This window comes from Symphalangus syndactylus, chromosome X, assembly GCF_028878055.3.
Source record: "Symphalangus syndactylus isolate Jambi chromosome X, NHGRI_mSymSyn1-v2.1_pri, whole genome shotgun sequence".
Lineage (NCBI taxonomy): Eukaryota > Metazoa > Chordata > Mammalia > Primates > Hylobatidae > Symphalangus > Symphalangus syndactylus.
Window position 1 is genome coordinate 96,717,145 of NC_072447.2, and position 1,153,433 is coordinate 97,870,577.

The following is a 1,153,433-nucleotide window of genomic DNA, read 5'->3' on the forward strand; positions in this document are numbered from 1 at the left end:
TTATATCCACCACATGTGCAGTTTTTCTACTGGAAAAAGCCTTCTTTTCCAATAGAAGGCTATTTCATCTACATTGAAAATCTGTTGTTTAGTGTAGCCAACTTCGTTAATTAACACAATCTTCAGCAGCTTGCTGCAGCTTCTCCCTCAGCACTTGATGCTTCACCTTGCTCTTTTATGTTATGAAGATGGCTTCGTTCCTTAAATCTCATTGAAACAACCTCTGCAAAATTCAAACTTTCTTCCTGCTGCTTTCTCACCTCTCTGTCTTCATTGAATTGAAGAGGGTTAGGGCCTTGTTCTGGATTAGGTTTCAGTTTAAGGGAATGATGTGGCTACTTTGATCTTCTATTCAGATCACTCAAACTTTCTCCATATCAGCAATAACTCTGCTTATTCTTCTTATCATTGGTGTGTTCAGAGTATCACTTTTAATTTCCTTCAAGAACTTTTCCTTTATATTCACAATTTGGCTAACTGGCAAAAGAGCCCTAGCTTTTGACCTATCTTAATTTTTGGCATGCCTTCTTTACTAAGCTTAAACATTTTGGACTTTTGATTTAAAGTGAAAGAGTTGAACACTTAAAGTCAATTTTGGTGTTATTAACTGGCCTAATTTGCATATTGTTGTGTCCCAAGGAATAGGGAGGCCCAAATAGAGGGAGAGAGGGTAACACCTGGCCAGTGAAACAGTCAGAACACGCACAACAATTATCAATTAAGTTCGCCATTATTTACGGGTGCAGTTTGTGGTGCCTCAAAGCAATTATAATAGTAACATCAAAGATTACTGATCACAGATCATCTTAATAGATACAATAATAATCGAATATAATAATACTAATAAAGTTAGAAATATCACAAGAATTACAAAAAAAATGTGACATGGAGACACAAAGTGAGCCCAGTTCATTTAGGAAAAATGTCACTGAAAGACTTTCTTGAGGAAGGGTTGCCACTAACTTTAAATTTGTAAATATATATATCTGAGAAGTGCAATAAGGGGAAACACCATAAAATAAGCTACACCTGTATTAACCTCCTTAATCTTCACAACAAAACTATAATACTGGCACTGTCGTGATGCCCATTTTTCAACTGGGAAAAAGAGTGCAAAAAAGTGGGGCAAGATTCAAACTGGCAATCTGTTTCCTCATCCCACTTTTTATATTATAATTATTTATTTATTTATAAATTTTATTTTAGGTTCAAGATTACAGATGTTATATAGACAATTGCATGTCATGGGGAACTGGTATACAGTTTATTTCATCACCTCAGTAATAAGGATAGTACACTATAGGTAGTTTTTCATTTCTCACCCTCCTCCCACCCTCCACCCTCAAATAGGCCCTGGCATTTATTGTTCTCTTCATTATGTCCATGTTTAATCAATGCTTAGCTCCCACTTTAAAGTGAGAACATGCAGTATTTGGTTTTCTGTTTCTGTGAAAGTTCCTCTATTAGTTCCTCCAGCGCCACCGGTGTTGCTGCAACTGACATAATCTGGTTATTTTTTACAGTTGTGTAGTATTTCATGATATATATGTACAACATTTTCTTTCTCCAGTCTACCACTAATGGATTTTAGGTTGATTCCATTTCTCTGCTATTGTGAATAGTGCTGCAATGAACATATACATGCATATGTATTTATTGTAAAACGGTTTCTATTCCTTTGGGTATATACCCAATAAAGAGATTCCTGTGTGGAATGGTGATTCTGTCTTAAGTTTTTTGAGAAATCACCAAGCTGCTTTCCACAATGGCAGAACTAATTTAACATTCCCACCAAAAGTACTTTTCTCTGCAACCTCAGCAATATCTGTAATTTTTTACTTTTTAATAACAGCCATTCTGACTGTTGTGAGATGATATCTAATTGTGGTTTTGATTTGCATTTCTCTAATGATTAGTGATGTTGAGCATTTTTTCATGTGCTTGTTGGCCATGTATGTGTCTTCTTTTGAGAAGTGTCACTTTATGTACTTTGTCCTCTTTTAATTTTTTTTTATTTCTTGCTTGCTAATTTGCTTGACTTGCTTATAGAATTCTGGATATAAGGTCTTTGTCAGATGCATAATTGGTAAAAATTTTCTCCCACCCTTTATGTGATCTGTTTACTCTGTTGATAGTTACTTTTGCTGTGAAGAAGCTCTTTAATGTATTTAAGTCCCATTTGTCAATTTTTGCTTTTGTTGTGATTGCCTTAGGTGTCTTTGTATGAAATATTTGCCAGAGCCTATGTCCAGAATGGTATTTCTTAGGTTTTCATCTAGAGCTTTTTATAGTTTTAGGTTTATTTTTAAGACTTTAATCCATCTTCAGTTGATTTATGTATATAATGAAAGGAATAGGTTCATGTTCAATCTTCTGCATATGGCTAGCCATTTATCCCAGCACCATTTATTGAGTAGGGATTCCTTTCCCCATTGCTCATTTTGGTCACTTTTGTCAAACATCAGTTAGCTGTAGCTGTGTGGTCTTATTTGTGGGTTCTCTGTGCTGGTCCATTGATCTATGTATTTGTTTTTGTACCAGTACCATGCTGTTTTGGTTACTGTAGCCCTGTAGTATAGCTTGAAACCAGGTAATATGATGCCTCTAGCTTTGTTCTTTTTGCCTAGGATTGCCTTGGCACTTTGAGCTCCTTTTTTTGTTGTTGTTCTATATGAATTTTAAAATGGCTTTATCTAACTATATGAGGGATATCATTAGTAGTTAGAAATAGTATTGAATCTGTAAATTGCTTTTGGCAGTATGGCCATTTTAACAATATTGATTCTTCCTATCCATGGGTATGGAATGTTTTATCACTTGTTTTTGTCAGCTTCGATTTCTTTGAGCAGTGTTTTGTAATTCTTATAGTAAAGATCTTCACCTCTTCATTAGTTATATTTCTAGGTATCTTATTATTTTTGTGGTTACTGTGAATGGGATTGTGTTCTTGATTTGGCTCTCAACTTCAGTGTTGGTGTATAGGAATGTTACTAACTTTTGTAAATTGATTTTGTATGCTGAAACTTTGCTGAAGTTCTTTATCAGATTTGGAGCTTTTGGGCAGAGACTATGGGGTTTTCTTTGTTTAATTTCCATATAATTGTATGGTTTTGAGTGATTTTCTTAGTATTTATTTCTGTTTTTATTGCTCTGTAATCCAAGAGTGTGGTTGGCATGATTTTAGTGTTTTTGACTCTGCTGAGAATTCTATATAGCTGATTCTGTGGTTGATTTTAGAATATGTGCCATATGCAGATGAGAAGAATGTGTATCCTATTGGTTTGGAGGCTGAGGGTTCTGTAAATGCCTGTTAGGTCTATTTGGTCAAGTGTTGAGTTCAGGTATCAAGTATCTTTGTTAGTTTTCTGCCTCAATGATCTGTCTAATAATCTCAGTGGAGTGTTCTCATCTTTATTATTTTGCCATGATCTAAATCTCTTCATAGATCTCTAAGGACTTACTTTATTAACCTGGGTGCTACTGTGTTGAGTGGCATATATTTTTAGGAAGGTTCAGTCTTCTTGTTGAATTGAACCCTTTACCCTTATGTAACGCCCTTCTTTGTCTTTTAAAATCATTGTTGGTTTAAAGTCTGTTTTGTCTGAAATTAGAATAACAACCTCCAATTTTGGGGGGATTTTCTTGGTAGATTTTTCTACATCCCTTTACTTTGTGCCTATGGATGTCATTGGATGTGAGATGTGTCTCTTGAAGACAGCATACAATTGGGTCTTGCTTCTTTATGCAACTTACCATTCTGTGCCTTCTAATTTGGTCATTTACCCTGTTTACATTCAAGTTTAATATTGATATGTGCAGTTTTCATTCTGTCATCATCTTGTTAGCTGGTTATTATGCAGACTTGATCCTGTGATTGATTTAAAGTTTCAATGGCCTATGAACATAAGTGAATTTTTGTGGTGGTCAATAACAATCTTTCCTTTCCATATTTAGCACTCCTTTGATGACCTCTTGTAAGTCTGATATGGTGGTAGGTAACAAATTCACATACATTTGCTTATCTGAAATGGATCTTATTTTTCCTTTGCTTATGAAGCTTAGTTTGATTGAATATGAAATTTTTGTTTGGAATTTGTTTTCTTTAATAGTGCTGAATAGAGACCTCCAATCTCCTGTGGCTTGTAGGATTTTGTTGAATAGTCCACTGTTAGCCTGATGGGGTTTCATTTGTAGGTGACTTGCCACTTTTCTCTAGGTGTCTTTAACATCTTTTCTTTCATGTTAACCTTAGAAAATCTGATGACTATGTGTCTTAGGTGTGGTCATCTTGCATAGTGTCTTGCAAGTTTCCTCTGCATTTCCTAAATTTGAATGTTGACCTCTTTAGCAAGTTTGGGCTGATTTTCGAGGATGATATTCTCAAATCATTTTCAAGTTGCTTGCTTTCCCTCACTCTCTTTCAAGGACACCAATGAATCAGATTTGGTCTCCTTATATAATCCCATATTTCTCAGAGTGTTTGTTTATCTTTCATTATTTTTTAAAATCTTTGTGTGATTGAGTTATTGCAGAGAAACACTCTTTTCACTCTGAGATTCTTTACTAAGTTTGATCAATTCTGCTGTTAATATTTGTGATTGTATCATGAAATTCTTGTAGTGAGTTTTTCAGCTCTGTCCGGTTTGTTTCTTTTTCAAAATGGCTATTTTATCTTTCATCACCTGTATCATTTTCATGTATTCTGAAGGTTCCATGCATTGGGATTTGAATTTCTCCTGAATCTCAATGATTTTTGTTCCTACCCATATTCTGAACACTATTTCTGTAATTTCAGTCATTTTGGCCTTGTTAAGAACCATGGCTAAAGAAATAGAGTAGTCATTTGGAGGTTAGTAGACACTCTGACTTTTTGAGTTTCCAGAGTTCTTGTGCTGGTTGTTTCTCTTCTGTGTGGGCTGATGTTCCTTCAGTCTTTGAAGTTGGTATCTTTTGGATGAGTTTCCTTTCCTTTTATCTTCTTTGATGCCCTTGAGGGTTTGATTTTGGTATAAGGTGGATTCAGTTGACTGGCTTCATTTCTGGAAGATTTTAGAGGGGCAGGGCTCAGCTCAGCAATCCTGGGCTGTGTGCACTAACTCTGGGGGGCTGGGGCCATTGTCTTTGTTCTCTGGCCCTTCAAGGTTATGAACCTGCTTCACTACAGGGACTGATGTGTTCTCAGTCTGCTAGCCACAACATTCCAATGGGTGATGCCAGCCAAAGCACATTGTCAGGTAAGTGGCAGCAGGATTCATGATTGCTTGTGAGTACAGCAGCTGTGGTGGTATGACTAGATGCACACATGTTGGCTGGGGTGGAGTACTGGTAAGAGCAGGACTGCTGCATTTCTGCATGGATTCATGCCAGTGCTGTCAGTAGCATAGAGGGGCAGGGTACTGGCAGGCATGGGGTTGCTGGTGTGTATGCTCACTCTCACACTGGTGGCAACAGTTGGGGCAGGGTGCTGGCTGATGTAAGCCTACCTCCGTGCACACATTTGCAGCGACAGCAATGGTAACATACGGGAGTGGGGATGCTGGCCCACATCCATGTGTGTGTTTGTATCAGCAGCAGTGTCAGCACAAGAGGGAGCAGGGTTTCTGGCATCCATACATGCATTCACACCCTTCAATGCCAATGTGGCCCAGTGTCTACACATCAGTGGTCGAGCACAAGGGATTTGCTCTTGCCACCAGCAGTGGTGTGACAGGGTGCATGCACACACACATGCTGGTGGGGAAAGGGAGGTGCAGTCTACCCATTCACCCATGCCAGCAAAGCAATAAATGGTTGGCCATGGGCAAGTGTGTGCCTGCAAAGTGGCACAGGGGAGGCTGCAGTTGAGAGAGGATGCTGGTGGACTGGTGAATGTCAGCAGAGGCTACTCTGTTGGAGCTCTCTGAAGGTCAGTCATGATCTGCCATTAAAGGAGCTATGATGAAGGCCGTGAGTTCACACCCAGTTTGAGCATCTGAGGCTGCATGGCAACTGGGCATGGACAGGCTGGGGCCCTGGAGAGGCAAGCAGACATGACTGTGTTCAGATTGAATTTGCCTCATCTCATGGGCAAGACTTCCCTGCTCTGTCCGGGTCCAAAAGCCAGCCCAAGGCTAATGTCTCCTACCGGAACTGGGTGAGACTTGGGGGATGCATCTCCCTGGCCATGATCAACTGCATACGTTCCCACACCAAATGCTCTGGGCTCCACATAGGCTGAAATCCTGCCCCTAACATCCCTTTAAGCAGCTCTCTTACAGCTCAAGTGTCCATCGGGGTTGTAGGGTCTCCTACTACCAAGATGCCAGAGGTCCATGGTGAGAGTGGGCCACTTTTTTCCTGTTGTATTCACCCTTTCCCCAGAAGTTTCTGGGGGCCAGGAACATTTCTCAGTGCTCAGTAGCCCTGTGCAGGATTCCCAGCTTCCTCTTCCTTCAACCCAGCATCCGTGTCCTCTCTCCATCCATTCTCAATGCCTTCCCTCCGAAGGTCTACTCATAGTGTGCCAGTATTCCTGATGTCCCAATTTCTCCGTGGCAGATGTTCCTTCTGGCTGTATCTAGTCAGCCATCTGGGATATTCGTTTAAAAAAAAAAAAGACTACATTCATCCTTCAATATTCACTGGGGATTGGTTCCTGGGCCTCCTGTGTATTCCAAAATCTAGAGATGCTTAAGTACCCTATAGAAAATGGCATAGTATTTGCATATAACCTATGCACATCCTTATGAACACTTTAAATCATCTCTTGGTTACTTATAATACCTAATACAATGTAAATGCTATGTAAACTGTTGTTATACTGTATTTTTATTTGTAATTTTATTGTTGTATATTTTTTTCTTTTTTAAATATTTTTGGTCTTTAGTTGGTTGAATCTATGAGTGTGGAACCCAAGGTTATGGAGGACTGGCTGTAGATACCTGAAGAAGTAAAGATAGTATTTGCCAGAAAATTCAATTGAAACATTTGTTCAATGTTTACAATAAATATCTACAGGTATCATCCTGGAGACTTTTTAAATAAAAATTGAACAAAAATTCTCCAAGTATAGCTCAAAAGAAGGCTTACTATGTTCATGGTTTAGTAATTAATCAGGATATTCATATCCTAAATTCCCATATCAGGTTAATCTTCACACTTTTTATTTTCTTAATAATCAAAAGTATAAAGATGATATTTTTTTCCCAAAAGAAGGCCTTTAAAGGAAATGACCTGGTTTATATATTACTCAGGACATTTGAGGTATTTCTTTTCTTCTTTTGAGAAATCAGGAGCAGATTTCAATGTTGGCAGAAATACATAAGCCCAATGGCTTTATGCCTCATTTACTTCCAATATCAAATATGTCCTAGTATGAAAAGCAAAGAAGTTATAAGATTATACTATATTAAAAGGAACAAATTATTTATTTTTCCCAAGGCAGACTCAGCCAAAATGTAATAGACTAAGAACAACAATCAAGTATCTTAATATAGATTCAACCAAAGGCCAAGAAAGGTTAAAAAGGGGTGGGGGGTGTAATATGTATAATACTCTATATCTAAGGAGTCCTAAAACCTTTAATAGAAATTGAGTTTTAGAAACAATTTATCAGATAAATGTTCAACCAGAAGTTACTACTGATTTAGTATTAACTATACTACAAAATATTCATCATTTTATGTGCCAAGTATTCTACTAATGGCTTTGCATTTATTAACTCATTTAATCCTTATACAAACCCAATGTAGTAATTACTGTTATCCTCGGTTTACAGATGAGAATGATACTAAAAGCAGTCTGCTTATTGCCATAATGCATGATAGATGAAAGAATGCCTATTTAGGAATTCTGAAATATAATACTTACGAATTGTTACCATTCCCCAGGTCATTCATGTTCCCAAATGAGAAAATTTAAATAAAAAATATTCAAATCCTCATACCCAATGAACCCACTCTTTATCCTTACTTGGACCTCAAATTGCTCAAAAACATCCACTTCATTCTTTACATTAGCACATATGAATTCTACACTCAAATTAAATACTGCAGTTACCAATTTGAGTGTTGACTAGTACTTAAGATGCTTTTCTTTTTTTAACGATGGTCTCCTGTTGTGCTTATAACATTTGTCCCAATTTTCATTTTTATTCCCACTGCTACCACTCTGGGCAAGGTCTTTAATTGAATGGCCTCAAAAATGATCTTCCTGCATCTAGTCTCTTGCGTGTTACAATTTCTTCATTCAACAAATACTCACTGATACTAATTGACCCCTTACTATTACACATGGCACGTGGTAAGGTGTCAATTTATGTTTGTTGAATGAAGTGTTAAACCAAAGAGACATTGATTCTTGATCTTATAGCCCTTATACCCTACCATGTCTCTAAACAAAAACGTAAAATGTCTCCTATTGTTTTTGAGACAATTTTGAACTCTGCAAATTTGCATTTAAGATACTTAAAAATATGGCCCCAAAGTATTTTTACATATATCTATTTCAATACTATCCAACACAAACTCTCTAATATAACCAGGAAATATCCTCATTATCCTTCAATATGAAATATCCATTCCCAAATCTGCACCATTTATTAGAATGTTTCCTCCATGTGAATTTTCTTCACTGTCTTCTTCGTGATTACAAAGACCTATTCATCACCCTTTCAGTAAGAAATTATATCTCTGCCCTGTCAAAAAAAGTTTCCAATTTTCTCCAGCTAATATCTTTCTTCTCTGAACGGCTCTGAACTTAGAATTTACATTAGTGTTTACAAATTTTGGCAACAAAGAGTATTAAGGAACACTAAAAGCACATCATAGCATATTTAAGATCAAATTATGACTGCGACCCTTCCATTTAAGGGAAGACCCCCAAACGATTGCATAGCATATAAATAAATGCAAGGTACCAGTAAGATTCAATTTCTTAAGTTTTAAGATGTGTTCATTAAGAGGGCTGGCAAGATGGCCAAATAGGAACAGCTCCGGTCTGCAACTCTCAGTGAGATCAATGCAGAAGGCAAGTGATTTCTGCATTTCCAACTGAGGTACCTGGCTCATCTCATTGGGACTGGTTAGACAGTGGGTGCAGCCCATGGAGAGAGAGCTGAAGCAGGATGTGGTGTCGCCTAACCCATGAAGTGCAAGGGGTCAGAGAACTCCCTCCCATGGCCAAGGGAAGCCATGAGGGACTGTGCCATGAGGAATGGTGCATTCCAGCCCAGATACTACAATGAGATACAATCTCCCATCAGTTAGAATGGTGATCATGAAAAAGTAAGGAAACAACAGATGCTGGAGAGGATGCAGAGAAATAGGAATGCTTTTACACTGTTGGGGGGAGTGTACATTAGTTCAACCATTGTGGAAGACAATTCCTCAAGGATGTAGAACCAGAAATACCATTTGACCGAGCAATCCCATTACTGTCTATATACCCAAAGGATTATAAATCATTCTACTATAAAGACACATGCACACATGTTTACTGTGGCACTATTCACAATAGCAAAGACTTGGAACCAACCCAAATGTCCATCAACCATAGACTAGAAAAGGAAAATGTGGCACATATACACCATGGAATACTATGCAGCCATAAAAAAGGATGAGTTCATGTTTTTTGCAGAGACATGTCTGAAGCTGGAAACCATCATCCTCAGCAAACTAACACAGGAACAGAAAACCACACACTGCATGTTCTCACTCATAAGGGGGAGTTGAGCAATAAGAACACATGGAGACAGGGAGGGAAACATCACACACAAGGGCCTGTCAGGGGGTGGGGGGCAAGGAGAGGGAAAGCATTAGGACAAATACCTAATGCATGTGGGGCTTAAAACCTAGATGACGGGATGATAGGTGCAGCAAACCACCGTGGCACATGTATACCTATGTAACAAACTTGCACGTTCTGCACATGTATCCCAGAGCTTAAAGTACAATTTTAAAAAATAGACAAATACCACTATATTAAACTAAAAAGCTTCTGTACAGTAAATGAAACAATCAAAGAATAAAGAGATAACCTTTGAATGGAACAAAATATTTGCAAACTACTCATACAATAAGGGAATAAAATCCAGAATATACCAGGAAATCAAACAACTCAACAATAAAAAAAAATAATCCTTTTCAAGTGGGCAAAAGAAATAACTAGGCAATTCTCAAAAGAAGACATACAAATGGCCAGTAGGTATGTGAAAAATGCTCATTTTCCCTAATCATCAGGGAAATGCAAACCAAAACCACAATGAGATACCGTGTTACCTTAGTTAGAATGGCTTCTATTAAAATGACAAAAAGTAATAGATATTGGCGAGGGTGTGGAGAAAAGGGAACTCTATACACTGCTGATAGTAATCTAAATTAGTGCAACCACTATGAAAAGAGTATGGACATTTCTCAAAAAACTAAAAATAGAACTACTACATGATCCACCAATCCCACTACTGGGTATTTATCCCAAGGAAAGTATATCAATATATCAAATGAATACCTGCATACACATGTTTATTGCAACACTATTCTCAATTGCAAAGATATGGAATAAACTTAAGTTTCCATCAATGGATTCATTGAGAAAAGTAAATGTAATATATATATATCATAGAATAATTTTAGCCATAAAAAGAGTGAAATTGTGTGATTTTCAGAAATGGATGGAACTGGAGGTCATTATGTTAAATGAAATAACACAGACACAGAAAGACAAATATTGCATCATTTCACACGTGTGGAATCTAAGGAACTTGATCTCATGGAGATAGAGAATAGAATGATGGATACCAGAACCAGGAAAAAGTATCAGGGTGTGAGGGGAAAAGGAAGAGTGGTTAGTGAATGGGTACAAATTTACAGTTAGGTAGAAGAAATACGTTTTAATGTTTGATAGCAGACTAGGGTGGCTACACTTAGAAACGATATATTTTATACTTCAAAATAGCAAGAAAAGAGGACTGGAAATGTTACCAACACATGGAAATGATGAATACTCAAGGTGATGGATACTCTAAATACCTTGACTTCATCATTACCCATTCTACGCCTGTAAAAAATACTGACATGTGCCCCATGAATATGTAAAATATTATACATCAATAAAATAATAATAACTACAAAATGTAATATGAGTTACCTTTTTGTAGATATGTAAAATGTTATTCTAAAATTCATATGAAATATCAAGGGACCCCTGTAGCCAAAACAACTTGGAAAAAAACAAGTTTAGTGGCTTCATGCACTTCCTGATTTCAAAACTTACTACGAACCCATGGTAATCTTAACAGTATGGTAATGGTATAAAGACAGATATATAGGCCAGTAGAATAGAATAAAGAGCCCAGAAATAAACCCTCACATAAATGTCAGGAAACACACAACCTCAATTTTGTTACACATTTTTCATTCATTATACACATATTAATATTTATACATTACCTCACATTATCACAATGATTTTCTACAAGGATATCATGACCATTTAATGGGGAAAGGACAATTTCTTTGACAAATGGTTTTGGGAAAACTGGATATCCACAGCACACACGCAAAAAGAAATTGGGCCCTTACCTTACACCATGCACAAAAATTAACTCCAAATTGATCAGAGACCTAAACATAAAAGTTAAAACTATAAAACTCTTAGAAAAAAAAAAGAAAACCTTAATGACCTTGAGTCTGGCAATGATTTCTTGTATAAAATACCAAAGGACAGGGAACAATGGAAAAACTAGTTAAGTTGGACTTCATCAAAATTAAAAACTTTTTATATATTAAAGAATGCTGGCAAAAATATGAAAAAGCAATCTGTGGAATGGAAAAAAATACTTGCATATTTAATATATGATAAGAGATTGAAATCTACAATACATAAAGAATTTCTGTAACTGGACAACAACAAAAAACAACCCAATTAAGAATTGGGCAAAGACTCAAACATATCTCCAACATATATATATTCAAATGATTAATAAGCACGTGAAAAGATTCTTACTATCCCTAGTCACTAGGGAAAAGCAAATCAAAACCAAATGAGATATCACTTCACTCTGTTAAGATGCCTACTGAAGAGCAAGGTGCCTGGTTAAAAACCTATGTGTAATTTTTCAGGCCAGACCATAGACAACAACCTGACAGGCATCACAGGGGAAAACTGCCCTCTACACCAGACTTAAGGCAGAGCCATTTTATTACAGTCTCTAGAGAGAGTTGCAATCAAGTTCTCAGCCTCTCTTGTCCAGTCATGCTCATCACATATGCACACTCCTAGCCCTGGTGCCTTCATTCTTCAATCTTTGCCTGAGGCCTTTTGCAAAGGTTCTCTTCAGGCCCTTCTGCCAAGCCTCCTAATGGGAGTAAGGAAGAGAAAAATTTGAAAGCACTTTTCCACTCTGACTCAGTACCCAGTTCTTTTCCACTTCTATCTTTCCCTTTAAGCCCAGAGACATAAAACTGCTAGAGCCTTTCATTTGGGAGCGTTCTCAACAGTAAGATACATCCCACTTTTGTACTGATTCGTGTGACCCTTTACGAGTGCGCCAGGGGAAAAGGAACACGGTGTGTTGGCACTGTTTCTGGTTTTAGCTTCTTGCTTATACCATTGCAGTAAGCGATTAAAGGATTCACTCTTTCATTTTTGGCTTGCTGATTTAACCAGCTATTCCCACATCTAACAGCTCAGCATGTGCTCTCTATCTCCCTGTCTCTCACCCTATCTCTCCTTTCTCCCTCTAGTTCGGCTGGATTCCTGACACCCGTTATTTAAAAAAAGAAAAAAGAAACAGAAAATAACGCGTGTTAGTGAGGCTGTGGTGAAATTGGAACCCTCATGCATTGCTGGTGGTAGTGTAACATGGTACAGGTGCTATGGAAAATGGTATGGCATTTCCATATAGAATTATTACCACATGATCCAGCAATCCCAATTCTGGGTATATACCCAATATAAGTGAAAGCAGGGACTCAAATAGATATCTGTACACCATTTTCATAGCAGCATTATTCACCATAGTCAAAAGATGGAAATAATCCAGTCTCAATCAACAGATTAATGGACAAATAAATGTGGTAGGTACATACAATGGACTATTATCTAACCACAAAAACAAATAAAATTCTGACACATCCGATGATATGGACAAACCATAGAGACATTATGCTAAGTGGAGACATTAAGCCAGTCACCAAAGTAAAAATATTGTATGGTTCCTGTAACATGAGCTTTCCAGAGCAGACAAATTCACAGAGATAGAAAGTAGAATAATGGCTACTAGGGGCTGGTGGTCAGGAGAATGGAGAATTATTGTTTAATAGGCACGGAGGTTTGGCTTCTGGTGATAAAAAAATCCTGGAGATAAATAGTGGTGATGATTGCACAAGAAGGTGAATATACTTAATGCCATTGACCCATACACTTAAAAATAATTAAAATAGTAATTTTTATGCTATGTAGCTCTTACCACAATAGAAAATAATAAAAAAAGAATAAAAAACTTGGGAATACTTGGAGCTGAAAGATTAATAATGAAGAAAATAAAATAATAATGAAATAAATAAAATAATGAAGAAAATAAGGATATATATGAAGACGAAAGACTGATAACAAAGAAAATATCAAAGAAAATAAAAAACATTGCTGAAAGAAATTAAAAGCACTATAAATACTTGGAATGCTAGCCATTGTTAATAGATTCAAAAACTTACAATTGTTAAGATATCAATACTCCCCAAAGCAATGCTGGGTTTCAATGCAATTCTTATAAAAATCTAAATGATAGTTTCTTCAGAAATAGACAAACTCTTCCTAACGCTCATATGGAGTCACAGGGAAACCCAAATAGCCAAAACAATCTTGAAACGTAAACATGGAAGTGACAGATTTATAAACTAAAAACAACAAAATATTGGTGAAAGAAAGAAGACCCAAGTAAATGAAAAGATATTCCATGTCTTTGTATATTTTGCCACAAAAAATTAATATTCAATATAATGAAATACTGAAATTCACAGAATAAATTATGTTCATTATGATATGCTAATATATGCTATGATTAAACACCAAAATATCATTTGTTTAAAGTCAGTAAAGTCTGTTTCTCCCTCATTACTACATGTTCTACAAGTCCATTGTTTAGATTGGAGAGAGGTGCTCTGCTTCACATAGTCCTCACTTAGGGACACAGTTTGACACAGATTCTACTATCTGGGCTGTTGCCACTTGCTTTGGGTGGTGGGAAATGGTATAAGGGAGAACAAGACACGTTTTTAAGAGCTTTACCTGAAAGTGACATTACTTTCACTCATATTTTATTGCCTGCTCAAGGTAATTCTCACAGCTACACCTATTTTCAAAGGGGAAGGGAGGTACAATTTTCATTTGTATCCAGCAAAAGAGAAGAATGAGAAATACTGGTGAGCAGCACTAACATCTTTCACCATAGTTATTTATCAGTATTATTATAATCACATGTCTTAATCCATTCATGCTGTTAAACTAGGATACCTGAGACTAGGTAATTTATAAAGAGCAGAAATTTATTTTTCATTGCTCTGAAGCTTAGAAAGTTGAAGATCACGGCACCAAGTTTGGTCTTCTGGTGATAGCTGCTTTCTGTTCTCTGCTCCCAAGATGGTCCCTTATTGTTGTATCCTCTGGATCGGGGGGAATGCTGTGTCCTCACATGGCTGAAGGCAAAGGGGCAAGCAGACCTAATGCTGTGTGAAGCCTCTTTTATAAGGGCCTTAATCTCTTTGATCAGGTAAGTGCCCCCATGACCTAATCACTTTTTAAAGTCCCCATCTCTTAAAACTCTCATATTGACAGAACTTGAATTTTGACAGGGACACCTTCAAGCCATAGCACTACATTTGCTCCGTGTAAGCATTTCATACACATAATCTCTCTTGAACCTCAGAATAAGTAATATTATTTTCACTGTACATATGAAGATACTGCAGCTAATAAAGGTTAAACTGTTCAAAATTATCGTAGGAATAATAATAATGGAGTTTGTCAATAATACTGTCAGTACCCATAGGGGAGATATTAAGAAACTAGGAGACATGTCAGTATTTTTCACATCATACCACATGGGTAGCCATTCATTCATAAGGATGGGCCATATGGTCCAAATCATGAATGAATAAAATGGGCTGGTAGGATGAGGTAGACTAATGCTAGAAACGTGGAAAATGTTCCTAAAGTGCAACTGGAGAAAAAAGGATGCTCTCTATACTAATTATATACAATTTTCCACTTTAATTTTAAGAAAATACCACTACTGACTGAAAATTGGCTTGAAAAGGCTGACAGAACCAGGAATGCAGTTAGAAGGAGGACTGCTAAGGATGATATTTCTCAGGTTAACATTGTCAGAATTCTCAAAACATGTATGAGGGACGTAGAAACAAGAATTGACATTTTTATTGGAATATTCAAATATGGGTTTTAAAAATTATGTTAATTATGTTTCAGTTTTCTCCACTCACAATCCTAATAGTAATCCTAATAATAATCCTTTATTTCCACATCTAACATTCAACCTTACATCTATTTGTATGTGTATCATTTTTATTTTATTAAAAATTTCTAGCCCTAAAATTGAACCTCATTTCCTAAAGTATTTCCTAAATGGAAAAAATGATCTGTTTTTTCTAATTCTAAAAAAGTAAAACACATAAGAAATGAATGCAAGTATCATAGGAGATATTGCTGTATCAACAAAACAGTAGTGGACACATTGTCATAAAGTCAGAGGCATTTGTTACTCAAAATGATATTACGCATGTAAACACCTATGTTCTTCTGACAAACTGCTAACAAAAAAGAAAAATAACCTTTCATCAAATTCACAGTTATGGGTGGATTAGCAGAAAACCATGTGTCTGAGTGACAGGCATTCATCCAAGAGCAATGCTGTGACTGTTTTTATTTTGTTTATGTAACATTTGTCCTCAAAATTCTTAATATTTTATATTACACTTTAGGAAAAATTAAAACATACCTTCTTTGCTAAAGAAATGAATCATTCTAAATGGATATATACAAATCAGAATATTGCAGCTTTAAATTTTATCACTTTTTGTTTCTTAATATGTTTCTATGTTTCTATACCTTCTCCATATCAATAGAAAGTCCTAGTTTACATTCAATCCTTTATTCGTAGGTAAATTTGCTACACAAAGGCAAGAGTATGAAACGAAAGTGTTGTCAGAGAGTATGATAAGATGTAGGAAGTGTCAACACAAAGAGTCAAACTCTAAAATATTTTAAGATATTTATTCTGAGCCAAATTATGACTGAACAATGGCCTGTAACACAGGCCTCAGGAGATTGTAAGAACATGTGCCCAAGGTGGTTGGGCCACAACTTTGTTTTATACATTTTATAGAGACATAAGGCATCAGTTAATGCATATATGATGTCCACTGGTTCAGTCCAGAAAGGCAGAACAACTGGGAAGCAGGGGCTTCCACGTCATAGGAGGATTCAAAGATTTTCTGACTGTGAATTGGTTGAAAGAGTTATTACCAATAGAAAGGAATGTCTGGGTTGTGATAAGTGGTTGTGGAGACCAAGGTTTTATCATGCAGATGAAGCCTCCAGGTAGCAGGCCTCAGAGAGAAGAGATTGTAAACGTTTCTTATCAGACATAAAGAATCTGTTCTACCAGTAATTCCAAAAGGAAGAAGGGTGTAATTAAGCATGTCCTGCTCCCCCTTCCCATCATGGCCTGACACTGGTTTTTCAGGCTAACTTTGGAATGCCCTTAGCCGAGAGTAGGAGTTTATTTAGATGATTAAGGGGCTTAGAATTTTATTTTTGTTTTACAGGAGATAGTATGGAATGGTAAAGAGGACATGATTAGGTATACAAAGATTTAATTCAGTCAGGCTGTAAGAAAAGCTGTAAGAAGTATCTACCAATCTTTTCTACACTTCCCTCCAAAGAGAACTCCCTTCTCATTTGTATGAGAGATGACACCCACTCCCCTCACTCTTCACAACTCCCTATTCTTAACAAATCAACTCGCATGCAGATCTTATCAAATATTTCATGGAGAGGTATTTCATGCTTAAAATAAAATATTTCCCCTAAGCATTTTCCTCATTTATTTATTTTGTATTTGTTGACCCATATGTATTGAGAGCATTTTTCTTTCAGGCACTGTGTTAGCTATCATGAAAACAAGTAAATTTGTCTTATGCTACAACTAAAGTATAGACAGGGACCAGTGGGAGAATGGGGCAAAGCCTAATTACCTAGAGGAGTCAAGAAGGTATTCCCAGATAAAATGAAATTTAAGTTGGGTCTCCTGAACCAAGGAAATCCATTAGGATCTAAAGCATTCTAAAATTTGCTTAACGTATTCACAAAACAGAAAGTTGACGATGGAGACATTTTTGTGTGTGGCAGAAGGTATTCGAGGACAAGGGAAGAGTAATAGCACCCCTCGAATAATAGCACAAATGTGGCCTTATATTCTGCATACTTGAAAGATGCCCCTTTCTTACATTATTTTAGGACACATCTTCAGGATGTTTTCTGGCTCTGTTCCTTACCTCTCAGATAATTTAAATGGCACAGAGTCAAATGAAACAAGAGAAAAATGCCAATTTATATGGATGTGTTAAACCATGAGAAGATATAACATAGCTATTTGAGTTGACAGAAAAGCATCAGATAAGCTTCAAGAAAAGTTTAAAGATAGATAAAAGTAAGGCAACTCAGTTCAGAAAAATATAACCTAAACTATTATATCTATGCTGTCATTTAAGGCCTAGGAACAGGACTCAGGTCATTGTTGACTGTGAATTACTCCGGAAAATGATGAAAACAAAGGACTTTACTTACTCTGGAATTCTCATACAATACGGTGGGGTTCAGTTACACCTAAACCACACTAAATTTGGCAACTTCTATTGGAGAACTAAAAACAGAAAAGGAAAAAGCTAAAAGAAAGGCATATCAAGGAATTCAAAGGATGCTAGATTATTTTTCTATATAAATTCAAACTTAATAAAAGACTAAGAACAAAACAGGATTAAAGCGTACTCTTTGACCTTTGAAAGAGATATGATGGTTATGATGAAAATGAAGATGACATCTCCAATTTAGTGAGTGTCAGACACTTGGTTGTTCAGTTTACATATAACATATATTACCTTCCTTTGGCCTTTCCACAAGAAGCAGATATAGTTTACAAATAGTAGAAATGCATTTATAACCAGTGACAACTACATAAATATGAACCTCCTCTGTTGTATGGTAAATACAAAATATAATAAAAGGTATTCTGTTTCTAACTAAATACTATATTTTTAATGCCTTTATAAGATCTGGTTTCAGGAACTGCATGTAAATTTATTAGTATTTTAAATTAAAAATAAATTCACTAATATAAGTGTAATGAAATCAAATGATTTTAAATGTCTCAGATAAAATACATCTTTAATTTTTACTTCAGTATAGCTAATAAACAAATCCAGAGATGGCTCTTGTCAGTTAGCTTTTTTTCCTATTTGATTTTCCTTCCCTTGTACTTCCTGCACAGCTTTAACATGCTTTTTCACAATGATACGAAGTGCTGAAATTATCTCTTCTTTTTCAGTGCACAAAAATATCACTCTACTGTACAACTTACCACTAAACCCTTATTCCCTGAAAGTTTATACTCAGGATAATCAGCTACTGTCTGAAGTCTCAAATTATAGTGAAATGAAACATTTTTGTATTATACACATGCACTTATAATATATTCATTAACATGAATGTACATTATGATATAGGACATGGGAAATAAGGTATTTACTTGAGGAATTGGCCAATATTTTACATTTGTTCAACAAACACGTTGAGAATTTACAGTGTGCAAAGTATTGTGGAAGTCTTTCTTCTTTCCTCTTCCCCCAGTAAAAATGTCCAGCTGTCTCAGGCAGGAAAAGAGATTGAGAACTATAATGAAAGCATACTCTCTGGTCCTTGTCATTACAGTACTTATCCATGAAGTTGCATGCTAGAAACAGGGAGTCAGTCTTTGTGAAAATTTTGGTCACCATCGCAGCTTTACGCTAGCCTGAAATAAAGAGTGTATAGGGTCTGGCCTCTTATCCAAAGCCAAGAAAATAGCTATTTCAAGTTTTTATTTTTAATAAGTGAAAGCATTTATTTCTGTATCAAACTACATATATGCTTTATTAATAGAGAGTTTAATAGAACTCTATCATGGATCTGGATAGCACATATTAGAAGGATTGAATTTTAGTACAGTCATAATAAGTAATTAATTTATAATGAGAGGGAAAAAAAGAACTGCAACCCCAATGCCACAAATAAAATAAAAATTATTTTAAAAAAACTATGAATGCATAGTATAAAATCATGTAGTATATTTATTTAACTGAATACATATCAAAAATTGTTGCCTGTAAAGATTTTATGCATACATAATTTCATATAATTATATATATTTATATCATTGTATTATAAATACACAAAAATATTCATATAATTACATATAATTTTTAGAACTAGCTTCCTCTAAACAATAATTGAATTCAGAATAATATAATTCATGTTTAAGGAATATAACATGAATTATTAAATTTATAAGACAGCAGTTCAAAAGTTCAAATACCTTTATATATATATATATATATATATATATATATATATATATATGCCTTAGGAGATAAAATTATTTTATTCTTCAATGAAATAATTCAGCCGATAAGTTTAAATCATTGTTAATTAAGACAATATTATATACTTAAAAGTTATATTAATTTTAAGTGTTCAGTTCTAGTTTTCTTGTTCATACACTGAGCCCTCTTGCACACCACCTCAGAAGATGAATATGAGAGAGTGATTGAAAATTTCTTTGAAATTTCTCCCCATCAAAGACTGATTCAGAAAGCCACATGAGAGAATCAAAGAAAAGCCAGAGAACACATTTTTTCCTGATCTCTTATATTCAGAAATACAAGACAACATAAATTGAATTCCAGTTATAGGTAAAAATGGGGCCATTTCTTGAGAGATGTCTGTGATGGCTCAGACTAGCTCCAATTATATTGCCTTTCTCATTCAAAAAAATTGATCTCCTATTGGCTACAGAGAATAATTTGTCTTTTTTATCTGTGATCAAATGAAGATTCATACCTGGTTTCACCAGGAAGTTTAGGATATTGGTGAAAAAAACATTCTTACAAGAACTAATTGTACATGATGCTGGAATTAGAATTAATATCTGCTGAGCATGTTACAATTCACAAAGCATATCTATGTGTATTATCCGATTTGGTCTCCTAGCAAACCTATGAGGAAATATTATTCCCATTTTACAAATAAGGCTCAGAATCTTTGCATCTTATAGCTGAAACTTTTTTTTTCTACAGCAATTTGACTTACCATATGAGAGACGCCAAATAACAGTTGCAATGCCATATATTGCACATGAAATGTATATTTCCAGAGAATCTATGAAACATCCAAGTGCCGCTGTTATTTTTGATAGCATCTTTCATTTAAAACCCTAATTGCTGACTTCTAATATGAACTGAATTACCTTTTAAGGCAATCACTGTAAATAGAAAGCTCTTCATTTACAATATTTTCCCAAATTCTTCGTTAAAATCAAAGTAACTTGCAATGAGTTTTATCCCGAGGCTCCAATATTTTAACAATGAAAAGTCTTTTATTAGTCTGGCATACAAAAACATTGTGGAAGTCAGTGTGGCAATTCCTCAGGGATCTAGAACTAGAAATACCATTTGACCCAGCCATCCCATTACTGGGTATATACCCAAAGGACTAGAAATCATGCTGCTATAAAGACACATGCACACGTATGTTTATTGCGGCACTATTCACAATAGCAAAGAGTTGGAACCAACCCAAATGTCCAACAACGATAGACTGGATTAAGAAAATGTGGCACATATACACCATGGAATACTATGCAGCCATAAAAAATGATGAGTTCATGTCCTTTGTAGGGACATGGATGAAACTGGAAACCATCATTCTCAGTAAACTATCGCAAGGACAAAAAACCAAACACCGCATGTTCTCACTCATAGGTGGGAATTGAATAATGAGAACGCATGGACACAGGAAGGGGAACATCACACTCCGGGGACTGTTGTGGGGTGGGGGCAGGGGGGAGGGACAGCATTAGGAGATATACCTAATGCTAAATGATGAGTTAATGGGTGCAGCAAAACAACATGGCACATGGATACATATGTAACAAACCTGCACATTATGCACATGTACCCTAAAACCTAAAGTACAATAATAAAAATAAATACATTAATTAAAAAAAAAATTGAATACATCTGCTTTGGAGGAATGCGAAGTTCTTCCTGTAAGATGAAGGTACTAACTCAAGAAGGGAACTTTGGGAACTCCAAAGCTTGTTCACTTCCTACTTTATGTTCATTTCATAAAATTGTGGCATCTTTCCTACTGCTACTATCTAGGTTAGTAGTCAAGGCCTATGTTTTACAATAAATCTTTTTAAGCTATTTTTCATATCCTTTCCTTTGCCTCAGCTACAGAATTCTGAAAAAGCAAAAGTAGAATAATCTCTCTTAGGAGGCTTCTCATTGTACAATTGCAGTTTATCCAATACTGACATTTGGGTTATAAGAATTCTCCTCAGTCTACCAATTCTAAATATACCCTAGTTTAACATACTCATTATGTCCCTTGCCAAAAAGCAGTTAGAGAGAGATTGAGAGAGATGGACTATGATATTTAAGTATATCACATGCCTTTAAGCCTTTGTATACAATCAAAAACAATTTTAAATTAGAAAAAGCTTATTATGTCATCATCCTCTCATTTTAACTACCAAGAAATAACTGTGTAATGACCACTGTGAACATGGTCCCATTATATATGTGATGGGGTTTTCAAACGCCTGTTTATAGACAGTAGTGGCTTTCAAATAATTTTTTTTCTTTCTTTTTTTGAGACAGAGTTTTGCCCTGTCACTCAGGCTGGAGTGCAGTGGTGCGATGTCGGCTCACTTCAACCTCTGCCTCCCAGGTTCAAGCGATTCTCCTGCCTCAGCCCCCGAGTAGCTTGGATTACAGGTGCCTGCCACTACGCCTGGTTAATTTCTGTATTTTTAGGAGATACGGGGTTTCACCATGTTGGCCAGGCTGGTCTCGAACTCTTGACCTCAGGTGATCCACCCGCCTCGGCCTCCACCTGGCAACTTTCACAGAATTTCTAATGACAGTACAAATACATTCACACTGTGTCACTAAAGGGAATGAGAATAAAGACTACCATTAATATTTCCTACAAAGATTACAAATGGTCAGTCATTGTCAGTCACTTACTTTACTCTCATTTTCTTATGATCAAATTAATTTTCTTTCTTTTAAGAAAGGAGTCAAAATTGTAAAGATCTTTGTTTGCTTGTATAAACAGTGCTTGAATTCAATTATAATTACTATATTATTAGCATATGATTGGAATAATGGTCCTACATTTAAATAACAACTTTTGAAAATGACAGCTAAGGAGATCTGGGAAAGATGGCAGATAGGAGAGAGGGCTAACATGCAGCTCCCACATGAACAAACAAAACAGCATGTGGAGACACACAATGATTTTTCACTCAAAGGACCACTGCAGGAACGTATCAGGAAAACCAAAAGAATTCAAGGGTCTTTTAAAAGAAGTGGCCCACCACTGCAAATTCCACAAAACAGGCAAAAAAAAAATGTGAGTTCCCAAAGTGTGAGAGGAAGGAAACCTAATTCTGAACACACATCCCCACTGGGGAATCTGAAAATCTAGGTCATGAGAAAAGGATTTAACCTTACCTAAAGATGAAATGGATATAAAGTTGAGTGAAATATAAAAGTAGAAGTAGCAGCAGGAAGTGCCTTGCCCGCATTCCCAGTCTCCAGCTTGAGCCCAGATAAGCCAGTCCTAACTCTTATCTCACAGGAGCCCTTGGGGAAAGCAGACACTAGAATTAGGGAAGGGTCATGGTGCAAACGAAGCTCCCAACTAAACCTGGCAGTAGTTTTGACGACACAAGTTTTCCTGAGGAGAGTCCAGGGGATGAGCGGGAGCTGCAGCAGATATGAGTGAGTGCAGTAGCACAGGAGCTGCCAAATGGGCAGGTGGGAAAGAGCGAGATCCAAAAGCCATGCTTGCTGTCTCAGTGGGGTAGATCACGGCCTAGGGCACGGTCTGAGTGGGGCACTGCAGAAGTGAGACTGACCTCAATAACTGTATGGGAGCTGGGTGAGGTCTCTCAGTGCTGACTGTCCCCCACTCTGCTGGCAAACTATATCCCACAGCAGAAGCAGCCAAGATCCCCTCTGGAACACATCCATATTGCCATATTGGCATGCGAACCACCCCTTATCCTTCACAGTGGCTATGGCAAGCCCTACCCATGGAGAGCCCAGATTCACCTAACCCTGCCCCCACCTGAAGGTATGTCTCTACATGCCTTGGTAGCCGAATACAAAACATAGAAACTCTTGGGAGCTTTATGGCCCTGTCCATCACCTGAGAAACCAAAATCCTTACCCTGACCATCTTAGAGTTTGTTTAGAGCTCCCTAGTACTACCACAGCTGGTACTCTCTTGAAAGCATCACCTCTTGGGTGGAGGCCAACCAACTCATGCCATTACAGCAACTCAGGACAAAATAATCTTGATCCCAGGAAGGAGAAGACAACACCTAATTACACTGCTTGCAACATCCAGGCTAACCAGAGGCCCTGAGTGTGTACAAAGGACAACTTCACTGCTAGCAGAACCAGCATTCTAGAAAGCCAGCAAACTAAACATATCTACAAACAAGAACTCTTACAGAGTCTACTTCACTCCCCTGCCACCTCTACCAGAGCAGGTGCTAGTATCCACTACTGGGAGACCTGAAGACAGGTCACATTACAGGACACTTTGCAGACATCTCCCAGCACCAGCCTGGAGGCCTGGTGGCTGGCTGCACTGGGTGGCTAGACCCAGAAGAGCAATAACAATCACTGCTGTTCAGCTCTTGGGAAGCCACATCCCTAGGGGAAGGAGGAGAGCACCACATCAAGGAATCACCCCATGAGACAAGATAATCTGAACAGCAAGACTTAAGTTTCAGGCCTCTCCACTGAAATAGTCTACCCAAATTAGAAGGATCCAGAAAAGCAATCCAGGCAATATGACAAAACAGTGTTCTATAACACCCCCAAAAGATCACAACAGCTTGCCAGCAATGTATCCAAACCAAGAAGAAATTTTTGAATTGCCAGATAAACAATTCAGAAGGTAGACTATTAAGCTATTCAAGGAGATACCAAAGAAAGGTGAAAACCAACTTAAAGAAATTAAAAAACAATGGAGGATATAGATGAAAACTTCTCAAGAGAAATATATATCACAAGGAAGATACAATAACAATTTCTGGAAATGAAAGACGCACTTAGAGAAATACAAAATGCAGTTAAAAGTTCCAACAATAGACTAAAACAAGCAGAAGAAAGAATTTCAGAGCTCAAAGACAAGGCTTTCAAATTAACCCAATGAGACAAAGACAAAGAAAAAAGAATTTAAAAAAGTAAACAAAGCCTCCAAGAAATTTGGGATTATGTTAAATGACCAAATCTAAAAATCATTGGTGCTCCTGAGGAAGAAGAGAAATCTAAAAGTCTGGAAAACTTATTTGAGGGAATAATTGAAGAAAGCTTCCCAGACCTTGTTAGAGATCTAGACATTCAAATGCAAGAAGCTCAAAGAACACCTTGGAAATTCATCACAGAAAGATCCATGTATTCATCAGGTTATCAAAAGTCAAAACAAAGGAAAGAATCTTAAGAGCTGTGAGACAAAAGCATCAGATAACCTATTAAGGAAAACCTATCAGATTAATAGCAGACTTCTCAGCAGAAACCTTACAAGCCAGAAGGGATTGGGGTCCCATTTGTAACTTCCTTAAAGAAAAAAATTGTCAACCAACAATTTTGTATCCACCAAAACTAAGCTTCATAAATGAAGAAGAAATAAAGTCTTTTTCAGACAAACAAATGATGAGAGAATTCACCACTACTAAACTAGCACTACAAGAATTGCTTAAAGGGGTTCTAAATCTTGAAAGAAAACCTCAAAATACACCAAAATCGAGCCTCCTTACAGCATAAATTTCACAGGGCCTATAAAACAATGATACAATTAAAACAAAATAAAACAAGATATTAAAGCAATAAATAACATGAGGAAAACAACAGTACCTCACATCTCAACACTAACATTGAATGTAAATGGACTAAGTGCTCCACTTAAAATATACATAATGGCAGGATGGATAAAAATCCACCAACCAAGTATCTGCTGTCTTCAAGAGACTCACCTACCACCTACGGACTTGTATAAACTTAAGGTAATGGGGTGGAAAAAATATTTCTCGTGAATGGAAACTAAAAGCAACCAGGAGTAGCTGTTCTTACATCAGGCAAAACAGACTTTAAAGCAAAAACAATAAAAAATGAAAAAGAAGAACATCATATAATGATAAAAAGAAATAGACCAACAAGAAAATATCACAATCTTCAATAAAAATGCACCTAACATTGGAGCACCCAAATTGATAAAACAGTTACTACTAGACCTAAGAAATGAGATAAATGTCAACACAATAATGGTATTGGACTTTGATACTCTACTGACAGCACTAGACAGGTCATCAAGACAGAAAGTCAAAAAAGAAACAATGGACTTAAAGTATACCCTAGAACAGATGGACTTAACAGACATTTACAGAACATTCTACCCAACTGCAGAATATAAATTCTTTTCTTCAGCACATGGAACATTCTCTAAGATGGAACATATATTTGGCCACAAAACAAGTCTCAATAAATTTAAGAAAATCAAAATTATATCAAGTATCCTCTCAAACCACAGTGAAACAAAACTGGAAATTAACTCTAAAAGAAACCCTCAAAACTATACAAATACATGGAAATTAAATAATCTGCTCTTGAATGATCCTTGGGTCAATAATGAAATCAATATTGAAATTAAAAAATTATTTGACCTGAACAATAACAGTAACAGAACTTATCAAAACCTCTGGGGTACAGCAAAAGTGGTGCTAAGAGGAAAGTTCATAGCATTAAATGCCTACATCAAGAAGTCTGAAAGAGTGCAAATAGACAATCTAAGGTTGCACCTCAAGGAACTAGAGAAACAAGAACAAACCAAGTCCAAACCTGGCAGAAGAAAGAAATAACAAAGATCAAAGCAGAACTAAATGAAATGGAAACAAAAACAATACAAAAGATAAAGGAAACAAAATCTGGTTATCTGAAAAGATAAACAAAATGGATAGACCACTACTGAGATTAACCAAGAAAAGAAGAGAGAAGATTCAAACAAGCTCAATCGAAATGAATCAAGAGATATTACAACAGATGCCACAGAAATACAAAACATAATTCAAGGCTACTATGAACACATTTATGTGTACAAACTAGAAATCTAGAGAAGATGGATAAATTCCTGAAAATATACAACCCTGCCAGAATGAATCAGGAAGAAATAGAAACTCTGAACAGACCAATAACAAGTAACATGATTGAAATAGTAATTTTAAAATTGCCGACAAAAAAAGTCCAGGACCAGATGGATTCACAGCTGAATTCTATTAGACATTCAAAGAAGAATTGATACCAATCTTACTATAACTATTCCAAAAGATAAAGAGGGAATCCTCCCTAAATCATTTTGTGAAGTTAGTATCACCCTAATTCTAAAACCAGGGAAAGACATAACAACAACAACAACAACTACTACTGCTACTACTACTACTACTACTGATCAATATCCCTGATGAACATAGATGCAAAAATCCTCAAAAAAATACTAGTGAACTGAATTTAGCAGCACACCAAAAAGATAATATACTTTGATCAAGAGGGTTTTCTACCAGGGATGCAGGGATGGTTTACCTTACACAAGGCAATAAATATAGTACATCACATACAGAATTAAAAACAAAAATCCTATGATCATCCCAGTAGTTGCATAAAAAGCTTTTGACAAAATCCGTCATTTATGATTAAAACTCTCAGCAAAATTGGCATAAAAAGGACATATCTCAGTAAAAGCCATCTATGAAAAACTCACAGCCAACATTATACCGAAAGGGAAAAAGATAAAAACATGCCCCCTGAGAAATGGAATAAGACAAGGATGCCCACTTTTACCACTTCTATTCAACATAGGACTGGAAGTCCTAGCCAGAGCAATCAGACAAGAAGGTGAATACATGGCATCCAGATCAGTAACAAGGTAGTCAAACTGTCACTGTTTGACAGAAGATATGATTGTATACCTAGAAAAGCTTAAAGACTCATCCAAAAAGCTCCTAGATCTGATCAATGAATTCAGTAAAGTTTCAGGATACAAAATCAATGTACACAAATCAGTAGCACTGGTATACACCAAAAACGACCAAGCTAAGAATCAAATAAAGAACTCAATTCCTTTTACAAAAGCTGTAAAAAAAAAAAAAAAAAGTACCTAATCAAGGAGGTGAAAGAACTCTATAAGGAAAACTACAAAACCCTGCTGAAAGAAATCACTGACAACACAAACAGATCGAAACACATCCCATGCTCATGAATGGGTAGAATCAATATTGTGAAAATCACCATACTGCCAAAAGCAATCTACAGATTCAATGTAATTCCCATCAAAGAACCATCGCCATTCTTCACAGAACTAGAAAAAAATTCTAAAATTTATACATCTCCCATCTTCTACAAAAATCAACCAAAGATGGATCAAAGACTTAAATCTAAGATCTGAAATTATGAACATTCTAGAAGATTACATTGATAAATCTCTTCTAGACTATGGCTGAGGCAAAAATTTCATGACCAAAAACCCAAAAGCTAATGCAGTAAAAACAAAAATAAGTAGATGGGACCTGATGAAACTAAAAAGCTTTTACACAGCAAAAGAAATAATCAGCAGCAGAGTAAACAGACTCCCACAGAAGGGGATAAATATTCACAAACTATGCATCCAACAAAGGACTAATATCCAATATCCAGAAAATACAAGGAACTTAAACAAATCAGCAAGAAAAAAACAAACAACAAGTAACCCCATCAAAAAGTGGGCAAAGAACATAAATAGACAATTCTAAAAAGAAGATTAAAAAATCCCCAATAAATGTATTTAAAAAGGTTCAACATCATTAATTATCAGGGAAATGCAAATTAAAACCACAACGAAATACCACTTTTCTACTTTGAGAATGGCTATAATCTAAAAATCAAAAAATAATAGATGCTGACATGGGTGTGGTGAAGAGGAAACACTTTTACACTGCTGGTGGGAATGTGAACTAATACAACCACTATGGGAAACAGAGAGTCCTTAAAGAACTAAAAATAGAACTACCATTTGATTCAGCAGTCCCACTACTTGGTATCTACCCAGAGGAAAAGAGCTCATTATATGAAAAAGACATTTTCACACACGTTTATAGCAACACAATTCGCAATTGCAAAAATGTGGAAGCAGACCAAACGCCCATCAATAAATGATTGTATAAAGCAAATGTGGTATATATACACCATGGAATACTACTCAGCCATAAAAAGGAATGAAATAATGGCATTTGCAACAACTTGGATGGAGTTGGAGACTATTACTATAAGTGAATTAACTCAGGAATGAAAGCCGAATATTTTATGTTCTCACAAGTGGGAGCTAAGCTATGAGGATGCAAAGGCATAAGAATGGTATAATGGACTTTAGAAACTCAGGGGGAATGGGGGTGGGGCAAGGATAAAAGACTACACATTGGGTACACTGTACACTGCTTGGGTGATGGATGCTCCAAAATCTCAGAAATTACCACTAAAGAACTTATCCATGTGAAAAAAACCATCTGCTCCCCCTGAAACTATTAAAATTACTAAAAAAGAAAAGCGGGAAAAAAAGAAAATGACAGCTGGTTTCTCTAACCATTAGAGTTATAAGTATAATGATCAGATCAGAGATGGAGTGCCAAAAAAAGTTTGCATTAATTTTTCAGTGGTCAGCCCTCGGTGGAGTAAATATTCATGTAAAAATGGGGATATCTTTCTAGTGAACAGCCTAACGAAAGATGTAAATTCCCAATTTTTAAGCATTCTGACCTTAATGTGACAAAAGATGTTTGTTAAAATAATAGGCTAATTACCCAGTATTTTGGAGCAGGCAGATCATTGCCACATAGAATAACACAGTGAAACAATAGAATTAGCAGCCAAAAGATTTTGAAATGACTAATTGTTAAACAGAGTTCTAGACTACTCTACCACTACTCAAAGTCTCTGGGGAGTCTGAGTTATATAGGAACCTAGCAAGTGTTCCTCAAATTTGAGATGAAATGGTTGCTGGAACAAAGCACCCTCTACGTCCTCATGCTAGCTAGAACTACTTTTTTAGTACTGGTACAACACTAACTGCAATACAAGCGTCTCTGCTATAAGCCATATATGAATTACTAGGAAAACATCACATCCTGCAAAATTACTCACTAGAAAGAAAAGATGCTATAAGAAAAATAGGTTTGAGCTGACTACTCAAACCCTATTCAACTGTGGAAAGCAAAAAAAAAAAACAAAAAAAATTATAAAAGTATAGCACTGATTATAAATTGATATGTTAAACTGCTCGTAAACAAAGAACTACAACACTATATATAGGATTTTATCTTGAAAGAAAAATGTGAATATAGCTTGACGGAATAGTACTGGAAACAAGAATAAAATGAACAGAAACTTGGACGAGACATACAATAAGCACTTCCAAGACAGAACATAGGCCTGTGTCCAGCTTAGAGGAAGATAGTAAGAAGAATGTTCATTGTGTAAAGTACAGTATTTTTCTATGATTTGCCACATTAGGCTGTGTTAATATACTGCAGTTAAGCTCCTGATACATGGTGCCACAAAAGGCTAATGATCTAGGAAAAATTGTGCGTGAACCAACACAATTTTGGCTATATGACATGCTTTAGCCAAGAAAATATGTTGGTGATAGACTTTTTAGCCCACTCTTTCCCATTACAATGATTGTGGAAAAATGTCTCAACACAGAGTTGCTAAAAGGAATCTGGAAGTTCAAGCCAACACATGGAGGATGACGTCTTTGTGGAGTTGCCTGAACCCAGAAAAGAATAGGTGTGAGCACAGAATAAATTTTGTTTGTCTTAAGCTACTGTGATTGATGTGTTTTTGTTTGCTTGTTTTGTTTTACCACAGCATAACCCAGACCTTTTCTTTTCTTTTCTTTTCTTTTCTTTTCTTTTCTTTTCTTTTCTTTTCTTTTCTTTTCTTTTCTTTTCTTTTCTTTTTTCTTGAGACGGAGTCTCGCTCTGTCACCCAGATTGGAGTGCAGTGGCGCGATCTCGGCTCACTGCAAGCTCCGCCTCCCGGGTTGATGCCATTCTCCTGCCTCAGCCTCTCCGAGTAGCTGGGACTACAGGCGCCCGCCACCACGCCCGGCTAATTTTTTATATTTTTAGTAGAGACGGGGTTTCACCATGGTCTCGATCTAACCCAGACTTTTCTAACACACGCAAGGAGTTTACAGAAAAGCTTCAAAATCTTTCCTAAGAGGGGCAATGATTAATATTTTCAGAATAGCCTTTTTCCTCTCAAAGTAAGAGTACTCCACTGCTTTGAAGATTTTCTATCTGTTTGTGACTTTACTGCTCCTAGATATGTTGGTCAACCACAGAACTCAGAATCCATAATAGTGTAGATTTTGTGGTATCACACAAAAAGAGATAATCTGTTCTTCTCTGGAATATCATCTCTGCTAAAGCTTTGAGGAAATGGTCAAAAGATCAAATATAGCAACCAGAATGATACTCAACTCTTACATCATCCATCATTCCCCTTTAATAGGGGTAGTTATGCCTTTCACAAGGAGCTACTCTTAAATTGTTCCAAGGGGCTAGAAAGAAAACTCAACTAGTCCCTATTTCTCCTCAATTCTAGGAAAAGTTCCCATATCAGCAGCTTTTTAAGCTATGCTCAATCTGAGGACCTGCGTGTAATCGGGGAAGGAGGAGGTCACATCTCAAAGTTGTTATATTAACTAATAGGGATTTCATACCATTGACAAATTCAAAGATACGATTTACTTTGAATGTTCTCATAAATTCCTGCTTTCTCTTCACTATATAGTCGCAGTTTGTTTAATATTACTCAAAGGGTGAAGGAGCTAACAGCAATTAATGCCACATAATCATAAGGGAATGCAATTTGATTAGACAAATTTAGCAACATATTGCTTCATTTTACAAAAAGGCCTAGTTTCCAAGTGCAATGTCTAACATCTGCTATGCCAACCCCCAAATAATTCTACATGAAAATGGCCTTCTGAAATACTTTCCTCAATATCTAACCACCTCTACAATCAATTCAAAAAGTATAATTTTTGCTGTCAATTTCATATAACAGCATTTACTAAAAGGCTAGTAGGTGCCAGGCACTATACTAGACCTTGCAGATATAAAGTTAAATAAGACATTGCTTCTGGCTCTCAAAAGTAGAAAATCTAACTGTCTTTTCTCAGTCCCTTAGCACCATTTCCCTTCAAAATAATCTCTTCAGTTTCTGTATTACCTGTGTTTGTTCTCTTCCTCTTCTATCAGTGTATGTTTTAATATCGAGTTTTATAAATTTTTCATGGTCAACAGGAGGCTTGAACTGATGCGCCCAAGATTGAAAGACACCTCCATTTTCTTCACTGAAGATTTGGTGACTTTGTGCTCCTTATTCCCTCCAGAAAGATTCAGTGAGTGTTAAGAGGTGAAAGTATTCTGCGCTTTTAAATCAAATCCTTCTGAGAAAGAGTAGACTTATTATTATCCCAACTATAAAAATAAGCCAAGAAATGTGTGGCCATGGTCACAAAGGAAGCCAGTAGCAGATATCAGAATTAATCTCTGTTATCTCTGCTCTGTAATTAACTAAGATTAACATAAACTTACTATTCTGCCATATGCATATGCAATTGTATTTTTTGAAATGTATAACAGAAAGAAATTAATTTTTGCTTAATGTTAACAGAAAATTTGCCCCTTTAAAAATCTTCCATTTCCATAAGTTTATCACATCAAATGGTTATCCATTAAAATATTATAGAGTTTATCAATGATGTAAGTGTGATGAATTAGTGTCTATAAAAAGGGTAAATCAACAATTTACAAATATATACATTTTAAAACAAATAACATGAGGAAATGTTAACACTTCACACTCATTTGTGTACATTTAGAAAGAAATAAGTATTTGCATTTCAGAATTGGTGCAGCAGCATATATTTTGGAATCATTCTCTTTTTTTCTCCTACCAGATGGGTCGTACTGCTCATATTTGAATCTGGGACAGTTTAGAAACCTATCTCTTTTTTTCCATCTGACTGAGATCTTTCCATCAGGGAAGACAAATCTGTATCAAGAACAGTAAGGAATCTTACTTTCTCTCTTTCAAAACACCTTGGGGTAGGTGAACAGAGGAACAGTTAGGTAGAAGCAAAAAAGTTCAGGAGACAATATTTTTACTATGAATTCTTAAATAAAAGGATGGAAGTTTGCTCTTCACGTTATGATATGTGGAATATTGGAAGTCATTTCCCCACATCTTTTGATATGTTTTGTGTATGCCACTACACTAGTAAAAAAATATTTAAATGTAAGGCATCTTGCTATAGACGTTTTTGCCCTCTTAAATGCGTTTTGCCCTCTTAAAGATAAAAATAATAAAGATAGATATTAATGGGAAAAATAGAGTATACTTTAAAATTGGGGATAGAAATTAAAATATCAGGTTAGATATATGCTGTATTCATTGATATCCAAGTAATATTTAAGATGACATAGAGTTTTGTACTGTTATTTCCAGCAGTGGCAGTGAGTTGAAGTAGAAAGTGCCCTTGTATAAAGACGGAAGGACATAACCCTTCATTGTGGCTGAGTGATATCCTAATCATTTAGGTCTTGAAGGAACATCTTTTTCTAAATGAAAAAAAAAATAATGTTCACCATTTCTCCAATGAATGTATTACCGTTGCTCAGAAGAAATTGACTTATTTCTGAAAAGTACTTTAAGTCTCTACTGAAACTCAACCTTCATGATGCTTTCAAATTACACCTTAAATAATTGAAACTACAAGAGAAAACTAAGAAAGGGTCATTTCCTTTTAGTCTTTTTCTTGATTTAGTTAGCATTACCGTCTTTGTGAGAGGCAAAACTGATTCATTGGTTTAATTTATTTCTATTATCTTAGTGAAACAGAGAGAGAGAGAAAGAGAGACTAGATAAAAACAAGATGAATGCACAATAGACTGCAAAATAACAAGGACACAATTGTCCCTGTATGTCTGCTGTTCTAATACTATTTGGCAATCTGCTTCATTTTAAATCCTAATCATGTGAATGAGATATGTTCTAAATTGTATGCATTTGCTGCTAAATGACTGGAAATGTCCTCGTTAAGTGTCAGGTAGGAGAAAACACTTTTTCAGCTGCAGGAAGAAACAATGCTGTGCAGTCAGTGGAAAGAAACATTCGAACAATTACACCCTACTGCTCCACGTCATATTAAAACAATATGTAAACTAATGCGATATTAACATGATGATTCATAAACAGCAAAAGACCTTGATGAACAGCTAAACTTCCAAGTTAAAAAAAATTGTATCATTGATTTGTTCTGTGAGAGTTTATTTTTTAATGTATTTTTTAACTTTTTTATTTTTGTGGGTACATGGAAGATATATATATATTTATGTGTTACATGAGATGTTTTGATACAGGTGTACAATGTGAAATTATATCATGAAGAACAGGGTATCCATCCCCTCAAGCATTTATACTTTGAGTTACAAACAATCCAATTACAGTCTTTTAGTTATTTTAAAATATGCAATTATTTTATTATTGACTATAGTCACTCTGTTGTACTATCAAATAGTAAGTCTTATTTATTATTTCTAACTTTTTTTTATATCCACTAACCATCACCACCTCACCCCTACCCTCCCACCTCCCTTCCCAGCCTCTGGTAACCATTGTTCTACTCTCTGTCTCCTTTCTTTTTATATACATATATACTTTAAATTATCGGATACATGCGCAGAACATGCAGGTTTGTTACATAGGTATACGTGTGCCATGGTGGTTTGCTGCACCCATCAACCTGCCACCTACATTAGGTCTTTCTCCTAATGCTATCCCTCCCCTAGACCCCATCCCTCCCTGTGTCCATGTGTTCTCATTGTTCAACTCCCACTTACGAGTGAGAACACGTGGTGTTTGGTTTTCTGTTCCTCTGTTAGTTTGCTGAGAATGATGGCTTCCAGCTTCATCCACATTCCTGCAAAGGATATGAACTCATGCTTTTTTATGGCTGCATAGTATTCCATGGTGTATATGTGCCACATTTTCTGTATCTGGTCTATCATTGATGGGCATTTGGGTTGGTTCGAAGACTTTGCTACTGTTAATAGTGCTGCAATAGACATAAATGTGCATGTGTCTTTATAATACAATGATTTATAATCCTTTGGTTATATACCCAGTAATGAGATTTCTGGGTCAAATGGTATTTCTGGTTATAAATCCTTGAGGAATCATCACACTGTCTTCCACAATGGTTGAACTAATTTACACCCCCACCAACAGTGTAAAAGCATTCCTATTTCTCCACAGCCTTGCCAGCATCTGTTGTTTCCAGACTTTTTAATGATCACCATTCTAAATGGCATGAGATGGTATCTCATTGTGGTTTTTATTTGCATTTCTCTAATGACCAGTAATAATGAGCTTTCTTTAGTATGTTTGTTGGCCACATAAATGTCTTCTTTTAAGAAGTGTCTGTTCATAGCCTTTGCCCACTTTTTGATGGGGCTATTTTTTTCTTGTAAATTTGTTTTTCACATCGATGTTCATCAGGGATATTGGCCTGAAATTTTCTTTTTTTGTTGTGTCTCTGCCAGGTTTTGGAATCAGGATGATTCTGACCTCATAAAATGAGTTAGGGAGGAGTCCCTATTTTTCTATTGTTTACAATAGTTTCAGAAGAAACGGTACCAGCTCCTCTGTGTACTTCTGGTAGAATTCAGCTGTGAATCTGTCTGGTCCTGGGCTTTTTTTGGTTGGTAGGCTATTAATTACTGCCTCAATTTCAGAACTTGTTATTGGTTTATTCAGGGATTCGACTTCTTGCTGGTTTAGTCTTAGGAGGGTGTATATGTCCAGGAATTTATCCATTTCTTCTATATTTTCTAGTTTATTTGAATAGAGGTGTTTATAGTATTCTCTGATGGTAGTTTGTATTTCTGTGGGATCAGTTAGATACCATCTTATGCCAATCAGAAGGACAATTATTAAAAAGTCGAGAAAAATTCTTAGAGACCTTTTTTGACTTATTAATAATTGCCATTCTGACTGGCATAAAATGGTATCTCATTGTGGTTTTTATTTGCATTTATCTAATAATCAGTGATGTTGAGCTTTTTTCATATGTTTGTTGGCCACATGAATATCTTCTTTTGAGGAGTGTCTTTTCATATCCTTTGTCCACTTTTCAATGGGGTTGTTTGTTTTTTTCTTATTAATTTGTTTAAATTTCTTGTAGATGCTGGATATTAGACCTTTGTTAGACAGATAGATTGCAAAAAATTTCTCCCATTCTGTAGGTTCTCTGTTCACTCTGATGATAGTTTCTTTTGCTTTGCAGAAGCTCTTTGGTTTAATTAGATCCTATTTGTCAGTTTTTGCTTTTGTTACAATTGCTTTTGGTGTTTTTGTCATGAAATTTTTGCCCATGCCTATGTTCTGAATGGTAATGTCTAGATGTTCTTCCAGGGTTTTTATAGTTTCGGGTTTCACATTTAAGTCTTCAATCCATCTTGAATTAATTTTTGTATAAGCTATAAAAGAGGGGACTAGATTCAATTTTCTGCATATGGCTGGCCAGTTTTCCCAGCACCATTTATTAAATAAAGAATACCTTTCCCATTGCTTGTTTTTGTCAGGTTTGTTAAAGATCAGAGGTTGTAGGTGTGTGGTTTTATTCCTGAGATCTCTATTCTGTTCCATTGGTCCATGTGTCTGTTTTTGTAACAGTACCATGCTGTTTTTATTACTGTAATGTTGTAGTATAGTTGGAAGTTAGGTAGCATGAGGGCTCTGGCTTTGATATTTTTGCTAAGGATTTTTTTGACTATTCAAGCTCTTTTTTGGCTCCATATTAATATTAAAATAGTTTTTTCTAATTCTGTGAAGAATGTCAATGGTAATTTAATGGGAATAGCACTGACTCTACAAATTACTTTGGGCAGTATGGACATTTTCATGATATTGATTCTTCCTATCCATGAGCATGGAATGATTTTTCATTTGTTTGTGTCTTCTCTGACTCTCTTGAGAAGTGGTTTGTAGTTCTTCTTGAAGAGATTTTTCACTTCCCTTGTTAGCTGTATTCCTAGCTGTTTTATTCTTTTTCCAGCAATTGCAAATGGGAATTCATTCATGATTTCGTTCTCTGCTCACCTGTTGTCAGAGTATTGGAATATTTGTTATTGTTGCACGTTTATTTTGTATCCTGAGACTTTGCTGAAGTTGCTTATTAGCTTTTGGACTGAGATGATGGGGTTTTCTAGATATAGTATCATGTCATCTGCAAACAAAGATAATTTGAATTTTTCTCTTCCTATTTGAATACCATTTTTTTTCTCTTGCCTGATTGTCCTGGCCCGATCTTCTAATGCTATGTTGAATAGGAGTTGTGAGAGAGGGCATCTTTGTCTTGTGTCAGTTTTCAAGGGAAATACTTCCAGCTTTTGCCCATTCAGTATGATATTGAATGTGGGTTTGTCATAGATGGCTCTTATTATTTTGAGTTTGTTCCTTCAATACCTAGTTTATGGAGAGGTTTTAACATGAAGGGATGTTGAATATTATTGAAGCCTTTTCATCTATTGAGATAATCATGTGGTTATTAATATTATGGAAGGCTCTGCATCTATTGAGATAATCATGTGGTTTTTGTATTTAGTTTTGTTTATGTGATGAATTACATTTATTTATTTGCCTACGTTGAACCAACCTTACATTGCAGGGATGAAGCCACCTTGATCATGGTGGATAAGCTTTTTGATGTGCTGCTGGATTGGGTTTGCCAGTATTTTATTGAGGATTTTTGCATTAATGTTCATTAGGGATATTGGCCTGAAGTTTTCTTTTTTTGTTGTATCTCTGCCAGGTTTTGGTATCAGAATGGTCCTGGCCTCATAGAAGGAGTTAAGGAGGAGTCCCTTATTTTCAATTGTTTGAAATAGTTTCAGTACAAATGGCATCAGTTTCTTTTGTACCTCCCATAGAATTCAGCTGTAAGTCCATCTGGCCCTGGGATTTTTTTTTCTTGGTAGGCTATTTATTGCTGCTTCAATTTCAGAACTCATTATTGGTCTGTTCTGGGATTCAGTTTATTCCTGGTTCAGTCTTCAAAGTGTGTATGCATCCAGGAATGTATCAATTTCTTCTATATTTTCTAGCTTATGTGCATAGAGTTGTTTATAATATTCTCTGATGGTTGTTTGTATTTCTGTGGGGTCAAAGGTAATATCCCTGTTATCATTTCTAATAATGTCTATTTGATTCTTCTTTTTTTTTTTAATTAGTCTAGCTAGTGGTCTATTTTATTAAATTTAAAAAAAACAGCTCCTGGATTCAGTGATTTTTTTGAAGGGTTTCTCATGTCTCTATCTCTTTCAGTGCCATTCTGATTTTAGTTGTTTCTTGTCTTCTGCTAGCTTAGTGTTTGTTTACCCTTGATTCTCTAGTTCTTTTAGTTGTGATGTCAGGTTGCCAATTTGAGATTTTTCTAGCTTTTTGATATGGGCATTTAGTGCTTTACATTTTCCTTTTAATACAGCATTAGCTGCATTCCAGAGATTCTGGTACATTGTCTCTTTGTTCTTATTGGTTTCAAAGAACTTGTTGATTTCTGTCTTCATTTCGTTATTTACCCAAGAGTCACACAGGAGCAGATTGTTCTATTTGTATGTAGTTGTGTGGTTTTGAGTGAGTTTTTTAATCTTAAGTTCTAATTTGATTGCCCTGTGATTTGAGAGACTGTTGTTATTTCTGTTAGTCTGCATTTGCTGAGGAGTGCTTTATTTCTGATTATATGATCAATTTTAGAGTAAGTGCCATGTGGCAATGAGAATAATATATATTCTTTTGTTTTGGGGTGGAGACTTCTGTAGATAGCTATCAGATCCACTTGATCCAGAGCTGAGTTCAGGTCCTGAATATCTTTGTTAATTTTCTGTCTCAGTGATCTGTCTAATATTGTCACTGGGTTGTTAAGGTTTCCCACTATTGTGTGGGAGTCTACATCTTTTTGTAGGTCTCTAAGAACTTACTTTATAAATCTTCTGTATTAGGTTTATATATATTTATGATAGTTAGCTTTTCTTGATGAATTGAACCCTTTTCCATTATGTAATGCCCTTCTTTGTCATTTTGGTCTTTGTCAGTTTAAAGTCTGTTTTGTCAGAAATGAGGGTTGCAACCCCTGCTTTTTTCTGTTCTCCGTGTGCTTGGTAAATTTTTATTTTACTTTTATTTTGAGCCTATGTGTGTCTTTGCATGTGAGATGAGTCTCTTGAATACAGCATAACAATGGGCCTTGACTCTATCCAGCTTTAATTAGGGCATTTAGCTCATTTACATTTAAGGATGATATTCTTACTTGTGAATTTGATCCTGTCATGATGCTGCTAGCTGGCTATTTTTCAGAGTTGTTTAAGTAGTTGCTTCATAGTGTCACTGCTCTGTGTACTTCAGTATGTTTTTGTAGTGGCTGGTAATGGGTTTTCCTTTCCATATTTAATACTTCCCTCTGGAGCACTTGCAAGGCAGCCATGGTGGTGATGAATTCCCTCAGCACTTGCTTGTCTGAAAAGGATCTTATTCCTCCTTTGCTTATGAAGCGTAATTTGGTCAAATGTGAAATGCTGGGTTGGAAATTCTTTTAAGATTGTTGAATACTGGCCCCCAATCTCTTCTGGCTTGTAGGGTTTCCACTAAGAGGTCCACTGTTAGTCTAATACATTTCCCTTTGTAGGTGACATGGCCTTTCTCTCTGGCTGCCCTTAACATCTTTTTCTTTCATTTCTAACTTCGAGGATCTGACGATTATGTGTCTTGGGGTTGATCTTCTCATGGTTTATCTTACTGGAGTTCTCTGGTTTTCCTGAATTTGAATGTTGGCCTATCTTGCTAGGTTGAGGAAGTTCTCCTTGATGATATTCTGAAGTATCTTTTCTAAATTGGTTCCACTTTCCCCTCTCTTTCAGGTACCCAAATCAGTTGTAGGTTCAACCTTTTTAAATAATCCCATATTTCTTGGAGGTTTTGTTAATTTCTTTTCATTCCTATTTTCTCTATTCTTGTCTGCACGTGTTATTTCAGGAAGATAGTCTTCAAGCTCTGAGATGTCTTTTCCCTGCTTTGTCTATTCTGCTATTGATACATGTGATTGCATTGTGAAGTTCTCATGTTGTGTTTTTCATCCCCATCAGGTAAGTTATGCTTTTATCTAAACTGGCTCGTCTGGTTATCAGCTCCTGTATTGTTTTATCATGATTCTTAGCTTCTTTGCATTGGGTTAGAACATGCTCCTTTAGCTCAGCAAAGTTCATTATTACCTACCTTCTGAAGCCTACTTCTGTCAACTCAGCCATCTCAGCCTCAGCCCAGTTCTGTGCCCTTGCTGGAGAGGTGTTGCAGTCATTTGGAGGAGAAGAGACACTCTGGCTTTTTGAATTTGCAGCATTTTTGCATTGATTCTTTCTTGTCTTTGTGGCCTTGTCTACCTTTTATCTTTGAGGTTGCTGACTTTGAATGGGGTTTTTGTGGGGTCCTTTTCATTGATGTTGTTGTTGTTGCTTTCTGTATGTTTATTTTTCTTTTAACAGTCAGACCCCTCTTCCATAGGGCTTCTGCAGTTTGCTGGGGGTCCACTCCAGACCCTAGTCACCCCAGTCCCTCCCCCATCTATATGTATCACCAGTGAAGGCTGAAAAACAGCAAACATGTTATCCTGCTTCTTCCTCCTAGGAGCTGCGTCCAAGGGGGGGCACTGACCTGATGCTGGCCCAAATGCTAGTGTAAGAGGTGTCTGGAGACCCGTGTTGGGAAGTGTCGCCCAGTCGGGAGAAACAGGATCAAGGACCTGCTTAAAGAAGCAGTCTGGCTTCCTCTTTGACAAAGCAGGTGTGCCAGGCTTGGGGGAACCTCCCTTGTCCAAACCACCCAGATTCTCCAGAGCCAGAAGGCAGGAAAGGTTAAGTCAGCTGAATCACAGAGTTGGTAGCTGCCTATCTTCCCAGGGGGTCCATTCCAGAGAGAGCAGAGTTCTGTTTGTAAAACTCTGGCTGGAGTGCTGAAAAACCCATAGGGTGGCCCCACCTGGTGAGGAGAGATGGATTAGGGTCTCACTTAAATAAGAAGTCTGGTTACAATCTGCCACAGCAGCTGTGCTGCACTGTGGGGAATTACTCCTGGTCCAGACCTCCCAGACTTCCCAAAGCTGGCACACCAGAACGGCTGACTCAAGCCACAAAGATGGCAGTTGGGAACTCAGTCATCACAGGCAGTCTCCAGTCTGCTACCGCTGGCCAGCTGATATTCCAAGAGAGTGGGTCTTAACTTATGGGGTGCCGTGTGAACGGGGCCTGAAAAACAATGCTGCTTGGCTTCCTGGCTTCAGCCCCCTTCCTAGGGAAATGCACAGAGAGATCTGCCTCACCAGAAATTCTCCCAGGGCTACAGTATGCAAAAACTCCTGAGTCTCCGTGCCTGCCCAAGCGGCTACAGAGTCCACACAGCTCTGTGCTTCAGACCCAAGGAACTGGTGGCATTGGCTCATGAGGGGGATCTTCTGATCTGTGGGTGGCAAAGATCCGTGTGAAAACCGTGGTTTCTTAAGTGGGGTTGCACAATCATTTGCCACCTCCCTTGGCTGGGGTTGAGGGCTCCTCTGGCTCTGTGCCACACCCAGGTGGGCTGTTGACCTATCCTGCTTTTTCTCATTCTCTGTGGGTCACACAGACCACCTAGTCAGTCCAAATGTGAGAACCTGGATACCTCGGTTGAATGTGCAGAATTCACTCATTGTTTTCATTCTTCTTTGCGAGAGCCACGGACCTCAGCTGCTTCTAATTGGCCATCATGGACTGCCCACGTATTGTGTAGTCTTTTATCCTGCCTTCCCCCAGAGTCCCTAAAGCCCATTATTTTTATATAGCCATTATATATATATATATGTATATAAAACACTTTTTTTACCCACTCATTGATTGATGGACTTTTGGGCTGGTGCTATGTTTTTGAAATTGTGAATTGTGCTGCTATAAACATGCTTACGTAAGTATCTTTTTAATATAATGACTTCTTTTCCTCTGGGTAGATACCCAGTAGGGAGACCTCTGGATCAAATGGTAGTTCTTTCAGTTCTTTTTTCTTTTTCTTTTTTCTTTTTTTTTTTTTTTTTTTGAGATGGAGTCTCGCTCTGTCGCCCAGGCTGGAGTGCATCTGCGCTATCTGTAACCACTTATGATCCTTTGAATTTCTGCAGTATTAGTTTTAATGTTTCCTTTTTTATTTCTGATTTAATTAATCTGGATTGTCCCTCTTTTTCTCCTAGTCTGGCTACAGATTTGTCAATTTCGTTTGACTTTAAAAAAAAAAAACGTTGTTTAATTGATCTTTTGTATTGTTTTCTTTATTTCAATTTCATTTATTTCTGCTCTGATCTTTAATTTTTTTTTTTTTACTAATTTGGGGTTTGGTTTGTTCTTTATTTTTTAGTCATTTAAGACTAGTTGTTAGATTGTTTAATTGCAGTATTTTCTCTGTTTTGATGTACGCACTTACAGATATAAAATTCCACCTTAGTCCTGCTGATATGGTTTGGCTGTGTCCCTACCCAAATCTCAACTTGAATTGTGTCTCCCAGAATTCCCACGTGTTGTGGGAGAGACCCAGGGGGGAGGTAATTGAATCATTGGGGCTGGTATTTCCCGTGCTATTCTCATGATAGCTAATAAGTCTCATGAGATCTGACGGGATTATCAGAGGTTTCAACTTTTACTTCTTCCTCATTTTTCTCTTGCCACCACCATGTAAGAAGTGCCTTTCACCTCCCAACCATGATTCTGAGGCCTCCCAAGCCATGTGGAAGTTTAAGTCCAATTAAACCTCTTTTTGTTCCCAGTTTCAGGTATGTCTTTATCAGCAGCATGAAAACAAACTAATACAGTGAATTGATACCAGTAGAGTGGGACGTTGCTGAAAAGATACCAAAAAATGTGGAAGCGACTTTGGAACTGGGTAGCAGGCATAGGTTGAAACAGTTTGGAGGGCTCAGAAGACAGGAAAATGTGGGAAAGTTTGGAACCTCCTAGTGACTTGTTGAATGGTTTTGACAAAAATGCTGATAGTGAAATTAACAATAAAGTCCAGGCTGAGGAACTTGTTGGGAACTGGAGCAAAGGCGACTCTTGTGTTTTAGCAAAGAGACTAGTGGCATTTTGCCCCTGCCCTAGAGATTTGTGGAACTTTGGACTTGAGAGAGATAATTTAGGGTATCTGGTGGAAGAAATTTCTAAGCAGCAGAGCATTCGAAAAGTGACTGTTAAAAGCATTCCATTTTAAAAAGGAAACAGAGCATACAATTCAGAAAATTTGCAGCCTGATGATGCAGTAGAAAAGAAAAACCCATTTTTTGAGGAGAAATTTAAGCCAGCTGCAGAAATATTCATAAGTAGCAATGAGAGTAATGTTAATCCCCAAGACCATGGGGAAAATGTCTCCAGGAAATGTCAGAGACCTTCACAGCAGCCCCTTACCTCACAGGTCCCGAGTCCCAGGAGAAAAAAAGTAGTTTCATGGGCTGGGCCCAGAGTCTCCATGCTGTGTGCAGCCTAGCGACTTGATGCCATGTGTTCCAGCTGCTCCAGCCGTGGCTGAAAGGGGCCAATGTACAGCTTGGGCCATGGCTTCAGAGGGTAGCTTCCGTGTGGTGTTGAGTCTGCTGGTGCACAGAAGTCAAGAATTGAGGTTTGGGGACCTCCGCCTAGATTTCAGAAGATTTATGGAAACACTGGGATGCTCAGGCAAAAGTTTGCTGCAGGGGTGGGGCCCTCATGGAGAACCTCTGCTAGGGCAGTTTGGAAGGGAAACGTGGAGTTGGAGTCTCAACACAGAGTTTCTACTGGGGTACTGCCTAGTGGAGCTGTGAGAAGAGGGCCACCACCATCCAGACACCAGAATGATAGATCCACTGACAGTTTGCACCATGTGCCTGGAAAAGCCACAGACATTAAATGCCATCCCATGAAAGCAGCAGGTAGGAAGGCTGTACCCTGCAAAGCCACAGAGGTGTAGCTGCCCAAGACCACAGGAATCCACGTCTTGCCTCAGTGTGACCTGGATGTGAAACCTGGAGTCAAAAGAAATCATTTTGGATCCTTAAAATTTGACTGCCCTACTGGATTTTGGACTTGCATGGGCCCTCCAACCCTTTTGTTTTGGTCAATTTCTCCCATTTGGAATGGCTGCATTTGCCCAATACCTGTATCCCCATTGTATCTAGGAAGTAACTGGCTTGCTTTGGATTTTACAGGCTCATAGGCAGAAGTAACTGCCTCGCTTCAGATGAAACTTTGGATTGTGGACTTTTGGGTTAATGCTGAAATGAGTTAAGACTTTGGGGGACTGTTGGGAAGGCATGATTGGTTTTGAAATGTGAGGACATGAGATTTGGAGGGGCCAGGGGCAGAATGATATGGTTTGGCTTTGTCCCCATCCAAATATCAACTTGAATTGTATCTCCCAGAATTTCCAAGTGTTGTAGGAGGGACCCAGGGGGAGGTAATTGAATTATGGGGGCTGGTCTTTCCCATGCTATTCTTGTGATAATAAGTCTCATGAGATCTGACGGGTTTATCAGGGGTTTCTGCTTTTGCTTCTTCCTCATTTTTCTCTTGCCACTGCCATGTAAGAAGTGCCTTTCACCTCCTGTCATGATTCTGAGGCCTCCCAAGCCATGTGATACTTTAATTCCAGTTAAACCTCTTTTTGTTACCAGTTTCAGGTATGTCTTTATCAACAGCATGAAAATGAACTAACACAACTGCTTTTGCTGTATCCCATAGATTTGGTATGTTGTGTTTCTATTATCATTTGTTTCCAGAAATTTTTCAGTTTCTTTTGTAATTTCTTCATTGACCCACTGGTCATTAAGGAGCATATTATTTTATTTCTATGTTTGCATTATATAATTTCCAAAATTACTCTTGTCATTCATTTCTAGTTTTCTTCCATTGTTATCAGAGAATATGCCTGATATTATTTCAATTTTTTTAATGTTTTAAGACTTGTTTTATTACCTAGCATATGTTCTGTTCTTGAGAATGATACTTGTGCTGAGTAAAAGATGTGTATTTTGCAGCTCTTGGATGAAATGTTCTGTAAATATCTATTAGATCCATTTGTTCTATAGTGCAAATTAAGTCTGATGTTTCTTTGCTGATTTTCTGTCAGGATGATGTGTCCAATGATGAAAGTGGAGCATTGAAATCTCCAGCTCTGATTGTCTTAGGACCTATCTCTGTCTTTAGCTCTAATAATTATATTTCTGGGTCCTCTGGTGTTGGATGCATATATATTTAATATTTTGTCTGATATAATAATAGTTATTTCTTCTTTTTTGGTTTTCATTGAAAGGTCAAGTTGGGCAGATCACTTGAGACAGTCTTTTGGAATATCATTTTCCATCCCTTTATTCTCAGTCTAAGTATGTCTTTATAGGTGAAGTGTGTTTTTGTAGTCAACAAATCAATGGGTCTTCTTTTTTCATCCATTCAGCATGTCTATGTCTTTTGATTTGAGAGTTTAGTCCATTTACATTGAATGTTATTATTGATAAGTAAGGACTTACTCCTGCCATATTATTATTTGTTTTCTGGTTGTTTTGTGGTCTTCTCTTTCTTCTTTCTTGTCTTCTCTGTCTTCATCTAGTGACTTTCTCTGGTGATATAATTTAGTTTCTTGCTTTTTATTGTTTGTGTGTTTATTGTGTGTTTTCTGGTTTGTATTATCATGAGGCTTGAAAATATTATCTTATAAGCCATTTTTATATCCTGCTAACAATGTAACATTATTTGCATAAACATACAAACAAGCAAAAAGAAAACTAATAAAATTATATGCCTTAACTTTGTCTCCCCTTCCACTTTTTAACTATCTGTTGTTCTATTTATATCTTATTGTACTGATTATGTCTTGAAATGTCATCTTGGTTATTACTTTTTATTGGTTCATTATTTAGTCTTTCTACTTAGCATAAGAGTAGTTTACATTCCTCAGTTACAGTGTTACAATATTCTGTTTTTCTGTGTACTTACTACCAGTGAGTTTTACACCTTCAGATGATGACTCATTACACATTAATGTCCTTTTCTTTCTTTCTTTTTTATTTTATTTTATTTTATTTTATTTTATTTTATTTTATTTATTTTTTTGACACAGAGTCTCATTCTGTTGCCCAGGCTGGAGTGCAGTGGCACAATCTTGGCTCACTGCAACCTCCCCCTCCTGGGTTCAAGTGATTCTCCTGCCTCAGCCTCTGGGTAGGTAGGATTACAGGCATGCACCACCATGCTTGGCTAATTTTTTGTATTTTTAGTAGAGATGGGGTTTCACCATGTGGACCAGCTGTGTCTCAAAATCCTGGCTTCAAGTGATCTGTCCATCTTGGCTTCCCAATGTCCTGGGATTACAGGTATAAGCCTTTGTGTCTGGCCAGTCTTTTTCTTTCTGATCGTAATATTCCCTTCAGCATTTCTTGTAGTTCAGGTCTAGTGTTGATGAAATCCCTCAGCTTTTGTTTATCTGGTAAAATCTTTATCTCTCCTTCATATGAGTTTGAAGGATATTATTGCCAGACATACTGTTCTAGGTACATTTTCTTTTTCATTCAGCACTTTAACTATGTCATGCCACTCTCTCCCGACCTGTAAGGTTTCCACTGAAAAGTCTGCTGCCAGATGTATTGGGGCTCCATTGTGTTTGTTTCTTGTCTCTTGCTCCTTATAGGACTGTTTCCTAATTTTTGACCTTTGGGAGTGTGTTATTAAATGCCTTGAGGTTGTCTTCTTTGGTTTAAATCTGCTTTGTGTTCTGTAACGTTCTTGTGCTTGGATACTGATATCTTTCTCTAGGTGTAGGAAGTTTTCTGTTATTATCCCTTAGAATAAACTTTCTACCCCTGTCTCTTTACCTCCGCTTTAAGGCTAGTAACTCTTAGATTTGCCCCTTGAGGTTATTGTCTAGATCCCGTAGGCATTCTTCATTTTTTAAATTCTTTTTTCGTTTGTGTGTTCTGAGCCTATCTTCAAGCTCACTACTTCTTTTTTCTGTTTTATCAATTCTGCCATTAAAATATATTGATACATTCTTCAGTATGCCAATTGCATTTTTCAGCTACAGAATTTATATTTGACCCTTTTTTTTTTTTTTTTTTTTTTGAGATGGAGTCTCGCTCTGTCGCCCAGGCTGGAGTGTAGTGGCACATTCTCAGCTCACTGCAAGCTCCACCTCCTGGGTTCACGCCATTCTCCTGCCTCAGCCTCCCAAGTAGCTGGGACTACAGGCACCTGCTACCACGCCCAGCTAATTTTTTGTATTTTTAGTAGAGGCGGGATTTCACCGTGTTAGCCAGGATGGTCTCAATCTCCTGACCTCGTGATCCACCCGCCTCAGCCTCCCAAACTGCTGAGACTACAGGCATGAATATTAGAGCCTTTTTAATTATTTTGATATCTTGATTAAATTTATCTGATAGAATTCTGAATCCCTTCTCTGTATTATCTTGAATTTCTTTGAGTTTCCTCAACACTGCTCTTTTGAATTCTCTGCCTGAAGCATCACAAATCTCTGTTTCTCTAGGATTGATTCCTGTTGCCTTACTTAGTTCATTTAATGAGGTAATGCTTTCCCAGATGGTGTTTATGCTAGTAGATGTTCTTTGGTATCTGGGCATTGAAGAGTTCTGTATTTATGATAGTTTTCGCTATCTGAGCTTGTTTGTAGCCATCTTCCTTGGGAAGGCTTTCCAAATGTTTGAGTGATTGGGTGTTGTGATCTAACCTGTGTCCCCTTTAGGGGGCACCTAAAGTTCAGTAACATTGTGATTCTTGCAGACTCAGAGGTACTGCCTTGATGGTCTTGGACAAGATCTAGGAGAATTTTCTGGATTACCAGGCAGAGACTCTTATTCTCTTCCCTTACTTTCTCCCAAACAAACTGAGTCTCTCTGTCTGTTCTGAGCCACCTAAAGCTGAAGGTGGAGTGACACAAGAACCCCTGTTGCCACCATTGCTATGACTGTGCTGGGTCAGACCTGAAGCCAGAACAGTGCTGGGTCTCACTGAAGCCTTGCTGTAACCACTCTCTAGTTACTGCCTATGTTCACTCAAGGCCCCAGGGCTTTACAATCAGCCGATGGCAAAGCCAGCCAGGCCTGTGTTTTTCCCTTCAGGGTGTCAAGATTCCCCAGGTCCCACATGGGTCCAGATGTGCTGTCTAGGGGTCAGGGACTATAGTCAAAAGCCTTAGAAGTCTACCTGGTGTTCTATTGTATTGCATCTTAGCTGGCACTCAAAACACAGTTCTTCCCACTCTTCCCTCTCCTTTCCAAAGGCAGAACAGTCTCACCCTGTAACCACTGCCACCTCAGGCCGGGAAGTGTACTGTCAGACTTCCAACCAATGTTCCCTTAAGTCCCAAAGGCTCTTAAGTCATCTTGTGATAAATGCTGTCTGACCTGGGACTCTCCCTTCATTGAAGTGGGCTCCTTTCTGACCCAGGTTAAGGCCATAAATGCTATCTAAAGTCATGTCCTGGAATTGGGAAACCCCAAAGCCCTCTTGGTGCTCTGCTCCTCTGTGGCCGTGCTGTTACCTGAGGTGCCAGACCAAGTCTCCTTTACTTTTCCCTCTGCTTTTCTCAAGAAGAAGGAGTTTTGCCCCATAGGTACCACAGCTGATATTGTTCTGTGTCTCACCTGAAGCCAGCAAGCCTCAGAGGTTCACCCAAGACCCTTGATGTAGTTCCTTGGTATCACTGCTGATTACTCAGTGCCCAAGGGCTCTTCAGTTAGCACGTGATGAATGCTGTTAGGAATGGGTCTTTTCCTTCAAGGAAGCAGGTTCTTTTCTGGCCCAGGGTGTGCCAAGAAATGTTATCTGGGAACTACGGCCTGAACAGGGCCCTCACGACTCTGTCTTGTGCCCTATCCTGCTGTATCTGAGCTGGTATCCAAGACGCAAGACAAAGTCCTCCCTGCTCTTCCCTCTCCTCTCCTCAAGCAGAAGGAAGGGATCTCTTTTGGAGCCAAAAGTTGTGCAGCCTGGGGTTAGAAAAGAGGTGATACCAGCACGCCCTTGACCCTGCCACAGCTGGTGTATCAGTAGGTCATGTGCCTACCCAGTCCACTGTCTCTGGGCCCAGTTCAGCCCTAAAACTCGCCTAAGAGACACAGTCCTTATGGCCTAGACTGCCTTTCAAGTTTACTTGGAGATAGAGAGTGCTGCAGCCCATGATGGTAAGGTTTGTGGAAACTCAAGTTTGGGTCCTCAAGCTGGGATGGGTGATTCTCCTCTGGCTAGGGCTACTTTAAATTCATTCTCCAAGGGCAGGCATCAGCTGAGTTTGGTCTGGTTTTCCTTTCTGCTCTAACAGGACGGCACTGAGTTCAAGCCTCACAATTGCTATATTCTCCCTCCCTTAGTGCCCAGAAAAGCTCTCCACACCATGCAGCTGCTGCTACCAGGGGTGGGAGGTTAGGGTTAGGTGTTATTGGTGACTCAGTACTTTTTTTTTTTAATCTCTTCAGTGCCTCTTTCAGAAATATGAAGTTAAAACCAGTGCTATGAGTGCTTACTTGGTTTTCGGTTGTCATGAAGGTGCTTTTTCTGTGTAGATGCTTGCTAACTGGATGTTTGTTGGGGGTGGGAGATGATCAATGGAGCCTTCCATTCCACCATCTTTCTCCGTCTTCTCTATTCTGTGAGAGTTTAAATGTCACATCTGTTTTTGACATTCAAATATCTGTAATTTTATTTTGCTTTGTAAACACGTGGTCACAAACCAGACATATGAAGATTAAAGCTATAATTACTTGAAACCTTTTAGATTGGACTTCTAACTTCTGTTATAAATCTATCACCTAAAGCCTCTTTGTTACCCAATGTATGCTTTGAAGACCAGCAGCATCAAAATCGCCTGTGAATATCATAGAAATGAAAAGTCTCAATCTCCTCCCATATGAACAGTATCATAATCTGTATTTTAACAAAGAACCAAGTGATTTATGTGCCCACAAAAGTTTCATGTAACAGAAAGAACAACAAACTGGGATTTAAGCCTTACTCTGCTCCCTTGGCTTTCCTGTCTGTTTCTCCACCTATAAAGAGCAATAATTCTGACACGACTACCTCAGAGTGAATATACAAATGGTATTAGCATTTACGTGAAAATATTATGAAATTGAAGACATTAAGATACCTTAAAACAATATGGTCGTTGATCTTCTTAGGAAAAGATTCAAGGGTGGAAATGTAAAAAGGGAAAACAGATGAGAAGGTGAATAATGCAATGAATGTTTACCAAAAAAGTTATCCTGGATTATCCCAGTGGGCCCTAAATCCAATGGCAAGTGTTCTTATGAGAACAAGGCAGAGGGATATTAGACCTAAGAGGAAAAGGCAATTTGACCAAGGATGCAATGATTGCTGTGATGCAGCCATGAATAAAGGAAAGCCTATCACCTTCAGAAGCTGGAGAAAGCAACAAATGAATTCTCCTTGAGAGCCTTCTGAGGAAGCACAACCCTGATGACACCTTAGTTTTGGACTTCTGGCATCCAAAACGGAGAGAAAAATAAGTATCTTTTGTTTTAAGCCACGAAGTTTGTGACAATTTGTTACAGCAGTCCATAAATGTGGGGAAAAAGGAAGAAAGGCATCTATGTCAAAGAAGAAAGCATGAACTCACATTCTGTGCACTTTGCAAACAAATGGTAGCTCTTTGTCCAATAGAAAACAATAATGCTGAAGATAATCATAGGAACAACTAATAATAATAATGAGCTTAACACACTTTAAAGTATTTTTAAACCTTTTAAATGATTTGAAGATGCAGAATCTAAATCATTTTCTCTTTGTATATGTCAGTTAATTGACACTGAATCTAGTTACCTCTACCCAATCCAAAAATTCTGTAGTTAGTTAACTGGGGGGAGGGGAAAGCCAAACAATGCTTAGTGACATATTAAAAAAAAAAAAAAAGCCAAACAAACACAAGTAAACTAACCAACATGTCTCAGTGTATTAGTTTCCTAGGGCTGCCATTCTCAAGTTATTTTATGCGCTTGCATTTTACTGTGCTTTCTCTGTATTTCCTTTGCTAATGAATTCTCTCTTCCTTTCATCCCACTTGCCCCCTCCTAACTCTTATTCATGCTTTATTTTTCAGCCTAAATAAAGTCTCTTCTAGGGAGCCTTCCTTGAGCCATTGATCTCTCATCTACCACCCTAAGCAATCCCACCTCCCAGTCACTCGCCCACTAATGTACATAAGCACACAGAGTAGGATGATTTTATGCTGTGGACACACTGCATTCATCACAGCATATTGATAACTCGGTAGAATATGAACACACTGCATTCCTGACAGCATATTATTAATAAATCTGTAGAGTGCATGTTTACTTGCCTTCTTCCCTCAATGGACTTTATCCCCATCATGAGTAGAACATAGCAGGGGTGAAAAAGGTATTTTAGGATGAATGAATACATGAATAACCTTTAAAAATAGCAACTACCACTTATAAAGTGTTTTCTGTCTGCCAGACACTGTTCTAAGTGCTTTATGTGTATTAATGCATATCCTTATAAATGACCTATGTTACATACTATCGATGCTCCCATTTTATAGATCAATAAACTGAGGCAAAAAAAAAACTTAGAGCAAAGTAACATAGGAAGTAAACAGTAGAACCAAGTATTTGCATCCATGTATTACCACTCCAGACTCCAGGTTCTTAACCATTATTTTAAAAACATAATAGCTAACACAGAATTTATCACACACCAGACATTCTTTTAACTCATCTACATATGTTAATACATTTAATCTCAAAACATTCATTCAACAAGTGAATGATACGGGCATAATTAGCACCAATAGTACCTGCATGGCTAAAACTTGGGGGTATGAAAAGAGACCTCTTTCAGCCAGAGAACTATTTGTTGTTTAACTAATAAAAGGCAATGCTATCAATTCACATTTGTGAATCAATTGTATTCAAAGCACTTGCACACATAAGGTAACCTCTTTTTTCTCTGGGGCCCAATAATTTAAAATAATAACATTAGCAGCATTACTTTCCAGTTTTATTTTACATTTTAAATCTTATGTTGTGTAAAATTGTGCCCAATTTCAGCCCACTACAGGATTCCAAGGTAACAACTTGCAAAGCAGCCCTTTAATCACTAGAATCAGTGTTTCAGTGGATTTTTATATGGCAGGTGTAGCATGAGTAATGACCCTGTATAACTCAGTAAGATATGATGATGAAAACTTAAGAGCTTCATGTTGAAAGAGTCCCAATTGAAGTCAAAAGAGCTAGCTTCAACCTCGGACACTAACTGGAAGACAACTTTCCCTGGACCTCAGTTTTTGCATCAGTGAAATTGCATGGTGAATGAGGGTATATGTGAGCTCTTTATAACTCTAGATGCCTAATTCTGTAAAGCCACAAACTACTCATGAAATGTAATCTAATTATTTTATAATATCTCTTCCAGCCAGCTTGACAAAACTAATAAATTGTGGCTCTCTTTTCCTGGCTGGTGAGACATATAAGATAAAAACACGAGTGTTATTTACCCAGGATCACAGATTTGACTAGTAATGAGGACTCTGTCTCTAAAAATCATAGCATTGAATAGAAACTCCTTTGAGAATATCAATAGTATGCCATGTGTGAGCAGGAAATTACCATCATGATACCAGTAGATAGCATGTTAACAGAGTATTAATTATGAAGCAGTGCTAACTGAATAATACATGGCAGTTATTAAGAGGAGATTTTCAAGGGTTGATATGCTATGACTCGACTGCCAGTCAGTAATGAGATAATACACTACAGAGCCCAGGTACAAAGAATTGCTGGTGCCAGTGATAAGGATGCGTGATAGCTATCTGGAACCAAAAATCATGTTCTATATACGGTACGAGCTAAGATTTATAAATCTTCCGACAGAAAGAGCTATCCAAGCAGTTATAAACCACGCATCTGGTAAGCTGTTTTTATGGATCTTGAGTGCAGAGCTAATGAGGCCAGGATAAAACCTCAGTAGGAAGTCATTTTATAAGATTGGCTCTTTCCTTTTCAGGCATTGTGTAGAATAATAGTAAATATCAAATTGCAACAGAATTACTAAATAAGTAAAGAAGAGCTTAGCTACCTCCTGAGTGAAGGAGACAATAGAAAAAAAATAAAGGGTCAAAAGAATCTGTTTTTAGAGCTTCTTACAAGAAAATATGGTTTAAATGAATGTTATTAAGTATGAAGAAGTCAGTCATGTCATAAATTCAAGAAGCATCAAATTTACCAAGCATTTATTTTTAGCTCTAGTAAGAGTAAAGAGAATGCACTAAAATATTACCATGGCAAAACATGAAGCTAAAAGTGATATCACAGTCACATGATTTATTTTTAACAAAAAAAATTGCATTAACATTGGCTTATAGTATTTCCTTGAAATATAAGACATCTCTCTCTTTTTAGTTAAAGGTCATTTAACCAGCAAGACAATGGCCTTGTAAAAAAAATTCCTGATAATGCTATTAAGAAACTTACCTTCTAGCGTGGATGGAGGACAGGAACCAGAAATAGGAGTTCCAAGTTAACAGACATAAATAAACAAAAATATAAAGATTCTGGAAAATATTTTAATTGTTATGTTTTCTTTGCTAGGCTATTTTTTTCTTGGTCTCTGTAGTCACTAAAGGCATTCACAGAGAGCATTCTTCTTGATAAAGGAAAATAAATTCAAATAAAAGACTGCACTAGATGTAGAACCCAAGTATTTTGGAAATGAAAGGGGCCTTAAAGATCTCCCAGTAACTCCTGGAAAAGTTTCCAAAGGAATAATTGTGTTTCTCAGAGCAGCCTACTCTCTAACATATTCCAGCTGTCCAGTTAGGTAAGCCACTGCAATCAGGGGGAACACAGATGAACAAGATAAACAACAACAAAAAAATCACTTGGAAAAAAAAGGGTTACTGTCAAGTAATTCAAACTTTGTAATATGAAAGTGTCAATGTGATAAAACTGCTGACAAAATAGCCTGCAGCCATTTTTCCAAAACGGGAAGATGGCACTAATATTTTTACATAAGCAGACCAATCATGCTTGTTTACTACAGGATTTCTACAGCCATCATTTAGAAAGGCATAGAAGCAGTACTTCTGAGCTACTGAACAGTAATACAACGCACAAATGTTACAGTGGATAAGCCAGCCTACAAACGGGAAGAGATGTATTTCATGAAATCTCTCTCCTGTCAATGTATAACATCCACAGAAACAAAGATGGAGCAAGGTAGCCCACATACTAACCATGACTGAAAATGCACTCTTGCCCCTTGGAATAAGCTTTTAATTCCTACCTTTGCCCTTCACTCTTTTCTGTGATGCTCTGTTCATTGTCCTGTTTCCACCTTCTTTTAGCATTCTTTTTTGCCCCAAACTTTAGAGAGGAAATAATAACAGAAAAAATAAAACTATGTAAAAGATAAAATGTCTTCAATTTCTTACTGTAATAATGTACCCAAACACTCTCTTCCTTCTCCCCACCAACATGCATATGCAAACACACACACAGGGAGAGAGAGAGAGAGAGAGACAGGTTGAGAGAGAGAGAGAGAGAGAGACAGAGAGACAGAGAGATCCACTGAGAATTATTTCCAGGACTGAATGTCCTAGAAGGCTGATGTATCTCTATGTTTTGTTTTGTCTAGCTATATGTACTACTTACTACAGAGCTGTAACTACCATATGTATTTAAAAAGCAAATGGTAAATTAATTTTACACATACAGCATACTTCCTGTGATCCAGAGCCACCCATTAAAGTTCAGATATGGAGAATAGAAACAACATTTAGCAAGAACCCTCCCTTATAAACACATATGTGACACCCACTGATGTTGACATGAGCTGTGTATACACACATCTAAAAAAAAAGATTTGGTTTACAGTAACCAATGCTACAGTTAATGAAAAGAGCATTTTTGTAGGATTGCAAAATTACACATATCACACCTGTACATGGATTACCTGCCTCCAAAATAAACATCTTCATAAGAAGCGGGGTACATACATCTGAGTGGCTCTAGCATCTTAACTAAATTAAGACCAAAATGGCACCTTTACACAAGGTCACAGTATTCTAAAAATCCAAATGAAAACCTTTCTTTAGGAAGTGGAAATCAGCTGCAATTAAGAGATGACACACTCAAAAATGGCATATGAGAACTGGCAGGTAAAAGGTTTTCCATGAAACAATTTGAGTGTACACTGAGTCTGTACAGTCAATCCCCTGTTATCCATATCAGTCAAAGGGGGTGATCACACAGAAAATTCATAATTGTGGATACTGAAAAACACAATATTTGGTTTTATATGTCTCAAGCTAGATTCAAATGGGAGAAAAATCTGGAATACATTTGTGAATCCACTGTGAAGAATCTGATTCTCTCTTTCTTGTAGTAATCAAATTGGAAAAGCCACTCAGCCTCTAAATTCTGCTTTCACTCTTTCCAAACCATATGAGAAATTATTACCCAGACTGATACAAAGTAGCCCTGGAAAGCCAAATATACAAACTTGCTTTTTTTTTTTTTTTTTCTGGCAACTCTCTTATAGCAAAAACCTAAATGCTTTATCCAAAAAGCACTTTATTTCAGGTTTCTCTCTGTCTGGCTAGAATGGGGAAAAGAAAGTTCTTTATATAAGCTATTATAGTACATAATTATACAGGTAACAAAAGAAAAAAAGATCAATAAGATTTTGAAAGGAATACGTTCTTACCCTAAACCGAATGGAAACAAAAACAACATAGACGGTATTAATTCAAACTCAGGCAGACCAACAAAAGTCATGTTTAAAAGAAACCATAGATTTATATAACCTAAACCCTTCACTTTATGGATGAAGAAATTAACAACCAGTGAATTGAAATCTTTACTTCAGTTGTGGTCTATGGACCAAGCCTAAGCTTCACCTGGGAGGTTATTAGAACTGCACAATTTCAGGCCTCACTTCAGACCCACAAAATCAGAATTCGCATTTTAACAAAATCTCCACCCCAGATGATTTCTATGTACATTGAGTTTTAAGAAGTACTTGTTAAATTACTTCTCCAAGGTATCATTAATCATTTACCATGTATATGTTACTCAATGGCAGTAGTCAAATGTGTCAAGAAACCTTTCTTTGAGTAAGAGTAATTCAAGCATACTTCCCTCTGTCACAGTGAACAAACTATTCCCATAAGCTAAATTAAGTATTTTTGAATTCTGCATCACTTCTTCGGCCTTTTACCCAAGTTATCAAATTACTATTTTAGTGCAAATAGGCATTGCCAGAGAATAATTTTGGCATTTAAAGAATCTAGTTTATTCCACAATAAATTCTACAATTCCATATTTCCTTGTGATCCCTGGCTAGGAACCAGGTTATTCTGTATAGAATAACCTGGAACCAGGTCCTCGCTTATTCCATTTATTTGTCCACTCTAAAGCCAGGAATAAAGAAGCACAGTATATATTTATTCAATCAATTGTTGGAAGGCAAGCAAAGAACCAAGTTCTTTGTGGTCAGTAGCATTTGTGTTAATATTCCTTCAAGAACAAATACTAGACCATTTTCAAGTACATTTTTAGTGCACTCTCTTTTATTGGTGATCAGAAACTGCTTCTTGCTCTCCACTTCAAACTCCTCAGCCATATAGTTAGGCTTGTCTCTACAGCCAACTGAGCCTATCCTATACTCTAAACAGGTGGCTCTCAACCTGAGGTGATTTGGCACCACAGGGGACATTTTGCAGTCTAGAGATATTTTGGGATATTACAACAGTAAAGTGGTGAGTGCTACTGGCATCTATAGAGTAGAGGCCAGGGATGCTGCTAAATATATTACCCAGGCAGCCTTCCACAACAAGGAATTAATTATCCAATCCAAAATGCCAATAGTGCTAATGTTGAGGAAACCTTGCCTAGACCCATTCCCAAACTTGTGTAGTCCTTTATCCTCCTCAGGTTCAGCTATTGCCTTCTATCTGCTGGTTGAGCCATGTCCCAGTTATTAAGATTAATCTCATCTTTAGATAAAAGAGATCCAATCCTGGCTTGATGTCCTGATCACTGGGTTTCTGCTTCATTCTCAAAATCTAGGCTCTACATTTTGTCTCCACAGTTTTGAGTAACTCAAAGGCTACAAGCTCATGTTACTTTTGCTCAGTGCCTTCCTAGGTCTTGTGAGACTTGACTTACTATTTCCTTCTTTTAGATTTCCCAATTTTGTTCTCCAACTTTCTGTAGGGTTACCTGCTTATCCCTGGATTTGACACTGTCATTAAACTGAAAACCGCATTTCAGTAAGCATTCATCATAAAAATCCTGTCAGCTCTACTCTTGGAAATGGTTCTTTGACATAAATACTGTGGTAACACAGAGTGTTATAAATTTTATGAGAATAAATACAATATCTTTATGAATATATCAGCTTCTTTTTAAAATGATGTAGAAGAAAGTAAATGCAGCACTTAGAAAATGTAGATTGGCTTTCATTCACTATCCGACATTTTCCAGATCAGCATTTCAGTTTTAAAAAATATGTAATGACAAATAATTACTTTGGTATTTCAATTCAGTTGTAACTAAAGGGTAATTTTAGAAAGAAGAAATGGTAAGCATAAGCCAAAAAATGAACTAAAGGGTAATAAATAAACCAAACCCCTAAAATTCATTATCAAAAAGAGCTACGACATTTTCACATTCTCAGAAAAAGATGATTATATGGAGATTATCTTTGAATTCAAGCACTTACAGTTTTATTTGAAAGTCACAAATAGCTTGTTTAAAGCAATTGACCATTTTAGGTGTTGTGACTGCTCTGCAGTGGTATATACAAACATTAAAAAAAGACTTCAGAATTTTTTACTTTCTATTTATAGAGACAAAGAGGAATCATTATTAGTTTTTCTGCCATGTCATATTAATAATCGGTGTTTATAGGCCAAACTAAACATAATCCAAAATCACATTTCTATAAAGAGTCCTTATTATAGAGATAAAGTATCTTCTCTTAAATGTTGTTATAGTTTCCATTTCTAAGCAGTAGTTTAGATGAAATGAAATGGAGACCCATGAAGTAGATAAATGAGACTGATTAAGAGAACAAGACAGTCATTTAATCCCAGGAATAAGAAGTAATGTCTAAGCAGGAATTCATGAATGATAAAAGTTTCAGGGAAAGCACTTTACATGCCTGAGTATATGACTGTGTTATTTTAAACACTGTCAGAGTCTATTCAGCTGGAGTGTAATATTTTGTGTATCAGCACTCCTATTTTGGGATGTACTATAATTTAGATATAGTGAGTAGTAATCCCTACATGACAGGACTACTGTTTCCTTTGCCATAATAGCAGTTTGTTTATAATAAAATTTATTTTCACCTAGTCATAGCATATATGATGCTTTTATTTTCATTCATTTCATTAGAGATTATAGCCTTAGGTGACAGAGTTATTTTATTTTTCTTCAGAGTACATTAAGTCATAAAAGTCTGCAGACTACTCCTAGACTTGTGCTCTACTTTACTATAAAACAACAAACAAACTGGAACTGTTTTAATGTGTTCATAGTGTTAACATGTTGCTAGCCATAGGAGTTCATATCTTAGTCACATTTTCTCAGGAAATTTGAAACCTCTAAAGCTGAAAATATATATATATATATATATACACACACATACACAATAAAGTACACTTTAAAAAGCAAACAAAAATTTTCTTTATAAGATTTAGTGTAACACTACATTTTTTATTTGATTTGGTTTGATTTGTTTTTGCATCAAAGATGATGCTAAGAGTTAACTGGAACTTTTAGTTAACTTTCTAACTAATAGAGTTAACTGGAATTCTTCTCTAGTTTTTTTCTTACTTGTTGAACACTGTGTTGCTTTGATTGTGAAAATCAGAAAGCCTAGCCTCTGGATGAACAAAAAGAAGCAAAAATACAAAGTATAAGTTATTTTATAGTTTTTTAGTCCATAGTAGAAAAATAAAGTTGCTTTTTTTAATTAAAATATACAACATTTCAGCAGTATCCACTCAGCCATGTTTCTGAGTTTTGGGTTGTTGTTGTTGTTTTGTTTTGTTTTAAGAAGCATCTGTGTGATAAGTAACAATTTTACTGTCACTTATTCCAGACATTAGTTAGTTACAAGGCTTGGCTTTTTCACTGACAAGGTTAGGTGTCAAACCCTATTCCCCGTAGCCCCTCCAAGCTCACAACATGGCCCCACTGAAAGCCCTAATGAATTATTGCCTCTTTCCAATAAGCAGGATGCTAGCTCTAAGAAGTACTTAATGACATTCACAATTTAAAACCTTACCTAAAAATCTGTTTATGGAAGAATTAGCTTAATTAACGAGTTTGCAATGAAGTCACTCTTAATGACGTTCTGTGAAAGAGATTAAAGGTGAAAAGGAAACAAGCAGAACAAACAACCCTTTGAGCTTTTCAGGTCAGTAGTTACACTAACAGTTGTCACAACTTCCCCTGAAAGGGATGGTACTTGAAGTGAGAATCAAAAAGGAAAATGTGTGATTGATCACCTCTAAGACTTTCCTCTGCTTTTCTGAAGAGCTTAGCCGTAAAGCCACAAAGGGAGCAGCTTACTAGGTCAAAAGCCTCTTGATATTTTTTAAGGCACCTGTATTAGTTTTCTGTTGCTACCATAACAATTTGCTACATACTTGGAGGCTTAAAACAACACCCATTTTTCATCTCACAGGGTCTATAGTTCAGAAATTCAGCTAGACTAGACTGGGTTCTCTGCTCAGGGTGTCATAAGGTTGAAATCAAGGTGTTGGAAACTCTGTGTTCCTTTATTGCAAGTTTTGGGGAAGAGCCTTCTTCCAAGCTCATTCAGGTTGTTGGCAGAATCCAGTTTCTTATAGTTGTAGGACTGAGGCTCCTGCTCCCTTGCTGGCTGTCAGCTGAGACCTCCTTTCAGCTCCTAATGAATATCCACATTTCTTCTCACATGGCCTCCTCCATCTTCAGAGCCAGCAAAGGTGTGTTGAATCACCCTTGTTCTTTGGATTTCTCTCTTTCTCTTCTGTGACCAGCAGGAGAAAACTCTCTGCTTTTAAAGGGGTCATGTGATAAGGCCTATCTCACTTAGATCATATGTGTATTTTATAGTCCATTGATTTGGACATTGATTACATTAGGAAAATCCCTTCATGACTGTATCTAGATCAGTGTTTGATTAAATAAACCAGGCACAGAAATCTTGGGCAGTTTTGGGGAGGAGAGGACATATTTAAAATTCTGCATGCCATAGCACCTCTTCCTTTAAGAGAAAAAAATCTTCAGGATGGACAACTTGGATTTAAGCCCCTGCCTGTCCCACTTGTTAGTCCTTTGTGCTGTGAACAATTGTATAACCCTACGTAGCAGCCCTGAGCTATAGCTTCTAGGGGTCATGAAGCATTGCCTTTACCCTTTGACTTCTTTCTCTCCTTAGAACCTTTCCTGTCCTGCTCAATCCTATTTATTAAACAGATCTTATCCTCATAACTGACCTCCTCACCTTCATCCAAACTCTAGTATTTATTTTCTGGTATTTGACATATTTAATGTGCGTTTGATAATAACTTGTACATAACAGTTGCTCTGGAATACATCTTCTATGGCTAACTTATTTCTACCATTGGAGTCATGTTTTTCCCCCATGAATTGTGCCATTCAAATGGACCTTCTTCAATAATTTCTTATTTTATTTTCAACTAAATGAAAACCGTAAGTTCATGAGAGTAGCTTATATTTTTTTCTTCATTTTTTTACTGCCAAAAATATGGTTGCTAAATCCCAATATAGACAAAGGTCAATTAAAGACTATGTAATTGTGCTACTAATGTTATTACTGAAGATATGTTAAATCACATTTAATTTTGCATGTGTGTTTTGGAAAGAAGCTTTACAGTTGAGAAAACATCCATAAGGGTAGAAATAGAATACACACAGAAAAGTATGAAAAAATGCTTCTAATAGATCTGGTAGAGATTTAGAAAAACAATTGTTTAAATTAGCACAATCCTTAGGGCTGAATTGGCTGAGATCTAGAAAGAACATTACTCACCTTTCAAGGGTGTTAAACTTCTAATGGACTGAGACCTCATCCAGAAAACATGGGAATTTATGCTTTCTCCTGGACGGAAAAGCATGTATCAACTTCTTCAGTTGCAAAGTCTCACAGTAATTGACCAGGAAAACTACAATTTCTATACAAATGCTAGATGACCATAATCCCTCCTCACACAAGTAACATTCCTTTCTCATGTATGGATATTGCAATTCATAAAAGGGCTTATCACACCCATCTCAGAGGATACATAAGTATATTGCAGCAAGGTCTTTGGCATTCTAAGATAGAGGACCTAGGTTATTAAAAGCACAGATACAGAACACTGGCAGGAATGTGTGTTTTCACAAAAGAGTGTGTATTTTCACTGAATAGCATATATTGCAAATTGATACAATGCAGTTTGGTAGAAAAGACACTAATTTGAATTTAGGATATGTGGATTTTAATTCAAGCCCTGTCTCCAAATATAAGCTCCTTTATTTAGCTTGAATCTCAGTTCCATCAGTTAAATGGGAATGCAGGTCTAGATGTTTTTTTAAGGTCTCAGTGAGTTGAGACTCTATGGTGACAGCTAACCGTGGGTTCAGTATATATGCCACATCTCTGTAAATGGTCACTTCCTAGGCAAGCTATTATTACAAAAAGCTATGCTCCAGGATAAACTTCTGGGAGTCAAGAAAGCTTAGTTGTCATTCTGATTCTACCATGAATGTGGTATAACCGTGATGGCTTTGTCTCTTTCAATCTCATTTTCTCATCTCTAAAATTGGACTAAGACTTTCTATAGCGACTTAATAGTGTTATTTTTTTTGAGGATCAAATCAAATAACAGACATGAACCTGCTTTGAAACCTTTAAAATCATATATAAATGTAAAGGATAATAAATATATCCTAGCAAGTTTCTTTGATAAACAATTTATTCTGCCACTCAGTTAATGGATGTTTTCATGAATACGTTTTTAAATGAACTGGGCCTCAATTTTCTTATCTGTGAAATGAGGAAGATGACCTAGATCAGTGATTTTCTTAAGGGCATTTTATATTTTTTAGCAGCAGAACTCTGATTTCACACAAAATATCAAGTGGAATCTTACATATATATATCAGCCAAAAAACAAAGCAATTCTGAGTATGACCCAGAGCCTTGCCTTCCAAGCTTCCTTCTCATTGCACTCCATACCATAACTTCTCATGCATTTCTACAAAACCCTGCAACTCTGAGGGGTTCTGAGTGAAAACAGATGGATCAGATAATCCTTAATCTGTCTTAATCAGTTTGAAATATCTGTTTAAAATTATGACAACTGAAGAGAGCTAGTCACTGGTTTTTATATAGAATATTTTGGTTCCAAGAAATGAATAGGAAGTAATTCAACTTCTTTAGTAACTTTTTCTTCATCATTTACCCTTTGATTTCTGTACCTTAACAGATCATGATGTCTTCTCAATTATGAAATGAAGATTGTTGTCATAAAATACATTTACTATTTCTAATTCATTAGATAACAAAGCAGATAAATCAATTTTTCATTTAAACCATCATTCTAAAACAACTATTTCTAGTGCTCCATCACAAGAAGTAGTTATTACCAGCTACAAAAATGACTGTGAAATTTATATAGCAAAACTGACAAATTCCACAACACTTGCCAAGAAAACTCAATACCCTATTGATATTAGTAAATGCATAGAAAGTCCCAGACCCATTAGGCTGTCCCATTTCAGAACATGACATTTTATTTCTTCCCAAGTGATGAAAACTAAATTTGCAACCTGAAAATTATATAGCTTTCTGGTGCTTTTCTAAAAAACATATTGAAAATAGTTGGTTATAAGTGAGCTAAAAATGGGTAGTGCCACTATTCAAACAAAGTATGTAATTATTGAATAAGTACTTCCTTTACATCCAATACACATACCTCAGGAGTTCAGAATGCCACTTAAAAGAAGACGTGCATTTGTCTTAAACTTACAACAAAGTTTACCACAGAAGCCAACATTTATAGCTACTAGGGATATTCTGCTATCCAATTAGAAACATAATTTTATAACTAATTGAAGGAGTGCATATATATATATGTATATATATAGTTAATTTTAGAAAAATGTATGTCTCATGGGTTTTTTAAAAATGACAAAGTTAGTGCTATAAATTCCTTCATGATTTTTCAAAAATGACTTTGGTTTAGAGAATGAAATTATAAATGTTATTGATCTATTAAGCATATTATTTCCTGCAGAGAGTTTAATAAAAAATACTAAAAATAAGTGTTTTACTTTGTAAACCAAAAATAAAATTCTACGCCCCACAACTGACTGGTGGCTCTCTCCCTCAGCCAAGGACATTCCAAAGTTAACCTGAAAAACTAGTTCGGGCCATAATGGGAAGTGGCAGTCAGACCTACCTCAAAATCCCCTTCTCCCGTTAGTATTTAGGCATAGCTGACCAGCATTAACATTAAAACAGAGACCTTAAGACTGATAGAATAGCCTCTTTAAGTTTATAAGAAACATTCCCTTCTATTCATTCGATTTGCATAATGTGAACCTTGGTGTCCACAACTCCTTAACAAAGACATTCCCTTCTATTGATTCTAGGTCTTTATACAATAACTTAACTCTTTCAACCAATTGCCAGTTAGAAAATTCTTGAGACCACCTATGACCTGGATGCCCCTGCTTCAAGTTGTCCCACCTTTCCAGACCAAACCAATGGACACCTTACATGTATTGATTGATGTCTTATGTCTCCCTAAAATATATAAAACCAAGCTGTAGCCAGACTGCCTTGAGCACATGTTCTCAGAATCTCCTAGGGGTGTGTCAAGGCCATTGGTCACTCATATTTGGCTTAGAATAAATCTTTTCAAATATTTTACAGGGCTGGACTTCCTTTGTTGACAACTGTTAATATATCCTATGCTGAAACTATTTTGAACCTTAACCAAAATAAACACCAATTTAAATATGTGGCTTTAGTGTTCATGGTTGACTGTTATCAGGAAAATTGATAAGCCCTACTATTATCACCTGACATGTCAATAATCTCTAAAGTGAGATTGGTCTATGAGATCACTGAGGTAATGTGCTGAACTACATACATTGGAATATAGATTAGTTCTTTCTCATGCCTGTAAAAAAGTTAATCTCTTAAAGAAACAAATGCAAAAGAAATCTAACAAAGAAATTATGACACAGCAAAATGTGTTTCACATATACTGTGATTAACATTTGAAGGAGATCAGAATATGCTACCCCAAAATATGCCACTTTGGCTAAAGATTATTTTAAGCTGAAGGCAATTAGAACATCAGGCACAGGATGAGCTCTCTGCCCTTGCCCTATCTGAGGTCATACATTACACTTTGGTAAAGGAAATTTCCACTTGTAACGAAATTTCCGTATGTAAAGTTGTCTTCCTCAATACCAGAAAGAGGGGAATGGTTCTTGTCATTGGAGATGGCACCAAGATGAGTGTGCATAATCAACTCCTATCCACCATTATTTCCCCCATGTATTTTCTAGTCACCTTCCCACAATTTACTCCAGAGAATCTCAAACTACTTTCCTTTGTCTAGTCACTTCTGAATAATTTATCACTCTTTGTTAAAATGGCGTATAATCCCCTTGGTCTAAAGGCCCCTTAGAGTTTTTTACTTCTGTGAAGCTCCAGTGCATGTAGAAATATTAAAACCAAAAAAGTCTATGTGCCTTTTCTTTTGATAATCTGTCTTTTCTCAGTTTAATTCACAGGTCTCTAGATCCAAAATCTGAGAAGGTGGAGGAAGATATTTTTTTCCCTCCCTTACACATCTACAGTCACTTTACAAACCAACCAATGTATCTGTCTTCTCAACGGTGCAACTTGGCAACTAAATAATATAAGACAACATAACATAGAGGTTTGAAAGACAAAGTGAAAGAAAACTACATATAATGTTATAAAGGGTATTTTAATTAGACAGAATGTAAATTAGCAGAAATTGGACTTGGACCAAATAACTGAGGTTGCTTTTCCTGTATTCATGGACATTTTGATACACAATAAAGACACTCTAGTCCAAGTGCCTAGAATTTTAAAAATAGCTACATAAATTTATTAATTTGATTTTAACCATTTAAAATACTATATCATTTCAGACATTAAAATATAAAAATGTAAAATTTAGAGACATGAAGTAACTGTAAACAAGATTGGACCTCAATTTTTCTCTTGTGATACTTCTACAATATGCAAGTAATTTTCATCTATTCTTTTATGTTTTCTCAGTAGGAATATATATGCCTTGTAAGTCACCATCTCTTGAAATGGGTTTAACAGTACAATAATAGGTGTTACTGTTAAAAAGCAAAGAAAAAAGACAGACTTGGGAAATTCTGGGTTAGAAAATGTTACATATATTGCTTTGCTGTAATACATCTCAGAGCCTTTAAGGCTAATATTAATTACCAATCCAGGGAACGTGCATTAGAAAACACCATTTTAAGTAAATGGATCACTTAGCTAATAAGTATTTGGCAAGGGTTATATGGCTGTCCGAATGAATCTTTAGATAGCTTAATAAGCAAATTGATGGATGTGCTTCAGTCCTCTTGCAGTAGGTATTAGGATCACCAAAATGACCCAAATAAATTAATTGCCCAATTTAGATTTGGTGATCCCCCAATACTAGATTTGGTGGTTTTACATTGGCTTGGTCTCCAATTCAGCACCATATGTTTCAGAAGAGATGTATTAGATTTCTTAAATTATCCTTTGTGTGTGAACAGGAATACTTAGTGTGTTAGTAATATCCAGCATTTCTAATCCTTATCTTCCTTTTTTTTGAGTCCCTCGTCACCTTTTAGGTTTATCATTACTATCAATACTTTGCCAGTAGACTACTGACTGCTAATTTATGACATTCTCTGCATTTATGAACAAGTATCGTGAGGAAAGGAAAGAAATACAATTCTTGCTCCCTAATGTCATTGTGATTTCAGGAAGTGTTAGAACATTTTTGGCAACCTTGCTTAATGGTCTTTAACAAGCTGAGTTAAAGAACTTTATTCTTTCAAACTTAGGATTTGTCATTATTTTGAGATTCATTAGTTTAATTAGTTAGAGCATTGTGCTAATGAGCCCAAGCACATGGATTTGAGTCATATAGGCCAGTTAATTTTGTACAGAAAAAATATTTTGTCTCCCCCCATACTAGGCCCTTTGCCATTAACCAAGCCTCTAATGAATATCTACGTTTTGATCATAAAGAAAACTCATCACCACTGCTTAAAAAATAAAATAAAAAGGAACAGGCAGGATCATATACATATGCAGGCAGTGCACTTATTCATCATTATTCACTAATGGATCTTTGGCCATACCTCTATTACCAGAAAGGGGTCCAGATCCAGGCCCCAAAAGAGGGTTCTTGGACTTCACACAAGAAAGAATTCAGGGTGAGTCCACAGAATAAAGTGAAAGCAAGTCTATTAAGAAAGGAAAGAAAGTAAGAATCACTACTCCAGAGCCAGAGCAGTGGCATGGACTGTGTATACTTATAGTTACTTCTTGATTATATGCTAAACAAGGGGTGGATTATTCATGAGTTTTCCAGGCAATGGACGAGGATTTCCCCGGAACTGAGGGCTCCTCCCCTTTTTAGACTACATAGGGTAGCTTCTGGATGTTGCCATGGCATTTGTAAACAGTCATGGCACTAGTGGGAGTGTCTTTTTGCATGCTAACACATTACAATTAGCATATAATGAGCAGTGAGGATGACCAGAAATCACTTTCATTGCCATCTTGGTTTTGTTGGAACCTGGCTGGCTTCTTTACTGCATCCTGTTTTATCTGCAGGGTCTTTATGACCCATAATTTGTGCTGAACTCCTATCTCATCCTGTGACTAAGGATACCTAACCTCCTGAGAATTCAGCCCAGTAGGTTTCAGCCTTATTTTCCGCAGCCCCTATGCAAGATGGCTTTGGCCTGGTTCAAATGCCTCTGACACCTCTAAACACACCCTGCTTTACTAAGGAAACTGACCCAAGAAGAAAATTCAAGATTTGATGACATTTTAATTAACAAGTGCTTCATTTTAACTAATCAATTTCAAGTTGCTTATTCTCTTATACAACTATGAACATGTTTTAAATGGAAAAATACTATGTGCAGTATTGTAGCAAACATAAAAACAATTAAGAGATTCAGGGGATGTGAATCTAGACTTGCTGAAGTTTAATTACACTGTATTTTCATAAAGGAATCCCGTTCACTTTAATTTTGTTTCTAAATTATGATGTCCTTTTCTTTTCAAAGCACATTGTAAATAAGAGCACAGAACATCAGTTGGAATAGAGAAAACGGCAATTGTTTCCTATCCCTTGTCATTTAAAAATAACAAAAATGACAACTTGTCTGAAGAAAAGTTTTTAAATTTGACTAATGTTCCTTTGTGTGAAATATAATATACTTAGCAGTTCAAAGTGGAAAAAAACTAATCCAAGAGAGGATCGTCATCATAGAACTCAAAAGAATGATTGATTTGACAGTTTTCTATATTATATTCAATATAAAATTCCATTTTATTTGATTCGTCAGGAATCCCATATATCCTTTAAACATGACAGATGATTATCTGACAATAAAAATGTCTATGACCAAAAGTCCAAAATTCGAACAAATTCACTAATCTCTAAGTTGATAAAGGCCAGTCCTAGTTTACAGAGCTACATATGGTTATTGCATGCTTTCTGTAAATGAAAGAACTATAATCTCTTCCACAAGCGTATAGAGGTTTCTATTTTCCCTTTAGTCGCTGATGTAGCCAAGAATCGTACTACAGAAAGCTACAGAAACTATTAAATTTTTTTCAGAATTAAAATCTGAAGTTATTTTGTAGGTCCAAATTAATCTACTCATAAAGGCACAAACTTATAACTTCAGTTCCAGTTTTTTAAATTTTGTATTTCCTCTGGAAGAATAAAAGACAGGTCTTTTGATATGGATAAATAGGGATGAATCCTAGTTTTTGGAACCTGAAACTTACATGTTAACTCTCTTTAAAAAAAAATACAAAATTACCATACAAAATTTTGTATAACCAGAATATTTATTTATAAAGAGACGTTACAACAAATGCTAAATTTATAGAAGCTGACAAATATCACAAACATTATAGTATCCAAGAAAATTATATACTTTTAATAATAAGCTGCTTGACACATCTCTACAATATTTTTCTTTTCCCATTTTAAGAACACCAGTGGATGCCTGAAAGTGTAAAGACTACCAAACCCTATATGTATTATGTTTTTTTCCTATACATAAATATCTATGATACTTTTTCCCAACATTTTTGGGTGCCTATCATTGGGTTGCCTCTTCACATGAAAATGATTTTGTAATATCAGGCCTCAAAAGAGGCCAGTGCAAGTGAAGGGCCCTCAATCTTAAACTTCATTAGCTCCATGGTAAATCTGCCTCTATTTGTATCCGTTATTCAATCAATGTGTGGCTGTTCATAAGATATAAAATAAGAACAACATGCTGTTGCAAAATATGCATCACTATATATCTATATCAATATCTGTATCTATATCTATAAACATAGATGTGTATAAAAAAGATTACGTGAATTATAAATTTTGGACTGTATTTCAGGGTGCAATATATCCTCAGAGAGATACAAATTGTGTGGTGGGAGTGAGAGGTAATATTTATTTTATGCAAATAAATTGAGGTTACCAATCCCTTTTATCTGCCTACTTCAATTAAGTAGTGAAAGAGATAGTGATTTATACAATTCTGGGGTTGTACTTATCATTATATAACTCACTACCTAGAACTAAAAACCAAACATGAAGTAGAAAGTCTATTTAACAAATTAATATGGCTAAAAAGTGCCTGGGATGTAGAGTTCTTCAATAAATACTTGTTTATGAATGAATAGATGAACTAACAAATGAGTGAATGGATAATACAGCTATATCCACCTCCCTTTTCTTTTGCCTCATTTTACCTCAATGACTGCTTTCGCTGCCTAATGAAGTCTAATTTTTTGAGTGCTAAATTACATTGAAATATTTTTATCGGGTACTTCTTGGCAGTTTTTATGTTATCTCATTTATGTTTCTAATAACAATTCTCAAGGCATTTTCATTTCTCAATACGTAGTTATTGAAATTGAAAGAATTTGAGTAACTTATCAAATGTTCTACAGCTAGAATGTCATAGAATCACAAGTTGAATCGAGGCTTTCTAGATTCTTAGGTAATATACATCATAGCCATTTATTTTTCCTACATGTCATGCCGTAAAAACATAGCCAAAACAAACGGAGCTTATTAAATTAAAATTGTGTTACATACATCACAAGTTCTAGGCAAAAAATGTAATATATTATGTCAAAAATAATTACAATGGGAAGTCTTTGTGTCTGTTACAATGTACAGATTTATTCTTTTTATTTCCTTTCATTTTCATATCCATAAATTGCTCTTCATAGTCTCAGTTTTGAAACTGGGTCTGGTCTGGTTTGAGCAGTAGCGCGTCAAGGGATCAGATGAATGTTAATAGAAAGAAATAGCTATATGCAGAGTGATCAACCTCATCAAGATAGGCTGACAGGTTTGAAGAGTCAAGCACTTTTACAACTGCCAAGCAGTATTTTTCATACTACCTCAAAAAGATTCCCTGGTTGAATAAACTTTTAATATGCCCCCGCTGGAGAGTCACAACACATATTTACGTATTAAAGAAACACAGGAAATCCTCCGTATAAACCTGCACCACGCCTACCTCCCCCAACTGCAATTTGTTCCTTTGCTGCCCCCTAGAGGGCCTTGGCCAGAGTGCACACGCCATCACTGCCTTCTCTCCTAGTTTCTCTTTCTATTGCAGCCTAAACTGCCTAAACTCGGGTCTCCGGAGCTCAAAGTAAACAGGGTTTGAACACCAATTTGTGGTCTTTACATCATTTGCTAACTGCTAACACCCTTCTCTTCCTTAGAGAGTTTGCAGAAAGGAAATCATCTTGAAGGGATTAGGTGACTTCAATTCCTTTCTTCCCTATCATCTTCACTTCCACACCAGTCTCCAGATGAGCATTTTACCCCGCTGGAGTAATGCAGAAAAGTTGAAAGAGATGTAGCATGGTATAAATTTGAAAAGTTACAGTAGTGAAGTTGAAGGAAAAATAAAAGAAAAATAATTTAAAAAGAAAAAAGTATCTCTACTGCCTCTCCTCCTCAGGACCCTGAGTTTGCCTATTCCTTATGTCCCATCCTCCTCCTCCTCCTCCTCCTCTTCTCTGAGACCTAATCCACTTGGGGATAACAGACTATTTTCCAGTTATCCATGATTTATCTAAATCTAGTTTTTGGATCTAAATCTGGTTTTGGAAGTGTGGGTGTTAAGTAATTCAGTCACACTATTCAAGAATAACAAATGTCATTGGAAGACATCATTACTTATTTTGATAAACTGCAAAAGTCTTACCAACATAGCCTACCCACTTCAGCATCTTCCATAGAATAAATGATCCAAGGATATAATACATAAAATGAGAAGCTAGAGTCATAAGTAATCTTATTTGTATGACAGTGCTAAGCAGTTTGTCCTTTTGGGATCATGACCCTCAGCGAAGCAGGTAATATTTCCTTGGCACTGAGCTGAGGGCACCATGGAAAGGGACTGGTGGAAACCAAACAGGGTGCCAATGCTCCAACTATCAGAGCCTGAGCGCTAGTAATAGCAATGGATACTACAGTGCCCCCAGATAACTGAGTTAGACGACTAATTGTATGAACTAGAACACTAGGTTTGGACTTGGAGTAAAACTCAGATTTGATCCATCCACTACAAGAACACTGAACGCTGGGTCTGAAAAAACATCGAATTCAAAAATCCATCAGTTGACAAAGTGAAGGTTTCTGAAGGATTCTTTATTATGACAGGATTAGGTTCAGCCTGAAGGAGAGACTAGTGCGTCAAGCTCCAGCAACAGGACTAGAGAAGGTGGAGGCTAATAATAACAACATTCACTGAGTTGGGAGTCTAGGTCCAGTATTTTATTTTCATTGCCAATTTTTCATTCAATTTTTTTCTTTAAAAGGAAAACCATTCTGTGCTCCAAACCCTTTCCCTTCACATTCTAGCCTGACAAAAAAGATAACCAGGATAGAATCAATAGTGTGCCAAACTGCCTTTGTGGTTTCACTTCATTTAGAAGTTACCAAGAAAGGACAATTACATTTAAAATTCAAGACATCTTTTTATTATATGAAAGTACAATGATTCACCATTTTCTACCCTATGTGAAAGAAAATATAAAAGGAATAGTTGAGACCAGCTGCATTTTTGCAATCGAGAATCCTGGATTTGGATATTTTATTTAAAGGCAGAAACTGACATCCAGCTAAGTTTTAGTAATGAAAAAATAAAAATTGTCAGTTAAGTTTTAGTAATGATGAAATAAAAATTGTTCAATCTCAAAGGAAAAACAAAAATCCTATGCTGATTCTCTAAACATATGTGTAATCATTTAAAATGGTATGTCTTCAGTAATCCAGCCAATTAAAAATGGCTCAAAATAGCCACTCATTAAATCCTTTGTTGACTATACCATAGGCATTGATTTTAAAAGGAAAAAAAGAGCAGTTTTCCTATATGTTTCAATGAAATACACAGTATATTTGTTATCACATATCAGAAAATATAACTGATTTTACAAAGCATACGAAAGTTAAATCTACTTAGTTCACAGTCATATAATAGAAATAAAGAGGCTTAAAAAGTAAAGGCGGCTCCGAGTAGTGTGGGATTAGTCCAGGATTCTTGAAAAATGTGTATTTGTATCAATCTCAATATATTGCTTTGGAAACATTATGTGGTTGGTTACATATGTGTGTGCATTTCCTAAATTTAAAGCAGTAGCTGATACCTATGTCCTGAAGAGATGGCCACATAGAAATCTTGATGGAATAGGAAAATTCATTCTCATTGTTAATGAAAAAAAAAAGGATTCTGCTTTTCTCAACGAACAAAACTGTTGGAATCATTCACCTCACCATGCAACACTTGGATAACTTAAGGCAAAGCCTGTCCTAAAGAAACAAGAAAGATAGAGACTCTTAATAGCATTCTAATCATTCTACTCTTTAAAAAACAATAATTTTCCCCATTCACGTGCTGCCATCAGAACACAGGCCAGTAGCACACAGATGAAAATCCTCATCTGGTACAGTTTGCAGCTATTCATTTGCAGAAAAATAAGAGTACAGTAGGATAAATTAATTCTTCAGGGGAAAATAGCAACCTTGAGAACAACCCCATATTTACAATCATTTATAATTTATAATCATTTATAATCAGAGCTCAGTGCTTCAACAAAGTTTAGCTATAAACATAAGGCTGTAATTGCAGGTTCTTGTGAAAGAAATTCAGCTATAGCTTTTATCCATTGCAATTGTGGAGCTGTTCAAGCCTACTGGAAAAAAAAAAATCTTCTATATGACCTGACTACCAAACAGTTGTCACACCCCTATTAATTACAGAGGTTGTTGAAGTAGTTAAGAATTCTTATCAAAATCTTTCCTCTATAGAAAGCCCTTCTTTTCCTCCCCTCCTTGGACTTTCAGTAAAGCTTTTCTCAGAGCAGGGAACGAGTTCAAACTTTTCCCAGTGATTGGCCCAAGCACTATAGCACACTTCTAATATATATATTTTTTATTTTGGTAGTGTTGTAAGGCCAGTCCCAGGTCTAAAAAACAAAAAAACAAAAACCAAAAAAACCTTGCAAGTCATATACAGGAGGGAATGGAGAAATGTTTTTACTTTCATTTCACAGATATGCCCTTTTCAAATATTCTTATACATTATAGTGGTGGAGAGGGGGGAGTGTGTCGAAAGATTTCATTCATCTATGTTTTCAGTAATAGTACCCTCTAGTGTCTCCAGCTGAGCTATGCATTTGGTGAGCTGCTAGGTAAAGCAGTTAAACTACCGACAGCATAGAGCTCGGCAACTAGCAGACGTTCTCCCATTTCTCAATCTTTAGCTTCTGAAGAAATTCATTTGTCTTTTGTGTATCTGTACCAGTTTCAGCCTTATTATCATTTGTGACGTGAGTGCCTGAACACTAGAAATATCTACCAGTTAAATGTAAAACTGCCTGTACAAATTATGATAGTAAAAATGCTTGGAATTGAGAAAGTACTTTTAACTTCTCATATCATTTGCATATGCACTATAATATTTGTAGGTCACAGTACTGTTCCCCTACCCCTATGACGGCACATGAATCTTTGTTGTTGCTTTTAAAGAGAGAAGTAGAATGATTTCACTTGGGATAAAGATAAATGAATTCTTAACTAAGGCTTTTGCTTTAAGCAGTCTCTATCCCTTTGAGGTTTATGTTATCTTTTAATTTCCCTTAACATCTTTATTTTTTTATGTCTTGGAGAGTGACAACTTCTTAGCTTTATCTTAGACATTGTGCTGAGCATTTTAGGTGAATTACCTTATTTAAATATCACTATAATATTTTGAGGTGGACAAGGTTATTATCCCCAATTTTAGATGAAGGAACTGTAGCTTTTTAGGACAGCTCTGTCCAAAAAAATACGTAATGCAAGCCACACATGTAATTTGAAATTTTCTAAAAATATTAAAAATATGCAGTTGAAATTAATTTAATAATATATTTGTTGAACCAATGAGTCAATATATTATTTCATCATGTAACTGATATGCAATGATAATGGTATATTGTTATATTATATTATATTATATTATATTATATTATATTATATATTGAACCAGGGTCTTGCTCTGTTGCCTAGGCTAGAGTATATTGCCACAATCATAGCTCACTGCAGCCTTCGAGTCCTGGGCCTAAGTGATGCTCCCATCTCAGCCTCCTGAGTAGCAGGGACTACAGGTGTGCACTGCCACACCTGGTGAATTTTTTATTTTTAGTATAGATGAGGTCTCACTATGTTGCCCAAGCTGGTCTGTAACTCCTGAGATCAAGCAATCCTCCTGCCTTGGTCCTCCAAAGTGTTGGGATTACAGGCCTGAACCATGGCACCTGACCAATATATTTTACATACGTGTGTGTGTGTGTGTGTGTTTATGTGATATACCTTCAAAATTGGGTGTGCACTTTACACTCGAAACATATGTCAACTAGGGCAAGCCACATTTCATGTGCTCAGTAGCCACATGTGGGTAGTGGTTATCTTATTGGACAATACAGGTCTAGAGATTAATTTCTTCACAGCCAGACAGCTAGAACACAGCAGAGCCAGGACTCCAAATTTGGTCAAAAATCAAAGGTTTTTTCTTAACTACTGAGCATCACTCCCTCCTACTGATTGCAATTATTGCTGATGGTTTAATATTAAACATTAAAAATATCATGGAGAATGGGTTTTATCCAGTCTTTCTGTTTCATTCCCATACACCAATCTACTTTCCCAATAGCAATGATGATCTATTGATTATAACATGTCTGTGCAATGAATAGTGCAATTTGTGATGTAAAACACAAAAAAAAGAATGGAATTTAGTGCAAAATAACTGTCACATGATAAATACAAATTACTCTGTTGTCATCTATCTGCATGACATGTACACTCCTTCTCTGAACAGACACTATATGGAAAGACAGATCACAATGAGATGACAGATTGCTTGATAAGGGATGTTTCATGCAAGGTGAATTGAAATAACAATATTTGATTGGCTTCATCAATCTCATATCAAGCGTGATTTTGTCAGAGAAATGAAAACGTACATGAATAGGTGTTGCCAATGCTCATCTCTCTGAGTCTTCTTTCACCAGGATTCTATGGCTGATCAATCCTTTTTCACATGGGCATGTTATTTCTTGGTTTTAATCAATTCTTACAGGCCTGAGAAACATCCTTACTCACTGATGTTTTTGAAAACTCTTCTTTGATCCATTATATAATCAGAATGGCTTTATAGTTTATCCCTCAGAGAATAGGCATATTTCCATGTTTATGGGGTATATATTACCATAATTTCCCTTTTATGATCATAGGAGAACCCTGGTCTAGGTTCCTAATGGGAACACTGAAGAAACAAAATGCAATAAATATCACAGTTCCTTCCTGACACCTCATCCAAAAACCAGATTCCCACAGTGCCCTTTTTGCTTTTGAGGACTTTTGTTAGTCATAAAATTTTTGATGTAATGCACATTCTGAAAATGTGTCACTACACAATCTGAAGACCATATGCTAAGGGGCAACACAATGGACTGGACATAACATGGGTTGGAATTTCCTGTGTATTTTATAGCTATAATACCTTGGTCATTTTTACCGAGTCTCTGTTTTCTCATTTGTTAAGGGAAACATGAAGTTAATAATACCTACCTCATAGAATGGTTTGGAGGATTAGTAGGACAATTTATATAATGCAGATGGTACATTAAAAACATTCAGTAATGGGGAGTCCTTCTGTCTGTAGTCAGAAAAGCGTCTTCATCAGTCCTTTTAAAGTTAGAATGCCTAGAGCTTTTTGCCAGGTGCCTTTTGGTTATTCCGTTGCTCATTGGTGCCACCATCAGACAGAACACTGGAGAAAAGAAAAGGGGGGAAATTTTTCATTATTTTCAGATGTGGATTTCTGTCAGTCTTTTCAACAGACTCAATTTCTTAGGTAATTTTCTGGATTACTTAGTTCAACTAGTAGAGTCTCCTTGGTCTGTAAGTAATGTTTCTAATCTATTCAGATCATTTCCTATTGGACTATAAACCTAAAACTAAATGCTCTGCTCCATATTATATATAGAAGAATTCAAATTAACTATAAAGTAACCATGTAGCTGAATTTATGAGTTATAGACCCCGAATAGAAATCTAGAGTCTGTTACTCTTTAGCATCATGGTCTTGTGCAAATCACCTGTCCTCTGTTAATTTCAGTTTCAGGAATTGTAAAATGGAATAATAATATTAACCTCATAAGTCTGTCATGATGATAACTTTAAATACTTTAAACGGTGACAAAATAGTTCTCTTCTCCTGCCTAGGGATTAAATGGAAATCTTCAGAAATCAATTAATTGGCATCTAATGTGGATGTTATGAATAATTCTTAGTATTTGAAAGCACTCCCATAGCATGCCTGTGCCACACTGTCCCTGGATCAATCAGTGATTTTATTTGCATTGAGTTCCTGCCATCTCCCATGACACAGTCTCATCCAGTAGTGCAGTCCCCAAGAGTCAGAGCTGTAACCATTTAGCAGCTTCTGATTTCCCCTCTCAGATATTTCCTAGCTCCCAAGAAGAGTACAATGCATGTGCTGGATACTGTGAATAATGGAGGGACAGTTACAGAAGGAGCAAAATGTAATAGTGAAGTGTCTCCTCATACCTGTGCAAGTAAACATTTCTCTGTTTTCTTTCATGCAGACCTGCATTGAGCTGTGGTGCTGATGTTTCTCTTAGTAGTATGGCTTTCGGTATAAAAATATGCAAAAAAGTGACGTGAGGAATATTTGAACTAAGGTTTTAACCTTCAAAATATCAGGAATGGGAAAGGAGGCAGCTAAGAAGATGGAGAAGGATATACTGGGCAAACAAGTCATAAGGATTTTCCTTTCAGTTAAAAAACTTTCCCTGAAGAAGCTATTAGAGAAAAGCAACTTATTATAATTCTGAAAATTTTTCCTTCTTGATGTTTTATCTCTATGCAGATGTCATCTCCTCTTCCATTCAGTAGACAAAAAATAAAAAATGGATACTGTGTTATTGGTGCTCTAAAACATTCTCTACTTTTTCTCCTTTTATTTCAGGAAAAAGAGCCACCTCCTTTCAAAAAATTGCACAGCACCAGAAAGATAAATTTTTCTACAGGATAAGCATGGAAAGTGGATTTTCCCCATAAAATCGTACACCTTTCTGGAGAGAGGAATTTAGAAAATTCACCTGGTTCATTCTCTGGCGTCTGGGCAAATTTAAGGAGTTGTTCCTCGAAACAAGAATAAGAGTTGACCAGCTGGGGTGGTTTTGATGTTGTTACTACTGGTTTTTTAATCACATGCCAGGAACGGGGGAATTGGCCCCTACTTCCTTATACCCATGACCCTTCGAAGGCATAAACCAGCCACATATCTCCTGGTAGCTTTAGTGGTCCTTGGGGACCTGGCACCCAGATGCCCACCCAGCCATCGCCTACCAGGCAGCCAGAGCTCGCTGGCAAGCACCAGGCATGAGGCTCCGGGTTGGTTTCCTCCCTCTCTTGCCCCCTTTCCTACCTTGGAAAAGCGCCGTCCATGCCCGCGACGCTGCCTGGTCTCTGGCAGCAATGCCACCTGACTCACTCCTGCTTGCTCTCTGGGGTAGCCAAATGCTAGGTCGTTAGAACTTCTCCTTCCCTCCTTCACACACACACACACACACACACCCCTTCGCTGCTGTCAGAGGATTAATCTGGTAAGGCGATTGAAGTACCAGACCCCGCTCACAGTTGAACATGATACATGCAAACAGCCTCTCAGCTCCAACTGTGACTTTGCCAGGCTCCTGCCCCTACTTCCCCTAGTCTGCCTTAAGTATCCTTTGTATGAGAAAATGGTGCTGTAGGATGCTTGTTCTCTAGCTGGAGTCAGGGCAGCCAGCGGGATCACAAGAAAAACACACAAGAAAAATCAAACTTCTCTGAGAAAATGTGAATGAGTGAAACTTAAAGGGAAGCCTAAGAGAATAGTGAGCAGAGGACCGAAGAGAACATTGCATGCCCTGGGTTTTGCTCAGGAAAGCTAGCAGCCCGAAACCGGCGCGTTTTCTTCAGCAGCGGGTCCCGCACGCGAGAGTGCTGCCAGCACGCTTTCTGCCTCCTTCTCCAGGAGGCGAGCAGTAACTTCCTAAGCTTACCTCCATCTCTCCCCCGCCCTTCTTGCTGGTTCTCCGTCAGCGGGGAGGGGCCGCCCCCGGATCGATGGGGGATGTGAGGCGCAGGGAGTGGGGACCAGAGGGGGGTACTCAGCAGCTGGTGCTGCGCCATCCCTTCCCAGCAGGAGGCCCGGACACTGGTTCACTTCTCTCCCCGCGCCTTCCCCTGGTTCACCCCCCTTCCTTCCCCTTTCTCCCCCTCTGTTAAGTCCCTCCCCCTCGCCATTCAAAAGGGCTGGCTCGGCACTGGCTCCTTGCAGTCGGCGAACTGTCGGGGCGGGAGGAGCCGTGAGCAGTAGCTGCACTCAGCTGCCCGCGCGGCAAAGCGGAAGGCAAGCCAAACAGAGTGCGCAGAGTGGCAGTGCCAGCGGCGACACAGGCAGCACAGGCAGCCCGGGCTGCCTGAATAGCCTCAGAAACAACCTCAGCGACTCCGGCTGCTCTGCGGACTGCGAGCTGTGGCGGTAGAGCCCGCTACAGCAGTCGCAGTCTCCGTGGAGCGGGCGGAAGCCTTTTTTCTCTCTTTCGTTTACCTCTTCATTCTACTCTAAAGGCATCGTTATTAGGTAAGTAACTGGACTGGGTACCTGTACAGGGTGCTGTCAGGGAGGCGTGAGCTCCACACTTAGTGCGCGGACACTGCCCGCTGCCTGTCCCTGAGGTCTGAACTAGGACAACGGGGTGGTTTTAAAGACGCTTCTGCTATTCTCCCTTCCCCCTTCTCTTCCCGGGAGGTAAGAGAAAGAGCAAACCCCGGAGGTGAGCGCAGGGAGAATATCTTTTTGCACTACCACAGCTGCGCTTGGTTACTTTGGGAAAACTCTCACTTCTGTCAGAAATGTGTCGGCGCATGAATTTCCCCGACATTGGCTGTGCAAAAAGGTCTCTCCCTTTAATGGGTACAGCCAGCTTCAGCGAGGCTGAGGGAAACTCTAAGATTGGGGCGGGTGTTGACAAAAGAGCACGTCCCGGACTCCCAGACTCGCCCGACTGAGAGATTGGAGCTGAGGGGCGATGCCTCTAGCCAAGAAACTACCCCTGGCCTCGCTGCGCTCCTCTGGGGGCTCGGGTTTGGATCCCTGCCAGGCTGGCTCCAACCCTTGAGGGTACGACCCTTGGCGCAGAGCGGAGAGCCAGGAGCGCACAGGGTTCCCGGTGCTGTTTCTCCTGGCGCTCGCCTCCCCGCCCTTCCTTCCCGCCCTATTTATGGGGCTGTACTCAGCCAGCACCTGCTGGATGTGGAGATGGTAGGTGTGAGAAATACTGCCTATTTTTTTTTAAATCAACTTATAATCTAGCCGAAGAACGGCATCATTTTCTCATTTAAAAAAAAAAAAAGACTTTTCTAAGATTATTGCCAGACATAAAAGGGTTCCTCTTTCTCTAAAGAAATGACTTGTAATCCCTTAGCCAAATAAATAAATCAATAAACCGCCCACCTATCCCATAAATAAGTGGTGTTTTCTAAGAGAGAACCGAGAAACAGTTCACGTCCTCACAAAGGAATTCTTTTTCTTAAAGCGCGTAGCGATAAAACGGCTTTTTTTTTTTTCGAGAAAAGTAATGTACCTTTTAAAAGAGGTTCATCGGAAAATGTGACTTTTTAAAAGCGAGTAGCCGCAAACGGGTACATTTTTTAGACTTTAGAAGAGCTGAGCGGCGGTCCGCCCGGGTTGCAGTTGGGACTTGCATCTGAGCGCTTAGTCGCAAAGGGACTGAGGGGTAGGAGGAGAGGTCACTTTCTCAGAGTGTATAGCCAGAGCCGCTTCCTGGCCTCTCCCAAGGAAAGACTTTTAGAGCTTAACCGAAGATGGGCCGTTTTGCTTCACAATGATTTATTCCGCATTCCTCTGCTTCAGCCGCCTGCGGCTTAGGGTGTGGGGCGCTAGGCTGCTCCTGTTAAGGGCTTATGGGTGAGCCCTAGCCTCTCCGATGCAAAATGTGGGCTGGGGGCTGGGAATTGCTATTTGCGCCACTGCGGCACACACCCACAAAGCAAAAACCGTGGGGAAGAGGGGCTAGGACAAAAGAAAAAGAATTAAAGCTCAACAACAAACAAAATAAAAAATTTTAAAGTGTCCTTTTCTTGTGTGGAAACATCACAAAATGGGATTTAAACCCAGCCTAGGATCTGTTTGTACGAAGAAAAGTGTGTGGAAAAAACTGGTTGAAAATCCGGGTGGTGGGGGGGGCAGCAAAGATGGGGAGGAGGCGATGGTGTCATAGCAGTCGCCTGTGCGCTCTTAGCGCTGCAACCAGGAAACAACCTGAGGAGCATGCAGAGAATTCCGAACGCTGAGCACAACACCTGAGAACATAGTGGTGCTTTGTGACTTAAAGCGACAGTCTTCTTAGGCCCCCTAAAAAGTAAAACAGGTGTGACTCAAAATAGAAAAGGAAACGGTACTTGCGGGCACCCGCGCAACTTGGTAAAGACTGACGGAATTCCACTTTTAATCTTGTTTGAAGCAAACTCTCGCAATCCCGGCAGGAAATTCCAGCGCCAGGGCTGGCCTTTCCTCTGTAGGTCTGTGTGTGTGTGTGCGCGCGTGTGTGTGTGTGTGTCGCGGCGGGGGTGGGGGTGGGGAAGCAATTGGAAGCAAGTCGAAGTAATAGTGTATGTACACGTTTCCCCCTTTCTCGCCTTTGTCTGGTTCATTATAGAGAGAGCGCGGACCGTGTACGGGCGGTCTTGACGAAAGAACCGAGAGATGGATGCGCTAAGGTCTAAAGATACCTTTCTCCCTCGACTAAATTAAGAATTGCCGCGTGCAGTTCCCAAAAGCTGAATCCCGCTGCAGCTGCCAGGGCGCCACACTCGCCAAGCGGCGAGGGAGCGCCTTTGCCTACCAGGCCGAAGAACCCTGTTCTTCAGTCGCCTTGGCAGGGGCAGCCCCTCCTTCTGGCAATGATGTCAGCTGCAGAGAGGCTTGGCCCGGCCGATGGGAAGCCGAGCGGCGAGCCCGACCCGCAAGCGCGAGCAGCCCTGCCCCGCGCGCTCCCTGCGCGCAGCCGCCCTCGAGTCCCTTCGGCCCTTCCTGGGTCCCGGCTCGCAGCCCCGCCTTCCAGTCTCTCGCTCCTCAGAGGCGCGCTAAGGCGCCTGAGGCGTGGGTGGCCACTGCTGGCGGCCCGCCGCCGGTTTTAAACCTGGGGTTCAAACCCAGATTTGGGGTCTTCCCTCCTCCATTTCCTCCTTTCCTCCGCGCCCCAGCTCTCTCCCTTTTTCAGCTTGCACCTTCACTATTCACAGTGAGTTTACTTATTTAGCAACATTTTAGAGGGCAAGTGTTCCAGATGCAATAATAGTAGTAACTGGTGTTAAATTTCTGTTTTCTCTCCCCTCGGGTGACAAAAAGAAGGATATGAAGAACGGCCTCTTTAAAAAAACCCCGTGGCTGCTGCTTCGCCTGTCACAGAGCAAGCTCTCTAGAAGGCGGGGAGGGTCATCGTTCCCACAAAATTGTGAGGTGGGGGAGGGTTTGTAACCTTAGGCGAAAGCGCAGGCTGGGGAATCCCCTTCACAGAAAGAAGAAACTGCAAATTGGAAGTTGCGGAAAGGCTCTATCCACTACTGCCATAGGGGAGAGACCACCATGCTCTTTATTTAGAGACCTGCGCTCCAAATTGGGATGATGCAGGAATAGGTTTCTTTAAGACGGAAGCCCGCTCCGGCTTCCCTTTTGAGCTTGCTCTTCTAGTCCTAAGGAGCAAGCCCCTGCTTTGCCAAATTTGAGGCTAATCTGTTTTCCTGATTGCGGACAATTCCTTCTTTAGGTTTGGTAGAAGGGCCGCAGAATGCAGTTGGAGAAGGTTGCACAGGGCAAGAGGGAGGGGCAGAGGCAGGGCGTGTAGAGGCAACTGGCGCCTGGAGCAGAATTACCTTCCAAAGGAAAAAACCTTCAAGGGATGTCGCAACAAACTGCTTACCTACTGTGTTTTGGTTTGGACGCAGGTGAGAGATGTGGGCAAAGGGAGCAGGAGCAAAGAATTACTCTGTTTTGTAAAAGTAGGATTTTTCCCCCTTCCTTTTCTTCTTCCCTTTGATGAAAATCTTCCCTTTCATGACGTATAGCTGGCAGTAAACTTAAAGTTGCTGTGCGTCTGAAATACAGGAATGGGAAAGAAACTCCGACCAAGCATAAAACACACTCATTTTCTAGAGCTCAGTCATTTGCTAAGGGTTGAAATAAACTGTGCACCCCCACTCCCTGCCCCTTTCCCCGGCTCCTTGGCCTTTTTGTCACCGGAATGGATTCTGAAGGACGCCCAGGTAATGCTGGGTTTCAGCAGCTGAAAGCCCTGGCAGAAGGGATTACAGGTTTCGCATTCTTCCTTCTCTTGGTATTCAAAACTTTGTATTTTTTGCGAGATAGAAATTCTTGATAGAGAGCTTCCAGACTGCTGGTGGCAGGGAAGAAATCTGGTTAAGAGATTCAGAAAGCAGAAAATTCTTTTTCTCTGCGCAAGCAGTCCACAACAGCCTTTAGCTAGGATTTATAAGATTCTTGGTGGAGCAAGGGGAGGCACATCGACAAGGAGAGTTTATATAAGCCACTGGCTTTGAGCTACATTGAAAAAATATGTATGGCAGCCACGTTTTTTTAGTGGGTAAGAAAATTATTCAGGGAATGAAATTTTGAAGGCTAATTCTCTCCAAGAATCTTGCTTCACATATTTTAAAGGAGGTGTCATCCCTGTATTTATTCACTGAAAAATCCACAAACTTTAATTAGTCTCCTACTGTGCCAGACAATGTGCTAGGCTCTAGGAATACAAAAGGGAGTATGACAAACATGGCATGGGCCTCTTTGAGCCATGACACTCTTATAGATCTAGGATACAATGTGATAAATGGCGTAATTGAGCATAATGGAGGGAGGAATTAATTTTTGTTAAGAGGTTGAGAAGAGGTTCATAAAGGAGAGAGACGTCTGTGGCTTTAAAAATAGTCATTCCTAGTCAGTGGCTAGCCAAGAAATATATCTGGAAGGTCATGACCTACACAGAATAAGTAAAGAAGGGCATGAGGGCTTGATGTCTTGTTACAAAGTTTAGAGGTATATGTGTGTTTCGTAGACCTAGAATATCTTTGAAGATTTTTTTCTAGCAAATTTGTTAAAGTAACAACAACAAAATAGCCTGAGAAAATTGGACAATAGATAGCACACAGTAGAAATATTATTGTTGTTTGCATTTAAATGAAGAATTGAATACATTGATGTATTACAATAGAGAGTGGAGGCAAATATGTTAAGAAGATAATGTAGCATCCAGAAAAGAGGACTAATGAATGAATAGGGCCTAAAGCTAATCAGTATAACTAAGAAAGAAAAGAAGGCTACTTTGGGGAATAAAATTTCTCTTTAGGCATCATCATCTATCCACTTAGATCTTTTACTCATCTCACTTTCCCCATCCAGCCTTCGAAAAATTCCCCATCTTCCATCTATTGAGTAAACTCTTTGTCCTGGGGAGACCCCCACTCCTTCAGCCACTTGCAAGCACATTCATCTTCACCTCACCCCATTTTCTACACACATCCCTGCATCATCTCTGAACCTTACATCATGTAACATTTTACCCACTTCAGCCTTCTTTCTACAACCAGTTAGAGCCTCTTGTCTTTTTCCTCCCTTTAGGCACTAACAAATAGCTCTATCTCTCTTCTTTTTCCTCCTCTAAGTCAGCTATCCCCTGCCCCTTTCCCATGCATTAATTATCCTGCTAATTTGTCCACTCATTTCCCCCTTTTACATCCTCCTCCCCATTAGCCACCTTGGATTCTCCTATCTTTCACTGACCTCAAAGAAGCTAAGGGGAAAGAAAAGCCACTCTACTTTAAACTTGCTTAGATTGGCCAAATTTTCGTCATCAAGGTTTCTTCCTTTCTGTGTCTTTTGCTGTTTTATTTCACACAAGACTTTTAGTGGAATTCCTTCAATTTGTTATATATTTTTATTATGCCTGCAAATGTCTGTTTTCCTTTGGTTGTGGCTAGGGATTCAAATATTTTACTTTGGGGAGTATTTCCAACCTTTCTGAATTTCTCACTGACACACTCCTGACACTGTTTCTCTGCATCCCATCCTTTCTGCTGTATTCTCTTCCCATGGGTAATTCCTTTTATATTTTCAGTGAAATTCTTTCTTATTTTTATTCCCTCCTCCCCCCACCTTTTTTTCTTTTTGTTTTGTGGGATTGGTATAGTGGCTCAAGTTTAAATATTTTGAGAAGGCACCCCCCTCAGCAGACCCCCTCAGCCCACACACAGGATTTTAAGGCCTGTGTCAACGTGTGTTCATGTCAACATACAGTTACCAATCTTCAGAGGCAAAGGAACCCGTTTGTTTTATTTTAACTGCACTCTTAGAAAATTCTTTTTCTGTGTGTATGGTAAAGATGCAATTCTCATATCGTTCTTCTCTCTACATTCAGTGGAATTGATTCAACATCGCTGGGAATTGGGAAGGGAAGAAAGAGTATGCTGTAAAAATACATTTTTCCTCAAAGACGTACATACATATTACCTTTGGGAAAAATAAAATATTTTGGAACATTTAATTGGATTGACTTTATATTACAACATTCCAAATTACATGTCATTGTCTGAGCAGGGTTCTATTATTTGAAGACTTTATCGATCATTCAGTATCCAGAATGAAGAAAACTAGGTAAGATGTCTTGATGTTCCAAACTGGTTGCTATGTTCAAATTAATCATATTTGAAATGGTGTTATTTTTCAATAGAAGTTCTTCACAAACGCATCATCTCTAAAATGTGGTTATCTTTTGTTAGGAGAAAACATCAAATGACCTATGTGTCATGGTCCCTTAAGATTTATTCTCTGTGCAAGGTTAATTGTAAAATAAAGGTTTATCAGATAGAGAAAACTATTTTAGGGTGAAACTGTCTTTTGATACTCAGTTACATCTGGGGAAAGACTGCATTCTCATTATCAAACAGTACCAAAACATGGGAAAAAGAGTATTTTTCAATTACTGTTTTGAATTTGAGGAGTAGCTTGCCAGAAATTATAAATGTACATGTTATCTTTTTGCAATCTAAAAATTCTCAACTTTTCAAGGATTTAAACTGCCCTTTTAATTGTCTCTAATGTGTTATGCACTGGATCAATATAATACATTTTAAGACAAAGAACATCAGTGGCTACAATTTTTATTTCCAGCCCAAATCTGAAAGAATGATTTTTGTACACCTAATCTGCTCATCTTGAACGTGTAGATATGGGTAAATAGGAGGAAAGGAAAATGAAAGGAGAGAATAAATTCTGGAAGAATATATTTATCTGTTCAATAAAAACTGTTTTAATAATCTAATATAACTTTTAGCATGACAATGATAAAATTAATTTGCTGATGGATTTTAATTAAACTAAAGGAAAATTCATTTCTTTTAAAAATCCTTAAGTGATTAGAGTGCAAATTGAGATTTTTAACTAATTATATAATTCAGTTTCTATCATCACATAAAATGAAATTAAAAGATTGTTTTCTGTGACCTTTATTTTGATTCATTCTTTAACTCCTTCAATATGTATAGTATTTTATATTTTTATATCATTTAAAAAGTTATTTTATTTTAGGCTCATAAAAATTTTTGAGTAGAAAAAGAAGGCATGGTTATACCCATTTTGTCAATGGGGAGACTGAAGTTCCCGCTGATGAAATCAGCTCCCTAAGAATTTCCAGAATTAAGTGGGGAAGCTTCAAGAGGATTAATGGTCTTTAGTCTACAAGCCAGGTCTTTTCCCAACATCCCTTCTTGCCTCTCTTTTATCTTTGAGTATATGTTGTCAAAGTTCTGAATATAAAAAGCAAAAATATATAATGTGTCTTGGATTAAAAAATAAAAATTTCAAAGACAAGTATATTCAAATATATTACAATAAGTTTTTCAGTTAATTTTCTACTGTCATTATATTCTCCTATTTCTATTTCTCCTAGTCTTTGTGCACTAGGCTTTATAAAAATTATATGATATTAAATAAAATGGTAGAACTATTGAAATGTTAACAGTACATGCTTATATGCTTCTTCCATTTTGTTTACAAAAATAATTTAAATTATGACCCATCACAATGACAGTCCATAAAGTTTGAGTTTACTTAATGGAGCAAATGTTTAGTCCTATATCCTACTATCCTACTGTCATTTTTTTTAGAACACCTGTATTTTTACATAAGATTTATTTTAGGGGATGTTTGCCAATGATTTTTAGGTAGTGTTTTTTTTCCTGACATGACATTTTGGAAGCAACATATCTTTGGTAATCAGTTGAGTGTGGGTTTGTATCATATCAACCAAAAGGATATTAAGCCCCCAAAATTCAAATCATCGTTTTCTTCAGATTACAAACTCGTTTTAGGTATAGTGAGAGCAGGGGTTTATTTAAATTGTGTGAACACAAGGTCTTTTATGATTTATGTTTTATTAGCGTCTAGAGAGTGACCTTGGGCAAAAACCTTCACCTCCCTGGACTTCAATTTCCCCAAAAGTAAAATGAAGGAATTGTAAGTTATTTCAAGGCCCTTTGCAAAGGGAAAAAAAAATCCTGTGATATTTTACAAAAAGCAATAGATATCTAGGACATTCTTTCCTTGTCCCTTGACTCTCCACGTATTATCAGTTTGACTGTATTGATTCATTAACCATCAATAACTAAAAACCTATGGCTCGTCCAGCATTGCAATACTTTAAATGTTAAGGGTGGCCCTTAAAGAAATTTTGGAGAGTTCTGTCTTTGAAAAGCTTATATTCTAATAGGGCTAAAACAATGAACAACAGCAACAACAAAGTAATATATAGTCACATTAAATTGAATTCAACAAGTATTCGTTGTCACTCTACATTACAGTACACCAGGTATAGTGCAGGTTTTGTAGACTCTAAAAGTGGAAGGGACCAGAAAGATAATTTAGTCCAAACCCCTCCTTTTACAGATAAGAAAAGGAAGGCTCGGGGATGGGATATGAGTGCAACAGGAGTTCATGTAAGGTATTGGGTGATAGCATGAATTAATTTATTCCACAAACATACTTGTTCCCTGCTTTCCAATGTGTTTAGAATTTTAAAACACCAACATGTAGGGCTTTTTAATTACCTTTGCTCAAATTTAATAATAGTATCTTATCAGAAAGTTAAATGTATCCAAAACTTGTTTTGTTTGTTTTATGTTGCAGTAAACAATTTCCCACTCTGACTCAGATCTAGAAAATACTGTTTCCCACATTTTGTTTTGAATAGAGATTATTAAAAGCACCTGTATTGTGCATATTATGTTATAAAACATAAGAAAGATGCTTTGATATGCAAAACAGGTGAATGGATTCAAGTATCAATGCATTAAGTATTTTATTTTTTTTTAAATGACTGGAAAAGCCCATTTACTTAAAATGGCTAGAAATATACATTCCTGGAAGGATGGTTTTATTTTTATAAATGCATATTTACCCTAAATAGTTAAGTACACATTTCCTTTAAGTTTTAAATATAATCTGGGGAAGATTTTGAGTGCATTCTCTAAAATTTGATGTTTGCTACATAATCTCATTCTCTATGTCAGGGCGTATGTGCGTTTGTTAGGGAGTATGGGTCAGGCAAAGGTAGGCAGGAAAATTATGCCAACGCAAAGCTTTCCTTTCTTTCCTGAGTAATCTTAGATTGCTTTATTTTACTTTGTGACAGAGGAAGAGGGGAGGAGAAAGGAAATCAAATAGAGAAGAAAGAGAACTACCAGAGCGTTGGATTATAGGGCCTGATTTTCAGTTTAGTGTGAAATATGCAAGCTTTTTGAAACTGCCTTGGATAGCTTCTCTCTTTTACTTCTCATATTATATATTTAGAATACCTTAAGTGATGGCTGGTCACAGTGGCTCACGCCTGTAATCCCGGCACTTTGGGAGGCTGAGGCGGGCAGATCACGAGGTCAAGAGATCTAGGCCATCCTGGCCAACATGGTGAAACCCCGTCTCTACTAAAAAAAATTACAAAAATTAGCTGGGCGTCTTGCTGCGCGCCTGTACTCCCAGCTACTCGGAAGGCTGAGGCAGGAGAATCCCTTGAACCCTCGAGGGGGAGATTGCAGTGAGCCGAGATCGCGCCACTACACTCCAGCCTGGCGACAGAGCAGGACTCCGTCTCCAAAAAAAAAACAAAAGAAAGAAAGAAAAAAGAATACCTTAATTGTTATTTGATGGTTGTTTGCTAGGTTGTGAGAATCAAAATCTTCCAAAACATGAATACATTAAATTTTTTTAAAGAGAGGCTTAAGAATAGGTAATACACACACCAAACACACACAAACAGGACAAAACCTTTACATGAGAGTTCATCAGGCAGAATTTCCTTTGCCTTTCTTTTTAGATCTGGAAAGAATTTGTTCAGTTTGACAGTGACCCTTTACCCTTCAGTCTGCCTCCACAGTTCTTAAAGCTTTCCTTGTCTGCAACCTTTCTTAGTCCATGAATTCAGTTTTAGCATCCATAAAATAAAGCAGTTACAATATATGCTGGCCATTTTATAATGGCCATGAGCGCAAAGCAGGATTACTTAAGAAAGAGCATTTGAATTCACTGAAAGTCACAGATATTCTGAATGCCTCAGAACTGCATACAGGAGGAAACAGATATGGGAATATAAGGCTAATGTTCAAAAATTGGATAGCTGGCATATATAACAGAATCAAAACACTTTAGAAAGAAATAGAACCAATATACAATTACTAATCAATCAGCATCACTGCTAATGACTTGTTATTTTAAACTCCAGTTTCTAGGAAATTACATTCTATTCCTTCTCAAACTATAATGTGCAGACAGATCATCTGGAAATGTTAAAATGCAGATTCTGATTCAGTAGATTCTATCTGAGGCTGAAATTCTGCATTTCTAACAAGCTCCCTGTACACATGGAAGCTGCTGCCCCTCAAACTACAGTTATCCGAAAGGCACTAATCCATAGTCTGGTAAACAAGCATGATAAAGATGAAGTAAGCCAAGGGTAACAGGATTTCTTAAAAGAAAAAAAAAAACAATTTAGGTATGTGCAATGGATGAAAGTTTTAAATTCAAATAGATTTACAATAATTTGCATTTAGAGGTTAAATTTGATTTTAACCTTTGGTATGACTATATTGGTTGAAGCTGTAGTTCAGAATAACAACCAGTTGCTTGTCCATTTTACAGTCAAATCTATTTCATGGACACTTTGTACATACGATTATACCATTTCAAAAATGAAAACCATTCGTCATACAGTGTCAATGGTGTACCAATATCTTAAAATCTTTTTAAAGAAATCCAAAAGCTCTGAGAAGTCTTAGTATAGTATAGATCCCTAAAGATATTGGTTTGTAAAATATCAAAATTGAACATATCAGCTAATTATTCAGATTTTAGAGTAAAATAGCCAATTAGATTTTCATTTACCTAATTTGAAGAACTTCTTTTTATTTTCTTATTAGTATACACATTTTGCAGAACAACAGTAACAACGAAAGACACTTAGTAGAGATTATTTTGTATTCGCTATCTCAAAATAAAAGTCCTCAAAGTGGGAACAAATGGTAAATTAGACACCATGCTAACCACTTTCCTCACAACTAGACTTTTATATTAGAATACAGCAGAATAGTCACTTAATCTAAGTGAAACTTTCATTCATTATTAGTTTAGGAAAACTTTCATAGTTCTCATTTCTTTATTTGCAGCTCAGAAACAGTATCAAGTTAAAACAAATGACATTGAAAGCAACCATTGAAATAAGTGTAAATGTTTAAATTGTGCTTGTTAGGAGCCACGGTGTAGTTCTAGCAGGGTTAGGAAAACAACTGAACGTTTTCACTTCAGCATTGGAATTCATGTCTTAATTGTACCTTTGAGATTCAGAAGCCATCACCTTCCCAGTGAAACTGTACTAGTCTTTTCTAAGCTCTGATACTTACAGGAACAGCAAAGTCTGTTTAGTGGTAATAATTTGAGGATCTCAGTGAGATAAAGGGCCAATTGGATTAAAATGTTTTTGTAAGTGCTAAATGAACTTGAGTGTCTGCCAAAATTGCCTTGGATTTCATTACTCTTAACATTACTTAATAATGTTAAGCTAGTGCCCATGTGGGTATGAACCCCACTCTTGCTATCAGTTTTCTGTATTGGTCTATTCTTGCACTGCTATAAAAAAATACCTGAGACTGGGTAATTTATAAAGAAAAAAGGTTTAACTGACTCACAGTTCTACAGGCTATATAGGAAGCATGGCTAGGGAGGCCTCAGGAAACTTACAATCACGGCAGAAGGCGGAGAGGAAGGAGTCACGTCTTATATGGCCAAAGCAGGAGGAAGAGGGAGCAGGGGCAGGTGCCACACACTTTTAAACAACCAGAACTCGTCAGAACTCACTCACTATCACAAGAACAGCAAGGGGAAAATCCACCCCCATGATCCAATCACCTTCCTCCAGGCCCCTCCTTCAACACTGGGGATTAAAACTGGACATGAGATTTGGGTAGGGACCCCGAATCCAAACCATACCATTTAAGCATAGACTGTTTCCATGTACCTAATGGGGCACGTATAGCAGCCAAAATACCCTATATCTTTTTAGGGTTTTTTTTTTTTTTGAGAGGGAAAATCCGAAATATACAAAAAGGAAAAGAAATATAAGAGTCAAGACAAACAGCAAAACATCTTCATACTCTATTATCAAAGAATAGAGAAGAAAACTTAACTCTATGGTAAATAGAAATATCAGTTCTATGAACACGATCTGTTCATGTTTTCTGTTTTTTTTTTTTAGACAGAGTCTCACTCTGTCGCCCAGGCTAAGTACTGGTAATGCTTGATCACAGAACTTTGGTAGGTTTCAAGTTTCTAATTTTATTTGAATTACATTCAAGCATTTCTGTAACAGATTTCTGTAATAGTAGTTAACCATGTGGGGTGAATAGTTTTATCCACTGAGCTCATCCTTTGTTTTCCATTGGAAGAACTAGATTATTAGAAACTATTACAAAAATATATTTTGCTGTTAGAGAAGCAAACCCTGTTTAGTTTCTTTACTGAATACCATGAGTTAATTAGTAGACTTAAAAATATAAATGATGACACATATTGTGCTGAAGTGCCATTGAATATAAGAAAAACGCTACCCTAATTGTAAAGTTTCCTTAAAACTACAGTTCTACTTATATAAAGGTGATATTTATTTGTGAATGTTTTCTTGAAGGAAGCCTTTACATATAACCATTTAACACTTCAAACAACCCTGTGGATTAGCTGGGGCAGACATTTTTATCCTCCCTTTCTTTTGTCCATTTCTGATTTTCAAATGAAGAATTGAGCTAGTCCAGATTAGCTAAATGGCTTGCCTAAAGTCATCATCAATTTAGTTAGGAGTAACTTAAGATTCCATGAGCTTTTCACCATTGCCATGTAGACTGAGTTACTGGTGGTAGATAATTTAACCTAGGAATTATGTAGTGATTTGAGATTTTTAATAAAGGAAGGAAAAGAAAGGAAATGTTTCTCAGATATAGAATCTAGGTTAGGGGTAACATTTCTTTGCAGAAAAAATACAAATTATGATGAGATATTCAGGTTCTACTGAATTAGCAATACACTGAGGTAAATCATGACTCACAATGTTTTGATGAAAATATACTTAATTGTTTGCTGTTGGGGTATTCTTTCTGTTCTCATTATTAGTGGCTCCAAATGAAGAAAGTAGGAATTATTCTAGTGAAATGCATGTCCCCAGGCATTCTATAGTAACCTGGAATTTCTAATTTATTTGATTTTCCTGTTTTTACTTAGGAAGGTGATATGGTTTGGCTCTGTGTCCCCACCCAAATCTCAGCTGGTAGCTCCTATAATTCCCACGTGTTGTGGAAGGGACCTGGTTGGGGATGATTGAATCATAGGGGTGGGTTTTTCTGTGCTGTTGTCATGATAGTGAATGGGTCTCATGATATCTGATGGTTTTAAAAATGGGAGTTTCTCTGCACAACCTCTTTCTTTGCCTGCTGCCATCTATATAAGACGTGACTGGCTCCTCCTTGCCATCTGCCATGATTGTGGGGCTTCCCCAGCTACGTGGAACTGTGAGTTCTCCATTAAACCTCTTTACTTTGTTAATTGCCCAGTCTTGGGTATATCTTTATCAGCAATGTGAAAACAGACTAATACAGAAGGTCATTTTTGATATTTTTTTGTCTTTGTGCATAACTTGTGCTTTTTTGGAAGTAACTTAAAACACAAATACTTTTTAACTATGAGCTATGAACAGTTACACCTACTGACTTAACGTGTGTTGTTTTCCGGAAGGTTCCATTCCCTTCAAAGTGACTTGCCCAAGGTCACAAAAACAACTTAGTGGCAGTCTGAAATAGAATTTAGGTCTGCCTGGTCAGTGTGCTTTTCACTATATTGTCCTGTCACATCTTTCACCACAGTAAAAGGGCTTATGTACATTTTGTTAAATCACATGTATAATGATCATATAGCCCGAAATAGTCCAAAGTGTTAAAACTAGTTTTGGTTATAGATTTGAATAGTAAATACCAAACTAATGTGTGTTAAATAGTAAAATGGTGACTCTTTTTCAACCAATGAAAGACATAAAAATACTAACTCATTAACTAATTTTCTGAATGAAACTTAAATTTTATACAGCAATGTTACATACGTTATAACATTTACCTTCTTGAATGTTAGCGACGTCTCCTATATGAGGTTTTATGCTACAATTTAAACTTTAAATTTTACTGAAATATCACTATAATACTTTACTGCAACTTAGATCTCTCTTGAATCCAAGAAGTTTGTTTTTCAGAAATACTGTAAGAACAGTTTTATAGTCATCTTAATTTTAGTAGCAGATCCCTATGACTTAAGATCCCAAAATACATTAAGGGAAAGTTTTAATATTCCATAAACAATACCAATCATCCAATTTATGGAACTTATGTTTTGCTTATTTGCAGAAAAATAAGTATTTTCCCCATTTTAAATATTTTAAAGGTGTTTGCTCTATTGCTAAAAATGTCTAACACATTAGACTTTTAATAGATTAATGGAATGGAGTTGTAAACTATTCTTCAGCAAACATACGTTTAAAGGTCATGCTGTTCTCAAAATATAAATTAACAAGTTTGGTTAAGTGCAAGGAAGTAGTATAAAAGCCAGCAACCTCAGTTATATTTTAGTCTTGTTATATTTGTTTGAATGAAAATTTATCTTACATAGCTATCTTTTTTTCCAAAATGTAAAAGATTTTCCTTGTGAACAGACAGCATTTGATCTAACATAGTTAGTGGTCTATTAATTTTTTATGTTCTTTTCTACCAGAGCCATGTATTCCTACTGCATAGTATAAATTTTTAGAGTAAATTCTTTTAAGAAATAATTTGAATGTCTTTAATTTTCAGAGAAAATTTTGGGTGTAGTTTTTTTAATTGCATAACTATTTTTAAACTACTATATAGATAAATTTTGAAATTTTAGTAATGTGGTGAAAAAATTCAATGAGGAAGAATCTCCTTGATTCAGAAGCTACTGAAGACCAACAAGTAAAGTTGGAAACTGTTAAAGGACTAAAAGGGCAGAAAAATTGTCAATATCATTTTCTTATCTCTTCTAGATATAGCTGACTTGATAAACTGATTATTAAAGGTAACAAGTTCACAATAACTGAAAAACCCAAGTTCATTTTGAACCAAAGATTATGGTTAAAATACCAATGCCAAATTTACCAAAATAATTACATTTTGCATACTGGATAATCATTATATATATAGTTGGTACAAATTAATCCTTAGTTATCTATATCTTAGATGTCTACGTCTGTGCCTCTGTGAAGTAGGAGGTAGTCTAATTATTTCCATGGTATGAATATAGAAATTGAGACTTGCCTAAATGTACAAAGACAGTAAATGGCCACATCAGAGATCACACTCACATCTTTTTCACTTAACAGTCCAGAAGTGGAAATATAAATGTAAATATAAATATAAATTATTTAACCAGAATGAGAAATATAAATGTATTTTTGTTTATATTTTGAAATCTCATTTAACTATATTAATGATTACTATGCACACAAACTTTTCAATTTCTCTTTAGATAAATGTTTTATATTATATCCATTTCTCAGCTTTATTAACTGTGTTAAGAGTGTAGAACACCATGCCTCGAGGAAACATAAAAGTACATCAGTTAAACTGAATATTAAGGTTTTTCTTCTTCTGGACAGCTTAATTGTAGGAGAAATATTCTATCTATAAAATCGCCTGTCATTAACAATTCAGTTACAGCCTGGTGAATGTGAACACACACACTTTAAGTGTCTAATTTAAAACTAGATTTTCTCCTTTGATAATTCTACTTTTGTTGTAGATTATATAACGAGTTTAAGCAAATTAAAATTATAGATGGCTTGTGATCTTTCTCATCAAAGATGACTGCATTTTTATTTCACTTGTATTAGAAATTTGACAGATTTGATCTAGAGGCATGTACAGTTTTGATTTTTAATGGATTTGCTTGGACAATCTCAAGTTAAAATAAGAGCTTTCAATTCCAGTCTCTGTTCAGAAATCCTGATTCATGATACTGAGATAAATACTGGAGGGATAAAATGTCTCTCAGCATTAAATAACTAAATAACATTTGTTTGAACCATAAAGGGAGAACTGAGTTTATTTACAATCCATCTGCATAATACATCTAGTTGAATTAATCAATTATTTTACTGATTTTCTTCCAAATTAACTGCTGGTTTTATTTTTATGTGGACATTAGCCTTATTGTCCAAAAAACTCACTCTATATTTCTACTTAAGACAACTAAAATGCAGCAATTCCTTATTCTTTAATCATATCCTAGGGTATTCAGTTAGAATGGAATATTATGAGTCAAAGATATTGATCAGAAGTCAGTCGAAATTTAAAATATCTTCTCTTGGATTTATTTTCTTCATAACTATTATCATGCAATAATGATGCAAATGCAGTACAAACAAAAACATAGATGAACACAGATGCATTTGCTTGATAAGAACATACAAGGAAACAGCATGGTAGAAATTTGCCCAACTAGACTTTCATTCTAGTAGCTAAGCTTTATGTTTTTTTTTTTTTCTTATCTTGATATTTTAAAAACTTGAAAAAAAGAGAATCAGTATCACTTCTCAGCCTTTTGGCTAAGATAGAGTGTAGTATCTGTTCTTATCAGTTTAATATCTGATATATCCTCTGCCGGAGGACAATATATTAAATGGATTTTTGGAGCAGGGAGATGGAGCATGCTCTGTCCATTCCACACATCGACCTGGTATTGCAGTACCTCCAAGAACGGTGTTCCCCTCGGGGGTTAAAACACAGTGTTACAGGCCGGGCGCAGTGGCTCACGCCTGTAATCCCAGCACCCTGGGAGGCCGAGGCAGGTGGATCACCTGAGGTCAGGAGTTGGAGACCAACCAGGCCAACATGGTGAAACCCCATCTCTACTAAAAATACAAAAATTAACCAGGCATGATGGCGGGTGCCTGTAATCCCAGCTACTCAGGAGGCTGAGGCAGGAGGATCACTTGAACCAGGGAGGCAGAGGTTGCAGTGAGCTGAGATTGTGCCACTGCACTCCAGCCTGGGCAACAGAGTAAGACTCCATCTCAAAAAAAAAAAAAAAAATCAGTAGAATCACTTTTCTAAAATATAAGTACACAGACACTTTTACAAATATATGTTGCACAATGGCCTTCAAATTAGATCTAGACAAATAGAAATTTGTTTTTAATAATGCTTAGAAATTATGTTTCTCTTGCTAATATTCAGTGTCACTTTGTTAATTGAAAATTCTACTTTTCACAGAAAACAACCTATTTTTGTAGGACTTAGGTTGTCTTCCTGCTGTTAGGATATATTACCACTAGATAGCAGTGAGGTTGTAAGAACTCATTTCTTGTTGGAATGTATTTTACTCAGACATGGATTATTTCTTCCTTTAATATATATAATATAATTTCTGAAATTATATAATAAATCATAAAATGTTTATATTCAAAACATACTTTTAAAAATAAAGATTTAGGTCACATTTATTCTGTTTTCCTTATCATATATCATCAATTAATACTTAATGAAACCCTACCCTTCACCAGATATTTTGAATAGCTTATTTTTTACATACTCCATATTTTCTATTTTCCAGAATTATCTCTTGAAAAAACTCATACATGCATAATTGAAATTAAAATTTTAGGATATTCCACAAAGTTGAATAGAGGTTTTAACTAAATCCATGACCTCCTAAATACAAATCTTTTTTTCACTGACATTAAAAAAAGTGTATCTATAGCTAAAATTTCTATTATCCTTCAATTAATAATAAATCACAAACATACATAATTCTGTTAAGTAAAAGACCACATGTCTATTGAGGAATTGTACTAGGCTCACAAGAGTGAGTGTGAGATGATTACTAAGAGACTGTTTGCTATGAATAGTAAAACACATTTTTTTGGTATAATGTGATACATGATATAAATGAGCTTGATAAGGTTGTTTAAAGATTCACAAAAGGAAGTAGATTTGTGGCCTTTCACTTGATTTACTATGAATTTCTGCAAAACTACTGAGTTTCCTGGTTGTGAAATAAAAATAATGACTCTTTAACAACTTGTCTGACTGTGCAAATGAGTGATAAAACTTGAATAAAAATGTATTATTCAGAATAGAACTGAAAGGTGTGTGGCTCTAGATGTTAAACATTTATATTCATAAATTACCATAAACACTGAACACTGATATGTGTTCATAAGTAAATAAATAAGTTTTTAAAATTAGGTGTTACATATAACTTATAAAACCAGATGAGATGCCATATAACAAAGTTGTATATTTTCTACACATTTTGCAAGTGCACTTACAGAGATATATGTCTATTATTCATATATTAGACATTAGTATTTATGGAGAGGCATACGTGGATACATATGCCCATATATTCTTGCTTAGACAAATGGCAATATAATCATTATACATATGTTCCTAAATAAAAATTTTACATTTATCATGTATACTAATCAAGGAATAACAAACTAGATCATTTAAGGTTTCATTTACAGAATCAATTCCAAATATCTTTTATTGCTTTGACACTAGTAGCATTTTGACTCCTTTAGTAGACCCTACAACATTCCAGGTTAGAGGAGTTAAAAGGTCCAAGAAAGTTGCCAGGTTCACATAGTAGGGAGATTGAACTGATACCTCATTAAGGTTTTTGCGGCTGGGTGCAGTGGCTTCCTCCTGTAATTGATCCCAGCAGTTTGGAAGGCCGAGGTGAGTGGATCGTTTGAGCCCAGGAGTTCAAAATCAGCCTGGCCAACATGGCATAACGCCGTCTCTATTAAAAATACAAAAATCATCCGGGCGCGGTGGCACACGCCTGTAATCCCACGTACTCGGGAGGCTGAGGCACAAGAATCGCTTGAACCAGGGAGGTGGAGGTTGCAGTGAGCCGAGACCGCGCCACTGCATACCAGCCTGGGCGCCAGAGAGAGATTCTGTCTCAAAAAGAAAATATTTTTACATAACACTTTTCACACTCTTCCATTTTCACCCCACTTTCTCTTTTCCTTCTCTCTTTTTTCCTTCTTCCATTGAATTTTCACTACTCTTTCTTCATAAAGTAAGTTGTTGAAAGATTAAATATTTTACTGCAGTTCACTCTGGTTTCTACTTCTATTCTTCTACAAATAGGCATCTATGTCAAAAAATAATCAGTTTGAAAATATCCTTTATTATTCTGTTTTTAAGCGTCTCTTTGTCTAAAAGTAAAAACAAAATGTACAATTAGGAATATGTGCTTTGGCTCTTTAAGGCAACTGCTTGCCCCATACTCTGACTTTAGCCCTCAGTTGTCTTGGAGATGCACAGTAAAAGGATATATGCCTAGGAGAATAAGGCTTTGATATACTGTATATCTAAATGTTGTCTGACAAAATTAACACAGAAAACTATGGATATTTTTTATTAGTGTTTGGAACAAACATGATACATAATAGATTATTTCGCTGTAATTAAAATGATTTTCTATGTGTAACTTAATGTTCATGTACCTAGTTTTGGTTGTTTCCATTTAGCATGTGAGGTAGCAATTGCTTTCTTTTGAAAATTTAGACCCTTTCTACTGCTATCATTGACTTTGGAAAAAAGGCAAAACTAAAGGCAAACTAACCCTATAATAAATATATTCAGTTGATCATTCATGTTAAGATACTTGATGGCTTACATTTAATATTAGGGATATTTATTTTACATTCAAAAGTTGTTCATTTTTACTTAAAACATAGAAATGCTGTTTTTTTAAAAAAAAGGTTTATTGCTGGGCGCCCTGGGCCTGTAATCCCAGCATTTTGGGAAGTGGAGTGGGGCAGAGAGCTTGAGCCCAGGATTTCCAGACCAGCCTGGGCAACATGATGAAACCTCATCTCTACCAAAAATTAAAAAAAATTAGCCGGGTGTGGTGGCATGCGGCTGTAGACCAAGGTACTCTGGAGGCTGAGGTGGGAGGATTACTTGAGCCTGAGAGGTGGAGGCTGCAATGAACCATGATCATGCCACTGCACTCCAGCCTGGGCAACAGAACAAGACCCTGTCTCAAAAAAAAAAAAAAAAAAAAGAGTTTATTATCCCATCTAGGCTTCAAGTAAAATGATTTAAATAAGAAGGGCAGTTACTTATTCAACTCAAAAGAATTTAAAAGAAAACATAAAGGATTTTAAACAGCAGTATTCATTTTCCGCCTTTGTTAGTCAACAAAAAAAGAGGGTCTTGAGTCATAATACAGACAAAAGGTATCATCGGCTTCATATTGTGCCTGAATAATGGAGATGTCTTCAACAGAAACTGTTAGAAAAACATTTGCATGGAAGTAGTAGATTGCCTTTGATTATATTCAAGGGGAAGGAAATAGCCAAGCATAATTTTCCAGAATAAAGTAAACTTTTCTTTCATTAGTGAAAGTAACATTTTTGGAGTGATATAAACACTTTAAAACACTTTATACACAAAGTGAATTCATATAGATGAATTACATATTTTAAAACTAGAAATATTTTCACATTAAAGCTGAAATTATACATGATATGAATGCAGTATTAATTACTAATTGTTTTTTTTCAGAAAGATTCTTCATTGTGTAGATGAATTCATCATAGACTCCAAATATCAAGCTCTCAGAATGTATTAAAAATGGCATTTGTTATCAGTCCTCCAGGTGTTACATATGACTCCCAGTCACACTTGGATGGCAATATATGTGAAAGATGCTTAGGAGAGGCAAGAGTCTGAAAGGCCAACATACATTAAATAACTTTATTTAAATGAAACAATAAAATCCTGATTGATTTGAAAGCACACTGATGCCTTATCAATGCACTTTCTTGAAGAATTGGTCTCGAGAGAAAATGCTTCACTGAAATAATTCAGGAAACTGCCCTTACGGCAAGTGGGGCAGATTCTCTTCCTGTCCTTCATAGCATTCTATATTTTTAAGGAGCAATGCTGACAATCATACACATGCATCTGCATGCACACATTAGAAAAGATGGAGTAACATGTCTATCTAAGTTGTTGTTGGCAATCTGTGTTCCCCCTCAGTGGAAATCTTTCAAATTAAATATGGGCAATTTTCTTTATGTAGGTACTAGAAAAGGATTCTCTCTCAGCTCATATTTGTGTGTCTTCTGTCATTTTTTCTTCACAGTTACAGTTACCTATGCTAGTACAGTATGCTGCACATAATTTAGATCAATTAATTCTGTTGACTAAAATACACCTTTTTGGATCCCGTTTCCTGCTTCTCACCACCACACCTTGTCTTGTCTGCTGTGCTTTTAACAGCTCTCAAATAAGAAATTTATCTTTATATATTTAAACATCCTACTCCTCACCCCATATTAAAGTTACATTATTAAGAAGGCCCACACATTCTCATAATTTCCATATATTTATTAATGCCCACGTGCATGAAGTAAGTTTTCCTGCACACTTAGTTTTGTGCTTTCCCCAGATATTTGGAATAAATCTTTTCTAATTGATGTAGTGATTTGTATGGAGAATTGCATATTAGTGGAAAGTCTGACTAGATATCTATATAGAATATATGAAGTCGGACTACATGAAATTTCTATTTTTCAGGTCAAAATTGGTTAAATATCAGCAATTTTATCTATTTCAACCAGTAAACAAAGGTCACAGTTCAGATGTACTGAAACAGAGAAAATCATAATTATCAGTGGCGCTGTCTTCTGAATTTCTCCTCACATCTGCAGATTTGTCCAGACAATTACTTAGTCTTAAGTAAAAATTAGTGTTGGAGAAGTCTTTATGAATAATGCATACTTCTGGAGGAAGTGAGATTTGATCACTTCTCAGCCTTTTGGCTAAGATCAAATGAAAGTCAGTTTATAAAGTTGAGACTTCTGATTTAATGTTAATATGAGTTCCTGAAAAATGAAACACAGTTCTATTAATGCCTCAGTACAAATTACCCAATTATGCAACATCAATTTCAATGCAATGTAGCATCAAGTAAATCTATTTTCCCATTCAATTACTTATTAGAAAAATAGGCATTTTTCTAATGAGATAAGCATTTGGATCAAATGTTAGCATTTTTTGTTTCTGCAGATTTATTGTGTTTGCAATTTAGTATGGATTATAGAAACATACGTAATGAAGCCTCCATATAATTGTTTATCCCATTATCAGAAATTTTGCAAAATTTGATTCCTGAGAAAAAGGTAAATTAACAAAACCATTTGCCATCAGTTATCTTTTTCATTTTTTTTTCTAAACTCGCATTTCAAACAGAAGAGCTCTTTATTGGGTGATGTCCTTAATAATTACAATCTAGATTCTGATTCCAAAACTTTACTAAGTTTTATTTATGTTAGTGTAAGTGAAAAATAAACATATTTTGTATCGTTTAAACTCTGTGTAGTAGCTAAGAGCTTAAGCTTTCGACTCATATAAATCTTCTTTCAAATTTTAGCTGTATACCTTAATAGGTCTGTGACCTTGGGCAAGTTATTGAAACTTAGAGTCTCAATTTCCTCATATGTAAACGGAAGTGACAATAACAGTGCATATATCATAAGATTGCTGTATTAAATGCACTTAGCACAGTTCTTGGCATGTAATAAGAATTCAATAAATGGTAGCTACTATTATTCTAATAACTGATTACATTCTTTGGAAATTATATTAAGATGACCCCAGCTGCTTAGTGAATCACTATATTTGTCAACATAGTAATTTGAAGAAACAGGGATCTGTATTTCCTTTATATATTTTTTAATAGGATTAGGACTTGCGGGAGTTTGCTGGTGTGTATGTGATCTTGGCAGCAGGAATCCAAATAGCCTGAGTAGAAAACTGAATTTTCCCACATTTTTTCAATCACATATGGATAGAGATAATCCCCACTGTTGGCTAAATTGTGGAAGTTTTGCGCTTCTTGTATTGGTGGCCTTGCTGGCAACAGTAGTCTACAAATAAAGAATATTGTTTCTTAATAGCTTAGGCAATGTTAACATGATACATTCTCTCTTTTTACCAAATAAGTCTTTTCAAACTCTTAGCAAAATTAATCATTTTAAAAAATCATCGAGTTAATTAAAAGAATATTATATCCTTAAAATATGTCATTTTAATGGAAATTTTTTTTGGTCAGTGAGAATATGATTTATTTACAATAATGCCACAAAATATGAAGTGGCAGTTTCAAGTGGTTCTGGTCATTTTTAATTAACCAGAGAGGAAGTAAGAAAAAAATAAAGACTGTTTAAAATATAACTAATTAAATTAAAATTTTAACTTTTGTTTATATAGTCTTTAGTAGTGTATTTATTGGCTTTTCTGAGGCAACTGGTATTTCTGAGAAAATTCTATTTTTAAATAAATGCTACTTTAAATAAATGTTACTTCATCATTTTCAAATGACTATTCAATCAACATGTATAAAAGTTGTGGATTTCTTTGCTTTTATGACAAAAGTGGTATTATATTTTTAAACTGATCACTTTATTAAGTAAGAGAGGGTATAGTTCAAAGTGTAATTATTTATTGTTAAATTGTATATTTACAAACATTTTAGTTTTGAACCATTAGATATTTACGTAATTTAAGTATGAAAGTTTAAAAATGGTTCATATAATAGGCATATGATAAAATGTCATGATAAAAGACAGCCAAATAAATATTATTTCATCCTACTTAGAAAGAATAATTTTCCAGAGGAATTTTACTCAGTTTTAGAGAAAAATCCAAGAATAATGTTCGTCTTTCAGTTTTCAACATGATATAATCAGAGAATTTGGAAAACTAGTAAATATAACCTATAGTAAAATGGTCAGGAAAAATACTCATTTCCATTTATGATAACTGAAGTGACAAAAAGACTCCTAGAAGTTACATTTTCCCTTTGTGGTATATTAAAGAACAACGAATATACCAGACTTTATTCCAAGAAGGACTTTTTTTGTGAATATAAAGGATAATTATCAGATTTAAGTTTCTTTCTACAACCACTTCTAATTCTATTCACATGATCTATTTAAAAATTGCTTATTTCAACATATTTAAAAGTAGTAGCCATTTTGAAATATTTTAGACCCCCAAGATATAGAAATATACAAAAAACATACAAGTTTCAGACCCAGAATTCGGTTTCTCTCTAAAGGGAATTTCATCATCCAATCTTCTGGCATTCTTTAAACTAGACATTAGACCCTTTTCATCTAGATATTGCATGTCTCATATATATTATACATACATACATGTATCTGTATGCGTGTATTTTTAAAATTGGCATTTGTAGTAACATATCAAAAATAATTTCTAATATTCCAAGGTTCTAATGTTAGAATAGAACATATTCACAATGGTGTTTATCAGTTTCATGTATTTAGAGTAGTTTCACACTAAAATAAGTGATTAGGCTGGGCACGGTGGCTCATACCTGTAATCCTCGCACTTTGGGAGGCCAAAGCAGGGGGCTTGCTCGAGCCCAGGAGTTCCAGGCCAGCCTGGGGAACATAGTGAGACCCTGTCTCTACAAAAAACATTTTTTTAAAAAAATTAGCTCCTCACAGTGACACGTGCACCTATAATTCCAGCTACAGGGGAAACTGAGGTGGGAGTATAACTTGAGCCAAGGAGTTAGAGGCTTCAGTGAGCCATGGTGGCACCACTGCACTCTATCCTGGGTGGCAGAGTGAGATCCTGTCGCAAATTAAAATAAGTGATTAGGACAAAAAAGATATAAGGCAAAATAAATAGAATGCTTACCCACCTCAAATAAAAAAGAAAATAATATTTGTTAATATGAAGGTGATACTGGATAAGTGAAGTGCCTAGGACTTTTTTCTTAAATAATCTAGTATATTTTATGTGAATAAGAGACTATAAAGTAAGGAGATCAGCAGGACTGTAAAAGTGGGTGTGAGAGAAGAAAGTTTGCTAGTCAAACTTGATTTAAATTGACTGCCTTTGTAATAGCATGTGGCTGAATGTTTTGATCTATTTATAATGAATATTTTCAGGATTTGCTAATTTTTGAAAATTGGCAAGAAATACTCATTTTTTTCCTGTCTTGAGGTATGCCAAAAATAAAACTTGCTAGAATAAAAAAAAAGTGAAAGTGAAGGAATATCTTGTGTGTGCTAAAACACCTCCACTTAAAGAGTTTGATATCCACTAGAAAATGTTGTTCCTTTAAAAAGGGGACAAAGGGCATTTGATGCTTCTCACCTTTCACAGTTGTGACAATTCTCTTAGACATCTTAAATTCTCTGAGTGGAGATTTCTCATATTCTTCACAGTACACCTGTTTAAAAATTGTAGTCCACAGAAATCTGAAACTACAAAAGAAACTTTTCTCAAGATGATAAGTCACAAGGAGTGTAAATTACAGTTACTTCATTTGTGGGAGTTTTCCTATCACTTTTCAATTAATAAGACATCCTGGTTATGGGAATTTCAGTCTCACTGAAAAACTCAATTTTTCTTTGCAAATTAAATTTGCGTATGCAAGTTACAATTTGAGTTTAAGCTTAGGTCTACACTGATGGAGGGATAACAGGCAAACTGGAATTTGGTACTTGACCATACTTAGTCAGTGCAGGAAAAACAACAAAAAAAACTTCAGAAACTTTCTTACCATTGACAGGGGCTAGTGTCAATATTCCTTGTGGTTTTCCCTTATTGACTGTATCTACGCTATCACATAGCAAAATGTACACAACAGCAGAAAGTAGACATTTTACTCATAGTTTCTGCAAAATCTGAATAAAGATAAAGTTTTTCTACTATAAATAATGCCAAAGATGTGGTCTTATAGATGTATGCATTCTAAGGATCAGGGAAAGGCAGTGAAATAAAACTCTAAATTGAACAAAATTCAAGTAGTTTATCTTTTAACAGAAATATCTCCATAAACCATATCAATATAGAGGTGAACAGGGGTTGGACACAGTGGCTGAAAGCCCATAATTCCAGTGTTTTGGGAGGCCAAAATGGGAGGATGGCTTGAGAATAGGAGTTGGAGACCAGCTTCGGCAACATAGAAAGACCTCATCTCTACAAAAAAAAAAAAAAAAAAAATTAGCTGGGTCTGTTCATGTGTGCCTGTAGTCCTAGCTATTTGGGAGGCTGAGGTGGGAGGATTGGTCAAGCCCGGGAGTTGGAGGCTGTAGTGAGCTATGATTGTGCCACTGCACTTCAGCCGGGGTGACACAGCAAAAACCCTGTCTCTAAAAAAATTAAAAATATATAAACGTCAACAGGAAGAATCAATAACTAAGACAGCAACTGGAATTGACAAATTAATATCAATAAGCTTGAATCAACTAATGAGGATGGTTTTGTGTATGTGTGTGTGTCTGTGTGTGTGTGTGTGTGTGTGTGGGAGAGAGAGAGAGAGAGAGAGAAATATTGGTGAAGTAGTATTTTAATTCACTCACCAACATTCTATTGGGTGGCCGAATTCATAGAGGTATTTTATTAGAATCAGAAATTTCAGAATTTTAGAATCTATGTGTTAGCAAACTGTGTATTCATAGGTTCACAAGAGGTTCACAACCTCTTGTTCCTCATAAATCATTCTAGGAGAAAAAAAGATACCAACATAGCTGTAGCCCCTAAGTCATGAAGTGCATTTGACTGGTTCACAAAATATTAAATATAAAGGGTTACAACTTTTCAATTAAAAAATTTTTTATGATAAACATTAATGGAAAAAAACACTTATTTTAATAAAATTTGTGGAATTCATCATTGCTTTCAAAGAAATAACACCCTTATCTGTTATCTCTGTCAATCCAGGGATGAAGGTTCAGCTAGAAAAATAACTTTAACCCGTTATTGGACTGGTCGTTATTAAAGGCAGAGATACAACCCTAATCTGATCTCCCACTCTTCTGATTATGTATTTGTATTAAATACCTGATTATTTATTTAAAATTTTATTTACTCAAACTATGGAAACATTATTCAATTCTTCCTTTGTTTGCAAAGAAAGATTTTCTGGTCAAAATAGTAAACATTAATCCACAGAGGCAAAGCAAAAATATCAAAGATCTCTAGATAATATTAACTTTTATTCAAATTTCACAGTTTTTAATAAATGTATATTCAAAAGGAATGTGTGGCTGGGTGCGGTGGCTCATGCTTGTAATCCCAGCACTTTGGGAGGCCAAGGCGGGCAAATCATGAGGTCAGGAGTTCGAGACCAGCCTGGCCAACACAGTGAAACCCTGTCTCGACTAAAAATACAAAAATTAGCTGGGCATGGTGACGGGCACCTGAAATCCCAGCTACTCGGGAGGCTGAGGCAGGAGAATCACTTGAACCCGGGAGACGGAGGTTGCAGTGAGCCAAGATCGTGCCACTGCACTCCAGCCTGGGCGACAGAGCTAGACTCTATCTCAAAAAAAAAAAAAAGAGGAATGTGTGATGGATCTGGGCATTGATAAATCTATCACTAAGGTTCTATATTTATGGCATTTGATTAGCTATCCACATCACTTTATGAGGATATCTACTTTCTCAAGGTATTTTGGTCTTTGCTTTTAGATTAATAAAAAATGTAATAGTGGCTGAAGTATTTAAGGCACTCCCCTGGGACATGAAAAAAATAATAAAATTTAGGTTATCTGGCACTGTCCAAATAATTGTATACAGAAAGTAAAAGAAAATTCATGTATATTTGTGTTTATCTGCACTTACTGTAGCTGTCCTAATCTTTAGTCTTTAAATATAGAAGCCAATATGGAAGATTAAATAGATGATTAATGCTCATCCTTTATTAGAAGTCTCTTTAAAGCATATCTTATTTCCACGTTGATCATATTTATCTTTAGTAAAATTATAATTAATGTATAAGGTTTGTTTAATGGCTACAATTTCAGCTCATTTGTAAAATTTATCACAAATAACTTTTATAATTAAGTAACTTATAAAATCTCAGATTAAAGTAAATTATGTTACTTAGTCTCGACATTTTCTTATAAAACATATTCTTCTTCTGCCTTTGCCTTATCTGTTCTTGGCACTAACTTCTTCAGTCATTCACACTTCAAAAGCTTTGGACTATTTCCTCTTCCTTATACCCACATTCCAGATTAAACTTTAGACTTTTTTATCTTGCAATCTCTTTCTCTTCCAATCTTTCTTCCTACATCTTCCAGCTATTTATCAAAAACATTTAAAGACCTACTTCTTTCATGAACCTCTTCTTAATTCCATTACCTCAAAGTATTCACATTCTTTGGTACTATCATAGCACTTTGCTCTGTCCTTTGTCACTTAGCCTATTTAGTATAATATTATAATATTTATCTTCTACAAATCTTGTATTATCTCCCCTACATAAACTTAACATGTGCTTTATACACAGAGGGTGCTTAAAAAGTACAGATCAACTGGATGGATGAATGGATGGAAGAGGATGGAATATCTTAACAAAACACATTTTCCTTAAGTAAATTCACGCATGCTCCAAATTAAATACAGAATGTGAAGTATCTCTGAACTGTGCTGTTGAATATGGTAGCTACTAGCTACATGTGAGTATTTAAATTTTAATTGATTAAATTAAATTAAGAATTTAATTCCTCATTTGCACTAGCCACATTTCAAGTGGTTAATAGGCACAATTGGCTACCATATTGGACCATGCAGATAGTTTAATAAAATATTTTTATCATTAAGGAAAGTTCTATTGGATAGTACTGCTCTAGAAATTTTTGCTGGAGGAATGGATGAGAGAAACATGTCTATGGAATTCGAGGGAGATCATAATAACAAATAATAAGGCATAGGATTACCACTTCCCATAATAAAAAGTATGATTCATAGCCACTTATGATACAAGCAATTACCCTTCAAAGTTGAAGATTTATATTAGTATCATTATTTTCACTTTTCATTTAATCCATACTTTTTGCAACATCGATAATAGAAAACTCAAAATAATTTATGTAGGTAGGAAGATGTCATATTTTCCATATAAATATGCATTAAATGCTTTTAACAAGTCTGGATTAATTAGGATAAGAATACAACAGACTAGGCTGGCTTTTCAAAAATTTTAATAGCTTATTCCCTGTTAAAGCTAAGAAATACCTTCCAGTATACCCTACCTTCCAAAGTATCAGGGATTTTTTGTTTTTTAATCCAAGAGAGATTCATGAGATGATAAAACACAATCTTTATGTTCTTTGCTTCCCTTTTTCCAAAATCTAAAATTATTCAGAAATATTTAACCTTTTCTTGATTTGTAGCCATTGCAGCTAATTGGAGGATCCTGCCATATAATGACGGACCTCTGTCATGTGTTGTCTACTTGTTTAATTTAGATTTGTGGTTTCTTGAAATCCAACTGAAAGTGTTTGACCCCTCATAGGAAAATCCTGTTGTGAGTAAGAAGGATTCCACAGATCACATACCCGAGAGGTTTTGCCTCAGCTGCTCTCAACTTTGTAATCTTGTGAAGAAGCTGACAAGCTTGGGTGAGACAATGTTTTGCTATCCTCCTTAAAGAATTAGAAATTCCCCCCAAGAGAGTATGAATTGATAACGAGAGGCATTATAGCTAAGATCAGGTTCATAACTGAAAAAATTGAAATTGATATGTAGGTAATCAAGCATTTTTAGTGATGTATATTATGTGATTGCCATTCAAGGCAGGCATAACCATTTTCCTCAGAGTCAGGAAATAAATACCACTAGCCAATGGGGCTAGGATCACACCTATTCCATATAAATAGAACTTTGAATCTATCCTGTCTACTGTTTGATAAGCCTATGCAGATTCCCAATTTTATGTGTTAGGTTTATAAAACTGTTATAATGATCCAAGGAATAATATCAGTTGGTGGGGATTGTGTTTTTATTTAAGCTTTCATTAGCAGACAAATAAGGATAGCAGAGACTTCACTCCAGTTTTAATTCAAAAAATATTGTGTGCCTGCGTTTCAGAATCCTGGATGATTTGCTGCTAACAGCACTCTGAGGTCCTGCCATGGAACCTCCTATCTAGCGCAGCATTTGGGTTATTGAAGCCCTATCTTTTCAGTGCATCTATTTCATTTAAGTTTAAACTGATTACAATGTACTGGAGGCAAAGACCTTTTTCTTCCCCTCCCTCTTTTTATCCCCCACTTGACAGCTGATTGCAGAACACTATGAGGACTGAACGACAGTGGGTTTTAATTCAGATACTTCAAGGTGAGTTTCATATATATTAAATACCATATACGTTTCCTTTCCTCTGGGTCTTTTCAGGAGTAGTAATTTTATCTGAACTCCAATTTTTCATGTTTGAAGCTTTCATTTTCTTAAAAGATTTGTTTTGAGTTTAAAATGTTAACAGTGAGATTGGATGAGAGGAAGGGGAAGTCTATATTCCAATATACTGATATCGTGTAGGGAGAGATGTAAAACAACAACAACAAAAATCCCACAAATTATAGTAAGCATAATTTACCTTGATTGGCCTGGATGGCCACACATGTCGGCAGTGGATTGACAATTTCTAAAGAATTGACAGTTTACTGACGGTAAACAATGAAGTTGTAAAGGCCCCTCTGGATCGTGCAAAGATGTCTTTAGGACCATGAGTTATCAGTGTACTGAAAAATTCCAGAAGTGCCTATTTTCAGAATATTTGTTCTGAATACTACGAGCACCCTAGGTAGAGAGCCTGTTCTACCTCAGTTTTGCATTTCCAATGCGTGGTGTACAGAACATACTTTACAAATAGACACCAAACTAACAAGAGAGTATTCTAATGAATAAATATATAGACTTTATTGCACTTGTAGGAGTATGATTTGATTTAATAAACTAATAGGCTATCCCCCCCAAATCTCCATTTAGATGAATAAAAAATGTTTAGGATTCTATTTAATTAAACCAAATTTAGAAGTAATGTTCAGTTTTTTGCTTGGGAGGTTTTGATTTATTCAAAAATCATTTAAGTTTGTCCACTTAGTGATTAGTGTGTACTCCAGTGCACCCCCACAACTTTGTCACAATACTCCAGTAATGTAATACACTTAAAAATAATATATTTAAATTACTTGTCATACTTATTCTCAGTTTCTCTTGTCCATGTGGCAGAAGATACTGAAATATGTTCCCCTTGACATTGCTCAAAGAAGAAATCTCTTAAAAGTTCTAATCACCGTTAAATTTCTCAGGCATTTTAAGGTTTAGAGAAGAAAAGATTTAAACAACTTTTTACATGATTCTTTTTCTTGTTCCCTTCTATTCCCTCCATTACTCCTCTGTCACTTCCATCATTCTCTCCAAGTACATAAATCCACTCTTTATGGTGCCTGGGACCTCCCAGATCCAGTAAATCTTCCCACCCCCTCCCTTTACCTTTCATTCCTTCAAGTTTTCCGTTCATTGAAGTCATTCTCAGTTCCGTTAGTTTCCCCAGATTTCACCCTGTTCTCTTTGTGTGTCTATAATTCTTCCAAGTCTCTACCCAGTTTTTAAGTTCTCCACCTTTGTTGTCACCATAGTTTTCCCCAGTTAAGTTTTCATAACAACTTGTTGCTCAGACTCTATGAGTACTTCTTATTTTGTTACTTCGTCTCAGTGCTCAAAATCATTCCTTACCTCTCAATCATCCCTTTTCTCTCTTTAATACCTTCATTCTTTCCAAGTTTTCTCTGCCGTCTTTTCCATATCCTCTGCTCCTACCAGTTACCCCTTGTGCCTCACAGTTCTTCCCAAATTATCCAAGTACCTTGCAGGTAGTTGGAATATAACTCATCACATTATTTCCATATTTAGAAACAGCTTAAATTTACAAACTGCCATGAATAAAACAGTCTGTAGCTTAATCATTGACAGTTTAATATAATCTTATTCTTTATTGCGGCTTTATATACATACACCACATTTTATAGACCTGATATTTGTACCAGGTTTGGTTTTAAGAGAAGTTGAGATAGTAGAGGGGAGTTACAAAAAATTAACATTCAGATAGTAAAGCCAAATAAAGCCAAGGTGAAAATTTCTTATTCAACAAGACATTCAGCCCATTCAGTTCAAAACAATATTCTGTGTACTTTTTAAGGAGTGGAAGAAAAATAGACGAGTAATGGAATATTGCTAATTGAATATTGATGAGATTTGTTTCCATTTTAAAGTTAAAAAAAAAACAAAACTAATTGCTCTAAGACTTTTTCTTGCTGACTGCCGTCACCTCAGTTGTCATATTGTAACCACAAATCCCTTAAGCACTTACATTTAACCTTATCCTTACTCTTATGCTTATTCAAATTTTCCCCATGTGATGCTAATCTGAAAATTTCTTAGAGGAAATGAGTTTTGAATTGCTCTGAAGCAAATGATGACCTTTGATGACCAGAGAAGATGTGGAAAATATTATGGCTAGAGAGTAGATGTTGGCTCGGCTGAAGAGGAGAGGTCATGGATTATAAATTAAAGAGAAAGATATTTCTTAGAAGCAGCTAACTGAGGACCTTGAATGCTAGGCCTCAGAGTTTAGATTCTATAGATTTTGAAAGGTAATAAACATAGTTTTTTTGCTTTCAGTTTTTGTTGTTGTTGTTATCGGTTTGGTTTGGTTGTTATATATAATGTTTATCAGAATAATGAATACTTATTTTTCAACACCATAAAAATGTGGAAGTAGACCACAAAAAAGTACTGGTTGGATAGATAATATATTTGGAAATGCTTTGTTTTAAAAAAACCTTTTCTTCTGAATAAAAATAGAGAGGAGAAGCAGTCCTTACGTGAAATCTCTCTTTAACAGTTCCTCTTGAAAATTAGCAGCTGTACTTAGTGAAAAATTATGAAGGTGCAATGTTGTTGTCAGCTGTAACAGGTTTTAATTATCTTTTTTATTTTAAAGTGATCAAATTTAAAGATGTCAAATTTTTATTATTTTCAGGACAAAATCATGATGCCATAGTTCACATATTTTAGTTGCAAATATTGTTTCAAAATGCACTTGATTTTGTGAGGTGTTTGCTTTAATATTTTCAACACAGTGCTGGATTACAGGGTTTCAAGATATATTGCACGTATCCAATTAAAATAACTCCCCACTTTCCCTAATTTATACTTGTTCTTTAAAAATTTAAATATTAATTAAAATCATCTAATAAGTTAACATGTTCCCTGTTTTATCAAAAACATTCATTGTTCAGTTTAAGCACTTGAAAACCAATCATAATAATATCTAAAGATAAATGTCATTGGGATATGTCTTTCTCAAAAATGTTATGAAGGGTTATAAAATTTTGAAAGAAAATTTTATTACCAAAATATTACCAAACATACCTTGAAAGTCGAATATAATCATTCCTCTTTTAAAATAAGCTTTTTAATCTAAATTACACGAAAAAATTTTGTTGCCAAGCTGGGACGATTATAAAATCACTAACTACCTAAAACAGAGCACACAGTCTTTAAACCTTATAAACATAATTTTAAATCTGAAAATTATATGAAATATGCATTTGATAAAAAGACATTTTGACTTCGCATGTGGGATTGTGATGTAAGATCTTTTAAAGCTGTAGCATTGCTCATAATTGAGATCCATTATGCAAATGATTATGTATTTATGATTAAACCTTCTTTCAATCACAGATGGCTAGAACAAGAAAAGATCTTAGAGATAAATCCCAAGGCTACTCACCCTCAGTGAGTAAAATGAAGCACAGAATGAATAAATGACTTGTCCAAAGTCACAGCTACCTAAAGGCATAGTTAATACTAGAATTCAAGTCCAGTTAGTTTCTCCCACAGGATTAGACTTGTCTTTGTGAGTGCAGGATATACAAATACCTTTATTTTTTTTAGTTTATAATAACAATATCAACAATTACAAATACACGTAACATTAATGTTCCAGGAACTGTTCTAAGTACTTTACATATATTAACTCATTTAGTGTACACAATAACACTATAAGGTAGACACAATTGTTAACCCTGTTTTACACAAAGGTACAGAGAATTTAAATAACTTGCATAAAGTCACACAGCTAGTGAGTGGTGGATCTTGGATTTATTATAAAACAATACAGTCTAGCTCCATACCTCATGCTAGGACTTCTTCAAAAAATTTAAATTTCTTATTGCCAGGATAGTTTATATTTGGATATAACAACATTTTATGACTTTACTTTTTCAGTAGGGTATAAAAACATTTTTTAGTATTGGGAATTAATGACTGTCTCAATTTCCATATCATATACATTTTTCAATAGCTTTAAATGAATAGTCTTGCTACAATGGATGTGAAGCCCTGAATGAATGGTTTGTCTGAAATCATCAATATTGTTCATTAAGACAGTTGCAAAAAAAGATCTCTATGGAGTCTTTCAGTTCATTCTCTATATGAAAAAATTTTTCATTTATTTTTAAAACTAGAAAATCAAACCGAAAGTATATTTAAATAATGTCTCTATGAAATGTCTTCTGTGAGAATGGTAAAATGAGCTATCAACTAATTATTTTTTCATATACTTGGTAATGACTATGTGAACAAAATTGATTTTGCATTTTCTCATTAATGTGGCACACAACACAGAAATAAAAGTCCTATTTTTTTCTAGCTTGTTTTAGTCTGTGGGCTTAATTGCTAGTTTGAAAGTAATATTAGGTAATATCTTACTCTGTAAGAAAGCATATTTTGACATGTTGACGTGTTAATATATTGACACATGGGAAAGGAATAAGTAAATGTAAATGAAAAGTAATTAAGCAACATTATATAGTGGATATGGGAAAGGTAAAAAATTATCCCAGCACTTTGGGAGGCTGAGGTGGGTGGATCACCTGAGGTCAGGAGTTTGAGATCAGCCTGGCCAACATGGTGAAGCCCCGTCTCTACCAAAAATACAAAAATTAACTGGGCGTGATGGTGGGCGCCTGTAATCCCAGCTACTTGGGAGGCTGAGGCAGGAGAATCACTTGAACCCGGGAGGCGGAGGTTGCAGTGAGCCAAGATTGCACCACTGCACTCCAGCCTGGGCAATAGAGTGAGACTCAGTCCTCCCCCCCCAAAAAAAATCCCCAATATGCAAAATGCCTATATAAGTTTGTTTTATGTATAATTATGTAATAAATTCTGAAAATTATCATAAAATTAAAAATATTAGAATATAAGATCTTCCATACATTGCCCCAATTTGTTCATTCCTGTTCAAATAGAATGGAAAGACAAACTAAAATGGAGAAGGGCTGACTCGTAAGAAATAGCAATGAATTCCTTTTCTTTTCATTTTTTTAGGGAAGAAACGGATTGGGAACAAGACTATATGTTGTATAGGGAACATTGAAGGATTCTATTTCCATTTCAGTGCTTAATGGTTTTTACTAGTGATTTAACGTTTTTCTCTACGTTTTTAAAACTCTCAGAGTCTTTGGCTTCATTAAATATTATTTCTTTATAAAACATATATTATATGATAATACAAAAAATGTTAAATCGGTGGTATTCATTAAGACTGTATCCAGCACTGTGGAGAACTTGGAGGTCAAGGGAAAGTCTGCACAAAAGTAGAAATGTGAGGAAATTTGTGAACTGTGTTAGCCAATGTATATTAGTGCTCTGAGCATATATTTAAGGAAGGATGAGGCAATGTGGGCTGAGGGACATTGGAGATGGATTAAGAGTGAAAGGGTAATTGGCTATGTTAGAAAACAGTGGCTTGCGTTGCATGATTCTGTATCACAGGTACTTATTTATAGTGTGCATGCATATGTGATATTGCATAAAGCAAGACAGTGATGAAGTTACATAGTTGTCTATTAGGATATTTGCCCTATACCCTTCAGTTTTCTGTTTGAGGTTTTTGAAGGATTAATGATTTCTATCATGCATCATATTCTTCATACTATCTGTATAAGGATTATGATGGTGATAAATGAGAAGAACATGGTGAGTATTCCAAACTCCTGTGGACCCTACCCAATATACTAAAGATTACCAAGTAGAGAGTTATTTTGGTATATTACCACTTCATCAGTTTTATGTCTCAGATACAGTGCATTTATTTATATAGCATATCACATAGGTTGTATTGGGATCATATAATGTTTTATGAAATAATTCTATCTTAAGATACTATTTACTTATAACTATAAAACTGTGCATTTTTGTTCTCTCAGAGGATCTGGAACAGTGTGATTTCTAACTTAAAATGAGGGGAGATTTGATTGTTTCTTCTTGAGTTAACAAGTTACCAATCTCTTAAAAATATTCACTGCCTAATAGTTTCAAAATTTAGAATCATAAAATACTACTCATTCCTAAATGATTCAAGAATACATTTTACTGTACTATTTAATTTTATACTTTTTTTGTCCCCTGCCTATGAATTGGATATTGTAGCCATCATTTCACTGTCCTGGGTGCAGGCATAGCTGAAGGTTACTGACCTTCTGATCTAGATTAATACTGTCCAACAGAACTTTCTGTAGTAATAGAAATATTCCATAATCTGTGCTGTCCAGTGCTTAAGTCCTTAGCCACATTGGACAATTGAGCACTTAAAATGTGCTTAGTACAACTAAGGGATTGAATTTTTAATCTGACTTAAATTTAATTTTAACAGCTACACACAGCAAGAGGTACTATATTGGACTGCACGGCTCTAGATGCTTATAGTCTAAATATAACTATTGTATGGAAAAGAGAGTTCTTTTCTCAAGGCATAATCAATCACCTTCGTTTCTAATTTTGTTCTTGTGCTATCTATAAATCAAGTCCTGATGCAAAGTAATTTCATCATGAAGAGCACTGGTCTTTATTTTCCAGGGTTGTCAGGTTATATAAAGAATTAATGTACCCTGTGATCGCAATTTCCTAGAGTGAGTGCCGGTTTTAGCAAGTGTAAAATAGTTGTGTTTGTTGTAGCTTCTTCTATGATATCTATTAAGAAGTTGGATATCTCTGAAAAGAAAATATAAAATATTTCAGCATTTCTAATATTTTCTGGAATAGGAAAATATTTTACATTTATCAGCTATATAGAAATTATAATTTAAAATGAAATACTGGCCATTTTCACATATTTTGTACTCTGTGACAAACTGAAATCATTACAGAGTAAGTTGTAATTCTAAAAACCAAAAAGTCTCACAAGTAATTGGAGCCTCTAGTACCTAATCAAAAGAATGGTGTCTTTATTTTCTTTTTTTGTAATCTCTTTTTCTAAACCAATGTGAAATCAAATTACGTTTTTTATAAGCAGTGCAATAGCTAAATAAAAATAACAATAACCGCAAATGCATTAAGAATATTTTTTTATCTGAATGTATTACTCACTTAAAACAGCATTGGTGGACTGGGCACGATGGCTCACGCCTGTAATCCCAGCACTTTGGGAGGCCGAGGCCGGTGGATCATGAGGTCAGGAGATCAAAACCATCCTGGCTAACATAGTGAAACCCCATCTCTACTAAAAAAATACAAAAAATTAGCCGGGCATGGTGGCACATGCCTGTAGTCCCAGCTACTCGGGAGGCTGAGGCAGGAGAATCTCTTGAACCTGGGAGGTTGCAGTGAGCCAAAATCGCACCACTGCACTCCAGCCTGGGTGACAGAGCAAGACTCCATCTCAAAAAAAAAAAAAAAAAAAAAAAAAAATGCATTGGTATGGAACGCAGTGAAATTTCTATTTTGGGACTGCCTTAATGTGAGATTAACCCTGATCACACCACTTGCATTTCAACTATCGTTTAGTATGATGGCATTTCAATTGGCAATTTTCCTTACAATGATCTGTCTACACATGCACGCACATAAATGCACACTAGGGCATATGTTCACAGTGAAACACAAGGACTATTATTTTAAACATACAAATAAAGTATCTCATGAATATTTCTCAATTACAATTTGGCTAGTGTTTGTTAGTCCAGCAAGAAATACTGTATCCAACTCTGTAGAGGCAGAACTTGTATATTCTTGATTTCCCATTTGACGGTTACTTAGAATTGTTTTGAGGTTAATGCACTTCTTGATTTAAAAATAAAAGGGGAGTTGCATTTCATTCTTCTTCCAGTATACTAGTATGTTACCCCTTTGAAGGCTCGTTCTTGTGGTGAGAAGGCATGGAATATGCTGAATGAAGGCTAATGATAAAAGAAATCATTTTTCTTTTCTTAAGGAGTTGGAGTGGGGTTTGTGGTTGTCCTAAGTGGGAAACAGAAAAAAAAATTTAAAGAAGAGGAATCTAAAAATATTGTGAAAACATGTAGGATTAGTTAAATTAATTTAAATATTTTACTTACTAATAGTTTGAAAAACTGATTTCCTAAGAACCACTTAGTATAATTTGTAGTGAAAATAACTACAGGTGAAGATCATGCATAAAATATACTCTTACCAGAAAACTTTAGGTTTTTGAATAAAATGGAACTCATAAAATAATGAACACTCCAAGTTATTATAAATCACTCCTATTATTTCTTGAAGTCTTTGCCAGTTCTTGTAGTGATATATTCTTGGAGGAAAAGGTTTAAAACAAAAGAATTGGTGACCCGAATCTCCAGCAAACATTTCTTAAGCACTTATTGTGTATTTGGTACAGTGCCCATGAACTGCTAAGTTAAATATAATGTCTTAAAATTGTTGGTGTATATTTGGAATGATTCATTTGCTTTGAGTTGAGATTCGTAATATAAAATATTATGGATCTATACAGTTGTTTCCATTTAAAACTGATATTTATGGAGAATAAGTTTTATATCTAAATTGTTATTTTTGAAGAGCTAAATCTTTGTGTATTATGTAGGGAGTTATCTTGAGAAATATCCAATTTTTACTGCTTATCTTTTTGCACTTTCAAATATACTAATACTTTTGGAGCAGGACCCAACAGGCCTTCTCTAAAATTAAGTTTTCTCACATGTAGCAAGGTTATTTTGAATGCCCAAATTGAAGTTTAAATGGTTAATATTACATTTATATTTGGAGTTAAAATGTATTAAGACACAGTTGAAATAGTAACTCATTATAAGTATGAAGAATATTGCTAAATAGAGAAAACATTTTCTTATGTATTTACCTAGATGAAAGAGAAAGGAAAAATTATACAAACACTAACATTTATACCTTATCTTTGTATGAACATCTTGTAAATACATTTGAATTTTCTCTTGTAGATGCTATTCCTTCATGAAAACCAGGCTGAACCCAGTACATGCTTTTATTGTGAAACTAAGGAACACACAAAAAGTAGGGTTTATTTTAACTTATAAATGTAAATTCCATTTTACTTATTTTTTAATGGGAAAAATATTTACTTTATTTCTTTAACTTTTATTTTAGGTTCAGGTATGCATGTGCAGGTTTGTTATATAGGTAAACTCATGCCACAGGAGTTTGTTATACAAATTATCTCATCACCCAGGTACTAAGACTAGTACTCAATTTTTTTTTCTGCTCTTCTCCCTCCTCCCACACTCCATGCTCAATTAGTCCCCAGAGTCTGTTGTTCCCTTTTTTGTGTCTATCAGTTCTCATCATTTACATCCCACTTAAAAGTGAGAACATTCAATATTTGTTTTTCTGTTCCTTCATTAGTTTGCTAAGGATAATGGCCTCCAGTTCCATCCATGGTCTTGCAAAGGACATGATCTCCTTAGTTTTTATTGCTGCATAGTATTCCATGATGTATATGTACCACATTTTCTTTATTCAGTCTGTTATTGATGGACATTTAGGTTGATTCTATGTATTTACTATTGTGAATAGTGCTGCAGTGAACATTTGTGTGCATGTGTCTTTATGGTAAAATGATTTATATCCCTCTGGGTAGTTACCCAGTAATGGGATTACTGGTCAAATAGTAGTTCTGGTTTTACCTCTTTGAGGAATCGCTATGCTGCTTCCCACTATAGTTGAACTAATTTACACTCCCACCAACATTGTAAAAGTATTCTCTTTTCTCTGCAACCTCGCCAGCATCTGTTATTTTTGACTTGTTAATAGTAGCCATTCTGACTACTGTGAGATGATATCTCACTGAGGTTTTGATTTGCATTTCTCTAGTGATCAGTGATATTGAGCTTTTTTTCATATGCTTGCTGGCCACATGTAAGTCTTCTTTTGAAAAGTGTCTCCTCATGTCCTTTGCCTACTTGTTCACGGGGTTGTTTTTTTCCTGTAAACTTAAGTTCCTTATAAATACTGGATATTAGACCTTTGTCAGATGCATAGTTAGCAAATATTTTCTCCCATTCTGTAGACTGTCTGTTTACTCTGTTGATAGTTTCTTTTGCTCTGCAGAAGCTCTTAAATTTAATTAGATCCCATTGTCAATTTTGCTTTTGTTGTGATTGTTTTTGGCATGTTCATCATGAAATCTTTGCCACTTCCTTTGTCCAGGATGGAATTCCCTAGGTTGTCTTCCTAGGTTTTATAGTTTTGGGTTTTATGGATATTTAATTCATCTTGAGTTGATTTTTGTACATGGTGTAAGAAAGGGGTCCATTTTCAGTTGTCTGCACATGGCTACCCAGATGTCCCAGCCCGATTTGTTGTGTAAGGAGTCCTTTCCCTATTGCTTGTTTTCTTCAGCTTTGTGGATGATCACGTGGTTATAGGTGTGTGGCCTTATATCTGGGCTCTCTATTCTGTTCTATTCATCTATGTGTCTGTTTCTGCACCAGTACCATTACTGTAGCCCTGTAGTATAGTTTGAAGTCAGGTAATGTGATGCCTCATGTTTTGTTCTTTTTGCTTAGGATTGCCTTGGCTATTTGGGGTCTTTTTCTGTTCCATATGAATTTTAACATAGTTTTTTTCTACTTCTGTGAAGAATGTCATTGGTAGTTTCATAGGAATAACAATCTGTAAATTGTTTTGGGTAGTATCCCATTTTAATGATATTTATTCTTTCTATCCATGAAGTAGTGTTTGATTATACTTATTAATGTAAATTCCATTTTAAAAGGCAGAATTCTTTTTTTTTTTTTTTTTTTTGAGATGGAGTCTCGCTCTGTCACCCAGGCTGGAGTGCAGTGGAATGATTTCAGCTCACTACAAGCTCCACCTCCCAGGTTCACACCATTCTCCTGCTTCAGCCTCCCGCATAGCTGGGACTACAGGCGCCCACCACCAGGCCCGGCTAATTTTTTGTATTTTTTAGTAGAGACGGGGTTTCACCGTGTTAGCCAGGATGGTCTCGATCTCCTGACCTCGTGATCTGCCCGCCTCGGCCAAAAGGCAGAATTCTTTATCATTTTTTCTACTCTAAGTGTATCACAACTGAAGATTCGAAATATGGTTTGTGTGTTTCACATTTATGGTTCAGTTGTTTTTCAATTCATTTATTAATTAATGTTGTCATTTTTAATTGGTTATCCATCTTTTTGGTTTTGAGGTGACACAAAACAAAAATCACAGAAATAATATTAAAATATGTGTAAAAAAGTGAGAACCAAAATGAGAAGGAATATTGTTGAATCTTTAGGCTGAGGCATCTGTTATTAGGCAGTTGATAAACCAAGTCGTAAGATTAGTTTTAAAAGGTTGCTATGTCATTTTTGCTTAGCGTTCTAGGATGTGTAGTTACTGATTATGGATTGTGCAACTCCAAAGTCATCTTAATAGGAAGAGCTTCATTGTCTCATGGGGTGAATGAATGCAACTATTAAAGTCATTTCTCTGTTCCTTGGAACAATAAATTGATGGATATAATTCATTTTCTGATTATTAATATCTTACCTTGATTTGTTTTACAGACCATCAACTTGGATCTTGTTTTTAGCCATCATTTCCAAGATTCTTGTGCTATATCTCATTTGCTTTCAACTGTCGATTTTACTGCATTGTAATTTGATAATTTAGAACCCAACACAAAAAATAAATTAAGTCGTGCTAGAATATGCACTGTACGTATATAGGGGAGTGATCTGATAAAGTGCTTTGTGCAGATATTGCAATTAGTACTGAAGTTTGGGGAGGTGAGCAATCAATAGTAAAATATTAATTGGTCTTTCTATATAGATATTTAGACACTAATATGATAGATATATTACTACCTGTTTTCTTGTACTGTTTTATTAATTCATGGAATAGTGACTAATAGAAGTATTATTTAGCCTTATATATAAAACTCATAGATATAATACTACCTGTTTTCCTGTACTGTTTTATTAATTCATGGAATAGTGACTAATAGAAGTATTACTTATCCTTATATATAAAACTCAAAATAGGCTTTTCAACAAATACCCAGTGAAGACACAAATATGTATATGTTACACACACACACACACACACACACAATTATATATATATATGAAGAAACCACATTTGTTAACAAATGACTAAAATTGTCATGCCTGACCCCTCCATTATTGAACATCACCTCTCCATGCCCCTTGATCTCTTTAATTTTATGATGCTATACCACCTCCATAATTTCACCCATGAATAATAGATTCCAAGCCCATCACTTTCTGTTTCTTTCTCTTTTCTTCTGCAAACACTTTTCCTTTACACATGAGGGACCTTTGGTTACCTTCTTAAAATGTGATCATCTAGAGAATTTACAGAATGTGAAATTAATGCCTATTTGATAAAAAATAATATATAAAGCAATGCCTACAGATATTTATATATATCACATAGTTGTTATACAGATTAAATGAAATAACTGATTTAAAATCACGTAAAGCAATCCAAATACTACACAGAGTGGAAATTATCCTTTGAACTTTGACAAATTTAGGACTTATTTATTATGATAATCTGGTACTTGTTGACAAAGTACAGTAAAATAATTATTAGATACTGAAACAAGCAATATTACATTCACCCTGAGGCAATAGAAGAATGTGTGATGATAGACAAACGTTATATTTTTGCCATGAAGAATGTGTCTCTTGCTTGCTTATTATGTAAAGCCATGTTTCAAATGTTCCCTAAATCATATATCAAAATTCCAGAAAACTTAATATAGAAGAGCAACCTTTAGAATTTGTCTTATAAGTGCTATTTGAGCTTGATTATTATCAGATTTTGAAACCCTGTTAGAGAACACCACACTAACTGTTGTTGGAATGCTAGAATGAATCAGCAAACAATAAACAATTTGGAGAGGGAAGCAGCATTGATGGAATCCACTTCTCAGAGAGGTTTAGACCCAAATGTGAAAAATTAGACATGTACAATAAGTACAATAAGCAAGCTGTTTGTGGAATAAAATTTAACAAACCAGTCTTATATAATTACTGTGCTTTATTAAATTTTTTATTTTGACATCTCAAGTTTCAGAATACACAGGAAATAATTATATAAAATTGGACAGCCAATGCCCTTGCCCGCCTCTGCTTGCTGTGGTCAGTTCCTCTGAAAATACTAAGTTTATCAGTTGCTCCAATTTGTCTTTCTCCCAATGTGGTTACTTTTCTTGCAATGTTCTAGATTCCTGTCAACCTCAAGAACTACCTTATTGTTTACCCAGGCTGTAAAAGAAGCTTTGCTTGTATTTGAGACCAAGAACACAACAGTAGTGACCACCTAATATATTATGGCTGTTAAATGGTGTATTTTTGACTTCATGAAACACTGAAATAATTGGAATGATGAGATCTAAGTGGAGTTAGGATAATGGGCAGCAGATAGATATTTCTTATCTTCATGTAATACTTAAATTTGTACTATTGTAGAAATTGTACAAAAATTGTAGCATATAAGCCATTCACTCATGTGTTTGTTGTTGTAGTGTATAATCCAGTAATTCACATAGAATTCATTTAAATATATTACAAATGAAACCAGCACTATAATGAAGAAAAAATTTAAAAAATATTAGGGAAATTATGCCTTGAAATTCTTCTGACAAAGCATTTGAACATTAATTGTGTGGTTTGAAATTTCTAGAATTGCATATAGTAGATGCCTAGCTCCCTTACCTACTCAGAGATGATAAAATGAACTTCCATTTTTGCTTTATATATCTTTAAATTTTCAGAGATGCTTATTTTATTTCTGCTTTTGCTTTCTCTAATTGTCATTATTGTGTCCCTCTAAATACAACTATTGCTTACCCAACCATGATGTCTTGCTGATAAAGGGCATCACTTAAATAGCATGGGCACTACTGGAACTTGTCAAAAATTTTAGTTCTTTATATCTTCTTTTGTGTTGTTTCCTTTATCAATTTCCAAACTAACATTAATCTATAGTAGGAGTGGGTTGTAGGAGAAGGGCAAAGAAATTTAAGGTTATCTTGTCACATGTTTCATGAGACAGAAAAATTAGAATGTAATTTACATACATTAAGATACGTATGTAGGCATATTTTCCCTGGATATCTGAGTTAAATGTGCCATGCTTCCATAAGACTAAGCAGTGATTATTTATATCCATATTTAGTAGCTAAATTTCTGTACTGTTCATTCAAAGAATTAAACTCAGCATTTTCAAAGAAAACTTAATAAATTTTAAAGATAATAAATTTTCAAGTGGCAAATGTGAGGGTTGAAATCAAAATCTGGAGATTGAGGTTACTTAAACATGCATGTTCACATCCTGGTAGAAGCAGAGATGAGTTCATTATACAGTAATTGAACATTGAATTAAAGACATACTAGAATATATTATCAAATATAAACTCTGTTTTGTTCACTGATGTACCTTCGGTGTCTAGAACTGTGCTTGACATATAAAAATTGCTTAATAGGTATTTGTTGAATAAGTGGCTAAACCTCCATGAATTCATTTCATCTCAAACTCTTTATTAACTAGAGGGTGAACATTCCTTCTAGGTTGGCAACACATATATTCACTTAAGCTTTAGAAATGGTATTTTTTTCTCAAAATTTCTTACCCGTTTTTAAAACCACTGAATGAATTTCCAGTTATGAAACACATTTTAAAATGTTTTATATGATGATGGTATTGTGGAAGACAGTGTGGCAGTTCCTCAAGGATCTAGAACTAGAAATACCATTTGACCCAGCCATCCCATTACTGGGTATATACCCAAAGGATTATAAATCATGCTGCTATAAAGACACACGCACACGTATGTTTATTGTGGCACTATTCACAATAGCAAAGACTTGGAACCAACCCAAATGTCCATCAATGATAGACTGGATTAAGAAAATGTGGCACATGGAATACTATGCAGCCATAAAAAAGGATGAGTTCATGTCCTTTTTAAGGACAAGGATGAAGCTGGAAACCATCATTCTGAGCAAACTATTGCAAGGACAGAAAACTAAACACTGCATGTCCTCACTCATAGGTGGGAATTGAACAATGAGAACACTTGGACACAGGGTGGGGAACATCACACACTGGGGCCTGTTGTGGGGTGGGGGGAGGGGGGAGGGATAGCATTAGGAGATATACCTAATGTTAAATGATGAGTTAATGGGTGCAGCACATCAACATGGCACATGTATACATATGTAGCAAACCTGCATGTACCCTAGAACTTAAAGTATAATTAAAAAAATAAAAAATAAAGATAGAGTAGAACAGATTTAGAATGGATTGGGAGAGGGTGACTTCTTGGAACTAGATTGCTCTATTAATTCTTTCTGTTGTGTAGAGATATTGCAACATGCATGCAATGCTTTTATTTCTTTATTTTGCTTTTCTTTTTGGGGGGTTATCCCAGGAATTCAAGGTTGTTTTATCTTATTTTTTTAATTTAACTTTTATTCTGAGTTCAGGGGTACATGTGCATGTTTATATAAGTAAACTTGTGCAATGGGGGTTTGTTGTACAGATTATTTCATCACCCAGGTATTAAGCCTAGTACCCATTAGTTATTTTTCCTGATCCTCTCCCTCCTCCCATCTTCCAGCCTCCAATAGGCCCCAGTGTGTGTTGTTTCCCTGTATATGTCCATGAGTTCTCATCATTTAGCTCCCACTTCTAAGTGAGAATATCCTGCAATGTTTTTAAAAACAGTCTGTAGTATTCTTCTGCCAGTTGTAATAATGTGTAATACCTAAGGGTAAGATAAGAATAGAGCGATAATTTTAATTCCAATTGTCACTGCCCCATTTTTATTTCTGCTTATGTTTGCATGACATTTATAAAATCACATAAACATCCAAAACTTCTTAGATATGCTAGATTCACAGCATATAGAACACATATATCTGTGCATATTAGCTGGTAGTATCAATGGGGTATTTTTAATCTCAACTTCATAACAGAGTATAAAACCAAAAATTCACAAGACTGAATTTTGAGCAAGTTTTTATATTATGTAATCCCAATGCACATCATTGTACAAATGATGCTAAAAATACTATACCACAGGCACCAGTGTTTTTGTGTTGTTTACTAGGATAAAGAATGTCTTCAGCTCTAGCATTATTCACTATCATAAATAACATATTTTATATATGATACCAACTGCTTAACATAGGAAAGTCGCTGGATTCATAATATATGTTTTTAAAATTTTGTGATAAAAATTAATGAGATGTTTTAAGTCTACTCCTGACCTAAACTATCTCGATTGTTGCAACAGATGCATTTATTTGATTATTGATTGTAAATAGGAAGATTTCTTTTTTTCCAATTTTGTGTCTTCCAACATTGGCATATGCATATTTTAAAAAATGTGGATGTGTAGCTATGCAATGGGACAGTTATTTCATATAACACATTGCTTGGCATAATCAGAGCACAATATCCATAACAAGTTATTTATATCCTGTAGTCCTGTTTTTAGAACAATTACTAAAACTTGTTGATGTTATCGATTACCAATAAATATTGATAAATTCCTTAATTGGATACCTATATACATTAATACATTTCTGGAATGGAATTTTAAATAACCATCTGACCACTGAGTTTTCAAAACTGCCAAATACCTTAATAGTTGCATTAACCTTCATTTAATTATAAAAGTATAACATCTGATAGGCTTTAGCTCAGTGTGATACAAATTTAATTTTGTTTATATAATATGTCATCTGCAAATACTATCCAGAAGAAGCACATCAGAATGTTTAATTATACTAGAGATTAAAAGATATTTAACATATAAACTTGAGGATAAATAAAATAGAGAATAAGAATTGAGAATTACGAAAGTGAAGATAAAATTTGCAGATTTTAAGAAAATCAAAATTCCTCATTGAACTTTGTCAGAAAAGTTCAAGAACTGAAATAATTTTAAAGCTTTCAGTGAGTGAAAAATAATAGGGAGAAGTAGCAAGAGAGATTGATTTTTGACTCACTTTCAACTCGGTACAGTTTTTAAATGCCTTTCTTATTTTCAAGCCCTTCTCAAGCTGTTCCTTGAAGTTGTATAATTCCTGTTAGTCTATAGATGTGAAAACCCATTTTTATATGAACTACTTTCTGCGTTCTATAAACATAAATTCTCAGGGTTGGGACTTCTAGTTTGGGCGTCATCTACCAAATCCATATATCTAAAGCAAATATAGTAGATCTAATCTGGTGGTCCAGTACCTCCAAAGATATGGAATACACCCCTGAAATATCCTGAAACCTTTTTTTTTTTTCAGAATCCTTTAATAAGCAGTTATGTCAATCTGAAAGTTGCTTACTTGTACTTTATATTAATAGCTATTCTTGTTTTTCTTATCCAAAGAAAAATCCTCTAATCCCCTTTTCACATGATAGTTGTTACCATGTTTAGGCATTAGTCACATCAACCCCTCTCCTCTCCCAAACTTCTCTTCTTCACATCAAACTTTATTAGTCCCTCCTTTATAATGATTCCTTGCCTCCTTTTATCCAGATCAATTTTTTTTCACTTTGATGCCCAGAGCTGAAGAAATGGACTATTGTATAAATTATTCATTGCCGAGAGAATAATTGCATTTTAAACCTATATTATAACAAAGAATAATGATTATACTTTGTGATTTGTAACAAATACCCTTTATTCTCCCTTAACTATTGAATTAAATATTTTAATTATTTGTATTCTCTTTGACTATCTTGGTATATTAAAGTATTATCTTTTATAATTTATCAATGGTGGACACTTTTATAGGTACTCTGTGTCATTTTTGATACTGTAGGTATCTTATTTCATTTATCTTTATTCTTTATTCTTAATGTACAGATTCATACTATTTGATTCAGAACAAATTTATCACTAATTAACAGAGTGTCAATTATGCTAACATCTCATTTAGTGATTTTAATTTAAAACAGTTTTTGTTAACATGCATGTTTAGGGTTGGCTTCTTAATAATTTCTTCTTCCTCTTCTCTCTCTCCTCTTCTCTTGGTCAGTGTTGTGCGGGTTAATACAACAAACTGTAACAAGTGTACCTGGTATGGACTTGTTGTCCGGGACGTACATTTTCGCGGTCCTGCTAGCATGCGTGGTGTTCCACTCTGGCGCCCAGGAGAAAAACTACACCATCCGAGAAGAAATGCCAGAAAACGTCCTGATAGGCGACTTGTTGAAAGACCTTAACTTGTCGCTGATTCCAAACAAGTCCTTGACATCTGCTATGCAGTTCAAGCTAGTGTACAAGACTGGAGATGTGCCACTGATTCGAATTGAAGAGGATACTGGTGAGATCTTCACTACTGGCGCTCGCATTGATCGTGAGAAATTATGTGCTGGTATCCCAAGGGATGAGCAGTGCTTTTATGAAGTGGAGGTTGCCATTTTGCCGGATGAAATATTTAGACTGGTTAAGATACGTTTTCTGATAGAAGATATAAATGATAATGCACCATTGTTCCCAGCAACGGTTATCAACATATCAATTCCAGAGAACTCGGCTATAAACTCTAAATATACTCTCCCAGCGGCTGTTGATCCTGACGTAGGAATAAACGGAGTTCAAAACTACGAACTAATTAAGGTGCGTTTTAAAATCACTTTGTTAAAGATATCATCTCATTTTTTAAAGAGTAAAATAAAATGATATTAATGTATTTCAAATTTCGAGTAAGCCACCACCCCAATTTTTCAAAATTTATGTAATTTAAAGCATAGTGGAGAAAATTCATCAAAGCAGTTTTTGCAATTACATGAGGATTATGAATTTTCATGGTATGTATATTCATTTTCAAACAGTTGTGTTTTCATTAATCTATAAAGGGATCAGACAAGGAGGTCAGCCCTGCTACTTACAAATCAGTAGTTTGCCCAGCTTCATTCTTTTAATCTGTCCAGTCATGCTTCTGCCAAAAACTTGACATAAGCAAATCATTAAGAATGAATCCATAAATCTGATTATCAAGTTTTCCTAGTGATTACTTTAGATACACAAATTTTATCTTGCCATTTGATATGGTGCCAAATAAATCTATTTGAGAGGTGACTAGAATAATTTAATTTATTACTAGCATTTCTGAACATATATAGATAAGTATTTTTCATGAGGATTTCAAGATAAGGCAAGGTCTTTAGCATATCCTGAATCATCAAATTGAGATTAAATTTTATTCAATGTTCTGTTAATGTTAAATATTTTCATTTTTTTTACAATTATTTGAAAACAGTGTTCATTTGTTGTAACGGGTAAGTAAGCCTTTTAACAAAAAAGATTCAATCAGTTAATTTGAATAACGTATTCTGGCTTGATTTGGGTCTTAGGATGGAGAAGGTAGAGAGAAGAATAGATAGAATATTTGATATTCTTCAAAATATGTGCAGAGGGGCCACATTTATCAAGTTAATGATCAATTCTTTTTAATTTTTTATATGATATAAAGAGTGATAGATAACTCAGATTTGGGTATGTGAAATAGTACAATGCACTTGAATGATCTTGGAAAATATATGTTAATGAAATAACAAATGTGCATGTTTCAGATAGATATGTTCAGGGGATTTTCACACTTTTCTAAATATTCTGCCAAACTATGATCTATATATAACTAGTGTTAAAAATATGCCCCAAAACATATAAATAAGACATTCTGATATATATCATCTGAAGGTTTTGACCTGGAGGATATATAATATGGGAAAATTGCTCAACTGATGCTGATCTATTGTAAAGATATATTTGTTTATAAATTCATTCAGAAATGGAAGGCTACAGACCTCTTGAGCAAATTTCAGTGAAATGCAGATATGTTTGAGTATATGAAGTGAAAACAGAAAGAGAAGGATTTGGAAAGAAGGGAACCCTTGAATACTGTTGGTGGGAATGTAAATTAGTACAACCACTAAGGAGAACAGTTTGGAGGTTCTTCAAAAAAACTAAAATTTAGATGATTTTTAAATGAGCACTTTGGGGTGAAGTTCCTGCAATGACATCTCCTTATCTGATGAAATGGAAAAATATTCAGGAGTCAGATAGATATGGATCACAGTTTTGTGCTTACCTCTTACCAGACATGGTACTTTCAGCTTAATCTTTTTGAGCTTTAATTTCTTCAGTCGTAATATGAGGATGATAATTATCACAGGGGCAGAATTGGGAAGAATAAGCACTTAGTATAGAGTAGACATACCTGCATAAAAGATTTTTGAAGATGCTTTAAAACATTTAAGTACTTATAGAAATGTGAGGCTTATCACTTGACATAATAAATTGAATAACAGAGTGGATAGTCTCTCTCTAAAGCAACACTTCACAACAGAATTTTCTGCAAGGACGGTAATCTGCGTGAGAACAATGCAGTAGCCACTAGTCACACATAGCTATAGAGTCCTTGAAAGTACTTAGTAGCTAGTGCTACTAAGGAACTAAATGTTTAATTAATTCCATTTTAATTTTAATAGCCACATGTGGTTAGTGGCTATCATATTGAACAGCACAGCCTAAACAAATAAAAAATGTTTATTTGGACAATAAAAATTAATAGATAAAATCAAAATGAGACCTTACCAAGTTTAAATCAGATATTGGCAATAGGGTCTCTTCAACTGACCATCTTGACAAATGTGTTGTTTTAAAATGTAGTGCTTTATTCAAAGAATAATTTTGTCATGTCTCCCTTAGGGCAGCTTAATGAACTTCCAAGAAATTTCTGATTTGTCTTGAAAGCTGCTTAACTAATTCAAATAAAACAAATAAGCCTGCTGGCATAATTTTAGCTTCGTTAAAATATGCTTTCATTTGACATTCTTTGAAAGATTGTCAGCAAATGACAAAAGGTCTCACTACAGGTTCTTAGATTAGTCTTAGAAATGCTCTAAAATTTCTTTCTGTTTTAGAATGTGTGATAAGCCTAAAGTAACTATATGATGTGCCTAAAGTACTGGGGCATTTGTATGGCCCCGTGGACAAATACTGTTTTGACTGCTTGTTAAAAATAATGAGAATGGAACACAAAGCATAGCCCCCGGCATGCAGAGGGCCATGACATGGGTGACTTTAACTGAATGCACTTTGACTTGCAAAAAGGCCCTGTCATGAAAGTGACATATATGCTATGGGAAAGGAGACTTAAAGAAAAAGAGAGAAAAGAAGCATGTGTTGATTCATCCATAAACTTTAGTAAATTTTACAATGTGAAATAAGTAGGCCAACCATAATAATTTCTTTTAAAAATCCCTTTGTCCTGCAGAATAGGATGAGAATTTAATTAATATTAATTTGCTCTACTTTTGTTGAATAGACAAGAATAGCAAAATCACCGTTTATCCTAACTAGGCTAATATAAAATGTGTATGAATAGTTCAAATAGCAAAGGGAGAGAAGGGAGAAATATAGAGAAAAATTCTAGGAAAAAAGCTCAATTTAAATATTTAAATAGGTCAATTTATACATGAAGGCGTCATACTATTTACTATTTGATATTAATTAACTGAAATTAAAGGCATTGGTGGAAAATATTTATTAAATGTTTAAAATGTATGTAGTATAAAATTTCATAAGACTTAAAACTTAGAATATTGATTTCTAAAACTAATATATATATATATCAATTTAGGTTACCTTTTTATGAGTTTCAGTATACCTTGGCACAAACAGGGCAAGTATTATTTCACATTTTAAATATTTGGAAAATGAGTTTCAGAGCGATAATGTATTATGCTTATCATCATATGACTGGTAAATGAGAGAGGTAGGAACCAGAGTGCAGTTCCTGACTCCTAATCAACAGACAGATTGTAGATGGATAGATAACCTTCAGAGCAGGATCACTGCAAGTTCATGATACAAAAGGAAAAGAGTGAAAGAAAGAAAAAAGACTGGGTGTAGTGGCTCACACCTGTAATCCCAGCACTTTGGGAGGCTGAGGCAGGTGGATTACTTGAGGTTAGGAGTTCGAGACCAGCCTGGCCAACACAGTGAAACCCTGTCTCTACTAAAAAAAATAAAAATAAATAAAAAATTAGCCAAGCATGGTCGCGGGAGGCTGAGGCAGGAGAATCACTTGAATTCGGGAGGCAGAGGTTGCAGTGAGCCGAGATTGCACCATTGCAATCCAGCCCGGGTGACAGTGAGAGACTCTGTCTCAAAAAAAAATAAATAAATAAAATTTAAAAAAATTAAAAAGAGAAGAAGTGGGGGAGTGAAGTGATTACCAAGTAATTCTGCTTGTTTAAAAAATAAGTAAAAATAAAACTTACTTATGTGACTTTGATGCGATTAATTTTCAACTTTTTAATGGATCATGTTCCTCTCTAAAGAAAAAAAATCATCTATAAGAGTTCTTGATGTTATTAATAGTTGCCACTTAAAAAAGAATCCAGATTTGAAACCTTCTCTTTTCTCTCTTTCAAGTAAAATCATACTGCAATGCTAATTCCCTATATACATATAGCTATTTACATACTCACACACATCGTACTACACATTGTGGTATTTGAAAGAACTGTTGTTCAGGAGTAGGAAATCACAGATCTCTTTAACTTTCACTTTTTAATTCAGATGGCCTGTTATTTATAAAGCTTTTTAAAATATTGTAAGTATTTTTTGACAGGGAAGCCAACATTTTCACAAATAGAAACATCCCTCAAGCACCGAGTCTGACTCAGAATATGTATATAAACCACAGGGACTTCCTTCTTTTCTCATGGTAGGAACTCAGGGGAAATTAGTTTATATAATGATGTTACAGTTATTTTTATTTTCTGCTTCAAATTTCCATCTTCCCTGGCGTATATCAACAGTCACATTTCTGTACTAGCCCAGTGACAGTGTGCTGATTGATTTCCTTAAGGCAGGCATGACAGTGTTTCAAAGGTTGACAATTTTTGTTGACAGAACGTGAAGATCAACTTTTTCTCAGATTAGTGATCCTACTCAAAGCCTTCCCTTGTTTCTACCCATCCCATAAGGCATCCTCATCTTTTCCATGAATCTCAAAAGATCATTTAATCTGGGGTAGTCTTTTAACATAGCCAAGATGTTTGGGCCCTTGTTTCTATTTTAAGTAAACATCTTCCCCATTGATCAAGAGCTGAACTGCATTTATGAAACTAAGGTTAGAATTAGATTTGTTTTGCGATCTGGGGTTAGAAAATCTAAATTGTGAAAAATCTCACCTACCACAAGATTTAGAAATCTTGATTTAAATTGCCGAGAATGAGACATCAAATAATACATTGTGAAGACAAAGAGCAAGCAAACTTTGTTGTTCTGAAGAAATTAATATTTGTTAACATTATGTAACTATAACTCAAAGTGATGTGTAACATTAGAAGTGAGTAAAGATTCATTGATATCAGTGCAGAGAGAATATACTATAACAATGAGTATAACAATTTTAGAAAACTTACTTGGTTTATTTGCCTCCAAGAGGCTCAGAAGAGTTTGAATATAATGATTTCCTCATTTTTTCAAATATAAAATGAAGTTTCACTTAAAATTTCTCCATTTCAGCTTTAAGATTACTTGATTTTATATTCTCTGAATTCTATAATTTGCATATTAATATTTTTGATCTAGTGTTAAAAAGCAAAAGAGATGACAATCAAATGCTAATGACTATGAGGTTTCTGAAAGCTGGGGTTATTATCAAAGTACACTTCCAGTGGGGAAAAAATGACAACGTAAAACTCATTGTCTTCATAAATGAATCTTTATTAATGCTGTCAGATCTTAACAAATGAGAGTGTGACACTAATAGAATTAAGTTACTTTTGACTTCATTACTATTATCAGAGTCTTGGTTAGTGTTCATCATCCACTAATGCCTTTTGTTAAATACATCTGTTATTAATAATCCCACACTATGGATGGACACTTATGGAACATAAGTTGGACATCGTAAATAGTTCAATTCTGGAATTTATAAATTGAGACTCTGAAGAACAAATGTGTTCCCAAATCTGAATGATCTACTCACATCATGCCTCTTAACTTAATATTACCAACTAACTATAAGAAGCACCCCTAAATTTTATGTTATTAGGTACAGATTTATTGATCTGTTATTTCATTCTCCACTGTATCTAAATAAAAATAAATTTGAACTTAATATTATTCTTGCCAAAGGAAATGACTTAAATCCTAAAATAAAAACATGTTTTTATAAGACAAAATTAATTGGTATAGAATTATTTAATGAAAACATGAGGTTGTATTACACAGATCTAATTGTCTTTAACAATTTTGATCAATGCTAATAATCTAAGATTACAAATATCCCAATGAGGGTAGTTTTCTTGGCATAAATTATTCTTTTTGTCTACACTGATTTATATTGATTATATAACAACACTGCCGTGGAGACACTCTCTTAGTGAACTGAAGTATGATCTCTCAATCTTAGATAAAATAAATTGATGGATTGGTAAGATTTCTGTATCAGAGGTGGTGACACCTTGTATGAGAAGTGATGATAAAAGCAATAAGATCATTCTGCAGAAAACTTTCTGAGTTTGTTTGAGTTTTATCTATAAAATAATGTATCTATCTTCATGATTTTACCAGGGTATGAGTTTCGACCAGTTTTTGATGGAATTGGTCTTTAGCAAAAACTGTAAAGTGCCGAGGAAAACTAATTCTCATTTAAAAATCAAATACTGAAGAAATTAATATTCTCCCTTTGTATTTATCAGTCTACAGTCATCTTCACAAAACTAATCATGAATGAATAATTAAATAATCTAGTAGCCTAATAGACCAAATAAATTGCTTTGACCACAAATTAAATTTTAGTAGATTGTTGTTCAAGTGTCTTTTAATTTCCCAGTGCAGGTAGATGTCACTGGAGGAAGGAAAATATTGAGTCTAATTTAATTAAATAACACAGAACTTAATTTTCTTAATTATTTTTGAAATGTCCTTTATTCATTGGTCTTTTGCTTGCACAAATTATATCTTCACCAATCTATTCTACAAATAGGTAATAAAGTGTTTTATCCATAAAATGTTAAATATCTATTACTAGAGCACTAAGGGCATCAAAGTAGAATACATGTGGACACACACGTTTTAGCAATTAAAACTATAAGAATATCGCTAGTTATCTATTTTGTATTTCCTTTGAAATAGAAGAAGTACTTCTAGGTGAACAATCATAAGAAACCTATTGCTTATTCTTTATACATTGGAAGAATATTTAGTGGTAGCATGTTTTAATTGCTGCATGCACATATCTCTATACTTGCTGGTAAACTGAGGAAAGTAGTATAACGTCATATATAGGAAACATATTTTAAAAGACACATTTTGTAAAGTAAGTGTGAATTTTGTTTCATTAAACAAAACAAAGGATTTTAAAAGTTGAAAATCATAAAATGAAGTTTTGGATTATCTAACCTAATTTACATTTGTCTTTGCGATCTCACTTAATCCGGAATTTTATTTTATGTAGAGTATTATCATGAATATTTCTCATCCTTTTACTTATTTTATATATAGAAGTTCATTATTTTAAGCTTCTTCAATACAATGAAGTGAAATTCTAAAGAATGAAAAGCTGTTCTATTAAATTTTGTCTAGATGTAACAATAACTGACTGCTAACTAATATCTTAGTCTAATTCCAGTAATCTAAATTTAACACATATTTAATGAATGCTCAATATACAGTCTTGAGGGATAAAAAATGTGTTTGGAAAACAGTCAAGTGTCCCCAAGGAGGTTAATAACAGGCATTATCAGGATTATATTTTTGCTCTAATGATAGTAAAGAGGAAAGCATATTTATTTTATATACACATACATACGTGTGTGTGTGTGTGTGTGTGTGTGTGTGTGTATCTTTTTTCTTTCTTTTTCTTTCTTTTTTTTTTTTGAGACAGCCTTGCTCTGTTGCCCAGGCTAGAGTAGAGTGCAGTGGCACGATGGCACGATCTCGGCTTACTGCAACCTCTACCTCCTGGGTTCAATTGATGCTCCTGCCTCAGCCTCCTGAGTAGCTGGGACTACAGACGTCTGCCACAAAGGTTGGCTAATTTTGTTGTCGTTATTGTATTTTTAGGAGAGACAGGGTTTCACCATTTTGGCCAGGGTCTCAAACTCCTGACCTCCAGTGATCCTCCCACCTCGGCCTCCCGAAATATCGTGGTTACAGGCATGAGCCATCACACTTGGCCATGTTTATTATGTTATAAGAACATTTTATCGTAAATTGATCATGCTGCCATTAAGAAAATGGAATTATTTAAAGTTTTATTGTTTCAGAAAAGTTAAAATTTTATATCTATTTTTAGTAGATTTTTACCAAGCACTCTCATTAACTTATGATATCTTATTTTGTTACTAGGTTTGCAATTATGGCAGTAATACTTTTTGCCAATATTTACCTGCACAATCATTTTGAGACTGGAAATAAAACCTTTTGATGACAATGGTAATTCTTGTGCTAGTTGTGGTAATTACCTAAGTCTTTCTATTATCTTAATTCTCAAACTTGTTATCTGTACCTACAATTCCTCTCCTATATAATAGAGAAAATTAAAATTATCCTTATGTAGCATGCAGGGATATTATAAAAGCTAATGATATGGGTAAAATCTTTAAAGTTTGCTGAGTATCCTGAAGAAAACTGTTCTGTAAACAATAGTTATGGGTTTTACTCTGTAGGTTGAGGTTATAGTCTTTCACAATTTTTCTAAGAGTTGATGCTTTTTACTCCTTAAAAAGCCTACTTTACGACTTAAACTTAGTTTTCCATACATATTTTATGTATGTATACAGAGAAAAATATGACAACATTAATCTATTTCTTAATCAGTGCCACTGGCTCTACATTTTTTTCTGGGCCTAGTTCAGTTTTTGTTTTGTTTTGTTTTGTTTTGTTTTAAGTCTTCCATTTACCCTCTTTGGCTTATCTCTTGAATCGAATGTCCCCTCTTCATTTGTCTTTGTCTCTTCCTGGCCCTCCATATGACAGTGATACTGCTAATATGAGTACTTTCTCATATACTGCCTCTACCGTCTGGAATTGCTTTATTTACATCTCATTCATATGCCCTTATTTTTTTAAAAAAGACTTCATCTCTTGTCTTTTCTTTTTTCAAGCTGAGAACTTATTTTTCTATCCCTTTTCTAAGACAATCACGACTGTTTTTTTTTTCCAGTAGATTTTGTAGAACAGGTATGTAATAACACACTTGAACTTTTTTATTTTTAATTATTCTAAATTAAATAGGTTTTAAAATATCCTTTTTCAAGCAGCAGATTTGCTATAACAAGCCTTTCCTGGATGCTAGTATGTTTTTCTGGCTTATAAGAGAGCCAAGATATCCTCTGAGGACAAGAGTTGTTTAGAAGAATTCATTTAAAATAGTTTGACCAGGGAAATATAGCAGAATAAACAGTCTGCATCCTAAGGACAGTGGAACAAGAGGAGCATTGCTGTCAGTAATGAAAATAATGAAGTAAATGGTTAACAGAAGAACAAAGTTGTGTTCTAGATAATAATATACTGCCTCTACGGTCTGGATGCATGAATTCTAGAGAAACAATTTAATGGACTATAAATAAATTAAGAAGTTTAAGACTTTATAGATTACTTTTAGTTGAACAGAGTGCTTTATTTAAGTCACTGAATGATTACATGGATGAATTTTAGGTTGCATATAGATATCAAAAAGCCAAAGAATATGGTCGTGCTTAGTTACAAACTAATGAATATTCAATTAACTCCCATTAAACTACCTTCAATAAATAAGTAAATATAAAATGAAGGCTACTTACATTGTTTGAATACACAATATAGTAAGATTCTGATGCTGATTATTTGATTTTCTATTTAGTGGTTTCATACTGCTTTGGCTTGGAGGATGTAGGTATTTAACAGATCCTGTGTGTTTCAGGAGGCATTTAAATATTTTAATTTTGCTGTGAGGAAAGTTATTCCTAAGGGATCAGTCACAGATAGCTATATTACCACCATCAAATGCATCATTTTCCTAGATTCCAACCCCTATGTAGAAATCTCCAAGTTGAAGAAGTAACAATGATCATGCTATCAATGTTTAATCCTTTGGAAACCATAGTAATGGTATAGGAATGCACCTTTTTAACTAGAAGTACTCACGGGCCTGGAAAAATGAAAATGACCTCATTGGGGAACGAATATACGGCCTTAAATTGGAAAATCGTTGGCTGGCTTCTGTATAGGCTATTTATAGCCTATTTATTCATCTGTAGCTTTTAAGATTCTAAACATTTCTCTATAATCTATTTTCCCTATAGTTTGAGGTTAATTATACTCTGTTTATCTATATGTTTAAGATCAAATACCTAACTGCTAAAATGAAAGCATTTTCATATAGCTAGAGCTCTCACACAGAAAACTAGTTTACGTGTAAGGTAACCAGTTTAATAAAACTGATAATCTCTTTAGCTATTAGAAATTGGATTTTAATTATTTATCTAATAGACAAGACTTCTTAAGCTATATTTTTCTACTCAAATATAATTATACTAATGGAAATGTAAGTAATTTAAAATTTTTCTCCGTTTTGTGGATGTTTTGTAAATTGTAATCTCATTGTAACTATGTCTGGTGTTCTACAATCTAGACTATAAAGGTGAGGGGCAAAAAAAAAGATTTCTTTCTGAAATAATGTTTTACATTACTATTTTACACCACAAAATAGTGACTGGCCTTATTTAGGTATTGATTAATGTAAGAAATGGCATTTTACCCAATAATCTTCCTGTTATTACCAGGCAACTATGGAATTTAGTGACGCAATTATTTTTGTTTCTTTTTTTCATCTTAAGGAATAAGTTCTTAATTAGATTAGATACAGCTATAAGTAAACATAAACTATGTTCTTATGTAACCTCAAGAGCTATTTTAGGCCGGGCGCGGTGGCTCACGCCTGTAATCCCAGCACTTTCGGAGGCCTAGGCGGGCGGATCACGAGATCAGGAGATTGAGACCATCCTGGCTAACATGGTGAAACCACGTCTCTACTAAAAATACAAAAAAATTAGCCGGGCGTGGTCGCGGGCGGCAGGAGAACGGCGTGAACCCGGGAGGCAGAGCTTGCAGTGAGCCCAGATCGCGCCACTGCACTCCAGCCTGGGCGACAGAGCGAGACTCCGTCTCAAAAAAAAAAAAAAAAAAAAAAAAAAAAAAAGTTATTTTAAAGTGTCTCCATGCCTTGTTACACAGTTCATTGACAATTGTTTAATCTGTTGCTGCTAAGTTTCCTTAAATTTGTGATTATTTCAATGAGTTAGTGACAGTTTATTCACCCATATTTGTGGTGCATTGCCACAAGGAATTATTGACACTTCTTTTTAATGACAACAGCTTTTTTGTTTTGTGTTTACAGTGTGATGTTGAGATCTTTGTTGTTTCCTCACAAATAACTGACTGCATAACTCTATGCTTTCCTACATGGTTAGCAATTGCTATTTCATGAATAATTGGATTTGCTTTCCTAGTTGCAATTATCAGTCGGTGCTTCTTAAAAAGATAACTTTATTTTGATGACTGCTTAGGCAATATTTATTATTAAGTATTGCTTTCTCAAATGATTTTTCACAGAGGCAGTGGACAAATGGTTTGACCTGTACAGTTTACAGTGTACAAAGATTCATTTTGTAGCTTAAAGAATGAATTATCTTTGTGTCCTTTGTGTGTGTGTGTATATTATAGAGACAGGGTCTCACAATGTTGCCCAGGCTGGAGTGTAGTGGCTTTGCACAGGCACAATCATGGCATGCTACAGCCTTGAACTCCTGGGTTCAAACAATTCCCCTGCCTCAGCCTCCTGAGAAGCTGAGACTACAGGCTGGCACAACCAGGCCCAACGTTTTTTGTACATTTTTTATCTATATTTTATCCTCATATGAATTTTTGTTATCTATTTGCCTTGTATAATATTAGGATGAGTATATCATTTATCCTCCAAATTAAGACAATTTTGGCATTAAATTAAACAGGGACAACCAGAATATGTAGTCACAATATTTAAAACCCCAAATTTCTACAGTAGTTCCTTCTTTTCCATTTTACATCCTTCTTCTCAAGGTCTGGTCTGCCTTGAGCCAGAGAGCTGCCATCTTCTGCAAAACATCAATGGGTCAACTATTACTTGCACCAGCTTGAACTTCACTCTGTTTTAATTTAGCAGAGCGATTCTCGAGCTGACTTGGTTCTATTGGCAAAAGACTAGCTTCTGAAGAATTGTCTAACAGCAGAAATGCTGTCATCAAGCTTACATAGAGTGAATTTTTTTCTGAGCTGGCATTGTTCATCTAATGCAGTGTTTTCTAAAGCTAAATTTTACACACACACAAAAAAAACAGACATGGAAAACGGGCATAATTGCATTTAGAATTCTGTTTTGGACATAAGATTTCTATTTCCTTTGACATTATTCAAATAGATGAAGACTATGTCGTTTGCTTCTATACACTGATCCACAAAATGTAGGAGGCATTAAATGTCTTGCCAAGTTACTAAACAAGTACAGTTTTCAGAAGCTCAATGTGTGACTGAGTTTCTCCTTTTCTACACATATTTCCCTAAATAGCCATTTGTCTACAGGCCACTTGAGTATAGCCTGAAGACAGGATGAGATACAGAACCACTTGAGCAGCTTTCCAAAATGAAGTTTTAGATTGTAGAGCCAAAGCTTTGAGTGGTTTTTGTAAGAGAGGAATCTTTTTTTATTTTTTTTTTTTGAGACGGAGTCTCGCTGTTGCCGAGGCTGAAGTGCAGTGGCGCGATCTCGGCTCACTGCAGACTCCGCCCTCCCGGGGGTTCACTCTATTCTTCTGCCTCAGCCTCCCGAGTAGCTGGGACTACAGGCATATTCTTTATGAGTTTATCTCCATGGACACATTCTTCATAAATACTTAGAACAGCTTATACTGTCTTCTATTATACTGGCTTGAAGATAATTGATACCATTGATACAGGATCAAGTGTTGTCTTTCTTTGTTCATCTACATTACAAAACATGGTGTCACCAATAATCTAATTGTTTTTGTTATACTTTCCTATTTTACTGGTTTGAAGATAATCGATACCATTGATTTGGGATCAAATTTGTATTTTGCTGTTTGTCTCCATTCATCAACAATACAAAATGTGCTGTCACCCATAATAGTTTAATTATTTTTGCATCGTATGTTTTGGATTTCTACATTCATTTGCCTAAATTTTTCACTCAGGGTTTTGGATATTATATATTTCATATGCAGCATGTATCATCTGATGGTGACTTAAATGCCTGTATCCTATTATAACAGAACTAATCACTTTTCTAAAGATAAGTTTGGTCCACAAAAAAATTTCTGCGTGCATTGACTCATTGAACCTGATACGATGAAGACTTCTACTTTACAATTCAACTATGCATATCAGGATTACTGATTTCTTTATATGACATTACTTACGAAAAGAAGTAATTTTATGAATTACTAAACACTTTCCAAATATGTTTATTTTGAAACTTGCCTTTAATTAATGAGATAGCTTGAATATTTTAGCATAGTCCCTAATAAAAATAACTGAATTAAATTTAAGTATCTAGTCAATAGAGTTAATAGCAATTGCTATAAACCTAAATAATTATGGTGATAATAAAAATCAAGACGTGGTATAGAGTCTTGGTATAGAGTTCTTTTGATAATAAAAATACGAGACATGGTATAGAGTTCAGTTAGCTTAATAATCTAATGTTTTACTAGTCTATGTTCAATTTTAGAGTAATGATGTTGAAAATGCAAATTACTTATTATTAGGTTCCTTAACTGTACTATTTATTTTTTTTTTAGTTTTTTAAAACTTTTATTTTAGGTTTAAGAGTACATGTGCAGGTTTGTTACAAAGGTAAACTCCTGTCTTGGGGGTTTATTGTACAGATTAATTCATCACCCGGGTACTAAGACAAGTAAGTACCCAATAGTTATTTTTTTCTGCTTCTCTCTCTCCTCTCACCCTCCACCCTAAAGTAGGCCCAATATCTGTTGTTCCCTTCTTTGTGTCCAAGAGTTATCTTTATGTTAATTATTTTTCTTTCACTATTTGGCAGTTTGCCAAATCAGAAACTTGATTTTGATAAGAGAAAAATGTCTATTTCAGAAGTTAAAAATCAGTATTTACCAAATGTTTACCAGTCTACTATCATTGATAGGGTTCACTATATTTCAATATATATATCCCAGTGTTGTCAAATTTTTGAGATATTGTGATTTTATTAGTGTTTGATAATAAAAACACAACTTCAAAGTCTATTACCTGAGCATTGCTTTAATATCCAGGATTCTTTGTACATGCTATTATGTTCCTGAAAGTACATTTAGCATAATATGTATAGCTAATTTATTTGAAAACATAGCCAATTCTTCATTATTCAGAAGTTAATAATCAAATTTCATGAATCATATCCCTCCCCACTGCATCCCACTACATTTCATTTTCCTTCAAAATACTTTAAAAATACTTCCTAGAAATTATCTGCTTTAGCAAATGCATTTCAAGATTCTCAGATAATATTTTTAATGGTCCAGAATTATTCATAGGATTAGACAAGCTCAAATCTCCATTAGATGTTCTTTTCTGTTATTAGTAAACTCCCCTCTTTAGTTTAGATCAGTGTTGTAGCACCCTTATTCTTGGTTTCTATTACATTTAGAGTGTCTTACAAGGAACAGCATCTTTTACTCTTCTAAGAGATTAAGTCAAACCAAATAGGTGTGTCTATTTAGAATAATAGGGATTTTTAAGATAATTTAAAATTGGATCTTGTAGGTGTCACGAACCTCAGTGTAATAGGCATCATTGATAAGAGATTCCTCTTTTAACTGTTTATTTTGGCATAGCTCCATTCCTTTTGAAGATTTTCTTGGTAGCCTTGCATACATGTCTTTAAACCATTTTTCTTACAATTAGATGCTGTGATAACATATACAGGCTGTGGATACCTACAATTTTAACTTCTGCTTTGATTCCCAGAGAGAAAGTATAAATATTTTACTGGCTCTGATATATTAGAACTTTACATTAATTTTTAGACAAGATAAAAAGTATTTTTAAAATATTTTCTACCATATTGCTCAATTATCATCCTTTTATCATAGTAACTTCTCAATGTTAAAAAACGTTTTGGTGGGCATTGTAGTTTGGAACTCAATTTTGAGAACATTGTCTTAAAAATCTTATCAGATATGACTTTCCAAATACAGCATTTGTATTACAATTAGATGTATACTTTGTTCTTTTTTCACTTTTAAATTAAAACATGTGGCTGCTCACGGATTGAAAACAGGTTTACCTATATATGTTCTTACCAATTGGTAAGCATTATTCAAAGTAGATCATAAAAAGGAGACAAAAGCCTTGATATTCCCAATTAAAAAGATTTAAACTAAAAACTCCTTCTGCTAACTGTATACTGTTGAAGCATTTATTGTATAACCCTTAACTATCAAGAACTGCCATATCTTTTGATATTTGTGACAGCTATTTTAGGAGAATAAGGGAGATGCAATGTTATAATAGGTAAGGGATGAAGATCAGCTTCCTGGTAGATTACAAAGTAGTGATAATTCTGCTTTCATCCTATTGTGTTTTTTTTCTGCACTATAGATTGAATTATCTATTATTGCTCAATGTGATGCTGATTAATTAAGATGTAGGGAGCTGTGGAAAATTATCTGTATTTTGTCATAAACTTATGTTTACTGACTGTACATCAGAAAATTACTAAATAATGCATGAAATTATAAAAATTACATTAAAATATTAAAATTACCTGTAAAACCTAGATATTTAAATGACTGTAGTTTTTCATATGATATTGTCAGATCAAATACACTTACCACTTTCATTTAAGAAATAATGACCAGCTACTCGGAGAGGCTGAGGCAGGAGAATGGCGTGAACCCGGGAGGCGGAGCTTGCATTGAGCCGAGATCGCGCCACTGCACTCCAGCCTGGGTGACAGAGCGAGACTCCGTCTCAAAAAAAAAAAAGAAAAAAAAAAAAAAAAAGAAATAATGACCAGTATTAGATGTAACTAAAATAAACATAAAATAAAAAGAGTTGGACATTTATTCATATCAAATAAATAGACTAATGTCTTCTAGGGATAGGTACTCTTTTCCATATTTTCAGTTGTTCTTCCATTTTTAATTTTTATGAGTACACAGTAGGTGTATGTATTTGTGGAGTACATGAGATATTTTGATGCAGTCATACAATGTGTAATAATCACATCAGGGTAAATGGGGTATCCTCAGTTCTTTGTCACCTGTGGTTTTAGCTCTGATTAAGAACTTGTCTTGGAACCTAAGTCAAAGTTTGATTTTAAAATTTTCATTGAAATTGACAGGTGGGCTGAGGAAATCAAGATTTCTCCAGTTCTGTAGTCAGGTGGTCTGATCATTAGACTAATTGGATTTACATAACCCCAAGTATTATATTTTACATATGCATCGATTTTTATCACCTCTATTTTCAAGCTGGTGTATAAATCTTGCAGTTTTCAGGCCCTACTTCTATTGGTAACAAATAGAAACTGGTTTGCTGCTATTCTGTCCTGGCATACAAATAATCTAAGTCGAAAGCTTCGCTTTTCATGTTTTTTCTAGGATAGTGAGAGGAAAAAAAAATTCTCCTACTCAAAGCATTTATTCCATTTATTTTTCATAAAATTAGTAATTCTTTTTTTTTTTTCTTTTTTGAGACGGAGTTTCACTCTTGTTGCCCAGGCTGGAGTGCAATGACACGATCTTGGCTCACTACAACCTCCGCCTCCCGGGTTCAAGCAATTCTCCTGCCTTAGCCTCCTGGGTAGCTGGGCTTACAGGCGCCCACCACCACACTCAGCATTTTCTGTATTTTTAATAGAGACAGGGTTTCACCATGATGGCCAGGCTGGTCTAGAACTTCTGACCTCAGGTGATCCTCCTGTCTCGGCCTCCCAAAGTGCTGGGATTACAGGCATGAGCCACCATGCCCAGCCCAAAATTAGTTATTATTTGTTAATGACTTAAGGGTTTTTAATTAGCCACAAGACACGAAAGTCTAAACAAAAGTATGTTTTGTTATAGTCGGTTTAATGCCCTAAAAAAATGATGTTTGCACAAATGATTCTAATGCACAAATGTTATTAGTTTCTATACATTTATATTTTCTCAGAGTCTTTTCTGATTATTTGCTGGACCCTACATTTATAATTCCATTTATGCTGATTTCAGAGTAAAATTTCTATTGGGGTACAATTTAGTCTTTTTCTTCTAGGATTGCAATTTTCATTGTGTTGGTCTAGGGCTTCTCAACCTTGGCATTATTGACATTTGAAGCTAGATAATTCTTCCTTTTGGGGTGGTGTGAGAGCTGTCTTGTGCACTGCAGGAAGTTTGGCAGCATCTCTGGCCTCTACCAGATAGATCTTAGTGGCACTCTCTTGCCTAATTGTGACAAGCAAAAATGTCTCCAGAGTTTGACAAATGTTTTCTCGGGTTGGGGTGGGGGCCCCAGGAATTTCAACAACAGAAAACCATTGCTTTAGCTCACCCTTACACATATTCATAAGAGAGGATTTTGTATTTTATAGAAAGATTTTATTAACTCCAAAAAGGAGTGAGACTTGAAAACCTTCAAAAACCTTCAAATGATAAGCATTTTCAGATAAAATATTTCAGAAATGTTGAAACAATAAATGCTATTCGAATAACTCATACTTTAGTGGTCATAGGTGAAATAGTATTAGCACATATATCAAGTCCTTTGATAAAAAGATATTTTATGAAGTAATAGTGCCTTTTAACAAATTCATAATATGTTATAATTTATCGTAAATGTAGAATTTACTTTCTTATCTGTGTGACTGAAGGGGAACACAGTGCTAAATGATAAAACAGAGTAGCCTGAGGTGGTTTTCTTCTGATTTCAGGTCAGATTTACATTTCACTAATTGCACAAAAGTTTTTCAATATTAATTTTGTTTTATATATACAGAAAACATATTTATTATTAGCACTAGCAAAATCTTATGTAATGAACCCACTTCATAAATAGAATATTTATGTTAATCAAATATGAATGTTTTGCCAACCTAATTTCAAATCTTAACATAAAAGATTGGAATAAGAAAATTGATACATATGAGTATATTGATATATGTATTATAAATGATTCAACCTCAGCTAGTAAAGGAAGTTTTATTATTTTCAATAGTAAAATCATTATTTTTCTAATTTGATTTCATAGTTATGTAAGAATTATTAGCAATGTTAAAATAATAAACTTTGAGAAAAACTATTTCCTGATTGTTAATGGATAAGAAAAGATAAAAATTGACATCTAGAATTAGGCAAAGGAAAAACTAATTGAAGATTCAATATATGAATGAGACACAAAAGTTGATAGTGGTGTGTGATAGAACTAATTACAAGCGTTTTTTAAGCTAATATTTTTAGTTATAGATTTATTTATGAAAAATTGTTCTTAGCTCTTGAATTTTATAGTATTTTAAAATTTTTAATGTATTTACTTTTTTCTTTTTTCTTTTTAATTTTTGTTAGTACATAGTAGGTGTATATATTCATTGGGTACATGAAATACTTTGATACAGACATGCAATTGCCATGATCACATCGTGGTAAATGGGACGTCCATTCCCTCAAGCATTTATCCTTTGTGTTACAAACAATCCAATTATACTTTTAGTTATTTTAAAATATATGATTAAATTATTATTGACTGTAGCCACCCTGTTGTGTTAGCAAACACTAGGTCTTATTCATTCTTTCTTTTTTGGTACCCATTAATCATCCCCACCTCCCCTGCCTACCAACAACCCTTCCAAGCCTCTGGTAACCACCTTCTACTCTCTGTCTTCATGAGTTCAATTGCTGAAATTTTTAGCTCCCATAAATATGTGAGAACATGTGAAGTTTCTCTTTCTGTGCCTGGTTTACTTCAATTAACATAATGATCCATCCATTCATGTTGCAAATGACAGGATCTCATTCTCTTTTCTGAATAGTACTCCATTTTGTATATGTACCAGATTTTCTTTACCCATTCATCTGTTGATGAACACTTCAGTTGCTTCCAAATCTTGGCTACTGTGAATAGTGCTGCAAAAAAGCCTGAGAGTGCAGATATCACTTTGATATACTTATCTCTTTTCTTTTGTGCATATACCCAGCAATGGGATTGCTGGATTTTATGGTAGCTCAATGCTTAGATTTTTGAGGAACCTCCAAACTGTTCTCCAAGTAATTGTACTAATTTACATTCCCACAAACACTGTACAAGGATTCCCTTTTCTCCACATCGTTGCCAACATTTGTTACCACCCGTCTTTTAGATAAAAGCCATTTCAATGAGGGTGAGATGATATCTTCTTGTAGTTTTGATTTGCATTTCTCTGATGATTAATTATGTCAAACATCTTTTCATATGCCTGTTTGCCATTTGTATATCTTATTTCAAGAAATGCCTATTCAAATCTTTTGCCCATTTTTTATTACAATATTAGATTTCTTTTTCTCTAGAGTGATTTGAGCTCTCTATATATTCTGATTATTAATCCTTTATCAGATGGGTAGTTTGCAATATTTTCTCCCATTCTGTGGATTATCTCTTCACTTTGTTGTTGATTGTGTCCTTTGCTGTGCAGAAGCTTTATAACTTGATGTAGTCCCATTTGCCCATTTTTGCTTTGGTTGCCTGTGCTTGTGAGGTATTGCTCAAGAAATCTTTGCCCAGACCAACATCCTGGAGATTGTTTCCAATGTTTTCTTGTATAGTATAATAGCTTGAGATGTTAAATTTAAGTATTTATTCCAATTTGATTTGATTTTTCTATATGGTGAGAGATAGGGGTTTAATTTCATTCATCTGCATGTGGATATCAGGTTTTCCCAGCACCATTTATTGAAGAGATTGTATTTTCCCCAGTGTATGTTTTTGGCAACCTTGTCAAACATTATTTCACTGTAGTAGTGAGGATTTGTTTCTGGGTTATCTGTTCTGTTCCATTGGTATATGTGTCTGTTCTTAAGCCAGTCCCATGCTATTTGGTTACTATAGCTCTGTAGTATAATTTGAAGTCAGGTAATGTGATTCCTTCAATTTTGTTCTTTCTGCTCAGGATAACTTTGTCTATACTGGGTTTTTTTTGTGTGGTTCTATACAAATTTGAGGATTTTTTTTTCTATTTCTGTGAAGAATATCATTGGAATTTTTATTGGGATTGCACTGAACCTGTAGATTGCTTTAGGTAGTATGGACATTTTAACAATTTTGATTCTTCTAATCTATGAACATGGAATCTTTTTCCCCTTTTTGGTGCCTTCTTCAATTGCTTTCATCAGTGTTTTATAGTTTTTGTGATTGAGATTTTTTACTTCTTTGGATAAGTTAATTCCTAGGTATTTAATTTTTTGTGTGGCTATTATAAATGGAAATAATTTTTAAATTCTTTGTCACATTGGTCACTGTTGGCATATAGAAGTGGTATTGATTTTTGTATGTTGATTTTGGATCCTGCATCTTTACTGAAATTGTTTATCAGTTCTAATAGTTTTCTTGTGGAGTCTTTAGTTTTTTCCAAATATAAGATTATATTATCTGCAAACAATGATAATTTGAATTCTTCCTTTCCAATTTGGATAACCTTTATATCTTTCTCTTATCTGATGGCTCTAGCTTGGACTACCAGTACTATGTTGAATAACAGTGGTGACAGGGGGCATCCTTGTCATGTTCCAGATCTTAGAGGGAAGAATTTCCATTTTTCCACATTTAGTATGATACTAGCTGTGGATCTTTCATATGTGACTTTAATTATGTTTAGATATGTTCCTTCTATCCCCAGTTTTTTGAGGGTTTTTGTCATGAAGGGATGTTGAATTTTATCAAATGCTTTTTCAGCATCAATTGAAATGATCATATGGTTTTTATCCTTCATTCTATTGATGATGTCTCACATTGATTTGCATATGTTGAACCATCATTGTTTACCAGGGATACATCCCACTTGGTTATGATGAATGATCTTTCTAATGTATTGTTGAATTTGGTTTGCTAGTATTTTGTTGAGGATTTTTGCATTAATAATCATCAGAGATATTTGCTTATAGTTTTCTCTTTTTATTATTATTTTTAAGTTCTAGGGTACATGTGCAGGATGTGCAGTTCATTACATAGGTAAATGTGTGCTGTGGTGATTTGCTGCACCTATCAACCCATCATGTAGGTATTAAACACAGCATGCATTAGCTAGTTAGCTGATGCTCTCCTTCCCTAACTGGCCTCAGTGTGTGGTGTTCCCCTCCCTGTGTCCATGCGTTCTCGTTGTTCAGATCCCACTTATAGGTTAGAACATGTGGTGTTTGATTTTCTGTTCCTGTGTTAGTTTGTGGAGGATAATGGCTTCCATCTCCACCCATGTGACTGCAAAGGACATGATCTCATTCCTTTTTATGACTGCATAGTATTCCATTATGTATATGTACCACATTTTCTTTATCCAGTCTATCATTGATTGGCATTTGGGTTGATTCCACATCTTTGCTATTGTGAATAGTGCTGCAATGAGCATACACGTGCATGTATCTGTATTGTGGAATAATGTATATTCCCTTGGGTATATACCCAGTAATGGGATTGCTGGGTCAAATGGTATTTCTGGTCCTAGGTTATATTAGTCTGTTCTCATGCTGCTAATAAAGACGTACCCGAGACTGGGTAATTTATAAAGAAAAATAGGGTTAATTGACTCACACAGTTCCACGTGGCTAGGGAGGCCTCACAATCATGGCACAAGGCAAAGGAGGAGAAAGGCAGGTCTTACATGGAGGCTGGCAAGAGAGAGCATGTGCAGGGGAGCTCCCTTTTATAAAACCATTAGATCTCATGAGACTTATTCACTATCACAAGAACAGCACAGGAAAGACATGCCTCCATGATTCAATTACCTCACATCAGGTTCCTCACATGACACGTGGGAATTATGGGAGCTGCAATTTGAAATTTGGGTGGGGACACAGCAAAACCATATTTTTCTGCCCCTGGCCCCTCCCAAAACTCATGTCCTCATATTTTAAAGCCAATCATAGCTTCCCAACTGTCCCCCAAAATCTTAACTTATTTCAACATTAACTCGAAAGTCCAAGTCCAAAGTCTCATGTGAGATAAGGCAAGCCCCTTCCACCTATGAGCCTATAAAATCAATAGCAAATTACTTTCTAGATACAATGGGGATACAGGCATTGGGTAAATACACCCATTCCAAATGGGAGAAATTGGCCAAAATAAAGGGGCTACAGGCCCCATAAAACTCTGAAATCCAATAGGGCAGTCACATCTTAAAGTTCAAAAACGATCTCCTTTGACACCATGTCTCATATCCAGGTCATGCTGATGCAAGAGGAAGGTTCCCATGGTCTTGGGCAGCTCCACCTCTGTGGCTTTGCAGGGTACAGCCCCTCTCCTGGCTGATTTCACAGGCTGGCATTGAGTGTCTGTGGCTTTTCCAGGCACATGGTGTAATTTGTCAATGGATCTACCATTCTGGGGTCTAGAGGACAGTGGCCCTCTTCTCACAGCTCCACTAGATAGTGCACCAGTGGGGATTCTTTGTGGAGGCTCCCACCCCACATTTCCCTTCTGCTGTGCCCTTGCAGAGGTTCTCCATGAGTGCTCTGTCCCTGTAGCACACTTCTGCCTAGACATCCAGTTGTTTCCCTACATCCTCTGAAATCTTGGTGGAGGTTCCCAAACCTCAGTTCTTGACTTCTGTTCACCCTCATGCCCAACACCACGTATAAGCCACCAAGGCTTGGGGCTTTCACCCTCTAAAGCGACAGCCTGAGCTCTACATCAGACACTTTTAGCCATGGCTGGGATGTAGGTCATCAAGTCCCCAAACTGCACAAAGCAGCAAGGCCCTGGTCCCAGCTCATGAAACAATTATTTTTTCTCCTAGGCCTCCCAGCTTGTGATGGGAGAGGCTGCCATGAAGTCTGCTGACATGTCCTGCAATCATTTTCCCATTGTCTTCTCGAGTGATATTTGGCTCCTTGTTGCTTATGCAAACTTTTGCAGTCAGCTTGAATTTCTCCTCAGAAAATGGGTTTCTCTTTTCGATCACATTGTCAGGCTGCAATTTTTCCAAACTTTTACGCTCTGCCTTCCTTTTAAACATGAATTCCATAAGTTCCAAACCATATTGTAGTGAATACATAACACTGAATGCTTTTGACAATACCCAAGTCATTTCTTGAACGCTTTGCTGCTTAGAAATTTCTTCTGCCAGATACCCTAAATCATCTCTCTCAAATTCAAAGTTCCACAAATCTCTAGGGCAGGGACAAAATGCCACCAGTCTCTTCACTAAAACATAGCAAGAGTCACCTTTGCTCCAGTTCCCAACAAGTTCCTCATCTCCATCTGAGACCACCTCAGCCTGGACTTTATTGTCCATTTCACTATCAACATTTTGGTCAAAGCCGTTCAACAAGTCTCTAGGAAGTTCCAAACTTTCCCACATCTTCTTGTTTACTTAGGATCCCTCTAAACTGTTCCAGTCTCTGCCTGTTACTCAGTTGCAAAGTAATTTCCAAATTTTGGGGTATTTTTACAGCAGCACCCCACTCTACCAGTACCAGTTTACTGTATCAGTCCATTCTCACATGGCTAGTACAGACATACCTGAGACTGGCTAATTTATAAAGAAAAAGAGGTTTAATGAACCCACAGTTTACAACAACCGTGTAAAAGCATTTCTATTTCTCCACAGCCTGGCCAGAATCTGTATTTTGTGGACATTTTAATAATCATAATTCTGACTGTCCTGAGATAGTATCTCATTATGATTTTGGTTTACATTTCTCTAGTGATCAGTGATGTTGAGCTTTTTTTCCATATGTTTGTTGGTCGCATGTATATCTTCTTTTGAGAATTGTCTGTTCATGTCCTTTGCCCACTTTTTAATGTTTTTTTTTCTTGTAAATTTGTTTAAGTTCCTTACAGATTCTTTATATGAGACCTTTATCATAGGGATAGATTGCAAAAATTTTCTCCCATTCTGTAGGTTGTTTGCTCACTCTGATGATTGTTTCTTTTGCTGTGCAGAAGATCTTTAGTTTAATTAGATCCCATTTGTCAATTTTTCCTTTTGTTGCAGTTGCATTGGACATTTTCATCATGATATCTTTGCCCTTGCCTATGTCCTGAATGGTATTGCCTAGATTTTCTTCTAGGGTTTTTATAGTTTTGGGCTTTACATTTAATTCATTCATCTATATAGAGTTAATTTTGGTATAAGGTATAAGGAAGGGGTCCAATTTCAATTTTCTGCATATGGTTAGCCAGTTCTCCCAGCTAGCCAGTTACATTTATTAAAAAAGGAACGCTTTCCCCATTGCTTGTTTTTTTTTTTTTTCAGATTTGTCAAAGATCAGATGGTTGTAGGCGTGCAGTCTTATTTCTGAATTCTCTATTCTGTTGCATTTGTCTATGTGTCTGTTTTTGTAGCAGTACCATGCTATTTTGGTTACTGTAGCCTTGTAGTATAGTTTGATGTCAGGTAGTGTGATGCCTCCAGCTTTGTTGTTTTTGCTTAGAATTGTCTTGGGTATATAGTCTCTTTTTTGATGCTATATGAATTTTAAAATAGTTTTTTTCTAATTATGTGAAGAATGCCAATGGTAGTTTAATGGGAGTAGCATCTATAAATTACTTTGGGCAGTGTGGGCATTTTGACAATATTGACCCTTCCTATCCATGAGCATGGTATGGTATATTTTTCCATTTGTTTGTGTCCTCTTTGATTTCCTTGAGCAGTCATTTGTAGTTCTTCTTGAAGAGGTCCTTCATTTCCCTTGTTAGCTGAATTCCTAGGTATTTGATTCTCTTTGTAGCAATTTTGAATTGGAGTTCATTCATGATTTGGCTTATCTGTTTTTGGTGTTTAGGGATGCTTGTGATTTTTCCACACTGATTTTGTATCCTGAGACTTTGCTAAAGTTGCTTATCAGCTTAAGAAGCTTTTGGGCTGAGACAATGGGGTTTTCTAGATTTAGGATCATCTCATCTGCAAAGACAATTTGACTTCCTCTATTCCTCTTTGAGTATGCTTTATTTCTTTCTCTTGCCTGATTGTCCTGGCCAGAACTTCCAATACTATGTTGAATAGGAGTGGTGAGAGAGGGCACCCTTGTCTTTTGCCGGTTTCCAAGGGAGATGCTTCCAGCTTTTGCCCATTCAATATGATATTGGCTATGGGTTTGTCATAAATGGCTCTTATTATTTTGAGATATGTTTCTTCGATAGCTAGTTCATTGACAGTTTTTAACGTGAAGCATTGTTGAATTTTATTGAAGGTCTTTTCTGTGTCTATTTAAATAAGCATGAGGTTTCTGTCTTTAGTTCTGCTTATGTGATGACTTATGTTTATCTATTTGTGTATGTTGAACCAGCCTTGCATCTTGAGGATAAAGCTGACTTGTTCGTGGTGGATAAGGTTTTTGATTTGCTGCTGGACTCAGTTTGCCAGTATTTTATTCAGGATTTTTGTACTGATGTTCATTAAGGATATTGGCCTGAAGTTTCATTATTTATTTATTTTTTTTGGTTGCATCTCTGTGAGATTTTGTTATAAGAATGATGCTGGCCTCATAAAATGAATTAGGGAGGAGTCCCTCCTTTTCAGTTGTTTGGAACAGTTTCAGAAGAAATGGTATCAGCTCCTCTTTGTACCTCTGGTAGAATTCAGCTGTAAATCCATCTGGTCCTGGGCTTTGTTTTCTTGGTAAGCTATTTATTACTCCTTCAATTTCATAACTCATTATTGGTCTCTTCAGGGATTCAATTTCTTCCTGGTTCAGTTTTGGGAGGGTGTATGTTTCCAAGAATATCAATTTCTTCTAGATTTTCTAGTTTATTTGCATAGAGGTGTTTATAGTATTCTCTGATGATTGTTTGTGTTTCTGTGGGTAGGTGGTGATATCCCCTTTATCATTTCAGATTGTGTCTGTCCTAGAGAGATCAGAGTTCTGTCCATAAACCCCTGACTGGAGTTGCTGATATTCCTGTAGGGAGGCCTTGCCCAGCGAACAGGGATAGATCCAGGTCCCACCCAAAGAAGCAATCTGTCTACAGTCTGTCGCAGCCACTGTGCTGCACTGTGGAGAATTCCTCCCAGTCAAAACCTTCCAGTCTGTCAGGCCCTGGCAGCAGAAAATGGCTGTTTGGAGACACAGGGATGGCTGCTGCACCTCCCCCCAGGAGCTTGGTCATCTTAGTCTCCAGCCTGCTACTGCTGGGTGCAACCCGAATGGCTGCTGAGATTCTGCACAGTTCTGTGCTTGGGACCCAAAGCCCTGGTGGCATAAGCTCACAAAGGGATCTCCTAATCCCTGAGTTGCGCAGATCGGTTGAAAAAGCATGATTTCCCGAGCAGGGTAGCACAATAACCCCCTCCCTTGGCTGAGGGTAGGAACTCGCCTTGCCCTGTGCAACTAGCAGATGGGCCATCACTCCACCCTGCTTTTCTCTCTCCATGGGTTGCATCAACCACCTAGTCAGTCCCAATGTGAGAACCTGGATACCTTAGTTGATGGTGCAGGATGCACTAGCTTTTTTTGTTCTTCTTGGTGAGAGCTGCCAACCACACTGCATCTAATCAGCTTTCTTGGCACCACCGCCACTCATCTTGGCCCCGCCAACACCCAGTTTTCTTTTTTTCATGTGTGTTAGTCTGGTTTTGGTATCTGGGTAATGTTGGTCTCATAGAATGAGTTTGGAAATAGTCTCTCCTTCTCTATTTTTTGCAATAGTTTCAGTAGGATTGGTATTAGTTCTTGTTTGAATGTTTGGTAGTATTCAGCAGTAAAGCTATCGGGTCCCAGGCTTTTCTTTACTGAGAGGCTTTTTTATTACAGCTTTGATCTCATTACTAGTTATTGGCCTGTTCAGGATTTGAATTTCTTCCTGGTGAAATCTTGATTGGTTCTATGTGTCTAGGAATTTGTCTATTTTCTTCTAGGTTTTCCAATTTATTGGCATATAGTTGCTGATAGTAGCCGCTAATGAGCCTTTGCATTTCTGCAGTGGCAGTTGTAAAGTCTCATTTTTTCATTTCTGATTTTATTTATTTATATCTTCTCTCCTTTTTCTTAGTTCATCTGGTGAACAGTTTGTCAATTTTGTTTAACTATTTTAAAAAGCTGTTTTTTGTTTCTTCAACAATCTTTTTTCATTTTCTTCATTTCAATTTCATTTTATTCTACTCTAATCTTTATTATTTATTTCCTTCTACTAATTTTGTGTTTGGCTTGTTCTTGCTTTTCTACTTATTTAAGATGAATTGTTAGATTCTTTATTTGAAGGCTTTCCTCTTTTTTGATGTAGGCACTAATAGCTATAAAATTCCCTCTTGGTACTGCTTTTGCTCTACCCCGTTGGTTTGGTATGCTGTGTTTTCTTTATTATTTGTTTCAAGAAACTTTTCAATTTACCTCTTAATTTCTTTATTGACCCACTGATCATTAAGCAGCATATTATTTAATTTCCATGTATTTGTATAGTTTCCAAAATTCCTCTCTTTATTGATTTCTAGTTTTATTCTATTGTGCTTAGAGGTAAGGCTTGATATTATTTCAATTTTTTGAATGTTTTAAGACTTGATTTGTGACTTAACATATGGTCTATTCTTGAGAATGATCCATGTGCTGAGGAAAAGAATGTGTATTCTGCAGCCATTGGATGTAATGTTCTGTAAATATCTATTAGATGCATGTGGTGTATAGTGCAGATTAAGTCTGATGTTTCTCTATTGATTTTCTGTTGGGAAGATCTGTCCAGTGCTAAAAGTGGGGCATTGAAGTCTCTAGCTATTATTGTACTTGGGACAATCTCTCTTTAGCTCTAATAATATTTTCTTTATATATCCAGGAGCTCCAGTGTTGGGTGCATATATATATTTAAAATTGTTATATCCTCTGACTGAACTGAAACCTTTATCATTATATACTGACTTTCTTTCTCTCTTCTTAATTGCTTTTGTCTTGAAATTTACTCTGTTTGATATAAGTATAGCTACTCCTGCTCTTTTTTGTTTTCCATTGGCATGGAATATCTTTTTCTATTTTTTCATTTTCAGTCTATGTGTGTCTTCATAAGTGAAATGTGTTTCTCGTAAGCAACAGATCACTGATTCTCATTTTTTCATCCATTTAGCCATTCTTTGTCTTTTAATTGAAGATTTTAGTTCATTTACATTGAATAATATTGATAAGTAAGGATTTACTCCTGCCATTTTATTATTTGTTTCCTGGTTGTTTTGTGGTCTTCTCTTCCTTCTTTCTGTCCTTCCTGTCTTCCTCTAGTGAAGGAGATTTTCTCTGGTGATATGTTTTAGTCTCTTGCTTGTCATTTTTTGTGTTTTCATTTTATGTTTTTTGGTTTGAGGTTATTTTGAGGCTTGCAAATACCATCTTATAATGCAGTATTTTAAGCTGATAATAGCTTAACATTGTTTGCATAAACTGACCAACAATCAAAAACAAAACTAATAAAAATTCTACACCTTAACTTGATCCCCAAGCTTTTTAACTTTTTGTTGCCATACTGACTCTGTCTTGAAAAGTGGTTGTAGTTATTACTTTTGATTGGTTCATTGTTTATTCTTTCTACTTAGGATAAGAGTAGTTTACACATTACAGTTACAGTGTTATAATATTCTATGTTTTTCTGTGTACTTGCTGTTACCAGTGACTTTTGTACCTCCAGGTGATTACTTATTGCTCGTTAATGTCTTTTTCTTTGTGTTTGAAGTACTCCCTTTAGCATTTCTTGTAGGGCAGATCTCGTGTTGATGAAATCTCTCAGCTTTTGTCTGGGGAAATATTTATTTCTCCTTCATGTTTGAAGGATATTTTCACCAGATATACTATTTTAAGGTAAAAGTTTATTTTCCTTCAGCACTTTAAATATGTCATGCCACTCTCTTCTGATCTGTAAGATTTACACTGAGAAGCCTGCTTCCAGATGTATTGGAGCTCCATTGTGTGTGTGTGTGTGTGTGTGTGTGTGTGTGTGTGTATTTTCCCACTCTTGCTGTCTTTAGGATCCTTTCTATATCATTGATCTTTAGGAGTTTAATTATTAATTACCTGAAGTAGTCTTTGCATTAAATCTTCTTAGTGTAAAACTTCCTTTTACTTTGATATTGATATATTTTTCTAGGTTTGGAAAGTTCTCTGTTATTATTCTTTTGAAAAACTTTCTACCCCTATCTCTTTCTCTACCTCCTCTTTAAGGCCAGTCACTCTTAGATTTGCCCTTTTGAGGCTACTAATATTTCTTAGGTCCTGTGCACATGCTTCATTGTTTTTTATTCTTTGTTCTTTTGTCTCCTCTGTGTATTTTCAAATACCCTGTCTTCAAGCTCACTAACTTTTTATTTTGCTAGATTCATTCTGCCATTAAAAGACTCTGACACATTCTTCGGTATATCTATTGCATTATTTAACTTCAGAATTTCTGCTTCATTCTTTTTAGTTATTTCAATCTCTTTGTTAAATTTCTCTGATAGAATTTTGAATTCCTTCTCCACATTATCTTGAATTTCTTTGAGTTTCTTCAACACAGCTATTTTGAGCTCTGTTTGAAAGGTTACATATCTCTGTTTATCTAGGGTTTGTCCTGGGTGACTTATTTAGTTCATTTGGTGCGATCACGTTTTCCTGGATGGTGTTAGTGCTAATAGATGTTATTCAGTGTTTAGGCATTGAAGAGTTAGGTATTTATTGTACTCTTCACTGTCTGGAATTATTTATACCCATCCTTTTTGGGAATGCTTTCCAGGTATTTGAAAGGGCTTTGGTATTGTGATCTAAGCTGTATGCGCTTTAGGGTACACTCCAAGCCTACTAACACTGTGGTTCTTGCAAACTCACAGAGGCACCACCTCAATGGTTTGGACAAGATCCAAGGGAATTCTCTGTATTACCAGGCAGAGACTGTTGTTCTGTTCCGTTATTTTTCTCAAGCAGAGTCCCTCTCTGTTCTGAGCCACCTAAGGTTGGGGATTTGGTAACACAAGCACCACGGTGGCTTTCACCACTATGACTGCACCTGGTCAGACCTAAAGCCAGCTCAGCACTGGGTCTCACCCTTCTTCAAGGACCTGTGGCTCTACAGTCAGCCAGTGGCAAAGCCAGCCAGGTCTATGTCTTTCATTTCAGGGTAACAAGGTCTCTCTGGGACCAGGGGGGTACAGAGTTGCCATCTGGAAGTGAGGGACTACAGTCAAAAACCTTAGAAGTCTACCTGGTGTTCTATTGTACTGCAACTGAGCTGGCATTCAAACCACAACATGCAATCCTTCCCTTGCTTCCCTCTACTTTCCAAAGGCAGAGAAACCTCATCCTGTAGCCACTGCCACCCCAGGCCACAAGGAGTCCTGCCAAACTACTGCCGATATTCCCTTAAGACCCAAAGGCTCTTAAGTCAGCTTGTGGTGACTGCTGCCTGGCATGGGACTCACCCTTCAGGGTAATGGGCTCCCCTCTGTTCCAGCACAGGTCCAGAAATGCTACCCAGGGATCGTGTCCTGGAATTGAGGACCCCAAAAGCCCACTTGGTGCTCTGCTCCCCTGTTGCCATGCTGGTACCTGAAGCCAGCTGTCTAGAAATGTCATCTGGGAGCTAGGGCCTGGAATGGGGGCCTCATGACTCTATCCAGTGCCTTATTCTGCTGTGGCTGAGCTGGTATCCAGGACGTAAAAGAGAGACCTCCTCACTCTTCCCTCTCCTTTCCCTAAGTGGAAGAAAGGTGTCTCTTTTGGAGCCATGAACTGTGCAGCCTTGGGTTAGGGGACAGGGGATGCTTCCCCAGCTGATGTCTCAGTATGCTGCATGCCACCCTAGTCCACTGTCCTATGCCCAGTTCTGCCTTAGGCCTTGCCTAAGAGTTGTAGTCCTTATGGCCTAGGCTGCCTTTTAAGTTTACTTAGAAACCTAGAGCACTTTGGCCCTTGGTGGCAAGGTTTGTGAGAATTCAAATTTGGACCACTTGGATCAGTGGTTCCCCACCGGATAGGGCTGGCTTAAATGCTCCCTCTGTGGGTGATTGTCAGCTGCGTTTGGTCTGGTATTTCTTTCTGCTCTAACAGAACAGCACTGAGTTCAATGGCTCACAATTGCTGTATTCTTCCTCCCCCAGTGCCCAGAGAAGCTCTCTGTACCATGAGGCCACTGCAGCAGTGGGGGGAGGAGAAGTGGCTTCGGTGATTCAACTTTTTTTTTTTTCTTTTAATCTCCTCAGTGCCTTTTTTGGGGTATGAGGTTCAAACTACGTACTATGAGTGCTCACCTGATTTTTTCATTCCTATGAAGGTGTTTTTTCTTTGTAGATAGATGTTAAATTTGTGCCCTTGTGGGGAGGATGATCAATAGAACCTTCTATTCTGCCATCTTGCTCTGTCTTTCATTACAGTATTTTTTTCTTTTAGTATTGTGGCATATGAAAAAATATTTCCGACCAACTACCCATAATCATTTTTATCTAAACTGCTATCAGTCATTAAAAATGTCTGTGTTTCATTGAGCAAAATTGGGACCAGTGTCTTTAAGCTTGTCACTTGCTGGGTCTGTAAAGAATTGGTTAATTGGATATGAATGGAAATTTTAGTTATTCGAATGACTTATATAGTTGCTGAATGTTGTGCCATAAAATACTGGTTCTGACTTTCAATACATCATTTTAATTAATTTTGGTATAATTTCATACATGTTATTAATCTCTGGATGGAGGTCAGAGATTATATTGTATTGATGCCCTGATTAAAGCATGTTATATTCACTGCACTTGAAGAAAAAAAACACTAGTAGTACAAAAATATCATTGTTTCTCTTAATTCAACTTGATCCCAAACATAACTTAAATCACTCCTAGCTTCGTTGCTATGGGGCATAGTATCTTCACTAGAAGTATCAAATACTTCTAGTAAATTTGAGTAGGTAAAGACTCCCTAAATATATAAACAGTAGTTATGCTTACAGAAAATTGGTGGCATTTTTCCTATCAATGAGTTGTTTTAAGATGAGTCAGAGGTAATGAAGAGTCAGAAATCATCTCAGAAGACATGGTACTTTCTTCTAAAACAGAATCAGAAACTATTAGGACAAATGGCAATGAATTCTGCCTCCCCCTAAATTAAAGCAGGAAAGTATGAGTCAGAGGTAAGGCCCTTTTAACATCTCCAGATATATCCCATGGTGTCAGGGCCAACTGGATAGACCTTATAAATGGACTTACCTGAAGCTTTCTTTAGCCCCTCTGTGCATGGCCTCGTATTTTCTGCTCTAAACTTTTCTCTTTTTACTTCAATTATCACTTATCCCGGATACATATCACAACTATCCCATACTCCCCATTCCTTGACTAGTCTTACCTCCAACAAAGAAGTATATGCATTTTAGTTAAAATCCAGATTTATAAAAAAAGACACATCTATGATTCCCAGTCCTTCGCCTCCACTGGGAAAAAATTTTTTTGATCTGTTTGAAATGTTCAAGGGAAAAAAGACCCAAGTTTGCTGCCTCTCCCATGCCATCCTTCAGCTTCCCAGCCCTGCCTGTGGAGGTTTGATTCTACTTGGGCTACATCCTACTTCTCAAAAACCAGGTCACTGAGAAATCTGGGACTTTCATTCATATATGTGCCCATTGTTTTAGTGACCAAAAATAGCAACAACAACAACAAAAAATCTACCACAAGATTCTGTCATTCACCCACTGTAGCATTAATGACTTCCAATTATTCACCAAGGACTTGATTAGAATGAGCCATCTCTTGACTAGTTACTGCCAATTTGAAACTATTTGCATTAAAGAGCAAAAGATATGAACTATTCTTACAATGCTTACCCATTTCCAAAAGAATGTGATCCACAGACAAATTTGTCATTTACCAAACTTCTCTCACCAAAATTTGCCACCATCTTTATTATGACGTCCATTTAATCAATAGTCAGAGGCCATGGGACACAGAAGAAATGGCCTTCTCATGTGATATAGAAACTGAAATCTTCTTTTGGAGAAAAGCAGATTTCTGAACTTTGATGATAGTAGATCCAAAAGAAACTGGTTGAGATCTTTTAGCAATTTAGAAGGTAGAACCAATCAGAGTTAGAAGCACTCAAGAAGCCCTGAGACTTAAAAGATAAAACACCTTCATATGATCTTAAATTTTTAGCACTATTTTCCCTTCTTGAAGTTGTATTATTACTGACTTCCTTTACCTGAGGTTTTCTCTGACATACAATGAACCAGAAGCAACTTTAGTTTTATTTTCCTGATATTATTAAGCAGTTAGGTTTACAGCAGTGTCTATTAGTGAAAGATCATATTTTCATTTTTGATTGCTGATTTTTTAAAAGTTTAACCTAATCACGAATTTTCATTAAAGTTTACCATTAGATCGTTACCCTGCTTCTTTAAAATGATAGTTCAGATAAAGTACACCTGCAACATAAAAAGCTTTTGGACTTTTCTTAGAATGTTCTTAAAGGACCTTTTTATAAGAAATTTTTAAGAAAATCTTCTAAGAAATGTAAAATACTTTATACCAGCTATTGAAGAATAGTAATGGTGAATTTTATTTTGAGAATCTGACTCAATTTATACATAGAAATAATAGCACTCAACATGTATTCATATTCTTAAATTGGCAAGTTAAAATTGTATTTAATTATGTACTCTTAAAATTTTAGATGGTATTTCTTTGGTTTCTTTTTTCAATAAACATTACTTTTAGTGGTGGTACTTTTGAAGGGAGCAGAGAAGAAATCTTTTTAGCAGTAGCTCAATATTCTGGGATCAGAAAGCACTGTAGTTTTTGTTTTGTTTTTGCTCTTTTGGGGCAGTAATTACCTGATGAGTTTCTCATACTGAGAGCTCTCCAGAGTACAGAGTTCTTGCCAGCATCAAGAGGACTTCCTTTTGAGAAGTAAACATATTTCAGTGAAAAAAATCATTGAACTAAAAACTAAGAGACTTGGCTTTCAAATCGAGTTCTGCAATAAACCAGCTGTGTGATCACGGGCAAGTCACCTAACCTTACTGTGTCTTAGTGTCCTTTTCATAAGAGGAGAAGTAAGGCTAGATGATATCTGAAGTCTGTTCTAGTACTAGTATTCAGTGGTTGAATATACTATATTTTTGTTATGAATGCAGCTCATCTAACTTAAGCACAAGAGAGCAGCTGCTAAAAAGGGCTGATTAGCAACAATTAGGAGTGGCATTTCATTTGTATTGCATATCTTCCCAATTAAAAGCATTTAGTGATTAAAATTACATGCTTGAAATACAGTCTTTAAAAGGAAATATTTTCAAATAAATGAAATCTCTGGGTCAAGGCCAATTTGTATTTTAAACATTTGCATAATATTAAAGAGTTTTGCTGTAGTATAAGTCATGCTTAGCCATTGCAGGTTTTAGAAACTGAAGCGAGACAGAGATAGAGTCAAAGAGCGAGATAGAGAATGCAAGTGCACGTGTGAGCACAAGCAAATGAAACAAGTAAAAAAGAGAATTCTGAATTATTATGCATGCTAGTAAAAAATGATTGGTTCCTCCTAGGATGTTTACAGAATTAATCAGATTATGTCTTGTGTTTCATTTCTATACTTCACATTAAGTCATATGTTTAAGATTTTCCTTTATTTCTGAAAGCCAAAAGCTGACTTTTCAAAATCAAGGGAAGAATAGACTAAAAAAAATGGAGACCTGAAAAATAGATTTGCTTCACTGTTCTCATGGATATAACAACCCTGATGTCTTCAATTAGATCTCCTTTGTTCCAGCTTAAAACATTGTGAATTTAAATTAACACTTTAAGACATTTCAATCTGAGTGCATATTCCAAATAACATGATAAAATCATTTGATTTTTCTCTCAGGTGGAGAAACCAGAGTAGTGATAGTGAACACAAGGCCAGAAAAAATGAAATGGTATTTATTATATATTTTTTATAAAAACAAAGTTGGGGGAAGTACACATTAAAACAGAAGTTAGTACAAAAATTCTATCATTTTCAAGAACCTTCCTGAGTGCCTACTCTTTTGTCAAAAGGGAAAAACAAAGATTGTTCTTAATTTTGAAATCTGACAAAATAGAGAAAAAAAAAATCAATGACAGAAATTCCTATTCTTTGGACTAACATTAAAAAAAAAGAACCACATGCTATGAATAGTACTGTTCTACAAAATAGGTTTTGCTAAGTCCTAGTGGGAAAAAAAATACATGTATAATATCTTAAACCTTGTATGTGGCTTTATCAAAATTAACAATACTATTATTAATATTTTAATGTAAACTTATTTCTTCCAAAGAGAGATAGTGTTTTCTTACCCAAAGAGAGCTGGTGTTTTACTCATCACTCTCCTTTCCTTAGTATGACTTTAAAGTAGCCAGGGACTTGGTGACATTAGGGTTATCGGCAGATATGTGACTAACGGCTTGGGACATTTTATTGTAATCCATTTTTTATTGTATTTCCCTTGACAAGGCTACAAATGAATTCTGAAATAAATGTTCTAGAAGTAGTGCATAGACTCTAAAAGGCACCACAGTATTGAATATATAAGCAACAGTTGTTTTTCCCCCTAATAGTTTTAGACAGCCTATAGCAAACCAAGAATTTTTAGTGGAATGAAAGTGAATTTATGATAATACTTATTATATCTGTATTGAGAATATTCAATGTGTATTAAAGTATTTCCTTAATGTTTTCTAAAACAGCCATTTTATTGTAGTGTTATCCATTCGAATCTATGTTCTTGCATTCCTGTGGCCCAAAGATGTATCAGTAATACTAAAAGTGAAAAAAAAAATTAAATATCAGGTTAGTTATTGATAAATCAAGCAGTGGTGAAAGTCAGAAATAAATTTTGGGTCTTTCCACCAGCATTCCTCGATCTAAAGAGTAAATGGCTTTTAATCAGTTTTAGAACTAGATCTCTTTGGAACTATTTTTAGTACTTACTGGCACTGTATGCATTTTCTGGGCAACTGTACCAGATTTATAGCTCTAAAAGTGCTGTGTTATTTATTGCCTTCCAATAGGCAATGAAGTGGTGTCTTGCACATGCATGTGTCAAAAATGTTAAAGTTTTCTCCAGTTGTCTCGTTAATTCTTTCCCAGGACAATAGACAAAATATATAGTTCTCTATTTGGCAATGAATATCCTTTATCAATTTTTTAAAAGAAAAAAAACCCCTTGCAAGTTTCACATCCAACATCAACTTTCTCTTTTTTGATTTTACAAATCTCCACAAAGAATTTAAGACTCAGAAGGGTCTTGCTTATTTCAGCAGTTTTTGTCTTGGGTTTGCAATCCTAAAGCTTATTTTTGAATTTAGGAAGAAATATCACTCACAAATGAAGGTTATTAGGATGAGGTTATTAGAAAGTCCATAAATTTTTCATGACCTCAACCTGAATTGGCACTTTTGTATACTAGAGATCAATGCCATTTCAGATATCAGAATCCAAAAATCAACATATCATGTGTAAATGATTCTTGCATGCAGTTCTTATATATTATTTTCTTCCCTGATTTTTGTTTTCTTTGTTGATCGCACGTATCTGTGTTTGACAGATGTAGGGTTTTGTATTTTTTCAATAATGCACTGGCTACATACCACACTTAGTATTTGTCATAATTTATTCTGAAAATCAAGTTTTACAACTAGGTTGTAAAATTTTACTAGCAATTGACACTTTGGCTTTTATTACATTTTTGAACAGAAAAGAAGTAGTTGTTTCAGGAAATAATTTTGAAATTGTTTTCTGGACAGTTTTATTAAAATAAAAGACAAAAAAAAAACTCAAGTCAACAATTATAGAGTATTCCTGTGCCTATACAGACTGAGAATTAAGAACAACGAAATTCTGCTCTTCTTTTATCTTTTAAAATAAGAGCCACTACTTTAATTCATGCGTTTATTTATCTAACAAATGTTTTCTCAATGTGTTCACATATGCCAGGTGCTATACCTTTAGAGATTATACATTTAAACAAAGCTTCATGCCATATTACCCTACACTCACACTAGTATATGAAGGCGTACCTAGACATATACACATAGAGAGTTTGCCCCTATACACAAAAATAAATAATTTTAAGTGGATTTGGAATTCAGGGTAGTGCAGGTCAATTCTTCCAAACTTTTAACTTTTTTGTATATAAGGATGTGTCTATGCTAAAGATAGGGAGATGATGAATTAAGGAGCCATACGTTTTATCTTCTTTTTCATTTTTCTCACTGTCCTCCTGTCATGGTCAAACATATGGCAAAAGGCTTCAGTTTTTTAATTGCTCATGTGGATGTGAGCTCAGTTGAACTAACTACATTTGGGGTAGGACTGATGTTGGATTCATGTGTTAGTCATTCTTTATTCCTGAAGGAGATTGAACAGAAAACAGCCTTGGAGTCATCATTCAGTAATAATAGTAAGCTCATGTTGGCACTATACTTTGACATCAACTTAGATATCTCACCAAAATTTTGTTGAAAATTATTTATGTCTTAACCTGTGGGCAACTCCTGTTCAAATTCCGTGGATAATATTAAGTGTAAATATGTTTGCTCAGCAAGTCTTTGTAGAACTCTAAAAATCTGGAAAAATGGGGGTTATGCGTGCAATCACCTGGCTAATCATAGATTTTTTTAAAGAAAAATATGATGTCTTAGGATAGTACAGTTCAATAGAATTTGTGCAATAATGAAAATGTTCTACATCTGCAGTGTCCAACATAGTAGCTACTGGCCACATGGAGCTGTTGAGAACTTAAAATATGGCTAGTGCAAGTAGGAACTGATTTTTTAAATTAATCTAATTCATTTAATTTAAATCTAAATTTAAATGCTCCCTTGGGGCTAATTACCATCATATTGAACAGAGTAGTTGTGGAAGACAGAAGAGAGCAATGGTGACATTATCCATTAACTAATATGTACATTTCATTATCACCTTGAGAATTAGAAAAATATATTTTTAAGATTATTTCCATTTCACATAAAGTAATTAAAAGACAGTGAGTATGCTGATCCTGGATTTTTCATCTGACACAAGCTTGCCTTAATTTGCTTTGGAAAGCAAAGGCCAACTCAAAATTCAGACAAACACATAAAACTAAAAACTAAATATATAAACAAGAAATGTGCAAACATAAATACATAAATTTTAAAATTAAAACTTACATATTTGTTTTCCCAGATGTATTGTATTCATAAATTGGATAATTTGGAACATTTTACTTGTTCTTTTTGTACTATATTATCTTTGTTTCTGTTTATGCAACCTCTAATAATAACTTACAATTTCTCCATATAGCTCTTATTAAAAATGTAGTTATTCTCTTAATGTAAATCCGTTAGTGTCAATACCATCATTAAATCCATAGTTATTGATTTTTCTTTCACCTTAACTAGAACTTACCTTTTATCACATTAGTAAAATATGTTTAGTCACCACCATAACCTTGGCATCTAGGAGAATGCTCTCACCATATTAGCCACTCAGTATCAGAATGTCAAGGATTAAAAGAATAGTATTAAGTGCCATGGATTTTATGAAGTACAATTTAGAAACTATTTTTTTCTACCCATAAATAGACATTTTGGACTTGAACCTTCCTAAAAACCTTTTGGAATATCATTACAAAAATTAAATTATCATTAATCACTAGGTTTGTTTAGATCAAATTATAATAGTATGTTATGGTATTTACTTACATTCAATGTTGTCATGAAATTCTATTTTTTCTTAAAATATGCAGTATATCAAATAATAGATTTTGCTTGCTAATTTTCAACTATAAATACATATAACATGAAAATGTTTTTCTTACTATATAATCAAGGAAAAGCCAGGTTGATTATTGCTCTATCTGAGTAAAATAGGAATAGAATGCTCACGTTTATTGTATGAATTAAAAACAAAATAACCAATATACTTTGGTTGGCTCACGTGAAATTTTTTTTAAATCACGTTGGAACAAACTAATGATTTTAATTAGTATTTCTGAAATGCCATCTTAAATTTTGTAATAAACATCTAATTCCTCCATAAAGATATATTATGACACTGCATTTGAATAAAAGTATAAGTGAATCTCAGCACCCCGCCAAAATCTGAAATTTTCTAGAAATATCTTCAAGTAATTCATAAGAGGAAAAAATGAGATGCATTTGGATATTGTGTAAGACTATATATAGGCAATTATAAGACAGGTAAATTTTTTAAAGATAGTGATTGAAATGTATTTATAAACTGATCATATATTCTAGCAGTCTCTGAAAACCTGGTATTATTTATTAGGTTCTAATTTTTAGGATCTCGTTTTAGACAGTGGTATGACAAAACTATAACCTCAGATCTTATCCTGTTCTTTTATGACACAGCACATAAATGAGAGATCAATAACCAATCCATGCCACGTGTCCAGAACATGTACATTAAAAATGTAGTAGAGAATTAAAAATTATTTAGATGTACATATGCGTATGTGTGTGTGTATATATATATCTATTCATAAATCACCCATGAATAGGAATCTTAAAGTCCTCCTCTGATCTTTTCTTCATACCCTCCAGTACCTTTTTATCTCATTCATCTCTGTCATAATGCTGCAAGTAACACTGGACAGGAATCCTCCTCTCTCATTTCTCCTCAGTGAGCTGGCAAGATCACTACGTTTGTGTGTAGGGATCATCTTATTGTAGTTCAGGGAGGGGATTTTTTTTTTTTTTTTTTTTTTTTTTGAGACGAGTCTCACTCTGTTGCCCAGGCTGGAGTGCAGTGGCGCCATCTTGGCTCACTGCAAGCTCTGCCTCCCGGGTTCACGCCATTCTCCTGCCTCAGCCTCCTGAGCAGCTGGGACCACAGGCGCCCGCCACCACGCCCGGCTAATTTATTTTGTATTTTTTTAGTAGAGACGGGGTTTCCCCGTGTTAGCCATGATGGTCTCGATCTCCTGACCTCGTGATCCGCCCGCCTCGGCCTCCCAAAGTGCTGGAATTACAGGCGTGAGCCACCGCTCTCGGCCGAGGGGATTGTTTTTTAAATATTCCCATACTGTGACTTCGTGGGCATGAATTGAAAATAGGTCCTATCCCAAGCTATCTTTTTCAATTTGAGGTTTTGACCTGTGAATTTTAGTTCACTGTGCTTGCATGTTAAAAAAAAAAAAAAAAAAAAGTAAGAAAATAACAATTTTGCGTTGTTAATCTCTGAGATAATTTCATTTTAACTGTGTGTTCCTATGGGAAATATTGAAATTCTGTGTATTTTATACAAGTTTATATTTTAACCAGAGTTTGTGTATTTTTTTCCATCTGCTAAAGGTTTTAGCTGTATTTATTAGATATGATACTTATGATGTTGTCTTGGAGGAATATTTTTATTTCGGTGCTTACTTTGGTACTGAAAAAGCATCTTAGACAACTGAAATCTACGGTAAAAAGTATTTTAATTCATTTGGAATAATCTTGGATAATTCGCTTACAGCTTCATTTATCTTGCAAAAATTTAGTGACAATCTTTTTAAAATTCTATATACTTTTTTCTTTTGAAAACTTAAATAGTTCGAAAACCAAACATTGTATGTTCTCACTGATATATGGGAGCTAAGTTATGAGGACGCAAAGGCGTAAGAATGATACGATGGACATTGGGGACTTGGGGGAAAGAGAGGGAAGGTGGCGAGGGATAAAAAACTACAAATATGGTGCAGTGTATATTGCTCCAGTGATGGGTGCACCAAAATCTCACAAATCACCACTAAAGAATTTACTCATGTAACCAAATACCACCTGAACACCAATAACTTATGGAAAAATGAAATAAAAAATTAATTAATTTTTAAAAACTGAAATAGCTCACATAATTTTAAAAAGCTTAAATAGCTCACATAAGTGAGTTACATATATTACCATAAAATGCTACAATCTGAAGCCTCCCGTCCCCCGAACATCTTCTAGCACAGTTCTCTAATTTTACAAATATCAAGAAAAGTAAAGTAACTTGCTTGTAGTCACAATATTTGTTACAGGCAGAGTTGAGACTTAGAACTCAAGTCTTCTGGCACCTATTTCTGAACTGATCCCGTTATTTTATGTGGCTTCAAGAAACTGAAAATTGTTCTCATTAGATAAGCAACATAAGTTAAATTATATTTTATTATTCATATTAATATTAATATATTAATTTATATTAACATAAGTTAATTCTGTTTCGTTGCATGTTTTCCAGGGTCAAAACATTTTTGGCCTCGATGTCATTGAAACACCAGAAGGAGACAAAATGCCACAACTGATTGTTCAAAAGGAGTTAGATAGGGAAGAGAAGGATACCTACGTGATGAAAGTAAAGGTTGAAGATGGTGGCTTTCCTCAGAGATCCAGTACTGCTATTTTGCAAGTAAGTGTTACTGATACAAATGACAACCACCCAGTCTTTAAGGAGACAGAGATTGAAGTCAGTATACCAGAAAATGCTCCTGTAGGCACTTCAGTGACACAGCTCCATGCCACAGATGCTGACATAGGTGAAAATGCCAAGATCCACTTCTCTTTCAGCAATCTAGTCTCCAACATTGCCAGGAGATTATTTCACCTTAATGCCACCACTGGACTTATCACAATCAAAGAACCACTGGATAGGGAAGAAACACCAAACCACAAGTTACTGGTTTTGGCAAGTGATGGTGGATTGATGCCAGCAAGAGCAATGGTGCTGGTAAATGTTACAGATGTCAATGATAATGTCCCATCCATTGACATAAGATACATCGTCAATCCAATCAATGACACAGTTGTTCTTTCAGAAAATATTCCACTCAACACCAAAATTGCTCTCATAACTGTGACGGATAAGGATGCGGACAATAATGGCAGGGTGACATGCTTCACAGATCATGAAATTCCTTTCAGATTAAGGCCAGTATTCAGTAATCAGTTCCTTCTGGAGACTGCAGCATATCTTGACTATGAGTCCACAAAAGAATATGCCATTAAATTACTGGCTGCAGATGCTGGCAAACCTCCTTTGAATCAGTCAGCAATGCTCTTCATCAAAGTGAAAGATGAAAATGACAATGCTCCAGTTTTCACCCAGTCTTTCGTAACTGTTTCTATTCCTGAGAATAACTCTCCTGGCATCCAGTTGACGAAAGTAAGTGCAACGGATGCAGATAGTGGTCCTAATGCTGAGATCAATTACCTGCTAGGCCCTGATGCTCCACCTGAATTCAGCCTGGATCGTCGTACAGGCATGCTGACTGTAGTGAAGAAACTAGATAGAGAAAAAGAGGATAAATATTTATTCACAATTCTGGCAAAAGATAACGGGGTGCCACCCTTAACCAGCAATGTCACAGTCTTTGTAAGCATTATTGATCAGAATGACAATAGCCCAGTTTTCACTCACAATGAATACAACTTCTATGTCCCAGAAAACCTTCCAAGACATGGTACAGTAGGACTAATCACTGTAACTGATCCTGATTATGGAGACAATTCTGCAGTTACGCTCTCCATTTTAGATGAGAATGATGACTTCACCATTGATTCACAAACTGGTGTCATCCGACCAAATATTTCATTTGATAGAGAAAAACAAGAATCTTACACTTTCTATGTAAAGGCTGAGGATGGTGGTAGAGTATCACGTTCTTCAAGTGCCAAAGTAACCATAAATGTGGTTGATGTCAATGACAACAAACCAGTTTTCATTGTCCCTCCTTCCAACTACTCTTACGAATTGGTTCTACCATCCACTAATCCAGGCACAGTGGTCTTTCAGGTAATTGCTGTTGACAATGACACTGGCATGAATGCAGAGGTTCGTTACAGCATTGTAGGAGGAAACACAAGAGATCTGTTTGCAATAGACCAAGAAACAGGCAACATAACAGTGACTGAGAAATGTGATGTTACAGACCTTGGTTTACACAGAGTGTTGGTCAAAGCTCATGACTTAGGACAACCTGATTCTCTCTTCAGTGTTGTAATTGTCAATCTGTTCGTGAATGAGTCACTGACCAATGCTACACTGATTAATGAACTGGTGCGCAAAAGCACCGAAGCACCAGTGACCCCAAATACTGAGATAGCTGAAGCATCCTCACCAACTAGTGACTATGTCAAGATCCTGGTTGCAGTTGTTGCTGGCACCATAACTGTCGTTGTAGTTATTTTCATCACTGCTGTAGTAAGATGTCGCCAGGCACCACACCTTAAGGCTGCTCAGAAAAACAAGCAGAATTCTGAATGGGCTACCCCAAACCCAGAAAACAGGCAGATGATAATGATGAAGAAAAAGAAAAAGAAGAAGAAGCATTCCCATAAGAACCTGCTGCTTAACTGTGTCACTATTGAAGAAACTAAGGCAGATGATGTTGACAGTGATGGAAACAGAGTCACACTAGACCTTCCTATTGATCTAGAAGAGCAAACCATGGGAAAGTACAATTGGGTAACTACACCTACTACTTTCAAGCCCGACAGCCCTGATTTGGCCCGACACTACAAATCTGCCTCTCCACAGCCTGCCTTCCAGATTCAGCCTGAAACTCCTCTGAATTCGAAGCACCACATCATCCAAGAACTGCCTCTCGATAACACCTTCGTGGCCTGTGATTCTATCTCCAAGTGTTCCTCAAGCAGTTCAGATCCCTACAGCGTTTCTGAGTGTGGCTATCCAGTGACGACCTTCGAGGTACCTGTGTCTGTACACACCAGACCGGTAGGTATCCAAGTTTCTAACACAACTTTCTAACTATTTTATTATTATTATTTTCAGTTGATGTAGAACTTTACAAAATCTATTGATTTCAAGGAGGGATCAAAACAATCATATTCTACAGATGTACCCAATAGATATATGGATTCATTTAAGTTTGGTAGAAGATGAGAACAAAATAACTACTGATTTAGGAAAATTGGATGCAGAATAATAATTATAATAGGGGCAGTTTTGTCTGTAGATGGCAGTATGACAATTCTTGCTAGAGAATATATTGAAAAAAACTTCAACACAAAGGGTTGTAGCACTGTCCTCAGTACCATTGTGTGCATGAGGATCAGAATAGTCTGGGCTAGATACATCACAGTAAAGCTTTTCAGAATCTGATAAATAGCTCTAAATACTAATGATGTTGAGAATCCTAGCTTCACTTGGGAAAATCTGTGGCTGTTCACAGAAATTCAGCACCAAGATATCCCCCCCATACTCTACCAGGCCTTAAGGTCCTCACAAAGGAAAGTGTCATTTTCAGATTAGGAACTCAAAATTATTTTGGTGCATCAAATCTACAGTCACACAATATAACAAGAATGGTATTAGGAAAATGAAAGCCTACTCATTCTCATCTTTAAGCCATAGAATGAAATATATATGAGGTCTCTACTTTAGATAGCTATTTAAATATTTGCATATTTATGCAAGGTATTTTGAGCCCTTCAGAAGGCATTCTTAAAAGATAATCACTTTTGGAAAATAAAATGTTTGCTTTCTCTAATGCGCGCAAAGAAAAATGTGGGCATGTTAAGACCCAAGAAATCTATGCACAATAACTTAAAACCCAATACATTTATGAAAGGAAGAGTTTATCCAGTGCCTTTTATCAGTGTTCCATGAAGAAATGAATACAAATTTATCCAGAAACTCTTAAATGTGAAATGATTTAAATATAATTATTCCCTTTAAAAACACAAGCAATGGAATTTACCCACATTTTTTTCTCAAAGTCATGCTACATGTTGAGTTTATTATTTTGTCTGTGTTAAGTCAAAACAGTATTAATCTTAGTTTCAGGGAATAAAGTCTTTTGAACACCTATTCAGGCTTAACAAAATAGTAGCAATGTGAAAATCAAAACTGATTTTCTTTCACCAAAAGTTTGAGATATTAAAGAAGTCTACTACATTCAAGATAACTGCAAATAATTTACCATAACTTTGGAAATGGGTTTAAGAATGGAGGTAATTCAAGCATAAGCACAGTTATTTAATACGATAACATTAAACTTTCTCTCTGAATCACACAGTGAACGTAAGGTACTAATTCAGATGTGGGTGCATTTTTGTTACAATAGGTACACAATTAAATGCTGTTTCAAAAGGTAAACCAGAACCCTAGTGTCTGTATAGAGAGCTTCTGTTAGACTTTAAAAGAATTTACGCTGCAGTTGTTATTTCTACAGTTCAGATGAATCCCATATTTTACATAGTTAGTGGATCTGGGATGGGCAACAAACGTAATAGATGTCGAACATCTCCACAGGGTGTGTTTTTGTTTATATTTAACCATTAAAAAGGGCACTCTCATTTTCAAATTCTTATTGCTATTCTGCTTATTGGATAAGTTTCTCAACATAAAAGTATCTTTTATGACTAACACTACATGATTTGGGTATAATAACATTTTTTCCTGGGTTTAATTTGTGACTTTCTTTAAGAAGTGTACAAAGAGTGGGTTTTTGAATTACATATGTAGATCATCATTTTTAATAGATTGAATGAAGTTAATTAATAGAGCAAGTTCTGGTTTCAGTGCTTTTTGAAGGCACAGAGATATTTTATGAGCTAGACTAATTTTACTTGAGTTTATGAACATACAGTAAGGAGGGCATGGATGAAGAACAAAAAATTGAAGTATTTTTCAAATATCCTCACCTTTTTGTTTTTTTAAAAATATTTTGTAATCATAAAAAGTCAATAAAAATTTCCATGATGCATTTTATAGTATACAACTAAGAGACATTTTCCGAGTCATAAGAATTAGGCAAAATACAAAAAAGTAAATGCTAATGAGAATCAGTTATTGGTTGTTATTAGGTTTTTATTAACTGAAAGGACTATCTTAGAATCATTGAATTAGCAGATGACTTATTTATTTCACAGCTTAAAAGTAAATATATATTTTGTCATTGGTTCACAGTTGTTTCATATTTGTTACTAAATATCTTCAAGACATGAATTGGTGAACTTACGCAGACTAATATGATACTAAAAATAATTTGAATCTTTACATTTTGTGCTACATTTGCAATGTTCTTTACCTTTTCTATATGCTCTTCAATTTGTGTTTAATGTTAGGGTGTTCACTGATGTTGCAGAATGCCAGCAAAATAAGTGGGCACTGAAAAAGAAATTATGTATTTAAAAATTCAAATGCAGTAGGTGTCTTCTTTTTAAAGAAATATCATACAAAATGGGAGAAGTGACAGCCAATACAATACAAATTCATTGTTCCTTAAGGAAATACTTAGAGTGGAATAAAATATTACTGTTAGCAGAAGGCAGAATTATTCCAATTTATTTTAAACCTTGAGAAATGCATTTTCAAAATGAGGGTTTGGGGAATATTTACATTTAGTTCATTACTCATCTGAATAGAAACAGGAAAGTGGAAAATAAAATGTTCTAGTAGACTGTAAGGGACAAGGGAATTCATCTGAAATTTTATGTTTTAAAAAGGGAATCAAATACTTTCTAGTTCTCATAATTTCTCATTCTCCTTGATCATTCTATAGGTTGTTTTTCTGACTTGGATGTCCTGAAAATATATGGAACATTTATTAGATAGGAGTACATATATTGCATAAAGCCATCTATACCTGGGGAATATAATGGTCTTCTTTGGCATAAGTTTCTACATGTATTATGGAAGGCATTTTTGTATACATTATAGTAGAAATTTTAAAAACATGAAATTTGAGAGGATGAGGCTACACATTATCTTCTATTAACGCCTTTCAAAGCAAGCAGATAGCAATTGGTTGTTATGACACTAGAGAAACCATAAGTATAAATAATTATTTTAAAATCACTTTTGATCAATGTCATATAAAAGAGATAAACTGCCAAAACCAAGTCTTGCTTAATACAATTCACCCATTAAATATTGTGAAGACTATACATTTAAAAAAAATAGAGAGGAGAATAAAAATGAAAGTAGAATTTTTTGAAGGTCTTCCAGTCACTGTCTAAGACGAGTATTTGGGGTACATCATTTTCCAAAAAACAAACAAACAAAAAACCTTACAAATTTCTGTGATTTGAGTTGGAATAGTCTTTCAGTTTCAGAAATGAGGTGAATGAATGGTGAAAACTTTAGACAGTTCTAATTCATGCATGAAACCATCCTGTAGATATGATACATGGATTTGAAATGATAATTGCAGTCTGAGCTTGGGATAGGATTGGTATTCGCTATTGTAAAATTCAGTAACTTTGACTCTGCATTTATATTTTGGTAATGCGAATTTTAACCATGAAGCATGCTTGGCAAATGAAACTCCCAGAACACAACCATCTGATTTTGATAACGTGTTATTTTTCTTGTCCTAGACTGATTCCAGGACATCAACTATTGAAATCTGCAGTGAGATATAACTTTCTAGGAACAACAAAATTCCATTCCCCTTCCAAAAAATTTCGATGATTGTGATTTCAAAATTAGGCTAAGATCATTAATTTTGTAATCTAGATTTCCCATTATAAAAGCAAGCAAAACGAAAAATCATCTTAAAAATGATGTCTTAGTGAACCTTGTGCTTTCTTTAGCTGTAATCTGGCAATGGAAATTTAAAATTTATGGAAGAGACAGTGCAGTGCAATAACAGAGTACTCTCATGCTGTTTCTCTGTTTGCTCTGAATCAACAGCTGTGATGTAATATAAGGCTGTCTTGGGGTATACACTTATGGTTAATATATCAGTCATGAAACATGCAATTACTTGCCCTGTCTGATTGTTGAATAATTAAAACATTATCTCCGGGAATTTGGAAGTGAGCTGAACTAGCCAAGCTACTCTCTGAAAGGTATCCAGGGCAAGAGACTTTTTTAAGACCCCAAACAAACAAAAAACAAAACGGAAACACTCTGGTTCAGTGTTTTGAAAATATTTACTAACGTAATATTGCTGAGAAAATAATTTTTATTACCCACCACTCTGCTTAAAAGTTGAATGGGCTGGGCGTGGTGGCTCACACCTGTAATCCCAGCACTTTGGGAGGCCGAGCCGGGCGGATCACGAGGTCAGGAGATCGAGACCATCCTGGCTAACACAGTGAAACCCCATCTCCACTAAAAATACAAAAAATTAGCCAGGCATGGTGGCGGGCGTCTGTAGTCCCAGCTACTCGGGAGGCTGAGGCAGGAGAATGGAGTGAACCCGGGAGGCGAAGCTTGCAGTGAGCCGAGATCATGCCACTGCACTCTAGCCTGGGTGACAGAGCAAGACTCTGTCTCAAAAAAAAAAAAAAGTTCAATGATAGAAAATAATTTTGCTAGGTTTTTATGTTGATTGTAATCATGCTGTTCTACTCCTTTTAATTATTAAAAAGTTATTTTTGGCTGGGTGTAGTGGCTCACACCTGTAATCCCAGCACTTTGGGAGGCCGAGGCGGGTGGATCACCTGAGGTCAGGAGTTCAAGACCAGTCTGGCCAGCATGGCGAAACCCCGTCTCTGCTAAAAAATACAAAAATTAGCCGGGCGTGGTGATGGGCGCCTGTAATCCCAGCTACTCGGGAGGCTGAGGCAGGAGAATCGCTTGAACCCAGGAGGCGGAAGTTGCAGTGAGCCGAGATCGTGCTGTTGCACTCCAGCGTGGGCGACAAAGCGAGACTCCTTCTCAAAAAAAAAAAAAAAAAAAGAAGAAAAAAAGTTATTTTTGTTGTAATAATGTTTTCTTTTTCTATAAATATTTTCAAAGAAAGAGGTCCTTTCTATTTTTATCTGTCAAAAGGAGAATGTAAAGTTCTTTATACTCCCTGATATTTTGAAAAAAAGTGTATTGATACTTCTTATATTACGAAACATAATTCCAGTCATATGAGGGTGGAAACAACGACTGAGATAGGAGATTTCAAAAAGATTTTATCTCAGCTTTGAAACTACCTAAGAAAAATGTGAGGTTGCTAGAGTAACTTATTTAAATAAGTCCGTTTTATTTCTCTAGCATTAAATTACTAAATATACATCATTGCTTTGAGTAATTTTTCGTTTAAAATGAATTCACTTTTCACAGTAACTCAACTAACTCACTTCCTACACAAATGAGTAAATGCCTCCTATTTTGTGTACATTATATTTTATTGAGCAAAGAATGACATGTTCCAATTTTATGCTATATTCTTAAACTATGACTTACTAACAGTACTAACAGAATTTTTTAAAATCATGATTTATTGGGATAAAAAGGGAGTACAAAGGACCCTTATAATGATTACATAGCATATGCTTCCTGAATTTTCATTCAAATGTTAATTATGTATCATTTTACCTTTAAAAGTGTGAATAGGATTTGGTCTGTTTTGTATGTACATTAATGTTAGTGTATTATTTGAAGTGTTCTTTGATGTAAATGTATTTAGAAAAGGTTTATGCTCTGTTCAATATTTCAAATTAGTGTAATTCTTGGATATTTAATATATAGGAAATATTTTAAACAAGTTTCTGTTAAAATTTAGTGTTCCCATTAACTCCGTACAGAATCCCTTGTATTTCCACTATGTCAGGTTCCGTGAATGTACATGCTATCTGGTTGTTTAAACAATACTTTGTTGATTTTATTGACTGTGAGTGTAACTACTTTTACTGCTTATGATAGATATCATGTGAGTTACAATATTATATTACATACTTATAAACAACTGTTGTAGAAAAATTGCTTGAAATTAAAATACACACTTGTACAAGTTATTCACATAGAACAAGTTTGCAGTTCCTCCCCTTTTATTCTTGATAAATATTTCAGTTTAGTTCAAATCATTCCAAGGAATGTAAAAATTGAGTCAACTTATGATATTCCTAAAATCAGTGCACTGCAGGTAGCAAGATATACCTAGAGTGGAGGTTTCCAAAATCTACAGTCTCAATTTAATTTTGAATAAAATGAAAAAGCCCAGAAAAGTGAATCAGAAGTTGAAGTGCCCCATAATAAGCTGCCATGGCTTCATGATCATTTGTGTATGTAATTATTATATAAATGCATTTGCATTTTTATTGCTTGTGTCATGACTAGCCTGGCCTTTCCTTTCCTTTTCTGCACACTCTGAACTAAGGGAGAATACCTTGTTTTTCTTCCATTTCAGTGAACCTTTCCTTCATAACTGTAATGAGTAAAGGTCCTAATCACTCCTTTGTATATATGAAGATGAAAATTCCTTGAAATAATTGTCCAGAATTTCTTTAAAAGCATTCCTCAATGGTTTTATGAGTGCTGTATTTGAAGAAGATTAAAATAGAAACTTTATTTTTAAAGCTGTGTCTCCATCTCTTAGAATGCAGCTTCTCTGAGAAAGGAACTTCTAAACTGACTTCTGCTTTGGGCTAAAATATTTACCCATATAAGCCAATGATAGTACTGAGATTTAACAGTATTTAAATTTGGGCCATAGATGAAAATGAATTCTACTTTTGACTAGTAACTATTCTTGATCTATCCTTTGCTTTTGTTTGAGAGAATATTATCTCCATTTGAGAACAACATGGAAGGCATTGAAACTAGTTTTCCACAAAGGACAGAGGACAAAAATATTTATTTCCTTACTTGATTCCTTCTTATCAGTTGACCTGCTTGCACCTTTAATTTAGTTATTATTATTACGTTTGCCTTACAAGGTCTCAGATATCTCCAACCCTTTGTGTTGTCATTAATCGACTACTGGAATATTCTCAATGAAATGTCCTTGATGGTCTCTCTGGTTCTTATTCTAGTCATGAATAGAAAAAGACGAAAAGATAGCAAATCTTAAAACTAGTCATCATAGATAAATAAAAGGAACTTTTAGTGAACTTTGTCCATTAAATTATAAGTAGCTTAACTGATGAGCTGCAGTGTACTTTACACTTTCTCCCCTGCAAGCACTCAAAGAAATATTATTTGATCAAAATCTATAGTGCATAAATTAAACAAAAAATACTGAAATATATTCTCATTTTATTTTAATTATGCAAGTTTATTTTTAATGATATGATATTTAAGCTATTATATTTCTGACTTTTTTATTTTCAATGATTTAAATGTAAAAATTATAAAACAATTTTAATCCTGTTCATTAATTAATCTTTTATGTATAAGTCTGTTTTCTCTGTTGACCACCCTGTCCACATTATGAATGAAAATATGTATATACTTGGCCGGGCGCGGTGGCTCATGCCTGTAATCCCAGCACTTTGGGAGGCCAAGGCGGGTGGATCACAATGTCAGGCCATTAAGACCATCCTGGCTAACACGGTGAAACCCCGTCTCTACTAAAAATACAAAAAATTAGCCAGGCGTGGTGGCGGGTGCCTGTAGTCCCAGCTACTCGGGAGGCTGAGGCAGGAGAATGGTGTGAACCCGGGAGGCGGAGCTTTCAGTGAGCAGAGATCGCGCCACTGCACTCCAGCCTGGGTGACAGAGCTAGACTCCGTCTCAAAAAAAAAAAAAAAAAAAATCTATATACTGTAGAATAATTTTTAGAAGTTGAGTTTATATTCAATCAATATTTACTAACCTTGTCATTTCTCCATGAAATACTAACTGCATCATTTTGCTGTTTTGTCACCTGCACTCCTCACTGTTGAATTCCATGTTGTAATTGTGTATCTAGCTAGGTGTGATGTGCAGCCTGAGTGTAACAGTAACAGAAGCGCTACAGGACAAGCAGACCTTGAGTAATCTTATATAAATCTAAGCCACATTCCATAAATGCTTCTTGTAGGTGCTTTTGTGTAATAGACGTATTTTCTTGGCTTTTATGAAGCTTAGTTTATGTTTATTTTAAATATGAATTAGCTTCCTAGAATATTCAAAGGTTCTGTGATAATACAAAGCTGTATTTCTTGCATATAATTAGTATTTTTAGAAAGAACTACAGTGCATTTTTTCATACATCGTGGGTGTTCATACATGACATCTTTGGTTTAATGTATTTAGAATTAGGAGCAGACTTTTAAAATTCTAGAGTAGCCATAGGTTTCTATTTTAATTGTACATGTGATACACATTTGTCGTAGAAAAATCTAGAAAATTGTATAAAGGTTTTAGATGAAGAATTTTAAAATTATTTGTTTTTATTTCAAGCTATAGCAGTGAGTTCCTTATAACAGTAATTCTGTTTGAAGGCTATATAACTTTTTGAAGTGGTGCATTTTAAAATTATAGAATTATGCTTATTGTTTTATAAATTATACATCCAGGACTTTTTACATGTATTGAAGACTGATTTATTTATTAAACATATTATTTATTTTTATAGATGTATGATTGGACAAATTTATGTAATAACATAGCTTGATTAGTTGATAGTGTAATACAGAGGCATGTTACATATCTCCACCATGAGACTAAACTCCCCTGAGTAAAAATATCAAGTCTTGATGAAAAAGCTTTTATACTTTAAAAAAATACCATCTAAATGTTTTCCAAAAGTTCCCTTAGAACAACCTAGTTACATAATTATTTCCCAGAATTTTCAGAACCAACTCTTTTAATTTTCCTATATTCTAGATATTCTCAACCGAAATTGTTTTAAATGTTCCTTTTGAAATAGTTAATTATATTTAATTATCCATACACACACAAGTATATCCAATTAATAATAAAACTTTTTTGTCAAGTGAAAAAAATCACAAAACACATTTCATTAGATTTCAGGTAGTCAAATTGACATGATAATGAAAATGAACTATTCCAATATATTTTCTAGAAATAGTTGTACTTTATCCCTTATCCTAGAACCTTATATGTACCAATTATATATTGATTTACTTCATAAAATGTTACTATCTTTTGAATACAGTTGGCTTTTAAAAAAGTTTTCAGTGGCCGGGCACAGTAACTCATGCCTGTAATCCCAGCTCTTTGGGAGGCCGAGGCAGGTGGATCACTTGAGCTCAGGAGTTTCAGACCAGCCTGGGCAACATGGTGAAACCCTGTCTCTATCAAAAATGCAAAAACTTAGCCGGGTTTGGTGGTGCATTTCTGTGGTCTCAGCTACTTGTGAGGCTGAAATGGGAGAATCTCTTGAGTGGCGGGGGTTGTGGGGGAGGTTGCAGTGAGCCTAGATCACGCCACTGCACTCCAGCCTGGGTGACAGAGTGAGATTCCATCTCAAAAAAAAATTTTTAAATAAATAAATAAAAACATTTTCATTCTTCTTATCTTAAAACTTGGAAGAAGCATTAGATACAATAATACTTTCATTAGTCAGTTAGAGAAAAGTTTAAGTAATACCGCTTTGACTATTCAGTAGTAGTGAAAAGTAAAAACAAATATGGAACTCTAAAGAAAAATGTTATTTACAGAAATCTATAAAATAAACCTTAAAATGTATTTACTTATTATATATCAGTTCTAACCTTAATTACAAAATCAATGCAGAGCACCATTTCAATGGTATAACTAAAGAGAATTGATCATAAACAACTGTTATGTTATCCAAAAATATTTTCAGTAATTCAAACATGCAACTTGAATAGTTGTTGAATGACACAAACTTGAAGTAACTAAAATTATTTTCTAAAACGTACTGGCTCTTTTGACACGTAAATACATAAATAGTCTCATATTCAAGGATGGAACAAATACACAAAAATGGAATTTCATGGACTCTCAAAACTAGTTTGTGACCTCTAAAATGAGAGAGCATATTTTATTATTTTTATTTATTTTATCTCTTGTTATTCAAAACTATGAATTGAGTGTATTTTTTGCAGAAAATTTTACACGTCATTTATGATGCTCAGATTAAATAATTACTTTTTTGTTTTGTTTTGTTTTTTAAGACATAGTCTTGCTCTGTCTCCCAGGCTGGAGTGCAGTGGCCTGATCTCAGCTCACTGCAACCTCCGCCTCCTGGGTTCAAGAGATTCTCCTGTCTCAGCCTCCTGAGTAGCCTCCTGAGGGACTATAGTCATGTGCCACCACACCTGGGTAATTTTTGTATTTTTAGTAGAGACGGGGTTTCGCCATGTTGGCCAGGCTGTTCTCAAACTCCTGACCTCAGGTGATCCACCTGCCTCAGCCTCCCAAAGTGCTGGGATTACAGGCGTGAGCCAGCGCACCTGGCCAAATAATTAGTTTTTTTACACAAATTTAATTATCCAAGAGAAACTGCTGAGTTATCTTCCAGATTGATATATGGCTGTGTTTACATGATACCAAAACATCTGGAGGCAAAATAGAATTTTTTACTACATATAGGGATATTTTGCTGACCTGACAGAATTATTTGTCTACATAAAGACACAGAATTTAGTACTACAGAATGATATTGTAAATAGTTTCATTTTCGATAGAAAAGAGTTTTACATGCTATATAAAGTTGTCATTATCTGAATCTAGAATAATTGATAACAGTTAACAACAGAATTCCACACAGTGCTGCAATTCAATTTTACATTTATACATTTTAGTTGTGTATAAAGACATACACTTATTTATTTCAAAATGCACACAAATTAAAGAAATGAGAGGGAATAATCTTTTTAGGTGTCTGAACTGAAAGATAAATGTCTAGAAGTTAATATACGTAATTGTGTGTCTAGAGGAAATGTCGTATTAATTTGATGTTTAAGCAGTTCTCATGTGTTGGTATTAAAATGGGTTAGTGTATGTGTAAGCACAGATATGTTTGCAGATATGTGTGCATATTTATGTTTGTCAAATTTCTAGCAGAAAAAAGTAATATAAACTTCAAACTAAAGAAAGCTTGTTAAAAGATTTTGCATCTACATTTACAATGTTATTGTCCCCTTTTACACCATTATGCCTCGTTTCTAAACTGTAATCATCCAGTGTCCCTGATATCATCCCATATATAATCTTTCATTTAGAAAATCCTCGTCATATCCAGTACATTCTGTATATGTCCTCATTTTTTTCTTTTAAAAAAATTATTTGTCTGTTTCCCAAATGATCACAGATCCAGTAATGTTAAAGTACATATAAAAAATTAAATTGATTTTTGTTATCCAAGTACTAGTACAGATGCTGCTTCTCTTGCACACACACACACAAATAAAGACAAATTTGCATTCCATAATAGCCAACTTCTGCCCAGTTGTTATAACTAAAATATATCGAAGTAAAAGTCCATTAAAACAATCCTCTTTATTTTGCAGTTACATTACTTAATTTTAATAACTATGAAAATAAAAAGAAATAAGTAGTTCTCTGTTAGTCTTCTGTACAATGTCAGATTTGCTGTTTCATGTGTCTTCAACTTTATGGGTTTAATTTATATCTTCATCAAATGGCTATGGTATGGATTTACCATAATTATATACATGCATACATGCCTACCTATGTATATATAAACAAACATTTTTGTAAACAGCTCAGTGAGGACTTTGGACTGGCATAAATCATAGGAATATGATTGTGAGGATACATCCAATTTTCAGATTGGGCAATTTATACAGTTTATTATCATATCTGATTTTGAGTAGAGTTAGTACTAAGAACAGCATTGAAGAAAAGCAGTATCACATTAAAATTTTGAAGATTTAAAATACAAGAGGATTCATAACAGTCACTTTTAAAATATTGTTTTTGCTTTCTACTTTAGAGCTGTAATTTTAAAAAGAATGAACAGGTTTTTGTATGAATATGTTAGAATGACTATAGAGCATCTTTCAACTGGAATACATGTAGATACTAACACCTGGTTGTATTTGATGTAATTTCAGTGCATACAGTGCGTGTAATCTGTATTAAGTGAAATACTTATGAATAAAGTTGTTTCTGCATTGCAATAACATATCTTCTGATATTTTTTGAAGCGCTTGTTGTCAGCAGGGGCTACTAGTTTCATTAACATCATCAAAGATCCTAAAATATTTTTAGCACAATGACATCCTACATTCTTCATGGTATAGCTCATTATCTGTGCTGGATTAACCAGAATTTTTATATTGTCATTTCTGTTCACCACCATTGTGGTGTAATTGATCTTTTTCGATTAACCCAAATCAATGAAGTCGTCATATTTACTAAAGTTTTAGTTTTGTGCATTTTATTGTACTAACATTTTTTGAATATTGGTAACGTGGTATCCTTTATGAACCACTGTATTTGATAAAGCATTATCGATAGTGGAGTTTACCATGAGTTCAAACAAGATAAAATAAATATTTCTCAAACTCCTACTGTGAGTAAGGCAATGTGGAGAAGGTCAATGGTTATGGTGAGGGATGGGGTATAGGGGGCTAGAAATGTAGGATGACCAAGGTTCTCCACTAGTTGCTATTACTGTAAAAAGCCCCCTGCCCAAAGAGTTGAACTGCAAGTATGTTTAATAAAAAAAACAAAAAACAAACAACTTTCCTTTTTCCAGTGCAGAAAATTTGTGAGTATATAATATCAGGGTTTTAAAAAAAAAAAAAGAAAAGAAAAAAAGCACATAAAAGTGACAAAATATAAAACTTCAGTGTTTACTATAATAATTGGTGTGTGTGTGTGTGTGTTTGTGTGTTACAGAGAGAGAGAATATCACTAGCAAACCACCTCCCAAGTATGTATCGGGTATGGGCATGCATGTACTTAACCCATTTCAGGAAGCATCCTAAAGTCAGCAACACTTTCCTCTCCTCAGTCACATCCAAGCCAACAGCTAAATTATGTTGATAATACCTCCAAAATAACCCCTGACATTTGTCCCGTTGCCATTTCCTTTTTCCAGTCTTAATCACCAGTTACCTGTTCCACTACTAACAGGTTGCCTTACTTTCTACTTTCGTTTGTTCAATCAATTTTCTACCCCGTACCCATAATACTCCTAAAACACAGGTCTGATCCAGTGAAGCCTGACAGAAAAGCTTCTCTTTCCTCATTGAACATAGAATAAAGCCTCAATATTTTTCAAGGGACTTTGCAATCTTAACCAGTTCTACTTGTTCATTCTATCTCCTACCGTGCCATGCACCTCACATTTTTGTCATTTCTTCTGCTACCCCCTCTTCCCTGATCATGGCATGCAATTTGATGCCTCCATAAATCTGCACAATTTACCGGAATTATTTTGAGGACTTTTTTTTTGTTAAGACACGGCTGCAAGGACGAAAACAAAAACAAACTGCAGTTGACGATATTGAAATGCAACTGTGGAGATAGGACAAGAACACTTTTTTTTTTTTTTTTTTTTTGAGACGGAGTCTCGTTCTGTTGCCCAGACTGTAGTGCAGCGGCACGATCTCGGCTTACTGCAACATCCGCCTCCCGGGTTCAAGCAATTTCCGGCTAATTTTTGTATTTTTAGTAGAGACTGGGATTACATCATGTTGGCCAACCTGGTCTCTAACTCCTGACCTCAAGTGATCCGCCCACCTCATTCTCCCAAAATGCTAGGATTACAGGCGTGAGCCACCGTGCCCGGCCAAGAACACAATTTTAATACCAGAGAGTATATGACAAAAATGAAGAAATGCTGCCTGATTTTATTAAAAATGAAACAAGTCGGCATGGTATCATTTCCTTCCATATCTTTTCAAATCTTAGCATCAACCTTACCTAATTCTTATAAAATTAAAATGCTTCAAATAAATGACTCGGTCATATAACCTGTAAACATTAGTTTCTGGAAACTATTCCCAGAAAATTGTTACATTGCTTTTCTTCATTAATTCTAGAAAGATTTTTAAATATCTATTTTGGATATTTTGATTGTTGTTACGCCTTTTGTCCATGAGTTATACTCAAAAAGTATCAAAGGAAAAATGTAACCCATTTATTGATCTGGATATAGTCCATATACAAAGGGGTGAGAGAACCGCATACTGCTTTTAGGCCTTTTTTTTTTTTTTTTTTTTGAGATGGAGTCTCGCTCTGTCGCCCAGGCTGGAGTGCAGTGGCGCGATCTCGGCTCACTGCAAGCGCTTTTAGGCATTTTAGCACCAGAAGCATCTCAGTGTGTGATTTCTTCAAAGAAAAATATTCCCAGTATGCTATATGGCGAGAAAAAAAAACATTCTTGTCTTCAATAGAGGAACATTTTCTATGGTGAATAATCACAAATCTATATTGATGACTGTGGTTTGGATGTGTTTGTATAGACATAAATCCTGTCGCCGAAGTACTGAGATTAAATGTTCACCCCAAATAGAAATCATTGTGTCTCTCCGCCCCTCTGCTGAAAATCAAAGTTATCAATTTTGGGAAAACATGAACAGATGGAGAAACCATGGGATATCAAATGTACATATATGTATGTCCAAATTATAACATGGCAGAGCTACTCTGAAAATGCAGAAACTACATATCCCTACTCAAAACTGACTATATATATATAAAATTTTAAGGAATGAACTTCTTGGCACATATATTGAAAGCAAATATGCTACCTGCTTCCTAGAAATAGAAAGGATAAAAATAAACCACCGAGTTCTTAAGTTAGCCCTTTTTACTTTTGTTCTTACTACGACATAAAAAGTCTTTCTAAATTATATGTAAGAAACATTCTGGGAAATTGGGGTTTTGTTTTGTTTAGTTTCTCTTTCATATCTTTCCTAGACAATCTTATATCAGGAGATTCTTAACACCAGCTTTAGGATAAGACATTTCCATGGTACATGTTTTATAAAAAGTCATGACTTATTTCACGTCTTTTTGTAAAGGAAATGAACACCATCATGAGTAGGAAAGTAATGTTTCTTTTGCTCAGTTACAACTATAGAGAATATTCAATCATCTCAGATAAAATAAAAGCAGCTATTAACATTCTTAAAGTCGGTGACTATTTTCTTCGGTGCACATACCTTGGTAATAGAGGGTCATTATAAAGGGGTAATATAGTGAAAGACTAGATATGAAGACAAGACTAAGGATGCAATAACATGAAAAACATAGCAAGAACAGTACATTACCATATTTCTAGTGAACAAATGTTTCTTTTATATTTGTGTGGTGTTTTATATTTTATTGAAGTGCTTCCATCAGGGCATTGGGAAGATTTTTATTCGTAAACGCAGCCCTCTTATTCCCTTTTAATCTGATAGAGGCCAAAAGTATGTTTTACTCTGATTTATTTCTTAGAAACAATTATATCTAAAATGAGTCTAACTCAAAAGGTACAATAACAATATTCCAAATATGCCTTAACTCTATTTCTACCTCAAATATCACTGTGCTTATGTATGAAATTTCAAATTTCATGGTCCATTTTTTTTGGTTTCATGGAGAAAAATACCATGTCCCTTCTCATATGAAATCAAAATCCCAAGAGACAACTCAGAAAATAGACTTGCAACATACCCTTTTTTAGGTTAGTCTGGCATGTAGAATGTGTTAGAACCCCAGATTGGCTACCACATATAGACATGGGAAGCGTTGGATATACTAACAGATAGAGACTTGTCCTATTAACACATTAAAGGAACATGCTGTAGTTCAGACCTTCTCATCCTCTCATCTCATCTTCACATAGGGGCATGCACCTTGACTCTTATATAATTTCTGTTAATCCAATAAGAGAAAAAGTCTCAGTCTACATACTTTCTGGATAAGGTGACTCTTTTTACTCAGGAAAACAGTTTTCTGATCATGTTCCCTTATAATGCATTTTTATGCCTTTCTTAGCAGTATTAGTCTGTGGTATAGTCAAATCACCTGAACTCTCATTCCCTGAGCAGTGTTCACTCTACTCATCACAATGTCGATATACACTGTGTGGAGAGTAAAGTTTATTTAACCACATAAGCTGCTATTCTGAAAATATATTTTTCACATTGAGAGAAGTGTAGTTTGTGTAGCTAAAGCTATACAAGCTGGTTGAGTGTTGGGAAAAAGAGATTGAGACAGGGAGAGGGTGCTAGTGCTGAAAAGATCAAAAGCCTAACAGGAAAAGAGAAAGAGGTGGTAGGATACAAAAGATCAAAACTATGGATTCTCTCGGACATTTCCTCAGTTTCATCAAGCTACATATTTATTAGTGTGCCTCTCCCTGGTAATGCCTAGGATTAGTCCTTGTACAAGTTATCATTTCTGAAGGTTTCACATATTCATGCCTCCAAGTTTTAACACCTTCTCTCATCTCTGACAGAAATATCAAATAGTTGCATATATTCTACATGAGGCTTCCCCTTGCCCAAAGAAACCTAACAGTCCAGAAAGATATTTATATAAGTTTGATTTCTGTACAGATGTATCTAATACTGATAATATATATAATACATATTACATTATATATGTATATATTTATGTGTATTATATTCATTATATTACACATTCCATATATTTACATATTACATGTCTAATATGTAATAAACATAACATTACATACATTATATATACATATACATATGTTATGTATTATATATTATACACATTATATACATATACACGTATGTATATGTATATATGTATATGTATATTATGTACACGTATGTAATACACATACATAGTATATATAAATATAAAACTAAAATAGACTTAATAGAACTTAAATTTAGGTCCCAATTTGAAAAAGAAAAAGATGAAGATTGTATTCTTCTAATAGGAACAAATTTTTGTTTTGGTCTTGGAGAAATATTTTACTTACTTAATTAACTAATTAATATATTTTTTGAGACAGAGTCTCTGTCACCCAGGCTGGTGTGCAGTGGTGCAATCTCGGCTCACTGCAGCGTAAACCTGCGCTCAGGTGATTCTCCCACTTCAGCCTCCCGAGTAGCTGGAACTACAGACACGTGCCACCACACTTGGCTATTTTTTTTTTTTTTTGTATTTTTAGTAGAGATGGGGTTTCAGCATGTTGGCCAGGCTGATCTCAAACTCCTGGACTCAAGCAATCCACCCACCTGGGCCTCCCAGAGTGCTGGGAGTGAGCCACCGCACCCAGCCTTATTTTATTTTATATTGAGAATGCTCTCTAGTCTTCTGGTTATGTTATACTGCCTGACCTAATTTTCAAGACTGTAGTTTTACCTATAATCTTTATGAGATTTATTGTTTTACCTGTCTTCAGCTTCTATTTTAGAGACAGAATGGATCCTTAAAGATCATGTAGTATCCTAGTCTGCCTCTATTATTTGACAAATGATGGAACCAAGGCCCAGAGAAAGAACTGACCCTTAATGAGCAGCTATTTTATGTCAGGTAATGTGCTAGGTACCATACATGTGTTAGTTCTTTCTCTCAGAGAGGTTATAACATTAGTAAGCGGCAGAGAGACGGTCTGTAGTTAAGTCTGATTGACTCTTAAGTTCTCCTTCCACTATACTACATCAGAATTCTGGCAGATCTATGGCTCCCCAGTCTCCTGGTTCGAAGTCCATAGGCCCTTCCCTTTTAGCACTACCCTATTAAATTTCTCCTCTGCTCTATAAAACACAAAGTTCAATTATATTTTCCCAACACTCTTTGCACCTTCCTAGATGCATTCTCTTCTATTTAAGCTCAGGCAGATAATCTTATATATGATTATTTTTATTAGATTTTCATAAAGTTGGCAAGCACTACATTCATTCTGGAAGCTACTATTATTAGCAGATATTTGCCATGGAGCATAATTTCCTATGAACACATCAGTTGGGAAATGCAAATAGCATAGACAAGGAAGTCTCTCTTCTTTCACCTACTCCCATTTCTTATATATGAACCCAGGACAAACTTTGAAGATAGTAGCTATTCAAAAAGTTTTAATTGAACTTTCTGCAGATGTTGTGTTGCAAGCCCTAGCTCTGTTTTGCATTCTGCCTTTGCAATCTTTAAAATATAATATGATTCTAATGTCCTGCAGTTTGGTAAGCCACATGATGAGTTTGATAGAGGAGGGAATATGTATGCATCACCAAATCTAAGTGTAAAGTAATTTTGACATCAATTTATAATGAAAAGGAGCATTTTGATGCATTAAATATAGCTATGAATTTCTACCTAGCCTGATTAGACTTTTTGGTAATCACCAGAAATATATATCAAATATAGATCACCAGATATCTATAGAAGGTAAGGAAAGTTATCAATTCAAACAATATGAATTTTCAATTTAGTCAGAATTACTAACTTTTGCTTATATAACATAAATTGGAAATATATTTTGTTTCTGGATTGTGCTTCCTAATTTAACTATTTAATTCATATGTAACAATTGCAATATTAATTTTTAATATTGTCAAAGATATACAGTGCCATACTATAAATATATTTTGTTCCAAAGAGGCAAAGTTCATTATTTATTTAGGAAGCTGCATTAACTCCTTATGACCACTTAGGGAACATACATCAAATGCCTGTGCTACATTAAGTTCTAGAAATTAGGATTTATAAAAAGGAGAAAACGAGGGAAGGATTAATTCAAGGAAAGTTCTGTGAGTGCTTGCTAGGTGCCAGGCATAGCGCTAGGCACACTGAAAAGCAAAGTGTGGTGGGACATGACTGGGCTTTAAAGACAGACCTTTTTTTCCAAATCTGGATTTGCAGGTTTTAGCTGTATGGTCTTTATCCTCTTTGAACCTCAGGATCTTCATCTTTCCAGTGATATCAAGATGTCTAATCAATAGGATCATGAGGACTAAATGAGATAATATATAAAAATGTACACAGCACAGCATAAAGGAGTCAATAAGTATGAGTCTTCTTCTACATAGATGAAGTCACCTAATCTTCTTATAATATTATGAGCTAGATATCATTGGTATCATACCCATTTTAAAGATTGAGCTCTCAGAGAGCTCAATAATTTGCCCCAGCCCAATTTAGCCAATTTATTGTTCATTCTCCTGTACCAAAGCTATCTCAGATCAACAGTCTAGGTGATTCTACTTTATTAACTTCTTAATTAGAGCTCACTTGCATGGTAGGAATGTTGCTTCCTAAACCCTGCCATGTGTGTTCTTTATGGGAGCCTGAGTAGAAATATTGAGTATAGCCCTGGGCAGTAATGTAACTTTAAAACCTCTCCAGTTGTAGGTGAATGTACTTTTAAATATAGCTGACATAAGGTTTTGTCTTCTAATGATAATGAAAATTTTTGACAATATTGGATAAAGTGGTAGAATCATAAAATGTCAGATGAAGATAAGAGTCAGAATGTGTGCATGACTTGTCCAAGGTTATTTAGTTAGATTTTAATAGAATCAGGTGATGAGTTAATCTCCTGACTTTCAGTTCAGGATTTTTACCACTGCATACACATTGTATTTACTATGTGACAACACTGTGACAACTGTATGAAATGGCATTGAATACTATTAAAATTAAGAAAAAGTGAAGCTAACAAAAATAATACCATTCTAGGAGCCAGACCATTGTTGAGGTTTAGCTTTCCTATCTAATATGTCTACTGTGACCTTGGAAAATCAATCATCTTCTCTGTCTGAGACTCAATTTCTTCATGTGTTAAATGGAGATGATGGGTTGTTCAGAACCTCAATGAGATGACTTTTCAAAAAGCATTTGAAAAATGAGAACTTTACATAATTGTTACCAATACCATGTTTATTAGGGTTCTCTAGAGGGACAGAACTAATAGTATAGATGTATATATTACGGGGAGTTTAATAAGGAGTATTGACTCACACTAGCACAAGATGAAGTCCCACAATAGGCCAACTGCAAGCTGAGGAGCCAGGAAGCGACTTCGAGTCCCCAAACCTCAACAATAGGGAAGTCGACAGTGCAACTTTCAGTCTGTGGTCGAAGGTCCAAGAGTCCAAACGCTGAAGAACTTGAAATCCGATGTTTGAGGGCAGGAAGCATCCAGCATGGGAGATATGTAGGCGGGAAGACTCAGCCAGTGTAGTCTTTCCAGGTTCTTCTGCGTGCTTTTATTCTAGCCGTGCTGGCAGCTGATTAGATTGTGTCCACCGATTGAGGGTGGGTATGCCTTTCCCAGTCCACTGACTCAAATGTTAATCTCCTTTGCCAACACCCTCACAGACACATGCAGGAACAATACTTTGCAGACTTCAATCCAATCAAGTTGACACTCAATGTTAACCATTGTTAAGTCCACCCCTTTTCAACTTGAACCCATATACATCTCCTGAAATTATATATATATATATATATATAATCTTCAAATAATTACACCTAACATATCCTTTGTATAACTGGAAACACACCAATCCCCAACCTAAGTGTTACTACATAAAGTAACAATAGTTAAATGCTGTTATGAAATCAATGACTCTTATGTCACATGATAAAGAAAAAAGAAAGGAAATAAAATGAAGACATTTTCTTAGTACAAGTGTATACATGCACAAACATGTTCTTAACAAAATAAGGAAGAAACACTCATGACAATTATAGTCCTTGTTTCTGCAACTGGCCACATGGCCATAGCTGGTATTGATAACTACCTTCTTCTACTGCCCATTCTGTATTGCTTTGCCTTCAGCAAGCACCTCAGCAGGTCGTGGTTTTTACCTGGTAGAGTGTCCCAAACCTTTATTCCCGAAGAGTCTGGACCATTTATAGTCTTGCCTGGATTGGGCTGTTGTAGTTTCCATTTGACCTTAACCACAGGGCATGGTAATACCAAGAGATGCCCTAAGGGGTCTCCTTTATTCCATGCATACTATTCCCTACCTCCATTGTGGAGTAGTAGACTGGTTTCATCTCGATAGTCGGGGTCAATTACCCCAGCAAACACTGTAACTCCCTTCTTAGCCTGTTGACTTAGAGCTAGGAGGAGCCCAAAGTGGCCAGGTGGCAATCTTAACTTCCAGTTTAATGGAATTGTTGTTGTGTCTCGTGGTGGCAGCATTCCTCCCTCTGGAATTAAGACCTCTATGCCAGCAGAACGTAATGTCATGGGAACAGGAAGCAAAAATTCTTCTAGTAGGTTACTAGGGGTGATGGTGAGTGGTGCCACTTCCACTTTCACCACTTGATTCCTGGACCCGTGAATCCTGGCTATGAGAAGAAGCAGTACCATATATTGGACAGTGATTCAGAGCATACACAGCCTTCTGGAGAACTTTGCCCCATCCCTGTAAGGCCATTCACCATTCTGTCAATCCAGCTGCTTCAGGATGATGGGGAACACTATGAAACTAAACAAGCCTTTCAACCTGCTATACAATCAGGTTTGCTCCCTCATAAAACGCTGAAATGATGGGCCTTTGATTACAGACATCTTAAGATTTTATGCAAGTATCCAAAATGTCCAACTTATGATTGTATGGGGGTGACTGTAAGACTCCTGTGTTTCTGAAATGCAACTTCTAATTCATGAACTACATTTATACCAAGTATTTCTTAGAATAGCTCATAAGCACATGAAATCAAATTCCATAAAACCATGGGTTTTGTATGGCACTTAATTAAGGAAACTAAGACAGCTTTCAGTGGCAAGTAAGGCGATTTCAGAAATCTAGTTTTGATTCTCCTCAAAATTAGAAAGAGGAGAAAACTGTTCTTGTGTGTCTACTCTGTGTCAGGCACACTGGGGCCTCAGGAAGTGAATGAGCTTCAGAATCAGGGGACACGGTTTATAACACTGACTTTTTAGCTATTGGGCCTTGCATAAAACTGTTTAAGATTTCTGAGCCTTAGGATCTTTAACTATAAAAATGGAAAAAAATAATGTCAAACTCCCGGGTTTGTTGCGTGAATTAAATTAGATAACCTATGAAATGTGACTGGGATATAACAGACACTTGATAAGCATTATGCCCCTTCTTCACCAGTTACCTCAACTAACCTGCCCAACTACCTGGTAGGCAAGTAATGTTAGCACATCACAAACAAAACTAGGAGACTGAGTTTCAGAGTTTCAGCAATTTGCTCAAGCTCAGGTAATTGGTAAGTGGCCTGTTTGGAATTTTACCAAGATTGGCCTAACTCTCACTTCCCAGTCCTTTCCTGTCAGCCTTTCTGTCTCTGGAATAAGACCTCAAATGCCACTGTTCAGTGGTAGTTTATCAACTCATAAGATTTATGTCATTATGCATAGCATTAAATATATAATTATCTTTTTCACATTCTTTCTCTATAGGCATAGGGAGATACTATGTAAGTATCATTCTCTTTTCTGAATTACCAACAAATTACTTTAAGGTGGATATTTATAATAAAATGATAAGAATATGACTTATTATGTGATTTTAATATTAGACATTTTACTCTATTATCACTCTATGATCTTTGAAATTATAAACACTTCATTCCATGAATGTGGATAGATATCTTACAAAGATAACTCTAATTAAAATAGGTATCCCAAGATAAAACAAAGACAAAATTTAATTTAATTTTTATTTGACTGGTTTCAGAATACATACTACTTAGGCTCGCCAGGCATATATTCATGAAAATAAATACCTAAAATACAAGATAGTATGGGAATAATTCCTATTTTTGAGTTTGAAGAAGCCATTATGGGCTAGAGTAAATTGGGAAAGATTCGTGGAAGGGATTGAACATGGTTTGGTCCCTAATGCAGGATTTGCAAAAATGGAGAGAAAGGAAAAGTCCCAGTTGGTAGGAATTAAATAAGCTAAAACATATGTCATATTTTTGGAGCAATGTTTTCAGCTACTGTTGAGACACATTTAAGAAGATGTTAGGGCCATGTTATTGACAATTTTGTGGAGGCAATAAATAACAAATGAAAGAAATTTTTATATTTATTTTTGAAATAGTGTTTCTCATGTGTCCTGCTCAAATGGGAATGTTACATCAACCATCTACACTTCCTCAATTCCCAATTGCTCTTCAAAACATCTTACTCTAGTCTCTATCTCCTCCATTCACTACTCATACGTCTCATGTAGTTAGCAGTGGCCTCCTATTTGCCAAACTCAATGGACATTTTTTATTTCCATCTTTCTGCTCTATTTGACATTTTTCCTCATTCATTCACTCCTTCTGAAGTTTTATTTTCTTGGCTTGCATGATGATATTCCCTTCTGATTTTTTTCGGCCTTCTGATAATCCCATTTCTTTTTCTGTGTGGTAATTTCATCTGTCCACTGCATAAGTGTTAATTTTCTTAGAGTTATATCCTCAGCCTGTTCTCATCATTTTATACTCTCTCTGTTGTTTTATATATGACCTATATCCTGATGAGTTCTGATCTCCATATATAGTCCTGGCCTCTCACCTGAGATTTTGACTGATACATCAAGTTCCCCTATAAACATCTCCCCTTCACTGGTCCATGGAACTTCAAGCTCTACTCGCTCTAAATTGGATTGATTCCCTTCAACTTCCTTTTCCCAAATCTGGTTTCTTACCTACTTCAACTGATAGAGTCACCATTCATTCAAGTCACTCAAGTTAAAAATCTCAGTAACATCCTATGCTTTCTTCTCTCCCCCTTCCCTTCATTCCAATTGTTCAACAACTTTTTTTTCTGATTTTACATTTAAAATATTTTTAGAATAATGAAAATGATAGCAGATAATATTGTTGAAAATGTACTACTTGCAAGGTATGGTGCCAAGAATTTAAAAAGTATTCACTCATTTAATTTTCATACTACAGGTACTATTTTTCCCATTTCACTTATGGGGAAAATGGAGCTTAGGAAGGTTCATTGTCTTGCCGTATGTCACACAAATATTATTTGGTAAAGCTGTTATTTAAATACAAATGTTTACATTCCAAATTCTGTATTCTTAAACATAAGAGTAGCATTTATTGTTTCTATCTCTACTCCTGTATCGTATTTTAAGTTCTTTTTGTGTTTTATGTGGACAATTGCGATAGCTGCTTAGCTGGCATTCATCATATCTCTAATCTTGTTTCACTCAAATCAGCTTCCACACAGCCAATGAAGATTCTATTTCACTTGCAAATCTCATCATCCCACTCCTCTGCTTAAAATCCTTCATTGGATCCTCATAAGTTTCAGTATAAATACCCGTTTTTAAGCATACTAAACAAAACTCTCCATGGTGTAGTCTTGTGCTTAATTTTCACCTTGAGGTCTCATTCATCCCTGGGTCATAGTTTACGCTTCAGAGATATCATATCGCTTGCAGTTTTCTACTATACAGCATGCTGGTTTTAGTTTCTGCAAATTCATTCATATTTTTTTATAGTGGAGATTTGCTCTTTGCCATTCTATTTACATAGCATAATTAAATTCCACAGAATCCTTGTGACTCAGCTCAGGTTCCTCTACGTGTGTGTGTGTGTGTGCATGCATAAAATATTTGAGTAGGAAAAAAATATGATAACAAATATTTTGAGATGATTAATTAAAATTTATAATGAAAAATGGAAGGCAGTTAAAGTAGTAAAATCAGCTAGGAGAACCAGAACATTGAATTAAGACCAAAATAAGGGATAAGGGCCAGGACTAGGGTAGTAGAGGTGGGAATTGAAAATAGGGACTGACGAATGAGATGGTGGAGGGGATCAAGTAGAGTATATTTTCTAGAACAACTCCAAAATTGAAGGCAGTTGACTAGAAATTAGCAATTGGGGTTTGAACTACGATAATCAGTAGTGTAAGTTCTGTAAAGAAGTAGGAGTTTAGGAGATGGAGAACAAATGTGTAGATGTTTTACATGTAAAGATGGTAAAACTCTAATTCCTTTTAACTGTGGGACAAAAGGGTGAGAAGATGGGTGTGGGGATTAAATACTTTGAAATGTAGAAAATAGTATATGATAAAGCTATTATATTATGTTGGTGCAAAAGTAATCGTGGTTTTTGCCATTAAAAGTAATGGCAAAATTACTTTTAAAAATTACTTTTGCACCAACCTAATATCATAAGTAAATGGATATTTAGCAGAGTTTAACATACGATGGGGAATAGTCTGAAGTTAAAGGCAGCAGTACGACTACATATTTACATTTCATCATCACTATATAGTTTGGTGGAAGTATCCAACTATGATTGACTCATTAATAAGCAAAGAGTTTCTTCAGCTATAATTCAATTTGGATATTATATTTCTCAAAAATAACTTGTACTTGTTATTTAATTGTTGGTAATTGATCCTTTTCTGACTATAAAATAGCATAAATTAATTGTAGAACGTTTGAAAAATACAGATGAATAGATATAATAGAGAAGAAAAATAGAAATTACCTATAATCCTACCAACTCAATGATAATAAATGTTACTTCAGTGCATATTCTTTCAATCTTTTTTCTGTGTGCTCATTTTTTTATTTTATTAAATACTCTTCTCAAATAAGATGTTTGATAGCTATATAATATTGCATCACATAGATATTCTATAATACATTTAGATATCCAATGTTAATGAATGTTTTTATTTTTATGCTATTATAAACAAACTATAATGAACCTTCTTGAACATAAATCTCTTTGTGCACCGATCCAACAGCCAACAGTGTAATTCACAAAGAAACACTGGAGGCAATTCCATTAAAATCTATAATAAACTAAGAACACTATTTGTTTAAAATTGTTTTAGACATTTCATTTAAAACAATAGTACAGGGGAAAAGAATAAATATTAAAAAGAAAAATATAGTGCTATTTATTGTTTATAATGATCTTCCACCAAGAAACTCCAAGAAAAACTTCTGGTAGTATAAAGAGGAACAGCTTTTATTTTTTACTTTTTTGTTTATTATTATTATTTTGAGATGGAGTCTCACTCTGTCACCCAGGCTGGACTGCAGTGGTGCAGTCTCGGCTCACTGCAGGCTCAACCTCCCAGGCTCAAGCTATTTTACTGCCTCAGCTTCCCAAGTAGCTGGGACTACAGGTGTGCACCACCATGCCCAGCTAATTATTTTAGTTTTTGTAGGGACAAGGTCTCACCATATTTCCTCGGCTGGAAGAATAGCTTTTAAAAGTCAGCTTTCATGATGTGTAGTAAAGTTAGTAATTCTACTTCCAGAAATTTATTGTACAGATAAATAAGAAAAATATTTAAAAGCTACTGAGTTTTAAAAGATATTTTTATACTATCTCATCAGTTATCAATACTCTAATGGATAATCTATCATTATTAAATACCTTTGTTTTTTATATAATAATTGCTTTTTGTAGAAAAGTAATTTTATAGAGAAATTCAGTTTACAAAGTTTAGACTTATAAATTTTTAATTATATTTTATGCCTAATTGGAAAGTAATGCTTAATTAATAAAGTGTTTTTCAAGACACATGATATTTTCATCTTTCTTTTTGAGATTTTTTTTCCTCTGTGTCAACTCTACACGTTTTTTTACTGAGGTATGAAATAACACATCAACTAATTTTCTCAAGATTTGAGACTTTTGTTTCTAAAAAACAAACTAAATTGTGCCTTTTTCTAAGTGTTTAACTGTGCCGTGGCACCATTCAGAAGAATAAAAGTCTGCCCAATTTATTGTGACTTTTGCTGCATAATTTCTATGTAGATTAAACAGGTTTATAATTCACTTGTTCTTAGACTTTATACATATAATTAGTTATTTGTCATTTATATACTTCAAAATCACTGCTTCAAAGAAATAATGTAGAAGCATCATGGAGGTTATGGCTTTCTATGTACATATAAGATCTTTATACTTGAGGATCATATTTAAAGACTAAAAAATTATAATGTAGTTGACTCATATATTCAAAATTGTGATAGAGAAGACATTTTCAGCTTACAATTTGCTCTAGAAGATAATATCAACTTACTACAGATATGTAGAGGTAACTTTTAACCTTATGTTAATCAAATTCAACATATTGAAATATTTGTTTCCTATGTTGCATATGGGCAGTGAAACAAATAAGCAATTATACACTGAGGATTCTTTAGCATTTTCCCATTTTGTTTTAATTTAGAGTACAGAAGACTTCACCTTCTGTCACTATTAAAGTAACAGAAACAAGCTGAATCAAGAGTGGCCCAATATATTAACCACTTTGATAAAAGTGACCTTTTATTTGATTAACATCTAGACCAGAGATTCACAACACTGGCTGTGCATTAAAATTGCATCTGGAGGTCAGAATCTATCCTAAGAAATTATAATAGAGGTCTGAGTTGACTAGCTATCTTTGTTTTTTATCAGCCTGACAGGTGATTTATATGAGCAAACAAGGATGATAATCACTGAACATAAACATACATGCATCCATTAATTGAGTGCTTATCCACATATTTGAAATATTGCCCATTAATAACCTTATACTCACTAGACTGAGTATTTGAAAGGCAAACACAATGCCTTTATTAGCTTTGTAACCCTAGTAACCAGCTTGGTTTTCAGCACATAGGTGCTCAGGAAAATTAATTACTTAATTAATTATGGTCATATGAACTCATTAAATTAATGAAAAATCATGGCATTTGTTAGATTTGTAGGTAGTGACAAACAAAATGTTTGTGAAATTCCTTTTTAAATATCAAACACAAAACCACTTTGGAACAAATTTTTATTACTCTTTTACTCTTTTTTTCAAAGGATATATCACTTGAGGAAAACAAAACATAATTTTTGCTAGAAAGATATTTTCACCAATTTTCTTTATCCAGTCTATCACTTTTCTTTATCCAGTCTATCATTGATGGGCATTTAGGTTGATTCCATATTTTGCTATTGGCAGATACCCTAGGCAATACCATTCAGGACATAGGCATGGGCAAAGATTTCATGATGAAAATGAGAAAAGCAATTGCTACAAAAGCAAAAATCAACAAATGGGATCTAGTTGAACAAAAGAGCTTCTGCACAGCAAAACAATCAAGTAAACAGAAAACCTACAGAATGGAAGGAAATTTTGCAAACTATGCACCCAATAAATGTCTAATATCCAGCCTCTATAAGAAACTATAAGCCTCTGTAAGGAACTAATTACCAAGAGCAAAACAAACAACGCCATAAAAAAGTGGGTAAATGAAATGAACAGACACTTCTCAAAAGAAGACTTACATGTGGCCAACAATCATTTGAAAAAAATCTCAACATCACTGATCACTAAAAATTGCAAATCAAAACCACAATGAGATAGCAACTCACACCAGTCAGAATGGCTATTATTACAAAGTCAAGGCCAGGTGTGGTGGCTCACGCCTGTAATCCCAGCACTCTGGGAGGCCGAGGCAGGTGGATCAACTGAGGTCAGGAGTTTGAGACCAGACTGGCCAGCATGGTGAAACCCTGTCTCGATTAAAAATACACAAATTAGCTGGGCATGGTGGACTGTGCCAGTAATCCCAGGTACTTGGGAGGCTGAGGCAGGAGCATTGCTTGAACCCGAGAGGCAGAGGTTGCAGTGAACCAAGATCTTGCCATTGCACTCCAGCCTGGGTGACAGAGTGAGACTCTGTCTCAAAAATAAATAAATAAATAAATAAATAAAAAGTAAAAAAATAACAGATGCTGATGACGTTGTGGAGAAAAAGGAATTCTTATATACTATTCATGGGAGTATAAATTAGTTCAGTCACTGTGGAAGACAGTGTGGAAATTCCTCAAAGACCCAAAGACAGAAATACCATTCAACCCAGCAATCCCATTACTGGGCATATACCCAAAGGAATATAAATTATTCTATTATAAAGACACAGTTATGTAATTCTAAAACAAATTGTACAAAACACTCAAGATAAAATAGAAAATAGCACATTATTAAAGCTATTTTATTTTAATAAGAGTTATTTTTAGACAGTCCTCTTCAGAACAAGCTATTTGAAATGTTTTGCTCCAAAATGTGTATCCATTAAAATGGAGTCAAAATTTGATTGCTCTCAGCCAACATACTTTATTGGAAAAAGTGTGTTTAAAATGGTAAAGAAAAGATAAAAGATAAAAAGGTAAAGGATTGTGAAGAATTCAATGCTGCTATCTGCATGTACTTTGTAAAAATATCAACCTCTCCTTCCTGATCCTCTGTCTCTGTCACATTTCGTGGCTCATATGTTAATATGTACCACCTTCTAAACACTTCAGTCATGAGAGACCCAGCTTAATGCACCCAATTGAAAATCCATTAAAAATATATATGGCATCTTCTGTGTTGAAAGGATTCTCTTAAAGATCTTACAGTGGTTTGCTGATTTAAAAATATCTCCCTGTTATAACAAAAGAAGGTGTAAGCATTTATTATGGCTTGCTGACTTCAAAGGAGAGCAATTCCGGCTACAAATTTTTTATTTAAATTTAGCTTCTTTTAGATGCCTCCCTAGATTCAAAATCTTATCGGCATTGCCTAATAAGTAGTTGAAACTTTCAGTTCAACAGAGACCTCGGAAATCGATATATCACATCAGTGTTTTATTTTGTCTATAAACGTGGCATATTAAATTATTGAGTTGTCTGATTTTTTTCTCAGATGTATTGAGGTATAATGCGCAAATCAAAACTACATTCAAGTTGCACAACCTGATATTTTGATATACCTATACATTGTGAAATGATTACCACTATCAAGCTGATTAACAAATCCATAACCTCATAGTTACCTTTTTTGTGTGAGATTGAGATAGACTCTCTTAACAAATTTCAAGTACTCAATACAGTGTGATTAACTATAGTCATCATGCTGTACGTTAGGTCTCCAGAACTTTAGATTCCCTGTTTTGTAACACCTGCTTTAGGCTTGCTGAGGGTCATTGTCCAGTAGTAGTCAGCATTTTAAGCCAATTTCATTAAGATACGATATTTATGATATATATTTTTTGTAGCATCAGCCAGTGAAACAAAGTGTCTCAACTAATCTGAAAGGATTGCTAATAAGCATCTTAGCCTTTCTATCTCTGATTTCCCTACAGGTATCACCATGATAAAATTTTTCTTTACCTGAAGCAATTAAAAATAAAAACACTGTGTTTCCCTGGTTGGGCCTTTTTCGTTCCCAGTGAAGGCCACCTATGGTGGATAGAGAAGAAATATACATTCCACACAAAATATCCTACTATTTGAACCTGGTAATTCGCATATGCAGTGAAATGTTACCGCAAGAAAGCTTCAGTTTTCATGGGTAAAAATATTTATCCACATATTTAAGCAAGTTTATAATTCTTCATACAAATATTCACAAAAACAAAAAAGACCATTTTCTCCAGCTTCAGATACATACCATTTGACTTCAGAAAATAAGTTACATCCTTTTGTTTGTTGATTGGTTTGTTTTTAGGCCATCCAACCCCCTCAAGATAAGTTACATTCTAATGTGGGCATGTTTGAAATCTTACAGGATGATCTGCAAGTATAGAAAAACATTCAAGAAGAAAAATTTGGAAAGATTTTCATATCAGATCACATTTTCCAATATGATTGTCTACTTGGTAAAGTTCAGCAGTGTCAAATTCCCATTGTTTTCTGTGAAAGTATCTCATCATTATTTAAAATTTCATATTTTACCTTATTCACTAAACTATAAATATAATTGGTTCCATTAATAATATATGGCAGATTAGCTAGCTTTTTTATATTATTCATCATTATGAGATAAAATTCATAAGACCCTATCAAAATAGTTCAATATATACCTCATATGACTGTTAGTAATTTCCAACTTGAGAAAACCTAAAAGCGGAACCAAAACTAGCACAATTTGGAAGAATTTGAAACTGTATTTTCTTTCATAAATTTTAAATCATCAGCCGGGCGCGGTGGCTCACGCTTGTAATCCCAGCACTTTGGGAGGCCGAGGCGGGCGGATCACGAGGTCAGGAGATCGAGACCACGGTGAAACCCCGTCTCTACTAAAAATACAAAAAATTAGCCGGGCGCGGTGGCGGGCGCCTGTAGTCCCAGCTACTCGGAGAGGCTGAGGCAGGAGAATGCCGTGAACCCGGGAGGCGGAGCTTGCAGTGAGCCGAGATTGCGCCACTGCACTCTAGCCTGGGCGACAGAGCGAGACTCCGTCTCAAAAAAAAAAAAAAAAAAAAAAAAAAAAAAAAAAAAAAAAAAAAAAAAAAATTTTAAATCATCTGAATTTCAAACATAAAATTTTATGTTTACAACTTCTGGAGATATTTATTTGGAATTAAAATTACAAAATGCCAAGGGATTGGATATTTATCCAGTCTGATAAATGTTAGGTCCTTTATTGCTGCTACATATGTCTAGCCACTTAAATAATTGTATTCAATTAAATCCACTTTTCATGTCCAGGGATAGTTCTATTCCCCTGTTATTTCTATCAAGAAATAAATATCCTATCATTTTATTTTTATTTTTTATTCTTATGGGTATATAGTAAGTGTGTATAATTATGGGCTACATGAGATAGTTTGTTACAGGCATGCATTGTGTAACAATCACATCAGGGTAAATGGGGTATGCTCACCTCAAGCATACATCCTTCGTGTGTGTTACAAACAATCCAATTATACTTCTTTGGTTATTTTAACCTGTATGACTAAATTATTATTGACTATAATCCCTTTGTTATGCTATCAAGTACTAGGTCTTATTCATTCTTTCTAACTATATTTTTGTATCCATTAATCATCCCCACTTACCCTCCTCTCCCCAACTTACCACCCTTCCAGCCTCTGGTAACCATTCTTCTGTTCTCTATCTCCATGAGTTCAATTGTTTTCATTTTTAGCTCCCACAAATAAGTGAGAACATGTGAAGTTTGTCTTTCTTTGTTCTTTTTCCTTACTATATCTTTGTCTATTCTGAGTCTCTTGTGGTTCCATATGTATTTTACTTTTTTTTTCTACTTCTATAAAGAATGTCATTGGTATTTTGATAGAGATTGCACTGAATCTGTAGATTTCTGTGGGTGATGTGGACATTTTAATAATATTGATTCTTCAATCCATGAACATGGAGTATTTTTCCATTTTTTTGGTATTGTCCTTAATCTCTTTCATCAGTGTTTTATAGTTTTTATTATAGAGATCTTTAACTTCTTTAAATTAGTTCATTGATATTTAATTTTATGTGTGACTATTGTAAATGGGATTACTTTTTTATTTCTTTTTCTCATTGTTCACCATTGGCATATAGAAATGCTACTGATTTTTGTATGTTGATTTTGTATCCTCAGCTTTGCTGAATTTATCAGTTCAATTGGTTTTTTTGCTGGACTCCTTAGTTTTTTCCAAAGATAATATCATACCATCTGCAAACAGGGATAATTTGACTTCTTCCTTTCCACCATAGATGCCTTTTATATCTTTCTCTTGTCTAGTTTGTCTAAGTAGAACTTCCAGTACTATGTTGAATAATAGTGATGGAATTGGCCATTCTTGCCCCATTTCTGATCTTAGAGGAAAGGCTTTTAGATTTTTCCCCATTTAGTGTGATGGGTCTGTCATATACAATTTTTATTATGTTCAGGTATATTTTTTCTATTCCTAGTTTATTGAAAGTTTTTATCATGAAGTGATGTTGCATTTTATCAAATGTTTATTCGGCATCAACCAAAATGATTATATGGTTTCTGTTCTTCATTCTGTTGATGTGATATATCACCTTAAAGATTTATGTATGCTGAACCATTCTTGTATTCCAGGGATAAATCCCACTTGGTCATGATGATCGATCTTTTTAATGTGTTTTTGAGAAAATCGAGGTGGGGGGGGAAATGGCAGATAGGAGACAGGGATAATGTATAACTCCCACATGGACAGACAGAAGAGTGTGTGGGGACTCACACTGTGATCTTTTGCTTCAAGAACCCCCACAGGAACATATCAGGAAAACTGAAAGAATTCACAGATCCTTTGAAGGAAGCAACACACTGCTGCAAATTCCACAAAACAGGAGAAAAACTGTGTGTTCCCAAAGTGTGAGAGGGGGAAAGGAAAACCTACCTTCGATCACACATCCTGACTGGGGAATCTGAAAATCCAGATCACAAGAGGATTTCACTTACCTAGAAATGAAATGGATTTAGGAAGTCACATGATGTATAAAAGTAGAAGTAGCAGTGGGAAGTGCCCTGCATGCACTCCCAGTCTCCACATCTAACCTAGAAAGGCCATCACTGACTATATCTCACAGGGGCCCTCAGGAAAGGCAGCCAGAGGAATTGGGGAGGGATTATGGGGTGAAGGAGGCTCCCAAATGAAATTGGTAGTGGTTTTGACTGGGCACACATTTTCTTGAGTCCAGTCTGGGGTATGGGAGGGAGCTGCTGCATATACAAGCAAGTGCGGGAGTACAGGAGCTGCTGCTGATGGAGAGGGTAGACAGGGAAAGGCAAGGTCCTAAAGCCATGCTTGCTTTCCCAGTGGAGTAGCTCATGGCTTGTGGCAAGGTCAGAGCAGGGGCATTGCATGAATGAGAGACTGGCCTCGCCAACTGCATGGGAGCTGGGTACGGCTTCTTGCTACTGGCTATCTCCCACTTCCCTGGTGAACTATACTGCACAGCAGAGGCGGCCAGGATTGCCTATGGAACATAACCCCATTGGCCTGAGAACCACCTCACCCCATGCTCCACAGTGGTCATGGCAAGCCCTCCCCAAGGAGAGTCTGCACCCAGACCCACCAAACCCTGCCCCCACATGACAGTATTTCCGTAACTACCCTGATAGCTGAACACAAAACACAGAAACTCATGGCAGCTTTATGGCCCCACCCAACACCTGAGAAACCAAAATACTTACCAGGACCATCTTAGAGTAAGCTTAGAGCCCTTAACTACTATCTCAGCTAGTGCTATCTTGAAAGTGCCACCTCTTAGCTGGAGGCCAACCAATCAGGCCATTGCAGCAACTCAGGACAGAATAAACCTGATCCCAAGAAGGAGAAGGCAACACCTAATTTCACTGCCTGCAACATCCTGGCTAACCAGAGGTCCTGAGTGTGTCCATGTGACAACTTCATCACTAGCATAACCAGCATTCAAGAAAGCCAGCATACTACACATATTAACAACAAAGAGCTCTCGCAGAGTCTACTTCGCTTCTCTGCCACCTCTACCAGGGCAGGTGCTGGTATCCACGACTGGGTGACCTGAAGACAGATCACATCACAGGACACTTTGCAGACATCCTGCAGCATCAGCCCAGAGCCTGGTAGCCCCACTCAGTGGCTAGACCCAGGAGAGCAATAACAATCACTGCAGACCAGCTTTCAGGAAGTCTCATCTCTAGGGGAAGGGGGAGAGCACAACACCAAGGAATCACCCTCCAGGACAAGAAAATCTGAACAGCAGGTCTTAAGTTTCATACCTCTCCACTGAAATAGTCTACCCAAATGAGAAGAAACCAGAAAAGTAACCCTGTTATAGAACACAGTTCTATAGCACCCCCAAAAGATCACACCAGATCCCCACGAAAGGATCCAAACCAAGAAGAAATCTCTGAATTGCCAGATAAACAATTCAGAAGGTAGATTATTAAGCTACTCAAGGAGATACCACAGAAAGGTGAAAAACAACTTAAAGAAATTAAAAAACAATATAGGGTATAGATGAACAATTCTCAAGAGAAATAGATATCACAAAGAAAATACAATTACAACCTCTGGAAATGAAAGACACACTTAGAGAAATGCAAAATGTAGTGGAAAGTTTCAACAGTAGCATAGAACATGTAGAAGAAATAACTTTAGAGCTCAATGAAAAGGCTTTCAAATAAACCCAATCACACAAAGACAAAGAAAATATTTTTTAAATGAACAAAGACTCCAAGAAATTTTTGATTATATTAAATGACCAAACATAAGAATAACTGGTGTTCCTGAGAAAGAAGAGAAATCTAAAAGTTTGGAAAACTTATTTGAGCGAATAATTGAGGATAACTTCCCTGGTCTTGCTAGAGGTCTAGACATCCAAATACAAGAAGCTCAAAGAACACCTGGGAAATTCATTGCAAAAAGATCACCACCTAAGCATGTAGTCATCAGGTTATCTAAAATCAAGACAAAGGAAAGAATCTTAAGAGCTGTGAGACAAAAGCATCAGATAACCTATAAAGGAAAACCTATCAAATTAACAGCAGACCTCTCAGCAGAAACCTTACAAGCCAGAGGGGATTGAGGTCCCATCTTTAGCCCCCTGAAACAAAATAATTGCTAGACAAAAAGTTTGTATCCAGCAAAACTAAGCTTCACAAATGAAGGAGATATAAAGTTGTTTTCAGACAAGTGCTGACTACTATGCCAGCACTACAAGAAATGCTAAAAGGAGTTCTACATCTTGAAACAAAACCTTAAAATACACCAAAATAGAAATATCTTAAAGCATAAATCTCACAGGGCCCATAAAACATTAATGCAACAGCAAAAATGCAAGGTATTAAAGCAACAACTAACATGATGAGTAAAACAATACCTCACATCTGAATACTAACACTGAAAGTAAATGGCCTAAATGCTCCACTTAAAAGATACAGAATGGCAGAATGGATAAAAATCCACCAACCAAGTAGCTGCTGTCTTCAAGAGACTCACTAACACATAAGGACTCACATAAACTTAAGGTAATAGAGTGGAAAAAAACATTCCATGCAAATGGAAACCAAAAGCAACTAGGAGTAGCAGCTATTCCTATATCAGACAAAGCAGAATTTAAAGCAACAATAGTAAGAAAAAACAAAAAGTGGTATTATATAATGATAAAAGAAATAGACCAACAGGAAAATACCACAATCATATATACGCACCTAACACTGGAATTTTCAAATTTATAAAACAATTACTACTAGACCTAAGAAATTAGATAATGAGATAGATGGCTACACAATAATAGTACAGGACTTCAATACTCCACTGCCAGCACTAGACAGGTCATCAAGGCAAAAAATCAAAAAATAAACAATGAAATTAAACCATAGTCTAGAACAAATGGACTTGATGGATATTTGCAGGACATTTCCCCAACCACTGCAGACTATACATTTTTTTTCAGCACATGGAATACCCTCCAAGATAGACCATGTGATAGGTCACAAAACAAGTCTTAATAAATTTAAGAAAAAAATTATATCTAGTATCCTCTCAGACCACAGTGGAATAAAATTGGAAATCAACTCCTATAGGAATCCTCAAAACTATACAAATACATGAAAACTGAATAATCTGCTCTTGAATTATCTTTGGGTCAACAATGAAATTTAAAAATTCTTTGAGCTGAATGATAGTAGTAACACAACTTAACAAAACCTCTGGGATACAAAAAAAGCAGTGTGCAGAGGAAAGTTCATAGCATTAAATGCCTACATCAAAAAGTCTGAAAGAGCACAAATAGACAATCTAAGGTTGCACCTCAAGGAACTAGAGAAACAAGAACAAACCAAATCCAAAACCAGCAGAAGGAAAGAAATAACAAAAACCAGAGCTGAACTAAATGAAATTGAAACAAAAATACAATAGATAAATGAAACAAAGAGCTGGTTCTTTGAAAAGATAAACAAATGGATAGACTGTTAGTGAAATTAACCAAGAAAAGAATAGAGAAGATCCAAATAAGCTCAATTAGAAATGAACGAGGAGATATTACAGCCAATACACAGAAATACAAAACATCATTCAAGGTTACTATGAACGCATTTTTGTACAAAAACTAGGAAATCTAGAGGAGATAGATACATTCCCGAAAATATGCAACCCTCCCATGTTAAATCGGGAAGAAACAGAAACTCTGGACAGACCAATAACAAGTAGCAAGATTGAAACTATAATAAAAAATTGCCAACAAAAAGAAGTCCAGGACCAGATTCACAGCTGAATCCTATTGGACATTCAAAAAAGAATTGGTACAAATTTTTACTGAAACTATACTCAAAGACAGAGAAAGAGGGATTCCTCCCTAAATCATTCTATGAAGTGTCACCCTAATACCAAAACCAAGAAAGGACGTAACAAAAAAAGAAAACTACAGACCAATATCCCTGATGAGCATAGATGCAAAAATCCTCAACAAAATAATAGCTAACTGATTCCAACAGCATATCAAAAAGATAATCCACCATGATCACGTGGGTTTTATACCAATGATGCAGGGATGGTTTAACATACACAAGTTAATAAATGTGATACATCACAAAACAGAATTAAAAACAAAAATCACATTATTTTCTCAATAGATGCAGAAAAATATTTGACAAAATCCAGCATCCGCTTATGATTAAAATCCTCAGCAAAATTGGCATACAAAGGACATATCTCAAGGTAATAAAAGCTATCTGTGACAAACACATAGCCAGCATTATGCTAAATGGGGAAGGGTGGAAAGAATTTCCCCTGAGAACTGGAACAAGACGAGGATGTCCAGTTTTACCACTTCTCTTCAAAATAGGACTGGGAGTCCTACCAGAGCAATCAGACAAGAGAAAGAAATCAAGGTGCATCTATATTGATTAAGAGGAAATCAAACTGTCGCTGTTCACTGATGATATTATTGTATACCTAGAAAACCCTAAAGATTTATCCAAAACACTCCTAGATTTGATAAATGAATTCAATAAAGTTTCAGGATACAAAATCATTGTACACAAATCAGTAGCATTGCTATACTCCAACAACAACCAAGCTAAGAAGCAAATCAAGAACTCAATCTCTTTTACAGCAGCTGCAAAAAACAAAAACAAAAACAAAAACACCCTTAGGAATATAACTAACCAAGGAGGTCAAAGATCTCCACAAGGAAAACTACAAAACACTGCTGAAAGAAATCATCAACAACACAAATAGAAACACATCCCATGCTCATGGATGGGTAGAATCAATATTGTGAAAATCACCACGCTACCAAAAGCAGTCTACAGATTCAATGCAATTCCCTTCAAAGTACCATCATCATTCTTCACAGAACTAGAAAAAAACTATCCTAAAATTCATATGAGATTATAAAAACACCCTGCATACCCAAAGCAAGACTAAGCAAAAATAACCAAACTTGGAGGCATCACATTACCAGACTTCAAGCTACACTACAAGGCTATAGTTACCAAAACAGCATCGTACTGGTATGAAAATAGGCATGTAGACCAACAGAACAGAACATGTATCAGGTGGGATGTGATTATTGAGGAGAGACACATCATTTTATATTTGTGGACCTTCTGGGTCTCAGTTTCTTTATCTAAAAAAATGAATGTGTATTAGTTTTGGAAGTTGTGCAATAAATTACCACAAACTTAGAAGCCTAAAACTACTAATTTATTATCTCACAGTTCTGTAGGTCAGAAGTTTAGGCAGGCTTGGCTAGGTTCATTGCCTAGAGTCTCCATTATTATTTTTTATGATTTTAAATCTCCTAGGCTAAGATTCCTTTTTGGGAAGAAAAGTAGTTTATTTTTGCTGGAATTTCTCTCTGTGATGTTTTCATCTTGAGGAGCTCAAGTATAAAAGTGTTGCGCATTTACTGAGTAATATTACAAGCAGAATGCCACATATTATTAATTGAAATTCTGTTTCAAATGTTTATATTAAGAAGAATTTTTCCAATGCAGTGTATATGTGCTAAACCTCTAGGAAGAATATGTTTATTTTGCACCTAAACATTCGATGATATGAGGAGAAGCACATCTTGATAATGATACATAACAATAAGAGGTGTAGACTAAGATGTTGATTGAGAGACAGTGTACTTGCCCTAAAATCTGTTTCAGGAACATTGCTATGAGGATATTTACTGCAAAAAAAAGTGTTTTTTTTTTCACATTTTTTACTAATAGTGGAATTTTCACTTTTAATAAAGGGAAATTACAAATTATTTCAGGGAATTTTTGTTTTATTAAGCCTCCTGGTAAATCAGACTGATTTTTATGGGCTTGTGTGTGCTGTTTTTAAAACATTTTTATGAGCACATGATAAATGCCTACTAAAACAACCACTGGTGTTCTAGCTCTCTCTCTCTCTCTTTTCAAATATCATGAAGAATTCTCCACAGAATAGCATTTAGGATGATGTAGACTTACGAGGTAAATGCATGTACCATCAGTACTTTTCCTTGGGGCAGTCTAGCTAGGATGTCACCCACAGGAGGGGATACAAACCTTGCAGGATATGGGAAAAAAAAAGAAGACTATAAAATTAAGGAATACAAAGGAACACATTACTGTTTAATTCAGTAGAGAGCTGTAATTCTGCACTGCTCAGGTGCAGATGAAAACTACTCAGGTCAGAATCATGTTGTTTCTATAAGAGACAGCTCTATAAATAATGAGCTGCTTGTTTCTATAAGAGATAGCTCTATAAATAATGAGCTCTTCTCGGGTTAGCCAATCACTACCAATTGCCTGTTTAAAATGTCAGAATTGTCAAGGTCAATTGGTGTTAAGCCAATGGCAGCACTGACCTAGTGTCACACACAGTCTATAAATTAAATTTTAAGTCTCACAAAAGGATTATCTTTGTTTCTAGAGACAATATTTGAATCAACAATGTTTTGGGTACTTCCATGAAAGTGATGCGGGTTGATTGAACTTTAAAAGATGTAGACAATTGTCCATTAAAGCAATTACATTAATGCATCAGGCTGATTTGAAATCAGTATTGAAGTAGAGTCAGAATATTTCCGTATTTTTTCTTTGTCATAACATCCTCACTAAAGCTTTTGGAAATTGCTGTTTTCAATGCACTTTTCACTCCACAACCAGGACAGAAAGAGTGAAGTAGTGGGAAAAAGAGAACCTTATCAGAAAGAGAAAGAAATAATCATTAGAAAGTTGTTCAAAATGTATTATTTAATGAAATTGTCTTTCTTCTGTTACTTGTCTGTTTTCATATGCCCTTGTCACATTCTTAGGTATTTCAATAATAAAAAAAAAATTATCTTGATAAAAAAAGAAAGAAAAAGAAAAAGAATGAAGTTTAGGTTTAATAAAAATCACTTTTTTGATAAAAATTACATTTATGAGTTAAAAGAACAAAGTATGTTTCCTCTAAAAGAAGTTGATTACCCACTCCTTGTAACTTTTCATAAATTAACTTTCAGATATTTTTCAAATAAATAACTGATGGGAACTCAGCTTGTTGAAAACTTGCTTGGTTACACATTCAACGAACCTGATGGACCGTTTTGATTATTTTTGCCCTTTACAGAGGAAGTGTGAAGTAACACTAATTAAAAGCTTTTCTACTGAATAATCCATGTGCATCGCCTTCCAAAATTTCACTTAAGGGGCCTACATTGACAAAAACACATTTTATTCCCTTTGCTTAATTTCATTAGTGGGACTTTACTTTGACTTTGTGGGAACATTTAGATTTTTCTCTAGAGCATGTTAGAGCACAGAACGATTAGCAAAGCATTTGAAGTAACCACAGCTCAGGGATAATGGGAATGAGCCCTATAGCACTGTGCAAGCACTGGGACCATTTATAGATGTTCTGTGCAATGGTGGATAAAATAGGGGCACACTATACTGTTCCAGAAGCATTTTCTCTAGAGCCGTCTATAAGTCCTTTCTATGCTAAATAATTCAAACATGCATTTTGCATTCAGTAAACAATTGAAAACACAAGGAAATGAAGCTTTAAAAAGGAGTTGTGCTCAGTCAGTATATTGCTTTCAACTTTGAAAGAAAGGCAAATATATGAAATGATCCTGAATCGCCTACTCAATTTCTAGGAGTAAGAGTAAAGCAGAGAAATCGTATTCTACTCCACCTATCCCCGGCTCACCAAAATCAAGAATTGTGACTTTATTGTTGTTATAATTTGCTTCATAATGTTTTCTTGACAATTGAAACATTTTATACTGCATTAATTATTTACACTTTGTATGAACATTAAAATAATGAGAAAAATATATTTGTTTAGAAAAAAATCCCTCTATTTTTTCTCTCACTAAATATAATTCTACTGTTATGTTAGTATGTTCATAATTTGAGAAATTCTAAGTCTTAAGAAATCTTGGAGTCGTATGAATTCTCTTTTACCTACTCATTAGCAGACTCATAATTTTAGAAACCTTAATTGAGATCCATATGCCAGTTATACTAATTAGTGTATAATTTCATAATCTGAGTACTTACAGAAAGCACACACTTGAAAAACTCTGTATCTACAAATGCTTTTGACTATATGGATTTCCAGAGTCAAAATATTATTCAAAAAAGGTAATAATAACATTTACCACAAAGCTTCCAGTGATGGTTGATCTGTGGGTGAATTTCCCATTTACAACTTTGCTCCCAGAGCACTCAGAAATATTTTACCCCTTTTCATTTTTTAAACTAGACTTTATTTTTTATAGAAGTTTTAGGTTCACAGCAAAAATGAGAGGAAGTTATAGAGATTTCCCGTATCTTCTCTACCCTACACATGTGTAACCTCCCCCGTTGTCAATATCCGCCACCAGAGTGACACATTTGTTATAATTGATGAACTTACACTGACACATCAATATCACCCAAAGTCCATAGTTTACATTGGAGTTCACTCTTGTACATTCTATGGGTTTGGAAAACATTTAAAATAACAAGTATCCGCAATTATAGTATCTATAGAGTAGTTTCTCTGCCATAAAAATCCTCCATTCTCTGCTTGTTCATCCCTCCTTCCCCTATTCCACAACCCCTGGCAACCACTGATATTTTTACTGTCTCCATAGTTTTACCTTTTCCAGACTGTCATATAGTTAGAATCATACAGTATGTAGCCATTTCCAATTAACTTATTGTACTTAGTAATACAGATTTAAGGCTCCTCCATGTCTTTTCGTGGCTTGATAGATCTTTTTTTTTAGCAATGAATAATCATTTCTGAATCTACCACAGTTTATTTATTCATTAATCTACTGAAGGACATCTTGGTTACATTCAAATTTTGGCATTTATGAATAAAGCTGCTATAAATATCTGCTTGCTGGTTTTGTGTAAACATAAGTTTTAAGCTCCTTTGAGTAAATACTAAGAAATGTGATTGCTGAGCCTTATGGTTAGTAGTTTATTTAGTTTTGTGAAAAACTGCCAAACTGTCTTCCAAAGTGACTATAGATTCTCTTTCATTGCAAAGACGGCAATACATAATATCTCAGCCATTTTACGACTCAGTGTTTTCTATCATATAGGAATGACCTTTAGTTAGTATTTGGCATTACATATGCATGTATAAAATGTATAGTTTTTAAAAGAGTGTTTGTTCCTTAATATAGTTAGTAGTTATGAAATGAGTCAAGATCTGTTATTGCTAATGTTGGCAATGTATTTTTATTAAATTAGACATTTTGGATGGATAGTTTTAAAATTATAACTCGGTAATAATAGCTAACCTGTGTATAGCACTTAACTTTGTGCCAGACACCATCCTATTGGCATATATCATCTCACTTAGGTAGTATTTTAAATTCTGTTTCTTCAGATTAGGAAACTGAAGTCTAGAGTAATTAAATGACCTGTTGAAGATGACACAGTTAGTAAGTGGTAAAGCTGGGGTTTAAACACAATCTGTCTAGCTCGAGTCTATACTCTACACTTTAAGACTATACTAGTTGTGTTTAAGAGGCTTTAATCAGGGATCCCCAACTCCTGGGCCGTGGACTGGTACTGGTCCAAGGCCTGTTAGGAACTGGGGCCACACAGCAGGAGGTCAGTGGCAGGCAAAGAAGTGAAGCTTCATCTGTGTTTACAACCACTCCCCATGGCTTGCATTACTGCCTGAGCTCCAGCTGCTGTCAGATCACTGATGGTATTAGATTCTCACAGGAGCATAAACCCTATTGTGAACTGTGCATGCAAGGGATCTAGGTTTTGCGTTCCTTGTAATCTAATGCTTAATTATCTGAAGTGGAATAGTTACATCCCGAAACCTACCTCTGTCCATGGAAAAATAGTCTTTCCACAAAACCAGTCCCTGGTGCCACAAAAGCTGAGGACCCCTGCTTTCAATAACAGAATCTTAGGTCTCTATTATAAATGCCTTTCAGAGGTTAAATCACTTTTGCAGCATATAGCCAACCCTTGGCAAAAGCAATTGATGTAAGATATCTCTTACTAACTTTTAAGGCAAATTCAGATGATCTGTCATTTCATATGGACTCTACAAAAGAAAAGCTTCTGGAGATTCTAAATCAAAAGATACAAGTTCTTGAATTAATAAAAATCAAAAACAAATTCATATTTTGTGGACATCAACGTAAAAAATACACACATACTGTGCTACAAATAATAATTAGTGCACTTCTGGTTATACGAAGGATAGCTGTATGTTAGGCATAATTATGACCTCATTATTGTTTATATTTGAAGATTATGTATGATTTCAAGAGATGTGTGTGTGTTCAAGTTGACAAGGAGTGGACATGTGATGGTTAATATTGAGTGCCAACTTGATTGAAGGATGCAAAGTATTGTTTCTAGGTGTGTCTGTGAGGGTGTTGGCAAAGGAGATTAACATTTGGGTCAGTAGACTGGAAAGGGCAGACCCACCGTCGATCTGGGTGGGCACCATCTAATCAGCTGCCAGTGCAGCTAGAATAAAGCAGGCAGAGGAAGGTAGAGGGACTTAACTTGCTGAGTCTTCCAGCCTTCATCTTTCTCCTGTGCTGGATGCTTCCTGCTCTTGAATATCAGACTCCAAGTTCTTTAGCTTTGGGACTCTTGGACTTACACCAGTGATTTGCCAGAGGCTCCTGGGCCTTGGGCCACAGACTGAAGGCTGCATTGTCGGCTTCCCTACTTTTGAGGTTTTGGAACTCGGACTGGCTTCCTTGCTCCTCAGCTTGCAGATGGCCCATCATGAGACTCCACCTTGTGATCGTGTGATTCATGTCTCCTAATAAACTTCCCTTCATATATACATATACCTATTAGTTCTGTCCCTTTAGAGAACCCTAACTAATACAGACTCCCATTATCCTAAGTGGATTAATGCAAGAATAGAAAACCAAATACCACATGTTCTCACTTATAAGTGGGAGCTAAACATTAAGTACACATAGACATAAAGATGGGAACAATAGACACTGGAGACTACTAGAGTGCGGGGGGGAGGGCTGAAAAACTACCAGTTGAGTAATATGCTCACTAGCTGGGTGAGGGATGATTCATACCCCAAACCTTAGGATCACACAACATTCTCGTGTAACAAACCTGCACATGTACCCCCTGAATCTAAAATAAAATTTGAAATTATCAAAAAAACTCATAATGACAACAATAAAAAGAATAATGGCCGGCCAAAGATGCCCATGCCTTAATCCCTGGGACCTGTAAATATGATGCCTTAGATAGGAAAGGACATGGAAAGTCGCTAATCAGATGATATTGCAGTAAGTATATTATCCTGAATTACCCAAGTGAGTTCAATTTAATCACAAGGCTCCTTAAGTTTGGAAGAGGGAGGCATAACAGGAGATCACAGTGATGGGATGTTAGAAGAACTGACCTGCTCTTATTGGCTTTGAAGATGGAAGAAAAGGGCTGTAATCCAAGGAATGTGAGTAGTCTCTAGAAACTGGAAAGGGATTCTTCCTTAGAAAGAAATATAGGCCTGCCAACACCTCCATTTTAGCCCAGCAAGACCCATTTTGGAACTCCAACCTCCAGCACTATAATATAGATTTGTATTTTGTTAAGCCACTAGTTGGTGGTAATTTGTCACAATGGTGATAGGAAAGTAATACACGCACACACACACAAACACAATTTGGCTTTAATTGGAAACATTGTCTTTGCTAAATCAAGCCATATGCATAATTTATCTCTTGGCTAATTTTTGACTTTTAACCTATTTGAGCTCTCTCATCCTTGCATCTATCTAGAATCTATTGCTGGCTTTGTTTTTTGTGGGACTTTACTTGGAATTCCAGTTCTCCCGATTATAGGGAATAAGAAATTGAGTACCTTTTGTTTAGCTGGTTTAAACACATTTCTTCCTCCTGGTCTCATCAGTAATTGTGTATGTGTAGTAAGTAAGGCACAAAACTAGTATAGAAACATCTGAATGGCTGCTGGAAATATTTTTTTAAACATGCCACTTAGGGGCTTAAATACTAAGAAACATATTAGTATCTAATTTTCAAGGAAATGGACCACTGAAGCTCAACTTGAAAGCAACATATGGCAGTCTCATCTTCATCATGGTTTGACATGTGTTAAAAAATTTTTGAAAAGAAACTACCAATATTAAGAATCAACTAGGCAAACATTATAAACATAAATACAGATGCTCCTCAACTTACAGTGGGGTTACATTCTGATAAACCCACAGTAAATTAAAAATATTGTACGTAAAAAATGTACTTAATACATCTAACCTAACAACACATCATAGATTAACCTAGTCTGCCTTAAACCTGCCCAGAACACTTACATTAGCCCATAGTTCAGCAAAATCATCCAATACAAAGCCTATTTTATTAAAAAAGTTTAATATATCATGTAATCTATTGACTATTTTGCTGAAAGTGAAAAACAGAAAGGTTGTATGGGTTCTCAAAGTACGGTTTCTACTGAATGTGTATCAGTTTGTACCATTGTAAAGTAAAAAAAAAATCCTAAGTTGAACCATGGTAAGTCAGGGACTGCCTATATTGAAAAGTTGACTTGGGAATAAACTACATTTTCATTGAAATATGAATGTATGATCTAGCAGTCTTTCTCTCCAATTGTTTTTGAACCAAAACAGATTTCCCTATCTCACTAAACTCATTATTTGAGGTCCCTTGTTGCCAGGCACTAGCTGTATAGAACATTGATTTTCAGAGAAAATGCTATGATAATGGAAGAATGTTAAAAAGAAGATAGGTGGTTTCCAAATTCCTCAGTGAATAATTTACCATTAAATTTGAATTTTACCATCATGGAGGATTTACTGATAGTTAATAATACTATTCCTTTTAAGAAGAAAGACTCTCAAGATTGAGAAACAAAATACAGCTAGAGCTTGTGTGCAATGATTTCAGGCAGTACATGGCTTTAGAAGGCTTGAATTCTAAGTTAGTATGGCAGAGTTATCACATCATTGACTGATTTTTCCTTTCAATTCAAAGCATGTTGATAGGTCTTCTTTCTTGGTATAGAAAGGAGAGGAATCTCTTGATGACATATTATCTTAGTACTCGGTGCATTTTCTTAGTTGAGACACTTAAAAGACTGAGCAAATACTGTATAATCAGGGTTGTACAGAAAAACAGAATCAACAGGATGTGTGTATATATACACACACACAAACATGTACACACACACATCTATATCTATCTATCTATAGATAGAGAAAGAGATTTATTATAAGAAATTAAAGCGTAAGATTATGGAGGCTTGGTGAGTCCAAATTCTGCTGTGTGGGTCAGCAGAGTGGAGAACCAAGAGAAACAATGAGACTAATAAAATCTGTAGGCCATCTGCTGGAGAATTCCTTCTTGCACAAGGAGGCCGATATGTTGGTTCTATTCAGGCCTTCAATTGATTGGATGAGGCCCACCCACATCATGGAGGGCAATCTGCTTTACCCAGAGTTCACTGATTTAAACGTTAATCATATGCAAAAACACCCTTCAAGTTGGTGCATAAAATTAACCATCACATGATATTGTAGAAAACATTTCATACCATTGTAGAGTTATCACTTCTTTTGATGAGGGTGCTATTTTATCCTGGCTTCTATGACTTTATTTTTAACTATTGTAGATTTTAAAAGCCTATTGTTATATCAGACAGCCAACTGATTGAAACTAAGTAAATACATTTTTCCCAAATATCTGTATATTCCATGTGTAATTCTTATTGTAATAGAATTTTTTGCAAATATTACATTTTTTGATTTGTATATTTTTCAAAATTTTTAGTTCACACATAATTGTACATATTTATGAGGTACATAGTAATGTTGCAATACATATAATGTATAGCGATCAGATCAGGGTCATTAGCATATTTATCATCTCAAACAGTTATCATTTCTTTGTGTTGGGAACATTTAATATCCTTCTAACTATTTGAAACTATATATTATCTTTAACTATAGTCATCCTACAATGCTATAGAATATTAGAACTTATTCTTTCTTTCTAGCTGTAATTTTGTAACCTTTAACCAACCTCTTCTATCTCCCCTTCTCCTCCACACTTCTTATCCTCCAGTAGACACTATTCTACCCTCTACTTCTATGAGATCAACTTTTTTAGCTTCTGCATCAAGAATGAAAGCAAGAACTGTTTTGACACATGGGAAATATAGTTTATTTAAAGCACACACTATCTAAATAATCTAGATAGATAACGTGCTAAATAATACACTCACATGCACACACACTCGCTTTATGTTTCCTGAATATGGATGTTCCTCAATAGAAGACAATATTTTTGTGAAATGCTCAGTAAAATAGTGAAAATATAGTCAATATGATCCCAAGTTTTCATCATCAGCAGTTAGAAAACATGACAAATTCACCATCTAAGTGTCAAATACTTTTCTAAGTGCTTTACATGGGTTAACTCATTTAATTCTCATAATAACTATATGATATAGATTCCATTATCTTCCCCTTTTCATAAATGAGAAGACTGAGGAACAGAGCGTTTAGATGGTGTGTTCAAGGTCTCAGAACTAGTAAATGGTAAGGAATCCAGCCTTTTTGCCTTTAGAGACCATGCTCTTGGCAATTAAACTATAAAGCCTTTTAAAGGAGATTTTTAAAAATTCTTATAATGTGACTCTGTTGTAAACAATGTAAGTGATAGAGATTTTAGACTCACAAAGCTAGAAGAGCTTTCCATGTCTAAATCTTTCACTTTATCAATGAGGAATCTTAGGAAACCAGAGCGGTAAAATGACTTTCTCTGCTTATGCAATGCATCTTTGATATCTGTTATAACTTTTCTGAGAAGTTCCCCCATTGCAGAAGGCTGGTGGCAGATAGGGAAGCAGGGGAAAAAAAATTATGCTGAAAGAGGCAATGTAACACCTGCAGAATTTGTTTCCAGCTTCTGATCTATTACTTAATTTAGATATTGGCTTACACGTCAACATGATTAAGCTTCATAATTCACAAGGGTGTGGAGGAGGAACAATTGTACTCAGGACCCCATCCATTGTTTACTAGGGGAGTTTTAACATTCGGCCTAGTGTTTAAAGGTAGACTTAGTCTAATTTATAGTCCAAATAAATGGCCAGATAAAAGTACCTGTTTTTCTCTGCACCTATTTCTTGCACCTATTTCTTAGCTTAAAAAAGAGTTGAGACAGACACTTAGCCTGGACATTAAGCTTCATGGTTTATTTTAGTGACTCCCCTTATCTGTACTTACTACCAATAGCATGCTGTGAATATATTCTTGACTGCTGCACTCAGTAACACTTCTCTCACTATGTATATAAAAAAGACCAAACTATTTATTTTGGGGTTTTGTAAAATGAACAACCTAATCAAATGTGGCTTTTGTGGATTTTATTCTTTGTAGGCACCCATAGTAAATATATAACTTTATATCATGCTGAGGATTATCATTTAGTCATATATATTATATAATGAGTGGTGCTTTGTATAGAGAAGATGCTAAAAATGCCCTGATTAAATTTATTAGGCATGATGAGATAGAAAAATACTTACTGTAAAACAAGAAACAAACTTGGAGCCTAAAAAACATTCAAATATTACTTTGAAAGAAAGGAAATAAGCATTTTATTATATTTACTAAACTTTAAGAGAAGTTTTTTAACAGAAGTTTTTCCAGACAGTACACTTTCAGATACCCTCAAATTACATTTCAACAATTAGTGGTTTGTTGTGTGAGCAAATTTCTTTATAGAGGGAAATTAATGGCTGGTATATCCTAGCTAAGGATGTAAATGTCATGGGTAAGTGTTCACAATGGATAATACATGCCCTGAAAATGATACAGATGGATTTTGATTTATTTTCAACTGTTGTGATCTGATATAATATCCTTCTAATTCACATTATAAAGCATATTTTCAATGTATGATATTCACTGCTCTGGAATATCATAGAATTAATCAAACGCTGTGCATAGATAAAGGAAACAAATGAATTACATAAGCTTGTGAACAAAGATCAAGTAGGAGCAAATGAATCAAATCCTTAGGTGTAGTGTGTATATATAAACATTTGTTTTCGTGTAGGTAATCCCCTATATATAGATGTCTTAGGAACTTTGTAGAAGTGCTTCTATAATATTTTAGAGACCTTAACAACTGTAACCTGTATCTGATAAAATGGTGCCTAGCTTAGATGATAATAAAAACAGTTTGTTTTTTATGAATTATAAAATGAAGTAATAAGTTTAAAGTCTGATAAATATCAATCCTATTTATCTGTTTTTTCTGAAAAGTGAAATAATCTGCTATTCATATGTCTAGCAAAATTATTTCAACCATTTTGATCATTACTGTGAATTATTTAGTTTATATTTAGTTATAATTAACATATTATATTTACAGTCTACCTGACAGTCACATATACAGAGAGTCTAATGAGTAAGTAAAAGAGCAAACAAGGTTTGCTGAGTTCTTACTATGTGCCAGGTACTAGTCTGAGCCCTTGAACATAACACAAGAGACCTATGAAATACTTACATTTCTTTGTATCTATTATTCAGGTAAGGAAATTGAAGCCCAGAAATGCAAAGTAAATTGCCCAGATCACCAACCTAGGAAGTAATGGAGCTAGGATTCAGGCCCAGACAGTCTAGCTCCAGGAACTTTGTTTTAACTATCATTATTGATTATCACGGCCATGTTGATTAGCAAAGCAGTAGCATTCTTACCAATACACTTATGAAAGATTGAGACATGCTATTAAAAGCAGTAATCTCAGGGAAATAATAAAATTAACTTCGTAGCAGATAAAATGCAAAGAAAGTGAAATAAGAATTAGCACGTATAATGACTCCATTGTTCAATGAGATTGCAGCAGTCTTTAAGAAAAAATATGCAGTAAAGATTTAGTCAACTCTAGACAGTTTGACTCTCAGAAATTTGGTGAGTTTTTAGAACTACTTGACTTCTATCAATGTTATGCAAATATATGACGTGTTGGTGATTCTGTATTCTTCAGATACTAGGCAGGCTCATAAAAAGCCTCTATTAAGGAGAGTAGTGGAGTGATTTACTTAAAAAGAGGAGGCCTAAAATGACAGAAAGCTAATTGAAATCCATAAAGTAGTAAGAAACTACTTAACTATTATATAATTAGTGTTACCATATATACACGATCTCTCAGAATAAATTCAGGAACAGAAAGATAATAAACAGAAATAAGCCCCAATAACAGAAATTTTGTAAGGCTCAAAGACTCATTAAAAGGTGTTAGATCTAGCCCAAATGTCCATAGATAGTTCTAAAACGTAGACTATTCCCTGGACTAAAATGATAGAAAAAATTGGTAGTAATAGGTAGAAATCTATTTTAAATATAAAAGACTACCAAAACTTGGAAGCATACCTGATAGTGGTGGTAAAATGCTGTGCATGTGTGTCTGTGTGCATGTGAGAAATATTAGTAAAAGAATAAAAGAAAAGGAAATCATCTCTCCTGAGACACTACGGAGAGATATATGGTATATAATTCTGTAAAGTAACAGATAAACCATGGCAGGAAGGGAAGATTTTTGGCAGAAAAGAGTAAGAGCAAAAAAAAAAAAAAAAAGAGGTCCTCTCCAAATACATACATATACACATATATAAACATATATATACATACATATACACATATGTATACATACTATATATTATTTTTGTTTCTTTCTCAGAAAAAAAAAACTTTGGGGTACAACTTGTGACCATGAAAAGTGAGAAGTAGGGGATTAGCCCTTAGCTAGCAAATACAACAGAGCTGGTAGCCCTGTCACAAGCAGTAGCACATTTAAGACTTAGTTTTCCATATAATTCCCAATACAATGACAACTGTTGTGTTTACTTGGAAGTAGATTCGACGGCTTAATTTGGCCCTTGATGCTGGAACCAGACAACATGGTAAATAAGCTTTGAAAGTAGCCTAGTGTCAGAGTTGGTCATTAGAGTGGTTCATTCAATATGGTTATGGTGTTCAGACTTGAAATCTAAGCATAAAATATATATGTAGATGGGAAAATTCTGTAGCCACTCCTATGGTTAGTTTTAATAGATTAGATTTCTAAATATGTAAGATTTAAAAGCACGTGTAATCTTAGAGGGAATATTTCAAAACATTGTTCAAGAAAGGGAGCTGAGGTGAATTTTATTTTGGGAAATTCATTACAGGTAGTTTTTTTTTCATTTTTCTTTTCTTTTTCAATAAGCTTTAGTGGTGTGTGTGTGTGTGTGTGTGTTGTGTGCGTGTGTGTATATGATCGTTAATTTTGAAATAACTGTCAACATTAGTTGGCTTGAAAGAAAACCTTTTTGAAAGTCTTTAGCTTGTTCCAATTTACTTTTATATAATAAGGGGCAGTAAAACTATTTGCATGTTGGGCTGGCAGAAAAATAAATTATGAAAGGCAAATTAATTATGTTGAAAATAGTCTGCTAATGTACTATGAGTAATTAGTATTAACCTATGAGTGAAGTTTACATTGACAGATTTTATTTCATTAGAAGGCAGCATTTTCTAATAAAATGAAATGAGCCATCTTATGAAGCAGGGAGATTTCCAGCACTAAAATTGAAAAAGCAAAGGATAGGTGGACACTGACAGACTGCTCTACTGAAGGGCTTCAGGTGAAGGTTACACTATGTGAATTCTAAGTCCACTTCCACCTCTGTGTTTTATAATTTTAGGACTTATTTAAAACTTCTAGATAAAAAGAAACAGTATGTTAGATGTGCATTATCTGGTCTTTTGTCAGGACTTGAGTTCAGAAAAAATGATTAATTTTTTTTGGCTGATGAATGCAATTTAATCCTATAGAGAAGTCATATTTTAAGCAGTCAAACATTCTCTACCCAATAGAAAAATACACCATTATACCTATATATATTTTTTCATCAACTTCTATTTTATGTTCCAGGGTACATGTGCAGGATGTGCAATTTTGTTACATAGGTAAATATGTGCCATGGTGGTTTGCTGCACAGATCAACTCGTTACCTAGGTATGAGGCCCAGTATCCATTAGCTATTCTTCCTGATGCTCTCCCTCCCCCCACCCGCCCCCAAGAGGCCTCAGTGTGTGTTGTTCCCTGCTCCACGTATCCATGTGTTCTCATTGTTCAGCTCCCACTGTAAGTGAGAACATGCAGTGTTTGATTTTCTGTTCCTGTATTAGTTTGCAGAGGATAACGGCTTCCAGTTCCATCCATATCCTTGCAAAGGACATGATGTCTTTTTTTAATGGCTGCATAGTATTCCATGAATACACTATTATATCTTTTATTGGTCTGTTCTTGACCAAAGCTGAGCCATAGCTGTGGAACATTGTGTATGATTATGTGTATATGTTATTTCAAAAAAGGAAAAGACAAAAATGTCATGCCCCTTTTTGAGTTTTGGAAAGAGAAATGGTGAGAAAGAAAGGGGGAGAGAGGGAAAAGAGGTAGGAGGTGAGACAGGGGGAGAAGTTTGAAAGAAAAAGGGAGTGCAAATAGGAAGAGAGTACAGTAAAGATAAAGTGGAGAAACATAGGAAGAGGGAAAGGGGAGCAAAAGAGGGAAAATTCAAAAGAGAGACCGAGAGAGAGAAAATGTGTTAAAGATGAAGAGAGGCAAACACAATCAGTAGTAACAAGAGAGAAAAGGGGAGAAATGGAGGAAGAGAGCAGAGAGAACAAGAGAAGAGAGGGAAGAGAGGTATGGAGAAGTGGGCATGGTGTATGTGTCTGCATTGTGTGAGTGTGTGTGTGTGTGTGTGTGTGCGCGCACACCTGAGAAAGAGATAGAGGGAGAGAGCAAATTTCTAGACTTAACAGTGTACTGAAACATACTCATCCAGTACCTACTTAATAATCTAAAAACATTTTCATTAACATCTTACAATCATCCTATGTTAAATTCATGAATACATTACAAGTAGCATTTCCAATAAGAAGTGGAGATTACTGGCACTCTTGCTCCCACCCTTTTTACCCACAAATCTTAAAGGCATTTAAGTCTCTGGACTTACCCACCTTTAGTTAATTTTGATTCCTTTACCTTTGAATGAAAAAATTATCTTTTATGACCAAATACTGAAATGACGCATTTACTGAAGATGTCATGAAAAAAAAAATGTAGCATGAAAAACATTTAACTTCTTGACTTCCTAAGTACCACTATTTGGATTATAAAAATATTTTAAGATAATCAAGGTGGGTCTATTTTGAAAATCTCTAACTAGTAAAAGCAGACCTATGTCTTGCAAAGCTTTTGCTACTTCCTAATGCCTCATTTGTGCCAGTTGAAAAACTGCAGTAATTCACAGTCCAAGCTGTATTCAGAAGATTCAGACACAGCCAGAGAAAATTGTCTCCTCCTTTGCTACTATCAGCCTCAGGATAGAGAATGGGTTACTCATGGACCAGATCATCTTAAAGAAGAAGCAGTGAAATACCTTAGTAAAATATTAGAAACTGTTTTGATGTATAATATTACTTTACATTAGTGAATTTTTGTTGTCAGATAGGCAACTCAAATACCTACAATTCATTTTTTCAACCTTCAAACACAATTTAGCACAGTTCTCTATGCAAATATTTGAAGATATTTCCACCCATGATGAATTTTAAAGAAAATTTATTTTACTAAGGAAAGGGAGCTCAGCTTTTATAGGAAAGATAACATTAATGTTTGCTATAATCCTGACATATTTTGACGCATTTTTATCAAAATATTCGCTAGTTTCTTTGTTGACAAAAATCCATGCATATTTATGAACTGCTTAGGTAGTAAGCAGTTATTTCTAAATTTGTCAGTGAATAACTATTGCTAAATGGGAAAGTTGGTGTGAATAAATGAATATTTTAGGTGTCAGACATGCCTAAGCAAATTTCATTTTGTTTGCAATTAGTGTTTAATTCTTATCCTCAAAAATTTTCTAGTAAAAAAGTAATAACAATCATAATGTGAACAATTAATAAAAATCACATAAAATAGGGTTTCTAAGTGGAGACATTCTTTTTTTATATTTTATTATTATTATACTTTAAGTTTTAGGGTACATGTGCACAATGTGCAGGTTTGTTACATATGTATACATGTGCCATGTTGGTGTGCTGCACCCATTAACTCCTCATTTATCATTAGGTGTATCTCCTAATGCTATCCCTCCCCCCACCCCCCACCCCACAACAGTCCCCGGAGTGTGATGTTCCCCTTCCTGTGTCCATGTGTTCTCATTGTTCAATTCCCACCTATGAGTGAGAACATGCGGTGTTTGGTTTTATGTCCTTGTGATAGTTTACTGAGAATGATGTTTTCCAGTTTCATCCATGTCCCTACAAAGGACATGAACTCATCATTTTTTATGGCTGCATAGTATTCCATGGTGTATATGTGCCACATTTTCTTAATCCAGTCTATCGTTGTTGGACATTTCGGTTGGTTCCAAGTCTTTGCTATTGTGAATAGTGCCGCAATAAACATACGTGTGCATGTGTCTTTATAGCAGCATGATTTATAGTCCTTTGGGTATATACCCAGTAATGGGATGGCTGGGTCAAATGGTATTTCTAGTTCTAGATCCCTGAGGAATCGCCACACTGACTTCCACAATGGTTGAACTAGTTTACAGTCCCACCAACAGTGTAAAAGTGTTCCTATTTCTCCACATCCTCTCCAGCACCTGTTGTTTCCTGACTTTTTAATGATCGCCATCCTAACTGGTGTGAGATGGTATCTCATTGTGGTTTTGATTTGCATTTCTCTGATGGCCAGTGATGATGAGCACTTTTTCATGTGTTTTCTGGCTGCATAAATGTCTTCATTCTTAATGGCCCTTTCGTTGAATGTGTTGAGTGTCTCTAAAGAGAAAGAGTGATAACAAAGTTGTGGTTAAGGATATGTCTCCATCCAAACAAAATGTTATAAGTCTGTTAATTAGGACAATAATAAAACTAACATCACAGATGCATTCTTTTCTTAAAACATAGCTAAATATTTCACCTCAGCTATTGAAATCTTTATTTCCTTTAAAAATGGGCTTTGTCTTTGTCTTTCATTTTAGCTGTTCCCTTTGTTAATTGTCCCTAACCATGGGAATGTTATTGTAGAAGAATTTCATGGCCCAAGCTATAAGAATCATTGATTAGTGGCATTCAAATTTTACCAGCACCAGGAGAAAGCTTAGTTCCTTTAGGCTTGGGTTGGAATAGCACCCATAATTAAAGATGTCTGTCACCCCTTGTTATGCTTCTAGTCTTACCGTTTTTTTCCCCCTAAAGATAATTTGCTCTTTGGAAAGAATAGCTTTTTCTTGAGACTTATAGGTCACTCTTTGTTTCTTGCTAAAATTGGAAATTCTTGGCACAACACTCCACTGTTAGCTAGATTTTTTTTTCTGACTGTAGTGAGGTTTAAAGACATTAGTTCTGGGATACTTTCTGTGTGTCTCTCTTTAGGATACTCTAAAACAGACTAGGGACACCTTATCCAATTCTTCAAAACTATATGGAAATAGTTTAAATTAGATTTTAAGTCAATATATGATTTTAAAATTCTACTTTGGAGTACCTTAATTCAATTAATTATTTACCCAAAATGTTACTAACTTTACTGGAACCATAAAATTGTTGTTGTTCATATACATTATATGGCAGCAATTCCAACTGAAGCCGTCTTCACAGTTTTTCCTCACTGAAGACCTTTTGTTATTCTTCATTGAATTAAAGAAAGCTTGAGTTTTGTCTTTTCCTGCCTGACAGGCCTAGATAAATTATAGAAATTAGACTGGAATCCCACTGTAGATATGTTACTGAGTTTAAACTGAAATAACTCTGTATCTAAAATAAATCACCCAAAGCTGAACAGAAAAGTTATTGGGCAATTAGAAGAACATTTAATTGTATAAGATGAAACTCAGCAAGCTGTAAGGCAATGTAATTAAATAGACCTAGCTTAATGAAGATAAGGAATTTGAAAGGGAAATAAGTATTTTTCAATGTATGCTAATTCAGGTAGAAAATACCTCAGCAAGATGTGTTATCCCAATTATATGTCAAGCTTAGGAAATTCAAGTTTTAAAAAAAGCATTGTTTAAAAAGGAAATATGCAAGTGAGGAGCAATATTGGAACATATTTTCAGTTTTCTGTGGCTATAGAGATAACAAATGTCTTACTAAAGAAGACCCAGTACAACATGAAGACCCAGTTTTCATGGACAGCTAAATTATTTTCTTATAATGTGTAATTTTGTACAATTTCTTACACTTATATTTCCCAGCTTCTTATTGTCATTTATCTTAAAGATAAATTATTTTTCCTAAGGAACATTCATTCCTGAATTTGTGTGTTATTTCATATTATCAGTGAGCTTCAATAGATTTAACGATACACTTTTAAATCTCCATAGTGACTCAGTGCTGAGAATATCACTAAACCTTGTCACACTTTTTGTTACTGTCCATTTTTTTTAGTGAAACAGAAGTTTTGTAAACCAAAAAGTACCTGAGACAAGTCTCAATCAATTTAGAAAGTTTATTTTGCCAAGGTTAAGGCCGCCCCAATGACATAGCCTCAGGAGGTCCTGATGCCATGTGCCAAGGTGGTTGGGTACAGCTTGATTTTATACGTTTTAGGGAGACATAATACATCAATCAACGCATGTAAGATTTACATTGGTTCAATCTGGAAGGGTGGGAAAACTCAAAGCAGGGGCTTCCAGGCCATAGGTAGATTCAAACATATACTGATTGGCAATTGGTTGAAAGAGTTATTATCTATAGAAAGGAAAGTCTAGGTTATTATAAGCGCTTGTGAGGACCTAGGATTTCTCATGCAGATGAAGCCTCCAAGTAGCAGACTTTAGAGAGAATAGACTGTTAATGTTTCTACCAGACTTAATGTATTGATGTTAATATTGGAAGGGTATAATGAAGCATGCCCAACACCCACTTGCCATAATAGACTGAACCAGTCTTTCACGTTAAATTTTAGGGGGCTCTGGCTGAGGAGGGAGCCCAATCAGATGGTTGCAGGGGGCCTTTAAATTTTATTTTTGGTTTATAATTTCTTTGTCCTATCCAGGTACCTTATGATCTTCAAGTTATGTACAATCCAGAGGGGGTGGGATGTTTCAGCAAAATGGGATCTATTGGGGCAATATTTATCCTTAGTACTCCTCAATTAATAGTGCCTAAAGAATTAGAAAGCAGTGAACATAGAGTTAAATTGTAATTGGCAGTTCTGTGAGATGAAAATTTGATTTGCCTAAGTAATTTTAACCTTCTTAACATTTAGCTAATGTATACACCAAAAGATACACATTTGACCACTTGTAATTATCTCAAACCCTTACAACTTACAATCGTATTTTCATTCTTGAATTGCTCCTCTCTGAAATATATAGTTGGCTCTTTTTTGAAATCGAAACATTTATATAATATAATATATATTATATAATATAGTATAATATAGTTGGGAATGGTTCCTTGCCTAAAGTAATTTTTATCATTTGCTATTAACTTGAAGGTAATATTTGAAGGTGTTTGTTTATTTGTTTTTTTTCTTTTGAGAGTCCTAAAAGAGATTTTTTAAGTTTAGCTATAGGCAAAATGTTTATATGATTTTAGCATGAAGCCATACATGAATAAAGTTTATTTCTTATCTGCATCGATGTTATTAAGGAAATGATCATAATTGAATGGGCTTAACACTTTACCTTTTTGTTTTTTTAAGAATATTCAATGAGAATGTTTATTACCTTCTCATTTTATTAGATTTACTATTAATTTAATAATTTTAAATATATGTTATTGTAATTATTTATATAATGATTTAAGTAGTTTAATTCAAAGTTACAACTGGCAAAGGAATCCCTTTTATGAGACTATAATCACGTTTAAGATTCTGGATTGATATGCTAGATACTTGATTAGGTAATTGTCACTTAATAGGAATCTATTTTCCTAAAACTATATACAGATTTTGTGAGTGAGGAGAGTTTAGACTCTGACTTTTTTCATTCAACTGCCATATATGTAATGAGAAGGAGGACAATAGTCTGAGCACTTTTTCTACGTCTATAGCTCCATATACATGACTATTTTTTTCTTTTAAATAATAGTACACATCAGTACTATGCTGTTACAGTTTCGGGAATCTAGTCGAATTTACACAATTTTTTCTTACCTAATATATGGAACTATTTGCTTTGCTTTTGCTTGTGTTTTCTAAAATAAGCCTATCTAAAGAGTAAAATCAGTATAATTTCCCATTGCATCAAACACAGGGACAAATATTAAATGCTCAAAGTTTATTCTTTATGAAAAAAGTAAAATATAAAGTTCAAATAAATGCAACAAAATGTAGACGGTCTGCATATTGGCTGCTTGTGAAATGATTGCTACCAGTTTTACTAATTCATTTCTTCCAAATTCATGTGAATCTAAAAATCTAATATAAGAAAATATATTTGGAAACTGTGTTTCTTTCAACAATCTATTCTGATATGCAGAGCTTTTACTGTATGGATAGGAAGAGTGATTCGATTTATTAACTAGGTCTCATTAGTTCAAAACATCATTACACTGTTTCTCTCTGTCTTTAGCGACTGTATAAGATCTTCCTTTATTCATTGCATAATTTCAACATCTGGTACAGTTTCAGTAGTTTTTTTCTCTTTTTTCTCAAATTTTAAAAATTAAGCTTAATTTCTTCATGCAGATATGACTTTTATAGCTCATACAATTGCATTAAATTCACTATGTATGCCTATTTGTCTAATTAGGTCAATAAAGTCGCCATTAATTTTAGATTGTCCATCTGATATTATGCAATTCTTCTCACATTGAGAAAATTATCACTAGAATATTTCATAACAAAACAATACTGGTTCTTTTAAAAATGTGTGAGCTTCTATTTTGCATATACTTTCATACCATCTTTCCAAAAGAAAGGTAATAGCCATGAATAAATGTTGTCTTGAATCTAAAGTTGCTACAACTTCCCTTTAATATCTGAAGATTGGAAGAATCAAAGTAGCCTGACGCTTCTAAGTGAGAACATAAGTGTTTTCACAAGATACACCCTCAGAAGCATATTTGTGGTTTTAAAAATTACTTGAACATTTTTACATCTGTCCAAGATGGAATAAGAGGGACTAGATTTATCCTACTTCTGAAACAACTAAAAGAGAGAGAGAATATATGAAATGACATCTGTCAAATTATGGACCTCAGGCAAAAAAGGACAGTGATCCCTGACAGACAGGAAACAAGTGAAGTAAACCTAAAATTTCCACGCTCACAATCTTGAGGGAGTTGCCAGAACACAATGCAGAGAAAGATAATCCAGGTGGAGCCTGAATAACTTCCTGAGTTAAGGAGACAGAGATGATTAGAATTTCTGGAGCAAAGTACTGAAGAGAAAAGAGCTAGATGGAGAGAATACCCTGGAGATCAGCACAGGGTCTCCCTTGGGTATTCATCAGCTTGCTGATCGGTGTATTTGTGAGGGAACCATCTGAAGTCAGTGTGAAAAAGCCATCCAGTAGTATTATAGAATAGTGCCTGGTTCTTATACATGGCTAGAAATAGTGCCTGTTTCTACTAGTCAGACTGGAAAAAAAATTATGTTTCTAAGGCATTGAACAGAGTACTCCAAAAGATCTTTCTCAGTAGTGGGAGATGATTAGCCCCTAGATGAAGCATAATTCTGCATCTACTAACAAATAACAAAAAGAAGGCCTGAAAGAATCAAACTTTTGAAGTAACTTAAATTCATCCCAGATAAAATCTTGATCACATTTATAAAAATAGAAAAATATCTGGAAGCCAACACAGTGAAATTCACAATGAATGACATAGAAGCAAAGATCAGTGAACATACTAATAAGCAGGGAATCATAAGCTATAATGAGTAGAATAATCAACAGAAACTGAGAGCTGACACAAATATTAGGATTAGCATATAATAGCATCTTAAAATGTTATTGTAATTGTGTTTTCTATGTTCAAAATGTTGAGTAGAGATACATAAGATATTAAAAAGACTCAAATCAAGCTTCCAGAAATGCCAGCCAAAATGTATGAGAAGTAAAAATGCACAGGATGGAATTCATGTTAGAGTAGACATGGAAGAAGAAAAGATTAGTGAATATGAAGACATAGCAATACAAACTATTCAAAATGAAATACAGAATAATGACTTTTTTAAATGACAACAAAAGTAACTGAGCTCTGGGACAATTTCAAGTAGCTTTATTTATGTGGAACTAGAGTCTAAGAAGGAGAGGAGGTGTGAGACAGGCAGAAAAAAATATTTGAGTTAATAGTGGCAAAAATTTTCCAAATTTAATGACACCTCTGAACTCACCAAGTCAAGAAGGTTAATGAATCCAAGCACAAGAAACATGAAGAAAACTGCACCCATTACAGCTCATAATAATCAAATTGCTCAAACTCAATGATAAAGAAAAAAAAATGTAAAGCAGCCAGAGAAACATAGACACACTATGTAGAGAGAAACAAAGATGACAGCAGAATTCTTGTCTGAAACAATGCAAGTAAAAAGACAGTGGAGGGCTGTCTTTAAAGTGCTGAAAGAAAAAAAAAAGTCTACCTAGAATTTTATATCCAATGAAAATATCTTCCAAAACTGAGGGCAAAATAAAGATATTTCCAACCTACAAAAGTTGAAAGAATTTATCACCAGCCCACAGAAATGCTGAAGTCCATCAGGCAGGGAAAAATAAAACACCAGATGGAAATGTGGACATACAAAAACAAAGAATAACACTGCAAATGATCATTACAGGGTAAATACACAAGATAGTTTTTGTATCATTAAACTCTCTGATATAGTTTGGATGTGTGCCCTGCCCAAATCTAATACTGAAATATAATTCCCAGTGTTGGAGGTGGGCCTGGTGGGAGGTGATTCGATCATGGGAGTGGATTTCTTATGAGTGGTTTACTACCATCCCCCTTGTTATTGTCCTTGTGGTAATGAGTGAGTTCTCATTAGATCTGATCATTTAAAAGTATGCAGCACTTCCCCCATCCCTCTCTTGCTCCTGCTTCAACTTCCGCCATGATTGTAAGCCTCCAGAGGCCTCCACCAGAGCAGATGCTGGTGTTATACTTCCTGTACAGCCTGCAGAACAATGAGCCAATTAAAGATCTTTTCTTTTAAATTATCCAGTCTCAGGTATTTATAGTAACGCAAGAACAGCCTAACACACTGTATTATAAAATAACTTGGCTATTTATAAAACATTAATGACAATATATTGGAGTTTATAACATATATAAGTAAAATGTATTTCAATAATAGCATAAAAGTTTGGAAGAGGAGATATAGAAGTGTGTGTGTGTGCATGGGTGCACACTTGCATGTATACACACACAGGCACACAAACATATATATGTATTGTTTTTGAAAACAGGATCTCACTCTGTTGCCTGGTCTGGAGTGCCATGGCTCAGTCATGGCTCACTGCAGCCTCATCCTCTTGAGATCAAATGATCTCCTGGCTCAGACTCCCAGGTAACTACGACTAAGGGTTACCACACATGGCTAATAGAAATTTTTTTTTGTAGAGATAAGGTCTCATTATGTTGCCCAGGTTGGTCTCAAACTCCTGAGCTCAAGTGGTACTCTTGCCTCAGCCTCCTAAAGTGTTGGAATTATAGTTGTGAGCCACTGCACCTGGTCAGAAGTATATTATTGCAAGGTTTTTATAATATACATGATGTAGGATAGTATAGTCTGAAGGCAGTCTTTGATAAGTTAAAGACATATACTATTAGTAGTAAAGCAACCACTAAAATGAAAAAGTTGTAGCTAAAAAGACAACAGAAATAAAATTTGATTATAAAAAATATTCAATCCACCGTAGTCACTAATAACTTAATTCTGCATTTTAAAATAACTTAAGGAGTATAATTGGATTCTTTGTAATTCAAAGGATAAATGCTCAAGGGGATGGATACCCCACCTTCAGAAAAGAAGGCAGAGAAAGAAGAAAACAGGAAAGACATAGGACAAATAAAAAAAAAATAGCAAAATGATCGACTTAATCTTAAACAACCAGTAACACCTTTAAATATAAACAGTCTAAACATCTCAATTAAAATGCAGATTATCAGGTTTGATAAAAATAGACAAGACTTTAATGTAAGCTCTCTACAAAAATGCACTTTAATTATAAAAACACATCTTAAATTATACATTATGCAAACAATAGTCAAAAGAAGTTGAAATGGCTATTTAATATCAGAAAAATAGATTTCAGAGCAAATAATACTAATAGAGATCAAGCAAGATAGTTCATAATGTTAAAGGCATGCATTCATCAAGAGGATATACTCATTATTCATGTTCGTGCAACTAATAAAAGAAACTTAAAATACATGAAGTAAAAACTTGTAGAACTGCAGGGAAAAGTAGAAGGATTAACAGTTTTGGTTGAGAATTTCAATATTCTTTCATTAACTGATTCAACAAGTTTTGTGATCAGAGAGGACATAATAGACTGGATTGCCACTATCAACTAACTTGACCTAATTGACATTTATTGAACATTCTACTCAATGATAGCCAAATACGTTCTTTTCAAGTGCACATAGAGAATCTACTAAGATACGCTCCATTCTGGACTATAAAATGTTTCAATAAATTTAAAGGAATTCAAGTTACAGAAAGTATGTTCAGTAACCTCAATGGAATTCAACTGTATATCAATAAGGGAAATATACCTGGAAACATCTCCAAATAATTAAAAACTAAATAACACACTTTTAAATAAATTATTGGTACCAAAATAAAACATTTTGAACTGAATGGAAATGGAAAAATCAATTTGTCAGAATTTCCCTGATACTACTAAACCAGGAAATAGGGGAAAATTTATAGTGCTTTTATTAGAAGCAATGACCTCAGTCTTAATTTATTAGAAAAGAAAAACAAAAAACAAAAAACAAAAGAATCAAGGACCTCAGGCTTAATAGTAAGCAACTGGAAGAAGAAGAAGAAGTTAAACACAAAGCAATCACACACAAAAACAATAGCGCCCAAAGCCAAAACCAGTGAAATTATAAACAGGAAAAGCAAGAGAAAATCAGTCAACCCAAAGGTTCATTGTCTTTGAAAAAAATCAGTAAAATTATAACTGATAAATCTCTAGCCAGACATAAAAAGAGAAGATGCAACTTTGTAATAACAATGAGAGAAGTGACATCACTACAGATTAGAAAGACATTAAAAGAAAAAAGATGAAATATTTTGAACAACCTTATGCATATAAATCTGAAAACTTTGATGAAACATACAAATTACTCAAAAAATGCAAACAACCAAAGTTCACTGAAGGAGAAATAGATAAGCTGATTAGTCCTATATGTATTAAGGAAATGGAATTCCTTGTTTAAAACCTTCCCACAAAGGAGACGGCAAGCCCACACGGCTTCACTTATCAATTCTACTAAGTGTTTAAAGGAAATATAACACTAATTCCATAAAAAATTTTTCTGACAGTTAAAGTGGAGAGAATACTTCCCAATTCCTTCTATCAGGCCAGCATTGCCCTGATAAAGAAACTAAACAAAACTAAAAATCCAAAAGAAAAAAGAAAACTAAAGATCAACATCCTTAATGAATATAGATATAAAATTCTAAACAAAATTATATCAAGTCAAATCCAACATGATATACATCATTTGCAAGTGATGTTTATTCTAGAATGCAAGGATGGTTTAGCTCTTTAAAATCTATCAATATTATTCAGTGCTTAAAAGAAATGAAATATCAAGCCATGAAAAGACATGGAGGAACCTTAAATGTGTGTTACTAAGTGAAAGAAGTCAATCTGAAAATGCTACTTACTGTATGATTTCAACTAGATGACATTCTGGAAAAAGCAAAGTAAAAAGATTAATTGTTGCCAGGGGTTGTGAGGGGTCTGGAGTTGGAGTGGGGAGGATAAATAGTTGGAACATGGAGGATTTTCAGGGCAGTGGAACTACTCTGTATGATACTATAATGGTGGAAACATTTCATTATACATTTGTCTAAACCCATAAAATGTACACCAAGTGTGAACCCAAGTGCAAACTATGAACTTTAGCTAATACTGATGTGTCAGTGTAGGTTCATCAATTGTAACAAATGTACCACTTTGGTGGGGGCTATTAACACGTGAGAAACGATGCCTGTGTGGAGTAGAGAGTATATGAAAAATCTCTGTACCTTCCTCTCAATTTTGCTGTGATCCTAAAATTGCTCTAAAAAATAAAGTCTATTAAAACGAATCAATTAATATATTTTACCATATTAAGAAAACTGAAAAAGGAAAAGCACGCGATCATCATAGCAAATATAAGAAAAATATTTGACAAAATGTATCATCCAGTCCTTATAAAAATTCTTAGTAACATATAAATGGAAAAGAACTTCCACAACTTAACATAGAACATCCATGTAAAACCTACAGCTAACATCATAATAATGGTGAAAAACAGAATGCTTTCCCCCGAATATCAAAAGCAAGATATGCAATTATTAGGAAACTATTGTATTAGAGGTTAACAACACAATCTTTAATCTATCAGTTAGTAGTTCACATCTGACAGTTGAAAACAGAATAACAGCCCTGCCATAGTTAAGAGAAAACACGTAAATATTGCTAATCATGATACTCCACATTTCTTTCAGACTAGAAAGTAAAAAAAAAAAAAAAAAAGCCACAGGCTTACTTATAGGTTTTGATACAGCCATTTAAACATCCAATAAACTCGGTGAGAGCCATCTGTGATTTCACCTTAGCTGGCTTAGCTGCTTTTCTCCTTTCAGAAGTGCATATCCCAAAGCTGTATCTCCTTCTGGATTGTGTGTGTGTGTGCGTGCGTGTGTGTGTGTGTGTGTGTGTGTGCTTGCTCTTGTTCAGTGCTTAATAACAGACCTACAAAAGCTTTTAGTATACAACTAGATTTCCTTGATCACATTATCACACACACAACACAGGAAATTGATGGTAACTTGTGAAGTGAGTAGAAGTGACTGAATTTAATTTGTAAGAGTACCCACAAAAACAATTAGTTTAGCTTGAAATTCTTATAAGGAGAGTTTTGGGTACTGTTAGGTTTCATTTTATTTGCCTATACTCTAGAAAAAAAAAACTACATCAAAACTATTGTGATGAAAGCTAGTGATCTTCAGCACATCAAAACTTGTTTAAAATGCTTGCATCTGATCTCACACAACAGGGATATTCGCACAAAATATCTGTATAGAAATCATGTTTTAAAAATTAAGAAACAAAATACATGAAGAAAGTAACTTTCGGGTGAATTATATAGTGCATCATTATGTAACATCAAATAAGCCTTTGATATTTCCTCATTTTTCTTAGATTTTTATACACTGGCTCTATCTGTAGAAAGTAGGCTGGAAGGGAAATATAGGACACAAATTGAAATAGTTTATTTTAGTTGATCCCTTAAAATCTCTTAGTAATAGTCAAAGAATTATGTATGGGTTTACTTTTTAAACGGATTTACACATTTAATGAAACCATGTAAGATGAAACTAGGATATTTATCATTTAGCATAATATTCTCATTAGTTGACAGAAAAAAAAATCCTTTTGTAGAACTTATTTTAAAGGCATTTCATACTATTAAAAAGGAACAGCTTTCAAAATACAAATCAAGTATATAAATCCATTAAGTGCAGTCACATCAATACTTAGGTCAAAACCATTACATGACACATAGTACTATAAGATCATACTTAAAATCCCTCTTCTCTGTAAGTCTTCATATTAACTGCTTAGAATTGCAGCTGTCTCACTTATTTTTCTCTAAGTCTTCATAGACATCATATATATATATATATACACATATATATATATATATATTCTTAAATGTCAGAAGGATAGTGTTGTTTTCATATACAGTGGAAATGACCAGATACTTAAAAATACCTTGTTCCTATGGAAATTAATCTCTGGAGGTTTAGATTAAAGAAAAATACTATTCAGGTATAAGATGAAAAGCTATATAAAATGACTGATTTTATTTCAATTTTATAATAATTTAGGGCTACATCTTTCAACCTTATCTCTAAAATATGCAAGTAGATAGCAGGACAGTACTAGAGTGCCATGTCAATTCTCTTTGCTAATGTACTGGCAGTCAAAACTGAAAGACTACAATTTTATGAAAGCAAGAATAAATTGCATGTAATCCTGGCCTTTACAGTGACAGTCAAACTTAACCCTAAATGAAATTCCTAAATTTGTAGGGCCTCTTTTATCCCAAAATGCAAAGGCCAGTTTTGTCACACATGATGAATTAGATGCACCGTGTTCTTGTATTAACCTCCAAAGAAGGCGACTCTTGGTATTCTACACATCTTTTTAAGTCAGAAGACAAGTATATGATAATAAATCTCTGAAATTGTTATGGGCAAAATTTTCTTGTGTTCTAAAAATGCAGCCTATTTGCCAGCATCTTATAATAAATATTATAAGTTAAAAAAATGGTAAATTTATAGTTTTGTTAAGAAGAAAGAATTACAGTAGGCTCTTACAAAAACTAAAATTTGTCTTCTAAGTTCAGATAATCATAGGATGAAACCGAACCTTTATCCACTTTGAAATTGCTGCATGTTTCCAAACCCATCTTGGACTTTCTATACCCTACTTCTCAGCTCTGTTTCTAGTTGTGTTGCCAGATTTCAGTTTAGCCATTTAGTACCAACTACTTTTGGCATGAGCCAATGTTTCAGGAATTAGCTAGACACTTGTTAGTGTTTAGGTGCTATAACTACATTATACTTTCAATTGGGACACACAATACAAAGAATGGATAAGGAAGATTTTATAGATACACATGCTGAATCCTCTCCGTGGTGAAACGGAATACTCAGAGCCATTTTATTTAGTATACTAGGGTGTGTTTGGGGTATTTTTTGTTGGTTGTACTCCTCACAGTACCCCTTTAGATATAGACATTATTGTGATTCCCATTTTACAGATAAGGAAGAACAAGCGAGTTAAATTATCGACCCAGAATCACACATCTTGGAAGTGCACATTTATTTTGCCTTAACTAAATATTAAATTTTGCTTTTTCACACTCCTATTATCAGGGATATTATAATTTATATTTTAAACATTATACTATTAAAGTTGATGCTGAAAAAGCTTTCTCAGTACCATGATCTTATTCATAACATAGTTGTTGAACTGCAAACTGTTGGAATCCCATGCAAAGTTAATTAAAATATATATCATACTTGACTGCAAGTATTGTAAATGACCATAAAAAATACAAGAAAGCTGTGCTTCTGTCATATGTTCTTGATGCCTGGAGTTTGAATTTGGATTCAAACCTGTTTCCCTCATATATAAATATATAACTATTTAAAATAATGTACTAGGAAAGATTTGTGATATATTTATCTTTACGTGAAGGACAGGTTGAGGCAATATATATTTTTAAAATTTAGCAGTAATTTGCATCTCATTAATTCTGATTTTCCTTCTCTTACCTTTCTCTCTGACTGATTCTCACTGTTTTCTTCTTTTGTTTATAATCACTGTGACTATTCAAAATTCATCCATACTTATAGAGACAGTTTAATAAGGTATGCTTGCAGGTGTTCAAATGAAAGCAGGTCAAGTTTAAAAATCCTGAAGACGTGTCTCAATACAATTTTTATTTTATGTATTATAATCATGTGTTTTCTTGCCTGGTTACATGCTTCAATTCATGGGGTTGAGAGCATGAAATTTAACTCCAGAGCACCTAATGCACAGGAATCCCTAGAAAATGATAAACCCCAGGTATATGTAGTACAAAGCTGATCCTAGGTAATTAATGGTCAATCAGGAAGTGCAGTTACTGCAAAGAGCATGCTACCTAAGAAGTCCTCTATATTCATATTCATGCTGAGACTAGCTACAAAAATTTTTATAAAAATCTTGACACATGTGTGCATTTGAGTGTGCAAGCTAGGGGAAGGTTTGTGTTGGGGGGTGCAGCAGTCTAAAAAATATTGATATTAGACTCCAAGAAATGGTTGTTATCAACATCACTCAAGTGCAAATCTTGATGCAAAGGGCATACAAAAAGCTGTAGGTAAGAAGCAGTTCAAGAATATAGAGTGCAGAAGTCATCTATTTCTCTATAGTCACATTTAGGGAACATTTATACACTTCCAAGATGTGTTTTGCATACATACACTGCACAAAATTGTTGTCGTTTTTAAGATGCACCTAGTAATTGGAGGGAGTTTTATATTTAAAACTCATATTCTATGTGGTTATTTTAGCCACAACTGATACAATTTTGTAGCTAAAAGTTGATATTATTTTGCAGTTTGAGATTTAGAAGAAAAGAAATCTTAGAGAGGAGAAAATGCCCATACAGATTTTTCTCAAGAAGACTACAGGATGAGGCTCTCAGTTAGGAATTCTTTTCTCTACCAGTCTCCTGGGGACATAAAGAGTGATTTTCCTCCAGGCCTTGGTATGGCAAATGCACAAAAATTAGTCAATCTAGTCATTTCCAGTTCACTCATTGGTGTGTGGGATATGGTTGCCTTAAACCATATTCTCTCTAAGTACATACACACTTCCAGTAACTTGGGCAACATACTGGTATCCTCCCAGTTACCCAAATTTCTGGAAATTAGAAGCCAATCCTGTTTTTATTTCAAAAATCAGATCCAATTCCTTGGATGGAAATGCCTTCTAGGCATTCTGTTATGAGGCATTCCATGCTACCAATGTCTCCTTCCTAATCTAGGCTCCTGAGACCTCTGAAATGTTTTACATTTTGTTATATGCTACATGGTATCCTATGTTTTAAGATTTCCTAGAAGCAAATTTAAGGTACTTGCTTTGTTTATACTTCATTCTCATGTAAGCAGTCTTACTATTCTTGGATCCTTAACTTTCAATACTATGCTTTAATTAAGAGTTTTTAGTTATTATAATAAAATTATTTTTAAATGAAGTCATTAATTTTTACCAAGGAAACCTTAAGTCAACATTTTCCCTTTAAAAAAAAGAAATGCTATTTAAAATTGGCACAATAAAGTCAGCAATCAAAGCAAAAGAAAAATCTGTGTTTAAATAATAGTTGACAATTCTGCCCACCACATTATTTCCAATTCCATGTTATGTTACAGCCAAAAAGGAAGCAACTAAACTCATGCAGCTTATCTTGGCATGCTAGGGGTAATGGACTGTGGGATAAGTGATGGCATATACAGAAGAAATGTAAAATTCCACAGTTGCTCTGACAATGTACCTTAGATTTGGAATTCAATACAGTAGTTGTTATGGTTATACAGGCTGTGCTCTGTCCTACACTAAGATGTTGCACTCAGATGATACATTCATATTAGTTGAATATGTTATGACTGTTAAAGAAAAGCATTATCTACAACACTTGTTAAATAAGTTGAGGAAGATCCTAAGGAGGGACCATTGCAATAGGTATAGGGACCACTGCAATGGGAACTTGCAGTGCAGTGGAAAAGAGAGATTGGGCTTGACTCTGATTCCAACAAGGACAAGTGGAGATTGATATCCAAGGAGCAGCATGGGGTCAGTGGATAGAATATTACTAAGAGGAAACATCAGGCATAAGGAGGATTCCTGCTATGCCAATTCAACAGACTTCTTGCTGAAGACAGGCCAGGATGATAAGATATAGAAGGTGAGGATGAGAACAGACACCAAGGATGGGGGACTTTCTTTAAACTAACTTAGCAGGATTCTTACTCAAACTGGATTCTACAAGGATAGAGGGAAACCCAAGATCAGGTCTCATCGAGCAGAGGCCTCAGAGGAGCCTGAATAAGAGAGAGTATTTGTTACAATATACAAATACATACACAAAGCCAGTACTTTGCAGTTCAGCACTTCCCATGTCATTGGGTCCACAGAAAAAAGAGACTGTTACGGAATGGGTCTGTCATATTGAAGACTAAAGTGCATGGAGGGAGCAGTAAGAAGCTATTATGATACTTGGGGGTTGGTTATCTCAAGGAAGGTTCTGACAAAGATGAATTGAAACAATAACAGCTTAACAAGTACAGTACAAGACAAAAACAGCCAAATTATAGTTAAACAGACAAAAAATTACCAAGCATTTTTTGAGGAGGCAGATATAGAGGGAAAAAAAAAAAACTTAGAAAAGAAAATACTGTCACTTCTGAATAGATGAGATAATCTTGAGAGATAATATTAATAACATAGGCTAAAGCATTTGGAATTTGATTGCATCTTATCATTGTAAAATAAAGACTAGTGACTAGGAAAAAACATTAAAACAAATTCGTACAAGTAGTTTGATGGAGTGGAAAAATATTTTATTAGAAGTCAAGTGTTGAGGATTCAGGCTCAATGCTACTTTCGTCACCTGGGTAACTGTGATAAATCACTCAGCTTCTAGCACTGTTTTCTCTGCTATAAAATGAAGTTAGATTAAATGATCTTTAAAATTCATTCCAGACATATTTAATGGTTTTGTGTGTGATAATTTTAATGATTTTATATTTGAGAATTTATATTTGAGAATAGCTTTATATTTTTTAATCAGATACAAACTATAATTATTTAATTAATTGGTACTATAAAATTTCAGTAAAAAAGAAATAAGCAAAGGCTGGGGTGATGGGGGAGGTTTAGGAAAGATGTAGCATTTAAACTATATAGATCACAGTTGCTTAAAAATCTGGCTGGGATTTTCATAAGCAGACAGAAAAAGGGGGACAAAAAGAATTCTAATAGGAGGAATAACTGGAGTGATCAGGAGAAGTGCGATGGCTAGTAGATGGGCCAATAATAAGAGTGGCCTGACAGAAATAGAGTAGACAATGACACATCATATGGGGATTATGTGATTTAATGATTTATACTAGCATGTTAAGTTCTTGTAGAATGTATTTCAAGACAAAACTATATTTCAGCATTTCAAAATGTATTTCAAATCATGCAATATTTGTATTTATTTTCATTCTTTAATTTTATTTATTTCAATAGCTTTCAGGGTATAAGTATTTTTTGGTTACATGGTTGAATTGTATAATGGTGAAGTCTGGGATTTTAGTGCACCCATCACCTGAGTAGCGTACACTCTACTCAATAGGTAGTTTTTAATCCCTCATCTCCCTCTCAACCTCTCTTCTTCTGAGTCTCCTATGTCTTTCCATTATACCAGTCTGTATACTTTTACATATCCATAGCTTAGCACCCACTTATAAATGAGAACATGCAGTATTTGGTTTTTCATTCTTGAGTTACTTCACCTAGAATAACAGCCACCAGTTCTACCCAAGTTGCTGCAAAACACATTATTTTATTATTTTTATGGCTGATTAGTATTCTATGGTGTATACCACATATATACAAATGTGGTGTATATACATATATATATGTGATATATACATATATATGTGATATATACATATATACATGTCATATATATATATGTGATATATATATATACACACACACATATGTATCACATTTTCTTTATCCACTCATTGATTGATGGGCACTTAGGTTGATTCCTTATCTTCGCAACTGTGAATTGCAAAGGCACAAAATATTTTTAAATACACAGCTATAAATTAGAATATTTTGTTCTTTCCATTAGAGTGTAAGCTCCATGTGATCATTGTCTGCTTTGTTCCTTCTGTATTCCTAACATGTAGAAAAGTGGCTGAAATATAAACACATTTTGCCTATGTTAGAGTGTGCTTTAAATAAGCCAGCATTGGTTTTTACATCTTGAAAAATGGGATATTTTACATTAAAACAACCTCGCAAAATCACTCCCATGTATAGAGAGACATAAGGAAGATACAATTGCTGTGAGCAACCTTATTTTTTCAAAATGAGAACTAGACATTTTTGTAGCTTTTCAACTACAGGCATTTATGACTGTATCCTAAGTATTAGTAAATAACAGACCTTTGTTTTTCAGGTAGAAATAGTAACTAGCCATCCGTAACGTATTATTTTTCTCTCTGGACACTGTGTTAAATATGAGTGTACTTATATTGGAAAACAACCTCTACCACTAGAGTAAAAGCCATTTGAAAGTCAATGCACTACAACTGCTGTTTGCTATGGAACACTGTGCAAGAGAGTACTATTTGAAATATTTGAAACACTTTATTACAGCAGGACAGGAGGTCAACTGATAGTAACAGAATTTATGTGGACTTCATTTTCTGCAAACTTGGAGAGTAGCCTTTCTATTTTTCCGTGTGATTTTTGAAGTCATAATTCTAAATATGTCAACATTCATAATAGATCTAGAAATTATTTACATAATCATCATTACTAAAAAGGAAGGGGCAGGCATTCTTTGGACACAAATTAGCATCATAGAGGATTATGAAATTTGGCCATTCTGTGTATTAAATTTCCATTTTAAAGTAATGTTACTAGTGTTGAATCTTTTCTTCTCTGATGCATCAAATATTCCAGTCATCTAAAACTCATTTTTAGCTGAACAAATTTCCGTGAAATTAATGTGACTTCTGACAACTTTATTTTTTTTCTAGTTATTGCAGTCCAACAATCACATAATAAACAGCACATCAATTGCATGAATTTTTCTCCTATTGAATTAACAAAGCCATGGAGCAAATTATATTTCCTGATGATTCTTAGGTAAGGATTTGGAAATTTCTTACATTTTCATTATTAACGATAAAGAATCACCCGTTAGCACTGGTGGGTAGGAAAGCTTCCAGTTGCTCTGTCAGGATCCCTGGCCTGCTGAAGTTGTAGAGTTTTCTAGCTGCAGTAGCAAAGCCTACGCCTGCTCATTGGTATGGCTGCTGCTATGGCAGTATTATGGGTGTGGTAATTGGTTCTTCCCTACTTTTCACAAGTGCTAATGGTCACCAGAGCTGGATGCCAGAAAGAAAACTCCCCTAAGTATCCCGACAACATCCTCTACCTCTCCGCCATTTCTGTCTATAGGAAATTGGGCTTCGTGGTAATTCACATTGTAGCAAACTTCCGTGAATATCTGTTCCATATCAAAAAATATATGCACTAAAAATACACTTTAAAAGATCTATTGCTTTTTATTTTAATTGGATATTTATTGCAGATTAAAGTTGATTTGGCAGTTGATTTTATTAATGAGTAGTCCCTTCAATGTAAAAGTAATAACACTTGACTTCTACTTTGGGATGTAATGTTTGAGGTAAGTTGAACAAAAGAAATTTTATGATTTTTCTTAACTATTTAAATTAGACAACAAGCAGTGTTTTTTTGTTTGTCCCTTTTCTTGAGTCAGTTGTAAAATTTTCCATTTTAGCTGAAAAGAAGTTACCATTTGTGAACTTTGAAAAACTATAAAACTGCCAAAGAATGAATAAATCTAGAATATAATAGCTGTTTTAATGCATTGTTCCTGTAACTATACTGGAAGGGGAAAAATCATATTTGCTTTGGGACATATTAATCAGCTAGGAATATCAGTTAGTACAACCCACTATAGAGAACAGTTTGGAGGTTCCTCAAAAAACTAAAAATTGAGCTACCATATGATCCAGCAATCCCACTCCTGGGCATATACTGAAAAGAAAAGGAATCAGTACATCGAAGAGATATCTGTACTCCTGTGTTTGTTGCAGCATTGTTTACAATAGCTAAAATTCAGTAGCAACCTAAGTGTCCATAACAGATGAATGGCTAAAGAAAATGTGATACATATAAACAATGGAGTACTATTCAGCCATCAGAAAGAATGAGATCCAGTCATTTGCAACAGCGTGGATGGAACTGTGGAACTGGAGATCCTTATGTTAAGTGAAATAACCCAGGCACAGAAAGACAAACATGGCATGTTCTCATTTATTTGTGGGATCTAAAAGTCAAATCAATTGAACTCATGGACTTGGAGAGTAGAAAGATGGTTACTAGAGACTGGGAAGGTAGTAGGGAGTGTGAGGGAGGTGGGGGTGGTTAATGGGTATGAAAAAATGGAAAGAATGAATAAAACCTGATATCTGATAACACAATAGGGTGACTATAGTCAATAATAATTATATATTTTAAAGTAAAGAGTGTAATTGAATTGTTTGTAACTCAAAGGATAAATGCTTGGAAGGATGGATACCCCATTCACCATGATGTGATCATTTTACATTGCATGCCTGTATCAAAACATCTTATATACACAATAAATATATACACCTACTATGTACCCAAAAACATTTTTTTTAAATGTAAAAATTAAAAAGAGAAACTAATCAAAATCTAAGCAGAGGGACCTTGAAGAGGTATCAGAGTGATAATTTTACTAAGGAAAAATGAACAAGCAGATTTTGTCACTAAATAATCACCAGGGTACCAAGTTAAAATTCTGCATTTTATATTTAGAAGCAAGTTGGCACAGGGCTGAAACACCAGAAATTCAGTATCCACCAGTAATTTCTTGTTATTGCTAATTCTCATTAGAGGTCTAACCACAAATTGGTATCTACCTTCGACATTTAGATCTTGTTCCTCCATGCATCTTAGTATCTTACCTATGAGTTTTATTTTTCTGTAAGTACTATATCCATGTATGCAGATATTTATTATACATTGTTTTAATATTCTCTATTTATACTGGGAATCAGGTAAAATCAGTTTGTTATTTTGCTGTTATTTAGAAGTGAGGTCTAGAAGTCAGCTAGTTTCTTAAAAAGTTTTAGTATGTTGCTTTGGTAATATGAGCCAAGCTGACACCTACAAGAGCATAAAATAAATATCTATTATATGCATAAATGACAGCATAATAGTAAAGTTGACCGTATTACGAACATTAGTTTAGTTCTCAATCTTAGCATGTATTTTTTTTTTCTTCAACTTTATTTTAAGTTCAGGGGTATATTGCAGGAAGTGCAGGTTTATTACATAAGAAAACGTGTCCCATGGTGATTTGCTGCACAGATAATCAGATCACCTAGGTATTAAGGCCAGCATCGATTAGGTATTTTTCTGGTGCCCTCCCTCCCCTTCCCCCTACCACGACAGGCCCCAGTATGTGTTGTTTTCCCCCACGTGTCCATAATTGTGGTCCCATAATTCAGCTCCCACTTATACATGAGAACGTGTGGTGTTTGATTTTCTGTTCCTGTGTTAATTTGCTGGTAATGATGGCTTCTAGCTTCATCCATATCCCCACAAAGGACATGATCTCATTCCTTTTTATGGCTGCATAGTATTCCATGGTGTATATATACCACATTTCCTTTATCCAGTCTATCATTGATGGGCATTTGGGTTGATTCCATGTCTTTGGTATTGTGAATAGTGCTGCAATGAACAGATGCATGCATGTATCTTTATAAGAGAATAATTTATATCCCTTTGGGTATATATCCAGTAATGGGATTGTTGGATTAAATGGTATTTCTGCCTCTAGGTCTTTGAGGAATCACCACACTGTCTTCCACAATAATTGAACTAATTTACACTCACACCAACAGTGTAAAAGCATTCCTTTTTCTCCACAATTTTACCAGCATCTGTTGTTTTTGGAATTTTTAATAATAGCCATTCTGGATGACATGAGATGGTATCTCATTGTGGCTTTGACTTGCCTTTCTCTAATGATCAGTGATGTTGAGCTTCGTTTCATATGTTTTTTGCCTATATGTATGTCTTCTTTGGAGAAGTGTCTGTTAATGTCCTTTGCTTACTTTTGAATGGAGTTGTTTGTTTCTTTCTTGTAAATTTGTTTAAGTTCCTTGTAGACTCTGGAATTGAAGCCTTTGTCAGATGGATAGATTGCAAAAATGTTCTCCCATTCTGTAGGTTGTCTGTTTATTCTGTTGATAGTTTCTTTTGCTGTGCAGAAGCTCTTTAGTTTAAGTAGATCCCATTTGTCAATTTTTTCTATTGTAGCAATTGCTTTTGGCATTTTCATCATGAAATCTTTGCTTGCACCTATGTCCTAAATCATACTGCCTAGATTTTCTTGTAGGGTTTGTATAGTTTTGGGTTTTATATTTAAGTCTTTAATCCATATTGAGTTAACTTTTGTATGAGGTGTAAGGAAAAAGTTTTAGTTTTAATTTTCTGCATATGGCTAGCCAGCACTCCCAGCACCAGTTATTAAATAGGGAGTCTTTCACCATTGCTGGCTTTTGTCAATTTTGTCAAAGATCAGACAGGTGTAGTTGTGCAGTCTTATTTCTGAGTTCTCTATTCTGTTCCATTGGTCTATGTGTCTGATCTTGTACCAGTACCATGCTTTTTTGGTTACTGTAGTCTTGTAGTATAGTTTGAAGTTGAGTAGCATGATGCCTCCAGGTTTTTGATGTGAGCATTTAATGCTATAAATTTCCCTTTGGCGGTGTCCCAGAGATTCTGGTACATTGTCTCTTCATTCTCAGTAGTTTCAAAGAACTTCTTGATTTCTACCTTAATTTCATTATTTACCCACAAGTCATTCAGGAGCAGGTTGTTCAATTTCCATGTAGTTGGGTGGTTTTGAGTGAATTTCATAATCTTGAGTTCTAATTTGATTTTGCTGAGAGACTGTTTATTATGATTTCAGTTCTTTTCATTTGCTGAGGAGTGTTTTACTTCCTATTATGTGATCAATTTTAGAGTAAGTGCCATGTGGCAATGAAAAGAATGTATATTCTGTTGAATTTGGGTGGAGAGTTATGTAGATTTCTATTAGGTCCACTTGATCCAGAGCTGAGCTCAGGTCCTGAATATCTTTGTTAATTTTCTGTCTTGATGACCTGTCTAATATTGTCAGTACAGTGTTAATGTCACTCACTATTATTCTGTGGGAGGCTAAGTCTCTTTTTACATCTCTAAGCGCTTGCTTTATGAATCTGGGTATTACTATATGAGGTTCATATATATTTAGGATAGTTAGCTTTTGAATTGAAACTTTTACCATTATGTAATGCCCTTCTTTGTCTTTTTTAAATCTTTGTTGGTTTAAAGTCTATTTTGTTAGAGACTAGGATTGCAACCCCTGCTTTTTTCTATTTTCCATTTGCTTGGTAAATTTTCCTCCATACCTTTATTTGAGCCTATGTGTGTCTTTGCAAATGAGCTGGGCCTCTTGAAGGCAGCATACCAATGGGTTTGGCTCTTTATCCATCTTGCCATTCTGTGTCTTTTAATTGGGGCATTTAGCCCATTTACATTTAAGGTTAATATTGTTATGTGTGAATTTGATCCTGCCATCATGATGCTAGCTGGTTATTTTGTAGTCTTGTTTATGTAGTTGCTTCATAGTGTCACTAGTCTGTGTACTTCAGTGTGTTTTTGTAGTGGCTGGCAATGATTTTTCCTTTCCATATTTAGTGCTTCCTTCAGGACCTCTTGCAAGATAGGCCTGGTGGTGATGAATTCCCTTAGCATTCGCTTGTCTGAAAAGGATCTTATTTCTCCTTCACTTATGAAATGTAGTTTGGTCAGATATAAAATTCTGTGTTGGAAATCCTTTTCTTCAAGAATGTTGAATATTAGCCCCCAATCTCTTCTGGCTTATAGGATTTCCACTGAGAAGTCTGCTGTTAGTCTGATGGGTTTCCCTTTGTCAGTAACCTGGCCTTTCTCTCTAGCTGCCCTTAACATTTTTTCTTCCATTTTGATCTTGGAGAATCTGATCATTATGTATCTTGGGGTTGATCTTCTCATGGAGTATCTTACTGGGGTTCTCTGGATTTCCTGAATTTAAATGTTGGCCTGTCTTACTAGGTTGGAGAAATTCTCCTGCATGATAACCTGAAATATGTTTTCCAAGTTGGTTCCATTCTCCCCATCTCTTTCTAGTACCCCAGTCAGTCATAGATTTGCTCTCTTTACATAATCCATATTTCTCAGAGGTTTTGTTTGTTCCTTTTCATTCTTTTTTCTCTATTTTTGTCTGCCTGTCTTATTTCAGCAAGACAGCCTTCAAGCTCTGAGATTCTATCCTCTGCTTAGTCTATTCTGCTGTTGATACTTGTGATTGCATTGTGAAGTTCTTGTGTTGTGTTTTTCAGCTCTCTCAGGTCAGTTATGTTTCTCTCTAAACTAGCTATTCTGGCTACCAGTTCCTGTATTGTTTTATCATGATTCTTATCTTCTTTGCAGTGGGTTACAACATGTTCCTTTAGCTCAATGTAGTTTATTACCCACTTCTTAAGCCTAATTCTATCAATTCAGCCATCTCAGCCTCAGCCCAGTTCTGTGTCCTTGCTGGAGAGGTGTTGTGGTCATTTGGAGGAGAAGAAGCACTCTGGCTTTTTGGGTTTTCAGTGTTTTTGCATTGATTCTTTCTCATATCTGTGGGCTTACCTACCTTCAATCTTTTAGGTTGCTGACCTTTGAATAAGGTTTTTGTGGGGTCTATTTTTGTTGATGTTGTTGTTTTCTGTTTGTTTGTTTGTTTTCCTTTTAACAGTCAGGCTACTTTACTGTATGGCTGCTGCAGTTTGCTGGGGGTCTGCTTTAGACCCTAGCTGCTACTGTCTGGCTGCTGCAATTTGCTGGGGGTCTGCTTTAGACCCTAATTGGCTTGGTTTCTCCCATACCTGGAAGTATCACCAGTGAAGGCCATGAAACAGCAAAGATAACAGCCAGATCTTTTCCTCTGGAAGCTCCATCCCAGGGGGATACTGATCTGTTGCCAGCCTACATTGCACCTGTAGGAGGAGACTGGATACCCATGTTGGCAGGTCTTACACAGACAGGAGGAATAAGATAAGGGATCTGCCCCTAGAAGCTGTCTGGCTGCTTTTTGGTAGAGCAGGGATGCTGCATTGAGGGGGTCTCTTCCTCATCTGGACCACCTGAATTCTCCAAAGCTGGTAGGCTGAAGCAGCTGAGTTGGCCAAACCACAAAGGTGGAGGCCACCCCTTCCACTGCAAGCTCCATCACAGGGAGGGATCAGAGCTCTATTCATAGTACCCTGGCTGGAGTGGCTGGAGCCCCCTCAGGGAGGTCCTGCCCAGTGAGAAAGAACGGATCAAGGTCCCACTTAAAGAAGCAGTCTGGCCACCAACTGGCAAGGCAGCTGTGCTGCATTGTGGGGGGGCCCTTCCTTATCTGGACCGTCTGTATTCTGCATAGGGGGCAGGCTGGAATAGCTGAGTCTACCAAACCACAGAGATGGTGGCCACCCCTCCCCCCAGGAATCAGACCCATCTCAGGCAGACTCCAACCTGCTGCCATTGGCTAGCTGGGATTCCAAGCCAGTGGGTCTTAACTTGTGAGGTAACAGGAAGTGGGGCCCTGAACAATGCTGCTTGGCTCACTGGATTCAGCCCCCTTCCTAGGGATATGTGCAGATTGATTTCCCACCTTACTGGGGATCCTGAGGCCAGAGCACGTAAAGTTCCTGGGTGTCTGTGTGTGTCTGAGTGGCTGCTCCGCTGAGACTCCTCACAGCTCTGTGTGTCAGACCCAAGGCCCTGGTGGCGTGGGCTCATGAGGGGATATCCAGATCCATGGGTTGCAAAGATCCATGGGAGAAGTGTGGTTTTTCAGGTGGGGTTGCGCAATCACTCACCACTTCCCTTGGATGAGGGTGGGGATTCCTCTGGCTCCATGCCACTCCCCCATGGGCCATCACATTTCCCCAATTTTCTTCATTTTTTTGTGTGTCGAGTTGTTTTCCTAGTCAGTCTCTGTGTGAGAACCTGGATATTTCAATTGAAGGTGCTGAATTCCCTCACCCCTTCTTATTCCTCTCCGTGAATACCGTGGACCACAGCTGCTTCTAATTAGCCATCTTGGATTGTGTTTTTTGCGACATTTTTAAAATACACCTTTGTAAACTGTTACTTGTTCTTCTCTCACTGTTTAAATTTATGGAAACAACTAAAGCATGTTTCACGAGGAAAACTTCAACAAGTCTGACATATATTTTTATATTATTAATGAAGAATATTCAACAAAAAATGCTAATAAGACAGACCTCAGTATAAAGTGGCACTGTTCCCACTATACAGATGATAACACATTTTTCCTAGCTATTGGTAGTGTCAATGGCAGTAATAACAGATTCATAATGCCTGATTCCTTTCTCTCTGAAATAATTTAGAAAAGTTAAACTTAATTTTATGTAAAAATGTAAAATTTTCACAATATTTATTTTTGGGGTCTTTTTTTAAACTTTATTGAGCATAATTGACAAAATTGTTTATAACAACCTGATGATTTGATATGTGTACATTGTGTGACTGTTACATCAAGTTAATTAACACATTCATCACTGAAAATAGTTATCCTTTTTTTTTTTTAATTACCAAATCCAATTTAATGATGTGTACAAATAATTACACTTGACATCTACTCTCTTAGTAAATGTCCAGTCTGCAAAATACTATAGTCACTATGCGGTATTTTAGAGCCTCAGAACTTATTCATCTGAATATTCAACTGAACATTTATATCCTTTAACCAACGTCTCCCCATTTTCCACACTCCAGCTCCTGGCATCCACCATCCTATTCTGTTTCTCTAAGTACAACATTGTATTTTCTTTTTAGATTCCATATGTAAATGGAATCATGCAGTATTTTTCTTTCTTTGACTGACTTAAATAAGCCGTGGCCTCCAAGTTCATTCAAGTGGTTGCAAATGGTAGGTTTTCCTTTTTTTAATTGCTGAATAATATTCCATTGCATACTACATTTTCTTCATTCATTCATTCATTCATCAACTGACATTTATGTTGTTTCCATATCTTGGCTATTGTGAATGCTGCAATAAACATAAGCATGCAGCTATCTCTCTAGGATACTCATTTCATTTCCTTTGGATATATACTCTGAAGAGGGGTTGTTGGATCATATAGTAGTTCTATTGTTTAATTTTTTTGAGGAAACTCCATATTGTTTTTTCATAACAGCTGTGCCAATTTATATCCCCAACAACAGTGTGCAAGTGTTCTCTTTCCTCTACAACCTCACCAATACTTGTTATCTTTTCAAATTTGATAATGACCATCTAAATAGGTGTGAAGTAATACCTGCTTGTGATTTTAATTTGCATTTCCCTGATGATTAGTGATGCTGACCACCTTTCCTCGGCCATTTGTATATATTCTTTGGGAAAATGTCTATTCAATTCTTTTTTTTTTTTTTTTTGAGACAGAGTCTCGCTCTGTCACCCAGGCTGGGGTGCAGTGGCGCAATCTCGGCTCACTGCAAGCTCCGCCTCCCGGGTTCACGCCATTCTCCTGCCTCAGCCTCTCCGAGTAGCTGGGACTACAGGTGCCCACCACCATGCCCGGCTAATTTTTTGTATTTTTAGTAGAGACGGGGTTTCACCGTGGTCTCGATCTCCTGACCTCGTGATCTGCCCACCTCAGCCTCCCAAAGTGCTAGGATTACAAGCGTGAGCCACCGCGCCTGGCCTTATTCAATTCTTTTACCCATTTTTAAATTGTATTATTTGGTATTTGTTTACTCTTGACTTGTGTTTCTTACATATTTTAGATATTAATGCCCTATGAAATAAACATTTTCTTTCATTCTTTAGGTTGCCTCTTCATTTTATCGTTTGTTTCCTTTGCTGTGTGTAAGCTTTTTAGTTTAATGCAATTCCACTTGTTTATTTTTGCTTTTGTTGCTGTATTTTTGGTGTCATAAAAAAAATCATTACCAAGACCAATGTCAAGGAACTTTTCCCCAATGTTTTCTTCTAGGAGTTTTTGGTGTCAATTTGTGTTTTTTCGTTTTGTTTGTTTGTTGTTGTTGTTGTTGTTTGAGATGGAGTCTTGGTCTGTTGCCTAGGCTGGAGTGCAGTGGTGCAATCTCAGCTCACTACAACCTCCACCTTCCAGGTTCAAGTGATTCTCCCACCTCAGCCTCCCGAATAGCTGGGATTACAGGCACCCCCCATCATGCCTGGCTAATTTTTGTATTTTTGTAGAGACAGGCTTTCACCATGTTGGCTAAGCTGGTCTTGAACTCCTGACCTCGGGCGGTCCACCCACCTCGGCCTCCCAAAGTGCTGAGATTACAGGCATGAGCCACCACGCCTGGCCAGGTTTCAGGTCTTATACTGAAGTGTTTATTTCAAGTTAATTTTTGTAAGTGGTATAGGGGTGCACTTTTATTTTGAGGGTCTTGCTATCCAGTTTCCCCAACACAGTTTGTTGAAGAGGCAATCCTTTTGCCATTGTGTGTTCTTGGTGCTCTTGTCAAAGATTAGTTGACTCTATACATGTGGATTTATTTCTGGGCTCCGTATTCTGTTCTATCAGTTTGTATGTCTGTTTTCATACCAGCACCACATTGTTTTGTTTACTATAGTTTTGTAATATACTTTGAAATCATAAAATGTGATGCCCCAAGCTTTGTCATTACAGGCCAATATCCTTGATGAACACAAATGCGAAAATCTTCAACAAAATACTAGCAACTCAAATTTCACAGCACATTATAATGATCATACACCATAATCAAATGGAAATTATCCCTGAGTTGCAAGAACAGTTCAACATACACAAATCAATAAATGAGATACACTATATTAACAGAACGAAGGATAAAAATTATAGAATCATCTCAACAGATGCAGAAAAACAATTTGACAAGCTTCACCAAATTAGGTAAAGAAAAAATATACCTCAACATAATGAATGTCAAATATGACAAGCTAACAGATAACATCACACTCCAGTGAAAGCTGAAATATTTTCTGTTAAGATCAGGAGCAAGGATGTCCACTATTGCCACTGCTAGTCAACATAGTACTGGAAATCCTAGCCAGGGCAATGAGGCAAGAGAAAGAAACAAAAGGCTTCCAAATTGAAAAGAAGAAGTAAAATTGTTTCTGTTGGAAGATGACATAATCTTATATATACAACACTCTAAAAACTCTGCCAAAAAAATTACTAGAATGAATAAATGAATTCAGCAAAGTTGCAGGGTACAAAATCAACAGGGAAAGATCAGATGCATTTCTATACACCAACAATTAACTCTCAAAAGGAGAAATTTAAAAAGCAATAGCATTTACAGTTGGGTATTAGACTCTTCTCATGCTGGTAATATAGACATACCTGAGATTAGGTAATTTATAAAGGAAAAGGTTTAATTGACTCACAGTTCAGCATGTCAAGGACTCAGGAAACTTACAATCATGGCAGAAGGGGAAGCAAACACATCCTTCTTCACATGGCAGCAGCAAGGAGAAGTGCCTACGAAAAGGGGGAAAAGCCCTTATAAAACCATCAGATCTCGTGAGAACTCACTCACTATCATGAGAACAGCATGAAGGTAACCGCCCCCATTATTAAATTACCTCCCACCAGGTCTCTCCCATGACACATGGGGATTATGGGAGCTAGAGTTCAAGATGAGATTTAGGTGGGGACGCAGTCAAACCATGTCATTCCACCCTGGCCCCTTCCAAATCTCATGTCCTTACGTTTCAAAACAAAATCACACCCTTCCAACAGTCCTCCAATGTCTTAACTTATTCCTGTATTAAATCAAAAGTCCAAGTCCAAAAGTCTTATCTGAGACAAGGCAAGCCCCTTCTGCCTATGAGCCTGTAAAATCAAAAGCAAATTAGTTACTACCTACATACAATGGGTCAACAGGTATAGGGTAAATACACCCATTCCAAATGGGAGAAATTGGCTAAGACAAAGGGGCTACAGGCCCCATGCAAGTCCAAAATCCAGTGGGGCAGTCAAATCTTAAAGTTCTAAAATGATCTCCTTTGACTCCAGGTCTCACATACAAGGTGTGCTGATGCAAGAGGTGAGCTCTCATTGCCTTGGTCAGCTCCATCCCTGTGGCTTTGCAGGGTACAGCCCACCATCCTGGCTGCAATCACAGGCTGGCAATGAGTGTCTGTGGGTTTTCCGGGTGCGTGGTGCAAGCTGTCAGTGGATCTACCATTCTGGGATCTGGAAGACTGTGGCCCTGTTCTCACAGCTCCACTAGGCAGTACCCCAGTGGAGACTCTTTTTGGGGGCTCTGACCCCACATTTCACTTCTGCACTGCATTAGCAGAGGTTCTCCATGAGAACTCCACCCTTGCAACACACCTGTGCCTGGATATCCAGGCATTTACATATATCTTTTAAAATCTAGACAGAAGTTCCCAAACCTCAATTCTTGACTTCTGTGCAGCTGCAGGCCTAACATTATGTGTAAGCTGCCAACCCTTGGGGCTTGCATCCTCTGAAGCAACAGCCTGAGCTATATATTGGCCATTTTTAATCATGGCTGGGACACAGGGCACCAAGTCCCAAGACTACACAAAGCAGCAAGGCCTTGGGTCCAGCCCAAAAAAAACCATTTTTCCCCCTAAGCCTCTAGGCCTGTGATGGGAGGGGCTGCCATGAAGACCTCTGACATGTCCTGGAGACATTTTCTCCCTTGTCATGGCAATTAACATTTGGTTCCTTGTTATTTATGCAAATTCCTGCTGCCAGCTTGAATTTCTTATCAGAAAATGGGTTTTTCTTTTCTATAGCATCATCAGGCTGCAAATTTTCTGAACTTTCATGTTCCACTTCCCTTTTAAACATAAGTTCCAATTCAAAACCATATCTTTGTGAATACATAAAACTGAATGCTTTTAACAGCACCCAAATCACCTCTTGAATGAGTTGCTACTTACAGATTTCTTTCTTTTCCTGGACACCCTAAATCATCTCTCTGAAGTTCAGAGTTTCACAGATCTCTAAGGTAGGGGCAAAATGCCACCAGTCTCTTTGCTAGAGCATAGCAAAAGTCACTTTTATTTTACTTCCCAACAAATTCCCCACTTCCATCTGAGATCACCTCAGCCTGGACTTCATTGTCCATACCACTATCAGCATTTTGGTCAAAGCCATTCACCAAGTCTCTAGGAAGTTTCAAACTTTCCCACCTCTTTCTGTCTTCTTATGAGCCCTCCAAGCTTTTCCAACCTCTGCCTGTTACCCATTTCCAAAATCACTTCCACATTTTCAGTTATCTTTACAGTAGCACCCCACTCCTGGTACCAATTTACTGTATTAGTCTGTTCTCACACTGCGAATAAGGACATATCAGAGACTGGGTCATTTGTAAAGTAAAAATATTTAATAGACTCACAGTTCAGCATGGCTGGAGAAGCCTCAGGAAACTTACAATCACGGCAGAAGTAGAAGTGAACATGTCCTTCTTCACATGGCAACAGCAAGGTGAAGTGCCAAGCAAAACAAGGAAAAGCCCCTTATAAAACTGTCAGATATTGTGAGAACTCACTCACTACCACAAGAACAACATGAGGGTAACCAACCTCAAGATTAAGTTACCTCCCACTGGGTCCCTCCCACATCATGTAGGGATTATGGGAACTACAATTCAAGATGAGATTTGTCTGGGGACACAGCCAAACCATATCAAGCAACATCAAAATTAATAAATTTAGGGGTAAATTTAACCAAGGGAGATGAAAGATCTCTACATTGAAAACTATAATACATCAATTAAAGAAATTAAAGGAGATATTAATAAATAGATATCCTGTGTTCTTAAATTGAAGGAATTAATATTGTTAAAATGTCCATACCATCCAAAGCAATCTATGGATTCAGTGCAATTCCTATCAAAATGCCAACGTTATGTTTCACAGAAATATAAAAAAGAATTCTAAAATTCATATGGAACCACCAAGGACCCAGACTAGCCAATGCAAACTTGAGAAATATTGTTTTGTTAGCAGGTCTATTATGTAGTTATCAGAGTCTTGCCTAAGACTCGTTATTTATATTGCAAGGTTTTATCCAGCTCTTCAGCTAGAAAGAATGCATGTCAAGTGTTAACATGATGGTGCTATGTTATATTAATGAGCAATATCATTTTTATTTGAAAACTTAGTTATTATGGCTACATGAAGATCAAGATCACTTAGGAAGAAAACCATGATGTAACATTATACTATTGAGCATCATAGTCTTTGAATTAAAATAATACTTTTACATTATCTTTTCTATTTGAAAATGCTCCTGCTAAAGTGTGGGGTTTTCTTTCCAGATTTTCCTCCATCAGCAGGACTTACATGTGCTTGTTTAGAGAGCTGACAGGTTGTACTAGAGCAGACTACAACTGTGCCTCTCCGGCCTAGCAACATGTGGTGTCAGATGACCTTTAATAACTAGGGTACGGGCTTCAACCCTTAGAATCTTTAGGAACAGCAGACAGCTCTTGAAAACAGGAGACATACATAAGGGCAGAGCTGAAGGAAACTGCTTGCATTTATATTCACTCTATCTGCAATATAAACAATAAAATAACAATAGAAATATTTCAGATTTGTAAATAGTCTTTTTTCTCCCAAAATACCACCACATTTGTAATTTTTTCTTTAGTTTGTTATCCTGTCTCACAGTTAAAGCGACTGAGTCACAAGCGAATAAAGAGTGTTGGCCAACGTCTCACGGCTAGTTTGTGTACAGCACAAATCTCAGGTTCCTGACTTTAGGCTAGAGCTCTTTGGACAGCAAAAGTGATTTATTTATTTTTCTTTCAAATATCCCCTCTTCTAGTCTTAGCTTAATTTTTCTGAGGCTAATAAGACTTTATAATAATGTATTTCAGGTATGCTTAACCATTTATCATTACATGTTACAAAATGACCTCATGACATGAAAAGTGTGCATGTATCTTTTAAGAAGTTTTTTCAACTCCAGAAGAACTTATCAATTTGGAAATGTCTAATTCACCATGCCACATTGAAATATTGCAATAAAACATTGTGATTTATAACACCATATTGTTATAAATCTAAAAATGGGTGACTTAGTTTAATCGTATTTTGTAGGTTCAAATGCAACATATATGTATAACATGAAATTATTAAATGTTAATGTTGGTAGAAGTCAATTCAGCCTAGAACTAAAAAAAGGCACGTCTTAATTTCTCTTAGAAAGTCTGAAATCCTACTTTTAGCAGTGAACTTTCACATCCTAACTGAAATATAAACAGAAAAGATGTGTGTTTTCTTTCCCAGCTCTTTTCCATTTGCATGATTATAGATTCTGACAGACACAAAATGTTTATGTATTCAGTGACACCTCTTTTAATTAAAACACTATACAGTGTGAGGGTATAATACCAGACCTCTCATTATTACCCAAAGGAATGTAGTTGGTATAAAAAATAGTTGGTTGAAAAGTGATTACCTCAGAAAGGGTAGCTTAATTATATGAGCATTTGCTTGACTCTGGAGAATACTTTGCAAGCCCAAGGGCAACATTTACAAGTATAACCACAGGTCACAGCAACTTTCCTTGTACCAATGTACACTATAAAATTAGTATCCAAACAAGTCTTTGCTCACTTCATGTGGATTACTTGGAAAATAGTGTCTTGTTAGATTTTTAAAAAAGTGATTGTTTAAAAAAGTAGCATCACATTAGTAAAATTCAAGATATTGTTTAGAATTTACTAAGTGTCAAGGTAGTGAAGATGATCAAAGAAAGATCATAATGGGCTAGACACGGTGACTCACACCAGTAATCCGAACACTTTGGGAGTCTGAAGGTGGGAGGGTCGCTTGAGCCCAGGAGTTTAGAACAGCCTGGGCAACATAGCAAGACTCCTTCTCTACAAAAAATAAAAAATTACCAGGGCATGGTGGCATGCTCCTGTGTCCCAAGTACTCGGGAGCCTGAAGTGGAAGAATCACTTGAGCTCAGGTGGTTGAGGCTGCAGCAAGCAGTGACTGTGCCACTGCACTGCAGCCTGGGCGACTGAGTTGCCCTTGTCTCAAAAAAAAAAAAAGAAAAGAAAAAAGGGATCATCGTGTTTGGTAGCATGGCGTGGTGGAGAGTGCAGCCTAGAATCCTGATTCTGCCAATTCTTTTTATGTGACTTGGATAATTTATTGAATCTCACTAAGGCTCAGCTTCCTCATTTGTAAAATAAGTATAATAACGTGTCCAGAATTGGTTCCTTCTGGTGGGTTCTTGGTCTCGCTGACTTCAAGAAGGAAGCCGCGGACCCTCACAGTGAGTGTTACAGCTCATAAAGGTGGCGCATCTTGAATTGTTCATTCCTCCTGGTGTGTTCATGGTCTTGTTGCTTCAGGAGTGAAGCTGCAGACCTTCGCGGTGAGTGTTACAGCTCTTAAAGGTGGTGCGGACCCAAAAAGTGAGCAGCAGCAAGATTTATTATGAAGAGCGAAAGAACAACGCTTCCACAGCCTCCAAGGGGACGCGAGCGGGTTGCTACTGCTGGTGAGGGTGGCCTGTTTTTATTCCCTTATTTGGCCCCACCCACATCCTGCTGATTGGTCCATTTCTGATTGATCCATTTTACAGAGTGCTGATTGGTCCGATTTGACAGAGTGCTGATTGGTGCATTTACAAATCTTTAGCTAGACACAGAGCTCTGATTGGTGCATTTACAATCCTTTAGCTAGACAGAAAGCTTCTCCAAGTCCCCACCCAACCCAGAAGCCCAGCCACTTCACCTCTCAATAATACCTCTCTTATATGGCTTTAATGAAAATTAGCAATAAGATAAAGTTTGTAGTGCAGCACCTCACAGTGCAGCTGCTCATAGGCACTGAATAAAGTTAGTTCTGATGATTATTCTGCCTTTTGAAAACATCAGATGCAATAAAAAATGATGCAACAGGAAAATATTCAGGCTCTGCATCTAAAAATTAAGATATAGTGATACCTACCTTACTGAGATATGGGGATATGGTGAAGGACCTAACACAATGTTGGACCTCATAAGCTTTCAATGATTGTCCGTTACTTTCAGATTTTCAATGAACTATAAAGACAAAATGCAAATGAAGTTGAAAGGCATTGTCAACCACAGCGTCATGCAGATGCTACTTAATATAACTTTAAAATACATTGAAATTTTAATAAATTTGTTCCCTTAGGAAAATAGCTAAGGAAAAATGCATAATTACCTGCTCTTATTTTCATTATTTAAGACAGCATTACAGGAACAGTAAGAGATGTATAGCTCAAGTAAGCAAAGAAAGCTTTATTTTCTTTTTGATTTTGCACTTGGGGAATTTTTCTTGATCTTCTTCTTCAAAAGGAGCAGAGAATTCATTTATGTGTACCTGGGGTCCTGATTATTACAAAAAAAAAGAGAAGAAACTGAACAACTTTGCATACTTTAGTAAAACAAAATAATTCAATTAAGCTTATTCAGGGCATCTTGGTGTTTTAGCAAAGCTGAAAAGGACACTTGACTCTTGTTAAGGGGAGCTCTGTAGACATTTATGTCTGGGGGAATATGTTACTCAGTTTGCAGCATGATAATAAGCTCTAAACCAGGGAACTATATCAGTTGCATAGACAATGAATCCAGTCTAGAAGATAAATTGTTCACTGAGGGTAAGGTGGCTGAATTTCTGATATAAGTGGCCATATAATCATGAGAGCTTTACCTCTAATAAAACATAGCTTTTGGTTCTTAAAAAACAGTCACCTTATCTTTAATGAGCAATTTGACTTTTAGGCTTAATGCATTAGTCTCAAGTGACAAATTTTTGCCTGCACTAACAACTAGCTGGCAGAATTTTGACAGTGAACAGAAGCTGTCAGACAAACCCACAATATTTCCTGCAGTAGCTGATCTGTTCAATTTTAAGCATTGAAAGCTTAGGCAAAACATGGAGAGAACTTGTTTTATGGTTTCTGGGATAATTTTTTTTATATTGCTTGATAAGCTCTAAATAAACAAGTATCTACATGTAAGACATACTTTACAAATAAAACTACCTGAAATGGTGGTTGCCAGCATTTGAGAGTTGGGAGATTGGGGACATGTTAGTCAAAAGACACAAAATTTTAATTAGATACAAAAAATAAGTTCAAGAAAACTATTGTGCATCATCATGGTGACTATAGTTAATAACAATATACTTGAAAATTGCTGGTGACAGATTTTAAGTGTTCTCACCACACAAAAAATCATAAGTATGTGAGCTAATGTATGTTAAATAGCTTGATTTAGCCATTTCATAATGCATACATACAGAAAAACCATATTGTACACCATAAGTATATACAGCTTTTTTTTTTTTTTTTTTGGAGACAGAGTCTCACTCTGTCGCCCAGGCTGGAGTGCAGTGGCATGATCTCGGCTCATTGCAACCTCTGCCTCCTGGGTTCAAGCAATTCTCCTGCCTCAGATTCCCAAGTAGCTGGGAATATAGGCGCCCGCCACCATGCCCAGCTAATTTTTGTATTTTTAGTAGAGATGATGTTTCACCATGTTGGCCAGGCTGGTCTTGAATTCCTGACCTCAGGTGATCCACCCGCCTTGGCCTCCCAAAGTGCTGGGATTACAGGTGTGAGTCACCACACCCAGCCTACAACTTTTACTTGTCAGTTAAAAAATAAATTTAACAAAAGAAAAAATAAAATTAATAGGCATTTTGAAAAGCCTTTATATTGAGTTTATTTCACATTTGTATCAGTTCTTTATTCTGTTTTACAGTAGGAGAAAACTTTTTATAAATCTGGAAAAAAATACTTTTTTATATAATAGCAAAGCTTTAAGAATGTTAAAATGTAAATGGTAACTGATTAATTGTATATCAGTCTCAGCCATTTATCCATGATTTATTTATTTTTATTAATTGTAGATAAAGCTCACTGTTACCTATACATGATTTACTTAGATATTTATATATTAATTATCTTGAGAAATATATAAAAGTTCTCATTAAAGAAAAATCATCAATTTTGTGTTAAGTGACAATGAGTGCAAAGTATAGAGACTATTAGAAATTGATAACCTTTGTGGTGCACCATAAATGGGATTAGGAGTGTCAGTGGTGTGGTTGTGACTGTTTTGCAAGTGGTCAGGGTTTGCTCATTGAGAAGGTAGAATACGGAGCCCACGTTAAATGTGGTAAGGGATTTTGTCAAGCAAATATCCAGGGGAATAATTTTCCTGGCAGAGGGAATAATTAAGAGTTATATAAAAACATTACAGGTATGTTCAAGGAATCGTAAGGTGTTCATTGTGGCTAAAGCAACTTGAACTAGGGGGCAGTGATAGGAGAGGAAATGACAGGGAAGATGGTGGTGGCAAGGGAGATATTTGGAAAGGCCTTATGGGAAGCTACAATGGCCTGATTCCGAGTAAAACATGGAGAAATGGCAGGCCTTTGCCTAGAGGCGTGAAATAATTTTACTTGGCTTTTTCTTTTCTTTTCTTTTCTTTTTTTTTGAGACAGACTTTCACTCTTGTTGCCCAGGCTGGAGTACAATGGCGCGATCTCGACTCACTGCAACCTCCACCTCCCGGGTTCAACTGATTCTCCTGCCTCAGCCTCCCAAATAGCTGGGACTACAGGCTCGTGCCACCATGCTCGGCTAATTTTGTATTTTTAGTAGAGATGGGGTTTCTCCATGTTGGTCAGGCTGGTCTCTCACTCCTGAACTCAGGTGATCTTCCTGCCTCGGCCTCCCAAAGTGCTGGAATTACAGGCATGAGCCACCACGCCTGGCCTTTTACTTGGGTTTTAATAGGATTGCTCTGGCTGCTATTGAGAATAGTACACATGGGGTAATGATGCAAGCAGAGACCTATTGTAGTACTCTTCAGGAGAAAATGGTGGCTTGCACAAGGATGGAAGCAATGAAGGTGGTGAAAAGTGGTCAGTTTCTATATTTATTAGGAAACACCTAGGATGATATCTTAATAGACCAAAATGTGAAATGTAAGAAAAATAGAGATGTCAAGATGACACAAAGATTTTTGGCTTTGACAACTGAAAGAATAGTTACTATCAACTGTGATTGGTAAGAATGCACATGGATCAGGAGTTCAGTTTTAGACATCTTAATCTTAAGATGTCAATTAGACATCTATGGGGAGATGCTGAATGGGCAGTTGGATATAGGAAGTTGGAGTTTGGGAGAGTGGTCCTGGCTGGAGATATAAACTTGGTAGTTGACAGCATATGGTTGTTATTTAAAGACATGAGACTGGTTATCACCAAAGAAATGAGTGTGTAGATACAAAAGGGAAGAAACCTTAGAGAACTGCCCAGCAAAGTGAAAGAGGGACACATAAATCTTGAAACACATTATGGTAAGTGTTACAATGAAGAGATGTGCAAAGTGTGATTGGTAGCCCAGAAAAACAATCAACCTCCCCAGAGACTCAGGAAACTCTTCACATAGGAATTATTATATAAGCTGGGGCTTAGTAGAAGAATAAGCATTTCCAGGTAAGGGAGAAAGTCAAAGTGAGTCAAAGTCTTACAGCTTAAGACTGGGGGTCACAATCTTACGGCCCACTGCCCACATGTAGACAGAGATGGGCTTTGAGAGGCAGTGTTTAGGAAAAAAATAGATTGTGAAGGCTATTGGGAGATATGTACTCTCTTATTAGCCATACACCCATCATGTCATATTATTTTATATTTGAGGGTCTTTACATATTTATTATTTTCTTTTTGTTGTGGTTGTTTTTGAGACTGGGTCCCACTCTGTCACCCAGGCTGTAGTGCAGTGGTGCGATCAGGGCTCACTGTAGCCTCAACCTCCCAGGCGCAAGTAATCCTCCCACCTCACCCTTCTGAGTAGCTGGGACTACATGCATGTGCCACCACACCCGGCCCATATTTATTATTTTTGCTTGGCTTCTGAAACAGCGTGGCTGCTTTGAATTTGTGACCCCTGGTTATTAAGTATGTTTTTGCTTTGGCACAGGAAAAAAATAAAACAGATGTAATTTTGATAGCACAGTTATTTTCATTATTATATAGATGTATAAGAGACTTGGATTTCTAGCTCAGGATAATTGAATTTTTCATCCAAATTCATGTTCCTCTTCAAAGCCAGACATACTTTCTCTCTTCTATAAGGGTATTGAATGATAGACTTTTTGTTAGAACTCTTAGTTTGCTATTTGGCCTTTCCTAATCTCCTTTCACAAAAGAGAGATCTGAACACAGAGGTTAAATGTCTTGCACAGCAAATGGCTATCTGTGATATGACCAAGACTCTTAACTTGTCACTCAGCCCTGAAGATTATATTGGTCTTCTGATGTGAAGTTTACTGTTCTTTCTTTTATGCTATCTAGCCACTTGTTCAGTTAGCTTATTCATTAATCACCCGATATATATGAGGCATTCTATATTTATGCCAGTAATACATGTAAATTGCAGCCATTTTTAAAACCAGGAAATGCACTTAAATTGTGTGTTTAAATTTATCAGAATCACATATGGTGCTTTTTACCACATATAGTAGTTTTTAAGATTATATTTATCCATATTAACTCTGTAATTATTTATGATCAGGTTAGCTTAAGTGGAGAAAAGCTATATTAATGCTCCACTTTGGTTGTGAGATAACTGCTGATATTCAATCCATTATTCTTATCCATTAGAATTCCTCTTTTGTCCAGAAATTATTCAACCCTTAAAATCAAGTATCTGCACTTCCTCATTTATGTTTCCCTCACTCCAAGTCTAAGTAGACACCATGTCTGCATCCTTTCCTGCCACACTATGGTTGTAGAAAAATATCTATTTAGGAATAAATTGCAAGAGTAAGAGGGTTAATTGTATAAAATTATCATAGAGTTGTAATTGAAAATCTCTTTTAACAAATAAAAAGAAAATCACTTCTAATTATATAGTCTGTTGGCCTCTTGTCATTGCTGTAGCATGGTTGTTTATTTTGTGTTTTTGCCCAGGTGCTTAATTCAGCCACTGTCAGCCTTACAAAAATAGATTACTGTACAAATAAACCAGCTTCTGACTAAGACCAGCTAATTTTCTTTATTGCTAGGCCCAAATTATTTTCAATATGCTAAAGACAGAAACACCCCAAACCATATTGACTTATAATTGTATCTACGCAGGATTTTGTTTCAATGGCAGTGTATAAGGGGCAAAGACTTCTCTCTTGCTTTCTCCTTAGCTATGAGTGGACTGAGTCAATGAGCACATGTTAAGCATTTGTAGTGAATATCCTGATTTCCTAGTGCTTCGGAAGTAGCAGGAACAGTCAGTCTCACTCACCACTCAAACGGACCTGGAATTCATCTTCTCTTTTTTCTCATTTCTCCATGCCATAATTTATAATGTCATCGCCCTTTCTCCTACATACGATCTAAAAAAGTGGCATCTAAACCTAATTCCATCCTAAATCATACTTGGCCAGCATAGTTTGTTTGTTTCTTTTATTAAAAATTTGAATGTAATGCCTGGGGGCAGGGTGAGTGTGCTGGGTTCTGCTTTAAATTTGCATGATTTCTGAGGCCTTCGAAAGCATTTGGATTTTTAAACCTTCCTTAGACAGTTGTAATCCAGTCTCCTAATTGTTTTCTCCTTCAAGTTGTAAATCCTCCCTGTCCAAATAACCCTCCACCGTTTACCCAGATTCAGCAATCTAAGAAAACAGTTCTGATCATATAACCCTCCTTTGTAAATCCTATTCACTTCTCTATTGCATGAGGGGTAAGATCCAAACTCTAACATGGCAGATGAGAAGTTTCATCACATGGTTCCAGTCTGCTTTTCCCAGTCCCTTCATTTCCACTTTTTGTTAACATCCTGCCTCCACAACATACACCAAGAGCTGCAGCAGAGCAAGTTGTACCTGGTCCCATTAGCCTGAGTGGTCTTTCGGGTCCCTTTCTTATGACTGTGCTTTTCTCTGCCTATACTCACTTTGACTTTCTCCCTTACCTGGAAATGCTTATTCTTCTACTACGCCCCAGCTTATATAATAATTCCTATATGAAGAGTTTCCTGAGTCTCTGGGTAGGTTGATTGTTTTTCTGGGCTACCAATCACACTTTGCACATCTCTTCATTGTAACACTTACCGTAATGTGTTTCAAGATTTATGTGTCCCTGCTTCACTTTGCTGTACAGGAAGCTCTGTGATAAGCATGGTTAGATCAAATTCATTTTTGTATTAACAACACCCAGTAGTGTCTGGCACATAATAGGTGCACAACGGATGTTTCTTGAATAGGTGAAAGAGGAATCTCCCTATTTCTCCCTACTTATATTCTGTGGGCAGCTGCTATCCCCTTGCTGTCTGTCTGATCCTCAATCTCTTCCTCTTGTCCATTCAAACTTCCTCATGGTATTTTGCTTATTCATCTTACATCTTTACCCTCCGGTTTTTGAGATGGTGATAAAGACAGGGGCCAGGGCTCAGGGCTCTGTGATTGATACTTCTAGACATCGCAGTTTGGTTTGGTGCCACCATCAGTGACAGCGGCTGCTATCATTTTTCTCAGTTTCCAGGATTCTTCCAATATTTCAGGGCATAGCCTAATTCTAGAGTTATCTCTGATGATTTGAGGTATATGGTATGTGTAATTCAGTAGTTCATATCTGCATTTATTATTGTATACAGCCTTCCACAAGGGCATTCTTGTCTGTTTAAAATGTAATAATAAACCAAATATGTTGAATTTTCTGCATATCCGAATGCATTGTAAAACTATTTTAATGGCATTCGAGATAAAATTCAGACTGAACATATCGTATACTAATGACATCATGTTAATATGCTTGTAACAAACATGAACAGGGTATCAGTTGTGAATAGATAACCATAATAAAATTCAGTAGGTTTGTTCCTGAGAGTGAGGTGTCACAAATTCTGCTATTTGGCAAGATATGGACTATGAAACTGGCAAAATTAGCCTTCTGGGGTTTAAATTAACCTATAATAATTTCATTGCTTAAGAATATTAAGGCAACTTAATACTTTTGTTAAAGTGTAAATGCAAGACAAGAAAGAGTAATGGCAGCCTGTTTTACTTTTTATATTGTCTTCTTTAATGTATTTCCACTTTTCCTGCCTGCCAATGCCATTCATATTATATTCTTTTTACTGTGAAAATGGAGCATATAATTTTATAGATAAGGAAACAAAAGCTCAGGGAATAAAAATGGCTTGCTCAAAGACATACAACTAGTTAGTAACAGGGCTGGGACTAAAATTCAGATCCCTTCACTCCCACACTAAGGACCTTAACATTATCATACGCTGTTCCCCTTCATTTGACTTTTTTTTCTAATCTTCAGAGTGTGTGCTGTTTTATTTACTGCAAAGAAGAGATGCTCTGTTTCTCCATAAAGTGATTACAAATCTGTGGAGCTACAGTCATCATAGTTGTTCCTACAAATAATTTAAAAGCAAAATATTGAAGTATGCCTTATCTTCACTGCCAATGAAATTATGACCAAATCGTAATTAGTGAATAACAAAACAGTCATATAGCAACCAATCCAATTGTTTAATGCTGTATCTAAAGGCAAACATTTTAAAAAGCCGTGAGTTAATACAATTTTCAAAAATTTGACTCATCAAGCTGTCTCAATAGTCAACAGTTTGAGGATTGCATCCAAAAATGGGCAGGCACTGATGAGATTACCAAATGGTATCTTATCTTTAAATGCCCTGGTTTAAAATTAGCAAGAATACGTTTGGTGTCTAATTTCTGAGAAGTAAAAACAGCTTTGGCTGTTTACCCTAAGTTTAGGACAAAACTCAACTGAATGAAAGCAAGAAGTGGAGTAGAAATTTTAGCATTTTAAAAGCTGACAGCTCTAACCTGAACCAGAGTATTTATGTTATTAAAATAGTCTTGGAATCCTAGGTGAGGCAATTCCATCTTTCTGAACTGCCCTCTACACACTTCTCCACCAGCAATACACAGCACTTCTTTCAAAGCAAAGGCTCTCAAGCTGACCCAAAGCAGGAATGTTTCCTTGACCAATCTATATCACATTTTAATGATTTCTTGACAGTATTCACAGCTCTTTCTAGCTCTGTATCTTTTGATGGATATCTTAGGGAAGTAGTTTCAGCAAGTGACAATTTTAAAAAGCTGGAGGGTTTTTTCGTTTTGTTTTGGTTTGGTTTGGTTTTGAGACAGGGTCTCGCCCAAGCTGGAGTGCAGTGGCACGAGCTCAAGCAATCCTCCTGCCTCAGCCTTCCGAGTAGCTGGGACTACAGGCTCACACTGGCTAAATTTTGTTGTTGTTTATAGTAGGGACAAGGTCTCACTACATTGGCCTTGCTGGTCTCCAACTCCTGAGCTCAACAGATCATCCTGCTGCACCCTCCCAAAGTTCTGGGATTACAGGCATGAACCACCATGCCCAGCCCCAAACTGGAGATTTGTATAGAGCATTTTATGTTGCTTTGATGAAAGATATGTAACATATATCAAATTATGAAACTGTATTACTACTTTTTTATGTTTAAAAAGAAAGAAATGAATAGCAGTTGAATTTAGTTAATTTGTCAATTCAGTAAATATCATCGAGTGTCTACTAGTTTTGAAGTCCTGTGTGAGGTTGTGTGTGTATATATATATATATATATATATATACTGAATTTATATATATGTGTATATATATATATATACTGAATTTATATATATGTGTATATATATATACACTGAATATATATATATATACACTGAATATATGTGTATATATATACACTGAATATATATATGTATATATATATATACACTGAATATATATGTATATATATATACACTGAATATATATATGTATATATATATACACTGAATATATATATGTGTATATATACACTGAATATATATATGTGTATATATATACTGAATATATATGTATATATATACTGAATATATATGTATATATATATACACTGAATATATATATATATATAGTGAGCAAGATTTGTTCTCATTCCTCAAGAAACTCACAGTACAGTGACAGTCTTACATTTTGTAAATATTTAATAGCTAACTCGACAGTGCTATGACTGACAGGTTATTTGTGATTTTACCTCCCTCCCCATTCAATCATTGAATGAAGAATTGAATAAGGAAAAAATGAAGGAGAACAAAGTTCTATCAAACTGGTTCCTATCTTGGCTATGTTTTTAATTATTCAAGAAAAATTTGGCTTGTCCTTGCCGAAATTGTATATTCAACAAAGATTTACAGTTGTGGTTTCCTAAGTGCTCTGGAAGTCTACAATGATGCAGTATCTGATAAAAAAAAACATTGTGGCTACCTGATAAGTCCCCCACTGCCTGCTGTTGCAAAAAATGATTCATTAGAAAAAAAATGATTTGGAATCAGAAATTATAGGTTATTTTCTGGATCTACCACTTAACCTTTTATACCACTGTGTTAGTCCATTTTCATTGTGCTGATAAAGACATACCTGAGACTGGGCAATTTATAACCGAAAGAGGTTTATTGGACTTACAGTTCCACATGACTGGTGAGGCCTCACAATCATAATGGAAGGCAAGGAGGAGCAAGTCACACCTTACGTGGATGGCAGCAGGCAAAAAGAGAGCTTGTGCAGGGTAACTCCTGTTGTTGTTGTTGTTGTTTTCTTTTTTTTAGGTTTCAATATTTTATTCAAGTTTAAGTGATGTTAATTACAGCATTTGAAGGGGAGAATCTAATTCCACAGAAAATGGAAGACTCTAAAATATACCCATTAGACTGCTAAAAAACAAATTGAGGGGTGAGAATATAACAGAAGTCCAATTTAGATTCTGAGTGTTGTCACCATGTGATTACAATCACACAGACACTTCCAAGCTTATAGCTGGAGTTCCTGGAAGCTATTTCATACTCTGGTGCAAGGGCTAAAAAACGCAACACAGGAAGGAATAAGTCCTGAATTATTGGCTTCATCACATCCACCCTCTCCACCCCAAAATGGCACAAAAGAAAGAGTGACCACACCCTGCAGACCTTTTGGTGTCAAAGAGGTAACGATGAACTGGGCTGGGAAAAGGTCATGAAGCTCTGTCTAAAAGAGTCCCATTCAGGTGAGTTTGTACACACCATCAAGCAGCAAGCCTCTCATCAGTTAGGGTTAGGAAACCAAGGTTCGATTCTCAGGAAATCACAATTTCATTTATTCACTCAATATGAATTTACAAAGTGCCTACATGTTATCAGCTTCCATTTGCAGCCATTTCTAGATAAAAAAGAAACCTGGCATCTCAAAGTGGCTGCCAAGTTCCCCCAAGTCTACCACTGAAAAGGTCTTTTTTGGAAATGAGTTTCTTCTGTACCTCTGAAAGGGTAACATCTTAAAGCTGAATCATCTTTAACCTGGAGGTCTAACATATTTAGCAATACTTGCATCCCAGACATACAACATTAAAAGATACATTAAATTCTGAAGGTAGCTATGCTGCAAAATAGTTTAAAATTAAACAATTGTACAGTATTCATTTATGCTTGAAATTCCAGTCCTAGACCAAGCTTGTGGCCACCAGCATTGACGTTCTTGCCATCCAGAAGAGCTGACAGTGTCTGTTTGACACCTGGCTTTAGGGTCAGAGTGTATCCTAAACTTATCAGGCTGGAGTTGTTCACTTTAGCCAAGAAGCAGGCTTCAGGGTCAATCAAATACTTGGCTGCTATTCCGAAACGCATGTTACTGTTTCCTGCTGTCCAGGTGAGATTGACAACAGTCTCCAACTTCTTGTTCACTTTCTGGTAAATGAGGCCACCAAACTCTGTCCTGTCATTCACATTAGTGTGAAGTTGTAATTCATCAGTCTTGTAGCCAACTGCAAAGTTGCTCTGGGTCACTCCGGACTTTGCAGTCTCAAAATTCATCTGGTAGCCGGCCAGCCAGCCCTTGTAACCCAGCACCAGAGCACCCCTGATGGAAGGCCCAGCAATGTCAAAATCTATGTCACAGTCTAGGATAATGTGCTCCTGCTTGTACCCTGTCTTGATTTTAGCATCTTTTTTCCCCCAGTCTTAGGTGAGAAGGATGAATCGAAGGTCAGCTTCAGTCCACGTGCAAGCTGATCTTCCACAGTAATCTCGGTGCCTAGTGTATTGTCGGTGTTCTATTTCTCTGTAAACGTCAGGCCGTACTCAGTCCATCCGTACTTGGTTTCCAGACTGCCCATCACTTTGGTGGTCTCAGTGTTGGCTGAGCCTGAGCTTGTAAATTCCAACCCATTCTCAGATTTTGTTTTCAAATCAAGCATTATTAGGCCAAATCCATAGCCCTTGGTGAAGACATCCCTGGCAGATTTGCCAAGATTGGCATACATGGGTGGCACAGCCATCTTATGCTTAGAGGCGGTGGCAGTGGGCTAGGAGGTGGCTGTGGCCGGGGCTGTGGCGCGGAGGCAGAGAACCAAGTGGAGCCAGCTGCGGGGCCCAACTCCCGTTTTTAAAACCGTCAGATCTCGTGAGACCCATTCACTGTCAGGAGAACAGCACGGAAAAGACCCACCCCCCTATTCAGTCATCTCCCATCAGTTCCCTCCCACAACATGTGGGAATTATGGGAGCTACAAGATGAGATTTGGGTGGGGACACAGAGCCAAACCATAGCAACCACCAATAAAGCCAATTTAATAAAATGAAGAATATATAGGTATGTGAAAAATACTGTATGCTATAATCTGTAGACAAAACATATCATAGAAAATTGCTCATATTTATAGAGATATTTATATGTCAACTGTGTTCTTATTGCATTATTAGTATCTAAAGTTACATTCGAAGTCTTTAGTTTAATCTGGAAAATCATCTCAATTTATTAATGCATATTTCTTATGAAAATTGCTTTTCAGTTTTTTTACTACAAAATATACATCTGGTTATCTATAAGTCAATGATGTTCTTTAACCTTAGGATTATTATAGTATTATTTTTAAATCAGGGGAGACTTTAAAATAAAGTGAAATCCATGTGGCATGACTGTCCTAATTTTTACTCTACCTTATTAAAACCGTTTTAATAGATTTTTACTCATTAGAATCATATCACTCCGGAGGTTTTCCCATTTTTAATAAATATTCTGCTAGCTTTTAATTTCAACACGTATTTATTCATTTTTATTAGTTTAATCTCTTTAAGAATATGTGTGAACTTTTGTCATAATGTTCTTTGTTTAGTTTTTTAAACATTATTTGGTACTGTTTCTTTAATCAATTTAAAGATAGTTCTTTTTATCTACTTAATGATTCTTAAAAGTTCCTGCAGTAACACCAGAGCTATTTGTTGTGGCTGTTGACTCTTTTCTATGGCAAATTTTGAACTCTGAGCTAATCTTCAGAGATAATTTATCTGCAGGAATCCTCTTCTGCTTGGATTGAACATTCCTCCTAGACAAGTTTTGAGTTTATCACTGCTAAGGCAACCCGTGGGTATTACCTTCTGGGGACCACTTTTTACTTTAATATTTTACTTTAGGTATCCGTGGATCATGTGAGTAGTATAAATTCAGACCATAACATGTTAAAATGAAAATCTGCATTTATAAGCTCTCAGGAGAGCCTTTCTCCCACCCCCCATCCAGAGACCAGACTAACATAGGCATAGTTCCTTGGAATCTCACTGTTCTGATGGCATTTTTTAAAATCCAACATATGTATGCTTCTTCAAAGTCTTGGCTTTGTTCAGGGGATCTCATTTCCAAATTCCCACTTCAAGTGAACCTAAGACCTTAGCCTTGTGCCTTGAGTTCTTTCCTTGCAATTGAATCACAGGCCCCTTGGTTTGAGGAACTGTAAGTCCTCCCACAACCTGCACACCCGCCACCACAACATCATCGCTAGGGCAGCCTTGATGTCAGGACTTTTTCGTGTTGTTCCTCTAAGGATTGCTTTCCTTTTCTTATGATCTAAGTAATACACATAAAGGAGTGTTGCTATATTTTCTTCAGCAATTCTATGGGTTTTGTAGCAGGAGAGTTTTCTGGTTATCTTTCCATATTAACTGAAATGGAAATCTACTAGGTTTTACATGCTTAAAGTTTAATTTGTCAGGCCGGGTGTGGTGGCTCATGCTTGTAATCCCAGCACTTTGGGAGGCCGAGGTGGGTGGATCACAAGGTCAGGGTTTCGAGACCAGCCTGACGAACATGGTGAAACCCCATCTCTACTAAAAATACAAAAATTAGCTGGGTGTGGTGGCACATGCCTATAATCCCAGCTACTCAGGAGGCTGAGGCAGGAGAATTGGTTGAACCTGGGAGGCGGAGGTTGCAGTGAGCCGCGATCGTGCCACTGCAATCCAGCCTGGGTGACAGAGTGAGACTCTGTCTCAAAATAAGTAAATAAATAAAAATTTAAAAAAAGTTTAATTTATGACATTCAGGGAAAACCATACTCAAACCTATTTTTCCCCTGGAGGCTTTGCATTCTTCAAAGAACATTGCCATATTCCAACTGAAATGGAGATTTTGCTGAGATTTTTGTTTGTTTTTGCTTATATCTGGACTTAACTTTTAAATACAACCTTCTTGTCTTCTTTCCTGTCTTCAAACTCATGGAGTTACCATTTCAGAGGGAAAGGGTATGCTTTATAAAACTAGCAGAAATCCACATCTAGCTTGAAATCTACTTCATAGGAAACTTAAATTAATGCAGAATAAAACTATGCCAAATGCTAAGTTAAATGCTAGTATAGAAAATTGTCTTTTTAAAATGCATCTTTTTTTAAAGAGCTTGAAATGTCTGGTAGAGACGCATAATTCTTTCACGGAAGGGTTTCATGAAGCACAGATGTTTTTCAGCCTCCCACAGGGATATATACCACCACAGTGAGGACAACAGATGCCTCTTCCCTCACTTTCATATCTGGCTTCATTCCTTATGAATCTATTTCTTTTGGTGATTAGCTCAGAGAAGCTTATTTCAGCACAGTTAACCTCAACCCCTTCTTGAAAGTAGATTTTATGGAATGAGGTAAGGAAGAAATAGAACAACTCATTTAAAAATTCTGGCAGTTTCAACTGCCAATTTTTGGCAGATACCATTTTCAATTATACCCGCTAAAATAGTAAATATCTAAGAATTCAAAGTAGTTTAGAGAAATAAAGTTAATAAAGATTTAAATTAATTGAATTATAAATGTGCTAACTTTCTATTAAATTATGTATGTATCAACCATTTTAAAATGCATTCTTTATGTATGTCATTGATACTATGTTAGTGTCAAGATGTAGCAACTGAGCCATATTTATGTGTATGTAAGTTTTCTATTGCTGCTGTAACAGGGTATCACAAATTAGTGGCTAAGAACAACACAAATCTATCATTTTATATTTCTGAAGGTTAAAGTCCCAACAGAACTCAGTGGACTAAAATCATGGTGGCAATACGTTTGTATTTCCTCTGGAGCCTTTAAGGGAGAAGCCATTTCCTTGCCTTGTCCACCTTCCTTGGCTCATGTCTCTTCCTCCATCCTCAAAGTGACTCTGCATTTCTCTCACCCTTCTTCACCTCATGTCTCCCTTTGACTAGATCTGGGAAATCTTGTCCTTTTTTAAGCACTCATGTGATTAGATTGGGCCCACCTGCCTGACCCAGGTCCTTGAGTCTCTCCATCTCAAGGAACTTAACCTTAATCACATCTGCCAAGGTCACTTTTGCTATGTGAGATAACATAGTCATAGGTTCTGGAATTGGAGCTCAGACATCTTTGGGGGCCATTATTCTGTCTTACCATGTTGTATGTAATTAAAACCTTGCTCTCAGCTGTCTAAAAGTTTGCCTGAGAAAATGAATTGGCAATGTATTCAATCCAATTCACTCCCTAATATCATCATGATAAAAAATTAACTGAAATATTTTAGATAGGGCCAGGCCAAAAATGAAAATTGTCTCCTACAAAAGGAATGATTTAACATTGTCTTTTTTGAAATGGAGTCTCCCTCTGTCACCCAGGCTGGAGTGCAATGGAGTGATCTCAAGTGACTGCAATCTCTGCCTCCTGGGTTCAAGGGATTCTCCTGCCTCAGCCTTCCAAGCAGCTGGTATTACAGGTGCCTGTCACCATGTCCAGCTAATTTTTGTATTTTTGGTAGAAATGGGGTTTCACTTTGTCCAGGCTGGTCTGGAACTCCTGACGTCAAGTGATGCACCTGCCTTATTCTCCCAAAGTGCTGGGATTACAGGCATGAGCCACCACACTCGACCTAGACATATTTCTTCTTAATCAAATAACATTAAATTGGGTTATATTATTAAACTTAATGAGTGTCTACTGCTTACCTTATGTCTAGATGACAATGGACAGGTGCTTATTTTAAATCTACTCATTATTTATATAAAAGCTTTATAATTTCTCAGGTTGGTATTTTTTAAAGTTTATATTTAATTTATATTACAAATGATTCATACTACCCACTATGAAGATTTTACATTGTATGATGGAAAAATGTTTCATACATAATTTGCCTATAATAAATATTAAGAATTTTATGGAAACATTCATTTTCATTTTAAGAAATACAATGAGAGTCATTAGAAAAAAAGAGAAAGAAAATGTTTGAAACAAGTATTATCATAAAGTGACTTTTTTTGCATTTCACAAATGCAAAAAATTTGTGTTAAGGTTCATTTTGAAAGACCCAGTGGTCTTTCAAAAAAAATGGTCTATTAAAAAACTATTGAAAATTATTTAAAAACTATAAAAAACTCGCACAAAAATAATTTTATCTGGAGAGAAACCATTCTTATTCATCTTTGTATCTCCCATGATATAATGGCACTTTTGTTGTTGTTTTTTTCATTTATGAGCTGTGAGGATATCAAAGTCAATTCTTTTTAGAAGTTAAAATTTTAAAATTTAAAACCAGAGAAAAATCTTAGAATAGAATATACCTGTATTATAGTATAGAACTGTGGTCTTTTGATGAGCAATACTATAATACATAGCACTATTATTATAATATTAGATTAATTTTCTGTGTGAAGTCGGCTGCTTTCTCTTCCCTTTTCTCTCTTTTCTCCTATTCTCTTTCTCTCCTTTTTCTTTCTCCTCTTTCCATTCCTCTCTTTGAATCTCCTACATTCTCTTCCTCTTTTTCCCATATCTAGTCCTCCCTTCTCCTCCTCATACTGAAGTAATTCAAAATCTGCTACTAGGAATTGTTCAGTTAATGTATCTTAAGACATGTGTCATGGTGATATATATTGTTAACTTAATGTGTCTTCTTCTTTGTTTGCTGAGGGATATGTTGTCTTAATCTTTTTTTCCCCCAAACATTGCAATTTACTTCTCTCTCTCATACAAATAACCATAAACCAATTATAGCAATCAATTTACATGCAGTAATTACATTACCTATGATAATTATAGTATGTGTCACCTGGACCTGTATTTGTTTTAATGGGAAGAATCAATAATTCTCAAGTGGGCAGAAGTGTGTAGCTGATTACGTGTTCAAGTGATCAGAGATTAGGCAGCATTTGATTAAATGAACTGCCTGGATATTTTGCAATTACTTTTGATCAATCTGCTATGGCCACTGCTTCTGGCTGTCATATAATGCAGTTGTTGAACACTAGTCTTACATACTCCGGTAGAGGACACAGACCAGTGCTACTATGGTATAGTGTAGATTCAGAACTCAATACAATCTCTTAGGGTTCTTCCAAAGAGAATGATTATACTACTCAATGTGAATAAGCTCAGCTGTCCAAGGCTACCCATTCTTGGGCTTCCAAGAATTCACTTCTTGATTCAAATATATATCCATTTCACAGGGGACCAGTTGGCTGAAGGAACCCTAAATTGGGTTTGGTTTTCTGCATCTATTACCTCATATACCCAGACTCTCCATCACCTTCACTATCCAGGAATCTGCTACTAGGGGTTAGGCAGGTTTTCAAACCACAGCAGGCCTGATGAGACCCTGTTTCATGGGACAATGTTTATCACACATCCTTCAGAGGGAGGCTACCTGCTGTGATACTAGAAGGCCTCAAGAAAGTCCATCCTTCCTGATTCAATGTTGCTTACCCTTCTTAAATAAAAAAAGCTACTGTCATTGGATTCCCAACATTTCTTGTGAAAAAAAAAAAAAAGAAAAGAAAAGAAAAGAAAAAAGAAAAGAAGGCCGGGCGCAGTGGCTCACGCCTGTAATCCCAGCACTTTAGGAGGCCGAGGGGGGCAGATCACGAGGTCAGGAGACTGAGACCATCCTGGCTAACATGGTGAAACCCCGTCTCTACCAAAAATACAAAAAAATTAGCCAGGCATGGTGGTGGACACCTGTAGTCCCAGCTACTCGGGAGGCTGAGGCAGAAGAGTGGCGTGAACCCAGGAGGCAGAGCTTGCAGTGAGCCGAGATCGCGCCACTGCACTCCAACCTGGGCAACAGAGTGAGACTCCATCTCAAAAACAAGAGTGAGACTCCATCTCAAAAACAAACAAAAAAAAGAATAAGAAGAGAAAAGCCAAAGGAAACAATGCAGAATGTAAATTTAAGCCCATGTGGGAGGTGGTGGCATAACCCTTAACTACAGTTATGAAAAAAAAAAGGTTGTATATCTAATCAATTTATGAAATTTTGATTTCAAATGCATATTAGCATAGTCAATGTTCTGAGAAGTCCTTACAAAAAAAATAGATTTAACTGTATTCATTCAGCTTCTTGGATCTGTAGGTTTGTGTTGTTTACCAGATTTGTAAATTTTTCATCTATTATTTCTTCAGATACCTTTTCAGCCCTACCCTCTTTCTTCTCTCCAGAACTCTGAAGAAATGAACATTAGATCTTTTGTTATAATCCTACACAAACTTCAGGTTCTGTTAATTTTTTTATACGCTATTTTCTTTATGTTGTTCAAATGGATTAAATATGATTTTTTTCAATTTCTTTGATTCTTTCCTCTTCAAAAGATTCTCTGATCTTTTCCTCTCCAGAATGGTCCTCTCCATTCTGGTGTTAAACTCATCCACTGAGTTTTTATTTTTGTTATTGTATTTTTTATTTGAGTTTCCATTTGATTCTTTTTTAATTGATCCATTATGATTATACAGTTTTATACGGTACAATTTTATGTTTTGATACATCTATATGTTGTATAATGACCAAATTAGGGTATTTAACATATTTGTCACCTCATACATTTATCATTTGACTCATTTATATCTTGTTTTTTCTGGGGCTTTCCATATCTTTGCAGAAACTTTCTATTTTTTTTTTTCATTTGTTTCAATGTGTTTGTGGTTGCTTGTTGGGACATTTTTATGATGGCTGTTTTAAAATTCTTCCCAAATAATTCTAACAATTCTGTCATTCTGGTGTTGGTGTCTGTTGCTTGCTTTATCACTTTTATATGGAGATTTCCCTGCTTCATGGTATGATGAGTGATTTTCAATTGAAATCTGGACATTTTGAGAATTTTATTATGAAACTCCAAATTTTATTTAAATTTTCTGCTTTAGCAGGCCTTATGTGACACCACTCCAGTGAGAAAGGGGGCACTGCCTCGTTATTTCCAGGGATAGCGGAAATCTCGATTTCCCACTCAACTTCTGTTAACACGCAGGAGGTGCAGGGGCTCCTACTTACTGCTAGGTGGGGCTAGGGTATACCTTTTCCCTACTAGGCCTCTGCTGTTATCTCTAGTAGGGAATGGTAGAGTGGCCTCATTACTACTCACTATGTGGCCTCCCGGAACTCTGGGGGGCTAGCCTCACTACTGTTGTGCCGAAGTGAGGGACCTGACTTTTCACTAAGTCTTCTCTGATACCATCTACTCTGGTGAGGAGGAAGAAGTGCACCTCCTTACTACTGGGTTGGGCCTGGCAATAAATTTTGGGTTCTCCATTCAGCTTTGCACTTGAAAGGGGGAGTTGCTTGTTATTGCTAGCTTAAGGTGGGGAGCTCTGGCTTTCCGCTAGGTCTCCACTGATACTTCCTTGGCTGGGAAGAGTAAGAGTGACTAATTACTACTTTCTGCACAATCTTCTCTGATATCAACCTGAAGCGGGGGCTGGGGGCTAAGGATCCTTGTTATAGCTTGGCAATGGTAGAAGTCTATACCCTCCTCTTGGCTGGTGTGTGTTGGGTGGGGCTACATTTTTTTCCTGTGGTGTTTGGCTGGAGTCAAAAAGTTATCATCTAACATTATCTGCCTTGGTAAGCTGTCTCTTTCCAGGACCTTTGGCTACTGAGAACAGGCTTTTGTTAAGACTTTTTTTTTTTTTTTTTTGGGCTGTGTCTCTTGGTGCTTCCAGGTTACTGGCTTTTCCAGTACCCACTGTGGGATACCTAAGGCAAAAAGAAAACCCAGGATGCTCACCATCATGTCTTTCCTTGAGTTCTGAGGTCTCTGGCCAATGTCTGGTTTCTCTTCACGCTGTGTTTGCAGAAATCACTTTCTCTTAGACGTTCCAAGGATTTTTTCTCTTTTTTGTTAATTCTATTTAATTCTTTTTTTTTTAGTATGTATCTTGGTGTTGGTAATTCTGAATCGATGTTCTCAGGAACTTGGCGTGTTCTTTCAATATGTGGTTTCAATTTATTTTAGTTTGTATTTGTTCAGTTATCTTGTTATTGATTTCTTCCTCAGTGACTCTTGTGATTTATATGTTGAATCACGTTTACCTGCTTTCAACATTTGACGCTTTTTATTAAATCATTATCATATTTTTTAATTTCTTTTTTTTTTGCATTTCAAGAAATTTCCTCTGTTTGACCTGTGCCTGTTTTGTTTCTTTATTTTTCTATTCCTTTGAATTTAGAAGGAACATTTTTGAAATTAATTTTTTCTTTTATTTCCAATTGTTTTCTGAGTTGTCACTTGTTTTTTTTTAACATATCTAACTCTGCTTTATATTGCTCTTTCGTGTATTGTGTAATTTTCTTAATATCTGTTATCTTATTTTTAAATAGTAAGTATTCATTTTAATAAATTTTTATGAGCTGGAGGGATGCTATTCTCATTTTTTTTTAAATCTTATAGTAACTTATGTGAGATTGTCTTCAATAATATTCCATTTCTCATGCTTATGTACGATTAGGTTTCTTAAACTTCCAGATGAAGGCAAGATACAGGGAAGCTCATCAGTGCTGCTTTCACAACTAGCTCTACTTTCACAGAGCTCCCTTTCCTGCTGTGTTAAAAAAAAAAAATGTTGACTTGCCTTCTGAGATGTCATGGTACCCTTCCTCTCCCCTACTTTGTGTGGGACTTATCTTTTCTTTATTGCTATCATTCCTATGCTGCTTAATTCTTATTCCAAACCCAGTAGTTTTGTCTTGGTGTAGTGCCTTGCTCTAGAAGGAAGCCCTGGCTAGTCATTTTCAGATGTATATCAATCTACACTACTATAGTTGCTTCAGTCATAAATGCTGACCCCTTGAGCTCACTGACTTTTGGAGGGGGCCAAACGCTTTTCAATTTCAGTTACTTTCTCAACTTTGCCTACTGTGCTTTCCTGTGAACACTTCTTTGCTATTTTGGCATTCTTGTGTTTTCAGGTTCAGCCACCCTATTGTGCCTCTCTGCTCATTTCCACACTGACCTTGATAACATGCTGGTCTTGTGGCTATGGGTGGTTTTTTTTCTCCACCACTTGTGTTTTGACAATCATGAGAACACCTTGTCATCTAGTGCAGTTCTAAATATTGTCTCTGGTTTTTTGGTTTTGCTGTCAGGTTGCTCTGTTTCTCTAAGGAGATTCTGGGAGTTTCACAAACTGCCATCACCATCATCTTCCCAGAATCATCTTTTATTACACGTGCTTTGCTCACAGCTTGAGAAAGATTATCTTGTTTTGGACTCTCAACAGCCTTATGGGGCAATTATTTTTATTATTTCTATATTTTAGATGAGACAACTGAAGGTAAGTTTAACACAGCTAATATGTGGTGGAGCAAGGACTTAGGTCTGGTAGAGATTAAATCTTATGCTTTTAACTATCAGATATTGCTTCACTACTGGTGTAAATGGGGTGTAGTTTGGGGCAGAGTTTGGGAGCAATAACCTATGTTTTTGAATTAAATAATTTTTCCTTAAGTCCAACATTTAATGAGCACTTACAATATGCTAGCTATTGGTTGTAGCCTTGGAAATACAAGAGTGAAAAAAAGTGATGAGATTCTTGTTATCAGGAAGCAATAAAAATCATTAAATCAGGAGATGGCATTGGCCACACAGGTTGTACCAATATTCATTTCATGCATAACTAAACATTTTGAAAACCAGTTTAGATCTGTGTGCAAAGAAGAACATAACACACCAAGGTGAAATTTGTTAAAGTTTAGAGTCCTTTCAGATTAACAAGCTTGCAAAATCTGTGTTCTCATTAATTAGTTTCCCAATGAGATGTGTTAACAGTAGATTGGTTTATATTTTATTAAAAGTAACTTTGAACATATATTACCTAGTGCTTTCAGCAGATGAACAGAAATTGGAACAGTATATCCTTTATTAACTTTCTCCTCACCTGTAAGGCTGTGTTTTATTTAAAAAAATAGAAAAAAAGCTGCTATGACTATCACTGTTTTGAATCGTCCTTTTATAGATGAGAAACTACAAGTTCAAGGAATATTGCACATATTTTTTAAAATATTAAGCTATGAATTATGCTAAAATTAATATTAGACTCTTGGCTTTTTTCTCCCCTTCTTTTAGAGAAAGAGTTGGAGGTTAGGGATGCCACTACATTAAAGTTGTGTTTCTGGGAAGTAATAAATTTAGAACTGATGATATCAGAAAAACCTAATTTTCTCAGGACCTGAAAATCTGCAGGAAGACTGACAAAACTGCTTTAAAAGGCTGCTTTCGGGAAATAAAAAGAAAGGGACCTGTTAGGGTCTTCTTCCCTTCTCCTTGGCTGCAGGAGTAATGCTTCTTTCTGGTAATTGACCTGACTTCATTTACACTTACATTTATTATTAACGTCAAGAATAACATTTTCTGCTGCTGTGCTTGTTCCATGTAAACTGATCCTCTACAGCATTTTGCCAGTCATTATACAGTGCTTGGTTTTTTTAAGTTTTTCTTGGTGACGGCAGCAGAGGAATAATACAGTATTTTATGTCAATAACAACCTCTTGTTTTTCTTTCTTCCAGCTTTATGAGGTATGATTTAACAAATAAAAATTGTATAAATTTAAAGTATACATTGTTATGTTTTGATACACATATACATTGTGAAATGATTAGCACAGTAAAACTAATTAACATATAAATTGCATCACATAGTTACCTTTTTGTGTTTCTGGTGAGAACACTTGAGATCTGCCCTCTTAGCAAATACATTACGTCTCTAGAATTTTTTCCTCTTCTAACTGAAAGTTTGTACCCTTTCACCAACTTCTTCCCATTTTCCTCACCCTCCCAGCCCTTGGTAATGACCATTCTGCAATCTGTATCTGAGTTTGAATTTTTAAATTTCACATTAAGAGAAACAATGTATTATTTCTGTTTATGTCTCTAGATTATTTCACTTAGTATAATGTCCTCCATGTTCATCAATGTTGTCACAAATATCAGGATCTCCTTGTTTTTAAGGGCTGAATAATATTCCATTGTATATACACATTACATTTTCTTTATTCATTTATATATTGATGGACACTTAGGTTGTTTCCATATCTTGGCTATTGTGAATAATGCTGCAAAGAACATGAGAATGTAGATATCCCGTTAGCATGGTGATTTAATTTCCTTAGGAATTTCCCCAGAAGTGGGATGGCTGAATCATATTGTAGGTCTATTTCCAAGGTGTTGAGGAACATCCACACTGTTTGTTCATAATGGCTGTACCAATTTACATCCCCACCCACAGTGTACAAGGGTTCCCTATTCCCCACGTCTTTGCTAACAATTGATGTTTTACTGTTTTTTATAATAGTCAATCTAACAGGTAATGGAGTAATATTTCATCATGGTTTTAATTTGCATTTCCCTGATGATTAGTGATGTTGCACACATTTTCATGTACTTGTTAGCCATCATTTTTTTGTCTTTGGAAAAATGACTATTCAAGTCTTTTGCATATTGTTCATTGGATTATTCAGTGTTTTATAATCTTTTAAAAGTATTTAGTTGTATGAGTTAGTTATATATTCTAGATATTAACCCCTTATCAAATATGTGATTTGTAAATATTTCCTCCCATTCTGTGGGTTGCCTTTTCATTTAGTAGTTTCCTTTGCTATGCAGAAATGTTTTAGTTTAATGTAGTTCCAATTGTTTAACTTTGCATTTGTTGCCTATCCTTTTGGTGTCACGTTAAAAAAAAAAAAACACATTGCTGAGACAAATGTCAAGAAGCTTTCCTATGTTTTCTTCTAGGAATTTTACAGTTTTAGGAGTTATATTTAAGTCTTAATCAGTTTTGAGTTGATGTTTGTGTGTGATGTAAGATAAGAGTCTATGTTTCTTCTTTTTGAATATGGATATCCAGTTTTCCCAGTGCCACTTATTGAGGAGACTATGCTTTCCCTATTGTGCATTCTTGGTACCTTTCTTGAAGATTACTTAACTGTCTATGTGTGGGTTTATTAATGGACTCTATTCTGTTCCCTTGGCCTATGTGTCTGTCTTTATACCAGTACCATACTGTTTTAATTACTATAGCTTTGTACTGTAGTTTGGAATCAAGTAGTGTAATGCCTCCAGCTTTGTTCTTCTTCCTCAAGAGTCTTTTAGCTATTCTGAGTTTTTTGTGGTTCCATATGAATTTTAGGATTGTTTGTGTTCTATTTCCATGAAAAATGTTATTGGGATATTGATAGGAATTGTATTAAATCTGTACATTGCTTTGGATATTATAGACATGCTAACAATATAAATTCTTCCAATCCAAGCACATGGGATATCTGTTTATTTGTATTATCTTCTTCTTCTTTTTTTTTTTGAGGCTTAGTCTCACTCTGTCGCCCAGGCTGGAGTGCAGTGGCGAGATCTCAGCTCACTGCAAGCTCCGTCTCCCAGGTTCACACCATTCTCCTGCCTCAGCCTCCTGAGTAGCTGGGACTACAGGCACCTGCCACCAAGCCCAGCTAATTTTTTGTATTTTTTAGTAGAGACGGGATTTCACCATGTTAGCCAGGATGGTCTCGATCTCCTGACCTTGTGATCTACCCGCCGCAGCCTCCCAAAGTGCTGGGATTACAGGCATGAGCCACCACGCCCGGCCTTTTTTTTTTTTTTTTTTTTTGAGATGGAGTTTCGGTCTCCTCATCCAGGCTGGAGTGCAATGGTGCAATCTCGGCTCACTGCAACCTCCGCCTCCCAGGTTCAAGCGATGATTCTCCTGCCTCAGCCTTCTGAGTAGCTGGAATTACAGGTGCCCACCACCACACCCAGCTAATTTTTGTATTTTTAGTAGAGACACGGTTTCTCCAAGTTGGCCAGGCCTCAAACTCCTGACCTCAGGTGATCCACCTGCCTCAGCCTCCCAAAGTGCTAGGATTGCAGGCGTGAGCCACCACACCCGGCCCTTCTTCATTTTTAAAAATCAATACTTTACAGTTTTCAGTGTACAGATATTGTACCTCTGTGATTAACTTATTCCTAAGTACAGTTGACCCTTAAACAACACAAGTTTGAATCACACAGGTTTACATATACATGGATTTTCTTTCACCTCTATCAGACCTGAGACAGGAAACCAAATCCCCACCTCTTCCTTCTTCTCTTCAACCTAATTTATATGAAGATGGTAACGATAAAGAGCTTTATGATAACCCACTTCCACTTAAGGAATAGTAAATATATTTTCTCTTTTTATGATTTGCTTAATAACATTTTCTTTAATCTAGCTTACTTTATTGTAAGAATACAGCATATAATACACATAACATACAAACTATGTGTTAATCAACTGTTTATGTTATCATCAAGGCTTACAGTCAACAGTAGGCTATTAGTAGTAAAGATTTTAGAGTGTCAAAGGTCATATGTGGATTTTCAACAACATGGAAGTAGTGCCTCTAACCCCCATGTTGCTCAAGGGTCCAACTGTATTTTTTTAAATTTATTGTTAATTGTATTGTCTACTTAATTACTTTTTTAATAGTTAGTTGTTAGTATATAAATTCACAACTGGTATTTTTATGTTGATTTTGTGTCTTGCAGCTTTATCGAATTCCTTTATTATTTCTAACAGGTTTTGGTGGATCATTAGGGTTTTTACACAAGGTCATGTCACCTGCAAACACAGAAAATTTTACTTCTTTCTGATTTGGATGTCTTTTTTTTCTTGTTTAATTGTTCTGGCAGGGACTTCTAGTACTATGTTGAATAGAAGTGGCAAAGGAGACATCTTTGCCTTATTCCTTATCTTAGAGGAAAAGTTTCAAATTTTCACTGTTGAATAGGATGTTAGCTGTGAGTTTATCTTATAAGATTCTTATTATGTTATGTTGAGCTATGTTCCATCCATATCTAATTTATTGAAAGTTTTTAATGATAAAAGTATGTTGAATTTTATCAATTTTTTTCCTGCAACTATTAAGATGATTATATGATGCTTGTCTTTCATCCTGTTAATGAGGTGTATCACATTTATTGATTTGTATATGTTTAATCATCGTTGCATTCCAGAAATAAATCCCACTTGATCATGGTGTATGATCTTTTTAATGTGCTGCTGATTTCAGTTTGTTAGTATTTTGTTGAAGATATTTGTATCAATGTTTATCAGACATATTGACTAAATTTTTTTTTATAATATCCTTGTCTGGATTTGGTAACAGGGTATTGCTGGTCTCAAAGTGGTTTTGGAGGTGTTCTCTCCTCTCTTCAGTTTTTAAAAGAGTTCGTGAGGGATTGCTTATAATTTTTCTTTAAATATTTGGTAGAATTCGCCAGTAAAGCCATCTGTTCCTGGTATTTTCTTTGTCAGATTTTTGATTACTGATTCAACCTTCTCATGTGTAATTAATCTGTTAAAATTTCCTATTTCTTTTCTCGTTTCTTTTTTTTTTTTTTTTTTCTTGAGACAGAGTCTCATTCTGTCACCCAGGCTGTGGTGCAGTGGGGCAATCTTAGCTCACTGCAACCTCTACCTCCCAGGTTCAACTGATTCTCCTGCCTCAGCCTCCTGAGTAGCTGGGATTACAGGCTCCCGCCACCATGCCCTGCTAATCTGTGTATTTTTAGTAGAGACGGGGTTTCACCATGTTGGCCAGGCTGGGCTCGAACTCCTGACCTCAAGTGATCTGCCCACCTTGGCCTCCCAAAGTGCTGTGAATATAGGCATGAGCCACCGCACACAGCAAGATTTTCTATTTCTTCATAATTCTGTCTTGGTAAGTTGTATGTTTCCAGAAATTAATCTATTTCTTCTAGTTACTCAATTTGTTGGTGAATAATTCTTCACAGTAGCCTCTTAAGATTCTTTGTATCTTTGTGGTATCAGTTGTAATGCCTGTTATTTTAGTTCTGATTTTATTTATTTGAGTCTTCTCTTTTTTTCTTAGTCTAGCTAAAAGATTAATAAAATTTGATAAAATTCAGCATACTTTTATCAATTTTGTTTATCTTTGCAAAAAAAAAAATCTTCTTAGGTTGTTGATCTATTTGAGTCTATCATCTTTATTGTTTTTTTTATCCTATGGTGGTATTTGTTAATTCTACAAAAGTCTGAAATAATTTTGCTATATGTTAACTCTAGTCTTAGTCCATCCAGACTAACCATTTCTCTATGATATATTCTACCATGTTGAATATTATATTTATACATTTATTTGTTTGTATTTAATTATCCTTTTATGTAATTTTTTCCTCTCCATCCAAATTATAAGCTCCTGTGTTATATTTTCCTATATTATCACTATGCCGAATACAGTACTAAGCATTCAGTACATATTCAGTAAATAATCTATTTCCTGATTGATAGCATGTTTGCATGTTTCTTTTCCTTTTTTTTTTTTTTTTTTTTGAAACAGTCTCTCACTCATCTCCTAGGCTGTAGTGCAATGATGCAAACATGGCTCACTGCTTCCTCAACCTCCCCGGCTCAAAGGATCCTCCCACCTCAGCCTCTCAAGTAGCTGGGACTACAGGCATGCACCACCATGTCCAGCTATTTTCAAATATTTTTTGTAAAGATGGAGCCTCACTGTGTTGCCCTGGCTGGTCTCAAACTTCTGGGCTCAAGTGATCCTCCTGCCTCAACCTTCCAAAGTGCTGGGATTACAGACGTGAGCCACCATCCCAGCCTTAATAGTATGTTTCTGTAAAAGAGCAATACAGTAACATTTCAGTTAACTGGTATGTTGGCAACAAATTTATTTTGATTAATGGGTTTTCCATTTAACAGTTTTTATCGTTTTATTCAGTGCAGTTCTTTAAAGTGGGTTATCCCCTGCCTAGACTAGTGGGATTAACCACCAAAACCTTCAAATATGTGCATTGATATTTGTTTACACTCTTAATTCTCTTATTTTTTGGAAGACAACTATGTTTCTCATGAAACTTCAACCAGAGCAATATGTTTGGAAAGAGGCCACATGAAAATGTTCAAAATTGTTACTAAAAATGTTACATAAACAGCATAAACTTAGAAGAAAAAATAAAATATTTACTCTAAAATTTGTATGGTTTAAAATAATAGAGTCAGTAGAGCTTTATAAAAAAATGACAGCTTCCTACTTTTTAATTGAAGAATAAAGATATAACACTGGCTACACTAGATGGAGAGACTTAGAGGTAGTCATGGAATCAGATGGTGAGAAGAATGACCCATTTGTAATAACTAATCTCACTGCTGGTGTTTATTCCAACAATCTAGCATGGCATATTTTTCTTTTTCATTGTTTCTTCTTTATCCCTACCAAACTGTATGTCCTTGGATTAAGGCTACATGAATAGCTTCATGGCTGGCAGCAGTTCAGAGTAAGCAGGTGTAAAGGGACAGCCTTAAAATAGGAGTCTAATTTTTAAAATGGAAATATAACATTGGCTTTAGTTGTCTTAGCTGACAAAGTAAGTCTAGGTTAATGACTGAAGAAATGGTGTTTCACTATGTATGGGGGGTTTAAAAACATGAGTCAACTGGCAGGCAAACAGATTCTACTCTCACCAGGTAAGAAAGTAATGTTTATATATGAACAGGGCTGGATCATACAAAGGCTACCCTGAAGTTATACTCCTTAATTAAAGTAATTAATGAATGTTATTATGACTTCAGTGTAAATTGAATATTTTGCCTGAAGATATCAAACAGACCACATTTCAGTCCAAATCTTTAGTTCTTCTGGATTTATATTAATTCCTTTGTTCCATTTTCACATGCGGATTTGCCAAGGTGCCAGTGGACTGGGTTCTGGTTAACTGAAGTATTACAGCATACAATGAAATAAAATAGTATTTAATATAACATTTAGTTTCTATTATATTTAAAGTTATACCTAAGTACGTTCTTATTTCTTTTTTAAAAATTATTTGTTTTTGTGGGTACATAATGAGTGAATATATCTATGGGGTACATGACATTTTTTGATACAGGCATGCGATGTGAAATAAGGATGCCATGGAGAACGGAGTATCCATCCCCTCAAGCACTTATCCTTCAAGTTACAAACAATCCAATTAAAAATTTTAAGTTATTTTAAAATGTACAATTAAGTTATGATTGACTGTGGTCACCCCATTGTGCTACCAATTAGTAGTCTTGTTTATTCTTTCCAACTATATCTTTACCCATTAAACATTCCGCCCTCACCCAAGCCCCCCATTACCCTTCCTAGTCTCAGGTAATCATTCTTCTACTCTCTATGCCCATGAGTTCAATTGCTTTGATTTTTAGATCGCACAAATAAGCGAGACCATGCCATGTTTGTCTTTCTGTGTTTGGTTTATTTCACTTAACATAATGATCACAAGTTCCATCCATGTTGTTGCAAATGACTGGATTTCTTTCTTTTTGATGTCTGAATAGTATTCCATTGTGTATATCTATGACATTTTTCAAATCCATTCGTCTATTGATGGACACTTAGGTTGCATTCAAATCCTGGCTATTGTGAACAGTGCTGCAATAAACATACGAGTGCAGAAATCTTGTCGATATACTGATTTCCTTTCTTTTGGGTATATACCCAGCAGTAGGATTGCAAGATTATATGATAGCTCCATTTTTAGTATTTTGAGGAATCTCTAAACTATTCTCCATGGTGATTATACTAATTTCCAATCCCAACAACTGTATATAAGGATTCTTTTTTCTCCACATCCTCCCCAGCATTTGTTATTGCTTGTATTTTGGATATAAGACATTTTAACTGGGGTGAGATGATACCTCATTATAGTTTTGATTTGCATTTCTCTGATGATCAATGATGTTGAGTACCTTCTTATATGCCAGTTTGCCATTTGTATGTCTTGTTTTGAGAAATGTCTATTCAAATCTTTTGTTCATTTTTTGATTGAATTATTAGATTTTCTTCCTACAGAGTTGTTCGAGCTCTTTTTTTTTTTGAGACAGAGTTTTGCTCTTGCCCAGGCTGGAGTGCAATGGCGTGCTCTCGGCTCACCGCAGCCTCCGCCTCCTGGGTTCAAGCGATTCTCCTGCCTCAGCCTCCCGACTAGCTGGGATTACAGGCATGCACCAGCACGCCTAGCTAATTTTGTATTTTTAGTAGAGATGGGGTTTCTCCATGTTGGTCAGGCTGGTCTCAAACTCCAGACCTCAGGTGATCTGCCCACCTCAGCCTCCGAAATTGCTGGGATTACAGGTGTGAGCCACCACGCCTGGCCCTGTTTGAGCTCTTTATATGTTGTGATTATTAATCTCTTGTCAGATGGGTAGTTCGCAAATATTTTCTCCCATTCTGTAAGTTATTGCTTCACTTTTTTTATTGTATCTTTTTTTGTGCAGAAACTTTTTAACTTGATGTTATCCCACTTGTCCATTTTTTACTTTGGTCTCCTGCACTTATTGTCTATTGCTCAAGAATTCTTTGCCCAGACCAATATCCTGGAGATTTTTTCAGTGTTTTCTTGTAATAGCCTTCGACTTTGGGTCTTAGAGTTAAGTCTTTAATCCATTTTTATTTGGTTTTGGTATATGGCAAGAGATAGAGGTTTAGTTTCATTCTTCTGAATATAGGGATCCAGTTTTCCCATCACCATTTATTGAAGAAACTGGTCTTTCCCCCATGGTGTGTTCTTGGCACCTTTGTCAAAAATGAATTCACTGTAGGGGTGTGGATTTCTTTCTGCGTTCTCTATTCTGTTCCATTGATCTATGTGTCTGTTTCCATACAAGTTCCAGCTGTTTTGGTTACTATAGCTTTGTAGTATTATTTGAGGACATGTTATGTGATTCCTTGAGTTTTGTTCTTTCGCTTAGAGTAGCTTTGGCTATTCTGGGCCTTTGTGGTTTCATATTAATTTTAGGATTTTTTTTTTCTAAATCTGTGAAGAATGTCATTGGTATTTTGATAGGATTGCATTAAATGTGTAGACAGCTTAGGGTAGTATGGACATTTTAGCAACATTCATTCTTCCAATCCATGAAAATGGAATTTTTTTCCATTTATTGGTGCACTCTTTAATTTATTTCATCGATGTTTCATAGTTTTATTATAGAGGCCTCTCACTTCTTTGGTTAATTACTAGGTAATTAATTTTATGTGTGGCTATTGTAAATAGGACTAATTTTATTTTCTTTTTACATTGGTCACTGCTGGTATATAGAATTGCTACTAATTTTTGTACGTTTATTTTGTATCCTGCAACTTTACTGAATATTTTCATCACTTCTAATAGTTTTCTTGTGGAGTTGTTAGGTTTTTTCAAATATAAGATTATATCATATTCATACAAGAATAATTTGACTTCTTCCTTCCTAATTTGGATTCCTTTATATTTTTCTTATGGCTCATTTCTCCAAATGGAACTTCCAGTGCCATGTTGAATAACAGTAGTAGCAGTGGGCATTCCTGTTATGTTCCAGATGTTAGAGGAAAGGCTTTCAGTTTTTCACCATTCACTATGATACTATGTATTAGTCTTTCATATATGGCTTTGATTACGTTGAGGAATGTTCCTTCTATTCCCAGGTTTTTTAGGGTTTTTATCATGAAAGGATGTTGAATTCTATGAAATGGTTTCTCAGGATCAATTGAAATGATCATACAGTTTTTATCCTTCATTCTGTTGATATATCACACTGATTTGTTTATATTGAACCACCTTTGCATCCCAGAGATAAATCTCACTTGGTCACGATGAATGATCTTTCGAATGTATTGTTGATTTTAGTTTGCTAGTATTTTGTTGAGGATTTTTGCATCAATATTCATCAGAGATATTGGCCTGTAGTTTTATCTTTTTATTGTGTCAGTCTGGTTTTGGTATCAGGGTAATACTGGACTCGTAGAATGAATTTGGCATTACTCCCTCCCCCTCTATTTATTGGAATAGTTTGAATAGGATTGGCATTAATCGCTTAAATGTTTGGTTGCATTCAGCAGTTTAGCCATGGGGTCCCAGGCTTTTTTCTTTTCTTTTTTTTTTTGATGGGAGACTTTTTATTATGGCTTCAATCTCATTACTTGCTATTGGTCTGTTCAGATTTTGGATTTCTTCTTGGTTCAATCTTGCTAGGTTATATGTATACATGAATTTGTCCATTTCTTCTACATTTTCCAAATTATTAGCTTAGAGTTGCTCATAGTAGTCACTAACGATCCTTTGAATTTCTGCAGTATCAATTATAATGCCTCCCTTTTCATTTCTGATTTTATTTATTTGGATCTTCTCTCTTTTTTTCTTAATCTGAATAAAGGTTCTCAATTTTGTTTAACTTTTAAAAAAACAGCATTTTGTTTAACCAATCTTTGTATTGTATTTTTATCTTAATTTCATGTATTTGTGCTCTGATATTTATTATCTCTTTTCTTCTACTAACTTTGGTTTGATTTGCTCTTACTTTTCTGGTTCTTTAAGATGCATTATTACCTTATTCATCTGAAGATTTTCCTCTTTTGGGATGTAGGCATTTATAGCCATAAACTTTCCCGGTGATACTGCTTTTGCTGTATTCCATAGGTTTTGGTATGTTGTGTTTCCATTATGATTTGTTTCAAGAAATTTTTGAATTCATTCTTAATTTCCTCATTGACCTACTGGTCATTCAGCAGCATATTGTTTAATTTCCATTTATTTATGTAGGTTTCAAAGTTCTTGTTATTTATTTTTAGTTGTATTCACTGTGGTCAGAGAAAATGCCAGATATTATTTTAATTTTTTTGAATGTCTTAAGATGTATTTTGTGACCTAACATATTATCTATCCTTGAGAATGATCCATGTGCTAAGGAAAAGAATGTATATTATATAGTTGTTAGATAAAATGTTCTGTAAATATCTATTAGGTGCATTTGGTCTATAATAGTCCAAACTAAATATGATGTTTCTTTGTTGATTTTCTGTCTGGAAGATCTGTCCAATGCTGAAGGTGTGGTGGTGAAGTCTCCAGTTATTATTGTATTGGGAACTATCCCTCTATTTAGCTCTAATAATATTTGCTTTATATATCCAGGTGCTCCAGTGTACATATATGTTTAAAATTCTTATATTCTCTTGTGAAATTGACCCCATTATCATTATATAGTGAACTTCTTTGTCTCTTCTCATAGTTTTTGTCTTGAAATCTAATTTGTCTGATACAAATATAATGACCCTTGCTCATTTTGGGTTTCCATTGTCCTGAAATATTTTTCCATCCTTTAATTTTCAGTCTATGTGTGCCTTTTTTTTTTTTTTTTTTTTTTTGAGATGGAGTCTCGCTCTGTCACCCAGGCTGGAATACAGTGGCCAGAGCTTGGCTCACTGCAAGCTCCGCCTCCCAGGTTCATGTCATTCTCCTGCCTCAGCCTCCCAAGTAGCTGGGACTACAGGTGCCTGCCACCGTGCCCGGCTAATTTTTTGTATTTTTAGTAGAGATAGGGTTTCACCATGTTAGCCAGGATGGTCTCGATCTCCTGACCTCGTGATCCACCCGTCTCGGCCTCCCAAAGTGCTGGGATTACAGGCGTGAGCCACCGCACCCGGCCTATGTGTGCCTTTTTAGGTGAAGTGTTTCTTGTAGGCAACAGATCAGTGGGTCTTGCTTCTTTATCCATGCAGCTGGTTTATGTCTTTTGATTGGAGAGTTCAGTCTATTTACATTTAATGTTACTATTGATAAGTAAGGACCTACTCTTGCCATTTTCTTATTTATTTTCTGGTTGTTTATGGGCTTCTCTTTCTTTTTTCTTTCCTTCCTGTCTTCCTCTAGTGAAGGTTATTTTCTTGGGTGATATGATTAAGTTTCTTTCTTTTTATTTTTTATGTATCCATTGTATGCTTTTTGGTTTGGAGGTTACTGTGAGGCTTGCAAATACTAACTTATGTCCCCTTATTTTTTTTTTTTTTTTTTGAGATGGAGTCTCACTCTGTCGCCCAGGCTGGAGTGCAGTGGCGCAATCTCGGCTCACTGCAAGCTCCGCCTCCCGGGTTCACGCCATTCTCCTGCCTCAGCCTCTCCGAGTAGCTGGGACTACAGGCGCCCGCCACCACGCCCGGCTAATTTTTTTGTATTTTTAGTAGAGACGGGGTTTCACCGTGGTCTCGATCTCCTGACCTCGTGATCCGCCCGCCTCGGCCTCCCAAAGTGCTGGGATTACAAGCGTGAGCCACCGCGCCCGGCCATGTCCCCTTATTTTAAAGGATAACAACTTAATACTCTTTGTATAACAAACAAAAAGAAAGAAAACAAATAAAAACTCTATGCCTCAACTTAGCTCCCCCACTTTTAACCTTTTTGTTGTTTCTATTTATATCTTATTGTACTGACTGTGTCTTGAAAAGTTGTAGTTATTATTTTTGATGGGTTCATCTTTTTGCTTTTCTGCTTAAGATAAAAGTAGTTTCCATGCCACAGTTACAGTTTTATAATATTCTGTATTTATCTGTGTGCTTACTATTATCATTGAGTTTTATGTTTTCAGGTGATTATTTATTGCTTATTAATGTCCTTTTCTTTCTGATTGAAGTACTCCCTATAGCATTTCCTGTAGACCTGGTCTGATTTTGCTGAAATGCCACTGCTTTTTTTTGTCTGGGAAAGTCTTTATTTCTCTTGCATGTTTGATGGATATTTTAGCTGGATATACTATTCTAGGGTAAAAGTTTTTTCCTTCAGCACTTTAAATATGTCATGCCACTCTCCCCTTGCCTGTAAGGTTTCCACTGAAAAGTCAACTGCCAGATATATTGGAGCTCCATTGTATGTCATGTGTTGCTTTTCTCTTGCTGCTTTTAGAATCCTTTCTTAACTGTTAACCTTTGAGAGTATGATTATTAAATGGCTTGAGGTAACCTTCTCTGGGTTGAATCTGCTTTATGTTCGATTTCTTTCTTGTACTTGGACATTGATGTCTTTCTCTAGGTTTGAGAAGTTTTCTGTTATTATCCCTTTGGATTATCTTTCTACTCCTATCTCTTTCTCTACTTCCTTGAAGGCTAATAACTCTTAAATTTGTCCTTTGGAGGCTATTTTTTTGATCCTATAGGTGTGCTTCATTGTTTTTTTATTCCTTTTTCTTTTGACTCTTCTGTGTATTTTCAAATAGCCTGTCTTCAAGCTTAGTAATTCTTTCTTCTGCTTGATCAATTCTGCTAATTAAAGAATGATGATGCATTATTCAGTAAGCCAATTGCATTGTTCAGCTTCAGAATTTCTGCATTGTTATTCATAATTATTTTAATCTCTTTGTTCAGTTTATCAGATAGAATTCTAAATTCCTTCTCTGTGTTATCTTGACCTTTTTTTGATTTTCCTCAACACAGCTATTTTGAATGATCTGTCGGCAAGGTCACATACCCCTGTTCCTCCAGGACTGGTCCCTAGTTCTTATTCAGTTCATTTGGTGAGGTCATGTTTTTCTGGATGGTGGTGATGCTAGTAGATATTCTTCAGTGTCTGGGCATTGAAGAGCTAGAGATTTATTGTAGTCTTCACTGTCTTATTTGTAGCCACCCTTCTTTGGAAGGCTTTCCAGATGTTTGAAAGGATGTGAGCGTTGTGATCTAAGCTGTATCTGCTTTTGGGGGCACTCCAATCCTATTAATGCTGTGGTTCTTGCAGACTCGTAGTGGTGCTGCCTTTATGGTATTAGACAAAATCTGAGAGATTTCTCTGGATTATCAGGCAGACTCTTGTTCTCTTCTCTTACATTCCCCTAAACAAACAGAGCCCCTCTCTATCTTTTCTAACCCATGTAAAGCTGGAGCTGGGGTGACAATAAGCACCCCTGTGGTCACCACCACTGTGACCCTGCTGGGTCACACCTGAAGCCAGCACAGTGCTGGGTCTCATTCAAGACCCACTGTAACTACTCCCTGGCCACTTCCCATGTTTGCTCAAGGCCCTGGTGCTCTACAATCAGCATGTGGCAAAGCCAGCCAAGCCTATGTTCTTCCATTCATGGCAGTGAGGTCCCTCAGACCCTATGTGCATCCAGAAGAACTGTTTGGTAGTCAGGGACTAGCATCAAAAACCTTAGAAATCTACCTAATGTTTTACTGTATTGCACCTGAGCTGACACTCAAACCACAAGACACAGTTCTTCCCACTCTTCCCCCCTCTTTCCAAAGGCAGAGGAGCCTCTCACCATAGCCACCACCACCTCAGGCCATGAGGTATACTGCCAGACTACCACCGATACTCCCTTATGACCCAAGGTCTCTTAAGTCAACTTATTGTGAATGCTGCCTGCCCTGGGACTCACCCTTCAGGGCAATGGCCTCTCCTCTGATTCAGGTCAGGTCCAGAAATGCCACCCAAGGGTCAAGTCCTGTAATCACAGACCCCAAGAGCTCACTTGGTGGTCTACTGACCTCCACCCCCGTGGCATGATGTTGCTGAAATCCCACAGCTTTTTGTTGTGCTGGTACCTCAGATGCAAGACAAAGTCCCATTTGCTTTTCTCTCTGCTTTTCTCAAGCAGGAGTTTTGCCCCAGAGCCACCATAGCTGTTAATGTGCTGAGCCTCACCTGGAGCCAGCCCATCTCAGAGACTGACCAAGACCCTCAATGTAGTATCTGGGTATTGCTGCTGGTTATGCAGGGCCTAAGGGCTCTTCAGTTAGCAGACGATAAAAGCTGGCAGGAATGGGTCCTTTCCTTCAAGGCAGCAGGTTCCCTTCTGGCCCAGGGTGTGTCTAGAAATGTCATCTGTAATCTAAAGCCTGGAATGGGGGCCTCATGACTCTGACCAGTGCCCTATCCTGCTGTGGTTCAGGTGGTATCCTAGATGAAAGACAAAGTCCTTCCCACCCTTCCTTCTCCTCTCTTCAAGTGGAAGGAAGGGGTGTCTTTCAGTGCTGAAAGCTGTGCAGCCTGGGGTTAGGGTAGGGATGATTCCAACACTCCCTTGACTTCTCCAGCTGGTGCCTCAGTATGCCAGGTTTCTTCAGTTTGCTGTCTCCGGGCCTAGTTCAGCACTAGGACTCACATAAGGGTTGCAGTTCTTATGGTCTAGACAGCCTTTCAAGTTTACTTTGAGACAGAGTGTGGTAGCCTTTGGTGGTGAGGTTTGCAGACACTCAGGTATGGACCTCTGGTTTCAAGGGATCCTTCTCTGGCTAGGGCTGATTTAAATGCTCCTCCTGTGGGTGGGGGTCAGCTGAATTTGCTCTGGTTTTGCTTTCTGCTTTAACAGGACAGCACTTATTTCAGCACCTCATGATTGCTGTGTTTTCTCTCCCTCAGTGTCCAGAGAAGCTCTCTGCACCATGCCGAGGTGGGGGAGGGGTGGCATCAGTAATTCTACAGGGTTTATTTCTTCAGCGCAACTTTAGGACACATGAAGTTAAAACTAGGTACTGAGTGCTCATCTGATTTTTGTTTCTTATGAAAGTGTTTTTTTTTTTTCTGTATAGATAATTGTTAACTTGGTGTCTTTGCTGGGGGGGCAACTATAGGTAGAGCTTTCTATTCTGCCATCTTGCTCTGTCTCCCTTGTATATTTCCTGCTCTTTCCTAATTCATATGTTAATTTTTCTTATTTTACCTTTCTTAATGAACTAAGTTTTCATTATTACTTATGAGTGACACAAACTATTGTACTGATCAAAAGTAAAGATACACTTACTGGTGAAGGGATACCAATATGTTTTCTTTAGATATCAGGTGAACTTGAGCAAAACTCTTGTTACTCCACTTTATAGGTAACCTTTGATGCTTAGGCACTGATAAAGAAATCAGAACAAACAAACTCAAAATAAAATGAGCAAACTAATCCCACAAATACTTTATTTTATAGAAATTGCACTTTTAGCCAAATGTGAATACATTTGCAATAACTGTGTTTTTAAGAAAATCAGCAAAATTTTATGTGCTCCTTTTTAGTAACTATATTTGAAAAATCTATGTTTATTCCCATTATTAAGATTGGACATTGTTATGATTGCATTTCCTTTCAAAAGATGTATTCTAGCTCCATTTCCCTAGCTTCCAGGTAAGAATAAAAGAAATATTAAAATAGAGCTATGGTTTGCTATAATTTTACAGGGTATTTTGTGGTCAAGTTCTAAAATTATCAAGAGCATATTTTTATGTTTTTGAACTTTAAGTTTTTAACAAGATAGTCTATCCTAAAGCTTAAATATTTTAATCAGCAACAAAATGGCATAGAATAAGAACAGTGTTAAGGGAACCTTGAAAATAATAAAAAGTATGTGGCTTCTTACATATGACATACTGAGGCAATGCCATTATCATGCTGTATTACAAATAAAATGTAAATTAAAATGCAATGAAAATAAATCACAATCATTTTATTGTTTTAAGCATACCAATATCTTGAAATTTTTCAGGAAAGAATTGCTTTCAGAAAGATTTGCCTTCTCAAGATTGAAGCACATTTTATATTGAATTAACTGATATGCTATGAAACCCCGGCCCCTTGATAAAAAACAGTGACTGTTGATTTTTTTTTTTTTTTTTGAGATGGAGTCATCTCACTCTGTCTCCCAGGCTGCAGTACAGTGGTACGATCTTGGCTCACTGCAACCTCCGCCTCCTGGGTTCAAGTGATTCTCCTCCCTCAGCCTCCCAAGTAGCTGGGATTATAGGCATGCACCACCACGCTTGGCTAATGTTTTTGTATTTTTAGTACAGACGGGGTTTCACCATGCTGGTCAGGCTGGGCTGGAACTCATGACTTCAAATGATCTGCCTGCCTCGGCCTCCCAAAGGGCTGGGATTACAGGTGTGTGCCACCTCACTCGGCCTGTTGCTTTTTCACTAACTTATGACTTCTCTAGTATTTATCTAAAAAACAGAGACAATATCTATACAAATCAACTTTATATAATTATTTTAACAAATACTTTGATTATATATAACCAAACTGTTCTGTGCACGTGGAAAAATGAATATGATAGGAATATGATTCTCAGGTGATTAAAAAATAATATTCTCTTTCATCAAAATAAGCAAATACCTACTTGTAAGGCACAATGCAAAGAAAAAAATATTTTTGCAAATGATCAACTGTCATTTAAAATAGATAGCATCTAAGTTGCCTTACACTCCAAATGTAAATAGACCTTCATATTTTGAACAGTGAAGCCAATTACAGAAATTTGTCATCATTCATGTCATCTGGGATGATCATTAAAATATCTTTAGTGATTACATCTCTCATTTTTCTTCTTACTTATCATGTGCTTACAGACATAGCCAATAATATGGCTTTTCTACCTAGAATTATTATAAATTCATCACAATGACTGGTATGTAGGTACTGTTTTACCCCCTCAGAGAGTTCTTTGATTACCTCATTAATTCATAATCCACACGATTTTCCATGTGTACAGAACAGTTTGATCTTATGTATTCAAAATATTTGATTAAATAATTCTGTAAGATGGATATGCATAGATACTGTCTCTGTTTTTTAGATGAATGCTAGATAAATCATAAGCTAGTGAAAAAGCAATAATCACTATCTTTTTGCTGACTTTCAGGTTCAGGGGATACATGTTCAGGTCTCTTATATGGGTAAATTTTTTGTCACTTGGGTTTGGTGTACAAATGATCCCGTCACCCAAGTAGTGAGCATAGTACCTGAGAGTATTTCAGTGCTCACCCTCCTCCTACCCTCCCCACTGTGGTAGTACCCAGAATCTATTGTTCTCATCTTTGTGTCTACATGTACTCAGTGTTTAGCTCCTACTTATAAGTGAGAATATGAGATATTTGGATTCCTGTTCCTGTGCTAATTCACTTAGGATAATGGCCTACAGCCACATCCATGTTACTGCAAGCAGAATGATTTTATTCTTTTTATGGCTATGTAGTATTCCATGGTGTATATACACCACATTTTCTTTATTCAGTCCACAGCCAGTGGGCATCTAGGTTGATTCCATGTTTTTACTATTGTGAACAGTGCTGCAATGAACATACACATGAATGCGTCTTTATGGCAGAACAATTTATATTCCTTTGGGTGTATAACCAGTAATAGGATTGCTGGATTGAATGGTATTTCTGTTTTAAGCTCTTTGAGTAATCTCCATTGCTTTCCCCAGTGGCTAAACTAATTGACATTTCCACCAACAGCCTATAAGCATTCCCTGTTTTCTGCAACCTCACCAACATGGTATTTTTTGACTTTCTAATAGTAGCCATTCCAAAAGGTCACTATTTTTATCCAAGTGCCCTGGTTTCACAGCATATCACTTAATTCAATGTAAGATGTGTTTCAATTTTGAGGAGGCAAATATTCCTGAAAGTAAATGGGTTCTAAATTGGTTGCTTGACCAACTTTCTTATTTCAAGTGGTGAATATAATACAAGAAGTAGAGAAAAGAAAGCTTATGGCCTTGAAGGATTTTACAGATTTGAAGGAAGAGCAAACATCAAAAACATATCTTCTTAGTGGATGTCATTTCCCATTTTCCCACCCCGATGGCTTGCTCTATAAGTCAAATTAGGTAGATATACAGATTGATAGAAGATAGAATTGTTGATAAAAACAGCAAGAACATTGATACTTAGGTTTTAGAATCAGCATTACAAGTGATCCTGAAAATCATTTAGTGGAAACCAGAGTCTTATAAAGGAAGCCACTAAAATCTGGAGAATAGTGACTTGCCAAAAGTCCGAAATCTTGTTTCAGGGTTAGAGCCAGTCTTAGAATCTAGGCCTAATTTCCCCATATAGTAGTTTTTATACATTTTTAATTTAGTCTAATTAATCTTCTAATATCTAAGAGGCAATTCTTGTTTTAGGTGATAGCTTTTTCAAAAGTCAATCTTGACATATGGGGGCATTACAGCAACCTAATAGGCAAATCTAGCATATATCCTTTGTACTTTAAAAACATTAGACACAACTTGATTCTTCAGGTTATATGAAAATAATGAAGTGGTGGTGAATACATAGAACAGATGTGTGTTCATAAAGACCATGTGGTTTTTTTTGTTTAATGTAGTAATGTTTTGATGTGCTGCTGAGGGGCTTATCTTAGGGAGATAGTAAAATGGCAGCTGGTTTTACCCTAGAAGACCTCTTACTAGATAAATTCCAGCTGTGAATACATGATGTTTCCTTAAATGGGCAAAGAGAAGTTATCGCATATGTAAAATTATTCTCAACATCTGTGCTGCTTTAGGAACCATATTCTCTTTGTAATTGGCTTCTGTAAGAGGATTTTTTTCCCTTAAAAATGTAGAAAACTGAATTTGTACAAAATGTTTATAAATAATTTGAAAGAGGACTTTAAAAGTACTTTTTGCAAGTTTGTTCTTCTCACAAGTATAAATGTATACAAGTATAAATATATTTGAACAGATCTAGGTACAATCAGTGTTAAACAAGTAGTTAAAGTAGTATGTGCCTCACATTATAAAATCTCCACCTAAAGTGACCTGTGGGTTTACAAAGGCAGACCTGGTACACGTCCATAGTTCTATTAGACAAAAGTCTTTTGGATTTTGTAAAAATACTATGGAAGCATGCTCCAGAGATATTGTAGGTTTGATTTCAGACCACTGCAATAAAACGAATATTCAAAAAAGTGAGTCATGGAAATTTTTTAGTATAAACATAAAAAAGTTATGTTTATGCTATACTGTAGCTTATTAAGTGTGCAATAGCATTAATGTCTAATAAAATAATGTGTGTCAGCCAATATAATACTGAATGGGCAAAAAACTGGAAGCATTCCCTTTGAAAACTGGCACAAGAAAAGATGCCCTCTCTCACCACTCCTATTCAACATAGTGTTGCAAGTTCTGGCCAGGGCAATCAGGCAGGAGAAGGAAATAAAGAGTATTCAATTAGGAAAAGAGGAAGTCAAATTGTCCCTGTTTGCAGATGACATGATTGTATATCTAGAAAACCCCATCGTCTCAGCCCAAAATCTCCTTAAGCTGATAGGCAACTTCAGCAAAGTCTCAGGATACAAAATCAATGTGCAAAAATCACAAGCATTCCTATACACCGACAATAGACAAGCAGAGAGCCAAATCATGAATGAACTCCCATTCACAATTGCTATTAAAAGAATAAAATACCTAGGAATAGAGCTAACAAGGGATGTGAAGGACCTCTTCAAGGAGAACTGCAAACCACTGCTCAAGAAATAGCAGAGGACACAAACAAAAGGAAAGCATCCCAGACTCATAGATAGGAAGAATCAATATTGTGAAAATGGCCATACTGCCCAAAGTAATCTATAGATTTAATTCTGTTCCCATTAAACTACCATTGACATTCTTTACAAAATTAGCAAAAACTACTTTAAATTTCATATAGAACTAAAAAAGAGCCCTTATAGTCAAGACAATCCTAAGCAAAAAAACAAACAAACAAACAAACAAAGCTGGAGGCATCATGCTACCTGACTTCAAACTATACTACAAGGCTACAATAAGCAAAACTTCATGGTACTGACATACAATGGAATAGAATAGAGACCTCAGAAATACCACCACACATCTACAACCACCTGATCTTTGATGAACCTGACAAAAAAAAGGAATGAGAAAAAGATTCCCTATTTAATAAATGGTGCTGGGAAAACTGGCTAGTCTTATGCAGAAACGTCTTGATTAAAGACTTAAATGTAAAACTCAAAACCATAAAAAACCCAAAAAGAAATCTTAGGCAATACCATTCAGGACATAGGCATGGGCAAGGACTTCATGATGAAAACACCAAAAGCAATTGCAACAAAAGGCAAAATTGACAAATGGGATCTAATTAAACTAAAGAGCTTCTGCACAGCAAAAAAAAACTACCATCAGAGTGAACATGCAACCCATTGAATGGGAGAAAATTTCTGCAATCTACCCACCTGACAAAGGTCTAATATCCAGAATCTGCAAGAAACTCACACAAATTTACAAGAAAAAACAAACAAACAATCCCATCAAAAAGTGGGCAAAGGATATGAACAGACACTTCTCAAAAGAAGACATTTATGCAGCCAACAACCTTATGAAAAAAAGATCAACATCACTGATCGTTAGAGAAATACAAATTAAAACCACAATGAAATACCATCTCACACCAGTCAGAATGGCGATTATTAAACAGTCAACAAACAATAGATGCTGGAGGCTGTGGAGAAATAGGAATGCTTTGACACTGTTGGTGGGAATGTAAATTAGTTCAACCGTTGTGTAAGACAGTGTGGCGATTCTTCAAGGATCTAGATCGAGAAATACCATTTGATCCAGCAATCCCAATACTGGGTATATACCCAAAGGAATATAAATCGTTCTACTATAAAGGCACAAGCACACATATGTTTACTGCAGCACTGTTTACCATAGCAAAGACATAGAACCAACCCAAATGCCCATTGATGATAGACTGGATAAAGAAAATGTGGTACATATACACCATGGAATACTATGCAGCCATAAAAAAGAAGGAGATCATGCGGGAATATAGATGAAGCTGGGGGCCATTACTTTAGCAAACTAATACAGGAACAGCAAACCAAATATAGCATGTTCTCACCTATAAGTGAGAACTAAACAGTGAGAACTTCTGGACGCATAGAGGGGAACAAGAGACACTGGGGCCTACTGGAGGGTGGAGCGTGGGAGGAGGGAGAGGATCAGGAAAAATAACTAATAGGTACTAAACATAATTCCTGGGTGATGAAATAATCTGTACGACAAACCCCCATGACACAAGTTTACCTATATAACAAACCTCCACATGTACTTCTGAACTTAAAAGTTAAGAAAAAATCAAAAGAAGGACAATGTTTTGTGATATGTGAGAATCATGTGAAATTTCAGTGTCCATAAATGAAGTTTTATTAGAACAAAGCCACAGCCATTCATTTATGTAATGCCTATTGCTGCTTTCACACTACAGTGGCAGGATGACTACTTGCAATAGAAACCATATGGTTCAACAATCATAAATTATTTACTATCTGCCTTTTTACAGAAAAAAAAAATGCCGACTCCTGCTGTAGATCACTCACACTGGAGGAATGTGCAGCTAAAAGAGGAGATACATTTCCCATAAGATTCAAGGAACACTCATTATCCATTCTTAAGAGAAAATGATAGGGGTTTAACAAGTGATGTGAATGAAACAAAATAATATCTATGGATTGCCTTTTGGAATTTGGAGGAAGAATAATTTTCCAATTTTAGGCATTAAATCCCTGTGAGCATGTGTTTCTGAGTACAATGGTTCTTACGTCAAACATTGCATAAGGGTAGAGCACAGGTAGAAAGGAGAAAAGAAAACTTTTACTCTATTACCTGTTTTCTTCTCCATGTGTCGTGTGAGAATAGAAGCTATATCTCCTTCAAGATGAACACAGTTATTACCTGGGGGTTCTATTTCCTGTTCCCTCGTTAGAAGGTAAATGCTGGGAGGAAAATTGCTAATCTGATGCCATAAAGGAACGTTTCTAGACTAAAAGAAAAGAATTGTATCCACTTGTAATTTAGCCTATCTTTCTTCATCTTTTGTCCTGTCTTCTTTGCGAATGTGAACGTGATGACTGTTTATTCCACACAATCATAAGGGATACATATTGCCATTTTAGTGGCTATGTTTTGCATTTTGTTAAGGTACATGTTTTAAATTTCTTCCTTGTGCTAAAATATCCAGTATTTGTGTGTATGTGTGTATATACACACACACAGCACACACACACATAGTGTATGCCACATATAATGTGCCTTATTTGCATAGTATATTTCTGTATGAATGTGTCTCAATGATAGCGTCATTTTTATAATAATATGATAATATATTGGTATGATCTAATAATTTAGCTTTCTTATTTCATTGGAATACAATTACCAAGGGACTTATTGGCCTGTAAAAGAAAACTCCTAGTTGGGATCTAAATGCCTTTACAGTAGCCAAATTTACATCTACTAGCTATCTAGATGTCAAATAATATAGAACATAGGGGGCCAAAGCAATTTTTACTAATTGTTTCTTAACCGAAGGATAGGAGATATGCAGAACAGTTAAATAGCCCTAGGGACCATGTTTATTATGGCCAAGAAAGAGAAACGGTAGTCATAAATTAAGTTTATTACATCTTATACATAGCATAGCAAGAGAAGCATGAAAGTAATACCGTATCACTCTCCTTTTCACTAATACGTGAATATTGGATTTATCAATTATGCTTAGTAGTTAGTCCATGCATAAAAAAGCATTATAAAATACATATAATATTGCAATATAGCTGCAAAAATATAATTAAGTATCTGAAATTCACTTATATAAACAAAACTATAATAATCCAGTGGGAACTGACTTAATATTCAATGTTTCAGCCAGGACACAAGATCTAAGTTATTGTTACAAATGTGTACATGACCATTGTCATGGCATTGAATTGCAAGACATAATAACATGATAAGTTAAATTTTCTTGACCTTATGACATTACTTTTTGTGTGTGTGTGTGTGTGTAGTTAGTTGTTAGACTTTTATGTTCCTGTCAAGTGGACAATCAGTGGAGGCTTCTGGTCAGCCACTTTTCTCTGGGGTGGGACAGAGATTTTACCAAAGACTAATTAATGCATTTTGAAAATTGGATAAATATTTCCTCATTCAATAGTTTCAGAATTTCATTATTAAGACAAAACTATTGCTACATGTTTTGAATGTTTTAGAAATTGCTGATTATGTTATTGATTATATCTAAAATCTCAATATATCTGCACATGAAAAAAAGAGAAATAATGCTACTTTTTTATTTACCTGAGACATAATATTTTACATATTTATGGGATACTTGTGAGTATTTGTCACATGTATAGAATGAGTAATGATCAAGTCAGGGTATTTGAAGCATCCATCACCTTGACTATTTATCATTTGTATGGGTTGGTAACATTTCATGTCCTCTTTTCCAGCTACTTTGAATTATGCAATATATTTTTGCCAACTATAGTCACTTTAGAAAGCTACTTATTCTTAATTTTTCCACTCCTTCTTCAACAAAGTATAGAATTATGGTGACTTTTAAAAAATTACATTTTGAAAAGTATGCATATTCATATACTTGACTACAAATTATAAAACCGAATTAAAATTATTTTCTTATACAATCACCAAATCTATACTGCTCTGTATTGTATTGTTCTATGGTAAGAGAGTTTTTGTGTTTCAGTCTAGATACTTTGCTCACAATAATCCAGTGCAAATCAGTACAACACAAACTGATTATTCAAACATGTAGTGTTTTGAAATCACAGCCCAAGATATATGCTTCTTCCTAAATTTTCACATTAAAAACGTCAACATAAGGTGACATGTATTGGTAGTTAGATCAGAAAAGAAATAAATAATTCTGGGTTCTATTCCTTGAACTTCTATTGATTTTAATACACCATGTATATATTTAGCAGGTGCAAAAAAATGAATGAGTACCACACAAATATTACAGTTTAAAAAATAGCCTCTAGGCTGGGCACAGTGGCTCATGCCTGTAATCCCAGCACTTTGGGAGGTTGAGGCAGGCAGATCACGAGCTCAGGAGTTCAAGACCAGCCTGACCAACACGGCGAAACCCCGTCTCTACTAAAAATACAAAAATTAGCCGGGTTTGGTGGCATGTGCCTGTAATCCCAACTACTCAGGAGGCTGAGGCAGGAGAATCGCTTGAACCCAGGAGGCAGAGGTTGCAGTGAGCTGAGGTCGCACCACTGCACTCCAGCCTGGGCAACAGAGCGAGACTCTGTCCCAAAAAAAAAAAAAAAAAATAGCCTCTATATTCATTTTGATCTTATAATGAGACATGGGATTATTGATAAATCAATTTTAATAAATAGTATAAAATCCTAAAACAACTAAAGTATCTAAATGTAATTTAACTTTTAATTACAGTATTATGTGATAAGAATACGAGTGTGAATATTTCCCATGCAATCCACTAAAATTTTATATTTTATTAAATTAAGAAACACCATAAATAGCTTATAGTATCTTAAAACATTATATCATTAAATTAAAATATATCATGAAAGATAATGTCACATTCTTCAGTGAACACTCAGAAATCCTTCTCTTGAATGGATTATCAACTAAACATATTTACTTTTATTAAATACATGCATAAATGTTAATAGAAAATTAATCTGTGTTAAATGAATGTCTTTCTGAAGATTTCTGTACATAATATTATATGGCTCAGATTAAGATACACACTTTACAAAATCTAGCATTTCCGAGTATAAAATCTTCTGACAAAATTTTTTTTCTTATGAGCACCTACCACGTGATTTTGGAGTAACATACATTAATTTTCTCTAAATGAACTACATTTAGCTATTTATTGGCTACTTCCAAATACACACAAATAATTATCTGAATAAAGATTATAGCTCAGGAAGCTATAAAGTTGTTGCTCTTTTTTCTTTTCTTTTTTTTTTTGAGATGGAGTCTTACTCTGTTGCCCAGGCTGGAGTGCAATGGTGTGATCTCAGCTCATGCAACCTACACCTCCCGGGTTCAAGCGATTCTCTGCCTCGGCCTCCCGAGTAGCTGGGATTGCAGGCACCCGCCCCCACGCCCAGCTAATTTTTTTTGTATTTTTTAGTAAAGATGGGGTTTCGCCATCTTGGCCAGGCTGGTCTTGAACTCCTGACCTCGTTATCCACCCGCCTCAGCCTCCCAAAGTACTGAGATTAAAGACGTGAGCCACCGCGCCTGGCCGTTGCTCATTGTTTAAGAACACATTTCTGTGATTTTCAGTTTATTATACCATTGTAGGTAACCTAAAAATAGCTGTGCATTTTCGATATATTAGATATTTTTATGTTGTTATTGAAGAAAGAAAACCTAGCTTTCTACTTGAAAGAGATGATACTTGTTCATTAATATTTATGTGTTTTAAAAGTGAGGGAGAATATTTTGTCAAAAATTAAATATTGCCTCTTTTGGCATATTGGCACATAAGCATGCCAGCACTTAATAATACAAATAATTTCTTTAACATATTTTACTTCTCTTGACTTCATTTCAGTTGAAATTACATTGCAATTTCTGCAATTAGTGATGTTAGCCTTACTGTTTTCCCTGTCAGTTCAACGAAGTAGTGATTGGACAAAATGTGGAGGATTGGGCTATAAAACATTTAATCTATGCATAACTGAGAGCCTAAAAGATCTCTAGCAGATTTTCTGGGTTGTTATCCCATAAGGCTCGTAATTTCTAAAATACACCAAAGTTTATGTTTAGGAATACACCTTTTTTACAAAATAAATACACTGATATTCTCTTAGTCTTTCATCAAAGTACTAAATGATCTTTGCCTTTCTAACTTCCATGGGCCACTGGTCCTTGGTGATGGAGCCATAACCTGGAGCTAAAAAACAAAATGAATATATCCAGAAATATAATGTCTTGGCTGCTGTAACTTACAAGGAAATGTTCACTGTACGAAAAAAAAGCTTCACAGAAATACTAAGTCGTCAATTTGTCAGTCAAAATTATGTATAACCACCAGCGTAGTGCACAATCATATACAAATCCTAATATAAAATTTTAATTTGCCTTTAAGTAGCTTGAACTTCATTGACAAACATGCTATCATAGGCATAACTTTCTTGAAGTTTAAAATAGCAGCATTAATGTATTAATTATAATCTTGCATTTATAGATGATTGATAGAGTTAATAAGAGATATTCCAACTCATTTATAATCTTGCAAGGCTGAAATACTAAGTAAACTATTAGTTCAACTTGTCACTTTAATATAAGTAAGTTGTTGAAATTCCTAAGGATATAGTCTAGCTGCTTGGCAATGGATTGCAGTGAAATTCATTTAAAGTTCATTGAACATGGAAAGGATGTAATTTATTTAAATCCTTCACTTATTAAACCAGGATTTGAATTTTTAAAATATTTTATTTTTTTCCATCTAATGAAATGGACTTGAAAAGAATTAGCAAAATCTCTGTAGAGTTGTGACAAAGTAATTCTGATGACTATGTCGTCTACTAAAGTTTTTACTGATAGGCGCTGAAGGCTGAATTGAGATGAATATATTCACTGTTGTTTAGAGGATTTGTTTTTATTTTTATTTGTTTTACAGAAAGATATTCAGTTTTAAATACCTTATAGAATAGTCTTATATCTCCCTTTCCATATAAATAATAAGATCATATTCTTGCATATTTAATGAGCATACAGATTAACAAAAAGTTTACAAAGGAACTCCTGTATTTCTTAATAAATAATTAATCATATAAGTAACAGAAGGTAGAATTTTTCCACAGCTTTATTAAATTGATTAGTAAGTACAGACTTTTGAAGCATAAAGTTTTAAATACGTAAAAATTTAGCTTCTGATTTTGTGTCTTTGTTTCTACCTCCATCATACTTTTTGATTTCATGGGGTTTTTTGTTGTTGTTCTTTGCATTTAAGTTATTCATTTGCTCTCAGCCGTGCTTTCATCTATTCTTTTGAGATTTCAAATCTTAAAACCTTAAGTTTGATTTTTGCAGGCGTATTGTCAAGATAAAATTCATGAATTCTCTCTAAGAGAAATGTCTTTAGACTTAGTAAAGGGTTACTACTATACTGTTTTCTGATTGATGCAAGTACTGTGGAGCTTAAAAGTCAAAATGGTAGATATGAAAATGAGTTTTTTGGGGAATACTTTATTTGCAGCAAATAATGTGTAAGATATATGGGCACATCTGTATGATTATGTGTCCTCAGCCCTGTCATACCCATCATTTCTTTCACTGAATTACAGAAGGGATTCCTAAGGAGAAAAACCACACAATTCCTAAGTTTGTAATTGGCAATTATAAGGAAAGACAAGCTTTAAATTAAATCTTGATAAAAACTGATCATGCTCTTTCTAAAATGACAACATAGACTTTTTCTCTCCTCCTCTGTGCTAATAAATGAATTGGGCACAACTGCAGATTTCAAGACGTTTATGATGTTTTACAAGCTCTGGGGGATAGAAAGATCAATTACACCTGGTACCTGCCCTTAGGGAGCTTGTAGTCAAATTAGTGCAGATAAGAAATATAGGCATATAATTATAAATTCAGGAAAAAACTGATTCCAGAATGAAGATAAAATCCGGACCACAGGACACCAGAGGAAGGAGAGATCTATTTAGACAGAAGGATTACAGTGCAGGTGGTTCTTAAGCAGGTTGTTGAAAGATCAAATTTAGATATGTGGGTCATCAGGAAAAAAAGGTGTTTCAGAAATAAGAACAGGACTATTAAAGGCACTAACACAGGAAATCTCTGGTGTACACTGATACAAATCGAATAGTTCAGTTTCATTGGGTTAATGTATGAAACAGAGTTGTTACAAGGAAATTTGAAATGTTTGATTTGGATCTTGGATGCCAGGTCAAAGAGTTCAGTTGACATTTACAATTTTGGAAATGGAGAGTCAGAACAACTTTTTCAGGCCAGGCGTGGTGGCTCACGCCTGTAATCCCAGCACTTTCAGAGGCCAAGGCGAGTGGATCATCTGAGGTCAGGATATCGAGACCAGCCTAGCCAACATGGCGAAACCCCAACTCTACTAAAAATACAAAAATCAGCCAGGCATAGTGGTGCATGCTTGTAATTCCAGCTACTGGGGGGCTGAGGCAGGAGGATCGCTTGAACCTGGGAGGCCGAGGTTGCAGTGAGCCAAGATCGTGCCACTGCACTCCAGCCTGAGCAACAGAGCGAGACTCCATTACAAAAAAAAAAAAAAGGAACAACACTTTCAGAAGTTTATTTTGGCAGGGATTCCAGTAAAAAATCTGTCTCTAATATGTTTCGCTGTATTTCTAACCACTGCTACTAAAAATACACCAACGATGGTGTGCTGGAGCCAAAAAGTACCCACTTGTGAGAGCCAATTGTGCATCTCTTTCCAACTCTTCTAGTGATATCATGTTGTTAGCTTGAGACAGGAAATAGTGGGAGTATTTATGCCACACAAATTGGCAAATCCTACAAGAGGATGTTTTTCACCTCTTTTGAGAATTGGTCATTAAATTTTGACCAATATACCACTGGATGGACACAACACTCTCTATGTTAGTGTCTACTGGTGATTTTTAAGCATGTAGGTTTTATTTCTCATCAGACATTTCAAATTGGTAATAGACTCTCTATGAAAAATAGGAGTATTATCACTGTTGCTTTAATATAAAAGGGAAACGATAATCTACCAAACACAAAATTATAGTTTGATCCTCCAAGGATTTAAAGCCCTTCCAAAATATAATCTTTGGAAAGTACCATCTATTTCTTGGAGCAAATTAACTAAAAACATGTGTTGTTTGTTTTACATTGATATTGGTACTGTTGCAAATTCTTTTTGTTTTTTGCTCCATATAGTATGTGTTGGCTGATCCAAAAATAAAAAAAGCAAGACAGGGTGCCAAGGAAAATAGTACTATTTTTTTTTTATCTGAGAGGATCAAATGAGCAACATAAATGCCTAAAAAATTACTAGAAAGACAATGCAAATACTTTATTAAACTGAGTAAAATAGCACCATATTTATAGATGATCCACATTATAGTCAATTTTAGCAAAAGATATCCTTCATTACTATTAGAAATACAAAAACTTTTACAAAAATCTTGACTCAAGGCTCTTCTCGAATATAGTTGTCTCCAACATACTTTCCCATGGGATTAAGTGGTGTTACCTTTATATTTAAAACATTACACAGATTTCCCTTTGAGCTCACAAAATTCAATTAAGAAAAAACATTAACAAAGGGGAAACCAAATATCCACCTATGCATACACATGCTTACATGAAAAAATAAAATCTAAAATAGAAAAGGGGCAAAGAGCAACGGTTTATTTTCTCTTCTTTAGGATGTATCTTGAGAGGAGTAAGATATTTTTGTAATAATACCGTACATTTTAATGGTGTTTAAACACACACTATCTCCTTTGCATAATATATTAATGTGAAGTATAAAGATTTAGAAAATATACACAATTGATTATAGTATTAATACCCTATCATTTATATTCGGCAACAATTTACTTTATATTTCACATTTCTCCATTTATATTCTTTGAAATGTAAATATTTTTGGTCCCTGTTTTCTATGGGTGTAACCGGTAAAAACTAGGATTCTACTGCAGTGATTCTTTTTATGCCTTGATAGACCTTGTTTTATAGGCAGGAACTGAGTCAGGAGCAGTGAAATTGATAGAGCCTCCAGCTCTTTTTGCCAATCAAAACATTTAAGATGATTCTGTTATTTATGTACTTTAGCTTTGAGCCTTTGCTTAGCTATATTTAAACTTTAGGATGTGATGCTATTGAAAGCTGACATATGGCACAGTGAAACCTAAACAGAAAATATTTATGGCTTAAATTTCCAGGTTAGGTATAGAAAGGTGAGCAGCATTTTCTATTTTTTGTTGTTGTTTCTAAGAAGTCAGAGTAAATAGTTTCCCCATCTTCTCATCTTTCAGTCAGAAATTTGAAATCCATTGTGGAAGGATTATAGAGGCATATTTTTGGAAGTCTAATTTAGGAACATTCACACAATGTATTTTCTAGCAGTGAGAAGGTTTTAGCACCCCAGAAAAAAAGCAAGCCTTATCCAGCTCAATGAATTGTCGAAATCAAAGTAGCTATATGCACAGGAGCCACTTTGGATTACCCATTCCTTTTATGGATGAGCTTTAAGTGCACAATGGAAAGCTGCCTGGGAGGGAAAAGAATATTTGCATTCTGATGTCTGGGAGGTAAAATAATACTTGCTGATGACTTTTTTCGGGTCAGGCTAAAGTAATGACATTTGTATCAGCATTAGAAGTAGAAGTACTTAGTAATATACCATGTTTGTGGGTGCCTTAAAATGCAGGAATTTCATGGTTCAGAAGAAATGACAGTAGTCTAACTTACTGAGGTTTGGAGAAGACATGATCTTCCAAGAACACATCATTTCAAAATACAAATAATTCTTGATTGCCTATTGATATAAAGCTTTTCTTTTGGAAAAAAAAAAAAAAAAACAGACTTTCTCTCTCTTCCTCAACATTTATCTTCTCACTTTGGTTATGTTCAAAGTGTCCCTTCTCTCAAATACTCATTATTTAAAACTTTGAGACGAAAGAACTTCCATTTTGTAAGATATGGCTCAAAGTAAATGAAACAAAAAAGCTCTTATTTAAAGAATAAGTTATCTAGTTTCAATGAGTAAATGCAAGGCACCTAACATTGATAAGCCAGATAACGAATTACCAAACAATTCAAAACTTAGTTATATTGATTACTGAAAAATAATATACTTTGTTCTTTTTACATAGCTACTTATCAAAAGAAGCTAAATGTGGCAAAAAGTCTGAATTTTAATATATGATTTAGAGGAAAGTAACACTCTTTGGTTGAAAGTGCTACGTGTTAAATGTCTATTAGAAAAATAAATTCATTCTGTGGCATTGGTAGTTCATGATTTCTCATCAAATACAGTTGTTGACGAAAAGAGTTAAACTCTGTATTTGAAGAGATTTATTCTGAGCCAAATATGAGTGGCCATGTCCCCGTGACACAGCCCTCAGGATGTCCTGAGAACACGTGCCCAAGGTGGACTGGGTACAGCTTCGTTTTATATATTTTAGGAAGACATGAGACATCAATCAAATACATTTAAGAAATACGTTGGTTTGGTTCAGAAGGGTGGGACAACTCTAAGTGAAGGCTTCCAGGCTACTGGTAAATTTAAACATTTTCTGGTTGACAATTGGTTGAGTTTATCTGAAGACCTGGGATCAATAGAAAGGAAATGTTTAGGTTAGGATAAAGGATTGTGGAGACCATGTTTTACAGTGCAGAGGAAGCTCTCAGATAGCAGACTTCAGAGAGAGCAGGTTGTAAAATGTTTCTTATTGGACCTAAAAGGGTGCCTATCTCTTAGTTGATTATCTCCTGGATCTGGAAAGGAAGGAAGGAAAGCAAAGGGGAAAGAGGATTCTCCATAGAATATGGATTTTTCCCACAAGAGACATTGCAGGGTAATTTCAAGGTATGCAAGGAAATATATTTTGGGGTAAAACATTTTGTTTTTTTCTCTTGTTATGCCAGAGTCAGATTGGAAAGTAAGTCAGTCATGATATACAAGGTTAACTAAAACCCATCTGATAAGAATTTATGGTTTGTAAGGCATGACTCCCCTGACCCCTTAGAAGGGAATTTGGGCAAGATAAAAAAAAATCAGAGCTTAGTCCTCACAGTTTTAGAGGATCTCCTGTGGAATTTAAGGAGAGTCACATCATTTCTTGAAAAATTAATTGGAATTTTAATTTTAGTAAGATTGAATTGAGCCTTTAAAAGATTAAAATTGTATTTATGGATAGAAAAGAATAGTATCTGTAGATAAACAGGTATTTTAATTAAAAATAAATATTCTGTAAATATTTTATACTTACTAAGGTAATTTTCCCTTTTCTTGTTTAGTTATTATATTTTTATACTTTATTATTACAAAATTAAGTTTTTCTTAGCACCAATGATTGTCAGTGTGGTTGTTTTTTTTTTTTTCTTGACATGGAGTCTCACTTTGCTGCCCAGGCTGGAGTGCAGTGGCACAATCTCTGCTCACTGCAGCCTCTGTCTCTCAGGTTCAAGTGATTCTTCTGCCTCAGCCTCCCGAGTAGCTGGGATTACAGGCGCCCACCAAAACGCTGGGCTAATTTTTTGTATTTTTAGTAGAGACGGGGTTTTGCCATGTTGGGCAGGCTGGTCTCAAACTCCTGACCTCAGGTGATCCACCCGCCTCGGCCTCCCAAGGTGCTGGGATTACAGGCATGAGCCACCTCACTCAGCCGTCAGTGTGTTTTAATTTCCAAATTTAACAAAATATTTGGCTTAAAAATAGAGGTATTATTGACATATACATACCAATATTTTGGTGACCCTGAAACCCACATTGATTCATTTTCTGCTTTCTGTTAGTGGTACAAGCTTGTATTATATGAAAATAAAATTACCTTTACTTCTTAGAAAAGCTGGAATTCGTACTTCAAGAAAAATATTTTCAGAAGATAAGTTAGGTATTGATGTAAATTGAAGGTTTTTTGTTGTATTTCATATCATCTTATTGATATGAATATAAAGGAGAGTAGAATGATTTTCCATCATGAAATTCATAATTTACTGCAAGCATGTTTTGATGCTGCTCATTTATTTAGTATTCACTAAAGAGTGCAGTATATGCAGAGTACACTTTCTAAGAGTATGGATTCTGGAGCTAGACCATCTGGGTTCAAAGTCTTACACTTTGACACTCTCTAACTGTGTGACCTTGGACAAGTCAACTAATCATTCTGTGCCTGTTTCTGTATCTTCTAAAATGGAGATATGCGTCATAGAACTTTTCATATAAGATAGTTAACCTAAATACCAGCAAAGTAGGTTGTAAACTCTTTAAGTGTAACATATGCTTTGTGGCATACACACTTTTATATTCCTAGTACCTAGGATAGTTTCTAGCAGACAGAATTAACAAATAATAAATATTTTTAATAAAACTAAATGTTCCAATGCATGTTGAAAATTGATTATAATTCCCTTGCAAGTTTTGGTTCTGATTGCACTGGAACCCCATGTAGCTCCAAGTTAGGCAAAGTCAGCTGGTTTACATGTCAACGTAATAAAGATTTGTTGAAAGAATTGTATAGCGTGATGCCCCCTTTGTGTCTGCTTACACTGACTCTTTCTTCATACAATAAATGTTCAAAAGTTTATTCATATAAATTTCTATAGTATGAAAATTAGCATTCCACAAATTCTACAAACCAAATCATGAGTCACAGGATTGACAGATTGAAGGATAGAAGGATAGATGAACAAGTGCGTCAAATTAAATATAGTTCGAAAGCACTATTACCCATTCAATTCCAAGCACTAAACCATTGAGAAACTTTTTGCGGTTCTCTTCCTTTCCTTAGTCGGCATATGATAAATCTTTTTGTCCTAATGTCTCCTTCATGTTTAATTTCCCAGTGTTTGTTTACAAGTGTTACTGTTTCTCTTCACTATTGTAAATTGGATGATTAAATTTATTTTTAAACTTTTAATGTTAAAAGACATTGGTATTTCAAAAGAGAAAATGTATCTCCTAGGTTTGTGATATGAGCAGCGATATAGCAATGATTTCAAATACAGCATGCTTTAAATTCCAAGCTGGTGGAAATGTACCTGTATATTAATTAGGTGTTTATTATTTATGGCCAGAAACAAAATATCATGAATTGTTGAGATACATGTACATGGAGAGATTATATTCTTATTTCTACAGTACTAGTAACAATATAGTGAAAAATATACAAAACTACATTCCTTTATCTTTGTACATGGGAAGATTTGAGAGTGTATAGAGTTTCATTACTAAGATTGTATGATATTGATCTCAAAATATCTTCAAAGAATCAGATGGGTGTGAAGTATATTAAAATTTGGTAAAATGTTAGTGAGAGCCTGGGTAAATAACTCTAGGCATTCAGGTTAATAATAAAAATAACACTTTTGATAGTTTTAATGGTTGTACAACTCTCTGAACATACTGCAAACTAATGAATTTTATGTTTTAAAAGGTGGACAGTATGACACTTAAATTATATTTCAATAAAGCTGGTAAAATGCTCATACAAATAATTTTTGAAATGTAAATACCATTCTGAACACTTTCAACTCAGTTATCATACAGTATATTTTCTTTAGTCTCCATCCAGTTCCAGCAAATGCTACTACATGCACACTGAGAAGTAACAAAAAGGTAAAACTCTGTTTTCATTATTCTCCCTAATTTGCTCCTCAAATCATTCTTATCCCCATAGCAACTCAGAGGAGTTGGAATGAATGTCCCATCCCCATTTCTTCTGCTTTAGTAAACTTGAATGTTTAACTAGTATGATCTGACCCTTGGTTTGAAATTTAGATGCCTTATGACTACAGAAACTATAGTAGGCACAATATTTTTCAAAAATGTTGAATACTGCAGGAAAAACAAATGCAATCCCAATAAAGTCCAGTTTTAAAATTAGCTTTACATGTAAGTGAGTTTTGCGGGAATGGGATCAGAATGGGTGATACTAAGTCATTGAAGTGCTTTGTTTTACAAAGAATGTATAAAGTTGTGCTGATTTTCAAGTCTGCATTGATTGACTTGCTCTTTTAATGCATTATAAATCACAGAGAAATAAAAATCACGGTGAAGAAAATTAATTTAAAAAACCATAATAATAAGTATTGTCCAGTTATAATTATCTAATTCATTTTCTCTCTCTTTCTGTCTCTCAACTTACTTCTTCATTTATACTAAGACAAGATACACAGAATAGACACTAACCTTGCAGACACAAACATTTTATAACATCCTAATTAATCTGGTAGGTGGGATTAATTCTTTTTCTTTCCAAACCACAGGAAGCATTATATGTTAACATCATCAATTTTCAGATATATTCTGTACACTTGTAATATAGTTGAACTTTATCATATGCATAATTTTTATTCTCTGAAAATACAGCACTTTCCCTAGAATTCCTAGCATTTTCCTCTCTAATAAGGCTTCTTGAAGTAGACACTATCAAAACTTTATGGAGTAAGAAAATTGTATTATTTACTATTGACTTCTTGTTTGAATTAAAATCAAAAAATAAATTTCAAAATAAAGTCATCACATTTTTGTTGCTGGAAATTAGAAGCAGAAATATTTCCTCAGTACAAAAAAAGATCTCTACATATTTCGTTATTTAATAAATGTTCATTGAATGCAAAACACGTCCTTTATTCACAGAAGTTCTTATTTCATGTATTCTAATGTTAATTATTAGTACTATTCATGTATTTACATATTTAAGTTGTCATATAAATTTAGGAAGTTATTAGAAAAAATTTTATTACATTTCAGGTGTTTCTCCAATTGCCTGTGTGCTTTATTGCACCAGCAGAAGACAATTTATATTTTACTGGCATATGAATACATGCTTTACGTGTATCCTGAGGCACAGGGTCCCAAACTACATTACTTCAACAGACAGCAGCATGATAATAAACCCCAGGGTGTCAACCTATTAGTTTTAAAAATAGCTATAAAATTGACTTTAAATCTGATTTGTAATATTTTGCAGTCTTCATAGTAGTAATTCATAACTACCTATCTATACTTTCTGTAATTATTTAAAATTCATATTATTATCATCAAGAATGTTCTGAAAATTATCAAACCCAAGAGGTCAAAACTATCATTTTTTGGGTTACTATGTTTCAAATAAGGAAAATAAGGAGCAGTGGAAGAACTGACATTGGACTCAGTCTGGTTTTTTTTTTTTTTTTAGACAGAGTCTTGCTCTGTCACCCAGGCTGGAGTACAGTGGCACAATCTCTGCTCACCTCTGCTGCCTGGATTCAAGAGATTCTCCTGCCTCAGCCTCCTGAGTAGCTGGGATTACAGGCACCCACCACCACACCCGGCTAATTTTTGTATTTTCAGTAGAGACGGCGTTTCACCATCTTGGCCAGGCTGGTCTTGAACTCCTGACCTCGTGATCCACTTGCCTTGGCCTCCCAAAGTGCTGGGATTATAGGCGTGAGCCACTGCATCTGTCCGAGTCTGATATTTTTTAAATGTCATGCTGAGTGTTGTCATCTGCTCTTGACATGTCATTTAATTTTCAACATGGTTGATCTCCGAAATGTTATCCCCATTTTTCAAATGAGGAAATGAAGGCTAAGAAATAATAATAAACTTGGCCAAAATCACAGAACTCATGCTTAGTAGAACCTCAGCCCATGCTCATGTCTTCCTGATTCCATTTCACAATCATTTAACTGAAGATACTAACATGTCAACACCCAACATTGCTATGAGGATAATCTGAAGTGTGCCAAGAGCTTATGTAAATGCCTCATTAGTTGCTAAATCACTTACAAATTGTAAATGTGGCTTAAGTTTATCTCTTTATGTCTACTTGGGACCTAGAAGCAAAGCAGGGTAAATTTAGCAAGGAATGGACAAGATCAATGTTGTCATTTCCCAATTGTGCAACCTTTTTAAAATCACTTTACTTATTTAAGTTGACCATGGAAATGATATATTTCCAACTCACAGTTTTGTCGGAATCCAACAAGATATTTTATGTGAAAATTTTTACTTCATTGGTCAAAGCCTGATAATTAAGAATTTTTTACAGGATTCCATATTTAATAGAGTCATTGCTTCTTCACCAGCAGTTCAAGGAAGAACTTCTTAGAATTAAAAAGTAACCATAGTATGGGCCATGCACGGTGGCTCATGCCTGTAATCCCAGTAATTTGGGAGGCCGAGGCAGGCAGATCACCTGAGGTCGGGAGTTCGAGGCCAGCCTGACCAACACGGAGAAACTCTGTCTACTAAAAATATAAAATTAGCTGGGCATAGTGGCACATGCCTGTAATCCCAGCCACTCAGGAGGCTGAGGCAGGAGAATCACTTGAACCCGGGAGGCAGAGGTTGCAGTGAGCTGAGATCGTGCCATTGCACTCTAGCCTGGGCAACAAGAGCGAAACTCTGTCTCAAAAAAAAAATAAAATAAAAAATAAGAAAAGAAAAGAAAAAGTAACCACAGTGTAATGTTTAATTTAGCCTTTGAAACTGAAAACACATCTGACAATCGTTGAAGGAAACCAATTGCTCAAAAGAAGTTATCAAACTATAAATATATACTTTAGAGAAAAGGAGTTTGCTGTTCAATGAATATGGAATACCCATTGTGTGGATATCTAGAGTACCTGGTATCCTAATGCCTGAACTTCCTATTCCAGGAGAGGCAGAGTGGAATTCTTAAAATAATCATCACTTTAACTTCTCCTAAAGGAAAGTAGACATGAAGAGCAAATAGGCATACTGGGATATGTTGCCATGAGATGTCCTGGATAATGTGCCTGAATAAAATTTGAACTGAGTTCCTTTATTTTACTTTCCTTTATACTGCTACTTGATACATAGTAGTTTACAGGTTGCAGGATTATTTCATTACTATGTTTCTCTTAGAAAAAGAGCAATTTAAGAACCATCCAATGACATTCGATTTATAATTGTATTAATAAACAGAAAGACACTATTGAAACAAACCAGACACTGGGCAAAGTTGCCTGTAGGAGAATCCTGGAATGAAAGAGAGACTATGAATCTTCTTTTAAAGCTCATATATGCTACTTGAAATACTAGCAAATATCATATTTTGTTGCTGTATATATTCATATCACATGTGTTTGGGGCTTTACGTAAGAGCCATATTAAATTTATTTACTTATTTTTTTTTAACTTTTAAATTCAGGGTACATGTGCAGGTTTGTTACACAAGTAAACTTATGTCACAGGGGTTTGTTGTACAGATTATTTCGTCACCCAGATAGTAAGCCTAGTAGCCATTTTTCCTGATCCTCTCCCTCCTCCCACCCTTCACCATCTGATAGGCCCCAGTGTGTGTTCCCTCTATGTGTCAGTGTGTTCTCATCAATTAGCTCCCACTTATAAGTCAGACCATGCAGTATTTGGTTTTCTGTTCATTTGTTAATTTGCTAAGGATAATGACCTCCAGTTCTCTCCATGTCCCTGCAAAGGACATGACCTTTTCTTACGGCTGCATAGTATTCCATGGTGTATATGTACCACATTTTCTTTACCCAGTTTATCGTTGATGAGCATTTAGGTTGATTTCATGTCTTTGCTGTTGTAATGAACATATGTGTACACATGTCTTTATAATAGAATGATTTATATTCCTTTGGGTGTGTACCTAGTAATGGGATTTCTGTGTCAAATGGTATTTCTGTCTTTAGGTCTTTGAGGAATCACCACACTGTCTGCTGCAATGGTTGAATTAATTTACACTCCCACCAACAGTATATAAGAATTCCTTTTTCTCCACAACCTCATCAGCATCTGTTATTTTTTGACTTTTTAAAAATAGCCATTCTGGTGTGAGATGGTATTTCATTGTGGTTTGGATTGGCATTTCTCTAATGATCAGTGATGTTGATCATTTTTTTCATGATGGTTGGCTGCATGTATGTCTTCTTTTGAAAAGTGTCTGTTTATGTCCTTTGCTCACTTTTTTTTTTTTTTTTTTTTTTTGAGACGGAGTCTGGCTCTGTTGCCCAGGCTGGAGTGCAGTGGCGTGATCTCAGCTCACTGCAAGCTCCGCCTCCCGGGTTCACGTCATTCTCCTGCCTCAGCCTCCCGAGTAGCTGGGACTACAGGCACCTGCCACCATGCCTGGCTAATTTTTTGTACTTTTAGTAGAGACCATGTTTCACCTTGTTAGCCAGGATGGTCTTAATCTCCTGACCTCATGATCTGCCCGCCTCAGCCTCCCAAAGTGCTGGGATTACAGGCATGAGCCACCGTGCCCAGCCCTTTGCTCACTTTTTAATAAAATTGTTTGTGTGGGTTTTTTTTTTTTTGTAAATTTAAGTTCCTTATACATGCTGTATATTAGACCTTTGTTGGATACATAGTTGGTAAGAATTTTCTCCCATTCTGTAGGTCGTCTGTTTACTCTTTGATAGTTTCTTTTGCTGTGTAAAAGCTCCTTCGTTTCCTTAGATCCCATTTGTCAATTTTTGCTTTTGTTGCAATTACTTTTGACATCTTTGTCATGCAATCTTTGCCCATGTCTATGTCCTGAATGGTATTGCCTGAGTTGTCTTCCGAGATTCTTAGAGTTTTGGACTTTACATTTAAGTCTTTTACCCAACTAGAGTTAATTTTTTACACTTATTTAAAATTATATTTGTGTATTTAGACTTAACTTTTAAAATTTACATCTTATTCTAAATTTTAATCAGCTTAAAATCTGTTTTTTACTTGAAAAGAAATAGCACATATACACACATGCAGGAATTTAATATTCTTCACTTTTATGTAAAAAACATCATTTGATGTTTTCCGTTTCAAGATATAACAATTTATTTTCACTTTTATATGCATTTATATTATTATATAGGTTTTGAATTTGTGACCTAACTCTTCATTCTGGACGAAGATAACTAGTTGTGTCTTTAGATATCAAGTTACACTCAAGTGCAACAAAGTGAGTCCTCAAAATGACAAAACAAACAAAAAACAACAAAACAGACACTGAAGTGAGGAGAAGGGAAACATAATAGCCTATTATGCAAAAATAATTTCATTTAAGAAATCAACCAAGATTAGGGAAAAATATGAGTATCCATATGGGGATTATATGGGTATATTGGCATCTATAATTATAAAGATGGTTTATGAATCATTGTTTTGAATCGGATCGGAGGACCAATCTCTACTCTTTATAACGAGGCTTCTTTCTGTCCTAGCTAAGTGGGAGCTATAATTGACAGTGTATATGGCCACGAAGTGGCACAGAATGCTGTCATAGGAGTTTTCTACATAATGTGATTAAAGCTAACATACAGTACATCAAAAACACTATAGTGCATCTGACAGTCTTTAGCAGTGGGCATCTGATATTGAAGTTTGATTTACTTCGACATTTGAAAACTCTGTTACCTTAATATCTTTCAAGGACTTCAAATACTTTTTGATTTATTCCAAGCTTTCATTTTATTATTGAACTGGAACTAAAACTTCCAAAATGCAAATGAAATAAATGAAATAAAGATCATTAATGGTGTTTAATTCAGTTATCAGAATATCAACATAGTATGAGTTTTGCAAATTGGTTTCTCAATTCTGAGTTTACATTCTATTTGCCATGTGTTCAACTTGAACTTACATAGGATGACTCATTTTTATAAACTTATACCATTCATATAACTTGAGGAAAAGATTTATTGCTTATCTTTAAAGATAAGTAACTTGAGTATACAGTCACTCTTTAGATAATAGACATTTTACTCGTTATATTGTGGATTCAATTCTGAAGCCAGTTATTTTGCTATTAGAATTGAAATTATTCATTTTAATCATGATGATAATAGATTCACAGCCACGTATAAAAAAATTGCAAAGTCTACTTGATTTGCCTTTAATTTCTTCCCTTTCTATGTTGCTCTTCTCACATTATTGTCCATCTTGGTTACTCAAGTCTTGGGACAAAACCTCCCAGTGATCTCTCCTCACTTCTCTCAGGCCTATTTTAACTCAGTCCTCTAGAGCCTCATGGTTGATGGAGATAGTCACATGGCTGGATATATTAAAATTATTTAAGATATCTACCTTTCTGTTTTATTAGTGCAACTAATACCTAAAAGATGAAGGGCTGGTTGTGCAAGATGACATAGTTTCTAGAAACTATTTCTGTGCAGACTCCAAAAAGGGGAAGGATGGAAGGGGATTGAGGAGTGAGAAATTACCTGTTGGATACAATGTTCCCTATTTAGGTTGTGGGCTCACTAGAAGCCCAAACCTCACCATAATTTTCAGCATATCCATGTAACAAACCTGCACATGTACCTTCTGAATCTAAAATAAAATCAAATAACAAAAGACCTATTTCTGGACTATTTTTTATAAACCTACCAATATGGTCCATAAGAAGTTGCAAATGTTACGAATAAAATCAATTATATATATGTAAAAACATATCTGCTTGTATGTATTTGTTTAATCCTCAGAGTATGTGTAATTCGTTTCTATATACAAGTACATGTCATGGTGTTTACACAGTGCATACGGTCAAATAGTTATGTGCTCATAAAACATACCTTTATTACAAATTTTGGATGAAGTAAGAGATACTGTACTTAGTCATTGATATTGACATTGTATTCCATAATTCCAGTGCAGTAATGCATGTGTGTTTATGTTGATAAATGCTGATCAGAATTCAGATTTACAGTAAAAAAAAGAACCGAATAAATATTCAGATTCAAAATATTGATATTATTTCAATGCTGTATTTTTCTGTGATTTACATTCTCAGAAATTGTGGTGGGAAATTGAATTTGATATTGTGGTTTAAGGTGCATAGATTCCTCTCTTGTCAATGGTTTACATTGGTCATTAACAGTGGCAGGTTGTTGCAGAGGTGAGGAAATTATATGTTACTAAGTGTTTCTAAAATATAAAAACCCAAAGGGTTGAATTAGGTTTTGCATCTAAGTTAAACTGAAGCTTGTGATATGATGCTTCCACAGAGCTATTAAAAGTTATTAAAATCCTGATTCTGTGTGTCTAATAAACATTTGGCTGTATGATATGAATGCATTAATTTTGTGCTTAAAAGCAAAAGGGCTGATAAAAAGTTCCAGTTAATATATGAACATAGTAGAAATTTGATACATACTTCTTGATGATACATATTGTGTGACAGAAAACCTAAGTATAATAATGATACCAACTCATATTGTACAGGACTTTTTCATATATTACATTATTTGATCCTCACAATCCCATGAGCTAGGAAATGCAGACTTTATGAATTTCTATTTAAAGATGAGAAAATGGAAATTCAAGGAGGTATTTGAGTTTTCTAGGATGCAGACGTAGGTCTAGTAATATTTTTCAGTATACCACATTGCTTCTGAGTACTCAGAATTTCATTTTCAATTGTAACAGTTGTAAAAGGCCTGTGTATGCTTACAATATGTGTGCAGACTGTAGATATGAAGCCTCAATGGTGAGAACAACCTTACATATATCAAATGGTTTCTAAACCAAAGAAATTCCAGCAACTAAATATCTTACCTTGGTTCTGTATATTTTTAACATGTAAAAATTCACATAAATATCACATTTGGAAAATAATGCAGATTTATATCATGCCTGCATAGAAGAATGTATGGCACACTGATTTTTATGACAGGGAACAAAGCCAGGCTTTTGATCCTAGAATTACAATCTTGTAATTTAGACCTCCTTAATATAATAGTTTTATGATAACTCTGAAGGCTAGGCATCGCTGCTACTTAATCTTTCTGCTTACCTATTTCACAGGTATTTAATGCCCATTTAGTCATCATTTGAAAAACTTATATATATATTAACCAAAGCTAAATTTATCTACTCGGCTTATATACGCAGCTTGACATGCACAACTAATTGAATATGTAGGTGCTTTCCTTGATCCAATTAGGTTCTTCTGTTTTATTCATAGGTACAGATTGTTGCAAGCACTAAAATTACACCCATAAAAAAAGGTTTGCATCTAAAAACAGGGATTAGCTAATTGCTTGGCACTTTGAGAAAATTCCATCCACAATCTGATGAACTCCCAATTTAAAAATACAGGAAAATGATTTAAAATAAAAATTTCTACTATAAATCATGCTGCTATAAAGACACATGCACACGTATGTTTATTGCGGCACTATTCACAATAGCAAAGAGTTGGAACCAACCCAAATGTCCAACAATGATAGACTGGATTAAGAAAATGTGGCACATATACACCATGGAATACTATGCAGCCATAAAAAACGATGAGTTTGTGTCCTTTGTAGGGACATGGATGAAACTGGAAAACATCATTCTCAGTAAACTGTCGCAAGGACAAAAAACCAAATACCGCATGTTCTCACTCATAGGTGGGAATTGAACAATGAGAACTCATGGACACAGGAAGGGGAACATCACACTCCGGGGACTGTTGTGTGGTGGGGGGAGGGGGGAGGGACAGCATTAGGAGACACACCTAATGCTAAATGACGAGTTAATGGGTGCAGGAAATCAACATGGCACATGGATACATATGTAACAAACCTGCACATTGTGCACATGTACCCTAAAACCCTAAAGTATAATAATAAAAAAAAATAAAATAAAATAAAAATAAAATAAAATAAAATAAAAATTTCTGATTTTATTCTGTTCTGTGTCATAAATGTAACATAAAATAATTCCACAGGAAATGGGATCGTTTCTCTAAGTTTCAGATGACTTTATAAGTAATTTTGTTTTATTTTGTTTCTTTTTTTGATTCCTGGGGAATTGATTTTTTTGTAAACATTTATTTTAGGTTCATGGGTACAGGTGCAGGTTTGTTATAAAGGCAAATTGCATGTTACAGGAGTTTGCTATATGAATTGTTTTGTCACTCAGGTAATAAGCACAGTACCCGACAGACAGATTTTCAATCCTCACCCTCTGCACACCCTCCACCCTGAAGTAGACCCTGGGGTGTCTGTTCTTCTCTTCTTTATGTCCATGTGTACTCAATGTTTAGCTTCTACTTATAACATGCAGTATTTGGTTTTCTGTTCCTGCGTAAGTTCACTTAGAATAATGACCTCCAGCTCCATTTATGTTGCTTCAAAGGACATGATGTCATTCTCTCTTATGGCTACATAGTATTCCATGGTGGATGTGTACAACATTTTCTTTACCTAGTTTAACATTGATGAGCGCTTAGGTTGGTTCCATGCCTTTGCTACTGTGAATGGTGCTATGATGAACATACATGTGCATGAGTCCTTATGGTAGAACAATTTCTATTCCTTTGCGTATATACCCAATCATGAGATTGCTGGGTTAAATGGTAATTTTGTTTTAAGTTCTTTGAGAAATCGCCAAACCACCTTCCAAAATTGCTGAATTAATTTGCATTCCCACCAGCAGTGTAAAAGTATTGCCTTTTCTCCACAACCTTGCCAGCATTTATTATTTTTTGACTTATTAGTAATAGCCATTCTTACTGGTATGCAATAGTATCTCATTGTAGTTTTCATTTGCATTTCTCTAATAATTAGTGATACTGAACATTTTTTCATATGCTTGCTGGCCACATGTATGTACACTTTTGGAAAGTATATGTTCATGTCCTTTGCCTACTTTTTAATGGGGTCATTTGATTTTTGCTCATTAATTTGTTTAAGTACTTTGTAGATTCTGGATATAAGACCTTTGTTAGATGCATACTTTGAAAATATTTTCTCCCATACTGTAGGTTGTCTGTTTACTCTGTTGATAGTTTCTTTTTGCTGTGTTTAATTGAGTTTAATTAGTTCTCATGTGTCAACTTTTGATTTATTTCATTTCCTGTTGGCAAATTGTAATAAAATCTTTGCCAGAGCCTATGTGCAGAATTGTATTGCCTCAATTGTCTTCCAGAGTTTTCATGATGTTAGGTATTACATTTAAGTCTTTAATTCATCTTAATTAGATTTTTATATATGGTGAGAGGAATGGGTCCAGTTCCGGCACCATTTATTGAATAGGGAGTCCTTTCTCCATTGCTTGTTTTTGTCAATTTCTGGAAGATCAAGTTATTGTAGGTGTGTTGCATTATTTGGGGGCTCTGTCTTCTGTTCCATTGGTCAATGAGTCTTTTTTGATGCCAGTACATGATGTTTTGGTTACTGTAGCCATATAGTATAGTTTGAAGTTGAGTAATGTGATGCTTCCAGCTTTGTTCTTTTTACTTAGGATTGACTTGGCTATTTGGATTGTTTTTTTGTTTGTTTGTTTGTTTTTTGGTTTCATATAAATTTAAAGATAGCATTTTCTAATTTGCTGAAGAATGTCATTGGTAGTTTGATAGGAATAGCACTGAATCTGTAAATTGCTTTGGGCAGTATGGCCATTTAACAATATTGATCCTTCTTATCCATGAGCATGGAATGTTTTTGCATTTGTTTGTGTCATCTCTGATTTCTTCGAGCAGTGTTTTGTAATTCTCATAGTAGAGATATTTCATTTCTCTGGTTAGTTCTATTCCTAGGTATTTCATTCTTTTTATGCCTATTACAAATAGGATTGTGTTCTTGATATGGCTCTCGGTTTGGATGTTGTTGGTGTGTAGAAATACTACTGACTTTTGTACATGATTTTTGTATTAGGAAACTTTGCTGAAGTTGTTTATCAGATCTAGGAGCTTTGGGGCAAAGACTATGGGGCTTCCTAGGTATGGAATGATATCACCTACAAACAGAGATAGTTTGACTTCATCTCTTTTTATTCAGATGCCTTTTATCTTTTATTTATTTATATTGTCTGATTTTTCTTCCTAGGACTTCCAGTACTATGTTCAATAGAAGTATTAGAGTGGTCATCTTTGTCTTGTTTCTGTTCTCAAGAGGAATGCTTCCAGCTTTTGCTCATTCAATATGATGTTGGCTGTGGGAATGTCATAGATAGCTCTTACTATTTTGAGGTATGCTCCTTCAGAGCCTACTTTGTTCAGGATTTTTAACATGAAAGGATATGAACAGACACTTCTCAAAAGAAGACATTTATGCAGCCAACAAGCATATGAAAAAGAGCTCATCATCACTGGTCATTAGAGAAATGCAAATCAAAACCACAATGAGATACCATCTCATGCCAGTTAGAATGGCGATCATTAAAAAGTCAGGAAACAACAGATGCTGGAGAGGATGTGGAGAAATAGGAACACTTTTACACTGTTGGTGGGACTGTAAACTAGTTCAACCATTGTGGAAGTCAGTGTGGCGATTCCTCAGGGATCTAGAACTAGAAATACCATTTGACCCAGCCATCCCATTACTGGGTATATACCCAAAGGACTATAAATCATGCTGCTATAAAGACACATGCACACGTATGTTTATTGCGGCACTATTCACAATAGCAAAGAGTTGGAACCAACCCAAATGTCCAACAACAATAGATTGGATTAAGAAAATGTGGCACATATACACCATGGAATACTATGCAGCCATAAGAAAGGATGAGTTCATGTCCTTTGCAGGGACATGGATGAAACTGGAAACCATCATTCTCAGCAAACTAACACAAGAACAGAAAACCAAACACCGCATGTTCTCACTCATAAGTGGGAGTTGAACAATGAGAACACTTGGACACAGGGAGGGGAACATCACACACCAGCCCTGTCGGGGGGTGGGGGGCTAGGGGAGGTATAGCATTAGGAGAAATACCTAATGTAGATGATGGGTTGATTGGTGCAGCAAACTACCATGGCACGTTTATACCTATGTAACAAACCTGCACATTCTACACGTGTATCCCAGAATTTAAAGTATTAAAAAAAAAAAGCTATGCATTCAAAATTTTTTAAAAAATAAAAATTAAAAAAATCTTAAAGTGAGTCTTTAGCTCTATCTGATCAGCTTGGTTCTTTCTTAAAACAGACATTTCATGTATCTCCTGTGTTATTTTATCGTATTCCTTAGATTTCTTGGATTGCATTTCAAGTTTCTCCTGAATCTTGAAGGTCTTCATTTATATCCACACTCTGAATTCTATTTCTGTCGTTTTAGCCATATCAGCCTGGTTAAGAACCATTTCTGGGGAACTAGAGCAGTCATTTGGAGGTGAGAAAACACTCTGGTTTTTGAGTGGCCATGGTTCTCACACTAGTTCCTTGTCATCTGTGTTGGCTGTTTCTTCTATCTTTGGAATTGCTATCCTTTGGATGGGAATTTACTTGTTTCTTCTTTGATGCCTTTGGGGGTTTGATTGTGATATAAGGTTGATTCAGTCGACTAGCTTTTTTTCTGGAGGATTTTAGGGCACCAAGGCTCAGCTCAGCACTCTTGGGCTGTGTGCTCTAATTCTGGGAGGCAGGTACTGGGCCCCCAGCTTTGTTTTCTGGCCTCTGCAAATTAGGAATCTACTGTGCTGGAGGGACTGAAACATTCCCTGTCTGCAGCTACAACAATCTGATGGGTTGTACTGGCTAAAACACTTTCTCAGGGTGGTGACAGCAGAATTCATGCTTGCTCATGTGTACCAGTAGCCATGGCAGCACAGCAGGGTGCACGTGTATTTGCTGGGGTTGGGTACTGGTAGGAGTGGGGCACTGGTGTTCTTGGGTGAACTTGTGCAGGTGGTGTGGTGGGGGTGGGGGGCTGGCAGGGGCAGGGTTGCCTGTGTCCATGCTTGCACTTGTACCAGCAATGATGGCAGCATGGGTGGGTCACTGGTGGTTTCAAGGATGCTGCCCTCCATGCACACATTTGTATTGGCAGCAGTGATGGCCTCATTTTAGTTATAAACTTTTTCAAGGACATATTAACGTACATTTTATTTTTTGTTCTTCTAAAAATCTAACTTTATAGTTTACATACAATACAATGCACCGATTTTGATTGTACAGTTCAACATGTTCAGAAAAAGGTACACACCCATGTAACCACCACTACAATCAAGGTATGGAACATTTCTATCAAATCCACACAAATTAAAAATAAATAAATAAATAGTTCTGTCATGTTACTATGTAGTCAGTCTTTCCTCTTCCCTGTTCCAAGCAATTACTACTTTGTTTTCTGCCATGAGATGATAGGTAAGTTTGCTTATTCTAGAATTTCATTTAAATGAAATCACAAAGTAATTATAGATTTATGATTTTATTATAATTGAGAAACTTATTAGTTCTAAATTGGACAGTGCAATAAATTTTTTGTTGTTTTTTGTTTTTCTCCCTGGGGGAGGCAGTTTAATGAGCTCGGGGCCAATACAAAAGATCAAATTTCTCTCCATGGGGAAATGCAGGAACCCACAGAACACTACGCTGGCTGGGAAAAGCGGGTAGCTTCTCATTTGGTTGCAGGAGGAGGATAGCTCCCAGGGCCTTCAGAGGAAAGCATGGTCTTCAGCATCAGGGACATTGGAGGTGCACTCCAGGATCTGAGGGGTAAACTCCAGGAGGCTGAGGGTGGACCCAAGGAGCTGCAGGATGGATTCCAGAAGCTTACAGGTGGTCTCTGGGAGGCTGGGCATTGAACCCCATTGCCTGAGGGTGGATCCCTGGGGCTCGTGGGTATGCTCCTGGGGCCTGGGGGTAAACTGCAGGGGCTGATGGATGCACACCATCCATGTTGTTGCAAATGACTGGATGATCTCATTCTTTTTTTATGGCTGAATAGTACCCCATTGTGGATAAGTGTCACATTTTCCTTATTCATTCATCCCTTGATGGATACTTAGGTTGCTTCTAAATCTTGGCTATTGTGAATAGTGTCGCAACAAACATGGGAGTGTGGATATCACTTTGTTATACTGGTTTCTTTTCTTTTGGATATATACCCAACAGTAAGATTGCTGGATTGTATGGTAGCTCTATTTTTAGTTTTTTGATGAACCTCCAAACTTTTCTTCATAGTAGTTGTACTAATTTACATTCCCACCAACAATGTACAAAGGTTTTCTTTTCTCCACATCCTTACCAGCATTTGTTATTGCCTGACTTTTGGATAAAACCCACTTAAACCGGGGTGATGTCTCATTGTAGTTTTGATTTAAATTTCTCTGAGGATCAATGATGTTGAGCACTTTTTATATGCCTGTTTGCCATTTCATGTTTTCTATTCAGAAATGTCTATTCAAATCTTTTGCCCATTTTTAATTGGATTGTTAGTTTTTTTTCCTGTAGAGTTGTTTGAGCTTCTTATATATTCTGATTATCAATCTCTTGTCAGATGGATAGTTTCCAAATAGTTTCTCCCTTTCTCTGGGCTGTCTCCTCACTTAGTTGGTAATATATTTTGCTGTGCAGAAGCTTTTTAACTTGATGTGATTCCATTTGTCCATTTTGCTTTGGTTGCCTGTGCTTCTGGGGTATGACTGAAGAAATTTTTGCCTAGAACAATGTCTTAGAGAGTTTCTCCAAAGTTTTCTTGTAGTACTTTCATAGTCTTAGATTTAAGTCTTTTTATTGATTTTGATTTGATATTTTTGTAAGGTGAGAGATAGAGATCAAGTTTCATTTTTCTGAATACGAATATCCAGTTTTTCCAGCATCATCCATTGAAGAAACTGACTTTTCCCCAGTGTATGTTCTTGGTACCTTTGTCAAAAATGAATTCACTGCAAGTGTATGGATTTGTTTCTGAGTTGTCTGTGCTGTTCCATTGATCTGTGTGTCTTTTTATGCCAGTACCATGCTGTTTTGGTTATTATAGCTTCATAGTATAATTTGAAGTCAAGTAATATGATTCCTGTAGTGTTGGTCCTTGTGCTGAGGATGGGTTTGGCTATTATGAGTCACTTGTGATTCCATATACCTTTTAGAATTATCTTTTTTCCATTTGTGTGAAAACTGTCATTGGTATTTTGCATTGAATCTGTAAATTCCTTTGGGTAGCATGGACATTTTAACGATATTGGCTCTTGCGATTGATGAGCATGGAATATCTTGAATTTTTGTGTCCTCTTTGTTTCATCTGTGCTTCATGGTATTAATTATAAAGATCCTTCACTTCTTTGGATAAGTTAATTCCTAGGTATTTCATTTTATTTGTAGCTCTTGTAAATGGGATTACTTTTTTATTTCTTTTTCAAGTTGTTCACTGTTTGCATATAGAAATACTTCTGACTTTTTGTCTTAATTTTGTATCCTGCAACTATACTGAATTTATTTATCAGTTCTAATTGTTATTTGGTGGAGTCTTTAGGTTTTTCCAACAGTAAGATCATATCAACTGCAAAGAAAAATAATTTCACTTCTTCCTTTAAATTTGGATGCCTGCTGTGAGTGGTGGCTCAGGCCTGTAATCCCAGCACTTTGGGAGGCCGTGGTGAACAGATAACTTGAGGTCAAGAGTTCAAGGCCAGCCTGACCAACAGGGTGAAACCCCTTCTCTACTAAAAACACAAAAATTAGCTGGGCGTGGTGGTGCATGCCTGTAATTCCAGCTACTTGGCAGGCTGAGGCACAAGAATCTCTTGAACCTGGGAGACGGAGGTTGCAGTGAGCCAGGCTCTTGCCACTGCACTCTAGCCTGGGTGACAGAGTGAGCTCTGTCTAAATAAATAAACAGATAATTAAAAGTAAAAATAAATTTGGGTGTCCTTTATTTCCTTCTCTTTTCTGATTGCTCTAGCTAGCACTTCTCATGCTGTGTTGAATAATAGTGGTGAAAGTGGGCATCCTTGTCATGCTCCAAATATAAGAAGTAAGGCTTTCAGTTTTTCCCCATTAACTATAATATTAGACTTAGGTCTGTTATTTATTGCTATTATTATGTTGAGATACGTTCCTTCTATACCTAGTTTTTGAGGGTTTTTATCAGGAAGGGATGTTTAATTTTATCAAATGCTTTTTAGCATCAATAGAGATAACCATATGGTTTTTGTCCTTCATTCTGTCGATATGACATATCACATTGATTTGTGTATGTCATCCTTGTGATAAATCCCACTTGGTTATGATGAATGCTCTATTTAATATATTGTCTAATTCAGTTTGTAGTATTTTATTTAAGATTTTTGCATCAATATTCAGGAGAGATATTGGCCTGTAGTTTCCTTTTTTTGATACATCTTTGTCTGGCATCTTCTTTTGGTATCAGGGTAATACTGACCACGTTGAATGAGTTTGGCAACAGTCCCTCTTCCTCTATTTTTTGAAAAGTTTGAGTAGAATTGGTACTAGTTCTTCTTTAAATGTTTGGTAGAATTCAGCAGTGAAGCCAGCAAGTCTCAGGCTTTTCTTTCCTGGGAGACTTTTTATTTAGAGCTTCGATCTTGTTACTTGTTATTGGTCTGTTCAGGTTTGGGATTTCTTCATGATTCCATGTTGGTAGGTTGTATGTGTCTAGGAATTTATCTATTTCTTCTAGATTTTCCAATTTAAAGGCATGTAGTTGCTCACAGTAACCACTGATGATTCTTTGAATTTGTGGTATCCATTGTAATGTCTCCTTTTTCATCTCTGATTTTATTTATTTTTATCTTTCCTTTTCTTAGTCAGGCTACAGATTAGTAAATTTTGATTATATTTTCAAAGAAACCAACTTTTCATTTCATTGATCTTCTATGTTGTTTTCCTCATTTCAAGTTCATTTAATTGTTCTGATCTTTATTAATTTTTTTTCTTCTATAATAATTTTGTATTGAGTTTGTTCTTGCTTTTCTAGTTCTCTAAGATGCATCACTGAGTTATTTATTTGAAGGGTTTTTTTTGTTTGTTTGTTTTAATGTAGGCATTCACAGCTATCAATTTCCCCCTTAGTACTGCTTTTGCTGTGTTCCAAAGATTTTGGTATATTGTGTTTCCATTTTCAGTTGTTTTGAGAAATTTTTTAATTTTCTTCTTAATTTCTTTATTGACCCACTGACTCACTGATCATTTAGGAACATATTGTTTAGTTTCCATGTGTTTTTATAACTTCCACAATTCCTCTGGTTATTGATTTGTAGTTTTATTTTATTATGGTCAGAGAAGATTCTTGATAGTACTATTATTATTATTAAGATGGAGTCTCACTCTGTTGCCCAGGCTGGAGTGCAGTTGCGTGATCTCGGCTCACTGCAACCTCTGCTTCCCAGGTTCAAGTGATTTTCCAGCCTCAGTCTCCCAAGTAGCTGGGATTACATATGTGCACCACCACGCCTGGCTGATTTTTGTATTTTTGGTAGAGACGGGGCTTTACCATGTTGGCCAGGCTGATCTTGAACTCCTGACCTCAAGTGATCTGCCTGCCTCGGCCTCCCAAAGTGCTGTGATTACAGGTGTGAGACACCATGCCCAGCTAGATTCTTGATATTGTTTCAATTTTTTGAATGTTTTAAGACTAGTTTTGTGACTTATTATATGGTCTGTCATTGGGAATGATCCATGTGTGGGGGAGAAAAAAATGTGCATTCTGTAGCTGTTTGATGAAATGTTCTGTAAATATTAGCTCCATTTGTTCTACTATGCAGATTAAATCTGAAGTTTCTTTGTTGATTTTCTGTGTGGAATATCTGTCCAATGTTGAAAGTGGGCTGAAGTCTCTAACTATTATTGCATTAGGGTATATCACTCTCTTCAGCGCTAATAATACTTGTTTTATACGTCTTGGTGTGCCACTGTTGAGTGCATATATATTTACAAATGTTAAATCTTCTTGTGGAATTGACCCCTTTGTCATCGTATAATGACCATTATTGTGTTTTGTACTTTTCGTCTTTAAATCCGTTTTCTCTAATGTCACTATACATACTCCTGCTCTTTTTTGGTTTATATTGGCATGGAATATCTTTTTCCATCTTTTTTTTTTAGTGTGTGTTTATCTTTATAGGTGAAATGTGTTTCTTGTAGGCAACAGGTCATTGGGTCTTCTTTTGTTTAATCAGTTCAACCACTCTGTCTTTTGATTGGAAAGTTTATTTTATTTACATTCAACGTTATTATTGATAAGTAGGTACCTACTCCTGCCATTTTGTTATTTATTTTCAATTATTTTGTGGTCTTTTTTTCTGCCTTACTGTCTTCCTTTCAGTGCAGGTGATTTTCTCTGGTGGTATTCTTTAACTTCTTGCTTTTTAGTTTTTCTGTATCCATTGTATGATTTTTGCTTTGAGATTACCATGAGGCTTGCAACTATTATCTTAAAACTGATATTTTTTTTTTATGTTTTTTTTTTGTTATAATTTAGGTTTTAGGGTACATGTGCACAATATGCAGGTTTGTTACATATGTATCCATGTGCCATGTTGATTTCCTGTACCCATTAACTTGTCATTTAGCATTAGGTATATCTCCTAATGCTGTCCCTTCCCCCTCCCCCAACCCCACAACAGTCCCCGGAGTGTGATGTTCCCCTTCCTGTGTCCATAGTTCTCATTGTTCAATTCCCACCTATGAGTGAGAACATGCGGTGTTTGGTTTTTTGTCCTTGCGATAGTTTACTGAGAATGATGTTTTCCAGTTTCATCCACGTCCCTACAAAGGACACAAACTCATCATTTTTTATGGCTGCATAGTATTCCATGGTGTATATGTGCCACATTTTCTTAATCCAGTCTACTGTTGTTGGACATTTGGGTTGGTTCCAACTCTTTGCTATTGTGAATAGTGCCACAATAAACATACATGTGCATGAACTAGTTCAACCATTGTGGAAGTCAGTGTGGCGATTCCTCAGGGATCTAGAACTAGAAATACCATTTGACCCAGCCATCCCATTACTGGGTATATACCCAAAGGACTATAAATCATGCTGCTATAAAAACTGATATTATTTTTTTGAGATGAAGTCTCGCTCTGTCACCCAGGCTGGAGTGCAGTGGCATGATTTTGACTCACTACAACCTCCACCTCCTGGGTTGAAGTGATTATCTTGCCTCAGCCCCGCAAGTAGCTGGGATTATAGGCATGCACCACCACGCCCATCCAATTTTTGTATTTTTAGTAGAGACAGGGTTTTGTCATGTTGGCCAGGCTGATCTCAAACTTCTGACCTGAGGTGATCTGCCCGCCTTGGCCTCCCAAAGTGCTAGCCAGGATTACAGGCTTGAGCCACGGCAACCAACCTGATTTTTTAAATGGATAACAATAACACTGATTGCATAAACAAACATGAAAAAAAAAACTCTACACTTTAACTTCATCCCCCCATTATTTTAAATTTTTATTGTTTTTCTTTATGTCTTATTTTGCTGTGTTTTGCAAAAATGTTGGAGTTATTATTTTTGGTTGGTTCATAATTTATTCTTTCTATTTAGAATAAGAGTAGTTTACACACCACCATTACAGTGTTATACTAGTCTGTGTTTTTCTGTGTACTTACTATTAATATTACCCATGAGTTTTGTATTTTCAAGTGATTTCTTCTTGCTCGTTATCATCCTTTTCTTTTAGATTGGAGATTTCCCTTTAGTATTTCTTATAGGACATGAAATCCCTCAGGTTTCGATTGTGTGGGAAGGGCTTTATTTCTCCTTCAGGCTTACAGAATATTTTCACAAGATATAATATTCTAGAGTAAAAATTTTATTTCCTTCAGCAGTCTAAAGATGTCATGCCACTCTCTCTTGTCCTGTAAGGTTTCTACTGAAAAGTTTGATGCAAGATGCATTGGAGCTTCAATGTATGTTATTTGTTTCTTTTCTCTTGCTGCTTTTAGGATCCTTTCTTTATCCTTAACCTTTTGGAGTTTGATTATTAAATGCCTTGAGGTGATCTCCTTTGGGTTAAATCTGCTTGGTATTGTGTAACTTTCTTGTACTTGAGTGTCAATATCTTTTTCTAGGTTTGGAAAGTTCTCTGATATTATCCATTTGAATATACTTTCTACCCCTTTCTCTTTCTCTACCTCCTCTTTAAGGCCAGTAACTCTTTTTTGTTGTTGTTTTTGAGATGGAATCTTGCTCTGTTGCCCAGGCTGGAGTGCAGTGGCGTGATCTCAGCTCACTGCAACCTCTGCCTCCTGGGTTCAAGTAATTTTCCTGCCTCAGCCTCCTGAGTAGCTGGGACTAGAGTCATGCACCACCGCACCCAGCTAATTTTTTTTTTTTGTATTTTTAGTAAAGATGGGGTTTCACCATGTTGGCCAGAGTGGTCTCAAACTCCTGACCTCATGATCTGCCAACCTCGGCCTCCCAAAGTGCTGGGATTACAGGCGTAAGCCACTGCACCTGGCAAGGCCAGTAACTCTTATATGTGCCCTTTTGAGGCTATTTCCTAGATCTTGTAGGCATGCTTCATAGTTTTTTATTCTTTTTTCTTTTGTCTCCTCTGACTGTATTTTTAAATAACCTGTCTTCAAGCTCACTAATTCTTTTGTCTGCTTGATCACGTGTGCTATTAAGAGAATCTGATGCATTATTCAGCATGTCAGTTGCATCTTTCCACTATAGAATTGTTGGATTTATCTGATAAAATTCTGAATTCCTCCTCTGTGTTATCTTGAATTTATTTGATTTTCCTCAAAACAGCTTTTTTGAATTATCTCTCTGAAACATCATATATCTCTCTTTCTCCAGGATTGGTCCCTGGTGCCTCATTTAGTTCATATGGTGATGTCATATTTTCCTGGATGGTATTGATATTTGTAAGTGTTCATCGGTGTCTGGGCATTAAAGAGAGTTAGATCTTTATTGTAGTTTTCACTGTCTGGGCTTGTTTTTCCCTATCCTTATATGGAAGACTTTCTAGGAATTTGAAGGGACCTGGGCTCCAAGTCTAATAATGCTGTGGTTTTTGCAGACTCATAGAGGTACCTCTTTGGTAGTCTTGGATAATATCTGGAAGAATTCTTGGAATCACCAGGCAGAGAGTATGCTCTTTTCTCTTGCTTTCTCCCAAACAAATGAAGTCTCTTTTTCTATGCTGAGCCATCTGCAACTGGGGGTGTGGTGATGCAAGTACCTCTGTAGTCACTACCATTGGGACTTTGCTGGGTAATTCCTGAAGCCAGCACAGTTCTGGACCTTGCCCATGGCCTTCTCTTCATGGTGGCAAGTTCCTATAAGCCCAGTGATGCTTTCTTAGAGCCAGGGATTATTCTATTCTACTGTGTCTAAGCTTGCCCTCAAACCACAATACAAAGTCCTTCCCACTGTTCTCTTCTCTTTCCACAGGCAGAGGAGCCTCTCCCTGTGGCCAGCAGTACACCAGTCCATGGGGGGTTTCTGCCAGGCCACCGCTTATGTTCCCTTAAAGCCCAAGAACTCTTCCATCAGCCTGTGGTGAATGCAGCCAGACTTGAACTCACCCTTTATGGCGATGGACTCCCTCTGGCCAAGGGCATGTCTAGAAATGCTGTCCAAGAGCCTAGGTGTGAACTCAGGAACCCCAAAAGACTGCTTGTTGCTCTACCCCACTGTGGCCAAGCTGGTATCTAGGGTGCAAGACAAAGTCCCTTTTACTGTTCCCACTGCTTTTCTCAAGCAGCAGGAGTTTTGCCCTATAACCACCACTGCTGATAATGTGCTGAGTTTCCCCTGAAGCCAGCACATCTCAGAGGCTCACTAAGACCTTCGTGTAGTACCTGGGTATCACTGCTGGTTATTCAGAGCCCAAGGACTCTTCAGTTAACAGGTGATAAATGCTGACAGGACTGCATCCTTTCCTTCAAGGCAGGAGGTTCCCTTCTGACCCAGGATGTGTCTAGAAATACCATGTCGGAGCTAAGGCTTGGAATGAGACCTTCTTGAATATGCCCAGTGCCCTATCCTACTGTGGCTGAGCTGGTATCTATGATGCGATAAAAAGTCTTCTTTATTCTTCATTCTCCTCTTGCTAAGCAGAAAGTAGGAGTCCCTTTCATTGTTATGAGCCGCACCGCCTGGAGTAGGGGGTGGCATGGTGCGAGCACTCCCATAGCCTCACCAGCTAGTGTCTCCTTAGGACACATGCCACTCTGTTCACTGGCTCTAAGTCCAGCCTAGCACAAGGAGTTCCCTAGGAATTGCAGACCTTCTTTCCTAGACTGCTTTTCAAGTGTATCAAAGATCCTAGAGCACTTTAGCTTGTGGTGGCAAGGCTTGCTGGGAAACCCAAGTTCCAACAACTGGGATGGCAGATTCCCCTCCGACTAGGGCTGGTCCAAATGCTCCTTCTGTGCGTGAGTGCTGGCTGAGTTCAGCATTGCTTTATTTACTGTGACAGGGTAGCACTGAGTTCAATGTAAAGTCTCCCAGTCACTGCTCTCTGTCTTCCCAAAATGCACATATTCTTTCTCCATACCTCATGGCCACAACCAGGGGCTGGGGAAAGGGTGGCATCTGTGATGCAAGACTGTCTTTTCTGCCCTCCTCAATGCTTCTTTCCAGGTTATGAAGTTAAAGCTGTGTACTATGATTGCTTACCTGATTTTTGGTTCTTGTGATGGTGCTTTTTTGTGTGTAGATGAAATGTGGTGTTGCAGCGGGGGAAATGATGAGTGTAGGCTTCTATTTCATCATCTTGCTCTGCCTTCTCTTTACAACTGTGGCAATATTCGTTGCAGAAAAGTGTGAATTGTCCTTTTACTTTAAGCCTATGCTGAAAATGAGAGAGACAATTCTCATTCCATATCTAATACAATGAGTGGAAACTGGAAAGCTAATTGGTAAAAGGGGTGAGAATAAAATAAGATATCTTACCATGTTTTATCCATCTTACCTACTTTATATTCTCTAAATATCTGCAGAGCATTTATACAGGAACCTGGAGGTAATGGAAGGGCAATATACTTGTATGTATGAACATATGCAGGAGAGATTTTCAGATGAAGAGGTAACTGATGGTCATTGTTGAATGGGTCAGTTCTTTAGGTGTAGTAGGAGTCTAAATGAGACAAGTAGCCCCTTTAATGATGAGACAGTTAATCCAGATGTTTCAACAAAGACGGGGGTGGTTTGTTTTGTACAGAAAAATAGTTAAATGACTAGAATACTGGGAGGCAGTACCCATTTTGGAATTGTAGCAGGTGAATCTGACTTAGACCCATCCAGCTAGGATAAAAGCTGGCTATAAACATGTGTAGGACAATGTTAAGGTGCTGTTTGCAAGTGTTTCATGCGTGCATAATAGAATACAATTTGATGCTCACCAAGTTCATTTATTTTATTTTCTTATGATGAATCATTTACACTGGTCATTCAAAGATGCTTTGTTTCCATTAAATATGTTTATAAAAGCATGATTTTATAATAATCTGAATTAGAATGACCTGGGGAGCATGTTAAAAGTAAAATATTCCTTTAGGTGGCTCTTGGATCCACAATAAGAAATATCTATCTCTTTAATTCCTTTTTGCCAATATGCTACTTTGTATGTAATACTTCTGTAATGAAAGACATTTTTAGACCAAACTGTCATTGGGCATTGGAAAAGAACAAAAACGATGGCAGTTTTTCTATATTCTGATAAAGTGAAGTTAAAGTGAGACCAGATTAAAAGATACGATTCAGTTTCACACAGAAAGTAAGGCTTGTGGTAGTAAAGTTAGACATTTTCAGAAAATGCAAATGAATTTATTTATGTCTGAAAATGAAGAGGAAAAACAAACCTCCATGTTTCCTATTTTACACATTCATCTAGTTTAAAAAACTATAAATATACTAGCGCATCTTTAATAATACAATTTTTTTCTCAGTGTGCTTCAATACTCATTTTTATGTTATGTGAAAAAAAAAATTTGTTCTATTCATTCACCTATTGACCACTCAATTTAGCTTATAGGAAAATAATATAGATATTTGTGTGAAACTACAGTTATAGAGACAGAAATCAGAGATGGAAACAATGCAACAGATCATTTCATTTTTTAACAGTCAATATTTTTTCACATAATACACTTTGAGAATTTTTCTTACCCAATATTTAATTTCATGAGTAATGAATCATTTATTAATTTGTAAAGTGTTAATTCCAGCTGAAATTGTCATTTTATTTTCTGTGTTTAGATAAATTACTTTTCTTTTTTGTTTTCCTTTCTTAATATTATTCCATCACTCAAAATTCTATCTATCCTGGGGTTAAAAGCAATGTGTGTGCTATATCACATACAGAGAATTTACCAACAATAGCAGCCTTTCCAAGCCCTGTCTCTGTAACTAACCACTCCATGGGTATAGAGCTTGCAGGTAAAAATTGATATAAGGAATGAAGCAAAACAAAGTTGCACAATATTTGCATAGGGATACTTTTATTCTTAGTAGTAATTACACAGAGGGATTGTGTTCTCCTTCTTGCAATGCTGGATTCTAGATTCAAAAATACTTGAAATGCTTTTTCTGATTTCTACCTGCATCTCATAGAGGCCTCTATTGGAATTCTATAAAAACCAGCAATGGTATTTCCATAGGTCAGTGAATCTCTGAAACTCTTAGTGTTCAGGAAACTCATCTGAGGCTCTTGAAAGCATGTTGATTTCAAGGTTCCACAGCTAGAAACAGCAATTTGGCAGGTCAGAAGTAAAGTTCAGGAAACTACGTTGTTAACAGGTACCTCAGCACCTTTGAATGCAGGTGGTTTTTGAACTTAGCTTTGAGAAACACTGATTTCAGCTATGCCTACCCTGAGCAAATACCTAGTATGGGACTTTTATTTGAATGGACAAATCATATTCACCTCTGTGGCATACAGTGTGTTGAATTGAAACAAGCAAAATGAGCTTTCATAAAGTGACTCAGGCTAGGTATTATTTTAACGACTTTTTACAAACTATGTGAGCAATCTTCAGTTTGTTCAAGGGTATTTTAGTTTTCTTGGACTTAAATAAAGTTTCCTTTTCAGAATCATTCTGCTTCTTGAAAAGAAAAACTAGCCAGATCCACAAAATTCACTTGTAAGAACTGAACAAGTTTCAATCACCTTTTTAATCTGATTAAATCCTCACAAAAATTCAGTGTGAATAACTATCACCTTTTCATTTTACACATGGGGAAATTGAGCTCTATTATGATCAATTTCCCCAAGACATGCATTTAGTAAGCACAAATCCTGCCTCAAATATGTTTACTTCAGACCATAACTTGTTTTCTTTCCACTGTACTAGGCAGTAGTGTACAAAAACATCAAGCATAATACCTAGAGGCTATGGAAAGGTACTTCTTGTAGGTATGCCATGCCTTAATAAGAAAATGAAGGTATAGTAAGACTTCGGCAAAATTAATTGCATTGGAAGAGATGCTTGAAGTCTCCTTGTGATTGCAATTATTTATCTGAGTGGGCATGGGAGAGATAGAGAAATTGGTAGTAAAAGATAAAGAGAAAAAATTCCGTGTAAGGAAATATGTTAGCCACTAGTCCAAACATTCTTTCAATGACAGCAGGTTTATGGTCTCTAAAAAAGGTCTTGCATCATTTTACTTGAATTCTTTTTATAACATTTTGCATGTCTCTGAGAGAAAACCAATGAGAGACCACAGCAATTTTTTGTAATTGTTATGATCAAGTGAAGATGTGCCAAACTTCCTAGTGCAATGTAGTGAGAGGCCAATGTTTATCACCCAGAAAGGGAAGCAAAAGACTCAGCTATAGTTTATTCAGAAATGCTTCCAGTAAGGTCTGTGATCGATTACATAGTTTCTCTGTTGGGTTTTACTGAGATCAAACTTTGATGCTCACAATGTAGAATAGACATGTTAAATGGGTTGGAACAGGATCAGAATCATAAAGGCATGATTACACCAAAAGGGACAAATAAGCAAAATTCCATAGCTTTTGTGGGACTGAGGGTACCCTCATCAAATATGTAAAATCTTCCAGTTATGTTATTTCAGTAAATCCAAATTAAGTCATTTATTTTTAATGACATTTGGATTTTTTGTTTCCTGACAGTTAACACAATATTCTGAGTTGAATACATAAATACAATAAAATTGACTTCTGCCCAGCTGGGTTTATTCCAAATTTCTAGATTCTCAGTTTTTATTTTCTGGCACCAAAAATACATAAAAAATCTTTGTGTATTCAAATGATCTCTTAAACACTAAGTTAGATCTAGCATGTTGGAAGTATGTGTTAAAAATCATTTGTGAAGAATGTACTTATTTGATAAACAAAGCTTTCTTCACCTGAAATATTGGAAATAATTTCTGAGTTCCAAAACACTGACGTTCAATGAACATTGCCTTTCATTACTTTTGTTAATACATCTTTTTATACACATCATTTGTACAACAAAACTGTATAGCATCTATCATGGGCCAAGCATTGTGCTAGGTGTCAGGAAATAATGGGGAGCAAGAAAAAAATGATATTGGCTTTCACAGAGTTTATATTAACTTTGAGGACAAAGAGGTAAGCCAGCCCCACAGTCACAGTAAACTTTGAAGATAACCTGATTTTTTTTTTCATAGCCTTCACATGATACCCGGGAAGTAGTAGGCAATCAGTGTATACCTGTTGCATGAATAGAGGACAACACAGTATAGCTGAAGGAACACCCGAGCAGACGTAAGGAAATATTAATCCTAGCTTTAACTCTATTGTTGAATGACCATGTAGTATATGCAAAATTGTTTCCACTTCATGAACTTCAGTTTGCTTTAATGTAGAATTAGTCAACATTATGAAATTTATTTCATGCTACTTCCAACAATATATAACCATATAATACTGAAAATAACCATTTTATTTTTTTTTTTATTTTATTTTTTTTTTTTGAGATGGAGTCTCGCTCTGTCACCCAGGCTGGAGTGCAGTGGCACAATCTCGGCCCACTGCAAGCTCCTCCTCCCAGGTTCACGCCATTCTCCTGCCTCAGCCTCTCCGAGTAGCTGGGACTACAGGCGCCCGCCACTACGCCTGGCTAATTTTTTGGTATTTTTAGTAGAGACGGGGTTTCACCATGGTCTCGATCTCCTGACCTCGTGATCCGCCCGCCTCGGCCTCCCAAAGTGCTGAGATTACAAGCGTGAGCCACTGCGCCGGCCGAAAATACCATTTTAAATGTTTGAATAAAGGCATTTATAATTGCTTCTATAGCAGGCCACATTCCTGTTAGCTGCTTATATTAAATGTTTCAAAAAAGAAGGAAGGAAGGAAGGAAGGAAGGAAGGAAGGAAGGAAGGAAGGAAGGAAGGAAGGAAGGACGGACATCAAGTAAAAACAAACTCATCACATAAATCTCACTTCAATTATATAGTGCATAAACTTCTAAAAGTAAGAAACATATAGGAGTATTCCTAGACTAGTTTTTTGAGAGAACTTAAACTAAAGCTCAGATCTAAATATTTCCAGTTTGGCAAATTCAGAAATACCTTTATTTCCGTTAGTATTTTTGACCTCCCAAAACTTAAATGAATATTTTACAAATCTTTCATTATAGTAATGAAAAAGGTTAAGTTGTTATTTATGATCAGATTTAGACTGTCATATTTTGAGTGTCTCGGTAGGGAAAATGAGTGCTTTATAAATAATATTACTGTTATTATTAGCCCTATGCTTGTTCCTGGAAACAAAATGGAGTAGTGTTTCCCTGTGGACTCAATAGGCTATTAAAACTATTGTGGCCCTCTTCTGCATACCAGTTATCACCAGTTAGAAATAAATTTGTCTCTTTATTGAAAGCTGAACTTCAGGGCTTTTTTTTTTCTTTTAAGATTAAGATACTGGAAGACTTGGCATCTTTACAGTATTTCAGTTTAAACATTCCAAAGGATCTGCTCATGTTGCAAAATATTTATAAAATGTTTTATCTAATGTAATTAAATCCCGATAGTATAGAAAGCTTAAATCTTTCTTCATTTTTCTTCTTCATTTTTTACTTTTACAGAGAATATATGCATTTTAGGCAACTTTTGCTCTACTTTTTGAAACTCAACATTAGATGTATGTATACAAGTTTTGTTCATTTAGGTAAGTTTTCTTGAAACATGCTTATAATATTTGCAGGGATAACATCTTCAAGTCATTTTAAGAGTGCTAATGAGTGATTCTTAGGATTTTTGGCAGAATGAGGGCAGTTATAAAAAGGAACAGCAACACTGTTTGTATAGCATGGTACCACTCTCTCGATTAACAGTACTTTACATTAAAATTTTGCTCAGCTGAGCAGCTGACTATGCTAATTCTTCAGAGTTGTGTTAAGCCTTACTCATTTTTTTTCTAAGCCTACTTGCCAGGAATAGCATGAGAAAACGAACATTTTCAAGGTCAGTGAAAATGAGATCACATGGCTGCTTCGTTGATACTGTCATTTAGTGTATTTTTGCATGTTTATTTCTCTGGAGGTCTTGATCTGATTCTAGGTCTTTCATGATTTGGTATGCACACACATACTCTCTCACACACACCTATATAGAATTGTCATGAATATCCATTTATCATAATACTTGTTTATTGTTCAATTCCCTAAGTTATAAGAGCCCAAGGAATCTGCTTCTCTCCCCAGAAAATTAGTAACAACAAAAATTATCAACTTATGATTTGAAGACCTCTGTATCCACTTCCTATTGCAAATGACAAATGTAGTCATTTGTAATAAATGGCTACCAACTTAGTGGCTTAAAACAACACAAATTTACAGTTCTGGAGGTCAGAGATCTACAGTGGGTCTCACTGGCATAAAATCCGTGTCAGCAGGCCTAAACAGTGCATTGTACACAGTGTGTGCTTCACAAAGAGTTGATTTTCATTATTTCAGGATTCTGTGTTTGCAAATGCTGCTACTCTCTAAAATTTACTTGTAACCTCACAATCAATACTCATGAAGCTTTTTGTTCATTCACGGACATGGACAGAGCAGCAACAAATGTGATTTGCCTCACGCTCGGGTTTCCAGCTGAGCTCTAGCAAGGCCCTGCTCTGCCCCATTCCAGCTCTAATACAGAAATGACCAGAAGATAGAGATGGCAGGAAACAGTGCAGTGTAGTGCAAGAAGCTCTGACTGAGACCCCCTTGAATGGGGTTTAAATCCCAACTCTGATATCTGTTAGTGGGTGTCCTCAGGCAAGTCACTTAAAACTTATGAAGGCCATTTTCTCTTTTCTAAAGTCAAAAAAAATAGAATCTACCAGGAAAAGTTTTTTCAGGCTTTAAGTTGATAATCTATGTGAGATATGTGTACATATGTACCTGTTTCCCTAGGAGCAATGTTTTAGTAAATTAGCTAATTCATAGTTCACAGCTACTTCATAGAACATGACTATTTCGAATAACAATAGCCAACCATATCTGTTGAATAAAGGAATGAACCACTGACCCAGAAATAGTATTATTTATTGTATGACCTTGTTGCATGAATTGATGGTAACGATTACTCAGCGATTTCCCAAAGGATGTTGTGGTAGGCAGAATAATGCCCCTTCCCCAAAGATGTCCACATTATCTGTGGAAACCGTGAATGTTAGATTACAAAATGAAGGAGGATTATAGTTGCAGATATAATTAAGGCTGCTAGTCAGTTGACCTTAAGTAGGGAAATTATTTTGATTATCTTGTTGGGCCAATATAATCTCAAGAACTCTTCAAAGTAGAAGAGGAAGGCAGAGGAAGGTGAACAATGACTTGGCCCAGCATGCTGGCTCTGAAGATATAACAGGACCATGAGTCCAAGAGTATAGCTGACCTGTAGAAGCTAGAAAAGGGAGGGAAATAGATTATCTCCCAGAATCTCCAGAAAGGAATGCACCCTGCTGACACTTTCATCTTATCCCAGTGAAACTTACAGATTTCTGACTTTCGGATCTGTAACCTAGCAAATTTGAGTTAAGTGACAAAGTTTGTAGTAATTTGTTACAGTAGCAATAGGAAACAAATACAGATGTCTCCAAATCATAAGTTGATAATTTTTGCTGTTGTTGATGTTGTATTACTCAGAATGTATAAAAATTAAGCTGGTACTAAGAAAGAGTCAAATGACAACAATACCTTAGCTAAAAAGATTTCCCCTTCAATATCATTTGAGATCATGGGGTAAAAAAGGCTGGAAATGACAGCACAAATTGGGAATTTTACCAGGAGCAACTGCTGGATATAGAAGAGGATTTAGCTTGATCCTGTAGGGGAGGCAAAATTTTGCCTCTACCCTCTTAGGGATTTTTGGCTTCAGGACTGGGAATTATACCCATGTAAGACAGATAAACAGAAGAAAATGATACAAGTTTTTTCAATACAAGTTTTATGTGGCACAGGAGCCATCATAAGGATATGAAGACCTAAAGACCCTGAGTTATTTATATGCTAAATTGGACAAAGTGTAATAAATTGTGAAAATATGACAAGGCAAAGCAGCTTTGGCTATGTTAGTTAATTGGGTAGAGAAGCGACTGGATAGATAAAGTTAGTTTAACCAAGTTTGTTTGTACAGATTTTTCTCAGCCTCAGTTTCCTGTTCTTGGTGATAAAAATGTCCTTCCAGTATAAGGAGGACATCTTTCACATGGGAATTTCATATCTTCCTTTTAAGAAACAGAATGAAAGTCAGACCGATCATGTACCTACTGTTTTTCAAATTTCTTTAGTTCAAAATAATTCTTAGCCCAAAGTGGCATACTTTGGAGCGGTGTGTTTTGAATTCCTTCAATACTAATAAAATCCACACCACATATTTCAAGCTCCAGAGAGAGTTGGATCTCCTACCAATGTATCACATGGGTCGCATGATTTTGTAAAATTGCAAAAAAGATATTAGTAAAATAATAATAATAAGATACTAAAGAGTCCCCCTCATATTAAGTAATTTTTAGGGCACAGAAAACCTAGATCTGCCCCTGCTTGAATACTTTTCAGGAAACTTGAGAGAAATCTGACTCCAAAATGAAAGCATGTGTCTCATGCACATGTTTCCCTCCCCAGAACACATTTTCCATTGAAGGGAATTCATATGACAAGGACATATGAGGAGTGAGATAGGGATAGGAAGTAGTAGCAAATACATAATTCATCTCTTGTTGATCAATTAAGCACTTACTATGTGGCTAATCATTGTAGGCTACAATGAGATCTATGACTCATTCCAATTTCACTAATAACTTGAAGTTTAATTGGGAAGATGAAATGCACATGGACACATCATCATTAGTATGATGTAATATACAATTAGGCACTAATAAATAAGTACTGGAAATTAGAGAATAGCATAATAAAATACAACTTTGGCTGAGCCAATAACACACACACACACACACACACACACACACACACACATATACATACAAACATACATATATGCACACATAACTCAATATTGGTTTCATAGCAGAAGTGAGAACTTGATTTGATCTCAAGGCATGATGATTATATGATGGTTATTTAATTTGCAGCAGTGGCTAGAATAATAGCAAAATAGACTAAAAATATGTTGTTTTATAAATACTGAATGGAATGGCTTTATTAGAGAAAATTAAGGTACCCAATGGGCTGAGTACCTTACATCATTTATTTCAATTTATCTTTACAACAATACTCTGGGGTAGGTACAGTTTATTATCTTTGTTTCACTAATGGGGAAACTGAGACTTAGAATAGTTTAACAATTTTTTCAATGTCACAAATCTATTATGTGGCAAAGCCAAGACTGAAACCCAGGCCTACCTGACACCACAGTCTAACTCTTATGCACTTAAGGAGTTGGGATGTAGAGAGAAATAAAATTGAGTAGGTTTTAAACACTAAATAAAGGTTTTTGTTTACAGGTAAGAATACTTCTATATGAAGCATAAATTTGCATATATGCTCACCTAAACTTTGAGAACTTATAATTTCTTCAACAGATTAAACAATCACTTTCCAGAAGGCTACCATATTTCTTTGACATAACTATGTAAATTGCTGAAGTACACATTGACATCTGAAATCATTTGTCTGAATGTCACTGAAATGAAGTTAATAGTGTGATAAGTTTTGCTCTTGTTGTCACAAGGATAATACGGAGTATTTAAAAATGTGTGATAAGATGGCATAGTTGTATTAAATTAAAAACCTTTTAAATCATACTAATAGGATGACCAATGCGCTTTATTAAGAAGCAAAAAAATATCAGAGATGCTTAAAGCAAATGGGCAGATGACTTGAATTGGAGTCATTTGACTGCATGTGAAAGCTAGTACATGACTAAGAGCCTACAAAAATATGTATTCTTATTTAAAACTTAAATATGAAATGCTTTAGAACAGTATAGCAAATTTTGATGTTTGTTAATAATTACAGAAGCATTAACATGATGGCATGTACTATCAATCTCAGGTTGAAAATAACTGGAAAAAATACATTTTCACAACAAGTGGCTTCTCTTGGCTTTCCAACTGTTGCTTCATTCACCTTAAAAAAATAAGTATTAATTCCACAAATATTTAAATTTAAGTAACACAATTATTGCAGGATTGATAGAAGATGCAGTAGAATTTTATAATATATTCAAAATACGTAACTGTGAGTCTGTAAACTTTGATGTGTGATGAATTTGAGCCTGCCATGTTTATTCTGTCGGAACCACAGCAGTGCTTAGATGACAGACCCCTAGTTATGGTTGACAGCCTAGATCCTATTAACACTGTGAATCATCACAGTTGACCCTGTAATATTGTAAGATTAGAAATGAGTATCTTGTCAGAAATAATACATTTATCTAGGAAATATACGGTTGGATGGAACTGTGTCAGAGCAAGCAAGAGTCACCAGAAATTTATGTAAAGCATGCAGTACTTTAGTTTACTATTTTATTTATTTTTGAATTTTACTAAGGGCTGACACTGTGTCACATGAAAATCCTACTGTAATGGTATCTTGGCTCACCCTACTGGTTAAGAGAAGAGCATTTCCACCTTGAATGCTGCACCTAAAACTTAAGATGTGTGCTTCCTTAAAAACAATACAAAATAAACCCAAGAAATAAATTGAAGTGAACTACAAAATTACAACTTTAAGGAATTTATGACTTTGAAAACTTTCTCTGCATTTTTTAGACTACAGAAAAAATTATAGCACTGTATTTTAAATATGAGGAGAATTTTCAAATAGTCATGTAAACTGCAAAGTAAAAAAACTACATATTTTAAATATACAGTTTATTTACACAGCACTGTTCCTTAAAGCTGCATTAACAAAGTTCAAAAGACCTCTAAAAATGTGTTTTACCATCATTTTGGGTTGTGTTAAACATATCAAACTCAAGTTGTCCTTCTCAAGACCCAAATTAAATTTTGTTTTACTTAATGAATAATTTTAAAATCTGGATATATGATAACTATAACTCTATAAAAAGCATCTTAGAGCCAGGCACGGTGGCTCTCGCTTGTAATCCCAGCACTTTGGGAGGCCAAGGAGGGAGGATCATGAGGTCAGGAGTTCGAGACCAGCCTGACCAACATGGTAAAACCCGTCTCTACTAAAAATACAAAAAATAGCCGGGTGTGGTGGTGCACCCCTGTAATCCCAGCTACTCAGGAGGCTGAGGCAAGAGAACTGCTTGAACCCGGGAGGCAGAGGTTGCAGCAGTGAGCTGAGATCGCACCACTGCACTTCAGCCTGGGCAACAGAGCAAGACTCTGTCAAAAAAAATAACAACAACGACAACAACAACAAAAAAGGATCTTAGAGAGGATGGGAACATTTGATCAAGAAGCTACCAACTGAATAGCTTACTTTATTTATGCACCTTACTAGACCATTTTTATTAAGCTAACCGTTTTAGTAACAGTCTAGTTTTTGAAAATTTGGAAGAGTTCGGGCCGGGTGCAGTGGCTAACGCCTGTAACCCCAGCACTTTGGGAGGCCGAGGAGGGTGGATCAACTGAGGTTGGGCGTTCAAGACCAGCCTGACCAACATGGAGAAACCCGGTCTCTACTAAAAATACAAAATTAGGCGGGTGTGGTGGCGCATGCCTGTAATCTCTGCTACTAGGGAGACTGAGGCAGGAGAATCGCTTGAACCCGGGAAGCAGAGGTTGTGGTGAGCCGAGATCGCACTGTTGCACTCCAGCCTGGCCAACAAGACTGAAACACTGTCTCAAAAAAAAAAAAGAAATAGTCTAATATTAACTAACACTTCCAAATGATCAAAAAAAATTACTTAAATAATTTACACATAATATTGAGAAAGATTTTATTATACTTCTACAAAAACTCTGAGAGTGCAGCTGGCATGTAGTACCTGCTCCTCTAGAGTATCACAAGCACTTGGTTGGACTACCAGTGTTAGACTACCTCTTGACCTTTAGAGGGTTGGGCTACCTCTTTTTTTTGTTTTTTTTTTTTTTGAGACGTAGTCTCGCTCTGTCACCCAGGCTGGAGTGCAGTGGCGCGATCTCGGCTCACTGCAAGCTCCGCCTCCCGGGTTCACGCCATTCTCCTGCCTCAGCCTCTCCGAGTAGCTGGGACTACAGGCGCCCGCCACCACGCCCAGCTAATTTTTTTGTATTTTTAGTAGAGACGGGGTTTCACCATGGTCTCGATCTCCTGACCTCGTGATCCACCCGCCTCGGCCTCCCAAAGCGCTGGGATTACAAGCGTGAGCCACTGCGCCTGGCCTGGATTGGGCTACCTCTTAATCTTAGAGAGCTTTGTAAAGAGTGATTATTATACAATGCTACATCACTGGATATAATTTTAGTTATGATTGTAAATGATCTTAGGCTACTTTAATACAGTCTGAGTCAATTATTCATTTAATCACAGGCTTCTTTATTGATATAAGAGAAATATGATTTGTTACATGTAGCTCTGATTGGTTAGACTTAAAACTGCTGAAAAAAAAAAGCTCTAGACAAATTAAATTTAGGAGTTCATTTCAGCAAATTCATGAATGAGGCGGCACTCAGAACCAGAACAGGTTCAGAGAACTCTGCATAGTAGTGTGGACAGTGAGCTTTTATAGTCTGAATACAAAAGCAGAGTAATCACCTGATTGGCTAGAGCTAGATGCCTGCCTCATTTGGCATGGTCTGATCAGTTTGCTGCTTGTGATTGACTGAAGCTCAGTGTCTTGTGATTGGCTGAAACTTGGCTCTTTGTTACAAAATATACATCTAAATTGGGTTTCAGTTGGTTTATATACTAAAAGAGGTTGTAGTTTGTGGTTTGTTTGGTAGGAATTCAAAGTACGGAAACAGCCTCAATCCAATGGGCTCCTGCTTATTTAATTTAACAAAATTAACCTTTCATTGGGTCCTGAATACCCGATTTAAACCTCCCCCTATTTGACCCTTCTTATGTTAGAAATTCATTCTCTAAAAGTCTTTTCTTAATTTGGTTGCAAAAAAAAAACAAAAAAAAAAACCACCCACATGCCATGGCTGCCTGTGTTTTTTCACCCTGGAATTCTGCCATTACTGAACAGTATGTGCTCAGCTATGCTAAAGCTTTTACAACCCCCACCCTCATATAATAGAAGCAAAAAAAAAAAAATGTCCAAAGAAATTCTACCATCTGGCATATTGAGACTTCAAAGACTAAAGAAAAAAATGTTAAGTTATGGTCAGAACACTTTTTTTCTTCCCAAATAACACCTACGCAAGAAAGAAAGGAAAACAAAAATAACACAGAGCTGGAACTTCATGGGTTTAATGCACTTACATCTATCAAAAGTAAAACACCACTGCAGACATATTCTATGCCTATGCTGTCTAGTACAGTAACTAGTAGCTATGTGTGACTTTAAAGCACCTGACACATGACTAGTCTGAATTGAGATATGCCGTAAGTATATAATACATATCAGATTTTGATCACTTACTATGAAAAAGACAATGTAAAGTAGCTAATTGATAAGACATTAATATTCACATTGATTGCATGTTGAAATTTGAATATTTTAGGTATATTGGATTAAATAAAACAGATAATTTCACCTGCTCGTTTTGGCTTTTTATTTTACTGTGGCTACCAGAAATTACTTATGTAGCTTGTCTTAAATTTTTGTTGAAAACCCCTCTTTTATACCAAACTTAGTAAGGAAGATTTTGACTGAAGTTTGCTTAATACCAATACATTTGACTTTCTTGTTTCTTATGGTATAACTGATTAAAAATATTTTTTAAAATAATAATAAAAATAAAATAAAAAATAATAAAGACATATCATTTCAGGAATTGCATATTAAATATTGATATGAAATTACAAATATTATGAATGACCTGCATATTAACATTAAATATGCATGGTTATATACAGTTAAATCCAGAACATTGACCCTTAATTAGAGACTCCACTTCTCCTCACATCTTTGAAGTGGAATATTCTTTGGGCTGCAGAAATGGTAATAACTGCCTAATTGATAATGTTTATGAAAAGTTTGTCTATTGAAGATAAAAAAACTATCTGTACCTCAAAGAAGTAAAATGTATAGCACAGGTTATCTAAGCAAACTGCTAAATAAAGAATAGATACAAGTTCCATAAAGTTTATGGTTTTGCGCAATAGAGGACATACACCCTTGTATTTCATATTTTATTGCACTTAAAAATACAAAACTTTTTTTGATGAGAAAGACAACCACACGGATGTCTTTGTTTTACTATATTAAATATATTTTGCGACAGCGTTCTGTGCGGGAGACACATGAGGGGAGACGAAAAGGCACACACAATACGTTTAAGGGTAAGCAGCCTTTATCCCAAGTATATGGCAATACAGATATAATAAGCAAATCATATAATAAATGACATAATAAGCAAATTGCAATTGGAAGGGGAAAAGATATATATATATATACACACTCATCAGATATGGAGGAAGCATCACCAGACCGGGAAGCAACAGCCTGAGCTCCATAGTGGGTCACCTGTCCATGCACAAATGAGGAGAGGTCTCATGAAGCTTTGGGGTGGTCTGGGTGGTCTGGGACCCTAGCTCTTTTTTATTTGTTTATTTTTTTGAGACCGAGGTTCCCTCTTGTTGTCCAAGCTGGAGTGCAATGGCACGATCTCAGCTCACCACAACCTCTGCCTCCCAGTTTTAAGCGATTCTCCTGCCTCAGCCTCCTGAGTAGCTGGGATTACAGGCATGCACCACCATACCTGGCTAATTTTGTATTTTTTAGTTTCTGCATGTTGGTCAGGCTGGTCTTGAACTCCCGATCTAAGGTGATCCGCACCTTGGCCTCCCAAAGTGCTGGGATTACAGGCGTGGGCCACCGTGCCTGGCTCCTAGTTCTTTTTGTAAGTTGTTTGGCATGAGGCCCAGTCACAAGGACCCTTCACGACTGGGCTCAAGGAACACAAAAAGGTCAACTTGTTTTTGGCTATTGTCTGTTGTCTTTCAATAACTAATATACAGGAATAGATTGAGATAGAGATTTCTCCGAAACAGTGCTGGATGAACGCCTCAAGGGGCTCACTCAACCTGTTTCGGGACTTGGTGACCACTGTCTGTGTCCGTGTTCAATTGAGTTCAAATTTAATATTTAACTTTTCCTCCACACACAGACAAGTTTGTACATAATTCATATCTAATCAAATCATGATAATCATTTTCAAATGCTTAACTTTCCCTTTATCATTTAATGTTGAAATTATGACCCAGCAAGCTAAAAATGGAATTCATTTTATATCACGTCGGATATCAATTTGCCCTCCAAATATGTACTCGTAATGGCAAATAATGAGTTACGCTGAATGATTAATGGGAGTTAGAAAATGCTGATTTTACTTAGTTTGACATTGCTTATATATCTATATAAGATATATATATATTGCTTATATATATATAAGAAATATATATAAGCAATTTAACTCCATATAAGGCCTTGATCACTTTCGTTATCTTAAAGTCCCAATTATTTTGAGTGTGAGACTTCCAGTTCTACTACATTCTTGGAAATTAAAGTTATTACAGCTATATCCAGTAGAATTAAGTAGGGAAATACATAATCATTATAAAAATTGCATTTAAAATGAAGATATTATATAAATTTAATAAATTTACAGTGATCGGATCTTTAGGATATATAACTCTGAGCAACACATTTTTGCTCTTCAATATTTTTTCAATTGCTTTAATAGCTGTAGCAGTTTATTCTCATTTTTGTCAACAAATAAAAATAAGCACACCATAACAACAATTATGTCACTGTTTTAGATAAAGTATTAGATTTTTTTTCCTTTAAGGAATTCTCTTTTTTAATGCTTTGATCCATGTATCCATGTCCTGGGAAATCATTAGGAACTCATCTATATGTCTGTTCATTTAGTTGGTCCTTGAATTATCTGATAATTCTCATTTTCAATAAGTAGGAAATGGGTTGTAAGAAGAGAAATTACTTTTGCTTATTACAATTCATCAAAATTATGCTCCAAAGCTCAAAAACACTTTTGATTTATCAGCAAATTTTGATTGGAGGAGCCAACATACATCTGGGAAATACAGATTCAAATAAGAATGCCCAAATAGGGATCTCCCTACTGTAAAGTACGTTTCTTTCTATGGAATGAATATAAAATCCCCCAATAACCTTTTATGTCATTTTATTTCTCCAAGAATTGGTCTTTCTTTCCTTCTACTGCCTTAGAAAAATTTATTGTTTGGCATATCCACTAGTTTTGGAGATTATTGTAGTGCCTTATGAAATACTACCATCTTAAAGGTAAAACATTCATATATTATCTCCTAATATTTCACATTGTTATACTCAGGTAGCAGAAAAGAAGAAATTACCAAAACAAAACAAAACAAAACCTAAGATAAGTTGTTTAACTCTAGGGAGGAATGGAGAATGAAATTGTTCTTGAGATGTAGAAACATTTCGTCTGTGAATCTGAAGTCAATTTCCTGTTACTGGGCAGTATACAATAATTATTTCAAATATTTACAGGTATGTTATATCTAATGTTCAGAAGAAGCATAAACATCCTGATTTTCTAATTTTACACCTTGAATATAAAACATTTGCAAGACAATTATAAGTTGTGATATAACTATACATATCATATAGAAGACACATGTTTTAACATAAAGAGAATGATGATATCCATTCATTAAAACTGAGGACAGAGGATCTTCCCAAATAATGACAAATCTAAATATAACAATTTGATTTCTGAACAGTCTAATCTGTGTAGATGTTAAATCATTATTGCTCACATAGTCATATATAATTATATGCTATTAGTTTCATTAAATTTATAAATAAATCTCTCATGGTCTCTTGAAATTAGCTTTATAGGAGGGGAATATCTGAAATAAAATAAAAGCCCACATTCTACATTCCTTTAGGAGAATGGGGCCATAACTACCATAAGTAAATTATCTTTTCTTTTTTTTTCTTTTTGACATGGAGTTTCACTCTTGTTGCCCAGGCTAGAGTGCAATGGCACAATCTTGGCTCACTGCAACCTTCTTCTCCCAGGTTCAAACGATTCTCCTGTCTCAGCCTCCCAAGTAGCTGGGATTACAGGCACATGCCACCACGCCCGGCTAATTTTTGTATTTTTAGTAGAGACAGGGTTTCATCATGTTGGTCAGGCTGGTCTCGAACTCCTGACCTCAGGTGATCCACTCGCCTCGGCCTCCCAAAGTGCTGGGATTACAGGCATGAGCCATCGTGCCTGGCAGTAAATTGTTTTTTAAACCTTTTCTGCTTGTTTAGAAGGAAAGCTCCATTGCAACAGGTGATCTGAGGTTTGATTAAATAAATTGACAGATTGCTCAGAGGCTGATTCAGTATTTTAATAACATTGCAATAAATCTTTTGCAATGTGATCCCATTTTTCCACAAGATGATCATCCTTATTTTATTTAATATTGGTGTAATCGAATACCTATTTCATTTAACTTTTCTACAGTCTACATTTTGAACTACATCGAATACCTACTTCATTTAACTTTTCTACAGTCTACATTTTGAACTACATTTTGAAAGAATAGATTCCGTTCGTGAGGAATTATGATTGTGTGGCATTGCTAAGAGTTGTAACTGTTGGAAATGTCAAGATACACTATTGCATGTGAAAAGAGCTGTACATAGAATTGATGCTATCAGATACAGTGCCACCTTTTTATTGAGGGCATGATAGGCTAATGATAATGAAATTTTTAAGAGTTCTGCATAATAGCAAGATTTTTAATAACTACAGCAGAATGATAGAAATCGCTTGTAAAAGTGTGTTCCAAAAGATCTTAGAGTTAGTTAATTGTTTAAATTTATAACCTCATTAGTATTATAGACAGATTCCTGCATCTTAGAAACTCTTAGGAAAATGCCAGTTTTGATTCATCAATATTCCAACTTTAGCTTCAAATGGAATTGCCCTCAATTTTAAAATGACATGAATTTTAATGAAAAATGAAAACTAGAGAAATAGTTACGTGAAGGAGGCATATATGGGAAAGTGGAGGCTAGGCCTTCAGGTTTTACGGAAGCAAGCATTTCTAAGAAATAGAGACAGACTTGAAACAGTCTAGAGAACCCTTAAGTAGGAAATACACATAACAAGTTGTTTTAATTGCTAATGCATTTGTATTAACAGAGCAATCTATGACAACTGTGCTGTCAATAGTCTCTGAGATATGGTTAAGTAATAAAGCAATAAAAAATGATATTGACAGACAAATGGAGATCCAGTAATTGTCTGCAGCATCAAACTCTCATGTATAATGACTTTTGAAAGTTGAAGTTCATGAGAGCAGTTCATTATGTGTTTCAAACAAAACTCTATTTTGCCATTCTTCCATCAACTGGAGTAATAAGCACTACAGCTGAAATTCTGCCTAAGGGAATCCATGTATACCAGTTGGTTAACCTTGTGACATTCCACTAAAAACACCAGGCTCTTTTGTAATACATAATTCATGAACCACTCTGATTGTTTAGCATTGATCAGCACTTGAATAAATTGAGTTGCTATCATATTAACATAAGTAGCAATGCTTTAGTGAGATTTTCTCTTTCTTCCTTTCTTTTATGATTTATAGTTCTTAAAACAGGAAGTCAGTTTAGAAGACTGCAGAGTTATGTATCCAACTATTACTTTTGAACCAACCTAATACAATGATAACAGAAGGCTGTGAAGTACATTCTAACAACTGTTTGCATATTCCATTTAAATTCCCAGATTTGACTGCCAGTATGGATTTGTTGTCAGACTTCTTGTCTTCTCTGTGGTCAGACATGCCTATCTTTGCATTTTTCAACTCTACATGTAATTATTCTTGTCTACCAAAAGAGTCAAACTCTGTAAAATATTTGAAGAGATTTATTCTGAGCCAAATATGAGTGACAATGGCCCGTGACACAGCCCTCAGGAGGTCCTGAGAACATGTGCCCAAGGTGGACGGGGTACAGCTTGGTTTTATATATTTTAGGAAGACATGAGACATCAATCAAATACATTTAAGAAATACACTGGCTTGGTTCAGAAAGGTGGGACAACTCAAAGTGGGGGCTTCCAGGCTATTGGTAAATTGGAACATTTTCTGGTTGACAATTGGCTGAGTTTATCTGAAGGCCTGGGATCAATAGAAAGGAAATGTTTAGGTTAAGATAAAGGATTGTGGAGACCAGGTTTTATTGTGCAGAGGAAGCTCTCAGATAGCAGACTTCAGAGAGAGCAGGTTGTAAAATGTTTCTTATTGGACCTAAAAGAGTGCCTGGCTCTTAGTTGATTATCTCCTGGTTCTGGAAAGGAAGGAAGGAAGACAAAGAGGAAAGAAGATTCTCTATATAATGTGGATTTTTCCCACAAAGGATGGCTTTGCAGGGCCATTTCAAGATATGGCAAGGAAATACATTTTGGAGTAAAATATTTTTAATTTCTTCCTTGTTATTCCCAAGTCAGATTGGAAAGTAAGCCACGATATACAGGGTTAAATAAACCCCATTTGATGGAATTTATGGTTTGTAGGGCATTACTCCCCAGACCCCTTAGATAGGAATTTGGGCCAGATAAAAAAGTTAGAGCTTAGTCCTCATTCTCAAATCTAGGTACTTTGATGTGGTTGTATAATTGCCCAATATCTCAGCGGGCAAGGAAATGCAATTTATATCTTTCAGAACTTTACAAGGTAATACACTGAAGACACCAGCCTTACTCTAAGGAACACAAATGGATATAGTAGTGATCTCTGTGTGATGTGAACTCTGAAAATTTGAGACAAGTCTTAGTTATTTTAGAAAGTTTATGTTGCCAAGGTTGAGGACACACGCCCATGACAGCCTCAGGAGGTCCTCAAAACATGTTCCCAAGGTAGTCAAAGCACAGCTTGGTTTAATACATTTTAGGGAGACATGAGATATCAATTAACATGTGTAAGATGAACATTAGTTCGGTTGGAAAGGCAAGACAACTCAAAGCAAAAGCAGATGACTCCAGGGGAGAGAGCTTTCAGTTCATAGGTAGATATGAGACAAATGTTTGCATTATTTTGAGTTTCTGATTAACCTCTCCAAAGGAAACAATCAGATACCCATTTATCTCAATGAGCTGAGGGGTAACTTTGAATAGGAGGCAGATTTGCCCTAAGCAGTTCCCAGCTTAACATTTCCCTTTTGCTTAGTGATTTCAGGGTTCCAAGATATTTTCCTTTCACAGAGATGTGGTTTGGATCTGTGTCCTTGCCCAAATCTCATGTCCAGTTGTAATCACCAATGTTGGAGGTGGGGCCTGGTAGGAGGTGATTGGATGATAGGGGCAGTTTCTCATGGTTTACCACCATCCCCCTTAATGTTGTCGTGGTAATTGTGACTGATTGAGTTATTGCAAGATCTGGTTGTTTGAAAGTGTGTGGCACCCCACCCCTCACTCTCTTCCTCCTCCTACGTCCATGTCAGAGGTGCCTGCTTCACCTTCTGCCATGACTGAAAGTTTCCTGATGCCTCCCCAGAAGCCACTACGTGTCTTATACAACCTGGAGAATGCTGAGCCAATTAAATCTCTTTTCTTTATGTATTACTCAGTCTCAGGTATTTCTTTACAGCAATGTGGGAACACACTGATACAAGGTGTATATAGAGAAATGTGACTATTGTGTGGTGAGAGGGTACGTTTTCATCCTCACAGGCTGAAAAGTGAGAAGAGGAATATACTCGAGAATGTATTTTGATACATAAATATTATTTCATTTCTTTTCCCTTTTAGCATAATTTGCACATTTTAAATCATGTAAACATTTCAGAGAGAAAACTATATTAATTATGAGGTAGTTTTATCTACAGCTTGAACTGTAGAAGAAATTTATTACTACATCAGTGTGAACCAGACCATATTTAAATAGATTACTTAACCTATGGACAACAGGGTTCCAGAGTGGTGGTAAGAATTCCATAAGAGAAATTACCTTTATTCTTGGCATAGACTTTGCCTGGTAAAAAGTGAATAGGCACAAATGTCTCCTATGATTTTATACTTAATCACTGTTTCCTCTTGAGATTCATCTATGCATGCTCAGCCCTTTTACTGGTAATTTTTCAGGAATTTATCTGTATGAAAAGCAGTAGCCTGAGAAAATTAGTTACAGATTTGCCACCAAGAATGATAAATGTCTAGTGGAGCAGAAAAGAGGCATAGAACATGCTCAGACTCATCAGGGAAAGTGACTCAATTTTCCAGTGTATCAGCATTTGTAAGACAAATATATAGAATATAAAGTGATATGCAAGAGATTAACTCTCCAAACATTTTAAAGTGTCATTTGGGTCTTATATATTAAAATGTCCACATTTCTCATTTAATTAGGTTATTACAAGATACAAATTTAATATGCATTTACTGAAACTCATGACTTCTTTTTAGTCCTAAATTTAGCTGTTTTCATTAAACACAAATTATATACGAATTTTTTATTCATAAAGTTTCATTCCTTTTTACTTATTTATATTTTGCTATTTAAAAATATCCAGCACCACACAAAAAAGTAATATGTATGTGTGTATGTGTGTGTGTGTGTATATATATAAAACATTAAATTAAAAAATAATAATATCTAGCATGGTTGTTTGGTTGACATCCCACACACACTGGTTTAAATAACTGAAAAAAAAATGGACAACAGCATTTTCTCAAGACTTTTCTTTGCAAACCATTTGAATTATGTTATAAAATGAGTAGAGATAGGTTACTTATCATTGCAGAATCTATTTCTTTAGATATTAGAAATAGAAATTTGATTTTCAGCCATAACCTCTTGCTTAAAAGTATTCTTATGCCCTATGATATGCAGGTGTTATTCAGATTTGTTTATCTCTATCTTTGAGGATATTCAGGTATATATGAGGACAAGCCCACTTATTCTCTCCTGAAGGAATACACAAAAAATCAGGGTGTAGAAAAGTATCTTATTTCTCCCTCATTTTATACACTAGGACAATGTGAGACATTTAACTGCTCTATCATGTCCGCTACTAGGCTGTCTGCCAATTGGATGATCATACCTTCCAATTATCCTAGCCTCTAGTACTTCAGTGTTTAGGACAGTTGGATTTTAACAACAGAATTCACTAGGACAATATGCTATGCCATCATGAATACCTTCTGGCTTTGGGGAAAAACAACAACTGTAGTGCTTTTTATTTACTTGGATAATATTTTGAAATAAGTAAAATAGTAATTTCTAATATCTAGAGGTTTAGAAAAACATTAACATCCCTCTTTAATTTGAATGTTTATGATGTCACTCCACAAACACATATTATTATCAATATTTTAATTACATTAAAGATATATCCAAGAACAAAGGCCCTTCATTGCAGTATACATGGTAATATATGCACTATCAACTGAAGAACACAGAGCAGCAAGTGAACTCTGTAGAGATTTCAGCTAATAAAAATGCAAGTCCAAATCCCAAATCCGGGTCCTCCTATGCCCTAACCCCCAATCCCCAGCTATGGTGAAATTTCCACCACAAAAATGTCTAGGTTGTCATTAGTGTTTCAACAAAGCTAATGCATTTACTCTTCCATTGCTCACTAATTTTCAGGCTTTTTCTGCATTTCATAGCCTCTCTTTGTCTCCTCACTTGCTCTTTTCTTCTTTGGTTACTTTTGTGACATTTTGTACCACATGTCCTTAGAATTCTGTTCCTAATATTATGTTTTTTTCTCCAAAAATATTTTTAAAATGTTCTTCACAATGTTCTAGTTTGTTGTTTAGAGGTAGGTACCCCTGAATAAGATATATCTTTTAACATATATTTAATAAAATAATCATATTTCATTCTGGGGTTAGTATGGCACATCTCAAAGGAAGGAATTTGCATTTCTCTCTCATACTGTAATTTTTGTTGAGTTTCTCATCTAGAAGTAACCTCTTTTTCATGTTGTCATTACTATAGTCCTAAATTAAGCCTACTTCAAAGCTTTAAACAAAAAATTCTAATTCAGGCAGAAAGTCAGCAAAGCTACAGTGAACATACGCTATAAGTATGAAATTTGAACAATCCATAATACAAAAATGTAAGCCATTTAAACCTTATGTCGTACATATCAAGGGTAATGACTTTGCTTTTTAGTAATTAAATTTGTACACGTAGTGAAATTGCTAATGGATATTGACTGACAAGGCAAAAATCTTCACTTTGGGAAATCTTCCATTTTCCTGGAAAAATCTTAGAGAAGTTATTTAAGTGGCAACAAAGTTGATTCTGAATTACTTTTTGCTATTCAAGTTCCAAGACAAAGAGAATCATTGAGCACTTTTAGGCCAATCATCATGTATTTTTTCTTTTAGAAACAAAGTTAAGGTGTTCAACATCTTTAGACAAGTTCTTGAATATACTATCACAATCATTAAAGATTATAAAACTGCAAATAGTAGAATTAGTTACTTATATTTTTATCACAGTGGGCATCAAAGACAAGGTGTTTCCCTTACATATATTTCTGAAGGAAAGTAAGATTAGATTGAAATATTGTTTGATATTTTCCAAAATGCAAGTCACTTGCTGAAGATCAATCTTCCTTCATATTTCAGATAATCAAGGGAGAATCTGTCTACCTTATTCACAGACTGAAGAAATAGAGATTCATTCTGAATGATATATGCAGGCCCCTTTTTCCTTTATGATTTAATATACAAGGCACTTTGAACACATGGGACATTATTTTCACTTGCTCTCTGGGGGACTATGTAAGAGGACTGAATAAACAGACAAGTTTATACATAGTTTAGGGGCCCTGAGTGGAGTGTATGTGTATGTGTTTGTGTGTGTGTGTGTGTGTGTGTCTGTATGTACCTGCTATATATGAATATATACACATATCATATTGTATTTGTCCATTTTCGTGCTGCTGATAAAGACATACCTGAGACTGGGTAATTTATAAAGAAAAAGAGGTTTAATGGACTCACAGTTCCACGTGCTGGGGAGGCCTCACAATCATGGTGTAAGGAGAAAGGCACGTCTTACATGGCAGTAGGCAAGAGAGAATGAGAGCCGAGCAAAAGGGAAACCCCTTACAAAAACCGTCAGATCTCATGAGACTTATTCAGTACCACGAGAACAGTATGAGGGAAACCACCCCCATGATTCAAATATCTCCCACTGGATCACTCCCACAACATGTGGGAATTATGAGAGCTACAATTCAAGATGAAGATTTGGATGGGGATGCAGCCAAACCATATCACATACATATGCATTGTATAAAATGATGTACAAAGTATGTGTATGGATGAATATCTGGGAAAACTTAGGATTAAAGTGGAACTGAGCCTAATGGATCTGTCAAACTCATGTCAATCTTTATAAGACAGAGATGTTCATCTGGTGATGGTGCCATTTTAGCTAATAAGAAGGTGTAAACTATTGATAATCTTGCTGACATTTCTCTTTAATTTTGTTTATTTTCTCCTTTAAGATTAGAAAGCAAAATTGAAAAAGTCAGCGGCCACGCATGGTGGCTCACACCTGTAATCCCAGTACTTTGTGAGGCTGAGGTGGGAGAATCACTTAGCCCAGGAGTTTGACACGAGCCTCGGAAACATACTGAGACCCATCTCTACAAAAAAATTTAAAAACTGGCCAGGTGGTATGCACTTGTGGTCCTAGCTACTTGGGAGGCTGAGATGGAAGGATTGCTTGGGCCCAGGAGGTCATGGCTGCCTTGTTGTGTTCACACCACTGCATTCCAGCCTGGGCAACAGACTGAGCCCTTGTCTCAGAAAAAAAAAAAAAAATTGAAAAAGTTCTCAGGAAAGATGCAGGGAAATATATTTTTTCATTACACCATTCCCCCAACACGAATATATTTTATTTTTTTCTTTTCATTTCCTTTCTAAGTCTTTGCTTTTTTAATGATGGTGTACGTTCATATGACAAATTTGATATTTAGCAGAATTGATGCTCAGTTAATACATAAAGCTATAGATTATAGTTTGATAAGTAAAAATGAGTTCTGAATTATGCAGAACTCCATAGAATTTCAATATATGAATCCTCATTTTATTTATGTATGTGCTATATATATATGTATATTTATATTCAGTCCTCCCTTGGTATCTTTAAGGGATTGGTTCTAGCACCCCCATAATACCAAAATCCTTAGACGCTCAAGTCCCTTATATAAAATGATACATAGTATTTACATATAGTCTACACACCTTCTCCTGTATATTTTAAATTATTTCTAGATTACTTATAATACCTAATACAACGTAAATGCTATGTAAATAGTCATTATACTGTATTATGTATATTTGTATTACTTTTTATTGTAGTATTGTTATTTGTATTAGGCTTTTAAAATATTTTTGATCCTCAGTTGCTTGAAATCAAGAATGTGGAACCTGTGGATACAAGGTGCCGACTGCTTATACATATATGTATATATTTCAAATAATGAAATTCATTCCTAAAGCACAAATATTTTAGGGAAAAAAATGAGGTAGCAGATGATGTCTTATTGATCCTAAGGATTTATTATTTTATTTTTTCTTCTTGCACCAATGTTTCCTGGCCTACGCTAATCTAAGTAACCAAAACTACTGTTTATGTTGTGAGGTTGTGTGGTCAGAAATTGAGCCCAAGAACAAATTAAGGTGGAGGTAGATTCAACTCCAGTGATAGGTAAGCACTCACTAAATGTGTTTCTACAGCAAGACACAAAACTAATAATGAACATGATTGTGACACCATATAACTTCATTTCTATTTTGTTTTAATTAAATAATATAAATTCTTTCATAAATAAACATACAGTTGGTCATAGAAACCATCCGGCTAAATCAAAAGATGATGTTTGAATTTGCTCATCATTTTGTTCTTCCCTTAGGACACTAGCTAAAATCTCATCCGTGGTTAAAGCACAGGCATGATTCTCAAAATGTTCTTGGTATTGCCAGAAATCCGCTGAGCTGGTTGTGCTTGTCCAGTGAAGTTCCAAATGCTCTTTTTTTTTTTTTTTTTTTGAGATGGAGTTTCACTCTTTTTGCCCAGGCTGGAGTGCAATGACGTGATCTTGGCTCAAAGCAACCTCTGCCTCCTGGGTTCAAGCGATTCTCCTGCCTCAGCCTCCCGAGTAGCTGGGATTACAGGCATGTGCCACCACACCCAGCTAGTTTTGTGTTTATAGTACAGATGGGGTTTCTCCATGTTGGTCAGGCTGGTCTCGAACTTCTAACCTCAGGTGATCAGCTCACCTTGGCCTCCCAAAGTGCTGGGATTACAGGCCTGAGCCACCGCACCCGGCCCCTGAATGATCTCTTTCAAGTAATCATTGTAAATACATATGGATCTGTGTGTTCCTAAAAGGGTAATGACATGCCATACTGGCCACATCAAGCATGTTTACAAAGTATAGGCTAGTAACTCATATCTATTTTACCAAAACATCTCTAAAAACTACTCTCCTGTCTTAATCATATTTTGATCTTGACTTTCTTTGTAACTTCTCTGTTAGAATTATCTATTCACACCTTGGCTCAGTATGTGCTTTGTGTTGTTAATAATTTCATGTGTATAGCTTTTTAGAAACTTTTACTGAAAGTCTGTATTTGTGTGGAAATGAAACCAATTAAGAAATACAAATGACATTTCTTTCCAGCTTGTCAGAAACTGTGAGAGAGAAATTAATGACAAAAGTTTATTGCTGTGTCTTCTTTTCAGTATGCTTCCTTCAAACTTCATGGCAGTAAATGACAAATAACCTCATGTATCAAACTTAAAGCAAGCTGCGAGCCAGGTGTCTTCAACTGCAGGTCATATGCTGAGCTACATTCATCATTTTAATCTTTTGAATTAAATTCTCCAAAACTGAATAAACCTCAGTGAAACTGTGGTTGCTAAGAAATTCTTTAATTCTCTGACTCCTGAATTCCGTAATATCTTCTGCCTAGAATAACAATGCAGAAAGAATAAGGTGCAGGTTTTGGCCCATAGAAGGCAAACAACACATGTTTTGAGTTAATTTAGTGTTAGCAACTTGAGAGCAGGGACCAGAGCCATTCTTTTACACAAAACACAAAAATTTAGTTCAATTTTTATGTATTTCATTGCTATGTATCCCACTGTCATTCAGTGAAATTCTGCTTGTATTTATATGCTAAAAATTGTTGGGGAAAATTACTCCTTTTGGTAGTAATCAAAACCAATTCAATGTGCACTATGGTATAATGTTTAAGTGGAAAGTAGTAATCTCAATAATTTCTCTGAAAATCAACTCCAAGTTTCAAGCAGCCAAGGATGAATGATGGCTGCACTCTATATATTAATCAAAATAATGATTAAAGAAAATAAAGAACATAGATTTAAAAGATTCCATCATATTGACAGAAAAGGCATTTACAGCATTTAGCAGAATATGTATTTCATATATTTTCCCTTAAGTGTTTTTTCTTACAGGTTTTTAATTTTTTAAATTTATTTTGGGGACTTTTAATTGATGTATTCAAATGATTTAAAAATTAAAACCATGTAACAAGGTACACACAAAGAAGCCTTTCTTCCAAGCTTGTCACTATTTCTTCCATGTATCCTTCCCTCTACAGTTAATCATTCTTATTAGTTTCTCAAATATGTTTCCAGAGTTTCTGTATGTAGATATAAACAAATATTTGTAGGTTATCTCATAGCTGTTATGAACAGTCCCTTATAGATGGATATTGGGACTTACTTTCAACTTGAAAATGAGAAAATGGTAAACAGTGCTGTAATGAAAAACCTTTCACACATATCATTTATCCTTATCTCTAGAAATGGGATTGTTGAGTCAGATTAACTTTAGAATCAATTTATCTAGCTCTAAAAATGTTGCTGTTCTTGTTGGCATCACACTAATTTTGATGTTAACTTAGAGAGAATCATCAGCTTTATGATGCTGAATCCTTCTACCCAAGATTACATCATGTCTTTTCTTTTATTCCATCCTAGATTTTTGTCCTAAATTATGTTTTTCTTATGACTATTGAACAATTCTGGCTGTGTTTGCTCAGACATTTTGTTCTTTTTCGTTGTTGTTTGTGTATGTTCTTGCCATCTTAGCAAAGTAATTATTGCAAATTTTTAAAATATGCAGATATTGAGCAAAATTGGAAGTAACACACAGTATATATTTTTATAAATTTTGTGCAATTCCAGACACTTTGTGTTAATATTTAATACATATTTATTTTACTAAGTTTTTGATATCTACTATTTAATTTGGCATTCCTCAAATACCTGCTGATTAAAATATTATAAAAACTTCCTACTGGGAAAAATTTTAAAAAGCCATATTATCATTTATTGGTTTATCTTTTTTAAATAATTCAAATACTGAATTAACTCTATAGTTAACAAGATATCGCTTACATTTTCTAAGATATTCTCTTGGATTTAGCTGTGTGGCACTATTAACCAAAAATAAATTCTAAGGCCATCCAGTCATCTGAATGGACCCCTCCTCTTGGCCAAGGGCATTCCACAGTTAACCCGAAAAAACAGTGCAGGACATGACAGAAGAGGGGAAGGCACATGCCTCACTATACATCCCACCAGCATTAGCGTCAACACAGATCTTAAATCTGATAAGAAACATTTACAATCTATTCTCTCAGAAGCCTATTACTTGGAGGCCTCCTCTGCATGATAAAATCGAGGTCTCCACAACCCCTTAACTCAATCCAAACATTCTTTTCTATTGATAACTCTCTTTCAGCCAATTGCCAATCAGAACATTTTTAAATCTATCTATGACATGAAAGCCACCCCCTAATTCCCCTCCTCAATCCCTTCATCACTTTGAGTTATTCTGCCCTTCCAGATGGAACCAATGTAAATCTTACACGTATTGATTGACGTATGATGTCTCCTCAAAATGTATAAAAGCAAGCTGTACCCTGACCACCCTGGGCATATTTTCAGGGCCTCTTGAGGCTGTGTCATGGGCATGTCCTTAACCTTGGCAAAATAAACGTTCTAAACTGATTGAGACCTGTCTCAGATACTTTTGAGTTCACAAATTTGAGAGCTGTCTTAGGTACCTTTGGGTTCAAAACACCCTTTGATGTTAATGGAATCCATTGTCTAAATCACCAAGAGGCTGGGCATGGTGGCTCACGCCTGTAATCCCAGTACTTTGGGAGGCTGAGGTGGGCGGATCACCTGAGGTCGGAAGTTCAAGACCAGCCTGACCATCATGGAGAAACCCCGTCTCTACTAAAAATACAAAATTAGCAGGGCGTGGTTGGCTCATGCCTGTAATCCCTGCTACTCGGGAGGCTGAGGCAGGAGAATCGCTTGAACTCAAAGCACCCACTTTGAGTTGTCCCACCTTTCTGAACCAAACCAATGTATTTCTTAAATGTATTTGATTGATGTCTCATACTTCCCTAAAATATATAAAACCAAGCTGTACCCCAACCACCTTGGGCACATGTTCTCAGGACCTCCTGAGGGCTGTGTCACGGGCCATGATCACTCATATTTGGCTCAGAATAAATCTCTTAAAATACTTTACAGAATTTGACTCTTTTCATTGACAATATGCCAATATGTATAGGAAATCACTAGTCAAATTAATTTATCAGTGCTATTTGATAGTTTGTGAAATATCTTTGTATATAAGCAATATGAACTGATAAAGAAAAAATATAGTTCTGATATAAAGAAGCAGAGTTCTTTGACAAGCTGAGTGAAAAGAATTTAATCATGAAGGATCCTTGGATATTATTTAGTTTTTAAAGATCATGTAGTCCAAGATCTGTTCTGAAAACATACCTGGTTCAAAATGCAGATTTCCTCAAAATGTCTACATCAGTATCAAATGAAATATATAACAATGATCATTGGTTTCTTCTTCTTTATGTCATTAAGGTGCTTCAATAGCAATAGACTGGCAAGTGCATTCAACCACCTTGAACTTGTGATTCACTCAGGAGAATTTAACATTGTGATTTTAAAAAGTAAAAGGGATTTAGTATTTCTAAGGCTGACTGCCTTGGCAAGACACTGTACTTCAAATCAGCATGCATCCATTTTGAATATTAAGTAGGAAAGGGAAATAAATTTTTGGTAGAGGCTTAGAAAAATATAAAACACTGTCATTCTGAGGTTAGTTTTCGGCTGCATTGATTTTTGTCTTTTATACCTCAATATGGTAAAAAAAAAAAAAAAGCTTTCCCTAAATCTGTCAATATAATGTTTCACCATTATGGTACACATATAATATCATGCAGACTATTCTGTTTTCCACTCTGACCTTTACTACATAGCTGGTTTTTGATAGAAGAGTGTGGGAGGAAATACTTTTTAAATAGAATTCCAATAATGCATCCATAAACATAACCTCTCATCCTTTGAATTACGAAGTGTTAATCTTGCTATAGGATATATTATTCCTTTTCATTTTGATAAGCCATAAGAGGTAGGGACATAGAATTAAAATGCATAGATAACTATGGTCAGGATTACCTAATATTCACCTAAATGATGTCCTGTTAAGCATTGAATAATGTTAGGTAAAATGTTCTATTATCATTATAAGTTTTGTAATGCTGTAACCACCCAACGGGTTCACCTTGCCCGCTGCCTAGACAGAGACGATTTATTAAGACAGGGGAACTGCAATGGAGAAAGAGTAATTCACTCAGAGCCGGCTGTGGGGGAGACTGGAGTTTTATTATTACTCAAATGAGCCTCCCTGAGCATTTGGAGGAGTGCTTGGGGACTGGAGTTTTTAAGATAACTTGGACCAGGCATGGTGGTTCACACCTGTAATCCCAGTGCTTTGGGAGGCTGAGGCGGGTGGATCACCTGAGACCAGCCTGGCTAACGTGGTGAAACCCTGTCTCTACTAAAAATGCAAAAATTAGCTGGGCGTGGTGGTGGGCACCTGTAGTCCCAGCTACTCGGGAGGCTGAGGTAGGAGAATTACTTGTTGAGTCCAGGAGACGGAGGTTGCTGTGAGCCAAGATCGTGCCACTGCACTGCAGCCTGGGCGACAGAGGGAGACTCCATCTCAAAAAAAACATTAAAGATAACTTGGCAGTAGGGGCTTGGAAAGTGGGAAGTACTGATTGTTCGGGTTGAAGATGGAATCATAGGGGGTTGAAGTGAGGTTTTCTTTTTGTCTTCTGTTCCTGGGTGGGATCACAGAACTGGTTGAGCCAGATTACCAGTCTGGGTGGTATCGGCTAATCCATCAAGTGCAGGGTTTGCAAAATATCTCAAGCACTGATCTTAGGTTTTAAAATAGTGATGTTATCTCCAGGAACAACTTGGTGAGGTTCAGACTCTTGCAGCCAGAATCTGCATGACCCCTAAACGTAATTCCTACTCTTGTAGCTAGTTTGTTAGTCCTACAAAGGCAGACTAGGCCCAAAGCAAGAAGGGTGTCTTTTTGGGAAAGGGCTATAATTTTGTTTCAGAGTCAAACCATAAACTAAATTCCTTCCCAAGGTTAGTTTGGCCTATGCCTAGGAATGAACAAGGACAGCTTAAAGGTCAGAAGCAAGATGGAGTTGATTAGGTCTAATCTCTTTCACTATCATAATATCCTCAGTTATAATTTTTGCAAAGATAGTTTCAAGACTAGGAAGTTATTTTTTGAAGATATAGTTATTGAATAAAACACTGTATAATTTAGCTATTGACCGATGGAGCTGCAATTTTTCTTAGCAGTTAATCTTTTCTTTAAGTTACTTCATAATTGAAATAGCTATTTTTATAGATTGATTAGTCCCTAAATAGAAATCAATCCCATATTTAAAAGAGTTTTTATTTTAAACTTATCCTTGAAAGATTGTGAATAAAACAAATTAGAAGGTCTATGAAAGTTCCAGCTTATTGAAAATGAAATTTGTATTGTATAGACTAAGTAATTCAATTGGAATACATAAATCTTAGGCTCTTACAAAGAAAGAGAAAAATAAAATCTTAGATTAAGATTTCACAGTACCAATGCCAATATAGACAAGATACCTAAACAAATCAAAGAAAAAGTTTTGAATTTCAGTAGACACTGTCAACTGAGGAAAATGACAAGCCTCAATCATTTTAGGAGATTTATTTGCCAAAATTAAGGATGCATCCAGGAGACAGGTCTATGCCTTTCTCCAAAGATGATTTTGAGGGTTCCAAATTTAAAAGGGAAAGGGTGGGATATTGAGAAGCACATAGTTTTTACATAAACAAGGGGAGCAGAGGAAAAATGTGAAGAATCTGCATTTTACATAACAGACAAAATGGGGAAGGGGAACAATCAGCTATGCATTTTTGTCTGGCGGGCTGGGTGACTGCACCTGTAAAGATAAGCTATCAATTTGCATGGCCATGGAGAAGTTTTTAACAGCTCACCAGGAATTTCCTTGTGGGCAAAATATGGGGGAGGCGTGTAGCTTTTCATCTGGTAGCCATCTCACGGAGGAGCCAAAAGGGGGAGGCAGGTTTGTGTGACCCAGTTCCCAGCTTGACTTTTCCCTTTGGATAAATGAGTTTGGGGTCCAAAAATTTAATTTCTTTTCACAACACACCATATTCTTGATAGCTCCAAATATCCCTTTCTGGCTCTCCCTTGTTTTCTTAGAGGAACCAGGACATGCTGATAACCTTTCTTAAGTTATGTTAATATGTAAATGCAGTCAACATCTGGGGTATTCTAGGCCTTTGGTAGCTCAACAAACAGCAAATATTTTCACCTGGACAGGCCTTCTAAATACTTGGCAAAGGAAAGATTATTATGAGCCTTATTTAGTTGAGTCTGCTGCAGTGATATTTTATTACCGGCATTCTCTGTAGGTTTGGAGAATATGAAAGTAAGCTCTGTATTAGCCTTAAACTTTCTGAGCTGGATTTGAATCACCTAATGCAAAAAAAAAAAAAAAAAAAATGCGTCTACTTTCTAAGCATATGTTTTCGCAATACAGATGAGGTTTTTTAAAAGTCTGTCGAGAAATTTCATATTCTACTCAATGCTTCTAGTTATTAATGAAAAAGGAATTTTTTCATGAAAATGTAGTTGCCCCTCTATTAGAAACTGTTCATATGAGCTGTATCTACTCATCTTAAATAAAAATGTAATGCTATTTGATGAAGTAAATTTCCTCAAATTAATATTTCATTTTTTTAAATTTTAAGGTAGAATGTAAGAAGGAAAATGTATAGGAAATTTAAAAAAAAACGCATTTATTTATCCAGTTTCCTTTAGTCACAGCATCACTAAGTTGAAAGAGCCCTACAAGATATAGTCCAATGTCATCATTTTACAAAAGTGAAAATTGAAATTCTGAAATATAAAATAGTTTCCCAAGTCACATAGTTAGTGACAGAACTGAGGCTATTTCACAACTCCACTCTAATGCTCATTTTTCTTTTATTTATTTATTTATTTACTTATTTGAGATGGAGTCTCGCTCTGTCGCCCAGGCTGGAGTGCAGTGGCGCAATCTCGGCTCACTGCAAACTCTGCCTCCCAGGTTCACGCCATTCTCCTGCCTCAGCCTCCCGAGTAGCTGGGACTACAGGTGCCCGCCACCACACCCAGCTAATTTTTTTGTATTTTTAGTAGAGACAGGGTTTCACTGTGTTATCCAGGATGGTCTCGATCCCCTGACCTTGTGATCTGCCTGCCTAGGCCTCCCAAAGTGCTAGGATTACAAGCGTGAGCCACCGCGCCCAGCCTCTAATGCTCATTTTTCTAAACTGCACTGATTATCACACAACCAGAAATACCAAAAAAAAAAAAAAAGGTATCAGCTATAAGCTATAATCTTTGCTCTTATGGAGCTTATAATTTCATAAGAGAGAGTATACAAGATGAACAACTGTGTATGATCAGGACAGGCAAGATAAGACATGCGCTATTTGTGCAGAAGACAGCTACATCATAGCAGGCAGGCTTATAGATTTGAGAGAGGCTTGGCAAACAGATAGTATCTGGGATGGGGTGAGGTTCTGGTAAAAAAAAAAAAAAAGTATATTTTCTCTTAATGGAAAATGCAAATGAGTTAAACTATTAATGATTTTCATCCTACAATTGCTACCTACTGTCATTTGTGTGGACAATTTCAATAGGCATGTTCACTTTTTAGATAGAGATTTACTATAATGTTTTCTTATGAAAATTTGATATCATTGTGTTGTTTACTTATATTAATTTTAAAATTATTCACTTATCTTTTATTCTACCATGATAATCCATTTACAGATTTAATTCATCATGAGGCTCCTAATAATGAGTTTATGATTTAGAAAATTTTGCTATTAGTTTGTTCAGCCATTTTTCAATTTTTTTTTAAATCATGGCACCTGAGTCCTAATTATAATTAATTGCTAAAGTTGATCATTTGAAGTTTCTTTGAAGAATTACTCAAGTTGTTTCAGTGTAAATTAGATCTAAAAAAGGCAATGATTTATATTTTCTATTTTGGGTGCAAGAGATTAACACCAGTGCTAGATTATATTTAAAACACTTAGTTTATTGATTAACTTCCCTGAAGAACATATGACCTTATTTTTGCTTAAAACTATTTGCAGATCCGAAATATTTGAGGAAGGTCAGTGAGTGTATAGGGATTAGATTTAGGGGAAGCAGCAGTACTTCTACTTTAACCATAATACCTACCTTTTTATCTATTTTTTTTTTTGCCTCAAAAAGTGACATTTATTCAAAGAAAAAAAATGACAAGATGTCCAACTCTTGGCTCCCTTCCCTCCCCCCTCCTGCTGCTCCTCAGCACCCCGAGATTGAGCCCTGGCTGGGGCTGGGTGGCAGGACAGCCCCTCAGATGAGGTCAGCAACATTGAGGGGCATTTCCTCAATGGAGGTGTTGTAGAAGGTCTCAGTGTCTCAAAGAGTCCTCTTTTCTTCTGTCACCATGTTAATAGCCACACCTTTACGGCCAAATCGTCTACCTCGACCGATTCTGTGGATATAGTTTTCTCTGTTGGTGGGAACGTCATAGTTGATGACTAAAGAAAGCTGCTGCACATCAATGCCTCTGGCCAGCAGGTCAGTGGTAATCAAAACTCTGCTAGAGCCAGAAAGATACTCCCTCATGGTCACATCTCGTTCCTTTTGGTCCATATCTCCATGCATGGCGGAAACAGTGAAATCTCGAGCATGCATCTTCTCGGTGAGCCAGTCCACCTTCCTCTGGGTGTTGATGAAGATGACTGCCTGGGTGATGGTCAGGGTTTCATACAAGTCACGTAGTGTGTCCAGCTTCCACTCCTCTCGTTCCACGTTGATGTAGAATTGGCGGATACCCTCCAGGGTCAACTCTTCCTTCTAGACAAGAATCCGAATGGGGTCCCTCATGAATTTCTTGGTCACCTCAAGCACATCAGAAGGCATTGTAGCTGACAGCAAAATTACCTGGGTGTTGCTGTTGAGCTTTTGGAATATGTCATAGATCTGGTCCTTGAATCCATGGCTTAACATTTCATCAGCTTCATCCAGTACAAACATCTTGATGTATTTGAGAGACAGGAATCTCTGGTTAAGCATATCAAACACATGGCCAGGGGTACCCACGATGATGTGGGGAGCTTCCATCTGCAGTTTCTGCACCTCAGCAAGCACATTGGTGCCCCTGATACAGGCATGACAGGAGGCACCCATGTAGTCTCCTAGTGCCATGACCACCTTCTGTATCTGCTGAGCCAATTCTCGAGTGGGTGCTAGGACCAAGGCCTGGGTGGATTTAGATCTAATTCAATCTGCTGCAGAATCAATATGGCAAATGTGGCCATTTCCCAAGTCCCAGATTAGGCTTGAGCAATTACATCATAACCTTTGATACAAGGTAGAATGGCTCGCTGCTGGATGGCAGAGGGCTTCTCAAAACCATAGACGTAGATGCCACGGAGAAGGGACTCCGAGAGGTTCATGTCATCAAAGCTGTCAACAATCTCATTCCAGTTACTCTCGATGATGCCTTCCGGCTCCATCTCATCGGGGCCATTGTCTCGGGATCAGGAATCCTGGCTCGCAGACATGATCCTCAGAAACTAGCCTTTTTATCGGTTTTCTATATTGTGGCTTTGATTCTGTTGAATTTCCATTAAAAAGGTGGAGACGTGTATTACAAAATTGTAAACTTTTCTAACTTAAAAATCACTTTCCTAAAGGCAAAGATCAAAGTCATTCAAGGTTCTTTATATCCCAATTGTAATTTCTGCTTCTTCTTCCTTTACACAAACACTTTGTCTCATCCAAACTTATTTTCTGAACATTGTCTAAACATACGCTGTGGTTTCCTTGCTCCCTGCCTTGCATAAGCTTGCAGTTTCCATCTTGGAAGCTCTCCTCTCCTACCCTGCACCCCTACTGGATCAAAAGAATGTCACCTGTCCTTTCCATTTGTTTATTTATTTATTTATTTTTGAGATGGAGTCTTGCTCTGTCACCCAGGCTGGAGTGCAATGGCGTGAACTCGGCTCACTGCAACCTCCGCCTCCCGGGTTCAAGCAATTCTCCTGCTTCAGCCTCCCCGAGTAGCTGGGATTACAGGCCCCCACCACCATGCCCTGCTGGGGTTTCGCCCTTTTGGTCAGGCTGATCTCGAATTCCTGACCTCAGGTGATCTGCCCTCCTCAGCCTCCCAAAGTGTTGGGATTACAGGCGTGAGACACCGTGCCCAGTCCCTTTCCATTTCTGAAGTTAAACTCTCCCCATGAAGTCTTCTAATTCATAACAACTGGAACTGACCTCTCTATCCATTGATCTCCAATACCAATTATCATTTATTCTTACCACTACTTTATATTGTAGTTATCTATGTAGACTAGATCAACATGACCGTATTTGGGCACTCAATAAATATGTGTTAAATGAAACACATATTGATTGGAAGGTATTCATAGACCACAAGTTTTGCAGAGTAATAAAGTTTAATTTTATTCTTCTAGTTTCAAGCAGAAAGAAAATAATGAAAAAATATGTATTTAACTAGAAGGAGACTGTATTAGTCAGGGTTTTCTAGAGGGACAGAACTAATAGTATATATGTATATATTAAAGGGAGTTTATTAAGGAGAACTGACTCACAGGATCACAAGGTGAAGTCCCACGATAGACCATCTGCAAGCTGAAGAGCTAGGAAGCCAGTAGTGGCTCATTCCGAGTCCCAAAACCTCGAAAGTAGGGAAGCCAACAGTTTAGCCTTCAGTCTGTGGCTGAAGGCCTGAGAGCCCCTGGCAAACCACTGGTGTAAATCCAAGAGTCCAAAAACTGAAGAACTTGGAGTCTGATGTTCGAGGACAGGCAGCATCCAGAGGAAGACTCAGCATGTCGGCTTATCCCACCTTCTTCTGACTGCCTTTTCTAGCTGCGCTGGCAGGTGATTGGATGATGCCCACCCAGACTGAGGGTGAGTTGGCCTTTCCCAGTTCACTGACTTGAATGTTAATCTCCTCTGGCAACACCCTCACAGACACACCCAGAAACAATACTTTGCATCCTTCAATCCAAACAAACTGACACTTAATATTAACCATCACAGAGAGATTTCTACTACTAAGTCTCTCTCATGTAATATAGCTTCAGTGGATTTATATTCTCAGATCCATAGTTTCTCTGAGTGATAGTTGCCCATAATTTAAAATGTAAAATGTATACTCTTCAGCAGCATGTTTGTAAGACATGTAAATGTGAGTGTTTCAGTTAGCTCAACACTTAGCTTTTAATGCTTAGAATGACATACTTGAAATATATTTTTAATTTTTCTTGAGACTTTGACCAGAACTGGGGCTAATCCATTCAGACATTATTTTGGTATTCATAGATCATCTTGAAGGTATGTTTTATTAAATAGCCTATAATATTTATTTAATTCAAAACTGATTTCTAACCTTTAAAATTTACTCATGATGGCACATTAAGTTATTGAGCTCAACAGAGAATCAAGGAACAAAGAGTAACAGCTCTTTCTACCATCTTCTTAGATTTTCAGATTGATCCAATACAACTTTTAATAGCATTGGAGGCCAAAACTAATATTAATACATTAGCATTAATACAGGTGTAGGCAGATACAGAAAGGTCCAAGAAAATGAAATTCTTAGATAATCTTTCTGGCTGTTTTCTTATTTTAGCAAGCGTATTTTTATTTTATTTATGGATTTATTTATCTATTATTATTTTCTGAGACAGGGTCTCCCTCTGTTGCCCAGGCTGGAGTGCAGAGGCACAATCACGGCTCATTGTAACTCCCACTCCTGGGCTCAAGTGATCCTCACTCCTCAGCCTCTTGAGTAGATGGGACCACAGTCATGTGCCACCATGCCTAGCAAATGTTTTGTATTTTTTTGTAGAGACAGGGTCTCACTATGTTGCCCAGGCTGGTCTTGAACTCCTGGGCTCAAGCAATCCACCATCCTCGACCTCTCAAAGTGCTGGGATTACAGACATGAGCCATCGTGCTCGGCCAGCAAATTTATTTTATAATTAAAAAAATCAATGTTGGGTTAGCAGTGTTATATAGTATGTAGAATACCATCCTGAGGATTAGGAAACCTTGTTAGGAATTAGTTGTGTGTTTTTGGGAAGGCCTCTTTTGCAATATGAACCTGAACATGTTTTTCTATAAAATGAGGGTTCAGAACTTGGGGATTTCTAAGATTTCCTCCAGTTCAATCCTTTTATGTCTTTAAACTTGTAAAGGGTAGGGAAAAAGTCCTCAAAAAGTAATACTGTGGTAGGTTTCATTCACATCTGTGTGAAGAGACCACTAAACAGGCTTTGTGTGAGCAACATGGCTGTTTATTTCACCTGGGTGCAGGCGGGCTGAGTCCAAAAAGAGTCAGTGAAGGGAGATAAGGGTGGGGCCATTTTATAGGATTTGGGGAGGTAAAGGAAAAGGAGGGGTTGTTCTCTGGTGGGCAAGAGTGGGGGTCACAAAGTACTCAGTGGGGGAGCTTTTGAGCCAGGATGAGCCAGGAGAAGGAATTTCACAAGACAATGTCATCAGTTAAGGCAGGAACAGGCCATTTTCTGGCAGTGTAAACAAGAGCAGGGCATGTATGAGTAGTTGAGAACGGTGAATAGGAGTATGAATAGACAGAAGATAGTAGGGATGACAAGTTTTTTGGGGGCACAGTCTAAGTTGGTCTGGTGTCTGGAATGAGACTGGGGCCTAATAAAAAGGAGCGTCTATACAGGAGCTCAAATGGGATGTGCCTTGTAGCATTCTGAGGACAGGTCTGACTTCTGAGAAGGGAAAGTGGTAAAAGTGTTGTCCAGTCTTTTTTAAGTTGGTGGCTGAGCTTGGTGAGGTGTGTTTTCAAAAGACTTTTAGTCCATTCTACTTTTCTTGAAGACTGAGGACTGTAAGGGATATCAAGGTTTCACTGAATACTAAGAGCCTGAAAAAATGCTTGGCTGATTTGACTAATAAAGGCTGGTCTGTTATCAGACTGTATAGAGGTGGGAAGGCTAAACTGAGGAGTTATATCTGACAGAAGGGAAGAAATGACTGCAGTGGCCTTCTCAGACCTTGTAGGAAAGGCCTGTACTTATCCAGTGAAAGTGTCTACCTAGACTAAGAGGTATTTTAGTTATCTGACTCAGGGCATGTTGAGTAAAGCTAATTTGCCAGTCCTGGGTGAGGGCAAATCCTTGAGTTTGATGTGTAGGGAAGGGAGGGGGCCTGAATAATCCATGAGGAGTAGTAGAATAGCAGATGGAACACTGAGAAGTTATTTCCTTGAGGATAGATTTCCACGATGGAAAGAAAACGAGAGGTTCTAAGAGGCGGGCTAGTGGCTCGTACTACAGCATAGCCTGCCTTTGCTGGTGTGTAGTGATTAGGCCTGGTGGAACTGCCATCAATAAATCAAGCGTGATCAGGGTGAGGAACAGGAAAGAAGGAAATATGGGGAAATGTTGCGAATGTCAGGTGGATCAGAGAGATACAGTCATGGGGGTCAGGTGTGGTATCAGGAATAATGTGAGAGGCCGGATTGAAGTCCGGGCCAGGAACAATGGTAATTGTGGGACTTAACGAAGAGTGAGTACAGCTGAAGGAGCCAGGGAGCAGAAAGTATATGCATCAGGTGTGAGGAAGAAAATAGATTTTGGAAGTTATGAGAAATGTAGAGAATGAGTTGAGCATAGTTTGAGATTTTTAGGGCCTCTAAAAGTATTAAAGCAGTGGCAGCCGCTGCACGCAGACACGAGGGCTAGGCTAAAACAGTAAGGTCAAGGTGTTTGCACAGAAAGTCTACAGGGTGCGATCCTGGCTCTTGTGTAGGAATTCTGACAGCACTAACCATGCCTAGGAAGGAAAGGAGTTGTTGTTTTGTAAGGGATTGAGGTTTGGGAGATTAGTCGGACACGATCAGCAGGGAGAGCACGTGTGTTTTTGTGAGAATTATGCCGAGATAGGTAACAGATGGGGAAGAAATTTGGGCTTGATTGGAGTAATGGGGGCTGTCTGTGAAGACTTGCGGCAGTACAGCCCAGGTAATTTGCTGAGCCTAATGGGTGTCAGGGTCAGTCTAAGTGAAAGCGAAGAGATGCTGGGATGAAGGGTGCAAAGGAATAGTAAAGAAAGCATGTTTGAGATCCAGAACAGAATAATGGGTTGTAGAGGGAGGTATTGAGGATAGGAGAGTATATGGGTTTGGCACTACAGAGTGGATAGGCAAAACAATTTGATTGATAAGGCCCAGATCCTGAACTAACTTGTAAGTCTTGTCTGGTTTTAGGACAGGTAAAATGGGGGAATTGTAAGGAGAGTTTATAGGCCTTTAAAGGTCATGCTGTAGCAGGCGAGTGATAACAGGCTTTAATCTTTTCAAAGCATGCTGTGGGATGGGATATTGGCATTGAGCGGGGTAAGGGTGATTAGGTTTTACTGAGATGGTAAGGGGTGTATGATTGGTTGCCAAGGAGGGAGTAGAGGTATCTTATACTTGTGGGTTAAGGTGGGGGAATACAAGAGGAGGACACAAAGGAGGCTTTGGATTGGGAAGAAGGGCAGCAATGAGATGCAGCTGTAATCCAGGAATAGTTAGGGAAGCAGATAATTTAGTTAAAGTGTCTTGGACTAATAAGGGAACTGGGCAGGTGGGGATAACTAAAAAGGAGTGCTTAAAAGAGTATTGTCTACGTCAGCACCAGAGTTGGGGAGTTTTAAGAGGTTTAGAAGCCTGGCCATCAATATGCACAACAGTTATGGAAGCAAGGGAAACAGGCCCTTGAAAAGAAGGTAATGTGGAGTGAGTAGCCTCCGTATTGATTAAGAAGGGGACGGACTTACCTTCCACTGTGAGAGTTACCTGAAGCTCGGCGTCCGTGATGGTCTAGGGAGCTTCTGAGGCGATCAGGCAGCGTCACTCTTCAGCTGCTAAGCCGAGAAGATCTGGGAAGGAGTCAGAGAGTCTTGGGCCAGAGTTCCAGGGGCTCCGGCAGTGGCTGCCAGGTGAGTTGGACAGTCCGATTTTCAGTGGGGTCTTGCACAGATGGGACACAGCTTAGGAGGAATCCTGGGCTGCAGGCATTCTTTGGCCTGGTGGCCAGATTTCTGGCACTTGCAGCAAGCTCCTGGGGGAGGAGGTTCTGGAGGAACGCCTGGTCGCTGCGGTTCAGGAGTTTGGAAGTTCTTGTGTGCTGGAAATGTGGCTGGGGTTTGTCCCACAGTGGAGGCAAAGAATTGCAACATTGTTTTATTATTGTACACCTTGAAGGCGAGGTTAATTAAATCCTGTTGTGGGGTTTGAGGGCTGGAATTTAATTTTTGGAGTTTTATTTAATGTCAGGAGCAGATTGGGTAATAAAATGTATATTGAGAATAAGACGGCCTTTTTACCTTTTAGGGTCTAGGGCTGTAAAGCGTCTCAGGGTTGCTGCCGAACGAGCCATGAACTGGGCTGGGTTTTTCATATTTGATGAAAGAGCCTAAATGCTCACTGATTTGGGAAAGGTCTGATAAAGAAAAAGGAGCATTAACCTTGACTATGCCTTTAGCTTCAGCCACTTTTTTAAGAGGAAATTGCTGGGCAGGTGGGGGAGGGCTACTTACGGAATGAAACTGTAAACCGGACTGGGTGTGAGGAGAGGAGGTGATATAAAGAGATTATAGGGTGGAGGAGCAGAGGCTGAGGAAGAATTGGGACCTAGCTCGGCCTGGTGAGGAGCAGCCTGCAGAGGAGGGGAGAGGTCAGGTGGGTCTGTAGAAAAGGAAAATTAGAAAGACTCAGCGACGCTTGGGGTTGGGACTGAGGGGACAGGCGGAAGGGAAAGAAGGAAGATTTGGGACGAGTTGCACTGGGCGCAGAGACTAGGTAGGGACCAATGTGTAAAAGAATGCCTGGATATCAGGCACCTCAGACTGTTTGCCTATTTTACGACAAGAATTATTTAGATCTTGCAGGATGGAAAAATTGAAAGTGCCATTTTCTGGCTATTTGGAACTACTGTCGAGTTTGTATTGGGGTCAAGCAGCATTGCAGAAGAAAATAAGATGCTTAGATTTTAGGTCAGGTGACAGTTGAAGAGGTTTTAAGTTCTTAAGAACACAGGCTAAGGGAGAAGAAGGAGGAATGGAGGGTGGAAGGTTGCCCATAGTGAAGGAGGCAAGCCTAGAGAAAAGAGAGAGTAGAGATACAGAAGGAAGGGGTTCAGGGGTTCTTACCTTCCAGAAAAGCGGAGAAGGGATCGAGGCACAGAGATACAAGGTCAGGGCGTGGAAATAAGGGATCGGGGTGCAGAGATATAAGAGTTTGGGGCGCAGAAATAAGGGATTGGGGCACAGAGATATAAGAGGTTAGGGTGCAGAAATAAGGGAACTGGGCACAGAGAAATGAGGTTGGGGTATTTGCCCCTCCCCCAGAAAAGCAGGACTTGCCGCGCGGACCAAGGCAGGCGTCCCTGCGTGGTCTGACACCTCTGAAATGTGGGTGAATAATCAGAGGCATCCCTGCAATGATTAAACACCAAGGGAAGGCTGCCTTCCCAGTCCGTGACTGGCGCCGGAGTTTTGTGTCCACGGATAAAATGTGTCTCCTTTGTCTCTACCAGAAAATGAAAGGAATTGAAATTAAGAGGAGGGAGAGATTGAAGAGTGGAAAGGAGAAAGTGGTTGAGGGATAGTGAGAGAGGTTGCAGAAGAGAGTAAGAAGAGGCCGCTTACTGGATTTAAAATTGGTGAGATTTTCCTTGGGCTGGTGGGTCTGAGGACCTGAGGTCGTAGGTGGATCTTCGAGCAAAGAACAGGAGGACAGGGGATTGATCTCCTAAGGGAGGTCCCCCGATCTGAGTCACGGCACCAAATTTCATGCACATCTGTGTGAAGAGACCACTAAACAGGCTTTGTGTGAGCAACATGGCTGTTTATTTCACCTGGGTGCAGGCGGGCTGAGTTTGAAAAGACAGGGAAGGGAGATAAGGGTGGGGCCGTTTTATAAGATTTAAGTAGGTAAAAGAAAAAGAGAGGTTGTTCTCTGGCAGGCAGGAGTAAAGATCACAAAGTACTCAGTAGAGGAGCTTTTGAGCAGGATGAGCCAGGAGAAGGAATTTCACAGGACAATGTCATCAGTTAAGGCAGGAACAGGCCATTTTCACTTCTTTTGTGGTAGAATGTCATCAGTTAAGGCAGGAACCAGCCATCTAGATGTGTACGTGCAGGTCACAGAAGATATGATGGCTTAGCTTAGGCTCAGAGGCCTGACGGTAGGCATGGTGGCTCACGCTTGTAATCCTAGCCCTTTGGGAGGCTGAGGCGGGTGGATCACCTGAGGTCAGGAGTTCGAGACCAGGCTGGCCAACATAGTAAAACCCCGTCTCTACCAAAAGTACAAAAATTAGCCAAGCGTGGTGGCAGGCACCTATAATCCCAGCTACTCGGGAGGCTGAGGCAGGAGACTAGCTTGAGCCTCGGGGTTGGGAGGCTGCAGTGAGCCGGGATCAGGCCACTTTACTCCAGCCGGGGCGAAACTCTGTCTCAAAAAAAAAAAAAAAAAAAAGTAATACCATATTCACACAAATACTCTCTTTACTCTCTTGAAGAACAAATAACAAAGGGATCTGTATATACTAGTGTGTTTCTTTGAGATTCACTCTCTTATTTCCTCATATAATACAAGGGAAAGGCCATAGACTAATTTTTTATTAAAGTAAATACAAGTAATTTTTAATCTAGAGGTTTATTTCTGTAGCAGTAGAAATTCTTCCACATTAAATACAGGAAGGAAAAAAATTGCTTCAGAAGCACATTTGAAGAGAGCTATATTCAATTTCACAGGAAAGATTCAACATCAAGTAACCCCTGGGTCCCTTCAATGTATTGCTCTAATTTATACATCAAAGTGAGAACAAGCTTGCTGAAACATAAGGCCTGAAGGAACAACTCAATGTTTCTAGCAGAATGTAGTTCAGCAGTTACACAGTCCATGAAATGCTCATTAACAAGCTGAGGCAGTATGTACTGAGTATACAGGTTCACCTTTGCATATTAAGGAGCAATGTGTAATAACATTTATGGCTCTTGCTGTTCCACTTGCAGAGAACACTGAGATTAGAGCCGGGCTGTATAAATGTCAAATGTATTTATGGTCATGCATGCATACTGCTGTTTTAAAACAGTAGTCTCTTAACAGCCACAAATGTTTCATTCATATGCAGGTAGTTGGCAGCCACCTTTTTTCTTGAGCCACAGATTACTTCTGCTATAGATTTCCATCCTACAACACAGATCTACCACCAACAGTTTTATGAAGCCATATGCCCTTCAGAAACACTGCAATTTTGGTTTTCCCTTCATAATAATGTACATTACCTTAATGTTTCATAAAAACATTTCACTTAAAGGCCGCAAAGTAAGACATCAGGAAAAAAAGATACAACTAACATGTAACTAAACGAGACTCTAAGCCCCAGAATTAAAATATGGTTTTCTGCTGTACTAGCAGCATGAGATCTCTTCACCATAAAATCTCGAAGCTCACAAGAAGGGAAGAGGGTGGAATATATATATATATATGTATTGACTCATTCCAAAGCATTCTTAAAGACCTTAAAACCAGAAAACAATGAAATCAACATGTCAGCTTTCCCCTCCACTTCTAGGAAGTCTTGTCTGACCGGCTTACCCTCACAGCCTACCCTCACATATGCTTTAGAGTATAAACACGTATCTTTTAAAATTAATAGTTCTATTAGTATTTTTTTCAGATTTGACTCATTCCAAAATTTATTGCATTTTAATGCAAACTAGGCATGCATATTATTGGTTTGGTTATAATGCAGTCGAGATAATCTGATAAATTATTTATATTTTTAATTTTTTAATTAATTTATTTGCTTTTTTTTTTGAGACAGAGTCGCTCTGTTGCCCAGGCTGGAGTGCTGTGGTGCCATCATGTCTCACTGCAGCCTCCACATCCCAGGCTCAAGTAATTTTCCCACCTCAGCCTCCTGAGTAGCTGGGACTACAGGGATGCACCACCACATCCAGCTAATTTTTTTAATTTTTGGCAGAGATGAGGTCTCATTATGTTGCCCATGTTGGTCTCCAACTCCTGGGCTCAAGTGATCCTCCCACCTTGGCCTCCCAAAGTGCTGGGATTACAGGTGTGAGCCACCGCACCTAGCCCTTGATTAATTACTTAAAAATCAAAGCAATATGCTATTACAGAACCAGACCTTATAAGCAACAAATTACCCATGTCACATACTTTTTGAAGTACAGTATTGGGTATAGATATTCTACATTAACCAAAAGTACTTTATTAGAAAGATAGGAAATTGAAAAAATGGAGATGGAATTTTGGGAGTCCCAAAGCAATTCAATAATTTCTCAAAACAAACTTAACTCATTAGTAATAAGACCTACAGTTTTCCATTATTATTTTCATTATTTTATTATTTCTATTATTTCTAAATAAGCTAATTTACATAATGCATGTATTCAAGCCAAGCTGAACAGCTAGCACATTTCTTACCAAGGAGTGTGTGCTCATAAATGCATATTGAATGACTAAGACACATTTATGCATTTTCTATTTTTATTTTACACATTTAATTGTTTATCTGTGAGGTAAATCACATTTTAATTTTTTGCAAAATTAAACAAGAGGCTTTTACCCAATAGTATTTTGGTCTACCTGTACTTTTTGAGAGAAGAAATAGCTTTGTAGTCTTGATACATATTCTCAGGTACTTTAACATGGTATTTCATAACAGTTTCAAAACACACTGTTAGAATGGAATAAGCTAAAACGGGGCAGGAGTGGTATGCCATGATACTTTTCATGTAACACAAAGTCATGCCTATACCATCCATCATATGAACTATATAGTAAAGTTGAAGACTTGTAGAATGGAATGGCACTATTTTCTAACTTTTCTTTCTTTTTTTTTTTTTTTTTTTGAGATGGAATCTCGCTCTGTCACCCTGGCTGGAATGCAGTGGCGCGATCTTGGCTCACTGCAACCTCCGCCTCCTGGGTTCAAGCAATTCTCTGCCTCAGCCTCCCCAGTATCTGGGATTACAGGCGCCTACTACCACACCTGGCTAGTTTTTGTATTTTTAGTAGAGGCGGGGTTTCACCATCTTGGCCAGGCTGGTCTTGAACTCCTGACTTCGTGATCCACCTGCCTCGGCCTCTGAAAGTGCTGGGATTACAGGCATGAGCCACCGCTCCTGGCCACCATTTTCTAACTTTTCTAAGATGTGAAGGTAAACAAATAGATAAGTATGGTGAAAATGCAGATTCAAAATAATTAGAAATTCACTTTTGATAAAGTAATTCAAATGCTAATTGTCGAATTCATATTTTACACTTTTGATCATAAGCCTTGTATTTTTATTGTGACATCATAGTGAAAGAGTGATGCCTTTTAGATTCATGAAGAAAGCAGACCCATACATGGATGGAAGCTAATGTCTTGGTGCAGAAAACAGCATGTCTTTCACAAAGTGACAATTACATGACTGCAATAGTAGTTGACAGTACACCTTATTTGAACATGTTTAGTCTTCTCAGGCATAAATGATTTAGACTGAACAAAATTAATAGCATAGGGTTCTCCATAAACACTTATCTATAGTGTATGCATTATGGATTTTGACATATTTTAATCATAAAGTCTTTTCTACTAATAATAATTATTTCAGAGGCCTGGCACATGTTCATGTAGTAGCTTCCTTTTTCTATTTTAGTCAATTATTAAATTATCTGACTATGTTTTATTCTCTTAGTAGTATAAGTATGTAGCTGAGACAATCTATTATTTTTATGAAAATTAATTATGAGTTATGTATTTTTAAATTTTAGTAGCATGATCATTCATTTTAATCATAGCTTCTAAATTTTTTTTCTTTTGTTTTTTGTCTTTTTTCTTTTTTTTTGAGACAGGGTCTTGATCTGTCACCCAGGCTGGAGTGCAATGACGTGATCTTGGCTCACTGCAACCTCTGCCTCCTGGGTTCCAGCGAGTCTCCAGCCTCAGCCTCCCAAGTAGCTGGGATTACAGGCGTCCGCCACCATCCAGCTAATTTTGTATTTTTAGTAGAGACAGGGTTTCATCAGGTTGGCCAGGCTGGTCTCAAACTCCTGACCTCAGGTGATCCACCCGCCTTGGCCTCCCAAGTGCTGGGATTACAGGCGTGAGCCACTGCGCCCGGCCTAAAATTGTTTTTACTCCAATCTGAGAATTAGCCCAGTTACTCCCATTGAGTAATTTAGGTATTTGTAAACATATTATGTTGAGTCACTAGGGTGTCTTGTTCCATCAGTGCACACTTGTCCTCATCTGTGTGTACTCTGTCACACAATGCTTCTCTTATTTCTTGGACCATTTTAGGAATAATTGAATAGTTGAAGCAAAATTTTTTAAATATAAACAAAGATGATATCAATTTTTTCGATTTTTATTGATTTTACTTTATTTATTTATTTATTTATTTATTTATTGAGATGGAGTCTCTCTCTGTTGCCAGGCTGGAGTGCAGTGGCACGATCTCCGCTCACTGCAACCTCCACTTTCCGGGTTCAAGTGATTCTCCTGCCTCGGCCTCCCGAGTAGCTGGGACTACAAGCGTGCACCACCATGCCTAGCTAATTTTTCTATTTTTAGTAAAGACGGGGTTTCACCATGTTGAGGGACAGAGCGAGACTCCCTTTCAAAGAAAAAAAAAGCAGTCATCTCTTTTTTTTTTTTTTCTGAAACGGAGTCTCACTCTTGTTGCCGAGGCTGGAGTGCAGTGGCACAAGCTCAGCTAACTGCAACCTCCACCTCCAGGGTTCAAGCTTCTCCTTCCTCAGCTTCCCGCATAGCTGGGATTACAGATGTCTGCCACCACGCCCGGCTAATTTTTGTACTTTTAGTAGAGATGGGGTTTCAGCATGTTGGCCAGGCTGGTCTTGAACTCCTGACCTCAGGTGATCCGTCCACCTCAGCCTCCCGAAGAAGTGCTGGAATTACAGGTGTGAGCCACTGTGCCCAGCTGCAGTCACTTCTTGAAAAACCAAATCCAACCACAATGTTAACCACGACATTATTCCTATCCCTGAAATAAATATAATGAAACCATTTGGGAAACAAGTTTTGAAGTTATTGAGCCATGAACTAGTTGGTGTTTTCATGACCAGCTTGTAACTAGTTTCTAAATGGTTTCTATGATAAGTCTTTAGTTCATAATGTGTGTTTCTTTCTGTCATACTTAACATGCCTATTATATTTATGAAACTTACTAGAAATTCCTCTACAAAGAAAAGAATAAAAGAATCAATGGATGTCACATTAAATAGTGGTATAGTGAGAATGAAGACCAAGTGATATTCTTGAGTACTTAATGTTTACATTTAAGAAAATTGTAATCTGGGCCGGGCGCAGTGGCTCACATCTGTAATCTCAGCACTTTGGTAGGCCGAGGTGAGTGGATCACCTGAGGTCGGGAGTTTGAGACCCACCTGTCCAATATGGTGAAACCTCTTCTCTACTAAAATTGCAAAAATTAGCTGGGTGTGGTGGCGGGCACCTGTAATTCTAGCTACTCGGGAGGCTGAGGCAGGAGAGTTGCTTGAACCTGGGAGGCGGAGGTTCCAGTGAGCTGAGATCATGCCACTGCACTCCAGCCTGGGTGACAGAGTGACACTCCATCTCAATAAGTAAATTTAAATAAATAAATACATACATACATACATACACACATAAAATAAAATTGTAATCTGAATGTATTGCCCTCCATCTACCCTTTGCTTTAACCATTTACCCTATGCTTTAACTAGGGCAACTATGGTTTCTGGAGCATGAACACTGTCCTTATCCCATTTTGGGGAAAGTTTATTCCTCACCTGAAATTCCTGTCCCAATCCTCACCCTCTGCATGTTGGCCTATGTAATCTTTTTCTGTAATGCCAACCGATTTTCTCTACCAAGTTGTCTTTGATTTTCTCCACCTAGATAAATACTACTTCCCTTCTCTAACTCACCACAGCATGTTCTTATTACTACTCAGTTTATCACAATCTAGTGATTTTTGTGTATGTTAGAAGACTGTAAGTTTCTTGTGGGCAGTAACCATACAATTTATCATTGTCACACCACCTACTCAACCTGTAAGTTTAGTTTCTCAGATGTCAGTACTAGGCCACCATCTACTTTTTTTCTAAGACCTTTCTCTTGATGGCGTCATATCCTATGGTATTAAATACCATTTCTATGCATATGACTCTCCTTTATCTCCAAACTTGTGTCTCTAACTGCCTACACTGATATAAGTCACAGGTATCTTAAATTTTAACAGCTTTTCTGCTGCACCAAACCTAGTTCCTTCTTCATCATCTCTCTTTCATTAAATGGTACTAATACTAGCCCAGTTTCTCTCTTTATTTCTTCTACTCCAACCTAGATTCAATCCCTCACCAGACTCTATTTATTCTGCCGTTGGCCATCCACCACACACCCTTGTATCAGTATCCTAGAGTCTCCCAAACTTTCATTCTCACATCTCATCAATCACATTCTTCTCAGAATAGCTAGAATGATATTCAAAACATACATCAAATAATAATGTCTTCCCAATCCATTTAGAATGAAACTCAAATCTTTACAATGACCTACAATATCCTGCCTGATTTGACTCTTTTCTATGTCATTCCACTTTCCTCCTTGCTTACTATATATTCCAGGCATACTGGTCTCCATTTTTAATTTTTGCCAAATAAGGGAAGTGCTGTCCTGCCTCTGTGTCTTTGCCCTTGCTTTCTTGTCTGTTTTCTGCCACACCCACCATACTTCTCATACTTCAAGTTGCAGCTTAAAAGTCATTTCCTTAGAGATGCCATCTATAACACTACTGTCTATTTTTTTTTTAATTATACTTTAGGTTTTAGGGTACATGTGCACAATGTGCAGGTTTGTTACATATGTATCCATGTGCCATGTTGATTTCCTGCACCCATTAACACTACTGTCTATTAAGTCAATTCTGTTGTGCTACCTTATTCTTTTCCTCTATTTTATGTGTCACATATTATAATTAAGATGTACTTCAGTGGTTACGACTCAGGTGCCATGGGAGCCAAGGCAGGTGAAATAAATGGGTAAAATAGGCCTAGTACAAGCCAGGCGGTGGCTCACACTTGTAATCCCAGCACTTTGGGAGGCTGAGGCGGGTGGATCACCTGAAATTGGAGTTGGAGACCAGCCTGACCAACAGAGAGAAACCCCGTCTCTACTAAAAATACAAAATTAGCTGGACATGGTGGTGCATACCTGAAATCCCAGCTACTCAGGAGGCTGAAGCAGGAGAATTGCTTGAACCTGGGAGGCGGAGGTTGCAGTGAGGCGAGATCACACCACTGCACCCCAGCCTGGGCAACAAGAGCAAAACTCCATTTCAAAAAAAAAAAAAAAAAAAACAGGCCTAGTATACCGCAAGAGGTGTGACTAGCACTGGAGATGACATTCTGGATCTAAAATGGGCAATAGCTATTTAGTCTCAGGCCATTTGGGAGTAGGGCCTATGTTGAAAGCATCCCAAGGTTTTCAAGACAAACAGGGAATCTGAATGTTAATGTAAATATTCCATATTTTTTGATGTTGTACAACAATTAATATATTTAAACTAAAATGCAGACCAAACAAAACATGTCTGCTGAACATTTCTGTCCCTGGGAGTCTAGTTTGTGATCTCTGATTTATTTATGCATTTGTTTATTTGTTTGTTGCTTATTCTACTAAATTGTGAGCTCCATGTGGGTTAGGGAACATGTCTGTCTTGCTCATCACTGTATTTCTACTGCCTAAGGAATGTCTGGCACATAGTATGAACTCAACATTTGTTGCATGAATGGATGAATAGATGTAAATTTTATGCACATACTGTTTCATCGTGCTTTCTGATTGAAAGAATAACAAATGAAACTTAATATTGAGTTATTAGAAAATAATAGTATAGGAGAGGCAGGCAACATTTATCTATAATCCATTAAGGAAAGTTCCAATCAAATATGAAAATATATTAACATGATAATGCTTATAAATATAATATCTTCAACATTAGTGATATTATGTCCTTTTAGTCAAAACAGTGGCATTAAAAAATTACAATGGTAATGCATGCAATAAAGTTATTCATATTGATTATATGTATTTTAAATTCCTATAAAGGTCTCAAAAATTTGACATTGCCCAAGGCATACTGTTCCATATCCAAACACAAATGGGAGAGTTCTGTTTGTCATTATTACACAAGGTCCAGCTAAAAGTAATGAGACTGGTTTTGATGACTTGGTTTTGATGACTTAGTTTTGATGACTTAGTTATTATCTGTCTCATTGCTTCATAGGTACATTATATAACAGTAGACAATAGTAGTTATTGTGAGCTCCTTTTATGGAATTTTCTTGAAGTGAACTAAATTATTTTTGACCTCATGATAAATGTTTGCCCTTTTAAGGATGTTACTAATATTTATAAGACATTTGCTAGTCTTTTTTTGTTTTTTGTTTTTTTGTTTGTTTTTGTTTTTTATTTTTTTATTTTTCTTTTTTACTTTAAGTTCTAGGGTACGTGTGCACAACATACAGGTTTGTTACATATGTATACATGTGCCATGTTGGTGTGCTGCACTTGTTAACTCATTTACATTAGGTGTATCTCCTAATTCTATCCCTTCCCCCTCCCCCCACCCCCCTACATTTGCTAGTCTTTTAAAAGTAAACTTGAGGCCAGGCGCGGTGTCTCACGCCTGTAATCCCAGCACTTTGGGAGGCTGAGGCAGGTGGATCACCTGAGGTCAGGAGTTCAAGACCAGTCTGGCCAACATGGTGAAACCTCATCTCTACTAAAAATACAAAAATCAGCCGGTCATGGTTGCATGCGCCTGTAATCCCAGCTACTCGGGAGGCTGAGGCAGAAGAATTGCTTGAACCCAGGAGGCGGAGGTTGCAGTAAACCAAGATTGCACCATTGCACTCCAGCCTGCGTGACAGGAATGAAACTGCCTCAAAAAAATAAAATAATAAAATAAGATTATAAACTGCGTTTTCTGATTAGTTCAAGACAGCACCAAAGTAATCCTTAACAATTGAGGAGGAATTGTTGCTTTCTAAGCACATATGCACTTATGTTCTCCTACTGTTTAATACATCATGACAGTCACAAATGTTTTCATTAAACATTGAAAATATGAAAATATTCTCTCGCCGGGAGCAGTGGCTCACACCTGTAATCCCAGCACTTTGGGAGGCTGAGGCAGGTGGATCACCTGAGGTTAGGAGTTCGAGACCAGCCTGAACAACACGGAGAAACCCTGTCTCTACTAAAAATACAAAATTAACTGGTGTGGTGGCACATGCCTGTAATCCCAGCTACTCCAGAGGCCGAGGCAGGTGAATCGCTTGAACCTGGGAAGCAGAGGTTGCAGTGAGCCAATATCATGCCATTGCACTCTAGTCTGGGCAACGAGAGCAAAACTCCATCTCAAAAAACAAAAAATAAAAAATAAAATAAATTTTATAAAATCTCTTTTTTGATTTAAAATAAATTTTTTACCAGATTGAAGATTTGTGGGGAGTGTCTGTGTGTGCGTGTGTGTGTGTGTGTGTGTTTGTGTATATTAGATTGGGTTTTGAGGGGAAAAAATTTAAAGTATGGGAGAATCTAATTTTAAAAATAATATAATTGATGTTCTCAGAGGAATATGTATTTCTTACCTTTGTTTGAAATATGTTAAAAAAAAATTTCATTGCTAATGATGTCAGTATTTCAACCAATGGAAGCTGAATTTTGTTGCCTAAAAGCATGATTTTTATTAAATTCACTGTTTGATTCAGTTGTAATTCAAGGCAAGTCTTTCCTTTTTCATTTTAATCTTTCTTAATGAGCATATGTAGTGCAGAAATGTTCATAAGTGTTTGAAAACTCATCCTATGTAAATAATGAAAATGATTTTAGGATAGTATGAAAAAGAGATAGATGAATCTAATTATTACTACTAGTAAACATATATGTTTTATCCAGTGTATTCATTGCCAAGCCCCTACGTATATTGTTAAAATGTACAGTTATTAAATTATATGTTATAAATATTAATAGGTGCTGTAATATGCCATGTCATTTATTGGTGTTTTCATTTTCCTCTAATATAGATGTTAATAATGAGTGCTTTCCGTACAAGCCAAAAATTTGAATACCCCAATTCCTGGATTCATTTGCTTTATTCCCTCCACTGTTAAATTAGATTGATTATCTTTATAGTATTTGGTTATAATTATGCTGCAATTGTATTTTGAGAATTGAAACAGCAGTCTTAAATCCTTTTTGAAATTAGTCAGGGTTTAAATAAATAATTTAAGTAACACATCAGAAGCAGCCACATAGTTATCCTTCCCCCAACTTTTTTTTTTTTTTTTTTTTGAGATGGAGTCTTGCTCTGTCGCCCAGGCTGGAGTGCAGTGGCCTGATCTCAGCTCACTGTAACCTCTGCCTCCCAGGTTCAAGGGATTCTCCTGCCTCAGCCTCCCAAGTAGCTGGGACTACAGGTGCGTGCCACCAAGCCAGGCTAATTTTTTTGTATTTTTAGTAGAGACGGGGTTTCACCGTGTTAGCGAGCATGATCTCGATCTCCTGACCTCATGATCCGCCGACCTCGGCCTCCCAAAGTGCTAGGATTACAGGCGTGAGCCATTGCACCCGGTCTTACCCTTCCCCCTTTCTAAGAGTCAAATAACTTTACCCAAACCTAAAATATCAATTTAATGCAAAGCTATTGGTTTCATGTTACTGTTCTGGTGATTATTGAATAAGTTAGACTATGGTTGAAGTGGGGAGCTAGTTATTACAAAATAGTAAATAGCCAAAAGAATAATTTTGTCTCAGAAGCAGACATTTTGATTAGATTAGCTTGATTCTCTATTTGGTACATGAAGATTTGTAATTATATATGTAAAATTTCTATTCTTTTAATTCACCAATGGATGCAAGTAAGGTGCTACAGTTAATTATAATGAATGTGGAAGCAATTTGAAATACTATTAAATGCTTTATAAATGTAAAACAGTCTTCGGATGGGAGTATGCACTAAGTAGTATTTACTGAAAGAGAAAATAAATAATTGATCTTACATCTCTAAACTCACTCTCCTCGGATTTCAGTCAGTATGTAATATACTTGCTGAAAAATAATGTTCTAGGAATTGTGCCTTGGACAGAGAAGAAAGACACAAATAACTAAAAATAGGACTCTTACCTGCAATCTCTCAGCATTAGTCTTTTTTTACTTTGGAGGCTGAGTCTCTCTGTTGTTGCCCAGGATGAAGTGCAATGACGCGATCTTGGCTCACTGCAACCTCCGCCTCCCAGGTTCAAGTGATTTTCCTGCTTCAGCCTGCAGAATAGCTGGGATTACATGTGTGTGCCACCACACCCGGTTAATTTTTGTAATTTTAGTAGAGACGGGGGTTTCACCATGTAGGCCGGGTTGGTCTCAAACTCCTGACCTCAGGTGATCCGCCTACCTCGGCCTCCCAAAGTGCTGGGATTACAGGTGTGAGCCACCACACCTGGCCTCAGCATTAGTTTTATAAGATGATTCCTGTTTAATCAGAAAATAATTTTTTACAAATTAAAAAAATAAATGAACAAAAGGCAGATTATGTGTCAAAATTAATTCATTTCACATTTTCTATTACAATCATTTCCTATTAATAGAAGAGATCTTCTCAGGTGATATAATTAATATTATAGCAGCATAATGTTTTGGACATATCTAGGAATGCAAACAAACAGGACATTATAATTATTATAATTTTCATTGTTGAAATGGATGTTTGCCATATATATCAAGAAAATAAATAAAAATTAAGAATTCTTATTTTTATTCAGTTTTCACCTGGAAATGAATACCATAAATAGTGTATATTTCTAATTAATTCCTTAATATTGTAGGGGAGGGGAAAAAAGTCTTTTCCTAGGCCAGGCATGGTGGCTCACGCCTGTAATCCCAACACTTTGGGAGGCCGAGGCGGGCGGATCATGAGGTCAGGAGTTCAAGACCAGCTGGACCGACATGGAGAAACCCCTGTCTCTACTAAAAATACAAAATTAGCCAGACGTGGTGGTGCACACCTGTAATACCAGCTACTCGGGAGGCTGAGGCAGGAGAATCGCTTGAACCCGGGAGGCAGAGGTTGCAGTGAGCCGAGCTCGTGCCATTGCACTCCAGCCTGGGGCGACAGAGCGAGACTCCGTCCCTGCCCCCCCACCCCCCACCCCCCCGCCAAAAAAAAAGTCTTTCCTTCTATCCATTTTAAGTTTATTGCCTGTGGCCCTGTAAACCAAACTGACATAAGACTAATTAACAACTGAAAAGCATACGCATTTATTTAGTATAAGTTTTATAGGACAAGGGAGACTTCATGAGGAAATGAAATCCAAAGAAGCAATTAAGCCTGAGTGTTTTTAAACTAGGCTTGAGGAAAGGTAGAATGTTGTAGAAAAATGCTATATGACCAGAAAGGTACGCGCTAAGACTAGTAAAATGAGGTAAGCTTAGACCTGTTTTCTCAGATTCCTCTAGGCATCCCTCCCTTCTCTTAAGAGAGAGGATTCTTCTTTCCTTCAGGGGTAGGGAGAGCTCATATAAGGATCTCATGAATAGCTCCATGGGGGACAGGAAGGTCACAGAGTTCTTTCTGTACCTGTCTTTTTTTCAAAGTTCTTCTGCATAAAATATTCAATATGCCAAGGTGCCATATTTGGGGGTAGTGTGTTTTTAACCTCAACAACATCATTCTGTAAGATAGTTTGTACTTTTCATGAGTAAATGGCTTATACGCGCGCACACACACACACATTTCCAAATTTAGGATCTGATTTTCTTAATGTAATATAAATCCCTATATGTGTATGTTTAAAATATCAGTAATATATGCACATATAAAATACATTTAACATATGCATATATGTAACATTAGGACAATCAGAACAACATTTTTAATATTGGCAATCTATTATTCATTAAACAAAAATTTGGCACATAATGACAAAATTCTTCCTTTATGTTATTGCTGTAAAGCATTTCACTTATTTACTCCTATATTTTCATTTCTTGTTTTTTGTTTTTTGTTTTTTGAGACGGAGTCTCGCTCTGTCGCCCAGGCTGGAGTGCAGTGGTGCAATCTCGGCTCACTGCAACCTCCGCCTCCTCCCAGGTTCAAGCGATTCTCCTGCCTCAGCCTCCTGAATAGCTGGGACTACAGGCACATGCCACCATACCCAGCTAATTTTTGTATTTTTAGTAGAGACAGGGTTTCACCATGATGGCCAGGATGGTCTCGATCTCATGACCTCATGATCCACCCACCTTGGCCTCCCAAAGTGCTGGAATTACAGGCGTGAGCCACCGCGCCCGGCCCTATATTTTCATTTCTTACAAAAATTCCTTGACTAACCATCTAGTCTAACCATGTTTTAGCATGTTTCTACTAGATCAGTAGAAAAACTGTTAGCAGTTTACATCTTTAAAAAAAATTTATTATTGAGGCCGGGCACAGTGGCTCACGCCTGTAACCATGCCAGCACTTTGGGAGGCCAAGGTGGGCAGATCACCTGAGATCGGGAGTTCGAGATCAGCCTGACCAACATGGAGAAACCCCATCTCTACTAAAAATACAAAATTAGCTGGGCATGGTGGTACATTTTGAGTAGTCCCAGCTACTGAGGAGGCTGAGGCAGGAGAATCGCTTGATCCTGGGAGGCAGAGGTTGTGGTGAGCCGAAATTGCGCCATTGCACTCCAGCCTGAGCAACAAGAGTGAAACTCTGTCTCAAAAAAAAAAAAAAGAAAGTATTATTGAATCAGTATTAATATTATTAAAGAAAAAAGTAGGTCTTTAAATTTTTCTTGGGATACTTAATTTTATATCTGTATCACATTAATTGCAATTACAAGCCCATTGCTTTGTGATAAGAATATATAATTTATGTTAATGGAACCCATTTTATATCATTATTGTTTGATATACTCGACATTCTTTTTATGGTACAGTAGGTACAACGACCTAGAAAAAGAATATTAACTCATTTTTTGCACAGATACCCTACTACTACTTGAAAAGAATATCCATGGAAATATGTAAAAAAAAAAAAAAAAAAAAACCCATATACACCTTCTCATTTTAGGTGTTTGTTGGAATGCAACTTCCTGAGAAAATTTCAGTTATGGGTACAAAACATATTACCACTTAACCAGATGCCCTCATAATATTAAAGACAATATACTCTGAATCATGATATATACTTGAATGTACATTACTGAATTATTGCCTGAACAAGATTGATTTCTAATGTCTTAGATTCCACCATTTAAAAAACGAATAGTTTTATTCTATTATGTTAACTGTGATTGATATTTATTGAGCTTAAAGATAAGTACAGTGTTGATTTTACCTTTCAAAGTCCTAAAGTGAAGACATTTTTTATGGGTTTGAATTTTTATGGATTTGAACTTTAAATCAAGAGATAGAAAAAGAAAATAAATGTTAAGGAGGATTTACTTATGTGAAACACAGCAAGAGTTATAAACTTTCCCTTGAGTCAGGTGAGGAAATAACTTAATTTTGTTCCCGGATCAAACTGAGGGTCGGGCTGCTATTTCTCGCAGCCCAATAAGGAGATGCAGATGAACTGGGAAGGAAGAGAGTTTTATTTTTGCAACCGGTTACAGGGAGAAGGCCTGGAATTTATCTCCACACCAACTCAAAATTACAAAGTTTTCCAGAGCTTATATACCTTCTAAGCTATATGTCTACATGTAAGTGTGCATCCATGTAAAGACATAAGTGATTAACTTCTTTTGATCTATAAGTAAGGTCTGAGTCCTGAAGACCTTCCTCTAGAGCCTCGGTACATTTACTTAATCCAAATGTGTCCAGGTGCTAGGGTAATTACCCTCATCTTGTCTCCTGCTAAATCACGGAGGTTTGGGGAGTTCCTGGAGGCCTTGGGAGTTTCTTCAGACCCCCAATAAAATCCTAAATGGGCCTTGTTAAGAATTCCTTTGTTATTTTGTCATATTTTAAGGCCTAGGAAAGGCCTAGGCAAAACTTTCGGTGGGCTTTTGTTACACTCCAGCCTTTGTATAAGGGCAATGGCTTTTTTAGCTTTTAATATTTAACTAGTGGCCGGGCGTAGTGGCTCACACCTATAATCCTAGCACTTTGGGAGGTCGAGGTGGGAGGATCACCTGAGGTCAGGCGTTCGAGACCAGCCTGGCCAACATAGTGAAACCCCGTCTCTACTAAAAATACAAAAAAAAAAAATTAGCTGGGCGTGGTGGTGGGGGCCTGTAATCCCAGCTACTTGGGAGGCTGAGGCAGGAGAATCGCTTGAACCCAGGAGGCAGAGGTTGCAGTGAGCCAAGATTGCGCTATTGCACTGCAGCCTGGGCACCAAGAGCAAAACTCTGCCTCAAAAAAAAAAAAAAGGCCAGGCACGGTGGCTCACGCTTGTAATCCCAGCACTTTGATGAGGCTGAGGCAGTTGGATCAAGAGTTCAAGAGATCAAGACCATTCTGGCCAACATGGTGAAACCCCATCTTTACTAAAAATACAAAAATTAGCCAGGCGTAATGGTGTGTGCCTGTAGTCCCAGCTACTTGGGAGGCTGAGGCAGGAGAATCGCTTGAACCCGGGAGGCAGAGGTTGCAGTGAGCTGAGATCACGCCACTGCACTCCAGCCTGGGTGACAGAGTGAAACTCCATCTCAAAAGAAAAAAAATATATATATGTGTGTGTGTATGTGTGTATGTATATATATATATATATATATATATATATATGTGTATATATATATATATATATATATATATATATATGTATATGTTTAACTTAACTGCTTAGTCAGTACTGAAACAGTTGTTATGGAAGCCTGTGTTATTGAGACCTGGCCTGCCACAGTATGACATGAGATAATTTTTCTTTAATTTTCAGCATCATTCACAGTTTGTTCTAATCTAAATAATTAACAGAAAAATAAACTCCATTGGATTAACAAGAATTCAAATCCTTTTCAATTAATAATTTTAAATTCTGACATTTCTTAATATTTAAAAATGCCATCAAGGAGTGCCTGTTTAGAAGCAAAACAACACAAAATTCAATATTCATGACTAGTCTTTTTAAGAGTTTCTTAAATGGAAAAGTGCATTTTGAAATTTTAAACTTCATGTAAAATAATTTTATAATTAATGACATTGCACATTCGTTTATATCTGAAGAGAATATAATCACATCAAGTAGATTTTAGACTTTAAAACTGTGGTAATTAGCTTACAAAAATGCCTAATGCCATTATGCTAACTAGTTCTGACATCCTTTATGAATCGAGAATGATAATTTATATTTTGCTATTATCAAGTCTGAGTGCTTTGTTCACATTAGTCTGGATAAAAATTCAGGTACTTTTAGGAAATTATTTTGAAACTTTTCACAGATACCTGGAATCATAAGCAACTGTGGCTTTTTGCTGTTTATTTTGATGATTTTTTTTCTTTGTTTCTTTGAGGCGGAGTTTACTCTTGTTGCCCAGGCTGGAGTGCAATGGGACAACCTCGGCTCACCACAAACTCCACTTCCTGGGTTCCAGCGATTCTCCTGCCTCAGCCTCCCGAGTAGCTGGGATTGCAGGAGCCTGCCACCACGCCGGGCTAATTTTGTATTTTTAGAAGAGTTGGGGTTTCTCCATGTTGGTCAGGTTGGTCTTGAACTCCCCACCTCAGGTGATCACCCCGCCTCAGCCTCCCAAAGTGCTGTGATTACAGGCATGAGCCACCGCTCCCGGCCGAATGTTTTATTTTTTATGAGAAACCACATATCTTAGAATACAAGGACAATACAAATGGACTGTGCATAGAGATGGACAGACTATTTCAAGAGGGAAGCAGAATACACATGTATTCTGGAAATGGATTGTAAACCAAAAAGTATCTGAGACAGGTCTCAATCAATTTAGAAAGTTTATCTTGCTGAGGTTAAGGATGCACCCGTGACATAGCCTCAGGAGGTCCTATGCCATGTGCCCAAAGTGGTAGGGGTACAGCTTGGTTTTATACATTTTAGGGAGACATGAGCTTTCTATCAATATATGTAAGATGTACATTGGATCAGTCCGGAAAGGTGGGACAACTTGAAGTGGGGAGGTGACTTTCAGGTCATAGGTAGATAAGAGACAAACAATTGCATTCTTTTGAGTTTCTGATTAGCGTTTCACGGAATGCACAATTTACAGGAATAATCATTTATGCCTTAGTCTAGGTTAGTGAAACAATAGGGTAAAGGAAGCAATCAGATACGCATTTGTCTCACATGAGCAGAGGACTGGCTTTGAGTTCTGCCTGTCCTTTGTCCACAAGGAATTTCCTTGTGGGCAAATTGTGAGGGAGGTGTGTTGGGTTTTTTTTGTTTGTTTGTTTGTTTAATTTTTGTAACTATCATATTTAGGAATAGAATGGGAGGCAGGTTTGCCTGATGCAGTTCCCAGTTTGACATTTCTTTTTGGCTTAGGGATTTGGGGGTCCCAAGATTTCTTTTCCTTTCACAGAATGATGTTTTCTTCTTAATGAAACTGATTACTTTGACAATATGTTTTACAAAACAAGCAAAAAAAAAAGATGAGAGTATGTTTAGTTGCCAGAAAGGTGTTACCGAAAAGGGGTCTCGATCCAGCCCTCAAAAGAGGGTTCTTGGATTTTACGCAAGAAAAAATTGGAGTGAGTCCATAGAGTAAAGTGAAAGCACGTTTATTAGGAGAGTAAAGGAATACAAAAATGGCTACTTCATAGACATTTTTATGGTTATTTCTTGATTATATGCTAAATAAATGGTGGGTTATTCATGTCTCCCCTTTTTCGACCATATAGGGTCACTTCCTGATGTTACCACGTATTTGTTAACTGTCATGGCACTGGGGGGAATGTAGCAGTGAGGACGACCAGAGGTCACTCTTGTTGCCATCTTGGTTTTGATGGGTTTTAGCTGACTTCTTTACTGCAGCCTGTTTTATGAGCAAGGTCTTTATGACCTGTATTTTGTGCCCACTTCCTAGCTCATCCTGTGTCTTAGAATGCCTTAACCATCTGGGAATGCAGCCCAGTAGGACTCAGCCTCATTTTACCCAGCCCCTATTCAAGATGGAGTTGCTCAGGTTCAAACGCCTCTGACAACAGGAAGGACTATTTCTAGATAGTACAAATAAATATATATATTTGGAAATAAAAATAAGGTCCTAGAGAGAGAGTGTTTTCATTGTATTAAAAATGGTAGTCTGTTGGATTTTAGTTCCCCACTTTACCATGAACTAATGAAATAGCAATTTTAATGCATTTTATAGTGGAATCGTGTTATTCGTCTTCTCTGAGTTCAGAGTTTTTTATCCTACCTTCTGTTCCTCTCTTCAATATCTCTTAACTAAAAGGGCAAATAGCATCATTCATTGTCTCATCACATCCATTTTGTCACAATAATAGTGTAATGAAGTCCATTATTTCTAAGAAATGAATATCCCATCCAGGAATGAATAATTTCTTCAGGCATAATAACAGCACTCTTTATTGTATAGGCCATGATGATTCTGTACAGTAAAAGATTCTATGTGGTAGGCATGATTTCTTTTTTTGGTGAGAGGAAGGAAGGTACTACATTTCATTAATATTCTGTTTTATTATTCCAAGAAGAGTGATAAAATATGTCCCTCAAGTGCTGGTGCAAGAATAGGGTTTATGTTTCATTATAAATATTGTGAACGCTGCTCAAGGAAATTATTATATGTCTTCTTGGAGAGAGTATAATATGCTAATAAAAATCAAGCTGTACAGTACCCTGTAGCTCTAACTTTAGTCCTGTGATCATTATGTACATAGATGTGTGTGCGTGTTTGTGTGTGTGTGTGTGTGTGTGTGTGTGTGTGTGTATGGTGGAATACATGAAGTCAATTGGAGGATCAGCCTTTTGTGTATAATTGGAATGAAAATTATTATCTTGGTGAAGAAAATCTGAGCTGCCAATCTTTGATAATGAGAAAGTAATAGTAGAGTCGAGAACACACATACTGTAATTTAAAGATGACATATGCAAAAAAAAAATGTCATTATCTCTAAACAAAAATATTTGGGAGAGAGTGATAGATTGCTCACTTGTAATTATTCAGTCAATAATTGGTTTTCATTTGCAAATTACAAGCACATGGCAAGGAAGTCTTATGTGTTCAAATTAAGACACTGGAATACTAATTAGTCCCATATTAGCTGTTAAGCACTATTCATTAGCAAAGCAAAGAAATAAAAGTCAAACATCTTGTTGAAATTGTAGGTGACTTCTGAGCAAAGATTTGAAAGACTTGAGGGAGTAATCATGTGGCTATTTGGGGGAAGCTTATTCCAAACAGAAGGAACAAAAATACAAAGGACTAGATGTATGTGTGATGTAGACAGCAAGAATACCAGAATCTCTGGAGCCCGAGGAACAAAGGGAAGAGGAACAGGAGATAAGGTCAGAGGGACAACAGGGGATCAGATCTTGTAGAGTAGGAGTCAGCAAACTGCACTTCTTTTTAGATACCCCAGGAGATAAGAATAATTTTTACATGTATTAAATGGTTAAAAAATAAGCCCAAGAAAAATGTTACTTCACATGTGAAAATCTTGTTGCATTCAAATTTTAGTTCCATAAATAAAGGCTTATTGGAATCCAGCCATGCTCATTCTTTTTCATACTGCCTGTGGCTGCTTTCATCCCACAGGGGTATAACTGAGTTGTTGCAAAAGACATGATGGGGCCCCATGAAGGCCTGAAATATTTGCTATCTGTTCAATTACAGAAACTGCCTACTGACCCCTGTTGTAGATAGAGCCTTGCAGGGCATTTTAAGAGCTTTAACTTTTAATCAGAGTGCGATGGGAAACCCTTTGGTAGGTGCTGAGCAGAGGAATTATATGAGCTTGTTTTCTCTTTAAACAGGATCACTTTATCTACTATCTGCTATGATAATAAATTTGGGAAGGGGTGGGAAGTGGATATTTTCATTTTCCCTAAAAATTTTTACCTTCACAATAATAAATCTAATAGGCCTGCAGGTTTTCTCTGCTCGTCATTTTTGTTTCTTTTTTCTTTTTTTTTTTTTTTTTTCTTGAGACAGAATCTCATATTGTTGCCCAGGCTGGAGTGCAGTGGCTATTCAAAGGACCGATCATAGCTCACTGCAGCCTCAAACTCCTGGCCTTGAGGGATCCTTCCACCTTAGCCTTCCAAGTAGCTGGGACTACAGGCACACTCCACTATGCCCAGTTAGTCTTCTTATACTACAAGCAAATATACACATAGACAGCAGTGTATACATATACATACATACCATTAGTATGCATATTAAGTATTGTTATAAAATAAACTTGGTTGATTTCCGTTAACCTATAGAATAATGGAAACATAGTCTTTTTGTCCCTTAAAAAAGTCATCTTGGAGAGGTTACAATTTAAGTTGAAGAATATCTGCTATAGCAAAGCTCAACTTCAAGCAGCTTTAATGGTTGCCAAGTACTATGTTGTCCTTAGTTCTAGCAGGCAATGAAGCATATAGGTTTCTTCTAAGATGCCATTAAAATAAGAAAAACGTTTTCATATATGTTTTAGTATATAAGATCCTTTTCTTGGCAACAGAGTCATTGGGATATAAATCACATACCATACAATTGACCCATTTAAAGTGCACAACTAAATGGCTTTTAGTATATTCACAGAGTTTTGCAACTACCACTGAAATTAATTTTAAAATATGTTCCTCAACCCCAAAAGAAACACTACACCTGTTAAAAGTCACCCCCAATCCTACCATTCTACCCACCTGTCAATCCAGCTCCTAGCAATCACTAATCTTTCTGTATCAAAAGATTTGCTTATTTGGGATATTTCATGTAAATGAAATAATATAATATGTGATATTTTGTTACTGGCTTCTTTCACTTAGCATAATGTTTTATTTATTTATTTATTTATTTATTTATTTATTTATTTATTTATTTAGAGTTCCAGGGTGCATGAGCAGAATGCACAGGTTTGTTACATAGGAAAACCTGTGCCATGGTGGTTTGCTGCACAGATCATCTCATCACCTAGGTATTAAGCCTAGCATCCATTAGCTATTTTTTCTGATGCTCTCCATCCCCCCTCCTCTCCACCCCCGACAGACCCTAGTGTGTATTGTTCCCCTCCCTGCACCCATGTGTTCTCACTGTTCAGCTCCCACTTATAAGTGAGAACATGCAGTGTTTGGTTTTGTTCCTGCATTAGTTTACTAAGGGTAATGGCTTCCAGCTCCATCCATGTCCCTGCAAAGGACATGATCTCATTCCTTTTTTATGGCTGCATAGTATTCCATGGTGGATATGTACCACATTTTCTTAATCCAGTCTATCATTGATGGGCAATTGGGTTGATTCCTTGTCTTTGCTGTTGTGAATAGTGCTGAAAGCATAATGTTCTATAAAGGCTTTTTTTAATGGTATGTTATGAAAACTGGCATGTCCTCAGTTTTACTCTAGCATCAGAATCTATTTTCATTATTATTTTCCATAAATTATGGCAGCATAAATATAGTATGCCATTAAAATTCTACAATTTAAAAATTTAAGAATTAAAATACTTTAAAATTAAAATTAAGTTAAATATAAACATAAAATTAAAAGTAATAATTAATGGATATTTTCCTCAAGTATGCATTAATATGTGCATTGGAAATATAATATCAAATATAATATATTCTCTGAATATTGTAATAGCCTAGGGTAGCAAAGCACATTGTAATTATTAGTTCTTATATTAGTCTTGACTTAAAAAGTGTCCAATGTATCAGAGCCCTAAAATTAAATGACCATTCAATATAATCATAATGTATAATGGATAATCATTTGTAGTATTATACTGAGATCCAAATATTTAGTTTCATATTATTCTACTGAATTAGTGTCTTTTATCAGTTTCATAATGTACTGAACAGTGTTTGTATACAGAAATAACTATATCAGAATTCCAATTTCCTAGTACTTTTAGGAGTATACAAAAAGAAATCTCAAAGTGAGGCCTTCCATCAACATTATGTTTCTTACCAACAACTTTCCTAGGCTTCACATGTGCACAACACATTTTAATTTTATTGGACAGAGGAGAATGTTCAATCTAGATGCAAATGTTTTGGCTAATTGTTAATGGCAATAGCAGGGTGTATGCCCTTGAAAATACATTTACATATAGATTATTTTCACCTCTCCTCTTTGATTGGTAATGTAAATAAACATTTTAATTTTTCATGAAATTCAGTTCATTTTTCTTTTCCTTTAGTAAATACCTGGTACTATCTACAGATACCATTTGGAACGTTTTGAAAAAAAAAGTCAATTTTACTCTAAAACAAGTCTTTTTGTCTTTCTTTCTTTTTTTTTTTTGAGACGGAGTCTTGCTCTTGTTGCCCAGGCTGAAGTGCAATGGCACGATCTCAGCTCACTGCAACCTCCGCCTCCCAGGTTCAAGCGATTCTCCTGCCTCAGCCTCTCAAGTAGCTGGGATTATAGGCGCCCGCCACATTTTTTTATTTTTAGTAGAGATGGGGTTTTGCCATGTTGACCAGTGTGGTCTCAAACTCCTGACCTTGTGATCCACCTGCCTCAGGCTCCCAAAGTGCTGAGATTACAGGCATGAGCCACCCCCCAGGGCTAAAACAAGTCTAATCAAAACAACAGTAGCTGCACGTAAATGTACTTTACTCAAATAAAATCTGTAGTTTTTCTTTATGAACTATTTATCCATGAGACAACAATAAGAAACCTTTATCAGAAAGATAATCTATGCAGTGTTGCTGTGAGTCATTTCACAAACGTTTTGATAATTTGTTAATAGTTGATAATTAAACATAATGTACAAACAAGGGTTTAGGTGGTATGATTCAGCAGAGAACGTGACATTCATACCTTCATTACTAAAATGCTATTACAGTGCCTGGGATCTATCAATAAAGAAGGGACTATTTTTCTATATTCTGCCCAGTTATTCACATTTATATTAATGTAGCACATTTATAGAATCACTTCTAAGAAAGGATTAAAATTACCTACTGTCCATGCCCTTCTATTCTTCCTTTTTTTTTTTAACTTCAAGGAGAAAATGTGAAAGGTAAGAATCAAGATTAACAGATATTGTAAAACAAAAAAATTTAAACTATAGACATAAATAAACAATATTTTCAAAATTTCTAAGTATATTTCAAAAGCAGAATTTTGAAATACACAATATTAATATATATTGTGTATATTTTTAAAATGATGTGTGTCCCCACACACGTACATGTGAATGTGTATATATGTATTTTATCATACATATGTATATATTAAAAAGGAAGAGGCATTTATGAGTTTAATAATTATTTCAAAAGCTATTTTATCAGTGTTGATTTTTAGTTCAACATCTAAGTAGACTTGTAATTTAATCTCTCTTCAAAAATTTTTAATATTTACTAGGCTATGTTATAGAATATGGTTAACTTTATGAAAGGCTGTTTGTAAATGACTAGTAGCTATAGATTTTATTTAGGAGAGGCACAATAAAAATATGTTTTCCAAAACTGTTGTGCAATTTACTTGAGAACAGTACATAAAATAAAACAGTATGTAAAAATAAAGTTATGACTGTGCTTTTGTCACTTTTTCCTAACTTCGAAGTAAAGGCCCTTTTATACCTTTTTCTTGTATTAAAAACCCACCAACGAAAATCACAAATCTTGAAAAATAAAAACATTTACATATAAATTTACGGAATGAATGGCCTTTTTTCGAAATTATTTGTCCTGTGAATTTCTACCTGCCAACCCACTTATAGCAAGGTTTATAAAAACAACCAGCTCTCTACTGTAAAGACTCGTTGCTCAAAAAATATTTATTTAGTGTTAGAATGTAAGTGGCTTGCGTTTCATCCCCTCATTTAGCATCCAATCTAAGAGGTACCTGAGAGAATTTATGGAAATGAAGACATACTAATAAATATGTATTTTGCTTTCATAGTTACAGAGAAAAGTTGACGAGTACATAAAAAAAGCTATAAAAATGTCTATATAAGTGTTATACATTTTTATTTATTATTAATCTGTCATTAATTTTACATGGGGATGGGACAGGATCATTCTTCTCCAGTTGTGTCTGTATACAATGCCACCCTCTGTAGGATTGTTATTGATATCATTTAAAGAAGGGGAAACAGGAGGAGAGTAGAAAACTATACTTTCTTTATTTTAGTCCATTTCTCTTAACATTCCTCTCACAGAAGTGAATTAATAGCAGTTTGATATCAATGGCATGCAGGATTTTATCAGTAATCAGTAATATTGAATGTTATATAGTTTTTAAAAATTCTATATTCCATTTTTCATTGTTTATGTTATTTACCTAAGTGTTAACATTGCAAATTAGTATTTCATTATTAGTATGGGCCCATACCTTGTCTGACTGATGGGTCAGCAAGTGGAAATTGCAACATGATTAATTACTTAGTTTATTTAGAAAACATAAAAAGCAAAACAAGAGAATACTGTTAAAAGATATCACATCTTAATTTAAGCCAGGCAAAGACAGAACTATTTTAAAAAGTGATGCTATAGGTTACATTGAAGATGAAGCTCTTTCGCTTCCCCATTTTAAATTCCATATTGTTTGTAAGATACTTGACGAAACAGAAAGATCATTTAAACCTAATGTTTTTTTCCAGTGCCATTTTCTTCCTCATCACAGTTATGTTGCTATTTTTATATTTATAATATAGCCATGTGCTTTAGTTTAACAAATTCACAATGCTTATCCTGTAATTATTTCTAATGCAATATTTTTATAATACATCTATTATGTGTATAGTAGTCACAACTGGTAAGTTACATGGCAGAAATAGGTATTCTAGGAAAACTTGATATAGTTAATTCTCAACAATAACTCTATACTTAAGAACATGTTTCTGATTCCCTGGAATTGAGATATTCTACTTGTTCTAAATCATTTGTGAGTTTTAAGATGGAACTATTCACCCCAGAAAGTTCTGTATCATTGTTGAATATTGTTTCATATATATTATTGTTTGAGTAAATCTTATCAAACAAGGCAGATGCAATTTATACAATTATAAGCTAAATGTAGGTTGTATAAATTAAGTTGGATTAGTTTTAGAGATGATCTCGAATTTGTCAGATAATTGTAAAACACCCTTACTCTAATATTGCCATGTAGACTAGGTGCTTCAGGTAAACAAGTGCTAAATTATTATTATTTTTTTTGAGACGGAGTTTTGCTCTTGTTGCCCAGGCTGGAATGCAGTGGAGCAATCTCAGCTCACTGCAACTTCCGCCTACCAGATTCAAGCGATTCTCCTGCCTCTGCCTCCTGAGTAGCTGGGATTACAGGCATGCGCCACAATGTCCAGCTAATTTTGTATTTTTAGCAGAGACAGTTGGTCCATTCATGCACACACACACACACACACACACACACACACAACTACACATACACATATCCATGTTGGTCAAGCTAGTCTTGAACTCCCAACCTCAGGTGATCTGCCCGCCTCAGCCTTCCAAAGTACTGGGATTACAGGCATGAGCCACTGTGCCCGGCCCAAGTGCTAAATCCTTTGTAGGTGAAATGCAGAGATAGGGATTGAATGGGTCTATTCTGATGACTGAGGTAACCAAAGTACAAATTGGTAAGCTAAATATTTAATTGTTCAGCTACTACTTGTGAATTACACACAGTCGCACATGCACACACACACACCCAAAGTATTTTATTCATTTTACAAATACAGGTAACTTGTATTTTTTTCTGCAGTGAACCACTGGATCATCTACTATCCTTCTTTACTGTGCCTTAATATTTTAGTTTGACAACCTTATATAAGATGGTTCTAATCTTTATTGAAAATTTTTATCCCTAAACTTTATACATATATATACACACACACAAACACATACATACACACATATATGTTGATATATATACACCACACACACAGATGCATGCACATACACACACACACACCTACACATACACAAACCTATATATGCATTTAAAATGTTTACAGTGTTCTCCAGTCACGCACGGTGGCTCACGCCTGTAATCCCAGCATTTTGGGAGGCTAAGGTGGGAGGATTGCTTCGGCCCAGAAGTTTGAGACCAGCCTGGTTGACATAGTGAGACCCCTATCTGTCTAAAAAAAAGAAAAAACGTAGCTAGATGTGGTGGCACACACCTGTAGTTTTTGGCTACTAGGGAGGCTGAGGTGGGAGGATCATTTAAGCCAGGGAGGTCAAGGCTGCAGTGAGCTGTGACTGTGAAACTGGACTCCAAACTGGGCAACAGAGTGAGACCCTGTCCTAATGTCAGTCCTGAAGACCATGGGGAAAATGTCTCCAGGCCATGTCAGAGACTTTCATAGCAGCCCCTCCCATCACAGGCCCAGAGGCCCAGAAGGAAAAAGTGGTTTCATGGGCCCAGTGCAGGGTTCCCATGCTGTGTGAAGCCTAGGGACTTGGTGCCCTGTGTCCCAACCTCTCTAGTCGTGGCTGAAAGGGGCAACATAGAGCTTGGGCTGTGGCTTCAGAGGGCGGAAGCCCCAAGCCTTGGCAGCTTCCACGTGGTGTTGAGCCTGTGGGTGCGCAGATGTCAAGAATTGTGGTTTGGGAATCTCTGCCTAGAATTTAGAAGAAGATGTATGGAAACACCTGGATGCCCAGGCAAAAGTATGCTGCAGGGGCGGGGTCCTCATGGAGAACCTCTGCTAAGGCAGTGAAGAAGGGAAATGTGGGATTGGAGCCCCCACACAGAATCCCTACTGGGGCACAGCCTAGTGGAGCTGTGAGAAGAGGGCCACTGTCCTCCAGACCCCAGAATGGCAGATCCACTGACTGCTTGCACCCTGTGCCTGGAAAAGCTGCAGACACTCAATGCCAGTCCGTGAAAGCAGCCACGAGGGAGGCTGTACCCTGCAAAGCCACAGGGGCAGAGCTGCCCAAGACCATGGGAACTCACCTCTTGCATCAGCGTGACCTGGATGTGAGACATGGAGTCAAAAGAGGTCATTTTGGAGCTTTAAAATTTGACTGCCCCATTGGATTTCGGACTCTCATGGGCCCTGTATCCCCCTTTTTGCAGACGATTTCTTCCATTTGGAACAGCTATATTTACCCAATACCTGAACGCCCATTGTATCTAGGAAGTAACCAGCTTTTGATTTTACAGGCTCATAGGCAGAAGGGACTTGCCTTGGCTCAGATGAGACTTTGGACTGTAGGCTTTTGGGTTAATGCTGAAATGAGTTAAGACTTTGGGGGACTGTTGGGAAGCCATGATTGGTTTTGAAATGTGAGGACATGCGATTTGGAGGGGCCAGGGGTGAAATGATATGGTTTGGCTGTGTCCCCAACCTAATCTCACCTTGAATTGTATCTCCCAGAATTCCTACGTGTTGTGCGAAGGACCCAGGGGAAGATAATTGAATCATGTGGGCGGGTCTTTCCCGTGCTATTCTCATGATAGTGAATACGTCTTCTGAGATCTGATGGGTGTATCAGGGTTTTCCGCTTTTGCTTCTTCCTCATTTTCTTTTGCTACTGCCATGTAAGAAGTGTCTCTTGCCTCCCACCATGATTCTGAGGCTTCCCCAGCCATGTGGAACTCTAAGTCCAATTAAACCTCTTTTTCTTCCCAGTCTTGGGTATGTCTTTATCCCCCAATACTTAACTTTCAGGTTTGCCTCCTCCTATACTATAATCCTGTATGGCCAGCTATCCTGATGTCATTAGTACTAGACTTTCGTAGGTTTACATAATTTAGCTCTGAATTTTTCTTTATTCTTCTTGAAATTGATGCAGAGGGATGAAGGAATAACATTCACATGCATTAGAAATTTATGCATTGTTAATTTTCTTATGTATGATGGCAAACTGATTTAATCATCTGACCTTTGAACAGGATCTACAAAATTGCTTGTTGCATATACAAAATCTAAATGATATGGTGTCAGTAAATTATGTATAAATGTCCTGGAGGAGCTGCCAGTGTGACCATCCTCCTCAACAGTTATTCTTCTAAGTATACTGTTGATCCATCTATTCGGATAGCTTTGTCTATTAAAACCATTACAAAATTACCATAGTGTCAGTTTGGTTAATAGGCTTGTCTTTCAAATGAACATAACCTGTAGACAGGGAGATGATTGTGCAAATAAACAAGCTGCTTGTATTTAACTCAAGTATGTATACAATGGCTCTAATTTTGTATTCATTAAGTGTAAACAAAGGGACTCAGAAAAATGCGAGGACAGTCCTACCACAGATTAAAAAGGGTTGGGACTTTCAGAGAAGTATTGCTGTAGTCATTTGGTGAATATTTATGAGCCCAAATATCTACAGCTTTTATTTATTTTCTTGTTTATGATTTATTTTGCTTTGTATGGTCTGTGAGTAGAAAACTGTAAGTCTTCATGGAAATCACCTGATAGTTCATGTAAAGGCAACATTTTCCAGAGACTTAAGAAAGTAATAGGAAAGGCTCTGGTATTGAATAAAATTACTTTGCTTTATAAATGGTGCATGTAGAAGACAGCTAAGTTATATTATTTAGAAAAGATATAGCTGTGGCAAGAAAAATGTATGCATTTTATTGGGAAACAGCAGATTTAAATTTATTTTTAATATTGTCAGTTATAACAGTGCCAAAACTCTTAGGGTTAATCAGTGCCAGATATCTTCAGACACTCAAAATTTGCAAACAATTAAACAAATGGATGGATCTTATTCAATTAAACTATTAATATAAGAATACACTAATTTCCTTGAAAAATAGAAACATGAAAGGTTTAATTTTGTATAGTTCCAAAATTTGTCCACCCCATTGGGCTTTTGCACACTTCATGATGACTTAGTAATGTTTTCAGCAGTTTTATGAACTCTCCAAAGATGTTTCAGTTCCACTTTCTTAGAAACTTTTTCAAATGTAAGTGTCAAGCTGTTCCAAAGTTTATTTTTTCTTATTGTATAATATATCCATTTAGAGAATGCGAAAGCATTAAATTGTTGCACCGCCTCTGGCCTATTGTCTTGCAAATGTGCTTTGCACATAAGAGACAACCTCTGAATATTTTTCTTTCATCAAAATCATAAAACCTAGGAGACATTCTATAGAACTGCCATGAGTAATATTTTTTCATAAACATCATATATATATAGGATATGTTAGCATACTCCTCTTTTCTTCCTGCCTACGAGAAAGAATGGGCCAATAAAAACAACTACTATTTTGAAATTTAATTTTGACAACTGAGAATCCCTAAAGACATTCCAGTCAGGTACAACAATCTTTCCTTTCTCCCTGGGAGTCTGTTAAACTGGAAACTTGTGCTGTTGCATACAACTGCTTGCTTTTGGGGGGTGGGGGTGAGAGGGAGCCTACAGCCCTCCTATATGTGCAACTTGTGCAATAGCTAAGAGTCAAAATGCCTCCCATGAGGGGCAATATGGAATACTGGTTTTTGTTCTACTAATTAAAGCCTTTATATTCTATAAGCACATCTTTCTGTTTTCTGCAAAACATCATTAAGCATTTGGGGGCTGACTTTTGGACTTTTGGGATATCTCTATGAGCAAGTCAGTATTGCAGAATTACCCTGATATTTCTTCGTTTGATGCCTAAATACATTCTTAAAATTGTAAAAGACCTATTTACTGTATCTATAAATGCTACATAGAATTTGAAGTTTGGATAATTTGGAAGTTAAACCATCACTTTAGTAATAAATACTCAGAGATGGCCTAGTGCGGTGGCTTACACCTATAATCCCAGCACTTTGGGAGGCTGAGGTGGGCAGATCACCTGAGGTCAGGAGTTCGAGACCAGCCTGGCCAACAAGGCGAAACCCCATCTCTAATAAAAATGCAAACATTAGCCGGGTGTGGTTGTACATGCCTGTGATCCCAGCTACTCGGGAGGCTGAGGCAGGAGAATGGCTTGAACCCAGGAGGTGGAGGTTGCAGTGAGCCGAGATTGCGCCATTGCACTCAAGCCTGGGCAGCAGACTGAGACTCCATCTCAAAATAAATAAATAAATAAATACTCAGAGAATGGAGCTAATAGATGTAACAGAATTTGATATGAGGTTACATTTTTATTTATCTCAAATGGGAATGAAATAAATAGCTCAGTAGAGACATTATTATTATTATTATTTTACTTTCAGAAAGAGGGAATTGAAATATGGAAAGTTTAATTCTTCAAACCGTTAGCAGAAACAAAATCAAGAATGGAACTATCCAACTATGTAAAATGTAATTATTTGTCTTTTTAAATGAAGATACAACCCGACAAATTTATTTCTCTTATTTGATCACATTCTCTAATTGCAACATTTTCTCGATATATGCCCATTGTGTGATTTTGTCTTATGTCTTCAGATTTTTTAAAAAACCTCTTACACATTTTATCCCCAGGGATCTTCTTTTCAGTGATCATTCTAATATATGTTTGAAAGGAAAATGTCTTCACTGATTTGAGCCAGCAAAAGTTGGCAGTACAGTGACAAATAAACAAGGGTTAGAGATAAGCAAAAGGAGACTTTTATGTAAATCTTACTATTTTTAATCAATTGGCAAGATGTTCTCAGGTCTTTCTAATATCCAGCAGAGAACTCGATTGAAGTTTAACTTCTTTTGACAATAAATCAGTGATTAATCTGCTACACACCCATGTATTAAGAGGGGAATTACCAAGATTGTCAAAGGCAGGTAGACAACTTTGAAGCAGAACATTGGAAAACTGTCTGACCTGTGACCTTTTCTCTCCTACCATGTAGTCACAGTCCTCGTTTACTGAACTTTTCTTTCTTTTCCTTTCTTTTCTTTCTTTCTTTCTTTCTTTCTTTCTTTCTTTCTTTCTTTCTTTCTTTCTTTCTTTCTTTCTTTCTTTCTTTCTCTTTCCTTTTCTCTCTTTCTCTTTCCTTTTCTTTCTCTCTTTTCTTTTCTTTCTCTTTCCTTTTCTTTCTTTTCTTTCTCTGTCTTTCTCCTTCCTTCTTCCTTTCTCTTTCTTTCTTCTTTCGTTCTCCCTTTCCCTTTCTCTTTCCCTTCCTTTTTTTTCTTTTTTTTTTTTTTTTTTGGACAGGGTCTTGCTCAGGCTGGAGTGCAGTGGCACAATCTGGGCTCACTGCAACCTCTGCCTCCCAGGTTCAAGCGATTCTCCTGCCTCAGCCTCCGAGTAGCTGAGATTACAGGCGTGCACCGCCACACCCAGCTAATTTTTGTATTTTTAGTAGAGACGGAGTTTCACCATGTTGGCCAGGCTGGTCTCCAACTCTTGAACTCAAGTGATCCACTGCCTTGGTCTCCCAAAGTGCTGGGATTACAGGCCTGAGCCACTGCATCGGCCTGAATTTCTTTCTAATATAAAGGAATAGCACCTATGATAGAACACATTAGAACTGCCTACTTAGCACAGATAGTGTAGTGTAGGCACATCTAGGCTTACATAAAATAAATGATTATTTTGTTTAAAATACTTGTTCCTCAGCCACTTAACATTTTTTTTTTTCTTTATAAGATCATCTGCAAGCATAATTTCAGGAACTGGCCTTGGAAACATTGACATACATATATACTTATATGTTTATATATATGTGTATATACACACACACACACACACACACACACACCTAAATGTTTTTTGGAGTGAAAATCTGGATCTTAGAAAGTTAATGCTATATCTGGCTTTGTGTGTATTGCATACTCTCTTTGTTTAGATAATTAATGCTAAAGAATTTGAAGAATCATTTCCAATAATTTCCAACTGCAATACATTGACCTGGTAGTCGGAGGTACAGTCATAGATGCTTTCCCTCACATTATATTTTGTACAATTAGTAGTTTTGATGTTGCTGAAAATATTATCGAATGTATAAAATATACTTCAACTTTGCCATCCTCATCTATCAGAAACGAGTGTGTCTGTATTGCAAAACATCAACCCTATAACTGTGGGTCTGAGTTGCCTGACAAAGCAGATGTGTACTTTTCCCAATTCCAGTTGTGGATAACTGAGCTCAGTAATTATAATTGTGAAGGCTAGGCCTGGCATAGCAACTGAATCAGATTTAGAGTGCTAATGTCTATTTTTTGTTCCGATGTAGAGAATAAATGTGCATATTTAGATTGACTTACTGTGTCTATATCAGAGAAAGATTAGCATTATAAGAACTATATACTTTTCATAAAATTCAGACAATCCATTTGTGACAAGGATATAGGCTGGAATGAAAGATCTCTCTCTCTGTCTCTCTCTATATGTGTGTGTGTGTGTGTATATATATATGGCATAATCACAGACCAAATTCCAAGGCATAATCATAAACACAATTTCAGGAATTTTTAATAAGATTTGTCTGTTGAAGTATAATTGAAGCCTAATAAACTGTACTTATTTTAAAATTCAAAATGTACAATTTGGTCAGTTTTGACATACGTGAAAACATTGCCATAGTCACGAGAATTAACGTATTTGTCATAACTAAAAGTTTCCTCATACCCTTTTGCAATACTCTCCTTCTTCCCTTCACCCTGACCCAAACAACCACTAATATGTGTACTGTACGTATATATTAGTTTGCTTTTTCAAGAAGTTTATATCAATGGAATCATACAATATGTGATTTTTTGGTACGTGGCTTCTTTTACTTACTGTGAGATTTTCAAGGTTTATCCATGTGGATAAAGTAGCGTGTACTTTATTCCTTTTTATTGCTAAATAATATTCAACTTTATGGATACAACACAGTTCATTTATTCATTCATCCATTGATAGGCATTTGTGTTGTTTCCTTTTTGTCTATTACGGATAATTGATGCTATAAACATTTGTGTAAAAGTTTTTGCGTGGATGTGTCTTTTCTTTTCTCTTGGAAAAATATGTAAGAGTGGAGTAGCTGGATCATATGGTTGGTGTACATGTAGCTATTTGAGAAAGTGCCAAAGTTTTTTCCATAGTGGTTATGAAATTTTGCATTCTCACCATCAGTGTGTGTGAGTGCCAGTTACTTCACATCCTTGCCAACATTTGGTATGGTTGTCTTTTTAGTTTTAGCCATTCTAAATGAGTTTGTAAAAGTGTGACATTATTGCTTAAATTTACATTTTCTTAATGACTGCAGATGTCAAGCATCTCATGGTTATTTTTCATCCATTTTTTTTTTTTTTGGTAAAATGTCTGTTTACTTTTTTCCCATTTCCTCATTGAGTTATTTGTCTTGCTATTAAGTCAAACAAGTTATTAATATATTCTGGACACATTTATGTTCATTCTTAATGAACACTTTTGATTCCTGTAGCTTTATAATAGGTCTCAAGTTTAAAGAGTTTACGAATTCCATGGATTTTCATAGGTCCTTTGCATTTCAATAAAAATTTTAAGATTGGATTATCAGTTTCTATAAAAACACCATCTTCCTGATAGTGAGCCTTCCAATACATGAACATAGTATATATATTCCCATGTATTTAGATATTACTTAATTTCCCTTGGCAATATTTTATAGTTTTTCATGTAGAAATCTTAAACAACTTTATTAGATTTATTCCCAAGGGATTTTATGTTGTTTGGCATTAATATGAATGGTTTTGTTAAATTTCATGTTCCAATTATTTGGTGCTAATATGAAAGAATACAACCTTATATCACCTAATCTCACTAAATTTATTTATTAATTATTGTAATTGTTTTGTAGTTCCCCTGGGATGTTTCATGTAAACCATTATACTTCTGTTTTGTTTGTTTGCTTGTATTTTGCTTTATTCAAATTGCTATCCCTTTTAGGGAAATGTTAAACAAAGTGACAAGAGCCAGTATCCATGCTTTCTTCCTAGTATCAAGGGGAAAGCATTTAGTCTTTCAAGTATGAATTTAGCTCTAAATTTTTTTATATTCTTTTTCAGTTTGAGGAATTTACCTGTCATTTCTAATTTGCTTAGAATTTTTATTTTTATTTTATTTATTTATTTATTTTTGAGATGGAGTCTCACTCTGTCACCCAGGCTGGAGTACAGTGGCGCCATCTCGGCTCACTGCAAGCCCTGCCTCCCGGGTTCAAGCCATTCTCCTGCCTCAGACTCCCGAGAGCTGGGACTACAGGGGCCTGCCACTGCGCCTGGCTAATTTTTTGTATTTTCAGTAGAGACAGGGTTTCACCGTGTTAGCCAAGATGGTCTCGATCTCCTGACCTCGTGATCCACCCACCTCAGCCTCCCAAAGTGCTGGGATTACAGGCTTGAGCCACCGCGCCCGGCCTAGAATTTTTAAAAATGTGAATAGATGAATTTTGTCAAATGTATTTTCTACATTTATTGAAATGATTTTTCTCTATTTTGTTAATTGGCATATTATATTTATTTTCTAATATTATTTGTTTTTGAAATTAAAATTATAATCTATCTTAATTCTATGGTTCTTTTTCAGAGATAAACAAAAAACTTCACATTACTATTTATTATTATTGTTACATATATTTTATTTCATCACGTTTGTAGATATGACTAAATAAATTTTTTCATCATTATGAACAAAGTTTAGACTTCATTTACATATTAAATCACAATTATTTTATTAATTCTTTAATTTCTATGTAACTATTTCTCTGTAAACCTGTTTAAATATGGCTAAAACTATGTAATTTTAAACATTATAGATCTAAAATTTTAGGAGGCAAATGTCAAAACAATTAAGGATAAGATAGTATAATAACTAGAGGAAGAAATAAGAAAACCACATAGATAAGGAAAACAATATATTTGTGTAGATGTGCTCTAAAACCACACCTATGTTTGGCACTTATATATTTTGACTTCAGTATTCCAATTTTTGGATGGGCATTCTGCCATACTAACAGATGTGTCGACTGTGTAGACCTGCCAAGGAAACAGAATATACATCAAAACAGTAAAAAAAAGAAATTGTGCTGGCAATTAAGAAGACTTCATTGTGTGCAAGTGCCTTGCCAAACATCAATGTATGCATATTTATATTTGAGTAGTTCCATCCAACACTGAAGTCAGAAAACAAAATCATTTTATGCCGGTAACTGAATGAAATATTACTTTGTTTTAGTTTATTTTTAGTATTAGTCAGATAGTCCAGTCAATATAATTTTATGTACTTTTCAATTATAATGCAAAGTAGTAGACTCCCCAAATTAAAAAAAAATTAAATCAAATGTATATTTTCTTGTATAGCTTCACTTATACTTCATGAACACTTCTTGACTACTTGGAGCACTAAAATTGCTCATATGGTGAAAGGAAGGTCATTAAGACAATGTACTTTAGAATTGCACTTTAAACTTTCATTTCAAGAGTCTTTGCTTATTTAAAATAAATGAATATTTTTATGTTTATACATATATGCATTCACAAAATACTGATAGAATAATCCTGTGAAGCTCACTTCAGAATGACAAAGCTTTCTTCATTAGCAAAAAACTAAAGTATTAAACGTTTAAAATTGTAATTTAATTTAAAAATTTTAAAAAATATTTTCTATCTTTTTATTTTATTTATTTATTTATTTATTGAGACTCTGTTGCCCAGGCTGGAGTGCAGTGGCATGATCTCGGCTCAGTGCAACCTCTGCCTCCCAGGTTCAAGTGCTTCTCCTGCCTCAGCCTCCCAAGTAGCTGGTATTACAGGCACCTGGCTAATTTTTGTATTTTTAGTAGAGATGGAGTTTTGCCATGTTGGCCAGGCTGGTCTTGAACTCCTGACCTCAGGTGATCTGCCCGCCTTGGCCTCCCAAAGTGATGAGATTACAGGCGTGAGCCACCGCACCTGGCCTCTTTCGATACTAACTGCTGATAAGACTTAGTTAAATTTTTTTGAAAACAGTTTTTCCCAAGGGGTATACTTAGCACATTAAAACATATCACAAAATCTGACAACTGACGTACAGGAGGATGCATCTGTATAGTTCCTTTGTCTGAAATTTTAACTTTAATTTTTATGAAACAAATCTAATTGGAATAAAATGCCAATCCTGTTACAGATTGCAATGCCATCTTATATTACATATACATAAATAAATAAATATACACACACACACAAACACACACACACAGAAGACAATACTATAAAACAGAGCCGCACTGAGTTTTGTATTTAGCCTAGAAATAATAGTTAATTGCTTGTTAGTGATTTATAGTGGTTTACTTTTTATCAAACTGACAAACTAATGTAATAGCAAGTTTAAGCACAATTAGGTGTTTATTGAAATGTGAAGTGGTTTCAGATATTTCTCCTGTAGGTGATTATTTTACTTAGAGAATGGAGGCATTTTTAACAAAATTGTATATCATTTTTATTATCTAAAGGATTTCTCTCATTCACTATATCTGGTAGGTGAAGAAGGAGCAGGCATTCACTGGGATGGTGAGCATGGCAGGAGCAACAAGAATTCTATCATCAAGGAAATTTAAAATTTTGGTAAAGACTATATATTTTAATGCCAATGCTAATTCTAAGGAAACAACAGATGTAGCAGCAGTTATGATAAAAACCAAGTGCCCTTGTCTGTTAAGCTGTCTTATTGCAAGTTTCTGTAATATTTTTGATGAAAACAAATAACAAAGGAGGATAAAATCACCATTAGCAACAAGCAACAACAAAAAGATAGTTATTACTGGTAGAAAAACGCCAAAAATTAATGCCTGTGAAAAATTTTTTATATATGAGCCATAAATGAGCAGGCTAAATACAAATACAGCACAAAAATAGGTTGAGACAACTTTGTAAGAGCTGAACTGTAAATTGAATTCAATTTTGATGAATGAACTCTGCTGTGATGAGGTGTGTATATGTAAGTGGAAATCAGTCTATTGATTGGAAAGGAGGACATTTGACCGTCAGTTTTCTCAGATTTCATTCCATTATTGATCAAGTTTATTATTTAATGACATTATATAATGTAAGTGATTTAAGATACTTCAGGATGAGATATTTAAGGCATTTCAATATGGAATCTCTTCTATGCCATTAAGAAAAAATCACTTTGGTACATGACACATGAGTTAAATTCCCAGTAGTTACTCTTTGTCTTAATCTAATTTTGTCAGTTTTTCTGGGACAATCTGTTTTATGCACATTATTATTGATACGGAAGTGGGGCAGGGAAACTGCGTAGAGAAAAGCATGTCCCTGGCTAGGGCTCCATCCCAAAGGACCTAGGTGAGGACAGGCACTCCTGCTTTCCCGCCCAAATGTTGCATTTTCCAAGACCACCCTGGCCCACCATGCCTCCATCCTGGGCCTATAAAAACCCGAGACCCTAGCGGGCAGACACACACTAGCGGCTGGACAGCATGAGGAACACATCGGCGGAAGAAGACACAAGCGGCTGGTCAGCCAGAGCAGATGGCAAAATAGCTCTCCCGGCAGGCCATTGACTACTGGAACAACACAGAGTTTGGCCAGAGCCGTTCGGAGAAAAGTCCGGTCACCGAGCGGCCCGACTCCAGGGGAAAACTGTCTCCCTTCTGGCTCCCCCATCTGCCCAGACCTACTTCTACTCAATAAAATCTTGCACTCATTCTCCAAGGCCACATGTGATCCGATTCTTCCCGTACACCAAGGCAGGAAACCCCGGGATACAGAAATCCCTCTGTCCTTATGATAAGGAAGGGGGTCTGAGTTGGTTAACACAAGCCACCTATAGACAGCAAAACAAAGAGCACCCTGTAACACATCCCACCGGGGCTTCAGCTGTAAACATGCACCGCTAGACACTGCAGTGGTGTCAGACCCCCACAGCCTGCCCGTCTGTATGCTCCCCTTTGAGCATACAGTGGGGCACTGAAGAAGAGAGCCACACCCCCATCGCATGCCCTGCGAGAGGGACAGGAGAACCTTGCCTGTTTAATTATCATATCATATATTAATACTGATATTCACCCTCAAGACCGTACTGATTGGATTATCAATCCTATAGTCTCTTTATCTATTATTTTCTCATTAAAAAATGCTGCTGGAGATGACCCAAAGATTTACCATGTGGAGAAAGCTTAACTCTAGTTTTAAACTGAGGTTAAATTATTCCATTCCTATTCCAAATTAACATTTTACTATCAGACCTGGTGCTTTAACAGTTTTCTTTATCTCAGCAAATCTTAATACCATCTTTCCACTTCCTTAGGCCAAAAACCTTGGCATTGTCTTTTTTCTTTCACACACTTTGGCTCTTTTTTCAAAATATACCAGGAAACTTCTCACTCCTTATCACCTCTCACACTACCACTCTGGTCCAAGCCTCCATTGACTGTCACCTCAGTTACTTCAATAGCTTCTTTCTTTTTTTTTTTTTTTTGAGACAGAGTCTCGCTCTGTCGCCCAGCCTGGAGTGCAGTGGCGCCATCTCGGCTCACTGCAAGCTCCCCGTCTCGGGTTCACGCCATTCTCCTTCCTCAGCCTCCGGAGTAGCTGGGACTACAGGCGCCCGCCATCGCGCCCGGCTAAATTTTTTTGTATTTTTAGTAGAGACGGGGTTTCACCATATTCGCCAGGATGGTCTTGATCTCGTGACCTCGTGATCCGCCTGCCTCGGCCTCCCAAAGTCCTGGGATTACAGGCGTGAGCCACCGTGCCCGGCAGTTACTTCAATAGCTTCTTAACTGCTCTCTCTGTTCCCACTCCTGTCCCCTCCATGTCAAGTCTCAACAAAGCAGCCAGAGAGACTCAGATATAACTGAGATCATGCTATTTCTCGGTTCAGAACACACTATGATTTGTCAGTTTACACAGTAAAGAGCAAAGACTTCAAGGTCGTGGAGGGCCTCCCCTGTGACATTTTTTATGACAAAATAATAAATAAAAAGACCATAGGATTGATTATCCAACAAGTACACTCTTAAGAGGGTACAACCTGCACCCCCTTCAGTTACCTCTCAGACTTCATCTCCTACCCCCGCCCCCATCCTTGTTCACATAGCCTCCTTGTTGTCTCTTGAAGCTGCTGGGTATGCTCTTTCCTTAGGATCTTTGCACTGACTGATTCTATTGCATAAAATATCACATGATATTTACAGGATGCAATTTCTTACCCTTCAAATCTTTTCTTAAATGTCACCTTTTCAGTGAGGTCTTCCCTGACCATCCTGTTAAAAATTGCAACTATCCTCCCACACATATCAAACTCACTCCATATAATCTTTCCCTGATCTTTTTCAGAGCACTAGTACCATCTAACATACTATGGTATTTAATAATTTCTAACTTATGCATTCCATCCTTTCTCCCTAACTAAAATCACTGTGAATGCAGACATTTCTGTATTGCCAGCACCTAGTAGAATGTATGGCCTAGAATAGGCACTCAATAAATATTTCTTGAATGAAGGAATGTAACTTATACCCTGTTCTTATAATTCTAGCATATTAGAGTTGTTAATCCATTCCAGTAGGAATTTCCATTCTTTGGATAGTTTAATTTGATATACTACCATTTATATACTCATTATGTTTTTGTATGTATGTGGACTTGGATGGTTAAAATCACATACAAAGAATCACTTCACACGTGTGAAGTAAACATGCTAACATGCTTTCTGCACAAGAAGTCAAAAGACAGCAGTGGTACTTATATTTAACTTCAACTTGGATAGGCTTAAAATGACCTTCATAAGAGAGATTTGAATACACTTTAACTAAGGCAGGAGGTTTATGTAGCAAATCCATTACCACTTCCAAAAATCTGTCCCTGGAATACAAGATCCAATGGTTGCAGTCTGTTCTATGCCAAAGCATAGGTTTAATTATTCAGAAGACAGTTAGAGCACATTTTCTAAACCTAAAATTCGGCAAAGAAATTCTACCTAATGTCCCTTAGCTTTAGGAGCTATACACTAAGGCATCTTCCTGGTGTGCAGGATTGTGGCTTTTACGAATGTCTGAATTAAAACAGTTACCTATTAGATAAAGGCCCCTGTTCTGCCTCACCTTAAATTTATCAAATTGTTTATCTTCTACTATTCCTCTGGTGATCATGGTAGATAATGATTTAATTGCACTGTTAACTTACAAATAGTCTATAATTTTTTATTCCTACTCAGTATTAATGTAATTTGCCTTTCATTATTAGGAAAGGATTAAAGTGAAGGATATAGTTCCATTTAATGGCAAAAGGATACAACAATTGGTCAATAAACCAAATAAAAATGACAGAGTGTAAAAGACAGTTGTTTCAATACATGGTCAATCACTATAAGAAAACTATTTTAAAGCACGTCAGGGTAATATTTAAAATGAGGTGGTTCTGGCAATATGTTAGTTTCTGTAAATTACATTTACATTAAAATGAATAAATAATTGTTATAGACTCAAATACACACTTTTCATTTGCTCTCGGTCACATTGTCAGCATCCACTTAGAAGCTCAGTTTGAATTTAAACACATTTTATTCTTACAAGGTTTGTACTTTCATCATCAAGATTTTCTTTTAGAATTTTTTGTGTTAATTTTTATAATATCAATAAACATTTAAATAATATCAATTATAGTATTTAATCATGTTATGACATGGAAAAAATCAATTATATGTTGAAAATCAGTTTATCAAAGTCTTTCTGTTCTGGACTATAAAATATCAAGAAGGCCGTGCGTGGTAGCTCATGCCTGTAATCCCAGCACTTTGGGGGGCTGAGGTGGGTGGATCACCTGAGGTCAGGAGTTCGAGACCAGCCTGACCAATATGGTGAAACCCTGTCTCTACTAAAATTACAAGAAATTACCCAGGTGTAGTGGTGGGCCCCTGTAATCCCAGCTACTCGGGAGGCTGAGGCAGGAGAATTGCCTGAACTGCAGAGGCAGAGGTTGCAGTAAGCTGAGATTGTGCCATTGTACTCCAGCCTGGGCAACAAGAGCAAGACTCTTTCTTAAAAAAAAAAAAATCAAGAATACTTTTCATAGTTAATAATTTTAAAATGCTAACCTACTTGCACTTCATAGGAAATGTATTTATTAGATAGATCCTGGCCAACATGGAGAAACCCCATCTCTACTAAAAATACAAAAATTAGCTGGGCGTGGTGGTGCATGCCTATAATCACAGCCACTCGGGAGGCTGAGGCACAAGAATTGCTTGAACCTGGGAGGCAGAGGTTACAGTAAGTTTAGATCATGCCACTGCACTCCAGCCTGGGTGACAGAGCAAGACACTGTCTCAAAAAAAAAAAAAAAAAAAAAGGAAATTTATTTAATAGATAGTTGACTTCTTTATTTGTCTTTGTATTTATTAACTTTGATTTTAAGATTGCCTGAATGTTTCCAGGATTTGTTTCAAAACTGATAGCTCCTTTTAGCAGTTCTTGTAGTGCTGGCTTGGTAGTGGCGAATTCTCTCAGCATTTGTTTGTCTGAAAAAGACTGTATCTTTCCTTCATTTATAAAGCTTAGTTTTGCTGGATACAAAACTTTTGGCTGATAATTATTTTGTTTAAGGAAGTTAAAGATAGGGCCCCAATCCCTTCTAGCTTGGAGGGTTTCTGCTGATAAATCTGCTGTTAATCTGATACGTTTTCTTTTTTAGGTTACCTGGTGTTTTTTCCTCACAGCTCTTAAGATTCTTTCCTTCATCTTGACTTTAGATAACATGATGACAATGTGCCTAGACATGATCTTTTCACGATGAATTTCCCAGGTGTTCTTTGAGCTTTTTGTATTTGAATGTCTAGGTCTCTAGCAAGGCCGGGGAAGTTTTCCTCAATTAGTCCCCCAAATATGTTTTCCAGACTTTTAGATTTCTCTTCTTCCTCAGGAATGCCAATTATTCTTAGGTTTGGTCATTCATCATAATCCTAAACTTCTTGGAGGCTTTGTTCTCTTTGTCTTTGTTGGATTGAGTTCATTAGAAAACCTTGTCTTTGAGGTCTGAAGTTCTTTCTTCTGCTTGTTTGATTCTATTGCTGAGACTTTCTAGTACATTTTGCATTTCTCTGAATGTGCCCTTTATTTCCTAAAGTGGTCATTGTTTTTTATTTATGCTATCTATTTCACTGAAGGTTTCTCCCCGATATCTTGTATCATTTATTTGATTTCATTAAGTTGGACTTCACCTTTCTCTGGTGCCTCCTTGATTAGCTTAGTAATCAACTTTTGAATTCTTTTTCAGGTGTATCAGAGATTTCTTCTTGATTTGTATTTATTGCTGGTGAGCTAGTGTGATTTTTGGAGGGGGTGTTAAAAAACCTTGTTTTGTCATATTACAAGAATTATTTTTCTGGTTCCTTCTCATTTGGGTGGGTTATATCAGGGGGAAGATCTGGGGCTCAAGGTTGCTGTTTAGATTTTTTTTTTTTTTTTTTTTTGAAATGGAGTCCTACTCTGTCACCCATGCTGGAGTGCAGTGGTACGATCTTGGCTTACTGCAACCTCCGCCTCCTGGGTTCAAGAGATCCTCCTGTCCCAGCCTCCTGAGTAGCTGGGATTACAGGTGTGTGCCACCATGTCTGGCTAATTTTTGTATTTTTAGTAGAGATGAGGTTTCACCATATTGGCTAGGCTAGTCTTGAACTCCTGACCTCAGATGATCCACCTGCCTCAGCCTCTCAAAATGCTGGGATTATAGGCGTGAGCCACCGTGCCTGGACATTGCTGTTTAGATTCTTTTGTCCCATGGGGTGTTCCCTTGATGTAGTACTCTTCCCCTTTTTCTAGGGATGTGGCTTCCTGAGAGTGGAACTCTAATAATTGTTATTTCTCTTCTGGATCTATCCATGCAGCAGGGCTAACAGGCTTTGGGTTGGTACTGGGGATTGTCTGCACAAAGTCCTGTGATGTGAAGTGTCTTCAGGACACTCAGCTGTGGATACCATCACCTGCTCTGGTGGCAGTGGCAGGGGAATGAAATGGACTCTGTGAGGGTCCTTAGTTTTGATTGTTTAATGCACTATTTTTGTGCTGGTTGGCCACCTGCCAGGAGGTGGTGCTTTCAAGAGAGCATCAGCTGTGGTAGTATAGGGAGGAACAGGTGGTGCGCAGGGCCTTAGAACTCCCAAGAGGATATCCCCTTTGTCTTCAGCTACCAAGGTGGGTAGGGAAGGACCATCAGGTGGGGGCAGGGTTAGGTGTGTCTGAGCTCAGATTCTCTTTGGGCAGGGCTTGCTGTGGCTGCTGTGGTGGATGGGGGTGTGGTTTCCAGGTCAATGGAGTTATGTTCCCAGGAGGATTATGGCAGCCTCTGCTGTGTCATGCAGTTTGTCAGGGAAGTGGGGGAAAGCCGGCAGTTACAGACCTCACCTAGCTCTCATGCAACCCAAAAGGCCTGTCTCACTCCCACCGTGCCCCCCCCCCCACCCCAACAGTGCTGAGTTTGTTTCCAGGCAGTGGGCAAGCAGGGCTGAGAGCTTGCCCCAGGCTACCAGCCTCCCCACAGAGAAAGCAAGCAGGGCTTTTGCGCCTCCCCATCTGTTGAGTCTGCATACCAGATTCACGCCCTACCCTGAGTTCTGGCCAGGAGACTTCGCATTTGGTTGGAATTGTTACAAAGTTCAGCTGGAGGTTTCCTTCTCCCTGTGGTCTTTTCCCAGTTCCTCTGGCAGCCCTCCCCAAGGACCCCTGTGAGACAAGTCAGAAATAGCTACCCTGGGGACCCAGAGAGCCCACAGGGCTTTTTCCGCTGCTTTCTCTACCCCGTATTTTGCTCGGCTATCTAAATTGACTCAGCTCTAGATGAGGTCAAATGCCTCTCCCGTGATTTAGACCCTCAGGTTCCCCAGTGAGGGTGTGTGTTCGGGGGCAGACAATCCCCCTTTCCCACTGTCACAGCTTGGGTACTCACAGTATTTGGGCTGTCTCCTGGCTCCTGCAGGAGCAATCCACTTCCTTCAGAGGGTCTGTGGATTCTCTTGGCTTTCTTGGTATATTTCTGTAGGAGTTCTGGAGCAAAGGTTCACGATGCAGGTCTCCACACACTGCTCTGTCTGTCTGAGCTGGAACTGCAAGCTAGTCCTGCCTCCTATCCACCATCTTCTCTCTCTGCTCCAGGCATTGGTTTTCATATTTTACAACTTCAAAATAATACAAAGTTTTAGTCATTTTACAGTTAAAAAAATGAAATCATCTAAAGACTGTACTTTGCAAACAATGACTCATCTTTATGCATAGATTAAATTTTAATTACTGAATTATGTTGCCGTCAAGAATTATTGTTTTTCAAATTTAACTGACATTTATAGGGAAAATACTTTTTAATTAGAATTATCATCTGGTTTCCAAGTAAGCTGCAATGAAATCTCCATCTTGCTCAAAGTTAGAAGTAACATTTATGACACGGGCTTCTTCTTACTGAAATATACCAATAATGAGCTGATTCCTCTTTTGTTATTTTTTGTTGCTATTTATTTTGTTTTACTAAACAGAAGGACTTTATTGTTGAGTCAGATGTTGGACAAGCACAGGTTTGCTCATATAAAGAGGGTGAAGTAGAAAATTGTTAAGGAGGAATATGCCACCATCTAAAATACAATCAATGTTGTGAAAGCCCTAAGATAAGTATTTCTTCTTGGATTGTCTTCTAATGAGAAGTAATTCTATTTTGTTGTATATTGTTTCACTAGAAATGATCTGAGGTATGCCAGGAATAACATGTATTCATGAATGTTCTCGAAGGCAAGGTTAGAAGTAAAGTGTGCACATACATAGACAAGCAGTGAAAATGTGAATAAAATTCAAAATAAAGGCTATTGCTTAAAATAAATAGTAACACATGTAACTGCAAAGAATCCTGAAGTTAAAGAGTGTCATTTTTTAAGTGTCTTTTTTGTAATTCTGATGCAAGAATTCTATATATATTATCATGATATGGTTTGGCTGTGTCCATACCCAAATCTCATCTTGAATTATAGGTCCTAGAATTTCCACATGTCATGGGAGGAACACAGTGGGAGGTGACTGACTTATGGGGGCAGGTTTTTCCTGCACTGTTCTTGTGGTAGTGAATGAGTCTCAAGAGACCTGATGGTTTTAAAATGGGAGTTTCCCTGCACAAGCTCTGTTTTTGCCTGCCGCCATCCATGTAAGATATGACTTGCTCCTCCTTACTTTTTACCTTCTGCCATGATTGTGAGGCCTCCCAAGCCATGTGGAACTGTAAGTGCAATAAATCTCTTTCTTTTGTAAATTGCCCAGTCTCAGCTATGTCTTTATCAGCAGTGTGAAAACAGACTAATACGTATAGTATGCTGCTTGACAAATTATTTTCATGATGGTATTATAGGATTAAGAGTAATTGACTCATTGATTGGATACAAATAAAGTAATAATTTTAAGGTATCATAAATAGAGTTTAAAAAGATCATTCTTGGCATATATTGAACACCAAAAGAGTCTTATTGCAGCCTCAATGCTAAAGCTTCATAATTTAAAGATGCTCTGATAATCAGCAGTCTCTTTGTATATTTCGAAAGGTGAAAGTTGAGATCACAATCCAGTTTTCCATTTTATTGACAAAGAACATGGACTCACTCAAAGCAGTCTCTGCAAAACTCTTAATGTATTACCAAGCCATCTTGCCTATGGGATTTTGTTGTCTGTACAGGGTATTTGTCATCACAAAACCTATCCTTTTTTCTTTGCTCTATTACATACATAAGTCCCCACTTAAACAGAATTAGGCAGTGCAAGTGAAAAAGATTCACTTCCAGAGGTCGTTGGCTTTGCTGTAAAATGCCATGACTGTAACCATAATTATATACAACCCTACATTACTTCTGATGTTTGATAATTATGACCAGTGATATATGTTATTGATTTTAAAGCAATTTAAAACTGGTCCATGTTCAGATTTCAGTAGCTATGTGCACTGTAATTGCTTTCATAATGTGTCTGTATTATATTTAAATACTTAAGGATGACTCTCCAGCTAATGAAAAATCATTGTTTGCACTTTTGCATGTCTAGTATTTCCTGTTATAAATGAATCTGCTATAGGAGGGGATAGTTTTCATGAAATTCCTGAAAGCATTATGGGACTATTACTAGATACACAGGATTTGCAAAGGGAATTTGGCTAAAAAAGTGAAACTGACAAGGATATCATTTGCATTACATAAAGTTTCCATAGGTTAACTCTAGCCGAAGGGTATTTTTAGTGAGCATATTGATAGGGATTGGGAATGACATTACTTCTATTGTGTAAACTTAGGAAAAATCAGCCTTCAATAATATACATATAGTGAAATATAGTGTACAGTAATATTAACATTTAAATATAGCTGACCACTGTTTTTTATTTTTTCACACAATAATGAAATATATTTTCAGTATATTAAAAGAGAAAAATATTTCTCATAAGTATCTATTCATATGATGTTAACAGAAAATATACTCTTTACATCTGTTGATATAATTTTTTATCAATCTACTATAATCTTATTTTTATAAAATAATATTCTACTTACAGTTTATTTCTGATGTGTAATATTTTTGAGTAAATATAGTAATAACTATGACTTTGGATGTCAGAAAATAGTTCCTAATATTATTAATGCTTTATTTAAAATGTTAGTTTTCCAGAGACTTCACAATCCTATACTTTCTGTCATATTTCACATGGAGTGCTTGCTAATAATTACCATTTATATCATCTAAGCAGTATCCATATATCAAGACAGATTATGTAAGCAGAAGTTTTAAAATATAACATATTTTAGCAAACATAGAATTTCCTGTAACATGTCTGTTATAAAGAATTCATCTGGGCCACACCTGTCATCTCAAAAGTTTAGGAGGCCAAGGCAGGAGAATCGCTTGAGCCCAGTAGTTGGAGACCAGCCCAGTCAACCAAGGAAGACATTGTTTCTGCAAAAATTTTAAAAATTAGCTGGGCATAGTGGCATGTGCTGGTAGACCTGGCTACCCAGGAGGCTGAGGCAGGAGAATCATTTGAGCCCAAGATTTTTAGGCTGCAGTGAGCTATGATGATGCCACCCCACTCCAGCCAGGTGGACAGAGTCCCCATCACTTAAAAAAGAAAAAGAAATTCATCTAGGCAAAAAGGCAATTAGTTGGCTGAATGACAATAGGAAATGTCACCAATAGCTGTAAACTGATGACTCCATTCTTTGTCACGTTGGCAACTCTCCTTATTATGAATATTAAAATTAATACTTTCCTGTAATTTAATCCTGCACCTGCATTTCTTTTTGCTAAAACATACTATCCTCAGTTATATTCTATAATTTTACTTGCTAATTTTGCTTCCTTTTCCTCACTGAATATGAAGTGCTATATTAATCTTTAAAGTATATTTTTAAAAGATTATCTAAAAGCTATAAAACTGGAAGTTATATTGCTGACAGGGAATCTTCTCTTAAGAACTTTAAAAATAGACATTGAAAGACACTGCAGATGAACAGTTTGAGTCTAGTGCAAAAAATACGCAAACTAGGGGCTACCAACCATAGAATTATTAGCAAAAATATTTACTCTTGTTTCAATTGAAAATGCCACATAATAAGATTTATTTTGGTAATTTTTCGTGTGTCTATTCTATAGGCAAGTATCTTAATGATATTTAATTTCAGGGAATTGTGTGGCTCTTGGAAAAGTCAAAATCAAAATTTATGTGCCAGATTTTGCCTCTTATCTATGTTATTTTTCTCCCTAACTAGTAATTTTCCATGTTGTTTTAGAGTGAATACAGAACAAAGTTATAGAATATAGTTAGTGATATTTCTTTGCTTTTCAATGGTAGATTACTTTGGCCATCTAGTTAAACTAATGGAAAGATCTTGCTGTCTATTTTGTTATTTTGTAGCTTCTTACTGTAATTGCTGGCCATGAATTTTCTTCTTTTTCTAAAACTGAAGCAATTGGCAAAATTTGGAAAATATGATGTCACTATGATTGATCAACATTATAAATGATTTTTTAGAGGAAATTATTCATTGTATAATAGAAAATGTGTAAGCGCACGTCCTATGAATCCTCACTTGGATGATTGTTATTAAGAAAGAAAACAAGATAGCCTTGCTGATATGAGAAGTAGTTCAGCCTGTGGTATAAAGGTTAACTGTTTTACTTTGCTAACAAATTTAGAGCGCACAAGAATCCTTTTTCTGGAGTGCAGTGGCGTAGTGTCGGCTTACTGTAATCTCCGCCTACTAGACTCAAGTGATCCTCTGACTTCAGCCTCTCGAGTAACTGAGACTACAGGCATGTGCCACCACGTCTGGCTAGTTTTTGTATTTTTTGTAGAGACAGGGTTTCTCCATATTGCCCAAGCTAGTCTCGAACTCCTGAGTTCAAGCAATCCACCCACGTCGGCCTCCCAAAGTGGTGGGATTACAAACATGAGCCATCACACCCGGCTGACAATAGTCCTTTAAACTATATAAATACTGGTGGGGGGTGATGGCTCACACCTGTAAACCCACCACTTTGGAAGGCCAAAGAGGAAAGATTACTTGAGCCCAGGAATTCGAGACCAGCTTGGGCAACATAGTGAGACCTCAGCTCTACAAAAAATAAAAAATTAGCAGGGTGTGGTGGTGCATGCCAGTAGTCTCAGCTACTCAGGAGGCTGAGGTGGAAGGATTAATTAAGCCCAGGAAGTCAAGGCTGCACTCTAACCTGAGTGACAGAGTGAAACTCTGTCTCAAAAAAAAAAAAAAAAAAAAAAACCTAAAACAAACAAACAAAACTCGAAAAAACCCCAACTATATAAATGCCAAAATCTTGGCAGAAAATTAGTAAATATACATGTGTGTCTTTTCTTTGTGATTACAAGGATGAAGAATCAGTTTTCCATTGTTTACTATAAAATCATTGAGTTGTACCATTGAAAGTTGTTTTAGGTATCATCTATCCAAAAATCTCATTTTAAAAATGAGAAAAACTAGGCTCAAAGAGATGAAGTGACTTCCTAAGTTCACACACTTGGGCATAGCTGAACTAGAAGCAAAATCCCAGTTTTACCAAGTTAGTATACTTTCTGGCCATTATAAGTTCTGCTTTGGAGCTAGCTTCATTGGTATGACAATTTTCCCTCAAATTTTCAATGTTTGTTAATAGCACCTTCCCTGAATTATGTATATGTGTGTTTTCTAAAACAACTATTTAAATCACGTGGCATACCAGTTTTACTAATGAAAATCCAGAAAATCATGTCCTTAATTCTTTTCTTTGGATTGAAGAGATTATATACACAAATACTTTCTCGAGATGAATGAGCAGGAAAGACTTCCTAAATGCCACCATTTTGTGGAAAAAAATTGTTTATAGGGACAAAACCCGAGGATTTTAAAATTCATTTTCAATGTAGACCTAAATTTTGTTCAGTGACTTAGAGCATTGTGAGAAGTATAGGCCTCAAATGAGCTTTATCACTCTCCAGGGAGTAAAATAATATAGTCCCCATTTTTTTTTCAGAGCTTACAAAAAAATGCTTTATCTCCAAATTTATACAGCAAAATCATATTTGAGCTAAGACTGAATTTTAGGGGCATTCTTACTCTTCTGAATGTCTTCATCCACAATCCTGCTCCCAACAGATGGAGACTGAAACACAAAAGAGTTTCAATTTTATAGGAAAAGAGCTAGTGCTCCTCTTGGATTTAAGTTTTAATTCAAATGATAACCATTATTACATGGGTCCTCACCCCTCCTATATAATTCTAGTACCAATAACTCTATAAAGAGACTGTATTATTTATTCTCTGGAATTAGCCTAGCCAATTTGACGAATAAATGACTGAATGGTTTCTTAGTCTAACCACTTTCCTCTATTTTGTCTTATTGAGGCAGTAGAATATATAATAATTTGTTTAAGTTCCAGAAACATTTATTGGGTGCTTATTATAAGCCAGGAACTGTGCTAAACAGTAATGACATCAAATTACTACCACTTAGGACTATATTTTTGCATAACAAATACTCAGAAAAAATTTATGTACTGATGATAAAATGACTAATAAGACACAGTTCCTACCTCCAAGGACCTCACAGTCTTGCGCGGTGGACAAGCTTACCTACATATAGTTAATATTAACAGTAATAGCCACTTTTTATAGCATCAGGGTATGAACAGAGGGCCATGGAAATCCAGAGGCAGTAGCAATTAATATAGGCTGAAAAAATTCATACAAAGTAGCTTTCAATCTAGTTATTCTGCTACTAATATCACATTATTTAGGATAAGATATATTTTGTATAAAAATACGGAGATAGAAATAAAATAAAAATACTTCTATTTTTCATTACCATAAGCCTACACACCCCCTCAAATTTGAACTGAAAGTTGTATTTTTAATTGTCCCAAGATACCCAGGACAAGGATGAATAAACTATTTCACTATCTTCTCTCACTTAATAGTATTAAAGATAAATTTAAGGGAAAATATTAATTTTATGAATGTTTTAGGATTCATCTATGCTTGTCTGGCCAAACAGTATTATATATTTCAAATATATGTATATGAATTATGCATCTACAGAAGTTTAGCTCTGTTGTTGAAGAACAGAAAACTTAATATTACTGAAAGAGAGCTCAAATAAAATTGGAAAGGAATGAGAAAATATAGTAGTAGTCCCTGGGGTAGAATCAGTTCACAAACCTTGTTCCGGGTGTGGAGAAAAGAAAATTCTCAAACATACAGGAAAGATGAAGAATTTTACAGTGGACACCGTATACCAAGATCACTCAAAAACTTAATTTCTATTTTTTTAAAATCTTTTTAATTTTAGAGACAGCATCTTGCTCTGTCATCCAGGTTGGAGTGCAGTGGTGCAATCACAGCTAACTGCAACCTTAAACTCCTGGGCTGGAACAATCCTCCCGCTTCAGCCTTCTGAACAGCTAGGACTACAGGTGTGTGCCAACAAGCCTAGCTAATTTGCTTTTTCTGTTTTTTTTTTTTTGTTTGTTTGTTTGTTTTTTCTTTTTTTTTTTTTTTTGAGATGAAGTCTCGCGCTTGTCCCCCAGGCTGGAGTGCAATGGTGCGATCTCGGCTCATTGCAACCTCTGCCTCCCAGGTTCAAGCAATTCTCCTGCCTCAGCCTCCCGAGCAGCTGGGATTACAAGCACCTGTCACCACACCCAGCTAATTTTTGTATTTTTAGTAGAGACGGGGTTTCATCATGTTGGCCATGCTGGTCTTGAACTCCTGACCTCAGATGATCCTCCCGTCTCAGCCTCCCAAAATGCTGGGATTACAGGTGTGATCCACTGCACCCGGCCAAGCCTAGCTAATTTTTAAGTTTTACTTCTTTTGCAGAGACAGAAGTCTCACTATGTTGCCCAGGCTGGTCTCAAAACTTTTGGCCTCAAGCAATCCTCCTGCCTCCCAAAGCAGTGAGATTACCAGTGCAAGCCACTGTGTCGGCCTAAAAACTTGATTTTTAGGGGTTACTCTTTGTGTTCTAGAAGCCCTTTTTTATACAAATACTCATTTATAGCACTGAGGACAGGAACTATACTCATTTTACAAAAGAGGAAACTGAGATTCCGAGCTAGTTATGAATCACATGTCCAGCACAGTTATTTGCCCTAAAAGTGTGTTTCCCAACATTGGTTGTGCATGTTGTTTTTCCAAAATTTTAAAAAATACTGATACCTTGTTTCTACCCCAGAGGTTTTGACAGAATTTGTTTTTTTTTTTTTTTTCAAGACTTTTTTGGCTATTCTGGGTTCCTTATATTTCCATATGAATTTTAGAATCAACTTATGAATTTCTGCAAAAAATGCAGTTTGAATTTGTTTTTTCTTTTTTTTTTTTTGAGATTGAGTCTTACTCAGTTGCTCCGGCTGCCATGCAGTAGTGTGATCTCAGCTCACTGTAACCTGTGTCTCCTGGGTTCAAGTGTTTCTCCTGCCTCAACCTCCTGGGTAGCTGGGATTACAGGCATGTGCCACTATGCCTGGCTAATTTTTTGTATTTTAGTAGAGATGGGGTTTCACCATGTTGGCCAAGCTGGTCTCGGACTCCTGACCTCAGGTGATCTGCCTGCCTCAGTTTCCCAAAGTGCTGAGATTACAGGCATGAGGCACCATGCCAGGCCCAGTTTGAATTTTGATAGAGATTATGCTCAATCTGTATGTAAGTTTGAATAATTTTGCCATCTTAACAATATTAAGTATTCTGATCTATGAACATGGTATGCCTTTTCATTTGTTTAGAACTTCTTTATTCCAACACTATTTTGAATTTCCAGTGCACAAGTTTTGCCCTTCTTTTATTACATTCATTCATAAGCAAATACTTATCGTTTTATATGCTAGTGTAAGTAGAATTGTATTCTTAAATTTTATTTTTGGATTATTCTTTGCTACTGCATAGATATTCAGTTACAATTTTCTATATATAAGATCCTGTCATCTTCAAATAGAGACAGTCTTACTTCTTCCTTTGCAATATGGATGCTGTTTATTTCTTTTTCATGCCTAATTGTCCTAGCTAGAACCTCCAGTGCAATGTTTAATTGCTGTGTAAAAGCATACATCCTCTTCTTGTTCCTGATCTTAGCAAGGAAGCATTATTCTTTCACCATTAAGTTTGAGTTAGCTGAAGTTATTTCATAGATGTCCTTTATCAGGTTGAGGAATTTTCTGTATATTCCATGTTTGTTTATTGATTTTATCACCAAAGTTTTTTGTTGTTGTTGTTTTATTTGTTTGTTTGTTTGTTTTTTGTTCTTTTCTTTTGAGACAGGGTCTCTGTTGCCCAGGCTGGAGTGCAGTGGCAAAATCATAGTTCACTGCAGCTTTGAACTCCTGGGCTCAAGCAATCCTCCTGCCTCAGCCTACCCAGTAACTGGGACTATAGGTGTGTGCCACCATGCCCAGCTGGTTAAGAAATTTTTTTTTGACATTAGATTATTAGTAAAACTGTCCCATTGCTCAAGATTCAGTAGAAAGGAAGCAAAACAAAACAAAGAAACCTTATGAGCAAAATGCTGAATTCAGCACATAACAGCATATAGTTTCTATTGGTTAAAGAAGAACATTTATCTGGAGTCCTAGATAGGCTCCAAGGAAACCAAATTACTTGAAGAAGCCTGAGGTTATTCTTAAAGAAATATAGATTTCGTTCTATGTTTACAATGAATGAGTCTTATTTTTACATGCATGGAAGTATAACAGTCACTGGACGCTGTATAATTATTCCTATAGTACTTAAGGTATAGTACTTAAGGTAATTCCTAAAGCACTTAGGGTAAATTCAAAACTGTCTTTTGGTCACCACCTCTTTTTCTAAGGTGTTTCTTCATAAAATGTCCAAATGAATTGTTTTTATCTATACAACGTGGCAAGCAGAAATTGTTCCATTGTTTTAATCTTCTATGACCGCATAAAATACATCAAATTATATTTCCTAGCTTTAGGTTGTCACTGAAGAACTGCTTTACCTAAATAATGCCAGGAAAGGCATTAGTCTTTCTTTTCAGGAGTCCTAAACCATTAAGCAATACAGAGTATGCCTTTTGCTATTAGTTTGATTTTAGATGACATATCCTAAGAGTCTAGGACTTAATTCTGGTAAACTTGTCCTCGAAAACTTGATTTTTAATCATTTTTAAATCACTAAACTTTATTTAGTTCCAAAGACCTGCTCAACCATGAATTAGCCCCTACTATGTGTTTTGTTTTTTAGAATAAAGAAAATGACAAAGGCAATTCCTTTTGTTGTTGTTTGAGGCAATCATTGCTTTAAATTTTTTCTGGTAGTTTCTCAGTTTGTTAGATGTAAACAATGACATAATCTGACAAGGAAGACAATACCATTTGGTACCTCCTTGAAAATAAGGAGTCAGAATTGATCAGGTCACATATTATTGATGACTTCAACATACACCAGAGAAACAGTCACATAGAAAAAAAAAATAGACCCCACTTTCCTACTTAATGAGCATATATTTTCTTTTGTGGAAAGTCTGATTTTATAGGCGTGACCTCAAAATGTATTTTGTAATTTTATCTTTTAAGAATGTAATGAGAAAGGCCAGGTGTGGTAGTTCACACCTGTAATTCTAGCATTTTGGGAGGCTTGAGCCCAGGAGTTTGAGGCCAGCCTGGGCAACATGGAGAACCCCCATCTCTACAAAAAAATATAAAAATTAGCGAGGCATGGTGGTGCACACCTGTAGTCCTAGCTTCTCGGGAGGCTGAGCTGGAAGGATCTCCTGAGCCTGGGAGGTCAAGGTTGCAGTGAGTCGTGATAGCACCACAGCACGACAGCCTGGGTGATAGAGTGAGACCCAGTCTCAAAAAAAAAAAAAAAAAAAAAAAAAAAAGTAATGAGGAACAGCAATGAGAAAACCAGTTGCTCACCTAAACAAGAGGCTTTGTTAGAAAAACGATAAAGATCAAAGCAGACCTATTATGGAGAGAAAAGACATAATAAATGGTCCACAGAAACTTGAAGGGAACTACTTTTATTGTTAATGTCAAAGGTCATTTTCAAAACAGAAGACTATAGACAGTATGATTAAAAAGAATAATACAAAAAGAAAAAAAAAAACCTCATAAAACCTGGTTTTAAATAAGCAAAGAAGGATAAAAGAGAAAAAGTTGAAAATATTGCTGGTTACCTTGGAGGAGAATGTGATGATTTTATGCTAGAGTGTTTTTTGACATTGAGTTCACACTCTTGGAATGGAGGCTACCAAAGTGACTTTTTCGCGGCTTGCTAATGATGCTGATCATAATGTTAATGGGAAAACAGGGTGGCTGAGTATTGAGGGACCATAATGAGTTCAGTTTTTATTAGGTCATGGATATTAATGGTATATGCATGTGAGAATCAAAAAATGTAGAGAATCAAATGGTGAATGAAGAGCTAAGTCATAACTGGGAATATTCATTTGAGAAGATTGCATGCTGAAACCAAGAGAATGTTTGATTTTAAAAGAAAGGAGATCTAGTTGTCTCAGGAATGGCAGCTCTGATAACATCTGCTAAATGTAGGACAATTACAATATACAAGTCTCCATGCCATCCATGTTTTACTTATATTTCTGAAGTCTCTTGACTACAGATAGTTAAGTTGTTAAACTATCCAAAATAAATGTTACTGCTTGATGTTAAGACCTAGAGGCCCAACTATATTTTGTTCTATGAGGTATGCAAAATTATAACTTTATAGCTCCTTGTACATCAGTAATGAAAAATGATACTTTCTCAGCAGCTATTAAATGAGGTTAGCCACAACACAATAATCCAAAGAAGCTTAGTTCCAACATAAAAGCATATATAATTTACAATTTTTTTTTTTTTTTTTGAGACACAGTTTCACTCTTGTCGCCCAGGTTTGAGTGCAGTGGCTCACCGCAACCTCTGCTTCCCGGGTTCAAGTGACTCTCCTGCCTCAGCCTCCCAAGTAACTGGGATTACAGGCATGCGCCACCACGCCAGCTAATTTTTTGTGTTTTGGGTAGAGACGGGGTTTCTCCATTTTGGCCAGGCTGGTCTCGAACTCCCGACCTCAGGTGATCCACCCGCCTCGGCCTCCCAAAGTGTTGAGATTACAGGCATGAGCCATCGCGCCCAGCCATAATTTACAAAACTTTTAAACTGTCAGTTAATCATTCAGGGAAAAGAAAGGTAGATCTTGTACATTGGCAGCTTTCATGAAAACCTGCCACAGCCTATAATAAAGTTTAACTTAACAGAAAAAGAAAGTCTGATTTTGCAAGAAAGCCATGAAGTGCAAACCATAATTTGAGATGAGTAAGTGAACAGTTTTAGTGAGTATATAGCATTGAAATGCTAGGCACCTTTAGTTAAAACAAATTTCTAAATTTTTGAAGCAGGTATGAATCATATATAGAAATTACCACTAACTAATAAGGATAGGCTTCCCTGAAAATTATATTTTTATCTGTATATCTATCTATCTATCTATACATATAAATGCATATATAGAGACAAAAATATACATGCATTCCTTAGACAAAAATATACGTGTGTCCCTGTAACTAATAAAGATATTCTTCCCTGAAAAGAGTATTTGTGTGTGTATACATATATATGTGTATATGTGTATATATATAAAAACACATACATACATATATAAAGAGAGACAAAAATATTCATGTATTCCTTAGGAGTTCACCCACCTCTGTTATAACTAAATTTTCTAAAACAAGAACTTTCAAATCTATAATTCCATGAAGGCAAATTGTCCAGATTGATTTCCTCTTTTTGTAAAATATTGCAATTTTTCCACTTAATGGTCAGAGTAACTGTCTTAAAACCACAGAAGAAGTTAGTGGCAAAAATGAAACCAGAACCCAAACTGCTGATGTTTTTTAATGTCATCCCTTTCACTACCAACCACTGCCTCATTAGGAGATGAGCAGAATGAAACAGAGTGAACAAGAGCAACTGACATATGGTGCATCATTGGAATGCCACCTTTGTTTCCATGTATTTAGGATGCACCTAGGAACTTACTTTTCAGATAGGATCTTGACAAAAATGACTAGATTCAGAGATACTTTTGAGTTGATTCTTATATTCATTGTAATGGATTTCATGAGGGCTTTAAAAGCTTCACTTAAAATGCCACAGGAATTTAATGGATTAGCCAAATCACAGGCTTGTAGATATTTTCAGGCAATGTGCTGAGTTGTTTGAAAAGTAAAGCTTCCCTAATCTCCCAAGTTTAACTTTCTTCTATTTCTACAACACCTCCAATGCATACATTAATTCAGTGTGCAATATAGTAGGGAACATTGTTTCAAGAAGGAGATCCAGATTCAACATGGAAAACATTTGTCCATTTTATAAGTTAACCCTTGTATACTTGATCATAAAACCATTTATAGTTCTGTAACTCAAACTGTCGAATAATGAACTAGATAACATATTCAGTGCCTCCTTTGTACAAGGATATATCAGCACAAATAAACATACATAAATACATTTCCCAGAATACTATAAGCATACACATATGCAACATTTAAGACTAAGCTCATCTAGCTCTTGAGAGATAATTTATTTTATGTCGTAGTGCGAGAAGAGAAAACATAGATACACAGAGATACTACAATGTCTCTACCTAGGTTTACAGCTTCTGTCATGGTCTTTAATGTTCTCTAGACTCTACACTACAGATCCTTAGAACAGATTGGCACACTTTTTGCGGGTATTGAGAGTGGGGAGCAAAGATCTTACAGTAACTAGCAGATATTTTAAGCATTAAAGTACAACGTAGTTTTCTTTTTCTTTTTTTTTTTTTGTTTTTTTTTTTTTTTGAGATGGAGTCTCGCTTTGTTGCCCATGCTGGAGTGCAGTGGGGCAATCTCGGCTCACTGCAACCTCTGCCTCCCGGGTTCAAGCGATTCTCCTGCCTCAACCTCCCAAGTAGGTGGAATTATAAGCACGCACCACCACACCCAGCTAATTTTTGTATGTTTAGTAGAGAAGAGGTATTGCCATGTTGGCCAGGCTGGTCTTGAACTCCTGACCTCAAGCAATCTGCCTGCCTTGGCTTCCCAAAGTGCTAGGATTACAGGATTGAGCCACTGTGCCTGGACACAAGGTAGTTATTCTTATTTCAAACTAGTTTGAGGCATGGTGCTCCATGCTTAAATGTCTTTGGAGAAGTTCTTGTACCAGCAATAAACCTAGCCATTAGACAGTGGAGGTTAAAAGCTCAGCAAATAGTGATGTATTCTGATTTTGTCACAAAAGCTTATGTGGAACTAGAATCAGGAACTGGAATGACCTCTAACACTCTCATCCTTGAGATGACCTGTTTCTTAATAGACAGTAAAAGTTGCAATTGCATGATGGGGCGATTTTTAAGTTTGCCATAATTTAGCCAAACAAATTTTTCCCTCTGGGGCCTGCCTGTATAAATTTTGGAAACATATTTCGAAGTACTGAAACATGTGCAAACCTAATAGTCATTTTGTGAGTTAAATCTGTGAATTTTGGTGCAATATTCAGACAAAACCTAGAACAACTTAGGTGAACCAACTTTTTGGTACATGTTTTTAGTTGGTATATAAGGATTGTATATTATCACAGTCACTTGAGGATTCTTATTTATGGATACATATATATTATATGTACACAATTATACATACAATTTGGAAAATTATATATTAATTATAAATTATATTATGTGTACATATATACACACACAAACACAATTTGGAAAATGTTCTATATTTGGTGGTACAGAAGAGTTTTTGTTTTGTTTTGATTTCCAGCCACCATTACCACTACCCACTTTTTACCCATGAATTTCCTTCCATGGAGTCTTTGTTTCAGAGAAGGATTAGAAGCCTTGGATAAATGAATTGTGAGAGGAATTCTGTTGCTTTCTCTTTCCTTGGTTTTAAAGATAACTCACCAGTACAGAAACTAAAACATTTTAACAAAAATAATTTGAAATCTATTTCTTGAACAGTAGGAACCCTAGGTAGAATGAAAGCACTTCAATTCTTGCTGCAATCCCAAAGCCCCCAGTGACTCTCAAAATAATGAAAACTGAAGAATAATGCCTGGATTTTGCAACTTACTTTAAACACAGAACAGTGAATGTTCTTCAGTAAACTAGGATGGCTGCATTCATTATTTTCTTTTTTATACATAGTATTACATAAAATTGCATCTAGCAACAGACATATCCCCAGAATCAAACATTAAATTTATTTGACATTCACAGTCTCATGAGATTATTCTTTATTATTTAAAACAGTGGCCTAATGGCATGTCTCCATACTTTAAAATTTTTGAAAGTGGTAAAATATTATAACAAATTCAGGCAATTTGTGAAATGTATACATTGAACTACATCATCTCTAAATTGGTTATTTATGTTAAATAAAATCAATGAGATAATTATGAAGACTTTCACTTCTGATGGCCTGTATTCAAGTTTTCTATGATTTAAAGCTTATTGAATAATTCATGTATTATTGGCCTTCATTTTGATTTACCAAGGATAGAAGGAGAATATTCTTTCGTACATACAGATATTTCTTAAGTTTGAAAAGTTTTCACCTAATAATTTAAATTATGCATTTTATCATTTAACTACACATCAAACAAAATTCATTATAATTAAGAATGATGGTTATACAGAAAATTATTTTTTTGTTTCAAATCTAATTCAGAGACTATTTCAAAATTAAATGAAATATTTTACAAAAAATGGACAAGGACATTATTCACTGTCATTAATAATATCTAAAAACGTGGATTCCAGTGAGAAGTTTTCAAATAATAACTCTATTTTTTTATCAGCTTTTCCCAGCATGTACTCTAACACATAGGTTTATGTAGTTAATTCTTTGAGATCACTAGTTTTCTAATTTGTAGTAACTCTCATGTTACCCCATATGCTCAAAGAAGTCAGAAGAATAAAATAATTTGACTAATCCAACCCAAAAGATCACATTTCCTCAAATTTATCACCACTGGAAACAAAAGCTGACTATTTTGATCTTAAACTATCTGAATTATTACTTTAATTTTCCATTTGACTTTGTTAAAGCAAGTGAATGTTACAAAATGCAGTGTGACATTTCTGAAGTTTATAAATATATAAAGGCATCAGGTTTAATTTTCTAAAAGGCGGAAAACTTGAAGTTGTCCCTCTTTTCAAAAGTATTTTTGCTTTCCTTTTATGTTGTTTTATATATCCATCACTACGGATAACACAAAACTTTGAACATTTTAACCCATTTGAATTTCAACAAATGAACATAAAAATTACATTATCTCTGGCCATATGAGCATGTATATAATAAAGACCTGTATTTAAACTGCTCAACCATATGCTGGAATGATACAGAAAAAGGAAGATAGTGAAATGAAAATGTTCAGTTTCATTGAAAAGGCTTTGTTATCTAAAAAAGTCAGTTTCTTAGCAACAAAGTGCTTATTTCTTTTTTTTTAATACTTTGTTTTAGGGTACATGTGCACAACGTGCAGGTTTGTTACATATGTATACATGTGCCATGTTGGTGTGCTGCACCTGAAAGTGCTTATTTCTTTGTGTATAATTTACTTAATGGAATAAGCACTGTTAAAAATGAATTGCATGCTTATATCATAGAGTCCTTTTGAGCTTATTCAAAAGGCAATTAGAGGTAATACAGCTGTAGAAATCTGAAACATGTTTGGGGATACTGATGGAACATATTTTATTCCTTCCAATCAAGACTTTTTTTCTACCACTCTACTGAAGCAGCAATCAGCAGTAGAGTACTTCTCTCTATGTTACCATATTCAGTGATCAGTTCTTATCTCACTTGATCTACCTGCAACATGTGGATCACTTGATCATTCCTACTTGAATTACTTTCTTCAGTTGGTTTTCTGGACCTCACTCTCTCAGTATTAGTCTATTCTCATACTGCTATAAAGAACTACCTGAAACTGGGTAATTTGTGAAGACAAGGGGTTTAAATGACTCACATTTCTGCAGGCTGTACAGGAAGCATGGCTGAAAAGCCTCAGGAAACTTACAATCATGGCGGAAGTTGAAGGGGAAGCAAGCACGTTTTACCATGGTGGAGCAGAAGAGAGTGAAGGAGGAAGCACTACATTCTATTTAACAACCAGATCTTGTGAGAACTCATTCACTATCATGAGAACAGCAAGGGAGAGGTCAGCCCCCATGGTTCAACCACCTCCCAACAGGCCTCTCCTCAACACGTGGGGATTACAATTTGCCATGCCATTTGGGTGGGGACACAGAGCCAAACCATGTCACTCTCTTAATTATTTTACCTCAAAGCCATTCATTTTTACTCTCCTTTACTGCATCTTCCTCATCTTCCTAGCCTCTAAATATTCTAGTGCCCCAGGATGCAATCCTCAAACAGTTTATCTTCCCTATCTAGTCTCATGCTCTTGGTGAGCTTGTAAAGTCCGATGGCTTTAAATACTATCTATATATTGATGAATCCCAAATTTATATCCCCACCTAATATGGTTTGGCTGTGTCCTCAGCCAAATCTCATCTTGAATTCCCATATGTTGTGGGCGGGACTTGGTGGAAGGTAGAATCATGGGGGCAAGTCTTTCCCATGCTGTTCTCGTGATAGTGAATACGTCTCACAAGATCTGATGCTTTTATAAAGAGGAGTTCCCCTGCACAAGCTCTCGCTCTTTGTGAACTGTGATCCATGTAAGACATGACTTGCTTCTTATGGCCTTCCGCCATGATTTTGAGGCCTCTCCAGCCATGTGGGACTGTAAGTCCATTAAAACTCTTTTTTTTTTTTTTTTTTTTGTAAATTGCCCAGTCTCAGGTATGTCTTTATTAGCAGCGTGAAAATGGGCTAATACAGTAAATTGGTACCAGTAGAGTGGGACGCTGCTGAAAAGATACCAAAAAATGTGAAAGCAAATTTGGAACTGGGTAACAGGCAGAGGTTGGAAGAGTTAGGAGGACTCAGAAGAAGACAAGAAAATGTGGAAAAGTTTGGAACTTTCTAGAGACTTGTTGAATGGCTTTGACAAAAATGCTGATAATGATATGAACAATAAGGCCCAGGCTGAGATGGTCTCCGATGGAAATGAGGAACTTGTTGGAAATTGGTGCAAAGGTGAGTCTTGTTATGCTTTAGCAAAGAGACTGGCAGCATTTTGCCCCTGCCCGAGAGATTTGTGGAACTTTGAACTTGAGAGAGATGATTTAGGGTAGCTGGTGAAGGAAATTTCTAAGCAGCAAAGCATTCAAGATGTGACTTGGGTGCTGTTAAAGGCATTCAGTTTTAAAAGGAAAATGGAGCATAAAAGTTCAGAAAATTTGCAGCTTGACAATGTGATAGGAAAGAAAATTTCATTTTCTGAGGAGAAATTCAAGCTGGCTGCAGAAATTTGCATAAGTAATGAGGAGCCAAATGTTAATCCCCAAGACAGTGGGGAAAATGTCTCCAGGGCACATCAAAGGGCACATCAAGGACCTTTGTGGTAGCCCCTCCCATTACAGGCCCAGAGACCTAGGAGGAAAAATGGTTTCATGGGCCAGGCCCAGAGTCCCTCTGCTATGTGCAGTCTAGGGACTTGGTGCCCTGTGTCCCAGCCACCACAGCCATGACTAAAAGGGGCAAAGATACAGCTCAAGGCATGGCTTCAGAGGGTGCAAACCCCAAGCCTTGGCACCTTCCACATGGTGTTGAGCCTACAGGTGCACAAAAGTCAAGAATTGAGTCTTGGGAACATCTGTCTAGGTTTCAGAGGATGTATGGAAATGCCTGGATGTCGAGGCAGAAGTTTGCTGCAGGGGTGGGGCACTCATGGAGAACTTCTGCTAGGGCATTGCAGAAGGGAAATGTTGGGTGGGTGCCCCCACACAGAGTACCCACTGGGGTGTTGCCTAGTGGAGCTGTTAGAAGAGGGCTACCATCCTCCAGACCCCATAATGATAGATCCACTGACAGCTTGCACTGTGTACCTGGAAAAGTCATGGGCACTCAATGCCAGCCAGTAAAAGCAGCTGGAGGGAGGCTGTACCCTGCAAAGCCACAGGGGTGCAGCTGCACAAGACCATGGGAACCCACTTCTTGCATCAGTGTGAGCTGGATGTGAGACGTGGAGTCAAAGGAGATCATTTTGGACATTTAAAATTTGACTGCCCTGCTGGATTTTGGACTTGCATGGGGCCTGTAGCTCCTTTGTTTTGGCCAATTTTTCCTATTTGGAATGGCTGTATTTACCCAATGCCTATACCCCCGTTGTATTTAGGAAGTAACTAACTTGCTTTTGATTTTACAAGCTCACAGGTGGAAGGGACTTGCCTTGTTTCAGATGAGATGTTGGACTTGGACTTTTGAGTTAATGCTAAAATGAGTTAAGACTTTGGGAGATTGTTGCGAAGGCATGATTGGTTTTGAAATGTGAGAACATGAGGTTTGGAAGGGGCCAGGGGTGGAATGATATGGTCTGGTTGTGTCCCCACCCAAATCTCCTGTTGAATTCCCTCACGTTGTGGGAAGGACCCAGTGGGAAGTAATTGAATCATGGGGGCAAGTCTTTCCCATGTTATTCTTGTGATAGTGAATAAGTTTCAAGACATCTGATGGTTTTGTGAGAGGAGTTCCCCTGCACAAGCTCTCGCTCTTTGCTTACTGCCATCCATGTAAGACATGACTTACTCCTCCTTGCCATCCACCGTGATTGTGAGGCCTCTCCAGCCATGTGGAACTGTAAGTCCATTAGACCTCTTTCTTTTGTAAATTGCCCAGTTTCGTGTATGTCTTTATTAGCAGCATGAAAGTGGACTAATACACCACCTCATACCTCTCCCCTAAACTTCAGAGTCTCCACCTGTATGTCTAACAGGTATTTTTAGTTTAACATTCCCAAGACTCAACCCTTGATTCCCTACCTCCAAACCTGCTCTTCTTGAGTCTTTAACATCTTTGTTGCTCCTGAAAAGACTGTGATATTATTCTTAACTCCTTTGTTTCTGCCATACCACACATCTAATCTTTCAACAAGTCCTGTGGGACTTTACCTTCAAAATATATAGATCCAACCAGTTTTTATTATCTCCACTGCTACCATTCTTGTCTAAGCCATCATCATTTTGCTCTTCATTACTAGTTTCCAAACAGGCATTCCTACATTTGCCATTGTCCTCCAATCTATTTGCATATCATCTAGAGAAACCTTTTTTTTTTTTGAGACAGAGTTTCGCTCTTGTTGCCCAAGCTTGAGTGCAATGGCACAATCTTGGCTCACTGCAACCTCCACCTCCCAGGTTCACGTGATTCTTCTGCCTCAGCCTCCCAAATAGCTGGGATTACAGGCATGCGCCACCATACCTGGCTAATTTTTGTGTTTTTAGTAGAGATGGGGTTTCTCTGTGTTGGTCAGGCTGGTCTTGAACTCCCAACGTCAGGTGATCTTCCCGCCTCAGCCTCCCAAAGTGCTGGGATTACAGGCGTGAGCCACCCCGCCCGGCTGAGAAACCTTTTAAGAATTCAAGTCAGATCATGTCACTCCACTGTTAAAAATTTTCAAATGTTTTGCCATCTCAGAGTAAATGTCAATGTATTTATAATGGTCTAAAAAAAACCCTACAATATGACTGGCCTTGTGATCCTTCTCTGAATCTTATGCTTCTATTCTCCTTGATCATTCTGTTCCTGCCATGCTGGCTTCCTTGTTATTCAGTGGACACACCACGTACAGCAAACAAGCCCTTATGTCAGAAATGTTGCTTTTGCAGTTATGTCTGCCTGAGATATGGCTTGTCATTTTGCCCATTCCTGTTCAATGTCAGCTCCTTGATGAGTCCTTTCTTGATCACTCTATGTAAAATAGCAACCCCACTCTCCAGAAATTTCTATCCCCCATCTTCATGTTAAAGTTTTTCCACAGCACTGGACATTATATAATAGACTATGTATTTTATTTATATTTTTTTGTTTATTGACTTTTACATTCCATTAGAATATAATCTCAGGAGGGCAGTTTTTAAGGTGTTATTCATAACTGTAGCCCCAGCATGTGGAACAGTGTATAACAAATAGTAGGCGCTCAGTAAATATTTATTGAATAAATGAGTGAATGACTGTATGAGAACCATTGTCTTTTGTCCCATGTAATTCACTAGTGACCAAATGTCATGAGATTTTATATATTTTTAAGCTTTGGTGAAAATGTAGATACTGCCAAAGTCACTGACTTTACTTAGATCCTCACATGTCTTCATTTATCACTAGCCAATCATTTCAAGACTGTGGTTGCAATTTAAAATGTTTTGCATCTATAATAAAATGGAAAGACATCTTATTTCATGCATTGGAAAAATTAATATTGTTAAAATGACCATACTACCCAAAGTGATCGAAAGATTCAATGCAGTCCTTACCAAAATACCAATGAAATTCTTTACAGAAATAGAAAAAAGCAATCTTAAAATTTGTAAGGAAGCACAAAAGACCTTGAATAACCAAAGCAATCTTGAATAAAAAGAATAAAGCTGGAGGCATTAGATGACCTGACTTCAAAATATACTACAAAGCTATACTAACAAAAACAGTATGGTACTAGCATAAAAACAGATACATAAACCAAGAGAACATAATAGAGAACCAAAAAATAAATCTGCATATATACAGACAACTAATTTTCAATAGAGGCACCAAGAATATTACTAAGGAAAGAATAGTGTCTTCAATAAATGGTGCTGGGGCCTGGCAGAGTGGCTCATGCCTATAATCCTGGCACTTTGGAAGGCCTAGGCAGAAGGATCACTTAAGGCCAGGAGTTCAAGACCAGCCTGGAAAACAAAGAAGACCTCCTCTCTACAACAAAAAATAATAATAAATAAATAAACCAGGAATAGTAATAATATAATATATAGTATAAATAAGCTGGAACAAAATAAGCTTTCTCCCAGATAACTCATTGCAATCTTCCAGATAATTCAGAATAATCTCACCACCTCAAGATTCTTAATTTAGTCATATCTGCAGAGTCCCTTTTGCTATGTAATTTAACATATTCACACTATGATATAACTGGGGCTATTTCATTGCCTGTGCCTGTAGTTCCAGCTACGCGGGGGGCTAAGGCAGGAGAATTGCTTGAGACCAAGGGTTCGAGGCTGCAGTGAGCTATGATTGCACCACTGCACTACAGCCTAGATGGCAGAGCTAGACCCTGTGTCTAAAAACTTAAAAATTTAAATAAATAAGTAAATAAATAGTGCTGGGAAAACTGTATGTCCTTATCCAGGAGAAATGAAACTAGACTCACATCTCGCCATATCCAAAAAGCAACTCAAAATGAATTCAAGACTTAAATGTCAGACCCAAAACTATAAAACAATTATAAGAAGACATAAGGGAAATGCTTCAGAACATTGGTCTGGGAAAAGATTTCATAGATAAGACCTCAAAAGCGCAGGCAAGGCCCGGCGCGGTGGCTCACGCTTGTAATCCCAGCACTTTGGGAGGCCGAGGCGGGCGGATCACGAGGTCAGGAGATCGAGACCACGGTGAAACCCCGTCTCTACTAAAAAATACAAAAAATTAGCCGGGCGCGGTGGGGGGCGCCTGTAGTCCCAGCTACTCGGAGGCTGAGGCAGGAGAATGGCGTGAACCCGGGAGGCGGAGCTTGCAGTGAGCCGAGATTGCGCCACTGCACTCCAGCCCAGGCGACAGAGCAAGACTCTGTCTCAAAAAAAAAAAAAAGCGCAGGCAACAAAGCAAAAATAGAAGTATGGGATTATAGCAAACTAAAAGTGTTCTGCAAAGCAAAAGAAACAATCAACAGAGTGAAGAGGAAGCCTGCAGAATGAGAGAAAATATTTGCAAACTATTCGCCAGCAAGAGATTAATACCCAGAATATACAAGGAACTCAAACAACTCAATAGCAGAAAACAAATAATCCAATTAAAAATGGGCAAGTGATTTGGGAAATGACATATAAATGGCCAATAAGTATATGAAAAAATGTTCAACATCACAAATCATCAGGGAAATCCAAATCAAAATCACAATGAAAAATAATTTTACCCTAAATAGAATGCCTATTAAAAAAAAGAAAAAACAAAACAAAACACAAAATAGCAAATGCTGGCAAGGATGAAGAGAATGGGAACTTCTATAGGCTTTTGGTAGAAATGTAAATTAGTTCAGCCATTATGGAAAACAGTTTGGAGGTTCCTCAAAAAAGTACAATAAAACAACTATATGATTCATTAATCTCACTACTGTGTATATATCCAAAGGAGGGGAAGTCAGTATTTTGAAGAGATGTCTGAACCTCGTGTTTATTATAGCACTATACATGATAGCTAAGATATAGAATCAACCTAAGTGTCTATCAACAAATGAATGGATAAAGAAAATATGGTATATATACAGAATTGAATACTATTCGGCCATAAAAATGAATGAAATCCTATCATTCTTGGAAACATGGATGAGCCTGGAGGACATTATGTTAAGTGAAATAAGCCAGGCACAGAAATAGGCACATATGAGAGTATGTTCTCATTCATATGTGGGAGCAAACAAAGTTGATCTCATAGAAGTAGAGAGTAGAATAATGGTTTTAGCTGGGTGTGGTGGCTCACGCCTATAATCCCAGCACTTTGGGAGGCCAAGGCTGGTTGCCTCACCTGATGTCGGGAGATCGAAACCAGCCTGACCAACATGGAGAAACCCGTCTCTACTAAAAATACAAAATTAGCCAGGCATGGTGGCATGCACCTGTAATCCCAGCCACTCAGGAGGCTGAGGCAGGAGAACGGCTTGAATCCGGGAGGTGGAGGTTGTGGTGAGCCGAGACTGCACCATTGCCCTCCAGCCTGGGCAACAAGAGCGAAACTCCATCTCAAAAAAAAAAAAAAAAAAAAAAAAAAAAAAAAAAAAAAAAAAAAAAGTTGTTTCTAGAAGCTGGTAATGTTGAAGGGGAGTATAGCCAGAGGTTGGTTAACAGACACAAAATTACAGATAGATAGGAGGAATAGCTTCTAGCTTTCATAGCACTGTAGGGTGACTATAGTTAACAATAATTTATTGTATATGTTTAAAGAGCTTAAAGAGAGAGTTCTGAATGTTCCCAACACAAAGAAATAATAAATATTGAAGGTCATGAGTATACTAATTACCCTGATTTCATCATTATATGTAGTTTGTATCAAAATATCACATTGTTCCCCACAAACTATGTGTCAACTAAAATGTTAAATACAAAGTGTTTTGTGTCTAACCTATTTACTTATATATTTCAAAATATCAGTGGTTTGAATTCAATTTAGCTTTTAGTAGGTGTATTAGCTTCTTATTGCTGCTGCTGTAACATATGCAGCAAATCTAGTGGCTTAAAACAACAAAAAATCACTATTTTACAGTTCTGGAGTCAGACATCCCAAATCAGTCTAATGAGGCTAAAATTAAGGTGTAGACAGGGCTAAATTCCTTCTGTAGGCTCTAGAGGTGAATCTGTTTTCTTTCCTTTTCCAGATTTTAGAGGCTACCCGCAGTCCTGGGCTCAAGGCCACATCAATCTGACCTCCCCTCATACCTTCTCTGATTTTCATTCCTTCTTCTTTCCTTACAACTACCCTTGTGATTACATTGCAATCTCCCAGATAACTCAGAATTATCTTGCCACCTCAAGATTCTTAATTTAGTCACATCTGCAGAGTCCTTTTTTTGATAATTTAATATACTTACAAAATTAATGGTTAGCATGTGGACAGTTTTTGAGATAGGTTATTACTCTGCCTGTCACAGAGGGTTGAATTTTAAATGGAATGAATTTAAGGTAGAGAGAGGAATCTGTGTCAAAAACAGAAATAATTCCCAAGGTAATATATAGATCTTAATATAAGAAAATTATTACGTTCTTCTGTTGTTTATAATTCTGTCAATATTGCTGAAATAACAGATGGTTCAGGTTTTCTTTTAACAAAGAAATGCAGAATTTTCTGAAAATATGATTTAGAGCATTACCAACTGTTTATTAAATACCATAATTAGATTATTTCTACCCTGGGATGAAGGTTCAAGTGACTTTTATTTGCTCTAAACCTTGGCTAATCCTGAATATAAACATGATGGTATTTGTTCTTTGTGTCATCACAGACCTGAAAATCTTCTGTAGTGAGTTTTATACTCAGTAAAAATAGGAATCCAAAGATTAGGACTTCTATGAACTGCCTAGGGAGGGTGAAACTTATATGTGAGAACTGATTACATAAAGTTATTGAGAAGCCTAGGAGCCGAAACATCTGATTGAGACAATTTCACCTCCTTTCAAGGATGAGGCTCATCTTTATCTCTACCCATTGAAGAGAGTAGGAATTCCTAGAACCTATGTGGCAGAGGTCAAAAAAGCTGTGACTTAGGTACCATGAATGGAGTAACTGGGGAATTGATGAGGCAAGACTGTGGGGAGCTCTTCTCCCAGTTTCTTCTGCATAATTCTTTCTTCTCTCTAAGCTCTTTTCTCGCTCCAGCCTCTACATTTCTCGTTATTGACTGATTTATTCCATTAGGCTAATGTATTAGGTCTCCACAAGTGCAAATTCCTCTGAAGAGCATAATAAGGCATTGACACTGAGGATACATTAATCCGATTATACTGTTATTTACTAGAGAACATCTTTAGAAAACAAAGCCTAAGATGTATTTGATGTAATAGTAGGGAAAGAAAACTTATCTTGAAGATCTGCTAAGGGAGAACAAGTCCAAATGGGGTACTATAATGAAGGGAATTCTGGGGCAGCCATTCAAGCAGTTTTTGTTGTGATTAGAAGAAAACAACATTATTGAAAGAAAGTAGAGCATATTGCATAGGAAGAGGGCATCGTCTTCCAATTGTCTCCCTTTATTTAATTCATTCCTCATATTTGGCCATGAGATGGGGTAGATGAGATGGAACACAAAAGAATTCTGAGAATATTAAAAGTCTTAAAAGTAAAGTGAAGCATGTTTGCAAATCTCTACTCTTTCAGACAACTTACGAAGACATCAACATTTGTTAAGTTTATACGTGAAAGTGATCTCAAAGATGATCCCAAAGGCATTGATTTTATGACAGTACAAGGGAGAAAATTGAAAACCTTTCTTTGCAATAATATGTGTCTTCAATGCAATCACAGATTTATGTGACTTTTACCATGATTGTATATACTTGGAATATAATTTAATGTAGTCAAATTTGATTAGCATAAAGCCATAAATATAAGCAAACTTTAATCTAGTGACATGACTAAAATTCTAAAACCTGTGGGCAGTCTATATATTAATATAAATATATATATTTTTTCAACTTTTATTTTAAGTTCTGGAGTACACGTGCAGGATGTGCAGGTTTCTTACATAGGTAAACATGTGCCATGGTGGTTTGCTGCACAGATCAACCCATCACCTAGGTATTAAGCCCAGCATCCATTAGCTATTCTTCCTTATGCTCTCCCTCCTCCACCCCCATGACAGGTGCCAGTGTGTGTTGTTCCCCACAATGTGTCCATGTGTTTTCATTGTTCAGCTTCCACTTATAAGTGAGAACATGTGGTGTGTGGTTTTCTGTTCCTGCATAAGTTTGCTGAGGATAACGGCTTGCAGCTCAATCCATGTCCTTGCAAAGGACATGATCTTGTTCCTTTTTATGGCTGCATAGTGTTCCATGGTGTATATGTACCATACCACATTTTCTTTATCCAGTCTATCACTGATGGACATTTGGGTTGATTCCATGTCTTTGCTATTGTGAACAGTGCTGCAATGAACATACATGTGCATGTATCTTTAACATAGGATGGTTTATATTCTTTTGGGTATATACCCACTAATGGGATTGCTGGATCAAATGGTATTTCTGGTTCTAAATTTTTGAGGAATTGCCACACTGTCTTCCACAATAATTAAACTAATTTACACTCCTACCAACAGTGTAAAAGCATTCCTTTTTCTGTGCAACCTCGCCAGCATCTATTTTTTCTTGATTTTTTAATAATCATCATTGTAACTGGCATGACATGGTATCTTATTGTGGTTTTGCTTTGCATTTCTCTAATGATCAGTGATGTTGAGCTTTTTTGGCTATGTTTGTTGGCCATGTAAATGTCTTCTTTTGAGAAGTGTCTTTTCATGTCCTTTGCCCAATTCTTAATGGGGTTGTTTTTGTCTTACATATTTGCTTAAGTTCCTTATAGACTCTGGATATTAGACCTTTGTCAGATAGATTGCAAAAATGTGCTCCCGTTCTATAGGTTGTTTGTTCACTCTGATGATAGTTTCTTTTGCTGCGCAGAAGCTCTTTAGTTTAATTAGATCCCGTTTGTCAATTTTTGCTTTTTTTGCAATTGCTGTTGGCGTTTTGATCATGAAATCTTTGCCTGTGCTTATGTCCTGAATGGTATTGCCTAGATTTTCTTCTAGGGTTTTTTATAGTTTTGGGTTTTGCATATAAGTCTTTAATCCATCTTGTGTTAATTTTTATATTAGATGTAAGGAAGAGGGATCTAGTTTCGATTTTCTGCATATGGCTAGCCAATTCTCCCAGCACCATTTATTAAATAGGGAATTCTTTTCCCCACTGCTTGCTTTTGTCAGATTTGTCAAAGATCAGATGGTTGTACGTGTGCAGTCTTATTTCTGGGTTCTCTATTCGATTCCATTGGTTTATGTGTCTGTTTACTATGTGAAGTAAACAGTTTAAGAAATAGTAGCTTAAAACTTTTTCTACAAATTTTGTTTATTTCTGTAGTCCCTGCACCCCAGGCAGTGCTTTAATATAATCATAGTGCATATTCTGCAGGTTCTTACTTCAAAACAATTTCAACATTCTTATCTTTCTCATCAGTCTCAATATTCTTCCTATGCAGGTATATAATGAGAAAGTGTTTTGTTTCTTTTAAAACAAAATTTCAATGAGTCTACTAAGTAAATAATTATTTTTTCAGTACATTTGATGGAGAATAATATGGAATAATCACAAATTACTGATTAATGAAATTTCTCTCAGAAATATAGATCATTCACCTTTTCATTTCCCCCCATTTTAACTAGTCTTTGGAGATTACTTATTGTAAAATCTGACATGAAATAAGCTGAAGAACTTTTCACTCAGTTTTTCAAGTTTAGAGAATCTAGTCTAAAGAGGACCTGATCGTTGTTGCTATTTCACTGATGATTTTGTTATTTTTTATTATAATGTAATAATATGCAAATCTTTCCCAATGCCCTAATACAAAAATAGCCAGTGTTAATTTTCTATGTTTGTATAAGTTAATGCTAATTTTAAAATTCCATTTTCATACTTGCTTGTTATTCGTTTTGCTTTGGTCAAGATAAATTTGCTCTAATTAAGCTAACATGGATTCTATTTTGTTGTTTTCATTGATACTGGAATATTGTCCCTTTCCCTAACTATGCTTCTAAATTCAATCGATAATTGCTCAAGGTTAAAGTGCAGTTATATTTCACATCATCTTTCTAACTTACATTTATTTCCAGTCATATTTCAGACAACTGACTTATTTCTTTTCCTAATTATATTTGTTTTATTTTCTACCTTTACTTATTTCAATTTGTTCTCTGTTCATCCTTTTGTTCTTCATTCAAGTTCCCAGATAATTGAAGTAGATTGTAGACCAATTTAGGTCAAAATATTTTCTTGGCTTATCATCTGATATTCCTAGAAAGATCTCTTGAGAAATTAGAAATGTCATTATTATGTAAGAGTTTTAATATAATCATAATGCATATTCTGCAGGTTCTTACAAAAAGAAATTAAATTTACCAATGGCTTAGTCTAGCATACTTTTTAATTATAGAATACATCTTAACTCTATTCATTATTGGGTTATTGACATCAACCTAGGAATTGCAGTTATTTAGGTTTGGCAGGCAATATTAATGAATGTTTTAAAAATAATGAATTAGTGAAGTTCTTTTTGCATTGAAAACTGAAAACTAATTTTAATTAAGAGCTTAGTGTATCTCCATAGAATACTTTTAATTCTTTACTCTTGAGTTTACACTGACAAAGCCAAGTTCTCATGATAACATTATGGCCTCTATTTGGCCATGTTTTTGTTGCCAGATAATTAAGCACAAATAGCATCTTCGAAGAACTCAGAAGACATACAGGACAGCAACCTCCCAGAACAGATTTCTCAGGGACAAGAAATCTAGTGAGAGTTTGTTTCTACCTAGAATCTTGATCGAAGTGAATACATAAATCTTCTGAAATGTTAACATTTCTTCATCAAATACTCAAGGTTAGGAAGAAGTGCCTTTTTATGGCTTATGATATGGATCTTGATATGAGTTATAATTTTTTAATGAAGGAGAACCATTCCATCTCCTTGCCCCACACTTGAGCTTAATATTCTAATATTAGGAAACAAAAAGGTTTATAATTCTTTACTTTGTGAATTATAATTGACTTTTTAAAAAGAAAGTTAACTCATAATTTTAATAGCCGCTAACTCTCTGACAAACCTTTTGCACATAACTGGAAAGCATAAAAGACAAAAAGTTCATGATTTCATTCTCTTTTTTTATTTTTAAATTTATTTATTTATTTGTTTGTTTGTTTATTTTTGAGATGGAGTCTCACTCTGTCACTAGGCTGGAGTGCAGTGGTGTGATCTCGGCTCACTGCAACCTCCGCCTCCTGGGTTCAAGCTATTCTCCTGCCTCAGCCTCCCGAGTAGCTGGGACTACAGGCGTGTGCCAACACGCCCAGCTAATTTTTTTTGTATTTTTAGTAGAGATGGGGTTTCACCATGTTGGCTAGGATGGTCTTGATCTCTTGACCTCATGATCCGCCCACCTCGGCCTCCTAAAGTGCTGGGATTACAGGCGTGAGCCACTGCACCCAGCCTCCATTCTCTTTTTAAACAATTAGTGCCATTATTCAGATATCGGAATGGTGGCAAGCTAGAGTAGACCCGGGTTATACAACTTTTGTGGTGGTTGTTGTTTTGTTTTGAGAGGGAGTTTCTCTGTGTTGCCCAGGCTGGAGTGCAGTGGTGCAGTTTTGGCTCACTGCAAAGCAATGATAACATTATGATTCAAGCAATTCTCCTGCCTCAGCCTCCCAAGTAGCTGGGATTACAGGCATGTGCCACCATGCCCAACTAATTTTTGTATTTTTAGTAAAGACGAGGTTTCACCATGTTGACCAGGCTGGTCTCAAACCCCTGACCTCAAGTGATCCGTGTGCCTCGGCCTCCCAAAGTGCTGGGATTACAGGTGTGAGCCACCATGCCTGGCCCCCAGGTTATACAATTATAATTCATTTATAGTTATGAGCAGACTTGTTTAACATTTAGAAGTATCAATCCAGTCTTCTGTATGTAATTGAAGGGGATTTTTTTTTTTGACATAGTTATTAGAAAGACTTCCTGCAAGCAAGATTACATATTGAAGGTAGTGAAAAAGACATTATTTTATGTGTTTGTGTTCTAGTGAATCTGAAAGATTAATCCATTTTAATCCTAGGGTGGGGGGTGGTAGTGGTGAATCATCTCAGTATTATTGATACACGTCAGATTCTTTTCATGATGGCATCCACTTTACATACAGTAAAGTATGTATAACTTTTGTTTTTTGGTGGAGACAAGAATGATGCCAATAACCTAAACTATCTTTACTATATCATGCTTTTCTTTGTAGGGGCTAGTTAAATCTTTAGGAGTTTAACTTCACCTATAGTATATTTATCTCCATTAATAATAAGAACATTATAATTTTTTACTAATTACAACAAAATTTAGTATTTTGAGCATAAATTTGGCCAAACTATTCCTCTATATTTTTTTCCAATTTCAAAATAATACTTTTATATTTTAAATAATATATTGCTTTAACATAATGAATTACTGTATATTTTCCCATTAAAGAGATTTATGCAGGAAATATTTCCAAGTGAAAGATACACTTTTAAGTGTGTGATAAACCCATGAATTATTTCTACTCTCACACCTCTTAAAAAATTTTAAAATACATGTTTATCTAAAAATCACTCTACAGTAAGCTGCTGAATAATCAATTGATTTCAGCCTTTTGAGCTTTTCAAATTCTTACTGGAAAAAACTATTTTGATGGAATGGTTTTCCCCTCCCTTAATCCTGCTCTGAAAATTTATAAAATATTAGAAAACGCATAACTGCTATATCTGAATCATACATATAGAAAAATTTTTAATGCATTCATAGCCACCTTTAAAAAATTGGACAACATTCAAGAGACTCACCCAGGTACTACTTACATAGTGTATTTTTAGGAACTTATGGTAACAGCAGTGACAGTAATTACTTTGAAAATAAAGACTAAATGAAGCTTATAGTATTGTGTTTTGTCTTTATTTGGGTCTAGTTCTTAAGAAAATAATTGAGGATCATTAGTTTGAAATATCTGTGTCTACACTGAGGAGTAATCTTGAGCCATTCTCAGAGAGGTAAAAATAAGAAATAATCCAATGAATAAGCAAACATAAATTATTCTTTTAGGGATTTAAACATAATTTACTGATATTTTCTGATAAGTTTTGATATTTAAAATATGAAAGTTCAAATTACCTAATGTTAAATAAGCTGATGGATTGAACTTGTCTACTTATAATTCATAACTCTTCCACTGAATATTTGAAGCCCATAAATCCAACACAGCTTCATTTTTATGGCACCTATCTTAATTAGCTTTCAGTCGGGATATTGAAATATGAAAATATACACAGAATTATAGTTCTATGCTGTTTTTGTTCTTTCACATGCTAGTAAGAGTATGCATTTTTAAAGTTTAGTAAACTTAAATTATAAAAAGTGGGAAAATGTCTTCTCTTTGAAATAAAATTGATAAGTTAGGACTACATATATATCATCTGAGAAATAAATATTATGCTTTATTTTTTTTCCAGTAATGTCTGGAACAGCTAGAATCTCTCCCAGGTGCCCTAGGGCAGGCCATCTCATAGAGATATATGATCACTGGGTCTTGCTATCTAGATCTGGAGGCTTCTCAGGATCAGAGTTCTGCACAGAAACATTAAGAGATTTTGCACTGTGAATATATCAACATGTCCAGATAATCTGTGCGAAAAGCATTGTTCTTTTGTGCTTCTCTGGATGACCTCTTTGCACAGAATGATAGGTTTATCCTTTTTTCACATCATTATGTTTGCTGGGGGGAAATCGTGCTGTGCTACATCATAATAATATGTAATCTTCTTGCTCAGTTTAGCTGAGATTTAAGGAGACTCTGTTCATAGAAGCTCTTCTTTAAAACCTGATCTATAATTTTGCAGAATCACCCTAGCAGAAGAGCAAGAGGCTTTATAAGAGCGATACAACCATTAAAACTCTTAAACGAAGATTAGTTTCAAGTTTTACAATCCGGTACCAAACCATCTGGCAAATCTCATGTCGGGTTTTGTTAAAGCTCTGAGCTTTCTAAGTGTTGTTAATTCATCCCCCTTCTATAACATTCCCCCTTCCCTAAACACACATAGGAACACACACTTGACTTGATGATTAAGATAAAAGATCTAATTAAATGCTCCAAGCTTGTTGATTTTTCCACCTGGTGATTTGTTGCTCTTGACAACAATTTCTAGATAGCTGTTTGCTTTTGGCAAAACGCTTGGAATCCTTATGGATAAATGAATATATTTCTCCCAAATTATTCATCTTGTTTTTTCCACATATCTCTTGGGTCTAACTACATCCAGAAGGAGGATCCTCATTACCTTGTGCTGACAAACCACTTCAGAGGGACTCAGATTAGTCTGAAAAATATTGGACATGCCTATGAAATAACACAACACTATTTTACTCAATATCTCATCATTGTAGCTTTGATGATGGCAGTTATCCTAGAAAAAAAAATGAAGCCTTAAAATAAATTTTAGTTTATATTAACCCGGCGTTAAGTCATTTCTAAACATTCCATCTATAGCTATCAAATTGTTCTTCGCATTTAGAAATCCATGTCTCTTGACACCGATTTGCATACAAAACTCAAGACAAAACAAAAAACACACAAAGAATAAAGGAGAATTAATCATGGACGTAAAGTACTACAGATTCACAATGTCTTGTCTGTGCCATGCTGTCGATAAACATAGCTTTACATGTCCCTTTAATTCTGCTAAATGTATGCTAGTCTTGCCTCATCTCTAAAAAATACAGTAAAAATTCAGTTTGTGAGTTTATATGGGAACACTTTACTCTGTGTAACTTATAAGAAAGCTTATAGTTCTTATATTTCTTCAAGCATGTAATCTATAGAGTCCTTCTAGGAAAGAGAATATCTCAATACTTGAAAATTTTGACCAAACACTAAATATCAAACTCCAAGTCTGAACGTATTTAATCCAACCTTTCTCTTTGTCTCCACCCAAAAAAATTTCATTGATTTTTAAGCAAATATAGATACATTTTAAACATTTAAGTAACCACTTTATTTTATACTTTCAATTGTCAGTTTGACTTAAAATCTATATTTATCCTTACTATAAGCATTAATAAATAGGATTCATACCAGTCCTCAAAATTTAAGCTTTTGAGAAATCTCCAGTTTTAAAAAACAACTTTTGAATTTGAAGTTTCAACTAAATTCACACAAAAACTTGTATTTACCTGAGTAAGAAGAATTTATCTCTAATCAAAAGAGGCTTCTTCCAACTAGAGATTATGTAACAATTGGAATAAGTAAAGAATAATTAATGTCTGCCTTACCTGTTCCCAGCACCCTCACTCATCACATTATTGCAGCAGTGGTAAATTTTCATTTTTCAGACATATGAAAAAAATTTAAAAAAACCTCTAAGTAACTGGAATTTATTGTTTCAACAGATTTCAGGTGCTTCATAGTACCTTACTGATGAGAACTGAGGGTCATTTCTGAATGGGAATAGAAGATTGTGAGGCCAGCATACTCCATCCCTGGCAGGGCTGCTTGGGGCCTTTCTCTTGTATTAAAGTGATAGCTTCACTTAGAAAAAAGACAAGGGGAGAGAGAGGTGGAGAGAGATTGAGAGAGAAAGAATGAATCACATGGTGAATGGCTTCTGCTTCATGTTGTTAGAGAAGATAAAACCGTAATAGTGCAAACCAAGAGGATAATTACAAAATGCCAAGCATTTTATTATAGTAACTCAGTATCATAGAAGTATGTTATGAGGCTCATGTTATTATATGCATTTCACAGATGATAAAGCTGAGAATCATCTTAAATAACTTGACAAAGTTCATAAAACTAGTAGACTGTAGAGCCAGATGTAGATTCCAAAGGCTCTATCCTTTCCACTGTTGCACCATATTGTTGAGTAGACTTCAGTCTCTTTTAAATATATATCTTTTCTTCCTTAAATATTGCATGTAGAATACATCTTAACACCTCTAACAAATATAAGGCGGAAAGGCATGTCAGGAGAAAAGAAACATTAAAGAGAGTAGTAATTAACTGAGAGTTTCTCCTATTTCAGGAAACCTCTGGATTATATTCACCGCAATCAGAAAACATGTCTGGTAACATTATAAAAATTAAAAGTTGATATTGTGTCAAGGCTTTTAATGAAAATCATTCATCTATATATGCCTGGGAAAAATAAGCATCAAGTTACACTTTATATTTGTGAACTTTGCCATAGTTTTGATGAATGTTATTTCCACAGTAAGGGTCATGCTTTCTTATAAGGAAATAAGAGTGAAGAAAAGTTTTTTATAAATGTAATCACTAGAAACATCACCCACATACTTACATGTCTGTAGGCGTATATCATCATGCTAGATGTTGCATAGGACTCTCCAAAAAATATCTCATATGCATGTTTGAGGAGACCTTTTTGGCCCTAATCTGTCAATATTTCAACCATATGGCAATAAGATAACAATAATGTATCAGTTATACCCACTTGTAGTCTTTGGTAGCTAAAATAAAGTGATAACAATGACAATTTATAATGTCACATATTTGTAAATTCTGAGACTTCCGTGGTGGGTTTGATTACCCAGAAAATGATAGCATACTTACATTTCTAGTGGAAAACCTACTGCATTTGAGAAAGAAATGTAATTGCTGAATGCACCAGTGCATCTCTGGATTCTTTTTTTTGCTAGATTTTGAAACAATAATGGTGAAACTATTCAGAAATAGCATGATCTTATTGTAAGAATGATTTTCTTACCATTAGGTTTGAGTTGCAATACAATTTCTAATGGCGAGAAGAAAGGATGCATTCCACATTTCTCCTGAAAACAATCACAAAACCAGGAGCCGGGTGAGATGGCTCACACCTGTAATCCCAGCACTTTCAGAGGCCGTGGCAAACAGATCACTTGAGCTCAGGAGTTTGAGATCAGCCTGGGTAACATGATGAAACACTGGCTCTACAAAAAAAAAAAAAATACAAAAATTAGCTGGGCATGGTGACATGCGCCTGCAATCTCAGCTACTCAGGAGGCTGAGGTGGAAAGATCACTTGATTCTGGGAGGTTGAGGCTGCAGTGAGCCAAGATTGCCCCACTGCATCTCAGCCTAGGTGACAGAGTGAGATCCTGTCTCAAAAAAAAAAAAAAAAAAAAAAAAAAAAAAAAAAAATCACAAAACCATAAAACCAGTCTGGGTTTACCTCTCCCAGTAGCTTTGCAATTAGTCAAGTTAAGGAAAGCAGTTAATGCATGAAGTTACTAAAGCTCAGACACTGTGCAACACTGTCAGGAAAACATTTGAGAACAGCAAGAAGAAGCGGCCAGATTTAGAAAGTTCAATCAAATTATCTTGCTTCATAAGCCTATTTTTGCAAAGCAGATATATTTTGGGAAGTGAATTTTATTCTTTTAGGTTACCTGCATCTTATTATTTTCATGAAAGACTGAGTCCTTTGGAAGCTGAAAATATGTTTTCCTTTTATTGTAAAAACTTTATTATTGTGTATATTTTGAGAAATAATTCTCACTTCTGTGAATTAGAATTTGCCTTAAAATTTTCTTACTTTTTGACAAAAAAAATTGGAATTAATAGAATTTTGAGCATTTACTCTTAATCAATGCTTCTTATGATCCAGCCTCTTCCTTCCTCCTCCATAAATAAAATAGTTCAAGAAAATTACAGATAATTTTTAATCTATAGAATTTCTAGATTCTAAAAGGTGGGAAATAATATAAACCTACCCCTTTTCTCTCACATATGTCTATTTCTTTACACAGCATCACTAGTGAAACAACATATTTGTGCTTGAAGGCATTAATGCAGTTTTAAACAAAGTCACATCCCTTCCAATGTCTAAATGATTAACAAGTAATCTCTAACTCAGGAATAATAATAAGATCCAATATCTATCCTTCCTTCTCTTAGAAGTATTATTTTTTATTATTAGCAATAATGCCAGTGACATTTCTCAAGACTCTTTAAGATCATTGCTAAAACACCCTTCTTACTTCTTGGCACTGAGCACTATCTTAATATGAACTGAATTAAAATGTGGCTTAAATCTACAAAGACTGTGATTCTTCTAAAGCATTTTACTCTTTTCTTGAAAGTTTGACATCTAATTCCATAAAAGGAAAGATCGTTTGGTTCAGTATGTGGTACATGTGAGGAAAGAGAAATACAGATCTGCATTTTATTTCTCAGGTGTCACTGATGAACCATAGTTCATTTTCTTAAAACAGTCAAGCATAAATGTAGTTAAGCACTAAGTTTTCCTGCAAGTGTCATTTCTCTCACTTGCATTACAGTTAGGTCTCAGCAGTTCTGTATATTGGGGCTATTCTATTAGATGATTTCCTGGTCTTTAGTCTTATAACTATGTAATTTTGGAGAGGGTGGGGAGTGATAAAATATTGGCAGGGGTGGGGGGATTATTTTAAGTTCTTATTTTTGTACAAAACAAAGCAAAGTAATTTTTTCTAATGTTTGAATACTGAAGCATGTTATACAGTAGACATATTTAGTTGCCAAATTTAAATGTGCAAGATACATCCACACAGACTTATACTTTTAACCAAGTAAAATAGCATCCCTACTTAATTAAATGGACATATGAATACAGCATTATGTATTTGACAGAGGGCAGCCCAGCAGACGTTGAACTGCTCACAGTTGACAGAGAATGTTTAAATTAGATGCTTAAAATGTGCATGTGAAATGCAACCCAAATAAACTTGGTTTTTTAAAAAAAGTTAAATATACCTTTTGGCCATTTGCATGTCTTCTTTTATGAAATGTCTGTTCATATCTTTTGCCCATTTTTAAATTAATTTTTTTTTCTATTGAGTTATTTGAATTCCTTATATATTCTGGTTATTTATCACCAAAGTAGTCAACATCACTAATCTTCAGGGAAATGCAAATAAAAACCCCAGTGAAATAGCATCTCATTCCAGGTAAAAGGGCTACTACAAAAAGACAAAAAATAACAGATAATGGAGAGGATGTGGAGAAAGGGGAATGCTAGCTTGGTGATGGGAATGTAAATTAACACATCCACTATGGAAAACAGTAAGGATGTTCCTGGAAAAACTGAAAGTAGATCTATCATATGATCCAGCAATCCTACTGCTGGTTATATATCCTAAAAAATGAAAGAAAAGAAAATTGATCTATCAAAAAGATACCTGCACTTCTATGTTTATTGCAGCACTAATCACAATAGCCAAGATATAGGATAATTCTTCAATCACTTCCAACTCGGTATTGCTTCCTTACATAAGTAACAACTGAACATCTTTGGTAAAATCTGTTAATTCCTGAAAAGACAAGGATCATTTGCACTGAGGATCTGCGTCCTCAATGCACTTAGCACTTATCACATCTATTAAATCTCTTGGCATTTATTATATCTATTAAATATCTTTGTATGGCAAATAGCAAATTTGTGTTGTGGTGGCACACACAAGATTGATTTTAATTTGCAACAAGAGCACATTCACAAATATAGCCCTTGAAGCCATTAGGTTGCAAAAGCATTGGACAGAAATTTTCTACAGCTTAAATGTCAGCCATTTAAATATTTTATTTTATTTTATTTTATTTTATTTTAATTTAATTTTATTTTATTGAGACAAGGTCTTGCTCTGCTGCCCAGGTTAAAGTGCAGTGGCACAATCATAGCTCACTCTAGCCTCCAAAATGCTGGGCTCAAGTGATCCTCCCACCTTGGCCTCCCAAAGCACTGGGGTTACAGGTATCATTTAAATTGTCCTCCACAATTTCATTCGTATGTCTAATAGAACACATAAATGTAACACTACACGTAAACTCCATGAGAAAATAAATTTCTTTTCTTTGTTTTCTCTTTTTTAACTCTAGTACCTAGAGCTATGTGTGGCATATTGTTAACCCTCAATAACCATTTGTTACATAGATAAACTATGAAGTCTAAAAAGAGATAATTTACCCAGGCACTATTTTAGCTACCTATAGGCAATGTTTATATGAAATGTACTGTGTATTTTACTTTTAACAAACAGCTTAAAATACTTCTATTTTCTTCCCTTCTAAAGCCAATGAAGGAGGTTGTGCGATCTTGCACCCCCATGAAAGAGTCTACAACTGTGGAGATCTGGATTCATCCCCAACCACAGGTATGGCAAAAGCCCTATGACTTTTCCTCCCCCTTCCTTTTAAATGATTTTTATAAATGTATAAGGAATACTCTTAAGTAGTGTACATAATGTGTGTTCCCTTACATTTCTTCAGGTGATTTTGTGCTGGACTCAAAATGTACTGTTGAAAATATGACAGTAAATATATATCTTTTTAGTGTGATTTGATAATAACAGTGAAATTAACTTGTTGGATCAGGTAAAAGTGTTCCTCTAAAAGCATCTTCTAAATGTTTATTCTGCTGATGTTTAAGTGTAGTTTTGTAATCATGGATTGAAAAAAGTAAAACTGCTGTTTTATAATATGACTTAAATTTAAGTTTTAGCATAATATAGCATAATTTGCTTTTTATGTTAATTGGGCAAACTTTAGTAAAACTTCACTGAAACAAATTTGTCTGGGGGATAATGTTAGCAGCAGTAAATATGCTAGGTCTGCAGCAAACTCTTCCCTTGGAGGGAAGAATTCAACTGAGGAACATAAGGTTGAGTGAGAGACCAATGCAAGTTTTAGAGCAGGAGTGGCAGTTTATTAAAAAGTTTCAGAGCAGGAATGAAAGGAAGCAAAGTGCACTTGGTAGAGGGCCAAGTGGGCAATTTGAGAAATCCAAGTACCCTGTTCGACCGTTGACTTGAGGTTTTTATACATTGGCACGATTCCAAGGTTTGTGTGTCTTCTTCCTTGATTTTTTGTTGTGATGGGCTATCCACCTGCACAGTGGCCTGCTAGCACTTGAGAGGGGCCACATGTGTAGTGTGTTTACTGAAGTTGTGTGCATGCTCATTTGAGGCATTTTTCCCTTACCAGTTGAGTGTTCCTAGAGGAAGGTCATTTACCAGTTAAATTCTACCATTTTGCCTCTTAGTGTACATGTTTGAGCCCACCCACCCAACTCCTGAGATCTTATTGGGAAGCTGCTGATCACCAGCTTCAGGTGTTTTCTATCTTTTGGGGGTCTCCCTTTCCTTGCCTCTGCTGTGACTGATTATTATTTTAGAGAGACAGTTTAATGACAGCCTGACCGTCACCTGATGGTCACCTGACATTCCTGGGGGAGAAGCATCTTCTGCCCTGCTCATGTCTTTATAGCTGCCTACTCTAACAAAACCCATCTGAATTTGTTTTTAAAAATCAAGTCATAAGGTGTATTTGTAAAGCAACCACTTTTACTTATTTTGGTCAGGACAGCTCAAAAATGTGACCAAAAATTCAACTCTAATTGGTTTTCCTAGTATAGGTTTTAAGAGGACTTAAAAAAATGGGGTTGGCTGGGTGCAGTGGCTCACGCCTGTAATCCCAGCACTTTGGAAGGCCAAGGAGCGCAGATCACGAGGTCAAGAGATCGAGACCATCCTGGCTAACACAGTGAAACCCCGCCTCTACTAAAAATACAAAAAAAATTAGCCGGGCATGGTGGCGGGTGCCTGTAGTCCCAGCTACCTGGGAGGCTGAGGCAGGAGAATGGCGTGAACTCGGGAGGCAGAGCTTGCAGTGAGCTGAGATCGTGCCACTGCACTCCAGCCTGGGTGACAAAGCATACTCTGTCTGAAAAACAAAAAAAAAGGGGGGTTAGAAGGCCAATGTCCAGACATTAATATGTTATTTGGTGTTCTATGACTGGTTATTATACTGTTGTTAATAAAGTCCTAAATCTGACTCCTCTGGTATCAAATTAATATCCATAAATTGCCTTCTACCTAGTTATTTTCAAATGTCTTTTATTTGTTATAGGATAAATAAATTCAAATAATGTAAATACATAAATATGAATTTAGACTATTCGATAAATAACCCAAATGGAACGGAAGGAGGGTCATGTTAATTATTTATTAATGTATGTGTGCATCTGAAATTCATGGAAGCCATGCATTCTGCAATTATAGCATCCTACAATATTTCACAGAGTTAATTTATGCTGTTTGCAAAGAGTTTCAGAATTGATTCATGCACTGTGAGAAGATATGATTAATATTATAAAGGTAAATCCCAACCCAGGATTCTGTCCAAATTATCACAAGTTTTAAGTTATTCCAGCCTGAATTAGTGAAGTTTTGCCAAGTTTGAAACTATCGTAACCTCCCAATGGGTTCTCGTTTCCTGCTGCCTAGACAGAGCCAATTTATCAAGACAGGAGAATTACAATAGAGAAAGAGTTTAATTCACACAGAGACAGCTGTACAGGAGACTAGTTTTATTATTACTCAAAAAGTCAGGAGAGGATGGAAGTTTTTAAGGATAATTTGGTGGGTAGGTGGTCAGAAAGTGGAGAGTGCTGATTGGTTGGGTTGGAGATGAAATCATAGGCAGTGTTGAAGCTGTCTTCTTTTGCTGAGTCAGTTCCTAAGTGGGGGTCACAAGACTAGATAAGCCAGTTTACCAATCTGGGTGGTACCAGTTGATCCACCAAGTGCAGGGTCTGGAAAATACCTCAAGCACTGATCTTAGGTTTTACAATAGAGATGTTATCACCAGCAGCCCCAACACCACATGTAAGCCACCAAGGCTTGGGCCTTGCACCCTCTGAAGCAATGACCTGTGCTATATTTTGGGCCCTTTTAGCCATGACTGGAACTGAAGCCCCTGTGACACAGGTCACCATGTCCTCAGGCCGCACAGAGTAAGAAGGCCCTTGGCCCAGTCCATAAAATCATTTTTCCCGCCTAGGTCTTGGTCCTGTGATGGGAGGAGCTGCCAGGAAGATCTAACATGTCCTGGAGACATTTTTCCCATTATCTTGGTGATTAACATTTGGCTCTTCATTACCTATGCAAATTTCTGCAGCAGGCTTGAATTTCTCTCAGAAAATAAGCTTTTCTTTTCTATCATATTGTCAGGCTTAAATTTTCCAAAATTTTATGCTCTGCTTCCTTTTGAACTCTTTGCCACTTAGAAATTTCTTCTGCCAGACACCATAAATCATCTCTCTCAAGTTCAAAGTTCCATAGATTTCTAGGGCAGGGGCAAAATGCCACCATTCTTTTTGCTAAAACATAGCAAGAGTGAGCTTTACTACAGTTTCCAACAAGTTCCTCATCTCCATCTGAGACCACTTCAGCCTGTACTTTATTGTCCATGTCACTATCAGCAATTTGTTCAAAGCCATTCAACAAGTCTCTAGTAAGTTCCAAACTTTCCCACATTTTTCTGTCTTCATCTGAACTGTTGAAACTGTTCCAACCTCTGCCTGTTACCCAGTTCCAAAGTCGCTTCCACATTTTAGGGTATCCTTATATCAGCACCCCACTACTTCAGTACCAATTTACGGTATTAGTCCGTTCTCACGCTGCTATGAAGAAATACCCGAGACTGGGTAATTTATAAAGCGAAGGGTTTTAATTGACTCACATTTCCCCATGGCTGGGAAGGGGGCCTCAGGAAACTTATAATCATGGTAGAAGCCACCTGGTGGCAGGAGACAAAGTGAGTGCTGAGCGAAGGAGGAATCCCCTTATAAAACCATCAGATCTCATGAGAGTTCAATATCATGAGAACAGCATAGGGTAAACTGCTCCCATGATTCAATTATTTCCACCTGGTCCCACCCTTGACACATGGGGATTATTACAATTCAAAGTGAGAGTTGGGTAGGGACACAGAGTCAAACCATATCAGGTTGTTATCGTCTTTGTTTCAAAGTTAAACAGTAAACTAAGTTCCTCCAACAGTTCAATCTATTCCCAGGAATGAACGAGGACAGCTTGGCAGTTAGAAGCAAAATGGGGTCAGTTAGGTCCAATCTTTTTCACTGTAATAATTTTCTTAGTTATAATTTTTGCAAAAGTGGTTTTACTATGACTTTCAAGTCATGCCCTGCTGATTCAGTCTCAAGAAAATTGGTGAGAATGTAGAATACAAAGCAAACATAATATAATAACCCCACCTACACCTGTATCCAAGAGGCATCTCAGAATTATACTACCAGTTTATTGAATGTTTGATTAAGAAACCGTTGCAGTGGTCTTCAGAATAGAAGTGTTGAAGAAAATCACACAATTTCAAATAGGCACCTTAAGCTTATAAAATTTAACCTACCAGTATGACATCAGGTATCACTGGGATAAACAGAAGTCAGATGGAATTAGACATTATAATATAACACTTTTCCTCGATGAATAAGAAGATGCTAAATCAATGTTTTGTTTTGTTTTGTTTTGTTTTTTTGAGACTGAGTTTTGCTCTTGTTGCCCAGGCTAGAGTGCAGTGGAACGCTCGGCTCACTGCAACCTCTGCCTCCCAGGTTCAAGCGATTCTCCTGCCTCAGCCTCCCAAGTAGCTGGGATTACAGGTGCCTGCCACCATGTCCAGCTAATCATTGTATTTTTAGTAGCGACGGTGTTTCACCATGTTGGCCAGGCTGGGCTTGAACTCCTGACCTCAGGTGATCCACCCACCTCAGCCTCCCAAAGTGCTGGGATTACAGGCATGAGCTACCGCACCCAGGCATAAGTCAATGATCTTCTATCTAACCAAGTAGTTATTTCTGACTGTATTCCTGTAAATGGAGTCCCATATAATTAACTCTACTGATTTACCAATTACCAATTCTTCTGTCTGTTAACAAAGATAAAATCTTGTTATTATTGACACAATTATTTCTTACACAGGGAGTACTTTTTTCTTGAAGATCTTTTTAAAGTTATCTGACAGCCTTGATTGCCTGAGGCTTCAATTGCAATTTGAGACAGACCATAGACTGATGGGTTACATTTTGTATATGGTATTATTACAGGCAAAGTATGTACGGATAAGGACTTTTCAATCTTGTTTTTAAGGAACATTGTGCTTGCCCCTGAAAAGCTTAAATAAAATACTTATTTCATGAATAAACTTTTATGGTTTCTTTTGAAATATCTTATTTTTAACAAGATATTCATTACTTAATTTGGGGAATTTTAAAAGCAATATTCTGAAAATAGAACCTAGTGGAACTAGAGTGCAATTTAGAAGTTAAATTATTTCTGTCCCTCCACTGAAATCTTTAAATACTTTGATAATGCCACATTCAACAATTTAGATGCCAATTAATTAACATTCATGATACAGATAGTGACTTTTTTTAATTTTTAATTTAATTTTATTTTTTTGAGACGGAGTTTTGCTCTTGTTGCCCAGGTTGGAGTACAAGGACACTGTCTCAGCTCACTGTAACCTCTGCCTCCCGAGTTCAAGCGATTCTCCTGCCTCAGCCTCCCAAGTAGCTGGGATTACAGGTGACCACCACCATGCCTGGCTAATTTTTATATTTTTAGTAGAGACAGTGTTTTACCATGTTGGCCAGGCTGGTCTTGAACTCCTGACCTCAGGTGATCCGTCTGCCTCGGCCTCCTAAAGTGCTGGGATTATAGGGGTGAGCCACCACGACGGGCGGTTTTTGTTTTTGTTTTTTAATTGGCAAATGCTACAATAGTGTCCCATAAAACAGAGTGGATCCTAGCTGAAAAGCCAACTATTCAACTAATTAATGTGGGAATTGTGAAATCATAGGTTAATTTATTCTTTGAGTAAAGAAAATCAAATAAGAATGTCCATTTCCTTATTAGGATAATTATCATTTTTGTGAGTATCTTTAAAAATATTTTGATACATAACTGGAGTAAATATATTGAAGTCCTAAATTAGGTTTTCAAAAATTAATGTTAGTTTTAATCAACTTCAGAAGTTAAATCAAATCACCCTGAAAACATTTTTAATTTCTAGGGGCCAATGGGACCAAAAACATTCACTGCAGCAAATATGCTAGCAGCTGTGCAATACTTAGAGGAAATAGAGAGGTACTCAAAAAGTGGCAGTCGATCAGCTTTGCACATGCCATATGTATATGCGAGTTGGCATGGAATTCTTATTTTTTTGTAATGTGGCATTTTATATGATTTGATCGTTTCCCCTTCCACAATAAATTCCCCCTTCACCTTCCCTTCCCCTGATTCATGGCAATTATAATGCTCTATGAGTTAGCAAGTCTAAAACTGAATGATGTTCTGTAAAAAAACTGAAACAAAATAAAACTGGGGTCTACTTATTGGTGCTTTTTCATGCTTTTCTATGACATTGAATGGCAATTGCCCTGCTTGTAAAAAAATTATTCTACTAAGATGCCATTCTAATTATGAATTTAGACAATATCTTGGCTACCACTGTACTTCATTAAATACAAGATTTGTAATCATGTCTTATTTTTACTGAGAAATAAGTAGCTTGGAATAATAGCACTAGACAACTGCTGTAGAATATATGGGAGTGGGGAATGGACTTATTGTTTGACTTTAATTTTCCAAATATCAATGGTCACAGCTCATGACTCATGTCTCCTACAAAAAACATAACTGACTTCTGACAAAAAAGGACATAAAATGTAAAGTGATAAAAGATAAATGAAGACATTAGAAAGAATGATCACTTTGGAAAAATGATGGAAGCCAAATGTGGTCAGGAAACTTATTTCTTGGCTGGGTGTGGTGGCTCACCCCTATAATCCTAGCACTTTGGGAGGCCGAGGCAGGTGGATCACGAGATCAGGAGTTCAAGACCAACCTGGCCAAGGTGGTGAAACCCCATCTCTACTAAAAATACAAAAATTAGCTGGGTGCGGTGGCAGGTGCCTGCAATCCCAGCTACTCAGCAGGCTGAGGCAGGAGAATCGCTTGAACCCGGGTGGCAGAGGTTGCAGTGAGCCGAGATTGTACCAGTGCACTACAGCCTGGGTGATAGAGTAAGACTCCGTCTAAAAAAAAAAACTTTAAAAATTTTATATAAATTTACTATATATTAGGCAGTCTCCTAAGCATTTAAAACATTAACTCATCTAATTTTCATTACAAACCTATGACTGTTATTAAAACTATTATTATTATTTTCTGTATTTTATAGATGAGGAAATTGGGGAACAGAAAGATGCTAGTAAGTACCAAAGACAGGATTCAAACCCCTTTGTCTGGCTGCAAAGCTCATTTTCCTATTACTATATTACAGTTTCTCACTAAGAATGTAAAGGAAGAACCGAAGGTGGTCCCTGAAACAAATAAATAAATATATATATATATATATATATATATATATATATATATATAATTTTTTTTAAAGGAGGCTCTTTCTGGTGTTAGAAGAGTGTAGTTTTCTATTCAGCTAGAAGAACACCTGCATACATTTGCATATGATAAAGTAAGATGATCCTTCATGATGCTGGAGTGAAAAGAAATAAACAATAAGATACACAGACCATACAGAATATAAGGTGTTGAAATATCCCCAAAAATGCAATTTTTACAAATGGTAAATGTATTAGTCTCTTCTCACACTGTTATGAAGAACTACCTGAGATTGGGTAATTAATAAAGAAAAAGGTTTAATTGACTCAGTTCTGCAGGCTATACAGGAGGCAGGGCTGTGGAAGCTTCAAGAAACTTACAATCATGGCAGAAGGTGAAGGGTAAGCCAGTCCATCTTACATGGTGGAAGCATTAGGGAGAGAGAGTGAAGAAGGAAGTCCTATGCACTTTCAAACAACCAGGTCTCGTGAGAACTCACTCACTATCATAAGAACAGCAAGGGGGAAGTCTGCTCCCATGATTCAATCACCTTCTACCAGGTCCCTCCCACAACATTGGGGATTACAATTAAACATGAGATTTGGGTGAGGACACAGAGCCAAACCGTATCACTCCTCCACCGACCCCTCCCAAATCTCATGTCTTTCTCAGATTTCAAAACACAATTAGGCCTTCCCAGCAGGCCCCTAAAGTTTTAACTCATTCTAGCATGAACTAAAAATTCGAAGTCCAAAGTCTCATCTGAGACAAGGCAAGTCCCTTCTGACTATTAACCTGTAAAATTTTTTTAAAAAGTTTGTCATGTCCAAGATACAACGAGGGTACAGGCATTGGGTAAATCCTCCTATTCCAAAAGGGAGAAAATGGCAAAAACAAATTGGCTACAGGCCCTACGCAAGTCCAAAACCCAGCAGGGCAGTTATTACATTCTAAAGCTGCAAAATAATTACCATTATACCATGTCTTACATCCAGGCCACACTGATGCAAGGGATGAGCTCCCAAGTCCTTGGGCATCCCCACTCCTGCAGCTTTGCAGTGTACAGCCTTTTTGGCTGTTTTCATGGGCTGGCATTGAGTGCCTGCGGCTTTTCTAGGTGCACAGGGAAACTTTCAGTGGATCTACCATTCTGGGATCTGGAAAACAGTGGCCCTCTTCTCACAGCTTCACTAGGGAGTACCCCAGTGGGGACTGTGTGTGAGGGCTCCAACCCCACATATCCCCTCTGTACTGCCCTAGTGGAGGTTCTCCATGAGGGCTTCATCACATGCAGCACATGTCTGCCTGGGCATTGAGGTTTTTCCATACATCCTCTGAAACCTAGGCAGAGGCTCCCAAGCATCACCTCTTGCCCTCTGTGTAACTGCAGGCTCAATACCATGTGGAAGCTGCCAAGGCTTGGGGCTTGCACCCTCTGAAGCCAGGGTTCAAGCTGTACCTTGGCCCCTATTAGCCACAACTGGAGCTGGAACAGCTGGGACACAGGGTGCCATGTCCTAAGGCTGCACAGAGCAGCAGGGTCCTGGGCATGGCTCATGAAACGATTTTTCTCTCCCAGGCCTTCAGGTCTATGATGAGAGGGACTTCCATGAAGTTCGCTGAAATGCCTTTGAGGCATTTTCCCCTTTATATTGGCTGTCAACATTTGGCTCCTCTTTACATATGCAAATTTGTGCAACCAGCTTGAATTCCTCCACAGAAAATGGGCTTTTTTTTTTTTTTTTTTTTTTTTTTTTTTTTTTTTTGAGACAGAATCTCACTCTATCACCCAGGCTGGAGTACAGTGATGTGATCTCGCCTCACTGCAAGCTCTGCCTCCCAGGTTCACACCATTCTCCTGCCTCAGTCTCCCAAATAGCTGGGACTACAGGCGTCCACCACCACGCCTGGCTAATTTTTTTTTGTATTTTTAATAGAGACGGGGTTTCACTGTGTTAGCCAGGATGGTCTCAATCTCCTGACCTCATGATCCACCTGCCTCGGCCTCCCAAAGTGCTGGGATTACAGGCATGAGCCACTGTGCCCAGCCCCCGAAAATGGGCTTTTCTTTTCTACCACATGGCTGGGCTGCAAATTTTTCAAACTTTTATGCTCTACTTCCATTTTAAAATATAAGTTACAGTTTCAGGTCATTTCTTTGTTTATGCAAGTGAATATAGGCTCTTAGAAGCAGCTTGGTCACATCTTGAACACTATGTTGCTTAGAAATTTCTTCCACCAGATACCGTAAATCATCTCTCTTAAGTTCAAAGTTCAACAGATCCCTTGAGCAGGGGCACAATGCTGCCAGTCTCTTTGCCAAAGCATAGCAAGAGTGACCTTTATTCCATTTCCCAGTAAGTTCCTCATCTTCATCTGAGACCACCTCAGCCTGGACTTCATTGTTCGTATAACTATCCACATTTTGGCCACAACAATTTAACAAGTCTCTAGGAAGTTCCAAACTTTCCCTCATCTTCCTGTCTTCTTCTGAGCCCTTCAAACTGTTTCAACATCTGCCAGTTACTTGGTTCCAAAGTCACTTCCACATTTTCAGGTAACTGTATAGCAATGCCCCACTTCTCTGGTACCAATTTTCTGTATAAGTTTATTCTCATACTGCTATAAAGACATACCTGAGGCTGGGTAATTTATAAAGAAAAGAGGTTTAATCGTCTCATGGTTCTGTGGGCTGTACAGGCTTCTGCTTCTGAGGAGGCCTCAGGAAATTTACAATCATGGCAGAAAGTGAACGGGAAGCCAGCACATCTTCACATGGTGGGAGCAGGAGGAGGAGAGTGAAGGGGGAAGTCCTCCACACTTACGAACAACCAGATAGCCTCACAACTCACTCACTATCATGAGAACAACAAGAGGGAAACCCGCCACCATGATCCAATTACTTCCTACTAGGTCCCTCCGTCAGCATTGGGGATTACAATTCAACATGGGATTTTGGTGAGGACACAGAGCCAAACCATATCAGTAAACTACTATGATAATCTTTAATAAAAATCTTTCTGTAGGTTGAGGGAAACTAAGAGTTATGGAATGCGAGAATTAGCAGTGTTGAAGAATGACCTAATCCTGGAATAGTGCTAACAGGATCACTAATTCAATATGTCAGCAGTAAATTTACTAGATGAAGGAACTGCTACATTAATCTTATATTTTACCACAGCACAATTAAGAATCCACAGGAATTTGGCTAATCAGTTTTCATAAAATAAAATTATCTCTTATATAATTCTTTCATATTCCAAATGGTCTATAATTTCTGACAGAATGAGTCACACACCAATTTGAGTTTTTGTTTTCTTTTGTTTATAAACAAAGCACCCCAAAGGAAGATTTAGATGCTCAAGTTAAAGGTCAACACTAGTGTCTTTATTTCTTTTCCACGGAAAACTACCTTCTAGACTATGCATAATTGATTCATTAAATGTTAGACTGTGCTTGGGCAATATTTTTGTATTGATTTCAATTTGTGTCTATGTGGTGGGGCAACTTGCAATGCTTTTTTTTTTTTTTTTTCTGAGACAGAGTCTTGCTTTGTCACCCAAGCTGGAGTGCAGTGGTGCAATCTCGGCTCACTGCAACCTTCACCTCCCAGGCTCAAGCAATTCTTGTACATTAGCCTCCCACGTAGCTGACATTCCATGTGCACACCACCACACTCCACTGATTTTTGTATTTTTAGTAGAGATGGGATTTCACCCTGTTGACCAGGCTGGTCTCGAACTACTGGCCTCAAGTAATCCACCCACCTTGGCTTCCCAAAGTGCTGGGATTACAGACGCGAGTCACAGTGCTTGATCCTTGGAATGTGCTTTTGTTTGTTTGTTTATTTATTTATTATTTTATTTTATTTTTTGAGACAGAGTTTTGTTCTTGGTGCCCAGGCTGGAGTGCAATGGCGCTATCTCGGCTCACTGCAACCTCTGCCTCCCGGGTTCAAGCAATTCTCCTGCCTCAGCCTCCCGAGTAGCTGGGACTACAGGCGTGTGCCACCATGCCTGGCTAATTTTGTATTTTTAGTAGAGACCGGGTTTCTCCATGTTGGTCAGGCTGGTCGCAAACTGCCGACGTTAGGTGATCCACCCGCCTCGGCCTCCCAAAGTGCTTGGATTACGGGCGTGAGCCACCGCGCCTGGCCTGGAATGCTCTTTTATTAGCAATGGAAGTATCTTGAAAAAAATTCACTGGGGTCACAAGATAGTACAAAGTTTTCCTAGGTGCACATACCATTAACTTCCTTTACTTGTCAGCTACAGTTTCACAACAGGTGATATTTTTGATACTTTTAAGATACTCACACTTTAAAAAAATGTTTTTGAATCACACACTTCATAGTTTAATGTTTTCCTCAAAGCCCAACACACTTGTCTTTTGGCTTGAAGTTCAGAATGTGTTTCTTTGGTATGATTTCTTTAAGTTGTATGGAAAATGTGTATGTTCTTTAGAAACATAAGCTAACTATTATCATGGAAAGATTTGAGGTCAGAATTATTTCAAAGCTTAATCTGGGAACTTTTGAGAGTAATTTTCATCTTCAAGAATTATGTTGTTGAAGGCCTTAAATGCCAAGACAAGTTTAGAGGTAACTCTTTAGACAGTAGAAAGACTAAATATAAAAAAATCAACATACCCTGATGTGATAACATTATTTGTAAGTGCAGGGTTTTATTTTTAGACATATGGAAAATATTCAACATTGTTCTCTGCCCAGAGTGCTAAGATTTTGTCATTGTCATTGACCTTTAGCCGTTTGAGTCCTTTGCTGTTAATCATTAGTAACTCTTATTTTTAATTACTAACAGCATTGTATTAAGTGCTCTAAAGTAATAATTTCAATGTATTCAGTCCTTATAGCAGCTTTATTGTTGTATAGCCATTAATGCCTCAGTTGAGGAAACTGAGGCTCAGAGAGGTTAAATAATGTGCCTAAAGTTGCACAGTTTGCAAGTGTTTGATAGGGGGATTTAAACATAAATATTCTGATTCTAAAGTCCATGCTGTTTGTCCAATCATACACTGTCCCCTATTCTTATATTTATACGTAATGGCTCCTCAGCGAACATGTATCCCAGGTGTGACCTGACATCCCACGATTCTCATGGCATGTTAATGAATCTTAGCAACAGAGCAGATGGGTGTCATGTCCATAGATAAAAGGCTTATGAGCTCCCACAGCAGATGAATACACAGCACGACAGATGGGAACCATTCTTCTGGAGCTCTTGGACCACAAAATATTGGCAACCAACTTAGAAAAAAAGTTGCTAACTATGCCTTTTATATCTACCAGTTATTAGGCTTTGGAAAATAAATTATAGAATTTAAGTACTATTCAGTATAATAATAAATCAAATGAATAAAATATGGAGTTTCAGTTTTCAAATATAAGGAAGAAATCAAGGGTGAATATACTTCTATCATATGAATCATTTGTTTACATAGAGTTTTGGATTATGACTCATCAGCCTATGCCTGAGTCTTCTAGCAACGTCTAGCACCCAAGCAAAACAAATTGCATTTGTAATCACAGAAGTAGCCTTGTTGATGACACTGAAACCAAGCTGCTAAAAGCTCATCACTTGGCTTATCATGAGGACTCATAAGTAAAGCACATTGAGAGTGAAATGGAGGCCACTTGAGAGCGGAATAAATACCAGGAATAGGTGAGGCCAGAGTTGGGGGCCTCATCGCATTTGGGGTGAAGGTATGATCCTCAAAGAAGAGTTACCAGTAGGGCACATTCAAATGCACAAGAGGGAATTTGATTAATTTGGACTAACTTTAGGATGCCAAAAGTCCTGATCTGGAGGGAAACATTCTGCAGAAAAAAACATGTGATCAATCATGATACTCATGGTTAGGCAACCTCATTATTTGGTTCTCTTTGTAGTAAGAATGCAGCCAGTGATTATCTCATTAACTGTACACAGAGCCTGAGACAAGTGACAAATTATTTGAATTTGTTTCCACATCTGTAATTTGGGGGTATTTATATCATTCTTATAGAATTGCCATGAAGGTTAGCACAATACAATTTCTAAAGTGAGCGTATGGAAGATGTTCAATAACCAGATAACCAATTCCATTTTTTCCCTCCAATCCCATCTGAAAATTGGAAGGCAAAACAAGAAGCAGGGAAACATAGACATGTGCAATTGGTTTAGCAAACATGGACATTTAGGTTTCCATGGCCGCACTAGCACATTAAATTCTGTACTTAGATAGTGAGACTGGGCCTGCTAAAGTACTGCCAGGAGGCCAGGCACGGTGGATCACGCCTGTAATCTCAGCAATTTGGGAAGCCGTGGCAGGTGGATCGTTTGAGCCCAAGAGTTTGAGACCAGCATGGGCAGCATGGCAAAACCTCGTTACTACTAAAATACAAAAGAATCCATGTGTGCTAACACATGCCTGTAGTCCCAGCTACTTGGGAGGCTGAGATGGGAGAATCACCTGAGCTCAGGAATTTGAGGCTGCAGTAAGCAGAGATCCTGCCACTGCACTCTAGCCCAGGCGATGGGAGGGAGATCCCGAGTAAAAAGAAAACATTGTATACAACACACACACACACACACACATATATACGAAGTACTGCCAGGTATGGTGCAGATTGGTTCTGGTCTGAGGCAAAGTTGGCTATCACCTCAAGCCGTTGAGCAGGCTGAGAACCTTCAGAAGTATCTATAGAGGAAGGCTAGATAAAGGCCAGAGACATGATATGTCTGTGCCTCTTTGTTGATTTTGTCAGGAGTTATTGTTAAGGAAACAAAAATTCCGTTGATTCAAGTTTGTATATCAGTTTATCTGATCAGCATGTTATATGCTGAAAATACTTACTTTGACTAATCTAGAACTATTATAAGCAAATTTAAGAGATTGTCTTTAAATAAACACCACTGAGTTTGCTCAGATCTGTAGTAGCAAATATTAGTTACTTTAAAACATTTGCTAATGTAATCTAGAGTTAAAAATAATAAAAATCAAAGTGAACCTTTTCACAATCTCTTTTATGGGTCTACTGTATGACCATTAGATTAATTGTTGACTTCCAGCATAATTTCAGAGCAAACCATTTTCTTAAATAGATTTTTTTTTTTTTTTTTGAGACGGTGTTTTGCTCTTGTTGCCCAGGCTGGATGCAATTGCGATCTCAGCTCACTGCAATCTCCGCCTCCTGGGTTCAAGAGATTCTCCTGCCTCAGCCTCCTGAGCAGCTGGGATTACAGGTGCATGCCACCCTACTCAGCTAATTTTTGTATTTTTAGTGGAGATGGGGTTTCATTATGTTGTTCAGGCTGGTCTCGAACTCCTGACCTTAAGTGATCCACCCTCCTTGGCTTCCCGAAGTGCTGGGACTACAGGAGTGAGCCACCATGCCCAGCCTCTTCAATAGATTTTTTTTTTTTTAAAGGATTATACAATGGCAGGGAGCTCCTTGGTGTGATGTGAAAGTATTTTGTATCTCAATTTTGGAAGATTACTCAATCTAAATGTTGAATTTATAATTTCAGGACTTGTTTCTTTAGAAACACTCTGTTTCACAGGTAACAGTGTCGGATTGCCCTATTTAAATGTTAGTGACCAAATGTAAAAGAAACAATACTACAACAATTTAGCAAGTTGCACGCCTGTGAGACTTTAAAGATTTTTCTGTTTTGTTTTATTTTCTTTTACTTTATAATAGATAGTTCTCCCCTGCTGTTGTTTCCTGCTGAAATTTCATATTAGCATCCATTGTAGAGCATCCTGATCTCTCTACAGTTGTTGGCTCTTTTCTATGATGTAGAATTCTTTTGTTGTTGTTGTTAGTAACATAAAGTTGTTGGAAATAGGATAGGACAACTGAAGACTTTCCAGCTTTCCACTCATATTGATACTCTCACCAGGTTTCTGCAATGATCTTTGGTCAGGTTTAATTTATCGTAGAACTAGCTCACAAGAGTGAGTTTCCAAATGTATTTCATCTCCATAGGCTTTATACTAAGGCTGCAAAACACATCACATGGACTATTGCTGTCAAACTCCACATCCTTTCCCCTCACCTAGATTTCCCCTTGGTACATTCTCAAAGAGCTACTATATTTTTCATTCTAAGTTCCAGCCCTAATGTATGGATCATCCTAGCTTCAAGTTTTGCCATCACCCGTTGTTCACTGAAAGAAGTGTAAAGTTACTTTCATGCCTATCCATGTTTTGGCCTATACCTTTCTTTCTGGTCGTGTCACCTGCTAATTTTGTTTTTTATTTCTTTATTTTTACAGACATGGTTTTGCTCTGTGGCTCAGGCTGGAGTGCAACAGTGTAAACATAGCTCACTGCAGCCTCCAATTCCTGGGCTCAAGTGATCCTGCCAACTCAGCCCCTGTAGTTGCTGGGATTACAGGTGTGAGCCACACACATGCCTAATTTTTAAATGCATACTTACGTTCCAAACTGGATTCTTTGCTCCTTCTTTAATTCATCCCTTTTATTCATTCCTCCGTACTTATTTGTATATATTTCTTCTTTCCCAAACAGTGCTGTTTGCTTATGTGCTTAACCACTACCTTCTTATTCATCTTTCAAAGCACCCACCTGGCTTTTAGCTCTCCATTCTTTGAACTTCACTAACACTGTGTCTATTCCTCTCAAGACTTTCTCACACACAAATTTACACTGCAAGCTTCTATGCTTATGTATATTCCCCCAGTACAACGTCAGTTCTTAAGAGCAGAGATTATTTTTAACTCATGACTCCACACCTAGCATAGTATCTTATACTCACTTAGTGTTCTTCATTGCCAGGTACATCCATCTTCTCTCACCTGAAGCAACTGGTATCCACCAAAACTAAGAGGCAACATATTATGTCACATAAGAACTTGGGCTTTGAGGTCAGATAATTTTGGATTTAAATACCAATGTTGCGACTGACTCACTATGTAATTTTCACCAAACTATTTAATAGCTCTGAGTTTTATTTCCACCATTTGTCATGACAATAATAATTAGATTTATTTAATCAGTGATTACTGTGGATTCTATTACTTAACCTATATAAAGCACTTAGTACCGTGTCTAGCACATAGTGAATATTCAATAAATGTAACTTACACCATATATACATATGGTGTATGTATGTATTCTGTGTATTTACATAAATGGGAACCTGCTTGCAAGACTTATAAATGCTACGGTTACACAAATGCTAAAGTTATAAGTTTGGTGAACTGCCTCAGCTCTGTAATGCACACATTATATGTACCATGAAGGATATCATCGAGGACCTCTTTGGCCATTTGCCTTTTTGTGTAGAAGAAATTTCTATAAGGAAGTGTCTTAAGTACTCTGATGCAAGGAGTAGGAACTGTGACACCTCTAACTCCTACTCTCAACTTTCTTCCCCATTGACAGTAGGTCATTCAGAAGAAGTATCTGATTAAGGCATGTTGAGACTTAAGGCAAAATGAATGTTCGGTTACACAGCTGTGCTGACTCTTTGAGGCAGTGATGCTTATTTAGGCTGTTGCCACTGAAGGCAACACTGGGGTAATTTTACCAGCAGACCATGTCTTCTTGATCCCTTAAAGAGATGATAGTAGAGAATGTTTGTGGGAGATATTAGATTTTTTTTTTTAAGTAGACTTTTTTGATCCTTGAAGGTATCTAACATATGCATTTTGTTAAATTAGATTAAATTTGGCCTGAGGATGCCTCCGTACCTTGAGTTTCTACATAACAAATTGCAACTTAACTTAGTATGTAAACAAATGGAAAGCCTAGCTTAGGTATATTTTCAGCCAATAACAGCCTGTCAACTGACAAGACTGTATTCATGTATGGCCAAGGCTGAGCAGTAACTAATCAAGCTGTTTCTGTACCTCACTTCTGTTTTCTGTGTCTCACTTCTGTTTTCTGTCCGCAAATGTTGCCTGCCCACCTTGTGGGGTAGAGCTTTCTGAACGTCTACTGATTCTGAGTACTGCCCAATTCTCGAATGATTCATTACTTAATTAAATTCTGTTAAATTAAATTTGTCTGAAGCTTTTCTTTTAACAACTTCTGAAAGAAAATAATTGCAAGAAAAACAACTACAGCAACCTCTTAAAATTTACACTTAATCACTGATCATGTGTGCTAGGTGCCACTTACCTTTGCTCTGTCTAAAGTGATTATTTCTTGCCAAATTGTGTGTGCTGTGAGAATTCAGTGGGTGTCCTCCGCCAACGCAATTGCTCTTCTTTTCTTTTTTCCTTGCATCACCTCTGTGTGTTTAATACTGCTGTTAATATGTAGTATAGAAACATATTGGGCTTCTGTTGGTATTTTCTCCGTTGCAATAACTATTAAAAAGGCTGTTGTTAGCGTAAAGGGGTGTTTTACAACATGTCAAATACACATTTTTTCTTTTAATTTTCTAATAAAAATGTATTTTTGAGTTAGCTCTTCTAAGGCAATATAATTTACACCTGTACAAAACACATTTTGCTCTAAATGAGGTAAATAAATTATTTTTGCCATATGTCCCACTTTCTCTGCTGGTTTAATAGTTTTTAGAATAAGCTGTTCGTAGTATTTCTCCCTTGTTTTAGTTTCACTTAACACAATAATTCAAAAAAAAAAGAAAGCATTTACTGAGGGCTTAGTTTGTGCTAAGTCCTGAGGAAATAAACTGGAAATATAATCATGTAAAAGAGAAAAGAAAAAAAATAATAAAGGCCTTGACTTCTAGTTGCTCATAGTTTAGTAAAAAAGAGTATTTTTTTCAACCACCAATTATAAAAGATGGAACAAAATGGGTGCTAAATGGTAGAATAAGTAACATGCTGTGTCCATGCAAAAGAAGTGATTACATTTGACTGGGAGAGGAGGTCAGGAAAGAATTCTTGTTGGTAAAGGCACTGGAGCTGGAATTCAAATATTAGAATGGTGAAGATGGGATTAAGAACAACAACATAAGATTTTGCAAAATTAAAAAAATAAATAAAGCACAGTACTTAACAGACCCTCAAGCAACAGTAATAGTTATTATTTTCCAAGCTCACAAAAGTAGTCAGTGGAGATCTCCTGGTTTACGTGAGAATTTCCTTTGTATATTTTTCTCTTTTTAAGCAAAGTATGTCCTAATCAACAGAGGTGCCTCAATATCTGCAGGAAAAGTCTTAAATTGAAATAGAACAATTTTTTATTCAATTGCATCATCCTTAGAATTTTTATTTTGGGGAACAAGTATGAGAACAAAACATTAACAATCAAAAACTATTCTTGATCTTCAGGTATTGAAAGATTATTTGGATGCAAAATTCAGACTACTACAAAATATTCTTTGGGGAATATTAAAACATACACACACAACTTGTACCCTTATATAGGGACAGAAAGGGGATGATCCCTTTCCTCCTCATCGTAAGTGCCTTGGCCAACACCCCAATAACAAAAGACAGTTTAACAAGAGAAAAGCATAACAGATTTATTTGATTATAGTTTTATGTTACATGGTAACCTTCAGAATGAAGATTCAAAGATACAGGGAAAAATATCCATTTCTATGCTTAGATTTAGTGAAGAATGGGCAGCTATGTAGAACTTTCATTGGGCAAAAAGGGTAAAATTTAATGTTAATAGATTGAGTAGAGAAATCTAGCAAGGCCTATCTGTTCAAATTCTTCTTGTCCTGTCTATGCTATTTTCCTTCCTTTTAGGTACGGAGCTGACTGTCTCTGGAATGGGGTGCTATGACCCATAATCAAACAAGGTAGTATAGAGAATTTCTTTACAGCCAGTTCTTATTGGAATTAAAATTCAAATATTAGTTCCTACTGGCTGTAAAGAAAAGCAGGAGAAAGTTACAGTAATATTAAACTGCTTAAAGAAAAGCAGGAAAAAGAGTTATATTTTTAGGTTTAATGATGGGCTTTGGGCAAGGTGTTTTGGTTACTTTGGCCCCCTTTGGAGAAGAGGGATTATGGTTTCTATGGGTAGTCTAGCCTCAGGGAGAATGAGGCTGCCAGACAGGAGGGCAGTAGAAGACCAGAGAGAGACATTGCTTCTGAGGGTGCAACTGGAGGCTTTCCCTGTATGCTATCATTTTCTGAGTCCCAGTGCTTACAATTTTTTGATTCTGAGCTTTAATCATGGAAGAGCATAAAAAGTTTTAGAGATAAAGAGGCAGATGGACTCTCAAGTGGCTTGTTTACTTGTTTTGTTTTTTAAATTCTTAGAAGAAATTTTGAAGCAGATAAGGAAATACCCACGTTAATTTTTACTGTGATTATAATTTCAGGGCACACATACTTTTAGTAATTAACAGATAAAGTATACATTCTGAGCATTAGCAAGTTTGCCAGTCATTGTACATCATTGTCTTGTAACTCACACACTGAGATCCACCTGTAATAGCAACTTTCCTCCAAGGAGTGCACTTACAACGTCTGCATCTGAATTTCACTCCTTGCCTTTCCCTGAGCTTTCTTCAACCTCTTTTATTTCATTGCCAAATGTAACAACTGATCTCCACATTGATCCTATAAAATATGCTGGTTTTAACTCCCTTTTTCTGTTTTCTATTTTTTTTTTTTTTTTTTTTACCTGGCATTGCTTAGTGTGTTAAGATCTATAAACTTAATGCAAATTTCAGTACATTCTAGTCATTAATATTCACCCAAGTTTCTTTTCATTTTAGAAATATATTTTCTGGGCCGGGCGCGGTGGCTCACGCTTGTAATCCCAGCACTTTGGGAGGCCGAGGCGGGCGGATCACGAGGTCAGGAGATCGAGACCACGGTGAAACCCCGTCTCTACTAAAAATACAAAAAAAAAAATTAGCTGGGCGTGGTGGCGGGCGCCTGTAGTCCCAGCTACTCGGAGAGGCTGAGGCAGGAGAATGGCATGAACCTGGGAGGCGGAGTTTGCAGTGAGCCGAGATTGTGCCACTGCACTCCAGCCTGGGTGACAGAGCAAGACTCCGTCTCAAAAAAAAAAAAAAAAAAAAAAAAAAAAAGAAATATATTTTCTGAGATAGATGTGACAGTGTTCCTGGTTATGCCTAATAATCCTAAAGCTGTTGGGTTTCCTGGCAAATATTATTCTATTTTCTTAACGTTTTCAACTAATAAATTTGTGCCTTTTGTTCATGCAAATAAAATCTCCTCGTAATTAGTCTGTTTTATCTCCCAAACTTAAATAACATTGCTGCAGCCCTTTACAAAATATTATCTATAATTCAATTTGTTATATTTCTGTGTTTCTATTTTCCTTGGGGACAGAAACAGATTTGTAAGTTTTTGTGGGTTTTAACGAGTAAAACCATTAGAGTTTCATGTTTGTTTTTATAATTTCAAAGACACTATAATGTAGTCACTATAAAGATATACTAGGAGCCTATTGAAAAATTCTGCAAACCATTAAAATTTAGAAAACTAAACAATCATATCCATTTAATAATGAACATGAGGAACATTGCTCTATCAAAAAATGCAAAATAGTATATATTTTATGAAAAAGACTATATCTTTGAAAGTGAAACATGTATGCATTAAGTAGTGATAGTAAGACAATTAAGATTAACAATAAAATGAAATAGAAATTCATGGAAAACAGACAGCAAAAACTGTGTTATACCTGTTACTGAAAGATCATCAATTCCTTCAACTTTCTGTTTTTGTGTTCACAGTGTTTAAGGGAAGGTAGTCTTACCAACAATGCAGCCAAAACACATTGATCTGCATTTTTGTTTTTGGATGTCTACTAGTTAGTTGGACATTGAAACTTGTGTTAAAATACCTAACAGATTGTATTCTATTACGCTGGACTACTCAAGCAATAAATGTTACTGATTAATTGAATGATTTAGTGATCTAAAAGAAGATAGTGATGTTTTCCATGTTCTCTGACATATACTTAGGCAGTAATTTAAGTCCTGACAAGACAGAGAAAATGAGTGCCTAAATCTTGGAGGTTAAGACCACAGTGTGTCCCTAAGGTCTGCCCATGTCATGCCATCTACATTCAAATTTTTCAGTACAAATTCTACATTTGTTTCCTCTCCTTTGAATTTAGCTTCTCTTTTGGGGAGGCAGTAGAACATACTTGGTGCTTTAAACGTATGGGCTTTGGAAACAGTCAAACCTGGGTTTCAATCTTAGTTTAGTCCTTACTAACTACACAACAATGGGCAAACTAGTTAATTTCTTTAAGTCTCAGTTTTCTCATTGGTAAAATGTAGATGATACTACCATACCTGCTGCGTAGGGCTTTTGGAAAGATTAAGTTCAATAATGCTTGTGAAGTAATTAAGCCAATGCTAAGACACAGCCAAAGCTGTAAAAGGGCAGCTGTTATTATTACTTGAAAAAAAATTTTTGATGTGAAAGAAAGGACATTATCTAGGCCGCTTGCACTATTTATCTTCGAACAGTAGCAAAACCCTTTTTCTCCCACTGAAAAGTGGTGATTAACTTTTTCACTATGTGAGACCTTGTCTTTCCTTATAGGCATCACACCCAAAACAATTAATCATATTTTCAAGTGTGCATTGTATAGGCTAAGAGATCCAAAGATATTCAAAGACCATTTCTTTCCTCCAACAAACCTATGTCTTAGATTGGGAGAAAAGATTCACATTAAAAATCGCAAATCTCCTTTTAATTAAGTACTAAATTATGCACTACAGACTTTAGGTACCCTAAGAGTTTAAGACCAGTGAGAATGATGTGGTCTATAGTACTCAGTAAACACTTTGGAAAAGGTGAGATTTGAACTGGGCCTTTAGAAACAGGTCTAACTTGGATGGGAGAAAATAGGGAGAATATTCAATTGGGCTGCTAAGTGGGGAAATTGTCAACAGCATGAGTGAAGGCATAGCAGGGAAAACAAAGATGGCATTTAAGGGGGTAGGAGTATCAATCAAATTATAAGGACAACATGCAGTAGTCATGAGGTCTCCCCTCATTTTGCCAAGGTCTCATCTTTCTCCTCAGACAATTCATGAAGATGATTGAGTGGTGGGATTGCTTGACACAGAAGACTTTAAATTTGTTTTCATCCCTGCTAAGTGATTCTGAAATATAAATGCTAATGCCTAGAGAGTTGAGCTTTCAACTTACTGTGTGATTCCATAAGGGAAACATTAATAATGCCAGAATGCATTAACAGCCTAGAGAGAAGAAAAACTCCAGACTTTAAACTTTCATGACAGCACCTGAAATAAATCAGCTAATATCAAAAGAGTGGCAGAGGTGACATGAGTTTTTTCTGGGAATAATTATAACTTTTCCAATTTTATATTGTCATTAGGCATTCAGGCCATTGACAAGTCTAAAATAAGATTTTAATATTTATTCTGGATAAAATGAAATCAAAACACTGCAGGAATATTGAAAGTAAACTTTTTTACTTCTGGAAACATGACCATACTTTCCAAGCAGCCTAGTTCCTGATATTGTCAGTGAAAGAAATTATGTAGTTTTGGCTTACGATCTCCCTTTTTTGGAAAATAATTTTCTGGCCACCCTAAGAAAAGGCCCCTAATAAAACCAAATGCCTAACTAGATACGGTTCAGAATACCTTATAAAATGCATTAAAATAATTTTCAAGTTTAGAAACCCAGAAATGTGGATGACTTTTTATTGCTTTGAACTAATGTACTGTGGCTTACAGTGGGTAATTAAAATCAGTGGAGGGCAATCACTAGAAATTTGGATAATATTACAGTGAGATAATATTCCATCTTTGTATGGCAAAAATCTTTGTCATATCCTGAAATACATTTGTACTAAAAATATTTGAAAACTTTTTTTAGTATAAGGAAATTTGTTTTAGAAAGATATCAACATGCAGGAAATATGAGCTCTTTTCCTCCTATAATTTGTATAACAGATGAAGTAAAAAAATAACTTTCAAGTCAGTTTGAAAATGTATACTTACAATGTCCTCTGGAACTCAGATTGTTTTCTCATTGTTTTATTTTTGTTTTGTATGTCTCGATTTTGCCCTAAAGAATGTCTGTCTATGAATATTTTATATATATTTATTTATATATATATTTATGTCTCGAGACATATATATATGTCTCGATTTAGCCCTAAAGAATGTCTATGAATATTTTATTTATATATATATATATATATATATATATATATATTCCTGCTGAAAGGCAATTGCCTTTCTCTACACAGAAGTCATCCTGGTTTGGTGAATATGGATGTTATTGGAGTGACCAGTGGAGCTGGTATCCTGGGAATTCTTTACTTTTCAGGGATGAAAAGACCACAGAAAGAGGTTGCTAAACAACTTGCCAGTGTTGCTGATAAATGCTCTGCTACTGTCAGCAAATATTCCAGAGAATCCATTTGCTGAAGGGAATTTCCAAATTGATTCTCCATTGGTAGCTATACCACAGGAGAAAATGGCAGTGCAGACAGGACTGGAAGAACATTAGTCACTGTTTCAGGGCCTTCTAATTTTCAATCTGCCACAGCCATAGAATAGAGTCTGGAGGTACAGAATGTGGCAATAGGGAATTAGCAGTAAAATCACTGCAATTCTTCACCAACATCTGCGAGTATGGAGAGCAAAGACAGCAGCTTGAGGCAGTTTTCAGTATTTAGCTCACTTTTTAGTAGAGAATGTGTCTATGTATCATAGATAACTTCACCCAAATTAGAAACAGAAACGGACTCTAAATGCTTTTTTATTTTGTCTGTCCTAGTAGATGAGAATATTTTTTTGGTTTGTTTTCCAAAATGTGCCCATTTCGAGGTATCAGAAGAGAATTAGAAATAAGCTCTTCTTTTATTGTTTGCTAATTTAAAAAGGAAGCTAGTGAGGAAAAACTTCAGCCATTTAAAATTTTGTAATTTTTATATGCAGGATTTTGTATGCTACATACAGCTGAGGATCTAAGTGGAAAATTGCCAGATCTTTTGAAAGAAAAGCCATCTCTGAAAAGTTTGATTTTTTCTATTACTGTAAACAATTATAACAATGGCATTAAAAATGTCAGTAGGAGGCTAAGTGGATGAGCTGGGGAAATTCCATTCTGATGTAAGGATGCTAGCAAAGGAAACAAAGTACTAGGAAAATCGTTGTTTGAATTAGACCTACAGGGCCTTAAATATGTTTGTACTTGCCCTTTGCAGCTGAGTAGAGATGCAATGGTATACGGGAACAGTTAAGGATGTGGTTTCAATTCTCTGGTCATTAGCAATTAGTTGAATGAGACTCTCCCAAGTACGAAAAGGATCTTCTGGTGTATGAACAGGTATACAAAATGGGAGATTACAAGGCATGTGCCAATTTTAATTTCTTATGGACATTGTCTAGTAGGTACACTTCTCCCCAAGAATGACACTTGGCCATAAAATATCTCAGTCCATAGTAGCGCTCATGGGATTACCGTGGACAGCCTCTTGAGTCCATCTTTGGGCTGGAAAGAACAGAGAAGGCTCACTTCATTCCAATGTGACTATGTAGAGTAATTTCTATCTTAGGCCACACTTGGAGATTTGCGGAACTATTTGGAGGGAAGTTCCATATAGTGCTCCAAATGTTATATCAGCTTTGTGACGAAAGAGAGATAAATTCATTTGATATTCATTTATTCATCGATCTTGAGATATATTGCAGCCATTATTATTGCGTTAATTAGCCATTATTATTGCGTTAATTATATTGCAGCCATTATTATTGCGTTAATTATATTGCAGCCATTATTATTGCGTTAATTAATAACGCATTATTATTGCGTTAATTAGGTTGAGGAATTATTTGATAAAAGGTTTCTCTGTTTTTTTTCATCAACAATGGCATAGAACAGATGCATAGCGGTGTATATTATAAAAGCCATGATCACTATGTTCAGGTCTCCTCAAAATAATGGAATAGAATGGTCAGTGGCAACAGAGGTGAAGGGGAAGGCAAGGCATAAAACAAGGACCCTGTGCGGTCTAACAGTCGACTAGAGTATATTGTCACGTACTATAGTGAACCACTAGATGGTGCACTCTGCAACTTTGTTGATTTCGTATTTTCCCAAATCCTGAAAAATACCCTAAATGCCCTGTATATACATAATGCTTAAATGTTTTCTCCAAAGTTTGCTAGAAATATCAATATCTTATTAATGACTATCAGGGCAGACATCTCTACTCATCAATTAATATAGTTGTGTGGTCTCATGGGGCTTTGCACGTGTGCTTGCCTACATGTATTCACTTATTTTTTCAGATCCTATAGACATAGACAATAAATCTAAATATAAAAATATAATTACTTAGATTTTCTCAACTAGGCTAGTCCTGACCTTCAGATATGCCCTAAATATAATTTTTTTAAGTTATTATTATTATTATTTTTGAGATGGGGTCTCCCTTTGTCGCCCAGGCTGGAGTGCAGTGGCGCCATCTCAGCTCACTGTAAGCTCCGCCTCCTGGTTCACGCCATTCTCCTGCCTCAGCCTCGCGAGTAGCTGGGACTACAGGCGCCCGCCACCACGCCCTGCTAATTTTTTGTATTTTTAGTAGAGATGGGGTTTCACCGTGTTAGCCAGGATGGTCTCGATCTCCCGAACTCTTGATCTGCCCACTGCGGCCTCCCAAAGTGCTGAGATTACAGGCGTGAGCCAGCGTGCCCGGCCTGCCCTAAATACAATTAAATAGTAAAATTTGACTCTACCCCAACTCCTCACCTGTCCTTATCCATTGCTTCTTTTGATTTCCCGCATCCTAAACCCTACCTAATGCCTCCTAGAGCCTCAGTCGATTGTACTCTCTTAGGTAATAATTCTTATTGTGTATTGCTTTCTTGTATTGGTAATATTACAGCATTGTAATAACCTATTATCTCACTGATTATGTTTTTTTTTCCTCCTATTGTCACACTTAGTACCTGGAAACACATAGTCCTTTCCCATTTCTTTTAATGATGCAGAAAACATTACATAACACTCTACATAATATTTAACATGCAACTCTTCAGAAACTTCAGGACAATATGACATAGGCCTAAGTAGTAACTTAAATGTTTCTCTTTATGCTTTAGTTGTCATGCAAGGTTAGAGCTAAGTTCTTTGCTTAACTATAAAATTAAAACACTCACGAGTTATAGGTGTATCTATGTTTCAGTTTTTGATAGTTTTGTTTTTCTATTTTTACTCACTTTTAGCCTATTTTATACTGTGATTTATTGTGTAAGGTTAATTGAAATCATTCTTGGAACTAAAGTGGACTTGCATTGTGTGTGTACTTTAGTTCACAGAAAAAAAATTATTTTCTTTATAGAAATATTTACCTGGAGCCAACATAATGAAGAATATATGTTAAATCTTTGGATATTTTTGAATTCAGAAAGTAGTTACACTAGCCACAATAATTTTAAGTGTGCTTCAAACTTAACTAATAAAGGCCACAGTGTGTTATGGATACAAGAATAGTTGTGTTTCAATTATACTTTTAATATTTTTTTACAGCATACTTCATTTTTATTGTTGTATTCACTGATTTTAAAAAAGCAGTTCTACCAAATGAAAGGAAACTTCAAGTTTATGACTATATGAAGAAACAGTGATTTCAATTTTTTTCTGTTAATATTGGCATAGTTTTAGCAGCTTGACTTTCACAGAATAATGCACTACTTCCAAACCTTGATGTTGAAGGATGTCATAAAGGAGCCAAGACAATCCAGATAATTCGATAGTATTGTTATAATTAGTTTCTAAAATGGGAAAGCACTTACCACTTTTCTAGAAAATGATGTTCTTTTAAAAAAATACATCTTTTATTTTTAATCAATATAAGCTTAACAACATTGAATAGCATAATCTTTATCTTTGCTTGTCTATAGCATGTCAATAGTTATAGAACTAAAAGTTACCTACAAGAAGACTCTCACTAGTCAGAGCATGCAGATAAAATGATAATTACAGCGATAGCTACAAGAGGGAGGTATAGGGCAGCAGTTGCCAGGGTGGCAAATGAAGCAGCACTCACAATCATACCAGAAGACATGAAGTGGGCGATATCCCTAGGCAAAATGATGCATTATTAAGGCATGGCTGTGTGTACTTAATGTACTTTTTGAAACCAGACATATCAAATCTAACATATAAGATAGTTTTGTCATGCATTTTCGTAATGACATTCAACAAACCCATTGGGGTTTTTCATTTTAGGCTCTGTTTTCCAAGGGAATTATGTGTGTGTGTATGTGTGTGTGTGTGTATATATATATATATATATATATATATATATATATATATATATAATGTATGTATATATATAATTTGCAGCACTTTATGAAGAAGCTCAGAGAATACAAAGGATATTACATTGTTTGATTTAGATGAAAGAACAAATAATATAAAGGGTTATTATACTCATACCTTAAAAGCATTTCTCTGCTTTTTTCTTTTTCCCATTGTGAGCATTTAGATTTGGAGACAACTGTCATTTTCTTATATTAATAAGAACCATGGAGGAGACAATGAGTTTTACACACATGTTCAGGAGGAATAATTTTTATTATTATTGAAACCATGTCTTTATTAAAATGCTATGCATTAAAAGATAATAAAACATTTCTTCTCCCAATGAGTTTTTTAACTGTAAAGGAAAAATTATCCTTTTTAAGTTATATGCTATTCCAAAATGTGTTTTAATATACATTTTAGAAAAGAAACTTCAGAAGCAGGAAATTTTTGAAAAATTGAAAGTCCATATGATTACAATAAAAAAGAAAAAGAAATGCAAGATGAAGAAACTGCTACTTCAGAAAGAAGCTGCCGAAGGATAGAAGTTATTAAAATAACATTACATATGAATATGATAAAAAAGAAAGAGAAATAAAAGCACAAAATTTTTTTAAATATATTATAGTCCCTGAATCTAGCATCTTACTGATAAAGATGATTCTTGGTTGTATTCTTAGATTTTAAAAAGTAACCCTGAGATTCCCTGAGGCTTTGCATGATTGGATTGCACTGAATTATAGCTGTCAGGTCTGGGTTATGATTTCATAGACAATGTTAATTCTTACCAATTCTTTAAGAGTTTTGACAAACAGGGCCCCTTAATCTTAATATAAATATTTTCTGATAAAGGTGGTATAGTATAAATAATAATAGAAAACCAAACATATATAAAATAAACTCGAAAGCACACTCTCTCTTTTAACACAGGTATTCCAAATTTGTTTTTTGTAGCTGATATGATATGTCACAATTTTCTGCAGATGGAATTTTAAAAATTATTATTACTGCAGAAAATGACAAAGTTGGTTTGTAGCTCTAGAGCTTTGATAAAGCAAACAGAGTAAGACTTCACCATTCAAAACTATCTTTATATTTTAATATTTCATAAGGGAATGAGTAAAAGAGTAGAGTTAATTTTTTTGAAGAACCAATTTGGAAGCATATGCAATGGGATCGTGTTGAGAAGAATCCAGCTTTGCACTTGCTTGAACTGCAAATCAAAACTAAATGATTATAGATCAAACAATAGCTTGCAATGCATCTCAGAGTGGACTGTCATCCTTCATGTACAGCCCGGGGCAGGATTTTGGCTTTCTTTATCTGAAAAACATGTTATCACAGTATTGAACTAATGTTTCCTTAATAAATACAGATAATATTGGATAAGATGGTCTAATCAACTACCACCACATTACCACAAACTGACATTTCCATATGCTAATATAATTGTAATAAAAATTTATCTATTTTTCATGTAACAAAATGCTAACAGTCTGTATTAAGATATTTCATTTCTCAAAATTTTATCAAAGAAATTTGAATTTGCTTATCCAAATATATGTTAAGTAGATTTGATTACTGTGACTATTTTGAACATCAGAAGAACAAAGAGTTAATGTACCATGGAGACCTAAGGCATGGTTAGCTGCCGTCTGAAAACCATTCCAGATCCCCTACTTTAAGTCTTAAACAAATTGTACTAGTGAATGGGATTAGATACTCAGAGATAGGGAAGCAGATTTTTTTAATGAAAAATAATTTTGAAAATGAACTATGTTTATTTGCATTGTGAGAGAACGAATAGGTAACACAAAACTAGATCTTAATTATTTTGTATATTTTTCTTAATAATGGTTTTTAAATTTGTCAAAGTAGCACTTGTTTTAACCTGTAACCAATTCCTCTTATGACTCATTGACATACTTTCCTGTTTCTAAAATTTTACCTTACTGCCTTCATGTTCCACAAGAATTAGATAATGATAGGGAAAATGTATAGAAGATAAAGAAGAAACACGTGTTTTTACAAAAGGCTAAAAATCACTCCATAAGGGACTAGTAAGAATCAAGCCAGCAAAGGAGAGAAGCCTGGCAGGCATTGATAAAATCATGCTGGTGATTGTGGCCATTCTTACGCATTATGTTACCATGTATAGAGTCTAGAAAAATATTTTCTGTTTATTCTGAAAATATGGGCATAAATCCTTTTATCTGGTTAATATGTTGGTATTGCCTAATAGGCCTACAAAGAGAAAATGAATTTTCATAAAATACTCTTAGATATTGCCGGGCGTGGTGGCTCACGCTTGTAATCCCAGCACTTTGGGAGGCCGAGGCGGGCAGATCACGAGGTCAGGAGATCGAGACCACGGTGAAACCCCGTCTCTACTAAAAATACAAAAAATTAGCCGGGCGTGGAGGCGGGCGCCTGTAGTCCCAGCTACTCGGAGAGGCTGAGGCAGGAGAATGGCGTGAACCCGGGAGGCGGAGCTTGCAGTGAGCCGAGACCGCGCCACTGCACTCCAGCCTGGGTGACAGAGCAAGACTCCGTCTCAAAAAAAAAAAAAAAAAAATACTCTTAGATATTGTCCACAATGTACAACGAGATGCCGACTTAGACAGCTTGATGCTCTCTGAGACTATCAATGAGGGGATCCATTTATTTTTTCTTCTCTAATGAAGACAATTTGTCTGGTGAAAGCTTTTGCCGAGTAAACCAAAATTGTAAATCCAATTTAGAAACTATGAGTTTCAATTCTTTAAATTGTTGAAGAAAAAAAGACACCTGTCATGATTTATCTGACAGATTGGAGTCTGTGCAGGAGAATTCTTCATTTTTGTCATTCTAGTATACAGGTGAACTTGATCTTTTATAGGAGGAGAAATATGTGGGTTTTTTAAAGTATATTTTTAAAATGTATTAATATAGCAAAATATCCTTTACTATTTATTTTAAATTTATAATCAGATTTAGATTACAGAAAATGAAATCCATAAGGATCAATAATTTTATCAATGACTTTTATTTTGTCAGTATAGCAGGCTTTGGAATCAGATGAGTTTGAGTTGAAATTTCATATCTGCTAATTTTACCTCTTACTGTGAGCAATTTATCCTTTTTTGGCATTTCATCATTTAAATTCAGTATGTTTCATTTAACTCATCTGTAAAATGGGACAGTAGCAGTTCCAAATACAGAAGTGTATTTGGAGAATTTAATAAGATAATGCATGTAAGGCTTTAGCATAATGCCTGGCACATAGCAAACTCAATAAAAGATAGTTCTCATTGTTTATAGTAAATTTTCTTTCTATTATTGTTATAGTCCAATTGTCAGTACAAGGATATAATTTCAAAAGAAGTCATAAATTCCCTTTAGGAGATTATCAATGTTCACTAAGCACTTCTAACAAGTACCCCCTTATTTCTCCTTAACCTCTTAAAGCTCCACAGCAGTAACTCTCTTCAATCTTCAGTTCTAGTTTTGTTGTGGTTGTTTCCCTTGGTTTCTGCACCCATATTTAATCACAGATGATGAAAGAAGTTCATCATTTATAAAACCACTTATGCCAAAGCATGAATAATACAAGTCAGCAACTTGTCAGGGCAGAATAACTCAATGGACAATTGTTTACAGCCTCAGGACAGTAAGGAATTTACCTACTAATGGCATTAATCTGTGATAGAGTGCTCTAACTACACATTTTTATTTCTTATTCGTCATGAACAAAGCAAGCTTATCTCAATATTTTATCCATAGAAAACTCATTGGCTTTTAAAAGTGCCTTTTCTACAAGATAAATTTTCCACATCTTTGAAATAAAACATAGTTTAGCCACAATTGTATGTGTCTGAGAGTCACAAGATGCTTTCAAAATTTTTAGAGATGTTTGAAAACTAAAAAAACTTTAAAATGCATCTTGTGACTTTGAAAACATTGGTTATTTGTGTTGCTTGGGGATTATAAGACTAAAATGAAGGTCAGTAATTATAATGTTTGTGTGTACATGTGTTGTATATGTGTGTACTGTGAATACTTTACATAGACATCTAATTGTCTAGGATCATCTTTATATAATGTCATTTGCAGACAGCATCATATTCAATAGGCAGAATGGCATTATGCATGATGTTAAATGGAATTCAGACAGATGTGCATTAGTCCTATTTTTGCCATTTAAAAGATGACTAATTTGGGCGCGTTACATGTTCTTCATCTATGTAGTGGGAGTTTAAGGAAAAAAACAACTACTTTGGGGGGTTGTTACAAAGCTTAAATGAGATAATATAGGTAACACAAGGTCTCATATTAATGGCTGACTCTTGTAAATTCTCATAAATTCTAGATGTTGCTGCTGCTGCTGTTTATAATTATTGTTGCTGTTGTCTGTGCATACAACTAGGTAATATGTGGCTGTCTAGACTGGCAAAATAATTGTATATAATTCATACAATTAAATAAATATTGCCTATAAAATACATGTAAAGTAATAGTGCCTAAAAATAGCAAGTGCTCAATACATTATATCTTAATAATTATGAATACTGCACATTTATTACACACATACACTCTTCAGTAGCTACTGGTAGAGACTTACTATCCAATATGTGGCTGTTGAATCACATATGCTTACAACAAAGCATTTCACTCATTATTCTAGAAAAAGAGTCAATTTACTTTTCATGGTTTTTTTTCATCCATAGATTGAATGTTACCTTTCTTCATGTCTTTGAAATATGTTTTACCTATCTTACTTGTAGTCATTTCACTTCATCTTGCCAGATATTATCAGCCTTTATTTTCATCCATTGCTCATTCTTGTTACATTTATTTTGAATGTATGTCTCATATATTAGAAATGGAATAAAAGTTTGTGAAATGAGTGAATCACTCCTTAAATATTGATTCAAGAAGCAAGAAGATGAAGTCTGTGTATTGTGATATTGTGTTTAATATGTAATTTGTTACCCAAAATGTATTCCATTTATCACTGATATTTGGCTATTCACTTTTCTTATTTAGTTAATTTATATATAGATTGCGGTTTTGGAGTCCACCAGGCATAGACTTAAAAGTAATATAGATGATCAGTCCTATTAAGATGCCAAATTTAAAAACCATTCTGCAGAGAAATAAACTGGTTTCAAATGGGAATCACACATGCTTTGTAATATTCATGGTAAATTTCATTTCTATAAATTTTAATATACTTAACCATGAAAATTAACTTGAGTACTGATGCAGAGGAACTGTAAATGAAATGATAACTTTTGTCCAGAAGACTTTTAAAAAGATCTTTACTGAATCCTGTAACTCTGCATTACTGACAATACATATTACTCTCTTGCCAGACAACTAAAGAGATTGATGTGTCAGACATTAGTTCATACGTTAAGGGAACCAACTGTCTGATTGAAAATTTTGATGTCAATCAGAGTACTTTATTTCTACTTCATAATGCAGTGTATACCATAGTTATTTATTATCCTCCATTATACATTTCTGCAACTTCTGGCACATACTCAGATGATTTATGCCTAAGACTGGGATGTAGGATCCTTTATTTTTCCAGAGACCAACGCTTATTATAGCTGTGAAGATTAACAAGCCACTTCTATATTGCTCACCCTTTTAGAATTTTTAATCTTTATCTCAACATTTAATTAGGAGAATGTGCAAACATACAACTAATTTGAAATAATTTTACAGTGAATAATAGTATACAGACTTATTTGTTTCTAATGCTAGTTAACACACAGTGACTTAAGAAGAACACACATATTTATCATCTCATAGGTTTTGTAGGTTGGAAGTCCAAGCACAGCATAACTGGATTCTTCGTTCAGGGTTTCATGGGGCTGAAATCAAGGCATTAAAGAGGACTGTGGTCCTCTGGGATCAGAATCCTTTCAGAAATGCACTAGTTGTTTTCAAATTTTATTTTCTTGCTGTTGGAGGACAGTGGTCTCCATTTACATGCTAGCTATAGTCTGGGAACAATTCTCTGTGTCTAGAAGCCACCTGCAGTTCCTTGATGCATGGCTTTCAACATAGTCGGCACACGACACGGATACTTGTTTTCTTCTAGAACACATGCTCTGCATCTCTCTGAGTTCCTTCTCTTCGATCAGCTGGAGAAATCTCTCTGCTTTTAAAGGACTTGCCTGATTAGGAGACCCAGCCAAGTTAATCCACCTTTATGCCATATAATGCCACATTATCACGAGGGTAATGTTTCATCATATTTATAGGTTCTACTCACAAAATACAGGGGGTTATACAAGAATGGGGATCACTGGGTGGAGCATCTTAGAATTCTGCCTGAAACAACACACTATCTGTATTCTCTCATTAACATTCTTCACAGCTTCGTTGAAATACAATTAGACATATGATAAAATTTATCTATCACATTTTAAATGTCAAAGCTTGTATTTTAAAATAAATTTTTGCACTGTTAATAATTATTTGGTCAACTTTCCCAATCATAATATTGGGATTATACTCAAATATATGGCTGTGCTAAGGGAAAATTTTACAATTCTGTTTTCAGAAGTTGTGGTAGAATAAACTTTTTTTTTTTTTTTTTTTTAGCAGTTTACTTTTCTCGATCACTTAAAGTTTGCCTGATAATTATTAGAACTGTGTCTCTGTGTCTGACAATCACAGTTTAATGCTGGCCTGGGTTCTTTTTTATGAATCTCAGCAAAAATTTTGAAATTGTAAATGACAATATAGTTTGTGTATACATTTTTAATTCAGGTTACACTGCCTCAGAAGAATGTTGCTTAGTATATATTCATGTGATGATGCACAGGGGCTATTAAAATAGTCATGATAAAGTTGCACTGATTTTAATGGTATGCATTTAAATATAAATGAGAATAGTGGTCCAAGTAAATTCCATCATATTTTGAGCAGAGTTATTATAAATTAGGGTCAACTTGCAAGAAGTAATAAAGAAGACCGGCTGGTTTTGATGTTTATTGAATGCGTATATAAGTGACTATAGTTCTTTTAAAAATGTGAAGATACACATCATATAAAGTTCTTTTCTTAAACAAAGTGCTAAATAAAATTAGAAAGACTGAATGAATGCATCAACAAAGAAATGATGTGCAATGACTTATGAAAAACAATATATTCTTTTCAATATATCTACATCTTGCCACTAATGACTCACATGAAAGGTATGCTGCAATGAAGTCCAAATAAAATAGTTCTCCTGATGAGACCATTCCAGCTTCTTGGTTAGATATTACTTTATTTTCCACTTTTAAAAATTGTCCCTTGTCATTTCTTTAAAGTCCGGAGCATGAAAAACAAAATCTAGTTACTAAGAGCTACTCATTTGTTAAAACTGTAAAAAGTGGACATTCCTCTCAGTGGATGTCTGTTACAGCAGAAACAATGATTACAACCAATATATTATGCCCCAGACATGACAACTTGTTGGCTTCTCAAAATTCTGCTTTTCCTTGGTTAGTTTCTTTTGAACTCAAAATAGTTTACATTGTAATTTTTATTGAACCAATTCTAGATTGATGTTTTAAGAATAAAACAAAGAGATCTCCTGGTTTTCTTACCAGTTGTCTAAGATCTTGCAAAAGTTTGGTATAATATCACATGTACACTCATTTGTGTATATGTGTGTATTCAGCTCTGTGCAATTTTATCACGTGTATGTTTATGTATCCACCACCAGAGTCAAGATACTGAACATACTCAGGAGGCTGAGGCAGGAGAATCGCTTGATCCTGGGAGGCAGAGGCTGCAGTGAGCTGAGATCATGCCACTGCACTCCAGCCTGGGCAACAGAGTGAAACCTCCATCTCAAAAAAAAAAAAAAAAAAAATAGATACTGAACAGTTCCATCACCAAAATGACCTCTCCTGTTGCCCTTTTATAACCATACTCTTCTTTTTCTCATTACCCTTCTTTATGCCTAACCTCTGACAACCACTAATCTTTTCTCAATTTTTATAATTTTGGGATTTTAAGAATGCATGTAAGCCAGGCATGGTGGTACACACCTGTAGTTCCAGCTATATGGGAGGCTGAGGTAGAAGGATTGCTTGAGCCCAGGAGTTTGAGGCCAGCCTGGGCAACGGAGTGAAACCTTGTATGTAACATTTTGGGATTGGCTTTTTCACTCAGCATAATTCTCTGGAGGTTCATTCAAGTTGTTGTGTGCATCAACTGTTCATTCCATTTTATTACTGGGTAGTATTCCATGGTATGAATGTACCACAATTTGTCTACCTATTCACCTGCTGAAGGCCACCTAGGCTGTTTTTAATTTTTGATTATTATGAATAAAGCTATGAACATTAGTGTACAATATTTTGTGTAAATATGAGTGTTAATTTCTCTGAAATAAATGTCCAAAGGTGTAATTGCTAGGTCACATGTTTAGTTTTGAAACTGCCAAATTGTTTTCCAGAATGTCTATACCACTTTATTGCCATCAGCGATGTATGCGTGATTCATTTCTCTGCAACCTCTCCAGCATTTGGTGGTATTATTACTATTATTATGATTATTATTAAATTTAGCATTCTGATAGATGTATAATGATATCTCATTGTGGATTAAATTTGCATTTCCCTGATGGCTAACTCTGCTGAACATCTTTTCTTGTGCATGTTTGCCATTTGGATTTACTCTTTGTTGAAATAGCAGTTGATAGTTTTGTCCATGTTCTGACTGAACTGCTCTCTTCTTTTTACTATTGAATTTTTAAAGTTCTTTATGTACTGTAGATATTATTCCTTTTTTCAGATACATGAATTGCAAATATTTTCTGCCAGTCTTCTCATAGAATCTTGTGAATCATAAGATTTCATTTCTAATGAAATCTAATAAAGCAATTTCACCTTGTAAGCATTTCGCTTTAGGTGTCAAGTACGAAAACACTTTGCCTAACCTTAAATTCTGAAATTTTAAAAAATATTTTTGTAGACGTTTTATAATTTTATACCTTACATTTGCGTTAATTTTGAATTAATTTTTGAATTAAATTTTAAATCAATTTTTGTGTAAAGTATGAAGTTTAAATCAAGGTACATTATTTTACTTACAAATATCCAATTACATGAGAAACACTTATAGAAAAGATACCCTTCATTCATTGAATTACTTTTGCACCCTTTTCAAAAATCGGTCAGACATTTGTGAGAATTTATTTCTGGGTGGTCTGCTTTGTTCCAATTATCTATGTTTCTATTCCCTTGTCAGTACCTCACTGTCTTAATTGTTGTAGCTATTTAATAGGACTTAATGTAAGGTAGAGTGATTCCTTCCATTTTATTCTTTTTCAAAATTGTTTTAACTATTCTAGGTCATGTGCCTTTCCATATAATTTTAGAATAGCTTATTTATACCTCCAAAATAACTAAAGATGCCTTAGTAGTGGGGAAAAAGGTCTTGATACCACCAACAGTAAGTTTGACCTTCATCTAAATTAAACCAGATTTTGTTAGAGCATTTTTAATGGTATACTTTAATTTTGGCTTATGGTATCAAGGGTTGTTCACGTACCCCACTTTAAGTTTTTCTATCTCTCTGTAGATGACTAGTTATAAAATATTTTGCTTTCTGCTATTCTTTGCTTGCAATAATTACTTCCTGTGGAGATGAATGTGAATAAAGGGTAGAAACTAAAATTTCTGTAATCACTTAATAATTTGGGTCTACAGTTCAATTGAGAGTTTAGACATATGTCCAAAGAAATTATTCTGAATTATCTATTAATCACTGCATCCTTAGTGCTGACAAGGCCACTTTCTAACAATAGATCTAATCATTTCAAGATGAGCCACAATTAGAATGAATATGATAAAGAGCTCATAATCTGGGCCAAGAGTCAAATCCCATGAGCCTAAGATAGAAACCTCTGTTTCACTACTGATTTAACATTAAGGGGCATGCATTAAGTCTTGTGACTCTGGAGATTTATACATGTTTAAAGCCTTTAATGAACCTAGCTTTTTAACTTTTGGACCGTAATCACTAGCTGAATAAAATGTTTTATTTTTTAAAACATATTTTCTATGCTTTAGGCAAACTAGATCAGTATTATACAATTTTCTGTAATTTTCACAAGCTAATGATTCACTTGGGACCCCAAAGCAAAAGTTTTCCCACTCACAGTCTTCTACTGTCATTCAAAGCACTTTCATACACGTCAGCAATTAATTGATCTTCCTTAAGTAATTTTTAGTAGCTGACTTGGTCAGTAGATTGTAAGATTGTTTCTTTTTGAATCATAGTATTCTCACGGCTTCACACAATGCATAATTAAAATAATGATCGTCATCATAATAATAACCAGAATTTGTTAAGTGCTTACTATGGGACTATGTGTTAGTGCTTTACTGTGTTAACTCAATTAGCCCTCACAGCCACCCTTTCTTATACTCACTATTGTCATTGGTGTTTTACAGATTAATAGACTTAAGAACAAAGTAGTTGGAGTAATTAAGTAACTTTCCCATGGTCCTAGAGTTAAGTGGTAGAATTGGGTTTTGAGAGAGGCAGTCTGCTTCCAGAGCCTGCGATCTTAAGTGCTATGCCTGTCAAATAGTAGATGCTCAATAATATTTGTTGATTGAGAACATTCTATACTTAAAGTTCCCAAAGAAATACAACTCTATCATTCTTCCAAAAGTACCAATGATAATTAATAGTAAAAATAAAAATGTCCTGAATACAGAGCTCTGGTGCAAATAAACTCAGCCAGAAAGATAAATGGAACCATCCAGTGTTTTATGTTAAATTGGAAACTGAAAATAAGAGCTTCGATATGATAAATTGGGAAAAAAGGACATCTATATGGTAGATTCATGAAGAGTACATATGTACAAGTTTAAAATATTTTAGATACTTTAAGAGCTAAATACTGGGAAGATGCCTGAGGCGGATGAGCCTCTAGGGGAATGAAATACCTTTTTAAATAAAGCTCAGACCCTATCTTATGCAGTTTTAATGTAAGCCTTTGATAATTCAAGACTTCGTGGATCACTCAGGAGGAGTGCTTTTATTTCTGTATTATGGAAATCTGGCAGCATGATAGATATTGGAGTTGAGCTGTGGTAAATATTAAGTTGCCCCTGAAGTAATGCTCATTGTATATCTCTGCTAAAGCTGTAACTAAATATTTATAAATTATTCTGAGAGACAAAATTATACAATGATACCTCTATTAATGAAGAAAAAGTTGCCAAACTATTTTGACATCACTACATTCTTGTCTCTATTCCCTTAAGGAGACTCTAATCTCTGTGAGGACAAAGATGAGTATGTCTATTCTGGCAATCTCTGTATACTTAAAAGCTAGCCTGGTGAATGAATAAATGAATGAGCAACTAGCCTGGTGAATGAATGAGTGGGTTAGAAATGGTGTGGGAGACAAAAATTTATCCTAAGCTGTAGATTTCCCAGCTTTGACACATTGGGCAGTCCTTCCTACATGAAGGGAGGGTAGATTGTTAAACCTTGGCCTTTTATCCACACAAAGGATGTTCTCCTTACATATGATGCATCTTAATTAACCATGGGGAAAGTGAGTAGAGACCTAAAATGGTTGAATTGAAATATTTGTCAATTGTACAATTTAATAGTTTAACTACATTATAAAAACAAATTGATTAATACTCAAACTGATTAAAGGATCTATGTTAGGGGCTGGCCACGTTACTTGCATATTTAAAAATACTGAATATCCTAATAGATAGTATAAATCTAATTGTAAATTTTGGGGGAGAATTAACTTAGAGAACTTCATGAGGTAAGTACAAAGGTAATTGCATAACACTAAAATTAATTCAAATGCCTATACTGTAGAAACATATCAGAATGTTCTTCCTGTAGTATAGATAATCATTTAATTAGGAAACGAAGTACTATAGAGGTTACATAATATTCATCTACTCATAATTATTCATGCATATCTTCCATCGTTTTCATCATCTAACTCACTTATTCATAGGTATTGGGGCATATTGGACATGAACTCCCAGTAGTATAATATTTATTTTGTACATTTTTATATCTAAGTTATATAGCAACAAGTTGTGGTGAAAAGATTTTTTTTTACTTTTTTGTTGTTGTTTTGAGACAGAGTCTCACTCTGTCACCCAGGCTGGAGTGCAATGGCACAGTCTCGGCCCGCTGCCACCTCCACCTCCTGGATTCAACCAATTCTCCTTCTTCAGTATCCCGAGTAGCTGGGATTACAGTGCCTGGAATCATTCCTGGCTAATTTTTGTATTTTTAGTAGAGACGGGGTTTCGCCATGTTGGCCAAGTGGTCTTGAACTCCTGACCTCAGGTGATCCATCCACCTCAGCCTCCCAAAGTGCTGGGATTATAGGTGTAAGCCACCGCGCCTGACCTGAAAAGAGTTTTACATACTTACTTACAGTCGATATGATTTTGGCAAATAGTAGAAATCTGTTTCTCATTTTTAAAAATGTAAAAGTAGGATATTTACTATGATAAAATATTTAGAAATAAATTCAGATAATACATATTAAATACCTAACAGAATGTCTGGTTCAGAGAACACTTAAAAATAGTAGATGCCAAAAATAGTTGAAGTATAAGAAGAAAGAAAGGCGGAATGGAGAGAAAGAGGGTTTTATATGATCTTCAAAATGACCTCTAAAGATAGAAGGTGTATGTTGTTGTTATTCCAATTTTACAGATTAATAATCTGAGATTCAAGGACTTGCTCAGTGTCACACAGCTCTTTGACCCCTTAGAGTATTGCCAGCATTTTATCTGCCCATGATAACACTTATCTAGTAATTATCTATTTCAGCTTCTAAACTATGAGTTGATTAAACTCTGAGTTCCTCTAGGACAGAAGCCTTATCACATTCATTCTATACGACTTAGAAAACTTGCACGTAGTACCAAACAGGCTTTTGCAAAATGCTTTACTCATGAAGAGTAACTGTATTTACTGGGACTGTAACCTGTATTTGGCTATTTAAAGCCTGATACTTCTTCCATGTGTCATGCTTACTTATTCATCTCAACTCTCCAGAGTTGAGTGATTTGTGGTCAACAGTCTTTCAAGGCGTTTAAAAAAAATAAATTAGTTAACTGATTGGACAACCCATTTTCTGACTAGCTTCCTCTTTTCCTGAGGTGGAAGCATGTCTCTTTGGTTATTTGTATTGTTTTCTAGGACTGCCGTAACACATTGCCACAAAGTTTGGTGGCTTAAAACAATAGAAAATTATTCTCTCATAGTTCTGCAGGCTAGAAGTCTGAAATCAGGTGTTCTCAGAGCTGTGGTCCCTCTGAAAGCTCTAGGTAAGAATTCTTCCATGTCTTTTCCAGCTTCTGGTGGCACTGGCTGTCCTTGGCTACTAATTGCATCACTCCAATCTCTGCCTCCATCTTCACATGGCCTTCTCTTTGTGTGTTGGTGTGTGTCTTTTTCTTATAAGGACATCAGTCGTTGGATCTAGGGATTCCTAAATCCAGGATGATTTTTATCTCTAGAGTCTTAGCTAATTACATCTGCAAAGACCTTATTTCCATATAAGGCCACACTTTGAGTTGTGAGTGGACATGAGTTTTTGGAGGGCATTATTTCACCCTCTGTAGCTATTGTGCATTATTTGAGTTGATAGTATTGAGACAGGTTTAGTGAAACCTGACAACAGTTTAGTGAAACCTGACAAACATAAAAATAATGAATTCAACTGGAAAAAAATGAGTGGCTTTGTCTTGAACTTCACTTTTCTTAGGTGATTTGAAATAAAGTTGAAAGTTCCACAGAAAGTACACTGAAAGTGGAAGTTCAGCATGGAATTGCTAGAGGAGTTTGAAACAGGGAGAATAGAGTAGCATCAACTAAGAACTCAGGGAAACTATATGATAATCCCAGAAGACAATATTTTTCCCACCTAGGAAATAAACAAGAGATGGAACCAGTTATCAGGCAATTATAATAACTTCTCGATCTGTTATAAGCTAGGAAATATTACCTTGAAACTAAATCCTTAGGGATAAATCAAAAGGAATGCAGCCACATTCTAGGTTCAAGTCAGTATCAGAAAGTGAGTTATATATATAACTAGTCTTTAATTAAAATTACTATAATAGCATTTTACTTTCACTTAAGACCCATACTAATGAAATAGTAATATTATTTCATTTTTTTCTTTAATATGGACAAATAATAAGCATATATACTTATGGGGTACATGTGATATTTTGATACATGCATGCAATGTGTAATGATCAAATTAGGGTAGTTAGGATATCCATCACCTCAAGCAGTTGTCATTTCTTTTTGTTGGGAACATTCCAAATCTTCTAGATATTTTGAAATGTTTAATAAGTTATTGTTAACTATAGTTACTCTACTGTGCTATCAAACATAGATTGAAGGAATAAGTTTTGTTATTTTATTTTATTTTATTTATTTGAGACAGAGTCTCACTCTGTCACCCAGGCTGGAGTGCAGTGGTGCGATCTTGGCTCACTGCAACCTCCGCCTCCTTGGGTCAAGCAAGTCTCTGCCTCTGCCTCCTGAGTAGCTGGGATTGCAGGCGCCCATCACCATGCCCGGCTAATTTTTTTGTATTTTTAGTAGAGACAGGGTTTCACCACGTTGGCCAGGCTGGTCTCGAATTCCTGACCTTAGGTGATCCACCAGCCTCGGCCTCCCAATGTGTCGGGATTACAGGCGTGAGCCATTGCGCCCGGCCAGTAATTCTACTTTTAAATACCCTTTTATCTGTCCTGGAGTTTGATATAAAGGAAAGCTTTTAATCTTTTTTTCTTATCACATATATATACATACATATATAAGTATATATATAGTTTGTCATACTATTATCTAATATGAAAACCAGATATTCACAGAATTAAACAGTATTGAAGCTATTACATTTTTAAAAAATGCTTTCCTTCTAGTAAATAAGAAAGATCATTTGTATTCTATTGTTTATTCTCGTAATCACTTTATTGCTTTTATGTTCATTGTGCAAACATCTACAAGCTTTAATAGACACAATACACATTCTCAGTCAGATTTTCACATACCACAAGAGTGACACGTTAAGATGATCTGTAATTTAAAGTGATGTTGGAGCCATTTGCATAGATCTTTAGCAGCAAATAAAGGTATCTTTATGCAAAATTCAAACTATTAAAAATAAAACATTGTTTCAACTGACATGCAATCTTTTCAGAAAGCAGATGTGCCTGTCACATTGCTTTTGTTACTAACATGGTAAAGAATGTTTCAGGGCAAGACTAGGGTTTTGAATAAGCCAAAACAATTATGTGAGAATAAGGTGCAATTTTACTCTAATTCAACTGTGTCTCCTGCTAAGAAGCTGGGAATTTGGCAGTAGCCATAATATTCTGCTTCTACATTATTTTGAGAATATTTTGTCCCTGTTAAGCTTTGTTAGATGGACCCTAGGATCCATTTTGAGAATAGCATTGGTTTTTATCCCCTTTAATTTGGCTTTCATTATAGTACTTTATATAATCTGCATGTTCCGATTCCAAGCTGCAGGATTCATAAAAAATCATTTCAAGTAGACTCAATCAAATACTCTTAATTTCCTTAGTCCTTGTCCAGTAACTGCAATATCATTGTCCCATGATACTGTGTCTCTTCTTCCAATTGTCTTTTTCTCGGACTTTAACAGTGATATATAGTTGTTGGGATTTTAATACATGATAATTTGATAATCTTTTAAAAATTGTCATTCACTTTAACAGAGGGAATTTCCTTATTTAAAATATGTATTTGAAATGATGGGTAAATTCATATTAGGTAATGAGTAATTTTTCAACCCTTTGAAAGGATGAGTTTGGCACTTTTTTGACAAGTGTCACTTCATATAGTAGAATAGTTATGCTACATAATTGTATTAATATAATTAAACCAATTTTGGATACCTGCATATAGTCTTTAAAAATTTTTGGATAGGAATAGTTAGTTTTGAACTACAAAGTTAATGAGTTAAAAATAAATTACCTTGTTGGTGAGGATATAGAGAAATTGGAAAACTCATACACCATTGGAGGGAATATGAAATAGTACAGTTGCTTTGGAAAACAGTCTGGCAGTCACTCGAACAGTTAAACACAGAGTTATCATATGAATGAGCAATTCCACTCCAAGGTACATAAACAAAAGAAATGAAAAGATATGTCCATTCAGGAACTTGAGATGAATATTTTTAATTTATAGCAGCATTATTCATAAAGGCTAAATGTGCAAACAACTCAAATGTCCATCAACTGATGAATGTTTAAACAAAATAGTGTGTGTGTGTGTATATATATATATATATAAAATATATATAATATATATGTAAATATATATAAATATATGTAAAAATATATATAAATATATATAAATATATAAAAGATATATAAATATATATAAAAGATATATAAATATATATAAAATATATATAAATATATATAAATATATATAAAATATATATAAATATATATAAATATATATAAAACACATATATAAATATATATGTCAAAATATATAAAATATATATATAAATATATATATCAATATATAAATATATATAAATATATAAAAATCTATAAAAATCTATATAAATATATATAAAATATATAAAAATATATAAATATATATAAAATATATAAATATATAAAAATATATAAATATATATAAAATATATATAAATACATATAAAATATATATAAATATATATAAAATATATATAGTATATATAGTATATATAAATATATATAAAATATATATAGTATATATAAATATATAAATATATAAAATATATATAAAATATATATAAATATATATAAAAAATATATATATATAAAATATATATAAATATATATAAATATATATAAAATATATATATATAAAATATATATATAAATATATATAAAATATATATATAATATATATAAATATATATAAATATATATTTATATATAAATATATATATAAAACATATATATAAATATATATAAATATATATAATATATAATATATATATAAATATATATAAATATATATAATATATAATATATATAAATATATATAATATATATAATATATATAAATATATATAATATATAATATATATAAATATATATAAATATATATAAAATATATATAAATATATATAATATATATAAATATATATAAAATATATATACTATATATATGAATAATATTTGGCCACAAAAAAGGAATGAATTACTGAAACATGCTACAATATGGATAAATCTTGAAGCTATTATGCTAAGTGAAAAAATCTAGTCACAAAAGACTACCTATTATAGGACTCCATTCATATGTGCAGAACAGGGACATTTATAGAGATGGAAATAGTAATTGTTTAAATTTGGGGGTTGAGAAATGGGAATATAAGAGGTGATAGATCAAGGATATGGTGTTTCTTTCTGAGGTGATGAGAATGTTCCAAAAATTGACCGTGGTGATTTTTACAGATATCTGTGAATATAGTAAAAAAAACTCTGAATTGACCCTTTAAGTAGGTGAATTATGCGGTATGTGAATTGTATATCAATAAAGGTGTTAAAATAAATTACCATTAATAGTAGTTAGCATATATGTAACTCTTACAAATGGCCGCTATTGTTTGAGTTAATTAATTTATTTAATGCACTTTACAAATATTCTGAAGTAGGAACCCTTATTTCTCTATCATACACATTATAGAACTAATGCAAAAGGGTAACACAGGTAAAGTGGTAGAGATAGGAGTTGAACCTCGGTAATACGGTTCCAGAATTTATGCTTGTAACCAAGATTCATAATTAATTATTATATGCTGGCTCCAATTATGTATAATTATATAATTAAAGAATAAAGGAGTATAGCTTATTCTTTTATTAAGCCTATAAATATTTATTGCATGTATACTTTGTGCCAGGTACTTTTATAGGCATTGAGGATATAGCAGTATTCCAAAATCCAAAATGAAAAAAAAAAATTCCTCCTGCTATGGAGCTTAAATTCTTAAATTTTTAAGAATATAAACTTTAGAATTGAGCAAATTTGGTTTTAAACCTCAGCTCTGTCCCTTGTAAACAGAGCAACTACGTAAGTTTCTTAACCTCTTCGATCCATCTTTTTCCTATTTGTAAAATGAGAATAAGATTTTGCCCACATCGTAGGGTCAGTGTAAGAATTAAATGAGATGTTACTTGTAAAGCATTTACTTAAATGCCTAATAATCTATAAATACAAGGTGATGATGGCAATGGCAGTGACGACTGTAGTATCAGTGCTCCTGTAATTGTCACCATCATTATTATCATCATTATCATCAATAAGGGTAGTTAATGCCGTGGATTTAGTGCCTCCTAAAGTTTGTTTTAATAAGATTATACAGCTACTTGTGTGTGGAACCAGGACTAAAAATTGAATCTTCTGATTTTGAATGTCATGTTATCTTTATTAAGATGCTACACAATTTTTATGCTAGCCTCAGATTTAGCCAAAAAATAATAAGACAATAGAAATACCTAGGTGCATTCTGATAAATTTATTCTTTTAAAGAGGTCATTTACATTTTAGAAAGAAAATAGTCAATAAGCAAATGTTGAGAATAAAATTTAAGATTATTGTTTTTATTATTACATTTACCAGTGTCTTGTCTTTAAAACCACCAGCACTCTAAGTTGATAACTGAATAGAGTTCTGAAATAGTATGTCTACCAAAACAAAGTAAACTGGGTCATGGTAGTTATATTTATTTAAAAGAAGTTAAGCTGTAATATTTTTCCTCAGTCATAGGACCTATGTATTTAATTTTCAAGGACAGATTGGAAGAAGGTATTCCCCATGGAGTAGCATTAGCAACCTGACTTCACAAGCTTCTAGTTTGTCATGTTACACACACACACACACACACACACGCATGCGTGCACACATGCATATGAAAAGCTTTCTTCTCTAGTTTCATCCATTCATTAGACAAATATATATTGAGGATTTTCTACGTGTTCACACTGATAAATATTTTCATTTTGACCATGACATTTAGAAAATGTAGCATAACTCTTCCAGTCCTGCATAACACTGCCAACATCATTTTGATAAGTGTTTTTAGTTAAATCTTGACCTTTATTGGACATCTCAAGTTGATATTGCACCAGATTCAGTGAATAAATATTTAGGAATGACTTTTTTTTTAAATTGGATGAGATTTTAGTCAACTTTTAAAGAAATCTGTGCTCAGTAAATACAATGTTTCTGGAACATGTTCTATTCTACTCTGTTTCTACTCAGTAGACAGAGTAGTGACTAAGGATAAACTCTAGTGTCTTTATCCTCCAGAAGGTTTCTTCCACTTTCAGTTACCTTTGTTTAGAGACATGGATTCCCTGACTTCCCATTCCCATCTAACTTCCTTTACTCTGACATTAATCTTAGTGGTCAAAAGTCCTTAATGCTTGTGTTCACAAGGATACACACTCTGTAACCAGCAGGAATACACAAGAAAGATGTACTTGAAACCAGAATGAAGATAGCAGCTGTACTTTACACAGGTAAGAAAAGAAAAAAAAAAGTTGTAAACCTGGAGACAGCATAAAGAAGGAGTATTTTGCAGAGAGACTGCACAAAAGCAATACTCTGGGGTAATAGATCTTTCCTTGACCTCACTCTTCTACATACAGATATGTAGCTTTCCCAGCACCATTTATTGAAGAGACTGTTTTTTTCCCCAGTATTTGTCCTTGCCAACTTTGTCAAAAATGAATTCACTGTAGGTGTGCAGATTTGTTTCTGGCTTCTCTATTCTGTTCCATTGGCTTATGTGTCTGTTTTTATGCCAGTATCATGCTGTTTTGGTCACTACAGCTCAGTAATATAAATTGAAGTCAGGTAATATAATTCCTCCAGTTTTGTTCTTTTAGCTTAGGATGGCTTTGGCTATTCTGGGTCTTTTGTGGTTCCATATACATTTTAGAATTGTTTTTTCTCTTTCTGTGAAGAATGTCATTGATATTTTGATAGGGATTGCATTGAATCTGTAGACTGCTGTGAATAGTATAGATATTTTAACAATATTTTTTTTCCAATCCATGAACTTAGAATATTTTTCTAATTTTTGGTGTCCTCTTCAATTTCTTTTAGTAGTGTTTTATAGCTTTCATTATGGAGATCTTTCACTTCTTCAGTTAAGTTAATTTCTGGATTTTTATTTTTATGTGTGGCTATTGTAAATGGGATTACATTTTTTTATCTCTTTCTCAGATCGTTCTCTGTTGGCATATGGAAATGCTACTGATTTTTGTATGTTCATTTTGAATCCTGCAACTTTACTGAATTTAATTATCAGTTCAATAATTTTCTTGTGGAGTCTAGGTTTTCCATATATAAGATCATGTGATCTGCAACCAATGTTAATTTGACTATTTCCACTCCAATTTGGTTCCCCTTTATTTCTTTCCCCTGTCTGATTGCTCTAGTGAGGACTTCCAGTACTATGGTGAATAACAGTGGTGAAAATTGGCATCCTTGTTGTGTTCCAGATCTTAGAGAAAAGGCTTTCAGTTTTTTTCTCATTAAGTATGATACTACTTGTGAGTCTGTCATATATGGCTTTTATTATGTTGAGGTATGTTCCTACTATACCCAGTTAAAGGATTTTTACCCTGCAATGATGTTGAATTTTATCATCTGTTTTTTCAGCATCAATTGAAATGATCATATGGTTTTTGTCTATCATTCTGTTGATACAACGTATCACATTGATTGGTTTGTGTACATTGAACCATCCTTGCATCCCTGGAATAAATCCCACTTGGTGATAATGAATGATCTTTCTTTCCTTTTTTTCCTCAACTTTTATTTTAAGCTCAAGGATGCATGTCCAGGATATGCAGGTTTGTTACATGGGTAAATGTGTGCCGTGGTGGTTTGCTACACAGATGATCTCATTACCTCAATAGTAAGTTCAGCATCCATTAGCTATTCTTCTTGATACTCTTCCTCCTTCCACCCCCAACCCTTTGACAGACCCCCATGTGTGTTGTTCCACCCCGTGTTTATGTGTTCTCATCATTCAGCTCCCACTTATAAGTGAGAACATGTGGTATTTGGTTTTCTGCTTCTGCATTACTTTGCTGAGGATAATGGCTTCCAGCTCCATCTATGTCCCTGAAAAGGACATGATCTCATTCCTTTTTTCCCCTTTTCCCTCTACTTTCTTCAAGCAGAAGGAATTTCAGCATGTGTATTAGTCCATTCTTGCAATGCTATAAAGAAATTTCTGAGACTGGGTAATTTATAAGGAAAGAGGTTAAATTGGTTCTTGGTTCTGCCAATTGTACAGAAAGCATAGCAGCTTCTGTTTCTAGGGAGGCCTTAGGAAACCTACAATCATGGTGGAAGGCAAAGGGGGAGCAGCACTTCACATGGCCAGAAAAGGAACAAGGGAGAAAGGAGCTGCTACAGACTTTTATAACAACCATATCTCCTGATAACTCACTATCATGAGAGTAGCACCAAGAGGATGGTGCTAAATCATTCATGAGAACTCCAGCCCCATGATCCAGTCATCTCCCATCAGCCCCCACATCCAACATTGGGAATTACATTAGACATGAGATTTGAGTGGGGGCACTGATCGAAACCATATCATTCTGCCCCTGGCCTCCCCAAAATCTCATGTCTTTCTTACATTTCAAAATAAAATCATGCTTCCCAACAGTCCCCCAGTGTCTTAATTCATTCCAGCATTAACTCAAAAATCCAAAGTCCAAAATCTCATCTGAGACTAGGCTAGTCCCTTCTGTCTATGACCCTGTAAAATAAAAAACAAGTTAGTTACTTCCAAGATACAATGGTCTTACAGACATTGGGTAAATACTCTCATTCAAAAAGGAAGAAATTGATCAAAAGAAAGGGGCTACAGACCCCATGCAAGTCCCAAATACAGCAGAGCACTTATTAAATTTTAAAGCTCCAAAATAATCTCCTTTGGCTCCATATCTCACATCCAGGAAATACTGGTGCAAAGGGTGGGCTCCCAAAGCCTTGGGCAGATCTGCCCCTGTGGTTTTGCAGGGTTCAGCCCCTGAGGCTGCTCTCATGGACTGGTATTGAGTGCTTGTGGCTTTTCCAGGCACAGGGTGCAAGCTGTTGGTGGATCTACCATTGTGGAGTGTGGAGGATCATGGCTTTCTTCTTACAGTTCCACTAAGCAGTGCCCCAGAGGGGACTGTGTATAGAGGTTCTCCATGAGGGCTCCACCCCTGGAGTAGGCTTCTTCCTGGAAATCCAGGCTTTTCCATATGCCCTCTAAAATTCTAGGCAGTGGCTCTCAAGTCTCAACTTTTGCACTCAGTGTACCTGCAGGCTTACCTCCATGTGGAAACTATGAAGGTTTATGTCTTGGAGTCTCTGAAGCAGCATCCTGAGCCCCATTTAGCTATGTCTGGAACAGGAGAGACTGGGATTCAGGGAGCAGTCTCCTGAGGCTGTGCAGTGCAGCAGGGTCCTCAGCACAGCCCACTAAACCATTCTGTTCTCCTAGGCCTCTGGGCCTATAATGGGAGGAGCTACCATGAAGGTATCTGAAATGCGTTTGAGATGATTTCCTCATTGTCTTGGCTATCAGCACTTGGCTTCCTTTTAATTATGCAAATTTCTTTTTTTTTTTTTCTTTGAGATGAAGTCTCTGTCACCCAGGCTGGAGTGCAGTGGCTAAATCTCAGCTCGCTGCATGCTCCGCGTCCCGGGCTCACGCCATTCTCCTGCCTCAGCCTCCAGAGTAGCTGGGACTACAGGCACCCGCCACCACGCCCAGAGAATTTTTTGTATTTTTAGTGGAGACGGGGTTTCACCGTGTTAGCCAGGATGGTCTCAATCTCCTGACCTTGTGATCCACCCGCCTCAGCCTCCCAAAGTGCTGAGATTACAGGTGTGAGCCACCGCACCCGGCCTAGTTATGCAAATTTCTACCACCAGCTTAAATTCCTCCCCTGAAAATGGAGCTTTTTTTTTTCTCTTCTTCCACATGGCCAGGCTGCAAATTTTTCAAAATTTTGTGCTCTGCTTCCTTTTAAAATATAAGTTTCAGTTCTATGTCATTTCTTTGCTCACATGTAAGAGCATAGGCTGTTAGAAGCAGCAAGGCAACATCCTGAATGCTTTGCTGCTTAGAAATCTCTTTCCCCAAATACGCTAAATCATCACTCTCAAATTCAAAGTTCCACAGATCATTAGGGCACAGGCACAATGCTGCCAGCTTCTTTGCTAGTGCATAAGAAAGGTAACCTTTGCTCCAGATCCCGATAACCTCCTCATCTCTGAGACCTCATCAGCTTGGCTATCTGTGTCCATATCACCATCAGTAATTTGGTGACAAAAATTTAACAAGTCTCTAGGAATTTCCAAATTTTCCCTCATCTTCCTTTCTTCTGCTGAGCCCTCCACACTCTTCTAACCTCTGCCTGTTACCAAACTCCAAAGCTGCTTCAACATTTTCAGGTATCTTTGTAACAATGCCCCACTCCTCGTACCAATTTTCTGCATGAGTCCATTCTTGCATTGCTATAAATAAATATCAGAGACTGGGTAATTCATAAAGAAAAAAGGTTTAACTGGCTCACAGTTATGAAAGGTGTATAGGAAGCTTAGTGGCTACTGCTTCTCAGGAAGCCTCAGGAAACTTACAATCATGGTGGAAGGCAAAGGGGTAGCAGCACTTCACATGGTTGGAGAAGAACTGAGAGAGAGGGAAAGTTGCTACACAGTTTTAAAAGAACCAGATCTCATGATAACTCACTCACTATCATGAGAACTGCACTGAGGGGATGGTGCTAAACCATTCACAAGAACACCATTTCCATGATCCAGTCACTTCCCATCAGGCCCCATCTCCAACAATGGGGATTACAATTCATCATGAGATTTTGGTGAGGACACAGATCCAAACCATATCACCTCTTATCTGTCACAGCTGGTAATGCTCTGAGTCTCACTGGAAGCCAGCAAGTGTCAGCATCTCACCCAAGGCCTTTGATGTAGTACCTGGGTATCACTGCTGGTTATTCAGGGCCCAAGGGCTCTTCAGTTAGCAGGTGATAAATGCTGCCAGGATTGGGTCCTTTCCTTCAAGGCAGCAGATACTCTTATTTCCCAAGGTGTGTCTAGAAATATTGCTGGGGAGTTAGGGCCTGGAACGGGTGCCCCACAGCTGTGACAGTTGCTATGTCTTCCTCTGTCTGAACTAGTTTCCAAGATGCAAGACAAAGTCCTACCCATTCTTCCCTCTTCTCTCCTCAAGTGGAAGTGGTTTCCTTTGGAGCCATGAGCTGTGCAGCCTGGGGTTAGGGGATCAGTGATGCCAACCCTCCTTTATCCTCCCCAGCTTGTGTCTCGGTAGGTTGTGTGCCCCTCAGCCCACTGTCTCTGGGCCTAATTCAGCACCAGGACTTACCTAAGAGTTGCAGTCCTTATGGCTTAGACTGCCTTTCAAGTTTACTTGAAGACACAGAGTGCTGTAGCCATAGGTGGCGATGTTTGCAGGAACTCAAGTTTGTACCACCAGGATTGGTGATTCCCCTCTGGCTAGGGCTGGTTTAAATGCTCCCTCTGTGGGAGGGTGTCGGCTGAGTTTTTTCTGGTTTTCCTTTCTGTTTTTCCTTTCTGTTTTAACAAAACAGCACTGAGTTCGGTGCCTCCCAATTGCTGAGTTCTCCCTCCCCCAGCACCCGGAGATGCTCTCTGCATCATGCCTCCTCTGCCTGGCGTTGGGGAATGGTAACGTCAGCGATTCAGGACTGTTTTTTCTATCGCTCCAATGCCTCTTTTAGGGATACATAGTTAAAACTAGGTATTATGAGGGCTCACCTGATTTTTGGTTCTCATGAAGGTGTTTTTTCTGTGTAGACAGTTGTTAAATTGTTTTCCTTCTTGGGACAACTATCAGTAGAACTTTCTATTTCACCATCTTGCTCTGCCTCCACTCTCTCATTACTTATTGTGTCCCTCTTTTTCATTAGTTGCATTCAATAGCTCTGTCAATCTAAAAATTTAGATGCAGTAAGGGAAATATTCACCTATTGGTGGTAAGTGTTAGAATTTATTCACACCAGGAGGTAAATAAGAACATATGACACAACATGACTAATGTATATTGTGCAAAAACTGAGCCAATAGACATTCAGATGCATTAACTTTTCTCCAACTCCTCACTATATATAATTTAATTTGGGCAATTATTTTGTTAATGTAATGTTGCCTGTTCAGGGCCAGTTTATAAATAAGAGTATAAAAATCCATATCTCTATTAAAACAGGAGTTGCTTTTCATCATGTTTTTTCCACTTCCAGCATTGATTTTTTTTTTTTTTTTAGTGTTTCTATAATGATATCGGGTATCAATTTACCAAGGTACTTGCCTGCTTGCCAATATATTTCTGTACTTTCTTTTCATTCTAATGCTTGTTTAGTAGGCATGCACTAGAAGCTACTCATTTGACAGATTGTGTTGTGTCTGTGTGGTGGGGATAAGTGCAAAGACTATCGTTTTAATATTTCCCACATTATCTATTTTGGGCTTTTCTCAATAGAAATTCTCAAACAAGGGCAAAAGTAGCACAGCATAAGCAATTCTCTTAATGAAAATATACAATTTAGGGAAATAAACACATTCTGGAGTTGTTCTTTTTCAGTAAAATGATAAGGAAAGGAAATGCTCACCCCAACTTCTTCATTAGCTTAAATGTTGGTTAAGTCATTAACTTTTCAATAATTCATGAAATAATTTACCAAGATAGATGTTTTTCACATTTTTAGATTTTCACTTTGCTCACTACAAATTTTAATGCTTTTGGATTGCTTTGTGATAAGTGGTGAAACATCCAACATTAATCTATTGTGATTGTGAAAGTAATTTCTAATGAAACTAACAAAAAGATCCTTTGTGTTTCTATAAAACAGAAAATTATTTTTTTAATGTTATATTCTTAGATATGGTTAAAGTTATGGTGATGTTATAGTCCTTGAGATTATTTCTTTTGGAAAGTAAAAAATTTTTGTCTATTATTTAAGTGTATCCTTCATAATAAGAAGAGATATAAATAGTGATTGTTTAAAGACAGAAAAATCCAAGGACACTTTCTTGGAAGAGATTACTCAAGTCATTATCCTCAGGCTATGCCTTCACAGAAAATTAAATTCTATCATTGAGCCATTGATGGTTGAATTTGATCTATGCAGAGAGATGATAAGAATATCTTGGGCTAGCAATAAACACTCAAAGTGGAAGGACAAGAAGCATACTTTATTTTCTTGGATAATAGGTTTGTGCCTATATCTGAATGCTTACCTCAATTTCAATTTTGTAAACTCAAGTTACGTTAAAATGGCAGAAAAAAAATATACTTTCTTGGTCTGCGAATAAGCCACTGGATAAATTAAAAAAAAAAAATAGAGAAAGCATGCATCCTTTTACTATGTTGACTCTATTTCTCTTAGTATTTACCCTTATTTCAGATTCAAACCTACTCTCTTTACAATTTTCTGTGATTCTTTGTATTCAAGAAGACTCTATAAGGAACTTTTGCATAACTGTAAAAAGAACAGGGAATTAAGATAAATATTGCGGAGAACCGACTTTTGGGAGCATCGTTAGCTAGAAATGTTGACATTTGATTCACTTTTAATTCAGTAATTTAATCCTCTACAAAGGAGAATGAATCCAAAAGGACAAATGGTCTATATGTTTCTGGTATCTTAAAAAGTAACTTAACCTGTCTCCTGAAAGTGGTTGAGGGAGAAAAAAAAGTCTTAAATAAAATGAAAAGAATGACTTCCATGATGGTATTAAAAAGGATTTATTTGAACAGAGTTGATTTAAGATGTCCCTATGAACAACAGAAACTATTTATTTAAAATTCAGCAATAATATCCCAATGCTGTATAAACAATTCTTATGTTTACCCCCAAATCATTAATTTTCAATGAACCTAGTTTTTCTCGTTTCAATTAAAAAATGTGTTTATGCTTGAAATAAAGGCCCATTCATTTAAAAATGGATAGAAAATAAGTGACATCATAACAGAATATTTAATTGGAAGGGTGCCTTTTCTTGGTTAATGCATAAGTGAGCTAAGCATATATTTTTTATGCCAATTGAAATTTTCTATGTGGCTCTTCATATTTTTGCACAAGATTTACAATGCTGTTATATCCCTTTACTCAAACCACTGAAGAATGTAGGAGGTGAAAGTAGTTTCAGCAGAAAAACAAAGCTGTGTACCATTGTACTGGGAATGTTGACATGCTTTTTTTTAAAAAAAAAAAAAAAATGTATTTGCAGTAACCAAATTTGAGCTGATTTTTGTTTTTTATTTTCCTTTGCTTCCCTTGCCTCCATTTTATCCGAAATCAGCGGAAATCCGAAGGGAAAGCGGCAGGAAAGGTAAGACTGCAAATTTCAAAGAAAATTGATTTTGAAATGTTGTGTTTATACCGTGTGAAGCTACAATAGTTAGTCCATGGAGTTAAAACTGTAAGTACTTAGGATAACATATGTTATGGTTCTACTTTAAAAGAGATTCAAGCTGAGCTGTTTTCACATTTTGTATCACACAGTTCTGGAAACAATTTCAAGTCTCATTTTATTTTATTTTCCCCCAATACTTTCTTTTCCTACTATGCCAAAACAACGTACTGTTGACAGCATCACTTTGTGAATGTTCTGATAGTACAGTTATTTTATGATAAATGCTAGCAATAAAAAAAGGAACAATTTTAGTGTCAATTCACATTTTAGCAGTGACAGCAGAAAGTTAGTGAATGTAAATCATGATATTTGATAGGGTCACAGAGAGGAATTATATAACTAAACATGGTTAATAGGCAAAATGATGATCTCAGAGAAACTGGGTTTTGGAATGTCATCCTTCAATGCGAACATTTTAAGTTCTGCTCAAGTATAGGCTGGTGCAAAAGTAATTGTGGTTTTTGCCATTAAAAGTTATTGTAAAAACCACAGTTACATTTGCACCAAGCTAATGTATATGAACAGTCCAGTCTTCTAGAAAAATTTGTGTTTCTATTGTTAAACAAATAAACTATCTCATACATATTGTTAAATAACTTCACTAGTTAAACTGCACTACCACTAAAAATAAAGTTTTCCAGTTGTTTATTAACATTTCTTTCCTAGCATTTATGCCTTAGTTTCTTATTATGTTTTGAGGTTCAAAGAAATGAATATCCCTTAAATTTCTGACGGAAGACATTTTGGATATTACATTCAGTAAGCCTTGAATGCTATCATATTAGGCACCAGAATCTTATCTTTGCTGTTGCTGGGTTAAATATATATAATCTTAAAGATGAATTATCTTATTCTAGCTCAAGAAACCAAACTTTACATTTGAAAAAGCACTTGCCAGAGAGTTGTCTAAGCTATGCCGGAAAGTAATCTGTTCACCTTGGATGTCTTTATCAAGTGTGAGAATTAATGGAAAATGGAGTTTGAATACAATGCCAAAAGGGATTTTCATTAATGTTTGAGAGATAAACTAAAATAACAGCATCAGAGAGTTGTAAATCAATATATCTTTCGGAGTGCTTTCAATTGCCTCTCTGAATCATACTGAGTATCACTGTGGCCTTGGAGTGATGAAGTTTTGAAAGTCAGCTCCTCCCAGAAGACAAAAGTTAATAGACAAGATCTCCAGTTAAAAGGAGGGAAGCAAGGGTAGTAAAATGTCACTGGCTGCTACTATGTACAGTGTGATTATGTGTGTGTGTGTGTGTGTGTGTGTGTATAAAACATGCATTTATATTATGTGTATATTTAGGAAAAGAGAGAGAGAGAATGAAAGAGAGAGAAGGTTTACAGATTTCGGGATTTTGTGTTCTAACATTTTTAACCATTCTGGTGAATTTGGAAATGAACTTGTGGCTCAGTTAGTTCAACACTGAAATTTTGAAGAAGAGGAATGTTGGAAATATTTTTCTAGCTTAGTGAATATAAATAAGGACACGTCTTTGTTTACAAGTTAGGCTCCTGCATATAGAACTCTGGGAAGAACCCATGTTCCAGGTCAGGAAACTCCTAAGTCATGACATTTCAACATAAAACCCTTCAACATGTAAATAATCAATATAAGGACCAATGGAAAAAGAGGTTCTTAGTGAAGGACAATTTTTTTTTTTTTTTTTGTCAAATAAAACAAATCTGGACAGACATAGAGAGAGACTTTGTTCCGAAGAAAGAATATTGCAATAGGGAGAAGGTTATGACTTTAAAAATCTGCAAGGATCTCAAAATTCAACAGCAAAGGCTTTTCTTTATAAGGTCAAGAAGGGCAAGCAAGCAGAGATAAGCAGAATCTTTTTTGGAGGTAGGGGATGGGGTCTTGCTCTGTTGCTCAGGCTGGAGTGCAATGGCATGATGGATCACAGCTCACTGCAGCTTTGAACTCCCGGGCTCAACTATTTCTCCCACCCCAGCCTCCCAAAGTGCTGGGATTATGTGTGTGACCCACCGCACCCGGCCAATAAGCAGAATCTTTAAAGAGGAAGCTGGACCAACAAGAGAGTGGGTCCAAAAGTATCTGTTGTCATCTGATTTTCCGAGAAGCTAGTGATTGGGACATATTCCACTTTTTTTAGTGGTTGCTCAGGTTTGGTGTCAAGCCAAGCTCAGGGGCCTGTGGGAAGGCGAAAAACCTGACAAAATTTGGGTTAAAACAAAGCTGAGTGTTAAAAATGGGCAACTGTGAAGTTTATTATTTTTTTCACTAGCTTTTTTAAAATAAAGTAAGCATAATAAAAAAATAACATACAAATCTGCTTACTCTGTTCCAAGCACTCTATGTTTGTGCATGTGTGTATACATATACATATATGTGTGTATGTATATAGGTATGCATGCATATATATAGGAATGTGTATACACATATATATACACAGTTAATCTTCACAATAATCCTGTAGGCTATTTTACAGATGAGGAATGGTGATACGTCGAGCTTAAGTGCCTTGCCTAAGGTTACAGAGCTCACAAGTAGAAGAGCCAGGGTTTGAACTCAGGCAATCTGTCCCCAGAAATTCTCTCTTTAAAAAGATAACAACTTGGAATCGTAAAACAAATACTTCCTTTATATTAAAATAAGTGTTTTCATTGTGTTTTAGAAGTAACATTTAATATATTTAACATTATAAAAGTGCTAAAGATGTTTCTGGAATAGTAATTTTTAAAAAGTTACTTCTGTCAACTACAATAATGCTACAGACCCATCATTAACTCATTTTTACTAGTCTATATACATTCCATACATTGCCTAATATAATACGGTTAATGTATACTATGGAGATTAGGTCTGTGCTCTGGTGTCCTTTATTTTTGGTTCATTGCATTTATGTATACCTTTTGAAGGGTATTTTGGATATTAAATTCAAGAAGCTATAAACTTTAAATATATTAAGTGTCAGAATATTCATTAACTTGGGATTTATTGCAAATGTTTCTATAAAAAGTTAAATTAATTTATTGAACTCCTGAACTTCACCTTTTTAGTCTTTTTATGAATTATAAAATATGGCTTTTATGTTCAGTATAATTCAGAGTATGGGAAAGTATAAGGTTCTTGCATTTGTAAAAAAGTAAGGCAACACATTATGTTAGCTAAGAATGAAGTATCTAGATGAATTATTTATCTTTTAGAGTCTAAAACATCAAAGAAGAAGATAATTTCTCAATAATTTCTCTAGATTTAAGTGTAAATGACTTCAAAGTACTCACCAAATAGGACCTATATTTAGATTTCAAATCAGAGGTTTAAGTTACAAAGATAGACACTTTTTCTACCCCCTTTTAAAATATTATGTTATATTTCACAGATAAGCTAGTGGCATTCACAGCAGAAAAGAAGCAAATGCCACATGTCATAGCTCATTCATTCTTTAACCAGTTGGTATCCATGTGGCTAATTACTAATTAGGAGGAAAAACAAATTTCAACACATGGCCACTTGTGATTGAATAGTGTATTCAGTACTTATTTTCTTTTTCTTTTTTTGAGACAAAGTCTTGCTCTTGACCCCAGGCTGGAGTGCAATGGCACGATCTCGGCTCACTGCAACCTCTACCTCCCAGGTTCAAGAGATTCTCCTGCCTCAGCCTCCTGATTAGCTGGGATTACAGGCGCCTGCCACCACACCTGGCTAATTTTTGTATTTTTAATAGAGACGAGGTTTCACCACGTTGGCCAGGCTGGTCTCAAACTCCTGACCTCCAGTGATCCACCCACCTCGGCCTCCCAAAGTGCTGGGATTACAGGTGTGAGCCACTGCACCTGGCCTACTTATTTTCAACTAAAAAGGGAATTACAGTTTTTTGAATCTGGTTAATAGTTTTTAAAATTTCCTTGTATGAATACTAACTGGTCTTTTTATTCAATCTACCAGCTTTCCCTTATTTAGCATTAACCTGAACATTTCCATGTAGACATTTTTTTCAAGATCCCTTCCCACTTTGGCTTAGCCTGAGACTAAATTGCCCTTAGGGTTTGCACAAATGGCCAGGCTTGTTAAAGAGAATGTTCACTAAAGTGCTAAACTGAATATGGCAGAAACAGAACTGACTGAGATTCTCTGAGGAGTATATTTCTGATTTCTTTATATCTGCCTGAGGTAAATTAAAAAGCAGATTCTTTTAGACTCACATAATGGATAATAGAAAGAGTAGCTATAGTAGCAAAGCGAGTAAAAGCCATTCTCTGTCATTGGCCAGACTACTGACATTTGTGCAATCATTTGCTCCAAGACTACATGAAGATGAGGGGAGCAATGAAAATGTTTGATCCAACATATATTAAAATACCCATTTTGCTGGTGTCTCCAAGGTATTTCTTCATTTGCTGTTTTGTACAACAATGCAGATGTGTTTGGAGGTTCCTGCTTCAGAAATTCTCCTAAAAGCATAATTTAGAATTTTGAATGCAGAATGGCACTATCTTAGCTCATTTTCTGTTGCTATCACAGAATACCACAGACTGTGTAATTTATAAAATAAGAATGTATTTCTTACAGTTCTGGTGGCTGAGAAGTCCAATATCAAGGTACCAGCATCTGCTGAGGACCTTCTTGTTGCATCATAACATGGTGGAAGGCATCACATGGTGTGAAAGGCAAGAGTGTGTGTATCAGCTTAGGTGTCTCTTGTACTTACAAAGCTACTAATCCCATCATGGGGGCCCTACCCTAATGATTTTATCTAATTCTAATGGCCCCCCAAAGGCCCCACCTTCCATCAATGTGTGAATTTGGGGATTACATTTCTAACACATAAAATTTGGGAGACATATTCAAACCATAGCAGTAACATTGAGATTTTTTCAGTTATCTAAATAAAACAAATTCTAATGGTATGTTTCTGAAGAGATACATTTTCATGTATTATTTCAGAGAAGGATTATTTTCCTATATTACTTTTTGGACTATTATGATCTAGCAAATGCATGAGCTAAATCTGCATGATTATAAGTGCTATTTCTTCTGTTTCTTTTGCCAGTTTTCCTTATTAAACTTTCAGTTTAGTGTTATTAGTATGTTTTTTTTTTTTTTAAGACAGAGTCTCACTCTCTCACCAAGCTGGAGTAGAGTGGTGTGATCCCAGCTGACTACAACCTTTGCCTCCCAGGTTCAAGCAATTCTCCTGTCTCAGCCTCCTGAGTAGCTGGGATTACGGATATGTGCCACCACGCCCAAAAATTTTTTGTGTTTTTTAGTAGAGACGGAGTTTCACCATGTTGGCCAGGCTGGGTGTTTTTAGTATTATGAAAAATTAAATCACACTAAGAGCTCTAATTTAGCATAACCACCTAAGGAAACTAATTTCCCTTCATCCTACATGTGTTCTATAGATATGCTCTTCTAGGGACATTGTACTGCAGGTACACTGTGAAGCCTTTCGTAGGGTCTTAACAGCTTCTTGCTTTGGAATAGATTATTTATTTGACAAAATGGTAATGACTGAAAATTTGATCAGTGGCAAAAAATGTCAGATAATGTAAAGGACACTTTGATCTTTTGGGATTCTCCATCTATGCTAGTTTCATGCTTGTTCAAGACTTAACGATTATCGGCCAGGCGCAGTGGCTGATAAGACCAGTCTAGCCAACCTCATCTCTACTAAAAATACAACCTGGCATTCAGTGTTACAACTGTTAATGTAGCCATCACCACAGGTGAATATGAGTTTTGTTTTACATCTTTGTGTACTACATTTCTCAATTCTGTGGTTCTTATATGTACATATGTGCATTCCCTGGATCTTATATTCATGTGATTTCAAGGTCTCCATAATTTTGAGCATAGTCCTCCCTTTTTAAGATCACAAGTTTATTAACTGCTTTATATTATCCTGTCTGGTTAACTTGAGCTTTCCATTCAGTAGGTTCTCCAATTACTCAGTCCGTCTCCATTTTACCCACTTGATAAAATTCCTTCCTGGTTATATTTATCATTCTGTCTCATCATTTTTTTCCTTGGTTTCTCTGTTTGGAGCGCCAGTTTCCAACTGTAGATTACCCTTGTAGAATGCATTCTTCACAGCCACTGAGCACATTTAGGTAAAAAAAATAAATTATACTGAAGATTTAGCTCACTACACACTAATAGTACTAAGTTTCAGTTGGGATCTAGCTATTGTTCTGAAATATTTTTATTCTCCTCTCATTACCTTTCTATCCCATGCTTTGAATGACTTTCCAAACCTTTTCAACTATTTTCGAATTTCTTTCACAATTTCCAGCCCTGAATTACCAGCAGATTACTTTAAATCCTACTATCCTAAGATAGAAACAATTTTTGTAACCTCAACATATTTCTGAGTTCCTTTCTAGCCTCTCATTTATTCTCTCTGAAATCTTGAAATATCTAGCTCTTTAGTCCCTTCCTAAATATCACTGCCCTTTTATATGTAAAAATATGTAAAAGTCATTTGTCAATAAAAAAGATAAATAAAATAAAAAGGCCTCCCCTTAAGTCAGCTACCCTTGCTAGATATTGATGTAATTCACTACTCAATTGAGGGGCTCATCTCCCCCCATTAACTACATTTTCTCACCACATATTCCTTGCTATAATTTATTACATTCCCCTCCTGATTAAAGTAGAACCCTTTTATAATTTGGACAAGATTTTCTGCTTCCTACATCCAAACTTTCTGTTACATTTGATATTTTAACCACTGCTTTTCTATCGATTTTTCTGGAAATTTTTCTTCCATAAAACCTTCTGTGATCTCTTTTACTCATTTGTATACATAAATATAATGTTCACACCTAGATTGTAACTTCATGTTCATTAAGTACATATTCCTTCTGTACCTTTCAATTCCTGGCTTCTTTTTTTTTTGAGACTCGCTCTGTCCCCTGGCTGGAGTTCAATGGTGCCATGTCGGCTCACTGAAACCTCAGCCTCCCAGGTTTGAGTGATTCTCTTGCCTCAGCCTCCTGTTCCAAGTAGCTGGGATTACAGGTGCCCACCACCAAGCCCGGCTAATTTTTTTTGTGTGTGTGTGTTTTTAGTAGAGATGGGGTGTTACCATGTTGGCCAAGCTGGCCTCGAACACCTGACCTTAAGTGATCTGCCCTCCTCAGCCTCCCAAAGTGCTGGGATTACAGGCGTAATCCAACCGTGCCCGGCCAAACCACAGGACGTTCTTAACATATCAGCCCTCCACTCAGAGTTCCCTTCATTGGTCACCAATTTGTAAACCAGAAAGTATCTGAAACAGGTCTCAATCAATTTAGAAGTTTACTTTGCCAATGTGAAGGACATGCCTAGGAGGGAGGTCTGTGCTTTTCTCCAAAGATGATTTTGAAGGCTTTGATATTTAAAGGGAAAGAACTGGCTGGAGGGGAAAGAGGGAGGGTGCGGTCACATTATGGAATCCACATGTTGTAAGCAAAAGGAACAAGTAGGGGAATAGTCAATTATATATTATTCTCAAACTCAGTAAATCAGCAGTTTACCTAAGATAAAGTGAACATGGAGTAGCTACCTATGGAGCTATTTAACCTTTTATCTGTAGCTATCTGCTTAGGAACAAAAGGAAAGTCGGTTTCTTGCATGACTCAGCTTTGAGCTTAATTTTTTCCTTTTGGCATAGTGAATTGGGGTCCCATGTTTTTGTTTTCCATTCCCAGAAGATAATCCAGAGAAATGAGTAAATCCCTAGAGTAGATCTCAAAGAGTTGTCTTAAACTTCAGGCTTTACTACCGCTATTCTCTGAAGCAAAGAAAGAAGGGTGTGGGGAAAGGCCCAGTTAAGATAGCCAGAAAAAAACACCATGAAACAAAGGTAATGTTTGTTGTGCAGATTTAAGTCAATGCCTTCTTCATTGATTAAGAATCTCCAGTAATTCAGTTCTCTTTTTCTTCCTGGTGCAGGGAGGGAACACCCTTACAAATGGAGATTTCTTTTATAGCTGTAAATTTCTTTTACAAAAGGGTAACTTCTCAGAAATTCTTCTGTCTGCAGTTCCTCAAAATGACAGCTCTGAAGAAATCTTTGTGTCAATGAGGCATATTTTGAGGTAATGTATTGTTAACAGTGCAGGATGTTCAGGTTCTTGGCATCTTGAACAAAGAATTGCAAAAAAGGCACAAACAAAGCAAGAAAGGGGCGAAGGGGTTTAGTGAAAATGAAAGTACACTCCATAACGTGGGAGTGGGCCTAAGCATAGGGGCTCAAAGGTCCTGTTACGGATTTTTGGAGGGGTTTAAGTACCCCCAAAAGAACCCCATTAGTCACTTGGGGCAGGCCCTATGTAAATGGAGAGGATGAAGTTAAGTTATAAAGTCATTTACTTGGCCTACTCCCTATGGAGAGAATATTTCCTGTCATAGATGAAGTGTGAATCAGACTTATGTTCCCTGATTCCAGATCCTATTTTCCTGCTTCAATATTCTTGTCTCTTACAGTCATATTTTGGCGTGGAATATGCTGAACCTCATGACCATGCTCTTTTGCAATGATGCTGGCCTTCCATAATATTTTTATATCCATAATTGTGTAAGCTTTATAGTAATTAAAGTACTAGAATTTTAATTTAGTCTTTCAAGCATGAAGAACTCTTTATTATCCTAAAGACAATTTATTTCATATATGTCCCTTAAGCATTATGATTTAAAGACTAGAACAAGTATTTATTAATGTCCAGAGAAATGGTATCAGGAGATCAGACTCATGGAGGCGGATGAAATTTGACAATACATGATGGTATTGATCCAATATCTTTTCTGTTTTTATGACAAAGTATCTGGATGTAAAAGTGGATGGAAAAGTATCTCGACATAAAATATAAATGGAGTCCTCAGTAGTAGTGACATTGATGTCTGCCTTTTTTTATCAAGGGCATTTATATTGGAAAGTTAAGAAATTTTCTTCTGAACATGTGTTTCTCCAATAAAGTTAGCCGAGGTTGCTGTGTCAGATATTGAGCCATTTATGAAAAAGAACTCTGATTTATAAATCTCATATTTTGTAACCCCTAAGTTAGATATATTATTTTTGGCATATTTTCTTGTGTTCATTTACTTCTCATGTATTTGTTCCTCATTATATATTTAACATTTAAGCTGAACAAGTCTCCTACTTAACTCACGGGGATCTCACAGGGAAGCCTCTGACGATTAATTATCGGGTGGCATTTTACCAAAGGATTTTAAATGTACTAGTCAATTGCCTAGCTCATTCCTTGAGATCACTGTCAAACTAATCTTCCTCATTTATTTGAATTTTTTTTATTGCTTAAAAGAAATTTCCAGAATTAATTTTTATGCTTTAAATTAGAGACATTAAAGTGGTAAATTCTGCAGTCTAATGTTGGGATATGGAGAATTAATAATTCAACAAGTCTTATAGGTTCCTGTAGCTTTTGTCTAACCACTTGAAACCTAGTAAATATTTAATGAATATATGTTGTCATTTATTTAACAAACATATGTGGAATGGTTTCTATGTGTCAAACCCAGTGCTTGGTGATGAAGATATCTAAAGGAATTGAGGTAGCACTTTGACATCAAGGACCGCATTGTCTAGAAAGAAAAAGGGGTTGTAAACTAAAAATTCCATTTGATAACAATTAGCTTAATTTCTTATAATAACCTACTATAGAATATCCTTGTTGAATAAAACTAAATTCCACTTACATATACTTAGATTCTCCATGTGGTTTACTCATTTAGGGGTAAGGGCTTCCATAAATTCACTAACCTTTGTTTAATATATGTTACTTTCTTGTTTATGCTTGTGTTTTGGAGCATTTATGTTCTGGTGGTCTCATTTTATTTTATTTTATTTTATTTTATTTTTTTGAGATGGAATTTTGCTCTTGTTGTTCAGGCTAGAGTGCAATGGTGCGATCTCAGGTCACTGCAACCTCCGCCTCCCAGGTTCAAGCAAGTCTCCTGCCTCAGCCTTCTTAGTAGCTGGGATTACAGGTGTGCGCCACCACACCTGGCTAATTTTGTATTTTTAGTAGAGACAGGGTTTCTCCATGTTGGTCAGGCTGGTCTCGCACTCCCGACTTCAGGTGATCCGTCCTCCTCGGCCTCCCACAGTGCTGAGATTACAAGCGTGAGCCACCATGCCCGGCCTCTTTTTAGCTTTTGTCAGTCATATAAGCCATTACATTTTTATTCTGTTCAAATAGCATTATCCTTCCCATTATATTTGATTCCTTTTAGCCTAGTATATTTATCAGATACACTTTAACAGCTTGTTTTACTGTTCATGAATAAAACCTATTGTCGTCCAAATATACTTTAAACATTGATTTAAGAATTGGGTTTTCTTCTTGAAGTGCATAATGCTTCAAACAATGCATCTCTTTACTAACAAGACAGGTTACCCTCTTTATTTTCCTGCAAATAAATGTGTAGTGGAGTAAATCACAAATACTGCCCTTAGTATTTTCCATAGTCAGCATTGAATGCAATTTTGTAAATCTCTAGAATTAAAGGAACTGTCTCAGATCCGTTTTGTATTTTGTAATAAAGGTGATTTCTGGGAATTGTTTGCTGCATAACTCCAGAATAGTTTTGTATCAGTGTTATTGATAAGTTATTATCTTTGTAATACTTATATAAAGTTGGTTGGGCATTACATTGATTTAACACATTATTCTTCAGGTTAGCCATAAAATTGTAGGGGGTATTGCAAAACAGGAAATCCTATTAGAAATCTGAGAAAAGAAGCTACCTGCAATAGGACAAAAATTCAAAATTCATGGCAGAAACCATGTTAAACTTTTTAAACAAAAGCTCCTATTAACTTTTACTTGCCAATATATTTAACTTTTACTTGGCAATATATTACTTGCCCTATGTATTAGTTGGTACATATTTGGCAATATATGAATGGTTTTTGCCCAGCGTATTTTTCACGTTTTTAAAGGTCCAAAATATTGACATTTGAACTTAATTAACTGCAGATCTTATAGATTTAGGATAACAAATAAAAAGCCATTGTTACTTTTCATTAGGTAAATTTCTCCTATACAGTCATGTGCCACATAATGAGTTTTGGTCAATGATGGACCACATATACAATGGGTTGTCCCATAAGATTATAATACTGTATTTTTACTGTACCTTTTCTAATTTAGATACGTTTAGATACACAAATAGTTACCATTGTGTTACAATTATGTGCAGTATTCAGTACAGAAACATGCCAACATGTTGTATAGGTTTGTAGACTAAAAGCAATAGGCTATGCAATATACACATACACATGCATGCAGGTACAAAAGCACACATGCAAACATACACGGTCTAAGTGTGTAGTAGGCTACATCATTTCAGTTTGTGTAAGTACACTGTGATTTTTGCACAATGAAGACATTGCCCAATGATGCATTTCTTAGAATGTATCTCCGTTGTCAGCCAGGAGCGGTGGCTCACGCCTGTAATCCTTGCACTTTGGGAAGCCGAGGTGGGTGAATCATGAGGTCAGGAGTTCGAAACCAGCCTGCCCAACGTGGTGCAACCCTGTCTCTACTAAAATACAAAAATTAGCTGGGCGTGATGGTGCACATCTGTAATCCCAGCTACTCGGGAGGCTGTAGCGAAGGCTGCAGTGAGCCAAGATTGTGCCACTGCACTCCAGCCTGGGCAATAGAGTGAGACTCCATCTCAAATAAATAAATAAATAAATAAATAATAGAATATATCTCTGTCATTAACTGACATATGAGTATACTTTATTGTCCAGTTCTGAATCTTTCACATTCAGTTAAACTGGAGAATTATGTCCCAAATTAAATGAGATATGAACATGCAATGCTGTAGAACTAAATAAAAACTAGGTAGAAAATGAGGAAACAATTGAGTTACTTTGAACAAACAAATCCTTTGAAGCATAATGTAATTAATCTAATATAATTTTTTTTTTTTAAAAACTGACATTAGTAAACTGGGGAGAAAACTTTACCATTTACAGTAGTAAATGTGGGGAAAACTTGAAATCTAGTCTAATATCAATGCCAAAATAAATCAATGAGATAGGAAAAATAAACATTGTGTTCATCAAATGAATCAAGGAACTGCTAAAGTATATGGTAAAGTTCAAAATGAGTTCCCTCTACAGTATTCTAAGCAGAAGCATCTGTGTTCCAACTAGCTGAATCTTAAGTCTTTTCGTGGTGGTGATGGTACTTGAGTGGTGATAAGTGAATGAGGGCCCCTTGTGAACTGCAGTCCTTGAACTAAACTGACTAACATCCTCTCAGCACTTTTCTGGGCATCATCATCCTGCTACTTATCTCCACAGCAACTTAACCCCCTCTTCATTTCTGAACCAAAGGTCATATTGAATCATTTTTCTTTTTTTTTCTTTTCTTTTATTTTTATTTTTATTATTATACTTTAGGTTTTAGGGTACATGTGCACAATGTGCAGGTTTGTTACATATGTATCCATGTGCCATGTTGATTTCCTGCACCCATTAACTCGTCATTTAGCATTAGGTATATCTCCTAATGCTGTCCCTCCCCCCTCCCCTATGAATCATTTTTCTTATTCTACATTTCAGATTTGTACTTCTGATAAACACACATACACATGCATACATACACAAGAGTACACCGGGAAACATATACAGACAACTACTGTTTTCATAAAGGCAAGTATTTAGAAAGTTGCATCTCTATTTCTACCTGACTTTATGTGTGTTCATATACATGCACTGGGGAAAAATTGCCAGTTAAAAAGGAAACTAAAAGCATTCCCAGGCAGCTGACATGATTATGGTATATAATGTGGATTATTTTTACTAAGTTGGATCTGGAAATATGATTAATAGAACTAGTCAGAATGAAACAAGAACAGATAGCAATGTGGTTTAGTGATATACAGTGTATAGGAAGAATTAAGATCAATTAAACTTAAGAGTCCTAAACTATGAGGTATGGAGCTATAATCTCCAGAAATTGGGTTTTATGACTTCCTTGTCACACGGCTTCTTTTAATTAGAGTCCAAACTGAGGACAAGTGAATTGTGGATGTTGACATACTAGTAGTCTCATATTTTCAACTCATCTAGACTCTGTACAATGGCTTCATTCTCTTCTTAGACTAATTTGGTAGCAGAATAAGAACTACTCTGCTGTCTCTAAAACATGTTATGGTATATGAAAAAAATTCATTCATTCAACAAACTTTTATGGAAGGCCCACTGTGTCTCAGGGACTGAGATATACGTTCAGATTTAGACCTTATTCTAAGGTAAGTTGTGACATATACATTCAGATATAGACATTATTCAAGTCACTTAAATTTTTTAGACCTGAATTACTATGCGGAAAATGAAGAAGATAAAGAAGAATGAGAAAGATGAGAAAAACAAGAAGAGGAGCAGAGGAGGGAGGAGGAGAAGGAGGAAAAGCAAAAGAGTGAAAATAAGGGGAAGGAGAGAAAAGGGAGTGGGGGAATAAGAAGTTCTAAAATAATGTTTTGGAGTTATTTAATTCCACAGGAGCTGTCTAGAAAATAATTATCTGTAAAAATAGCTAATAAATGACTAAGTTAGATATTTATTTTTGACTTTGAAGTTCAAGTTTTATAGTGTTCATCTTAAAAATTTTTTCTTAAAAATGGATAAAAAATACAAAACCTACAGGATTTTAACCCTCATATAGTTAATGTCTTCCAAAAATAATACCCTAGTTCAATCTTTGAAAAAGATGTAGAATTTTAAATTATAGAATTTAATATATTTTGCAGGACTGAAAGATAAAATTATTCAGTTCATTGCAAAGCCTATATCGTTCAGCTATCTGACATTGAGGGTAGAATATTGTATGTATGATGAAGTTAAGAAAGTTAAGAACAGTATGCCACAACTATAATAAAATGATATGCTATGTTAAGCTCTTTGCAATGAATTATGCTAAAATAATATAGCATTCATGCTTCTTAGGTCAGTGCTGGATATTTATGAGCTAGATGGTTTAGTAGATAGCAGGTCAATTTTGTTATCAAGTCAATACAACTTCACTACCAACAAACAAACTTTGACCATGGTGAATAACTAGAATGAAATCTTCCCTAGAGTATATTAGTTCCGGTATTTCTGCTGGGAAGCTATGGGCAGATTGCAATCGTTTTTCATTATTGGGAGACACTGAATGCTATTTCCTGTAATGCTATTTCCTGTGGCACTATTTCACAAAATTTAAAAAGACACACAAAATTAGTCATAGCTTCTTGATATTCGAAAAATCAGAGTCATGGAAACATTTGTCTCTCTGTCTATCTATAGATCTATTATTGCTCAAATTTATTGAGCTCATGTCATGTGCCAAGAAGTATGTGAAGCTGGGATTTGAAGCCTCAATATAATTCTAGAGCCAGATCTGCTAAGCAAAAAAAATTAAATTGAAAGAATCAAGATAAAGCAATAAACATTTCCAGATCACTACATGATAATTCCAATTAGGATTAATCATTTTAGCAACACCTATGGCAATACTTTGTACCATATAAAAACAGATATTTTAAACTGAATAGATCACTCAAGTTATGCTGTATTGGGCTGTACAGAAAAAATTATTAATTTGCTTGCCCCTTTCTTTCCTGTTGGTAAGAAAGGCTATGTTAATAAGGATTTACTTTGAGTTTTTATAGAAGTGATCTTCCTTTAATATTGCTTCTAAGTCTCTACCCATTTGAGTGTACAGTGTTGCAGTGTAATTAAAGCAGAATGCACTGAACTTCTGTGGATGCCTTTGCCCTATCACAATGGAAGGTTTTCTTTTAATCCAGCTTTCATTTTATGCCTAATATTGATGAGTCAGTGATTTAGTGAGGGCTTTATTTTATTTTATTTTTGCTACTTACAACGATGTTTAGGTTTCTAACGTCTGATTTTCTCCATAATTCCACATCAAGTTCTACAAATCGTATGATTTTCTAACACCAAGGGATTAGCACTTTTCATGATCTGATGGACAATTTTGCGTATAGTGCCATATAAATTGTTACATTATCACATAAAATATCCAGTGTGTCTAAGCATATTTATTCCATTCATTCACTTTTCACTAGTTATAGAGGCTCATAGAAATTACTTTTACTTGAGGTGTATATCTTGGACTCATTAGATTAAATTTTTTCTTATATGAAATTCAGTATGGAATGAAGGTAGACATATTTCTCTTAGTTTACTGTCCTTTATTTTTTCTTGATGAACTTTAAACAATGTTCATTAATGGACTTAAAAGTTCTCATTTTGAACAAGCTTCCTTTTTTCTTAGTTGACAAAATTATCCAGGTTTCTTTTAGCATGTTCACAATTTCAGATTTTATACAATTACAAACTGAACCTGCCTTATAAACTGATTGTTATAGCTAATTTTTCCTAATAAAATTCAAATTAAGACAGCATCTGTGAATTCTATTTAGAATTCTATTGATAGTCAATGTAGCCAATCACTGCCAACATGAATCAACCTACGTATGTAAATTTAGTGACCAATATAAAATATTCTCGTCATTCTTTACTACACTTTGGAGAAACTTAGTCATTAATGTTAATCACTATAATGGTTCATATTTATTCCTGCTAGTTCTGAAGTTCTGCTTCCTAATTGCATTATTGCAAAGATAAAAAATTCAAAGCAACATGTATAGAATAGAATGTGTGTGGGACTGTGTCCAGTTATTAGACATTATAAATTACTATTTGCTTTTTAAGCAATTAAATATTTTAATAAAAACAAATTGTGTTTATACCTGCTGTAAAGTTTCTTCCTTTATATTTTACTAGACTAAAAAACAAAACAATATATTTTAATCCACTGTTAATCAGCAGGATTTAAGATAGTTCTGAGAAAGAGGGAAATTGATATTACTGACCCTCTTCCATATTGGTACCCCTAATGACTGCCAGAAAACGCAGGATGAGAACAATTTTTGCTGCGAGGCAAGCCCACTTTTCTTTTTAGAAGCTTTTAAGAAAGCTGAAATTGTTTGTGTACAAAAATATTTCTACTGCCTCCAAATCACAGTTTATTTTTATGTTTGAACAGAATATTTTCTAATGTAATATACAGATTTTATTTGGGAGAAAATCTGGCATCAACTCTCAACGGCTTTTTTGCAGAAGCATCTAAAAATGAGCTGGAACTCTAGTATCTAGTACATAAAACATTATATTTTCACATATGGGACTGCATTTTAAATTTAATCTGAAGGACTTGATAAGATATGCGAAATTGCTTAGAAACAATTTGTGTAGCTAGTGAACTGTGGCATCTGGAAGCCCATAGACATTAAAAGCACTTTTTTCCACTTTTTCCCCTCTGTTTTCACCTCCTAATCACTGCAGATGGAATACATGCAATCTATACTGATATTGCAATGAAGACACAAGCACAGATGCTTTTTATTGTGATGAATGATGACTTTTATTCAGTGCCCAGTTTATTATTGTTATTATTGTTGTTATGATATTAGCAGGCAATATGATGCAGATGTGCTGGCAAAATCTATGATACTAGTCCCACATTATTATAGAGTATGGATTTTCTGTTAGACAGTAGAATTTTTTTTTTTTTTTTTTGAGACGGAGTTTCACTGTTGTTGCCCAGGCTGGAGTGCAATGGCACGATCTCGGCTCACTGCAACCTCCACCTTCAGGGTTCAAGCAATTCTCCTGCCTCAGCCTCCTGAGTAGCTGGGATTACAGGCCCCCACCACCATGCCTGGCAAATTTTGTAGTTTTAGTAGAGACAGGGTTTCTCCATGTTGGTCAGGCTAGTCGCGAACTCCTGACCTCAGGTGATCTGCCCACTTCGGCTTCCCAAAATGCTGGGATTACAGGCATAAGCCACTGTGCCCAGCCTGTAGAATATTTTTATAAAAGTAGTAAGTCAATCTGTGTGTGTAATAACATATGTGCTTTAGGTTTGAATTTTGTCAGGGAACTAAAACTGAAAACAAGGAAGCATATTGACAAATTATTTATTATTCTGTGCATATATAAGGAATAGCCATTAATTAAAGATTGCCAAGACCAGCTCGGTCATGGAGACCCTAACCCAGTGGCACTAGAGGAGTTAAAGACACACACACAGAAATATAGAGTGTGGAGTGGGAAATCAGGGGGCTGACAGCCAGTAACAGAGATTTACCCACATATTTATTGGCAGCGAGCCAGTGATAAGCATTGTTTCTATAGATTATAGATTAATGGGAAACAAAGAGATGGGCCGAAACAAAGGAATGGGCTCTGGCTAGTTATCTGCTGCAGGAACACGTCCTTAAGCCACAGATCGCTCATGCTAGTGTTTGTGGTTTAGGAATGCCTTTAAGCGGTTTTCTGCCCTGGGTGGGCCAGGTGTTTCTTGCCCTCATTCCGGTAAACCCACAACCTTCAGCGTGGGCATCATGGCCATCACAAACATGTCACAGTGCTGCAGAGATTTTGTTTATGGCCAGTTTTGGGGCCAGTTTATGGCCAGATTTGGGGGCCTGTTCCCAACAAGAGATCATCATGGCTAAAGATAAAGCCATCACAGCTTTATCATGCCTACATAATTTTTGCTTTGCTTCTCATCAATGAGCCCAGGAAAAAATTATTTAATGTTGGTGCATACAAATATTCCAGCATTTCACAGAAGATTCAGAATTATCTTTTAATTTAGGGGTATTAAAGGTTAACAGAAAGTCCAGCTGACATTTTGAAAAATAAAATGAGAAGTTAAGCATTATTCCTCTTAAGGTTTTAAATAAAATTCAAAAAATAAAAAAAAAAAGGAAAAGAAAAGCAAGCAGATATAGTACAAAGAAAGTGAAAATAAAATAAAATAAAATAAAATAAAATAAAAGGAAAATCAAATAAATACAATTCAGGTCTCTTCCTTCAAAGAGACCACTTATTTCCTTCTAGATTAAATGGGCTTTCATATTTTTGAATTGATGACTAGATGAAGTAAGTTCTACTAAATGGTCTTACTAGTTCCAATTTTGGAGATTATCTCTTCAAGGATTTAGTTTACTTATTAAATGCTACTGAAAGATGGAAAAAGAACAAAGTAGCTACAACTGAAAATCTGGAATGGAATTATATAGCAAGAAGGAGTTAGAATCTATAAATACAGGTTCTCCTAAAATGATCTCACATCTACAAACACGAAAGTATTTTAAATGATAAAAAGAAGTCTTTCTCCAGCTTGTAAAATGGGAATAATAATCATACTTATCTCACTGGGTTATTGTAAGTTTTAAATAAGTGAATATTAAATAAGTTCATGTATCTAAAAATGATTTAAACAGTGCCTGGAACATATCAGTGCCATACAAAGTTTATATATTATCATTATTATTAATGGTAGTAATAGTATGATTCAATACATTGTATTTACGTGACTTTAAGACAACGGGTGCCAAACTAGTGGTTTGTTGTTGGAATTGACTGTCAGTACAAAATAGAATGTGAAAATAGTGCTTCTTTTCTCTTATTTATTTTATATTTTATTTTGTTGTATTTTACTTAAAGTTTCAAGATACATGTGCAGAATGTACAGGTTTGTTACATAGGTGTCCATGTGCCATGATTGTTTGTTGCACCTATCAACCTGTCATACAGGTTTTAAGCCCACATACATTAGGTATTTGTCCTAATGCTCTCCCTCCCCTTGTCCACCACCCCCCGACAGGCCCTGGTGTGTGTTGTTCCTCTCTCTGTGTCCAAGGGTTCTCATTGCTCAACTCCCACTTGTGAGTGAGAACATGCGGTGTTTGGTTTTCTGTTCCTGTGTTAGCTTCTTTTTCACCTCTCCCAGAATACCTCTCATTCAGTATCCACTGTTGGCATTCTGTCTTCCCACTACAGCATTTAATGTGCTCATTCAGTCAACCAGCAGCCCTGATACTAGTGTCCTATACGATCCAGCATTATTTGGGCATTATCCTGGAACCTAGAATTTTCTTTTCTCTTGTTTTAAATTTTCCTAAATCAACATTTTCTTATGCAGTATATTATTTCTTTAGGCTTTGCACTCTAATAAATTGATAGCTAGCTAATTCTACTAAAATAGATCTGATATGGTTTAGCTCTGTATCCCACCCAAATCTCATGTTGAATTGCAATCTCCAATGTTGTAGGAGGGACCTGGTGGGAGGTGATTGGCTCATGGAGGCATATTTCTCCCTTGCTGTTCTTGTGATAGTGAGTTCTTACAAGATCTGGTTGTCTGAAAGTGTGTAGCACTTCCCCCTTCACTCTCTCTCTCTCCTTCTGGCCATGTAAAGACTGTGCTTACTTCCTCTTCCCCTTCTGCCATGACTGTAAGTTTCCTGAGGCTTCCCCAGAAGCATAAGCCTGTATAGCCTGTAAAGCTATGGGCTGAATAAGCCTCTTTTCTTTATAAACTACCCAGTCTCAGGTAGTTCTTTATAGCTGTGCGAGAACAGACTAATACACGATGCATGCTATTGTATTTAATGTATTACTACGGAAATGCATTTTCTTTTTAGATGCAGAGATTGCAGAAACCAAAATTAATGGCTATTTGTGGGAATTTTAGCCCTGTTCAAGAGGTCTGCTATAGTTTTTCCTTTCTGTAGCTAGTAGGTTCTTATACTACCTTTTAGGAAGAAATGTTCTACTATTATGAAAGGACCTTAAGTCACTTGGAGACACTGAGGTCACTAAAAATTTTGAGTTAGTTACTTCTTTTTTTTTTTTTTTTTTTTTTTTGAGACAGAGTCTTGCTCTGTCTCCCAGGCTGGAGTGCAGTGGCAACCTCCACCTCCCCGGTTCAAGTGATTCTCCTGCCTCAGCCTCCTGAGTAGCTGGTACTACAGGCATGTGCCACCATGCCTGGCTAATGAATTAGTTACTTCTAAGGCTGTATCAATAAATTCCAGACTTAAAATATTTGTTTAGTTTTACTGTTAATCAAGGCAGGATGTCATTTCTTTGCATATGCCTTGGTATTTTCATTGGTTACATTTTATTGTCAGTGTGGAAAAATAAAAATCAGAGGAAATGTATTCAGTATTTCTGTGATTTGTTTTAAGAATTTAATTATAGATTTTAATCTTGATGTGGTTTTTTTCAAAAACATGTACCAGGTTTTATATCATCCCAGCAAATAATTTTGTCTGAAGTTCAAATGTTTTTAAGAGTGTTTCATGGAAATGAATATATTTTCTTAATTTTATAATTGACCAAATTTTTATAATGTAAAAGAGAAATTAATGAATGCTGTATCAAAAGGTAATCATTCTGCCCTTGATCCCACTATAATTTCTATTTATTTAAGAACTATGAATCATCGACTAAAATACTGAAAACATTTGTTTTAATAATAGACTATGAATATTTTGTCTTTTAGTAAATTTTGTATTGGAACTATCAAATAGAGTTACAACTTAACCCCTTTCAATTTTTATGGTTGCTCTTTATTGACTGCATAACAATTCTATTTGCAGAAATTCCTTCAAGATTTATCACTGAGTTTTTATTCACATGATTAAAAATATATTAAAATATGGCTGCATAGTATTCCATGGTGTATATGTGCCACATTTTCTTAATCCAGTCTATCGTTGTTGGACATTTGGGTTGGTTCCAAGTCTTTGCTATTGTGAATAGTGCCACAATAAACATACGTGTGCATGTGTCTTTATAGCAGCATGATTTATAATCCTTTGGGTATATACCCAGTAATGGGATGGCTGGGTCAAATGGTATTTCTAGTTCTAGATCCCTGAGGAATTGCCACACTGACTTCCACAATGGTTGAACTAGTTTACAGTCCCACCAACAGTGTAAAAGTGTTCCTATTTCTCCACATCCTCTCCAGCACCTGTTGTTTCCTGACTTTTTAATGATGGCCATTCTAACTGGTGTGAGATGGTATCTCACTGTGGTTTTGATTTGCATTTCTCGGATGGCCAGTGATGATGAGCATTTTTTCATGTGCTTTTTGGCTGCATAAATGTCTTCTTTTGAGAAGTGTCTGTTCATATCCTTTGCCCACTTTTTGATGGGGTTGTTTGTTTTTTTCTTGTAAATTTGTTTGAGTTCATTGTAGATTCTGGATATTAGCCCTTTGTCAGATGAGTAGGTTGCGAAAATTTTCTCCCATTTTGTAGGTTGCCTGTTCACTCTGATGGTGGTTTCCTTTGCTGTGCAGAAGCTCTTTAGTTTAGTTAGATCCCATTTGTCAATTTTGGCTTTTGTTGCCATTGTAGGGACATGGATGAAACTGGAAATCATCATTCTCAGCAAACTATTGCAAGGACAAAAAACCAAACACTGCATGTTCTCACTCAAAGGTGGAAATTGAACAGTGAGAACACATGGACACAGGAAGGGGAACATCACACACCAGGGACTGTTGTGGGGTGGGGGGAGGGGGGAGGGATAGCATTAGGAGATATACCTCATGCTAAATGACGAGTTAATGGGTGCAGTACACCAACATGGCACGTGTATACATATGTAACAAACCTGCACATTGTGCACATGTACCCTAAAACTTAAAGTATAATAATAATAAAATATATATATATATATTAAAATATAAGGTTATGTAACACACTATTATATGTGTTACGAAGGATTACAAAGAATTTCAGATCAGGTATTTAAAATCACACTGGAATCATATATTTACTGTCTTCTCAATGGATGCAATATACAGCACACCAAGGTTGAATATTTATTCAAGTTGTTTTTTCTGTTGGAAATGAGGCTCAATTATTCCAGCTTGTTAAAGCAAGGGCTAAAACGTAGCTTCTGAAGCATCATAAAATTAAATAACTATATTTTCATGATTTAAATGACAACTCCATTTATTTCAGCTTTCACTTATAAATGAGTACTTATGCACTGATGAATATGAACAAATGTACTTAAAATGGAAAAGTTAAATGTGATTTTAATACGTTTTAGTGAATTAAGGGCTGAGTACTATTGGGTTAGAACAAGAGGGAAAACAAATGTATATGTGAACATTGTGAGGATGTTCACATGTAAATAAATAGCAAACCACTGTTGTGACTAGGTCAGTTACTTCAACTCAGTTAAAAAATGCAACTATGTTTTTACTGTGTAGACTCAGTAATAGCAGGAACAATATTGCCTAAAAGCATAATTTATTACACAGACAACTAGTTACTTTTTTTCTTTTAAGTGACTAATGCAGGTCATAATTTTCATATGAACAATTTCATAGAAATATCTGTCAGCTTAATAAATATTTCCCAGGAAAGCTTATCATTTGTTCACATTTTCCTAAATCATATTTACAATATTTTTAAAGAAAGTAAGTCATAGAAAGGAATCTGAAACATATTAGTTTAAAACACTTCTTTTATATAAGGTTAGTAGTGGCAATGATAGAGGTAACATTTAAAATTGTCATTAATTATAGCTACAATTTTGATCCAATAATTTTTTATCAGCTACAGTTTTATGATAATGCAACTGTTCTTATTTATTTGACATCTAATAAAACAATTATGAATCAAATTAGTGAGTACTAATTATACCTTCATTTCTTATTCACCTTCCTTTTGTATGTATGTATATTAGGGATGATCAGACATAAAATTTGCTAATTTTTACAACCTTTTACATCAAATGGTTATTTTTCCATCATGATTAGAGAGAAGTTAGAATCAGTATATCACTTTCACAGATTCACTCCGCAGTTAAAACACATCGTTAAAGCCATTCAATGAAATAAGCAGAAAGGAGCAATTGATTTTTAACATTTGGCTCCACGGCATGTGTTTTAACCACGTTCCACTTCCTAAATAACACATCATGCCGTCATTTCAGAATCATAAAGAGCAGTCATAGCAAAGATACGTCTAGTGATATTATAGAAAGCATATCAGCGTGTTGACTTGTGGAAAAATCAAATTCACTATTTGTAAAAGTGGAAAATCAAGTGTTTGAAGAAATTATCCTCTTATGTTGTCGTGTTTGTCTAAAATATGTCTAATATTTTGCAATGAAAAAACAGTGGCATAACTAAGTGGGCAAATATTTTCAAACTAGATAAATAAACCTGATTAAAGTTATTGGGCCCTTTTCATCAATCACGTTATTTCAGTAGGCAAAGTTATTGTATAGTATTTGTATTTGTATATTAGTAACAATGCACCACCATGTATTACTTTTAAGTAACAAGATTTATAATTACAAGATTTATAAAATAGTTTACATTGAGGATGTAGTTAGTGGATGAAAGATGAACTGAGAAATATATTTTTTCTTTTGCCTTTTTTTTTTTTTTTTTTTTTTTGAGACAGTGTCTCTCTCTGTAACTCAGGTTGGAGGGCAGTGGCACATACATGACTCACTGCAGCACTGACCTTCTGGGCTCAAGGGATTCTCCTGCCTCAGACTCCCGAGTAGATGGGACCACAGGTGTCTGCAACCATGCCCAGCTGTTTTTTGTTGTTGTTGATTTTTTTGTAGAGATGGAGTCTTACTATGTTTTCCAGGCTGCTCTGGAACTTCTAGGCTCAAATGATCCTCCCACCTTGGCCTCCCAAAGTGTTGAGATTACAGGTGTGAGCCACTTCGCCCAGCCCAGAAATTTTTCATTTGTTAAAGCATACTGATACATTACTTTCTTTCCAAAGATTTTTTTCTTATAAAATGTTATAAAGTCTGTGTGTGTTTGAGGAGAAGAGGCATATATCCTGTATCCTGTATGTACATTTGGTAGCTGTAAATAATTAAACACAGTTTCAGAAAAATATTCCCATTTGTTAAAAGCATACAAGTTTTACCCTCCTACCATATAGAAGGGCCTCACAGATGGATAAACCATGTTTGTAATGTTTTAGGTTCAGTAAATTACAACACACATCTTCTGTAACTCAATTCCAACTTTTTAACGTCTGTGCATGGAATTAATATAGGTTAAAAATGGGTATGAGGTCTTAAGCTAGCAAAATGAACTATCTAATTACTCTGTTGCTTAATAATATATTAAAGGTTATTAGTTTTTAGTTCTGTTGTGTGTTTCCTAATTTTGAACAAGTTCCATAAGCTATAACTAAAACTATATGCTTACTTTTCATCTTTGGAAGTGAAACAAAGAGTGTTTATATACTTGAATGCCCAGAGATGGAAAAGTCATATTTTGGACAAGAACATCAGACACATGACTTATAGCCACTGAAATACTTTAAAATCATGACTTAGTCTACCATGGGGCATTATGAAAATGTAAAGACCCTGTCTCAAAAAAAAAAAAAAAAAAAGAAAGAAAAAAGAAAAAAAAGCATGAACACAAAAGCAAAAAATAATTAAAATAATTCATTGTCTTTATCCATTTTGGAGACTATTTGGAAAATCAGCTCTGAATAGAAAGAATGCAAAATGTGAAATGCATCACTTTGGTTAAGTGTTAGCAGGTGGTCATATGCAATCCAATAAAATGTGGGCCATAATATATTGGGTACTATATGTAACAGTTACAACGTAATATGCACAAAATATATAGTTAATCTTGTCTTTCTGGATTATGGATGCAAAGTCATTTAAATTTTAGAAATAATGAAGTGGCTGATCTTGTTTGATCAATGTGCAAAGACTTCTCAAAGTCTGCTGCAGAAAAAAATTATTTTGGAAAAAAATATTTTGAATGTCATAACAATCAGCAGGTAACTTTTTAAAGAAAAGAACAGAACATTCATAAATTGGAAGTATCCTTAATGTTTTTGCATGTTGCTGGAACATTTTACCTGCACACTTGTTCTTTAAATGTTCTCACTCTCATTTTGTAAATACTTATGCAACTTTTTCATGAAACACATTTCTAAGTACTACCTGCTGGTTCAGATTATGTCTTGTTCTATTTTATTGAAAGAATTCAGGAGACTTTTAAAGTTAGGTATATAGAGGGTGATTTTTTAAAATGCCTCTCTTAACGGTAGAATGAAATTGTTATTTACTGAAGCCACAACCTCCTGAGAAGGAAAATAAGAAAAGCCAAAAAGAAAACATTCAAGGAAGATGTCTTTCTACCTTTTGCTATGTAATCTTTCTGTTGGTGCCCTACACCACTGCACCCCTCCATGCCAGCACATACACAGAATCACACACAGTTACTATTGGGTACAATAGACAAATAAAAAAATGTTTTTATTTCTTATTGGTATTCAAAGAACTGAGATGTAGAGGAAAAAGAACTGCAGTGAAAGTCCAGCAATGAATTATTCAATTCCTTCAATTTGTTGACCTTAACGAAATGCAGAGTGATTTGAACTAAGAGTAATTAACAAGAAAGAGTGTGCCTAGTAAAACCAAGAAAGAATCATATTTGTTTCAGGAATCAATAACAGCCAGTGATTGAAGGTCATAAAGGAACCATTCAGGAAAACAAAGAGCCTTTTGCCAAGGCAGTTGTCATGCTGTACATGTGTGCACATATGCAGGGATTTTAGCTGTGACCATGTACTAGTAAGATTTAATTACATGAAAATGTCTTCTACAGAAAATAAAGTGAGGAGAAAAATGAACTAAGAGGCACATCTCAGTGACGCTAAAATGTCATTTTTGATGTCAAGTTTAACAGAAAATTGTTTCTGAGGAGTGGCATCCAATACAGTTTTTCATTTAAATAAAATATTCCAGTGTGACTAAAAGTAAAATTAGAAGCAACACTGAATAAAATTTAATGAAGAACTTTGGAATGATAATAGAGTTCTATAACATAGAACTAAAGCTGTGGGCCGGGTGTGGTGGCTCATGCCTGTAATCCCAGCACTTTGGGAGGCCGAGGCGGGCGGATCATGAGGTCAGGAGATCGAGACCATCCTGGGTAACACAGTGAAACCCCGTCTCTACTAAAAAAAATACAAAAAATTAGCCGGCGTGGTGGCGGGAGCCTGTAGTCCCAGCTACTCGGGAGGCTGAGGCAGGAGAATGGCGTGAACCCCCGGGGGCGGAGCCTGCAGTGAGCCGAGATCGAGCCACTGCACTCCAGCCTGGGCGACAGAGCGAGACTCCATGTCAAAAAAAAAAAAAAAAAAAAAAGAACTAAAGCTGTGAACATGTTCCAAAGACTATTTTGGCATGCAGAAGCACATCTTTGTCTCTTCTGTTATGAAATCTCAATGAAAAACTCTTGAGCTTTTCCCAAATTGAAGGACATTCTATAAAATACCTAACTAGTACTTCTCAAAACTACCAAGGACATCAAAAACAAGGAAAACCTGACGAACTGTCATAGTCAAGATGCGCTGAAGGAGATATGATGACTAAATGACGTAATGTGGAACCCTAGATGGGATCTTGGGTCAGAGAAAAAGACATTAAGAAATAGAAATAAAGTAAAAATTAGTTAATAATAGTGTATAGATATATTGGTTCATTAGTTGTGGCACAATGTATTATACTAATGTAAGATGTTAACAATAGGGAAAATGGGTATAGAGAAAGACTCCCTGTACTAACTTCGCAACATTTTTTAAAATCTAAAATGATTCTAAAATTTATTAAAGATTCTGAAGTTTATTTTATTCATTTATTCGTTCATTTATTTATTTATTTTGAGATGGAGTTTTGCTCTTGTTGCTCAGTCTGGAGTGCAATGGCATGATCTTGGTTCACTGCAACTTCCACCTCCCACGTTCAAGTGATTCTCCTGCCTCAACTTCCCAAGTAGCTGGGATTATAGGCACCCACCACTACGCCCAGCTAAAGTTTTGGATTTGTAGTAGAGACAGGGTTTCACCGTGTTGGCCAGGCTGGTCTCGAATTCCTGACCTCAGGTGATCCACCCACCTCAGCCTCCCAAATTGCTGGGATTACAGGCTGTGAGCCACTGTGCCCTGCTAATTCTGAAGTTTATTAAAAATATTGGAGCATTTTGTCCTGGTATAAATTCTAGCAATATTACTGGCTTTTATTCCAATCTATCTTAATCTCCTTGAAATATACTCATTACTTAAGAAGACAGCTACACAAAACATTGCAATAATCAACAGGAATGGACATTTCCATTTTGTTTATACATTTTAGGAGCTGCGGTCTTGGAGAAAAACAAGAGGACCCAAAATGACTACAAAGATAAATTTTCATAAACGATTGCCCTGGAGCTGCTATATGCTAGATCTCATCAAGAAGAGCTTAGGGTTTCACTTGTAAAATAAAAGCATCTTCTCAGAGAACTGCTGTTTGGAGATTCATAAAAATAAATAGTAATTATTGGATTCAAGGCCCTAGAGAAAGATATGTGTGTACTCTTTGGTGAGCAAATTGCTATTATTATCTTGAATTTAATACAATGAAGCATTACACATTGTAAAGCTAAGGGAGTCACAGAAATTTCAAAGTTATCTATTTCTACCTCAGCTATTTTAAACTCTCTTCTAGAAGCCAAAATAGTAAATACTTTAAAAGAAGTAATTTATAGTATTCGTTAACTAATTGGAATAACTAGATAAATGTAGTTTCATGAATGGTTAAGAAAACTTTTACTGAAACGAAAAGTATTGAGAAAATCATCGTGAATAGCAACTTAAATTTTGCAAAGGGTAAATGCAAACAGAATATGACTCAAATAATATGGTAAGCACTGAACTGTAAGTAATCATAGAACTGAGAAAGCATTAAAATGATATAAATCAGCCCAAAAGTTAAGTATATGTGTTATTTATATTGGTTATGTCTAAAAGTGAACAAAGACTAAATAAACTGGATAATATAGGTGATTTTTCTATATTGATCTTATATCCTGCAACCTTGCTGGACTCTCATTATTTCTAATAATTTTCGTGGATTCCTTAGGATATTCTATATACACGATCGTGTCATCTGCAAATAGAGATAGTTTTACTTCTTCCTTTCCAATCTGTATGAATTTTGTTTTTTATTGTTATTATCATTTTTGTTTTGCATAATTATCTTGGCTAGGTCCTCCAGTGCAACACATTAGAAACGAGCAAGAGTGGATATTACTGTTATTTTCCTGGTCTTAGTGAGAAAGCACCCAGTCTTTCATCATTAATTGTGATGTTAGCTGTGGGTTTTTAATAAATGCCCTTCATTAGGTTCAGAAAGTTTTCTTCTATTCCTGGTGTGTTGAATATTATCCCCATAAAAGCATGTTGGATTTTGACAAGTGTGTTTGTGTGTGTGTGTGTGTGTGTGTGTGTGTGTGTGTGTGTGTCTATTAAAAAGATCATGTGGGTTGGGCGCCGTGGCTCATGCCTTTCAGCCCAGCACTTTGGGAGGCCGAGGCGGGTGGATCACCTGAGGTCTGGAGTTCGAGACCAGTCTGGCTAACATGGTGAAACCCCATCTCTACTAAAAAAAATACAAAAAATTAGCTGGGCGTGGTGGCATACACCTGTAGTCCCAGCTACCTGGGAGGCTGAGGCAGGAGAATCGCTTGAACCCGGGAGGCAGAGGTTGCAGTGAGCTGAGATCATGCCATTGTACTCCAGTCTGGGCAACAAGAGTGAAATTCTGTCTCAAAAAAAAAAAAAAAATCATGTGCATTTTGTTTCTTATTTTATTGATTTGCTATATGACAGATTTTCCTATGGTGAATCAGTCTTGGATCCCTGGAATAAATCCCACTTGATTATGGTGTATAATTATTTTTGTACATTGCTGAATTTGGTTCACTAGGTTTTTTTTCTAAACTTTTATCTTAGGTTTTGGTATACATGTGCAGGTTTGTTATATAGATAAATTGCATGTAACAGGAGTTAAATATACAGATTATTTTATCACCCAGGTAGTAAGCATGGTACCTGACAGGTAGTTTATTGGTCCTGACCCTCCCCCCCACCCACCACCCTCAAGTAGGCACCGATGGCTGTTGTCCTCTTCTTTGTGTTCTTGTATACTCAATATTTAGCTCCCACTTATAAGTGAGAATATGTGGTATCTGGTTTTCTGTTCCTGTGTTACCTTGCTTAGGACAATGGCATCCAGCTCCATCCATGTTGCTGCAAAAGACATGATCTTGTTCTTTTTATGGGTGCATAGTATTCCATGATACATATGTACCACATTGTTTTAATCCAGTATACTATTGATGGGTGTTTAGGTAGTTCCATGTATTTGCTACTGTGACTAGTGCTGCAATGAACATCCATGTGCATGTGTCTTTATGGTAGAATGATTTATATTCCTTGGGACTATACCCAATAATGGGATTGCTGGGTTGAATGGTAATTCTGTTTTAAGTTCTTTGAGAAATTGCCATTGCTTTCCACAATGGCTGAACAAATTTGCATTCCCTCCATCAGTGCATAAACATTCCTTTTTTTCCACACCCTCACCAGTATCTGTTATTTTACAACTTTTTAATAATAGACATTCTGACTAGTGTGAGAGGGTATCTTATTGTTGTTTTGATTTGCATTTTTCTAATGATTAGTGATGTTGAACATTTTTTCACATATATATTCCTTGCAGATTATGGATATTAGACCTTTGTTGGATGCATTGTTTGCAAATATTTTCTCCCATTCTGTAGGTGGCCTGTTTACTCTGTTCATAGTTTCTTTTGCTATGTAGAAGCTCTTTGGTTTAATTAGATATCATTTGCCAATTATTTTGTTGTAATTGCTTCTGATTTCTCTGTTACAAAATCTTTGCCAGGTCCTATGTCCAGAATGGTCTTTCCTGGGTTATCTTCCAGTGTTTTTGTACTTTTAGGTTTTAAATTTAGGTCTTTATTCCATCTGGAGTTGATTTTTGTATATGGTGTTAGAAAGGGGTCCAGTTTCAATCTTCTGCATATGGCTAGCCAGTTATCCCAGCACTATTTATTGAATAGAGAGTCCTTTCCACATTGCTTGTTTTTGTAGACTTTGTCAATGATCAGATGGTTGTAGGTATGCGGCTTTACTTCTGGGCTTTCTAATCCATTGCAATGGTCAATGTGCTTGTTTTTGTACCAGTTCCACACTATCTTGGTTACTGTGTAGCCTTGTAATATAGTTTGAAGTTGGGTAATGAGATGCATCCAGCTTTTTTTGTTCTGCCTAGGATTGCTTTGACTATTAGGGCTTTTTGGTGCCATATGAATTTTAAAATAGCTTTTCTAATTCTGTGAGGAATGTCTTTGTTAGTTTGATGGAAATAGTATTGAATCTGTAAATTGCTTTGGGCACTGTGTTTGTTTTAACAATATTGATTCTTCCTATCCATTAGCATGGAATGCTTTTCCATTTGTTTGTGTCATCTCTAATTTCTCTGAGCACTGTTTTGCAATTCTTGTTACGGAGGTTTTTCACCTTCCCGGTTAGATGTTTCCCTAGATATTGTTCTCTTTTTGTGGCTATTGTGACTGGAATTGCATTCTTTATTTGGCTCCCAGCTTGGATGTCATTGGTGTATAGGAATGCTACCAATTTTTGTACATTGATTTTGTATCCTGAAACTTTACTTAAGTTGTTTATCAGATCAAGGAGCTTTTTGACAGAGACCATGGAGTTTTCTAGGTATAGAATCATATCACCTGCAAACAGGGACAGTTTGACTTGCTGTCATCCTATTTGGATGCCTTTTATTTCTTTCTCTTGCCTGATTGCTCTGTCCAGGATTTCCAGTACTGTTTTGAATAGCAGTGGTGAGAGAGAGAACATTATTGTCTTGTTCCAATTTTCAAGGCAATGCATCCAGCTTTTGCTCATTCAGTATGATGTTGGCTGTGGATTTGTCATAGATGACTCATAGTTTTGAAGCAGGCTCATTCAATGCCTAGTTTGGTGAGCGTTTCTAACATGAAGGGAAGGGAAGTTTAATTTTATCAAAATCCCCTTCTGTGTCTTTTGAGATACAAATGAGAATTTTATTTTCAGTTCTGTTTCTGTGACAGATCACATTTATTGGTTTGCATTTGTTGAAACAAAGTTGTATCCCAGGGATAAAGTCTACTTGATCATGGTGATTAACTTTTTTATGTGCTGCTGAATTCAGTTTGCTAGTATTTTGTTGAGAATTTTTGCATCTACTTTCATCAAGTATATTTGCATGAAGTTTTCTTTTTTTGTTGTGTCTCTACCAGGTTTTGGTATCAGGATGATGCCTCATAGAATGAGTTAGGGAAGAGTCCCTTTTCCTCCGTATTATAGAATAATTTCAGTAGGAATGTTTCCAGACCAAACTGAGGGTTGGGCTGCTATTTCTTGTGGCCCAATAATGAGATGCAGATGAACTAGGGGGGAAGAGAGTTTTTATTTCTGTAACTGGTTACAGGGACAAGGCCTGAAAAATATTGCTGGACCAACTCAAAATTGCAGTCTTTCAGAGCTTATATACCTTCTAAGCTATATGTCTACATGTAAGTGTGCATTCATTTAAAGACATAAGTGATTAACTTCTTTTAATCTATAACTAAGATCTGAGTCCTGAAGACCTTCCTCTGGAGCCTCAGTAAATTTACTTAACTTAGATGGGTCTAGCTGCTGGGGTGATTACCCTTGTCTTGTCTCCTGCTAAATCATGGAGGTTTGGGGAGTTCCTTTAGTCCCCAATAAAGCTTGTTTGTGGAGGCCTGGGGAGTTTCTCCAGACTCCCAATAAAACTTATTTAATCCTAAACAGGTCCTGTTAAGAATTCCGTCATTATCTTGTCATGCTTTAAGGCCCAGGAAAGGCCTAGGCAAAACTGTTGGTGGGCTTTTGTTACATTCCATCCTGAGTGGTTATTAAAAGCTGATAGGTAAAGCTTTATCAGCTTTTAATAACCACTCAGTCAATACTGAAACAGTTGTTAGGGAGGTCTGCGTTAGTGAGACCTGGCCTGCCACAGGAGTGGTACTAGCTCCTCTTTACATATCTGGTAGAAACTCACTGTGAATCTGTCTGGTTCTGGGCTTTTTCTGGTTGGAAGGCTTTTTATTACTGATTCAATTTTGGACCTCATTTTTGGTTTGTTCAGGGATCCAATTTCTTCCTGGTTTAGTCTTGAGAGGTTGTATGTGTCAAATAAGTTATCCATTTCTTTCAGGTTTTCTAGTTTGTGTGCATACATACCCATGTTCATAATAGTCTCTGCGGGTTTTTGTATTTCTATGGGGTCAGTGATAATGTCCTCTTTGAAATTTCTGATTGCGTTTATCTAAATTTTCTCTTTTTTTCTTTATCTAGCTAGCAGTCTATCCATCTTATTAATTTTTTTCAAAGAACCAACTCCTGCATTCATTAATGTTTTTTATGGTTTTTAGCATCTTAATTTCTTTCAGTTCATCTCTGATTTTGGATATTTCTTTTCTGATAGCTTTGTGGTTGGTTTGCTCTAGTTTCTGTAGCTCCTCTAGTTGTGATGTTAGGTTGTTAAATTGAGATCTTTCTAAGTTTCTGATGTGGGTGTTTAATGCTATAAACTTCCCTCTTAACACTGTTTTAGTTGTGTCCCAGAGATTCTGATATATCTTTGTTCTCATTAGTTTCAAATAATTTCTTCATTTCTGCCTTAATTTCATTGTTTACCCCAAAGTCATTTAGGAGCAAGTTGTTTAACTTCATGTAATTATATGGCTTTGAATGATTTTCTTAGTATTAATTTTTATTTTTATTGCACTGTGGTCCGAGAGTGTGGTTTGTGTGATTTTTAAAAATTTGCTGAGGATTGTTTTATGTCTGATCGTGTTGTCCATTTTGAGTATGTGCCATGTGCATGTATAAATATATACACCTACTATGTACCTACAAAAATTAAAAATTAAAAAAAGATTCATTGCTGGGATAATACTGTGTTAATTTAGATGTAAGAAGACACTCTGGCTTTTTGAGTTGCCAGAGTGTCTTCTTGTGCTGTTTCTTTCTCATATGTGTGGGCTGATTTTTCTTCAATCCTTTCCTTCAAGAAGTTGCTGTTCTTTGTTTTGTTGTTGTTGTTATTGTTTGTTTGTTTTTCGGAGTCTTGCACTGTCACCCGGGCTGGAGTGCAATGACGCGATCTCAGCTCACTGCAACCTCCACCTCCTGGGTTCAAGCGATTCTCCTGCCTCAGCCTCCCGAGTAGCTGGGACTACAGGTGCCCGCCACCACGCCCGGGAAATTTTTTGTATTTTTAGTAGAGATGGGGTTTCACTGTGTTGGCCAGGCTGGTCTCTAACTCCTAACCTCGTGATCCACCTGCCTCAGCCTCCCAAAGTGCTGGGATTACAGGCGTGAGACACTGTGCCCAGCGAGGAATTTTCATTATTATGATTATTTGCTTTTTTTTTCTTTGACGTCTTTGGGGGTTTGGTCATTGTATAAAGTGGGTTCAGTTTACTGGCTTCATTTCTGGTACATTTTGGTGCAGGCAAGGCTCAGCTCAGCACTCCTGGGCTGTGTGCTCTAACTCTGGAGGGCTGCTATTGGGCAATGGCACAGTAGGGTATATGTGCACCCTTGAGCCAGCAAGTGAAGGAAAGGCAAAGTCCACTTGCCTATGTGTGTGCCAGCAAAACAATGAGAGTGTGCCTGTGGGCAAGTGCTTGCTGGCAAAGAAACATAAGGGAGGCTGCAGTGGAGAGAGGGAGCAGCTGGGCTGGTGCCAGTAGGCCAGGGCCACGCTGCTGGAGCTCTCCGACAGTCAGGTGTGGTCTTCCTGTGCAGAAGCTATGATGTGGGATCCTGCAGGCACCCCATTTGAGTATTGCAGGCTAAACTGCAAGCAGGCGTGGCCAGGGTGGGGACCCAGGAGAGGTTAGCAGACAGGAGGCGCTCAAGGTGGACTGGCTGGTCTCCTGGGCAAGATTGTTCTGCTCTGTTCTGGTTTGACAGTTTCCCTAAGTCTAGAGTGTCCTGAGGAGCATGGCGAGCCTTGGGGAATGGGCATCCCTGGCAGTACTTGGCTGCAGATGTTCCCACACCAAACCTTCTGGGATCCACATAGGCTGGAATTCTGCCCAGCCTTAAAAATCTTTAAGCAATTCTCGCTGCTAGCTCGTGTCCATGGGGGTTATGCTACCAGGATTCCAGATGTCCATTGTGAAAGTGAATCACTCCTCACATGTTCAATGCATTCCTTTCCTAGGAGTCTTGGTTCACTTTTTTTTTTTTTTTGAGAATTTTTGTGTTTACATTCCAGATATTATTCTGCAGCTTCCTTTTCTTGTGTTGTCTTTGCCTGGTTCTGGTGCCAGGAAATCATGGCCTCATATAATGAATTAGAAAGTATTCCCTGACTCTTCTATTTTTTAAGGGGAGAATTTGTAAAGAATTGGTGTTAATTATCCTTTAAACGTTTGATAGAATTCAACAGTGAAACTACCTGGTCCTGAACTGGCCCACTTCTCTGTGTGTGATTCTCCTGCTTTAGGAGCTGAGTGTTTAGTGGAGGTAACAAAGTGGTCAGTGGTAGTAGCTTCAGGTCTTCTCAGCCATTCTTTGGCCATGAAACTACTGCATTATAAGTGAAGGCAAGGCAGATTGGGACCCTAGTATTCTTGGTTGTGTCTTTTCCAAGGTAGAACCTCCATTACTTGAATGGGGGCTGGGTAGAAAGGAAAGCCCTCACCTCTCAGCTGCATTTACCTGAAACTTAGCCTCGACAACAGGAAGTTAGGGTCAGGATAAGAAATTCTGACCTTATGATCCCCTAAAAAGATAGCACTCCCACTGGGAGTCAGGTAAAAGGGAACCTTGTGTTCTTGGCTGCTCTCCTGTGTAACGGAGTTGTAGTCTTGCTGACCTGGGAGAGAAAGGAAGGCACAGGTCTTCATGCTAATACCACAGACTCTCACTCTTTTTATAGAATTTTAGTAGATTTTTCTTGAACAAGTATTTCTTCATTTGCTAGATGCTCTAATATCATTTTCTGACGCTTTAAATGGCTGCTTTTAAATTAATATTTTCCAGTTTTGCAAGGGATTATATCCATGGAACTCCTCAGATGTCATGCTGGAAGTCAGTTTTTACACTACGATTTGAATATAAAAGAATATAAAATCAGAGTTTATTGGCTAGGACAGTTGTTTTTTAATAGCCTGGAGCTTAGGGTATGAGACTTCCACAGATTGTGAAGGGACTTGTATGTCATACTAGGAAATTTTAAAATTATCCTTTAAGAAATGCAGCACCCATGAACTATCTAAGAATCTGAGCGATATGACCATATTTGGGGTTTTAAAGAGTAGTTCCAGAAGCTGTATGGAAGGGAAATTCAACTAAGCTAAGCCCAGATATTAAATGATTCAAGAGCTTAAAACATGACTTGAAGAGTAAGAATAGATAGAGAATGAATTCAAGGGAAATATAAGAGATAGTTGAGAAATTATTGATTGGATATAGATATTGACTAGCAGAAAAGTAAAAATTTGATAACGGAACAATATTTTGTAGCTAATGTCTGATTTCAACGCTAGTGGAATACATAAGGAGAGGAACAAACTCGAAGCAGAATGTAATTAGTATGGTTTTGAAGATATTGTCTTGATGTGGCTGTAGGACATCCTGTTGGAGATGCTTAGGAGGCAGCTAGAAGTATGGCTGTTGAGGTATGAGAGCATTTGAACTTGGAGATACAAAGGTGAGAGGCATGATAAAATATACAATATTTGAAGTCACTGGAACAGATATTACCCAAGAAGATCACATAGAAGAGGAAGAAGATAACAGCTCCAAGGGTGAAATTCTGTCACAATATACTTTCAATGATATGGTTGGAAGAAGAGAAGCCAGAAAATTTTACTTTAAGAAGATAACAAAATTGAATAGAGTAAGATAACAGCATTGCAGAACAATTGCCTGACAGAGTTTCGAGAAGGAAAGTATGGTCAGCCTTTCTATACCAAATTCGAAAATTCAGTGGGTTTTTATATCTCCTTTTCTAAGATGATTATTCATGTAGGGTCCTAGAGAACCTCCAACTGAGGTAAATATAAATAAGAGGAACATTCTTGACAGGAAGTATGTCCATATAATTTAAAGAAACACTATCTGACAAAAAAACTGCTTCTATATAATGTAAAGAAACACTATCTGACAAAAACTGTGAATATATTTGCATCTGTTTGCCACCTGCAATTATGTGTTTAAATGTTCCTCAGGCTCCCAGATGTTTAGGAAGCGATATCTGTCAAACATATGAAATTGAACATTTCATTCTCATTTTTAAAAGATCATTTTACATAGTAATTTTCATACTAAGACACTGCATTTCCCTCCCATGAAGAGTACAACTAATGCTAATGGTTGAATTACAGTCCAAGACAGTATGTTGTAATGCCATTTATAACTGGTGCTCTACAATCATACCTCACAAGATAAACAGTTCTTAAATGAGTTCAGATGTTTATTACAATGCAACATGAGTTTTAAATGACTAAGTTGAGGTATTCTATTTTGGAAGAATAAGAACTCTTAGTTCCCAGTGGAGTGGGAAATTCTGTCAACAATAATGTTTAGAGAAGACAAACAAGTAGAATATTTAAAGATAAATCAAAAGAACACTGTTTTATTCCTGTGTTATGTTTAGGTTATGTCTCCCAAGGGTCATCTAGGTTGTCAACCTATGTGGATGGTATTAATCAGATACCTGAAAAATTCTTCCCTTATGTTTCCTAATTTAGCTATAAACTTAATGTTAACCAAAATAAATAAATAAATTTTATTTTTATTGAAGGCTTTGACTGTATTCATTTAGTGAATATAGCTACCTGCCTTTGATATAAGATATAAAAATGGTTATCTTGCCATCGTTGAAGACCTTCAAATCTACAGTCTTAAGCAAAGCAGAAACTGATTCAGATTTACCAGGACTTATAAAATTGACAAAATGCTACGTAGATATATCAGTTTTATTTTTAACTGATATGTATTTATGACATTGTGCAAGAACCACCCAATGATAGAAATATGCTTCCTATGATATCCATATCTGTGTTAGATATGGTCTTTTATGACTGGTATAATTCAAAATAAAATAGAGAATATTGTATAAGAAAAACACTAGTCTTAGGATAATATATTGTTGGAGCCGGGGGAATCCTTAGGGAATATCTAGCTTGCCTTCCCACTCTTATTCTTCAGAGGATGAAAATGAGATTCAGGGACATTAAGTAATATTCCCTGGCTCAGAAAATATCTTATTGTCTAAAACTAGATTGCCATCCTTATGTTCTGAACTCTTTCTAGCCTATCCAATATTCTTTCCACTGTACTACACTACTCTTTATGTTAAAAATCATAATAAACTTTGTTCAAAGAGTAGTAAAATAAAACTGTTACTTTGACCGATTCCTCTAGTGAATTTGAGATGAAAATATGATGATATTGAATTGAAATAAACTTAGAAAAATGACAGCTTCCCAGCCCACTCAAGTTAGCCATGATTGCAATGAATATAATCTTGCAGCCAATTTTTTTTTTTTGCTGTATCCCAAGAGATAATCTAGGAAATTGGAATATTTGAAAGCAATCTGTTACACTCACATCTGTCTACCCACAGCCAATTGAATATAATTTTTCTTGTTGATTTACTATATTTTACTAAGACTGCACTTAGCACCAGATTATGTCAGATATTCAGAAAAACTTACTAACAAAATTCTAAAATTACTGATAGTCATGCCACACGTAGAAACAGCCTAAAAGCTGTTGTACTAATCTACAAGGACTGCCATAACAGTTATGAGAATTATCACATATGGGTAACAAAGTTACCACAGATGGGGTAACTTAAACAATAGGAGTTTATTTTCTTCCTGTTTTAGAAAGTGCAAGACAAGATCAAGGTGCCATTAAGTTTGGTTTCTGGTGAGGCCTTTCTTCCTGGCTTGCTGATGTCCACAGTCTTGCTTTGTGCTCACATGGCCTCTTCTCTGTGTGCATGCAGAGTGAGAGATATCTGGTGTCTCTTCCTCAGTCGTATCGAATTTGGACTTCCTCTTCTTATAAAGACACGAGTCCTATCAAATTAGGACCCCACCTTTATGATTCCATTTAACCTTAATTACCTTCCTAAAGGCCGTATTTGCAAGTCACACTGGGGGTTGGGGCTTCAAAGTATGAATTTGGGTTAGGGGGATCTATTCAATTTATAACACCTGTTAAACATATACAGTTGATGTTACTTCATCACATCTTTTCACAGACTTTTAAAGTGGAATCTACTTAGAGGAAGCTGGCACATGCATATGTGTTACGAATACAGTAAATTATGATTGAGTGACAGAGGTACATTCAAACTAGCCACCATCCTTACATTTCTCACTATTTTGCTGCACTTATCCAGAGCAAAATTTAACTAACATAAAAGAGTAAACATCTTTTTCTCTGAAAACTGTTGAACCAAATGTACAATGGGTGACAATGGCAGTGAACAGGTTTTGTGTTTTTTTAAAAAATAGGAGAATACACATTTTTCTCAAGTACACTTAGAACACTCTCCAGAATTGACCATATGACAGCCATAAAACAAGTCAATAATTTTAAATGGCTAAAATTATACAAAGTATCCTTTTCAATCACAATTGAATGAAACTAGAAATCAACAATAGAAGGAAAATCCAAAATATGTGGAAATTTCTTAAACAACCAATAGGTCAAGGAAGAAGTTGCAAGGGAAAATATAAAATATCTTGAAACAAATAAAAATAAAACAACTTATCAAAACTTGTAGGATGCATTGAAAGCAGGAAAATTTATAGCTATAAACAATTACATTAAAAAGAAAAATAATCTCAAATCAACAACCTAGCTTTACATAATAAAGAATTAGAGAAAGAACAAACTAAACCCAAAGTGAACAGCAGGAAAGAAATAATAAAGACTAGAGAAGAAATAAGTAAAATAGAGAATAGAAAAACAATAGAGACTATCCATGAGATTAAGAATTGTTTCTTTAAAAAGATCAACAAAATTGACAAGAATTTCACTAAATTTATGAAGAAAAAAAAGAAAAGACTAATATCGAATATCAGGAATGAAAGATGAGAAATATCGAGAATGAAAGAGCACTATAATTGTAAAGAGATTGAATCAGTAATAATAATAATAATTAAAAAAAAAAAAAAAAACTCTTGGCCAGGCGCCGTGGTTCACACCTGTAATCCCAGCACTTTGGGAGGCCGAGGTGGGCAGATCACGAGGTCAGGAGTTCAAGACCAGCCTGGCCACCATGGTGAAACCCCGTCTTTACTAAAAATACACACACACACACACACACACACACACACACACACACAAGCAAATTAGCCGAGCGTGGTCGTGAGCGCCTGTAATCCCAGCTACTCTGGAGGCTAAGGCAGTAGAGTTGCTTAAACCCGGAAGGCAGAGGTTGCAGTGAGCCAAGATGGTGCCACTGCACTCCAGCCTGGGCAACAGAGCAAGAATCCATTGGGAGGGGAAGGGGAACAAAAAATAAAAAAACTCTTAACAAAGAAAAGCTCAGGAGCAGATGTATTTACTGGTGAATTCTACAAAACATTTAAAGAAAAGTTAACATCAATCCCCTTCAAATTCTTCCAAAAAATTATAGAAAAGGAAATACTTACCAACTCATTCTGTAAGGTCAGTGTGATCCTGATACCAAAGTCAGAAAAAGACACTGCAAGGAGAGAAAACTACAGACCAATACTGCTGATGAATATCAATGAAAAGTTCTCAACAAACATTAGCAAACCAAATTCAGCCACATATTTAAGGGATTATATACCATGACCCAGTGAGATTTATTTCTGGAATACAAGGATGTTTCAGTATATTAAAATCAAACAATATAATACACTACATTAACAGAATGAAGGAAAAAAATTATCATCTCAATGTACAAAAAAACACTTTCAAAATTCAACATCCCCTTTTATGATAAAAAATAAGCAACGAACTAGAATAGAAGGAAATTATCTCAACATAATAAAAACTACGTATAAAAAACCCACAGCTAACATAATATGAAAGTCTGTAAGCTTTATCTCTAAGATCAGGAACAAGAATAGGGTGTCTGCTATCATCCCTTCTATTTAACATTGTAATGGAATGGATTTGAAAGAAAGACATTAAGTTGTCTTATATGCATTATGGCCTGATTTTGTAAATACAAAACCTTAAAGATTCTACAAAAACATTCTTAGAACTAAAAATGTGTTAAATGATTTTCTCCATATGTATGGAGGTCTCATGGCAGTCATAGCAATTATTTAAGTGCCTCAAGTTGTGAAAGTTCTACAAAATTCTTAGAACTAAAAATCAGTGTAATACATTAAAAGTAAAGTTGAAGGACATAAAATTAACATAATTAATTATATTTCTATACATTAAAAACGAACACACAAAAATATTTGAGAAAGCAATACCATTTAAAATATCCTCAAACAGATTAAAATACTGAGGAATAAATTTAACTGAGGAGGTGAACGACTTGTAGACTATAAACTACAAAATATTGCTGAAAGAAATTAGACACCAATAAATGGAAAGATATCCTGTGTTTATGAATTGAGTGACTTAGTATTATTAAGATGTCAGTACCCCCCAAAGCTATCTACATATTCAGTGCAACCCCTATCAATCCCAAAAATACTTTTTGCAAAACTAGAAAAATGCATCCTAAGAATGATATGGAATCTCAAGGGACCTTGAATAGCTAATACAGTCTTAAAAAAGAACAAAGTTGGAGGCCTAACACTTTCTGATTTCATAACTTACTACAAAGCTATAGTGATCAAAACAGTGTGGGTACTGGTACGAATATAGGTATATAGACCAATGGAATAGAATAGAAATCCCAGTAATAAACTGTCATATATATGGTTAAATGATTTTCGCCAAGAGTACCAAGACTTTTGAATAGGGAAAAGACAGTCTATTCAACAAGTGGTGTTAGAAATCTGGATGTGCACATGCAAAATAGTGAAGTGAGACTCTTACCTTATGCCATACACAAAAATTAATTCAAAATGAATCAACGACCTTAACCATAAGGGGTAATATATAAAAATGTTAGAAGAAAACATAGGGGAAAAGCTTCATTACATTAGATTTGATAATGATTTCTTGGATATGGAATCAAAAGCACAGGTAACAAAAATAATACATTAAAATTAAACACTTTTGTGCATCAAAGGACACTGTCAACAGAGTGAAAAGGCAACCCACAGAATTAGAGAAAGTATTTGCAAACCATGTATCTGATAAGGAATTGATATCCAGAATAGCTAAAGTATTCCTACAACAACAACAACAACAACAACAAACACTCAGATTAAGAAATGGACAAAGACTTGAATAAGTTCTCCAAAGATAATATATAACTTGCTAATAAGCATATTAAGAGATATTCAATATAAATAATTATTAGAAAAATACAAATTAAAACCACAACGAGAAACCACTTCTCACCGATTCAAAAGGCTATTACTAAAAAAAGAAAAGAAAATACCAAGTGTTGGTGAAGATGTGGAGATATTGGAAGCCTTGTGCATTGTTGGTTGGAATGTAAAATAGTGCAGCTGTTGTGAAACTGAGATAATGGTTCTTCAAATAATTAAACAGAATTGACATATGATCCAACACATCCACTTCTGAGTATAAATGCTACAGAATTGAAAGCAGCGTCTTGAACAGATATTTGTGTACCCATATTTATAGCAACATTTTCATAACAGCAAAGAGATGGAAGAAATCTATGTGTCTATTGATGGATACATAGATAAAGTGTGGTATATACATATACAATGGAATATCAGTCAGCTTTAAAAAATGAGGGAAATTCTGCAATATGCTACAACATGAATGAACCTTGCAGTCATTATGCTAAGTGAATTAAACCATTCACAAAAGGACAAATACCGGATGATTCCACGTTGTCCACCTAAAGAGGTGCCTAGATTAGTCAGATTCATAGAAATAGAAAGTAAGATGGTGGTTGCCAGGGGCTGGAGGGAAGGGAAGAGTGAGGAATTATTGTTTAATGGCTTTGGGGATTTTGTTTGGAAAGATAAAAATTCTGGAGATGGATGGTGAGGACAGTTTCACAATAATGTGCATGTACTTAATGCTACTGAAGTGTACACTTAAAATGGGTTAAAATTGTAAATTTTGTGTTATATATTTTCACAATGAAAGAAACAAATTTACAACAAAACAAACTCAGGCCTGTAACTTCTACCATGTCTAAAATTAAATGGGATTTTCCCTCCACTAAGGAAACAAAGGAAATCACTTTCTAATGGTGCATCTCTCACTGCCGGGGGCATTTCCCCCAAGCCAGTGATAGCAGGGATAAAATACAACTACCTGTGTAGCATCAATTTTCTGTTTAATACTGATCTAGATTTGCTGTATGCTGCTTTTCAAACATCTCTTCCTCGTTGGTGTAGAATGACAATTTACAATTATATTATTAATTTTTTAAGGAAAAGAAAAGTTTCGTTCAATTTCCAGATACTCTAGTTTCTATTTCCTTCAGTTTAACCATCATTCTTGTTTTCTTACTCGGGTTTTTTGCTCTGTTTTTCACCACCTGCTTCACTCTGTTGCTGTTTTTGTTAATGCCTTTGTTTCCTGTGTACTACTCTCTTCAACTTTCCTTTATTACCTAATTCTAAACAATTTTCTCCACTGTGTCCAGTATTCTCTCATGTTTTGCTTTTCTGTTCTGGTTGAAATGTGGACCAGTAAAGAGATCAGGCTGAAAATTTATGTTTAATTAAATTTGGGAATAGAACTTTTAATTTCATCAACATCACCGCATTCTAAAATCTTTTTCTTTCAGAAACATGTGCCCCTACTTAGTCTTCTTTGTGTTAACATCATGTTTTTTCTAAATGGTAATTTACTTATTTATTTATTTATTTTATTTTATTTTTGAGATGGAGTCTTGCTCTGTTGCCCAGGCTCGGCTCACTGCAACCTCAGCCTCCCAGGTTCAAGCGATTCTCCTGCCTCATCCTCCTAAGTAGCTGAGATTACAGATGCCCACCACCACATCGGGCTAATTTTTATATTTTTAGTAGAGCTGGGGTTTCACCATGTTGGCCAGTCTGGTCTCAAACTCCTGACCTCAAGTGATCTGCAAGCCTCGACCTCCCAAAGTGCTGGGATTACAGGCATGAGCCACCCCACTGGCCTCTAAATGGTAATTTTAAAATATTTATTCCATTCATTCTCTGGTATGAGTGAAAAGCAAAAACGATGAGGATAAGTGTTATCTCCTCAAGAGTATAAGAACTCTCTTCCAATAAAACACTTTTACAAGCTTTTGAGAAATAGTTAAAATGTAGATTTCATTTTTGTAAATGTAGCACATCGTAGATTTTATTTGTAAGTCCTAGTTCACCTGAAACTCTGAGTAAAATAACCTGAGCAGTTTGATATATAATAAGACATTAGATCAATAAGTTAGTCAAATAATGAATTTCTCAAGCTTTGAGTTTTCCAAGTAACCCAAATGATTTTATGTACAGTGACTTTTACCTCAACTAAATTTCCAGTTTGTCTAATTTCTATTAGATGAGAAATGGATGGAGAATAACTTTGATATATAAAACATTTAAGAACAATAGAAATGTAAAATGAGGATGATACCAATCATTCGATGATTTATAAAGTAGGAAATAATGCATAAAACTGACCTCATATATAAAAGACACTCAGTTATGGTAGATTGTTTTCTGCTTTCAAGTCAGTTTTATTTTTCACCTTGAATCCATTTTGAGATAGAGTCAGCCTTCTAAAACTGGAAGTGTTCTACACTAGTTAATGTCAGTGTCAGATTCTAAGTGGCAATACTTGCTTTTAATATTTCTTCTCTTTTTTATGATAACTTTGTAATCTTAGTTGATGTGCCATCACCAGAGGTAATTATTATTTGTATATTTAGTTCTTCAAATAAAAGAGAGAAAAGAGGGAAAAAAGCCCCCCAAAACCCAAGTAGTCAAATATATCAGATTGATATTGTTCAGTTAAAATGAGAAACCACCACATTTGGCAATTGAAAGTTAATTCTCAAAGAATGAAATATAATTAAATGTTTGCTTTTTTTTTTTTCACAGTAGCTCATAGGACTTATCTTCCCTCACTACTAGTGTTTACTTCATGTACTCCAGAAAGTAAGCAATTACAGTGTGTGTGCTACAAATTTGTCCGTAACATTCAGTTTTATAATTTTAACCTGGGACATTCTATGATTTTATATTAAATGGAAATAAAAAGATACTGTCCTTCTTCCTCTTTGTTTATTACACTACAGATAAAATGGAATATATGATAAGGAAGCAGTAGGATATTAAGTTTTTTAATAGAAGAGGATAGTTTCTCTGACTTTTTAGCAAAGAAAAGAAACATTAGTTACTATTTTTGAGAGAATAGGATAAGAAAAAGATGATCTTTTGAAAATTAAGTATATGTATTGTGTAGAGTAAATAAGCATTGTTAGGTACACTGTTGGTTTAAAATTATTTAGCATAACCAAATTTGGCATCATTGCAGAGTGAAGGAATGTCCTGGTCAGACGTGTCTATGCACTGACTTTTTCCATTGGTGGTAATGAAACTGTTCCATGATAAATTAATTTTTCTATTTTATTTTTCTTTCACAAAACATAGTTGATTACCTTTTAAAAACGATACAGTGGAATAATTATAGCCTTTAGATAACTTGTAGGGCAAAATAGGAAATTTGAGAGACACTTAATATCACTGTAAAATAAGTTCAAGGAGGGATTTAGTATGTAGTATGAAAAAATTTATTAGCATATGTGTTTCTTATTTAATTAGATTTATTTCGGTGCCACATTCTTTCAAATTTATCAAAATGTAATAATACTATTTTCATATTAATTTACATGTTAAAGTAAGAGATTGGTTCCCATGGGAAAAAGGTTTTGACTAATGTACTACTCAGATTAATAATATCACTGACGTAAATACTCCATTATTTTCGTAAATATTACTACACAAGAACACATGCAAAAAGGACAAGTACCTACCTAAAACAGTTTTCCAATTGTAGAAATGGCAACCATTTACTAAAACCTTAGAAATTTGAATGCGTTTTTTTTTACCAGCCACAAATCATTTTTACAGTTTTAAATTTATATTAAAGTGGATTACTTTGCTGTTTGAAAAGTGTCATTTTCCACTATTTCAACTTACTATTTTATTTTAGATAATTTTACCTATTAACACGAGTTCTTTTTTTAAATTATGTACCCTGAATGAGAAGAATTAACCAGGATACAGGTTAATACAGGCCTAAAATAACTAACTCCTGTTCAGGAATAGAGGCTTGCCCAGTGTGTTTTGGGGTCATGTAGACACTTAGTCTAGTACCTGAAATTATTAATAATAATTTGATTGCTTGATTTCCCTGATGCTCTTGTTTCCTATAAAATAGTCTCTTCCTTAATGGCTAGATTATTATGTATTAATAATTGCCCATGTTTTCCTAGTTAACAGGAGCTTTTTCATTAGTCCTAATTTGAGAAGAGCAGAGCAGTCTCAGTGACAGTAGTGAAAAGCAGGGACAAAGATGACATTTCTTCAGTCCGTAATTCCACAAAATGTGTACTCTTTTTTTTTTTTTCTGTAAGAAAGAAGGCAGCTAACTTTTACTGAGTCCCCACTATGTGACAGGGACATTGCAATGTACTATACTTGAAGGTAGATATTTTTAACTTTGTTTGCAGATGATAACACAGAGCCTTAGAGAAAATAGGTAACTTGGCAAAAGTCACACAGCTAGTCAATGACTGATAGAGAAGACAAACCTACATCTGGCCAAATACCTATACTCTTTCCATCATTACACACTTCCTTCACATTAAATAAAAGATACAACTAGCTTTTTGTGGTCCTTACATTTGAATATCTTCTATGTAATTTTTTCTTGAACAAATTATGACTGTAAAATTTTCATGTAAATTGTACTGACACACGCCCAGTAGTGTTTGTTGTGCAGGTTTATTAAGTACAGTCATGTGTCGTTTAATGATGGAGATACTTTCTGAGCAATGCATTGTTTGGTGATTTCCTTGTTATGAGAACATCATAGAATGTCCTTACACAAATCTAGAAGGTATAGCTTACTACACACCTAAGCTGTATTATATAGCCTAATGTTCTTAGGTTACAAATCTGTACAGCATGTTAATGTATATATTTGTAACCTGTAGACATATATAATATGATGGTAAGTATATATCTAAGCCTAGAAAAAGTACAGTAAAAATATGATATAAAAGAGAAGAAATGGTACACTCATATAGGGCACTTACCATGAATGAGCTTGCAGGCCTGGAAGTTGCTCTGAGTGAGTGAGTGATGAATGAATGTGAAGGCCTAGGACACTACTGTACACTACTGTAGACTTTATCAACACTGTACACTTAGGATACACTAAATTGAAGGAAGTCTATTTTTCTTTCTTCAGTAATAAATGAACCTTAGCCTACTGTAAATTTTTTACTTTATAAATTTTGTAATTTTTACATATTTTGAACCCTTTTGTAATGATGCTTAGTTTAAAACACAAAGATATTGTACAGGCGCACAAAAATATTTTATTTTTATTCTCATTCTATAGACTTTTTCTGTTTTTAACATTTTTACTTTTTTAACTGTTTTGTTAAAAACTGAAACACAAGCACATATGTTCAACTAGGCCTACACCCGGTCAGGATCATCAATATCACATCCTGTCTCACTGGAAGATCTTCAGAGGCAATAGAATGCATGAAGCTGTCATCTCTTATGATAACAATGCCGTCTTCTGAAACACCTCCTGAAGGACATGCCTGAGACTCTTCTACAACTAATTTCTTTTCTAAAGTAGGAGTATACTCTAAAATGATGATAAAAAATATAATATAGTAAATACATAAATTAGTAACATAATTGTTAATTATTATTATCAAGTCTTATGTACTGTACATAATTGTATATGCTATACTTTTATATGACTGGCAGGGCAGTAGGTTTGTTGACACCAGCATCACCACAAACACGAGTAATGCATTGCACTACAACAATATGATGGCTACGAAGTCACTAGGCAGTAAGAATTTTTCAGCTCCATTATAATCTCATGGAACCACAGTCACATATGTAATTTGTCGCTGACCAAAACATTGAGCGGCACAGGGCTACATATCAACATAGAGCACTGGATTGTTTTTTGCAAGTTTTGTGGGATATCTAAAAGATTGATATACAACATCAAGGTTAATAACATAAATAGGTCAGTAAGATTGTCTTCTAGTCTGTGAAGATTTAAAAGTACAATGTTTGAAGACCAGATGAAGTTAATATTACTATGCAAACCTCTACAGGTTTGGATTTCAATATGTTTAAATTTGGATGCTTAATAATATGTTATGATTTGAGTTTCCATTTCATTTATTTCCCTTTCAAGTTCTAGCATGAATTTTGAGAATCTTCATCAATGTCCCTGGGAAGTAAATGCCACAAGAAGAGTGCAATCAATATGTGCACCTCCCAGAGAGCCCTAAGCAAGTTGAAACACTAAACAACTTTCCAATCTTTAAACTTTTACAGATGCTCATAGATGCACAGTAATATTAGCCACATACTCTATGTCTTATGAAGATATTCTGTAACATGTGCTATTTACTCCTGCCAGATCTATATAGCATGAAGTGCACTGGAGGATTGGCATCTATCCATTAAATTTTAATCAACACAGAGACAGTTTAGATATTTAAAACCTTCTTTTATTAACAGCTGGTTTTTAAAATTATTGTTGTTTCTTTTGTTTGCTAGATTGCTTGCTTGCTTATTTATTGACTGGAGCCATGTGAATAATTTTGGAAGTCCCATCTCACTTCTCTGGCCTCAGAAAAGTGAACTTAAACCATAACATCCTTGATAGAAATGATAGAAATGATCAGATTATTTAAGTTTTTGTTTTGGAGACAGAATCTCACTCCTTCACCCAAGCTGGAGTGCAGTGATCTGATCACAGCTTACCATAGCCTCAATCTCCTGTGCCCAAACGATCCTCAACATCATCCTCTTGAATAGCTGAGACTACAGGTGCATGCCATGACGCTGGGCTGATTTCTGTATTTTATGTAGAGATGGGGTCCCACCAAGTTGCCCAGGCTGGTCCTGAACTCTTGGGCTCAAGGGATCCGCCCTCCTTGGCCTCCCAAAGTACTGGGACTACAGGTGTGAGCCACTGCCCCTGGCCTGAATTATTTAATCTTAGAGCATTGTTCTTCACTTATTGCGGCTGTATGTTTTTAATTGAAACCAAATGAAGAGTTGGGAAATTACTCAATTAATACAAGTATAATGACCAAAACAAGAATATATTTCATTTTTATATTTTTATTCAGATGGACTTGGCAAATGAATTCAACGTGAATATTACTTTCATTAATAGAACAAATTATTAGTGCTCTTCTGAAGTCAAGGCAAGTATTGAACCCCATATGCTTTAACCATCACATTTTCTGAACATCGTTTGTGCTGGCAATTGTGCTAGATGCACAATTGTGCTAGAAGCAGGTCATGGTGGCTTGCTTTAGGTGAACTCACAGTTTAGTGTAGGAGAAAGGCAAATAAATTATAGATTATAAAACGATGTATTTAATGTTTTGCCTAGAATTTGCCAAATGCTAGGCAAATAATATTGTGGAAATAACTGTCTGGGAAAACCATGAAAGTATAAAATTGCATAAGATGCTGAGAAATGTAGTGATCTCTCTAAATGGACCAGTGAATGCTGCATTTGATTTATTAAACAGTTTGCCAAAACTTATTTTTCAAGAGGTGTTCCCAAATTATCATCTTCTTTATATCCAAGATGATATAAAATATGATGTATTATTTATCTCTTCTTAAAATAATTGGACACTTTTTTCATAAAAAGACATTATCTGTGATTATTTATCCAATAATTCAGTTTTGAAATTTAATTAAACATTAGGAATTTTTAGTGTCATTTTAAAAGACCCTATTATGAAATTATGAAAACAGTAAGGTCAGGAAATGTTTTCTGTTATAGACCTTATATTATTTGTTTATTTAATTTAGAACTCTTTACAAATAACTTACTAGGGTCAAAACTGCTCTGACACTGGTGTCAGAAAGACTTTTGAGAAAAGTGAATTTACTCTGTATTTGAAGTTCGAAGGGATTTAGATTTGGTAGATTTTGGAAACTTCTCACCCTGCTTCTGCTAAAAACCAAGTAACTTCCTTTCTGAATTTTTAATCTCATAATGCCCTTGTAATCATTAAAGAACCAATGCATGACAGACATTTATTCACTGTGCCTTTCTACATTGAAAAGCTGAATTAAGGTCTCCAGAGCCAAAATGGAATTAAAATGTTTATGTCTTAAAGAGAGCCAAACACGTACTTTCAGAAAAAATTGCAGTCAAGGGGGAAAAAAACAGAAAGTAATTTGGAAAACTGTTCGTTTTTAAACTTCGGAGTTAGAGAGTGGAAATATGATAGGGACAAGAGTGAAGAAATGTTAACTAAAAAGAATGTGTTATAGCTTGTGAAATTGTCCCCTCCCACCCCCCATCCCTGCTAGTAGTAACATTTGCATTCAATTTGAATGAAGACATACTGATAGACCAAAATAGTTTGATTTGTCTTTAGAGAGTCCTTCTTCATCCTCTCTTAATCTATAATATGTGTTTCCACATTCCTTCTTCAAATTTCTTCATTATTCTACCAGTTTCTTTAAGGAGTCCCGAAACTGTAGGCTAGACAAATATGAACCTTTCTGTTTGTTAAAATAATGCTTCTTTGAATAATTATTTTTAATCTCTTTCTCTATCTTTCTCTCTCTTTTTGTAATGCTGCTTCTCAATGCACATTGTATTTTAAAATTAGTACAGAGTCATAAACTTGACAACAATGGTTGATAATACTTTCCGGTGGTATGTAAAATATCTCAACTATTTCTCAGTTGGAATGATTGGGTACAAATGTAGGGAATAAATCTATAGAATATTTTGAACCAAGATTTAAAATTTATAGCAAATCTAAGCAGTTCTAACAGATTTTTTTTCGGTCACTAATATTTAAGTGTAAAAAGCGATTTAGTGTAATAGACAAGCTCACAGGTTTGGAGATATACATACTTGAGGTTAGATCCTGGATATCACATTTATTAACTGTTTGAAATTTAGCAAGTTACATAACTTCTCTAAAACTCAATTTACCAAACTAGAAATGAGAAGAATAATAATTACCTCCTCAGATTACTGTTAGCATTCAGTATAATGTTAGACTTAAAAGACCTCAACATACAGTAATTCTTATTAAATGTTAGTTATTATTATTAGTAGTACTGAGAGTAGAAGTAGTAACAATAGTAGTAGTAATAGTAATGTAATATCTAAAAATGTAAGATTATCATTTACTTATTTTTGGTGTTTCTTAGCTTCTTTTATCTTTAATTGTATAATATTCTAATGCCATATTTATTTGTTCCTAAAAAAAATTTAAGTCAAAACAAATTTGCACCACAATTACCATGGAAAAAATACCTCTTTGAATAAACTCATTCTATCAAAATACACTATCTGCATGAAAGTGTTTTCCTTATATTTTTATTGCCTACCTACATTTCAAAATTACTCTGTTTTTATCCTCTGATTTGGGATTTGCCACATTCCTGAGACTTCCATATTTTGTAGCTAAACTTGATTTTTGCCATGCTTTTCTACAGTGTCAACCAGAAAAGTCTTGCCTGTACAATCCAGCAATCAAAACTCACTTGCAAACACAAAGACAAAAATAGAAATAGTTAGTAGGAAGCAGTTTTTTCCTCAAATTTTTTCTCTCTGTGATTGCACACCAAAGCTCAGACTTTTTTTTTTGAAATACAGATACTGGGTAGTTGAGATTTGTGATTAAAAAAAAATACAGGCCACAATTGCATAAACCCTTTGTTTCTCTTATGAGATATTTTTTACTCTTGCACTGGTGTGAGGTCAGTGCTTGACATCATCTCCATGGATGTAGGACAGCACCATTATTATTTCAAAGCACCTTAGCCTGGGAATAGACTAGTTTCATGTCTGATTACATAAAATCTCAGTAACTGTTTCACTATCTTTCTAATCATAGGAAAATTGGCTTTTCTAGAACAAAATTAAAAGAATACCATCCAAGGTAAAGGCAAACAATTCTGTAATTGTCACTTTTGTATGAATCTTACTGATCAATTACTTAGAGGACTGGGAAGCTGTTAACATCCTTAAAATCCATAAAGGAAATCCATAGTCATTTAGCGATTTCACTGGCATTATACCATGAAAAAGTCTTATTTGTTTAAACTATGACTGTCTTTATATAGCAACTTTTTCTCACAGAATAAAGTAGGTATTGTTACTTTATTCAAAGAATGTAAATTCTCTCTAAAATAGTCCAATTTTGAAAGCATTTTGCAAGCAGCCTCATTGCTATATGGGCACAACTGTAAAGCAAACCAAAAGATTTCATTCACTATCAAAACGTTTTGTGAAAATAATTGGATATCTTAGATAACCACCTGGATTTTCTGTCCTTTTGTTCATGTTTGGTGAACTTTAAGCAGGGATCCTGATTATCTTTATCTTGAGAGTGGGTAGTGAAATTCATCTTCCCCTATCAATTGGTCATTTATTATATATGTGTGTCTACAGTATATGTCTTGAGACTGTCTTGCAAAATTATTAATTTAATTTTTGATTTTTCAAGATAAACAAAGATCAATACAGGAATACTTTGAACTTAAGGTTTCAGACATTCAGTAAGAGAACAAAAGATAAATAATTTGGATTGAATTTTACTACCTGGTCTTCTACTTAATGGGAATGAGACCACGGCCGTAGAATTAAAAGTCTTATATGCCTTCATTATTTCTTTTTTTGCTTTAATTTTTAGTAGAGACAGGGTCTCACTATGTTGTCCAGGCTGGTCTCAAACTCCTAGGCTTAAGTGATCCTCCACTTTGGTCCCCCAGATTGCTGGGATTACAGGTGTGAGCCACTGCATCCAGCCTGCCTTCATTATCTTCTATGTTAAATGCAGATAAGCACACCTAACTCAGATAGGATTATCAGGAGAGTGAAATGAGATTTTATATATATAAAGTGCTTACACGTGGCCTGGCATATCATGAGTACTTGATAGAGAGAGCTGCTGTTATTATCATCAATGATAAATTAAAATTTATAAATGTAAAATAATACTGATAAGTAGATCAAGATCTTTTCAGTTTGTTTGCTAGTGGACGCAGAATTTTCTTTGAAATATCACCATTCATTTATAACACTGCTAATCCTTTCTTAAAACATTACACAGTTTCCTTTATCATTTTGGTAAGCATCATGGTATAATTCTAATCAATGTTCATGTATCTTCAGTAAGTTAATTAAAGCTTCCATGCCCAACCAAAATGCTACCACAGTTAATGCGTTTGGGGTTGATTACCAGAATCCTATATGATATGATATTCTTTTATACATTGAAATAAAGACAATAACATCTCATTCTACCTTGTCTTATACTGCTCAGATTTGTGTACAGTACACAAATGGAGCATGTGTCTGTGGCAATTGGCTAGTGAGAAAAATAAAATATATTAGCAATCATTATAGTAGACAAAAGTTCTAGCTCACATGCCTCTGAGTTTTTCATCTGTTAATAGAATCCTGCTGAAATGTATATTACCTGTCTCTGCTCCTGTTATGGAATTGTAGTATAGAAAGGAAGTAGGCAGATCTAACAAATAGACAATGATCTCATGATCTCTCTCTCTCTCTCTCTTTCTTTCTCTCTCTCTCTCTCACACACACACACAAACACATACTTTTTTTCAACCAAATCAATGATATGAAGGATATATGATCCATAAATCACTAGGCTTACTGTTACCACTAGCAAATAAATAGTGTCTAAATACAGTTCTAAAAAGTTATGATTCATTGCATATAATGAATTATAACAATATTTGAAGATACTAGAATGAAAGGACAAATTTTCCTTACAATCTTGTATACTCACGTTAATTAAAGAACCCACACAATTTATAAATTTAGAAAAGGAGAGGAGGATTTATTTTTATAAGGGGTTACAGCCTGTAAGGTGTCCATCCTGCAGGCTGAGAAGCGTGCCTCCTGCAAAGACCAGAGACAGGCACTTTAAAGAAGAGGGATTGGGGTAGGAGCTTTATGCTGAACAGATTGGCTAAACATACATATTCAACAAGTTACAGGAGGAGCTATGAATATTTATGAAGATCCTGACACATCTATTGAACAAACATGCATGTAACATATGACCCATGTTCACTTTGGGGCAAAGGCCTTAACATTTAAATGTATTACAATTAGGACCTATACATGAAAGGGCCTTTTCTGGACAAGAAGACATAGAAGGTTACAGCCTCTGTAAAGTTGCCAGAATCAGTCTATGGTTAGTGGGCTTCTTATCAGGAGAAAGTCCTGAAATCAGTTGTCTTGTACAATCAAAGCTATAGTTATGGCTTGTGGAATAGGAGATCGGTTAGTCAGTATCTGTGAGCTGAACTGTAAGTTTTTTTTTTTTTGAGGTGGGGTCTCGCTCTGTCACCCAGGCTGGAGTGCAGTGGCGCGATCTCGGCTCACCGCAGGCTCCACCACCCGGGTTCACACCATTCTCCTGCCTCAGCCTCTCTGAGTAGCTGGGACTACAGGCGCCCGCCACCACGCCCGGCTAATTTTTTTTTTTGTATTTTTAGTAGAGACGGGGTTTCACCGTGGTCTCGATCTCCTGACCTCGTGATCCGCCCGCCTCGGCCTCCCGAAGTGCTGGGATTACAGGCGTGAGCCACTGCGCCCGGCCCTATTGTTAATAATGCTCTTATCAACACTTATAAAGTCTATTGCCAGGGGAATATTGTCATTCTAAGGACAAAAGTATGACAGAGACTGGGGAAAATAGCTTGAAAGCAAAGAATGACAGCAACACTGAAATGATGAAGGGGATACTTAATATTGTTTGATTTTAATAAATGCTTTAGCTCTTTTTAAGTGGTATTATGTCCTTTAGATCTGTCAAATAGGTCGTGTTTCCTCTCTCAGGATTCAGATTGTCTAGTCATTGGAACCACAAGGAAAGACCAATAACTTGAAATTGTTAATACATTTACAACTACTTCCTTTAGTTGCTGAGTAATGACACTATCCTGTCTAGGTTATCTGCTTGCTTAAGCAAGAAACTAACCAATTAACAACCAAGTGCACTGTAATAAACAAATACTTCATAGAGATTTAATGGGAGAAAGCCTATTTCTTTCTGTTTAATGCCATCACTATGCTTACGTGAACAGAAAATATTAAAGCTGTTGTTTTAAAATGGAAATAAGCTCTTTCTCATATAGAATCAATTAAAAGTATGATATATTCTAAAAACTAATTTGAAACACTATCAGACTGCGATCTTTTTCTCTGCTGTTACACTACTTAGACAGGCTGATATTGATTGAAACTGTTGCAAGACAAGGAAGAGAGGTAACTATAGGATTTGTCATTTACCTACCACTCTAAGATGAATAAAGAATCAGTAAACCCTCAGATCCGTCTTGAATGCTGGCTTTCAGACCTGCCTCTTCACTGGTGACTTGGTGAGCCCGTGTATAGGAGAGTGTTCTGCATTTATCTTGCAATCTACCCCATTTTCCTTGACTTTCAGATATTGGCTTTCTACTATGATTACAGCTATGTGCCTCTAGACAAGGGAAGTTATTAATCACTCCCCAAGACCACCTCCCTCTGATACATTTGTAATCATCAGACTCACCGGCTTTTTAAAAGTGTCAAATCCATTTCAGTTAAATATCTGGATTTCTCTCTGTTTCAACAATGGGAATGAAATGGGATTACTTTACACAGTTTCAATTTTTTTTCCAGGCTTTAATAACATATTTATTACCAATCCAGGAAAATTAATTCTGTTAAAAATACAATTCAATAAATCAGTGTCCCAGAGAGTAGTTTTAGGTCATGATCTAATCCTATCTATTATATTCTGTATTTCTTTATTAAAATCATCTTAAGAACAATGATTATGTGGTTCTGCTTTAAGCTGGTGAGTTAAGGTGAGATTGGCATAGGGAGAGAATCCCTTGGCTTATAAATGGTGAAGGCATTACAAAAAACCTCTCGTATACTTTTTTATGATGAGTAGGAGTGTGCTATTTCTAGTACAGTTAGGATTTTGACCAGTTATGCTCAAGTCATTGATGTTTGCCCTACCCTGTTGGCTAGAGTGCTCAGGTCATGCTTGAGGCCACCCCAGGAATCATGGTCACCTGTGTAAACCTGACAACTTGTTGCTGGAAGGCAATAAGTTAATTTGATGGTGTCCAAAGTACTCATAAATCAATTTGGCAATCTCTTTCTTCCATGTCAATAGAGGGAAAAATCTGACTTCATAGATCAGATACATTTACCTTCATTTATAGCTTTAGAGTGTCACAGCAATCTGTAGAGTTATTGAGATAACTTGGTGACATTCTTCCAGTTTTCTTTAAATGCCTTCGGGTAACAAGAAGATAGACAATCCTAAATAATGTTTATATAAAATTTATTGCAGAGTTGAGCTCCTAATATAGAAAATATAGCAATGTAGTACATGATAACGCTATTTATCACCATCACTTTGAGTGCCATCATTAAGATACTGCAATTCTTCTCTTAAAAAACTTTATTTTCAGGGGTACATGTGCAGTTTTGTTATACAGGTAAATTATGTGTCATGAGGGTTTGATGTACAGATTATTTTGTCACTCTGGTAATAAACATGGTACCCGATAAGTAGTTTTTTTATTTTCATCCTTCTCCCACCCGCCACCCTCAAATAAGCCTCAGTGTTTCTTGTCTCTTCTTTGTGTCTATATGTACTCAATGTTTAGCTCTCGGTTGTAAATGAGAACATGAGATATTTGGTTTTCTGTTCCTTGTTACTTTGTTTGGGATAATGGTCTCTAGCTTCATCCTTGTTGCTGCAAAGGACGTGATCTCTTTCTTTTTATGGTTGCATGATAGTCCATGGTGTAAATGTACCACATTTTCTTTATCCAGTCTGCCATTGATAGGCACCTAAGTTGACTCTATGTTTTTGCTATTGTGAATAGTGCTGTGATGAAAATACAACATACTACAATTACTTGGAACAAAAAGATAACTCATTGAGAAGGATAGAAACTGAACAATCGATATATTTGGAGGTGGTCTTGTACACTCCTAAACTTGGCAAAATTCTATGCCCAAGAATTGTAGAAGCAATTACCCTTACCCTTATTCACCCTATATTCTCTGATCTGAAATCATATAAATGAAAACAGAAAGGAAATGATAGAAACAGCCAAAAACTCTTGCTTTCTTCCAGACATCATATATACATTTTAAAAAGAAGTATTATAACTTTAAGTGACAATCAAACATAATATTAAGATAGTCCCTCTACATGAAATCATTCTAATATCAAGGGAAACAGCAAATTAACAAGTAAATTTTAGGAAATGCAGCGTTCCAATTTAGGTACCAGAACTTATTTTAAATGACATTTTCAGCTAAACGAGAGAAAAAGAAACTCACCATTTTTTTCTCATATTATTCTAATTTCATCCCTGTGCAGTATAGAAGCCAAATTGTCACTGTGCCCTGGGAAGCTTTGCAAATATGGCAAATGCCACAGTCAGCACGACCCTGACTTATACTTTAATAACTCCTTGATTTAGCAGACAAAGCTTTTCTCTTCCTCCAATACACCCCTTAATCTAGCACTTGTCCCCATGCTGTCCCATGGTTGCCCAAAGCCATCTTATGTTAGTTTCATCCATTGTTCCATAATTTTCCTCAGCTCTACTTTCCTATAACAACTAACCTGCTCCCATTATTTCTCTCTGTAGTCAAGTGTTGCTCAGAGAAATTAATGCCACAGTGCTAATAATTGATGTTATCTGTCATTAACACTATAACCTCTATAACATGTTATCCCTTTCAGATATCAATTTGTTAAAATAATGAAAGAAACAAGTTCTCTGGTTATCTATTTCTATGTAATGAATCACTCTAAAACTTAGTGGTTTAAAATAACAACAATTATTGTATTATGTCTCACAGTATCTGTGGGTCAAGAATTCAGAAGTAGCTTAGCAGAAAGTTCTGGCTTGTGGTTGCAGTCAAAACAGTAGGTGGCTGAAATGGTTGGAAACTGGCAAGGAAGCATTCTGTTCATGTAGATTTCTGGCCTCTCCACGTGGAGTAGTTTGGGCTTCCTTGCAGCATGGTAGACTTGGGGTAATCAGATTGCGTACAGGGAGGCTGAAAGATCCAAGGACGAACATCCTAGAGAAGCAGGTGAAAGTGTGCAGCATTTTTATGACCTGGCATTGAAATTCAGAGAGTATCATGTCTGCTATACTCTGTTAGTTTGGGCAGTCACGAAAGCCCACTGAGATTCAAGGGGAACACAGATATTCAAGGGGAACACAGATTCTATCTACCTTTTGATGGTGGAATGGCAAGGTTCTAGGAGATATGTTTCTAGTCATCTTTGGAAAATGCAATCTGCTAAAATGAGTAATGTGGGCATTTTGTGCCCTTTATTATGTTACTCTCTAGCATATTATTTTCAATTATTTTAATAAACTATATATATACATATATATGTATATATATATATATATATATATATAGAGAGAGAGAGAGAGAGAGAGAGAGAGACAGTGGAAAATAAAATGATAGAACAGTTGATGAAATGCCACTTAGGAATGTTTATTTTCTATTCCTATTTCTCTCCCCAGGAAGACTACCTAAATGCATATAAACTTTTAGGTACTTTTGCCATATTTAATGAAGATATTGTTAGCCATATAAATATTTGAAAAGTTAGAATCTCTTTACAAAAGAAAAATTCACAGAAATTATTAGAAATACCAAAACTTCATCTCATAATTTGCAGATGTAATACGATAAAGGATTATAAAACATTCCGATATGAAGTCTCTCATCAGTCTTCTCAGGTATCTGTGTTAATAATCTGAAAAACTAGAGCAGGTATATCCGATATATTGTCAGCTAATAATTACATGCTTTCAAAGGCCATATCTTAAGGAAATCACTATAGCGTGAAAATAAAGAGATTAATATTAGACCTAAAAGTCTAACATAGTAGGGTCAAAGAATGGACTTGGAAGCCCTGGAACATTTTGAATATTTGAATTACATAAATCGTTTTAAAAACAACTGTAATAAAAAACCTTGTGTTAATCAATTTTAACATTTTGCAGTGCTTCATAGCCAAGTCTTGAGATACAAGATTGAATGTGTATTTCATAAAAATACAACTTTATGTTGTACTTTGAAATAAATGATGCTTTAAAAAAAAAAAAAAGCTTTTGCAGTGCTTGATTACTGCCAAAATCTCTTAAGTTTCATCTGCACTTGGGCAGTCTAGTTGATTGCATACTGAGCTGTCCTCTAAAGCTTTAAGGGAATTTATTTTAAAAAGACTCATAAAAAAGCTTTATTCAGACTACCTGCAAGGCCCCCATGTGCTTTTTGCTACTTGAGATAATAACATCTATTATGTGAGAAATAATAATTGTCACTCTGAAAAGAAACAATTGATTTCACTGTTTTACTTTGGGTCCTGGCAGCTTTTTATCCTGACTTTTTCAGAATTCAATTATTGAAGAGATCTCAAACTGTCCATATAGTATGCACCTGGGATTAGTACACCTGCTATTTCTATTCAACATGGATATATCAGCAAAAGCTATTTTGCTTTTTCTTGGGGAAGATTTTCCCCAACAGAAAGACGTTTTCTTTTGAGCAACTAAGGTATTGATAATTAAGATGCAAAAAAAGATTATGCCTGTAAATATTTCTTTCTCAGAAATACAACATATAATTTCTGAGACATAACTTAGATGATCTGATCATGGAATGTGTTATTAAAAAATGTCCTGTTTAAAAATTTTTCAGGAAGCCACTTAAAGTAATAATCACTTTTAAAGAAGTACAAGTAATGAAATCATTCGAAATTTCTATTTCTTGTGAAGATTAAGTGTCAGGGAGTGAATTTACCCTTCATCTGAATCAACAAAGAAACCAAACAAAATGTATGAAACAATGGTTCTCAACATATCATACATAAATGTACATGAATAGTGATACTTAAGAAATAGAACATAAATGAAGCAATAGTTACTATTGCCTTAGCTTATTGCTTGCATATAATTTCTATCCTTTAGCACAGGGAGAGGGAACCCAAATAGAGCATGATTGGGCCCTCATAGTAAATTCTTCTCCTGGAATTGTGAGTCCAGGGAGGTCAAGGTGGCTAGGGTCCCTGGTCAGTGATTATAGGGAAATTTATGGCATAAAATTATAATATTAGATAAGAAGATCTCAAATTAACTATCTAAGGTTCCACAGTGAGAAACCAGGAGAAGAGCAAAAGAAAACCAAATTAAGCAGAAGAAAAAAAGTAATACAAATTAGAGCATGAATCAATGAAATCAAAAGCCAAAAAATAATGGAGAAAATTAGTGAAACCAAAAGCTAGTAATTTGAGAAAATTAATAACATTGGTAAAACTCTAGGCAAACTGATAAGATTTAAAAAGAGAGAAGAAAATTAATAGTATTTGGATTGAGAGATGATATCACTACAGATATTAAAAGTATAAAAAGGGAGTATTAATATTTATACTGTATACATTTGACAACTTTGATGAAATATGCAAATTACTTGGAAAAAAAAAACCCTACCAAAGTCCAATCAGGAAGAAATAGCTTGAGTAGCGCTATATCACTTGAAATTGAATTTATTACTAAAATAAATCCTCTCAAAAAGAATACTCCAAGCTTAAGTGGCTTCACTAGGAAATTCTACCAAATATTTAAGGACTAAATAAGACCAATTCTATACAAACTCCAAAAACAATTATCAAGAGAGAAAACTATACCCCAACTCATTCCTTGAAACTGGAATTACTCTGATACCAAAACCAGAAACAAATATTTGAAGAGAAGAAAGCTTGCACACCAATATCCATTATGAATATAGATGTAAAAATTCTTAATGAATATTTGGTGAGTCAAATCCAACAGTATACGAAAAGGATAGTATTCCATGAACAAGTGGGGTTTATTATAGGAATGAAAGATTTGTTTAACATTCAAAAATCTATCAGTGCAATTCATGATATTAACAGACTAAAAAAGAAAAACCATGTAAGTATCTCAATAGATGCAGAAGAATAATATGACAAAATCTAACATTTACTTGTTATAGAAACTGTCAGCAGACTAGGACTAGAAGAGAAGCTTTGCAACATAATGAAGCATATCTGAGAAACCAATGGCCAGCATAATACTACATGATAAGACTGAATGCTTTTACTTTAGGATCAGGAACAAGGCAAGAATGTCCCTTCTCACAACCACTATGGAGATCAGTTAGAGGGTTTGTCAAAAAACTAAAAATAGAACTACCATATGATTTAGCAATCTCTCTGCTAGATACACATTCAAAAGAAAGAAATGAGTACATCAAAAAGATGTCTGCACTCCCATGTTTATTGTGGGACTATTCAGAATAGCCGAGATTCGGAAGCAACTTAAGTGTCTATCAACAGACAAAGGGATGAAGAAAATGTGGTACATATATACAATGGAGTACTATCCAGCCAGAAAAAAGAATGAGATCCAGTCTTTGCATCAACATGGATAGACGTGGAGGTTATTATGTTAAGTGAAATAAGCCAGGCACAGAAAGACAAACTTCATAAGTTCTCACTTATTTGTGAGAGCTAAAAATTTAAAACAATTGAACTAATGGAGATAAAGAGTAGAATTATGTCTACCAGAAGCTGGGAAGGGTAGTGGCTGGGGGGAAGTAAGGATGGTTAATGGGTACACAAATATAGATAAATAAAATGAATATGATCTAGTATGTGTTAGCACAACAGTATGGCTACACTCAACAATAATTTATTGCACATTTACAAATAACTAAAAGAATATAATTGGATTGTTTGTAACACAAAGAAAGGATAAATGTTTGAGGTGATAGATACCCCATTTACTCTGATGTGATTATTATGCATTATATGCCTGTATCAAAATATCTCATGTAACCCATAAATATATACACCTACTATATACCCACAAATTAAAAATTAAAAAAAAAAACTTAGAATGAAAAACCACAAAGAAAGAGAAATATTTGAAAATCTCATATTTGCTAAAGAATTTGAATCCAGAAAATATAAAGAACTCTCAAAACTGTGTCAGAAGAAAATTATCAACCTCATTAAAAATGGTAAGAAAACTGTGAACAGTCATTTCAACAAAGAAGATATATGGATGAAAAACAAGCACATTAAAACATGCACATTACTAATCATCAGGGAAATGCAAAATAAAATAACATTAAGAATACTTAAAATTAGATTCTTTGTACCAAGTATCGGTGAAGATGTGGAGCAACTGAAACTCTCTTACACTGCTGGTGGAAATGTAAAATTGAACATGTTGGAAAACAGTTGGGCAGTTTCTAGTACAGTTAAACCTACTCCTACTACATGACCCAGTCATTCCATCCTTATCATTTACCCAAGAGAAATGAAACTAAAAAGACTTGTGCAGACCCATTCATAGCACTTTTACTATAGTTGAAGTCTAGACACATCCCAAGTGTCCATCAACAGTAAAATTAATAAACAAATTGTAGCAAACCAATTAAATAGATTTCTATTCCTCAGTAAAAAGTAATAAACTATTGATACAGGCAGCAACGTGGGCGAATATGCAAATAATTATCCTGAGTGAATGAAGCCAGATACCAAACAAGCATGCATACTGTATGAATCAACTTATGTAAAACTCTAGAGCCTGAAAACTAAGCTATTATGTCAGAAAGCCAATCGATGCTTTTTTGAGAAACGAAAATGTTCAAGAGTGGGAGTGAAGGATTACAAAGAGGCGCAAGGAAACTGTTGAGGGTCAAGATGTATTCACTGTCTAGACTGTAGTAATGGTTTCATGAGTGTATACATACTTCAAAACATATGTTGTGCATTTTAAATATGTGCAGTTTACTGTATGTTAATTAAAACTCAATAAAGCTTTTAAAAATACTTTTGTACAAAAAATTATGATAGGCTACATCCTAAATGATGTTTTCATCAACCTGACAATTTAGCCTTGTAGGAATGTCTGAATCCCTTGCAAAACAGTAGTCATTAAATGCCCATTTCTTGTCTTGATATCATTCATGAGCTGATTTTTTCTTTCCTCCTCCTCCTCTGTCGTCGTCGTCATCTTCTTCTTCTTCTTCTTCTTCTTCTTCTTCTTCTTCTTCTTCTTCTTCTTCTTCTTCTTCTTCTTCTTCTTCTTCTTCTTCTTCTTCTTTCCTTTTCCTCCTCCTCTTCCTCCTCCTCCTCTTCCTCCTCCTCCTCTTCCTCCTCCTCCTCTTCCTCCTCCTCCTCTTCCTCCTCCTCCTCTTCCTCCTCCTCTTCCTCCTCCTCCGCCTCCTCTTCCTTCTTCTGCTTCTACTTCTTTCTTTGTTTTTAAATTGCCTAGAATGTGCTGACTCTTGTGGTAACTGCCTATGCTAGCTACGGTATACCAAAAGAAAATGTATAAAACTTTTTGCCTGCCATCAAAAAACTTTTGGTTTAATTGGGAAAGAAATATGAATATAAAAAAGGAAATAGTATAGTCAATACAAGACAGTACATATTTAAGCACCAAATTTTCTGTTACAAATTATGATATTTAAGTTACGAAAAGCAAAAGATCAATATATACCATAATAGACTGGGGAAATTTTACAGAGAAAATTAGATTATCAGAAATTTTATTCAAATGGTTTTCTTCCTTTTTAACCAATTTACACCTTAAAACATTTGGTTTGAAAATTATGTCCTCTACAAAGCCTTCTCTGATTAATCTCCTATCCCTTATCACCAGGTATTGATATACATTCTCTCAAGTGCGTTGAACTCAGTTTTTCTCAATTTATTTGCACTGTTACATCATTACAACTATAATTTAAAATAAATTGTGGTCAAGAACCCTATTTTCCATCTTTCCCTCTCCTTGTTGCTCAATGTAGTGTTCCATGAATAATGGACGTTCAAATAAATAGCATTATCTGGCATACATTAATTATAATACATGACATAACGAGAGTTTATATTCACAACTTGAAGTCTGTAATTATAAACTGTTAAAGATGCCCTATTAATACAGTTATAGTGAAATCACCACCATTTGCAAATTATCTGCTGATACTTAAGTGCTAAGGTCTCTTAAATTTCTTGAAGAAAATGGCATGATATTCGGTGTAATGAGACTTGTATAAATAAGAAAATTTAAGAAAGCAAGTAAATACCTTTCTAATGACCATTGCACTACTTTCGACAATAGCTTTTATTTATTTATATCCCAGGGCAGCTCCATTTGTAACAATATTCAGGTTATCCTTTTGTCTTACTTTCCCAAACTTTTACTTGTATATAGGTGTGTGTATGTGCGCGTGCATACACAGATGTGTGCATTCACGTGCATGCCTCTGACATATAAAGGTTAAGATCATAAGATGTGAGTTCTGAAAGTTTTTAATTTGAGCTCATATGTGTTTATTAAAGTACCACTATCACTACTCCCTATTGATACTCACTTTCAATTAATAAAAAATTAATTCAGTAACAATTATTGGCTTTAATTTACAAATATGTTCTCACAATTTCTAAAGATAAATGACAACTTATCCTTACCATATGCTTTTACAAAATATTCTGTTTATTAACAGGCAACAAATTGGGTAATTTGACCAATCATTCTCCAAATGTAGTTACTAAAACAGCAGCAGCAGCAGCAGCAGGGAACTGGTTGGAAATATACATTCTCAGGCCCTACCCAGACCTACTGAATCAAAAACTTCAGGAACAAGCCTCAAAAATGGATGTTTTAATAGACTGCTAGCTTATCCTGATGCATATTAAAGTTTAGAATAAAGTTGAGAACTTGGGTTAGACCCAGTGGAAACTTAACAACTTGGGTTTATGTCTAGACCTTCAGAGGGGTTAGCAAATAAGAAATACTGTCATATTAAATCCCAGGTTAGAAACTGTGAGGGTAGAAGCATTTATGCAACATGTACATGGGAGACATCAGAAGGAATTAGTTTCATGCCCTTGTTTTTGCTAAAAACTATTAGGGTTTAATGCCTACTCGCACCATGAAGTGACGATAAGAACTTCAATAAGTTATGTAAAACTTTTGTGACTTAATTTTAATATCTTCAAAATGAGCATGATGATATTGACACCTGATGAATAACGTTGTTGTGAAGTTTAAATGGCTTAATACGTATAAAGTATTTGAATTACAGGAGATTTAAATCCTAATGTCTTGCATGAGAAGATATTTTGTTTTTTTTTTCTTTTTTATGGCTTGTGAAATAGAGCTGACAATTGATGCCTGTATGAGTCATAGAGTGATGAAATTATTCCTACCTGTTCGAGACAGCATTCTGTACTAAATAGCTAATGTTTTATCAAGCGTTCAATTTCCCAAAAATTGCTTTGGAAATAATTTTCGCTATTCAGAAATTTACTCAAAGTGAATTTCCTGCTATAAGCCCATGTGCAGCAACGTAAGTCAAGATATTGAAAGAACTCATTTTTAGAACTTTCCTGAGGGAAGGTGGTCATAGAGCAGGTTTTATTATCTGAGTAGAGGTTGTAGACAGCCAGGACAAATTAATTGTTTAGTTTCAGGTGACAATTTGCCTAATTTGGTTTATATACTTTGTTCCATTCAGCCTTTGATACCAATTTAGCATATATAAATTATCTATGATACTTTTGGAAAGTAAAGTTCAATTAAGCAACACACACTTATTAACATCTTCAATGACAGAAAAGCCATAAAGTACTTTATTCTCATAGAAAACCAGCAAATTATTATCAGTGTTGAAAGTTTGAGTTGGGATCTACTTTAGCTTTGTGCTCTTCTAGTTTGGCTGCCTTGGAAAGTCTCCCTTTGCATTTCAGGCTCTGACAATAGCATTCGCTTTCAGACTATGGTTGTCTCTTAAACAAGATGGGTTTGAACTGTATAGATCCAGTTATACATTGATTTTTTTCAATGAATACTGTAAATTTTTTTGAAATTTCTGACAAGTTGGAAAAACTTACAAACTGTGTAGCCTACAAAAATTGAAATTATTAAGGAAAAGGTATGTCATGAATGCATAAAATAAATGTAGACACTAGTCTATTTTATCATTTACTACCATAAATTGTACACAAATCTTTAATAAGATATTAACATTGATCAAAATTTACACGCAAAAACACAGACCATACATGGCACCATTTACAGTTGAGAGTGATATAATCAAACATAAAGATGTAGTATTAAATTATAACTGCATAAGTTTAGTGTAGCAAACACTGTACTACTGTAGTAATTTCAGTCACCTCCTATTTCTATTACAGTGAGCTGAAGTGTTGCAAGTATCTCCTTTAAACTCCCTGTGATGCTAATCATCTCCAAGTGAGCAGTTCTCTCTCTAGTAAATTGTGTATTGTAGTAAAAAGTGATCTTTCAGTTCTTGTGCATATTTCATCATGTTTAGTGCAATACCATAAACCTTCAATAACACCATGGGAGCCATATGAAGTGCCAGTAGTCATGCTGGAAGTACTCCCAAAAAGCAGAGAAAAGTCATGCCATTACAGGAAAAAGTTGAATTGCTTGCCATGTGCCATAGATTAAGGTTGGCAGCTGCATTGCCCACCATTTCATACAAATGATTCATCTTGTAAACAGACAAGATAAACTTACAGTATCGAGAAACACAATATAGTACTCTAAATGAATCTTCTCTTCCTTATGATTTTCTTAATAAGGTTTTCATTTCTCTAGCTTACTTTATTATAAGAAAACAGTATGTAGTACATGTAACATACAAAATGTGTTAATCGACTGTTTATGTTATCGGTAAGGCTTTCAGTCAACAGTAGGCTATTAGTAGTTACGTTTTGGGGGAGTCAAAAGTTATATGTGGATTTTCAGGTGTAAGAAGGGCTGGTTCCCCTAACCTCCTTGTTGTTCAAGGGTCAACTGTATATTATCTATCTCTCAGGGTCTGGGGTTTATAGTCAATCATTTACAGGTAAAGAAAAAAACACAATTTAGTCTATTTCTGAGATGACCAAACCCCCTTTTTCTTTTTTAGCATGAGGACAAGGAATTATTTTCCCAACATTGGATGCATGGAACCACCTTGAATCTATGTAAAATCAATTTTTTTTTTCAGAGCCCAAAGCATGGAAATAACTCCCTTCTGTTCCAAATGAACACCAAAGTTCGTAATTTTAGGCCTCGAGTGACTCTTCATCCAACATGAGAGATTGCTTTTTTATTTGAGATTGCTTTTTTATTTCATTCATGTGTAAGTAGCTTCTTAAGTTTAAATCATACTTGCATCTATAATCAGGAATCTGAAAGTAATGTGCGCTAGGCTTTCATTCCTGAAAACTGTCTGAAAATAAGTGAAAATCAAGGCATTTGAAGGAAATCGAAATCTATTTATCTCGAATGGGCTTTGCATGCACAGGCATGTTTTCCAATCCATTGTTGGACTAGAAGCAACCAAATGATAACAAATCTTAAGGGTGACAATGAACTCCTCTCTAATCTGCAAGTATCAGATCAATAACACTTCATCTGTTAATGGAGCTGGCCTGAGTTTTCCAAACAGTGTGAAAATCACACTTACAATGAGTAACAAAAAGCAACTACTAGAAACATTGTGCAGAAAAGTTTCCTTAAATGTACTTTGTTGGTAAGGCTAAGACTATACTACAATGAGGTCATTAGTTTCTAGCCAATATCATATAAATAAATACATGTATGTGTGTAGATAGATAGATATTGGGTATGTGTGTGTTTCTAAAATATTTACAATAGTGATCACGATTTGACAGTTAATACCTACCTTCTCTATTTAATATCTAAGTTTTGCAGTAATTGATCTACTTTTATGCCGTTGGTGGTCATAATAGCAAAGCTATAATCAATTGGAAATTCACTTTTGAGCTGTATTTTAAATGTTTGTAGATGACACCTACCACAAGAGAACAGCTATAGCAATTATCTTAGTGATTTTGTTTGTGCTCATTATATAAATCACAAGGAAGGTATCTACCAAAATTATCAAAATAGAAAAAAATAAAGGAAAAAAGGAAGTTGTCATATAAATATGTCAAAATTACATCATATTATAAGAAAATAATTTGATTTATTCTTATGTTATATTTGACATGCATGGAAGGTCCTTTTTCAAATGTAATCTGTCTGGAGGATTCACACACAAAATTATTCTGAAATAAAGATGACTTCAAGATCATAAAATTGAATCTTGAGATATTTTCAAGATATTTCAAGATTTTCATTGTAATGCTGAAATAGTTAACATTTATTAAAGAAAACCAGAGGTAGTCCACGTTTCTGATAACAAATATATAAAAAAGTTTATTGCATATATGTGAAAAATATATTCAGTCTTTCATTAATAATTGATCATTCACATTATTTCAGCCTTGTAAATTTCAAAACCCAAATCTGACAACATATGAAAACTTTTCCATTAAATTCAATAATATATATATGTATTTATATTTTTTTGTTAGGGCATTTCTGATTAAGCTGTGAATCCATTGATTTTTGCCACATATGCTGTAGTGGAAACTGTATGCTGCGCAATTACTTGACCTCAAATTCACTCAAAGTTTTCAAAGTTTCTAAATATTTCTCACACTTACGAGTCACGCAATGCATGGACAGCTTTTATCTCTTTGTAGCTGCATTTCTTTCAGTAAGAATTTTGAGCCAATTAGTTCACAGCAAAGTGTGCAACATAAGGTTTTTTTAAGAAAATAGTCATAGTGTCTGAGGACTCAAACTCAGCCCTACCAAACAATTCATACAAGTTACTTTTTGATTCAGTTCCTTACAGTGCTGTCTTCTAGTTTTATATCTACATTGGAGGGGTTGATAGGCTCTAAATATTTGATGTCCCACTCCAAGTGACATTAGATTTCTCCAAAAATAAATGTAGATGTGAAAGTATTTCTCAGCCTTCGCACAGTGAATTTATACTACTAAAACTATGACATGTTTAATACATAGTAGAACCATTTGTTGTGATCTTTATGTAGCTGAAAAGTTACTGGAGATAGCTGGAACACTGAGGCTGCATATATGGCCAGTGGAATGCAATTTTCAGTTTGTCTTGTAAGGTAGGAAATTTGCATTTGTTAATTGGCAAGCTCCCACCATCATCCAAGTCCAAGATCCCAGTGCCTTGTACTGCTAACATATTGATGAATTCCACAAGTTCTCTGGAAGCATCTAGCCCTGTGGCTTGCTTATAGTAGATAAGTAAAAGTGAGTTCTTGCTCCCTTTGGTAAGTTAATAGACCTCTGGTTTCTGCTAATCCGTTAGTTTTTCGGAGAGCACTACATTGTATCCATTAGCATCACAGGAAAAAAACGCTGACATTCATAGGTCATTCATTCAACACTGAATGTCCTGGATGTACTCATTGTTCTTGGTCTTGGGATACAGAGCTGAATAAGACAAGGTCCCAGCTTGAGTAAAGTTCATAATCAATTAAGAAAGAAAGACATAATAATTTAAATATGTAATGCAACATGAACAAACTGTGTAATAGAGATATGTATTGATATGAGGGCCTACCTGATTACAGAGAAGAAAGTGAGTAAGTCTGTTTCAGTAATTTGAGTAGATTCCTAGAGATTAATTGGTGTAACCAGGTCTTGATTCCAGAAAGACCATCTTCAGGGTTTTCTAAAGATGTTAAATATGAATATGTGTATAAAAAACGGTGATTTACTGTGGGCAAAATGAATACTGTATCTATATCCACCACTTATAGAGTATTATGTTTAAAGATCCATACTAAGAAATGTAGATAAAGTCCCACAGCTTTTGATTAGACATATTCTTAAATTTTACATTGTATTGTCCCCTCTTACATATAAATTTCCATAATTAATAAATAGAAATATTTTTGCCTATTCAGTTTGCTGAGATAGGTAGTGGGAGGGTTGGGGGGGTGTGGGTGTTGGGGACAGTTAATGCTTTAAATATGTTTTAAAATGAAAACCCAGTATTCACAAAATAAGTCATAATTCAATTTCTAAGACCTGTACTCATGTTTAAATCACCTTTTCAAATAAAACAAAGCTGACAACCTTTCCACATAGAAGATTCTTATTCAAATAACTGTCTTAAGTAAATGTTATATTAATTTCTTATTTCTTAAGTAGACATTAAATTAGCTGCTGGTATTTTCGAGAGTTTAGGCTGCACTCTGTATTGATTAGCTTAATCCATGTTGGGATAGCAGAGTGCAGACTTCGCAGCTGTGAACTGTCACAATGTTCCTTTTTTTAATTGAGTAATTTGAGCCTGGAGACTGAGACAAGGCTATATAAAAACACGTACAAGCACATAATCCAATTCATGAGATTGCATACAAATAAAGTTCATTCTTTTCCAAATGTTGGAAGCATTTCACCGCATAATACTGTTTCCTGCCTTGAATTATTGTTGGATTTAGACCCCACTACCTATCACTATCTATTAGAGCAAATTATATTCACTTACTGAGACAATCACCCCTAATTTTATACAACATGACATTGGTTTTCAGGTGGCAGAAATAGAAACACACAAGCATGGAAAATGCTTGTAAATAACCAATAGACAATCAAATCAAATTGTTCATTTGTATTGCTAGCAATTACTCTGCGTAAGTGGCTGGGTCATGTTGGTTGGTGTCCTGAAGCTCAGGTATCAGACAAAATTTTAAAGTGAATACCTTGCTTCTTCTCTGTTTCTAACTACTCGTGGGCTGCTCAAAGCTATGGATTTGAATTTATTTACTTTTATATGAAATTCAACATAAACTGAATAAAATATATGAAGATAATATGGAAGCAAAAAAGAGCCTGAGTAGTCAAAGCCATTCTAAGCAAAAAGAACAAAACTGAAGGCATCACCTTACCTGACTTCAAACTATACTACAAAGCTACAGTAATGAAAACAGCATGATACTCATGCAAAAATAGACATAAAGACAAATGTAACAGACTAGAGAACCCAGAAATAAAACCACACACATACCAACATCTGATTTTTGACAAAGTGAACATAAACAAGCCATGAATAAATAACTCCATATTCAGTAAATGGTGATAGGAAAACTGGCTATCCACATACAGAAGAATGAAATTGGACCCCCATCTGTCACTGTATACAAAAATTAACTAAAGATAGATTAAATACTTAAATGTAAGACCTCAAATTATAAAAATCCTGGAAGAAAATCTAGGAAATACCCTTCTTAACATTTGTCTTGGGAAAGAATTTATGGCTTAGTCCTCTAAAGCAATTGCAACCTGTATTAGCCCATTCTTGCATTGCTATAAAGAAATACCAAAGGCTGGGTAATTCATAAGGAAAAGAGATTTAATTGGCTCATGGTTCTTCTGGCTATACAGGAAGCATGATACTGGCATCTGCTCACCTTCTGGGGAGTCCTCAGGAAATTTACAATTATGATGGAAGGCCTAGGGGGAACAGGCACATCACATGGCCAGAGCAGGAGCAAGAGAGAAGTGCCACACTTTTAAAGAGCCAGATCTGACAAGAAGTTGCTCACTATTGTGCGGACAGAATCAAGGGGATGGTGCCAAATCATTTATGAGGGATCCAACCCCATGATCCAGTCACCTCCCACCAGGCACCACCTCCAACACTGGGCATTACAATACAACATAAGATTTGGGTGCAGACACTTATCCAAACTATGTCATTCCACTCCTGGCCCCCTCAAATCTCATGTCCTTCTCACATTGCAAAATACAATCATTCCTTCTCTATAGTTCCCCCAAATCTTATTTCAGCATTAACTCCAAAGTCAAAATCCCAATTCTCATCTGGAGATGAGTTCCTTCTGCCTATGATCCTATAAAATCAAGCAAGTTATTTACTTCCAAAATACAATGGAAAAACCAGCATTGGGTAAAGATTCTCATTCTGAAAAAGAGAAATCAGTCAAAGAATGGAGCTACAGACCCATACCATCAGGACAGTCATTAAATCTTAAAAGCTACAAAATAGTCTCCTTTGACTTCATGTCCCCCATCCAAGGCACAGTGGTGGGAAGGATGGGCTCCCAAGGCCTTGGGCAGCTCTGTCCCTGTGGCTTTCTGGTTTTCGGCCCCCACAGCTGGTCTCCTGGGCTGACACTGAATGCCTGCAGCTTTTCCAGGTGCACAGTATGAGCTCTCAGTGGATGACAGTGGCCCTCTTCTCACAGCTCCACTAGGCAATGCCCCAGTAGGGGCTCTGTGGGGGCTCCAACCCCACATTTCTCCTCTGCACTGTTCTACTAGAGTTTGTCTGTTGAGGGCTCCATCCCTGCAGCAAGCTTCTGCTGGAGCACTCAGGCTTATTCATACATCCTCTGAAATCTAGGCAGAGGGTCCCAAGCCTCAAGTCTTGACTCAGTGCACCCACAGGCTTAACACCACATGGAAGCCACCAAGGCTATGACTTGCATCTTCTGAAGCAGTGGCGTGAGCTGTATCTGAGGCCCTTAGAGCTGAGACTGGAAACAAAGCAACTGGGATGTGAGGAGTAGTGTCCCAAGGCTATGCAGGGCAGTGAGGCCCTGGTCCTGGCACACAAAACCATTCTTTCCCCCTAGGCCTCAGGGCCTGTGATGGGAGAGGCTACCTCAAAGGTCTCTGAAATGCCTCCGAGGCCTTTTCCACATTGTCTTGGCATCAACCCTTGGCTTTTTAGCTATACAAACCTCTCTGGCAAGTGGTTGCTCCACCACCTGCTTGAATTCCTCTTCCAAAAAAGGTTTTTCTTTTTCTGACACTTGGCTAATTTTTCAAACTTTTATGCTCTGCTTCCCCATTAAATATAAGTTCCAACTTATTTATTCACTCCCACATCTGAACATGTGCTGTTAGGAGCAGGCACAGCACTTCTTGGACACTTGCTGCTAGAATTTTCTTCTGCCAGTTACTCTATATCATCATTCTCAAGTTCAAACTCCCACAGAACCATAGGTCATGAATACAGTGCAGCCAAGTTCTTTGCTAAGACATAACAAAAGTGACATTGACTTCATTTCCCAATGAGGTCCTTGTTTCCATCTGTGAACACAGCAGCCTGTACTTCATTGTCCATATCACTATCAGCATTTTGATCACAACTATTTAACCAGTCTCTAAGAACTTCCAAACTTTCCTCATCTTCCTGTCTTCCTTTGAGCCCTCTCGACTCTTCAAACCTTTGCCTGCTATTCAGTTCCAATGTCGCTTCCACATTTTCAGGTAGCTTTATAGAAATACCCACTCCTTGATACCAAATTTTTGTATTAGTCCATTCTCACATTTGTATAAAGAAATACCAGAGACTGGGTAATTTATCAAGAAAGGAGGTTTAATTGGCTCACAGTTCTGCAGGCTATACAGTAACCATGAGGTTGACATCTGTTCAGCTTTTGGGGAGCCCTCAGAAAATTTACAATCATGGTGGAAGGTGAAGGGGGAGCAGGCACCATACATGGCCAGGGCAGAAGCAAGTCAGGGGTGCCACACTTTTAAACAGCCAGATCTCATAAGAAGCCACTCACTATTGCAAGGACAACACCAATAGAATGGTACTAAACGATTCATGAGTGGTCCAACTCCATGATCTAATTACCTCTCACCAGGCCCCACCTCCAACATTAGGCATTACCGTTCAACATGAGATTTGGGTGGGGACACAAATCCAAACTATATCACAACCAAAACCAAAATTGACAAGTGTGACCGAATTAAACTAAAGAGATTCTGCATAACAAAAGATACTATCAACAGAATAAACAGACAACCTATAGAATGGGAGAAAATATTCACAAACACAAATCCAACAATGGACTAATATCCATAATCTCTAAGAAGCTTAAACAACTCAAAAAGCAAAAATCACATAACTCCACTAAAAATAGGCAAAGGACATGAACAGAAAATTCTCAAAAGAAGATATACATGTGATCAACGAGTATCTGATAAAATACTCAACATCAGAAGTCATCAGATAGAAGCAAATCAAAACCGCAATAAAATATCATCTCACAAGACTCAGTATAGCTTTTATTAAAAAGTTAAAAAATAATGGTTGCAGGGCTGCAGAGGAAAGGGAATGCTTATACACAATTGGGGGGAATGTAAGTTAGTTCAGCCACCGTGGAAAGCAGTTTCAAGGATTATCAAACAAACAAACAAATAAAAAATGAAAAAAAAAGAAAACTACCATTCAACCTAGCAACCCCATTACTGAGTATACACCCAAAGGAAAATAAATCATTTTACCAAAAAGACACATGCACTCATATGTTCATTGCTGTGCTGTTCACAATGGCAAAGATGTGGAATCAACCTAGATGCCCATAAACAGTGGATTGGTTAAAGAAAATGTGGTACATATATCCCATGGAATACTACGAATCCATAAAAAAGGAACAAAATAATATACTGTGCAGCAATGTGAATGCATTTGGAGGCCATTTTCCTAAGTGAACAAATACAGAAACAGAATCCAAATACTGCATGTTCTCACTTATAAGTGGGAGGTAAACATTGATGGACATAAAGATGAGAACGATAGACACTAAAGTATTCAAAAGGGGGGAGTAAGGGAGGGGTGCAAGTGTTGAAACAGTACCTATCGGGTCCTATGCTCACTAGCTGGGTGATGTGTTCATTCATACTCCAAACCTCAGCATCACACAATATACCTTGGTAGGAAACCTGCACATGTACCACCTGAATTTAAAATAAAAATAGAAAAAAATAAACTCTAAAAAGAAAAAAGAGTATATGAAGGTAGTTATATTATTCCATTTATGTTTTCTTATAGATGATGAAATGATTTCTATTTTGTGCTCTCCAATTGCTAATATGAAACATTTTCCAAGATAAATAGCTGACCAAACATGAGAATATTTCTAATCAAATTAAATGTTTTATATAATCAGAATCACGATGAAGACTCTGTTTGCTGAAGTTGGCTTGGGACTAAACAGCATTATTTGAAACTCAAATAGCTGTCTCATTTTAAATGTATAATAGACAGCATTTAGGCAAAGTCCATTTTCAAAATGGGTTTGCACCAAAGCTGTTTGGAAGGCCAATCTTTAAGGTCAGATTCATTTTGGAAATTCCATCTGCCTTGTTTAGTGTTAGGTAGAATGGAACTTATCACAGATCAATTGAAGAATATTGGTATAAGCCTATATAGTTCTACTATTTTAAAAATCAACCAAAAGTACTTAGAAATTCAGACTTGCTTTCAGAATAGCTTTACAGAGTCGGTTTTCACCTTACCCTTTGATATGGTGGATAATATTACAGTAAAGAGTGGGGAAAAAAGGAGGTAATAATTGTTAAACCTGTAGTGGCATTTTAGGTTTTATTTCAGAATTACCCATATTGGGCATTATCATAAGGGAACACACATAAACTGTTTTATATAAAGCTATATATCAACATGTATTTATTTATGTGAAATGATTTTGCCTATAAAGAAAAAGAGAATCACCTTAAATACAATTTTTAATTTTATCAAACTAGTTTTGAATTATCTAATGGAAATTTTCAGTCTGTATTCCAAAAAATACATTGTTTGTGCCTTTAGCAATAACGTTTAAAAATTATTTCTAATCAAGAAGCTTGTGAAAATAATACTGTTAAATTTAATACCCACTTCAATAGCATTCAATGCCATTTTTGGACATTCAATTATACATTATATGTAAACTGAAGTGGGTCCTCTGTTGAGTCGGGACAATGTCTATATAATTGAGTGTTTACAAACTTAGCTAGATGAGAAAACTTTACTTTGTGTATTCTAGCCCTAAATTAGATTTTAAATTTCTTGAAAGCTGGTTGTACAAACATTTTTTTTTCTTGCCCCTGTCCCCTAAGTTCTTTGGGTCCTCAAGTTTTGGCACATTATTCTATATACAGTGGAACTCAGTAAATGAATAATTTGTGATTTACAGACTATGAGGCTAATGAATGATGATGTTTGAAGATCATATCCATCTGGACCTTTCCTCATGCTAGGCACATTATTTTGGCATGTTATTCTAGATGTAGTAGGGACTCCATAAATGAATAATTTGTGACTTACAGACTATGAGGCTAATGAATGATGATGTTTGAAGATTATATCCACCTGGACCTTTCCTCATGCCTGTAGAAGCAAATTAAAGTTATTATTTAATTAATAATTAGGCAGCACAAAGCAAGAAAGTTTCATTAACTATTTTATAAGCTAATTAACAATGTGGCTGTAAACATTATTTTATCAAGGTCAGGTAGTAAGTCAAGACAGATAGAGAAGCATAATCTGTATCTTCTGTCTCAGTCTGAGTTCTCTCTTGTGGTAGGCTGCTTTTCTCCTCCACTTCCTGGAATAGATGAGGGGCATTTTGTCTAAACAACATTATATGTAGTGCTAACCACTTGTAAAAATAAAATCTTATCCTTTACATTTTCCATAGTTGTACTATAGAATTGCATCATAGAAATGTTGTTGATCATAATAACTTTTATAGATTTCATAAATACATCAACAAGCAGAGAAAATTAATGATGCCTGATAAAGAAATAAGATAAATTCATTTCTCATGAACATGTTGATTGTAAGCTACTCCTGTATTGTCTTTTAACATTAATGTCTATGCAATAAACTCAGTGGTGAATGAGAAATAAAGAAAAGGGCCAATGACAGAAGTAATAGCACCAAATAATAATTAATAATGTTGAATGGAAAGAAAATAAAATAATGAGGATAAATCTGATAAGAGTATTCAGGAATGTAATAGAGCACTGTCTACTATCGCTTCTAAAAGCAGGAATAGGGCTATTTCCTACTATACAGTGTTGCTAGCTAATATGATGTATAGGTGGAAATGCTTGCCCTTCATCTTTCGTTTTTAAAAATATTCTTTCTCTGTTTCTTTTCCTTTTTTACTTAAATTTTTCAGATATTTCCAAATGTTTAGTAGTTCTTTTCTACTTGTCTTGATTTTTTGAGCTCTTTGAAGGAAAGGGAACTTACAAATCTTATTAATCAAACAAAAGAGAATATGAAGATACAATAATATAGACTTAGTGAAAACAGAGCTGAAGAGGATACGAAGAACACTCCTTTTCAATTTGGTATGTGTTTTTTTACTCTTGTGTCTAGGTTACTTGCTTCTCAGAAACATGAAATAATTCAACTATAGACAGGGTACATAAACATATCATCTAACTCCCATTGGGTTAGATACAGGGAAGCTACTTTTATATAGAAGTAAATAATAATAAGCTTGAAAATAATAAATTTGGAGGGATTACAAAGAATGACCACAGAGAAAATGACTTAGAATATGAAGCTTTATACTCTTTTTCCCACTGGCCCCAACTATACACTAGAAATATTCTCAACACAATCAGAATATTAGAAAATTTCTTAAACATTAAAAAATGAGTTTTAAAAAATTGTTTAAACAGATTTTATTAAATCCAGAATAATGTTAATTTTTTAATTTATATTTGTTTTAAGAACTGCAATGTCAGAAGAAATCTCAAAGAAATTGTTTTATAAAATAAGTTCATAGTTTTATAGTTATTTTTTTTCCTTCCCACATTATAGGAATTCATGAAGTTACTTCTGTCATCTTCATCTGTTATTTGAAGTTACTCTGCAAGTTACCTTAATAAACTCATTCATTATTTTTCAGAATATGAAAACACATGAGACATGGTATTGAAAGCTAATTAGACACCCCTGAGTACATATCAGAAACGTATCAAAGATAGTACCTGTATTTTTTTTCTGTTAAAAAGTACTAGCTTCTAATGTGTGAGTAGCTAATACATCAAAAGAATCCTAATATATTAAATCTAAGGAGAAAATACATAGAAATCCAATTTTAAAGTAAAATGTTGTTGTTTTGAATTTCCAATGATAGGTTTTAGATCTTTTTCTTTACTTAATTGAAGCAGCAAATGTACATTAACGACTGCCAATGCTATATTGGCAATGAATTCATCAACTCATATGACAGATTCAAGATTAAGTTCGTATGCCTTCCTTGACATTTTGAAGTAGACCGTTTTTGTTGTGGAAGAAAGAGGAAAAGGAAAGGTCATAGAATTTTTATCAGTCAGTCTTATTGTCTTTTAAAATAGAAATGTCTGTTTAATGTCAGTGAACAATTCAGATGGGGATTCGTGGGTAATTTGTTGATGGAGAGCATTTTTGCTACATTTTACATCTCAAGATGTATAATCTCTTAAACTTGGCAATAATAGAATACTCTGTAACTTACTGGATGGATCCTCTGTGAAAGATGAATTATTTCTGCTTCCAGTCATCCTCTTCCCGTAATATAAATAAAACCTGCACAAGTCCAGAACCTTGAACTTTATCTTACCATCTTCTCAGAAAATAACACTTTGTATTAAAATTTTACAAGTGACATGTAGAATTATACTTTTAAGTGAAAACATATGTAGTAGACTACAATCAACATTTAATAATAAATGCCTGTGTATCTTGACTTTTTACCAAAATTAAGTATTGCAAAGAAATTGATTAGATTCTTTTACTTGATGTTCAATAATTCATTCTAGTCAAAGGGACCTATCCTAATCCATCCTCATGGTGCCATAGATATTTAGTTATTATGTGAATAAATAATGCTTTAATTCACTGCTATGTCATGGTCTCCAATATGTATTTTCTACAGGTATTGAAACCTTAAAGAAGATGTCTTGTAGCATATTTTTCCCTAGAAAATGTATTACATGGTATCCAGTAAGATCTAATTCTTTTCAGTTGGTTTCCTACTAATTTTCTGTTAATTGGTGGTAAAAAGAACTAAGTTTTATTAAATCGCTTTTGAGTCATTCACTTGAATTATATACATATATTATGTGACTTTTGTGCTAAAATAATCTTTTCTATGTTTTTAGATATGCTTAAAATTCTTTTATAATCTTAAGTATGCACTGAGTTGCAGCTACACTTTGATTTACAAAATATATTTTAAAATTATTTGCATATGTAGACATATTTGTGTATGTGTACAAGCTCAGACATAAACCATGTTACTACTAGTGATAAATGTCAAATTAATCAATAATCATATAACTTATTTATTGACAAGTAACTCAATAAGTAATTTAAGAAATTATAGAATACTAGATGTCATTATATATTCACAGTTTGACTTAATGAAATGTTTGATGTGAAACATGGCATTAATAGTTCATAAAGAAGACTTTTTTCTCCTTCAGATGCTCTTATAGTCTTCTAATTCAACAAAAATTTTGACAGTTAGAAGACAAAGAAGAAAATAGTCTGGAGAAAATAAAGAGCACTTGAAATCCTAATTCAAAATCTAAGAGGCTTCTGGGTAGAAATGAATTCTCTAAGTATGCCTGAGTGTTAAGGAAAGCAGCTGACCTTCAGAGACACACTAAACCATTTATACCCAGGTTTATGTCACCAATATAGTTCATCACAACCTATTTCCATTCTTGCAGATGAGGGTCTTGGATTCCTAAGTGGCATGGCATCAAGTCTATATCCTCTATTATAACCTCATAGATAGTTTCTTCTGTTATAACTACATTGGGGCAATGTATATTAAAAAACCCTTTATTGTTCTTGCTCATTATCTATATTGTAGTATATACATAGTAGATTCCAGAGAAATAGTTGGATCTTCAATTGACTTGCAAATCAATTTTTCTTATTTTCTCCAAGTAGCATAAGTTTGCAATTTAATGCTATCTTTGAAGACAAATATCATTTTTGATTATGGACCATAGAGATTACATGAAACAAAAAGACATTATACATCAGAGCCAGAGAGAAATTCAAAAAGAAAACAAGGGCTGATTTCAGTCAGTGTCCTGTTTTTACGGACACTGGAGCCACGGGCTTTCTAATTAGGGTGATTTATTATAGAACCCACTCCATTCCACCAAACTCTGGCATTTTTCTGTTCTTTCACGCAACACTGTCACCTGGATTCCTAAAGCTGAAGCAAAATAGTTCCTTAAGTAATTGAAGCAGTTTTGTTATTTTCACCTCTGAGGGCCTCTGTTGGTGAAGTTCCGGACTACTAGCAACCAATGATCCAGCCCCGGGCTGGGTCACAAAATCAAAATGAAACTAAAACAAAATATACAAATAAGTATTATATCTTGTAAGCCAAATGCTGTGTTAAAGTAGTAAATAGCCAGAGTAGGATTCTAATCCTGGTCTATCTGACTCCCCAAGCCCAGGATCTCAACCAATATGCTGTACAGCTTTCTCTTTTGTAACCATCCAAAATCCAAGTTCAGGGATTGAGACCATTCATCTATGAGATGTTTTAATTCAGGGAAATCAAACTTATCAAAATTATCATTATTATTATTATTTTTGAGATGGAGTTTCGCTCTTGTTGCCTAGGCTGGAGTGCAATGGTGTGATCTTGGCTCACTGCAAACTCTGCCTCCTGTGTTCAAGCAATTCTCCTGCCTCAGCCTCCCAAGTAGCTGAGATTACGGGCATGCGCAGCCACGCCCAGCCAATTTTGTATTTTTAGTAGAGACAGGGTTTCACTATGTTGGTCAGGTTGGTCTCGAACTCCTGACCTCAGGTGATTCACTCACCTCGGCCTCCCAAAGTGCTAGGATTACAGGCGTGAGCCAACACACCTGGCCACTTATCAAAATTATAACGAACAAATAAGGTGTGGGACACTGATCATAGTCAGCACTACTGGCTTCCTGACAGCAGTCAAAATTTTCTGCACTTACTTTCTAAATGTCAAATGTTCTTTCTACAATTATCTATGAGCATCTGACACGTATGGGTATTGGTGCATAATTGTAGCTCTGTGCACGTGACTATAGCTGGTAGAGCTCATAGAAACTCCAACCTTGTAAATTTTTTTCTAGATCTCATTGAAATGGATATTACTAATGTATATTATATTTAAGCATGTATTTATATGCTTAAAGCCACTGTGTGCTTATTAAATATCCATTATATAATGTATCTAATTATGATAAGAAAGAGTGAAAATTTCTTGTTTGGATATTTAAATTTTTAAAATTGCGAAAAATTAATTCTTGTTTCTTTTATAGGTAACTGAAAATAATGTTTAGCTTTTTATTAAATAATAGCCATTTTAAACAACAGAATAAAATTTATTTTAGTTGGACATGTAGAAAATATACATTCTCACTTGCAGTTCATTTATTTACCTAACATGTATTTATGTAAGAATGATTTCTGTGATTCTAACCTTGACCTCTTCAGTCATTTCTCAATCAAGCTGCCACAACCATCCTTTAAAAATCAGATCACATCACTCTTCTGCTCATGACCCAACAATTGCTTCCCATTTCTCTCAAAAAAAAGTTAGAATACTTTACAGTGTTCTACAAGTCCCGCTACCATTTGTCCCCTCCCCTTTCCATTCTTCTCTGACCTCCTTTCCTCTTATATATGGTCCTTATCTTATGATTAATCAATTTATGATTTTTTGACTTTATGATGGTGCAAAAGTAATACACAATCAGTATAAATTATACTTCGGGTACCCATACAGTCATTCAGTTTTTCACTTTCACTTCAATATTCAGGAACTTACACGAGATATTCAACACTTTACTATAAAATAGGCTTTGTGTTGGCTAATTTTGTCCCATGTAGGCTAATGTAAGAGTTCTGAGGACGGTAAGGTAGGCTAGGCTAAGCCATGATGTTTGGCAGCTTAGGTATATTAAATACATTTTTGACTTAAGATATTTTCAATTTAGATGCTCCTTGACTTAACAATGGGTTTATCAGAACATAACCCCTTCGTAAGTCTAGAAGCATCTGTACTCTTTCCTGGTCTCCCTTGGGACTAGCAATACTGGCCTGCTTGCTATTCCTTCAATATATACACTGAAGTTGTGATTGCTTTTTATTTACGCTATCTATTTCACGGAAGATTTCTCCCCTCATATCTTGTATCATTTTTTTGATCTCCATAAATTGGACTTCACCTCTTTCTGGTGCCTCCTTGATTAGCTTAATAATTGACCTTCTGAATTCTTTTTCAGGTAAATCAGGGATTTCTTCTTGGTTTGGATCTATTGCTGGTGAGCTAGTGTAATTCTTGGGGGGTGTTAAGTAACCTTGTTTCTTCATATTACTAGAATTGTTTTTCTGGTTCTTTCTCATTTGGTAGGCTATGTCAGAGGGAAGATCTGGGGCTCAAAGTTGCTGTTCAGATTCTTTTGTCTCATGGGGTTTTCCCTTGATGTAGTAGTCTCCCCTTTTCCCAGGGATGTGGCTTCCTGTGAGCCAAATTGTAGTGATTGTTATTTCTCTTCTGGATCTAGCCACCCAGCCAGGAGTAGGTAGTCTGCACAGAGTCCTGTGATGTGTACCGTCTTCAGGTCTCTCAGCTGTGAATACCAGCACAGTGTTTTGATTGTCTCCCAGGTCCTGTAGGAGCAATCCACTTTCTTCAGGGTGTCTATGGCTCTTGGCTTTCCTGGTATATTCTTGAAGTAGTTTTTGGAACAAAAGTCCATGATTCAAGTCTCCACATGCTGCTCTGTCTGTCTGAGTGGGAGTTGCAACTTAGTTCTGCCTTCTAGCTACCATTTTTCTCAGTATCCACCCAGAACAGCTTATCAAGATGTGCATAAAAATTGCAGAACTGTGACCGTGTATTATCTTGTCTTGTTATGCTCTCATACTTCAAAACACATTTATTTCACCCACATTACTCATTATTCTCATTTGTCATGAAATATTTGTGCACTGATAGACAATGAAAATTGACATCTTCCTCTAGGATTTTCATTTCACTGATGGCAGGTTTTGAAGTTCTATAGATGATTTTCAATTCCAAGTGGAAGAAAGAACTTGTGTGTTAATTTCAAACTTCTGAGTAACTTCTGTTCAGTATGATGTTTACTTTACTGCAATCACAGGTCAATTGTTCTTCAGTCTCAAAATACAATAATCCCTAATCATGTTTATCTGTTTCAAGAACTACAATTATTTCTGATTTACAAGACTCACTTCTTATAAACTATTCCATCAACTTAATTCTACTCCTACAAAGCTCTTTTGTGTAGGTTCACAAATAAATCATTTTACATCTCTTTGCTTTAAGAATAAATCATCCAAGAATGACTCAGAAATGGTTCGACTAATGCATGACATCTTTTAATTTCATGTAAACTAACAATATTCAATTTCATTTAGAAATATTTTATATCACCTAAACCTATGGGGTACATTTAGTAAGTTTTCTTTCCATTTCTTTAGCTATCTTTAATATTTACATTGAATAATTTTCTAAGATCTGTAACTATGAAATTCTATTTTCTCTTACTGCTATCAATGTTATTTATAGTGTAATAATAATTATATTATCTTTACATTTGAATGGACTACACTGGCCTTGAGTCAAATTTTTTAACACAGTGTTAAACATTGCATGTTTATTTACTGCAAGCATCATATTAGTCACTGTTAAATGAGGTAAAATCCATTTTTCTTTAGCTCACTTCATAATTCTCTACTGTGTATGATTCATCCCTTCATCTGGAATCTGCTGTAGGTGAGCTTCCATTGTGTTGGGTATGGAAGAGGTTTGTTCACACTGACTTACTGATACAGCAGCCATGGGATAACGGAAAGGATGTTATGATTTCTTCAGATCATCAGTCCACTCCTAGACATTGCCTGTAAAGAATCATATAGATTTTAAAGAAGACATGTGAAGTGTTTAAATGGAAACCTCTGTTATTTTCAAGCAATGGGAAATTGGAAGTATTAACTCAATCTGACTATATGACCATAGCATCATTTGGAAAATAAGCTATTTCCAGTTGCCCTACAACTGAAACGATAATTTTCTTCATCATTAACATGACTTTCTACTTTATACAATAAAAATTTTTAGTATTGAAGATGCAGTATCTTATATTTGTACTCCATCTACTGACCTTGGATCCTAAATGGATTGGAGCTTTTGCCTTGAGTAAATGTATTCCTACAAGAACCATAGAATTTTAGAGAGAAAAGTGATATTAGAAAGACATTATATACCCAACCCTCTCATTTGATTGGTGAGAAAACTGATGCCAACTTAGTTATGAATGACCTGGATATATAGGAACAAGAAGTGGAACTGGAGCTTAGGTCTCTTGATTCATTATCTAGAGCTTTTTCTACTCCACAAACTCCTTTTATTATGAATTCTGTATTCCAAATTTTACTATAAATGAAGAATTCAATGTAGGATTTTTTTTTCATCACTAAGGCAAGTGTTAGTTAAAAAATACAGTCAAGGAGAAAATGAAATATTTGAAATTAGCTGAAGTTATACTAAAAGCACAAAGAAAAATTCTCAGACATTAGTAGGTACTCAGTAAAAGAGAGAAATTCAGCATCATAGAGCTATAAAGGCCTTGATAAATGTGAGGTCGATCAATAAAATAATGACAGTGAACTCGTGTGGCTCATAGCATAGCACAGAAGATAAATCTGAAAGAGAAACAGAAAAATGTTGTGAACAATAGCAGCATCATTGAAATAAATATTCCCCATTTATACTAGTCTGTAGTTAGAGTTCTAATGAATTAATAATTTTTATTGATTTCAGTTTCTAAAAGAAATTGCTATTCTTGTCATCTTTATCTGCTTTGGAATCTGATAAAATCTAAGTTGACTACTTCTCATTAAAAGAAATTGTTGAAGGAGAATCTCCTTTATTAAAAGTAATGCAAAACCAAAACAAAACTCTTTAATACATCTGAAGGTTACAAATAAAACATACATTTATCAGTTTTATTACAAAGATATATTATTAAAGCATGAATGGTTTTAACATGAATTGTTTCTTCATTTATTAACTGTAGTTTATATTGTCATTGTAAATTTTAGAGTTTCCCTGCATTTTTTTTGCAAATATCATAGGAGCTATTATAGATATTTCATGTTCTATATCTGACTCACAGTTACCCAATTTTGATCATGACCAAGCAATAGGATCCTAAGGGTCCATTTGAAAGGATTTGGAGGAAATATACCTTCATGTTGCAATATAGTTTTGCACATTTGTGACTGATCACTGCAATCAGAGAACCGTGCTATCTCATGTTAAGACTGTATAAATATATACTGTTTCACATATTTTCATATAATCATTGCAAATTCTAAAAAAAAAAAAAACACCTTAAATGATGTTTTAAATACTCCTGAGAGTTGTTACTTGTACAGCCTCATACTTCAGCTGAACAATTCATGTATATATAGAATGAATAGATCACCAGAAGCTCCTTCTGTGTCAATGCTCCTGGTAAATGTTTCAACTTGTATTCCCCAGAGGGAATCCTAGGAGATAATTTGGAGAGCAAAGCAAAAGTTATAACATTTGTTTTTCTCTATTTCTTTGATGCATTAAGAATTCATTTACCTCCTCCACAGACTGGTCTTCCTTTGCCAGCAGAGAAACTGCAAGTTATATTACTTTAAACTTTAAAAAGGAACAATTAACCACATTAAAATGTTTCATGTCTCTAAAAATTGTGGTATATAATTACCTAAAACTGAGTTCTTTGAAGAAGGAAAGAAATAATACCAAATTTAGCTCTAATATGCCTGGCTATATGTCATATAAATTCTATTAAGTTAACTATATATCCCAAGTTTTAAAACTATTAAGTGATTCACTCTTCAAAATATTTCCCCTATATTTACAACATAATTTAGAGTAGAATCGCCTTGTAATAATAAAACTAAAAACCCATATACTCGCCTCTTGGTAGAGTAAACAGCAAATGCAGCAAGAATACAATACTGTGTATGAAAGCAGAGAACACATTTGCTTGTAATGTGGGTGGGACTGCCTCTTATAAATAAGGTAATCATATTTGTTTATTTTCTTATCACTTTGTTATTGCTTCCATAATCACCGTTTAAGAAAGTGTAACAGCTTAAATCATATATCTTTCAACCTCATTGGGTAAATATAGTCAAACTTTTAAGGAATATGGCACAGAGTATCATGCTAGGGAATTCCTGTAATCGTTGGAGTAGGGTCTTCGGCCATGTCAGTTCCCCTAGTTATTTACTTAAAGTGAAATCATCTTCACACAGCAATTGCTATTTTCCAGAGATGGGCCATGTAAAATTGTCCACTCTAGGTGATTTAGGGACCATAATGAAGACTGGCATCATGAAAGGCAGCAGGAAATGCACCCCTTTGAAGGGAATGTGGCTCCTGTGCAACAGTGAAAATGCAATAAGTACTGAATGCCAAGAGCAGGTGGCTGAGGATGGAGCAAAGTTCAAAAATTCACGTCTATTCTCAATGGCGAGTGGAATAGTCTCTTTTATTTTTTCTGAATGAATCACCCAAGGCCTCATTTAAAAAAAAAAAAAAAAGCCTGATAAGTTATATTGTTCAAAAGAGAAAATGTAAGAATGTAAGTCATTAATTTAAATCCCTGATTTCTCCTTGCTTCATTATAATAAAGCAGATGAATGTGGTCACTACAGTTGATGATCAGGAAGAATTTGAAAATAATGCATGTTGATGTCCTAATATTGTCTTTCTCACTGACTCTTATGATTGAGAATATATTTCTTTATTTCATTTGACTAATTTTGAAAAACAAAATCTAGTCTTTCTGTTACCCTGTGCTATGGTCAGAATGTTTGTGTCCTACCAAATTCATGTTAAAATCCTCACCCCTAAGGTGATAGTATTAGGAAGTGGGGACTTTGGGAAGTGATTAGGTCATGGGAGTGGAGTCCTCATGCGTGGGATTAGTGCCCATATAAAGGAAGCTTGAGAGAGTCCCCTCACCTCTTCCACCTAGTCAGGACACAGCAAAGAGCCTTCTATGAACAGAAAGCAGGCCATTCCTAGACAATGAATCTGTCAGAACCTTGATATTGGACTCCCCAGACTCAAGAACTGTGAGAAATAAATCTCTGTTGTTTATAAGATACCTAGTTTATGGTATTTTGTTATAGGAGGCTGAACAGATTAAGATACCCTGTATTACTTGTATCTATCTCATTAAGTATAAATCTATTTTATTACGTATCTTTTCAGTGTTATGTCTGTTTTTTTATACCTAAGAGAATCGAATATATTGAAAGTTAATTTTTTAGGATATATTTTATGTTTTACCTGCAGATAAAATTTTGGTCATAGGCAATGACTGCAGGAATAAAGCAAAAGGCATGCAGGATGGAGGAAGGAAGAAATTTCGGGCATATTTAGGATGTAGAATGGACAATAATTGGTGATGTCTATGGGGCCAAAGCCAAGGAACCACAAGAAATGAAAAACAGAAAGTGCAGAAGACTGAGGGAAGGGCAATATGGACTTTGGTTTTGGATATGTTGATTTTGAAATGTCTATAAGCAAACAGTTGTAGATCTGGAATGGATTCCATAGCTAAAAAAATTCTAGGTCTAAATTTCAGAAGAGACATCTAACTGGGCTGAAGGTAAATAATCATTAGATACAGATGGTCATTGATGTCATGGAGTAAAGATTCTAGAGACTTTTATTTTACACATTGATCCATTTCATCAACAAATAGTCTTGAATACCTATGATGTGCCACACACATAATGGTGAAAAGAGAATAAAACTCCTGTTACTGAAAACACAAAGATGTTGAATCTGTGCATTCATCTAATGTAGCATCTACATTTTTGGCTGTTGTCAGATCCTTTTAGGTCCTAGATTGATACTTTTTAGACTTTTTTGAAAAATGTTATTTCTGATAAGTTTTTTGATTTTTTTTTTTGCTTTGCTAGACTTTGTGCTAGCCTAGAAATTTGATTATTACATATTTCTTTGCCCATAATAACCCTGTTTATACTGTGACTTAAATTACTTTATTTCTCCTCTGGCTAAAGTTACCAATGACACAACCTGGGTACTCACAGACAAGAAAAACTCCTCTACCTATCATGCTCACAGATGGAGACAGAAATATGATTTTGGACAAACAATAATATTTTAGTCCACCTCTGTTAGTTTATTTTCTTTTAGCATCTAGAATTTGAGATCTGTAAGTTCTCATATTTATTTATTATAAATTCTTCTCATAAGGAACCTGCTTATAGGAAGTTTCTATTTCAGGCTATATAATCTTAATAAGGCAAGGACATTTATGGTTTCATCAATTCTCACTAATCTGCAGTCCTTCAGCCTTACAATCTGATTCTTGTGAAAAGCTGTCATCAGAAGGCAGTGTCTATACTGTGCATTTTCCCTGTAAATTAATTGTGACACATTGAGTGGCGGTTCCTCATGCCTGGGGGAGGCGTGGCTATCTTTTCATCTAATTTCATTTATGTTTTTTTTTTTGTGCCAAACTGCCTTTTGTTTGAAAAAATATATATATTCAACTTGATTAATTTGGAGGAGGATAAATATGCATTATTTTGTGTATGAGTTATCTTCATCTTTTGGAGTGTGCAGAAGTGATTGGCTATTTTTGATGACCACTAATACAGTAAAATTTGGTATCTCATTATTTAAACTTATTGATCAGAATGAAAGAAAAAGCACTGTGAGAACTGACTGTAATGAAAAGTCTATAAGGTACTACCTTAGCTTAAAACATCTAAGTAGATTTCTCACAACAATTAAGGGTAAATATATCCCTTGGTACATGCACACAATGAACAGCTTGGATTGTTGTATTTAATTTCTTACACAGTATGATAAAAGCAAACTAGTGTAATTTAAACTTTAGTTTGAAGCAAAGTTCATATCTCTATGATAAAATTCAGTGAATCAAAAACCAGTGTTTTCAGCTGACCTAATATCTGATTTATTTTGTGACACAATAGATTTGATTGGCTCTGCCATTTAAGATATACAAGGCTAGAAATAAGCTAAAGTATGTATAATTCAGCAGCTGCAAGCATATGATATCTAACAATCTCTTCATCATTGCATTTTAGGTTTTGTACATGGTAACTAGATCTTACTATAGCAAGCAGACACCACTATTACCTAAGAGCATCATATAAGATAGAATACTATAGGTAGTTTATTCTATTGTAGGTAGAAGCATTTGATGCTTCTGTTAACTTTATAAATGTTCCTTAAAACACAATATCGACCCACTAAAATAATAGTAATCTTAGTCCTCCTCAGTGCCTTGTACCAAATAGGTACTTATTTAATATGCCTTTTCAAATGAGTTGTCTGTAACGGCAAACAAATCTATGTGACTAAGCATAAATTAATCTCTCCATCAAGTTTTATTGTTAGCATCCTTATTTTCTCACTCTTTAGGCAACTATTTTTAAAATAAATTATCTGAATATAAAAGATCTGAAGTGTAAGTTTTACAAAGCTTAAGATATAACATTTAAAAACTATTAATTCCTATTGTTTCCTTATTTTAGAAGTACTTGTAGGGTATTTTATACTTTATACTTTGTATAAGTGCTTTATACTTTATACGTTGTATGAAGTACTTTATACTTTATACTTTGTATACAGTGCTTTATACTTTGTAAAAGTGAAATATAGCTTTATTTCTTGCTTTTCTGATGTTACTATTCCCTTACATTTAAAAATCATTTTAGGGTGAGAGCATCATTCACGTTTCTACAGCGTTTGAAACACTGGAACATTTTAATGCTCAAAATATTTTGAATTTATGATGTATATCGCACAGGAGATAAATAGAACATTATTTTCTCAAAATTGGTCCTATCTAAATTTGATATGCATAACTCAAATGATCAATTATAATATGTGGGGATTCTTTAAAATATTGCAGGGAAAATATTGGAGATCAGCCAACTCAAAACAATATTTTAGATCTCTAGAGTAGAAATGCATTTCTTCCCTTCATTTGTAAGTTTTCTAGATATCATCAAAAACTGCTCATTTAGCTTTTTTGTCAAAGTTGTCTTTTACTACATCATACATATTTAAAAAGACATTGCATACAACTAAATCTACTTAGTGTCTATATGCTCCAGGCACTATTCTGGGCACTGCAGGTCTTCATTAGCTCACTAAGGTGTCATTCATTTTAAAACCAAGAAAAAAAAATCAATAAAAAGTAAATATTTTGCTGTTTGGCTCCCAGATTTCCAAAACTGCTGGAAAATATATTTCTTAAAATGGCCTGCGTTGGGCCACTACAAATTCATACTTCTAACTGTATCAGGGCTCTTGGCACCTCTGGACAGTATTATTTTTTAAATTAAATCTCTTATTATTTCTTAACACATTATCTGAAGAAGCTGATTTATTTGTTTATTTTATTCATTTGAAACTCTTAGTCCCATGTTACGTCACTCACAATTTGTCAGGTATTATCTCAACTACTATTTATTTAGATTAAGATAATTAAACCAGTTTTTTTCACCTTCTCTTGTCTATAATTTTCAGAATATTTCTGAATCTTTCCTTTCACTGTCTTTATTTTGGTTACTGTCTTTGAGAAAGAATTATATCTCTCCTTTCAATTCCCCCTGTTTGCATCTTTAAGTTATTTCTCTATTTGGTCTTCCTATATCTCTCCACATGATCAGGTCTTTATTATTTTAAAAGACAAATAATTCTAAACATCCTAAACCCTACTTTTTCTTCAGACATTTGCTGAAACTCTTCACTTCCTTTTCCCTCAAAATTAAAAGATAATTTTATAACTGCTGTCATAACACATCAGCTCTTTAATTTCTTGCAACTTGGAATTATCTTTTCCGATTTTATATCCTTAAAGAAAACCAATGATGACCAAACTCAAGTGACATTTCTCAGTCCATAGCTTTTTGAAAATCCCTGATTCATTAGATTTTTTTTACTATCCCCATTTTACAAATGCTCTCTTCTCTCTGATAACTTGTAATATGCCACTGTTAGCTTTTAAAAGATTTGTTGTGAAATACAGATATCATAAAACTTACCATTGTAGTAGTTTTTAAGTATAAAGTTCAATGGCATTAAGTATATCACATTGTTTTGCAGCCATCACCATCATCCATCTCCAGAGCTGTTTTCATGTTACAAAAGTGAAACTCTTTACCCATGAAACAATGATGCCCCATTCCTCCTGGTACCCAAGCCACTGGCAAGCACCATTTTACTTTATGTTTGTATTAATTTGGCTACTCTTGTTACCGTGTATAAGTGGACTCATACTATTTGTCTTTTTGTAACTGGGTTATTTAACTTAGCATAATATTCTCAAGGTACATCCACATTGTAGCATGTGTCAAAAATACCTTCCTTTTTAAAGTGTATACCACATTTTGTTTATCCATTTATCTGTCAATGAATATTTGAGTGGCTTTTACCTTTTGTCTACTCTGAAAATTTCTGCTATGAACAAGGGAGTACACTTGAAGCTTAGAGACTCTGCTTCTGTTTGTTCATATCTAGACATAGAATTTCTGGATCATATGGTAATTCTACGTTAAATTATTTGAGAAATCGCTACACTGTTTTCTATTGAGGCTGTACCATTTTATATTTCTACCAACAGTTTACAGGATTTCACTTTCTTCACATCCTCATCAACATTTATTATTTTATGTTTTGATAGTAGCCATTCTAATGGGTGTGAAGTGATATCTCAATATAGTTTTGTTTTTCCCTAATTATTAGTTATGCTGAGTATCTTTTCATGTGCATATTGGTCATATGTTCATCTTCCTTGGAAAATGACTATTCAAGTCCTTTGCCCAATTTTTAAAGGAGTTATTTATTTACTTATTTATTATTTTTGATGTTGAGTTGTATGAGTTCTTTAGATGGCTTGGATATTAACCATGTATCAGATGTAGGATTTGAAAATATTTCTTCCACTCTGTAGGTTGCATTTTCATTCTGATGATTGTGTTTTTTGACTCATGAAAGTTTTAAATTTTGTGTAGTCAAATGTATCTATTTTTTCTTTTATTTCTATATTTTTGTCATTATTTCTAAGAACTCATTGCCAAACCCAATGTCATGAAGTTTTTTCTCGCTATTTTCTTTTAATAATTTTATAGTTTTAAGTCCTACATTTATGTTATTGCATTTTGAGTTTTTCTGTATGTGTTGTAAGGAAAGAGTCCACCTTAATTCATTTGCATGTGAGTATCAAGGTTTCCAATATCATTGGTTGAAAAGACTGTTCTTTTCTGATGAAATGGTTTTGGCATTCTTGATAAAAATCATTTGAGCCTTTGTTTTTAGGTTCTCTATCTTGTGAACCTTTAATTTGAGGTTCTCTAATCTATTTTTTTGGTCTATTTATCTGTCTTTATTCTAGTACCATACCACTTTGATTATTGTAGATTTGTGGTAAGTTTACAAGTAACTAAGTGTGAGATTCTTTACTTCCTCTTTTCAAGATTATTTTCACTATTACAGGTCTCTTGAAATTCCGTGTGTTTTTTGGATGGATTTTTCCATTTCTCTAAAAAACACCTTTTAGATTTTGATAGATTTTACACTAAATATGTAGATCTCTTTGGGAAGTGTTGAACCATGCACAATATTAAGTATTCTAATCCGTGAACATAGAATAGCTTTCTACTTATTTGTGTCTTCTTTAATCTGTTTCAGCAAAATTTTGTAGTTTTCAGTGTATAGCTTTCCCCTCTTTGGTTAGGTTTATACATACATATATTCTTGTTTTGATACTATTGTAAATAGAAATGTCTTCCTAATTTTATTTTCACATTGTTTGTTGTTAGTGTTTAGAAACCTAACTGATTTTTAGGTGCTGATTTTGTATCCTGCAACTCTGCTGATTTTACTTATTAGTTCTAACGGGTTTTTTTGTTTTGTATAATCTTTTGGATTTTGTACATCTAAGATCATGCCATCTAAAAACAGAGATAACCTTACTTCTTCCTTTCCAATTTAGATGACTTTCACTCTTTCTTCTTGCCTCATTGCTCTGGCTAGTACTTCCAGTAGTATATTGAATACGAGTGGTGGAAGCAGTTATCCTTATCTTATTCCTGATCTCAGAGGGAAATCTTACGGACAGTCACCGTTGAATATGATATTAGCTGCAGGCTTTTCATATATGATATAATGTTAAAACAGTTTCCTTGTGTTTGTACTTGGTTTAATGTGTTTTTTTTAATCATAAAAGAGCACTGAAATTTGTCAAATGTTTTTCTTCATCCATTGATATGATGAGGTATATTTTTCCCTTCATTCTGTTAGGTGGTATAGTACAGTCATTGATTTTTGTATGTTGAACTGTCTTTGCATTTCTTCTCAGAATAATTAGTACTCAGTCTTGGTGTATAACCTTTTTAATATATTGTCGAATTCTGTTTGATAGTATTTTGTTATGGATTTTCATTAGGGATATCGGTGTGTAGTTTTCTTATAGTGTCTTAGTCTAGCTTTGGAATCATGGTAATGCTTTCCTCATATAATAGTCATGTGCTACTTAATAATGGCAATATGTTCTGAGAAATGCATTGTTAAGAGATTTTGTCACTGTGCGAACATCATAGAGTGTACTTACATGAACTTACACTCTATAGCCTATTACATACTTACGCTATATGGCATAGCCTATTGTTCCTAGGCTACAAACCTGTACAGCATGTCACTGTACTGAATACTGTAGGCAATGGTAACACAAAGGTAAGTATTTGTGTATCTAAACATAGAAAAGGTAGAGTAAAAATAGTACAAAAAATAGAAAATGCTACACTTGTATAGGGCACTAAACATGAATGGAGTTTGCAGGACTGGAAGTTGCTCTGGATGAGTCAATGAATAAATGGTGAGTGAATGTGAAGTCCTAGGCCATTACTTTACACTACTGTGTACTTTATAAACATGTACCAGGCTAACACTAAATTTATGAAAGAATATTTTTCTTTCTTCAGTAATAAATGAACCTTAGCTTTCTATGACTCTTTTACCTCATAAACTTTTATTTTTTTCTAGCTTTTGACTCTGTTGTAATAGCACTTAGCTTAAGACAAAAACACATTTTATAGCTCAAATTGTTTTCCCTTTGCTGGGCACACTGGTGGGCACCTGTAATTCCAGCTACTTGAGAGGCTGAGACGGGGATTCCTTGAGTCCAGGCTGTAGTGCACTAAAAAGACTGCAAGATTGCACCTGTGAATAGACGCTCCACTCCAGCCTGGGAAACATAAGAAGACCCTTTCTAAAAAAAAAAAAAAAAAAAATTTCTTTCTTTATATTCTTATGCTATGAGCTTTTTCTATTTTTTTCTATATTTTAAACTTTTTAAATCTTTCTGTTAATAACTAATACACAAACATTAGCATAGGCTTGCATAGGGTGAAAATAATCAATATCACTCTTTTCACCTCCACATCTTGTCCTACTGGGAGGTTTTCAGGGACAATAACATGCACAGAGCTGTCTTCTCCTATGATAACAATGTCTTCTTTTGAAATACCTCCTGAAAGATCTGCTTGAGGCTGTTTTGCAGTTAACTTTTCTTTTTTTTAATAAGTAGAAGGAATATACTTTAAAATAACAATTAAAGGTATAGTATAGAAAATATATAAACCAATAACATAGTTGTTTATTATCATTATCAAGTATTATGTACTGTACATAATTGTATGTGTTATACTTTTATACCACTGGCAGTGCAGTAGGTTTTTGCTGTTGTTGTTGTTGTATTGTTTTTTTTAAAAAGTAAAGACAGGGTCACACCATGTTGCCCTGGCTGGTCTGGAACTCCTGGACTCAAGCAATCATCATTTCTCAGCCTTCCAAAGTGCGGGATTACAGGTGTGAACCACCACACCTGGCCAGTAGGTTTGTTTATACCAGGATTGCCACAAACACATGAGTAATGCATTGTGCTATGATGTTACAATGGCTATGATATCATTAGGTTGTAGCTCTTATTATTTTGAGATATGTTCAATCAATACCTAGTTTATCAAGAGTTTTTAGCATGAAGGGATGTTGAAGTTTATCAAAGGCCTTTCTGCATCTATCGAGATAATCATGTGGTTTTTGTCATTGGTTCTGTTTATGTGATGGCTTACCTTTATTGATTTGCATACGTTGAACCAGCCTTGTATCCCAGGGATGAAGCTGACTTGTTCATGGTGGATAAGCTTTTCGATGTGTTGCTGGATTTGGTTTTCCAGTATTTTATTGAGGATTTTCGCATGGACGTTCATCAGGGATATTGGCCTGACACTTTCTTTTTTTGTTGTGCCTCTGCCAGTTTTTGGTATCAGGATAATGCTGGTCTCATAAAATGAGTTATGGAGGAGTCCCTCTTTTACTATTGTTTGGAATAATTTCAGAAGGAATGGTAGTAGTTCCTTTTTGTACCTCTGGGAGAATTCGGCTATGAATCCATCTGGTCCTGGGATTTTTGTTTTGGTTCATAGGCTATTAATTACTGCCTCAATTTCAGAACTTGTTGTTGGTCTATTCAGGGATTTGACTTCTTCCTGGTTCAGTCTTGGGAGGGTGTATGTGTCCAGTAATTTATCCATTTCTTCTAGATTTTCTAGTTTATTTGCATAGACGTGTTTATAGTATTCTCTGATGGTAGTTTGTATTTCTGTGGGATCAGTGGTGCTATTCCCTTTATCATTTTTTATTATGTCTACCTGATTCTTCTCTCTTTTCTTCCTTATTAGTCTAGCTAGCAGTCTGTTTTTTTAAAAAATCTTTTCTTAAAACCGGTTCCTGGATTCATTGATTTTTTTGAAGGGTTTTTTGTGTCTCTATCTCCTTCAGTTCTGGTCTGATCTTAGTTATTTCTTGTCTTCTGCTAGCTTTTGAATTTGTTTGCTCTTGTTCTCTAGTTCTTTTAATTCTGATGTTCAGGTGTTTATTTCAGATCTTTCCAGCTCTCTGTTGTGGGCATTTAGTGCTATAAATTTCCCTTTTAACACCGCTTTAGCTGTGTCCCGGAGATTCTGTTATGTTGTCTCTTTGTTCACATTGGTTTCAAAGAACTTATTTATTTCTGCCTTAATTTTGTTATTTACCCAATAATCATTCAGGAGCAGGTTGTTCAATTTCCATGTAGTGATGTGGTTTTGAGTGAGTTTCTTAATCCTGATTTCTAATTTGATTGCACTGTGGTCTGAGAGACTGTTATCATTTCCATTCTTTTGCATTTGCTGAGCAGTGTTTTACTTCCAATTGTGTGGTCAATTTTAGAATAAGTGCTATGTGTGTGCTGAGAAGAATGTATATTCTGTTGATTTAGGATGGAGAGTTCTGTAGATGTCTATTAGGTCTGCTTGGTCCAGAGCTGAGTTCAAGTCCTGAATACTTTGTTAATTTTGTGTCTTGTTGATTTGTCTGATATTGACAGTGGGGTGTTAAAGTCTCCCACTATTATTGTATCGGAGTCTAAGTCTCTTTCTAAGTCTCTAAGAACTTGCTTTATGAATCTGGTTGCTCCTGTATTGGGTGCATTTTTATTTAGGATAGTTAACTCTTCTTGTTGCATTGATCCCTTTACCATTATGTAATGACCTTCTTTGTCTTTTCTTGACCTTTGTTGGTTTAAAGTCTGTTTTATCAGAGTCTAGAATTGCAACCCCTCCTTTTTTTTTTTTTTTTTTTTTGCTTTCCATTTGCTTGGTAAATCTTCTTCCATCTGTTTATTTTGAGCCTCTGTGTGTCTTTGCAAGTGAGATGTGTCTCTTGAATACAGCACAACAATGGGTCTTGACTCTTAATCCAATTTGCCAGTCTGTCTTTTAATTGGGGCATTTAACCCATTTACATTTAAGGTTAATGTTGTTATGTGTGAATTTGATCCTGTCATTATGATGCTGGCAGGTTATTTTGCACAATAGTTGATGCAGTTTCTCCATAGTGTCATTGGTCTTTCTGTTTTGGTGTGTTTTTGCGGTGGCTGGTACTGGTTTTTCCTTTTGATATTTAATGCTTCCTTCAGGAGCTCTCGTAAGGCAGGCCTGGTGATGACAAAATCCCTCAGCATTTGCTTGTCTGTAAAGGATTTTATTTCTCTTTCACTTTTGAAGCTTAGTTTGGCTGGATATGAAATTCTGCATTGAAAATTCTTTGCTTTAAGAATGTTGAATATTGGCCCCCACCCTCTCCTGGCTTGTAAGGTTTCTGCAGAGGATCCACTGTTAGTCTGTTGGACTTCCCTTTGTAGGTAACCTACCTTTCTCTCTGGTTGCTCTTAACATTTTTTCCTTCGTTTGAGCCTTGGAGAATCTGATGATTATGTGTCTTGAGGTTGCTTTTCTCAAGAATTATCTTAGTGGTGTTCTCTGTAGTTCCTGAATTTGAATGTTGGCCTCTCTTGCTAGGTTGGGGACGTTCTCCTGGATAATATCCTGAAGTATGTTTCCCAACTTGGTTCCATTTTCCCCATCACTTTCAGGTAAACCAATTAATCATAGGTTTGGTCTTTTCACATAGTCCCGTATTTCTTAGAGGCTTTGTTTGTTCCTTTTCATTCTTTTTTCTCTAATCTTGTCTTCACACCTTATTTCAGTAAGTTGATCTTTAATCTCAGCTATCCGTTCTTCCACTTTATCAGCTTGGCTATTGATACTTGTGTATGGTTCACGAAGTTCTCATGCTGTGTTTTTCAGCTTCATAAGGTCATTTATGTTTCTGTCTGAACTCGTTACTCTAGTTACCAGTTCCTGTAACCTTTTGTCAAGGTTCTTAGCTTCCTTGCATTGGCTTAAAACACACTCCTTTAACTCAGAGGAGTTTGCTGTTACCTACCTTCCGAAGCCTACTTCTGTCAATTTGTCAATCTCATTCTCTGTCCCATTTTGTGCCCTTGCTGGAGAGGAGTTGCGATCATTTGGAGGAGAAGAAGCATTCTGGTGGTTGGAATTTTCAGCATTTCTGTGCTGGTTTTTCCTCACCTTCATGGATTTATCTACCTTTGATCTTTGAGGCTGATGAACTTTGGATGGGGCTTTTGCATGGGGGTCCTTTATGTTGATTTTGATGTTGTTGCTTTCTGTTTGTTAGTTTTTCTTCTAACAGTCAGGCCTGTCTGCTGCAAGTGTGCAGTGGTTTGCTGGAAGTCCACTCCAGACCCTGTTTGCCTGGGTATCACCAGTGGAGGCTGTAGAACAGCAAAGATTGTTGCCTGCTCCTTCCTCTGGAAGCTTCGTCCCAGAGGGGCACCAGCCTGATGCCAGCTGGAGCTCTCCTGTATGAGGTGTCTGTCAACCCCTATTGGGAGGTCTCTCCCGGTCAGGAGGCACTGGGGTCAGGGACCCACTTGAGGAGGCCATCTGTCCCTTACCAGAGCTGGTGTGCTGTGCTGGGAGAATCCCTTTTTTTCAGGATCAGCTGCTCTCTTCAGAGCTGGCAGGCAGGAATGATGATATCTGCTGAAGCTGCACCCACAGCCTCCCCTTCCCTCAGGTGCTCTGTCCCAGGGAAATGGGGATTTTGTCTGTAAGTCCCTGAATGGGGCTGTTGCCTTTCCTTCAGAGATGCTCTGCCCAGTGATAAGGAATCTAGAGAAGCAGACTGGCTGCAGCCGGTTTGCTGCACTGTGGTGAATTTGCCCAGTCCACACCTCCCAGCCTCCTTAGCACTGTCAGGGGAAAATTGCCTTATAAAGCCTCAGTAATGGCGGACGCCTCTCTCCCCACCAAGCTCGATCATTTCAAGTCAACTTCAGACTGCTGTGCTGGCAGTGAGAATTTCAAGCCAGTGATTTTTTTAGCTTGCTGGGAGTGGGATCTGCTGAGTGAGAGTACTTGGCTCCCTGGCTTCAGCTCCCTTTCCAGGGGAGTGAATGGTTCTGTCTTGCTGGGGTTCCAGGTGCCACTGTGAGAGTGGAATCTGCTGAGTGAGACCACTTGGCTCCCTGGCTTCAGCTCCCTTTCCAGGGGAATGAATGGTTCTGTCTTGCTGGGGTTCCAGGTGCCACTGGGGTAGGAAAAAGACTCTTGCAGCTAGCTCGGTGTCTGCCCAAACAGCCACCCAGTTTTTGGCTTGAAACCCAGGGCCCTGGTGGTATAGGCGCAGGAAGGAATCTCCTGATCTGCAGATTGCAAAAACTATGGGAAGAGTGTAGTAACATGGCCAGGTAGCACAGTCCCTCATGGCTTCCCTTGGCTAGGTGAGGAAGATCCCCCAGCTTCATGTACTTCCCAGGTGAAGCGATGCCCTACCCTGCTTCTGCTCACCCTCCTTGGGTTGGACCCACTGCCTAACCAGTTCCAATGAGATGAACTGGGTACCTCAGTTGGAAATGCCAAAATCACCCTCCTTCTGTGTTGGTCTCACTGGGAGCTGTACACAGGAGCTGTGCCTATTCGGCCACCTTGGCCCCTCTCCTGTTTCTAGTTCTTGAAGGTGTAAATTTTGGTTGTGAATTTTAGATCTTTAATGCAATCATTTACAAAAAATTTTTTCTTAGCACTGGTTTTCTTCATCTCATTATTTTTTTGCATTTTTACATGTTGTGTTTTAATTTTCATTTTCTCAAGATACTTTCTAATGTGATTTTTCTTTCTAATATTTTATAATGTGATTTTTTTGATCCAGTAGTTGCTTAAAAGTATGTTGTTTAATTTCTACATATTTCAGAATTATCAAGTTTTTTCTGCTTTGATATATAGTTTCATTCCATTGTGATTGCAAAAGATATTTTGTATGATTTCATTCTTATTAAGTTAATTACTATTAGTTTTATGGCCAAATATATTATCTATCCTGCAGATTTTTCCATGTGTACTTTGGAAAAATGTGTACTCTTTTGATCTTGGCTGATATGTTCTGTATATGTTTGTTAGATCCAATTGGTCTATAGTGTTGTTGAAGATCTATATTTTCTTTTTTTTTTTTTTTGAGATGGAGTCTTGCCCTGTCTCCCAGGCTGGAATGCAGTGGTGCGATCTCGGCTCACTGCAATCTCCACCTCCCGGGTTCAAGCAATTCTCCTGCCCCAGCCTCCCAAGTAGCTGGGATTACAGGCGTGTGCCACTACGTCCAGCTAATTTTTGTATTTTTAGTAGAGATGGGGTTTCACTATGTTGGTCAGGCTGGTCTCGAACTCTTGACCTTGTGATCCTCCCGCCTCAGCCTCCCAAAGTGCTGGGATTACAGGTGTGAGCCACTGTGCCCAGCCAAAGATCTATATTTTCTTACTGATCATCTTTCTGGTTCTTCTAGCCATTATTGACAATGGAATATTGAAGTCTATTATTTTTGTAGTACTGTCTCCTTTCAATTCTGTTAATGTTGGCTTCATATGTTTAGAAGCTCTGATATGTAGTGCATGTATGCTAATAATTACATGTTTTTGGTGAATAGACATTTATCAATACATATTGTCCTTTTTTGTCTCTTGTAACATTTTTTGGTGTAAAATCTATTTGCTTACTATTAGCATAGCTATCATTGCTTTCTTTTGGCCACTATTTGCGTGGACTATCTGTTTTCACCTTTTATCCTTCAACCTATTTGTGTTCTTACTTCTAACATGAGTCTATTGTAGACAGTACATATTTAGTTCCTGGTTGTTCATTCACTATGCCAGTGTAATGTCTTATAATGTCTTATAATTAAGGTGTTGAATCCATTTAATTTTTAAGCAATTGCTCATAGTCAGGACTTACTATTACCACCATATTATATTTTTAAAAATCTCTCTTTCTTCTCATATGCACCACGAATTGTGCCTGACCTTTTAGAGTATAGGTGACTTTTCTAATGAGATTCAGAAAATAATTTCCAGTTGTCCATTTGGCATTTCTACCTGTATATTCATTACTCTTGAAGTGATTTAAGTAGGAAAAGAGGATGCTACCTTTTAAATTTGTTTCCATTATTTAACTAGAAGAGTTTGTTCATTAAAACATTATATTCCTCAGACATGTCACTTAACTCAGGTATTGTGGTACTCTCTTTTGCAAATGTGAGTCCTCAAAAATTCATTAGTGTACTTTTAATTCAACAGATATTTATTGACTTTTACCCGTTACATTCTTGGTATTGTTGAAGGTACTGAGTATATCACAGTGAACAAGACAGAGGAAAGCTTCTGCTCTCATGGAGATAGACAATAAGCATAATAAATCAGTAAGTGATGTAGCGTATTAGAAGATGTTTATGTGCTGTGCATAAACTAGAGAAGTGTAGGTGGAAATAGCAGTGCCACTTGGGGGTGGGTGATTTGATGGCTTTTGGGTAATAAGTGTTTAGGTACTTTTGGGTATATAAGGAAGATGGATTTGGATCATAGTGCCAACACAGGATCTATGAATGAAATTACCATAATTATATTATGATATACAGATGATATTTGAATTTTCTTTATAATGTAAGAAATGTATTATATGTCTATTTTATTTATTTATTTATTATGATTCCTAGCAACAGATAACTAGCTAAATAAACTGCCTTTCTCTTAAGCTCAATGCTAATTGAAAAAGAAATTAAAGCCAGAATCCATGTAGGACAGTGAGGAATTCATGACTATCAACATCAGGATCTCCTTTCAGAGAGCATCACAAAAGTGTGCTGATAGACATGATGAAGGAAAATAAGGAAAATAAAAGATTCTTAGGGGAAGGAATATGCTATTTTTTGTGATAAGCAACTCTTGTTACTTCTCTTTGATAGGTACAGGACTATAATCTAACCCTCAATTTTACCCTGTTTTGAAGAATATGTTTTAAAGTGAGCTTAAATAATACAATATAAAAATTGACTTCTTCAAGTGGCGAGAGCACTCAGAGAGGCGACGTGGAGCTGGCAGGTACCAAGCGGGTGCCTCAGCCTCCTTCCCCTCCCCTCGGCTGGCCTTGCCGTCTTCTCCCCGCAGATGGACCTGAACTATGTGATCCCGGAAGTTCTAGGGCCTTTGCTGTGTGTGGGATAAACAGTCATGGCGGAGGCTCCAGCTCCCGTGACAACAGCCACAACATCAGGAGCAGGAGTCTCAGCCGCAGCAGCCACAGCAGCCTCCCGCACCCTAATCCCCACAGTCACTGCCCCATCCCCAGTGTCTTATTTGTGCAATGTATTTTAAATGAGGTAGCAATGCATTATAAGTATTTAATAATTGGCTTATCAATTGTTATATTATATTTGTCTAAACTTTGAAAACCACTAATTTTAAGCATGTATCATTGACAGATCATCAAAAACTATATTATTAATAGAACATTTATTTTCAGCTAAACTGAAGAGACGTAGCAGGGTAATAAGGCCTAGCACTTAGATTTGATTATACAATTAAAAAAATTTTACACCATAAATGACTATTCATTAACTAGATTGAATCATCTGACTCAAGTTGGTATGTCAATCAAATGAATTTTCAAATGTTTAAAAATAATCATATATTCATACATTGATACTAGGAGATAAAAATACGTTTTAGAGACTGCTGAAAGGAAGGCAAACTTTTGCCCTTACTCTTAGGGTTTTTCTGCTGGATATGGGAATTAAACTGACACGAGACAGGTCAGTAGAAGAAATGTGTATGTATTTATTCAATATAAGTTTTACATGGCATGGGAGTCTTCATAAATAAGGAAATGAAGACCCAAAGACGCAGTTGGAGTTGAAAACTTACATGCTGTATTGGACAAAATGTAGTAAATTGTGAAAATGTAACAAGACAAAGGGGTTTGGGCTAGAGGAGTTAATTGGGCAGAGTTGTGACTAAGAAGATAAGGTTGGTTTAACAAAGTTTGTACAAATTTCCCTCAGTCTCAATTTTCTGTCCTCAAAGACAAGGTTTCTTGCCTTCCAGTACAAAGAGGATATCTTTCACATGGGAATTTCGTCTCCTGCTGTTAAGAAACAGAATGAAGGTCAGAGTGAACTTCTTGCACCTGCTGTTTTTCAAATGCCTTTAGCTCAAAACAATTCTTATGCCAAAGAGCATATTCTGGAATGATGCGTTTTAAAATCCTTCACTGCATTAGATTTCAAAGTAAGAAAGGAGCAGAATATAACTCTTAAAAGGATGCTTCTGAATCTTAAAATCTCTGAGAGAAATTAGGAAGTAGGCTTTTCTTGAAAGAGGCTGAGGTATTAACCACTTCGATTTTTTTAAACAGCTCATTAATAATCAAGTAATTGTATCAGAAAGATAATTAGATTTGATCCTTAGAAATGTGCCTATATATTTCAGTGTAAAACTAAAGAGTAATGCTTTACTGAATTAACTGATTTTTTAAACAGAAGACAGTGTTCGAACAAGTGAACTGTATTCATTTACTTTCATTCATCCAAATGAAATTGTATCCTATTTTTCTAAGACTTCACAGCACTCATCCTATTCCAATAACCAATTTTGCACCGCAACTCCTGTGGCAATTAAAAAAACAATAATTTACTTGTTTGTAGATGTTGCACTACAAAATGAGACATTTTAAAGACCAAGGATGCATATTCCTATGAGATTGTTTTGAAGTTTTTATATATAATTATATTTAATGAAGTGACCAGTTACAGTTTCCATGGTTTCATATAGTCTTTATGTTGTTTTTATTGCATTTTCAAAACCTCACTTTTATATTTGTCATTTTTTTTCTTCAGAAATGAATCATGGAACTGTATATTTTCCTGGCCATTTCTTTTTTTATAATATGAATTTTAAAAATAAATAATGCAACCCTTTAAAAAACATTTACCAAATTTTAAATTTCTGAAGACTATTTTCAATTGAATTATGTATAACTCACATTTTATCTTTTCCACCACAGAATACTGCTTCAAGTTTCCTCAGTACAAGTTTGTTATCTTAACGTTTCTCTTTTATCCAAAGACGATTTATCCATTGTCTCCCAGAGAGTGCTCACTCTTTGTCTCCAGATATTTGCACTTAGCATAGTAATAGTCAGGAGGACCTTTATCAGTACTTTAGAATATCAGTGAAAAGTCTGTTTTTTTCCTCCTAACAAATGAACATTAGAAGTGGAAGCTTCACAATATGCTACATTTCTGGTATGATAATTGATTATATTTGTTTGCAGAATGATTCTTCTGGAACGTGAGCTTTTTGTTGGTTCAGTTGAAAATCATAGAAAGATCCTCTGGATCTGAGATGTGTTCAAGTGTAATAAGCAACATTTAACAAATGTTACACTGTTGCCATTTAACAAATGTCTTTGGAATTCAATTGAGCCAGGTTTTAAAATGATAATCCATATCACCATGTGTGAAATGTAATTCAGATCTTGTTTATCCATATTTAAATTGTGTATAAAATTTATGAAAATGTCCAAAGGCTTATCAAATTGAATTATTAATTACTATCTTGAAATTATTTGTGTCAAGTAAATCAGTGATTTTTGTTGATATTATATGAATATATGGATAAGCAAACTTAGATGTGATTTCTTCATAATACATTGGCATGGCAAAATTTTTAAAATGTGCAATTAAACAATGAAACTTTATCCTAAATATTTGGGATTATGAAATATAAAATTAAACATACAGATTGTTAAGGGTTTACCTCACTTACTTTTTAATCATTCCATTCATTTATATATGTGTGTATATTATATATATATATATATATATTTTATTTATTTAATTTTTTTTTGAGATGGAGTCTTGCTCAGTTGCCCAGGCTGGAGTGCAGTGGCACGATCTCAGCTCACTGCAGGCTCCACCTCCTGGGTTCATGCCATTCTCCTGCCTCAGCCTCCCGAGTAGCTAGGACTACAGGCGCCCGCCACCAAGCCTGGCTAATTTTTTTTTGTAGTTTTTTGTAGAGATGGGGTTTCACCATGTTAGCCAAGATGGTCTTGATCTCCTGACCTCATGATCCACCCACCTCAGCCTCCCAAAGTGCTGGGATTACAGGCGTGAGCCACTGAACCCGGACCATTCATTTATATTTTTAAGAATTAGTTTATGTTTATATGTATTTTCAATTATTACATTAAAAATATCTGCTAGTAGTATCTAGTTAAAGATTATTGCATATTTAAAGTGTTTACCTGTTTACATGACTTTTAATACGTTTTTTTTTTTTGTTTCTTTGTTTGTTTTTGAGATGGAGTCTCGCTCTGTCACCCAGGCTGGAGTGCAGTGGCACAATCTCGGCTCACTGCAATCTCCGCCTCCCCGGTTCAAGCAGTTCCCTGCCACAGCCTCCCGAGTAGCTGGGATTACAGGCACCTGCCACCACGCCCAGCTAATTTTTGTATTTTTAGTAGAGACAGGGTTTCACCATCTTGGCCAGGCTGTTCTCGAACTCCTGACCTTGTGATCCACCCTCCTCGGCCTCCCAAAGTGCTGGGATTATAGGCGTGAGCCACTGCACCCGGCCTTGTTTTGTTTGTTAAAGGCAATTTTTTTTAAATATCCCGAGAAGGAAATTAAGAAATATTGATGTGCTTAGACTTTTGAAAAGCATTGTGCATATGTGAATGCATGTGCATGTGTGTGTGTGTATTCTTCCTACCATCAAGATACCTTCTTTTTTCCCTTCTTTCCCCTATTAGGTCTGAGATCATATTTGTAAATGTATATATCACAATATATTTTGCTGTTATTTGGATCAGAGAAAAACCTATTTCATAAAATGTACCACAAACTGACATGTCAAACTTGTTTTAAAAAATCAATTGCAGGGTGAGAAACTGTCTTTAATTTGAATTTATCCCATCTCTTATGACCAGTTTCCAACTTAGAGTTTACCCTCTTAACATCGAATTACTTGTGTTATTTTCTCAAAGTGATGTAATTATTTTGCTTTTGCTTCATTACCGCAACAAAATTTAAATAGATTCATAAATAAGCAATTTTAGAGGAGCATGAAAACTAACAAAATTTAACAAACACACTGAAGAGATTTGATGATTTGCATTTTCACGAAGCTATTGAACAAAAAAAATATCCAGCAGCACTAATATACAGCAAATTCATCTTTCAACAATAAGGCTAAATTAATTCTTTTTGCCATATGTCTATTAGGATTTTAAGCTGCCTGGTTGTCTGTGATCACTAAGTGAAGGTGAAGTCTAGATTAATAAAACATATTTCAAAGGCTGATGTCAAAACAGAAGCAAATGTTCAGAGTGCGCTACTCTTTAGGTAAAATAAATAGCACTTGATTCTTCCTCTTTTCAGTATCACTTTTTGCAAAAATAAATAAATAAATAAATAAATAAATAAATAAATAAATACCGTACTTATTTGTGACAATAACTTAATGTTCCATTATGTTTAATTTAACATTCTTTAAATTTAAACATTATTAGCTAATGGCAGTTTTCAAAGTACCACCAGTTCTAACTCCTGACCCTTATGTCAGTTACTAATGAGTCACTTGTGATTTACATTAAGATTTGGAAACATGTTCAAAATATTTTTTAAAAACAGATAATTTTCTATCTGTTTTTAAATATTCTATATAATTGCTAGGTATAGTTATATTCTATATAATTGCTATATAGGAAATATATTCTATATAATTGCTATATAGGAAATATATTCTATATAATTGCTATATAGGAAATATTCTCTCTATATAGAATATTTCCTATATAGCAATTATATATAGAATATATATATAGAATATATAGGAAATATATTCTATATAATTGCTATATAGGAAATATTCTATATAATTGCTAGGTACAGTTATATAGATTCTATGTGTTAGTTACTTACTGAAGAATTGTCAAGGTGTAAGTGGAAAGGACAGAAAGGTACATTTTGAAATTTAATAGGAACTTCAGAGAGCTAGAGACAACACTACTCTTAAAATTGTAAAATATGACCTACTGTATCTTGTAAGATATAATCTTTTCAATTTGTGTATCTTAAATAAACCATTGAATGCACTTCGGAAATCAGAACTTCTGGAAGGCTCATTGCATTTAACATTAATTGAACTCAGTATCGGACCTGGGGTCATTATACTTATTTGGGACTGTTTATTATGAATGAAGGTGCCCCAACACTGCAGTTTATAGAGCTCTTAAGCACAAATCTCTTTTAGCAATATTTTTTCTTCAATGCCATGGATTCATAGCTCTGATTTTAACAGTCCTATGATCCAACTTGTCTTCATTGTAAATAAAAGCAAAATTTTGTATTATGAAGGCCGTACCAAGCAATAATCAATTCTTATTAAATAGAAAATATGTGATTCCTTTATTCACACATGCATATAATCTGAAAAAAAATTTTTACTGATTTTATTTTAATCCTTATAGTATCATGCAATTGTCTTAGTTTTTCTTCAGAACAGCATCACTCTAGTATGATCAAATTATCCACAGATAATTTCATATCTGTGAAGCTCCCCCATCCCACATTTTTTCATTATATTATACCATGGCCATCTCTGTGTTAATAACATCATAACTAGATCATATGTATCGTTTATCAAAATCATTCTAGTAATAGCAACTAATTAAAGTGAATTAAAAGTGAACTGATTAAACTGTGTAGTTAATAGATGTAGTGGCTTGAAAATATAAAATTATATATATCCAAAGACAATTCATCAATTTTGCCAAGTAAAAGTGAATATATTCATGTTTCAGAATTAGTCTTTTATTTTTAAGATAATCCTATGACTTTTGAATGTTATAGAATTTAATTATTCAACAGATAACAAATTGTAATCGTAATTTCTCTGATCAACGCAATGTATTTTTGATCTACAGAGAGAGTATACGAGCAATAAAAATCCCAGAAATGTTGCCCATGATGATTTCAAATGCCTTAGAATGATTAATATTATAAATTTAGAAAGAGATTTTTGCATAGATTTATTTTTGATTTTTAGGAAAAGTAATGATTTCAGTTTGAGAGTTTTTATTTCATAGTTTCACTGTAAGTTGTCTTGTTTAATGGTCCTTTAATGAGTGTCAGGGTAAGAGATGTGATTAAATATAATACTGTGGCAAAAGGAGATGTCTACAGAATAAAAATTATGAAATAATCATATTCTAAAATTTTTCTAATTAGGGTGCAGTCTGACATCTTTAGAATTTCATTACTCTAATATGATCATTCATATTAAAATGCCAAAAAATAGTCTATTATAAACATATTTAGAAAACTTAATCAGCATTCCCAGTTTTCTCTCATACATACATATAAATATATATGTGTTTCTGAAATTGTCAAAGAACCATGTCTTCATCTGCTCAGGGTGCTAGAACAAAATGCTATTAACTAGGTGGCTTATAAACAACATAAATTTATTTCTCAGAGTTCTGGAGGCTAAGAAGTCCTAGATCAAGCTGTTGGCAAATTCAGTGTCTGGTGAAGGCTCACTTCCAGGTTCATAGACAAGGAGGCATCTTTTCACTGTGTACTCACATGGCAGAAAGGGTAAGAGATCTTTGAAGTCACTTATATTATGGCACTAATCTGATTTATAAGGGATCTGCCCTCATGACCTAAGCACCTCCCAAAGGCCAACTTCCAGATGCCATCACATTAGTGATCATGTTTTAACATATGAATTTTAGGGTGACACAAACATTCACTCTATGGTAGACCATGTGGCTTAAATAATCTGAATCTTACTTCAGACCTACTAAAACAGAACAGAATATTTGAATGTTGAAACCCAGGAATTTGTGATGGCAGTCGCGGCTGTCTGGAGTGGCCACTGCCATGACACCAGCTGCAGTGGGGGAGGCGTGACCAGGGTTGCATGCTCCATGGAGCCTGTGGGAACCAGGAACAGGTGGGAGCCCCACCTCCTTCTGAATTGGAGGGGTGAGAGCCTCGCCCTCCCAGGTGCAGTTGCAGGGGCCCAGCCGGGACTGCTGCCCCAGGCATCCTGTGCTCTTGGGGACCCAGGAAGCCCTCCTGCCCCAGCAGGCTTGAAAGAGCCTGCTCCTGCTGCTTGGCCTCTCAGCTCTCCAGCTGCCCACTCCAATTTTGGAGCAAAGTTGAGGTCAAGCCGGGGCACTGTGGCAACCTGGCGGGATGTGTGTGAGCTTTTGGCGGTGCTGACATGCCCATGGCTGCCTCAGCCCCCTCCAGACTTTGACCGCCCACAAACAAGGGAGGGAAGCAGAGGGAGTGCTGAGGGCAGCTGGGCATGGGCCTGAAGGTGCCCTTTGGCATGAATAGCCTGGGTACCATAGATGACATGATTGATAGTGGGTGCCATGGATGACATGATTGATAGTGTCAGGAGGCATAGAGGCTTCTGCTCAGAAAAGGGCATGTCCCTGGTGAAGTCCCACCTTCCAGTCAGAGAAGGCCTGAAGCCTGGGGGCCCGTTGGCCAGTTCCTCAGACCAGAGTGAGAATGTGTGCTTTTTCTGGCCTGCCTATGGCTGTCCATGGACCAATCAGCATGGACTTCCTCCCGTCTCAAGCCCATAAAAACTCCAGGACTCAGTGAGAATTGGGCAAACGACAGATGACCTAACTGCTGTTAGGAGCTACCCACTCCGTGTCTTCTGAGAGGTGCTCTGTCACTCAACAAAGCATCTCTTCACTTTGCTCCCACTCCAGTTGTCTGCATACCTCATTCTTCCTGGGCACAGGACTCAGGACCCACCAAATGGCAGGACTGAAAGAGCTGTAACACAAACAGGGCTGAAACACTACCCCCCGCCCCACCCCAACTTGCCACGTTGGGGGTGATGAGGATAGAAGAGAGAAGAGAAGAGCTGTGCCCTTTGGGGAGCCTGGACCTAGGAGCTCCCTGAGCCAGGGCTGTGACACCCTTTCTGGGGCTCTGTGATTCCTGGCATCTCCAAGCTTCCAGGTGCCACCATGTTCCCTGGTGCCCAATTCACTTGCAGTACACTTGGTTCAGCTGCAGCCTTGCAGGGATCCAGTGCCCACGCCGGCACCTGGAGCTGCCCACCTCACTACAGCCAGTGTACCTGGTTATGCGCAGTGGTCAGAACTTGTGCTTGCTCACTCACACACCCCTCTCCTCCCTGCATCTGACTTGCCTTTGGCAGGCATGGGATCCGGGCTGGTAGTGAGACCTGAGCGCAGCCTGCCAAGCCAAGTGGGTGGAATAAGCCCAGTAGGCCCGAGAAAAATTCGAGCAAAGGCACCATCGGCCACAGAGGTTTCTGTCTGGTAAAGCAACACCCCAAAGATCTTGTGACATTTGCATGATTAGCAAATTAACTAGGTGATTTCTACGTAGCTGATGTTTTGAAAGCCACTTGATAGCTACTGGTTGCAGTAGCTAGCTATCAATTTTATCCAAATTTGCATGCCCTTATCTAATTCCCAAATGTTATGAAAGGCAACAAAAGTAGTGTTACAAAAGGTCCAAATAATATATTGGAGGTAAATATATAAGATTGATTTATGGGTTTTAGAGTTGGAGACTATATCTTTCTACTAGTTTGTATTCCCATCCTCAATTTAGAAATAATTAAAAAGGCTGGTGGAGCCAAGATGGCGGAATAGGAACAGCTCCGGTCTCCAGCTCCCAGCCCCAGTGACACAGAAGACTGGTGATTTCTGCATTTCTGCTTGAGGTACCGGTTTCATCTCACTAGGGAGTGCCTAACAGTGGGTGCAGGACAGTCGGTGAAGCGCACTGTGCGCGAGCCGAAGCAGGGCGAGGCATTGCCTCACTCGGGAAGCGCAAGGGGTCAGGGAGTTCCCTTTCCTAGTCAAAGAAAGGGGAAACAGACGGCACCTGGAATATCGGGTCAGTCCCATCCTAATACTGCGCTTTTCCAATGGGCCTGGAAAACGGCACACTAGGAGATTGTGTCCCGCACCTGGCTCGGAGGGTCCTAAGCCCACGGAGTCTCACTGATTGCTAGCACAGCAGTCTGAGATCAAGCTGCAAGGCGGCAGCGAGGCTGGGGGAGGGGCGCCCGCCATTGCCCAGGCTTGCTTAGGTAAACAAAGCAGCCAGGAAGCTCGAACTGGGTGGAGCCCACCACAGCTCAAGGAGGCCTGCCTGCCTCTGTAGGCTCCACCTCTGGGGGCAGGACACAGACAAACAAAAACCCAGCAAGAACCTCCACAGACTTAAATGTCCCTGTCTGACTGACAGCTTTGAAGAGAGTAGTGGTTCTCCCAGCACGCAGCTGGAGATCTGAGAACGGACAGACTGCCTCCTAAAGTGGGTCCCTCACCCCTGAGCAGCCTAACTGGGAGGCACCCCCCAGTAGGGACAGACTGACACCTCATTCAACCGGGTACTCCTCTGAGACAAAACTTTCAGAGGAACTATCACACAGCTGAATTTGTGGTCTCACGAAAATCCGCTGTTCTGCAGCCACCGCTGCTGACACCCAGCCAAACAGGGTCTGGAGTGGACCTCTAGTAAACTCCAGCAGACCTGCAGCTGAGGGTCCTGTCTGGTAGAAGGAAAACTAACAAACAGAAAGGACATCCACACCAAAAATCCATCTGTACATCACCATCATCAAAGACAAAAAGTAGATAAAACCACAAAGATGGGGAAAAAACAGACCAAAAAAACTGGAAACTCTAAAAAACAGAGCACCTCTCCTCCTCCAAAGGAACGCAGTTCCTCACCAGCAACGGAACAAAGCTGGATGGAGGATGACTTTGATGAGTTGAGAGAAGAAGGCTTCAGACGATCAAACTACTCTGAGCTACGAGAGGAAATTCAAAACAATAGCAAAGAAGTTAAAAATTTTGAAAAAAAATTAGAAGAATGGATAACTAGAATAACCAATGGAGAGAAGGGCTTCAAGGAGCTGATGGAGCTGAAAGCCAAGTTTCGAGAACTACGCGAAGAATGCAGAAGCCTCAGTAGCAGATGCGATCAACTGGAAGAAAGGGTATCGCTGATGGAAGATGAAATGAATGAAATGAAGAGAGAAGGAAAGTTTAGAGAAAAAAGAATAAAAAGAAATGAACAAAGCCTCCAAGAAATTTGGGACTATGTGAAAAGACCAAACCTACGTCTGATTGGTGTACCTGAAAATGATGGGGAGAATTGAACCAAGTTGGAAAACACTCTGCAAGATATTATCCAGGAGAACTTCCCCAATCTAGCAAGGCAGGCCAGCATTCAGATTCAGGAAATACAGAGAACTCCACAAAGATACTCCTCGAGAAGGGCAACTCCAAGACACATAATTGTCAGATTCACCAAAGTTGAAATGAAGGAAAAAATGTTAAGGGCAGCCAGAGAGAAAGGTCGGGTTACCCACAAAGGGAAGCCCATCAGACTAACAGCTGATCTCTCAGCAGAAACTCTACAAGCCAGAAGAGAGTGGGGGCCGATATTCAACATTCTTAAAGAAAAGAATTTTCAACCCAGAATTTCCTATCCCGCCAAACTAAGCTTCATAAGTGAAGGAGAAATAAAATACTTTACAGACAAGCAAACGCTGAGTGATTTTGTCACCACCAGGCCTGCCCTAAAAGAGCTCCTGAAGGAAGCACTAAACATGGAAAGGAACAACCGGTACCAGCCCCTGCAAAAACATGCCAAACTGTAAAGACCATCAAGGCTAGGAAGAAACTATAGCATCTAATGAGCAAAATAACCAACTAACATCATAATGACAGGATCAGATTCACACATAACAATATTAACGTTAAATGTAAATGGGCTAAATGCTCCAATCAAAAGACACAGACTGGCAAACTGGATAAGGAGTCAGGACCCATCAGTGTGCTGTATTCAGGAAACCCATCTCACGTGCAGAGACACACATAGACTCAAAATAAAGGGATGGAGGAAGATCTATCAAGCAACTGGAAAACAAAAAAAGGCAGGGGTTGCAATCCTAGTCTCTGATAAAATAGACTTTAAACCAACAAAGATCAAAAGAGACAAAGAAGGCCATTACATAATGGTAAAGGGATCAATTCAACAAGAAGAGCTAACTATCCTAAATATATATGCACCCAACACAGAAGCACCCAGATTCATAAAGCAAGTCCTCAGTGACCTACAAAGGGACTTAAACTCCCATACAATAATAATGGGAGATTTTAACACCCCACTGTCAGCATTAGACAGATCAACGAGACAGAAAGTTAACAAGGATACCCAGGAATTGAACTCAGCTCTACATAAAGTGGACCTAATAGACATCTACAGAACTCTCCACCCCAAGTCAACAGAATATACATTTTTTTCAGCACCACACCACACCTATTCCAAAATTGACCACATAGTTGGAAGTAAAGCTCTCCTCAGCAAATGTAAAAGAACAGAAATTATAACAAACTGTCTCTCAGACCACAGTGCAATCAAACTAGAACTCAGGATTAAGAAACTCACTCAAAACCGCTCAACTACATGGAAACTGAACAACCTGCTCCTGAATGACTATTGGGTACATAATGAAATGAAGGCAGAAATAAAGATGTTCTTTGAAACCAATGAGAACAAAGACACAACATACCAGAATCTCTGGGACACGTTCAAAGCAGTGTGTAGAGGGAAATTTATAGCACTAAATGCCCACAAGAGAAAGCAGGAAAGATCCAAAATTGACACCCTAACATCACAATTAAAAGAACTAGAAAAGCGAGAGCAAACACATTCAGAAGCTAGCAGAAGGCTAGAAATAACTAAAATCAGAGCAGAACTGAAGGAAATAGAGACACAAAAAACCCTTCAAAAAATTAATGAATCCAGGAGCTGGTTTTTTGAAAAGATCAACAAAATTGATGGACCGCTAGCAAGACCAATAAAGAAGAAAAGAGAGAAGAATCAAATAGATGCAATAAAAAGTGAAAAAGGGGATATCACCACCGATCCCACAGAAATACAATCTACCATCAGAGAATACTACAAACACCTCTATGCAAATAAACAAGAAAATCTAGAAGAAATGGATAAATTCCTCGACAAATACACCCTCCCTAGACTAAACCAGGAAGAAGTTGAATCTCTGAATAGACCAATAACAGGTTCTGAAATTGTGGCAATAATCAATAGCTTACCAACCAAAAAGAGTCCAGGACCTGATGGATTCACAGCTGAATTCTACCAGAGGTACAAGGAGGAACTGGTACCATTCCTTCTGAAACTATTCCAATCGATAGAAAAAGAGGGAATCCTCCCTAACACATTTTACGAAGCCAGCATCGTCCTGATACCAAAACCTGGCAGAGACATAACCAAAAAAGAGAATTTCAGACCAATATCCTTGATGAAAATTGATGCAAAAATCCTCAATAAAATACTGGCAAACTGAATCCAGCAGCACATCAAAAAGCTTATCCACCATGATCAAGTGGGCTTCATCCCTGGGATGCAAGGCTGGTTCAACATACGCAAATCAATAAATGTAATCCAGCATATAAACAGAACCAAAGACAAAAACCACATGATTATCTCAATAGATGCAGAAAAGGCCTTTGACAAAATTCAACGACCCTTCATGCTAAAAACTCTCAATAAATTAGGTATTGATGGGACGTATCTCAAAATAATAAGAGCTATCTACAACAAACCCACAGCCAATATCATACTGAATGGGCAAAAACTGGAAGCATTCCCTCTGAAAACTGGCACAAGGCAGGGATGCCCTCTCTCACTGCTCCTATTCAACATAGTGCTGGAAGTTCTGGCCAGAGCAATCAGGCAGGAGAAGGAAATAAAGGGTATTCAATTAGGAAAAGAGGAAGTCAAATTGTCCCTGTTTGCAGATGATATGATTGTATATCTAGAAAACCCCATTGTCTCAGCCCAAAATCTCCTTAAGCTGATTAGCAACTTCAGCAAAGTCTCAGGATACAAAATTAATGTACAAAAACCACAAGCATTCTTGTACACCAATAACAGACAAACAGAGAGCCAAATCATGAGTGAACTCCCATTCACAATTGCTTCAAAGAGAATAAAATACCTAGGAATCCAACTTACAAGGGATGTGAAGGACCTCTTCAAGGAGAACTACAAACCACTGCTCAATGAAATAAAAGAGGATACAAACAAATGGAAGAACATTCCATGCTCATGGGTTGGAAGAATCAATATCGTGAAAATGGCCATACTGCCCAAGGTAATTTATAGATTCAATGCCATCCCCATCAAGCTACCAGTGACTTTCTTCACAGAATTGGAAAAAACTACTTTAAAGTTCATATGGAACCAAAAAAGAGCCCGCATCGCCAAGTCAATCCTTAGCCAAAAGAACAAAGCTGGAGGCATCACGCTACCTGACTTTAAACTATACTACAAGGCTACAGTAGCCAAAACAGCATGGTACTGGTACCACAACAGAGACATAGATCAATGGAACAGAACAGAGCCCTCAGAAATGATGCCGCATAGCTACAACTATCTGATCTTTGACAAACCTGACAAAAACAAGAAATGGGGAAAGGATTCCCTATTTAATAAATGGTGCTGGGAAAACTGGCTAGCCATATGTAGAAAGCTGCAACTGGATCCCTTCCTTACACCTTATACAAAAATTAATTCAAGATGGATTAAAGACTTATATGTTAGACCTAAAACCATTAAAATCCTACAAGAAAACCTAGGCAATACCATTCAGGACATAGGCGTGGGCAAGGACTTCATGTCTAAAACACCAAAAGCAATGGCAACAAAAGCCAAAGTCGACAAATGGGATCTAATTAAACTAAAGAGCTTCTGCACAGCAAAAGAAACTATCATCAGAGTGAACAGACAACCTACAGAATGGGAGAAAATTTTTGCAACCTACTCATCTGACAAAGGGCTAATATCCAGAATCTACAATGAACTCAAACAAATTTACAAGAAAAAAACAAACAACCCCATCAAAAAGTGGGCAGAGGACATGAACAGACACTTCTCAAAAGAAGACATTTATGCAGCCAAAAAACACATGAAGAAATGCTCCTCATCACTGGCCATCAGAGAAATGCAAATCAAAACCACAGTGAGATACCATCTCACACCAGTTAGAATGGCCATCATTAAAAAATCTGGAAACGACAGGTGCTGGAGAGGATGTGGAGAAATAGGAACACTTTTACACTGTTGGTGGGACTGTAAACTAGTTCAACCATTGTGGAAGTCAGTGTGGCGAATCCTCAGGGATCTAGAACTAGACATACCATTTGACCCAGCCATCCCATTACTGGGTATATACCCAAAGGACTATAAATCATGCTGCTATAAAGACACATGCACACGTATGTTTATTGCGGCACTATTCACAATAGCAAAGACTTGGAACCAACCCAAATGTCCAACAACAATAGACTGGATTAAGAAAATGTGGCACATATACACCATGGAATACTATGCAGCCATAAAAAATGATGAGTTCGTGTCCTTTGTAGGGACATGGATGAAACTGGAAAACATCATTCTCAGTAAACTATCGCAAGGACAAAAAACCAAACACCGCATGTGCTCACTCATAGGTGGGAATTGAACAATGAGAACACATGGACACAGGAAGGGGAACATCACACTCCGGGGACTGTTGTGGGGTGGGGGGAGGGGGGAGGGACAGCATTAGGAGATACACTTAATGCTAAATGACGAGTTAATGGGTGCAGGAAATCAACATGGCACATGGATACATATGTAACAAACCTGCACATTGTGCACATGTACCCTAAAACCCTAAAGTATAATAAAAAAAAAAATAAAAAAAAATAAAAAAAAAAAGAAATAATTAAAAAGTATATGTATATACCTTTTTATGAAAAATGAAAAGGACAGTGCCATATCAATTTACTCCTGGGACTATAGCATAATGATTTTTTTTTTTTTAATTCTTTAACTTGTTAGTCACTTTGAGGTTATTTTTAATACCGTGTGTGTATGTGTATATGTGCGTGTGGAGTATGTGGGTGTGGTAGACAGTATATAGAGATATTTTTGTTTGTGTGGAAAATAAGTAGAGGGGAGTCTGCTTTTAGAAGAAATACACCTCTGTAGAGAGATCCACAAGTAAAAGACTACAGCAACACTACAGATATTAGTTGATTACAATTCTTCCCCACAACTCCACCCACAACTATATTTACCACAACATTGCTTGCTACTATCTTCCACACTGGTGAATATTATTACTGGAAGATGTAACTATTTTAATTTATTATTTGATTGTCTATAATGATTATAGAACTTCAATTTTTTTTTAAATGTAAGAAAAGTTCAAAGGAAACATTGGTCTATTCATCTCATATTAATTTCCGGGAAGTGACACATATTACAAAGCAGCATTGTTTTCCATGTGCTAATGAACACCAGGTAAAAAAGATGAAATAAACATATTTCATATACACCAGAATGGATCTAAAACAAACATGTTACCACTATCCACAAACTCAACACACTAACGAAATTGCTAGCATACTAGCCGATGTGTACATTCTCCAATTTTATTAGGAATACATTCTAATAATTATTATTTGAAAACTGATATTTTTTCACCATCATAAATTTTTGTTGCATTTTTTACTAACATTAAACAAGAAATATTTCAATCCAAGCGTTTAGGCAATTAATGACAATGCCAGGTTTTTCCTCTTTCGTTGTATGCTACAAAATTATTCTAACATCTAATCCAAGTCAGAAACCATCTGTTGCTTGAATGACATTTGGTTTGTTTAAAATGTATCAATTAAACAGACATGTTGTGTAACTATGGCAAAGGGAGAATTATTTTGCAAATATAAAAGAGTGACACCAGAGACAAAGCAGTGTTCAAACCAAACTTGTGGCTTATTTTATGGAAACATTTTCAAATAACAACTAGAAAAACTTAACTATTGACTAATATTCTTAAAAATAAAATGATTATTTGGATCATATGTGATCCATGGTTCCATCATCTCCCAAGTCTATTTCATCACTGACAATGGAGTAAGTAGTTTAGGTTGTCTTGTTAATTATGCTAGTAGACTACAGGGACAAAAATGAAAAGGGTTAATAGGATAGTAAAAGTTCTGAAAACCATAACAAATTAGGATGGGAATTATAGCCTGGAATAGGAAGACTTATACATGAGTCTTAACTATCTTCAAACTCAGGAGAGCTTGTCATGTAGAAGAACAATCACACATATTTTATGTAGCTAAAGGCAGATCTAAAGAAAATTGGTGGGAACTTCTCCTTCTGTCAATGTTTTCATTTCTAGCAGCTACCAACCCTCCTAATACACACTGTGAGCTGGAGAAACAGATATCCAAGGTTGTTAAAATTAAAAGTAAAAGCAGAGTGTGGTAGATATGATTCTGAAAACAAACTGTGATAAATACTTTAGGAATTTACATGCCTTTATTCCCCCACTTACTTCCTGATATGAGGTTCTCTTAGGATAGCTTAGGCTATCGAATAACTATTGGATAGTCAAGGTGCTTTCGTAATTCTTAAGTTTAAATGTAAGTCACTAAACATGGATGTGGTTAGTACCAAAAACAATGTAGATATTTCTACTATTCTTTTTTTGACTGATAATTAGGCTTTTCATTGAAACCATTGTCTATTTCAGTTTTAATATTTGGTTTTAGTATTACTTAATGGCTTTTTTGACACATGCCAGTTTCAAAGCTTGTTGTTTCAATTCTGTCATATTTTAAATGTTAGTCAAAGAATTATAGTTTCTCAAACATTCACAATATTGCTATTTCATTTGCAAAGTTCACACAACTGCAGTAATAGCCAATTTAACAATTTATAAGCAATAACATTCCTGAAAGAAGAAGCTTCATCTTGCATATCTACAAATAGATTATTTCCATTCTGATTGAGCTGAAATGAATTATGATTCAAGGAAAGAAGGAAAGTTGCCTGCTTATAATGCCATGTAGTCTTCTAATCAGCAAAAAATATGTCTGACTGTGCCACACACACACACAACTTATACCATGAAAAATGTAATGGCAGAATAGTCAGAGCTAGGAGGTCACCTGATTCTGGTACAATGTAGCTTCATAAAAAGCCTCCAGCACATGCTAGTGATGTATTATGGTACTTAAAAAAAATAGCCATGAAGGGTAAAACTCCCAGAAACATGAGAAATGAGACTATTCAAATTTTATGAAATGGAGCAGTGAGGCCAGGAGCAGTGGATCACAAGGTTAGGAGTTCGAAACCAGCCTGGCCAATATGGTGAAACCCTGTCTCTGCTAAAAATACAAAAATTAGCCAGGTGTGGTGGCAGGCGCCTGTAGTCCCAACTACTCGGGAGGCTGAGGCAGGAGAATTGCTTGAACCTGGGAGGCAGAGGTTGCAGTAGGCTGAGACTGCACCACTGCACTCCAGCCTGGGCGACAGAGCAAGACTCCATCTCGAAAAAAGAAAAAAAAAAAAAAAAGAAAGAAAATAAAAGAAAAAAATGAAGCAGTGAAAACACAATTAGGCCAACAGGTCAACTGATCCATCCTGCAAAATGACTTGAGTTGGTAAAGTAGAAAGTTTTATGACTACAAATTTCAGGGCCAAGTAATAAAGGCCTGCTACAAAATAAAAAGGCCTGATATGTCATCTGTGAGATTTACACTGGGAATTATGACCTTCACATGGGATGTGCATGCTGGCCATATAATGCACGTGAAAATCTTTAGTTTCTAACCAGGCTATTTGCACATTTTACTTTATGATATATTGAGTAAATATAAATCATTTGGCTAAGAGACAGTACCTATGGAAAAAAATGCAGAAATCCTCTGACATTCAGAACGAGGTTGTTTACTGTTATAAAATGTGGGAACTTGGAAACTTAAAGTATTCTTAATAGTTTGAAATTCAAAGTGTTTTATACATAAATCAAAAACAAACTTGCATATGGTAATCTTTAGAAAGTAATGACCCTACTTATGATTACTCTTTCTAATCAGAGTTACTGGTGATGACAGTGAATCTAAAGGAAGATTGGGTTAGAGTGTATTAGATTTGGACTCACGGCGCGTGCAAGGTTGTATAAGTAATTCTAATGAGCCTTCTCTAACATGATACTCAAGTATTCTATAATTAGAATCACAGGGTCACCTATCTGCATGCAGCCTCTTTGGTGCCAGATTAACCTGTCCAAAATGCCACTTGCATCATGTTATGAAATGTAAAAATATTTACCTGATAATTAGTATGACATGATGCCTTCATGAGGTTTAATGGACACAAGAATGCTGGGGATTTGATGTTTTGTCTGTAAATGATTTATGTGAATGACACCAATATAATTTCTGGGTATCGTTGTGTTCTGGAATTTTGATTCATTTGAGCTAAAAATGAGGTGTGTAGATTTTAGGGAGCGGCATCCTGTGCTATTTCTCTCTGCTACTGGCAGAAAATAACTAGTTTTTCAGGGCAAATATTTATTCATGAAAACGCCAGGATTTATTTCCATCCCATAAAGTCACTATTCCAGTCAATAGATTTGTTTTAATTTCTGTGTCACAACTTCTCTGCAGGGCTACAGACAGAAATTTGTCATGAACAAATTATGACATGAATATTAACGTAGTAGCCCTTTTATACTGCACAATAATTATCTTTAACCAGCTTTTCCATATTGACAAAATTAGCCTTCCAGATCAGAGGTATTCAAACCATGGCCTTTAGAGCCAAATGATGAAGAAGTTCAAGCAAAACATTATATTTAATAATACATAAAAGTATCTAAATTTTAAATTTTAATGTCTGTAAATACAGTTTTATTGGAACACAGGCAGGCCCATTCAGTTTCATATTGTCTATGGCTGTTTTTACACTACAACATTAGGGTTAAGTAGTTGAGTCAGAGACTGTATCATATGGCCCACAAAGCCTAAAATACTTACTATCTAATTCTTTACAGAAAAAGTTTGCTGACCCTTCAGTTTAATGGTTATAAGAGGGGTCCTAGAGGATGATTAGTTTATCATTTTTAAAACTGTAGATAAATGTTGTGGTTTTTTTTTAATTATACTTAAGTTTTGGGATACACGTGCAGAATGTGCAGGTTTTTTACATAAGTATACACATGCCATGGTGGTTTGCTGCGTCCATCAACCCATCATCTACATTAGGTATTTCTCCTAATGCTATCCCTCCCCTAGCCCCACACCCTCCAACAGGCCCCACTGTGTGATGTTTCCCTCCCTGTGTCCATGTGTTCTCATTGTTCAACTCCCACTTAAGAGTGAGAACATGCAGTGTTTGGTTTTCTGTTCCTGTGTTAGTTTGCTGAGAATGATGGTTTCCAGCTTCATCCATGTCCCTGCAAAGGAAATGAACTCATCCTTTTTTATGGCTGCATAGTATTCCATGGTGTATATGTGCCACATTTTCTTAATCCAGTCTATCATTGATGGGCATTTGGGTTGGTTCCAAGTCTTTGCTATTGTGAACAGTGCCGCAATAAACGTACATGTGCATGAATCTTTATAGTAGAATGATTTATAATCCTTTGGGTATATACCCAGTAACGGGATCGCTGGGTCAAAGTAGGTTGTAGCTCACTCTGATGATAGTTTCTTTAAATGTTGTAAATTTTTTATGTATTATGAATTTCTACATAGATCTAACAAGCTACTGACAATGTTTTAGTTAGTTTATTTACAAGAATGCAAATGTAACCACCCAGTGGGTTCACCTTGCCCACTGCCTAGACAGAGCCGATTTATCAAGACAGGGGGATTGCAATAGAGAAGGAGTCATTCATGTAGAGTTGGCTGTGTGGGAGTCCAGAGTTTTATTATTACTCAAATAAGTCTCCCTGAGCATTTGGGGAGCAGAGTTTTTAAGGACAACTTGGTGGCTGGGGGGAAGCCAGTGAGCCAGGAGTGCTGATTGGTCAGGGGTGAAATTGTAGAGATTCAAAGCTGTCTTCTTGGGCTGAGTTAGTTCCTGGGTGGGGGCCACAAGATCAGATAAGCCAGTTTATCGATCTGGGTGGTGCCAGCTGGTCCATCAAGTGCAGGATCTGCAAAATATCTCAAGCACTGATCTTAGGAGCAGTTTAGGGAGGGTCAGAATCTTGTAGCCTCTAGCTGCATGACTCCTAAACCAAAATTTCTAATCTTGTTGCTAATGTTAATCTTACAAAGGCAATCTAGTCCCCAGGCAAGAAAGAGGTCAGCTTTGGGAAAGGGCTGTTATTGTATTTGTTTTAAACTATAAACTAAGTTTCTCCCAAAGTTAGTTCAGCCTATTCCCAGGAATGGACAAGGACAGCTTGGAGGTTAGAAGCAAGATGGAGTTGGCTAGGTTAGATATCTTTCACTGTCTCAGTCATAATTTTGCAAAGGCGGTTTCACAAGGGCTTATTTAGTATTCTGAGACTTGAGTTGAAGCAGCTAAACTTTTTATAAACTTTTATGAAACTCTGCTTTTGAAGAATACAGCATTGATGACTATTTCAGTAGCTCCCTACTAAATATCTTTGGTACTAATAAATAATAGATGACTGACAGGCTAGGTAATCCATGTATTTTAATGTCCTGTAATTCAGGGTAGCATTCGGACTATGTCTGTATAGAGGTGATCAGAAAACGACCTGAAGCTTTTATTTTCCTCTTTTCACTGTGGGTTCTAGATACAAAGACAAACAGAAAAAGGGATATTGACTAGGCAAAAGCATACAAAAAGATATTTCAGTTACATTATTTCCCTGATAAATGCTTTAAATCTTAGAAGGTACAGTGTGGTTTAATCAGATAATACAGTCAATCTCACTCTTCACAGATTCCACACAACCTAACACTCATCCCCCAAAAAACTAAAACCAAGGCTGGGTGAGGTGGCTCATGCCTGTAATCCTAGCACTTTTGGAGGCCTAGGTGGGTGGATTGCTTAAGCTCAAGGGTCGAGACCAGCCTGGGCAACATGGTGAACCCCCATCTCTACAAAAAATACAAAAAATTAGCTTGGCGTGGTGGTGCGCACCTATGGTTCCAGTTACTTGGGAGGCTGAGATGGGAGGGTTGCTTGAGCCTGGGAGGTAGAGGTTGCAGTGAGCCAAGATTGCGCCATTGCATTCCAACCTGGATGACAGAATGAGACCCTGTCTAAAACAAAACAAAACAAAACAAACAAACAACAACAAAAACCCCTGCCTTCTGAACTCCTCAATATTACTTAGTTCCAGCAAGCTTTTCTTTTATTCAGTTTATTTTCTGCTCATACTAATTCTGCTAAGAGTTACCTTAACCAACACCACCCGCTACTCCCTCTGAGAGGCCTAAAGGAATCCTGTCTGGCTGTTACACTTACATGTAAAAAATCAGCAGACTATTTCTCATTAGAAGAAGTAATTTTATGATCAGAAACATATTCCTTAAGATATATTACATATTACATGCTTTAGTCATTTTCTCATATTTTATTGAGACTTTAATATAAGAAATAATGGCTAAAAATTAAAGAAGATTCAAGTGAGCTACTTAAATATTATATGCATCTATTATATTTTCATATATCTTCCAATAAGTTTGAAGTATGATATTCAAATCTTTTCGTAGCTCCATCTGAAGAAATGGCTGACTGTTAGATCTGAATTTGTGAAAACATATGCATTCTGTTATGAAAATGCCTAGGACGTAAATTCTTGTGATCTTTGATGTATGAAAATCTCTTAAATAAATTATACCTAATTTGAAGCTTTCATGATGCCAGTAGTTTAGTGCTCTGGTTGATCTATTGTTACATAGCAAACCATCAGTAATCTTTGGGGGCATAAAAATCAATAGTCCTTCTTAATTTTTAGGTCAGGAATTTAGGTAGTGTACAGCAGATATAGCTATTTGTGCTCCACAATGACTGTTGCCTTAAGTAGGGAGTGCTCAAATATCTGAAGATGGTTAGGATGACTCCAATAAGGCCACCAGCTGGAATGTTCATAATGGGTTCTTCATGTACATATCTGGTGCCTGAACTTGAGTGGCTGGAACAGTGGGGCCTCTCTCGGCATTGTAGTCTCTTTTTATACAGTCTTTCCACGCAGCTAGCTTGAGCTTCCCCACAGTATGGCATGCTCCCAGTACTCAAACTACTTTCAATGCAGCTGTTATTTTCCATGGTGAGTTTTCCAAGGGTGCAAAGCAGAAGCTACAAGGTTTGATTACAGAGTCTGTGCAGATTCAATGTGGTCTCAGGCTACTTGAAAGTCTGAATATCAAAAGGTGATGTCCATTGGGGAGCCTATTTTTGGAGACTACTACATTTAGCATAGCAATGCTGCAAACAAAAATGCTGCTACAAGATCTGGTGAAGATGTTACAAACTTCTTCTTTCGGAAACCAAATGTTTCATCTTTATATTTTTATTTGTATATATATTTTTATATTCTGCTAGGAATACCATTTATGATGATAACTATAATTTGTTTTCATAATTACCATTAACTGTTATCCATATTATGTAATTATTTTTTTTCTTAGAAAGTGAAATCAATTTAAATAAATTCCAATTCAAAATTTTGTCCCTAAGATTCTTCTAAAAGATGATGTACTTTTAGTTTTCTAAGCCTACATGATTGAATAAATTTGTGTTATTATTTACAGTTTCAGCTCACTAGCAACTTACAGATACAGCAAAAAAGTATGGTTATATTTATCCACACTTATTATTCAAAAAGTAAATTATTGCCAAATAATACCTAAATAAATACATGTTAAAATTATGATTGGAATTTCCAGTTTGCTCAAATATGCTGTAAAGCTGACTGTCTCTTGCTTTGGAGCAAGTTGACTTTCATTCTGCATCTGGCTGTGCCTTGTTTCAAAATATAATGGAAGCAACACTGCCTTCAGGTGAAGAGGGTTTGAACACAGAATTACGTGTTCACAAAAGCCTGAAATTGTTCACAACTCAAGATAATGTTAATGTGTCTTCACCAGATAGCCGAAATAATGCATTTTCTAAATTGCAGCATTAAGCAATTATTCAGATCATATCTGAAACCCTGTAATTTTCATTCTCCCTTTCAGTCCCAGCGGCGTGTCACATTTCACCTGCCAGAAGGCTCTCAGGAAAGCGGCAGTGATGGTGGACTGGGCGACCATGATGCAGGCAGCCTTACCAGCACATCCCATGGCCTGCCCCTTGGCTATCCTAAGGAGGAGTACTTTGATCGTGCCACACCCAACAATCGCACTGAAGGGGATGGCAACTCCGATCCTGAATCAAGTAAGTGATACCTCTCTGGTTCCTCAATATAAACGGGCTTACTGTGTTTGCAACTCAAGCTATCATAGCCATAATAACATGGGCTAATTCATTATGTTATTGTGAAGAGTGACACATTTTTGAAAGGTAAACATACAGAATTAGATGGATGGCATGTATAAGGCAGTTTATAATAGTTTAAATGTATGATCATAACTACTCTGAATGAAATTTATTATAGTGACTTTAAGGCATAGATAGAATTTTCCATTTATGTACACCTGTATATTTATTTGTATATAAACAGCCAATTTATTTTATTTTATTCATTTACTTGTGAAGGTGTAAATTTTTTCTTATATATAAAAATTATTTTCTAGATTTTATTTTTATTTTTAGTAGAGATAAAAACCATTGACAGTTATTTTCTTTCTGAGGAAATAAGAGATCCTGACTGCAGTGTAGGAGAGGGCATCTGAGGTTTTCAGTAATATACTGAAATCACACACCTGTACCATGTTACTGTTTAGAAAGATATTCACATTTGGTCTTCAGACAGAAGGCACAAAATCTGTGTTTTTCAGATTCCAAAGATGTTGAACTCTTTAAAAGGATCATAGAGTTGATATTAAATAAAACTTCATTAAATGTATTATCTTGAACGTGTAGCGAACAACCTTGCTGATTTATAATTTCAGGAAATACAAAATTTGATAAGATATATATTTCTCAGAAGAGTCTTGAAATTGCAAGAAGCTACAATTTGCTCCATTTATGTTATATACATAAAAGTATGTAGGTACAAAAAAGCATACAATATATGTGAGAGAAAAGTCATAGCCATAAACCAATGTGAAAAAAATGGGCCAAATACCTGGCAAAAACATAAATAAGGTAATATAAACTAGACATTTTGAAAGGTTATTTTGAGCATTATGAATTGCAGGGATGTATAATTCAAATAAAGCTTCTAAGCTTTAGGACAAAATAGCTTCGCTATCACTGTATTTTAATCCTCTATTTTTGAAACTTCAAAAAATAGGGAAATGAATTGGCTAAACATTATGATATAATCTAAGGCTAAATATATGGAACCAATGACAACATAACATCAACTTTTTCTCTCTACAAATGTAGATGCTATATATTATAGGTATTTTTAATATAAAAATATTAGAGACTTTTGAGTCAGCAAGTTCAGACAGTCCTAAACATCTACTATCTCCATTTTCAATTTTATACTTGGAATAAATGATCAACATTTGTTCTAAAGATAAAAAATTTCCCTATACCTTGTGTCACTAAACTATCTTTAATTTACTTTGTTTAGCACAGCAAAATGACTCCTGGTAGAAACACATAGTTGTGATTATATTTACTTGTGTAATGAACTAAGAGCCAATCTCTAATAAGAATATGATCATAAGTAACAAATACAGATTAAGCAAGGGTGCCACTGATCTTTTTTACTCCATAAATCATTGTTTTAGTTGTAGGTCTATCATGCCCTGCTAAATAAGAATATAGAAACGGAATAAGTATCATTTTTATAAAGTAGAAAGAGTTGATTCATTTGTACGTGACATGTGTTACTAAGCCTCTTTCATAGAGGATTGCATAGCAACAATTAAAGAGTAAACTCAGAGTAAGCATGCACAGTGCACATCTCACCCTGGAATAAAATTCCAACTGAATGAGAGTCAAATGGAATACTGTTGATAATAATAGGATAATTGGTATGTGTTAGAAATAGTAAAACATTTAACATTAAATATAGCTTTATTAATCCCAATTATATCTAGAAATAAGTAGTTGTTTTAAAAAGTATTCAAATGCATAGTTCTTAACAGAAGCTGATCTTGTTTATAGTTAAGGATGTAAGTGCTAGCATCAGTGTATTAGCTGACATACTTAGGGGCTTTTTTTAAAAAAAAAGGTGCCTTCTATTAGGAGCTAAACATTTCTCTCTTCTAATTATATTTACACTAGTATCTTGAACATTAAATATATTGTTCATAATTACAGGATGAAGGACTCACAAAATTTCGTTAAAAACTTTAGTTGCTTAATCGATTTTATTTTAAAATTGAGATGTCTGTGGGCAATGATAATAGTAAAGCAAATTATATATTTTGCTGCTTATTATTTTAATAAACTTATGCAAAGGGTAGATATAATTAAAAATGAATGCTCATTTTCTACAAGTCTAACAATATTGCTAAGTGAATGTTTAAATGTTATTTTTTACTATGAATAATACTAACAAACTGCTCTCCTACTAAATGTGAAACCTCCCCCTAAATCATGTTCCAAGAAAATTTTGGTTAGGAGTTTTGTTTTGGGACAGAGACCTTACTAAAAGTGCAAGAAGCGCAATAATTTACTTGAAATGAAGTTCCATTGTCTTAATGTGTCACAGTAGTGAAATGTTTAACATAGTACGTGTGTGTGTATGTGTGTGTGTGTGTGTGTTGTTTTAATTAAAAAGAAAAAACATAGCTGGTTAAAATTGGCCATAGCAAAGTAATCTCTTTAGGCTAATACTGATGGTAAGGTATTTTGATTCTTCAAAAAGCAAAGCTATAGCTCTGAAATAGTACCCAATAATGGGTTTTATGATATGGAGCAGATGCCAATAAACTGTTCAGTGTTTGTCAATAGCACCACTGATAGGAATGTAAAGTGTTAGAGGAAATAAATGCTGTCCTTAAGCAATGGAATTAATTTATGCAGTTCCCATTTCACATTTTGAAACATATTACATCTTCAATCTGCTTTCTTTCTTGCTAGTGAATTGCCAAAAATAGCACATAGTTCTGCAAATCCTTTGTAAATTCACAAAACAGAAATAAATATGACATTTATGAATAAGGGTATTCTGTAAAATTTGCTAAAGGGATTTATTAATATTGCTTTAAAAATATAGCTCCCTGGTTGATAAAAATCTGCTGCTTAGATGAAGAAATCACACAATTCATAAGTCTTTTGCCAAGACTATTAACTTTCCTTTTTAAAATAAAGAAAACAAACTCAAGCCAATTATTACTTTTTGAGGAGACAAATTCAATAAAATATCCTGTCTTATTCCATCTGAAGACTTTGTAATTTTTAAATTTTATAATTGCAATCTCTTTACTGTGGCCATCGGACTAAGGGTCACTTAATGCCATTCTATACGGTTCTGTCTTCCTTGGATGACAGCCTATATTCCAGACCTTTCCTCCTACCATAGCCTCATCAGATTATTTACAATGACCCCTGCTCTTTGAAGCTAGTTAATTTGTTAAAAAGCAAAAACAAAATAGAAACCCAATTCAAAACCAGCACTATTGATTGCTGCTGGGTTACTGTGGATACTGGAACAGATAATGTCTGCATTTTCAAAGGATTTTCTTGAGACACATTCATGGAGACACACGTGGCCCTGGTAAAGAACAAGTTGTGAGTCTCCTTTTGAGGATTTTACACATCCAGGTATAGTGTTAACTCAGAGATTTGAGGACAGTGAGATCCTCTTGGGACTACTGTAAACACATTAAACTATGTATGGCCCTATGTTCCTATCTACTTATTTTTAAGTAGTCTCAGGTAAAATATGATTTTTGAGGATATGATTTAAAAATGCTTTCCAATTTCTTTTCTAAATTTGTTTTCTGTTTTTATAATTCAGACTGAGTTCTGAGACATGTAGAAATATTAGCAAATGTCTACCACATTAAACTTCTGAGATTTTTTAATACTCTATGTATATGAAGCCAGGTTTTTATGTTTTGTCCTCAAATAGAGAATGCATTGCTGCTCTTTCACTGTAGGTAAGTTGGATCTAAAAGGGTAACTACTAATATTTTTACATTTCTACTGATCTGCTGGCATATTATAATTTTCCAGCTTCATTGGGAGAGATAAAATAGCCATCATTCTTTGGAAGAGAAATGGTGATATAGAGTATTGCTAAAGAGGCTGAAATCAGTCTTCAGCTTTCTAGCCATAAATCAGTTCAATTGCAGAGAAAATCCCCCTAAAATGAAGAGGAGAATGATTTAGTTTATATCAGTATTTTAATTTTCTTCAACTGAACAAGTTATGTTACCTGTATTTTTTAAAACCCCTTCATTGTATGTGGTCATTTCACACATGAAGTCACTCTGTCTGAGAATGTTATAGCTGGTCTAGTGTCTAACATTGAATCTTAAAGTAACAAAATACTTGAGTGAAATTTCTTCATCTTCCCCCAAAAAAGTTAATGCTTTTCCTCTTTTTGTATACCATAGTCATTTCTGTGATACAAAAGAAGAAAATATAGAGTTTCAAGAACATTTAGGGCTAAAAAATTATATGTTTAAAATAAAGATAAATATATGTTTTTATTAAAATGATGTCTGCTAGAGTTTATCTCAGGTTAGCAAATCTGTTTGACATTCATTTTTATTTCAGTAGATCAGGTTTGCTTAGCACTCAAATACACTACTAATTAATTCACAACAAGGAAGTAATTAATCTTTCCCTGGCAAAGCACTTTGATTGATCTTCTACCAGTAATCTAATAAATTGGTATAAAAAGTGGGAGACCAATTTGATTGACTAGAATGAATTTCTACTCAGAGAAATGCCAGATTTTCTCTTGATCTGCTGAGAGTATTGACATGAATAACACTAGGGTAATTACTAGTAAGTGTTTGAACATCTCATTATTTGAATATCTAGTTCTAAATGTAGACTACTGGTAAAATTAAAAAATCAAAACCAAAAACTGTGGAACTTTAAAAGAATAAGCTAGTAATGGGTCATTAAAACAGCCTTTCGTAATTAAAAGCATTAGGAGTCAGTTGTCTAAAAGCAAAATAAAGCCACGGAAATATTTTTTCCTAGAAAATATTGATATACTAGTACCTTGGGGAAAGCAGTGATCTAATTATTTATCTAAAAAATTCAAGGAGAAAATATGATTCAATTATAGAAAAAAGGAGTAGTATTGGTTAGTATATTTAAGAGGAGAGTAACACTTCTGATGCGGCAGAAAATCATCTGAATCCACAGTTCAGCTAATGTTACCCATATAACTGTTAATTAAGTGTTTTTGTTTGCTGCTATATGCCCAGGAAAATTTGACTCCATAAAGTCACGATCAATTCATGTATTACAATAAAAAGAAAAGTGAATGCAATCATTTTGTTAATATTTTTACATGAAACAAATAGGAAATATATTCCACTTAACAAAAAGAAGTTATGCTCCCTTTAAAGGTTAATTATGTAGCAAGGCCAATTCTGACTCTGCAGGCTATGTATTTGTAAGATTATTTCTTAAAACTGTGCGCATTAGCCTATATAATAGTGTCAGTCCATGGTAGAGAGGGGGGAGTAAAATAATTTAAATCAGCTCAGCAAGCTTAATGTCATGTGTTTTGAAAAATGAATCATTCCATATTTCTAAGGAGTGATATTATCATTATCAATGATATCAGTTATGGTCTATTTTGAGAAAGAGGTTGGACTCCATGGCCCTGGGTTCTGGAAATATAAGGAAAAATGCCTGCTCTATTTCATTGCCTTGCCAACAGAAAATAATATATAGCTTTATGCTGCTATTGAAAATTTTAAAATTTCCTTAATATTTATTAATATTTTTAAGGTAACAATAATATCAAAGTCACTTTTATTCTTTTTCAAATGAAATATCATTGTAATAATTGATACTGTCTGTGATTACCAGTTTATTTTAGTCCCTGATGTGTTACGTAAATAGTGTTAGAAAAGTATCTATATATAAACAGGTTATAAAGAATGGTTCCACCCAAGAGTTCAGCCATCTGCCATTGTTTTAGAGAGAATAAGGTATACTTGGTAGTGACAGTAGTTTTTATAATAAATGTGCTTAGGCAGGTATAAACAGTGATCTGGTAGCAGACGCTCTGTGATGTATATTAATTTTACCATTTAAACTGACGTGCTTTTCAAAAGTAAATCTTTCTCTATTGAAGCTTCTGAAAGTTTATAAATACATTATAATAAGAAAATGGGTAAAACATCTTACGATATCATCCTATCATATTCAACTTCCCTATATAAGAGATGCAATCTCAATGTAGACCAATTGAAAAATGACTGCTAATTTGGAGTATATAGGCTTTGTGAAGGCAACAAAGGCTTTATGCTAGAGATAATCTTTAAAAAATTATAGAGGTCATGAATTAAAATGAGAAGTATATCTTTAAAGTTGGAGACTTGAAGACATTTACAGGATTTTATTTGCGTGACAGTCCCTAAGATGAGTGTGTCTTTAATATCTTAAATATCATATGGATTAGATAGAGGTTGATCACTCAAAAGCAGGCCACTATAAGTAAAGCAATCTCTTGTCTTTTCTGTTTGAAAGTGACAAGCACTAGGAGACTGGCACAAGCTGCCAATTGAAAGCCAATGCCATAGGTCTGGAATGTCAATAAGCTTGAATAATCACCTAAAGTGGCAGAGAATAGGTGGCCTTCTCTTCACAATAAACCTTCTCTTGCTTCTAAATTTTATTAAGCTTCCTACACCAAATAATAAAGGTCATTTAACATTTGTGTTTCTATAATTTATGAGCCATGAGGCAATTCATTTTATGACAACATTCTTTCTTCTGCTTTTTTTAAAAATCTTACTTCTCACTTTCCTTTGCCTATAAGGCAGACTATTTGCCATTTGTTATTTTTTGTAGTTCTTTGAAAGTCAGTATAATCAGTCATTCAAGATGTAGCATTTGGGTGACTTGGAATATTTAGTAGTGTTAGCCACACATCAATTTCTTATTTTAAAATGATTTATAAATTTTAATGAATAAGGAGTATTGTAGCAACATATTTTTAATCTCCATGACACTTTTAAAATTGTACAATAACTTGCAACTCTCATGATTGCTTTCATCAACAGAACATTCAACAACTAGTGAATATATCAAGGAATTCATTAAAAAATGAATAACTATAGACCATCTGTCTTACCATGATTTCTGTAATTTTTTAATTTACATTTTATTGAATATTGAAGATGCTCAATAGAGAATAGAATAGAGATAACAGTGTTCGCTTAGCCAATTTTTCTCTCTCTTAATAATCTCAGAAATTGTTTTCCCAGTTCCACTAGGTACATGGTCTTTATCTGGCACTTCTTTTTTTAATCAGTCTTATATTGGAAATGTTTGTATGTTATCTAAACAAACTTTTTCTGAATAGTGTATATGAAACAAGCCATTAAAAGTTTGTTTTTTTCTTAGAAAATTCTTCTCTTGCAATTTGTATAGACTTCAAAGGCTGGTAATTTTAAATATTATTTTGGGGTATCTATTTAATTATACAATAAAAATATTTGAACATTGAGTACGAATTTTTATTGCAGTAATTCGTTGTGTAATCACTATTCATGAAACCTTTTCAGCACAGACCATTGTAGATAATTTGTTTTAGGCAATCACCTTACGTATTACAGAACTCTAGTCCGTTTACTACAATTAACTAGCTCTGTGAACTTGGATAGGTCTTTTAACCTCACTGTCTCTTTTTCTTAATTTATATAATGAAGGGATTATACGAATCTCTAGTGCCCCTTCCAGGGTCCTAATTTTGTAACTATTAAAATCCCAGAATTTACATGTGCATTGTCTTTAAATTTTAGAGCTCCCTCATTATGCAAATGAGATAACTGAGATTTGGCCCTTTTAAGCAGCAACTTAATGTTCTAAATTAAGATTTGATGTTTATCGTGTTCTAAAATAAGAGTCAGTAATGTTGGTAAGCAGTTACTTTTGAAATTTAAATGAAACAACTCATGAGAGAAAAGTAGTATAAAATGTAGCGTTATCATCACTCAAGGGGAATGTTACAATATATCCAAATGGAGAACTTTTTTATATGTGATGAGGCCCTTTATTTTTTTAAAAAGGTTCCCATTTTTAAAATGCCCTGAAAGAGCATTTGGAGCAATACGGACTGCCGATTTCTAAAATTACTGTTTGTGCTAACCAGTGAAAGTACTGCAGAAAAAATTGTAAACATGCTAAATGATAATGATCTCTATGTCAGGAAAACTAGCCACTTTTCACTATGCTTATCTAATGTAGTTAAATTGTGTATACGTGTGTGTATGATTACTTCCAGAACAACTTGGAATTAAAAAGTGAATTTTAGAAGGTAAATTTCCTTTGAATATGACGAAAAGTACATAAACAGAATCTCCAGGAGGGGAAACGCAGACTATGTGAATATATCTTTTATGCATTCTGCTGTAAACTCAGCTCTTCCTCTATATGAAATTCCTGTGTAGCTCTATGCTACTTCTACTTTCTAGAAGAATGAAGTCTCAGTTAACAAGGAATTGATATTCATAGACTCAATCGACTGAGTTAATAGTGTGCCATATAGTCAAAATATTTTGGGTAAACCCTATTATAATAGTCCTTTTTGGATAATGATTAGAACTTGAGATGAAAGCAGGATAACTTTTATAGTTACATAAATATCCTATAAAAGTTATCCTGCTTTTGGCCGGGCGCGGTGGCTCATGCCTGTAATCCCATCACTTTGGAAGCCGAGATGGGCGGATCACCTGAAGTCAGTAGTTCAAGACCAGCCTGGCCAACATGGTGAAACCCTGTCTCTACCAAAATACAAAAATTAGCCGGGCATGGTAGTGGATGCCTGTAATCCCAGCTACTTGGGAGGCTGAGGTGGGAGAATCGCTTGAACCTGAGAGGGGGAGATTGCAGTGAGCCAAGATGGCACCATTGCACTCCAGCCTGGGTGGGTGACAGAGGGACTCTGTCTCAAAAAAAAAAAAAAAGGGCCGGGCGCGGTGGCTCAAGCCTGTAATCCCAGCACTTTGGGAGGCCGAGGTGGGCGGATCACGAGGTCAGGAGATCGAGACCATCCTGGCTAACACGGTGAAACCCCGTCTCTACTAAAAATACAAAAAAAAAAAAAAAAAAAAATTAGCCGGGCGTGGATCGCGCCTGTAGTCCCAGCTACTCGGAGAGGCTGAGGCAGGAGAATGGCGTGAACCCAGGAGGCGGAGCTTGCAGTGAGCCGAGATCGCGCCACTGCACTCCAGCCTGGGGGACAGAGCAAGACTCCATCTCAAAAAAAAAAAAAAAAAAAAAGTTATCCTGCTTTCCTGCTTTTATCTCTAGTTCTATTTCTAATGGATTGAGCAGAGTACAACTCCTTTTTATCTCTAGTTGTTTATCCTAGAGATGAAAAGGAGTTGTACTCTGCTCAATCCATTAAATTATATGAAGTTTGTCTTATATATAAAGTCTGTTAGCTTTTATTTATACTAATAGATGACATCATAGAAATTGATGCTCTGGATTAAGAAAATCATGCAAAAATAAAAATATTTTGAGAAGAATACTTGATCATCTTGAAAATAGCATTAGTTTTATAGGGCAATATTACTGAAGCATGTAAAAAAAACAGTGAGTTTTAATTAACTTTTAGAAGATTCTACTCCTACTCTTTGGCTTATCAATAGTGCATTGCAAGGTTCACTTGGCTCACTATAATTTTTATTTTAATGATGTTGTTTTCCAGGGCTGAGTTTACACTGTGATTTCCTTAGATTTATGCATGTAACTTAATCTAAAACTGAACTTGACAATTTTTTCTAACTGATTGTTCCATTTAACTGTATTCTGCCTCTTTGGAAAATGTGCGTCCTCATATTGCAGAAATGCCTCTTAAATTTGATTTGAGGGAGGAGTCAAATTTTTTTTTGGAGGGGGGGACGGAATCTCACTCTGTCACCCAGGCTGGACTGCAGTGGCGTGATCTCGGCTCACTGCAACCTGGGAGAAGTCAACTTTACAGAGGTACATACATGTCTTCTACATTCTTTTAAAGAGTGTAGCTAATTAATCTGATTTTTAAAGACTAAGTTAAATATTAACAAGGAATTCAGGGATCTTTGCCTAATTCAGACTGTAGTTACAAGGACAGAGTACTCATTAGAGATATTTTTGATATATGAATGCACCGAAGGCATTCTCAGTTGTTGGATAAATCATGTATTTGATTCAGCTGTTTGTGTTTGTGTTTTCGTTCAGATAATCTTCTATAAAAGCTACTTTTACTAGTTTAAATCCATTGCAAACTTTGCAGTAATAATGTTTTCTAATTTCTCTTCCCCCAGTTGATTATGAATTGCACTGGACAGAAGAACAGGATATATTGAAAAGTTTCACACAAATATGTTTTCATTCAAGTAGAAAATTAGAGTTTTAGGATTTGACCCAAATTAAATCCAAATATTGAAATTTCAATTCAAAGTGCCATAGTACTGAACTATTAAGTCTTCCCTTCTGAAATAACTAGCCACTACATTTTTGCAAAACAGCTTAACTTCTGAAATATAATATCTGAAATCCAAATATCATGGCGAAAGATCTTAAACAAACTGAGCCCAATTCAATACCCATGTAACTTTTGGGAATATCCCCTCAGGGTTTCAAAGGATATGAACTGTGACTAAGTAAAAAAACCTTTCATCTAGAAAGGTCCCATAATGCCCAACAGTCTGAAGTGAATCTGTCTATGTGTTAGTACTCAATATAGAGTAAAAACATACTGCTTTCAGGGCAGAGAATTGGAATTTGACTGCATAAGTGAAATTTATCATATGCTTGAAACTGAACTTTCAGAGCTGCTTTAGCAATACTATTTTTTGCAGAAAGAAAAAAAAAAGTTGACCTTCAGAGACCTTGTTTTCAAAAGACCATGAATTTCTTTGTCTACTCCCAGAAAGATTTTTTTTTTAAATCGGAGAATTTTAACACCCATAAGATTTTAAAAATACATTAAAATGTAAGAGATGCAGATATGTTTAATTCTCTTATATTGTATTTCTTTCTTAGTCTCTTATCTACAAAACACATTTTAGTGGCTATTAAAGTATATAAGACTAAATAACTCGTTATGAAGAGAAGCATTCTATTGGAGTGGGACCAGATTGCCTAAAATAGAATCTCAAGTCTGCTCCTTCCTAGTAGTATGACATTTGACAAGACATTTAGGCTTCCTGTGCCTCAGCTTCCTGCATTCTTAAAATGAGAATAATAAAAGCAGTTGCTTTGTAGCATTGTTGTATTAAATGAAAGTGCATGTATTTGACTGCATATATACATATATTTACAGCATTTAAAAATATTTTAGCCGGGCGTGCTGGCTCACGCCTATAATCCCAGCACTTTGGGAGGCTGAGGCGGGCGGATCACGAGGTCAGGAGATTGAGAGCATCCTGGCTAACACAGGTGAAACCCTGTCTCTACTAAAAATAAAAAAAAGTTAGCCAGGCGTAGTGGCGAACGCCTGTGGTCCCAGCTGCTCGGGAGGCTGAGGCAGGAGAATGGCGTGAACCCGGGAGGCGGAGCTTGCAGTGAGCCGAGATCGCGCCACTGCACTCTAGCCTGGGCGACAGAGTGAGACTCCGTCTCAAAAAAAAAAAAAAAAAAAATTATAAGATAATCATATTCTCACACAGTACTTTTCAGTTTCACATGCATACAGACCACCTAGAAATTTTGTTAAAATGCAAACTCAGCAGTTGTGTGTAGGGACCAGAGAGTTTTCATTTCTAACAAGTCCCCAGGGTATGTGAATGCTGTTGGTGTGGGGGCTACACTTTGGTTAGCAAAGTTCTAACAAATGTGCTTAGCAGCTGACCCAGGTAAAGATGAAGGAGAGCAGAGCAGCAATTGGCCACGATAAATTGAGGCATTAAAATAACTCACGACAATCTGTCTTAAAGCCTCAAACACATTATATTTTAAGATACATAAAATTTTACCATACTGGAGTTTGTATTATAGGGACTTTGAGATACGTTTCATAGTAAAGTGCAGAAAAGCATTATAGAAAGTTTCGAAGGTCAGTGCATATTTGCTTGATTCTTCAATAAAGAGACTTTCTCTTCTTTCTGTATATCTGTCCACACACACAAATGTGCACATGCACACGAAAATCCACACATCTTATATTTATTTATTTATTTATTTATTTATTTATTTATTTATTTATTTATTTTGAGATGGAGTCTTGCTCTGTTGCCCAGGCTAGAGTGCAGTGGTGTGATCTTGGCTCACTGCAAGCCTTGCCTCCTGGGTTCACACCATTCTCCTGCCTCAGCCTCTCGAGTGGCTGGGACTACAGGCACCGGCCACCACGCCTGGCTAATTTTTTTTTTTTTTTTTTTTGTATTTTTAGTAGAGATAGGGTTTCACCGTGTTAGCCAGGATGGTTTTGATCTCCTGACCTCGTGATCCGCCTGCCTCGGCCTCCCAAAGTGCTGAAATTACAGGCGTGAGCCACTGTGCCCGGCCTTTTTCTGATAATTTTTATTTGAAAAACAACACACTCCATTTATACGTCACCCATGTCATCTAGGTGAATATAAATGCCATTTTTATTTTAGGTGTTCAACTATAGACAAGCTCTTCATTTCTAGGAAACTGATCAGAAGAATAACAGGGCAGATAGGGCATTAGCAAAGCAGAGTACCAGCTCCACTGTCAACTAATCAAGTCAGCAAACATCTCTGCAGGTGAAGTCATTGTGATTCCTATTACACTCAAGCAGATTAAGAATTCTTCTGGAGCATTGCTAGTATTGAAGTGTCAACTTTTGCAAACAATTATCAGACTGGGAAAGGTGAACAAAGGAAGCCAAGAAAGTCACAGGAAGTAGACAAAAAAGATGCAGATAAGTTTTCCATTGAATGTGGGGTGCTGGACTGTTTTATTTGACCACTTTTGCCTATATCCAGAAGAATTTGTTTGTTGTGTATGCAATTGAGTCATAAAAAAGAAACGTCCTGTTGTTAAAGTCCTCATAGTTTTAGGAAACATATTTGCTTAGCTATTCAATGTGGATGTATTCTATGATAGGAACTTTAATTAGGTAACTGCTGATTATGTGTAAGTTTTATTTCTTTTTTTTATCTCATTGCTTACTTATATATCCTAGTTTAATTCCAAAGAGTGAAGAAATATTGACTGATTATTTGTTCTTGCATCTTTTTTAATTATCACCATTCATTTTCATTGCAATCTCCTTCTCCCAGTATGTTTTATGAGGCTTTGTGCCTTGAGTGTAATGGGCATAAAATGAAGGGAAGTCTATGTTTTTAGTATACATGATGTTTTCTGAATATAGATGCTTAACGAAATTGTAGGCAGGTGTGTTTTCATCTCTCACACTGTGTGGCTTTTTCTATTCCATGGTAGGAATCAGAGATAGCCAAGTTAAGAACATTGTGGCTCACTGGAATTAAAACTTCATGCAGTTTAAAACTAATTGATTATTTTATTTGTTTCAAATTATTTTAGCATTCTCAAATTAACCATCCAAAGTTTCCCCAGAGATGAATAGTTTCACATCTTACAATAGCACCAGCAATAATAAATATATAGTCAAAAATTTCCTTTTTTCATATTTAAATTTACAGACTACTTTTTGAGAAGTTAGAAAAAGTAGATTGATAATGTGTCGTTGCAAACTTATAATCAGGCTTATTGTCACATAGGCATAAGCACAAATAAACATTCCTCCTCAAGGTGTGGGGGAATATTGAATATATTGAAGATGAAGCAAACTAACTTACTCTCAACAGGAAGGAATAATAGTAACTTGGCATTTTTATAACTCCAAATCTTCACAGAAATAAAACATTTTTAATATTACATTTTTTTCTTGTGTAGACATGGCAGCACAATTTTGTTTTACTTCATCATTGCAAATTTTAAGAATATTTTTATAATTTTCTTTACAATGGCTGTATTATATGAGACCAAGCCATTTCATTGTAATATTTTAAGGTGATTTATTGCTAGTAACCACAAGGCAATATGCCATCTTTTATTAAAAAATTGCACAGGAAGGATAAAGACTATGTTTTTTAATCAATGCAATTTGTTTTAAAGGATTTTATCTTGAAGTTAGTAAAGAAACTTTTGTACATCTGGAATGCTGAATGCGCTATCAGACTTCAGCCTGTGCTGATTTATAACAAGTAATTATCTAATGAAGATAGCGTTAGGCAAACATGAGGGTTCTTGAAGCAATAATTTGAAGTTTTGAAAAATTACTGTGGATCAAATGATAATGCTTCATTTGTATTCTGCTTTTTTGTCCTTGAATCTACGTTTTTACTTTAAGCAAATGTAAAAATGCTTTAAAGAGATATAATCATTTTTGTGAAAAAGTAAATGGCCTTAAGCTGGTTACATGAATTAATCCTTCATGTCCTTTACTCCTTTCTGCTTTTGAAGGAAAGATTAATTCTGTTATCAAATTAACACATGCACAACTATTTGGTACTGTATATTCAGTGGAATGAATATGATTAGAAAAAAGGGGACCTGATATACAGTCTAGGTTCTGTCAATAACTCTGTGACCTAGGTGACATGAACAAATGGAAAAACATTCCAAGCTCATGGATAGGAAGAATCAATATCATTAAAATGACCATGTTACCCAAAGCAATTTACAGATTCAGTTCTATTCCTATCAAACTACCAATTACATTCTTCACAGAACTAGAAAAAGCTATTTTAAAATTCATATGGTACCAAAAAAGAGCCCGAATAGCCAAGGCAAATCTTAAAAAGAACAAAGCAGGAGTCGTCACACTACTCTAATTCAAACTGTAGTACAAGGATCCAGTAACCAAAACAACATGGTACTGGTATAAAAACAGGCACGTAGACCAATGGAACAGAATAGAAAGCCCAGAAGTAAGGCCACACACATACAATCATCTGGTCCTTGACAAAGCTGAGAAAAAGAAGCAATGGGGAAAGAACTCCCTATTCAATAAATGGTGCTGGGATAACTGGCTATATGCAAAAGATTGAAGCTGGACTGCTTCCTTACACCATATACAAAAATCAACACAAGATGGGTTAAAGATTTAAATGTGAAACCCCAAACTATAAAACCCTGGAATACAACCTAAGCAATCCATCCTCGACATAGGAACTGGCAAAGATTTCAAGACCACAAAAGCAAGTGCAACAAAAGCAAACATTGACAAATGGGAATCTAATTTAATGAAAGAGCTTCTGCACAGCAAAATAACTATCAACAGAGTAAACAGGCAACTTAAACAGCATCTATAAGGAACAACTGCTAAATTTCACAATTGCTTCTTAGGCAAACACAAGACAAGTAATTAACATTGTATTTTCAACTGTGCATTTGTTCTTTTATATGTGTTTATAATTTCATATATTTGCCAAAAGTGTGTGCGTGTGTGTGTGTGTGTATATATATATATATATATATATATACCAAATATATATACCAAAGATTCTAATTGAAGATGAATAGTGCGTTTAAATTCTGGAAATTTTACTACCTTGCCTCTTGAGATACTTATAATGGAGAACTTCCAGAACAAAAGATTACAACGAATAAATGATAAACCAAAAATCACTAATAAAATATAAGGAGCTCATTTTAAATTAGTCTTAATTATTAATTTTCACCTAGATCTTCACCTTTAAAGTTTTCAAAACTCCTAGTTATTTTGTTTCAAAACATCATGAGTTGTTTCATGTGTCATTACTGTGTGTTCTGAGTATCTGTTTATACGTGTGTACTGGGATATGTGTCCGGGCATTTACTTTTTTTTTTTTTTTTTGTAGAGTGTGAATCTGCAAGTCACTTTATGCATATCTCCTGGGGGTTTAAAAATAAATCTCTTCTTTCTGCTAAATCAAGTTGTAAATATCTCATTTAGTCTGCTACTACAGTAACTCATGAAAAGAGAAAGATTGCTTTTCAATATTTTACCTCTGTCCTCATTTTATGTCAGTGACTGCTGATTATATGTACTATTAGTGAAACAGAAATCAGCATGGAGCACTTAAGTTGCTTTTCAAATAAGTTCTCCTTTCAGCATTTAGTTTCCCAGAAGGCTTTTAATCAAGGTTATGGGAAAGTCCATAAACTTTCTCCTGAATATTTAACAAGCTGGAGGTCACTGCAAATGTGTTTTTTCAAGGGCAAGGGAAATGAGATTGCAATCAGGAAAATAGAAGACTTGATAATAAGCAAAGCTTTGTCTTCTGGATAAAATCTAACAAGAAAATCAAAGTGACTCACATTTTCAAGTTTCCTTGTAGGATTTAAAAATTTTCCTAGTCTGGATCATCATTTTCAAAATGGTAAATAGGACTGAGTAATTCATTTGAGTCCAATTACTATCTTATCTTTAAGAAGATGGCTGGAATGAGTTCTGCAAAATGGCGACAGTGGTAGAATATAAGAAGATGTCACTTAAGTTCCACTGTTTAATATTAAAAGCATAATACTTTTGGATAAAAGAAATTTTATAAAATTTACAAATGTCATGTGATTACTGTATATTTTGTAAATGACCTAGCCCACCCTCATTAATGCTTAAAGCAAAAACCTCACAAAACTATGTTTCCACTCTCAAAGGAATCAAAAGTTAGGAGAAGAGATAGGAACAGATTCCAAAATACTTATGTATTGTATTTTCTTTTAACATGAAAGAAAATTGGAAGTTTCTTTCAACATTGTCTATCTACTGAGAATGGTGACAAGTAGTAAAAATAGAAATGCATACTTTGGACTTTCAAAGAAATGTAAGAATATTTGGCAGCTTTAGTGTGGTAATGGCAAATTATGATCATGTATATCATGCCTACTGTGTAATAAAAGAATGAATACATTTTCATTCTATCCTCGTTTATATTCAAATAATCTATGTAGGGAAGTTAAGACTTTCACTCGATCACATAGAAATGTAGAGTAAAAATTTCACTCTTATCTCCTCTGATTGCTAAATCAGAAAAATTTATACAAGACCTTTATCTTTACTGTGCCTTCAAGTTTTGATATATAGTAAGAATATCCTACTGTTTGTTATTTATCTTAAAGTTTTATGTACGGATATAGAAACATTATTCTTTTCTGAAAAGAAAATTTTGACTTTTAAGGAAAAATTATATAGTAGGAGTTCAAATAGATTGCAACTTACCTCCTTCCTGCTTACATAATTTTGGAACTATTCTAGCAGAGTTTAAGAAGAACTGTGAGGGGTAAGCAATAGGTTGGTCTTTGAGCTTAATCACTGAATTCCACTGCTCCAACCTGTGCATGAGTGAAATATGCAGGTATTGGAGAAAGGACTTGGCTACATATTATGGAAGCCAACTCTGGTCTCTGCCACTTGGTGTAAGTGAACATATAACTGAAGAATTTTAAGAGACAATAATGGTTTGTTGTGTCTGAGCAATTTTCAATGCATGCAAATCATATTCTATATTTATTTTGTTATTGCTCCTAACACTTCCTACAAAGTAATATGTATTATAGAATGGTGAGGGGTTGTGACTTGAGGAAGTACATACTCATGAGCCATCAGGTTTCCTCCTCTGTGTAACGTATATAATAATACTACCTACCTCTTTGGATTATTTTGAGGGCCAAATGACATAAGCAATACAATACCTTTAACACCACATTTCACACACCTTAAACAATTTAGTGTTAATAATGGATACTTTTCTAATCATATTCAAGCCATGAACTCCCTCCCGCATAATAATAAACATTCATTCAAGGATTCACATAGGATTTCACAAAGTCTTTGATCACTTTGGAGATTCAGTTGTCTGACCTAAACAAGAAAGGCCATAGGTATTAGCCTATTACGTTACAGGAAACTTCATTGACCATTTTGTCTTCTCAGGCCAATCCACTCATGTTAGTAAGTGATTTCTCTGGTTCTTTTTAGAAGAGAATTGTTTAACAAAATTGAATGAGTTCATCAGTCATTTTATTTTCATATAGACAAAGCTTTAGTTGTATTTTTTTTAAAGTAGCTCTTCTTTAGTTTCCATTGCAAAGTAGATTATATTGGCATTCAGAATAAAGAAGAAAATAAAATGAACCATAATCTCAGTACCAAGATAATACCAGTTATATTAAAAATAAAAGTAATAACATGTGTATACATGGTAAAACATTTAAACACCACTGTAAGATATGAAAGTAAAAGTTAGTGTCTCCCTCAGCACCTCTCTTCACTGCTCACAAGCACCTCTTACAACAAATAATTTCTGTTAAAAGCTTTTTCTGGGCTGGGCGCGGTGGCTCACACCTGTAATCCCAGCACTTTGGGAGGCCAAGGCGGGCAGATCACGTGGTCAGGAGATCGAGACCATCCTGGCTAACACAGTGAAACCCCGTCTCTACTAAAAAATACAAAAAATTAGCCGGGCGTGGTGGCGGGCGCCTGTAGTCCCAGCTGCTGAGGAGGCTGAGGCAGGAGAATGGCGTGAACCCGGGAGGCGGAGTTTGCAGTGAGCCGAGATCGATCGCACCACTGCACTCCAGCCTGGGCGACAGAGTGAGGCACTGTCTCCAAAAAAAAAAAAAGCTTTTTCTGTTTACTTCCACCCAAAATTTGTATACCAACATTTATTTATATGCATATAGATGATTTTAAATTAACCGAGTATTGCTATGCACAAGTGTTGATGTCTTGTTTTGTTTTTCACTTAAAGTATGTCTTGCAGAATTTTCTACATTAAAAAGAATAGATATATCTCATTATTTTAGCGGTGGCATGGTATTCTAATGACTTTGATGGACCATGACTGATTTAACCTGTTCGTAACTATTTAGGTAATATCCAGATTTTAGCTAAAACAGACAATGCTGCAATGAATACCCTTGAGCAGAAATTGTAATGCTCTACTACTAGTGTATCTGTCATGGAAACAATGGAATTGTTGGATGAAAAGGAATGTGCAAGTTTTATTATTAAAATTTTCAATCATTAAGAAAAAATGACTGATAATACATTATTGTTTCTATCCTCTAATATTTTCAAAGATTACCATTCTGCCATGATTGTGTCATATCACCCTTTATTATTAAAAATTGAACTCTTGGCTGGGCACGCCTGGGCTCACGCCTGTAATCCCAGCACTTTGGGAGGCTGAGGCAGGTGGATCACCTGAGGTCAGGAGTTCGAGACCAGCTTGGCCAACATGGTGAAACCTGTCTACAAAAAAAAAAAAAATTAGCAGGACGTGGTGGTGGGCACCTGTAATCCCAGCTACTTGGGCAGCTGAGGCAAGAGAATCACTTGAACCCTAGAGGCGGAGGTTGCAGTAAGCCGAAATCGTGCCACTGCACTCCAGCCTGGGCAACAGAGTGAAACTCCATCTCAAAAAAAAAAAAAAAAGGAAAAATTGAACTCTCAGAGTTGTGAATACTCCTCTGTTCCCAATCTGCTTCCTCTCTCTCCAGAGTAACCCACAATTCTGAATTTGGTGTTTATTACCCCCAATTATTATTTTTTGTATTTTTATTATATATGCTATACATTATAAATGATGTAGTCATGTACAGACCTTTCTGCTGTTGACTCCTTTTGCATGTTCTTATTTATTGGCATATGTGAGTTTAGTCCCTCCACTTCCACTGTTTTGTAGTGTTTTGTGTGAACATTTCACAGAAATTAGTTCCCTATTGATATTTTCAAGTTATGTAGTTTACAATACTTGACCATAACAAAAACTGCTACAAAGAACAACCTTGTACGTGCTTTCTGTTGCTCATGTTTAAAGTTACTCTTGGGTATTTACCTGTTATTTAAATTGTTGAGTTGTAGGATATAAGCATATTCAACCTATCTGAAGTCTCCAAGTAGTACAAGAGAGTTGTTGCTCAACATCCCATAGCCATTTGACACCATATTTTAACTTTTCAAATGTGAAAATTGCAAAATGGAACTTCATTTTGTCTTTTGTGTACATTTTCTAGTTTACTGATATGGTTGAATATCTATTCAAAAAATGTATTACTTATTATGTGTTTTTCTTCTCTTGATTAAACTATTCATAAACGTAGCTGATTTTTAAATTTGATTATTTTTACTTAATTAATCTTATATTCTTTACATCGTCTTGATAAAAATAATCAGATATTTTTATGGCATGTGTCATCTTTCAATCTTCTATTAATCTTCTCTGTATGTACATTAAAACACATGTATTTTTAGATATTGTTAAGCTGCCTGACAAAAAGGGTAAACTAGATTATAATCCCACTAAGTGTGTATGAGGTTACTCTTCCCCTACACTCTTGCAGACACTGGATACTATTAAAGTGGTTTTTTTGTTTGTTTGTTTGTTTTTGAGACAGAGTCTTGTTCTGTTGCCCAGGCTGGAGTGCAGTGGCATAATCTTGGCTCACCGAAACCTCTGCCTCTGGGTTCAAGCAATTCTCCTGCCTCAGCCTCCTGAGTAGCTGGGATTACAGGCACATGCCATCATGCCAGGCTAATTTTTGTATTTTTAGTAGAGACGGGGTTTCACCATGTTGGCCAAACTGGTCTCGAACTCCTGACCTTGTGATCCATCCACCTTGGTCTCACAAAGTGCTGGGATTACAGGCGTGAGCCATCTTGCCAAGCCTTAAAGTGTTTTAATATTAAGAAACGAATAGATGAAAAAATTGTCTCATTGATGCCTAGATATAATTTTCCATATTTATAAGTGAGACAGGGCATCTTAGCATGTTTTAACATGTGTTTATCAGAATAGTAATTTCAGCTACAGAAAATTCCCTTTATCATTATTATTTGAAATATAAGACTTTTGCAAATAACTGCAGTTTTTTTTTGTAAAAGTAGTTTGTCAATTTCATAGAGTTAGATGCATCTGAAATTAATTCGCCTTGTCAAGCTCATGTAGAAGGGGGAAGAAACACCACAAATGTCAGCGTTTGCCAAAGTTACTGGAATGCATGTAATAAAGTGAAATGCTTCATTTATTACTATTCTTTAAAGAAATAGTATTTTTGTTTGTTTGTTTGTTTTATTTTTTGAGACGGAGTCTCACTCTGTCGCCCAGGCTGGAGTGCAGTGGTGCGATCGATCTCGGCTCACTGCAAACTCCGCCTCCCGGGTTCACGCCATTCTCCTGCCTCAGCCTCCTCAGCAGCTGGGACTACAGGCGCCCGCCAGCATGCCAGGCTAATTTTTTGTATTTTTAGTAGAGAGGGTGTTTCACCGTGTTAGCCAGGACGGTCTCGATCTCCCGACCTTGTGATCTGCCCGCCTCAGCCTCCCAAAGTGCTGGGATTACAGGTGTGAGCCACCGCGCCCAGCCAAGAAATAGTATTTTTTACTTTTATTCAAATCTATACAGAATTTATCTATATAAATGCATGCTTAACATTAACATATGTTTAAAAATGTAATTGGGTAATTATATTTAGAATGATACAATTTAAGCTGGGAAGTACCAATATTAGATTAATGTGTGGTGTATTATATACTTTCTGAGAACTAGAGGAGGGGGTGGACAAGTCATTGATTGCTAATTTGAAATAAGTTTTAAAGTATTTTGGTGGAATTTATTTTGTTAGTATGACTTCTCTTGATTGAGGCTTTACTTATCTTAATCATGCAGGACCAATTTGTGAGAAGTTCTTTACAAAACCAAATGGATTTTTAGAATTAACCTAAATTATATGTCATCCAATAATATGCTTGATGTTGTCATAGTTCAGCAGAGGACAATCCTGTATAGTGTCTCTGTCACATAGACATAATCATACCATACAATATTTAAGCTAGAACGTGGTTTGGCATTCTGTTGAAACACCCATCAAAATGGTAAACATTCCGCTCTCTTAATTGCATTGTTAGGCTTCGAGAAAGAGAAAAATTATAAAGCACTATTTTCTTGTTGCTACAACCATTCATTCTACAGATAAATTCTATATTGGTGAATGGGCCATCTGAATTATGTGTATTATTGGAAGCATAGCAGATATGTCATGTAGATGACAATGGCAGAAAATGTGATTTAACTGCAATGATAGAGCTATGAAATGTTTTTCTTCCCTAGGTCTGGATTACACACAATTTCAAAATTTGTGGTTTATAAAATTGCAAAAGATGCATTATATTGAATCATGCTTTTTGACTTATTGGGTAGAAAAGTAACAATGGCTAAACTCAAGTGAAGATTTGGTTCTTAACTGTATTTGATTCACATTTCTCTTGGTTAATTGCTTTACCTCATTTTGCTGTGCTTATTCTGTTTCAATTAGTGGACTCTTAACATTTGTATTTACTAAAAAATCAATGCCAAGAAATTGCTTCTTTTAAGACTTATGCTTTGAAGTGTGAAATATTTAGCTTTCCAAAGAACTTCATAAGCCTATTTTTTTAACATTTTAAAATAAGCATAGATTTATATACATAGGACTGGTGGCAAAAATGTAAACTAGAAATATGAATATAGTAATAATAGCTTTAATTACTTTTACAGAATTTAGAAGAATGTGTCTCTGTGGGAATAAAGATTTCTCCCTCCCTTGCCCCCTCTCCCATAGTAGCATCAGTATAATTTATTTTTAAAGAAATATCTCTTATGCATTTCAGTTTTTCCCCTTATCATTGTCATTGAGTAAATTGATAGGAAGAAACATAATTAAGGAAGGAAAATCTTATTTACGAATTATAAGCAATTTTCTCTTCTCCTCCTATTGCTTTCTGGTAGACATCTGTTCAGGTATTTAGCTGGAGATAGAGTGAATCACCTTTCTTAGTGCGTACAGGAAAGGGCTTTGCTTGTGGACACACTGTCAATACTGATAATTACCTGCACAGCAACAAAAGATATATTCTTGTGATATTTTCAAAGTGAAATCGGTACTTCAGTGGTACTCTTCATGCAGAATTGCCCCTGTGGTATCAAGTTATTGGATTTTAATGCTGCACCTGTGTGAAAGGGAGAACCAGAAAGGATATAAAGCAAAGATACCTTTAAGGAAAGGTGGTCGTTTCCATCAACATACAAAGGAAAATATAGGATATTTTTAAAATCTAGTTTGTGATTATCATTAGTTTTTGCTGAATTGGCTTAAAGGATTTATAAGGCTGTAAATCCAGAAACTCAAGCATAATATTTATTATTATAAAATATAGCAGGAAATGTTAGGAATTTAGGGGCTCATATTTTGAATCAACAATGCCAAAATATTACAGGGGAAAATGGAAAAATAAGAGAATTTGTATAAGTAGTAAAGACTGCTTTCTTGAGGGAGAAGGCAAAAGGGCCAACTGATGTTTGATGCCATCAAAGGATACTGGTCTTCTATTAAAGAAAACAATTTGTGTCTTGAGGGTAAGAAAGAAGAACCTGCAAACTCTGTGAGAAGCAAAATATATTCATGTGGTATCAATCACTAAGAAAAAGGCTTAATTTAATGAAAGCTATGTACATCCTGTTATTACTGGGGAGGTAAATAAAGTCAAAGATTACATTTAAAATAATCTCTTGTTTTCACTATTCCTGTTGTTTTGTATCACCAGTTTTTAAAGCTAATATAAAATATGAAGAAATGTTTTAAAATCCAAATATATTGCAAGAGATTACTATCAGAGAAAGTTTGAGTAGGTCAATGGTATAAATATGCATTAACGTTGTATTTCCCCTTAGGTTGAATAAATAGGCTAACCTATGTTATTGTACTTTTTAAATTTTACTTTAAGTCCTGGGATACATATGTTGAACATGCAGGTTTGTTACATAGGTATACATGTGCCATGGTCGTTTGCTGCACCTATCCATCCATCATCTAGGATTTAAGCCCCACATGCATTAGGTATTTGTCCTAATGCTCTCCCTCTTTTTTTCCCACCAACCCCCCGACAGGCCCCTGTGCGAGATGTTCCCCTCCCTGTGTCCATGTGTTCTCATTGTTCAACTCCCACTTATGAATGAGAACATGCAGTATTTGGTTTTCTGTTCCTGTTTGCTGAGGATGATGGTTTCCAGCTTCATCCATGTCCCTGCAAAGGACATGAACTCATTCTTTTTTATGGCTGCATAGTATTCCGTGATGTATAAGTGCCACATTTTCTTTATCCAGTCTATCACTGATGGGCATTTGGGTTGGTTTCAAGTCTTTGCTTTTGTAAATAGTGTTGCACTTTTTTTAAAGGGCAGGTAAGAATTAACAGGAAATGGAGATCGGACATGCTGTTTCAGAGAAGTATAATCAGATAAACTGAAGGTAAACAAGGTATGCTACTGGTGTAAAATTTTGAGAGAAAAGAAGAAATAAAGAACGAAGAAGAAGAAGAAAAAGAGGAAGAAGAAGAAGAGGAAGGCGGAGCGGGAGGGGGAGTGGGAGGAGGAGGGGGGAGAGGAGGAGGAGGGAGAGGAGGAGGAGGGACAGGAGGAGGAGGGAGAGGAGGGGGAGGAGGAGGAAAGAAGAGGAAGAGGGAAGAGAAGAAGAAGAAGAAGAAGAAGAAGAAGAAGAAGAAGAAGAAGAAGAAGAAGAAGGGGAGGAGGAGGAAGAAGAAGAGGAGGAGGAGGAAGAAGAAGAGGAGGAGGGGGGAGGGGGAGGAGGAGGAAGAGGAAGAGGGGGAAGAGGAAGAGGAGGAGGAGGAGGAAGAAGAAGAAGAAGAAGAAGAAGCAACAGCAGCAGCAGCAGCAGCAGTGGAGGAGGAGGAGGAGGAGAGGAAGAAAAGGGAGAGAGAGAGATTTCCCTGTTGCCAAAATAAGGATTTTGCTTTACCTTCAACTGCTTAAGCTGAAGGTCTTTCTTTACATGGGGTAATAGTTCACTGTAACACATCTGCCTGCAGTAGTTCTCTTCCTTTTTTGGCTTTCAGAAGGTGAGACTTTGCTCTCACTCTACTGGCACCTGTAACAGTGATACCAGAAATGGCAACTTTAAAGTATGATGTAGTTGCCCAATTGTACGTCTCAGAACCTACTGAGGTGCCACACTGTCACAGGGGGCTTTAATTGTTGACAATTTAATTTCTAAAAATAAAAATTTGATGATCAAAATAAAGAAAATAGTATATGATATATAGATAAAGAGGTAGATAAATATCGTATAATTTATTTTATTTTTTTTATAAACCAGCATACCCACACTCTCAGAGTTTTTTTATTACCATAATAGGAGTTCACACAACCTTGCATCTATAGTACCTTCATTTAATGATTTGTTTGTGGGAACTGCAAAAAGAATTATTTTCTATTAATTAATTATTACCTATTACCAATTTTTCTTATGTTTCAAAAAACAGTCTCTCTCTCTGTCTCTGTGTGTGTGTGTGTGTGTGTGTGTGTGTGTGTGTAAATTTATTTTTAGGTAGAGAAAAAAGTAAGCATATTCATTCTAAGATAAGCAGCTAGAAGCTTCGTATGTACATGATCATATGTACATGTTAGGTGGTTCTCTGATGAAGATAGGTCTATTTCTCCTAAGAAATTGCTTTGTCTTTTGTTTTTGACTGCATGTATAATTTATCTAATTATGTTGCTTTATTTGTGATGTTTTCTGTGAAGCACAGAGCCAAAATTGTGGCCCTAATAAAGCAAGAAGATTTGCAGTGGCAACCTGCTTCTTTTGAAGGGTCTGTGAATTCTTATGGTGTTCTGGTATGTTTCTGTGGTGGTTCTTGGAGCAAAAGTTTATGATGTGAGTCTCCACATGCTGTTCTGTCCTTCCAAGTGGGAGCGGCACATGAGTCCACCATTTTGCTGGATTATTTTTTCTATTCATTCTTTATTATTTGCATTTCACTTTGGAAACCTTCTATTGACAAGTTTTGTCAATAGACATCAAGTCCTTGATTCTTTCCTCAGCTATCTCCAAGTTATTGATAAGGCCATCAAAGGCATTCTTCATTTTTGTTAAAAAGAATTTGGCAATCTTTAGATCTACATATATATATTATTTTCTCAAGAACTGAGCAAATTCTAATGGTATATCTCTTTGAAAGGAATCAAATATTATTATTATTTGATGCACATATATTTCTCAAAAGGTCTTATTACCATAGATTGGTGCTGTTAGGCTTAGGTATCCATGGCTTCTCAACTCATAGTCTCTCAATATACTATGATAATGTCAACTGAAGAATGCCAAGGCTCATAAATTTGGAAGGAAGATCTTTATTTCTATAAAGGATTGCAGCCTGCAGAGTGGCCATTGTGACAGGCTGGGAAGGCTAGCCTCCAATCAGAAGCCAGAAACAAATACTTAAAGGGTCGGAAGAATAAGACAGGGATTTGTGCTGAATGAAGTGGTCAAATATGCATATTCAGTAAGCTATAGGAGGAGACATGAATATTTATGAAAGAAGAAATATGTGCATGTACAACTGAGCTTTATGCTTCTCCATGGGATCCATGTTCAAAAAATGGCAGTGTTAGCATATGAGGGTGGAGTTTTTGGCCCTGTGACATTAAAAGATGAAGTAGAGGACACAAAAACCCTCACTGTGCATCCTCCATAGACTGTCCAGAACCATCCCATAGCTGGCAGTCTATTATTAGGAAGAAGTGCTGGTCTGTTGTTTTGTTAAAACCGCAAAAAGAGGGAGCAATATCAGGTGCTTGGTTAAAACTAGTAGTGCAGCAAGTCTCTTGAAAAGGTTGGTTTCTGTTTAATCCTTAGAGAAGAAAGCCTATTGGTGGTTAGTGAGGGAGTGAAGGATTATAATAAGGAATGACGCCTTCCCATTGAGTCATGGCCAGAAACTCAGGTTCCACGGTTTCTTTGGGGATCCCTTGGCCAATAGGAGAGGTCATTCAATTGAATTATGGGCTTAAGATTTTATTTTTATTTCTCAGTAGAATGGATCAGGCAGTAATCATTGTGGAAAATGTAGAAACTATGTCAAACTAAATGTTTAAGTACTACTACTATTAAGTAATAATATCAAGGTCTTAAATCATGCGCTTACCGTGTTCAAAGCACTAACATTTTATTCTCAAAACAAACATATGGGATAAATTTAACGTCTCAAATTTCAGGGTTAGTAAACTGAAGCTTAAAGAGGTTAAGGAAGTTGTTCAATTTACACCATTAGGACATGATGGAACCAGTGGTACATGTGCCACCAACATCTGTTTTTAACTCTTATGTGATCCTGACACAAAAATGTTTGTTTACAGATTCACCACATTGACACATACACTTTCATTGTGAATGGAACAAGAGGAAATAGAATTAAGACATCACAAACTGTTTCATAGAATCGCTGTTTTTTACAAAAAATTCTATAATGTTACAGCTTTCCAAGACAATCAATCATTCTTAACCAAGAGTCACATGGCTGCACCAGTAACACCTCATATCTTGAGTCCTAGAATGCAATTCTTATCCAAAGGATGACATAAGCAATCAGAATGGAATTTCTATTCTCAGTCACATCCATTGGCCTATGAATTGAAAATTTCATTTTCAGAAGATAATTATATTCTCTTCTCAGGATTTATCTTTGAGGACAGTGTATACTTTTTAATTTATTTTAGTACAGACTCTCATTTCTAATCAGTAATGCTAATTTGGAGAGAAAAGAAGGTTTTCTTTGCAAGCATGGGGATTTTGATAGAAACATACTTTTTAAAACTTTCCTAGACAATTTCAGCTTTTGTTTTTTTCTCTGAAGCAGATGGTATTGAGTGAAAAGTTCTATAATGCATTCATCATTACCCATTCACTGCTCATTGAGATGAGAGAGTGATGTACTTCATCAGAGGAAAGTACTCTACTGTCTAAGTTACACTATCACTTTCAGGAGAAACACTTAACTTCCTAGAAGAGGTGGTTAACCATATATGGGTGAACATATGTGTGCCCATAATTTTCTCCTTTTAAAATAACTTTCAAACAATTGTGGGCCTTTATTTCATGACATTAACGTACTTTTACATCATTGACTAACAAAGAATGTAATTTACAATTTTTATGTGAATGAGAATTCTAGCCCATTAATGCAATTACAATGCATCAATTATCTTTCCTGAATGTTAAGTATATCTCGTAAAAAATAGTATTTTTACTTTTACTCTGTATAAATGAAAAATTTTGAAACAGTCCAAAATATGTCAGCATTCATTTGCATTAAAATAAGAGGATACAGTGTAGGCAACTAGAAAATATTTCTGATAAAAATATTCTGGTGACTTTAAAGCTGAATTGTATGGATTTTAAGAAAAGAAAAATAATAATTTGTTATGTTTATAACTACAACAGACATATGTTTAACCTATTTAGGTACTTCACTGAATAGCAATCATGCAAATAAGAATTCGAGGACACAATTTAGACTGAATATATGTTTTAACTACCAGGCGAACTGGCACAAGTTGTGAATACCACAAATAAAATATTGGCATTCTCTAATTCTTTTAAATTAATAGAAAAATACATTTTATCTTTGAAGATTTATATTATTAGGACATAAAATATTCATAGTTATTTTTCACTTTGTATGATTGGAAAAATTGCCTTAATATGTGTTTATTATATGAGAGTGAACACTTTTTATTTCTCACTGTGCTATACTGAAAGTCATAGATTTGCTATTGTGTGTATATATGTGTGCGTGTTTGTGTGTCTGTATTTTCTTAGGACAAACTATTAATATTTAGTGTGCAAAAATTCCTGGATATAGAAAGTAGCAGAATGATTATCAGATCCTGGAAAGGATAGTGGGGTGATTGAGGAGGTGGGAATGGTTAATGAGTACACAAAAATAGAAAGAATAAGACCTACTAATTGATAGAACAATAGGGTGACTATAGTCAATAATAACTGTACATTTTGAAAAAAACTGAAAGAGTGTAATTGGATTATTTGTATCACAAAGGATAAATGCTTGAGAGGATGGATACCCCATTCTCCATGATGTAATTATTTCACATTGCATGCCTGTATCAAAACATCTCATGTACCCCATAAGTATATTACACCTACTACATACTCACAAAATTTAAAAATGAAAATTGAAATAAAAATTCTACATATCCAATTAAAAAGAGAAACAATGGAACGCACATGTTTTTAAAAAAAATCTCGGATTGAGAATGGAAATTAGAAAGTAATTCCCAAATAACTAGAGAAGTGGAGTTAAAATATTCCTAACACAAAGAAATGATAAATGTTTGAGGTGATTTTTACCCCATTACCCTAATTTGATCATTTCCCATTCTATGCTTTTATCAAAGTATCACATGTACCCAATAAATGTGTACAATTATTATATGCCCATAAAAATAAAGAATAAAAAAAGATTACCCCTTTTTAAAAAAGTTAAATGTGTAATATTTCTCTTTGAATACATTAAAACAAGTGCTTTTATTTATTCTGATAACTGAATATATGTTAAATATGAATAAAAGTTGTATGTGATTTATTGTGTTTTCAGGATCCAAGCCACTTTGGTGGCATTTTTTTTTAGTTTAACATTATCTCGTAATTATAACTTTCATATACTGGACAATTACTTCATCGCATGTAAATATACCTCATTGATTTTAACAATGACAGAGGTGGGTGGATGACTGTCAGAGTTGTTTTTCTTAAGCTATTGTAGTCCTCCCCTGAATGATGCTGTAGCATGCATTATGCTTTGAATAAATGCCATCTGTAGACAAATGAGTGATTTGTTAAAAGAAAGGTAGCAATAAATGAAAATCCCCGCAGAACTTAATGAATATTGTTAGTTGAACTATACAAGGCAAGTAAATATTAGTTTTTACATTTTATATGAGTAGACATCTGCAAAGTGTCAGTCACTTTCTTTTCATGTATATTTTTTTCAAATACAGTGCTAATGACCTACTAAGCCTATAGCTGCTAAATCAGTACTATTCTTTTTGATTTCTGTTTTTTATGAATTTGGTCAGTATTAGAACAAAAGCTATGTACTCTGTCTTGATCACGGTTGACATGGCTGCCAAATATGTCTGTAATTGAATTATGAATCTTCTATATTAACCTTCAGACAAATCTTTTTATTACTTACAATAGTGAAATAGAAAGTTTTTCCAATTTTATTTCATAAAAGACACTTAGAGACTACTCAATATGGATTTGAAGAGTGTATTTCAATGTTCAGGGAGTCCTAATCTATACATGTAATTTTTGTTAAACTATATTTCTTCTCCTTGCTTACTCTAAAGGTAAAAATGACTGATGAAAAAGATCGTGAACCTGTTATAGGCTATGAATATTGCAGAGGCTTAGCTGGTTGCCTAATGTGTTTAATTAGTATTGAACAACTGCAAAATTACTTTGGTTTACAGCCGTGGTCACACACTTTTGTTTTCTTCTTTTCTTCCATTTTTTTTTTTTTTTTTTTTTTTGCCCCTTTCCTCTCTTATGCAAAAGCCCGCTCTGATTTCACAAACTAGAAGGTTAAGCCTCGCATAGCCGACTCCTAGCAGATTGGTTTAATACGTAAGGTGTATTCAGTTTGCTCATTTTTAGTGCAGGCCTTTTACCTAGGTAGATAAAGCATTTTATATTTTCAATATGATGTTAAATAACATTCGACTAACCTTTCACTGATATATATTGGCGTATACCTAAACTACTAATCACCATCAGATTTCCATCATGCTTCCATTGCCCCAAGCTAGGTCTCTTCTCTATCTACTGGTTATTCTATTTTTTTTTAGTTATTCAAATTTAACATCCTTACTATTACTAGTAGTTTCTACTAGTTTAGCAATGTGGAATAATTACTATTCAGGTTTGTTGCTTACTGAGACATAACTGTCAAATAAAGCAAATTTTTTGATTATCTATAACAGCAGGTAATCATAAAATATAAACGGCCAGGTAATCACAAAAGCATGCATGCATTTCAAATGTATCATGCAGTCTTTTTCCTGGAGGCAACAGCAGATATTCTTGATTTTCTTTCCTAGATAGCATTTTAGTGAGAGTTTTGCTATGATTTACTTTGCCAGGAGGAAAAATATTATTACAAGTAAATGTCATATGTACTAAATGCTGTGTATTGCCCTTTTTCATTATCTCCCACCTTGGACCTTTCAAAGAACTAGATTTTGATTTCATATTGTTTTCATTATTTTTCTGTTTTAAATTTTATTGATTTATGTTTTTGTTTTAGATAGCCGTGGTCTTGCTCAGTCACTCAGGCTGGAGTGTAGTGGTACGATCATAGTTTACTGTGACCTCAAACTCCAGGGCTCAAGTGGTCTTCTTGCCTCAGCCTCTCGTGTAGCTAGGACTAAACACACACACACCACTATGTCTGGTTAATGACTTTTTTTCTTCTTCTTCTTTTTACTTGCTTTGATTGTATTTGCTGTTCTTCAAGTTTCTTAAGGTGAAAATTTAGAACATGGAATGGAGAACTGTCTTCTTTTCTAGTTTGTAGTATTTAATGTAACGTTCCCTCTAACCAGTGCTTTCATTGCATCTTACAAATTGTGATATGCTTTATTTTGTTTTCATTCAACTGTGATTTCCTTTTGGCCTATGTACTGTGTAGAAGTGTTTGTTTTCTCTTTCCAGTTGTATTAGGTTTTTTTTTTTTTTCATGTATTTCAAAGCTCTGTTTTAAGGTGTATATATATGTAGGATTGTTAATTCTTCTTGGTAAATTGATCCTTTTATAATTATAAAATTTCACTCTATATCCCTGTTTATATTCCTTGTTCTGATGTCTACTTCTGATATTAATATAATCATTTCAACTTTTTTGCTTTTGGTTTGCATGGTATATCTTTTTCCATCTTTTAGCTTTTTTTGTATGTCTGTTTTCTGTTTTTTTGTTCTCTTTTTTTTTTGGTCTTTCTTTTTTCTTAGAGACAAAGTCTTGTTATGTTGCCCCAGCTGGCTCAAACTCCAGGGCTCAAGAGATTCTCCTACCTCAGCTTCCCAAATAGCTGGGACTGCAGGTGTGCACTGCTGCACCTGGCCAGCTATCTTAACTTTTATCCTACCTAAGTCTTTGTAGCTAAAGCAGCTTTTTTGTTGACAGACATAGTTGGGCTTTGTTTTTTTTGTTTCATTTTGTTTTTTAATTCAACCTGAAAATCTTAAAATACATGTGCCGTAACTATTTATTTTCATGTATTTATTGATGTTATTGGATTTAATTCTACCATTTTAATAGGTGTTTTCTATTTGTCCCTTCTCTTTTCTGTTTCTCTCTCCCCTCCCTCCACCCTTTTTTTTTTTTTTTGAGATGAGTCTCGCTCTGTCGCCCAGGCTGGAGTGCAGTGGCACGATCTCAGCTCACTGCAACCTCTGCCTCCCAGGTTCAAGCAATTCTCCTGCCTCAGCCTCCTGAGTAGCTGGGACTACAGGCACGTGCCACCATGACCAGCTAATTTTTTGTATTTTTAGTAGACACGGGGTTTCAACACTTTAGCCAAGATGGTCTTGATCTCCTGACCTTGTGATCCACCCGCCTCAGCTTCCCAAAATGTTGGAATTACAGGCGTGAGCCACCACACCCGGCCTCTCTCTCCCCCTTTTCTTTTGAATTCTTTGGATTTGTTTTTCATATTCCACTTTAATATATCTGTTGACCTCTGACTATGTCTCTTGTATTATTTCTTAGTGCTTGCGCTAGGCCTGATAATATACATACCTAACCTTTCACAGTTTACTCAGAGTTATATTTTACTATCACAGTAAAAATGTGGAAGTTTTACCATAGAGTTTATCTTTTCCCACAAACCTTTTTGTTATAGTTGTCATATGGGTTACAACTATGTACACTGATTGCAATGATCATACATAATTTAAAGAATTTAAGAAGAGAAAATTTAGTTTTATATTACCCATTTTTTATTATTCATCTTGCTCTTACTTTATTCCTGAAATTTTTTCCTGCAGGCCTTCAGATTAACTTTTTATTAGTTACAACAACGAAATTGAATGTTTAATTTTTTCTCTTAAGAACGAGATTTAATAAATTCAACTTCATGTAATTTTCCTTCAGCCTGAGATCTTTCAGCAATGAGTTCTGTGAGTTTCCCTTCATCTAAGAATGCCTTTCTTTATCCTTCATCCCAAGGAGGGTTTTTAATGGAGATAAAGTTTTACATTAGCAGTTAGTTCTTTTCTTTCATCATTTTAAGATACCATCTCACTATTTTCTGGCCTTCATGGCTTTTAATGAGAGAACATTGGTAATTCAAATTATTCTTCCATTAATCATAATGAATTATTTTTCTCTACTTAATATTTTCTTTCTCTATTGTTGTTAGAAGCTTGATTATGGTGTATCTGGGCATTGATTTCTTTGAGTTTATCATGGTTGGGGGTTGCTGAGCTAATGAATATGTAATTTTGTCTCTCATCAGATCTGGAAGTTTTGGGTCCTAATTTCTTCACATTTTTTTTTTTTTGGAGCAATCACTTTTTCTTCTTCCTGAGACTTCAAAGATATTTATTTTAAAACTTTTGAGATTTTCCCACTATTTCCTGAAGCTCTTCTCAGTCTTTTTTCAATCTTTCTTCTCTCTCTGTTCTTCAGATTGGATAATTGTTATTGATCTGTCTTCAAGTTCATTGACTCTTGCCTCTGTCATCTCCATTCTGCTATTGATCACATGATCATATTATGTGAATATTTATCTGTGTTTTGTTTTTTAACTTTTAAGTTCAGGGGCACATGTTATACAGGTATATTGCATGCCATAGGGCCTTGGTATACAGATTATTTTGTCGCCCAAGTAAAAGCATAGTATCCAATAGTATGCAGTTTTTCTCTCCTTAGCCTCCTCACTCTCCACCATCAAATAGACCCTAGTGTCTGTTGTTCCTTTCTTTGTGTCCATATGTACTCAAAGTTTAGCTCCCACTTATAGTGAGAACATGTGGTATTTGGCTTTCTGTTTCTGTGTTAGTTTGCTTAAGATAATGGCCTCCAGCTTTATTTACGTTTCTGCAAAGAACATGATCTCATTCTCTTTTTATTGCTACATAGTATTCCATTGTGTATAGGCACTACGTATTTTTATCTGGTATACCATTGATGGGCATTTACGTTGGTTCCATGTCTTTGCTATTGTGAATAATGCTGCAATGAACATACACTTGCATATGTCTTTATGGCAGAATGATTTACATTCCTTTAGGTATACACCCAATGATGAGACTGCTGGGTCAAACGGTAATTCTACTTTAAGTTATTTGAGAAGTCCCCACCCTGCTTTTCACAATGGCTGAACTAATTTATATTCCAACCAGCAATATGTAACTCCTCCCTCTTTTCCACAACATTGTGAGCATCAGGTATTTTTTGAATTTTTGGTAATTTCCATTCTTACTGGTGCGAGATGGTATCTCATTGTGGTTTTGATTTGCATTTCTCTAATGATCAGTGATGCTGAGCATTTTTCACATTGTGCTTGTAGGTCACATGGATGTCTTATTTTGAAAAGTATTTGTTCATGTACTTTGCCCACTTTTTAATGGAGTTTTATTGTTTTTTTTTTTTTTTTTTTTGCTTGTTAGTTTGTTTAAATTCCTTATAGATTCTGGATATTAGATCTTTGGAATTGTTTATTTTAGATATTGCATTTTCAGTTCTAAAATTTTTGATTATCTTATAATTTCTACTTCTGTGAAAGAAATAGAACGTCTACTTATTAGACAGTGATTTTAAGCAGCTGTTATATACGGGCTCAGTGAAATAAATGAACACATAGAATTTCTTTATTTTTTTATTTTTATATTTTATTTCCAGAGGTTTTTGGGGAACAAGTAGTTTTCGGTTACATGGATAAGTTTTTTAGTGATGATTTCTGATATTTTCGTACACACATCACCCCAGCAGTGTACACTGTACCAAATTTATAGTCTTTTATCCCTCACTCCCCTCCCACCCTTTCTCCTGAGTCCCCAGGGTCCATTCTATCATTCTTATGCCTTTGCATCCTCATAGCTTAGCTCCCAGTTATAAGTGAGAAAATATGATGTTTGGTTTTCTATTCCTGAGTTACTTAACTTAGATTAATGATCTCCAATTCCATCCTGCTTGCTGCAAATGCGATTATATCATTCCTTTTTATGGCTGAGTAGTATTCCATGGTATGATACACAATTTATTTATTCACTGGTTGATTGATGGGCAATTGGGTTGGTTATGTATTTTTGAAATTGCAAATTGTGCTGCTATAAACATGCGTGTGCAAGTATTTTCTTCGTATAATGACTTATTTTCCTCTGGGTAGATATTCAGTAGTGGGATTGCTGGATCAAATGATATTTCTACTTTTAGTTTTTTAAGGAATCTCCACAATGTTTTCCATAGTGGTTGTACTAGTTTACACTCCCACCAACCATGTAAAAGTGTTCCCTTTTCACCACATCCACGCCAATGTCTTTTTTTTTTATTTTTTATTTTATTTATTTATTTCTTTATTTTTTGAGATGGAGTCTCACTCTATTGCCCAGGCTGGAGTGCAGTGGTGCGATATCGGCTCACTGCAAACTCTGCCTCCCAGGTTCACGCCATTCTCCTGCCTCAGCCTCCCGAGTAGCTGGGACTACAGGCACCCGCCACAAGGCCCGGCTAATTATTTTTGTATTTTTAGTAGAGACGGGGTTTCACCATGTTAGCCAGGATGGTCTTGATCTCCTGACCTCGTGATCTGCCTGCCTCTGACTCCCAAAGTGCTGGGATTACAGGCTTGAGCCACCATGCCCAGCCTGATTTTTTTATTATGGCAATTCTTGCAGGAGTAAGGTGGTATTGCATTGTAGTTTTGATTTGCATTTCCTTGATAATTAGTGATGTTGAGGCTTTTTTCATGTTTGTTGGCCATTTGTTTATCTTCTTTTGAGAATTGTCCATTCATGTACTTAGCCCACTTTTTGACAGGATTGTTTTTGTTTTTTATTTTTGTTTTTCCTGTTAATTCGTTTGAGTTCCTCGTAGATTCTGGACATTAGTCTTTAGTTTAATTAAATCTCACCTATTTATCTTTGTTTTTGTTGCATTTGCTTTTTGGTTCTCGGTCATGAAGTGTTTGCCTAAGCCAATATCTAGAAGGGTTTTTCCAATGTTATCTTGCAGAATTTTTATAGTTTCAGGTCTTAGATTTAAGTCCTTGTTGCATCTTAAGTTGATTTTTATAAAAAGTGAGAGATGAGTATCCAGTTTCATTCTTCTACATATGGCTTGTCAATTATCCCAGTACCATTTGTTGAATAGGGTATCCTTTCCCCACTTTATGTTTTTGTTTGCTTTGTCAAAGATCAGTTGGCTGTAAGTATTTGGGTTTATTTCTGGGTTCTCCATTCTGTTCCATATGTCTATTTTTGTACCTGTACCATGCTGTTTTGGTGATTATGGCCTTATAGTATAGTTTAAAGTCAGGTAATATGATGCCTCCAGATTTGTACTTTTTGCTTAGATTTGCTTTGTCTATACGGGCTCTTTTTTGGTTTCATATATGAACTGGAGGATTGTTTTTTCTAGTTCTGTGAAGAATGAGGGTGGTATCTGATGGGAATTGTATTGAATTTGTAGATTGCTTTTGGCAGCATGGTACTTTTCACAATATTGATTCTATCCATTCATGAGTGTGGAATTTGTTTGTGTTGTCTATGATTTTTCTCAGCAGGAACACAGAATTTCTATTGGCAAATGTTAATTTTTTTCCCTTGAGAATCTCTCATATTTTCCTGAGTGTTTTTATGTTAAGTGTTATATAGTATAGCCTCTGGGTTCTATTTTAATCATCTGGATAATCCTGATTTTTTTCTTTATTTGTTTAACTGGCAGTTGTTCTAATATCTGCTAAATTTTTAAAGGCTTTCCCTATGATGTCTAGTTTAATCCAGTACATACATGATTCAGGGGTTAATCTGAAGTTCAGGTTTTAGGTTATACCATAGTTCAGGTTTCAAAACCCCTTACTATTCTGCTTTGGGACTCTCTCTGGCTCGTGCAGTTCATAGGGGAACCTGGGATTTGTGTGGCTTCACATAGAAGTATGGAGTCCCTTTATTTAACTTGTCTGTTTCTAGGACTGCTGCCACATTCTCTGACTCTTTTCTGGTTCCTCTATGCATTTTCAATTGAAGTTTTAGCTGCCAGCTCTATACCTCTGTCGAGCTTTGCAAAGGGGGCTTACGTTATGGGCAAATCTGTGAGACAAAGGGAAAAATGTATGAGGTATCTCATTCCTGAATGTGTTGCTTCTCTATGTGTTGACTCCTTTTCTAAACCTGCCCTCCTTTTGTTTACCTTTCAGAGTCCTCCGGTAATTGCCTTTTGTACATTTTCCAGAGGTTTTAGTTATAACAAGTGGTATATATGGACTATACTGGGCTTACTACATTTTGGACAGAACTGCAACCCTCCAAACATGATGTGCACCTCAGCTGGTGGTTATGTTTATGAGCACAGAGGAGGGTTCTGTGCGCTTGAGACCCAAACCTTTGAGAAGGAGATGCTGGCTAACTGGTAGTGGTATCTATCAGGGAAGTGTAATCTGGCTGGTTCTAGAAGCGTTGGAAAAACTGCAAACTGATTTCAGCAGTGGCTCCTGGGACAAACTGTCGTTATCAGCATAAAAAAGAGAGTCTGAGATCACTCTTATAGGAAGATTTTGAGCAAAGAAGTGGCATGATCTAATGTATGTTTTAAGATGAACAATTTGATTGCTATTGGGAAAACAATAAATTGGACTGGAGCAAAAAGAAGGAGACTACTTAGAAAGCTTTTGAAATAATGTAGGTGAATTACAGTTTATACAAGGATCGTAGCAGTAGATGTGGCAGATATTTGTCAGATTATAGATGTGTTTTGAAGATACAGCCCGCAAAGTTCCCTAATATATTGTATGTGTGATATGTGTGTATCCTTCTTTGATAATAATGAAGGAATCAAAGGTAACTCCATTTTTTTTCACCTAAGAAAATAGAAGTTTGCATTTTTCAAAATAGAGACGATAAAGACTTGGGAAGAAGAAAGTTTGGAGTTTAGAAGAAAAGGTTGCAGGGGAAGAATGGGTTTGTCATGCCTTTTTCTCATGTAAGTAGAAGTGTTATGTAGACATTTAGATATATAGGGCTGTATTTCAGGAGAGATGTGTTGGCTTGGAATAAAGAGTATACAAATGGGGTTTTAAACCGTAAGAATAGATGAGATCACTTAGGGTACAAGTATAGATGGAGAAGATGAAAAGTCTGGGTACTGATCCTAAGATATTCCAACTTTTAGAAATAGAGGAGGTAAGAAGAAATCAGCTAAGTAGACTGAGAAAAGGTTAGTATGATGAAAGTGAAAAACTAAGCCAGTGGCAGATCAGAAGTCACATGAGAAGCTATTCCAAGAAAGGAGAAGCATGATCAACAATGTCAAATGTAGAGTCTAGAAAATGAGATCTGTGAAGTAAAATTAGAACTGACAAATAACTATTTGATTTTAGCACCACGGAGGGTTATTTGTGACCTTGATAAGAGAATTTTCAGTGTAATATTGGGAGTGAAAGTCTGGATCTAGTAGGTTCAAGATGGAAAGGGGAGCAGAGAAATTGTATGAGTTCAAGGAAATATTTTTCAGAGAACAAGCATAGATTGTATTTGGATTAAAAATGTTATTAATATGCTGGTTCTTTCAGCCACTGTATTTTTTGTTACTATTAAGCTATTAGACAATCAATAGATACCTATTAACCTCAAAGTATAATAGAATTGACCAAAATGTTCTGCTCTTAATAAATAGAGCGTAAATAGAATTTATAGAGCTAAGGACATTTCAGTAGTTCTAGACTTCAGGCATTGCTGCAAGCAATTTGAAACATTACTGTCCTGTCTTTAAAAAACAATGCAAGGTAGAGAAAGAGAGCAACCAGAGTTGACTAAGAAATGTATTTTCATCAATGTCATGAATATTGTAATAACAATTTGTCCTGCATTATTTTTGGACTACATTTTTAGGACTGATATGTGTGTTTCAAATTAAGGAAAAATTTGCATCGAACTATGTTTTCATTTAGATGACAAAAACAAAGATAATGAATAATATAAAGGCACAATTTTAACAATATAATAACTAATATCAATGCTTATTGTTGCATAAAATAATACTATTTTAGGAAATCATTAAAATAAATCATTTATATTCATGAATTTGAAAATATGATGAAATGGCAAAAACAGGGTATTGCATATTTTTAATAAGTCCTTTAAAAATAATATGGTATCTCATAATCTAAGCTGAAAATACTAGAGGAAATAGTATAATTTTATTCGAAAGGGACCTTGGAGTTGATTTTGTCCAATGTTCTTCCTTTATAAACATAGCAATTTAGATGCAAAGTGTATAATGACCTGCCCAAGGTAGCCCAACTAATTTGGACAATGTTTGGTATTCTGTGGTGTTCAGTACTATTGCCACTTTACTATTGAGAATTATGTTAGAGAAGCAATTGAAACATATGCAGAAAACGTTGCATTATCTTCTTTCCTCTATCCTCCCCTTCACTCCCTGCCTTTCTCCTTTCCTTCTTTCCCTTCTTTTCTCCTTCCTCCAGTTTTAGCTTTATAAAAAAATTTTCCTCTTCTTTAAGAAAGGAAAACTTAAGTGTTAGTGAAGTGGGAGAAAGTTGAAAAAGGAGAATTATTTTAGTAGTTTCCCCTATAATTATTTACCTTCATGCCTATGCACATGCGCACACATACCTAAAGCCATTTGGAAGACATAATCCTAAAAGCATTAAGTTTCCAAATTTTTTCTAGTTTAAAAAATAACCTCTAATATTGTATCCTGGGACAGAAAGCAATAACAGTAACCATGCTTTACTAAATAAATCAAGATTTATTTAATGAACTTCGGATTAATCATGTTCTGAGGTTTCACTTTTCTGTGGGCTATTGACCAATATAGCAAAAATTTAGTGTCATATGAGTGCAGACAGGCACAGTTTTAAATTCTATTTTTCATAGTTACTAGTTTTTTAAAGTTTGCAAAAGATTTAACACCTCTGATCCTTAGTTTGCTAATCTAAAATATAAGCGTGATAATAATGCTTATTTTGTAAAGTAATTGATAGCTGTACATGGTACACCTGGTATAGTATAAGTTCTCATAACTGTTAATTATTTTATTGCCATTATTGCTATTAGTACCAGTAATAACACTCTTCCAATGGAAAATATTTTTCTGAAAACTCATAAATGTATTAATATTCATTGTTTCAGAAATTAGCTAAAAGTAGGGCCTATGAAGTATTATGGTGCTGGTTAACATAAAATTTAGTTAGTGAAATCACCAATAAATGAAGACATGACCTATAATCTAAATTATATTATATTTGCATAATCTAAATTATATTATGTATGGCATGTGTCCATACTCCATCCTAAGAAATCCAATTCTTTTAATAATTGTAATAGAATTGATTGAGCTTGCTATTAGAGTGTTTAACTGTACTGTTGAAATGGGTTTTACTAAAAGAGATATGGAAAATTTTATTTATGAGCTTCGAATGAGCATCTACTAATGTCATTGTAATTTCTCATACAAGTGTACAAATGATAGAGCAGCATCTCTTTCGTGTTATATTCGGAATCATAATAAAACTCTTGTAGAATATATGTGTGTATCAAAATGAAATGACAATGAATTTTCTCTCGAAATTGATAGCACATATTAGCATAAATTGAACTGTACAACTGTGTCCGTAACAGGCCGAGTGATGTAGCAGCGGATTGCTTTGTATACATTCTTGTGCTTTGCCTTCTGTTTTCCTTACTGTGCGTTATTCTCTCTTCTGTCCCACCAAAGTGAGAGTAAATTTTTCCCTTCCTGGCTTTATTGCTTGAAGATAATAGAGTAAGGCAGGAGCATGTGCAAAGCAAAAGTTCCTGTTGTCATCATTGCCCTTTTCCGGTGTCCTTCTTTATTTCCTTCTGTGCCCTTGATATTCTAGGCCAAACTCTTTTATAACACTTCATGGTATGGCCCCTCCCAGCTACAGATAGGACAGGTGGTAGAATGGCTAGAGCTCCATGAGCTTTGTTCATGTATATTTATAAAAGTGCCATTTCTTTTTCTTTCTTTCTTTTTATATTATAGCAAACTCTTGTACATTTACTTACTTATTTTCTTTCAGTGATCATGCTAGTATGGTTGTGCTATCAGAAAATCTAGCCTTTTAGCTTCCTAGATGATATAATTAATATGACTAAATAAATCCAGCTTGTACCACAACCGTCAAAACACCTGGAAATTTATAATTTCACCGTCTCTTCAGAGCAAGAGAGCTTTTATGACAAATATGGTAGGGTGAATACGGAGCAGATAAACCCATATACTCTGACTTTCAATAAAGCAAGAGGGGATAACACTTCATAGAGACCAGATACCACTCTATCAAGGTTACTGAATTGACTATGTCCTGTACCAGATGTGATGCCTCAATGTGACCAAATCCATTCTAGATGCCTCAAAGCTGGTTTTTTTGGACCTACATTTTTTTGTGAAAATTAAAATGTTAACTTATAGGGAAAATGATAACTAATTTTCTTGGCAGTGGTCAATAACTGGAGCTAGCATAAATAGCCATTGGATTTATTTAGGAGAAGTTAACTCAGAATATAAGTGGCTTTCCCCTTCTACCTGTATCATAAAGCCTACCTTGACCAATGAGAAATCCAACAGTATTTGAAAATAAACTCCTGAGAACATAGGAAACAAACTAAGATAAGCAAATTACAGTTGTTATGCTCTCAATTGGCCTATAAAAATAAACAGTTTGAGAAATCTGTGTCTCCTACAGAACCACACTGACCAGATAGCACAGATGAGACAGCTAGCACCCTGATCATTAATGTCACAGATAATTTTGTTGTTGGTTACTAGTATCTGCCATACATACCCTTTAGGAATTAAATGGGCCATCTTTGAAAGCCAACGTCAAGGAGTGAAATTTTAAAATAATAATCCACCCCCAGCTAACGAAAAGCTAGGACAGGTAGTGTTTTCATTGCTTTTGTATTCAGGCCCTTCTCGTAGTATGCTATGCCTTATGAGGGGAAGAGAGACCCTTGATTTTCAAGGTGGGTGAGTGGGTGGGAGTGCTCCTATGGAGGATGTATATCGTGACAAATAATGGGCTCTTAAAAATTACGCTTCCTTACTACCCTGATTCTCTGAAGCCCATAGTGGCGCCATGCATAGCCTTGTTGAGAATTGCTGCCTAGTGAGCCTCGCTGACAGATAATAGTAACGCATTCAGGTTTGTTGATAAGGAGAAAAGGTTTAGAAGTAATTGATAACTTTTCTTCCAATACAAGTTTTCTTAAAACTTCTAGTATGTTGTTAAACAACAGAGAAATAAGCGCTCTGAGTCTTGGGAGATTCTGTCTGTGTACAAGCATAAACTATGCTCCATATGAGAACATGAGCCTTGTCATTTGCTTTAAATGTCATTGGAGAACAGTTATCAATGACTACTTTCCTAGGGTTAAAATTAATAAACTTGTGCTTATTGTATTGCAAGCTTCTTTAGGATTTCACCCACTGTGAAAATATCCTTTAAATAACATTCTACCAAACTTCAGGCCTTCTTGTAAAATTTTGTGACAGTTCATCTTAATGTGCATAATATTTCTGTTCTGATTCCATTTTTGAACTTTTGTACTCTATTTTTATCTGTAGGATGGAGATAATGCTAGATAAAATTCAGAACAAAAGTATTTAATTTGAAAAATAACTGTTAAGAATGAATACTATGCAATTTCCCATGGCAGTTGATTACGTGTTTGTTCAGAAGTTTGGCACAGTTGCTTGATTAAAATATTAATTTTCCAATTTCAATTGAGCAGTTTATGAATTTTACTTTATAGTGTTTACTTTCTCTGATAATGTCAATGTTTTTCACTAATTACATCCAAGGGTGAGCTACCTTAGCCAATGGAACAACTTGGTCTCAGGTAATTTGTTCTTCTCAGTGGCTGTAAATGTATTGGCTATGTGGTTGAACTTTGACCATTTCTCTAATAATAATTTGCAACCTCCGTGAGATCAGTCATAAATCCATAGTCAATTATGTGTTAGAAAATATATTAAAAAGCCTCAGAGGAAGAAAATTATGTCATTTCTGTTATGGAAGGTTGTTTTAAAATAGGTCTTACAAACATGAAAATGCAACTTACTGTAATCATACTGCAGTTCGTCATATGTGGCTCATTGTTATGAGGCAGTAAGGTGATGGCAGAGGCAGCACTATATATAGCACATAAATAAAAATAAATCAGGTTTACAACTCTGCAATCATCTGTAATGCATGGTAGCATATGTTTTATAGTTTTATTGACAGAATACATCTTTTAATTCTCAAAACTTTTATTTTGAAAGCTCATCTCTGATAGAAACTAATGGCTGAATTACAAGCTAAAGTGAATTTCATTTTACTTATTCTTCTAATCAGTTTACAAAGTGCAGCTTTACCTGCAGGAGGCATTCTTTCTTTTCTTTTTTTAAAAGATGAAATGTAAAAGAAAGCTTACCTCAACTTTACGATATAATATTGTCTCTTGGAAATGAAAAGCACAGGATTTCTAACAGTCTCCTTCAAGTTGTAATTGAAAACAGTAAATTGTCTCCATATTTTCTTTAATACCTGTAAGTCTCCATACTGGTGAAGAAAATGTATTGATATTTTGTGTGGTAGTAGTAATACATTTATGAAATTTATTTGTAGACAGGAACTTTCCATTGAAGATATCTGACTCTTTTCATGGTTGTATTTTGAAACCGGGCATTTTCTTTCCCCAGATGATAATGCTGCGTTTGAATTAACACTGTTATACAAAGGAAGTATGAAGGACTTACAAAATTGCACTTGAGTTTAAGACTTAAAATAGAACTCAATTTTTATTTTTGACAAGTTTACTCACACGTATAAGGAGGTAAGGGGGAAAATGTAGTTACAAGTAATCAAAGCACTTGAAAATGTGCAGAAACTGAAGCTATTATTTTGGAGTGGGTGGGGAGGGAGAAATGGGAGTATTTCTATTATTCTATATCATGTCTAAGATACCTATTAATTCAAACCTCAGTAATCTTAATCAGATTAAGATTTATTCACATGAGATGAGAATAAATGGTCAAGCTTTCTCTCGTTCTCTACCTGAAATTCTCCACCTTACAATATAGGATCAAGGCAAGAATTTCGGAAGCTACATATTGCTAAAAACTGAATTCTCTCTCTGTGTATCATCCATATAGAAATTAATGAGCTTATATCTAGAAGCTCATCTTTTTTTTACTCCTCTGACAACTTAGACAAGGTTAAAATCTTAAACAAATTTTAAATTCCCTTTAAAGAAACACTATAAAGGAAATACGACTTCTAACTTGGCAATTAAATTTTCATTAACCTAGTAATTCTTACGTATTTTAATATAAAGGACTAAGTGATTTGACAATACATTTACTTAACATTTGATTGGCTCAGAAATGCACCACTCAAGAAATACGAATAAAAGCATTCCTCAAATAGTAATAATGAATTGACCATTTTATCATAGTTAATGATCCTTTTTCATTTTTATTACCAGTATTGTCCTTGTTATTTTCTTTTTTCTTCCTTTGTAGCCTTCATTTCATGGTCTTTTAAAATTGCATTGTCATTTAAAACTTTTTAAATGATTCCAAATAATATGGCACCATTCTCTTAAAGTTTCTAATGATTAGTAATTTCTACAACCATCTGTATATTTATATTGGTAGCTTTCAACAGAAATACTATTTAGATTAGATTAAAAGATTTCATAAATTAGGTTATGCACATCTAATTTTACTTTATAAAATATATTTAAAGATAGCTTTGCATTTTAAAGTTTTATTCTCCAGCATATGATATTACAAGATATGAGTGACATCAAAACCACCTCTTCAAAATTGAAAAATTTCATCAGATGGATTAATAAATATTATATGGCTCAAAATGCCTTCTTTATTTAGCTGCATTTCCCATGGTAGGTAGTGCAGTGTTTCATATCAAGTAGGAGTTGAGTAAATACTTGTAGTGTATGTATGGGAAACAGTTGCTAAATAAATTCTACCAGAAAATGACTGTAATTTCCATGGGCACTCTGTTAAAAATGGGGAGGGAGGGTAGATATTTATTTGTTCATATATATGACAGCTAAATAAAGTTAAAATATATTTTTGACAAAAATAACCACTCAGTATATTGATAGCATCATTACAATTGTTTTTTTACTACTAAATTTATATTTTTTATTTTTATGTTTTAAATCAATTAAAACTTATTTGTGAGTTAAATCATCTTCAATACAATTTTGGTTGAGATATAGAAAGTCATGTTGTATTACTCCAAAGCATACTATAAATCCATTAATATAAATCTGGACTTGGCTAATGTAGTTTAACAAGGAATAGACAATAAATGAACTACCTTAGTTTCTGCAATAGAAAATGGTGAAGGGGGGATTCATAGTGGTGTTTTTTGTTGTTTGTTTTGCTTTTTGTGTCTTTGTTTTTAAAGAGCTATTATTGTAGTTGCTACTAGGGACTATAAGTCAACAATAAACTTATTCGAAAAAGTTTTATAAATCATTTGCTGTTCTAAAGCTTCAGTATCTTGTTCCTGCATTGAGCCTGACCCAGCAAATAAATACGGTGAGGAAATGAATAGTTAGCATATAAATAATTCCTATTATTTGCAGTGATAGTAATATTAAACAGTGTTCAACCTTCTTTCCTGGTTGCTCTGACATTTTGGAAACATATTCTTGTGGCCTACACTCACAGTGTGGATCACTCACCCTTTAGGATTATTAACAGAAAGTCTTATGAACATATGAAGAAGATGAAAGGCAGCTGGAAGAGGTCCCATATGCTCTATTCCTTTCTCTTAGATTTTATGCTCTGAGATCATGTGTGAAGAGTAAAGTTGACATGGTGTTGCCAAAATGTCAGTGTTATGGGACTTGTGATTGATTACAGAAATGACCCTCAGTGTCGAATAGTGTAAAAAACATGAGATTGGAATCAGTCCTGAAAGTAAATCCTGATTTTCCTATAAAATGGATATAACAGAGGGTAGATGTGCAGGACAAATAATATAATGTATGTAAAGCTCCTTGAATAGTGCTTGAAGTCTTTTACTTGAACAGTAATGATAACTATTGTTCTTGTCTTCATTTTTGTTGATATATCAAGACTTACCATATGGGAGCAAATTGACATGTGCCTGTCCTTTCATAATCAAAAAGCATTAGTGATGTGACTTGTGAAGCAGTGTGAAAAGGTTCTGAACACACAGTAGCCTTCCTAGAAGCAGGAGAATACCAAAAGCAAACTCACTTTGCCTACAGTAAGCTACTTATTTGGGATCCAAGGGGGATTATTACAATCCAAGGTGAGGTCCATTATATCATTTTTTCATCTTCTAAGATCACAAAGCATAAGCACAAGATTCTTATAGATGTATTTTAATCTAAATTTTATCTATCTATCTATCTTCCTATTTAATAGATTTTCTATTTATGCATTCATGCCATGGTGTGCAAAGACTTTTGCCATTCACCCATATGGTGTTTAACACTTGGTTTAACAAAAAGAAGCTTAATGAAAAGAACATAAATGAACTATCTTTCATAACTATCAAACATATATTTTTCACTAATCTTAGCAAGATTCTATAATTACATGATGCTACTTTTTTCATTGACATAGCTTAAGAGAAGAAAAGACAAAATGTAAGTATCAGTCTCTGGCAGACTATGTTAAGTATGTTTACTCATAATGAATTAAATTTATAGGGTAAAGAAGAAGAGTGAATTCTTAAAAACGTATATTCACTTAATGAATACCTTAAGTAATGACGTACAGCCACACTCAAAATTTAAATTTGCTTTTCTTTTTAAGAGAAAAGGACTTGACTGGTCACCTAGGTTGGAGTGCAGTAACAAGATCATAGCTCACAGTATCCTCCAGCTCCTGGGCTTAAGAGGTCCTTCTGCCACAGCCTCTCAAGTAGCTAATTTTTTTATCATTATTATTCTTCACAAAGACAGGTGTATTAGTCCATTTTCATGCCCCTGAGACTGGGGAATTTATAAAGAAAGAGTGGTTTAATGGACTCATAGTTCCACATGGATGGGGAGGCCTCATAATCATGGCAGAAGGTGAAAGGCACATCCTGCATGTGGCAGGCAAGAGAGAAAATTTGTGCGGGGGAACTCCCGCTTATAAAACGATCAGATCTTGTGAGACTTATTCACTACCACTAGAACAGTATGGGGGAAACCACCCCCATGATTCAATTATCTCCATCTGGCCCCATCCTGGACACATGGGGATTATTACAATTCAAGGTGAGATTTGGGTGGGGACACAGCCAAACCAAATCAATGGGATGTTGCTGTGCTGCCCAGGATGGTTTCAAATTCCTGGCCTCAAGTGATCTACCTGTCTTGGCTTCCCAAAGTGTGGGATTATGGGATTATAGGTATGAACCACCTGTCCCACCTTTATCTTTCTCTTTCTCTCTCTTTCTCTCTTTCTTTCTTTCTCTCTTTCTCTTTCTTTCTTTCTTCTTTATTCTTCTTTCTTTCTTTCTTTCTTTCTTCTTTCCTCCCACCTTCCCTCCCTCCCTCCCTCTCTTTCTTTCTTTCTTTCTTTCTTTCTTTCTTTCTTTTTTTCTTTCAAAAAATAGGTTGTCTAGTGTCAATTTAGGAAAGAAATTACCATCGGTAAGACTCATATGAAAACCCATTAATTCAAAGTGAAAGAAACTTGGAGGCAATGTTAAAGAATCTTCAACACATTGAAAAAAATTAACAGCATTTTTTGCACAAAGAAGTAAAGTGGTTAAAATTTTAAATTTTGATTTAAAACAGGGCAAACAAGAAACCTACAATATTCCCTCAAAATAATAAAAGGCATATATGAAAAACCCATAACCAACATCATACTGAATGAGGAAAAGTTGAAAGCACTCTCCCTAAGAACTGAAACAAGACAAGGATGCCCACTTTCACCACTTCTATTCAACATAGTATTGGAAGTTCTAGCCAGAGCAATCAGACAACAGGAAGAAATAAAGGGCATTCATATTGGAAAAGAGGAAGTGAAACTGTCTCTGCTGATAATACGATTGTATACCTAGAAAACCGTAAAGACTCTCCCAAAAGACTCCTATATTTGAAAATAAATTCAGTAAAGTCTCTGGTTACAAAATCAATGTACACAAATCAGTAACACTACTATACACCAATGACCAAATCAAGAACTCAATCTTTTTTACAATAGCTGCAAAAAAGTAAAATACCTAGGAGTATACTTAAGCAAGGAGGTGAAAGATCCCTACAAGGAGAACTACAAAACACTGCTTAAAGAAATCATAGATGACACAAACTAATGAAAATACGTTCCACGCTCATGGATTGCAAGAATCAATATAGTTGAAAATGACCATACTGCCCAAAGCACTCTACACATTCAATGCAATTGCTATAAAAATACCAACATCACTTTTCATAGAATTAGAAAAGCTAATTCTAAAATTTATATGAAACCAAAAGGAGCCCAATTAGCTAAAGCAATCTTAAGCAAAAAGAACAAATATGGGGCATCAACTTATTGGTCTTCGAACTATACTACAAGCCTACAGTAACCAAAACGGCATGGTACCAGTAGAAAAGTAGTTACACAGACCAATAGAACAGAATAGAGAACCCAGATATAAAGCCAAATACTTACAAACAACTCATGGAGTACTATTCAGTCATAAAAAGAATGAGACCCAGTCATTTGAAACAACAGGCATAAAACTGAAGATCATTATGTTAAATTAAAATAAGCCAGGAACAGAAAGACAAACATCACACTTTCTCACTTATTTGTGGGATCTAAAAATCAAAACAATTGAACTCATAGTCATAGTAGAAGGATAATTACCAGAGGCTGGGAAGGTCAGTGGGTGGGGAGAAGAGATGGATATGGTTAATGGATACAAAAGAAAATAGGAAGAATGAATAAGACTTACTCTTTGATAGCACAACAGGATGACTATAGTCAATAATAATTGTGCATTCCTAGTCATTATTCTGGTACCTCCAGCAGGCTGCATGCTGCAGCCACCATATGGAGAGGAGTCCAGCCCTTCTTCCTTGTGAAGCCCACCTCCACACTTCATTAGGTATGACCCCCGGCTCATGAAAGCAGGAGAGTAGCCCCACTAATTGCTGAGTATATCCACTGGTAGTGATCCAGAGTTTCCCCAGGGAGAGACTCCCAGAGGCATATTACAGCCCCTTTGCCACTGCCACTGCCACTGCCACTGCCACTGCCACAGTAACAATTTTATTCCTGCTACCCTTGGTCTGGGGAAGAAACAAAGAGCCTGAGGGCTACACCCAAGCTTACAGCACGCTGCAATCACCATACAGAGAGGAGACCAATCTCTCCTCTCCGTGAACCTTCAATCCCTTGCTCCCCAACAAGTGGAACCCCAAGTTCATGCCAGCAGTGCAGCCACCCCATGCTACTGACTTAACACCTCCAGTAAGAGTGGGTTTGTGTTTCTTGGAGGTAGGGCTCACAGGGGAAACCAAAAGCCTCCCTGCCACTGCCTCTTCAGTAGAACGGCCCTTGCTGCTCTCAGACTAAGGAAGGAGTAAAGACCCTACGTGCCTTATCCACACCTTTAACAAACTGCAGTCAACTCAAGGAGAGAAGGACAGTTTATCTCCCATGGGTCACATCCACTCCCCACTGTCATCACCACACAGAAACCCTTAGCTTGAGTCCACAACATACATGCTCTATCCTGGGATTATTGCACTGAGCAATTGCCAACTTGCGTCTCCCTAGGGTGGAGCTGCAAGCAGATGAACAAAAGACCCTTGGACACAATCACTACTAAAGTCCCTTCCTCTGCTACCTACAAGTTGGAGAAGAAACATAAATCCTAAGATAGCCCTAGAGGTGTGGTGGGCAGCCCAGGAGTGCAAAGCTGTGATCTACAGTTAGCACTCAAGTGGGAGAGGAGCCCACACTTTCAGAACATTGAGAGGGAGCACAGCTGCAACTGTGAGGAAATATATGGGAGCCATATGACCAAGCAAGAGCCTAGCAACTGACCATTATGCATATGTACCACCTACTGGATCACACTCCAATGCTTCAACACCAAAAATATTTTCCTAACATACCCCCTTGTGAAAAAAAAACTCAAGATGTCAGCTACAAATGAAGATCCTGCACAAAGCCTTGGTCCTGTGAAAACATCCAGAAAAGAAGTCTATTGACTCAATCTACACTGAAGTTAAAGGAACACCCATACACACAAATGAGGAAGAATCAACACAAGGTCCCTGGTAACTCAAATGGCCAGTGTCATATGTCCATGAATGACTGCACCAGTTCTCTAACAAGGGTTCTTAACCAAGCTTAGCTGGCTGAAGTGACAGACATAAAATTGAGAATATGGATAAGAACAGAGATCATTGAGATTCAGGAGAATGGCAAAACCAAATCCAGGAAAACTAAGAATCACAATAAAATGATACAGGAGCTGAAAGCCAAAATAGTGGAATAACAGCAGAAAAGACCAAGATGGGGAAATAATCTCAAATCTTGAAGGCTGGCTCTCCAAAATAAGACAATTAGACAAAATTAAGAAGAAAAAAAGAATAAAAAGGAATGGACAAAATCTCTGAGAAATATGGGCATATGTAAAGACGCCAAATCTACTAATCATTGACATCCCTGAAAGGTATGGGGTGAAAGCATACAACTTTGTAAACATATTTCAGGCTATCATTCATAAAAATTTCCCCAATATTGCTAGAGAGGCCAACAGTCAAATTCAGGAAATACAGATAACCCGTAAAAAATCAGACACAAGAAGATCATCCCCAAGAAATGTAATCATCAAATTTTCAGAGGTCAAAATGAAAGAAAGAATGGCAGCTAGAGAGAAGGGGCAAATCATCTACAAAGAGAATCCTTTCTGGCTAACAGCAGACTTCTCAGCTGAAATCCTGCAAGCCAGAAGAGACTGGGGGCCTATATTTAACTTTCTTAAACAAACAAACAAACAAATTCAACCAACATTTTCATATGCAGCCAAACTAAGCTTCCTAAGGGAAGGAGAAATAAGGTCCTTTTTAGATAAGCAAATGTTGAGGGAGTTCATTACCACCAGACCTGTCTTATAAGAGATCTTGAAAGGAGCACTAAATATAGAAAGGAAAGACTGCTACCAGCCTATATAAAAACACACTTAAATACACAGACCAGTGACACTATAAAGCAATCACACAAACAAGCCAGCATCATAACCAGCTAATAACACAATTACAGGACCAAATGCACACATATCAATACTAACATTGAATATAAATTGGCTAAATATCCCACTTAAAAGGCACTGAGTGACAAGCTCCTGCATAGCAAAAGAAACTGTCAACAGAGTAAACAGACAACCCACAGATTAAATTATTTTTTGCAAACTGTGCATTCAACAAAGGGCTAATATCCAGCATCTATAAGGAACTTAAACGAATTTATAAGAAAAAAAAAACAACCCCATGAAAAAGTGGGCAAAGGGCATGAACTGACACTTTTCTAAAAAAAGACATGCATGTGGCCAGCAGGCATATGAAAAAAATCTCAATATCATTAATCATTAGAGAAATGCAAATCAAAACCGCAACGAGATACCATGTGACACCAGTCAAAATGGCATTTATTAAAAAGTCAAAAAACAACAGATGCTGGTGAGGTTATGGAAAAAAGGGAACACTTATACACTGTTAGTGGCAGTATGAATTAGTTCAACCATTGTGGAAAGCAGCATGAAATTCCTCAAAGAGTTAAAAACAGAACTGCTATTTGACTCAGCAATCCCATTACTGGGTGTATACCCAGAGGAGTAAAAATCATTCTTACATAGAGAAACACGCACACAAATGTTCACTGCAGCACTATTCACAATAGTAAAGACATGGAATCAAGCTAAATGCCCATCAATGACAGATTGGATGAAGAAAATGTGGCGCACATGAAATATTATGCAGTCATACAAATAATGAGATCACGTCCTTTGTGGGCACATGGATAAAGCTGGAGGCCATTATCCTTAGCAAACTAATGCAGGTACAGAAAACTGAATATCACATGTTCTCACTTATAAATGGGAGCTAAATGATGAGAACTCATGAACAAAGAAAGAAACAACAGACAAAGGGGGCCTCCTTGAGGGTGGAGTTTTGGAGGAGGGAGAGGAGCAGAAATAATAACTATTGAGTACTAGGTTTAGTACCTGGGCGACAAAATAATCTGTACAGCAAACTTCCATGACATGAGTTTACCTATATAACAAACCTGCACATGTATTCCAACCTAAAATAAAAGGTAAAAAAAAAGAATGTAATTCGATTGTTTGTAACACAAAGGATAGATAAATGATTGAGCGGATGGATACCCCTTTCTCCATGATGTGATTATTACGTATTGCATGCCTGTATCAAAACATCTCATGTATCCCATAAATGTATACACCTACTCGGTACGCACAAAAATTTAAAAATGAAAACATGAAGCGGCAAGTATAGTAGATGTGCGTATGTGTGTATGGTTTGTATTAAGGCTGAATTTTAACATACAGAACAGGAATTAGCGTAACCACTCAAAATAGGAAGTCAGGATTCTGTTTATAATTCTAACTAAAGATAACCAAATAACGATTTTAGTAAAATTTTATATCTTTTCTAGAGATGTTGGTAAAATTTTATAGTCTGAGCTTCAGTGGATCTCTACTAAGATAAGCAAAATATTTAAAATGTAATTTTGAAAAGTCAGATACTGATAATTAAGGATAAATTACCTTACTTAAATACATAATTGGCCTTAGAAAAACAAATATGACTATAATTTTTAAATTGTCCATATGTCCCCTCCCTTCTCTCTTTAAACTTAGCATCTGCTCATTAATTAATTTCACTTACTTCTATTAAGTGTATCTTGTGCTCTGGCACTGTACTATTATTGCTTTTGAGTCTTAAGTAAGCAGAAGAAAAGCTTTCTTACTTGGAATGGCCCACTGTTTTACATGAAACAGAAGCCCTGCAACAGGTGCAGAACTTTTCCTAGGTGCTGTCTAGTATATATTTCTCCCTTAAGGTATTCTTGTAAGGAAAAATGATAATTGATAATTAGTCTGAATGAACCCAAGGGTGGAAAAGGACCCTGCTTTAAGCCCTAATACAACTAAACCTTGCAGAGAAAATAATAAAAAAGATTTAAAAAAATACAGCTATAGGTAACAAGACAGATGACAGCATGATTTAAGTGTATTGAAAACAATAAGGGACCTACTGCTAAGTAATGCATCGAAAATCGGATGCTGCCAAAAATGGCCAGTTGTGTGCGTTGAACTTAATCTGATAGGTAGTAAGACATACACAAGCAAACACAATATTTTAGAGTCTATAGAAATTTGATGTTGTAAGTAAATTGAGAGTCGTATATTCCATCTTCAACTCAGTCAAGCAACCTAGCCTACACATTGTCCTTTCCTTAATTCTACTCTAATGACAAAACTACCAGACAACATGTATCCTGAATGATGTCTTTTATTGTTTTAAAAATTGCATGTATATTGCATAAGCACGTATTCTAGTAAACATAAGACACACAATATGATTTTAAAAACTCCCTGAGTGCTGTTGCTTTCACTCAAAGCAGTTATTATTAAGGGAATTGATTATTTTGTTGAATTTAATTTAAAATGTTAATTATGTATCATTCATTGGGGCTGACAAAGTTCAGGATATTCTACTCCAAAATGTGATAGCTTGGCATGGTGAATATTTTCAGCTGAAGTAATTTGAGAAAACAGCAGAAACAGGAAGGTCAGTCTCAACTCCTCCCCACCTCTCCTTGTTACTTGAAGCATGCCATAAAACCTAGGAAGGATTTTCTGACTGTTCCCTGAAGCAGGTCATAAGACACTCAATAGAAATGTGCCCTTTTTATACCCAGAGGAAAAGAACATTTTTATATCTGAAGATGAAGGGTCACAGAGAAGGATTTGAACCAACAGGTCTTGCTAAGTTTCCTTCAGTCACCATTAGATCTACCCCACTTTGTCCATTTATTTCTCCATAATTGTTCACTCTTCATCAAACATAAGCATAAAAATACACAAGTTTACCCGTTTTTATGGGTCTTCATTTCCTTATTACAGTCCCCATGTCATATGAAAGTTCTACTAAACAGATTAGTATGCTTTTTTCTTGTTAGTTTTTTGCTGTAGTGCCTAAGACATGAAATTAATATGGGTGAGAAAAAGATATTTCTCCTCCCCTCCACAGTAAACTTGATATACTTGGACTTACTTGGACTTATATGTCATGACACCAGAAGTAGACATGAATAGAATTTTTAATATTTTTGTATTAGAAAAATGCACAGGAGACATCTGGAATTTCAACAAATATCAGACTATGCATAAATATGTAACCCAGAATTCATTTGGGTTTCGTAGGTGTTATTGTGAATTCATGGCATTTATGTAATTAAACTGAGGTTATGAACTCTCATAAGAAAGAAGAAGTAAAGAAGTGTCTTTAGGGTCATACCTCGGAAGGTAAGAACACCAAATGGGCTACAATAATAACAATTAAGCTTGTATATTATCCTAGCAATTACTTTCGATTGTGTTGATCTCTATTATATTGAAATGGAAGCCAAAGCTTAAAAGGAAAACAAAATGTGACCTGAATTTGGAGGAATACGGACAGACCATAGATGGAATCAGAGCCAAAGGATCTTCCTCCATGTAATGAATGACTGAAACATGCGGCTATTCTGGATGGCTGTGGATCAAGTCAGCTTGCATATAGTACTAAAACCATTATAATTTTGAAAAATATATCTAGGAAAGTATGAAAAAGTGATTGAGTTTATAAATCAAAACTTGCTAAAAGATTTTTCTATGTATAAAGACATATACTATTTAAATAATCACTGCTTGACTCATTTTAAACATTTTATGAACTTCTTGAGAGTTCAGGTTTAGGTACACAAACAGGTATCAACTTTGAAATTTCAGCTCTTTCTCTCCCCTCCTTCTCCTTTCTTCTCCTCTCCCTTCCTTCCTTCCTACTATCCCTTCTTCTGCTTGCATCTACTTATGCATTGGAGACAGTCTAAGCAAAATGATTCCCAACAAAACATTACACTTAAACAATCTTTGGAAGACTAAAGATTTTTTAAAAACAATAAACCACAAGATGTTATAAATTATCGGAAATTACATAGGAGAACGGAGTACAAACAGTTACATTTCAGAGCCGTTTTTACTTGATAATTATACTTAATGACAATGTTTTGATAGCTAGTTTTTTTAAAAAAAATTTTATTCTCTTTTATTATGGAGTGTGAACATGCTTTTCCTCTTGTTATTCTCCCGTGTCAGCCTTGTTTTTAATGCTGAATAACGTCAAAGATTAAATTTTCTTTTTAGAAACCATTTTTTTCCAATAATTTCTTATAATTTGCAAGATCTTGAATGGCTTTTTTAGAAGTTTTATTTTAGATTCAGGGAGTACATGTGCAGTATGTTACCTGGGTATATTGCATGATGTTTGGGGTACAAATAATCCCATCACCCAGGTCCTGAACATGGTACTGAATAGTTTTTCAACTTTTGGTCCCTCCCTCCCTCCCCACTCTGGTAGTCCTCAGTGTCTGTTGTTGCCATATGTATGTTCATGAGTGCCCTATGTTTAGCTCTCACTTATAAGTAAGAACACGTGGTGATATTCTTTGGCTGTGTCTCCACACAAATCTCATCTCGAATACCCATGCATTGTGGGAGGACCTGGTGGGAGGTAATTGAATCATGGGGGCAGGACCTTCCCATGCTGTGCTCCTGATAGTGGGTAAGTCTCATGAGATCTGATGGTTTTAAAAAGAGGAGTTCCCCTGCACAAGCTCTCTCTGCCTGCTGCCATCCACGTAAGATGTGACTTGCCCCTCCTTGCCTTCTGCCATGATTGTGAGGCCTCTCCAGCCATGTGGAGCTGTTAAGTCCAGTAAGCTTCTTTCTTCTGTAAGTTGCCCAGTCTCAGGTATGTCTCTATCAGCAGTGTGAAAACAGACTAATACAGTAAATTGGTACCAGTAGAGTGGGGTGCTGCTGAAAAGATACCCAAAAATGTGGAAGCAACTTCGGAACTGGGTGACAGGCAGAGGTTGAAACAGTTTGGAGAGCTCAGAAGAAGACAGGAAAATGTGGGAAAGTTTGGAACTCCCTAGAGATTTGTTGAATGGCTTTGACTAAAATGCTGATAGCAATATGCACAATAAAGTCCAGGCTGAGGTGGTCTCAGATGGAAATAAGAAACTTGTTGGGAACCGGAGAAAAGGTGACTCTCGTTATCTTTTAGCAAAGAGACGGATGGTACTTTTCCCCTGCTCTAGGGATTTGTGGTACTTTGAACTTTAGAGAGATAACTTAGGGTATCTGGTGGAAGAAATTTCTAAGCAGCAAAGCATTCAGGATGTGACTTGAGTGCTGTTAAAGGCATTCAGTTTCATAAGGAAAGCAGAGCATAAGAGTTCTGAAAATTTGCAGTCTGACAATTTGATAGAAAAGAAATTCCCATTTTCTGAGGAGAAATTCAAGCCAGCTGCAGAAATTTGCATAAGTAACAAGCAGCCAAATGTTAATCACCAAGACAATGGGGAAACTATCTCCAGGGCACACCAGAAGGCTTTATGGCAGCCCCTCCTATCACAAGCCTGGAGGCCTATGAGGGAAAAATGGTTTCATGGGCCAGGCCCAGTGTTCCCATGCTGAGTGCTGCCTAGGGACTTGGTGCCCTGTGTCCCAGCTGCTCCAGTCATGGCTGAAAGGGGCCAAGGTAGAGTTTGGGCCATGGCTTCAGAGGGCGCAATCCCCAAGCCTTGGTAGCTTTCACTTGTTGTTGAGTCTGTGGGTGCACAGAAGTCAGTAAGTGAGGTTTGGAAACCTCTGCCCAGACTTCAGAAGATGTATGGAAATGCCTGGATGTCCAGGCAGAAGTTTGCTGCAGAAGCAGTGCCCTCATGAAGAACCTCTGCTAAAGCAGTGTGGTAGGGAAATGTGGGGTCGGTGCCCACACACAGAGTCCCTACTAGGGCACCGTCAGAGCTGTGAGAAGAGGGTTACAGTCCTTCAGACCTTAGAATGGTAGATCCACTGACAGCTTGCACTGTGTGCCTGGAAAAGCCACAAACACTCAACACCAGCCCACGAAAGCAGCTGGGAGGGATGCTGTACCCTGCCAAGTCACAGGGGCAGAGCTTCCCAAGACTATGGGAACTACCTCTTGCATCAGTGTGACCTGGATGTGAGACATGGAGTCAAAGGATATCATTTTGGAGTCTTAAGATTTGACTGCCCTGCTGGATTATGGACTTGCATGGGGCCTGTAGCCCCTTTGTTTTGGCCAATGTCTCCCATTTGGAATGGCTGTATTTACTCAATGCCTGTTCCCCCATTGTATCTAGGAAGTAACTAACTTGCTTTTGATTTTACACACTCATAGGCAGAAGGGACTTGCGTTTTCACAGATGAGAATTTGGACTGTGGACTTTTGAGTTAAAACTTTGAGGGACTGTTGGGAAGGCTTGATATTGTTTTTTAAATATGAGGACATGAGATTTGAGAGGGGCCAGGGGTGGAATGATATGGTTTGGCTGTGTCCACACCCAAATCTCATCTTGAATTTCCATGTGCTGTGAGAGGAACTGGGTGGAAGGTAATTGAATCATGGGGGCAGGCTTTTCCCATGCTGTTCTCATGATAGTGAGTAAGTACCACAAGATCTGATGGTTCTATGAGGGGGAGTTTCCTAGCACAAGCTATTCCTTTGCCTGCTGCCATCCATGTAAGATGTGACTTGCACCATGATTGTGAGGCTTCCCCAGCCATGTGGAAACATAAGTCCATTAAATTTCTTTCTTTTGTAAGTTGCCCAGTCTTGAGTATGTCTTTATCAGCAGTGTGAAAATGGACTAATACATGTGTTATTTGGGTTTATGTACTTGTATTATTTTACTTAGGGTAATGGGCTCCAGTTGCATTCATTTCATGGCAAAGGACATCATTTCCTTTCTTTTATGGCTGTGTAGTATTCTATGGTGTATACATAACACACTTCCTTTATCCAGTTCATTATTGATGAGCACCTAGCTTGATTCCATGTCTTGTTATTGTGAATATTGCTGCAACTAACATGCTGTTGGCATGTGTCTTTTTGGTAGAAAAATTTATATTGCTTTGAGTATATACCCAGTAACGGGATTGCTGTGTCAAATGGTAATTCCATTTTACATTCTTTGAGAAATCTCCAAGCTTCTTCACATGGTGACTGAATTAATTTACATTCCCACCACAAGTGTATAAGCATTTCTTTTCTCCATAGCCTCACCAGCATCTGTTGTTTTTTGTCTTTTTCATAATAGTTGTTCTGACTTGTGTGAGATAGAGATAGTATCTTATTGTGGTTTTGATTTGCATTTTTCTGATTAGTGATATGGAGTATTTTTTCCATATCACTGGTATGAGATGGTATCTCATTTTGGTTTTGATTTTCATTTTTCTGATGATTAGTGATATGGAGCATTTGTTCATGTTTGTTGGCTACCTGTATGTCTTCTTATGAGAAGTGTATGTTCATGTCTGTTGTCCATTTTTAATGGGGTTGTTATTAGGTTTTTGCTTGTTGATTTGTTTAACTTTCTTATAGACTCTTGATATTAGTCCTCTGTGAGATGCATAGTTTGCAAATATTTCCTCCTATTCTGGAGTTTGTGTTTTTCCTCTGCTGATAGTTTCTTTTGTTGTGCAGAAGATCTTTAGTTTAATCAGTTCCCACTTGTGAATTTTTGTTTTTGATGTAATCACGTTTGAGAACGCAGTCATAAATTATATCGCAAGACCAATTTCCAGAATGGTGTTTTCTAGGTTTTCTTCTAGGATTCTTATAGTTAGAGGTTTTACATTTAAACCTTCAACTTATCTTGAGTTAATTTTTGTATGTGGTAAAATGTATGGGTCTACTATTATTCTTCTGCATGTGGCTAGCCAGCTATCCCAGCATCATTTACAACATAGGGAGTCCTTTCCCTATTGCTTAATTTTGTTGACTTTGTTGAAGATAAGATGGTTTTATGTAGGTGTGCAGCTTTATTTCTGGGTTCTCTATCCTGTTTCATTAGTCTACGTGACTGTTTTTGTACTAGTATCATGCTTTTTTTTTTATTGTAGCCTCATAGTATAATTTAAAGTCAGATAATGTGATGCCTCCTGTATTTTTCTTTTAGCTTAGCACAGCTTTTGCTATTCAGGCTCTTTTCTGTACCATATGAATTTTAGAATAGTTTTTTTTTCCTAGTTCTGTAAAAAATGATGTTGGTAGTTTGATAGAAATAGTGTTGAATCTGTAAATTGCTTGGGGCAGTATGGCCATATTAATGTATTAAGTCTTCCAATCCATGAGCATGAAATGGTTTTCCATGTGTTTTTGTCATCTCTGATTTCTTTGAGCAGTGTTTTGTAGTTCTCTTTGCAGAGATATTTCACCTCGGTTAGATGTGTTCCTAAGTATTTTATGTTTTTGGTGATTATTGTAAATGAGATGACATTCTTGATTTGACCCTCAGCTTGAATGTTTTTTTGGGAGGGAGTGTAAAAATTTACTGATTTTTGCACATTGATTTCGTATCCTGAGACTTTACTATAGTTCTTTATCAGTTCCAGGAACTTTTTGACAGAGTCTTTAGGGTTTTCTAAATATAGAATTTTGTCAACCACAAACAGTGGTAGTTTGACTCTTTTTTTTTTTCTATTTGGATGTCTTTTGTTTCTTTCCCTTTCCCGATTGCTCTGGCTAGCTCTTCCAATACTATGTTGTATAACAGTGGTGATAGTAGGCGTTCATGTCCTGTTGCAGTTCTCAAGGGGAGTGCTTCCAGCTTTTGTCCATTTAATATGATGTTGGCTGCAGGTTTGTCATAGGTGGCTCTTATTGTTTTAAGGTGTGTTCCTTTGATGCCTAGTCTGTTGGGTTTTTTTTTTTTTTTAATGATGAAGGGATGTTGAATTTTATCAAAAGCTTTTTCTGCATCTATTGAGAAAAATGGTTTATGACAATATGGTTTTTGTTTTTAATTGTGTTTATGTAGTAAATCACATTTATTGATTTGTGTATGTTGAACCAACCTTGCAATCTCCTGAATAATGCCTACTCGATCATGACAAGTTAACTTTTTGATGTGCTGTCAGATTCCATTTGTTAGGATTTTGTTGAGGATTTTCATGTCTGTGTTTATCAAGAATATTGGCCTATAGTTTCGTTTTCTTATTGTGTCTTTGTCAGGTTTTGTTTTCAGAGTGATGCTGGTATTTTAGAAAGAGCTGCAGAGGAGCTCTTTCTCCTTGGTTTTTTGGAATAGTTTCAGTAGAATTGGTACCAGCTCTTCTTTGTACTTCTGGTAGAATTGAGCTGTGAATCCATTTGGTCCAGGGCTTTTTTTTTTTTTTTTTGATTAATAGGTTTTTTACTATTAATTCAATTTTGGAACTTGATGTTCCTCTCTTTAGGATTTCATCTTCTTCCTGATTCAATCTTGGAAGATTGTATGTTTCCAGGAACTTGTCAGTTTCCTCTAGATCATCTAGTTCATGTGCATAGAGTTGTTCATAATAATCTCAGAGGATCATGTATATTTCTGTGAGGAGATCTTATATTTTAAAATACTACAACTTGCCTGAAAAAAAAAGATATAAATACAAGTTAGTTCCAACATGGATTTTAAGAGTTCACATCAAGAATGCATCATAAATTACGAGGGGTTAAAAAAACTAAAAGAATAGTTTTTCAGAAGAGATCAAGAAAACAATTAAGTTGGGAAAACTTAATGCATAAGAAAAGTTTAAAGGAATCAGGAGAAGTCTAAAACTGATTTTAAAACTGTTTTTAATATTGTAAGTACTTAATAAAACTAGGATATTTAAGATCAAGTGTACTTTATTTTTACTAGATATAGGAGAGAATGTTGAATTGAATTAAATTATAATTAAAAATTATGCTAGCTCTGAGGAATTGCTTCTTTCTAGTAAGATACACTGCTGAAAAAATATATATGGGATATTATACAATATCCCTTGAATGTGATTAACAGTAGAATTTTCAGCAGTGTCACAAATAACTAAAATTCAGATTTGGAATGAAAAAGCAAACTGGATTAGAAAAATTATGCTTTTGTTCCTACTCTTTGATTCCATAATAATTCTGAAAGAACTTGTTAGCAAATGCCTTCAACTTAAGTGAACTCCTTAATTTAACCTCATATTATTGGTTTTGTGTCATGTCTCAGTATGTCACCAAAGCCAGCCCAGATTTTAAATTCTTATTATTACTTAGTAACACCTACATTTTAATCTTAGAAAGTCCTCTTCAAGGCATCACAAAGCAGAATTAAAAAAAAGAGAAAGAATACTTTCTGAGTATCAATCAGTATTTTAAATGATTCTATATCATATGCAGCCTCTTTCCTATGTGGTGTGCAAATAATGTACTTCTTTTTGGATTAAATGGACTCAGGAGTAAGCATGTACTATCTAGAATATTGTACAAAATTGCCTTGAATATATTATATGCAATGATATGGTTTCACTGTGTCCCAACCCAAATCTCATCTTGAATTTAATGCCCATAATTCCCAAATGTTGTGGGAGGAGGAACCTGTTGGGAGGTGACTGAATTATGGGGCAGGCCTTTCCTGTGCTGTTCTTGTGATACTGAATGAGTCTCACAAGATCTGATGGCTTTAAAAATGGAAGTTTCCCTGCACAAGCTCTCTCTTTGTCTGCTGCCATCCCTATAAGTTGTGACTTGCTCCTCCTTGCCTTCTACCATAATTGTGAGGCCTCCCCAGCCATGTGGAACTGTAAGTCCATTAAATCCTTTCCCATATAAATTACCCAGTCTCAGGTATGTCTTTATGAGCAGGATGAAAATGGATTAATACAATAAATTGGTTCCAGGTGTAGGGTGCTGCTGAAAAGATACCCAAAAATGTGGAGGTGACTTTCGAACTGGGTAACAAGCAGGGGTTGGAACAGTTGGAGGGCTCAGAAGAAGATAGGAAAATGTGGGAAAGTTTGGAACTCCCTAGAGACTTGTTGAATGGCTTTGCCCAAAATGCTGACAGCAATATGCACAATAAAGTTCAGGCTGAGGTGGTGTCAGATGGAAATGAGGAACTGGAGCAAAGGTGACCCTTGTTATGTTTTAACAAAGAGACTGGTAGCATTTTGCCCCTTCTCTAAAGATTTGTGGAATTTTGAACTTGAGAGAGATGATTTAAAGTATCTAGCAGAAGAAATTTCTAAGTGGCAAAGCATTCAAGAGGTGACGTGGGTGCTGTTAAAGGCACTCAGTTTTGTAAGGGAAACAGATATAAAAGTTCAGAAATTTTGCAGCCTGACAATTTGATAGAAAAGAATTTACTATTTTTTGAAGAGAAATGAAAGCCAATTGTAGAAATTTGCATAACTAATTAGAAGCTGAATGTTAATCACCAAGACAGTGGGGAAAATATCACCAGGGCATGTGAGAGGTCTTTATGGAAGCCCCTTCCATCACAAGCCCAGAGGCCTAGGATTTAAAAATGGCTTTGTGGGTCAGGCTCAGGTCCTTGTGCTGTGTGCAGTCTAGGGAATTGGTACCTGCATCCCAGCCACTCCAGCCACAGATAAATGGGGCCAAGGTACAGCTCAAGTCATGGCTTCAGAGGGTGCAAGCTCCAAGCCTTGGCAGCTTCCATGTGATATTTGGCCTGTGGGTCCATGGAAGTCAAGAAATGAGGTTTGGGAACCTCTGACTAGGTTTTAGGAGATGTGTGGAAACACCTGGATTCTAGCAGAAGTTTGCTGCAGGGGCAGGGCCCTCATGGAGAACCTCTGCTAGGGCAGTGTGGAAGGGAAATGTGAGGTCAGAGCCTGCACACAGAATCCCTACTGGGGCACCACCTAGTGGAGCTGTGAAAAAAGGGCCACTGTCCCTCAGACCCCAGAATGGTAGATCCACTGACAGCTTGCATTGCGTGCCTGGAAAAGCCACAGACACTAAACAACAGCCTATGAAAGCAGCTGGGAGGGAGGGTGTACCCTGCCAAGCCACAGAGGCGAAGCTGCCCAAGATCATGGGAACCCACTTCTTGCATCAACATGACCCAGAAGTGAGACATGGAGTCAAAGGAGATCATTTTGGGGCTTTAAGATTTCACTGCCCTGCTGAGTTTTGGACCTCCATGGGGCCTGTAGTCTCTTTGTTTTACCAATATCTGCCATTTGAAATGGCTGTATTTACCCAATGACTGTACTCCCATTGTATCTAGGAAGTAACTAATTTGCCTTTGATTTTACAGGCTGATAGGCAAATGGGGCTTGCCTTGTCTCAGATGAGATGTTGGACTGTGGACTTTTGAGTTAATGCTGAAATGAGTTAAGACTTTGGGAGACTGTTGGGAGATATGACTGTTTTTGAAATGTTAAGACATGAGATTTGGGATGGACCAGGGGTGGAATGATATGGTTTGGCTGTGTCCTCACCCAAATCTCATCTTTAATTGTAACTCCGACAATTCCCATATGTTGTGGGGGGAACCCCGTGGGAAGTGGCTGAATTATGGGGGTGGGTCTTTCCTGCACTGTTCTCTTGGTACTGAATAAGTCTCACAAGATCTGATGGTTTTAAAAATGGGATTGTCCCTGAACAAGCTCTTTCTTTGCCTGCTGCCATCCATGTAAGACGTGACTTGCTCCTCCTTGCTTTATGCCATGAGTGTGAGCCCCCTCCACCCCCTGCCATGTGGAACTGTATGTTCATTAAACACTTTTCGTGTATAAATTACCCAGTCTCAGGTATGTCATTATTAGCAGTGTGAAAATGGACTAACACACGAAATTTCCTCTATCTTTTAAAATGATAACTAATGAGACTGAGCATATACACCACCAAGAATATGTGTGTGTGGTGGAGAAAGGGTACTTAATTAGCTTAATTAACTCTTTCAATTCGAGAATTTGGGGGAGTCCAAGTTTCAGCTAAGCAGTATATGTAGTTTTGATAGTTTTCAGTAACTTCTTATAGCCGAAATTTTATTGTTTGTTAGCTGGCAAAAGCATTATGTTTAAAAATATATAGCAACAGATTTTCATATTTTTCATTTCTTTTTAGAATGACTCACATAAGTAGATCTGTTCTTTTGCAGATTACTTTAGTATTCCTCAGATAGGCATCTTATAATGTAATATGTCATTACCTCGATTTGCCAAGCTTAACAAATGTTTGACACCCTTCAGCTATTAAATTGATTCAGAAAAGTTAGATCAGCATAGGCATGCTCTGATTTCTTTGCTCATTCTTGATGGATTACAATTATTAACCTACAGGTGGAGTCTAGAGCTTTATTTTTAGAGAAAAATCTCAACAAATAGTCAACTGAATAGAATCAGGGCAACATAGCTATTTGAGAAGTACACAACTTTCAAATTAACTTTTTGTATAGTAGCTTCAATCTTCTGTATCAGAAATTGTAATAAGCTATTAAACTGAATATTTTTTGTTTGTCTCCACACTATTCCCAGATGGTTGATCATTCTCATGAACAGTGGAAGACCAAGAAACATCAAGCAACAGAAACTGAATTTCTGGTCAACCTATTAATTCAAAATGTAGTCCCTGATATGAGAGTGTAAAAATTCTTTTAAAGTTAAAGTGAACATTTAGAATAATATACACAAATACCCCATTTTAGAGATGTGGAAATCGAGGCTGGAGAAGGATAGATTATTTGCACAAATTTCACAAAAAAGTAATGATAGAGCATGGGTTAAAACACACAGTATCGTGATTATATTTGAATCATACATGAGAGCTCAAATTACATCGTGCTCTGTCCATTCTGCCAGAAAATATTCTGGAGGTCATAATTATGCAGTAGTTAAGCCTACAAAAAGCTCTAGAGTCAGAAACTCTTTGTTAGAATCTCAGCTCTGTCACCTACCTTTCTATCTCAACTTCAGTTTCCCCATTGATTTAACAGGAATGAAAATAGTATTTATGTAAGAGAGTTGTTGAAATGATAAAATGCATACAAAAAGAGACCTCCTGGCACATGGTAGGTGTAACAGATATTAATGTATCATAGTGTTTTTCTTAAAATTTTGGAGCAGTATAATTGTAGAATTTAAAAAATCAATATTGCATATAATATTGAATAAATAATGACTTTATTATAGAGTTCATGAAATGGCAAAGATAAAGTCAATTACATTGTATCCATCTCAGATCATTGGGAAAATTTTCCTCACACAAATATACACTCAGAAATACACACCAAGAATGCAACCTCAGATATCAGATATTAGAGCTAAATTTTATTCACAAGGCTAGGCTAACAAATCTTTGGTTAGAAGGTTATAGAACATCAAGATTTTATTGGTAAGCACATAATCCCATTTAATTCCAATAGACGCTCTTTTAACTGTCACAGTCAGAATCAGAGGTAAGATGGTTCATCAAAGCAATCAGATGAACAGGTAAATCATTAAGAAGTGCATACATATCTCATATATATTACATACATATGATAAATAAACACTTGAAACAAAGAAGTATACATTTATCTTTCATAATTTGATGTAGAATCTTTGCCTTGCTTTTGGATGTATGTTCACTGATTTTAGCACAATGCACCATATTTATTACATACACTCTACCAATATTACATAGTATGTAGTGTCCAGTTTTTATTCCCATAAAATGGAGTGTGTTTTTAAATGCTCTTGAAAAGTGTTCTGAGTACGGAATGCTTCTAGAGTTTTATGATACTTTTTCTGAATCTTCTGTAGTTCTCTTGCTCAAACAGTACTCTATGACAAGTCATTGCAGCATTTTTCCCTTTTAATCTTTCTGAAAAGTTCAATTTCATCTTCTTTGAAGCAATTATTTTTATATTAATATTTCATTGGGTTATATGAGATTTTAATTAAATTAAATGGTTGCAATAGCAAATGCAGCTCATGTAAATGTATTTTAAAACAATATCTGACTTTTCTTAAGCATAAACTCGCTTTGGCTCAGAAGTGAGTGGGCATACTGAAAAGTGGCATCCTAGCTGAGGTGAGGACATAAAGCTTGTTGACTTCATCAAGTCAATGTTTTATTCACTGTGAGAATAATGAGCTTTATTTAATCGAATCAGTTGGTTAAGTAGAGGCCTGTCAAAAAAGTTTCCAATTTATTAATATTGATGCATTTGCTATATCAGACTAAGACATCCAATTGTGGAAGATTTCACAACTTACCATTGTATTTATAAATCTAAACTTAATTTTTGATCATTCTAATATCTCAAGAAGTTTGCAGTTTGCCCATACCTTCATAGTAACCTGACTGCTACACGACAGCAACACTAGCCTTTAATCAAAAGTACGAATTTTTGAATGAAACAAGTACATTTGCATAATTTTTTTAAATAGTTAAAATCAGTGTACCTCAAACTTTCATGTGTAGATCCATCATATAACATATAAATCTTATATTATGTATGTTTTACCAAAATTAAAAAGGCAAAAAAGAAATATTAATGCTATGTCCTACTAATATTATTTTCCCTGGGAGTGTAGCCTGGAAATAATATTTTTGTAAAATTATCCATTTGATCTATGTGTATGCAAATTTTAAAAACCACTGATTTAAATGGAAAACCTTGAAATGTGTTTCAATCATTCACCACTTGAGTTCCAGTGAGAACAAAAGTAAAGTTTTATCTTTGAGTCTATCAATTATTTCTGTTACAGGGTAAGAAAATGTGTTAGCTAAGTAGGCATATTCTCAAGACTTTGTTAGGCTGAATGTAACATAAAACAGACTTCATGATAAGAAAAGCAATGAAACCTGATTAATGCAGATTGACTTAGTGAAGAGCCACAAACTTCTGGCATTCTAATTAGTTTGTAGTTGACTACTTAACAGTATTCGATGATCAGAGAATACTTTAGTAGACAGACAGAAATGAAAATTTTCCATTAATTACGTCAAATTCTCCCTAGACTAAATTCTGGGTTTTGTTTAACAATCAAAATGTAGGAAACAGGAGGGTGACTGGTAATGATTCAAATGGGTATTAAAGTTTCATCTACTATACATCATCATATATTTATTAATCTGAGGTTATTCATGGAACTAATATGAAAACTGAAGGACTATGAAGTTATGTTTTAGTTCACATAAATGTGTGAATTCTGTTGTATATTAATATTATCTGTATTTGGATATAGACAAATTATGTAGATAGAGAGATGTACCCATATTATATCCAGACTAAATACCTTCTGAGAATATTTATTCATATAGAAATTCATATATCAAAACCAAATATTTATCAAAAGAAAGAATATATTCATCTGAACCATATGATTTTGATTCAAATATTAACAGCTTTATAAACTCAAGCAAGTAACTACTCATATCTGAGCTCACTAACATCTACAACAAAAACTTTCTATAAGAATGAAAATAATTTTGAACTCTCTGTAAGAAAGATGAGCCCATCCTGATAGCATAAGTATTAAAATGATATTTGAGCACTGTACTGCAAAGCTGAGATGATCTAAAAACAGAGAAAAATTACATATATAGTAGTTTATATAATATAGATGTGTGTGTGTATATATATATATGTATTTTTTTTTTTTTTGAGACGGAGTCTCGCTCTGTCACCAGGCTGGAGTGCAGTGGCGCGATCTCTGCTCCCTGCAACCTCCACCTCCTCGGTTCAAGCGAGTCCCCTGTCTCAGCCTCCCAAGTAGCTGAGACTACAGGCGTGCCCCACCACACCCAGCTAATTTTTTTGTATTTTAGTAGAGACGGGGTTTCACCATGTTGGCCAGGATGGTCTCAATCTCCTGACCTCGTGATCCGCCCACCTCGGCCTCCCAAAGTGCTGGGACTACAGGCGTGAGCCACCGCCCCCAGCAAGTTTATATATTATATAATATTAAATATGATCTAATATAGCACTTGGAGTATTTGGGTCTTTCTTCTTTTACTTCTGTATTATTGTTTTTGTTATTTTATTCTGCCCCTCTTTGTCTTCCTTCCTTTACCTGCATATTTTTGTTTTTGTTATTTTCTCCTACCCCTCTTTTACAAGTTACCTTGCATTCTTAGTGAATGACTTATATGGAATTATAATTATGTTGCCTTTTTATGGATATGTCAATATTTATAACAGTGTTTGAAGTAGACAAATACTTCTCCTAAATCTGTCTTATAAATGTAACTGGTAATGACACAATTTATGCAGTATTAAATATTAATTTGGGATTATATATTAATGATAGAGAACAAATGAATTCCTTTATTGCTAAATCAATGCAAACTAGTGAAGTGGCTTATTTTGGTGAATTACACTATGATAAACATTTTTTTGGACCACCACATCACATATCACACAGGACAACCATATAGAAACTTATAGCAAATATTATAGTCGTGAGTATCTGTTCTAAATTTCATCCGAATTAATGTTATTTTATGAAACTATAGGAAGATGAATTCCTGTATACTGACTTTACAAACTACATTAAGTCTGTGGAAGTTACATACCAAATAAGCAATGTAGTGGTAGAGATGTGAAAATTCTGTCAGTTATCTTTCTAATCAGTAGTCAAATTTTGACACAAGAAATGCTATCAAATTCAAAAGGCATATTCATGGAATCCTCTCCAATTATTTAGTTAACAGAATGAGATTATGTTTTTTTTTCTTTTTATGGCACGACATACAGTGCTGTGTTTTACTTTTCTCTATTGTCTAATAAATTATTTTTAAATAATTTTTTCTGCTGAGACAGTGTATGACCTACATGTCTTTTGAAAACCAAAGAAGGTATTTCTTCGATTTGAAATAGCATTTAAAATATCTACATTCTTAAAAGTCAGAGCTTGTAAAGTGATTGCAGGTATTTGCAAATCAGGTGAAATTTGTGTGGTCTTTTGACTCTTGCTATATTAATAATATTTTCAATGAAAACTATCTACTTGCTTTGTGTGCATATAAATTGAATATATTCTAAAATTTAAAATAACAGTAATAGTTCTGGTGGGCTGATGTTCCATAATCTGTGCCTGTACTTGTATAAAGATAATTAGTTTGAATCAATCACTTATAGAAAAATGTCACCTCACCTGCCCATTTTAAAAAGTGGCTCACTGAAGTGAAATTATTTACACAGCATACTAATTACCGAATGAAAAGACTGCTCAAAAACGCTAAATACAGGCCTGTAAATTAGCATATCTTCATACAGATATAAATTAAATATATAATAAAATTATATGTATTATAATTATATATAATTATATGTGTAATCAGTGTATATATACATATTTTATATAATCAGTATATATAGATATTATATATCTATATGTAAAATATAGATGTATCTAAATATATATCTATCTAAATACATATATACACACAAACATATAAAATAAGTGCCAAGTGGGGTCTGGGACAATGTCATTTATTCAGCACAGTGTTCTTGGTACATAGCAAGACCTGAAACATACTAAATAATCAATAATATGTTTGGTTCAATGAGTGTCAGAAATGCTTTATTTTGGTGGTGTTTTAGATTTGGGAATTCTACACAAACAGGCATAGTTAGCAAAAATATTTTTTCTTTTTTTAAGTTTAAAAGACATGAACAGTACGGTACAGTTTTCCAGAAATTCTTATTGGTGAAGAATTCACGGCTTGGAAAACTAAGTTGATGATGCAGAAGAATGTTCATTATGAAAGAAATGGGTTGTAAAGAAGTCTGAGAAAAAGACTCTTTAGGAAATTTGTCTAAAAAGGCTGAGAAATGGATTAGACATGGGCATGAACGAAATACTATTTTTTCTTTCATTCTTAGGTTTGGTTTTGTTCCTTTTCACTGAGCTGGAATGAGTATCACAGGGTAATTGTGGCATATTGACTCTTAAACTTTCAACATGTTTTCATTAATTCAACAAATATTTATTAAGGTGGCATCGTACCCGACACAATTTTAGCTTATCCATTATGTAAACCTTATGTAAACTAAATATACATTAATCTTGCACAAACATTTTGAGAAAAATATTGTGAGTAAATGTGTTAATGCATTATTTGCTTCTGCATGTATCTTTTTCCCTAGAATATGACTGGGTTTTGATTATACATTGCCAGAAAATAGTTTCACCTATGTAAAGGATTTGTTCATAGTGACTTCTATTGTCAGGAAGTTTTGCATTTGTGTTAAAACTTGTGTGTTCGGTGGCATCATGTTTTTATTAGTATCAGTGCTACATTCTGTGATACCTTTATGACTCCTAAATCTTTGATTTAGATTATATAATTCATTGCTAATCATGTCTTCTTCCCAATGTATCTCATTTAAATTATTTTAGCTAAAGGGCCAAGTGATAGCTGGGAACATTATGTGCCCATTCCTGATGGTGCCCATTTTTCAAAAGGAAGGGATTTTGAGAAAGGTCCTCAGAATTCAGTAACACTGGTATATAGTGTAATGTTGAAAGAATGTAATGATGCACTAACTTTGGCTTATTTATTTATTTTTAGAGACAGGGTCTCACTCTGTCTCCCAGGCTGAAGTGCAGTGGTGTGATCATGGCTCACTTTAGTCTGGAGCTCCTTGCCTCAAGCCATACTCCTGCCTTAGCCATCCAAAGCCTTGGAATTATAGGCATGAGCCACCACACATGACCTCCTTTTCAAGTTATTCCATTAATTATTTATAGGAAATAACAGTTTAATGAAAATTAAAAAAAAGAATTAGGAAGTTTATCCATATCTAACTCAAAATCACATGACAAATTCTTATTTAACTTAGTCAACCTATGGGGATAATTTGTATTCTTAAAAAAATCTCTTCTAGTAGGGAAAGACATAATTTCAAAATCTTATTTAAACCAAATGTATTTGTTATTCAAGATATGAGTACATTTCCCTCTCTCGACACTTGAAATTCTCACATAAGATTTCAAATTGTAGGGGAAAAAGCAGAAGAATTGATTGTTGTATTTTAGGAAACTCACATTGTGTTTTGGGAATTTTGGCAAATTATAAAAAATACCCTTTAATTTCCACAAGGAAAAGTACATGTTGACCTGAAGTTAATTCTACTTTCTAAAAGTAAAATCATTTTGGAAAGTTTTTCAGTGAGTTATGTCCATGCAAAATAAGTGAACACTGGTAATTCTTTGTACAACAGAGTATAAAAATTGAAAGAGAATAGGAAAATATTGCTACTTAGGGAGCGGGGATATATATTTTTCATCATGGGACATGATATTTCATCTGAGCACAATGTGCATTCGAGGAATGGATAGGACTGGCTTATAGTTTAAATAAATACCTTAGCTATTCATGGTTATATTCTCTTAGACTAAATTTCAATCAAATTCTTGGAAATATTAATATGCATATTTGAACTAATTTCTGTGTGAATTCTCCAAACTGTGTAGCAGAAACATCATTTTATGTTTAAAGAAACAAAGTAAAGGGAGAGATTAATAGGAACTCAGACAGATGCAGAATCAAATTTATAGTGTATTAAAGATTTATATCTCCTTCCTTGTTATATAAGAACTAAAACTTAGGCAACACTTTATCTCTTAGCGGTATACTCTCCTTTTATAAATACCAAAATATAATATTTATATTTTGAGTATCCAAAGAGCCATTACCTTAAATCTGTATCTTCTAATCATGAAGTGCAGATGATTTTTAAGGCAGACAGCATTTGGTTTATTCAAAAAACCTTTTAACATGTCTTTTGCAGTGAGTTAATCTGTCAGACTGATAAAATAAGTTCCTCATACTCCCCCTCCTCTTCCTGCGCATATAAGCTTTTATTTAATTCTGTTTGAAATAGCTTGCTTCTATTTTCGCTTCCTCTTCATGTTTGTGGCACTGCTTTTTATGCTTTGTTCTTTGCTGACATAAAATATTTATCAACATATCATCTAAGAAGATTGGTTCTCCACAGTAGATATCCAATATGTTTCACCACATGGAAAATGTCTTTTCTTGTTTATTCCTAAAATCTGTAGCCAAATTCCCATATGTCTCGTTTATCCATTGATATTTGAAAATGTAAAACTAAGGAATTCTGTGGATAACAATTATGCATGAACATTGCCATTAAACAGTAAATTTTAAAATAATTTATATTTAAACTAAAATAATAATCATATATCTTTCAATATCAAGCAAACATGGATTTGCATTTTATTCCATTACTTTAATTGTTATAATGGAAAATACGTTTTCTAATACATTTATTTTTCATTTTTTCTTTGATATGATTTCCCTAATAGTTAAAACAATAGCATTATTCAGAGACTGTATTTTTAGATGTGGCCTATCATTTCAAGGATCCCTCCTTTCCCCATGTGTTACAATACAACATATACATAACCAGTTGGTTCCAAGACTAAACATTTCTGTCAAAGCTTGTGTTCATACGGTTACAAAGTCCCAATAAAATATATATTAGAGAGAAAAAATATAAACATCGAAAATAAATCAAAGTCTCCAATTCTTTGAAAATGCCAGCATGGTACTTACTGTTAAGCTGTCAGTAATTCACTGTGATTACAATAAATCACAACTTCAGTCCGTGCTAATATCACATATGAGATTATGAAAACATATTTATAAAGAGAATTATCAAGTCAGCTTGCACTTCCAAAACCATACTTTCATTTCAATTATTTCATCTCCTTAAATATTTTATACATAAATATTAAGATCTATATTATAAAATAATCAATTTATTTGGAGTTTTATAAGTTGTCCATCCAGATGCATCTCTCTAAACTGATGTATTAGGAGAAAAAATACTGTCAATGAATAAACATCTCTATCTTCCTCATTTTGTAGCAAATTTTAAAGTGAAAGTAATAGAACATTACTTTGGGGGAACAATGCAATATTTATGATAGTGAACATTATTGAAATAAGTTCAAATTTTTCTTTATGGATTTTGAAAAACATGCTTTCATATACAAAAACATGTAAACATCTGCCTAAAATAAAGTTGAAATAGATATTTTTGATATGGTAATTATATGACCTATTTCTTATTCCAGTTTTCTGTTACATATGCTATATGTAATAGAAAATGTAAATAACATAGTATTAATATAAGTATAGACATGTGTATAATATATGATCAATATAAGTACTTCTCAAATGAAATCTCTGTTTCCAAACTATGTCCTAAGTTGTGTGCAGAGCTTAGTATGTTTAGCAAGGCATACAAACATACAGAAAGAGAAAATATGCTATAGAACTTACAAAACTGATATTCACAAATAAAAGAAGACTTTCAAGTGCTTTATTTTTATTTGTTATTTTTAACTTTATTATGTGTATATAATAGTTGTATATTTTTATGAGGTATGTGTAATGTTTTGATACAGACATATAATGTATAATGATCAAATCAGGGTAATTAGAGAACCCATCATCTCAAGCCTTTATCATTTTTTTGTTTAAGGAACATTCCAATTCCACTCTTTTAGTTATTTAAAAATGAACAACAAATTACTGTTAACTAGAGTCACCCTATTGTGCTACCAAATACTAGATCTTATGCATTCTATCTAACTCTGTGTTTGTACACATTAACTATCTTCACTTTATCCTTCTGTCTCCTCTATGCTTTCCAGCCTTTGGCAATCATCATTTCACTCTCAGCCTCCATTTAGTTCAAATTTTTTTTAGCTGCCACATATGATTGAAAACATGTAACATTTGTCTTTCTGTGTCTGACTTATTTCACTTAACATAATATCCTTCAGCTCCATACATGTTGTTGCAAATGACAGAATTTCATTCTCTTTATGGCTGAATGATAACCCATTCTGAATATGCAGCACATTTTCTTTATCCATTCATCCATCGGACACTTAGATTGCTTTCATTTCTTGGCTATTGTGAATAGTGCTGCAAAATAAACATGGGAGTGCAGATATCTCTTTGATATACTGATTTTCTTTCATTTGGATTTAAACCCAGCAGTGGAATTGCTGGATCATATGGTGGGTCTAATTTTAGTTTTTTGAGGAACCTCTATACTGTTCTCCATAGTGGTTGTACTAATTTACATTTTCATCAAAAGCGTATGAGCATTTCCTTTTATCCCTACCCTTGCCAGAATTTGTGATTGCCTCTCTTTTGGATAAAAGCCATTTTAACTGGGGCGAGATGATTTCTCATTGTAGTTTTGATTGGCATCTCTCGAAAAACTGGGTATAGAATGAACATATATCAACACAATAAAAGTCATATGTGTTAAGCCCACAGCTAGTATCATACCAAACAAGGAAAGTCTGTAACTCTTTCCTCTAAGATCAAGAACAATAAAAGCACGTGCACTTTTACCACTTTTATTCAACATAGTTCTCTACTTAGACAAGAGAAGGAAATAAAGGCATTCAAATTGAAAAAGAAGGAGTCAAATTATTCTTGTTTGTAGACAATGTAATCTTATATTTAAAAAAAACCTTAAAGTCCTCACCAAAAAACTATTGGAACTGATAAACGAATTGGAATTAGTTAAGTTGCAGGATACAAGTCCAACATGCATAGAAAAACATTAGTAGCATTTCTATATGCCAACAGCAAATAATTTGCAAAAGAAACCAAAAAAGAAACACCATTTACAATAGCTAAAAATAAAATAAAGTATCCAGGAATAAATAACCAAAAACTTGAAAGATTTCTATAATGGGCCACCGTCATCGGCAAAGCCTGAGTCCTGTCCTATCTCTCTCCTGCCCGGACAGCATGAGCTTCGCCACTCGCTCCACCTTCTCCACCAACTACCGGTCCCTGGGCTCTGTCCAGGCGCCCAGCTACGGCTCCAGGCTGGTCAGCAGCACGGCCAGCGTCTATGCAAGCGCTGGGGGCTCTGGTTCCCGGATCTCTGTGTCCCGCTCCACCAGCTTCCGGGGCGGCATGGGGTCCAGGGGCCTGGCCGCGGGGATGGCTGGGGGTCTGGCAGGAATGGGAGGCATCCAGAACAAGAAGACCATGCAAAGCCTGAACGACCGCCTGGCCTCCTACCTGGACAGAGTGAGAAGCCTGGAGACCGAGAACCGGAGCCTGGAGAGCAAAATCCGGGAGCATTTGGAGAAGGGACCCCAGGTCAAAGGTCAAAGACTGGAGCCATTACTTCAAGACCATCGAGGACCTGAGGGCTCAGATCTTCACAAATACTGTGGACAATGCCCGCATCTTTCTGCATATTGACAATGCCCGTCTTGCTGCTGATGACTTTAGAGTCACGTGTGAGACAGAGCTGGCCATGCGCCAGTCTGTGGAGAACGACATCCATGGGCTCCGCAAGGTCATTGATGACACCAATGTCACTTGACTGCAGCTGGAGACAGATTGAGGCTCTCAAGGAGGAGCTGCTCTTCATGAAGAAGAACCACGAAGAGGAATTAAAAGGCCTACAAGCCCAGATTGCCAGCTTTAGGTTGACTGTGGAGGTAGATGCCTCCAAATCTCAGGACCTTGCCAAGATCATGGCAGACATCTGGGCCCAATATGGCGAGCTGGCTGGGAAGAACCGAGAGGAGCTAGACAAATACTGGTCTCAGCAGATTGAGGAGAACACCAGAGTGGCCACCACACAGTCCGCCGAGGTTGGAGCTGCTGAGATGACGCTCACAGAGCTGAGACGTACAGTCCAGTCCTTGGAGATCGACCTGGACTCCATGAGAAATCTGAAGGCCAGCTTGGAGAACAACCTGAGGGAGGTGGAGGCCTGCTATGCCCCACAGATGGAGCAGCTCAACGGGATCCTGATGCACCTGGAGTCAGAGCTGGCACAGACCCGGGCAGAGAGACAGCGCCAGGCCCAGGAGTATAAGGCCCTGCTGAACATCAAGGTCAAGCTGGAGGCTGAGATCACCACCTACCACCGCCTGTTGGAAGATGGCGAGGACTTCATTCTTGGTGATGCCTTGGACAGCAGCAACTCCATGCAAACCATCCAAAAGACCACCACCCGCCGGACAGTGGATGGCAAAGTGGTGTCTGAGACCAACGACACCAAAATTCTGAGGCATTAAGCCAGCAGAAGCAGGGTACCCTTTGGGGAGCAGGAGGCCAATAAAAAGTTCAGAGTTCAAAAAAAAAAGATTTATACAATGAAAACTATAAAACATTGATGAAAGAAATTGAAGCAGATACAAAAAAATTGAAAGACATTTCATATTCATAGATTAGAAAAATATATATTGTTACAAAGTCCATACTACCCAAAGCCATCTACAATTCCTATCAAAACACCGATGACATTCTTCAGAGAAATAGAAAAAATAATCCTAAAATTTATATGGAACCACAAAAGACCCAGAATAACCAAAGCTATGCTAAGCAAAAATAACTACACTGGGGGAATCATAGTACCTGACTTCAAATTATACTACAGAGCCATAGTAACCAAAACAGCATGGTACTGGCATAAAAATAGACACATATACCAGGGGAACAGAACAGAGAACCCACAAACAAATTCACATACCTACAGTGAACTCATTTTTGATAAAGGTGCCAGGAACATAAACTGAGGAAAAGAGAGTCTCTTCACTAAATGGTTCTGGGGAAACTGGATATCCATATGCAGAAGAATTAAACTTGACCCGTATCTCTTGCTATATACAAAAATCAAATCCAAGTGGATTAAACACTTAAATCTGAGACCTCAAACTATGCAACTACTACAAGAAAACATTGGAGAAACTATCCAGGACATTGGTCTGGGCAAAGACTTATTGACCAATGCCCCAGAGGCACAAGCAATCAAACCAAAAAATGGACAAATGGGATCACAGCAAGTTAAAAAGTTTCTGCACAGCAAAGGAAACAATCAACAAAGTGATGCGACAACCCACAGAAGGGGGGGAAATATTTACGAACTGCTCATCTGGCAAGGAATTAATAACCAGAATATATGAGGAGCTCAAACAACTCAATAGGAAAAAAAACTGATTAATAAATAGACAAGAGATTGTAATAGACATTTCTCAAAATAATATATACAAATGGCTTACCTTCAAGTGTTTAAGTAAATGTTGTTTCCTGATATCGTGTCCATTTACTTATGCAATATAGAGACTTTAATTACCTACTGTTTTCTTTATAGTACAGCAGATTTTTAAATTAGTTTGTAATAGAGCAAAGAGGTTGGTGAAAATGTGAGGAAAAAGTTTTGAAATTTTTTTATTCTAAAAATAAACTTCAATTATATTCTCTCTCTCTAGATATGATTGAGGTGTATCCCTGTTTTATTTCTATATGTGCAACTCAAAAAGGTTTGTTGACAAACCAGTCAAAGCTTTGAAATTGGGTAAATTGCTTAGAAGAAACTTATTTTCAATTTCACAAGGAAGAAATTTTAAAACTTAAGTCTTTTAGCAATGTACAGATTGTACATTATTACCTTGGAGGCATGTATTTTGCCTGCATTAAAATCATGCAAAGGAACACGCTTTACAAATCAATTTCACTGTGGACCTAAAGACCAGATACACCACCAAGTCCCATTTAGAAATGGCCTTAATTTAGAATTCACCCTCTCAAGAACAGATTGAGTATTAAAAGGTATGAAATGTTTGAGAGCTACAATTGTTTCAAACATTTTGGATAGCTTAAAGGCATATTTTAGAAATACTGATTTCTTAGTATTTTCTTTGCCAAACTGAAGAAAAGAATGGATCCAGCCCTCAAAATTTTGCTTTGGGAATTTCTCATGGTCATTAAAATGTGTATATTATCATAACTGCTTAATGCGCCTCCCAAAGCAGTGTAACCAGTGCCTTAGTAGGAACTTTCAATGGACCATGAAACAATTTTTATTCCCACATTTATTTTTGTGAAAAGTTGAGTCCTTCATAATTCATATTTCTTGAGTTCTTTCTGGGAGTCAGCAAAATCTTTAAAAAGATTCTTTAAAAAAAAGTATTTGTTATCTTAAATATCCAAACTAACCGAGAAGGATTTTAAATTGACATTTATGTTGTTAGGATAGTTTGACAATGTAATTAGTGAAGTCAGATGGCCTGGAGAAAACCAAATGAAAAAATAATGTGATCATATAGAAATTTTTCTCTAAGGTGTCCAGTTCTGCATATCTCAGAATTATTCTTTTAATTGTAGCTGCCAAAAGGAGTTATTATGATTGGCTAGATTCGCTTTATATGGCCATGAACAATTTAAAATATTAAGGCTAGATTTTGAGGTGGAAATTTTTGCCTTATATTTTTAGCAAAAAGGAAGAATTATATTCTATTTCTCTTCAGGACAAAGTTAAATTTCTAATTAGTATTTTTCAATAGGCATTATTATTTTGTTGGATCTGCCAAAGCAAGATTTTATTTCTTAAAATATGATTTTCTCTTATTCTGCCCTTGTCAGTTGATGTGTACATGAGGGGGTAAATTGCATTTAGTATTCATCTAAATTGGAATTTTCCACATGTATATTCTAAAAGCACTGATCTGTTGGTACTCCCTGCAGTAAAAGTTTTCCTTGAGCAAATAGTTTTGGATTTATGTATTGTTTTCATATCTTGGAAATGATCTGTAAATGATGGCATTTAATAGTATGTGAGTTCCTTGGTAATGAAAACATGAATTCTAATTCTACTTATGTCTCTAACTAGTTGTGTTAGTCTTAGATCTAAGTCATTTTATTTCTCTTGATGTCATTCTTCATGTGTGTAATGAGGATGCTGAATCGGTTGACTAAGGGCTCTGGTCCTTGACTTCTCTAATCATTTTATTCTAGATAAAATTTAAGTTGTAACTCTGTGCTCTTTGAAGTGCATAAACACTGTCAACGTAAAAAAATGAGACTTGAAACTGGTATCCATTACAGCCTTTGCAAAGATTTCCCCTGAATAAAAGGGCAGAAAATAGAGCCAATAGCTTGTGGACTAGAAGATTTTGTGAAGAATAGGAAAAATGAGTTAATTTCAGAAATGGAAGAAAACGTACAACTCTAGGCTATGAAAGAAAATAAGCCATCTGGTATTATGGCACTGCATGAGTTCAGTCAACCAAAATTCTGTTAATGTAGAAAATGGTAATTGCATATTTGGTGAAAATGTTTCAATTCCTAAGGTTTTAGTTACCTCTATAACAAAGCCAACATTATGACTTTCGCTGTTGTCAATTTTCAAATTAATATTTCCTTGATCCAGTAGTAACCTAATTTTTATTGAAACTCAAGGCACAGAGGAATACGGATGGAAACTTTAATATACAGGGACACATAATTAATTTTATATTTGCGACATTTATTTCACTGCAAATAAGATGCTCATTATGTTAATCACATTGCAGCTTCTCTGTTTGTAGCTCATATGGTTTGGCTGTGTCCCCACCCAAATCTGATCTTGAATTATAGTCCCCATAATCCCCACATGTCACAGGAGGGACCTGGTAGGAGGTAATTGAATCATGGGGACATTTACTCCCATACTGTTCTTATGATAACGAGTGAGTTCTCAAGAGATCTGATGGTTTTATAAGGGGCTTTTCCCCCTTTGCTTGACACTTCTCCTTCCTCCTGACATGTGAAGAAGGATGTGTTTGCTTTTCCTTCCACCATGATGGTAAGTTTCATGGGGCCTTTCCAGCCCTGTGGAACTGTGAGTCAATTAAACCTCTTTCCTTTATAAATTACCCAGTCTTGGGCAGTTCTTTATAGCAGCATGAGAACAAACTAATATAGTAGCCTTAACCTTGCACACAATTTGAATAGAAAATCTGATTCGAGCTTCACTATTTTTGTAGTTCAGACTCTATGCAATCTACAAAAGTACAACACTGCTACAGTATATTAGTTTTGCACTCAATAGGAGATTCACTGGGGTGATTGGAATTATACATCAAGAAGAATTGAATCTTTTTGGCATATTTTGTAGAATTTTTAAAAATTAGCATTATTCAAAGAGGTATTGGTTTATTAATTTGACACCACAGTCTTCCGTACACTGATTTTATTTTTTTCATACTGATTCTGCCATATCCTGTGACCTTCAGTACAAACTACTGTGTGGCTTTGCATAAGAAAATGAGAAACTTGTTCTCAAAAGTTAGCCTGTATCATGGTTGCATATGCTAGTCCATGCTATAGATGGCATAGGCCTGTAGTCCTAGCTGAGATGGGATGAGTGCTAGAGCTCAGGAATTTGGAGTTGTACTGAACTATGATCTTTCCACTGCACTCCTGCCTGGGCTACAGAGTGATAACCTGTCTCTAAAAGGAAAAAATGAAAAGCTCATAAGAACAGGATACACGTTAGTTTTCAGATGAATTGAATCTTGACTGATCAGATTTTATTTGTATTAGGAAGCATAATAAACATTGTAATTCACTGAATTAAGGAGGAGACATAGGCATACGCATAGTGATACTTACATACAATATTATATTTCAATTGACTTTAGTAGTAAAGATATCTGATTATTTCTAAACAAATGTCTTTGAAAATGTTTTCACTTCTTATTTATTCCAAGAAATGACACTTTTATCTTAAAATGGCTTCATTAATGCAACTTTATTACATGACTTTAAAATTTATGCATAATAAAACTGCAACTGTTACTTCTTTATTGAAGTAGATGGCAATTATAGATTGATGCATGGTACTTGATCAACAAACATTATGCCAACACTGAATGTTATGGTGAGTTCTATTGACCTTTAAGCTCTTCAAACATCATCTAGTTATTTGGAATTCTCATTTACATTTAGCCAGATATTTCTAGTTCATATTTAGTACTTAAAATTTGTTTTAGGAATATAAAGGAGATATTAAAATATGTCTGTATGCGATAACATAGCATGTTTTGGCATTGTTCTCATGATAAATTTTAGTAATATTTATAAAACTCAAACAGGAGTTTTTTTTTCTTTAAAATGTATGTTTTCTTAATTTTGTGGTAAAAGAAGCCTAGTTATTTCTATTGTTTTAATTTACTAATTAAAATATTTGCTAGTCATTGATTCAGAAAAAATGTTAAAAAACTCAATTATACTCAAAGTAAGAATTTATGCAAACGTAATTTTTTATTATTATTGAATTTGCGTAAGCAAAAATAATGATGCCTAAACTATTGTTTTTAAATTTATTAACAAATAAACTTAACCACGGAATATTTAATAGCCTAAAAATAAGTTACACATTAGTCATATTATATACCTAGTCATTCATAATATAAAATTTGGTTGGATTATTTATTTTAAAAATTAGTTTCAGTCATAATGATTCGCATAGACTATAGTATTTCAGATGACAAGGACTATGCTGATTGGTTTACTACAAACATCTTGGGCAGTGTTGATGCTTTAAAAATGTCAATGATAAACCTTTAAACCTTAATTAAAAATTACTCTGAGATTTAGAGATACATTTCAAGATGAGCCTTTAGCTTACATAAAAAAGTCCTAATAATTATAACAAACGTATTTCTTAGTGGTTGTTAGTATATAAGATATATATATATATATACTCCCTTACAGTGGGAAAATAGTTCCTTTTCTGCACCATTTCTCATGTGATGAATTCGAGAAATTCTTCACATTCAATCTTAAAAGTTTTATGCCGAATATGCTTATTGTTCTGAATTTTAAGGAAAATTAATCAATATTTGATTTTGGCGGTTTATAAACCAATTTTCACTTTTCAATTTGGGAACTAAAAGTCTTGAATAAGTTGTTGAAATGTGTTTGTTTTATTTTTTATTGTTGTCACATCCCTCGTTTTGCTTCTTTTATTTGTACCTTCCATACTATTAAAGGTAAGTCCAGACCTATTGCATTACTTATTTTTTTCACCTTTTTAGTTACCAAATTAGAAAGGATTTTTGTCACTAAGCTCTAGACAACACTGAAATTGCAGTCTTTAAAAATGAAAAGCACGTACATTATTACTTTTCTGTTTAAAGCAGTCTTTCTCTTTTTACTTCAGTATATTTGAAAACTCTACACTTAAATATTACGAGTTGATTATTAATTCTAATTAATACAAAATTAGAGTGATTCTGTGTATATGTGTGTGTGTGCGTGTGTGTGTGTGTTTCTTATCATTGAGGTAGAATCCTCATTTAAGGGGTGGGGAACTGCAAAATTCTATTTAGAAGATCAATCCTCCCCAAAGTGTCTTATGAAAGCACTATTTTAAAAAAATTGTATACTTCAGCTTCTATTACCATTAAATTACATTGCATACAGATGAAACAACTTGCAATGAGAAATAAATGTGCTGTTTGTCAGTGCCACTTAAAAATATTGTACAATGCTCTTTTATTGATCCTTATTAGTGCATAGAAACATTACTTTCACCTCTGTTTTTCTATTCTGCTTTATTACTTCCATCTAAGAATTTCATGTCTTCGGTTTTATAATATTCTAATTTTATTCAAAATAGATTTTTAACAAGTTCAAAATGTTTATCTTTAAGCTTTTATCCATAATGGATATTATTAAATAATTCCTAAAATGCAGATGTGATCAGGAAATTATTTATTAATATTGGCTTTAAAATTTTGTCATGAATAAACTTGAGAATCATCTGCCCAGATCAATACATATTTGGGTGTTTATAAACATACAATTATTTTGTTTAAAAATAGACTTTGCTACTTGTTCCAGGTCAGCATGATTTCACAGAGTTTTGAAGAAAGTCAATAACGCAAGGCTTGAATTTATCTAGAAAATAATGACAATAATCTCTAATCCCTTATGTCCTAATTGTGAGAAATAATATAAAATTTTAGGTGAAGACAATGGTATTATAGAAAAAGTTTCTTAAACCATGTTAAGAATAATTCTATTGGGCCATTCTCATGCTAGTGTCTGCTGATTTTGGGTTTTTCCTATTACTATTTTATATATCAGAAGTTGGAGACAGAGCCACCTGTTAAGTCAAAAACGATGTCTTTCCTTGCTCTACACTTACAGTAGGAGGTTGCATGAAAGAAACTGGTATGTCAGTAGAGGACTGTACTTAACCATCACAGGCGACAAAGCTAGAAAATCTACTGAGTTACTGCAAAATGTTAAGTTTAACAACCCATTTCCTTTGTGGAAAGCACCAATCATTACGTCCCAGGAAGCCAACATATTGTATAGGCTTGGTCCAATTCTATAAAAATGTATTACAAAATACAAATATGAAGGAGCAGCAGTCCTTGTATATCTCAATTATCACATTCTTTGTAAAGTGAAGTAGAAAATATATTGCAATACCTTACAAACTATATTTATTTAGGTATGCTAATATAATATTGTAGAAATAAGAGAAAATATTTATTGTGTTTAACTTTATTAAAATTTCTTTTTAGCTTTCATACCTGGACTAAAGAAAGGTACAGTAGAAATCAACACAAACCATCACCATGTTGCATGTTTCATTTTAAAATGAATTTCTGATTTGTGTTTAAGAACTGTTTACCTTTTTGCTTCTCATAAAACATCAACTGTTTGCTTCAAACACATTTTTGATACATTTAAAATATCTGAAATCTAGGAAGGGCATTCAGTCAGTTGGATATCTTATATATCTGAGTGCTTTTTGTAAATTGTGTGTCATCAATCTTTAGATAATAAAATAAATGTGACCCTATAGTTATTTGGCTTAAAGTAGTTGCTTTCAAATTACCTATGAATTTATTATTCATTTCTCTCCTCTGATAGTATAAGCATTTTCAGTATTTTGTTTGAGCAGCCATTAAAGATATAATTATACTTTCTGTATTCTATTCCAATTTGATCTATAAATTGTATATGTTTTCTAAATTACTAACAAAATAAAGTTTACATTGTTTATGAATTTGTAAATAATAAGTAATATGCATTTTCTTTGCCAAATTATAACACATGGATTACATGTGAACCTATCATAAGTTAAGATTGACAGACAAAATATTTCTAAAAGCATGGAGTTTAAGCAATCAGTTGAAAAATATATATATTTTTTGTGCTGATAAAATTTTAAAATACTGCAGGATATATTGAATGTTCCAAATATATTTGCACTCGTTGTGTATATGCACACATTTCTTTGTTGTCCACTTTATATCTGGTGATGTTTCTGTCCTATTGTTCCACTGTTCTTTATAACAATAATTTATTTCACTCATACACTTTTATCTTAAACTGTAATGTATAATACATTGATGTTTTGATGAAATAGAAATAGCACTTAAAGAAAAAATTTTCCTGAAATCAGTCATAAACCTGAATTGTTTTGTAAGGAAGAAACTTATATTTAATCTTTAATTTTGACATATTAGCAATATTAACAACATACTTTATCAATTTTTGGTATTTTAAATGTAAAATGTTGCTTTTGACTTTTTACATTGTGTTGGGGTAGTTCTTCTGTTCTTCTATAATCAGTTCTAATGTCCATGATACATTTTTGGCTATCATCTAAATAATGAAATGTGATCTCATTTGTCCATCTTTGCTTTGGTTGCCTGTGCCTGTTGGGTAATGCTCAAAGAGTTTTTGCACACTCAAATTTCCTGAGGAGTTTCCCCAAAGTGTTCTTCTAGTAATTTCATAGTTTGAAATCTTAGAGTTAAGTCTTTAATATGCATTGATTTGATTTTTTTGTGTATGGCAAGAGATAGTGGTCTAGTTTCATTCTTCTGCATATGGATATCCAATATTCCAGGCAGCATTGATTGAAGAAACTGTCCTTTCACTAATGTATGTTCTTGGAACATTTGTTGAAAATGAGTTTACTGTAGATGTATGAATTTATTTCTGGGTTTTCTATTCTGTTCTGTTGGTCTATATGTCTGTTTTTATGCCAGTACCATACTATTTTGGTTAGTATAGCTCTGTAGTATAATTTGACATCAGGTAATGTGATTTCTCCAATATAGTTTTTTTTTTGCTTAGGATAGCTTTGGCTATTCTGGGTATTTTGTGGTTCCATATAAGTTTTAGAATTTTTTTTTTCAATTAATGTGAAGAATGTCGTGATTATTTTACAGGGGTTTGCATTGAATCTGTAGATTACTTTGGGAGTATGAATATCTTAACAATATTTATTTTTCCACATACCTGTATTATCTTTTCATTTTTTATGTCTTCAATTTCTTTCATCAAAGTTTTATAGTGTTCATTGTAGAGAATTTCACTTCCTTGATTAATTTATCATATTTTATTTTATTTGTAGCTATCATAAATGGGATAAATTTCTTGATTCCTTAATGTTGGCACATAAACATGTTACTGGTTTTTGTATGTTGATTTTGGATATGAAATCAATATTCATCAGTGATATTGGCCTGTTTTCTTTTTCTGATATGTTGTTGGATTTTGGATATGAAATCAACATACAAAATTACTAAATTTGTTTATCAGTTCTAATCATTTTCTTGTGGAGTCTTTAGGTTTTTCTAAATATAATATCATATCATTAACAAACAAGAATAATTTTACTTCTTCCATTTCAAATTGGATGCCCTTTATTTCTTTTTCTTGTCTGATTGCTGTGGCTAGGACTTCCAGTACTGTGTTGAATGACATTGGTGACAGTGGTCCTCCTTATCATATTCCAGATCTTAGAGAAAACACTTTTCATTTTTTCCTCATTCAGTATGATACTAGCTGTAGGTCTGTTGTATATGGCCTTTATTATATTGAGATATGTTCATCCTATATCCAATTCTTAGAGAATTTTTTTTAAATGAAGGAATGTTGAATTTATCAAATAATTTTTCAGCATCAATTGAAATAATCATATGATTTTTGTCTTTTATTCTGTTGATATGATGAATCACATAGATTGATTTGCATACATTGAGCCGTCTTTGCATCTCTAGGTTAAATCGCACTTGGTCATGATAAATTATGTTTTTTATGTGTTGTTGAATTCAGTTTGCTAATATTTTGTTGAACATTTTTGCATCAATATTCATCAGTGATATTGGCCTGTTTTCTTTTTCTGATGTGTTGTTGGTTTTGGTATCAGGGTAATATTCACCTCATAGAATAAGTTTTGTAGTGTTCCCTTCTTCTCTATTTTCTAGAATAGTTTGACTAGAATTGGTATTAGTTCTTTCTTAAATATTTGCCAGAAGTCAGCAGTGAAGCCTTCTGGTCCTCAGCTATTTTTCTACTGGAAGATATTTTTTTCTTTTTTTTTTTTTAACTTTTAAGTTTGGGGTACAAGTGTAGGTTTGTTACATAGGTAAACTTGTGTCACGGGGATTTGTTGCACAGTTTGTTTCATCAACCAGGTTTTAAGCCTAGCACCCATTAGTTGTTTTTCCTGATCCTCTCTCTCCTCCCACCCTCCATCCTCCAAGAGACCCCAGTGTGTGTTGTTCTCCTCTATGTGTCCATGTGTTCTCATAATTTATCTCTCACTAATAAGTGAGAACATGTGGTATTTGGTTTTCTGGCCCTGTGTTATTTCGGTAAAAATAATGGCCTTCGGCTCAATTCATGTTCCTGCAAAAGACATAATCTTGTTCTTTTTTATGGCTGCATAGTATTCCATGGTGTATATGTACCACATATTCTTTACCCAGTCTATAATTGATTGACATTTAGGTTGATACCATATCTTTGCTATTGTGAGTAGTGCTGCAGTGAACATATGCATGTATGTGTCTTTATAATAGAATGATTTATATTCCTTTGGATATATTCCTCAAACGGTATTTCTGGGTCAAATGGTATTTCTGTCTTTAGGTCTTTGAGTAATTGCCACACTGTCTTCCACAGTGGCTGAAATAATTTACGCTCTCACCACCAGTGGATAAGTTTTCCTGTTTCTCTACAGCCTCTCCAGGATTTCTTACTATTTGACTTTTTAATTGTAGCCATTCTGACTGGTGTGAGATAGTATCTCATTGTGGATTTGATTTACATTTCTCTAACAATAAATGTTGTTGAGCTCTTTTCATATGATTGTTGACCACATGTGTGTCTTCTTTTGAAAAGTGTCTGTTCATGTATTTTGCCAACTTTTTAATGGAGTTGTTTTTGTTCTTTGTAAATTTTTTTTAAGTTCATTATAGATGCTGGATATTAGACCTTTCTCAGATACATAGTTTGCAAAAATTTTCTGTCATTCCATAGATTGTTTGTTTACTCTGTTGATAGTTTATTTTTTGATATGCAGCAGCTGTTTCATTTAATGAGATCTCATTTGTCAATTTTTGCTTCTGTTGCAATTGCTTTTGGAATTTTTGTTATGAAACTTTTGCCAGTGCCTGTGTCCTGAATGGTATTGCCTAAGTTGTCTTCCAGGAATTTTATAGTTTTGGGTTTTATGTTTAAGTCTTTAATCCATCTTGAGTTTATTTTTGTACATAGTGTAAGGAAGGGGTCCAGTTTTAATCTTCTGCATATGCTAGTTATGTCAACACCATTTATTGAATAGAAAATCCTTTCCTCGGAGTTTTTTGTTTTTTTTTTTTTGGTCAGGTTTGTCAAAAATCAGAGAGTTGTAGGTATGTGATTTTATCTCTGGGTTCTCTATTTATTCCATTTGTCTATGTGTCTGTTCCTGTACCAGTGCCATGCCATTCTGGTTACTATAATCCTGTAGTATATTATAGTTTGAAGTCAGGTAGCATGATGCCTCTGGCTTTGTTCATTTTGTTTAGGATTACCTTGGCTATTAGGGCTATTTTTTGGTACCATATAAATTTTAAAATAGTTTTTTAAAATTTTATTTCTGTAAAGAATATCATTGATAATTTAATAGGAATAGCATTGAATGTATACATTGTTTTGGGCAGGATGACCATTTTAATGATATTGATTATTTCTATCCATGAGCATAAAATGTTTTTCCATTTGTTTGCATCATCTCTGATTTATTTGAGCGGTGGCTTGTAGTTCTCCTTGTAGAGATTTTTCACCTCCCTGGTTAGCTGTATTCCAAGGTATTTTATTCTTTTTGTGGCAAGTGTGAATAGGCATTTGTTTGTGGCTCTCAGCTTAACTGTTATTGATGTATAGGAATGCCAGCAATTTTTGCACATTGATTTTGTGTCCTGAGACTTTGGTGAAGTTGCTTAACAGCTTCAGACGCTTTGGGGCTGACAAAATGGTTTTTTTTTTTAGATATAGGGTCATGTCATCTGCAAACAGTGATAGTTTGACTTCCTCTCTGCTGGAAGATTTTTATTATGGCTTTGAGCTCATTATTTGTTATGGATATGTTCAGGTTTTGGATTTCTTAATGGTTTAAACTTGATAGGCTATATGTTTCTAGGATTTGTGAATTTCTTCTAGCTTTTTCCATTTATTGGCATATAGTTGCTAATAATGGCCATTAATCATCTTTTGAATTCCTGTGGTATCAGTTGTAATGTCTCCTTTTACATCTCTGGTTTTATTCAGGTCTTCTCTCTTTTCTCTTAGTCTGGCTAAAGGCTTGTCAATTTTGTTTAACTTTTAACAAAACAATCTTTGTATTTCATTGGTCTTTTGTACTGATTTCTTTGTTTTGATTTCATTGATTTATCTTCTATTATTATTCTTTTTCTTCTACTAATATTGGATTTTGTTTGCTCTTGCTTTTCCTGTTGTTTAAGATGCATCATTAGGTTGTTTACTTGAAGTTTTTCTCATTTTTTAGTGTAGGCACTTACAGCTATAAACTTCCCTCTAAATACTGCTATTGCTATATCCCATAGGATTCAGTATGTCGTGTGTCCATTATAATTTGTTTCAAGAATTTTTTCAAATTTCTTTTTAATTTCTGCATTAACACACTGATCATTCAGCAGCATATTGTTTAATTTCTATGTGAGTGTATGGTTTCCAAAATTCCTCTTGTAATTAATTTCTAGTTTTATTCCATTGTGGTGAGAGAAGGTGCTTGATAATTTTTGATACTTTTAATGTTTTAAGAATTGTTTTTTGAACTAACATATGGCCTTTCCTTGAGAATGATCTATTTGCTGAGGAGAAAAATGTATATTCTGCAGCAGATGGGTGAAATTTTCTGTAACTATTAGGTTTCTTTGTTCTATAGTGAGGATTAAGTTCAATTTTTTTTTCTTTGCTGTTGTTGTTGTTGCTGATTTTCTGTCTGAAAGGTCCAATGCTGAAAGTGTGGTGTTTAAGTCTCCACCTATTATTGTATTGGGGCCTATCTCTATCTGTAGCTCAATAATATTGGCTGTATATATCTAAGTGCTGTAGTATTGAGTACATATATATATACAATTGTTATATCCTTTTCCTGAATTGACCCATTTATCATTATATAGTGACTTTCTTTGTCTCATAGTTTTTATCTTGAAATATAATTTGTCTGATATAAGTCTAGCTACTACCACTCTTTTTTGGTTTTTATTGGCATGGAATGTCTTTTACCATCTGTTTATTTGCAATCTATGAGTGTCTTTAAATGTGCAGTATGTTTTTTGTAGGCAATAGATTATATAGTTTTTTTAATCCATTAATCCACTCTATGCCTTTTGATTGGAGAGTTTAGTTGTTTTTACTTTTAATGTTATTATTAACAAATAAGGGCTTATTCTTGCCATATTGTTGTTTCCTGTTAATTTTGTGGCCTTCTCTTCCTTCTTTCCTTCCTTTTTTCTTTCTTTTAGTTAAGATTATTTTCTCTAGTGATACAATTTAGTTTTTTTTTTAATTTTTTGTCAATCGGTTATCTGTTTTTTAATTTGAGGTTACCTTGAAACTTGCAAATACTATCTTATAACCCATTATTTTAAGCTAATAATAATTTAACACTGTTTGTATAAACAAACAAACATAAAAATGTAAAGAAAACTCATAAACACTCTACATTTTATTACCCTACTTTTTAATCTTTTGTTTTTATTTATATATTGTTGTACTGTTTAGGTCTTGTAGTTATTATTTTTTATTGGTTCCTGTTTTAATATTGCTACTTATGATAAGAATAGTTTACACACCACAGTTACAGTGTTATAATATTCTGTGGTTTTTGTGTATTTACTATTACCAGTCAGTTTTGTACCTTTGTATGAATTCTTGTTGCTCATTAACATTCCATTCTTTTTAATTGAGGTACTCTTTAGTATTTCTTGAAGGACAGGTCTGGTGTTTTTCAAATCCTTCAGTTTTTGTTTTTTGGGGTAAGTCTTTATTTCTCCTTCATGTTTAGAGGATATTTTCACCAGATATACTATTATAGAGTGAAAGCATTTTTTCTCCAGCACTTTAAATATGTCATGCCACTCTCTCATGCCCTGTAAGGTTTCCACTGAAATGTGCTACCAAATGTATTGGTGCTCCATTGTATGTTACTTGTTTGTTTTCTCTTGCTGCTCTTTCTAAAAGAATTCTTTCTTTATTTTCGATCTTTGGGAGTTTGATTATTAAATGCTTCGAGATAGTCTCTTTTGGGTTAAATCTCCTTGATGTTCTTTGGGCTTCTTATACTTGGATATTGATAATATTTCACTAGGTATTGGAAGTTCTCTTTTATTATTTCTTTGAGAAAACTTCCTACTCATATCTCTTTCTCTACCTCGTCTTTAAGGCCAATTACTCTTGGGTTTGCTCTTTTGAGGCTGTTATCTAGATTCTGTAGTTGTACATCATTATTTTTATTCTTTTTTCTTTTGTCTCCTCTGTGTATTTTCAAATAGCTTATCTTCAAGCTTACTAATTCTTTCTTCTACTTGATCAATTCTGTTATTAAAAGACGGATATTGTTTGGCTGTGTCCCCACTCAAATCTCATTTTGAATTGTAGCTCCCATAATTCCCATGTGTTGTGGGACGGACCCAGAGGGAGGTAACTGAATCATGGGGATGGGCTTTTCCCATGCTGTTCTCATGATAGTGAATGAGTCTCATGAGATCTGATGGTTTTATAAAGGAGAGTTCCCCTACACAAGCTCTCTCTTGCCTGTTGCCATGTGAGATGTAACTTTGCTCTTCCTTGTCTTCCACTGTGATTTTGAGGCCTCCCCAACCACGTGGAACTGTGGTTAAACTTCTGTTACCTTATAAGTTACCTAGTCTCATGTGTGTCTTTATCAGCAGTGTGAGAATGGACTAATACAAAGACTCTTATGCATTCTTCAGTATGTTAATTGCATTTTTCAGCACCAGAATTTTTACTTGATTCATTCTAATTATTTCAATCTCCTTGTTAAATTTATCTAATAGACTTCTAAATTTCTTCTCTGTGTTATCATTGAATTTCTTTGAGTTCCCTCAAAACAGCTATTTTTAATTCTCTGTCTGAAAGTTCACATATCTCTGTTTCTCCAGGATTGGTCCCTGGTGCCTTATTTAGTTTATTTGGTAAGGTCATGTTTTCCTGGATAGTCTTGATATTTATGGATTTTCATCTGTGTCTGGGCATTGAGGAGTAAGGTATTTATTGTTATCTTTGCAGTAGGGACTTGTTTGTACTCATCTTTCCTAGGAAGTCTTTCCAGATATTTCAAAGAACTTTGATGTTGTGATCTAAAATATATCTGTATTAGAGAACACAAGAAGCCCGAAGCCCTGGACAACTTTTTAAGTTTAAGAACTAAGTAACTGTAGTTATTGCACACTTGTATAGGTACTGCCTTGGTGGTTTTGGACAACATCCAGAAGAATTCTGTAGATTATCAGGCAAAAGCTCTTGTTCTCTTTTCTTACTTTCTTCCAAAAAAAAAAAAAAAAAAAAATGGAGTCTCTCTCTCTCTCTCTCTGTTCTGAGCTGCCTGGAGTTATTGGTGTAATGACACAAGCACCTCTGTGACCACCACTACCAGGATTGTGCTGGGTCAGACCTGATGCCAGTACAATACTGGGCCTCACTCAAGGCCTGATATAACCACAACTTGACTACTGCCTATGTTTTCCCAAGGCCCTGGGGCTCTACAATAAGCTGCTAGTAAGGCCTTTCAGGCCTGTGTTCTTCCCTTCAAGATGGCGAATTTCCCCAGGCCCCAGGTGTGTCCAGATGTGCCATCCAGGAGCCAGAGACTAGCATTAAATACCTTAGATGTCTAAGTGGTATTCTATTGTACGGCAACTGAGCTGGCACTCAAACCACAAGATGCAATCCTTCCCACTCTTCTTTCCTTTTTCCAAAGGTAAAGGAGCTTCACCCTGTGGCCACTGCCAACATGAAGCCAAGGAGAATACTGCCAGGCTATTGTTGATGTTTCCTTTAAGTCCAAAGTCTCTTCAGTCAGCTTGTGATGATTGATACCTGGCCTGGGACTCACCCTTCAGAAGAGTGGGCTCCTCTCTCACCCAGGGCAGGTCCAGAAATGCTGTCCAACATCTATGTCCTAGATATGGGGACCTCAAGGGTCCAGTTCGTGCTCTACTCCACTGTGGTGAGCTAGTACTTAAGGTCCAAGACAAAGTTCCCTTTTTCCTCCTCATTTCTCAATCAGAGGGAGTCTTGCCCCCTACACACACAGCAGGAAATGTGCTCATTGTAGCCTGAGTCCAGCAAGTCTCAGAATTTCACCTAAGGCACTAGAAGTATTGCCTGGGTATTATTGCTGGTCATTAATCTTCTGTGATCGTTATTTGTATTTCTGTGGAGTCAGTGGTAATATCTTCTTTGTCATTTCTAATTGTGTTTATGTGGAACTTTTCCCTTTTTTTCTGTATGAGTCTACCTAGAAATCTGATATGGTTTGGCTCTGTGTCCCCCTCAAAATCTCATCTCAAATTATAATCCCCATGTTTCCAGGGAGGAACCTGTAATCTCCATGTGTCAAGGGAAGGAGGTGATTGGATCATAGGAGCAGTTTCCTCCATGCTGGCCTTGTGATAATGAATGAGTTCTCAGGAGATCTGATGGTTTTATAAGTGTTTGACAGTTTCTCCTTCACATGTTCTTTCTCCTGCCACCTTGTGAAGAAGGTGCTTGCTTCCCCTTTGCCTTCTGCTATGATTATAAGTTTCCTGAGGCCTACCAAGCCACGTGGAACTGTAAGTCAATTAAACTTCTTTCTTTTAAAAATTACCCAGTCTCGAGTATTTCTTTATAGCAATGTAAAAATGGACTATTACACAATCTATTTCACTAATTTAAAAAAAAAAAAAAAACTCCTAGAGCCATTCGTCTTTTGAATGTTTTTTCCTGTCTCATTTTCCTTCAGTTCAGCTCTGACTTTGGTTATTTCTTGTCTTCTGCTAGCTTTGGGCTTGGTTTGATCTTGCTTCTCTGGTTTTCTTTAGTTGTGATGTTAGGTGGTTCAATTGAGGTTTTTTTAACTTTTAGATGTGGGTATTTAGTGCTATAAATTTCCATTTTAACACTCCCTTAGTTGTGTCCCAGAGATTCTGGTATATTGTATCTGTGTTATGAGTTTCAAATAACTTCTTGATTTCTGCCTCAATTTCATTATTTACCCAAAAGTCATTCATGACATGATCAAATTATACAATTTCCATTTAATTGTATGGTTTTTAGCAATTTTCTTAGTCTTGCTTCCTAATTTGATAGTTCAATGATCTGAGGGAGTGATTCTTATTATTTCAGTTCTTTTGCATTTGCTGAGGGGTGTTTTGTGTCCAATTATGTGGTCGATTTTAGAGTATGTGCCGAGTGGCATTGAGAATAATGTACATTCTGTGGTATTTGGGTAGAGATTTCTGTAAATGTCTATTAAGTACATTTGATCCAGTGTGGAGTTTAGTTCCTAAATATCTTCGTGAATAATCTGTCTCATACTGTCAATGGGTGTTGAAATCTCCCACTATTATTTTGTGGGAGTCTAAGTCACTTTGATGGTCTCTAAGAACTTGTTTTATGAATCTGAGTGCTAATGTGTTGGGTGCATATATATTTAGGACAGTAAGGTCTTCTTGTTGAATTGAACCCTTTACCATTATGTGATGCCCATCTTTGTCTTTTTTCCACATTTGTTGGTTTAAAATATCTTTTTTCTGAAATTAGGATTGAAATCCCTGCTTTTTTGTTTTCCATTTGTTTGCATATTTTTTTCTATCTCTTTATTTTGAGCTCATGGTTGTCACTGCATGAGAGATGTGTCTCTCAAAGACAGCATAACAATAGGTCTTGGTTCTTTATGCAACTTAACAGTCTGTGCCTTTTAATTGAGGGCATTTAGCTTGTTTACATTCAAGGTTAGTACTGATATGTATGGATTTGATTCTATCATCATCGTGTTAGCTGGTTATTCTGCAGACTTGTTTGTGTGGTTCTTTATAGTGTCACTGGCCTGTGTAATTCAGTATGTTTTAGTGGTGGCTAGTAACTGCCTTTCCTTACCACATTTAGTGCTTGCATCAGAAGCTCTTGTAAAGCAGGCTGGTTGGTAATGAATTCCCTCAGCATTTGCTTGTCTGAAGATAATGTCATTTCTCCTTCACTTAGGAAGCTTAGTTTAGCCAGATATGAAACTCCGGGTTGAAATTTCTTCAAGAATGTTGAATATAGACCCCCAATCTTTTCTGGCTTGTGAGGTTTCTGCTGTTTGTATGATGGGGTTCTCTTTTTAGGTGACCTGACTCTTCTCTAGTTGCCTTTAATTTTTTTTTTTTTATTTTGACCTTGGAGAATCTGATGATTGTGTTCAGAATGATCTTCTTGTAAAGTATCTTACTGAGGTTCTCCGAATTTCCTGAATTTGATTCTTGGCCTTTATAGCTAGGTTGGGGAAGTGAATATGGATTATATCCTGAAATATGTTTTCAAAGTTGCTTCCATTCTCCTTGTCTTTTTCAGGGACAACAATGCTTCATAGATTTGTTCTCTTTCCATAATTCCATTTTTTTTGGAGGTTTTATGTATTCCTTTTAATTCTTTTTTCCCTATTCTTGTCTGACTGTATTATTTTAAAAAGTCGACCTTCTAGCTCTGAGATTCATTCCACAGCTTGGTCAATTCTGCTATTAATACTTGTGATTGCATTATGAAATTTTTATAGTGTGTTTTTCAGCTCTATGAGCTCAGTTATATTATTTTCTATGAAGATCTATTTTGTTAGTTGTTGTGTCATTTTATTATGATTCTTACCTTCTTTGAATTGGGTTTCAACGTACTCCTGCATCTCAATGATCTTACTTTCTATTCATATTCTGAATTCAATTTCTGTCATGTCAGCTATTTCAGCCCAGTGAAGAACCATTGCTAGAGAGCTGGTGTGGTCATTTGGAGGAAAGAAGACACTCTGGCTTTTAGAGTTGTCAGGGTTCTTGCACTGTTCTTTCTTGTCTTTGTGGGCTGATATTCCTTTAGTCTTCAAAGTTGCTGTTTTGTGAGGTTTCTTTTTTTTAATCCTATTAGATGACCTTGAGGGTTTGGTTGTGGTACAAGCTTGATTCAGTCAACTGGCTTCATTTCTGGAAGAATTTAGGGGGCCAAGTCTCTGCTCCCAACTTCTACACTACATGCTCTTACTCTGGGAGACTGGTATTGGGCCCTGTCTTTGTTCTCTGGCTCCTCAAAGTTAGGAACCCAACGTGCTGGGAAGGCTGAAACGCTCCCAGACTACTGATCACTACACTTTGATGGCTGGTGCCAGCCAAAACATTTGGTAGGCCAGTGGCAGTGGGATCTGTCCTTGTTTGCATGTGCCAGCAGCAGTGACAGCGGCAGCACTGTGTGGTACCTGCATGTTGGCTGTGGCAGGGCACTAGTGGGTATTGGGGTACTGGTCTCCCTACACACATTCACAGCAGCGACAGAGGCAGCATGGCTCTCTAGGGTGGGGATCCCCTCCGGTGACTGTACATGTGGTCATACTGGTGGTGGTTTTATCGCAAGGGCTGGACGCTGTCAGGTGCAGGTCTTTGTGCATCCTCTATGTGCATTCATGCAGGCAGAGGTCCCCACTCAGGGAATGGAAGGGTCTGCTGTTCTCTGTTCCTAGTTTCACTCTGGAAATAGCATTGGCACAGGGGCAGGGGCCTGGTAAAGGTGGGGCTGCTGGGCTCTGTGTCCACCAGGGCTCTGACTGCAATGACAGTACAGTGGGGAGAGAGGAGGTGGAGTGAACTCATGCTGGCAGCAGTGGAAGGGCAGGGTTCACACACACACACACACTGAGGGGACAGGGAATGCAAAAGCCACCTCACACACATTCACCAGCAAGGCAATATGGGGAAGGGCCGTGGGCCTGGGGGTAGATGCAGTTGAGGGAGGGAGGGTGTGAGCTAGTGCATGGCCATGGGCTCTGCTGTGCTGGAGCTCTCTGCCAGTGTGGTACAGTCCACCAGTGCAGGAGCTATGATGTGGGTCCCCAGGGCACCAGAGGTTGCACTGTAAGGAGGTAGAGTCAGGCTGGGCCTCTGGGACAGGCCAGCAGACCAAGGGGTGCGCAGGTTGGACCATCCCCTTCTGATGGGCCTGCAGAGTTCAGGTCTGACAGTTCCTCTAGGGATAAATTCTCCTATTAGAGCAAGTCAAGCCTGGGGGGTGAGAGTCACTGACCATGCTCTACCACAGACGCTCCCGCACCAAACCCTCTGCGCTCCTCACTGGATGAAATGCTGCCCTTACCACTCCTCTAAGCAGCTCTCTCTGCCAACGCAAGTGTCTGTGGTGGTCCAGTGGTTTCCTACTGCTGGGATTCCAGAGGTCCATGGTGAGTGCTAATTGCTCCTTGCCAGTTCAACTTACCTGTTCCCTCAGAGTTACTGGGGGCCAGGAACGAGTCGTGCTGCACAGTAGCCCCTTGCAGTATTCCCAGCTTCCTCCCTCTTCAGCCCATTTTTATCTTCCCTTTGTCCACTCTCAGTGCCTTTCCTCTGAAGATCTGTTAGGAGTGCAGCAGCCGTCAGGATCCCTCAGTGGCAGCCGTTCCACCTGGCTGCTTCTAGTTAGCCATCTTGCTCAGCTCCAATCATTTAACCTCTTAAAGTCTGTTTACTCATTTGTAAAATATAAATATCAATAGCAACTATCACAAATAATTTAGCACTGCCCCTTAGACATCGTAGATGTTAAATATTATGCTAATACAATAATAGCATTCTTATTTTTCCACTATTATTTTTTTCTAGATTGAACTTTTATTGGCTACCCACTTAGCTTTTAAGCCAAACCAATTTCATTTTGTTTTTATTTCAAATATTAATAAAAGAGGTACTGCATGTTTTCATTAACCTGTGAAATATTTTTCTGTGAATTAGAAAATACAGCTGTGTGCATAATTCTGTTCTTTTATCATTATTAGTATTTTCAGCCACTTTTAAGAAACAGAGGAGATAATTTTTTATGAGTTTATCAAATTATCTTGTAATTGTTAAATACACCTTGAAGTCTCCATTCCCATAACTAAATCCGGTTTGTCTTTTACCTTTAATTAAGCTAACCTCTCTGTTTAGTAATGTCTAACTGTAAAGATGACAAGCCAGGTCCCAATGTTTAACTTGCATTTTTTTAGCATATTTTAAAACTTCAGCGAAGTCTTGATGTAAATGAATAGATGTATGTGTATAAATCTATGGTTATAGTATCTGTTACCCACACGTCTCATTAAAATTATTGGGAACATTCTTCCTTTACTTTGTTTTTCTCTTAGTCTTCAAAGTTTTATGTGTAGACTCCTTATAAATAGTTTAAAGGAGATTGTTAGTAATAGAGAGGAATATCACTTTAAGAATCTGACAGCAATATTTGCATTTTAACATCCATGGGAACAGTATATTGTGTCTAACTTAAGTATCTGACACCAAACATTAAACATAATATTTCCTTTCTAATCTTATCCTTTGATACATTTTAGTGTATGAGGTATTTCAAGGAAAGATGTGAAACATGTAAATTAATTGTCTTTTTTATCCCTCAAAGGTAACCAAGATATTTATTAAATTCCCTGAAGCCGTATGACAAGACATACAGCTAAACTCAAACTAAATTATCTGGCTCTTGTAAGCTTTATGTTTGACATCATGATAATCCACATTTTGTTCTTTTACAAAAGTGATGCAATGAATTTATAAATTAACGCAGAGACATTGGTTACAATAATTTCATAAACACAAAGAGAAGCCTCACAATTGTGAAACTGGGCTTGTTTGACATTCCTTGTACCTAAACAATTTATTACCTTTTACGCTATAGTCAGAGATAGTGAACTATTACTGGAAAAATGGTATTTTCTCCATGCTATTGGAATTTGAATTATTCCTCAAAGACAGTTCTTGCACTGGGTAATGTTCCTGGTGTTGTCACTTGGCCAACAGACTGTACCTTGGCATGGGAAAATTTGTCAACTTTTTCACATGTGACACAGATGTTGCTTTTAATGATTCATTTAAATAATTTTGCATAGAAAGGGAAGATAAGATTACGTAAAAAGAAAAATAGTTATTCAAAACTTATGAAGGCTCAAGAAACTGGAGAGCCAATAATACTCTCTGAATAAGGTCTATGATCTTTCACTTATGAAGAATTTACACCTAATTTTCATAAATTACATATTGATGTGTTATAAATTATGTACTTTATTTATAAAATTATGTCCAACGTTTTGCTAAAGTTCATTATACAAATTCCAAAACAAATAATATTGTTTATTTTAGATTTGGTACTTTAATGACACCATTCATTTAACATAAATATGTTTCATTGTGAAAGAACATGGGAAGAAAAATGACTTTGTCATACATATATTTTGTTACATTTGATCCAGCAATCCCACTACTGGGTATCTACCCAGAGGAAAAAAAGTCATTATATGAAAAGGATACTTGCACATACATGTTTACAGCAGCACAATTCACAATTGTGAAAACATGGAACCAGCCCAAATGCCCACCAAACAATGAGTGAATAAAGAAAATCAGTGTGTGTGTGTGTGTGTGTGTGTATGCTGGATCGAATGTTACATCTACTTTTAGTTCTTTAAGGCATCTCCATACTGTTTCTCAAAGGGGTTGTGCTAATTTACATTCCTTTCAGCAGTGTAAAAGTGTTCCCTTTTTACCACATCCGTGCCAACATCTATTAATTTATTATTTTTTCTTTATGGACATGTTTGCCAGAATAAGGTGGTATGATATATATATATATATATACCATGGAATACTACTCAGGCATAAAAAGGAACAAAATAATGGCATTTGCAGCAGCCTGGATGGAATTAGAGAACATTATTCTAAGTGAAGTAACTCAGCAACTGAAAATCAAACCTCATATGTTCTCACTCATAACTGGGAGCTAAGCTATGAGGACGCAAAGACATAAGAATGATACAACGGACTTTGGGGACTTGGAGGAAAGGGTAGGAGAGGGGTGAGAAATAAAAGACTACACACTGAGTACAGTGTACACTGCTTGGGTGATAGGTGCACCAAAATCTCAGAAATCACCACTGAAGAACTTATTCATGTAAAAAAAATTTTTTTAATGTGATTGCTATATAAAATGAGGAGGAAACATAAAAAAGGATAAGTATAATTTAAGACTTTAGATGAATACTCTTGAATTGTATTAAAACTGACTTCTATCGAAGACCAATATAAATTTTTGAAATTGTTTCTTTAAAAATTAATTATACATATTCATTTTCATACATTAATACATATTTGTTTATATTTACATAGAAAATGAGGCCTGAGATTTTTCAAATAATAAGATTTCATAGTTATTTCATAATTACTATTGTAGCAAAAATTATAAATATAGGCAATCATATTTGGAGCAATCTTTCATTGTTTATATTGCTCAAATTTTTAAGTATATTTAAATTCAAGTTTTTAAGTATATTTAAATAGATGTCTAACATAAATATATAACAGTGTATTTACCCCAGAAACATTAGTAATTAATGATAAGAATAATGATGTAGGAAAATATCAGGAAGGCTTCATCTATTATGTAAAAATGTTCATATGTTTTTATACATCATAAGCATATTTACAATGAAGAATAATTTGGCCTTTATAATAATGTAACAAGATGACATAATTGCTCATCACAATTAGAAGCTATCTTTAAGGCCTGAAAGGACATGCAATATATCTGAGTCGATCTATTATTTTTAGTAATCAATGAAATTTCAGTTACTTGTGATAATGAAGATAATATTATTTTTCTTTAAGATATAACCTTGCATAATAATAGAAAGATTGATGAAATGGCCAGTTATGTTAAACTTAGAAGAAACATTTCTTACTAGAAAAGAACACCTTGTAGTTCTCGAAACTCATTTTTTTCTGTCAACACGGCAAAAATTGAAAATACGTAAAAAGTCTTATTAAATGTGGAGCTGAAAATGTAGAACTGAAAGCCTCTTCAGCCTGCCTATTGAATTAGCAAATACAAAATTGAGTACTTTGATTGATATCACCCTGCCAAAGGTTCAGCCAAGAGAATTTGGTTAGCTTTATTAAAGCTGGGTTGGATGGTGAGTCTGAGCATTAATTGTTTATGTAGTAGAACACAAGGTCAAAGTTTGCCTTCTGGGACTGCCTTTCCTTGTACTATAATAGATTATCAGATTGAAAAGTACTATCAGAATACAGAACAGAGTATAGAGATTAAGTGCTAGGTATTTATACATCAAGGAACATGAAGTATTTTGATTGTTGTTACTATTATGTAACATAACAGTAACTCCCCCAAATACCCAAACAATAAGAAAATGTAAATTATCTATTTTAACTGTTAACTGGACGGTGGAGGTGAGTGAGATTCACTGATTGAATGGTACAAAAGGCATTATATTTAACACAGAAAGTTGTGAATTTTTTACAATCTTATTTATGAACACTTGTATTATGGTTGAAAATGAAGGCTTTCATGAAAATAATCCTATATAAATGTATAAAATAATATGCAGGACACACGTGACCCTTATTTATTCCCCATTAGTTTTTTATAGTTTGAAAGTCTAGTAGTTTTGATTTCTTCATCTGAAAATGTGCAGTAGTAATATGTTAGAACAAACATTTGTAAAACACTTATATCACAAATGCTCAATATATATTGGTGTCTCATTGCAATAAATGACTGCAAAATCATTAAAAGTAAAAATCATGGACATAAATGCAAAGATGTGAAAAAGTAGATAGACTCTCACAAGTCACAATTTAAAACATCTATACACTTCTATTTTTAAACTTCTTTTTAGAATAAAATGTACTAACTCTATCCATTATGCTCCAACTACAATTGCATCACAATTAATAATTGATGTATTTTCTGTGCTATATCCATTACATATATTTCCAGGAGAGCTATTTTGCTTGCCAAATATTGATAGAAGCAAATAAACTTACCAAATATTGCTGATTTTTTATTATCACTCACCCAATCAATGTACAATTTGAGAACAACATTTTTAGCATATATTAAGCAGAGGTAAGATCATCATCTTCTCAAAGAAGGATTTTAGTATATCTTTTTAGAAATAATGTATTGCACTTTTCCAAGTGTCATATAATACTTTGTTAAATTTTAAATTGAAGTATTACATTGTGAAGCCACAGAACCCCATGATTATAGATAAAGTGCTTTTCTTAGCAAAGCTTAACTGACATGATAAATACATAGTTTTTTATTATCTCTGAGAAATATGCTTCCTTTTTTTTTTTTTTTTTTTTTGAGACAGAGTTCCGCTCTGTCGTCCAGGCTAGAATGCAACGGCACGATCTCGGCTCACTGCATCCTCCGCCTCCTGGATTCAAGCAATTCTCCTGCCTTGGCCTCCAGAGTAGATGGGATTACAGGCATGCACCACCACACCTGGCTAATTTTTGTATTTTTAGTAGGATGGGGGTTTCACCATGTTGGCCAGGCTGAACTCTGAGAAATACGCTTTCTACTTTTTTGTTTAATTTGAACTTGAAAACAAAACACACACAACTTCCCAACTGGATTAGACTACTAACATTTCAGAAAGGATGTAAGAAAGGACTAGAGAGATAGTACTTAATGTTTTTAATTTTTTGAACTTTACTAACTTAATACTGTCATCCTATTGTTCAGTTAACATCCCTGAATCTTAAATTTCTTCAGATTCTAAAACAAAAAGTTCCAGATGATTTTATAGTACACTATTTGCTTAATGGTACTTAAATCCTCATTCAAAAAAAAGTATGGTTGTTGTTAAATAATTCTTCCATTAGCAATTCTGAGCCTTTATTCTGTGTCAGGCCTTGTGGTAGGAGCTGGGCTTCAGAAATAAGTATACTGCAATCTGATTCTGGGAAATATTTAGATTCAGAAATAGATAATTCTAACATAATATAGTAAGTGAAGATGGAGGTATAGAAAGGGTTTTCACCTCTGGAGAAATAAGAGGGGTATTTAGAATAGGTCTCTTAACTAAGAGGCGTAACATTTTTGTCTGTGAATCCTTAATATTGGCAAACTAATAATGTGTACACACCACTGACAACGATACTTTATCCTTTGATGAATACCCTACAATGGTGTGATTGAATTGGCTTCCAATTAATTTCAAATTCTATATATCAAGAAAAGGTAGATACATACCAGATGGCGTCTCACTCTGTTGCCCAGCAGTGCAGTGGCACAATCATGGCTCACTGTAGCCTAGAACTGCTGGGCCCAAGTGATCCTCCTGCCTCAGCCTTCCCAGTAGCTGTGACTATAGGCATATGCCACTACTCCTGGACTTGGATAATGTTTTATTGGACATAATAACTAAGGTAGAATTTTCAAGCTAATTAGCTACTGGAAAACTCAAATTAGTAATTATATATATTTTTATTATATGCCTATATGTGTTATTATATATTTATATCTCTATCTATTAGACTCGGGCAAGCTTGAGGAAGTTGTTGTTTGTATTCTAAATTCTGTATTCAAAATAGTTTCAATCTGGCCTGCAGAAAAATCTGAATTAGTCTCAATATAAATACAACAAAACCCTTATTGCCAAGGAGAGGAATATACCATGCGAATTCTGATCTGAGGGAATTTCAGTTGTTTCAAAAGCCATGATATTTGGGTTCCTCTGGATTCTAGCATCACATAAACAGGAAGAGAGGTGAAAATAAGCAGTAGTGATATAAAGAAATTTCAGGATGGCAATTTGAAATCACGTATTCCAGCTCAACTTTCTAGAAAGTGACACCTGCAGCTCTGTGGGGGTGTCTTCATGCACGAGCTAAATTGTACCTGTTCCAAATGGCCAGATGCACCTATACTCTGAATGTGGGTATACACCCCATTTACCAAGCATTTTAAAATATACTCTTTAAAGCATAGTTTTGTATCCATTCTGATGACTTCTAGCCTGTAAACACAGGACCCATGGCAATTTAACTTTTAGTATCACAATAGAACGGCATTTTTTAAAGTATAGTTAGGATGGCATCATACAACCAGAAATCTAGATGTGAATGAGGTATTTCACTCACTTTTGACCTCTTCTGCTTTACTCCTATGTCTGAAAAAAGAAAACAAGGCATGGTGGTATGTTTCTGGCACTATAGGTGGGTGAAAGGCACCCACTATGAGCTGTGATCCGAAATGTTTGCCACAGGCTTAAATAACTAATTGGGCTTGGGGAAGGCAATGGCTACTTAGAGACATACACCTATAAACTCGGGCATATTTACGCTTGCATATTCATTTACCACAGAATTTATATATCCCTTATCTCTTCTGTCATGATATTTCTGTATTTTTCTTCTTGGGCAGAGCCAAGTTTTGTGAGTTTATTTGGTCATTTTCTGCATGTATCCCTACTCCTGCTTTTTTTTTCCCCTTCAGATCCACATGCAGCTCAACTGAGGGCATAATAATATATCTCTTCTTTCTCACTCTCTTCTGTTCTTACTATCAAAAATATTCCTAAACCATCTACCTCTCCACCTTTTTAATCACTTTTACTTATTTCATTTATGAAAATAACAGGAATTATGCCACAAAATTTATATATATATAGAAATTTTTATATATACATACATATATAAAAAATTATGTATACACACATATATATATCCATTAAATTGCTAATATTATCACATCAGCCACTTTACTAAACAACATGATCTTACTTGGACCCAACAAATAATTAATTCTGGTATGTTATTTTTAACATCTATAATTCTATAATAATAATAACACTAAGAACAAAAACAACAATAACAACATGATAGTTTTTACAAATAAAATTGATATTCAAGGCAGAAAGATATACAACAACTTTGTAAGCATAGTAAAGCAATATAACCCTTCTAGTTGTACAAAAGCAGAAAAAAGTTTTCCTGATACATAAACATAATAGTTTATAACTGATGCTAGTAGATGAAAGAATAGTCAATACATTCTTACTACTTCTGATGCTAAGAACTTGCCCAAAAGAGATAGGAGAGATCCTTGTCCTGAAAGAGTAATGAGAACATCAGAGTCAAATTAGTAGAGAGGTAAGGACATGAATTATCTTTGGAGTAGATCGACTAATTATATGATTTATAAAAATAAAACTTAAAATATAATTTGTATTTCCAAAATTTCTCCAGGTTTTTCCCTCCACATATCTTTACGTCACATATTCTGCGCTATTTTTCCTCCTTGCATTTATTGTGATGGAGCTGTCAAGTTTATGTCAGAAATAGGCATTTACAATGAACAAAACCTACAGTGTGAATCTGGATGCAGGATGAAGTTATGCACATCTAGGAAATAACATGCTACATCCCGTATCGATGATCCTGAAAGATCTATGTATTTTCAATGAACCTGTCATCAATAGAACTTAAGCCAGATGTCAGAAAGAGAGTCCAGAGACCATGGTTCTCTATGTAATACACAGAATGGAAATGGCATGAACAGTGACACTGAACTTATGTGCCCTGTCTCACTATCACGCGTGCCCAGGTGACCTTGTTCTAAGAGAAAGAAAGAAAGAGAAAGAAAGTGAGAGAGAGAGAAAGCAAGCAAGCAAGCGGGCATTTCGTCCTTAGGAGATTTACTGAAATGACAAATAGAAGAACAATTAATGACAACTGTGAGTTTTGGTGCAGATCTTAGGGAATCCTAAGCTGAGAATTTGACAGCCGAATGAGTATAATTAACTACGAAAAGGTCAACTAGAAAAAACAAGGCACATACTTAAGGAGACTCTTGTTAAGCCTGTCTTGTGGTCTATTTTGTGATCTATTTTCACATGAACTGAAACAGGTCTAACTTTCAAAAGGAAGAAAGGTAAAATATGAGTGACCATGTTTTGTCTATTCATATTCATTTAAAAAATATGGCTTAACTGTTATTCCCAGAATCATAGTTCAAATTTCATAAAAGTAATTTAAAAGGGAAAGAGGAGGAGAAAGAGAGCAAGGAGAAAGAGAATGCATGCTACATAATAAATTACACTTTGAAAATTCCAAGTTCCCTCGTAAAATTATGAAGAAGTGAAATTGAGCAAGTATAGGGCATTCCTCCCTGTATTGCATTTCCAGAAGTATGTTGTATAGTCCTAACAGCTTTATACAAGAGATTTGGCTTGTTGATATCTTGTATTCAGTCTCTATTTTTAGTTGTGTATTTATGTATTTATTTTTATTGTATATATTTAAGATGTTCAACATGATGTTTTTGTACACATCTGCGTAGTAAAAAGATCACTATAGTCAGACATAAATATTAACCTACCCATCACATACCATAGCTACCATTTTTTAAATAGTAAGAGCACTTAAAATCTACTCTCTTAGTAAACTTTTTGTATACTATACAATAATATTAACTATAGACCTCATGCTGTACATTATTAGAACTCTAGACCTATTCGTCCTACATAGCTGCAACTTTTTACTCTGTGACCAATTTCTCCCCATTTTCTCCCTCTCCTTACCCCTAATAACCACTGTTCTCCTCTTTATTTCTATGTATTTAACTTAGTTTTAGATGTCATATATCACTGAGATCATGCAGTATTTTTCTTTCTATGTTTGGCTTATTTCACTTAGGATAATGTCCTCTAGACTCATCTCTGTTGTTTCAGATGGTAGTATATCCTTTTTTAAGGCTGAATAATATTATGGAATACCAAGAAGTCCCAAATTATTTATAGCACAAAAATATGGGTTATGTTGGCAATAGCTGGCAGGAAACTCCCTGGTTTTGAATTTAATATAGGCAAATATGCACTAATTGGAAAACTGTAGTCTTTAATGGTGACAAATCATACTCTTTCAAAGTTTATATTTTATCATCAAACTCACATTATTTTAGCTGCTTATAAGAACTACTGAGAGCTGTGATTAATTCGCTTTCAATTTTTACATTTTCTGTATTTATTATTTTTGTGCTAATTGGCTCTGAGCCTCTGGGTACAATTTGAAGAGTTAGAAACTACTTACATTTCTACAATAAAGTAATGAGCCACTTAAACTTTAACGTAACCCACATTATATTAGGAGACAATATTTTTATATCAGTGGTTGTGACAAACAAGTGGCTGTAATTCAATTAGTTTGAATTTGCATTTTCCAGCATAACAACCTTTATTGTGATATTATCTTCACTTCTGAGTAGCTAGATTTGAAGTATTCAAATAAATTTCTATGTACATTTTTTATGTCACATAATCATTTTATTTTGTTCTCTCTCACAATTTTTCATAGTAAAACATGTTTGCTTTGGAGAAAGCTGCATTTTTTTGTGCATTAATGAGCTGAAGTAAAACTATCATTATGTCATTGATTAGAAATTGAGGTAGCAAAATTCTCCCCCAGCTGGGTGCACAATTGTGGGAAAGTGTATTTCAGATCCATCTCTGTGTACAAAAAGGAATGGAATGTACTTTGTCGAGATCATTAGTGCTGACTACACATATGTGAAAATTCAGAAGAGATAGGTGCTTGATGACAAATAGAACTTATGAAACAAGCATTAGTGGGACTAATTTTTATAGATAATTGGAACAAAATTTCCTAGACTTTTTCTTTCTGTCCCTTATGATAATCTCTTCTTCATTTTCCAACAAGCCTGCTGTGCATTTCTTAAATTTATCTACCACATAACTGAGTGACAGTTTAAAACTGAGATAAAGCTTGAGAGTATGCAAACATCTTTATAAAACATACTTGAGAGCCCGTTATTTAATGTTCAATATTTTATGATTTTTCTAAATGTAAGCAAATAATATAATTATAATGTTTTCTTTTTTCAAACTCTGAATTATGTAAAACAAACATATATTTTGTAAGTATCTATTTAAAACACAGCTATGTGGATGCACATTGCATATACTAAAAGGTCATAAATACAGATCACACTGTATGAGACTACAGTAAAATTCAGTGAGATAATTTACTTTTACTGCAATGGTAATTTTTTTTTTAAATTGTGAAGTTTCATTTCAGTAAGAATTTCAAAGCAAGATGAATAAGCCCTAGAGATCTGCTGTACATTGTATCTATAGTCAACAATACCATATTGGACACATAAAATTTAAGAGGGTAGATCTCATGCTAAGTGCTCTGACTACAATAAAGTATAATTTTCTTAAAAGTTGTTATCAGTAAGTTACAGCATTGGAATTCTAATATAATAAACAGGGCAGTTCATACATCTTTGTTTTTCAGTCTCCTTAGAAGTCAATAAAATAGTAATGTGTTCATTTCTAGTACAAAACCCATTTTTAGGAACAAAGTTATGAGAAGCTTTCATTCAAGACTTAGACTCTGCAGAACGCAGAAACTAGAAAACTTCAGTAGTAAAACTTACGTAATGTTTGCCCCCTTAACTTTTTTTTTTTTTGAGACGGAGTCTCACTCTGTTGCCCAGGCTGGAGTGCAATGGCGTGATCTCGGCTCACTGCAACCTCCTCCTCCCAGGTTCAAGCAATTCTCCTGTCTCAGCCTCCCGAGTAGCTGGGATTACAGGTACACGCCACCATGCCAGGCTAATTTTTTGTATTTTAGGAGTGACGGGGTTTCACCGTGTTGCCCAGGCTGGTCTCGAACTCCTGAGCTCAGGCAATCCAACCGCCTCGGCCTCCCAAAGTGCTGGGATTACTAGGATTACAGGCGTGAACCACCACACCCGGCCGCTCCCTTAATTTTTATAACCCTGTCTTGCCAACAGGTTTTTTTTAAAGGTTATTTTCTTTCCCTTCATAAGGCTATGTGACATAATGCAAAGGAAAATGCGAAGCATCTGCTGAAGGGTCAAACACTCATACCAAAAGAACCATTTTGCTATTTTGCATGTTATCTATTCTAAAGGTAGTTGAGAGATCCTCACCCTGAACTCAAACACAATTCAAAAATTTCCTTAAACAAAATCAGGGTGCAATTATTGGACATGAAATAGTAAAGAGGTATAAGTTGTTTAGAACATTTTATTTTAAAATAACATGAAAGTCATGCATATATGGTCAGTCTTAAGTCCTTTTCATGTTATTTGTGATTCAAGAGATATATTTTGTCCTGGCCTCTCAATAGGATGTCAGTGCACTTTTGTCTTCTCTGCGTGAACTGCCAAGCAGTTTCACAGATCAGAACATCTAGCCCCTGTTAGGAGTATTAAATATCACTGTCAGTTTATTCTATGAAAAATGAAGTGTATGTCAGTGGGGCTGTCATGCTATATGTACAAACAGTTGACCTTCCACTTTGTTTCAGGAAAGAGGCTGATATTTGATTTTCTTTTTTTTAATCAGCCTTGTTTTTGCCAGTGGATTTTTTAGGCCGGCACCACTGTAATCCATTATTTCTCACTGACAATACTGAATTTACATAAAACATTCAAGAAAATGCATTGATCTACAGCTATGTCCGCTTTTTGAAATAAGGTAATAAGGCATCAGGGGCTGAATAGCTGTGAAAGCTCTTTGACCTGAAGTATCAGTAAATGCATAAGATTTATGAATAGTTCACCAGTATTTGTCAGCACAACAGAACATAAACATTTGTATTGCTGGGTGCTCATTTTACAGTTGTTTATAGAGACTACAGGGTGCCATTCTACTGTTGACGACTCTGCACCAGATACAAAAGTATCACTACATTGGGACTGTATTTTCCTATAGCCAAGTAAATTCATGTGATAAGATGTAAACTGAGGCTCAAAGATATTAGGAAACTTGGTCGTAGTCATAGTTTTACATGGAAGAATTGGTATTTAAACTCTGATTTGCCATACCCAAGAGTTCTTTCCTCGGTATGGCATACCAGATTTTTAACAGTGAAGTTCCTTGAATATTTACATAAAATATTTATATACTGATACAATCCTTTCTTTATTTACGATTCTTTTTCATCAACTCAAGCGAATTGCTTAGCATAATAAAACCTCCATGAATCTGCATACTGTCTTTCTCTTTCCATACTGATTTCTCCAGTTGCCCCTCAATCCCAATGCTTTAAACAATCCAGATAATCTCAGGTTCACGTAATGTTTCATGCGGCTTCATGTACCTGCTTAGATGCTATTCTGTTTGAATGTCCACTTTGAAAACACTTCTCATCTTTCAACACACAGTTGCAGTCAATTTTTTTTTGTGATGCTTTCCATTTCTCCTCCTTGAGGTAGAATTGAGCACTCTCTCCTCTGTGACATCACTATACCCTATATGGACTGCTGTCATATCAGCTAAGATAAATTTATTATGTATTTTAATGAGTTTATTGAGAAATAACTGACAAATTACAAATTGTTCATATGTAAAGTATGCAGTTTGGCATATCAGTAAACATTTGAAATTATCACCACTCTATTATTCCATTTTCATGCTGCTGATAAAGATATACCCGAGACTAGGAATAAAAGGAGGTTTAATTAGACTTACAGTTTCACATGGCTGAGGAGGCCTCAGAATCATGGCGGAAGGCAAAAGGCACTTCTTACATGGCAGCAGCAAGAGAAAATGAGGAAGATGCAAAAGTGGACACCCTTGATAAAGCCATCAGATCTCGTGAGACTTATTCACTGCCACAAGAGCGGTATGGGGGAAAACTGCCCACATGATTCAAATTATCTCCCACCGAGTTCCTCCCACAACACATGGAAATTATGGGAATACAATTCAAAATGAGATTTGTGTGGGGACACAGAACCAAATCATATCAACCACGATCAAAATACTGAACATATTTATTATTCCTAGAAATTTTTTCATTTTCCCAATACCTACTGCATTGACTACCATTTTAGATTTTATCAGTTAATTGGTAAATATGTATTGACTGAAATAACTTTCTTAGGCAATATGATTCTGTAGTATATATAGAGTTAGGGGTTCATTGTCTATGATATAGATGAGATTGGTTTTAATGCTTGAGAACATGCAATTTATATGAGAATCTTTAAAAATTAGGAAGTATAAGAGGCAAAGTATCAATGGAAGTATAAGAGGCAAAGTATCAATTTCTTTCTCCTACATTTAAGAACAGGTAGTCTCTTCAAATTCCCAGAAGTTGAGCCTTAGCTGAGGTTTAGTGTTTTCTAAACAGGCTTAAAATGGAAGTTGTTTAATTATATAATAATTATGCAAGGAAAAATGTGGTGATGAAGATTAAACAACTCTTGTATGTAGGCCATCTAGGAATTAATCATTGGAGGAAAAGTAACTCTTAGGTTTTAGAGCATCGATTAGTAAACTATAGGTGTATCATTCCTAGCAGCTAGCAAATAGGTGAAGGTGGTTGCACAAGCCTTTTTTCAGAGATGTATATTCTTTGACTTTGGGACTACTATTAAATATGCCCACACAGAAAGCATTCCATGAGGATGACAATGGATTATGGAATATGGCAAAACCAAAATTATGTTAATGTAGAAACCAAAGTAATTCCACCTTTCTGGGGACAAGCCCAGATATGTAAACATACTGCTTATCTATCTACATTTATCTTTCACTATGAGTCCCTAAAATGTTATACCGCAGGTATTCTAAGTAACTAACTTCTAAGAATGCACTATAAACTCTTCTTACGTGCCTTTGCAGTACCCTCACCTAGAATGCTTTTCCACCCATTCCCATATCCCTTTGCCTAGTTAGTTCTCAGTCATTAGCTCTAGTTTTGAAGTTGACTCCTCTAAGAAGACATATTTGGCCAAATTACTTGAGACTCTTAACTTTGTGTTCCATAGCACTCTGAGATATTAGTGTTAAAGAAAACCAGAGTTAGGCAATAGTTGAAGTGGTAAAGCAGATTTTATTCAGTAACTATTGCAGACGGATAAAAGAGGCTTCAGTATGGCACTTGAGCTCAATTCCAAATACAGCAAAGGCGAGTGGAGATTTATAGCCAAGGAGCAAGTTGTTGGGTGAAGCTTGGTGGATGGAAAAATTACTAAGTGTAGGGGAAATTCTGCCTAAATTGACCTAACAGAATTCTTGTGGAATCTTTCAGGTCAGGTGATATGGAAGGTGAGAGATTCTGACTAAAACTAGGGTAAGCAGTTCTTAAGACAAGGCTGAAGAACAAGGCCTGATCAAGAAAGGTCTCAAAGGAGCCTGGCCAAAGTTTGGCCAATGAGAGACTCTTTGTTTCTATCATAACATTCATCACATTGTACTGAAATAGCTTTGTAAGAATTTTTTTTTTTTACATATTCCCCACTAGACTGGAAGCTTCAGGAGGGTAGATTATTCTTTATTCAATATTGTATTCCTCACAAATAGCAACATGGTTGGCACATCAATCAATGTTTGTTGAATTGAAATTAACTTTTAAAGTACAGAGTATAAGGTAAATGTAAGCGACTATTTTTAAAATATATAGCTTTAGTGGCTGGTATTCATTAGGAATTAGATACTAGCATTCTACAATCAAATGACAAATCCTTCGAAGTATAAACTTCTGATTGATGTGTTTATATGTATTAATTATGAAAATGGAAACTAGTTATTTTCTGATCTATCACTAAAACTTTTCTTAATGCTATGGCTTTGTTTCAAATAACCAGTACAATAGAGAATGATCTTGTTTACATTAGAAACAAGGCTAATATAGGACTAAACAGCTGTCTTAAGTTATTTGTAATCAAAATGATGTCTGATATGCTGTCGTAAAGGTTGCTATGCCCTTATTTGTTTCATGCAGATATTGATCATTTAAGAATAATATCTGCATGATGACAAAATGCCTGATTAATTTGTTTAGTGAGGGAAAAGTCAAATACTTTTTGATTAACAGTTTATTTACTTTTTGCAATTATTTATTTATTGTTTTGTTATTTGGTAAAGACACATTCCCTGTTGGCTTAAACTGTAAGCTATAGCGAGGATTTGCATACAGTCTAATGGGAATTCTATAATTTGACCATTATTTCAGATATCCACAATTAATCATACCCTGTGACTTTTCCTTTTCTCTCTTTTAAAGTGATTTTATGAACGTATGCTCCTTAAAAGAGGTAGTCTTGCTTGTCTTTAGCTGAGTAACATTAGTCCAGCAACAAAATTAGCAAAAATATAATGGTAACTTGCAAAGTTCCTATAACAAAGATGCTATCCTATTGGGACCACATGGTACCACATATGTTATGCCAGATTACTCACTCTTAACAGACACTTGTGGTTCATTAACAAAATGTGCTGGAATATCCCTAATTATACAAACAATTGATAGTTTAAAATAATTTTGCTACATTTTTATAGTAGGGGCTTCTTTTCCTTAGATATTCTGCTGCCCAGTTTCTTAAAAATGAAAAAAAATCATGACAAAAGAATGAAACTTTAAGTCAGGTTATTATATTAGCCATATAGTTAACTTTACTCTATATTAGTAACTAACATATAGCTTTAAGTTGACTTAACCTACCTTTAAATCAATACAATAATGTAGCAATTATGAGGCTGTTACAAACTATAAATGTATTGCATACTTCTACAATATGTAGCACTTAAAACTCATAAAATGTTTAAAAGCAAAGATCACACACTCATACATGAAATACAACTCCACAATAAGAAATAAAAAATATAACATGAAGTAGTGATTGTAAAATACCCAATGAAAGATAAATCCCTTAACTTGAATAGCAGCCTATTTGTTGTTTCATTCATATTGTCATCAACAGTATATTAGATATTAAAACAAAACTTGAAATATCTTGAGTATATTCTTAGATAACTTGAGCGGCTGCAGATCAGCATAATATTTCCAGCTGATTATTTAAAAGCTTCCTGAAAAGAAATCCACAGACTGTTTTATTTGTTTACCACCTTGAAAATTCTTCCTAAATCTATTAAATATCAACTAATATTCATTGTAGTTCTTTTCATATTTTATTTCTTTCTAGTAAAGTCAAAATCATTTCAATAAACTGAACAGCTTTTTAAAAATCATAATATAGAAGTTCTGTGATGTTTGTCTCAATATCCATGACCATTTACCTATAGAAAAAATGTACTCATCAATATGATATCTAAGTTAATTTAGATTTGTGTTTCTTTATGTAAATAAATATAAAATGATTGAATATCTGATTCTATATTAATATAATTTTTTACTTGTAGTAATTTTTGCCTAGATAAAGGTGTTGGATTTAAAAAATAGGAAGACTAAAATAAATGGAAGTACCTCTCCTCAACTGGAGTTTGAAAAAAAAAAAACAAAAACAGTGGATAGTTACTACCATCGCCTTTAATATAGGACTTTAGAAATACCTTCCTGACTGGGTATGGTGGCTCATGCCTGTAATCTTAGCATGGTGGGAGGCCAAGGCAGTCAGATTACTTGAGCCCAGGAGTTCAAAACCAGGCTGGGCATCATAGTAAAACCCTGTCTCTACAAAAAAAAAAAAAAAAAAAACTATCCAAGTGTGGTGGTATGTGACTATAGTCCCAACTACTCAGAAGGCTAAGGTGGGATGACGACTTGAGCCTGGGAGGTCGAGGCTGCAGTGAGCCATGATTATGCCACTGCATTCCAGCCTGGGTGACTTAAAGAGACCATGTCTCATAAAAAAAGAAAGAATGAAAAAAGGAAAGAATGAACGAAAGAAAGAAAGAAAGACCTTTACCTCCAAAAGGAAGGCAAGAAGTAATTACAATTTTTCTCTGGCATTTCTAATGCTAGTTCTGGTCACTGTACTGTAAATATGTATTTTTTTTCAATTCCAAATCCAGCTCTTCACTATATTTGCTGTGTAACACACATTTCTAGTGCAGATATTGTATTTTTATAGGGGCTTATACAACTTTTCTTAAAATTGATACTAAGCTAAGACATTCTTTGTCACAGAATAAAATCAGACTTCCATTTCAATCAAGATGTAAAATATTTTAAAGTTATTGCATTCTACTTTTTCATATGCCTATTAAAACAATTTATCTTTTAAAGGATCGTATTTCAGGGATCTGAATTCTATTGTAGATATCTCTACTTAACAGAGTTTAATTTGGTGAAAATATGACACGAAACTATAAAAAAGCAACTGATTTCTCCTACCTTTTTTACCCTTTCCACAACGTCAATTTCTACACTTCATCTAGAAAGGTATAAAATATAATGGAGGGGTAAATATATTTCCAGTTGGTTTTCTTTTAGGAAACACAGCAAAACCCTTTGTTTAACATCAGGGATGATCTGAAAGGAAATCCTGTAAGTGTAAGAGGCAATGTCAGACACTTGTAATAACATATAAGCCTGAGAGATGGAGGGAAGATTTAAGCAGAAAATTGAACAGCAGGCAAGATTAGGACATCCACTCAAAAGCACACAACTATTTGCTCCTGAATGACTCTTGGGTAAATAATGAAATTAAGTCAGAAATCAATAAGTTTTTTTTAAAGTAATGAGAACAAAGAGATAACATACCAGAATCTCTGGGATGCAGCTAAAGCAGTGTTAAGAGGGAAATTTATAGCACTAAAATCCCAACATCAAAAATCTAGAAAGATCTCAAGTTAACAACCTATCATCTCAACTGAAATAACTAGAGAACCAAGAGCAAGCAATCCCCAAGGCTAACAGAAGACAATAATTAACCAAGATCAGAGCATAACTGAAGGAGACAGAGATGTGAAAAACCCTTTAAAAAATCAACAAATCCAGGAGCTGTTTCTTTGAAAAAAATAATAAAATAGATAGACTACTATCTAGACTCATAAAGAAGAATAGAGAGAATAATCAAATAAACACAATCAGAAATGATAAGGGGGATATCACCACTGATCCCACAGAAATAAAAACAACTACCAGAAAATACTGTAAATCCCTCTATACACATAAGCTAGAAAATCTAGAAGAAATGGATACATTTGTGGACACATACACTCTCCCAAGACTGAAAGGAAGAAATTGAATCATTGACCAGTCCAAAAACATGTTCTAAAATTGAGGCAGTAATAAATAACCTACCTACCAAAAAAAATCACAAGGCCATACAGATTCACAGTGGAATTCTACCAGAAGTAAAAAGAAGAGCTGGTTTCATTCCTACTAAAACTATTCCAAAAATTTGAAGAGGAAGGACTCCTCCCTAACTAATTCTCTGAGGCTAGCATTATCCTGATACCAAAACCTGACAGAGATACAACAAAAGAAAGAATACTTTAGGCCAATATCCTTGATGAACATCAATGCAGAAATCCTCAGTAAAATATTGGCAAACCAAAGCCAGCAGCACATCAAAAGCTTATCCACCATGATCATGCTGGCTTCATCCCTGGTATTCAAGGCTGGCTCAACATACGCAAATCAATAAATGTAATTCATCACATAAACAGACAAAAACCACACGATCATTTCAATAAATGCAGAAAAGGCCTTCAATAAAATTCAACATCCTTTTATGTTTAAAACTCTAAATAAACTAGGAATTGAAGGAACAGACCTCAAAATAATAAGAACCACAGATGACAAACCCACAGCCAATATCATACTGAATGAGCAAAAGCTGGACACATTCCCCTTGAAAACCGGCACAAGACAAGGATGCCCTGTCACCACTCCTATTCAACATAGTATTGGAAGTTCTGGCCAGGGCAATCAGGCAAGAGAAAGAGATAAAGAGTATTCTAATAGGGAGTGAGGAAGTCAAATTATCTTTGTTTGCAGATGACATCATCCTATATCTAGAAAGGCCCATAGTCTCAGCCCAAAAGCTTCTTAAGCTGATAAGCAACTTCAGCAAAGTCTCAAGATATAAAATCAATGTGCAAAAATCGCTAGCATCCTTATACACCAACAAAAGGCAAGCAGAGAGCAAAATCATGAATGAACTCTCATTCATAATTGCTACAAAAAGAATAAAATACTTAGAAATACAGCTAACAAAGGAAGTGAAGGACCAGTTCAAGAAGAACTACAAACCACTGCTCAAGGAAATCAAGAGAAGACACAAACAAATGGAAAAACATTCCAGGCTCATGGATAGGAAGAATCAATATTGTAAAAATGGCCATACTGTTCAAAGTAATTTATAGATTCAATGCTATTCCTATTAAACTACCATTGACATTCTTCACGGAATTAAAAAAAAACTATTTTAAAATTCATATGGAACTAAAAATGAGCCCAAATAGCCAAGTTAATCCATAGCAAAAAGAACAAAGCAGGAGGCATCACACTACCTAACTTCAAACAGTGCTACAAGGCTGCATTAACCAAAACATCATGGTACAAGAACAGACACATAGACCAATGGAACAGAATACAGAACTCAGAAATGAGACTGCACACCTACAAGCATCAGATCTTTGACAAACCTGACAAAAACAAGCAATGGAAAAAGGATTCCCTATTTAATTAATAATGCTGGGAGAACTGGCTAACCATATGCAGAAAATTATAACTGGACTCCTTTCTGACAACATATACAAAAATTAACTTAAGATGGATTAAAGACTTAAATGTAAATCCCAAAACTATAAAAACCCTAGAAGAAAATCTAGGCAATACCATTCAGGACATAGCAAAGGCAAAAATTTCATGATAAATCATCAAAAGCAATTGCAACAAAAGCAATAATTGACAAATGAGATCTAATTAAAGAGCTTCTGCACAGGAAAAACAAACAAACAAACAAAAACTATCATCCAAGTGAACAGATAGCCTACAGAATGGGAGAAAATTTCTTAATGTGTCCACCTGACAAAAGTCTAATATCTAGAATCTACAAGGAACTTAAATTTACAAGAAAAAAAAACACCTTCATAAAAAAAAGTTGGTCAAAGGACATGAACAGACACTTCTCAAAAGAAGACATATATGTGGCCAACAAACATATGAAAAAAAGTTCAACATTACTGATTATTAGAGATCCTCAAATCAAAACCACAATGATATACCATCTCATACCAGTCAGAATGGCTATTACTAAGATGTCAAAAAACAACAGATGCTGGTGAGGTTGTGGAGAAAAAGGAACGCGTTTACACTGCCTGTGAGAGTATAAACTAGTTCAACCACTGTGGAAGTCAATGTGACAATTCCCAAAGACCTAGAGGCAGAAATACCATTTGACTCAGCAATCTCATTACTGGATATATACCTAAAGAAATATAAATCATTCTGTTATAAAGTTACATGCATGCATATGTTCATTGAAGCACTGTTTACAGTAGCAAAGTCATAGAATCAACCTAAATGCCCATCAATGATAAACTAGATAAAGAAAATGTGGTACATATACCTCATTACATACCATGCAGCAATAAAAAGGAACAGTATCTTGTGCTTTGCAGAGACATAGATGGAGTTGGAAGCCATTATCCTCAGCAAACTAACGCAGGAGTAGAAAACCAAACACAGCATGTTCTCACTTATAAGTGGGAGCTGAACAATGAGAACACATGGACACATGGTGGGTAACAACACACACTGGGCACCTGTAGTGTTGGGGAAGAGCATCAGGAAGAACAGCTAATGGATGCCGGGCTTAATACCTGGGTGATGGGATAATCTGTGCAGTAAACCACTATGGCACATGTTTACTTATGTAACAAACCTGCACATCCTTCACATGTACCCATAAACTTAAAAGTCGAATTAAAAATAAGAAAATTGAAAAGTATGACCATGAGGTGGGATGAGGGAGAGTTCTGGGCACCCAGGTTCAGAACAGCTTTTCCTCAGTTTCAGAGCTAAACCTTCATGGTGTCTCTGAGTGTCTTCATTTGAATCAAATGCTCCAAATCAGCAAACACTCAAGATCAAAAAAAAAAAAAAAAAAAAGACTTCTTAAAAATGCATTCCAGAGCACAATATCTGTCTCCATATTATGAATGTTTTAAAAAACTTTTATTTTGGGTTCAGGGATATATGTACAGATTTGTTATATAGATAAATTTTGTGTTGCAGGAGTATGGTGTACAGATTATTTCATGACTCACATAATAAGCATAGTGCCTGATAGTTTTTCGATCCTCACTCTTCTCTCACTCTCCTTCCTTAAGTAGGCCCTGGTGTCTATTGTTCCCTTCTTTGTGTCCGTGCATCCTTAATGCTTAGCTCTTACTTGTAAGTGAGAACATGTGGTATTTGGTTTCCTGTTCCTGCATTAGTTCACTTAGGATAATGACGTCTAGCTCCATTCATATTGCTGCAAAGGTCACAGTCTCACTCGTTATTACGGCTACATAGTATTGGATCATGTATATGTACCACATTTTCTTTATCCGGTCAACCATGGATGAACATTTAGGTTGATTCCATGTCTTGGTTATTGTAAATAGTGCTGTGATGAAAATATGTTTGCATGTGTTTTTCTGGTAGGAGGATTTATATTCCTTTGTGTATATACCCAGTAATGAGATTGCTGGGTCAAATGGCAGTTCTCCTTTAAGTTCTTTGGGAAATCACCAAACTGCTTTTCACAATGGCTGAATGAATTTACACTGCCATGAACAGTGTATATGCCTTCCCTTTTCTCAGCAGCCTTTCAAGCGTCTGTTATTTTATGATTTTTAATAATAGCCTTTTTACTAATTGTGGTTTTGATTTGCAGTTCTCTAATGATTAGTAATGTTGAGCAATTTTTCATATGCTTGTTGGCCAAGTGTATGACTTATTTTGAAAAGTATCTGTTCATGTCCTTTGGCCACTTTTGAATGGGGAATGCTTTCAGCTTTTGCTCAATTAGTATGTTGTTTGTTTTTTGTTTGTTCATTTGTTTAAGTTCCTTATACATTCTGGATATTAGGCCTTTGTTGGATGCATCATTCGAATAAATTTTCTCCCATTATGCATGTTGTCTGTTTATTCTGTTGATAGTTGTTTTTTTTTCTTTTTTCTTTTTTTTCTTTTTTTCTTTTTTGCTGTGCAGATGCACTTTAATTAAGTCACACTTGTCATTTTCTTTTTTTTTTGGCAATTGTTTTCAGTGTCTTCATCATTAAATTTTTGCCAGGGCCTATGTCCTGAATGGTATTTCTTAGGTTATCTTCCAGAGCTTTTGTAGTTTTAGGTTTTACATTTAAGCATTTAACTCAACTTGAGTTAATTTTTGTATATGGTATAAGGAAGGGGTCTTGTTTCAATCTTCTGGATATGGCTATCCAATTATCCCAACACCTTTTATTGAATAGGGAGTCTTTCCTCATTGCTTGTTTTTGTCAACCTTGTTGAAGATCAGATGGCTGTAAGTGTGTGGCTTTATTTCTGGGCTCTTTATTCTTTTCCATTAGTCTCTGTGTCTGTTTTTGTATCAGTACTATGCTGTTTTGGTTATTATATCCTTGTAGTGTAGTTTGAAGTTGGATAATGTGATACCTCCAGCTTTGTTATTTTTGCCTAGGATTGCGTTAGTCATTTAGTCTCTTTTTTGATTCCATATAAGTTTTAGAGCAGTTTTTTTGTTTTCTAATTCTGTGAAATATGTCATTAGTTGTTTGATTGGAATAGCATTGAATGTGTAAATTGCTTTGGGCACTATGGAATGCTTTCTATGTGCTGTGTCATCTCTGATTTCATTCAGCAGTGTTTCATAATTCTTGTTTTGGCGATCTTTCACCTCTCTGGTTACCTGTATTCCTAGATATTTCATTCTTTTTGTGGTTATTGTGAATGTTATTGCATTCTTGATGTGGCTCTCAGCTTAGACCTTTTTGGTATATAGAAATGCTACTTATTTTTGTACACTGATTTTCTATCCTGAAACTTTGCTGAAGATATTTACCAGATCTGGGAGCTTTTGGGCAGAGACTATGGGGCTTTCTAGGTATAGAATCATATGAACTGTGAACATAAATAGGTTGAATTTATGTTTGGATAAACATACATTCTTTTTTTAACATTATCTTTTAAAAACATTATCCTCTTTTTTTATTTGGATACATTTTCTCTTTTTTCTTTTTCTTTTTTTTTTTTGGTTTTTTTTTTTTTTTTTTTTTTTTTGCCTGATTGCTCTGGCTAGGACTTCCAGTACTGTGTTAAATGGGAGCAGTTAGAGTGAGCATCCTTGGCTGGTTCTGGCTTTCAAGAGGAACGCTTTTAGCTTTTGCTCAATTAGTATGATGTTGGCTGTGGGTTTGTCATAGATGGCTGTTATTATTTTTATGTAAGTTCCTTCAATGCCTAGTTTGTTGAGGATTTTTTCATATAAAGGGATGTTTAATTATATCAAGAGCCTTTTCTGCATCTATTCAGATGATCATGTCATTCTTGATGTTCTGTTTATATGATGAATCATATTTTTTATTTCTATATGTTGAAGCAACTTTGCACCCCAGGAATAAGGCCTACTTGATTGTGGTAAATTAGATTTTTGATGTGCTAATGTATTCAGTTTGCTAGTGTTTTTTTTTTTTTTTTTTGAGGATTTTTGTATCTAGGTTCATCAATTATACTTGCCTGAAATTTCTTTTTTTTGGTTGTGTTTCTGTCAGGCTTTTGTTCAGAATAATGCTAGTATCATTCTATAATTTTTTGGAATCATTTCAGAAGGAATGATACAAGCTCTTCTCTATACGTATGTTATAATTCATCTGTGAATCCACCTGGTCCTGGGATTTTTCTGTTTGTTAGGCTTTTCATTACTAATTCAACTTTAGAACTCCTTATTGGGCTTTTCATGTTGCAATTTATTCCTGGTTCAGTCTTCAGAGGTTTTATGTTGCCAGGAATGTATCGATTTCTTCTAGATTTTCTATTTTCTGTGCATTTAGGTGTTCATAATAGTCTCTGAGGGTTTTTTGTATGTCTCTGAGTTGGTATTAAAGCCCCCTTTTTCATTTCTGACTGTGCTTATTTGTATCTTCCCTCTTTTTTTCTTTGAGTCTAGCTAGTAATCCTTCAATCTTATTTGTTCTTTCAAAAAACAAACTTTTGAATTCATTGATCTTTTGTATGTTTTCATGTGTCTCAAATTCATTCAGTTCATCTCTGATTTTAGTTATCTTTTGTCTTCTGCTAGCTTTGGGGTTGGTTTGCTCTTGTTTTTCTAGTTCTCTAGACGTGATATTATGTTGCTAATTTGAGCGGTTTCTAACTTCTTGGTGTGGCTGTTTAGGGCTATAAACGTTCCTTTTAACATTGCTTTAATAGCTGTGTCCCAGAGATTCTGGTATATTGTATCTTTGTTCTCATTAGTTTCAAAGTGCTTCATCTTCCGGTTTATCCTTGCTACTGTCCTCTGTTGGGCTAGATTGGTGAGAGCTGACTCTATTTTGATTTTTTTTAAAATAAGATGCATTATTTGGAAACTGACATTATATTCATTTAAAATCAAAATATGCAGGACGAAGTTCAGCTAAATCATCTGGTTTTACGTTTGGATACTAAATATGTGATTGATACTGAAAGAAAAACTTATGTGGGAACTATTGTTTGATGCTGGCCTTGAAATGAACAGGCAAGAGGAAGCACTGCTTTGAGCTACCATGCTCCTAAGAGAATGTGAATTCAAAGGAAACTAAATAGGAAAATAAAATCCAAAAAAGAAACAAGAATATTAATATTGAACCACAGGAACTTTTTTTTTTTTTCAACAGAGTCCTCACTCTGTCATCCAGGCTGGAATGCAGTGGCAGAATCTTGGCTCACTGCAACCTCCACCTCTTGGGTTCGAGAGATTCTCCTGCCTCAGCTTCCCAAGTAGCTGGGATTACAGGCACCCACCACCATGCATGGCTAACTTTTTGTATTTTTAGTAGAGACGGGGTTTCACCATGTTGGCCAGGCTGGTCTCAAGTTCCTGGACTCAGGTGATCTGCCCACCTCAGCCTCCCAAAGTGCTGGGATTACAGGCGTGAGCCACCGCACCCAGTCCGATAAATTAAATTTTATCATTTATATGCATGAATAGAAAAAAGCATAGTATATATAGGGTTCAGTACTTTCTGCAGTTAAGATAGTAACTCTACTTTGTGTTTTTCTTGTTTTTGTTTTTGTTTTTTTTGAGACGGAATTTTGCCCTTGTAGCCCAGGCTGGAAGGCAGTGGCATGATCTCGGCTCACTGCAACCTCTGCCTCCTGGGTTCAAGCGATTCTCTTGCCTCAGCCTCCCAAGTGGCTGAGATTACAGGCACGTGCCACCACACCCAGATAGCTTTTGTATTTTTAGTAGAGATGGGGTTTCACCATATTGGCCAGGATGGACTCGATCTCCTGACCTCGTGATCCACCCGCCTCGGCCTCTCAAAGTGCTGGGATTACAGGTGTGAGCCACCGTGCCTGGCCAAACCACAGGACCTTCTTAATACCAACACATTTAAGCCCTTTCAAAATGCATAATGCTTTATTGATATTTTAAAAATGATATAAAGCTAAGACTTAAATAAACCCATTATTATAAATCAATATAAAAATAAATAGAATATGGTAAAATTAAAAACAGCACTTGAGACAGAAATACACCCACAATTTTAAGGTAATATGCCTGAAAATAATTTTGTATATAAAAAATTTTGAAACAATACATTTCTAAATTGCCTGAAGCACATGCAATTTTCTTATATTAAGATCATAAAAATTAATTTTAAAAGCTTTATTTCCTGCCTCAATGGATTATTTGTCACTTGAAAAGTGAAGAGTTTTGCCCACATGAGACATTGACCATTTATTCATATTGGCTATGAAAACAAAAGGTCTGGTATTAGCCACTGCTCTGCAATTATGATTGTTAAGCAAAAATTAATGTTTATATTGGGAAAAATACTTTACAGCCACCTATTTTTATTCACTGTCGTAGCAATTTCCCAGGGAAACAAGACATCTCAAAATTAAAGCAGCAACAAGGAAATTGTTTATGAAGGTGAAGATGAGGAAAGCAAAAGTGACAGCAGTTACAGAAAGCAGCAGTTGCTCTTGAAGTTAAGCTGCTCTGTCACATACCATCAACTGGACCATTATCCAGTGCAGGAAGTCTGTAATAAATTGTAAGATTTGCTTCTTAGCTCAAATGATAGGATGGAAATTTTCACTGTAGATGATGTTCAAGTGGGGGTGCAGCTGAATGGGTATACCAAATTGGCCCACGTTTTAAGTCCTACAATGATTGACACTCTGGCACTAGACATATAAATTCTTCAGATAAATGGTAACTCAAGAATCTGGTTATCCTGATTATTTAAGGATAAAAACATCACATAAAAAGTTTTAATAGTGACAAGAAATATTTACTTTTCTGAGACGTGTTCTTATAATTCTGCAAAATGATTTCTGTTTCAGATTCTCATCTTCTTTGAGATGAGTATTATTTGAAAGCAATCTGAGTTTCTTATTGATAACACCTTCCCTGTTATTTATTATAAGAGCTAATATTGTCTCAGTAGTATTTTGCTTACTTGTTTGTTCTGCATTTCAAGAAGGGCAACATGACATATGTGGTGAAACATGAGGATAAGAGTTAGGTGATCTGGTTTGTAGTCTGGATTCTGATGCTTCATAGCAGTTAGTTTGCATCCTTTCCTCTGGGCAAATAATTGTTCAGCTAGCCAAAAATCAGGTTCATAAAAGCTCCATTGTGCAACTTATAAAATTATCGGTACAAAGAAACAACTTATTCTTGAGATAGCTTGTTAATTTTCCTTAGTCGTATGTTCACTGGAGCCTTAATATCTTTTCCTTTTTCTGAGACTAATATCGAAATATGCCCACATTTATAATAAACAATGAGACAGAGTTAGAATCTAGCTTGAAAATTACAGAATATTTAATAATGTAACAATATGTTATCCATATTGACATTTTACTTTGGAAGGTTATAATGATCAGGCTTGTGTGAAAATAAACCTGTAGTATACAATTTCATGGTGAGTGAAATAAAATGTTTATTTTATTCAGAACAAACCTGTATCTTGATGTAATTGAAATTTATAACTTACTGAGGACGACATTGAAATATAAGTAACAGGGGCCATTACCAGGCTATAACATCTTGTCTATAGAGGTATCCTTAGCTGATACTGTATTTCATTCATTTGGTAATAACTAATGAAGGCTGTTTTCCCCTCTTCTTGAATAGCAACTTGTGGATAAGAGAAGCACTTTAGCTGTGTCAACATGGTTAAAAAAATTAAATAAAAGACAGACAATCTTGCAAATGCCAGTCGCTGTATCTTTTAAAGTAACTATCAGTATAAATTCAGGAAAGGGTTTTTGTCTGAATTGTCCTGGTATAATAATTGCTACAAATCTCTACTTCTTGACCTATGAAGCTATAACCTAAGGGCATTTAGTGCATTACTGCCAATTTTCAAGGCACTAAATTATCCCGAAGAGACCTTGAAAAGAGGACTGTGCTGCTGCAGCAACCTCACTTATTATCCAGTAGGGATTCAGGTTTTGGGGTGGATTTGATTTAGTATTCCTAACAATGCCTCCTTGTGTTAACAGACTGTATCTTGGGTAGTTCTAGAAGGTGCATGTTCTCTTAATAGAACTCTCCTGCTTTTGTATTCTATTAGATTATTAAAAAATTCAGTTTGTCTTATCCTAATTCATCTCCAGATTTTTAAGTACGACTTCCCCAAACACATCAGATTCACTCTGCTTTTAAATTACTGTGCATAAAGGCTATTATTAAATTACAGAAATTCATCCTCAGACTTTCAATTATCTTAAGTTTATCTCTAAGAAATAAACATTTAGCAATACCTTTTAAAGTTGCCGAATATTCAGACTGCAGACAGAAGCAGTGAGTGTGGTTGGTGGTGCTATAGCACCTACAGTTTCCCCAGATGTAATTTAGGAATAGAAAACGATGGCCTGTGGAAATTCCTTTTCTGACCAGGATCTTTACAGGTGGCCAATACACATTCATATGCAATCTCACTGGACAGATTAGTACACTGTGATATCTATTAGTATTTGTGATATCTATTAGTATCTGCGATACAGGTCTGAGATGCATTTCTGTGGCAGCTGTGTAATTTTAGAATTCTCAGTAAATTGTATTGCCTCCAGGAAGAGACAGTTGCATGGATGGTGTCATTAAAACATGTCACTGGAAGTTACTTACATCAGAAGGGACAACAGAGACGCTTAACCCTCACAATCACATTCTTAGGTAGTAGGGGGGCAAATAGGCAATGTTAATGTGACTGAAAAAGAGCAGTTTTGGAGAGTCAGTCTGAGTTTGATGATTGTATTATTTAGTTGTTAGCCTAATTTGTTTCAACTGTGAAACTATATAATGCAACCAATCTCAATGAAATAATTTTTTTAAAAACACTAAGTGTGATGCCTGTCACAGAGTGTTTTCTAAATTATTGATTGTAGCTATTGTTTTTGTTGCTGTTAGCATTAGGATTCCATAAAGTGAGATACAGAGAAGTTAACAGCACTAGATGAGACCAAAATCCAGTCTTAATTCAGCATGTTTCTATGTTGATGCATTCTAGTGAGAGAGATCAGTGGCAAGACACTGTTTGTGATCAGACTTTCTTATATTTTTTAGGAAACAATTCAGTATAGCAGAAAAAAGGTCTGAAATTCCACAATACATTATTTGCTTCCTGATGGTGTACGTACTATTATCAAAAGTTATCAAGGAACTTCCTCATTTCTGGAAGATGAGGGGGTGCCTAAGGGTATGACAGCTCTAGCTTCTTGATGGCAAACTTAGCAGAAATTCAATATGGCCTTTATCCGTGGCATCACATTGTAATGTCTTGTCTGTGCTTCTGCTTAAAAATGTTCCTTGAAATATGGATTCTTATAAAATGATGCTGTAGGGGACCTCTTCCTCAAGTATAATATGTACTGTTACTTGCTGTTAAGGCAATGTATTACAAATCGGAATTTTTGGAAGCCTTATCATCAAAGAAGCTGATTTCACATACCATATACTATATGAAGCCCATACTGTCATAATAGTCTCTTTCTCTAAGGCACCAGCATATTAATGCACACACCTGTACTTTTATCAGTACCTCTCGGAAAGCAAAATAATTTTGTCTGTGTGATTCATTGAATTAAATTAGTGCTTCCTCTTATGAAAAGACAGACACTTCATGGAAAGTGTAACAGCTTTTGATGACTACCTTTTCAAGATCGGTAGATTGTAGCTCACATATTAATACTGGGAACTATTTGGGGACATAATATAATGATAATAAATTCATCAGAATCCTCTTCATCATGTTAAAATATTTTTAGAGAGCCAACTAAAATGTTTTGAGGAGACTGGGTTTATGAAATATGAAATTGAGAAGAGTTTCTCCTAAGAAGTAAATTATTTAGCTAGGAGGAAATTACTAGAAGGATATTTAAATGACAATATACAAAAGAAAGAAAAATGATTAAAATCATAGTATCTTTGTATCTATAGGCCACAAAACTGGGCCAGCCTGTCACTGTGAATGTACAGAGGGCTCGAGCACAATGGGAAGAGTCATTTTTTAAGTGAATTTATTAAATCAAAATATTTTAGATTATTTTGAAATAAAGCTTGAAATTTTAATACAAAGTAGAAGGCAACATCGTGCAGTGGTTAAGACCATGGTTCTTGACTACATTTTTACTCTCAGCTCTGCAATTATTAGCTATATGGTCATGGGCAAGTTACTTAATTATGCCTCAGTTTTCTAATCTCTCAAGTGGAGATAATATTAATACCTACCTCATGGAAATGCTTTGAAGAGCAAATCAGAGATGATGTATCCAATGTTTTAGAAGAGTGCCTGGCATAGATTAGGTCTTCAGTAAGGGTCAGCTATATTTAATATGAGGATTAATTGAGAGAGACTGATTGTAAAACATTTAGGGTGGTGCTTATTCGGTACAAGTTAGTTCTTTTATAGTTACAAAATACACAAATAGTATATTCATATGCTTACTATAGTTAAAATCCGAACAAAAGTGGTAACTCAATGGTGAATGAATTTTTAATACACATGTGTACACATACCCATTGCAATTTGAATGACTTAAAAGTTTCATCTGTTCTTTCTAAAACAAAACCCACAAAACTGTGCAAATTGTTATTTTACTGATGATGACAAGAAGAAGCATTTCCAACTAAGAAAGTAACAACCTTTATATTGTGAGGGTGCTAAAAATATTACTAGCAAAAATAATGAAGAAACTTTGGAATTAAAAGGGGATACGAGGCTTATGGAATTGATAGGAATAATGCATAGTGAGTAATTCCTTAATGTTTGGTATTACACAAAATGAGAATATTAGAAGTCTGACCACCACATAAGGTAAAATTTCATGAGGTTTTCTATTGGCTATAAAACATCTCAATGTATAAATATTTCTATTGAAAATTTTAACAACTCAGGCTTGAAATGAGCTTCTGAAGATTCACTTATGTCAACATTTTTTTCATTTAACCTTTTCAATTTGAAAAGTAACTTTTTTTCCCTTTTGTATTGTTATTTTCATAAAGTTCTTCACATTGACTTCTTCATCTTTCAATATGTAGTTTTTTAGATTCTTTGAAGTATAAATTATATACCATGAAATTCACCTATTATAAGTGTACAATTCAATGATTTTTAACAAATTTACAGACTTCTACAACCATCACCATGACCCAATTTTAGAACACTTTTCCTCACCCCAAGAAAGACTGTGGCCACCCCAAATCTGAGCAACCACTAGTCTGCTTTCTGTTCATATAGTTATATTCTGAACATTTAATATAAATGGAATTGTACAGTATGTTATCTGGCTTCACTTAGCATAATGTTTTTAAGGCTAATCCATATTGTAGTATGTATCAGTACTCCATTACTTTTTATGGTGGACTAATATCCCATTGTATGGACATGACACATTTTGTTTATCCATTCATCAGTTTGACTTGTTTCTACTTTTTGGCTACTATGAGCAATTCTTCTATAAACATTCATGTATGAGTTTCTGTGCACAGACACTTATATGTTTTCATATCTCTTGAATATATACCTAGGAGTGAAATACCCAGTTCATATGGTAACTCTATGCTTTGCATTGTGAAGACCTGCCAAACTGTTTTCCAAAGCAGCTGTGCCATTTTACGTTCTCACCAGCATTTTGTGAATAAGGAGGCTGAATAAGATCAGATAAAGTTACTTTTCTCAAATCGGTTTTGATTATAATTATTTTAGGGCATCTGTCTTAACAGTTTGAAGTGATCAAAATTAATACCTTTAAATCGCCCAGTGGGTGGCTCACGCCAGTAATCCCAGCACTTTGGGAGGCCGAGGCGGATGGATCACCTGAGGTCAGGAGTTCGAGACCAGCCTGGCCAACATGGTGAATCCCCGTCTCTACTAAAAATATAAAAAAATAGCTGGGTGTGGTGGCCTGCACCTGTAATCCCAGCTACTTCAGGCGGCTGAGGCAGGAGAATAGCTTAAACCCGGGAGGTGGGGGTTGCAGTGAGCCAAGATCTCCCCATTGCACTCCAGTGTGGGTGACAGAGCGTGACTCCATCTCAAAAATAAATAAATAAATATTAAAAATAAAACAGTCACCCGGCCGGGCGTGGTGGCTTACGCCTGTAATCCCAGCACTTTGGTAGGCTGAGGCAGGCGGATCACAAGGTCGGGAGATCGAGACCACCCTGGCTAACACGGTGAAACCCCGTCTCTACTAAAAATACAAAAAATTAGCTGGGCGTGGTGGCGGGCGCCTGTAGTCCCAGCTACTCGGGAGGCTGAGGCAGGAGAATGGCATGAACCCGGGAGGCGGAGCTTGCAGTGAGCCAAGATCACGCCACTACACTCCAGCCTGGGCGACAGAGAGAGACTCTGTCTCAAAAAAAAAAAAAAAAAAAAAAAAAAAAAAGAATCACCCTTATCCTTCAAAACCAACTCTAACCCTTGTCATATGTATTGCTTTATCTTATAAGAAAAGGTAAGTCTTCAAATAGTATTATAATAAATATTTCAGGGAGATACACATATTGAGCATATTTTTCATTTATTTACTAGTCAATTCTCATTTCTTATTATTTCATAAAGAATATTTTTGCAAATACCCTAAGATAATAAGTCTAGAATTCAAAGTCCAAATGTTCTCATGTGAATTTAAAGAAAGGGTAGCCTTGACCCTGATTTCGTAGGTGGTGAAGCGGCCCCAGCCGCCCCCCACAGTCTGCCGGTTGCTCATAGATCTCAAGGAAGTTGCTGGGGGGCCCATAAGCATCATTCAGATTCTGCGGCTTGGTGATCAGCCATTGGGAGTCAGCCACAGACTCTGCCATTTTGCTGTAGCCGCCGCCGCTGCGGACTCCCATGACACGTTATGGACCAAAACACAAATGATAAAAGGGTTACGTATTTACCCCTAACACGTTACCAGTCGTCCAACTCCTGAAGATAAGAAAAATGTGTGTGTGTGTGTGTGTGCGTGTGTGTGTGGCATTTTAGCATTAAGTTTATAATGTACCCTTACTTTTAGTTAATAAAATATGTTTCCATCAAAAAAGGGTCATCTAATTAAAATTTCTTCATCTGAAAAAGTTACCCACCATATTGAAAGCAGTGACAATTCTTTTCTGTACAATAGCAATAATAGTAATAACTGCTCTAAGTAATATTACAAATTCAGTGTTATTAAAAAGTACTTGGATACATGTTTGATATTTTCTATTGGAAAATGTCTTTCATTTGCAAATATACCTAGGGAAGCAGTAGGTCAAATGAAAAAGAAATTGTTCTCTTGCAATGTTATACTGCTCATGATTCAGTAAATGGGTATACTTCATATCCTGTTCAAATAAAGAGGAAAGACTCATAGACCTTTTTCTTCTTATAAGCTTCTATTTTACCAGGTGAAGTCTTGATAATTCCATCAACCTTGGAACCTAATTAGAGAAGTGACTGATTTATATCTTCTCAGCTGTGTGAACATAATTCTGCCTATTGAATTGAGGGGTTGTTAATCCCTGGCAATCATGTTTGTGCCAACTTGACTGGTGATCTTAGACTATTTCCAGTCTTAGGAGGTTGAAAAGCATGTGGATTTTAGAAAAGAAAGAGGGAAAAGATGATGATTCTAAATGAAAACAGAACAGGACTAAACAAAAGTCTTGATATGATGAAGTTCAGAAAATAAAAGATTCTGTGAAACGTACTGGTGAACCCTTGGGGAAATGAAGAAATAAAATGAAACTTTTTCAGCTTGATTAATGCTTGAATTTTTGTTAACAGAAGTGGAATGTGAGGAAAATAGGATTTATCTTCTAACGGAAAAAAGTATTTTGAAAAATGCCTTCTAGTTCACATAGTTTGATAACAACAAAAAATTTTAATATACAATGCTGAGACTAGTAAAAAATCAAGTCCCAAGGGGGAAAAAAGATTACTGAATCATATAATTAAACTATAGTTTACATATAGGTTTACTATAAATAATTTAGAATTTCAAATATGATCAGCATATTTTCCAAAGTATGCATTTGCATTATATTTATAGAGGTAATCAATCTGTCTTATAAAGATTCAGATTTTACAATTTTCTTAATTTCCTCCTCTGATACAAAATAAAACACACAATGTCAAACTGGGACAACAACCTCAACCACAAACACAACCATCTAGATATAAAGGTTCATTTCAGAGGACAGTATCTTTCTAACATCTGGCATCTGCCATCTTCAGGACCATTGTGGAGAAAAGGGGCTGACCTGGCAAGAGAAATGTAAGATAAGGTGATCTGTGATAGGCACGACTGGGTGTTTTTCTGACAATGACTTGCTAGATAAAAGAATGACATTTTGTGAAAGATTGTGAGAACGTAAGCCTGGATTGATTTATGTGAGGTATTGTCCAGGCTGAATGTGAACTAAATAATGTCTCACAGTACCCAAGATTTTATTAATTGTTTCCCATCAAGGGCAAATTGGAGAATAAATAACAATAATCTGAATTATTCGAACCTTCCCTAGTCTACCCTGTCTATCCCATAACTTTTATCCTCCCTTCTTTTGTTGCAATTGTCTGTGTATTTAAAAAACCTAAAATACAAAAAACAGAGCTTCAGTGTGTGTGTGCGTGCATACCAAATTTCAAATGTGAGCTGGAATTGCATCAGAGATCTCTCTGAAAGCCAATTCAGGCTCTTGAGAAAATTGTCAACAATTAGTAGTGACATAGCTACATCACATTACCATTCTTTTGGTAAAGCTGGCAATGGTATAAACTTTCCATAGCCTTCGTGGTAATTCAAACATGGATTGCCTTATGCCCAGTGAAATAAACTTTGAGTTAAGAAAATTAATCATGTGAACTAGTTTTCAAGGGAAATACAGTGTACCAGAACACTAGTCTTAAATATATAACATTAAATAGCCAACTGTATAAAAAGGACTGCTCATTTTAAATGGGATTTGTGTCTTTATTAAATTTTATCTCATGAGATTTTTATTTCTGTCTAAATAAATATAGCATTAATTGTATGAAAAATAATAAAATCAAATTTATTTTCTAAAGTATTCATTTAATTCAGACATTTATGTGAAGTAGGCTTCCCCTTCCATCTTCTCTTCCCAACTTCACTTCCTATCATGAAAAGTTACAGCCATAAACTTTGGGCAAAATACTTCTTGAGCAATGCTACCTGATTCAATAAAATTTTTTCTCTATTTGTAAAAAATGTTACTGTTTTCATATATCAAGTCCATCAAACTATCCTCTATAATTGTTGACTTCTGTGATTTTTAAAAAATATTGTCATAGTGCAATGATAGCATTTTCATTCACTGGGGCTCAGCTCTGTCTTCTTTTGATAAAAATTGCTTGCTCTAAGATGATTGATTAATCTCAAAATTGATGGATTGATTTCTCTTTTTTTATTGGTTGGTTTAAGCAAACCAGTATGTAAAAGCTATCACATAATTTTAAATAGTTTTTTAAGTTGAATCTCTTTCCTATCTGCCCTAAACCTCTTTGTTGTAATTAATTCTGTGGGTTTAACTGAACTTTTATCTTGAAAATATCAGTAAACTCATCCAAATTGAGAAGTAAATGTTGTGATATGTTTTCCCTTTGTGAAATGTCTTTTCATGTTTGTCAAAATCTTCCTGTAAGTTTCATTTACTTTATCCTTACCTATCATGTACATATTGTTATTAGAGCTTCCTTAGCAATAATAATCACAAAACTATGTGTGTGTGCATGTGCACATATATGAAGTATATATATATATATATATATATATATATATATACATACTCTGTAAACTCAATCCAGTGAATGTTAAGGAGTCTGTATGGATCTACTCAATTGAGTCCATTTATCTTCTTGAACATCACAATCTTCGTAATGATTAAAAGGAGCCGATGTTTTTTATTTTCCACTTGGTCCAGGGACCTACTTGACTTGCTTGTATAAGTCCTGTTTCCTCAACCTTACAAAAGGTAGAATAATCAGGGCCTTCAGGATTATATCCTAACTTGGCCTGTTTAAGACCTTCTGTGAGCATGCTAGCAAAAGAAGACTTCGCTAGATACAAATTGAATCTTGCAGAGAACATTCACTATGGCTTACCAATAAAAAATTTTTTAAGTTCTGATTCTGCTGCTTACTATACTGTGTGGCCTTGGACATTTTGAACCACATTTCTTCATTTGTAAAATGAGGACCATAATGCTTCATAAAACTTCATTTGTTATGCTAATACATTACACATGCCTAGTGCTTAATACAATGTATTGGCAGAAGAAGAAATTCGTATAGAGAAGATGAGTAACTCACTCTAGCTCACACAGTAGGCAGCAGTGGAATTGGGCGTTAGCTCATTCATAATTGAAGCCAAACTTGTATTTATCCTTTTATTATAGTAGCAAATAGACTTCTTTATCATCTCTATCAAAACATGATACAAAATTGATCTCTTCTTTTCTCCTAATTTCATCTTATATGTGCTTTATCTTTTTATTTTACTTTATGATTAAATTAATATCACTCTCTGGCAACGTACTTAAGTATAATTAATTATGACTCCTTCTTTGCTCAAGATAAAAATATATCATTAGTGACTATGAACTCATCCATCAAAAAGGGTATTAACCTATCTGTTCTAATTAGTTCAATTTATTATAGGGATTAGAAAACAGAAATATAGTGACATTGTATTCTTTGTTTTTTTGACTTATGACAGGTAAATCAAAAGTGTACCCTTTATTATTAGTTAATTTTTAATAATCTCGGTACAGTCAAATAGTATACTTCATTTCTTCAGTATGTCATATTTACAAGGATATACTTTGTCTTTATTCCTCTCATTTGTTTTGCCTTCATATGCTCTTTTTAAGTACACTTTAATAGTAAACGCCCCAAAAAACATGTAAATCTTTTGAGCTTTTGAGGGTTTCTGACCAAAGATAACAATAGTATCAATAGCTGTATCTTTGGAGATTTGAGTTTTTACCATAATGGTTGAAAAATAATACTGACAAACATTAAGCACTTTCTTTGTCCTGTGGGATAGGGTGGAGGGAAAAACTGATTGGCTTCTAATTACATAAGAGAGGAGACAGGATAATTAGACACCATTTGTAAAAACAATTCCAAGTACAGAAAAAATGCTGATAAATACAAATCTTGTGGGGATAAAGGAGAGAAATAGAAAGGAATCAACATTAACACTTACAGTATTTATAGAATAAGCATACCTCGGCGATATTGTGGGCTCAGTTCCAAACCATTACAATAAAGTGAAATACTGATAAATACAAATCTCTCAGGCTTTTTTTTTTTTGGTTTCCCAATGCATACAAAAATTATGTTTACATTAAGCTATAGTCTATTAAATGTGCAAAAGCATTATGTCTTTTAAAATGTATATACCTTGATTTAAAAATATTGCTAAAAATGCTGAAGATCACCTGAGCCTTCAGTGGATAGTAATCTTGTTGCTGGTGGAAAGTCTTACCTCGATGTTGATGGTTACTGACTGATCAGAGTGGTGGTTACTGAAGGTTGGAGTGGCTGTGGCATTTTTTTTTTTTTTCGTAGAGACAGGGTTTTGCCATGTTGCCCAGGCTGATATTGAATTCCTGGACTCAAGTAATTCTTCTGTCTTGGCCTCCCAAAGTGCTGGAAGTACAGGCATGAGCCACCACACCTCGCCTGGCAATTTCTTAAAATAAGACAACAGTGATGTCTGCTGCATCAATTGACTCTTCCTTTCACAAAAGATTTCTCTGTAGCCTGCCATGCTGTTTGATAGCATTTTACCCATTGTAGAACTTCATTAAAAAATTGGAGTCAGTCCTCTCACTGCTGCCACTTTATCAGCTAAGCTTATGTAATATTCTAAATCCTTTTTTTGTATTTCAACAATGTCCTCAGGATCTTCACCAGTAGTAGTTTCTATGCCAAGAAACCATTTTCTTTGCTCATCCTTAAGAAGCAACTCCTCATCTGTTAAAATTTTATCATGAGATTGGAGCAATTCAGTCACATCTTCAGGCTCCACTTCTAATTCTGGTTCTCTTGCTATTTCCACCACTTCCTTCACTGAAGTCTTGAACCCCTCAAAATCATCCATGAGGGTTGGAATAAACTTCTTCCAAACTCCTGTTAATGTTAGTATTTTGACCCCCTCCCATGAATCATGAATGTTCTTAATGGCATCTAGAATGGTGAAACTTTTCCAAATAATTTTCTATTTATTTTACACAGATGTATCAGAGGAATCACAATTTAATGCAGCTATACCCATGGAAAATATATTTATTAAATAATGAGATTTGAATATCAAAATTATTCTTTGATTCATGGACTATAGAATGAACGTTGTGTTAGCAAGCATGAAAACAACTTTAATCTCCTCATATGTCTCCATTAGAGCTCTTAGCTGACCAGGTACATTGGCAATGAGCAGTAATATGTTGAAAGGAATCTTTTTTTCTCAGCAGCAGATCTAATAGTTGGGTTAAAATATTCAGTAAACCATGCTACGAAAATATTTGCTGTCATTCAGGCTGTAATGTTCCATTTATAGAGTTCAGGCTCAGTTCATTTAGCGTAATTCTTAAGTGCCCTAGGTTTTGCAGAATGGTCAATGCGCATTGGTTTCAACTTAAAGTTGTCAAATGCATTAGCTACTAACAAGAGAATCAGCCTGTCCTCTGAAGCTTTGAAGCTAGGCATTGACTTCTTTTCTCTATGAAAGTCCTAGATGGTATCTTCTTTCACTATATGGCTACTTCATCTACATTGAAAATCTGCTGTTTAATGTAGCCACTTCCATGAATTATTTTAGCTAGATCTGGATAACTTCCTGCAGTTTCTTCATCAGCACTTGCTGCTTCACTTTGAACTTTTGTGTTATGAAGATAGCTATTTTCCTTCAGCCTCATGAACCAACCCCTGCTAGCTTCAACGTTTTCTTCTGCAGCTTCCTTACCTCTCAGCCTTCATAGAATTAATCTTTTCTCTGGATTAGGCTTTAGCTTAAAGGAATGTTGGGACTGGTTTGATCTTCTGTTCAGACCACTAAAACTTTCTCAATATTAGCAGTAAAGCTGTTTTGCTTTTTTGTAATTAATATGTTAACTGGAATATAACTTTTACTTTCCTTCAAGACCTTGTCCTTTGCAGTCACAACTTGGCAAACTATTTGGTGCAAGAGGTCTAGCTTTTGGCTTATCTTGGCTTTTGACATGTCTTTCTCACTAAGCTTAATCATTTCTACCTTTGATATAAAGTTAGATATGCGTGACTCTTTTTCACTTGAACACGTAAGATGCCATTTTATGGTTATTAATTGGCCTGATTTCAATATTGTTGTGTGTCAGGAAATAAGCCAGAGGAAAAAGAGAGAGAGATGGGAAAATGGCTGGTCAGTGGAGTAACCATAACACACACATTTATTGATTGTTCACCCTCTTATCTGGGCCTGGTTTGTGGTATCCAAAAGCAATTATAATAGTGACATCCAAGGTCACTAATCACCACAACAGATATAATAATAATGAAAAAGTTTGGAATATTGTGAGAGTTACCAAAATGTGACACAGAGACACAAAGTAAGCACATGCTGTTAGAAAAACGGCATGGATAGACTTGTTGGACACAAGGTTGCCACAAATCTTCAATATGTAAAAAACACATCTGTAAAGAACAACAAAGTGAAGTGCAGTAAAATGTGGTATGCTTGTAAATGTTATATTATTGTGTTTACAACATGCTGCGCTGAGCAATTTACAGATGTTATATCTAATTTTCAAAATAGTCCTTCTGAAGAAGAGGAATTACAAACTCACTCTGGAGCTTAAGAAAAAGTGGGTATAGCCGGGCGTGGTGGCGGGCGCCTGTAGTCCCAGCTACTCGGAGAGGCTGAGGCAGGAGAATGGCGTGAACCCGGGAGGCGGAGCTTGCAGTGAGCCGAGATTGTGCCACTGCACACCAGCCTGGGTGACAGAGCGAGACTCCGTCTCAGAAAAAAAAAAAAAAAAAAAAATTAGCCGGGCAGGGTGGCGGGCGCCTGTAGTCCCAGCTACTGGGAGAGGCTGAGGCAGGAGAATGGCGTGAACCCGGGAGGTGGAGCTTGCAGTGAGCCGAGATTGCGCCACTGCACTCCAGCCTGGGGGACAGAGCCAGACTCCGTCTCAAAAAAAAAAAAAAAAAAAAAAGAAAAGAAAAAGTGGGCAACATATTGTGGTGAGAGAGTTAATTAACTTTCCTAAGATCAAAAATTATAAAGTGCCAAAGCAAAATATCAAGGCCAAGTCAGTCTGACCCTAGGAATAATGCTTCTCCCAGAACTTTACGTCACTTGGATGAAATGTATCCAAGAGTTATTCTCAGCAGTTAAGATTTGGCCACTAAGAAAGTAAGGCTTTCTGACAAATCTGCCATAGATGGGCCATTCAAAGAATGAGCTAAATAAAAAGGAAAGAAAATAAGAGGCGAGGCCTCCTGCACTATTTTAATGATATGCACATCCTTTAAAAGGTGTCTCATTTTAATGTATTTTCCCCCAGAATAATATCAAAGCGACAGGCAATCCATTCTGTCGTTGCTATCCAATGTCATATCTATTTTTCTCAGTGATGCACTGCTTTTTGACCAAAATAATGATATTTATTAGTTTGGATGAGCCACCTTTTTTGCGTACTACTCTGCCCACTGGCTGCTTTGAATCCCTTTCTAGATATACAGGGAATTACTATTCGTCTAGCTCTAAAATTTTATATTATTAAGTTGGTCCACAAATGTTGCATCCAGTCATTTCCTCTTCATTTTTCCCTCCTAAGGTGTTAGAGAGCTGTGAGCTACATTTTCTTTCTATAAAAAGCAAGAGTAATGTTAGACATCGCTCAGATCTCAGAAAAAAACATATTGAATGGTGATTGAAATTTGACATTAACTAGTGCTATTGCAGTCTTAACTGAAGGTCACCGGATGTGTTACCACCAAAGTTCCCTCCTAGACTCAGTGGTGGATGCCAGAGATTTTCTCCACTGTTTTCGTTATCTGCTTTCGTCACTCTGTCTCATAAAGTTCACAGGGCTTCTCTAAGGGAAGGGTCAGGCACTGTAATGAACACTTATTTTTTCTTTTAAAGACTTCCAGAGATAGAGATTTTGCAGCAGTGAATCAGCATGCCTTTCTGGTAGTTCGCATTGTCATGAAATTCTTTCTTTTATTTTCAGTCACTTTTCTTACTTCCCAATCCAAAACTTCCTCTCTTCTTGTTTTTCTTCTTTTTCTTATCCTTCACGTCAGAATCCATCATACATTTGTTTTTATGTAATTTTTAGCACTTTTTTCAAATGAAATAGGCCATTTTAAATTCTTTTTTATGACTCAATTTTTCAATTAAGGTGAGTTCTTTCTGAGATCAGAATTTTTTTCTGTATGCAGTACTAGGGAGGTTACAAGCCATATGAGTAAACGCTTAGCACAGAAGACAAGAGATTGGTGTTCTAGAACATTTCAAAAGTGGCTTCAAATGCAAAACTACACTGGGCAGAATTTCTGTTTTCATTTATTACATATCGTATGGAGTTAAATTTTAAGTACTACTATACCTCAGTACCCTGATTCTGCCTTTATCTTCATTGATTTTAAACAAAAGATCTCTTTTCCATCTTCTCTCTTTAAATTGCTCTGGAGTTGTGAATCGGGATTTATAATCTGAAGCAAATACATCAAGCCATAAATCAGGTTGAGTTAATAGGAGAAAATCCAGATGTCCAAATTCTACTCTGTGTCTTTTATCTAAAATGTGAATTCTTTGCCTATTCATTTTTCAGAAGGGACTTCTGTAAATACATATTATAGTAAAACTGATGAGACAAGAATATTTATTTTTCTGGCTTCTATTCTGATTTCTGACATGTTTTCTTCCGATATGGGTATCTACTGCCCATATTGGTATCTACTGCCCATAGCAACTGCCCAGTTGTCAGTAACCTTATCCCTATTTTTGTACCCGTTAAAAAAAAGATTTGTGTTTAGTTTCATTGGCGCAGTAGTTTTCAGCATGAATTTGACCTTTTTTTTTCTAAGACTAATTACTAATTAAATTTATCCTCTGGTATTCTGTTTTGTCCCTTCAATAGACTCTTGTTTCAATCTCTTGCCATTCTGCGACTTGCCATTCCCTTGAGATGTGATAACTAACTAAAGTTAACTTAATAGCAGCACAGAAAATTCAGAGAGTATCATCTGTACAAGTGTATGTGTATAGTAATACGTAAAATTGAGTACAGGCCGTTGTGCTTGTGTCTCTAATCAGGACCTGTTTTTTTGCTATGAGGAACTCTATGATTTCTAATAATTAATCCTCAACCTACCAAAGAGTTAAGTCTGACAGTTGGGAACACTTAAATGTTTTCCTTACTCAGTTAATATAAAACAGTGCCAGAAAGGAATCCTTAAATGGAAACTTAGAAGAATATTCATAAACTATTACATGTCTTCAATCAACCCACAAAATGAACTTAAACGTCATTTTTGTTAACTGAACTTAACCTTTGTATCTATGCAGTATTACAATTAACATTAGCATAGCTCTCTTATTAATTTTGAATTCTTTTTGTTAACTGCTAGATTTTCCTTCCTAATTATGTATTGTTTTGCAACTTGTTTTTATACTTTATAGACATAAGAACAAGGTAAAGAAGATAAAAATAATTCAGGGTTTTTGCAAAAGTGATACTGCATGAAATTACCAAAATAAGACTTTAAAAACAGTAGAGTTGGCTGGGTGCGTTGGCTCACGCCTGTAATCCCAGCACTTTGGGGGGCTGAGGTGGGTGGATCACCCGAGGTCAGGAGTTTGAGACCAGCCTGATCAACATGGCGAAACCCCATCTCTACTAAAAATACAAAAATTAGCTGGGAGTGGTGGTGCATGCCTGTAATCCCAGCTACATGGGTGGCTGAGGCAGGAGAATCGCTTGAACCCCAGAGGCAGAGGTTGCGGTGAGCCAATATCGCACCACTGCATTGTAGCCTGGGCTACAAGAGCAAAACTCCTTCTCAAAAAATAAAAATAAAAAAATAGAATTACTATCTTATCAGTTCTTGGCCAACCATGTACACAACTGAATATTGAAAAGTTAATACATTCTTTATCAACCTTGCCTTACAAATATTATAATGATATCCTTTCTTGAAGCTAGTTTATTGAATTTTAATTGATAACCATTTAAAAGAAAAATATTTCAATAATGCAACTTTCATGAGGGCATGGAATTCATTCATTGGGTCATTTTCATATTTTTTGCTCCAATTTTTTAAATTAGAAGATAAAACACAGAGTGCTACAGGGTGACCTAAGAATGAATTGGGATATAATACTAACAAATAGAATTCAGTACTTGGGCTCCAGATTCCCTGTTGCTCCCTGTAGCCAAATCTTTTTCAGGTATTGGAATATAATAGGTCAGTATCTAAACTTTGAAGAGTATCTGCCCTTAAAATAAAATTCATTCTTAATTCATCACAGGAGATTTATGTCCTTGTAGGCTGACTTTAGCATTTTTTTTTTCTTTTTTCTTGTACAACCTGCAACATAACATTTGGTATATGGTTCCAGTTCTATGATCATTAGCAGCCTTTGGAGTACTGTAGGTGGCAAAAATGAAGTGAAGAAAACAAGAATTTTCAAATTTCTTCATGAAGCTAAGACTTTAGGAGAATTGAGATTTTTTAATGAGCTCTACTCTAACTGCTTGCTTAATAGTTCATGTTTATATTGGGGAGCCATTGTTTGCACACTACCCATCCGACAAGTGATTCATAACCAGAATATACAAGGAGCTCAAATAACTCTGTAGGAAAATATTAATAATACCATCAAAAATGGGCAAAATATATCAATAGACATTTCTGAAAAGAAGACACGCAAATCTCATATAAGCATCTGAAAAAGTATGCAACATCATTGACATCAGATAAATGCAAATCCAAACTACAGTGAGATATCCTCTCACCCCAGTTAAAATGGCTTTTATCCAAAAGGCAGGCAATAACATATGCTAGTGCAGATGTGGAGAGAAGGGAACCCTAGTACAGTGTTGGTGGAAATGTAAATTACTACAACCACTATAGAGAACAGTTTGGAGTTCCCTCAAAAAAAACAAAAATTGAGCTACCATATGATCCAGCAATCCCATTGCTTGATATATACCAAAAAGAAAGGAAACCAGTATATTGAAGAGACATTTGCACTCCTATGTTTGTTGCAGCACTGTTTACAATAGCTAAGATTTGTAAGCAACCCAACTCTCCATCAACAGATGAATGGAGAAAGAAAATGTGGTACATACACACAATGGTATACTATTTAGCCACAGCAAAGAATGAGATCTCGCCATTTGCAGCAACACCTATGGAACTGAAGACCATTATGTTAAGTGAAATAAACCAGGCACAGAAAGACAAACATTGCATGTTCCCACTTTTTTGTGGGATCTAAAAAAAAATCAACTGAACTCAGGAACATAGAAAGTTGAAGGATGGTTACCAGAGTCTGAGAAGGGTAGCCAGGGTTTGGGATGAGGTGGAGTTGGTTAATGGGTCCAAAAATATAGAAAGAATAAATAAAACCTACAATTTGATGACACAATAGCATCACTATAATCAATAATAACTTAATTGTACATTTTTAAATAACTTAAAAAGTGTAATTGGATTGTTTTAAATTCAAAGGATAAATGCTTGAGGGGACAAATATCTCATTTCCCATGATGAGATTATTTCACTTTGCATGCCTGTATCAAAACATCTCAGGTACCCCATAAATATATACACCTTGTATGTACCCACAAAAATTAAATAAAAAATTAGAAATTAAAAAAATAAAAGTATTATGATTTCAATTCCCATGAAGAATATTTGAAATTAGTGAACACACTTTTTTCTTGCTAAATTACACATGGTATTATTAACATATCTTTAGAAAGGTTATAACTTATTTTAAAGCACTAGACACTGTCTCAAATGAACCAGTCTTATTTAATATAATAAGCTAGAAAATTAGCCCTAAAATTAATTTACTTTAAAACATTTATCAGACCCTAAAGCTAAAAGAAAATACTTTTTAAAATAGCAACGCATAAAATATATTCTCCTATTTAAAAATCCTGCCCATGAGAAGGGATCTAACATAATTGAGTATTTCTTGGGAAGAACATTTACTCATGTTTTCAAGACCCAACTGAATTGTTTAGCCCAAATATCTGAATTTTACTTTGCTGACAGAACTAAGTTTCTTCATTTCAAGCAGTAATACCCAGCATATTTAAAAACAAATTATAGATTTATTAGGAATAAATGAAAGAGTACATGAGTGAATTAAGTGGATCCTTATCTGACATATTTCAAGATAGCTCTTTTAGCATAAGGGGCATTCTACATTTCGGGGTGAATTATTAGAACACAAATCATAAACAGAATGAGATTGATAACTGGGGGGATTAATAGTGAAAACGGTCTCTTTATTTGATTAAAAGAATTTGTGTCATTTTTCTAGAACAGGAATATACATAATGTACCTAGCAAAATTAAAGAGAAGATTTAGTTTAAGAAAATAAAAATTGTATGCACACACACATATACAGACATATGCACATGTGCATACCCTGCATGTATTTAATGAGTCCTAAGTTGTTTTATTTTTATTTATTTATTTTTTGGAGATGGAGTTTCACTCTTGTTGCCTAGGCTGAAGTGCAGTGGCGCAATTTTGGCTTACTACAACCTCCGCCTCTTGGGTTCAAGTGATTCTCCTGCCTCAGCCTCCTGAGTAGCTGGGATTATAGGCATGCACCACCACACCTGGCTAATTTTGTATTTTTTACTAGAGAGGGGTTTCTCCATGTTGGTCAGGCTGGTCTTGAACTCCCGACCTCAGGTGATCCACCTGCCTTGGCCTCCCAAAAGTGCTGAGATTACAGGCATGAGCCACCACTCCTGGCCTTGAGTCCTAAGTTGTGATGGGAATCCTTAGAGAAATTCCAGTTCAACCCATTTTCATATAATCCTGACAGTATTATTATATTTCTCTATATTTTAATAAGAATTCAAATTATTATGTCAAAATCTCTAAGAAAAGAAGACATAATGTTTTAATGAAGTTTTAAGTATGAAAAAAAGAACATTCAGTTGTCTTTTAAAAATACTACCTACAAATGCATACTGTAACTCTGGTGACAAAATGAGAATATCAGCATTAAGACCCAGAAAATAAGGTGCATGTTAAGCCCTATTATTTGTGACATTATTAATTGGTGAAACATAAGTGCAGGATTGATAAAGGTCACAGAGGGATATGCTGCATGAGATAATTAGATCCACATACTTTAAACAAATCCAGCCTTACATTAGATTTAGATCGCTGTCTGAACTAAAGGGTAGAATGCTTTAATGCACCACTTTATCCTGAAGCATTATATTTCACACTGTGGAAAGTTGCCATTTTTATGGGTTTATAGGATGAAAAAAATTTCTGGAGAAAAAAAGTAGGATTGATGTTTACCGAAATAGACAGTGATTAGTGAGCAATCTGTGTTGATGTAACAAGCACATCACCATTGTTTGTTTCTGGATGAGTTATTAATGCTAGATGCATTAGTCATGGTTTCCATCATTAATTTAGATTTATTCCATGGCTGAAAAGGTTATTCTAACAGCGGAACATGCCTGTGATACCTTTCAGAGAAATGCTAATCACAGTCCACTGAATCTGTACGTATTATTTAGTGCCATTACCAATCCTAAAGCTTTCTAGATTTTTACTTCTCTATTATTTGTGTTCATAGATCTTGGTAATGCTTTATAGTGTTCACACTATGATAATAAAGAGCAGATATAGGAGTTATAGCCAATCTAGGGTCTTGCTCAGAGTAGCATTGAGATGGGAGAGAATGTGCAGAGGATTAAGGAATTTAAAATTATGAATAATTAGACATAAATAGCACAGAACAGGTCACACATCTGTTGGCTAAGTGTCAGTGATTGAGGAAAAAGAAAAAATAATTACCTTACTCGAAGGTCGATAAGCAGCGATCAGCATTTCCTAAAGTATGTTCTATTGAAGACTAATACAAGGAGATACTTTAAAAATAAATAAATAAAGGTGCAGTGGTCTATTGTGTTTGGGAATAAGAACAGAAAACTGGAATCATCTATGACTTGAGTCAATAATGACATCCATTATTGATGATAACAGTTCTTTTCTAGGTTTGGTAGAAATAATAATTGAAAGTTACCTTATGTGAGGATTTACCAGAAATAAACAGTCAAAGGACTTCTCTATAAAATATCATTTCTTAGCGAGCATTGACCTCTTTTCTGTGACATATGGGTTTGTAAATTAAAAAGTATGTAATAGACTTAAGGATATAAAAACAAGTGATTCAAAATACTCTGATGAAAAGAAAAGAAACCTTTGAACCAAAGAAGTGGCTTTCAATTTAGATGGTTCTCGAAGACAGAAAACATTTTTTTAAAGATTAGTAATTTTTGTTTATTGTTCTTTCAACCCCAAAGTCGAGGTGCAGATTAACCCTTCTAATTAGGCTTCATCTATGGGGGAGTACAAATTGTTTCAAAGATTCAAAATCATTTGAATATTTGCTATTTTGCAAACAGCTGGATTCACTTGCTCTTTTATCTGTAAAGTGTATGAATGCAAAACTTCTAGGAAATGGTGGGGAAGAGCATACACCCCCACAAAAACAGGCCTTGCATTGTTGTTATTTTACCGTTTATAAAAACCTTTCTACGATGATAGACTTAATCTATAGCTGTTAGGCAGGAGAAATCCCAGAGATGGGTGCTTGCAATACTAAGAGTAAGTTTAGCATTTTCCTAATTCTTTGTCATGCATGCCCCTTTTAAAGATACTATGGCCTCTGGTACATAAGTTACAGTAATTCTTCACAATAGTTCGGTGCTTGAAGAATGAGATGGCAGACATTTTAAAAGATGTAGAAGGAATGCTTCAGCCACAAATATTCCAAAGATATAATATTATATCACCTGGGTGATGAATATTTGAATCGATTGTTTTTAGCTTGTTTTTTTTTTTCATCTCTTCTAAAACTGATTACTGTAGAAACAATTGTATTAGTCATGAAATTATCAGATTTAGTTATCAGGTTGTTTACAAAACTTCAAGCATTGTAAATTATCTTTTCCATATGGAAAGTAATATAGATGGAGATCATTTCAGTGCATCTTAAACTATATTGGTGGCCAATATAGAATGTACTTTTTTTTATAATTCTCAAGTTAATACAATGTGGTAGGTTTTTCTTAATCCTCATGTTAATGCATTATTTTCAAAAATTGCAATTTTTATATTGTGAGAAACACTTCAATGGAGCTCCCACATGTGAGAAAAACACTAGAAATAGAAAGGTTTCCTTAAGCCAAATAAAAAATCAACTTAGTAGGAATGAAGCATTAATTTAAAAGTGCATGTGTGTGCACACACAGAGAGTTTTATCAACTCCTATGAGATTTCTTGTAAGAATTTAAGACTAAATGTAATGTCTCAAATTAAAATTAACTCTGCAAGTAAAACTCTGCAGTGTACCAAGAACAAAGGGTAAGGAATATATAGGTACTATCAAAATTGCCAAAGAGACTCCTTTCAGTAGAATGTCAGTGTTGCAGTTTTTCTTAACTTTAGATGTCAAAGTTATTAGCTCCACAAGTGAATATAATTTCCTGTAATGTAAATAATTGACTAAAGTTTACTGTTTTTTGAACATCTGATGTGTGAAGACCATTAGTGAATTTGTGTGTTGAATTCATAAAAGATATTTATACATATTATAGCTTAAGCCATCTTATTTGCTATTAACAATGAGTATCATGCTATGAAAATTTCCTCAACCAGATTTTATGAAAAATTGACATACGAAGTTTTTTAATGAATATATTAAATAAGCAGCTAAATACTGATACTAATACTGAAAAAAAATTGACAATATTTGACATACCAGAGAACTTGAAATGAAAAATATTAAGTGACTGACCCATTTATATAATCTTCCTTAGTTCTGAGCTTTTCTGGATTTAGTGAGAGCCTTATATTGTCACAAAAATAAAGTCAATTATATTTCAGAGAAAAAATCATGAAAGATCATGACCTAACAGTATGCCCAAGGGACTGGAAATAAAAATACGTTTGAGTTAATTAATCTCATTAGTGTGGATAATATAGTATGTACTTTCCACTGGTGTTGTAAGAATAAATAGAATTTCTGTCTTGTTACTATAATGTATTAGTAATGATAACACAGAGCCACCTCAATACTACAGGGATAAAGTGGACACTGGAGAAAATAAGGTCTAGTAAGTTGAATTTCATGAAAGAAAGATATACCAATAGAAACACATTTTAATTTAGGACCTCTGGTACCTTGAAAGGATCTGGTCTGCCTTTTTCTGCTTCAAGTTGCCATTATTTAGCTGATGTATAAAGTTTGGCTTCTGATAAATATAGTTCTTATTCTCCCAGAGTTACCCAGAGAAGGAGAGAGAGGACATCAGTAGGAAACTCTTTTAAGATAGAGATTATTGCCTTAGCCTAAATTTCTGTTAGACTTATTTTCTCCTTAAGAAATTAGAGACATAATGATATCTTTATTATTCAAATACAAGGAGTAGTTCTAAGGTTCCTTCATTTCTTAAAGAAAATTTTCTTTGTTAATTACAATATACTAATGGACACCATACAATCATTATCATCCACTAAGTCTGTACTGCATTTAAGCATAGATGAGAATAGACAGTAAAGACAAGATATGTTTAGTTGTATTGAGAAGAATAAATTAGGAAAGAGTAGAAATGGAAGAAGAGATACAGGTTAGGTTCATGTAAAAAAAAACATGAAAAGTGAAAAGATGCTTACCTTTGGATGCAGTGAGATTTAATAATATATTAAAAGGGATGTAGGATAAGTTGGGGAGTAATATATTTAACAAGAAGAAAGTTCTCTTCCTTCATTTAAAAAAAAAAAAAAAAAGGAGAAGGCAAAGCAAGATGGTGGAATAGAAAGCTCCACCAATTTTCCCTCTATATTAGTTCCTTTTCACATGCTGATAAAGACATACATAAGACGGGGCAATTTACATAAGAAAGAGGTCTAATTGGATTCACAATTCCACGTGGCTGGAGAGGCCTCACAGTCATGGCAGAAGGCTAGGAGGAGCAAGTCATGTCTTACATGGATGGCAGCAGGCAAACAGAGAGCTTGCACAGGGCAACTCTTGTTTTTAAAGCCATCAGGTCTCATGAGAGCCTTTCTCTATCATGGGAACAGCACAGGAAAGACCCACCTCCATAATTCAGTCATCTCCCACTGGGTCCCTCCCACACCATGTGGGAATTATGGGAGCTACAAGATGAGATTTGGGTGAGGATACAGAGCCAAACCATATTACCCCCACACAATAATAGGCTTTTTAGAACACGATATCATTTTCAAAACAGAATATAAATTAAATGTCTTTGGGAGGAAAAAGTAAAAATGTAAATTATAGTAAAACATAGCCATAATACTTGTGATGTTATCACATAATTTTATATGTACAATAAAAATGTCCCTAATAAATATTTTGAATACTCTTTAACAGGTCCTGCTCTAGGAAGTTGAGGTCTACCAGAGGACAAACTAGAAAAAAAAATGTCCTACTTAACATAAAAGAGTATGCTATCAAGAAAGCTGAGGATGTTACAGATGGTCTCTCTGTGAAAGTAATGTTTAAGTTTATTCCTGAAGGTTTATTAACACTAGATGTGTAGATGTGGGAAGGATTTCTAGGTGGAGAAAACAGCTTGTACAAAAGCCCTGAAATGAACATGCTTAGCATGTTGGAAGAACCGACAGAAGACCTGTGAATCCAGAGCAAGGGTTTCAAAGGGGACAGGCACTTAAATTTTAGTGGTGAAAGACAGACAATAAATATATAAGATAAGCAAGTTTTATTATTTGCTAATTTGCTCTCTCAAATTTTATAGCATGTTAAAAGATGTTGAGTGCTGTATAGAAACATAGTGCAGAGTAATATTTGCTGTTCTGCAGCCTCCACTGGTGATACCCAGGCAAACAGGGTCTGGAGTGGACCTCCAGCAGACACCAACAGACCTGCAGCTGAGGGTCCTGACTGTTAGAAGGAAAACCATCAAACAGAAGGGAATAGCATCAATACCAACAAAAAGGACATCTATACCAAAACCCCATCTGCAGGTCACCATCATCAAAGACCAAAGGTAGATAAAACCACAAAGATGGGGAGAAACCAGAGCAGAAAAGCTGAAAATTCTAAAAACCAGAGCTCCTCTTCTCCTCCAAAGCATCGCAGCTCCTCACCAGCAATGGAACAAAGCTGGACAGAGAATGACTTTGACGAGTTGACAGAAGTAGGCTTCAGAAGATCGGTAATAACAAACTTCTCTGAGCTAAAGGAGTATGTTTGAACCCATCGCAAAGAAGTTAAAAACCTTGAAAAAATATTAGATGAATAGCTAACTAGAATAAACAGTGTAGAGAAGACCTTAAATGACCTGATGGAGCTGAAAACCATGGCACAAGAACTACCTGACGCATGCACAAGCTTCAGTAGCCGATTTGATCAAGTGGAAGAAAGGGTATCAGTGATTGAAGATCAAATGAATGAAATGAAGTGAGAAGAGAAGTTTAGAGAAAAAAGAGTAAAAATAAATGAGTAAAGCCTCCAAGACATATGGGACTATGTGAAAAGACCAAATCTACGTTTGATTGGTGTACCTGAAAGTGATGGGGAGAATGGAACCAAGTTGGAAAACACTCTGCAGGATATTTTCCAGGAGAACTTCCCCAACCTAGCAAGGCAGGCCAACATTCAAATTCAGGAAATACAGAGAACGCCACAAAGATACTCCTCGAGAAGAGCAACCCCAAGACACATAATTGTCAGATTCACCAAGGTTGAAATGGAGGAAAAAATGTTAAGGCAGCCAGAGAGAAAGGTCAGGTTACCCACAAAGGGAAGCCCATCAGACTAACAGCAGATCTCTTGGCTGAAACTCTACAAGCCAGAAGAGACTGGGGGCCAATATTCAACATTCTTAAAAAAAGAATTTTCAACCCAGAATTTCATATCCAGCCAAACTAAGCTTCTTAAGTGAAGGAGAAATAAAATCCTTTACAGACAAGCAAATGTTGAGAGATTTTGTCACCACCAGGCCTGCCTTACAAGAGCTCCTGAAGGAAGCACTAAACATGGAAAGGAACAACCAGTACCAGCCACTGTAAACACATGCCAAATCAAAACCACAGTGAGATACCATCTCACATCAGTCATAATGGCTACTATTAAAAAGTCAAAATACAACAGATGATGGTAAGGTTGCAGAGAAAAGCAACACTAATACACTGTTGGTTGCAATGTAAATTAGCTCAACCATTGTGGAAAGCAGTGTGGTGATTCCTCAAAGAGCTAAAAGCAGAACTATCATTCAACCTAGCAATTCCAGTACTGGGTGTATACCCAAAGGAATATAAATAATTCTACTATAAAGACTCATGCACATGTATATTCACAGAAGCATTATTCACAATACAAAGACATGCAGTCAACCTACATACCCATCAATGGTGCACTGGATAAAGAAAACGTATTCCATTACATCATGGAATACTATGCAGCCATAAAAAAGAATGAGATCATGTCCTTTGGAGGAACACAGATGAAGCCAGAGGCCATTATCCTTAGCAAACTAACATGGGAACAGAAAACCAAATACTGCATGTTCTCACTTTTCAGTGTAAGCTAAATAATGAGAATACATAGACACATAGAGGGGAAAAACAGACACTGGGGCATATCGGAAGGTAAAGGGTGAGAGGAGGGAGATGATTAGGAAAAATAACTAATGGGTACTAGGCTTAATACCTGGGTGATGAAATAATCTGTAAAACAAACCCCTATGACACACACAACCCTGCAAATGTACACCTGAACTTAAAATAAAAGTTATAAAAGTATAAAAATATTCATATGTAAATTAAATTAGATCATATCATTGAGTATTAGTCAATTAGAAATTGAGGCAAAGATAGGAATATGATCCAATGCTGCCGTATAGTACCAGTAAGAATACACATTTAAATGTAATGATCTTAGATTCACAAAAATAATCTTAAGTCTTTCCTATCCTAAAATTGACAAAAGATTTTAAGAAGTTTAATTACCTTATCAAAAATTTTGCATAAGCTTGGTGAATAAAATACATTTCAGAGTTCATCCTTTCAACTTGATATTTGGTCATTAAAAAGTATTTTGTTTTACAGGGTTTGATATGCCGTCTCCCTCATAAGTTTGTGTTCCTCATAGATGTGATCTCTCTACATATTTCTATATTACTCAGCGGTTTGGTTTCTTCCTTTTTATTCTACTCTTTTTTTCTATTGTTTTCTCTGTTTTGTCTGACGTCTTATTTTTGAAATCCAGTCTTTAAGCTCCGAAATTCTTTCTTCAGTTTGGTCTATTCTTCTGTTAGTACTTAAGATTGCATTATCAAATTATTGTAGTATGTTTTCCAGCTCTATCAGATTGTTTATGTACCTTTTTATACAGGCTATTTTATCTGCCAGTTCCTGTATTATTTTATTGTGATTCTTAGCTTTCTTGGATTGGGCTTCAATGTGCTCCTGCATCTCAATGATTTTCATCTCTATCCATATTTTAAATTCTATTTCTGTCATTTCAGCCATCTCATCCTTGTTCGGAACTTTTGCTGGAGAGATATACACTGATTTTGTCTTTCTTTCTAGTATATACTCAGCAGTGGGATTGGTATATCATATGGTAGCTGCATTTTAAAATTTTTGTGGAAGTTCCAGAATCTTCTCCATATTGTTTATAATAATTTTCATCTTAACCACCAACCGTGTACGAGGTTTCCCTTTTCTCCACCAACCTCTCTAGCATTTGTTATTGCCTGTCTCTTGGATAAAAGATTTTTTTTTTTTTTTTTTGAGACAGGGTCTTTTTCTGTCACCCAGGCTGGAGTGCAGTGGTGCAATCATGGCTCACTGCAGCCTTGACCTCCCGGGATCAAGCGATCTCCCTGTCTCAGCCTCCGCAGTAGCTGGGACTACAGGTGTATGCCACAATGCCAGGATAATTTTTTGTATTTTTTGTAGAGACAGGGCTGTGCAAGTTGCCTAGGCTGGGATAAAAGTCATTTTAACTGGGGTAAGATAATAACTCATTGTAGTTTTGATTTGCCTTTCTCTTATTATCAATTATGTTGAACATATTTTCACATGCCTGTTTGCCATTTGTGTGTCTTCTTCAGAGAAATATCTGCTCAAATCTATTGCCTGTTTTGAATTGCATTATTGAATTTTTTCTTATGAAGTTATTTTATTTTCTTATATATTCTGGTTATGGATCCCTTGACAGATAGGTTATTTGCAAATATTTTCTCCCATTTTCTGAGTTGTCTTTTAACTTTGTTTATTATTTTCTTCATAGTGCAGAAGCTTTTTAACTTTACGTGTTCCCATTTGTCCATTTTTTTTTTTTTTGCTTCATTTCCTTGTACTTCTAGAGTATTACACAAAAAATTTTGGCCCAGACCAGGAAAATGTCCTGAAGATTCCCCCCGCCCCTCCAAAAGTGAAAGAACTCTACAATGAAAGCTATAAAATCTAATAAAGGACATTGAAGAGAAAAATAAAAATAAAAATATATTTCATGTTTATGGATTAGAATAATCAATATTGTTAAAATGTCCGTACTACCTAAATCTATTGATTCAATGCAATCTCTATCAAAATACCAATGATATTTTTCACAGAAAGAGAAAATCCTAAAACTTATATGGAAACCTGTAATATTTAGATTAGCCAAAGCTGTCCTGAGCAAAAAGGAACGAAACTGGAGGAATCACTTTACCTGACTTGAAATTATACAACAGAGATGTATGAACCCAAATAGCATAACACTGGCAAAAAAAACCAGACACATAGAACAATGGACCAGAATAGAGAACCAGAAACAAATCCACATATCTACAGTGAACTTATTTTTGACAAAGTTGCCAAGAACATGCACTGGGAAAAAGACAATCTGATTTATTTTTCCGATAATTAACTATTGGCGTATAGAAAGGCTACTGATTTTTGTATATTGATTTTGTATTCTGTAAGTTTACTAAATTTGTTCATCAGTTTTAATAGTTTTTGGCAGTGTCGTTAGGATTTTCCAAATATAAAATCATATCATCTGCAAACAAAGGTAATTTGAATTCTGTTTTACTGATTTGGATGTCCTTTTTATTTATTTATTTTCAGCAAATCAAATAATATTTGCTTTATATATGTATGAATGCTCCAGTGTTAAGTACATACATATTTATAATTGTTATGTCTTTTATTAAATTTACTTCTTTATCATTATATAGTGACCTTCTTTGTCTCTTCTTATAGTGTTTGTCTTGAAATCTGTGTTGCTGAATATAAATAAATAATATATTCTTGCCATTTTCTGGTTGCCATTGGCATAAAACAGCTTTTAGCCATCCCTTTATTTTCAATCTGTGTGTATCTATATAGGAGAAGTTTGTTTTTTAAGGCAAGAGATCACTGGGTCTTGTGTTTTTTCTTTATTCTGACATGTTATGTCCTTTCATTGGAGAGTTCATCTATTTATTTCCTTGTTATTATTGACAACTAGAGACTTACTCCTGTCATTTTCTTATTTGCTTTCTGGTTGGTTTGTAGTCTCCTCTCTCATTCTTTTCTTTCTTTTATCCTTTTAGTGAAAGTGATTTTCTCTGGTGATATGATTTAATTTATAACTTTTTATTTTTGTGTATTTATTGTATGGTTCTTGATTTGAGGTTATCATGAGGCTTGTAAATACTATCTTATAACTCATTATTTTAAACTGATGACAACTTAGCAAAGATCACATAAACAAAGAAGCACAAAAAGAAAACTAATAAACACTCTATACTTTAAGTTTATACTCCCCCTTTTAAACTTTTTATTGTTTCTTTTTATGTCTTATTGTACTGTCTATGTTTTGAAAAGTGTTGCAGTTATAATTTTTGATTGGTTCGTCATTTGACCTTTCTACTTAAGAGTAGTTTACATACCATGATTACAGTGTTATAATATTCTGTGGTTTTCCATGTCCTTACTATTTCCAGTGAGTTTTCTACCTTCAGATGATTTCTTCTTATGTATTAATGTATTTTGTTTCAGAATAAAGAACACCCTTTAGCATTTCGTGTAAGACAGGTCTTGCGTTTATGGAATCCCTCAGCTTTTGTATGTTATTTGTTTCTTTCCTTTTGCTGCTTTTAGGATCCTTTCTTTATCCTTGACCTTTGGTGGGAGTTTGGTTATTGAATGCCTTGAGGTTGTCTTCTTTGGGTTAAATCTGCATGCTGTTGTGTAACCTCTTTGTACTTGAATGTTGATTTATTTCTCTAGATTTGGGAAGTTTTCTGATATTACCTCTTTGAATAAACTTTCTACCCCCATTTCTTTCTCTACTTTTCTTTAAGGAAAATAACACTTAGATTTGCCCTTTTGAGGATATTTTCTAAATCTTACAGTTGTACTTCATTCTTTATTCTTTTTTATTTTGTTTCTTTGTATTTTCCGCTAGCCTGTCTTCAACTAATTCTTTCTTCTGCCTGATTATTTCTGCTATTAAGATTCTCTGATGCATTCTTAAGTATGCAAATTGCATTAATCAGCTCTAGAATTTCTGCTTTATTCTTTTAAATTATTTCAATCTCTTTGTTAAATTTATCTGACAGGATTCTGAATTCCTTCTCTGTGTTACCGTAAATTTCTTTGAGCCTCCTCAACACAGCTATTTTGAATTATCTGTCTGAAAGGTCACATGTCCCTGTTTCTCCAGGATTGGTCCCTGGTGACTTATTTAGTTCATTTGGTGAGGCCATATTTTCCTTGATTATCTTGATTGCTAATGGACATTCATCAGTGTCTGGGCATTAAAGATATATATTTATTGTAGTCTTTGCAATTTGAGCTTGTTTTATGTCTGTCCTTTTTGAGAAGGTTTTCCATGTATTCTGAGGGAATTGGGTACTGAGCCCAATAATGCTGTGGTTTTTGTGGACTCATAGAGGTACTGCCTTGGTAGTCTTAGATAAGGTCCAGAAGACTTACCTGGATTACCACGAACAGTCTCATGTTGTCTTCCCTTACTTTCTCCCAAACAGTGCCTCTCTCTGTGTGCTGAGCCACCTGGAACTGTGGGCATTGTGATGCAAGTACCATGGGGTCACCACCACTGGGTCTGTGCTGCGTCAGACCTGAAGCCAGCACAACACTGAGTCTCACCAAAGCCCTACGGTAACCACTACCTGGATACCACCTATGTTCACTCCAAGGTTCTAGGGCTCTATAATCAGCAGGTGGTGAAACCAGCCAGGTTTCTCTTCTTTCATTCAGGGCAGTGATATCTCTCAGGCCCCAGACATGTGCAGAGATCCTGTCTGAGAGCCAGCAATTTCAGTACAAAACCTTACAAATTTACCTAATATTTCATTCTACTTTGTGTAGAATGAAATATTAGGCACTCACACCACAATACGAAATCCTTCCTGCTTTTTCCTCCTCTTTCCACAGGCAGAGGGACCTCTCCCTGTGGCCACTACCACCACCAGCCCACGAGGCGTTCTGCCACACCACTACTTATGTTCACTTAAAGACCAAGGGCTCTTCTAAGAGACTGTAGTGAATGTTGCCAGAACTAGGACACGCCTTTCAAGGTAGTGAGCATCCCTCTGGCCTAAAGCAGGTCCAGAATTGCTGTCCAAAACCCTAGACCAGGACTTGACACCAAGAGCCTGCTTGTTGCTCTACCCCACTGTGACCAAGCCGGTATCTATTGTGCAAAACAAAGTCTTCATTATTTTTTCCCCTGCTTTTTTCAAACAGAAAGAGTTTCATCGTAGCCAGCACCGCTGGGAATATGGCTGGTCACACCTGAAGTCAGTACATCTCAGAGCCCAAGGCCCACGGAGTACTCCCTGATTATCACTCCTTACTATTCAGAGCCCTTTAGTCAGCAGTTGATAAATCCTATCAGAAGTGGTTTTTTCCCTTCAAGGCCATGGGTCTGCCTCTAGCCCAGGTTGTTTCTAGATATGTCATCTGTGAGCCAGAATGGGGACCTCACAACTCTGCCGGTGCCCTCTACTTCTGTGGCTGAGCTGGCATCCAAGATGCATAAAAAAGGCCTCTTTCCTCTTTTCTTTCCTTTTCTTAATCTGAAGAAAGGAGTCGCTTTTATTGTTGCGAGCTGCACTGACTTGGCTTGGAAGAGGAGTGGCACAAGCACTCTCTTAGCTGCCCTAGCTGTTGTCTTCCTAGGTCACGTGCCACTTGAGTCCACTGACTCTAAGCCCAGCCTAGCGCTTGGAGTTGTCCAGGAATTGTATTCCTTGTGTCCTACACTGCCTTTCAGGTTTACCTGGGATCCCAGAGCACTTTGGCCTACAGCAGTAAGGCTTGTTAAAAAAACTCAAGTTCTGACCACTGTAATGGGCGATTCCCTTCTTGTAAGGACTGGTCCAAATGCTCCCTCTGTGCATGGCACTGGTTGATCCCAGCACGACTTTGCTCTCCACTGTGACAAGGCAGCACCGAGTACAATGTAAAGTCCCTAGGTCACTGTGCTCACCCTCCCCCAAGTGCACAAACTCTCTGTGTCACAGGGCCACTGCCAGTGGATGGGGAGGGGTGATGTCAGCTATTTCAGACTGTTTCTCCTATCCTTTTTAATGCCTCTTTCAGTGATATGAATTTAAACCATATACTGTGATTACTCATTTGATTTTTGGTCCAGTGATGGTGTTTTTCTGTGTGCAGATACTTGTTAAAATTTGGTGTTCCAGCGTAGGGGACAAATAGTGTAGGTTTTTATCCCACCATCTTACGCCATCCTCTTTAGATTTTTTTCTTAAGCTTTTATTTATTTTAAACAAGAAGTTCTTTTAAAAAATAACTCAGTTAAAAAAAAAAAAAACCTATTCAACCAACTATCCCCTTTCACTATAAAAAGGAGTTCGAGACCAGCCTGGTCAACACGGTGAAACCCCGTTTCAATACAAAAATTAGCCTGGCATGGTGGTGGGCACCTGTGATTCCAGCTACTTGGAGGGCTGAGGCAGGAGAATTGCTCGAACCCAGGAGGCAGAGGTTGCAGTGAGCCAAGATTGTGCCACTACACTCCAGCCTGGGTGACAGAGTGAGACTCCTTCTCAAAAAAAAAAAAAAAAAAAAAAAAAGGCTATATACAATACTACACTTAAAATTATGTTGATAGGTATATGTTTTCCAGTTCAAACAATTCTCTGTATTACTTTTTTCTCAGGGAGATGTCAGTTTATTTCAAATGTACTTTATATAATTATATTTTATAGCATATCTCACACTACATATTTAAGATGAAATTTGTAAATGTGATTAAATTTTGCTTAAAAATTCTTGAATTGAATACACTGAAATTCAACACCTATTCCATTGAATTTTACTCTACCAGATGAATATTTTGGCATTGCAGAGATAATCTCTTTTTTTGAAAAAAACTCATTAAATATCACTTTTGCATCGATATTAGGACCTTTTAATATCTGGCTGCACATTAGGAGATGATGAGTTTTTTGCAGTTCTGCACACAAATACTAATCTTCATCCCAATGATTTCCAAACTTTTGACTTTACAATTATCTGTATTACCATACTTTATGTTATATCGTTGGAACACTGGGACCACTAGCACCTTTTAAAATGTCCATAAATTAGAATAAAGTTATAATAAAACCATATTTTTATATTTTTTTCTAAGAGTTTATAATAGAAGACAAAGTTTTGTGTGATTCACAATATATTATCAATGTATGTTTCTTGAAAATCATTTAGAATAAGAAAATAATTTGAAGTCAACTAATATGTAAGATATATGTCTCCTTTTAGATGAAAGGATAAAACATTATTTTCTGTGAATGTAGGCAAAATAACCTCAACAGATGGAATTTTTTACCTTTAAAAAAATTGTCATTTATTTTCTGGTAACTGTTGTACTCTGAAAAATCTAAAGCCTCTCTAGTGGCAGAAATCTACAAAATTCAATACAGGTTTAATATAAAGAATACATGATCTTTAAAAAAATACAATAAAGAAAAGATTGTTTTAGTCTCTTGAGAGCCATCTTTCTAGATTTTTCAAAGTATAGAAAAAATTGAAGTGTTTCAACCAATTCTGTTATTAACAATCCTGAACAGGATTATTCATCATAAGACATCAAAATTCTTTAGCCTACAATTTTATCCTTTAAAAAATGTACTTCTTAAATCCATATTATAACACCACTCACTTCCACTTTTCCATTTAGAATAAAAGGAACTAGTGAGATTATATGATTTCTACAAGTATTTAAAAAATATTCCAGATTACAAATCAGTATAAAATCTCCTGAATATCAGGACACTGCATTTCTTAATCATACAATAATAATATTGTCCTTTAAAATTTTGGCTTTTAATAACTTTTTAAACTTTATTTTTAAACATTATAACTTCCTGTAGACATGTACTTCTCCAATCGTGATTGAAAGCAAATATTACATAAAATTGACTTGCAAAATATCACAGTAGCATAGTTATTAATACAGCACTATATTTTATTCATATCAACATCTTTTGACCCAACTTCTCTAAAAGAAGACTTTAAGAACTTGTTAAGAATACACATGAAAAGAGATTTTGTTTTTAATCCTACCTTTCCTATAAACCCTAGTAATCAGAAAGTAGAAAGAAATATCTAGCTAACTCATTTTTTAAAAACACTCTAGGCTAGAAGCTATGATATGAATTCATGAAATTGGTATCAGGGTCATTATTTATAAATAAAGTTTTGGCCGGGCACGGTGGCTCACGCCTGTAATTAGCTGGGCATGATGGCGGGTGCCTGTAATCCCAGCTGAGGGAGGCTGAGGCAGGAGAATGGCTTGAATCCGGGAGGTGGAGGCTGCAGTGAGCCGAGATCACGCCACTGCACTCCAGCCTGGGTGACAGAGCGAGACTCTGCCAAAAAAAAAAAAAAAAAGTTCTATCATAATATATAGTCTAGGATAACAGAAGGAAATACTATACTCAAACCATCTAAAGGAAGTCATCAAAAGCCAATCTTATTTTTCAAATATGTTAAAGATAAATAAGAATATAGACATGCTGATATAACAATTTAAAAAATAACCACAAAACTTTGTAAGTAGGATAGATGATAGACAATGGAAGGAAGAAAAGAAGGGAGGTAATTTTAAAAACCATATGCTTCAGACATTTTAATTCCCTTGTTAGCTAAAACTAGTATGCTTGGGGGTTAATGTGTGGCAGTTGTCAGACACCTTTCACATCATGGACTAATTTATAGGTAATTGGAATAAAACCCTCAGTTTCAAGCAGGTACCACTTATTTTTATTGAATTTCTCTTCTCGAGCATGATTCACACATACTTCACATTTGCCCATATACTGGCTAAGTAGGACAGCAAGATGCCTTAAACAAATGTACCATTTTAAGAAGCTAGCTTTTTTTCTTAGGTGCATAAGTTATGCTTGGAGAAAATATAATTATATTTTCCTGCATAATAGGTTTTATGAAAAACACAGCCTTTGGAGAATAGAAGAGAAATTATTCACTATGTTTAACAAAAGCTGTAGCAAAACATTTTACCCTTGATTTTCTTATTTAAATAGTGGGACTAGAAAAACTTTTGAAGACGTGTTAGATGTAGTTAGCCATTGAGGTACACTGAAAAGTCAGCACGAGTGCACGAGTTGGATTTTGTTATGATTATTTTGCTTTTGTTTTATTATTTTTTTCTTACTCCCTTTGGTCTTGTCTTATGTGAACAGGTAGCATTGAAGACACCTTAAATTCAACCCCATCATATGGTTTCATTTTAACTCAGAAGGTTAGATATGTTCAGCACAAATAAAATCAGATATTCTCAGGCTCACCCTAATTAAAGGTCCTAATCTAATCAAAGCTTTCATGAAGAAATGTCTTTTATAAAGGAAATTTACTGGTGTGTATTAATAATGGAAGCACTTTTTTAAAGCAAGGAAAACTGGTATGAATACAATTTTTATATTAAATTTAGATGTCATGTTTTTACTGATGGTACAGACGACTACAATTGATATATCCACATTCAAGCCCCTACAAAACGCAGTCAGAGTATACTGGTACCTGTCTCTTCATACTGCCTTCACCCAGATTCTGTGATTCCTTTAAGTGAACAGAAAGTCTATTCAGTAGGGTAGAATTTTAACAGCATAGTTGGAGAGATCTTGCTGTCCAAATGCATGCTTCCATGTGGAGGCCTGGAATAAAAAGGCTGTTATAGCTTTTGGTGCACTGTGGGAGAGAGGAGAGAGAGAAGTTGTAATGATTAGCAAGTAAGTTTTGTGATTGGCATAAAAACTAGGGGGGCATAAGAGAATTTACTTTTGTGCATATTGTTCCATTTTTACCAGAGGGACTTATAATTTAGAGGCTTATTTATTCCAAAGACCAGTAAGAACTTACTACATAAGAGACATGTAGTCTGTCAAATAAGGAGAGTGGTTAAAACCTCGTTTTTAGTATCATTGACTTCAAAAGTTAAATTCCCTTTTTTTTTTTTTTTTTTCTGAGGCGGAGTCTTGCTCTGTCGCCCAGGCTGGAATGCAGTGGAGCCCTCTCGGCTCACTGTAAGCTCCGCTTCCCGGGTTCATGCCTCAGGCTCCTGAGCAGCTGGGATTACAGTTGCCAGCCATCATGCCGGGCTAATTTTTGTATTTCTGTAGAGACAGGGTTTCACCATGTTGGCCAGACTGGTCTTGAACTCCTAATCTCAGGTGATCCGCCCCCTTCGGCCTATCAAAGTACTGGGATTACAGGTGTGAGCCACCACACCCAGCCTCAAGGGTTAAATTCTTGAATTGATAATTAATTCCCTGATATGCTTGCAGTTCTGTTTTTATGAGTACACATTTAAATAAAGCTTTTGCATCAATCTGATCGAAAAATTAGTAGAATTAGTTTAAAGGTGTGATTACATCCAACATTTCAAGTTAAAAATATAAAATTGTGATCACACTTAATGCCTTTGGTTTACAAATAGCATTTTCTCTGATATCATTTTCTGCTAAATTGTATGATAGGGTGTAAGGGAAGTATTATCACTAGCCTTCAGGCACTGTCAATGTGTGTCTTACTCCTTTTATTTTAAAAATGTGAATCCAATGACAAACTTCTGAATATTCAATTTAATGTACTATGTGGTGAGCTGATTTTTACACAACAGAGAACCTTTGTCTACTCTTAGAAATAGAGCAAAGAAAAATATTTGAATTCTATATTTGAAATAATCTTAAGGGTCATAGAGTCCAAACTCTTTATTGTGTAATGGGAAAACTAAGTTTTAGAGCAGATGTGACTTACCCACAATCACACATTTATTCAGTTGTGGAACAAAGAATATAATCTGAAAGAAAAATTATTGGACAAATAATATCCGTCTATCAGATTCTAGCTGGAATGGGGTTAACATCAGAAAACTCTATACTATCAGAGAAGACTGCATTGATTTAAAGTACAAATAATGTTATCTTCCATCAACATACATGAAAGACGACTCTTAGAAAATTCTTATCTCTCTGTATATATAACACTTTTTTCAATAAAAATGTAAATTATATTACTTGTGTTTTATCAATTCTCATTTTGAGAATGGATAGCAAAAAAAATAGAAAATAATAGTTCTCATATGTTAATGCAAGGAAAAAAAATAAGGTCATGCCAAATTCCCCATTTTCTTCTACAAATTACAGATGTCACTGCAGTCTAAATTAAGTTGCTATATAGTAATAATCCATTTAGGTGGAGAAACATATCCAAGTTTACATTCATATTAGGAACTATGTAAAACATGTAGGTGTCTGATGAAATTTTGTGTTTCCTTGCAGTATTTCAAACCATACAATTATTTCATCACTGCCCTCCATTTACACAAGTATATTCCCTTTAACTTAAAAAATAGTATATCTGAAAGTGAGCTTTAGATACTGCCCTTCATACTGGGTCTATGTCTGCAGGGGCAAACAGACCACATGTCATCGAGTCAGCATTCAATTATTATATTTCAAAGGCTTGTTGCCTGAAATACCCATCCTTTGTTCTCCTCACTGTGTCTTTGCAATGCGCCTTAGCACAGTATCTTATTGACCTCCTTGGAGCACTAAGATCATTCACTGCTATGGGAAGAAATGATTTTCCTCCTCAGCATGGACATATTTACTGCACCTTTAGGGAAGCCCAGCAAAAAAGAAGCAGCTTCCAGATAGTTTTGTTAGAAAATACTATTATAGAAATTCTGCATAAATTCCGTTTTAGGAATTGTTAACTCTTTCTGTGAATTTAAGTAGTATTAAGGTGATTTGGCAAGAACTGTGAAAATTAATGATTGATTTCTCTATTGGCTCATAACTGTCAAGATTCCTGGATAAACTAGAACATGACATAAAAGATAAGAGATTAGTAGTAAAAGGAAACAGTTATAAAATAAAACATGTTGAAATAACAGCAGATATTTTTTAAATGTTGCTTAAGGTAATATTTGTTATGGAAAGATGCTATCGAAATGCAGATTCTACTTCTCACCTGGAGTTTCTAAGGGAAGATTAAATTGTAATCTCAGAAAAAAAAATGTGAATGAATGTCTCTCTCTTCCTCCCTTTCTCCCTGTCTCCTTCTCTCTCCCTCCCTCGCTCTCCCTTCTTCCTCTTTTCTTCCCTCCTTAACATTTTGAATGTTTCTAGTAACTTTTCTTATACCATTATGAAGATTTATATTTAGTGTTTATTTTCCCTATCGAGGCCTTTAAAAGGTAAACACTTACCTTGAGAAAAAAATGATAGTTGTACATTTTTTTCTAGTGGGCTTTTTCTTTTCTTTTCTTTTTTTTTAAATTTTTTGAGATTGAGTCTTGCTTTGTTGCCCAGGCTGGAGTGCAATGGCTGGATCTCGGCTCACCGCAACCTGGGCTTCCCAGGTTTAGGCGATTCTTCTGCTTCAGCTTCCCCAGCTTCTGGGACTACTGGCGGGTGCCATCATGGCTATATATATATATTTGTATTTTTTAGTAGAGACAGGGTTTCTCCATGTTGGCCAGGCTGGTCTTGAACTCCTGACCTCAAGTAATCTGCCCGCCTTGGCCTCCCAAAGTGCTGGGATTACAGGTGTGAGCCACCGCTCCCAGACAGCTTTTTCTTGATGTTAAACTAGTTCTCTTTTTCCTGTGTATTTGTATCAATTCCATCTATAAATGAGAAAAAAAGCTTACACAAGCCCTTGCAAAAATCTTCTACTTCATTATCATTGTATAGACAGTGAACTGTTTACAAGAATTTTAACATCTATTAAAATGTCACTTTGGCAATACAGAAATTACATTAACATGTTTATTCTATTTTTGTAAAGTGTCAATAGCTTCAATATATGTAAAAGGTGACTAAAACCAAAAGCCTTGGTAAAAAGGAGATGATCTGGTTTCCTCCTTCCTCACAATCCAAGTTTAAAGTGTGCATTGTCATCTATAAAATACTTTTAAAGGAAAGAATTCATTCCTTTCCTGCAATTCCATTTTTTTAAATTCTGTCCTTTTCTAATTTTTGTTTGTTTGTTTGTTTTGAGACATGCTTTCACCTGCCCAGGCTGGAGTGCAGTGACACAATCATGCCTCACTGCATGCTTGACCTCCCCAGGCTCACGTGATCTTCATCCTCCCACCTCAGCCTCCTGAGTGGCTGGGACTACCGGCAGGCACCAGCACTCCTGGCTAATTTTTGTATTTTTTATAGAGACAGGGTTTCACTATGTTGCTCAGGCTGATCTCAGACTCCTGGACTCAAGCAATCCACTCGCTTCAGCCTCCCAAAGTGCTGGGATTGCAGGCATGAGCCATCGCATGCAGCCCCTAAAATTCTCTTATCTAGCCTTCTGGCATCGTATCATCAGTGTGTGGAATGATAGTTGCTAATGTTGTCAAACCTATCATAACATGATGAACATCCCAAAGTTAATTTCAGTTAACACTAGCACCTTCTGAAATGTGAGCCAATTTCAATATTGCAATGTCAAGTTTTCCTTTCAGCCATTTTGCCCTTATCTCCCATAATGCTATAGAAAGTGTGACCTTAAAAGATGACAGAGCCAACACCAAATGACATAAACTCTATTTAAAATGTTTGCTCATAGGATCAAAGAAGAAAAAGGTACACTTGTTTTTCAGTGACATGTTCGATCCATCATTAGAGAATATTGCAAGCATTACTAGAGTTATTAAAATTATTCATTTTAAATTATTAAAATTATGTCAGCTGAAACAACAGTCAAAACATAAATGCTCAGAAGGTCTTTAAAAATATCTAATCAGTTTTGTTAATGTGTGAAAAAAACAGTGCAATTGTCATTTATTGAAATCAGGCTTAAAATGTACCATTCAACAGTTTAAAGCCTACACCAGGTACATCTGACCATTGTAGAACTAGGTGCTATATAAAAAATGATTCACTATATATTCTCAAAAGGCACATTATGCAAGTCCAAAATACTCTCTTTCAGTACTTTATGAGGGACACAAACGTGTAATTGTCAAATATGACAATAATGTCTAATTAAGAAAGTACATATACATATATAATACGTATATGTGTGCACATATATTTGACTTTGGTTTTCTAACTTAAAATTTAACTTAATGCCTTACATTGCCGTATTTTGGAACACTCATTTATAATTTCGTCTTGAACATGAAATGGACTTTCACTTCATTTCATTTGCTGCTTACTTAGAAAGTATCATGATTTCAGTTGAATATAAAGATGCAACCTGTATTGTTCAACCTGAAATTAAGTGTCTCTCTTCAGTGCTTACATTTACTTTCAACACAGTTTCTTTATGTGTGGAAATGAGTTCTGAAATAATAGAAAAAATGAGAAGTTGCATGAAAATGATGAACATTTTCAAATTTGTGATCTAAATTCAGATTCACCAAGTTCCTCTGTAAAATACTTGTTAAGAAAACATGTATTTCTTGCAATGAGTAGTGCCTTTTATCCTGTGGTTTATCTATTTAGAACAAAACTTTAATGATTTATTTAATCTCTCCCTAAGATCCTTTTCACGATGGCAAAAGAGAGCAAAAAACATTTATGGTTCAGAATAAATAAAACAAAGTCATCTCACTGAAATATACATAAAAAGAAACTCAAGTATACTATTAATAGAGCAGCATATGTATTTTTATTTAATATATTTTAATAGACATAATAATTGAACATATTTATGGGGTACATAGTGATGCTTTGATACATACAATGCTTAGTGATCAAATCAGGGTAATTAGCATATCAGTCACTTAAAGCATTTATGATTTCTTGTAGTGGGAATATTTGAAATCCTCTCTTCTAGCTTTTTGAAAACATATCATAAATTTTTGTAAACTAGAGTAATCCTACAGTGCTATAGAATGCTAGAACTTAATCTTCCTGTCTAGTTGTAATTTTGTATTCTTTAACGAATGTCTCCCTCTCTCCTCTTCTCCCTACCCTTTGTAGCTTCTAGTAACCGCAATTCTACTCTCTACTTACGTGGGATCAAATTTTTAGTCTCCAAATATAAGTGGAAACATGCGGTATTAATCCTTTGTGCCTGGGTTATTTCACTTAGTATAATATGCTTCAGGCTCGCCCATATCTGTGTATTCATATAAAAAGCATATTAAATGTGCTGTTAAATAAAGGGTTTGCATTTTTCCTATTGTAATATCATAAATATCTTCCTTGGATATCTAGGTACTCTCTCACTTATATAGTTAAAAAATAAACCCATGATTATTTTAGTATAAATTTCTGGAATAGTTTTCTTTCTGAATTTTTTTAATTTTAATTTATTTTCATATATAGTAAGTATATATATTTATGTGATACCTTGGATATTTTGAATCAGGTATGCAATATGTAATAATCAAATCATGGAGAATGGGGTACCCATCTCCTCAAGTATTTATCCTTTATGTTACAAACCATCCAATTATATTCATTTATTTTTAAATGTAAAATTATTATCAACTAGGGTCATCCTGTTGTGCTATCAAATACTTGGTCTTATTAATTCTTTCTAACTATTTTTGCACTCATTAACCGTCCCCATCTAAATCCCACCACACACTACTCTTCCCTACCCTGGGTAATCATCCTTTTACTTTCTATTTCCATGAGTTCAATTGTTTTGATTTTTAGATCCTACAAATAAGTTAGAACATATGATGTTTATCTTTCTGTTCCTGGCTTATTTCACTTAACATAATGATCTCCAGTTCCATTCATATTGTTGCCAATGACTGGATCTCCTTCTTTTTATGGCTAAATAGTACTCCATTGTATATATGTACCACATTTCTTTCTCTATCCATCTGTTGATGGAAACTTATGTTGCTTACAAATCTTAGCTATTGTGAACAGTGCTGCACAAACATAGGAGTGCAAATGTGTCTTTGATATACTGATTTCCTTTCTTTTTGGTATATACCAAGCAGGGGAATTGCTGGATCATATGGTAACTCAATTTTTGTTTTTTTGAAAAAACTCCAAACTGTTCTCTAGAGTGGTTGTACTATTTTACATTTCCACCATCAGTGTACTAGGGTTCCCTTTTCTCTACGTCGGTGCTAGCATTTGTTATTGCCTGTCTTTTGGATAAAAGCCAATTTAACTGGGTGGAGAGGATATCTCATTGTACTTTTGATTTGTATTTCTTTTTCATATACTTGTTTGACATTTGTATTTCTTCTTTTGAGAAAGGTCTATTCAAATCTTTTGCCCATTTTTTTTTTGCTCAGATTATTACAGTATTCCCTATAGACTTGTTTGAACTCCTTATATATTCTGTTTATTAATTTTTGTCAGATGGGTAGGTTGCAAATATTTTCTTCCCTTCTGTGGGTTGTCTCAACTTTGTTGATAGCTTCCTCTGCTGTGCAGCTTTTTAATTTAATGTGATCTCATTTGTTTATTTTTGCTTCGGTTGCCTGTGCTTGTACTCATGAAATTTTTGCCCAGACCAGTGTCCTAGAGAGTTTCTCCAATGTTTTCTTGTAGTAGGTTCATAGTTTGAAGTCTTAGATTTAAATATTTAATCCATTTTGATTTTATTTTTGTATAGGATGAGAGGAGGGTCTAGTTTTATTCTCCATATGAATATCCAATTTTCCCAGCCTCATTTATTGAATAAACTGTCTTTTCCCAAGAGTATGTTCTTGGCATTTTTGTTAAAAATGAATCCATTGTAAGTGTGTGGATTTAATTCTGAGTTCTCTATTCTGTTCCATTGGTCTATGTGTCTGTTTTTATGCCACCAGGCTGTGTTGGTTACTGTAGCAGAGTAGTATAATTTGAAGTCAGGTAAGGTGATTCCTCTAGCTTTTTTTTTTTCCCCCTCAGGATAGCTTTGATAATTTGAGAATTTTTGGGATTCCATGTAAGATTCAGGATTTTTTTTTCTAGTTCAATGAGTAATGCCACCAGTATTTTGATAAAGATTGCCTTGAGTCTGTAAATTGCTTTGAGTATTATGGATGTTTTAACAATACTAATTTTACCATTTCATGAACGTGGTATATCTTTCCATTTTTTTGTGTCCTCCTCAATATTTTTCATCAGCGTTTTATAGTTTTCATTACAGAGATCTTTCACTTTTGGTTAATTCCTAGGTATTTAATTTTATTTGTTACTATGGTAAATGGGATAACTTTTTAAAATTTCTCTTACAGATTGTTCCTTGTTGGCATATAAAAACGCTACCGCATGTTAATTTTTTATCCTGCAACTTTACTGACCTTGTTCATGAGTTGTAACAGTTTCGTTTGTGCAGTCTCTAGGTTTTTCCAAATATAAGATCATATCTTCTATAAACAAGGATAATTTGACTTCTTTCACTCCAGTTTTGATGCCCTTTGTATATTCTCCTGTATGATTGCTCTAGCTAGTTCTTGCTACTGTGTTGAATTACAGCAGTGAAAGTGGGCATCCTTTCAAGTTTCAGGTGTTAGAGAATAGGCTTCCCATTTTTCCCCATTCAGTATGATACTTGTTGAGGTTCTGTCATATATGGCTTTTATTGCATTGATGTATGTTTCTTCTATACCCATTTCTTTGAGGTTTTTTTAATCATAAAGGAATGCTAAATTTTTTCATATACTTTCAGCATCAGTTGAAAAGATCGTGTGGATTTTATCCTTTCTTCTGTTTATATGATTTATTACATTGACTGATTTGTGTGTGTTGAACCACTCTTGCATCCCAGGGGCAAATCTCATTTGGTCATAATGAATGATCTTTCTATTGTGTTTTTGAATTTGGTTTGCTAGTATTTTGTTGGAAATTTTTGCATCAATACTCATCACGGATATTGTCCTGCAATTTTCGTGTGTGTGTGTGTGTGTGTATGTATGTGTGTGTTTCTTGATGTGCGTTTGTATGCTTTTGGTATCAGGATAATATTGGCCTCATAGAATGAATTTGAAAGTATTCCATCCACCTCTATTTTTAAGAATTGTTTGAGTAGCATCCTTATTAGCTCTTCTTTACATGTTTGGTAGAATTCAGCGTTGAAGTCGCCGGGTCTCGGGCTTTTTTAACTGGGATTTTTTTTTTTTTTTAAACTTTGGTCTCATTACTTGTTATTTGTCTGTTCAGATTTCGGAGTTCTTCCTAATTCAATTTTATTGGGTTGTGCATGTCTTGAAATTTGTCTATTTATTCTAGATTTTCCAATTTATAGGCATATAGTTGCTCATAGTAGCCATTAATGACCCTTCGAATTTCTTGCAGCATCAGTTGTAGTGTCTCCTGTATCATTTCTAGTTTTACATATTTGAGTCTTCTCTTTTTTTATTAGTCAGTCTAGCTAAAAGTTTGTCAATTTGTTTAACTTTCCCAAAAACCAACTTTTTTCCCTCATCTTTTGTATTGTTTTCATTTTAATTTATTTCTATTCTAATCTTTTTTTCTTATACTAATGTTGGTTTGGTATGCTTTTGATTTCCTAGTTCTTTAAGATGCATCATTAGATTATTTATTTGAAGTTTTTCTCCTCTTTTTTGATGTAGGCAAATATAGCTATAAACTTTCTTCTTAACACTGCTTTTGCTGTATCCCATAGGTTTTGGTGTTATATTTCCATTATCATTCAATAGGTGGAGTTTTCTATTCCACCATCTTGCTCCCCCTCCTTTCTTAATTTCTGGGGTTCTAGATAAACTTTCAAAACCACCCACTGCGTTGCTCAGAATAGAGAATATGAATGTGTTACAGAAGTGACAAAAATTCAGTAGTAAAAGCTTGGTAAATTCAGTATCTCATTCTCCATTACGGGAAAATATTCTTTATTTACACAGAGTCAGTTTTACTCAGATTGGAAGAACACTAGATCTTCACTGTTAATCAACCAAGAAAAAATTTTTTAATCATAGAACAGTCGATTTTAGAGGTAGAATATACCTTGATTCTTCTCAGCATTTTTCACCAACGTATCTCTATCTGCAAAGAAGAGTTAACTGGCCACTTTGATGACCTGTAAGTTCTTCAAAACATAATATTTATTGTAAGTATTATGTTTTAGTTGTGGAAAACAAAGATATTCTACATTCTACTCTTCAATGTCTTGTATACAGCAAGAAGAGTAAATGCCACCTTTCTATGCCATATTTTATGCATGCCACTTTCTTTAAATCAGTTAAAAGACTTGCATTATTTACAGCTAAACACTAAAATTTAGCCTGATATTCTAAGCCCTAAAGAATTTTTTAAAAATTACTATTATTATTTTAAAAAATTTTATGGGTACAGGGTAGGTGTATTTATTTGTGGGGTAAATGGCATAACCTAGTTAAAGCCTTAAACCCCTTAGAATCAGAGGGACTTTATTAATTACATAGTTCAAACATATATATCTAACTATAACCCCTTTGATAATCCTCCATTTTTATAAACTATTCTTCAGCCTATAGCACTTAGCAACTCTTAATTTTTAAATTGATATATTATTAATTTTTGAATTGAATATCACCTCTTTGCTCTGAGTTTTTAATTAACTCTTTAATGGCTACAAAAAATAATTGAAATAAGTTTGTTCTTATCATCTGTTTTATGTTTTCTATAACTTCCACCTTTTTTTGTCATTTTCTATGTGGCATATTCTTCTCCTAATGTGAACTAAGAAGGGTCCTGCAAAGGAGCCCCACTTTCTTCTTGGCATGCCTTTATATAAGCTAGCTCTTCCCACTGTCAACATCCCACTCCCCACCAAACTTCATACTGTCTAAGATTATTCTTTGTTTCCTTAGCCCTCCAAAGCATCTCAATTCTCATTTTAGCACTTTCTAGTATAATTAACTTGTTTACAAACGTGTATTCTCTATTATAATATCAGAGCCTGAGTAGCAGGGTTTCGTGATGTATATTTTTGTTTCTGCAATGCTTAACCCAACACCTGGTGCAACATAGGAACCTCATAAGTTTTAAAATGAATGCTGAATAATAGTATCAGAAAGAATCTTAGAGATCATCCAGTTCTACATCTTCATTATTAAAGAAAATAAAATTAAGGCCCACACAGCAGAAGTGGTCTGCTAAGTTTATAAGGTTTAAACTTTGTTTGAAATGGAAGGGAATTTTTAATTCAAGTGTATAGTCTAAAACACAGAAGAAATATTTGACCTTCATTACTTCTTTTAAATATGTACCTAGGATCTATCATGATGATATTTTAACATTCACATAAAAAAATTAGGTTTATGATAGGGAAGTTATTTTTCAACTTCTCAATGGACCTGAAATGTTGACAGAAAAATGTCTAATATTTTCTGGAATATAATAATACTGTAATCCTGATATAACCAAAGGAAATATGAATTATACAGATTAGAGACTTCAATGGAATATTTTAAAGTTTATTGTAGGCAGTGCTTGCAGTTTGGAGATGTCTGAGGTCTGAGATCTTAAACTAACACATTCATGACTTCAGATAAGTAGTGCTATGGCTATTGTATTTCCAAAGCCATAGTTTCCCTTATGAAACAGCTGCTTGGTATTTGCATAGCACTTGCATTACCATCCCTTCTATTCAATTTTAGAAAGGTTCTGTCCTTCTCTGATTAAAAGAATTATTGATCAAAAGTCTTATTTCATAAGCTGTTATAACAGAGGCTCCTGGAAGGTCCTTTTGGCTAAATACATGTATTAGCTCATTCTCACACTGCTATGAAGAAATACCCAAAACTGGGTAATTTGTAGAGGTAAGAGGTATAATTGACTCACAATTTCACATTGCTGTGGAGGCCTCAGGAAACTTACAATTATGGCAGAAGCCAAAGCAAGCACCATCTTTGCAGGGTGACAGAAAGGAGTGAGTGCTGAGCAAAATGTTAAAAGCCACTTATAAAACTATCAGATCTTGTGAGAACTCACTATCATGAGAACAGCATGGGGGTAACCACCACCATGAGCCAATTACCTCCCAGTGGGTCCCTCCCATGACATGAAGGGATTATGAGAAAAATAATTCAAGATAAGATTTGGGTGGAGACACAGCCAAACCACACAATTCCACCCCTGTCCCCACCCAAATCTTATATACTCATATTTCAAAACACAATAATACCTTTCCAACAGTCCCCCAAAGTTTTAGCTCATTCCAGCATTAACCCAAAAGTCCAAGTCCAAAGTCTCATCCAAGACAAGGCAAGTCACTTCTGCCTGTGAGCCTGTAAAATCAAAAGCAAGTTAGTTATTTTCTGGAAACAATGAAAATACAGAAATTGGGTAATTCTATCTGTTCCAAGTGAGAGAAATTGGCAAAAACCAAGAAGCTACAGAACCTATGCAAGTCCAAAACCCAACAGAGAAGTCATTAAATCTTAACACTCCAAAGCGATTTTCTTTAACTCCATGTCTCACATCCAAGTCACACTGATGCAAGAGGTGGACTCTCATGGTCTTGGGCTGGACCACCCCTGTGGCTTTGCAGGGTACAGCCCTGCTCTGGGCTGCTTTCACAGGCTGGAATTTAGTGTCTGCAGCTTTTTTCCAGGTGCACGTTGCAATCTGTTGGTGGATCTACCATTTTGGGGTCTGTGACCTGCTTCTCACAGCTCCACTAGGCAGTGCCCCAAAGGGGACTTTGTGTGAGGGCTCCAATTTCACATTTCCCTTCTGCATTGCCATAGAAGAGGTTCTCCATGAGGGCTCCACCCATGCAGCAAACTTCTGCCTGGCTATCCAGGTGTTTCCATACATCCTCTGAAATCTAGTTGAAGGTTCCCAAAACTCAATTTTTCACTCTATGCACCAGAAGGCCCAACACCATGTATAATTCACCAAGGCTTGGGGCTTGCACCCTCTGAAGCAACTTCCTCAGCTGTATGTTGACCTCTTCTAGCCATGGCTGAGATTGAAGCAGCTGAGATGCAAGGCACCATGCCCTGAGGCTGCAAAGAGCAGAAGGGCCCTGGGCCTGGCCCATGAAACCATTTTTTTCCTTCTAGGCCTCCAGGCCTTTGATGGAGAGAATTGCTGTGAAGGTCTTTAACATGCTCTGCAGACATTTCACCCATTGCCTTGGGAATTAGCATTCAGCTCCTTGTTAATTATGCAAATTTCTGCAGAAGGCTTGAATTTCTCCCCCAGAAAATGAAATGGATTTCTCCTTTCTATTGCATCATGGAGCTGCAAATTTTCCAAACTTTTATGCTCTGCCTCCTCTTAATGCTTTGCCACTTAGAAATTTCTTCTGCCAGATACCCTAAATCATTTCTCTGAAGTTCAAAGTTCCACAGATCTCTAGAGCAGGGGCAAAATGCCACCAGTCTCTTCACTGAAGCAAAGCAAGAATGATCTTTATTCCAATACCCAAGAAATTTTTTATCTCCATTTGAAACCACCTCAGTTTGGACTTCATTGTCTATATCACTATCAGCATTTTGGTCAAAGCCATTCAACAAGTCTCTGGGAAGTTCTAAACTTTCCCACATTTTCCTGTCTGCTTCTGAGCCCTCCAAGCCTCTATGAAGGTTCAAACTTTCCCACATTTTTCTATCATCTTTAGAGCCCTCCAAGCTGTTTCAATCTCTGCCTGTTACCCAGTTCCAAAGTTGCTTCCAAATTTTCTAATGTCTTTACAGCAGTGCACCAGTACCTTGGTACCAATTTACTGTATTAGTTTGTTCTCACAGTGACATGAAAAAAAAAACCTAGGGTGAATAATTTATAAAGGGAAGAGGTTTAATTGACTCACAGTTCTGCATTGCTGGAGAGACCTCAGGAAACTTACAATTATGGCAAAAGGCAAAGCAGGCACTTTCTTCACAGGGTGGCTGGATGGAGTGAGTGCTGAGCAAAGGGGGAAAAGCTCTTTATAATACCATCAGATCTCATGAGAACTCACTAACATGAGAACAGCATGGGGATAACCACCCTCATGATTCAATTATCACCCACTGGGTTCTCTACCACAGCATATGGAGATTATGGAAACTACAATTCAAAATGAGATTTGAGTGGAGGCACAGCCAAACCATATCAACACATAATACGTTTCACAGGTGACTCAGTATTTGAATATGCAGCATTCAAAACATCACAATTTAATCTTGACATTGTTCTTCCATCATAACGCAGGTTGAGTTGTTTTTTTCCCTGCCCATTTGTCTATGTGCCCAGACATATTGCAGAAAATAAAGTTGCTGAATGAATAAATGAATGAGTTGTCTTTTAAAAAGGCACATTCTCATAGAAGAGTTACATTGTTACTAATAGCATAATATAAAAGAATATATCAAATAATGTTTAAACTCTCTGAAAATATGGAGTTCATTGGGAAGGAACTGGCTAAAGAATAATTAGATTAAGACTTACGTGCTTGAAGTTCTATATGGAAACAAGAAAAAAAAATAAGGTCATCCACTGCTACACTCAGCTTATGAGTGATTTGTCATGCTTTCCAGGACTAAGTAGATAAGATCAATTCTTTGTAAAGTATCATAAATCCTGCTAAAAACTCTTGGAAAAATATTGGTGTAAACTCTAAGTAGAAAAGATAAGAATAAATTTGAGATAATTAACTTTCTATCAAAACTTTTTTCTTCCATTCTATAGACTAGTGTTTTGTTTATATTTGTCTTAGTAATTAAAGAATTATAGATAGTTTCAGAATAACTTGCTGGTATTTTAACTTAATTGATCTTGATTAAGTAATCATGTTTATTTTAAGATATTAATTGCTATGTCAAGTAACAGTCAAACATAATTATCTTTGCTAGGTTTTAAAATGTGTTTCTAGCATTAAATATTTGAGAAATTATGAGTCATATAATTAAATTTTGTTTAAAATTTAAGCTATGGGAACACCTTTTACATTTAATAATTATAATTTAAAATCCTTGCCAAAATTTCCATTGGGCATGTAGTTGATTTTACTTGTCATTGATTCAAAATAACAAGCAGCCACTTAGTAGATGTGTGGAAGGCCATTTGGGTATTTTGTAACTAACTCAAAGGCTTTTGTATGAAAAAAGTGATGTCAAAAAAAATCTGAAAATTACACTCGTGTATTGAGATGAGTGCATTGGGAAATTTATGAAAACAGAATCATTTGCAGGATTAAGAAAAAAGAATAAATAAAATGCTACATAATATGATCTACATTTCTGAATGTTTATGACTAATCAAATATTGGTGCTTGTTAAATGTGCCATTAAAAAAATACAAATAGAGCAAGGGAAAAGCAAGATTGTGAAATATAAGCCTACGCTGTTTATCCCCCCAAAGGAATACCAAATTTTAACAAGTATCTTTACACACACACACCACTGTCATAAGAACTACAAATTAGGTGAGCAATCATAGTACATGGTTTTAATATCATATCATTAAAAGAGGCACTGAGGAGGGCAGAAAAGACAGTCTGGAATTACTGGTGCCACCTCTCCTTCATCTAATAGCAGAGGTCTTGTGGTGCAGAAAGAGAAACTGTGCACTTTGGGGAGGAATAGTGCAGTGACTGGGGGACTTTACATTGAACTTAGTGCTGCCCTGTCACAGTGGAGAATGAAGCTGTGCTGGGCTTAGCCAGCCCTTGCACACTCAGGGAGCATTTGGACCAGATCTAGCCAGAGGGGTGTTCTGGTGGTCAGAACTTGAGTTTCTCAGCAAGCCTTGCCATCACAAACCGAATTGCTCTGGGTTTCTAGGTAAACATGAAAGGCAGTGTGAGACACAAAGAATGCAATTGCTAGGCAACTCCTAGTGCTAGGCTGGGCTTAGAGTCAGTGAATTACAGTGGCATGTGACCTAGGCAGACACCAGCTGGAGCAGCTAAGAGAGTCCTTGTGCCACCCCTCTCCCAAGCCCAGGCAGTGCAGCTAGCAACAATCAAGTGACTCCTTCCTTCTTCTTAAGGCAAGAAGAGCAAAGAGTAAAGGGGACTTTTATTATGCATTTTGGATACCAGCTCAGCCACAGTAGGATAGGGCACTGGGCAGAATTGTGAGGCCTCCTTTCTAGGCTCTATCTCACAGATGACTTATCTAGATACAACCTGGGCTGGAAGCAAACCCACGGCCTTGAAGGGAAGGAACTAGTTCTGGCAGTTAGTCATAAACTGCTGACTAAAGAACCCTTGGGCTCTGAATAACCAGCAGTGATTCATGTAGTGCTCCATGGGCCGTGGGTTCTGAGATATGCTGGCTTCGGGTGTGACCCAGCACATTTCCAGCTGTGCTGGCTACATTGAAAGACTCCAACTGTTTGAGAAAAACAAAAGGAAAAGTTAAAGAAACATTGTTTTCTACCAGCTCATCCACAGCAGTTTAGAGCAACAAGCAGGCCCTTGCTTTCCTTGTGTACAGACCTAGGTTCTTAGACATCATTTATAGACCTGCCCTAGGCCCAAAGGAAGACCACTGCCCTGAAGACTGAGTGCTAGACCTGACAGCAGTCACCAGAAACTGACTTGGTCTTTAAGTGAACATCAGTGGTGATCTGGCTGAACACCCATGAACTGGTGCTGGTTATGGCCACAGGGAGAAGCTCCTCTGCCTTTGTAAAGGGGATGGGAGATGTAGAAGGACTTTGTTTTGTTGTGTGAGTGCCAGCATAGCCAAAATGGAAGAGAACATCTCAGGTAAACTGGTGAAACTTTTGATGCCAAGTCCTGACTCCTAGACATCACTGGACATCTCCAAGTCCCGGGGAAATCCATCACCCTTAAGAAAAGAGTCTTGGGCAAGACTCAGTGCTGTGCTGGCTTCAGATCTGGTGCAGCACAGTCTCAGTGATAGTGGCCATGGAGGTGCTTACATCACAACATCCCCGGCCTCACGTGGCTCAACACAGAAAGAGAGACTATGTTTATTGGGGAGAAAGTAAGGGAAGACAATATGAGTCTCTTCCTGGTAATCTAGAGAATTCTTTTGGATCTTATTTAAGACTACCAAGGCAGTAGCTCTAGGAGTCCACAAAAACCACAGTGTTATTGGTCTTGAAGCCCCAAATCATTTCAAATACCTGGATAGCCTTCCTAAGAAGGACAATCCCAGGCTGTGAAGACTACAATAAATACCTAACTATTCAATGCCCAGATGTTAATGAACGTGTACAACCATCAACACCACCCAAGAAAGTTTGCCCTCACCAAATGAACTAAATAAGGCACCAGGGACCAATCCCAGAAAAACAGAGATATATGACTTTTAAGATAGAGAATTCAAAATAACTGTGTTAAGGAAGCTCAAAGAAATTCAAGATAACAGAGAGAAGTTATTCAAAATTCTATCCAATAATTTTAACAAAGAGATTAAAATAATTAAAAGGAATCAACCATAAATTCTGGAGCTGAAAAGTGCAATTGACATATGGAAGAACACATCCATCTTTGAATCACATAATGCATCAAGCAGAAGAAAGAATTAGTGAGCTTGAAGACAGGCTATAAAAAATACAAAGTCAGATGAGACAAAAAGAATAAAAAAAAAAAGCATCACTACAGTATCTAGAAAAATAGCCTCAAAAGCACTAATCTAAGAGTTATTAGCCTTAAGGGGAAGGTAGGGAAAGAGGTATGGGCAGAAAGTTTTCTCAAAGGGATAATATCAGAGAACTCTCCAAACCTATCAAAAGATATCAGCATTCAAGTATAAGAAGGTTACAGAACACCAGGCAGATTTAACCCAAAGAAGACTATGTCTAGGCATTTAATAACCGCACTCCCAAAGGTCATTAATAAAGAAAGAATCCTAAAAGCAGCAAGAGAAAAGAAACAACTAACATAAAATAGAGCTCTGTGTTAGTCTATTCTTGCATTGCTATAAAGAAATACCAGAAATTGAGTAATTTATAAAGAGAAGAGTTTTCACTGGCTCACGGTCATGCAGGTTGTATAGAAAGCATGATGCTACTATATGCTCAGTTTCTGGGGAGACATCAGGAAGCTTACCACCATAGCAAAAGGCAAAGGGGGAACAAATACCTCACATGGCAAAAGCAGGAGCAAGAGAGTGAGTTTAGAGGTGCTACACACTTTTAAACAACCAGATCTCAGGAGAACTCACTCTTTATTGTGAGGACAGTACTGAGGGAATGATGCCAAACCATTCATAAGAAATCAGCTTCCGTGATCCAATCACCTTCCACCAGTCCCCACCTCCAATATTGCGGATTACATTTTAATATGAGGCGTAGGCAGGGACAACCATATTATTCGGAAGGTGGCCTCTCCCAAATCTCATGTTCTTCTAACATTTCAAAATATAATCACTCCTTTCCAATAATCCCACAAAGTCTTAATTCATTTCAGTGTTAACTCAAAAGTTCAAAGTCCAAAGTCTCAACTGCTTCAGTTTCTCTCCTGAAAAACCTTTTTTTTTCTCTGTGATATGGCCAGGCCGAAAAAATTTCAAACTTTTACATTATGCTTCCCTTTTAAATATAAGTTTCAGCTTTAAGTCATTTGTTTACTCCCACATATGAACACAGGCTATTAGAAGCAGCCAGGCCACATCTTGAACACTTTACTGCTGAGAAATTTCTTCCTCCAGATGCCCTAAATCATCACTCTAAAGTTCAAAGTTCCACAGATCCCCAAGCCAGGGGCACAATGCAACCAATTTTTTTGCTAAGTCGTAACAAAAGTGACCTTGGCTCCATTTCCCAATAAGTTTCTCATTTCCATCTGAGATCGCCTCAACCTGGACTTCATTGTTTATATGACTATCAGCATTGTGGCCACAACAATTTAACCAGTCACTAAAAAGTTTCAAACATTCCCTCATCTTCCTATCTTCTTCTGAACCCTCCACACTCTTCCAGTTTCTGTCTGCTACCCAATTCCAAAGTTGTTTCCAGATTTCAGGTATCTTTAGAGAAATTCCCAACTCCTTGGAACCGTTTTTTTTTTTTTTTTGTGAAATAGCTGACACTGGGAAATTTATAAAGTAAAAAGGTTTAATTGTCTCACTTATACAGGATGCACAGAAAGCATGATGCTGGCATATGCTCAGCATCTGGGAAGGGCTCAGAAAACTTACAATCATGGTCAAAGGCAATGGGGATCAATTATGTCGCATGGCAAAAGCATGAGCAAGAGAGTGAGGAGAGGGGTGCAACACACTTTTAAATGGCTAGATCTCAGAAGTACTCACTCTCTATCAGGGGGATGGCACCAAGAAGGATGGTGTTAATCCTTTTGTGAGAAATCTTCCTCCATGGTTCAATCACCTCCCACCCTGGCCCCAACTCCAATATATGAGATTACATTTCAATGTAAGATTTGGGCAGGAAGCACATTCAAATTATATCAAGCTCCAAGAGGTCTGGCAGAAGACTTTTCCTGGAAACCTTACAGGCCAGAAAAGAGTGACATCACGTATTTAAAGTACTGAAGGAAAAATTCTTTTACTTTCAAATAATATATCTAGTGAAAAATATACTTCAAGCATGAAGAAGAAATAAAGACATTCCCAGACAAACAAAAGCTGAGAGATTTCATCAACACCAAACCTATCCTACATGAAATGCTAAAAGGTGTTCTTCAGTTTGAAAGAAAAATATATTAATGTGCTAGAAGAAACCATCTTAAGATAAAAAACTCACTGGTAATAGTAAGCACACAGAAAAACAGAATAGTACATCACTGTAATGGTGGTGTGTAAACTACTCTTAAGTAGAAAGACTAAATAACAAACCAATAAAAAATAATGATGAAAATGAGGAAACTACTAGAACTGATAAACAAATTCAGTACAGTTGCAGGATACAAAGTCAGTATACAAAAATCAATAGCATTTCTATATGTCACCAAGAGACAATCTGAAAAAGAAATAAAATAATACTCCCATCTACAATAGCCACAAGTAAAATTAAATATCTAGGAATTGGCAAAAAAAGTGAAAAGTCTCTACAATAAACTCTATAAAATACTGATAAAAGTAACTGAAGAGGACACCAAAAAATGGAAAGATATTTCATGTTCATGGATTGGAAGAATCAATATTCTCAAAATGTCCATACTACCCAAAGTAATCTACAGATTCAATGCAATCCCTATTCAACTATCAGTGACATTTTTTCACAGAAGTAGAAGAAAACAATCCTAAAATGTATATGGTTTATCAAAAGACCTAAATAGTCAAAGCTATTCTGAGCCAAAAGAAAAAAATGGAGGAATCACTTCACCTTACTTCAAATTATACTACAGAGCTACAGTAACCAAAACAGTATGTACTTGTATAAAAACAGACACATAGACCAAGGGAACAGAATAGAGAACTCAGAAATAAATTCACACACCTACAGTGTACTAATTTTCAACAAAAGTGCCAAGAATATACACTGAGGAAAAGCCACTCTCTTCAAAAAATTGTGCTAGCAAAACTTAATTCAGAGATGCTGAAGAATAAAATTAGACCCCTATCTCTAACCACATATAAAAATCAAATTATAATGGATTACATACTTAAATCTAAGAACTCAAACTATAAAATTACTACAAGAAAATGTTGAAGAAACTCTCCAAGACATTGATCTGCGCAGAAATTTCTTAAGTAATACCTCACCAGCACAGACAACCAAAGCAAAAATGGACCAATGGGATTTGGTCATCAAATTAAAACTTCTGCACAGCAAAGGATACAATAAACAAAGGCAAGGGACAACCTGCAGAATGTGAGAAAATATTTGCAAACTACCCATTCGACAAGTGATTAATAAGCAGAATATATAAGGAGCTCAAACAACTCTATAAAAAAATCTTATAATCTGATTAAAATAAGAACAGAAGATCTGAACAGACATTTCTCAAAAGAATACATACAAATGACAAACAGGCATATGAAAAGGTGCTTCACATCATTGATTATCAGAGAAACACAAATTAGAATTATAATGAGATATTATCTCATCCCAGTTAAAATAAATTTTTTTTAAATGTCAGGCAATGACAAATTCTGGTGAGGATGTGGAGAAAAGGGAAACCTCTTTCATTGTTGGTGGGAATGTAAATCAATACAACCACAACAGACAGTGCTTTGGAGGTTCCTCAAAAATAAAAAAAAAGAATGAAACAAAAGCTACTATATTATCCAGCAATTCTACTGCTGGGTACACACCCAAAAGAATGAAAACTAGTATATCTAATAGATATTGGCTCTCCCATGTTTGTTACAGAACTGTTTACAATAGCCAATATTTGGAGACAACTCAAGTGTCTTTCAACTGATAAATGCATAAAGAAATGTGCTAGAAGAAACCATCTTAAGATAAAAAACTCACTGGTAATAGTAAGCACACAGAAAAACAGAATAGTACAACACTGTAATGGTGGTGTACTATTACACCACCAATGAAGTACTATTCAGCCATATTAAAGAATGAGATCCAATCATTTGCAACAACATAGATGGAGCTGGAGGGCATTATGTTAAGTAAAATAAGCCAGGCACAGAAACACAAATATTGCACGTTCTCATTTATTTGTGCAATCTAAAAGTCAAAACAATTAAATTTATGGAGATAGAGAGTAAAAGGATAGTTACCAGTAGCTGGAAAGGGTAGTGGGGTTTGGGGGGAATGTTGGGATGGTTAAGAGAAACAAAAAAACAATTAGAAAACAATTAGAAAAAAATGAATAAGACCTACTATTTGATAGAACAACAGGGGAATACAGTCAATAATAATTTAATTGTACATTTTATAGTAACTGAAATAGTATAATTGGATTGTTTGTAATACAAAGGATAAATTTCTGAGTAGATAGATACCCAACATTCCATGGTGTGACTGTTACACATTGCATGCCTGTACCATAATGTCTGATGTACCTCATAAATATGTACACCTGCTATTTACCTACAAAAATTAAAAATTTTGAACAATATGCTTAGTTCATATTAACCAAAGGTGGATATAAATTTTAGATATACTATAAATTTTTTGAAATGTTAATCTAGTGAGTGTGACTTTGTATACAAAATCTATATAGATATGATGTCAACAGGATTTCACAGGAAAAGTTCAATTAAAAAAAAAAGAAGTTGGCTTTTTGTGGTGGTTGCTGTTTTGGTTTGAGCATTAGCAAGTAGTCAGCTCTATGAAATCCAAACGAATACACCAAGTCATATCAATATCATAAATTTATTTAAGCTCTGGTAGACACAAGAGAGTAGGACATGGACTTATTAACTATAATTTTATATTATTTAAACATTAGATGATCAAGTGAAATATATTTGAGAATGCAACAACCAACTATCAAATCAAAACATGATGAATAAGTTTGTTCTATTAATATTTTATTGAAAATAGTGAGTTATCTTAACCTCTTTTAGATTTGTAATTAATGCAGAAAGGAAAGGGAAAATACAATTACAAATAAATGTTTAGTTATTTAAGCAAACATGTACATACACATCTGTCTAAGCATATTTAGATGAACTAAATCCGGATTTAGAAATACAGCCTTTGAAGAACCACCTGAATAAATGTTTTTCTACACCTTAAAATATACTTTATTACCCAGAGGAATATATTGAAACTAATGCTTAATGAAACTATTTACTCCATCCAAAATGTGCCTACATTTCAATTGTATAAAAATGTAAAAAAACCATTTTCACTTTATTGTTACATATTTTAAAAGTACTAAGTATTTGAAGGGCACTGAGCATTTAACTTTAATTTAACCTTAATATCTCCCTTTCTGCCAGTTAGAAAAGTGATATGAACTTTTTATTGAGTTGTTGCACCCCACTGATTTCCTGAAATACTCAAAATGTCATGTATTTTGTAAATTTTAATATTTTGTTAAATGACTAGAATTACTCTAAAATATCCTAAAGCAACACTTGGAAATAATCCTTCGCCAGAGATGAGAAGTGTTCATGAGTTCTCTATTCTGTTCCATTGGTCTATGTGTCTGTTCTAGTACCAGTACCATGCTGTTTTGGTTACTGTAGCTTTGTAGTATAATTTGAAGTCAGATAGCATGATGCCTCCAGCTTTGTTCTTTTTGCTTAGGATTGTCTTGTCTATACAGGCTCCTTTTTAGTTCCATATGAATTTTAAGATAGTTTTATTTTATTTTATTTTGAGACAGAGTCTCGCTCTGTCACCCAGGCTGGAGTGCAGTGGCGCGATCTCGGCTCACTGCAAGCTCTGCCTCCCGGGTTCACGCTATTCTCCTGCCTCAGCCTCTCTGAGTAGCTGGGACTACAAGCGCCCGCCACCACGCCTGGCTAATTTTTTGTATTTTTAGTAGAGACGGGGTTTCACCATGGTCTCGATCTCCTGACCTCGTGATCCGCCTGCCTCAGCCTCCCAAAGTGCTGGGATTTCAAGCGTGAGCCACCGCGCCTGGCCGATAGTTTTATTTTTAATTCTGTGAAGAATGTCAATGGTACTTTAATAGGAATAAGCATTGAATGAACAAATTTTTGGGGGCAGTACGGCCATTTTCACAATATTGATACTTCCTATCCATGAGCAAGGGATGTTTTTTCATTTGTTTGTGTCCTCCCTGATTTCCTTGAGCAGTGGTTTGTAGTTCTCTTTCAAGAAGTACTTCCTTCCTTTGTTAGCTGTATTCCTAGGTATTTTTCTCTTTGTAGCAATTGTGAATAGGAAATCATTCATGATTTGGCTCTTTGCTTGCCTGTTGTTGGTGTATTAGAATGCTAGCGACTTTTGTACAATGATTTTGTATCCTGAGACTGCTGAAGTTGCTTAGCAGCTTAAGAAGCTTTTGGGCTGAGATCATGGGGTTTTCTAGATGCAGGATCATGTCATCTGCAAACAAAAGTAATTTGACTTTCTCTCTTCCTATTTGAATACGCTACATTTTTTTCTCCTGCCAGATTGCCCTGGCCAGAACCTCGAATACTATATTGAATAGGAGTAGTGAGAGAGGACAGCCTTGTCTTGTGCTGGTTTTCATGGGGAATGCTTCCAGCTTTTGCCCATTCAGTATTATATTGGCTGTTGGTTTGTTCTCACTTATACATGGGTGCTGAATGATGAGAACACATGGGCACATGGGTGGGAACAACAAACACTGGGGCCTGCTAGAGGAGGAGGGTGGTGGGAGGGAGACCATCAGGAAAAATAGCTAATGGGATGCTGGGCTTCATACCTAGATGATGGGATGATCCGTGCAGCAAACCACCACGGCACACGTTTACATATGTAGCAAACCTGCACATCCTGTACATGTACCCCTGAACTTAAAAGTTGAAGAAAAAAAAGATTATACAAAAAGCGCTGGCTGACTTGAGAACTAGTTTGTGCACAGAGATGATGGTATTTCAGAGCAAATGTACTGAAATCTTCCATCCTCAACACACTACAAAAATTTTCACAGGCTGGGCCCAGTGACTCACGCCTGTAATCCCAGCACTTTGGGAGGCCGAGGCGGGCAGATCACTAGGTCAGGAAATCGAGACCATCCTGGCTAACACGGTGAAACCCATGTCAACTAAAAATACAAAAAAAATTAGCCGGGCGTGGTGGCGGGCGCCTGTAGTCCCAGCTACTCGGGAGGCTGAGGCAGGAGAATGGTGTGAATGGGAGGCGGAGCTTGCAGTGAGCAGAGATAGCACCACTGCAGTCCGGCCTGGGCAAAAGAGCAAGACTCTGTCTCAAAAAAAAAAAAAAAAATTTCATAGTAGTCATAGTTTTTATATCACTTTAGAGTCAATATTCAGAATAATTAGAAACTTAACAATAAAGCAAATTTCTCTACCACACACAATAAAAGAAATATCCATGAGGAATAATAGAATAAACCGTAAGTCAATTCCAGAAAGGGCTCTGCCTTTTTGAGTAATATATTGATACTTAAGTATCACTAAAACTGTTCGAAGGCTATATTTAAATATCCAGAATCTTTAAATATTATTTATTCACTGCCAGCATCACTTTATTATGAATTCTAGAGGTAGTGTACAACCTAAAGTATCACAATTGTGCAAAAAAATTTATAATAAAACTGAGGAGGAGTCAATAATGAAACGTTCATTATAGGAACGTTATAGCCAGTTATAGCACAGGCTATTTTGTATGTCTTTAAAAATACGCTACTGCATTGTTATCAATTTCTAAATTCCCAGTCTGAAGCAATGTAAAATTTACATAATTGTTTATCATTTTAAATGTTTACATAATAGAAATATTTTTAAAGTTCAATTCTCTCTCATGTTCAAAGATAATGGAACCTTTCCCTCAACTTTGCTCGGGAATCTTCACTAATTAAAATTTATATTTCTGGTTCATTATTGCTATTTAAATTTAAAGGAAAGAGTTGATAAATTGGTACATATTTATAATATAATTTATTCATTAATCATTGGAGAGGTATTGTGCTAAGAGCGAAAGAGTACAAAATTTTGAGCCACGGGCAATGACTTAAATCCTGTTTCTTTTGCTTAATTAGCTCTTTGGCCTTAGAAATTTATTTAACCCCCTGATTTTCAGTTTCTTCATTAAATACTTGATGAGTATTTGAATTAAAGTAACAATACTTACTTTATAGGGTTGCTGTTATAATTAAATAAAACATTGCAAGGCATGCAGCAGACACTGTGTTTGACATTTATGTGGCTTTTAAAAAAATGACATTAATCCTTTATTAAGGGTCACCTCAACACACATGTATGTATGCAAAAATGTGCTTTGTTTTGTTCATCGGTTAATGCACGCTCATAGATAAAATTGTAGAAAATACTAAACATATAGAAAACATTAAAAATAAAAATCACACAGGTATAATCATTGTTAAAATGGTGGTGTGATACTGTGATTTATTACAATCATTTTATTATTTGATGTCTTCCTTTTTTTAACTTAACATTATACCATGAGCTCTTCCAATGTCATTAACTATTTTTTGATATTTTGTATTTTAATGGTATATTCCACTGTATGCCTTCCATTATATTTTGATTTCTTTGAGTAAATTAAAATTTGGAATTATATGTTCATTGGCCGGGCACAGTGGCTCACTCCTGTAATCCCAGCACTTTGGGAGGCCGAGGTGGGCGGATCAGGAGGTCAGGAGTTCGAGACCAGCCTGAACAACATGGTGAAACCCCCTCTCTACTAAAAATACAAAAATTAGCTGGGTGTGGTGGTGCACACCTGTAATCCCAGCCACTCAGGAGGCTGAGGCAGGAGAATTGCTTGAACCTGGGAGGCGGAGGTTGCAGTGAGCCGAGATCACACCATTGTACTCCAGCCTGGGTGACAGAGTGAGACTCAGTCTCAAAAAAAAAAAAAAAAACCAGAAAAAAGAAAGTATATGTTTGTTGAAATATAATATCTTGTGCTATTTTTACATGTTTCACATCAGTTTAACTGTGGTGGTAATAATTTAAATTTTGCAGGAGCTATAGTACATCAATGAACTTACATTCATATACTCTGTTGTTTTTAAATGATAGAGTTTAAGTTCTACCATATGCAATAAAATATTTTGTCTACACAAGTGTACAGTTACATTTTTAATGTGCATGTCTTGCTAGAACACATAATTAATAGTAATCATTGCCATATTTTGAAACTATATTAATCCATATTTTATGAAATACAATTATACTTTATCAAGAGAAAAATTGTTCTGTTTAACATAAATTACTTGATCATGTTAGTCTATTGAGCAAAAGCTTGTAACCCCCTGTGAATCAACAGAATTTCTAAACAGCTAAATGAGTCACTGTTACTGAAGTTGCTCCTTTGAGGTGCCATTACAAAACTGTAACTCTTCACTGTATGCAAAAGTAATTAGGTGATCTTACTGATCATTATAGCATTAGGGTAGGAGGGAGAGAGAAGATAATTTTTAAAATGTCATGAAATTTAATACTGGGAAACCTGCATATTTTAGCTTTATTTCAGCTCAATTTTCTAACTATGAAAATATATTTTCTAATATTTTTACCTTCCAACTCTCAAACAGCTCAGTTGGTGAGAAGATTGTTAATAACCATAATGAGTTATTCTCTGTCATAATCTAAATCTATCTTCTCAAGTCCAATTATTTTTGATGCATATATTCTGCTAACTTGAGCTTGAATGGAAGCACTGTTCTATAATGAATTAACTATAGACATAGAAACAGTATTATGGGGAAGGCATATTAGAACATAAATAAGAAGAGAGAAAAAATAATAAACATATAGATATGATTCATTTGAAGCCCTCTTTTTAAAAAATTGACATTTTAAATTGAATTGTAAAGATAATAAAGAATATCTTTGATGAATTTTTATAATTTATAGAAATTACCTTACATTGTTTTCAAATTGATGACAGAGCTAACTGAAAGGTTTTGTAAAACCAGAATTAATCTTTACTTTTATTCCTGGGCACAATATTGAATGAAGCACAGAATGAGTGTTTTAAATTAGCTCTCATTTGTTTTGATGACTGTTTTTTTCTGGGAAGAGCTTGATCACATGCTTACAATTTCCATTTATGTATTATAAGGAGCAGTGTATGGCTGCTCTGTTTAATTTATGACTTTGGCCAGGATACATAAACCTAATTACTATTTTTCATTAAGTTTTTAATTGATATTAAATTAGTATTTTAGTAAATTAAAATTTATAAATTTAAAGTAACACTTTAAAATAAAATAACATTTAGTAATTAAATATCAAATTAGTATTAAGGGAGATGATTGGTGAAAAAATATGAAGTTGATATTTGATGATATAATAAGAGGTAATAAAAATGTGTGGAGTTTGTTGGAGCATAACTCAAAATTGTATGCAAAGAAAGCAGTCTGCGTTCTTTATTAACTATTTGGCATAATAAATATTGCAGGCTTACTTGAGGTCCCAGATACAAGAATTGCCATAATGAGTCAGAATGATGTCGATTCTAAAAGAAAAGTGGTGCTGTATATGATCCAGTAATTTTATTTGATTTAGGCTAGGTTTAGTAGGAATCCCTAGTGAGAACTTGCCTATGTTTATTGCAAGCTTCAACAGTTATTCACCACTATCACCATTCCTCAACCTTCCACCCTACTTCCTATGTTCTCAGCCTTTTTCTGTCACTAGGCTCAGTAGGAAGGAAGGATAAATGGCAAATGTTGGATGGGACCAATATTTAATAGGGTTGGTTAAATAGAATATTTGAAAATCATAATATTAAACAAATGAACGATGAAACAATAAAATTTTCAAACTGTATTTGATAGGTGGAAAAAAGAATTAAATTAGGACTTCAAATTAAACTTGATTATATATGTGTAGATAAAATGTAGAATGAATTGTAAATAACAGTCTGAAATGTGACTTAAAATGTCCTCTTTAACATTCTAATGCTGATTATATTAATTGTAATGTAGATTACGGTCACTGTGTGCTCTCATTAGAAATAAAGCTTAAAAACTAAGTCATGTCACTATTAAACTTCCTCTTGCAAATTATAAATCAGAAGTTTCTCTGACATAGTCGTTGATTTTATTAGAGTTGAGAGCAGTTCTTAGTAGGCAGGTCTTATGCGATGGATGTGAGCAGCGGAAAACTAGTAAATACACCTGAGAATTGCCCAGTTGTGGCTCATATTCTAAAGAGCAGGAAGAAAAGTAATAAACTGCTTGACTGTCTGACTGCTGATGACCAACTGCAAGACTGGTTGAATTTTAAGAATTTATGTCTAAAATATAGGAGTACATTTTTTCAGCAGCCGAAATGTTATTACTATTTTATTTGTATAGTATCTTAACTATCACTTAATCTCATCAAATAGTGAAAAGTAAATTAGGAAAGTGAAAGGCAATTTTTAAAAAACAAGCTGAGGGGCTGGGCCCTGTGGCTGGCCAGGCACAGTGGCTCAGCCCTGTAATCCCAGCACTTTGGTAGGCTGAGGCAGGTGGATCACTTGAGGTCAGGAGTTTGAGACCAGCCTGGCCAACATAGGGAAACCCCGTATGTACTGAAAATACAAAAATTAGCCAGGTGTGGTGGTGTGCACCTGTAATCCCGGCTACTTGGGAGGCTGAAGCAAGAGAATCCCTTGAATCTGGGAGGCAGAGGTTGCAATGAGCCGAGATCACGGCACTGCACTTTAGCCTGGGTGACAGAGTGAGACTCCATCTCAAAAATAAATAAATAAATAAATACAAAATAAACAAGCTCAGGAATTTAGAGAATTAATTCATATTATTTTTCAGAAAAGATCTGAATGCAAGCTGTGATGAAATTCTGAAAAATTGCATCCTAACTTGAAACCTAAAAATCATTCTACCTTCTGAATATGAATTGAATGCTTTTGAATGGAGAATGTACCACAACGCATGTTGTCCTTACTATCCCACAAGAGCAAACGGTAGTTAGACAAACACTGTATTAGGAATGAGGAAAACAGGGTTCTAGGCCTGCCTTTATCATTATTTTTGAGCACTTGGGGAGGTGACTTTACTTTGCCTTGGTTTTCTATTCTGTAATACTACTAGATGACCCCTTAGGTGTCTTCAGTTCTTTTCAAGAAAGAAAAACAATTTTCAATTCATTTTAAGGGAATTGGTTTTGGAGGAAAAGCAATTGACCTGACATTTATTGAACAGTCCATAATAAAGTAAAAAAAAAAAAAAAAAAAAGAGCTATTATTCAGCATTATTCCCTTTATAAGGTCAACTAAAAACTGACAAACTCATGCTTGAGTTCTGAATGGACACTCATTAACGTATCATGAACCATGTGCAGCAATTATAGTAGGATGGTAATACATATTTACACCACAGTTCAGTTGTAAAAGAACTCTAAAGTTTTTACTTATGTTTGTAAAGAAATCAAAAAGCTATTTTAACCAAAAATCTTTTAAATAATTTTAATTACATAGACACTTCCATATTTATTTCATAAATACCCATTTTGTCTTTAAATTTTGCCAGTTTCATGGAACTAATAATAATAGAGTGTAACATAAAAATAAGGTAAAGTTTTGTAGGATCCTAATGTAAGGAAAATACTATAGGCTTTTCATAATTATAAATATGTGCTTAAGATGAGAATAACAGAGGCAGTCATGAGAATGTAAATTAGTCCTTTCTATGCAGATTATCTTAGCTAAAATTGAACATTCCCTATTCCACAGAGAAAACTACAGTTTAAATGCACGTTCATGCAAAGTAAGGTAGTTTTTAATGCTGTTAGGTATGATTCGTGTACCTCATTTAAGACTGAATGGCTTTTCCCGACAGAATTGTAGCATTTAAAATGCATAAATCCTTTCTCATACTGCAAATATAGTGCAACCACCAACTTTGTGAGATAGGAATCCTTCCAAATTATTTCAGCAACAATGTGGGGAGTTAGGTGAATAACTTCCTCTTTTCTTTGGAAAACAGTTTCACTTTTAAGCACTAAAAGCATTCTTGTCATGCCCTGGGAAATAACCTTCCAATGCCATTAACTGTTCTGTCATACTGCAAATGGAGAGTCTGCTATTTCTTAAAATCAGTAATGAAAGTTTCAGCGAAATTAGTGAATGGTCATCTGACTAATACATCTACAAGTTATTCTGGGGAGAAATAGTTACATTTTCTTTATATAAAAGATGTTCACTCTGATAATTTATGTTCAATTTATCAAGACCAACAAATGTGAAATACCTTCATTATGTCGTATTAGCTCAGCTTGATAATACCCAAGTGCTAAGTTAATTAACGTAGTTATTAGGGTTTCATGGAGTGGAAATATGAAAATCCTTAGCCACAATTTAAATCATGTTTTTAGGATCCTCATATATCTCCCAATACATGAATAGAATATTTAGAAGACAGGAGAGCAATAATTCATTTTTTCAAAATAATATAATAAACCCGTCAGTTAATTTTCAATTATTGAAATGCCCTTCAAGCATTTTTAATATTGTCATCTAGTGGAATTAATTTAATTGTTGTTTCCCCATATTGAGTGCACAGGCATGAGGTGATTAGACTTACAAACTACTGGGCTAAGTAGTTGTTTATGTGATTTCAGTTATTGCACATACATTTACAAAAATTTGTTTTTGACAGGTAGTCAACTATATTAGATGTTTTGAGAGGTAGATTTTCTGCATCTGAAGATTACAAAAAATACTGTGTGTCTGGTTGGTAGTTTTTTTCACTTAACCCTTAGAAGTTTGGTTCAGCAGACTAACATGAATACTTACTTCAAAACTGAAAACGTTTGGGAAAAAATATCTCAAACATATGGTAACACTATTAATATGACTGTAAAAGTGCACTGCTTTTGGTATTTTAGATAAGTTAAATATCCCAGAATGCTTAAAATATAAGAAAAACCAGTACACCGTTTTTCATCACTTCATTTTATTTGATTTGCTACATTATTTTATTTGAAATCAATGAAGCATACTACATATATATATACACAGTTACTTAAATTTGGGCATATGCATGTATGCGTAAGATAATTTTATGAGTACATTACGATATACATGTAAATAAATAAATGCATAGTTTGAATATATCATGGCTAATTTAATTAATTTCATCTATGCCAATCTAGTATTACAGGCTATGTTTTATTTCTATTTTGTTATTAATTAAATTATACACTATTTAAATATTTTAACACCTTTCAGGATTTGTTTTTAATTTTTAATAATTTTTATATGGTGAAAATTTACTAATTTAAATTTTAAAAATTTAATTTTTATATGGTGAAAAATTATTATAAATTATTGAAAATAAGGTGGTGTGCAAAAATAGACTGTGATCTTTTTCACTTTTTTCTTTTATCTTAGGCTACGATTGACTTTATAAGATAATATATTATCATAGGTTCATTAGTAAAGTGTGAGCTTATTATTCAAAAAACTGTTGTCTACTATTTTGTGTAGACTTATGACTGAAATGACTGATTGTAACTATAGATTAAATGCAATTGTTACCATATTTACTTACTAACTCAACTTCCTCATTCTTCCCAAATTCCAACAAATATATTTTCGAACACAACGAATCCAATTAGCTACACAGGTAAACTATACCAGTCTTTTTGGTCTGATCTGTTATGTTGTTCCTTAACTTGACTCATCATTTCAACATATTGAAGCTTGTGACTCCTAGTATCATGCACTGACAAAAACTAGTTGGTCTTCCTAGAAGGGAATTTTGTAGGTTACCTGGGGGGTGTATATATATATATATATATATATATATATATATATATATACACACACACACACACACACACACACAATAGGTGCTGTATATACATATATATATAGGTGCTCCAGGGTTGGGTTCACGTATATTTAAAATCATTACATCCTCTTGCTGAATTGACCACTTTGTCATTATGCAGTGACTTTCTTTGTCTTTTATCATTTTTGTCTTGATATCTATCTTGTCTTATATAACTGTTCTGCTCTTTTTTTTGGTTTTCATTGGCAGGTATATTTTTGGCAGATGGATTTTTCTATCCCCTTATTTTCTGGCTATGTGCCTACATAGGTGTGTTTCTTTATAAGTGTGTTTCTTTTAGACAACAGATCAGTGAGTCTTTTTTCTTTCCAATCCATTAAGCCATTCTGTGTCTTTTCATTGGAGAGTTTAGTAAATTTACATACAACGTTATTATTGATAAGTAAAGACTTGCTCCTGCTGTTTTGTTATTAGTTTTCTTGTGGATTTGTGGCTTTTTCTTTCTTTTTGCTTTCCTGTATTTTGTTTATTGAAGGTGATTTTCTCTGGTGATACAAATTAGTTTCTGGTTTTTAACTTTTTCTGTATTCTTTGTGTGCTTTTGGTTTGAAATTACTGTGAGGCTCGTAAATATCATCCTATAAGTGATTATTTCAAGCTGATAATAACACTGTTTGCATAAACAAAAAAAGCACACAGAAAGAAAAGTAATAAAAACTATGCCTTAATTTTGTTTGCCTGCTTTTTTACTTTCTGTTGTTTTTATTTATATCTTATTGTACTGTCTATGTCTTGAAAGTTGTTGTAGTTGTTATTTTTTATTGCTTCATCATTTAGTTTTTTACTTAGGAAAACAGTTTATACACTACAGTTACAGTAATTTTCTTATTTACCCAGGAGTCATTCAAAAGCAGGTTGTTCAATTTCCATGTAGTTGTATAGTTTTGAGTGAGTTTCTTAATTTTGACTTCTAATTTGTGCTGTGGTCTGAGAGATTTTTTATTATAATTTCAGTTCCTTTGTACTTGCTGAGGAGTATTTTACTTCCAATTATGTGATCAGTTTTATAGTAAGTGCCATGTGGCAAAGAATGAATAGTCTGTTGTTTTTGGGTAAAGAGCTCTGTAGAGATTTATCAGGTCCACTTGATCCAGAGCTGAGATCAAGCCCTGAAAATTTTTGTTAATATTCTGTCTCAAGGATTGATCTAATATTGTCAGTGGGGTGTTAAAGTCTCCCACTAGAGTTGAACAATGAGAACACATGGACACAGGGAGGGGAACATCACACACTGGGGTCCGTTGGGGGGGATGGGGGTCTAGGGGAGGGACAGCATTAGGAGAAATACCTAATGGAGATGATGAGTTGATGGGTGCAGCAAACCACAAAGACACATGTATACCTATGTAACAAACCTGCACGTTCTGCACATGTATCCCAGAACTTAAAGTATAATAAAAAAAATAAATATATCTCTCAACATTATTGTGTGGGAGTCTACGTCTCTTTGGAGGTCTCTAAGAATTTGTTTTATGAATCTGGGTGCTCTTGGATAATTAGCTCTTCTTGTTGAATTGAAGCCTTTACCATTATGTAATGCCCTTCTTTGTCTTTTTTGATTACTGTTTGTTTAAATAATCTTTTTTTCAGAAACTAGGATTGCAACCCCTGCTTTTTTCTGCTTTTTATTTGCTTGGTAATTTTTTCTCTATCCCTTTATTTTGAGCCTATGTGTGTCTTTGCATGTGAGATGGTTCTCTTGAATACAGCACTCTGATGGGTCTTCACTCTATCCACCTTGCCATTTTGTGTCTTTTAATTGGGGGATTTAGCCTATTTACATTTAAGTTTAATATGGTTATGTGTGAATTGGATCCTGCCATCATGATGCTAGCTAGTTATTTTACAGACTTGTTAATGTAGTTGCTTCATAGTTTCATTGGTCTGTGTACTTCAGTGTGTTTTTGTAGTGGATCATGATGGTGCTCCCTTTCCATATCTAGTGTTTCTTTCAGGAGCTCTTGCAAGGGAGACCTAGTGGTGATGAATTCCCTCAGCAATTGCTTGTCTGAAAAGTATTTTATTTCTCCTTCATTTACGAAGCTTAGTTAGGCCAGATAAGAAATTCTAGGTTGGCAATTCTTTCTTTAAGAATGTTGAATATTGGCTCCCAATCTTTTCTGGCTTGTAGAGTTATCACTGAGAGGTCCTCTGCTAGTCTGATGGGCTCCCCTTTGTAGGTGACCTGGCCTTTCTCATGGGCTGTCCTTAATATTTTTTTCCTTCATTTCCACCTTGGGGAACTGAAGATTATGTGTCTTGGGATTGATCTTCTCATGGAGTATCTTGCTGGGGTTCTCTGGATTTCCAGAATTTGAATGTTGGCCTGTCTTGCTAGGTTGGGGAAGTTCTTCTGGATGATATCTTGAAGTATGTTTTTCAACTTGGTTCCATTTCCATTCTCTCAGGCACCCTAATCAGTTTTAGGTTTGGTCTTTTTACATAATTTGATAGTTCTCAGAGGTTTTATTCATTCCTTTTTATTCTTTTTTCCTGTAATCTTGTCTGCCTGTCTAATTTTGGCAAGATAATCTTCAAACTCTATATCGTTTCTTCTGTTTGGTCTATTCAGCTATTGATACTTGTGGTTGAATTGTGAAGTTCTTGCGTTTTTCAGCTCCATTGGGTCATTTGTTTTTCTGTCTAAACTGGTTATTCTGCATAACAGCTCTGGTAATGTTTTATCATGGTTCTCAGGTTCTTTGCATTGGGTTGGAACATACGTCTTTAGCTCAGCAAATTTCATTATTACCTACCTTCTGAAACCTACTTCTGTTAATTCAGCCATCTCAGCCTCAATCCAGTTCTGAGTGCTTGCTAGAGAGGTGTTGTGATCATTTGGAGGAGAGGAGGCACTGTGGGTTTCTGAGTTTTCAGCATTTTTGCATTGATTCTTTCTCATCTCCATGAGCTTATCTACCTTGGATCTTAGAGGCTGCTGACCTTTGAATGGAGTTTTTGTGGGGTCTTTTTGTTGATGTTGCTGCTTTCTGTTTGTTTGCTTTTAACAGTCAAGCTCCTCTTCTGTAGGGCTGTTGCGACTGCTGGGAGTCCACTCCAGACCCTATTCACCTGGGACACTCCCACACCTGGAGATTTCACCAGTGGAGGCTGCAGAACAGCAAAGATGGCTGCCTGCTCCTTCCTGTGGGAGCTTTGTCCCAGAGGGCCACTGAACTTATGCCAGCTGGAATGCTTCTATATAAGGTGTCTGGTGACCCCTGTTGGAGCATCTCATACAGTCAAAGGGCATGGGACATGGTCCCACTCAACAAAGTACCCTGGATGCCCCTTGGCCGACTAGGTGTTCTACACTGGGGAGGATCCCCCTCATCCGGACTGCCTGGACTTTTCAGAGCCAGCAGGCAGGAAAAACTAAGTCTGCTGATCCATGGAGACTGTGGCTGCCCCTCTCACCAGGAGCTCTGTCTCAGGGATATCAGAGTTCTATCTGTAAACTGGCTGGAGTTGCTGAAATTTCCACATGGAGGCCTGACTCAGTGAAGAGGGATGGATCCTAGTCCCATCTAAAGAAGTAGTCAGGCCATGATCTGCCACAGCCACTGTGCGGTGCTGTGGGGAATTTCTTCTGGTCCAAGTAGCCCAGTCTCCCTCTCATTGGCAGGGAAAAAAGGCCTACTGAAGCTGCAGTGATGGCGGTTGGTCCTCCCCCGGGGAACTCAGTCATTTAGGCACTCTCCAACCTGCTGTCACTGGCCACAACCCAAGTGGCTGCCGAGGGTCTGCACAGCTCTGTGCTTGGGACCCAAGGCCCTGGTAGCCTGGGCTCGTGAAGGGATCTCCTGATCAGCGGGTTGCATAGATCCATGGAAAAGGCATGATTTCCCGAGTTCGGTAACACAATCACTCACTGCCTCTCTTGGGTGGAGCTGGGAGCTCCCTTTGCCCCGTGTGGCTCCTGGGTGGGCCATTGTTCCACCCTGCTTTTCCTCACTCTCTGTGGGTAATGCCAACAACCTAGTCAGTCTCAGTGAGAGAACCTGGATACTTCAGTTGAAGGTGCAGGATTCACTCACTGAGTCCATTTTTCTTGGTGAGAGCTGCTGACCACCGTTTCTTCTAATCAGCCATCTTGACTTCTCCTCCATAGTAGGATTTATTAACATGTTTCATTTTGCAATTGATAGAATAAATAAAGATAAAAAAATCTGTAAGAAATAGTGGGTCTAAACAATACCGTCAACCACATTGACCTACTTGGATACTTATACATAGACAAACACTATATCCCAAAACTATAGAATATGCACCTTTTTTTCAAGTGCAAATGGTACAGTAACCAAGGTAGACCATTGATATGTTTTGGCTGTGTCCCCACCCAAATCTTCTCTTGAATTATAGCTCCCATAATTCCCACATGTTGTGGGAGTGACCCAGTGTGAGATAATTGAGTAATGCGGATAGTTTTGCCCATACTGCTCTCATGGTACTGAATAAGTCTCACGAGATCTGATGGTTTTATAAGGGGAAACCTCTTTCCCTTGGCCCTCATTCTCTCTTGCCTATTTCCATGTAAAACATGCCTTTTGCTTCCACCATGATTGTGAGGCCTCCCCAGCCACATGAACTGTGAGTCCATTAAACCTCTTTTTCTTTATAAATTACCCAGTCTCAGGCATGTCTTTATCAGCAGTGTGAAAATGAACTAATACAGTAAATTGGTACTGAGAGTGGGGTGCTGCTGTAAAAATGCTTGCAAATGTGGGACATGACTTTGGAATTAGGTTACAGGCAGTGATTGGAACAGTTTGGAGGGCTCTGAAGCAGATAGAAAAATGTAGGAATGTTTAGAACTTCCTAGAGACCTGACGAATGGCTTCTAACAAAATGCTGACAATAATATGGACAATGAAGTCCAGGCTCAGGTGGCCTCAGATGGAGATGAGGAACTTGTTGAACATTGGAGTAAAGGTGACTCTTGCTATGTTTTAGCAAAGAGACTAGTGGCATTTTGCCCCTGCCCTAGAGATTTGTGTAACTTTGAAATTGAGGGAGATAATTTAGGGTATCTGGCAGAATAAATTTCTAAGCAGCAAAGCATTCAAAAGGTGACTTTAGTGCTGTTAAAAAAATTCAGTTTTAAAAGGGAAACAGAGAATAAAAGTTCAGAAAATTTGCAGCCTGATGATTTGATAGAAAAGAAAAATCCATTTTCTGAGGAGAAATTCAAGCCGGCTTCAGAAATCTGCATAAGTAACCAGGAGCCAAATGTGAATCCCCAAGACAACAGGGAAAATGTCTCCAAAGCATTTCAGAGACATTTGAGGCAGCCCTTCCGATCACAGACCTAAAGGCCTAGAAAAAAAATGGGTTTGTGGTCCTGGCCCAGGGTCCCCCTGTTATGCACAGGCTAGGGACTTGGTTCTCTGTGTCCCCGCTGCTCTAGCCATGGCTAAAATGGACAAAGATACAGCTTTGGCCATGGCTTCAGAAGGTGCAAGCCCCAAGCCTTGGCAGCTTCCACATGGTGTTGAGCCTGTGAGTGCACAGAAGTCAAGAATTGAGGTTTAGGAACCTCCACCTGGATTTCAGAGTGTGTATGGAAATGCCTAGATGTCCAGGCAGAAGTTTGCTTCAGGAGCAGGGTCCTCATTGAGAACCTCTGCTAGAGCACTGCAGAAAGAAAATATGGGGTTGAAGCCCCCACACAAAGTCCCCACTGAGGCAGTGCCTAGTGGAGCTATAAGAAGAGGATCACCATCCTCCAGGCCCCATAATGGTACATCCACCAATAGCTTGCACCATGCACCTGGAAAAGCCACAGACACACAACACTAGCCCATGAAAGCATCCAGGAGGGAGGCTGCACCCTGCAAAGCCACAGGGTGGAGCTGACCAAGACTATGGGAACTCACCTCTTGCATTAGCATGACCTGGATGTGAGACATGTAGTCAAAGGAGATCATTTTGATGCTTTAAGATTTCATTGCCTCACTAGATTCTGGAATTACATGGGGCCTGTAGTCCCTTTGTTTTGGCCAATGTCTTCCATTTGGAAAGAGTGTATTTATCCAATGCCTATACTCCTATTGTAGCTAGGAAATAGCAAACTTGCTTTTGATTTTACAGTCTCATAGGTGGAAGGGACTTGCCTTGTCTCAGATCAGACTTTGGACTGTGGATTTTTTTTTTTTTAGATGGATTCTCTCCCTGTCGCCCAGGCTGGAGTGCAGTGGTGCAATCTCGGCTCACTGCAACCTCCGTCTCCCAGGTTCAAGTGATTCTCCTGCCTCAGCCTCCCGAGTAGCTGGGATTACAGGCATGTGCCACCATGCCTGGCTAATTTTGTGTATTTTTAGTAGAGACAGGGTTTCTCCATGTTGGTAAGGCTAGTCTCGAAATCCCAACCTTAGATGATCCTCCTGCCTTGGCCTCCCAAAGTTCTGGGATTACAGGCATGAGCCACTGCATCTGGCCTTGGACTGTGGACTTTTAAGTTAATGCTAAAATGAGGAGTTAAGACTTTGGGGAACTGTTGGGAAGGCATGATAGGTTTTGAAATGTGAAGACATGAAATTTGGGAGGGGCAGGGGAGGAATGATATGGTTTGGCTCTGTGTTCCGGCTCTGTGTTCCCACCAAATCTCATCTTGAATTGTAGCTCCCATAATTCCTACATGTTATGGGAGGGACTCAGTTGGAGGCAATTGAATCATGGTGGCAGTTTCCCCCATACTGTTCCCATGATAGTGAATAAGTCTCACAAGATCTGATGGTTTTAAAAGGGGAAACCTCTTTTGCTTGGCCCTTATTGTCTCTTGCCTGCTTCAGTGTAAGTCTTGCCTTTCACTTTTTGCCATAATTGTGAGGCCTCTTCAGCCACGTGGAACTGTAAGTTTATTAAACCTCTTTTTCTTTATAAATTACTGAGTCTTGGGTATGTCTTTATCAGCAGCATGAAAATGCACTATTACAACCATTTTCTAGGTTATTAAAAAACTTATTGAATTCGAATTCAAATGAATTGAAAGCATACAGAATATGTTTATTTATGTTAATGGAATTATTAAAATATAAATAATAAGCTATCTTGGAAAAATCACAATATTTGGAAATTAAACAATATACTTTGATGAGACAATGATGAAATAAAAAAGTACGAAAATATTTTAAATGGAATTGTAATAAAAATAAAATATATCAAAATTTATGGGATGCAACTAACTAAAACAGTGTCCAGAGTAAATATTAAAACTTTAAATAATTAAATTAGTGATGAAGGGAAATCTAAAATTAATGTTGTAAGATTTTACATTAAGAAGCTGGAAAAATAAGTGCAAAATAAACCCAAAGCAAGGATAAAGAAATTATGAATTTCTCAACAATATAGAAAACAAATATTTAAGAAAATTAACAAGGCAAATGTTCATCTTTTGAAATATTTAATAAAATTGATATACCCTCAGCTACACTGATCAAAAAAATACATGAAAGCAAAAATCACCATTATCAGTAGTAAAAGAGAGTATCTTCTCAGATCCTACAGATGGTGAAAAGATCATCAGAAAATAATTATGAACAACTTTTTCCCAAAGAAATTGAACAATTTAGAAGAGATAGACAAATTTATTGAAAGGCAGGAGCTACCAAATCTCTCTCAAAAGGAAGATACATAATCGAAATAGTTCTGTGTTTATTAAAGGGATTAACTTTGTTGTGAAAAATATTCCCCTAAAGAAAACTCCAGATCTAGATGGCTTCTCAGGTGGAGTTTAGCAAATATTTATGAAAGAAAGGATAACAATTCTACATAAGTTGTTTTCAAAAAATACAAGTGGAAAGTAATCATGACAACTGATTTTTAAGGCCAGCATTATTCTCTTTTTTCCTTTTTTTTTTTTTTTTGAGACGGAATTTTGCTCTTGTTGCCCAGGCTGAAGTGTAATGGCGCAATCAGGGCTCACCACAATCTCTGCCTTGGGGGTACAAGTGATTCTCTTGCCTCAGCTTCCAGAGTAGCTGGGATTACACGCATGTGCCAACATGCCCAGCTAATTTTGTACTTTTAGTAGAGACAGGGTTTCTCCATGTTGGATATACAGTCCCATGGGCTGTACAGGATGCAGGATGCTGGCATCTGCTGGGTTTCTGGGTAAACCTCAGAAAGCTTACAATCGTGGCAGAAGGCAAAGTGCAGTCAGCACTGTACATAACTGGAGCAGGAAATGGGGGTGCTACACACTTTTAAACAAGCAGATCTCACTCACTATCAAAAGAACAGCATCAAGAGGATGGTTTAGCATTCATGAAGGATTCACCCCCATAATCCGATCACCTCCCACCAGGCCCCCCACTTCCAACATTGGGGATTACAATTCCACATGAGATTTGGGCAGGGTCACAGATCCAAACCATATTAATTGTCCTTTCCAAATGCGAAAGCCAAATGTAAATAGTACTTTCTTTTTTTTTCTTTTTTTTTTTTTTTTTGAGACGGAGTCTTGTTCTGTCACCCAGGCTGGAGTGCAGTGGCACTATCTATCTCAGCTCACTGCAAGCTCCGCCTCCTGGGTTCATGCCATTCTCCTGCCTCAGCCTCCCGAGTAGCTGGGACTACAGTGCCCACCACTACGCCTAGCTAATTTTTTGTATTTTTGGTAGAGATGGGGTTTCACTGTGTTAGCCAGGATGGTCTCGATCTCCTGACCTCATGATCCGCCCGCCTCGGCCTCCCAAAGTGCTGGGATTACAGGCGTGAGCCACCGCGCCTGGCCAAATAGTGCTTTACAAGAATACTAAACCCCTGGCATGAGAACATTTTGCATCAAATGTGATATCAAAGTTGAGTGCATTATTTCAATAATACCCATAATATCATAAAATATAAAATGATAAAGGAATTAAAGTTTGGCTTTTCTGTACATTCTATTTTAACTTTGGATGGCTTTGGGTGTTTAAAGTGTTTAAAAATACTTTACTTTACAGTTACATGATAAAGAATAGTATGTAACATAATATTCAATAATATTATTCATGGGTTATTTTTAGTTGCTAAGGTAATTCAGAGGCTTTTTTTAAAATAACAGGACTTAATTGCAATATTCATCAAATACTACTTCTAAAGAAGAAAAATAGACTTTTTACTGCCTACTGCTGACTGAATCAGTGTAAGGTGGTCATTACACTCATTTTACTGATGTGGCAATAAACTGATTGATAATACAAAAAAATGCTACACTTATTGGTTAATTAGAAATCCTACAGCAAATGAAAGTCGCTTGTCATTGTTTAATTGTTGTTGATATCGTGAGCTCTGTATTGCTGTACAGGCAGCATTTTAAAATACAAAGAATATTTTTGTGCCACTGTGGACAGTTTGTTTCATTGACTGAGAATTGCATTTTTTTCAACATTTTATTCTAATTGCAATCCTAGACTGTTAATAACAATTTGCTTAAACCTGATCTTTGTTAAACTAGGTAACCTATTTAATTTAGACTTCAAACTATATAAGAGTAAGACTATGGAAACTTGAATAATTTAACCTAAAATACAATTATTGAACTGTGGATTGATTAATGGTCTGGTGTAGAATGAACATACTTTATTAACATAAAGTATAGCTGTATTTATACCTATAAAGTAGCAACATTTAATGATACTTTCTTAGAAAGTCCCCACACTCACCAAGTTCTTGTCTGCCTACCTATGTAGGTTCCAAATTACTAACTTGGTGATGATCGCTTAATTAAATTGGTGTCCAGCAAATTCCAGTAGATATTGTAGAAATATTAGGTGAAAATGGGGTTACTCATCTTATGGTATTTTTTCCTAGTGTATCCTTTGGCTGCTCTGGTTCGTTTACATGAATAGATTGAAGTTATCAATCTTCACAGATTATCCCCAACAATACAGAACTTAGTCACACAAGTCTCTAAATAAAAAGTTCAAATCTTGATTGAATGTTTCAAACAACTCAGCTATGCATTTGTACCACATTTAACTAAACACTGATGTGTCAGACCATTAGATGAGTCATATATTTCTCATTCATTGTTTTGAAAAGACCAAATGATGAACTCTACACAGAAGCCTTTTTTTTTTTTTTTTGGCTGAAATTAGCATATCGGTTACAACCTGATACGGCCCTAAAACATAATATTGACAGTCTTCAGTGGGGCAATTAGGAAGCTGTTGAAAGTGCAAGAGATCAAAAAGAAAGATCAAAAGCAATTTTACAGCATCTTATTTCTTTTCATGAGAGTTCAGCTTAGAACATTAATCAAATAGTGTGTATAAGACCTTTATCATACGAAATTTGCTATCAGAGATGAACAGATACATTAAATGGAACAGTTTGACTGGAAATATTTGTATAATGAACATTCAATTCTGCTTTGGAATGACATTAAGAAAAACATCTTTAAAATATATATTTGCTCTCAAATTGATAGCGATTAGAAAATAATAGGGAGCATCAGCAGAGTGCATTTAATCATGTCTATGAACTTGATATCTGAATTTTGAAAGACTGGGATTTTCTCCTCTATTACTTAAAACATATTCTACATCATCCAATTAAAAATGTGATTTAATAGATAGTTCTCAAAAGTAATCTAAAGGTTAAAAACATGTAAGCATTTAGAAAGTAGAAAAATATTTGTCCAAATGAATTTAATATCATAAGAGCAAATTTTCCTTCTGAGCCAAAATAGATGAATTATGCTCTGACAGTGATCTTTATTGAATTGTGCTAAAAATATTTCGATATACTGTAATTTTTTCTGACTTCTCAGTAAATGCAGATGGCAACAGTTCACTTGTAAATGGTTTCGAAGAAGAGATATTGAAGCAATATTCTCTGAAATCTATTCTTTGCAGATAGCTATTTCTATTACTCTGCTGTATATTCCATCTTCTCAGTGTAATTCATTGATGTGTGTGATGCCAGAAATTTTATCCATCATTTAAATAATAATTTTATTTCAAGTTTCCTTTTCATCATGATAAAATGATCAGCTATATGATTGCATCACAATTTTCCTGGGGAAGAATTACTGTGATATTCACAGAGTTTTTTACTACAGTGTGAGAGGCTAATATATTTCTCTAGGAAGAATATTCAATTCATAAAAATTAAATGTTATTAATGAGTTACAGAAGCCTTCAGAGAATGTTGTTTAAAGTATAATTAAATTGAACCTCGCTAATTCACAATGCATGTTATTTTGAACCTGCATTGAGTTAATCTGTGAGGGTCCCATACTTTCTTCTTGAAAAATAGTTTTTAAGATAATTAAATGGGGTTGGTATTTAAGAAAGATAGAAGCAGACTTTTCAGTGAAAACCCTACAGGCCAGGACAGACTGGTAAGACAAATTTGAAGTGCTGACAGGAAACAAAACAAAACAACCAACAACAACAAAAAAAACCCTTCTACCCTAGAATAGTATGTCTGGTTAAAAACGTTCTTCAAACATGAAGGAGAAATAAAGACTTTTGTAAACAGACAGAAGCTGACATATTTCATTAACACCAGACCTCTCCTACAAAAAATGCTAGAGGGAGTACTTGAATCAGAAAGAAAATGATATTAACAAGAAATCATTTGAAGGTACAAAACTGACTAGGAATAGTAAATGCACAAAAAACCAGAATATTATAACATTGTGACTGTGGTGTGTAATCTACTCTTAGGTAGAAAGAGAAAATGATAAACCTATCAAAAATAATAATTTAGCAACTTTTCAAGACATAAACAGTACAATAACATATAAATATTAACAACAAAAATTTGAAAAGCAAGGGACAAAGTTAAAGCATATAATCTTTATTAGTTTACTTTTTGCTTGTTCGTTTATGCAAGTACTGTTAAGTTTTTACCACCTTAAAAAATGAGGTATAAGATAGTATTCGCAAGCCTCATGGTAATCTCAAAGCAAAAAACATACAATGGATACACAAAAAATAGAAAGCAAAAAGCTAAATCATATCATCAGGGAAAATCACCTTCATTAAAAAGAATGAAGCTGCCTTTCTAAAAATTGTATCAGTGAGACAATTACAAAAGTGAACAAGATCTGAGCTAACCTACCGCCCCATCTTACCTTTCCCTTAATTATCCCTGGGCTATTAGTACAAGGTAACTTTGAGAGACATTTAGTCTATTGTTTAAATGATAATAGGTCTCACCCAAAACTCAATGGGGCTTTTGTAAAGCTAATGGGAGGCCATCAGTCTAGGCTGAAGAGAGGAGCCGAGTCCTGCTGAGGTGCAGACATAAAAGATTTTCAGCCATTAATCTGAAGATTATAAGATCTGCAACTTCCCCAATTATTCCGCAGATAACACCACTATTGTAGATTGGCCTTTTAAGATATATTTTTCATTTTTTTTTTTTTGCATATCTGACACCCATGGCTCCACCTGGACCAACCAACCCCACCCAATTCATCGTGCAAGAGGACAGCTATGACCCTCTATGATTTCGTTTCCACCCCAAGCAATCAGCAATGAGCACTCGTTACCTGGCCACCCCCACCCCTTTCCCCAAACTGCCTTTGAAAAACTCCTAACTGACAAGCTTTGGATGAGATGATTTGAGTATAAACTCTGACTCCCACATGGGGTGGCTGACATCATGTCTATTAAACTCTTTCCTGCAATGGCATGGTCTTTCTTTATGCAGCAGGCAGGAAGAACCTCTTGAGAAGTTATAAATCTGGGGGCTCATCTGGGATCCTCTGACCACAGTTTGTTAGTCCCCCCACCAGAATGAGGAACACAGAGATGATCTCTGGCAGCTGCTTATTTAACTGAAGGCTACCTCTGGTGCTGTCTCTGCTGATGAGGTGCTGTTGACCTATAGGGCTTGGGCCTAACTGCAGTGGAGAAATAGTCTGGAACCTACCTGGTGAACATTCTAGGCACTGCCATCACCTCCACCCTTCCCCTGATCTATTGGCCTTACTAAGATGCACTGTAGCCCTGTCACAGGGACTGGCCCTATCACAGGGATTTTCAGATTGGGGAACAATCTCCTTAGTTGGGTAAAGAATATGGGACTGTTTGAAGGAATGCTCCTCTGGTCTGGAATCAGTTTGGAAGGCCTTCTGTTCATCTTTGTTGTGTGTGTTTGTATTTGTGGATGGGATCTCTGAAGAAACTGCTGATGAAAGTCCAGCAGGCCTACCTCAGAGAAGCCTCCTTATTTGTCTGGTCACATTTGGTAAGCCCTGAAGCAGTTGTTAGTGGAAGGTCAACAGGCCTGACTAGGGGTGATTATCCCCTCTTCAAATTGCCCGACACTACCCATTGAATTCTCAGTCAGAGGTCCCTCCTCACTTTGAATGGATCAAAGAAAACAGGGAGCAAAGGAAATTGGTCAATATTGGGTGTTCAGCAAGGTGACTGATGTCTGTTTTCTTGTGTGTATTTTGTGACAGCTGGGATGGAAAATGTTAATTTGGTTCCCCCAATTAGGTTTCCCCATGTAGCTCATTGGGTGGCATCTTGCAAAATTAAGAGGCTTTTGCCTAAGGCTCCATGAAATGGAAAAAGGTGATTTTCCTTTGTGACTATAGTGCAGTGAGCAGGGTTGCCGTGGCCCCAAGGGAAAGGGAACTTGGAAAACTGGCACGCCAGCAAAAGAAAGAGAATGAATTTCTTACCAGTCAGGCTTCTGGCCCCTCTCTCTCTTTGTGCAAACCAGTTGAGTGATCTGTAAACATCACTGTTTACACCTCTTATTACATTCTAGTCCCCTATTTTGAGTTTTTATAATTTTCTGCAACTTGGAATGAATACTAAATTCTTTCCAGGCTACAAGTCTCCATACTAATGCTTTCAAAGTTTTGTTTCATTTTTCTTTTTTGACTTGGCCTCAATAAAATTGTCACTACCTCTTTCCTGAGGTCCTGTAAGTTTAAGCTTATTGCTTGTAATACAGGAGAGAGAAAAATGTGTCAGATTGTTACTATTCCTTCTCTATACCTAAAGATCCTTTAAATCTAACACCTGGATAAATTGTACCCAACATTAACCTTTGTTTTTCTTCTGTCTCTATAAAACTGCCTCTTATTAAAATTAGTTTGCCTTCATAAAATAGAGAGGTCTAGCCAATCTGAAATGCCACCTCTTCATGTGGGAAACAGCTGTTTAACTGAGCTGATCTAGTCTCAGGACTTAGACACTGACTCAAAAGATATTTGACTATACCAAAGATGGTATATTTAATTTGCTCGTTCCTGTTTATCCCAATCTGTCTTTCTAACAACCTATGGTTTGTTGTTCACTTAAGTGCTGTATTAGAACTGTGGATGAGAATATTAATGTTTTTGTCATACACCAGTGAGTACACGCAGATGGCTGCAAAGCAGCGGTTTTACTCATATTCTCCTGGGACCAACCTCCCCCCATTGTACCACCTGTCAGCAGGAAGAAGCCAGAGTAGTCATTGCTGTTTTTCCATCTCTGTGACCAACATCTTAAGAATAAGGTGAATAAAAGCCAAAGGGGGATTGAAACGACCTTTGTAAAAAATATGTCAGTGAGAAAATTTTGACTATGAGCAACTATATGCCAAAAAATTGGAAAATCTGTAAGAAATGGATAAATTTCTGGGCACATGCCATCTACCAAGATTAAACCACGAAGAACTCTAAAACCTGAACAAACCAATAACGAAAAATGAGATCAAAACTGTAATAAAAATTCTCCCAGGATATAAAAGCCCAAGACCTGATGGCTTCACTACTGAATTGTACCAGAAATTTAAAGAACTAAATCCAAGCCTGCTCAAACTATTCCTAAAAATAGAGGGTGAGAAAATACTTCCAAACTCATTCTACAAATCTAGTATTAGCATGATACCAAAGCCAGTCAAAGACACGTTAAAGTAAAAGAAAACAACAGGCCCCAATGTCTCTGATGAATATTGATGTAAAAACCTTAACAAAAAATTAGCAAACTGAATTAAACAATACATTAAAAAGATTATTTATCATGACCAAGAAGTCTTAATTCCTATTACACAAGTGTGGTTCAGCATAAGCAAATCAATCATATCGACAGAATGAAAGAAAAAAAACTATGATTATTTCAATTGAAGCCAAAATAATTACATTCAATACCCCTTAATGAGAAAAACTCTGAAAAACTGAACACACTACAACGTAATAAAAGCCATATATGACAGACCCACAGCTAGTATCACACTGAATAGTAAAATAATAAAAGCCTTTCCTCTAAGATTTGCAACATGACAAGGATGCCCATTTTCACCACTGTTATTCAATATAATACTGGAATTCCTAGCTAGAGCAATCAGACAAGAGAAATACATAAAATACATTTAAATTGGAAAGGAAGAAGTCAAATTATCTTTTTTTGCTGATGACATAATTCCATATTGGGAAAAAAACTAAAGAGTGCAAAAAAAAAAACCATTAAAACTGATTAAAAAAATTAGTAAATTTGCATGATACGAAATAAAAATACAATAATCAGTAGCATTTCTGTATCCCAACAGTGAATAAACTGAAATAGAAATTAAAAAGTAGTCAATAATAGCCACACATAAAACTAAATACCTAAGAATTGACATAACCAAAGAAGTAAAAATCGTTATAATAAAAAACTATAAAACTGATGAAAAAAATTTCAGAGAACAGCAAAAAAGGTAAAATATTCCATGTTCATGAATTAGAAAAATTAATATTTTTTAAATGTCCATATTACACAAAGCCACTACAGATTTAATGTAATCCCTATCAAAATACCAATGGCATTCTTTATAGCAACAGAAAAAACATTCCTAAAATTCATATGGGACCACAAAAGACCCAGAATAGCCAAAGTTATCTTAGGCAAAAGAACAAAACTGGAGGAATTATATTACCTGGTTTCAAATTACGTTACAGAGCTATAGTAACCAAACAGCATAAACCTGACATAAAAACAGACACATAGACCAAAGGAACAGAATCGAGAACCTACAAACAAATCCAAACACGTACAATGAACTCGTTTTCTCCAAAAATGCTGAGAACATACATTGGGGAAAAGACAGTCTCTTCAATAAATAGTGCTGGGAAAACTGGATATTCACATGCAGAAGAATGAGTCTAGATCCCCATCTCTCACTACATACAAAAACTAAATCTAAATGGATTAAAGACTTAAATCTAAGACCTCAAACTGTGAAACCATTAAGAGAAAACTATTAAAAGGAAACATTTGAAAAATGCTCAATATCAATCCGGGCAAAGTTTTCTGTAATACCCCACAAGAACAGGCAACCAAAGCAAAAATGTACAAATGGAATCATATCCAGTTAAGAAGCTTCTGAACAGCAAATAAAACAATCAACAAAGTGAAGAGACAACCCACAGAATGGAAGAAACTATTTGCAAATTATCCCCCAGACAAGGTTTTAACAACCGGAACATTTAAGGAGCTCAGCTCAAACAAACTGTATTAAAAAACTAAAACAAAAAAAACGCTGATAACTTAATCAAAAAATGGACACAAAATGTGAGTATACATTTCTCAAAAGATGACATACAAATGGCAAGCAGGCATATGAAAGGGTGCACAATATCATTGATTATCAGGTAATTGCACGTAAAAACTACAATGAGATATTATCTCGCCCCAGTTAAAATGGCTTTTATCTAAAAGACAGGCAATAACAAAAGCTGGAGAGGGTGTGGAGAAAAGGGAAACCCCCATACACTATTTGTGGGAATGTAAATTAGTACAACCACTATAGAGGACAGTTTGGAGGGTCCTCACAAAACTAAAAATAGAGCTACTATATGATTCAACAATTCTACTGCTTGGTATATACCCCAAAGTACAGAAATTGGATATCTCTGCCCCCTTTTTGACAACTCTGTTCACGATAAGACAAGATTTGGAAACAACCTAGGTGTTCCTCAACAGATAAATGGATAAAGAAAATATAAAATTTATACACAATGTAGTACTATTCATTCACATAAAAAATGAGATTCAGTCATTTGCAACAACATGGGTAGAACTAGAGGTTATCATATTAAGTGAAATAAGCCAGGCACAATAAAATCAGCATTGCATGTTCTCAATTATTTGTGGGATCTAAAAATTAAAACAATTGAACTCATGGAGATACAGTGTAGGATATGATTACCAGAGGCTGGGAAGCATGGTAGAGAAAGTGAGTGGGTGGCAGGAATGGTTAATCGTTCCAAAAAGTAGTTAGAATAAATGGATAATGCCTAATAGTTGATAGTACAACAGGATGACTATAGTCAATAATAATTTAACTGTACATTAAAAAATAACTAAAAGAATATAATTAGATTGTTTATAACATGAAGGATACATGCTTGAGGGGATGGATAACCCATATTTCATGATGTGATTATTACACTTTGCATGCCTGTATCAAAACATCTTATGTGCTCTGATATGGCTTGGCTGCATCCACACCCAAGTCTCATCTTGAATTGTAGCTCCCATAATCCCCATGTGTTGCGGGAGGGACCCAGTGGAGATAATTACATCATGGTGGCATGTTTTTCTTGTGCTGTTTTTATGGTAGTAAATAAGTCTCAAGAGATCTGATGGTTTTCTAAAGGGCAGTTCCCCTGCACATGCTCTCTTGCCTGCCGCCATGTAAGGCATACCTTTTTTCTTCTGCCATGATTGTGAGGCATTCCCAGCCATGTGGAACTGTGAGCTCATTAAACTTTTTCTTTTTAAATTACCCAGTTTTGGGTATTTCTTCATAGCAGTAAGAAAATGGACTAGTACAGTAAATTGATACCAGGATTGGGTCACTGTTATTATATTAAGATACCCGAAAATGTGGAAGTGACTTTGGACCTGGGTAACAGGCAGAGATTGGAACAGTTTGTAGGGCTCAGAAGACAGGAAGATGTGGGAAAGTTTGGACGTTCCTAGAGACTTGTTGAATGGTGTTGACTAAAAAGTTCAGGCTGAGGTGGTCCCAGAAGGAGATGAAGAAGTTATTGAGAACTGGAGCAAAGGTGATTATTGCTATGCTTTAGCAAACAGACTGGTAACATTTTTCCCCTGCCCTAGATATCTGTGGAACTTTGAACATGAGAGAGATGATTTAGGGTATCTGGCAGAATAAATTTCTAAGCAGTAAAGCATTCAAGAGGTAACTTGGGTGCTCTTAAATGCATTCAGTTTTACTCATTCACAAAGAAATGGTTTGAAGTTGGAACTTACGTTTAAAATGGGAGCAGAGCATAAAAGTTTGGAAACTTTGCAGCCTGATGATGTAATAGAAAAGAAAAACCCATTTTCTGAGGAAAAATTCAAAGCTGGCTGGAGAGAATTTCATAAGTATTGAGAAGCCAAATATTAATCACCAAAACAATAGGAAAAATTTCTCCAGGACATGTCAGAGGTCCTCATGGCAGCACCTACAGTCACAAGCTGGGGGGTCTAGGAGGAAAAAATTGTTCTGTGGGCCAGGCCCAGGGTTTTGCTGCTTTGTGCAGTCTTGGGACTTGGTGCCCTGCATCACAGCCATGGCTAAAGGGGGCCAATGTACACCTCAAGCCATTGCTTCAGAGGGTTCAAGCCCCACACATTGGTGTCCTATATGTGGTATTGGGCCTGTGGGTGCATAGAAGTCCAGAATTGGGAACCTCCACCTAAATTTTGGAGGACGTATGGAAATTCCTGGGTGTTCAGGCAGAGTTGTGCTGCAGGGGCAGAGTCCTCATGGAGAACCTCTGCTAGGGCAGTGCAGAAGGGAAATGTGGGGTGGGAGTCCCCACACAGAATCCTCACTGAGGCACTGCCTAGTGGAGTGATGAGAAAAGAGCCACCATCCTCCAGACCCCAGAATGGTAGATCCAATGACAGCTTGCACCATGCACCTGAAAAAGCCACAGACAATGCCAGCCTGTGAAAGCAGCCAGGAGTGAGGCTGTACTCCGCAAAGCCACAGGGGCAGAGCTGCCCAAGACCACGAGAACCCACCTCTTGCATCAGTGTGACCTGGATGTGAAACATGCAGTCAAAGGTGATCATTTTGGAGCTTTAATATTTGACCACCTAGCTGGATTTCACATTTTCATGAGGCCTATAGTCTCTTCGTTTTGGCCAATTTCTCCCATTTGGAATGGGCATATTTACCCAATCCCTGCACCTCCATTGTATCTAGGAAGTAACTAACTTGCTTTTGATTTTACAAGCTCATAGGTGGAAGGGAGTTGCCTTGTCTCAGATGAGACTTTGGACCGTGAACTTTTGAGTTACTGCTGTATTAAGACTTAGGGGAACTGTTGGGAAGGCATGATTTGTTTTGAAATGTGAGGACATAAGATTTGGGAGTTGCCAGGGGCAGAATGATATGGTTTGCCTATGTCACCACTCAAGTTTCATCTTGAATTGAAGCTCCCATAATCTCCACATGTTGTGGGAGGGAACCTGTGAGGGGTAATTGAATCATGAGGGTGAGTTTTTCCCGTGCTATTCTTGTGATGATAGTGAATAAGTCTCAAGAGATGAAAGAAAGAAAGAACAATGATGTGAAATAATTAAAATGCTAATACTTTGCTGATGAGAATGTAAAATGGTGTAGCTACTAAGGAAAATGGTATGGTGATTCAAAAATAAATAAATAAATAAACATAAAATTACCATATGACCCAACCATTCTACTCCAGGTATATACTCAAAAGTAGTCGAAATAGAGATTCAAACAGATAACAGTATATTCATAGCTGCATTATTCACAGCAGCCAAAAGTTGGAAGCAACCTAGGAGACTGTCCTAAGAGCAAACAGCAAATGGAGAAGCACTTATTCTAGAAAATCTACTAATATTCTGCAAGAATAGTGAGAGCCTGTGGCATTTGAATCATAATCCATATCTCTCCACACAATTTAGTGTGACAAAAGCTTCATCCCTTCCAGGGTCATTCAAAAACGCAGAACTTCTTTTCCCTCCAACTCCAAGTCTAGGGTTAAGGTATCTTCCACTGAGGCACAGGCTTCCAGGATTTCTAATTTCTAACAGGTGTGTGTTGCAGAAGCTCTATTATAGGCAAGAGTGGTTAAGAACACTGTGCCTAGTTGCCCATACTCCAATTCACTTATAGCGTAGAAATCCCATGCTGGGTTAGGTATGTTAAGAAGACCAGAGGATACTTCACCTGTCTGCTAAAAAGCAGGGGTATACATCTAAAAGAAGCAGGCTACTGTTTTCATTTTTATCTTGAGAGCAGTGGCACACATATTTTGCCCAGGGGATGATAAATACAGAGAGCTCCAAAGCTGTTCTCAAGAGAAGAGACTTCATTTGGAGCAAAGTATGGGGGAAGTTCAAGCTAAGGGATTTGTCAAAAACAGTGGAGATTTTGCTGGTAAGGCAATAAGAAGAAGCTGATAGCTCCATGAGAGCAAAAAAATAAAAATTGCATTAAAATTTAAAAGACTGTAGATTAGCTGTAAGTTTAGCAGAGAGAACCAGGAAGAAGTGCAGAGAAAAAGCCCGCTTGGGCCAGAACCAACATCCAAATGTTGCCTTAAAGACTACCCCTCAAAGGGGCTCAAATTTAATTGTATCAGACTGCTGAGCAATTTATGCCTAAGGACATTGCCAAAAACAATCAAGCAATCAGCCAGTAATGAGTGGAGCCTAACTGGCTGAGAATGGATACCAAATGAAGCAGGTAGTTTAGCTGAAAAATCAGGAAAAGAGACTGTCACAGAAACCTTAGCTAAAATTACTGACATCTCAGTGTATGTCCATATTTAAGGCCGTACCCGCTGATGCATGACATCAGAGCTAACACATTCAATGGGATATAGACTTCGCCAAATATTCTAGCCAAGTAACAAAACAAGCAAATAAACAACAACAAAATCAAGTCCCAGAGAGGGTAGGGGTATCAGTATTCACAGTTGATGCAACATATAATCTAAAATGTCTAGTTTTTGATAAAATTATGAGGTATTCTGTGACAAAATTATGAGTTACACTGTGAGCTATACCTGAAAAAAAGCAAGCAACAAAAACTAACTGTGAGAGGGCTCTGCTGTCAGATTTAACAGATAGTAACTACAAAGAAGCCATTATAATCATATTCAAAGATTTAAAAGAAACTCTGCTTAGATAAGTAAAGGAAGGTAAAATGCCAATATTTTATCAAATACAGAGTATCAATAATGAAATAAAAAGCATAAAAATACCAAATGGAAACTCTGGAGTTGAAAAGTACAATAATCAATATGTAAAATTGACTAGAGTGATTCAACAGTGCATTTGAACCAATAGAAGAATGAATCAGAACAATTGAATTTAGGTTGATAGATATTATGCAATCTAAAGAAAAACAGAAAAAAGAACAAAGAAAAAGGCATATACTCAGATCTTATTTTTTATTCTATCTGACAATGTTTGCCTTGTTTTTTATTGTTTAATCTATTTACTTCATTGAAGTAAAAGAGAAATAAAGAACAATTATGAGGAAAGGGGGTATCAGAAGGAAAGAAGAAAAAGGAGTGGAAATAATACTAGAAGAAATAATGTTATTAAATTTCTCAATTTGATAAAAGCCATATATACACAATAAACTTAATGAAGTCTGATAAACACAGAGATCCACACAGACACATTTCAGTAAAATTGCTGAAAGATAAAGAAAATGAGAAAATTTTGGAGGGAAAAAAAAGACTTTCAATGGATACCAGAAGGCAAGAAGGCAGTGAAATAACAGAGTTGTAAGAAAAAAAAAAAGGTAAGAAATAATTTTTTATCCAGCAAAATATTTGTCAGAAATGAAAGTGAAATACAAACCTTCCTAGACAAACAAATATTGAGAAAATTTATTGCTAGCATATCCATGTTACATCAAATACTAAAGGAAATTCTTCAGGCTGAAAGTCAGAGACTCAAGACAGTAATTTGAAATCACATTAAAAAACACAATATTGGCAGTAAAAGAAATTATGTAGGTAAATGTAAAAGACAGTATAATTTTATGTTTTTTCTTTTTTCTCCTCTTAATGAATTTGAAAAACCCTTGTATAAGACAAGACATATACATCTATATATAAACAATTGTATAAGATAAGATATATACATATATAATTATATTTACACAATTATATATAATTTTGTTGTTTGGTCTATAACATATAGAAATTCATATACAATAATAATACATAATTACAACATTAGCACAAAGATAGGTAGAAGCAAAGCATTGGAGTAAGGAAATGATACCAGATTATAACTAGAATTCACAGGAAAAGAAATAAAAGAACAAAATTGTAAAATAGGAAGGTTAATAAAATATAATTTATAACTATGTACTACTCCCCTTTTATCAGTTTCATTAAAAATACATAAATTAATAATTATGGCAATGTAGTTATTGAATTTTTTGCATATATATGTTACAGAAAAGTAAATAGTAAATATAGGTATATAGGAGTAAGATCTCTATGTCCCATGGAATTAACTTACATTAAGTCAAAAGCAACTATGGTAAGTTAGGATTCAAGCACTAGACACTAAGAGAATAACACTCATACACACACATATACATACCCACACATGTATAGTGAAAAATATCATAAAAAGCATTAGAATGTATTCACCTAATGCAAAAGAAAGCTGCAAGGAGAAACGGGGAAACCGTGAAACACATAGAAAATAAAAAGAAAAATGGCAGATATCAGTCATGATATTAATAACAAAGTAAATGGATTGAACAACATAAAACAAGGTGAACAGTGTCAGAATACAAAACAAGATCTGAATATATGCCTACAGTACGTGCAACCCAGATTCATTGCATTGAATGTAAAATTACGGAAAAACATTATACTATGTAAGTAACAATCATGAGAAAGCTGAAGTGACTACACTAATATCCGGCAATAAAAGACTTTAAAATATGTTACCAGAAATAAAGAGGAACATTTTATCATGAAAAAATGGTCAAACTATCAGAAAGACATAATAACTACAAACACCTAACTCCAGTGCCACCAAATTCATGGAGCAAATTTGACAGAATTGAAGAGAGAAATAGACACTTCAATATTAGTTAGATATTTCTATATTTCTTTTTCAATAATAGAACAACTAGGCAGTAAATCAATAAAAAGAAGACTCAAACTGCACTCTAGCCCAACTAGACCTAGCAGACATGTATCCATCTACAAGAGCAGAATACATATACTATGAAACTGCACAGACATGATTTTCCAGGATAGACTATATGGTAGGCTATAAAAGAAGCCTCAATAATTTGAAAACATTGAACTCATCCAGAATATGTCTTTTGATCAAAATGAAAGAAAATTAAAAATGAATAACAAAAGAAATTTGGAAAATTAACAAATATATAGAAATTAAACAAGATCTTCCTAAGTAATAAATTGGTTAAAGAAGAAACAAGAGAAATTACAAAACATTTAATGGTGAAATACTCAATGCTTTTCTCATAAGATCAGAAACAAGACATAAGATGCCCATACTTACCACTTCTATTAAACATTAAACATTGTACTGGAGGTTTTACCACAAGTAACTAGGCAAAAAAAAATAAAAGATACAAAAACATCCAGATTGCAAAGAAAGAAGTAAAATTATCTCTATTTGAAGATGATATGAGTTTCTTATACAGAAAATCTTAAGAAATCTATTAAAAACTTGTTAAAACTAATACTTTAGCAGTGCTTCAAGGTATGAGGGCAATATATTAAAAATTGAGTGTATTTCTATATTCTAGCATTAAACATTTCTTAAAAAATTATGAGAATCTAATTTACAGTAGAATAAAATGAAATAAAATGCTTAGAAATAAATTTAACAAAAGTCCTTCTTATCCTCTAAAAATTCTAAACTATTGGTGAAAGAAATTAACAATCTAAATAAGTGAAAAGACATCCATGTTCTTAATTGGTAAGACAATATTATAAGATGCAATCCTTCACAAATTGATCTTCAGATTTGACACAATTCAACTTTAATTTTGCAGAAATAAAACGCTAATCTGGAGCTAGGCGCGGTGGCTCACGCCTGTAATCCCAGCACTTTGGGAGGCCGAGACGGGTGGATCACCTGAGGTTGGGAGTTTGAGACCACCCTGACCAACATGGAGAAACCCCGTCACTACTAAAAATACAAAATTAGCTGAGTGTAGTGGCAAATGCCTGTAATGCCAGCTGCTCGGGAGGCTGAGGCAGGAGAATTGCTTGAACCCAGGAAGCGGAGGTTGCAGTGAGCCGGAGATCATGCCATTGCACTCCAGCCTGGGCAACAAGAGGGAAATTCCGTCTCAAAAAAAAAAAAAAGAAAAAAAAAAGACGCTAATCCTAAAACCATGGGAATTTAAGAGAACTAGATTAGCCAAAATAATTGTGAAAAATAAGAACAAAGTTGGATAACTAAGCCTTTTCCATTTCAAAACTTTCCATAAACCAATAGCAATAAATGGACAATTGATTTTCAGCCAATTAAGGTCAATAAATGATAAATAGTCTTTCCACAAGTGGCATTGGGATTGCTGGATATCTACATGCAAAAAGATAATTTTTAGATACCTTCCTTACAAAATGCATAGAAATAACCACTCCAAATGGATCACTGACCTTAATATGAGAACAGAAGCTATAAAACTATTAGAAATCACAGGAGTAAACCTTTATGACTTTGCATTAAGCAAAGTTTTCTTAGATCTGACACTAAAAGTACAAGCAACAACAAAAAAATACATTATACCTCATCAACTTCAAAACTTTTGTTCGTCAAAGGATATCATCAAGAAAGTGAAAAGACAAACCACAGAATGTTAGAAAATATTTGTAAATTGTATATCTTAGAGTCTTATATTTAGACCATAAAAAGAACTTGTAAAATTCAACAATAGTAATGCAAAAGATATAATTTTTAAATGGGAAAAAAATAACAAATAGACATATTTTTCCAAAGAATATAAACAAATTGCTAGTAAGTATATCAAAAAAATATTTAACTTCATTAGCAGTTAGGGATATGCAAATCTAAATCACAATGAAATAGCACTTCTTACTCCTAAGATTGCTGTAATAAAAAAGACAAATAATAACGAATGTTAAGTGCATAAAGAAATGGGAACATTCATGCATTTCTGATGTTTATGTAAAATAGTGTACCCAATTTGGAAAACAATTTGGCAGTTCCTCAAATGGTAAACAGAGTTGGCATATGACCCAGCACACAAACTTTTACATAAATGTTAATAAAGGCACTGTTCATGATAGCCAAAAGATAAAAACAACCCAAATGTCCATGATCTGATGAATGGATAAATAAAAAGTAGCATATCTTTGTAAAAGATAATCTTGGGTAATAAAAAAGAACTGAAGTACTGATACATACTACAACGTGAATGAAATTTGAAAGCATTATGCTAAATACAACAGATCACTTACCAAACTGTCCGAATAAAGGATTGCATTTCTATTATATGTATAGTTTAGGCAAATCTATTGAGACAGAAAGTAGATTAGAGATTGCTTAGGGCTCTGGAGTTTGACGGGAAATGGGCAGTGGCTGCTAATAGTTTCTTTTTGAAGTGATAAAGATGTCCCAGAATTGAGATGGTTGCATAATGCTGTGAATATACTAAAAACCACTGAATTTCTCATGTTAAATGGGTGAATTTTAAGGTATAAACTGTATCTCACGAAAATTGTTAAAAAGGAATAATTATAAATTATATCATTTTCCAGTGAAAATGACTTTGCATCAATTTCCTCATCACAAATAGGCTAGAAGCTCGATGTTGAAACTATGATGTATTATTTTTTGTGAAACTTCAGGCTACCAGATAAATTGCTTTTCTGATGACCAGGAAATTAAATTTTGTTTGAAAGTAAAGTTATATGTGTGTTCACATATTTTCATGCCTGCAATTATGGTTTAGTATTATCTGAAATATATAAAACTCTATATTCCCAACTATTTCTCAAATATAATTGTGCAAAAAATATAGAACATTTTAAATGTTAATCTCCTAGGGACGCGTTTATTTTAAGTGAGCTCTAAATAAAGAAAGATAAATGGTTGTCTAATGGGGAGCTGTTCGTCTTACTATAACTTATTTTACATCCTGTTCTTTGGTACTAAGCATGATAGGGTAATGACAGTCACTGGACTCTGTAAGAAATTGAATCTCTATTTTTAGTTTTTAAAATTATGCACAAAAACTTGAATTTGCCATTATCACTCAGCAAGCACACATGCTCAGAGAGAAGAAAAAGAGAATTTTTTTTTCTTTTCTGGAGGCCTAAGTGTGAAAACAAATTATACCAATCCTTTAGAAAGTTATTTGAAATTAACTAGTGGTTGCAACCCAAAGTTAAGAAAATAGTGAAGATTATATGGACAGCTTCTTTCTCTAAAAATAACCAAATTCTTCCTCCCTGTTCTGCTCTTCTCTTAATACCATGAACCTAAACAAAAATCATTATGTCATTTTTCTAGCTTTGTGAAGGTAGAAAATGTATGAGGCTAAATGTCTTAGAAAACCTTTGTATTATAGTTTGTTCTATACTTTCTGTAAATAAATGATATTCTTATGTTTTTAAATATTTCCACACATTATTTTCAAAATTATGTTTTGAATTTGATAACTTTGTATTAAAAATATTTCAAGCAGTGAGTCCACAAAGAACCATGTATTATTTGGATCCAATGCTATTTAATTTGATTAGAATATTTTTCTGGAAAAAATAATTATGAATTGAGTAAAGGAGGCAAAAGATAATTTATAAAAAGTATAATTTCTCAACAGTTGACAACACTCATTGCTGTTTTTTATATTTACATACAATAAAATCACTCATGTTCTATAGTTCTACCAGTTTTGACAAATGCATACAATCATGTATCCATCACCATTTTCATATAGAGAACACTTTCATTACTCCCAAAATTTCTTTGTGCTGCTCTGCTAGTCAGCATTACCTGAATTCCCAGCTCCTAGCAATCACCGATATGTTTTTCATCCCTATAAGCTTGCCATTTCCAGAATGTTATATAATAGGAAACATACACGATGTAGACTGTTGATTATGGCTTCTTTCATTTAACAAAATTCATTTGAGATTCATCCATGTTGCTCTAAGAATCAATATGCTTCTTTTTATTGCTGAGTAGTATTTCAGTGTATGGCTATGACACAGTTCATTCTTTTACCAGCTGAAAGACAGTAAGGGTCATTTCTACCTTTTGGTGATTATTAATAATGCTGTTTAACTTGCACAGATAAATTTCTACGATAACATATGTTTTCAAATATTTTGCATAAATATGCAGGACTGGAATTGCTGTTTTTTTTTTTTCTTTTTGTTTTTCAAGTGTATGTTTAGCTTTATAGGAAGTTGACAAACTGTTACCTAAATTCCCTGTGCCATTCTGTGTCAGCAGCAGCATCAATTGAAGATTCTAGATGTTTGGAATACTTACCAGCACTTGGTATTTTTAGTTTTTTCTTTTAATCACTCAAATAGAATGGTATCTCTTTGTATTTTAAATTTGCATTTCTTTAATGTCTGACTGTGCTGAGCCTCTAATTATATGCTTATCTGACATATTCATATTCATATCTTCCTTGATAGTCTATACAGATCTTTTGCCAGTTTTTTAATTGAGTTCTTCATTTTCTTATTGTTTAGTTTTTTAAATTTCAACTATTATTTTTGATTCAGGGGGTACATGTGCAGATTTGTTACCTGGGTATATTGCGTGATGCTGAGGTTTGGGGTATGAATAATCTCATCATATTCATAGTTGTTCAACCCTTTCTCCCCTCTCTCCCTTCTAATGCTCTTCAGTGTCTATTGTTACTGTCTTTATTTCCTTGAGTACCCAAATGTTTAGCTTCCACTTATAAGGGAGAACATGTGATATTTGGCTTTCTGTTCCTGTGTTAATTTGTTTAGGATAATGGCCTTCAGCTGCGCCCATGTTGCTGCAAATAACGTAGTTTGTTCTTTTAAAGACTGTGTATATCCTATGGTATATGTGTGCTATATATAAGAAATCCAATCCACCATTGATGGTCACCTAGGTTGACTCCATGTCTTTGCTATTGTGAACAGTGCTGTGTCAACATGCAAGTGCATGTGTCTTTTTGGTAGAACAATTTGTTTTCTTTTGGAGATAATACCCAGTAATGAGAGTTTCTGGGTTGAATGGTAATTCTGTTTTGTGTTCTTTGAGAAATCTTCAAAATGCTCTCCACAAAGGCTGAATTAATTTACATTCCCACCAACAGTGTATAAAAATTCTCTTTTCTCCACAACTTTGTCAGCATCTGTTGTTTTTTGACTTTTTAATAATAGCTATTCTGACTGGTGTGAGATAGATTCTCATTGTGGTTTTGATTTGCATTTATCTGGTGAAGAGTGATGAGGAATTTTTTTTTATATGTTTGTTGGCCCCTTGTATGTCTTCTTTTGAGAAGTGTCTGTTTATATTTTTTGCCCACTTTTGAAAGGAGGCTTTTGTTTTTTGCTTGTTGTTTGTTTACGTTCTCTACAGTCTAGATAGTAGACCTTTGCTGAATGTATACTTTGGGAATATTTTCTCCCATTCTATAGGTTGTCTGTTTGCCTGGTTGATAGCTTATTTTGCTTTGCAGAAGCTCTTTAGTTTAATTAGGTCCCATTTGTCAATTTTTGTTTTTGTTGCAATTGCTTTTAAGGATTTAGTCATAAATTCTTTGCCAAGGCTAATGTCCAGAATGGTGTTTCATATGGTTCCTTCTAGAATTCTTAGAGTTATTGGTCTCACATTTAAATCTTTAATTCATCTTAGGTTAATTTTTGTATATGGTGATAGGTAGGGGTCCAGTTTCATTCTTCTACCTGTGGCTAGTCAACTGCCCCAGCACAATTTATTGAACAGAAAGTCCTTTCCCCACTGCTTAATTTTGTCAACTTTGTCAAATATTAGATGGCTGTAGGTGTGAAGCTTTATTTCTGGGTTCTCTATTTCTGTTCCATTGGTCTATGTGTTTGCTTTTGCATCAGTCCCATGCTCTTTTTGTTACTGTAGCCTTATAGTACAGTTTGAAATCAGATAATGTGATGCCTCCAGCTTTGTTCTTTTTGCTTAGGATTACTTTGGTTATTTGGCTTATTTTGTGGTTCCATATAAATTTTAGAACAGTTTTTTTTTCCAAATTCTGGAAAAATGATTTTGGTAGTTTGATAGGAAGAGTGTTGAATCTGTATTTTGCTTTGGGTAATATGGCCATTTTTATATTTATTCTTCTAATCCATGAGCATAGGATACTTTTTCATTTGTTTGTGTCATCTATGATGTCCTTTAGCAGTGTTTTGTAGTTCTTCTTGTACACACCTCTTGCTGCCTTGGTTAGATGTATTCCTAGCTTCTTTTTTTTTTTTTTTTTTGGCTATTGCAAATAAAATTCTATTCTTGATCCAGCACTCAGCTTTAATACATAGAAATTCTACTGATTTTTGCACGTTGATTTTGTACGCTGAAACTTTGCAAAATCTTTTGTGTTCCAGGAGCCTTTCAATGTTCTTTAGGGTTTTCTACATATTGAATCCTACTGACCATGAATAGACATAGGTTATCATCTTCTTTTCCTAATTAGATGCCTTTAATTCTTTATCTTTCCTGATTTTTCTGTCTAGCACTTCCAGTACTGTGTTGAATAGGAGTGCTGAAGATGAGCATCCTTGTCTTATTTTAGTTTTCAAAAGAATGCTTCTAGTTTTTGCCTGTTTAGTATGATGTTGGCTGTGGGTTTGTCATAGATGACTCATTACTTTAAGGTGTGTTCCTTCAGTACCTAATATATGAAAGTTTTTGTCATGAAGAGATGCTGGATTTTATCAAAAGCCATTTCTGTGTCTATTGAGATGATCACATGTTTTTTTAAATTTACTTCTGTTTATGCGGTGAATCACATTTATTGATTTGTATATGTTGTACCAACCTTGCATCCCAAGAATGAAACCTACTTGATCACAGCCTTCACGGGCAATTAATTTTTTGAAGTGCTGTTGGATTCAGTTTCCTAGTATTTTTTTTTTTGACAATTTTTGTATCTTTGTTGATCAGAGATATTGGCCTATAATTTTCATTTTTTGTTGTGTCTTTGCCAGGTTTTGGTATCAGGATGATGCTGGCCTCATAGAAGGAGTCAGAGAGGAGTCCCTACTACTAGAATTTTTTTTTAAATAGTTTCAGTAGCATTGGTAACATCTCTTTTTTATATGTCTGGTACAATTTGGCTCTGAATCCATCTGGTCTGGGTTTTATTTTTGGTTTGTTTGGTAGTTTTTAAAATTACTGATTCAATCTCAAAACTCAGCATTGATCTGTTCATGGTTTCAATCTCTTCCTGATTCAATCTTGGGCGATTGTGTGCTTCCAGCAATTTCTCAATTTCCTCTAAATTTTCTATTTTGTGTGACAGAGGTGTTTATATTTTCTGAGGATCTTTTGAATTCCTGTGGGATCAGTTGCAATGCCACCTTTGTCTATTGTGACTGTGCTTATTTGGATCATCTCCTGTTAATCTAGCTAGTAGTCTGTCAATCTTATTTATTTTTTCAATAGTTTGTATGATTTCCATTTTTTTTAATTTATTGAGACTATGCTTTATATATTCTGTATATACATGTATATTGGGTAGAGTATTCTGTGCATGTTTATTAGGTCCAACTGGTTAAGTGTCAAATTCAAGCCCAGAATTTCTTTGTTCGTTTTCTGTCTTGACGATCTGTCTAATGCTGTCAGTGGGATGTTAATATCCCCCAGTATTACTGTGTGGCTTTCTAAGTCTTTTTGTAGACCAAGAAAAACTTGTTTTATAAGAAGAGAACACTCCAATACTGGGTGCATATATATGTGTATAGTTGTCTTCTTGTTGAATTGAACACTTAACCATTATGTAATACTTTTTTTTTGTTGTTGTTATTGCTTTAAACTCTGTTTTATCTGATATAAGAATAGCAACCTCTGTTCTTGTGCTCCGTTTCCATTGTAGATCTTTCTCTAGATCTTTACTTTGAGTCTATGGATGTTTATGCATGTGTGTTGGGTTTGTTGAAGACAGCACACTGATAGGGCTTTTTTTTTTTATACTTTAAGTTTTAGGGTACATGTGCACAACGTGCAGGTTTGTTACATATGTATACATGCGTCATGTTGGTGTGCTGCACCCATTAACTCGTCATTTAGCATTAGGTATATCTCCTAATGCTATCCCTCCCCCCTCCCCCCACCCCACAACAGTCCCCAGTGTGTGATGTTCCCCTTCCTGTGTCCATGTGTTCTCATTGTTCAATTCCCACCTATGAGTGAGAATATGTGGTGATAGGGCTTTTTTATGCAGCTTGTTACTCCATATCTTTTAAATTGGACCTTCAGGCCATTTAAATTCAAGGTTAATATTGATATCTGAGGTTTGAATCCTATCATGAAGTTGTTAGCTGTTTGCTTTGTGTTTCCTATTTTGTGGTTGCTTTATAGGGTCTTTGGGCTATGTATTTAAGTTTGTTTTCCTGGTAGCTGCTATGATTTCTATGTTTAGAACTTCCTCAGTAATCTCTTGTAAGGCTGGCCTACTGGTAACAAAGTTTTTTAGGGCTTGCTTCTCTGTAAAATCATTTATTTCTCCTTTGCCTATGAAACATAGTTTGGAGGGATATAAAATTCCTGGTTGGAATTTCTTGTTTTCAAGAATATTAAAAATTGGCCTCCAATTTCTGTTAGCTTGTAAGGTTTCTGCTGAGAAGTTCACTGTTAGCCTGATGGGGTTCATTTGTATGTGATCTGACGTTTTTCTCTAGTTGCCTTTAAGTTTTTTTTTTTTTTTTTTTGGTGTGTGTGTGTGTTAACCTTGGACAGTCTTGTGACTGTATGCTTTGGTGATACTCATTTTGTATGATATCTCTCAGATGTTCTCTGGATTTTTTGAATCTAGATATCTGTCTCTCTAGCAAGATCGGAGAACATTTATTGAATTATTACCTCAAATATTGTTTTCCAAGTTACCTACATTGTCCACTTCTTCCTCAGGGATTCCAGTAATTTGTAGGTTTCTTCGCTTTACATCATCTAATATTGCTCAAAAACATTGCTTATTTCTTAAAATTCTTTTCTTCTTTATTTTTATCTGGCTATGTTATTTCAAAATACTGGTCTTTAAGCTCTGAAATTATTTCTTCTGCTTGGTACAGTCTATTGATAAAGCTTTCAATTGGATTTTTTAAATTCCTTAAGTTAGTTTTTCAAATCCAGAAGTTCTGATTGCTTTCTTTCAAGATGTTTATCTCTTTATTTCCTGGATTGCTTTAGAAGTTCTTTGTGTTCATTTTCAGCTTGTCTTGGATCTCACTGAGCTTCCTTGAAATCCATGCTTTGAATTCTTTACGTGATTTCTGTATTTACATTTTGGTTAAGGACCATTGGTAGAGGGGTACTGCAATTCTATGGTGATGTCCCTGCATTCATATTTTTCATAGTGCTAGAATTCTTGCATTGGTTTCTTCTCATCTGAGAATGTTGGCACTTCTAATTTTTGTAATTTTGTGTCAGTAGGATATTTTCTTTTTTTTCATTTCAGTGTAACATTATTATTTTTTTTCTTTCCCTTTCCCTTTCCTCTCCTCCCTACAGGGTGTGACTGTAGTGAATGCTGGGTATGGTCACTTGTCTTTGCTTCTGTAACCCTATGTAGTTTCGTTGACAGGTTTTATATTGGCGTGTGTAGTTCAACGTACAAGCCAGTAGATGGTACTTATGGGTGAGAGCTGGATGTACCTGATGTGGCTAGGTATTTACATGATCCTTATTTACTGGGAGAAGCTCTGTCTCATCTTAGGCAATGGGCTGATCTATGGAGTGCACAGTTGTCTGAGCTCCTTGCTCAGTCCTATGTTAGGGCAGGTCCAAGATTGGCATGGCCTGCCTAAATGTCCCCTGATGTCAGGCACAAACACCAGCACTTAGCAAGGGTCCAGTGAACAGCCACTAAACACCCAAAGGTGTGCCTAGGCATGGAGCTGGGAAACCTCCTCAGCCCCAAGTTCTCTGGACAGGGATTAGGGGAGGCTGAAATTCCTAATCCAGGAGAGCGAGTGCTCCAGATGCCTGGAGATATGCCTGGGTGTGGAGCAGAGAGAGATGCCTGTTTGTGAAGCAGAGAGAGCCACCCTTCCCCAAGATCTCTGCATAGTAGGGGTGGGACAGCTCCAGGTTGCTGAACCAGGTGAGTGGGTGATCTGAATGAAGATCTGCCTGGGCATAAAATGTAGAGGGCTTGACTGCACCATCATCCATGGCCAACAAGGGCAGGGTTGCTCAGGCTACTAGTCCATGTGAGCAAGTACTCCAAATTCCTGGAGATCTGTCTGCATGTCTTGTGATGAAAGTCCCACTTCACCACCATCTATGCACAGAAATAGGGGCAGCTAAGTCTGTTGATCCAGGTGAGAAAGTGCTTCAAACACCTGGAGATCTGTTTGGACATTGAGTGTAAAGTGCCTGCTATACCACAATTTATGTCCATGAAGAGTGGGGCAACTCAGATTGCTGATTCAAGCAAGTGGATGCTCCAAATGCTTGGATTTCTGCATGGAGGTGGAACGGAGAGGGCCCTGCTATACCACAATCTCAAGGGAGCATGCTGGGGCACCCATTAATGGCATATGCAAGTCAGTTTCAGGTTGCCAGCTGGCCTTGCATGAAAGCCTCATCACCCAGGAGAAAACACAGCTATAGCAGCTCTTCTCCTGCCCCAGGGCTTCAACAGGGGAGCATACAATTCTGGTGTCTACTGCTGTGGTGCTTTCTACAGTTTTGGCTATGGAAGCACCTACCCTGCTCCAGAGCAGGTGTTCCAATCTCTGGCCTGAGATTAAAATATCTGCATGGCCATGCTGCTAGGTCTCAAAGGAATGGCTGATTTTGTATGTGCCTGGATTAAAAATGGCATCCTGCTCTCAGTCCTTGGCCTGGGCAAATGTCTGTAGTTTTTCCTGGTGTTTTCCCCTCACAGGTCTCCAAGCCTCTCCCCAAGTTAGCATCAGGACTTTAAAGAAACAAAATATTCTCCCTCCTCTTGGGTTGCTCAGATCCCCAGTAGAAAGGTGAGTCACAGAGGGAGGCTCTATGTCTCTCTCATGTACTGGGGATTCACTTACTTTTATCAACTGGATGCCATCACATGGACTGTTTTCCCATGTCCTCCTCCCTGGGGCCTGGGGCACCCTTCAAAATATTGGTGGATTCTCATTTTTCTTCTTGAATTAAGGCTCACAAAGTTGATCTTTATGCACTATCTTGCTATTTCCAAGTCACTGAGGCATGATAAAAGGATTTAATCAGTCATCTTGGAAAAAAAATCTATTGTTAGTTTACATCCTTTTTTAAATATATAACTCCCTTGTCAGAAATGTGATTTGCAAATATTTTTACCCAGTCTGTGGCTTGCCTTTTCATTCATTCACCTTGCCTTTTGTAAATATTTTTAATTACAAATAAGCTCAACTTCTTAGCATATTTTTAAAAATAAATTGTGCTTTTGATGTTGTAGTTAAGAATGCTGCCTAACTCATAGTCACAAAGATTTTCTCCAATATTTTCTAATAGAAGTTGTATAGTTTTACATTTTACATTTAGACTTTTGATTGATTCCAAGTTAATTATTTTATAAGATTAAAGATGTGGGTCAAGTTTTAATTTTCTGCTTATAACCTATAATCATTGTATTGGCACTTGTTGAAAAGTCCACACTTTCGCCATTGAATTCAGAGCTTGGTCGAAAATCACTTTAGATTTTTGTGGATCTATTTCTGGACTGATTATTCTATTTTTATTACTCATTTTGTATTTATTATTTTGCTAATATTACATTGTAATGATTAGGTACATGTTATAGTAAATCTTGAAATCAGATCATGTGAGTCCACAAATTGGTTTTTTTAAAATCAAAATTGGTTGGCTAATATAATTCCTTTACCTTACCCTATAAATTATAGCATCAGCTTGTTGATATCTACAAAAACAGAAGATCCATCTAGGATTTCCTTTTTATTTAGATTATGTTGAGTTTACAGATCAATTGTGGGACCACTGACATCATAACAATATTGAGTATTCCAAGCTATGAACATGGTTTATCTCTCCATTTATTATTTAGATGTTCTTTATTTTTTTTCATTTTTTAAAAATTTTAAGGCCGGGCACAGTGGCTCATGCCTGTAATCCCAGCACTTTGGGAGGCCGAGGCAGGCGGATCACAAGGTCAGGAGATCAAGACCATCCTGGCTAATACTGTGAAACCCCGTCTCTACTAAAAATACAAAAAATTGGCCAGGCACAGTAGAGGGCACCTGTAGTCCCAGCTACTCGGGAGGCTGAGGCAGGAGAATGGCATGAACCTGGGAGGCGGAGCTTGCAGTGAGCCGAGATAGCACCACTGCAGTCGGCCTGGGCGAAAGAGCCAGACTCCGTCTAAAAAAAAAAAAAAAAAAAATTTGAGCACACAGATACCACACACATTTTGTCACATATATACCTAAATGTGTCTGTGAATAGATACAGTGTTGTTTATTTTCAATCTGTATGTCTTTCATTTATTTTTCTTCCTTTATTTCATTGGCTAGAACTTACAATATTATGTCAAATAGGAGTGGTGTCAACCTTACTGTTTCTGATATTTGGGGAAAAGTATTCAATATTTAACCTTTGAATATCATGTCAGCTGTTATCTTTTTGTAGGATCTGCATGTCAATTTCAAGATATTCCCATTTCTAATTTGCTAAAATTGAATAGTTCTACTAATATAAATTTTGATCTAGTTGGTTGATTATATTGCTCAAGTCTTCTATGTGTTTACTGATTTTCTAATTTTTCCATCAAGTTCTAAGGAGTATTGTAGTCTCCAAGTATGACTCTCAATATGTCTATTTCTCCTTTCATTTCTAGCTTATTTTGCTTGCATTTTGAAGCTCTGTTGTAAGGTGCATACACACAGGATTGATGTCTTCTTAGAGAATTGATCTTTTTATTGGCATATAATGTATTTCTTTATACTGGATAGCATTTCTTGCTCTGAAGTAAACTTTATATAGATATAGTAACTCCATCTCTATTTTACTAAAATTTGTATAATATTTTTATTGATGTTTGATATCTATTGACATTTGAAGACTATACAGAAATTTCATAAAAAGAGTATTACAAACTATTATAGTTTACAGCTAAGTACTTGGATCTCTAGTTTATTATGTTGCTAACCTCTATTTTATGATGATTCCAGAAAATAAAGAATACAGAAGTCAATTATTTTTGAAATAATTATGACTATATTTTATTCTTGAAACTAAGGCATATCTTAGAGTTCAATAAACTACATTTCCAAATTTATGTAATTTATTATTAGCTAACTATTTTTTAGCTATAATTAGTTCATTATATATTCTTATAATTTGTTTTCCAATTAATTTTGCTTTTATGTCCTCTCTCAGTGCTAGTTAGAAGCCATATTTCAGCTGACTTGCATGTATAGATGAATGATCATAGTTTCCTTGAGGGTCACAGATACAATAAAAAATACCTACATTTGGGATACTAGGCCAAAGGATCCCAATTATGGTAATGAGACCTCATTTACCCACTCCAAGTCATTTATACTTCCCTAAGAATTATTGACAAATTAAAAATACCAACTCTGTAAATAATGGAAGTCTTTAATGCATTTGTATATAGGTTGTTACCTTTTTTTGTCACAATGTTTTAAGTAGCTAATAAAAATATGTCTTTGAAATATAAATTTTATTTTTTTTTCCTCACCCCAACAGCTGCAGAAATAACTGTTCAACCAACTGTGGAAGAGGCCTCTGACAACTGCACTCCAGAATGTCTCATCTATGGCCATTCTGATGCCTGCTGGATGCCGGCATCTCTGAATCATTCCAGCTCTTCGCAAGCACAGGCCTCTGCTCTATGCCACAGCCCACCACTGTCACAGGCCTCTACTCAGCACCACAGCCCACCGGTGACACAGACCATTGCTCTCTGCCACAGCCCTCCAGTGACACAGACCATCGCATTGTGCCACAGCCCTCCACCGATACAGGTCTCTGCTCTCCACCACAGTCCTCCTCTAGTGCAGGCTACTGCACTTCGCCACAGCCCACCATCAGCACAGGCCTCAGCCCTCTGCTACAGCCCTCCTTTAGTACAGGCTGCTGCAACCAGCCACAGCTCTCCTCTGCCACAGGTTACTGCCCTCCATCGCAGTCAGGCCCAATCATCAGTCAGTTTGCAGCAAGGTTGGGTGCAAGGTGCTGATGGACTACGCTCTGTTGATCAGGGAGTGCAAGGTAGTGCAACATCTCAGTTTTACACCATGTCTGAAAGACTTCATCCCAGTGATGATTCAATTAAAGTCATTCCTTTGACAACCTTCACTCCACGCCAACAGGCCAGACCCTCCAGAGGTGATTCCTCCATTATGGAAGAACATCCCTTGTAAAGCTAAAATAGTTACTTCAAATTTTCAGAAAAGATGTATGCAGTCAAAATTTAAGATACAATTCCAATGAGTATTCTGATTATCAGATTTGTAAATAGCTATGTAAATAGAAACAGATACCAGAATAAATCTACAGCTAGACCCTTAGTCAAAAGTTAACCAAAAAATTGCAATTTGTTTAATTCAGAATGTGTATTTAAAAAGAAAAGGAATTTAACAATTTGCATCCCCTTGTACAGTAAGGCTTATCATGACAGAGCGTACTATTTCTGAGGTACAGTATTTTTTGTTGTTTCTATCATCATGTGCAATATTACTGATTTGTTTCCACGCTGATTGTGTGGAACCAGTATGTAGCAAATGGAAAGCCTAGAAATATCTTATTTTCTAAGTTTACCTTTAGTTTACCTAAACTTTTGTTCAGATAACTTTAAAAGGTTTACATACTCTAGCCTTTTTTTGGGCTTTCTGTTTGATTTTTGTTTGTTGTTTTCAGTTTTTTTTGTTGTTGTTAGTGAGTCTCCCTTCGAAATACACAGTTGGTAATGTAAATACTGCTTGTTGTGTCTCTCTCTCTCTGCTTTCATGTTTTCTACCTTATTCCAATACTATATTGTTGATAAAATTTGTATATACATTTTCAATAAAGAATATGTATAAACTGTACAGATCTAGATCTACAACCAATTTCTCTACTCTTTAGTAGAGTTCGAGACACAGAAGTGCAATAACTGCCCAAATTAAGCAACTATTTGCTAAAAAGGGCCTCTTTTTACTTTAATAGTTTAGCATAAAGTACATCAGAAATAAAACTGTATCTGCCATTTTAAGCCTGTAGTCCATTATTACTTGGGTCTTTACTTCTAGGAATTTGTATGTAACAGCCTAGAAAATTAAAAGGAGGTGGATGCATCCAAAGCACGAGTCACTTACAATATCGACGATAAACTACTATTTTGTAGAGAAACTCAGGAAGATTTAAATGTTGATTTGACAGCTCAATAGGCTGTTACCAAAGGGTGTTCGGTACAAATAACAAATACATATAACTGTAGATAAAACCATATATTAAATCTATAAGACTAAGGGATTTTTGTTATTCTAGCTCAACTTACTTACTGAAGAAAACCACTAATAACAACAAGAATATCAGGAAGGAACTTTTCAAGAAATGTAATTATAAATCTACATCAAACATAGAATTTTAAGGAAAAATGCAGAGGGAGAAATAAGGCACATGACTGCTTCTTGCAGTCAACAAGAAATACCCCAATAACACACACAGAACAAAAACCATCAAAATCTCATATATGAAATAAAATAATATATTCTTCTAAGCAAAGAAACAGTACTATTAATAGAAAACATTAGTTTTCTTCTGTTGTCTGTTATTTCCTTCTTGTATCCTCTTAACTGGCCATTGTCTTCTACGTGCACATTTTATAAATGTACAGAAACATCACCAACTTAATTTTCTTCCATAGCAAAAGTGAGAAAATACCTTGTTTCAGTATAATACTAAACCAAGAGACAATTGATGTTTGTTTAATGGGGGCGGTCAGGGTGGGGGGGGGAGGGAGTCAATATCTCCTATTGATTAACTTAGACATAGATTTTTGTAATGTGCAACTTGATATTGAATATATGATTAAACTGTGTGTAAATTTTGTAACATAAACTGTGATAATTGCATAATTTCATCGGTGAGGATTTCCACTGAATATTGAGAAAGTTTCTTTTCATGTGCCCAGCAGGTTAAGTAGCGTTTTCAGAATATACATGATTCCCATCCATTGTAAAGCTTCTTAAATCATATTTGATTGGGTGTGCAGAATAACTTAACTTTTAAATATCAGAGTTTGATTAATAAAATTAATTTTTTTCTCCTTCGTGTTAATGTTCCAAGAGATTTGGAGCATACTTGTTTTCCAGGTGCATGTGAACCCCAAAAGACCGATGATATTTGAATGTTTATTAAATTATTATCATACAAATGTGTTGATATTGTTGCTATTGTTGTTGATGTTGAAAATTTTAAACTTGGGGTAGATTAAGAAAAGAACCAATAGTGACAAAAATCAGTTCTTCCAGTAGATTTTAGAACATTCTTTGCCTCAAAAAACCTGCAAAGATGATGTGAGATTTTTTTCTTGTATTTTAATTATTTTTACATTTTCCCTCTGCAAACCTTTAGTTTTCTTATGATCTACACACACACACACATACATACACACACACACACACACACACACATTTAAAGGATATAAAAAGAAGAGACTGAAAGATTATTAAATAACTTATCAGGCATCTCAATGGTTACTATCTATGTTAATGAAAATATCAAATAGGACTCAAAGTTGGATATTTGGGATTTTTCTTCTGACAGTATAATTTATTGAGTTACTAGGGAGGTTCTTAAATCCTCATAGCTGGAAACTTGTGACGTTTTGACACCTTTCCTATAGATAGATATAGGAATGAACCAATACGCTTTTGTTACCCTTTCTAACGCTGATTTTATAATCAGACTTAGATTGTGTTTAGAATATTAAATGACTGGGCACCCTCTTCTTGGTTTTTACCAGAGAGGCTTTGAATGGAAGCAGGCTGAGAGTAGCCAAAGAGGCAAGGGGTATTAGCCCAGTTATTCTCCCCTATGCCTTCTCTTTCTAAGCTTCCACTAGGTCTGGCCTTGGAAACCTGTAACTTCTAGGGCTTCAGATCTGATGATATCTTTTTCATCACATTACAAGTTATTTCTTTGACTGAATAGACAGTGGTATAGGTTGACACAGCACACAAGTGGCTATTGTGATGTATGATGTATGTAGTCCTAGAACTGCAAAATGTCTTTCTTACTGAACCAACAGTCAAAAAATGGTTCTGTTTTAAAAAGGATTTTGTTAGATTTGAAATTAAAATTTCAAACTGAATGACTTACATGAAAATAATACGTTCAAAGTAGTTATTCTATTTTGTGTCCATATTCAATTAGATTGTGATTATTAATTTTCTAGCTATGGTATTACTATATCACACTTGTGAGTATGTATTCAAATACTAAGTATCTTATATGCTACGTGCATACACATTCTTTTCTTAAGCTTTACCTGCGTTTTAGCTAATATTGTGTCAGTGTATTAAAAATTAGCTTTTACATATGATATCTACAATGTAATAAATTTAGAGAGTAATTTTGTGTATTCTTATTTACTTAACATTTTACTTTTAATTATGTAAATTTGGTTAGAAAATAATAATAAATGGTTAGTGCTATTGTGTAATGGTAACAGTTACAAAGAGCCTCTGCCTTCCCAAACTAATATTTATCACACATGGTCATTAAATGGGAAAAAAATAGACTAAACAAATCACAAACTGTTCAGTTCTTAAAATGTAATTATGTCACACACAAAAAAAATCCTTTTCAATCCTGAGAAAATTAAGGGGGTTTTACTCACATGGATATTTCAAGATTAGTTTTTTTTGTTTGTTTGTTTCTTTTTCATGGTATTACTGAAGGTGTGTATACTCCCTAATATACATTTATGAAAATCTACTTGTTTAGGCTTTTATTTATACTCTTCTGATTTTACTTTTTATTATAATTATTATTTCTTATCTTTCTTCTTTTATATTTTTTGGAAACCAAATTTATAGTTAGTTTAGGTAAACTTTTTATCATGACCATTAGAAACTATTTTGAATGTTTCCAGCTGGCTCAATTGCCTGGGAAAACATAGGAGCAAGAGAAGCTGAAATATATTTCTACAAGAACCTTTCTGTATTATGTGCCAATTACCACACCAGATCAATTTTATGCAGAGGCCTTAAAATATTCTTTCACAGTACCTTTCTTACACTAACCATCATGTGCTTTTAGTAAATATGATTTTTTAAAGCAGTGCAAGTTAACAGCAGAAACAGTAACAAAAAATCATCTGCTCAGAAAAATGTATGTGCACAAATAAAAAAAATTAATGGCAATTGTTTAGTGATTGTAAGTGATACTTTTTAAAGAGTAAACTGTGTGAAATTTATACTATCCCTGCTTAAAATATTAAGAATTTTATGAAATATGTATTTATGTTTGTATTGTGGGAAAATTCCTCCTCTGTGATATCATACAGCATCTGAAAGTGAACAGTATCCCAAAGCAGTTCTAACCATGCTTTGGAAGTAAGAAGGTTGACTATTGTATGGCCAAGGATGGCAGTATGTAATCCAGAAGCAAACTTGTATTAATTGTTCTATTTCAAGTTCTGTATTGCACGTTTTCTTATTAATATATATTAATAAAGTTATGAGAAATAAACATTCATTTTTATTGTGTGTGTTAATTCAAAACTCGAATGATTCACTTTATTTTAAATAGATTTTCAAATATATATAGAAAATACCCTTTTTCAGTGGTACATTTCAGATTTAGTATATTTTTGTTCACTCTGATAACTCCTTCAATATAATTTCTGACTTGAACATAATTTCAATCAATCACTTTTCAAAATTGCTGAACACTATTGTAGTGTTTCTGAACATTTATTTTTCATCTTTCAAGACAGACAAGATTTAAGTGATATTTATTTATTCCAGATTAGATCTATTGCTTCACTTACTGTAAAAGTTACCTAAGGATTTCTCTGTACAACCCTAGGAGATCCAGGTGAAATAAGTTTCTGGAGATAGTTGATAATATTTGTGGAACAAAATAACTTTACTCCTGGCTTTGTTTTCACTTTGGCTAAATGGAGAGAATTCATTGAAACCTCTCAAACTACAAGGTATCACTAAATATGTAACTGCATTTACAATTTTATTAGCCCCAAATTTTGATTAAGAATTACATACTGCACAGTCCAGTGCTTTTTGTATTATTTTTTCTCACTCATATATTTATTATTGTGATATTAATTTATTCATTTCACCAAGGGTTAGCTGGTGAAGAAAGAAAAAAAGGAAAATTTAAATCAAGCAACATTTTAACCTCTGGCAAAAAGGAGATTGGGGTTTTAGAAGAAGTACAATATACGTGTAGGTTAATTTGTGTTATTCCTCATCTTCACTCCAGCCATTTGGGAAATAAAAACTCACAAGTTAGTTGTTGGGACTTAATTTGTGAAGCTGATTGAGAATCACCAAGTTATATATAGATATTATTATAATAACCTTGGCAAGAACTCTAGAACCTGAGAAAGTGAATATGATGAAAACATACTCTGAATAGGAGAAAAATACCCTACTGAAAAGGAGTATTACAAATTTCTTCTTTTTCAACAAGTGGAAAAATATGTGAGCTAATATTTGGCTTGATTAAAGACATTGAAGTTATTGGTCTTATTGTCAGAACTGGCCAAACTGACTTATAAAATGTTGAACAGCCTCGGGTGGTGGAACCAAGATGGCTGAATACGAACAGCTCCGGTCTCCAGCTCCCAGCCTGAGAGACACAGAAGATGGGTGATTTCTGCATTTCTGTTTGAGGTACCGGTTTCATCTCACTAGGGAGTGCCAAACAGTGGGTGCAGGACAGTCGGTGAAGTGCACTGTGCACGAGCCAAAGCAGGGCGAGGCATTGCCTCACTCGGGAAGCGCAAGGGGTCAGGGAATTCCCTTTCCTAGTCAAAGAAAGGGGTAACAGACGGCACCTGGAATATCGGTCAGTCCCACCCCAATACTGCACTTTTCCAACGGGCCTGGAAAACGGCACACTAGGAGATTGTGTCCCGCACCTGGCTCGGAGGGCCCTATGCCCACGGAGTCTCACTGATTGCTAGCACAGCAGTCTGAGATCACGCTGCAAGGCGGCAGCGAGGCTGGGGGAGGGGCGCCCTCCATTGCCCAGGCTTGCTTAGGTAAACAAAGCAGCCAGGAAGCTCGAACTGGGTGGAGCCCACCACAGCTCAAGGAGGCCTGCCTGCCACTGTAGGCTCTACCTCTGGGGTCAGGGCACAGACAAACAAAAACTCAGCAGGAACCTCCACGGACTTAAATGTCCCTGTCTGACTGACAGCTTTGAAGAGAGTAGTGGTTCTCCCAGCACGCAGCTGGAGATCTGAGAACTCTGAGAACGGAAAGACTGCCTCCTAAAGTGGGTCCCTCACTCCTGAGCAGCCTAACTGGGAGGCACACCCCCAGTAGGGACAGACAGACACCTCACTCAGCCAGGTACTCCTCTGAGACAAAACTTGCAGAGGAACTATCAGACAGCTGAATTTGTGGTCTCACGAAAATCCGCTGATCTGCAGCCACCGCTGCTGACACCCAGCCAAACAGGGTCTGGAGTGGACCTCTAGTAAACTCCAACAGAACTGCATCTGAGGGTACTGTCTGGTAGAAGAAAAACTAACAAACAGAAAGGATATCCACACCAAAAACCCATCTGTACATCACCATCATCAAAGAGCAAAAGTAGATAAAACCACAAAGATGAGGAAAAAACAGAGCAGAAACACTGGAAACTCTAAAAAGCAGAGCACCTCTCCTCCTCCAAAGGAATGCAGTTCCTCACCAGCAACGGAATGAAGCTGGATGGAGGATGACTTTGACGAGTTGAGAGAAGAAGGCTTCAGACGATCAAACTACTCTGAGCTACGGGAGGAAACTCAAAACAATAGAAAAGAAGTTAAAAACTTTGAAAAAAAATTAGAAGAATGGATAACTAGAATAACCAATGGAGAGAAGGGCTTAAAGGAGCTGATGGAGCTGAAAGCCGAGTTTTGAGAACTACGCGAAGATTGCAGAAGCCTCAGTAGCAGATGCGATCAACTGGAAGAAAGGGTATCGCTGATGGAAGATGAAATGAATGAAATGAAGCCAGAAGGTAAGTTTAGAGAAAAAAGAATAAAAAGAAATGAACAAAGTCTCCAAGAAATTTGGGACTATGTGAAAAGACCAAACCTACGTCTGATTGGTGTACCTGAAAATGATGGGGAGAATGGAACCAAGTTGGAAAACACTCTGCAAGATATTATCCAGGAGAACTTCCCCAATCTAGCAAGGCAGGCCAACATTCAGATTCAGGAAATACAGAGAACACCACAAAGACACTCCTCGAGAAGAGCAACTCCAAGACACATAATTGTAAGATTCACCGAAGTTGAAGTGAAGGAAAAAATGTTAAGGGCAGCCAGAGAGAAAGGTCGGGTTACCCACAAAGGGAAGCCCATCAGACTAACAGCTGATCTCTCGGCAGAAACTCTACAAGCCAGAAGAGAGTGGGGGCCAATATTCAACATCCTTAAAGAAAAGAATTTTCAACCCAGAATTTCATATCCAGCCAAACTGAGCTTCATAAGTGAAGGAGAAATAAAATACTTTACAGACAAGCAAACGCTGAGTGATTTTGTCACCACCAGGACTGCCCTACAAGAGCTCCTGAAGGAAGCACTAAACATGGAAAGGAAAAACCGGTACCTACCACTGCAAAAACATGCCAAATTGTAAAGACCATCGAGGCTAGGAAGAAACTGCATCAACTAACGAGCAAAATAACCAACTAACATCATAATGACAGGATCAGATTCACACATAACAATATTAACGTTAAATATAAATGGGCTAAATGCTCCAATTAAAAAACACAGACTGGCAAACTGGATAAGGAGTCAGGACCCATCAGTGTGCTGTATTCAGGAAACCCATCTCACGTGCAGAGACACACATAGACTCAAAATAAAGGGATGGAGGAAGATCTATCAAGCAAATGGAAAACAAAAAAAGGCAGGAGTTGCAATCCTAGTCTCTGATAAAACAGACTTTAAACCAACAAAGATCAAAAGAGACAAAGAAGGCCATTACATAATGGTAAAGGGATCAATTCAACAAGAAGAGCTAACTATCCTAAATATATATGCACCCAACACAGGAGCACCCAGATTCATAAAGCAAGTCCTGAGTGACCTACAAAGGGACTTAAACTCCCACACAATAATGGGAGATTTTAACACCCCACTGTCAACATTAGACAGATCAACGAGACAGAAAGTTAACAAGGATATCCAGGAATTGAACTCAGCTCTGCACAAAGTGGACCTAATAGACATCTACAGAACTCTCCACCCCAAATCAACAGAATATACATTTTTTTCAGCACCACACAACACTTATTCCAAAATTGACCACATAGTTGGAAGTAAAGCTCTCCTCAGCAAATGTAAAAGAACAGAAATTATAACAAACGGTCTCTCAGACCACAGTGCAATCAAACTAGAACTCAGGATTAAGAAACTCACTCAAAACCACTCAACTATATGGAAACTGAACAACCTGCTCCTGAATGACTATTGGGTACATAATGAAATGAAAGCAGAAATAAAGATGTTCTTTGAAACCAACAAGAACAAAGACACAACATACCAGAATCTCTGGGACACGTTCAAAGCAGTGTGTAGAGGGAAATTTATAGCACTAAATGCCCACAAGAGAAAGCAGGAAAGATCCAAAATTGACACCCTAACATCACAATTAAAAGAACTAGAAAAGCAAGAGCAAACACATTCAAAAGCTAGCAGAAGGCTAGAAATAACTAAAATCAGAGCAGAACTGAAGGAAATAGAGACACAAAAAACCCTTCAAAAAATTAATGAATCCAGGAGCTGGTTTTTTGAAAAGATCAACAAAATTGATAGACCGCTAGCAAGACTAATAAAGAAGAAAAGAGAGAAGAATCAAATAGATGCAATAAAAAATGAAAAAGGGGATATCACCACCGATCCCACAGAAATACAATCTACCATCAGAGAATACTACAAACACCTCTATGCAAGTAAACTAGAAAATCTAGAAGAAATGGATAAATTCCTTGACAAATACACCCTCCCAAGACTAAATCAAGAAGAAGTTGAATCTCTGAATAGACCAATAACAGGTTCTGAAATTGTGGCAATAATCAATACTTACCAATCAAAAAGAGTCCAGGACCTCATGGATTCACAGACGAATTCTACCAGAGGTACAAGGAGGAACTGGTACCATTCCTTCTGAAACTATTCCAATCAATAGAAAAAGAGGGAATCCTCCCTAACACATTTTATGAAGCCAGCATCGTCCTGATACCAAAGCCTGGCAGAGACATAACCAAAAAAGAGAATTTCAGACCAATATCCTTGATGAACATTGATGCAAAAATCCTCAATAAAATACTGGCAAACTGAATCCAGCAGCACATCAAAAAGCTTATCCACCATGATCAAGTGGGTTTCATCCCTGGGATGCAAGGCTGGTTCAACATACACAAATCAATAAATGTAATCCAGCATATAAACAGAACCAAAGACAAAAACCACATGATTATCTCAATAGATGCATAAAAGGCCTTTGACAAAATTCAACAACCCTTCATGCTAAAAACTCTCAATAAATTAGGTATTGATGGGACGTATCTCAAAATAATAAGAGCTATCTATGACAAACTCACAGCCAATATCATACTGAATGGGCAAAAACTGGAAGCATTCCCTTTGAAAACTGGCACAAGACAGGGATGCCCTCTCTCACCGCTCCTATTCAACATAGTGCTGGAAGTTCTGGCCAGAGCAATCGGGAAGGAGAAGGAAATAAAGGGTATTCAATTAGGAAAAGAGGAAGTCAAATTGTCCCTGTTTGCTGATGACATGATTGTATATCTAGAAAACCCCTTTGTCTCAGCCCAAAATCTCCTTAAGGTGATTAGCAACTTCAGCAAAGTCTCAGGATACAAAATCAATGTACAAAAATCACAAGCATTCTTGTACACCAATCACAGACAAACAGAGAGCCAAATCATGAGTCAACTCCCATTCACAATTGCTTCAAAGAGAATAAAATACCTAGGAATCCAACTTACAAGGGATGTGAAGGACCTCTTCAAGGAGAACTACAAACCACTGCTCAATGAAATAAAAGAGGATACAAACAAATGGAAGAACATTCCATGCTCATGGGTTGGAAGAATCAATATCGTGAAAATGGCCATACTGCCCAAGGTAATTTATAGATTCAATGCCATCCCCATCAAGCTACCAATGACTTTCTTCACAGAATTGGAAAAAACTACTTTAAAGTTCATATGGAACCAAAAAAGAGCCCGCATCACCAAGTCAATCCTAAGCCAAAAGAACAAAGCTGGAGGCATCACGCTACCTGGCTTCAAACTATACTATAAGGCTACAGTAACCAAAACAGCATGGTACTGGTACCACAACAGAGACATAGATCAATGGAACAGAACAGAGCCCTCAGAAATGATGCCGCATAGCTACAACTATCTGATCTTTGACGAACCTGACAAAAACAAGAAATGGGGAAAGGATTCCCTATTTAATAAATGGTGCTGGGAAAACTGGCTAGCCATATGTAGAAAGCTGAAACTGGATCCCTTCCTTACACCTTATACAAAAACTAATTCAAGATAGATCAAAGACTTAAATGTTAGACCTAAAACCATTAAAATCATACAAGAAAACCTAGGCAATACCATTCAGGACATAGGCGTGGGCAAGGACTTCATGTCTAAAACACCAAAAGCAACGGCAACAAAAGCCAAAATTGACAAATGGGATCTAATTAAACTAAAGAGCTTCTGCACAGCAAAAGAAACTACCATCAGAGTGAACAGGCAACCTACAGAATGGGAGAAAATTTTCACAACCTACTCATCTGACAAAGGGCTAATATCCAGAATCTACAATGACCTCAAACAAATTTACAAGAAAAAAACAACCCCATCAAAAAGTGGGCAAAGGACATGAACAGACACTTCTCAAAAGACGACATTTATGCAGCCAAAAAACACATGAAGAAATGCTCATCATCACTGGCCATCAGAGAAATGCAAATCAAAACCACAGTGAGATACCATCTCACAGCAGTTAGAATGGCCATCATTAAAAAATCAGGAAACAACAGGTGCTGGAGAGGATGTGAAGAAATAGGAACACTTTTACACTGTTGGTGGGAATGTAAACTAGTTCAACCATTGTGGAAGTCAGTGTGGCGATTCCTCAGGGATCTAGAACTAGAAATACCATTTGACCCAGCTATCCCATTACTGGGTATATAACCAAAGGACTATAAATCATGCTGCTATAAAGACACATGCACACGTATGTTTATTGCGGCACTATTCACAATAGCAAAGAGTTGGAACCAACCCAAATGTCCAACAACGATAGACTGGATTAAGAAAATGTGGCACATATACACCATGGAATACTATGCAGCCATAAAAAATGATGAGTTCATGTCCTTTGTAGGGACATGGATGAAACTGGAAAACATCATTCTCAGTAAACTATCGCAAGGACAAAAAACCAAACACCGCATGTTCTCACTCATAGGTGGGAATTGAACAATGAGAACTCATGGACACAGGAAGGGGAACATCACACTCTGGGGACTGTTGTGGGGTTGGGGGTATGGGGGAGGGACAGCATTAGGAGATATACCTAATGCTAAATGACGGGTTAATGGGTGCAGGAAATCAACATGGCACATGGATACATATGTAACAAACCTGCACATTGTGCACATGTACCCTAAAACCTAAAGTATAATAAAAAAAAAAAAGAAAAAAAATGTTGATGGAGTAATGGCAATTGCTTCAAAACAAAAAATAAAAACAAGAACAATACCGATGCAGGCAATTCAGTTCAGAATTTTTTTCTCTATATTGGGTAAGAAATTTAATATCCATTTCGAGTATCTGAGAATCAACAGATGCATGAAAACAACTGAAGTTTAATTTGTGCACTAGCTTAACTCCTTTCTTATCTGTTAAAGTATTCTAAAGTTAATTGGGGTAAAACAGAAGCAAGATATATAGATGAAGAAAATGAAAAAAATGAAAGTTTAATTTGTCAGCAATTTAGTTCTGAACTCTGGTCATATGATGTTTTCTTCATAAGCTTTTTTGAATAGTTTTAGATTTACAGAAAAATTGTGATGATAATGCAGAGTTCTCAAATAACCTCACTCTTGGTTTTCCTTATTTTTAACATGGCATAGTTGTTATAATTATGAGCCAATGTTCATACATTATTATCAACTGAAGTCCATAGTTTATTCAGATTGCCCTAATTTTTACTATTAAGGACGTTAGTCCTTTTCTGGTTCCAGAATCCCATCCAGGATTCCACATTACATTTATTTATTGTATCTTGTTAGGCCCCTCTGGACTGTCACACTTTCTTAGACTTTCCTTGTTGATAATGACCTTTTCAGTTTGGAAGAGTACTGGTCACGTATTTTGTAGAATGTCCAATTGAGATTTTAATGATAATTTTTCTTGTGTTTAGACTGGCGTTATGGGTTTTTGTGTGGAAGATTCCAGAGGTAGTGTATCTTGTCTCATCACATGCTATCAGGAGTAAGTGACAGCACATTTTTAACCTCTATAAGTTAGCATTTGGAATCATTTTGCTTTATGCTCAGGATTTACTCTTCACCAATGAAGCAGAGACCCACCTGTCCTCCCTAAGTTTGAAGTGTAGGACAATTCAGGATATGCTCCTGCCTCAGATTCCCACCTATCATACAGATGACCACCTTCCCATTTTATTTTACTCTCTCAGTCTCTAATAAAACAATTGAGAATAAAATACTAATAGAAACATATTAAGTAAATGTGTTTCCCTTTCCAAATTTGCTAAATAGGAAATGAGTGGTGTAGTATGTTCTACTAGCAATGAAAATTTCGGAAATCATGGTAAACAGTGGAAGATCCAGAGAACCTACTGAGACCAAAGACAAATATAATCTGATAGGTCAATTTTTATTCTTGCTGGGCTGGTCACAAAATCAGATGGATTCTGACATGCTTTACTTTTTTTTAGCATTGTACAAAAATTACTGATTATTATGTGATAGATTGATGCCTTGAAATTCAGGTTTATCTCTTGGAGTATATTTGCTAGATACTGTCCAGGAAGAAATACTGTTGAAGATGTGTCTAATGAGAGAAAACTGTTGGCCTGTTCCTTAACTCTTTTTAAATTTTACACCTAAACCAATTGGCTCTTTGACACCACATATTTGGAAGTTACAAACATTTATTATCAAACACTATATGTGAAGTGGAATAAGGGGCAGGGCATGGTGGCTCCTGACTGTAATCCCAGCATTGTGGGGGGCTAAGGTGAATGGATTGCTTGAACCCAGGAGTTTGAAGCCAGCTTAGGCAACATAGTGAGATCCTGTTTCTACAAAAAATAAAAATAAAAAATAGGCCGGGTGCGGTGGCTCACACTTATAATCCTAGTACTTTGGGGGGCCTAGGCGGGCAGATCACGAGGTCTGGAGATCGAGACCGTTTTGGCTAACACGGTGAAACTCCGTCTCTACTATAAATACAAAAAAATTTAGCCGGGTGTGTTGGCGGGTGCCTGTAGCCCCAGCTACTTGCGGAGGCTGAGGCAGGTGAATAGTGTGAACCCAGGAGGCGGAGCTTGCAGGGAGCCAAGATTGCTCCACTGCACTCCAGCCTGTGTGACAGAGCGAGACTCCGTCTCAAAAATAAATAAATAATAGCCAGGCATGGTGGCATGTGCCTGTAGTCCTAGCTACTCAGGAGGTCAAGGTGGGAGGATTGCTTGAGGCCAAGAGTTTGAGGCTGCAGCGAGTGATGATAGCGCTACTGCATTCCAGGCTGGGTGACACAGAGAGACCCTTTCTCAAAAAAAAAAAATAAATAAAAATAAAAAAAGACAAGTAATGAGAAATAAAACAAAGTGGAAGAAAAAAGTGATTTTTCATAAACTAAAAGAAAAAAGTTGTGACGTTCAGTTTAGAATGCTTCTATAAGAACAGTTCAAACATATAGAGCATGTTACATTTCAATAGCCCAAGATAAGTTTTTTTCCACTGCATTTTCTATTCATAATAATTATTTAAAAAATAAATTACTGAGGCCGGGTGTGGTGGCTCACGCCTGTAATCCCAGCACTTTGAGAGGCCGAGGGGGGCGGATCACCAGGTCAGGAGATCGAGACCATCCTGGCCAACATGGTGAAACCCCGTCTCCACTAAAAATACAAAAATAAGCCGGGCATGGTGTTGTGCGCCTGTAGTCCCAGCTACTCGGGAGACTGAGGCAGGAGAATTGCTTGAACCCGGGAGGCGGAGGTTGCAGTGAGCCGAGATCACGCCACTGCACTCCAGCCTGGCGACCGAACGAGACTCCGTTTCAGAAATAAATAAATAAATAAATAAAAATAAATTACTGAATGACATACGTGAGTGTCTTTTAGAGGCAATGATGATAATAAGTGTCACTGTATATTTTCCTATGAAAGCATTCATATGGTATGACACAATGAAACTAAGAACCTAAGTCATAAGCTGCTTATTTCTCACTACCAGAAATCACCCATCCTCCAACAGATTGTAGTTCATTTCCATGCCTGGAAGGGAGATTTTATTTAAAGTTTCAGTCATTAGTTTCCTGAAAAGTTTTGGTTTACCCAGTTGTATCTAGTAAAGTGTCAAGAAAATTTTTATTACACAGACACCTGCTTCTTGCCTGGGAGTGACACTGAAAGAAGCTGAATTTTAATCCTAAAGGTTAAGAATTCAAAGTACTTGCCTTGCCAGCCACCCAAATGAAGTAAACATCTAAACAGCCTAATATGCTTATTTAAGTGTGCTAATGAACAAATTGAGAAATCTAAGAAACAGACCATTTATTTAGAAAAATTTCATTCTCTCAGGGACAGAAAATGTCAGAGTAGCATTTCTAATAGAGTCAACTGCACCAAATAATTAGTTATTAAGTAACTAAGAAAGGGTATTGAGACTCTGTGACAGTTAATTTTATGTATTAACTTGGGTAGGCCACCGTATCAGATATTTGCTCAACCACTTGTCTGAATTGTTGTCAAGATACTTTTTGGATGAGATTAACTGTAAAATCAGTAGACTTTGAGTAAAGCAGATTACCCTTCATAATTTAGGTAGGACTCATCCAATCAGTGGAAGGCCTTAAAAAGGAAAAGACAAACTTCTATCAAGGAAGAGAGAAATCTGCAAGCAGACTGCCTTCAGACTTGAACATTAACACTTCTCTGGGGTTCCAGCCTGCCAGCCTACTCTTCAGACTTTGGGCTGGCCAGCCTCCTAAATCATATGAGAAAATTTCATAAAAGAAACTTCTTTCTTTTTTTTTGTTTTATTTTATTATTATACTTTAGGTTTTAGGGTACATGTGCACAATGTGCAGGTTTGTTACATATGTATCCAGGTGCCATGTTGGTTTGCTGCACCCATTAACTCATCATTTAGCATTAGGTATATCTCCTAATGCTGTCCGTCCCCACTCCCCCCAAAGAAACTTCTTTCTTCTTTCACCAAGAAGTGAACAGTAGACACCAGGGACTACTAGAGGGTGGAGGAAGAAAGCAAGGTGAGTAACAACAGCTACATATCAGGTGATACCCTTATTACCTGGGTGGCAAAATAATATGCACAGCAAACCCCCATGACACGAAATTTCCCCATATAACAAACCTGCTGATGTACTCCTTAACCTAAGTTACAAACAAAACAAAACAAAACAAACAAACAAACAAAAAACAAAAAAAAGCGCATTGGAAACTTAATCCTTATTGCAACAGTGTTGGGAGGTGAGAACTAATGAGAGCTGTTTAGATCAAGAGAACTCCACTTTCATGAATGCCTTATTGCTGATTATAAAAGGGCAAGTTTATATTTTGCTCTCTCCCATTATCTCTTTGCCCTTCCACCATAGAATGATGCAGTGAAAACACCATCAACAGATACTAACTCCTGTATCTTGGACTTCCTAATCTCTGAAACGTTTGGAAATAAATGTCTTTATATGTTATCCTGTCTGTTATATTCTTATGGTAGCAAAAAACAAAGACACAAGTCAATAATAGTTATTAGATAATCATCATTATAGTGTAACATTGTCTCACAGGGTCTATAATATTTCTATGGTTTAAATGTCTGTTTCTCTAAATGTTATGTTTAAATTTGATTCACAGTTTTGGAGGTGGGGTCTAATGGGAGCTGTTTTTGTCAAGGTGGCTGGTCCCACGTAAATAGACCGCTGCCCTCCTTTAGGAATAATTGAATTCCCACTCTATTAGATTCTGTGAGTTCTGGTTGTTGAAAAGAACCTGCCACCCAACACTGCCTCTCTCTCACCCTGTGATCTGTGCACAATCTGGCCATCCTTCAACTTCCACCATAACTGGAAGCAATCTGAGGACATCAACCAATACAGATGCCCAATCTTGAACTTTATAGCCATTAGAATTGTAAGCCAAATAAATCTATTTTCTTGATATTATTTAAATTTTGAATGTTTTAAGATTGGTTTTGTGACTTAACATATGGTCTGTCCTTGAGAATGATCAATGTGCTAAGGAAAAAAATGTGTTTTGTGCAGCTGTTGAATGAAATGTTATATGTTAGGTAAATTTGGCGTACAGTGCAGATTAAGTTGGACGTTTCTTTGCTGATTTTCTGTCTGGGAGATCTATTCAAGGTTGATAATGAGGTGTTGAAGTTCCCAGATATTATCGTATCAGGATCCATCTCTCTCTTTAGCTCTAATAATATTTGCTTTATACATTCAGGTGCTTCAGTGTTCAGTGTATATATATATATATATATATATATATATATATATATTTAAAATTGTTATATCCTATTACTGAATTGACACTTTTATCATTATATTGTGACTTTCTTGGACTTGTCTTACACATTTTGTCTTGAAATCTATTTTGTCCAAGTATAATTACTCCTGCATCTTTGGTTTATATTGTAATAAAATATTTTTCCATTCTTTTATTTTTAGAGTATGTGTGTCTTAATAAATGAAGTGTGTTTGTTGTAGGTAACAGATCACGAAGTCTTGTTTTTACATCTATTCAGCCAATTTGTTTCAAGAATTCTTTTAACTTTCTTTTTTCATTGAACTGCTGGTCACTTAGGAGCATATTGTTTAAATTTCATGTATTGGCATAGTTTCAAAAACGTCTCTTGTTATAAATTTCTAGTTTTATTCCATTGTTGCCAGAGAAGATGCTTGATATTATTTCAATTATTTGAATATTTTAAGACTTGTTTTGTGACCTAACATATTGTTTATCCTTGAGAGTCATCCATGTGTTGAAGAAAAAGGTGAATTCTGCAGCTGTTATGTAAAATGCCTTGTAAACATCTATTATATCCATTTGTTCTATAGTACAGATTAATTCTGATATTTCTTTATTGATTTTCTGTCTAGAATATCTGTCCAGTGCTGAAAGTGGGGGTGTCAAAATCTCCAGCCATTATTGTACTGGAGCCTATCTCTTTCTTTAGCTCTAATAATATTTTCTGTGTATCAGGGTGTTCCCGTGTTGGGTGACTATATATTTAAAATTGTTATATCCTCTTACCAAATTGACCCCTTTATCATTACATAGTGACCTACTTTGTCTATTCTTATAGTTTTTGTCTTGAAATCTATTTTTTTTCTAATGTAAGTATAGCAACTCCTGCTTTTTTGGGGTTTGCATTGGCATGGAATACAATTTTCCATTTTTTAATTTTCAGATTATGTGTGTCTATATAGGTGAATGTACTCCATTTACACAACAGATAAATGGATCTTGTTTCTTCATCCGTTCAGCCAGTCTATATCTTTTGATTAGAGTGTTTAGTCCATTTACATTCAATGTTATTATTGATAAGTAAAGACTTACTCCTTCCATTTTGTTATTTATTTTCTGGGTGTTTTGTGGTCTATCTTTTCTCCTTTTATTCTTTCCTGTCTTCCTCTAGTGAAGATGATGTCCTCTGGTGATATAATTTAGTTTCTTGCTTTTTATTGTTTGTGTATTGATTGTATGATTTTTTGGTTTGAGGTTACCATGAAACTTGCAAATACTGTCTTATAGCCCATTATTTTAACCTAAAAACAACTTAATATTTGCATACAGAAACAAACAACAAGCAAAACAATAACTAATAAAAACTTGCCTTAACTTTTTCCTTCACCTTTTAAATTTTTATATTTTGTATTTATATTTTATTGTACTATGTCTTGAAAAGTTGTTTTAGGTATTTTTGTTTGGTTCTTTATTTAGTCTTTCTACACAGAATAAGAGTAGTTTACATACCACAGTTAGTTACAGTGTTACAATATTATGTGTTTTTCTATGTAGTTGATACTACCAGTAAGTTTTGTGCCATCAGATGATTATTTATTGCTCATTAATGTTTTTTATTCATTTAGTTGAAGTAATCCTCTGAGTATTTCTTGTAATATGGGTCTTGTATTGATTAAATTCTTCATCTTGTATTTGTCTGGGAAAATTATTATTTCTTTTTCATGTTTGAAGGATATTTCACCAGATATACTATTCTAGGGGATACGTTTTTTCCTCCAGCACTTTAAATATGTCATGCCACTCTTTCCTGGACTGTAAGGTTTCTACTGTAAAGTGTACTTCTAGATGTATTGGAGCTCCATTGTATGTTATTTGTTGCTTTTCTCTGGCTGCTTTAAGACCCTTTCTTTCCTTGACCTTTGGGAGTTAGAGTATTAAAGGCTTTGAGATAGTCTTCTTTGGGTTAAATCTGCTTGGGGTTGTATAACCTTCTTGTACTTGGATATTGATATATTTCTCTACATTTGAGATATTGTATTTTATTATCACTTTGAATAAATTTTCTATCCCTATCCTTTTTCTACCTCCTCTTTAAGTCCAGTAACTCTTATATTTACCCTTTTGAGACTATTTTCTAGATCCTGTTGGTGTGCTTCGTTGTTTCTTCATTTTTGCTTTTTCTCCTCTGAATGTGCATTTTCAAATAGCTTGTCTTCAAGGTCACTAATCTTTTCTTCTTCTTCATCAATTCTGCTATTAAAGACTCTGATGCACTCTTCATTATGTCAATTGCATTATTTAACTTCTCCAGAATTTATGCCTGATTCTTTGCAATTATTTTAGTTACCTTTTTAAATTTATCTTATAGAATTCTGCATTTCTGCCCTCCGTTATGTTGAATTACTTTGAGTACTTTGTGTTCCCTCAAAACAGCTATTTTGAATTCTGTTTCTGAAAGGTCACATATTTCTGTTTTCCACAAATTCATTTCTAGTGCCTCATTTTGCTTATTTTGTGAGATCATCTGGTCCTGAATAATCTGGATGCTTGTGGATGTTTATCTGTGTCTGGCTATTTAAGAGATACGTATTTATTTTCATCTTCACACTCTGTGCTTAGCTGTTCCCGACATTCTTGGGAAAGCTCTCAACATATTCAAAAGGACTTGAGTGTTGTAATCTTAGCTGTATGTGCATTAGGGGGAACCCCAAATCCAGTAAACCTGTGGTTCTTGCAGACTTATTGAAGTACCACCTGAAGGTCTTAGATAAAATTCTTAAGAATTATCAGGATTGAGTGGGGGTGGAGCCAAGATGGCCGAATAGGAACAGCTCCAGTCTACAGCTCCCAGCATGAGCGACACAGAAGACGTGTGATTTCTGCATTTCCATCTGAGGAACCGGGTTCATCTCACTAGGGAGTGCCAGACAGTGGGTGCAGGACAGGGGGTGCAGCACACCATGCACGAGCCAAAGCAGGGCGAGGCATTGCCTCACTCGGGAAGGGCAACGGGTCAGGGAGTTCCCTTTCCTAGTCAAAGAAAGGGGTGACAGACGGCACCTGGAAAATCGGGTCACTCCCACCCTAATACTGCGCTTTTCCGATGGGCTTAAAAAATGGCACACCAGGAGATTATATCCCACACCTGACTCAGAGGGTCCTATGCCCATGGAGTCTCTCTGATTGCTAGCACAGCAGTCTGAGATAAAACTGCAAGGCGGCAGCGAGGCTGGGGGAGGGGCACCTGCCATTGCCCAGGCTTGATTAGGTAAACAAAGCAGCCGGGAAGCTCGAACTGGGTGGAGCCCACCACAGCTCAAGGAGGCCTGCTTGCCTCTGTAGGCTTCACCTCTGGGGGCAGGCCACAGACAAACACAAAGACAGCAGTAACCTCTGCAGACTTAAATGTCCCTGTCTGACAGCTTTGAAGAGAGTAGTGGTTCTCCCAGCACACAGCCAGAGATCTGAGAACGGGCAGACTGCCTCCTCAAGTGGGTCCCTGAACCCTGAGCAGCCTAACTGGGAGGCACCCCCTAGTAGGGGCAGACTGACACCTCACACGGCTGGGTACTCCTCTGATACAAAACTTCCAGAGGAACAATCAGGTGGCAGCATTTGCGGTTCACCAACATCTGCTGTTCTACAGCCACCGCTGGTCTGCAGCCACTGCTGCTGATACCCAGGCAAACAGGGTCTGGAGTGGACCTCTAGCAAACTCCAACAGCCCTACAGCTGAGGGTCCTGACTGTTAGAAGGAAAACTAACAAACAGAAAGGACATCCACACCAAAAACCCATCTGTATGTCACCATCATCAAAGACCAAAGGTAGATAAAACCACAAAGATGGGGAAAAAACAGAGCAGAAAAACTGGAAACTCTAAAAAGCAGAGTGCCTCTCCTCTTCCAAAGGAACGCAGCTCCTCACCAGCAACAGAACAAAGCTGGACAGAGAATGACTTTGACGAGTTGAGAGAAGAAGGCTTCAGACGATCAAACTACTCCGAGCTACAGGAGGAAATTCAAACCAATGGCAAAGAAGTTAAAAACTTTGAAAAAAAATTAGACAAATGGATACCTAGAATAACCAATGCAGAGAAGTCCTTAAAGGAGCTGATGGAGCTGAAAGCCAAGGCTCGAGAACTGCGTGAAGAATGCAGAAGCCTCAGGAGCCGATGCGATCAACTGGAAGAAAGGGTATCAGTGATGGAAGACGAAATGAATGAAATGAAGCGAGAAGGGAAGTTTAGATAAAACAGAATAAAAAGAAATGAACAAAGCCTCCAAGAAATATGGGACTATGTGAAAAGACCAAATCTACGTCTGATTGGTGTACCTGAAAGTAACGGGGAGAATGGAACCAAGCTGGAAAACACTCTGCAGGATATTATCCAGGAGAACTTCCCCAATCTAGCAAGGCAGGCCAACATTCAGATTCAGGAAATACAGAGAACGCCACAAAGATATTCCTCAAGAAGAGCAACTCCAAGACACATAATTATCAGATTCACCAAGGTTGAAATGAAGGAAAAAATGTTAAGGGCAGCCACAGAGAAAGGTCGGGTTACCCACAAAGGGAAGCCCATCAGACTAACAGCAGATCTCTTGGCAGAAACTCTACAAACAAGAAGAGAGTGGGGACCACTATTCAACATTCTTAAAGAAAATAATTTTCAACCCAGAATTTCATATCCAGCAAAACTAAGCTTCATAAGTGAAGGAGAAATAAAATACTTTACAGAGAAGCAAAGGCTGACAGATTTTGTCACCACCAGGCCTGCCCTAAAAGAGCTCCTGAAGGAAGCACTAAACATGGAAAGGAACAACCGGTACCAGCCACTGCAAAATCATGCCAAAATGTAAAGACCATCAAAGGCTAGGAAGAAACTGCATCAACTAACGAGCAAAATAACCAGCTAAAATCATAACGACAGGATCAAATTCACACATAACAATATTAACTTTAAATGTAAATGGGCTAAATGCTCCAATTAAAAGACACAGACTGGCAAATTGGATAAGGAGTCAAGACCCATCAGTGTGCTGTATTCAGGAAAACCATCATACGTGCAGACACACACATAGACTCAAAATAAAGGGATGAAGGAAGATCTACCAAGCAAATGGAAAACAAAAAAAGGCAGGGGTTGCAATCCTAGTCTCTGATAAAACAGACTTTAAACCAGCAAAGATCAAAAGAGACAAAGAAGGCCATTACATAATGGTAAAGAGATCAATTCAACAAGAAGAGCTAACTATCCTAAATATATATGCACCCAATACAGGAGCACCCAGATTCATAAAGCAAGTCCTTAGTGACCTACAAAGAGACTTAGACTCCCACACAATAATAATGGGAGACTTTAACACCCCACTGTCAACATTAGATCAATGAGACAGAAAGTTAACAAGGATACCCAGGAATTGAACTCAGCTCTGCACCAAGCATACCTAATAGACATCTACAGAACTCTCCACTCCAAATCAACAGAATATACATTTTTTTCAGTACCACACCACACCTATTCCAAAATTGACCACATAGTCGGAAATAAAGCACTCCTCAGCAAATGTAAAAGAAAAGAAATTATAAAAAACTGTCTCTCAGACCACAGTGCAATCAAACTAGAACTCAGGATTAAGAAACTCACTCAAAACTGCTCAACTACATGGAAACTGAACAACCTGCTCCTGAATGACTACTGGGTATATAAAGAAATGAAGGCAGAAATAAAGATGTTCTTCGAAACCAATGAGAACAAAGAAACAACATACCAGAATCACTGGGACACATTCAAAGCAGTGTGTAGAAGGAAATTTATAGTACTAAATGCCCACAAGAGAAAGCAGGAAAGATCCAAAATTGACACCCTAACATCACAATTAAAAGAAATAGAGAAGCAAGAGCAAACACATTCAGAAGCTAGCAGAAGGCAAGAAATAACTAAAATCAGAGCAGAACTGAAGGAAATAGAGACACAAAAAACTCTTCAAAAAATTAATGAATCCAGGAGCTGGTTTTTTGAAAAGATCAACAAAATTGATAGACCGCTAGCAAGATTAATAAAGAAGAAAAAACAGAAGAATCAAACAGACACAATAAAAAATGACAAAGGGGATATCACCACCGATCCCACAGAAATACAATCTACCATCAGAGAATACTAGAAACACCTCTATGCAAATAAACTAGAAAATCTAGAAGAAATGGATAAATTCCTTGACACATACACCCTCCCAAGACTGAACCAGGAAGAAGTTGAATCTCTGAATAGACCAATAACAGGCTCTGAAATTGAGGCAATAATCAATAGCTTACCAACCAAAAAAAGTCCAGGACCAGATGGATTCACAGACGAATTCTACCAGAGGTACAAGGAGGAGCTGGTACCCATTCCTTCTGAAACTATTCCAACCCATAGAAAAAGAGGGAATCCTCCCTAACTCATTTTATCAGGCCAGCATCACCCTGATACCAAAGCCTGGCAGAGACATAACCAAAAGAGAGAATTTTAGACCAATATCCTTGATGAACATTGATGCAAAAATCCTCAATAAAATACTGGCAAACTGAATCCAGCAGTGCATCAAAAATCTTATCCACCATGATCAAGTGGGCTTCATCCCTGGAATGCAAGGCTAGTTCAACATACACAAATCAATGAATGTAATCCAGCATATAAACAGAACCAAAGACAAAAACCACATGATTATCTCAACAGATGCAGAAAAGGCCTTTGACAAAATTCAACAACGCTTCATGCTAAAAACTCTCAATAAATTAGGTATTGATGGGACGTATCTCAAAATAATAAGAGCTATCTATGACAAACTCACAGCCAATATCATACTGAATGGGCAAAAACTGGAAGCATTCCCTTTGAAAACTGGCACAAGACAGGGATGCCCTCTCTCACCACTCCTATTCAACATAGTGTTGGAAGTGCTGGCAAGGGCAATTAGGCAGGAGAAAGAAATAAAGGGTATTCAATTAGGAAAAGAGGAAGTCAAATTGTCCCTCTTTGCAGACGACATGATTGTATATCTAGAAAACCCCACTGTCTCAGCCCCAAAGCTCCTTAAGCTGATAAGCAACTTCAGCAAAGTCTCAGGATACAAAATCAATGTGCAAAAATCACAAGCATTCTTATACACCAATAACAGACAGAGCCAAATCATGAGTGAACTCCCATTCACAATTGCTTCAAAGAGAATAAAATACCTAGGAATCCATCTTACAAGGGATGTGAAGGACCTCTTCAAGGAGAACTACAAACCACAGCTCAATGAAATAAAAGAGGACACAAACAAATAGAAGAACATTCCATGCTCACGGGTAGGAAGAATCAATATCGTGAAAATGGCCATACTGCCCAAGGTAATTTATAGATTCAATGCCATCCCCATCAAGCTACCAATGACTTTCTTCACAGAATTGGAAAAAACTACTTTAAAGTTCATATGGAACCAAAAAAGAGCCCGCATTGCCAAGTCAATCCTAAGCCAAAAGAACAAAGCTGGAGGCATCATGCTACCTGACTTCAAACTATACTACAAGGCTACAGTAACCAAAACAGCATGATACTGGTACCACAACAGAGACATAGATCAATGGAACAGAACAGAGCCCTCAGAAATAATGCCTCATATCTACAACTATCTGATCTTTGACAAACCTGACAAAAACAAGCGATAGGGAAAGGATTCCCTATTTAATAAATGGTGCTGGGAAAACTGGCTAGCCATATGTAGAAAGCTGAAACTGGATCCCTTCCTTACACCTTATACCAAAATTAATTCAAGATGGATTAAAGACTTACATGTTAGACCTAAAACCAAAAAAACTCTAGAAGAAAACCTAGGCAATACCATTCAGGACATAGGTGTGGGCAAGGACTTCATGTCTAAAACACCAAAAGTAATGGCAACAAAAGCCAAAATTGACAAATGGGATCTAATTAAACTAAAGAGCTTCTGCATAGCAAAAGAAACTACCATCAGAGTGAACAGGCAACCTACACAATGGGAGAAAATTTTTGCAACCTACTCATCTGACAAAGGGCTAATATCCAGAATCTACAATGAACTCCAACAAATTTACAAGACAAAAACAAACAACCCCATCAAAAAGTGGGCAGAGGACATGAACAGACACTTCTCAAAAGAAGATATTTATGCAGCCAAAAAACACATGAAGAAATGCTCATCATCACTGGCCATCAGAGAAATGCAAATCAAATCCACAATGAGATACCATCTCACACCAGTTAGAATGGCCATCATTTAAAAGTCAGGAAACAACAGGTGCTGGAGAGGATGTGGAGAAATAGGAACACTTTTACACTGTTGGTGGGACTGTAAACTAGTTCAACCATTGTGGAAGTCAGTGTGGAGATTCCTCAGGGATCTAGAACTGGAAATACCATTTGACCCAGTCATCCCATTACTGGGTATATACCCAAAGGACTATAAATCATGCTGCTATAAAGACACATGCACACGTATGTTTATTGCAGCACTATTCACAATAGCAAAGACTTGGAACCAACCCAAATGTCCAACAACAATGGACTGGATTAAGAAAATGTGGCACATATACACCATGGAATACTACGCAGCCATAAAAAATGATGAGTTCATGTCCTTTGTAGGGACGTGGATGAAACTGGAAACCATCATTCTCAGTAAACTATCGCAAGGACAAAAAACCAAACACCGCATGTTCTTACTCATAGGTGGGAATTGAACTATGAGAACTCATGGACACAGGAAGGGGAACATCACACTCCGGGGACTGTTGTGGGGTGGGGGGAGGGGGGAGGGACAGCATTAGGAGATATACCTAATGCTAAATGACGAGTTAATGGGTGCAGCAAAACAACATGGCACATGGATACATATGTAACAAACCCGCACATTGTGCACATGTACCCTAAAACCTAAAGTATAATTGAAAAAATAAATAAATAAAATTAAATTAAAAAAATAAAATGTGGCACATATACACCGTGGAATACTATGCAGCCATAAAAAATGATGAGTTCATGTCCTTTGTAGGGACATGGATGAAACTGGAAAACATCATTCTCAGTAAACTATCGCAAGGACAAAAAACCAAACACTGCATGTTCTCACTCATAGGTCGGAATTTACAATGAGAACTCATGGACACAGGAAGGGGAACATCACACACAGGGGACTGTTGTGGGGTAGGGGAAGGGGGGAGGTACAGCATTAGGAGATAAACCTAATGCTAAATGAGGAGTTAATGGGTGCAGCACACCAACATGGCACATGTATACATAGTTAACAAACCTGCACGTTGTGCACATGTACCCTAAAACTTAAAGTATAATAAAAAGAATTATGAGGATTATGAGGCACAGACTCTTGTTCTCTTCCCTTATATTATCCCAAATAGATGAAGTCTCTCGCTCTCTCTGTCTCTCCATTCTGAGCTACCTGGATCTGGTGGTGGGGTGTTACAAGCACCCCTATGGGCACCACAACTGAGACTGTGCTGGGTTAGACCCAAAGACAACACAGCACTGGGTCTTGCCCAAGGCCTGCTAAAACCGTGACCTGGCTACGGCCTATGTTCACTCAAGGTTCTACAATCAGCAGCTGGTGAAGCCACCAGACTTGTATTCTTATCTTCAGGGCAGTGAATTTCCCAATGCCATGGAGGTTCCAGAGATGACATCTGGAAACCAGGGACTATAGTTAAATAAACAAAAACAAAAACAAAACCTTAGAAATTTACATGGTGTTCTGTTGCAGAGTGGCTGAGTTGGCACTCAAACCATGAGATACAGTTCTTTTCTCTCTTCCCTCCCCTTTCCACAGGCAGAGGAGCCTCACCCCATATCTATCCCCACCACAGGCCTATGGGGATTACTGCCAGGATACCACCAATATTCCCTTTAAGCCCAAGGGCTCTTCAGCAAGATTGTGGTGAATGTTGCCTGGCCTGTGACTCACCTTTCAGGGAAGTGGGCTCCCCTATGGCCCAGAGCAGGCTTTGTGATGCCATCCAAGAGGCAAGTCCTGAAATCAGGGACCCAAAGGCCTCACTTGGTGTGTTATCCCTTTGTGGCCTAGCTGAAATCTAAGGTGTGAGACAAAATTTTCTTTTCTTTCCCCTATGTTTTTTTCAAGCAGATGAAGTCTCTTCCAATAGCCACTATAGCTGGGAATGTGCTGTAGCAGAAGCAAGGAATCACCAGAAGTAAGAAAGTCTCAAAGTCTTACCCAAGGACCATGGCATGTACCACCTGGGTGTCACTGCTTGTTATTCAGTGCCCATGAACTCTTTAGTCAGCAGGTGATGGGCCCTTCCCTTCAAGGCAGTGGGTTTCCTTTTGGCCCAGGGTGTGTGTAGAAATGTTGTCTAGGATCTGTCACCTGAAAATGGGGCTTCACAACACTGACCGGTTCCCTATTTTACTGTTGCTTAGCTGGTATTCAAGAGGCAAGAAAAAGTCCTCTTACCCTTCTCTCTCCTCAAGCAAAATAAAGGAGTTTCTTTTGAAGTCATGAGCTGCACTTCATGGGTTGGGGATGGATGACACAAGTACTCTGTTAGCAACCCCAGCTGGTATCTCAGTAGGTCACTCGCTCCCCAATCTACTGGCTCTGAGCCTAGTTCAGCACTAGGACTCACCTAGGACTTGCAGTCCTTATGGCCTAGACTGCCCTTCAAATTCATGTAGGGCCCCAGAGCAGCTTAGCTCAAGGTGGTGAGGCTTGTCAAATTTCAAGTGTCAACTACTTCAAATGGAAAATTACTCTCAGGGTAGGGTTGGTTTAAATATTCCAGCCATGTTTTGGCATCAGCCGAGTTCAGTTGGGTTTTGCTTTCTGCTCTGACAAGGTGGCACTGAGTTCAAAGCAGTGTCTCACAATTGCTACACTCTCACTCTCCCAAGCACAGAGATTCTGTCTTTGCACCATGCAGCTGTTGTTGCAGGATGAGAGGGTGTGACATTTGTGATTCAGCACTTCTTTTCTACCCTTCTCAGTGCCTCTTTTAGTGATATGAAGTTAAAACCAGGTACTTTATGTGCTCACCTGTTTTGTGGTTCTTACAAAGGTGTAAGATAGTGTAGATAGTGTAGATAGTTGTTAAATTTGCATCCTTGTTAGAGGGATGATCAGTGGAGCCTTATTTTTGGCCATGTTGCTCTGCGTTTCTCCAAACCTGTTTTCTTTATAAATTACTCAAGCCTCAGGTGTTTCTTTATAGCAATACTATGCAGACTAAGACAAAATAATCCACAATTATTACACTATTTAATTTTTCTGTTTACTAAAATTATTACACGTGTTTTTTTAATGGTTTTACCCTTTTATATACCCTTCAGCAAATTTCTCTAGTATTTTATTGAACACAAGATTGATCTCTAAGAGCATGTGTTTTTTTATACCTCTTTCTTCTTACATTGCATCTCACAACTGCTCAAATCAGTAATCCTTCTGACAAACTTTGCCGTAAAATTTATGTATTCTCAATTGCAACAATAAAACATACACTTTGAAAAGTATTTGGCAACACACTGAGAAGGGTTTTCACCCACATGACTAGTTAAGAGTCTATGTCTTATGGAATTCAACATAGTCTTTTCATTGTAGAGGTCCTGTTTTCACTAAGGTGTCTAAGAGCACCAAATGTGCTATTTTCCATTTTGTGTACCTGGTCAGTCATAGAAGTACAACCATGTTAAAAAGATTAGAAACATTGGAAAGTCTCTGAGAGTACTTGAGGATAAACTATAAATAGAAGGCATTTTACCTAGATACAGTTACCTAGATAATCCCAGGGAAAAGAGCTCATTCTAAATTCATAGAAAAAATGTAGTTTTACATAATTATGCTTGTCAGCACACTAATTTCTCTTGTCAAATTCAGCAAGATTGCCCCTTATAGCATGCTGTAGCTACCTGGCATTAGTATGCCTATGATTTGAAAAATTATTTTCCCTGAATATTTTTCCCGGCTTTCTCAAATGAAAGATTTGTGAGTGAAGTAACAAATTATTAATAATACATGCCATAAAGTAAAACATATTCTTTTTCAGATCTTGATTTCTTAATCAAGAATAAGTGAATGCATCTGAATTATTTAAAAAAATCTAAAATTACACAGATTGTACTCAAATTGAGTATTTTCAATATTCTATTCAAAATATAACAAAAGGCATCACTCTTCACATTAACCTATACTTTTACGAGGTAGCAGTCAGGTTCTCACATGAAATAGTTAACATCGTATCTTGTATGAATTAAAATTAAAAGTATGTCTTATATATTAGAAATTTTGCATCAAGTTCAGACTGGAGAGTCAACTGCTTTGGCCTTATAAGATGGACCTCAAGGGGTCAGATTCCAAAGCATGTCATTCTCTACTACCTCAGCCAAGCTTCAATCAATGTTGCTATAATTATGTGATAGCTTTCCATATTAAGTGATATTTATTACCTCTTGTTGATTCTCAATGACTGCTTCAAAACTGGCCTTCTTTAAGTGTTACACATAAAAAATTGAGACTTTGATTTAATCTATAATGCTTATGAGAGCGTACTAGGTTTGTGCCGTGCTAAATTAGGCTGTAAAAATCTAGGGTTAGAGGTAACCCACTTTTATAATGTCCAGTATTTATTTTGCTCTAGACCGTGAGTCTATAAAAATGTATGTTCCAAATGCATCTTAATGGAGTTTGTATTGTTATTGGTTAATTATTTAATTTATTTTAGTTTCAAAATTAGTTGAATCCCACTATACCAAAGACAAAGACAAAATCGGGATTATAAACTTCCTATTTTATAGTAAAATAATGGGTTGCTGTGGAGATTAAATTATTTGGAACATGCAAATCATAGTGCTTTACAAACAGTAATGGCGGATGGTGCACTTCCAAATATAATTCATTCATCTACATTTACACAAAACTGTTCTGCCTTGCTTTAAAAGTTCTACCATAAGTGCCTTAAAATACATGCTTATACTATTCCAGGATAGAAAACCCATTTCTGTAAGGGTTTTATGTCTGTTGTCTTACTTTTTTTTTTTTTTCAAATTTGTAAACAATTCTTCCTTTCACAACCAATTCTGAAACCCACAAAAATCTTACAATGTCATTCAAGATTAGAAAATATCTCGGAATGGACAGGCTCACTTCTATACTTGAAGAAGTTGTTGGAGTACCTGTAGGCAGTCTTCCACTACTCTGACTGGTAGACAAGTTTGCACTCCATCATGTATGTTCTAAGTACTCAGCCTCTCTAGAGGTTTCCAATCCCAATTACTACTTTTTCTACTAGATAAGAGAGTTTTTGAGAGAGACATTGGGTTGATGACAGGGAATTGATTGAAAGTATGAATATTAATGAGTAAATTTCCCATTCAGTCAATCTATCCTAAAAAGTACTGCCTCCACATCTGGAAGTGCTAGATTCCAAATATAATATATTGTTCCAGTTAAAGAAAACTGAGCTATCTTAGAGTGAAATTTTCTGAGTTCTTGCATTTCACCAACATAATGACCAAATCTCTAATCAAAGTTCTCCCTAAGCTTAGACGTAAGCAAGCTCGATTCACTTATATAGAGCTTCTTAACAGTTTTTAGTTCCTCATTCTTAACTAGGAACATATATTCTGACTTTTGAGAAAAACTGGAATACAAGCTGTCAATAAAACAACAACGATATGAATCATTGATGGAAAATTTCTGGAGAGGTCAATAGGATTCTCACTGAACAGTTATCAGAGTACTGATCAGTTCATGCTTGGGAGGAAACTACTCAAGGCAAAAGAACTGCCCAATAATATGAATAAAACAATTTATCCAACTCAGAAAGTAACAGCTATTTGATTTTTTGCCTAAAAACAAGCAATAACTTGAAAAATATATGAAAATAACACTTTTCAAAACAGTGGAGTTCAGGCAATGCATGACAATAATTCCCCAGGTTACCACCTTTTGAAAGTTTCCCAGATGCAGCTCAGAGACAGGGAAGCCAGGGGAAGCCCAGCAGACTCTCACAGTTGAGGAGATACGCCTATAAGTCCAGAGAGAGCAAGGTGGCTACAGTTTACAAGGTAGAGTAACTTAGAGGAAAGGCCTACACAGAGAAAACACTTTGAAAATCACAATAGGATCATCACTGAGTATTCATCAGAGTACTGTGAAGTTGATGCGTGGGAGAAAACTACTCAAGAGAAATGAACTGCCCAAAGGAATTAGAGGATAGACTACTTGGAGCTCAAACAAGGCCTAGAATAATGCCTCTTCTTACCAGCTGCACAAGTCAATGTCATAATTCCTGGAGCATTAGGTAAAGTGTTTTTGTTTGTTTGTTTGTTTGTTTTTTAGGCAGAGTTTCGCTCTTGTCACCTAGGCTGGAGTGCAATGGCACGATCTCGGCTCACTGCAACCTCCACCTCCCAGGTTCAAGCAGTTCTTCTGCCTCAGCCTCCCGAGTAGCTGGGATTACAGGCGCCTGTTACCATGCCAGACTAATTTTTTTGTATTTTTAGTAGAGAAGGGGTTTCACCATGTTGGCCAGGCTGGTCTCGAACTCCTGAACTCAGGTGATCCACCCGCCTCGGCCTTCCAAAGTGCTGGGATTACAGGCCTCCGTGAGCCACCGCGCTTGGTCAGGTAAAGTATTTTTAAAAGTCTTTCCTCAGGATTAGAGATAATAAGCTTTGCATAAAATGTTGTTTAGGTCCCACATAACAAACCTTAAAAAGCATGGATAAAGCTCTTTATGAAATAAAACTGCATCCCAGAATAAAGCTTGAGAAGAATTATAGAATAGAAAAATCACTACCACATCAAGCGAGTGGAAGGATTGAATATTATGTAGAGACAAGAAAAATATTCAAAAGACACAAATCAAACCTGAAAAATTAAAAAATACAATGTCTCAGATGATATTGTGGAAGAATGGCAGATCAGACATTACAGAAGAAAAGATAATTGATCTTAAAGTCTTATCAGCAACTATCATAAATGAAACTGGAAAAAAGGAATAAAAATGTGAGCTGGGAGAAAACTTTAACCTAGGAAACATGTTAAGTGGACACCCAAAGTTGGAGCGTGGGGACAGAGAAAACATTTGAAGAAAAATATTTGAAATATGGTCATGACAAGCCATATGTTTCTGTCAAGAACTGTGAAGGGTCTGAAATTTTACTCAAACTTCTTAGGTGAGCACAATTTTGGGCCAGCTGAATGGTAAGAAGACTTGAGACTCCTGGATCAGCAACCAAGAACAGTTTATTATTCACAACAACAGTAGTCAGAGTGTCACCATTTTTTGCACTGCTTTCTTGAGCCCCAGTTCTCACAGGGTGATGGAATAGAAAGACAGTTAATATCTCCTCTTACAGGAGAGAAATCTTGAGTTTATGAAACTAACACCTTTTATAATGGGTTCCTTTTGCTCCGGAGGAAGACAGTCTCAATCTTTCAAGGCTGTTCTCCACACACATCCTTGAAATATTAGTTTGGAAAAAGGGACACTTAGTACCTCATCCGCAAGACATGCAGAAACTCAAAAGATCTATTGAAAATTATCTCCCAAAATTACTATCTAAATTTAATAAAATTTGAAAAGTCAGTTCCTTAGGTGCATGAGTCACCTTTTAAGAGTTAAATAGTCACATATGGCTAGAAACTGTCATATTGACAGTGAAGACATGGAACATTTCCATTACTGAAGAAAATATTATCATATAGAATGGTTGTATATCATATAATAGCAATAATAAGGTGTAATAATAATAGTAGCCCTATAAATCATGGGTTATTATCTGCACTTTACAGATGAAGAAACTATGCCTTAAGAAAGTAAAGCAACTTACCAAGTTAATATGTCTAGCAGGCGTCAGAGTTTGGACTGCATTAAACTATTTTCTTATACTGCTTTCTATAATGCCTGTGGCAGATTGTATGTTCAAGTAATGACCACAACAATACTTATGATCCCACATGCTCTTCTAGATCCTTGCTACTATCCTGTCAAGAAGTGGAGCCTAGGGCTGTGCACGGTGGCTCATACCTGTAATCCCAGCACTTTGGGAGGTTGAGGTGGGCGGATCACGAGGTCAGGAGTTCAAGGCCAGCCTGCCCAGCATGGTGAAACTACATCTCTACTAAAAATACAAAAACTTAGCTGGGCATGGTGGTGCGTGCTTATAATTCCAGCTACTCAGGAGGCTGAGGCAGGAGAATCACTTGAACCCAGGAGGCAGAGGTTGCAGTGTACTGAGATCACACCATAGCACTCTAGCCTGGGCAATAGACTGAGATTCCGTCTCAAAAAAAAAGGTGGAGCCTATATTTCTTTCCCTTGAACTTGGGTGGGCCTTTGTTACTGCCCCAATGGAAGTGATATTAGATACAGTGTAAATTATGATATGTAAGGTTCAAGGATAGACTGTATCTTTGAAAAGATGTCATATCTTTAACAAGATGATAGAGCTTCTACATGGCTCCTTTTGGGACAATAGCTCCTGGAAGTCAGCTGCCAGGCTATGAGGAATCCCAGGTCACATATTTATATCTTTTAGCTGAGACCATTATTGAGTTCCCAGGCAGCAGCCAGAATTAACTCATACACATGAATTAGGAAGCCTTCTAATTCCAGCCCCAGTCACCTATGGATTTTAGTCTGGGAGATCCACATGAATAATTATCGATCTGATCTAATCCTAACCTATATTTAGGTTATAAATGGTAATAATAAAAATAAGTTTGTTTCATGTTATTAAGCTTGGGATGATTCCTTATGCAGCAATAAGTCATTGAAATAATGTATCTTCAAACCAAGTATTTAAAAACCTTTTTTTTAGCCAATGAATCAATATTTGTTTGCTTTATTCACTAGTGCATTCAACAAATGAATATATACGTGGGTAATTTCTTGTATAGCGTGTGTCACATTTTGTAGAACTAGAATTAAAAAGAAAAAGTCAATTTATGGCTTATAATTTAAAAAAGAAATTTTATCTAAGCAAAACTGTTTCTTAAGTAGCTCTGTACATTTTTTATGTATTGTCGTATTTGGGTTTCATAACCTAGACTTCTGTCTTTCATTTATTTATTCTGGTTGATAGGTAAGTTGCCTTATTTGCATTATTTCTAAAGATGTGAGAAATTATTATGATTTTTAAATGTTAAAGTAAACATACCTAATACTTTTCACTAAAATGCAAAATATTGTAATAAAATAAATGACATTTTTCAAAGAAACATGAAGCGTAGTCAATAAAACATACAATTTTATTAAATCTCTATATTCTAGAATCAATTTTTGCATTGACATATATTCATAAGACATCTAGAAAATATCTTGTTAATTTTTGTAGATTTAAACATTTCATAGGTTTAATTTTAGTAAGCTGACAATTTTCTAGAGGATATTTTTATTTTCAAATACAAATTATTTACGGTCAAACTTTGAAATTGGATATTCTTTCCAACTTGATCAATTCTTAAAGAACTGAGAAAAGTCTCAAAATAAAATGGGTTAGAAATAGTTTATATGTTATTGCTTTAAAATCATTTCAAGTAGTCACAATGCACTTTCACAGAAGCATCATTTTGCCTGAAGCATACAGGAGGGACACGGATTCAGGAACGAACAGAATGGAGGCCCCTGGAGCTATGCTTATAGATCCTTGCTCATTTATTGTGCAATTTATTCACTATAGCTTAAGGGACAAGCAAGCATTCATCACCCACTGCTCCCATCATTTTCAAGACTGTTTAGTAGATAACACAAATGTTAAGCAAACAAGTCTTTTGATCCATTTCAATCTACTTCTGATTTTTCTTTTAGGTAACAAAAGTTTACTGATTTGACTCTATGTATGTTTCTATCTCTATGTCTACATCTAAAATTTTTCCATCTATGTCTCTATTTACACGTAAAATTGGAAAAAACATCACCCTTGGAGTATTCTCTGAATAGGGACAGAAAGTAAAATTGTCTGATACAAAAAGGATTCCCATCTAAGAGTTTGATATGTGTGGAGTCTTAAATAGACAAAGGAGTTAGGCTGGTGAGAGATGGGAAAAACAAAAAGAAAAAAACAGATAAGCTCTAAGTATGCCTTTCTTCATGGTTCAGGTCACACAGACCTCCTGCGTAAACAACTGACAATCTTCCTGAGCCCAACTATCATTAGACACCTACAAGTTAGGTCACCGCAACCTTAGCATTTTTAGTACTGCACAAAGCCCTCTTCAGCAGACAGCACAAACAATATTTTATAAAATTTCCACCAAGCCTTTGTTTCTTGGCAGTCAGTTTCTGCTGGCCTACCCATTGCCTCCTTGCAAACTATTTTCCTAATAATTTTTCTAATAAATCTGCCTTTCTTTATCTACAACTGTCTTGGCAAATTCTTCTATCCCCATGCCACCGGCCCAGATAGTTGTCATTCACCTGTAATATTTTGGTGGCCCATTAGGGGACTCTCTTTTCACGGGGAACTCTCTCTCCTCTCTCTTTCCCTTTCCCAACTTGGGACCCTCAGCAGACAGCGTCTAAGCATGAGCCAATTGCAGGTCACTGATTGGAGCTACACACTGGTGGGACCAAAAGGTGTCTATGTGGAAGTGTCTGACCACCATCACCCGTTTTGGTAAAGGACCTGAGTCCACTTATTTTTTTCTTTCAGCAGCCAGCTTTTTGCATCCCTCTGGCAATTAAAGCTGTTTTCCTTACATATTACCCAGTCTCGGGTATTTCTTTACAGCAGCATGAGAACAGACTAATACAGTAAGATGATACAGCAGAGAGTGGGATGTTGCTTTAATAAAGGGACCGAAAAATGTGGAAGTAACTTTGGAACTGGGTAACAGGAAGAGGTTGGAAGAGTTTGGAGGGCTCAGAAGAAGACAGGAAGATGTGGGAAAATTTGGAACTTCCTAGAGACTTGTTGAATGGTTTTGATCAAAATGCTGATGATAGTGATATGGACAATCAAGTCCAGGCTGAGGTGGTTTCAGATGGAGATGAGGAACTTGTTGGAAACTGGAATAAAGGTGACTCTTGCTATGCTTTATCAAAGAGACTGGTGGCATTTTTTGCCCCGCCTTAGAGATCTGTGGAATTTTGAACTTGAGAGAGATGATTTAGGGTATCTAAAAGAAGACATTTTTAAGTGGCAAAGTGTTCAAGAGGAAGCACAGCATAAAAGTTTGGAAAATTTGTAGCCTGACCATGCAATAGAAAAGAAAAATCCATTTTTATGGGGAGAAATTCAAGCAGGCCACAGAAATCTGTATAAGTAACAAGAAGCTGAACATTATTTCCCAAGCTAATGGGAAAAATATCTCCAGGGAGTGTCAGAGACCTCCATGCCAGCCCTCTCCCATCAAAGGCCCAGAGGCCTAGGAGGAATACATGGTTTCATGGGCCTGGCCCAGTGCCCCCCTGCTGTATGCAGCCTAGAGACATGGTGCCCTGCATATCAGCTGCTTCAGCTCCAGGCGTGGCTAAAAGGGACTATGATTGTAATTACCTGAGGCCTCCCCAGCCATGCTGAACTCTGAGTCAAAAAACCTCTTTTCTTTATAAGTTACCCAGTCTCTGGTATGTCTTTATTAGTAGTGTGACAACAAACTAATACAGAGGTCTTTGATTGTCTCACAGCTGTATGTAGCGGAGTATCTTCGCTTGGTGCCTGAGTGGCTTTGACCCTGGAGAGGTGGACCCATGGAGAGAGACCTCGGAGATTTACAGCCATTGGGGTGGTAGGAAGAACTCGATATGGCCCAGTCCAGATGGATTCTAAAGTCCTTTCATCCTATGTGAGAGTTTTAAGATACACCCAGTCCTCAGGCATCAGTTTAGGCTGTGTGTTCTCTGGAAAAGAGGGATTGGGTTTTAGACTATGAAGATTTTGGTAACGGTTAATGGTTTCGATGGTTTGTCCTAAGAGACATCACCTGATGTGTGAGATAATGACTTTTTGGATCTAACAAGAGGTCTGTTTGTAAGAAGGGCCTTCCATAAAGAACTTCAAATGGGCTGAGATGGGTTTCTGAATTTGGGGTAATGCAAGACCTTAAGAGGGCAATAGGGAGCACAGGGGGCCATGACTGTTCAGTTTCCTGTAGTAGCTTTGTGAGATGCCTTTTTATGGTTTGATTAGCTTTTTATACTTTTCCAGAGGATTGTGGATACCAGAACGCAAGCAAGTAGTATTTCATTTGAAGGGCCTTAGTAACTTCTTGTTTTGAGAAATGAAGGCAGGGCCATTGTCTTACGGAATGAGTAAGGGGGCCCAATACAGTGAACAATGTGGTCCAAAAGGGCCATGGTGACTTCTAATGCCTGTTCAGTTTTGGTGGGAAAGGCCTCTATCCACCCAAAGTATCTACAAAGACTAGCAAGTATTTAAGTTCATTGCATTGGAGGCATGTGTGTAAAATCTAGCTGCCAATCTTCTGGTAGGGTCCCTCATCTTCGAATGGAGTAGAGGAGAGGAAGAGATTTGTGGGTCCCTTCAGGATTCATTTTTGCAGCATGTGGCACAAGCCTGCGAGATGGCTCATTGAAGATTGGGTTATTCCTTTACCAATAAACAGTGGACTTATTAAGTTTTGGAGGGCTTTGGCCCCCACATTAGTTGATTTGTGTAAGCTTTTTTTTTTTTTTTTTTTTGAGACGGAGTCTTGCTCTGTCACCTAGGCTGTGCAGTGGCACAATCTCGGCTCACTGCAAGCTCCGCCTCCCAGGTTCATGCCGTTCTCCTGCCTCAGCCTCCCGAGTAGCTGGGACTACAGGCGCCCGCCACCACGCCCGGCTAATTTTTTGTATTTTTAGTAGAGACGGGGTTTCACCGTGTTAGCCAGGATGGTCTCGATCTCTTGACCTCGTGATCCACCCGCCTCGGCCTCCCAAAGTGCTGGGATTACAGACGTGAGCCACCACACTCAGCCTGTTTCTGTAAGCTTTTTAAAGTTTCCATTGTGAGGCTCCTGGAACGAAAGTTTCATTAGAGCTTTTTAGCCAGCTTTCTGAGGTATGACAGAAGCCTTTCACTAGAGCCCTTTGGGTTTCTTTCTGTGAATAGTGTGAGATAGGAGAGTGGGGTTAGGAACCAAAACTGCCTAAAGGGGCAGGCTGGCAGCTGCTTTTGCTTAGCCATCAGCTCAACAGTTCCCAACTAAGATTTCATCACTGCTTCCCTGATGGGCTATGCAGTGAATGATAGCTACCTATGCAGAAAGCAAAATTGTCTCTAACAGAATCATGATTACAGGAGCATGTCTAACTGGAGAAGTTTGGTCTGTTAAGTTTCCTTTTTCACCAAATGGCTGCATGGGCATGTACTACATGGATGCATAGGCTTAGTCTGTGTAAATATTAAATCTCATGCCTGGTCCTAATTGTAAGGCTTGAGTAAGGGCAATAAGTTCTGCCTTCCGGGCTGAGGTTGTGCCGCCTGGTAGGGGCCTTGATTCTATAGCTTCAGTAAGATTAAAAATACCCTTTTAACTGGGTACTTTCCAACATGAAACTACTGCCGTCTGTGAACCAAGTGGCCTCTAGATTGGTAAGGAGGGTGTCTTGGAGGTTTGTTCTGGTGCTACAAATTAAATCAATAGTTTGTAAGCAGGAGTGTTTAAGTGGTCCATCTGCATTTGGATCTCGTAACAGGGTGGCAGGATTAAGAAATTGACATGGCTTAATGTTTAATTATGGTGTTTGTAGTACTGTTTGATATCTGCTAACTCGACTATTAGAGACCCAGTGAAAGGGCTTTGAGTTTAAAATATTTGTTACATTGTGTGGGGTATATATTATTATTTCTTGGCCCAGAGTTAGCTTGGAGACCCCCCCCTCAACCAATAGGGTCACAGACACTAGTGCCTGGAGGAATGGAGGCCAGCCCTGTGCCAACCAATCAAGGTTCTCTGATAACTGATTGGTCATTGGAAGGGACCCAATGGCTGGGTTAGGACCATTTTCAGGGTACAGCCCTACTCCTGGCTGCTTTCACGGGCTGGCATTGAGTGTCTGCAGCTTTTCCACGCACATGGTGCAAGCTGTTGGTGGATCTATCATTCTGAGGTCTGGAGAACAGTGGCCCTCTTGTCAGAGCTCCACTAGGCAGTGTCCCAGTGGGTACTCTGTGTAGGGGCTTCTGCCCCACATTTTCCTTTTATACTAACGTGGCAGAGGTTCTGCATGAGAGCTCTGGCCCTGCAGCAAACTTCTGCCTGAATATCCAGGCCTTTCCATACATATTCTAAAATCTAGGCAGAGGTTTCCAAACTTCAATTCTTGACTTGTATGCAACCACAGGCCCAACACCATGTGAAAGCTGCCAAGGGTTTGGTGTTGCACTTTCTGAAGCAATGGCCTGAGCTGTCCGTTGGCCCCTTATAGCCATGCCTGGAGTGGCTGGGATGTAGGGCACCAAGTCCCCAGGCTGCATACAGTAGTGGGTGCCTGGACCTGGCCCAGGAAACCACTTTTCCTTCCTAGGCCTTGGAGCCTGTGATGGGAGGGGCTGCTGTGATGGTATCTGACATTCCCTGGAGACATTTTACCCATTGTCTTGGTGATTAACATCCAGCTCCTCATTACTTATGCAAATTTCTGCAGCTGGCTTGAATTTCTCTTCAGAAAATGGGATTTTCTTTCCTATCCCATGGTCAGGCTGCAAATTTTCCAAACTTTTATTCTCTGCTTCCTCTTGAATCCTTTGCTGCTTAGAAATTTCTTCGGCCAGATACCCTAAATCATGTCTCTCAAATTCAATGTTCCACAGATCTCTGGGGCAGGAGCAAAATGCCACCAGTCTCTTTGCATAGCAACAGTGACCTTTACTCCAGTTCCCAACAAGTTTCCCATCTCCCTCTAAAACCACCTCAGCCTGGACTCTATTGTACATATTACTACCAGCCATTTAACAAGTCTCTAGGAAGTTCTAAACTTTCCCACATCTTCCTGTCTTCTTCTGAGACCTCCAAATTGTTTCAACCTCTGCCTGTTACCCAGTTCCAAAGTTGCTTCCACATTTTTGGATATCTTTATAGGAGCACTCCACTCCTGGTACCAATTTCCTGTATTAGTCCATTCTCATGCTGCTAACAAAGACATACCTGATAGTGGGTAATTTATAAAGAAAAGAGGTTTAACTGACTCACCATTCTGCATGGCTGAGGAGGCCTCAGGAAACTTACAATTATGGTGGAAGGGAAAGCAAACACATCCTTCTTCACATGGTGGCAGGGAGAAGAATGAGTGCCCAGTGCAGGGGGAAGCCCCCTATAAAACCATCAGATCTCCTGAGAGCAGGATGGGAGAAACCGCCTGCATGATTCAATTGTCTTCACCTGGTCCCATCCATGACATGTGGGGATTTTGGGAACTATAATTCAAAATAAGATTTGCGTGAGGACACAGCCAAATCAGCCTCTATCTATTGTTTGGACAAACTCAGACTCTGAGTTGGATTCAGGTAATATTAACCCTAATTCTCAACTCTAGCTTCAAGGAGTTTCTTTTTCCTTACTCCCTTAACTTTCCTTAAAAATCAATGAATTCTACTTTTTTCCTGGCTTCTTTACTTAATTACAGCTGTAAACTGCATCCTGGTCATTACTTTCATTGTTCTGCACTTTAACTGCCTTCTTACATCTGGATGGAATAATAGTCTCCTTTGTCCTTGAACTTCACTCTTCAAGAATAAGCATGCCAATGACTCAACCACCATAACATAGTCTGGCTACTGCAGCTAACAATTAAAGCTATTACTGAGTCATTTGAAATTTCTGGTGGGGATCCCAGATAGTTAATCTATTTATTAAATTAGCAAACAGATACTCATCAAGGCAGTTTGCACTCTGTCAAGCACATAAAAACATGCAAGTACTGGTGGACTCAAGGCAATAATACCAACTTTGAGATTTGGGTTTATCTAATCAGCCATATAATTTAATGTCACAAAGTCAATACCACATACTATAGGAAAAATAGCATAAAATTTTCAGTAAGAACTTTCTTCACTTGGATTTTCTGCAAAGATAAACAATTCGAACAATTTCTAAAAACCAGATGCCTAAACAATATTTTATGCTTGATGACTTTGTAACTGTGCTTTCTAAATTACCAATCACAAAAGGAAGGAGGGATGAACTTCAAGGTTATAATTTACAGAGATCCCAAGAACATCATTTAATACCAGGGCTTCCTGCTTTCCCAAGAAATCTAGAATATTTTGACCTCTCTTGAAGTTGATGGAAATTAGCCCAATGGCTTTTTTAAACTTTATTCTTAGAGCTAACTCTTTTTACTGAATTCTATTACAGGCTCACAGTAATTATCCAACTGCTTCACTTAAACAGCTTCGTCCTCTTGACATTAATACTATTATAAGGGAAGTAGGATATGGTTGCTATTTGCAGGGGGATTTCCAAGATTACCACCCAGATAAAATTTCTTTGTATTTGTCCTAGTAATCTCATATGCCTCCACACCACAACAACAATATACCAAGGTACTAGGTGTTTGTTTAATTTTTTTTCTTATACTCCTTACAGTCCTTCTCCTTTCCTGTCTCCCTGAATTGACTATATCTTTTCACCTTTAACATGTCAGGCTTCATCCTAGTTACTTGGATATCTCTCCAATTAGCATTAACACTTACAATGAACCTTACTCTGCCAAGTCTTGTGGATTACACTGTACTTGAAGGGACTCACAAGCTATTAAGGAAACAACATTCTCTGTGTGCAAAGGATTGTTGGTTTTGCTTACTATTAGTCTCTGAAAGGTATGATTCCACATTCCCTATTTGTGCTCAGAATTTCATCCCTTTTAACACCACGTTGTATCCCAAATTCCTGTTTCCCCACTCCCATGGGACCCTAAAAAGCATACACAAGGCATGGTAGCTTCAATCTCTGCCTATTTAAGTCAATACACAACCAAGCTAAAAACATGAACCCTCTCAAAGGACCGGTTCCCTGACCCAAGAGAAAACCCCCTGTTGTAGGGCCCCTTTTAAAACAAGTCCAACTCAAACACTAAGTTTGTTTGTTTGTTTGTTTGTTTTAAGCAACAGAAAACAAACATTACTTCAACCCTGTTGGTAATGTTCCTAAACCTCTTTGCAACTACACTGTAACTATAAATTGTACCAATAGAAAATATGTATTGGGGGAAAATATAATTTGGTACCAGTTAGAATATCAGGCCTAGCCAACCTCAATGCCCCAAATCTCCAAAATATAAACTATCACTTCTGTACAGTGAGGCCCTCTCCAGACACTTGTCCTGATGTAACTCCATGGCAAAATTGCAAGGTTGTGAATTCCCCTAACAATTGCCTATAAATTCTCATGTTCAGCAACCCCAAATCTCAGATTTTTCTAGACTCTCAATGCTTGCAGTTATTCTGGGAAAACAAAATCCACCCAAATGCAAACTATAATATCCAAGCCTTACAGCCTCTTACAACTGCTACTCTAGCTACTTCATACTTGTTCTTCAGGTCAGAAAGCCAAAACACACTTCGTTTCTTCACTCTAAGTTTAATATCTTGCCTTAAATCTGAGGAAGCATTCTTCCTCTGTAAACAAATGCATGTATTTGTCTTCCAGCCAACTGAACTAGAACTTGTACACTAGTTTAGTTAGCCCTAGACATCCAAACTGCTCCTTCCAATCAATTCCTCCCAATCCCACTTTACAGTTCTAGCAGAGAAAACTGAGCAATCCATCTGATTGCCCTGTTCATTGGCCTAGGGATTGCCATTGGGTTAAGTATGAGAATAATAGGTATGAGCCTCACAACCCATACTTATTATACCCTCTCAATGGAACTCCCCACCAAGCTCAAACATATCTCGGACACCCAGGAAGTCCTCCAAAATCAGGCCAATTTCCTAGCACAAATTGTTCTCCAAAACGGCAGTGGCATAAATCTGCTTATAGCAGCCCAGCGGGGTATTTGTTTAGTCCTTGAATAGGAATGTTGTGTTTATGTTAATCAATTGGGAATAGTGCAGAACCATGTCCCCCCGCCCAAAAAAAAAACCATGTCAAGCTGCTGAAATATAAAAAAAAAAAAAAAAAATCACAAGAATGGTCTTCATGAATATCTACTTTGGGATGGTTCTCCTGGTTCCTCTCCTTTTGGGGGCCACAAACAGTTATTTTACTATTCCTTCTTTTCAGTCCTTGTATCTTCAACTTACTTGTCAAATTTTCTAGATCTTGTGGGCGTGCTTCAATCTCTTTATTCTTTTTTCTTTAGTCTCCTTTGTGTACTTTCCAATAGCCTGTCTTCAAGCTCATTAATTCTTTCTTTGCTTGATCAGTTCTGCTAAGACATTCTGATGCATTCTTCAGTATGTCAATTCCATCTTTCAACTCCATAATTTCTGCTTGATTTTTAAAAATTATTTCAATGTCTTTGTTAAATTTATCTGATATTATTCTAAATTTCTTCTCTTTGTTATTATGAATGAGTTTCTTAAAAACAGCTATTTTGATTTCTGTGTCTAAAATAACACATACATTCGTTTCTCTGGCATTGTTTCCTGGTGCTTTATTTAGTTTATTTTGTGAACTTACGGTTTCCCAGATAGCCTCAATGCCTGTGGTTGTTAACTGCTGTCTGTGCATTGAGTAGTTACGTGTCCGAAATTGGTGGGTTCTTGGTCTCACTGACTTCAAGAATGAAGCCGCAGACCCCCGTGGGGAGCGTTACAGTTCTTAAAGATGTGTGGCCGGAGTTTGTTCCTTCTGATGTTTGGACGTGTTCGGAGTTTCTTCCTTCTGGTGGGTTCGTGGCCTCACTGGATTCAGGAATGAAGCTGCTGCAGACCTTCGCGGTGTTACAGCTCTTAAGGTGGCGCGTCTGGAGTTGTTCGTTCCTCCTGTCCAGAGTTGTTCATTCCTCCTGGTCGGTTCGTGGTCTCGCTGGCCTCAGGAGTGAAGCTGCAGACCTTCATGGTGAGTGTTATAACTCATAAAGGCAGTGCGGACCCAAAAAGTGAGCAGCAGCAGGACTTATTACAAAGAGCGAAAGAACAAAGCTTCCACAATGTGGAAGGTGACCCAAGCCGGTTGCCACTGCTGGCTCCAGTAGCCTGCTTTTATTCTCTTGTGTGGCCCCACCCACAACCTGCTGATTGGTCAATTTCACAGAGAGCTGATTGGTCCGTTTTACAGAGAGCTGATTGGTCCATTTTGACAGGGTGCTGATTGGTGTGTTTACAATCCCTGAGCTAGACACAGAGTGTTGATTGGTGCATTTATAATCCTTTAGCTAGACATAAAAGTTCTCCAAGTCCCCACTAGATCAGCTAGACACAGAGCACTGATTGGTACATTTATAAACCTTGAGCTAGACACAGAGTGCTGATTGGTGTGTTTACAAACCTTGAGCTAGACACAGAGTGCTGATTGGTGTATTTACAATCCTTTAGCTAGACATAAAAGTTCTCCAAGCCCCCACCTGACTCAGGAGCCCAGCTGGCTTCTAGTGGATCCAGCACCAGGGCCGTGGGTGGAGCTGCCCACCAGTCCCGTGCCATGCACGTGCACTCCTCGGCCCTTGGGTGGTCGATGGGACCAGGCGCTGCAGAGCAGGGGGGTGGCACCCGTCAGGGAGGCTCAGGCCACGGGGGATCCCACCGCAGGGGGGCTCGAGCATGGCAGGCTGCAGGTCCTGAGCCCTGCCCTGCGGGGAGGTGGCTGAGGCCCGGCAAGAATTCAAGTGCAGCGTGGATGGGCCGGCAGTGCTGGAGGGCCTGGCGCCCCTCTGCAGCTGCTGGCCTGGGTGCTAAGCCCCTCACTGCCCAGGGCCAGCAGCCCTGGCTGGCCACTCTGGGGCCTGCTGAGCCCACACCCACCTGGAACTCACACTGGCCCGCGAGCATCGCTCCCCAGTTCCTGCCCATGCCTCTCCCTCCACACCTCCCTGCAACCAAAGGGAGCTGGCTCCAGCCTCTGCCAGCCCAGAGAGGGGCTCCCACAGTACAGAGGCAGGCTGAAGGACCCCTCAAGCATGGCCAGAGCAGATGCCAAGGCCGAGGAGGTGCTGAGAGTGAGCAAGAGCCACCAGCACGTTGTCACCTCTCAGGTATTTACTGTAGTATTCTAGTATGTGCTTGTTTGTGCCATCCCTCTTGGGAAGGCTTTCCAGACATTCAAACAGACTTGAATGTTGTAATCTAAGCCATATGTACATTAAGGGGAACACCAAGTTCAGTAATGCCGTGGTTCTTACAGATTCATGGAGGTACCACTTCTTGGACTAGGATATAATCTGGAAGAATTTGCTGGACTTCTCAACAGAGAATCTTGTTTATTTTCCGTTCTTACTTTCAAACAAATGGAATCTCTCTTTCTATGTGTTGAGCCACCTGTAGCTGGGTGTGGGGTGACACAAGCACCCCCATGGCCACCACCACTGGGACTGTTCTGGGTCAGACCTGAAGCCAGCACAGCACTGGGTTTCAGCAAAGACCTGTTGTAACTACTACCTGCTTACCACCTATGTTCATTCAAGGTCCTGAGGCTTTAAAATCAGCAGCTGCTGAAGCCAGCCAGACTTGTATCTTTCCTTTCAGGGAAAACAGTGAGTTCTTCTAGGCCCTGGGCAGGTCCAGAGATGCTGTCTCAGAGCCAGGGACTGGAGCCAAAAACTTAGGAATCTACCTGGTACTCTGTTCTACTGTGGCTAAACTAGCACTCAAACCACAAGACAAAGTCCTTCCATGGAGTCTCACCCCATGGCCACCATTACCACAGGCCCTTGGAGAGTACTGTCAGGCTACCATTGATGTTTCCATAAATTCCAAGAGTTCCTCAGTCATCTTTTGGTGAATTCTGCCAGGCCTGGGACTGGCCTTTCAGGGCAGTGGGCTCCCCTGTGGCCCAGAGCATGCTTGGAAAGACCATTCAAGAGCCAATGCTTTGAATCCGGCATCCCAAGCTCCCTCTTGGTGCTCTTCTATGCTATGATCTAGCTGGTACCTAAAATGCAAGATAAATCTCCCTTTACTTTTCCTTCTGCTTTTCTCAAGCAGGAGTCTGTCCTCATAGCCACCAGAGCTGTGAATGTGCTGGGTCTCACCAGAAGCCTGCGCACCTCGGAGTTTCACCCAAGGCCCGTGGTGTGTAAAATTTGGATCTTGCTACTGGTTATTCAGGAACAAAGACCCTTTGGTCAGCAGGTGATGAATAGTGCCAGGACTCGGTTCTTCCCTTCGAGGAAGCAGGTTTTCTTCTGGTGCAGTGTGTTTCTAGAAATGTCCAGGAGCTAGGGCCTGGAATGGGAGCCTCACTACTCTGCCCAGTGCTATAGACTGTGGCTGAGCTGGTATTCAAGTTGCAAGACAAAGTCCTCTTTAGTGTTTCCTCTCCTCTCCTCAAGGAGAAGGAAGGCGTCACTTTCATTGTTGCAAGCTGAACTGTGAGGAATTTGTAGAGCGGTAGCACAAGCACTCTCTTAGCCACCCTGGTTATGTCTCACTAGGTCATGTGCCACCTAAACCCACTATCTCCAAGTCCAGCTCAGCACTAGGGCTTGCCTGGAAATTACAGTCCTTGTGACCTAAACTGCCTTTTAAGTTTATTTAAGACCCCAGAGAAATTTTAGCCCACAGTGGCAAGGCTTGCTGAAACTCAAGTTCCTATCACTCGGATGGGTGAATCGAATCTCCTCTGCCTAGTGCTGGTCTAAATGCTCCCTCCATGGGTAGTTGTCAGCTGAGTTTAGCAGTTTTGCTTTTCTCTGTGACAGGGAAGCACTGAATTCAATGCAATTTCTTACAGTTGTTGCACTTTGCCTTCCCCAAGTGAAACGGATTCTCATGGCCACACAGCCACTGCCAGAGTATTCGGGAGGGGTAGCATCAGCAAATTAAGACTCTCTTTCCTACCGCCTTTAGTACCTCTTTCAGTGATACAAAGTTAACACTACGTATTGTGACTGCTTACCTGATTTTTGGTTCTTATGAAGGTCCTTTTTTTGTGTAGATAATTATTAAATTTGGTGTTCCTGTGGAGGGTAAAATTGGTGGAGGTTTTTATTTAGCCTCCTTGTTCTGCCCCTTTGCTAGATGTTTATTTTCATGTATAAGAGCAAAGATAAGTCTGCCAGTTTTGCTATTGTACAGGCATATCTTTATAGAAAAAAATGTTCTGGAAGCTTTCTTTATGTGTATCATCTTCTAGCCTATGATAAACCAGAAGTAAAAGCTACCTTCCATAGCTTATTTTCCTGTTTGCAAAAACGAAAGGCAGTGGCTAGTGCATTTCGAGGTTAAATAGAACTCAATTCATAGTGTTGATTGGTGTTTACATAGTAACCTAAGAAAGATTAATTACAAAGAAAAATAAACAAAGAAATAAATAATAGTTAATTGTTTAATGTATACCTAACTTATCACTCTTCATTGACCTACAACTAATAGTTATTATTTAAAACAAACGAAATAGATTTTTAAAACCTGCTGCTTTATATGACTTTCATTTATCTAAAAACACGTGGTTTACACAGTAACACTGAGATTCAATCTTTGATAAATCACCGACTAAGGAAGAAAAACTTCTGATTCTTCATGTTTTACTTTGCATATAAATTGCCTCTTGAATATTTCCACATAAATCAAAATTATAATTTGCAACCCAGAATAAAATTGACTAAATATATTTACTTATTCTTTCTCTGACAGAAAAGCTGCCTAAACAGAAACACCATTGAAGAAAAGAGATTGCAGTCTTCCCCGTTTCTGCCATGTTGAAGCTTGGATACATTGTTTTTGTGTCTTCTGTAGAAGAAATCATTTGATTTGTTCATTTCTTTTCTCTGAAATATGTGAAAAGTAAATGTTGGTGGTGTCTAGTTTATTTAAAAAAAATAGTGCATTCCTCAATGCAGTCGGAAGGGCTAAGATTTAAATAACATTGAAAATTATAACTGAAATAAAGCAGAATTCCTGACTTTTCTATTGTTCAGTAAGTTCTGTTGATTTCCTCTGTGATATCTTTGGCAGGCAGAGTCTCCCTTCATTATTCTAAATTTGGTGAAATAAAAATTGTATTAGTTCTCAATAAAATTATGTATCTGGGTACAGAATTTATTTGGGTAGGAACTGTCAACAGTGTCTCTATATCTCTATCTATCTATGTATCTATGTATCTATCTATATCTATGTCTATATCTATCTATCTATATCTCCCCTATTAATTTTCTTTTTCTAGAGAACTCTAATTAATATAGTGATGCATTTTGGACTGTGCTATAAAAAATATTAAGGGGGCAGCCCATAGTGTAGCTCTATTTGTTGCCACTCTGGTTCTACTCAAGAAACTATTAGACTTCCTTCTCCTTTCATGTGAACTAACAGATGTTTTACACTTCCAGTTTATACATAAGTTTTACTTATTTGAAGTTTTCATTCAACTAAATGATTCCACTGATTACTTTCTATTTATAATAAATCTGTTAATCACTACAGGGAACACAAACATAAGATCATCTAGGTCTCAAAATGCTCAGATACTAGCTGGGATGAAGTTGGAGGTGGATCTAGAAAGTGGGAGTGGAAGGAAGGCTGATAAGTAAAAAAAATGTAAAAATGAAAAATCAGGATGGAGACAAGTGGCACGTAAAAATGTACAAAATGATATGGAAACAAATGAAGACATGATTGCATCTAATTAGAGGGATCAAAAGTGCTTTCATTAAAGAGGTGGTGAGATACTATTGCAGAATTTTGACATCTGACATTCAGGGTGGGGATATAAGACATTCTAAAAGGATGGAGTTAAATATGCATGGACAAAGCAAAACTTGAGGCAGAAAGCACCCAGTATGTCTGTGGTGTGGTGCTTCGTAGAGAATCTAGCAGATTAGACAATTAAAAGCCTGAAAATATAGTTTGAAACAAAATGATGAGAGTCTTGAATAGAAAATTGAGAAATTCTGAGTTAATTTTATAATTAGCTGTGGAGCAATGAATGTGTTTGAGTAGGTCAATACTTACTGAAGGGAAATTATGCTGATAGCAGGGTGGAATAATTTATAAGTTGGGAGGCAGAAGACATGGAGATCAGTTAAAAACCTCTTACAATAGCACATGATTGAGTCAATCAAGCCTGAATTTGAGTGGTGGCAGAGGAAACAGAGAAGAATAAAGAGATTTTTGTGGAAACTAAAATCAGTACAATTCAACAACTGTCTGGCTATAAGGAATAGTAGATAGGGTGGAATCAAAGATGATAAAGAGATCTCAAGCCTGGTTAGAGCTGTCAGAATAAACTAAATATCAGGAAAATGAATTACCTTGAGCACAAAAATGAGGATTTCAATTTTCAAAATGTTGAATTTGTTGTGCCCATGAGGTAGAAATAATCAGTGAAGCAGTTGGATGTGTAGGTCTCCTGATCTAGAGAGATGTTAGGACAGAAGATAGAGATGTAAGAGTCATTTACATAGAGGTGATAGTTGAAGCTATGGATCTAGATATATTTTCTGATTAATAGATTCTAAAACAAAATGTTAATAAAATCTTAAGAAATACACAGAAGTAGTAGAATCTATATTGAGGGTAAGAGTCATCAGGACATATCTAGCAAACGTCTAAATAGCTCATGTGATGGGCTCACAAAGTGTATTTGTGTGAGTAAAATTTGAGGAAACAGCTCAGATAGAGTTTGGCATGTCCATCAAACTGGTGAGCCCTTCCAATAGTAGTAGTCTTCTGTCAGGGAGTCTTAAAAACCCTGTGCTTGATCCAGTAACAATGCTTAGTTAATTTAGGTAATAATAATCTAAGTAAAACATTGTGTCCTCAGTATGAATTTTGAGAAGTGGTAAAGTCTACTTGTTAAGAATATAGTTTCTAGAGCCAAAGTGTGTGGGTTTGAATTCCTGCCCTGTCACTTACTAGCTGGGTGACTTTGAGCAAGTATCTTAACTTCTCTGCTTCTTAGTATCTTCATTATTATTATTATTGAGACAGGGTCTGGCTCTGTCACCCAAGATGGAGTGCAGTGGCGCTATCTCGGCTCAGTCCAACCTCTGTCTTTGGGCTCAAACCATCCTCCCACCCCAGCCTCTCAAATAGCTGGGACTACAGGAGTGTACAACCATGCCCGGCTAATTTTTGTATTTTTGGTAGAGATGGGAATTCGCCATGTTGGCCAGGCTCGTCTTGAACTCCTGAGCCCAAGTGATCCACCCGCCTTGGCCTCCCAAAGTGCTGGGATTACAGGTGTGAACAACCACACCTGGCTGTCTTATTATCTTTAAATGTATAATTGAGAAAATAATACTACACCAGAAGTTAGTTGTAGTAATTTAAAAAGTTAAAATACAGTAAGTATATAAGGCAGTTCTTGAGGCTTGTTAAGTCCTTAACAAATGTTTGCCATTATTATGTTTGGTCTCCTCACTCTAATTCAGTTAGATTGTCTGAGACCTATGGAGAGATCTTTCAATGAATGTTCTTTAAGATACAGACACACAAGAATAATTCTTAGGAATTTCTATAACAAATTGTAAAAGAAATAAGGAATTACTCTTCATCACACTGTCATGCAAACCTTTTTAGCTTTGGCAACTGAAAGATAACTGTTGTGCCTAGCAGATCAAGTAGAAAGACTACAATAACCAGAAAAGCAGGGGCGTCGTATCAGTGGCAACAGTCTGTTCTATGGTACTGAAGTAATGCCTGCTGCAGTAGGCAGAGCGGCAACCATTAGAATTAGACAACTACTGTACTTAGCTGAATGGCAGTGATTATTATGTGGCACCTAATAAAATAATGCGGATACATTGGGAGTGGAGCACTCATAAGGTTTTCTGAAAAATTATCAGGGCACTCATTGTAGGGAAACTGGAGTAAACCTTGTCAGCAAATGTGATAACAAGATAGTGCAATTTGTGTTACATATATTTAGCAGACTGACAGAATAAGAGAAGCTGCAAAAGGATACAGAAGAATCAGTCAGATAGAAATGAGGAGAGTATAGTATTATAGAAGGCAAAGTAAGAGAAATTCCTGGAAGTATGGCATTATCAATAGGCTCAAATGCTGCAGAAATGTCAAGAAGAATGAATACCAACAAAGGTGACTGGATCCGGAAACCGGAAACTCATTTGTAGTATCTCATAAGGCAGTTTCAGTAGAGCAGTGGTGTAAAGAGACTGACTGTAAAAAGCATAATCATAAACGGGTGGTGAGAAAGTGAAGAAAATTGGTATGAAATCCTCTCTGGAGAAAATGTGGAACTATGAAAAATAGACAAGATAGTACATTGAAGAGGTGACAGGAGTTTGTAAATGATTTTTTGGTTTAGGAAGAGCTGAGCCATGTTTGTAGATACAGAAGGAAAGCCTGACACAAGGAGATTTTAAAAATTCAAGGAATAGGGGCCAGGCACGGTGACTCACGCCTGTAATCCCAGCACCTTGGGGGACTGAGGCAGGTGGATCACGAGGTCAGGAGTTCGAGACCAGCCTGGGGCCAATACGGTGAAACCCTGCCTCTACTATAAATACAAAAATTAGCTGGGAAAGCTGGGAATGGTGTTGCGCACGTGTAGTCCCAGCTACTTGGGAGGCTGAGGCAGAAGAACCGCTTGAACCTGAAAGGCGGAGTTTGCAGTGAGCCAAGATTGCATCACTGCACTACAGTCTGGGCGACAGAGTGAGTCTCTGTCTCAAAAAAAAATAAATAAATAATAAAAAAAGGAATAGAAAGACTAATAAATAGAATATAATACCAAAGAGAGAGGCAGGTAAAAGCTTCATTATTTTATATGTATCTATTCTAGTTGAAAGGAACAGAGTCTCTCAATGACTAGTTCAAGTTATAAGCATAATGTAAGGAGACGTATGTAGAAACATGTACTGAGACTCATAAAAAGCCCAAAAGACATTGGTCATATTTCACAGAGATAGGAATTATAGCATATTTCTGAGACTATATTATGGACTGTCAAAGACTATTCTAGAAATCTCTGAAGCAATTTCGAATGGATTTTCAATTTAATGTTCAATTATTAATTTAACTCAGGTACTCTTCTGGTTTTTGATATTTTTATTTGTATCTATTCATTTCATATTCTATGCATTGATTTTTTTACCCCATTCAATATATTTCTTATTTGAGCTGATATTAACCAGATTTACTATGCATAACTCACCATACCCCAATATCCTCAAATTTTTTTCATGAATTCATTTTGTGTGTAAGATTGATGTCCTACAAAATTAGCCCCAATTTACTCAAATTTTCCGTGTGCTTATCATTTTGACCCATTAACTTTATTATTTCTCATGGTCTTTCTTGCCTTTTTGCCCCTCTTTGTGCATAGTTTCAGTCTTACTTCCCCATATTAACTATCCCATTCTCTTTGGACTCCTAGTTTAAGTTTCTTAAAACATAATCTGATTGGACCAGTTTATCTATATTTAGCCAGAATTATTTATGTTTTGTCATCTCATGGGTTACTGATTAGTATAGGAAATGGCTTTTCTTGGTCAAGTGACCATTTGTAGCCTAATCTCCTGTATTGGCGTACTGGTTGTAGAGAAGCATAAAGTGAAACATCATGTGGGAAGAACATAATCAAGAAAAAAACAGGGGTCACTTCCTCCAGCAGGAGTCTTGCTCACAATCGCGCATAGAATGAGTTTTGACCTAGTAGGCATTATGCTTGACTGATTGAAAACATCTGTGAATTAAATAATTAACAGAAAAACTAACGCTATTTCTGAAGCAATTTTGTCTTTTCCTCTTTATTTTCATCAATAGTGTCTTAGCTTACATATTATTTTCATCTCTTATTAGGACCTTTGCTAACTTGCCTGTTTCTGATCTTTTCTTCATGATAACCTATTGTCCAAATTAATTTTTGAGTTTTATTTTAAAAACACATAATAGATAACATAACTCTCCTATTCAATATATTTAATGTCAATGAAAGTTAGCATGTTGAAGGATGATGTGTATCTTATTCACTTGACGTGTAGTTGTTTAAAAATGTTCTTCAAGTAATAGATTACTGTTATCATCCTCCTTTATATACAAGGATATTGATACTCAGAAAATTCAAATAACCTGAGCAGATGAATAAAGTTAGTAAGTGTTGCAACTGGAATGTAAACCAATATTTATTGATTCTGATACCAATTCAATATTTATTAAACTCTATCCTACACAACTTTCCATTCTCTGCAGAAAGAAGTTCAACATTCCTACAAATTCATACATAGTTCTTGACAATTTTCCCCAAGCCACATTTAGAGGCTCATTTTTTTTCCTCTTTCTCTCTTCATGTGGCTACCCTTCAATATAATCATACTAAACTTCTTGCAGCTTCATAAATACACCACTTTAAAAATATATCTCCTGTTTATTCCAAACATCCTAGGCTGGAAATGTTCAAATGACAAAATTCAAAGTTATTTGTAGTGTGATATTTTTAGTACTACAGTAACTGGAAATATATATCTCCAGATATTCCTTGCAACTACGGTTATGTAGGCTGTAGTAGACAGAATTCTAGCTGCTCTCTCTGGCCCCAATATTTCATTCTTGGTTACTGAATCAAATATTAATCTAGGTATGGTTGTGAAGGCATTTTATAGGTGTAATTTAAGTCTTAAGTTAATGGACATTAATATATGGTGATTATCTGAGTGAACACGACCCAATCAAGTGAGCCCCTTCTTTCTTTTAAAATATTTAATTGACAAAGATTGTATGCATTAGAAGTGTACCACATGATGTTTTGATATATGCATATATTTTGTAATAATTGTTGCAATCAAATAAATTAATACATCTATCACCACAGATAGGATCCATTAGGTTCCCAGAACATGATAGTCTTATAACTGGAAGTTTATACACTTTGACCATCCTTCATTCCCTCCAAACCCCAGCTCTTAGCACCCACCATTCTGCCCTCTCTTTCTGTAAGTTTGGCTTTTTTAGATTCCACATATATGTGAGATTATACAATATTTTTATGTGTCTAGCTTATTTTGGCTAGCATAAAGCAAAACATTTTGTTCAAATGTAGAAAAGAATATCGAAAGGCTTTGAAGTAGGAGAAAGATTTAATGGACTCACATTTCTGGCTTTGAAGAGAAGGAGGACCATGTGCAAGGACTAGAGAGTGGCTTCTAGGATTTAAGAGTGACCCCTGATGATAGCCATTAAGGAAATGTGGACCTATGTCTTACAACCTCATGAAGCTAAATTTTGCCAACAACCTGAATGAGCTAGAATTACATAGGTTTCCAAACCCTCCAAACCAGAACTCAGACTGACATTTTGTTGCCAGCCTTGTAATATGCTGAGCAGAGAAATCAACTATGAGATGACAGATTTCTGAACTACATAAATGTGGGCTAAAAAGTGAATGTTGTTTTAAACCATAGTAACTTGTTATGTAGTAATAGAAAGCTATCAGAGTCAAATTAAGTTTTACTAATAAGTTGCAGTTACGTAAGATTTGAGGGCTGAAATAAGGCATAGACCTTCTGCCATTTTCTGGCTGGCAAACAATGTATGTGAAGATTCTGTTGTTCAATTTCCAGTTTTAGCAATGAAAGTGGCAGTTACAAGCAATAATAATGGACTAACATTTTTTAATCTGTTTATAAGAATCATGAGTGTTGAGAAAAATACAGGCTATCACGGTGGCTAGATTTCACATTTCATTTCCTAGACAGTCATGTTCCCAGACAGGACAAGGTTTGGCTGCTTTGTTCTTGCGGTCCAATAACAAGACGCAGACAGACTGGGAAAGAAGGGAGTTTATTTCTGCAACTGGCTACAGACAGAAGGTCGGAGTAACTCACCAGATCAACTAAAAGTTACAAGTTTTTTCTCCAGTGCTCATATAAATTCAGACCATATGCCTATGTGTGAGAGTGCACGTGCAAGCCAAAGTGTTTCACCCTCTTTAATCTTTAACTAGGGGCTGGGATCTGAAAAATTACTTTAGAGTTTTGGAAGATTTTGGAAGAATTACTTAATCTAAAGTGGATCCTGGTACAAAGTGTACAAAGTATGTAAGAACTTTTCCATTATTTTAATCAAACTCTAAGTTCTGAGGAAGCCCATGTGGGGTGTTAAATGCCTTGTTTTACATTCTAGCCTTTGTTCAAAGGTGCTAGGTTCTCCAGTTCTTTAGTGTTTAACTTATACTTTTATCAGAGTAACTGTAGGGTGTTGGTGAAGGCTGACCTCTCTGGTTCCTCATGGAGACCTGGCCTACCACAGTTGTAGTAATTATAGTAGTAGTCACAGCTTCCTAAACATTCTTTCTAATCCCTGGATCATGGCTGCAATAAGATTACATTAAAGCTCATATTTTAGGGCCAAGCTTTCTGATTCCTTACCTTTGTGATTATGATGAAGGTAGTAGTGATTCTGATATATTTGTTCTTAGGAGTAGGAGGTATTGTTTCTGGAGGTACAGCCTTAATCTTTACCTTCTAATTCTTGCAGTAACCTCACAAATACTAAATTTATTATGTTAAGTTTCTTTTTTACTTACATATTTTAAGTGACTTCTATTACCTAAACTGAGCCCTGATTGATACTACAGTGCTTGATACTAGAAGTAATTATAGGCAATAAAACTTCAAAATTGGTAATCTAGTATTGGTTATCTCGCCTTGGTATGTATAAAGCTATGACAATCCTGTTACTATTGGAAAATGTATCACTGTTAGTTCATAGGACACGGTGGCAATTAGTTACGGTTTTACAGATAACTGTAATGAATAGCAATTGTGATATAGACTGTTATTTTTGGAATGAATAATCTAGGTTTGAGGGTTAGATGTTTGTTTCTGACCATAGTAGAGAGTTTAATGAAAGAAAATGCTGACTTCAGGCTTATAAATTTTTGGCTTAGGATTTCTACCTTGAACCTGCACTGGCTTATGGCAGAGATAATGAAACAGAAATCTCAGTGACCATACACAATAAGGAATACAAACTTCACAAAAATAGTTTGGAAAAGTCACTGAACAAATGTATAATGGCATCTCTCAGCAAGCAAAAATAAGCAATCCCTTAGGAATAAGAAAATATGATTTCCAGAATTACCAAATTATGATATTCAAAATGTACAGTTCTAAACAACAGCAACAATAATAAAATTACAAAGCATACAAAAATAAAAAGAAAAATGAAACACATAGCCCACTCACAGGACAAAAAATTGACAAAAACCATCTCTGAGGAAGCCCAAACATTTGAATTTATAGTAAAATATGTTAAATAAAATGTCTGAAATATGCTCAAAGAGCAAAAGGAAACCATAGAAAATGAATTTAAGGTATTCAGAAGAACGATGTCTGAACAAACAGCAAACATCAGAAAAGAGATAGAAAGAGCTTTCAGATAGCGGAACCTATGAAGGTTCCTGGAGGGTGGTGTATTAGTCCATTCTCACACTGATATAAAGACATACCTGAGGCTGGGTAATTTATTTAGAAAAGAGGTTTAATTGGCTCATGTTTCTGTGGTCTGTACAGGCTTCTGTTCCTGGAGAGGCCTCAGAAAGCTTATAATCATGGTGGAAGGTGAAGGGAAAGCAGGCATGGTTTTCACATGGCCAGAGCAGGAGACAGAGAGAGAGAAGGGGGAGATGCTACACACTTTTGAATAACCAGATCTCATGAGAACTCTATCACAAGACAGCACTAAGAGGATGGTGCTAAACCCATAGAAATCAACCCCATAATCCAATCACCTGCCACCAGGCCCCAACTCCAACACTGGGGATCGCAATTCAACATGAGATTTGAGTGGGGACACAGAGCCAAATTATCAGATGGCACACCTAGTGAGGGCATGAAAGCTTTGTACTCCTTTCCATATGCTTTGCCGTATGCATCTTTTTATAAGATGCTAGCCACAGAGGTGAGCTGGCTCGGGTGGAATAAGGTTCCAACTGAGCCAGATAGTTTCAGGTCATGACTGCCACACTTGGCCACATTTGTGCTGTTGGTTGAACCCAGTGGGCCTCTCTGCCATGGCCAATCTTTTGGGATATCCTTTATAATAAGATGGAAAATATAAGTAAATGTTTCCCTGGGTTCTGTAAGCTGATCTAGCAAATTGATCGAACCAAAGGAGGGGGTTATGGGATCTCTGATTTATAACCGGTTGGTAAGATGCACAGGTAAAACAACCTGGAGCTTGCAATTGGCATGTGAAGGCGGAATACAGTCGTGGGGATTGAGACCTCAGCTTGTGGGATCTGAGACTATATTCAAGTAGACATTTTCAGAACAGAACGGAATCAGAGGAAACCTAGCTGATATGAAGTGTAGAAGTGATTGCTGGCTTGTTGGTGGAGAGAAATCCCCACAAACTTTGTTTGTCACAGAAGTCTTTTGTGTTGACTGTTGTTGATGAGAGAATAGAAAGTGCACTTTGAGTTTGTGTGTGAGTTTTTTCTACTCTCAACTGAGTCAATGAAATGGGGTTTACTAGAATAGTTCTGGCTCACAGAAACAGATGGTTTGGGAAGAGAAAGAATAAAAGGGTGGTGATAAGGAATCTTTGATTCCTGACGGGTCATGTGGTCACCATGATTTGGAACCATGGATGTACTGCAATTAATTACTAAAGGTAAAATTTACCAGTGGAATTCAGACATGAACCTAGCTCCCATGGACTTGGTTCTGTAAACCAAAAATAAAATAATAAGGTCCCCCTAACCATATGCATGAATCACTCTCTTTGGCCAAGGGCATTCCAAAATTAACCTGAGAAACTTGTTCAGGCCATGATGGTAAAGTGAAGCCAGACATGACTCATTACACCCTCCTCCCTTTTGGAACTACTGATAGAACAGACTCTTTAAGTCTAATAAGAAATATTTACAATCTATTCTGTCTGAAGCCTGCTACCTGGAGGCTTCATCTGCATGATAAAACCTTTGTCTCCAAAACCCCTTATCATAACCCAGATATTCCTTTCTATCAATAATCGCTCTTCCAACCAATTGCCAGTCAGAAAATCTTTGAGTCCACCTATGACTTGAAAGCCCTCCACTTCCAATTGTCTCCCCTTTCTGGACCAAACCAATGTACCTCTTAAATGTATTGATTGATAACTTATTTCTCCATAAAATGTGTAAGACCAATTTGTGGCCAGCCCACCTTGGACACATGTTCTCAGGACCTTCTGAGGGCTATGTCACAGACCTTTGGTTACTCATATTTGGCTCAGAATAAATCTCCTCAGAGATTTTACAGATATTGGGTTTTTTCACAAGAGTTCACTAGATGCATTAAAAAATACAACCTATTTGTTAAAAAAAAAGCAAAACATTCAAGCCCTTGGTTGTTATCTGTGAAAGCTGAAATGAAACTAAAAGAGAGTACTGAGTCAGACCTTTATTCTAGCACAAGCACAGATTTCAGTGAGCCTGAGCTTCAGCCACTAGCCTCTAAGCTGATGCCCAAGGTAAAAATTATGCAGGGACAACAGACAGTACTTCTAAGACCTGTGGTTACTAAGAAGGAAGTCAATGTGGGGGAAGGGAAAAACCAAGTAACGATTGGAACCAGTGGGTATTGTGTGAAAAAAAATTGTTTCATTTTGTAAATCTGTATCATCAAATTTCTGAGAAGCCTTTACTAGAATGGATTGTGAGAGTGTAACTGGCCAGTGGGTTTTTCTTGTCTGTCTGTTGCCCAGAGTGAGCAAATTTATCAAGACAGACAAATGCCAATAGAGAAAGAGTTTAACTCATGCAGAGCTGGCTGAACAGGAGACTGGAGTGTTATTATTACTCAAATCAGTCTCCCTGAAAGTTCAGAGACTGAGTTTATTTTAAGAATAACTTGGGGGGTAGGGGAGAGTAAGGGGGAGTGCTGATTTGTTGGGTCAGAGATAAAGTCATAGGGAATCAAAGCTGTCGTCTTGTGCTGAGTCAGATTCTGGATTGTGGCCACAAGACCAGAAGAGCCAGTTTATTGATCTGGGTTGTGCCAGCTGATCTATTGAGGACAGGGTCTGAAAAATATCTCAAGCACTGATCTTAGGTTTTACAATAGTGATGTTATCTCCAGAAGCAATTTTGGGAGGTTCCTCATCTTGCAGCCAGAAGCTGTATGACTTCTCAACCATAATTTCTAATTGTGTAGCTAACTTATTAGCCCTGCAAAGCAGTCTAGTCCCCAGCCAGGAAGGGAGTTTGTTTTGGAAAATAAGCTGTTATCATCTTTGTTTGAAAGTTAAACTATAGACTCAGTTTTCCCAAAGTTAGTTCAGCCTATGCCCAGCCCAGGAACGGACAAGGACAGCTTAGAGTCAAGAAGCAAGACGGAGTCAGTTAGGTCAGATCTCTTTCACTGTCGTAATTTTCTCAGTTATAATTTTTTCAAAGGCAGTTTCACTGGGGACCTAAAGCTTTTTTACACAAGAGGGAATAAAATGGTCTGGGGGTGGAGAAGAGAAGTTCCTAAGACTAGAATATAAAAATGTAAGGGTTGATATAATTATAAAAGTTGGAATGCTTTAACAGGCTTTATGTAAAGAAGTTGTGTCTCCTTTACCTAAATATTTTATGAAGCTGTATATTATATCTGAGTGGGGAACACTTTTCCTACCTAATATCATAAAACAAAAACCAATTGATAAAGTTCTAATGGAGGTTACAGTTGGGAAAGTAAGAGTTGATAAAATGGAAAGTTTATAGGCGAGTTTGTACATGTGAACATGATTTATATGAAGTGGTAGTGTCTCCTTTACTTGATTGTATAATGGGCATGGACATTGTATCTGAATGAGAAATCTCCTACCTAGTTGTGTAAAATAGAAGAATTATAAATATGCCTATTTAGCAATATTAATTGGACATCATGTTAAACAGAAACCAGCAAGATTTTCTGAGCCCACAGAATGTAGAATAGAAGCTGGAGTTCTGGTAGGAATAAATTCTCCATTTAATAGCTCTCTGTGAAGTGAGGGAAAAGAAAAATAGCTCAGAGCAATCTGAACTGTGTGAGGTATGCGGAACCAAGAGAAAATGAGTACAGGATTTTAGTCATCTCCCTCTGCTCACACTTATGCCTGGGGAAAATTTTTAAAAATCATTTTGTTTCTGAATAGCTGTCTCACCCATTATTTTTATGTTCCTGGAATTTGTGATAAAAAGAACAATGTATAGCTGATCAATAGCTTTTGTAATTTTAATGTAAATTCCAGGGAAACAACTCAGAAACTGACTCTTCTTTAAAAATCCACCTGTAACTGCTGCCAACTGAAGTTGTCCTGCCATATTCAGGACAATATGAATCTATGCTCTCAGGTTGCAAATTCTCAATTTTGGACCTAATAAAATCTCTACTTTTGTTAATTTTGCCCCAGCTTCTTCCATTTAGGTCAACAAGTGTTAGCAGAGGTAGTAGAGCTTATGGCAAAAGCCGGTGAGTGCCTCTCTGTGATGATTCCTGGAAGTTTGGATTAAAATCTTTTTACTTGCAGGACATTTAGTGCTTTACTATGGGACATTAAGTGAAGCTACCCTTATGAATGAAATGAAGCTACCCTTCATTTTATAAACCTCAAATACCCAAACTATCTTGGGTGATGTCAGAGAAATACTCTAACATAGTAGCAGTGCCCAGAAGAGTTTCATAGTGAAACTGAAATTGTTTATACAGAATCTTGCTACCTGGGGAATCCAAAAAGAAGATACTCTTGAGCAGGAAACCTCTTTTTCCCTAGAAATGACTAAGAAACTGTCCCCAAAGCTGCTGGATTCTATCAAAAGTTTGACAGTGCCCTATAAACAACCCTCTTCTGACTAACAAAGAGCTGCTTGGGATGTAAATGACAATTCTGAGGTGAACAGATGACAACCTATTTGGAAGGATGCCAGTCTGATTAAAGAAGGAAATGCCCACTTGCTCACTGCTAGCACAGCAGTCTGAGATTGACCTGCTAGGCAGCAGCCTGGCAGGGAAGCGGCATCTGCCATGGCTGAGGCTTGAGTAGATAAACAAATGAGGCTTGAGTAGGTAAACAAAGCCTCCGGAGAAGCTCGAACTGAACGGACCCCACCTCTGGGGGCAGGGCATAGCTAAACAAAAGGCAGCAGAAACTTCTGCAGACTTAAACGTCCCCGTCTGACAGCTCTGAAGAGAGCTGGGGTTCTCCCAGCATGGTGTTTGAGTTCTGAGAATGGACAGACTGCCTCCTCAAGTGGGTCCCTCACCCCCACGTAGCCTAACTGGGAGACACCTCCCAGTAGGGACCAACTGACAACTCATACAGGTGGGTGCCCCTCTGGGACGAAGCTTCTAGAGGAAGGATCAGGCAGCAATATTTGCTGTTCTGCAGCCTCCACTGGTGATACCCAGGCAAACAGGGTCTGGAGTGGACATCCAGCAAACTCCAACAGACCTGCAGCTGAGCGACCTGACTGTTACAAGGAAAACTAACAAACAGAAGGGAATAGCATAAACATCAACAAAAAGGACATCTACACCAAAATCCCATCTCTAGATCACCAGCATCATCATCAAAGACCAAAGGCAGATAAATCCACAAAGATTGGGAGAAACCAGAGCAGAAAAGCTCAAAATTCTAAAAATCACAGTACCTCTTCTCCTCCAAAGGATCACAGCTCCTCACCAGCAACGGAACAAACCTGGACGGACAATGACTTCAACAAGCTGACAAAAGTACGCTTCGGAAGGTTGGTAATAACAAACTTCTCCAAGCTAAAGGAGGATGTTTAAAACCATTGCAAGGAAGGTAAAAACCTTGAAAAAAGATTAGACGAATGGCTACCTAGAATAAACAGTATAGAGAAGACCTTAAATGACCTGATGGAGCTGAAAACCATGGCATGAGAACTATGTGACACAGGCACAAACTTCAGTAGCCGATTTGATCAAGTGTAAGAAAAGGTATCAGTGACTGAAGATAAAATTAACGAAATAAAGCAAGAAGAGAAGTTTAGAGAAAAAAGAGTAAAAAGAAATGAACAAAGCTTCCAAGAAACATGGGACTATGTGAAAAGACCAAATCTACGTTTGATTGCTGTACCTGAAGGTGACGGGGAAAATGGAACCAAGTTAGAAAACACTCCTCAGAATATTATCCAGGGGAACTTCCCCAATCTAGCAATGCAGGCCAACATTCAAATTCAGGAAATACAGAGAACACCACAAAGATATTCATCAAGAAGAGCAACTACAAGACACATAATTATCAGATTCACCAAAGTTGAAATGAAGGAAAAAATGTTAAGGGCGGCCACAGGGGAAGGTCGGGTTACCACAAAGGGAAGCCCATCAGACTAACAGCTGATCTCTTGGCAGAAACTCTACAAGCCAGAAGAGAGTGGGGGCCAATATTCAACATCCTTAAAGAAAAGAATTTTCAACCCAGAATTTCATATCCAGCCAAACTGAGCTTCATAAGTGAAGGAGAAATAAAATACTTTACAGACAAGCAAATGCTGAGTGATTTTGTCACCACAAGGCCTGCCCTAAAAGAGCTCCTGAAGGGAGCACTAAACATGGAAAGGAACAACCGGTACCAGCCTCTGCAAAAACATGCCAAATTGTAAAGACCATCGAGGCTAGGAAGAAACTGCATCAACTAATGAGCAAAATAACCAACTAACGTCATAATGACAGGATCAAATTCACACATAACAATATTAACGTTAAATGTAAATGGGCTAAATGTTCCAATTAAAAGACACAGACTGGCAAACTGGATAAGGAGTCAAGACCCATCAGTGTGCTGTATTCAGGAAACCCATCTCACGTGCAGAGACACACATAGACTCAAAATAAAGGGATGGAGGAAGATCTATCAAGCAAATGGAAAACAAAAAAAGGCAGGGGTTGCAATCCTAGTCTCTGATAAAATAGACTTTAAACCAACAAAGATCAAAAGAGACAAAGAAGGCCATTACATAATGGTAAAGGGATCAATTCAACAAGAAGAGCTAACTATCTTAAATATATATGCACCCAACACAGGAGCACCCAGATTCATAAAGCAAGTCCTCAGTGACCTACAAAGGGACTTAAACTCCCACATAATAATAATGGGAGATTTTAACACCCCACTGTCAACATTAGACAGATCAACGAGACAGAAAGTTAACAAGGATATCCAGGAATTGAACTCAGCTCTGCACAAAGTGGACCTAATAGACATCTACAGAACTCTCCACTCCAAATCAACAGAATATACATTTTTTTCAGCACCACACCACACCTATTCCAAAATTGACCACATAGTTGGAAGTAAAGCTCTCCTCAGCAAATGTAAAAGAACAGAAATTACAACAAACTGTCTCTCAGACCACACTGCAATCAAACTAGAACTCAGGATTAAGAAACTCACTCAAAACCGCTCAACTACATGGAAACTGAACAAACTGCTCCTGAATGACTACTGGGTACATAATGAAATGAAGCAGAAATAAAGATGTTCTTTGAAACCAACGAGAACAAAGACACAACATACCAGAATCTCTGGGACACATTCAAAGCAGTGTGTAGAGGGAAATTTATAGCACTAAATGCCCACAAGAGAAAGCAGGAAAGATCCAAAATTGACACCCTAACATCACAATTCAAAGAACTAGAAAAGCAAGAGCAAACACATTCAAAAGCTAGCAGAAGGCTAGAAATAACTAAAATCAGAGCAGAACTGAAGGAAATAGAGACACAAAAAACCCTTCAAAAAATTAATGAATCTAGGAGCTGGTTTTTTTAAAGATCAACAAAATTGATAGATCGCTAGCAAGACTAGTAAAGAATAAAAGAGAGAAGAATCAAATAGATGCAATAAAAAATGAAAAAGGGGATATCACCACCGATCCCACAGAAATACAATTTACCATCAGAGAATACTACAAATACCTCTATGCAAATAAACTAGAAAACCTAGAAGAAATGGATAAATTCCTCGACACATACACCCTCCCTAGACTAAACCAGGAAGAAGTTGAATCTCTGAATAGACCAGTAACAGGCTCTGAAATTGTGGCAATAATCAATAGCTTACCACCCAAAAAGAGTCCAGGACATGATGGATTCACAGCCGAATTCTACCAGAGGTACAAGGAGGAACTGGTACCATTCCTTCTGAAACTATTCCAATCGATAGAAAAAGAGGGAATCCTCCCTAACACATTTTATGAGGCCAGCATCGTCCTGATACCAAAGCCTGGCAGAGACATAACCAAAAAAGAGAATTTCAGACCAATATCCTTGATGAACATTGATGCAAAAATCCTCAATAAAATACTGGCAAACCGAATCCAGCAGCACATCAAAAAGCTTATCCACCATGATCAAGTGGGCTTCATCCCTGGGATGCAAGGCTGGTTCAACATACACAAATCAATAAATGTAATCCAGCATATAAACAGAACCAAAGACAAAAACCACATGATTATCTCAATAGATGCAGAAAAGGCCTTTGACAAAATTCAACAACCCTTCATGCTAAAATCTCTCAATAAATTAGGTATTGATGGTACGTATCTCGACATAATAAGAGCTATCTATGACAAACCCACAGCCAATATCATATTGAATGGGCAAAAACTGGAAGCATTCCCTTTCAAAACTGGCACAAGACAGGGATGCCCTCTCTCACCACTCCTATTCAACATAGTGCTGGAAGTTCTGGCCAGGGCAATCAGGCAGGAGAAGGAAATAAAGGGTATTCAATGAGGAAAAGAGGAAGTCAAATTGTCCCTGTTTACAGATGACATGATTGTATATCTAGAAAACCCCATTGTCTCAGCCCAAAATCTCCTTAAGCTGATTAGCAACTTCAGCAAAGTCTCAGGATACAAAATCAATGTACAAAAATCACAAGCATTCTTGTACACCAATCACAGACAAACAGAGAGCCAAATCACGAGTCAACTCCCATTCACAATTGCTTCAAAGAGAATAAATTACCTAGGAATCCAACTTACAAGGGATGTGAAGGACCTCTTCAAGGAGAACTACAAACCACAGCTCAATGAAATAAAAGAGGACACAAACAAATGGAAGAACATTCCATGCTCATGGGTTGGAAGAATCAATATCGTGAAAACAGCCATACTGCCCAAGGTAATTTATAGATTCAATGCCATCCCCATCAAGCTACCAATGACTTTCTTCACAGAATTGGAAAAAACTACTTTAAAGTTCATATGGAACCAAAAAGAGCCCGCATTGCCAAGTCAATCCTAAGCCAAAAGAACAAAGTTGGAGGCATCATGCTACCTGACTTCAAACTATACTACAAGGCTACAGTAACCAAAACAGCATGGTACTGGTACCACAACAGAGACGCAGATCAATGGAACAGAACAGAGCCCTCAGAAATAATGCCGCATATCTACAACTATCTGATCTTTGACAAACCTGACAAAAACAAGCAATGGGGAAAGGATTCCCTATTTAATAAATGGTGCTGGGAAAACTGGCTAGCCATATGTAGAAAGCTGAAACTGGATCCCTTCCTTACACCTTATACAAAAATTAATTCAAGATGGATTAAAGACTTACATGTTAGATCTAAAACCATAAAAACCCTAGAAGAAAGCCTAGGCAATACCATTCAGGACATAGGCAAGGGCAAGGACTTCATGTCTAAAACACCAAAAGTAATGGCAACAAAAGCCAAAATTGACAAATGGGATCTAATTAAACTAAAGAGCTTCTGCACAGCAAAAGAAACTACTATGAGAGTGAACAGGCAACCTACAGAATGGGAGAAAATTTTTGCAACCTACTCATCTGACAAAGGGCTGATATCCAGAATCTACAATGAACTCAAACAAATTTACAAGAAAAAAACAAACAACCCCATCAAAAAGTGGGCAAAGGTCATGAACAGACACTTCTCAAAAGAAGACATTTATGCAGCCAAAAAACACATGAAGAAATGCTCATCATCACTGGCCATCAGAGAAATGCAAATCAAAACCACAGTGAGATACCATCTCACAGCAGTTAGAATGGCCATCATTAAAAAATCAGGAAACAACAGGTGCTGGAGAGGATGTGAAGAAATAGGAACACTTTTACACTGTTGGTGGGAATGTAAACTAGTTCAACCATTGTGGAAGTCAGTGTGGCGATTCCTCAGGGATCTAGAACTAGAAATACCATTTGACCCAGCTATCCCATTACTGGGTATATACCCAAAAGACTATAAATCATGCTGCTATAAAGACACATGCACACGTATGTTTATTGCAGCACTATTCACAATAGCAAAGACTTGGAACCAACCCAAATGTCCAACAACGATAGACTGGATTAAGAAAATGTGGCACATGTACACCATGGAATACTATGCAGCCATAAAAAAATGATGAGTTCATGTCCTTTGTAGGGACATTGATGAAACTGGAAACCATCATTCTCAGTAAACTATCACAAGGACAAAAAACCAAACATCGCATGTTCTCACTCATAGGTGGGAATTGAACAATGAGAACTCATGGACACAGGAAGGGGAACATCACACTCCGGGGACTGTTGTGGGTTGGGAGTATGGGGGAGGGACAGCATTAGGAGATATACCTAATGCTAAATGACGCGTTAATGGGTGCAGCAAACCAACACAGCACATGGATACATATGTAACAAACCTGCACATTGTGCACATGTACCCTAAAACCTAAAGTATAAAAATAAAATAAAATAAAATAAAATAAAGAAAATCTGTTGAACAGATCATATTTTAGGCCACAAAACAATTTTTAATAAATTTTAAAATATTGCCATCATATAAAATATTTTATGATTATAATGGAATACAATCAGAAATGAATACCTAAAGAAAATCTAAAAACTTCACAATTATGCAGAAATTAAACCAAAACCTCTAAAACAACTAAAACACTAAAGAATAAATCATAAGGGTAATTGGAAAATGTTAAGAAATATGCAAAACAATCTATCAAAACTTATGAGATGTAGCCAAAGCACTGCTGAGAAATGTATAGCTGCAAATGCTTAAAGTAAAAAAAAAAATTAAAATCTCCATTCAACAACGTAACTGTATGCCTAAAAACTACAAAAAGAAGAGCAAACTAAACCAAATATTAGCAGAGGAAAGAAATAATAAATATTAGCAGGGAGTTAAATGTGATAGAGAATAGAAAAGCAAAAGAGAAAATTAATGAAACTGAAAGTTTTTGAAAAGATTAACAAACATGACAAATTAGAGATACTGACTAAGAAAAAGAAGACAAATTAATACAATAAAAAGTAAAAGGATAATATTATTATCAACTTCATAAAAATAAAAGGATTAAAAAATATTATGAGCATTTACATATCAGAAAATTGACTAACCTAGATGATATAAATTCACTTTTAGAAAGATAAACTACCAAAACTGACAGAAGAAGAAATAGGAAATATGAAGAGAACAGCAAAAAGTAAACACATTAAATTGTTAATCAAGAATCTCCAAACATATAAAATTCCGAGATAGATCAGATGGGTTCACTGGCAAATTCTACCAGACGTTTAAGAAACAATTGGCACTAATTCTTTTGAAACTTTTCAAAAAAGTGGAAGAGAAGGAAATAGTTTTAAACTCATTCTGTGAGACTAACATTACCCCATCCCAAAGCCATATAAAGACAATACAACAAAACTACAGGCTAGTTTCTTTTTGACTATAAATTTAAAAATCCTAAGCATAATATTAGAAAACCTAATTCAACAGCATATTAGAAGGATTATACATAATATCTAAGTGGTATTTATCTCAAAAATCCAAGAGTGATTAAATATATGAAATTCAATCAGTGTAATACACTACACTAACAGACCAAAGAAATAAAGCCACATTATCTGAATTGATACTGAATATGCATTGAATAAAATACAATATCCTTTCAGGATAAAAACATTCAAAAACTAAGAATGGAAGAAAATGTTCCCAAGATTAAATAAATACCATATATGAAATACCCACAGCTAATATCGTACTCATTTGTGAAACACTGAAAGCTCTTCTGAGGATTCCTGCTTTAGCCACTTCTATTCATCATAGTCCTGGAAGCCCTAACCAGGGGATTATGCAAGAAAAAAACCTACAAGCACCCAAATTGGAAACTAGATGGAAAATTATCTGTTTTTGCAGGTGACCTAACATCATATGTAGAAAACCCTAAATATTACACAAAAAATAATCTGTCAGAGATAATAGACAAATGTATCAAAGTTTCAGAATACATAGTTACCATTCAAAAATCAGTTGTATTTGTATACAGTAACAATTAAGAAATTATTCTATTTTTGATAGCATCAAAAAGAATAAAATACTTATGAATAAACTTAGCCAAGAAGGTAAAAGATATACACCAAAAAACCATAAAACATTACTGAAAGAAATTAGGGACTGTGATGGTTAATATTGAATGTCAACTTGATTGGATTGAAGGAAGCAAAGTATTGGTCCTGGCTGTGTCTGTGAGAGTGTTGCCAAGTGAGATTAACATTTGAGTCAGTGGACTGAAAAAGGCAGATCCACCCTCAACATGGGTGGGCACAATCTAATCAGTTGCCAGTGCAACCAGAATAAAAGCAGGCAGAGGAATGTGAAAAGACAAGTCTGGTTTAGTCTTCTGTCCTAAATCTTTCTTCAGTGGTGGCTGCTCCCTGCCCTCGAACATCAGACTCTAAGTTCTTCAGCTTTGGGACTCGAACTAGCTTACTTGCTCCACGGCTTGCAGATGGCCTATTGTGGTACCTCACCTTGTTATTGTGTGAGTCAATACTCCTTAATAAACTCCTCTTTATATATACATCTATCCTATTAGTTCTATCCCTCTAGAGAACCCTGACTAATACAAATTTTGGTACCAGAAGTGGTTCTAGAGGAATAGAATATTAAGATGGAGTTATTTTGTTGGTTTTGGGGTTTCTGGAGTTGGCTACTTAATGTGGATTAGGCCTCAAAATGCTAAGGACTCTACTTCTAATTGTATGAAGAACACTGATAGTCCTTACCGTGAACTGTTGGGAGAGTTATGCATAATGAACACATTTGATACTTCTGATTCACTGCTCACGAGAGGCAAGGAGGTTAGTTACTCTACATAATACCTTTGACCATATGTGGAGAACCAAGGATATAATAAAGTTGGTTGGTTGCTTCTAAGTTCAATGGAAAGGGATGAAAGAAAATGATGAACTCAAGGATTCCAACTCCTGGCTTCAGAAGCAGACACGGAGCCTTAAACCTTCTAAGACTGCTCTGAGTGAGAGTATTATCTCTTGTAGGAAAAGAACTGAAATTGTGGAAAATCAGACACAAGCTCTTATCATGTAAGTGGCTGACCTGTAACAAAAGGTGCATGCACAGCCTTTCCAGGTGTCTACTGTTAAAGTGAGGGCATTGATTCAAAAAGAATGGGACCCTGCAACTTAGAATGGGAACGTGTGAGAGGACTCTGATGAGGCTGGGGACACTGAGCTTGTAAACTCTGATGAGGCTTTTTTGCCAGAAAACTAAAAACAGCTTCCCTATCCCCAGTAGTGGCAAATTCCCCCCCTCCCCAACCCATGCTGCCATCAGCCTTTCCACCTTCATCTGAGGAGATAAACCCTGCACTACCTGAGGCAACAATGATGGCCTCCCTGAGGCAGTTGCCAGCAAGACAATGCTGATTCTCCTCAGGAGCCACCCCCAACACCCCTGTTTGCATCTAGTCCTATAACTAGACTAAAGTCCTGGCGGGGCCCCGGAGGTGAGGTTCAGAGTGTGACACACAAGGAGGCGCACTACACTCCAAAAGAACTGATTGAGTTTTCTAATTTTTATAAGCAGAAATCTGGAGAACAGGCATGGGAATGGATATTAAAGGTGTGGGATAATGGTGGAAGGAACATAGAATTGGATCAGGCTGAATTTATTGATTTGGGCCCACTAAGCAGTGACTTTGCATTTAATGCTGCAGTTTGGGGAATTAAAAAAGGTTCCAATAGTTTATTTGCTTGGTTAGCTAAAATATGGATTAAAAGATGGCATATTGTGAATGAGCTGGAAATGCCTGATCTTCCTTGGTTAATGTGGAGGAAGGGATCCAAAGGCTTGGTGAGATTTGGATGCAGGAGTGGATTAGTCAATTTAGACCTACTCATCCCAGCTGGGAGGGTTCAGAAGATATACCCTTGACTAATATTTTGTTAAATAGATTTGTGAGGACAGTACCTGCATCCTTGAAGTGCTCTGTTATTGCTCTTCTCTGTATGCCAGATCTTGCAGTAGGAACCACAGTCACTCAACTAAAAAATGGAAATAATTGGATCCCAAGGTGGCAGGGGCCAAGTGGCAGCACTCAACCATCAAAGGCAAGGTGGGCATAGGTACCATAATGGAAAGCAAAGGCAGAGCAGCAATCAGAATAGTCTAACTCTTACAGAGCTCTGGCATTGGCTAATTAATCAGTGTTCCTAGAAGTGAAATTCATAGGAAGTCTACTGCACTCTTACTTAATTTATATAAGCAGAAAACTTCCAGGCCAAGTGAACAAAAGACAAATTTGAATTATAAAAACAGAGAATCATGGCCCCTCCATCAATTTCCAGACTTGAACTAGTTTACAGACCCAGAACTCCTTGAATGAAGGGGAAGCCAGTTCCCCTTGAGGAAGGATGCCACTACACTACTAACAATTTATGCTGTTAATTTTTCTTCCGTCTTTTCCCAAAGAGACCTCCAGCCTTTTACCAAGGTAACTATGCATTGGGGAAAGGGAAATAATCAGACCTTTCAAGGACTGGACACAGTCTCTGACCTGACGTTGATTCCTGGGGACCCAAATGTCATTGTCATCCTCCAGTAAAAGTAGGGGCTTATGGAGGTCAGGTAATTAATGGAGATTTAGCTGAGGTCTGACTTACAGTGGGTCCAGTGGGTTCCCAGACTCATCCTGTTGTCATTTTCCCAGTGCCAGAATGCATAATTGGCATAGATATACTAAGCAGCTGGCAGAATCACCACATTGGGTCCCTGACTGGTAGGGTGAGGACTATTACGGTGGGAAAAGCCAAATGGAAGCCATTAGAGCTGCCTCTACCTAGAAAAATAGTAAATCAAAAACAATATTGCATCCCTGGAAGAATTGCAGAGATTACCACCACCATCAAGAACTTGAAAGATGCAGGGTGGTGATTCCCACCACATCCCCATTCAACTCTCTTATTTGGCCTATGCAGAAAACAGGTGAGGCTTGCAGAAAGACAGTGAATAATCGTAAGCCTAACCAAGTGGTGACTCAAGTTGCAGCTGCTGTACCAGATGTGGCTTCATTGCTTGAGCAAATTAACACATGTCCCAGTACCTGGAATGCAGGCATTGACTTGGTAAATGGCTTTTTCCCCATCACTGTCCATAAGGCCCACCAGAAGCAATTTGCCTTTAGCTGGCAAGGCCAGTAACATAACTTTACTGTCCTACCTGAGGGGTATATCAACTCTCTGGCTTTGTGTCATAATTTTGTTTGAAGAGCTCTTGATTCCTTTTCCCTTCCACAAGATTGATCCATTACATTGATGACATTATGCTGACTGGATCCAGTGAGCAAAAAGTAGCAAACACACCGGACTTATTGGTGAGACATTTGTGTGCAAGAGGATGGGAAATAAATCTGACTAAAATTCAGGGACCTTCTATCTCAGTAAAATATCTAGGGGTTAAGGGGTGTGGGGTCTGTCAAGATATTCCTTCTAAGTTGAAGGATGAGTTGCTGCATTTGGCCCCTCCTACAACCAAGAAAGAGACACAACCTATTTAGATTTTGGAGACAACACATTTCTCATCTGGGAGTGTTACTCTGGCCCATTTATCGAGTAACCAAAAAAGCTGCCAGTTTTGAGTGGGGTACAGAACAGGAGAAAGCTCTGCAACAGGTTCAGGCTGCTGTGCAAGCTGCTCTGCCACTTGGGCCATACGGCCCAGCTGATCCAATAGTGCTTGAGGTATCAGTGGCAGACAGAGGTGCTGTTTGGAGCCTTTGGCAGGTCCCCATAGGTGAATCACAGCAGAGGCCTCTAGGATTTTGGAGCAAGGCCCTGCCGTCTTCTGCAGATAATGACTCTCCTTTTGAGAGACAGCTGTTGGCCTGTTACTGTGCTTTGGTAGAAACTGAACGTTTGGATATGGGTCATCAAGTTACCATGAGACCTGAAGTGCTTATCATAAACTACGTGCTTTCTGACCCATCTAGCCATAAAGTGGGGCATGCACAGCGCATTCCATCATTAAATGAAAGTGGTACATATGTGATCAGGCTAGAGCAGGTCCTGAGGGAACAAGTAGGTTACATGAGGAAGTGGCTCAAATGCCCATGGTCCCCACCCCTGCCACCCTGTCTTCTCTCCCCCAGCCTGCACCGATGGCCTCATGTGGAGTTCCCTATGATCAGTTGGCACAGGAAGAGAAGACAAGGGCCTGGTTTACAGATGGTTCTGCACAATATGCAGGTGCTACCTGAACGTGGACAGCTGCAGCACTGTAGTCCCTTTCTCGGACATCCTTGAAGGAAAGTGGCAGAGGGAAATCTTCTCAGAGGGCAGAACCTTGAGCAGTGCACCTCACTGTGCACTCTGCTTGGAACAAGAAATAGCCAAATGCTTAATTATATACTGATTAATGGGCTGTAGCCAATGGTTTGGCCTGATGGTCAGGGACTTGGAATAAGTACGATTGGAAAATTGGTGACAAAAGAATTTTGGGAAGAGGTATGTGGATGGACCTCTCTGAGTGGTCAAAAACTGTGAAGACATTTGTATCTCGTGTAAGTGCTCACCGAAGGGTGACCTCAGCAGGGGAGGATTTTAATAATCAAGTGGATAGGATGACTCATTCTGTGGACACCACTCAGCCTCTTTCCCCAGACACTCCTGTCATCGCCCAATGGTCCCATGAACAAAGTGGCCATGGTGGCAGGGATGGAGGTTATGCATGGATTCAGCAACATGGACTTCCACTTACCAAGGTGACCTGGCTATGGCCACTGCTGAGTGCCCAATTTGCCAGCAGCAGAGACCAACACTGATCCCTCGATATGGCACCATTCCTTGGGTAATTAGCCAGCTACTTGGTGGTAGGTTGATTACATCAGACCTCTTCAATCATGGAAGAGGCAGAGGTTTGTCCTCACTAGAACAGACACTTACTCCGGATATGGGGTTGCCTATCCTGCACACAATGCTTTTGCCAAGACTACATCCATGGACTCACGAATGTTTTATCTACCACCATGGTATTCCACATAGCACTGCCTCTGATCAAGACACTCACCTTACAGCTAAAGAAGTGTGGCAGTGGGCTCATGCTTGTGGAATTCACTAGTTTTACCATGTTCCCCATCATCCTGAAGCAGCTGGATTAATAGGATGGTGGAATGGCCTTTTGAAGTCACAATTACAATGCCAACTAGGTGACAATACTCTGCAGGGCTGGGGAAAAGTTCTCCAGAAGGCTGTGTGTGCTCTGAATCAGCATCCAATATATGGTACTGTTTCTCCCCTCGCCAGGATTCATGGGTCCAGGAATCAAGGGGTGGAAGTGGAAGTGGTACCATTCATCATCAAGCCTCTAGTGACCCACTAGCAAAATTTTTGCTTCCTGTTTATCATGTTCTGCTGGACTTGAGGTTGTAGTTCTGATGGAGGAATGCTGCCACCAGGAGACACAACAACTTCATTGAACTGTAAGTTAAGATTGCCACCTGGCCACTTTGGGATCCTTCTACCTCTATGTCAACAGGCTAAGAAGAGAATTACAGTGTTGTCTGGGGTGACTGACTGGGGCTATCAAGTTAAAATCAGTCTACTACTCCACAGTGGAGGTAAGGAAGAGTATATGTGGAATACAGAAAAATTTTAGGGTATCTCTTAGTATTACCATGCAGTGTGATTAAGGTCAATGGGAAACTACAACAGTCCAATCCAGGCAGGACTACAAATGGCCCAGACCTTTCAGGAATGAAGGTTTTGGTCATTGCACCAGGTAAAAAAACACAACCTGCTAAAGTGCGTGCTGAAGGTAAAGGGAATACAGAATGGGTAGTAGAGAAAAGCAGTCATCAAAATTAGCTATGACCATGTGACCAGTTGCAGAATCAGGGACTGTAATTGTCATGCGCATTTTCTTCTTATTTTGTTAAGAACATGTTTGTGCATGTGTACACTGTACTAAGAAAATATCTTCAATTTATTTCCTTTTTATTTTATCATGTGACATAAGATTTATTGACTTCATATCAACATTTAAGTGTTATTAACTATGTAATAGCATTTGCATTAGGGATTGGTGTATTTCCTATTGTACAAAAGACAGCTGTATTATGTTAGGTGTAATTATGACCTTGTTACTGTCTTTACTTAAGATTATGTATGACTTCAGGAGATGTGTATGAGTTCAGGTTGACAAGGGGTGGACTTGTGATGGTTAATGTTGAGGGTCAACTTGATTGGATAGAAGGATGCAAAGTATTGCTCCTGAGTGTGTCTGTGAGGGTGTTGCCAAAGGAGATTAACATTTGAATAATTGGATTGGGAAAGGCAGATCCACCCTCAATATGGGTCGCACAATCTAATCAGCTGCCAGTGTGGCCAGAATAAAAGCAGGCAAAAGAAAATGAAAAGACTAGACTAGTTTAGTCTTCTGGCCTACATCTTTCTCCCATGCTGGAAGTGTCCTGCCCTTGAACATCAGACTCCAAGTTCTTCAGCTTTGGGAATCGGACTAGCTTCCTTGCTCCTCAGCTTGCAGACATCTTATTGTGGGACCTCACCTTGTGATTGTGTGAATCAGTATTCCTTAATAAATTCCCCTTTATATATACATCTATCCTATTAGGTCTGTCCCTCTAGAGAACCCTAATAGATACACAAAAAGTAAATGAAAAGACATCTGTGTTGTTAAGAGGACAATAGTCCCCAAAGCAACATACAGGTTCAACGTAATTTGATATTTTTTATATACAATTTTTTTAATAGAGATGTGGTCTATCTTGCCCAGGCTGTCCTGAACTCCTGGGCTCAAGCAATCTTCCTGCCTTCACCTCCCAAAGTGCTAAGATGGCAAACATGGGCCACAATGCCCAGCCCAGAATTTTTTCAATGGCCTTTTAAAAAAAATGCACAATTTAAAAAATAGAATTATCTATTCTAAAATGCACATGGATTTTCACGATACCCTGAATAGCAAAAAGTAATATCAAAAAGAAACACAAGAAACAAAGTGGAGGACTCACATGTCCTGATTTCAAAACTTACTATAGTACACAAAACATAGTATGGTTCTCACATAGGGATATACACAAAGGCCAAGAGAATAGAAATGAAAGCTCAGAAGTAAACCTTCACATATATCACTAATTGATTTATAACAAAGTGCCAAGGCTATTCAATGTGGAATGAAAGTTGTTCAACAAATGGAGCTGATAAAACTGGATATGCAAATGTACTGAATGAAGTGAAATCCTTACTTTACAGCATACCTAAAAATAGCTCAAAATGAATGAAAGACCTAAATTGAAGAGGTGAGACTCCAAAATTCTTAGTAGACATCATAGGAACAAATTTTCATGACCCTTTATTTGGCAATAGTTACTTAAATATTATACCAAAACCACAATTAAGAGAAAAAAAAAGGTAAATTCGACTTTATAAAAATCAACTTTTGTATATCAAAGGACACTATCAAGAGAATGAAAACACAACCCACAGAACTGAAGAACATATTTGCAAATAATATCTTAAGATTTAACATCTAGAATATATAAAGAACTCTTACAAAAAGGTAACTCAATTAAAAAATGGTCAAAGTACTTCAGCAGACATTGTTCCACAGAAGATACATAAATGGCTAATAAGCATATGAAAATATTCTCAACATCATTAGTCTTACGAAAATGCAAATCAAAACTACAATGAGATACCACTTCCCACCCACTAGAATGGCTACTAAAAAATATTCAAAAATAACATTAATTGTAATGGATGTGGGGAAGTTGGAACTTTTTGCATTACTTGTGCAAATCAAAATGTTGCAGCCTCCATCAAAAGCAGAGTTTGAGAGTTCCTCAAAAAGTTAAAATGTAGAATTACCATGAGGGACTCAAACTGATAGTTGTACATGAATGTGCATAGTAACATTATTCAAAATAGTCAGTAGGTGGAAATAACCTGTGTGCATCAATGGATGAATGGATAAAAAATGTATATTTATATAACAGATTATTCAGGCATTAAAAGGGATGAAGTTTTGATGCACACTGCAACATAGGTAAACCTTAAAAACATCTATTTTAAATAAAGTAAGCCAGACACAAAAGGACAAAAACGAACCATGTAAAACAGACAAAAATGTAGAGACAGAAAATAGTTTAGAGGTTTCCAGTGGTTGGCAGGAGAGGCACTGGAGATTTATTGCTTAATGGGTATATAGTATTTGTTTAGTGTGATGAAATATTTCTAGAAATATACAGTGGTTTTGGTGCAGAATATTGTGAATTTGTTGAACGCCACTGAATTGTACAGTTAAAAATGGTTCAACTGGAACATTTTATGTCATATTTTACCACATCAAAAAATGTATAATCTCTGAAAGAAGACTAAACATCTGAACAGGCGAATTAATTTTGAAACAACCAAGAAGAAAGCATATTTAGAACTCCACAAACTGCAATTATATATATATTGTCAGACATGAAATACAGAGTAGCTAAGCACAAAATGTTTAAAGAATAAAAGATGAAATTACAAAGATCATTTAGTAAGAAAATATCAGAAAACAATAGGCATACTTGAACAAAGTGAAACTTCCTGAAATGAAAAACTATATATTCAGTGTAATAACAAAACTCAAATCCAGGGATTAAATGGCAGATTGCAATTTTCACTAGAAAATAAATTTGAAGAACTTATTCAGAGTGCAGTTAAAGATATAAGATAGAAAATATAAAAAAGAGGTTAAAAGAAATGGAAGATAGACTGAGAATGTGTAACATTTGACTGACTAGGTTCACCAAGAGAAAACGGAAAAGAAAAATGAAATACAAAAATCAAAACTGAAAAAAATAATTGTGGCTTCCATTTCTAATAATAGTCATATGGATATTCCAGAAATAATAAAAGAATTAGATTTAAGATATAACACAGATTTAATTAGATTAGATTTAATTAATTTAAGATATAATAATAGATTTAAGATATATAAGATATAAATGTATTATATCTTAAATCTAAGCTTACTGAACATAAAATCATTTGTACAAACTATTGTGGAGATATTTCTAGAAATTTCAAGACACCAAATGAATTGCGTATGTGTGATAAATATAAATAAATCATCACTAGGTATGTTCTAATAAAATTTCAGAACATCAGAGATGAAGATAAATTTTAAAAGTAGCCAGAGGAAAAAGGTGAATTACCTTTAAAAGGTTACAGTTTAACAAGAAGTCTAACTTTTCAACTACAAAGATTTTCAGAATAATATCTTTAGTATGCTGAATGAAGTTTTAAAAAACAGCTGCCAAAAGAGTTTTAAACTGTGTAGGTATATTTCAAGACTAAAGGGAAATGAAAACATTTGTAGATAATGAAATCTGTAATTACCAGCTGAACTTAAGGATATGCTTCAGGTGGAAGAAAAGTAAATTGAAATGGAGGGTCTGAGATGTAAGACAGAATGAGAAATAAATAAAATAGTAAATATATAAATCAATCTAAATGAACACTGGCTGCATAAAGCAACAATAATGATAACATCTTTGGGCATTTAAAAAGATAATTAAAATAAGAAGAGTGACAAATTCTTTGGGAGGTGATTAAATTGAATGAAGGTATTCTAAGGTACTTGCACAGTCACAAGGGATGAAAAAAGGTTTTGTTTATACTAAGACTTCATCAAGTAGGCATATGTAGTTTCCAGGTTACCCATAAAAAATTCAAAACAGAAAGTAAAATTTCCAAATTAGTAGAGAAGAAAATGACATCATAAAAATTATTCAATTCAAAATTAGGCAAAAAAGAGGAGACAAAGAAACACAGGATATTTAGTACAAATAAAAATCACAACATAATACAGTTGATTAAAACTCAAATTTGTTAGTAATTCCATTGATTATATATGAATTATGTGTTCCATTTATGAAGCAAAATATCAGAAGAAAAATCCACCCATATACTGTTTTAAAGAAACATTTAAGACATAAGAATACAGAAAGTTTGGCAGTAAATGAATCAAAAATGAAATAATGAGTCTACATGAAGATAATCAATGTTCACTGAATTAGGGTGAAATGCTGATGGAGAACTTTCTAATAGATATACCAGGTCTATAACACCTGAGCCTAATCAAATGTAACACCATAAAAGTGAAATATCCAGACACTATCCACCAGATTATAGGAAATGCAAAGCAAAAGAATATTAAAAGATGTAAAGATGACTCAATCTTGCAATTCCAGAACATGGGAACTTCTAAAAGATAAATTGTTTTAATCAATATGTAGTACAAAGGGAAAGGGAACTGTTATTGAATAAAAGTGACATCGTGACCAAATGTAATGTAATAACTTTGTTTGGACACTGGTTGAAGAAACCAACTATAAAAATTCATATCGAATCATTCAAGGACATGTTTATATTGACTGGAATTTTATTACTTGAAGGATTAGTATTAATTTTTCAGTGTAGTAATGGATTGTAGTTACAGTAAAAAAAAGAGTTCTTATTTTTGAAATTTACATTGAATTATTGATGAATAAAATTATGTGATATTTGGAATTTTCTTTAACATAATTTTCATTATTAATAAGAAAATCATGAAAAGGAACAACTCTTGTTGACTGCACATTTGAACTCTGTTGAAGCAGGCATTTCTGACCTGGGGGAAAAAAAAACATAAAAGAGAAGATTTTTATGTGATAAATATAGGTGGTTGCCAGGGGTTGCCGGGTGGGGAAAATGGGGATATGTTAGTCAAATGGTACAAAGTTTCAGTTGTGCAGGATGAGTAAATAAGCTCTGGAGATCCAGTGTACAACATGATGACTATAGTTAATAATACCATATTATATACTTAAAATTTTCTAAGTAGACTTGAAACGTTCTCACCATACACACACAGAAAAGGGTAACTGTGAGGTGATGAATACGTAATTAGCTCGCTTGTGGTATTTATTTCACAATGTATAAGTAAATTAATAAATCACATTGTACTCAACTATATATATTTTTTGTCAATTATACCTCAATAAAGCTGGGGAAAATGTAAAAATAAATAAATAAATAACCAAAAAACCCCAAACATCCATAAATGAAAATGATACCAAATCTGGTGTCAGTTTTTACAATGGATGTAAAAGTCAAGAGTTAAAATCTTTAACATGCATGCTTACTATGTTGAAAGATCACGTACATGAAAACAAACATACTTTATTGTCATTTTTTTGAAAGTAAGCGATGAAAATCCATCATAAAATAGCTTATGTAAAACAGGGAATGTAGCAACCTGTATAATAGAGGAAGACTAAGAGTAGTTTCGGTTTCAGGCCGGACAATACCAAGATATTCAAAAAGCTGTTTTCTGTTTGGCTCTCCCTCATTCTTTTGGCTCTGCTTCACTTTGTGAACTGTGTGTTGCCTCATTCTCTTCTCCTACATGTGAGTTTCCCTCATGTGGCCTATAAGAAGTTGGAAGACAGAGCAATACATATCCATGGAAAAACAGAAATGATTAGCAATAATGTTGGTTCAATTATAGTTATTTAATACATTCCAACTTTGCTTGACTATGAGAAATAATGTTATAGACACATATTTAATTATGTAGCAGTGTTGTGAAAGTGCCTTCAGACATATAAATGTAATGTCTTTTTTTATTGTCTACAATTGATTTGATTTTTATTTTAGGACCTGTTCATGACCTTATTAGATAGCAATAAAAATAATAAAAGCCACCCCCCACCCAAGGTTGAATATAATCCTGTAAGGTAATTCAGTTCATGTCTCCTTGGAAGACCCAAGTACCTCAATTTTTAGTGTTCTGCCTCCCTCTTCTTGATCTTCTCTCAGAGGGCTTGTGGGTATGTTTAGAATTGAAGTGGATGTGGCTTATGTGACCCTCCGGGCACTAAAAGGGATATGGGATGTCCTGCATTCTTATTGAACCCTTTGGACTTCCGTTGCTTTCTCTGGATACTCAGCAGTTTGTGCTGCTTCCTAGAACGATGAGTGCTGGTGTGCAGTTGGTCTCATTTGCCCTCCTGTGTGTGATGTGCTGCACCTACTTGTTGAGTTCATGTTCTTGGATATTGGCCTGTAATCTTGAATTCCCAATTCATGATGATTTCTCTTCATTACAATCCCAGGTTTCTGCTGCTCCAAAAGTGTCCTATCAACTCCAAATAGCATCCTCAATGAGGTACACTGAAACATGTAAGTCCCAATTTTCCTGGCCATAGGGAATCAGAAACTTTGACTCAGGTTCATCAAACTATTTATCTAACACCTGCACCTCAACATCATAGCTCAAACATTGTGTTGAAAGTAGGGGCATGTGAGGATTCTTCTAGAGGTTTGCAACCTCTGCCTAGTGTGTCAATAATCTTAATATTTACATCCATCTGACTCCTCCACCTCTATCTATTTGTTCTAGTAGGGGTTTGTGAAAGTCCTGGTGTCTAATCTCCTAACCCTCTTTGTGTCTCAATTTTTCTTCCCAGAATTTCCTGGAACAAGAATGAGCTAGAATTCTTTTCTTTTCCCATATTGGTAATATTGTTATTTGAAACTTTATAATCAAATCAACTAAGCCTGCCTCTTAATTTCTTAAATGGGAGATAAAGTTACTTAATTATTTCCTCTTGTCTGAGCTTTAACAATAATTCCCTTGCTAAATAATTTAAGAAAGTCAATTTTGACACTCATGACTAATCAAGGAAATTGATCACATTTAGCCAAAGAAATGTGATTCCCGAGAGGATTGGAGGTACAAAGTTGCAAATAAACAGTGTTTAAGAAAGGAGGAGAATATTTAAATGTTTTAACTTTTCTAAAATACAATTTACTATAAGGGGACACTTGAAAATATTGCTACATGAAAGGAGAGGCAGATGAGGATGGTACCAAATCATACAACTTTTTATGATTTAAAGAAAAAGTGGAGGATCATGCGTAATTTTGGTTTTCGTGATTTATCATAAGTCATATCACACTGAACTCTAATTACTTTATCAATATAAAAATTATCCAGGTATAGTTCAGGCAGACAAGTAAAACAAGCATGTAGGATCTGAGGACTTGAAGTAATTTCCATCGTAACATAAGCAGATACTTTTTCAGTGCCCTGGATGTTGTTTATTATGTATACTAGTAATAATTCTTCTGAGTGTATCAGAATCACCAGCAGAACACTAATGAAAAGTGATACTAATAGGTAGGAGTAGGTAAGGGAGTTTTCTTATGGAAAGGAGTGAGAATGAAAGGTAAATATAGAAAAAATAAAGATAGAGAAAAAAGACTATGACATAACATTTCAGATAATCAAATGAGATTGAAAAGAAAGGTTATATAATTCTACCACATAGCCAGTGAAATTCTAACTTTTAACCATAGCTTCTTCCAACTGGTTCAGCTGAATCCTTGACATCAATTCTTCTGATTCACTGTTATCCAAAATGGACTGTAAATACTTAGTTTGCCTATTCGGTTAATATTCAGCTGGACACCTTTCCCAGAGTTCAATCTCTTATGTTTTCATTTTCCTGTTAGTGCCCTCTATTTAGATACTCATCTTAAGTATTTTGTATTACTGTTTTACCATGTACAGCATTTCTGGTACAAAATCATCATCTTCAATTTGAACGGATAATTCCAACATCACATCGCTTGACATTCTCACTAATAAGTTTATCCTACCCACTGTCAGATCTAGCACTATAGCAAAATGATGATGAGCCAACAACTGAAACCTGATTATTACAAATCCAATTACTGGCATTTTTCAGTCTGTCTAGTTCTAGCTAAATGTTTTTCCTCCCCCAAACAATGTACAGATTCAAAGAAATCCTAATCAAAATTACAGCCAGCTGTTTTTGAAATTGACCAGATGATTATTAATTTATATGTACTCGCAAAGGGTTAAAAATAGCCAGGATAGCTTGAGGATGAAAATCATGCTTTATTTAAAAAAATATAATAATTTTTTTTAAATAAGAATAGGACAATGAAGTAAATAAAAATTCCAGAGCCCAAAAACAGACCTAAATAAAGTCATCTGATTTACTTCAAAGGTGACACATCAGAATAGTGGAGTAAGAAATTTCCATTCAAAAAAAGTTGCTGTACTAATTGTATATCCATACTTTTAAAAATTGACATTTTTTAATGCCATAGGATTTGCAGAGTGAAAAGAATAAAAAACCTTTTCAGAACTGGAGGGGGAAAAAAAAGCAGCTCTATTGTTAGTAAGTCTGAGAGGACAGGCAGAGAGAAAGTCAGATATAGTTTCAAAAAAAATGTAACATTTCTTCCAAGGTCTTGCAACGGTTGTGACATTCAATAAGGGCCACCTCTTTGGGTGACCACTGCTTTCTTACTATTGACATATCCAGACCAGATTTTCTTTTTTTTTTTTTTTTTTTGAGACGGAGTCTCGCTCTGTCGCCCAGGCTGGAGTGCAGTGGCGCAATCTCGGCTCACTGCAAGTTCCGCCTCCCGGGTTCACGCTATTCTCCTGCCTCAGCCTCTCCGAGTAGCTGGGACTACAGGCACCCGCCACCACGCCCGGCTAATTTTTTGTATTTTTAGTAGAGACGGGGTTTCACCGTGGTCTCGATCTCCTGACCTCGTGATCCGCCCGCCTCGGCCTCCCAAAGTGCTGGGATTACAAGCGTGAGCCACCGCGCCCGGCCTCAGACCAGATTTTCTATTTTTATTGGTTACTAGGAAAAACCCAATTGCTTTTGTCAGTAACCAATCCCCAGTTAATCTGTATTTATTTTAATCCATCCCCAGAAATAACAACCATACTTCCATTAGATTGCCCTCAGAATCCTTCAGTGGTAACTCAAACTTTGCAAAAGACGCTTCCTTCTATCTTGTCAGATGACATTCCACTAGTCCTCTGAAATACCCTTCCCTTCCAGTGAGTCAATAAATCTGATTTTGTCACACTACAGGCTTCTTCCTATTGATCTTTAACAGGAGTTTGGACACTCTAAATATGAAATGTAAAATGAGAAACTTCTGGAATATAACATAGAAAAACGTCTTTATGACCTTGAGACAGGCAACGACTTATTAAAAAGAAAACAAATCGCACTAGCAGCAAAGAAAATAATTGATAATTTGTACATTAAAATTCAGAATTTCTTTTCACCAAAACACAACATAAAGCAAAAGAAAATGCAAGCCAAAAATGCATGCAACCCAACATTTGAAATATGTTTAACTGGAAATATATATTATGGATAAAGGTACTTGTGTCCATAATGTATACAAATTTCCTAGAAATTATTAAGAGACAGTCAACCTAATAGGAAAATGAAAACAGACTTTTTGAGGCAATTTGGAAAGAGGATATCAGTACTGGTGAAATTGGTAAAATTACTTTGTAAAACTGTTCATGAACTATTAAACCTGAATATTTCCATGGGCTTTGAACCAGCACTTCCAATCATGGGTCTATTACCAACAGAAATGGGTACGTATGTGCACCAGAAGGCAAGTGCCAAACCAACTATAGCACAACAGGTCCTAACATCCAGAAAGTAGAAATTACTGTAATTGCCATTAACAATAAAATGAGCCAAAGAATATGTTTATTTGCAGGAGATGTAACACAATGGAATACTATGAATGATCAAAAGAGGAAAAAGTGCTACTACGTGCAATAACATAGATGAATTTCACAAATATATTATTGAACAACAAAAATGCTAGTCACAAGAGAATACATACTGTATGATTCAATTAATATAAATTTCAAAAACAGACAAAAGTAAGTTACAATGTTAGAAAAGAGGGTGGCAATAGTGAAAGGTATGGGGCACAAAGAGAGCTTAGATACTGGAAGCAATTCAATATGTATTGACTTAAATGGCCAATTCAGCTACCTGCACATTTATGATTTGGTAACATTACTGTCTGTAGGTTATTCTTTTTTTAGATACTAGTTTTTTAAAGGACAGTTAAGCACAGACAGGAGGCAATTCACAACCCTAGTACAAAGAAAATGGCAAAAACCAAAGTGAGTCTATATAACTGATTCTCAGTTCCCAAAGTATATTCAATATTTTCTTTTCATTGTCAGCCATATAAAATAAGACTTTATATGAGATAGTTTATCTGGGAAGTGACAGGACAGTCGAGGTTTTCCCTGGGAGATTTTTCAATCATTACTGGGTGAATAGGGCACTTTAGGTATGTTGATTAAGAATAAAAGGAAAAAAAATTGCACAGCATTTCTCTAAAGTTTGCATCTAATCTGTTAAACTTTAGCTGAGTTTTGCAAGATTGTCGTCTGGGAATACCACCTCAAAAAAGTAGTTGATTAACATAATCTCTTGATTAATTCAGAGGTGTGAATCCCAATCCCTTAGCAAATGAATTGGTAGATAATGATTAACGATCAGGAAAAAGACAGGAAATTGGGCAAAATGTGAAAAAAAAATTAGTACCTACATCAGTTTGCTAGGACTGCCATAACAAAGTACCGCAGACTAAGAGGCTTTAACAAGAGAAATATATTTACTTTCAGTTCTGAGGGCTACAAGTCTGAGGTGAAGGTGTTGGCAGTTATTTATGTTGGCAGAATTGCCTGTTTCTCTTGCAGATGGCTGTCTTCTTGTGTCTTCACATGTTCTCTCTGTGTGCACCTGTGTCCTAATTTCCTCTTCTTATAAAGATAACAGTCACACAGAATTAGAGCTTGTTGAAGTGACCTCATGTAACCTCAATTACCAATATAAAGGCCTTACTTTCAAATACAACCATATCCTGGGGTACTGGGGTTTAGGACTTCAACATATTAATTTTAGGGAGACAAAGTTCATGCTGTAACATTACATATAACTTTACATTGAAAATTAATGTAAAAATAGCCCATAACTATTTTTTAAATTATTTTTAAACATTGTTCAAGGGTAGTTATGCCCATAAAAGTGGAAATCATCATGTCGAGGCAAACAAATTGACAAAAATCTAAGTGAGCAAACACAATTGAAAATACCTGCTTAGTTACTGTTATAGATTGAATCGTGTCCCCTTCCCACAAATTGATATGTCGAAGCTTTAACCTCCTATGTTATATTTGGACATAAGATCATTAAAGAGGTAATTAAGATTAAGTGAGGGCCTAAGGGTGAAGCCCTAATCCATTAGCACTGCTGTCCTTATATAAAAAGGAAGAAAATGTACACACACACACACACACACACAGAAAGAAAGAGAGAGAGAGAAAGGCAATGTTAGTACCCAGAAAGAAAATGGTCATCCACAAGCTAAACAAATAAAGAAAGAGGCCTCAGGAGAAACCAACCCTGCTAGCACCTTCATCCTGAACTTCCACCCTCAAGAACAGTGAGAAATAAATTTGTTTGTCTTAGTCCATGTCAGGTGAATAAAACATAATATCTTAGACTGGGTAATTTATAAATAATAGAAATTTAATTGTCACAGATGTGGAGGTTGGGGAGCCCAAGATTAAGGAGTCAACAGTTTTGACTCACAGAATACTCTTGTGGCAGAAAATATGTGAATACTGAGCCCTCACATGACAAAAGGAGGAGAAGGATAAAGGGTAAAAAAGGGTAAAGCCTGTGTCCTCACATGGCAAAAGAGACGGACCGCCGAAAAGGAGCTAATGTGCTCACTACAACCTCTCTTATAAGAACACTAATTCCATGCATAAGAGTAGAGCAATCACTTCCACAAAAGTCCTTCCTTTTAATACAATTACATTGGGCATTAGGTTCCAACATACGAATTTTCAAATCATAGCATTGTTATTTAAGGCATCTAGTCATTGGTGTTTTATTATGCAGTGCTAGCAGGCTAATACAGTTACCCAAATATATTTAGTTTCCTTTTCACAGGGTATTATGTATGGAAAGCACATGTTTAAATAAGGGAGAGGACTGGCACATCACCAAGAGATTTGAGTTTTGTTTAATGATTTATTATTCTTTTTTATATCACTCATTCAATTTTCTTTTTTTAAAAAAAATTTATTTGAGGTTCAGGGTTACATGTGCATATTTTTTATATAGGTAAAGTCATGTCATGGGGGTTTGATGTACAGATTATTTCATTACTCAGGTACTATGCTTAGAACTCAATAGTTACTTTTTTTCTGCTCCCCTCCCTCCTCCCATCCCCCACCCCCGGTAGGTTGCAGTGTCTGTTGTTCCCCTTTGTGTGTCCAGGTGTTCTACTTATCAGCGAAAAACATGTGATATTTAGTTTTCTGTTCCTGCATTAGTTTTCTAAGGATAGTGGCCTTCAGCTCCATCTATGTTCCTTCAAAGGACATGATCTTGTTCTTTATTATGGATGCATAGTATTCAATGGTGATGAGGCACCATATTTTCTTTATCCAGTTTTCATTGATTGGCATTAAGGTTAATACTACGTCTTTGCTATTGTGAATAAGGTTGAACTTACACATGCATGTGTCTTTATGATAGAATGATTTATATTCCTTTGGGTATATACCCAGTAATGGGATTGCTGGGTCAAATGGTAGTTCTGTTTTTAGCTCTTTGAGGAATCACCACACTGCTTTCCACAATGCTTGAATTAATTTATACTTCCATAAACACTATATAATTGATCTATTTTCTCTGCAACCTCATCATCATCTCTTGGTTTTTGACTCTTTAATAATACCCATTCTGAGTCATGTGAGATGGCATCTCACTGTGGTTTTGATTTGCATTTCTCTAATGCTCAGTTATGTTGAGCTTTTTTCCTATGATTGTTGGCCACATGTATGTCTTCTTTTAAAAAGCGTCTGTTCATGTACTTTGCCCGCTTTTAAAAAGTGTCTGTTCATGTACTTTTTTAATGGGGTTGATAATTTTTTTCTTATAAATTTGTGTAAGTTCTCTATACATGCTGGCTATTGGACCTTTTTCAGATGCGTAGTTTGCAAGTATTTTCTCCCATTCTGTAAGTTGTCTGTTATTCTGTTGATAGGTTCTTTTGCTGTGCAGAAGCTCTTTAGTTTAATTAGATCCTATTTGTCATTTTTACTTTTGTAGCAATTGCTTTTGGGTTCTTCATCATAAAATATTTGCCAATTTCTTTATCTAGATTGGTGTTGCCTAGCTTGTATTCCAGGGTTTTTATAGCTTTTGCTTTTATATTTATGTCTTCAATTAATCTTTAGTTAATTTTTGTATATGTTATAAGGCAAGGGTCAAGTTTTGATATTCTGCAAATGGCTAGCCAGTTACCCCACCACCATTTATTGAATAGAAAGTCCTTTCCCCATTGTTTGTTTTTGTCAGCTTTGTCAAAGATCAGATGATTGTAGGGGTGTGACCTTATTTCTGGGTTCTCAATTCTGTTCCATTGGTCTATGTGCCTGATTTTGTACAAGTACCATGTTGTTTTGGTTATTGTAGCCCTGCAGTAGAGTTTAAAGACAGGTACTATGAGGCCTCCAGCTTTGCTCTTTTTGCTTAGGATTACCTTGGCTAATCAGGCTCTTTTTTGGTTTCATATTAATTTTAAAACAATTTTTTTTTTTTGAGATGGAGTTTCACTCTTGTTGCCCAGGCTGGAGTGCAATGGTGCAATGTTGGCTCACTGCAGCCTCCGCCTCCCAGGTTCAAGTGATTCTCCTGCCTCAGCCTCCCAAGTAGCTGGGATTACAGGCATGAGCCACTGCACCTGGCCAACAATTTTTTTTCTAGTTCTGTGAAGAATGTCATTAGTAGTTTGATAGAAATACAACTGAATCTATAAATTGCTTTGGGCAGTATGGACATTTTAATGATACTGATTTTTTCCTAATCATGAGCATGGAATGTATTTCCATTTGTCTGTGTCATCTCTGATTGCCTTGAACAGTGTTTTGTATTTATCATTGTAGAGATCTTTCACCTCCCTGATTAGCTATATTCTTAGGCATTTTAGTCTTGTGTCAATTATGCATGGTATTGTATTGCATTCATGATTTGCATGATTTGGCTATCAGTATGGCTATTGTTGGTGTATAGGAATGGTAATGATTTTTGTACATTGATTTTGTATCCTGAGACTTTGCTGAAGGTGTTTATCAGCTTAAGGATCTTTTGGCCTGACAGTATGGGTTTTTCTAGATATAGAATCGTCATCTGCAGTCAGGGATATTTTGACTTCCTTTCTTCCTATTTGGATGTCTTTCATTCCTTTCTCTTCCTTGATTGTTTGGGCCATAACCTCCAATGGTATGTTAAGTAGGAGTGGTGAGAGGTGGCATCCTTGTCTTGTGCCAGTTTTCAAGAGGAATGCTTCCAGCTTTTGTCCATTCAGTATGATTGTTGACTGTGGGTTTCCCACAGATGGCTCTTATTATTTTGAGGTATTTTACCTCAATACCTACGTTGTTGTGAGTTTTAATATGAAGAAATGCTGAGTTTTAATGAAAACCTTTTCTGTATCTATTCAGATAATCATGCAGTTTTTGTACTTCTGTTTATGTGATGAATCGTGTTATTGATTTACATATGTTTAACCAATCTTGCTTCCTAGGGATAAAATCTAATGTATTGTGGCAGATTCACTTTTTGATGTGCTTTGGTTTGCCAGTGTTTTGTTGAGGACTTTGCGTCAATGTTCATCAAGGATATTGACCTGAAGTTTCTTTCTTGTGGTGACTCTGCCAGGATTTGGAATCAGGATAATGTTGGCTTCACAGAATGAATTGTGGAGGAGTTCCTCCGCTTCAGTTTTCTGGAATAGTTACAAGAGAAATGGTTCCAGCTCTTCTCTGTACATATTGTAGAATTTGGCTTTGAATCTGTCTTGTCCAGGGCTTTTCTGGGGGGTGTGGGGATGTGGTAGGCTATGACTGATTCAATTTAAGAGCTCATTATTGGTCTGTTCAGGAATGTAATTTCTTCCAGGTTCAGTCTTGGGAGGGTGTATATATGCAGGAATTTATCCAATTCTTCTAGATTTTTTAGGCTGTGTGCATAGAGGTATTCATAAGAGTCTTTAATGGCTGTTCTGTGGGGGCAGTGGTAATATCTCCTTTGTAATTTCTGATTGTGTTTATTTGGATTGTCTCTCTTTTCTTCTTTTTTAGTCTAGCTGGTGGTCTATCTATCTTATAAATTTTTTCAAAAAATCTAGCTCCTGGCTTTGGTTATCTTTTGAATGGTTTTTCATATCTCAAACTCCTTCAGTTTACTTCTCATTTTGGTTATTTCTTGTTACCTGCTAGCTTTGGGGTTGGTTTGCTCTTGCTTCTCTAGTTCTTTTAGATGTGCCGTTAGGTAGTTAATTTGAGATCTTTCTAACTTTTTGATGTCAGCATTTAGTGCTGTGAGTTTCCCTCTTAAACCTGCTTTAGCTTTGTCCCAGAGATTCTGGTATATCTTTATTCTCATTAGTTTCAAATACTTCTTGATTTCTGCCTTAATTTAATTATTTACCCAAAAGTAATTCAAGAGTAGCTTGTTTAGTTTCCACATTATTCTATGGTTTTGAGTGATTTTTTTTTAGTCTCAAATTCTATTTTTATTGTGCTGTGGTCCAAGAGAGTGGTTGGTATGATTTTGGTTTTTTGCATCTGTTGAGGATTTTTTAATGTCTAATTGTGTTGCAAATTTTAGAGTATGTGCCATCTACAGATGAAAAGAATATATATTCCATAGTTTTGGAATAGAGAGTTCTGTAGAGGTCTATCAAGTCCATTTGATCCAGTTTTGAGTTCAGGTCCTGAATATCTTAATTTTCTGCCTCGATAATCTGTCTAATACTGTCAGTGGTGTGTTAAAGTCTCCCATTATTACTATTATGTGAAAGTCTAAATTTCTTTGAAGGTCTCTAAAGAATTGTTTTATGAGTCTAGGTACTTCTGTGTTGGATGCATATATATTTAGAATAGTTAAGTCTTCTTGTTGAATTGAACCCTTTATCATGATGTACTACCCTTTTTTGTCTTTTTTGTTCTTTGTTGGTTTAAATTCTATTTTTTTGTCTGAAATTACAATTGCAACCCATGCTTTTTTCTGTTTTCCATTTGCTTGGTTGATTTTTTATCCCTTTATTTTAAGTCTATCAGTGTCACTGCATGTCACATGGCTTGCTTGAAGGTAGCATACACTGGGCCTTGCTTCTTTATCCAGCTTGCCACTCTGTGTCATTTAATTAAGGCATTTAGTCCACTTGCATTTAAGGTTAGTATTGATTATCTGTGGATTTGATCTTGTCATTGTATTGTTAGCTGTTTGTTATGCCAACTTGTCTGTGGTTGCTTTATAGTGCCACTGGTCTGTTCATTTAAGTGTGTTTTTGTAGTGGCTGGTAATGGTCTTTCCTTTCCAGGTTTAATGCTTCATTCAGGAGCTCTTGTAAGGCAGGTCTGGCGGTAACTACTTTTTTCAGCATTTGTTCATGTGAAATGGATCTTATTTATCCTTTGGCCAGATATAAAATTCTGAGTTGAAATTTATTTTCTTTAAGAAGATTTAATATAGGCCCCCAATCTGTTTTGGCTTGTAGGGTTTCTGCTGAGAGGACTGCTATTAATCTGATGGGCTTCTTTTTGTAAGTGATCTGTCACTTCTCTCTGATTCCCTTAATTTTTTTTTTTTTTTTTTTGGCCTTAGACAATCTGATGTTTATGTGCCTTGGGGATAATCTTTTGAAATATTTTGTGGGAGTTCTCTGCATTTCCTCAATTTTAAGGTTGGCCTCTCTATCTAGGTTAGGAAAGTTCTCATGTATGCTAACCTAAAATGTATTTTCCATGTTGCTTACACTTGCCTCATCTCCTTCAGGGATGCCAATGAGTTGTAGATTCAATCTCTTTACACAATCCTGTATTTCTCAGATGTTTTGTACATTTCTTTTTATTCTTCTTTTAAAAAACTATTTTCTGACTGTCTTGTTTCTGAAAGCCAGTCTTCAAGCTCAGAGATTCTTTACTCAGTTTGGTGTACTCTGCTGTTAATACTTGCAATTTCATTAGGAAATACTTATAGAGTGTCTTTTAGTGCAGTAATATCAGTTACATTATCTTTTATACTGGCTATTTTTTCTGTCAGCTCCTGTATCATTTTACTGTGATTCTTAGCTTCCTTAGATTGGGTTTCAACATCCCCCTGAATATTGATGATCTTCATTCTTATTAATATTCTGAATTATATTTCTGTCCTTTCAGCTATCTCAGTTTTGTTAAGAATTCTTGCTGTAGAATGAGTATGATCATTTGGAGGAAAGAAAGCACTCTGGCTTTTTGAGGTGTCAGAGTTCTTTTGCTGGGTCTTTCTCATCTTTGTGGGTTGATGTTTTATTCAGTCTTTGAAAAGTAGCTGTTTTTTGGTTAAGATTTTTCCTTTTTTCCTACTTGAAAACCTTGAGGGTTTGATTGTGATATAAGGTAGGTTCAGTCATCTGGTTTCGTGACTGGAAGCTTTTAGGGGCCAAGTTTCATCTTAGGACTCCTGAACTGGGTGTTCTAACTCTGGGAGACTGATATCAGGCCCCAGATTTTATCTCTTCCTCCTCAAAGGTTAAGAACCTGCTGTGCTGGAGAGACCAAAGTGCTTTTGGACTTCTGGTCACAACACTCTAATGAGTGGTGTCAGACAAAGCACTTCATAGGGCAGTGGAAGCTGGATCCATCTTAACTCACATGTGGCAGCAACAGCATCAGTGGCAGCACAGGACAGGAGTGTGCATGCTTTTTGGTAGTGACAGGGTGTTATTGTGTGCTTGGTTGCTGGCCTCTGTGCAGGCGTTCACAGCAGTGTTGATGGCAGTACAGCTCAGTGGGGGTAGGGATCCCCCACCAGTCATGGTGTACATGTTCATGCTGATGTCAGCATGGGGGTACCATGTTTGAGAGTGCAGTATTAGGTGCACCCTCTCTGTGCACACTGGTGGCAGTAGCCACTCTGAGTGGGGGCAGGTCTGCTGTTTTCCATGCCTAGTTTCACACCAGCAGTAGTGTCGCTCCAGAAGTGGGGCAATGGTTGGGGCAGGGTTGGCAGGCTCCATGCCTGCTAACTCTCCAAAAACAATGGCCATGCAGGATAGGTGGGAGTGTGTGCACTCACTTCTGCAACAGTGGCATAGCAGGGTGCATGTGCACTCCAGCACTGGCAGAGTGTGCTAGGTCTTTCCGTGCATATACATGCTGGCAAAGCAATGGGGGAGGCTGGTTGTGAGTGAGTGGCTGCAGGGAAAGTGTCATGGGGGAGGCTGCAGTAGGGGAGGGAAGGGATGAACAGGTGCACATCTGTGGGGTCAACCTATTGGAGCACTCTGCCTGTCAGACACAATCTGCCTGCACAGGAGCTATGATGTGGGCCCCCGAAGTTACCTGGGGGCTGCACTATAAGCAGACACAGCCAGGCTGGGGACTAAGAAGAGGCAAGCAGACTGAGGGGTGTTGGGGCGGGGGAGGTGCCCTGACTCATGGACAACACCACCATGCAGAGTTCAGGACCAACACTTTGCTTAGGGCAAAGATCTCCCATGGGAGCATGTGGAGCCTTGGGGGATGGAGATCCCTGGCCATGCTCCACTACAGATGCGCCCACACCAAAGCCTCTGGGCTCTGCACTCGCTGGAGTTCTGTCCCCTACCACTTGTCTAAGCAGCTTTCTCTGCCAACTCAAGTGTCCATAGTCGTAGAGGGGTCTCCGCCTGCCAGGATTCCAGAGGTCTGTAGGGAAAGTGGGTTGCTCCTTGGCAGTTCAAGTAATTGGCTGCCTCAGTCATTGGGGGCTGGGAATGAGTCCCTGTGCATGGTAGCCCCTTGCAGGATTCCCAGCTTCCTCCCGCTTCGGGCTAGCTTCTGTGTCTTTCCTCCATCCACTCTCAGTGCCTTCCCCTCTGAAGATCTGTTAGGAGTGCACCAGTCATCCCCATCCCTCTGTGGCAGCTGTTCCACCTGGCTAAGTCTAGTCAGCCATCTTGATCAAATCCACCAGAAAACTCTATAAAAATCTATGCTGAGTAATTACGATAGGATCCTTGATTCTGGCAATCCCACTTTCAGGTATTTATTCGAAAGAAATGACAACATATGTCCATACAAATACCTGTACACATATGTTCATTATAACTTTATTATAACAGCCAAATACCCCAGCAGCCAGCCCCCAACCAGTACCAGGGACCACCCAAGCTCCCGTTTTTGATTTTTGATACATACTTTCATTGAAATGTTGGTAAAATAAACTTGGTGTCTTTAGTGGGATAAAACTTTCACACAATTTATAGATATGTATTTTTAGTATCTATAGATTTAGATATAAATCTTTTATGTGTATATATATACACATACATGTATATATATACACATACGTATTCATATTTATACATATATGCTTTTTATGTATACATAAAAGATCTTTACAAAAACAAGTAAAAATTGACATAACTATTTTAAAGTAAAATAAAACTAAGAAAAGCAAAATATAATAAAAACGGATTATCGTGATTATTTCATTACAAAATGTTTTAAATTGGGTATATTAAAATTGCAAGATGAAATTTTTTCTACTTTGATAGAGTAACTGGTAGTGGACTTGCACTCCTTTCAGAAAAAAATTACAAAACTGGAAAATACAGACAAAATACTGTTTGCAGATACTGGCAAACATGCAGCACAGAACTGTAATCAGTGAAGAGGGGTTAAAAGAAGGTAAGCACCACAATATCACAAACAGAGAAATAGGAAAGGTATACTCAGGTAAATACCAGTAATCTCCCCGGATTGAAAAGATCAGAATTAAAATTCTGGAAAGTTTAGATGGCTAAACTTTGGAATTGGTAGAGTACCAGAGTTGAAGGAATAGCACAGAGAAAGAGCTTCACAAATCTGAATAGAAAAGTCGTTGAGGTTTTCCTCAATAAAAAGCTGTGTATGCATAAGATGAAATTCCACAAGTTAAGACAGACAACAACTGGAAAGTCCTGACTTGAATAATTCCCAGAAATTACAAAGGGTGGGAAGAAATTTAAAGTCTACCAATCAGGTTGAAAAACTCATTTAATCCTTCTCTACAGAAAAATCTGTCAGACTTTATCTGACCAATCAGGTTGATAGATTTTTCTGTAGAGAAGGATTAAACTGATCTGTAAGTAATATAGTTGCCTGTCTAAATATAATTCAAATCTCGCTAATGTAGGACAACAAATATATAGACACTCAATACCATAATATTCACAGATAACTACTATACAGTGAAAAATTATTAGATATGCAAAGAAGCCAAAAATTATGACCCATAAAATGATGGATAAACATATGCCATGCTAACAACAGCAAGAAGAAAGATGTAGTAACTATATTAATTTCAGACAAGGCAGATTTGAGAGTAAGGAAAAATATTAAAAGTGAAGAAGGGCATTACATAATGATAAAGGAATCAATTCTCCAAAAGATATAAAAATTCTTAATATGTATGTGCTTAACAATGAGCATTGAATATGTGAAAAAATAAGTGGCAGAAATGAAAGGAGAAATAGAAAAATCTACTTTCATATAGTTGGAGATTTCAACACACTCCACTATCATTATGATAGATTCAGAATTCATAAAATCAGTATGCCCATATTTGAACAGAATAATATCTTTAATAAACTAAATCTAACGGACATTTATAGAAAAATTTATTCAAAAACAGAAAAATAAACATTTTTCTTAAGCTTATATTAAACATTTACCAACTTAGAAAGTATTCTGGGTCATAAAACTCACCTTAATTAATTTAAATTAATAGCAATCATACAAAGTATGCTTTCTGACCATAATAAAATGAAACTAGAAATCAGTGACTGAAAGTTACACGGAAAACAACCAAAATAATTGGAGAGTAAACAACACACTTTAAAATAACATATATATCTAATAAGAAGTGTGAAGATAATTTTAGAAAATATTTTTAAATATCTCAAATGGAAATTATTGACTTTTGTAGAATAGAACCAAGGCAGTACTTAGAGGGAAATGTATAGCATTTAATGCATATACTAGAAAAGAAGACAGAACTATAATCAGCAACCAAATTTCCAATTTAGAAAACTAGAGAAATAGCAAATTAAATCCAAAGCATGCAGAAGAAAAGTCAATATTAGAAATTATAAAAAGAGCAGAAATAAATGAAATTGAAAACAGGAACCCAGCTAACAAAATAAAGATTATGAGATTTTGATCCTGTCATCATGTTGTTAGCTGGTTTCCTGTTTTCAATTTCATTGATTTCTATTATTTCTAATGTGTACTTTTGTATACCCAGGGGAATATAAGTTGTTCTATTATAAAGACACATGCAAGCATACGTTCATTACAGCACTATTCACAATAGCAAAGACATGGAATCAACCTAAATGTCCATCAATAATAGACTGAATAAAGTGTGTTACGTATATACCATGTAATACTATGTGTGTTTTTTTTTTTTTTTTATAGGATTAAAAAAGAATGAGATCATGCTCTTTGCAGGGACAGGGATGGAGCTGGAGGCCATTATTCTTCGCAAACTAACACAGGAACAAAAAAACAAGTATCACATGTTCTCACTTATAAGTGGGAGCTAACTGATGAGAACACATGGACAAATACAAAGGAACAACACACAGGGAGAGTAGAAGATGGTAGGAGGGAGAGGATCAGGAAATACCAATAATGATTACTGGCCTTAATACCTGGATGATGAAGTAATCTGTAGAACACACCTTTATGACACAAGTTTACCTATATAACAAACCTGCAAATGTACCCCTGAACTGAAAACAAAAGTTAAATATAAATATCAACCCGGAATAGAAATGGTTGAAATACCCGACTTAAATGGCATAGAGTGGCAAGCTGGATTAAAAGACAAGACTTAACTGTCTGCTATCTTTACGAAACCCATCTCACATGTAATGACACCAACAGGCTCAAAGAAAAGAAATGAAGAAAGATCTTTAATGCAAATTAAAAACAAAGAGCAGGAGTCATTATTGTTATGTCAGATAAAACAGACTTTAAATCAACAACAATTAAGAACAACAAAGAAAGACATTACTTAATTACAAAGGTTTTAATTCAACAAGAATACTTAACTATCTTAAATATATCTGTACTCAGCCTTGGAGCACCCAGACTCATAAAAGAATTTTTTTTTTATTTACAAAAAGCCTAAACACACACACACAGTAATAGTGGGAGACTTCAACACCCCACTGACAGCATTAGACAGATCATCAAGGTGGAAATTCTGAAATTAAACTTTACACTTGACCAACTGGACCTAATAAACATCTACAGAACTCCAGCCAATAACTACAGAATATGCATTATTTTCATCTGCATACAGAACATATTCTAAGATTAACCACCTGTTTGGTTATAAAGCAAGTATCAAAAATTTAAAATATTGAAATCATATCAAACACACTCTTGACCGCAGTGCAATAAAAATAGAAATCAATATCAAGAACATCTCTCAAAACTACACGGATACATGGAATATAAACTACTTGCTCCTGAATAACTCTTGGGTGAACAACAAAATTAAGGCAGAAGTAAAAAAAAAAATAAAATGAATGAAAACAGAGACAAAAATTAAATCTTTGAGATACAGCTACAGCAATGTTAAGTGGAAAATTTACAGTGCCAAATGCCTTCATTAAAAAGTTAGAAAGATCTCAAATTAATAATCGAACATTCTACCTAGAGAAACTAGAAAAAAAGAAACTAATCAGCTCCAAAGCTAGCAGAAGAAAAGAAATAACTAAAATCAGAGAACTTAATAAAATTGAGATACAATAATCCATAAAAAGATCAATAAAACTGAGTTGTTTCTGCAAAAAACAAACGAGATTTAGAGACCAAACATAAGATTGATAGACTAACAAAGTAAAAAAAGAGAGAGAGAGAGAAGATTCAAATAATCCCTTGCATCAGTGTGTCCTAGATAAGGAACATGGAGTCTAAAGAGATTATTTTGGATCTTTAAGATTTAATGACTGCCCTGCTGTGTTTGGGACTCACATGGGGCCTGTAGCCGCTCTGTTTTGGCTGATTTCTCCTTTTTGGAATGGGAATATTTACCCAATGCCTGTATCCTCATTGTATCTTGGAAGTAACTAACTTATTTTTTATTTTACAGCCTCATAGGTAGAAGGAACTAGGCTCATCTCAGATGAGATTTTGGACTTTTGAGTTAATGATGAAATGAGTTAAGACTTTTGGAGGACTGTTTGGAAGACATTATATTTTGCAATGTGAGAAAGACGAGATTTTGGAGGGGGCAGGGGCAGAATGATATGGTTTGGCTCTGTGTCCCACCCAAATCTTATGTTTAATTGTAATCCCCAGTGTTGGCCCAGCACGGTGGCTCAAGCCTATAATCCCAGCACTTTGGGAGGTCGAGGCAGGCAGATCACTTGAGGTCAGGAGTTTGAGACCACCCTGACCAAAATAGTGAAACCCTGTCCCTACTAAAAATGCAAAAATTAGCTGGGCATAGTAGCGAACGCCTATAGTCCCAGCTACTCAGGAGGCTGAGGCAAGAGAATCATTGAACCTGGGAAACGGAGGTTTCAGTGAGCCAAGATCGCGCCACTGAACTCCAGCCTAGGTGACAGAGTGAGACTCCGTCTCAAAACAAAACAAAACAAAATCCCCCATGTTGGAGATGGTGCCTGGTGGGTAGTGATTAAATCATGGGGGCAGATTTCTTCTTGGTGCTGTTCTCATGATAGTGACTGAATTCTCACGATATCTGGTTGTTTAAAAGTGTGTGACATCTTTCCCTTCTCTCTCTTTCTCTATCTCCAGCCATGTGAGGGGCTGCCTCCCCCTTCGCCTTCTATCATGATTGTAAGTTCCCTGAGGCCTCCCCAAAAGCTGATGCCACCATGCTTTCTGTATAGCCTGTGGATCCATAAACCAATTAAACCTCTATTTTTTGTAAATTACCCAGTCTCAGGTAGTTCTTTATAGCAATGAGAGAATGGACTAATACAAGGATGGAAGAGACAAAACCACGAGAGTTCCTCTCTATCACTCACCATGTTTTGTAGCACACTGCATACTTTTATTATATCAGTTATTTGCTCTGTATTGTAACATGGGGTTTGCCTATCTGTTTGATTCATGGTGTTTTAGGTCAAGGTGTGGTATGGATTTCTAGTGTGCAGTAATATCTAATGGAGTTTTCTCTCCCTTCAGGTACACAGGATAATTATACTTTCTTTTATCCTTAGGCTGGAGATGGTGCCACAGTTATGGCTAATTGGTTGAAAAAAATCAGTTCCAGTCTTTTCTTCCCCTGACATGTTATCACATATAGATATTCTAAATGGTGTAGCTTCAAGAGAGTGAAAAGTCTATCAGCCTCTGTCCCTGGGTGATTGTGCAGAGCCTCTGAAATTTGGCAGCTTCTGTAACTGCAGCATAGCCCAATCTACTTGGATGAATAAAAAAAAATTAACCTTACTTTGATTGTAGATGTGGAAACAGTAAAATAAAATAAGATAGTTTAATATAGCTGGGAAGGATGGTAACCATATTATACAGTGACAAGACATTTGGAATAACTGTCATGTTTCACAAATTATTCATCAGAACATGGAACAAATGAACTTGTAGCCAAAAAGAAGTTAGAAAGAAAAGTAAAAAATGAAAATGTTATTAGGCTGGTGCAAAAGTAATTGTGTTTTTTGCAACAATTTCATTGCAAAAACCTCAATTACTTTTGCACCAACCTAATGGTAATTGTGTTAGTTGTTATTTGTTGTGTTTGGCATAGTATTATAAGCGAAAGAAGAACTCTGAAAATAATTGGTTAGTTTCAAAGCGAATAATAATAATAATGGAAATAGAGAAGTCCAGAAATTTTAGACCGTCCAGTGTTTAAAAGACTACTTCTGAGCTCCAAATATGAAAGATAAGAGTGATAAGACTTTAAGGAATGAATGCCCAATAAAACTTTTAATCTGATTTAAATTTCCTCTGGGAAAAGTTTTCTTAAGAGTGTGGCACCTAATAAAACCTTTTAATTTAATAAAGTAACTGAGAACAACAATCCCATTAAGTGTGTGGCCTTCCAATAGACCATACTAACAGCCTCATCTCAAGGCAGTCCCTATTAAATTGAGGGAGAGAAGGGAGGTTCACAAAGTCTCTTCCTCTCTCTCTCTCTCTCTCTCTCTCTCTATATATATATATATATGTGTGTGTGTGTGATATATATATGCTATATTATATATAATAAAACTAAATATAAATATGTAATATATAAATGTATAACAAATAATAAAATGAAAATATATAGCATAGTGTAATCCATGATATTTTTATAATTTATATATAGCTACTGATTTCTTTGCCATAAGAATATGTTTATTTTGGAAGTGATTTTAATTATTTAGCCACAATGTCCCTATATTTTTACATTACCCCATATTTTTCCATACTATTTATACATTAGATACAGAATTTTTTAGACGTTAAAAGGGAAAAACACATTCTTTTTCTGAACAATAGCTCATTATATTTAACTTAAAAATTATTAACTTGTTGAATATCAAAACTTGAAGCTGCTGGGAATCACATTTATTTTTAGGTTCCAAAATAGTTCTGAGTTCTCAATAGGAAACCATCTTTTATAAACTATAACAAAACTCTCATCTCAAAATTAAATACTATAAAATTGACACAACTATATCTATATTGAATGTCTTTGTAATATCCGGAAACCTACTGGGTTTTTAGAAATACAATGAAAATAGATTTATGTTCTGGCTTTATAAATCAATTTTTATTTTAGAAAATTTTAAACATATAGAGAATACTATATGAAACACCACATATTCAACATCTTTAATATTATTTAACCAATAATGTTCTAGAATAGATCTCTAAAATTCACACCTAAAGAAAACACAGAAAACATGTTTATCACATATTAACATTTAATAATAATTTCTGGCTGGGCGCGGTGGCTCACGCTTGTAATCCCAGCACTTTGCGAGGCCGAGGCAGGCGGATCACGAGGTCAGGAGATCGAGACCACGGTGAAACCCCGTCTCTACTAAAAAATACAAAAAATTGGCCGGGCGTGGTGGCGGGCGCCTGTAGTCCCAGCTACTCGGAGAGGCTGAGGCAGGAGAATGGCGTGAACCCTGGAGGCAAAGCTTGCAGTGAGCCGAGATTGCGCCACTGCACTCCAGCCTGGGCGACAGAGCGAGACTCTGTCTCAAAAAAATAAAAATAAAAATAAAAATAATAATAATTTCTACAATAAAGTATCACTGAGCTTATTTCTCCAATTTCTTCATAAACGTTTTTTACAGACATTTTTTCAAGTCAGAATCCAAAGAGGCTCTGCACATGCCATATTCCTGGAGTGTTTCCTAAGTGTACTTTATATGTTCACTGTATTTGTTGGAAAAAGTCACTGGTAGTCCTGAGATCAGCAGGGATCAGCATCATCTGGGAACTTGTTAGAAACGTAAGTTCTCAGGAAACACCCCAAACCTATTGAACCTGAAACTTAAGAGCCCAGCAATATGCTGATGCATGCTAAAGTTTAAAACCTACTACTATAGTTCTACACACTCAAGATTTTATAGATTGTATTTTCATGATACCATTTAATATGTTGATCTATCTCCCGTATGTCATACAGATTGTGGTTCTCAGGTACAATTGTTTGGTAATAAAAATTCATATATAGTGGGTTTCTTTAACTTTCCATAGTATCATATACAAAGATTCATAATGTCCTGTTGTCTCCTTTTACAGTGATAAAAATTTTGATCAGTAAGTCAAGTGTGTCAGCTTCATTCATCAATTCATTATTAAATTATCCATCAGCTTTTCACATAATAGTTTCAGCATCCATTTATGATCATTTCTCAAATCTGTGATTTCACTAGAATTTGCAAAATGGGACTATACTAATTCTTTCAATTTGTTGTTAGCAAAAGTAATTTAAAAAACTTTTTACACTATTTGGCTACCTGAGGAACAATTTGTACAACAGAAGCAGGAAAACTGCCTGACTCTTTCCTTCATTTGCCAGTTTCCAAAACTGGTTCCACAGAAACCTGCAAACTGAAGTTGTTTTTTTAAATCAACATAATTAATTCATGAATTTGCAATATATTTTATGTGTTTCTATCCACTGCAGTTATTATTACTTTTGATGCTCATATTATCTGAACTTTGGCTAGCAGGAAACTCTTCAGGCATCTGAATCCTTTTAACATGATGCAAATCATTTCTTTTTATAGCTTCCCTGTTTTCTGGCATGACAACATGCTGCAGGCTCATTTTATACATTTTGTTCACCACCCCCTTTTTTTTTTATTATTATTTCTCCAAGAATCTCTGGTTGCCTTAATTGGAAAAATCATAGAGTTCATCATTGCAAATTTAGGGCAACTCATCACATATATGTTTGTCTTTTTTTTTTTTCACAGTAAAAATCAAGAAAATAGATTTATACATTTTAGAATTTATATCATAAATTCTTACTGATATTTTCCGTTTAAAATTAGGAGTTCAGAGTATAAGTATCTGTTTATACTGAAAGTCTTAGTTTCCAATGACATTAACACAAATATTTATTTGCTTTCTCTGGCAATATCTACAGAAAAGTTTCAGAATAAAATGATCAATATTGTTAGTAAAAATATAATCATAAGTCAGTTTAATGTTTCTTTGCATTTTCTTTTGTCCTTAGGATAATCCCTACTAAGGATACGTAGATAATTCATTTTAAAGTCATTTGAAATAATTATCTGTGAGTATAGGCCTCCGACGAGATACACAGTTCAGATGATATAATTTTTGTATTTTATTTTTAAGTACTGATTTTTCATTTTGATTTCATTTTGTTTATAATATGTAAGACATTTATATACTATCAAAGTCAAATGTGTAAGCATGGTAAACTGTCTTCCATTTCCATCCCCTACACCCTGTCCCTACCACTTTTTATTTAGGTGAACTTTTTGCTAATTTATTTTAGTATTACCTTATTTTTTTGTAAAGAAAAAATAAACATGTATAGATATAGATATACCAATCTTTCTTAAGTGCAAGTTAGCATACTGTACAAATTGTTATGCATGTGCCCTTTCTCACTTCGTAACGTGTTTTGGATGTCATTCCATAATAGTATACAGAAGTCTTCCTTATTTCTTTTTACATTTGCACAGGATTTAATTGTTTGGCTGCTCAATTGTTTTCTTAAACAGTCCCCGGTTACTGGACATTCAGATTGTTTCCAGTTGTTTGCAGTGACAAAACTAGTGCTGTAAGCAATAATTATGTGGATACATATTTTTATATTTTTTGCTAGATGGCTTTGAGATAGATTCTTAGAAGTGGACTCAGAGTCAAAAGTAAATAATGGCCATTGTGATGGTTAATATTAAGTGTCAACTTGATTGGATTGAAGGATGCAAAGTATTGTTTCTGGGTGTTGCCAGGATAGATTAACATTTGCGTCAGTGGGCTGGGAGAGCAAGATTCACTCTTACTCAGGAAAACACACCCACAATGTGGGTGGGCACCATTCAATTGCCTGCCAGTGTGGCTAGAAAAAGCAGGAGAAGAAGGTGGAAGAAGCTGACTTGCTGAGTCTTCCAGCCTTCATCTTTCTTCTGTGCTGGATGCTTCCTACTCTTAAACATGAGAGTCCAAGTTAGTTGGCTCTTGGACTCTTGAACTTGTACTAGTGGCTAGCCAGGGGCTCTCGGACCTTCAGACACAGACTGGAGGCTGCATTGTTAGCTTCCCTACTTTTGAGATTCTGGGACTTGGACATAGCCACTACTGGCTTCCTTGCTGCTCAACTTGCAGACAGCCTATTGTGGGACTTCACCTTGTTATTGTGTGAGTCATGTCTCCTAATAAACTCTCTTTCATATATACATGTATCCTATTAGTTCTGTCCCTCTAGACAACCCTAATAAAGCCATCCTACAAAAATGCCATGGACCCTCACCCAAAATTTGGTTTGGATATGAAGGCTGATGGTGCCACATATGCACCAAGAGGGTATAAGAAGTTCTATTACTCACATGATGAGTTTTTCTGAGAAGAACAGGGCAATGTCTCAAACATAAATAAGGATGGCTTGACAAAGTGGAGAAAGGAGACTATTTTGTTTTTTATGGTAGCTGGGAGTGGGGTTAGGGAAAGAATTACTGCGAAGGGGCTAGCACTTGTGTGTTTTGAACTTCCTTCTGACACCAAAGGTAAGAGCATCGAGGCTTCCTCATCAGCTTGCCCAGATGTGTGTGGAAGGGCAAGTGGGAGTTGTGGGGCTTAAAAGTTGTCTGCTGTCCATTACAAAAAATTGAGTCAGACTCTTTTTGTTAGATCTTGACAAATTCTACTCCAAAGTGGTTGTACCCTTTTGTAGTGCCGGATTGCCTATTTTTTCCATAGCTTGCCCCCAAAAAACCAACCAAACAAACAAACAAAAAAACTATGTGGTCAAGCTTTTGAATTGTTAATAATCTGATAAGTGAGAAATGGAATGACAATGTAATTTTAATGTTAATGTATTCTGTGAGGTTGTATACATTTTTATATGTTTAAGCTGTGGCTAATATGCCCTTATGCCTATTTTCTATAAGGCTATTACTGTTTACTTCTCTTTTTTTACAAGCTCTTTGTATATCATTGACACTATTTTTCTGTTATATAACTTAGACAATTTTTTTAATTTATTTTTTTGCTGATGGTGTTTTCTTTCTGACGAAAGATTTTTTAATTAAATGTTATCAAACTTATTAGCATTTTCTCTTACAGAATCTGAATTTTGGTCTCTATTAAGAAAATAACTCTTCTAAATTTGCATCTGAGATTATTATATATTTTTCTGTACTTTATTCATCCATTAGGAATTCTATATTGTCTCTATTAATCTCCTCCTGGTCATATCTATGCATTTTAACACTGTGGAAATAATAACACATAAAACTAAAAGTGCAGTTGTCCAGTCTCCATAATAAAATCTACCAATTACTTTGGTAAAATGGGTCTAGAAATCAGGTAGAGCTCAGCAATAATAAGAAAACTGATTAATCGTGCCCATGTGACTCATTTTACGTTAAACCTAATGGTTTATTTAACTGACAGCTAGTGTCTCCTTTTAGGATGATTTGAACAGTAATTTAGTGTAATTTGAGCTTGATAAAGTACTGATGAGATAACAGAAAGATCTGGGTTCATCAATTGGTAGCTATATTTAAGGATGATTTCATGGCATTCCCAAATTCTGTACTTTTAGGGGATTTTGTTGCCCAAAGTGAATGTGGTATAAAGAAGCTGCCATTAAATCTTAATGATTCAAGGAAACCCAATCTTATATAACTTGCCAAGGAATACATAGCCAAATAGTATTCAATCTCTGAGGAAAAACAGCTGTGTTTTGACATTTTGCATAAACTTTGAAAGTAAAACAAAAAATATTTGCTTAAACTGTCCTTTTAGATGATCAGAGTACTTATTGTTTCAAAAGATTTTTTCTAAAACATGATGCTGTGTGTTCTTTTGCTTTAAAGCAGGCATTCGGTAATTCTGACATGGTATTATAAAAATTTACTTTTGAGTCACCTAGCTTCAGAAATCTCCTAAAAAAATTTACATCTGAAAAACACACTTACACAACCGAAGTGAGTTACATTACAACAAACTTTTTCTACTAGCGTTCCCTTTTAAGAGCAAGAAAAAAAATGAAGTTTGGCAACATGATTTAACAGCTGCATATAGTATTTATGCTAAAGAAATCACATAGCAGATTTTCAATTACCCACAGAAGAAGGTCCAAGGAGAGCACACAATTAAGCTACACAGATAATCATCTCAACCATGAGTTTCAACCATCTGAGCTGTCACTAATTAGCCAATTTTTTTTTTTTTTTTGAGACGGAGTCTTTCTCTGTCCCCCAGGCTGGAGTGCAGTGGCGCGATCTTGGCTCACCGCAACCTCCACCTCCTGGGTTCACGCCATTCTCCTGCCTCAGCCTCCCGAGTAGCTGGGACTACAGGTGCCCGCCAACACGCCCGGCTAATTTTTTGTATTTTTAGTAGAGACGGGATTTCACCATGTTAGCCAGGATGGTCTCGATCTCCTGACCTTGTGATCCGCCCGCCTCGGCCTCCCAAAGTGCTGGGATTACAGGCGTGAGCCACCGTGCCTGGCCAGTAATTAGCCAATTTTTATTTCACTATTATCCTGGCTATTCTCCCCAGGAACATTACAAGAGATATTCAATAATGAGGAACAACTGTGAATTATTAGTAACATGAAATATTCCATATTCTGAATGAATATTGCATATTAATTCTTAAATGAGAAACATATATCAACGAACAACAAGAGATAGAAATTGTTGATAGGACAAAGTTAATATAAACACTTTGCTTGAAGGATAGAAAGGAGCTTACGTGGGACGGAGCTGCATACTCAAAGGACAAATAGCTAAACATTCTCATAATTTCTTCTACAATAAAATAATGCAATCTTTTCATGAACACACTTTATTTTCTATGTTTCTATAGCCTAAACGCATTATTTGAAATGGCCATTGACGTATGAAGACTCGGAAATAATCATGTGACTATTATAATTTAGAGCAAATGTTGAATGGACAGTTTAAAAAATTTTGTAGTGTTTTTGTGATATATGGCTATCTTGAAAGTTAGCAATTACTTCTTGCACTTTTTTTCTGCTTGTGAAGACTTCAAATTGATTCTTTTTCTAATATTTAGTTCATCTCCCAAATAATTACTTAACTTTTATCAGCAGCATCTTTTTATCTTAACTGGTTCATGATACTATGCCGAAAAGTGATTTAAAAATCTTTCAGTGTCAGAAATGTAATAAGGAGTGGTGGAAATTATGCTAAACTGTATTTTACTACAAAGATCATGGTTTCATTTCCAAAATGCCACTGCTGCTCTGCTGCAGTTAATTATTTCCATTCAAAAATGTAAGGCCAAGCTTTTGATTTGTGTCAAGCTTTTGAATTGTTAATAATCTGATAAGTGAGAAATGGAATCACCATGCAATTTTAATATTAATGTATTTTGTGGGGTTGTATACATTTTCATATGTTTAAGCTGTGGCTAATATGCTCTCATCTTATGCCTATTTTCCTATAAGGCTATTGCTGTTTTCTTCTTTTTTTACAAGCTCTTTGTATATTATCAATATTAACTATTTTTCTATTATAAAACTAACATGATTTTTAAATTTTTTTTGCTGATGGTGTTTTCTTTCTGATAAAAGATTTCTTAAATGTTATCAAATTTATTAATATTTTCTCTTACAGAATCTGAATTTTAAGAAGAAAATATTCATTTCTCACAGGTAATCGATTAAAGCATCCTTGCCTTCTTCTACTACTGGTATTGTGTTTCACTTAATTTTTCAATCTTTTCAACCTCTGATCTACTTGAAACACATCAAGGTGTATGGTGTAAGGAACAGATCAAATTTTGACTTTGGTGTTTTGCTGCTGTGTAGTTCCAACACCACTAATTTATAAAGCCCATCTTTTCTCCTAACTGTTGTGAGATGTCATATTTTTCATATGTAACTTTTTTTTATTTCTTGACTGTTTTTTTCTGGTCCACTGATCCATGTATCTATGTATATGCAAATACTCCACTGATTTAATAAAAGAAACATGATAACGTATTTTGACATTTGGTAGGATTTACCCTCCTATCAACATTGCTATTTTTTCAAGGTCCTCCTAAGTATTCTTACTTGTTGGTTTTACCAAATGAATCCTAAAACCTAGGCTCATAAACATGCTTGATGGCATTTTTATTGGAATAGTCTTACATTTAGGCAACTCAAGGAAAATTGACATAATAATGTTGATTGTTTATTTTCAAGACCACAGTATTCTACTAATTTTGAAAAGATTTGTACCACTAAAGATATCAGAAACTGCCTTTGCAAAAATTATAACTGAGACAATTTTTACAGTGAAAGAGATATAACCTAACTGACTCCACCTTGCTTCGAACCTTAAAGTTGTCCTTCATTCTTGGGAGTAGGCCAAACTATCTTCGGGAGAAACTTAGTTTATGGTTAAGAAACAAAGACAATAATAGCCCTTTCCCAAAACAAATTCTCTTCCTGCCTGGGGACTACACGGCCTTTGCAAGACTAACAAATTAGTCATAAAATTAGAAATTATGGTTTAGGAATCATGTAGCTGGAGGCTGCAAGATTCTTAACCTCCCCAAATTGCTCCTGGAGATAACACCACTGTTGTGAAATGTAACATCACTGCTTGACATATTTTGCAGACTTTGCATTCGATGTACCAGCAGGCACTATCCAGATTAATCAACTAGCTCGTCTGGTCTTGTGGCCCCTCATCCAGGAACTGACTCAGGTCAAGAGGACAGCTTTAACTCCCTAAGATTTCATCTCCAACCTGACCAGTCAGAACTCCCGTCAAACTATCTTCAAAAATTCCAGTCCCTGAATTCTCAGGGAGACTGATTTGAGTAATAAAACGTCGGTTTCCTACACAGCTGGCTCTGTGTGAATTACTCTTTCTTTCTTGCAGCTCCCCTGTCTTAATAAGTCAGCTCCGTCTAGACAGTGGGTAAGGTGAATCTGTTGGGTGGTTACAAGACTATTTAAGTCTTCACTTTATATCTTTGATAGGTTCATGGAAACAGCTACATTAAATGAAACAACGTATATAACAAACCATTTTTTTCTCTTCACCATTATGTTATTCAAGGACCTGCTGTATGTCGTTTCACTTAACGTTGCAGTTTCCAAGAACCTATCCATGATATTGACAACATACATTACATATAAAGCATGGAGTTTAACATGAATAGTGTGTGTTCTACATGAGGGAAGGAGAAAGAACCACACATTTGGTAACAACAAGATGGCAATCCTGCATGAACTTCTGTGGCCACCTACATTCCATTTTCTTCTATTTCTGGGAACACAGGGGAATTTTTTTTCCATCTCTTGCAGTTTAGTGGGGTTATCTGCTACAATGACATAAGCATGTATTTTGTCTAATACATAGGAACTGTATATTTTCTTTTTTATAACCCTGGTGCCCTGTACATTGTATAGACAATTAGAAAATATGTATTAAAAGAATAAAAGTAATCATATTAGAAATTCCAGCAGTATTATCCCATGGCATCACGTAATTTTTCCATTGTAAATATAGTTAAGTATTCAAAGTTGTATGATATATTAGTTTTTCATTAACCTACAATTTTCTTAACACTTCTAAATTTGCATCTGAGATTATTATACATTTTCCTGTACTTTATTCATCCATTAGGAATTCTATATTGTCTCTATTAATCTCCTCCTAGTCATATCTATGCATTTTAACACTGTTGAAATAAAATAACACATAAAACTAAAAGTGGAGTTGTCCAGTCTTCATAATAAAATCCACCAATTACTTTGGTAAAATGGGTCTAGAAATCAGGTAGAGCTCAGCAATAATAAGAAAACTGATTAATCGTGCCCATGTGACTTATTTTACGTTAAACCTAATGGTTTATTTAACTGACAGCTAGTGTCTCCTTTTAGGATGATTTGAACAGTAATTTAGTGTAATTTGAGCTTGATAAAGTACTGATGATATAACAGAAAGATCTGGGTTCATCAGTTAGTAGCTATATTTAAGGAAAAATGATTTCATGGCATTCCTAAATTCTGTACTTTTGGGGGATTTTGTTCCCTAAAGTGAATGTGGTATAAAGAAGTTGTCATTAAATCCTAATGATTCAAGGAAACCCAATCTTATATAACTTGCCAAGGAATACATAGCCAAATAGTATTCAATCTCTGAGGAAAAACAGCTGTGTTTTGATGTTTTGCATAAATTTTTAAAGTAAAAAAATTTGCTTAAACTGTCCTTTTAGATGCTCAGCGTACTTATTGTTTCAAAAGTTTTTTTTCTAAAACACGATGCAGTATGTTCTTTTGCTTTAAAGCAGGCATTCGGTAATTTTGTTAAGGTATTATAAAAATCTACTTTTGAGTCACCTAGCTTCAGAAATCACTTAAACAGTTTAAATCTGAAAAACACACTTACACAAGTGAAGTGAGTTACATTACAACAGACCTTTTCTACTAGCATTCCCTTTTAAGAGCAAGAAAAAAAATGAAGTTTGGCAACATGACTTAACAGCTGCATATAGTATTTATGCTAAAGAAATCACATAGCAGATTTTCAATTACCCACAGATGGAGGTCCAAGGAGAGCACACAATTAAGCTACACAGGTAATCATCTCAACCATGAGTTTCAACCATCTGAGCTGTCAGTAATTAGCCAATTTTTATTTCACTACTACCCTGGCTATTTTCCCCAGCAACATTACAAGAGATATTCAATGATGAGGAACAATAATAACACGAAATATTCCATATACTGAATGAATACTGCATATTAATTCTTCTTAAATGAGAAACGTGATATATCAATGAACAACAAGAGATAGAAATTGTTGATAGGACAAAGTTAATATAAACACTTTGCTTGAAGGATAGAAAGGAGCTTATGTGGGACGGAGCTGCATACTCAAAGGACAAATAGCTAAACATTCTCATAATTTCTTCCACAATAAAATAATGCAGTCTTTTCATGAACACACTTTATTTTCTATGTTTCTAAAGCCTAAACGCATTATTTGAAATGGCCATTGATGTATGAAGACTCGGAAGTAATCATGTGACTATTATAATTTATAGCAAATGTTGAATGGACAGTTTTAAAAAATTTTGTAGTGTTTTTGTGATCCATAATATATGGCTATCTTGAAAGTTAGCAATTACTTCTTGCACTTTTTTTCTGCTTGTGAAGACTTCAAATTGATTCTTTTTCTAATATTTAGTTCATTTCCCAAATAATTACTTAACTTTTATCAGCAGCATCTTTTTATCTTAATTGGTTCATGATACTATGCCAAAAAGTGATTTAAAAATCTTTTAGTGTCAGAAATGTAACAAGGAGTGGTGGAAACTATGCTAAACTGTATTTTACTACAAAGATCATGGTTTCATTTCCAAAGTGCCACTTCTGCTCTGCTGCAGTTAATTATTTCCATTCAAAAATGTAAGGCCAGGATTACCATATATTCCATTATTTCTAAAAGAAGCCACTAATAGCATGATTTTAATAGTTACAAAGATTAATATTTTTATCATCTTTGTGTTCTTTTTACTTATAGAGCAAAATTGCATAGTACAGATAATCTATCCCTTAAATGTGTAATTAAACTTTTCGTGCGGACACATAGTTTCACACTTTGGTTCAATAACTAACTACATATTTAAACTTGCCCTTTCTCATCATTAATGCCACATGCTGACCACAAAGACAATACCCGTTTACTAAGAAAATTTTGTTTGACACAATAATACCATTTACCTTGCTTTGATATACAATTTCTCATTTTTCTGCTATACTCTTTTTTTTTTTGCATCGTACCCCCAAAACTGGAAACATTTCTCAACGGTTTCCATTAAAAACAAAAAAAGAAATAATTCGCTCATATTTATATGAAATAGATAATTCATAAATTCTATAAAACACTCAGAACAAACCCTATGATGCTGGCAGAAGAAGCAAGCATAAAATAAGTACAATCTCTCAAGGATATATTGATTTTCTCACAGCTTAGCTTGCACACAGGCTAATGATGACAATATTGTGGCATGAAACCTAAGAGTGTATGTGTGTGAGGGGGTGTATGTGCATGTTAGAGAGAGACAGCCTGCTTTTTAAATCTACAACAGATTAGTCCAAAAGGTTTACCTTTTACATACACACACACACTTATCACACACTTATCATCCTAGGACCTTTTAATGTCTGTTTATAAACATGTCTCAGGAGAATGTTAAACAGTAAATTGATTTTCATTTAGGCCTTTTTTTTTCTAACCACATGCTACGGAAGTATATGTTAGTGAAATATTTAGGAGAAAATATTACAAATTTTATTTGAATAGTTGCTTTATAAAACCAGCTGCATATGCTATAGTGTAGGAAGAGATTGCCTAGGTAAACTTCTGTAGTTCAAATCTTGAAGAAAACTAAAGGTTAAACACTGAGGAGACATTTCAAGCCTAGTGATTCCCTGAGTTCTCTTTGAAATACTTGCAACATGCACACCATAAATATGCTAGAGAACGTACTTTAACATATTAAGAAGACATAAGAATGTTTAATATTAATTTAAAACCCCATGGAACAGAAATAGCCATAATGTCCTGCCCTATCTCACTCACATGGAGTAAATAGTAGGGGTTGATGCTACTGGCTAACTGAATGCTAAGACTGGAAAAAAGCAAGAGAGTCTGAAAAGTAAAATATCAAGTGTTAATTTGGACCCAAATCCTGCCACACTTTTTACGAGACAAAATCAGACTCATTGTATGAGACATATTCACATATAAGATGCTCGTTGTTAAGCACATACATATTAAGAATTGTTATATCTTCTTGGAGAATTGATTCTTTTATCATTATGTAATGCCCTTCTTTACTTTTGATATTTTTCCTCACTCTCAAATCCGCTTTGTCTGAAACTAATATAGTTACTGCAGCTTTCTTCTTGTTAGTGTTGTGAGCATGGCATATGTTTCTCCATCACTTTACTTTCATGGATCATAATTTTCTGCTTCTTTGCATATTTAATAATTTTTTACTGAATGGTAGATATCTGTGAATATTATGGTGTTGAGTGTCTAAATTTGTTGTCCTACATTAGCTACATCTGAATTATGTTTAGACAGGCAGTTAAGTTACTTACAGATCAGTTTAATCCTTCTCTACTGAAAAAGCTATCATACAAAGAGTTTTTTCGACCTGATTGGCCAGGATTTAAATGTTTCCCAACCCTGTGTAATTTCTGGGAATTCTTCAAGTCAGGACTTTCAAGTTATGTCTTGCCTCGTGGAATTTCATCTTATGGATGCACAGCTTTTTATTGAGCAAAAAATTCAAAGGCTTTTCTATGCAGATTTGTGAAGCTCTTCCACTTTGCTATTCCTTCAACTCTGGTACTCTACTCCACAAATTCCGAAGTTTAGCCATCTAAACTTTGAAAAATTTCAATTCTGGTCTTTTCATTCCAGGGAGATTACTGGTATTTTCCTGAGTTTACCTTTCCTATTTTTCTGTCTGGGGTATTGTGGTGCTTACCTTCTTTTATCCCTTCACTGATTACGGTTCTATGCTGCATGTTTGCCAATGTCTGCAAACGGTATTTTATCTGTATTTTCCAGTTTTGTAATTTTTTCTGAAAGGAGGGCAAGTTCACTACCAGTTATTCTATCAAAGTAGGAAAGGTTTCATCTTGCATTTTTAATACACCAGATTTACAATATTTTGTAATAAAATAAACACTTATGATAGTCCATGTTTTTATTACTATTTGCTTTTCTTAGTTGTATTTAACTATAAAATAGACTTCCTGGAACCGCCGCCCCCCACTCCCGCATCCACGTGGATTTCCCTGTGATCCTCTATGAGGTGTGAGCCTGGAAAGCAGACAATAGCACCTCCTGCTCCAGCAAGAAACTCCCAGGCTCAAGGTGTGGCTTCCATTGAGGAGCCCAGGCTGGGGCCACAACTCTGAATAACTTCTGATGGCACATAACCTTCAACTGTGAGTGGTTCAGTCCTGCGGTATTGGTTGGGTGTTGGTTTGTGTGTGGACAAGAGGTGGTTGGTGGCTGGTGAAGGCTAATGGCAGAGTTAGCCCCCTACTCTCCCCAGCCACCACTGCAAGAAGCATGGCAGGGCGTATACCAGTCAGGAATGCCCAGTACCTAGTTCCTTGCCTGGTCTGCTTTCTTCCAAGTTTGCCTGAGGCCTAACCCTGCTAGAGGCTACAGCACTTTCTAAGCAAGGTTTGCCTTCTTCCAGCCCCTAGGTTGTGGGTGCTGTATACAAGTAGGAACTTCCCTTCCTTCACTTCCCTTTTAACTCCTAGTCAGAGCATTTCAGCCGTTTGCTACTTAATTCCTCCTGTGTTGGACAGAGGCTGGGGACAGTGCCAGCCTGATTCTTCCCACCTACCTGCCATCTGTTCCCACCTTCAGATGGATGGACAGTTTGCTGGCTGTTGATAGGAGTGGGGACTGGGTGGGTGCTTCACCCTCTACCCAGGGCTGGGCTGATCCCCCTACTGCAACTAGTTGTTGCTCCCGCACCCGCAGTTGAGGAGTTGACAGGGTGCAGGCTGGGGTCAGGACAGGCTGCGGATGCTTGTGCCTATAGGGAGTTACTCCAACCCACCTATTCTGTCTAATCCCCCATGCCTTTGCACTAAGTCCTCTACCCCTCCAACTGGGAGGGGACTATTCATCACCTTGTGGTAAGGGACAACATCCTAAGGCTGGTGCCAATAGTTATGAGTAGCCTACCACCCCCTACAGTAACCTCCACCCCTTCAGGATGAGTCAAGGGAAAGTACTAGAGCCGCAGGGTATGAAAAGAAAGGAGGGAAAAAGCATAAAATAAATATGAAGGTTTGTAAATAGTCCATGAAGATGTCATGGCAGAGTCTGATTTCTATATAGAGGTAACTTTAAAAAAAAAAATACTGTGAAAGATCTGTGCTTCTAGAGTGTGGGAAATGGCTTAAGGAGGGTGGCCCCCAGTCTAGAAAGGCTGTTATTTGTTCAGTTTCCATAAAATGATTTATAGATCCTGAAAATAAATAAATAAAATAGACTTCTTATGTCAATTTTGACTTGATTTCGTCAAGATCTTTTATGTATACATATAAAGTATATATGTATAAATATGAATATACATGTGTATTTGTGTACGTGTGTGTATATATATACACATATATACATACATATCTAAAAATTGTGTGAAATTTTTATCCCACTAAAGACACCACATTTATTTTACCAACATTTCAATGAAAGTATGTATCAAGCCGGGTGCAGTGGCTCACGTCTGTAATCCCAGCACTTTGGGAGGCTGAGGTGGGTGGATCATGAGGTCAGGAGTTCAATACCAACCTGGCCAAGATGGTGAAACCCTGTCTCTACTAAAAAAAAAAAAATTAGCTAGGCGTGGTGGCAGGTGCCTCCAATCCCAGCTATTCAGGAGGCTGAGAATTGCTTGAACCCAAGAGGCAGAGGTTGCAGTGAGCCAAGATCACACCACTGCATTCCAGCCTGGGTGACAGAGTGAGACTCAATCTCAAAAAAAAAAAAAAAAAAAAAAACGAGAAAGTATGTATCAGATTCAAAAATGGGAGCTTGGATTGCCTCATGTACAGGTTGGGGGCTGGCTGCTGAAGTATTTGGCTCTTATAATACAGTTATAATGAACATATGTGAACAGGTGTTTGTATGGACATATGTTGTCATTTCTATTGAATGCCGAAAAGTGGAATTGCTGGAAACAAGGATCCTACCATAATTACTCAGCATATATTTTTATAGAGTCTTCTGGTGGATTTGAGCAAGATGGCCAGGTAGACTCAGCCAGGTAGACTCAGCCAGGTGGAACAGCTGCCACAGAGGGCTGGGGATGACTGGTGCACTCCTAACAGATCTTTAGAGGGGAAGGCACTGAGAGTGGATGGAGGAAAGACACAGAAGCTAGTCTGAAGTGGGAGGAAGCTGGGAATTCTGCACGGTGCTACCAAAGATAGGGACTCATTCTGGGCTCCCAATGACTCTCGGGCAGCCAATGCTTGAACTGCCAAGGAGCAACCCACTCTCCCCATAGACCTCTGGAATCCTGGCAGGAAGAGACCCCTCTACAACTATAGACACTTGAGTTGGCAGATAAAGCTGCTTAGAGAAATGGTAGGGGCAGAACTCCAGCCAGTGCAGAGCCCAGAGGGTTTCGTGTGGGAGCATCTGTAGTGCAGCATGGCCAGGGATGCCCATCCCTCACAGGCTCAACTTGTTTCCATAGAAGACTTTAGCACTGTGAGAGCTGTCAAACCTAAATTCTGCCGAGCAGTCTTGCCCATTAGACAGAACCAGTCTGGCCTGAGCATCCTTTGTTTTACTGGCTTCTACTGAGGCCCCAGCTTATTAATGCCTGCTTGCAGGGCAGCCTTGGGTGTCCAGGGTTTCTGCATTATAGCTCCTGCACTGGTGGATTGTGCCTGACTGGCAGAGAGCTCCAGTGGGACGTCCCCACAGCCATGCACCAGCCCGCCAGATCACTCCCCATAGTACAGCTTTCTCCAGGCCCACCGCAATCCTCCACATCCCTTTGCCAGTGTGTGCATGCATGAGTTTTACCTTCCCTGTCCCACCAGCACACATGTGTGTGTGTACCCTGCCCTAGCTCTGCTGCTACCTGAAGTGCACCCCATTCCCCTGTCCCACCATTGTGTCAATGCCTTGGTGGGCAGACAGCATCCCAGGCCTGCTCCAGCCAACAAGCTGCCATTGTGGTAACACCGTACCTGAGTGAAACTAGGCACCGAGAACAGTGGGCCCTTCTCCACCCTGAGCAATCACAGAAGGTGCACACAGAACTGCGCCTGCAAGTGCCCCAACACCCTGTTAACATCACCTCCAGTGTGAGCATTCACACAGTAGACAATGGGAGTTCCTCGCCATCCCAGAGCCATGCTGCCTTTGCTGCTGCTGTGAATGCCCATGGGGAGACAAGGCCCTTGAACCCATTAGCACCCTGCTGCAGGTCATGAGTATGCATTTTGCTGCCCTGCCACTACTGCTGGCACATATGAACAAGAGTGAATTTTACTGCCACCACCCTATGAAATGCTTTGGCTGGCATCACCTATCAGTGTGTAGTGACCAGCAGTCCAGAAGCACATTGGCTCCTCCTAGTGCAGCAGGCTTCTAAACTCAAGCAGCCAGAGAAATTAGGGCATGATACAAGTCTCCAAGGTTTAGAACACATAAACCAAGAGTTGGGAGCTGAGTTTTGGCTCCCTAGTCTTCCAGAAATGTAACCAGCAGACTGAATCCATTTTATACAATTAAACCCTCAAAGTCATCAAAAAAGACAAAAGAAAAAAAATCCAAAGAATAGCAACTTCAAAGATTAAAGGAACATCAGCCCGCAAAGATGAGAAAGAACCAGCACAAGAACTCTGACAACTTAAAAAGCCAGAGTGCCTTCTTTCCTATAAACAACTGCACTAACCCTCCAGCAAGGGTTCTGAACTGAGCTGAGATAGCTGAAATGACAGAAATAGAACTCAAAATGTGGATAGAAATGGAGATATCAATGTGCAGCAGTATGTTAAAACACAATACAAAGAAGCTAAGAATCGCAATAAAACAATACAAGAGCTGACAGACAAAATACACAGTATAGAAAAGAATGTAACCACCCTGAGTGTTGAAAAACATTCTACACGAATTTCATAATGCAGTCATAAATTTTAACAGCAGAATAGACCAAGATGAGGAGGAGAGAATCTCAGAGCTTAAAGACAGGCTTTCTGAAATAAGACACTCAGACAAGAATGGAGGAAAAAAATGAAATGGAACAAACAAAACCTCTGACAAATATAGGATTATGTAAAGAGATCAAATGCACTACTCATTGGTGCCCCTGAAAGAGATTGAGAGAATGGAAGCAACTAGGAAAACATATTTCAAGATGTCATCCATTCCCCAACCTGGCTAGAGACGCTGACATTCAAATTCAGTAAAGGCAGCGAATGCCAGTAAGATACTTCATTAGAAGATCATTCCCAACACACATAATCTTCAGATTCCCCAAAGTCAAAATGAAAGAAAAAATGCTAAATCTAGCTAGAAAGTTCAGTTCACCTACAAAGAGAAGTCCATCAGACTAACAACACACCTCTCAGTAGAAACTCTACAAGCCCAAATAAATTAGGGGGAAAAAAATTCAACATTCCTAAATAAAAGACATTCTAATCAATAATTTTACATCTGGCCAAACTAAGCTTCACAAGCAAAGGAGAAATAAGATCCTTTCAAAAAAGCAAATGCTGAGGGAATTCTTTACTGTGAGATCTGCCTTACAAGAGCTCCTGAAAGAAGTACCAACTATGGAAAGGAGAAATCACTACAGTCACTACAAAAACACACTTAAATACATAGAACGCTAACAGTATGAAGCAACCACACAAACAAGTCTGCATAATAACCAGCTAACATCTTGATGACAGGATCAAATCCACAAATATCAATGCTAACCTTGAATGCAAATAGACTAAATGCCCTAATTAAATAGCACAGAGTGGTAAACTGGATAAAGCACCAAGATCCAATGGTATGTGGTCTTCAGGAGACCCATCTCACACCCTTAGGCTCCAAACAAAGAGGTGGAAAAAACTAGCAAGCAAATGAAAACAAAAAAGCAGGGGTTGCCATCTTAATATCTGAAAAAAAATCTAAACTCAAAAAGATAAAAAAAGACACAGGAGAGCATTACATAATAGTAAAGTGTTTAGTTCAACAAGAAGACTTAACTATTTTAAATATATATGCACCCAACATATGAGTACCTAGATTCATAAAAAAAGTTCCTAGCAACCTACAAAGAGACAGACTCCCACACAATAATAGTGGGAGACTTTAACAGCCCACTGATAATATTAGATAGATCATTGAGACAGAAAATTAACAAAGATATTCAGGACCTGAACTCAGCACGGGATCAAATGAACCTGACAGAACTTCCATCCAAAAACAGTAGAATATACATTCTTCTCATCTGCACATCATATGTACTCTAAAATTGACTACACAATTGGACATAAAATAATCCTCAGCAAATGCAAAAGAACCAAAATCACACCAAACCCTCTCTCAGACCACAGTGCAATAAAAATAGAATTCAAGGCTAAGAAAATCACTAAAAACTATACAATGACATGAAAATTAAACAACCTGCTCCTGAATGATTTTAGAGTAAAGAAATTAAAGCAGAAATCAAGAAGTTCTTTGAAATTAGTGAGAACAAAGGTTCAACATAATAGAATATCTAGGACAAAGCTAAGACAGTATTAAGAGGGAATATATAGCACTAAGTGCTCACATCAAAATTTATAAAAATCTCAATTTAAAAACCTAATATCACAACTAAAAGAACCAGAAAACAAACAGCAAAGAAACCCCAAAGCTAGCAGAAGACAAAAAATAACCAAAATAAAATCGGAAAGACATTGAGATACAAAAACCATTCAAAAAATCAACAAATGCAGGCAGGAGTTTAAAAAAATAATAATAAAATAGACCTCTAGATAAACTAAAAGGAGAAAAGAGAGAAGATCCAAAAAACACAACTAGAAAATACAAAGGGGATATTACCACTAACCCCACAGAAATACAAATAACCATCAGATAATATTATGAACACCTCTATGTACACAAACTAAAAAATCTAGAATACATAAATTCCTGATTACATGTATTCTCCCAAGTCTGAAGCAGAGAAATTAAAGCCCTGAACAGAGCAATGATGAACACTGAAATCGAACCAGCCATAGCCTACCAACCAAAACAACCCAGTACCAGATGGATTCACAGAAGAATTCTAGCAAATGTACAAAGAAGAGCTGGTACTATTCTCACTGAAACTATTTAAAAAAGTCTAAGGAGGAGGAATTCCTCTCTAACTCATTCTTTGAAGCCAACATCATCCTAATACCAAAACCTGGCAGAGACATAACAACAACAACAAAAAACACTTCAGGTCAATATCCTTGATGAACATTGATGCAAATATCCTCAATGAGAGTACTGGCAAACTGAATCTAGCAGCACATCAAAAAGCTTATCCACCATGATCAAGTAGGCTTTGTATCTGGGATGCAAGGTTAGCTTAACATATGCAAATCAATGAATGTGATTTGTCACATAAACAGAACTAAAGGCAAAAAATCAACAGGTGCAGAAATGCTTCTGATAAAATTCAATACCTCTTCATGTTAAACTCTCAATGAGTTAGGATTTGAAGAAATATACCTCAAAATAATAAAAATCATCTATGAAAAACTCACAGCCAACATAATACTTAAAAGGGAAAAACTGGAAGCATTCCCTTTAAAAACTGACACAAAACAAGGATGACCTCTCTCACTAATCCTATTCATCATAGTATTGGAAGTCCTGGCCAGTGTAACCAGGCAAGAGAAAGAAATAAAGGGCATGCAAATAAAAAGAGAGAAAGTCAAACTATCCCTGTTTGCAGGTGACATGATTCGATATCTAGAAAACTCCATAGTCTCAGTCCCAAAGCATATTAAGCTGATAAGAGGAACTTCAGCAAAGTCTCAGGGTACAAAATCAATGCACAAAAATTACTAGCATTCCTATACACCAACAAGAGTCAAGCCGAGGGCCAAATTAGAAACGCAATTCAATTCACAACTGCCACAGAAAAATAAAATAGCAAGGAATACAGAAAACCAAGGAGATGAAAGACCTCTACAAAGAGAACTACAAAACACTTGTTGAAGAAATCAGAGATAACACAAACAAATGGAAAAACATTCCATTCTCATGTATAGAAAATGTTCATACAGCCCAAAGCAATTTATAGGTTTAATTTTATTCCTATTAAACTGTCAATGAAATTTTTCACAGAACTAGAAAAAATGATTTTAAAATTTATATGGAACCAGAAAACATTCTGAATAGCCGAGGAAATCCTAAACAAAAAAACAAAGCTGAAGGCATCACACTACTTGACTTCAAACTGTACTACTGGGCTACAACAACCAAAATAGCATGGGACTGGTATGAAAACAGACATAGAGCAATGGGACAGAATAGAGACCCCAAAATTAAGGCCACACATCTACAACTATCTCATCTTCTAGAAAGCTGATGAAACCAAGCAATGGGTAAACACTCTCTATTCAATAATTGGTGCTGGAATAACTAGCTAGTTATATGTGTAAGAGTGAAATTGGATCCCATTCTTACACTATATACAAAAATTAACTAAAGATGAATTGAAGACTTAAATGTAAAACTTAAAACTATAACAGCCCTGGAAGACAACCTAAGCAATACCATTCTGGATATAGAAATGGGCAAAGATTTTATGATAACAATGTCAAAAGCAATTGCAACAAAAGCAAAAACTGACAAATGGGATCTAATTAAACTAAAGAGCTTCTGCACAGCCAAAGAAACTATCCACAGAGTAAACAGACATCCTACAGAATGGGACAACATTATTTCAAACTATGCATCTGACATTCAGCATCTATAAGAAACAAACAAATTTACAATAGAAAAATAAACAATCCCATTAAAAAGTGGTCAAAGGACATGAAGAGACACTTTTCAAAACAAGACAAACATGTTGCCAACAAGCATGTGAAACAAAGCTCATCACTGATTATTAGAGAAATTCAAATCAAAACCACAACGAGACATTATCTCACACCTGTCAGAGTGGCTATTATTAAAAGTCAAAAAATAACAGATGCAGGTAAAGTTGCAAAGACAAAGGAATGGTTATACAGTTTTGGTGGGAGTGTAAATTACTTCATTGTGAAAAACACTGGCCATTCCTGAAAGACCTAACAACAGAACTAATAGTTGACCCAGCAATTCCATTACTGAGTATATACCCAAAAGAATAAAAATCATTCTGTTATAAAGTCATATACACGTGTATGTTTATTGCAGAACTATTCACAGTAGCAATGACATGGAATGAACCTAAATCCCTATCAATGGTAGACTAGATAAAGAGCATAGGGTACATGTACACCTTCGAGTACTATGCAGCCATTAAAAAGAATGAGATTATGTCCTTTGCAGAAACATGGATGGAGCTGGAGGCTATTATCCTTAGAAGACTAACGGAGGAATAGAATAGAAGACTAACGGAGGAATAGAAAACCAAATACCATGTGTTCTCACCTATAAGTGGGTGCTAAATGATGAGAACACATGGACTCATAGAAGGGAACAACAGCCACTGGGGCCTACTGGAGGGTTGAGGGTGAAGGTGAAGGTGGAAGAAGATCAGGAAAAATAACTAATGGGTACTTGGCTTAATACCTGGGTGATGAAATAATATGTACAACAAACTCCCATGACATGAGCTCACCTATGTAACAAAACTGCACGCATACCCCTGAACTTAAAATAAAAGTTTAAAAAAAAGGATAAAGAAGTCCCAATGAACATATGTTCTGTAATGTATTTTGCCAAGTCTAGCAGAGTTTCAGATTCAATAGTCAGATCAGATAGCTTTTGAGATAATGTATTGAAAAACAGAAACAAAATCGAAAATCCTGAAATAATATTCACGATCTTAAGAAGAAAAAAAATCATATCTAAAAAAGAAAAAAACTCAAACTTTTTACCATAACAATTGCGCACCTTAATAGAAACCATGCTTTAATTGTTTGGTTCATGGGTATATTTCTTATAAATATTTGATTCCTTGTTATTTTCGTAGGAAGTCTTATCAAACCATATGCATTTGTAAATAATTCAGAATTGCATTAGATAGAACAAAAATATAGAACTGTCACACTTAGTTTATTTTTATCAGGAAGAATAGAAATCCACTTAAATTATTTTAATAAATAATAAATGCCACATATGTTGGTAAAGGAAAGAGCAATTTTGTAGGATTGCAAAATCAATTGTATGACTGCATAACTGGAGATGAAATGCAATTTAGGAACTGAGAGTGCCCAATCTTTTGGGATAATAATTGTCATATTTATCTCTTGGTGGCCTGTATTAAACATCTCTCATTCTGGCAATTCCTTTTTTCTCTTGTCTTTGCTTCTCCTATACTTGTTACTACCAATAATTACTTCAGTCTTTACACTGTCCAACTTTTTTCTCTATATATTGTTTTCATAATACCTTTATATTTATCACTTCTGCTTACTCATAACTCGACTTCTCTATGAGTCACTTTCAGCCTTTCTTATTGCTAGCAACTGAAAGATTCTTTCTCCATATTTAGTAGTTTGGCTACCTAGTTCATCAACTCTCATCTGATACAAATTTTTATGTCAGGCAACATTATAAGACATTAAAGACAGTAGAGATTGACTGCATTTGAGCCAGGTGTTCCAGTCATAGGTTGAGTGTGGCCAGTAGAATGGTTAACAGGTTCCAGTGTTTAACAACCAAGAGTTTTCTCCTTGAAAGGAGGCTGAGTGTAGAATAAGAATTATTTCCTCATAAGGGGGTGTGTTATGGGTAGGAACCAACTTAAGAAATATTGTTCAAATATTAAAAACAAAAATTATATGATCATCTCAGTAGATGCAGAAAAAGCATTTACAAATCCAGCATCTATTTATGATTAAAATCCTCAGCAAAATCAGAAGGGACATATTTTCAGGTAAGAAAAAAAAAACAATCCATGTGTGACAAACCCACAGTCAACATTATAATGCATGGGAAAAAGTTGAAAGCATTCCCCGTGGAACTGGAACAAGACAAGGATGCCCATTTTTACCACTTCTATTTGACATATTACTGGAAGTCCCAGCCAGAGCAATCAGACAAGAAAAAGAAATAAAGGGCCTTCAAATCGGTGAAGAGGAAATCAAACCGTCATTGTTAGTTGATGATATAATCCTATCCGCAGAAAACCCTAAGGACTCATTAAAAAAGCTCCTAGGTCTGATTAATGAATTCAGTAATTTCAGGATACAAAACCTGTATACACAAATCAGTAGCTCTGCTATACACCAACAGCGACCAAACTGAGAATCAAACCAAGAATCCATCCCCTTTTACAATAGCTGAAAAAAAAATTAAAATACTTAAGAATATACCTCACCAAGAAAGTAAAAGACCTCTACAAAGAAAACTACAAAAATGCTACTGAAAGAAATCATAGATGATGCAAACAACTGGAAACACATCCCATGTCCATGAATTGGTAGAATCAATATTGTGAAAATTACCATCCTGCCAAAAGCAATATACAAATTCAATGCAATTCCCATCAAAATACCATCATCATTCTTTACAGAACTAGAAAAAACAATCTAAAAATTCATATGGAACCAAAATGTGCCCACTTAGCCAAAGCAAGACTAGGCAAAAAGGACAAATCTGGAAGCATCACATTCCAGATGTCAAATTGTACTACAAAGCTGTAGTTATCAAAACAGCATGGTACTGGTGTAAAAATAAGCACTTAGACCAAGTAAACAGAATACAGAACCCAGAAATAAAGCCCAATATTTACAGCCAACTGATCTTCAACAAAGCAAACAAAAACATAAAGTGGGAGAAGGACACCCTGTTAAACAAATGGCGCTGAGATAATAGACAAGTCACATTTAGAAGAATGAAATTGGATCCTCATTCCTCACATTATACAAAAATCAACTCAAGATGGATTAGACTTAAATCTAAGACCTGAAACCACAAAAATTCTAGAAGATAACATCAGAAAAGTGCTTCTAGACATTGACTTAGGCAGAGTTCATTGCCAAGAACCAAAAACAAATGCAATAGAAACAAAGATAAATAGATGAGACTTAATTAAAAAGCTTCTTCACAGCAAAAAAAAAAAAAAAAAAAAATCAGCAAGATTAACAGATAACCCAGAGTGGGAGAAAGTGTATTCAAACTCTGTATGCAACAAAGAACTAGTATCCAGAATCTACAAGGAACTCAAACAAATCAACAAGACAAAAAACAAACAATCCCATCAAAAGTGGGCTAAGAACATGAATAGACAGTTCTCGAAAGAAGGAAGATATACAAATGGCCAAGAAACATCAAAAAAATGCTTAGCGTCACTAATGATCAGAGAAATGTAAATCAAAACTGCAATGAAATCCCACTTTACTCCCGCAGCAATAGCCACAATTAAAAAGAAAAAAAACTGTAGATGTTGGTGTGGTTTTGGTGAAAAGCGAACACTTTTTTCACTGCTGGTGGGAACGTAAACTAGTACAACCAGTATGGAAAACAGTATGGAAATCCCTTAAAGAACTAAAAATAGATCTACCATTTGATCCAGCAATCCCAGAGAAAAAGAAGTCATTCCATGAAAAAGACACTTGCACCCGCATGTTTATAGCAGCACAATTTGCAACTGCAAAAATATGGAACCAGCCCAAATGTCCATCAATCAACAAGCAGATAAAGAAAATGTGGAATATATATACCATGGAATACTACTCAGCTATAAAAAGGAAAGAAAGAATGCCATTCACAGAAACTTGGATGGAGTTGGAGACCATCATTCTAAGTGAAGTAACTCAGGAATGGAAAACCAAACATTGTGTGTTCTGACTTGTAAGTGGGAGCTCAAGCTATGAGGATGCAAAGGCATAAGAATGATACAATAGACTTTGGGGACTCAGGACTTTGGGGACTCAGGGTGAAGGGTGGGAAAGAGGTGAGGGATAAAAGACTACACATTGGGTACACTGTATACTTCTTGGATGCTGGATGCACCAAAATCTCCAAAATCACCACAGAAGAACTTATCCATGTAACCAAACACCACCTGTTCCCCAAAAACTATTGAAATATATATATTTCAGAGCTGTCTTCAGCCTTCACATTTTCTCTTCAGTGTGTTTTATTCTGTAAGACTGGCTTTCTCTATAAATTGAAGAAAATATCCACCAATAGCTCTTATATTCGTATGTCTTTCTGACTAGAAAAAGGCTCTTTACTGATACCTCCAGTTCGAAAAATCTCAAAAAAGGCTGGTTGTCTCAGTTCCATTTATGTGCCCATTCCTTGACTATGAATGATGCCTGTGGTAGTGGTAGTAGGGTCACATAAAAGAAAGGCAATTTCCATTCTGTCTATATAGCTAAAGTGGAGGGATGAGAAACAGTTCCTCAAAAGAAATGTGGAAAAACAAGGTAAACTATCAATATAATCTAAAAGTACTGTAATAACTGAAGTTATGTATTAACATTTGTTCTTCTTATCCTGATCATTTGCACATTCATAACATGTTTATACACTAGTATGGATAGAAAATTTAACTTTTCTACCATAAAGACACATGAACGTGTATGTTCATTGCAGAACTGTTCACAATAGTGAAGACATGGAATCAACCTAAACGCTCATCAATGATAGAACGGATCAAGAGCATGGGGGTACATATACACCATGAAATATTATGCAGCCATGAAAAGGGATGAGATCATGTCCTTCACAGGAACATGGATGGAACTGCAGGTCATTATCCTTACCAGACTAATGTAGGAATGGAAAACCAAATACTACATGTTCTCACAAGTGGGAGCTAAAAGATGAGAACACATGGACTCATAGAAGGGAACAACAGACACTGGGGCCTACAAGAGGATGAAGGGTGGGAGAAGGTGAAGAATTAGAAAAAATAATTAATGGGTACTAGGCTTAATACCTGTGTGATGAAATGAATGATTTGTAGAATACATCTTCATGACATGAGTTTACCTATATAATAAACCTGCACATGTACCCCTGAATGCAAAATGAAAGTTAAAAAAAAAATTAATATCTTTACAAAATTGAGTCTTAGTATGCATGAGCATGAAGTATGCCTTCATTCATTTAGACCTTTGGGTTTTTTTTCACACAGACACTCAGTTTTTAACTAGATGTGTATACATGTTTTGTGTATCCATTTATCCACTGATGGACACGTGAGTTGTTTCCACATTTTGGCCACTGTGAATAATACTTTTAATGACATGGGTATAAAAACATCTCTTCAAGTCATTGTTTTCAATTATTTGGGTATATACCCAAATGAGGATTTGCTGGATTTTATGGCAATTTTATGTTTGATTTTTTAGGGGCCACCATATTATTTTACTTACCTGTTACACTATTTTCCATTTCCACCAACTATGTGGAAGAATTTCAATTTCTCTACATCCTTCCAAACTCTTGTTATTTTGTGTTTTTGATAGTAGCTATGCTAATAGGTATGAAGTCGTATCTCATTGTGGTTTTGAATTGCATTTATCCAACAATTACTGACGTCAAGCACTTTTTATGATTATTGACAATTTCTATATTTTCAAGTGCTTTGCATATATCTTTTTTTTTTTTTTTTTTTTTTTTTTTTTTGAGATGGAGTCTCGCTCTGTTACCCAGGCCAGAGTGCAGTGGTGTGATCTTGGCTCACTGCAACCTACACCTCCCAGATTCAAGCAATTCTCCTGCCTCAGCCTCCCGAGTAGCTGGGACCACAGGTGCATGCCGCCATGCCCAGCTAATTTTTTGTATTTTAGTAGAGACGAAGTTTCACCATGTTGCCCAGGCTGGTCTCAAACTCCTGAGCTCAGGCAATCTGCCCACCTCGGCCTCCCAAAGTGCTAGGATTACAGGCGTGAGCCCACTGCACCCGGCCTGCATATATCTTAATTAGGCTGTTTTCAGGATTTCCTTGTTGTTGTTGGGTTGTACGTGTTCTCCATATATTATGTATATAAACATCTTACCAGATATATAACTTGTAGATGTTATGTCTTATTAGGTGTGTTGTCTTTTCCTACTGCTGATTGTGTTCTGCCTTAGTGGCACCACCCTAGTTGATTATCTCTGTGAGGACTCCATCCCTGCAGCAGGCTTCTGCCTACCAGGCTTTTCCATACATCTTTTGAAATCTAAGCAAAGGTTGCCAAGCCTCCTTCATTCTTGCACTCTGCACACCTGAAGGCTTAACACGATGTGGAAGCCACTAAAGCTTACAGCTTGCGTGCTCCAGAGTTGTGGCATGAAATGTACCTGGAGCCCTTTGAGCCGAGGCTACAGCCAGAGCATCCATGATGCAAGGAGCAGACTCCTGGCATGGGACAAGGCAGTGGCACCCCAGGCCTGCCCCCCAAGACATTCAATCCTTCTGGGCCTCTGGGCCTATAATGGGAGGGGCTACCTGGAAGATCTCTGAAATGACTTGGAGACTCTTTTTTTTTTCACTGTCTTGGCTACCAGCACCGGGCTCTTTTTTCAGTCATACAAATCTTTCTAACAAATGATTGCTCCACAGTATGTTTGGATTCTTCCCCTGTAAAAGGTTTTTCTTTCTTTGCCACATGGCTAGGCTGCAAATTTTATAAACTTTAATGCTCTGCTTCCCATTTAAATATAAGTTCCAATTGTAGGTCATTTCTTTGCATTCATATCTGATCATAGGCTGTTAGAAGAAGCCAGGCTAATTCTTAAAATGCTGTGCAGCTTACATATTTTTTCCGCCAGATACTCTAAATTATCAGTCTTTTTTTTTTTTTTTTTTTTTTTTGAGACAGAGTCTTGCTCTGTTGCCCAGGCTGGAGTGCAGTGGCATGATCTCAGCTCACTGCAACCTCTGCCTCCCACATTCAAGTGATTCTCCTGCCTCAGCCTCCTGAGTAGCTGGGATTACAGGCATGTGCCACCATGCCTGGCTAAATTTGTGTTTTTAGTACTAAATTTGTATTTCTAGTAGAGACAGAGTTTCACCATGTTGGTCAGTATGGTCTCAAACTCCTGACCTCATGACCTGCCCTCCTTGGCCTCCCAAAGTGCAGGGATTACAGGTGTGAGCCACTGCGCCCACCAGTTATCACTCTTAAGTACAAACTTCTGAAAATTACTAGGACATAAACACAATGCAGCCAAGTTCTTTGCTAAGACATAACACTAGCGACCTTTGTTCCAATTCCCAACAAGTTTATCATTTTCATTGGAGATCGCATCAGTCTGGATTTCACTGTCCATATCATTGTTACTGAAAAGAAGGTCTTGATCCAGACCCCAAGAGAAGATGCTTGGATCTCATGCTGGAATAAATTCAAGGTGAGTCTCAAAGTACAGTGAAAGGAGATGGTTTATTAAAAGCTACTCCATTACAGAGTAGGGCATCCTTAGAAACTGGAGAAATGGCACCCTCTCTCTCTATATATGGGTATTGCTTAATGAAAAAGCTAAGCAAAGGTATGCCTATGTGTAGGTGGGGTGACAGCATGACAAAATTTATTATTGTATTGATTTAAGGAAAACTATCCTCAACAATTTAGCATGCAAGTAAAACAAAGCATAACTATAGTTACCTTGAAAACATATGTTATTATGGGTATTGGGACCTCTGGACTTTCTCCTGTTGTAGGAGTGTGTCCTTGTAGGTATCTTCAGGCTGTATCCTCAACCATAAATATTCTAAGACCAAGGGTCATGACTGAAAAGAAATGTGCCTTGCTAGTTTTAAGATGAAGTTGATTTTAAAATGGTGTCACTCTGGTTCTCCTAGGCTCCTGCTTCTCTCACATCACTATCAGGGTTTTGCTCACAACAATTTAACCAGTGTCTAAGAACTTTCAAATTTTCTTTCATCTTTCTATCTTCTTCTGAGCCCTCCAAACTCTTCCAACCTCTGCCCACTACCCAGTTCCAAAGCTACATCCATACTTTCAGATATCTTTATAGCAATACCCCACTCCTTGGTATCTATTTTCTGTGTTAGACCATTCTTGCTTGCTACAAAGAACTATCTGAGACTAGGTAATTTATAAAGATAAAAGCTTTAATTGGCTCATGGCTCTGCAGACTATACAGGAAGCATAGCACTGGGGATGTGCTCAGCTTCTAGTGAGGCCTCAGGAAGCTTATGATCGTGGCAGAAGGCAAAGGGGGACCCAGTATCATATTACATGCAAGAGTAGAAGCAAGAGAGAGAGGCGGGTGGTACCATATACTTTTAAACAAATAGAGATCATGAGAACTCACTGACTATTGTCAGGACAGCACCAAGCCATGAGAGATCCACCCCCATGACCGAAACACCTCCCACCAGGCCCCACTCTCAACATTGGAGATTACACTTCAACATGAGATTTGGGTGGGGAAAAATATCTAAACTATATCAACTGGTTTCTGGCATTCTTAAAAAACTATTTTGGCCTACATATTGTTCTCTTGATGCTTCCATGGGAAAGTTAAGTCCTGGAGCTTCCTAGCCCAACATCTTGCTGAAGTCATGCTCCAAAGAGATCATCTTTTCTCTATGGTTCCATAGTAATACATTTGTCATAGATTTAAATATCCACAATATGTGGAGTTGTTTCTGGACTCAACAATTTACTATTGGTCTATTTGTCTGTCCTTGTCACAATGTTATATGCGTCAGTTTTATAACTACTCTTTTTTTTTTTCCTCCCAAGACAGAGTTTTGTTCTTTCACCCAGGCTGGAGTGCAGCGGTGCAATCTTGGCTCACTGCAACCTCCACCTTCCGATTTCAAGTGATTCTCCTGCCTCAGCCTCCTGAGTAGCTGGGATTACAGGCGCCTGCCACCATGCCCAGCTAATTTCTGTATTTTTAGTAGAGATGGGGTTTCACCATGTTGGCCATGGGCTCAAATTCCTGACCTCATGATCCGCCCACCTCGGCCTCCCAAAGTGCTGGGATTACAGGCGTGAGCCACCGTGCCTGGCCATAACTAGTCTTAATATGTCATAGCATAGGTTTGCCAACTTCTGATTTTTTTTTTTTTTTTTTTTTTTTTTTGTGGTTGTCCCCTTCCTTCTTTCCTTCTTCTCTGTCTCTAGATTTACTTAGCTATTTCTGGTGCTTTGAATTTCAATATTAGGTTAAGAATCCGTTTTTCAATTTCCACTAAAAAGCGTTAGAATTTTGATTGGTATCATATTGAATCTATTTGTTAATTTGAGAAAGATACTGAACTTTCCATTCCTTGAACACAGTGTATTTCCTCATTTATGTATAACTTTTAAATTTCTCTCCGCATTGTGTTTAAAATGTTAGTGTACATCTTCTTCTTATATGTCATCCTTGGAATTTTATGTTTTTTGGTCACATTGAAAATTGTACATTTTGAAGATTTGTTGCTTATTAAAAATCATTTTTGATCAGTTAATCTGCATCCACTGACCTTAATAAATTCTCATTCACTCAATAATTTGATTATTTTTATTTTGAACATACTCATTAAGATTATAAATGTTGCTAAAAGTAACATTTTGCTGCTGCATCTTGAAAAGTTTTATAAGTAATATTTTTATTATCTTTCTTTTCTCCGTAGTTTTAAAATTTCATTATGACTAATTTTTTGACCAACAAATTACTGTGTGTTTTAAAATTTCTGTACACATGACTTTTTAGGGAATGTGCTTAATTGATTATCTCTTAATTGTAGTGTGGTAGCAAATATGTTATTTATGATTTTTTGGTTGAAATTTGTTTACATCATAATCTAAAATGTGAATTTTTTAAATTGTCTTCCTTGTATGTTTGAGGATAATGTATCTTCTCTAATATTTTGGTACAGAATGCTACACAAAGTAATTATATTATAATTGATAAATATATTTATATAATTTTCTCTACATACACAGCCTTTTAGATAACTTGATCTACCGATAATGTAGAATTAGTCTCCAACTATTGTGGCATGTTATTTCAATTTTTTCCTATCAACATATCAATTATGGCTTGATATATTTTGAGAACATACTAGGTGAATAAGTATATCAAATTATCTAGAGAAACAGAGCTAATAGAATGTATTTCTGTGTGTATGTATGTGTCTACATGCACACATATAAATGAAGAGAGAGATAGAAAGAGAGACAGATTTATTTTAAGAAATTGGCTCATGTGATTACAGTGGTTGGCAAAACCAAAATCTGCATGAGGGGTTGCTGGCTGGAGATCCAGGGAGAAGCCAATGTTGCAGCTCCAGTCTGAAAGCCATCAGGCTGGACAGCCAGAGAAAATCTTATATTGGTGTTCAAGTCCAAAGGTCCTGTCTTGGCAGAATTTTCTCTTGCTCAGGGGAGGTTAGTCTTTTGTTCTCTCCAGTTTAACTGATTAGATTAGGTCCACCCATATTAGGGAGAACAATTTTGTTTACTAAAAGTCCACCAATTTAAATGTTAATCTCATCCAAAGTTATCTTCCTGGAGACATGCAGAGATATATTTGACCAAATAACTGGGCACAATGGTTCAAACAAGTTGATACATAAAATTAACCATTATAAGAAGCTTAGAATTGTTATATTTTGGTAATTAAAATTTTATCATTATTTGCAACTCTGTTCTTAATAATGATTTTGTCTGATGTTAGCTTTCTTTTAATTAGTATTTTCTTAGTATACCTATTTCATGCTTTAACTTGTAACCCATCTGCATCTTTATACTTAAGAATTGTCTCTTGTAAAGACCTTTATAGCTATAGTCTTTACAATGCTGTCTGATTATCTCTTACTTGCTTGGTGAATGTAATCTACCTATATTTTATTGCAATGGTCATTATTATTATGAAGCTTATTTCCGCCATTCTAATTTTATTTGTATTTGTTCTGCATTTCCTATATGCTTGGCTTTTTATGAATTTAGTTTTTGTCTACTTTTGTTCTTTTCCCATATTTTCCACTTATTTGGAATTTACCTTCTTCATTATTTAAGTAATTTCCGTTGAATTTTTACCAAAATAAATGTATCAGTAATTACATAATTGCACAATCACAAATCTCGATCAACCTAAAAAATGCAGAAAACATGAAAACAAGCAAAACAACACAGATATAAAAAAAGTAAATTTATCTTGCCTCACCTTCAGAATAGCATAAAGAACTTAGAAGACTTTAATCCAAAACATTTTGCATCCTGATTCATATACCACTTTTGTCTCCTATTTTATTTTTTTCTCTAACATCATGCATTACAAATTATTTTTATTAATTAAAAAATTAGTTTGAGGCTGGGCACAGTGGCTCATGCCTGTAATCCCAGTACGTTGGGAGGCCGATGTGGGTGGATCGTTTGAGGTCAGGTGTTTGAGACCAACCTGGCCAACGTGGTGAAACCCCGTCTCTACTAAAAATACAAAAAAAAAAAAAAAAAAAAAAAAGCTGGGTGTGGTGGTGCACAACCTGTGCAACAGAGTGAGATGCTGTCTCAAAAAAATTGTTTGAATTTACATACTTGTTTATCATTGTATTTCATCACTACTCTGCATCTCAAATTATTCGTCTAACATCAGCTGTTAATCCTTAAAAAGATGATTTAGTACACTATCTTACCTTTTTTCTTTGTCTGAAAATATACTTATTCCACCATTATTTTAAATGTATTGATTTGCTGGGTATATGTATCAGTTATCTACTTTTATATCACAAAACAGCATCATATATTTTATCAGATGATCATAATATGAATCATCAACTTGAGTTATGTTTAGTGGGATGGTTCTTTTGCTGATCTCATCTGAGGTTAATCATGTGGCTGTGCTCAGCTTGTGGATTAGCTTGGGCATGTTAGCCTAGGATAGGAATTGTAAATCTCAGAACTTTTGACATTTTGAGTTGTATACTTTTATGTTTTGTGGGACTTTCCTATGCATTGTAAAATGTTTACGATATTCACAGCCTCTCTCTATTACATGCCATATAACTCCCAAAATTGTGACAACCAGAAATGTCTTCACATATTGACTAGTGTCTTCTGATATTTCTGGCTAGGAGACATTTAGGATTTTATTTCTTATTGCTGCTGTAACAAATTAGCAAACAGTGATTTAAAATAACCCAAGGAGAAAGAGGCAGAGCAAGATGACAGAATAGAAGGCTCCACTGATCATCTCCACTACAACGACCAATTTAACAACTATCTACACAGAAAAAAACACCTTCATAAAAACACCAAATCAGGTGACTTCTCACAGTACCTGGTTTTATTTTCATATCACTGAAAGAGGCACTGAAGAGGTAGAAAAAAAAGTTCTGCATCCCGATGCCACCCCTTCACCACCCCCAACAGCAGCAGTGTGGTGGTAAGAAGAGCATCTCTGGGCACTAGGGAAGGAAGGGCATGGCAATTGCAAGGCACTGAAATTAGCGCTGTCCTGTTACAGCACAAAGGAAAGTCTGATCAAACTCAGCTGATGTCTGTCCATGAAGGGAGCATTTAAAGCAGCCCAAGCCAGACGGGAATCACTAATACCAGCAGTTGGAAGGTAATTTCCTTCAAACCTCGCCACCAAGGGCTAAACTACTCTGGGTCTATAAGAAAACTTGAAAGGCAATCTAGGCCATAAGGACTGCCACTCTTAGGTGATTCCTAGTGCTGAACTGGGCCGAGAGACAGTGGACTAGGAGAGCAGGTGACTTACTGAGACTTCAGCCCAGCTGGGCCAGCTAAGGGAGTGCTGGCATTACCCCTCTCCTAACCCCAGGTTGTACAGCTCATGGGTCCAAAAGAGGCCTCTTCCTTTTGCTTCAGGTGAGGAGAAGGAAGAGTGGGGAGGACTTTGTCTTGCATCTTGGATACTGGCTCAGCCCCAGCACGATAGGGCACCAGCAGGGGTTCGGGGGACCCCATTCCAGGCACTAGCTCCTGGATGACTTTTCTAGATACACTGTGAAATAAAAGAAAATGTGTTGACTTTAAGGGAAAGAGTCCTGGCAGCATTCATCAACTGGTAAATAAAAAGCCCTTGGGCCTTGAATAACCGGCAGGGATACTCGAGTACTACCTTGATTACCTTGAGTGAGCTCTAAAACCTGCTGGCTTAAGGTGAGACTCAGCACATTACCAGCTGTGGTGGCTACAAGGCAAAACTCCTTCTGCTCAAGCAAAGGGAAAAGTAAAGGAGACTTTGTCTTGCACCTTAGGTACCAGCATGGCCACAGGAGGGTAGAGCACCAAGTGAGCACTTGAGGCCCTGATTCCAGGATTTGATACTTGAGCAGCATATCTGCACCTGCCCTGGGCCACAGGGGAGCCCACTGTCCCAAAAGAGTAAGTTCTATGCCAGGCAGCATTTACCACAAGATGACTTAATAGCACTTGGGATTTAAGGGAACATCAGTGGTAGTCTGACAGTATTCTCCATGGCCTGTGGTGGGGGTGGCTAGGCATTTTGTGGCTTGAGTGTCACTTCAGCTGCAGTAAAATAGAACACCGGTGGATTTCTAAAGCTTTTGACTCTAGTAGTTTCTGACTCCCAGCTGCCACCTGGACCCACTCAGGGCCTGGGATAACTTGTTGCCCTGAAGGAAAAAAGAGAGGCCTGGCTGGCTTGCTTTGCCATCTGCTCATTGTAGGTGCCCAGGTCCTTGAACAAATGTATGCAGTAGTCAGGAGGAGTTACAACAAGCCTTGAGTGAGACTCAGTACTGTGCTGGCTTCAGGTCTGAAGCAGTGTAGTCATAGTGGTGTTGACCACAGGTGTGCCAGATGTCACTCCATTGCCAGCTTTATGTCACTTAGAACAGAGAGAGAGAGACTTTGTTTGGTGGACAAGTGAAGAGAACAAGAACCTTTGCCTGGTAATCCAGAGAACCTTTCCAGATCTAGTCTAAGACTAGTGAGGTGGTATCTCCAAGAGTCTGCAAGAACCATAGAGTTCCTGAGCTTGGGTTTCCCTCTAAAGCAGGTAAAGCTTAGATCACATCACCCAAGTTCTTTCAAATATCTGGAAAGCCTTTCCAAAAAGGACAGGTACAAACAAGCCCAGACAGTGAAGATTAAAATAAATACCTAACTCTGCAGCACCCAGACACCAAAGAGCTTACATCAACACTATCCAGGAAAACATGACCACACCAAATGAAATAAATAAGAGACCAATCTTGAAGAAGGAGGTATGTGACATTTCAGATAATTCAAAATAACTGTGTTGAGAAAACTGAAAGAGATTCAACATGACACAGAGAAAGAATTTAGAATTCTATCAGATAAACTTAACAAAACTTCGGGATAATTAAAAAGAATCAACCAGAAATTCTGGAGCTGAAAAATTCAACTGTCATAATGGAGAACATATCAGAGCCTTTTACTAGTGGACTCGATCAAGCAGAAGAAAGAATTAGTGAACTTTAAGAGCTATTTGAAAATGCACTCAGAGGAGACAAAAGAATAAAATACAATGAAGCATTCCTATACGATCTAGAAAATAACCTCTAAAGGGCAAATCTAAGAGTTATTTAGCCATTAAGAGAAGGTAGAGAAAGATATAGAATTCAAAAGTTTACTTTAAAAGATGATAACAGAGACATTCCCAAACCTAGAGAAAAATCAACATCCAAATACAAGAAGGTTATAAAACACCAGACAGGTTTAACCCATGAAGACTATCCCCAGGCATTTAATAATCAAATTCTCAAATATCAAGAATTAAAAAAAAAAAATGATCCTAGAAGCAGCAAGAGAAAAGAAACATATTACATACAGTGGAGCTCCAATATGACAGGCAGCAGACTTTTTAGTAGAAACCTTAGGGTCCAGAAGAGAGTAGCATGCCATCTTTAATGTGCTGAAGTAAAAAAAACAAACAAACAAACAAAAAAAAAACTTTCACCCTAGAATAGTATATGTGGCAAAAATATCCTTCAAACATAAAAGGAAAACAAAGACTTTCCTAGACAAACAAAAGCTAAGGGATTTAATCAATACCAAACCTGTCCTACAAGAAATGATAAAGGGAGTACCTCAATCAGAAAGAAAAGGATGATAATGAGCAAAAAATAATCACCTGAAGGTACAAAACTCACTGGTAATAGTTAAGTACACACACAAAAAACACATAATATTGTAACACTGTAACTCTGGTGAGTAAACTCTCTTGTCCTAAGTACAAAGACTAAATAATAAACCAATAAAAAATAATAACTACAACTTTTCAAGACATAGTACAAGAAGATATAAATCAAAACAACAAAACATAAAAGAGGAGGAACAAAGTTAAGATGTAGAATTTTTATTGGTATTCTTTTGGCTTGTTTCTTTGTTTATGTTATAGTGGTATGTTGTTGCCAGCTTAAAATAATAGGTTATAATATAATATTTCCAAGCCTCATGGTAACTTCAAACTAAAAAACACACAATGGATGCACAAAAAATTAAAAGCAAGAAACTAAAACATATTACAAGAGAAAACCACCTTCACTAATGGAAAATATGAAAGAAAGAAAGAGAGAGAAAGAGAGGGAGAGAGGAAGGGAGGGAGAGGGAGAGGGCGAGGGAGGGGGAAAGGGAAGGGCGGAGGGGGAGGAGAGGAGAGGAGGAGAAAGACCACAAAGCAACCTTAGAGCAAACAAACAACAACAACAACAAATGGCAGGAGTACGTCCTTACTTATCAATAGTAACATTGAATATTAATGTACTAAACTTGGCCGGGCGCAGTGGCTCACGCCTGTAATCCCAGCACTTTGAGAGGCTGAGGCGGGTGGATCACGAGGTCAGGAGATTGAGACCATCCTGGCTAACACGGTGAAACCCGGTCTCTACTAAAAATACAAAAAATTAGCTGGGCATGGTGGCGGGCGCCTGTAGTCCCAGCTACTCGGGAGGCTGAGGCAGGAGAATGGTGTGAACCCGGGAGGCGGAGCTTGCAGTGAGCTGAGATCATGCTACTGCACTCCAGCCTGAGCAACAGAGCGAGACTCCCTCACAAAATAAATACATAAATAAATATATAATAAAATAGATAAAAATAAAAATGTACTAAAATCACCAATCAAAAGGCATAGACTGCCTGAATGAATGAAAAAAAAAATGACCCATTGAGCTGCTGCCTATAAGAAACACACTTCACCTATAAAGACATATATATCCTAAAAACATAGGGATGGAAAAATATTTCATGCCAATGGAAACCAAAATATAGCAGGAGTCGCTATACTTATATCAGACAAAATAAATTTTAAGACAAAAACAATAAGAGACAAATAAAGTCACTATATAATGATAAAGGGTTCAATTCAGCAAGAGGATATAACAAATTTAAATAAATATGGTCCCAACACTGAAGCAACCAGATAGAATTAAAAAATATCCACCGGGGGACGGTGACAGTGGGTTGGTGGGCCGCAGGTGGGGGCCATGGGCAAAGACTACTACCAGACGCTGGGCCTGGCCCACGGTGCATCAGACGAGGAGATCAAGCAGGTCTACCGCCGCCAGGCACTGCGCTACTACCGGGACAAGAACAAGGAGCCCGGCACCGGGGAGAAGTTCAAGGAGATCCCCGAGGCCTACGACATGCTCAGTGACCCGCGCAAGTGCGAGATCTTCAACCACTACAGAGAGGAAGGCCTAAAGGGCAGTGGCCCCAGTGGCGGTAGCGGCGGTGGTGCCAATGGTACCTCTTTCAGCTACACATTCCATGGAGACCCTCATGCCATGTTTGCTGAGTTCTTCGGTGGCAGAAATCCCTCTGACACCTTTTTTGGGCAGCGGAACGGGAAGGAAGGCATGGACATTGATGACCCATTCTCTGGCTTCCCTATGGGGATGGGTGGCTTCACCAACGTGAACTTTGGCTGCTCCCGCTCTGCCCAAGAGCCCGCCCGAAAGAAGCAAGATCCCCCCAATCACCCACGACCTTCGAGTCTCCCTTGAAGAGATCTACAGAGGCTGTACCAAGAAGATGAAAATCTCCCACAAGCAGCTAAACCCCGACAGAAAGAGCATTCGAAACGAAGACAAAATCTTGACCATCGAAGTGAAGAAGGGGTGGAAAGAAGGGACCAAAGTCACCTTCCCCAAGGAAGGAGACAAGACCTCCAACAACATTCCAGCTGATATCGTCTTTGTTTTAAAGGACAAGCCACACAATATCTTTAAGAGAGATGGCTCTGATGTCATTTATCCTGCCAGGATCAGCCTCCGGGAGGCTCTGTGTGGCTGCACAGTGAACGTCACCACTCTGGATGGCAGGATGATACCGGTCGTATTCAAAGATGTCATCAGGCCTGGTATGCGGCGAAAAGTTCCTGGAGAAGGCCTCCTCCTCCCCAAAACGCCCGAGAAACGTGGGGGCCTCATTATTGAGTTTGAAGTGATCTTCCCCGAAAGGATTCCCCAGGTTCTTCCAATATGGCTACCTGAGCTCCCCAAGGACTGACCACAGACCTTTGCAGAGCTCAAGGATTTCTGGACCTTTCTGCCAGTTGTGGACCATGAGAGGGTGGGAGGGCCCAGTGAGGGCTTTTGTACTGCTGAATGTTTTCCAGAGCATATATTACAATCTTTCAAAGTTGTACACTAGACTTCAGTGGTTTTTCGAGCTATAGGGCATCAGGTGGTGGGAACAGCAGGAAAAGGCATTCCAGTCTGCCCCACTGGGTCCTGCAGCCCTCCCGGGATGGGCCCACATCCACCTCCAGTCCCTGTCCAGGGGCGACAGGCAGACCAGCAGCTGGACTTCATCCCTCTGGGTCCCTTTGCTTCTGGCTGGTAGATAATGTCGACCTGCTATCTTGGTTCCCAGACTTTGTACACTCCTACGTTTCTGTTGTGTGATCAGTTCATGGTTTATTCTGTATTTGTCTCCCATGTCTTGCTGTTCTCCTGGAGAATTCTGTCTTCTCTTTGGCCATCTCAAATTGAGAACCTAAACTATTCCTGCAGAACTGCCTGGTTGGCGCCCACAAGCAATACCTCTTGCTCCAGCAGGACCAAGGGAGCCAGCCTCCAGTGAGTGACTCCAGCAAGCGCAGCCACCACTCCCTTGAGGGTCTGGGAGCCTGGCCCCAGCAAGGGGCTCTCCTGACCTCTGGCTCCAGTGAAGCTGAATGTCCTCACTTTGTGGGTCGCACTCTTTCCATTTCTGTAAGGCAATCTTGGCACACCTGGGGCTTACCAGTGGCCCAGGTAATTTTTTGTTTCATGGACTATGGACTCTTTCAAAAAGATCTGATCCTTTTGAATTTTGCACAGCCCTAGATACAATCCCTTTTGATAAAAGAGTATTTGCTTCTGATTACAGGAGCACTGTGGAAAGTTTGTAAATATGTTTTTATAATTCCATGTATAGTTGGTGTACACTCAAAACCTGTCCCCGGCAGCCACCACTCTCTGTATAGGGCCATAATGGAATTCTGAAGAAATTTTGGGGAGGGAAGGGGAGTTGGAACAAATGTCTCTTCCCTGGAGGCCAGTCTGGTGCTCAGACCTTTAGACTCATTGCAAGTTGCCACTGCCAACATGAGACCAAAGTGTGTGACTTGTCAATGCAGCACGATAGCATTAAAGACTGATGCTAAACATCAAATAAAAAAAAAATCATCAGAGCTTAAAGAGAGACAAAAGTCTGAATACCACAATAGCTGGAGACTTCAACATCACACTTTCAGCATTGAACAAATCTTCCAGGCAAAAAAGAAGCATCAGACTTAATCTGCACTATAAAACAAATGGATATAATATGTATTTACAGAACATTTCATCCAATGGCTGCAGAATACACATTCTTTTCCTCAGCACATGGACCTATGTTAGGTACAGTATAGACCACCTGTTAGGTCACAAAACAAGTCTTAAAACACTCAAAAAAATTCAAATTGCATCAGCCATCTTCTCTTACCACAGTAAAATAAAACTAGAAATTAAAAACGAGGAATTTTTGAAACTATACAAATACATGCTTGTGAATGACAAGTGGGTCAATAAAATATTAAGAAAAAAATTGAAACAAATGATAATGGAAAAAACCATACAGAAACCTATGGTATATGGGAAATGCAATAAAAGGGCATTGAATAGCTACAAGTGCCTACATCAAAAAAGAGGAAAAACTTCAAATAAACAATCTAATGATGCATCTTAAAGAACTGGAAAAGCAACAGCAAACCAAACCCAAAATTAGCTGAAAAGAAAAAATAAAAATCAGAACAGAAATAAAGAAAATTGACATGAAGAAAACAATACAAGAGATAATGAAACATGAAACATAAAAATGGTTTATTGTAAAACAAAATTGTCAAACTTTTAACCAGACTAAGAGTAAAACAGAGATGATCCAAATAAACTCAGACATATAAAAGTAGACATTACCACTGACATTACAGTAATTAAAAGAAGGGTTAGTGTCTCCTATGAGCAACTATGTATCTATGGATTGGAAAATCTTGAAATGGATAAACTCCTAGACACATACCACAATCAAAATAAGAAGAAATCCAAAACCTGAACAGACTAACAAGTAACAAGATCAAAGCCATAATAAAAAGTCTTCCAGTAAAGAAAAGCCCAGGACCCTATGACTTCACTGCTGTATTCTACCAAACATTTAAATAAGAACTAATACCAATCCCACTCAAACTATTCCGGAATATAGAGGAGGAGGAAATACTTCTCAACTCATTATATGAGGTCAGTATTGCCCAAAACCAGAGAAAGACACATTCAAAAAAGAAAACTACAGGCCAATAACTCTGATGAACAGTGATGCAAAAATCCTCAAAAAAATACTCACAAACCAAATTCAACAATACTTCAGAAAGATCACTCATCATGACCAAGTGGGATTTATCCCTAGGATGCAAGAATGACTCAACATATGCAAGTCAATCAATGTGATACATCATGTCAACATAATGAAGGATAAAACCATATGATCCTTTCAATATATGCTGAAAAAGCATTTGATAAAATTCAACATCCCTTTATGATGAAAAAAAAACCTTCAAAAACTGGTTATTAAAGGAACACACCTCAACATAATATAAGCCATATATGACAGACCCATAGCTAGTGTCATAATGAATGAGGAAAAACTGAGTCTTTCCTATAAGATCTGGAACATGATAAGGATGACCACTTTTGCCAGTGCCATTCAACATAGTACTGAAGCCCTAGCTAGAGTATTCAGACAAGGGAAAAAAATAAAAAGCATCCAATCTGGAAAGGAAGAAGTCAAATGTACCTTGTTTGCAGATGATATGATCTTATATTTGGAAAATCCTAAAGACTACAGAAGAAAATGATTAGAACTGATATGTTCAGTAAATTTGTAAGATACAAAATCAATGTACAAAAATCAGTAGCATTTCTACATGCCAACAGTGAACAATCTGAAAAAGAAATAAAAAGTATATTGAAGAGATATCTGCACTCTCATGTTTGTTGCAGCACTGTTCACAGTAGCTAAGATTTGGAAGCAACCTAAGTGTCCATCAACAAATGAATAGGTAAAGAAAATGTGGTGCATATACACAATAGAGTACTATTCAGCTGTAAAAGATAATGAGATCCCGCCACTTACAACATGGATAGAAATGGAGATTATTATGTTAAGTGAAATAAGCCAGGTACAGAAAAACAAATATCATATGTTTTCACTTATTTGTAAAATCTAAAAGTCAAAACAATTGAACTCATGGAGAAAGAGAGTAGAAGGATGGTTACTAGAGGTGGGAAAGTGTAGTGAGGAGTTGGGGAAAGGTGGCAAAGGTTTATGGGCACAAAAGAAATTAAAGTATAAACAAGGTCTAGCATTTTATAGCACAACAGGGTGACTACAGTTGATAATATTTTTCATCTTAAAATAACTAAAAGAAGGTAATTGGATTATTTGTAGCATAAAGGGAAAATGAATTGATTGATACATCGCTCTCCATGATGTGATTATTTAATATTGCATGCTTGCATCAAACCATCTCATGTACCTATAAATATATACACCTACTATATACCCACAAAATTAAAACAAAAGATTAAAAAAAAAAAACCCAAATTTCACCACAAAATACCCCGAATTGCTAAAAAAAAAAAAAACAACAAGAAAAAAGAAAAATCCTGCACAAAAAAAACAATGCTGGAACAATGCTGGAGGTATTGCACTGCCTGATTTCAAACTGTACTACAAAGTTGTCATAATCAAAACAGCATGTCATACAAATCGGACACAGAACAATGGAACAGAATAGATAACACATAAATAAGCCATGAACTTACAGCCAACTCATTTTCAGCATTGCACCAAGAACATATATTGGAGAAAGAATAGCCTTTTTAATAAAATGATGCTGGGAAAACTGAGTATCTCTTTCAAAAGAATAAAACTAGATCCCCATCATTTGACATATAAAACTAGTAAACTCAAAATGGACTAAAGACTTAAATGCTAGGCGTAAAAATTTGAAACTAATATTTTTGGGGTAAAAGCTCAAAAGAACAGAAAACAAAACCAAAAATAGACAGTTGTAATTACCTCAAAATAAAAAGCTTTCACACAGAAAAACACACACATGCAAACACACACACACACACACAAAACAAAAAACAAAAAGCAATTAACACGGTGAAGAGATCACCTGCAAAATGGGATTACATGTTAACAAACTATCCAACAAGATATTAATAACCAGAATATATAAGGTACTCAAACTCAATAGCAAAAATAATAATCCCTTTAAAAAGTAAACAAAGGCCAGGCGCGGTGGCTCACGCATGTAATCCCAGCGCTTTGGGAGGCCCAGGCGGGCGGATCAGGAGGTCAAGAGATCAAGATCATCCTGGCAAACATGGTGAAACCCCATCCCTACTAAAAATACAAAAATTAGCCAGCCGTGGTGGTGTATACCTGTAGTCTCAGCTACTCAGGAGACTGAGGCAGGAGAATCGCTTGAACCCAGGAGGAGGACGTTGCAGTGAGCCGAAATTATGCCACTGCACTCCAGCCTGGTGACAGCAAAATTCCTTCTCCAAAAAAAAAAAAAAGTAAACAAAATAGATTAATACATATTTCTCAAAAAAGACACGCAAATGGCTAAGCTATATGAAAAAATACTCAACATTAATCATCAGGAAAATGCAAATCAAAACCACAATGAAATGACTCACCTACAATGGAAATCATAAAAAAAAAAATTACAAATGCTGGCAAAGATGTGAAGAAAACAGAATGCTCCTACACTTTTGGTGGGAATGTAAAGTAGAACAGCCACTATGGAAAACGATATTGAGGTTCCTCAAAAAAACTAAAAATAGAACTACCATATGAAACTCACTGCAAGACATTATACATCCAAAGGAAAGAAAGTAAGTATATAAAAGAAATATCTTTACTCTCATGTTCTCTTGCAGCAGTATTCACAGTAGCCAAGATCTGAAATCAACCTGTGTCCATCAATGAATGAATGGATAAGGAAATTGTATATTCCTTATTGTGTATACATATATATATATATATGTATTATATATATATGTATACACAATGAATTTTATTAAAATAATTTTAAATAAAATAATAAAATCCTGTCATTTTTAGCAACATGGATGGAATATGAAGACATTATGTTAAGTGAAAAAAGTCAGGCACAGAAAGACGAATATTGCATATTCTCATTCATAAATAAGCAGAAACTAGGAAAGTGGATCCAATAAAGACAGAGTAAATGGGATTATCAGAGGCTGTGAAGAAAAGGAAAGTGATAAAGACAAATTGGTTAATGGGTACAAAAATACAGTTAGGAGTAAGTCCTACTGTTGGATAGTACAATAGAAAATTATAGTTAACAATAATTTCTTGTATATTTCAAAATAGCTAGAAGAATTGTAGTGTTCCTGACACAAGTAAAAGGTAAATATTTGAAGTGATGAATATCACACTTACCCTGATTTAATTATTAGGTATTGTATACAGATATCAAATTATCACACGTACCACAAAAATATGTACAGTTATGATGTATAATTTTTTTTTTTTGAGATGGAGTCTCATTCTGTCACCCAGGCTGGAGTGCAGTGGTGCCATCTCAGCTCACTGCAAGCTCCGCCTCCCGGGTTCAGGCCATTCTCCTGCCTCAGCCTCCTGAGTAGCTGGGACTATAGGCGCCTGCCACCATGCCTGGCTAATTTTTTGTATTTTTAGTAGAAACGGGGTTTCACCATGTTAGCCAGGACGGTCTCGATCTCCTGACCTCATTATCCACCCGCCTCAGCCTCCCAAAGTGCTGGCTTTACAGGTGTCAGCCACTGTGCCCCGCCATAAATTTTTTTAAGAATAAAAAAAAACTCACAAAAATATGTACAGTTATGATGGATAAATATTTTTAAAAGTGAAAACATAAAGCAACCCAAATTTTTATCTTATAGCTCTGGTGCTCAGAAGTTCAAAATGAATCTTACTGGGCTAAAATCAACATGCTGGTGGAGATGTGCTGTTTCTCGGGACTCTAGGGAAGAACCTCCTTACATTTTCTAGCATCTAGGGATTACTTACATTCCTTGGTTTCTTTCCTCCATCTTCAAAACCAGCAATATTAGCATCTTTCTCCCATTTTTTTCTCTCTCTGTGTTTCTGTTGTCACATCTTTTTATTTGACTCTTTTAATGATATTTTTGATGACATTAGGACCACTGGGATATTGCAGGACAATGGCCTCATCCTAAGGCCCTTAATTTAATCACATATATATTTAAAGTCACTTTTGCTATGTAAGGCAACATATTTATACATTCCAGGGATTAAGACATGGATGGTTTAGGGAGGGAATTATTTTGTCTACCACAACTGATCTAGGAGGATCTCGCTTGAGATTATTTGTTTCTGCTCCATATGTTTTTATCTTTTAGTGAGCTCTCCCAGACTTTTTCACATGATAGAGGTAGAGATTCCAACAGTAAGAGGCTAAGCCCCAATGATCAAGTGCTTTTTAAGCCTCAGATTTGATAAAGTCTAACTGTCAAATCAAATCACAGAACCAACCCAAAAGTCAATATGGAAGGGAGTGTACAAGGACACGGTTATAGGGATATAGGGAGGAAAAAATAATGTGGCACAATTACTAAAAATTTAAAGCAGTACAGTAATTTATATTGAGTTACTTTCTCTCAGAACTTTGATGATATGATTTCACTGTATTCTAGCTGTTAATGTTTTAAAAAAGTTGTAGTTACAATTATTGTTTCTTTTTAGATACCCTTTCTTTCCAAATGCTTGGGTGTGCTGTGGTTTCTAGACCTGTAGTCCCGTCTTTATCAGTTCTAGAAAATTTTTCAGCCATTATCTTTTTAAATATTACTTCCCCTTAAATTATTTCAGTTCTTTTTTTAAAAAAGTGCTCTTTTATTTAAGTGAAAATAATTAGTGTTTACACTGTTATTATGTATACATTGTTAGTTGTAGCACCAATTAGTGACTGTGATTACATTTGTTTTGTTTTATGGCATTTTCATTTTTCTGGAATTATTAATAGCCTGATTTTCAGTTGTGCCATTTCAATTTTGCAATTTGCAATCTACATATTAAAAACTCTTCCCCAGTTTTTTCTGATATCAAAGGCTTTTCTTGAGTCTCTCTTTCTTCTAGATTCTTTACTTCTAAAGCCCTTGGCCGTCTTGATCTAATCTAATTAATCAAATTTGCAACTTCTTTATTTTGTCTCTGTGACTTTAAGGCCAAGTGTCAATTGAGACGTTATTATGTTTTTGCCATAGTATAAAAATGTATATAAAGATTGTAATATGTTTAAGAGACATGAAAGAAAGCACATATGTATGTGAAAGAAAATAAATTTTCTGAGTCCTCTAGGCATTTGTGTCTCTAATGCCTTCTTCTGACAAACTTAGACAATGCAGAAAGGTTTGAATGACTCTTCAAAGGCATAATAATGATATACTGGGCTTTGGGGACTCGGGGAAAGGGTTGGGAGTGGCAAGGGATAAAAGACTACACATTGGGTACAGTGTACACTGCTCGAGTGATGTGTGCACCAAAATCTCAGAAATCAACACTAAAGAACTTATTCAAGAAACCAAACCAAACACCACCTGTTCCCCAAATACCAATTGAAATAAAAAGATTAAAAGAAAAAAAAATTATTGCCTAACAATTATCTTTAGAGAGGACCTGAAAGTCAAAAACAAGATGCTAAAAGAACCAATGAAGGACACAAAGAACTCTTGTAAATGAAAAAGATAGTTGTTAAAATAAAAATTGTAATGGCAGAGTTTGATGATAAGGTTAAGGAAATCTCCCAAAGTACTAGAAAATATTAAAGAAAAATAAATGACTTCATCAATCCAGGAGGTTCAACTTTTACCAGTAAGATTTCCAGAAGGAGAAAAATATAGAGAAAAAAATTGTCAGAAAAACACAAGAACATGTTCTAGATTGAAGGATCTCATGAGAGCTCTGCAGCATAGATGAGAGGAGACCTAAAACAAAGAGTACCATGAGATTCAAGAAGGTGAATGATAAAAAGAAGGACCGAAATACTTCCCATAACAATTAGAAGGAAGAGGTAGAATTTTAAAAAGGAAAATAATGAGTTAGAGCATCACACTTCTCAGCAGCAATTTTGGAAGCCAGGAGAATGACTTTAAAATTCTGATTGACTATTATTTCCAACTTAAGATTCTATATCCAAATGAGCTGTCAATCAACTGTGAGGACAAAGAAAAGATTACTATACATGCAAAGACTCATAAAATGTACCTCCACAGTGTGTTCCTTCTTAGGGAATGACTGGAAGATGTGCTGCACCAAAACAAGTGAAAAAAATAAATAAATAAAAGGGAAAGCCACAGAATCCAGGAAACAAGAAATCCTACCTAAACAGTAATAGAGAAAAATTCCAAGTTGACAGCTGAGCCTTAGATCTCAAGACATACTCTTTGCTTTAGGTCTTAACACTGTCTTTGTTGCATTCCAGAGATTTTGGTATGTTAGATGCCTGTTACCATTTACTTTAAAGAATGTTTTCATTTCTGCTATAACTTCATTGTTTACTTAAAAGTCATTGAGGAACAAGTTTAGTTTCCATGTAATTGTGTGGTTTTGAAAGAGCTCATTGGTATTGATTTCTATTCTTATTCCACTGTGGTCTAAAAGCATTCTTGATATGATTTTTATTTTTTTGAATTTATTGAGTTGCTTTACAGTCAAGCCTGTGGTCAATCTTAGAATATGTTCTGTGTTAAGATGAGGAGAATGTATATTCTGTGGTTGATGAGTGGATTATGTTGCAGATATCTACTAAATCCAGTTGGTCAAGTGTCAAATTTAAGTGCAGAATTTGTTAGTTTTCTGCCTCAATAGTTTGTGTAGCTCACTCATTGTGGTGTTGAAGTCCTCCAGTATTATTGTGTGGCTAAGTTTTTTACAGGTTTAGAAGTACTTGTTCTACAAATCTGGGGGCTCCAATGTTGGATGTGTATATATTTAGGGTTATTAAGTCATCTTGCTTAACACTTTATCATTACGTAATGCCCTTCTTTGTCTTTGGCTGCCTTTAAGATTTTTTCTTTCACATTGACCATGAAAATTCTGATAACTATTTGCCTTTGTGGTGGTTGTCTTGTATAGTTGATCACAGGATTCTCTTAATTTATTGAATTTGCATGTTGATCTCTATAATGATTGGGAAAATTTTAGTTAACTGTATCCTCAAATGTTTTCCAAGTTGCTTACTCTTTCTCCTCCTCTCCCAAGAATGCCAATGCATCATACATTTGGTCTCTTTACATAATCCTATATTTCTCAGAAGCTTTCATCATTTTATAATTCTCCCCTTTTTTTTGCTTTTGTCTGACTGGGTTGAGTTGAAGGACTTGTCTTTGTGCTCTGAAATTCTTTCCTTGACTTTGTCTATTCTGTTGTTAAGGCTTTCATATGTATTTTGAAATTCCTGTAGTGAATTCTTTAATTCCAGAAGTTCAGTTTGGTTCTTCCTGAAAATGGTTATGTCATCTTGTGACTACTGAATAATTTTACTCACTTTATTGGACTGGATTTCCATTTTATCTTTAATGTCATTGAGCTTCCTTCCCATCCATATTCTGAATTCTGTGTCTGTCATTTCAGACATTTCAATCTGGTTGGGATTCTTTGCTGTGGAGCTACTGTGAATATCTAGAGGTAAGAAAACTCTCTGACTTCTTGAATTGCTGAAGTTCTTTCACTGGTTCTTTCTCATCTGAGAAGCTGGTGTTCCTTTATCTCTTTGAAATTGCTGTCACTTAAATGAGGTTTTTTTTTTTTGCTTATATATTATACTTTCCCCTTGGTTGTTTGACTATGGTGTATAGCATCTATAGTTGATTAGTTTCATTTCTAGGTGATTTCTGAGGGCCAAAGCTCTGTATGAGTTCCACAGTTATGACTGACTTTCTACATTGGGTTTCACAGTGTGAAATGAATTTACTTTTGTTAGTAATGTTGTTCAGGCTGTGATCCAGTAGATGGTGCTTAAGAGTAAGGGTCGGCAGATAGGCTCATATACAGCAGTGTTCTAGGGAGGGAGAGATGGGGATGTGCAAGAAATAACTCCCTCACCAAGTCTGTTCCTGGGCCTTGGGGGAACCCCTTTTAATCACTGGTGCTGTGCTCATTTTCTCTTAGCTCCAAGGGGAGCCCTGGCAGCCTGCACTCCTCCTCCCTTGAAGGTGGCCAGAGCCAAAGTTTAGGTCACCAGGATTCCTGCAACTCCTCAGGGACCAATTGGTTTTCTGAGCTTAGCAAAGACAAAGCAGGTTGTGGGGTACGTCTGCAGGTGATCTGGTGATATAGTTGGTCAAGGGTGGAGGGTCCTTGGGCAAAGGGATCCCAGTATCTAGCCTGATCAGCTAGTTTTGTCTCAAACCTTCTGCACTTAGATTGCTGGCATGTTCCAGGTGATCAGGACCATGGGGCTCCCTCAGGCAGAAACTGTGACTGGCCAACAAGCTCCACCCTTCCCTGACTGGTCTTGCAGAGGGAGGGACAGTTAGCTCCCACACCAGCACATGAATCCACACCTCACTCTTCTCTGTGTTCTAAGACTTGGGGTTCCCCCCCACACTTGAACTCTAGCCAAAAATCTCAGCTCAATAACTGTGGTTGGTGTGCTCAAACCCTAGGGAATTGAAACTAGTCCTGTGGCTTTGTCCTCTGGCCTCTTGGGGGCAAACACTGGCCGTACCAGGCTATCAAACTGCTCTCCAGCTGCTGGAAAAACACTCAGACAGAATAATGGAGGCTATGCTGTGCGCATTCTCTTGTGGGAGCTGAAAGGCAGCTTGCTTTGTGATAGGCCAGTGAAAAAGGGGGCATGCAGGTAAGTTGCGCCTTGGTGCTGCAGGGAAGGCAGGCTTCCTCTCTCCCAGCCAAAAGTCAGGAGGGGCTACGCCCATTCAAAGCAAGATGGAGAACCTTTGGGGATGGGTACTTATGGTCACGTTTTGCTGCAGTTGCCCTGTGTGCCATATAATATTTTGGTTCTGTCCAAGTTTATTCTCTGCCTCTGCCTACTGTTCAGGCAGTTCCCTCTGTCAACTGAAATGTCTATGAGGGTTACCACATCTCTTGTAGCTAGGATTCCAGAGACTCACAGCAGGATTGTGATGTCACAGAATTCCTTCATTTACCTCTTCCTTAGGGCCTGTTCAGGACCAAGAGCCTGGTCTGGTGACTCTATGTGGACTTCTCAGCTTCCTCCCTGTTTAATCTTGGAGTTGTGTTGTGTCTCTGTCAACTTTCAGTGTTTTCTCTAAAAGATCAGTTTGAAGTGTAGCTGTTTACCCAAGATTTCGGTTTCTCTCAGTAAACGAAGGGCTTCCCAGCTGCATCTAGTTGGCCATCTTGTCCCTTCCATCAAGAAATACTTTAGACAACTTAAATGTATCAGTGTTTAATTGAGCAAAGCATAATTTATGAATTGGGCAGCCTCCCAGACTAGAATATGCTCAGAGAATCTCCAGTGATATCTCATGGTTGAAAAATATTTGTGTATTAAGAAAGGAAAGTGACATACAAAAACTGAAAGTGAGGTCCAGAAACAGCTGGATTGGATACAGCTTGATGTTTTGCTTATTTCAACATGGGTTGAACAGTTGGTTGCCTTTGACTGGCCAAAACTCAAGGATTGGTACAAGAATAGGTGCAGTCTATTTTTAAACCCGGTTAGATTACAGTTCATTGTGTACACAGAAATCTTTAGGTTGGGCCGGGCGCGGTGGCTCACGCTTGTAATCCCAGCACTTTGGGAGGCCGAGGCGGGCGGATCGCGAGGTCAGGAGATTGAGACCACGGTGAAACCCAGTCTCTACTAAAAATACAAAAAATTAGCCGGGCGTGGTGGCAGGCGCCTGTAGTCCCAGCTACTCGTAGAGGCTGAGGCAGGAGAATGGCGTGAACCCAGGAGGCGGAGCTTGCAGTGAGCCGAGATCGCGCCACTGCACTCCAGCCTGGGCGACAGAGCGAGACTCCGTCTCAAAAAAAAAAAAAAAGAAAGAAATCTTTAGGTTGAATTCAAAATAAGGTGGCAGCTTTAGACTACACTTAACAATTCTAAAGAGTAATCTTGAATACCTTTGTGTCAAAGCACCTCAAATTTGTAGATGACTGCTCTAGAAGAATTATTATTGAGAACAGAAGATATGATTAGGCAAATATTTATATAGCTTATGTGACATGAAAGATTAAGCTCAGTTTCTGGAAAAAACGCTGAATATAAAGAGTCTTATGTGAGAAACAAAGTAATGAAAAACTTGATAATACATACTGATTAGAGAGTGATGTAGGAGGATGTAAAAGTAATTTTCAAGTTTGAAGACTGAAAACTGAAAAAAGATGGGTAACTATTAAAAAAATGAGTTATGGTTCATTAGATAATGGGCTCAATGTTTTGACATATTGAGAGTGAGATCATGATAGAACTTCAAAATGGAAATAGCCAATTATCAAATAGAAATATAAGAACAGTGTTCCAGGCCAGGCGCAGTGGCTCATGCCTGTAATCTCAGCACTTTGGGAGGCCAAGGTGGGCAGATCACAAGGTCAGGAGATCGAGACCATCCTGGCTAACACAGTGAAACCCCGTCTCTACTAAAAATACAAAAAATTAGCCAGGCGTGTTGGTGGGCACCTGTAGTCCCAGCTACTCAAGAGGCTGAGGCAGGAGAGTGGCGTGAACCTGGGAGGCGGAGATTGCAGTAAGCTGAGATCGCGCCACTGCAATCCAGCCTAAGCAACAGAGTGAGACTCCATCTCAAAAAAAAAAAAAAAAAAAAAAAGGACAGTGTTCCAGAGAAGTTTGAACTAACTATACAAACTTCACATAGAAGTGATAATTAAGATAATGAAATTAAAAAATGATCTAAGGAGCAAAGTAAAATTAAATCAAGGGCAGAGCCTTATATTAAGGAGCAGCAGGAAAAAGGAGTTATTAGAAAAGCAACAATAAGCCTAGTTGAAAAGATGAGAGGAAAAACAAGATCATAAAAGGTCACAAACTACAAAGTTTAAGAGTATTTCAATAAAAAAGAGATCATTAGTCAACTACTGCAGGCAAATAAATTTTAATGACAACTACAAAATTAGTTTTATCATTTGGAAATCATTTCAAAGAATAGTCTTAATAATGAGAAAGAGAAAGAAATCAGATTACAATTAAATAAAGATCAGATCAAGATTGCCAAAATAAACGAAATAATTGTATAAAGTTTTAAAAAATGTTACACAAACAAGAAGCCAGAGGTAGGCAGAACTTGATGTTTAAGGCTGCTTCTTAAGAGCAGGACTAAGAGTGTGGTAGTAAAGTTGATTGTTCCACCCACTGAAATCTCAGTAACAATTTGGAAATAGTTGGTCCCGAGGAGATTACTCAGACAGAAGAATCTCAATTGTAAGAGATTTAAGGAGTGGCCAGCCCTTCTTTAGCATCTGTTTTTTGTTTTGTTTTGTTCTGTTTTTTCAGGAAAATAAAAGGATTAAATCCTGAGTCCCCAGCCCAGGCCCAAGACTGAACTACTGAGCAATTCTCCAGCTCCAGTGAAGATAGGGTATAAGTAAGTAAAAAAAAAAAAAAAAAAAAAAAAAAAAAAAAAAAAAAAAAAAAACCAGCAGGGTGACCAGTAGGTGAACAAGAGATGTGGCAGGACTGTAGTCCTGGAATAAAAACTAGACAGAAAGAATAACCTGTCAAAATTAAGAAATATAAACTAAGACAAAAACCCGCATCTGGTGAATGAAATGTTAGGGCTCAGAAGTCAATACTCCAAAATATGGTACATTGACATTCTGAAGAAACTTTGATGTCTCTATGACTTTCTTCCCCCGCATACTCTCTCCCAAAACCTTCAGATTTTTTTTTTTTCTTAAGATCCAGATCCACCAAGGAGAATATTTTTTTTCCTTCTCTATAAAGCCAAGAGTATAATCACATCTTAACAAACCCTTTTACAAGATAATGTACAAGTTATTTGTTCCCTGATCTAATTATTCTTCCTAGTGATCTACTTAACAGATTTTCTCTTCTCCCACCTTTCATAACCTTTTTTGCCATGATGGTATATAAGTTCCTGAACTCCACTGGAGAGTGGGAAATCACTCTGTGATGCTCCCCATCTGCACAATAAATGTGAATGTCTTTTCTCCTATTAATCTACCTTATGTCAGTGATTTTCAGCAAACATTCAGAGAGCAAGAGGAAAGTCTCCCTTGGCCTCTATGAAACTAACATGCAGATGCACAATATATCTGTGAATCCAGGGAAGCACACTCTGAAAGGTCTATCTCAGTGAAGCAGATTCTAGACTGTCTGGGAGCAAGACTTTTGGGGGAACTCAATATATAGCTATTACTACCCATGTCACTAGAATTAGAGCTACAGCCTTTGATGTAATGTATATATCATTTTGAATCAGCTAAGGATCAAGTTTTAAACTCATAGGTGTCCAGGTGGAAACAGCTGGCAAGGCAGAGGCTGAGAAATCAAGGCATGTCTTGACAGATGGGGTAAAGTTTTTATTTTGTTTTCCTAAAGATAATTAGAACATATGTATAACAGAAATTAAAAAAAAAAAAAACAGTTGAGTAGAAGACATTAAATATGTAAGAGAAAGGACAAAATTTGTGGAGGGAAGTAATGAATTAAGTTGAGAAAATAAGCTGGTAGTTTCTTTTTCCTTAACAGAATAAAAGTTATTTATACAGTGAAGAAATGTTGATTTTTTTAAAATCAGGTGCCAGTCTAGGTGCATATTATAGATTGGTAATCCGTAAACACAAGGATATGACTTTATGAAGCTTAAAATCTAGTAGAGGAGACAGAATATATATATATATATTACATATATATACACTTAATTATTTATAACGTTACTAAATATTGCCTCAATACTAGCTCAGCACTTTAGCCCTCCATTTTGAACCAAGAGGAAGTTCTCTAGAGCTAAGTTAACGTAGCTTAATAGAGCAAAGAGGCCGGGCGCGGTGGCTCAAGCCTGTAATCCCAGTACTTTGGGAGGCCGAGGCGGGCGGATCATGAGGTCAGGAGATCGAGACCATCCTGGCTAACACGGTGAAACCCCGTCTCTACTAAAAATACAAAAAATTAGCCGGGCGTGTTGGCGGGCGCCTGTAGTCCTAGCTACTCGGGAGGCTGAGGCAGGAGAATGGCGTGAACCCAGGAGGTGGAGGTTGCGGTGAGCCAAGATCGCGCCACTGCACTCTAGCCTTGGGGACAGAGAAAGACTCCGTCTCAAAAAAAAAAAAAAAAAAAAAAAATATAGAGCAAAGAAAGGCACTGAAAATGGCTAGATTAGTTTATGTGACTCATAAACATAAAGTATATATAGATGGTGAGATATATATATATATATGGTGATAAGACTTCTGTAGAAAAGAACTGAATATTGTGAAAAAGAATATGGAAAAGGGGAGAGATTAGACAGCCAATTTAGATCAGGTTGTAAAGGAAGACCAGCTTTAAGAGGTTTCATTGGAGCTAAGATCTTAATAAGTTGGCTGAACAAGGTGCTGACCAGCTGGAAAAGCCTTTCAAGTAGAAATAACAGGAAAATAAAATGCTCAGAAGAGGTAAGAAATTTAGCATATGGAGGGTCATAAAGTGGCTGGAGCATATCATGTGAGGGAGAAAGTAGCAGAAAGTACGGGGGAGTCAGTAAAGGTTCAGATCATGCAGGGTTTTATAGGTTTTAATAAAGAGTTTGAATATTAAATTCTAAGTGTAAAGGGAGAAGACATTGGAGGATTTGAATGAGACAGTGAAATTTTCTAATTTACATTTTTAAAAGATTATTCTCATTTCTGTATGAACAGCATAATTAGGTGGAGGGGGGAACTGGGTGCAAAAAAAAAAAAAACAAAACAGGCCGGGAGCGGTAGCTCACGCTTGTAATCCCAGCACTTTGGGAGGCCGAGGCGGGCGGATCACGAGATCAGGAGATCGAGACCACGGTGAAACCCCGTCTCTACTAAAAATACAAAAAATTAGCCGGGCGTGGTGGCGGGCGCCATGTAGTCCCAGGTACTCGGAGAGGCTGAGGCAGGAGAATGGCGTGAACCCGGGAGGCGGAGCTTGCAGCGAGCCGAGATCGCGCCACTGCACTCTAGCCTGGGTGAGAGCGCGAGGCTCCGTCTCCAAAAAAAAAAATAAAATAAAATAAAAATTTAAAAAAAAAAAGGCTATTTTAATATTCAGCCAAGAGATGGGGGTGGCCTATCCTAGGCTGGTGATGGTGGGGAGAAAGACAAATGGAGAAGTGGGATATTCTTTGTAAGTAGAAATTTCAAAACTTTGATGGATTAGATGTGTGTGAAGACTGGAAGAAAGGTGTCCAGAAAGAAATTAGATTTCTAATTCAGGCATTTACTTGATGTCTTGATTATGTTAAATAATAGGGTTAAAAAGGAAAACCAACGTAATCAATGTGGCAGATGGGAATCAAGTGACAGAAATGACAATTTATTTAATCTACTGATATATGATGAGGTTAAAATTGAGTAGTAGGTTAGAATGACCTATGCTTGGGTCGTTTTCCGTTTATCATTATTCAAACATAACTAAAAAATAATGCATATAAAATAGAGGATTCTAGTTTTGGATTTTTGTCATGAATCAAAATTGAAACTGTTGAAAATCAATTGTGTTGAAGTAGGTAGGCAGATTTTAAAATACTATCTACTATAGAAATTCTTAAAATGCAAACCTACTTTATTAAATGGCTTTAAACACCATGTTGCCTGCCATAAGATTGTTTGGAAAGACTAAATTTAATTGGAAGCATCAATTAAAATAAAACATATTACTTTATATGTTAAATTACTATATATGTACAGTATATTATACAGTATATTATATATTATACAGTATATTATATATTATACAGTATATATAATATATACAGTATATTATATATTATACAGTATATATAATATATACAGTATATTATATATTATACAGTATATATAATATATACAGTATATTATATATTATACAGTTTGTATATATTATATATACTGTATATTATATATAATATACAGTATATATTATATATACTGCATATTATACTGTATAATATATATTATGCACTATATTATATATAATTACTATATATGTACAGTATTACTATATATGCACAGAATTTAAGGATTTAAATTCTGTGCATATATAATATGTATATGTAATATACATATATGTAATATGTATATATTATACAGTATATTATACAATATATATATTATACAGTATATTTATATATATGTAATTACTATATATATGTACAGAATTTAAGGATTTGACCTAGTTTTTCCCCAGAGGGGCACGTTTTTGTTACAACAAGAACATGTCTCTAAGAACCATCTTTACAATACAAAAGAACCATCTTTTACAAAAATTTTGATTAACTGTGGCATTTCCTTTCTGCTGTGAATAAAGCTGGCTACTGAATAAATTGTGAAGTACCAAAACCTCACCTTACAAATTTCTCTAATCCATTTAACTTCTTTCTTTCTACACATTTCCTGGGAATTTAATATTCTATTTGTCCCTCTGGCTCTTCTTCCTCTATAGCAATTGTGGCATCCTATGCAAGACTTACATCCTCTGCACTCCTATGTTATGAATATTTTCTTTTCTATATGAACCAAAGATGATATAACCAAGCAATTCTACTTCTAGGTATATGCTCAAAAGGTTTCCATACTGGTACTCAAAAAATTACTTGTGCACAAATATTCATAGTAGCATTATTCAAAATAGACAAAAGGTAAAAACAGCCCAAATGTCCATGGGCAGTTAACAAATAAACAAATTGTGATATATATGAAAATATCCAACCATAAAAAGGAATGAAACAGTGATACATTATATAACCTGAAAAACATTTATGCTAAGTGAAATACACCAGACAGAATAGATCACATACTGTATGATTTTATTTACTTCTTCACACCCCCATCAAAACTGATTCACAGATGATATGATTCTAGGTACGGAAAATCCCACAGGATCCACCAAAACCTAGTAGACCTAATAATGAATTTAGCAAAGCTTCTGGGTAAAAACCAACATATAAAAATCAGCTGTCTTTTTATACACTAATAATAAACAATCTGAAAAGGAAATAATGGAAATAATTCCATCTATAATAGTGTCCAAAAAAGTTAAGTATTTAGGAATAAATTCAACCAAATATGTGAATAGCGCATACACTGAAAACTACAAAACATTACTTTAATAAACTAAAGAATACATAAATAAATGGAAAGACATTTCATGTTTATGGATTAGAAGACTTACTTTTGTTAAAATGGCAATGCTAACTTCAAGCAATCTATAGACTCAATGCAATCATAAAAATTCTAAGAGCCTTTCTGCAGAAACAGAAAACCCAATTCTTGAATTCATATGAAATTGCAAAGAGCCTTGAATATTAAAACACTCACAAAGTAGAGGAACAAAGTTGACGGACTATCATTTTCACATTTTATAACTTACTACAAAACTACAGTAATTAAACAGTATGGTCCTAGCATAAGAACAGACATATGCACTGATGGAACAGGATTGAGAGTCCAGGAATAATCACATATATGTATGGTCAATTGATTTTCAACAAGGATGCCAAGATCATTCAATAGGTAAAGAATAGTTTCCTCAAAAAAATGGTGCTCTGACAAATTGATGTTCACATACAAAATAATAAAGTTGCAGCTTTATACAAAATTATACAAAAATATATAAATTATGTATATATACATATACAAAAATGTACTTAAAATTTTATCAAAGACTTAATTATAAGAGCTAAACTCTAAAACTCTTAGGAAAAAAAGAGTTTTCGTGACCTTCATGACCTTGGATTTGGCAACGGATTCTGAGATCTGGCATCAAGAGTACAACCAACAAAAGAAAAAAATAGATAAATTGGAGTTTGTTAAAATTAAAACGTTTTTCATGTTAAAGGACATTATCCAAGAAGAGAAAGACAACTTACGGAATGGGAGAAAATATTTGCAAATCATATATCTGATAAGAATCTAGTATCCAGATTTTATAAAGAATGACTTCTACTCAATAACAAAATGAAAAACACTCCCATTCAACTCTTAGAAGTCTTTTAACAACAACAACATGGAAAACAATCTCATACAACCAGCCCACGGACTTGAATCGATGTTCCTCTAAAGATGTGCAAATGACACTTGAAAAGATGCTAAACATTATTAGTCATTAGATCAATGCAAATCAAAATCACAATGAGATACCACTTCACTCCCATTTACACGGCAATTTTTAAAAATCGGAAAAATAACTAGCATTGTCAAGGATACGGAGAAATTGCAAGCCTTTTACAATTGCAAGCCTTTTACGTTACTTATGAGAATGTAAAATTGGTCAGTTGCTGTGGAAAATGTTGACAGTTCTGATACAGGAGATAGAAATTATTTAGGCAGATAGTGAGAGCAAAAGAGTCTTTGGCAGAACTTCCCTTCTAACAAAAAGCAACCCAAGAAATGATTTTATTTCTAACAAAGAGCAGCCTGAAATATTGAACTGCAAATATGGATAAGGACGCTGGTAGTTTGCAAGGGGAAATGCCAGCAGCTACACCAATAGAAAAGGGCTACCTGGGGACCAGGCATGTCCACCCTGGAAGCTCCGTTTTCTTTTTTTTGTTGTTAGCACTTGTACAGTAAGAAAGAAATGGGCAACATGGAGCAGCTCAGGCAGAGAACCCACCTGAATAATACAGAGATTCATGCCATATGCATATGGCAAACCTGGTTCTGTTTTTTCGTGCCCTGTGTAGATCAGACACCATCTCCCCACCAGCTCATCTATAAAAGCTCCTTCATTTCACCGCAGATCAGCAACCCATTTTTCCGGGACCCCTCTCTATAACAGAAAGCTATTATCTTTCTTTCACCTATCCAATTTCCCCTTTAACTTCACTATTTGTGTGTCCACATCCTTGATCTCTGTGGCTGAGACACGAAACCTCGGGTGTCACCCCAGACAACAAGGCCACTTCATTATGGGGGATCACCTGAGATCCAAGGTAGATTCACAAAAAGAAAGAGTATAGGAGCAGTTCTTTAAAAAGTTAAACGTAGAATTACCATATAATCCAGCAATTCCACTTCAAGGTATACACTCAAAAGAATAGAATACTAGTACTAAAAGAAATACTTGCACACAAATATTCGTAGTAGCACTAGTCACAACTGACAAAAGCTGGACACACCCAAATGTCTATAAATAGCTTAATGGACAAATAAATGGTGTTATATACATAAAATGGAAAATATTTAGCCATAAAAAGGAATAAAGTACCTATACATGCTATAACCTGAAAAATGTTTTGTTAAGACACAAAAGGTCATATATTGTATGATCCAATTTATATATAGTTTATGAATAGGCAAATTCACAGAAATGAAAAGTAGATTGATGGTTTTCAAAGGCTGGGGGAAAGTGAGAGTGGAGAATAACTGCTTACTGAGTATGTGATATTATTTTGGGGTGACGGAAATGTTTAGAACTAGATGGAGGTGATTGCACAACATTGTTAATATAATTAATGATTCTGAATTATTTTTAAATAGCTAATTTTATCGTATGAGAAATTTGCCTCAATTGAAAATAACTGGCTGTGTCTCATTTTTAAAAATCTAACTAATCTGAAGTTTACATTTAATGGCTTAATGTTCTACTCCCTGTTGGATAATATATGCAATCTGATAGAAGGAGGTAATAATGCTTTAACACAAAGAATTGGTTAATGGTGAACATTTCTGGCAGGGCAAGTTAGATAATTATTATGAATTATGGAGGTAGTCAAACCTCCTCAATTAATACAAGTGTAAATGTGTTTTTCCTTACAGAACAATTTTTGTACATTGGTAATGGTGCTACTTCATGATTTCTGCATTTTTATGATTCAAATTTTAAAATCCTAATTATATATATAGTTAAAATGTAGTGCTCAGATGAGGCTTATTGAACAATTAGGGCTTTATTTCTGAAAGCATGTGGTCTTAAGTGCTAGTACTTTTGAATCCCATGTCTTTAGAAATATTATTATGTATATATATTTTTAAATGGTTTGTTTTTTGCAGTAGGAGAGCACCTAGTGTCACCAGTGGAGACTGTCCAGGTTCTTGGCACCTTGAACAAAGAATTGGACAAACCACACAAAGCAAGGAAGGAATGAAGGGGTTTATTGAAAATAAATGTACACTCCACAGTGTGGGAGCGGGCTTGAGCATAGGGGATCAAGGGCCCCATTACAGTATTTTGGGGAGTTGCAACACCCTCTAGAGGATTCCATTGGTTACTTCGGGTATGTCCTTTGTAAATGGAGAGGATGAAGTAAAGTTACAAAGTCATTTACTTGGCCTAGGCCCTATGGAGAGGATATTTCCTGTTATAGCTGAACTGTGAATCAGCCTTATGTTCCCTGCCTCCAGACCCTATTTTCCTGCCTCATCTGCCCCGAGAGATGTGATCCTCATATATTTTTATGGGAGGCAGAGGGACCAATGGTCTTTTTTCTGTAACTGCTTTATGCTGGCTTGAAGCATAGTCCCTACCTACTGGGGATCACAAAACTGTCATTCTGCAGTGTCTAGTGGAGGCAAGGTAGCTCCTTGATGGCCAGGGGTGGTGTCTTCACTTGTAACTGGCTGGAGCCTTTGTTGCATGATCATCTAAAGCTTGATGCTCTCTAGGCGAGAGGAAATTAATTTGGTTAAAAGATTTAATGGGAACTTCATGGGGTGGGTGCTTCTGCCGTCAGGAATGTTTGTTATAGAGAATTGCAAGAGAAAAAACAAAACCTGGTTTGTTCTAGAATCTATGTGTTTCCTTAAAATCTTAGCACAAGTCACTCCATTTGGTTTGGTTTGGACTGTTGGGGCCTAGTGCATGAGCTTACTTCAAAACAATGGCCTCCCAGAATTTTGTTTAAAAAATTCCACCGTTTTGGTTAGGTTCTCACTTAGGTGAGAGTGTAACCAAAACTTAGGGCCTTAGCACCACTTAGTTACCATCATTTTGGGTTTCCGGTTTCAGCACATTAGGTTATGGTGTCCTCATGGTTGCACATTTCTTTCAGTTCCTGTTATTCCAGTTGAAGAGAGACCGTATGACATTCTAGAGATGGCTGCATGCAAGCATTTAAAACCTTTAAGGTAATGCAGCGCACCAGGGAGACTATTATTATGACTATTGGGAGGATAATACCAGAGTATGCTCCTTACCCAATGTCCCCATAAACCAAAACTTCCTAAAATCAAATAGATCAAAGACTTAACTAAGCAGTTCCTTCATTAATCCACCACCACTGAATTTCTATGATTTTCATTTGATGTATTCCTTTATAGGTCACAAGTGACAGAAGCTGCACAGATACTTTTCTGTTCAGCCAATCCCATTATAACTTTCACAATAGAATTTAAAGTCTGTTGTGAAACTGTAGTCTTTACAGTATTATTTGCTATAGATCCTATCATCGGGGATATATTTCTAGTTATTGCCTCTTTTACTTTAAACTGTGGAAAAAGGAACTAACAAATGATGCCCTTCTAGAATAATGAAGCCCTCCTGCAATGCTCTTTTTAAGCCCTGATGTGGGTCAACAGGGATGAACCAATGTTTTATTTTTGACTGATTATGAGGCAACACATGTACCATTAAAGTTTCCTACCTACATTGGGTCTTTATCTATGATTTATCATAGTATAAGTTTATCCATGTTTAAGGCTGGCTGCAAACCCCTTCACAAATAAAAATATAACCCATAAGTGCCCATAACAGACCCCTTTTTCACTTCTATTGTTCATAGAGGCAGAAGCAAGAAAAGAATATTCAAAGATAAGAGCTTCATGATAGCTGAAGTCTTAATCTGTAAACTTGGGAAAAGCTGTTTACATCAAGGATGCCATCTTTTTCTCGGGAGAAATTTCCCTGGTTAGTTTCACCTTAAGTGTTCCAAAGGGTGTACAGCTCCAAGAGTGTGGAGGGACCCTTCTCAGTTGCAAGACCATGAACCCAAAGTCCAGGGTCCCAAAGTTTTGTTGTAGTGTGCATAGCAAGGACAGTTTTTTCCCGATGTTTCCAGAATATCCAAACCATAAAAGCTTTCTTTACCTGATGAAAATACACTGTAGCATAATAATCTTCTCTTATAACATCAGCCCTCTTGCATGGGAAAGCTTTTGTACAACCAGAAAACATGCATTGAAAATAACAGTTGAACGAAATCCCTTTATAAAATGTTTAAGTGGCCTACCAGTAACCAAATGTACCTGAAGCTTTAATTGTTTTTCCAGAAATATGGGGTCAAACATTGGTTATAAACTATTCTAGTAATTTGTAAGATACCACACCTATGTATTCAATTTGGATTACTTTATATTTTTCATGGTGAATTATGGAATGCAGAACTTTTAATAATAAAAGCTTTAAGGGCTCAGGAAGGACAAGGAGGCCATCCTGGTTCTCCACAAACACATGCTTAATTAACATTAGACTTATATCCTCTTGAATACCAGCTGTATTTCCAAATTTGGTACACAGCACTGACAAGGAAATTCGGTTATTTCTGTGATTTACAATAACTTAACATAATAACCATAATTATAATTGACAGTATATATTTAGATATTAGAATTTTAGCAATCTCATACAATTTTGGAACATATATTAGTATTGTTCACAAAAATATAACCTAAACAATATTGAGCATCATTTTGACAATCTCATGTAACTAAACATGTTAAGTCATCCTGTTTATCTCCTTTCTGGATGTTTTAAGGGGCCCTCTGATTCATCCTAAAAGCCAGCCACTAAGAAAGACAATTTTGGAACTGAAGTTTGATTTTGGAATTTCAGATTACCATAAATTATTTATTTTGCCAAAATGACGACTTAGGAATTTAAATAAGTAAAAACATTTTTATAATCTTTTACCCCCCCAAAAAAAATCCGAATTCTACTGTTTTTACACATTTTGCACGTAAAGCTGTGTCTAGTAGTGTTAATTGCATGTTACAATGGCAAATTTTAATGTAAATCCTGGTAAGTTGTGTTCTGATAAGGTTTGACTATTTCCAGCACAGCTAGGAATGTGGCCAACTCCACATGTCCCAGGCCTTACCTAGCTGGGAAAGCAGACAAGTTAAACAATTTTCAAAAGCCAAACAAGCAACTTATGACCTTAACGCATTTAGCAAACCTAACATTTAAACATAATTTAGACCACATGTTTACATTATGAAGACATTCGTATTTTACCAATAATCTTTAAAACTATCTTTATTTCCCAAAGATCACTCAAGTTACATGAACTAAATAAAAGGCATTACATTTTTCACTTTTCTGTCAGAATATTTAAGATCTTATTATTAAGCCAATTAATTTAAAACTTTACAGAGGAAATAAACAGTGACTTTTACTTTATGTTAGGCAAAGAGAGATGTATGACTTAAATTCTATTTAGGAGTGTATACTCAACACATTTAAAGTATCAGGAAGCCGAAAACCCAAAAAGTTAGTTTAAGGTTAAAAGGCTGGTGTGCTCTATCAATTCCTGTCGGCCCATCAAAGGTAGCCCAGGAATTCCAAATAAATGGAACAAATGATGACTTGCTAGAAATGCATAGGAAACAAAATAACTATTCACAGAAACAAAAGCCTTCCACTAGAAACTAAAAAAAAAAAAAATGGTTTTTTTATATATGCAAACACAAGCAAAGCCAGAGAAGAATAAACAGTGAACGAATGAAAACTAGAAGTAAACCGTCTGGGAAGTGAGGAGGGCCTCTGCCCGGCACCCACACTGTGTAGGAAGTGAGGAGGCCTCTGCCCCGCCCGCAATGTCTGGGAAGCTAGGAGCGCCTCTGCCCAGCGGCCTCACCAACTGAGAAGTGAGGCTCTCTGCCCAGCTGCCCCACTGTCTGGGAAGTGGGGAGCGCATATGCCCGGCAGCCCCACCATCTGGGAAGTGAGGTGCGCCTCGGCCCGGCTGCCGCCCCATCTGGGACGTGAGGAGCGCCTCTGCCTGGATGCCCTACCGTCTGTGAAGTGAGGAGCGCCTCTTCCTGGCTGCCAAACCTTCTGGGAAGTGAGGAGCACCTCTGCCCTGTGGCTGTCCTTCCTGGGAAGTGAGGTGCGCCTCCGCTTGGCGGCGGCACTTGACTAATAACTCTGCACCACCGCGCCACCGTCTGTGAAGTGAGGAGCGCCTCTCCCTGGCCGCCCCACCGTCTGAGAAGTGAGGAGCGCCTCTCCCTGGCTGCCGCTGTGCAACCCTCCAAGTATGAAGTGGCAGCCATGTATGTGATCTTTATGCCCTCCCCAAGTTTGCATTTTTGACATTAAAGTTTACTTTTAAATTAAAAAGAGAAAGACAGACAACTAGAAGCAAAACAAACAGAAAACCAACCCTAAATTTTCCCACTTAATTTACCCTGGAGGCTACAGTGTTACCCTAGGGCCAAAAAAACCCCACGTAATGAATGTTTTATTCCTGAAACACAGTTCAATATCCTTAAACTCACTAATATTATCATACGTCTTTTGCAATCAATAAATTTACTCTAGGCACATGACTGATCAGTACTGCAGTGCCAGCGCTATCCATGCGACACAATAAACACAGTGTGAAGCAATGCAAACATGTATGTGAAATTTGGCTCCACATTAAATCCAGCTTCATGCTTAACTGTATAAAAAAGGAATAGCCAAACTGCCGATGCATTTCTTTACAATTCTTCTTATGTAACTTTAATAAAGACTAAGAGCTTTAACTATGAAAATGTTAATTAGCCAAATGTCTTCAATTATCAGGTTTTAAGAAATATTTGATTATTGAAACTTTTTTCACATCTTTCTCCCCTACTTAATGATTCCTTATTACATTGTTTTATAAATAACCTTTTCAAATCTGTAATTTAAACTAACTTTTAGATAACTTCTGAATTAGACAAAATTATTCTTTTTTCCACTAATAACATAACCTTTCTGGCACATTTTGTAGACAGAATTACCAGTTAACTAAATGTTTTATCCTTGGTAACCTAAAGCTTTAGTGAAACCCTAAAAAGCAAGAAATCCTGAACTATCAGATATGGGCGTTTATAGATAAAAACAATTCCACAATTTTAGAAACATATTTTCCGATATCACAACCCTTTCTTAATTGGAAATGACCCAAATATTAAGTGAGCATTAAAATAAGTTTAAGATTTTAATTTACAAAAAAAGTTTATCTAAAACATTTATCCCATTCACTGTACTTAATTTTTACTTTTAACGAGGGAGACACGAGACATCAATCGGCATATGTAAAATGAACATCACATTGGTCCCGAAAGGTAGGAGAACTTGAGGCAGGTTGAGGGATTGGGGGCTTTCAGATTCAGGCAGTTGGAAGACAAAAAGTTGCATTCTTTTGAGTTTCTGATTAGCTTTTCCAAAGGAAGCAATCAGATCTGCACTCATCTCAGTGAGACTTTGAATAGAATGGGAGGCAGGCTTGCCCCAAGCAGCTCCCAGCTTGAATTAACAATGACATTTTAAAATATCTAGCGAAGACAAACATAAAATTCAGACAAAATGTATGCTGACAATTCTAAAAGCATTTCTATTTTTGTTCAACCAATAATTTTAAAGCTATCTTGTTTAGTGAAGTTATACTTTAAGTCATGTGAACTTGAAAATAGCTTAGACTTACTTAATTTATGAGCGCTCATTTACTTACAAGCCAATTTGGTAGACACAACATATAACAATCAGTGTACATACAAATAAACACATCTAAACATGTATACACACACATAAACAAAGATCTAATAGCTTGGGACCTTAGCCATGAGATAGCAACACAATACTTTTCCGGTTTTACTTTGCCCCAATAGATAATCCACTGAAGGCTGTGAACCAAAATTTCAGATAAAGCAGTCTCCATGGCAGTTTGATTTTTCTTTTCTTTTTTTTTTTTTTTGGAGACAGAGTCTCACTCTGTTGCCCAGAATGGAGTGTAGTAGCGCGATCTCTGCTCACTGCAACCTCCGCCTCCGAGTTCAAGTGATTCTCCTGCCTCTGCCTCCTGAGTAGCTGGATTACAGGCGCGCGCCACCCTGCCCCGGTAATTTTTGTATTTTTTTTAGTAGAGACGGGGTTTCACTATGTTGGTCAGGCTGGTCTCAAACTCCTGACCTTGTGATCTGCCTGCCTCAGCCTCCCAAAGTGCTGGGATTACAGGTGCGGACGCCACTCCTGGCAGGTAGTTTGATTTTTAAAGGTCAAACCTCCCCAGACTCCAAAAAGCACTGGGGCCAAACGGTACCAAAGGAGGGCATCACACATTAACCAGGCCTCCTGCTTAGAACAGCAGCACAAAAGCCTGGATACATGCAACACCATCCCACTTTCCGATTAGACAGTAAACTTCAGATTCTAAACAATTTTGGGGCCAAGCATCATTGCAAGTCAGAGAGAAAATTCGAAAGAGGGCTTAATACTAGACCTCAGAACCTCTGCAGAGTATCCCTTTGGGCAGGTTGAGGTCTGCAGGATTACCTGGAGCATTCTCCAGATGTCTCTGCCCTTAGGTGGGCACCAGTGCCACTTTGCATGTGTTCCCTCCAGAGCCTACTATGAGCTTTCCTTTGGTACCTGGGTGTAATCCCCAAGTTTTAGCATCCTTATAATTTGATAAGGCCATGCTTTCCCAGGCCTCTAGTTCCATGAACTTTAATGATAGGAACTGGAGACTGGGTGGGTTTCGTTTGCCCTTACTCAGTTGAATAGGGGAAGGGAAGAATTTAACATAAATAAAGAAGGTTTAAGTCACCTGAAACATATGCAAGTTTGCTCCGAGGTGCACAGCACACAGAGATCAGGGACCACACCCAGAAAAGAATTTTAAAAACAGTCTAGGGCAATTATTCCTATTCATTTACAGGCCTTCAGGCAATACCAGGGAGTGACCCCAGCCAGTTGCCCTCAATTTCCAAGGAGCCACTAAGAAACAGCCACTGAAAAAGAAAGGAAAAAAAAAAAATTGAAAAAGTCCCAGCTCCTTTAACTGAATTGAGTGGTGGCAGTTAGCTTCTTCCACATGGAAACAACTTAGTTTCACTGGCCACGGACAGAAACCTGCAGTTGCTGCTGAGTTTAGGCGCTGCCCACCAACGGTCCCCAGTTAGAAAGGAAAGTAGTGACAGATTCCCCTGTATGAAGCAGAAAGGAAAGGGAGAAAAATGAATCCCAAACTTTGGGCTTACCTTTTCCTCCTGGCTAGCTTGCCAAAATATTCCACTGGTGGAGAGTGTCCAGGTTCTTGGCATATTGAACAAAGAATTGGACAAAACACACAAACAAAGCAAGGAAGAATGAAGGGATTTATTGAAAATGAAAGTACACTCCACGGTGTGGGAGCAGAACGGTGCATAGGGGCTGAAGAGCCTCATTACAGAATTTTTGGGAGTTGAAATACCCTCTAGCAGATTCCACTGGTTACTTCGAGTATGCCCTATGTAAATAGAGAGGATGAAGCAAAGTTACAAAGTCACTTACTTGGCCTATGCCTATGAGGAGGTTATTTCCTGTCATAGTTGAAAAGTGAATTGGCCTTATGTTCCCTGCCTTCATACCCTATTTTCCTGCCTCACTAGGACTTTAGCAGCAGGCACATTGACAAGTAGGCCATCTATCATCCTACCATTTAAAATATATTTCTTTGGTCTAGTGCTTCTATAAATAGAGCACATTAAATTGAAATATCTATATCTGATTTAAAGCTGTAAAAAATCATTCCTCCTTTATGACAATTTTGGGTAAGTACTATCAAAATAATGAAACTTTCGGCCGGGCACAGTGGCTCATGCCTGTAATCCCAGCACTTTGGGAGGCCGAGGCGGGTGGATCACGAGGTCAGGAGATCGAGACCATCCTGGCTAACACGGTGAAACCCCATCTCTACTAAAAATACAAAAAATTAGCCGGGCGTGGTGGCGGGCGCCTGTAGTCCCAGCTACTGGGGAGGCTGAGGCAGGAGAATGGCTTGAACCTGGGAGGCAGAGCCTGCAGTGAGCCGAGATCGTGCCACTGCACTCCAGCCTGGGCGACAGCGAGACTCCGTCTCAAAAAAAAAATGAAACTTTCCTTTAGAGTAACTTCTCCCCTCCTCAAAGATGAATAACGATTTCTTCCATTTCTTTCCAAGCAGATGCAACATACACAGTTACAGTAGTGTTAGAGTGTGTTAGAACTAAATTGTGTCACAGAACTTTATACTGTACTGGTGTCATAAATGTCAAATGGGTACCACTGAGGACTAAGCTCTGCTTTTTTTTTTATCTTGCCCAAATTCCCATCTAAAGCACCTGGGAGCCATGCTGTACAAACGATAAACTCTCAGGATATGGGTTTTAATTAACCCTATATGTCGTGACTTAGTTTCCAATCTGATTGGCATAACATTATATGACAAAAAAGGACATAAAAATATTTTACCCCAAAACATGTTTCTTTGCCATGTTTTGAAATGGCCCTGCAAAGCAGTCCTTTGTGGGAGAAAATTTACACCTGTAAAGAATCTCTATTAACATAGTTAGAACTTTTTATTCCAGGCCCTCCCAATCCTGAAGAGATTAGCTGAGAGTCTAGCACCTTTTAAAGGTCTGAATAAGAAACATTTGTCATCTATTGTCTCTAAGAGCAGCCACTCTGAGACTTCAAAAGAACCTTGGTCTACACAATCTTTTATCTTAACCTTAACATTTCCTTTCTATTAATCCCACGTCTTTAAACAAACTCAACCAATTGTCAACAAAAAATTTTTAAATTTACCTATAGCTTGGAAGCCCCCTGCTTTGAATTGTCCCACCTTTCTGGACCAAAGCAATGTATTTTTCAAATGTATTTGATTGATGGCTCATGCCTCCCTAAAATGTATAAAACCAAGCTGTGCCTCAACCACATTGGGCACATGTTCTCAGGACCTCCTGAGGGCTGTATCATGGGCCATGGTCACTCATATTTGGCTCAGAATAAATCTCTTCAAATTATTTTAGTTTGACTCTTGTAATTGACAGGCAACACATTCTAAAAGACTGCAATGAAATGCCAAGCAATAAGTAAACCCAAGAATCAAAATTGATACTTCAAAATGTTTCAACAGTCAAAGAGTATAGCTTAGGAAGAAAACATCCTTCAATTATTACACCAAAAAAGAAAAAAAGGAGATAGGTATTTAAAAGCAGTTTCTCATCATTTTTTTAATGTCAAAATGAGCGTGTGGTATTTCAAGCAAATGACTAAACTTGAAAACAGTTGTTCAGTGAGAAAAATTTTGCTTGCTAGAGAAAAGAGAAATAACTAAAATAATTTCTGTAAAAGAATTTTATTTCCCAAGTTTCCATATGTATCATTCTATCTATAATATTCTAATATTTATAAATTAATACCTTCAACAGTTTTAAAAACATAAAGTGTTTGTGTCATTGGACAATTTCTATTACTATTGCTATCACTAGTGATTTTGGGAGGTATTTCAGATTTACAGTAATTTGATAAGTGTGTTAGGTTCATGATTAGTTACGAGAACAATTATATTCTGTTTGAGATCAGTAGAGAAATTAATGCTCCAATGGACAAGAAACTTCATCTATAATTTTTATATGAAATAAATCTTATCAAGATTACTGGCTGCACAGACTAAGATGTTGTGAGGAGACTATAGCACCAGTATTTCTATGTATGCAACATAATGGCAAATTTATAAAGTCTTTGCTAGTGATGATAGTTCTTTATCTTCCAGAGAAAATGTTACAGAAATTCATAAGGAATTTCAGAAAATGAATTCCCAAGAGAAGTTTCTCACAATGCTTTTTACATATCACCAGAAATACTGACTAGCCTGGACTTCCACATAATCGTTGGGTCATCTTTCTTCATTCCTTTTCCCACTCCTTGAAAACTGAAATCACAAAAGCACTCCTTTGAATTCCAGAATAAAGAGGTGTTATACTGAGAGTATTTCTGGTTTTGGCTATCCATCATTCTTTGTCTTCTTCAAGTAATAGTATCTTTATTTCCTTTTATAGGATTACTTTTTCCTCTCAGTCTTTAAGGGATAGTGAGTCAGATTTTCCATTCTTTTTTTAGCTACTTTGTGGTAAAAACATTCCAAGCTTGGCCGGGCGTGGTGGCTTACGCCTATAATATCAACACTTTCTGAGGCCGAATCTAGGAGTTTAAGAGCAGCCTTGGCAACAAAGTGAGACCACCATCTCTACAAGAAGAAAATTAGTTGGGTGTGGTGGCACATGCCTGTGGTCCCAGCTACACTGGAGGCTGAGGCAGGATGATCACCTGAGCCCAGAAGGTCAAAGCTACAATGAGCCATGACAGCACCACTGCACTCCAGCCTGGGTGACAGAGTGAGACTCTTATCTCAGAAACAAACAAAAAAATCCAAGCTTAAACAATTAGAGCCTCTCTTGAACAGAGTGAAAAAGGAATAATAAAAATAGTTAGATTTAATTCATCCCAGCAGAAGCAGCATAATATACCTGCTACGTAGATCACTAGAATTGCCCTTTTAGTGTCTAGTAATTCAGCTCTTCTTTTGAGTCTGAGGACTATACATCATTCACATAGGAAGATAGATAGATAGATAGATAGATAGATAGATAGATAGATAGATGATAGATAGATAGATGATAGATAGATAGATTTTTCTATTGCTTGAGTTATTCAAAGTCAATTTCTTTTTGCTTGCAAACAAAGGGACTAATTGTCAAAATGAATTATCATATTGCCCTGGCAAGGTCCTTGTCAGTGTTAAAACAAGATAAGGAATGTAAAACACCTGGCATGGCGTATGTCAAAAAAGTGTCTAATAATAATAGCATTAATATTTATAATAGTTAACAAGAATTGAAGCTGACAGTACTGAGCACTTCACATGCATTATTTCACTTAGTCCTCACTATGGATCTGTGGAGTAGATTCCAATTATCTCCATTTTATAGGTTAAAAAAAAGTCCAGAGAATGAGAAGCCCAAGCTAATGCAGCTGGTAAGTAGAGAGGCTGGGATTTGACACCTGGCAATCTTCAAATACACACATTTAAACATTGCATTCTGAAGGGTAGGTGGAGCAAGATGGCAAAATCGAAGGCTCCATCTATAGTCTCCCACAAGGACACCAATTTAACAACTATCTACATAGGAGAAACACCTTCAAAAGAACCAAATTTCATGTGAGCCCTCATGATATCTGATTTTAACTTCCTATCACTGAAAGAGGCAATAAAGAGATAGAAAATACAGTCCTGAATGACTGACACTACTCCTCCCCCAACCCCATGGAGCAGTGGTGTGGTGCTCAGAACTTCTCTGGGTGCTGGAGGAGGGAGAGCACAACAATTGTGAGACATAGAACTTAGTGCTTTTCTGTTAGAGCAGAAAGGAAAACTAGACCAAAGTCAGCTGACAGCCTCCCACTGAGGAAGCATTTAAACCAAACCTAGCTAAAGGGAAATTGCAGATGCCAACAGTCAAAACTTGGCCAACCCTGCCACCAAGGACTACAGTGTTCTGTGTCTCCAAGTGAACTTGAAAGGCAGTCTGAGCCATAAGGACTGCAACTATGGCGAGTCCTTGTGCTGACCTAGGTCCAGAGACAGTGGAATTGGAGGAACATGTGACATACTGAGGCACCAGCTGGGGCAGCTGAGGGAATGCTGGTATTAGCCCCTCCCCTAAACCCAGGCTACACAGCTTGCAGCTCCAAAAAAGATCCCTTCTTTCAGCTCGAATAGAGGAAAGGGAAAAATGGGAAAGACTTTTTTTATTTTTGGGGGGAGGATCTAGGATACCAGCTCAGCCACAGCAGAACAGGGCATTGGTCAGAATCAAGAGGCCCCCATTCTGGGCCCTTGTTCCCAGACATTTTTAGACACACCCTGGAACAGAAGGAAACCTGCTGCCTTTAAAGAAAGGACCCAGCCCTGGCAGCATTCATCGCCTGTTAACTGAAGAGCCCTTGGGCTCTGAATAACCAGCAGCGATATTACATCTTGGGCGTTGGGTGAACCTCTGAGATTTGCTGGCATCATGTTAGACTCAGCACATTACCAAGTGTGGTGGCTAGATGGCAAAATTCCTTCTGCTTGGAAAAAGCTGAGAGAAAAGTAAAGATGATATTTTCTTGCATCTTAAGTGCTAGTGCGTCCACAGGGGAGCAGAGCACTAATTAGGCTCTTGGAGTCCCAATTCCAGAATTTGACTCTTAGATGGCTTTTCTGCACATGCTCTGGGCCAGAGAGGTGGCCACTCCCCTGAATGGTGACTCCCAGGCTAGGCAGCATTCACTACTAGTCGACCTAAGATATCTTAGGCCTTAAGAGAACATTAGCGGTAGTCTGGCAATACCCCTCATTGGTTTAGAGTGGCAGTGGCTATGGAGTGAGACTCCTCTGCCTCTGAAAAGGGGATGGAAGAGTGAGAAGAACTATGTTTTGTCTTTTGAGTGACAGCTCAGCTGCAGTACAATAGAAAACCAGGCAGACTTCTAATGTTTTTGGTTCTAGTCCCTGAATCCCCATTGTCACCTGTGAACCCACACAGAGCTGGGGAAACTCAATACACTGAAAGGAATGATACAGGCCTAGCTAGCTTTGCCATTGGCTGATTGTAGGGCCCCTGGGACTTGAGAGCATATAGACAGTAGCTAGGGAGTAGTTACTGCAAGCCTTGGGAGAAACTCCCTGCTGTACTGGCTTCAATTTTAACTCAGAGTAGTCATAGTAGTTGTGGCCACAGGTGCACTTGTGTCACTCTTCCACCAGCTTTATGTGGATCAGAACAAAGATAGAGACTCTGTTTGAGAGAAAGTAAGGGAAGGAAGCAAGAGTCTCTTTCTTGTAAACCAGAGAATTCTCCCAGATCTTCCCCAAGACCATCAAGGCAGTACCTCTACAAATCTGCAAAAACCACAGTGTTACTGGGCTTAGGGTGTCCTCTAAAGCTGATAAAGCTTGGATCACAGCACACGAGTCCTACCAAGTATCTGGAAAGCCTTCCCCAGGAGGAGTACAAACAAGCCCAGAGAGTAAAGACTAAATAAATACCTAACTCTTCAAAAACCAGACACCAAAAAGTATCTGCTAGCGTCAACAGCATCCAGGAAAGTATGACCTCAACTAATTAACTAAATAAGGCACTAGGAACCAATCCTGTAGAAAAGGAGATATGTGACTTTTCAGACAGAGAATTCAAAATAGCTGTGTTGAGGAAACTGAAATAAATTCAAAATATCACAGAGAAGAAATTCAGAATTCTATAAGATACATTTAACAAAAAGAAGAATAATTAAAATGAAACACAAATTCTGAAACTGAAAAATGCAGTTGGCATACTGAGGAATGCATCAGAACTTTTTAATAGTAGAATTGATCAAGCCGAAGAAAGAATTAGTGAGCTTGAAGACAAGCAATTTGAGAACACATGACCTGAGGAGAAAAAAGAGAAAATAGTAAAAAACTATGAAGTATGCTATTCAGAATCTAGAAAATGGCCTCAAATGGGCAAATTTAAGAGTTATTGGGTTTAAAGAAGAGGTAGAGAAAGAGATGGGTAAAATGTTTATTCAAGAGAACAATAACATAGAACTTCCCACAGCAAGAAAAGATGTGAAAATCTAAGTACAAGAAGTTTATAAAACACCAAGCAAATTTAACCAAAAGAAGACTACATAAAGGTATTTAATAATCTAACTTCCAAAGATTAAAGATAAAATAAAAGGATTCTAAAAACAGCAAGAGAAAAGAAGCAAATAACATACAATGAAACTTTAATAATTCTGGCATCAGACTTTTCACTGAAAAACTTACAGTCAAGGAGAGTGTGGCGTGACAAATTTAAAGTGCTAAAAATAAGAAAACCTCTTACCCTAGAAAAATGTACCCAGCAAAAATATCCTTCAAACATAGAGGAGAAATACTTTCCCAGACAAACAAAAGCTGAGAGATTTCACCAACACCAGACTTGTACTACAAGAAATGCTAAAGGGAGTACTTCAATCAGAAAGAAAAGTACATTAATGAGCAATAAATGTCTTGAAACCAATGACAATGGAGACACAACATACAAAGACCTATGGGATACAGTGAAAGTAGCAATAAGAGAAAACTTCTTAGCCATAAATGCCTACATCAAAAAAGAGGAAAGACTTCAAATACACAATCTAATGACGCATCTTAAAGAACTAGAAAAGCAACAGCAAAACAAACCTAAAATTAGTAGAATAAAAAAATAAAGATCAGAACAGAAATAAAGGAAACTGGAATGAAGAAAACAATACAAGAGATAACGAAACAAAAAGGTGGTTTATTAAAAAGTTAAACAAAAAGACAAATCTCTAGCCATACTAAGAAAAAAAAGGGAGAATCCAAATAAAATAAGAAATGAAAAAGGGGAAATTATAACTGATAATGCAGAAATTCAAAGGATTATTAGTGGGTACTATGAGCAACTATATGCCAATAAATTGGAAAATCTAAAAGAAATGAACAAATTCCTAGACACATACAACCTACCAAGATTGAAACAGGAAAAATCCAAAACCAGAACAGACTAATAACAAGTAACGAGATCAAAGCCATAATAAAAACTCTTTCAGTAAAGAAAAGCCTGGGACCTTATGGTGTCACTGCTGTATTCTACCAAACATATAAATAAGTACTTACACCAATCCTACTCAAACTATTTTGGAAAATATGGAAGGAGGGAATACTTCTAAACTCATTATAAGGGGTCAGTATTACCCTGATAACAAAACCAGACAAAGACACATTCAAAAAAGAAAGCTACAAGCCAATATCTCTGATAGATATTGATGCAAAAATCTTCAAAAAATACTGACAAACAAAATTTATGAAGAATTCAGAAAGATCATTCATCATGACCAAGTGAGATTTACTCCTGGGATACAATGGTGGTTCAACATAGGCAAATCAATCAATGTGATACATTATATCAACAGAATGAAAGACAAAAGCCATATGATTCTTTCAATTGATGCTGAAAAAGCATTTAATAAAATTCAACATCTTTTCATCATAAAAATTCTAAGAAAACTGGTTACAGATGGAACATACCTCAACACATTAAAAGCCATTTATGTGGGATCCATAGGTAGTATTATACAAAATGGGGAAAAATGAAAGCCTTTCCTCTAAGATATGGACCACAACAAGGATGAGCAGTTTCACAATTGTTACTCAACACAGTGCTGGAAGTCCTAGCTAGAACCATCAGAAAAAGAAAGATATAAAAGTCTTCCAAATTAGAAAGGAAGAAGTCATATTATTCTTGTTTGCAGATGATGATTGTATGTTTGGAAAAATCTAAAGACTACAGAAGAAAACTACTAGAACTGATACCTTCAGTAAATTTGTAAGATATAAAATCAATGTACAAAAATCACTAGCATTTCTATATGCCAACAGTGAAAAGTAAAAAAGAAATAAAAAGTAATCCCATTTACAATAGCCACACATAAAATTAAATACATAGGAATTAACTGAATCTAAGAAGTGAAAGATCTCTGTAATAAAAACTATAAAACACAGATGAAAAAAGTTGAAAAAGACATCAGAAATTGGAAAAATATTCCATGTTCATGGATTGATAGAATCAATATTGTTAAAACGTCTATACTACCAAAAGTAATATACAGATTCAATGCAATCTCTATCAAAATACCAATGACATTCTTCACAGAAATAGAAAAAAATCTTAAAATTCATGTGAGACCACAAAAGACCCAGAATAGCCAAAACAGTTCCATGTAAACAAAACAAAACGAAAACTGGAGGAATCACATTATTTGACTTCAAATTATACTATAGAATTACCAAATATCATGATATTGGCATTAAAAAAAAGACTCACAGACCCATGAAACAGAGTGGGGAACCCAGGAACAAATATGTACATCTTGACTGAACTCATTTTAAACAAAGGTGCCAAGCACATACACTGGTGAAAAGACATTCTCTTCAACAAATGGTGCCAGGAAAACTGCATATCCATATGAAGAAGAATAAAACTAGACCCCTATCTCTTGCCATAAACAAAAATCAAATCAAAACGGATTAATTACTTAAATCTATGACCTTGAGCTATGTAACTGCTAAAAGAAAACATTGGAGAAACTTTCTATGACATTGGTGTGAGCAAAGAATTTATTGAGCAATACCCCACAAGCACAAGCAACCAAAGCAAAAATAGACAAATGGCATCACATCAAGCTAAGAAACTTCTGCAAGCAAAAGAAACAATAACAAAGTGAAGAGACAACCCAGATAATGGGAGAAAACATTTGAAAACTACCCATCTGTATTAATCCGTTTTCACACTGCTATAAAGAACTATCTGAGACTGGGTAATTTATGAAGAAAAGAGGTTTAATTTACTCACAGAACTGCAGGCTTAACAGGAAGCGTGACTGGGAGGCCTCAGGAAATTGACAATTATGGCAGAAGGTGAAGGGGAAGAAAACAGCTTCTTCACATGGCCCCAGGAGAGAGAGAGAGACAGAGAGAGAAGCAGGAAGTGCCACACACTTTTGAATAATCAGATGTGATAAGAATTCACTCACTATCATGAGAACAGCAAAGGGAAAATCCATCTCCATGAGCCAATTAACTCCCATCAGACCCCTTCTCCAATTTAACATGAGATTTAGGTGGGGACACAAATTAAAACCACATCATTCTGCCCCAGCCCCTCCCAAATTTCATATCCTTCTCCAGTTGCAAAATACAATTATTCCTTCTTAACAGTACCCCAGTTTTAACTCATTTAAGCATTAAATCAAAAGTCCACAGTCCAAAGTCTTATCTGAGACAAGGTGATTCCCCTCTGCCTATGAGCCTGTAAAATCAAAAACAAGTTATTTACTTCCAAGATACAATGGGGGTTCAGGCATTAGGCAAATGCTTTTATTCCAAATGAAAGAAATTCGCCAAAACAAAGGAGATACAGGCCCCATGCAAGTCTGAAACCCAGCAGGGCAGTTATTAAATCTTAAAGCTCCAAAATGATCTCCTTTGATTCCATGTCTCACATTCAGGCCACACTGATGCAAGGGGTGGGCTCCCAAGACCTTGGGCAGCTCTGGCCCTGTAGCTCTGCAGGGTACAGCCCCTGTGGCTGCTTTCACAGGCTGGTGTTGAGTTCCTGTGACTTTTTGAGGCACATGGTACCAGCTGTTGGTGTGTCTACCATTCGGGGATCTAGAGGATGGTGTCCCTCTTCTCACAGCTCCACTAGATAGTGTCTCAATTGGGACTCTGTGTGTAGGTTCCAATCCCACATTTCTCCTCCACACTGCCCTAGTAGAGGTTCTCCATGAGGAATCTGCCCCTGCAGCAGACTTCTGCCTGGACATTCAGGTGTCTCCATATATCCTCTGAAATCTAGGTGGAGGTTCCCAAACCCCAACTCTTGCCTTCTGCACACCTGCAGGGCCAATACCACGTGGAAGCCTCCAAGACTTGGAGCCTGAACCCTCTGAAGCCATGGCCTGAGATGTACCTTGGCCCCTTTTAGCTGCTGCTGGAGCTGGAGTAGCTTGGACACAGGATGCCATGTCTCAAGGCTGCACAGAGAGGCTGGGCCCTGTGCCAGGCCCATTAATCCCTTTTTTCCTCCTAGGCCTCCAGGCCTATGATGAGAGGGCATGCTGTGAAGGTCTCTGAAATGCCCTGGCTATTAACATTCAGTTCCTACTTGCTTTTGCAAATCTCTGCAACAGGCTTGAATTTTTCCCCAGAAGATGGGTTTTCTTTTCTACCACATGGCTGAGCTGCAAATTTTCCAAGCTTTAAGGTTCTGCTTCCCTTTTAAACATAAATTCCAGTTTCAGATAATCTCTGTTTATGCATAGGAGTGTACACTTTTAGAAACAGCCAGGTCATGTCTTGAATGCTTTACTGCTTAGAAATTTCTTCCACCAGATACCCCAAATCATCTCTATCAAGTTCAAAGTTCCACAGATCTCTAGGGCAGGGACAAAATTCTACCAGTCTCTTTTCTAAAGTATAGCAAGAGTCACTTTTACTCCAGTTCCCAATAAGTTTCTCATCTCCATCTGAGACCAATTCAGCCTATACTTCATTGTCCATATCACTATCAGCATTTTGGTAAAAACCATTTAGCAAATCTCTAAAAAGTTCCAAACTTTCCCACATCTTTCTGTCTTCTTCTGAACCCTCCAAACTGTTCCAACCTCTGCCTGTTACCCAGTTCCAAAGTTACTTCCACATTTTCAGGCATGTATATAGCAGTGCCCTACTCTTCTGGTACCAATTTTCTGTCATAGTCCATTTTCATAGTGCTATAAAGTACTAACTTGGACTAGGTAATATATGAAAAAAAGAGGTTTAGATGACTCACAGTTCTGCAGGCTTAACAGGATGCATGAGTGGGAAGCCTCCAGAAACCTACAATCATGAAGGAAGGTGAAGAAGAAGCAAGCAGCTTCTTCACATGGAGGCAGGAGAAAGAGAGAGAATGAAAGTGGAGGTGCCATACACTTTTAAACCATCAGATCTTGTGGGAACTCACTCATTATCACAATCTACCACCATGATCCAATTACCTCCCACCAGGTTCTTCCTCCAATTTGACATGAGATTTTGGTGGGGACACAAATCCAAACCATATCACCATCCAACAGGGGATTAATAACCAGAATACATAATGAGCTTATACAACTTTATGGGAAAAAAATCTAATAATCTCATCAAAAATGGGCAAAAGATTTAAATAGACATTTCTCAAAAGGAGACATACAAATGGTAAACAGGTATATGGAAAGGTGTTCAATATCATGGATCATCAGTGAGATGCAAATCAAAATTACAATGAGATATCGTCTCATCTCAGTTAAAATGGCTTTTATCCAAAAGTCAGTCAATAACAAATGGTGGAAAAGATATGGAGAAAAGGGACCCTCATACACTGTTGGTGGAAACGTAAATTAGTACAACCACTATAGAAAATATTTTGGAAGTTTCTCAAAAACCTAAAAATAGAGCTACCATATGATCCAGTAATCCCATGGCTGAGTATATCCCCCCAAAAAGGAAATCAGTATATCAAAGGGATATCTGCACTTTTATATTTGTTGCAGAACTGTTTACAATAGCTAAGATTTGGAAGCAACCTAAGTAAGTGTCCATCAACAGATGAATAAAGAAAATGTTGTACATATACACAATGGTGTACTATTAATTCATTGAAAAGAAGAGATCTAGTCATTTGCAAAAACATGGATGAAACTGGAGATCATTATGCTAATGAAATAAGCCAGGCACAGAAAGGCAAACATCACATGTTCTCATTTATTGGTGATATATGAAAATCAAACCAATTGAACTCATAAACAGGGAGAGTAGAAAGATGGTTACTCGAGGCTGAGAGGGGTAGTGGGGCGCTGGCAGAAAGGTGGGGATGGTTAAGGGTACAATATAAAATAGAAGAAATAAGACTACTTGATAACACAACAGGGTGATATAGTCAATAATAACTTAATTTTACATTTTGAAACAAAGAGTGTAATTGGACTGTTTATAACTCAAAGGATAAATTCTTGAGGGGATGAATATCCCATTTTTCATGACATGCTTATCTCAAATTTTATGCCTATAACAGAACATCTCATGTTTCCCATAAGTATATACATCTACTCTGTATACAGAAAAATTTAAAAAAGAATATGCGCATATACTCTCTGAATCCAAAATAAAAGTTGAAAAAGAAAAGAAATAAATATTGTATTCTAATTTTGTTCCTCATTTTCTTATGTGGCATTGAAGAACTCTTAATTGCTGAATCTGTTGTTGACAGTGTAGTATTGCCCTTACTGCCACATGAGAAATGCTATACTCAGTACCACTTTCTAACAAATAGCTTTGGACAGTATTAAAGCATCACACTATTAATTAGTTCTCTGCTAGGTGTGGTGTTTCTTGATAGTTATTTGTTGACTAACCTGTCCTGTATCAATAACACTAATAGCAAATGACATTCCCAAAAACGTGTAGTTTCTTATCCTGTGTGCAAAGCAGGAGACATTTTAGTAACTGGATAAAACTGTGCCTTCACTACCAAATATATATTATGTCTGTTAAATAAAACAATCAGTATTTGATCTTTGGAATTATCATTATGTTTTTTGTATAAATGGGAGTTTCGTAGCTTTTATAAAGGCAACATCTGCCTCAGTCTTGCTTAAGATTCTTCTGGGTTTTTTCCATAGCTACAGGCCTTTAAACAATGATCCAAGTTTTTTATACTTCCTATGTAATAAAATTCTTTCGGATTAGTTGCTGAAGTAAACCAAATACAACATTACAAAAGCAGTAAGCAAGAAATTTTCCAATTGGCATCTTTAGTCTTTTTTCCTCTTATAGACTAGAATTCAGTGCTAACCAAGCAAAGCTATTTTTTTGAGATAGCATCTAGTCACTCTATGCTCACAAAACAAATAGTCAACCAGGAAAAGATACTGCCAGGTCCACTGTGGAGGGGTGATAATTAAATGCCCTTTTGAGTTGCAATCAGCCATGTCTTTTCTCTGTTGTCCTAAGGAAATTGTCGGGTCAAGTGATTCTTAAGCATACATAAAACACACTGCATAAAGCTTGGACTTAAAAGTCATTAGTAGAATTACCTCCCAACACAAATGAGATTTCAAAATGCCTCCAGGTCGTTCTTTGTCTTCAGACATTATAAAAACATACTTAAAATTTTAAGTAGCTCATTATTTTAAATAGATCTTCCATCCTTTCCAGTCAAAATATACTTTACCCTTCTAATTTTGGAGAAGCCTGTGTGTATCTCTGGGATAAAACAAGAGATAACAGGTGATAAAGAATGTATGTATTGATGACTCAAAAATCTGCACACCTTATTTTGTAACTGAAATGTTTAAAAAATGTTTTAGATATGTTTAGTTTCAAAATGATATGTTTTCTCATTATAGCTTCAGGGGTCCTGTTTAAGTGGCAAAGTCCAGCCTCATGTTCTGAGGATCATGATGCTTTCATGTCCTTCATGTCTTACACACACACACACACACACACACACACAGAGCATATATATGTATAATAAATAAATAAATATATGTTTCAATTTGTTTTTCAGAGCTTTTATGTGGTTTCTATTGAGTTATTGTATTTACAGTATTGTAAAACATTTGGTGAAGCTGATGAGAAGTTTGATATCAATCATAAAAAAAATCTTATTTTTATTTTCAATGAGTGGTTATTGAACACCCAGTAAGTGGAAGATTATGTGCTCAGTTCTGTTGGTACAAAATTAAATTGAACAATGATTCATACTCTGCCATAGCTTTGTAGTTAGTCATTATCCTGGCTCAGTGGTTTTCCTCACACTATTTGTATGCTGCCACTACAAATTATATTCTGAGGCTCCTTTTATATCTTGTCTACATGATGGAGATATCAAACTTTCTCCTTGTGTTTTTTGTTTGTTTGACACCGTTTTGAATTTTACCTCCGTAAATCACTGAAATACCAAGGTCTAAGTTAAAAAAAAAAATGAAAGTAGCAATCAGGAACCTAGGCTGTATTTGTAGTTCACTTTCTAATACACTGTACGAGTTTAGGTACATCTCAGCTGCTCATTTTCTTCATCTTCCTCATCGACCTCTCAAAACATTTACTGCATGGGTAAACTGAGACAATTACAATATATATTTATTTATTTAGTTTGTTATATGAATTCTCTGAATCATAAGCAATTCTCTACAAGGACCTCAGTTCTATGAAGTCTAGCTGAGAATTAGCCAAATACTAGCCATCTTATGGCTACTTAACATTCATTGAATGGAACCTATACAGGCCTTTCCCAGGTTAATGAGTTCTAGCATCTTTACAATGAACGTATCACTTTTTTAATCTCAGTCTTTTTTCCTTTTCTATTTTTACAAATTTATTGCCTTTTCTTTCCCCTTCTGCTCTCTTTATTTTCTGATTCTTACTTTATCTTAGACTTGTTAGTGATATTGCTTAAATTTTTGCAGACACTCAGAGTTCAACAAACTTTTTAACCATCAAAGGTTTCTAGATTAAATATAAGACTTTGTTAAATTTGATTTTAACAAACAATAAATAATTTGTAGTATAAGTGTGTCCCATATGATATCAGTAAAAGTATTTTATATAGTAAATAAAATATTATTTATCTAAATCTGTAATTTTATTGGGTATCATATATTTTTATTTGCTAAATCTAGAGACCCTCGACCCCTCATTAGAACATTTTTTCTTATGTGGTTAAATACTATTATGTACATTTATTCTTTACTTTTCCCCAAAGTATTTTAATATTATTTCATAGTTGATAATATGTTTTAAAAATATTACTTTATACTTATCTTACCATTGATAATTTCATGTCTAAAACTGAATATGCTTCCTCCTTCATTTCTGACTTCAGGACTCAAGCCCAAAGCTTCATCTTATTTCTTCTTTACTGTCATCTCTTACATGCAAAAACTTGCAAAGTCATTTTAATTCTTCATAATTCATCTTGAATTAATCCATCCAATCCCACATTTCTCACTACTATTGTGCCTTGTGTAGCATATTATTAAAAGTGTGAACAACATACTTTTCAAATTTTTACATGATTCATCTTATGAAAGGGCAATTAATGCTGCAGCATAAGGAAACTGATATTCTTTGACTGGTAGAAACATTAATAAAATGATATAGAGTAGAAGTAAATGGAATGTTCTACAGCTGTCATTTTTTTAATCAGCTGCAAAAGTAGAATATGAGGAAAACCTTATTTGCAGTGCAATTCTGCATTGTCATTTTATTTTTCCTACATTAGTGATTATTAAAATTTTTTGAATACATACTATGTTTTACATACATTCTAATGATTGTCTCAGTCTTATGAGGTGATTACTAGCATATTTTCTGTTTTATAGAAGAACCTGAAAATCAGAAAATTTAAATAACCATTCCAAATTCCTAGCACATTTTATAGAAACATTATTGATAGTAGCCAAAATCTGAAACAACTGAAATGTCCTATAACCACTTAATGGATAAGCTGGTTTATATTCACACAATGGAATACTACACAGCAATAAAAAGTAGTTAACCACTGATACACAGAACAATTTGGATGAATATCAAAGGGGCTGAGTAAAAGAAACCAGTCTTCAAAGGTTACATATTGCATGACTCCATCTATACGACAGATTTGAAATGACAAAATTAGAGTGCTGAAGAACAGATCAGTGGTGTCCATTGGTTAGAGTTGGCGATAGAGTGTGATCATAAAGTAAGAGCATAAGGTAGTTTTGTTTCTTGAAGGATGGAAGTGTCCATATTCTGATGGTGGTGGCAGTTCCATAGATCTATATATGTCTTAAAATTTATAGAAATGTGCACTAAAAGAAAAATAAAATAAATTTTATTGGATAATAATTTTAAAATTTTTTAAGTAAAAAAAAAATACACTGGTTTATTTTGGTATGTATTTTAAAGTCAAGTTTCCAAACAAAACAAAATGCATTTTAATACAGGAGATTATAATGTAATGTTTGGTTTATAGATATTTCTAGCAGAGATTGGATTTTATTTGTTGATTTAACTAAATGCATAGCACAGATTTTATTTTGATATTTTTAACAACAAATTCAGAAACTTCCTATTTAGTCATATTTTTATACTTTAGAAAAAGAAAAAGAAAATACAGTAGCCATTAATATGGAAGTAAACATGAAGGGTTAGGTGCTGGGATACACAATAATGCTAATGCGCTCTGCTCTTAAAGGGAAATAAAATAATATATAAAAATGAATTATGTGAATAAGTCCAAAAAAGATGTGGATAAACAGACTGGGGCATATTCATATAAAAGTATACCACTCATCAACTGAAAGGAACAACCTACAGAAACACTATATATTGACAGCTAGAAACCTGATGCTGAGTAAAAGATGCCAGCCTCAAGAGTTTGCACTGTCTGATTCCATTAATGTGAAATACAAGAACAAGCATAGCTGACCTATGGTCATAAAGATAAAAAAATAGTGACCCAGTTGGAGATGAGGTGGTAGATGTGAAAAGGGACAAGAGTGAACTTTCTGGGGCAATGCAACTATTCTGTAACTTCTTGTGGAAGATGGTTACATGGTGTATATACAATTGCCAGTATTCAAAACATGTAAGATCTGTGTATCTTTGTATGTAAATTATACCTTAATATATAACAATAGCATTTAATCATATAAGAAAATATTCAAAATACATTAAAGAATATAACAAGAGAATGTTAATAAAAAATAATTATATTCAGTTTATACACTGCATCCAAACTGTAAAAAATAAGGATAATAATTTAAAAATTATGCACAACAGCAAAAGATTGCACATTAAATGAGTCATTGAAGCCACACAATTTTAGACCACATTTTGGCTAATCCTCAATTTCTGTTTGTTTCTCTTCTTATTCCTTGGCTACACAAGAAAGTCACAAAATGTGTGGATTGAGTTCAATACGGAAGTCATATATATATATATTTACAACTAAGAAATATTTACTGCTGACTCAAAGAGTATATAATGGCATTTCATTTAATTAGTTTTCTTTTTACTTATTAAGTCATTCCACACGTTTTAATATGTCTAAAATACAATATTCCATATGCTTGAGCTCAGGCTCATCCCTAGAATTTGCAGGACAAAGGAAAAAGTACAAATAAAAGCTTCTAATCCATAGCCTACTCAATTTCTCTTCTGACCTCTGGAACTGTTTTCTACCCAGGAAACAAAATGTGTGGATTTTATTATCACTGCTGAGTCTATTGCAATCCCTCCATCTACTTTCCACCTTCATATAATAAAAATGTTGTTTCAGCAACATCCTGGTTTCATCAATTATGGGGTTTGTGTTTTCAATTTTTTTCTCTTATTTAGGAGTGATTCTCAGAAAATAAATATGCAGAAATCTCTTTATTCTGTCATCCTAAATCTAGATGTACTTTCATGACATTTTGTACCTCTTTCAAAAATGTGTATGCTCTTCCTGCATGCAGCATTATTTTTTTGTGCGATTAGCTCCTTCAGTAGACTATAAGATCTGTGGAAACAGTCTGTCTCTTTGCTTACTCATTTTTGTTTCCCCTAAACTATCTAATTTGGTTCCTTAACTACAGATGATCCTCAGTTTACTATTGGGTTATGTCCCTATAAATCTGTTGTAAGTTGAAAATATCCTGAGTTACAAATCCATTTAATACACTTAACCTGCTGAACATCATAGTTTAGCCCAGTTTGCTTTAAACATGCTCAGAACACTTATATTAGACTGCAGTTTGGCAAAATAATCTGGCAACACAGCTTACTGTAGAGCATTGGTTGTTTACCCTTAAGATTGCATGGCTGCCTAGGAGATTCAGAGAGAGTTTCATACCACATATTGTTAGCCCAGAAAAAAAAAAATTCAAAATTTGAAGTACAGTTTCTACTAAATGTGTATTGTTTTCACACTATTATAAAGTAAAAAAATCTCAGCTTGAACCATCATAAGTCAGGGACCGTCTGTATATGTTGCTTAATTCAACAATCAAATACTTGTTCAATTAAATTAGATTAAATTAGGTTTTCAGTATTTTAGAAAAACAATATGTAAACTGCATTTACGGATATCCTGTCTTTGTTAACAGTATGAAATAACTTTTTTTTTTTTTTCTTGGAAATCCATAGCCACCCTAATGTAAAGCAATTGTTTCACTGGTGAGTATTATCTATTAGAAGTCATATTGTCTTTGGAAGTCAGACAGTCCTAGGTTCAAAAACAGGATATTAACCTGAGTTGGGAATTAGGAGGATTAATCAGGTAAAAAGCACTGTGAAAGCACCTGATATGTAGTTGTTGCTCAAGAAACCACTGTTATTGTTACCTCTATTATCATTTCCATGTTATTATTATTCCCGTGTGCTAACACAATGCAACCCTTAGAGGTTTTTTGCACTGTGTAAACTGCTCCTAGAGTGGTGAGTCTTGTTGCTGATACTTTTCTGTTTCTGTTTACTAGCATTCCTCAGTATTTTAATTTCCAACATTGCAGCATAAAGGTAAACAATGCAGGCTCTCGAAGCAGATTTTCTGGCTTCTAATAATGACTCTAATCATTAATTAGGTTTTTGATCTTGAACAATATATTTATCCTTTGAATGCTTTAGATCTCTCAAGTGTAAACTGGGGATAGTCTTAGATTTTATTTCATAGTCTTGCTTTAAGGATGAAATTAGTTATGTAGCACATTTAAAACAGTATCTGGAATGAAGTAAATACTGTATATAGGGTTAGTTATTATAGCAATTCTGATCTGTGGTTGCTTCTAATGTTTTTTCAAGCAATAATATGTAAACAATGTAACTTTTAATTCTAAGCTCCTTTTGGCCCTGTAAGGTAGCTCTAGGAATTTCCTGGAGGAAATGTGCATAGACTCTACAGAAACCCTTGTTCTCATTTATTTATAGATTTTGGATGATAAGACCTACTAATAGTATGGCTTCTAAAAACACGGAATTATGATTGATTATTTACAATGTGATTCTGCCAAAATAGGCTAAGCAAAAACATCTGGTGTGCCCCAAACCTGTGAAATTATTCCATATGGCTGAATCCTAGCCTTTGCATGAAAAAAAAAAATAGAATTATCCCACTTACCAATATATTCAGTAAAATACTGTGAGCTTTTGCTTGAAAGAAAAATAATAGCTATAGGTAATTTTATATCTAGATTTTTAAATTCAAGTAATATAGCTCTATTTATTTAACTACTTAAACACTGAAAGTAATCTCCTCCCTACTGCTTCTGCAGCTGTATTGGTTGACTAGGGAGAGACTAGGAGTCTATTATTATATTCATAATTAATTCATCTACAGTTGAGTAGACAGAGGGAATATGAAATGGGCTTAACTCGAGAATGAAGAATCCCCTCTCCCTGCTGTTTCAACCAATATCAAGTGTAATTTTATCAACATTAAATTTGGGTCTTGTCTGTCCATAGGACCTAATCTTCAGTTACAATGAACATTTAATCTTGTTAGTCATTAAATTCTACCATGATTTATTACTTGGCTAATATTCTTGATGAGTTTCAGTTGTTAATTGCATCCCTACAGTTCATAAAATTTGTAAATGCATCCCTCTACTTCTGCAAATCCTTCATATCTCTACATTAGCAAACAGTATAAATTGTTGAGGCTGTAGCAGTAGAAAAAGCATTTTCTCCTTCAAATATGACATGTGTTGTATTACCTGGATGTGCAGTATTGTCAGGGGTGTAGTTTTTGACCTGCAATGCATTACTTGCTTGACTGAGTTTGTGACTGTTTATCACTAATGACATACTTCTCTCCAGGAATGTATCATTTATATTGTCACTGCTTTAAAATAGTAAATACTGATATGAACCTGGAAATTTCCCAGCAATTTGTGAAAGAAATAAAAGCAACTATTTGAAGTTTTATTCCATCCCAGCAAATACAATCTTTATCATGGATTTCCAATGTATGTGATGAAACACTAACCTAGAATACAAAAGGGTATGCCTAGAGCTTTGTGCATACAGAGTACCCATCTTACTAGTTATGCCTAGTGCTCATAAAATGCAATAATAACGAACAGGTTGTTTTTCAAACCAAGAAAAGGGCCTTTTGCAGACAGGGAGTTTTTTATTATATATTTTTTAAAAATTGTAGATCATATCCATCTAGGATTTCTTGTAAGAAATCAATATATTTCTAACTTAATAATTTTGTCAATAGTACGTTCAAATATAAATAAATTTTAGTGTGCTTTGTACATAGTATACTAGTCCTATTTCCCCTTTCTTTCTGGTAAGGAGAAATATTCACTTTTTAATGATTTGTCAATTCAGATTCACAAAACTGAATTCAATTTTGAGAAAAAAATTTGCTTAATCTCTATAACCCTATCATCCCTTTCACTATTCTCAGTGGAACTCAGACTAACAAATGAAGGCTATCTGATGACTTATGATCATTTTTCTTGAGGCTGCAGTTTAAACCATTGATAATTTTCCAGGGCCATCACTTTTTTTGTTGGGGGGGAAGGGTTGATTACAAATCAATGATGACAAGAGCATTCCTTCCTGTTTCACAACAGCCAGTTCTGTTTCCCCCCTGTGATAGAGCAGGGAGATTGAGTCTTTCATTGTTTATTTCAAGAATCATTAATAACTCACTGTGTTCCAATTATATCATAGGCAACTAAAATCTTCAGTCAATTCAAAACCTTGATTTTAACCACCTCTCCTGATAAACCTTTTGTTTATTTTTATTTTTATTTTTTCATTTTTCCATAAGTTATTAGGATACAGGTGGTATTTGGTTACATGAGTAAGTTATTTAGCAGTGATTTGTGAGATTTTAGTACACCTATCACCCGAGCAGTATACATTGCACCATATTTGTAGTCTTTTGTCCCTAGACCCCCTCCCACCCTTCCCCCTAACTCCCTGAAGTCCATCATATCATTCTTACGTCTTTGTGTCCTCATAGCTTAGCACCCACATATCAGTGATAACATACAATATTTAGTTTTCCATTTCTGAATTACTTCATTTAGAATAATATTCTCCAGTCTCATCCAGGTTGCTTCAAATGCTGTTAATTCATTCCTTTTTATGACTGAGTAGTATTCCATCATATAAATATACCACAGTTTCTTTATCTACTCGTTGATTGACAGGCATTTGGGTTGGTTCCATGATTTTGCAATTGCGAATTGTGCTGCTATAAACATGCATGTGTAAGTATCTTTTTTGGATTACTTCTTTTCCTCTGGATAGATACCCAGTAGTAGGACTGATGGATCAAATGGTAGTTCTACTTTTAGTTCTTTAAGGAATCTCCAAACTGTTTTCCACAATGTTTCTACTAGTTTACCTTCCCACCAGCAGTGTAGAAGTGTTCCCTGATCACCACATCCATGCCAACATCTACTGTTTTTTGATTTTTTGATTATGGCCATTCTTGCAGGAGTTAGGTGGTATCGCATTGTGGATTTGATTTGCATTTTCCTGATCATTAATGATGTTGAGCATTTTTTCATATGTTTCTTGGCCATTTGTATATCTTCTTTTGAGAACTGTCTATTGATGTCCTCAACTTTTTGATGGGATTGTTTTTATTTTTTCCTACTGATTTGTTTGAGTTCATTGTAGATTCTGGATATTAGTCCTTTGTCAGTTACATAAATTGTTAAGATTTTCTTTCGCTCTATGGGTTGTCTGTTTACTCTGTTGACTGTTCCTTTTGCCATGCAAAAGCTCTTTTGTTTAATTAAGTCCTAGCTATTTATCTTTGTTTTTATTGCATTTGCTTTTGGGTTCTTGGTCATGAAATCCTTGCCTAAGCCAATGTCTAGAAGGACTACCAAGAGCAATCTACAAATTCAACACAATCCCCATCAAAACACCACCATCATTCTTTTTTTCTTTTTTTTCCTTTTAGGCCTGCAAGTACCAATTAGTTGAAGTACTTTATTTGTTATTTACAATTCATCTTTTTCTTTATTTGCACATGGAACATATTTGGAATTATAAAATCTTACAAAATACATGGTTTTGTTTAAGTAACATCTCTATACTTATGGACATCAAGAAAATTCATAACTGCTTCTTCCTTTGGATAATACTGTCATGAAATTTGGTACCACATATTCTTGTTTTAGAAGCAGTTTAGTATTAAACAAAAGAATCTCTACAAAGTCTCTTCAGTTGGACCAAATTTGTAACCATAGGTTTGCAGCTGTCATAATTGCAGTCCAAACCACATTTACAATCTACCACAGTAATTATATGTGTGAATATATAATCTTCTTCTTTCATTCTGTAACTTCACATGGGAGACAAAAATCATTATTCTCTTACTCAACACTTGAAGTTAATTTGTTTTACCAATTAAATACCTTAAAACATGAAACATTTTTCTCAATGCTACTGGAATCCATGTTTTGCATCTCTTTCTCCTCCATGTAGATTCAATATCCAAGGATTGTTTACTAAAGAAGAGATTTATTTCAAACACATTATTCTATTTAAATTACTCTTTCAAATTCATTGGTAACCAAACTAGAAAATCCGGTGACCTTCCTCATATTCTGTCTCTTTCAACTTTGATATTGATTTACTCAACAGATATTTATTGAGAAATAACTATATGTCAATCCCACATCAGAGTTGAATCAAATAACAAAGCTAATAATAAATCTTTCCCTTATAGAGCTGTTATTCTTGTGTGTGCATTTCATGATGGTAATGGTGAGGTATTTGATCCTGATGGATACCTCGACTTTGTTATACTGACTCTTGACTTTATTTCTGTGACTCATTGTCATATTTTCAATTATCACATATCTAAAAGAGATTCTGTCAACTATTTTTAAAGTATTTTTAAGATTTAGCTATAATTTACATGTGTAAGAAAAGGAGAGATCTTACACATGTAGTTTGATGAGATCTTACAACTGCATAATCATCCCAATTAAGTTATTAAACATTCCTATCACTTAAGAAAGATCCCTTCTGCCCCCTCTCATTTGATTCTACTCTCACTTCCAGGCAACCACTGTTTTTATTTTTATTTTTTTCATCAGAGATAAGTTTTGCCTGTTGTAAGAGTTTAGATAAATGGTATCACAAAGTCTGTACTTGTTTGGTTCAGGCTTTTTCATTCAGCCCGATTGCTGCATGTAATAATACGTTGTTCCTTTTCATTACTTGGTAGCATTTCATTGTATGAATATTCCACAGTTTTTTCATCTATTCCCCTGGTGATGAACATTTGAGTTGTTTCTTTAGGGCTACTATGAATAATAATGTTTGAGACAATTAAGAATAAAGCTTTTTTTATAAATTCTTGTACAAACCTTTTTTTGTACATTATTTTATTTCTGTCAGGTAAATATCAAGAAAAATTGCCGAGTCATGAGGTGGGAATATGTTTAATTTTAGGAGAAGTTGACAGCTGAGTTTCCAAAGTGATTAAACAATTTTAACTCCCAGGGTCAAAGTATGATAGTTCTAGTTGTTCCACAAGCTTGTTAATTTCATTAGGACTGCTATAACAAAATACCATAGACCTGATAGCATATAAACCACTGAAATGTGTTCCTCATATGTCAGTGAGATATGGAGGCAAGGAAGTCAAAGATCAAGGAGCTAGCAGATTCACTGTCTGGCAAAGGCCCATTTCCTCATAGATAGCCTTCTTTTCACACTAACCTTACAGAGTAGAATGAGCAAGAGGTTTTTCTCAGGCCTCTTTTATAAGGGTACTAGTCTTTAAGAGGGCTCTGCCCCCATGGCATAATCACCTCCCAATAGCCCCAACTTTTAATACCATCACCTTGAGGGTGAGGATTTTGAGTAGACATAAATATCCAGACCATAACATTTGTCAACATTTAGTGTTTTTATTATTTTTTAATTCTAAGCATCATAAAATCTCACCATGAGATTTTTTCCTATGCATATTTGCTATTAATATCCAGGTAGGCCTGACTAGAGCAGTGTTCACTGTTGGATGAGTTATTTCCCAGTACTGAGGCAAGACACTACCTAATTACTTGTGAATTTGAAGGTTTTTCAATCTGGCAGATGGGAAGCGGTACCATTCATATGTTTTTGGCTGTTTTTGTTTTTTTCTGTTCTTGTTCTTTCAGTTGTATTCAGAGGATAAATCTGGTACCTATTACTATGTCTGGTTCATAAGCAGAAGTCTATTGATCATATAGTTTTAATATTTTTCTAATATAAGCTGAGAAATGATGGTGGATAGGAGGCAGTGTTGGTGTGTCTCTCCCACTTGGAAGGACAGAATATTGGGCAGAGATTCACACTGTGAATGTGTTCTTGAAGAACCACCACAGAAACTTACCAGGAAAACCAAAATAATTCACTGATCCTGTGAAAGAAATGGCAGGCTGCAACTTACTCCATGAGACAAGCAAAAAACTATCAGTTTCCAGAGTGTGAGAAGTAGACCACGTGCCTCCAAACACACATCCCCACTGAGGAATGTGAAAATTCAGATCATGGAAGAAGCCCTTTACCCTACTCAGAGCTGGAACAGATTTATGGAGTAGTGTGAAACATAAAAGTAGAAGCAGCAGCGGATAGTGCCTTGTAAGCATTCCCAGTCTCTAGCATAAGCCCAGGGAAGCTATTTGTGACTGTATCTCACAGGAACCCTCAGGTAAGTCAGACAATGAATTCAGAGAGAGGTTGCAGGGTGAAAGAAGTTCCCAATTTAATTTTGTGATACAATTTCGACTGGGGAAAAGCTCGCTTGAACAGCATCTGGGGATGAGCAGGAAGTATGCTGCAGATATGCGAGCAGAAGCTGGGCATCCAGCCTTGCGGACAGACGGGGAGGGGCATGTCCTGAAAATCATGGCAAGCATGATTAGCAATATCTCTGCAGGGAAGCTTATAGCCTAGGGCAGGTTCAGTTCTGTACTCAGGCTACCTAGATCTAAACCCGGCACTCTTAGCAGGGCACTGCAGGAGTGAGACTTGCTTTGCCAACTGTGTGTGAGCTAGGTGAGGCCTACCATTGCTAGCTATTCTTCACTCCCTTTGAAAAGTCTTCTTCACAGCAGAGGCAGTTATTCTCCCCTCTGGAACATTACCCTAGTGGCCTGAGATTCATCCCTCGTCCCCCACAGTGACTGCGGCAGGCCCTGCCCAAAGAGAGTCTGCGTTCAGACCTGACCCTCTCCAAACCTGATGGTATATCTCTACCTGCCCTAATAGATTAACAAAAAGGACATAAACTCTTGAGAGCTTTACGGCCTCGGCCATCAGCTGAGAAAACAGAATAATTCTCCTGAACAACTTAGAGCAAGCAAAAATTCTACCGCTACTACTGCAGCTGGTGCTCTCTTGCAAGTGCCACCTCCTGGCTGGAGGCCAACCAACTCAGGCCATTACAGCACCTCTTGGTAGAATAACACTGCACCCAAGAAAAAGAAAATGGCTGCTAACGCCACTGCCCACAACACCCTGGCTAACCAGAGGTCCTGAGTCTGTCCACATGAGAACTTCACTGCTAGCATAACAAGCATTCGAGAAAGCCAGCACACTAAGCTTATCTACAGCAAAGGAGCCTAACATAGTCTACATTACTCCCCTGCCACCTCCATCAGAGCAGGTGGTTGTATCCACTGCTGGGAGACCTGAAGAGAGGTCACATCACTGGATCCTTTGCATACATTCCCCAATACCAGCTCAGAGTCTGGTACCCCACTAGGTGGGTATACCCCAAAGAGCAATAACAATCACTGCAGTCTGGCTCTCAGGATGCCCCATTCCAGGGGAAGGGGGAGAGCACAACATCAAGGCATCACCCCATGGGACACGACAATCTGAAGAGTAAGACCTGAGTCCCAGATCTTTCCACTTGTGGGTAGATTCTTATAGCACAGACACAACTGTAGTGCTGGAAACAGCAGAGAAACTTTGCACCTCTACTCCAACAGGCAGGCAGCCTCTGTGATTACAAAAGGCCTTCGAGAAGTGGTCCTTATTCCCCTTGGCACACCACTGCAGAGGCAGCTGGGGCTTCTCCTCTGGGAATGCAGCACTGTTGCAGCTATAGACAGCCCTCCTGGAACAATCCAGGGTGATTGCAGCCCCACAAGAGGAGCCTGCCACAGATTCAGGCCTGCATAAAAGGCAGAGCCATATTTCCTCCCTTCTTAGAACATCATTTCTTACAGATGAAAAAAGTTGCCTGTCTCATCTAGTAGTAAGAATACCTGGACAGGAATGAGGCTGTGAGGTGGATAGCTTTTCTGCTGGCCTTGCAGGGGAGCTGTGGTAGCTCCCACTATTTACCCCAATAAAAGCTCAGCAATTCTATTTGAGAGCTCCTCCAGGAAACTTTATCAAGCCTGGGACCTCTGCCCACCATTGGGTATTACATCTACCTACCTGCCTTAGCTATAGCCAGTGCCTACTCAAGGATACCTCCCATATTGGCCTGAAGCTTAGATCATCAACCCAGTAAATAAAATAACTGGGGGGAAAATAAATAAATAAAGTATACACCATGAGAGAATGAGATAAGCTTCAACAGATCCCTGGCATTCCAGCCCCATAAGAGATAATGAACTTGCCCACACACCGAGTACATAAATACTACAACAAGCATCTGGGAAAGCTGGTGCACAAATATTTTGTATAACTGAGGAACTCATACAGAGTCTTCACTTTCACCACTAAAAGCACCAAAAATCAAATTAGGCTAAAATAAAATATGAACATTAAAGACTGGTTCTTAAGAGGAAAAAAAAAGAAATATAAGACACAGTTCAATAAAAAAAATGAATTCAATAACAATTTGAAGAAATGGTCCACCCAAATGAGAAGAAACCAGAAAAGTAATTCTGGTAATAAGACAAAACAGGGTTCTGTAACACCCCAAAAAGTTCACACTAGCTCTCCAGAAATAAATTCACACCAAGAAGAAATCTCTGAATTGTCAGATGAAAAATTCAGAAGATTGATTTTTAAGCTACTCAAAGGGATACCAGAGAAAGGTGAGAACCAACTTAAATTAAATCAAGGATGTGCATAAAATATTTTCCAGACAAATAGACATTACAAAGAAAAACAATCAGAACTTCTGAAAATGAAAGACACACTTAGGAGAATACAAAATGCAGTGGAAAGTTTCACCAATAGACTAGAAGAAGTAGAAGAAAGAATTTCAGAGCTTGAAGACAAGGCTTTTGAATGAACCCAATCAGACAAAAATTTTAAAAAGAGAATTTTAAAAAATGAAGAGTCTCTAAGAAATGTGGGATTATGTAAAACAGCCAACCCTAAGAATAATTGGTGTTCCTGAGGGAGAAATCAAGTATAAATGTGGAGAAAACTTATTTGAGAGAATAATTAAGGAAAACTTTCCTGGCCTTGCCAGAGACCTAGACACTCAAATACAAGAAGCTAAAAAAATTTCTGAGAAATTCATCACAAAAAGATCATCACAAAGACACATAGTCATTAGGCTATCTGAAGTCAAGGTGAAGGAAAGAATCTTAACAGCTGTGAGACAAAAGCATCAAGTAAACTATAAAAGAAAACCAGTCAGGTTAACATCAGATTTCTCAGCAGAAACCTCACAAGCCAGAAGGGATTGGGGTTCTATCTTTAGCCTCCATAAACAATAACTGTCACCAAATAATTTGGTATCCCGTAAAACTAAGCTTCATAAATGAAGCACAAACAAATGCTGAGGCAAGCAAATGCTGAGTGAACTAGCTACTACCAAACCAGCCCTACAAGAAATGCTGAAAGGAGTTCTAAATCTTGACACAAAAGCTCAATATGCACCAAAATAGAACTTTCTTAAAGCATAAATCTCACAGGACCTATAAAACAATAACACAAGGAAAAAATAAAGTATCTAGGCAACAACTAACATGATGAATAGAACAGTATTTTGCATCTCAATATTAATGTTGAATGTCAGTGGCCTAAATGCTTTACTTAAAAGATACAGAATGGCAGAATGGATAAAGAACCACCAACAAAATATCTGCTGTCTTCAAGAGACTCACTTAACACATAAGAGCTCATATGAACTTAAGGTAAAGGGGTGGAAAAACATATTTCATGCAAATGGAAACCAAAATTGAGCAAGGGTAGCTATTTCTTATTTCAGACAAAAGAGACATTAAAGCAACAGCAGAAAAAAAACAAAAACAAAAACAAAGAAGGCCATTATATCATGATAAAAGGATCAGTTCAAAAGAAAGATATTATAATCCTAAATTTATATGCATCTAACACTGGAGCTCCCAAGTTTATAAAACAGTTACTATTACACCTAAGAAATGAGACAGATGGCAACACAATAATTCTGGGGGACTTTAATACTCCGCTGACAGTACTAGACAGATCATCAAGAGAGAAAGTCAACAAATAAACAATGGACTTAAATTATACCCTAGAACAAATGGACCTAAGAAATATTTACAGAACATTCTTCCCAACAACTGCAGAATATACATTCTTGTCATCAGCACATGGTATAGTCTCCAAGGTAGACCATATGATAGGTCACAAAACACTTCTCAAGAAATTTTAAAAAATCAAAATCATATCAAGTATCTTCTCACACCACAGTGGAATAGAAATGGAAATCAATTACAAAAGAACTCTGAAAACTATACAAATACATGGAAATGAAATAATCTACTCTTGAATAATTTGGGGTTTAACAATGAAATCAACATGGAAATCTGAAAAATCTTTGAAATGAATAATAGTGATGTAAGTTATCAAGAGCTCTGGGATACGGCAAAAGCGATGCTAAGAGAAAAGTTCATAGCATTAAATGCCTTCATCAAAAAGTCTGAAAGAGCACAAATAGACAACCTAATGTCACACCTCAATGAACTAGAGAAACAAGAACAAATGAAACCCAAACCTATTAGAAAAATAAGAAAGATCTAAGCAGAACTAAATGAAATGGAAACAAAGAAGACAGTATGAAAGATAAATGAAATCAAAAGGTAATTCTTTGAAAATATAAACAAAATTGATAGACCATTATTGAGATTAACCAGAAAAAAAGAAGATAGAAGATCCAAATAAGCTCACGTAGAAACAAAACTGGAGATACCACAGCCAATACCATATAAGATAATTTATGGCTACTTTGAATACTTATACGCACACAATCTAGAAAATCTAGAAGAGATAGATAAATTCCTGGAAATATACAACAGTTTTAGGTTAAATCAGGAAGAAATAGAAACCCTGAAAAGACTAATAAAAAGCAGCAAGATTGAATCAGTAATAATAGCATTGCCTAAAAAAAAGCTCAAGACCAGATGGAGTTACAGTGAATTCTATCAGGTATTCAAAGAATTGGTGCCAATCCTACTGAAACTATTTTAAAAGATATAGAAAAAGGGAATCCTCCCTAGATCATTCTATGAAGCCAGTATCACCTTAATACCAAAACCAGGAAAGGACTTAATAAAAAAGGGAAACTACAGACCAATATTGACCCAGAAATCCCATTACTGGATATATACCCAAAGGATTATACATCATTCTACTATAAAGACGCATGCACACATATGTTCACTGTAGCTCTATTCACAATAGCAAAGACTTGGAACCAACCCAAATGCTCATCAATGATAGACTGGATAAAGAAAATGTTGCACATATGTACCATGGAATACTATGCAGCCATAAAAAATGATGAGTTCATGTCCTTTGCAGGGATATGAATGAAGCTGGAAACCTTCATTCTCAGCAAACTAACATAGGAACAGAAAATTAAACACTGTATGTTCTCACTCATAAGTGGGAGTTGAACAATGAGAACACATGGACACAGGGAGGGGAACATCACACACCACGGCCTGTCAGGGGGTGGGGGGCTAGGGGAGGGATAGCATTACGATAAATACCTAATGTAGATGATGGGTTGATAGGTACAGCAGAACCACCATGTTACATGTATACCTATGTAACAAACCTGCATGTTGTGCACACGTATCCCAGAGCTTAAAGTATAATAATAAAAAAACCCTCAAAAATATACTAGCTAACAGAATATAAAAGCATATCAAAAAGATAATACAGCATGATTAAGTGGGTTTCATCCCTGGGATATGGTGATGATTTAACATACACAAGTCAATAAATGTGATACATCACATAAATAGAATTAAAAACAAAAACTACATGATCATCTTAATAGATGCAGAAAAAACATTTGATAAAATCCATCATCCTTTATTATAAAAACCCTCAAAAAATAGGTATAGAAGAGATTTACCTCAAAGTAATAAGAGCCATACATGACAAACTCATAGCCAACATCATATTGAAGGGGGGAAAGTTGAATGCATCCTCCCCTGAGAACTGGAATAAGACGAGGATGCCCATTTTCACCACTTCTATTCAATATAGTACTGGAAGTCCTAGCCAGAGCTAACAGAGAAGAGAAAGAATTAAAGGCATCCAAATTGCAAAAGAAAAAGTTGAACTGTCACTGTTCACCAATAATATGATTGTATACTTAGAAAACCCTAAAGACTTATTCAAAAAGCTCCTAGATTTGAAAAATGAATTCAATAAAGTCTCAGGTTACAAAATCAATCTACACAAATCAGTAGCACTGCTATACACCAACAACAACTAAGCTGAAAATCAAATCAAGAATTCAATTCTTTTTACAACAGCTGAAAAAAAAAAAAAAAACTAGGAATGTATTTAACCAAGGAGGTGAAAGATCTCTACAAGGAAAACAACAAAACACTGCTGAAAGAAATCATAGATGACACAAACAAATGGAAACACATCCCATGCTCATGAATCGATAGAATCAATATCGTAAAAATGACTACATTGCCCAAAGCAACGTACAGATTGAAGGTAATTTTTATCAAAATACCATCATCATTCTTCACAGAACTAGAAAAAACAATCCTAAAATTCATATGGAACAAAAAAAGAGCCCACATAGGCAAAGCAACTAAGCAAAAAGAACAAAACTGGAGACAACACCTTACCTAATTTCAAATTATACTACAAGGCTATAGTTACCAAAACAACATGGTGCTGGTATAAAAAATAGGCACATAGACCAATGGAACTGAATAGATAACCCAGAAAGAAAGCCAAATACTTACAGCCAATTGATCTTTGACAAATCAAATGAAAACCTAAAGTGAGGAAAGAACACTCTATTCAATGAATGGTGGTGGGAAAATTTGCAAACCAAATGTAGAAGAATGAAAATGGATCCTCATCTCCCACCTTATAGAAAAATCCACTAAAGATGAATCAAAGGCTTAAATTTAAGACCTGAAACCAAAAAAGTTCTAGAAGATAACATCAGAAAAACTCTTTTAGACATTGGCTTAGGCAAAGACTTCATGTCCTAGAACCAAAAGCAAATGCAACAAAAACAAAAATAAATTGTTAGGACCTAATTAAATTGAAAAGCTTATACATAACAATAGAAATAATCAGCAGAGGAAACAGACAACCAACAAAATGGGAGAAAATATTCACAAACTATGCATCTGACAAAGGACTAATATCCAGAATCTACAAGGAACTGAAACAAATCAGCAAGAAGAAAACAAATAATCCCATCAAAAAGTAAGCAATCACATGACTAGACAATTCTCAAAAGAGAATATACAAATGGCCAATAAATTTATGAAAAAATGCTCAATATCACTAATTATCAGGGAAATGCAAATTAAAACCACAATGAGATACCACCTTACTCCTGCGAGAATGGCTATACTTTAAAACTCAAAAAATAGTAGATATTGGCATGGCTGTAGTGAAAAGGGAACATTTTGCACTGCTGATGGGAAGATAAACTAGTACAACCATTAGGGAAAACAGTATGGATATTTCTTAAAGTACTAAAAGTAGAACCAGTATTCGATTAAGAAATCCCACTACTGGATATCTACACAAATAAAAATAAGTAATTATATGAAAAAGATACATGCACAAGCATGTTTATAGCAGCACAATTTTCAATTGAAAAAATACAGAACCAAGCTAAGTGCCCAGCAACCAATGAGTGGATAAAGAAAATGTGGTATATATACACTATGGAATACTACTCAGCCATAAAAATGAATAAAATAATGTATTTTGCACCAACTTGGATGGAGCTGGAGGTCATTATTCTAAGTGAAGTCAGCAATGGAAAAATAAATATAGTATGTTCTCACTTATAAGTGGGAACTAAGCTATGGGGATGAAAAGGCATAAGAATGATACAGTAAACTTTGGGGACTCAGGGGGGTAAGGATGGGAGGGAATGAGTTGTAAAATTCTAGATATTCGGTATGGTGTAGACTGCTCTGGTGACGGTGCACCAAAATCTCAGAAGTAACCATTGAAGAACTTATCCATATAATCAAAAATCACTTGTACCCCGAAAACAATTGAAATAAAAAACATTTTTTTCTAATGTAAGCATGAAGAACTCTAATTATTGCTCCAGTTGCACTGTATACATTTTGATATGCGGTGTTTTCATAATGACTCAATTCAGCTTTTTCTCTAATGTATCTTTTAATTTCTTATTTGATACATGGGTTATTTGAAAGTATGTTACTTAATTTCAAAATATTCATGTTTTCTACTGACGTTTTATTGTGATTTGATTTCTAATTTAGTTAAATTTTGTTCAGCGAACATAGTCTTCATGATTGCAATCCTTTAAAATTAACCTAGTTTATGGTGAATTACATGGTCTATCTTGATAAATATTCCATGTTTCCTTGAAAAGAATGCATATTTTCTTTCATTGGGATTATTGTTCTATAAATGAAAATTAGTTGGATGTGTATGATAGTGTTGCTCAAATCCTCTGTATGTTTATGATTTTCTGTCTACTTGTTCTATCAATTTCTGAGACAAGAATGTGGCAATTTTGAAATTGCAGATTTGTTTATGTCTCGCCTTAAATTATATTTTGTTTCACGAATTTTGAAACTCTTTGGTTAAATACACTTTTAGGATGTTTGTTTTATTGATGATTTATGGTTTTATCATTGTCAAATATTTCTCTTTCTTTATTTTCATGTGTATTGTCCTGAACTCTACTTTCTCAGATATCAATATATCCACTCGAGATTTCTAACAATTAGGTTTGCTGATTCGTATCTCATGTCCAATGTCATTGTCTCTTTCCATTCTAAACATGTCTAAATAACACATCTGGGGTAATCTTCACAAAACATCACCTTCGCAGAGCCCTTACAATGCTCATAAATCTTCATTAGTTCTCTATTATTTAAAAGACATGAATTCCTTAGCCTTCTATCTATAGATTTTCACCTTGCAGCCTCAACTTATCATTCAAAATGGTTTTCCAAATACTTCCTTATAAGAATCTTTGGCATCATACAAAATGTTCTAAAAAATCACAAGCCTCCAAATAAGTTATGCATTCTTACCTGTAGTAGATTGACTAAGTGGCTCTACTTTTTACCCACCCTGAATCCATGTCTTTAACGTGTAACTTTTGCAGTTCCCCACATTACTTTCAGCGTATACTTGCTTACCACTTGACTTTGGACTTGGTCATATAACTTGCTTTGGCTAAGAGATGTTAGATGTGACTTAAGCAGACTTGACATCAGCAGAGACTTCAAATGTTCTTGCAAGATTGAGAATTTCCTCTTGTGCTTCAACCAATACCATGATAATTTAATTTTCCTGCTGGTATAAGGCAGATGCAGCTTATGACCAAGGCAAGTAAAGCAAAACCAAGTCCAGTTGAGCTCAGCTAAAATCAGCCAACCCCCAGCTGACCCCTGGATCCTTGAGTGAGAATAAATTATTGTTGCTGTTTTAAGCCACTGAGTTTTGGGGTGCTTTGTTACACATCATATTTTTATGTTAACAGTTAACTGATATGTTACATCCATACTATTGCTCAGTCTTCTTTTTATTTTCATCAATCACTTAGATATCTTTTAGATACCTACTCATTATACAGGGCTCAGTCTAATGTGTCTTCCTTTAGAAACTTTTTCTATTATCATCTCACCTCAAAGAATTTTCCCTTCCTAATAATTATTACACAATGTATATGTATATCAAATCATCACATTTTACACCTTGGAGAAATTTAGTCTTTAAAATGAATCAGATTAGACTGAGAGAAGTGTAGAGAGACTACTCTATGGATCTAATACAGGGGTTAAATTTGTCTGCTCCTTATACCTTCTCCAGCCTCATTTCCTATAATTAATTATAATTAGTATTTCCCTTTTGGGACAAAATAATTTTCCCTAATGACAAGTTACAGTGTGTTTTTCTAGTGTGTCTTTGAAACAAATAGATTGCTGGCTCTCAGATTGACATTTCTGTCCCAAACTTCAGTTCTGACCTAGGACAGGATCTGGGTGTGTAAAGAGAAGACTCCTATTCACTTAGTACTATTTCCATGTTAGGAAATCTGTGGAAAACCAGGTTTATTATATCTTATTTCCAAACTGTCCACATACCTAAAAATTGTTCTCATATTTCAATTTATCAATAAATATATATTTAACATAGCACTTTATGTCCTTAAAACAGGCTTAAACAAATGTAATACAATAACTTTTTTTGTTTCAGTACTTCACTAAGCATGCTTATTTACATTTTTCTAGAAAATGCAATTTCATTTACCAATAATTAATATTTATTCCCAAGGCCAATTATGCGAAGAATATAATACCCTTCTGTCTAGTTTTATAAGGTGTATAACTTCATGGTGATGAAATATTTGCATGGATATTATATTTCTTTATCCTCATTGTACTAGAGCTATGTCTTAACCATTCCTAATAATTGATTTCTATATATTCAGTTTCACTGAACACTCCATATTTGTAAAAAGTTTAGTTAGCATTTTTCTACAATTTATGCCTTGTACACAAAATTTATAGTATCTTAGAACTTCCATGGAGACTTTGCAAAGCGCAATCTCACCTAATGGAAAATTACTTCAATATAAATTTATACTGCTGGGAAAAGGAGACGTATAAGGTTGGAAATGGCAATAAATGAGTTTCTTTCTTTTCAAATTCTTTCTGAATTTCAATTTATTGGAAATGTGAAATGAGTAGAAGAACAGTGGCAGAAATCATTGGTTTCTAAAAATTCTAATATGAATTCACCCTTAAGGAAACAGTGACAGTTCTTGTGAAAGAAGGATATAGAAAGTAACTAAACAGAAAACAAAAATCAACAGAGTGTACAGGTGAGGAAATATATTACTTTTGGTGTTGATAACTTTTGAAGCCCAGTTTATTCAGGCTCTCCATATCTTTGCATTAGATACAAGAGCCAGTAGAGCTATTTCTGATGTTACTCATGGAGCACTACAGAGACATACAGACTAATATATTTACATTTCATTTTTTCAATAGGATATACAAATATGTAGGGAGAATTTTTCAATTTTCCATCCATTATAACAGTTATATTAAATTTTCTGTATTTATATTCTTTTTTTTACAGGATAATCATTTATTAATTCATTTATCATTTTATTTAGGAACCTAATACAGTGTTTGATTTAGCAGTGAAGAACAGCATGCCTAAATAATTGAAATTTAGAAGAAACTGTCATAAAAAAGCATAAATAATTAATAATACAATCAGTCAACTAATAATACATAGGAAACCAGGAAAACGCATAAGATACTATCTCACAACAGTCAGAATGGATATTACTAAAAAATCAAAAAATTACTGATGCTGACAAGGCTGCGGAGAAAAAAGAACACTTATGTACTGCTGGCAAGTGTCAATTAGTTCAGCCGTTGTGAAAAACAGTGTGGCGAGCCCTCCAAGAACTATATTCTGTTTTGTTTCTCAAAAATATTTGGGCTAAATTTAGCACACTTAAATTACATTATATACACACAATTGAAATATGAGTATTCCATACTTTTATTGTTTAGTTTATATTGCTAAAAAATTGAGGCAAAAACTATAAGCAAACTATTCCTGCAGCATTTCATTTCTGGAAGTTGGTAATGATAACATGTAATACAATGACTTAAAATTCAAATCTAATAAAATTCATTGTCATTTATATACATAAACAGGGATCATGATGAGCATCTAATATATGCATATACCCAAAAAAACCCATGGAGTATTGGTGATACGGTTTGGCTGTGTCCCCACTCAAAATCTCATTTTGAAGTGTAATCCCCATAATCCCCACATGTCAAGGGCAGGACCAGGTGGAGGTAATTGGATTATGGAGGCAGTTTTCCCCATGCTGTTCTCATGATAGTAAGTGAGTCTCACAAGATCTAATGGTTTTACGAGAGTCTGGCATTTCCCCTGCTTTCACTCATTCCACTCTGCCACCCGGTGAAGAAGGTCCCTGCTCTCCTTTGCCTTCCACCACGATCATAAGTTTCTTGAGGCCTCCCCAGTAATGCAGAACGGTGAGTCAATTAAACCTATTTTCTTTGTAAATTACCCAGTCTCAGGCAGTTCTTTAAAGAAGCATGAGAATGGATTAATACAATTGGGCAGTATGGTTTGAATATTTGTGCCCTCCAAAACTCATGTTGAAATATAATCCTCACTATGACAATATTGAGAGGTAGGGCCTGAAAGAGGTAATTGGTTCATGAATGTTTTGTCCTCATGAACATATTAATCCATTCAAAAATTAATGGGTTAATGGATTACTGGGTTTTCATCGAAGTGGGGGCTAGTGGCTTTAAAAGAAGAAGAAGAAAGACTTGAGCAAGTATGCATTCACAGCCCCCTTACCATGATATCATGCACTGCTGTGGGACTCACTTTGTTTCTTTCTTTCTTTCTGTGAACTTGCGTAGAGAAGTAATGCCTTAGAACTTTCATGAGAATCTCCACTAGCAAGAAAACTCTCACCAGATGCAACTCCTTAACTTGGACTGCTCCATCTCCATAACTACAATAAAAAATGATCTTTTCTATATAAATTTCTCACTTTTGGTATTCTGTTATACACAACAGAAAGTACTAAGACATTGGGATAGGTCACCAAGGGCCTTATCCTATTGGCATAAGGCTTCTGCAGCCTTTTGGAGAGGTGGTAAAATAATGTATTGTTGAGCAGTAAGATAGAATAGACACTTCAAAAGACCTCTCTCTATAAAACTGAAGAAAATTTCATAAAATATACATTTTAGTGCATTTCTAGACTAGCAAAGAAAAAAGAAACCTCTAAGCACGACCACTGTCACCAAAAATAACAAAGTACTGAGTTTGAAGTGAAACCAGAAAAGCGAGCTCTGAGCAGCCATTGAAAGAAAAAAAAATGTAGTTACTCTAGAAACAACTGCCAAATTCAGTATTCCAGTCTATGGATTAAAACATGAAAAAGTCTCAAAGAAGGGAAATAAACCTGAGACCATTTCATCAAGGATATTGAGACAGCTGCATTCAAAACATGTCCTATATAGGCCTTTATATTATCACAGACAAAAATCAGAGATATAAATTTACTGAACAGTGAAGCAAATGAATTGACAGAAGTGAGACTCTGCAGGCAATAAACAATAACAGCAAGGGATTTAGATACCTAATACCTAAATTGGAATTATTAAAAACAGACTGCAAATTATTTATTAAATGTTAAACAAAATAAAATATGCACTTTGAAAAAGGAACAAGCAATACAAGTCTATGAAAAATAGAGTGATATTTTAAAAACAGCCAAATAAAAAGTTTAGAAAAGTGTGTATATACACATAAGCACCTATATGTATTTGTTGAAATTTTGAACTCAATAGGTTCTTCTACTTCTGGTACTATGTAAAAAGTTGAGAAATTATTGCTTTCAAAAAACAATGAGAAAAATCCAAATAAGCTACAAAATGAAAGTTTTACTTTTTCAACCCATCAGATTGCTGAGGACACAAAGAAATCTAAAAAAAAATCCAGGAAGTGTGGGGGCCTATATGTACAGTCAGGTATGCCATATTAATTGATTGGAAGTTGCAATGTTTTTTATGATACCAATTATTTCCATATTGAAAAACTTATATGATACAACTGCATTCAATATTTTATATTTCATTTTTTTAAATAATCAAGCTGATTCTAAAATTTGATACAAGAAGCAACAAAGCAAAAGCAATTTTGAAAAGGAAGAACAAAGTTAGAATACTTGGAATAACTAATTACATAAATTACTAAATAACTATTTTAACCAATATCATGTGGTATTAGCTTAAGGAAAGACATATATAGCCATGAAACAGATGAAAGATGCTGAAATAAACCTATTTTTAAATATTAATAGAGTTTGTTTTTAGAGCAGTTTTAGCTTTACAGAAAAATTTAGTGTAAAAATATAGAGTTCCCACATACTTGCTTCCTGCACACAGTTTCCTGTTATTTACATGTTGCATTAGTATAATATGTTTACTACAATTGATGAGCCAATATTGACACAATATTATTAACTAAAGTCTCTACCTTAGAGTTCACTCTGTGTTGACATTTGGCTTTGACAAATGTATTATGATATGTATTATGACATATTTCAAAATGTAGTTTTTAATTATTATGCAGGTATGGTGAGGTCAACAGGTCTCCTGAGGTTACTATCTGCCATTGAAAAGGTACTTTGTAACTCACAGTTTTCAAGAGGAGAGTACACTAAAGAGGAGGGTACACTAAAGAGGAGTTTTCAAGAGGAGGGTACACAGGGGAGCTACACTAAAAAGCTCCAGATTCTGCTGGGTGTGGTGGCTCATGCCTGTAATCCCAGCACTTTGGGAGGCTGAGGTGGAAAGATCACAAGGTCAGGAGATCGAGACTATCCTGGTTAACATGGTGAAACCTCATCCCTACTAAAAAATACAAAAAATTAGCTGAGTATGCTGGCGGGCACCTGTAGTCCCAGCTACTCTGGAGGCTGAAGCAGGAGAATGGTGTGAACCCAGGAGGCGGAGCTTGCAGTGAGCAGAGATGGTGCCACTGCACTCCATCCTGGGTGACAGAGCAAGACTCCGTCTCAAAAAAAAAAAAAAAAAAAATCACCAGATTCAGTCAGGAGGCAGAGAGAGTGGAGGAAAACATAGAAAAGAGCCTTCATTGTGGTTTCCATGAGAAGAAACACATAAGGCAGGGTAAGCAGATTTAGGATTGACTAATTTGAATAACTTCAGACAGCTCTGAGGCATAGTGGCTATCCCTAGTTCTCTGATACCTGGCTTTGGTGTGATTAGGGCAGATAAATAATTGTCTGGAGTGTGAGAATCTTGTGAAAGACTGACAAAGGTGGTGTTAGGGTATGAGCTCTGGATTAATTAGTTGGCATATGGAAAGTGTGCTTATAAGTGAGATATTTACTCTCTCTAGGAATTGGCTGGCTCTGGAAGGGCAATCTCTCCAGTGTTAGTAAGGCCCCACATGTCAAAGCATCAGAAACACGTGGTTAATACACATGTATTCACCATTATAGTATTATACAAAATAGTTTTAATGTCCTAAACCTATTAATTTCTCACTCTGTCCTCTTCCTAAACGCTGGCATTTGTTTTTGTTTTTTCTTTTTGTCTCTCTATCTTTGCCTTTTATTGAATGTCATATAGTAGAAATATATGTAGCCTTTTCAGATTGGCTGTTTTTTGCTTAGCATTTATTAAAAAAATCAATTGGCCAGGTGCAGTGGCACATGCCTCTAATCCCAGAACTTTGGGAGGCTGAAGCAGGTGGATCACGAGGTCAGGAGATTGAGACCATCCTGGCTAACATGGCGAAACCCCATCTCTACTAAAAAATACAAAAAATTAGCTGCACGTGGTGGCAGGCACCTGTAGTCCCAGCTACTCGGGAGGTGAGGCAGGAGAATGGCGTGAACCTGGGAGGCAGAGCTTGCAGTGAGCCAAGATCACGCCACTGCACTCTAGCCTGGGTGACAAAGCAAGACTCCATCTCAAAAAAAATTAATTAATTTTGCACAAAGAAGTATAGATAATTCAATGAGAAAATTATTGTCTCTTCAATAACTAGTCCTGGATAACTGATTATTCATATTTTTAAGAATATAACTCAATCCTTACCTCACACCATACAGAAAAAGCCAAATTGAAATGATTCATAGATCTAAACTAAGTGTTAACATTCTAAGATTTCTAAAAGAAAACAAAAAATATTTGTGACAAAAGATATGTAAAGATTTTATAGATTGGACACATAACATAAACCATAAATGAAAAAAAAAGATGTACTCTAGAAAATTAGAAGTGTCTTCTCTTAGAAAAATACCAATTTAAAATGAAAAGAGAAGCCATAGATTGGGGGGAAAGTTTTTGCAATACATATGTGTAATAGGTAGAATTCTAAGATGCCTCCCCCAAGATTTCTGCTCTCTGGTGTACTCACTTTGTATTATCTCCTTCCCTTAAGTGTGGGAAAGACAAGCAAATAGGATATGATATTATCCCTTTGATTAGATTACTAATCAGTGAATTTTGAGTTAAACAAAAGGGAGACTATACTGGGTGGGTCTAGCCTAACAAGAAACAAAAAGCAGCACCAAATATGCTACTCCTGGCCTCAAAGAAAACAACCATATATGTTTACAACTGCCTATGAATGCCATACAGCAAGGAAATATGGGTGGTCTCTAGGCTCAGAGAGTATTCCTTAGCAAATGGTTAGCAGGAAAACAGGGACTTCAGTCATACAGCCACAAGGAAATGAGTTATACCAATAATCAATGAGCTTGGAAGAGAACACTCAGCCTCAGATGCAAATCACAGTGCCATTATATAATCTTCATTATAGCATGATCAATGGATTTATTTAAAAGCCATCCACAGATTCCTGGCCCATTGTAGAAGAGAAAGTTTGTGTTGTAAGATAACGAATTTGTATTAAGTTGCTAGCTTTGTGATACATCATTACACAGGAATAGAAAATGTATATAATATTTTTGACAAAAGACTTAGACTCAGAAATTATAAACAATTTCTACAATTTAACTATACAAACTCAAACAATCAAAGATCTGGATGAAATATTTGAACAGACACCTGACCAAAAATGATATATTGATGGTGAGCACAATAAAATATGTTTACAATAATTTTCTCTTGCTGTTATATCAAATTACCAACAATCTAGTGGTTTAAAGCAACAAAATTTATCATCTTACAGTTCTTTAGGATAGAAATTACATGGCTCTACCTGGGCTAAAATTAAATTGTGTGCAGGAGTGCATTTCTTTCTGGAGATTCTAGAAAAGAGTCATTTATTGTTCTTTTTTCAGGTTCTAAGGAACTCCCACATTCCCTGGATCATGAACCCCTTCATCCATCTTCAATGCTAGCACCTTTGCCTCTCTCTGACCATTCTTCCATAGCCACATCTCCCTTGACCCTTGGCTTATCTGGGAAAGATTTGACATTCTTAAAGACTCATGAGATTAGGTTGGATCTACATAGCTAATCCATGATAAACTCATCTGAAAGTCCTTAAAGTTTAATCACATTTCTACCGTCCCTTTTGCTAAGTAAGGTAACATATTCATAGGTCCTAGGTATTAAAATGTGGACATCTTTGGAAGATCATTATTCTGCCTATCACAATGCTCAGCATTATTAGTTATCAAAAAATAAAATAAAAATGAGATGACACTATGCACCCGCTAGAAGAGCTAAAATTGTAAATACTGTACTGCACCATATGTTAACAAGGATATATATGAACTGGGCCTTACAATAATGCTGGGGAGAACAGAAAATAATACAACTATTTTGAAAAATGGTTTACTGACTTCTTAGTTCAAATAAACGCTTACCAGTGACCCAGAAATGTTATTCTTACATGCTTACCCAAGATATACAGAACATACGTCCACAATGGACTTGTTCACAAATGGCAGTAGTAGTTTTATTGATAATACGTAAAAGCTAGAAACTACCTAAACATCCATCAACAAGAGAATAAACAAATTGTGAGATGTCCACACAAAGGAACACTACACAGTAATAAAAGTCAGCAAACCTCTGATATGCACAACAACATGTACGAAACTCAGGATCACTATGGACCAGTCACGAAAGAGAATATGCCATGAGATTTCATTTATATAAAACTCCAGGAAATATGACTGTAATCCAATGATAGAAAACAAATCAATGTTGCCTACGTCCTGGGAGAGGGAGCAGGGATATGCTGGGAAGGGTCACATGGGCAACTTTTGAGATGATTAAAAAATATATCTTGATTACAGTCATACATTACATGGTTGTATACATATGTTAAAATCACCAAACCATAAACTAAATATGTGCATTTTATAAAATAAAATTATACTTTAATGTAGTTTATTTTTATAAAATGAAAAAATAAAGACATTTTCAGACAGATGAAATGTAAGACAATTTGTCTCCAGCTGATCTTCCCTACAGGAAATTCTAAGAGATTTGCCAGGCTAAAGCTACCAGATGGGAACATATGGAATTCCAGATCTTCAAGAAGAAATGTGGAAAGATTAACTATCTGGATAAATGCAAAATACTTTTTAAAAAGTACATGTTTATCTATGTATATCTGAATATCAGTAATATGTTGCTATATACCAAACTCTTATACTAAAAAGGCAGCAGGAGAATATTTCTTTCTGCTCAGCTAAGATAGTCTTATATAGCATAATCATGGGAGTGGCTGCCATGTCAGCTATGCTGTATGCTATTGGCTAGAAGCAAGTCAGGTTTGGCCACACTTCATGGGAAGGGATTATACAAGGCATAAATCATTGGTGGGGAGAGTCACCTTAGGAAGTTCTCACAAAAGGCTACCCTCTGATTCCCCAGTGATCGATGTCTCTTTTATATGCAATATATACTCATCCCACCCCAATACCACTCAAATCTCATATTCCATTACAGCATCAGCTCAAATTTCAAAATCTCATCAACTATATATGGACCAGGTGCAAGTGACACTTATAGATTTAATCAATTTTTCTTGTGAGGCAAAATATTTCTTTGTATTATGGATTTGTGAAAGTAAAGAGACAAGTTATCTGCATAGTACACAAAGTGTACTATGATGTTTAATTGTATATACTGACTTGACTGGGTCACGTGGTAATCAGGAATTTGGTTAAATATTATTTCTGGGTGTGTCTGTGAGGGTGTTTCTGGATGAGATTAACATTTGAATCAGTAGACTGAGTAAAGCAGATTACCCTCCTGATGTGAGTGGGCTCTATCCAATCCATTGAAGGCCTGGATAGAAAAAAATATGAGTAAAAAAGAATTCTTTCTCTCTGCCTGATTGACTTTAAACTGGGGCATTGGTCTTATCTTACCTTCAGACTCAAACTCAGACTGGAAGTTACACAATCTATTCTCCTGGTTCTCAGGCCTTTGGACTCAGACAACAACTCCATCAATTCTCCTGGATCTCTAGCTTGCCAGCTGCATATCTGGAATTTCTCAGCCTCCGTAATCACATGAGCCAACCCAGACTAATACAACGCTCAACATACTATAGTACGACAGATACAAGATAATAGCTATAGACATCTCAGTTTGAATGAGGGAGAAAATGAAAGGTGAAATTTAGTCACTGGTTCATGGAAATTATGAAATCTAGACAGGCAAACTCTAACCAAAGCTCCTTGATCGGGTTTCAATGATAAGAAATAATCTTTGGAACATTTAGCTCTGCCCTATGAGTTTTTTTGTTTCTGCCCTTCAAATCATTCTTCCTTTTTCACGGAAAGTAGCTTGTGTTTGCAGCTCAGTCTGCTTCCTGCCAGTAGAATTTTGGAAATCTAAGAAACATGTTTTGTTTTCACTTCTGTGTCTTTTTTTTAGTCCAAGCTGACAGCATTTCTGCTAAAATACATTTCTCAAGAAGATAGTGAGCCTTCATTTATTTCATAGGGATTCATTTCATTAGACAAAAGACAAACCCACTGATCTTTTCAAGATAACTGCTTCTCTAATTCTTTCTGGCTCCTGCTAAGTTGGATGAGGGAAAATGCCCTTACAGTTCCAAGTAATTTTCTGATTTGGTTAAGAGGATCAGTGAGGTAAAAAACCTTTCAAATAAACTTTTGTGAGACTGATACTGTAACATTTTTATCTTTCTGAGGTTTCAGGAAAGGGTTGTATGCCAAGACCAGCTCGGTGGTGGAGACCCTAACCCCCACGACCCTAACCCAGCAGCGCTAGAGGAATTAAAGACACACACACAGAAATATAGCATGTGGAGTGGGAAATCAGGGGTCTCACAACCTTCAGAGCTGAGATCCTCGAACAGAGGTTTATCCACATATTTATTGACAGAAAGCCAGTGATAAACATTGTTTCTATAGATTATAGATTAACTAAAAGTATTCCTTACAGGGAAACAAAGGGATGGGCCGAAATAAAGGGATGGGTCTGGCTAGATATCTGCAGCAGGAACATGTCTTAAGGGGCAGATCACTCATGCTTTTGTTTGTGGTTTAAGAATGCCTTAAGTGGTTTTCCACCCTGGGTGGGCCAGGTGTTCCTTCCCCACATTCTGGCAAACCCACAACTTTCAGCATGGGTGTCAGGGCCATCACAAACATGTCACAGTGCTGCAGAGATTTTGTTTATGGCCAGTTTTGGGGCCAGTTTATGACCAGATTTTGGGGGCCTGTTCCCAATAGTTGTAGACTCACCCACAGCCGTTTCTCTACAACACAATTTTCTAACAGTGAATCTCCTAATTTAGTTTCTTTGGGCATCTTGATAAGCTGAAAATTTCCAAAATTATCAAGTCTTGCTTCCTTTTCATATAACACTGCTTCCTTCAATTTATATCTTTTCTCTCACATTTTACTAATAAGCAACAAAACTATGCCATGCATTCAACACTTTGTTTGGAGATATCTAAATATCTAAGGTGATCATTTAAATTTTATTCCACATAACTGAAAGTCACATGTCTGCTAAGTTCACCAACACTATAAAACAATGGTCCTTCTTCCTCCAATTTCCATTAATATATCCTTCCCTACTTTTTGATCTCTCACCCTTAGTGTCCTCCAAGTCCAAGTTTCTAACCATTGAGTGATTTAATTGTTCTGTGTCATGCCCTTAAAAAGTCTTCCAAATTCTGCCCATTGCTTTTTTTCATAAACAGCACTGCAATAAAGATAACAAAATTTGTATTAGCTGTCTATTGCTACTTAAATTCTGTATTATTCAGGTTACCAGAGAAGCTGAACTGGTAGATCACATATGCATTTATATGTATTTCTTACAAGGAATCTTATTCAATTGAGGGAATTGACTAAGCATGTCTGAAGTCCATTGAACAAGCAGTCAAGAAGGGAAGATCAAACTCAGGATGGAATTCCATAGGCATGGGTTGAAGTTTTTGGTCCATAGATGGCAGTTGGAAAGAAAGTTCTAGAGTAAGGGAGAAATTCTAGACTCAGTGTCTAAAATCTCACTCATACAGGAGGTCTATGAAAACCTTTAAATATTTCAGACTGATTAAGTAAATTCTACCCTGGATAATCTCTCTTTTGATGAATTTCAAGTCAACAGATTAAAGTCAAAATATTAGGAATATTAATCACCCTACAAAAAATTTGTGATTGAAAAATCCATACCTAGCAACAGCTAGAATAATGTTTGATGGAAGAACTGAAGTTATGTGTTTGCTAAGAAATGGCCATTGCCTTCCCTTAGTTCTCCAAATCTCCTAAAGAAAAATCCCTTGTCATCTTCCCTAAACAAAATCAAACTAGAATGGAAATTATTGAAATTGTAGTTCAGTTTAGCCAAGCTGATACATCAAAAAGTCAGAAAAGCTACTTAACCATTGGTCTCCGAAGATATGCCATGTCTTTTTTGCTGCAATTTATTGGTCAAGTAAGTGGCAGGACCAGACTGTATTACAGTGGAGCTATACTAGGCTTTATATCATGATGAAAGTTGTGAAAATGTATCAGTAGCCATTTTTAATTTGCCATATTCTGCTCTTTGATTATAAATTATTTATATCCCACCACATCCAATGTATACTCACCACTCCCAAACTCCCTTCCCTCAAATACACACTGTATTATTCTATTTATGTAAAATATAAGAATAGGTGAGACTAATCTATGATAATGCTTCTCAGGGAGAACTTGACTGGAAAGATGTGTAAAGAAACTTCCTGAGGTATGGGAATGTTTTATAACTGACCTTGAGAGGGGGTTACACAAATATAAACAATTGTCAAAATTTATCTGAATAAACAAATAAACCTTTATACATTTTATTTTAGGTAAATTTTATCTCAGTAACATGCTTTTAAATATATCAAATTCTAAGGAACTAATGAAAGTTGGATTAAACACAGTTGAATAGAAATTTGTAAACCTAAAGATAAATCTGAATAGTCAGAATGTAGTACAGAAAGTCAAAGAATTAGAAAATATGAGAGGATAATACAAGTGGAAGATAGAATGAAAAGGTCTAAAATATATCTAATCAGAGTCTCAAAATGAAAAAACTGAGAGGATGAATGAGAACCAGTCTATAAAAATACTACGGTTGAAGATTTTTCAGAAATTATGAGAGAGATGAAAAACTTAAATTTCAAAAGAACAAGGATTTTTGTCTATTAATTTATTACATTACTGTCAGTATGTAGAACCCTTCCAGGCATAAATTAGATATGTAATATATATTAATAAATATTTGCGGAATAAATGACTAAAGCCTCAGAAATAAGAGGAAATGTAAACACACACAAAAAAATAAATTCACTTATAAGCTCATTGTAGTAAAGCTATTGAAGTTCTAAGACAAAGATAAGATTTTGAAAGTAGCTACAATAAAAAATAAATTAAATAAAATTAAAACACAATTATACTATATTCCTATAAAAATCTACAGAAAGATTTCAAAAATACTAAAATATAGCCTGCAGAATGTTCTTCTTTGGTTAACACTAAGAGAAAGTAGCTTGGTTTTATCAATATTAAAATTTTTTGAACACATATATATATATACATGAGGTTGTTTTTAGAACTAAGAGAGACAATATTTAGCAACTGTTTCTAAAAACTATATTAATTGGTTGGTAAAAGAGATATAATATCTAAAGCATTTTACGTCTTAAGAAGAAAGATTTCTAACCATAAATAGAGATTTCACTGTTTTAAATTTAGGTTTTGAGATTGATTTGTAACAAACTGTAAAATTTCTGATTTTAAAGAATGGTTTTCGCGAAGCTTGCAGTGAGTCGAGATCGCGCCACTGCACTCCAGAGCGAGACTCCGTCTCAAAAAAAAAAAAAAAAAAAAGAATGGTTTTCAATTAGCATTTTTACATAGAACATCTGATATGCAGGATCAAATTACTGACGTTAAGAAAGAGATGCCTGTTTTTGCAAACTAAATCAATGACACATAGACAGGATAAAACAACGGACCAGCCTGAACACCACAGGAATAAATGTGATTAGAAAAATGTGCTAGATTTCATTATTAATCAGATAAATGTATATTAAATCTAGGAAGTTATACCATTTTACATTCATTAATTTGGCAAAAATTAAAGAAATGTTAGCAAGAATGTGGATCAGTGAGAACTCCAATGTTATATTGTGCTCATAATAGTTTAAACAAGCAAATTTACTTTGGAAAACAATTGGTATTTTTTTAAGTTGAATATTGATATTGTTTTTGATCTAGCAATTCTACTATAAGGTATTCATAACATAAAAGACTACACATTGGGTACAGTGTACCCTGTTCCAGTGATGGGTACATCAATATCTCAGAAATCACCACTAAATAACTTGTCCATGAGACTCAACAACACCTGTTCCCCCAAAACCTATTTAAATAAAAATTAAAAAAGATTACACTGGGAGATATTTCTTCAACATTTCTAGAATACAATGTATATGGCAACAATTTTGTAATAGCAAAAACATAGACTAAAATAAATGTTGTAGTAGTATAATAGATATATATGCATTGGCATATTCACCCTACATAATATTATCCAACTGTGATACTTGAGGAACTACAACTATATTTTACAACTATGATAAATATTAAAGACACAATTTCTGCTTCAAAAAGCAAAACACAGAAGACAACTTCTATCATGCAATGTTTATAACTCAAAACAAGCATAAGTGAGCGATGTCAGCAAGATGGTGAATTAGGAAGAGCCAAGTGCTCACTACCCTGTGGAAACACCAAGTACACAACATATGGACCAAAGTAGCTTTATGACAACTCTGGAAATCAGTTAAGAAGCTGCAGCATCTAAGAGAACCCTCAGCCAAGAAAAAGCCACACTCAAAATGGTAATAAGTTTTGTGGCATTTTTTCTTGCCCATGTCCCTACCCCCTCCCTGTTGTGGTGTGGCATAGTTGGGAGGAAGCCTCCTTAATTCCTAGTTTCTCAATACAGAAGAAAAACAGTAAAACTTGTTCACAATAACGTGGCTTGTCTTGGGCCTGCCCAAGGTAATGGTTTCTGTCTTGTCTTAACTGGAGCGCTGATGGGGACAGTGGCATAGATGTAATATCGGATTGTAAGGTACTGAAAACAATAGTGGGCACAGTGGTGTGTGAAAACTACAGGTAAACTGCAGACTTGTGGATGCCTGAGGGCAAGAAATTCCAAACAGAATAATAGAACATCTAAGGACCAGAGAAGAAACAGAGATGAGGCTTTTAAAGGAATGAAGATATTTAAAATCAGCCATGTACATGGAGAATTGGGTAATAGAGCACATGCACAGGCCCCATGAACATGTATCCTCAGAAAAGGCCAGAGAAGATCTTGAGTTTTCATGCAGGAGTGGTTAGTGAAGGTGTCTTCTCTATAGAGTTAATCTACAAGCACTATAGGAAGTGATTGTTTTTTCAAATCCAATTTTCAACAAAAGATCACAATGCATAAAAGACACAGGAAATGATGTCCCATTTCAAATAACAAGCTAAATCTTCAGAAACCATCCATAAGTAAACAGTCTTAGAAGTTACTTGATAAAGTTTTTAAAACAAATGTCTTAAATATGCCCAAAAAGCTAAAGGAGAACACAGACAAAGCATTAAGGAACTTAGAAAAATAATATCTTAACATAATAAAAATATTAATAAAAATATATAAATTAATAAAAAGAATCAAATGAATATTCTGGAGCTGTAAAATTTAATAACTGAATTGAAAAATACACTAGAGAAGCTCAACAGCATACCTGAGCAGGTAAAATAAATAATCAGCACACAGGAAGACAGATCATTTAAAAGTATGGAGTCTGAGGAGAAGAAAGAAAAAATAAGAAAGTAAACAGAGTAAGGGACTTATGGGATATCATCAAGTAGACTAACACATGCATTATGAAAGTCTCAGAAGAAGATACAAAGAGAGGGAAAGAGAGGTTATTTGACGGGATAATTACCACAATCTCCCAAATTTGAAGAAAGACATGACAAATTCAAGAGGCTAAAAAACTCAAATTATGAAAAGTTCAAAGACACCAACACTAAGAGAGATAATAATAAAAGAGTTGAATGTCAAAGAAGAAGAGAGAATCTTTAAAGCAAACAGAGAAAAGTTTTCCTCAGTAGGATTATCAGTAGATTTCTCAGCAGAAATCTTTTAGGCTAGGAGGAAATTGGATTATATTTTTAAAGTACTGACATTAAGAACAAAAAAAGTCAAAGGAGAATTCTGTATCTCGAAAAACTGTCCATCATAATTGAGGGAGAAATTAAGACATTCCTAGATAAACAAAGAATAGCATTCATTCATTCATTATCATTAGACCTACTCTACAATGAATGCAAAGGGAATCCTTCAAGTTGGAATGAAAGGACACTAGAGGATAACTTGAAGCAATACAAAAATATAAAGTAACCCACTAAACATAAATAGATGAACCATATTAAAACTTATATTATTAAGATTTTGGTTTATAACTTCACTTTTATTTTTTAATAGAATTTAAAACACAAGCTCAGAAACATTTATGAATCTACGTTAATTGGTATACAATCTATAAAGATGTAATTTGAGACATCAATAACAAAATGGAAAGTGGAGTGGTAAACAAGTAGAGATTCTGTATGAAATTAAAGTTGTTATATTTAAAATTGACTGTTATAACTTAAATATTTTATGTAATATCTATATTAAAAACAAAGAATAGAAAATTTTCTACAAAGAAAATATACACAAAGGGAAATTAGAAGGGAATCAAAATGTGGCATTACAAAAATGAACTAAACCACAGAAGAACAGTAAGGGAGGAAGTGAAGGACAAAAAAACCATAAGACATACAGAAAACCATTACCAAATGGCATTAGTAGTCTTTTTCTATTAGTAATTATTTTACATGTCAGCACTTTCCTATTAGTAATTACATTACATGTACATTAAACATGAATGTAAATTACTTTCAATGCCAATCAAAAGACAGTTTGCCAGAATGGATAATAAACAAAAACCCGGAATCCATTCCACTATGCTGTCTACAGGAGATTCACTTTAGGTCTAAGGACTTACATTAGGACAAGTGAAAAGATAGAAAAATATATTCCAGACAATGTACTGGGGCTTATGCCTGTAATTCCAGCACCTTGCAAGGCCAAGGCAAGAGGATCACTTGAGGCCAGGCCAGGAGTTAGAGAGCAGCCTGAGCAACACAGTGAGACGCTGTCTCTAAAAAACAAACAACAGCAACAAAAAGCCAGACATGGTGGAAAATGCCTATAATCCCAGCTACATATGAGGCTGAGATATGGAGATTGCTTGAGCCTTGGAGTTCGAGGTTACAGGGAGTTACGATCATGGCACTACACTATAGCCTGGGTGAGACCATGTTTCTGGAAAAAAAAAAAAAAGAAAAAGAGAGAGAAAAAAATATTCCATGTGAATAAATAGTGGAGAAAGAAAACCAGGGTGGCTATAATAATAGCAGACAAAATAGGCTTTAAGTCACAAACTGTTATAAGAGACAAAGAATGACATTAAATCATGATAAATGAATCAATCCACCTAGAAAATATAACAGTTATTATCATATGCACCAAATATCGTAACTCCAAAATATGTGATGCAAATATTGACAGAATCAAACAGAGAAATAGGAATAGAAGGAGACTTCAATACTTCACTTTCAATAATAGAAAGTGAGACAGAAGATCAATAAGAAAAGGGAGGACTTAAATATCACTACAATTGGATGTAAAAGATATATATGGAAACCTCTAGGTGGCTGGCAAGATGGCCAAATAGTAACAGCTCTGGTCTGCAGCTCCCAATAAGATCAATGCAGAAGGTGGGTAATTTCTGCATTTCCAACTGAGGTAGCAGGTTCATCTCACTGGGACTGGTTAGACAGTGGGTGCAGCCTGCAGAGGGTGAGCCGAAGCAGGGTGGGGCATTACCTCACCCAGGAAGTGCAAGGGGTCAGGGAACTCCCTCCTCTAACCAAGGAAAGCTGTGAGGGACTGTGCCATGAGGAGCAGTGCACTCCAGCCCAGATACTATGCTTTTCCCACGGTCTTCGCAACCTGCAGACCAGGAGATTCCCTCTGGTGCTTATGCCACCAGGGCCCTGGGTTTCAAGCACAAAACTGGGTGGCCGCTTGGGCAGAAACTGATCTAGCTGCAGGAGTTGTTTTTTCCTTCATAGCCCAGTGGTGCCTGGAACGCCAGCTAGACAGAACCATTCACTCCCCTGGAAAGGGGCCTGAAGCCAGGAAGCGAAGTGGTCTAGCTCAGCAGATCCCACCGCTGTGGAGCCCAGCAAGCTAAGATCCACTGGGTTGAAATTCTTGCTGCCAGCACAGCAGTCTGAAGTCCACCTGGGATGCTCGAGCTTAGTGGAGGGAGGGGCATATGCCATTACTGAGGCTAGAGTAGGTGGTTTTCCCCTCACAGTGTTAACAAAGCCACTGGGAATATCAAACTGGGTGGAGCCCACCACAGCTTGGCAAAGCCACTATAGCCAGACTGCCTCTCTAGATTCTTCCTCTCTGGGCAGGGCATCTGTGAAAGAAAGGCAGCAGCCCCAGTCAGGGGCTTATAGATAAAACTCCCAACTCCCTGGGACAGAGCACCTGGGGGAAGGGGCAGCTGTGGGCACAGCTTCAGCAGACTTGAAGGTTTCTGCCTGCTGGCTCTGAAGACAGCAGAGGATCTCCAAGCAAAGCACTCGAGCTCTGCTAAGGGACAGACTGCCTCCTCAAGTGGGTCCCTGACTCCCATGCCTCCTGACTGGGAGACACCTCCAAGCAGGAGTCAACAGACATCTCATACAGGAGAGCTCTGGCAGGCAACTGGCGGGAGCCCCTCTGGGATGAAACTTCCAGAGGAAGGAACAGACAGTGATCTTTGCTGTTTTGCAGCCTCCACTGGTGATCCAGGAAAACAGGATAAATAAAATCCTTTAAAGACAAGCAAATGCTGAGAGATTTTCTTACCACCAGGCCTGCCTTACAGGAGCTCCTGAAGGAAGTACTAAATATGGAAAGGAAAAACCAGTACCCATCACTGCAAAAACATACCAAATTATAAAGACCATCAACACTATGAAGAAACTGTATCAACTAATGAGCAAAATAGCCAGCTAGCATCATAAAGACAGGATCAAATTCACACATAACAATATTAATCTTAAATGTAAATTGGCTAAATGCCCCAATTAAAATACACAGACTGGCAAATTGGATAAAGAGTCAAGATCCTTGGCTGGGCGCAGTGGCTTACGCCTGTAATCCCAGAACTTTGGGAGGCCGAGGTGGGCAGATCATGAGGTCAGGAGATTGAAACCATCCTGGCTAACATGGTGAAACCCCATCTTTACTAAAAATACAAAAAATTAGCCAGGCATGGTGGCGGGCACCTGTAGTCCCAGCTACTTGGGAGGCTGAGGCAGAAGAATGGTGTGAACCCAGGAGGCGGAGCTTGCAGGGAGCCAAGATCATGCCAGTGCACTCCAGCCTGGGCAGCAGAGCGAGACTACATCCCAAGGAAAAAAAAAAAAAATAGTCAAGACCCATTGGTATGCTGTATTCAGGAGACCCATCTCACATGCAAAGACACATATAGACTCAAAATAAAGGGATGGAGAAAGATTTACCAAGCAAGCAAAAGCAAAAAATAAATAAATAAATAAATAAATAAATAAATAAATAAATAAAATTTAAAAAGCAGAGGTTGCAATCCTAGTCTCTGATTAACAGACTTTAAACCAACAAAGATTATAAAAGACAAAGAAGGCCATTACATAATGGTAAAGGGATCAATGCAACAAGAAGAGCTAACTATCCTAAATATATATGCACCCAATACAGGAGCACCCAGATTCATAAAGCAAGTTCTTAGAGACCTACAAAGAGACTTAGACTCCCACACAATAACAGTGGGAGACTTTAACACCCCATTGTCAATATTAGATAGATCAAGGAGACAGAAAATTAAAAAGGATATTCAGGACTTGAACTCAATTCTGGACCAAGTGGACTTAATAGACATCTACAGAACTCTCCACCCTAAATCAATAGAATATACATTCTTCCCAGCACCACATCACACTTATTCTAAAATTGACCACATAGTTGAAAGTAAAACACTCCTCAGCAAATGCAAAACAGTGGAAATCATAACAAACAGTCTCTCATACCACAGTGCAATCAAATTAGAACTCAAGATTAAGAAATTCACTCAAAACCACACAACTACATGGAAGTGGAACAACCTGCTCCTGGACTACTGGATAGATAATGAACTTAAGGCAGAAATACATAAGTTATTTAAAACCAATAAGAACAAAGACACAAAGTACCTGAATCTCTGGGACATAGCTAAAGCAGTGTTTAGAGGGAAATTTATAGCATTAAATGCCCATGGGAAAAAGCAGGAAAGATCTAAAATCGACACCCTAACATCGCAATTAAAATAACTAGAGAAGCAACAGCAAACAAATGCAAAAGCTAGCAGAAGAAATAACTAAGATCAGAGCAGAACTGAAGGAGATAGAGACACAAAAAACCCTTCAAAAAAATCAATGAATCCAGGAGCTGTTTTTTTTTTTTTTTTTTTTTTTAAATATATAGACTGCTAGCCAGACTAATAAAAAAAAAAAAGAGGGGGCCAGGCACGGTTGCTCATGCTTGTAATCCCAGCACTTTCAGAGGCCGAGGCGGGTGGATCACGAGGTCAGGAGATCGAGACCACGGTGAAACCCCGTCTCTACTAAAAATACAAAAAATTAGCCGGGCATGGTGGCAGGCGCCTGTAGTCCCAGCTACTCGGAGAGGCTGAGGCAGGAGAATGGCGTGAACCAGGGAGGCGGAGCTTGCAGTGAGCCGAGATGGCGCCACTGCACTCCAGCCTGGGTGACAGAGCGAGACTCCGTCTCAAAAAAAAAAAGAGGGAAGAATCAAATAGACACAATAAAAAATGATAAAAAGGATATCACCACTGATCCCACAGAATACAAACTACCATCAGAGAATACTATAAACACCTCTGTGCAAATAAACTAGAAAATCTAGAAGAAATGGATAAATTCCTGGACACAGGAACTTAATTCTGAAATTAAGGCAGATTCTGAGTATTAGACATTTATCAAATGGAGAGGTTGCAAATATTTTCTCCCATTCTGTAGGTTGTTTGTTCACTCTGATAATATGATGGTTTCTTTTGCTTTGCAGAAACTCTTTAGTTTAAGTAGATCCCATTTGTCAACTTTTGCTTCTGTTGCAAGTGCTTTCGATATTTTTATCATGAAATCTTTTCCTGTGCCTATGTCCTGAATAGTATTGCCTAGATTTTCTTCTAAGGTTTTTCTAGTTTTGGGTTTTACATTTAAGTCTTTAATCCACCTTGAGTTAATTTTTGTATAAGGTGTAAGAAAGGGGTCCAGTTTCAGTTTTCTGCATATGACTAGCCATTCTCCCAGCAGCATTTATTAAGTAGGGAATCCTTTTCCCATTTCTTTTTTTGTCTGGTTTGTTGAAGATCAGATGGTTCTTCATTTGTGGTCTTATTTCTAAGTTCTCTATTCTTAGAATGGAGAATAAAGTTCCATTGGTCTATGTGTCTGTCTTTGTATCAGTACCACACTGTTTTGGTTACTGTAGCTTTGTAGTATAGTTTGAAGTCAGCTAGCATGATGCCTCCAGCTTTGTTCTTTTTGCTTAGGATTGTCTAGGCTATAGGGCTCTTTTTTTGGTTCCACATTAATTTTAAAGTAGTTTTTTCTAATTCTGTGAAGAATGTCAATGGTAGTTCAATGGGAATAGCATTGACTCTGTAAATTACTTTGGGTAGTATGGCCATTTTGACGATATTGATTCTTCCTATCCATGAATATGGAACGTATATTCATTTGTTTGTGTCCTCTCTGATTTCTTTGAGCAGTGGTTTGCAGTTCTCCTTGAAGAGGTCCTTTATTTCCCTTGTTAGTTGTATTCCTATGTATTTTATTCTCTTTGTAGCAATTGTGAATGGGAATTCATTCACGATTTGGCTCTCTGCTTGTCTGTTATTCATGTATAGGAATTCTTGTGATTTTTGCACATTGATTTTAAATCCTGAGACTTTGCTGAAGTTGCTTATCAGCTTAAGAAGCTTTTGGGCTGAGACAATGGGGATTTTTAGATATAGGATCATGTAATCTGCAGAGACAATTTGACTTCCTCTCTTCCTATTTGAATATGTTTTATTTCTTTCTCTTGCCTGATTAATCTGGCCAGAATTCCCAATATTATGTTGAGTAGGAGTGGTGAGAAAGGGCATTCTTGTCTTGTGCTGGTTTTCTAGGGGAATGTTTCCAGCTTTTGCCCCTTCAGCATGGAATTGGCTATGGATTTCTCATAAATGTTTCTTATTATTTTGAGTTATATTCCTTCAATACATAGCTTATTGAGAGTTTTTGACATGAAGGGGTGTTGAATTTTATCAAAGGCTTTTTCTACATCTATTGAGATAATCATGTGGTTTTTGTCTTTAGTTCTGTTTATGTGATGAATTATGTTTATTGATTTGTGTATGTTGAACCAGCCTTGCATTCCATGGATGAAGTTGACTTGATCTTGGTGGATAAGCTTTTTGTTATGCCGCTGGATTCAGTTTGCCAGTATTTTATTGAAGATTTTTGCATCAATGTTCACAAGGGCTATTGGCCTGAAGTTTTCTTTTTCTGTTGTATCTCTGACAGGTTTTGGTATCAGGATGATGCTGGCCTCACAGAATTAGTTAGGGAGGAGTCCCTCCTTTTCAATTGTTTGGAATTATTACACAAGAAATGGTACCAGCTCCTCACTGTAGCTCTGGTAGAATTCAGCTGTAAATCCATCTGGTTCTGGGCTTTTTTAGGTCAGTAGGCTATTTAGTACTGCCTCAATTTCAGAACTTGTTATTGGTCTATTCAGGGATTCAACTTCTTCCTGGATCACTCTTGGGAGGATGCATGTGTCCAGGAATTTATTCATTTCTTCTAAATTTTCTATTTTATCTTGCATAGAGGTGTTTATAGTATTCTCTGATGGTTGTTTGTATTTCTGTGGAATAGGTGGTGATGCCCCCTTTATCATTTTTTATTGTGTCTATTTGATTCTTCTCTCTATTTTTTCTTTATTAGTCTAGCTAGTGTTTCTGAAGCCTCTTTTATAAAGGTATTTATCTCATTCATGAAGATTCTGACCTCATGACCTAATCACTTTTCAGAAGTCTCTATTCCAAATATCATCCCATTGTGGATTAGGACTTAAGATATAAATTTTGGAGACATAAACATTCAGTCTATAGCAATTTACAATCTTATTCTATGAAGTTAGCATACCATAGCCAAAGACATTACAAGGAAAAAACAAACTACAGACCAATGTCACTGATTAGTATTGAAGCAAAACTTTTGAACAAAATGCAAGCAAAGTGAATTCAACAGCACATTAAAATAATTATACATCACGATCAGGTGAAATTAATTCCAGTTGTGCAAGGATGATTCAACATTCAAAAGTCAATCATTGCAATATGCCACATAAACAGAATGAAGGGAATAAAGCCCATTATCATCTCATTTGATTCAATGAGATCTGTTGACAAAATTCAACTCACTTTCATGATAAAAACACTCAACAAACTAGGAGGAAAATAAAACCACTTTAATATAATAAAGGTCCTATATGGAAATCCCAGAGCCAATATCATACTCAATTGTGAAAGAGTGAAATGTTTTCCTCTAATACCAAGAATGAGACAAGGATGCTCACTTTCATCTCTTCTATTCAAAATAGTACTAAAAATCCTAGTCAGGTCAATTAGGCAAAAAAAGGTAGTAAGGGATTGAAGTCAGAAATTAAAAAGTAAAATTATATCTATCCACAGAGGACATAATCTTATATGTAGAAAACCCTAAATATTTCACCAAAAATAAAAAAAAAAAATGGTTAGAGCAAATAAACAAATTCAGCAAAGTTGCAGGATACAAAATCAACACTTAAAAGGCAGCTGCATTTTTATAAACTAATGATGAACAATTAATAAAGGAAACAGTGAAAACATTTCATTTATAATAACATCAAAATGAACTACTAAATAATAAACTTAACTAAGGAAGTGAAAGACTTGTGCACTAAATTCTACAAAATATTCCAGAAAAAATATTTACGTTAACACATATAAATGGAAAGACATTTCATGTTCTTGAATTGGAAAGTTAATGTTTTTAAGATGACTATATTGACAGATTTGTTGGGAGGAGAGCCAAGATGACCAACTAGATGCAGCCAGGAAGAGCATCTCCCACTGAGAGACCAGACCATCAATAAGACTGGCAAATTCTGAGCAGATCTTCAGAAGAAAGGCATTGAGAATGGATTGGGGGAGGATGCAGACCCTGAGCTGAAGGGGTAGGAAGCTAGGAACCAAGCACAGGGCTGCTGAGCACCAAGACTTTTTCCTGGCTTCCAATAACTCCAGGGTAAGGAGTAAATTAAATAAGCAAGGAGTGGCCCACTCTCATCATGAACCTACAGAATCCTAGCTGCAGAAGACTGCATGACACCCACAGACACTTGAGCTTACAGGGAGACTTGCTCAGAGAGGTGGCAGGGATGAAATTCCAGCCCAGAAGCTTTGGCATGGAAATGGCAGCAGTGGAGCTTGGCCAGGAATGCCCATCCCCTAAGGCTTGCTATGATCCTCTAGGTGGCTTTGGTCTTTGTTGACTGTTGGATCTGGACAGGGCAGGACAGTCTTGCTCATGGGATAGGGACAGTCTGAACTGAGCACACCCCTGGATGCCAGCTTTTCCTGGACTTCTTGCCTTACTGTGCCAGCTTGTAGTGCAGCCTGGGATGTCCAACAGGAGCACTTTATGGAAGCCACCACAATAGCTTCTTCACCAGCAGATCATGCCTAATCATCAGAGAACCTTAGTAGAGGGGACTCCACCAACATGTACTCACCCATCCATAGCTCTTCCCCACCACTTTGCCATCACACACTTGCACACAACCCCCACCACACTTTGTCAGTACACACATGGATGTGGACCTCACCACACAATTGCCACAAGCTCATGTGAAAATGAACCTCGCTGCTGTCACCCAAACCCTACTGACATTCAGGTACACTGCTGTACCACTACTGTTGATACACACGCAGGTATGGACACCACTGCATCACTGCTGCTGGCATGTGCACATGAGCATAGACCCTGTTTCCTCTACCCCAGTGAGGCACTTTGGCCATCAGCTCCCATTGGAGCGTTTTTATCAGTGGACTGGGAGCACATTGGGTCCTCCAGTGTAGTAGGTGCTTAACCACAAGGGGTCAGAGAACAAACCCATGGGACTGGTATTAGCCGCCCAGGGTTGAGCATGCAGCCCAGGAGTGCTGAACTGAGACTTGGCACCCTGAAATCTTCCAGAAATAAAGCCAGTTGACTAAACTCAGTTTATACCACAATCAAAACCTCAAGGGCATCAAATAACATAAAAGCAGACAAAAAAAAATCTTCCAAGGGACAGCAGCTTCAAAGATTACAGGAATATTAGCCCACAGAGATGAGAAAGAATCAGCGCAAGAACTCTGACAACTCAAAAAGCCAGAATGTCTTCTTACCTCCAAATGATTACACTAACTCCCCAGCCATGGTTCTTAACTGTGCTAACGTGGCTGAAAGGACAGATGTAGAATTATGAATCTTGGTAGGAACGAAGATCATTGAGATTCAGGAAAAAGTTGAAACCCAAATCTAGGAATCTGAGGAATCCAGAAAAATGATATAAGAGCTGAAAGATAAATTATCCATTGCACGAAAAAACCAAACTTGTCTGATAGAGCTGAAAAACTCACAACAATAATTTCATAATATTAAATACAATAAAAATATTAACAGGATAATAGACTAAGATGAAGAAAGAATCTGAGAGCTTCAAGACTGGTTCTTCAAGTTAACTCAGTCAGACAAAAGTAAAGAAAAAAGAAGTAAAGAAAGAACAAAACTTTTGAGAAATATGAGAGTATGTAAAGAGACCAAACGTATAACTCATTGGAATCCCTGAAAGAAAGAGAGAGAGCATGCAACTTGGAGAACATATTTGAGTATATTGTCCATGAAAATTTCCTCAACCTTGCTAAAGAGGTTGACATTCAAATTCAGGATATGCAAAGAACCCCTGTGAGATCCTATACAAAATGACCATCCCGAAGACACATAGTCATCAGATTCTATAAGGTCATCATAAAATTAAAGATATTAAAGGCAGCTAGAGAGAAGGGGCAGTTCACCTACAAAGAGAACCTTATCAGGCTAACAGCATACCTTTCTTAGCACAAACTCTAAGAGCCAGACGAGACTAAGGGCCTATATTCAACATTCTTAAAGAAAAGAAATTCCAACTAAGAATTTTATATCTAGCCAAAGTATGCTTCATAAGCGAATGAGAAATAAGATACTTTTCAGACAAATAAATGCTAAGGGAATTCATTACCACCAGATCTGCCTTACAAGAGATCAATAAAGAGTATTAAACATGTAAATGAAAGAACTTTACTGGCCAACACAAAAAACACACTTAAGTACATATATCATTGACACTATAAAGCAGCGACACAATGTGCATAATGACTAGCTAACAACACAATGAAAGGATCAAATCTACACATATCAATATTAACACTGAACATAAACTGGTTAAATGCTCCACAAAAAAGGCACAGACTGGCAAGTTAGATAAAGAAGCAAGACACGACTGCATGCTTCAAGTGACTCATCTCACATGAAAAGACACTCATAGACTTAAAAAAAATGGACAAAAATCTATCAAGCCAATGGAAAACAAACAAACAAACAAAAAGCAGTGATTCCAATTCTAATTTCAGACAAAATAGACTTTGAATCAACAATGATCAAAAAATACAAAAGTGGGAATAACATAATGATACAGGGATCAAATCAACAAGAAGACTTAATTATCCTAAATATATATGCACCCAAGACAAAAGCAGACAGATTCATAAAGCAAGTTTTTGGGGTCCTAAAAAGAGACTTAGATAATCCCACAATAATAATGGGAGACTTCAATGCCCCACTGATGGTATTTGACAGATCATCAAGGCAGAAAACTAACAAAGATATTTGGGACCTAAACTCGACACATGACCAAAAGGACCTAATAGTCAAGTACAGAACACTCCACCCAAGAACAACAGAATATATATTATTCTAATTTGTAAATAGCACATACTCTGTAATTGACTGCACAGTCATACAACAATTTTCAACAAATTAAAAAAAAATACCAACAACACTCGAACTACAATGCAATAACAATAAAAATAAATATGAAAAAGGTCTCTTAAAATCATACAACTACATAGAAATTAAACAACTTGCCCATGAATGACTTTTGGGCAAGCCATGAAATTAATGCAGAAATCAAGAAACTCTTTGAAACTAATGAAAACAAATATAAAACATACCTAGATCTCTGGGATACAGCTCAAACAGTGTTAAGAGGAGAGTTTATAGCACTAAATGCCCACATCAAAAAGTTAGAAAGATCTAAAATTAACAACCTAATATTACACCTAGAGGAACTACGGAAATAACAGAAAACCAATGGCAAAGCTAGCAAAAGAAGAAGAAAAAAAGAAAAAGAAAACAAATAGGAGCTGAATTGAATGAAATTGAGAAGTGATAAACTTTAGAGAAGATCAATGAAAGCAAAAGTTGGTTCTTAGAAATAATTAATAGAACTGATAGACTGCTAGCTAGACTGATAAAAAAGTAAGAAGATTCAAATGAAGACAATCAGAAATTACAAAGGTGACATTAGCAACAACTACATATAAATATATATAAAAAAACCTCAGAGACTATTATGAACACCTCTAGGCACAGAAACTAGAAAACCAAGAACAAACGGATTAATTCCTGAAAGCATACAATCTCCCAGGAATAAATTGAAACTCTGAACAGACCGATAGCAACCTCCAAAACGGAATCAGTAATAAAAAGCTTACCAATCAGAAAAACCACTCAACCAGACAGATTCATACCTGAAATCTACAAGACGTAAAAAGAACAACTGGCACGAATCCTACTGAAACTATTCCAAAAACTCGAGAAGGAGGGAGTCCTACCTAATTCATTCTATGAGGTCAGTATTATTCTGATACCATAATCTGACAGATATAGAAAAAAAAAAATTAGGCCAATGTTCCTGATGAAAATAAATGCAAATATTCTTAACAAAATACTTGCAAACTGAATCCAGAAACACATCAAAAAGCTAATCCACCACCATCAAACAAGCTTTATTCCTGGGATGCAAGTTTGGCTCAACACATGCAAATCAAATTTGATTAATCACATAAATATAACTAAAAACAAAAGCCACATGATCATCTCAATAGACACACAAAAGGTTTTTGATAAAATTCAACATCGCTTTTTGTTGAAAACTCTCAATGAACTAGGCATTGAAGCAATACAACTCAAAATATTAACAGTCATCTATGACAAACTCAAAGCCAACATCATACTGGATGAGCAAAATCTAGAAGCATTCCCCTTTGAGAACCTGAACAAGACAAGAATGCCCTCTGTCACCACTCCTATTCAACATAGTGTTGGAAGTCTTAGCGAGAGCAATCAGGTCAGAGCAAGAAGTAAAAGGCATCCAAATAAGAAGAGAGGAAGTCAAACTATCTCTCTTCGTAGACAATGTGACTTTATACCTAGAAAATCCCACAGGTCCTGTACAAAAGCCCCTAGATCTGATCAATAACTCCAGCAAAGTTTCAGGACACAAAATCGATGTACAAAAATCAGTAGCATTTCTATACAACAGCAATGTCGAAGCTGAGAGCCAAAATAAGAATGTAATCACTTTCACAACAGCCACAAGAATAATAAAATACTTAGGAATACAACTAACCAGATAGGTGAAAGATCTCTAGAAGAATTACAAAATACTGCTCAAATAAATCAGACAACACAAACAAATGGAAAGACATTCCATGCTCATGGATAGAAATAAGCAATATTATTAAAATGGCCATCCTGTCCAACACAATTTACAGATTCAATCCTATTCCTATCAAACTACAAGTGACATATTTCATAGAATTTGAAAAAAACAATTTTAAAATTCATATGGAACCCAAAAAGAGCCTTCATAGTCCAAGCAATCCTAAGCAAAATGAAGAAAGCCAGAGACGTCATACTACCTGACACCAAGCTATACTACAAGGCTACAGTTAACAAAAACAGCATCATATTGGTACAAAAACAGACACACAGACCAATGGAACAGAATATAGAGCTTAGAAATAAGGCTGCACACCTACAACCATCTGGTCTTCAACAAAGTGGACAAAAACAATCAATGAGGAGACGACTCCCTATTCAATAAATGGTGCTGAGATAACTGGCTAGCTATATGCAGAAGAATAAAACTAGAACACTTTCTTTCACCATCTGCAAAAATCAACTTAGGATGGATGAAAGACTTAAATTCAAACCCAAAACTATGAAAACTCTAGAAGACAACTTAGGCAATACCATTCTGGACATAGGAACCCAGAAAAGATTTAATGCCAAAGATGCCAAAAGCAATTGCAACCAAAGCAAAAATTGACAAACGAGATCTAATTAAACTAAAGAGCTTCTGCATAGCAGATGAAACTATCAACAGAGTAAACAGACAACCTACAGAATTGGAGAAAGTATTTGCAACCTATGTATCTGACAACAGTCTAATATTCAGAATCTTTAGGAAACTTGAACAAATTAACGAGCAAATGAAGCAGTGAAATGAAAACATGGAGTTATGGGACTGATCTTTACCTTGATTATTTTGATGGTTAAATGACTCTATGCAATTGTTAAAACTCATAAAACTATAGGCCATAAAATGTGAATTTCACTGTATGTAAAAGAAAATAAAAATAAAGACTGAAGCAAAACATTACTTTTTAAATTATTATTATTTTTTGAGATGGAGTCTCACTCTGTTGCCCAGGCTAGAGGGCAGTGGAGCGGTCTCGGCTCACTGCAACCTCTGCCTCCCTGGTTCAAGCAATTCTCCTGCCTCAGACTCCTGAGTAGTTGGGATTTCAGGCACACGCTACCATGCCCGGCTAAGTTTTTGTATTTTCAGTAGAGATAGGGTTTCGCCATGTTGGCCAGGCCGGTCTTGAATTCCTGACCCAGATGATCCACCCGCCTCAGCCTCTCAAAGTGCTGGGATTACAGGTGTGAGCCAGCGCACTTGGCCTACTTTAAAAAAATAAAGTTGTTAAAATGGAAAAATTAATGATGATCTAAATAGTATATTAGCCACATCTAAAGAGATATTAGTAAACTAAAATATGGTTTTGAGGAAATTACCCATAAGGCAGGACAGAGAAATTCAAAGACCAGTTAATCAAAGGGAAATCAAATAAACAGATCATTTAGAATAGATTTTTGAGCAATAGTAAGATTTATAGATATAATGACTTTAAATTTTTTCAAGATCTGATAAAGGACACAAATCTGGTTAAAAAAGCATAAAAATTTCTGTGGAAGAGAACATAATTTAACATAACAATTTAATATTATGGCAAAGTGAAACTGTGGAACATCAAAGAAAGAATGGAAATCTTAACAGCAAACATAGATAAAAGATTGCCTACACAGGAAGAATTATAATAAAAATAACATTTTCAATAGCAAAAGCAAAACACACACACACACACACACACAAAATCTCCAGGTAAAATTATTTTAACTTAGAATTATAAACTCAGCTAAAGAAAAACTGAGGTAGACCCTTGGTTAAAGTCCTACTAATAAATATACCTCAGAAAGAATGAAGTTAAACTCAGAAAGTAGAAAGGATATGAGAAAGAATATTAAGAAAAAAGAGCTAATATGTGAATCAATATAAATAACAATTCACTGAATAAAAGAAAAAGAACTGCTATGTGGCATAGTAAGAAATAAAATACATTAACTATATGTTAAGGATAATTTGTAATGTGAACAGTAATAGTGCCCATGGGTGTATAAGTATCTGTTCTAGTCCTTGCTTCCAAATTTTGTGGGTACATACCTATAATTAAATTTGCTTCATCTTATTGTAATTCTAATTTAGCTTTTTGAGGACCTACCATACTCTTTTACACAACAGCCACATTATTTTACATTACCACCAGAAATGTACAGGACTTCTAATTTCTCCATATCCTCAACAACTCTTGCTATTTGCTGTTTTTTGGATAATAGTTAACCTAATGGGTGTGAAGTGGAATCTCATAGTAGCTTTGATCTGCATTTCCCTGATAATTATTGATGTTGAACATCTTTTATGTTTTTGATGGCAATCTGTATGCCTACTTGTGTATATTCTTTGGAGAAATATCTATCCAAACCATTTTTAATTGGGTTGTTTTTCTGTTGTGGAGTTATAGGAGTTCTTTACATATTCTAGATATTAATTCCTCATCAAATATATGATTTGAAAATATTTTTCCCATTCTGTGAGTTGCCTTTCCACCTGTTGATTGTTTCGAGGCACAAAAGTTTTTATATTTGATGAAATCTAATTTTGTTTTTCTTTTGTTGCCTGTGGTTTTGATGTGATATCCAAGAAATCATTGGAGTCTACCATCATGACTTAGTTATTAAATACATTTTTATATGAATTACTGAGTAAAAGCAATGCAGATATTCTACCTAGGGAACTGTAAAATTTTATAGCCCCAGCAAAATAATGTTTCATGGTAGGCAGTTCTATGCAAAACTACCCCAAAGTTTGAGGAAGCTGAGAGGCTGAAGAAAGAGAATGACAAATGCAATTTCTTAGAGAGACATTTAATAGGGACTTACAAATAGAAGCTCCATCTGTGTCTCAGGTGACAGAGAGACAAGATGGTGGATTCCTGCAGCATTACCCCCCAGACCCAGGGTTTGTATACCATAAGGGAGGGGTAGTTCAGAAAGCATGTGTAGGGCAATTTAAAGTATGATAACATCAAGGTTGTTTGGCCTAAGGGCAGGATTTACGGTAAGTTTCCACTCTTACACAAGAAAGAATAGATAACTTGAAAATCTTAGAGCCCTTCCAAGAACAGGGGTTAATCAGAAGCCAACATGGTAAAATGACTTCCAAGATGGAGTTGCTTTAGCCTCCACAGAATATTAAATTTACCTCTACATACTACCCAATGCCTTAGATTATCAAAAGTTCTGAAAATATCTCATTGTAATTTCTTTTACGTTTATCTTATTATAAGTGAACTTGATTTTTTTACAGGTTTAAAAGCAAAAGATCCCGTTAAATTCTGCAGATTATTTTAAATTCTGCACCAGCAAAGTAAGATATTTTGTAGTTGAGAAGATAATTAAATGGAAGCCTGGTATTATGATAGAGCATTACAGTGAATATTATGATCCCCTGAGCAGATTCCCTCTTCAGGCCTGCTGCATCCATCCCCTACCTTCTTGCCACAACTGCATTTCTCATGGGAAATTGCAATTGCCCTTAGAGAACTGCTTCATTTAAAATTATACCTTCTATAAGGAAGCAGTCTGCAGTAAACGACTGGCCAATGCAGGGACACAAAAGCCCAGGCCTTTGTTTGAACTGGAGCAACCCTGAAGGGCCATCCCACTTCCAGAGTTACTATGTGTTGAACATACTACCTGAATATCAGTTGAGAACGTAGTTATGAGGAATTGTTTTAAGTTTCTCCCACTGCTCAATCCTGGATATCTCAATTCACACAAGTGAAACACTTTTCAATATATTTTCTGCTTGCTAATTCCCATCTCAGTTCGCTAGGGAAAATAATTAACATAATTGGTGGCAGGTGTAAGCCTAGGAAGCAAACTCTAAAATGGGATTTTGGTAGTGTGTCACTTTTCAGCCAGCTGGCAATGAGGACAGTTTAAACAGAATTTGGGAGACAGTGGTGCTATTGTTAGGGTACAGGTTTAGATTCCATAACAAACAACAAAAATGTAGTGGCTTAACAAGACAGAAGTTTGTTTTCTCTCCAATAACAATCTGAGCAAAAGCAGTTCAGAATAGTGGTTGCATTCTGCTGGAGGCCCAGGGTAGCCTATTTTGTTATTCTGCCGTCCTCAACATTTATTAATTTTCTACTGTAGCTATATCCTTGCGTTTATGATAATTAATCATAAAGTTTTTAAAATATATTTTATGATTCAGTAGGTTGTTTCTGAATGTATTTACTTTATTTTTTATTTTTAATTAATTATTTAGTTTTTAATGAGAGGGTCTTGCTCTGTTACCCAGACTGGAGTACAGTGGTGGGATTATAACTGACTGCAGCTTGGAGCTCCTGGGCTCAAGGGACCCTCCTGCCTCAGCCTCCTGAGTAGCTGAGACTATAGGCACCTGCCACGAAGCCTGGCTAATTGCATTTACTTTCATAAGTTAAATGTTCGATATGCTTTCAATCTTGAATTGTTCACATCTGTTTTAGGAATAAATACTACACTTGTATTATGAAAAGAGCTGAGAAAGTATAGTTTTTGAAAGTATTTTCAGGAAAATATGTTAAAATATAGATTAACTGTTACTTGAAAGTTGGATAGAACTCACTTGTAAAATCACTGGGCATGTGATTTGAGGAACAAAGGTTTTGACTACTATTTTGATTTTTTGATGCTTCTAGATATACTCAAGTCCCTTTTTTCTTCTTCCAATTTTGCCGTTTTATAATATTTTGTAAATGTATTCATTTAATCTAGGTTTTCAAATTGATGTTATAGTCACTAATCTTGTTCCTTATTATTAGAATTCTGTTGGGTCTGTAGCTATTTTCTTTTTTATTATGATTGTATTTATTTTTGTATTTTTTTCTAGTTTATTAAACATTTTTGAGAAGTCTAACAATTTTGTTACTCCTTTTAAGAAAATATTGTAATTTGAAGAAAGTTATTTCTGAGTTTTATTATCATTATTAGTATTACTATTATTTCTGCCCATTATCATTTTTATTCTATTAGTTTCATTGGTTTTAGTTTCAATTTTTCCAAAATATTGAACTAAATTCTTAGTAATTTAAAAATTATCCTTATTTGTTTATAAAACACAGAGTACACATTCTCCACTAATTACTGCTTCTCTGTGAAACACAATTTCTGACAATCAGTGTCTTATCACTCACCTAAAAATTTCTTTATTATAATTTTTTGTGATTCTTTTTTAAAATGATGGGTTATTTATAAATGTTATTTTATTTTCTAACTTCTGATCTTAAGCTATTCTTTCATTACTATTGATGTCCAATGTTATTTCATTTTACTTATCTTTTAGAATTTAGAGACTTTCCATATGACAAAATATATGGCCTATTATTTAAATGTTCTATGTGTGCTTGAAAATAATTTTCAGTTGTTTGTAGAGTTATATGTGTGCACACAGACAGCATATATTAAAAAATCTTTATTTTTGATTCTCTAGAAGAGTGTGTTAAAGTCTCTAATCAAAATTGTTTATCTATATTTCCTTAAAGTTCTGTCTCTTTTTGATTAATACATTTAGAGTTGGCACTCTTAGGAATATATATTTATAATAGATATATCTCCTTGTGCAATGGTCCCTTTTACCATAACATAACATTATTTTTCCCTAAATTATATCTGCCTCACTCCTAGCTTTCTTTGATTCATACTGCTTAGTATTTTTCTTCTCCTCTATTTCCGATTATTCTGTGTCCTTTGAAAGAACATCTAGTTACTCTGTTTTTTTCAAAACTGTATATTTTCTTTGCTTCATTAATCAGTATAATGAATTTACATGCATTGAAATTACTGTTACTTTAGGACATATTTGTCAATTAAATTCACATTTTCTATTTAGTAAAGTTTTTTGTGTTTCCTTTCTTATTTCTTATGGGTGTCAGTTGCTTAGTACAAGATTAGTCACAATCTTTGCTTCATGAAAACTTGTCACCATTGTTCTATATATTGTTCTATTTTAATGTATTTGCTAATTTATAAAATAATACACATAAATCAGCTACCTCCCTAATCCAGGAACATTGATATTTCATGTATCTCTTTGTATTTCTCCTATATCCCATTACTAACTCCCTGGATTTAAAGAAACTACGATTTGGCCCACTTTGTATCATTTCCATTAATAATATCTAAGACAAATTCCCTATCATCTCCTACCTGAACTACTGTTGTAATTTTCTCATTAGTTTTACTATATCTGCTTTTTGTCCACTGCAAATCAACTTTCCACACTGCAAACAGAATGAGCTTCATAAAATATTAGGCTGGTGTAAAAGTGATCGCGGTTTTCGCCATTAAAAGTAATGGTGACCAACCTAATACAAGTCTGATCATTTTATTTTTCTGGTTAAAGCTTCTCAATTATGGCCGAGTGCGGTGGCTCATGCCTATTATCCCAGCACTTTGGGAGGCCGAGGCAGGCGGATCACTTGAGGTCAGCAGTTTGAGACCAGCCTGACTAAGATGGTGAAACCCTGTCTCTACTAAAATTACAAAAATTAAGCTGTGTGTGGTGGCACACGCCTGCAATCCCAGGCACTCAAGAGGCTGAGGTGGGAGAATCGCTTGAACCTGGGAGGCAGAGGTTGCAATGAGCCGAGATCGGGTCACTGCACTCCAGTCTGGCCACAGAGTGAGACTCCATCTCAAAAAAAAAAAAAAAACAACAAAACTTCTCAATTACTTCCAATTGTGTCTTAGGCTAAAGAACAATATCTTTAGCATGGCTTCCAACCCCTTGTTTGATTTGTCCCTCTCTATTTCTCCAGCCTTGTCTTTTATACATACTTTCTTTTTTTCTGAGCACTAGTCAAACAGGTGTTTTTTCATTCTCTCAATAATGCTCCCTCCCATTACAAATTATGATGAGAAATTTTATATAAGTTCAGAAAACTAGAAGAATAGAATTTATAAAAATTCGATTTTCAACTAAAGCTTTGTCAACCTGTTTTATTTTTTCTGTCATGTTATTTTAAAAGTAGTCCTTGTTCTTGGGGCCAAACACGATGGCTCACTTCTATAATCCCAGCACTAGGGAGGCCAAGGTGGGAGGTTTGCTTGAGGCTCATATTTAAGACAAGCCTCTACAAAAGGCAAGACCCTATATCTACAAAAAGTAAAAAAAGAATAGCCACGCATGATGGTGCAGGAGCATAGTCCTAACTACTTGCGGAGCTGAGGTGGAAGTACTGCTAAGAGCCCAGGAGCTCGACATTGCAGTGAGCTGCTAATGCACCACCGAACTCCAGCGTGAATAATAGAGCAAGACCCTGTCTTGAAACAAAATTAAAAATATAAATACAATAAAAGTAGTCTTTGTTCTTATATATCTCCTCCCTTTCTTTATAAGAACTCCAAAATCTTTACCTAATGGAAAATAATTAACATTCATAATATTCTATAATGTTTGATATGAATAGATGTGTAATGGTGTTTAATAGATGAGGCCAGGAAAAGTGATATGATGTCCCTAAGACTATATAGTTACGGGTTCCACATTAGGAACAAAATATTCCTTCTTAGAAAAACTTTTATTTTAGGTTCAGTGGTACATGCACAGGTTTGTTACATAGGTAAACTCATGTTGGTTGTACAGATTACTTTGTTATCCAGGTATTAATACTAGCACCAAGTAGTTATTTTATCTCATCCTCTGCCTTCTCCCATCCTCCCCGATCAGGTGTGCCCCAGTGTCTGTTGTTCCTCTCTCTGTGTCCATGTGTTCTCACCATTTAGCTTCCACTTATAAGGGAGAACATGTAGTGTTTGGTTTTCTGTTACTGCATAACTTTTCTGAGGACAATGGCCTCCAGCTTCATCCATGTTCCTGCAAGGGACATGAACTCACTCTTTTTTATGGCTGCATAGTATTCCAGGGTATGTAAGTACTACATTTTCTTTATCCAGTCTACCATTGATTAGCATTTAGATTTAATCCACTTCTTTGCTTTTGTGAATAGTGCTGCAATCAATATATGTGTGCATGTGTCCCAATGATAGAACAATTTCTATTCCTTTGGATATGTATCCAGTAATGGGCTGGGTCAAATGGTATTTCTGTCTTTATGTCCTTGAGGAACCATCACAATGTCTTTCACAAGGGTTGAACTAATTTACATTCCCACCAATGGTGTATAAGCATTCTCTTTTCTCTGCAATCTCACAAGCATCTGTTATTTTTTGATATTTTAGTAATAGCCATTCTGACTGGTGTGAGATGGTATCTCATTGTGGTTTTGATTTGCAACTCTCTAATGATTAGTGATATTGAGTTTCTTTCAAATATTTCTTTGGCCACATGTATGTCTTCTTTAAAAAAGTGTTCAAGTCCTTTGTCCACTTTTTAATGAGGTTGTTTCTTTCTTGTGAATTTGTCTAAATTCCTTATAGATGCTGGATATTAGACATTTTTCAGATGTATAGATCACAAAAATTTTCTCCCATTCTGTTGGTCATCTGTTTCTTCTACTCATAGCTTTTTTTTTTTTTTTTTTTTTTTTTTTGCTGTACAGAAGTTCTTTCATTTAATTAGAAACTATTTGTCATTTCTGCTTTTGTTGCAATTACTTTTGGCATCTTTGTCATAAAATCCTTGCTTGTTTATATGTCCTGAATGGTGTTGCCTAGGTTGTCTTCCAGGGATTTATAGTTTTGGGTTTAACATGTAGGTCTTTAATCTATCTTGAGTTGATTTTTGTATATGGTATAAAGAAGGCATCAAGTTTCAATCGTCTGCATATGGTTAGCCAGTTATCCCAGCACTATTTATTGAATAGGGAATCCTTTCTCCATTGTTGTTTTATAAAGTCAATTTTATTGACGATTAGATGGTTGTAGGTATGCGGCCTTATTTCTAAGCTCTATATTCTGTTCCGTTGGTCTATGTGTCTGTTTCTGTACAAGTACCCATGTTCTTTTGGTTACCATAGTCCTGTCACATAGTTTGAAGTCAGGTAACATTGTGCTTCCTGTTTTGTTCTTTCTGCTTAAAATTGTCTTGGCTATTCAAGCTCTTTTTGGTTCAATGTTAATTTAAAAATAGTTTTTTTTACTACTTCTATAAAGAATGTTATTGGTAGTTTAATAGGAATAACATTGAACCTGTAAATTGCTGTAATATGGCCATTTTAATTATATTGATTCTTCCTATCCATAAGCATAGAATATGTTTCTATTTGTTTGTGTCATCTTTTATTTATTTCAGCAGTGTTTTGTAATTCTCATTTTAGAGATATTTCACCTCTCTGGTTAGCTGTATGCCTAGGCATTTTATAATTATTTTATTTATTTATTTATTTGGTAATTGTGAATGGGATTACGTTCCTGATTTGGCTCTTGGTTTGATTGTAGGTATATAGAAATGCTAGTGATTTTCATACATTGATTCTGTATCATAAAACTTTGCTGATGTTGCTTACCTGCTCAAGGAGCTATTGGACAGAAACTATGGGGTTTCTGGACATAGACTCATACCAGCCACAAACAGGGATATTTTGAATTCCTCTCTTCCTATTTGGAGACTCTTTATTTCTTTCTCTTGCCTGATTGCTCTGGTCAGGTCTTCCAATATTACATTGACTAGGAGTGGTGAGAGAGGGCATCCTTGACTTGTGCTAATTTTCAAGAGAAATGCTTCCAGCTTTTGTCCATTCAGTATGATGCTAGTTGTAGATCTGCCATAGATGGCTCTTATTATTTTCATGTATGTTCCTTCAATACCTAGTTTTCTGAGTATTAGACAGATCATTGAGGCATAAAATTAATGTAGATATTAAGGATCTGAACTCAACACTGGACAAATGGAACTGATCGACATCTGTAGAACTCCCCACAACAAAACACAGAATATACATTTTTCTCATCACCATATGGCACATACTCTAAAATTAACCAAACATTCAGACATGGAACAATCCTCAGAAAATGCAAAAGAACCAAAGTCACACCAACCACTCTCTCGAACCATAGTGTAATCAAATTGGCAGTTAACATTAAGAAAATAGCTCAAAACTGTACAATTACATGGAAATTACGCAAACTGCTCCTGAATGGCTTTTGGATAATTAATGAAATTAAGACAGAAATCAAGAAGTTATTTGAAGCTAATGAGAACAAGGTAAAGATAACAGATTCTCTGGGACACCGCTATGGCAATTTTACGAGGGAAATTTACAGCACTGAGCACCCACATCAAAATTTAAAAAAATATATCAAATTAACCACCTAACATCACAACTAAAATAAGTAGAGAAGCAACAGCAAACTAACCCCAAATCTAACAGAAGACAAGCAATAACCAAAATTAGAGCTCAACTGAAGGAGACTGAGACACAAAATACATTCAAAGATCAACAAATTCAGGATTTGGCTTTTTGAAAAAATTAATGATAGATAGACTGCTAGCTCTACTGATAAAGGAGAAAAGAGAGAGGATCCCAATAAACACAATTAGAAATGACAAAGGGAATATTACCACTGACCTCACAGAAACACAAATATCAGAAACTGCTATGAACACCTCTATGCACACAAACTAGAAAATCTAGAAGAAATGGATATATTCATTGAAACATACATCCTTCCAAGACTGAACCAGAAAGAAATTGATTCTCTGAACAGACCAACAATAAGCTCTAAAATTGAATCAGCAATAAATAGCCTACCAACCAAAAAAAAAAAGGCCTAGGACCAGATAGATTCACAGCTGAATTCTACCAGACATAGAAAGAAGGGCTAGTATCATTCCTACTGAAACTATTCCAAAAAAACTGAGGAGAGATACTCCTCTCCAATTCCTTCTATGAGGCCAGCATCATCCTGATACCAAAATCTGGCAGAAACACAACAACAAAAGAAAAATTCAGGCCAATATCCTTGATGAACATTGATGTGAAAATCTTTAACAAAATACTAGCAAAGGGAATTCAGCAGCAAATTAAAAAGCTAATCCACCATAATCAAGTAGGCTTTATCCTTGGAATGCAAGGCTCATTCAATATACACAAATCAATAAATGTGACTCATCACATAAACGAAACTGAAGACAAAGACCACATGTTCAGGCCAGCCATGGTGCTTCGTGCCTGTAATCCCAGTACTTTGGGAGGCCAAGGTGGGCACATAGCTTGAGCTCAGGAATTAGAGACCACCCTGGGCAACATGACAAATCTCTGTCTCTGCAAAAAATGCAAAAATTAGCTGGGTGTGGTGGTGTGAGCCTGTCATCCCAGCTACTCCAGAGGCTGAGGTGGGAGGATCACTTGAGCCCAGGAGGTTGAGGCTACAGTGACCTGAGACTGTGCCATAGCACTCCAGCCTGGGTGACAGAGTAAGACCCTGTCTCGAAAAAGCCCACCAAAACCCAAAAAGCAAAACGCACAAAACTTAAAATAAGAGCAACAAAAAGATCATCTCAGTAGATGCAGAAAAGGCTTTCAGTAAAATTTAACATCCCTTCATGTTAAAAAGGGAACCAAGTATTCTAACTCATTCTAGTGACCTTCCCAACTGACTCAGCATTATGTTTAAATATTCTGTGGTATTTTATCTTCTGGGAATCCAGGGACATTTCAAACACTCAGCTGATGTGCAATTTCAGTGTTAACCTTGAGGATTAAAAAATGGGATAAGAAAGCAAATCGATTCAATCAAAACAGGTTATTTTTGTGCAGGAAAGTGGTTAACAGAGAGAGGTCATTGCTAGTGTGGATTTGACTTTGGTTGTCTTCACTTTGATCCATGTCTGTCTATATCAGCCCTCTCTGTAATTTATTTTCTATATAGGTAGATTATGTACTACCTTTTCTTGCCATTCCTGAAAAAAAATCATACAGGATTTGATGAATATTTCCACTGGTGCTTTGGATTCTGATATCTCATGCCACTGGTTTCCACTAATCGTGATATAGACCCAGTGCTACATTTCTCAGGTAATACAAGAGGGGTTCAGAGAACCCACAGACTAGAAGAAAATGGCTACAAAGTGACAGAAATCTACGGTAACATTAAGGTTTGCCTATGGAGTTAATTCAGGAAAGATGAAATGAAGGTCAGTATTCTTACACTTATCATAAAGAAATAAGCTAAACAGAATATTTTTAAAGCCACAAAACCCGGTGAAGGGCAAAGAATATTGGGCCTGACATACAATTATAAATGATTCATTTTGACTTTTTATACTTTAATCATGTATAAAAGTTTATTTTAACAGATCAAACAGCCTATTTAAAATGTTGTCAATGTGCCAACATGAAAATGTGTCTCTATTTCTTCTTCTATAAAATGGAAAAGACAATATGAGACCTTTCTATCTTATCTTACAAGACTGCTAAGAGTAGTAATTAAGCAAACAAAATATAAATATGCTGAGTTTTAATGCTTCAAATCAGCCACACACTGCTGTGTCGGTTAAAATGACTTTAAGAATGTGAGTTCAATGCATATATTTGTATAGGGAATATCTGAGTAATGACAATGGTAATCTCAGAGTCGTTTGATTTTGGTAATTTTAAAGTTTCTTACTTGTATTTTTATTTTTTCTATAAAAAATTTTTTCAAAAATAAAAGGGGGTAAGTAACGATTAAAGTACTGCACTTGAGCTAATTTTTTACAAAAATGTTGATCATGTTTCTTATTTAAAATGATATTTGAAAATAGTTCACAAATTAAAAAATCATGGAAACATTGACTGTAACAGAATAATTATATAGCAGGTGATATATTTGGGAAAATATTTAGAAGGATAACTTTATTTAAATGAACTAATTTTACACATAACCAAAGATCACATAAGAGTAACAAGATGTTACTGAACTTCATGCTAAGCCTAAATAGTTTACATAATTGGAAAATAATTAAGTGTGATATACAGAGGCCATGAGGTATGATTTCATATATCGTATTCTGCCCCTATATTGTAGGTCTTTGTTTACAACCATATTTATTTTTACATTTATGACTTTCACCACATTAAAATTGTATTTATAAGTTAAAATACATTCATCAGATAATAAGAACTGTTTCACTCAATTTGAGTTTTAAACCCACCACAAGCTTACTGAGATCTTTACAGACCACTAGAATGTCACTATGGATCTTGATAAACAGATAACTGACAAGTTGCTAACTTTTTCTTCATTTTAGGCATGGCCTTTGCATAACACAGGAGTAGCAATAGTAAATACAACTCAGTGAATATTGTATTTGTTTAGATTACTTAGCTAAATATATATACTTATATTTTCATTATGTATATTATATATAGTACATATATTTTCATAGTTTATGCAGAGATATATTTCACTTTTCTCCTGGTTACTGGTGGCCTTACTTACACTAAGTAACTGAAGAAAGTTGATCAAACTCTATAGAACAAAATGAAGGTCTCTAGGGGTTTACTCAAGTAAAATCTAAACTAAGAGTGATGCAGGGCATTGTACTACTTCTTTATAGATATATGCAATCTAAAATAGTCATTTCAAAACTCATGACTTAGTAGGTGGTAATTTTGATTTCATTGATGGTATATTAGATTCAGCAAGTTATGTATCTAACTTAGAGAGTTAGATTTTTGGTTCAAGAGGTGAAGTATCAGATTTACGCAGGAGACTTAATTCAGCAGATGATATATCTTACTCAGCGCATGATGAATCTGATATAGAAGGTGATACACTTAATTCAATAGCTATAATATCAGAATCAAATGTGATTCATTTTTTCCAGTAAGTAATTAATATTACTCATAACTTATCTATTTGAGCATGAAGTGTGTTCTGTAAGTTATTTATTTAGGTATATGAGATATAAATTATATTATTAATATAGATTTTCATTGCAAAGTAGTTCAGAAATTCCTGATTACCTTCTTCTTGTTACTCCATTTCATACATTTTAAAATGATGTTTTCAGAGACTACCTACTTCAGAAGAATCAGAAATGCTTATTAAACATGTAGCTTCTTTAAATCCACCACAGACCTAATAAGGAACAGGGCTAACTGAATATTTAACAAGGATACATGGTAATTTTTTTTTCCTTCTTACCCTCTCCCTTCCATTTTAAAGATTCATGGTAATTTTTATGCACAGTGAAATTGTATGCTTCATGAAATTTGAAAACTCTGACATGTTAGAAACAAGATGCATCAAATACAGAATACGATGTTCTTCTAAACACAAAAAATAAATTTGATACACCTTAAACTTACTTGATGCTTCCTTTGTTGCAATTATCACAACACTTCATCTTTTGTAAATACTACCTCTAATACAAGATGTAAAAATTGATTTGTGTCTGCCCTTAAGTAATAAAGTAAACTTGTCACCTCTTCCAGTGGCCTGAACAAAATATTGGATATACTCACAGTTTGACAAGTAAACCTTGCATTTCAGAGCATAGAAGAAAATAGTCGCTTTTTTAAATATGGATATTTGTGGTTTCAGACAACCCTATGTGTACATTTATGGTAATCATGAGTCTTCCACACTATTTCATACTCTTTTACTTCCAGGGTTGTGTTAGAAATACATTTTCTCAAATACTTTTAAGTTATGTAAAGCCATGTGACTTGGCTTGGACAATGAATTGAGCAGAACTGACGTATATCAGTTATAGGTAGAAGCTTAAACAGCCAGTATGTGTATGTTTCCCATCCTTTCCCCTTCCTAATGAAGGTATTTATTTGCATTATTTTGCCTCTTTGAACACTGTATATTGTATATGTGTGGGAGGTAGATCATTTTTCTTTATATTCCATAGGTCTTCAGATAAGGAGGAGTCACATCTGGATCTGATATCGGGAATCCTGTGCCTGACTCAGAGATCCTGGATTTTGAGCTCCACACAGTCACCAGATGAGATTTCTGTGTTGCTCTCCCTGGGCAAGTAGTGATGATAACGCTGTGTGAATAAAGGGAGTGAACTGAATTTTCTGTGACCAAAAGGGCAGACTGTGGTAGTCATTATTGTTATTCACCATTTACCTTTGGCTTTCCTCATTAGGTTCAGTCACACAATGAAATTGTACTTCCCTAATCCACAAAGTTCATCATGGCCACTAGACTGGCTGTAACCAATGAAATGTGAGGAGACATGCTGCCTTTTACCTCTTAGTGAAATTTTTGGGAGGTAGTGCGTTTTCCCATGTTCTCTTTACCTTCATCTCAATTGCTTGCAGCATCCTGAATGGTAGCTCCTCTTTTAAGCCTTGGTCTCAGGGTAGACAAAATGTAACACAGCTCCTAGCCGACCTGTGAAACACATGTACTCTGAGGAAAAAATAAACGTTTATTGCTTTGAGTAAATGAGGTCTTAAGATTGCTTGGTATTAGAGCAAAAATCAGTCATTCCGGGTCAGCACACAGCATAAAAAAAATCTTCTAAGAATGTTGCATAATGGTTTAATGTTTTGCTACAGATATATTTATACATAGCCCACTTTTGGTCAGTTGAGTGACCTCATGATAAATATATCTGGACATTTAATTCAATTTCTCTCTATACTGCCCATTTATTAGGTATATCGCTTATTAGCATTTTCATCAAAGTTGGGAAGAAGAAATGGTGTTTGAATTAGTTAATTTTTCTATATGTTAGCAGCTTCTCTAAAATGTCTTCAGGAAACGATTTTAAATTTTGGCTGTAGTAAAAATATAAAAGGTCTAGAAATTTCTATTACCCATGCTATTTCTTAGAAAAGCAGAAGTTTACAATTAGATTTTTTTGTGTTCTTATTAGGGAGATGTTGCTAGCCCTGGGACTGTAGTCATATCTCCACTTAATTTACTATTATAACTTAATGAGATGCTAGCATCCTTATAAATTATTCTTTATAGTTAATTGTATGAGATTATATTAATTTCCATCAGCTACTGTTCCACTTAATAGAGGATATGCAGCTATGGGCAGCAAAAGTTACCTAAATAAAGGGCCAGAAAACTACAGCCATAGGATAAATCTGGCCTTCTACTTATTTTTCTGCAGTCTTCAACCTAAGAATGATTGTTACATCTTTAAGTGGTTGAAGAAAAAGCTCTTAAAGAATATTTTTGACACATTAAAATTAGATGAAATTCAAATTTTATGTCAATAAATTAGTTTTATTAGAACATATCCATGCCCATTCATTTATGTGTTGTATCTGGTTACTTTCACACTACAATGACAGAGATGAATAATAGTTTGCAACAGAGACAGTGTGGTCCATAAAACTTAAAACAGTTACTATCATCCCCTTTACAGAAAATGTTTGCCAACTCCTGCTTTAAATGACGAATGTTTTCACTGTTCGTAATCAAATAAACAATATTTTGTGATGACATTTTATTTTTAAAGCTAGAAGTTGATTGCTGATATCTGTTTTTTGTAATAATTGGGATTTAAAATTAATCTTGTATCACCATTTAATTTTGATTCCTTAAACATAACAATCAACAACAGTGGATTTTAGAGGAATCATAATAAAATTGTCTTTGATATTACTGTATTTCCAGTAGAGTGTTTTAATATTAAGAAGGAAATCCTCAGAGCCTAGAAGTCTTTAATTTTGCTTGTGCAAATATTTGAAATTTATGTTTTCTTTCGCTTATTTTGAAATTATAATTGAATTAAATTATCTTATACAACTCAATGTGAATATATTGCAATAATAGCATTTTTATTTTTTTAAGATTGAACATATTGTGTAAGGCCTTGATTTGCCTACATGCAAAAAAAAAAGTCAGTAGTAATGTATTTGAAGTTAAGAACAGCAAAAATAGATAATTAATTCTAATGCTAAATGGCCTCTATTCTGTTTGAAAATTGGTTTAAATTTCTTACTTGAAAAGTATGTGGAAAAGCAAATGATATAATTATTGTATATGGCATAAGACAAGGGTTCACTTTTATCTTTTTGCATGTGGATATTGAGATTTTCCAACACCATTTATTGAAGAAAATTTCCCTTCCTCACTGTGTATCCTTGACACCCTTGTGAAAGATTAGTTAAACATGGCTTTTGGGGTTTAATTCTGGGCTCTTTATTCTGTTCCATTGGTCTGTGTGTCTGTTTTTATGCCTGTACCATACTTTTTGATTATTTTGTAGTATAGTTTGAAAAAATGAAGTATGATGCCTCCAGCTGTGTTTTTCCCTCTCAAATTTGCTTTGGCTATTCAGGATCTGTTGTGGTTCCATACAAGATTTAAAATTGTTCTTCTACTTCTGCAAAAAATAGACATTGGGCTTTTGATAGGGATTGTATTGAATCTGTAGATCACTTTTAGTAATATAGACTTTTCAACAATATTAATTCTTCTAGTTCATGAACGCAGAGTGTCTTTCCATTTATTCATGCCTTCTTCCATTTCTTTTATCAATGCTTTATAGTTTTCAATGTACAGATCTTTCACCTCTTTGGTGATGCTGTTATAAATGGGATTTTTTTGGTTTTTATTTTCAGACAGTTTCTTGTTAGTGTATAGACACATAACAAATATTTGTGTGTTAGTTTTGTATTTTTCAACTTTACTGAATTCAGTTATTAGTTCTGACAGTTCTGTGGTAGAGTATTTAGGGTTTTTTATATAGAACATCATTCATCTGCAAACAGAAGTTAATTACTTATTTTCTCAATTGGGTGATTTTTTTACACCATATACAAAATTTAACTAGAAATTGATCAAAGGCTTAAATGTAATATCAGAAACTGTAAAACTGCTAGAAGAAAGTGTGTCCAGAATTGGTGGGTTCTTGGTCTCACTGACTTAAAGAATGAAGCCGCGGACCCTCGCGGTGAGAGTTACAGCTCTTAAGGTGGCGCGTCTGGAGTTTGTTCCTTCTGATGTTCAGATGTGTTCGGAGTTTCTTCCTTCTGGTGGGTTCGTGGTCTCACTGGCTCAGGAGCGAAGCTGCAGACCTTCGCAGTGAGTGTTACAGCTCTTAAGGCGGCACGTCTGGAGTTGTTCGTTCCTCCTGGTGGGCTCTTGGTTTCTCTGGCTTCAGGTGTGAAGCTGCAGACCTTCGCGGTGAGTGTTACAGCTCATAAAAGCAATGTGGACCCAAAGAGTGAGCAGTAGCAAGATTTACTGCAAAGAGCGAAAGAACAAAGCTTCCACAGTGTGGAAGGGGACCCGAGCGGGTTGCCACTGCTAGCTCGGGCAGCCTGCTTTTATTCTCTTATCTGGCTCCACCCACGTCCTACTGATTGGTAGAGCCAAGTGATCTGTTTTGACAGGGCGCTGATTGGTGTGTTTATAATCCCTAAGCTAGACACAAAGGTTCTCCAGGTCCCCACCAGATTAGTTAGATATTGAGTATCAACAAAAAGGTTCTCCAAGGCCCCACCAGAGTAGCTACATACAGAGTGTCAATTGGTGCATCCACAAACCCTGAGCTAGACACAGGGTGCTGATTGGTGTGTTTACAAACCTCGAGCAAGATACAGAGTGCCGATTGGTGTAGTTACAATCCCTGAGCTAAACATAAAGGTTCTCCATGTCCCACCAGAGTACCTAGATACAGAGTGTCGATTGGTGCATTCACAAACCCTGAGCTAGACACAGGATGCTGATTGGTGTGTTTACAAACCTTGAGCTAGATACAGAGTGCTGATTGGTGTGTTTACAATCCCTGAGCTAGACATAAAGGTTCTCCATGTCTCCACCAGACTCAGGAGCCCAGCTGGCTTCACCCAGTGGATCTCGCACCGGGGCTGCAGGTGGAGCTGCCTGCCAGTCCTACGCCGTGTGCTCTCACTCCTCAGCCCTTGGGTGGTTGATGGGACTGGGTGCCATGGAGCAGGGGGTGGCGCTCGTCGGGAAGGCTCCCGCCGCACAGGAGCCCATGGAGGGGGTGGGAGGCTCAGGCGTGGCGGGGTGCAGGTCCCAAGCCCTGCCCCACGGGAAGGCAGCTAAGGCCTGGTGAGAAATTGAGTGCAGCACCGGTGGGCTGGCACTGCTGGGGTACCCAGTACACCCTCCGCAGCTGCTGGCCCGGGTGCTAAGCCCCTCATTGCCCCGGGCCGGCAGGGCCAGTCAGCTGCTCCGAGTGTGGGGCCCACCAAGCCCACACCCACCCGGAACTCCAGCTGGCCCGCAAGCGCTGCGCGCAGCCCCGGTTCCTGCTCGTGCCTCTCCCTCCACACCTCCCTGCAAGCTGAGGGAGCCGGCTCTGGCCTTGGCCAGCCCAGAAAGGGGCTCCCACAGTGCAGCCGTGGGCTGAAGGGCTCCTCAAGTGCCGCCAAAGTGGGAGCCCAGGCAGAGGAGGCGCCAAGAGTGAGCGAGGGCTGTGAGGACTGTCAGCACACTGTCACCTCTCAAAAGCATAGAGAAAAAGCTCCTTGACATTTTCCTCAGCAATGGATTTCTTTAAAATGACACCAGAAGCACAGGAAGCAAAAGCAAAAATAAGCAAGTAGTCCTATGATAAACTAAAAATCTTCTACACAGCAAAGCAGTCAGCAAAATGAAAAGGAAACCTACAGAATGAGAGAAAACTTTTGCAAACCGTATATCTGATAAGCATTTAATATCCAAAGTACATAACTCAAGTAACTCAATAGCAAAAAAAAAAAAAAAAAAAAAAATCAAATAACCTTATTGAGAAGACATACAAATGATGACAGGTAAATGAAAATGTGCCCACTATCACTAATTATCAGGGAAATTCAAATAAAAACCACAGAGATATCACAACATGCCTGTTAGAATGGCTATTATCAAAAAGACAAGAGATGATGTGTTGATGAGGGTGTGAAAAAAGGGAATCCTTGTACACTGTAGGTGGGAATGTAAATTAGTACAGTCATTGAAAACAGTGTGGAAGTTTCTCAAAAATGAGAAATAAAGCTACCATTCTATACAGCAATCCCACTGATTGGTATGCACCCAAAGGAAATGCATTCATTGCGGCACTATTTGCAATAACGAAGATACAGAAACAACCTGTTTCCACCAACAAATAAATGAATAAATAAATCAGGGTATATATACGTGTGTGTGCATATATATATATAATATATACACATATATGTATATGTGTATATATTACATATATGTATATGTGTATATATGTTACATATGTGTATATATATACACACATATTTACACTTATATATACACACAATAAAATAATATTCAGTAATAAAATAAAGGAAATCCTGCCATTTGCAGCAACATGGATGGAACTTGGGGTCATTCTATTAAGTGGAAGTGAAATAAGCCAAGCACAGAAAACAAATATTGCGTGTTATCACTCATGTGGGATCTAAAAACCTGTATCTCATGAAGATAAAGTAGATTGGTGGTTACTAGAGGTTGGAAGGGAAAAGGTGAAGGATGAATGAAGGGAAACAGAGGAACATAAATGTATTTCTCACCACTGAACTTTACACTTAAAATTGGTAAACATTGCAAATTATCTGTATGTATATTTACCTCAACAAACAATAAATTTTAAAAAATTATAAAAGGAAATGCAAATCAAAACCACAGTATCATCTCACACGTATTATTATATCCATTATCAAAAAGACAAGAGATACATGTTGGTAAGGGTGTGGAGAAAGAGAACCCTTGTGTACTGTTGGTGGGAATGTAAATTGATACAATCATGGAAAAAGTATGGATATTTCTCAAAAAATTAGAAATAGAACTACCATATAATATAGCAATTTCACTTCTGGGCATATACCCAAAGGAAAAGCAGTCAGTATCCCAAAGAGATTTCTGCACCCTCATGTTCATTGCAGAATTGTTTGCAACAGCCAACATGTGGAAACAGCCCAAGTATCCACTGCCAAATGAATCAATGAAGAAGTCATGGTACATATACATAATGGAATATTATTCAGCCATGGAAACAAAGGAAATCTGCCATTTGCAACAACATGGATGAACCTTGAAGACATTATTCTAAGTGAAATTAGCCAGACACAGAAAGGCAAATACTATATGATCTCATTTAAATGTGGAATCTAAAAAAATATAACTTACAAAAGCAGAAAGAATGGTGATTGCCAGGGCCTGGAGATTAAGGGGAAATGGTGAGATGTTGGTCCAAGGGTACAGACTTTCAGTTATAAGACGAACAAGTTCTGAGGGTCTAAGGTACAGCATGATAGATGTGTTAATTAATTTGAGTGTGGTAATCATACAATGCATTTGTATCAAATTATCATGTTGTTTACCTTGAACAAATACAATCTTTATTAATCCATTAAATATTTAAAATAAAAAGGCAAGGAACCACTAAACAAGATAGTAATCACTAAAAACAGTGAAATATTTGATAGGGTAAAATTATTTTTCAGTTACTTTTCCTCTAGATCATCCATTTAAACGATAGATTCGAGGAGAAATAAGTAAGCATTTACAACAAACAATATTCCAAGTTTTATGCTTCTAAACGTGAGATTAAACTTTATACTAGTGTCTCTGTTCTTAATTAAGAGGTTAAACATTTTATTAATCAAAAGCAGCATGCTTCATTAGGAGAAACATTCAGTTCAACTTAAACAAACAAGTGTTTGAGCCTTATGTTACTTTAGGGAGACACTTACATCTTTCAGTTAGCTTACTTGTATAAGGAGAATATCCATACCTGTTTTACCCATCTCAAAGGTGAGAAGAGAAATAACATTTATTAAGCAGCTACTAAATGCCAGGCATTTTTCTATGCATTTTATAAACATTATGTCATCTAATCCTCAAAAGAGACATGCAAAATAGAAAGTATTCCTATTTTGCTTATAGCAAAATACAATACAGAAAAGGTAGGTAACAGTACAATTGAGTTAGAAGAAAAAAAGTCTTGGTGCCAGGCAAATCTTACTTTGAGTCATATCTATGCCATATGCTAGCTTTGTGACTTAGAGAAATTTGACTTAAATTTTGTTATCCTCTTTCTTTATCTATAAAAACAAGGTAAACCTACCTATAATAGAGCATGTTTGGTTACAGGTACCAAACTAGCTTAAATTGAAAAGACATTATCATAGGAATCTATAAGGAATTTTCACAACCCAATTTCATTGAATACCTCTCCCAGCTCTCCTCACCACTATTCTGTCTTCCAGCTGCCACATATTGTGTTCTTTCTGATTCCCTCTCTGCAGCTATTGCTTTTCCTGCTACTGTATACTGAATTGACTTCTGTGGATGCATATAGCTAAAATAACTGACAGTTCAGTCTTCATAAGCTTACACCTCCAGTATTTACCAAATCATTACCAAAATTTTTATAAATTTTGACTTTTGTTTCAATTAATGACAGAGATAAACTGATTGGCTTATTTTGAGTTAAGAATCAGTTACTTGTTCAATCAGTGGTAACTACGGACCAGGGTCACCTCATACAAAAGACCCTACATAAATCTGTCCCTTTATTGGAAGTTGTGGGAAACATTTCCAGATAATAAAGATAAATGCTTGATTAGCACATCAAATATATCTGTTAACCATATCCTTTGGCCCATTGTAAGTATTCAAAGTAATATAACATGTCTCATATAGAAAATATTTAATACATTTTAACTATTGTTGTTACTTTAGTATTAATACAGGAGGCCCATTTAAATAGCTATCTTATATTGAGGACCTGCCATGTATCAAATGCATTATTGACATTGTCTTATTTAATCCAGTACCTTCCACATTGCCTGGCAGATTAAAAATTTAATAAATAGTTGTTGGATTATACAAGTTATCAAAACAAGTATTGAAGTGTAAATTTTATTACCCCAAAATTATAGAAGACATAATGAGAGCTTAAAATCAATGATGTTGAATGTATATTTTGCAGCTCTTGGATGAAATATTCTATAAATATCTATTAGATTCACTTGGTCTATAGTATGAATTAAGTCTGATGTTTGTTGATTTTCTCTCTGGAAGATCTGTCAAATGCTGAAAGTTGATTGTTGAAGTCTCCATCTATTATTGTATTGAGGTCTGTCTTTCACCTTAGCTCAAATAACATTTACTTTACATATCTGGGTGTTCCAGGGTTGGGTGTATATAAATTTAAAATTTGTATATTCTCTTGCTGAATTGACTTCCTTATTATTATATAGTGACCATTTTTGTCCCTTCTTATAGTTTTTGTTTTGAAATCTATTTTGTCTGATACAAGTGCCATGAGTCCTGCTCATTTCTGGTTTCCAGTGGTATAGAATAACTTTTTCTATCCCTTTATTTTCAGTCTATGTGTCTTTATAGGTGAAGTGTGTTTATTGTAGGCAACAGATAAATGCTTCTTGTTTTTCATCCATCCAGCCAGCTGATGGCTTTTGATTGGAGAGTTTTAGCCATTTACATTCAATGTTATTATTGACGAATGAACACTTACTCCTGCCATTTTGTTATTTGTTCTCTGGTTCTTTTATGGTCTTCACTTTCTTCTTTCTTTCCTTTCTGTTTTCCTCTAGTGTAGGTAATTTTCTCTGGTAATTTGATTTAGTTTCTTGCTTTTTATTTTTTGTATCCATTGTTTGTTTTTTGCTTTGAGATTACCATGAGGGTTGCAAATGCTATTTTATAACTCCAGTATTTTAAACTGATAACAACTTAGCACTATTTGCAAAAGCAAACAAATTAACAAGCAAAAGAAAAACTAATAATAACTCTATGCCTTAATTTCATCCCCCCTCCCACTTTTTAACTTTTTGTTGTTTCTATTTATATCCCATTGTACTATGTCTTGAAATATTTTTTAGTTATCATTTTTTTCATTGTTTACTCTTTCTGCTTAGGATAAGAGTAGTTTACATACCACAGTTACAGTGTTATAACATTCTATGTTTTTTTGTGTACTTACTATGACCAGTAATTTTTTGTACCATCAGGTAATTATTTATTTCTCATTAATGTCCTTGTATTTCTGATTGAAATATTCCCTTTAGCATTTCTTGTAGAACATGTCTGGTATTGATGAAATCCTTCAGCTTTTGTTTTTCTGGGAAATGCTTTATTTCTCCTTCATGTTTGAAGAATAATTACACCAGATATACTACTCTAGAGTAAAAGTTTTTTTTTTCTTTAGTACTTTAAATATGTCATGCTACTGTCTTCTGGCCTGTAAGGTTTCCAGTGAAATGTCTGCTGACAGTCATACTGGAGCTCCATTGTATGGTAGTTCTTTTTTTTCTCCTGTTGCTTTTAGGATCCTTTATTTATCTTTGATGTTTGGGAGTTTATTTATTTTATGTATTTATTTTTATTTTACTTTAAGTTCTGGGAAACATCATCCTGATAGCAAAACCTAGCAGAGACACAACAAAAAAAGAAAATTCAGGCCAATATCCCTAATGAACATTAATGTGTAAATTCTCAATAAAATACTGGAAAACCAAATCCAGCAGCATATCAAAAAGCTTATCCGCCACAATCAAGTCAACTTCATCCCTGGGATGCAAGCATGGTTCAACATACACAAATCAATAAACATAATCCATCACATGAACAGAACCAATGATAAAAAACACATGATTATCTCAATAGATGCAGAAAAGGCCGATAAAGTTCAACATCCTTTCATGCTAAAAACTCTCAATAAACTAGGTATTGATGGAACATATCTCAAAATAATAAGAGCTGTTTATGAAAAACCCATAGCCAATATCATACTGAATGGGCAAGAGTTGGAAGCATTCCCTTTGAAAGCTGGCATAAGACAAGGATGCCCTCTCTCACCACTCCTATTCAACATAATATTGAAAGTTCTGGCCAGGGCAATCAGGCCAGAGAAAGAAATAAAGGGTATTCAAATAGGAAGAAAGGAAGTCAAATTGTCTCTGTTTGCAGATGACATGATTGTATATTTAGAAAACCCCATCTTCTCAGCCCAAAAATTCCTTAAGCTGATAAGCGACTTCAGCAAAGTCTCAGGATACAAAATCAATGTGCAAAGATCATAAGCATTCCTATACACCAATAATACGTAAGCAAAGAGCCAAATCATGAGTGAACTCCCCTTCACAATTGCTACAAAGAGAATAAAATACCTACGAATACAACTTACAAGAGACGTGAAGGACCTCTTCAAGGAGAACTAAAAAACCACTCGTCAAGGAAATAAGAGAAGACACAAAAAAATGGAAAAACATCCATGCTCATGGATAGGAAAAATCAATATCATGAAAATGGCCATACTGCCCAAAGTAATTTATAGGTTCAATGCAATTCCCATCAAGCTACCGTTGACTTTCTTTGCAGAACTAGAAATAACTACTTTAAATTTCATATGGAATCAAAAAAGAGCCCATATAGCTAAGACAATCCTAAGCAAAAGGAACAAAGCTGGAGGCATCAAGCTACATGACTTCAAACAACACTACAAGGCTACAGTAACCAAAACAGCATGGTACTGGTACCAAAACATATATAGACCAATGGAATAGAACAGAGGCCTCAGAAATAACACCACACATCTACAACCATCTGATCTTTGATAAACTTGACAAAAATAAGCAATGGGGAAAGGATTCCCTGTTTAATAGATGGTGTTGGGAAAACTGGCTAGCCATATGCAGAAAACAGAAACTGGACCCCTTCCTTACACCGTATACAAAAATTAACTCAGGATTTGAGTTTGTTTATCAAATGCCTTAATATAGTCCTTTTTATGTTAAATCTGCTAGGTGTTCTATAATGTTTTTCTACTTGGATATGGATATCTTTCTCTAGGTTTGGGAAATTCTCTGTTATCATCTTTTTGAACAAACATTCTTCCCCCATCTCTTTCTCTACTTCCTCTATAAGGCCAATTGCTCTTAAGTTTGCAGTTTTAAGGCTACTTTCCAGATCCTGTAGCCATGCTTCATTTTTTTCTTTTATCTCCACTTACTGTGTGTTTTCAAACAGCCTGTCTTTAGGCCCAGTAATTCTTTCTTCTGCTTGATCAATTCTGCTATTAAAGGATGCCGAAGAATTCTTCAGTATGCCAATTGCGTTTTTCAGCTCTAGAATTTCTGCTTGATTATTTTTGATTGTTTCTATCTTTTTGTTAAATATGTCTTATAGGATTCTGAATTCCTTCTTTGTTCATTTGGTGAGGTCATGTTTTCCTGGATGGTGATAATGCTGATAGATGTTCTTCAATATTTGGGCATTGAAGAGATACGTATTTATTTTAGTCTTCACTACTAGACATGTTTGTACTCCTCCTTCTTGGGAGGGATTTTCAGATGTTTAAAAGGACTTGGATGTTGTGATCTAAGCTTTATCTGCTTTGGGGGGCACACCAAGCACACTAATGCTGTGGTTCTTGATGGTCTTAGACAAAATCCAAGAGAATTCTCTGGATTACCACTAAGAAATTTTATTCTCTTCCCTTACTTTCTCCCAAACATATAGTCTTTCTTTGTTCTGAACCTCCTAAAGCTGAGGGTGCACTTACTCATGTACCCTTGTGCCCACCAACACTATGACTGTACTGGGTCAGACCTGAAACCAGCACAGCACTGAGTCTCACCCAAGGCCTGTGGTAACCACTCCCTAGCTACTGCATATGTTTCCTCAAGGCCCTGGGGCTCTATAATCAGCAGGTGACAAAGCCAGCCAAGCCTGTGTCTCTCCCTTCTGGGAAGTGAGGTCCCCCAGGCCCCAGGTGAGTCCAAAATCACCATCCTGGCTGGCATCAGGGGCTAGAGTAAAAAATGTTAGGAGTCTACCTGGTATTCTATTGTATCTCAGCTGAGCTAGCACTCAAACCATACGATGTAGTTCTTCCACACTTTTCTTCCCTTTCCAAAGGCATAGGAGCATCACCCTGAAGCCATCTCCACCTCAGGCCATGTGGAGTACTCTCAGACTACCCTGGATATTCTCTTAAGGTCCAAGGTCTCTTAAGTCAGCTTGTGGTGAATTTTGCCTGACCTGGGACTCCCCTGCATGGTCGTGGGCTCCCCTCTGGCCCAGGGCATGTCCAGAAATGCCATCCAAGTGTCACTTCTTAGAATCAGAGATCCCAAGGGCCTGCTTATTCCTCTACCCTCTGTGGTTGTGCTGGTACCCAAAGTAAGACAAAGTCCCCTTTACTTTTCCCTCTGTTTCTCTCAAATAGAAAGCATTTTGGCCCATAACCACCAAAACTGGTAATGTGCTGAGTCTCACCTGAAGCCAGCAAGTCCTGGAGGATCATCCAAGGACCTTGGGGTAATACCAAGGTAAAACTTGTGGTTATTCAGAGTCCAAGAGCTCTTCAGTTAGCAGATGATGAATGCTGCTAGGAATGAGTCATTTCCTTCAAGGCAGTGGGTTTCCTTCTGGCCAAGGATGTGTCTAGAAATGGCATCTGGGAACTAGGGCCTATAACAGGGGCCTCATGACTCTGACCAGTGCCCTGTCCTGTAATGGCTGAGTTGGTATCCAAGATGCAAGACAAAATTCTCCCCATTCTCCCCTCTTCTCTCCTCAAGTATAAGGAATGAGTATCTTTTGGAGCTGTTAGATGTGCAGCCTGGGGTTAGGGGAGGGGTGATGTCAGCACTCCTTGGGCTGCCACAACTTGTGTCTCAGTAGGTCATGTTTCCCCCCAGTTTACTGTCTCTGGGCCTAGTTTAGCACTAGGACTCCCCTAAGAATTGCAGTCCTGAATGGTATTGCCTAGGTTTTCTTCTAGGGTTTTTATGGATTTAGGTCTAACACTTAAGTCTTTGATCCATCTTGAATTAATTTTTGTATAAGGTGCAAGGAAGGGATCCAGTTTCAGCTTTCTACATATGGCTAGCCAGTTTTCCCAGCACCATTTATTAAATATGGAATCCCTTCCCCATTTCTTGTTTTCGTCAGGTTTGTCAAAGATCAGATGGTTGTAGATATGTGATATTATTTCTGAGGGCTCTGTTCTGGGCATAGGCAAGGACTTCATGTCTAAAACACCAAAAGCAATGGCAACAAAAGCCAAAATAGACAAATGGGATCTAATTAAAACTAAAGAGCTTCTGCACAGCAAAAGAAATGCTCATCACAGTGAACAGGCAACCTACGGAATGGGAGAAAATTTTTGCAATCTACTCACTGATGTAGGGCTAATATCCAGAATCTACAAAGAACTGAAATAAATTTACAAGAAAAAAACAAACAATGCCATCCAAAAGTGGGCAAAGGATATGAACAGACACTTCTCAAAAGAAGACATTTATGCAGCCAAAAGACACATGAAAAAATGCTCATCATCACTGGCCACCAAGAGAAATGCAAATCAAAACCACAGTGAGATACCATCTCACACCAGTTAGAATGGCAATCGTTAAAAAGTCAGGAAACAACAGGTGCTGGAGAGGATGTGGAGAAATAGGAACACTTTTACACTGTCGATGGGACTGTAAACTAGTCCAACCATTGTGTAAGACAGTGTGGCGATTCCTCAAGGATCTAGAACTAGAAATACCATTTGACCCAGCCATCCCATTACTGGGTATATACCCAAAGGATTATAAATCATGCTGCTATAAAGACACATGCACACGTATGTTTATTGCGGCACTATTCACAATAGCAAAGACTTGGAACCAACCCAAATGTCCAACAATGATAGATTGGATTAAGAAAATACGGCACATATACACCATGGAATACTATGCAGTCACAGAAAAGGATGAGTTCATGTCCTTTGTAGGGACATAGATTAAGCTGGAAACCATCATTCTCAGCAAACTATCTCAAGGACAAAAAACCAAACACCATGTGTTCTCACTCATAGGTGGGAATTGAACAATGAGAACACATGGACACAGGAAGGGGAATATCATACACCAGGGCCTGTCGTGGGGTTGGGAGAGGGGAGAGGGATAGCATTAGGAGATATACCTAATGTAAATGACGAGTTAATGGGTGCAGCACACCAACATGGCACATGGATACATATGTAACAAACCTGCACATTGTGCACATGTACCTAGAACTTAAAGTATAATAAAAAAAAAAAAAAAGAAAAGAAAATCCTGAGGAATCAAAAAAAAAAAGAATTGCAGTCCTTATGGCCTAGACTACTTTACCTTTCAGGTTTACTTGGAGTGTTGTAGCCCTTGGTGGCAAGGTTTGCAGGCACACAAGTTCAGACCTCAGAGATCAGCAATTCCCCTGTGACTAAGGCTGGTTGAAGTTCTCCCTTGGTAGCCAGGCATCATCTGAGTTTGGTCTGATTTTCCTTTCTGTTCCAATAGGACAACACTGAGTTCCATGCCTCACGATCGTGTTCTTTCTCCCCCAGTGCCCAGAGATGCTCTCCATACCATGCTGAAGCTGTTGGGGGTAGGGGTGGCTCCGGCCACTCAGGACTGTTTTTTTCTGTCTCTTCAGTGCCTCTTTCAGCTATATGAAGTTAAAACCAGTTACTGTAAGTGCTCATCTGACATTTGGTTCTTGTGAAGGTGATTTTTCTGTGTAGATATTTGTTAAATAGTTTTCTTTGCAGAGGAGGACAATCGGTGGAGCTTTCTTTTCAACCATCTTGCTCAGCCTCTAATTTTATGAATCTTACACTTTTACAACAATCATTATCATGACTCAGGTCAACCTGTTTTATGACATTTGTCATTTGCACTTTCTGTAACAAGAAATTTGAATACATGAAGCTTTTTCTTATTAGTTGTTTACAAATGTGTCTCCTCTACTAAACCTTGCATTCCTTGAAGGAAGGAGCAATGTACTGTGCAACCTTATACTACTTGTAACTGACACAGTCATAGTGCATAGTAAATGATATATAAATATTTATTGAATGAATGATCAAGAATGGAAAACTGAACCATGAAGGCTATTTTGTGATTTACACAAACATTGGCAAAGTTCTGACACAAATTTTATATGAAAAATTCAAACACTTAAAATCAACAGAACTTGTATCTAGAATATGAATTGTTCTAATCATTATATCAGTTTTTACTTTTTTTTTTTTTTTTTTTTGAGACGGGGTCTCGCTCTGTCGCCCAGCCCGGAGTGCAGTGGCGCAATGTCGGCTAACTGCAAGCTCCGCCTCCTGGGTTCACGCCATTCTCCTGCCTCAGCCCCCGCGAGTAGCTGGGACTACAGGCGCCTGCCACTGCGCCCGGCTAATTTTTTGTATTTTTAGTAGAGACGGGGTTTCACCGTGTTAACCAGGATGGTCTCGATCTCCTGACCTCGTGATCCGCCCGCCTCAGCCTCCCAAAGTGCTGGGATTACAGGCGTGAGCCACCGCGCCCGACCCAGTTTTTACTTTTTTAAAATACAATTAACGTACAAATATAATTTTAGCTGTGGACAGTGAAGTTTAATTGGTTGATGACACAATCTGGTTTTCAATAAGGGTATGAAATCCATGTGCCCTCTAACTTTTCACTGCGGCTGTTTTTGCTTTGTTTTGGTGAGCAACTATTGAGTTTTTATTGTGTGCCAAGCACTGTACATACATTATTAAACTATCATATGAGAATAGGAGAGTTAAATTGACTTATTTATTGCCACACCTCTAATGAGAACAAGTGATATAGTTTCAATCTTTACCTGATCTCAGTGCCCAAGCGTATGTTTACTAAACTAGACTGCATCTCATTCTCAGTCTCCTAAGAGGCTTTCCTACATTTTCCATGAAGAAATAGTGATAACAGAGACTCATCAAAAATTAATATGTACAAAACCTTATTTTCCACTAGCCCTGGAGCAAAGCTATTCATTCCATAAAGATAGATATGTTTATGAAACAGATAGTGAAAGAAAACTACATTAATTAGTCTCTGGTGATCAAATGGTAAGAATCTTTGCAGGGAGCAAAAAAGAACAAATATAAGAGCAACTAAAAATGCTATGTGTGTTATGATGGAATAGTCTTGTCGGTAAACTTTGTAAGCGATGCAGTTAAATGATGCAATTTGAGGATCAGGAAGAAGACTAATGCTTACAGGGGGGCTAACACTTGAAATTTTGTAATTTGCCTGTAAGCAATGAATGTTGATTTTTATTAACATGCAGATACACTTGGGTTGGAAATACATCAAGTAGTTATGAATAAATTTATCTTCGTATGAGGTAATGAATTGAGAATATATTTGTTAGGGTTAGAAAAATAGATCAAAAGAGAATCTGGGTAATAATGACACTGAGTAAAACATATGCAATATTAGGGGAAAATAGGTTCTTAAACTTAAGAAAGCACATAGAAGTCAAATTCAGCAGAAAAATGTCTCGCAAAGCCTGAGAGATCCAGAAATACTAGGTTTAGATTATTTTACCCTTTTGTTGGAACCTCGATCTGAGGTTAGGGTTATCTACCCTGATACAGTTAGAATCTTACTTTTTGCCTATATTGTGAATTAGTGATATTTCTGCCCTGGAGGGAAAAAATAGTTCCTTATTTGGGGTTATTTGTAGAAATATGAAAGAACAGTTTTGAAACAAATTCCTTATTTGGACCTTCTTTGTTTTCTTCTGAGGTTGTAACTTCAGGTCATGATTCCTTGCTTGATTTGGACCCCGGTGAAATGTCTATAGCCTGAAGGAAATCTTCCAGGTAGACAGATGGAGGCAGCAAGAAAAACTGCATTCTCTGCAGTTTTACCTCTGTGTGCAACCATGAAAGAAAAGCACAGATTGAATAGATCAGCCTGGTCTGTGTGAACCAGGTTCAGGTATGAGGATCAAAGAAAGGAAAGGTGTCGGTGGCTTGAGAATATGGTCACAGGGAGAAACATGCAAGCACACACACACGCATACACACACACACACACACACACATGACATTACTGCTATAAATGGAAGGATGATCTTTGTGGGAAAATGTGTAAAAAACCAACCTGGCTAGGTACAGAAGTATGTGTAGGCTTTAAAATCAGACACACTTATTTTCAGACTTGGCTCTGGAACAGTTAGCTATTTGAGTTAGAACATGCCACATAATCACTTAGCTTTAGTTTCCTCATCTAAAAATAGCTGTTATCTTAGTACCTTTTTCAGAGGACTTTTCTAGAAATTAATGATGTAGTATATATAAAATATTCAGCACAGTGTCTACTATAGAATAAAACTCAATAAATGGTATCAATGATTATGATGATAATCATGTCAATGATGATGATAACAGTAATAATGATAATGATACTGTAATTATTTTTAGCATAAGCTTTAGGCAATAAATTATGATAAATACTGTATATCATTTTATACTGCATAAAACTTTAATATTAATTAAATCATGCCATATCACACTCACCAATCACCTACTTACTGATTTTTGAAGGACTCTTCATATCGTTTTGATAAATAAGACTCATGTTACATATTTTTCCTTAGGTATAGAAATATTACTTCTACCTGTTTTTTCTTTCAAATTGGATAATTCAGAGAACAAACATTTAAAATTAGTAAGGATATGGAGTATTGGAGCAACAAAATAGGCTTGATCTAATACATGTGCATGCACACACACACACACACACACACACGGTCAACCCTCCTTATCTGTGGGTTTCAAATTAATAGATACAACCAACTGTGGCTGAAAAAGCATTGGGAAAAAAAAGTAGATGATTGCATCTGTACTAATTCCTGTCATTATTCTTTAAACAATACACTAAAACAACTATTTACATAGCATTTACATTGTATTAGGTATTATAAGTAATCTAGAAATGATTCAAAGCATATGGAAGTATGTGCATAGATTATATGCAACTATTTCATCATTTTTATATGGAATTTGAGCACCTGTGGATATTTGTATCTGTGGAGCATATCTGTGGGGATGGGTTATAGAACCAATCTTTGATGGATATCAGAGGATGACTGTGTAGAGAGAGAAAGCTAAAGAGAGAGTCATCAGTAACAAATAATGGAGAAATTTCCTTTTGGAAAAGAGGAACTAGAAACCCATTAATGTTTTTCATATGCCCTTCATCTGAATATAGCTACAATGTGTTGATAGCTTCAAGTAAACATACAGAAGAGCTGTATATACAATTCAAGATCAGTGGTTGGGTCTTCCTACTAGACCATCCGTTGAAAGAAGTTGGTAATTAATGGAGTTTGCACAGGTATGAGAAATCTATAGTAACACTCACAAGCCTAATCTAAACTTAATTGTGGTGAATGAATAATTATTAAACACCTGCATATCCAAACCTTATACCTGAATAAAAAGACAAGTGTTTTCCACAAATATAGGAAAAGTACAAGAAAAAGGATCTTGTGAAAGAGTGTCATAGATAGAGAAATAATATATGCTCTGCTCCCTCAAAGTTATTTATAATTTAATAGCAGAGGAAAGTATTTACATATAACTATAAGACAAGCTAAATAGGTATCCTTAAAAAGGTATACTCACAGGAAAATGTTATATCTGAAGTGGTTCATTCTAAAAGTATGCTGAATTCTTTGTGGTAGGTAATAGGACAAGCTAGTTATAGATGAGCCAAAGGCAATATAACTGTTCTTTTGACTCTTGAGAGTGAAAAGCCAAAAGTATGATTTCTAGTTTCCAAAAAGGCATAGTGAATTGGGTTAAAAGAAACATCAATTTCCTGGTTGTCAGTTATGGGATGAAAAATCAGAGTGGAAGTCTCACTTTTTAAAGGATGTGTAAGATTATCACAATCAGCCACAATATTATGTAGCTCCTCCTATGAAGAAGTTAAATCTATATTTGTACCCTTTGAATTTCACCTTGGTCATGTGAATTGTTTTGGCTATTTGAATATTATTAAATATAATACAAGCAGAGACTTTTAAAGTATTTGCACATTAGAGCAAGCCCTCTTTTGCTAATTGCAACTCTTCTGTACCTATTGTGAATGAGCACAGAAAAAATAGATAAATTGGACTTCATCAAAATTAAACTTTTGTGCTACAAATGATACCATCAAGTAAGGAAAAATATGGAACACAGAATGGGAAAAAGTATGGCAGAAGATATTTGCAAATCATAACTCCTAGAACTTAATAATAAAAAGACAAATAATCAGATTAAAATATGGGCAAAATATTTGAATAGATGTTTCTCAAAAGAATATATACAAGAGGACAATAAGCATGTGAAAAGATGCTTAATATCAGTGGCCATTAGAAAAATGCAAATCAAAACCACAATGAGGTACCACTTCATTACAAATAGAATGGCTATAATCCAAAAGACAAGTGTTGACCAGCATGTGGAAAAATTGAAATCATCATATACTGTTGGTAGGAATGTGAAATGGTGTAGCCACTTTGAAAATAGTCTAAAGCTTCTAAAATGCTTAAACATAGGTTTATAATATGACGCAGCAATTCTATTCCAAGGTATAGACCCAAGAGAAGTAAAAACATATGTTCACACAAAAATTTGTACATGAATGTTTATAATATTCACAGTAGCCAAAAAGTGGAAACAACTCAAATGTTTATCAATGAATGACTAATCAGTATGTGGCAAATCCATTTAATGGAATATCAGTCAGCAATAAAAAGAATGAAATGTTAACAGATGCTTAAACTCAGATGGACCTTGAAAACATTATGCTAAGTGAAAAAAGCCAGTCACTAAAGACCACATATGATATGATTCTATTTATATTAAGTATCCAGAATAGGCAAATGTGTAGAGACATAAAGTATTAATGGTTGCCTAGGACTGGGGTGAATGAGGATTGGGGAGAAATACTTTAAGTGTATCATGGTTCTTTTTAGGATGATAATAATGTTCCAAAATTGACTGTGATAATGATTTCACAACTTTGAGAATACACTAAAAACCACTGAATTGTATAATTTCAGTGGGTACATTGTTTGGTATGTGAATTATGTCTCAATAAAACTGTTACCAAAGAATCAAAGTGAATGATATAAAACAATACCTGAGCAACTTGAAAAAAAAGTTTTTAAAAATGAAGTACATATTACAAAAATATAAACGATGCCAAAATTAATTTACAAATTTAATGAACTTTCAGTTAGAATACAACTACTGAGAGCTAGAATTCTTAAAATTGGTTAAAAATAATTGAAAAGATTATATAATAAATGCCTGAGTATATCCAATAAAATAGTAGAAAAGGCAAATAGAACTTGACTCAGTAGCTATAAAATGTATCAGAAAGCCACTATCATTAAAACAGTATAGTATTGCTGTAAAATTATGAAATTAGGTTATTTAAAGTAATAAAGATATTTGATGCATAGTGTATGCTTACAGGGTTTTGATGAGTGAAAGGTATCACCCATGAATTTTATACTCTGGAGTTTTCATTTATGTGTGAAGGTATTTAAAATAATTTCTTTCATGTACATAGACTTAAGATGTGGTAAACAATTATTGACATATTTCATGTTATTTAAAAGCAATAAAATACTCATAGATGAGGATGTTGGAATATAAAAGGATTGAAGAGAGTTTTGAAAATCTAAATGCAATGGTAAACATGGCTTCAGAATATATTAAACTTCTTATGAGTATATTATATTTTTGGAGAGCATATTTAAAATAATAGACACTAGATCATACCAGCTCAAATTAGGAGACAGGAGGACGTGTAAAAATGTTCACATTTTACATAACTACAGTCTCATTCTAATGGTGATCAACAAGTAAATATAGATTTAAGAATTATTTAAAAATTAAAATTAGGATGGAAGAACATTCCATGCTCATGGGTTGCAAGAATCAATATCGTGAAAATGGCCATACTGCCCAAGGTAATTTATAGATTCAATGCCATCCCCATCAAGCTACCAATGACTTTCTTCACAGAATTGGAAAAAACTACTTTAAAGTTCATATGGAACCAAAAAAGAGCCCGCATTGCCAAGTCAATCCTAAGCCAAAAGAACAAAGCTGGAGGCATCACGCTACCTGACTTCAAACTATACTACAAGGCTAGAGTAACCAAAACAGCATGGTACTGGTACCACAACAGAGACATAGATCAATGGAATAGAACAGAGCCCTCAGAAATGATGCCGCATATCTACAACTATCTGATCTTTGACAAACCTGACAAAAACAAGAAATGGGGAAAGGATTCCCTATTTAATAAAGGGTGGTGGGAAAACTGGCTAGCCATATGTAGAAAACTGAAACTGGATCCCTTCCTTACACCTTATACAAAAATTAATTCAAGATGGATTAAAGAGTTAAATGTTAGACCTAAAACCATTAAAATCCTACAAGAAAACCTAGGCAATACCATTCAGGACATAGGCGTGGGCAAGGACTTCATGTCTAAAACACCAAAAGCAATAGCAACAAAAGCCAAAATTGACAAATGGGATCTAATTAAACTAAAGAGCTTCTGCAAAGCAGAAGAAACTACCATCAGAGTGAACAGGCAACCTATAGAATGGGAGAAAATTTTTGCAACCTACTCATCTGACAAAGGGCTAATATCCAGAATCTACAATGAACTCAAACAAATTTACAAGAAAAAAACAAACAACCCCATCAAAAAGTGGGCAAAGGACATGAACAGACACTTCTCAAAAGAAGACATTTATGCAGCCAAAAAACACATGAAGAAATGCTCATCATCACTGGCCATCAGAGAAATGCAAATCAAAACCACAGTGAGATACCATCTCACACCAGTTAGAATGGCCATCATTAAAAAAGCAGGAAACAACAGGTGCTGGAGAGGATGTGGAGAAATGGGAACACTTTTACACTGTTGGTGGGACTGTAAACTAGTTCAACCATTGTGGAAGACAGTGTGGCGATTCCTCAGGGATCTAGAACTAGAAATACCATTTGACCCAGCCATCCCATTACTGGGTATATACCCAAAGGACTATAAATCATGCTGCTATAAAGACACATGCACACGTATGTTTACTGCGGCACTATTCACAATAGCAAAGACTTGGAACCAACCCAAATGTCCAACAACGATAGACTGGATTAAGAAAATGTGGCACATATACACCATGGAATACTATGCAGCCATAAAAAATGATGAGTTCATGTCCTTTGTAGGGACATGGATGAAACTGGAAATCATCATTCTCAGTAAACTATCGCAAGGACAAAAAACCAAACACCGCATGTTCTCACTCATAGGTGGGAATTGAACAATGAGAACACATGGATACAGGAAGGGGAACATCACACTCTGAGGACTGTTGTGGGGTTGGGGGAGGGGGGAGGGATAGCATTAGGAGATATACCTAATGCTAAATGACGAGTTAATGGGTGCAGGAAATCAACATGGCACATGGATACATATGTAACAAACCTGCACATTGTGCACATGTACCCTAAAACATAAAGTATAATAATAAAAATAAAAATAAAATAAAATAAAAAAAGAAACCAGTAATAAAAAAATAAAAAAATAAAATTAAATAAAAGTTAAAATTAGGACCTTATATGAATAAATATGTTTCTTTGCCATTATTGCTTTTGTCTTTACACACAATATCTATTACATGTACATTGGTGAACACACAATAATTTTGTCTTTCTAGTCATATATATTCATTGTAGGACTGTAAATAAAACATCCTTTGCTCCTTAGCCAAGGAGTAGTTGTATGTCCCAGACTAGTGAATTCATACCCGAAACACAAAAAAAGGAGAAATCATTTTAAGTTAATTTATTCTACTGGTGGTATCATGATGAATATTCTCTGATACCTGGACCCCTATTTCTTCCCTGGAAGCTACATTTTTTTTTCTGATTCTGGTTCTGTAGCCTTCCTATCAATCCTATGATCCCACTGATACCTTTCCCCAAAATTGTTTATTCTGATCAAACTAGTGAGACACAAGTTTTATTGTTTGCAGCCAACAAAGGTAACTGATACGATTATCAACACTTAAAACAAGTTTTATAATTTTGAATAGAGGTACAAGTCTAAGAAAAAAAACACAGAAAATTAAAAATTCAAAGAAAAATAAAATAGGATGGAAATTTAAATGACATATATAATCAAATATATAGTGAAACAATAAATATACCATTATGTATTAAAATAGACTTTGTGTAGGAAAAATATTAAAGATAAAAACGTCTATGTAGAAGAAGGCCACACTATGTAAAGTAAATGAGTGAGTCTAGGTATATATGCAGTAGAAACACATACCTATGTGTATCAGAAGACGTAAACAAGAGTATTCATGGTGGCGTTTGATATAATAGTCCCCAACTCAAAAAAGTACACATAACAAAAATATTAGAAAGAGACCATTTCATATACATGTTCACAATTTCTTCCAAAAACATGAGACAAATATCTATGTTATTGACAACATTGCACGTCCTAGAAAGAAAAAGTCATGCGTATGCTTATAAAATACATAGAAAATATAATTTCATATAAAATACCTGAAATTATACATAATATATTACAGAGCATGGTGGGTGTGGTGAAGAAAAACAGGTGGAGGCTATGGTGATGGTGAGGTAGCTGCCCTTGGACAAAAACAAGAAACATGTGAAACTGATGGAGAAAACAAACCACCTGACAGTGCACAAACTGTATCAAAGTCTTGGGGTTAGAACATGCAAGAATCTCCTCTGGAGACCTGATCAAGCCTACTTTAAACTGGGTTTCCATTTCAGTGAAGTTCACTACCAAGACACTTTTATCTGCCCTGAGGGTTACAGCAGCTAGCAAAGTTCTCCTGGGTAGATGTGACCATGATCTATATCTGCTTACAAAAATGAGGAGGAAATACAGCCACCCTTGTATTATTTGGATTATAAAAATGCTGTGTTATGCTTTTACTGAAAGTGGCTCTCCAAGTTCAGAAAGATAATTCATTCCTCCTCTGGGTCCTAGGGAATAGACTGCCACTAGAACTTAGAGAGTGATCAGAATAGATAACAGGTGCAAACTTAAATGTTAAGGGGAAAAGAATGCATTAAATCTCTTGTGAAAATAATCCAATGAAAAGTTCAATTATTCAGGATGAATTTTTTGAATTTCTCCTTCTGTAGTTGGGCACTTAGAGCAGGAATGGATAAAATCAGAAAAGATAGTCGGCATAGGAAATTCTTAGTATAAGCTAATTCATTAAAATTTCAGGGGCCTTTAACACCTCACTAACAGCTTGCCTGAAGGTTAGCATTTACTGTTTTGAACTGCCAACATCTTGCTTTTATGGGAAACATTTACATGCTAAATTATCTATTACGTTAAGCTGTAAGTTCTCATTTAGCAGCATCAGAAATAAGATTCGACTATAAGTAGTTCTATTTTATTAGTGCTATGCCAGACTTCCTAATAGCTCAAAATTCCTAAAGGCTGAAATTGATTGCATCTTTTTCAGAAGGTGCTTGTCTAAAAGAATTTGTTATAAATACTACATTTGCATGGACTTGAAGTTTTCAGAACTGGGTCATCAGGAAAAGTGAAAAAAATATTTTATTTGATCTTACCCTTAAGCAAATAATAAGTGACACATTTGAGCAATTATATCGAGAAAATAAAAGTACAATCAACTAATGACTATTCTCTTCTTAATGATTTGAGAGTCAATTAGCAGGAAACTCCAGGGAAATGAATGTTGAGTAATAATGTGGTATTAAAAGCATTCTCACATATACAGAGAATTGCCAGGCATTCCTATGGTTCATTAGCGTTCACAACTCTATTGACCATTATATAATATAAAAAACTTAACAAAGAAAATTCGATATGTGAAATTTCAATTTGATGTAGAAAAGTATAAAGAATATTGCTTAAATGCATACATTGAAAAGCAAATTGAGAAATTCTAGTCAGAAATATAATTTCCACACATGGTAGATAGAACAGGTTAAAAATATGTTCCACTTAGGAAACACTATGCCACCACCCTTTTTCCACACTTCTTTCAGAATCTTTTTCTTCTGTACTTAAAATGTATTGGCTTTAAAATACAATGTGAACATAACATTTATAAATCAAGCCATAGCGTTTTAACTAATATTTTGCATTTATGCATCATTGTATAAAGAATTTTATTACCTTGAAGATCTTTTTTTCCCTTGTATCAAAACCTTTGTATAGATTTTTTCCCCCTTACTATTGAAAGCATTAGCTATGTAAGGGAAACTAAATAAAGTAAAACAAATATTTATTGAGCACATAGTATGTATCATATACTAGGTCAGCTTCTATTGGGCAGATTGCTCACCACTCTATCATTTGTTTCGTCCCTTTCCATTTTGTCATAGCTATTTAATATAGATTGGATTAACCCTATACCCAGTAACAACAGTGGGAACTTATTTTTTCAAGTAATTTATTTTGCCAATATTACTTGTTCAGTGTGGGTATATAGGAACTATCTTTGCAAAGATTATAACAGTGAAAAAATTATGGCAGTGAAAAAAATCTGGGCTATCCAACTCTATCTGGCTTCCAAACTCCAAACTTCCCTTGTTCATACCTGGGTGTAGGCCAACTTAAGTTTGGGAGGAATTTAGTTTATAGTTTAACTTTAAAACAAATATAACAGTCCCTACCCAAAACACATCCCCTCCTTACTTGGGGACAAAACTGCCTTTATAAAACCAACAAATTAGCCAGAAGACTAGAAATTATGGCTCAGGAGTCATGCAGCCAGAGGCCACAAGATTCCTAACCTCACGATTGATCCTATAGATAACATTACTATTATAAAATCTAAGATTGGTGTTTAAGGTAGTTTTCAGACCTTGCATTTTGTTGGATAAGTTGGTGTCACTCAGAATGGTAAACTGGCTCATTTGTTGTTTTGTTTTATGCTCCCCACCCTCAGGAACCAACTCAGTGCAAGAGGACAGCTTCAACACCCTATGATTTCATCCGCAACCCAACTAATCAGTATTCCCCATTTTCTAGCCCCCGGCCCACCAAACTCTGAATTTTTTGGGAGGATTATTTGAGTAATAATAAAACTCTGGTCTCTCAGCTAGCTCAGCTCTTTCTCTACTGCAATTTCCCCTTCTTGGTTATCAGCTTTATCTGAGCAGTGGGCAAGGTAAGCCCATTGGGTGATTTCAGAATGTATTAGTTCATTTTCATACTGCTATAAAGAACTGCCTGAGGCTAAGTAATTTATGAAGCAAAGAGGTTTAATTGACTCACAGTTCAGCATGGCTGGGGAAGCCTCAGGAAACTTACAATCACGGCGGGAGGTGAAGGAGAAGCAAGGCACCTCATTCAAAAGGCAGTAGGAAGGAGAAGTGCTGAGCGAAGGGGGACAGAGCCCCTTATAAAACCATCAGATCTCGTAAGAAGTCATTCACTATCACGAGAACAGCACGGGGGAAACTGCCCCTATGATTCAATTACCTCCACCTGGTTTCACCCTTGACATGTGGGGATTATGGAGATTATAATTCGAGATATGATTCAGGTGAGGACACAAAGCCTAACCATATTACAACCAACATGACTGAGAAAATCTAATCGTAAGACTTTTTGTTCATTATTTGGAGGAGAGGTGCCCTCATCTTTCATACGAAAGCATGCAGACCTGGGGGCTGCTGTCTGACACCTCACTGCAATGAGAGTAGTCAGCCTGAGAATAAAGCCCACATGAGAGAAGGGAAGAGCCAAAAGACTTACAGAAAAACCTAGCTACAATCCTGGTAGTATCACACATCTCTGGGTCCAACCAACCCTGCATCCCGTTCTAACTCTAAACCGATATATAATAATTACTTTTAAAATAATTTTGAATTGCACTTTTATGACTTGTAAACCAAAGAACCTACCCTTCTCTTTGTGTCTCAGTCTTTCATTTGCTATTAATCTAACAGTATTTTAATGCCATTTCACGTATCTTTAGATGATATTAATAGAAAAACAACAATATTTTCAAGAAACACAGAGAGTCAGAATCATCTGGTAGCAGTTATAGAATATTAGAAAAATTTACTCAACCTGAAAATTATAAAGTTAAAGAATTAGAATATTCTCTGATTACAAAACTTACTTATGGAATCATGCACCCAGAAATTTGCCAAGTGAGATTCCTGAAAGAACTGCTGTATCAGACACATACAATGATGGAGACATTGGATACTAGAATTGCAGAGATTCAAAGACATGACACCTGAGCATCCTTGCTCTTTTTCCTTCGTTCCAGTAATATATGGTCTTATTTCTCCTCTAGCACTTACCCCATTTAGTTGTTTTTCCTCCACTGATCTATGAGCTCCTCAAGGTAAAGTCCCTCATATTTTGCTTTATGTTTTCAACAGTGACCACAATATATTGCACATGGTAGATCTGCAGAAGTGTTTTTGAATGGTTAAATGAATGAAGGTGCATTAACAGAGTAATGTGAACATTCAGAGAAGTGAGAACTCCCAAGTGCTAGATTGAACCTAGAAAGCATCCTATTTCTCATCATCACTCAGTACAGTGCTTATTAAAAAAACTAGTTTGAGCAACCCATTTTGGAAAAGTTTTATAAACAAATCTTTAATTGCTCACTAATAGGCCCGGGGGTTAAACATCTAAGAACCATATATTATTTTTAAAAGATAATTCTTGTTTCCTTTTAAAATACACTTATTTATATCATAGAAATAGAAATACATAACAGACAATTTGAGAAACAAAAACAAGTCACTCATAATAAAATCACCCAAACACAGTCACTGATATTATGGAAATCACAGTGCACTTGTACTTTTATATGCTGCTTTTTTCTTCTAATTTTATTTTGTATAATAAGCACTATCCTGTTTTGCAATATAGCCTATAAAACTGTTTTTGATAATTAAAAATAGTATGTGCAGTGAATGTACAAAACAATTTATGTAGTGATACTCTATGTTGTTAAAGACTCAAATGCTTTCCAATTGGTCTTACGATAAATAATACTGTGATGAACAACCTCATCCACATGATAGTTTGAAAAATAATGCCATAGGTTGTACTGTCAGATTGAAAGTATTAAGCATTCTAATATTCCAAATATACATAGTTCCAAAATATTTCTAATAATTTACAATGATGTCAGCAATGTATAAGTGCACCAGCTTTGCCACATTTCAGTAATGCAAATAAACATTGTCAAATATATGCTAATGTAATTGGTGAAAAGTAAAGATACTACATTATCATTTTAATTAACTTTTTTCTTTTCTAGTAGAGTTAATTTTTTCCATATATTTTCTCTTTACTGAATTATCTTTAGCTTTTGTAGCAGCCTTTGTTGACAGCCTGGAAATACCTTTTCACAGCTACTGCCTGTGCTGCTAACAACCCTTATTTACAACCCTAACTGGAAGATTGTCTTTGAAAGATTCGAGCCAACTCCAGCAGAACTGACTGAGTTGTGTCTTCCACCCAGATCAGCACTTAATTAGTGGAACAGGAGAACAAAACTCACTCCTTTGCCACAAAAGACGATGGGGCCAAATGTGAGGTAAAATTTGCATTTCAGATTTCCCTGTGGGATCAGACTGAGGCTGGATTTCATCTGGAAAACATATCTTTGCATAGCCTCTTTTATTTTCCTATCCTGCCTCCCTCACTTCCTTACAGGTATCCCCTATAAGCAGTCCTTAAAAAAGAATCTCCCATTCCAGTATATGCTTTTAGGGAGCCCAACCTAAATATATATACTTTACATATTTATGTAGTATGAGTTTAGTGTATATTTTTTAGGTCTTAATTTGTTTTTAATTTCCATTCCAGAATTTGGTAAATAGTTTTGTTTTCATACAGTATTTTAATAGGAAAGCAGATCTATATGATTCTCGTAACACTTTTGGAATATAAATACTCTTTTTGTTTATGTTTTATTGTTTAAAAATATGAGATTTAATATGGGAAAATACTTACAAAGATTTTAGAAGGATTGGAGAGTCTCACTGTAAATTTGTTATTCCACCACCACACACACAAAAAAACAAAAAACAACAATAAAAACTTTCTTACCCTGAAGCATTGTACAGCATAGTAAATAACATCTAATCACCCATCTGTTCAGGCCAAAATCCTCAAAGTCATTCTTGCTGCCTTTCTGTAACATTGTATTAGTCCATTCTCTCATTGCTATAAAAAGTGAAACTGGGTAATTTATGAAGAAAAGAGGTTTAATTGGCTCATGGTTCTGCAGGCAGGAAGCATGGCTTGGAAGGCCCCCAAAAACTTACCATCATGGTGGAAGGTAAAGATGAAAGAGGTACATCGTACATGGTCAAAGCAGGAGTGGGGGTAGAACAGGGATATACATCTTTAAACAGACAGATATTGTGAAAACTCACTCACTATAAAAAAAACAGCAAGGGGCATATCCACCCCCATGATCCAATCACCTTTTACTCAGCCCCTCCTTCAACATTATGATTAAAATTTGACATGAGATTTGGACAGGAACACAGACACAAACCCTATCATTCCACCCCTGGTTCTCCCCAAATCTCATGTCCTTCTCACATTTCAAAACACAATTATGCCTTCCCAACAGTCCCCCAAAGTCTTAACTTATTCCAGCATTAACTCAAAAGTCCAAAGTCTAAAGTCTTATCTGAGACAAAGCAAGTCCCTTCAGCCTACATGCCTGTAAAATCAAAAGCAACTTAGCTAATTCCTAGATACAATGGGGGTACAGGCATTGGGTAAATACACCTATTCCAAAAGGGACAAATCAGCCAAAACAAAGGGGCTACAGGTTCCTTGCAAGTCTGAAACCCAGCAGGGCAATCATCAACTCTTAAAACTCGAAAATGATCTCCTTTAACTCCATGTCTCACATCCAGGACACACTAATTCAAGGGGTGGGCTCTCAAAGCCTTAGACATCTCTACTCCTGTGGCTCTTCAGGGTAAAGCCACCTTGGTTGCTTTATTGGGCTGGCATTGAGTGTCTGTGGCTTTCTCAGGTGCACAGTGCAAGCTGTTGGCAGTTCTACCATTCTGAGTTCTGGAAGATGGTTGCCCTCTTCTCATAGCTCCACTAGGCAGTGCTCCAGTGGGGACTCTATCTGTGGGTTCCAATCCCACGTTTCCTCTTCATACTGCTCTAGTAGAGGTTCTCCATGAGGGTTCTGCCCCTTCAGCAGACTTCTGCCTGGACATCCAGGCATTTCTATACATCCTCTGAAATCTAGGCAGTGGCTTCCAAGCCTTAACTTTTGCCCTCTGTGCACCCACAGGTTTAACATCACATGAAAGCCATCAAGGCTTATGGCTTGCACCCTCTAAAGCAGTGGCCTGGATGTACCTGGAGCCCTTTGAGCCACAGCTGGAGCTGAAGGAACTGGGATAGAGGCAGCAGTGTCCCAAGATTGTGCAATGCAGAAGAGCACTGGGCCTGGCCCACAAAACCAATGTTTCCTCTTAGGCCTCTGGGCCTGAGATGGCAGGGGCTGCCAGGAAGTTTTCTGAAGTTCCTTCAAGGTATTTTCCCCATTGTGTTTGCTATTCTTATTCAGCTCCTCTTTGCTTATCCAAATTTCTCTAGCAGGCTTAAATTCTTCACCAGAAAATGAATTTCCCTCTCTGACAATTTGTTCAGACTGCAAATTTTCCAAACTTTTATGTTGTACTTCCCTTTTAAATATATGTTCCGTTTCAGATCATTTCATTGCTAATGCATATGAGCACATGTTGTTAGAAGCTGCCAGTCACTTCTTGAACATATTACAGCTTGGAAATTTCTTCTGCCAGATACTATAAATCATCTCTGTCAACTTCAAAGTTCCACGGATACCTAGAGCAGGGGCACAATGCTTCCAGGCTCTTTGCTAAAGCATAGAAAGGATGACTTTTACTCCAGTTCCCAATATGATCCTCATCTTCATCTGAGACTACCTCAGCCTGGACTTGTTTGTCCATATCACTATCAGCATTTTGGTCACAACAATATAATAAGTCTCAAGGAAGTTCCAAATTTTCCTCATTTTCCTATCTTCTTCTGAGCCCTCCAAACTGTTCCAACCTCTGCCCATTACTAGGTTCCAAAGTGGCCTCTGCATTTTCAGGTATCTTTATAGGAATGCCTGACTTTCTGCCTCTGATTTTCTGTATTGAGCAATGTGAGTCCATTCTTGCTTTGCTATAAGAAACTGAGACCAGGTAATTTATAAAGAAAAAGATTTAATTGGCTCATGGTTCTTTAGGCTGTGCAGGAAGCATGGCTTGGGATGCCTCAGGGAACTTCAAATCATGGCAGAAGGTGAAGATGAAGGAGATATGTCTTACATGGCCAGAGCAGGAGAAAGAGGGAGCAGGAGGAAGTGCTACAAACTTTTAAACAACCAGATCTCATGAGAACTCACTCACTGTCATGAGAACAGCAAGGAGAAAAGAGACTCCAATGATTCAATCACCTCCCACTAGGTCCCTCTACCAACTTTAGGATTACAAATCTACATGAGATTTGGGTGGAGACCTAGACCCAAACCATATCACACACCTAATATCAAATCCATCAGCCACTCTTTCTAGCATCTAGTAACCATCTTTCTACCCGCTGTCCATGAGTTCAATTATTTTTATTTTTAAATTCTGCAAATACATGAGAACATGAGATGATTTTCTTTCCATGCCTGTCTTATTCAACTTAACATAATTATCTCTGGATCCATCCATGTTCTCACAAATGCCTGAATCTCATTTGTTTATGCATCATTTTTTATAAGTTCCCCATTTTATTAGCCATTAATCTTTTGATGGCACTTAGGTTGCTTCCAAATCTTGGCTATTGTGAATGGTACTGCAACAAACATGGGAATGCAGATATCTCTTTTACATATTGATTTTCCTTATTTTTGGATATATGCCCAGCAGTAAGATTGCTGGATCATATGGTAGCTCTATTTTTACTTTTTTTGTGGAACCTCCATGCTGTTTCTTTTTTTTTTTTTTTTTTTTTTTTTTTTGAGACGGAGTCTCGCTCTGTCCCCCAGGCTAGAGTGCAGTGGCGCGATCTCGGCTCACTGCAAGCTCCGCCTCCCGGGTTCACGCCATTCTCCTGCCTCAGCCTCTCCGAGTAGCTGGGACTACAGGCGCCCGCCACCACGCCCGGCTAATTTTTTTTTTTGTATTTTTAGTAGAGACGGGGTTTCACCGTGGTCTCGATCTCCTGACCTCGTGATCCGCCCGCCTCGGCCTCCCAAAGTGCTGGGATTACAAGCGTGAGCCACCGCGCCCGGCCAACCATGCTGTTTCTTTATAGTGGCTGTGGTAATTTACATTCCAATCAACAGGGTATGAGGATTCTCTTTTCTCTACATCCTTGCCAGCATTTATTATTGCCTGTCTTTTGAATATAAGCCATTTTACCTGGGGTGAAATGATACCTCATTGTAGTTTTGATTTGCATTGTTCTGATGATCAGTGATGGTGAGCACATTTTCATATGCTTGCATGCCATTTGTATGTCTTCTTTTGAGAAATGTCTATTTAAATCTTTTACTCATTTTTGATTGAATTATTAGATATTTTCCTATAAAGCTGTTTGAGTTCCTTTTATATATATGTATGTATATATACAGTATAAAACCAGTATATATATACTGGTTATGAATCCATTGCCACTTGGAGAGTTTGCAAATATTTTTTCCCTTTCTATGGGTTGTCTCTTCACTTTGTTGATTATTTCCTTTGCTATGCAGAAGCTTTTTAACTTCATGTCATCCAATTTGTCTACACTTGCTTTGGTTGCCGGTGCTTGTGGTGTATTACTCAGTAAATCTTTGCACAGACTAATGTGTTGGAAAATTTTTCCAAAGTTTTCTTGCGGTAGTTTCAAAGTTTGAGATCTTGAAGTATTTAATCTATTTTAATTTTATTTTTGTATACCATGAGAGATGGGGTTCAAGTTTCCTTCTTCTCCAGAAGGATGTCCAATTTTCCCAGCTCATTTATTGAAGAGATTATCTTTTCTCCAGCACATGGTCTTGTCACCTTTGTAAAAAATTAGTTTACTGCAGGTTTGTAGATTTGTTTCTGGGTTATCTATTCTGTTCCATTGATCTATGTGTCCGTTTTTATGCCAGTACCATTCTGTTTTGGTTACTATAAGCTCCGTAGTATAATTTGAAATCAGGTAATTTGATTCCTCTAGTTTGTTGTTGTTGTTGTTTTTTACTTACTTAGCTGTGACTATTCTGAATATTTTGTGACTACATATAAATTTTAGGATGGTGTTTTCTTTTTCTTGAAGAATGTATTTGGTATTTTGATAGGGGTTGCTTTAAATCTGTAGATGTTTTTGGATAGCATGGACATTTTAATAAAATTGATTCTTCCAATCCAGGAAAATGGAATATTTTTTCATGTCTTTGGTTTCCTATTCAATTTCTTTCATTGGTGTTTTATAGTTTTCATTATCATAGAGATCATTCACATCTTTTGTTAATTCCTAGGTATTTAATTTTATTTGTGACTATTGTAATTGGGATTACTTTTTATTTTCTCTTTCACAACTTTTACCATTGGCATATAAAAATGCTACTAATTTTTGTACATTGATTTTGTATCCTGAAACTTAACTGAATTTGTTAGTTCTAATCATTGTTTTTGTGGAGTCTTTGGTTTTTTCCAAATATAAAATCATATCATCTGCAAACAAGAAAAAAATTGACTTCATCCTTTGCAATTTCGATGCCCTTTATATCTTTCTCTTATCTGATTGCTCTACCTAGGGGTTCCAGTACTATGTTTAATAACAAGGGTGAAAGTGGGCATCCTTATTGTGTTTCCAATCTCAGAAGAAAGGCTTTCAGTTTTTCCCCATTCAGACTTAAACCATATCAATCTTGAAGGAAAGGCTTTCAATTTTTCCCTACACAGACCCAAACCATATCATTAGTTATGGTTACAGAAGCATAACTACGGTTCTGTAATATATGACTTTTATTGTGTTGATGTATGTTCCTTCTATCCCCAGTTTTTTGAGAGTTTTTATCATGAAGAGATGCTAAATTTTATCAAATGCTTTTTCAGTATCAATGTAAATGCTAATATTGTTTTTGTCTGTCATTCTGTTCATGTGATGTGTCACATTGATTGATTTGCTTGTGTGGAACCATCCTTGCATTCCAGGGATAAACTGGACTTGGTTATGATGAACTATCTTTTTAATGTATTCTTGAATTTGATTTGTTAGCATTTTGTTGAAGATATTTGCATCAATATTCATCAGAGATATTGGCCTACAGTTTTCTTCTTTTATGTATCTTTGGTTTTTGTATCAGGGTAATACTGACTTCTTATAATGAGTTTGGAAGTATTTCTTCCTCCTCTATTTTTCAGAATCATTTGAGTAGAATTGGTATTATTTTCTAAATGTTTGGTAGAATTCAGCAGTGAAGCCATTGGGTTCCAAGCTTTTCTTTACTAAGAGACTTCTTATTATGGCTTCTATCTTGTATCATGTCATTGGGCTGCTTAGATTTTTTATTTCTTTGTGGTTCAACCTGGGTAGGTTTTATGTGTCTAGGAATTAGTGCATTTCTTCTGGATTTCCCAATTCATTGGCATATAGTTGCCCATAGTAGCCACAAATTATCCTTTGAATTTCTGCAGTATCAGTTGTAATATCTTCTTTCTCATCTCTTATTTTGTTTATTTGAATCTTACCTTTTTGTCTTTGTCTGGCTAAAGGTTTGTCAATTTTGTTTAGCTTTTCCAAAAATCATCTTCTTGTTTCATTCATCTTTTGTATTGTTTCCTTCATTTTAAATTCATTTATTTCTGCTTTGATCTTTATTATTTCCTTTCTTCCACTAATTTTGGGTTTGGTTTGGTTTGCTCTTGCTTTTCTAGTTTTTTAAGCTGCATCATTAGGTTATTTATTTAAAGTTTTTCATTTTTTTTGATGTCTGCACTGATAGCTATAGACTGCCCTCCTAGTACTGCTTTTCCTGCATCCCATAGGATTTGGTATGCTGTGTTTCCGTTATCATATGTTTCTAGAAATTTTTCTATTTTCTGCTTATTTTCTTCATTGACCCACTGGTCATTCAGGGACATCTTTTTAAATGTCCATTTATTTGTACAGTCACTGAATTCTTCTTGGTATTAATTGCTAGTTTTATTTCATGTGGTCAGAGAAGATGCTTGATATTATTTTAATTTGCTTTGAAAGTTTTAAGACTTGTTTTGTGCTCTAACATATGGTCTCTTCTTCAGAATTATCTAAGTGCTGAGAAAAGAATGTATATTTTGCAGCTGTTAGAAAAAATGTTTTGTAAATATGTATTCAATTTTGTAAATATCAATTGGTCTATAGTGCAGGTTAAATCCGATGTTTCTTGGTTGACTTTCTGTTTGAAAGATCTGTCCAATACTGAAAGTGGGGCATTATGGTAATGGGGCCTATCTCTCACTTTAGCTCTAATAATATCTGCATTATATATCTGGGTGCTCCATTGTTGGGTGCATATATATTTACAATTGTTATATCCTCTTGCTGAATTGACCCCTTTTTCATTATATAGTGAGCTTCTTTGTCTCTGCTTATAGTTTTTGTCTTGAAATCTATTTTGATTTTTTTATTTTTTATTTTAAGTAGAGCCAGGGTTTCACCATGTTGCCCAGGCATGTCTCAAGCTTCTGAGCTCAGACAGTCTGCCCACCTTGGCCTCACAAAGTGTTAGGATTACAGGTGTGAGCCACCATGTCCAGCCATTGAAATCTGTTTTGTCTTACATAAGTAGAGTGATTCCTGCTCTTTTTTGGTTTACATTTTCATGAGATATCTTTTTCCATCTCTTTAATTTCAATCTATGTGTGTCTTTATAGGTGAAGTGTCCTTCTTGTAGGCAAAGTATTAATGGGCCTTGTTTCATAATTTATTCAGCCTGTCTGTGTCTTTCGATTAGAGAGTTTTTTTATTTACCTTAAATGCTATTAATGGTAAGGACCAATTTCTGCCACTTTTTAATTTGTTTTCTGTTTGTTTTCTGGTCTTCTCTTCCTTCTTTCATTTCTGTCTTCCTTTTGGTAAAATGATTTTCTCTGGTGGTAAGATTTTGTTTCTTGAATTTTATTTTATTTTTGTATCTCTTGTATAGTTGTTGGTTTGAGGTTACCAGGAGACTTGCAAGTACTATCTTATAACCCATTATTTTAACCTAATAACTAGTTCATAAAAACAAAGAAAGCAAAAATAAAACTAACAAAATGACTACATCTTAACTTTGTCCACCCATTTTTTTAACTTTTTGTTGTTTCTATTTATAAATTATACAAACTTCATGTTTGTGTATTGAAAAGTTGTTGTAGTTATTATTTTTCGTTGGTTCATTGTTTAGTTTTCTACTTAGCAAAAGAGTAATTAAAACACTACAATTACTGTGTTATAATATTCCATTTTTCTGTGTACTTACTATCATCAGAGAGTTTTGTACTTGCATGTGATTACTTATTGCTCACTAACATCTTTTTATTTTTGATTGAAGTACTCCCTTTACCATTTCTTTTTTTTTTTCTTTTTGAGATGGAGTCTTGCTCTGTCACCCAGGCTGTAGTGCAGTGGTGTAATTTCGGCTCACTGCAAGCTCCATCTCCTGGGTTCACTCCATTCTCCTGCTTCAGCCTCCCCAGTAGCTGGGACTACAGGTGCCCACCACCACGCCTGGCTAATTTTTTGTATTTTTAGTAAAGACGGGGTTTCACCATGTTAGCCAGGATGGTCTCGACCTCCTGGCCTCGTGATCTGCCCACCTCAGCCTCCCAAAGTGCTGGGATTAGAGGCGTGAGCCACTGCGCCCAGCCTCCCTTTACCATTTCTTTTAGGACAAGTCTAGTGTTGATGAAATCCCTCAGCTTTTGATTGTCTGGCAAAGTCTTTATTTCTCCTTCATGTTCAAAGGATACTTTCACCAGATATGCGATTCTAGGGTAGATTTTTTTTGTTTGTTTGTTTGTTTCCCTTCAGCACTTTACATAGGTCATTGTACTCTCTCCCAGCCTGTAAAGTTTCCAGTAAAAAGTCTGCCGTTAGACATTTTGAAGTTCCATTGCTTGTCATTTGAAGTTTATTTTTTTTTTTCTCTTGCTGCTTTTAGCAAGAGCAAACTTTTGGAAGTTGTATTATTTAAGGTCCATCGCATGTTATTTCTTTTCTCTTGCTGCATTTAAGATATTTTCTCTATTCTTGAACTTTAGGGGTTTGGTTATTAAATGTCTTGATATAGTCTTCTTTGTGCTAAATATGCTTGATGTTCTGTAACCTTCTTGTACTTTGATATTAATTTTTCTAGATTTGGGAAGTTCTCTGCTTTATTCCTTTGAGTAAACTTTCTACTCTTACCTGTTTCTCTACCTACAAGGACTCTTAGATTTGCTCTTTTGAGGTCATTTTTTAGGTCCTGCAGGCATGCTTTATTGATTTTTATTATTTTTTATTTTCTCTCCTCTGTGTATTTTCGGATAGCATGTCTTCAAGCTCACTAACTCTTCTGCTTGATGAATTCTGCTATGAAAAGTATCTGATGCTGCTGGGCACGGTGGCTCATGCCTGTAATCTCAGCACTTTGAGAGGCTGAGACGGGCTGATCACCTGAGGTCAGGAGTTCAAGACCAGCCTGACCAACGTGGAGAAAGCCCATCTCTACTAAAAATACAAAATTAGCCGGGCGTGGTGGCACATGCCTGTATTCCCAGCTACTGGGAAGGTTGAGGCAGGAGAATCGCAGGAACCCAGGAGGCAGAGGTTGTGGTGAGCCGAGATCATGCCATTGCTCTCCAGCCTGGGAAACAAGAGTGAAACTCCATCTCAAAAAAAAAAAAAAAAAAAAATCTGATACATTCTTCAGTATTCCAATTGCATTTCTTTTGCTCCAAGGTTTCTTCCTGAGTCTTTGTAATCATTTTAATCCCTTTGTTAAATTTTTCTGATGTAATTCTGAATTCTTTCTTTGTATTATATTGAATATCTTTGCATTTCCTCAAAATATTGCAGCTATTTTAAATTCTCTGTCTCAAAGTTCACATATTGGTGTTTTCCCAGGATTAGTCCTTACTGCCTTATTTCTGTTATATGATGAGGTCATGTTTTCCTGGGTTATCTTGATACTTACAGATCTTCATTTGTATCTGGACGTTGAAGACTTAGGTAATTGTAGTCTTCCCCGTCTGGGATTGTTTGTACTCGTCCTTCTTGGGAAGGCTTTTCAGATATTAGGAAGGACTTGGGTGTTTTTATCTAAGCTGTATCTGCTTTAAGGTCTGCCCCAAGCCAATTAACACTGTAGTTCTTCCAGAATTTTAGAGGTATCCTCTTGATGGTCTTGGGCAAGATCTGAGACAATTCTCTGGATTACCAAGCAGAGACTCTTGTTCTCTTCTCTGTCTCTCAAACAAATGGAGTCCCTCTGTTTTTGGAGCCACCTGAGGCTTGGGGTAGAGTGACACAAGCACCCCTATGGCCACCACCACTAAGACTGCACTGGGTCAGATCTGAACCAGCATAGCACTCTGTCTCATCAAAGGCCTCCTGTAACCACTCTGCTGCCTATGTTTGTTGTAAGCCTTAGGACTCTATAATCAGCAGTACACAAAGCCAGTAAGGTCTGTCTCTTTTCTTTCAGGACAGTGAGTTCCTCCAAGCTCTCGCTGGGTCCAGAGTTGCTGGTTAGGAACCAGAGTCTAGAGTAAAATACCTTAGAAGTCTACCTGGTATTCTATTGTTCTGTGGCTGAGGTGGCACTCAAACCACAATATGCACTCTTTTCCACTCTTCCCTACCCTTTCCAAAGGCAGAGGCACCTCACTCTGTGACCACTGCTACAACAGGCCCATGGGGAGTACTGCCAGACTACCATGAATGTTCCCTTAATGCCCAAGGGCTCTTCAGTCAGCTTGTGGTGGATGCTATCTGGCCTGGGACTTACCTTTCAGGAAAGTAGGCTCCCCTCTGGCCCAGGGAATCTCTGGAAATTCCATCCAAGAGCCAAGTCCTGAAATTGCCAACCTCAAGGGTTCACTTGTTACTCTACCCTCCCCATGGCTGAGCTGATACTTGAAGTCAGCAAGTCTCAGAGTCCCACCCAAGGCCCTCAATGTCATACCTTTGTATCACCGCTGGTAATTCAAGGCCCAAAAGCTCTTCAATTAGCAGATGATTAATCCTTCCAGGATTGTATTTTTTTTTTTTCTTCAAGGAAGCAAGTTCCCTTCTGGCCCTGGGTGTGTCTAGAAATGTTAGTTGGGAACCTGGAAAGAGGGCCTTATGATTCTGACTGGTGCTGTATCCTGCTGTGTCTGAATTGACATCCATGAAACAACATCCTCACCACTCTTTCCTCTCCTCTCCTCATGTGGAAAGACAAATCACAGACTGGGAGAA

General features: G+C 36.0%; 1 protein-coding gene, 1 non-coding gene and 4 pseudogenes across 2 annotated transcripts; 4 read left to right on the plus strand and 2 right to left on the minus strand.

The window, feature by feature from the left end:
• Positions 1 to 77,957: 77,957 nt before the first annotated feature.
• Positions 77,958 to 871,825, plus strand: PCDH11X (protocadherin 11 X-linked). Its single transcript, XM_063634662.1, has 8 exons — positions 77,958 to 78,102; positions 126,374 to 126,957; positions 167,715 to 170,207; positions 463,209 to 463,289; positions 518,003 to 518,032; positions 642,003 to 642,201; positions 725,559 to 725,582; positions 869,609 to 871,825. The coding sequence occupies exons 2-8, from the start codon at positions 126,418 to 126,420 to the stop codon at positions 870,283 to 870,285; spliced, it is 4,044 nt and encodes a 1,347-aa protein (XP_063490732.1). The 5' UTR covers positions 77,958 to 78,102; positions 126,374 to 126,417; the 3' UTR covers positions 870,286 to 871,825.
• On the plus strand, positions 94,731 to 94,915 carry LOC129476627 (U2 spliceosomal RNA). The gene has a single exon (XR_008655050.1). It is a non-coding gene; the product is annotated as a U2 spliceosomal RNA (small nuclear RNA).
• Positions 269,211 to 270,314, minus strand: LOC129475675 (voltage-dependent anion-selective channel protein 1-like; annotated as a pseudogene).
• Positions 372,354 to 373,721, minus strand: LOC129475673 (eukaryotic initiation factor 4A-I-like; annotated as a pseudogene).
• On the plus strand, positions 716,906 to 718,335 carry LOC129475676 (keratin, type I cytoskeletal 18-like; annotated as a pseudogene).
• Positions 871,826 to 1,006,940: 135,115 nt separating the features above from the next.
• LOC129475351 (dnaJ homolog subfamily B member 1-like) lies at positions 1,006,941 to 1,007,964 on the plus strand (annotated as a pseudogene).
• The last annotated feature ends 145,469 nt before the right edge of the window (positions 1,007,965 to 1,153,433 follow it).

Bases quoted from the DNA above. Each gene is read 5' to 3' on its own strand.
- PCDH11X (XM_063634662.1), top strand. From the start codon at position 126,418: ATGGACTTGTTGTCCGGGACGTACATTTTCGCGGTCCTGCTAGCATGC. The intron at 126,958-167,714 runs GTGCGTTTTAAA...CATGTTTTCCAG, and splicing joins AAAACTACGAACTAATTAAG to GGTCAAAACATTTTTGGCCT. The intron at 725,583-869,608 runs GTACAGTAGAAA...TCACCCCAACAG, and splicing joins CATACCTGGACTAAAGAAAG to CTGCAGAAATAACTGTTCAA.